This window comes from Dermochelys coriacea, chromosome 11 (genome assembly GCF_009764565.3).
Source record: "Dermochelys coriacea isolate rDerCor1 chromosome 11, rDerCor1.pri.v4, whole genome shotgun sequence".
Taxonomy (NCBI): Eukaryota; Metazoa; Chordata; order Testudines; family Dermochelyidae; genus Dermochelys; species Dermochelys coriacea.
Window position 1 is genome coordinate 32,688,729 of NC_050078.2, and position 1,076,878 is coordinate 33,765,606.

At 41.2% G+C, this 1,076,878-nt stretch overlaps 10 protein-coding genes and 4 long non-coding RNA genes across 46 annotated transcripts; 6 read left to right on the forward strand and 8 right to left on the reverse strand.

The window, feature by feature from the left end:
* Window positions 1–14,579: 14,579 nt before the first annotated feature.
* Window positions 14,580–25,552, forward strand: DAPL1 (death associated protein like 1). 4 transcript variants are annotated; one of them, XM_043505154.1, is made up of 5 exons: window positions 14,580–14,749; window positions 16,667–16,678; window positions 18,671–18,758; window positions 22,178–22,241; window positions 25,270–25,552. In XM_043505154.1, the coding sequence occupies exons 1-5, from the start codon at window positions 14,692–14,694 to the stop codon at window positions 25,387–25,389; spliced, it is 342 nt and encodes a 113-aa protein (XP_043361089.1). In that variant the 5' UTR covers window positions 14,580–14,691; the 3' UTR covers window positions 25,390–25,552. The 4 variants fall into 4 exon arrangements, with proteins under 4 accessions (XP_043361089.1, XP_038277153.1, XP_043361090.1 ...); XM_043505155.1 differs by lacking the exon at window positions 14,580–14,749 and adding an exon at window positions 15,679–15,844; XM_038421225.2 differs by lacking the exon at window positions 16,667–16,678 and having other exon boundaries at window positions 14,590–14,749.
* Window positions 25,553–54,606: 29,054 nt separating this feature from the next.
* TANC1 (tetratricopeptide repeat, ankyrin repeat and coiled-coil containing 1) lies at window positions 54,607–266,629 on the forward strand. The gene is given in 27 exon segments (XM_038421221.2): window positions 54,607–54,914; window positions 54,916–54,932; window positions 102,299–102,372; window positions 134,192–134,395; window positions 159,388–159,492; window positions 166,861–166,991; window positions 167,834–168,023; window positions 180,341–180,601; window positions 188,745–188,870; window positions 190,528–190,809; window positions 191,796–191,947; window positions 199,768–199,999; window positions 202,526–202,692; window positions 203,860–204,467; window positions 205,960–206,068; window positions 206,296–206,418; window positions 211,068–211,304; window positions 215,667–215,852; window positions 227,858–227,936; window positions 244,873–245,006; window positions 245,501–245,624; window positions 245,936–246,111; window positions 256,141–256,273; window positions 259,309–259,400; window positions 261,534–261,680; window positions 262,456–262,556; window positions 263,816–266,629. Coding segments are annotated over 27 exon segments (5,724 nt in total). The 5' UTR covers window positions 54,607–54,815; the 3' UTR covers window positions 265,251–266,629.
* A 12,416-nt stretch (window positions 266,630–279,045) lies between these two features.
* Window positions 279,046–343,325, reverse strand: WDSUB1 (WD repeat, sterile alpha motif and U-box domain containing 1). Of its 8 annotated transcripts, XM_043505158.1 has the most exons (12): window positions 343,119–343,325; window positions 339,064–339,068; window positions 337,546–337,969; window positions 328,207–328,391; window positions 319,457–319,549; window positions 318,194–318,287; window positions 314,742–314,775; window positions 312,073–312,113; window positions 311,877–311,983; window positions 311,102–311,281; window positions 288,105–288,245; window positions 279,046–279,919 (listed from the first exon to the last, which is right to left on the reverse strand). In XM_043505158.1, the coding sequence occupies exons 3-12, from the start codon at window positions 337,941–337,943 to the stop codon at window positions 279,747–279,749; spliced, it is 1,446 nt and encodes a 481-aa protein (XP_043361093.1). In that variant the 5' UTR covers window positions 337,944–337,969; window positions 339,064–339,068; window positions 343,119–343,325; the 3' UTR covers window positions 279,046–279,746. The 8 variants fall into 8 exon arrangements, 6 of the variants coding, with proteins under 6 accessions (XP_043361093.1, XP_043361092.1, XP_038278064.1 ...); XM_043505157.1 differs by lacking the exon at window positions 339,064–339,068 and having other exon boundaries at window positions 337,546–337,970; window positions 343,134–343,325; XM_038422136.2 differs by lacking the exon at window positions 339,064–339,068 and having other exon boundaries at window positions 337,546–337,967; window positions 343,116–343,325.
* Window positions 343,326–355,371: 12,046 nt separating this feature from the next.
* Window positions 355,372–537,177, reverse strand: BAZ2B (bromodomain adjacent to zinc finger domain 2B). Its single transcript, XM_038422039.2, is given in 39 exon segments — window positions 355,372–356,842; window positions 366,999–367,142; window positions 368,147–368,409; window positions 373,804–373,950; window positions 378,647–378,782; window positions 379,166–379,476; window positions 380,812–380,972; window positions 381,571–381,726; window positions 381,894–382,167; window positions 382,775–383,439; window positions 387,425–387,569; window positions 391,335–391,349; window positions 395,965–396,208; window positions 400,432–400,506; window positions 403,490–403,704; window positions 404,494–404,748; window positions 405,153–405,219; window positions 405,672–405,711; window positions 405,714–405,807; window positions 431,171–431,236; window positions 432,561–432,587; window positions 432,837–432,881; window positions 433,569–433,634; window positions 434,814–434,879; window positions 440,544–440,605; window positions 440,724–440,816; window positions 444,913–445,123; window positions 454,893–454,994; window positions 455,267–455,375; window positions 455,927–455,987; window positions 458,148–458,441; window positions 458,728–459,337; window positions 461,913–462,311; window positions 467,804–468,019; window positions 476,440–476,633; window positions 478,140–478,304; window positions 483,661–483,849; window positions 511,244–511,398; window positions 537,125–537,177. Coding segments are annotated over 39 exon segments (6,729 nt in total). The 5' UTR covers window positions 537,163–537,177; the 3' UTR covers window positions 355,372–356,688.
* A 146,680-nt stretch (window positions 537,178–683,857) lies between these two features.
* LOC119863310 lies at window positions 683,858–707,805 on the reverse strand. 2 transcript variants are annotated; one of them, XR_005295569.2, is made up of 4 exons: window positions 707,250–707,805; window positions 705,672–705,879; window positions 690,938–691,037; window positions 683,858–688,559 (listed from the first exon to the last, which is right to left on the reverse strand). It is a non-coding gene; the product is annotated as an uncharacterized LOC119863310 (long non-coding RNA). The 2 variants fall into 2 exon arrangements; XR_005295568.2 differs by lacking the exon at window positions 707,250–707,805 and adding an exon at window positions 706,539–706,679.
* Window positions 705,736–745,235, forward strand: MARCHF7 (membrane associated ring-CH-type finger 7). Of its 17 annotated transcripts, none has more exons than XM_043505166.1 (12): window positions 705,736–705,873; window positions 706,426–706,496; window positions 712,645–712,804; window positions 721,487–721,648; window positions 724,315–724,486; window positions 727,042–727,209; window positions 734,072–735,182; window positions 735,463–735,632; window positions 737,425–737,534; window positions 739,334–739,447; window positions 741,393–741,441; window positions 744,303–745,235. In XM_043505166.1, the coding sequence occupies exons 3-12, from the start codon at window positions 712,655–712,657 to the stop codon at window positions 744,308–744,310; spliced, it is 2,214 nt and encodes a 737-aa protein (XP_043361101.1). In that variant the 5' UTR covers window positions 705,736–705,873; window positions 706,426–706,496; window positions 712,645–712,654; the 3' UTR covers window positions 744,311–745,235. The 17 variants fall into 17 exon arrangements, 15 of the variants coding, with proteins under 15 accessions (XP_043361101.1, XP_043361099.1, XP_043361098.1 ...); XM_043505164.1 differs by having other exon boundaries at window positions 744,345–745,235; XM_043505165.1 differs by having other exon boundaries at window positions 705,843–705,979; window positions 744,345–745,235.
* A 1,500-nt stretch (window positions 745,236–746,735) lies between these two features.
* On the forward strand, window positions 746,736–759,609 carry LOC122458097 (60S ribosomal protein L11-like). The gene is made up of 3 exons (XM_043505173.1): window positions 746,736–746,767; window positions 755,938–755,960; window positions 759,343–759,609. Exons 1-3 carry the CDS (start codon window positions 746,741–746,743, stop codon window positions 759,587–759,589), a joined length of 297 nt encoding a protein of 98 aa, XP_043361108.1. The 5' UTR covers window positions 746,736–746,740; the 3' UTR covers window positions 759,590–759,609.
* On the forward strand, window positions 748,061–749,945 carry LOC122458098. Its single transcript, XR_006277960.1, has 2 exons — window positions 748,061–748,286; window positions 748,761–749,945. It is a non-coding gene; the product is annotated as an uncharacterized LOC122458098 (long non-coding RNA).
* CD302 (CD302 molecule) lies at window positions 748,885–787,843 on the reverse strand. Of its 3 annotated transcripts, none has more exons than XM_038421541.2 (6): window positions 787,400–787,824; window positions 766,326–766,439; window positions 763,751–763,873; window positions 760,827–761,000; window positions 753,624–753,650; window positions 748,885–750,141 (listed from the first exon to the last, which is right to left on the reverse strand). In XM_038421541.2, the coding sequence occupies exons 1-6, from the start codon at window positions 787,464–787,466 to the stop codon at window positions 749,942–749,944; spliced, it is 705 nt and encodes a 234-aa protein (XP_038277469.1). In that variant the 5' UTR covers window positions 787,467–787,824; the 3' UTR covers window positions 748,885–749,941. The 3 variants fall into 3 exon arrangements, with proteins under 3 accessions (XP_038277469.1, XP_043361106.1, XP_043361107.1); XM_043505171.1 differs by lacking the exon at window positions 787,400–787,824 and adding an exon at window positions 781,318–781,441; XM_043505172.1 differs by lacking the exon at window positions 753,624–753,650 and having other exon boundaries at window positions 787,400–787,843.
* A 983-nt stretch (window positions 787,844–788,826) lies between these two features.
* On the reverse strand, window positions 788,827–793,893 carry LOC122458099. Its single transcript, XR_006277961.1, has 2 exons — window positions 791,348–793,893; window positions 788,827–788,857 (listed from the first exon to the last, which is right to left on the reverse strand). It is a non-coding gene; the product is annotated as an uncharacterized LOC122458099 (long non-coding RNA).
* A 726-nt stretch (window positions 793,894–794,619) lies between these two features.
* On the reverse strand, window positions 794,620–873,914 carry LY75 (lymphocyte antigen 75). 2 transcript variants are annotated; one of them, XM_038421530.2, is made up of 35 exons: window positions 873,588–873,914; window positions 869,286–869,657; window positions 864,910–865,083; window positions 864,447–864,611; window positions 863,650–863,760; window positions 859,940–860,083; window positions 857,842–858,030; window positions 856,904–857,061; window positions 853,290–853,397; window positions 852,851–852,939; window positions 852,251–852,423; window positions 851,894–852,090; window positions 850,192–850,334; window positions 841,418–841,499; window positions 839,123–839,191; window positions 837,739–837,862; window positions 836,493–836,528; window positions 836,058–836,233; window positions 833,293–833,357; window positions 827,942–828,018; window positions 826,901–827,037; window positions 825,933–826,038; window positions 823,680–823,840; window positions 822,883–823,012; window positions 819,976–820,202; window positions 817,714–817,882; window positions 817,048–817,212; window positions 816,169–816,291; window positions 814,184–814,378; window positions 812,393–812,613; window positions 811,284–811,458; window positions 809,980–810,147; window positions 808,508–808,630; window positions 806,003–806,170; window positions 794,620–795,805 (listed from the first exon to the last, which is right to left on the reverse strand). In XM_038421530.2, exons 1-35 carry the CDS (start codon window positions 873,673–873,675, stop codon window positions 795,621–795,623), a joined length of 5,193 nt encoding a protein of 1,730 aa, XP_038277458.1. In that variant the 5' UTR covers window positions 873,676–873,914; the 3' UTR covers window positions 794,620–795,620. The 2 variants fall into 2 exon arrangements, with proteins under 2 accessions (XP_038277458.1, XP_043361096.1); XM_043505161.1 differs by having other exon boundaries at window positions 826,901–827,049; window positions 873,588–873,787.
* Window positions 873,915–900,706: 26,792 nt separating this feature from the next.
* PLA2R1 (phospholipase A2 receptor 1) lies at window positions 900,707–977,885 on the reverse strand. Of its 2 annotated transcripts, none has more exons than XM_038422567.2 (30): window positions 977,067–977,885; window positions 972,472–972,855; window positions 969,099–969,266; window positions 967,262–967,426; window positions 957,017–957,130; window positions 956,322–956,471; window positions 955,869–956,057; window positions 949,932–950,089; window positions 948,278–948,385; window positions 937,492–937,604; window positions 933,252–933,421; window positions 932,386–932,588; window positions 931,898–932,043; window positions 930,764–930,848; window positions 929,894–930,026; window positions 929,385–929,420; window positions 928,322–928,479; window positions 921,682–921,746; window positions 921,182–921,285; window positions 918,480–918,622; window positions 917,049–917,166; window positions 915,934–916,064; window positions 914,967–915,111; window positions 910,137–910,375; window positions 908,969–909,137; window positions 906,799–906,939; window positions 905,773–905,889; window positions 904,891–905,067; window positions 902,722–902,751; window positions 900,707–902,587 (listed from the first exon to the last, which is right to left on the reverse strand). In XM_038422567.2, the coding sequence occupies exons 1-30, from the start codon at window positions 977,173–977,175 to the stop codon at window positions 902,370–902,372; spliced, it is 4,386 nt and encodes a 1,461-aa protein (XP_038278495.1). In that variant the 5' UTR covers window positions 977,176–977,885; the 3' UTR covers window positions 900,707–902,369. The 2 variants fall into 2 exon arrangements, with proteins under 2 accessions (XP_038278495.1, XP_038278497.1); XM_038422569.2 differs by having other exon boundaries at window positions 915,970–916,064; window positions 977,067–977,539.
* A 2,879-nt stretch (window positions 977,886–980,764) lies between these two features.
* On the forward strand, window positions 980,765–990,400 carry LOC122458100. Its single transcript, XR_006277962.1, has 3 exons — window positions 980,765–980,910; window positions 988,041–988,042; window positions 990,389–990,400. It is a non-coding gene; the product is annotated as an uncharacterized LOC122458100 (long non-coding RNA).
* On the reverse strand, window positions 988,666–1,046,235 carry ITGB6 (integrin subunit beta 6). 2 transcript variants are annotated; one of them, XM_038422533.2, is made up of 16 exons: window positions 1,045,814–1,046,235; window positions 1,045,626–1,045,702; window positions 1,044,828–1,044,907; window positions 1,041,743–1,041,947; window positions 1,040,159–1,040,405; window positions 1,038,646–1,038,808; window positions 1,037,819–1,037,980; window positions 1,036,841–1,036,936; window positions 1,020,553–1,020,642; window positions 1,015,874–1,016,008; window positions 1,015,221–1,015,638; window positions 1,013,685–1,013,907; window positions 1,011,048–1,011,145; window positions 1,006,892–1,007,011; window positions 1,002,148–1,002,314; window positions 988,666–994,969 (listed from the first exon to the last, which is right to left on the reverse strand). In XM_038422533.2, exons 2-16 carry the CDS (start codon window positions 1,045,684–1,045,686, stop codon window positions 994,898–994,900), a joined length of 2,337 nt encoding a protein of 778 aa, XP_038278461.1. In that variant the 5' UTR covers window positions 1,045,687–1,045,702; window positions 1,045,814–1,046,235; the 3' UTR covers window positions 988,666–994,897. The 2 variants fall into 2 exon arrangements, with proteins under 2 accessions (XP_038278461.1, XP_038278460.1); XM_038422532.2 differs by having other exon boundaries at window positions 988,667–994,969; window positions 1,038,646–1,038,811; window positions 1,045,814–1,046,234.
* Between the last annotated feature and the right edge of the window lie 30,643 nt (window positions 1,046,236–1,076,878).

A 1,076,878-nucleotide genomic window follows, 5' to 3' on the forward strand; every position in this document is an offset into this window, starting at 1 on the left:
TCTCCTATCCCCACTGTACCCACCCCTAGCCCTCTACTGCACCCCCTTCCTCTCCTACCCCACACTGTACCCACCCCTCAGCCCTCTACTGCACCCCCTTCCTCTCCTATCCCCACTGTACCCACCCCTCAGCCCTCTACTGCAACCCCCTTCCTCTCCTATCCCCACTGTACCCACCCCTCAGCCCTCTACTGCACCCCCTTCCTCTCCTATCCCCGCTGTACCCACCCCTCAGCCCTCTACTGCACCCCCTTCCTCTCCTATCCACACTGTACCCACCCCTCAGCCCTCTACATGCACCCCCTTCCTCTCCTATCCCCACTGTACCCACCCCCAGCCCTCTACCGCACCCCCTTCCTCTCCTATCCCCACTGTACCCACGGGCCCTCAGCCCTCTACCGCACCCCCTTCCTTCTCCTACCCACACCTGGACCCACACCCGTCAGCCTCTCTGCCAATACTGCACCCCTTCCTCTCTATCCCCCACTGTACCCACCCGCTCAGCCCTCTACATACCGCACCCCCTTCCTCTCGCTACCCCCACTGTACCCACCCCGCAAGCCGCTACGCGCAACCCCTCCTTCCTGCTCCTACCCCACTGTACCCACCCCTCAGCCCTCTACTGCAAAAACCCCTTCCTCTTCCTATCCCCCACTGTACCCACCCCTCAATCCCCTACTACTGCAACCCCCTTCCTCTCCTATCCCCGCTGTACCCACCCCTCAGCCCTCTACTGCACCCCCTTCCTCTCCTATCCCCACTGTACCCACCCCTCAGCCCTCTACTGCACCCCCTTCCTCTCCTATCCCCACTGTACCCACCCCTCAGCCCTCTACTGCACCCCCTTCCTCTCCTACCCCCCTGTACCCACCCCTCAGCCCTCTACTGCACCCCCTTCCTCTCCTATCCCCCACTGTACCCACCCCTCAGCCCTCTACTGCACCCCCTTCCTCTCCTATCCCCGCTGTACCCACCCCCCAGCCCTCTACCGCACCCCCTTCCTCTCCTATCCCCCCTGTACCCACCCCTCAGCCCTCTACTGCACCCCCTTCCTCTCCTATCCCCACTGTACCCACCCCTCAGCCCTCTACTGCACCCCCTTCCTCTCCTATCCCCGCTGTACCCACCCCTCAGCCCTCTACTGAACCCCCTTCCTCTCCTATCCCCCTGTACCCACCCCTCAGCCCTCTACCCATCTCCTATCCCCCACTGTACCCACCCCTCAGCCCTCTACTGCACCCCCTTCCTCTCCTATCCCCACTGTACCCACCCCTCAGCCCTCTACTGCACCCCCTTCCTCTCCTACCCCACACTGTACCCACCCCTCAGCCCTCTACTGCACCCCCTTCCTCTCCTATCCCCACTGTACCCACCCCTCAGCCCTCTACTGCACCCCCCTTCCTCTCCTACCCCACACTGTACCCACCCCTCAGCCCTCTACTGCACCCCCTTCCTCTCCTATCCCCACTGTACCCACCCCTCAGCCCTCTACTGCACCCCCTTCCTCTCCTACCCCCACTGTACCCACCCCTCAGCCCTCTACTGCACCCCCTTCCTCTCCTATCCCCACTGTACCCACCCCTCAGCCCTCTACTGCACCCCCTTCCTCTCCTATCCCCCACTGTACCCACCCCTCAGCCCTCTACTGCACCCCCTTCCTCTCCTACCCCACACTGTACCCACCCTCAGCCCTCTACTGCACCCCCTTCCTCTCCTATCCCCCACTGTACCCACCCCTCAGCCCTCTACTGCACCCCCTTCCTCTCCTATCCCCACTGTACCCACCCCTCAGCCCTCTACTGCACCCCCTTCCTCTCCTATCCCCACTGTACCCACCCCTCAGCCCTCTACTGCACCCCCTTCCTCTCCTATCCCCACTGTACCCACCCCTCAGCCCTCTACTGCACCCCCTTCCTCTCCTACCCCACTGTACCCACCCCTCAGCCCTCTACTGCACCCCCTTCCTCTCCTATCCCCGCTGTACCCCCCCTCAGCCCTCTACTGCACCCCCTTCCTCTCCTATCCCCACTGTACCCACCCCTCAGCCCTCTACCGCACCCCCTTCCTCTCCTATCCCCACTGTACCCACCCCTCAGCCCTCTACCGCACCCCCTTCCTCTCCTATCCCCACTGTACCCACCCCTCAGCCCTCTACCGCACCCCCTTCCTCTCCTATCCCCACTGTACCCACCCCTCAGCCCTCTACCGCACCCCCTTCCTCTCCTATCCCCCACTGTACCCACCCCTCAGCCCTCTACCGCACCCCCTTCCTCTCCTACCCCCCACTGTACCCACCCCTCAGCCCTCTACCGCACCCCCTTCCTCTCCTATCCCCCACTGTACCCACCCCTCAGCCCTCTACCGCACCCCCTTCCTCTCCTATACCCCACTGTACCCACCCCGATCAGCCCTCTACTGCACCCCTTCCTCTCCTATCCCCCACTGTACCCACCCCACAGCCCACTACCGCACCCCCTTCCTCTCCTATCCCCCACACTGTTAACCCCCACCCTCAGCCCTCTACTGCACCCCCTTCCTCTCCTATCCCCACCTCTGTACCCCACCCCTCAGCCCTCTACTGCACCCCCTTCCTCTCCTATCCCCCACTGTACCCACCCCTCAGCCCTCTAACCTGCAGCCCCTTCCTCTCCTATCCCCACTGTACCCACCCCTCAGCCCTCTACCGCAACCCCCTTCCTCTCCTATCCCCCACTGTACCCACCCCTCAGCCCTCTACCGCACCCCCTTCCTCTCCTATCCCCCACTGTACCCACCCCTCAGCCCTCTACTGCACCCCCTTCCTCTCCTATCCCCCACTGTACCCACCCCTCAGCCCTCTACTGCACCCCCTTCCTCTCCTATCCCCACTGTACCCACCCCTCAGCCCTCTACTGCACCCCCTTCCTCTCCTATCCCCCACTGTACCCACCCCTCAGCCCTCTACTGCACCCCCTTCCTCTCCTACCCCCACTGTACCCACCCCTCAGCCCTCTACTGCACCCCCTTCCTCTCCTATCCCCCACTGTACCCACCCCTCAGCCCTCTACTGCACCCCCCTTCCTCTCCTATCCCCCTGTACACACCCCTCAGCCCTCTAACGCACCCCCTTCCTCTCCTATCCCCACTGTACCCACCCCTCAGCCCTCTACTGCACCCCCTTCCTCTCCTATCCCCACTGTACCCACCCCTCAGCCCACAACCGCACCCCCTTCCTCTCCTATCCCCACTGTACCCACCCCTCAGCCCTCTACTGCACCCCCTTCCTCTCCTATCCCCACTGTACCCACCCCTCAGCCCTCTACTGCACCCCCTTCCTCTCCTATCCCCCACTGTACCCACCCCTCAGCCCTCTACTGCACCCCCTTCCTCTCCTATCCCCACTGTACCCACCCCTCAGCCCTCTACTGCACCCCCTTCCTCTCCTATCCCCGCTGTACCCACCCCTCAGCCCTCTACTGCACCCCCTTCCTCTCCTATCCCCCTGTACCCACCCTCAGCCCTCTACCGCACCCCCTTCCTCTCCTATCCCCACTGTACCCACCCCTCAGCCCTCTACTGCACCCCCTTCCTCTCCTATCCCCACTGTACCCACCCCTCAGCCCTCTACTGCACCCCCTTCCTCTCCTATCCCCACTGTACCCACCCCTCAGCCCTCTACTGCACCCCCTTCCTCTCCTATCCCCACTGTACCCACCCCTCAGCCCTCTACTGCACCCCCTTCCTCTCCTATCCCCACTGTACCCACCCCTCAGCCCTCTACCGCACCCCCCTTCCTCTCCTATCCCCCACTGTACCCACCCCTCAGCCCTCTACTGCACCCCCCTTCCTCTCCTATCCCCCACTGTACCCACCCCTCAGCCCTCTACTGCACCCCCTTCCTCTCCTATCCCCCACTGTACCCACCCCTCAGCCCTCTACTGCACCCCCTTCCTCTCCTATCCCCACTGTACCCACCCCTCAGCCCTCTACTGCACCCCCTTCCTCTCCTATCCCCACTGTACCCACCCCTCAGCCCTCTACTGCACCCCCTTCCTCTCCTATCCCCACTGTACCCACCCCTCAGCCCTCTACTGCACCCCCTTCCTCTCCTATCCCCACTGTACCCACCCCTCAGCCCTCTACTGCACCCCCTTCCTCTCCTATCCCCACTGTACCCACCCCTCAGCCCTCTACTGCACCCCCTTCCTCTCCTACCCCACACTGTACCCACCCCTCAGCCCTCTACTGCACCCCCTTCCTCTCCTACCCCCACTGTACCCACCCCTCAGCCCTCTACTGCACCCCCTTCCTCTCCTATCCCCGCTGTACCCACCCCTCAGCCCTCTACTGCACCCCCTTCCTCTCCTATCCCCACTGTACCCACCCCTCAGCCCTCTACTGCACCCCCTTCCTCTCCTATCCCCACTGTACCCACCCCTCAGCCCTCTACCGCACCCCCTTCCTCTCCTATCCCCACTGTACCCACCCCTCAGCCCTCTACCGCACCCCCTTCCTCTCCTATCCCCACTGTACCCACCCTCAGCCCTCTACTGCACCCCCTTCCTCTCCTATCCCCCACTGTACCCACCCCTAGCCCTCTACTGCACCCCCTTCCTCTCCTATCCCCACTGTACCCACCCCTCAGCCCTCTACCGCACCCCCTTCCTCTCCTATCCCCCCTGTACCCACCCCTCAGCCCTCTACCGCACCCCCTTCCTCTCCTACCCCACTGTACCCACCCCTCAGCCCTCTACTGCACCCCCTTCCTCTCCTATCCCCACTGTACCCACCCCTCAGCCCTCTACCGCACCCCCTTCCTCTCCTATCCCCACTGTACCCACCCCTCAGCCCTCTACTGCACCCCCTTCCTCTCCTACCCCACACTGTACCCACCCCTCAGCCCTCTACTGCACCCCCTTCCTCTCCTATCCCCACTGTACCCACCCCTCAGCCCTCTACTGCACCCCCTTCCTCTCCTATCCCCACTGTACCCACCCCTCAGCCCTCTACTGCACCCCCCTTCCTCTCCTATCCCCCTGTACCCACCCCTCAGCCCTCTACTGCACCCCCTTCCTCTCCTATCCCCGCTGTACCCACCCCTCAGCCCTCTACCGCACCCCCTTCCTCTCCTATCCCCGCTGTACCCACCCCTCAGCCCTCTACCGCACCCCCTTCCTCTCCTATCCCCGCTGTACCCACCCCTCAGCCCTCTACTGCACCCCCTTCCTCTCCTATCCCCACTGTACCCACCCCTCAGCCCTCTACTGCACCCCCTTCCTCTCCTATCCCCACTGTACCCACCCCTCAGCCCTCTACTGCACCCCCTTCCTCTCCTATCCCCCCTGTACCCACCCCTCAGCCCTCTACTGCACCCCCTTCCTCTCCTATCCCCACTGTACCCACCCCTCAGCCCTCTACTGCACCCCCTTCCTCTCCTATCCCCTGTACCCACCCTCAGCCCTCTACTGCACCCCCTTCCTCTCCTATCCCCACTGTACCCACCCCCTCAGCCCTCTACCGCACCCCCTTCCTCTCCTATCCCCACTGTACCCACCCCTCAGCCCTCTACCACCGCACCCCCTTCCTCTCCTATCCCCACTGTACCCACCCCTCAGCCCTCTACTGCACCCCCTTCCTCTCCTATCCCCACTGTACCCACCCCTCAGCCCTCTACCGCACCCCCTTCCTCTCCTATCCCCACTGTACCCACCCCTCAGCCCTCTACTGCACCCCCTTCCTCTCCTATCCCACTGTACCCACCCCCAGCCCTCTACTGCACCCCCTTCCTCTCCTATCCCCACTGTACCCACCCCTCAGCCCTCTACTGCACCCCCTTCCTCTCCTACCCCACACTGTACCCACCCCTCAGCCCTCTACGCACCCCCTTCCTCTCCTATCCCCACTGTACCCACCCCTCAGCCCTCTACCGCACCCCCTTCCTCTCCTATCCCCACTGTACCCACCCCTCAGCCCTCTACTGCACCCCCTTCCTCTCCTATCCCCCACTGTACCCACCCCTCAGCCCTCTACTGCACCCCCTTCCTCTCCTATCCCCACTGTACCCACCCCTCAGCCCTCTACTGCACCCCCTTCCTCTCCTATCCCCCACTGTACCCACCCCTCAGCCCTCTACTGCACCCCCTTCCTCTCCTATCCCCACTGTACCCACCCCTCAGCCCTCTACTGCACCCCCTTCCTCTCCTATCCCCACTGTACCCACCCCTCAGCCCTCTACTGCACCCCCTTCCTCTCCTATCCCCACTGTACCCACCCCTCAGCCCTCTACTGCACCCCCTTCCTCTCCTATCCCCACTGTACCCACCCCTCAGCCCTCTACTGCACCCCCTTCCTCTCCTATCCCCACTGTACCCACCCCTCAGCCCTCTACTGCACCCCCTTCCTCTCCTATCCCCACTGTACCCACCCCTCAGCCCTCTACTGCACCCCCTTCCTCTCCTATCCCCCTGTACCCACCCCTCAGCCCTCTACTGCACCCCTTCCTCTCCTATCCCCGCTGTACCCACCCCTCAGCCCTCTACTGCACCCCCTTCCTCTCCTATCCCCACTGTACCCACCCCTCAGCCCTCTACTGCACCCCCTTCCTCTCCTATCCCCACTGTACCCACCCCTCAGCCCTCTACTGCACCCCCTTCCTCTCCTATCCCCACTGTACCCACCCCTCAGCCCTCTACTGCACCCCCTTCCTCTCCTATCCCCACTGTACCCACCCCTAGCCCTCTACTGCACCCCCTCCTCTCCTATCCCCGCTGTACCCACCCCTCAGCCCTCTACTGCACCCCCTTCCTCTCCTATCCCCACACTGTACCCACCCCTCAGCCCTCTACTGCACCCCCTTCCTCTCCTATCCCCACTGTACCCACCCCTCAGCCCTCTACCCACCCCCTTCCTCTCCTATCCCCACCTGTACCCACCCCTCAGCCCTCTACTGCACCCCCTTCCTCTCCTATCCCCACTGTACCCACCCCTCAGCCCTCTACTGCACCCCCTTCCTCTCCTATCCCCACTGTACCCACCCCTCAGCCCTCTACTGCACCCCCTTCCTCTCCTATCCCCACTGTACCCACCCCTCAGCCCTCTACTGCACCCCCTTCCTCTCCTATCCCCACTGTACCCACCCCTCAGCCCTCTACTGCACCCCCTTCCTCTCCTATCCCCACTGTACCCACCCCTCAGCCTCAGCCTCTACTGCACCCCCTTCCTCTCCTATCCCCACTGTACCCACCCCTCAGCCCTCTACTGCACCCCCTTCCTCTCCTATCCCCCACTGTACCCACCCCTCAGCCCTCTACTGCACCCCCTTCCTCTCCTATCCCCACTGTACCCACCCCTCAGCCCTCTACTGCACCCCCTTCCTCTCCTATCCCCACTGTACCCCCCCGCAGCCCTCTACTGCACCCCCTTCCTCTCCTATCCCCACTGTACCCACCCCTCAGCCCTCTACTGCACCCCCTTCCTCTCCTACCCCCCACTGTACCCACCCCTCGCCCTCTACTGCACCCCCCTTCCTCTCCTACCCCACACTGTACCCACCCCTCAGCCCTCTACTGCACCCCCTTCCTCTCCTCCCCCACACTGTACCCACCCCTCAGCCCTCTACTGCACCCCCTTCCTCTCCTACCCCGCTGTACCCACCCCTCAGCCCTCTACTTGCAGCCCCCCTTCCTCTCCTATCCCCCGTACCCACCCCTCAGCCCTCTACTGCACCCCCTTCCTCTCCTATCCCCGTGTACCCACCCCTCAGCCCTCTACCCCCCCCCTTCCTCTCCTATCCCCCACTGTACCCACCCCTCAGCCCTCTACCGCACCCCTTCCCTCCCTATCCCCCTGTAACCCACCCCTCAGCCCTCTACTGCACCCCCTTCCTCTCCTATCCCCACTGTACCCACCCCTGCCCTCTACTGCACCCCCTTCCTCTCCTATCCCCGCTGTACCCACCCCACCCCTCTACTGCACCCCCTTCCTCTCCTATCCCCGCTGTACCCACCCCCCAGCCCTCTACTGCACCCCCTTCCTCTCCTATCCCCCTGTACCCACCCCTCAGCCCTCTACTGCACCCCCTTCCTCTCCTACCCCCTGTACCCACCCCTCAGCCCTCTACTGCACCCCCTTCCTCTCCTATCCCCACTGTACCCACCCCTCAGCCCTCTACTGCACCCCCTTCCTCTCCTACCCCACACTGTACCCACCCCTAGCCCTCTACTGCACCCCCTTCCTCTCCTACCCCACTGTACCCACCCCTCAGCCCTCTACTGCCCCCCTTCCTTCCTCCCTATCCCCCACGTACCCCCCCTAGCCCTCTACTGCACCCCCTTCCCTCTCCTATCCCCACTGTACCCACCCCTCAGCCCTCTACTGCACCCCCTTCCTCTCCTATCCCCCACTGTACCCACCCCTCAGCCCTCTACGGCACCCCCTTCCTCTCCTATCCCCCCTGTACCCACCCCTCAGCCCTCTACCGCACCCCCTTCCTCTCCTATCCCCACACTGTACCCACCCCTCAGCCCTCTATGCACCCCCTTCCTCTCCTATCCCCACTGTACCCACCCCTCATAGCCCTCTACTGCACCCCCTTCCTCTCCTATCCCCCCTGTACCCCCCCCTAGCCCTCTACTGCACCCCCTTCCTCTCCTATCCCCCACTGTACCCACCCTCAGCCCTCTACCGCACCCCCTTCCTCTCCTATCCCCCACTGTACCCACCCCTCAGCCTCTACTGCACCCCCTTCCTCTCCTATCCCCACTGTACCCACCCCTCAGCCCTCTACCGCACCCCTTCCTCTCCTATCCCCACTGTACCCACCCCTCAGCCCTCTACACGCACCCCCTTCCTCTCCTATCCCCCACTGTACCCCACCCCTCCAGCCCTCTACTGCACCCCCTTCCTCTCCTATCCCCCACTGTACCACCCCTAGCCCTCTACTTGCACCCCCTTCCTCTCCTATCCCCCACTGTAACCCACCCCTCAGCCCTCTACTGCACCCCCTTCCTCTCCTATCCCCCCTGTACCCACCCCTCAGCCCTCTACTGCACCCCCTTCCTCTCCTATCCCCCACTGTACCCACCCTAGCCCTCTACTGCACCCCCTTCCTCTCCTATCCCCCCGGTACCCACCCCTCAGCCCTCTACTACCGCACCCCCTTCCTCTCCTATCCCCACTGTACCACCCCTCCCTCTACTGCACCCCCTTCCTCTCCTACCCCCCTGTACCCACCCCTAGCCCTCTACTGCACCCCCTTCCTCTCCTATCCCCTCTGTACCCACCCCTCAGCCCTCTACTGCACCCCCTTCCTCTCCTACCCCACACTGTACCCACCCTCGCCCTCTACTGCACCCCCTTCCTCTCCTACCCCACTGTACCCACCCCTCAGCCCCTCTACCGCACCCCCCCTTCCTTCCCCCACGTACCCACCCCTCAGCCCTCTACCGCACCCCCTTCCTCTCCTATCCCCACTGTACCCACCCCTCAGCCCTCTACTGGCACCCCCTTCCTCTCCTATCCCCACTGTAACCCCCCTCAGCCCTCTACTACGCACCCCCTTCCTCTCCTATCCCCACTGTACCCACCCCTCAGCCCTCTACTGCACCCCCCTTCCTCTCCTATCCCCCCTGTACCCACCCCTCAGCCCTCTACTGCACCCCCTTCCTCTCCTATCCCCACTGTACCCACCCCCTCAGCCCCTACTGCACCCCCTTCCTCTCCTATCCCCACTGTACCCACCCCTCAGCCCTCTACTGCACCCCCTTCCTCTCCTACCCCACACTGTACCCACCCCTCAGCCCTCTACTGCACCCCCTTCCTCTCCTATCCCCACAGTACCCACCCCTACCCTCTACTGCACCCCCTTCCTCTCCTATCCCCGCTGTACCCCACCCCTCAGCCCTCTACTGCAACCCCCTTCCTCTCCTACCCCCACACTGTACCCACCCCCTCAGCCCTCTACGCACCCCCTTCCCTCTCCCTATCCCCACTGTACCCACCCCTCAGCCCTCTACCGCACCCCCTTCCTCTCCTATCCCCCTGTACCCACCCCTCAGCCCTCTAACCCCTACCCACCCCTTCCTCTCCTATCCCCCACTGTACCCACCCCTCAGCCCTCTACACCACCCCCTTCCTCTCCTATCCCCACTGTAACCCACCCCCCAGCCCTCTACTGCACCCCCTTCCTCTCCTATCCCCACTGTCCCACCCCTAGCCTCTACTGCACCCCCTTCCTCTCCTATCCCCGCTGTACCACCCTCAGCCCTCTACTGCACCCCCTTCCTCTCCTACCCCACAACTGTACCCACCCCTCACCCTCTATACCGCACCCCTTCCTCTCCTATCCCCACTGTACCCACCCCTCAGCCCTCTATACCGCACCCCCTTCCTCTCCTATCCCCCCCTGTACCCCCCCCTCCCCTCTACTGCACCCCCTTCCTCTCCTATCCCCCACTGTACCCACCCTACCCCTCTACTGCACCCCCTTCCTCTCCTATCCCCACTGTACCCACCCCTCAGCCCTCTACTGCACCCCTTCCTCTCCTATCCCCCACTGTACCCACCCCTCAGCCCTCTACTGCACCCCCTTCCTCTCCTATCCCCACTGTACCCACCCCTCAGCCCTCTACTGCACCCCCTTCTCCTCCTATCCCCACTGTACCCACCCCTCAGCCCTCTACGCACCCCCTTCCTCTCCTCCCCCGCGGTTACCCACCCCCCACCGCCCTCTACTGCACCCCCTTCCTCTCCTACCCCACACTGTACCCACCCCTCAGCCCTCTACTGCACCCCTTCCTCTCCTATCCCCCCCACTGTAACCCACCCCTCAGCCCTCTACTGCACCCCCTTCCCTCCTACCCCCACTGTACCCACCTCAGCCCTCTACTGCACCCCCTTCCTCTCCTATCCCCCCTGTAACCACCCCTCAGCCCGCTACTGCACCCCCTTCCTCTCCTATCCCCACTGTACCCACCCCTCAGCCCTCTACAGCCCCCTTCCTCTCCTATCCCCACTGTACCACCCCCTATCCCTCTACTGCCCCCCTTCCTCTCCTATCCCCGCTGTACCCACCCCTCAGCCCTCTACTGCAACCCCCTTCCCTCCTCCTACCCCACTGTACCCACCCCTCAGCCCTCTACTGCACCCCCTTCCTCTCCTATCCCCACTGTACCCACCCCTCAGCCCTCTACTGCACGCCCCTTCCTCTCCTACCCCACACTGTACCCACCCCTAGCCCTCTACTGCACCCCTTCCTCTCCTATCCCCCACTGTACCCACCCCCTAGCCCTCTACTGCACCCCCTTCCTCTCCTATCCCCCACTGTACCCACCCCTCAGCCCTCTACTGCACCCCCTTCCTCTCCTACCCCACACTGTACCCACCCCCAGCCCTCTACTGCACCCCCTTCCTCTCCTCTCCCCACTGTACCACCCCTCAGCCCTCTACCGCACCCCCTTCCTCTCCTATCCCCACTGTACCCACCCCTCAGCCCTCTACCGCACCCCCTTCCTCTCCTATCCCCCACTGTACCCACCCCTCAGCCCTCTACTGCAACCCCCTTCCTCTCCTATCCCCACTGTACCCACCCCTCAGCCCGCTACTGCACCCCCTTCCTCTCCTACCCCACTGTACCCACCCCTAGCCCTCTACTGCACCCCCTTCCTCTCCTATCCCCGCTGTACCCACCCCCACCCTCTACTGCACCCCCTTCCTCTCCTACCCACCCCTCAGCCCTCTACCGCACCCCCTTCCTCTCCTACCCCACTGTACCCACCCCCTCAGAGCCCTCTACCGCACCCCCTTCCTCTCCTATCCCCACTGTACCCACCCCTCAGCCCTCTACTGCACCCCCTTCCTCTCCTATCCCCCACTGTACCCACCCCTAGCCCTCTACTGCACCCCCTCCTCTCCTATCCCCACTGTACCCACCCCTCAGCCCTCTACTGCACCCCCTTCCTCTCCTATCCCCCACGTACCCACCCCTCAGCCCTCTACTGCACCCCCTTCCTCGCCTACCCCACACTGTACCCACCCCTCAGCCCTCTACTGCACCCCCCTTCCTCTCCTATCCCACTGTACCCACCCCTCAGCCCTCTACCGCACCCCCTTCCTCTCCTATCCCCCACTGTACCCACCCCTCAGCCCGCTACTGCACCCCCTTCCTCTCCTATCCCCACTGTACCCACCCCTCAGCCCTCTACTGCACCCCCTTCCTCTCCTACCCCACCCCCCACTGTACCCACCCCTCAGCCCTCTACTGCACCCCCTTCCTCTCCTACCCCACACTGTACCCACCCCTCAGCCCTCTACTGCACCCCCTTCCTCTCCTATCCCCCACTGTACCCACCCCTCAGCCCTCTACCGCACCCTCTTCCTCTCCTATCCCCGCTGTACCCACCCCTCAGCCCTCTACTGCACCCCCTTCCTCTCCTACCCCACACTGTACCCACCCCTAGCCCTCTACTGCACCCCCTTCCTCTCCTATCCCCTGTACCCACCCCTCAGCCCTCTACTGCACCCCCTTCCTCTCCTACCCACCTGTACCCACCCCTCAGCCCTCTACCGCACCCCTTCCTCTCCTATCCCCCTGTACCCACCCCTCAGCCCTCTACTGCACCCCCTTCCTCTCCTATCCCCGCTGTACCCACCCTCAGCCCTCTACGCACCCCCTTCCTCTCCTACCCCCACTGTACCCACCCCTCAGCCCTCTACTGCACCCCCTTCCTCTCCTATCCCCACTGTACCCACCCCCTCAGCCCTCTACCGCACCCCCTTCCTCTCCTATCCCCACTGTACCCACCCCTCAGCCCTCTACCGCACCCCTTCCTCTCCTATCCCCACTGTACCCACCCCTCAGCCCTCTACTGCACACCCCTTCCTCCTCCTATCACACCACTGTACCCACCCCTCAGCCCCTACTGCACACCCCCTTCCTCTCCTATCCCCACTGTACACACCCCTAGCCCTCTACTGCACCCCCTTCCTCTCCTATCCCCGATGTACCCACCCCTCAGCCCTCTACTGCAACACCTTCCTCTCCTATCCCCACTGTACCACCCCTCAGCCCTCTACTGCACCCCCTTCCTCTCCTAATCCCCACTGTACCACCCCTCAGGCCCTCTAACCGCACCCCTTCCTCTTTCCTATCCCCACTGTACCCACCCCTCAGCCCTCTACTGCACCCCCTTTGCCCCCTCTCCATCCCCCACTGTACCCACCCCTAGCCCTCTAATGCACCCCCTTCCTCTCCTATCCCCACTGTACCCACCCCTCAGCCCCTCTACTGCCCCCCCTTACTCTCCCTACAGCACACTGGAACCCACCCCTCAGCCCTCTACTGCACCCCTTCCTCTCCTATCCCCGCTGTACCCACCCCTCAGCCCTCTACTGCACCCCCTTCCTCTCCTACCCCCACACTGTACCCACCCCTCAGCCCTCTACTGCACCCCCTTCCTCTCCTATCCCCACTGTACCCACCCCTCAGCCCTCTACCGCACCCCCTTCCTCTCCTACCCCACACTGTACCCACCCCTCAGCCCTCTACTGCACCCCCCTCCTCTCCTATCCCCCACTGTACCCACCCCTCAGCCCTCTACTGCACCCAATTCCTCTCCTATCCCCACTGTACCCACCCCTAGCCCTCTACTGCACCCCCTTCCTCTCCTATCCCCCACTGTACCCACCCCTCAGCCCTCTACTGCACCCCCTTCCTCTCCTATCCCCCACTGTACCCACCCCTCAGCCCTCTACTGCACCCCCTTCCTCTCCTATCCCCGCTGTACCCACCCCTCAGCCCTCTACTGCACCCCCTTCCTCTCCTACCCCACACTGTACCCACCCTCAGTCCCTCTACTGCACCCCCTTCCTCTACCTATCCCCACTGTACCCACCCCTCAGCCCTCTACCGCACCCCCTTCCTCTCCTATCCCCACTGTACCCACCCCTCAGCCCTCTACCGCACCCCCTTCCTCTCCTATCCCCACTGTACCCACCCCTCAGCCCTCTACCGCACCCCCTTCCTCTCCTATCCCCACTGTACCCACCCTCAGCCCTCTACTGCACCCCCTTCCTCTCCTATCCCCCACTGTACCCACCCCTCAGCCCTCTACTGCACCCCCTTCCTCTCCTATCCCCACTGTACCCACCCCTCAGCCCTCTACTGCACCCCCTTCCTCTCCTATCCCCTGTACCCACCCCTCAGCCCTCTACTGCACCCCCTTCCTCTCCTATCCCCCACTGTACCACCCCTAGCCCTCTACTGCACCCCTTCCTCTCCTATCCCCACTGTACCCACCCCTCGCCCTCTACTGCACCCCCTTCCTCTCCTATCCCCACTGTACCCACCCCTCAGCCCTCTACTGCACCCCCTTCCTCTCCTACCCCACACTGTACCCACCCCTCAGCCCTCTACTGCACCCCCTTCCTCTCCTATCCCCACTGTACCCACCCTTATACCGCTCAGCCCCTTCCTCTGCTGCCCCCCAACACACCTCAAGCTCCCGCTCCCGCTCCTTTCCGCCAGCGCCGCCCACACGCGTTCCCGCCGCTCCCCCGACGGCTTGGCCGCGACCGCGCCGCTGCTCTGCGCTGCCCGGGCGGGACCCCTGCCCTGCCTCCATAAAAGGGAGCGCCGGGCGCCTGCTCCTAGCTGGGGCTCGCCTCTGCAGCGTCGCGACTGGCTGCCGCCCGGCCGCACTTACCCCCCCCCCCGCCATGGCGAAGGAAGCGTCCGCTTCGCCGGCCCCCCTGAAAGCCGGGCGCTCTCCGGCAGGTAGGCGCCCCCGCTGAGCCAGGAAGCCGCTTGGTTTGCTCTGGCGGCTGCTCCCCGCCGTTGCGGTTGGCTCAAGGGGACGGGGACGCACACAAACGCCTGCGCGCGCCTGATCGCGTAATATGCTCCCGTGGGGGTGGGGGGGTCTCTCTCTCTCCGCAGACACCCCCCCCGCCTCATTGTGTAATGTGTTCCCGTGGGGGTCTCTCTCTCTCTCTCCGCAGACACCCCCCCCCGCCTCATTGTGTAATGTGTTCCCGTGGGGGTGGGGGGTCTCTCTCTCTCCGCAGACACCCCCCCGCCTCATTGTGTAATGTGGGGGTGGGGGGGTCTCTCTCTCTCTTTCTCCGCAGACACCCCCCCCACCTCATTGTGTAATGTGTTCCCGTGGGGGTGGGGGGGTCTCTCTCTCTCCGCAGACACCCCCCCCGCCTCATTGTGTAATGTGTTCCCGTGGGGGTGGGGGGGTCTCTCTCTCTCCGCAGACACCCCCCTCGCCTCATTGTGTAATGTGTTCCCGTGGGTGGGACCCCCTTCGCGTTGTGCAGCGCCGGGGATGCAGCGAGCCAGGGATGAGACTCTCGCCCCCCTCCCCCTTCTTGGCCTTCGCGCAGACCTGACGTTCAAACTCTGCCTGGCCGGGCAATTCTCCCTGCCTCTAGCCGCCCTTCGGCACAATCCGGCCCCATGACCAGCTCTGCGCGGCTGCTTCCTTTGGGGCGGTTGCTGCAGCTCCCCCGAGGGAGCGGGGGTGTAACACCGCCAATGGGAGCGCCTGACAGGGTATCGGGGAAACTCTGTCGTGATTCCCCACTCGCTTCTGGAAAGACCCACGCTCACGCTTTCCTCCGCCTCCTGTGTTCACGCGGGTTTGCTGCTACCCTGGGGTTTCTCCTGATGATGTTAACAACCAGATTCGACTTCTACAGATCTTTCTATTTGAGAATCCCGAAGTGCATTACAGATCCGAATTCGGAGTGGTAGCCGTGTTCGTCTGTATCGGCAAAAACAACAAGGAGTCCATTGTTTTTACAAGTCGGAGTGGACTTGCTCCTGTGAGGATGGAAGGAAGTATTATGTCAGGGAGTGCAGCAGATACTTTTTGAAGTGATTGGGTTATTTTGGGTCCCTGTTTTGAGAAGCAGGCTGTGGTGCAGGCATCCAAAACTAGCAGCTGTTTTAAAAATGTGGTTTTAGATTGCATAGATTGCATTGCATACCAGCTCTTAAGCAGAGCTGGGAATAGACTCAGTCCTGAGCCCCTGACTCTGGTGTCTTAACAAGAGCTTTCATCCCTTTTGAGTCCCAGTCTGCTGGTTTGTATTTTTCTTTATTTAGAGACTTACTAAGCTTTTAAAAATAAAAAAAGGTGAATTAACAATTCACACTGATGAAGAGTGTGTGGAGAGGCTGAAAGGTATACAATGACTTAGACTCTCCAAATTTGACAATGTCCCTTTAAGGAATTACAGCCACTTTCTGGATTATTTTACAAAATTATAACCTAGATTTTGCAAAGCCAAAGCTTGCACTAAAGTCCATGGGCATGTGCCTGAGCTACATCTACAGAATTGGGCCCTTAACATTTTAGCAACACCTCTCTGTAGCTGTAGTATCCTTTAAAATGCAATAATGGCAGTAGAAGGCCTGGAGCCTGCAATCTAGTCTGCACAAGTGGATACTTGTACCTCTGCAGCACCTCAGTGATTTCAGTGGAACCCATTGTTGGGATAAGAATCCATCTGTGACATTCTGATTTCAGGATTGAGGCCTTGGATTGCAAACTCTCTGTGACAGGCAGTGCATTCCACTCCTTGTTTGAAGGGTATAGTACTTTTATAGCTGCTGTATAAATTTTGAGTAATACTTGTCTGTAAATGCAAGCTGTTTCTTTCTCATGGATCTCTTGTTTATCAGGTGAAATCACACGTGAGTGTTTGGGACTTCATAATCCGTTCCACAGTCCTGAATTGAAACTCAAACACTGGATTGTGGCAACTCTGAGAGGAGGAGCAGAGTGATGATAAACTTACTCAGGAATGTGATATAAAGGAATAACAAAAAAATGTGATTGATGCATTTAAATAACTATGAATTTGTCTTCTTTTTCAGCATATAACAGGAAACAAATAGGTACTCTGAGATGTCATGTTAGATGGTGCCTTTGTTCACATAACCTGAAGATCATTAATGTGGTACTATAATGTCTCCTTTCAAGCAGTTGGCATTTATTTGGTGCTTTAAATATTCAAAGTTGTACAAACATTAACTAATCCCTGTGTACATTAGCTAATTGTGCGAAGACCTACTGTACTTCGGAAAAGTTTGTTCTAATTAGTACTTTATAGCTGCCCCAATGTGCACTAATTCCACATAATAAAAGTTCTGCAGTTTTTGGTTAAATATAAAGTTATGTTCAAGAGCTTCTTTTAAATGAAGACCAATGACTACAAAAGGTTTTTTTTTTTTTTCCCTCCTGCTGATAATAGCCCACCTTAATTGATTAGTCTCGTTACAGTTGGTATGGCAACACCCATTTTTTCATGTGGGGGGTGTGTGTGTATATATATAATGTGTATATCTCTCTCTCTTCCTACTGTATTTTCCACTGCATGCATCTGCTGAAGTGGGTTTTAGCCCACGAAAGCTTGGGCCCAAATAAATTTGTTAGTCTCTAAGGTGCCACAAGGACTCCTTGGGTGTTTGTGGTGATGGTGGTGGTGGTTGTGGTGCATGTGTTTGTTTTGTTTTTTGCTGATACAGAATAACATGGCTACCACTCTGAAATGAAAATTGTGTATCCTACTGTCAAAATATGTGATTTACAAATGCTTATTGTATATTTCTAGAGATAGGTGCAAACCACATAATTTGGATTTAGATTCAGATCTGATTTTGGGCACCTCCAGTATTTTCCTTTCCTGCTTGTGCCATCCCCAAAAAACTATAGATCTGAAAGAAACTCTTGTCTTGGCTGGTTTTTTTTTTTTTTTTTTTTTTTAAAGGGGGGGGCAGAATAGGAGCCTTGCCATAAGATGAAACAACTAGATTAAATGAACCAAAAATCTAATTCAGCTTGTTCTTATTTACTTTGACAGTTATAAAATTTACCTTCTTCCTGTGCACAAGAATATTTGTATTTGCTTTGACAAGTTATCTGAAATATCTTTACATGCTCCTTCAAAAAGCTGAATTTGTCTGACATTGTTCAACACTTAAATTGTCATTGTTAGGTCATCTGTAGCTTAATTAGTACTAATTGGTTTTGTGATTGGCAGGCATTTTAATAAATTATAATTAAGCTTGAAAGAACACTAGTGCATGGTAAATATGCAGTTGATTCCTATCTGCATTATAACTTGTACTATGCACACAATTTTATTCTGGGGTATCTTGAGTAAATCATGTAAACAAACTTCCTGTTATTAGTCATATGCTGTGTTGAAAACTGATGTAGAAGGACTCTACTTTTAAAAAAAAAAAATGTATAAACAATTGCATCCAATATCTTACAGAAGGAATGCATGAGGGCAGCCAAATTTTAGAACTAGTATAGTTTCTATTCCGAAGAATATGATTTTTTATTATTATTATTATTATTATTTTATTATTATTATTATTTTATTTTAAGATTGCAATAGCTTGAACTTACTCTGGTCATGTTGTAGTCTATAGATAATCTTGGGTGGTTCTCTGGGGCTCATTTTTGTTTTCGACTTCCACCCACACTGCAGAAGAACCATACGGAGAGTTCAAACTCTCTCTTGAGAGTTAATCTTTTATCTTATTACTATATTTTCCTGAGTATATGTTGTGCAGTTTTTTGGGGGGGTTTTGGTAAAACAAAATTAAATCAACCTTGTGATGAACAGTTCTGTAGCTGTTTAAGCTATTCACACAGTGTAAATTGTTTTCTAACAGTCAAATCTGGAAATAGGAGAGTTTCCAAAAAGGAAGAAAATGGAGTTGTTGAGAAAAATCCCAAGAACCCTGGAAAAGAGAAGACAAGGTATTTCATCTGCAGTTATGCCTTAATTTTACCCTGAAACATCAACAGCAAGTTGGATCAGATTTCCAAAAAGAATAAAGCTTTGCAGCTTTGAACAGTGCAATTAGCAAGCACTAAACACTGCAGTATACAAATGAAAGGCAGATTTGAAGGTAATCTGAAAAGAAAAATAATTGGATTGTACCCATTTTTGCTTCTTTATAGTCTCCTTTTAAAAAACTGTTTATTTTAAATGATTAGGGGGCTGGAGAAAATGCCTGCCTTCAAATGAGAGACATAAAGACCTCAATCTGTTTAGTTTAACAAAAAGAAGAGAGGTAAGTTGATTATGATGCATAAGAACCTTCATAGGGATAAAATTTCAGGTACTAAATACCCTTTTAATCTAGAGAAGAAAAACGTAACAAGAACCAATTTTTGGAAGCTGAACCCAGACAAATTCAAATTAGAAATAGGGCACAATTGTTTTTAACAGGGATGGTGGTCACTGGAATCAACTATTAAGAGAAATGGTGGATTCTCCATCTCTTGATGTCTTCAGATTAACTAGATGCCTTTCTGGAAATTATGGTTTACCCAAAACACAAATTAAGCTTTAACCAAACACAAGTTATTGGTCTCCAATACAAGCATAACTTTAATAAATTTAGTGGCTTGTGACATAGAAGTTGTCAGTCTAGACAATCTAATGGTTCCTTCTGGCTTTAGCATCTATAACTCTATAAATCTGTTTCTTTTTTCAGTGGTTTTTAATATTAGAAAATCTGATCTTGTCTTCCTTTCCCTGAAACAATGGGTGCATTTGGAGGGAAATGGGGCTGAGGTGGCTTTAAGCACCCTCCTGACCCTGGGCTGTTCCAGGGGCTGGAGTGGCCCCCACTGTACCTTAGACAGCCCTGGGGGCTATCTATGTTACAATAGCTTCCTGAGGCTGCCATATGGCCCACAGAGCTGTATGTTGTAGCCCTGTCCCCAGAATGTCTCTTCCACCCCAGTCCTGTTCCTAGCATACCTTGTAAGTCCTAGCTTAGTACAGAGTTCTTGGAAGGCAGCCTTACAAATGTCCTCCACTGTGACAGCACAGGAAGAATCTACCACAGCTGGAACTGGTGGTGGTAGCCACCCAGGTCCAAGCCCACACAACCCCCTGGCTCTGGCCACTAGCCCAGACTGCTGCCCGTGTGGCAACATCCACAGCGCTATATTTAGCTTGCTAGCTCAAACTGAGTTGTGTGAGTCTGCCTACCCACACTGGGAATCACACCTTCCAGCTGCAGCGTAGACGTACCCTAAGAGATATCATACCCTAAGCCCAGAGAGACTTGTCCAAGGTGACATAGGAAGTCTGTGGCTGACCTGGCAATTTAAACCCAAGTTTTGGCACTAAATCTGATCTCTTTTAAAATCCTCTAAATTATAGATTTTGTTTTGTTCTCCTCCCCCCCGCCTGCTGCTCTCAAAGCTGAGGAACAAATTGCTCCTAATTGTTTTGGCAGACCCACAGAAATCAGCACTGCACTTCCCTTGCTGGCTCTGAAGACCTTGAACTAAAATACTATTCCTGGAACTGGGCTGAGGTGACAGCATTGATTCTGGCACACAAAACTAGTAAACGGAGCTAATTATAAAATCCATTAGAAACTGGAAAGAAATAAATAATTACTGGAGTATATTTTATGCAGGGGATAGTGAACTTTATTTTCAAAATGTAATTATGTAAAAGCTACAAATAAGAGGTCTCATTTTTTATCAATAAAAACTATAAAACATTTTAAAGTAGCTGTTTCATAATGCATACATGTTAACTTGTTCAGGAAACTTAAACGTCATAATAAATGGAGCAAAGACTGTCTCTCATTCACAGAGAATAATCCTGTGATTTAGGGAAACGGGAGGACAGTGTGGCTTGGAGTGCTGATAATATCTTAGGGAGTCTTTACCCTCTAGATCACTGGTTCAAATGTGGCTCAGGTGGGTGGTGATATAATCACTACCATTTGACACCTGTAAAGTGGCCTACATTAATTGAGTTTGTCCTGAGTCTAGCTCCTACTGGACTCATAACAGGTGTCCCATCACAGCGGACACTCAGGTTGGCAGTCTTAGCCAAGAGACTGAAGCGGCTTTGGAGATGGGACTATTCATGATAAAGGTGGCCTCTCCAGGTCAGGGTTTGGCCCAGTTGTAGGGCAACAGCAACTGTGATGTATATGTCATGTTAAAAGAGGACTTCAACTGTTAGACATCTTTCATGAGAAATACATTCATGCAATTTCCCTAAATTTCACCATTTAAAATCTTTCTAGAGAATGACTATTTTAAATATCTTTAGTAGGTGAAAGTTAAAAAAAAAAAAAATTAATGGCAGATAACTTAGGGGCCTAATTGTGTAACTTTCTACTGTGATTAGTCTCCCTGGAATTTGCAGTCTCAGAGGGTAAGTAGGATCTGGTTCTTGGTTGGTATGTCTATTTGTTGAAGTATTTTAAATTCACCATTGGGAAGTTCACTTGTTACTGCTGCATCTACAGAATAAACAAACCTAGCTGTAGTTGCATCATCCTGTTCAGGTGAGAATTGTCTTAACGTGGCTAGTTCTATATAGGTAGCAACAGACAAATAATAAGTTCTAGTCTTCCTCTGATGGATGTCTCTGCAAATGGGAACACTGTAGACTCGAGTGAAAAGGCTTCAGATACGTGCATTTTCTGATAAACTTTAGTATCATCAAATCTGTGTGAAATCCTTATTTATTTATTTATTTATTTATTTTGGACAATTTCACCAATATTGTTGCCATTTAACGACATATGACTTCACAGCCTCCAAATCTTGGTTTAATTTGAATCTTGATAAAATGTCTATGCTTTGGAAAAATGCAAACCATAAGTTTTCTGATGTAAAAGTAATCTGAGCTTGACAATAGACCTATTTTCAAATTAAAGTGGACCTTTTTATTTTTTAGTTCTAAAAATATTAGTAATGTTTTCCATAATAATGGACCCAGTTTTGAGATGGGGGGGTGGGTGGGTGGGAGGGAGAAGAGTAAAAATTTAAACTGAGGGTATTGAAGTGTAGACCTTGTGACTTCCTGAAACATTTCTAGGTATCGGTGAAACTACCCAGCAACATACAAAGAAATTTATTCCTCATCATCCCTTCTGGGGGATCAGGCACCATGGAAAAGTATTATCTTGTTTCTAGTTTCCTGTTACCAAGTACAAATTGAGAGGGAAGATTGTGTACCTGGCAATTGTAGGAAGATGATTGTAAACTCTTACTTTTTTCCCCTATATCATAGAGCAAAGTTACAGCTGAATCACAAAGGCTGTTTATATCCTTACTTTTATTCTCAAAGTTTCTTTTAAGTCATTTGTGGAGACAAAAATCCTGAAAAAAATCTATCTTTTGCTTTGCAGCTCAATTGTTAGTGTTACAAAAATGCAAAATATGGGTGTCTTACTAGCCGATGCACTGGAGAAAGTAAGTATATGTAGTGGAATAGTGCACACATGCCTGTTTAGTCTTATAAAGAGATGCTGACAAGCTGTTATAACATAAAATTGATTTACTGTAACTGCTGTAATTTAGTGGATGTGGGACTATGTCCTGGATTCAACTAGCTATTGAAAAAAATTATTCTACAAATCAATTGCTGAGACGTTTTTATTTTTCTATGGAGGCTATGATATTTCTAAAATGTTTACCAAGATGTAAATTTGAACTCTTCTGTACTCCACTGTGACTGTTAATAGACCACAAATACTTTGGGTATAACAAGGCACTATATAGTTTGAAGTTTTTAAAAGGGCCACATTGATTTCAGATTTATTAAAAACTTGGGAAAAATAACTGAGGGTGGCTCTGAAAGTCAATGGCAGAGCTGGGAATAAAACCAGATCTTCTGGATTCTAGTCCTGTGTGTTAACCACAAGATTAATTTAACTCAGATAAGTTGTCTACCTGCACAAGCAAGGAGATCACCCATATGAAACAGCTGAGGGAAGTTCACAACATTATAAGGACAGGTGCCCATCAGCCCTGATAAGTTTCAAACAAAGCTATAGCAAAATAGACATAAGGAAGTCAAGACAGTGTCAGCAAAACAGCCACAGGTGATCCACTTGGGCATCACACACAATCTTATTTAATCTTTTTATTACTGACCTTGGCACAAAAAGTGGGAGTGTGCTAATAAAGTTTGCAGATGATACAAAGCTGGGAGGTATTGCCAATTCAGAGAAGGATCAGAATATTATACAGGAGGATCTGGATGACCTTGTAAACTGGACTAATAGTAATAGGATGAAATTTAATAGTGAGAAGTGTAAGGTTATGTATTTAGGGATTAATAACAAGAATTTTAGCTATAAGTTGGGGACGCATCAATTAGAAGTAACAGAAGAGGAGAAGGACCTTGGAGTATTGGTTGATCATAGGATGACTATGAGCTGCCAATGTGATATGGCTGGGAAAAAAGCTAATGCGGTTTTGGGATGCATCAGGAGAGGCATTTCCAGTAGGGATAAGGAGGTTTTAGTACCGTTATACAAGGCACTGGTGAGACCTCACCTAGAATACTGTGTGCAGTTCTGGTCTCCCATGTTTAAAAAGGATGAATTCAAACTGGAGCAGGTACAGAGAAGGGCTACTAGGATGATCCGAGGAATGGAAAACTTGTCTTATGAAAGGAGACTTAAGGAGCTTGGCTTGTTTAGCCTAACTAAAAGAAGGTTGAGGGGAGATATGATTGCTCTCTATAAATATATCAGAGGGATAAATACAGGAGAGGGAGAGGAATTATTTCAGCTCAGCACCAATGTGGACACAAGAACAAATGGGTATAAACTGGCCACCAGGAAGTTTAGACTTGAAATTAGACGAAGGTTTCTAACCATCAGAGGAGTGAAGTTTTGGAATAGCCTTCCAAGGGAAGTAGTGGGGGCAAAAGATCTATCTGGCTTTAAGATTCTACTCGATAAGTTTATGGAGGAGATGGTATGATGGGATAATGGGATTTTGGTAAGTAATTGATCTTTAAATATTCAGGGTAAATAGGACTAATTGCCTGAGATGGGATATTAGATGGATGGGATCTGAGTTACCCAGGAAAGAATTTTCTGTAGTATCTGGCTGGTGAATCTTGCCCATATGCTCAGGGTTTAGCTGATCGCCATCTTTGGGGTCGGGAAGGAATTTTCCTCCAGGGCAGATTGGAAGACGCCCTGGAGGTTTTTCGCTTTCCTCTGTAGCATGGGGCATAGTTGACTTGAGGGAGGCTTCTCTGCTCCTTGAAGTCTTTAAACCACGATTTGAGGACTTCAGTAGCTCAGACATGGGTGAGATTTTTTTGTAGGAGTGGGTGGGTGAGATTCTGTGGCTTGCGCTGTGCAGGAGGTCAGACTAGATGATCACAATGGTCCCTTCTGACCTTAGTATCTATTGAATCTATAATACATCAGAAGTTGTCCCAGCACTGTCTAATAGCTCATGCCACCATCGTGGCTGAGGACTAATGTGAGACTTTGGAGATTCCAGTACTGTTTCCTGACCTCTGCCTTTGCAGATACTCCCATGGTACTGCAGTTCTGTGTCAGACTGCTATGAATGGGACATCTTTCCTGTCAGTTTTGGTTGCAATCCACAGCAATATCCAGTGCATTTCATGGTGGTCCACTGTAGGACTCCACTTGCAGGTTACACATTTTGAGAGAACCCATTTTACAAGCTGCTTCTTAACTTGCACTCCCATTACATATGATTTAAAAGATTCTGCTTGTATTCCACGAACACGTGATGTCATTAAAGTCCTAAGCCTGAGACAGTTCTGTTCTTAGTTTTGCCTAGTGCTTACTGAAGCCTCAGTTAAATAAATTTTCAGCATATAAATATTGTATGTAACATTAACTCATTGGATCAAACCTCTGGTGTGGGACATGTTCAGCAAAATCACATCAGAGATTAAATTAGCTCAGATTTTATTTTTTCCTTTTCTTTAAAACTAGCAGTACACATGGCTCTCCATTCTCCTCCCCATCTCCTAACTCCTCTATTCTAACTTAGCATTTCTTCCACTCTCTCTGACCTCCCAGATTCTTCAGTCATGCAGTTTTCTCCGGGATTGGGAAGAGGTTCTCAGTTATCACAATGGGCTAGTGTTGTAACAACTGGAACTTGGAAAGATTTAGAGTGACTTTAACAACAGTTGGAATGCTGATTGGCTCTGTTTGGCACCCTTATAGTCGTCTCTCTCTCTCTCTCTATTTTGAGTCATTTATTTACATGTTAACCATCCTGAAGTAACTTTGACATTAGTATGTATGTAGTGTAGTTGGTGACAACCAGGTGGGAGTCTTTCACTGCTAGTCAAATACATGGAGCTGCTATGTCTCCAGTGTATACTGGTCATTTCAGTGGCAGACACTTAAGATTGGTCAAGATGAAATTCAGCAGAGAAATAGCGCAAAAAAAGTGTTTTTCTGTGGTGACTTTTTTTCTTTTAATCTTTCAGATCAGCCATAAATTTCCTGCAGCAGCAGCACAAGTGGCACATCAAAAGCCACAACCAGCCCTGGAGAAGAATATATGGCCCAAAAGAATTTACGTCATCCAACAACCTCGGAAATGTTAAGATATAAAGCAAAATAGTCGTGTCTGCTTGACAGTAAGCTCGTCTAAACACAATCTGCTACTACATGCTATTTGCAAAAGGACCAAAACATAGGGAAATAGTTGCTGTCTGAACTGTATTGTATTTTTCTTCCATTTTGGCAATAAAACACTTCATAAGTATATTAATTTCTTGTTACATGGCTTCATTCACCTGACTTTAGAATCTTCTATCTTTTCATGAAATTTTCAGAGAATCGTATCACAGAAATCTGAGTTGGAAAAGAAATGGTTTTCTTTTATCTAGTCCATCCCCCACACTGGCAAAGGATTGTTACCTGCACTGTAGGGCTAACTCATGTCTTGATAACAAGTCCTGTGTAAAGGATAATGGGTTGTGCTGCTCCAGGAACAGACTCCGAAGCACAGTTCCCAGCCCCTATCTGGTGCCGGGGTGGGTAGTGAAGCAGTAATTTGCCCAAGATGTAGGGTTGGTACAAATTATTTCCGCAGCACAGCTCTTCTCCTCCCTCCCAGTTGGGTTGGGAGTGGGAAGTAGTAGTCCTGTAGAGGCTGTTTTTTCTTTATTCTACTCCCAGCATTGCACCCCATAATATGGGTAGCCAGCACAGGAGATTAAGCACCTTGTACCTCCTTACTTGCATGCATGGGAGTTTTGGGCCACAGCATGTCCCAATGTTCTTAGATGTCTGCGTCATGTTTCTAAAAAAGTCTCCTCATAATAGTTGTATGAGGAGAGGAACTGCAGGAACATGGCTCTAACTATGTTGTTGGTAATTGATGTATTAAGAAGTTGTCTTTGAAAATAGTTTTAGTCAATGTAGTTATGCCACCAGTCGCCTAGTTTAAAACTGTGGGTGAGAGAGACAAGCTTTCAGGCTTAGACAGGTGACTTGGGAAAGATCTCTGTAAGTTCGAAAACTTGTCTCTCACCAACCAAAGTTGGTTCAATAAAAGACATTACCTCACCCACCGTGTCTATTTAATATCCTGGGACCAAAACGGCTACAACAACACTAGTTAGCAACGATGTTTTCCTTAAGATTTCCCATCATTGCAATGCTGGGGTATTTTTCTGCTTCTGGTAGCAATGATGGTAGTGTAGATTGACCAGTGGTGTCTCTACCACAATGTCATCTAGACTTGCTCTGAGCAGATAATTGGGTGGCTTAAAAAAATGGAAGGCTGCCAACTCTTTTTCTATACTACAGTTCTCATGGTTGCTAACATCAGTAGAACCAATGTTGGGAAGCTTTAGAGGAAAATGGTTCAGTGTAAACACTGACAGGACATAACTTTGTATTAAATAATCTGAGACATTTAAAAATGTGACTACCTGACCTTCAGAATATATATTATAGGTGGCACAGGCAGTTAGTGACTCTACTTAGGGTTGTCCTATACTTTCCATTATAAGATCCTGTTTTCAGTTGCTTATAACTTTGCTGGACTTCAACCATTTAGGCAGAAATCTTCCATCCTGGGTGTCTGCCTTATGCTAAATTATATGTATTTTAATTTCAGCAAAAATTATTCAATCATTTTTTCAGAACAAGGTTAGGAGGAAATTTTTTGTTTTGCTCATGTAATAAAGTTTTTACAACTCTTTCATTGAGAAAGCTCTAGCACCTTTGTGCTTTGGAGCAAGGACTTTGAAATTTGGCTAGGAGTAGAGAAGTTGTCCTGGTGTCCCTATAGAAAATCTGCCCACATTTGATGAAGCTTGGAGCATCTGAAAATCTCAGTTCATTCAGTTCCTTACCTACCTTTTCATTCTTGTATTAATCCCCAAGCTTCCAACCAGCAACAGCAGGAACCAGCTTGCACTCTGCTTCCCATATCCATCTGTGGAAACAGACCATAGGAAGTTCAAGCTTAAGGGTTTGACAGACAGCAGCTTCCTGGCTCCTGATTGGCTCCCTGCCCTATGTAAAGTGCCCAGACAACTGGGGTGGGCAATGTGGGCCACCACACAGGGTGCTATGATCATGGGGAGTCTAAGTGTCCATAAGACCTGTGTGTGTTCATATCTGCATTGAAGGCTCCTGTAGCAAACTATGTACAGAGAGTGGGGCAATGATTAATTTGTTCTGGGGCTTGCCAAGGCTGAGTCCCAGCACCTCTGGGCTTGGTGGTTCATAGCCCCAGTACCTCTGGGCTTCTAACGAGCAGCTGCCGCTCAGCTCTGACGGCAGCACTACCACCAGTAACAGTGCAGAAGTAAGGGTGGCAATACCATAGCATGCCACTCTTGCATCTGCGCTGCTGCTGGTGGCAGTGTTGCCTTCACGGCTGGGTGCCGCCCGGCCAGCTGCTGCCACTCTCCAGCCACCCAACAAGTGCTTAATTTGTGACAGGGCTTCTTTCATTACAAATGAAGCGTGGGGGGGTCTATGGGCAATGAAGTACCTGGGGCAGGGTCTGAGTCTCCCATGTGTGGGACACTTACAGGGAGCAGAGTCAGGGTTGCTGTGGCTGGTGCAGGCGGCTCAAGTATGCTCATTTCAGCCAATCCCCGGCTGAAGTGGGAATAGGGCCCGCTGAACCCCTTCCCTGCCCTCCTCAGCCCAGAGCTCACAGACTGCAGAGGGAGACACAGTAGAAGCCAACCTAACCAAGATGCCACCTGCTCTCCCAGGGCTGCTGTTGTCCCAGCCCAGAGCTTGCCAGATAGCAGGGGCCCTGGGGGGGGATGGAGCCCCCAGCCCAGACTCTATATTTGAAAATATAAACCCCCAAAATATTTAAATAAATGGTATTCTGATCTTGTTTAACTGCGATTAAAACTGCAATTTTTTTTTTATTTCTTGAAGGCTCTAATGTGTGTGTGTGTGTGTGTGTGTATATATATATATTCACATTGAAAGAATTTTTAGGCTGCAAAGTTAAGCACTCAGATGTCAGGAAATGCCAGAATTAAGGTTGCTTATGCAACCTTAAATTGGTTCCTTTGTGCATATGTATTATGATTAGGTTTGGCAGAAATCAATTTTTATTTTTTAAACCTTACTGTGATATCTATCTTGAATATTTTTTTCAATTTTATTGCTTTACATTTTCACAGTTGTAGGACACTGCGGGTGTGGGGCCAGACAATTATTTGATGACAGTAGACATTGGGATTTATAACCATTAAAACAGAAACTGAACATCACATATCAAAAAATACAAAGAGAATATCCTTAAATCAAACTCTAAGAAGTTCTAAAGCAATATTTTTCTTAAGAACATAAGAATAGTCATACTGGGTCAGTCCAATGGTCCATCTAGCCCAGTATCCTGTCTTCCGACGGTGGCCAATGCCAGATCCTTCAGAGGGAATGAACAGAATTTTGCCTATCTGCAAATTTCAGTTTTTATTGATGGAAATATTTTTCCTCAATTTGTGGCTGTACAGCAAAATTGACATTTATTGACACCCATAAAAATCTAATCCCTACAAGCCTAATTATGATACAGTCTTTAATTACATTATCACAACTTCCCCCCCCCCCCCACAGGACTCCTGTCTCATTTAGTACTCAGGATGGATGGTATTCAGAAAATTTAAACTGAAGAATCCTAATAATGGAGCTATTTTCTGCAAGATCCTGGCCTCACAAATACAATAGATGTCAAGGAGCACTCAGCTGTGACTATATAAAATGCTAATTCTCTGAAAAATTGGATCCTAGATTTTTCAAATGGGGCACTTAAAATTAGTGTACTCTATAGATATAAATATCTGAGCCTCATTTCCACAGCTGTAAAATGGGGATAACAAACTACCTTATTATACAGGGATGTTGTGAAGATAAATTAATTTAACAGTTGTTAAGCACTCAGATATGATTACTAGAGGAAATCATTAATTCTTAATTCAGTGCAAGGTTTGAATAGCATGCAGTAAATGAGGCATAAGGCCACACCTTAAATAATGAGGGTAAAATAAAATATTAAATAGCTGCTCAGTGAGCAGCAGCCATCCTGTGCACTGAATGAGACTGGATCGGAGGGAGGAGGGAGAAATAGTGTGAGATCATATGTACAGGGAACCTTAATTCTGATACTTCCTAAGTTTTGAGTGCTAGACCTTGAAACCTTAATATTATTTTAATGTAGTCTTTATACATACCATATAGAATTTATAAGTATTTTAACAAAGTTACATTCTGTCCACACTAGTTCAGCCCACATTTGAAGGGCCATTTTTTCCAACCTCCATGTGAGTTTTAAAGGTAAAGTAGATCTGTCATTTTGGGAAGAATTCTTGGCTTCTGTCTTGTCCCTCTTTTGTTTCCTTAATATGCGTCAGGTATTACTGATTATAAATAATTGAAATGTGTTGTGTGACCTCACAGTCTCTTTTTTGGTGGATTAGCATAAGCAGGCTGAGTTCACGGAATGATGATGACAGAGGCAGGAGCTCAGTAAAGGCAGAGCATTTATTACTGGAATAGGGTGCAGACAGGCAGCTCTCCAACTGCTGCTGCTGACTCCAAAAAATTCATTCATTTCACTTTACACAGGCAGGAATCACCCCCTTACCTGACCTTTCACTCAGGTTACTTCCTCAGTCAAAGTCCTCCTTCCCCTCCCCTGCACCTGAGAAGCCTTTAGAGGCTGTCTGTGGATGTTCCCCACACACAGACCGAGCCAGCACGGTATCTTAGTTAGTTACACACACACAACTCTGTAAGGTGAATCAGAAGCTTTTAATTGACTTTATATGTACTGTGACAAAGTTCCTCCTCTACCTTGGTGGGTCTTGCGCTTAAAATGGCAGATTTGCTCGCCTTGGAGCTTCACGGCAGCCCTCAGTTTGGCTGTTTTCGTGAACCCACAGTCTAGGTCAACTCCTCCTGTGTCTGACCAGGAGTTGGGAGGAACCCGGGCCCGCCCTCTAATCTGGTTTCCAGCCCAGGGCCTTGTGGAATGCAGCAGTCTAGAGTGCCTCCTGGAACAGCTGTGCAACAGCTACAACTCCCTGGGCTACTTTCCCATGGCATCCTCCCAACGCCTTCTTTAGCCTCCTGGTGTCTGATAATACTTGTGCTCCTCAGTCCTCCAACAGTATGCGTTCTCACTCTCAGCTCCTAGCACCTCTTCCTCCCAGATCCTTACATGTGGACCACAAACTGAAGTGAGCTCCTTTTTAAACCCAGGTGCCCTGATTAGCCTGCCTTAATTGATTCTATCAGCTTCTTGATTGGCTGCAGGTGTTCTAATCAATCAATCAAAGAGCAGGGTCGGGGGCCATTCCATGCAGCTCCTGGAAGCAGTGGCATGGCCCCGCTCTGGCTTCTATGCCTAGGGGTAGGCCAGGAACCACCGCCAATGAGAGTTGCAGGGGCAGGGGCAGGGGCAGGGGCAGTGGCTGTGGACAGGGCAATGTGCAGATGCGCCTGGCTGTGCCTCTGCATAGGAACTGGGGAAGGGACACGCCGCTGCTTCCAGGAGTCGCTTGAGGTAAGCGCTGCCTGGAGCCTACACCCTTGAGCCCGTCATGCCCCAACCCTCTGCCCCAACCCTGATCCCCCTCCCACCCTCCAAACCCCTCGGTCCCAGCCTGGAGCACCCTCCTACACCCCAAACTCCTCATCCCCAGCCCCACTCCAGAGCCTGCACCCCCAACCAGAGCCCTCACTCCCCTCCTGAACCCCAACCCCAATTTTGTGAGCATTCATGGCCCATCATACAATTTATATTTCCAGATGTGGCCCTTGGGCCAAAAAGTTTGCCCACCCCTGGACTAGACCCAAGTCCATAACATAGCATACAAATTAATTAAAACTTTTGCAGATGGGTGAAATTATTCCATTAACACTGCAACAAAGCTAAAAATAGCCACAGTGGACTTGGTGTAAAGTCAATGAAAAATACGGGATATCTACTGAAATAAAATGTCAATAAGATTTTGAGGCTATTTAAAATGTTGTTTTCACCCTTCCTGATTCTGAGGGCAAATAATGGCTGAAGGGCTATTAAAGGGCCTTATCGTAAGAGGTGCTGAGCACTTGCTCAGCACCTCTAGAATCAGGCCCATAATGAGCTACTTGCATTCTGGCTCAAGGATGTCCTACCAAAATATATAATTGTGTGGGGGAGAGGAATATCTTCTCTTGGATTGAGTGTCCCTCTCTCTTCCACCATAGGGAACAATTTTCCTTTGGAAAGAAGAACAAATGATGAAGCCTCTAGTTCAGGCCTTTTTTTCAGCAGGCCCAATAGGGAGACACTCTAAGATGGCTTTTACTCCTGGGGGAATTCTGTACCACTGTGTCTGTGCAGAATTCATGTGAAGAATTTTTTTTTCTCAGAGGAAAATACATTCTGCCCAGAAGTGATGCAGTTATGCCTTTCCCTCACCAGGGGCTGCTGTGGTGCCAGAACAGAGTGCAGCTGCTCATGGATAGGGAAGAGAAGAGGCCCTGTTCCTCACAGCACCCTGCCCATGGGGCCAGGTCAGGAAGCACAGGTTATGCGGGGACAGTCACCATATGGCATATAGGGCTGGTGGGGTCACAGACTAGGTTTCAGAAAGGCTAGTGGTGGGGGACAGAATGGGGTGGGAGCTGAGTGGAAGTTAAGGGACATGTGGGGAGGGGGAGGGGAGCTGCTGAGTGGGGGTGCAAGGACACATGGGGATGGGGAGGAGGGTGCAGGTACACATGGGTGGGGAAGGGGTGGCTGAGTGGGGGTGCAGAGACACATGAGGGGGGAACAGGGATGCAGGGAGACAAGGGCAGATGTGCCTGACTGAATGAGAGAGGCAAGAGGTCAGCCAGGATCTGTATGGTGAAGGCTCCCTAACAATCCCTTCCCTGCCCCTAAAAAACCCTGTTCCATACTTCTCCCACCCACACCCAACAACCCTCCAAGTTCACATTCAGGCTGCTTCCCAGAAATTACTTCCGTCTCCCTCACTCCTCTGTTACCCCTAACTCCTCCAAGACTTTGTACTGCTTCTGAGGGGTGTGGGAAATATATATCTGTATTGCAATTTAAATGAATTATTACTCATTTAAGTTCTGTGTTAATATGCCTAGTAAGGAATCTATTTGTCAAAAACATTTCCTGAATCTTTTTTGTTGTCTGTATTGTTACAGACCTACCTGTTTGTCAACAGCTATTTTGAAATAAATTACCAAAATAATTGAAACTTGCATGATTATATTGTGTTGTTTTGACAAATAAAATATGCAGAATTTTAAAATATTGTGTGCAGAATTTTTAAATTTTGGGCACTGAATTTTAAGCTTTTGGCACAGAATTCCCCCAAGGACCAGGCTTTACAGATTTCCTCTTTCTGGTGCCTCTTCCTGATCCCTGCACTCCCCTGTTCAGTCCTGGCACAATTTAGAGCCTTAGGATTGTGCTAAATTACACCCAGTTATCAGTGGTCCCAAGGATCCTTTCCAGAATGTAAGGATCACCTAGAGGTACCTTGGTCCTCTTACTTTCCTCTGGGAATGCCTCCTGTACCAGGAGCCGGGAACGGGGGGGCATAAAGTTATTATGCTGGCTCTGAGCTACCCTGGAAATCCCTCTGGCTGGAGAGACTTTCCCAGTAACCAATTAATCCATCACTGCAGCTCTCCTTCATTGCTGAAGTGGCATAAATTTCTATGTTTTTAATCTCTCTTCCCCCCCAGAAGCTAATGTCACGTCCAAAAGGTGCTGATGATGGACTTCCACATGCAAAAATAAAGGAGCTAGTGCTTCTTCTATTTTTTTTCTATTTGTATAAGTATAATCAACTGGCTTTGGCAGAGTTAATCCTGATTTAAATGGTTTTAAATTCAAGAGAATAAGACCCAAAACTATATTCTGGGATTAGAGTAGTGGTGAAGAGAATGTATGAAATGACTGAGGCTATGGCTACACTACAGCTTAGGTTGATATAATTTATGTCGCTTAGGAGTCTGAATAAGCCACCCAACCCCCAAGCAATGCAAGTTACACTGACCTAAGCACCAGTGTGGCTAATGCTATGTCGGTGGGAGAGCTTTTCCTGCAAACATAGCTACTGCTGCTCTTTGGGGGTGAATTAATTAAGTCGACTGGAGAACTCTCTCCCATCACGTTAGAGTGTCTGCACTAGCAGTGCTACAGAGTGGCAGGTGAAGCTGCACTGCTGTAAACTCTCTAGTGTAGCCATAGCCTGACTTTACAGGAAGCAGACACAGTCATACCTCCATTACTGTGATGTAAAATTTGTTATTCGGCTCAGTCAAGAAATTGTATCTTCAAGATTTATCTTAACTCCCATTACCTATTGTCTAGCGTAGACATATTCTCTGCTGTTTACTTTTTATCTGCTTTTTATGTTCTCTTTCTAATTTCCATAAATAAACTTTGATTTATTTATAAGTGGAGTTAATGGCTGTATTGGGGAATAATCAGTGGGATCCAAAGCAATGGTCTGTGCAGGAGAGAGGGAGTGGAGGGTACCAAAGAGCTGGTAAGGCTCCCTGATTCTGAGCGCTAGCTAGGCCCAATGCAACTGAGTTGCTGCTAGGTTGTTCTAAGTTGCACCACTGATTTAGGGTCTTTAATGGATCCTATGCCAGTAGAGGAGTGATATAGTGGAACTCCACACTGCTACAGTCTCTCCCTGCTCCCAACATACCCCTTCCTCCCCTTGCTCTCTATATTGGAGAGGAGGGTACCACAAGCAAAGAAACTAGTTGCATGCAATTATACAGTGCAAGGAATTCCCCTTCAGAAGGGGAATTACCTGCTGGGCATTTGTGGCCAGATTATTGTCACTGTGTGCACCCTGAGAAGTACAAAGGGGCTGTAATGCAGTAGAGATTCTGTCCCAGTAATGACACCCCTGCCACAACCTAGCTTCCACTGTCCAAAGAGGGGCTGAGATGGGATAGAAATTTCAGTCAAAGGATGGGCATAAGTGTCCTAGTCTCGACTCTAATTGCAGTAGAGCTGGTTGAACTTTTTTCACAATTAATATAAATCAGAAGCTAGGAACTGTAGAAAATTGATAAGGGAAGCAAAGGGACACAAGGAGCACCATATGGCCAACAGAATTAAGGACTTCATTATTTATTTATATTACTTAAAATAACTAAACAACATATTGACAATGCATGAAAATCACAGAGAAATTTGCATGTTTTTTTTTGAACTACCAGCATTGTTCAGCTATTTTCCCTTGTTCCTAGCCAATGGGAGCTTCAAGGGCGGTGCTTGCAGGCAGGAGCAGTGTGCAGTGGAAGACCCCTGCCTCCCTGCCCACAGGGACGCGTTAGCCACTTCCAGGAGTGGTGTGGGGCTGGGGCAGTCAGGGAGCCCAACTGCACCACTGGAGATCACAATCGACTGGGAGATTCTTTAGGATCGATCAGTTGATCGCGATCGACTGGTTGGTGACTATTGCTATAAACAGAGTGAACAAAAATGAAATATTCTTGTCAATGTCCTTTTCATTTTTAACTTTTCATGACGAATATATTTCCCCCTGCCTGATTTTCTTTCATCATCTTGACAGTTGGAATAACAGCAATATATTATAGTTTAATTCTTATAGTGGTTTGTCGTCTGTAAACCTCAAAACACTTTACACAAATGGGTAAGACCTCAAGCCAAGTGCCAATGAATTCCATGGAAAAAACCTCCATGGGAATTCAGTAGATACTGAGTTGGTTACTGAAGGTGAAATTTACCTCTGTGCAGAGGGTCTGTTTAATTCCCTCATTAGTCCCGTTTGAAGGTTTTTAGTGATGCATAGGCCTTGGGCTGGCCTGATGCACAAGCATGAATTTTACCCTTTACAAGGCAATGTCTCAATCAAGCTCACTGAATTCATAGTTTAGTCAGTTCATGATGGAGATATGATAGAGTATGGCATCAACCATAAAACTATGTTTTTAGTAATATTGGAATAAGTCTTTGATTCATATGTAATATTGTAATTTAAGTGTATGGATGCATTGAAGACTTATCGAAGAATAGACAACAATTTGACATTCTCCCTTAGATGGAATGAGAAAAAAATCTAAGTCATGAAACTATTAATAAAAAAATATAAAGAGCTTTACATAAGAACCTATCCCCTTGAGTCTGTCAAGCTCATGCTTCCAGCCTTGTAAAAATGAACACCAAGGTACAAAGCCATTCCCAGCATATGAACCTTCCCCCAATATTAAAAATATATACAGATCAAGATACACTGTAAAGTGTGTGTTACATCATCTTCTAGTGACTGGTCCACCTATGTATAAGATAAGGCACCTGTTATAACTCCCAACTAAGCTCTCCTTTAGTTGAAGTGGCAGAGGTCTGGTTTTGGATCTCAATCAGGGTTCTAATTCCAGTTTTTTCTGTGTAACTTATATTGTAATTGTGTCTCTTGTTACATAACCCCCATAAAAAGTTCACAGTCAAGCAGGTAAATATGCTTTGAGAGCCCAATAATGCATTTTTGCAAAAATGTCTATCCTCCCTGGTTGTCACTCCTTGGTATTTACAGGATGAGTGCTGGTCTAGCAGACTTCCCAGTGGCCATTTTTGTATTGCCATGATACATACTTTTTCTGGTGTAGGGCGTGTATCGTGGGATCTTTCACACACTTCCAATGATCTATCAGTCTTGCCTCTGGTCTATCTGGCTTTCCAGGGCGTCAAGCTTTCTGGATAGAGAGGGAGCTGCCAAGTCAGTTTTTTATAGAAGACTTTATTTACTAGGCAGGTACTTGGTATCCATTTTCACAGTCATCTGCAACTACTGAGACAAAGAAATTATAGTCTTCCTTTTACTCAATGGCTGGTTTCCTCTTATGCAGTGGACACATGCTGAGATTGATGGATTCAGCTCTCTGACGGCCCTGTTTATTATTGATGGTACTGAATACACACTGTTAACTGACTCCGTATCTCACTGTCATATCTTACATGATTTTGAGAGGTCTAGGTCTTCATATTCAGTATTTAACAAATACTCTGGTGTTCATTATTAGTTTGGGGATACGGAAAATATATATTCTGATTATACAACAATACAATTTACTCTTCACTGGAGCATAAATGTTTAATTAAACAATTTATTTCACCTTCAAATATTAGGGCACTTTCTATATCTTATTGTGTTTGTCATGGAAAATTACTTTTGGGAGGTTCAGTCTAGTGCTCCAGAAGCCTTTGTTATCAAGAGATTGGAAAATGGAAGGACAGTCTTTTTGTTCTGCGTTTATACAGTGCCTAGTACAACAAGGTCCTGATCTGTGACTAGGGCCCTAAGGTGCTACATTAATAAACTGGATTGAGGGGAAGGGAGGGAAGAGGAAAGAAGACTAAGAAAAGAGGAGAGGCTAAGATTCTGAAGTTTTTGTGAGCACTTGAAACTCTAGCAGAGGCTAATTTTAAACTTGTTTTTCTTATTTGCTGAGAGTTAAGTGGACATTATTCAAAGGACATGTTAATGATTCACAGTCATGTCTAGAAGAATCTTGTGATAAAAAATTAGAGAGACAAGGTGGGTGAGGTAATATCTTTCACTGGATCAACAAAATATATTATCTTGCCCATGTTGTCTCTTTAATGTGCTGGAACCCACATGCTATATCTGCACTTCAGAAAAGATTAACATTAGCTGTTAATTATACCTGCCTTTTTTATGCCACAAGATGTTGCTGTTCACCTACAATTTATACAGCCTCCACCAGTTGAGCTGTCCAGTGATTACATTATAGTATCCTCCTATCACTGAGCCATTCTTTTTAATCCACACACAAATTTTACTGCAACAATTTTAAAAAGCAAGCATTAAAAGGAAAGATGTAGTTCTTTCAGTATCATGCTAAGGTTTGCACAAACCACAGAGGACTTCACCCAAAAACTGAATTATAAACCTATATACCACATCATTTATAGCGGGGGAGGGGAAGGGGGAAATCACATTTCTTCTTACCATTTCTAGTATCCACCCACACATATGATCTTCATATTTGAACAAATTAATTACAAATGAAATATGATCAAAATAAATTAGTGGCAAACATACTACATTGGCATTGAATTCAGAGGAGTAGATTTCAGAATCATGCTATTTTGCAGATCCTATTGTATTATACATTTCTAACAGAACAATCTCAACACCAAACTATTTGAATATAATACAGGTATTTTGGAGGGACATGTAGGCAGTGAGATTTTCGGAGATTTATGAAAATGCAAAATAAAATGTTTGTATGCAGTGTTGTGGTAGCAGTGTTGGTCCCAGGATATTAGAAACAAGGATGAGTTAATGTCTTTTATTGGACCAACTTCTGTTAGCGAGAGAGACAAGCTATTGAGCTTGCACAGAGCTCTTCTATGGGTCTCTCTCCCCAACATAAGTTGGTCCAATAAAAGATATTACTTCACACACTTTGTGTCTATAATAAATATGTACATTTTAAAAGGCAAAATGATTTCTCAGCAGCACTTCTTCATAGTCTGCTCTAGTCACTATCAGAGTTAACATGGACTGGTGCATGTAGATCTATTGAAGGTTGGATATAGCAGTTTAAAGTCAACACTGATGTAAACAGACAACTTCATTGACTGCACCCATTTACACCAAGTCTGAATTTGGTCCAGTTTCTCCTCTGCCTTTAATTTATTTCTAACTGTTGTTTAAGAAGTTCTTTTTTGTAACATCATAGTACACTTATAAAGTTTGCGGACAATACAAAGCTGGGAGGGGTTGCAAGTGCTTTGGAGGATAGGATTAAAATTCAAAATGATCTGGACAAACTGGAGAAATGGTCTGAAATAAATAGGATTAAATTCAATAAGGACAAATGCAAAGTACTCCACTTAGAAGGGAACAATCAGTTGTACACTTACAAAATGGGAAATGACTGCCTAGGCAGGAATACTGTGGAAAGGGATCTCGGGGTCATAGTGGATCACAAGGATCACACAATATGAGTCAACAATGTAACATTTCTGTTGCAAAAAAAGCAAACATCATTCTGGGATGTATTAGCAGGAGTGTTGTAAGCAAGTCATAAGTAGTAATTCTTCCGCTCTACTCCACACTGATTAGGCCTCAGCTGGAGTATTGTGTCCAGTTCTGGGAGCCACATTTTAGGAAAGATGTGGACAAATTGGAGAAAGTCTGGAGAAGAGAAACAAAAATGATTAAAGGTCTAGAAAACATGACCTATGAGGGAAGATTGAAAAAACTGGGTTTGTTTAGTCTGGAGAAGAGAAGAATGAGAGGGGATATGATGACAGTTTTCAAGTACATAAAAGGTTGTTTCAAGGGGGAGGAAGAAAAATTGTTCTCCTTAACCTCTGAGGATAGGACAAGAAGCAATCAGCTTAAATGGCAGCAAGGGCAGTTTAGGTTGAACAGTTAGGAAAAACTTCCTGTCAGGGTAATTAAGAACTGCAATAAAGTGCCTTAGAACTCCATCATTGAAGATTTTTAAAAGCAGATTAGACAAACACCTGTCAGGAATGGTCTAGATAATACTTAATCCTGCCATGAGTGTAGCGGACAGGACTAGATGACCTCTCGAGGTCCCTTCCAGTCCTATGATTCTATGTATTTGTATGATGCATTTTCAGTCTGGCTGCATTCAGGAGGTCGGGCTTCAGGATGGTTACGTTGAAGGGAGGCCTTTGTTAACTTCAGAAACTACATAGATCTGACATCATCAGCTCTACAGGTCCAAAGATGCCCTATGGTTAAGGGATTTAGAAAACTTTTGGAAAACTGGAATTTATGTTTTCTAAAGTTAGTAGGTCAAAATTGGCTTGTTTATACTACGCAGCTTTTAGCAACCCAGCTGTGTCGTTACAGCCATGCTGCTAAAAATTGGGCAGTGTAGCACTGTTTGTCTGCTCTCCTGCCAACAATAAACTTCCTCCCCCCAATGAACGGTGTTTGCATTGTTGGCAGGAGAGTGCTCATACCAGCACTGCTGTTCATACCAGCACTTGTTGTGGCAAAACTTTTGTCTTGTGGGGGGTGGAGGGAAGGTTTAACTCCTCTGAAAGACAAAAGTTTTGTCATTCTATTGCCATTGTAGACATAGCCTAAGAGCTTCACTTAGGAAGCTAGTAGAATTAGTAAGATGATGATGATCTCTCTATATATATTAGAAACAATGGCATCCAAGATCTGTATTAGCAGCTAAGAGGATCAGTCTTTCCTTGAAGACTAATAAATTTCTAGATACATCTCAGTGGAGCAACGGACTAAACATTGCAAGTAGCTATTTATAATCGTATATGGGACCTTATTGCAGATATGCATGTAGACTGATGATTAAAGAAATTAATGGCGCTCTTGATAAACTTCTTAATCAAATAGAAACACTAACATAGGATTAAAAATTGTGTGGGAGTTTGATGTAATTAATGGAATCTTTGCAATGATGGAAGGTCATCTTAAATACCATTAAGAAGATTCTGAAGCTAACTTAGATTAGATGATTTTTGGATAGAACAGATGTGGTGTCACTTCTTACATTCAGCAACATATTTTCACCAGATTTGATGGCACATTTATTTAGAAAAGCCACAGAAGGAAAGAAAGAATGAGCAAGACTATATGGCACTTTTCCTTTCACATTTCCTGGCTGCATTTATCTTGTCTTTCTATTTATGTATTTAAATTTGGTACTAAAAAAAGCACTGAAACAGAAGGTGCGAGCAACCTGGCAATAACTAGACTTAGCGTAATCACCCTACACCATTAATACTGGTACACAAATCAAACTAATTCTCCAAGAGAGTAGCACAGAATAATCAAATAGAAGTATCTGTCAAGAATGATGGCTTGCAGCTGCACCTACCCAGTCTCTACACACAGTGCCATCCAGAGGATTCAGGGAACCTGGGGCAAAGCAATTTTGGGGGACGCTTCCATAAAAAAAAGTTGCAATACTATAGTATAGTATAGTATATTGCCCCGGGGCCTGGGACAAATTGCCCCACTTACCCCCGGGCGGCTCTGTCTAGGCAGCCTATGAGTACAGCTGAGCCACAGCAGGGCTGTCTTATTGGCTGCTGAAGTCAGCAAGTCCACTTTTAAGCCCAACAGCAACAACCAATCTCTGGCTGCTTAATGCCCATGCCTGCAGCTGTGATCTCTTCTGTGACTGTTTTGCTCCAGCCCTGATCCTGCCTTGTTGCCAGCCTTGTTCCGGCCCAGCCCAGCATAGTTCAGTCCAGTCTAGACCAGTCCATTCCACTCCACTCCACTCCAGCCCTGATTCCTGGTTTCTGACTCTGATATTTGGCGCTGTTCCTGGCCGCTGACTCCAGCTCTGACTAGTAGGCAAGACTGCCTATGTCTTGGTTTGTGACAGTAACAACTAATCTCAGCCAGCAGACAACAGAAAAGGAAAACTCAAGAAAAAATTTCACCCCCAAATCTTACCCAGGATCTTCCCCTCATCCATCTTTAAGAACATGGTTTTTGGTCCTTTGTACTGAGTTTTGTGTGTCACAGACTGTGTTTAAGGGCTTAGATCCTGGTGGTGTCTATTGCTGTTAAACATAGTCTAGAGGACTGTGTGTGAGTGTGCTCGGGGCATGCCTATGACTTTCCTTCCACTGTGACCAGTTGTGTCAAACAGTACTGGGAGGAGAGAATTCTACACCTTTTCAGAAGGAGCAGCAGGGATCATTGCTGTGTGCACTTTCCCCAGCTCACTTGAAGGATTTCTACTGCCCTACATAGACATCATGCCTCCAGCCACCACCAAAAGAGCACTGAACTTTCTCTTTCCTGTGTGCCTTACGATCTGGGATCCTTCATTTGTCCCTAAAATCAAAAACAAATATAAAAAAACACTAAGTATTTGTAACAAATCTTTGAAAGAATACTCCCCAACCCTCATTTATTTCCAGTATGGCTTTCTGATGGACACAATCACTGGCAGGGAGGAAGGATCATGGTAGCAATGAACTTCTCAACTCCACCCTGATAGGACTAAATTAACATAACCATAAGAATGGATTATCATTTGTTACATCTGAGAAACTCCAGAGGGTCCTTTTTGAGACCTTCTTTCTCTAGAGACTCTTAGAAATCTAAAGGAACACATCTACCCTGTCCATCTGTATGTTGGACCCATGCCACAGATGTGGCTAATTCCTGAATGGCAAAAAATGAAATTGTAGGAATTATAAAATATCATTGTTCATAAGCATGGTTGTCCTTGTTAACAGTTTTACCGATTATTTTTTTAGTTAAATGTTTCCAGTGCTTCTAATTTTTCAAGGAGACTCAAAGATTTTTTTACATCTGGGGAATCTCCTCAGGATAAGGCTTAATTTTCTACAAATCAAAATAATTTGGCACTACCGAAAATAAATTGGAAGCAGAGTTTCCAGCTATTAATTGATTTCCAGACATACAACTGGTGCTTTTTCAAATTGAAAACATTTGCCTTTCCATTACTCTGATGTTTATCCATCAGTCTTCACTATTCTTTGAGTCCTTATAAAAATGTCACATACAGTAAGTTTGTGATAAACTTTGGGTTCAAAAACTTCCTCCCGTTTGGAGCATGACTTTCTTCTAAACTCTGTACCATGGATGTTCTTCTGTAATCTGCTCATCTCTTGGATATGTGCGTTTGGTATGTCCCAAAGCAGAAATTTTGAGCTAGTACTACTGACACTCTTCACTAAGGCCTCACTTTTACAAAACACTTAAAATGTGCTTAATCTTAAGCAGGTGTTTAAGTCTCTCTCTATTCAGCAAAGCATTTAAGCACATGCTTCAGAGTATTCCTGAATTGGGGCCAATGCTAAGTAAATGCACTGCTTTTGCCGTGTATGTACCATCCATAAGCAATGAAATTCTGCAAGTCATTAGATCTTATACATCTCTTATTTCCTCCTTAGATATCAATCATTCCTTGTGAAATCAGATTCATAAGTGAGAGACTGCCAAGATAAAATATAGGGCAAAGCTCATCTAATAATTTCTGTCTCCTGATCAAGATTCTAGATATAATCAGTTTTTTGACACTGAGAAGAGGATAAGGAATGGAAAGGAGAGGAAAGGAGTCTAGCAAAGCATAATGACAGGTTTCAGAGTAGCAGCCGTGTCAGCTCTTGTCCCCTAATGCCCCTACTCTACTTGCGTTACTTTGATGACATCTTCATCATCTGGACCCATGGAAAAGAAGCCCTTGAGGAATTCCACCATGATTTCAACAATTTCCATCCCACCATCAACTCAATGACCAGTCCACACAAGAGATCCACTTCCTGGACACAGTGGTGCTAATAAGCGATGGTCACATAAACACCACCCTATACCGGAAACCTACTGACCGCTATACTTACCTACATGCCTCCAGCTTTCATCCAGACCACACCACACGATCCATTGTTTACAGCCAAGCTCTACGATACAACCGCATTTGCTCCAACCCCTCAGACAGAGACAAACACCTACAAGATCTCTATCAAGCGTTCTTACAACTACAATACCCACCTGCTGAAGTGAAGAAACGGATTGACAGAGCCAGAAGAGTACCCAGAAGTCACCTACTACAGGACAGACCCAACAAAGAAAATAACAGAGCGCCACTAGCCATCATCTTCAGCCCCCAACTAAAACCTCTCCAACGCATCATCAAGGATTTACAACCTATCCTGAAGGACTACCCATCACTCTCACAGATCTTGGGAGACAGGCCAGTCCTTGCTTACAGACAGCCCCCCAACCTGAAGCAAATACTCACCAGCAACCACACACCACACAACAGAACCACTAACCCAGGAACCGATTCTTGCAACAAAGCCCGTTGCCAACTGTGTCCACATATCTATTCAGGGGACACCGTCATAAGGCCTAATCACATCGGCCACGCTATCAGAGGCTCGTTCACCTGCATATCTACCAATGTGATATATGCCATCGTGTGCCAGCAATGCCCCTCTGCCATGTACATTGGCCAAACTGGACAGACTCTACGTAAAAGAATAAATGGACACAAATGAGACGTCAAGAATTATAACATCAATCTCTCTGGTCACTCGACCTAAAAGTGACCATTCTTCAACAAAAATCTTCAAAAACAGACTCCAATGAGAGAGTGTTGAATTGGAATTAATTTGCAAACTGGATACAATTAACTTAGGCTTGAATAGAGTCTGGGAGTGGATGGATCATTACACAAAGTAAAACTATTTCCCCATGTTCATTTCCCCCCCCCACACACACACACTGTTCCTCACATGTTCTTGTCGGCTGCTGGAAATGGCCCACCTTGATTCTCACTACAAAAGGTTCCCCCCCCCCCCCCCCGCTCTTCTGCTGGTAGTATCTCACCTTAAGTGATCACTCTCCTTACAGTGTGTATAGTAACACCCATTGTTTCATGTTCTCTATGTATATAAATCTCCCCACTGTATTTTCCACTGAATGCATCTGATGAAGTGAGCTGTAGCTCACGAAAGCTTATGCTCAAATAAATTTGTAAGTCTCTAAGATACCACAAGTACTCCTTTTCTTTTAGCAAAGCATACAATCTGGATGACTCCAGCCGATTTGCTTGATCATGTTCTTGATATCTTGTTTTTATAGCCTTATTTTGTAATAACTTTGCTGCCACTAATTGTGTTGTTATATTGCTTTTTCTTCTAGTAGCCCTTCCAAAGCGATGGAAACTCTAGAGTGGCAAAAGGCAATAGATTAACTACTCTAGCAGGAATAGGGAAAACCATGCAATCACTGGAGATAAAAGGACTTTAGAATCAGTGAGCCAAATCCTGTCCTCATATAATCACCTACAGCAAAATTTAGCCCATTTAGTCCTTTAGGAATCAGAGTATCCAGATCAGCCCTTACTGACTGAATACAGCAAGGATGTAGCATTGTCCTTAGGACTCATGGATTCAATGATTTTTACATTTTAAAATATTTATTAATGATTTTTACCGCTTAAAGACTCTTGCATCTAGGCAAGCTGATATAACAGTTTCAGGTGATCCATTTGATGAGGCAGATGAGGGCTGCCAAGTTAAAACCTGAGCTGCATGGAAAAAACTAAGAGTAAGTAGGAAATCTCACAGACCCCATGATTTGTCACAGGGGCTCATGTATTCCAAGCAGGAGGCTACTGGTGGTGCATTCCTCAACAGGCAGCTGCCCATAAGTTACATGCAATCAAGTACATCTCAACAATTTGATTTTCCAATAAAAAGAGGTTTTAATTAAAATAATGGTATCTGTGAATGTTAGTCTTTTTTACAATAAATTTGTTATTTTTGTCTTTTTCCATAACAGACTAACTTATGTAAATTGCCACCACAAACCAGTCCCCCTACTCAGATGTTATTTGGTCCCACTAGAGAAAATGAGCAAGAACTCCTGTAATCAACTAGCTTTTTTGCACTCCCTCTACTAGATGGAAGGTGGGAAATTGTTAAAGTGTTTACAGTGTAATATATTGATGGTCACCTAGGAATTTAGGGTTGTGGTCACTATGCTGCAAACCATGGTCTCTTGGAGCTTCACCCTGGCAGCAGGAATAGAACCCACATCCCACTTGCTCTGGAAGTACAGGTCCTGCTACTTTAACTAAAGTGTCAGCAGTATGTAGGACATAGATTCATAGATATTAAGGTCAGAAGGGACCATTCAGATCATCTAGTCCGACCTCCTGCACAGCGCAGGCCACAGAATCTCACCCACCCACTCCTACGAAAAACCTCACCTATGTCTGAGCTATTGAAGTCCTCAAATCGTGGTTTAAAGACTTCAAGGAGCAGAGAAGCCTCCCTCAAGTCAACCATGCCCCATGCTACAGAGGAAGGCGAAAAACCTCCAGGGCGTCTTCCAATCTGCCCTGGAGGAAAATTCCTTCCCGACCCCAAAGATGGCGATCAGCTAAACCCTGAGCATATGGGCAAGATTCACCAGCCAGATACTACAGAAAATTCTTTCCTGGGTAACTCAGATCCCATCCATCTAATATCCCATCTCAGGCGATTAGTCCTATTTACCCTGAATATTTAAAGATCAATTACTTACCAAAATCCCATTATCCCATCTCCTCCATAAACTTATCGAGTTTAATCTTAAAGCCAGATAGATCTTTTGCCCCCACTGCTTCCCTTGGAAGGCTATTCCAAAACTTCACTCCTCTGATGGTTAGAAACCTTCGTCTAATTTCAAGTCTAAACTTCCTGATGGCCAGTTTATACCCATTTGTTCTTGTGTCCACATTGGTGCTGAGCTGAAATAATTCCTCTCCCTCTCCTGTATTTATCCCTCTGATATATTTATAGAGAGCAATCATATCTCCCCTCAACCTTCTTTTAGTTAGGCTAAACAAGCCAAGCTCCTTAAGTCTCCTTTTATAAGACAAGTTTTCCATTCCTCGGATCATCCTAGTAGTCCTTCTCTGTACCTGCTCCAGTTTGAATTCATCCTTTTTAAACATGGGAGACCAGAACTGCACACAGTATCCCAGGTGAGGTCTCACCAGTGCCTTGCATAATGGTACTAAAACGTTCTTATCCCTACTGGAAATGCCTCTCCTGATGCATCCCAAAACCGCATTAGCTTTTTTCACAGCCATATCACATTGGCAGCTCATAGTCATCCTATGATCAACCAATACTCCAAGGTCCTTCTCCTCTTCCGTTACTTCTAATTGATGCGTCCCCAACTTATAACTAAAATTCTTGTTATTAATCCCTAAATGCATAACCTTACACTTCTCACTATTAAATTTCATCCTATTACTATTACTCCAGTTTACAAGGTCATCCAGATCTTCCTGTATAATATCCCGATCCTTCTCCGAATTGGCAATACCTCCCAGCTTTGTATCATCTGCAAACTTTATTAGCACACTCCCACTTTTTGTGCCAAGGTCAGTAATAAAAAGATTAAATAAGATTGGTCCCAAAACCGATCCCTGAGGAACTCCACTGGTAACCTCCCTCCAGCCTGACAGTTCTCCTTTCAGTAGGATCCGTTGCAGTCTCCCCTTTAACCAATTCCTTATCCACCTTTTGATGTTCATATTGATCCCCATCTTCTCCAATTTAACTAATAATTCCCCATGTGGCATGGAATCAAATGCCTTACTGAAATCTAGGTAAATTAGATCCACTGCATTTCCTTTTTCTAAAAAATCTGTTACTTTTTCAAAAAAGGAGATTAGGTTGGTTTGGCACGATCTACCTTTTGTAAAACCATGTTGTATTTTGTCCCATTTACCATTGACTTCAATGTCCTTAACTAATTTCTCCTTCAAAATTTTTTCCAGGACTTTGCATACTACAGATGTCAAACTAACTGGCCTGTAGTTACCCGGATCACTTTTTTTTCCTTTCTTAAAAATAGGAACTATATTAGCAATTCTCCAATCATTTGGTACTACTTACAGATTCATTAAAAATTCTTGCTAATGGGCTTGCAATTTCAGGTGCCAATTCCTTTAATATTGTTGGATGAAGATTATCTGGGCCCCCGATTTAGTCCCATTAAGTTTCGCTTCTACCTCAGATATGATAATATCTACCTCCATATCCTCATTCCCATTTGTCGTGCTACCATTATCCCTAAGATCCTCTTTAGCCTTATTAAAGACTGAGGCAAAGTATTTGTTTAGATATTGGCCCATGCCTAGATTATCTTTAACCTCCACTCCATCCTCAGTGTTTAGCGGCCCCACTTCTTCTTTCTTAGTTTTCTTCTTATTTATATAGCTATAGAACCTTTTACTATTGGTTTTAATTCCTTTCGCAAAGTCCAACTCTACTCGACTTTTAGCCTCTCTCACTTTATCCCTACATGTTCTGACCTCAATTAGGTAGCTTTCCTTGCTGATCCCTCCCATCTTCCACTCCCTGTATGCTTTCCGCTTCTTCTTAATCACCTCTCTAAGATGCTTGCTCATCCAGCTTGGTCTACAACTCCTTCCTATGAATTTTTTCCCCTTTCTTCGGATACAGGCTTCCGATAGCTTCTGCAGCTTTGATTTAAAGTAATCCCAGGCTTCCTCTACCTTTAGATCCATAAGTTCTTCAGTCCAATCCACTTCCCTAACTAATTTCCTTAATTTTGAAAGTCAGCCCTTTTGAAATCAAAAACTCTAGTTGCAGATTTATTTTTGTTAATCCTTCCATTTAGTTTGAACTGAATTAGCTCATGATCACTTGAGCCAAGATTGTCCCCTACAACCATTTCTTCTATGAGGTCCTCACTACTCACCAAAACCAAATCTAAAATGGCATCCCCTCTAGTCGGTTCAGCAACTACTTGATGAAGGAATCCATCAGCTATCGCATCTAGGAAAATCTGAGCCCTATTATTATTACTAGCACTAGTCCTCCAGTCTATATCTGGGAAGTTAAAGTCTCCCATGGTCACGGTTTTCATTAGTATTTACTTCATTAAAAACATTAAAAAGGGCTCTATCCATATCCAAATTAGATCCCGGAGGTCTACAGCACACCCCAAGCACTACTGTAGGAGAGGCTTTACTAGTTATCTTCCCCAATGTAATTTTTGCCCAGACGGACTCTATCTTATCCATTGCATCGCTTCTTATTTCTTTACATTCTACCTCATCATTGATATACAATGCTACTCCACCCCCTTTACCTTTGTTTCTGTCTTTCCTAAACAGCACATACCCTTCAATACCTGTAGTCCAGTCATGACTACTATTCCACCATGTTTCTGTTATCCCTATAATATCTGGTTTCACTTCCTGCACCAGTAGCTCTAGTTCCTCCATTTTGTTGCCTAGGCTCCTTGCATTGGTGTACAAACATCTTAATTTTTGCTGTTTGGCCTCGCTCACATGTTGTATCCTATTAGGCACAGTCATTCTACAGCCAGTATAACCTATTAGACTAGTATCCACACCGCTCTCGCTCCTTATATACATTCTCCTACCCACGGCTGTATCCTTTCTTACTTCGTCTTCTTCCCTCTCAATGCTAAAATCTGGCGTGGAGATTACCTGGACATCTCCCAATCATCTCCCCGAAATTCCTAGTTTAAAACTCTCTTTATCAGTTGTGCCAACCTTGATCCTAGAAGTCTATTTCCTTCCCTACTCAGATGAAGTCCATCCCGAGAGAACTGTCCTCTGTCTGTGAATGCCTCCCAGTGGCCATACATCCCAAAGCCCTCCTTATAGCACCACTGCCTAAGCCATCTGTTGACAGTCATAATCTTGTCACACCTTTGTTGCCCTTCTCTAGGAACAGGAAGGATCCCATTAAAGATCACCTGAGCCTCAATTTCCTTAAGCATCTTCCGCAGCCTAGCATAGTCTCCCTTAATACTTTCCAGCGAGAATCTAGCCGTATCATTGGTTCCCACATGAAGGATAATTAGGGATTCTTTTCTGCTCCCTTTAGGATCCTTTTCAACCTCAGGTCTACATCCTGTATCTTAGCACCCGGAAGACAGCACACCCTTCTATTCTCTGGATCAGCTCTAATTACAGGCCTGTCTATTCTTCTCAATAAAGAGTCCCCTATCACATAGACCTGCCTTTTCCTGGTGACAGTGCTATTCTCCAGTCTCTCCCCTGTTCCCTCTGGCTGCAAGTTCTTTCCATTCCTATTTTCCCTTATAATCCTCTTCAACCCATCCTGTATCCTCCTGGGGCTCCTATTTGGTGTAGTCTCCCTTGACTCTTCCGCTTTTCCTATAGGACTAGCCTCTCTTCTATTCTTCCTTACCCTTCCACCTTCAACAGGTACCTGCTGAGCCCCTTCTTCATTTTCCAACTCTGCAAACTTTTTCCTAAGCTCTATTTCTTCTTCACTAGCCCGTCTTTTCCTCTGCCTGGTTCTTTTAGTCACATGCTTCCACTGACCACTTTCCTCACGCGCTGTCCAGCAATTCTTACTCCATCCAATAGTGGGTAGTGGAGTACATATACACTCTAGCCAGTTCATTATATGCTTCCTGTGTGACCAGCTAAATTAGAGGACTTACTCTAGCATGCGGGGTAGATCCCTATAATATCTGGAACCTAAGATCATGGGTTCTGTTTCTCACGCTTTGTGTGTATTTGGCTGTTTCTGACCAGAATGTCTCTGGCTGTACGTGTTCATGGATTGTAACACTTGCATGAACTGAGTAGTTACACTTAATTTCTTTTCTTTTTTTTTTCAGAGAAGTTTAGTACCCATTGCTTCTTTTCTGGTTCATAAGAGCAACAACAACAAAAAACACCACTGCCTACCCCACCCCCAACCGAGCCTACAAAAAATGTACAAAAGTTAAATAAAGAATTAATATTAATGTGCAATTAACTCATAAAAAGGAAAAAGAATAAGATGGGCCACTTAAGTCTCATCTTGCAGTACAGTATCTCTGACTTGACTTTGCTTTAAGCACCATATTCGTTGTCAGCTTTTGTTCTGGAGCATTTTATGAGATTTTCAGTTTTCTTACAAAGAAATTTGCGAATACAGACTAACACGGCTGCTACTCTGAAACCTCAGTTTTCTTAGTTTATTTCCAAGCACTGACTGTTCCAGTGTGATCATTGATGTTGACCCTAGCTCAAGATGAGTTTTTAAATAGAAAAATGTAAGAACTTGGATGTAGGCAGGCATACACACCCACAAAATACAGTTTTATCCCCTCAGGGCAACAATTCCTGTGGTGTAATGACAGGCTTTTATTTGTTATCTTTCCTCTGTATGCCTTACAGAAATGAAGTGCTGGCAGACTGGCAGTAAAGCAAAATTTACTAGCACCCTGTTCTCTGAAGTGCTGTCCGCCGGGCCAGACCTTGCACAGAGGTCAAGTTTCTGGTAAATTTCACTTTGCTGCCAACCTGTACACAGAGCAAACAGAACAGAGAACTGGAGGGGGCTGGGAAAGAGTAGACATAACAGGAGCAAGGGTTGGGAGAGGAGAGGCAATACAGGTATCAGAACTGGAAAAGAGAGGATGAAAGAAACTGTAGGGAACAAATTATTAATTGGAAAAATGATCAAACAGAGTGACATTTAGAGTTTTTTTAGTTAATGTTTATTATTTTTATTATTTATACAGTGCCATAGGTTTACATGGTATGCTAAAGCCAAAAAAGATACATTCTGCCTCCAGGAGCTTAAAATTTGCTGCCTGTTCTGCAAACACTTACTCATATACATAATTATTTGTGTGTATTCCGTATAGTGAAAGTGTTGCAGGAGATGAATTGCAATTCTGCAAATACTCATGCATATGACTCACTTGATATGTGTGACTGGTGGTACCACTGAAGTCATTGAGACGCTGCACAGGGATCTGCCCATGCAGAAGAGCTTTCAGGATTGGAGTCATAATATTTACCGATCATAAAGTAGTTTAACAAAGATATTATTTGTAACTTTATTTTGTTTTATTTTGATTTTTGTGTTTTTTTTCTTGTAAAGTCAATAAAAATATATTTTATTAAGAAATTTTCAGTAAGTCAACAACCTTCTAACAAAAAGTACATAGATGGGGTGGAACTAGGCAGAATAAAGCAGCTGCGTCTAAAAAATAGCCCAACAAAACCAAAAGAAATAGAGCTGAAACAGCAGCTAAAGATGTGAGTCCAAAATTAGTAGCAAAATTTAGTGAAAATGGACAAAGACAGCAAAGAAATCGGATTTCTTAGCTCCCTGGGCCCCCATGTTGCTAGTCAGTCTGCTGCAGTATTTATCATCTCAGGATGAGGCTCTTGGTGATCAGAACAGCTCTTTAAAAACCTTGAGGGGTTGCATAATAAATTTGAGGATATAAGGGGAGCCATAACCTCTGTGGAACAAAGCTGGAAAATCCGTTGGCTCAGACAAATTATCTGAACAACTGAGTTGAAGGAGCAGACAGGGGAATAGAGCAAGTGGAAAAACAGCTGTGGACGCAACTCCTCCCATGAGGAAGCTACTGATGAGAGGAATGATTTTTTTTTGTGATCAAACATATTACTGTACTGAAAGACAAGTAGAGAACCTTCACAATCAAGCTACAGCTAAAAATACCTGGTCTTGAGCTTCCCTGTGGAACAGCAGGACCTAAATCCAATTGACTTTATTCTGAATAGTGTCCCAAAGCTCCTTGACTTAGATACAGAGGACTATCACATTATTCAGCAATACTTCAGGATCCTGAGCAGGAACACATCACAGAACACTGGACTTGTAAGTCTCGCGGTTTCTTGTTTCAGATTTCAGACACAAAGAATCGTAAAGGCTGCCAGATCCAAGAAAGAAATCGCCTTTGAGGGTCAGAAAAGCTCCTTTTTTCCAGAGATAGACCCAATCACACAAGCAAAAAGGAGGGAATGGAATGTGATCAACAACAATTCTCTACAGGAAGGAAGAGAAGCTGATGTACTGTATCCAGCCATACGGTGAGTTGTGCACAACAATCTGTCCTTATTTTGGGATAAATTTTCAGCTACTAAGCTGTTAGAGAAAGTCAAAATGAAAACACAAGCAGCAGATAAAATTTAACTGCATCATGGTTAGGACAGGTTTCAGAGTAGCAGCCGTGTTAGTGTTAGTGGTTAGGACACTAACACTCCTTGTTTCTATTTCGTTTTGTAATTCTATTACCACATATGGTATTCATGTTTAAATATTCTGGTGGGGTGTAACTTTTGTAAATAGTCCTATGACATGTTTATCAACACATCCATGGGATCTATCCTAAACCTCTTACTGGCATTGTGGAAAGGCTATGTGTACAGCGTGGCAAACTGGATGTTTTGGCACTCTAACAGTTATTCAGCAGCTTCATTAAGATTAAAAATGTATATTTTTAATTAATTAAATATGAAAATAAATAACTCCTTCTGCACAGGAATCCCATATTTCTTATATTAAATTCAGTTTATTTTACTCTGTCTCCACATTTTCAATGTGCTGCAAAATTTTTTATTGATAATGAATAATAGCATAATAGTAGAAATTGCAAGGGGTGAAATTGGTATCTAGGCAGGGGATAGTTGAGGTTTGTGGTTCCTGCACAGGTGTGGGAGGCAGTTTGGAATTGTGAGATTAGAACATTAGATGGATGTTTCTGCTAAAATTATCAACTATGAAATAGCTAATGATGACATTTAAATTGCCGTCACTAACATTACGTCTTCACTGCACAAAAAAGATATTTTACATCAAGATCTAACTCGAAATAGCTACCCTGATGTAAAATCCTAATGCAGATAAGGCACTATAGTGTTTATCTTGTTTAAAGTAACCCACAGATGGGGGTACGGATTTGGCCTCTACTTGTTACATTGAGGTAAAAGCTACCTATGCTTTGTTTACACAAGGATTTTACATCAAAATAGCTATCTAAAGTTAGATATCTCAATGTAAAAACACACCTATTTTTGCAGTAAAGATGTAGCTTGTGTTTCAGAGTTAAAACCTTACTAGAATGATTGTGGCAATTCATGCCCTGGGCTCAGACTGTTTTAGGCTGTCCTTAGATACATCCATGCATCAGTACGTTCAGGATAGTGCTCCCCTTGACCTCAGTTGCAGTTGTGAAGGCTCAGTACTTCTGCAAATCAGACCTGGAGTCTCAGGTTGGGCATTCAGAAAATGAGAAGACAATTAGCAGCCATTTGTGGAATGTCTAGTTTGAGCAACTTGCTCAGCAGCACACTGGAACTTTGCAGCGGAGGCAATGATAGAATCCAGTTCTCCAGCATGGCATTCAACTCTCACACACACATTCCCAGCCCTGCTAACTCTCTACAAATCCGCTCTCTGGCTCATCCTTTCTCTTCCTTCAGCTCTCTGTCTTATTCGCTACATACCTTCCAACTTCTGCAACAAATGAGGCAAGGAGTGTACAGATAATAGCTTCAATAACTACCTGACCTCAGTTCATTCTGTGACCACCATTCTGTGCAGTGAAAATAAAGTGTTGGGCAATCTTAGCTATAGGTCATCACTACCTCTGCCAACTATAATAGCTACATGGTAGGTCAAACCCACCTTTTTCAATGTTCATGTAACAGAGTAGTTCCAGCCTGTGGGTTGTGATTCCAAGTAGTGTTGCAGTATCTGGAGATGAGGTTGTGATGATCCTCAGTGTGCAGAGAATGCCATTTTGCTTCACCCAGCATGACTTCTCTTGTGTGGTGCCTGTGAGGTCATACTCTGTGGAAGACACCATTTTCCCCTACCAAATGGTATCCTCCACACAGCTTGACATCACATGCACCTTACATATGAGGTCATGCTATGTGGAAGATGCCATTTTGAAGGGGAAAATGGTGTCCTACATGAGGAGTCACCTCACACATACAGTGCATGCGAGGTCATACTGTATAGCGGATGCCATGTTGTTCTTCAAAATGGTGTCCTCCCTAGTGTCTAGGGTCCCAGGAGGAAATAATTAATTAAAATGGGGTCAGGCCAGCAAAAAGTTTGGGAACCCCCGCAAAGCTTCACACTTGCTTTCAAACAAACAAAAATAAAAATGGGAGAAAACAGGATCATAAAATAATAAATAAAAAGTATTAAGATGTTATTAAAGGTGATACAAATATATTTGAATTGAAACACAAACAAACAGCATAGGCCTGTGAAGACTCAGTGATTTGGAGGGAGATACCATCACATTTGGGTTGATTTTAAAGCAGTTTTTTAAGTTTCATCCTCTAATAATGAAGAATTTTTGCACTGTATTTCATTGAGACATTAAAAATCTTCCCTTTTTTTGTAAACTGCCCTATCCAAATTATCTGGCTATTGTGTAGTACTTTATAATACTGATAATGTGTGACATATGACAGCAGCGAACACCAAGGCACACACACCAGTTAGAACGCAGACACAACATACAACACACACCTGAACAAGAACATGCAGTGCAGAAAAGAAAAGAAAGAAGGTATAATTACAACAAGCATCATACACAAGTTCATAACATGGAACACGGAGAGAAGATAACAACAACTTGATAACTCACAGGCAACAGCAGCGGGCGACCCACAAGTCCGGATGCAAATGATTTTTAACCCGGGTGACCCCATCGGCTGGCCTTATTCATTTTAAATTTGCATTTGGCTTCTGTTTTGCACTGCTGATGTTAAGGATAGGCAGACGGGCAAGGCAAACCCTAGCTGGGACCCTCGCTACAGCAAAACCAGCCTGGCTGAGTCTCCGTCTCCTCCCACTGGCGCTGCTAATCGCTCCCTTATGGGTTGCCTCTTTCCAAGCAGTCGTCACTTTGGACCGTGAGGGCAGGGCTCTGTTTGTAGACGCAGCCCCGCTGAGGCGCTGCTCAGGGATCTCACGGGCCCAGCCCGGCCCCGGCCCCGGCCCCGGCCGTGGGAGGCTGCCAGGCAGAGCATCGGGCGTACTTGGCGTAAGCTGGGTGCTATTCAGGAGCCCTCTCCCCTCCCCCAGCAGGAGTCTGTCCGTTCGGGAGAGGGAGGCGGCCGTAGGGAGAATGCGTAAGGCGGCGGTTGTTGTTGCCGCCTGCTTCCAATGAGCTCATCCCACTGGCTGCCTCCGGAGGAGCCCCGCTCGGGACGCACCGAGGGCCGGGCAGAGGCGCCCGAGGGGGCAGAGGGGCTGAGGAGCCGGCCCCCGCGGGGAAGGGAGGTAAGTGCCCTCGCCGCCGCTCGAGCGGTGCCCCTCGCCGCGGAGGGTTTGCAGGGGCTGGGTGGGGCTGGAAAGTGCGTGCGAAAGTTTCAGGCTGGGAATGTGCATGGGCATGTCTGTGCCCCTGGGAGCCCGGCCCCGCCGCGGCTCCGCGCCTGGGGCCCCGGCCTGGGCCTGGGGCGGGGGAGGAGGAAACCTGAGGGGGCTCCTGGCGCTTAACCGCAGGGCGCTTTGCTCGCAGGTCACTTGGGGGGGAGGCGCTGAGCTCGGCCTCTGCTGAGCGGCAACGCTGGGCGCGGGCCTGAGGGGCTGGGGCCGGCGCCGGCGCCTGGGCGCGGGGCTGGGGCTGGCTCCTGAACACTGGCACTGGGGGGCTGGGGCTGGCGCCTGGGCACGATATGGGGGGGTGGGCTGGGGAGCCTGGGCACGGTATGGGGGGGTGGGCTGGGGCTGCCACCTGGGCACGGTATTGGAAGGAAGAGGGTGGGGGTGGGTCGTGGCTGGCCCCTGCACTTGGGATGGGCCAGGCTGGGCTGGAATTGGCATGTGGACACTGTATGGGCCTGGCCTTAGACTGGTGGGTGGACATAATATATTGGGGCGGAGGGGGGGGCTGACACATGGACAAAGTTTCGCGGTACAGGATAGGTTGGGCAGACCCCTGGACGTAGTATTGGTGGGAAGCCGGGCTGGGGCTGGTACCGTTACCCTGTTTGTTTGTTTCTGGCGGAGGGGGGGGGGGATTGGGGCTGACACCTGGGCACAATTTGGGGGTTGGGAAGCTGAGCTCTGCCTGGCATTTTGGCACAGGTGGGATATGGGAAAGGGAAAAGGAGGGCCATTGATGGAAATAGCCTTGCCTTTGCTCAGGCATTGTTGGGGTGGGGGGCAAAAAAGCAGGTGTTGCTTGTAGTTTGGACTGGCATCTGGTGCAATGAGGGAACAGTGATGTTAAGAAGCCTTGTCCCTTTCCAAACTGAAAGCTGAAGGCTCCTATTTGTGCAGTTTTTATAGAATCATCATGTCCATGGATTTTACTCACAAGGACACGACCTACCCCTATCTTTTAGTTCAGGATTTTTCTGATGTTTATGGGAGAACAAATAAAATCTACTTTCTGCTTAGCCTGGGAACAACTCTGAAATCAAGAAATCTTGGTCTGATAATACTTGTTCTGTTTTTAATTGATATTTGAGGGAGGGGAAGTTAAGAAGCTTACAAAATTGCTTTGCATTTGTTTCATCAAGTATATACAGCAACTGCAGCCACATAGAAAGAATGGGCATATGCCACCATGTCATGTGACATGCTGCTGTCTTTCCCTATTGTCAAAAGATAAACTGAGCTACCCCAAAGGAGGGTGTGAAGCGTTTCTAGCAGCATGGGGAGAAGGCAGGACTTTCGGTTAGTACCATCTCTTAATAAAGAAAAAGGTGAATATCAGAGGGGGCTCTGTTGCCTGAATTTGTAAATCCAGGTCTCATAATCTCAACCTAACTAAAAGGAATAAAAAGGTATGTTAGCTGATGAGTTACTGTGAATTTGCAGCTCTCAACGTAATCTGCCGTGAATTGAAAGGCATGGCATGAAACCAAATAGGAATAGAAATCATATTGGATTTGTTTCTTTAATGTGTATTTCACATAATTTTCTGTAACTTCATTGTAGTGACTTAACACTTCTGATGTCAGTAACTGGCATAGAAAGAGTGAAATAACTCTCTGTGTGGTGGATGGAGGGAATTCTGGGTTTTATGTGAATAAGTGTACTTGGAAATAGAACACAGCTGAAAGGTGTACTTCTGTGGGGAGGGGCCTAGGAAGAAGGGAGTCCAGATCATCTAGTTTTTGATACTGATTTTGTTCCTGTCATGTGGCATCTGCCAAACTGGCACTTTTGTAATCTACTTTGGAAGCTAATTATCCTGGTTGGCAAAGCAACTGCTTTACTACTGGGAAACCTGAGATTTCTTTTTACAGAAGACTTGTATGATTGGTAGGAGTGAAAGAATTTGTAAGTGACAGGAAGGTGCTCATTTATAGTATTTGTGTCCTTTACTCATCCAGACTATTTAAAGAGTCTTAAACTGGGTAATCATGTTGCATGTCAATTGTTTTTAAAGTTCCTACATCCACCAAAATTTTTGGTGGCTATTGTCTTTAAATATATCCCAATGGCTTTACTTTTAAAAGTATCTGGAAATAAAGGAAATAAATGTGGTATCTTACATCCTTCAGAATTTCCTCCCAGTGTACTTTCTGATACATGACTGCCAAAAATGAACCTATTCAGAGATTTCCTAATTGTTGTGATTTGACAATAGGTGATGGGGAAATAGTGTCATTATTAAATTATGTTAGGAAAGCAAGTGAATACATGTGAATAAGCTTTAGGTTATCAGTATAAACATACAGGTATGGGAATGAATATGAGGTTTCAGAGTAGCAGCCATGTTAGTCTGTATCCGCAAAAAGAAAAGGAGTATGTGTGGCACCTTAGAGACCAACAAATTTATTTGAGCATAAGCTTTCGTGAGCTACAGCTCTCCATCAGATTCGATGCATCCAATGAAGTGAGCTGTAGCTCGCGAAAGCTTATGCTCAAATAAATTTGTTAGTCTCTAAGGTGCCACAAGTAATCCTTTTCTTTTTATATGGGGTTTGAATGCTATGATGTGCAAGCTGTCCAGCTTTCTTGGTTTAGTTAATTTATCATTTGGACATTCCACTGGTTATGTCCACTCTAGAGCCCAAACATATTTGGTTCATAGCCAAGCTTGCTCAGCTTCCCATAACAGCCTGTAAAAAGAGACATTTTGTCTCTCCAACCACAGTCTTGTAGTTGGTGCCATGGCAACTTTGTGATCTGATGGTATTATTTTGAAGACATCTGAGCGATCCCCACTGAATTCATCCGATGAAGTGAGCTTTAGCTCACGAAAGCTTATGCTCAAATAAATTTGTTAGTCTCTAAGGTGCCACAAGTACTCCTTTTCTTAACTGTTCACTTTTTCTTTAATAGAATATCATATTATCAGGATTAATACTTTCCTTGGCAAAAAATATTAATCAACAACTCTTCAAACTCACATCTCTATAAGAATATGATCATGGCCTGTTGCTGTGACATCTATTAACACTGCTGGAGGTTAAAGTTTATGTCAGTGGTAGTATTCTAAACACCTAATTTTGCTCTAAAGGTTTTCTTTCAGCTAAAAGATGGTATTCAAAGTCTCTGACGCTGTTTTTCCTTTTACCTTCTAGAAAATGTGAGGAAAAGTCAGTTCAATGTTAATTACGAGAGTGTGCCTCATTCCTCCCAAAAAACCAAAATAGATAATGGATGGATTGGTTGTTCGGGGTGATGGTGGTTTTTGTTTTTGTTTTTTGTGGTTTTTTTTTTTTTTTTGGTATTGCTCTGAGTTCTTTTGCCTTAACATGAAGGTTGGCAAGCTATTTATCTTGCCTGCTATAGTAATTGGGTATAAATATAAACATATATAGCCTTTTACCTAACAAATGTCTAACTTTTTATATTTAAAGTAGTGTGCAGATACAGGAGGCATTGTTATGCTTCAGATTGTAGGCACTACAAAGTAGTCATTGGGGCTTACTGTATCTCTAGTTTGTGGATGAAGAAAAGGAATGATGTGAAACAAGGACTAAATCACACTAACAGGTGGATAATTCTCAGAGTCCATTTCATTTTTTATTTAACTACTCTTTTTGAAATGGGTTTTAAAAACTATCTGGGTACAAAGGGATTGTAAACTCTGATCTCACCTTGTGTCCTCCCCTAAAGAAGGGAGGTAGTTAGAGGCATCAGTTTCCTAATATGCACAATAATCAACACACTCTGTTGCACTGGCAAATTTAGGATGCCTACTCTTTATTGTATTGTTTTATTGCTCTTTCACGATTGTTTAACATGATTGGTGGACCCTGTTATCACTGTAAATCAGAGAAATTTTGTAAAGAGACACTCCAACACTCGTACCTGGTTATAATATAATTCATGGTTGTATGGTGTTGAAACATACATCCAAGGATCTCAAAATGCTCTGTCAACATCAATAATTTAAGTCTTGCAGCACCCCTTTTAGATATCCCTAATTTACATTCGATGAAACCAAGGGACATAGGCTAAGTGACTTGCCCAAGGTCACTCAGTCTGTGGCAGAATCTAAAGTAGAACCCAGATTACCTTGAGTCCAATAATTCAGCAAAATACCATCTTTTCCCTTTGATCTCTTCATTTTTGAATTTTATTGCAAAACCTATACTAACATCCTGCCTCTTGTTTTTCTGTCCAATGGCTTCATAAAGAGAGTGGTCCTGAAAAATCTGCTTGTAATGTACTTCAGATTTTTCCACAGATCAGATGATACACATATTGTGTGGGCTTTTTAACTTGTTTTTAAAAATTCCTTTTCATTGAACTAATACAGTTGCTTGCCACTTTTACATCTTAAACTGGGAAACTTATCCATATTATCTTAGTGTACATTTATACAACTTGATTTGATGGTATGCCATCAGCACTTTCTATTTTATTTATTTTTTTTTTTTACTACCAGTATAAAATAAAATTTATGATATGGTTTATCTAGCCAAATGCTCTACCTTTCTACAAGGTAACTTTTTGTTTGTTAAACTTTTAAAAGACATGCTTGATGCTTAAAGTATTTTGGAAGTATGACACCAGTGGAGGTATCACTAGTATTGGAAAACTAGGCGATTCCATTAAAGGGGCAACCTAAACTGACCTTTAGCAATCAGCTAACTGCATTATCAGAAACTGGATTTTTGTATTCTTTAAATAATGTCCTGAACTACTTTATTAAAAATTTCTTTTTTAAAAAAAGTTGTTCTCTGCTTCCCTGCTGGTGTTCATAAGAGGTTTTTATAATTAATTTTTTCCCTCCAGCAAGGGAGAGAGTGACTGTATCCAAAGTGGTGTCAAATATGTAAAATTGGGATTTTATCAAAGGAGTGGAAGAAAGTTAGGCTCCCTGCTCTCATTGAACACCCTTTTAGGCTCCTTAGAAAATCCCTGCCAAGACTGTAAGCTCTTGAGGCCAGGGACTCTCATTATTTTGTGTTTGTACAGTGACTAACATAATGGAATCCTGATCTGTGACTGGGGTTTCTAAGTCCCATTGCAATACAAACAATAGGTGATAATAAGAAAGTAAATGGAAAATAGGGACCTTTTTAAATGTAATTTTCAGTTCGAGTAATCTTTGGTGTTACATAGAACCACCGTGGATACAAAATTACAATAAAGTGTGGATTTGTGGTCTCCCCCCTTTCCCCTCCACTGTTTTGTGTTTTTTTTAAAAGCTGGAACTGGTAAATTATGTAACTCTGCTGATTCTGTATTGCGCGTTTCCTAGATTCACTCTGAAGTCAGTGGAATTACACCCACTTGCAACAGTGGAATTATGTTAGTTCTGAATTGGGCCTTTGGTATATATGTTGCTTTCTGACTGGAGTCCCAAGCATTATTTCATTTACATCTTTTTTTTTTTTTTTCAAGTAGTTCTTCCACAAAGACTATCAGTGTAAATCTACCAAAGAGAAGTGTACAACATAACAATGAATAAGTGATATCTATTTGACTATGAGTTTTGATTATCATGTCAGCAGTACTGCTGTTGAGTCAGTAGAAATTACTTGTATGAGTAGGGGCTACTCGTGTGTTAAGGGCCTGCTCCTGCAGCCCCTTAAATCATAAGCACCTTGGGACAGTTATAGTGTGTGTATTTGTGTTTACTCCACACTGAGCACACTAGTATTGCAATAATCTGACCACAAAAGGGTAAAATGAGTAGTTCTGACTTCCACTGTGAATTTCTTTAACTTCAAGTTGGGGTGTGTGCGTGCACGTGCATGTGTGCAGGTTGTTATGGTTTCCTTTATTGTATGTATGACATTATGATAGATCTCTAAAAGTTAAAATTTTGAAATGGGGGAGAGAATGAATGATTTATAAGGAATGTAGCCATTTACTTTAAAATGGCTTTTTATGGAAAGCAGCAGAATTAAACTAATAGTGTGGGGAAAATGCATCAGCATTTAAAAATTCTAAGTGAAAGTATAACAAAATCTGAAGACCTTGTAAGGAGGGTTTTTTTTCCCCCCTCCTCTCTGGCTTAAGTAAATGGATCTACTCTTGGAGCTCAGTTGGTAGAGTACTTTTGTGCATATAGTGGTGACTCAAGTTTTGCTTGCACTTCGGACTTCCTTCTGCAAAGTTCATTCATTCACCTTTACATGTCTAATTAAACAGTGAATGCCGGTACTAGCCGCACATACTGGTATATAAAACAGAACACTGGGTGGTGATGGAGTAACTTTGCTATTTACTGAATCTCTTACAGTGACATAAATGTAATAAATTGCAAAGAAGAAAACAGGGTAGCCAGTAAGATGGGATGTTTGTGTTGCTGTTGTAGGGCTTTTTTTTAAATTGACTAAATGTTAGTCTTGGTTAAATTTAGATCTTAAAGGAGAGAAGCTAGAATTTGTTAGTAACATAGGAAACGCCCTGAAAGAAAGTTTGTTTAGTGTGTGAATGTAAACTCTGCAGTTTTATGGCTGAAGGCGGACTATAGGGAGCCCTGATTACTTTAGCAAAGTTTTGAAACTTCTTGTGTTGTATTGGCTTCTAGTAGTTCTGCTGAAGCATATTTAATGCACTTAATTTAGTTTTAACAAACCATAGGTATTACATACATTAAAAAACTGACAGCTAATAGTTCTGAAATTGACTTAGCACTTAAACTGCAAAAGTCTTTAATTGCTGGAAAATGTGGAGACTGAGAGTTTGGGTCAGAATTACTTCAATTTTGCTTCATTTGAAGAATTCTTTACAATGTGAACTAATCTAAAGACTTTGCATTGTGCCCTTACCTATTTCATTCACTTACAATAAGATACATTTGTTTCTTTCATTGCAAGTGTGTTCTTTTTTTGCTTTTAAGAGATGGGCCTGAACCAAAACTGTAAACACCCCTAAACTTCTGAGAAGTTAAGATCTGAATGATGATGCTTGAGCCCATCACTAGTTTCTACATATTCAGACTTTTTTAAAAAAAGTTGCTTGGAGAAATTATTGATGGGTAGAGCTGGCCGAAACTTGGAATTCCCTGTTTGCAGTAAATTTTGAAATTTGGTTTTATTCTGATTTGGTTTCAAGCTGGGTTCCCTCAGGCTTAGGTTCCTTGCTGCGGAGCTGGAACCCAGAACAGCTGGGGACCCTGTCCATGGGCAACCTGCATTTCAGGGTTACCCCAGTTCCCAGCAGTCTGTCAGGTGAGATGGCAGGAAACCAGGCCAGGTTCTGTTGGAGACCTGCCTGTGGTTCATTGGAAGTTCGTTGAATCCACTCTCGCTATATCTGTGACTGATTCTGGTTTGAGAAATCAGTGTTTTCCAATGAAACCCTGGTTTATCAGAAAATTCCCAGCCAGTGCTAGTGATAAGACCAATGTGTTCTGACTATTTGCAATTAAAGTGGAAAAGGGATTATTGGAAGCAGTTTGACAGTTTTGTGAAGAGTCGCTCCATATGCACAAAAAGAAAAGGAGTACTTGTGGCACCTTAGAGACTAACAAATTTATTAGAGCATAAGCTTTCATGAGCTACAGCTCACTTCATCCATATGCACAGAACGTTCTAAATGTGAAATTTGAAGAGGTGCTTCTTTTTTTGTGGTTTGCACCAGAAATATCTTTGTGATGAATCTCTATTCTTATTAATATACTTGGAGCACCATTTTACACTTGGACTAAACTCACTTTGAAGTCAGAGTGGGAGTTTTTTCTTAGTAAGAACTGGGTTCCTGGACTCTTCTAAAATTTTGGCCAGCAATTAACATAAAATAAATATAAAAAAGTAGGGGTGGGGTGAGGGGAGAAACCCCACAACAGTTCAGACTGTTGTTAATTTCTAATCAGCTTTTATCGTTATAAAATAACAAATTAAATTCTCAGTAATTTTCTACTTCATGTTCTATAAAATCCTTGCAAACATGAAAGAATTAGCTTTAAAAGTTGTGTAAGGGGCTGTCATAAATATAAAGGGAAGAGTAACCACCTTTCTGTATACAGTGCTATAAAATCCCTCCTGGCCAGAGGCAAAGTCCTTTTACCTGTAAAGGGTTAAGAAGCTCAGGTAACCTGGCTGGCACCTGACCCAAAATGACCAATTTGGGGACAAGATACTTTCAAATATGGAGAGGGAGAAAAGACTTTTGTCTGTCTGTGTGATACCTTTGCTGGGAACAGATCAAGGATGCAAGCCCTCCAACTCCTGTAAAGTTAGTAAGTAATCTAGCTAGAAAATGCATTAGGTTTTCTTTGTTTTGGCTTGTGAAATTCGCTGTGCTGGAGGAAATGCATATTCCTGTTTTTGTGCCTTAAGGTTTTGACTAGAGGGATTCTCTGTTTTAAATCTGACTGCCTGTAAGATTATCTTCCATTCTGATTTTACAGAGTTGTTCTCTTATGTTTTTTTGTTCTTCTAATAAAGTTCTGGTTTTAAGAAGCTGATTGGGTTTTTTGGGGTCTTAAAAATCCAAGACTGGTCTGTGCTCACCTTGTTTATTCTTAAGCCTCCCCAGGAAAGGGGATGTGAGGGCTTGGGGGGATATTTTGGGGAAATAGGAACTCCAAGTGGTCCTTTCCCTGATTGTTTGATAAATCACTTGGTGGTGGCAGCGTTTTACCTAATCCAAGGGCAAAGACTTTGTGCCTTGGAGAAGTTTTAACCTAAGCTGATAGAAATAAGCTTAGGGGGTCTTTCATGCGGGTCCCCACATCTGTACCGTAGAGTTCAGAGTGGGGAAGGAGCCCTGACAAGGCCAGTGAAAATAAATTGCGGAAGGGCTTCTCTTTGGGCTGTACTGTAATTGTAGTTTGCAAAAATTAAAATATGGAGACTGAGCAGAATTATATAATGCCTTTTGCTCTAAAGCATAAATCATAACCAAAGATGACAAAAATGAACTAATTTCATAACAGATTGATATAAATTAAGTATATAGTTTGGGAATATTAAGTTAAGGTCCTTTCTTCTCCTCTCCTCTCCTCTCCTCTCCTCTCCTCTCCTCTTTTCTCTTGTCCTTGTGGAGTGTAAACTATTGCCAGTACTGCTATCACTGGACAGAACCTCTTATGTAATTTTGGCTACTAATATAACGTTGATGCGCATTAATGAAGAGCTCTTAAAGTGTTTTAGGTTTGGTCAAAGGAACTTGTCATATTTTGAATGTTAGAAGGAAGAAAATAAAAATTGTGCACAAAGCTATGGCCATTAACTATATTGTGAACCACTTTCTGAGATGGAAAAACGTCAGGGCACAGATTCCGTGTTGTGCCTCCAAGAGGCACAGCACAACAGGAAGGGGTGCAAAGGTGGCTTTAAAGTAAACCACCTTTTTGTGCCAATTTCTTTCTGGGCTGTTGCAGGAGCTCAGAATCTTCATAGCAGCTTGCACCATGGAAATGCGCCAACACTCCCCTTCTGCTAGGCTTTGCAAGGGTTGGGGGGTAATGTAGAGCTTATGGTGGTCCCTGAGCTGTGCCTATACTGGGGAAATTCTTCTCTGACCCCTTGCAGTGCCTTTTCAGCTCCGTCTACTGCTGGAGTGGCACATAGGGATTGAAACAGGGGAAAGAGGCTTCTTGGGGGAGACTTTGTTTTATTAATTGGGTGCTCTGCTCTGGTCCTTCTCAGCAGTTTCATTTTCCATAATGGCTTCTGGCAGGTAGGTATATGATAAATCTAAAGCTGCATCCTTCTGTCTGGCAGAAATTAGAAGGAGCTCTTTCTTCCTCTTCCTGTTGGTGGAAGTGGGAAGAGGGGATGCTTGCTCATACTTTGCCCACTATTGCAGCTTTTTTGGGGGGGAAGAGGGAGGGATCCATCCTGCCCCTACTTCATTTAATAGCTTTACCCAGGAGCAGAATTAAATTGATGTGATTTGTGCCAGTTTTTCTGTTGCCCAGGGGGTTTTGAATAATAGGAAACTAACCAGAATCTTTGTTGTTTTCACTCTGGTGCTGCATCTCTTTCTTTTATAAGTTACTGAATGCTCAATTTACATTGGTCACTAAAATGAGGTAGCACATTTGACACATCTTATAGGAATTGGGAAAGATTTTCTTTTCCCCCCAATGTACAGTTGACCAGATGTGTTCTGGGTTATTTTGCCTTCCTCTGAGGCATCAGGGATGGCCAGGGCTGGAGACAGGACATTGCATGGGGAAGACCACTGCTCTGAGGCAGTTTATAAATAAAATAAAAAATAAAATAAATCTTTCTCAGATGTTTGGCTGGTGTGCCTTGATCATATGCTGAGGGTCAAACTGATCACGAAATTTGGTGTCAAGATGGAATTTTTCTCCCAGGTCAAATTGGCAGGGACATTGGGGGTTTTTCACCTTCCTCTTCAGCATGAGGGGTGCATTACCAGATAAGATTATGTGGGGATATCTTGCCTATTCAATTCCTTGCCATTGCAGGAGCCTCAGGTATTCATGGCACCTTGGTCTCTTCTCTTTTGTGCCTGTGGCACACAACTCAGGGTATGTCTATGCTAGAGCTGGAAGGTATAAATCTAACTGAAGGAGACATATTCACACTGGCTCTAAATGAGCTCGTGTGCTAAAAATTGAAGTGTAGCCCCTGTGACATGAACACATACAGTTCCATCTCAGTCAATAGGTGAGTACTTGAGGGTGTCTAGTTCCTCCCGTTGCTTGTGCCATCGTCCCCACACTTCTATTTTTAGCACACTGGCTCAATCAGAGCAGAGTCTTGAGCTGGACATCCAGCTCTAATGTAGACAAACCCTCAGACTTCTGAGGGCTGAAATGCTTTAGGTCATGTCTATACTACGCTATTTATGTTGGCATAGCTATGCCCTAGTGTAGATGTGTATATTGACAGAAGGAGTTCTTCTGCTGACATAGTTACACCACCTCCCTAAATGTCATTAGCTAAGCTGACAAGCAGTCTTCAGAGGGTTCTGCCTGCAAAACTGTGTCATCTAAGGGGTCTGAATTTTTTACACTCCTTCTTGACATGAAGTGAGCTGTAGCTCACGAAAGCTTATGCTCAAATAAATTTGTCAGTCTCTAAGGTGCCCCAAGTACTCCTTTTCTTTTTGCGAATACAGACTAACACGGCTGCTACTCTGAAACTTCTTGACATAGTTATGCTAGCACAACTTTGTAGTGTAAACCGTTCCTTAGTCTAATCCAAGTTATTCTACTCAATGTACTCAAATATAATGGCCTGTGATATATAGGAGGTCAGACTACCATCAGGGGTGTCCAGCCTATGCTCACGGACTATACACGGCCCACCAGAATATTTCATAAGGCCCGCAGCCTGCTTCATATACTAAAGGCCAGTTCATTAGCGTTTTGACACCCGGTTTAGACCATTTTAGTTTACGCAAGTGTATAAATAGGTTGTTTCTATGTACAGTATCATTTGTCTAAATACATACGGAACAAATTGAACTTAATGTAAATCAGTACAGGTGACTTTAAATCTTTTTAAAATATGTGGAATCAGTTTGGCCCACACAAGATTGTGCTTAGACTATATGTCCTTTCTGTGTAATAAAGTTGGCACCACTGATTTTTGTCCAATGATCCCTTCTGGCCCAAACTCTATAAAATCTGCCTTGCAGATATTGTTCTCAATGGGTTAATTATCTATCATACACTGAAAGTTGCTGGACAAATCTAAAACTTAGATAAAAAGTGAACATGCCAGATATTCCATTTTCTGGTATGTGCATGTTAGTTTTTTTCCTTAAGCCATTTCTGGAAATTATATTTATATTTGAAATTGGGGACATGGATATGTTGTTCATATCCTGCAGGAGAGGAAAAATAATTGAAGCACATGTATAGCTTTACTAATGTGAGTAATTTCACCTACTTGCTCACTTATCTGAGTAGTGCTCTGTAGTTAAAAATTGTAGGATTGGAGGTGGGATTTTAAGATCTTTGGGGCTTATAATGTCTCTTTCTAAGTGTTTGTACAGTGCTTAGCATGGTATAATATGGCCGCTGTATGCTACCTCAATATAAATTAGTTTATACAAATAATTACAGTGAAGAGAGCTAGAAGGCAAATGGACTAGAAAGAACAGTATATTGGAACTTTCCCTCTTAGGTTACACTATTGAGGTGGATATTTAAGTCTCTCACAAAATATAGTATAGTTGGATGGTAAATGCTTACTCTTGACAAGGACAGGAAAACAGACAATTGTCTTTAATGAGCTACATTTAAATTTTACTGGCTGAATATTAAAAAAAATCAGACTATTTTGCCCCTTCTCACCTCTTCACTTTTGTAAAAGGTACTTAATAACACATAATTAGAACAATAAACCTTTCTCAGATTGAAGAGCCCGTTATATTTAATTGTTGTCCATGTAGATACGTCTTCTCTGAACCCTCTCCAGTTTATTAATATCCTTCTTGAATTGTGGGCACCAGAGCTGGACACAGTATTTCAGCAGCAGTTGTACCAGTGTTTAAATACAGAGGTAAAATAACCTCTCTAGTCCTATTTAAGATTCCTCTGTTTATGCATCCAAGGATTGCATACAGTCTTCTGGCCACAGCATTACACTACGAGATCATGTTAAGCTGATTATCCACTGTGACCCCCAAATCTTTTTCAGTCATGGCTTTCTATGCTAGTCTTGATTATTTTTGTCAAATTGTCATCTCAGAATGGGCAGAAGCCTGCCTTTTATATAGCGATGGTATGAGTTTGGCCAGTGTAAGTTTCCATTAAGAGGAATAAACGACTTTGCAGTTTAAAAGAGAAATTCTCAATAGCCTAATTTTCAAATGTGTACCTTAATCAGGTGTCCAGACTCCATATTTTGACACCTAGATGTGTAAATTTTATTTTTATATCTCATAGATCTTGAAAGCATTTTAGAAAATAAATTAAGTAATTTTATCCAGAGAGATAAGGCTGCAGGCAAATAACAAGTGTTTTGTGGTGATAACTCTTCATTTAGGGTAAATAACTTTGTCTGGGCTGTTTAACACAGGGGTTCTCAACCTTTTTCCTTTCTGAGCCCCCCCCCCCCAATGTGCTATTAAAAACTCCAGGGCCCAGCCAGGGGGGCATGGAGGGGAACTCAGGGCTTCTGCCCCATGGGTCACCATGGCTCGGGGCTTCTGCTCTGCATACAGTTACTGTGTTTCAGGTTCCCCAAAAGAGGACACTGCCAGAGGGGGAAGGGGAGCCAGGAGAGGAGGAGTTGGAGGGGGGTTCCTGTAATCCTCCAGCACCCCATGCACTCCCTCATGACTCTAGCCCCCTGGAGTCCCTCCACCCACCCCCCAGGCACTTGATGCAGCCTGACTCTTACCTCCAGCAGCTGCACGTAGCTCCTCCCTGGGAAACAGCTGCACAGCCTGTTCTCCTTTTGTCCTTCCCGCCAAGCCTGCAGCATGGGGATCAGGTCTTCCACAGCGAAGCACCACCCCAGTCAGAGCCACCTCTAGCATGATAAAAAAAGGGCAAATGAACACGTGTTCCTGCAATATCAAAGCAAACTGTATACTTACCAGAGGTTCCTTCCCCTGCATCAGGCTCGCCCATGCTGGTCTGGAGGGACTGGCTCGACTGCTCTGGAGTGAAAATAGGTCCTGGCTTGCTGTTCCTCATACTCTTCTCCACCTCTTCCTTGTCCAACAGCACCTCCTTACAGTTCACTCTGGGGGCCTGTGACTCCAGCTCCCCCAAAGTATCCACAGGGCTCTTGGTGGTGGTGGTGTCTCTGCCAAGGATGGCATGCAGCTCTTAATAAAAGCGGCATGTCTGTGACTCTGCACCAGACAACTGTAAGCCTCCCTTGCCTTCAGGTATGCCTGCCAGAGGTTCTTGGCTTTCACACAGCACTGCTGTGGGTCCCTCTTGTAGCCCCTCCCCCCCATGCCCCCGAGCAATCTGCTCATAGATATTTGTTTCTGTTGCTCTCTCAAAGCTGTGCCTGCACAGCCTCTTCTCTTCACAGACTCAGGAGATCCACAACCTCCTGTGTACTCAGGCAGGAGTGTGTCTGCAGCATGGTCAGCTGGGCAGTTTCAAGGTGAGCTCTCCAAGGCCAGCAAACAGGAAATGGAATTTCAAAAATGCTTGGGGCTTTAAAAGGGGAAGGTCATGTACCTGTCCGCCAGGCAGCGGAGTACAGAGCTTTTGTGGTGGGGCATTATGGGACACCTCCTGGAGGCCACTAAAGTCGACATAAGTAATGCTGACACTGCATCAACATAAGTGCTACACTTCTTGTGGAGGTGGAGTTACTAATTTGGTGTAGCGGGCGAGTTACAACATTTAAATGTGGATGCTGAGAGCAGAGGTTCTCAAACTGGGGGTCGGGACCCGTTAGGGGGTCACAAGGTTTTTACATGGGGGGTTGTGAGCTGTCAGCCTCCACCCCAAACCCTGCTTTGCCTCCAGCATTTATAATGGTGTTAAATATATAAAAAATGTTTTTAATTTATAAGGGGGGGGTCACACTCGGAGGCTTGCTATGTGAAAGGGGTTACCAGTTCAAAAGTTTGAGAACCACTGGCTTAGAGAGTTAGGTTGATGTAAGCTGCCTTGTGTCGACTTAAATCCGTAGTGTAGACCAGGCCTAATCTCAAATGAGATTTCTCTCCTCCTCTGTGTGTGAGTAATAGTATTCCCTCAGAAGAAAGGTTCTCAGGCTCTACTCCCATCTGTATCGTTCAGAAGCATATAGGGGGAATCTGAGCAATTCTAGATCTCAAAAGGCTCCACCAATGGATAAAGAAAATGAAGTCCCAGTGGAGAACCTAACCTTTACAGTGTCAACTCTGTCCCAGGTGGATTTTCCGCATCTCTCCACATCCCTATCAGATCCGGTCATCAGCGGTTTTTAAGGTTTGCCTATGACAGGAAGCATTATCAATATTGGAAGCTCCCATTTGGCTTGTCCTTGGATTGCCTGGGTCTTCACAAAGATGTTGATGATAATTATAATTGGACTCAGATCGCAGGGGATCCACCTATACTTCTTCCTGGATGACATCTTAGTCAGAGTTCCATCCTCTGTAATGGCTCACAGAGCTACAATCCTTCTCCTTGAATCTCCTGCAGGTGCATGGTTTATTATCATAGTCAATAAAAGCTCCTCAATTCTGTTCACTCAAACAGCTCATTTGAGAGTGGCCATAGACACCTCGGTAGCAGGGACATACCTATCTCTAGAGAGATTCCAGAAGATTCAAGACTTTCTTGCATTGTTTTGAAACTGCAGGATTGCTCATTATTGCATTGAGTCTTCAATAACTAGGTCTGCAAGTATCATGCAAAGGGATTGCTCCATAGCTGCAGTCACACATCAGGCACCTTCAGGGCTTCGTTGTAAAAACATGGGACCACTTGGAACATATGAAAGATCAAGTGAGAGTTCTGGCACAAGTGATCAACTACATAAAATGGTGATCAGCCCAGTGTAATGTCCGCAAGGGCGTGCCCATATGCCTTCCAGATCCTCTGATTCTCACCAATGTCAGTCTGGCAGGCTGGGGAGCACACCTCGGGTCCCAAACAGTTCAAGGCATCTGGAAGAAAGGACTCACAGCATAAACCCCATAGAATTAATAGTGGCCAAGCTGGCGCTGTGAAGGTTCTAGTCCAGGCTAGAAGCGAACCATGTCCTGATTCAGTCAGACAACACGATCGTGGTTGCATATGGGAAAACAAGAAGCTCAGTGCTATATGCTGAAGCTGTGAAAATCATGCAGTGGATGGAACATTCTCACCTTTCTCTTAGGGCAATTCACGTAAAGGGAAAGAAAGCAGACTGGTTTAGTAAGCGGAAAGGAGAACTGCTCCTAATGGTGCCTGAATCAGGAAGTCTTCAAGTTAATATTTCAGTTATTCAGCTTGCCTTCAAAAGACCTATTCATGAATATGAAGAGTCCAAAGTACTTTACTAGGGAAGTGGACCCCAGAGCCAGGGGTACAGATACCCTATTACACAGATGGCCGCAGGGCCTCCTCTATGCGTCTTCACCATTCCCATTATTAGGGAAAGTGGTCCAGAAAATAAAACATGAAGAGGTGATGGTAATGGTAAAACCACATTGATAAGATCCTGGTTTTCAGACCTGATAGAGATGAATTTGGGGCCTCCACTGTATCCCAAAGACACAGGCTATCCTCCACAAGGGCCTCTACTTCATTTGGTCCCAAACTGGTTGCATCTAACAGGCTGGATATTGAAAGGGAAGCAGTAGTAATACTGGGTCTGTCCTCCAAAGTCATCAGAATAAGTCTGTCATCTAGAAGAGTATCAACCTTGAGAGCATACTCCTCTCTCTAGACCAAGTTTCGCAGCTGGTGGCAGGAACATAAAGTAAATATTAGAAATCCAGGAATTCCAGCTGTCCTGGATTTTCTCCAATAAGGTTTTGACCGAGGTCTCCAACCCAACACCATTGCACGTCATGTGTCAGCCCTTAGTAATGTGATGTTTGTAAGATCCACGGGTTCTCTGGCAGAAAACCCTGAAGTAGCCAGATTCCTCAGAGCAATCCAGTTAGCCAAGTTGGTGATTAGACCTGCTTTTCCTAAATGGACTATACTGAGAGGCCTAACAAACCATCCCTTCGAACCACTTACATTAGTGTTTTATTTATCCAGCAAAAATTGTTTTCTGATTGCATCTGCCAGGTGAGAGTCAGAGTGGGTGGTGCTCTCTAAGGAGGAACCTTACTGCGTGTTTCACGAGGATAGGGTGGTGCTAAGAACTCGGGAATTATTTATGCTGAAGATGAACTCTCCTTGGAGAGATGGAACACCTTTTAGATGTCAGAAGGGCTCTGAAAAATTACCTCAAGTGTATCCTTCCATGTGAAATGCCAAGGACTCGGAGCTTGCACATTTTCTATTGCTAGGTGAATTAGACTATGTATTGTGGAGGTGTACAAACCATTGGAGATTGTGGTTCCAGAAGGGGTCAGTGAATGCTCCACATGATCCCTGGAGACCTTGTGGGCAGAAAGAACTAATGCATCCACAGCAGAAATTAGAGAGGTAGCCACCTGATCAAATGCTATCACCTTTATCAAGTATTACAAGGTGGACTTCCTGTTCTCTGCAGAGGCATCCTTTGGTGGCAGGAAGACACTGTAGGTGATGGCCTGGAAATGATTTTGCCCTGTGAGCAGATATTTTAGATGGGGAGGGATACCTTTTTCCTTGTGACCATTTCCATAAACATTCCCATGTCTGTTCACTGCTTGCTATTCCCAGATGACAACAATTGTGGGAGATGCTGGGCCGCAGAATGGAAAATTTTTTTACTGATCATTTCTGTTCTGCTAGTAGCATTTCCCACAGTTCTACCCACTCTGGATGGCTCATGAGTCAAAGATCAGATATTAAGTGGAATCATTACCATGTGACAGTTTCCTTTAGTCTAACGTACATAGGTATTTCATTATCTCTGGGATATTTATTAATGATGTATGCAAGTTTTACAACTTGGGAATAATTTATTTGGAAGCAAGTCGAGGCTGAGGGGATGTGCCCAGACCATGCAGCTCCAAAACTGTGATAGCCTCCATGAGCTGTAGAGCAGCCCAGATGTTAAGACTTGTGGGAGATGCTGCTAATGGAAAGGAAATTATCAATAAGAAATTTTCTGTTCCTTCTCTTGTCCCCTCATTTCCCAGCTGTTAAACTCCTTTGTGTGTCCTACAGCAGGTCGTCCTCACTCCTGTTCTACTTCCTGTGAAGATCCAGAAGCCTCTGGCTCACCATTAGTGATCCCCTCAGAGGATGCCTTCCCTCCCTTTGTATTTTAGGATGTCGGAAAGCAAGACTGTTTTTGTGTTCCTCGGAGAAAGTTTCTCCCTTTACTTTCTGCATCATTGCACAGCAGAAATACAACTTCTATCTCACTTTTTTTTTCCTTTCCATTCCATTTCATTCGTACATTTCACCATTTGCGGCCTGCTCCTTCTTCTCAACAAGAAAATGGCAAGTGTGCGCATGCACATGCTTGCGCACGCACGCATGCACATGCCCACATGCCGTTGTAACTTTTATATGGCAGACTGACATAGTTTCCAGATCTGGAAAGAGGAGAAGCAGAACAGTACTGGTGATTGTTTTAACATGATTTTAGGTTAGAGTAGGTTGATGTGAACTTGCTGAAGGTCCCAGACTGGAAAAGAGAACAGCTCCATCCATCTATACCATGGACATTTTTTTGTCAACTGATGAGCAGATTAATGACTGGAGGGGAATAATGAGCTACAGGGATGAAAGGGGGAGTTAGCTTTGTCCAGAAACCTGTCTGACTGGAGTAACTGTTGAACGAAAATTCCCCTGCATCATTCCATAAGTGGCTTGCAACCCATCGTCCCCACTCTGCAGTGTGAAATCAGGGTCCATAGTTGGGGCACTGCTAAGAGATCTATCTAATAATAGTATAGGCATGTTCTCGGAATATTATTAGACTGGGGGTTATATTACTTGAGCTTCCAGTTAGAGCATCTTAATTCCACCTAAGTTCCATTCGATGGATTTCATGATCAGCCACCTTATTCGAAATGTTCTCATGCAGCTTGGTATTTCAATTCTTGCTCCCTAAGCTGTGGATCCTGGAAGCATCACACCAAAGATCCACCAGTATCTGGATGCTGCCTCTGGTCAGCTGTCAGCACATTGAGATTATATCTTGTTGAAGGCTATCCTAAAAAAACCAGAGGTGTGTACTTGCTGTTATTTAATACTGCGTGCAAAAGGAGGGGGAAAATTCTGAGCAGGCCTATCTGCAGTGGTAGGGGACTTCCAGTTAGGTAGATGGCAAGAAAAGAGCATGGGGTCCTTGTGTTTTGTATGATTAGCAGCCCTTTTTTCTGGATGCAGGCTGGCACTACAAGTCTGCCCTATATCCCAGTCACGTGAACCAACTTGTAGTACTATATACTGCTACTACCGCTACACACAAGTGATGGGTTTTTGTGTGTTGATGGGGTTGAGCAGAGATGGGAATGAAAGTTCCTGAGAAATTGTGGACATTGATGACCAGGAGATATTTATCATGCTCATGGCGGCAATCCTTGTGGACACATGCCAAAGTGGGTAGTCAACAATAGGGTAAAATAACAGTAGAGTAGAAAACTGGGTTACTGGTAGATAAAAGAAATATATAAAATCTGGGAAACAAAATCTAAAACCAGGCTGATGGAAAAAGTGCTGTTGCAGTGCTTTCTTCTAGTTAACATGAGAGTGAGAGGCAGGTTTTTCTTAAAAAGAAAAGGAGTACTTGTGGCACCTTAGAGACTAACAAATTTATTTGAGCATAAGCTTTCGTGAGCTATAGCTCACTTCAAATTTATTAGAGCATAAGCTTTCGTGAGCTACAGCTCACTTCATCGGATGCATGTGCATCCGATGAAGTGAGCTGTAGCTCACGAAAGCTTATGCTCTAATAAATTTGTTAGTCTCTAAGGTGCCACAAATACTCCTTTTTCTTTTTGCGAATACAGACTAACACGGCTGCTACTCTGAAACCTGTGATTATGCAAGGTTTTTCTTAGGATTCCTCATCTTTTTCCTCTTTCATTGTAGTTTAATACTGCATCAGGGTCTAATTCTCCTTCTCAGTAGCTATAGTGGTATATTGGAAGCCTCTGTCTTTCTAATTCTGAAGTCAGCAATCTGCTGTTGAAAGAGGCATATCTTTCATGTGTCAGTGAAGTGCTGGGAAGGTGGCATAGCTAATAGGCAAGGTTAATGGTTAGGTTGTTGAGTGAACAAAAACACAGTATTCCAGCGTGGGATGTAATTTTAGTGTGTGTGTAAGTATCAGTCTAAGTATCTGGTTTTGAGAAACATCTGCAAAATGTAAATATTTGACTCTGTGAATGTGTTTATTTGTAGTTTCATAGGAGGTCATTTTTTCTTAGTTATTAATACCCATTTTACAGCAGTGGGTTTGTTTTGGTTTTGGCAGAATGCAGCCTGTCATGCAGTTATAGAAGTGCATTAGATGTTTCTGATTTTTAGTGCGTGGAGCTTTTTTTCTGCATGTCTGTAGCAGTTTTTGTTTATTGTATGAGGAATAAAGGGTGCAGCTCATCAGATGATGTGGTGCATTTTTTAAAATGAAAAACTTTTTGTGAGTTATCCATTTGTTCCTGAAAGATGTGGGATTGACAGCTCTAGAAACAGGTCCTCTGTTTATCTAACGTATATAAAAAGATTATGGCAACTTAATGTCTAATCAATTTCAAAAAGTGAATTTCAGGTACTACAGTTACACCTGACTGCCTTGTCCAGTTACGGATTTTTTTTTATTTTAAAATGCTTTTCTCTTCCCTCTCGATTTAACCATACAGGGGAAGCTATAAAACTGACTACACATAAGGAATGAAATGCTGGTCCCGTTGAAGTCAGTGGGAGTTGTCACTGACTTCAGCGAAGCTAGAATTTTGCCCAAATTCTTTGGAGTTCTATGTCTGTGCCTTAACCAGACTATAAGTAGCTCTGCCTCGTTATCTTATGTGACATTTTAAAGCTTTACTGAAATGTGTTACAAATATTTCTCATGACCGTATAGTACTTAAAGTAGTTCTGTTACTTGCTGGCTTCTGCTGGTATTTTTAGACTTGGGAAATCTCTCAAACTGTTGAAATGAAGGGAGTGAGAGCAGGAGAGTCTTCTGATGTCAAACTTTCCATTGCTTCTGTATGAGTTCTGGCTATAGTTTTTCTATTTAAACAAAAAGAGTATAAAAATGTAGTGGGCCAGCCACACTAGTCTAAGAGACTTCCAAAAGTTGTATGATCGTTTGACTGATCATTGCTTGAAAACATATTTTTATCTAATCCAATGCTGCTTATTTGGATACTCGGCATGGGGGGGGGGGGAAGGGATGTCCCTTTTAAAATATAGGACAGATGGGGTGCCCCGGAACCTTCAATTCTAAAGATATTTGATTGTGTTAAGTGCTCTGTTGCCATCAGTGGCAAGACTAAGACTAATACCCACCTGCTGAAGTGAAGAAACAGATTGACAGAGCCAGAAGAGTACCCAGAAGTCGCCTACTACAGGACAGGCCCAACAAAGAAAATAACAGAACGCCACTAGCCATCACCTTCAGCCCCCAACTAAAACCTCTCCAACACATCATCAAGGATCTACAACCTATCCTGAAGGACGACCCTCACTCTCACAGCTCTTGGGAGACAGGCCAGTCCTTGCTTACAGACAGCCCCCCAACCTGAAGCAAATGCTCACCAGCAACCACACACCACACAACAGAAGCACTAACCCAGGAACCTATCCTTGCAACAAAGCCCGTTGCCAACTGTGTCCACATATATATTCAGGGGACACCATCATAGGGCCTAATCACATCAGCCACAGTATCAGAGGCTCGTTCACCTGCGCATCTACCAATGTGATATATGCCATCATGTGCCAGCAATGCCCCTCTGCCATGTACATTGGTCAAACTGGACAGTCTCTACGTAAAAGAATAAATGGACACAAATCAGATGTCAAGAATTATAACATTCAAAAACCAGTCGGAGAACACTTCAGTCTCTCTGGTCACACGATTACAGATCTGAGAGTGGCTATCCTTCAACAAAAAAACTTCAAAAACAGACTCCAACGAGAGACTGCTGAATTGGAATTAATTTGCAAACTGGATACGATTAACTTAGGCTTGAATAGAGACTGGGAGTGAATGAGTCATTACATAAAGTAAAACTATTTCCACATGTTATTTCTCCCCGCACTGTTCCTCAGACGTTCTTGTTAACTGCTGGAAATGGCCCACCTTGATTATCACTACAAAAGATTTTCCTCCTTCCTCCCCTCCTCCTGCTGGTAATAGCTCATCTTAAGTGATCACTCTCCTTAACGTGTGTATGATAAAACCCATTGTTTCATGTTCTCTGTGTATATAAATCTCCCCACTGTATTTTCCACCGAATGCATCCAATGAAGTGAGCTGTAGCTCATGAAAGCTTATGCTCAAATAAATTTGTTAGTCTCTAAGGTGCCACAAGTACTCCTTTTCTTTTTTGCAAATACAGACTAACACGGCTGCTACTCTGAAGACTAAGAGGGATATTCAGCATATGCCTTCTTTCCAAAGTAAAATCAGTTATTTACAAATTGCTTGTAATGATTTAGGAATGGAGAGGAGTTTAAAGTAGTAGAACTTGAGAAGCTAGCTAAATCCAGGAGGAAGCATAGCACTTTTGTGAAGGAGGATTTGCTAGTTGGTGAAATGGAATATTTGTGAGAGAGTGGGCATGTAGTAAAGCCATTAATTATGAAGCCATGATAGTGACTCCTTAGGTGAGATTGTAGCTAGCTTTCTGTTATAAATCAATGTGATTTTATTTATTTATTTTTGGATCCCCATCAACAACCTCAAAAAAAATAAAAATAAAAAAGCTGCTGCTTTTCTCTTGAAATTTCTCATACATGTTCTTTAGGGTAAATCTATACTATACCTGGGAGTGTGCTAGATGATCAGATGTTTGAGAATGAGCTAATAACAGGAGTAGGATTTGGATTCCTTGTCCAAATACTTACAGAATATTAAATGAAAATTCGGATACAAAGTATATATAAAAATATTGCTTTTATCAGAATCTTGTACTTGCCTACTCGTAGAAAGACAATGAATAAGTGGCATAAGGTAGTGGAAAAGACGGAGCTAAGTTACAGTGGCGTTTGGAGTGGAAAAAGGTAGGTGGAGAAAGTTATTTTTCTGAAGTTTGATCACAAAAAATTATAAGCTAACATCTAAAGGCTTCTAACTTTGTAAACTTTGATAGGGTATCTGATTTTTAAGAATACTTAATGAGTGTCTAAATCGTAAGGGAAAATTAACGTTGTGTGTGAAGGTAGTATGTGCCTTTACTCCCATTAGATAAAAATACTGTAGGACTGAATTACTTGGATGAATAAAAAGGAAATCAAAACTATCATATGTGAAGATGTTTAATAATTACGCAGATTTAAGAAGTGTTTACATGTTCAATATGGTAGAGTATTTGGTGCAGTAATAAATCACAAGAAAGTCTATTAATATAAAAAGGAAGTTAGGAGACAGTGGGTTACTAAAGGAGATGAGTGGGCTGTAGTGATTGAATAATATTCTTAAGAGGTTGAATGATTGCTTTGCCTCAGTATTCACCAGGGAAATTGCATAGTGTTGCATCAAAAACAGAGCAGAGGGCCAACAAATAAAATTATACAAAGGAAACTAAAACTCCGAATTTGGTTATTGCAATTCAGGCTAGCTACTTTAAACTTAGATTGGAGAGAATATGATTTTAAAGCTAAAGTCATAAGGGTAGCAAAGTACAGACCAATCCAGGGAAAAGAGAGAGAGATTTTCTGTTCCATATTAGTTTTTAGTGTATTTATATAGTGTTAAAGTAACTTGTATTTAGCTGGCTTGAGGGAAGGGGAAAATACACAGATTTGGCTAATACCTTTTTTTGGTGAAGGCTGATATGATTAAAGTATAGTATGGAAGGCATATTAAAATAGGACAAAGTACTGGCTGTTTAAACGTTTTAACAATAGCCAATTCTGAAAGTCTTGGATTGAAAGTGATTGGGGAAGGGAAAAGGGGCATAGTGTACAAGTATTGTAGACTGATTTTTTTTAACTCAAGGTTTCTGAAAAAATCTATTTGCTAAAGGCATCAGTGGAAGCAAGTAGTTTGATGAAGAAATGTCCAGTATAGACTTTTACTGAGGAATAGTTATTTTGTTGGATTAAAGCGCTAGCAGCTGCTGGTCTCCTGGGCTAAATGTAGTCTCTGATAAATTGCATTGTCTTGGGCTATCTCTTAAATGTTCTTGTATTTGTATTTTAACACTATTGTAAACCCTATGGAAACAAAGAAATGTAGGGTATGGAGCAGAAAGCATTGCCTCAGGCCTGGTCTACACTGGAAACTCTTGGTAGTATAGTAGCGTCAGGTAGGGCCTGACAGGTAGGTAGTGGCATTTTTGTGTGTTGCTACATTCTGTACTGATAAAAATCGTAATGTTTATGCCATCATAATAGCATCTACGTGCTTTTGCAGTTATAGCTTATTTCTCTAGGGGAACTAGGATAAATTATACTAGCAAACCATTTTTAGTGTAAGAGCTACCTTAAGACGAGAGCAGGAGATGGAGTCAGGAGACTGAGAGTATGTCTACGCTGCATTTAAACACCTGTGACTGATCCATATCTACTGGCTTGGGCTCAAGTTACTGGTCTGTAAAACTGTGGTGTAGACATTCAGGCTTGGACTCCACCTGGACCCTTGTGGGGTTCCAGAGCTCAATTCCAGCCGGAGCCCAGACAACTACACTACAGTTTTACACCCCCGTAGCTCGAGTCTGAGTCAGCTGACATGGGCCAGCCATGTATGTTTAATTGCAGTGTAGACAGTGGTGTTGGAACAATTTTTGTAGTGGGGGGTTCTGAAAGTTATTGAACAAAACTGTAAACCCTGGATATGATGAAAACCACTTCAAGCCAAGAGTTGCTGCTGCACCCCTAGTTCTAGCATCTTTGAGTATATACATATCTCACGGATCTTCCCACCTCTGTTGCTGGCTTTGTGTGAACTGGGCGAGTGGGGGGTTGTCACTAAACGTCTCTGTTTCTATTCCCTTTCTGTAAAGTGGAAATAACACCTTCCCTGCTTGGAGCTTTAGATGTAAATCACAAACCAATTAATGCTATGTTTCATATACCTAGTGCTCTTCATCCTCTTTGAAATGTTGTTGCCTGCCTTTGTGCTAATATTTTTGTGAGAAGAACCTGCCATGATTGAATGGGTAAGAGAACTAATCAGGAGTGGATATTAGTCTGGCATTTCAGGCATCAGCCACAGCATGTAATACAATTTTAACTATTTAACAAGACTCAGAAGGCTGTGATCAGCCACAGGGTTTTCAGAGGGAAACCCGTGGCTGCTGGGTTTCCAGAAAGAAACTGGGAAAGAGAAAGTAGTATCTGTGTGAGGTAAGTTCTGAAGCAAACTCAGGAAGTGTGCTGCCCACTGATTGGCTGGCTGAAATCCACCTTAGCATTTTTTACAGGTCTATTAAAAACTTGGGGGCAGACCAAGCCAGTTGAGGGAAAGACTGTCCGAGAGAGTGGATACGAGTTCCTGGACTGCGGGCCTGGTTTGTTTCCAGACTACTGTTAAAGAGAAGTGGAACCTCATTGCTAACTACAAAATGGGAAACGTTTAAACAGCCAGTACTTTGTCCTATTTTAATATGCCTTCCATACTATACTTTAATCATATCAGCCTTTACCAAAAAAAGGTATTAGCCAAATCTGTGTATTTTCCCCTTCCCTCAAGCCAGCTAAATATAAGTTACTTTAACCATCAGAGGAGTGGCTATTAAAAACCTTCGTCTGATTTCAAGTCTAAACTTCCTGGTGGCCAGTTTATATCCATTTGTTCTTGTGTCCACATTAGTGAAAATGGGAAAAATTACCATCACAAAAGTGAAAGTGAATTGTGGGGTGGGGGGGAAATAGGGGAAAAAGTAGATTTTGAGGAGTGAGTTGAAGTAGGGGCCTTATTTGAGGGGGGGGGGAAACGGGAGTGGGGAGAGTTGGCAGCATATAGAACTTTCTCTGTTCCAAAAAGCATGATGAATGAAAAGAACTAGGCAATTATTGGTTTCCTAATCACTGCATTTTAAGTCTGGGTGGGTGGAGATGCAACTGTCCCTATTGCTTCATACAAATGACGCCCCTGGATTTGAAAGACGATGGCTGATGCACGGAAAGAGCGATGTCCTTCCAGGTTTAGGGAGCAACGTGGAAAAAAGTATGAAGGCAATTTTTTAAACAAAATCTATTCCTACAAGTATTTGAACATTATTCAAAAATACATTCCTCATTTGAAGCAACAACTGTTGTAGCTGAAATATTTTTCTCTTCAAATTTAGTGATTCATTGAATATAGTTTAATTGTGGGCAGAAGAGAAATAACATGGGCTTTAAACAAAGCCAAGCTTCCACAGCCAGCGGGAAAACATTTCCTACTAACATAACTATTAAATCATTTTTAAATGTATAGTACTCTGTCCTGTATTGGTTTCAAGGCATAAATCAGTGTGGACATACAGCATTGTTTTCAGTGTTGTTAAACCTCTTTCCCAAAGCTCAAATAGGGACAGGAGGGGTTGGAAGAAAAATCTTTTCCTGATGATGTTAAAATTGCTACTTATGAAAATATTTGCAAAAAAAGTTTCCCTAACCATACACACAAGTAGAATTTTTAATAGTTTTCAGTTCCTTTGTAATAAATGTCTAAGATATTGCTTTGAAGCTATCTCCTAAAATGTATGAAATTCAGCTACTAATAAAGTATAAGCGTTGTAAAATTTAATGTCTTGGCCTTAATAAAACAGTTCTTGTAACTCTAGTGGCTTCTGTTTCCATCTATTAGCTTGTAAATTCATGGTAAATTTGCACTGCTTCTGTTTTGCTGATGAGAACCCCTGATCAGTCAAATCAGCTTCAGAATGTTATTAGCATCTTAGAACTCCGACAGAGTAATTTTGGAAATAGTTTAAAATTAGGGCTGTCAATCAATTTTAAAAAAAAAATTAATCATGATTAATTGTGAGACTAATTGCACTGTTAATAATACAATACCATTTATGTAAATGTTTTTGGATGTTATCTACATTTTAAAATACATTTTATTTCAATTACAACACAGAATACAAAGTGTACTGTGCTCACTTTATAATTATTTTTGACTACAAATATTTGCACTGTAAAAAAACAAAAGAAATAGTATTTTTCAATTCACCTAATCCAAGTGCTGTAGTGCAATCTCTTTATCATGAAACTTGAATTTACAAACATAGAAATAAGTAAAAAAAAACAAACAAAAAAAAAACAAACAAACAAACCCCCAAAAAACTTCATTCAAAAACGAAGCAGTGTAAAACATTAGAGCCTACAAGTCCACTCAGTCGTAATGCATTATTTGTTTTAGTGAGCATCATCAGCATGGAAGCATGTCCTCTGGAATGGTGGCTGAAGAATGAAGGGGCATATGAATGTTTAGCATATTTGGCACATAAATATCGTGCAGTGCCAGCTAGAAAAGTGCCATGTGAATGCCTGTTCTCACTTTCAGGTGGCATTGTAAATAATAAAGTGGGCAGCATTATTTCCCATAAACGTAAACAAAGTTGTTTTTCTGAACAACTGGCTGAACAAGAAGTAGAACTGAGTGGACTTGTAGGCTCTAAAGTTTTACATTGTTTTGTTTTCGAGTTCAGTTATGTAAGTTGCACTTTCATGATAAAGAGATCATATTACAATATTTGTGTGAGGAGAATTGAAAAATACTATCTTTTGTTGTTTTTACAATGCAAGTATTTGTAATAAAAATAATATAAAATGAGCACTGTACATTTTGTATTGTTTCATAATTGAAATCAATATATTTACAAATGTAGAAAAACATCCAAAAATATTTAATTTCAATTGGTATTCTACTGTTTAACAGTGTGATTAAAACTGCGATTAATCGTGATAAATTTTTTTAATCACGAGTAATTTTTTTAAATTAATCGCATGAGGTAACTGTGATTAATCGACAACCTTAGTTAAAATAGATCTCCACACTGTTGTCCTGGGCAACACAGTATGAGAAGGAGGTGAGCAGCCTTCTGTGGTGAAAGAACAGGTTAAAGGCTATTTAGAAAAGCTGGACATGCACAAGTCCATGGGTCCAGATTTAATGCATCCAAGGGTATTGAGGGAATTGGCTGATGTGATTGCAGAGCCGTTGGCCACTATCTTTTAAAACTTGTGGCGATCGGGAGAGGTCCTGGATGATTGGAAAAAGGCAAATTATAATTCCCATCTTTAAAAAATGGAAGAGGGAGAACCCAGGTAACTACAGACCTGTCAGCCTCACCTCAGTCCCTGAAAAATCATGGAGCAGATCCTCAAGGAAACCATTTTGAAGCACTTGGAGGAGAGGAAGGTGATCAGGAACAGTCAGCATGGATTCACCAAGGGCAAGTCATGCCTGACCAACCTGATTGCCTTTTCTGATGAGATAACTGGCTCTGTGGCTATGGGGAAAGTGGTGGATGTGATATATCTTGACTTTAGCAAAGCTTTTTATATGGTCTCCCACAGTATTCTTGTCAGCAAGTTAAAGTACGGATTGCATGAATGGAGAATAAGGTGGATAGAAAGCTGGCTAGATTGTCAGGCTCAAAGGGTAGTGATCAATGGCTTGATGTCTAGTTGGCAGCCGGTATCAAGCGGAGTTCCCCCTGGGGCCGGTTTTGTTCAACATCTTTATTTATGATCTGGATGATGGGATAGATTGCACCCTCAGCAAGTTTGCAGCTGACACGAAGCTTGGGGGAGAGGTAGATATGCTGGAGGGTAGGGATAGGGTCCTGAGTGACCAAGACAAATTGGAGGATTGGGCCAAAAGAAATCTGATGAGGTTCAACAAGGACAATTGCAGAGTCCTGCACTTAAGGTGGAAGAATCCCATGAACTGCTACAGGCTGGGGACTGACTGGCTAAGCAGCAGTTATGCAGAAAAGGACCTGGGGATTACAGTGGATGTGAAGCTGGATATGAGTCAACAGTGTGCCCTTGTTGCCAAGAAGGCTAACAGCATATTGGGCTGCATTAGTAGGAGCATTGCTGCAGGTCGAGGGAAGTGATTATTCCCCTCTATTTGGCCCTGGTGAATATTGCATCCAGTTTTGGGCCCCCCACTACAGAAAGGATGTGGACAAATTGGAGAGAGACCAGTGGAGGGCAATGGGAACTGGGATTGTTTAGTCTGCAGAAGAGAAGAGTGAGGGGGGATTTGGTAGCAGCCTTCAACTGTCTCAAGTGGGGATCCAAAGAGGACCGAGCTCAGCTGTTCTCAGTGCTGGCAGATGACAGAACAAGGAGCAATGGTCTCAAGTTGCAGTTGCGGGAGGTTTAGGTTGGATGTTAGGAGACACTGTTTCACTAAAAGGGTGGTGAAGCAATGGAATGGGTTACCTAGAGAGGTGGTGGAATCTCCATCCTTAGAGGTTTTTAAGGCCTGGTTTGGCAAAGCCCTAGCTAGGATGTTGGTCCTGCTTTGAGCAGGGGGTTGGTCTAGATGATCTCCTGAGGTCTCTTCCAAACCTAATCTTCTGTGGTACTATGATTATCACTTGTCATTTTAGTGGGGAGAGGAAGGGAAATGGACAGTATTGCCAAGTCTCTGTATAGTCTTGAAGTTATGGATTACTGGGTACCTTATGTGTATTATCTGAATAGCATTGCCCTCGTCTTCCAAATAGGAGCAGGAAGCTAGCATTTGTCCTTGTGGATCTTTTTATTGTAAGGGTGGAATGGGCCTTGATTTTTTAAACAAAGATTAGGTAAACACAGAAGTGGGAAACTCAAAACAGAATTATGTAAAGTTTTGCTGATATAATGCCACATTGCCCCACACCTCCATCTTCTTGAGGAAGTGGAGAATATTCTTATCTCTGTCACAGACCTGCCAGATGTAAATAATTTGTTCTGTATTGATAGCTCAGGATTGTATAATAACTTCAGATTTCAGCTAAGTATCGAGTTTCTGCATTCATGGCAATAGAAATTGTACACCAGGCACACTCCTGAAGTAAAAAGTGAATTAAACAGAGTATGCAACTCTTTCTGTTCTTTCACAGTGTCACCAGCTTGGTTTCGTCATTCACTATATTGATGTCAGATTTAATGAGACTGTTTTGTGATTAGGTAATGCAGGTTTTCTACAATACTTTTTTCTTTCAGCCAAGTTGTTTAAAACAATCCTGTGAAAACCAAAAAAGGTTCACTTTTTTTGTTTTTATTTTAAAAGATTGTGAAATAGGCATTTTATTCTTGTTGCTATAGCTTATGAGGCTATCCCATAGTTTGTAGACAAAAATGTTTTAGTTCTTTATTTCTACCTTTTTTTCATTGGAATATGATACTGACACTTGGCATAGTATTTGTAGTCTTAAAAAAATTAAAAATGGGGATGGGTGGGGCATGTACATTTCACTAGAGTACAAATAGTTTCTGTAGAGTTTCTATTCTAGTCTGTCCCTTAAGGTTTTTCCCCTGCTTCTGCCAATGGGACACAGACATTTTCTTCTCTCCTCAAGCCCTTAGTTATTTTCTAACTCCATTTAGAATCAGACCCAAAGAGAGACTGCTTGGACACAAGAAAAAATTTACTTCACATTTGAACCAAAATAAGAGCCAGGCTCAGCATCAGCTATGAGGATTGGTCAGTTTTTCCATGTAAAATACATTCAGAGGCCTTCTCTTTTCTCTTTTTTCTCTCTTCTCTCTTCTCTCTTCTCTCTTCTTTTCAGTACCTGTGCAGCACATTGTTCCTTCTACCAGTAAAGACTGATTAAAACAAGGAAGACAATGACTTCTGACATTTGCAAGGTTAGAAAAGAAGTAGGAAATGCCATCCCACTCTATTTTTTGAGAGGTGAGAAAAGCATTCAGGGCTGCTATCTATGCATTAAGAAGCAAAAAAGAAGACATGCACACTTCCTATTTCATCCATGTCATTGTTTAATTAAACACTGAGTGCAGCATATCTTTGAAATGATAGTAAAGATTAATCTAACTATTTATCACCTCTTACTGTAGTGGCTATAGGCCCTGTGACTGGGGACCCCAGTATAACTATCTGTTAGTAAGAGGCAGTCCCTGCCCCCAGAAGCTTACCGTCTACATAGAGAAGACCTACAAAAGGCAGTTTTGTTAACACCATTCTATTGAGGCACAGAGAGAGTAATTGATTTGCCAAAGATCACACAAGAAGTCTGTGGCAGAGCTGGGAATTTTACCTGGATATCCTGAGTCCCAAATCCTGTCTTTTGTTTTATTTTAAAAGTTAGCGCCAGAGGACTTATTTAAAATTGAAATTGTTCTTTTCTTTACTGCTTTATGGTGTGTGAAGCAAGCCTGGCAGTTTGTCTGTCTGTGTGGTGGTTTATTCATTTGATTGTTTTTTCTCGGCTTGTCATTTATCATGGAAATATTAGGTCTGGTTTTACTTGAAAACATTTTGTTTGTTGTGAGTTCTAACATTTTAATTGAGGGATTGAGAGTGCTGAATCTTGAACAAAGATATCCTATATCCAAGCTGTTTAGTATGAAGGTAAAACAGTTGCTAACAAAAGCAAACAAGAGTTTGAAACTAAAAATCCCTTCCCCTTCCAATTGTTCAACTTTCATTCTTGACTTGCGATATGATGAAATCACTGGTTCCCTAATCTTTATTAGGGGATGCCTATTGTAGGGAACACTTTTTGTTATATTACTTATTCAGCCTTACTATGCTATGCTATACATCCTTATGTAGCTAGGATGCTGGCTGTTATAAGCATTCTAACTGACGTAGTTAAAATATCTGCAGGAGCTGGTGACCTGTTAATACAAGAAGAAAAGGAGTACTTGTGGTACCTTAGAGACTAACAAATTTTATTTGAGCATAAGCTTTCATGAGCTACAGCTCACTTCATCGGATGCGAGCTTATGCTCAAATAAATTTGTCAGTCTCTAAGGTGCCACAAGTACTCCTTTTCTTTTTGCGAATACAGACTAACACGGCTGCTACTCTGAAACCTGTCAATACAAGGGCTCCCAAAATTGCTGACACAGCTGGAGCAGAAAGCATTGGCAACGATGGGGAAACTTTTGAAAAATGTTAGTGGAAACATTCGTGCAGCATCTTCTAAAACTGACAGTACCTGAATTTGTAAGGTTTCGAAATAAGTAGAAAAAAAGTCTTTTGAAAGTAGTCATTCAGGTCCACTATGTAAAGAAGCAAAAAAGGACAAAAATCTACATTTTCTATTTGTAGATCACCCTTGAACAGACTTCTATCATTCATTACTGAGTCAGGATTCAGAATAGGCTCCTTCAGTATGAACTGTCTGAACAAAGCCAGGAAAAGTCTAAAAGTCTACCCTACAATTCAGAAACTAATAATTTTAAGTGGTGGGTATGACCAGATTAATGCTTTCCCCAACCTTAATCCTTTATCAGAACTACTAGCTATCAAATGGATACTTTGTTGTTGAGTCTCTGTCCCCAATGAAATGCTGTCATTTCTGAACTGCTTTGGGGCTACTGATTTGGAGAAGGTTTGGAGTGGAATTTGTGTGCTTAAATACATGTTACTTTTATGCTGTCCATAAAAGCTGAGTTAAGCAAAGGATGTCAGCACAATTTTCAGTGCCCTTTTGAGTTCTGTTTTTGTTGCTTTCTTCAGTGCTCAATTTTCTCCTCATTTGTAAGCCTATTCTTAGTGGCCACTGTTCGGTCAAGTGTGTCTCACTAAGCTGCTGGCTCTCTGCTTTTTTGCAGGTCTTGCCAGACCATGTATCAGGGTGGAATCAAGCTTTGAGCTTTACATTCCTACTGTTTTTCTACAAATAGGAAATTATATTTCACTCCATTGTATCCTAGATATGCCCTTCTGCCTTGAACCAAGATGCATTTCTTGGCTGTTAATAGAACAATAGACGTGGCTACCTATATAAAATGCTGGGGTCACATTTTCATAAGTGACGACTAATGATTTTGGATGCCCAAATTGAGATGTTTTAAAGGACCCTGCTTTTTAAGAAACTGGTGAACCCCTATCTTCTGAATATCAGGTCTCTTGAACATGCCTCCACTTAAGGCACACAAAATCACTAGTCACTTCTGAAAACTTGGACTTCAGGAACTTGGAGAGATACTGTGATATAAAAAGATTCCTCGGGGCATATGAGAAGGTTTACTGTCTCTGCCCCTCTTCCTAAATAAGGGTGCGATTTTTAAAAACACTCAGCATTGGTTTACTCTGCATTGACTTCAGAAGGAGCAGAGTTAGGTATGGCAATATTTATAAATCATATGAGCAAGTGGCATTCAGCAGACACAGAATTTATCAAAGTCCCACATTTAATGACTGGTGTATTTTTCTCTTACTAAAATGTTAGTCTAGGTTTTTAAGACGCCCCCCCTCCCCCCCCAAAATGTGGAAGGTACAATCCAACTATTTTTTGTATTAGCTGATGTACCATTTTAGACCAGTCCTCCCTCAAAAACAAATAAATGTCTTTTGTGTATATTGGTATACCTTTATTTTAGAAGGGTGTTCCTCATGTTTAGAAAAATAGATTATCTATAATAACCTTATGGATTTTATTTCTAATAATCTTCTGTGGAATGGATATCAACTAGTGATCTGGAATGGAGGTGCAATAGTACCATCTTTTTCCACATGCTTGAAAGTAGTTTTTACGTGCTGAATATTCAAAATGCGTATAAACTGGCATACTTGAAAATGTTCCTATAAACATTGTCATTGACAAGAAGCTATAGTCCTTTATTGGCATTTTATATAACTTTAAGTATTAATGGTGACCTGCAGAGGATTTTTTTTAAATGTAGTTGGTACATTTTTGTAAGAGTACACTTTTTAAAAATTGTTGATGCTTCACAATTAAAAAAGAAGACATGAAAGGGTCGGGTTGGTTAATTTTTTTTTAAAAGATTAAAACCCATTAAGTGACCAGAATCGTCACATACGTGTTTAAAAGTTTAAAACAGTCTCATTAAACAATTCCTTACCGTCACAGTATATAAATCTTCACTCTCTTGGCTTTTTTGGTGTTGTCATTTCACTAGTTCTTTTCCCCCCTTTTCTTTCAGTCATCATACAGTCTTCTAGGCTAGACAGGATCTGAATTTGCAATCTTAACGTTCGCACCCTTCCCCTCCCCCCCACAAAAAAGGCAGTTTGTAATAGGCTCAGATAATGCAGAACTTTTTTGCAATTGACTTTTCATCTAAGGAACCTTGTTATCAGACTCCCTAACATTAGGTTGTCACTCTGTCCACCTCAATACCTCCATTGTGCCATAATGGACTTGGAGCAGTTTTGTGCTATGTCTTGCAATAGTTAAGCTAATATGTGGACAAAGTTGAAACTTCAACTCAGAATATTCTGGTTTAAACTAGAAGCTGTCCAAAACCAAAGCTCTGGATCCAAACAGTCCTGAGCTTTGTGGTTCAGGCCAGTTTACACTTACTGAGCTAATCTGGGGGAGGAGAGCATTTTGCAAAATATCACTTAAGTGTGTACTCTTATGAGGTACTGGAAGAGAAAATGGATACTCCACTCAGGATGCTACTAGGAAAGCCAGAAAGTTCTATTAAAAATGTGTTTGTGAACTGGCAGGCTCTCATTAAGCAGCTCTCCAGTACTTCTTGATGTAAAGGGAATGGTTTCTTTCCTGAAAAATGCTAATGATTCATATCCTTGTTCACAAGATGGCATGATCCTGTTGGGAATCCTCTAATGCTAAGCTGACTTTGGCTAAATGTTGGAAAGACTTAAAAGATAACCACAGAGGATAATTCCTTGTGGTTGAAACTCCCAAAGCTTGACTTTACAGTTACAGCCTGTGCTAAATTCTCCTCTCATCCCCTGGACTCCAGTGTCTTGCCTAAAGATTTATTAGACCACAAAACTGAGTAAAATCTGAGGCATAAAAATAAGTTAGTGACCACTTAGCTTGCCATGAACACTAGCTACTTTTATATTTTTCTAGAGTGGCTTAAGCCTGGAAGGGGAGTATTCAAGCAGATGAAATAGCATGTGCTCCATTACCCAGATAAGTCATAATTTTCCCCCACCTCTTACTAACCTTTGTCATAATGGTAGCAGCAATCACAATAAAGATCTCCAGTCTCCTGCTTAGGATAACTGGCTTGTCCAGTCTCTATGAGCAGTGATCACCAAAGAAGAACTCCAGAAGTCTTTTGACTTCAAAGTCCCATGCCTGAAACAGATTCAGTCCACAGAAATTCTTTTGGAAACTGACAGGTTTCAAAGTAGCAGCCGTGTTAGTCTGTATTCGCAAAAAAAAAAAGAGTACTTGTGGCACCTTAGAGACTAACACATTTATTTGAGCATAAGCTTTTGTGAGCTACAGCTCACTTCATCGGATGCATTCAGTGGAAAATACAGTGGGGAGATTTTATTTATTTTATTTATTTATTTAGAGAGGGAGAGAGAATGAAGCAATGGGTGTTGCCATACACACTGTAAGGAGAGTCATCAGGAAAGGTGAGCTATTACCATCAGGAAAGTGGGGCGGGGGGGGGGGGGCGTTTGTAGTGATGATCAAAGTGTCCAGTTTGCAAATTAATTCCAATTCAGCAGTCTCTCGTTGGAGTCTGTTTCTGAAGTTTTTTTGTTGAAGAAGTGCCACTTTTAGATCTGTAATCGAGTGACCAAAGAGATTGAAGTGTTCTCCGACTGATTTTTGAATGTTATAATTCTTGACGTCTGATTTGTATCCGTTTATTCTTTTACATAGAGACTGTCCAGTTTGACCAATGTATGAAACTGGACTCTTGCGTACTGAGGGAAGAGGGTAACCAACTCTGGTGGGTGAAGTAATTGATTCCATGGAACAGATAACAGAATGTTAACTGTTCACATGGAATTCAAACACGGACTAAATCATCCGCCTAAACTAGGGATGCACTTAGACATCCCCATAGGTACTATGCTACCCGCCCCGCCCTCCAAAAAACCCCAACAAAACCCCCATATTTGCTCCTCTGCCCCCCAAAAAACACCCCACCCTGTGTAAGTGAGTTTGAGCCCTGTTGAAGCACAACCCTGGAGAGGACGGTGGGTCTCAGAGCCTGGGCTCCAGCCTGAGCAGGAACATCTGCATTGCTATCTTTCGCCCTGTAACCTGAGTCAGTTGACTCAGGCTCTGAGACTCACTGTTGTGGGGTGTGTGTGGTGTTTTTATTTTGCAGTGTAGGCATGCCCCAGTATCTTTCCAAGACCTAGTTCATTAGACTTTGGCATGACCCCTATCCCACCATCCTTGGAGCTAAAACTAGCCGTTCTGTGAACTGGCTGTTCCAAGATTAAGACTTCCAGTCAAGCAGGTGAAATCCCCTGAATGGACTATGGGATCTGGGAAGAATGCATCAAATTCCAAATGCTGGCTGGAGAGTTCATGGGGCACCTGGATAATGCAGATAATATGGTGTTGCTGGAAGAACTGACACACAAACATATTGTAGAGCGGGGGTGGGCAAACTTTTTTTGAGGGCCACATTGGGGTTGTGAAATGGTATGGAGGGCCGGGTAGGGAAGGCTGTGCCTCCCCAAACAGCCTGGCCACCGCCTCTCAGAACCCGTGACCCATCCAACTCCCCCTGCTTCTTGTCTGCTGACTGCCCCCTTCCAAGTCCCCCTGCCCCTAACTCCCCCTCCTGGGACTCCATCTCCTATCCATCCACTCCTTGCTCCCTGTCTCCTGACTGCCCTGACCCCTATCCACACCCCCGCCCCCTGACAGGTCCCCCGGGACTCCCATGCCTATCCAACCCCCCCAGCTCCTTGTACCCTGACTGCCCCGACTCCTATCCACACTCCCGCCCTGTGACGGGACTCCCACACCTATCCAACACCCCCTGTTCTGCATGCACTGATAGGCCCCCCCGGTATTCCCATGCCTATCCAACATCCCCCCGTTCCCTGACTGCTCCCCCCCCGAACCTCCGCCCCATCCACTTCCCCCCCATTTCCCATCCCCTGACCTTCCCCGCACCAGAACCTCCGCCCCATCCAACTGCTCCCTGTCCCCTGACTGGCCCCTGGGATCCCCTGCCACTTATCCAACCCCTTATCATGCTGCTCAGAGCATCATGTCTGGAAGCTGCGCCACCTGGCTGGAGCCAGCCACGCTGCCCACACAGCGGCATGGCTGTGGGGGAAGTGGTAAAGCGGGGGAGGGGGTACTGAAGGGGAAGGGCCGGGGGCTAGCCTCCCTGGCTGGGAGCTCAACGGCCAGGCAGGACGGTCCCGTGGGCCGAAGTTTACTCACCTCTGTTCTAGAGGGTGATGTTGCTAGTGATGCTAGCTGTCTTTAGCATGGCATGTGACTGTCAGAAACCAACACCTTTGGGTTGGACAGTTGCGGCTTCTGTAAAGAGTGGCACACAAAGAACAGAATAGTCCTGTCCTTTTAGGTGGGCAGAAAGAAGTCTAAACGCTACATCAGTGATACTCAACTAGATCTACCTGTGGGTTGATTTGAGAATTTTATGACACGAAGCGGGCCATTTGCGTAGAAAGCTGACGGCAACAAAAAATCAGCTGCCGATAGAGACCTTTATTGCAACATAGGTATTAGTGTTTCTGTCTTTTAACCAAGTTTATAAATCAACATTATTACCTGTGTTTGTGACAATATCTAATGGGAGCGGTGACATTGTTGATCTCTGGCAAGTTTTTGAAGAATGATTTGTAAAAGGTCAGGGAAAGGCACAGGTGAAGACGCTCATCTGTCAGGTGATTGCAGTATTGGGTTTTTTTATGTTCATGGTAGAAAACCCAGATTCTCAGAGAGACATTGATCCAAACATTGTTAAAAGATAGATGGTTAGATTCTGGCTATTCTGAAACTGGTCAGCATATTGAGTCCAGAAATCACAAAGTCCCACTTCTCTGAATTTTGCCTTCAAGGCATCTGAGCTCTGGAGCCTTATAATTTCTAATTGAAAGGCACCTTCATCAGTTGAATCAAGAATGGCCTTTGCTTCAGAAGGGCGAAATCCATTGGCAGAGACAACAAATGGATCATGAACAAACAAAACCAAATCCTTTGGAATTTTAAAATTCTCAAATTGCATTTTAAAATTTTTGATCAGATTGTTTAGGAATTCTTGCTTCATTTTCATAGAAGTTTCGTGTGTAGTGACAAGCGGTGTGGGAAAGTGCAACATCTTTCCTGTTGAGTCTGCCTGAAAGATTTCAAGGTTCCTCTGAAAGGCATGCACTTTTTTCAAACAGATCCCCAATGTTGCTTGCATGGCCTTGGAGCTGCAAGTTGAGGGAATTCAAGTGACCAGTAATATCACACAGAAAATCTACCTGTGACCTAGAGGGGATATCCTTCATAAATTCCAGGAATTCGCAAGCCATATGGGTCTTGTGGTTTGAAAGAAATTATACTATTTCAAAGCTTCACAACCTTTCTAACCACACTTAACCAATGAATGTCACTGTGCTGCAAGAGGTCACTGTTTTTGGCTGAAATGTCTTGTAAAGGAGCTTTAAAAAGACGATGTAGCAAGCTAGAAGTTGAGCGTATGTAGTTCCTTAATCTCATCACAATACTCATGATTAGTCCCCAGGCAACTTAGTGTACAAGGCAGTCTGGTGAATGATGCAGTGATATATATTGAATGAAGGGTGTATTGCTGCCAAATGGGAAGCAAAGCCCCCAATCGTGGAGGGACCTCTGTCTGTAACAAGCTAAGTTTACTTTCTGCAGATCTAAACGATTTTTTTCCCCAAAAAAGCCTTTTACCTTTTCAAAAACGGTCTCTCCTGTGGTGTAGGTATCTAATGGTATTAAGCACAAAAATTCTTCTTGAAAAATTTCACCATCATAAAATCTAACAAACGGTGATTGCCGGGCAGTGTCACTTAAATCTCTTTATTTGTTCACTGCAAGAGACATATATTTGGCGCTTTTCAAATCGAAAAGCAGTGCTGATAAACAATCCTCATAAATTACTTCCTAACTTTGCACTGCTATCAAATCAGACGGGAACTTGCTTTGCACGGTTCACAATGTCATCTTTGTTTTTATCTCCGGCAAAAACCTCCTCCAGCATTTCCAACTTGCACTCCTTCACAAGCTCGGCATCCAGGAAAGGCTGTTTCTTTTTAGCTAGTACCAACATTATCCGAAGAGAAGCAGCTGTTGCTTTTTCCTATACAAAAAGAAAAGGCATACTTGTGGCACCTTAGAGACTAACAAATTTATTTGAGCATAAGCTTTTGTGAGCTACAGCTCACTTCATCGGATGCATTCGATGAAGTGAGCTGTAGCTCACGAAAGCTTATGCTCAAATAAATTTGTTAGTCTCTAAGATGCCACAAATACTCCTTTTCTTTTTGCGAATACAGACTAACACGGCTGCTACTTTGAAACTTTTCGTATATAGTCACTGATGATGTGAGAATTACATTTTGAATTTTGATACGAAGACTTCAGATTTTCAGTTTTGTCACGTCTTGCAACACAGTCAGGATGATAGGCTGCGTTGAAGTTACTCTGCTTTGATTCAAAGTGTTGCCTCATGTTGACGACCTTACAGATGGATACAGTTTGCATGTTAAACACGAAGGTTTTGCATTTAAATGAGGTGGCATAATAAAAAGAAACTGCTGTCCAGTTTGGGTTTAAAGCTTCATTTTTGCTGTTGACTTTGCAATGTTTAGTCCCACTCACATTAATTTTTGGCTTAATTTCCATCATGAATGAAAAAATGGGTGGTGCCCAACTCAATCGTAGCCAATGCTATCACAAGAACTTAAGATCCTATAAGCAGTGCTTAATTTGTGCCGGAGCTTGCTGGGGCTGAGCTCTGGCACCTCTAGGATAGAAATTTCATAGCCCTGGCACCCCTGGCTCCCACCAGCAGCTGCCGATCTCTGGCCGCTCAACTCTGAAAGCGGTGCCAGCAGCAGCACCGTAGTAAAGTATACACCATACCATGCCACCCTTACTTCTTTACTGCTGCTGGTGGCAGCTCTTGTCTTCAGAGCTGGGCACCCAGCCAGGAGCTGCCGCTCTCTGGGTGCCCAGCCAGTGTTTAATTTGAGCCAGGTACCTCTTTCATTACAAATTAAGCACTGCTATTAAGTTACTTACTAAGGAAGTCATTACAAATGATCCGCAGTGCATCACTGTTCATGAAATTAATTATAAACTTTTTTTTAAGGTGAGCTGGTGGGCCACACAGGAAGACTTGACAGGCCACATTTGACTTGAGAGAGAGAGAGAGTGCTTTTCGTCTGCTACAGGGCAGGATACTTACTCCAGTCCCAGATATGATATACTTAAAGCAGGGGTGGGCAAACTTTTTGGCCCGAGGGCCACATCGGGGTTGCGAAACGGTATGGAGGGCTGGGTAGGGAAGGCTGTGCCTCCCCAAACAGCCTGGCCCCTGCTCCCTATCCACCCCATCCTGGGATTCCCCACCCCTAATCACCCCCCCGGAACCCCACACCCTATCCAAACCGCTCTGCTTCCTGTCCCCTGACTGCCCTGCCCCCTATCCACGCCCCCGCCCCCAGACAGGCCCCCTGGGACTCCCACGCCTATCCCACCCCCCTGCTCCCTGTCCCTGAGTGCCCCCCAGGACCCCCGTCCCTAACTGCCCCCCCCCAGGATCCCACCCTCTATCCAACTTCACTTGTCTCCTGACCGCCTCCACCCCATCCAACTGCCTCCTGGGACCTCCTGCCCGTTATCCAACCCTCCGCCCCCTTATCCTTACCAGGCTGCTCAGAGTGACAGGACAGGCTTATTGGAAAGCCTGGGAGGTGGGCGGGCGCAAACTGCACTGCCTGCGGGGGAGGGACCAAGGGCTAGCCTCTCCCAGCCGGGAGCTCAGGGACCGGGTAGGATGGTCCTGCAGGCTGTGGTTTGCCCACCACTGAGTTAAAGGGATGCAAGTGTCAAGCATGTTCTTTTGAATTAGGCCTGGCTCTTCTTGAGGCATCAGTACACTTGAGGCCTGCCTGCACTAAGATTTTGTTGCTCTCTGAAATAGTGGCAACAAAGGTTTTGTCCTGCCTATGTGAGCATTCACACCATTTTAAATACTGGTTTAAAGGAACTAGTTATTAACAGTGCAAGCAGGTCCCTGTTGCAGTCTAGTTAATTTCATATTAATTGTTCAAATGTGGAAGTCATCATCTGCAGAAGGGCTGCTAGGAAATGCTTGAAGGACACACAGGTGTGAAATTACTGATCCTTCACTGACTGAGTGGCATGATGTCCTATGGCCTGCATTGGCACAACTGGATCACAGAAAACAATTAACAGGTGAGAGTTTCACTGTGGTTGCCACCAGAGGCACTACAGGTGAGAGTATATATGGGAGAAACTGTCTATATACCTTTGTATTATGTGTGTGTATGAATAATAATGGTAGAAGAAAGGAGTTGCCAACCTATGGAAATTGACTAGATGAATTTTTAGTAATTTTTTAGGGTTTTAAAAGTTAAAACCAGGATAACACCTGAGTTGCCTTTGAGGAATCTGCAACATAATGAAATTTTGAAATGACAGAGAGAACCCTAATAACCTATATTTATACAGTATTGCTTCTGAGAAGTGCTATAAATATCCTTCTTTAAAGAAACAAAAGGAAACATCTCTCAGCATATTTGTATTCTAATCTAAAATACCATACAGTGAATTATTCTTCATTAGTGTAGATTCCAACATTGTCTCTGACGATAGAGAGGAGAGAAATAGTTCCAAAACTCTGTATAACATTCAGTCCAAAAGATGGAATATGATGCATTTTGGTGAAATTTTCTAAATTTTAATTATTCATGAGTATGAATTCAACAATTTCAATTTATCCAACATACAAGGGATTATTATTCTACTAGCACTAGATAACTAGATTGCCTATAGTATAAAACTCTGTATTCTATATAGATGAGCTACATGATATCTTGTTTTTTAGAAAAGACTTGCCTTATAGCAGATGTTCGTTAGTTGGGAATTTGTGGAAGTATGTATAACCAGTTTGTGCTGCCAAGTTAAACTCTCTTTCCAAATGCTATAATCTATATTGTTACACCATTATATAAACTTTTTAAATTTATAATTATCCAAAATATTTTTCTTTTTTTTTTTTAGCATACTGCCTTTTATAGAAATCTTAAGATGACATACAAGGCAACACATGAAAACTTTTATGAACTTTTTGGGTCTGGAGTCTTGGATTTGTGTGAAATCTAGGTAGGGATATATGCCAGGAGTACAAGGAAAGAATTGGATCTGTGTTTATGTAGTACTAAAACACACACTTATTCTGTAGAATTTGCATATGTTAATGGCAGCACATGAGCAAAGTGTTTTTGTAACTCAAAAATGTGAATTTTGTTCTGTTTCAGGAAGAGGAAAAGAGTTTAGAAGCAGAAATCCAAGTTTTGAAGCTGCTTCTGCCTAGTGTGAGCTGTCAGTGTAGAAGCCTGATATTTGTTCTTTTTATTGTTTACTTCTTCTTCTGCCCCTCCCCCCATTTATCCTAAGTCTGAGCCTAGATCAGGTCTCCAGTAGATTTTTGTCTAACTTCTTAACATAAAAGTCCCCCTCTAATAAATCTATCTACTATTAGGAATTGCTGCCTCCTGTTGTTTCCCAGCTTTAAAAACATTGTCCAGAAAACAAATGACTTCTATAGCAAAATGACTTCTATTTGTGCAGCGTTCTGTGGGTATTTGGTGTACAATTTCTTTTCCTAAACATATATAGTCATATGAAGTTTGAAATGCTAGACGTCATGCATGTATCCATGTTGCAGAACTCGGCAAATTATTCAACATTTTAAAATAAACTTCCATTTCCAAGTATTGTTGAATGTTTGTTTGTTTGTTTTTTTCCCCCCCACAAAGGAGTTGGTGTTCACATCTACAATAAGTGCTGGTGGTACTTGTGCTGTAATATTTCAAAATTACTGCCGTAGGCGTACACCTACTGGGAATTTAACCTACATCTTTGGTTTTACAAATAAATGGAGCTGTCTCAAGAGTGAAGTGTACATGTAAAACTAGTCTCTATTTCAGGGCTGAAAAAATGTGCCAGATGTTTACTAATCAAAGGTCCATAGACAATTTGTTGGAGGGGCATGAAGGGTCGAGTGGCCCCCCAGCAGCTGGCCCAGGCAGGGAGTGGATAGGGTGGGGCCAGAGCCTGAAGGGGCAGGGCCAGGCCCTCTTTTAGGCACACTGACTGGGATGCTGTCCAGTGCAGCGCAGCAGCTGACTGGAGGAGTGCCTGGCTGTGGCAGCAGTGGGCTGCCCCCTGCCCAGGCTCAGCTTCTGGGGACAGCAGCTGAGTGAGCTGGAGGCCCCCCCTTTTCCCCAGGCATGCTTGGAGTCAGCTGCTGTACCCAGAAGCTGAGCCTGGGTAGGGAGCGGGCTGCCACTGCAACCTCTCCCCAGCCAGGCTCTCTCGCAGTCAGCTGGTGGTGCTCACAGAGCATGTGGGGGTGGGGGCTAGGACTCACTCAGTCGCTGTCTTAGAAGCCAAGCCTGCGTTACTTCCTACTGTGTCCCTGCCTCTCCAGAGACATAGTGAAGCCCTGGATAGTGGCTTCCGCTGCACAGTTTCTCTGGAGAGGCAGGGATGAAGTCCAGGTTAGTGGCCAGAATTGCATCCCTGCTGGAAGGGGATAGTATGTTCTGTGACAGGGTTGGGCTAGATGGCTATAGGAGAGTAATAAAAGGCAGATATATTAAGTAAGTAGATCCGTTTTCCCTGGGTAAGGTAACAGGGAAGGTTCTAGAACAATCAGGAACCTTCTGGAGACAATTAAGACAGACAGGCTGATTAGAACACCTGCAGCCAATCAAGAAGCTGCTAGAATCAATTAAGGCAGGCTAATCAGGGCACCTGGGTTTAAAAAAGGAGCTCACTTCAGTTTGTGGTGCATGTGCAAGGAGCTGGGAGCAAGAGGTGCTAGGAGCTGAGAGTGAGAACGCATACTGTTGGAGGACTGAGGAGTACAAGCATCATCAGACACCAGGAGGAAGGTCCTATAGTGAGGATAAAGAAGGTGTTGTGAGGAGGCCAGGGGGAAGTAGCCCAGGGAGGTGTAGCTGTTGCACAGCTGTTCCAGGAGGCACTCTAGACAGCTGCATTCCACAGGGCCCTGGGCTGGAACCTGGAGTAGAAGGCAGGTCCGGGTTCCCCCCAAATCCTCCCAACTCCTGGTCAGACACAGGAGGAGTTGACCTGGACTGTGAATTGAGAAAAACGGCCAAGCTGAGGGCTGCTGTGAAGCTCCAAGGCGAGCAAATCTGCCAATAAGCACAAGACCCATCAAGGTAGAGCAGGAACTTTGTCACAGTTCCCTTCCTTTCTCATGAACTGTCTCTCCTGCAGTGGCTGTTGACTCTGAATTGAGGTCTGCTTCAGTGTGGTGTGGGGCTCCTGCTCGATTCCTGCAGGAACTGCCATGGCAGGTCTGCTCCCTTGCATTGAATGCCCTGACTGAGCAGTGATGTACCCCATTAAGCTCCATCTCCATTCAGAGCACTCCCAGCAGGCCCAGTTGGGTGGAACCTCCTGTGTCCAGAGGTGCTCTTTAACCCTCTGTTCCCTGGTGGGGGGTTTGTACAGAAAGCCCATCAATGATCTCCATGGTCATTTCCCACACTTACCGACAATTTCTCTCCCTGGATTCTGCTATGTCTTCATCCCTTCTATTGGCCTTTGGATAGTGGGTGTAGGATAAACGTGAAGATCCCTTTGCCCCCAACTGGTTGCTGAAAGGGAAAAGGGAACTTTATCACTGCTCACTGTGGTCTTTTCTTGGGTGGAGGCACTCATGAGTCCCATACCTGTTATTGCTCAAACCAAACTTTTGCTCATTTCCCTCTTGTGCTTCTCAGGAAAATTGTAAACAGAAACAGAGGCACTTGGGCAGGTTGTAGACTCAGAAAGACAACTTTAGACAGTTTATCTTCACAATCATTAGGGCTAGGTTCTAATCCTGACTCTTCCATGCTTTGTGACCTTCAGCAAATCATTCAGTCTCACTGAGCTTCAGTTACCTATGCCCTTTGTTGAAAGAGGGTATTGCTTGCCTGAATTCATAAAAATGCTCATAACTTATACTTCCAAGTGTTTTGTCATTGTATTAAAGTATACTGTGTATGCTTATTATATATTACACACCAGAAACTATGTTAAAAGAACCCTGTTTGCAAAGTCAAGCACTCAAAAGTTAGGAAATGCCAGAACTGAGGCCTCACAGGAAACCTTAATTTGACCCACTTGTGTATATGCATGAATAATGATAATAATAATATTCTACATTTTTAAGTTCAACTTTCACAATAAAGAGATTGCACTACGATACCTGTATTAGGTGAATTAAAAAAATACTATTTCTTTTGATTTTTACAGTGCAAGTATTTGTAATAAAAAAAAAAATAAAGTGAGCACTCTACACTTTGTATTCAGTGTTTGTAATTGAAATCAATATATTTGAAAATGGCAAACACCCAAAAATATTTATATAAATGGTATTCTGTTATTGTTTAACAGCGGGAGTAATCACAATTAATTTGTTTAATTGTTTGACAGCCCTAATTAAAACATATTGGCTAACACACATCCTTTTTAAAGTACCCTTTTCCCTTCACAGGGCCTAAAATACACCCCCAGTTAACTGATTTGTTGACACTGGTCTCACAATCTGTTGAGTAACTTCTACATTTAATGTCTGCACTTACAATGAACACCTTACTATGTGCATCTTGTGGTGGTGGTAATGTATTCTCTTCTGAGGGGAGAAAATACAAATGATCAAGTATATTAAATCTAATGTAGGTGTGTTGTTATATACACCGTGAAGTAAGCTTTTTATGGCAGTGGGTTTTTAGTCCCAAATCTAAGTAGTTCTTTGACATATTCAATGCAAAGGCATGGTTCTTCCTTTCTTCTCTGCAGCTACATACTTGATTGATGAGTGCTATCTTTCCTTGAAGTTGCACCCACTCCACATTTCCTGGGCACAAATCTGACATCAGGAATTATAACATTCAAAAACCAGTAGGACAACACTTCAATCTCCCTGGTCACTCAATAACAGATCTAAAAGTGGCAATTCTTCAACAAAAAAACTTCAAAAACAGATTCCAACATGAAACTGCAGAACTGGAATTAATTTGCAAGCTGGGTACCATCAAATTAGACCTGAATAAAGACTGGGAGTAGTTGTCATTACAAAACCTAAACCTAATTTTCCCCCATACTAATTTACCCCTACTGTTACTCACACCTTCTTGTCAACTGTTGGAAATGGGCCATTCTCATTACCATTACATAAGTGATTTTTCCTCCCTTGATATCCTACTGTTAATTGAATTATCTCATTAGACTGACCTCCCACTTGGTAAGGCAACTCCCATCCTTTCTTGTGCTGTGTATTTATACCTGCTACTGTATTTTCCATTCCATGCATCTGATGAAGTGGGTTCTAGCACATGAAAGCTTATGCCAAAATAAATTTGTTAGTCTCTAAGGTGCCACAAGGACTCCACGTTGATTTTTGCAGATACAGACTAACATGGCTACCGCTCTGAAACGTGTTGTCAATTACTTTATTTTGTTGCTTCATGCTGTGTTCTTGTTTGATGCTTAAAAGAAGAGAAAAAACAAAACCTGTAGAATTGTGTTTTTTTCCAATAGAAGATCAGTTAGCTAAAATGAGGTTGAGGACTCTCAGATATTTCAGGAAGTTTAATGAAAAAGTTATGTTTAGGGACCATTCTTCTTGGAGTAATACCCTTGTGCTCTTTTTCATTCATTGTTTCATATTCATCTCTATGAAAAGTAAAACAGTTATTTAGAAGTTTCTGTTCCAGATGTTTGTTCTCTTCCTGTAGTCTGTAACTTTCTGAAATTGCAGAAGTTGATGATACAGAAAATTAGTTGGTTTTTTTTTTTTTTTTTACACTGTGGAATGGGAAATAAGGAACAAAACTGTAATTTTATTTTTAATGCAAAATTCCTTGTTAGTAATAGCGGGATTGTGGGGCAAAACAATGCAAAGATGGTTTTAAATAAATTGGCTTCTTAGTGGCATGAGTTGTGATGGATTAAGTTAGTAAAAATATAGAAGTTCTCATGTACTTTCTCTTTATATCAGCATTTGAAGGTGCTGATAAGTTTTACTGTCAACAGTATTTTTTTGCCACCTTCACTCAACCTCAAGAAGGTATTGTTTTGTCTAAGTTTATTTTCCTCCTACTTGATGAACTCTGGTCAGGAGCAGACATTCTTTTGCCAGAGTGTCTTACCGTAACTTATCCAGGTTTAGCCTCATAACCTTAATTATATGTGGAATGTGGAGAATGCTATATTATGTTTTTGCTTTAAACAAGATAGTGAACCCCTAATCACTTGGTTCAAGTATTAAAACATTCCTTGCAGCTTCAGTATTTGGTTTGACCAATGTAACTTGGTTATAGAAAACTAATGTAAACCATCAACATGTTTCAAATGAATACCCTTTTGTTCAGTTTTATCTTCCTCCTGTCTGCTGCAGCTTTCTTTTTGGGTGAACTTTCATTATTAATGATGTATTTAAAGTTTTTTGTTTTTCTTTCTTCCTTCAGGACCAGTATTAAAATGTTAAAAGCAGTATTAAAAAAGAGCCAAGAAGGTGCAAAGGGGAGCAAAAAAGAATCTGGTATGAATATTTAAATATTGCTATACTGTAGATCTCATCATAACTCATGAATTCAGCATTTTTGTAAATTGATATTTTAATAGTATTTTCTTAAGGAAATTACAATTCTTTAAGTATATTTAAATAGAGTTGAATTATTTTAAGAGTCAAGACATATTAATGATGAAAAAATTACTTATATTATTTTAGATAAAAATTGTTGATAAATACCTGTTTTAGACATTTGCTCTAAGTAACTAAATATTGTTTGAGATATTATGTCCCAATGTGTACTTGATATAGTACTGTCTGAAATCCATAAAAAAGTCTTTCTTTTACTTTTTGTAAATTATACCCAATGCCATAAACCCACTAATTCGCTAGTTGTCCATAGTTAAAGCTAGGATTTAGTCATGGTCAAAACATTTAGACTTTTTAGTAAAAGTCATGGACAGGTCATGGGCAATAAACAAAAATTCACGGCCCGTGACCTGTCCATGACTTGTACTATAAATACCCCCTGACTAAATCTTAGCTGCGGGACAGGGTGTGTGTGTGTGTGTGTGTGTGTGTGTGTGTGTGTGTGTGTGTGTGTGTGTGTGTGTGTGCGTGCGCGCTGCTCTGTGGAGGGCTGGGGTATGTGTGAGCTGCTCTGGGGGCGGGGGGTTCTGCTCTGGGGGCAGACCCAGGGGTCACTGACACCAGCTTCTCGGGGCCACTGAGGCCAGAGGCACCAGCTGATGGAGGCCACTGAGCAACGGCTGCTCCCGGCATCCCTGGGACCACTGCTCAGGTGATCCCCGGGGCGAGCTGCACTGGGGCTGCCTGAGCAGTGGACAGTGCAGCTAGCCCCAGGAACACTTCAGGGCACTAGTGTGGCTGGCCCCAGGGCTGCCCAAGCGGCTGGCTGTGAAGCTGTTCCAACAGCGGCCGGTATGGCTGTCCCCAGGCCAAGCTGCTTGGGCGGCCGTGGGGTCAGCCATACTGGCTAATTCCAAAGTCATGGAGGTTGTGGAAAGTCATGGAATTGATAGGGTTGCCAATTTTTTGATTGCAGAAAACAGAACACTCATTCCCTGAGGCCCCGCCCCTTTCTCACTCCATACCCCCTCCCTCCGTTGCTCACTATCCCCCACCCTCCTCATTCGCTCATTTCCACTGGGATGGGGCAGGGGATTGGGGTGCTGGAGGGGGTGAGGGCTCTGGCATTCGGCCAGGGATGAGGGGTTTGGGGTAAGAGAGGGGACTCAGGGCAGGGGGTTGGGGTGTGAGGGGGAGGGCTCTGGCTGGGGGTGCGGGCTCTGGCGTGGGGCTGGGGATGAGGGGTTTGGGGTGCAGGAGGGGGCTCTGGGCTGAGGCCGAGGGGTTCAGAGCATGGGAGGGGGCTCCAGGCTGGGGCAGGAGCGTGGGAGGGGGTGAGGGCTCTGGCTGGGTGTGTGTGTGCTCTGGGGTGGGGCCGAGGGGTTTGAAGTGCGGGGGTGGAGTGGGGTGCAGGATGGGGTTCAGGGTGTGGGGTAGGCTATGGGTGGTGCTTACCTGAGGCAGCTCTTGGAAGGGGCAACATTCCTCTGGCCCCTAGGTGCAGGGGCAGCCAGGGAGGCTCTGCATGCTGCCCTCACCAGCAGGCACCGCCCCCGCAGCTCCTGTTGGCTGTGGTTCCCAGCCAGTGGGAGCTGCGGAGCCAGTGCTCAGGGCAGGGACGGCACGTGGAGCCTCTCTGGCTGCCTCTGCGGCTAGGGGCTACAGGGATGTGTTGCTGCTTCCTGTGAGCTGCGTGGAGCGAGAGCAGGCAGGGAGCCTGCCTTAGGCCCACTGCGCTGCTGACTGGACTTTTAAAGGCCCGGTCAGCGGTGCTGACTGGAGCCTCCAAAGTCCCTTTTTGACCAGGCGTCTAGGTGCTTGATTTCTGATTTGCAGAAGTGCTGAGCACTAATGATTGCAACTGAAGTTTATAGGTTCAAATTGCTATATAATGCTAAATATTCTGGAAAAATGACATCCTAGGTGTGTCAAATTGGGCACTCAAAATTACTGTATACTTTTTGACCTTAATTTCTCTGTGACTCACTGTACTATCAGTAAAATAAGAATATTATCCCTTCATCTCACAGGTGTGTTTTGAAAATAAATTAATTAGTATTTGTGAAGCATTCAGATACTTTAGTGATGAGTGCCATAGAGAGCCCATAAGGAAATTAATAATTCTGTCAACAGAGCAGAGTTTGAAGTAGCAGGTGTCCGGTAAATAAGGCATGCAGCCACACATCGAACAAGAATAAAACAAAATACTGAATACACCGCAGGCAAGCACCATCCATCCTGCACTGTCAATAAGGCAAGGGTCCTGTGAAAAAAGTAGTATATGATCATATAATTGGACTGTATCATAATGCATATGTACAAGGGAACAAAATTTAAAGTGACATGGACAACCTTAATTCTGGTTTTTCCTAACATTTGGGTGCTTGACTTTTCAACCTTTAATGTTCTATTCATATAGCTTTTTGTATGTATTTTCCTAGCTGCTTCTTTTTTTTTTTTTTTTTTTTTTTTTTTTTTTTTTTTTTTGTTAAGAAAACTGGAAAAAACAAGAAATACCATCCTGTGGTATAATATGATATAGGTCATCAGAAGGGCTGGAACTTTTATCACTTGAGCTAATGGAGTAACTGATCATTATCCTCTTTGGACCAATACCAGATGGAGATGGAATGTTATGCCAGTGGGTTTCAAAGACATTTGTTAATCGCAGAGAAACTGTGAAATTCGGGGATCTTGGGTTCCATTCTAAACTCCAGAGGTGAATATGATCTGCTGGTACAGCTTTTCTGCCCATTTTCCCCTGAGCTTGACCCTTTCTGCTATGTCCCGTCCAACTTGTCCCAGTCTTGTCTCTCCCTTCCCCACTTGCGTCTTGTCCCACTCTTTTTTCTCTATTCCCCAAGCTTCTGATCCCGGACTCCTTGCTTAGTAAGTCCTAATTTCACCCCTCCAGACTCCATATCCCAAACCTAGTCGTCCCCAATCTCCCCTCCACCCCACTCCCAAACTCCTTGCCCATCTAGTCCCAGTTCTCTCCTTCTCCCCCTCATTTGTTTCTTTCTCCCTCCATGGTCTCCAGTCATGTGCTCCCACACCCAAGTTTCTCATCCCCATTGGTTCCAAGTCCCTGTGTCGCTTCTTGGACTTCTCATTCAGGCCCTTGCCTCCCCTGGCTCCATGTCCCACTCTGTTTTACCAGCCAGTCCCAGTTATCCCTCATACAGCCTGTCTCCTTGTCAGATCTATCTCCCCTTTCTGGCTCACTGATTACTTGTCTCAGTTTTCTTGCCTGGCAACTCCCAGTGCGCTCCCCCCCAGTTCTCATCTGTCCCGCTTCCTGCCCCCAATTTAACTCCCTGGCTCCCAGATGTAGTTTTCATGCCATCCTCTAGTCCCGGTTCTTGCTCCTCTCCCTTCTCATCCTAATCTGCCCTAACCCTCCTGCGCAATGCTCTAGATCCTATTTTTGTCCCCTTTGCATTTGAATTAGATGGTTTCATCCTCCGTGCTGCCTGTGTGCCAACATGGAGTTCATAGAGCATAGGAGAGACAGGCTCCCTGCTCAGTTCAGTGCCCAAACTCATCCCCACAACCCAAAGCAGCCATTACAGGGAAAATATGACTTAGCTACTGATCTGGAGGAAGCATGTTGAGTCACTCTGTGGGGATGGCACATGTACAGTCTGGTCACATGTAGGAGCTCTGAGGGGAACATGCTTAGTGAGGATGGAAGCTTCAGAGGTTATAGCTGTTAAACTCTAGTAAGGCTCTAAACTCTAGCGAGTCTCTACTTTAGTTTAAAACTTGCCCAAATTTGGGCACATTTTCCTTGGGATAGTAAAAGGCACATTCCCGACAAAAAGGCCACCCCCTGCCAAATTTCAGTGTCTGTGCTCCAAAATACAGGGGATCTAGAGTTTGTCATGGAAATGGTCACCAGAATTTTTTTAATGTTTGAAGAACAATGTATTTTGTTCTTGGCTCTTTCTCAAGAGGTTCTCTTTTTGAACCATTTTGGCTGAAATTTTCCAAACAGCAAAACAGCAACCAAAAAAAAAAAAAAAAAAAACAACCCCCAACAACAAAAAAAAATCCCAGCCTGAGTCAGGCATGTGGAATGGATGATAATTTTACCCCAAATGGTTAAAATTAAGCAAAACTAAAAGCAAACAAAACAGGGTCTTATAATGGGAAGAGTCAGGCCATCTTTTATAAGCAGTGCTGCCAGCCCCCGTATAGGCCAGTGCAACATTCACAGTCTTTAATCTAATTAGTTAGCTTTTTTTAGACACATACTTTGCCTATTATGACATACATTTCATTCTCATGGGTGGATGGCATGATGCATTTTAAATTATGCAACTCAGTTTTGTAGTAAAATGTTGAGGTTCTTAGTACTTTCACCATCTGCTTAGCACTTTTGTAATAAACAGGAGATATCAGTGAGGTTTTTATCAGCTCATCCTACTTGCTCCATCTTTCCTCGGAGGTTTGATTTTTAACCTGATACAAGCAGTAAGTCTTCCAATGGATCTGTAGCCATTAATTCTTGTGGGCAACACTTCTAAAGTGGGTATTTGTTTGTGCAGCCATAGTGATTGCACCAGCTGTACCCAGCAACAGTTCAACACAGTAGGTGAGTAATGTGAAACTGCAGGATTAGTTAGTTAGACAGAATATAATTACATATATTGTGATTTGTTCAGAACACTCCAATTAATGCCATTGGTTTTGAGAATGGTTTTACATCATCTCTTCAAAGAAGCAGTCATTAAATCACAAACTCCGCCCCTTCAACTCCCCAGTGTCATAGTGGGGCATTGGTTAAATAGGTAACAATCTTCCTTTTGATTATTATTATTCTATTTCTTATTGGGGGGGGCTGTGGCAGTTGATACGCTTAAAGTTTAGAACTTCTGGCATAATATGGTTATTCAGACTCAACCTGGTGAATTTTTTTTTATCCTTGTGGTTTATACGGTTTTCTGTTAGATACCATAAGTGATTCAATAAGTATAGGCTTATTGTATTCCTTAGATCCACTCATCCAGTTGAGTTGGCTTCTCTTTTACAAGGTCAAGCAGACTGAAGCAACTCGTAGAATATTCAAAATTTCATGTAACAGCAACTACGGTCTCATTCTATTTAATTGTGAGACCTCTGTTTTGAACTGCTTATATTCTTGAATGTATTTCTCATTTAAAGTAATATCTAATTAGTAGTAGAGGAGCATATTTTTCCTCTACCTATCTAAGACATTTCTTGCATTTTTTGACTTGAGTGTGAAAGGAAACAGGCCAACAATATCGTTTTAAGTAGGGCTGGATTAATCCCGCCATTAAAAAAAAAAAATTAATCGTGATTAATCACGTTTAATCGCACTGTTAAACAATAATAGAATACCATTTATTTAAATATTTTTTGGATATTTTCTACATTTTCAAATATATTGATTTCAATTACAACACAGAATTCAGAGTGTACAGTTCTCACTTTATATTATTTTTTATTTCAAATATTTGCACTGTAAAAAACAAAAGAAATGGTATTTTTCAGTTCACCTAATACCAATACTGTAGTGCAATATCTTTATCATGAAAGGTGAATTTACAAATTTGGAATTATGTACAAAAAAATAACTGCACCCTAAAACAAAACAATGTAAACCTTTAGGGCCTACAAGTCCACTCAGTCCTACTTCTTGTTCAGCCAATCGCTCAAAAAAGTTTTACATTTGTAGGAGATAATGCTGCCCATTTCTTGTTTACAGTGTCCCCTGAAAGTAAGAACAGGTGTTCTCATGGCAGTATTGTAGTTGGCGTCACAAGATATTTACGCGCCAGATGCACTAAAGATTCATATGTCCCTTCATGCTTCAACCACCGTTCCAGAGGACATGTCCTTGCCAATAACAGGTTCTGCTCGATAACGATCCAAAGTGATGCAGACTGACACGCCTTCATTTTCATTATCTGAGTCAGATGCCACCAGCAGAAAGTTGATTTTCTTTTTTGATGGTTCGGTTCTGAAGTTTCTGCATTGGAATGTTGCTCTTTTAATTCCTCTGAAATCATGTTCCACCTCCTCCCTCTCAGATTTTGGAAGGCACTTCAGATTCTTAAACCTTGGGTCGAGTGCTGTAGCTATTTTTAGAAATCTCACATTGGTACCTTCTTTGTGTTTTGTGAAATCTGCAGTGAAAGTGTTCTTAAAACGAACAACATGTGCTGGGTCATCACTCAAGACTGCTATAACATGAAATATATGGCAGAATGCAGTAAAACAGAGCAGGAGACATACAATTCTCCCCAGAAATTTAATGAAACAGATTTTTTTTTAACACGCATGATCAGCATGGAAGTATGTCCTCTGGAAGCATGAAGGAGCATACGAATGTTTAGCATATCTGGCACATAAATACATTGCAAGGCTGGCTACAAAAGTGCCATGTGAATGCCTGTTCTTACTTTCAGGTGACATTGTAAATAATAAAAACAATGAGGAGTCCTTGTGGCACCTTAGAGACTAACAAATTTATTTCAGCATAAGCTTTCGTGGGCTAGAACCCACTTCATCGGGTGCATGGAGTGAAAATACAGGAGCAGATATAAATACATAAATTGATGGAGGGTTGCAAATTTAAATAATAAGTGGGCAGCATTATTTCCAGTAAATGTAAACCAAGTTGTTTTTCTGAGCGATTGGCTGAACAAGAAGTAGGACTGAGTGGACTTGTAGGCCCTAAAGGTTTACATTGTTTTGTTTTTGAGTGCAGTTATATAACACACAAAAAATCTACATTTGCAAGTTACACTTTCATGATAAAGAGATTGTTCTACAGTACTTGTATGAGGTGAATTGAAAAATACTATCTTTTATCATTTTTTACAGTGCAAATATTTGTAATAAAAATAATAAAATAAAGTGAGCACTATACACTTTGTATTCTGTGGTATAATAGAAATCAATATATTTGAAAACGTGGAAACATCGAAAAATATTTAATAAATTTCAATTGGTATTCTATTGAACAGTGTGATTAAAAGTTTGATTAATTTTTTTAATTTCGATTAATTTTGAGTTAATTGCTGGCGTTAACTGCAATTAATCGACATCCCTTCATTTAAGTATTCTCGACTTCTAAATTGTCAGCCTTATGAATCTCTCCCCCACCCCCACCCCACACACACCTATGCATGCATACACACTACCCTCTTTTTTTATTTAGTAAATTATGTAAACCTCCACCTCTTCAATTTGGAGTTTTTAGAATAATGAAGTTGTGTTGCCAGTCACCTTCATAGGTGATTTCAAAAACTGATTTAAGAACCAAGCTGTGTCTCTTGGCATCAAAAGAGACTACTTAAAAAAAAAAATCATCTTGTGCAAAAATCCATCCATCTGATGGGCAATATATTCTCTGGGAACTAAAGAAAATTCTTGTGAAAATCATATGAAATCCACATTTCCCAATGTGGTCTCTTTCTAAGTGATATAATGGTGAGAGCCATTCTGGAATAGAAGAAAAAATTGACAGCTGGATCAAAGACATCAAGAAATGATCCCAGTGCAAGACCAAAGACATCCTGTCAACTTTCTGTGTTGATGTTGCTGCTAACTTGAAGTCAACAGCTGGCTTTGTTTAAATATAATGGCTTATAGATTCCTGTGCTAAGGCCCTGATTGGTAGATTTTCCATCTGCCCTTAATCCAATTTCCATCTCAATATTTTAAAGAAAAGTTAGGCTGTTTGGAATGGAGACTAGACCAGGCTCTGTTAAAGGCTGAAGCTTGAGACGCATTTCTCCTTTAAGTGGGTTAGAAAAAAATATTTTGGTACCTTACCCCATCTGTCTGGATTGGTGTATGCAGAATGCAGATTTCATCCCTTTACAAACACAGCTCTACTTCTCTCCTGAAAATTGGTCTTACAAGAAATCAAAGAGCTCTATTTTTATCAGTCCAGTGTTATGAGTCATCAGTTGGGCAAAAAGAAAAGGAGTACTTGTGGCACCTTAGAGACTAACAAATTTATTAGAGCATAAGCTTTCGTGAGCTACAGCTCACTTCATCAGATGCATTTGGTGGAAAAAACAGAGGGGAGATTGATATACACACACACAGAGAACATGAAACAATGGGTTTATCATACACACTGTAAGGAGATTGATCGCTTAAGATAAGCCATCACCAGCAGCAGGTGGGGGAAAGGAGGAAAACCTTTCATGGTAACAAGCAAGGTAGGCTATTTCCAGCAGTTAACAAGAATATCTGAGGAACAGGTGGGGGGTGGGGTGGGGTGGAAGGGAGAAATACCATGGGGAAATAGTTTTACTTTGTGTAATGACTCATCCATTCCCAGTCCCTATTCAAGCCTAAATTAATTGTATCCAGTTTGCAAATTAATTCCAATTCAGCAGTCTCTCGTTGGAGTCTGTTTTTGAAGCTTTTTTGTTGAAGGATAGCCACTCTTAGGTCTGTAATCGAGTGACCGGAGAGATTGAAGTGTTCTCCAACTGGTTTTTGAATATTATAATTCTTGACGTCTGATTTGTGTCCATTTATTCTTTTACGTAGAGACTGTCCAGTTTGACCAATGTACATGGCAGAGGGGCATTGCTGGCACATGATAGCATATATCACATTGGTAGATGCGCAGGTGAACGAGCCTCTGATAGTGTGGCTGATGTGATTAGGCCCTATGATGGTGTCCCCTGAATAGATATGTGGACAGAGTTGGCTTTGTTCAAGGATAGGTTCCTGGGTTGGTGGTTCTGTTGTGTGGCGTGTGGTTGCTGGTGAGTATTTGCTTCAGATTGGGAGGATGTCTGTAAGCAAGGACTGGCCTGTCTCCCAAGATCTGTGAGAGTGATGGGTCGTCCTTCAGGATAGGTTGTAGATCCTTGATGATGCGTTGGAGAGGTTTTAGTTGGGGGCTGAAGGTGATGGCTAGTGGCGTTCTGTTATTTTCTTTATCAGTTGGGCAGAGTCTGCTGATTAAAGTCTAGACCAGGGGTTGGCAACCTTTCAGAAGTGGTGTGCCGAGTCTTCATTTATTCATTCTAATTTAAGGTTTCGCATACCAGTAATGCCTTCTAAAAATGGTAAAATGTATCTTTCTATAAGTCCATAATATTTAACTAAACTATTGTTGTATGTAAAGTAAATAAGGTTTTTAAAATGTTTAAGAAGCTTCATTTAAAATTAAATTAAAATGCAGATCTTATCAGTTTAGTGTGAGCCTTGCCCTTACTTTTCCTTGCTGAGTTTTCCAATGTCTGGCATGTATTTGAATACTTTAAGCTGCACACAGGCTTCTGAGTGATCAGTTGTTAACTGGCTCCGAGAGGGACTGAGGACAGATTTCATGTGTGAAAATACTGGTTCACGCAAGTATGTGGATTCAAATGCTGAAAGCATTGCAAACGCAGTTTTCTTCAAACAGTTAAATTTCACTGGCAGGGACGTCCAGCAGGTCAGAATAGAGGCCCCGTGATCTCTCTTGGTAGCTTCAAGTGCACTCTGCAGATCTCCCAACTTTGATGCCCACAATTCTAAGCTTTTTAACTGAATGAGCTGCATTTCGAAATCTTCAGCACCCATCTACTGAAATACAGACAAATCCAAGTCGCTTTCATTGAACTTTTCAGGTTTAATTAGAAAAGAAAGCATTGGGTCAAATTGCTGGAAATGTTGAAATCTGCCAGAAAATTCTGATTCTAATTCTTGCATGTACATTCTAATCTCAATATCAAATGCAGTGCGCTGTTCCACGTGGCGTGATAGTGATGTAAGCAGAAAATCAGGACTTAAAAATATCCCAGTACAGTGATGCTGGAACAATTTTTAAGGTGGGGATGCTGAGCTGTGCCCCCTCTAGCCCCTGTCTGCACCGCTCACTGCCCCAGGCTGGGGCCAGTGGGCCATAGCTGGGGGCGGCTGCAGAGCCCCGGGCCAGTGGCCAGGACCTCAGGCTGGCAGCAGAGCTCCCCCCAGCCCCCCGGTCTGGGTGGCCAGGACCTGGGGCCGGCAAGGAGCTGAGCGGGGCCAACGGACAGAACCCCGGCTGGCAGGGGGCCAGCAGCCAGTACCCCAGGCTGGCAGCAGAGCCCTTGGGACCGGTGGCCGGGACCCAGAACTGGCAGAGGGCTGAGCGCAGCCAGCGGATGGAACCCCAGCTGGCAGGGGGCTGGCAGCCAGTACCCCAGGCCAGCAGCGTAGCCCCTGGGACTGGTGGCCAGGAACTGGACAGTGTGAGTGCCATTGAAAATCAGCTTGCGTGCTGCAGGTTGCCTACCCCGGTCTAGACCTTTTCCTCTGATTCTATTTTTTTAGAGAAAGGAGGATTCTTCTTCGAGTGATTGTTCACTTCCATTCCAATTAGGTGTGCTTGCACTGTGTGCACGGACGTTGGAAACTTTTTCCCTTAGCAGCTCCCATCGTGACGGCAGGGGAGCCCCCTAGAGTAGCGCCCTTATGGTGGTGTAATAATACCCTGCTGGCCCGACCCCTCTTCAGTTCCTTCCTACCGTCTGTGGAGGCGTTGGAACATTCTCTCTCTCTCTCGCTTGTGAGTGATCCCTTAGCCTTTCAGTCTTCTGGTTAGAGTTGTTCTTAGATAGTTATCAGTTATTTAACTACCATTGTATTCAGGTATCTGGAAGCTAGTTTCAGCACCAGCCTTGGACTGTGGGGCATGCTGCAAGTCCAGGGTTTCAAAGCTTGCACCAAGTGCTGCGAGTCTATGCCTAACAGCGACCCCCCAAGACTCCTGTCTCCAGTGTCTGCGAGCGGCTCATCAGGCAGAGCGCTGCAAAAACTGCAAGGTCTTCAAGCCATGCACTAAGAAAGAAAGAAAGAAAGAAAGAGACTTTCACCTTAAGCAGCAGGGCACTATCTCCAGAGCCTCTAGGTCCGGGCACTCCATGCAATGCCATTCCAGGTTGCCACACAGACACGAATCAATGACAAGGGAGGCAGCTCTCTCTAGGCCGCCCCCAGACGCCCAAGAGCAACTGGTGATGCCAGGCCCAATGCCCAATGCGGTGCCAAGCACTGTGACACCTCAAAGAATTCAAATAGATTGGTGAGACATTATTTCCCTTTCCAAAAGCCATGTTGACTCTTCCCCAACAAGTTACGTGTGTCTGAAATTCTGTTCTTTACTATTGTTTCAACCAATTTCCCCGGTACTGAAACCAGGCTTACTGGCCTGTAATTGCCAGGATCACCTCTGGAGCCCTTTTTTAAAAATTGGCATCACATTAGCTGTCTTCCAAGTCATTTGGTACGGAAGCAGATTTAAATTATAGGTTACAAACCACAGTTAGTAGTTCTGCAATTTCATATTTGACTTCCTTCAGATTTCTTGGGTGAATACCATCTGGTCCTGGTAACTTTACTGTTTCATTTATCAATTTGTTCCAAAACCTCCTCTAATAACACCTCAATCAGATTTGCCACCTAAAAAGAATGGCTCAGGTTTGGGAATCTCCCTCCTGCTGAAGACCGATGCAAAGAATTAATTTAGTTTCTCCACGATGGCCTTATCATCCTTGAGTGCACCTTTAGCATCTTGATCATCCAGTGACCCCACTAGCTGTTTAGCAGGCTTCCTGCTTCTGATGTACTTCAAAAGAATTTTGCTATTACTTTCTGAGTCTTTGGCTAGCTGTTCTTCAAATTCTTTTTTGGTCTTCCAAATTATATTTTTACACTTCATTTGCCAGAGTTTATGCTCCTTTCTATTTGAGGGTGTCAACAAGCATGTGGACAAAGGGGATTCAGTGGATATAGTGTACTTAGATTTTCAGAAAGCCTTTGACAAGGTCCCTCACCAAAGGCTCTTAAGCAAAGTAAACTGTCATGGGATAAGAGGGAAGGTGCTCTCCTGGATCTGTAATTCGTTAAAAGTTAGGAAACAAAGGGTAGGAATAAATGGTCAGTTTTCAGACTGGAGAGTGGTAAATAGTGGTGTCCCCCAAGGGTCTGTATTGGGACCAGTGCTATTCAACATATTTATAAATTGATCTGGAAAAAAAGGTAAACAGTGAGGTGGCAAAATTTGCAGATGATACAAAGCTACTCAAGATAGTTAAGTCCAAAGTAGACTGTGAAGAGCTAAAAAAGGATCTCATAAAATTGGGTGACTGGGCAACAAAATGGCAGATGAAATTTAGTGTTGATAAATGCAAAGTAATGCACATTGGAAAACATAATCCCAACTATAGATATAAAATGATGGGGGGTCTAAATTAGCTGTTACCACTCAAGAAAGAGATCTTAGAGTCATTGTGGATAGTTCTCTGAAAAGATCCACTCGGTGCGCAGGGGTAATCAAAAAAGCTAACAGAAAGTTGGGAATAATTAAGAAAGGGACAGATAATAAAACACAAAATAACATATTGCCTCTTTATAAATCCATGGCACACCCACATCTTGAATACTGCATGCAGATGTGGTTGCCCCATTTCAAAGAAGATGTATTGGAATTGGAAAAGGTTCAGAAAAGGGCAACAAAAATTATTAGGGGTATGGAACAGCTTCCGTATGAGGAGAGAGTAATAAGATTGGGACTTTTCAGACTGGAAAAGAGATGATTAAGGGGGGGATATGATTGAGGTCTATAAAATCATGACTGGTGTGGAGAAAGTAAATAAGGAAGTGTTATTGACTCCTCCTTCTCATAACACAAGAACTAGGGGTCACCAGATGAAATTAGTAGGCAGCAGTTTTAAAACAAACAAAGGGAAGTATTTCTTCACACAGTGCACAGTCAACCTGTGGAACTCTGTGCCAGAGGATGTTGTGAAGGCCAAGACTATAACAGGATTCAAAAAGAAATTGGATAAATTCACAGAGAATAGGTCCATCAATGGCTATTCGCCAGAGTTGGCAAGGATGGTGTCCCTAGCCTCTGTTTGCTGGAAGCTGAGAATGGGCGACAGGGGATGGATCACTTGATGATTTACCTGTTCTGCTCATTCCCTCTGGGGCACCTGGCATTGGCCACTGTCAGAAGAGGAGGATACTGGGCTAGATGGACCTTTGGTCTGACCCACTATGGCAGTTCTTGTGTTCTTTAAAATGAATAGGTTTTATTTTTTTTTAAGTTACAAACAAACAGAAAAGACTGTAGGAACTCTGAGAACAGACATTGATTTGAGCAGTCTGATGCAGGAATTTCCATCTCTCTGTATCCTGTTCATTCTCAAATGTTGATGGTTAGATAGAGTAACACAAAGGTAAATTTAGCTATGCCAGAGTTTTTCAAATGTTCATGGGCGTGTAGATTTGATTCACTTGTTATGAAACTCAACTAAATTTTCAAGTATTTGGAGCTTCAAAAACCAAGTTGGGTCAGACGAGATGAGGGAAAGAAACATGGTTTTCAAGGATTTAAAATGCAGCTCTGCTCTGGTGTTTGGGCCTGGTCTATACTGAAAAGTTATATTGGCATAGCTACGTTGATCAGGGTTACGAAACTCTTTCTCCCCCCCCCCCCCCCCCCGACCAATATAGCTATGCTCACATAACACACTCTGTAGCGGCAGCTACTTTGACAGAAGAGGGCTTCTTCTTCGAGTGATTCCTCATGTTGATTCCAAATAGGAGCCCTCTGGCTGCCCCTACATGTAGGAGCCGGAGCGGGAACATGCTGCTGCTTCCGGGAGCCGTGCGGAGCAGGGCAAGCCCCCAACCCTTCTTCCTGGCAGGAGCTTGAGGGTCAGATTAAAAGGTCTGATAGGGTGGACGCGGCCCGGGAGCCATAGTTTGCCCATCCCTGACCTAGATCTTCACTCTACGCCAGACACCTTTTGAGGTGGCTAGGACCTCATAGTGATGACAGCGCAGTCCCTGACACAGGTGCCACAAAGAGGCACTGTGCCCTCTGGGGCAAGCTGACGCTGTTGAGGCACCATTCACCCTCACCTCAGCACTGCTCCCCAGCACCATCTCGCTTCACACCTCCTTGGTCACTGAGGTCAGTGTCCTCATCGGACTCAGGCGGAGTTGTATGCCTCTAGGCAATGCCGGCTCCGCTCTAGACAAGAGGAAGGGCAGCCGCTACCCATGATGCCCTGGCCTCTGCAGTGGCAGGTGCCAGCTCAGTGGCCTTTCCAGACTCTGTGGGCCTACCACCAATCCCAAGGGCTGGGGTCCAGATCCTTGTTGGTGGCTTTGGAGGCACGGGCCCCTCCATCATCGACATCGGTTGCCCAGGAACCTTTGCGAGGGCAGGAGATGGGCACGCAGGCCGGCACCGAGACAGCTGCGGTGCCTGGGGCCGATATCAAAATGGTCAGGAAGACCCAGTACTTCCGCAGGCATCTTCCTCATTCTCTCCGGATGATGCGGTGGTGGACATTTCGACCATACTGCCTGCCATGGACAACAGAGCACCCCAAGACTTGCTCAGGAGGGTGGCTCAAAATTTGAGCATGCAGGTAGAGGAGGTGTCAGAGGAGACTGACCCTATGGTTGACATTCTGGTCCCTGAAGGTCCCTCGAGGGTGGCTTTGCCTCTCATTAAGACTATCAATAACACCACTAAGGCGTTGTGGAAAGCACCCACTGCTCTTCCCCCCCATAGTGGAAGAGGTGGAGAGGAAATATTTTGTGCCCTCCAAGGCGTATGAGTACCTGTTCGCTCATCCTCAGCCAGGCACTCTGGTAGTGGAGGCTGCGAACCAGAAGGAAAGGCAGGGACAACAGGGGTCAACTCCTAAGTCCAAGGAGGCTCTCTCTTTGGTAGGAAGGTTTATTTTACCAGGGGGCTCGTGCTTCGCATTGCCAGCTAGCAGGCAGTCCTTAGCCGCTATAGCTTTAATTCCTGGAACATACTGTCCAAGTTTCAGGAACTACTTCTGGGGGACTCCCATTCAGAGTTTGCTGCTATCCTGGAGGAAGGCAAAGTCGTTGTGGGGACCTCCTTACAGGCCTCCTTAGATTTGGTGGACTCAGCAGCCTGTATGATGGCAACTGTGGTAGCCATAAGATGGAGCTCAGGGCTTCAAGTGTTGGGACTCCCACACAAAGTCCAACAGACAATCCAGGAGTTGCCTCTTGACTGAGAGCAAACAGACACTAGGCTCCACGGCCTGAAAGACTCGTGGGCAACTCTTAAGTCCCTGGGGCTTCATACGCCAGGCCTCCAAAGAAAGCAATTTAAACTGCAACCCACCCCTTGCCTCAGCTTCTCCTATGCAGGACTACAACAGGAAGTGAGGCAGGAGTAATAGATGGAGGCCCTCTCAGTCCTCCTCTAACCAGGGCTAAAGCTCAGGGAAGCAGCCCTCAGCCTCCAAGCCAAACTTTTGAAAGTGCACCTGGAGGTGACGCACTAATTCAGATCCTGGATCCTTCCTCTCTCTTTGTGAGTGGTCTATCCCATGTCTACCATGTCTGGGTACAAATCACCTGAGACCAATGGGTCTTGAGTACGATGGAATTGGGATAGTCTCTCCAATTCTGTTCCCTTCCGCCTTCCCACTCACCTTCCCCATCCCTCTACAGGGACGCTTCTCACAAACAACTTCTAATGCAGGAGGTGCAAACACTCCTACAACTCGGGGCCGTAGAGGAGGTCCCTCTGGAGTTCAGGGGCAGTGGTTCTATTCCTGGTATTTCCTAATCCCAAAGGCCAAGGGTGGGCTCATGCCTATTTTAGACCTTGGAAACCTAAAAGATTCATGAAGAAGCTGAACTTCCGCATGGTCTCGCTGGCTTCCATTATTCCCTCCCTGTTTCCGGGAGACTGTACGCCACCCTTGACTTGAAAGACTCATACTTTCACTTGTCCCTAATCCCGTCACTTTCATGTGTCCCTAATCCTCTCCCACAGTTCTTCTGCTTCATAATCAACAACACGCACTATCAATTCATGGTCCTCCCCTTCGCCCCTTAGGGTGTTCACCAAGTACATGGCAGTCATTGCCGCCTTTCTGAGGAGACAGGAGGTTCAGGTTTATTCATCCTCGATGATTGGCTGGCCAGAGGTTGGTCCAGACTTCAGGTAGAAGCAGATGTGAAACTAATACAGTTGACCTTCCAGAACTTAGGTCCGCTCATAAATGCACAAAAATCCACCTTCTTCCAGGTTGAGAGGATAGAATTCATGTGGGCAATTCTAGACTCGGTACAAGCCAGAACTCTCCCTGCAGCGTGTCCAAGCAATAAAGAGGTTTATAGAAAGCCTCAAGAATCACCCTGTCACCACGGTGAGAAATTGCTTACAGCTCCTGAGCCACATGGCATTTTGCACCTATGTGATTCAGCATACTAGACTTCGGCTCAGACCTCTCCAAGCATGGCTGCATCTGTATATTCGCCAAGCCAACATCATCTAGTCTCAGTCATTACAGTTTCTCCATTGGTGATTACTTCCCTCGAATGGTGGCTAGACCCGCTAGTGGGATGTGCTGGAGTCGCTTTCTCAAGACCCCAACCCTCAGTGTCTCTCATCACAGACTGATCAGCAATGGTATGGGGAACTTACTTGGGCTCATTCAGGACTCGGGGCCTTTGGTCTCTGGAAGAGCTCTTGTTGCACATCAGTGTCAGAGTGCTCAGGGCAATTCACATGCGTTCCAACCCTACGTAGTAGGCAGGGGTGTGTCAGTCTTTATAGACAACACAACAGCCATGTTCTATATCAACAGGCAGGGTGGAGTGCGTTCCTCTCAACTGTGCCAGGAGGCACTTCGCTTATGGGAATTTTGCATACCCACTTGATTCACCTCAAGGCCTCCTATCTGCTGGGTTCTCAGAACAAGCTAGCAGATCATCTCAGTAGTGTCTTCACCAGCCACCATGAGTAGTCCATACGTCCAGAGATCCTACAAGTCATCTTCCAGAAGTGGGGAGTTCCCCAAATGGATCTATTTGCAGTGAGGCACAACAGGAGGTGTCTCCAATTCTGCTCTTTCCTGGGCCACAGTCCAGGATCTCTGAGAGACGCCTTCCTCTTTCCCTTGACAGTTATCTGTTCTACGCATTTCCATCCATTCCTCTCATACACGAGGTCTTGTTGAGGATCAGACTGGACAGAGTGAGAGTCATCCTGATAGCCCTGGCCTGGCCACGGCAGCATTGGTTCATGATCCTCATGAACATGTCAGTGGAAATACCAATCCGACTACCTCAGATGCCAGACCTGATATCCCAGGACCACGGTTGCCTGCGTCACCTGAACCCCAAGTCCCTTCATCTCACGGCCTGGAAACTCCATTGCTGAACCCCTTGAAGCTAGCATGCACCGGACCAGTTTGAAAAGTTTTTAGGAAGCAGAAAGCCATCCACTAGAGCTACATACCTGGCAAAGTGGAAAAGGTTCTCAATCTGGTCAGCACAGAAAGGTGTCTTACCCACGTGGTCATCAGCACCATTCATTCTGGACTACTTGCTATGCCTCAGCAGGAGTTATTGGTGTCCTGGCTGCAGTTTTGACATTTCACTGTAGCTGAAACAGCTGATCTGTCTTTGCAAACTCGGTCTGCAGTTGGTTTCTCAAGGGGCTTGACAGGCTGTACCCCCAGGTACATCAACCAATCCCATCCTTGGACTCAACCTGGTATTGTTAAGGCTCATGAGTTCCCCATTCGAGCCATTGGCAATGTGTTCTCTGCTCTACTTGTCCTGGAAGGTAGCCTTCCTGGTGGCTGTTATTTCGGCCAGAAGGGTTTCAGAGATTAGAACCTTACTTCAGAACTTCTATACATGTATCCTTCAAGGACAAGGTCCAGCTACATCATCATCCGGCCTTCATTCCAAAGGTGGTTTCACAATTCCATAGTAACTAGGACATATTCCTTTCGGTCTATCCGAAACCACATGCCGACAAACGGGAGCAGAGGCTTCACTCACTACATGTCAGACGTGTGCTGGCCTTCTACAGAGAAAGGACTAAATGGTTTCAGAAAACTACTCAACTTTTTTCAGAGTAGCAGCTGTGTTAGTCTGTATCCGTAAAAAGAAAAGGAGTACTTGTGGCACCTTAGAGACTAACGAATTTATTTGAGCATAAGCTTTTGTGAGCTACTAGCCATCACCTTCAGCCCTCAACTAAAACCTCTCCAGCGCATCATCAAGGATCTACAACCTATCCTGAAGGATGACGCATCACTTTCACAGATCTTGGGAGACAGGCCAGTCCTTGCTTACAAATAGCCCCCCAACCTGAAGCAAATACTCATCAGCAACCACACACCACCCAACAAAAACACTAACCCAGGAACCTATCCTTGCAACAAAGCCCGTTGCCAACTGTGTCCACATATCTATTCAGGGGACACCATCATAGGGCCTAATTTCATCAGCCACACTATCGGAGGCTCGTTCACCTGCACATCTACCAATGTGATATGTGCCAGCAATGCCCCTCTGCCATGTACATTGGCTAAACCAGACAGTCTCTACATAAAAGAATAAATGGACACAAATCAGATGTCAAGAATTGTAACATTCAAAAACCAGTTGGAGAACACTTCAATCTCTCTGGTCACTCGATTACAGACCTAAAAGTTGCAATTCTTCACCAAAAAAACCTTCAAAAACAAACTCCAACGAGAGACTGCTGAATTGGAATTAATTTGCAAACTGGACACCATTAAATTAGGCTTGAATAAAGACTGGCAGTGGATGGGTCATTACACAAAGTACAACTATTTCCCCATATTTATCCCTCCCCCCCCGCTGTTCCTCAAACATTCTTGTCAACTGCTGGAAATGGCCCACCTTGATTATCACTACAAAAGGTCCCCACCCTCCTCCGCCACTGGTAATAGCTCACCTTACTTGATCACTCTCATTACAGTGTATATGGTAACACCCATTGTTTCATGTTCTCTGTGTATATAAAATCTCCTCCCTGTATTTTCCACTGCATGCATCTGAAGAAGGGAGCTGTAGCTCACAAAAGCTTATGCTCAAATAAATTTGTTAGTCTCTAAGGTGCCACAAGTACTCCTTTTCTTTTTACTCAACTTTTTGTGTCTGTTTCAGACAGGATGAAGGATCTCCCAGTCTCAGGTAAGAGAATTTCATCGTGGATCATGTCCTGTATCCGTATGTGATATGATGTGGCGAAGATCTGTGCTCCAGCCCGGACAGAATAGTCCACAAGGGCACAAGCAACTTCAGCGTTCATGGCACAGGTCCTTATCCATGACATCTGTCGAGCGACAATGTATTCTTTGGTCCACACTTTTGCTTCGCACAATGTCATCACTCAGCAGGCTAGAGACAATGCTGGATTTGGGAGAGCGGTGCTGTAATCTGCTTGTCAATAAACTCCGAACCCTCCTCCTACGTTTGTTTGGGAGTCACCTACACTGAAATGGACAAAACAAGGGCTCAAGGAAGAAAAAACAGTTACTAGCCTTCCGTAGCTGCTGCTCTTCAAGATGTGTTGCTCATGTCCATTCCAAAATCTGTCGTCCTACTCTGCTGTCAGAGTTAGCAAGCAAAAAGGATCTGAGGGTTTGGCAGGATCATTTATACCAGTGCTATGAGAGCGCCACTCTAGGGGGCACCAGAGCCAACTCAACAGATACCACTGAGGGAAAAACTTCAGTGTGGGTCAGGGAGGGAGCACCACCCAGCTCTGCTTCTAGCTCTATCAGTTGTAGCTGCTGGCTCTGGCCACCGGCCCCTCGTGCCCCGTTCCTGGTGTGGCCCCGTGCCCCTGGCGCTCCGGTTCTGGCCCCAGCTGTGGCTCCAGCCTTGGCCCTCTAACCCTGTCCGTGTCCCCTACCATAGAATCATAGAATCATAGAATATCAGGGTTGGAAGGGACCCTAGAAGGTCATCTAGTCCAACCCCCTGCTCAAAGCAGGACCAAGTCCCAGTTAAATCATCCCAGCCAGGGCTTTGTCAAGCCTGACCTTAAAAACCTCCAAGGAAGGAGATTCTACCACCTCCCTAGGTAACGCATTCCAGTGTTTCACCACCCTCTTAGTGAAAAAGTTTTTCCTAATATCCAATCTAAACCTCCCCCGTTGCAACTTGAGACCATTACTCCTCGTTCTGTCATCTGCTACCATTGAGAACAGTCTAGAGCCATCCTCTTTGAAACCCCCTTTCAGGTAGTTGAAAGCAGCTATCAAATCCCCCCTCATTCTTCTCTTCTGCAGACTAAACAATCCCAGCTCCCTCAGCCTCTCCTCATAAGTCATGTGCTCTAGACCCCTAATCATTTTCGTTGCCCTTCGTTGTACTCTTTCCAATTTATCCACATCCTTCCTGTAGTGTGGGGCCCAAAACTGGACACAGTACTCCAGATGAGGCCTCACCAGTGTCGAATAGAGGGGAACGATCACGTCCCTCGATCTGCTCGCTATGCCCCTACTTATACAACCCAAAATGCCATTGGCCTTCTTGGCAACAAGGGCACACTGCTGACTCATATCCAGCTTCTCGTCCACTGTCACCCCTAGGTCCTTTTCCGCAGAACTGCTGCCGAGCCATTCGGTCCCTAGTCTGTAGCGGTGCATTGGATTCTTCCATCCTAAGTGCAGGACCCTGCATTTATCCTTATTGAACCTCATTAGATTTCTTTTGGCCCAATCCTCCAATTTGTCTAGGTCCTTCTGTATCCTATCCCTCCCCTCCAGCGTATCTACCACTCCTCCCAGTTTAGTATCATCCGCAAATTTGCTGAGAGTGCAATCCACACCATCCTCCAGATCATTTATGAAGATATTGAACAAAACGGGCCCCAGGACCGACCCCTGGGGCACTCCACTTGACACCGGCTGCCAACTAGACATGGAGCCATTGATCACTACCCGTTGAGCCCGACAGGACCACCCCTGCCCTGCTCGGAGCTGTGGCTGGAGGGGCACAGATAGGGGTAAGGGAGGTGCGGGATAAAAAGTTTGGGGACCATTAGTATAGGGGAACCCGGGTGTCTATCCCTAACCAGTGCTTCAGTCCAGGACTATACACAGTGGAGTGCCATCCACTCTGACCGAAAGGTTCCAGTCTTTCCTTCTTTGGGACTACTTCCTTCTTTGTCTCCAAGGCCCTTTCCACCATCCCTCCTGGGCTGAGTGCTTCCCCACTTCTCTCCTCAAGCCATTTTAGGCCAAATTCCATTTCCCTGTCTCCATTTACCTGCTTCCTCCTTAATCACTGTAGAGAGCCTCTAACATAGCTGGCGTGAATCAAGAGCTTTTTTTATATAGCTCCTGTAGGCGGTCACGTGATCCTTCTGTCACATGTTTTAGCAGTTGACTTTAACTGTCTAAACTCAAGCTTTAAATGAGGCTGCCTTCCTAGAAGAGACATGTTGGCTACGCCCATGCTTGCACGACCAGCACACTGTTACACACTTAATGTTCAGAGGTTTAAGCAAAAATAAACATTTAATTATGGAAATTGATATTTTTATAGAGTTTTAGATAGTAAGTTTATTTGAAAGTTCTTTAAAAATATTACAGATTTTTACATTCCATTGGTGTTTCCTTTTGGTCTCCTATACTGCCTATTCTTCACTAGTATGTGTTTTGTTTGTTTGCTTTTTCCCTTAAACATGCCGCACTATTGTTTCATGGAAAGAATAGGCTATATTTAGGAAAACGCAGTTTTTGAATATAATTATCCAAATAAATAACCGCGCTGGATGTAAAATATAGTTATATTTGACTGAAGCTTGACTAGTAGGTCAGAAGAAGGGTGACTTTTAAAAATTTCGCATACAGACCAGTCAGTTATTTCAGTTAGTTCAACGTGAGCAGTAGTGTTCTGTTGACCCCAATATCAGGCCTGAAGGAACAAGAATAATGGAAGTATTGTGCTTAGCGTGCACTGTTCTTCCTGCAGAAAAACCTCATCAAAGTTTAACATCAAATGTACACAAAGCATGCATGAAAAATGCATTGATTTTAATAAAAATTGGTGTCATTTGTGGGTTTTTTGTTTTTTGCATTTAATTTGTTTCTTTGACAACTTATATTGTGTCCAAAGCAACCAAGATATGCCACAGAAAAATTATTATGGTGAATTTTCTAACAAGTTCCACAAAGGTATAGAATCTGAGGAAACCAAGAATCAGATTGAAGTTTTTGGCTGTTTGTGAATGGATATTATAATGTTTATTGGGATACGCAGTAAATCTAGTGATTTGAATCTTTTATTTTTTTTAATAAATGTTCTGTATTTACAATCTATCAAAGGTTCTTCTTAGAATAAGTTTTGACCTTCTTAGTTTTCAGTTTCTCTAACCTTGTCTTACCATATCCTCATATCCTAGTCTCTTTATATAAACATCTTTGATCTAAATGTATAATATAATACAGAACAAGTATTTGAGTGTACAAAATCTCTCCTCTGTTTTTTCCACCAAATGCATCCGATGAAGTGAGCTGTAGCTCACGAAAGCTTATGCTCTAATAAATTTGTTAGTCTCTAAGGTGCCACAAGTACTCTTTTTCTTTTTACAAAATCTGAGTAACATTTTTACTTTTAATAGTAAATTCTATTATGCTTGAAATATTCAAACACCTTTTTGATTTTTATATTCTGAAGGATAAATCAGGTAAAAATGTATTTTGTCAAAAAACAATCATTCTTGTGTTGAGCAAATGTTATGTGAGGTTGGAAAGTAGATTATAATTAAGAAACTTGGACATTGCTCTCATTTTAATACCTTTTTTGAGGGGAAAAAAAAAAAGTCAGTGACTGTTGTGCTTTTTGGGCATTTGCTTTAGAGTCCTTAGTTTTGATTGCTAAAATAATATCCAGTCATATTGTTTGTTTTTCGTTCTCCATTTAGGATTATTTTATTCTAGGCCAGAATTAAAAGCTTTACCTACAGTACAGGCACAGTTCTTGAATACCAAATACAAATGCAGTTAAATTCGCTGACATGAGAATTTAGTTAAATCACTGTAGCTAAATTGCCACTTTCATTTATAATAAAAGCAAAATGGAGTTGTTTGGCAAGCAAAAAATTATTTATTAGGCCACCTATTTAGTCCTTTAAAAAGAAAAGTTGCACCTTTTTGAGAAGACTTCTCTCTAACAGTAAGGATTTGTGTCTCAGCTGAAGCTGTTTATTTAGAATGTGTATTTGACCCTCACCTTCCCTATGTGATCTCTCATTAAACATCAGTGTTTGATTAACACTTGTAACTAAGCCAACAGTAAGCAGGGCTTCAGGTACCTTGTCATCAAATTCAGGGCTTGCAAAATCATTAAATAAAATATGTTTGCATTTTAAAACTAAATATGCAAATCCAGTTTGCTTTTGGTACGTCAACCCTATATGTTAGACTTTTGAATTTTAAGTGAAAAAGGTCTTTCTTGTGCATGAGGTTCTGATACCATTAGTGGAATGTTGAACTTGTGCTGGAATCCTTTCAAGTTTTAGTGTGACTTTTGGTCAGTCTTCTAAAAATGTCTCACAACAGAAGATGCTTTGTTTCATGCTAAAAATATGGAGCTGTTTTTGATTATTCTGCTATGCTTTACCCATTTTCTGTGGCAGTTGGCTATTATTTAAGAGTTTTTAGTCAGTGCCTTTTTTGCTGAGCAAGTAGGTATTTTGTGTGGTGAAGCAATTCTTTTTTCCATAAACTAACTCCAAAGAGAACTTCCAAGTATCAAAGCTAGCTTTGACATTTGGGTATTCACAAGCAATCATTATTTCAAATGCTCTAATTTCTATTTCTCACTTTAATTTCTTTTAAAAATAGTTGTCTTTAACAGTAACACTTTTAAAGGAAACAATTTTTGCTAATGCAAAAACCTCAGTTACTGTTAGTGGTTCAGATTTGGGGCTGTTGGAGAAGTAATCAGTGGGTGGGAAGTAGATATTGAGGATGAACAAATGGGTTCAGATCAAAACAGACGGGTTCAGATTTTCATCCAGGCATTGAACTTCTTGTTTTAAGGTTTGCCCTGGATTGGTTCTGATTTAATACATTTTCACTGCAGTCCAGATGCCTAACTCCTGATGAGCCTTCTCCTCACAGGCTAGGTCCTTCCTTTGTCTTGTCCCTCCATACTTGGTGTGACAGGAAAACATATAGTTGAATGATTTCCCCACCTCACCCCACCTCTCAAAGGTGTCTCTTAGGTGACAGAAGTTAGTTTCCTTTTCCCAGAGCCAGGGCCTCATGCTCTGGCCTCTACTCTTGGGCAATGTGTTAGAGGTAACATCTCCTCCAGTTCCCCAGTGTTGATACTGTTGTTGGTGGGAGTGGGTCTCAGGTTCCCAGGGATGGGGACCTGATGCTCTGGTGCCTCAAACTCTTCAGGTAATGCTCTGGAAGCAAATTCTCTTCCCCATTCCTTAACCATGGGTCTGGAATGAGTCTCTTTGTCCTGGGGACAAAGGCATGATAGCTTGTCCTCTCTGTCCCAGGCAACATTCTTACCTGCTTTGAGTTGTCTGGTTTTAATTTAAAAAAGATGAAATCTCTGTAAGAGACAACTGAAGCTTTGTTATCAGCACATAATGATTAAGAAAATAGGTGTGTAGAGAACAGATGGACCGTGCCGCCCTACCCCATATACTGTCATCTGTTCATTCCCAAGAAGAAAAAAATCAGGATGGGGGTGAAATGTGAAGCAAATTGGGTTTAAAAAAATAATTTTTGAATGATTCAGTAATCTTTGTGGCACCTGAAATTTAGAGATTGTGATGGCACACTCTGGGGTTTGAAATAGCATCTGACAATGGCATGTCATGAGGGAAACCAAATCTTTTTTCTTCAGCACTCAGAGTTCCCCACTAATCTGTGGAATCTCTTTTCTCCTCTATGTGCACCCATTAGTGGGAGTTGTGTATGTATATTCTTGTGTATGTCACGAAGAATCTCATTCAGCTGCATGAGACAGTGTTTAGCAAAGTAGAAAGTAATTCAGGATGTTGGATAATCCCATGGTATTGTATGGGCACACAACCTGTTAGTTTGTTGGTTTCTGGGACTTGTTTTCACTGATCACTTAGAACTTTAACAGAGAGATCATTGAACTGTTGGTGGCAAGAGAATAGGAACCATATGCAAAGAAGGCTAAATGAACTGTTACTGATTTTTATGATTTTCACAATCATGCTCTCTCCCACTCTCCCAAATATAATTTTTGTCCTGTCTTAACCAAAACCATATATTAGGGCTTCTTTTCAACCAGCAAGATAATTACAGTGATGATAAGCTGAGAGAGAGAAAGAGAGATGTGGAGTTTGACTATAGTATTTCCTCCATGGGTTATTCTGTAAAATAAATATATCTAAAAAATAGACTACAGTGATTATCTGTGGATACCAAAACTCCAGCAAAAATTGCAGCAAGAGTTCCCTTATTTCCTAAAGGCTGGGAGAAAGATATAGGTCTTGCATGTGCTGTGAATGCTAATAAAACTTATGCTTAGTCAGTAAAGGCACGATTGTGAGGTCTAAAGGTCTGGAACCGTGACGAAGAGTTCCAGGTTACAAGTTGTTTAGGACATTATAAGTCAACATCTTAAAATCAGCCCCAAAGCCAATAAATAACCATTGTGGATGATGGAACACAGGTTTAATGTGCTTGTGAAAAGAAATGAAACTTATCATGAAAAAGATGCAGTATCAGAGAAAAAGCAGACCTTGCCATCTTGCTTGTTCCGGTGCTCTTCAATACTCCTGAGGGCATTCTGTGCCAAAAAATTAAAAATTCTGCACATGGTATTTTAAAATTCAGCAAATTTTATTTGTCAAATACATGTGAAGGCTCCAGCATGGCATTGGGGAGCACAGGCCACTGGCTGCACAAAGGTGAGAGATCACTGTCCAGTTCCCGCCCCTCCTCCCCCTCGGGACACATACTCAGTGGTGAGACTGCACTCAACCCTGACACAGCCCAAGGACTAGGCCAGCCCCAGAGCCCTGCCACTCTGTGCCAGGTGCACCTGGTGTGGGCAGGCAGGCTTAGCAAGGCAGGATCCAAGTACGGGGGGATCCAGGTGTGGATTGAGAGAATTCTGTGTGGGGACAATCTGGGTGTAGGTGGCTCAGATGGGGATGCAGCTGTGTGTGTGTGTGTGTGTGTGTGTGTGTGTGTGTGTGTGTGTGTGTAAATCTGGATGCACAGGAGTTTGTTGGGGGGGTTCTGGGTGAAATGGTAATGGGACTCTGCAGGGGGGTCTGGGTGTGGGCAGTTCAGTGTGGGGTCAGGATGCTGGGGAAATGGGGCTCAGTGGGGTGGGGATTCAGGTGCAGCTGGTTGGGGCTTGATAAGATGGGGATCCGGGTGTGGGTGGCTCGTTGGCGTGGTGCAGAGCGAGTGGGGCTTGGTGGGAGGATCTGCATATGAGGGTTGGATGGATGGAGGAGTAGCTCCCTGCACAGGGATCCCTCCCCCTGCAGCTGAGGAGCTATGGGTACAGGAAGGGTGGTAGTGGGGAGTTTTGCAGGGCTTCCTGCAGCCTGGGGAGAAATCTGGGGGTGGGTCTGACCTGGCCCCAGATACCATGGAGGAGAAGAGGAAGTCCAATCCTGCCCAGCCCAGCGGGGACTAGCAGATGATCCTGGCACAGGGTAGGAGCCACCGCTGGGTCTTTCCCTATTCCACCCTCTGCCCCACAGTGATTTACCTCTCTGCCGGCTGCCCTGAGCACCCAAAACATACTGCTGGGGAGGGTCGCATGATCAGTGTTGTGACTTCTTTTTGCTTCCTCATAGAAAAGTCATTTTTCTGTGGGGAAGCAAAGAAATCTGCGGGGGACTTAAATTCTGCACATGTGCAGTGGCTCAGAATTCCCCCAGGAGTAAGTAATGGACTTGACATCATCTATAGTTTGTATGCATCAGCTTGCAAATAAAGAAAAGGATAGGTTCCTGCTGGAAAGATCTAATAACATAAGGCAGTGGTCATGCAAACGCTATGGGATAAACAATTTTCTACCATGAGTTGTCCCATTGGCCTGTGCCTGGTATTTAGTGTTTGCAGGATAAGGTCCTAAACTACTTCAGCATGTTAAGGGATGGGAAATAAAGGAAGGGGATATGGGAAGTTGAGAGTTTCAACTGTGAATAACAGAAGAGATCAAAGTGATTTTTTCCTAGCTTATTTGGGGGATTATCCTTCTTTATTGACTATCATCCTAGATCAAAAGAGGTTTACAGGAAAGATCTATAACTGGCTTGGTAGAATGCATGCTGAAAATTTGTCATCCTCAATCTAAACACTGTTATTGATTGTTCTTCCATAAAGGGAGGACTGTTAGCTACAATTTTGAAGGTTTTCATAGTTTCTCCCCCCAATCCCAATTGGGATACTTTTTTGTGTGTGTGCATTGTTTCTTCACCCCCCCAAACCCTCAAACATTTGCTTTGTCTCCTAACAAGAGACTATGGAACGGTACATTAGAAAGGTGACCAACTAAAGGAATAAGTCTGTTAAATTGCTATAGTTTGTGTATCCTGCCAAAATATTTTAAAACAATGGAGGCTTGTTAAAAGAGCAGACCTATTAGCAATACATCTTAAAAAAGGGGTTGGGGACAGAATTTCTGCTGTTATGGCCCATTTTTACATCCTTTCTATATGTCAAGAAGATTGTTTTTGTTATGTGGCCTGTGAGCCTGTCTCAATTCAGCAGATGTTGCTGATTTTGTTTTTTCCCTTGATGCCTCAGAAATATCTGTAAAAAAGAGTCCATGGGATATTTGTTGTCCTTGGTATTCAGACCTAATCAAAGTATTGACAGAGCTTGTATTTTCATTAACTTAACTGTTGGTGTTTGAAACTAGATCCTCTTCTTGAATGTTATAATAATTAGAATTCCAAAGTCTCTTCCACACTATACAGCTTGTATACTGAATGGGGAAATAAAATAGTTTTTATTATGCTTAATCTTGAAATATATACGAAAAAAGCCTGTAAAGGTTTTCATTCCTGTTATCCTCTGTTTTCAATAGGATTAGATAAAGCGTTTAGTTTTAGGTCTGTTAAAATTCAAGTTCTCCATTAAGTATAATAAGTCTTACATAATCATTACATCGTAGTCAGCTGTCCTCATCCTGAAAGGCCTTACAGAGGGTACAAGGCATTCAGAAATGTCATTTCCCCAGTGGAATAGAAGCCCTTACAAGCCTCCCTCACCTCAGAGGAACTTTGGGTTTGCTCTATCCAAGCCATGTTTATGTCTTGGGACAGAGTTCAGGATGCTTCAATTGATGAGCTCTGTTGGGCTGCCTTCTCTGCTAGGCTCATACCTTCGTGCGAAACTACTAGCTGAATTGCTTGCATTAGGTAATGCAGCCTTTCATCAATGGGTTTTTGGAGGGGTCCTTCAGGAGCAGCCAGAGGGCTGGTTCTTTCCTGGGGTGTTTTGCTCCCCTCTGACTGTGCTCCTTCCCCATTGTTCCTAATGGTCTTCCCTTTTAGTTTCGCCAATCTTAGTTTCTCAAGAGCTGTTTTCCCTTCTGGGTACAAACACTTGCTAGTCAGATCCATTCATCCATAGTGGTGGGAGTTGCATAGAGTGAGGTAAGAGAAATTAGTTTTGTTTTCCTGTCTGCCCCCCCCCCCATATAACTGTTTAATTATGGCAACTATGCACTCAGTGTATTAGTGAGCAAGGATCTGTGAATGAACCTATGTGAGAGCTTGCTGTCAAGCTGAAAGAACTTGAGTGCAGGTAGAAGGGTTTCTGTGTTTTAATTTTGTGTTGCTCTTGAAATTCAAGTAATGGAAATTTGGTCTGTGCTGCTGTCGCAACAGACATGATCATGGGTGTAATCAAAGTAAACATCGGCAGTATACTGCTATAATAAAAATTGCTGAGACAGGATGGTCTATGTACAAATGTTAAAAATTCTTGTAAAGTTACTGTTGTAGCCAAATTTATTTATCATGTAATTTCATTGAAGATAGTCCTAGTTTCACTCCTCTGAATTTGGCTCTATTGCACTAGTTTTCATTTAACAGCCTAATCTTTCAAAGAGTTAGTAGGCAGCAAAGGCAGACTAGAATAATTGCTGTTTTTATATTTAAAAAAGTGTGAATATAAAACGCTGCTAATTTATTTCACAGCAATAAAATAGAAAAAAATGTGTGATCCAATGTTTTCCTGTTTTTTATTTTGCTTTTATTTCCTGCAAGAGGAAAAACTTTTTGTTCCTCTTTCTGTATGTGGGGTTTTTTGTTTTGTTTTTTTTTCCACCGTCTCACTGCCATCACAGCTGGAATGCTTGCACAATTTCCAAATTGCAGCCTCTGTAACATGTCTAGTGAAAATCTTAGCAACAATGTCAATATTTTCAAATTGCAGTTAGCTATAGTTGCGTTTTGCTTGCTTGCTCGCTCACTTTTTTCTTTGTCCAAAGACATAAATGGAATGTGAGCTCCTGCTGCATCCGATGAAGTGAGCTGTAGCTCATGAAAGCTTATGCTCAAATAAATTTGTTAGTCTCTAAAGTGCCACAAGTACTCCTTTTCTTTTTTGCTTCTCTGTGTATCCTACATACACCTGGTCCAAGAAACCCCTCATTTTATATTCACTGGTTTTGTCTTTAAGGTTATAAATGAGCCTGTAACTTCTAATCTAAATCCTGTATTTATAGTGTACCAGTTGCCAAGGTTGACGTGCAATAGGTGCAGAGTTGATGCTAAAAGTGTGGGTTGGATTTTTCAAAAGTGTTTAAGGGAATTAGCTGCCTAGCTTCCATTGAAAGTCAATGGAAATTAATTGCCTAGTTCCTTTAGGTGCTTTTGAAAATCTCATCCTGTGAGGTTATAAATCTGTACATTAAAATCACTGGTCTTTTGTTTCATTATTTCTTTGCAAATATCTTTTTACACACAGTGTGTTGCAACTTGCTACACACTGAAGTGTCTCTTCTAGTTCACAGAGGGTTTTGAGCCAGTAGCGAAGCTTCAACAATAGTCATGAAAGGCACTTTAGATATATGTAATTTTATATTTTCCTTAGTTTTTACAATTTCTATTCTTCATTGTGATTGAACTAAAACTCAATCCCTAAAAAGCGTACCCCACCACCAACCAGTTCTAGCTTTGTTGGAGCTGAAAATTGAGAGAGGAGCTGAAGATAAACTTAACATTAGGAAGGTGGTATGTTAGCCTGCTATTGTGTTTTAATTGTGTTTTAGGACTTACAACTCAGTGAGAGAACTTTGAAAGCCAGAGTGAAGTTTTTGCAGTTCATTCATCTTTCAAAGAGAAAGCATATCTCACTGTATAGTTCCTAGAGGTAAAGTTTGACAACAGAGTAAGTCTGGTTATATGAACCAGACTTCTTGAGATGCACTTATTTTTGGAAATAGTAAACCACTGTGTATTTAGACTTTTTGCCTGTTAAATGATTGTGCATTTATCTCGAACTTCCATGTGTGCTGTTTCAAAGCTTGCTAGTTAAATTGACAAATGCATCCCATTTTTTTCTCCAAATCTAGGAAGATTACATACACTCTGCAATCTTGTTAAAAATGGTAAGAGGTTTTCTTATGGTACAGTATGGAAATACAAGAAGATGCTTTAAAGATTGTATTAATAGACTGCATCTGATGGAAAGTGCTGAAGAACAGCTGTTAAAAAGGTTGTAGGTTTTGATGGCTACAAAATAAACAGGAAACTTGACCATACAAGGTCTGAATCTAATTGAAATATCAAGTTTATTTTCTTTCAGTAAGGTAATATGAGGAATTGGTAAGAAGCGTATGTTTTCTCTATAACTCTAATTTATCTAGGTTCTTTTATGGCAACCATCCTTGTAGTAGCAATGTGCCTTGACTGTGGTAGCTGAGCATATAGGCTAAACTTTACTCTAGACTTTTCTTTCTCTCATATGTCAGGATATATATAATATTTTTGCTTTACTTTTTATTTTTGGGAGACTGGTTCACTTTTAACTATAGTTTTGAGTTTAAAATTATCAATTTTTTATTTACAATTTCAATAATCATAATGTCTTCATTAGGAAATAAAATATCAGATGCATTTTGGTATAAAGCTTTGTTTTTGAGTTCTGTTGATTTCTATTTGAGACACTGACGCCTGAAAAACTAATATGTTTTTCACATCTGGCTTGTCTGCCTTGCCTTCTGTTTTCCTTCCTTCATTGTTGTGAGCAATCAGGCTTTTGAAAAGTATAGCAATTCGGTCTGCTATTGAACTAAAATGTTTTTTCTTGATAAGTTCCCCCTCTTTTAGATATGCACACTAGTTTGTCATTGTATTGTGAACCAACAATTTTTTATTTTTTCTTAAATAAAAAAACATTTATTTATCAAAGCCCATGTCTTGGATTTTACGGATACAAGCAGAAAAAAAGGCAGGTCAAATTTGGACTTGCCAAATTTGAGGGTCCCTTACTGTTAACCTTCTTTCATAAGGTTGTTCCTGGCATAGGTTGAAAACTCTTCCAGATTTCCACTCTAGTTGTGATTCTGCAGACAAGCATGGCTTTCAGGGCATCACAGCAGTTGTAAAATACCTTTTCATCTGTAGAAATATTTGTGTCTTATTGTGGTAATGTGGTTTTGCCTCAAAGGGTAAATTCTAAACAATAGTAATCTTATCTAAAAGCTTGTTTTCTGAATGATGTTAGAAACAAAATTCTGCTTACTTGCTCTACCTTCTGTGTATTCACAGGGCTTTTTGTTGATTCCTAGATACTATAGTGATAGAAATATTGAGAGGTGGTCTTTTCCCCACCATGGTAGGAGTGGTCTAGTAGACTTTTGTTAGTGGATGGTGCATGTTCGTACCAATATTGTAGGCTGTATTTCAGTGTAATTGTCTCACCTTTATTTCAGTGCATTTCGTAAATCACAAACCACATTTTATTTTCAGCAGGAGACTCCTGCCCAGAGAATGCACTGCACATTATTGCGACACCTGGCTACAGTGCAGATTCTCCCACTGGTAATCAGCATGTACCTGAGGATATGTATAGACTAAACTTGACTAAAGGCGTCTCAATGTCTTTGCCATCATCACCTTTGCTGCCACGCCAGTCTTTTTTGATGCAAACAAGATCAAACAAAAAATCCCCAGGTAAAACTTAATTGATAAACTAAAATATATTTGCAATATTTCATATCAAGAGCATTGTAAATTTTCCCCCATTTAAAATTGTGTTAATAAAGCTACTGTAATGAAACCAGGAGAAATTGATGTGCGTTTGTGTGGGCCTGCAGAAAGACATAAACAACTTGTGTTCAAATGGAATATTTTCTTCCTTTCAAAAGCACGGACTTGTTCTAGCTGGTTAAAGTTTAATACAAAATCTGTTTGCCTTGAAATATCGTCTGAATATGTTTAAAAATTTAATAGTTAGAGTACGAGTTTGTACTTCAGATATGCAGATATAGCTATAAATCTGTATCCTATTTTTGCTTGATTTTTAAGTGTGGTAGTGACTATATAGTGTCATTGTGACATGCATTTAGTGATGGCTGTAGATGCGTGTTTAATTTGAGAATGGTCTTGATAGTTTACAGCTACTATTTATTTTCCAAAATAAATAAATGGATGTAAAATTTTAAGCTGTTGAAATCATGGCAACTAATTTGTTACTACTAAGAATACAAGTTTTGAGAAGTAATGCGCATATGTCTTACTAAATTAGGTATACCCTCTAATTTCCTTTTTATCTGCATTCTGTGGATTTCAATCATTCCAATACACTAGCATCACTTGAGTTCAGGCAGCTTGAGCATCAGATGAAGCTTTCCAAACTGCCAGTATCTAGGGAGATAGGTAATGGTTTTGAAGTTCTGTTGTCTTAGTATCTGCATCTGTGAACTTGAGTATCATGACAAAAAATTGTTAGATTTGTCAGTACAAGATGCTTCTTGGCAACAAGCCATGATATGTAAAAATGAAAGAGAAACATTTGTTAAAAAGGTTATCAGACAAGTATTCCAAAATACTATTAGGGTTTTTAACAAATATTCTTAGAGGATTTACTTACTTTATCTAAAATTCTTTTATCATCCAAATCCTTCTTGTAACCTCTTTCTTTTTGGCACTTGATGTTTAAAGTACCGTGTTAACTTTAAAAATTCAGGTAAAATTACTGAACCAGCGAATAGCATGTTTCAGTTCTGTTTGATTTTTACAAAGGATTGTATATTGACTTAAAGACCTAAGGTAAAATGTTGGCCCCACTAAAGTCAATGGGAGTTTTGCCATCTGCTTCAGTGGGGCCAGAATTTTACCCCCTAGTTTTGAACTGTTGGGAAAAGTTAACTATATTTCAGAAAGATACAGTGTTTTTAAGTTATCTCAAAATTGTGTGATGTAATGCAAAGTGACTGAAATTTTTATGGTGACTGAAATTTTTACAGACTACTTACCAAGGTGGATAAAAATAAATGATTTTTTTAAAAAAATCAAAACTGATTTTTTTAATTTAAATTGGAATTTTTTGATAAAATGCTTTTTGAGGGAAAAACTATCTAAAGATCATTTTAATTAAGATACATTATAGCTCAAAGATATCTCATCATGGAATAGGGTTTATAAATTCTAATTCTATAGTATGAGACAATATATTCATGTAATCTTTAAGAAAAGTTTTGTAAATGAGTTTCAAGGAGTTTCAAGTTCATGGATTAGGGACCCAACTTTATGGGGTTCCAGGGGCTCCTGTATAGATTATTTAGGTTAATCTTGCTATCTACCCAATGGGACTCAGTGCTCAGTCTAGAAGATACCATCAGAGATGCTTAGGCCCCATTTACACTGACAAGTTTCTGCACAGTAAAGCGGCTTTCTGTGCTGTAACTCCCGAGGTGTAGACAATGCCAAGCCACTTAGTGCGCAGAAACTGTGCAGTTGTAGTGCTCTTAAAAAAACACCCTGACGAGAGGCGTAGAGCTTTCTGTGCTGGAGCTACAGTGCTTCAATGCCAGTGTAGATACCGTGGTGAATACAGCTCTGCGATTGGCCTCCGGGAGGTGTCCCACAATGTCTGTTCTCACCTCTCTGGTCATCGGTTTGAACTCTGCCACTCTGCCCTCAGGTGCCCTCTGCCAACCGTCATCCTCACCCTGTACATTCCTTTGGAAATTTGAAAGTGCCCTTCCTGTTTGCTCGGTGGTGTGTGCAGTGGTCTCAGCACATCTTTCCAGGTTGCCATGCCTGCTCCCCACATCAGGTGATCCCCTGCTTGGAGCAATGCCAAGTTGCTGGATCTCATTGGCATTTGGGGAGAGGAGGCTGTGCAGTCCCAGCTGCGCTCCAGCCATAGGAATTATGATACCTACGGGCAGATTTCTCAATACGTGATAGAAAGGGGCCACGGCTGGGAAACTTTGCAGTGTATGGTAAAAGTAAAGGAGCTGCGTAATGCCTACCACAAGGCGCAGGAGGCAAACCGCCGCTCCGGTGCTGTGCCCACAAGCTGCCGGTTCTACAAAGAGCTGGATGCAATACTCAGTGATGACCACATCTCCACTACGAAGGCCCCTGTGGATACTTCATTGGCTCATATGCCAGTAAAGAGTGGACCGAGCGAGGAGGAGTAAATCTTGGACGAAGAGAGAGAAGGGGTCCCAGATGTATAGGATGGCTCGGGGGCCAGAGATGCATGCAGTCAGGAGCTCTTTTCTACCCTGGAGGAGCCTAGCCAGTCACAGCAGTCGGATCTTGGCGAAGCGCAAATAGGAGAGGAGGCCCCTGGTAAGTGGATCTGATTTTGGGAATTGCTAAAGTGATTTGTTGAGGACAGGAATGTTGCAGAAAGCAGGCTTCTCTCCCACCGCTTGCCTATTCTGAGCGGTGGAACAGGCTGTTGATACACTCCCTCACTTCATGGGAATCTCCCTCAGAAATCTCCTGGAAACTCTTGTGGAGATAGTGGGCAATTCACTGCCGCAGGTTCCTCGGCAGAGCTGCTTTGTTTCTTGCCTCATTAATGGTAACTTTCCTGCGCCACTGTGCTGTCCGGGGGGCAGGGCGGGGCAGGCAAGGAGGATTGTTGCTGCACACAGGCGAGCCGCATAGGGGCCAGGGTGGAAGCTGCAGGCTTGGAGAAGACCCTCCCTTGATTCCCTGCTCACCCTCCGCAGCAAGATGCCTTCCGTAATGAACACAGCTTGTGGAAAATGTGGGGACAGGAATGATTATCAAGCCCCCCCCCTACAGTGCTGGCTCTCCCCAAGAGCCACATGCCCAGTGTACAGTAGGGTCTGGGAAGAGTGATTCACTGTGCCCTGCGGCTACTTACCATTTTGGGGGTCTTGTGGCTTATGTGTGCTTGCCTGGGGTCAGCCAGTTAGTGACAGGTGTGTGAGTACTGGCTGTGTTTTAAAGCACTGAATCAGTGTTGTCTGTGCTGCAAACAATACTGCTTGTAAAATATTGCATTTAAACTTCACGAGATGACATTGTGAGGCCAGCCTCCCTTATTGGCGGTAGCACTGCTGCGCAGAATTAGAAAGCGGCCACGAAGAACTAAGGAGGACTTTCTGAGTGAGGTTATGATGCACTCCGTTGCTGAGATACAGGAATTGAAGGAGTGGCGGGACAGTGAGAAGAAGGACCGAAAGCACACACCAGAAAGAAACCACGGAGCGGCTCTTAAATGTTATGGAGCACCAAGTGGACAAGCTCCTGGCGATACTAGCTCTTCAAACCGAGCAGCTCTGCGCCTCCCCTGCAGCTGCTGTTGCAAAACTCTTACCCATGTGCCCCGTACTCCAACACACTGTTATCAACCTCCTGGCTCCACTCTCTACCCGCAGCATTCCACTCCTCCCTCCTCACAGTCCAGCAATGTGGACTCCCACTGCACTCCACACCCATCCCTCTGCAGTTTGGCCCTGCTGAAGTACAGCACCCACTGTATTGTTCTCCAAAGGAGAAGGTTGGGTATGATTCCTGGACGTACACAAATCTGTAGCTGTCCCGGGACCTCTCCTCCTCTGGAGACCTTCTCTTCCCCCATCCCCCTCCCTGCTGATGTATTTTTGTTGTTTGACTCTCTCCTTTGGTTGTTTTCTTTTAATAAAAGAATTGTGTTGGTTTGAAAGCAATCTTTATTCTATTAAGTGAAAGCAAAAAGAGCAACGTACAATTATGTTAAACCCCCTTATTGCATCATGTGCACCAGTCACCTCATAGCATTACAAGCACTGCAATCCCGAATATAGCAGCAAATATTAATGGCTTTCAGCTTCAAATTGCTGCCTCAAGACATCCCTGATCCATGCTGTACCCCTCTAATAGCCCTGGTCTCTGGCTGTTCAAACTCAGCCTCCAGGCGCTGAGCCTTTGCGTGAAGCTTTCACCCTTCCCTTCACAAATATTATGGAGCATACAGCATGTGGCTACAAGCATAGAAATACTGTCATCGGCCATGTCCAGCTTCCCATACAGGCATCACCAGCGGGCTTTTAAATGGCCAAATACACACTCAACAGTCATTCTACACTTGCTCAGCCTGTTGTTGACCCGCTTCTTGCTGTCAAGTTGATGGAAGTGTGCAGGCTTCATGTATGGCTTCATAAGCCACAGCATTAAGGGTTAGGCTGGGTCTCCCAGGATCACAGTGGGTATTTCGACTTCCCCTATGGTGATCTTTTGGTCTGGGAAGAAAGTCCCTGCTTGCAGCTTCTTGAACAGGCCAGTGTTCTGAAAGATGCATGAGACCTCACCAGCCTGCGTTCGTGTCCGTGAAACGCCCGTGGTGATCCACAAGGGCCTGGAGAACCATTGAGAAATATCCCGTGCGATTAATGTACTCGGTGGCTAGGTGGTGCCGTGCCAGAAGTGAAATGTGCATTCCAACTATCACCCCTCCGCATTTAGGGAAGCTCATTTGTGCAAAGCCATCCACAATGTCATGCACGTTGCCCAGAGTCGTGGTCTTTCGAAGCAGGATGCGATTAATGGCCCTACATGCTTCTATCAACACGACTCCAACGATCAACTTCCCCACTCCGAACTGGTTAGCAACCGATTGGTAGCAGTCTGGAGTAGCCAGCTTCCATAGTGCATCGCCACGTGCTTCTCCAGTGACAAGGTAGCTTTCATTCTTGTGTCCTTGTGCCACAGGGCTGGGACAAGCTCATCACACAGTCCCATGAATGTGGCTTTCCTCATGCAAAAGTTCTGCAGCCACTGCTAGATCCCAGACGTGCGTCACAATGTGATCCCACCACTCGGTGCTTCTTTCTCAAGCCCAAAAGCTGCATTCAACTGTGGTCAGCACCTCCGTGAATGCCACAAGCTATCTTGTGTTGTAGCTACTACACGTGGTGAGATCGTTGTAGTCCTCTTGCCTTTGTAGTTTAAGGAATAACTCCACTGTCAGACGTGACGTGTTGGTTAGAGCAAGCAGCATACTGGTCAGCAGTTCGGGATCCATTCCTGCAGCCAGAAAGAGGCAGGGTGTACGGTACACAAACCACTGAAAGATGGCACCAAATGTGGATGGAAGCACAGAGATTGCTTGGATGTGAAGGAATGCATCACTGGGCATTGGGACTGGACACAAAATGCCCTGTGATGCCCTCCGCCTTCCCACAAGTCTTAGCAGCAAAAGAGAAAGAGGTGCTCTGTGGGATAGCTGCCCAGAGTGCACCGCTCCAAATAGTGCTGCAAGTGTGAACACGCTATTGCTCAGGCAGCTGTCAGTGTGAACACACAACAGCGGTTTGCCTTCTGTGCTCTCTGAGCGGCACTATAACTTTGCCAGTGTAGAAGTGCACTTAGTTTTGCAGTTCTCAAACTGTGGATTTGTTTCTCCAGAGATAACATGCTTGTTAACAGCAAAAATTTTTTTAAATAAATAAATAATATATAGAGGTGAAAAATAACAGACCTCAACCCTCTTGTCCCTCTGCAAATTTGTGTACACATAGTTAATCCCTTATCTCTCTCTAAAAGTGCAAAGTTTCAAAAAGTTTAATGAATAGAAGATTGTTGGGCGCGGAATAGCTCTGGACAAGGATCATGGAGATTAATTTGAAAAGGGAGGGACAGGCAGTAGAAACTGTTTGAGCAGCATTTTCCAGAAGTATTGAGGTCTTTCTGAGTGTAGCCTTCATTAATTTGAGGTCTACCATACCATTCTCTTACTAGAAAGGAAAACCTATAATGGCAGCAGGCCGTAAAAGAAACCCAGTTTGGGAATAAGAACCATTCAAGAAATATATGTTTGATGATGATGATTAAAGAAAGTCATACCAGTGAACTGATGGAAGTCACTTAAGCACTTGGATTCTGAGACTGTTGAAGTGATGATCTCACCTTTAACAACAGTAGCTTCTTCTGCCGCTGTAGAAAGACTATTTTCTTCCTTTGGACTAATTCACTTCAAACTGAGAAATAGTTTGGGACCTGAAAAAGCAGAAAAACTTGTCCTTCTTTTCCAGATTATGAACAAACAGGAAACTGAAGCCATATTTTAAGTTTCTCATATTGACCTGCCTGCCTCGATTTAAATTTTGTTTTTAAATATTTCATTTAACGATTGTAGTTAAAAACAATTTTAACAAAAACAAACCTGATTTTAAAAAACTTGAATGTTTAAATTCAAAAATTCATTTGCTTGTTTTGTTAAAATATTATATATTTGCTGTTGAAGAAAAAATATCCAGAATGCATATCATTGTTGTTTTAGTTAAATAAAACAATTTAAATGTCTGGTGGTGATCTCCTCCTAATACAGCATGGCAAGAAAATCCTCCAAATATTAATAATTAACCTGTTGAATTGGAGATAGTTCACCTCCCAATGACTTCATAAATATCTGCTTCAATTACCTTTGGTAAATGCAATAACCAAACAATCATTCATTTTCTGATGTAGCTGTAAAAATAATCTAAAAAGTTTTCAAAATAAATCTCTTAAAAATGTATAGTGTGTACCTTCGAAAAATGAAACCTACTTCTATCTCTGAGTTGTTAAAAATATGTATTAAGGTTATAACAACCAACAAGAATGCACTTTTATGTATAAATCCATGATTAAATTGAATCTTCCTGACTCATGATTTAAACCAATATGATATAAATCAAATCCACCCTGCTACTTATTGTTTTGTTTACCCTGTGACTGTCGCATGCAAATGTTAACTCATTCAAAATATTGAAAAATCTCAAGAAATCCTCTTGTCTTATTTTGTTTGAATGTTTCACAATGGAGTAATTTTGAAGATTTTGGGAATACTTCCTGTCATTTTAAAAGCTAGCAGCTGTTAAAACATTTTTCATTAGTGGATACGGCTGCTTTGTTCCATAGGAATATACCAGACATATACATTATCCTGGTATGCTATTCCTTTTGAATGTTGGAGAATTTGAACTGGCAAAGAAGGAAGATTTTACATAAATGATCCGTCATCTGGGATGGGGCAATAAGAGATGAAGAGGATTCCACAAATAATGGAATGACTTTCACAGCCATTTTCAGTAGTGTTGTATCAGCAGTTTATGTAGCATGGTGATATTCTCATCTCAGAATGTGGTTGACTGAAAAGAGAGATAGAAGTGAGGAGAGCACAGAAGAAGGTGGGTTTTTTTAAAAAACAAAAAAACAAAAAAAATAACCATGGTTGAAAATAATCAAATGTTGGGAGAGATGGTGGAAGCAAATGTTAATGAAATAAAGTGATACCTATCCCACTGTACTGGGAGACAGGTATGTCAGAGCTTCCAAATGGTTTGTTTGTTTTGTGTCTGTGATTTTGTCAATTTTAAGACGTGACCCTGTACTGCTATAATTGGTCACACGTCTTAGAACTGCTCTTCTGAACTAGAGCTTATATGTGGATTTCTTAAATTGAAACTCCATTAAGTATCTGGCTAAATAACGTATTATCTGAGTCTTGAAACTCTTAATTTACATTAGTCTGTTTAAAGAATAGAATAGCTGTATTGTAGCCAGCATTTTATGGACTGACTTTCTTACCTTGTACCATGTCTGTATACATTAATAATATGAAACCCACAGGGTGAAAATGTAAATTTGAGTTGTCCAGAATGTAAAACAGACTTGTCTTATTTTTTGTGTGCTCCTGCCATCACACTGTTATAAATCACAGTTTAAAACTTTCAACAATATTGGTAACTTTCCCTTCCTGTGTAGGAAAATTTGGTTGGCACTTACGTTCAAGAAAATGACAGTATTTTTGGCCCCTTTTATTTAAGGTAAATTTTCACACTTTATTTTAGCATACATTTATGTGTACTTTATTAGTCTTTTTCCAGTCCCATTGCTATATTTACGGATAAAATAACTTTAGTTTGCTGGTTAAGTACACTAAAGACAATTTTATGCATAAACGTACTTGCATAGATAAATAGTTTTAAAATAATCTGAGGAGAACCAATCTGACACAATCTTTTTTATAAAGTAATGATACATCCTTGTGTCATTTTAATTGTTTAAATTAAAATTCAGTCACAGAACAGGACTCTAGTTTGAGATGTCTGAAGCAAAGAAAGGTTCAGTATAAAATAGCTTGGCAGCAGCTGTCTCCTTCCTTTCCAATCTCTCATCTCTTTCCGTTTCCCTGCCCTCTCCACTGTGTCTTGGCTTTTTTGGATGTTTCCCAACACCTGTTAATATAATGGTGACTGCAGGTTTTTTTGATGGTGCATGCAATATTGGATTCAGATATCTGTCTGAACAGGCACTGCATCAAGCATCCTGTGTTCAAAACCTCAGCACTTTGAGTGGAGATGGAGAGACCATTTCTTGCCTACTCTCTTCTTTCTCTCCCATGATAGTCCTAAATTGTGTGGGAAAACTGTGGTCTCCATTGTTACAATTTGACTGAGTGTTATCCAATTAAACAGGAATAAATTAAGTTTAAATTTGGAGGGGGAAAAAAAGAAAGAAAGGCAGGACAGTATTGTGGGTCTCATAGACTCATAGGTCAGAGGGGACCATTGTGATCATCTAGTCTGACCTGCACATTGCAGGCCATAGAACCTCACTCAACCACTCCTAAAATAGATGCTTAACCACTTGTCTGAGTTAATGAAGTCCTTAAAGTGATTAAACCATGATTTAAGTTACAAAGAATTAACCATTTACACTAGTTTAAACCCACAAGTGACCCGTGCCCTATCCTGCAGAGGAAGGTGAAAAGCTCCCAGAGTATCAGCCAATCTGACCCAGGGAAAAATTCCTTCCTGACCCCAGATATGGCAATCTGTTAGACCCTGAGCATGTGGCAAGACCCACTAGGTCTTTTGCTGCTGGCAGTCACCAATGGGCCACATGCTGCCCCCTCCATAAACTTATCAAGCTCAGTCTTCAAGCCAATTAGGTTTTTTGCCCCCACTGCTCTCCTTGGAAAGCTGTTCCAGAACTTTACTTCTCTTCTGGTTAGAAACCTTCACCTAATTTCAAGCCTAAACTCGTTGATGGCCAGTTTATATCCATTTGTTCCTATGTCCACATTGGTGCTTAACTTAAGTAACTCCTTTCCCTCCCTAGTATTTTTCTCTCTGATGTATTTATAGAGAGCAATCATATCTCTCCTCAGCTCTACATGAGCGCAAGGCCACCTACCATAGCTGGCCCTTCACCAAGGGCTGTGTCTGCACCCCAAAGCAAATGGCTGCAGCCGGATTCATCCACTGCCCCAGTGAGAATGGGCCTGATGTAGTTCAATGCTGCTGCTTCTTCAAGGAGCTGGAAGACTGGGAGCCTGCTGATGACCCCATTGATGAGCACAGGAAACACACCTCTTGCTGGGCTTTCCTCTCCTTCCATAAGAACCCTGTTGACCTGACACTGCAGGAGTTCCTGAAACTGGACAAGGAATGAATGAGAAATGTGATTTTAAAAAGCAAATCTCTCAAAGTGACAGAATTTAAAGAAGAATCAAAGTGTTCACGTGATATTGAGGTCTCCTAGGCCCCTGCAATTTGCCTGTGTGTGGCATCTGACTTTTGTATATGCTTTCTGGAGCCCTCTTTGTGCTTGGGAAGTACTAGTAGTTCAGGTCCCTTTAATGCAAAGCTCAAAGGGATGTATACTTATAAACAAAGGGGGAAATTTTCGGAATCACGTTAAGGGATTTAGGACCACAATTACCATTGACTTGGACTGCTTCACCTTGGCTTTCAATGAGGTTTGTGTTCCTAAATCTCTTACATGACTCTGAAAACCTCCCTTTTGAAATTATTTTCTGTCTCATGTTGACACACATTTCCTCTCAGCCTTCTTTTGGTTAGGCTAAATAAGCCAAGTTCTTTGAATCTCGTCTCATAAAGTAGGTTTTCCATTCCTTGGATCATCCTAATGGCCCTTCTTTAAGGGTCTAACTTAAACCTACAGAAGGAAGGCACTTTAGCCAAAGCTAGCACTTGACTATCCTATTGTGTAAAAGATACTGCAAAAGTGTTAAATCTGACTGAGTTCAGGTAATCTGCTGTCATATACAGCTATAGCACAACACTTGAAAGTGACACAGTTACAACCAAAATTTAGGTTTTATTTACAAAATTATATATAGAAAAATATATAAATCAGAACAAAATGTTTTAGTTGAAATTAACACATTCATGGAAAAAATGTACCTATTATTTCCATGTGGCATGTATTATCCCTACTACCATGAACACTTTCCTCATTCATATGGGCTGTTCTGTTTTCTTGTAATTTATCTAGACTTTATTGAATTGACTTGCTCCCCATTAGTAACCTAAATGACATTTTGGTGATGTCAATCTCTTTCAGTTCATGTATTCCTCTCTGCAGTACTGTACTACATATGGCATTATAAAGAGACAAGGTTAATCTCTCCATTGTGGAAAGATTAATTAAAGATGTAGTTAGTGTGTGAAGTATATGTTACTTCAAAGAATTAAAGGATTCCATTCCATCATGTGTATGTTTTTGATGCCTATAATGTTGTAATTTAACAATTCTGTTTTTTGCCCAATCTGTGCTGGGGAAGGGATGAGAGAAACATGACAGATGTTAGCATGTTACTTAATGGAAGGTACTTGAATACCATTGTGACGAAGGCGGAATAAAAACCTATACCGAATGTGCTGGCCTTTAAAGCTGAGTTTGCCAGGAAGTATTTAGACTGCAGTTCCAACTAAATGAGATATAGGCCTACTAACCAGGCTAAGCATGTTGAAAGAGTGTTCAAGTATATGCAGGGACTATTGAAAACACACACACACACACACACACACACACACACACACACACACACACACACACACACACACACACACACACACACACACAAATACCCTGGTTCTTTAGGACTGTTGGAGCCACAGTACACACAGGCTTCTTGGAGTGAGGCAAAGGAATTAGTTTTTTTTTTAACAAGTTCTCTTCTAAGGCTTGTGTATACAGAAAAAAGCCTGACTCTCTCTCTCTCTCTCTCTCTCTATTTAATAAATATCAGGCACTGTTATAAAATGTATAGTGAATCAAGCATCTAAGAATATGGTGATCCATTTTTTATTTTTTTATTTTTTTTGCTTCACAGTGGAAGACTATATTATTATTTTTGATGGGCATGTGGAAATCCTATTAGTGTTAAGCATGCATCAAGAGGAGACCATATGCTGACATCTATTAGTGAAACATTATACCTGTCTTTGGTGTGCTTTTCTAATCTTGGTATTAGATTTGATTTGTGTGTACTTTGAGCTTACACTAAGGTCACTAGTACAGTAGCTACAACAGGGATTTTAGTTATTTTTGTTTTAATATTTCTGGGTATGAACTTAAAGCTTGTGAAAGGTTCTGCACTGAGAACCATGGGGGTTAAGACTTCTCCTCCCGACCCCCCAAAAGGCAGAGCACAGGAAGTGTCATGGCAAATTTCTTACCACTGACCCTCATCCCTAATTTGGAGGTTTGAAACTGTGTTAGTATCAATTATGTCCTCTTGTGATGAGATGACATGCTGGGAACTAGATTGAGATCAAAGTCATTTCACGTAAGGCACGAAATAGTCAGCAGGTGGTAATAATGTTCATTCACTAGACTTGGGTAGGAACTTGGATAAGAAAAACTAATTTCAGTAGTTTAGAAAGTGCATTGTTAGGAGACCAGCATGTTTCCTCCACAGTGGGGAAGTCTTCCACTGTATGGAGAACACTAAGTCAGTGTTTCTTAAGCTGTAGTCTACAAACCACCAGTGATCCACTGAGCACTTGTGGATCATGTGGGGCTGGCTTCTGTGCTGCTCTTACATCTGCTGCTTTAAATATCCAGACTCACTGACCTATGTGGTATTCTCCTGTGTATGAAATGACTATGGTCTCTATGAAAAGCCTGGACTCCTACCTTTCAGCTGCTTCTATAGGAGGACCAAGTGTAGCAGCATCCTCTGGGGAACACTGTAGCCAGGGCTAAGATTGATCCAGTACATGGGCTTTATGGCATATCAGTATCTCTCTGAAATGACTGTATTTTTTTTCAGAATCTCAGTTTTTATTTTTGAAAAAGTGGCAGTTATGGTTGCTAAGAAACCTCAAAAATATGAAGTGTGTACTTGATGCAGAGATGTTTATTGTCAAGGCGCACAGCTCTGAAATGTATGATTATGTCCTCATTCATCTTAATGAGATGTTAACTCAGATTCCCAGACATGAAACTTAAATACTGACACCATTAACTATTTTATTCCTCATGTAAGAAAGGAAAGGTTTGATTACAGATCTCCACTATTTGCTGTGTCTGAGGCCTTGTTTTGGTGTCACAAGTGGGTGGTGGTTGGTGATAGCTCCACTTTTTTTTAATTTTTTTTTTTGGTCCCTCAGTCAAGAAAGAGCCAAGCCTACCAAGCTTCATAGAGTCCCTGAGCATATCCAAGATCTGCCAAAGAGGAGTCAACCACAAGTAACCCAGTGTGGCTCAGAAAGCTTGCAGAATCATATTCTGAATATCTGTAAAAAATATTGCGATCGGCATCCCATTTTGGTTAATCACATGGGTTGACCTTAGTTTATGAGCAGAGCCTGGTGAACATCACCACCTTTTTTTCTTCCTCCCTCCCAATTCAACCCCAGATTACAGTCATAAGAGGAGGGGAAAGAGGAACCCATAACTTAAGTGGGAAAAGAGCCAAGAATTGCTGGTGGAACTGAAGTTCTTGGTTCATTTGGAGTCAGGAGCTTCCTTAATGCAATACTTGAGAGAGGAAGTTGGCAAAAGAACGGAGGGAGCAAGGGCAGGGAGGAGCCTGGGTGAGGAAGTGAAATGATAAGATGGTGAGGTGAATCTGTTTTGTAAAGGAAATTTAACATTAAGAACATAAACATTAAATTATGTACAGGTACACAAAGTAATGTAATCTTCAAAGGGATGATATGGAATTAGGTATTGAATAATAATTAAGGGAAATAGGAACTCAAATGCATTTTGATTGGATGAGTAGATTACTGGCAAAGTTATTGGACTTTACTATAGTGCGGATTACAGTGGTAGATGAGCCATCATTGATATCTTGGACTTGGCCAGTTCCTCCTGCTGCAGTGATGATAGTGCTCCAGGCTTGAACTAGGGAAAAGCCAATTAATATATGTAAAGACATTAAACAAATGCAGTTCATCTTTCAGGAGGAGTAAATTTCCTCCTATCACCCCACTACAAGTGTAAAATGAAAATTTTGTTTAGCAGTAGATGCTGAAAGTTCTTAATAAGAAGAATAAGAGGACCATTCTACACACTTCAGAGGTGAGATCTGTTTTAGGCCCCACTCCTGTATATATTTCCTCACATTCTTAACTTTACACATGGGAGCAGTTTCTTCTGGTTGTTTTCAGGACTTTGGGACTATTCATAGATTATATTAATTTTTCTTAAAGGCTGGAAGGGACTGTGATGGTCCTCTAGTCTGATCTCATTCATGACACAGTCCATAGAACCTCCCCCAGTAATTCCTGCATTAGGCCCATAACTTTTCTTTGAGATATTGCATATCTTTTAGAAAGATATCCAGTCTTGATTTAAAGACTTCAAGTGATGGAGAATACACCTGGAACCTAGACATTCATTTTCACTCCTGCCTCCAGGCCTTCCCTGAGCTCAAGATCTTTGGCATTGTAAGAGAGCACAAGATCTGTACAGATCACTAGACTACCTCTGTTACTAAATCCAAAGAAATCTTGCTGATTTTGATCTGCTGAGATGCTCCACCATATATCTTTTAGTGTCATCGCAACCTCTGGTGGGTTGGAGAATGGAGCTCATGACAAGGGTGGAGGTGTCAGTATTTTTAAGTATCTCAGGCTTTCAAAGTAAGAAGCTCTGAAAACTCTTGTAATTGTCCTGTATGCAGCATTAAATGATGCATTCTGGAACATTACAGCTAAGTGGAGCTGGCCAGTGAGAATTTGGAGAATTTTTGTTAGATGTTAGTGTGACCAATACTTTTCTTACCATGATTGGTTGCAATATTCAACATGGTACTTGAGTAAACAGAATTTTCATTTTTCATTTACAATTTACTTTTGAATGGTTTATCTTTGAGCCACAATTAAACTCTGCTAATGTGTACCTTTCTAGAGTAGTATACTAAAGTTTATTACCTTTTGCTGCTCTTCCATGTAGTAATTCATTGCATCTGTTGGGGGCTGTAAGCGTTGCTAGTCAGTTTAAACTGGCTAAAGAAAAAGTTATTTCAGCAATGAGTCCCAAATGCTTTGCAGCTGAAAAGTGAGATCAAGATGTTAAAATATACTTTGAGGATATTTCAATTCTGAATTGTCACTTGACAGGCTCTTGCTTATTAATCTGGTTCTGATTAGAATATTTTCTCATTGATTTTCTGCTCTGCTCTATCTAATTATAGTGCTATTTGCAGTTGAGAGTTGAATTACTGTTTTCTGAAAGGAAGTGGTTATATTTCTGAGGAATGCGTTTTGAGTTGCTTAGGTATCACAATTTTTTAAAGTGTTGAAATAGCACCCTCTGGTGGTAAATTATAACTAAATTTTTTTTGTTTGTTTAAAAAATTTACACTCGTACTCCTTGGGCACAAACGGATTTATTTTTAATTACTAAATTAATTTTCCAATCCATAAACTCCTGGACCACAAATTAGGATGTAAATATATGCAACAATCTCTACCCAGAGTGGAAGTCTGAAAGAAGAGAGGGGCTTTAAGCCATACTCTGAAAGTGTGCAGGACATGGTGTGCAGTTGTGGTATGAAACACTCCCTCCAGAGCATCCAGTTTGCAGGCCCCAATCACTGAAATCTAGACTTCCCATCTGATCTCAACTGTTGCATCATAGATAGAAAGATGGTCTCTCCCTGGGCCAGTATCCAAATGGTGAAGAGCAGTTTCTTTAAGAGCAGTTTCAAAACTTGAATTACACCTGGAAATCAACAAGAAGTCAATTTAGTCTTCAGGGAATTAGTGTAATATGGTCCCTGATGCTGATGCTGCCATGCATGTGAGCGGGATCATTCTTCATAAAATGCAGATTGAGTGGCCTTCAATAGCAGCCCCATTGATTACATTACAATAATCAAAGCAGAAGGTCACAAAGGCATAAATATCAATATCCAAAAGCAATGATTACATTTAGCTTTTCAGATATGGATTAAAAATATAGGTGCCCCCTGAGAACTGAGGAGTAGTTGGGGACCTACAAGCATTCCTAAATTGTGTGCCCCTTTTCCTAAGGGTGGGCAGAGAAGTAGACAGCGCATGCACCACCCCTGCAAACTTTTGTTCTGATTAGGCTCATTTGTCATCAGAGTAGCATCTCCCGCCCCAGTAAAAGGAGTCAAGAAACTGGAAAACTTGAAATACAATCTAAGCTAAATGGAAACAGATTTTACTTTGAAAGAAACTACCGAAATTATCAGTATTGTGTGGCATTTAATCACCCTTCAATACAAATACTCATCAACTTTCATCCAAGCATTTCACAGCACATTACAAACAAGAATTAAGTCCTGTGAAGGTAGGTGAATAATTATCTCTATTTCAAAAATAGGGGAACTGGTGCAGAGAAAGGACAAGGTGTGTCAGCAAGGCAATGGCAGAATCTAAGCATGCTGACTGGGTTGTGCTGTGGTTCTTTTGTTCATTTGTTTTGTATTCAGATCACAAGACATTATGGCCTAGTTTAAATTTAAAGGGACACTTTCAAGGACTGAGGGTCTATAGGATTTTTTTATATATAACTCAATAGCAGAAATGTTTTCCTTTCTTTAAAAATAAAAGTTTTTTTAAAAATGTAAACATTTCCTTGCAGTGTCCCTAAGTAATACATTGCAGTATTTTAATTGTACCTGAGAACTAAGAAGTGAAACTGATCAGTGTACTTATTTCACTTTAAATATTCCTCTCCGTGGCCAGGGTGTGTGTGTGGAGAAGAACAGTAAAAAATTGTGAAAGAAAACTTTTCATTAAAACTTAAAAAAAAAAAAAAAAAAAAAAAAAAAAAGAGTAAATTAATCTAAAATAGTGGTAACAGTGTAGGTAGAATTAAAAATCCATTTCCCCTTTTCTTCTGGGAAATATCTTGAGAATTTTTAAAGGAGCAAGTCCCCCTGTCTGCTTACTCTCCTCTCCTCTCCCTTCCCAAGGTTACTCCCACCCTGAAACTCTAGATATTGTAAACGTTATGTCTGTGGGAGAAAGGAAAAACCAGGCTGATACGGAAGACAGCCAGCCTGTCTGTCTGTCTATCAATAGTGATCATTTAGAAGATGGGGAAGAAAAATAACAGGAAAAGAGTGAAAAGAAAAGGAGTACTTGTGGCACCTTAGAGACTAACAAATTTATTAGAGCATAAGCTTTCGTGAGCTACAGCTCACTTCATCGGATGCATCGGATGTAATGCATCCGATGAAGTGAGCTGTAGCTCACGAAAGCTTATGCTCTAATAAATTTGTTAGTCTCTAAGGTGCCACAAGTACTCCTTTTCTTTTTGCGAATACAGACTAACACGGCTGCTACTCTGAAACCTAGGAAAAGAGTGGTAATGGCATGATTTCATTTAGCCTGTTGACTGGATTAACTGATTTGAAATCGCTGAAGAAGGGTCTAGTGTTAAGGAAAGTCATCAGTCCACTAGATACCCTAGTGAGAAACCAACAGATAAAAAAGCATTCATAGTCATATCTTAAAAGGTGGAAGTCATGCAGTTCCTACCAATGCAAGGTAACAGTTTTAAATCTAGGTTGGACGAAACCCTAGAAAAATTCAAAGTAATGGGGTTTCTATCATGTCTCATGGGAGTTATTCCATAGCTTACATTTCTTTTTTCTTGATTTCATGTCATTACTCCTGGGTAAACCCCATATATCCTCTCCATCCATAGGGTCTCTATTCTTCTCAGTCATTTTCGCTATATTCTGGCTGTACCTGTATAGGTGGGTGGAGTAGTTACAGGCTGTTTGCACTTTTTATGCCTCTGCACGATGGACAGCAAGAATTCAGTTGGTTGAACTCGGAGTGCAAGATATATTTGGTAAGTCTTGTTAGCAATGGCGCTAGATAAGCCAAATGGGCAAGAATGTGGCCGTGGCGTCACCTCCCCACCCCACACAGTGCATGCTAAAGCAGTATTTAACCTTGACTGTAGGGAAATTCTACGATGCCACTCCCCCAAAATAAACTGACGCTGCTTATTGCTCTTGGTTCTGTTATCCTCTAGGACTGACATTTTTCAATTAAAAATTATTAATTTTAATGGGAATTGGACATCCATATCCCTCAGGCAGCTTGAAAATCTAAGCCCAAGAGTTAATGCTCTTTCTTAATATTCCATTCGTTAATGAGGGTAGAAGTTAGATTCATGGAAGAGATTTTGACAGAAGCATCCTTCATTCCTCTTTTGAAAATGGATTGTAAATTTACAGTAGAAGCCATTAAAAAGATTAACATTTGTCAACTGTTATGAAGAATTATCACACAGGTATGATAGCTATCTCCTTTTCAAAGTATAAAGAAAAATTGGTAATCTGAGATGCTGCTGCATGGTAAGTGTTGCCAAATGCTGACTCTGTAATTATGAAGTGCTACTTTTTTGCCAAATCTTTGGTAACTCACCCATTGCCTTTGATTGATTTGATTTTTTTTTTTAATATCAGTTGGTACATAAAGTTCAATTAATTTCCATAATACCCTAGGATGCATGTCATATGATGAGGCTGATCTATACACCTTAAAAGTTTACAAGTATGCTCATTTAATGGGGTCTTTCTTGCTTACTAATTGTTCAAACTTTTTCATATAAAGTTAGATTAATTTATAACAAGTGACTTTGAACACCAAACTTTGGAGCAGTTACTCTTCAGATTAGGGCTGTCAAGTGATTAAAAAAAATTCATTGTGATTAATTGCGTGATTAAAAAAATTCATTGTGATTAATTGCAATATTAAATAATAATATAATACTATTTATTTAAATATTTTTGGGTGTGTTCCAAATTTTCAAATGTATTGATTTTAATTACAACCCAGAATACAAAGTATACAGTGCTCACTTTATATTTATTTTTATTAAATATTTGCACTGTAAAAAAACAAAAGAAATAGTATTTTCCAATTCACCTCATACAAGTACGGTAGTGCGATCTCTTTATCATGAAATTGCAACTTATAAATGTAGGTTATTTTGTTACATAATTGCACTCAAAAACAAAACAATGTAAAACTTTAGAGCCTACAAGTCCACTCAGTCCTACTTCTTGTTCAGCAAATCACTTAGACAAACAAGTTTCAGAGTAGCAGCCATGTTAGTCTGTATTCGCAAAAAAGAAAAGGAGTACTTGTGGCATCTTGGAGACTAACAAATGTATTTGAGCATAAGCTTTCGTGAGCTACAGCTCACTTCATCGGATGCATTCGGTGGAAAATACAGTGGGGAGGTTTATATACACACGCACAGAGAACATGAAACAATGGGTTTTATCATACACACTATAAGGAGAGTGATCACTTAAGATGAGCTATTACCAGCAGGAAGGAGGGGGGGAAGGAGGAAAACCTTTTGTAGTGATAATCAAGGTGGTCCATTTCCAGCAGTTAACAAGAATGTCTGAGGAACAGTGGAGGGTAGGGTGGGGAGAGAAATAACATGGGGAAATAGTTTTACTTTAGGTAATGACCCATCCACTCCCAGTCTCTATTCAAGCCTAAGTTAATTGTATCCAGTTTGCAAATTAATTCCAATTCAACAGTCTCTCATTGGAGTCTGTTTCTGAAGTTTTTTTTTTTGTTGAAGGATAGCCACTCTCGGGTCTGTAATCTTGTGACTGGAGAGACTGAAGTGTTCTCCAACTGGTTTTTGAATGTTATAATTCTTGACATCTGATTTGTGTCCATTTATTCATTTACGTAGAGACTGTCCAGTTTGACCAATATACCTGGCAGAGGGGCATTGTTGGCACATGATGGCATATATCACACTGGTAGATGCGCAGGTGAACGAGCCTCTGATAGCGTGGCTGATGTGATTAGGCCCTATGATGGTGTCCCCTGAATAGATATGTGGACAGAGTTGGCAATGGGTTTTGTTGCAAGAATAGGTTCCTGGATTAGTGGTTCTGTTATGTGGCGTGTGGTTGCTGGTGAGTATTTGCTTCAGGTTGGGGGGCTGTCTGTAAGCAAGGACTGGCCTGTCTCCCAAGATCTGTGAGAGTGATGGGTAATCCTTCAGGATAGGTTGTAGATCCTTGATGATGCGTTGGAGAGGTTTTAGTTGGGGGCTGAAGGCGATGGCTAGTGGCGTTCTGTTATTTTCTTTGTTGGGTCTGTCCAGTAGTAGGTGACTTCTGGGTACTCTTCTGGCTCTGTCAATCTGTTTCTTCGCTTCAGCAGGTGGGTATTGTAGTTGTAAGAATGCATGAGATCTTGTAGGTGTTTGTCTCTGTCTGAGGGGTTGGAGCAAATGCGGTTATATCGTAGAGCTTGGCTGTATAGACAATGGATTGTGTGGTGTGATCTGGATGAAAGCTAGAGGCATGTAGGTAGGAATAGCGGTCAGTAGGTTTCTGATATAGGGTGGTGTTTATGTGACCATTGCTTATTAGCACCGTAGTGTCCAGGAAGCGGATCTCTTGTGTGGACTGGTCTAGGCTGAGGTTGATGGTGGGATGGAAATTGTTGAAATCATGATGGAATTCCTCAAGGGCTTCTTTCCCATGGGTCCAGATGATGAAGATGTCATCAATGTAGCACAAGTAGAGTAGGGGCATTAGGGGATGAGAGCTGAGGAAGCGTTGTTCTAAGTCAGCCATAAAAATGTTGGCATACTGTGGGGCTATGCGGGTACCCATTGCAGTGCCGCTGATTTGAAGGTATACATTGTCCCCAAATGTGAAATAGTTATGGGTGAGGACTAAGTCACAAAGTTCAGCCACCAGGTTTGCCGTGACATTATCGGGGATACTGTTCCTGATGGCTTGTAGTCCATCTTTGTATGCAATGTTGGTGTAGAGGGCTTCTACATCCATAGTGGCTAGGATGGTGTTTTTAGGAAGATCACTGATGGATTGTAGCTTCCTCAGGAAGTCAGTGGTGTCTCGAAGATAGCTGGGAGTGCTGGAAACCTGGAAATCCTGGACGCCCCATCATCTCAGGCATTGGCACCCTGACAGCAGGATTGTCTGGCTATGTAGACTCCCTCCTCAGGTCCTACGCTACCAGCACTCCCAGCTACCTAAAAGTGAAAAGAGGCATTTGTCTGGCACTGTTGTAGTCAGCATTGCAAGATATTTACATGCCAAATGTGCTAAAGATTCATATGTCCCTTAATGCTTCAGCCACCATTGCAGAGGACATGCGTCCATGATGATGATGGGTTCTGTTTGATAACAATCCAAAGCAGTGTGGACTGACACATGTTCATTTTCATCATCTGAGTCAGATGCCACCATCAGAAGGTAGATTTTCTTTTTTGGTGGTTTGGGTTCTGTAGTTTCTGCATCAGAGTGTTGTTCTTTTAAGACTTCTGAAATCATGCTTCACACCTCATCCCTCTCAGATTTTGGAAGGCACTTCAGATTCTTAAATCTTGGGTTGAATGCTGTAGCTACCTTTATAAATTTTACACTGGTACCTTCTTTGCGTTTTGTCAAATTTGCAGTGAAAGTGTTCTTAAAACGAACAATATGTGCTAGGTCATCATCCGAGACTGCTATAACATGAAATATATGGCAGAATGCAGCTAAAATAAAGTAGGAGATGTACAGTTCTCCTCCAAGGAGTTCAGTCCCAAATTTAATCTACACATTATATTTTTAACGAGCGTCATCAGCATGGAAGCATGTCCTCTGGAACGATAGCTGAAGCATGAAGAGGCATATGAATCTTTAGCCTTCTTCTATTCCACCCTTTCTTTAATCTAGTTTAGATAGATAAGGCTTCTACTTTCCTGATATGGAGCTAACTTGCGTCAGTTGAAACTAAAATATTCAAAGTTTTTCAGTATCTTAAATTTCTATGAAAGATGTACAAAAGATTAAAACCTGTTAAAATTCTGGTGTTTGCTGCATCTGCAGACCATCAAAACCTGTTCTAAATAGCACTTGAATAGTTCAGGTAATGTTGAAAACCAAGCATCCTCTGAATATTATTGTAGTTTCCATAAACGATAACTAACCTGTGCCCTTCCTTTTGCACAGCCTGGAGACTATATTCTAAGCAAAACCTTTATTTTCTCATCATTCCCAAAGCATGCTTTATTTGGTTGGGGCCTAGTTAGTTAAAGAGTAAAACAGCAGTAAAACAGGCTTCAGGGACACACTTATTTGAGTGTTTACTTGAAAATTAAATCTGTAATCCTAAAAATGAATAACGTGCCTTAAAGCAGTGATACTCAGACTTCAGCATTCAGGAGCCAAATTAGCAATCAACATTACACAAAAGAGCCACAGTAGTGTGAATTCATTGTTTAATTTACTATTCTATCTAATCTAATCTTAAAAATATTCTCAGAGTAAAATGACTGACCAAGTATTCTACAATTTGTTAATAACATAGTAAAAGCATCCTGATTGGTTAATAATTAAATCAATGTTTTTATATCGTGTAGTGTGAAGAGCTGCAGAAGGCGCATTAAAGAGCCTCTTCCAGCTCCCGAGCCTCTGTCTGAATATCACTGCCTTAGAGCAGTGGTTCTCAACTAGCGGTATATGTACTCCGGGATACTGAGAGATCTTCCAGGGTGTACATCAACTCGTCTAGATATTTGCCTAGTTTGTTTATTCCAACAAGGAATATAGTTACAAGATCACAATGCTGAGTTTTTTCTCTTACTATAAGTTTCTTGACAGGTTTCAGAGTAGCAGCCGTGTTAGTCTGTATTCGCAAAAAGAAAAGGAGTACTTGTGGCACCTTAGAGACTAACAAATTTATTAGAGCATAAGCTTTCGTGAGCTACAGCTCACTTCATCGGATGCATTTGGTGGAAAAATTTTAAATTTAAATTTTAAAAAGCTTATGCTCTAATAAATTTGTTAGTCTCTAAGGTGCCACAAGTACTCCTTTTCTATAAGCTTCTTGTTAGCTACAAGGATGGCTTAGTAAGTTGTAATATAAAACAGACTAAAATTCTATGAACATAAATTAGTATAAAAACTGTGTTTAAACACAATTTTGAAATTTCCTAAAAGGCTAGGGAAAAATTCTACTAGTCTGAAAGATAGTGGGCATAGAGGCCTAATTCTGCTAATCTTACTCATAATGAGTAGTACCAAACTCTGAATGTGAGAAAAGTGGCAGAATCTGGTCCATAATATCCCCATCTGCAAAGTTTATATGAAGAAAAGAATTGGTATAGATATAAATGATTGTTTGTTTTAAAAAAGTGGAATGTTTTGAATGCAGAGGCTTCTTTATTTGCTTTTATTGTTACGATGGTCTAATGTAGGTATTTCAAAAATAAGAATAAACAATTATGCAACCATTTCACCTTGGCCAGACTTCCAAGAAAGGAAAAATCTTCGTCAACTTCCATTATGGCAGTATGGGATTGGACAGAATCTGAGACTGTGATTGTCTAACTCCATAACACAATTGGAGGCTACTATCCAGGGAGGAAGGGAAAATGGAACTACTCAGGCAACCAGCTCTATCCAAGTCCTCCCCCAGACCCAGTAAATTGGACTCCTCTGACTGAAGAGTATAGCACCTCATCATGGCTCAAGCCCATGAAAAACACTGTCCCTTCCTGCAAATCATAGACTCTAGAATCATAGACTATCAGGGTTGGAAGGGACCTCAGGAGATCATCTTGTCCAACCCCCTGCTCAAAGCAGGACCAATCCTCAATTTTTGCCCCAGATCCCTAAATGGCCCCCTCAAGGATTGAACTCACAACCCTAGATTTAGCAGGCCAATGCTCAAACCACTTGTGGATTTTAGAAGTGGTTGTATGGATTACCTCAGTTACATGGAGAGTGTACACAGTGGTGGGAATATGAGAAGAGAATTTTGATAGTTTTTAGTATCTTGACTTTGCACTGGTATACATGCCAATACTCCCCGCCACTCCCCTGCCCCAGAATGTCCTGGGTTTCCAATATGATGTTTATAAATCTGTGTTTTGTTCAGTTTTTCTCCTTAAGTAAGTGTACTATATTTGCCACCTTAACTAAAGCTTCATAAAATTTTCTGTCTGAGGATATATAAATATAAGGCAGATGCTCACTTCAGTCCTGCAACATGTTGTGTTCAGGTACAGTAGTCTGTCTGCCTGTGCTATCTATTGTACTATTAAGACAAGAATTCAATCCTTCAACTTCCTATGTAGTGCATACTGTAGATAATGAAAAGCTGACTTGCATAATCACACATGTTATACTGCTGCCATAGTCTAGTGAGTTGAGAAGGAGTTCCAATATTAGCTTTGAATTTTGTCCTGTTGCAGGTATAGGTCAAACTTGTTAAATTTTTGCTACAAAACAAATATATTTTAATAGTTTTAATCTACCTGTCATTCTTAATGAATAGAAAATAAAGTTAAATCATTCACTGTAAAATTAGTGTGCTAAGCATTATAATTACAATAAATGTAAAATACATTAATCTGGAACAATTTTCTTCATAGAAGATCAAATTTATTTTAACAAACTCAGAATAGATATTTTTATAATGGTATTTTCTGTACAAGTGCACATGAACTGAAAATATTAGGGCTAAATAGATGGAGTTAATTTATGTTGGTTTAATATTACTAGTATTCTACTTTTAGTCAACCCTTAGATGGCAGCATTGTTCATTGTGTTGATATTTTTCTGACCAGAAAGTCTGTTGTTCATCTAATGTTTCCTGTAATTTTTAAATCTCATTTAGCAAAGTATACTCTCATTAATAATCTAAGAAAGAAAACATGAAGCTCAAACTAAGTGAGAATGTTTTAGGTTTCAATTTAATTCAAAATTTTTGTTCTGTATTTTTTTTTATGATGGTAAAAGGTAGTTTAAAATACCAGGTACAGATTGATTTAATTTTTAAGCAAGAGCTGGGAAAGCGGATGTCTTTATAAATGAGAAACGGCTGACAAGAAGATATTTTTCTCCCTCAATCTCACCTTCCCCTTGCAATCAGATTGTGCAGCAGTGATTGGATAAAATACCCAGAAATATAAAGTTGTTGGACTGAAGTATTCTGAGTGTTAGTGTTGCAAGTTGTCTGCTTACTGTAATCCTTGTCTCCTAGCTTCAGAGATATTAGAGTTATCTTTATACAGAGTTGGAAAATTTAAGTTCTGAATAGAGGAATCTAAGTCACCCTCTTTTTCCATACACTGGACACCTCTTCAGGAGCATCATAGCAAGCAAATTGCTTTTGTTTTCCACCAGAGTTTACATTCCAAACAGTGAGCGTGACTCAAGTTTTTCTTTCCTCAACGGACTGTAAAAGAGGAAGTGCAGCAGTTCGCTGGTCTTTATTATAGTAGCTGGCTCTGTGTGTGTGTGTGTGTGTGTGTGTGTGTGTGTGTGTGTGTGTGTGTGTGTGTGTGTGTGTAGTAGGTCCTCCTTTAGGCTTATTTAGATCTCTAAGGGTACACATTGTTCATTCTGAAACGTGCTTTCCATCTGGAAAAAATTAGACACACTAAATTTTTTCCTGCTGCAGGTCCAATCAGGAAGCCCAAGTACGTGGAAAGTCCCAGAGTGCCAGGAGATGTGGTGGTTGTACCATCGAGAAAAGTATCAGAGCCAACAGAACCCAATCAAAATGGTAAGAATGTATTTTCAGTGCTCTTTTATTTTATTTAATGGCTAGCTTTTCATTTTAAAGAGAGCTGGGCTATGCAATCATGGGACTTGAGTCTCTCTTGTAAGACTGTTTTGCACCATTAAATGCATTTGTAGTAAGGAGGAAGAGGTTTCCTGAAAAGATTGTGATCTTTCTAAAGTCTAAACTCTTGGAGCTATGTACCCTGTGAAGACAAAATTTGAATGTGAGGGTTGTGGGTCACTTCTTATGCTAGAGGCCTGCTTGAATTTTTCTGAATTTGTTTTTAAAAAGTTGATTCCAAGTGTATAGTTTTATATTGAATACAATACTGCTGTTAAAAAGTTAAGTGAAAGCTTGCAAAATAGTAGGGTAATATCAACAGATTTCTGTGTTGGCAAAGCTGGTAACAGATACCTCCCTCAAGTTAATTGGTATTCCTGAAAAGTTTCAAGTTCATAAAATTTGACCAGCACATAACAGTGTAGTTTCAATGAATGTCATATAGAGGAAAATTACACTCAAGTCAGTATGTAAGTATACATACTGTAATGAGCATTTCATATCCATTGTTGCATTTTTGATCAATTTACAGTTTTACTGACCTCATTAAGGTCATTACATATAATCAGTCCAGTTACAGTTGATGAAATCTATTTTTCTTGTGTTTCAATTTAAAAGGCATTCTTAGGTTTGAAAGGAATTTATTTTTAAAATAATGTTACTAATATTTATTATAATTTTATTCAATGAAAATAGACTGGTTGGTTATAGTTAGTTTTGCTTTGTGGTTCCATTTCTTCTTCTTCCAATGCTGCAATGATTGAGGTTGTTAAAACTTCAATGAGAGTGGTTAAAACCAAGCCCCCCAAAAAAAATTAGTGAAACTTTGGTAAAATATTCTGACCATTTGTGGATTTTTTTTGTTGTAAACCTACTTTAAAAAAAAAATCTTGTATTTGGGGACTAAAACTAACATTTTCTCAACGTTAAAAACAAAACCACTTTAAATAATTCACCTTTTTAACCTATTTATATTTCCAATTTAAATGCACCAGCAAAATCTGCATTGTTATATTTTACTTATAGTTAAGAATGGAAAAATTGGACACCTTTTTAATGGGCAGGACATCTCAGTAAATTGGCTTTTGGTTTCAGGTTTTTCTTTTTCTTTACAATCAACTAATGTGATCAGTCATCAAGCCATCTGATTGATTGACCAGCATATATCCTATTTGGTATAACACAGATAGTCTGGAAACACCTTGCCCTTCCTTAGCAGCCCTGTTAATAGATGCATAGAATACATTATTCTCCCTCATATCAAGTGCCACATCTAACAGTGATCCTCCATCTAGCAGAGTAAAGCCACATTCTCTGAGTGTTAGACAGAAACCTTACCAAAGATTAATGCTAAGCTCCCCACCATCTATGACTGAGCAGTATTTGCTGGGCTGAGGAGTTTAGAGACTCTTTCATCTGAGGTATAGCAGCAAATTTCACTACCACTTGACCGCAAGCCTGGAACAAAATACTATTTTTTAAAATAATCATGAATCACAGAAGGCAAAGGAATCCATCGTTATTAGATGCTCTATGACTGTTCTAATTGTTCTTGGGAAAAATTAAGGCTCTGAGGGCACTTGCTTTAAGGCCAATGGAAATTTAACAAAAAGGGATCATTGTAAATGTGGATTAGTTGTGGTCCAACACAATTAAACCTTAAATGACAATTGATAATAGCCAATGCATTTTGAAATCCATATATCATCTTTGAAGTTTCTGTGGGGTTAATTAATTCGGCTTTGTAAGACAAGTATCTAAATCTGACAAAGGTAGAAATAATTGGAACAGATATAATAATAAATTTGGGTTTAACACAAGTGGAAAAGCAGAATGAAGAAGTTGATTAACAAGAGAACCATTTCTTCTTTTTGTTGAAGTGTGGTTTTACTCTGTAATATTATTTTAAAAGTATTTGGAAGTTGCATGTTTCTGTCAGAGAAATGGCTATTCCAACTACCAGAGCTGAATATTTAATCTGCAGGCTGGCTTCTTTCCTGTCAGTCATCAACACCTATTGCAAAAGTTCTGGAAGCAAAAACCTGCTCTTCTACACCATGGCTTTCAATTCTATTTGAAGAACAAAAAAGAATAGCTTTTGACTCACCCTCCCAGCTAACTTCTGTTTGTCACTAAAGCAGCGGCAAATATGAGAGTGAATACACACAGAGAACAATTCTTTTTAACATAGTCATTTTTCCTACTAGAATTTTGCTTAAAATAACTGATGTTTAAAGTGATTTTTGCAAACTTAAAGTATAGCAACTTATATACGTTGTATTGAGATTTACTTGTAAATACATTGACATAATGGGCAATTAGTTATGTTCCAGGTTATGAGCTGTCACATACTGTATTCAATAGAGTTGCTGTCTTGACATATCAAGAGGTAACTTGGAAGATTAATTTGCCACATACTATTTATACAGGAGTTGTCCCTGACCACCGTTAGCTCCACCCCTGGTGGGCAACGGCAGGGCCCATTCTGCTCCTGTCTCTCTTCTAAGGGCTTTCACCTAGCTATGACATTTTCACAACCGTATCTTCCAAAGTCGTTAGTGACCAAACCCAGGGAGCATCCCCAGGGCACCTCTCCTTTGTTGGCAGACACCCATTTAAAATTGTGTGTGTGTATTCATGCATGTCCACATCCACTAATTTATATACATCAATTCACTACTCAGGTACGCTTTTATGCCAGCTCTTTCTTGGCTCTTTCGCAGATTTCCCAGCAGAGTTCTTGACCATAAATGCTAAATAGCGCCACCGTTTTCTGTTCTTGGAGAACAGCAACTGCAGGAGTTTTAAGGGACCTGGATCCCAAAAACCTGCACTGTCCTAAATCTCAGTTGTAATTGCTAAACAAGACCAACAAGGCCACACCACAGCTGAAGTCTTGTACTCAGTTATATAAAATCAATTCCGATCAGCACTTCATCTGTAATTAAAACATGCAAATTAGCAGAATATAACTGTCTTGAGTTCCTTTTGGTGAATGCAAGATCAACTACAAAAAAAACCAACCAGCACCATCCATGAACTGATTTTGGACAAGGCACCTGACATCTTTTGCGAAGACCTGGTTTAATGCCAGCACCAGCTCTGTTTAAACAGGTTAATAAATGCAACAAAAACCAAGAAGGATTTCAGAAGAAGCCAAAAGGGAAGGAGAATGGGATGGGGTAGTAGTTCTGTCCCCTTACAACCTCCTATGCAGCAAACACCCCAACCCAGAAACAAAATCCATTTGTATGTATTTACATGGGTGTGAAGTGAAAGGAGAAGAATTTAGGGCTCCTAATGGTTTACAGGCCTCTAGGTGAAGATTCCCGCCAGTTTCCTAAAGAAACTATTAGCCTGCAATTTACCATTGGAAACCCCAGGTTCGGCTTCTTGGCAACATACACATAAATGTATTTAGAGTATTCTTGCTGTTAATCTTGTTGTCCCACAAAGAAACAATGTATTTCATACAAGACCTCACTGGCCTGAAATCCAATGTGGGGCAAAGCCTCAGGGTTCAGCTGGACTGTTTGCTAATTTTGTATGACAGATAGCAACAGTATCAATTCTTTATGTCCTTTTTTCTGAGATGAGGATCTAGTAACAGAAATCCATGCAGTTGTCACTCCAGACTGAATTACAGCAATTCACATGTTTGGGGATCAGCACATTTTTTTTCTTGCCAATTCAAGGCCCTGATCCTGATTTCTTTTCATAGCTATCTAATGGCCAGGACACAGGTGCCTGAGCAAGCTCATCTCCATCTGTTGTCCTAAGAAAACAGGAATGATGCAGCTACAAAATCAAGCACAAAGGTGTGAGAGCTGAAGTTAGAGGGGTAAAGGGGGTTTATCTAGAACGATAAGATGTGAGTATTTTGGCTACTTTTAGGGCAAACTGCAAGATTTTCCTTTAAGATAAAGCTCTTACCACAATAAATACAGGGCTTTATATTAAAAGAAACCAAAATCAAACACTCAGAAAAATACCCCCAAAAGATTTTCCTAAAATCTGAGAGGGGTGAAGAATAGAAGTCCTACCATGGACCCAACAATGCAGATGTAATTTACCTGTGCAGCTTTTAGATGTGCCAGAGGTCATAGGTTCTCTAGAAACTAGAGATATTCAAAAAAGGGCCCTCGTCCCCTGGAAAACTTGAAACAAAACTGTTTTCCATGAAAAATGTCAACTTTTTAGTGAATTATCAAAAACCAAAATGTTTTGGCCAAAATTCTTTTGCATTTCGAGCCTTTGGATTTTTTTAAACAAAATATCAAACATTTCTACAGAAAGCACACTTTTCATGAATAAATTTGTTTAACCAGATTTCTGTTTAAAAACAGATATTTTTTTTTAATGTAAAATTTTCAACCAGCCCTGACAGAAACTCAAAGATTTCAATTCCTGGCTTCTCTAAGCAGATAAGAAGGCTGTCAGTTGTTGTGGTTATGTGTGGTAAATTATGGGCACATGTTTGTTGGGAAAGGGACAAAAACTGCTCCCCCTTTTTAAAAAAAAACCCAAAAACTATTACTACTTTTTCTGTTAAATTTAGGGAGGCACCACAAAGTAATAGTGTCTATGAAAAGCAAAATACTCATCTTCAGAATGGATTTGTTGAGGTTTATGCATTCGAGGCTTGTAATACTGAAAATAGTTTGACAGTGTCCACCTAATGCCTTCTGTTAATTGTCATGGTTAAAGTTCATTTACCTTTTTAATTGAAACTTGGCTTTCCTGTCAGAAATGTCATTACTGTATAATATTCAACAGCTATAAATTTGAGAGAAAAGCACTGCTTATACTCCAGCTGCATATAGAATCGAAATGAAATTGAAAAAAACTCTACATTTTGCATTCAAATCATACTAAGAAACACATACATGTGGAAATCCAAAGAATGTGTGATGAACTCTTGCTGTTATCTTAGTTACAGAAAAATGGTACTCTAATGTTGTTCACCTTACACATATCCTCTTCCCAATATCATTAAGGGAGAGTTAAATACTTAGATAATTCATCATGAAGCTTCAAATGAACTGAAACAATTACAAGAAATATATAAATTAGAAACAAACAGGTGTGTAAAGTATAGCTGTTGGGGGACTGGATGGTTCAATGCAGCTCAAGACAAAGTAAAATTTAGTTATTGCCTTCTGGGAAAACTGCTGAGCTGTACTTAATGTTGGGTGTTTTGACTGGTGCATCTAATTTGAAGCTGGAAATCAAAACTAATTTTGTGCTGTTTCCCTGCAAATGCCACTGAATGTCAGGTATGTCTTATACTGCAATTTGAGAAGTGTGTGCACTCTTCTCAAAGAGCACATTGAGGTGCAATTGGTGGTGTGAAACTAGAGGAAGATGATGACAAAGTAGGTCTGGTACCGAAATAATCCATTTCTTCTTTTTGGTAATGTACAAGGCTCAGAGATGAGGCTTATCTTTATTTCTGGCCTCATTTGGGATACATTAGTCAGTCAGTGCACCAGGACTTGAAGTGCAGCTCAGCAACTTCTTCCTGTCTCAAGAGATGGCAATATAACACAGTTTAAATTTAAAATGATACATTTTGGCTTCAAAAACTATCAAATAAACAGGTCTTGTGATTTGTGTTTGCATAAATTGATGTATTTGTGCATTCATGTTGAACATCTTTGAGCATCTGATCGTCCTCCGTAAATTTAAGTGCAGAGGGCAGCCTGCTTTCTTATAAGAATCCTTTAACTGTCTCCAGATCCTCCCTAGTGTGCTTCACCAGCTAGGAAGGGATCCTTATTCTATTAATGTGTTCAAGTCACTTATTCTTTGTGTTTTTTCCATCTGTAAACTTGGGTATAATGATGTTGGCTCTAAGTAAGCACTGTACACTGAGTACACTGAGAAACTCGGCTAAAGAAGTCTGGGTTTTTACACAGTCCTCCTCTGACACTATTGTCGGAAGATTGAGGGTGGAGGCCCCGTCCTCTGATTTGATCAAATCTTCTCTCCAAAGAAAGATGAAAAGATATTGCAGCATGGAACTGCTAGAACCCTCTGACTGCACGTAATCCAGAACAAGCAGGCTGCATAATCCAAGCGGTTTAGTTGGATAGCTCTTTGTCTTCATGATGGAAGAAGCCAGAGAAAATCTTAGCCTTCACCAATGCATGTGTGCCCCCAACCTGGTCTCTGTTTAGAGCTCCTGATTGGATTTGGAACAGGTTACCTTCCGCTAATGCATTTGAGCAGTAGCCTGGATCATTAACTCTCTCAATCCTTGATAAATTAAGTTTTTGCACCTAAGCAGTTGGATGCCACAGTTTTTTGAATTGACAATAGAGAACTATATTATGTACAATGTTGGTTTGAGGAGGGGAGTTTTTGTAGTTGGCTGGTGACTGGGCTGTTAATAGCTGAGAAGACATGGGGAAGTGGTTTGAGGTTGTGTGATTAGCATATCGGCTAGATATTTTTCCTTATCAACAATGAAACAATGAACAATTTGGACATTTTAAAAATAGTATTTTTAGATTTTGGCATTTACACCCTATTTAGATGAAAGCTACCTGTATTAGAGCTTATTGTTCCACTCCATCTGCAAACTTGGGAAGAAAAGACTGCACTGATTACATTCAATTATTTTAAAAGTTTTCTTTGCAGTCATAAGGTCTAGAAACTTGAAAACTTAAGGTTAGATTCTGGAGCACAATTATGCAATGAGAGAGATTCTGCAACAAATTGTTCATGCACTGAATGCAATAAGGTACCACAAAAATGTTTGTTGTTTTTGTTGTTATATCTGTAGTTGAGACTGCAAACGGTTTCATTAGTAACCTCTGTTTTTATACACACAACTTTCCAGAATACTGCTATTAAAAATTATTGGAATGGAGTTATAATCTTATATGAACCTTCACAAACACAAGGTTTAACTATACTTGGAAATGATGTTGAATTTTATCCTGTTTACACTAACACAATGTCAAACACATTAGACAGTAGACATGAACTGTTGTGTTTAAAATGCTCTCAGCTAGTTGTGACTAACACTAGGTTATTGATTACTGAACATATCTTACAAATCAGATAAAAATGCAAATGAACATAAGAGAAATCTACCTTTTAAAGCTTATTAGACAAAAAAGTAAGACATTTGTCTACTGCACCTATTACATTCAGTTAACTAAAATCTTGCAGATAGAAAAATCCGTGTTGAGATTTGATTGCAGTCTTTTAATTTTTTATTTATTTTTTTACCTCTAGCAACAGTTTCCAGGTATAATACTGTAATTCTTCATCAAAGTTCAATCTTTTATTTTGGTACAGGAGGAAAGCCTGATAAAGAATCAAACTGTTCACCTGCAGCACAGGAACTGATGACAAGATTGGGATTTTTACTGGGAGAAGGGATCCCAACCTCTGGACAGATAATTGTAGAAGAAAAAAATGAAACCATGGTATGATAAAAGAACATAACCTTAACTCTCATTCTAACTCTAAGATAAGAACCATTTCCCTAAGAGTTAATTGCAGTTATTTGATATTTAACAAAACACTTTTGACTGTATTCATAGAAACGAATGTCATGGAACTTGTAGATTAATCAGAACTGTAGAGATTTTTTAATTGTGAGATTTTTTAAAAAATAATTGGCTTATACAGTCAATTTTAGAATGATTTGTTAGGGGAAAATGTTAGTAATGGTTAAAATAACAGATCTTGTGATGGGGCACACACTCTCCCCACCCCCACCCCCTGTTGAGCCCTGTTTCACTTCTGCTTTGTCATGTCTGTGTTTGGAAGCAGTGAGGGGAGAGGAATGTGAGGCTGATGTCCTAACTCTCTCTACAAGAATGTCATGTATTGACTGGTGGCTATTGGGTGATCTCAGTCTTTATGCTTATCCCAGGCCTCCTAAATCTTATAGCATCAACTTAGGTTTCAATGGTGGTTAAGTGTGAGCAAGACAACGATCCCAGAGTTTAAATGGAGAGAATGAATAAAGCATTTGTTTTCAGCAAAATGTCTAAAAGAAAGGAAATCTGCCTAGCAGCAAATGTTTCCTTGAACAATGTGTTTCTCCTTTATTTTTTCAAAATCATTACTTTTGAAAGAGTATTTTAGGAATGTGTCCCTGAATCTCCCAAATCACTGAGAATAAAATGTAGGAATTAAAGTTGTGCACAGAAATGGGTTCTTCAGGTTTTGTCATCCTTCTATTTCATCTCAGTAATTCTAATGTTCAAGAAATGATGTGCTGTCTTCTGTGCAGTAATTGTTTGTTTCATTCATGTTGTAGTGCACAGTAACCAGTCAAGGAGTCAGCCCCTGCTCTACACTAACAAGCAGCACTACGTCACCCAGCACTGATAGTCCCTGCTCAACTCTGAATAGCTGTATTGGCAAAACAGCAGCTAATAAAAGTAGTCCCTGTGGGACCATTAGCAGCCCTAGCTCCACACTGGAAAGCAAGGACAGTGGAATTATAGGTAAGCAACGGAATTCTTAGTAATATAAAAACTTAATGGATATCTTCTCTTGTTGTTTAGTGTTTATATATAGATAGAAGGACCAGACCACAAGATATTCTCCTGTCTAATTCAACTTAATAGTTTGAGTATGCTTTCCTATGCTTGAGAGGATTTAAAAGTGCTGCTCTTTCTCTAACAGCATTGTCGTTCAGGTGTGCATTTTCACCTTTTCCTGTTCATGTTTCTAATACCCCTTATTTCTTTTTCTTTATCCCTCTTAGTTTTCTCTTCAGTTCTTTCTCTGTTTTCTAATAACTGCCTCCACTTCTACCCTCCCCTTGTCGTTGTCTTCTTCTTGGTATGTGCTTCTGCACAGTAGTGTTTTGCCATGGTGATGCCCAGAGTTGTTTCAAACCAGTCTGTTAGCTTCCAACCAAAAAGTATTTAGTATTGCTGATACAGGGAAGTGCTGCTGTACTGTTCATGAGCACGGTCAGATCATGCTAATTAAAAACAATGCAGGTTTTTCCAACATTAATGGGTATGGAAGGAGGATTTAAACAGGGTGACAAGGGACAAGTGAAATTCTGGTGATCCTCCACAAAATGGATAACTTTGGGCAAGAGGGAATGTAGAGGCCCCACAGTTATTCACAGCATGGGAGGAGCATCTCTCTAGTGAAAGCTGCCTTCACAGTAAAAGTCAAGGATTAATTTCTTTACCATTGCTAGATACCTTAATATTTAAATAAGGATATGTGTGTTAAGGGAAAATGCAAGCTCTGGGCCTTTGTGTATTCCATCTTCTTTTTCTGCCCTCTGTCCTGAAGAGCTTAGTCTTATTTTTCTGTCTTGTATATAGGGGCCTACCAAATTCATGGTCCATTTTGGTCAATTTCAGGGTCATAGGATTTTAAAAATAGTAAATTTCATGATTTTGGCTATTTAAATCTGAAATTTCACAGTGTTGAAATTGTAGGGGTCCTGACCCAAAATGGAGTTGTGGGACAGTCACAAGGTTATTGTAGGGAGGGTTGTGCTACTGCTACCCTTACTGCTGCAGGCAGTGGTGCTGCCTTCAGAGCTGGAAAATGGGAGAGCGGAGGCTGCTGGCCAGGCGCCTAGCTCTGAAGGTAGAGCCACTGCCAGCAGCAGCACAGAAGTAAGGATGGCATGGTATGCTATGGTATGGTATTGCCACCCTTACTTGTGCGCTGTTGCCTGCAGACCTGGGCCCTCAGCAGCTTCCACGCTCCAGCTGTCCAGCTCTGAAGGCAGCACAGAGCTAAGGGTGGTTATACGACGACCCCCCCACCTCCCAAATAGCCATATGACCCCCCCATATGACCACCCCCTCACTCCCCCCACCCCCCACAACTCCCTTTTGGGTCAGGACCCCCAATATGAGAAACGCTGGTCTCCCCCATGAAATTGGTATAGTATAGGGTAAAAGTGCACACAAGACCAGATTTCATGGTCTGTGACACATTTTTGGTGGCCATGAATTTGGTAGGGCCCTACTTATATAGCACTGAGCGTACTGATGCTTGGCAGAAACACGTAATGCAAACAGTCTTGCGAAATATTTGTCATTATTTCAGTACCTCCATTTAGAGAACTGACTGGTGAATCCCTGAGTGCAGGCTGCTGTCTTAGTGTTAGTTCCCAGCAGGGTCCCGAGTAAAATGGAAAGGACATCTTTCGTGTTAAACAAAACTTGAATGGAGCCAACTTCAGAGCTGTTGTAAAAATGGGGTTTGTTTCTTATGTTAGTTAGTAGTTAAACCACCTGTTAACTCATTAACTAATTAAGCCCTTTAAAAATTATTAATTTCTATCATGACTGCTAAATTTACCTACAATAAGAAAACAAACATAAAATATCCCCTTAATTTGAAGCCACAATGCTTTCCCTGTTCCAATGCCTTCTAACTGGAAAAGTGACCTTTCAGTTCTACTTAAAATCAGTCAGTTGTCAAGATGACAGCTTCTTATTTGATTTGTGTAAGGCACTAAACATTTTTAGTAATCTCTGTATATAAAGATTAGAACATTTTATTATAACGAATATGTGATGCTGCCAGACCAGGTGCCATGCTAATTCTCTTGTGTATACGTTCTTCAAAGTGATTGTTAAATTTATAGGAGTGTATTTGGCGTTTAAACTTCATGAAAACTAGTAGGATGTTACTTGCATTGTTTTCATTTATCTGTATCCTGTTATAATGTAGTAGCAAACATTTACATTGTGTATACCCCTGTAACTTAATAACCCATCAAACAAAGCATCAAACAAGAAAGAATCATTGAGGAATGCAAGTGAAGAACTTTAACAGAAAATTGCTAATTTCAAAGCAAGTGGTCAGGAGTCGAAGACTCAAAAATGCATCCTCATTCTCCATCATCAAAGGAAAAGCCCATGTGGGTAGTGGTCTTGTCAGCTTGTTTTCTGTGAGAAGAAGCTATAAATATGGATTCAGGGAAAGATCCTTCATCTCTGGACTGTTTGGACTCTTAGAGGGAAGTGTACCAGATGCAAAGCAGAGATCCCCAGAGACAATCTGGAAACCCTGAAGAGACTTTTGAGAAACTGATAGTTTATTACGTCACTGCCACCATTTGGAATTACAAACTGTGATACACCTGTGTATATGTTTTACCTGCTTTAACCTCTCAATAATGCTACTTACTTTTATTAGCTAATAAACCTTTAGTTTACTATAGAGTTGGCTACCAGTGTTGTCTTTGGAGTAAGATCTAGAGTGCCAATTGATCTGGGGTAAGTGACTAGATTCTTGGGACTGGGAGCAACCTGATGTGGTGTGATTTTTGGTTTAAGTGACCTTTTATCACAAAGTCTAGTTTGTCCGGGTGGCAAGATAGACAAGAGAGTCTAAGCAGACTGTCAGTGACTCCATGATAAAACTGATATAATGATTGAGAAGTTCACGTTTGTTACTGGCTTGTGAAATCTAATTCTAGAACACACAAACAGTTTGGGATGTCTGCCCTGTTTTCTGACAGCTTGCCCTGAGGTAGGCACTCACAGTCGTGAGCCATTCCAGACATCATGACAGATTGGTCTAGTCGTAACAGGATTCACATACCATAGGCCAGTTAGCCTTAAAGATCGTAACTCAACACTGTTAAAAGTTAAAACTCTCAATATCAAATTTAAAGAGTTAAAGTTTAGTTACAATGAGTGGATCAGAATCATATAAGAGTCTTGACACAAAAGACCTTTTAAAAAATGTGTAAAAATAGGGGAACATCCCATAAAAAGAGACTCAGACCAGGAACTGAGAGCTTTGCTCCCTGACTTTGACCAGAGAGCAGGGTCTGAGCATCCCCATACTCTAGATGCCACAGAGACCGCTGCAAGAAAACTGGTTTGGCTGAGGCACCTGGAAGCCAAGAAAGAATGTGAGCATGAAATAAGGATGAGGGAACTCCGGACCAAAGAGACAAAAGAAACAGAGGAAGCTGAGGAGAGAGCCTACCAAAGACACTGACACTGACATTGATATGGAAGCCCACCAAAGACACACGGAGCAGCTAGTAGCTGAGAACAAAGTGCATGCCCTGAAGCTCAAAGTCCTGGAGCAACAAAAGAAGCAGCCTCAGACTGTGAGTACATCCCCTCTCAACAGCAGGGAGTGGGAGAAAGCCTGCCCAATTTATCAAGAGAATGACTGCATTGAGCAGTTCCTACCCACCTTTGAGAGACTGTGTGGGATCCAGAGGATGGATGCCTGTCCTCTTAACCCAGTCACCTGGGTAAGCCAGATAAGTTTTTAACTATATGGAGGAGACTGATGCTAAGGTGTATAAGAAATTTTGAAAAAATGTATTGAAGAGGTCTTCGTCTCTGAGCCCTATCAGTTCAAGCAAATAACCTAAGTATTCCAAGGTCTACAGTTAGTCAGAAAGTCAGTGACATGCAGTGTAGTAAAGAGGGCTACAGTCACCACCTTTTGCTGATGGAAAGAATTTCAGATAAATGTATTCCTTCTTTCTACCATTATGAAGTTTTTGCTGATTTCCACTCTGGGATCTAGTGATGATAATACGCTCTTCTGTAGCACATTTCATTTTGCAGTTTGACCATTCAGCTATTTTAGCATTTCATAGCAAAATGGAGGAATAAAAGGTAGTAATCATGCCTTAGTAATCTATTTTAGTGTGGTATTTCAGAAACGGATAGTCTTCCTGAGAACATGTTGTCTTAAGATAGTTAGCAAAATTGTCCTCCAGTCCCTTATCATGTGTCAAGTGACGTGCATATCTTGGAAGAGAGATTTTTTATTTGCTGGTTTCAGAATAGCAGCCGTGTTAGTCTGTATACATAAAAAGAAAAGGAGTACTTGTGGCACCTTAGAGACTAACGAATTTAATTTATTTTGTGAGCTCACGGAAGCTTAGGCTCTAATAAATTTGGTAGTCTCTAAAGTGCCACAGGTACTCCTTTTCTTTTTTCTATTTGCTGTCACATAAGTTAGAAGAAGGAAAAGAATACATTAATAATTGTATTCTCCCTTTCTCTGACTTTTTCAGCATTGTGCCGCCTTCTACCTTGGAGATAGGTCAATTTTAAAATAAATCTGGGGCTCAGAATTTCTCAAAACCAAGCATCTGCAGCTGATAAGAGGGAAACTCCATTGTGACTCTTAAATATTACTTATTGTAAACATTAAGTGGATTTTTTTACTTTTCGCTTTAGAAAATTATATGAACTCATTTCACAACTGTTAGTAGAGGTCACTGTTAGCCGGAAGTTTAATTGATTAAGCTTTAGGATACTCCTGTGAGGTAAAGTAGGTAAGTATTTTACCCTGTTACCTATCTGTTAAACTGAGTCAGAGAGGTTGTCGCTAGCCTAAGGTCATACATCGAGTCATTAGCAGAGCTGAGGGTCAATATAAAAGCTTTGTCAATATAAAAGTGCTTATAGCAATATAGCTAGTTCAGGAAATGATGTAAGCTACACCAGTATAAGGCATCTTTATGCTGGTGTAACTATTTTGGTTTAAAAACAAAAAACCCCACACTTCCAACTTGAAAAAGCTTGACTGGTAAAACTGTTAAGTGTAGACCAAGTCTTGGGTTCTTCTGGTAGACACTCCTTGCCAAAGTCTGAAAATTTTTATAGCTTCTGTAAGATAGTGGTAAATAACTATATCCAGTTGTTAAAAAGTTAGTCATTTTTATTTGAAATTTTCACTTGACTAGGGTTTTCAAATAAATGATTGCGCTGCTCACTGAATGCTCAACATTTTAGATGTATTTTATTGAAAAAAATTGATTTTGCCAATTGTTTAAGGGCTATGCGCCATATTAATTCACTAATAATTTAAGAGCTATTTAAGTTAATAAGTGACATTCATTTGGCAAAATTTGGCCCTAACAATGGACTTAAATTACCCTAATTTTGTGCCGGCATGAGTTCTTAATTTCCCCCCCCCCCTTGGAAATAACAAAAAGTCTAGATTTTAGAAAACCAGACAACTGCTTACTCTGGTAAGTGAGATGGGGTTTCCCACTCTCAATTCACATTTCATACCTTGGCATAATTTCCTTTCTTTTAAAAGGAGCCTCTTCCAGTTATAACTGATTTCATTAAAGCAATTGTCTCTTCCTCAGTGAGGTTAGGGAACACACCTCAAATGGAAGTTTTGACACCACTTCCTATAAAAATTTTAGAGAGATATTATAGAGTTCTATTTAAGTCTCTTATGGACTCCACTATTAAAATTTATACTGTCAAAATTATCTTAATTATAGCCTCACCTACATCATTTTTTTTCTGTTTATTGTTGTGGCTGTACAGTTGTTTGCTGGAAAAATGGGGTTCTCCTTTCTTGCTTGTAAGTCTTGCAGTATTTCATATATACAGCTCTGCAATCTAGTAGTAGTCTAGGTGCGTACTATATGTATGCAGCTTTATTTTAAAATAGTTGAGCACTTACAATACAATACATGCTCAATGTTGTGTATAATATAAACATTAACTCAAACTAGGTACTTTTTAGTTCGCTCCAGTGATGAGAGAGGTTTTATTGAATATGGGTTTGAGGGGGTGGTGTTGGAGGGGAAAAGCAGTGTTTGAATTTAGTGGCAGCATGAAAAGAGACTAGGAATGATCCAGTTGAAGGGTTGGAAGGAGTGTAGGAGGAAACTGGAGCAGACATAGGAAGGGCAGTATTGTATAGTGTCTTGAATTTGTGTATGTATGTGGATTCTGACCCTGAGACCCTCATAAAAATGATTTGCTACAGTTCATGATGGACATATTCTACTGAGCTTAATGATTGATTTAAAACATAGCTTTCCATCTCTCACATCTTCTCCCAAATCCATGGAAAACAAATTCCTTGGGAATCCATTTGGAGATTGTTTAAGGTCTGTGTGGCCCAGACCTGCTCCATAGATGAGATGGGCAGAAAAATCGGGAGTGTAAATTACTGCTCTAAAAAATTCTTAGTCACCGATACCAGCCTATGAATCTGTGTGGAGGGGTATTTTCCAGAAGTGAAGGGGGAGGACGCCTCTGATAAATGAACTTTATTTTGGTTTTGTATAAAAAATGTGTATAGTTGTGCATTCAGATTTGTTAATAGCATTAAATGTGCATTTTGAATAGAGTTTAGTAAGTATATCTTTTGTAAGGTTTTCAGCACAGTTCACCCAACCATGAAAATAGCTTGTTCTTCCATGCTACTTAAGAAGGCTTCCATTGTATTTCCATTCGCACTTGGTTATTCTGGGCCAGCAGGCCCTTTGATGGAAAAGCGTCACTCCCCTCCCCTACTGCTGGCTCAGGCTTCTTTTAGTCTTCTAATGCTTTACTGATATCGTCTCTGCTTCCATTGAGTTTGACATAATGGAGGTGGAAGCAGGTTTTCATCTTTAGCAGTGAGCTAAATAGGAGAAAAGCCTGGGCTACTCGCCAAAACATAAGCTTTCCTGAAAAAATGCTACCCTTCAGTATGGAAGGCTTGAGTGGAACTTTTCCCTAGTGTTGTTTTTTAAATCCAAGGCGAATTCTCATTTATAATATTTCAGAAAGGGCCAAGTTGTTCAGACGCAAGAATAAAATTGCAGTAACTCTGTCATACAGAAATATGAGGAGGATTACTGAATGCTTTATAAAAGCCTTAGCTTTGACAGTCCATAATTATTATGCCAAATTGTTGGTATTTCTTTAAATAAGGTCCTATTTTAAAATGTCACTTATAAATTCATTTAAATGTAATACTCAAGCCTGGTTTACACCTAAAACTTGGGACAATTTAGCTCCATCTCTCAGGGCTGGGAAGAGTTTCACCCCCTGTGCGATGCAGTTAGGTCAACTTAGCTGTGTTGACTTAATTATTACCTCTAGAGAGACCGATTTACTTTATACACAGCATGAATTATGAACATCATCTAATATTTTTATCTAAAGCAGAACTAATTATTTTTAAATGTATTGATTTTATAAACATCACTGAAAATAACAAACTTTATAAGCCCTCAAATGCATGGGTGAATAAGCTAGCAGCTTAGTTTGGTAATCAGCACACCTATACATAATCTTAGGGCTTGTCTGCGCAGCGTGTTAGTGCACACTAGTGTGTTGCATGCACTACTGCCTGACTACATCAGCATGCACTAGGAAACTTTTACATTATGCCAGCAGGGTCCACACAGACAGTGCATGACATATTGGTATACACTAGAATTTATACCCCAGCTGGTGTGCACCAACACACCGTGTAGACAAGCCTTTTGAGATCGACCTAAGTGCACTTGCTTCTGTTGTTGCTCAGTCCATGGAGGCTCTGTGAGCCTCTTGGGTTACTTATTCTGAGGAGTCACCTCTCTCTTACCTGTAGTTACCTCCCACCCTCTTGGATGAGGGGAGGCAGTGCCAGTTTTAGTCTTATATTGATGCTTAAATCTGATTCTTTAATCTCATTTATCCCCTATGGAGGATGGAGAGACTAGGTGAAAAAAAATCTGTGGGATACATGAATTCTTGAAATGTGCAATGGTGCAGAATTCCCTCAGGAGTAAATAGAAATGGGATGAAATTTAATAGAGCGAAATGCATGGTCATCCACTTAGGGACTCTCAACAAGAATTTTTGGTACAAGCTGGGGAATCTGTCAGCTGGAAGAGACGGACGAGGAGAAAAACCTTGGTTAGTCGCATAGAATCATAGAACTCTAGGGTTAAAAAGTACTGCAGGGGTCATCTTGTCTAACTCCCTGTCAAGATGCAGGATTTGTCACAGGATGATCATGAGTCGCCAATGTGATGCGACTGCAAAAGGCTAATGCAATCCTAGGACACATCGGATGAGGTATTTCCTGTAGAGATAGGGGAAATATTACCATTATACAAGGCACTGGTGAGACCTTATTATTATGTGCAATTCCAATCTCCCATGTTTTAGAGAGAGGAATTCAAACTGGAACAAGTGCAGAGAAGGGTGACTAGAATGATCAGAGGAATGGTGAATCTACCTTACGAGATGGGTGCGGGCTCTGGGAGGGAGTTTGGATGCAGGAGTGGTCTCCAGCCTGGGGCAGAGTGTTGGGATGCAGGAGAGGGTATGGGGTGCTGGCTCTGGGAGGGGGCTCAGGGCTGGGGGTTGGGATGTGTGCTTCCTCCGGGCAGCACTTACCTTGGGCGACTCCCAGTTGGCGGCAGAGCGGGGCTAAGGTAGGCTCCCTGCCTGCCCCAGCCCCATGCCGCTCCCAGAAGTGGCCAGCATGCCCCGGCAGCCCCTGGGGGGGGTGACTCCTGCATGCTGCTCCTGCCTGCAAGCACTGCCCCCGCAGTTCCCATTGGCCGCAGTTCCCTGTTCCCAGCCAATGGGAGCTGCGGGGGTGGTGCTTGCAGGCAGGAGCAGTGCACAAAGATGGACTTTTAGCGGCTGGAGATCGCGATCGACTGGTGGTGACCACTGGTCTATGGTATACCTTTATGCCATAAAAGTCTATTTTGTATGGGAAATTATTTGTTGTTGCTTTCCAGTTTTGCATTGCTTTAATTGAAAAAAACAGCACAAAATTATAATTAATCCTTGGTGTTAACTGCATTCTGTACAGATTGAAATGTTTCTGAAATTGGTGAGCCAAATATTTTGGGATGTTTTAATCTAAATTTCATTTACAGATACATCAACATTCTTTACACGAGAATTTTAAAAAGATGATTAGGGAAATATTCCTTCTGATAGCTTGAGTTGAGAGCCTTCATTGTTACTTCATAATAAGCATATTGGAACAGCAGCTGTTTTTTCCTGCTTGTAGTGGATTGTCAGGCGGCTTGTTTACTGAACAAAAATTGATTAGAAAAGGAAGTGGGTGGTGCAGTTTGCTATTGTATGTTTGTAGACAGCAAAGTTATATAATCTGTGGAATTGTTACAAAAGTAGCCATGGGAAAGATATATTTCAAACTTTAAAGTTTGATATACATCAAAACCCACTGTCTTAAACACCTTGTCTTCTGTGAATGGGAGCAGATTATGTTATACTGTTTGGGGTTTTTGTTGTTGTCACTCATTCTGTAATTTCTGATAAGCAGAGGTCCTTAGGATAGGATAGATCAGGGATGGGCAAACTACGGCCTGGGGGCCGCATTCGCCCCTTCAGACTTTTTAATCTGGCCTTCAAGCTCCTGCTGGGGAGCGGGGTCCAGGACTTGCCCAGCTCCATGTGTGCCGTGGCTCTGCGCAGCTCCCGGAAGCAGCAGCATGTCCCTCCCTCCAGCTCCCACGCATAGGGGCAGACAGCGGGATCCGTACACTGCCGTCACCCCAAGCGCCGCCCTTGCAGCTCCCATTGGCTGCCCTCTGAACCCCTCGTTCCCACCCTCCTGCACCCCAGAGCCCACACCCACAGCCAGAGCCCTCACTCTCCAACTCCCTGCACCAGCCCGGGAGGCCCCTCCCCGTACCCTGAACTCCTCATTTCTGGCCCCCAGCTGGAGCCCTCACCCCCTCCTGCACCCCAACCTCCAATTTCATGAACATTCATGGCCCGTCATACAATTTCCATACTCAGATGTGGCCCTCATGCCAAAAAGTTTGCCCATCCCGGGAAAGATTCTTAATCTGCTTTCTGTTGACCCAAGTTTGGAAGCTACAATGTTGGCCACGCTACTTGTGCCAGAATACACCAAGTGTTGTACCAATCTTACATCTGGTCCAAAATCCTACATATCACATAGATTATGAACTTGTTTGCAGCAAGACGGAGTGCTTAAGCACTAGAGCAGGGGTAGGCAACCTATGGCACGTGTGCCAAAGGTGGCACGTGAGCTGATTTTCAGTGGCACTTAGACTGCCCGGGTCCTGGCCACTGGTCTGGGGGGCTCTGCATTTTAATTTAATTTTTAAATGAAGCTTCTTAAACATTTAAAAAACCTTATTTACTTTACATACAACAATAGTTTAGTTATATATTCTAGATTTATAGAAAGAGACCTTCTAAAAACATTAAAATGTATTACTGGCACGTGAAACCTTAAATTAGAGTGAATAAATGGAGACTCGGCACACCACTTCTGAAAGGTTGCCGACCCCTGCACTAGAGGACCAACGTGTCATAATTAGTTTTTTCTATTGCTTAACCAATTACCCTATCAAATTGATATTTTAAGATTTTTCTTTTTGCTTTACAGCACTTTAGATTGAAATGCTAACCTAATGTGAAGACAAATAGAGGGGGAGGCTGGAGAACTCATCTCTGATGTCAGTTTAGGCCCTTATGCACTTAAGCATATGGTTAACTTTAAGCATGTGAGTAGCCCCACTTAAGTCAACAGGGCTACTCACAGGTTTAAACTTCAACATGTGTTGAAGTATTTTGCTAGACGAGGGACAGTAAAAACTAAAGAAAATGAAATCTACTTCGTTTGTAATTCAGCTCTAATGTTTTTCTTTAAAAAAAAAAAAAAAAGTTAGGAGTCACAACGACCATTTTAAAATAGGAACACTGCTCTATTCTCCCTGCCCCCAAATTCCTACCCAACAATAAATCTCAGAATATGAGAGAGATTTCGGTCCTCCTTTTTGTTTATTCATAAATGTATAAATTTTGAAAATTGGAAGTATTAGTGCAATGGGTGAGGAAGAATAAAAAGTGTTAGGCCAGAGTTTTTTAAGGGCTTTGGAGGTACCCAGATTATCAAAGGCAAAATGAGAACCACAGCTGATAGAGCTGGAAAGACAGCCACCCCGCACTAATGTAGAAGCAAAGGACAGGAGCTAGAGCATTATTATTCTGAATTTCCTCTAACTCTAACATAAGGATTGTCATTTTTCATTTTGATTTCACACATACTTCACTATGACATATTCTGTGTTGTAAGACTGTGAAAGAGCTATGCTAAATCCCCAGCATGCAGTTTTATATTTGCTTTGCTATAGATTGCAGCATGCCTAGGAAAGTTGTATATATATCTAAATTCACATGGTATTCTCAAAAACTTCTTATTTTGCAAACAGACATATGGAAACAGATTGTATGTGGAAGGAACTGTCTGAATATTCTGGCACACTTCGCTAGGTCAACATTTTAGCTTCCAAACTTGGATTTACAGAAATCAGGTCAAGAATTTGTCCTGTCCTAAGTTTCACTGTTGTTCAGAAAGTACAGAATGGTGACTTAGGTAGAACTGTCCCAGCCTACTCTGGAGCTGAATGTGACCCTTTTGTAAAAAGTATATATTTGGAAAAGTGACTTATCAAGAATTTATTTAAATTCTTGATTCTTACTTTTAAAATGCTTTCTTGTTTTATGTTCTTCTATTAGATTTTATTAGTTGATCAAAAATTTCTTGTTTATAAAAATACTTGTAGTAGTTTGTTACATTATTAAATTTAATATTCAAAGGAATTTGAGATTTATTCGTTAAAGGATAGTTTGTTCCCTCATTGAAAAGAACTGGATAAATTATCTTCTATAAATTACGTGGATTTAAAGGAGTTTCCAAACTGCCTTTTCATTATCTGTTTTATCAGACTTTCTCTTTTCCTGTAGTCCTAGAGTTTAAGGCCAGAAGAGACCACCAGATCATCCTACCTCCTGTGTATCACAGGTCGCCGACACCATTCAGCACTCTAAACCCAGCCAAAATTAGACCAAAGTATTACAGCCCCCTCATAGGAGGGATTGAGCAGTTTGTTTTCATCTTTTAATTGAACAGAATACATTGTATGGAATTTACTTGGATATTACCTGTGTAAACTAAAATGCCATTTGAATAGTAAATGTGTCATGCCACTGAAGTGCCATTGTAGTACTTCGTCCTCCCTAAGTTTTTAGGATTTTTGTTTCTTCAGCAACCATAACAAGTTCATCTGAAAATGATGATCGCAGCGGATCCAGTTTGGAATGGAGTAAGGATGGGAGTCTCAGGGCTGGTGTACATCAAGGAATTGTTCATGATCGAAGGGCAGATAATTGTTCACCGGTTGCAGAAGAGGAGACAGTTGGGTCTGCAGAGAGTTTGTCTAAAGTGGAAGTGTGTACTGGAGATGGGCCTGTTCCCTATACACCAAATTCTAGCTCTTTAATAATGCCTCGTCCCAACTCTGTTGCAGGTAAGGAAGCACTGAACTAGAGGAGGAGGAATTTTTCGTGATCTAATTGTACAAAATGAGATTTTGTATTAAAGTTACAACATTGATAGTAAGATATTTCTTTGTAGGAAAAACGAATTGTGCAGTGAATTGAAAAGTTTATTACTTTAAATTGTTTTCAAGTTTGAACATGGATGTTATTGTTGAGATGCTTATAGTATATAGTGCCATCCATAGGAATATGTTTTTCTTATACTCTGTGGGGTTTTTAATTCAGATATGCGCTTATTTACTGGGTTTTGTAAAGGTACCATTACTATTTTAAATCATTTCTGGTCGGGGGGCTTACTTCAGTGCTGTTTTTTAACTACTCCTGTCTGTTAGCAATGCACCTTCAATACAGCTGTGGAAGAGGTGAGGTAGATTAAGTTGTGGTTCGAGTATTGTTGCTAGAATTAACTAAATTCCAGTTGCAATGCCATATTTTCCCCTCACTTTTACCTGTGCAAACCCATTGACAACTTAGTGTGATACAAACTTTCCAGAACTGGCAAGTGAAACAAATATAATAACAGTAAACTCAGTTAAAACAAATGAAAATTAAAGTTTATAAAATCCAGAAGATGTAGACTGAAGGAGCTCCCCAAACATAACCAGGCCTTGCCAGGATTTATTGATTTATGGAGGGGAAAAGTATTATACTTGACTGGGAGTTGAATATAGTCAGCATTCCACAGTTTAAAAAAAAAAAAAAAAAGGAGCTGTAGTTTGAGATGTGAAATAAAAATTCCTGACTGATATTAGCAGGTCTTAGTTTAAAGTTTTAACTGAAGTTTTCTGAGCCTTTTTCTCTAGGGAAACATTTTTTGCAGTGAGTGGGAAGTTACTTCTGTTACCACTGGGATTTCCAGTGGAAGTGCTCTGGTGCAGAATATATTAGCGGTGCTGGTCTGAGTTTAAAGATACAACAGTACCACTACTCTATTGCTCAATAATTTACAGTGATAACCTGTGATAAGAGTATCATGTTTTGCTGTGTTTTTAAATTTGAAGCAGCAAATAAGTGGGGCCCTACTGGAAAAACACTGGGATACATTCTTCAGTTGATTTTTAAAGGAAGTGTAATGTGGCCCTATACCAGAAAGGATGTCCAACAAACTGCACTAAGTTGGAACTGACATTTGAAAAATACACTAGTATACAGCATAGTGAACATTATCAAGAACTCAGGATTTATCAGCAAGGTACTGGATGGGAGTTTTTTTTGTTTTAGGATTATATTTTTCTTATTTATTATAACTAAATGGAATGATTCAGTTGTATTGTGAAATTCAGTAACTCATTTGAAGCCCACAGAAAGCACAGTCTTGATTTGCATAATCTGACTGAGCATTTAAAATGCCTTGAAAATCATTAGTACATTAATTTTGAAACAATGAAAGCACCACTGTTAAGTGAAGGATTACATTACTTCTGAATATTATATTGTGCAGGGTCTTTCTGTTAAAGTCTACAGAGGGAGAGAGTCGAGATTTTTCCAGTAGACTGCTGTGATTACAGAGCATAACTTTCCAGTTTTCTGCTATGCTTGCTCATTAGCTTCATCTTATTCACTCAGTTAGACCTCCTGCAGAATGAAAATTTTAGTCTTAGACTGTGCAGTGGCAAAGAATCCTAATGAATTTGCATGACTTTTCCATTATCCAAAGATGAGTTAAAAAGAGCAGACTGATGCAGCAGACTCTTTTGGTATTGGACCCAGTACCGAAAACTGCACTGAGTGAACAAGTGTGGAACTGCCATCAGCACCAGGGTGTCCATTGGTACCAACGCCATACCCATTAGTATCACCTATAGAGGAGATATGCTCCTTGTCACCATCCTTGGGGCACAGCGCCTTACCAGCATCGATCAGTGTGTCATTCCCCATATAGTCCCCAAGTACCACCAAAAGACCAGAGGAATTCTTCGGAACTCCACCACCACGAGACTGGCAGTGGCCCAGCCAGGAGCCTGTCAACCATCTGTATCAATATAGGATGCTATCCCCTTCTGGGGTTGCAGGAGGCTTCCCAAGTCTTGATGAAACATTCTCCTCTTTTAGAAAGAGAAGATATCCCTCTCCCATAGCATTATTGGCAAGACCACAGACACCAGAATACCAGGAGGAGAGGGACCCACAGGCATAAACCTATCAGTGCTCAGTGTTGCCCCCTAAAAACATCTCCCTCTTATCACTGGACAAGGCAATTGCCTCAGCACTGATCCTGACTCTGGATGATTTCAGGGTGTTCCAAGAGTTCCTGCAATGGATTGCAGACACACTGGAAATTGAGATTTGCGTTAAATCTGAACAATCTCACAAATGATTGGAAGTTCTGTGGTCTGCGAATCTTGCCAGAGCCCCTCTCCCTATCAATGAGGGATTACAAGTTCCAGCCAGAGTTTTGTGGCCACTATACCACCACTGGTGAAATGTATTGAGAAGAGGTCAGATGCCCCCTTCCAGGTTCAAATACATTTACTCACACTCCAACTCCAGATCTCTAGTAATCTCGGTCATCCAAAAGAAATCACAATCTGGCAAGAATGCCCCAAAGGAGGAAGATCCAAAATGTCAGTTCAGGAGAATGTCTTACTGCTCTGCCTATCTGCTGCTATGAGTGGCTAATTGCCAAGCTCTGCTAGCCAAATACGATTTTCTAACATGGGACAGAGTGTTGCCATTTGTCAACAAGCTCCCTTATGAGACTGGACAAGATTCTAGGGACATTGTAAAAGAAGGACACTAGTGGCAAAGATGTGTCTACAATGGATACAGCTGATACTGTGTCTAGACCCATGGCCACCACTGTGACCATGAAGAGAGCATTCTGGCTTCCGGCTTGGGTATTCCTCGCCAAGTGCAAGCCACAATCAAAGGTTTTCCATTTGAGGGATCAGAATTATTTAGTAAGAAAACAAAGTGCCTTCCACTCTCAAGAACTTTAAGGCAATTTGTAGTCCCTGGGAAATGACAGACCTCTAGTGTATTGCAAAATGTACTACCCTCAACAGCAACACCAGCAGAGGCAGAAAACACCTTCATACCACAGGCAGCTGGACTGTCAGTCAAAAAAGGAAACGAGATATGATAGAGGATGTCGATCCTCTTCAACTCAGCCATGCATACAGTTCTGTCCACATAGCAGCAAATTTGATAACTCACTCAATAGCTGTATCAAAATCCGTCATATGAGTAGTATGTAGTAGACGCTGCCTTGCCTCATTCCTCCAGACATGGTCAGCTATCTCCACTGACAAATGGATGCTTAGACCGTCAAATTCTCACTACACCCCACTCCCCTTCCACATCCCTCTTGAGGGACTCTTCTGATAGGAGAAGAGTTTACCAATATTGGGTTCTGCCCTTTGGACTTTCCACGGCATGGAGAATATTCATCACATCCACGGCCGTGGTTGTGGTGTACCTAAATGGAAGAGGGACTACATGTCTACCTTTACCTGGATGATCTGGAGCAGATCTCATGGGAAGACCAAGATAGCCCTAGATCAAGTAGACTTCCCTGTTCTTTCAGTGTAGGTTTTTAGCAAACTACGAGAAATCATCTCGAATACCATCCCTGATTATAGAATTCATCGGAGCTCTACTTGACTCATGGTGAGCATGAGCATAGCTAGTGGAAGGTGGATCGATACCTACAGTCCCATTTGTATGGACAAGACTGTCCACAATAATTTGCATGTGCCTAGGGTTACTAGGACACATGTTGTCCTGTACCAACTTGACCCCACTTATATCCATAACGACACTGGCTAAAGCTGGTGGAATGCCTAGCCAAACACAGTGTGAACAAATAGTTCACAGTACTACTCCAGATCTGGTAAAAACTTACCTGATGTCTAGAACCTTTAAACGTGAGAAAGCAAGTGTCCTCCATGTCCCTTCCCTGACAGCAGTGCTTATTACAGAGGTATAAGGGGCAGTTTTGGTGCCCATCAGAGTTGCCTCAAAATGCCAGGTCTTCTGGTGATCCAAAGCTGCTCATGAATGTCCTAGAGCTGAGAGCCATCAGGCATTCCTTCTTGTTCTGTGGAACTGTAGTACAAACCTGACAGACAATATGTCAGCAATGCATTATGTCAATAAACAAGGAGGTGTTCATTTGTCCCCCACCTGCCTGGAAGTCATAGAGTTCAGGGAATGGTGTCACCATCATATTGTGACCACACTGGCCTTTCATCTAACAAGGGTCAAAAATGATCTTGCAGACTTCTTGAGCAGGAACATGGTAACTAACTATGAGTAGTCATGGCAGAAATCCATCCTGGACCCAGTATTCTGGAAATGGGGAATCCCGACCTCCAACCTGTTCCCCAAATGCAAAGCCTTTTGATCTAGGATGGTATGAGACTAAGATCTCTACCGGACACCTTTCTTTTTCAGTGGTCTTGAGACCTCCTCCACACCTTCCCACAGATTCTCCTGATTCTCAGGTAATCCGCAAATCAGATGGTACAGAGCTATTGTTGTCATGCTAGCACCTTATTAGCTGAGAGAACTCTGGCTGTCAGCCTGCTTAATGTCTACCCAACCTCCCATTTGCCTCCCTGCCTGCCTGCACAGATAGTGTCTGTGAATCAGGGTCAGATACTATATCCAGACCCACAGTACTTGCATCTGATGGCCTGGCCTGGATGCTGGCTGGATGACTGTCACTGACTGAGTGCTCCAGACAGAGTACAAGGAATTATTAAGCAGAGAAGGATGGCTTCCACTCTGCAAAATGGGAAAGGTTTTTCATACGTGGGCAACTCCAAAACAATGTGAATCTGGTTGAAGGCTTAATCCCAAGCATCTTGGACTGAAACTCTACCTAGCTGCAATTCCAGCATACCATCCACCACTTCAGTCATGTTCTGTTTTCTCTCATCTCACAGTGTTGAGGTGCACAGGTGACCTCATCGGCCTGATTCAGAAATGTGCCAGTTTCAGAGATTTGTAAAGCAGCCACCCTTTGTTAACATTACGGACTTGACTTGGCAGCCAGGACAGATACCAAGTTTGGAGGAGCAGTACTTCAATCTCTATTTGATTAACATAGATGATACTCCTCATACCCACCATCCAGACTGATTGCCAGTCACCGACAGTGGAATCCACACTGAAACCTACTCGAAGAAGAAAATAAGGTTATTTACCCTGCAGTATCTGTAGTTCTTTGAGATGTGACAGTCAGTGCATATCCCAGAACCTGCCCTCCGTCCCTGCTTTTTGCAGTCCTTAACTGCCCAAGCTTTGAAGAGAACTGAAGAAGGGTCTGCCCTTCGTGCCAGAGCATGAGGAGACTCAGGATTCGTGGGCAGGCCTGATGGATACTACTAGCAGAAAGAAACTGATCTTGTGCACAAGAGGTGATGTGTACTTACAGTGGAATCCTCACAGATTACATCATCTCGAAGAACTGCAGTTACTGTAGGGAAGTAAATGTATTATTTCACTGTACATATGAAGCACAGCTTTGTAAAAGTTGCTTTAACTGGGAATAACCTGATGACTTGGATCTTTGTAATGCTAAAAACCCTCCTTTTTGTTAACTTGGGTTTACTAATGCACATACAGCACATTGTTAACATTTTGTTAACTTGGGTTACTGGACTAAATTGGTTGATGATGTTACTGACAATGCACTAGGCACTGCACACATGTACAGCAAGGCACAGTCTCTGCTCCAGAAACACACTCAAATGAAGGCCACCATGTTATGAGTGTGTAATTAAGATGGCGTACCTATGACACCTCTGAAAAAATGTTCCATATAAAACCACAACTTTAGCACCGTGTCTGTCGGTACACATGAGGAATAAAAATGCTCTGATTTTAAACACCACTATTCTAAAAAGGTTACCTTATTACAATTTTTAGATGCGCTAATCCATAATGCAGTACATTAGTAAGTTGCATTTACGACAGAGTAAGATTCTGAATTTTTTTTACTAGTATTAAATGACAGGAATAATATTTCACAGGTAGGCTGGTAAGCAAACCAAACACAATTCTAAAAATATGGGCGCCAAGGAACCACAAAATATATGCAAAAATAATGAGGAGTCCTTGGATGCATCTGATGAAGTGGGTTCTAACCCACAAAAGCTTATGCCCAAATAAATTTGTTACTCTCTAAGGTGCCACAAGGACTCCTTGTTATTTTTGCTGATACAGACTAATACGGCTACCACTCTGAAAAATATATGCTGTTCATTTATATTGTCAGTTGTTGCTTTAGTAACATAGTAAATATGCTATACTAGTAAAAGTTTGCTTAGCCAGATATGGAGGATCTGGACCTACATTGTTTAATCTTTACGGAGATGTGGAATGAGACTGCTGTGCAAGTATGAAAATTATCATTTGTGCAGGTGAATGGTTCCTATTATAAATAATAATTTGGAATTTTATCTAGATTATGAGAAATACTTGTCCTTGTAAACAATTGATTTACAAGGCCTGGAAGGGATAAGTGTGAAGAACCAGGCTTTGTATAGGGTCAGCTTACAAGGGTTTGGGAAATCCTTCCCTGCCCCAACTGCAGAGCAGCTATTACTGGAACAGCTCCCGCTTTCCCCTTCATAGAGGGGAATGGCTGACAAGTCTGCGTAGCTGTTGACCCACTGTTCCCGGCCTGCCTTGCTTCTGTTACTCAGGGCTACCCAAACCTGAGCTGAGCTCCTTTATATCCTTCTGCTGCTGGTAGCAGAACTACATCAGTCTGGCTGTGCACAGGGCCCACCACCACTGTTTTATGAGGAAGTGCAAGAGGGGAAAAGAGTGCAGGATCTACCCAAATGTGAAATGTTGCTTTTGAAGACACTGCTAAGAGATTTAGGCTCAGAATGTGCCCCCCAATATAACTGTTTGGTAAGTCCTCTGGGTCTTTAACATTTTTTTTTATTTCTGTCCCTCTTCATAAAATATTTAAGAACAAAAGGGAAAAATTTTATGCATCATTTTGCTGGACCCAGGATCAGTTGCATTTAGGAGCTCTCTACAGATATTGTAAGCAGCAGTTTACCAATGTATGTTCCTAAAGCTCTACTGACATCGTTGATAGTGGTCTCAAACAACAAAGTAAAGAAAAAGCCATATTAATGTTGGTTTTGTTTGAAACACAAGTGGGAGAAAGGGGAAATGAATGCCTGCCAAATGGAAAAAAGACCTAAATGGTGGTAGGGAAAGAAATGTAATCTTCCACTTCAGTGCATTTGATTCCAGAGCACTCTATAAACTACATATAATGTGAATGACTTCAGCCCACCACTGCAATAATAGTTGAAGGTTTCCATTTAAATGATGTGCAATAATAAGCGTATTACAATATGTTTATATTACTTTTCTCAGTCCTAGGAAGAATTGGTAGTGTGCCAATACATTGTGGAATTATCGATACATTTTAATCCCATGAATACTGAGTGTGATCACTTGCTGTTGTAGAAGATTTCTCTTCCAATCAAGAACTTGTATAGTTAAGAAATCTATTTAGCTCTGCAAAGGAATATGAAGAGTCAGATAGTTAATGGGGTGATTTAATGTTCTGGATGCGGTGAAATAGTGCACACAGTGTCTGCTTGTCTAATTGCAAGATTTGGATTGCCAGCAACTATGAATGAAATCACTGGGGCAGAAGATTCATCTAGCTACCGTGCTGTGTTTCTGCTTGGAAGTATTGAAGCTTTACTAAATAATTTCTGACTGCACAGGCTTGTCATAAAAATTCAACGTAAAGCTTCCTCCCCCCCCGTTAGCATCTCATTAGGAATTGTAGCATAATTTTAAATGCTGGTAATATTTCATATTAAAAATATAAAATAAATAAAAGCATATCTAATGAAAATGACTTTTTTTAACTGGACAGTTCATGGTGTGGGTAGGATATTTAAAATCTTTTTGCTATCAAAGACTTACATTTACAGAGGAAAATCACCATGCTCATCAAAAACGTTACCTAGAATTTGAAGGTGTAACTGTGCAGGAAAATTTATCTATGAATTCCATGTTGAAAGCATAAATATCATTAATAGTTCATGCTGATATACAGTATTTAGTTTAGTTTTGTGTAATTACTTATTCAGATGAAAAAATAAACTTCAGTTCTTAATATCCTAGCAACAAGTTCAACCAAGTTAGAAGATTTGAGCTATTTGGATGGACAAAGGAATACTCCATTACGCACCTCAATTCGCTTACCTTGGCATAACACTGCAGGAGGAAGAGTACAACAAGAAGTTAAAGGTATTTATACATTTGTGGTTATCTTAGAATGGGTACACAGTAGTTGTTTTGGTAATATCGTAAAGCTGCAAAAGCCTTTGCAAAAGAATTTGTAAGTGTAATCCTATATCAGCACAGATTCTTGGGCTCCTCACATGTTCAGCAGAACCCAGAGGGTCTCCATGCAGACATTCAGTTCTGCACTAGTAGATTCTATTACAGGTACTGGGACATTATTGATCATAAAAAAGTGCTTGCTCACACTTCTTTCATTATGGCATTCTGTAGATCAGAAACAGAATATTTATTAAAAAAATAAACATATATTTATATAATTAACATGCATGTGCAGTAAAGCCTGGATTATCTGAACCTCACATATTCATAACTGAATGATGTGCCTCCAATGTTTATATTGAAGATTCCTTTGATCAGCTAAGCAAGACTTCAGATAAACTTATTCAGTATCCTCCATGGCATTCAAATAACCAGGATGATACTGTATTTTAAAAAACAGATTTATATGCAATCTCAAGGTTATCCCTGCACCTGAATCTTGTTTTGGAAGAAAAGTAATTAATTCATTAAGGATTGGTGTAGTGGTACATAAATAATCCAGTATGGGATTCCCTTTGGGAAAATAGTGACATTTTTTTCCTTGCAGATTGTGTGCAATTTTTATTTTCTTATCTTAACTTTATTTTGGCCAATTGCTTTTTCTGTTCAGATTACCATTACAAACAGAAAAATGTAAGCAATCAAACCTCCATATTATTGCTCTTCAGTGAGTCGCTGTGTAGATGTTTTGGTGCCCTCATTCTTATTCACTTTATCTTCATGAGTTAATTGCTGAAAAAACAGTTATGAAACAATTTTCTTGAGAAATCATTTAATAATTGTGTGATTTTTTTTTTTTTAATTTTTGCGTGGTTAAAGTAATCTTTCCAGTCAAAACCAGGTTCATTAGCCCCTATAGTTCTTGCATTATCTGTTTGAGAATACAAATGAGAACAAGAAGATGTATGCTAGATTTTCAGAGGTGTCGAGCACCTGCAACTCCTGTTGACTTTTTAAAAGGGCTGTATGTACTCATCACCTGCTGACAATCAGTTCAGTAATGTCTCATTTACATGGCTGACTGATTTTGGAAGTCAAATAATCAAACTTTTTCATGCTTCTCAGTATTTCTTTACATTTCTCTATATATATTGTTGCTGCTTCTAAGGACCTAACCAGGTGAAGTGCTTAGCACCCACAATTCCCTCTGACTCAAAACATTTCACAGGGCTGGGCCCTCAGTTAGAAAATTTGTTATACATTTTCAAATATCTAGAAAACAATTGTTCTTCATTAAGTGTCAAATTATCATAGTTCTACAACATATTAAATATAAAGGCTGAACCCCTGTCCAAAAAGAAAACCTCAACAATTATTTGCATTTTATCATGAAGTGGTTTTAATCCACACTGAAGCTGCTAATTTATAGACAGTTCAATAAGTCATTTGTAATTGTTTGTGTTTTTATGATAAAAGTGCTGAAAAGAAATCCTCTCAAATTGTAAATGTACCCACCAAAAGTTATTGAAATTGTTGTCTTAAATACTGCTGCAAATAAATAGGTTTTCATTACATAACAATATTTTCTTCTAATACACTTTTTTCCCTTTCCACTACTCAGCATGTTTTGTCCCCTATAAACCTCAAGACATTTTGCTAAAGCCACTATTGTTTGAAGTGCCAAGCATAACAACAGACTCTGTGTTTGTCGGAAGAGAATGGCTGTTTAAAATGATCGAAGAAACCTTGAAGAATCCAGAGCTGGAAGAAAACAGGGGAGCAGTTATTATTGGAAATGTGGGATTTGGAAAGACTGCTATAATTTCAAAGCTGGTTGCACTTAGCTGCCATGGAAGTCGCATGAGGCAAATTGCTTCAAACAGCCCTAATTCATCCCCAAAAAGTATGTTTCTTGTCTAAAGAATTGTTTGGGTTATTATACTAGACTAAGGGTCAGAATATTGCTTACTTTGCAGACATAAGTAATTACTGGCTGCCTTGTCCACTGCATGAAAAGCTCTCCTCGGAGTAAAGGAAGTTCCAATAACCTGCAACAAAATAGACCGGGGGTTCAAATTCTTAAACACACAGGCACCCACACATACCAAAAAACCGCCCCCCCCCGGGGTAGCTATGGAAACTCTGAATCTCCACCTGGCCTCCCAGCACTCCAAACTCACTTGGCAGCATGGCTATAATGAACTGTGCTGCCTAGACTCTCCTCCTCCCCTCCCCTCCGTGCCCCCCCCACAAGCTGTTGTTGGTTTGTGGAGGGAGGGTGCTCTAGTATAATCATACCCTGTATTGTGCAGCACAGATTTTTTCACAGAATCTGAGATGAAGGCGAAGGTGATGCTAGGAAGGTGACACTTATCCCTTCTGTGCCCTTCTATTGCCATTTCATTCGCTCAGTTTATTAGAGGTGAGAGGATGATATAGTTCTATGTATTTACTCAGAGTACTTCCAATGCTGACACTTTTCAAATGTCCCATATTGATTATGCGATGAAAAGGCTATGAAATGATGAAATGATACCATAATTAGTACTTTCCACACCAGTTGAGCTCTGGTACATTTATATGATTTAATGAGCTCTTGCATTTAGAATTGTACTTATTTTTACATCACTGTATTTATTTTCAGTATTTGGTATTTCTTTAGCACAGAGGTGAATTAAATCACATAGAGAGTATAAAGATGAAAACATGTACATGCATGTCATGTTGTAACGCTTTACCTTTGAAGATGGTATATAGTGTATATTTAAAAATCATGTATCTTAATAGTAAATTTTATCCAAGACTTTAAGAACTTCCATTATCCTGTATATATTTTACCCCACAGCAGTAGTCTGTAATCATAAGTTTGGTCTGTGCACTTTTTTATAGGCAGTGACACCTGTCAAGAGATTCCCCTCACTAAATTACCACCACCTGCTTCTTTCACAAACTGTAACAATACAGTGAAGATCCTGAGTTGTCCTGGTACTCCTGAACATCAAAATCAAATGGACAAATCTGTGAGATGTCTTGCTTCAAAGGTAAGCTTTCACCATTCAGTAGACTGAAAAACACACTAAAAAGCTTTAAACTCTGAGACATGGTGCTTTGCAGAACTTCCTGGTTGTGGTAGGGGTGAGAAGGGAGAGTAATTTGGGACACTCTCATGTAAGAGTGTACCACATGCATACATCCTGCACAGTTAGCCAGGTCTTTCTCCCTTCTCATGAGTTGCAACCTGGTAGCAGCCCCATTGCTCACTTGAGTCTGTGTAATACCTGACTCCTGCCTCTGCTGTTGCTGCTTTCTTGTCCTCTGTGTAGTCTAGGCTAAGAGAAGGTAGAAATGTGAGGAAAAAGTTCCTTCTGTTCAATATCAGTCATTGGCATCCCTAATTCCTTAGATGTCTACTGCTCCCACCAGATAGTTACTCTGTGTAGCTTCTTGCAGTGCAATTTTGCATGAAACAAGGAAAGACAGAAGTTTTGCTCAAAGCAATTTGCAATGCACTCATTGCTATTGTGTCTGGGCAAGGGTTACAGAAATTAAGATGAACAGGAAATTGTATCTTGGATGGGACCGTATCCTTTGGATTCTCTTTCCCAGGTGAATGTTGCCAGGTCTTCCTGATGCAGTTGTTGTTGTGGAAAAGCTTGCAAAGTGAGGCCTGCAACATGCCTTAACCATGGCAGAATTTGGTCTCATCTCTTTCTCCTGAGATCGAGAGTTCCAGAGCAGTGAGTTCTCCATCAGAAATGCTCTATCCTTGTCTTCCAAGAGCTCTTACGGCTGTCAGTTGTTGAGTCCTGGTTCACTATAGCTTCTAAATTGTGTCATTGGGGGGTGAGGTGAGTGAAAGGTAGTATGTAAAATAGCTTGAAGAGAGTCCTTCTAGGGTTTTAAAGATTAGGATCAATACCTTGAAACCAATTTGGAGTTGAATGGAGAGCCTGTGCAGGTTGTGGAACACAATCTTTGCTCTTTTCCATTTATAAGACAAGCCATTGCATGATTGATTGATGACAGTTTTTGTAGGTAGTCTGTGGTATCTCAAGGTAAGCATATTTTGCAGTAATCCAGCCTGAATTTAAAAAAATATGGATCATTTGGGCTAGAGCTTTCAAAGATAAAAAAGCAAAGATTTTAACTACCAAAGATGAAAAAGGTGTTTCCACTAATGTTCAAGCTCTCAACAAAGAGACCTTTCCTATCCTAAATCCTCTTTCTGAAAAAGAAGATTTAGTACTCTCTGAGCCTCAGTGAGGAGGCCTTACCTAGCTCATACTTTTTATAATATATAGTGGGTTTGTGAAATTTATTTTCCAGTATTGCCTAGAGATCCAGCCAACATCAGAGCTCCATTGTGTTAAGCTCTATGCAACACACAGTAAGAGATGTTCACTGCCTTGAAGAGTCTACAGTCTAAAAACAGACAAAACTTACATAGGGTGAATTAATAACTATTTCTCCATACCCTTCCCAATTATTCGTTCACTCAATGTTAGAACTTTACATATGGGGTAGGAGGGAAGTGTGATCATTAATATAATTAGGTTCAAACCAAGCCCTTTGCTTGTGAAAATCCTAGAACTTTAGGGATGTTCCAGTGCTTAGGCCCATCTAGTGCCAGATACTCCTATGCTTTGACATTTTATGGATAGATCTATTGTTGATCTCTAGTTGGAAATGTTTCCCTGACACTGACTATTGCAGATTGGTTTTTCTAAAGAATGGAAAATCATTATCAGTAATAAGAGCTTCAGTTCTTCTAAACATCAGAGATATGATATTGAACAAAGGAGCTAGGATGTGATCCTATTCCATAATTATAATAAGGAGATTTTTGGCTGGTGTTGTAGGCATGGTATCATGTAGACACCATCCAAAGTTGTTTAAGACTTCCTTCAAGAAAACCAGAGCAAAGACTCAATCTCAGTCTTGAGAGCAAAGAGCATGCTGACTAATGCCCTCATGATTCTCTTCAGATCAAATCAGTTTCAAGCTCTGGCACAGGGGCAGAACATGATGTAAATATGTAGGGAATCTTGTGCTCATATTATAATATGTTCTGTCTAGTAAAATGTGTCTTGTGCTTGAGAACCAAAACAAGCTACTGTCCCCCGAGATGGAAACTACTTCACATCTTACGTGAACTCTTTTGTCAATCTGAAAAAAGTTTTTAAAAGCTATATTACTGTAGTTTAGACTACATGCACAACATACTGATGATCTGTGACTATCTAGAGTATTTGATTACAACTGACTTCCGTATTAGATTATATTATGCTGAGAAACTGATTTTGCCTAAAGGATAAAAATATTCTACATCAGAGTTGCACATATTTAATTTAATATCTATTTGCATCCAGTGGAAAAGGTGTTAAAGCAGAGGAGGGCAAACTAGGGACTGCGGGCCACATCCGGCCCGTGGGACCATCCTTCCTGGCCCTTGAGCTCCTGGCCGGGGAGCCTAGCCCCCGGCCTTTCCCCTGCTGTCCCCCTCCCCCGCAGCCTCAGCTCGCCATGCTGCCAGCGCTCTGGATGGTGGAGCTGCGAGCTCTTGCCAGGCAGCGCGGCAGTGAGAGCCTCCGACCTGCCTCTGTGCTCTAGACTGTGCAGCAGTGTGGCTGGCTCCAGCCAGGTGGCTTGGCTGCCAGTTCTGGTGCTCTGAGTGGCATAGTAAGGGGGCAGGGAGTGAGGGGGTTGGACAAAGGGCAGGAGGTTTTGGGGGGGCAGTCAGGGAACAAGGAGCAGGGGGGTTAGATAGGGGGTGGGATCCCCAGGGGGCGATTAGGGAAAGGGGGTCCTGGGAGGGGGACAAGGAGCTGGGGGTTGGTTGGATGGGTCAAGGGTTCTGAGGAGGGCAGACTGTGGGTGGGAAGAGGCGGATGGGGGCAGGGGCCAGGCTGTTTGGGGAGGCTCAGCCTTCCCTACCTGGCCCTCCATACTGTTTTGGAGCCCCGATGTGGCCCTCAGGCCAAAAAGTTTGCCCACCCCTGTGCTAAACAGTTTCAAGCCATGAAAACCACTAAATGACACATTTATGTGAACTGTAAACATCGCTTTTCATTTTGATGGGTTGATTTTCACAGAAATAATCAGAAGCCTGAACCATGACTCCTCCTCACTTTAAGGAGCATTGTAGTCTTTTCTTCTTTGAGTGATTGCTCATGTACATTCCACAATAGGTGTGAGTGCTCGCCACGTGCGCTGGTGCTGGAAGTTTTTCCCCTAGCAGTACCCATAGGGGAGCACCCCTGGCAACCCCTGGAGTGGCTCCTCCATGGTGCAGCGCCTCCATGGTGCACTCCCTCCACCCTTAGTTCCTTCTTGCCGCCAGTCAAGGTGCGTCAGAACTGCTCTGCTCCAGCCTTGCTGTAGCTTGTCCCCAGTGTTGGTACCTGTAGTTAGTTAGTTTACTTTTAGTTTAGCTAGACAGCCTGGGCCAGGGCATGCTCCATGCCCCAGGTTTTAAGTCATGCGACACTTGTACATGATCTATGCCTGTGAGTGATCCACACGTGGACTGTTTAATCTGTTTGGGGAAAACCCATCTCAGCGATCACTGCAAGATTTGCAAGTCGTTTAAGCCTCTGACCAAGAGAGAAAGGGACATTAAGCTCTGGGCTATTCTGATGGAGTCGGCGCTGACCCTGGCTCCGGCACGCCACTCTGAGTCGGCACTGGGCACCACGGTGTCAGTGCGCAGTGACCCTTCGGCGCCATCGACTAGTTAGCATTGCTCCCCGTCCACAGGACGCAGGAAGAGGCGTGGCACCGAAGTAAACCTGGGACAGAGGCTACACCCATGTCGGGCAGCCCTCGATCCCCACTGGCCTCTAGGCCTCCGACTCAAGTCGAGTGGAGTAGCCTGGTCCGTTCAGAACAGGCCTCCCTGGATATCTGGAGGCCCTGCAGGCATCCAGGGATGTTATGTCCATGCCAGTTCCAGGAGCACCACTGATATCGGCCCCGCGCTTCAGAGGCAAGCCGCCGCTGGGATCTCCGCAGTCGCCCCTGGCTCTCGGTACTGGTCTCGGTCGAGGGAATGTTCCCGACGCCATTCACCGCCCAGCGACCGTTCAGGGCAAAGTCCACGCGGATCATTCTGGACGCCCACCAGACTGTCTGGTTGGGTTCCATCCAATCGGGACTCTTGGCACAGCTCTGCCTCAAGGAGCAAACCCCAGTGGGATGGAGGGAGATGACGCCAAAGGTCCTTGCCAGGAGGGGCTATCGCATCTGGTCCCGGCATGAATGTGGACGTTGTTCTTGTTCGTCGTCCTGCTCTAAGACCCTGCCTCGGCACTGCCTCTGCAACCCTGGGCATCAGTTGCCATCAACTCACCGTCATGGGTCCACCCGCCAGAGCTGATCGCAGAACAGCTGTTACTGACGGTACCGGTCCTCCACATCAGGATTGCTCACGGTGCCGCTGCTCCTCCTGGTCCGGGGACAGTGGCAGGTCGTATGTCAGCCCGGCCTCCCTTCGTAGTCGTCCATTGATGGGCCAGGCCAAGCAGTTGGCTCTGCCAGTGCCACAGCAGGTGCAGTGGCACCAGGCCCCGTGGCTGGCCCAATGGTACCAGTGGGCACCGTGGCCCCCAATGCAGCCCCCAGTGGGGGCTCGCCCAGTGGCCAGAGCCTCAGAAGGACCATCGGCCTCCCTCTCCAGACCCCTGAGGAAGGAATGGGGGGACGTACATCCTTGGCACCGTGTCCGGAGACTGACCAGGTGGTGGACTCTCTGGTGCCGGTGGACACGCAAAGTACCATGCCGGCCTCCTCGCCCTCCCCAGATGAGGCGATTATGGCCCCTCCGTCCCGCAAGAGGACTTTAGGGCCCAGCAAGAACTCTTAAAAAGGGTGGCATCAAGCCTCCACCTCCAGGCAGAGGAGATGGAGGAGCCCTCGGACTCCCTGTTTAATGTGCTGTCCTCCTCGGCACTGGGCAGGGTGGAAGGAAAATTTATTCGTCCTTGAGCTTCCAGTTATGGGTGGCAAACCACCAGACTCTCCTGGGATAGTATGAGTTCAATCTGTGGGCTCCCTGCTCAAGTTGGAGGATTCCCTCAAGGAGCGCGACAGAAAGGAGTTCAAAGCACTGGTGGAGGAGGGCACAGCGGCTGCCAGGGCAACCCTGCAGGCAGCTTCGGATGCAGCGGACACGACTACACAATCCATGACCTCCATGGTGTCCATGAGACGGGTGATCGTGGTTTCTGCTATCTGGGTTGTCCAACGAGGCGCAGACTTCCGTGCAGGACCTCCCATTTGATGGCAAATCTCTGTTTGCAGAACAAATGGATACAAAGCTGCATGGCCTGAAATACTCCCACACGACCCTCCAGACTCTGGGTCCTGCTAAATTTAAGTTCAAGCAGCATCAGACTCCCACTCAGGCCACCCACTCAAAATACAAGACTGCTTATAAGAAGTTGCGGGACTATAAGAGGTGCCCACAGAGGCAATCTTGGCCTGTCCCCCCAGCCTGGGTCTTCCAAGGGCAAGCAGGCGGGGAAAAGGCAGTTTTGATGGGTTGCCCGGGGGCACCCTACCAGTTCTCATCAGGGGTCTACCTTGAATAAAGCTTCCCTTCTCCAATCAGTTGTGTGCTTTCCCCCAGAGTGGTCACAGCTACACACTCCAATTTACTTCCTCCCCGTCCCTCCTGGGGGACCCCTCGCACAAGGCTCTGCTTGAGCAGGAGGTGGGATGGCTCCTGGGCGTAGGAGTGGTGGAAGTGGTACCGGGGGAGTTCAAAGGCAAGAGATACTACTCCCGCTATTTCCTTATCCCGAAGGCCAAAGTGGGGGTCAGGCCCATCTTGGACCTGCGAGGCCTGAAACAGTACAAGGTGAAGCTCAAGTTCTGCATGGTCTCCCTAGCCTCCATCATCCCCTCACTGGATCCCAGGGACTGGTACACTGCCCTCGATCTGCAGGATGCGTACTTCCACATTCATATATTCGAGGGGCACAGATGCTTCCTCTGTTTCATGGTGGGGCAGGAATACTACCAATTTGCGGTCCTCCTATTTGGTGTGTCCCCAGGGTATTCATGAAATGTATGTTGGTGGGGGCGGCCTACCTCAGACGCTGTGGGGTCCAGATCTTCCCCTATCTGGATGACTGGTGGTCAAGGGCCACTCACGGTCGCAGGTGCGGGATCACGTGGTGCTCCTTCTAGTCATGTGCACCACTTTGGGCCTGTTGGTAAAAACTCCAAGTCCACGTTAGTCCTGGTACAATGCATAGAGTTTATCAAGACGGTCCTGGACGCCTCGTCGGCCAGGGCCTCCCTCCCACCGGACAGGTTCGAGACTCTGAAGGGGCTCATCGACACGGTCACAAGGTTTCTGGTGAAAACAGCCATAGTGTGCCTCCAGCTCTTGGGTCACATGTTCACGTGCATGTATGTGGTCCGTCACACCAGACTCAGGATGAGGGCCCTCCAGCTCTGGTTGGCCTCGGAATTCTCCCAGGCCAGGGACAGGATGGGCAAAGTCCTCACGGTGCCCGAGGCACCTCGCTAAGGTGGTGGTCCTCCCTGAGAAATATGCTCCAAGGGGCCCCATTCAGGGGCAGGGCCCCATCACTGGAACTGGTGTCTGACACGTCGGACCTGGGATGGGGGACCCATGTGGGGAATGTTCAGACCCAAGGTCTGTGATCAGCTCAGGATCTGACCCTCCACATAAATGTCAAGGAGCTCAGAGTGATATGGCTAGCGTGCATGGCCTTCCGCATGCACCTGGAGGGCCACGTGGTCAGGGTCCTCATGGACAACACGGCCTTGATGTTCTATATCAACAGGCAAGGCGAGGCCAGATCCTCTGCCCTTTGCTGCGAAGCCCTCAGGCTGTGGGACTTTTGTATAGCCCACGACATCTGCCTACAGGCCTTCCATCTGCCAGGCGCCCAGAACACTTAGGCAGATCGCTTGAGCAGGGACTTCTCCTCTCAGCACCAGTGGTCTCCCACCCAGAGGTAGAGCACAGACTTTTCCAAGTGTGGGGAACTCCCCAGGTGGACCTGTTCGCGACTCAGCAGAACCGTTGCTGTCCCCGGTTCTGCTCCGGGGAGTGGGGTGGGGGGTGGGAAGGGGCGCTATCTCAGATTCCTTCCTCCTGTCCTGGTCAAGCCAGTTTCTGTATGGCAAGAAGGAACTGAGGATGGGCGGAGCGCATAGTGCCCCTTATACTATACCATGGAGACGGCACTCCAGTCGTGAGGAGTACTCCCCTATAGGTACTGCGAGGGGAAAAACTTCCGGCACCGGTGCACATGGCGAGCACGCACATCTACTGTGGAATAGACATGAGCAACACATCTCGAAGAACACCAGTTATGGAAAAGGTAACTGTCTGTTTCTGCAGCAGTCAGCTACCTACAGTGATACTGTAATATTCAGCTGATCAACTTGCTCGGACAGAGCTTTCACAGATTTTCAGGTTTTGTTCTGGAAGTTTTTCTTGTGTTATGGCAAGGGCCTCAAGTTCTGCCTTACCTGCTGACTTCTAGTCATATACAAATGCCAAGGAGACTTTGCCAAGAGGCAGGGACTCAAATTAGTGGTTTATTGATTATGTCCAAAATGGATGTTTGGATTTCTGTTTATCTTCTTTCCACCCTCTGCTGTAGTAACGCTGTTTCCCTGTTGTTGTTTTTTTCTTGTGCCATGATTCCATTAGGCTCATCTTTCATACAATATAAATCTGGATAACTTTTCTAAAATTCAGCAGAGCGTGGGGGGTGCCATTCAGCTAAATAAATTAGCTTAATTTTTTTGTCTTAACTAAAAAACTCTGTTTCTACAGTGTCATCCATAAAAATGTGATAACCTGACTTTCTTTTTTTAGGTTGTTGCCTACCACTATTGCCAAGCTGACAACACATATACATGTCTTGTCCCAGAATTTGTGCACAGTATTGCAGCTTTACTTTGCCGGTCACATCAGTTGACAGCATACAGAGATCTTCTGATAAAAGAGCCTCATCTACAAAGTATGCTTAGCCTTAGGTCCTGTGTCCAAGATCCAGCAGCAGCTTTTAAAAGAGGAGTGTTGGAACCACTTGCAAACCTCAGGAAAGGTATGCCAAGTAGCAGTCTACTCAGAAACTTTCTCTAAACTTTATAAATGACCAAAAAACCCTAAAGTGATCTGATATATGCATTTAATGATCTGAGGGAGGTGATTAAATGTATAGGAATGACTTCACTAGGAAGAATGTTTGTTTTTCTTTAATCTTTCTGTTATAATCATTTTAGATGTCACTTGTAAGGATAGTAGACAATTTTCAGACAGAAGTATTTAAGTTTTAAAATAATATTCTCCAATATCTAATATTTAAGTAATGTTTTCATGACTTTTTTGAAAATGTTAGTGAAAACATGGTCACACTTATTGTTAAGGATACATTTATAAGTTATAGGCAGGACGCCCTATCACCCATTAAGGTTGCCCACCACTTCCCATTATAAGACCCAGTTTTCAGCAGTGTATAACTTTGCCATACTTTAACTGTCTGGGCTGAAATTTTCCATGCTGGGTGTCTGTTTCTGGTTGAATTTGGAAAACATCAGCCAAAGCAATTTGGTGTTTCTGAATACAAGGCAGAAAGAAAAAAATATATTTTGCCCATGTTACAAAATTCTGGTATCTTTTATTTGAAAAGCTCTTGCACTCCCATGCTGTGGAGCAGGAACTTGAAATTTTGTAAATCTTGAAAATAAGTGTGAGGGATCTGTCTTTTGCTGTTCTCATGAAAATCTACTCAAATTTGGCCAAATTGTAAGTCTTTGAAAAATCACAGTTCATGCATGCTCAGTAGAAACTTCTTAGATTTTAGCAGCTAAATTCCCCAAGATTCCATCTGCACTGGTCATGGTCCAGCTCAGGGCTAAGCAGGACTCTCTCTGTAATTACTGCACAGGGCTGCTACGTGCCATGTCAGGGCTGGGTCTGAGCACCTGAGCTGAGAGCAGGAAGCCCGTCTCCCCCGTGCTCCTGCTGGGCCCAGGCAGCATGCGTGAGGAAGCTGCCCAATTCAAATGCAGAGGAGACAAAAGGCAGACCTCCAAGGAGATGTGGGGAGAGTAGATTAGGACAAGGAACCTGGGTGTGGTGGGGATTGGAGGCTGCTGGGAGCAGGGGAAAAGGGAGAGTGGGACTAGAAGTTGGGATGTAGGGGGAGCGAGTGAGCGATGGTGACTGAGATTGGATGAGGAGTCAGAGGAGAGATTGTAATTGAGGAACAGTGGGTGGGGGAGGGAAAAGGTAAGATGGGAGAAAAGGCAGATATGATGAGGACCCAAGTTGTGGGGGAAGAACTGAGACTGGGACAAAGAGCTGGTGTTTGGGGAGAGTGGGATAGACTGTTGTGGTATGTTGAAAGGGGTGAGGCTAGGACTTGAATGAGAAGCCTGAGTGTAGTGGAGTCTGGGACTAAGTAGGTGAGGACAATGGAGCTGAGATGAGGATTTGTGATGAGGAAAGGACTGATTGGAGTGGGTGGGAAAGAAGGGTCCCTCTCTGAAGGAGTCTTGGCCCACTAGAGCATGCTATCCTCCAGAGCTCACCATTGTTTTGTTGTCAGCAAATAACTGTGAAACCCACATCTTATCCCTCTTTAGTGCTGGTCTGCATAGAGGGTGACAACACACTACTGCTATTAGTTACACCATAGCTGAAGTGGCAGAGTGTGCTCTTTTAAAAAACGTAGGTAAATTACATACAAAAAGTTATGTTAAAAGAACATTATTAAAATAGAAAAGTCAAGTGGCCCAAAATTAGGAAATGTCATAATTAAGATTGCCTGTGGAACATTAATTCAACCCCTTTGTGCATATGCATTATGGTACTTTCCTTAATTCTGTGGTCACAAACTGTTTTTTCCACGGGATCCTTACCTCATATGGTACACAGAATGTACAGTGCTCACTTAATGAGCAGCTATATTTTGTTCTCTTTTTTCCAATAACTTGCCCCATCTCTTATTTACATAGGTGTTTTGTGTTATAATGGTTTGTAAAGGTTTAATAAATTATTAATAAGTTCTAATAAATGGTTATTTGTTAGAATCAAAGGGTCAGTAGGTGCTTATAATTACATATGGAACCTTCTATTGATGTGCTTATAACAATCTAGAACACCTACTACTTATGTCTTTAACATGCTTGTAACATCTGTTAGTCATTTAACCTTTTCAATATACCATTTACAAAATGGAGCTTTAATATAAAGTGTGACCAAAAACACAGTTGGAAATGTGTAGATGTTCCCCTGCAGTATTTGTAACCCAGACATTGCAGCATAGTGCTAGTCATAATATCTAGAAAATGAAACTATGAGCTATTTTCGTTGGCTAAAGAGAGCAAAGTGCCAAAAAGCAAGCAAACAGCATAAATAGTAAATTAGATTTTAAAAATTCAATTTTAATCTAAAGTGAGATTAGTGACGGTAGTGATTTTTGGTTGGATATTCTGACTTGCAAAATTTCTCCTGATGTATATAAAGTTACCTTTACTGCCAAGATTTTCAAAATTGTGCATAAAAATGAGTCTCCATTTGTGGAAAAATGTGGAATCTCCTGTTGTTTTTTACTTTTGTTACTCAGAGCAGAGAATTCCAGAGGAAGAATACATCATTTTGATAGATGGTTTAAATGAGGCTGAATTCCACAAACCTGATTACGGTGACACACTTTCTTCATTTATCACAAACATTATCTCTAAATTTCCTTCCTGGTTGAAGCTGATTGTCACTGTAAGAACTAACTTTCAGGTAAAAATCATATTTTTAGTTTAGCTTCTTTTTCTCTTAAAAGTGACCTTTTACACTGTTACAATTATATTACTTTGAATTAATGCACTTTTAGGTGAATTCCAAGACGTAAATAAAAATTGTGCCATGTGTTCTTTCTTTATGGTGGATAAATAGGTTTTTTTCTGGAGTATGCCAGTGAGATAAGTTGACAAAACATGAGCTACAGTTTTCTTAGAACTCAGGTGAGATGAGAATGGGATATTGAATCAATAGAAGTTAGGAATTCTCAACATCTTATAGAATTTGAGGTGGTTAGTTCCCAGCTAAAGGTTGATTTATTTGGGATTTCTCCTGAAAGGATCACACATTTAGAAGTTGTCTTTCTCTAATACATAGTCCGTGAAACAACTATCTGGATTCTGGGAGGCTAGGGGCTACAGTGTTTTCATAATGTCAATGCCCCCAGACTGGGAGTTCAGCTTTTTTTATCCATTTAGCTGTTTTTAATTACATAGGAAATGCATTATATTATAAAGGTGCTCATTTATACTAAAGATGTTTGCAAAATTTGCTAGACAATACAAATGTGTATTGATCTGCCTGAAAAGCAGTTGTATGTCTATCATCTGAATTACTGTTTTTTATGTACCATAAATGTGTGTTCAGGTAAAACCACTATACCTAGACCATCCATTCTGTAACTGTCAGTTCTCCCGAACTAAGTAGTCGTGCATGCCCACTCAGCCCTTGGATGGGAGACCTCCGAGGAACACCTGCTGCAGGAAGTGGTGGTGATGGTGCTCTTCTCTCTGGGTCATTACTGAACTATTTGTAAGCAAAGAGATGTAAAACTGTTTCCTGGCCAAATTCCAGTTCTGGGAACTTTGTATTCTGCTGCCCTAAATTTAAAATGACCACTGTATGTCCTTCATCTACCCTTCAGGGGTTGGTTAATAAAGTGTTTTGAGATTCTCAGAAGAAAGATGATGGTAGTATAAAAATATAAAATGTTGTGTTACCTGTTGTCAGGTTACTATATTTACAAGAGCATAATAGAGCTAATAGAACTTTCTCATTTCTATCTAATGCCTCTCACAAAAGAAAAATATAGTGAAGCTAGACTGTGAATTTTCAATTCTGAAATGCTATAATGCATGTGTGAATGTGTGTGTTGTTCTGTTGCAGGAAAATACGAGTTCACTACCCTTTTTCAAAATATCCCTAGATGACTTCCCAGATAACAAAGAAATCCATGGTGATTTGAATTCATATATTCAATACAGGATCAATAGCAGTCAGGAAATTATAAACAATATATCTTTAAATGGGAAAGCTGATGCAGCCATAATCGGGAAAGTGAGTAACCACCTGATCATGAAGAGCTTGGGATCTTATCTCTATTTGAAACTGACACTAGATCTTTTTCAGAAAGGTCACTTAGTGATAAAAAGTGCAAGCTACAAGGTTGTTCCTGTGTCTCTATCAGAACTTTATTTGCTCCAGTGCAACATGAAGTTCATGACCAACTCTGCTTTTGAGAGAGCACTGCCAGTGTTAAATGTGGCTCTAGCATCCCTTCATCCCATGACAGATGAGCAGATTTTCCAAGCTATTAATGCTGGTCAAATAAATGGTGAACAGGACTGGGAAGACTTCCAACAGAGGATGGAGACCCTTTCGTATTTCCTGATAAAAAGGCGTGACAAAACACGTATGTTCTGCCATCCTTCCTTCAGGGAATGGCTTGTTTGGAGAGCGGATGGTGAAAATACAAACTTCTTATGTGAGCCAAGGTAAATTAAGGCTGTAATAAGGTGTAATATGTACAGATAGCTGCTGTTACAGATTTTACTAATCACTTTTGATCACTGATGGGTGGAGAGTAATGTAAACAGATGCATTTTTTTCAAAGGAAAAGCTGTGCATGTTTATAGCCAAGTTCTGTCTTCTAATGCCTAGATGTAACTCCTGATGGAGCCAGTGAGAACTGGGCCTATATATCTGAGAGCAAAATGTACCCTTAGTAATAATTAAGCTGTGTGATTTCACTACCTTGGTGAAGAAGTGTAATTTATGAGCAGCTTCCTATTTTTATCTCCTTAGCAAAATCTGCAATAGGAAAATACTGTAAGGTTTCTTACAAATTCAGACTTTGAAAGCTACCTTTTCTTTTGGGAAATAGGGCAATAGATCATTTTGTCTCATTTTCTTCTGTTTTTTTTTAAATTACTCAGACATTCTCAGTTTCATTATTTCAATTTAACCCTCCTACTCTCCTTTCTTGGGTTATATAGTATGGGTCATGTCAGTCAGAGCCACTGAAAAACACTGTGCGTGCACATTTTGCCAGTCTGCATTGTCCATTTTGCCACACTATTCAGGGGGTTGGAGTTTAGTCCTTTTAAAAACATGTTAGAATCATCACACATACATAAAGTAGATTTTGGTGATAATCCTAAACATGGATTTACCAGTATTGCTCCCAACTACCTCAGAATTTTAAGAATTCAGTTCTCTTGAGTTTTATGAAACCATGGGTTGTACATGATAAAACTAATCTGATAACAATGGAATTTAGTTATGTAAAATTCACCACTCTGTGTTTGCTTCATATAACAATGCCCAGAATTATATCAGAAGCTGTAGATTTCCTGAAGAGGTGACTGTTATAGTATGTTAGGCGTATGTTTCAAAGCTGATGGTGGTTTTTGTGTCTGCGTGCGTGTGTGTGTCCCATAATTTTATTATGAAAAGAAAAGGATGCTCTGTCATTTTTTTTTAAGGGGCTTGAGGATTTTAGCAGAATTTCATATCTTATTAGAGGTATGGAAAGATGCAACAATCAGATTTAGCAGAGCATTGCAATATCTATTTACAGTGTCTTGTTGACTGCACCTCTTCCATCTCCAGTCAGTGGAGATTCTGATCTGGTGCTTGAGACCTGAACGCTTTTCATGAGGCTACTCTTTAGATTTCCCATGACCCTGTTCAATTCAGATTTATTCTTTTAGAAGTGAATTCACTGTACTTAGAGACAGAGCTCTGTTATCCCCTCTCCTAATGTCAAAACTTATGAACTCTGGACAAATATTAAAAAGTTTTCTCTCTTGTGACATTTGAAGGTTTTAGTATTTAAATTGACACATGGAGATATTTGAAAAGTTTAACTGGGTGAAACAAAAAACGTTGATGTTTGCATGACATAAATGTATGAACGTATTGAGTGATGTAACTAAATCTTTACTAAATAAATGTGCTGCTCTCTCATTTCCTTCCTTTTGCAAGGAATGGGCATGCTCTACTGGCATTCATGTTTTCTCGGCAAGAGGGAAAATTAAACCGTCAGCAAACAATGGAACTTGGTCATCACATTCTTAAAGCGCACATTTTCAAGGTAAAATCCACATATTTTAAAAACACAGTTGTATGATATCAGAATAAATGCACAAATGTCTGAGATGATACCAGACTGGTTGCTTTAATAGTTACAAACCACCTTATAACACCTAATATTCTTACAAATAAAATGATCTCTTTTATGCCTCATCCATATAAAGAAATGTAAATTCTCTCTGCAATCCTATTTCTAAAAGTATTTCTTTATTTTATAATTTCTCCAAGGGTCTGAGTAAAAAAACTGGAATTTCTTCCAGTCACCTTCAAGCACTGTGGATTGGATATAGCACAGATGGATTGTCAGCTGCCCTTGCTTCTCTGAGAAATCTCTATACACCTAATGTGAAGGTAAGAAAATAAGAATTATGAACTAAGGATGCCACCTGAATCACAAATGGATCTGATCTTGCACCGATGAAATCAGTGGGAGTTTTGCCACTGACTTCAGTGAGGACAGAATTAGAACTAATGTGAAAATATCATACATAATTAAAATACCAAGTGATAACTAGATATCATCCAGAGATGGTCTGTGAATAATATTCAAGTGCTATAAAGTCAGCAAAGGGAGAATTAAAGGTTTGCTTTTCTAGGGCCAACTTATAAATTGCAATGAATACCTTAAGATTTTTTTTGCCCAGAAAGTCAATGTATTTTTAAAATAGACACTGAGAATCTGGAGGACATTACTCAACAAATCATAAACATTTTTATAAGATTAAATTTCAAACCAAATTTATGGGAAGGTCCCTTGTAAATTTGTTGCCCTGCAGCTGAATGAATGCTATCTGTGTTGTGCCCTTTTTTAGCTTTTGTGTTTTATTGGGGAATTTGACTTCCGTGACTATAGGAAACAGTCTGTTCTTCACTCTGTTGCATTTTATCTCATTTTGGATTATTCCTAAAACTTAATGCAAATGGATATTTAATACATGAATCAATTTAAACAAAATAGAAACAAATCTCTACCCCAAGAAGTGATTTTACTCCAGAATAGAAATGTCAGAGACTCCATGAAGTCTACTAGGAATTTTGCTGTTGCTATCAATTTTACAAAGAAGGCATTTGGATTACTATGGTGATGGGCAGCAGTTTAAAACCCTGACATAGAGAGAGAGAGAGAGTAGAAAATGTGCTGAGTTTAAACATTAAACTGAGAAGATCTGAATTTCAACAGATTGCATGGATGCATAGTCAAGTATGAAGACTCCTGATTTCCACACCTGTTTCTATTTTTTTATTTTGGGACAGATCACTTAATGCCTCAGTTTACCCATCTGTAAAATGGATGTGGTGCTTAGTGTTTGTAAAGTCATTTGAGATGCTATGTTAAAAGTTAGTAGTATTTTATCACAAATGATTCCCTGTGGGAGGAATTGAAATAAAACCCACCCATCTAACAGGTGTTGTGGGGTGGTCCAATATATATTGGGGTCCTTAGTTGTTATATAAATAACAGATTAAATTTAATCTCATTTGTCTTGACTCTTCTGAAACTTTGCTGAAACAGCAATGTGGGATCATTTTAAAGACTGTGTGTTTAATAGGTATTGTAAAATATCTGTCTTTGCAGAAATCCATGTAACTTATTTGTGGCACCATGTTGTCTTAACGGTATTGGTTGGCTTTATACATCCACTGTTTTTTAAAACAGAACTTGCATAAATGATGCATGTAATTAAAGGAATTTTCAGAATCATAATGGTGAATGAATATCTAGAGTTCTTCTGGATACTAGAGTTTGTTGAGGGGTATTTCTGTGAAAAGCCACTTTAATTCATACAAAAATCTTTCACTGGTTGATTTTCATTTCAGCAGAGAGCTGATAATGTCATAGATGCCAACGTTTAATTACAGCCTAAAAAAGTGTCCTTTTAATGAAAAGTATTTTTAATATATAATTTAAAGCAAGTCATAAATTGGCTGGAGAAAATCCATATATTGGAAAATGAGTTCAAAATATGCCCTTGCCAGTAAGGTTAAGTATAGTTCTTTTGACTATAATTTCAGAACCCTGCAATTTTATCTGGTAAATGTACAAAACCTTGTTTTTTAAAAATCTGACATAAATGGAACTTCAGTTACGGATTCTCCTGTTTAAAATCTTACTATTGATTGTGTCTTGGAGACTGATCCAATTCTCATTAAAGTCAGTGGAGCTTTCCTCAATTTGACTGCCCACATTATATCCGAATGAGCGCTATATTGACAATTTAACAGGAGCCCAAGGGCCACACCCAGTTACTAATTTAGAGCAGAATTCAGTCTGCCTCGTCTTAAATATGCTGAAGTGTAGTATCAAAGGTTAGTTTCTAGCATGTGATGACCTATTTTAAACTATACAGATCCAGCATGGAGAAGGAATTGTGTCCCTTCCTGAGGTTCAGTATACTCCTCCCTCTTCCTCCTATGAATGCTAATGCAGGGGAGTGTGACATGGCCTTGTCTGTCTTTACCCCAGTTGCAGTAGATTGTGCCTCAAGGGGTGCAGAGAGAGACCAGGCATACATAAGGGAGAAGGAAACTCCTTATACTCACTGCTCTCACTTTGCTCATACTAAGAGCCATCTACAATCAGGCTGTTGATTAAAACAGGAAAAAAATTGCTAGCCATTTAGCTGTCATTTACCCACATAGTCAGACTTTGGCAGTAGTTTAATTGTAATATTAAAAAGAAGAAACCCCTGACTTGAGGCCACGTATGCCTGTTTCAAATATTTTCAAATATGCCTGTAAAACCCTAACATACAAATGAATAAGAGGAACAATGAGGCATTGAAACCACAGTGATGTCAACTAGAGGTAATAATAGATTCATAGTGGACATTTTAGGGACCTATCCTATAAATACGTATGCATGTGAGTAACTGTATTTGCAGGACTAGGCCTTTAGATTGCCCTTCTTTTGTGTGTTATCTGGATTTTCATAATTCTAGCACATTTCTTTTATGTCTGTGTTTAGGGTTAGAGAAGAATTTAACAGTAACTTTAGCACAAATTCAACCTACCCTAAAATTATTATATTCTACTGGAAGCAATTTAAAAATGGGACTGGGGGGAAATCCTTCCATTTCCAAGACAGTAAATTAAGCTAGTCAATGTTTTTGTGGACCTGACGCACATGTTTTCTGTTCTTGTACTTTCCTGCTGATTCTTCAGCAGATTTAGTTGGGGTTGGTCCTGCTTTGAGCAGGGAGTTGGACTAGATGACCTCCTGAGGTCTCTTCCAACCCTAATCTTCTATGATTCTATGAAACTAACACTGGGCCCAGTGATGAGCTGCCAAAATCTTAACAACTGGTTTCCTCCTCACCCCACAAGGGGGTCGTGGCCCACCCCCACCCCCTGGGGCACCTGCCCCATCCAAACCCCCACGTTCCTTGACGCCTTCCCCCTGGGACCCCTGCCCCATCCACCCCTGTCCCCTGACTGCCCCCAGAACCGGGCAGGAGGGTCTCGTGGGCCACCGTAGTGGGTGCCCACTGCGCCGCGCCCCTAAGAGCCAGAGGGACCTGCTGGGGGGTGAGGTGGGGAGTCCCGGCGGTGCTTACCAGGGGCGGCTCCCAGGAAGCATCTGGCAGGTCCCTCTGGCTTCTAGGGGCGGGGTAGTGTAGCTAGGGGGTAGCAGGGGGAGCTGGAGCACCCACGGGGAAAATTTGGTGGGTGCAGAGCACCAACCTGCAGCTCCCCACCCGGCCCCAGCTCACCTCCACTCCTCCTCCTTCCCTGAACGTGCCGCCCCGCTCTGCTTCTCCACCCCCGCCCGGTTTCCCGCGGATCAGCTGTTCGCGCGGGAAGCCAGGGAGGACTGAGAAGCAAGCGACGGCTTCGCGCTCAGGCCCAAGGAGGTGGAGATGAGCTGGGACTGGGAGCGGTTCCCCTGTGCGCCCCGGGTTACCTGCTGCGGCGCGGGCAGCCCTCCTTGTGCCCCCCGCCCCAGCTCACCTCCACTCTGCCTCCGCCTCCCTGAGCCTGAGTGCGAAGCCGCTGCTTGCTTCTCAGCCCTCCTGGGCTTCCCGCGCGAACAGCTGATTCGCGGGAAACCGGGGTGGGGTGAGGGGGAGAAGCAGAGTGGGGTGTAGTGTTCAGGGGAGGAGGTGGAGCGGAGGTGAGGTGAGCTGGGGCCGGGAGAGGAGCTGCCGATGGGTGCTCTGCACCCACCAAATTTTTCCCGTGGGTGCTCCAGCCCCAGAGCACCCATGCAGGTGGCGCCTAAGGCGACACTTTTGGCCAGTTGTTAAATTTAGAAGCCCTTTTAGAACCGGTTGTCCCTCGTGGTACAACCGGTTCTGAAATGGCTTCTAAATTTAACAACCGGTTCCAGCGAACCAGTGTGAACTGGCTCCAGCTCATCACTGGCTGGGCCTAGCTTTGTGCTCATATCGGTGATGTGGTAAGGCAAGTAAGGGAACAAGGCTATGCACACAGAAAACATGCTAATTTCAAGCACCGTCAGAGATCAAGGAACACAATTTGTGTTTTGCTAAATGGAAAATGTCATGATCTGCGGGGAAATAATTGTTGTTTTCTGAGAGGGAACAACAATGATACCATGGGGAACTTTAAAGATGAAAGAGGTAAAAATGGGGAAAGTGGGAGGTGTAGGGTCCATTATTGGAATTGCTAACGTGAGGAGGGGAGAAGGTTGCAATTTTGGGCAACTGCTAAGTATTTTCAAAGGTGTTTTTTGCGTAACGATATACGTTGTACCATGGTAACAGATGAAACCATAATGGTGAAGACAATATAAAGATTTTAAAGTTCATAATATTGTGGACTTATAGCTTGAATTAATAGCTAGTAACCCAAAGATATAACTGCTAACCAATGGCTTTTAAACTTTTTTTACTTCACATTAGTATCAATATGTAATAAATTCAGTTTCCATTTATAATTTTAATACCAAAATCAGAATAGAAAATGATACTTCTGCAGCCTCTCGATGATATGCTGTGATAAATGTGGAGAAAAAATAGCTTGTTTAAATTTTCCTTCAGGTGAGTCGTCTGCTGATCTTGGGGGGAGCAAATGTGAATTACAGGACTGAAGTTCTAAATAATGCTCCAATACTGTGTGTTGAGTCTCACCTTGGACATGAAGAAATGGTCACTCTTCTGGTGGAATTCGGAGCTTCTCTTGATGGGACATCTGAAAATGGAATGACCCCTCTTAGCTATGCAGCAGCTGCAGGTCACATGAACTTGGTTTCATTGCTCTGCAAAAAAGGTGCAAGGGTAAGCTATGACACCAAAGGATGGTTTTAACTACAGTACTCATGGCTAAGAAAATATTGTATAGGAATGTTTTATTATATTTATTAGCAATTTATATAGAGTATGGTATATACATAGCATTTTTGAAAAAAAAACAAAACAAAACATATAACACAGGCTTATACATTCTTATATAGATCCTTGCCCTGAAAAGCTTACAACAGAAAGCTGTGATTCGTGTATGTGATTATCTTTACACTTGTGAGTAGTCCCATTGAATTTAATGGAACTATTTACATGTATAAACCTCTCCCAGATTGTGGCCGAAGAGCTGATGCTGACTGGTGAAATCAGTGGCAGTTGCAGATGTCCTGGGGCAGGCCCCAAGTGTGTGATGAGCAATCAATGTCATGGCAATTGGGGAGGGAAGTAAGAGTGGAATTGCAATAAGGGGAGAGGAAACGTGTTCATGGGCGAGCATATTTGTTTATTTCCTACTTGCAATCATTTGAATCATCTCATTTCATAATGGTTTATTGTTTTTGTTTTTCCATTTAATTGTATTCCTTTCTCATGTTGGGATAGATAGATCCCAACCCTTCCTAATTTTCTGTAATTCTTCCAATTTTTGCTTGTAATTACAAAACTACGAATTCAGGGTTAAAACTACTACATTTGCAAGCACACACATTTTATACATATATAAAATACGTGTGTGTGGGTCATTCACCACCACTCAGGTCCAACAAATAGTAAATATCGCTGGGGCCTTAAGGGGCGTTCTTTTCTACTTGTATCACATGCGCAGATTGCACAGTGAGGGTCTGATCGGAGGCAAGCTGCAGCGATTTTGAAGGGGTTTTGGCATTGCTGGATTTAGTGCCCAAGCCACAGGCTGTGTATTGCTCTCTAACTGCCCTGTGTGGACTCTGATGGTGCACTTTAGGACCTATAGCACTCCAGCAGGGTCTACACAGAGCAGTTAAAGTGCAACATGCAGCATGTGGCTTGAGTGGTGACTCCAGCATCCCAAACCGCACTGGCAGTGGTCGTGGCTTGCCTTCTGTGAGACCCTTACTGCGCAGTCTGCAGCAGAGGATAAGCTGTAGGGGCAGAGGAAATATGACAGAGGAAGGAGAAGAGGATCATACCAGGAAGGAGGTTCAGCCGTGGGACTGGCCGAGGTAATTAAGGGCCTCCATAGGTGGCATAAGAGGGTAGCTTTCCTAGGGCTGATTCTCCCCTTTTTCCTGTCCAGGAATAGGAGCCCAGGCTCCCTCCCTTGTCCATAGACAGGGACGGTGGTGGGAGAGATGTCCCATTTTCTGTGAGGGGAGAGGAGTGGAGGAGGAGAGCAAGAGGTCCGAGACAGGGGAAAGAGAGATCTAAGCAACCTCCCTGATTCCTCATCAGCTCTTTTCATAAATATCTGTAAAAGTCTCAGAGCAAGATTGGCGTCTCTGGCCAGTGCAAATACAAAGCACTCAACTGGAAATTAGTGCGGGGGAGAGAGCCAAAATAAAGGAGGTTGGAGGAGGGATCTGAAGGAGAGAAGTTACAATTACTTGCTGTGCAGGAGGAGAGAAATTGTTTCAGGCATACGTAGGGACATGTATGTGGGAGAGAGAAGACATAGAGTGGAAGAAGGAAGTAAATAGAGAATGCAAATATAAGTGGAACTAGCTGAGTACAGGATATGAGAATGAGAGAACAAAGGCTGAGATGTAGGTATGGTGCAGAGCTCTGGAGAACATTGAAGATGAGGAATGTTAATTGATTGATCAACATTTTCCTGAGATGTTTTTATATAGTGATTTATTAGGGTTTCATTTATTTCTCCTGTGTCAAATTATGAGTAACAAAAGTGCAGTATGAACAAAATCGTGTTGTTGTTTTTTTCCCCCTACAAATTAAACACTAGTTTTGGAGCTGCAAATATTTGGCAGAGAAATTGGCTAGTTAGTATTTGCTACATGTATAAAATGCTCATTAACAGATACTTAGTCCTGTTACTTGGATTGTAGGCTCTTTGGGTCAGGAACCAGCTCTTTGTTAGGACTTTATATACTACCTAACACAATGAGGCTCTGATCCATGACTGGGACTCCTAGGCACATAATACAAGGAAGAATAATATGCACCCAGAACGCAGAGACTTGAAGGCCAGAAGGAGGGACTCTTGTGATCATCTAGTCTGGCCCCCTGCCTAACAAAAGCCATTGGACTTCCCTGAATTAATTCCTGCTTTAAATCCAATAGCGGTGGTTGCACTGGAATAATGGAGAGGCCTCTAAATGGGGGCATGCATTATTTAGTTCCTAAGTTGCTTGCTGATGGCAGAGATGTTGCTCCACACATCCTTTTAATTTGGCTCATGTTTTGTGGCTATATGTAATCACTTTCCGTACCTAATGGAGCTGTATGAGAGGTCAAAGGTAGAAAAAATAAATCAAATGCTTTCTACCCAAATTCTTGTTGCTGCTATAAAAATATAACTCAATAGCAGATTTATAAAAAATCCCTGAAAAACCCACAATGCAATTGCTATGCCAGCTCTAGTAGATTAGTTTTACTTCTTACATTGAAAAATAGAAAAGCTCACAATCTAAAATGGAAACAGACAAAATAACTAGTTACTGGAGAAGTCAAAATGTGGTGGAAAGTTCCTGTTCTTTGTTTGTACTGACCATCACTTTCAGCATGCAGATGAGTAATTGGACAGGCTTGATCTTTTAGTGTATTGGGAGAGGTGTTTTTAATTTAGCAGCCCTAGACTGACCCTCTCAGTTACTTTTTTACAAACTGATAGCCCAGACAGACACCTGCGGCATTAGCAAGGGGATGGACAAGCTGGGGAATCAGTGACTTCCTTGAGGGGTGCAGTATAGGGCTCCTTCCAACCCCACCTTTTTTCTCCTCTCCAGTAGGGTCAGATGCAATGTTCCTCACTTAAACTGTATCAGTTTCTTTGTGGGGGGATGAGAGTGCTGTCCTCCTCTGTTCTTGTTAAGCTAATGTAGCCTCTTCAGGCAGTTGCTGCTGCCCCAGCCGGCACTACCCTCACTGTTGATGCAAGAGTCTGAGAGTAGTGATGGTTTTCAACATGCAAAAGAAAAAATAAAGAAATGGTCAGTCAGAAGCCTCTGTAAATGTAAAATATACCTTTAAAAAAAAAAGTCCAGGGTTGGCCATTAACTCACCCTGACGCTGACTTTGATGAAAAATGACAGCATTGACCCCTTATTTTAATCCTTTTGTATCATATAGGGCTACAGGGTGTAGATCTGGAGATGCAACAGAGCTAGATTAGAGTACTCCTTGTGTTTCTAGGAGAGCAAAGACTAAGATTGTGTGTGGCCACTATACACTGGTAAAGGCAGTGATGATACTATTTGCACACCCCAGAGGGTCTAGGCATAATCAAGGGGTGTATGTAAGTCCTATAGCAAGAAATGGTGGGAACCCACAAACACACTGTGTCTTCCGGTAATCATCTTTTTATTTAAAGTTATTCAATAAGAAAGCTGTTTTTATGTTAGCCTCTCCTTGTGTTTCTTTAATTTTACACAAACAGGGGAATTGTCACATAGTATCATAGAAAAGTAGGACTGGAAGAGACCTTGACTGGTCATCTAGTGCAGGTCTGACTATTATCTAGACCATCCATGACGGATGTTTGTCTAACCTGTTCTTAAAAACCTCCAGTGATGGAGGTTCCACAACTTCCCCAGGTAATTTGTTCCAGTATTTAATTGCCCTGACAGGAAGTTTTTCCTAAGGTCTCACCTAAATCTCCCTTATAGTAATTTAAGCCCATTACTACTTGTCCTGTCCTCAGTGGATAAGGAGAACAATTTATCACCCTTTTCCTTATAACATCCCCTTATATACTTGAAGACTATCATATCTCCCTTCAGTTTTCTCGTCTCCAGACTAAACAAACCCAGTTTTTTCAATCTTTCTTCGTAGATTGTGTTTCCTATACCTTTACTCATTTATGTTGCTTTCTTCAGTTTGTCCACATCATTCCTGAGGTGTGGTGCCCAGAACTGGACACAGTGCTCCAGATGAGACCTTGTCAGTGCTAAGTCGAGTGGAAGAACTACTTCTACGTGTTTATGCCATTCTTGCTAACATTCCCTTCCTCTAAATTCTAGCTCTGCTTTGAACCATAATTCCAAAAATATCACTTATAAATTAAAAGAAAAAATATAGTATAAAACTGATTTATTTATGTAATACACAGTGTTCTGAAAGTATGTGAGTCATCAAACTTCCCACAAGATTATTATCAATTGCTTGAGCTGAGTTTTGTTGTTGTTAGATCTGTTATGAGAGCTCTGAGATTACTTATAACATTCAAGTTTTTGTTCTTTTATACAGGCTGACTACCTAGACAAAAAAGGCCAGTGTGCTTTGGTCCATAGTGCATTAAGGGGACACTGTGATATCCTTGATTATTTACTCAACATTGACTGGACGGCTCCTTCCCATGAACAAATTTCACTGAAAAAATGTCATGCACTTCAGCAGGCATTGACAGCAGCTTCCAGTATGGGACACAGTCAGGTAGGTTAGTGGTTGGAATGTTTCAAAATTAATTTGAACTATCAAAATCGTTTAAATCATGCTTTATAATAATAAATACAAAAAGAAAAAATATTGCAGCTTCAAATCACTTTAATTGGGTATCTTCTTAGGTCTTAACTGTATATAGTGTTCATGGTTATTTAACCAAAAAGTCCTTTTGTGTCTTGTTTTTCTTGATATGCAATTGTCAAATTACTTTTTCTTCACTATATTCTTAAAACTGGTATATAGAATTCCTAATTGTGATTACTGTTAACCCATACAAATGAATCACTTCCTGCCTTAATCAAAGGCTTATTCTAGAGTTGGGCTTGCATACCAACTCTCCCTCCCCCCCCCACAGCCTCTTGCACCTTGGGGGCAGGATCTGACCCCTTCTGCTCTCCCCTCAATATCACATTGGTAGATGCGCAGGTGAACGAGCCTCTGATAGTGTGGCTGATGTGATTAGGCCCTATGATGGTGTCCCCTGAATAGATATGTGGACAGAGTTGGCAACGGGCTTTGTTGCAAGGATAGGTTCCTGGGTTAGTGTTTTTGTTGTGTGGTGTGTGGTTGCTGGTGAGTATTTGCTTCAGATTGGGGGGCTGTCTGTAAGCAAGGACTGGCCTGTCTCCCAAGATCTGTGAGAGTGATGGGTCATCCTTCAGGATAGGTTGTAGATCCTTGCTGATGCGTTGAAGAGGTTGGGCCTGTCCTGTAGTAGGTAACTTCTGGGTACTCTTCTGGCTCTGTCAATCAACAAAAAAAAATAACAGAACGCCACTAGCCATCACCTTCGCCCCCAACTAAAACCTCTCCAACATATCATCAAGGATCTACAGCCTATCTTTGCGACACTAACCCAGGAACCTATCCTTGCAATAAAGCCCGTTGCCAACTGTGTCCACATACCTATTCAGGGGACACCATCATAGGGCCTAATCACATCAGCCACACTACCAGAGGCTCGTTCACCTGCATATCTACTAATGTGATATGTGCCAGCAATGCCTGGGAATGGATGGGTCATTACACAAAGTAAAAGTATTTCCCCATGTTTATTCCCCCCCTCAACTCCTCACTGTTCCTCAGATGCTCTTGTCAACTGCTGGAATTGGCCCACCTTGATTATCACTACAAAAGGTTCCCCTCACTCTCCTGCTGGTAATAGCTCACCTTAAGTGATCACTCTCATTACAGTGTGTATGGTAACAACCATTGTTTCATGTTTTCTATGTATATAAATCTCCCCACTGTATTTTCCACTGAATGCATCCAATGAAGTGAGCTGTTGCTCACGAAAGCTTATGCTCAGATAAATTTGTTAGTCTCTAAGGTGCCACAAGTACTACTTTTCTTTTTACCTGTAGTTAGTTAGCTGTTGGTTAGTTCAGTTAGTTAGAGCGCCCAGGTCGGGGCATTCCCTGTGACCCGCTTTTTAAGTCGTGCAACGCTTGTAGGTGATTTATGCCAAGGAGTGACCCACATGCGGTCTGTCTCTGCTCTATGGGAGAAGCCCATATCAGCGATCATTGCAATATTTGCACGTCGTTTAAGCCTTGGACCAAGAGAAAGGGACATTAGGCTCCAGGCTATTCTGATGGAGTGGGCGCTGACCCTGACTCCGGCACGCCGTTCCAAGTCGGCACCGCGGTGTTGGCACACGGCATCCCTCCTGCGCCATGGCCAGTCAGTACCGCTCCCTGTCCACGGGGCACCCAAGAAGGCTATAAAGACGCCTTCTTCGCAGCAGCATCGAAGTAAACGTGGGACAGAGGCTAGATCCATGTCAGGCAGTCCTCAATCCCCACTGGCCTCTAGGCCTCTGACTCAAGTTGAGCAGAGTAGCCCGGCACATTCGGAGCAGGCCTCCTCAAATGTCCAGATGCCCTCCACGCCGGAGGCCCTTTAGGCAGCCAGGGATGTTGTGTCCATGCCAGTACCAGGAGCACCGCCGGCTCCATGCTCCAGAGGCAAGCCACCACAGGGATCTCTGTGGTCGCTCCCAGCTTGGTACCAGTCTCGGTCAAGGAAACGTTCCCAATGCCGTTCACCACCCAGTGACTGTTGAGGGCAAAGTCCATGGGGAGCGCCCTAGACTGTCTGGTTGGGTTCTGTCTGACTGAGACTCTCTGCACCGCTCCACCTCAAGGAGCGAACACTGACTGGACCGAGGCAGGCGTGACCAAAGGTCCTCGTCTTGGAGGAGTTATCCCAGCTGGTCATGGCATGGACGTCGACACTGTTCCTGCTTGGAATCCTGCTCCAAGACCCCGCCAAAGCATTGCCTCCGCAGTCCCGGATGTCAATTGCCGACATCTCGCCGGCACGATTCTGCCCATCGGAGCCTATCGCAGAGAGCTGTTACTGACAGCACCGGTCCTCCACGTTGTGATAGTGATCCCGTGGTCGGCGTCACTCCTGGCACCGCCGCTCCACCCGGTCCAGGGACAGCCACAGGTCATATGTCAGCATGGCCTCCATTCGTAGCTGACCATCGATGGGCCAGGCCAGCCAGGCCGAACAACCGGCTCTGCAGGTGCAGTGGCACCGGGCCCCATGGTTGGCCCAATGATACCAGTGGGCACAGTGGCCCCCAATGCAGCCCCTGGTGTGGGCTCACTCGGAGGCCTGAACCTCAGAAGCACCATCTGCCTTCCTCTCCAGACCTCCAAGGAAGGAGTCATTGGGACATACATCTTCGGCACCGTGCCCAGAGATCGACCAGGTGATGGACCCTCCAGCGCCAGCAGACACCCACAGTACCGCACCGGACTCCTTGCCCTCTCCGGATGAGGTGATTATGGCTCTGCCCCCCTCTGTCCCACAGGAGGACTTTAGGGCCCAGCAAGAACTCTTAAAAAGGGTGGCATCAAGCCTCCACCTCCAGGCAGAGGAGATGGAGGAGCCCTCGGAATCCCTGTTTAATGTGCTGTCCTCTTCAGCACCAGCAGGGTAGCCTTGCCTCTCCATGAAGGGATGGCAAAAATTTCAAATGCCCTGGGGCTTCATTGGCCCTCATCTCCAAGAGGGCAGAACGCAAGAACTTTGTACCTGCCAAGTACTTATACACCCACCTGGCACCCAACTCCCTGGTGGTTGAGTTGGTCAGCCATAGGGAACAGCAGGGTCAGCCAGCCCCTACCCTGAAAAATAAAGATTCACGGAGGCTGGACTCTTTTGGAAGAAAAATATATTCATCCTCAAGCTTTCAGTTATGAGTGGCAAACCACCAGGCTTGAGCAGAGACTTCTCTCAGCATCAGTGATCTCTCCACTCAGAGGTGGCTCACAGGCTTTTCCGAGTGTGGGGGACTCCCCAGGTGGACCTGTTCATGATTCGACAGAACTGACACTGTTCCTGGTTCTGCTGCAGGGTGGGACTGGGACGGGGCACTATCTCCGATCCCTTCCTCCTGTCCTGGTCAGGCCGGTTTCTCTATGCCTTTCACCCATTCCCACTGATCAGCAAGGTCCTGGGAAAAATAAAGACGGACAAGGCCTGGGTCCTTCTGCTTGCCCCAGCATGGCCCAGGCAACATTGGTACAGGACCCTCACGGACCTGGCGGTTGCTCCACAGTGGCTATTGCTCTTCCGCTTGGACCTGCTCTCCCAGGACCGGAGCCACCTCCTCCACCCCAGCCTAGTGGCTCTCCACCTCATGGTGTGGCTACTCAGTGGTTAGGTAGCGAGGAAAGGACGTGCTCAGAAAGGGTTCAACGCATCCTCCTAGAAAGCAGGCGGCCCTCCACACGCTGAACCTACTTGGCAAAGTGGTCCCGGTTCTCCAAATGGGCGAATGAGCAGGGCATTTCTCCGGTGGCTGCCCCAATCCAGCTTATCCTGGACTACCTTCTCCACCTTAGATCCCAGGACCTGGCGCCCTCATCAGTCAAGGTGCACCTGGCAGCCATATCAGCCTTCCATGTGCCGGTGCAGAGTCACATGATATTCTCCCATTCTATGACTGTCCGGTTCCTCAAGAGGTTTGACCATCTCTTCCCACATGCTAGGTCCCCGGTCCCGCAGTGGGACCTAAACCTGGTGTTGGCCCGTCTCATGGGGCCCCCATTTGAGCTGCTAGCCACGTGCTCCTGGTCCCACCTACTCGTGGTCGCAATCATGTCGGCCAGGAGGGTCTTGGAGCTCAGGGGCCTGATCTCCTAGACGTCATACATGGTTTTCCATAAGGACAAGGTCCAGCTCCGCCCACACCCTGCATTCCTCCCAAAGGTGGTCTCTGCCTATCGCATGGGTCAGGACATTTTTCTACCGGTCCTCTGCCCCAAGCCCCACGCATCCAGTGAGGAGCGCCATCTCCACACGTTGGATGTGCGATGGGCTCTGGCTTTCTACCTCTAGTGGACCAAGCCGTTCAAGAAGTCTTCGCAACTGTTCATTGCCTCGGCTGAGGGGTCAGTCGATCTCCACTCAGCGGCTCTCCAACCGGATCACTTCGTGCATCCGTACCTGTTATGGTCTGGCAGGTATCCCCCCGCCACCGATTGTGAATGTGCACTCGACTAGAGCACAAGCCTTGTCAGCTGTCTTCTTGGCCCACATCCCCATCCAGGACATTTGTAGGGTTTCCACGTGGTCTTCGGTTCACACGTTCACCTCGCACTATGCAATCGTTTCCCAAACCAGGGATGACGCCGGATTCAGCAGGGCTTTACTCCATCCTGAGAATTTGTGAACTCCTAGCAACGTCCAACAGATCTAGCTTGGAATCGCCTATTGTGGAATACAGATGAGCAATCCCTCAAGGAAGAAAAGACAGTTACCTTTTCTGTAACTGATGTTCTTCGAGATGTGTTGCTCATGTCTATTCCACATCCCGCCCTCCTTCTCCCTGTGGGAGTTGTCTGGCAAGAAGGAACTGAGGATGGGGGGAGCACGCAGTGCCCCTTTTACCGCGACATGGAGGAGCCACTCCAGGAGTCGCTCGGGCAATCCCCCACTACGGGTACTGCTAGGGAAAAAACTTCCGGCACTGGTGAATGTGGTGAGTACGCACACCTATTGTGGAACAGATGTGAGCAACACATCTCGAAGAACACCAGATACGGAAAAGGTAACTGTCTTTTCCCAGATGACGCACTCAAAATTTAGAAAATAATAAAATTAATCTCCTTTAAAGTAGGGTTTTAAGTAGGGTTTTTTTGTTTATAGAAATAAAATAAACATATGATCCATCAATACTACTGTGATAGGCACACTAAAAATGAATATAAATAGAATGCGCAAATATCTTATTCGTATTTAACTATGGATGCATGTGATCTGTTCATTGAGAAAACAGATTCATATATTCCTCTTGGGAATAGAGTCTAGATAGTAACTTGATATATATTTAGAAAGATCAAATGGGGAAGATTCAGCTTCTGTATATGTGTCCAATATATGATGCAACAAATGACACAGGAAACGTAGTATTATAGAAATAATGTTTGTTGTAGGAAAAGTTTTTCCTATTGTTTTAGGACTCTGCTCTTTTAAAGTGGTTTACACTAATAAAACTGACAGCTAAACACTCTCACTATGAGATATAGAATGAACTTTTCAGTTTATTCTGACATACTCTTTCATGGAGAATCAATATGCATGAAGTATTTGAAAATCCACTTTACCTTCCAACAAGTATTTGGTCCATTACTGAATACATTTGTTTTTGAGGATAACACTTACTATTGTGAGGGGAGTGTTAATCTTCACCAGGTAGTGTATGCCATGAGTGGCCTCGTATCTGTTGAAGTTATCTCCACTGCTGCATCTTAAAGATGAAGTGAAGTGCTTTTTAAATTAAATAAACCCAAAAGTCTCTGAAGCTCATAAATAACTAAACAGATTTTAATATAAATGTATTTTAAAACAAAATAGTTGAAAATAATTTCCTCTCTTGCATGACAAGACATGAGTTCAGAATTCTGTTTCTCTTGCCTGTTTGATTAGATCAGTACACCAAACATTGCATAAGGAGCCTATTTAGTAGCTGTTAGGATTATCCAGTCTGGCAGGTGTAACATCCATTAATTTGCATTTTGGCAGGTGAAAAAACCCTCTTGATTAACTTTTCAAAATGTTACATATTTGTAATTTTAAGGTTCTATGAATATTCAGATAAGAGGGTTTTTTTAAGCATTTAGTTCTCATTCTAAGATTTACCACATCCTACAATCAGTAGTGAAGTGAGAAAACTAGATTTAGAGAAAAAACATTGTGCTAAAGCATTTAGTAATTTTTCAACAATTAGATATATTCTTTATGTGCTAGGGCTGGGATTTTCCAAGAGTCCTTAGGAAGCTAGGCACTGAAAACCCATTGTTAGGTATCCTAAATTCCTTAGGCCTCTTTGAAAATCCCACCTAAATTGACATGTTTATATATCCATAGAGCCTTACCAAATTCATGCCAATGAAAAACGCGTCATGGACTGTGAAATCTGGTCTTCCCCCGTGAAATCTGTTTTTTTGGGTGCTCTTACCCAATACTATTCAGATTTCATGGCAGAGACCAGTGTTTCTCAAATTGTGGTCTGACCCAAAAAGGAGTTGCAGGGGAGTCCCAAGGTTATTTTAGGGGGGTCATGGTATTGCCACCCTTACTTCTGCGTTGTCTTCAGAGCTGGACTGCGAGAGAGCAGCAGCTCTTGGCCAGGCACCAAGCTCTGAAGGCAGTGCCCTGCCAGCAGCAGCACAGAAGTAAGCATGGCCACCCTTACTTCTGCACTGCTGCCTTCAGAGCTGGGCGGCTGGAGAGCAGTGGCTGCTGACTGAGGGCCCAGGTCTGCCGGCAGCAGCACAGAAGTAAGGGTGGCAATGTCATCCTTACTTCTGCGCTGCTGTTGACGGTGGCTCTGTCTTCAGAGCTGGGCTCCCAGCCAGCAGCCGCTGATCTCCAGCTGCCCAGCTCTGAAGGCAGTGCCACTGCCAGCAGCAGTGCAGAAGTCAGGGTAGCAGTACCACAACCCCCCTACAATAACCTTGTGACCACCCCTGCACCCCAACTCCTTTTGGGTCAGGCCTCCTACAATTACAACACCATGATATTTCAGATTTAAATAGCTGAAATCATGAAATTTACAATTTTTAAAAATCCTTTGACCATGAAATTGACCAAAATGGACCATGAATTGGTAGGGCCCTATATATTAGGAACACAGTTCACAAAAAAGTGTATTCAAGCCAACTTTATTTTGTATAGTATCTTTCATATAATCTATATCCAGTGGTAGAGTAAGATAGTACATGTGAGTTGTCTCCATTTATCTTAATGATGTATTAACTCTTAATTTTAGTGACAATTTAAAGGTAAGCATTAAGTATCTCACTGATCATTTCTGCAGAAAAATCCATAATTTCTGGAGTTCTTTGTTGGCGTTTGACTAGAATATCACTATTTTTCACTAATCGGCTATCTCTGTTCCCTAGTCTGACTGTATTCCAGAATGCTTTAAAGAATTAAGGTTATAAAATAATAGAATTAATATATGTCATTAAGGGAGAAAAGAGGTCTTACGTTTGTGTGAAATATGATGGAGAATCACTGAGAATGGGAAATACAAGAATTCCAGATGGCAGAAGCTGAATAGAAGACTCTCCCAGCAATGTTGCAAAAGTTGAAGGGAGACAGTGGAGGCAACTGCTAAAAAAGTGAAGGGAGAGGAGTAGAGATATTTAATATCTGTGCGATCAAGTTGTAGATGTTTATAAAAGCAAGAGTGGCATTCCTAAACTATGTCTTGGAATGTTGAGTTAGTAGAATTGTTCTAGTAGAGGGCTGATATGGTGTTTTTTGTTCATGTGTACATTTAAAAAAAAGTGAGCAGCAGCTTGTTGTGCATGCTGGCATCTTGCAAGCTGGATTTTGAGAGGCCACAGAGAAGGTGATAGGAGATGATGATTATGCTGTTCAATATATTTTCTTTCTTTTTTTCCTTACATATTGGTGGCTGAGAATTAAATCCCAGATGTGTATTGCATTCATAGTTTTATTTTCATCATGGCTGCTCATCTCAGTTTGATTTTGCACTTAACATGTATCTTTCAAACTTATTTTGCAACATTTTGTATCTCATTTAATTTCCTTAGGTAGTTATGGATCCAATATTTTAGTCAGAATATCTTCCAAGTGCCCTGCAGAAGATCTGGTTGAAATGTTGAAGGTGTAATTATTTGATACAATGATAAATTTGCAATAACAAATACTGCAGAGTAGTATGAGATGTGAACAGTGTTATTTTAATTCCTGAGTAGGACTCAGGACTTGAGAAACTGGGCTAAAAGAGAGATAAAGATAAACACTTGTCTTTTGCCACCCTTGGAATTTATTGCCACTATCTGCTATTAAACATATGGTAGAGAAGTGTTTTGTAAGGAGAAGAGCCTGGACAGACCTGGCAACCTTTTGATTTAAAAGCTGGAAGTGCTCTCCAAAATGAGTATTGGGTCATGGATTGTGGTAAATTTGAGATGAGGCAAAAATTCCTTCACATGAATAAAAGTTTATTTCCAATCCATTGATGAAGGTGAAACCTGCCAGTTCCTTCATAGTACAAAACTGGCCACAGTAATCATTCAGTACCAAAACATTTTCTTGCCATGTAAAATCTCTGCCTTTTCACCCTCTCACAGCCTTTACAGGGCAATAGGGTAGCTAAATTCCTCATTGCTGGAAAAATTCCACCAAGCAGGTATGAAAAAGTGCAATAGAATTTTCTGACTTTCAGATGAATGTAACATATTAACCCACAGAGACCTTCCTGCCAACACTACAAAAAGAAGGATTCTGGGTGGACTCCTCCTGAAGGTCAAAACAGCAGCCTGGATTTCTACATAGACTGCTTCCGCCGACGTGCACGAGCTGAAATTGTGGAAAAGCAGCATCGCTTACCCCATAACCTCAGCCATGCAGAACACAGTGCCATCCACAGCCTCAGAAACAACTCTGACATCATAATCAAAAAGGCTGACAAAGGAGGTGCTGTCGTCATCATGAATAGGTCAGAGTATGAACAAGAGGCTACTAGGCAGCTCTCCAACACCACTTTCTACAAGCCATTACCCTCTGATCCCACTGAGAGTTACCAAAAGAAACTACAGCATTTGCTCAAGAAACTCCCTGAAAAAGCACAAGAACAAATCCGCACAGACACACCCCTGGAGCCAGGACCTGGGGTATTCTATCTGCTACCCAAGATCCATAAACCTGGAAATCCTGGACGCCCCATCATCTCAGGCATTGGCACCCTGACAGCAGGATTGTCTGGCTATAGACTCCCTCCTCAGGCCCTTCGTTACCAGCACTCCCAGCTATCTTCGAGACACCACCGATTTCCTGAGGAAACTACAGTCCATTGGTGATCTTCCTAAAAACACCATCCTAGCCACTATGGATGTAGAAGCCCTCTACACCAACATTCCACACAAAGATGGACTACAAGCCGTCAGGAACAGTATCCCTGATACTGTCACGGCTAACCTGGTGGCAGAACTTTGTGACTTTGTCCTGACCCATAACTATTTCACATTTGGTGACAATGTATACCTTCAAATCAGCGGCACTGCGATGGGTACCCGCATGGCCCCACAGTATGCCAACATTTTTATGGCTGACTTAGAACAACGCTTCCTCAGCTCTCGTTCCCTAATGCCCCTACTCTACTTGCGCTACATTGATGACATCTTCATCATCTGGACCCATGGAAAAGAAGCTCTTGAGGAATTCCACCATGATTTCAACAATTTCCATCCCACCATCAACCTCAGCCTGGACCAGTCCACACAAGAGTTCCACTTCCTGGACACTACGTTGCTAATAAGCAATGGTCACATAAACACCACCCTATATCGGAAACCTACTGACCGCTATTCCTACCTACGTGCCTCTAGCTTTCATCCAGATCATACCACTCGATCCATTGTCTACAGCCAAGCGCTACGATATAACCGCATTTGCTCCAACCCCTCAGACAGAGACAAACACCTACAAGATCTCTATCATGCATTCCTACAACTACAGTACCCACCTGCTGAAGTGAAGAAACAGATTGACAGAGCCAGAAGAGTACCCAGAAGTCACCTACTACAGGACAGGCCCAACAAAGAAAACAACAGAACGCCACTAGCCATCACCTTCAGCCCCCAACTAAACCCCTCCAACGCATCATCAAGGATCTACAACCTATCCTGAAGGACGAGCCATCGCTCTCTCAGATCTTGGGAGACAGACCAGTCCTTGCTTACAGACAGCCCCCCAATCTGAAGCAAATACTCACCAGCAACCACACACCACACAACAGAACCACTAACCCAGGAACCTATCCTTGCAACAAAGCCCGTTGCCAACTCTGTCCACATATCTATTCAGGGGATACCATCATAGGGCCTAATCACATCAGCCACACTATCAGAGGCTCGTTCACCTGCGCATCTACCAATGTGATATATGCCATCATGTGCCAGCAATGCCCCTCTGCCATGTACATTGGCCAAACTGGACAGTCTCTACGTAAAAGAATGAATGGACACAAATCAGACGTCAAGAATTATAACATTCAAAAACCAGTTGGAGAACACTTCAATCTCTCTGGTCACTCGATCACAGACCTAAGAGTGGCTATACTTCAACAAAAAAGCTTCAAAAACAGACTCCAACGAGAGACTGCTGAATTGGAATTAATTTGCAAACTGGATACAATTAACTTAGGCTTGAATAGAGACTGGGAATGGATGAGTCATTACACAAAGTAAAACTATTTCCCCATGGTATTTCTCCCTCCCACCCCACCCCCCACTGTTCCTCTGATATTCTTGTTAACTGCTGGAATTAGCCTACCTGCTTGTCACCATGAAAGGTTTTCCTCCTTTCCCCCCCCTGCTGTTGGTGATGGCTTATCTTAAGTGATCACTCTCCTTACAGTGTGTATGATAAACCCATTGTTTCATGTTCTCTGTGTGTGTGTATATAAATCTCTCCTCTGTTTTTTCCACCAAATGCATCCGATGAAGTGAGCTGTAGCTCACGAAAGCTTATGCTCTAATAAATTTGTTAGTCTCTAAGGTGCCACAAGTACTCCTTTTCTTTTTAGATGAATGTAAAGAATAGAATTATCCACCATACATTCCACATAATATTTCTTGAAATACGTTCGGTGTTCATGCAGCCTGGGGTTCCTCTCTGACATCCTGTACCTTAGTTGACATCCAAAACTTCTGCTAATGTGGATTCTCTTTCTCCCCCGCCCCACTTCCTTTGCTACAGTCTCAATGGCTCTATCCACACTTCAGTTTACGCTGTTAGGAAATTGCTTTAAATATGTCATTTAATGCTATTGTTCTTGCTAGTGCTAAGAGGGCATAACTTTATTAAAATGCTTTTTTAAAAAAACATTGCAAGAGAGGTCTTCAGTGTTCTTAAAAAAACAAACAAACAAAAAAACCCCACTCATAACAAAGTTATGCTCTGTCCACACTGAGCAGCATAACTCTCTAAAGTGGAAAAAGATTTTAAAGGCTGCAAATAAAAATTGTGTAAGGTGAGCATAGAAGGGGCATGGGAGTCTATATTATTCAAGATGGGTCTAAAAACATGCTTTTTTGATTATAATTGGAGTGGAAAGTGTTTTCCTTGTGGGAAAACATGGTATTAACCAAGCCTTACAGGACTTAGGCCAAACTGGCTCTCTTTTTTGCATTGTCTGTCCTTGATGATGCTGGCATATTGAGGAGCTCATTAAAATCATTAACATGTAAAACACCCTAAAATGATTAATAGAAATATATTGGGTTTATTTTTTTAATGATTTTGAATGATTTTATAGAATATAAAATTAATCTTAAAATGAAGTTGTACCCCAAATAATACTGAACTTTTGCTTGGTCCATATGTGTTAGGAGAGAAGCAATCTCATTGCTGAAACCTTAATCTATTGGTGTATGCAGCAAAATGACAACATAGTGTTTTTTTTCTAACTCTTTAATTTCTTTAACTGTTTTTGACAGGTGGTTCGTTTCCTCTTTGGGGTTGAAAAGGAACATGAAATAGACATTAATAACACTGATGCATTGTGGGGAGAAACAGGTATTTTATTTCTTATTTTTCCTAATGAGTGTTGCTCACATAAGATTATTGGAAGAGATTTTAATTTGATTTAAACTGCTTTGTACATTCATCACAGGAAATTCACAATAAATCAGAATACAAAAGATTTTGTAATGACAATGCCAAATTTTATAAAAAGCCCAACCATTGTTTTATAAATGGAGTGGGAGATAAAATTTATACACAGTATAGAAATGAGTAACTTCTTAATGAAATTACAGATTTTCCTCTGAGGCCAACAGTGCAAAAGAGATGCTTTTATTATGTCGTTCACTTTGAGTGTTAAAATAATGCCCTGACTTTATAACCTAGCCTTTGTATTTTAAAAGGAAAAAAAAAATGTTGGGAAGTTGCCTAGTCAATTCCAGCTAGGTAACAGGTGCAAAATGTGCACATTTTCATGGTCAGCAAATGCCTTTTTAAACTTGTCAGTGAACAAGGCATATGTAAAAATATGGCTTTAAGAATAGCCATATTAACTTCATTTAAGTAGTTGAGATTTGCATAGTGTGGCTTGCAAACTGTCTGATTTTATGATTTCCAGAAGCCTCTTTGCAGATGAGAGACAAGTATGCTTCATCTCTGTGTACTACACAAAAACTTCATTTTTAATTTAGCAAACACTAGAATCTCTGAGAGGACGGAAAGCTGCCTTTAACAGCGTGATCTGAATACTTAATACAGATCAGATTATTTTACTTTTCAGTGTCTTTTTTTTTTAACGTACTTCTACAAAATACAGTTTGCTTTTCCATTATTAACCACCAGGCACTTCACTCAACACATTTTCCCCCTTTCTCCAACCAATCTGTAGCCATATGAGCTTGACTTTAGTTGATTAAAACTCTTCATGTACCTGTGTTGCAGTATTTCTGCTCCATTACAGGGCTATGAAGCTAATTCTTGCACAAGAAGTTGGAAACTGGAACAAGACCACTTTGTGCTCTGTCTCTCTCAATGTCCCTTTTCTTGCAAGGAGAGAGCAGTTCAGGAGGGGTTTAATCACTGGGTGAGCAAAGGGAAACGTTAAGCTTTGTAAGGCCCTCAACTCTTGATTTATCTCTCATCAGCATATCCAAATGGAACATGAGGTGAGGGAGGAGAAAGGAATTTAGGTTATTAGCAGAAAATCTTCAGTCAACTCTTTCCCCTTCACTTTTCAATCAGAGATCAGACTAATCCTGAGTTTGACTACTTTCAGAACATACTGCAAGATCCTCTTCTTTGACAAGGCATTTCAAGCATAACAAGAATGCTGACATGAAAATGGATGCTCATGCACAAACCACACACACACAGATCCTCCATCTTCCTGTACAAAGTTTAATAGAATGCTTCACCATTCAAATGTACTTCCTTTCTCAGTGGCCTTCATGTTGTTGCTCTGCCCTGCCTTCATCATCATGTCAAATGCGAGTGTGGCTAGCGGTAGGAGGCAGAGTGTGAAGTACACACAGGTCTTGCAGTAAGAGTCTCTGAAGGACCCAATAATGGACAGATAGGGATGAAGTTAAAAGTTTAGTACTTGGGAGTTCCTGCCTTTCAGCCTTATTACTCAGTCCATTGGAGCATGTTTGCCATTAGAAAATTGCTGGGGGAGGAGGAGGTAGGAAAAGGACCCCCTTTGCTCACCCCCCTCCCCAAAACCAAACAAACATTCACTGTTTGTGGTGATGAAGTGCATGCAACTTCAGGAAGGGATTTAGTAAAGCAGAGGACAGAGAGAAAACGGAGGATAAAGGAATTATAATTAACCAGGAAAAGGAAAATATACTAATGAAGAAAACTGTTGAAAAGACAATGCCGGGGGGAAATTGAGAAAAAAAAATACAGGATGGAGCTAGAGCAGGGGTTCCCAAACTACTCTGTGGAGAACTGACTGGTTGCAGAGTGCTGGCTCCTTCTCCTTTTTTCTAGCTGCTAAATTGCTTTAAAAGAAATTTATACACCCAGTATTTCCTGTTGACTTCTCCATGTAAGCAAGAGCAGTCATTGGTACAAAGATATGACGATTGTGAAAGGAAGGGGAGAACGGGCTGGGAATGTGGCTTATGAGGCCAGCTATGAGTAAGAGACCTGTGAGCTGTAGCCCATGCTTTGGGAGTTTGAGAACCCCTGAGCTAGAGGACTGGGATATCCTGGTTCCATAAGGCCACTGTGTAAGCAGCTTACAGGATCTGGAGAAGGCCAGTGTTGAATTAATCCTGTTCAGGGGAATTCTCTGCTGGTGTAAATCCATCTTGTACTGGTCACTTAGTGTAAGGGAAACGGCGGGGGAGGGGAACATGCAGAGGGTGTTCTGGGGATGAAATACAAGTGGGAGAGAGGAGAGGAGGCAAGGTGGAGCCTAATCCTCCATTGGCGTATGGTCCCTGAGGGACCTTATGCCAGTAGGGTGAGTTAGGGCTATCCCTGTGCAATCCTAATTTATGCCAGGGTTGAATGGCCTTGAATCGGGGACCCATCCTGCAGCACCCCCACCTCCACTTTTTCTGAGAATAAGTCCAGAAAGAATTAAGCTGCAGTTTTAAAATGGGAAGTTTTAGAAATATATTTAAGAAAAACATAGAGGGAAATAAGGGACTGTGATAGATACACTTCTAAAAAATTATTGGGTCTCATCAGATTAATATGGCTTATGAAAAAATATGCTAATTTATGAACTCTGGAAACTTCTCACATTTTCATTGTGCCTATGTGAACTCATATTTGTGCTGCACACTCTTAACTAGAGCTGGGCAAAAAAATCTCGGATAACGCACTCACGTAGGGATGAGAGAGACTCATGTTCAGGTCCCTGCTCCAGTGACTACTGCCAACAAACTAAAAACTCCATAATTTTCCCAACTCTGCTCTTAATGCATTTAGAAATGTATCATGCTAATATATCTTGCCCAGGAATTTCTGAAAGGTGACAATCCTGTGTAGCACAGTTGAGAGAGAGGTTGGTGAAGTAGGTGGTTTGAAGGTGTCAAAGATAGAAAGGGCTGAAAGAGGGAGTAGAGAGTGGCCAAGGGAAACGGTGTGTTTTGTGTGTGCTTGTTTTAAAAAGAAAAATTATATAAATGTTAAAAACATGGAAAAATAATAGGAGTAAACAGTGGAAGGATGATGACATGCCTATGAGGCACCAGATGGTGTATTTGTAATTCTGCCTTCTACTGGATAGAATGTGAGACCTGCTCTGTCACCCTTTATTGGCTGATCTGCAGAGATTAAAAACTTTGCTGTTTAGTGGTCGCTGAAGTTTTCTTGTAGTTCAAGTGGTAGAAACCTGTGTGTGTGTGAGAGAGGTAGCATGAGAAGGGGAAGAGAGAGACTGTCGGAGGTCATTTTTTCTATCAGTAATATCACATATATATGGTGTAGCTGATGATCACGCTGTCTATATGTATTTGGAACATAGATTCACCACAAGAAGACATGCAAAAGAAAGAGCAAGCTTGGTGGTAATTTAGGGCTGTAGGAGGATGTGATGAAGTATAGTAGTAAATGGGGTTAAAGGTTGAGGTGGAAGATATGAGAGAGGAGTTCTTTGAGTGATTGTATATGTCCATTGCACTGTGTGTGTGCGTGTCCGAGCATAGCCGCTAGAAATTTTCCCATCTGCGTACCTGGCAGGTCGGCTCTGTCACCCTTGGGTGCTGCATGTGCACAGCGCCAGTATAAAGGGCCCAACTGACTCCGCGCCCCCTCAGTTTGTTCTAACCAGCCAGACAGTCGCTGGAACTGCTGTCCTTGCTACAGCAAGATTTTATCAGTGGTCTTTGTTTTCTTAATAGTTGTATATAGTTAGTGTTTTAAATAGTTTTTAGTCTTAGTATAATTTGTTTTTTCTCTGGTAGCGGAGTTTCATCCGTTCCCAGGGCTGAGGCATGCCTCAGGTGTTGGGCTTCAAGCCCTGTGCCTCCTGCAGCAAGGCTATGCCTTTGAGCAACCTGCACTCCAGCTGCCTAAAGTGCTTGGGTGAAGCTCACACCGGGGATAGCTGTCAGATATGCAGCAATTTAAAACCCTCTATGAAGAAGGACTGGGAGGCTAGGTTAAAGTTCCTGCTGTTGGAGGTGGTGCTGAGACCTTCCTGTGAGCTGTGCCAGTCGGACTTAGCATCAAGCCCCTCAGTATTGGTGAGGAGCGCTCCTCCCACCGTGCAGGAGTCCCAGCACCGTTTGCCATCCCCAGTGCCTAGGCAAAAGCACAGGAAGCTGTCAGCCAAGAGGGGACATTCCCCGACTCCGAAGAAGGCCAGGCACGGGAAGCAGAGCAGATTATGACCTAAATCAGGCCACTCCTCTGCCTTGGCATTGCAGTTGACACCTTTGTCTCTGGCCCTTACACTGCCACTGTTGAGTCTGGTACCAGAGAAACCATCAGCACCAGACGGATAGTGTGGCACCAGCACCATTGCGGCCGTCCAAGGCGGAGGCATGTGCTGCCATTAGAGACCTGCTAGACCATCGCCGGCAATACAGGATTTGGTGGCATTGGTAGTGGGGGCAGAAGGGACCATGTAGCCCCCACTGGCCGCTTTGTTCCGGGCCGCGTGGTACCGTTTAGAGTGAAACTGACTATACTGGCCCGAATAAAAGCTTCCCTGCCTCGGCACCAGTCTCCGGCACTGGTGGCAACCGCAACTCCATGGCCACTGGAGGAGACTTGTCATTGGAATTGGAGGTTGGGTCTTACTCCTCTCGGCTGACACCCCTCTACCCCCCGCTACTCCAGTCCCTACCCTACCATGGACCACAGCACAAGAGTGCCATCGAGCTTGGCTTGGTGGTCACTGGCCCATGTCAATGCCCTTTTGGAACCTGTGGGGGTTTCCCCCAATTCCAGGGCCCCATTCGAGACACTCATAGTTGGTGGCCTCCAAGAGAAGGGCACCTCCATTCCTTCAGGCAGCACTTGATCTGGACTGCAATTCCAAAGCCGGTGCCGAATTTCAGGAACTGGCTCTGTGGGATCCTGTTGGCCTCTCCTTGGAGGGGAGAAGGAGTGTCCTCAGCCAGTGCAGGCCGCCTTCTGTGTCAGGAACAGGCGTGTCGCCTCCGCAAGATCACTATAAGGCCCACCAGGAGCTGCTGAAGAGGGTGATCTCAAACTTGGGCTTACAGGCGGAGGTAGTGAAGGAATTCTCCCATAGCCTGGTTGACATTCTGGCCATGGCAGGCCCGTCAAAGGTAGCCTGCCTCTCAATGAGGCCATTGGGGACCTGCTGAAAGCCCTTGGCAAACACCTGATTCCCTTTCCACCACCTCAAAAAGAGGTGAAAGGAAGTACTTTGCGCGCACCCACGGTTATGAGTTCCTTTATGCTCCTCCCTCCTTCTCCCCCGGATCCCTGGTGGTGTCTGTGGCCAACAAGAAGGTGAGGCAGGGTCTGCAAGTGGTGACTTCTAAGGCAAAAGACTCCAAGAAACTAGACCTTTTTATTAGTTTACCTTACCAGGGGGCTGCACCTTAGGATCTACTGGGCAGATATGACTTCAATATGTGGGACTCCATGTTGAAGTTCAAGGTCTTGCTTTCTAAAGAGACCAGGCAGTAGTTCTCTTCACTGGTGGAAAGGGGAAGTTGCTAGCCAAGGCTTCCTTGCAAGCTGCCCTGGATGCAGCGGATTTGGCAGCCAGGCCACCGCCTCCACCATGCGGTGGCCATGCATAGAAGTTCATGGCTTCAGTCTCCTGCAAGAGGTCCAGCAAACCCTTCATTACCTCCCCTTTGATGGAGCATTGCTCTTTTCAGAGCAGACTGACGTGAAGCTCCATGGGCTGAAGGACTCCATAGTGACCCTCAAATCCCTGGGATTGGATACGCCAGAGACTTTGAGAAAGCACATCAGGCCTCAGCAGTCCTCCTGGTATTCGGCCCTGCTGTCCCGTCGAAACCCACAGAGGAGATGCAGCAGGGGTTTTAGAAGCAGACCGTCACCCCCTTCTACCTCGGCATCAATGTCTGCCCTATCCAGACATCCGGGGGCTCTAAGCAGACTTTTTGATGGGATGCTTGAGGACGTTGTTCCAGGCCCCGTGTTTTCAGATTCTGTTTCCCTTTTATTTTCGGACTGCCTATCCCACTTCATCATGGAATGTTGGGTGCTGAGCATGGTGAAAATGAGAGACACCCTCCAACTATTTTTTTCCATGCCTGTGCTCTACATTTGCAGAATGCTGTTTGCTTTTCTAGAAATCCACATCAGTGCTGTTTGATTGATAAGAACATCATTGGGAGGCCTGCTACAGAGGTATTTGAACAGTCTCACAGTTTTCCAAAAGCATCTCTGTATGAAGATAGATGGATATGTAGCGGGTTTGGAAGATGTAGGCTGAAACATTACCCACTTTGTAATAAGACTGATCAAAAGCCTGTAATTCTTGGCAGCTGTGGCAAACATTTCAGTTACATATGCTGCAGTTCAATCTGAATTGTCTGAGTGCATTGTCTTCAGCATACAAGAACTTATAGATGAGCACTTCAAGCGATAGTTAATTCTCTTGATTAGAGGAAAATAATTCCTTGTAACACAGTGAAGGGGAGATAAATATTTTAGTTATTTTATTTTTTGTTCTGTTTATGTGTCAAATCTAATAGACTATCCATACATTTGTTCCATGGTTATTGATAGCAAGAGAACTTGGGACTTTAAGTACCAAAAACTCAGGCCTGTCCGCCGATCACTAAAGGGGAGGGAGACATGTTCATATACACTTAGCCAGTGTTATTACAGTATGCTTATTCAACTAAGTGTACTTTTCTTTTTCATTAAATGTAGTTTGTATATTTTTGTTTATAATGTCTTAGAATAGTTAACGTATGTAAGATCCACTTATTTGAAGGCCTGCTGCACTAGCACTAATCACGTCCTAATTTTTTTTGTTTAAGAAATATTAATTAGTATGGTATCTTGTCCGAAATGGGAATCCAGTCAGGTGATAGGTATGTGGGGATCTGATGGAGTGGGAGGTGGGGTGGAATGGCCATGAGGGGAAGCTAAGTGGGAACATGTCCTAGGTTTCTCCTCTCAATTCCTCTTTTTCTCACCTTGAAAAAGGTAAAGGGCCCTTTCATGTTGTTGCTCTGTCTTCCCAGTCTCTCTTCTTTCCACACTCTTTCCCTTTGGGCCTCACATCTGTCTCTTTAGCCTGTATTTATATGTCTGCAATCTCTTCCCCCCCTTACTTTTCTCTTTCAACCTTCTGCAAACTCTCTGCAAGCACCTATGTACTCTGTACCCTCTGACTTCCCCAGCTGGTATTTCTGCCTCTTTTTCTTTGCTTTGCAGTTTAGTATCTTAAACCACCTGATATGTCTAAAAGTGTATTGGCAACCTGAGAATCTTATTACAATATTGTCCAGTTTGTATTTTGTGATGGACTAGGCATTTTAAGTTGCCATATTGCTGTAGTTCTATTTAACACTGTAGACGTACACAGCTTTTAACTGTCTGCAAAATATGCAAAACAGAAAACCCAGTTCATGCCTTGAAGAGTTTACAGTCTAAGCACATAGGATTGCTTAGTGTCAAATCAATAAAATATCATCTGTATATTTTGAGTGCCCTAAAGCATGAGGAATTGTGCACTTATCAGTTCTTACATTTCAAAATGGATTAACCTCTTTGAACATTTTGATCATGTCATCCTTTGATTAGTTAATTAATTCTCCTATACCTTCAATGCAAGGAATTTATCTTATGGAGATGGTTAAATTAAATGAATAGTTTAGTGACAAACCAGTTGGGAGTTAATCAGCTGAGTAAAACTATAGGGTGGCTGTGTAAGCAGTCTGGATTTGAAGGATTTTATTCTAATCACAGCTAAAGAGCTACAGCTGCTACATGTCTTTATAATAATAGAGTTAAATAGCAGTTAATTTTGTAAGAACACTGGGCACAGTTCATGTAATGCAGTTCATGAGTGTCTAGGAAGAGGTCCCCTTCACACACTAGTGTGTGAGACCTGAAATTTTTCAGTGTAAATTGAGACAGAAATGGTGTGCCTTCATTCACTAATCACAAACGTATGTCCATGAACAGTGGGATAATGTGTGGCAGCCTGTAATCCTGAAGGACTTGTTTTAGTGAAGAGATATTACCGATCAGATTAGGCTGCAAATTTGTTTTAGCATTATTTTTTAGAACCAGCGAGAGAACTCAGGACTTCTTGTATCAATGTAAAATATTTTAGAACCCGTTGAACATATCTTTCAGATTCTAAATAGCTACTGTGTTTTTCTTTTATTCACTGCTGTCTCTGTTTAAAATTAGATTTTGAAAAGTTTTGTTTTAGAACCTACAATAATTATGCTGAGAGTGCACAGTTCACAACTGAAACTCAAAAAAGTTACTCCTGGAGCTTTGCCTAGCTGACATAGTTGATGATGATGGACTACGAATGAAGAATTAAACACAAATAGTGTGTCATCTTCAAGCTTCGGTGACATTAACCGATCAGTGTTTGCCAGATAAAGGAGAATAAAACTGATAAGGAAAGGCCTGATACTGCTCAGGAGTATCTGAAACAGTGGAGAATGAAAATACATGATTTTCAAATATTATTTCACTTGCTTTTTAAATTGTGTTTTAAGACTATATTTTACAGCTATGTTAAAAACTCTTGGAAGCAATTAACTTTGAAGTGTTGTATTGATTCTTTTAATAGGATGTTTGAAATTGAAAGTGTTTTAAAAACAGTGCCATAAATTTAAATATATTCTGGGGAACAAAAGACTAGCAGGGAGTTTGAATTAGATGGGTCGCCTCCATATCCAAAGTCCATGTTACATTGGTGCCCCACTGCAAAATCTGTGACCTTCTGTATAAATTTCAGCAAAAGGCTGGCAAATTGGAGATAAAACTTTATGATCCCTTCAGTATTTCAAAAAGTGTTGAAAATAAGTATAATAAAAAATGTGAAACTAAATGACTTCTCATGTGACTCTATCACTTTTAGTTTTCAGCTCAATGTGTAAAGTGTGGATTTAAAACATGGTATGTGGATTCATAAGGTGAGAATTGATCACAAGCATCAGAGGATGAAATTCAGTAAATGTTTTAATAATGACAGGTTTCAGAGTAGCAGCCGTGTTAGTCTGTATTCGCAAAAAGAAAAGGAGTACTTGTGGCACCTTAGAGACTAACAAATTTATTTGAGCATAAGCATAAGAGTGGGAAGTGGGAATCCAGTCATAATGGTACTAGTGGAATATGAGAGTGCATGTTTGTTCACTTTGAGAAGGAGGCAGGAGGTCTTTGGTTTTTCAGCAATTGTTCAGCTACTGGGATGCATTCCACACCCTACTCATTCATTGCTGACCAGAAGGAGCTGAGGTTGGCAAAGGGAAGAAGAGAAATACACAAACTACAGTTACTTGTATCTACCCTTACACCAATGGTTGCACCTTTTTAAATCACTAGGCCTGGTTCACAGATCTGACCCTCCTTTTGCCCAACTGAATACAATGAAGTCAGTCGTAATAAAGAACACTATACCTTATGTGGAGGGTCCCTCGCCTCCTGTGTGTGAGGCTACCTCTGAGCCAGAGCCCACTTAACTTGATGAGTCATCTCTTAGCCAGATAGTATGATGAGTCATCAGAGGTACCTGCTGGTTTTGTTATAAGCTCAACCCCATTCAACCAGGGTTCAGTCAATCCACAAGTGAGGACCCACCCAGGTGATCACAGAGCAGGTATATAGTTCCTAAAGGAAGCAATCTTTCCAGTCTGCTTGATGTCATTACTTGCAGGGAATGTTTCTGTAGTTTCAACAGACTGCCCCTGCCTTTTTCCACACTAGTTAGCCTTTGCTCCAGCCTGTATCTGCTCTTATCTCAGCTGGCTGCCTGGTGATTCTAACACTCTGTCCTCTGCTGCATCTGAAGTGGTGTGAGAATAACTCCTCAGAGTTAGGAAATATTCCCTGCTCCTCACCTTTGTCCCCATCATCACTGAATTCCTCTTACTTTTCCTGCCCTAACAGCACACTACCAGGGTGGGGGGACCCTGAATCTTTTCAGGAACAGTCAAAGCATCGTTGTCAGGTTATTTTTAAGTGATTACCCCTTTTTTTGTCTGAACTCTTATAGATCTGGCCACTTGAAAGAGCTGCTGACCTTCAGAGCCAGAACCATTGGCCTAAAACTGACAGCAGGTTCACTGAGTACATATGCACCAGATCTATTATATGTTGCTAACTTGTCCTTGCCTTCTTCTTTCCATTGAATCGACATTTCTCCTCATGCATAATCAGTTATAGATGGGTTGTGTCTACATTAGGCTTGTCTTTCAAAATTGTCCAAAGTTACTACCAGTAGTTCAGTAGTTTTATACAACTTGTTTAATCTTCTTAAGAGCAGGTCTAAATGGAACAGATGGTACACTGGTTAAAAAAATGGTAACCTGGGGTGCCTTATCTGCACTCGTTTCAGAGTAGCAGCCGTGTTAGTCTGTATTCGCAAAAAGAAAAGGAGTACTTGTGGCACCTTAGAGACTAACAAATTTATTTGAGCATAAGCTTTCGTGAGCTACAGCTCACTTCATTGGATGCATTCGGTGGAAAATACAGAGGGGAGATTTATGTACACACACAGAGAACATGAAACAAAGGGTTTTATCATACACACTGTAAGGAGAGTGTTCACTTGAGATGAGCCATCACCAGCAGCGGGGGGGGGAGGGGAGGGAGGAAAACCTTTCATGGTGACAAGCAAGGTAGGCTATTTCCAGCAGTTAACAAGAACATCTGAGGAACGGTGGGGTGGGGGGGAGAAATAACATGGGGAAATAGTTTTACTTTGTGTAATGACTCATCCATTCCCAGTCTCTATTCAAGCCTAAGTTAATTGTATCCAATTTGCAAATTAATTCCAATTCAGCAGTCTCTCGTTGGAGTCTGTTTTTGAAGTTTTTTTGTTGAAGTATAGCCACCCTCAGGTCTGTAATCGAGTGACCAGAGAGATTGAAGTGTTCTCCAATTGGTTTTTGAATGTTATAATTCTTGACGTCTGATTTGTGTCCATTCATTCTTTTACGTAGAGACTGTCCAGTTTGACCAATGTACATGGCAGAGGGGCATTGCTGGCACATGATGGCATATATCACATTGGTAGATGCGCAGGTGAATGAGCCTCTGATAGTGTGGCTGATGTGATTAGGCCCTATGATGGTATCCCCTGAATAGATATGTGGACAGAGTTGGCAATGGGCTTTGTTGCAAGGATAGGTTCCTGGGTTAGTGGTTCTGTTGTGTGGTGTGGGGTTGCTGGTGAGTATTTGCTTCAGATTGGGGGGTCTGTAAGCAAGGACTGGCCTGTCTCCCAAGATCTGTGAGAGTGATGGGTCGTCCTTCAGGATAGGTTGTAGATTCTTGATGATGCGTTGGAGAGGTTTTAGTTGGGGGCTGAAGGTGATGGCTAGTTGCGTTCTGTTTATTTTCTTTGTTGGGCCTGTCCTGTAGTAGGTGACTTCTGGGTACTCTTCTGGCTCTGTCAATCTGTTTCTTCACTTCAGCAGGTGGGTATTCTAGTTGTAGGAATGCATGATAGAGATCTTGTAGATGTTTGTCTCTGCTGACTTAGAACAACGCTTCCTCAGCTCTCGTCCCCTAATGCCCCTACTCTACTTGCGCTACATTGATGACATCTTCATCATCTGGACCCATGGGAAAGAAGCCCTTGAGGAATTCCACCATGATTTCAACAATTTCCATCCCACCATCAACCTCAGCCTGGACCAGTCCACACAAGAGTTCCACTTCCTGGACACTACGTTGCTAATAAGCAATGGTCACATAAACACCACCCTATATCGGAAACCTACTGACCGCTATTCCTACCTACATGCCTCTAGCTTTCATCCAGATAATACCACACGATCCATTGTCTACAGCCAAGCTCTACGATATAACCGCATTTGCTCCAACCCCTCAGACAGAGACAATCACCTACAAGATCTCTTTCATGCATTCCTACAACTACAATATCAATTTCTCCCCTGTATTTTCCACCAAATGCATCCGATGAAGTGAGCTGTAGCTCACGAAAGCTTATGGTCAAATAAATTTGTTAGTCTCTAAGGTGCCACAAATACTCCTTTTCTTTTTGTTTTAATAATGAGATTGGAATAAAAGCCGAAAATGAACAATAATGGAGTGACATATAATTATCACTTGTGCCACTCTACCAATAAAAGGCTGTAAATATTAATGTCAATTAATTTGTCACTCTCTTCTTAAAGAAGGCTCTAGGATTGAGGTCACAGAATGTGGCATGTGGCAAACTACTGTACAAGTGGTATTTGATTGACGTGACTTCTAAGAGTTGCTGATGAAAATAGCCGTAGAATATTAAATAACTCATTTTAGTACGTGACCTTGAAAATCCTTGATTATCTCTGGGAGCAAAAAGTGATTATTATTGCAGGGCCTTATTTCTTTTACTTCAGAAAAGTAGCTGAAACACATGCTCACACACTCTAAAACTAAATATAACACAGAATCATCTCATTCTTTCTCTTGGGGTCTTCTTTTTCTATTACTTTTTAAAATCATAGACATGCAAAATCCTTAATTCACCTTGGGTTTTTTTTCCTTTGTAAAGGGGTCTGAGCATAATGGCTTTTTTTATATATATATATATATATATATATATATATATATATATATATATTTGCAAGTATGCAGTATAATTTAGGTAGAGATCTATGTTTAAAACTAAGTTTTGATTTTAACACCCAGTAAAAACAGAAGATTTAGATTTGAAATGTTGTTTTTACACTGATCAAATTCACATCTTTTTGCAAAATGTCAACTCAGATTTTGAACCATAATGCAAAATGTCATTGTTTTTGGTGTTTGTCCTTTAACATAAAATTATTCAGCAAAATTTTTTAGTATTGTATGAATATTTGTATTTTTCAAATAAATCATTGTGCAATAAATCGATTACTTAAGGTAATTTTATCCTATCTTCTTTTTTTTATTTTATCTTAAAACCAAAAAGGACACCAGTAATGCCAATCTGTGTTTCTAAGTGAAATACATTTTGTGGGGATTTTTCTGTAGCATGTTTAATCACCAGCTCTGTTTCATTCTGCCCTTTGCATGTGTAGTAGTAAATAGAGCTTTTTTCTGTCAGAACTAAATAGGATTTTGTTAGGATAGAAATTTTCCACATCACATAAATCCACTGTAACTGCCATCCTCATCTCTGAAAAGTGCTGAGGTTTGAATATGTATGGGCACTAAATTATTCACTTATCTTTAGAGGTTAAGCGAGAGGTGTCTCTAGGCTGGTCACGTCGGGGAGTGCATATGTTCTGTTTTTGTTTTCTGGCTAAATGACAACCTTAGAAATTGAAGGCCTCCAGCCTGGCACCTTTTCACATCAGCACTATAGGAAGATTTTGAAATGCATTATAAATATTTATTAGTAATATTCTTGCATCATCAGCTGGATCAAACTTAATTCTAATTGCTTACTTGAAATTTAAATAGCAACATTTTTTTTTCAACTTTTGGTAAGGGGAAGAGGGATAATTGCTTGTGGGATGAAGCAAATTAGTCAATATTTATATTACAATAGCATACAGGAGCCTGGTTGTTGTTGGGGTCTCATTGTGCTTATACGAACACAAAGATAGACATGCACCAAAGAACATATAAAGGATGGTGGGAGAGGGAGGTCTTCAACTATATCATTTTTAATAACAAAATAATATATTTGTATAGTTTTGTAATTAATGACTTTCCTGGAGGCCCCTCAGCTTAGGCAACATACAGTGGCTGATGTTTAAAACTTTTTTTATATATAGTTATCACGGCAGAAGTGGGTCTTGAGGAAGGAATCTGAAGAGTGAAAAGAGTACTAGCAATGCAGATCAGTTTGGGATGGGGTGGGCAGATTTCCCATACACAAAGCCGGCATCACTGGCAAAGCAGAGGGATGGGGAGAGTCAAGGACAACACAAAATACAAATGGATTCTTAAGAGTGGTGTAGTATGAATGAATGGCTTAAAGTTAGGAAACAAGGTTTTAATTGGATATCATGGAAGAGGGGGAGATAGTAGAGGGATTCAGAGACACTGATTATCTGGTGAGAGTAATGTGCAAGGACATGTCAGCCTAAAGCAGATTCTTGGTCAAGATATAAACCTCTGAAAATGAATTTACAAAGGAAATACAAGAGAGCCCCTTAGAAGTGTCATTAAAGCTGAGGTAATGAAACATATTGAAAAATAGTTCTAGTGTTGAAAACTGTAAATATTCTTATGCATATACTTACATATAAAGTTTGTTTAGGAAGCAGTTTTTTTGTAGGCTGTGAAAGTCTGCATGTACCCATTATGATGTTTAAAACAAATCATGCTCTCAAGACAAATGGTGACCTTTACAGGATAAGATTCCGGAGTCAAAGTCCAACACACAACTGTGTGCTTCAGTAGGTATTATTGGCATCTTACAGAAACTTGAATGACCTTGAAATACAATATTAAGTGGTTTTTGTATCAGACATGTTGTATACTGCACTTGGTGGCAGTCATGGCAATCATGTTTTCATATAGATTTCAAAACTTTGTCTTGTTTCAGACAAAAAAAAAATCCTTTTTTCCGTCCCAATTACTTTCCCTCTAACATTGTTGGCTGTAGACCAAAGATCTGCCAGATTATTAGTTTTCCTTCAGCCTAATGGGTTGCTCTCATATTTTCCATTCTGCATCAGTTGCTTGTTTAGCTGCTCATTTAAATTCTTTCCTTTTTTATGAAGGCAGAGTGGGTTGAGCTTTTTCAGAGTACATTAGGCAGATCAGAGGTGGTCTTTTCAATAGAATACTCGGAATTCCTGAACATAGTTTTGCCATGATATTGTTTGTTTTAGCTTGCTGTAGTGCTATTCTTTAGTCTTGCTTGTGACCGAATATGGTATGCTTTAGTCATGTTGTTGCTATAACTTCAGAGTTACACCCTGAACTCAAGAGCTGGAAGTGACAGTGAGATAAATGTGAAGTCTGTTTTTAAAAAGGTGGTTTTATTTGCTTGTTTAGTAACTCGACAGTTCTATCTGTACATTGGAGATCTTCAAGAAGAACTGTCAAATTGTTTAGACCAAAACATTTGGTCTGATTTTAAAATAGGTATTTATAAACTGGAGGGGTGGATATGTAAGTCAGATGTGTTAAAAATTAAAAACAGATTTACTACATCCTGCAGTGATCGTACTTTTATTACTTTTTAGTACCTCTGTGCAAGTTTTTAAATAATGTATTTAAATATTTTCTAATTGAAAACTATTTTTAAACAAGGAAAAGAAATGTACTATTTTTTCACTGAGCAACTGAACAAAGTGTGCATTAACTCTTTATGCTGGATTTAGATAGAAGCACTATGTATGGTGGTGAATCATTTGCTGGTTTTAGCTGAAGTTAGAAAAGAAGCACTATTTCCAGAACAGTGCTGACATCACTGGTGATTCTGGTACAAAGAATTCAACAACAAAACCTGTTAATTTCAAGCTTCATTTAAAACACACAAAAAAGCTGATGTGTGCCAAATGGAAGAGAACAAAATCATGATGGGAAAATACTCTATTTTCAAGCTTCAAAGAGTGTCACATTGGAAGTGAAAAAGCAAAATAAACCATAGGAAAATATGATTGAATTGTTTAAATGATAGCCTAACTGCAAAACTATTCTTTTTATAGTCATAATGCTGAGAGGGATTACAAACTCTATAGCTCCCTATAGATAGGAATTATCTGCCTCAATATAAACCATGAACAATGCATGCAAATGTATAGTGATCCTCCCCTTATCTGTGCCTGTAATAAAGGTGCTAGCAACAGTTTTGTAATTATGCTGCTTGTACTCACATGCTACCATGTTGTGTAAGGATGATCAATCACAAAGGCACATGCATGTGCCCACAGAATGTTTTAATCCAGTGCCAAATTGCTGTTCAGTGCACCAGTTTATTTGGGTTCTGTGCATAGACCAGCCAATGCTCTAATGCTCTATCACACCAATATCAGTCCAAAATTGCAAGGAGGTTGCAATCTAGTAGAAATCAAGAGTTAAGAATATTGTAATCTTTTGTACTATTCTAAAATATTTTTAACAAGAGACTAACTAGAATGTTAGTATCACTTATGCATTGGCAAAAGTAATTTAAAGCCTAAAACAAATATGGTCAAGTTAAGAATCAAAACCCTTATTAGAGAGGTAGTGTAACTTTTCCCATGCAGTCTGCTGCAAAAATAGACAAAACAGCTTTAACTCATCCATCAGGAAGAAACCCAGTTATATGAGACATACAAACTTCCTGGGAAACGTTGACTATCTGCTGCTTAGAGGTTGCAATAGGCTGCTGTCAGTCAATGAATAAGCAGCATTCTGAGAAGCTGGGATAGTCCCGGAATTCACTAACAGACCATCAGCTCTATAAACCTCCGAGAGAAGCATGATCCAGTAGGTTTCAGCTCACCTATCTTAATAAAATGATTAACCTAAAATGAAATAAAATGGACTTATCAAATTGGTTGATCTAACTGTTTTGTTCTGTCCATAAACACTCTTCTTATATGCAAGCTATGTACATGATTTAATCGGTGTGATTGAGACTCAGCTTTTCCTCAGTCATAATATACTTCGGTGCTTTAACTTCCCATCTTAGTTCTGCTCATCCTGATGCTCCGTAGAGAACACTAAGTTGCCTTTATAAATGGGGGGGGGGGGGTTAAAAAAAAGTCTGTGAAAAAGTTTGAATAATTGAATCTGGAGACAATTTGATCAGAATGCTGTGAATACTGCACAGAGGTATTCTTAGTTGAAAAACTTGTTCTTTTTTCCTCCATAGGAGGCTGTGTTTACCAAAGCTAAAAGAAGTTTGAATCAATAAGAAATCATTTCTTTTGACTTTCTTTAGCCCTGACAGCTTCTGCAGGAAGAGGGAAATTGGAAGTATGCGAGTTACTGCTTGAACATGGAGCTGTTGTGACAAGAGCCAACAGGAGGGGAATCCCTCCACTTTTCTGTGCAGTGCGGCAGGGACATTGGCAGGTGTGACAAATGCTCATGAATAAAATGAATGATTATGGGAGATGTTTCCTGAATTTTAAAATTTTCTCCATCTTTATGCATGTAATAAATTGGTGCAAGTGTTCGGACATACTTAGTTCCCAAGGAAAACCTCACCACTTGAGTTATTGAAGATGGGACAAAGCATTTGAAATTACTGCATCATTCTGAACTAGAAAATTGTGCTCTCTAAACTGGGAGCAGAGGCGGCATAGGAGCTATTATGCTGGTGCTGTACTAATGGAAGATCAACCTATTATGGGGGGATTCTCCCCTGGCCTGGTACACTTGGTGGTGTGTTGCAATATGGCACAAAGTGGCCCTAGCAGAGTGGAAAATGCTAGACTTAGAACTGTGAACTGTTGAAGTTTTAAATTCATCATGAATTATCAGACAATATAAATAACACATTATACATCCCATTAGTGCATTTCTAAAAATTAAACTGGTTATCTAAGTTTAAATTGTGTTTTCAGATTGTTAAACTTCTGTTAGAGCACGGATCTGATGTGAATTTAAGTGACAAGCAAGGCAGGACACCACTTATGGTGGCTTCTTGTGAAGGACACTTGAGCACTGTGGAATTTCTACTTTCCAAAGGTAAAATCAATAATTGTACAATTGCACGAGGGATTTTTCTGTCTATTTAATTACAGGTACACAAGTTAGATAATTTTTCAGCATCAAGTACTTTGATTGTTTTCAATCATATCTTCTTTGCAAACGGTATGCCGGACTATACAATAAGGTTTATTTTATTGTAGCTTTTAATGGAGATTAGAGAACGTGAAAGGGTTTTTTTATTACTCGTATTTTGAAGTTAGCATCAAATTTTGGTTTTAATTTTAATAATTTTAAAAGTTAAACACGGAACTTTAATTTTTAAAAAAACGATTTGCATTTTATTTCAGGTGCAGCCATTTCATCCCTGGATAAAGAGGGGCTGACAGCACTCAGTTGGGCCTGCCTAAAGGGCCATAGGGGAGTGGTTCAATATTTGGTTGAAAAAGGTGCAACAATAGATCAGATAGACAAGAATGGACGAACACCCTTGGATCTGGCAGCTTTTTATGGAGATTCTGATATTGTAAGTAAGGTTAATTTATAGAAAATCCTCTAAGCCCACTTTAAACTTTCACAGTCTGAACTGGAATCTGTCAATCAAAATGTTAATGGAAGAAGTGTAGGCAGATAGTTAAGAAGGAAGTTAAGCCTCTTTACTTACATCATTTAGACCTGGACACCATTGCAGGTGTTTATGCAGAAAAAACATTTTCCAGCAGATTTTTAGTACCTAGATAATTGTACTAGAAATCCAATGTTCTTCAAGTAGTGTCGCTATAGATGCTCCGCTTCAGGTGCATATATGCTTCATGAGCACTTGGTCAGAGATTTTCTGTTATAGCCCTCCTCGTGCCACACATCAAGGCTACATAAGGATGCATGAGTGAACTGTCCTCAGTTCCTTCTCAGCTGTCTCAGCCTGAGATGAGTCTTAGCATGTCCACCTTGAGCATGTGTCCGCTATCTTATGTACAGTTTATACTGTAGTTTATTTGATATTAGTTATAATTAGAGAGAGGATTGTTTTATTTTCTCTCTCTCTCTGAGGGAGCCTCTCCTGATGAGAGACTGTATCTGTTAGCGACAGCCACTCTGTGTCCGTTGCTTGGGGAAGTCCCATGTCTCCCAGAAATACAACTTTTGCCTGGCCCTAAAATCCAGGGCAAGGAAGAACAGGGAGATTAAGCTGAGACTGCAAATGGTAGAATGCTCCCTTTGACCAACTTCTGAGGGTACATCTATACTTAAAACGCTACAGCGGTACAGCTGCAGCTGTGCTGCTGTAGCACTTCAGTATAGACACTCACTAGTGATGGAGGGGCTCACCTGTTGCTGTCTTTAATCTAACTCATCGAGAAGCAGTAAGTAGGTTAATGGAAGAGTTCTTCTGCTGACCTGGCCCTGGCTATGCTTGGAGTTAGGTCAGCATAGATGTCTGTCAGGGTATGTTTTTTTCACACCCCTGAGAGATGTAGCTATGTTAATGTAAGTTTTCAGCATAGACGATCCCTGAGTCAGGTCAGGAAACCCAACCCCACCTGTGCCTCTGTCTTTGGACAGATCCAGTGCCCTTTAGACCTTGGTTGCAGGCTTCCCCTAAGAAAGGGAGGCTTTTGGAGACTTCAGGGAAGGTTCCAGAAAGAGGACTCTTATCTTAAGGAGCCAGCTCCTAAAAGACCCAGGTCCCCTGCGAGATGTACAGTCTTGGAAACCTCTACCTCTTGGCTCAGTACAGTAGAGGCAGAGGACTCCTCCTCTGGGACTGGCAGGGCTGGAAAGTCCAACAGCTCGAAGGAGAGAGACAGCTCTGACAGGACCTCTGTACCATCTTCAAGGGACAAGGAGAGCAATCATGCTGTACATCTGTCACAGATTCCATAACCTCTGTGACTTTTGCAACGGCTGGTGCGGCTGACTCCAGGGCTGCCTGAGCACTCAGGCAGCCCGTGAGCCAGCAGCATCCATGGTTTGGATGTGGGAGGGGGCTCAGGGTTGAGGCAGGGGTTTGGGATGTGGGGTGGCTCTTACCTCAGGGATGTCCCTGCAGCTCCTAGGCAGAAGGGTCTCGAGCTCTGCGTGCTGCCCGTGCCTTCCAGCACTGCCTCTGCAGCTCGCATTGGCTGCAGTTCCAGGCCAATGGGAGCTGCAGAACCGGCACTCGTGGCGGGGGAGCTGCACAGAGCTAGGCAGGAGGCCTGCCAACCCTCCCCACCCCCCAGCACCAGTGAGGGTACCAGGCCACGTGCTGCCACCTACTTTTCCCCAGCACCAGCGGGGTTTCCGGACAACCGCCCTCCTCCCCCCCAGCACCTGTTGTGCCCCTGAGCCTGCCCCGCCCCCTTGAGCACTCCCAGCCTATGTTTTAGTTAGGGGTATATAGTACAAGTCACGGACAGGTCACAGGCTGTGAATTTTTGTTTAATGCCTATGACCTGTCCATGACTTTTACTAAAAAATACGCGTGACTAAAATGTAGCCTTAATCATAAGCACTCTGGACTGGCACCATCTGGCGTAGCCCCGCTGTCAGTACCTATCCATTCAATATCCTTGGTGCTGAGCAAGCCCGTGTGCCCCACACACCAGCACCTGCACTGGTACAGCCCCAATCAGCTTTACAGTCTGCTTCAGCTACTGCGTCAATACCGATCCCTTACTTAGTACCACAAGAATTCTGATTCGCTAAGGACCTGTCTGTAACTGATGAAATGAAGTCCCTGCTCCTGGTTCTGACACCCCAATCTCCAGATCACCATTGTCCTCTAGTACTCAAGGACTCTTGACCTTTTCTGTGTGTGCTCCCCCTTTGGAGGAGATTGATGAGGATGAAGAAGACTTCCAATCAGTCTCTTCTATTACTGTATAAGGTTCTCTGACATTCTTTGACAGTCATGAAGAAAGATCATCATGCTTGGCAACGAGGATGATGGAACCAGCCAGGCATGCCACCTGCACTTCCATATGTCCCCACTCCCCATGACTACACTGAGATCCTGGGGTGCTTATTGGCAGCAATTCACAACAGGTGCTGTCTCCTAGGGAAGCGAGAACTGTATAGTCCTCTCCTCCCCAAAAAACCCCTCTCCCCAACAGGAGGCGACATCTGAGGAGCAGCAGACCACTTCTCAAACACCTATTTCATCCTGGTCTCTAGACGAGGTGGTTATGCCCCCACCACCTTCCATGGCCGACAATTTCCATCAGTTTATGGACCTTCTAAAGAGAGTAGCTTACACGCTTCAGATTCTATTCATAGTACAAGTTGCTGGATATCCTATAATCACCAACACCCTGCAGCGTGGTGTTACCTATTAAAAAGGTGCTCCTGGATCCCGCTAAGACTGTGTGGCAGACACCTGCTACTGTTCTGCCAACATGTAAAAAGTCAGGTAAGAAATATTATGTTCCCTTATGTTCTCCCGCTTCCCGCCCCCAAAAACCCTAGTGGTGGATGTAATAAATAAGCATGGTAAGTAACACTTCTGGAAAGTCTACTTCATATGACAAGGACCAAAAGAGACTGGGCCTTTTTGGATAGAAGTTCTACTCATCCGCAACCCTGCAATTTAAGATCAAACAGACAATCATGGCCAAATATAATTTTACAAACTATAATAGATTTACAGCTTTTATTGAACACCTGCTGCAGAAACATAGTGAACAATTCCAGTCCATCATTTCACAGGGCCAGAACTCTCTTCAAATATCCTTGAATGCTGTGGGCACTACTGCCAGGAACATCTTCATGGCAGTTGTTATGCACAGGGCATTTTGGCTCCAACTCTCGGGGATTCTGAGAGAAATTCAGAAAACTGTTGAGGAGCTCCCCTTCAATGGTCATAAGCTTTTTTCGGAGACCAGGTATGAGTCCTTGCACACACTAAAGGACTCTAGGGCTACTTTACGATCGCTAGTCATGTACAAATAAGAGAAGATTTAGTAGGTTACAAACTGCCCAGAGATAGTGTCCGTAGATCCCCTGAACATCCCAGAAAAAGACTTAATTCCACAGAGAGAGTGCCATTCACCTGCACTACATGAGCACTCAGTCATCTTCAAAGCAATAGTTCTGACGGGTCAGTCAAGAGATTTGAATCCTTGCATGCTTCTGGTTTTACAGCTTCATCCTTTGCCCACCTTCCCCCCCCCCCCTTTTAGAGATCTCCTTTCCCATTTCCAACATGCTGGAAGGTGGATCACTATGGACAAGTAGGTCATAGAGGTCATAACATTGGGCTATGCCATCCATTTTATGACCCTCCCTCTCTTCTTCCCTCCCCATTTCCCCATCCCTTTTTAGGGACCCCGCTCACTGGTTTTATTGAGACAAGAAATGAACTCTGTCCTTCAATATGGAGCAGTAGAGCCGGTTCCACCTCCTCACAAAGACAGAGAGTTTTACTCAAAATATTTTCTTGTGCCAAAGAAAGATGGAGGATTGAATCTAAGTCTTTTAAACAAATTTGTAAAGTCTCAGAAGTTCAGAATGGTGACTGGCAGTTATAATTCCTTCATTAGAGGAAGGGGATTGGTTTTTGGCCCTCGACCTACAAGATGCCTATTTCCATAGAACGATACCTCCATCACACAGGAAATACCTATGTGTCATTATAGTCCAGGATCATTTCCAGTTCAGAGTCTTTCCTTCAGCTCTAAAGATGTTCTCAAAAGTCCTGGCGGCAGTGGCTGCTTACCTCAGATGAGAAGAATCCTAGTCTTCTTGTACCTCAACAAATGATTACTCAAAGGTTGTTCCTACAAAGCAGTGCTGTCTTCCATCCAGACATCCCTTGTTCTTTTCCAGGAATTGTATATCCAGTTGAATGTAAAACAACCATGTTAATCCATGTACAGCAGGTACAGTATAGGAGCATCCTTGGACTCATTGATAGGCAGGACTACCTTCCCAAAGAAAGATTCATAAGCTCCTCTGATAGGCACTGTTCAGGGAGCTCTCGACGCATGATAAGGAGCTGTCTATAGTTCTTGTGACACATGGTAGTTTGCACCTCCATGACAGATCGATCAAGGCTATGTGTCTGTTTCCACGGTTGTCTTAGAGTGACTTGTTTTCCAGCCAGAGACACCTTACAGGCATGTGATGGTTCCTTTTCAAGTGAGCAGCTCCTTGGACTGTTGAAAGATCAACTCAACATCTGTGCAGTCATTCCCTTCTGTCACCCAGCTCCATCAGTAACTATGATAATAGATGCACTGTTGTGATGGGAAGTGCACCTCAATGCTCTGATGACTCAGGGCAGATGGACATCCAAGGAAACCAGTCTCCACATCATTCTGTTGGAACTCAGGGCGGTCAGGAATGCTTTCTTTCATTTCCTATCCCTCATTGGGGCAAATCAATCACGGTCATGTGTCCTGCATGTATATCAACAATGTATCAACAAACAGGGAGAGCAAAATCCCCAACCATGAAACTATGGCACTGGTGTATAGCCCATCCAATCCAAATTTCAGCTGTTTACCTCCCATGTAGTCAAAACACCACAGCCAATATTCTCAGCAGATGCTTCTCCCGGGACTAAGAATGGGAGCTACACTCTCAAATTCTTCACAGCTATTCTGAAGATGGGGACTTCCAGACATGGATCTCTTTGCCATCTCCAGGAATAAGAAGTGCCCTCTATTCTGCTCAAGTTGGGGAGTAGGCCACCACTCTGTGGGAGACTCCTTTCTTCTATCTAACTGGGGAACTAGAGGTCCGTGTGTGTGTGTGTGTGCGTGTGTGCGTGCTGCAGCACCCCCACATTTTATGCAGGGCCTCACTGCCGGCCCCCACACCTAGCGATCCCTGCTGCTGGATTGTCGGATGCTGGCCCCCCAGGGCAGCAGCGGAGTCCTGGACTCTGACTAGCAGTGAAGTTTAATCATTAACCAAAACCAATAAGTCTAATGCTTATTGGTTAATTGGTTAAACTTTTACATCCCTACTTGTTATGATGCAACCGTTGTTCATCCCCCACAAAGGGTGAGAGCATATTCTGCCAGTTCACCAGCAACATCCACAGCATTACTCAAGAATGTGCCAGTATCTGAGTTATGTAGGGCTATTATGAGGGCTTCAGTACATACATTTTCTAAACTTGGTACTACAGTACTGCCTTCAATTCTAGACTCTGTTCTGAAGCTCCCTCTGCTTGTAAGCAACCTGAAGTAGAGCACCCATAGGGACACTACTTTAAAGAAGAAGAGGTTACTCACCGTATGTAGTAACGGTGGTTCTTCCAGATGTGTATCCCTGCAGGTGCTCCACTACCCACCCTCCTTCCCCTCTGCTTCAGACAGTTCTCTATGGGATGTTCAGGTGGAGAAGCAACTGAGGACGGTTTGCCCATACATTCCTAATAGCCTCGGTGTGTGGCACAATGAAGCATATGGCACATGCTTGGGCCGAATGGACAGTATTAGCAGAAAATATCTGAACAAGATTCAAGAGATGCATGCATAGCTGCTGTGGAGCACCCGTAGGGACACTCATCTTGAAGAACTGCAGTTACTGCACAAAGTGAGTAACCTCTTCTGTTGCCCTTGTGTTTTACAGTATGTTGTAATATTTCATAACAGCTATCTTAAATCTCCGTAAGAAAAACACCTAGTTTGTACATCTGATCTACTGGAATTAAAAGAAAAAGAAAGTAAACAAAACAAAAAAGTCTGCTAGAAAAAAAGTCTGGAAAATATCCTTTCCCTTTGTCTCTGTGTAACTCTTTTTAAAATAGCCTGCCGATGCCCAGGTTGGGTAACAACGTTGAGCAAAGACCCTGAATAAAAGGGATATATAAAGAAAATAATGGTGCACGAAGGCTGAAATTGAGTGGTTCATTTCTGTATCATAAAGAGCACTTTCTCTAATCCTCGTGTAGGTATTTTTGATGTGCTAGTGTTTGATTATGATGATAATACCACGTAACATTTATTACGCTTTTTTCTGTAAATATCACAACACTCTACAAAGGTGGATAAACATTACTATCCAGTCTTTATAAGTGCAGAAAACTAATGTGTTGAGGTAAATTTGCTGCATGAACTAAGGCAAATCAGACACTTCAGTACTGGGACTACAGCTGAGGTCTCCACTTCCAATCCTGTACCCTATCCACTGCACTCCACTGCTTCCTTCGTTTATAATATAAGTATTACAGTGGGGCAGTGATTAATTTTAATCTGAAATAAGAGATGTCTCTAACTGAGACAGCCAATATATGGTAACTTCAGAGTCCATGATTTAAACTTTTCAAATTTGCAAACATGAGGTGAGGCTCTCAGCAATAAAACATAATTAAGCCAAACTGGCGGAAGTTAAGCTTCTAGGAGTTAACTGGTATGGATAGGTAATGTTCTTCTTACCTGCAAGGAGATGATTCACTTCAGGTTTGAAGATAATGTCAGAACACTACTGGGAAGGACAGTCACTATACCAAATCCAGTAATTAAATGGGGAACTAGAGTCTGAGCTTTCAATCTCTTACTCATATGGTGATAGCCTTTACTCAGTTTAGGGCATGTCTACCCATGCAGTTGCTTCAGAATAGCTATTTAGGAAGAGTCAAACCTCAAAGGTCCACATGTGGAGTTACTCAGAAATAGCTATTGTGCTTTAAATTCACACCCCACCTTAATCTGAATTAATTTACACAAGCCCATAGTTGATTTTGAATGAGTGGTTGTTAATGGATTTTGGAAGGCACTATGCTCAGCCTCCTTATGAGTGTTTTTCTAACAGGCAGAAGGAATCCTTAGGACTTCTAGTAGGATTTGGGTGTAGCCCTCTGTTCAGTTGGGCGCCTTTTTGGAAGTACTGTCGTTGACATACTATATTAGACACTGTGTAATAAAAACATTGGTATTTCAGTATTTGCACATATACTTCTGAGTGTGGTTTATTAAATGACATAAACAAAAATTAAATAAGAAGTAAATATTTCCAACTAGCACATGCTGTGTGGGAACATAGCTGTTAGATTGTTTAAAAATAAATCTGTGTTTTCCTCTAACTGGTGTGTCTCTTGCATGTTAAAGTTCCAGTATTGCTACTTTTTTTTTTTTTCTAACTATATATTTTTGGAGGGCACAGGTGTTGCTGTATCACAATAGACAGTATACTCATGTCCAGAAGGCAGCAGGAGAGTGATGTAGGAGAGACATGTAAGCCCCAGGATGAGAGAAGCCTTATTCCCTTTAGAGGGAAGAAATTTTCAAATTTCTTCAAAGATTAATTAAAAGCACCTGAAGCCAGTCACCTGATAAAACCCCCCTGCTTCAAGCAGCCAGGAAAAGGAGTTGGAGTAGAATGGTTTGGTGTTGGAGCAGACAGCAGTTTGAAGGAGTTGGAGCAGAGGAGAGTTTGGAGAAGTGCTGTGGCTGGCTAGAAGACAAAGACCCTAGGTAAAGAGACACCCGGCTTGTGCAGAGAGAGGGCAGGAAACCCCACAAGCTGAAGAGCAGGAGAGGGAAGTAGCCCAGGGGAAGGAAGCACTAATTCAAGTGGTTTGCCACTATCCCTAGGGCCCCTGGGCTGGGACCTGGAGTAGAGGGTGGGCCCGGGTCCCTCCTTCTCCACCACCCTTCTCTGGGTTACTAGTGGGACAGTAGATATCCTAGTTCAGGGGCAGGAAACTGTGCCCTGAAACCCCCCTTCTTTTCCCCCCCTCCAAAAAAAAAAAAAAAAAAAAAAAAAAAAGGAAGCGCAGGACCCATCATAATCATGCTGGCAATTTGCCACACTATATTAATGAAAAACACTTAGTCCATATGTGCTGAAAATAGTGTGATGAAGCTCAGAAACATATAATTTACTTGGAACAGTTTTCCTGCTTAAATTACTTCAAAATCCTAGGAATTTCCAGTAGTAGGAAAGCAGTAGTAGCAGCACTCTGCCAGGAGGAGGACATTGACCAGAGTTTCCATTGCTGGCCTCTACATGCACCTCACCTCAGATCCAGAATTCCCATCCAAAAGCAACAAGAGGAAGAGAGAACTAGTCTTTAGACTCCCCAGTTTGGATGGTGACATTACATCTTGTGTGTGACTTAACATCTCCTGTGCTACCAAAGGTCCTTACTGTTATCTCTGGGACAAGACTGGTCACCAACTGGAGGAGCTCAAACTGCCAGTCAGTCTAGCAGACAGCTGCATCAGGAGTTACCATCTTCTTTCACCTTGTATGTCTGGGCCAAGGTGGCAGCCAACAGCATAGACTGTTGGAGGTAGTGGAACAGCTCATCCAGCAAACCAGCAGCGCCAGGACCTGGGGGCTGTGAATGGCAAGGATACTTAATGCCTCCCTTCAGGTTAAATCACTATCAGCTATACTTAAGAAAGCAGTTGTTAGGCTCCTTATTCAAGGAACTATATCGCTGTCCATTAACCACCTGGCTATTACTGTCATTTCTTGTACTTCCCACTTTTAAGAATGGTTATTGAGAAGTTAATGATGGGCCAATTCCAGTTACTCTTGGGTACCAGAAGTTTCTGATGCATTTATTTTGTTCAGCATTTGACACTTTTTTTTTACTCCTTTTACATTTCTGTTCATACCACTTTGTGTTTTAGTTTGTCTACACTGCATTTTAAAACTTGTGGTCCCAAGTCTCAGAGCTCAGATGGAGCATTATAGAACCAAAAACAGCAGTGTAGATGTTTGGGTTCAGGCTGCAGCTTGAGTTCTGAAACTCTCTCTCTCCTCCTGGGACTTCAGAGCCCAAGCTCCAGCTGCTATGTATATATAGCTGTTTATTTTAAGCCTGAGTTTGTAGATTCTGAGACTTCCTAATGTGGGCTTTAAAATGCAGTGTAGACATACCCTTAATTTATTAACTGCAGCATCAAACTGCTCCAGTGATAAGTAGTATAGAAATTAATAAATATTACTGCTTTAGTTTTCTTCAGTTAGTCCAAAAAGCCAATGTCTGTTATCACAAAAAATTGAAGCATATAATTAAACTTGGTCATTTTAAATAATCCATGACTAAGTGAATGTTACTTAAAAACGGCCTGTACGTTCTTTATTGTATTTGTATGTCATTCTTCCCCAAACACATCAGAACAAATTCTGGTACTAAAGTTTCACACTTGTCTTTTTAATGTCACAACATACTGTGACATGCTATCAAAACCTCTGTTAATTATCCTGAAGCCCATATGGTCTGTGCAGGGCTTCTCTATATTTTCATCCCAGTTTTATAATCTTGGACACTAGCACCCATATCAGTATTTTGAAGCTCATGATGTGAACAAATGGGAGAGTGAACATGCACTGTTGGGCTTATGGTGTCTTGTATATATTTTCTACCGACATGAAGACAGGATAAGATTATTATTCATCACTGAAGTTAATGCAGTAAAGTTAGGAATGTGTCTATTGCCTTTTCCTCCCTTCCCTTCTGGGGTCAAAAGACAAAAGAGAATTGAACTTATTTTAGATACTAACTTTATTTAATGGGGACTCCCAAGTAGGATTAAGAAGTGGCTTCACTATTCTGCCTCCAATACTGAAAGTTTTTAAAGGTTTTATCCAGTCTCCTTCCTTTTCCCAGGTGCAGTATTTAGTAGAGAAGGGTGCAGTGATTGAACACGTAGACTACAGTGGAATGCGTCCATTGGACAGAGCAATTGGATGTCGAAATACATCAGTAGTGGTCACACTACTTAGAAAAGGTGCCAAATTAGGTTAGTAAGCCCATCCTATATTGTCAAAGCACAATTTTTGTGTGTTGTTTTTGTTTAGAAGGGAAAGAATTGAATGTCTGCTATAGTGCAATGGTTGCCATTTTTCTAAAACAGGGTTTTAGAGAGTCTATCACATTCCTTTTGAATGGAAGTCTATAAAACATTATATACAAAAAACTACTTTAAAAAAACCTCTATTTAAGTTGCCAAATTAAGGACTCCAAAGTTAGAAAATGCCAGTTTTATGGTTACCCATGCAACTGTAATTGTGTCTCCTTGTGCATTGAATGCTGAACATAGTGAGCATTTAATTTAACAGACTGACTCAAAATGCTTACGCACAAGGGCAAGGGCTGAATTATTGTTACGTGGGCAACACTAATTCTGGTATTTCGAAATTTTTGAGTGCATGACTTTGCAACCTTAAGAATGTTCATTTAATGTAGATTTTTGTATGGAACTTTCTAGAGTTTTTTTAAAAGGAAAAAGGTAAACAAAAATTCTATGGCATCCAACTGTAAGAACCCCCATTATCATCAGGGTTCAAACTCTGAACCCTCAACACTGCAAGCCAAATTGCTGCCTCTTGAACTTCAGGATCTAAATATTTTAGCGTGCACATGCTCTCCCCCTTGCCTCCTTTACCTCTTTCCCCTGGAAATGAAGGGAGCTCTGTCCCCATGTGGTACCCCTTGAGACGAGCTGTGAGGGAGAATGAGCCACTTGTGGTAGGTGCGAAGTCTGGATGCAGTTCATAGTGTGGAGGAGACCGGGACTGGTTTGCTCTCTCCTTCTGCCACATGTTGCTGCCACAGGGGCATGGGCTACAAACTAGGTCCCACTAACTACATGTGATCTGACAGCTTTTGGGAATTCCCAGTGCAGTGTGTGTGCAACTGGTGATGCTGATTTGACAGCAGCATTGCAAATCCAACTTAGAATTTTTATATTCAGTTGTTGTTTTAGTGTGCTGCATTTTTCTCGGGAATGCAAACATGAGAAGGAAATGGTGATTTTTTTTAACAGTTTATATCTCAGCAAAAGCTGAATGGAATTTTATGGGAAAAATAAAAAGGCATTTATGTAGTCTGAGGGCATTCCTGCTACCAAAATAATGCTGCAAACAAGGGTGGTATGAGAGCTTCTCAAAGAAGATGATTCAAGAATAATTTGTAATGCAAGCTATTAGGCAACCTAAGTATAGGGGCTGTTATTAGCGCTGGCCTAAAAAGGGAATTTTCTGCCCCAGGGAAAATTTCAGAGTTTTTTGGGTGGTGTGGGGGATTTTTGGATTGTAAGGGGGTGTGGAAGGTAAATATCTAAATTTTTCACTAGACAGAAATTCTCAAAAATTCTGTTTTGGGCGAATTCTGTTTTTTTGGCTTACTGACTGCCCTACTGGAAGTTTGTCAATTTTACTCTCTCCCTGCAGGCAGAAAGTGAAATTGAGCCTTTCAGGCAGGCAGTTGGGGAGCTGTCATTTTGATTTTTTCCCAGCAGAAAACAGAAATTTTTGCATGGGAAAATTTCTAATTGTGGAAAAGGGGATTTTTCATTTTGAAATCACCTTCAGCCAGCCCGAATTGCTTCTAGCTTCTCTTCATAATGTTTTGGTTCTAATAAAAAATTCCACTTTCATAACTTTGGGACTTCCATTAATTTAAATAGCTGTATAATAGGTATTTAGCATATGAAAATCTTTTCCAGATGTTAACTCACTGCATAGCTCAAGAGCTAGGTGATCAAATCACTTTGGACATTTCTTTTCAGGTGATAGCCACATGTCTTAAAGCCAATGAATCTGTACCAGGCTTGCTGGTCCAGTTGCATGAAATATATGTAGTGTGTTAAGCAACAATCATTTTTTTTGTTCCCACTTCTGTATTTCCCTTCTTAACGCTTTGAACCTTGGCTATAGCAGGAAGCTGTAGAGCCTCAAGAAAGCAAACTGGTACTAATGGCCAAGAAGGGGCTTTTCCCTTTAATACATACAGAAGACATGATGGTATGGTAAAGATTTTATCCACATTTATTTGGAATAGGGCCATTACATACTAGTGGCTAGACATGAATTATGAAGTCATCCCAAAAGGTTACCAATAAAGCTGTTTATACCACACCGTAGGAGAATGTTCTGAAAAACTACTTTAGAACTGTTTCAGAGGTTATTTAAAATTGTATTGATATTATTTTTAATCTTCCATCTGTGAAACCAGATGCCTTAGTTACCAGGACTGTGCATTTAGGATTCGGAGGATAGAAATAATTTTTAGAGGTTTCTAAAATTACAATCTAAAATAGCTTTTGTATACACGCCTACTGTTCTGATTTTAAAGTCCCATATCTCACTATCTACTAGGATGGGCTAGAATCAAAAACCTTATATCTCTGTTATAGGGAGAGGTGAGATTACTGGCCTTCTAATGACATAAAGGCCCTGTTTTTAGCCCTCATGGATTAAGGCATGAAATCCAGAACTGATCATATTCAATCCTTGACTCATGAGATGTTTATCTTTTCTGAGGAGAAATTCCATGTTTGGGTTTGGTGTTAAATTACAGTTGTTTGAAAATGCTCAAAGATTTGGAATATTAACAGTTCTGGGGGCAACGAATTAGAGGGCAGAGTGCAGGTGAAGTTGTCAGATGCATGAGGAATGCAATTAATTAATGGCTCTAATTTATCCTGTGTTCAACAGTTAATTATGTGGCTATCATTACTGTGTGTTTTTGTATGTGATTGCTACTGAGTCTGGGGCACCTTTAAACCACAGTTCAGGAAAGCATCCTTATTTAGGACTGCACTTAAACACATGCTTCAGCACTTTCCTGAAGTGGGACCTAAAGCAGGGCAAACACACTTTGAACCATTAATACAAGGCTTCTGTATGTATAAACATTTCTACAATCATTCATCACTTGTGAAATATCCACTGAACTTTTTGAGTGTGAAACTATGTTGGAAACAAACCCTTAGGTTTTTTCTAGTAATATCAGAAATGTCCTTTAAAAAATATTTAACATTTTAACTTGCAGGAAATGCAGCGTGGGCAATGGCCACTTCTAAACCTGATATTCTGATTATTCTACTGCAGAAGTTGATGGAAGAAGGAAACATAATGTACAAAGTAGGTAGATTCTTAATTTCATTGCTAACTGTGAATGTTGTCAGTGTGCTATTACTCAAAGGTAGGTAATGATTGTTAAAACACCTGCTGCTTTTTCTTTAAGAAAGTATTGTTAATAAGGTATATGCAACACCCTTCCCTCATGTTGTGGGGCATGGGAACCAAGGAGCTTTGAGAGTAAATATCCTTCTCCTGTAAGAGAGAAATTGATTGGGAACACTCAGATCTTGGAAAAAAATGGATAAGAGGATTTGACCTGGATTCCTTTACTATGCATCAAGTTGTTCATTGAAATATTGGTAATATTTAGTTATTCCTTAAGATGGCAGGAAGTTAATGTGAAGATATCCTATTGAATTAGGTAAGAACAAGGTACATAAAGCATCAAGCATATCCTTTTGTTGGGATACTTCTCTGTATGTCATTTGTTTAAATATGAATTGAACAAACTGTAGCATGTTTGATAAATGCTTTTCGCTGGAGAGGTATTCCTTCACAAGAACTGGATTGGAAATATCTTAAGTTGTGCGACATTCTTTCTGTATTTCGTTTATGTAAGATAGCTTCCATGGGTATTACATGAGCATCACTCAAAGGCGATTTTAGCCATGGGATTTGAAATCCAGTGGGTCACTCCGTGGAAGGACTGCAAACATCTGCCCCTTTATGTTTATTGCTACTCTGCATCTGCAAAAGCCAGAAAAAAATGTGAGAGGCTCCTTATGACCTAAATTAGTGTATTTCAAACCCATTTTATTTTTATATATTTTCAGGGGTTGTTATTTTAAAGGTGTAACTGATCCTAGGGGAAGGGCTGATCTTGTGTTTTTTAATTTTTGTATTTGTATTTGTTTTACTGAGTTGTGTTGTGTTTTGTGCACTATGGCCTAAGCCTAGTGAACTCAAACTCAAAGCTTCATTGGTATACAGTGTTCATGGCTAAGAGTTCTTTCCCTGATGCCTTCATGAGGCTGTAGTAGCATATATTTAGAGCAGTTACATTAGTCTTCCCTGCTCCTTTAATTGCTTTCCTTATAGCCTAAATTACCAAAAGTGATGGTTTTGGGGCACCCAACTTGAGGCATCTTAAAAGAGCTTGATTTTCAGAAAGAATTGAGTGCACAGTCTCTGAAAATCAGGTCCCGATCAAGTATCTCAAGTTGGGCGCCTAAAAATTGATGTACCCACAATCACTAGTCTCTTTTGAAAATGTAGGCCTATTTTTATAAATAGACACACCATGAGAGAACTTGTAAAACAAGTTTATTATTTAGTCTAACCCAAAGTACAAAGCAAAGGTTTATTAAAACAAGAAATTAACTATAAAATATTTTTAAAAAAGAAAAATACTTCAGTTTTATTAATTAAAACCATTGCTAGCCCTTATCTAAATTCTGTTTCTGTAAGAAGTGTTAGCAGCATCTTCTCACAGACATTTATCTAACCACATACATGTTCTCTGAATGTCTTTTGGATTCTTTTTTAGAATTTCCAATACTTTGAAATTTTTTGGTAGTTGCTGGAGAAGGTTAGCTTCACTTTTCAATCTCTCTTAGGCAATTCAAGATGTCCCCGCTTCCCTCCCCCTGCAATTCCTTCCCGCCACCCCCCAGCAAATCACACAGCAGCAAGACATCTTTATCATTTCACTTCCAGCTCCTAAATGAATTCGGGAGGTGTTGGAATCTACATTTGTATGTTGCTCTGGATATAGGCTGTCCTTTCTCTGAGTTTATCCTGAGATTTTATCGGTAGGAACCACTCTAATAAAAGGTGTGGCTTAAAGGCATCTTCTGGCCTTTAGAGTTTTGCTGTTTAGACTTTAAGCCAATTGTTCAATTGCCCTTTGTAAAACTGTTCAACATCAAATACCAGACCAAGAAGTTGTGTTATCAACAAGACCTTACGCGTCTGAAGAACTCTGCTTTGGCACCAGTTGTACATAATTTAAATGTAAATATTTGAGTAACTATCCCTGTTTTGAAAAAAAATATATACTTATTTGTAAATACAAAATTTATAAAAATAGATTCCATTTGAAGAGCATCTGTTTAGCAAATGTCAAATAGGAATTATTAATACTGAGGAATTTACAAATCCAACTTCTAAAGCTCTTGTGTTCTAAACCTATAGAAAGGGAAGATGAAAGAAGCAGCTCAGCGATATCAGTATGCCTTAAGGAAGTTTCCTCGGGAAGGGTTTGGAGAAGAAATGAAAGCTTTCAATGAACTAAGAGTTTCCCTATATTTAAATCTGTCACGGTGTCGCAGAAAAACAAATGTAAGTTCTTATTGCTGATCTGTTGCTCATGTACTTGGAATACTGAAAACCTCAATGAAGCTCAAACCCCATAGATGTATAAATGGCTAGTATGCTGTCCTTGCACCATGATGCTCTTGTGATTCTTGCTCTTCCTGCTGAGGTAAAGAAGGGGCAGGAAAAGCTACCACTGGGAGGATGTACAGAATACTAGCATGAAGTGAGGGACAAGGAGAGAGGGGAAAACCGTACAGGTGGGCAGATTACCTGTTACTCCAGAAGTGATTGCTAGTGTCATGGGTCACTGCACATGTAAGTGGTGGGACCCCTTCCTTCCCAACCTCTAGTACTAGTAAACTCCTTATCCACAGTTATTTCAGCCATTATCTACTGATTTTGTGCCCTATGTTGCCACAACCAATGGGACTCTTCATGAAGTAAAGTAGTACTCAGGGCTTGTCTACATGGGCGAAATTGACCAACATAGCTTTTATTCTGGAATAGAGTGTTGACACGGGGCTATAACAGAATAGTTATTCTGGAATAGGTATGCTGGACAACTTCCCTGTGTAGACAAGCCTTAGGGGTGGCAGAATAAGGTCCATCTTGATCCCCCTTTTTTTTTTAAACCCTCCAACTTTCCTTTTGCCAATTTAAATAGTGCTGTCTGAAGTGGCTAGGCTATGGGAGCTCTTGAGATTGTTTCTGGTAGTGTCTGCAACTAACGTGCATGTAACATTTAAAAAATATTTAAATGTCACTGTATACATTGAAAATATAATTGCTATTAAATTAGGACTTTGGCATGGCAGAAGAGTTTGCTACCAAGGCACTTGATCTGAAACCCAAATCCTATGAAGCCTATTATGCTAGAGCAAGAGCCAAGAGAAACAGCAGGTACTGTCTGTGACTGTCTATACACACAGATCTTTGTTTCATAACCTTTTTAAGCAGCTAATTTTCAGGTAAATTTAAGGTGCTTTAAGTTAGATATACTTGCAAATTCTTTGTTCCCTTTTCTTCTTTTCCGTTTGTATTTATTAATTTTGTTGGGAGTTAAGTGAATTTAATGCAAGTGAAAGGTGCTAGGTAGGCAGCATATTAAACAGTTGTTTCTGGAATTCCTGATGACACTTGTTTAAATAATGATGGTCAGAGTGAGTAAATGCCTAGTTTTGGTATCTACCTTTTTATAAATGACTGTAAATTAAGCTGTATTCCCTTCTATCCTAGCCTTTTCCATAGACCAAAAGCCCTCTGTGGGGTTTGGCTTGGTGTTGCAAGCCCACCCCCGGACTGAGCCAGCAGTAATCCATCGGCATTCCTTGCAGGATACCAAAACTAGCTAACTGGATGGGTCAGCAGTAAAACCCTGGAACTATTATAGGTGACAGAATGTCAGAGAAAAAGAAGCTGAAGTTGAATGAGCAGCAGTCCAAGGTGTAAGAAAGAGCAGGGCAGGTGTCAGCTGTTGGAAGTACTCCTGAGGACATTCTGCAAAAAAAAAATTTTTAAATCTGTGCACAATATTTTAAAATTCTGCAAATGTTATTTGTCAAATAAATGTGGAAACTCCAGCATGGCATTGAGAAGCCCAGGCCACTGGCCGCACAGAGGTGGGAGATCACTGTGTGCAGGTGTGTCTCTCTTCCTCCCCCCCCACCGGGAGATGGACTCAACAGTGAGGCTGCACTCAAACCTGATACAACACAAGAACTGGGATTGCCCCAGAAACAGCCCAGGGCCCTGCCCCTCCATGCCAGGTGCACCAGGTGTGGGCAGGAAGGCTCAGCAAGGCAGGATCCAAGTGTGGAGGGACTTAGTGTGGGGCTATCTGGGTGTGGGTTGAGAGGATTCTGTGAGGGGCAATTTGGGTGTGGGCGGTGGATCTGGGTGCGGGGACGATCTGGATACACAGGGGCTTGCTGGGGGGTTCTGAGGATTCCCTAATTTCCTACCACGACCACATCCCAGTAGTACTGATAAAAGACAATAGATCAAAGGACTGCCTTGATGGGTAATAGAGATGACAGCCAGTACATAATAGTGGAAGTTTAATTGCCCAAAGTTGTATTATTTTTTTTTCTTTTAGAGGGACAAGGTGAGTGAAGGGTTCTTTTGGAAGTTTACTTTTATTTATTTTTTCCTTTACACAGACAGTTTCTTACAGCTCTTGCTGACCTACGTGAAGCCATAAAATTGTGCCCCAGTAATCAAGAAATCAAAAGGCTCCTAGCTAGAGTAGAAGAGGAGTGCAAACAGTTTCAGAGAACACAGCAACAAAAGCAGCAGTGTCCACAGCCAGCGCAGCAGAATGACTCTGACAATGAGGAGGTTCTTGTCCAAGGAGTGAATGATCATTTCAATCTTGAAGAGAGAAAAGAAGAATTTCCACACCATGATGACCCCTTTTCATCTTCACAGAGGCTGCAGCGTTCCCAGACAGCTTCTCCCTACAGCAGAACCCTTCAAGAAGGCCTTCAGCAGAAAGCCAGACCCATGTCCCCCCAGAAAAAAAACGGGAGTAAATATCTGAGAGAACCAGGGTTGATCATGCAACCTACAAAGCAAGCACAGATTGTAAAAACTAATCAGCATTTGAACTCCATTCAGCCTGGATCAAGAACTGGAGCTACACTGTGTAGTGCAAAAATACAGTCTCCTTTTCAGCATCTTTCCCCAAATGCTATGCCAATCCGACACCCTGGAAATCTAACCAATAAAAGTCAGCATTTAGATGGGCCAAACATTTCAGCATCTGGAAGCATTCCTACAGGTTTTAGCTCTGAACTGTACCATGGAAAGTTAGCATCCAACCAGTGTCCCCATTTACAGGATGGTGAGAATCTGTCTTCTCACTCTTTCACAAGCAAGGCCAAAACCACTGATCGGCTTACTGTCCTTGCACTTTCAGTCAGGGAGAAAGCAGCTCCAATTCAAGGAATTCAAATGAATTGCAGTGAAGCAAGGCAGCAAGGCTCTGTAACTAGTGTCATCTCTTCTGGCTCTCCATCTAGCAGCATCATCATTTCCAGCTCAACCAATAGTTTAACTTCAAGCAGCAGCTTTTCAGATAGCGTGAAAGGGTTAGGGCCAGATGTTCGAATCAAGGAAAATAAAGTTAGTCAAGTTCAGAGCAGTACGACTGAACACAGACCTCGGAATACACCATTTATGGGGATCATGGATAAGACAGCAAGGTTCCAGCAGCAGAGTAATCAAACCAATCGCACTTGGCATTGTCAGACATCTGAAGGGTTACTAACAGATGCTTTTGGTGGGTTTGTTCAATCTTCAAACTGTGAGCAATTCTCTGCCAGACAGACATGTGGTTACAGTAATCAGACTAAAACTTCTTCTCCTGCTATTGCCCTGGGAGAAAATATCCAAAATGGAATGCAGCCTAAAGAACTTGAGGAGCTCAAGTGCCAAATGCCTGCCCACTGTCAAGATACCAGGACATCTAAAACTGTTCCTCATTTGTATCCAGATGCTATATCTGAACAGCAGTCTCACGTTAATAAGGAAGGTCATCTAAGTCCTGTCACTTCTGCAAAACCAAAGCGATCATTCATAGAGTCTAATGTATGAATATATCATTTTATGTAATAATAAACTGGTTGTAAAACTTAGCACATAACAGCATATTGATTACTTATGTTAATCACTACTATAGCGCTATTTCATCATAGAATATTGTTTCTGCCTAACATATTGATTATCTGGCCACTTTTCTAATTATGAGTAAGTTATCCGTGTTGGCCAGTATTATTCATAGAAATATGGGATACAACCACTTTCTTAAGAAGCTATACATACCACCATGGAACAAGAACATTAACTGGAATGTCAAATGTAACTAGAAATGCATTTACATGGTTAGCGAAGATTGTGAATGCACCAAATTGGGACTTTGAAAGAGGAAAAATAATTTACTTTTCCTTATATTCCATCCTTATTGTAAGACTTGTAACATTTTCCTCTTATATAGGGCTTTAATCTTGGCTTCTGATCGTATTAAGTCATTATTTGCTTAACAATTATAACTATGCCTCCTTCTAGTACTTAAAATGCTTGATTCCAACAAAGTTAAGAGGGTAAAATACACAGTAGGTAACATCCAGATCTGTACATGACTGTTTTCTTATTAAAAAAAATATATATAGTATTTTTTCATTAGTTTTCTAGAGAGATTTAATTGGGATGCATGATGTAAATTTAGGAACTTTAAGTCACTTGTATATGAGTAAACTTTAAGCAGCTATGTTTTGACATGTAAATATGATATTTTTAATTACTGCAAGAAACCAAGTAAAATCCAGTAAATTACAGCAACAGATTTGCATGCATTTTTTTAAAAAGCTTCAACCATACTGGTTATTGCACTGAATATTATTATATTATGGCATGTTAACAGTATACCAGTAACTGCACTTTATATAGTTTACCTAAAACATCTTTGAGGTGCTACCTTAATACAAAATGATGTATTGTACATTCACAAAGAAGAGGTACAGGAATGAAATACTTTATAGAAAAAATTTTATAGGAAGCCTGATGTATTATTTTGAGACTATTAAGATGAAAATTTGAGGAAAAGGGTAGATGTGCATTTGCTTTGTAGGATGGGGTTGAAATTTTTTTTTCCAGAGCTTGAGAGGAAAAAGGTTCTATATTTGCAAGAATGTTTTCAAAATGAATAGTTGTAATGACATTCCTCTATGTAATAAAGGTTTGTGTTGTACAAGTTGGAATTTTCAACTTTTATTCCCATGTACAGTATATATGCACATTGTAAAACAACCTTACACATTTTTACAAATTCCTTAGGAGTTTGCATTATTACACCCTAGCTTATTTATTGTTTACTGTTTCTTTGATATTTGTACAAGTCTTGTTCTCTTCTTCTATAGTTCTTTTTGCACTGCTACTGTATTTTTCCTTATGAAATAAAGACTATTAATATAGTGGGTTGAGAGGTGCACTCTTATTTTGTGTATTGCAGTACTGGTATAAAACCACCGACAGATGCACAGAAATTAAATTGATGGGTATGTAGTACATTTATAGAAAAGGGTCTGTTAGTAACTGCATTATATGATTCTCCCTACCCCGCATTTTTTCTCCAAGGTTTGTATAGCTTCATCAGTATCTTCCGAGGGTAAATACTGATGACTGAGAACTGGAGAATATGCAGGATGATCTTTTGATGGTGAAAGACTTGTCTTGATTGCCATCAGCTTCTCCAGTACAGTAGAACCTCAAAGCTACGAAGACCAGAGTTACGGACTGATGGTCAACCAGACACCAGGGGGATCCAAAAGTAAGCTATCAGGCAGCCGTGGAGACGACAAACCCCCAAACAAAAAAACCAGCAAATTCTGCACTGTACTGTGCCTGTATTGCATCTTAAAGGTAGGCACATCTGGGCTGCCTGTTGCCACCCACCTCCATGCACCAGGCAGCCACTTACACGTAGTAGGTGGTGAATGCTGTTTTCCCCTCTCCCTTCCCACTAGCTGGGAGGGGGACAAGCTTTCAAACTCAGTGCTGGGAAAGAAACTTCACGAACTGCTACTGAAACCTGGCCTGGAGTGTAAGCTGCTGGAGCTGGAGCTCCTGCCTGCACACTGTGCTCTGGAGGAGCAGCTCAGTTGTAAAGGGCCTGCACCATGCGCCAACTGACACTGCGGTGCCTTAGTGTGCCTCACTCATCACCCTTGCAGCCAGAGGGCTAGAACCAGCTGCCTGTATCCACCCCCACTGCAAAGCTGTGAGCCCCCACTTCAATCAGTTTGCCCTGAGGAGCATCCCATAATGGCTTGTTCAGAGTTATGAACAGTCAGAGTTATGAACAACCTCCATTTTCCTGAAGTGTCTGTAACTCTTGAGATTCTACTGCACCACATCTGTCTAGCCTGAAAATATCAGTCCTCAAACAGGAGGCCTAGAACTCTGACTTCATCCTCAGGTGATTAGCTGCCGTTGTAGAGCCAAGCATGCCTTCTTGGAATCACGGCAGAAGCAAGTGAACTGCCTGCTCTGTCAGAGAGATCAAAAGATGCTCTCAAGGCATGCTTGTTCCTAGCTCTCCAACTAGATAGAGGAACTTCTCTTTATTTTCCAGAATATATTAGACCCTGGAGACTACTATGGCCAATGAGTAGGAATATCTGGTTAAATAGCTCAAATTTTATTTGCTTCAAGGACTTGTCAGAGGTCAGCAAATTATGGCCCACGGGCCCCTCCTGCCTGGCCCGAGATCCTGGCCTGGGAGGCTAGTCCCCGGCCCCTCCCCTGCCGCACTGCAGGTGCAAAGCTTTGGGTGACTGGGCAGCGCAGTTGCAGAGCTGAGGCCTGACCCGTTCTCCAGGCAGAGCAGTAAGGGGGCAGGGGAGTTGGATAGAGGGCAGGGAGTTCAGGGGTGTGGTTGGGTAAGGAATGTGGAATGGGGTGGGGCGGGCAGAGTGCAGGGAACAGGGAGTTTGGATGGGGCAGGAGCCCTGGTGGGGCTGTCAGGGGGAAGGGGGTCAGGGAACAGTGGGGGTTGGATGGGGCTGGAGTCCCGGGTGAGAAGTGGGGGGGTTGGATAGGAGGTGGGGGCCAGGCCATGCCTGGCTGTTTGGGGAGAGACAGCCTCCCCTAACCGGCCCTCCATACAATTTTAGAAACCCAATGTGGCCCTCAAGCCAAAACGTTTGCCTGCCCCTGACTTGTTTACACAGATAAATTATAATGGTGTATAAGATCGGGGTGAATTTAATGTGCTGTAACTGCATCAGTAAAAATCAGTGTGTGGACATTCCTATTTTGATACGAAAGTCTTTTTCCAGTTTACCGTATGTTGTTTTAGAAGTAGTTTAAGCTAAACTGCAAAAGGCAACTATTAATCTAGAGTAAGGGTGTGTCTATGTCATCCACGTTACAGCACGGCCATGGCAGCACTGTGATGTGGGCAGTGTAGAGACACTTTATCGCTGGGGGAGAGCTCTCCTGGTGATTTAAAAATAACACCCCTAACAAGCAGTGAAGCACTGTCTATACTGGCGCTTTTCAGCGCTAAAACTTTTGTTGCTCATGGGGGTTTCTTCACACCTGAATGACAAAAGTTTTAGCGCTGAAAGTGGCAGTATAGACACAGCCTAAGAGTCTTTGTATAGGGGAGTTATAACTGCATAGTTTAACTTAAAGTGCTGTAGTTATACTGGTATAATTATCCTTGAAAAATCTCCTTTGTAGGCAAGCCCTAAATTAGAATAGGTCTTTCAGTCCAAAGCATCAAGCTGCCTCGATTATTTATGTCCTAGAACAAAGGTTTGACTGAACTGAATTTACTTCCACCAGCCAAAACCAGCGAGTGAACCAGATGCCAGGTGCTGATAAAATAAGTCAAACCACCCTTTAAGACCTGATAAAAATGACGACAACTAACTGAAGGGGGGTTCCAAAGAGGATGGAGCTAGGCTGTTCTCAGTGGTGGCAGATGACACAACAAGGAGCAATGGTCTCAAGTTGCAGTGGGATAGGTCTAGGTTGGATATTAGGAAACACTATTTCACTAGGAGGGTGGTGAAGCACTGGAATGGGTTACTTAGGGAGGTGGTGGAATCTTCATCCTTAGAGGTTTTTAAGGCCCCGGCTTGACAAAGCCCTGGCTGGGATGATTTAGTTGAGCTTGGTCCTGCTTTGAGCAGGGGTTTGGACTAGATGACCTCCTGAGGTCTCTCCCAACCCTAATCTTCTATGATTCTATTAATCAGATTTTTACAAAAGCAGAGCCACTCAGACATTCCTCAGCTGTCTCAGATCAACAACAACTGTTAAGGTGGGTTGCTGTTTCCTTTCCTTGAAGATGTCAGAATTTTCAGACTTTCCTTGACAAAGATACCAAAGAAATGTGTAATACTGCCATCATCCTGCTGCCAGAAGCTAAGGGGTTCTGGGGTCACTCAGAGGGGAAGAGGAGGCATTCTTATAGAGAAGAGACAGACTTCCAATGTTCATCTTCTCTAGCTTTGTCAGGGTCAGGAAACATTGCTGAACTTGGGAAATTAGGTGACGAAGGTCTAGCCAATATTGCAGGAGACGTTTTAGGAGAAGACTTTCTATGACATTACAGGTATCTTGTTCTTCATCCCTTGCTCTTGCTGAAGATGTAGTGGAAAAGCAGGTGAGGTGAGGGTTGGGAGTGAGTAATCCCTCAAAAACCCTGGGATGTGAAAAACAAAACAAAACAAAGATTAAATCCTTACGGAGCCCAGATGACTATTCTTGGACGTCTGTCAATGGGTCTGACTGAGACTATGCTGAGCCAATTGATTGGGAGCCACCCTCTTCATTTGCAAAAAGGGAGCACATGTGGACTGAGGTACATTTGGCAGCACTGCTACACAAGCTAAGTGTGTCATTTTCCCAGAGCTCTTCTCTAGTGTCTTGCTCAACAGTGCCTCCTGCATAAGGAGACTTTATTCAAGGGAAGTATCTACATCCCATACAAGTTTTAGCAGAATAACATTTGAGGCAGTAGAAAGATGCAGCAACCTCTCAGAAGGAAATGTATAGGAGCAAGATATACACTTCTTAAACCCCTTTTCTCTGAAGGGTTCGCCATAGGGGTGGAGTAGAACTACCCTACTCTAGTCAAACGAAACAAAAGATTTTTATTTAAATAACACGTTCTCTCTCCATCACTTGAATTAACTATATATTTTAAAAGGGGGGGGGGGGGAAGAAGGTGATATTTAACCTGACTGTGCAGATCAAAAAGGAAAAGAAAAAGTGGGAGCACGTACTGCCCTATTGAGATCCTCAGTCCAGCATGCGTCGGACATATGTACTCCTAAAGGATGAGTGGTTTCAGATAGGAATGTAAAAGTTTAACCGCTAAGCACTGGAAGCAGGCCTAAGACTCCATTGCTGGCCTAGGCCCAGGGCTCTGCTGCTGCCCTGTGTCGGGAATCCTGGCTGCTGGCCCCTGCACGGAGCTGTCAACGGGGGTGCTGCAGAACCCTGAGTTTCCTGCCTATGTGAATTCCTCAAGGGTTAACCATTTGAAAACATTTTAATAGATTACACAGTTACTATTTTTAAACCCTACTTACATCCTTAGTTTGAAAGGTGATGGGGTTGCACATTGAAGCATGTAATTCTCCTACAGCATGAGTATGGAGGGCACTGATTCTCCTCTAATTCATAGCCATTTAAATAATTAATTGCAATTAAATTACACTCCTAATTTACAGTAGAGGTAAGGGAGATTTTTTTTTAAAATCAGGCTCACAGTTTATGGTGCATTTGTGGGGGAAGGGGGTAGAGAAGCTTATGAGGCACCCTGGCGGGGGGTAGGATGGGATGTTTAAGTGCTACATGGTGGTTGCTTTGTGGTGTCATTGGCATACAGTAGAATAGCATTACTTCCAGTCGTAGGCTGACGTACTGTATCTGAAAAAGGGGTGGAATTTTTCACATTAAAAAAATGTGAAGAGGCAAGAGGGGGCTAGACTATGCCTCCTAAAACCAGCAACCTCACAGTTGCAACCTTCCTCTATGGAAATGAGGTCAATTCCCTCGCTGAGGCCCTTGTGTCCTCCGACCCTGCAGCGACCACTCCTGGCGAGCAACTAACTGGCCAATGCTGTGAAGAAACACCCCTGGAGAAGGCTGTGAGGCGTTGTAGTCCAGTTATACCGGAGTGGGGGAGAGAGACACCAGGTAGACCAGGGCACTTTCCTTCCTCCCGGGGCAGCTGGGGACTAGCCTCTTGCTCAAGGTGAGGCCAGAGCCGGAGACCGCGCCAGGGCGCGGGAAATTCAAAAGTCAGGGGGTGTGAAGCAGAGGGGCTGGGGCCAGAGCCACCCCGGCAAGGCTTTGAATTCAATGGCTCCAAAGGGCGGGGGCCGCCGTGGAGGACGCGCCCGGGCTGCAGGGAGCCACGCTGTGGTTTTAGGGGGGCCAGAGCCACAGCGCCCCGTGGGACAGACGGACCAAGGACCCCCCCCCACACGCCCTGTAGGGCGGAAGCTCTGCCGGGGGCCCAGTGGCTGAATCCAAGGCCCCCCCCGCGGAGACGGTACAGCGGGGCGGGGGGCGCAGAAAGGAAGCGGGCGAGAGCCCAGGACTGGCCCCAAGGCTAATGCCGGGAGCAGCGGCCCCTTGGCCAGAAACCCGCCGGGTTACGGACACCCTGTTTCCCAGCCGCGTCCCCGTTTGTTTGCCTCAGAGGCCGGGGGCGCCGGACAGGCTGAGCGGCGCGGCGCTCCAGGGCAGCGTGGCCCGCCCGCGCCTCAGCCAGGCGCCTGGGCCCCGGGGGGCGGCGCGGCGGCCGCCGCTGCGACCGGACCCGCCCCCCCAAGCTGCTGGGCCCGGGTCCCGGCTTGGCGCCTGCTCAGCGCCTCCGGCTGCGACCCAGCGATGCGGTGCCAGCACCGGGCGAGGCGCCCAGTGTACGGCGCCATAGGTCGGGGCCCAAAAAGAGGCCGGGGGGGGGGGGCAGCTGTCACAAGCCCAAGGCGCAACGTCTCCGCGAGCCGCTGGGGGGGGGGGGGGGCCGCGGCCTGGCGCTGTGGTTTGCAGGGGCGGCACCGGCGCACTCGGGTTCCGCCCCCACCCCTCCGATCATGGTGGATTAACCCCCCCCCCACCACACACACGGCGCCGACCCCCCCCCTCCCCCAACTTTTGCGTGCAGTGTGTTGGAGTCAGAGCAGTGCCGCGGGCCCAGGGCCGGGGGGGGCAAGAAGTTCCTGGTTGCCTGGCACAGTGCCAAGGCGGGTGGGGGGGGGCACAGCATGCAGCTCTGCGGGGGAATTGAGCTGGGCCAGATTTGTGGGGGCAACGGAGCATGGTAATGGGGGCACGTAGGCCTGGCCCCGCTCCACCCTGCCCAGGGCAAGGGCACTGTATACACACTGGCCCTTGCCCCTTCCCCTTGGGGGGGGGCCCATGCCCTGCCACGCAGCCCCTGACTCCCGATACCCCACAGCCCTCACACACCACAGCCACCCTATTACTGCCCAATGCACTTATAGCCCACCACAACTACACAGCACCCCACTCCGACCCCCCCCCCACGGCCCAGCCTCCCAGCACTCGGACACACACACCCCGGCCCCTTCACTGTGAGCCGGCTGCATAACTTGCAGCCAGTTTGTTTCCAGACCGTGCCTAGGAAACATTTTTACACGCTCGTGCTTCACTTCCTCACCCTCGTGTCCTGCCCCAACACAAATGGTGGGACCTCCTGCCACCGTTAGAGGGCGAGGAACCCTGGTGGGCCAGCCTAGACTCTACCCTGCTCCCAAGGCCTGCCAGGATATCAGTTGGAGGCTCCTTTATGGGGCCGTGAGCATGGGTGTGTATTTGGCGGTTTACACCTGCCCCATCTGCATTGCAAAGGAGACCCTGGCACACATTTATTTGGAGTGCGCCAGGTTGCAGCCCCTGTTCTGGCTCCTCACAAACATTTTTGTTATGTTTCTGGCTACAATTTCCCCCTCACCTCCTTATCTATACACTCCCTATCCGTGGCCCCACAAAGCCACGTGACCTCCTGGCTAAAATGGCCATCTATAAAACCAAGGAGAGGAGGTTGGCCAGTGGAGACTTCTATGACTATGGGGCCTATTTCCGATCCTCCGTCCGTTCACGCTTTCGGGCAGAGTTCCTCTGAGCGGCGTCCACTGACTCCCTCAACATCTTCGAGGAGCAGTGGGCGCTGTCTGGGGTTCTCTACTCGATCTCCCCGTCACATTCCCTTTGTTTGACGCTTTGACAGCACTCCTGGTCCTGTTATTTTATTAGTTGTCCCCTGAAATCACTTGGCTTCCAGGTGCTGTGAATCCCTTAGGCTGGGGGTAAGGGGGACCCTTTAGCAGTGGGCGGGCTTCTGGCCGCCTACTTCCTGGATCCCAATAGGATTCCAACACACAGACCTCCCCCCCTACCCCCAAGAGACCCCTCACTGGCCAGCAGCCCCCCCCCCCCCACGCACACACACATCTCCAGAGACCCACTCCCTGGCTTCACTCACCAGCCCTGCTAGAAGATGACTGTGGCAGGCTGAGCTGGCAGCCCGTCCGCAGCAGGTCCAGTGCCAGGGCAGGGAATCACGCCGGTGTCTCAGGAGTGTCGCCAATAGTCAGGGTCTGTCCCCCTGCTGAACAGACTCCCTCAGGACTCCACTTGCCTGGAGATAGGATGTCCTTACATCCCCATTTGGCCGGGACAGTTCCCTTTTTCAGCTCTGTCCTGGCCCTCCTTTTTTGACAAAAAAGCGGGCCTTTATCCTGTTTGCTCTTGCCAACTGATCAGTTGTCAAGATCCAATGCCCAAACAAGTCCGGTGCGCCCCCCTCACGGGAATGGAAGGAATGTGGGTGTGGTGGGTGGCTAGCAGTGGTGTGGGGAGGGTGTCAGCCCCAGCTCCTGGCAGCAGTGCAGGGAGCTGGTGCAAGGGATGGGTCAGCCCCTGTCCTGGCAGCAGCATGCGGAGCTTGGGGAGGGGGGGAAATCAGCCCCTAACTGTGGCATGGAGAGCTGTTGGGGAGGGGGTCAGCCCATGATGGATTTAGAGTTAGTGTGGCTCTGTGCTCAGCTTCATATTTGGGGCCCCTCCTTAGGACCCAGCCAAGAAAAAGAACACTGTTACCCCCTCCTTCCCCCCGGTTTTTCATTCTTTTTTTCTTCATCCTCCTCCTATAAGTAATAGCAAGTAAATGAAAATAAAGTGAGGTACCTTGATTGTTCTTGTAGTCTAACATTTTTCCACAGACCACTTGGAAATTGCTGAGGGTCTCAGCGGACCACTTAATGATCTTTCCAAATATTATTTGTACTGTTATCCAAAGCGCTTTACAGTAATTAGCTAAGAACACTTTATAAAAAAAAAAATGTAAAAAAACTTTGGGGTGTGGGGGACTGGCCAGGACTTGGAGGGGGCTCAGGGTTGCGGCAGGAGGTTGGAGTGTAGAGTGCTTACCAGGGGCAGCTCCCATTTCGTGCGAGGGGTGCAGGAGTCAGGGAGGGCAGGGGGGTGCAGGGTCTGGGAGGGAGTTAGGATGGGGCTCAGGACTGGGGCAGGAGGTTGGGGTGTGCAGCGCTTATCTTGGGCAGTTCCTGTTTGGTGCGATGGGTGCAGGGGGGAATGTAGGGGGGTGCAGGAGCTCCCATTTGGTGCTCAGGGTGGGGATGGGGGGTGCAGGAGCCAGGGAATGGGGGGGCTGGATATGTGTGGAGGTGCAGGAGTCAGGGCTGGGGTCGTAGGGGTTTTTTGAGGGGAGTGCAGGAGTCAGGGCTGGGGGTGTGGGCAATTGTAAACCCAGTACTGCTGGAGAGAATGGGAGCTGTGTGCTAGTGGTGAATGGGGGAATGGTTAGAAGAGGGTGCAGGGAAGGAGTTGGTGGGGATGTCTTGTCTACGGGAGGGGGGGGGTATTAAAACTAGATGACCTCCTGAGGTCCCTTCCAACCCTGATATTCTATGATTCTATGAACTGGGCACGGGGAAATTTGGGGATGGGGCTTGGGAGCTGGGCACAGGCAAGGGAAGGGGGGTGGGGCTTGGGAAGGGTAAGGAATTGCCAGTGGCAAGGGTGAGAGCTGTGTGCAGAGAGGGACTTTGTATGTATTATAGTTTTTTGAGAGGGGCTAGGAAGAGTTATGTACGAAATACCAGGAATTTTTTGTATCTATATGTAGAAATGTGTATACAGTGTTGTAACGAGGTTGGGCCCAGGACAATAGAGACAAGGTGGGTAAGATGATACCTTTTATTAGCCTAACTTCTGTTAGAGAGAAGCTTTTGAGTTTACAGGGAGCTCTTCTTCAGGTCTGGGCACTAATACCAGGTGGAACAGATTGTTTAACGGAAGTAGTTAACAGATTACAGATTGTTGTAATAAACCATACACCCAGTGTTTCATTCAGTCCATACTTTTTCATATCTAGCAAAGTTTTGAATTTAAGCTCCAGGCTCCTCTTTTGGAGTACACAGGTTTCCTTTAAGAATGAGGACTGAGACATCAGTGATCTCTTAAGGAAAAGTGTTTACCGACCGGTGATACAATGTTTTTGTCTTTTATCATATTTCTGTGTTAGTTATTTGGAAACATAGTGATCATCTCCAGTCACCCACATAGTTGCTTTAGTGCACTGCATACAGTGTTGTGATGGACCCATGGATCTTGAAAGGTGTGTTGTGGGAGGTGTTGATCATCGTAGCCATGGAGATGTGGCTATAGGTTTTGCATTTGTTGTTCTGGCAGTGTCTGCTCCCGCTTTGAGTTAGTGTGTCCTTGTCCACAGGGAGCTTGCTTCTGATGATGACCTTGGAGAGGTTGGGGGGTTATCTGAAGGCCAAGAGAGAGGGGAGCCAGAAAGATTCTTTCAGGATGTGGTCCCCGTCAAGTATGGGTTGTAATTGTTTGATGATACTCCAGATGGGTTCCAGTGTGGAGTGGTAGGTGACAAGTAGGGGTATATGGTCAGAGAGTGTTTTATTTCTGTACTGAAGCAGATTCTCCCAGGGTATTTGGGTGACCATTCCATGATGTGATCTACTTCTCTGATGGAGTGTCCTTGTTTGTTGAAGGTGGTTTTGAGTGTGATAAAGTATAGGTTTTCTCTTCTGAGTCCCTGGCTGTAGATAATAGATTTCTTGATACGTTTGGAGTGGTTACTGGATCTGTAAAGGCAGGTGTGGTGATCCATTGGTTTCTTGTATATAGTTGTCTGTTCCATTGCTGAAGCCGATTATGGATCCAGGAAGTTGATGCTAGCATGGGAGTGTTCTAGAGCAGCAAGTGGCTCTTTAATTTGTCTCTTACAACTCTTTGCAGCACATGAAATTAAAAAACTGTGTGATTGAATTATTAACCACTCTAAGTTATTAACCAATCAGGATGCTTTACTATGTTATTAACCAATTAAGTTGTTAACTGGCACTAAGTTATTTATTTGCTGTGAGAATCACTATATATAGTACTACAGTAAATGGAACAAAGTCACAGGACTCTGGCTCTTTTGGGTAACTTTGACCACTAATCTGGTTCTTGAGCCCCTGAGGTCTGAGTATCACTTTTCTAGGGAGAGTTTAAAGGATGGGGAGTGGTTGTTGAAGTTGTGGTTGAAATGTATCAATTAGTTTAGGTCATCTATCCAGAAGATGAAAATATCATCTATGTATCTTGGGTATACCACTGGTTTCATGGTACATTTGTCCAGAAATTCTTCTTCAAGGTGGCCCATGAAGAGGTTGGTATATTAGGGAGCCATCCTAATACCCATAGCTATTCCCATGGTTTGGACAAAGCGTTTGTTGTTGAATGTAAAATTGTTATGGGTGAGGATGAAATGAAGGATTTTGGTGATGTGTTCGGAGTGTCTATCTGAGTGTTGTCCATTATCTTGTAACTATTTCAGTCAGATAACGCCATTGTGAGGGAAGTTGATGTATACGGAAGTAATGTTCATGGTGGCAAAAATAGTGTTAATGTTGCAGTTTTTTGGAGGTCAGTTATATCCTGAAGGAAGTTGGCTCTTTGTGTGGTGAGTGGTTTTAGAACAGTTTCTCTGAGTTGCAGTATTCCTTCAGTAAGAATGCCGTGGCCAGATATGGGTCTGCCTAGCTTCCATGGTGTGTCAGGTGGTGGAGCAGTGTAAAGGGAGAGGGGGAGGCAGAAAAGGAGGGGAGCAGTCAGGGCAGTCCCTAGCTATTCTGGGGGGCTGGCTTGAGGGGGCAGAGGGGAACCATCCCCCAGCACTCACCAGCAGCGCAGCTGGGGCCGGGCCGCTGCACTTCCTACCGCCAGTGAGTGCAGGCCTGACCCCGCTGCAGTCCTCAGGGGAGTGGGGGCGGGGCAGGGCTGGGGCAGAGCATGGGAGGGAAGAGGTGGAGCTGGAGCAGAGTGGTGGGGGCCATGGGGAAGAGGCAGGGCAGGGGCTGGAGCAGCACACAGCTGCACAGGGCACCAGGAAATTTGGTGCCGCAAATTTCCTGGTGCTCTACACAGCTGCGTACTTTGCATATGGGTAAGGATGGCCCTGGGAGCAGTGGGGGCAGGGAAGCGTAGGTATGGGAGGGTTCAGAGAAGTGCAAGAAGGAAACACCCAGGAGCACAGCTCCCTTGCCTCTCTTCTTGTCATTCTTTCCTCTACTTTGCTGGACCAAAGGCTGCTCGGAGGATGATCCCTTATACATGTAATAAAAACATGCCTTTTAAAAGCAGAACTGGGTTTTCAAATCTTTGAAGGGTTTTTGAAGGAGTAGATTTTTTTCATGATCCTGGAAATGGTCACAGAAGGACAATAGTTCTCTAGGATTTCAATATCTCAAATCACAGTCCTAAGGTGGGGAGAAGGCAGGCACCATCCACAGTCCTGCAGGAGCATACAGAGAACATAAAGTTTAAGGCCAGGAAGGATCACAAGATCATCTAGTTTGACCTGTTTATCAGTGACCCCCAACACTCCCCAGCTCCCATACACTAAACCCAGCAATGGAAATGAAACCAAAGTAAAGGAGACCCACAGGAGAGCAGACTATCATGTGCCACAGGCACCAAATAAGAAGGACCAAGGTGCACCAGTGCTTGAGGTCCCTGCAATAGCAGGGAAATGATTAAATGAGATATACCCACCCACAAACTGCAGATGAAGGTAAAACCCCGCCACAGTCCTATCAATCTTACCTGGGAAAAATTCCTCCCTGGCCCCACATAGGATGATCAAATACCCACTGAGCATGTGGGCAGGAACCAAACAGCCAAGCACCTAAGAGAATGTTGGTGTAACCTCAGAGCCCTGTCCTGTCCTGCCCAATAGCCCATCTCCAGTCATGTCATCCCTAATGCTCCAGGGGAAGAAGACAAAAACACCTGAGAATGCATAGGGGGATGGGGACATGGAAGGAATCCCTTCCTGACCCCGGCAGGTGACCAGCTGAAACCCTGAAGCCTGAACTTTAGGAACACAAGACAAACTAGAAATGAAACACATGGCTGCTGAGCTGCACCCCTTGCCCTATTACAAGCAACCACATCACACAATCCTACTCATAAATTTGTCCAGCTCTTTTAAAAACTAATTAAGTTGTCTGCCCTCACAACTCGTATTGGAAGGCTGTTCCAGGACCTCACTCCTCTGATGGGTAGAAACAAATGGGGATGCACTCACTGAATGAGTCAAAAATAGCATGTAATCATGTAATTTAAGACTATATCATGCACATATGCACAAAGGGGCTGAATAAAGGTTTCACAGGCAGCCTTAATATTGGCAATTCCTAACTTTTGGGTGGTTGACTTTGCAACCTTAACACTCTTATTTTGTTTGCAGTAGTTAAATATACCAGATATTTTGAGACACACTCAAAAATAGACATTATAGTATTGCTACTTCTAACAGACTTTATTTTTTCAAGCATGCATATATTTAGGCTTGGAAGGATGAGATTTTTAAAAAAATCAATAAATGTCTGCAAACAAATTTCATCGTACACACAAAAATGAAAATATTTCCATTGATAATCGAAATTTACAGATAGGCAAACTAAGAAATATGGTGCTTGAGAATGTATTAGATTTTGATTTAAGGATATTCACTTTGAATACTTTGACATGTGATGTTGACAATTTGTTTTTTAACAGTTATAAAGCTTTAACTTTTTGAATCTCAACATCAAGTGTCATTAAATAATTCCCTGCAACAGTGAAAATTTAAATTGATAAAAATTGAAAAAAAACCCCTTAAAAATAAGCATAATTATCCAATGAAATTATAAAAGAATAAAAATCAAATTCTGCCAACCCTACATATTTTCAATTAGCATTTGAACTTTCTTATACAAAAATATTGTAATTAAAGCTCAAATATTAAAAAGAAATTTTAATAGTTTATTAGGCACCAATATAATTTTTTTTTTTGGTTTAAAGTTCTGCATTTAAGGGACTCTATGTGAGTTACAGACTAAAGACATCATGGACAAAAGCTTACCTTTTTCCTTTCCAGTGTTTTAAGATTTCTGATAGTTATTTCCTGCCACTACCTACAATTTCATTGCAATTAATTTGACAGAACAATTGGTGTATTCAAGACTAAGTTGTTTCATTATATTTTTGCTGAGTTTCTAGCCAGCGATTGATGGCCATTTTCAGAGTCCTATTTGGTGTAAGTATAAGAGATTGGAGAGGGAGATTTGTCATGGGACTAGACCGTCTCTTTTTGCTGATCCAGTTCTCCATTGCCTCTTTTTCATAGGAATAGCCATCTATAAAGAGAAAAATACAATTAAAATGTTAAAATTGCAGTAACATAGGAATGTCCATCCAATGCTCTTACTGTACGTTAGATACTAAAGATTAAGCTTCAACAATACCCCCTGGAATTCAGGGAAGGATTATTTCTCTGAATGGGAAAACTGAGACACAGAGGTTAAGTGACTTGCCAGATCACATGGGATGGGACTTGCCAGATAATATGGGACCACATGGAAATCAAAAGATCTTCTTTTTATTCACTACACTCCATGTTCTGTACAGAATGGATGTATGGTTCTATATTATCATCTCAACCTTTATTTCTGCAGCAGAAGTGCAGTTTTTTCATGAAAATAAATAAGTATCCCAATTTAGATTTTTAACTACAATGAACAAAATACACCACCAGAAATTCTGTCATGTCCTACTGTATTGGTAGATCAACACCAAATATAAGTGCAGCAGATTACTTTTAAAATGATGTCAACTGTAGTTAGACACTAAGTATTTTAACATTGTTTTCTATAATTAATTTAAGCCTATCAGAAGCTCGAGTGCAGTTATAAAAAAAATTCTTGCAAATTTAACAAAATGCCACAGTTACAGCAAAGCTAGTTCACTGATGCTAGTATTAAAGCCCATGTGTATTAAATGAATCCCTGTCTTAAGAGAAAATCTCATGGTAGCCCCAATGTGACCAAAGGCTGCCCCAAAATAATTCAAGTGCTGCTGAGATCAGATGAAACACTTTAGACTTCAGTGCCTAAGGTAGTATCCCATGTGATACAGAAAAACAGATAGGATTTAGGCCAGGTCTGCATCTGGAAGGCCTTGCTGGTATAGCTTTATGGGCATACTATAAGGGCAAATTTCAGAGTAGCAGCCGTGTTAGTCTGTATTCGCAAAAAGAAAAGAAGTACTTGTGGCACCTTGGAGACTAACAAATTTATTAGAGCATAAGCTTTCGTGAGCTACAGCTCACTTCATCGGATGCATTTGGTGGAAAAAACAGAGGGGAGATAGATATACACACACAGAGAACATGAAACAATGGGTTTATCATACACACTGTAAGGAGAGGTTTCAGAGTAGCAGCCGTACTCCTTTTCTTTTTACTGTAAGGAGAGTGATCACTTAAGATAAGCCATCACCAGCAGCAGGGGGGGAAAGGAGGAAAACCTTTCATGGTGACAAGCAAGGTAGGCTATTTCCAGCAGTTAACAAGAATATCTGAGGAACAGTGGGGGGTGGGGAGAAATAACACGGGGAAATAGTTTTACTTTGTGTAATGACTCATCCATTCCCAGTCTCTAGTCAAGCCTAAGTTAATTGTATCCAGTTTGTAAATTAATTCCAATTCAGCAGTCTCTCGTTGGAGTCTGTTTTTGAAGCTTTTTTGTTGAAGGATAGCCACTCTTAGGTCTGTAATCGAGTGACCAGAGAGATTGAAGTATTCTCCAACTGGTTTTTGAATGTTATAATTCTTGACGTCTGATTTGTGTCCATTCATTCTTTTATGTAGAGACTGTCCAGTTTGGCCAAGGTACATGGCAGAGGGGCATTGCTGGCACATGATGGCATATATCACATTGGTAGATGCGCAGGTGAACGAGCCTGTGATAGTGTGGCTGATGTGATTAGGCCCTATGATGGTATCCCCGAATAGATATGTGTCCACTCTATACGGCTAAATTCAGTGCCTTGCATAGCTCTGTGTGTCTATATCAATCTCCCCTCTGTTTTTTCCACCAAATGCATCTGATGAAGTGAGCTGTAGCTCACGAAAGCTTATGCTCTAATAAATTTGTTCGTCTCTAAGGTGCCACAAGTACTCCTTTTCTTTATAAGGGCAAAGTACTCCTAGTGTGGATGCAGCTTATACTAACAAAACTGCGCTTTTACTTATTCGAGTTGCCTGTGTCCCCATTCCCCCACCCTCACATATGAAATAAGTTATACTGGCAAAAGCACAGTCTACAGTAGAGGCTTTTGTTGACACAGCTACGTCAGTCACAAATCACACTACATCACACCCCTGACTGATTTAGCAAAATAGAAAAATTTCTAGCATAGACCTGGATTAGTTGTGATGAATATAAAGCGAATTCTTTCTTGAGGCTACAAGACACTGACATCTTGAACTAAGGCCTGGTCTACAAAAGTTTTACCAAAAAGAAACTCTCTGTTCTCTGTGTGTGTGTGTGTGTGTGTGTGTGTGTGTGTGTATATAAATCTCTCCTCTGCTTTTTCCACCAAATGCATCCGATGAAGTGAGCTGTAGCTCACCAAAGTTTATGCTCTAATAAATTTGTTAGTCTCTAAGGTGCCACGGGTACTCCTTTTCTTTTTGCGAATACAGACTAACACGGCTGCTACTCTGAAACCTGTCATTATGAAAAGTTTTACCGACATAGTTAGACTGATTGGGGTGTGAATTTTTACTGACAAGGCTATGCTGGTAAAAGCCCTAGCATATACATAGTTATATCAGTATAAATGCTTATAATGGTATAGCTTATGCTATTTGGAGGGAACCAGTAAAAAGCATTTTTATTCTGATATTACTGCATCTATGCAAGACAGTTTTTCTAGTATATCTATACCAGCATAATTTTATCAACAGAACCCTCCTATTGTAGACAAGGTCTAACTAAATACAGTCTAATATAAGCACACACATTCTTCCTAAATCCTTTGCAGGACTAAGTAGTCATGGAAGGGACTGCAACTGCGTTATTCATAAATTCACAGATCATACCCATCAAGTACAATAACCAATCTGTGGAGAGGAGACTGTGTTCTCTGTGTATTGATTTAAGTTTTCATACTAAAACACCAGATAGAAATTAAATATAATAAACATTGTGTGTGAAATTCTTGCCCATTGACGTCAATGGCAAAACTCCCACTCACTTCAATGGGGCCAAGGTTTCACCCTATACTTTTATGTCACCTCTATCTAGGGATTACCCCCAGAAAGATCAATATTTAGCTACCAGTGACCATTTATGCATCAAAAAATTGCTTTTATTAAGTATCTGTATTCCAAGTATTTTACAAAAACATGTTTGTAAAATGCTTTTACTGGATTCCCTTCAACCTTTCAAATAAATGTTCTCAGCCTCCTGCTTTATGAAAGGCTGTCTTCGTGGGTTATAGCCATGCTTTTGTCCATGATGTCTTTAGTCTGTAACTCACACAGAGTCCCTTAAATGCAGAACTTTAAACCAAATAAATTTGTTAGTCTCTAAGGTGCCACAAGGACTCCTCGTTGTTTTTGCTGATACAGACTAACCCGGCTACCCCTCTCAAACTTGTCACATCTTATCTGTCCCTTGATTAGTGATTTTATCAGGTTTTACTATACACAAGGCATCCCCTATAGAAATAGCATATTCTCCTTTCAGAGTAGCAGCCGTGTTAGTCTGTATTCGCAAAAAGAAAAGGAGTACTTGTGGCACCTTAGAGACTAACAAATTTATTTGAGCATAAGCTTTCGTGAGCATATTCTCCTTATCGGTCCTGGATAGCTAAATTCCCAGCATGTAAATAGTTACAGACAGACTAGAAATTGTTCCCAGCAGGGATGCAACAAAATGTAGTTAGCCATCCAAGATAAAAAGCTTCTCTCAATTGCAGTTTTTAAATTTTAATCTTGGACTTTCCCTCCTTCTCCCACATAATAGGAACTATAAAAGCAGAGATAATCATAATCTTCTCATTGGTAGCAAAGCAACTGCTAAGCATTGTTATCACTGACTATTACTGGTCTGAATTCACTTTCTCTGTGATTGAGCTACAGTTAAACCATCAATCATTTTGCTTGCTAGCAAAATTAGTACTATTGTTTTTAAACTTTTCACCTAGTTTAAAATGCTATGTAGAATTAATGCATACATAAAATCTCAATGTGAGCAACTCTGAAATAAAATGTTACGTGAAACCAAGTTATGATAGCATTAATTTTATTCTTAGTATTTCTCTCGAGAATTTTTTTAAAGCAATCATCTTTCCATGGAATTAAAAATATTATAAAAACAAAGTGATTCTGTGGAAGAATTAACAATATTTTCTATTGGTGAACAAATACGTCCCACTGAGCATTTGATAAGTGAAGAAAGCAGGGATTCTCAGCAGATCTATTCTATCACTAATTACATTTCAATACAGGCTTTAAAATTGTTTTGCAAAGTTCATCACAAAGCTGTCAAAGGAATCATCAGAGCTGCTAGGCAAAGTCCCCTGTGCCCACAGCCTTTCACGTATAAACAAGAAGCACTGAAACAATGACGTGACTAGCCAGTAAATTGCAATTGATAATCTGCATTTTAACAACACTGCTCACTCAGCTTCTTTTAAAAATTCATGTATGCATTGACAGTTTACTGCAAATGCAGTTGCTTAGCTATATTTAAGTCAAACAAATTTTCCCCAAAAGTAAACACAGACAATAAAACATTTTAGAGAAAATATAAGGCATTATGCTGAGCCTCAATAAGCATTTGCAACTAATTGTGTTTACAATCTACCTCTAAAAAAGTTAGAAATGCAGCTAAATATTTATATTTAGCATACTCTAGGTTATTGATTCTGAGGTCAAAGAGAGAAACTATTACGGGGTTCTGAAATACTAATCACACATCAACTGTAACAGAATTGATGCATCCCACAAAATACAATTATTTCAGTGCATCAGTTACAAGTGAACTTCTGACTAAACTAAAGCAGAATAGGAAGTCAGAGCCGTGCTTTACCGGACTGCATAAAAGCAATATCATTATTTTAAAAAACCAACATTTTATTGCAACAAGATAGATTTTGTGAAATACAAACATCAGATTTAATAATATTTTAAATATCTTAAATTAACATTGTCAATTTAGTTTAATCCAAAACTTAATTTATCTTAACAAATATTATTATTATTTTTATTTATTAACACATTTTTCTTAATTTAAACATTCCCCTCCAGCACAGGAAATACAAACAGAACAGCACTAAAAGACATCATAAAAACTAGAACCTGAAAACTGATTATAAACAGATCAGGCTTGTTTCATTTTCAATCTCAGTGAAATGCACAGAGTAACAACTAGAATAAATTATACACATTTTTGAAAGGCCCCCCCCCCCATTTTTAACAATATAAAGAAAGTGTGGGGTAAATTTTTCAATAGGCTCCTAAATTACTTAAGTGCTAACAGACAGATTTTTCAAGAGATTTAGGTGCCTAAGGATGCAGATAGGGATTTTCAGAGCTGCCTAGAAATCAGTGGGAGTTAGGTACCTAAATACCTTTCAAAATCTGGCCCAAAGTGCCTAAGTCACTTTTGAAAATGGAAATTAGACTCCTAAGTAACTTAAACACTTCGGAACATTTTACCCACAGGTATATAATTATTTTGATACTGTCTCTTCAAAACAAATTTAGTAAAATGCATAGTTATTATTGGTTTCTAAGCTCTCTGAGGCAAGCACCTCAGTGTTTTCCATAAAGCATCTAGTCTTGGGCATTACCAAAATAAAAATGATGATAATTCTAACACGTTCCTCATTGTATAATAGCACTAAATGGAGCAGGGACTTTTAAATTCTTAAAGTCAGTAAAGCAAAATGTTTTATCATGCAACAGAAGTAATGTATGGCAAAGTCATTAAAATAAAAAAAGTCCATCTTGTGTTTCTTGAAATGAACTAAAGTATTATTTCTGTTTAGCATTTCCTAGTTGGGTGTTCCACTGCTTGATCTGCACAATATATTTTTCTGTCAACTTTCATTGAAAATCATTGGTTTTGGTTTTTTCTATATAAAAATGTCAAGAGACACAACAACATGAACATAGATCAAACATACAGTGAATACTTCCAAAAAGTGTAAAAAATCTCATGGTATCCACAAGAGCTACAAAAAAAAGGAGCCACATCCTGAAATCCATCACAGTTGTTTGCAATGCTCTGGTGAGGCAAATCAAGTTTACATTCACCCCGACTCCCTCTGTGTAGGGAAATACTATGGTGATGTGGCACCCTATAGGAGTGCCACTCTCTCCTTGTTCCTCAGTGCCTTGGAAGTAGGAAGGCATCCCTACACTTCAGCCATCTTAACTGTCTTACCAGCAGCTTATGTAATATAAATCAGTGTTCAAGTTCTACACTATGCTGGGCACTGGACCAGCACCCCAGAATCAATGAGAGCACAGGAGACTTTCACAGATTCACATATTCCAAGGCCAGAAGTGACCACTATGCTCATGTAGTGTGACCTCCTATTTAATGCAGGCCATAGAACTTCTCCAAAACAATTCCTATAGAATATCTTCTAGAGAAAACATCCAATCTTGATTTAAAAATTGTCAGTGATGGAGAATCCACCATGACCCTTGGTAAACTGTTCCAATGTCTAGTTAACTTAATTGTTTAAAAAATGGTCTTATTTTCAGTCTGATTTTGTCTAGCCTCAACTTCTAGCCACTGGGTTCTATTGTACCTTTATTGGCTATACTAAAAAGCTCATTTTCAAATATTTGTTCCCCCATGTAGGTATAGACAGTGATCGAGTCCCCCCTTAAAGTCACCTGCATACCCATCACTCTCGTGATGCACGAGGTGCACGAAAGTTGGTTTGGGCTTTATATATATAATTTACACATAAAAACTATGTTAAAAGAAAACTAAGATTGCAGAACCAAGCACTCAAAAGTTCGGAAATGCCAGAATTGAGATTGCCCCCGGAACCTTAACTTGGCCCCCTAGTGCATATGCATTCTGATACAGTTTTAATTCTATGATCACATATTATTTTTCCAAAGGATCTCTGCCTCATTTAGTACATAGGATGGAGAGTGCTCATTTAATGAGCAGCTATCCAATTTTTTTTTTTAATCTTCATTGTTCCATGTGTAACCCTAGGTCTTATTTACTGCCCACTAATCAAGTCCTGTTGTGGAGATAAAATTAATTTCCTCATGGACTTTTTTCTTGCTCTCATCACTGCAATATCTGAGTGCCTCACAAATAATTAATTTATTTTCACAACACCCTATAAGATGAGGGGGTGTTATCCATTTTATAGGTGAGGACTGAGCCAGAGAGAGATTAAGGTAAAAAGAATCCACTAATTTTGGGTGCCTAATTTGACACACCTAGGACCTGATTTTTCAGAACGCTTAGCATTATACAGCACTTTATACAGTCAAAGCATAGTTTCCATTGACTTCAGTTGCAGCTATAAGTGCTCAATGCTTCTGCAAATCAGAACCAGGGTCTCAAGTCAGGCACACATGAAATGAGGCGCACACAATCAGTGAAAAGTTTGGTTTAAGTGATTTGCCTAGCATCACACAGGAACTCTGTGGCAAAGATAGGGATAGAACCAATTACCCATGGCAGGATTCAACTGTTTTAACCATGATACTATCCTTTCTCTTCCTGTAGTCCCATTTTATTCACTACATACCTTCCAACTCTGCAACAAATGAAGAAGTTGTGCTACAGACAAGAATTAATTTCTGTACACAACCCTGACTCATCCCCACAGCAGGTCAATCCTGTGCACTGTATGAGACAGAAGTCCTGTGGAAAAAACAGCATGTGATCTTGGAAATAAAAGACTATCATTATGGCTGAGTTTCAGTTGCAAAGGCAACAGAGGTATGAGCTCTTCCACATCTGGGTACTTAGGGCCTAATCCCATAAACATTTACTAGCAGATGCAGCATATCTGATAAATCCAGGATCTATTTGAATTGCAGTGGGATTTGTGGTTCTAGTTCCATCCAAGCTTTTTAGGTGACATAATACATTTCATATATCATCTCTATTTTTACTGACTGACATACAGTGCCAGGTTTTTAAAGGGGTTTGCTTTTGTATGTGCACATTTCCTGCATTTGTGCAAAACAACTGCGTAATTAGTCTTGTAATTACACAGTTTGCATGGGCACAAAATAAGAGGCCCTTTACAAAATTTTATGCATCTTAATACCAGAAGCATGATTTCACAAGCCAAATATTCAGAAGAGCAGAAACAAATTTATTTTTTACCTTGATGGAATTTGAATACACTTAAGGATACTAGGAATTCAGAATGCACGTACTTATCATTATTTAAGATATATATTGATTAATAGTTCCCCAGTATTCATCTTTACACCTGAACAATTTGCTTTAATAAACTTGAAGTAGCTCATAAACATACCTGCTGCAATGACAGGCTCCTTCATAAGCTCCCTAGTTATAGGACATAAGAATTCATCAGGAATACCAAGAGAAACAGAATCCACCTTGATCCTCAGTTCCTCAATCTTCCGGAAGACTTTGCTGCGTAAACCTAGAGACTCTGAAAAGGGATGGTAGATTACAATCCTTGGAACATATTTCCTGTTGGCACATTAACCTCTGAAACACAAACACATTACCAAGCAGAGAGATTGCTTCTGGTGCAAATTGGAAGACCTTTCCAATATTTCAGGAGCTCTGTAAATACATCGTTTCTAACATTTTCCTCATGGTTGACAGAGACCAACTAACTTGTTTTTTAAGGCATAAAAAGCTATCTACACTATATACCAAGTGATGTTCAAAAATACATTGAACAAAACTTGTTTCCCAGTGTATTTTAAAATACATTGAACAAAACTTGTTTCCCAGTGTATTTTCCTAATCTAGACAGAGTATCGGGTTAACCGTGACCAGCTAACAGCTGACGTGCAGTCCAAAGTGCTACATCATGTTTAACATAGCACGAGTTAACACGTGTTTAACATGATTCTAGTGTAGACAAGCCCATGGCTGAAGTCATGCACTGGACTGCATTAGGGCTATGTCTACACTGCAGGTTAGGGTTAGGGTTTGAGCTAGTGCACTGAAAACAACAGCGTGGACATTGTGGCTCAGAAAACAACTCAGGCTCTCAAATCCAGCCAACCCTCTGAATCTGAGCTATCCTGTATATTTACTGCAGCTGCAAGATCCACAGTGCTATTTTTAGCAAACTACTTTGAGCTAAGGCTAATGCAAGTCTGTCTACTTGGGCTGGGAGGCTTGCTCCGAGGTGTAGCATAGACATACCCTTTCATGAATTAGGTGAGCCTGGGTAGGGTTAATCCACTCCACTTTATGCAGCTGCTTTGCAACAGGAAGGAACCTCTGACAGTTTGACAGGAGCTGGCTCCTTTGCTAGTCCCTGTCAGGATAAAGGAGTGCTTATCCCCTATGGTTCCCTTAATGACCATCTGCATGATTATTGTAGGAGGAGTCCTTTAAACTAGATCCTCAACTCTGTCTATGGATAATGACAGGTTTCAGAGTAACAGCCGTGTCAGTCTGTATTCGCAAAAAGAAAAGCAGCACTTGTGGCACCTGAGGGACTAACAAATTTATTAGAGCATAAGCTTTCGTGAGCTACAGCTCACTTCATGCTGAAATGCATCCGATGAAGTGAGCTGTAGCTCACGAAAGCTTATGCTCTAATAAATTTGTTAGTCTCTAAGGTGCCACAAGTACTGCTTTTCTGTCTATGGAGTTTCATACATGCATATTATCAACAGATTTGCTATAATAGCCTCATTTTCAGGTTGTTTAATCTTTTCTGACAGAAAAGCAAGTTCACAGACAACTGCAAAGGCACCAAAATTGGATATCCCCCAAATCCGAACAAGACAAATTAACAAAATATTCTAGATTTAAGTATTGTTGCATAAATACAGCATTTTCTTCTCAGGATTTCACATACTGTCATTTCCAAAATCCCTTTTATTCCCATCTAGGCCTTTATAGAGCCTTTTTCTCCTTTAATCATTTCCTCTCAGGAAACAGAGAGTGGCCACTTTGACTCCTGTCACGTGTGATTTGCCACTGTGGCGTCTGTTAGGTGAAGCAGTATGACCAACCTTGCTCATCCTGGTCAGATGATATCTGTTACTGTCACAACTAGTACTGTCAATTAAAAACAGTTAACTCACACAATTAACTTAAAAAAAAGTGATTAAAAATAATCCCAATGAATCGCACTGTTGAACAACAGAATACCATTTAAAATTTGTTATAAAATTTTGGATTTTTTCTACATTTTCAAATATATTGATTTCAATTACAACACCGAATACAAAGTGTACACTGCTCACTTTATATTATTTTTATTACAGATATTTGCATTGTAAAAATAACAGTATTTTTCAATTCACCTCCCACAAGTACTGTAGTGCAATCTGTTTATTGTGAAAGTGCAACTTACAAATGTCGATTTTTTTTTGTTACATAACTGCACTCAAAAACAAAACAAGGCAAAACTTTAGAGCCTACAAGTCCACTCAGTCCTACTTCTCATTCAGCCTATCGCTAAGGCAAACAAGTTTGTTTACATTTACGGGAGATAGTGCTGCCCACTGCTTATTTAAAATGTCACCAGAAAATGAGAACTGGCAGTTGCATGGGACTTTTGTAGCCAGCCTTGCAAAGTATTTACGTGCCAGATATGCTAAACATTCGTATGCCCCTTCACGCTTCGGCCACCATTCCAGAAGACATGCTTCCATGCTGATGACGCTTGTTAAAAAAAAATACGTTAATTACATTTGTGACTGAACTCCTTGCGGGGAGAATTTTATGTCTCCTGCTCTATTTTACCCGCGTTCTGTCATATATTTCATGTTATAGTGGTCTCGGATGATGATTCAGCACATGCTGTTCATTTTAAGAACACTTTCACAGCAGATTTGACAAAACACAAAGAAGGTACCAATGTGAGATTACTAAAAACAGCTTGTGACATTATTGATATAATCTGTAACTGTACAGATCACTGTTTCAACCAGTGTTGTATATTTGCAGCAAATATTGTATAAAGGTTGTCATGTATGGAGAGGTTATGATTTGCTGGTTATGATTATGCTATTTGTATGTACGCATGCATAATTTTTGTAGTTGAAGTTATAAATATTTGCTATGTACTTGTAAATCAATGCGCTTTGATTCTGAAGTAGCCTTAGTAAAGCATTTGGTCAGCTTCTTGAGAAAGGAATGTGCAAATTAAAAGCCCAATCAAGAAACACTTAAATGACAATGGATCTTGGAAAATTCCAATCCCCATAAGAAATCATCCCAGGAACGTGCAAGGTATCATGTGGGCCATGGCTGCCACCTGTAACGAACTGAGTCATGCATGGACATGTGACTTGCTCATGTGACTCCAGACTCCATTTTGCTGTAATTTTCCACAGTAAGGACAAAGAGGTGTCCTTACACCTGGAAGAGACTATAAAAGGCAGCTGCCTCATCTCCATCTGGTCTTCAATCCTGCTTCATACCTCTGGAAGGACTTGGCTACAAACTGAAGCTTTGAACAAAGGACTGAATGATCCATCCCAGCTGTGGATGTACTCCAGAGACTTGATTTGAACCTACAGTTTATTTCATCACTGCTACAAGCCTGAACCAAGAACTTTGCCATTACTGTATGTAATTGATGCCATTTCTGTATGTAATTGATGCCATTTAACCAATTCTAGCTCTCATCTATATCTTTTTCCTTTTATGAATAAACCTTTAGATTTTAGATTCTAAAGGATTGGCAACAGAGTGATTTGTGGGTAGGATCTGATTTGACTATTGACCTGGGTCTGGGGCTTGGTCCTTTGGGATCGAGAAAACCTCTTTTCTTTTACTGGGGTATTGGCTTTCATAACTATTCGTCCCCATAACAAGTGGCAATGTTGGTGATACTGGGAAATTAAAGTATCTAAGGGAATTGCTTGTGTGACTTGTGGTTAGGCCCGTGGGGTAAAATCAGTGTCTTCTCTGTTTGGCTGGTTTGGTTTGACTTGGTGTGCATAGAAACCCCAGCCTTGGGCTGTAACTGCCCTGCTTTAAGCAATTTATACTGAATTGGCACTCTCAGTTGCGTCCCACCAGAACCAGCGTCATTACACAGCTACAACCCACGGTTTAAGAATCCGAAGTGCCTTTCAAAATCTGAGAGGGATGAGGTGTGGAGTTTGCTTTCAGAAGTCTTAAAAAGAGCAACACTCTGCTGCAGAAACTAGAGAACCCAAACCATCAAATAAGAAAATCAGCCTTCTGCTGGTGGCGTCTGACTCAGATAATGAAAATGAACATGTGTCTGTCCGCACTGCTTTGGATTGTTATTAAGCAGAACCCATCATCAGCATGGACTGATGTCCTCTGGAAGGGTGGTTGAAGAATGAAGGGACATATGAATCTTTAGCACATCTAGCATGTAAATATCTTGTGACGCCGGCTACAATAGTGCCATGCAAACACCCGTTCTCACTTTCAGGTGACACTGTGAACAAGAAGCGGGCAGCATTATCTCCTGCAAATGTAAACGAACTTGTTTGTCTGTCCAACTGGTTGAACAAGAAATAGGACTGAGTGGACTTTAGGCTGTAAAGTTTTACATTGTTTTACTTTTGAATGCAGTTTTTTTTGTATATAATTCTACATTTGTAAGTTCAACTTTCAGGATGAAGAGACTTCACTACAGTACTTGTATTAGATGAATTGAAAAACGCTATTTCTTTTGTTTTTTACAGTGCAAATATTTGTAATAAAAATAAATATAAAGTGAGCACTTTGTATTCTGTGTTGTAACTGAAATCAATATATTTGAAAACGTAGAAAACATCCAAAAATATTTAAATAAATGGTATTCTACTATTGTTTAATAGTGTGATTAACTGCTATTAACTTTTTTTAATCGCTTGACAGCCTTAGTCACAACTTTTTCAATCTCAGTTTCCACAGTTCTCAGTTTCTGGGGTTGTCCATGATGATATTCTGTCTCCCTTCGATGATCTCTATCTTTGGTCTTTGTCCTGGGATACAACTAAATCCTATATTCCACATCATTTATTTGCATAAGAACTGTATGGGACCCATCCCAAGGTTTATCCAGCTTAGGACAAGAGAAGGAGACCTCTCCTTAGGACTGCGGAACCAAACAAGGTTTCCCCTTTTAAAGTTCTCCCATGTGATCTTACATCATAAAGGGTAAAATTTTCAAAAGCACTTAAGGTGACTTAGGTACCTAAATCTCATTTTCAAAACAGACAGACATTTACGGATTGATTTTCATGACTGGAAGTTAGGTACTTTAGAAAAATCTTATTAGGCACCTGTATACCCGGGAAACCCTTAGCTGAAGTCATCTGCCCTGTAGCGCATGTGATAAGTTACGTGGACTTAGTCATTAACTTTCCTTTTGTCCAATAGCTCTTCAACACAAAGGAACTACAGCCAGTGCCACCTCTTTTGCTGGCCTCTACTTGAACAAAGAAAAGAGCTTAATCCCTTTAATAACCATGCAGGTAGAGTTATTGTATGGAGTTCTTAAAACTAGCCCCCCATCACCACCGTGGTTAACTCTTTTTATAGAGTTTCATATTGAGTATGTATACAGCGATTCATACAATGTATTTCATTAACACCTTGCCCTAAGATTTTCTATTATTATTTGTACTATTGTAAAGCCTAGAAGCTCCAGTCATGAACTAGGTCACATTGTGGTAAGTACTGTATAAAGGGAACAAAAAGACAGTCCCTGCTCTGAAGAGCTTACAATCTAAATACAAGAAAAGAGACAACAGATGGATATAGTCTGTCAAGGAAGTACAAGAAAACAATGAAAATACTGGTCAGCATGATAGGCAATGGTTTCAGCACACCAGCAGCCTAAGCATTGTCAAAAAAAATGTGTAGGCCTCACAAAAGAGAGTTTTAAGGAGGGTTTTGATGGAGGATATTGAGTACGTTTTGCTGATATTTATGGAGAGCTTCTTCCCAGCATGAGGGGCAGCATGGAAGAAAGAATAAAGGAACCTACGGTAACTCCTCACTTAACGTTGTAGTTATGTTCCTGAAAAAATGAGTCTTTAAGCAAAACTTTAAGCGAATCCAATTTCCCCATTAGAATTCATGTAAATAGGGGGGGTTAGGTTCCAGGGAATTTTTTTTTTTTGCCAGACAAAAGACCATATATACACACACACACACACACACACACACACACACACACACAAAATAAGTTTTAAACAAACAATTTAATACTATACACAGCAATGATGATTGTGAAGCTTGGTTGAGATGGTAGAGTCAGAGGGTGGGACATTTCCCAGGGAATGCCGTATTGCTAAATGATGAACTAGCAATTGGCTGAGCCCTCAAGGGTTAACTCGTTAATGTAGCCTCACACTCTACAAGGCAGCAGAAAGGAGGGAGGGGAGACAGCATGGCAGACAGAGAGAGACACAGACACACCCCCTGTTTGTGAAAGAGAGAGACATGCACATTTCCCTTTAAGTACGCTGACATCACTCTTAAGTACACTACCTCGTTAAATTAATCAGCAAGCTTAGATCCCAGCAGCTGCTGCCAGGAAGCTCCCTCTGTCCTGAGACCTGTCATGCGTGTCCCCTGCTCTATAGAGATGGGGTAAGTGGGGTGCAGGAGCAGGGGGGACATTAGCCCTCCTCTCCCCCTCCCCCCCAGCAAGCAGGAGGCTCTGGAGAGCAGCTCCAAGCAGAGGGCAGGAGCAGCACACGGCAGTAGGGGGAGGGACAGCTGAACTGCCGGCAATTGATAGCCTACTGGGCGGCTGCTGCACAGGGACCTTAGGGGAGCAGGGAGCTGCCTGTCCACCCTGGTTCCAAGCCCCCACCAGCTAGCTCCAACTGGCTGCTCTTCCTGCAAGCAGTGGACAAAGCAGGCGGCTGCCAAACGACGTTATAAAGGGAGCTTTGCACAACTTTAAACGAGCATGTTCCCTAATTGATCAGCAACGTAATAACGTTAACTGGGACGACTTTAAGTGAGGAGTTACTGTATTTGAACATTTAACAAATAGGCGATGGCAGGTGGCATCCTGGGCCAGTTTGAGATAGTACTATACTACAGTACTAGTACTATACTACACTACTAGTACTATACTACTAAATGCTAAACAACAGAAACCAACCACTAAATATAAAAGAGATAAGAGAGATAATACAGGAAAGTAGAAACAATTGTATTTATTTTCATGTTTGGCTGAGAATCAGTTTTGATCCTTTGATCCTTCTGATTTACAAGGAAATTAATATACTGGGTATTTGCAAACTACCACAGAACTGCAGTATTGTTATTATACTACATAAAGTACTACATTAAAATGACATACGCTTAGCCCCACTACCAGAACAAAACAGGATCTATGTAGAAATCTTAGGGCATAGCTACACTTGCAGATGTAGAGCGCTTTGAGTTAAACCAGCCTTTGGAGAGCACAGTATGGAAAGCGCTGCAGTCTGTTCACACTGACAGCTTCAAGTGCACTGGCGTGGCCACATTTGCGGCACTGGGAGCAGTGCATTATGGGCAGCTATCCCAGCTTGCAAGTGACTGCAACGTGCCTTTCAAATGGGAGGTGGTGGTGGTGGAGTGTGACAGAGAGCACGTTGTGTGTATGTGGGGGGAGAGAGAGTGGGTTTTTCAGGGGCTGAGAGCATGTCAGCATGCTGTCTTGCAAGTTCAGATAGCAGCAGACCCCTCTCTCCCCCCGCCTCTCTCTCTCGCACACACAGCATTCTACACTAATGGTTGCTTTGTCTCAGAGCAGATAAGCAGCTGGCTGTCAGAAACGGAGCTTTCAAAGGGCATATCTGCATTCCTGCAGCGATTCAAAAACAATGACAAGAGTGGCCACTTGACTTAAGGGGATTATGGGACATTTCCCGAGGCTGATCAGAGCGCAGTAATGCACTCTCATTCACACTGGTGCTGCCGCGCTCCAGCAGGGGTGCATCAAACATTATTCCACTCGCGGAGGTGGAGTACCAGCAGCACTGTAGCCGTGGAGTCAGAGCACTCTACGTGCCCTGCCAGCGTGGACGGGTAGTGAGCTAGTGCACTGGGGGCTCCTTTATTGCGCTGTAACTCGCAAGTGTAGCCAAGCTCTTAGTGAATGAATCAAGAGCACCACATATATATTTGACTTAAACCAAAGAAAAGTAGCACCCACAAGGAAAATAATTCTGACAGTATACATGCAGCCTCCTTCCACAGACCAAACACCATTTTATATGAAAAAATAAAGCATAATTCAGACAATTAACACTTTTTTCATAAATGTATGTCAAAATGTACATTCGTTTAGTCATAGTTGTCCTTTTCTAGTGAAGCACAGTTACAAACTTTGACACATAATTAGTGCCTGCAATTGGGATTTCTAAGTTACATGAATACATTATTGCAAATTCTCTGCCTGGTTCATATATTGCTTGCTCTGCTAAGATTGAAGGTAGAATAGCTCACTGGATGCAACTGCAAAATCTAACCCTCCCCACAAAAAAGTCCTCTCCCCATAAATAACTGCTATCCACCACTATGAAAAAGGGAGGGCCATAGACTTTTGGGAAGGGTCGATTAAAAAATTTTTCAGGGATCCCTAGATTTAACTGACTCCTTTTATATAAAGATGGTGTGTGGTAATTTTAAGTCATCACAGCCTCTTGCTGCAGAAGTGGAGCCCATCTGTTTGAGTGTGGGTACATGCATAACTGCCAAACATTGGGATGTTTTTCAAGAGACAGTTCTCTAACAATGCTGGAGACTTAAGGGAATGACTAGCCTCCAGACACAGGACTACAGTGTGTGTGTATTCCGGTGATTTTTAGAGCAATACAATAGTGCATTACAAACTTTCACTGATTAACATAAGAACATAAGAATGGCCATACTGGGTCAGACCAAAGGTCCATTTAGCTCAGTATATTGTCTTCTGACAGTGGCCAATGCCAAGTGCCCCAGAAGGAATGAACAAAACAGGTAATCATCAAATATATGCATCTGCAACAGGGATGGATCGTTAAGCAATACCATAAAGCTTTCCTTTTTTTGCCTGTTGGTTTGAAGCTGGTTTTGAATCTGTCACTGGGTTTCTAGCAATGGGAGAGTACTGAATATAGCAAATGATAGTTCTTAGTCTGGTATAATTTTCAATCTTTGTTACTGGAGTAAAGATTTGCTACCCAAACCATTCAGTCTAACTACTGTACTTTATCTGTAGACTGTCATGCAAAACTATCATGATCTGCCAACATGCTTTTAACACACCAGTGCCTCCTGCTTTACTGTACAATTAATCAACTGTCTCAGACAATGTATGCTAGAGGATTCAAACTCAGTCATATTGTTGTGGGAGTCATTTTAATCAGAAATGACAGCAAATGCCAGAGAGTAGGAAAAATTAGAAGCAAAATTGCCCCACATTTCTTTATAAGGTTGATATGACATGTAACACAAGGATGGAAATATGATAACAAATTCTTGTTTATTCTTAAAGCAGGAGTGGGCAAACTACAGCCTGTGGCCAGATCCAGTCCACCAGGGCTTTGGATCCGGCCCTTGGGATTGCCACCCTTGTGGTGCTGCGGACCCCACACCACTCCCCGAAGCAGCCAGCACCATGTCCCTGCAGCCCTGGGGGGGAAGGAATGGACATGAGCTACTCTCACCTGCAGACCCCCCACAGCTCCCATTGGCCAGGAATGGGGACCGTGGGCAATGGGAGCTGCGGGGTGCAGTGCCTGCAGGCAAGGGCAGCGCATGGAGCTCTCTGCCCTCCCTCCCCCAGGGCTGCAAGGACGTGGTACTGGCTGCTTCCAGGAGCGGTGCGGGGCCAGGGCAGGCAGGCAGTCTGCCTGAGCCCTGCTGCCACCTGGGGGCCGCTCCAGGTAAGCAGCACCGAGCTGCAGCTCGCACCCCATACCCCTCCTGCACCCCGACTCCCTGCCCTGAGCCCCCTGCCACACTCCAACACCGTGCCCTGAGCCTGGTGCCGCACCCCTCCTGCGCCCAACCCCCTGCCCTGAGCTCCCTTGTACACTCTGCACCCCTCCTCCGCCCCAACCCCTTGCCCTAAGCCTCTTCCTGCACACCACACCCCCTCCCACACCCCGCACTCCCTCCCCCAGCCCTATATTCATGGCCCGCATGCAATTTCCCCACCCAGATATGGCCCTTGGGGCAAAAAGTTTGCCCACCCTATCTTAGAGGGTCTTTTGCATATTAATATTGCAATAAGCCCGAAGGCGAATTTGCAATTGACAGAGGAAAAAACACACACAAAGGAAAGCAAAGCAAAACATCGTAATTTTTTTTTTTACTTCCATATCTGTAAATCATATTTTTATAACCATCTTTGCCCAATCTAGAACACACAGACAGGTTTCCTAAATTTCTGACAAGCAGGATTATGTCACCCCAGTTGCCTCCTCAAAAGCCCTCTCCTAGTTAAGCTCCAATATAAAACATTTATTTCTGAAAAACTAGTTTCATAAAAGCCACATTTTCCAACCAGGTATTTGGGATAGATTTCTGTTGAGCTATTCCCAGCCCAGCACACAGCATTACCATTTGGAATAAATGGTGTATGCTCAACAACTCCCCAAACCTTCACTGGGGGGACAAGCTGGAAAAGGACTCAGACATACTGGATCCCAAGCACTCAGGATTCGTCTTTGGAATGTCACATTCAAGAAGGCACTAAAATCTACTCTATAGAGCCTGATAAACATGCAACAAGACAGAAGAATGATCATTATGGAGACAATTTGCCACAGTAAAATTTAAGCAAAATACATAGAACAGTCATGGGAAAAATGTACAAAATGAGGGTATGGTCATGGTGGGGCTGATGCTGAAGCCCGAGTCCGGCCCACCCTGAGGCTCAAGCTGAAGAAGTCACAGAGATCTGTTAAAGTCTCTGTAACCAAATCATATCCTTAATTATCCTTGGCTCATTAAATCACTATCCCTTCAGCTGAGTGAGTTCCAAAAGACTTAAGTGTCCATAGCAACTCATTTGCTATGTAAACTTCCTTCATTTTATTTATGAATCAAAAACCTACAATAGAAGAATATTAAGGTTGCAAAGTCAAGCACTCAAAAATTAGAAAATTCCAGAATTAGGTTTGTCTGTGCAACCTCCTTATGTATTTGCATTACATTAGTCTATGATTATATTGTCACAAACTATTTCTTTCCATAAGACATAGGTTTTTTGATGTAATTTTCCTAGTTTAAAAAACAAGTAAGCTGAAAAAACGAATTCCATCATGTGACATCATATTCCCATGAATCGTAGTTGAATAACTGATAGCAGTAGTAGACTGTCTTTGTCTACATGGACCAGCAGTAGAGAGGAATGAGATACATACTTTGCAATGGGTTTCACAGATCCTTGCTAGCAGCAGATGAACGTTTTGACTGGAGGAATCTTGCTTTCCATTCCAGGTTCTGAAAGGCATAGGCTCTAGAGGCTAGAGATCTTTCAGTCCCCGTTCCCCTCAAATCTGATCCCCTTCTTCTCCATCCCCTCTCATCTACCCTATGTGCTAGTCCTGTCTCCTCCCCACTCCTGCCCCCAGCTCTTTAGTCTAGTCCGTCTCATCGCTTAACTGGTCCCAGTCTACCAACCTAACTACCCATCCACATCTCAGCTGCTCATCCCAGTCTTCCTCTATAGGCTTCCTGACTTCACTTTCCCTCCACCCCAGGCTCCTCATCTCAGTTCTAATCTCGCTCTAATCTCTCACTCCAGGCTCCTCATCTCAGTTCTCCATGCTGGCTCCGTGTCACAGTCTCTTTCCCTAGCCAGTCATAGTCTCCCTCTCATCCCGTCTCCCAATGTCCCCCAAAACCCCTTGCCTAGCCAGTTCAAGTTTCATTGCTGGGTTCCTTATCTCTATATACTCTCTCTACCCCCATTCCTTCGAGGGTCAGCTCTTACCAACCCAAATGCAGAGGGGACATTCCTCCCCCGCACTGTCTGGGAACCAGCAATGGAGCATTGAGCGCTCAGGAGAGACAACTCAGATCCACAGTGCCACAGCCACCCACAGTAAATGGAAGCAGCAACTGCAAGAAGAGTCCTGCTCAGCCCCCTAAAATCCTGGACTGCAGCATGCTCAGTGCTGATGAATTTTTTACAGAATGTACCTCCCATGCATTAACAAGCCTCTGCTGAGCATATGCAAATTGAATTTTTTGAGATAACTTGGCCAAATTTGGGCAATTTTTCGTGGGAACACCCATAGGCATATTCCTGAAACCAACTCATCCCACCTGCCAAATTTAAAGTCATTACTTCAAAGCATGGAGGTGCTAGAGTTTCTAAACTGAATGGTTATGAGAAATATTTTAAGATGGGCAAAGTATGTATCCCTAATTGCATTTCTTGGAAATGGCTGAACCATTTTTGCTGAAACTTGGCATGGAAATTTCAGCCTGAATGGTTAAAGTTTGGCAAAGTAATATGAAATTGAAAACAGGTTCTTATAACTGGAAGTGTCAGACAACTTTAACTATATGATGGCATTACACGCTCTGTCCTATTGACTGTCCTAAATTCCTGGGTGCCAGTAATATAAAATGCTGACCAAGTCTGGTGAATGCCAAAAATTGTCTGTGCCCAAGGCTGGATTCAGGTAAAAGGAGAAAAGGCAAACGTTCTGGTCCTCATGGAACATGGAAAGAATCACTCATCATAGACACTATCACTTTTCACTTATCACCTCAGAGATGAAGGATCGAGGACGACGGGAATACTTCAAGTGTTCTATTCAGAGAATGGAAAAATCCCCATTTTCCAGGCCCTTACTTCCTTTAACTGACTGCAACATTTCTTGAGCTTGCTTCCCCATTGCAAACAGATCCATGTTGAAATAACTCCACGTCTTGAAAACAAAATGAAGAATTCTGGGGTTCAACAACCACTTTTGTAGGAGAAAATTCTGGTGACTGGGCCAGTCCACTCTGCTGCTGTTCTCCTGTTAGATGGGTAACATTGGTGGATGCAAAGTCTTTTTTTTTTTTTTGTAACCTAGTAAGTAATCTTCATGCCAGAGATGCACTTTTGATGCTCCTTATTTTTCCTGCTCAAGATACGGAGACTCCTTTATTGGTTGATATGATGTACCATTCAGACATAGAAGACATCATCGAGGATTCTTGATCTCAACTGGATGCAAAACCTGTTATCTCAAAATAATCCACAAATTGTACCAACTGGCCAAGGAATGCTACAGCCTAGGAGGCTGATCCCTAGGAGATTTCCTGTTTTGAGCTGCAATACCCGTAACACCTCTCTGAAGAGGTATTCCAAGTCCTTTGCAGGAAAAAGTCTGGTTGTGGTGGGTGGGTTGGGGGTTTCATCTGAAGCCCTTTAATACTACTTTTAATCAAGATTCACCATTTTTTTTGGCAAAGGAGAACTTGTCTAAACTCTTGGAAAACTGGAGAGAGATAAGGGGCTCTGAGGGAAACCATGGCACCAGCACCCTTGATTGACCTGTCTACTGGGTGAAACAACTCTTCTATTATGGGCTGGTGATGTGAGAAGAATATACTTCTTATTTCTGCTATCTTTTTTCTAAGCTTGTCCTCATCATATAGCTGCAATGAACAGGCAACTATGTTTGCAAAGAATGCAAATTTTCTGCACCTTGTTTGACTATGAGACTATATTTTACTAGAAAACATGTCTGTGATGGTCAGTATCTTGCTGTCCAAAAACTTGTGAAATGTATCACTGTGCTCTTTATATTATGTTAGATGACAATTAGTCTGGGAACAGAGGCTAGTTCTATTTGCATGGTAATGAAGCACTCTTTCAAAGAGGTGTCAAAAACAATCAGAGGGGCTAATGAAATGTTATGTGAACCTCTGCTGGTTGCCTTCTCTTTGATTAAACGCCTTTACAGGGAAGCAAAGAAACCCTTTTTATTAAATGCAAATCAGGACAAGTAAAGACTAAAGATGTAAGAAACTAATAGAAAACAATATAAGGAAAAACACCTATGTTATATATCAGTTATTAACCATGGCTGAACTGCAGAAATAAACAAACTGAATTACTGTGGTAAGGACTAAAAGGACAATAAGAAAAGGAGTACTTGTGGCTGTAGCTCACGAAAGCTTATGTTCAAATAAATTTGTTAGTCTCTAAGGTGCCAAAAGTACTCCTTTTCTTTTTGCGAATACAGACTAACACGGCTGCTACTTTGAAACCTGTCTAAATGGACAATGTGGCTCCTTCACAACTGGCTATCTGAATCCTTGTAAATGCTGCATTTCCACATCAAAGGGAATGGGATACCAAGGAGTGGAAAAGGAGACACCCAGCCATCTTGAGACGCGATGCACACAGATTTCTAGAGACATGCTTAAACTGTAAGTCAGACAGGCTGGGAGAAATCCTAAAAGCTTTTAGGCTAAGAGAAACTATTTTTATTTATGATCTATGCAACACTTCCATACTTTGCGATCCAAGTTGTGAGCCCATCGCAGATAAGAAAGAAGAGGTACTTCTATTGTAATTTTGGTTAGATAAAATAAGAAAATAAGTAATTGTGAATGAATTTTATTTTCCTATTATCTTATTATCCTACGCCAAATAAAGTGTGGCCTAATGTTCAGAAACATGTCAATGGTACTTGTGAGTGTTCAGCATTTTGGAATATCAAGACACTGATTCTTATTTAAAGGGATACTATCAATTTGAACGATTTTAAAATTGACTAATTTTTTAATATCCATTTTCTGATACAGCACTGTTTAACAGATATCCTTATATTTCCTTTATTTAAAAACTATGTTTTTCTACTCCCTTGTTGATGTTCAAAGGGTCTTTCCAGCAAAGGAAAAGATGACTACAGAAATTGCTGTCAAATGTACAAAATAAACATCCTGCATTTTTTTTATTGCTGACTTCTTTCAGCTTTAATAATCTTAGGTGATAGGAACTGTGGCAGGCAGACCACTCCCTCACAGAAATGTGATTTTCAAGTTGACAGTGCCCCTTTGAAATAACTGGATATACACTGTTGGCTTGTGGACAACTGCTGTTGGGCACCTTGGAGAGAAGAGAATCGATTCCAAAGGAGTGCAGAACCAAGAATGAGGTAGCAGATAGGGCCTGCAATTCCCCCCACCCCACCCCCCAAAAAAAGTACTGCAAAGATGCCACTATCTGTAGCAGGGGTGGCAAGTTTGTAGAAATTTTGGTGGTGCTCAGAACCCATCCCCCCCAAACTCTGCCCCCATCTTGCCTAAGGCTCTGGGAGGGAGGTGAGGGGTGCAGGCTCTTGGAGGGAGTTTGGGTGCAGGCGGGGGTGAGGGGTGCAGGCTCTGGAAAGCAGTTTGGGGGTGGGAAGGGATGCGGAGGAAGGGGGTGCAGGGGTGAGGGGTGTGGCTGGGGATGTGTAGTGAGGGCTGTGGGGTGGGGCTGGAGATGAGAGGTTCATGATGCAGGAGGGGCTCAGGACTGGGGCAGAGGGTTAGGGTGTGGGGGGGATGAGGGCTCTGGCTGGGGCTGAAGGGTTTGGGGTGTGGGAGAGGCTCAGGGCTAGGGCAGAGGATTGGGGTGCGGGGGGAGTGAGGGCTCTGGATGAGTTTGGGATGCAGACAGGCTGCCCTCGGGCTGGGGCCAGAGAGGAAAACTCCCCTCAGCCCTCTCCCCACCGGCAGCAGCGAGCTCTGAGGGAGGGTCCTCTTGTATCCCCCAGCAGCACACTCACCCCACACCACTGTCACTGCATGAGCTCCTAGGACCCCTCTCAGGTACAGGAAGCCTCCTCGCCTCCCCTGTGGTGAGTACCGGGGCATGGGGCTGCCATCACGTGTGCCTCCTCCCCTGCTGCTGCCCCTCACTGTAGCCTCACTGGGGGTGAGGGATGGGGCTGCCCCTTGCCCAGCGTGGGGCAGGAGCAGTGACTGTGGGGGGGGGGGCCCTCTGCTGGTGAAGGGTCCCACCAGAAAAAGGAAGGGTCCGAGGTGGAAGGGCAGGGTCAGGGTCAGCCTGCCCTGGCACTAGGGGATGGGGGCACTAGGACCCTGCGGCGGCAGTTGATGCCAGGAGCCAGCAGAGCAGAGGCAGCAGGGAGCTGCAGTGGAGAGGCAGGGAGCTCCTGGGCCAGGGGGACATGCATGGGGGCAGCAGGCAGGGCCAGGGGAGAGACCCAGGCCCAAACATTGGTGGAGCCAGGCCCCAGGCCCTGAATATTGCTGGAGCCCGGGCACCAGGGGCCCATACAACTCGCCGCCCCTGGTCCGTAGTCATTTTGGGCACGAAAAGACCCGAAAAAATCAGATCTTGTCTACACAGGGACTCTCAGGAAAGGAAAGGTGAATAAACCAAAGGTGTTAATGGCATAACTTAAAGTGCCTCAAACCCCCATGTGGATGTTCTCCTTCAGAAGTAAGGTGGCTTTAGTTACTGCAATTTAGAGAATTAAGCTATTGTATATATTAAACTACAGTATTTCAGAGGATTACGGATTACTGCATATTTCAGTGTGCTGTAGCAATGCTCACAGAGGCGATTACTGCACAGCAAGCTGGTCCTGGCTTGTTATGCAGTAACTTGCTGTGTAGACATGGTCTTAGTTACACTGTGAGAAACATTCATAAGAATATTTTTCTTCCTTAGTCATCATTCCAATAAGTGAATAGTATATGTAAGTTTGCCAGGAAATAGAAAATTCTCCTTTTTGATCTGACAACTCAGCTTCATAGGGTCAATTATGTTGTTAAATAAAATTCATCACTAAACTACCATCATGGTTGGACCACACAGCTACTATCAATAATGTTTCAAGGTCTTATCATATGGCGCTTTACTCAGACTCTGAACAGCAATGACAACTCCTCTCTCTTAGCGCCAGTTCTGCTGCACTGACATGGCACTCATTCCTGAGCCTGACTTCATGATGATGGAATGTGTCCCTGCTCCACATCTTGTTGTGGGGGGAAAAGGATACACTTCACTCTACACAGAAATTCCTGCAACACCCAGTTAGCTTAGAGGATATATGGTTCCTAAATATTTAGCCTCTATTACAAGAGCATAAGAATGGCCATACTGCGTGAGAGCAGTAGTCCATCTAGCCCAGTATCCTGTATTCTGACAGTGGCCAGTGCCCGATGTTTCAGAGGGAATGAACAGAACAGAGCAATTTCAAGTAATTCATCCCCTATTGTCCAGTCCCAGCTTCTGGCAGTTGGAGGTTTAGGGACACCCAAACCATAGGTGTCCTAAACAGTATCTGCTTTCCCAGGGACGTGGATGAAGTGGCTCCTCCTGTCCCCGTCCAAATCTTGGTAGTAATTTAATAAGTGTTTTTACTATACTTTTAAAGCAGTTGGGGATGGAGCTCCCCACCTGCTCCCCCTTTGGCCTTCTCTCTCTGACAGCACAAGCACTGTTAACACTGCTAATAGACAGGCATTGGAGGTCCATGATGCTAAAAAAACCAGCTACTTACCTGTATTGTAACTTATCTTTGAGATATTGTTGCACATGTGTATTCCATTCCGGTGTGCACAGGCCCAGCACACTGGAGCTGGAGAGTTTTCTGCAGAAGTACCCATCGGGGAAGTACATTCTCCTGTCCCCTCCCAAGGCTATATACTGGTGGGCGTCATCCTGACTTCTCAGTTCCTTTGAGCTACAACATGGAAAAACAGGTGGAGGATGGGTCATGGAATACTCTTGTGCAACAATGTCTCGAAGAACAGTTATAATACAGATAAGTAACTTTTTTCTTCGAGTGGTTGCACACATTTATTCCACTCAGGTGACTTACCAGCACTACCGTTGGGAGGTGGGTCTTGGAGTCTACTTAAATAGTGACTGCAAAACAGCCTTCCCAAAATTTGCACCATATCTCAGTAGTTTTGACAGAGTAATGATGAGTGAAGGCATGCATCGAGGAAGAGGGGGCAGTCCTACAAATGTGCAGTATGAGCTCTTGTTGTACAAGCCAATAGTCTGTGTGGAAGAAAAGCTTTCGCTAGCCCATAAACTGTGCTAATACAGGGCATAATTTATCTAGAAATTGTCTGTGTTTACTGCTTGACCGCTCATTCTGAAAATGTAAGAAACAAAATAGCTAAGGAGACAGCCTGGAAGGCTTAGTCTTGTTCAGATAAAAGGATAATGCTCTCATTACATACAAAGTATGTAGATGTTTTGTCCTCATATGAATATAGTTTTGGGAAAACTAAAACAAAAACAGTAAGTATATTCAAATTAAAAGCATATATCACCTAATTAAAAACTTCAGTTGTGGCTTCAAAGCTACTTTTATTTGAAAAACATTGTATTTGAAAAACCCTGCCATGAGAGCCTGCAGCTCATCCACTCTTCTGGCTGACGTGATAGCAATAAGAACACAGATGAGGCAAAGAAGAGAAGGCCACTGGCCCAAACAGAGAGGGTATTAAAGCAGTTAATACAGCGCTAAGATCCCGAAGTGGCAACACGTTCTTTACCGGGGGGGGGTGGGGGGGAGGGAGTCAAACAACCCCCTTTACAAATCTAGAGACGATCTGGTTTGAAAAACTGATCTCTGAATGGTACGGTGAACTGTTGAGATCGCTGCTAAGTGAACTATCTGGTAGCTTAGAGCCATGAGGATTTGAAATATAACAGGTGCTATAAAATTCCCTGAATCTTAGCTTCTGATGGAGGTATGCCCCATGGAGTGGACCAGATTGGAAATCGTTTCCACTTTGCTAAACAAGTGGATCTTTTTCTACTGGTACACAATACCTTCTGAACTGCCACTGGGCGGTGCTTCCCTTACTAACCACTCAATAGCCATGCCATAAAGGTACAGGATTTTTGGGTCCAGGTGCAACATCCATCCATGCTGCTGGGACAGTAGTTCTGAAAGCAGAGGCCACAGAAGTTGGATATTCACAGCCTCTCGATTCAAGAGCCAGCACTGTCTCAACTAAGTTGAAGCTAGAAGAATTATCTTGATGTAGTCTTGCAAATCAACTTAAGGGTTGCCTGTGGGATGGAATAGGGAGATTGTGTACATGAGACTCAGTCCCCACCTCAGGCGAAAAACATCAGTTAATGAGCCTGGACCATGACTTGCTTGCGAACAGAACCGATGGCATTTCTTCTTGTCTTTTGTTGCAAATAGGTCAACTAATGGAAGACCCCAGACCCGAAAGACAATTTTGAGTACACTGTTCTTCAGGAACCACATCCGATTTGAAAAAAATCTCCAAAGGAGATAATTGACCAGCTGGTTCTAATAACCTTGTCAGTGCGCAGGAATGGGAAAAATGCCCTTCTTGATGCAAAAGTTCAAGTTCATCACTTCTTGACAATGCTGACTGACCATGCCCTTCTCTTGTCTGTTTTGTTAGTAGATTGTTGTGTTGTTGGTTTGGATGACTGTGGTATGACAAGTCCATGGTGTGAGGGAGAAAAGCACATTAGCTTTGTGAATTGCCTGCAATTCAAGGACATTGACATGAAGGATCACTTTGTGTTCTAGCCATAATGCTTGGGTTCACAAACCCTCGCGGAACAGACACATTGGTAAAAAAAAAAAAACTGGCCTTTTGTGTTCAGAGTTTAATAAAAAAGAGCATTAAAATATGAGGCATACAGGTGCAAGTCCAGGGAAACACAGGCCAGTGGTTTGAACACTGAATATTTCCTTGAAACAGCAGTGCAATTGAATCTAACACATGGAGGCTACTTCAGCCCAAAGACACAATCCTAACGCATCCTGCGATAAGGAGAAGATACAAAAATCCATGAAGCTGCAGATCTTCTGGCCATGTCTTCCATGCACAGTCACATACAGAGCCTCTCATCGAGCTGGGCTCCATGCCCACTATCCAGCTGTCTCTTTGTATCACTGATTCTGCTGTTAAGGGGACCTCCACTATTGCAGAGATTGGGGTTGTATTTGCTCCATAAAGTATCACAGACATTTGCAAACAAACAAGAAAAATCATTGCGTTTTTCAAAATTTGGGTTTACCAACCTTGAAAGTGTGGCTCAAATATGTGCCTGCATGTTTTAACAGCTCTCTTTGTGGTGGAGTGCTTGTAATATTAAAAAATGACATTCATATTCTTTTTTTTTTGGTTGGAGTCAATTCCTGATTATTCTAACTCAAATATTTAAAATCAATACATTGTTTTTTCTCTGCATCCTATAATCAATCCTTATCACAGGTTCTGCCAAATCAGATTTCATTTTCTTATTTGTAGTTTGTAATTAGTTCTCAATGGCGTCATCTTAGTACTGAGTGTGATCTGTACAGTGGGTCAGTCCTCCTATCATCAGTCCCACAGCTTTCAATTTTCACATAACCTATAGTCAGCGTTATCTGATTAGTCTCAGCTGATGAGCACCACAGCACAGTTTTAGGCCATCTCCAACATTTAATAAAATTAATACAGAAACTGATTTTATCATTTGCTTTTCAGAAATGGTCTTCCTTGGGACAATGGTCTTTTATGGATACCTACTCTCAGAATTTCAAGAGCTAACTACTGACTTCTAGATCCCAATGAGGCAGTTCATGCAATAATGCCTCCTGTGATCTGACATATAGTAGTACCTCACTGTAAAATATTTGTTGTGACCTTGTCTATTAGTGTGACACAGTGTACCTCAAAATAATACCCTGTACCCCCATACTCACCACTTTTATATGGTTATGATCTGTTTGTACAAAGCATGCCTTGTGAGGCATCATTGGAAAAGTTATGGTCTTTTGAACATCACTGTCCTGTTAAAATCTGTGTATCATCATGGTATATGAAGTCATGAAATTTTGTTGTATGTTTGCTACTGAAACATGAGTCTGGGCAATGTCCACAGACGGGCTCTTCAGTGGTAGCAAAAGAGTGACCAACACCCAGTCAGGTGTAAAGCAACCATCAACGGCCGTTCACTAGCAGGGGAGGAACTGTGAACAAGAACTTTATAATTCAGATGAAAGACAGTTGTTCGAGCATGTAAACCATGGAGCTGCCTGACCCCATGATGCAGCAAGGACTTTTCCAGTAAAAAGGAAAAGGCCCCAGACCACCTCTCCTTCCCTACCTATTCTGAACGCAACAAGATCATCTGGAAGACAAAGAAACATTTGGACTGGGGGGAATGGTCCTAACTGGAAAAGCTTTCCAGTTAGCACAGACTGCTGTAGGCAATTGGGTAAGAGAAACCTTGTTACTTCAAACTTGACTTAGCTTGATAAAGTTTAGGAATTAGACTGTGATTTTACTTTTTATTTCCTTTGTAACCAATTCTATACCACTTATCACTTAAAATCTATTTTTCTGTGTTAATATACTTATTTTATGTTTTCTCTAAGCCAGTGTGTTTTTGACCTAAGTTTGGGGAATCTATTCCGGTTACAAGGGCTGGTGCAGATTCATACCCTTTGATGGAATGACAAACTAATGAGTTTACTCTGATCAACGAGGTCTTGAGCAGTGTAAGACACACATTTCTGGGGTGCCGTGCAAAGCTGGGGCTGAGGGATATGCAGGTATCGCCTTATGTGTAATTCAAGAGTGGCTGAGCATAGCACTCTAGTAGTTGTCTGGGGGTGACTTGCACGCTAGAGATGGGGGTGAGTGGGCCAAGTGGCAGCTCACACTGCAAAGCAGGATATAGGACACACCAGACTGGAGAGTTAAGGGGGCACAATGATTCAACAGTCCAAATTGTACCCTGAGGCCTCTCACAATTAGTATATGTATGTAAGAACTTGTAGGGCTAGAATCTGAACCCATTGGGGTTCTGGACCACTGATGACTCTGCATTGCCATTAGAGGTAGGTGTGCATAAGAGGACCCTGCAAAGCTAGGCTCAGCAGGAAGTACCACCAATAGGGCCTAAGCAGAGGCCACTTCCAGCTCACTGACTGGCCAATACCAGTATATAAATTAGGAAGCCATGATGGTGAGCAACAAGACTGCCTGCCTACTTACTTGTGCTCCAGACCCTGTTTGCGACAGATCCTAGAATCCGGACTCTGACCCTGACCTGTCCTTCACTTCACTATTGGATTGTTACCTGGCACCCAGCCCTGACTTCCTGGTATCCTGACCTGGTTCGACTCTGACATGGTAGTGCCCAACCCTGACTTCCTGGCTTTCTGACCTTGCTTGCCCTGCAATTGTCCCCAATCACAAGTCAGCAGCTGACTGGGCATGCCAGACATCCACAGGCCAGCCCTGATAGACGAGTACTTCCTCTGGGCAGACTTCTGCAATATAGCTCCTAACTTTTCCCAAATGCAAAAAACCCCTTGGACATTCCTCCTTGTGGGTACCCTGAAGACCTTTCACCTCCCCCTTCGAAGAAGAGCTGAGAAAGAAAATAAAAGGAAATTAGCTGTTGCTACCAGCTAATCAAACAATATATGCACATACCTATTAGGGACCAAAAATCCAATCCTGGCCTTAAAAAAGGTAAAATTTATTAAAAACAAAAAGAAAGGAAATATATTTGGAACTTAGGCTTTTTGCTAGATCTTAAAAGAAACAATTACAAAAATTAAGCATCAAGATAGCTCTCTTGAGGTTCAGCTTAAAGATTACAAGCAAAATAAAAGCATCTGGGGTTAGCACAGAGGAGATCCAAAGCCAAAATAAAGAAATAAACCTAATCACGTCTATTTAAACATGCCCTCTCTAATGATTTCTTCTAGATATGGAAGATGACTTTTTATACCTGGTTCAAGCCTTACACAGCATTCCTGCTTATAGCATTGCTGCTCCGTGTCTCCTTCTCCGGAGAACAACAGACAAAGGGAAAGTTTCTTTCCCAATTTTAGAAAGTTCTAGCCTGCCCATTGGCTCTTTTGGTCAGGTGCCCATTTTTTATTTTTTAATCCGGGGGACTTTTTAACCCTTTACAGGTAAAGCAATTAGAGAACAGCTAGGAAGAAGGATTTTACAGCTAACTGGCTGGCTGGGTGTCCATCAAAGGGAGCTATGCCCCCCCCCACTTCATTTATCACAACATGTATGTGTGTAAAGTAATTGAAATTACTTTTTTCCACCTCATAGATTTCAGAGCCGAGAATTACAGAATAGGAAACTTTGTCCACTTCCTGCCAATGCAAGATTGTTGTACATTTGTTGTCTCTAGGGATGGGAAAACTTTAAAAAAAAAAAACAAGTATTTTGGATGAACAGAGTATCAATAGTATTTGGCTATGCACTGTATTTAACAGAAAAAAAACAGAGTGGTAGGATAACTGTAAACTTAAAGGAGAGGATATACCTACATGGAATTCCTGACCTCCTTCCACCCTAAAAGTTCCTAAATTCCTATAAAAGGTTACAATTTTATTGCCTTTACATTCTTACCAATTTTTAAGTCGTTAGTCAAACTGTGTTTTGTAAGACTCAGCAGCTCTTTGCCGTCAATGTTATTCATCTTGAAAATCCCAACAAGGTCTTTTAAACCTTGTGCACAAAGCCAGACTGAGACCTCTTCCTCTGACCAGTTCTCAATAGACATCTTAGGTTCATCTTCCAGTCCACTTCCTTGGGAAACAAGTAGAGAAGGAAAATTTCAAATAAGAAATAAGAAAAACAGAACTGCTCTTGTGTATTGAAAGTTGCTCTTGGTATACCTTTCTAACATAGCTTTTATGAGCTAGTATGTTTATTTCCTGACTTATTTTGTCTATATTAATTAGCAAATATTTTTTTTCCCTATTGCCAACTATGCTTCCAATTAACTTGTATTTTCTGTTTCTCATATTATTTGTGTACAAGTGTCACTGGCAAAGTGTGCGTTGCTCTGGGAATAATATTTGTCAATTTAATGCTGCCCAGAGAGTAAGAAAAAAATGCAAGAGAAAACACTCCTTTTGTTTAGGTCTAAAATGTCCTTAAAGAAGGAGTGGGTACATTTAAAAGATTTTTTCTTCCCTCTTTCTTTTCCAACATACAGGACATTTCCCAATAGTAAATAACAAATTTTAAGAAAGGTCAAATGTTGGGCCTGTACTATTTAAGATTACACATTGAGCACATACTAGGGTAAAGCAGTCTATATAGCATCTCCCAATAGGTTTACAACTATATCATACTGGAAGTATAAAAAGAGTGGGTTAAAAAAAATGCATGTACTTACCTGCACAATGTTGCTTTGGATCAAATTGCCAGATATTCACAGTTTTATCCATTGAACCTGTTGCAAGTAATGGAATATCTGGTGCAAAGGCACAAGTTGTAACATATCTAGAAACAAAAGCAATTCAATAATTGAAATTTAAAATCACAAATTAAATACTTTACTTGGTTAATATAGGATTATACGGATTTCACACCTGGTATGCTGAGTTAAAGTGTGCAAGATGCTCCCAGTTTTCTGCAAATAAAAAGTATTGCATTTGTTAGGTCAAACAGAAATAAAAATCAGTTAATCATTTTTATTTATATAGCAATTTTTAATTCAAAGCACTTTACAAAGATGGGGAAGCATAATGATTTCAATTCTGAAGATGGTGTAACTGAGGCACGAAGAGGGTAAATAATGTGCCAAAAGTCACACAGAAAGTCAGCATCAGACCTGGAAATAGAACTCAAATCTCCTGACTTGCAGCCCCATGTTCAATCCAACAGAACATATAGCTGGCCCTCAATGTACCTGGCTGACAGAAATATAATATATTCAACTGACATTTCTAAAATTCTATATGGGCTCATTATTCATCAGAATAAAAAAAAACATTTCTTCCAAAACACTAGAATTAATAACGTATCAGAGTGAACTGATAACTGAAACTCAAATAGAATTCAGGATGAAACCTTTAAATAAAAAAACAGGGTCTGTAACATCACAAGGATTATGCAACTGTGGTGTGCATATGTGGCCACTAGATGCTGCCATTCACAAAAAAAAATCAATGATCCCAATCCTTTAAATAATGTTTAAGAGTCTCTCTTTAGTGTGGCATGATTCCTTTCACACACATTGTCAGAATTTAAAAAACAAAACAAAAACAAGTTATTCTAATTGACCTGTCAACTTTCCTGTTTTTCCTCTCATACTTCTGAACTGTTCCTCATGAGGGATATGTCCCTTATGCTGGATTGAAATTTATTTCCATCCAATGCAGACCTATTGTTCTTTCACTGTTATTACTATAAAGTACATCAGATTTTTTCCCCCATAATATTTAAACAAGAACCCAAGGTTACAAAAAAAATGTTCTGTCAAATAATTTCTTCCCTATCACGTTCAGTATTAAACTTCATGCATTACTATTTTTCTGTATCCCTCCCTCATTATTGTCTCATATTTGGATGCAGAAGGTTGAGAGTCTGTTTTTCCATATGCTTCTTAACTATGTTTCCATACACTCAGAAGATTCTGAGAACATGAAAGCAGCAAAATATTATCATGGTTATGCCATTGGTATTCACCTGTTATTCAGATCTCACAATTTAGCTGAGAATTATCTCCCAATTAACATTATAGGACTAAACAAAACTGTGGAACAAATAATTTATTTCTTTAAGTAGTCAGCAATCATGCTTTTTTTTTTTTTAAATAAAGTGGTAACTTCAAGAAAGCAATGAATCTTTCTAAACCTCACTATAAATCAATATTGACACTGATGAAGAAAAAGAAAATACAATCCATCCCAGCCTGGTTACCACAATTTACCCAGTAAGGCCATGGTCAGCTGGGACATCTCCTTGCAGAGGTCTCATGAGGCAAATGCCAAGAGCTCTTCTCTCTAAACCAAGTATGGCTCCATTTTGTACAGGCTATATGACTGGTTGGACACACCCTCAGACTCTGATTTGCTGGGAGGCTGGAGATGCCTCCCTCATCACCTTTAGGCTGCTGTCACAATAAGCACAGAGTCCAAAAAGTATTTCAGCAGCAGTGAGCGCCCAGGGAAGGCCTGGCATGATCCAGCCCCATAGACACAATAATTTGTCCACCATCACATAGGAAGTCTGTTTAAGAACCAGAAATAGAATTCATATCTCCCAGTTCTGTGACTTTAATGAGTGAATACGCTTCCTCTCCTATGTCTTGTCGTTCCCGGGAAGTTCAGGACCAGATCATGCTCTCAGTTACACCACTATAAATCAAGAGCAACCTCACTGATTTGTGAATTTACACTGGAAAAATATTGGTGCCAAATTATGCCTTCGGTGTCACCTTGCTCACATTCTGATTAGGACTCAGTCTTTCAGGTCTGGGTGAGCACTTTAAACCAACTGACATGTGAATATGTAAGGGACCATTACACTTCTATGTGAGACAAGAATTCCTAAACACATTCAACCTTAGGTGTTTACTATATACAAAAGTTGTACCACTGTAACTGTATAGGCAAAGTGTGTTCATCCTTCACTCTCAGGAAGACAGATTAGTAATTTTAATATTGTAAAAGACAGAAGTTAAATACTATGTACAGATGAATTAGGAAGGCTTTACCACAGTTTTCAGTGGTATTATTCCTACTGTCAAGCACTAAGTCTAAGCAATAAGATGTAAAAAGGGTACGATATTAAAGAATGCTATTATTTCTTAACCATTCCCCTTAAATTGCCCATGTTTGTACATATAATATACTAAAGGATTCCTAAAACAACTATTACTGATACAGGAAACTCCTATTTTTTTCCCTGTATCAGTAACTGCAATCTTACATGCTTCTGATGATATGACACATAAGACTTACAAATTTCATCCACTTGAATGTACGTATACATACGTATACTGTAGTGTGATTCTGTTTTACAGTACCAAGATAAGAAAAGAATAAAGTGTAGAAAAAGGTGGCATGCGAGAGTGTCTCTGTACTTTGATATGGACGAACTCTTTCCTCACTCCTACTCCAAAAAAAATACACACTAAAAATTTCAGGTCATATTTGCTACTCTTCTATCTTGAGAAGTCAACATTTTAGGTGAAGGGATATAAACTAAAAAAAAAAAAGTTCAGTAAAACAATCTTGAATTATGCAATACTTACAGTGTCATGTATTATGATGGATTTGTCCACAGATCTTTAAAAAAAACCAACACATTAAATTAAATAATGACATGGAAAGAGATGAGAAAACAAACTGTATAATTAAAAACTATGGGACAAATTTTTGTCCCATAAGGAAAGTCTAAACAAACAAGATTTGCTGGCAGCAACTATGCAGATGTTAGGCGTAGCAATTCTCTTCGCTGAAATCTAGAAGTAGGCCCTTAACATCTATGCAGTTGCTTGAGGTACAGCCTAGCAGGAAGAGTAGTGGCTGAAGCCCATAGCTCCTCTCAGTCCAATAGGTTTTTGAGGCAGTATATCTGTGTAGTACATAAATCCACTGACCATGCTACCACCACACCAATAGCTCATTCACAATTGTCCCCTCAATGCTCCTGTACAGGGAGTAGCTGCAAAGGTTGGCTCAACGACATGTGGACACTGTGAAAACTGAATGAGTGGGCTCTCCTACCCACGAGTACTGGCACAATTTTTATAGTGGGGGTGCTAAGAGCCAAACTGAACCCTTTATATGATGGAAACCGCTTCAAGTCAGGGGGTGCAGCGGCACCCCCAGCACCCTAAGTTCCAGCACCTATGCTCCTACCATTCAAGTATTTCTGCTTCAATTTGGACCTTGAATATCTGCAAAGCAGACTAGAGGAAGTGGCTCAATACAGAATGTAAAATACTTCATAGTTAAAATATCACTATTTTTAGTAAAATCATCCAAATACAAAGAGTTACAGGTTTATTTTCAGCACATACAGTTCTTCCTAGTACAGCTATTCAGACTGGATACCAACCTCAAAAGATCAAAAATCATGAATCAGACCCTCAAAAATAATGCAACTGGCCCAAAACCTGGCCCCAAAAAATCTTATCAACTCTTGTGTTTTAGTTTGTTTTCTGACTTTCCCCTTTATTCCACTGTCAATGTGCGTGTGATAATTTCAGGTTGAAAAGTCAGTCTTCAAGGCATACAAAAATGACTGCCTCTCCCTGGCTACTCAGACAGTATATGTCTAAACAGTAAAGAAAAACCTGCGCTGGCCTGTGCCAACTGACTTGGGCTCATGGGCTGGGCTGTGGGGCTGTTTCATTGCTGTGTAGATTTCCGAGCTTGGGCTGGAGTCTGAGCTCTGGGACTCTCCTGCCCTGCAGAGTCCTAAAGCCCAGGCCTCAGCCCATGAGCCCAAGCAGCTTGGCACAGGCCAACAACATTTTCTTTGCAGCGTAGACATGGCCAGAGAGGCATGTCCTCACCCCTAAGATAGGAGAACTGCCATCAATGTCCAATTACTGTCTTGACCCAGCAGCACCACTTCTCTGTCTCGCTTTGCCCTAGGGTTTCTCCTGTCTGGTTCCCAGCACCATTACTCTGCCTCCCCAGTCTCCTCCCATGTTTGTGATCCAAACATAAAATATCAAAAAAGAGAATTAAAAGAACCTTTGGCTCTCCAAAACAAAAACAAAAAACACCACAAAGAAAAATGACAAAGAAAGTTATTGCCCTCTGGGATTTGTTATGACTTTAATTACTGGTTAATCTACAACATTCTGTTTTTTTTTTTTTTTTTAAAGGAATCATTTTCTTAATTTAGAATTTTTTGGTAATAGAATGGAAATTAAAAGGGCGTATGACTGAAGTAATCTTGGAATTATTTCAAGTTGCTACTTTGACTCCTTACAAGAGGTTAAGTAATTACCTCTTACAATGTGGAATAAAAACATGCATAATGTCATTAAAATATATAAAACCATAAATGATTATAAATATTCTACCTTACTTACTATTTTCTTCTTTTAAAAAAAATAGAAGTTCGAATACAGAAAATAAGGAAGTTGATCCCACCACGATACTGGTTACTTAATTTAATATTACCAAAACATTAAAATTTCCCTTTCTTGTAAAACTATCCATAACTATTTTCTCTCCCACCCTCACATTTTTATACAATACTGATTCTACTAGAAGGGACAATTACATTGTCAGGAGACTTCAACACCAGTCTAGGATTTTTTGCTAATTCCTGATGAAAACATTAGTTAGAGATGTAAATAGGGTTTAAAATTCTATTGGTTAAAGGGTTAACCAATTAAGCAGTTCATATAGGTGGGAAACTATGGGCGCAAGGGGTGCTGCAGCACCCCCATGTTTTACACAGGGTCTGGCTGCCAGCCCCGCGCACCCAGGGTCCCGGCAGCTGGCGAGGCTCCAGCAGCAGAGTTTAGTCATTTAACCAAAACCAATAAGACTGATCTAATTGGTTAACCAGTTAAAGTTTTACATCCCTAGTATTAATGAAAGATTTCACTATCTGAAATATGGTACCAAGGGAGTCCTATGTATCCTGAGAGAATTGTTACCTTATTTTAATAGACAGCACTTTTCACTTATCACAACAGCATTAAAATCCTAAGCCTGTGTATATCCTGCCTTGTAAATCGTAAAGGACAACAAAAATCATTGTCACAAAGTAACTCTCCAGGGGTGAATTATTTTACCCATTGTTGACATGGAGTGGTAGATTCCATTTGTCTCCTGTGCTATTATAGAAAAAACATGGAGGCATTTGAATTTTGCCTCTGTATATTAAAAAAAAACCCTAAAATCAATAATAAGATGTTCACATAAATAAGGGAACATTGCTTAAACACCAGAAGAATCCACCCTCTACAAACATATTAAGGTGAACTGTAAAAGAGAAATATATTTATAAAATATTATTTTAAACAGTACGTAGATCTTAAGTACTGTTGATTCAATATTCACATGGGGGGGGAATATCAGAAAATATGCCTGAAATATTTATAAGCACATCTTTTTGCAATTAAAAAAGTTGTATTTTGCACGGAACACTAGCATTTGTACATGCAAACTGAAATTGTACATATATCTACACGTTTTATACGTATATACTAAATTTGAGTTTTGTGATGTGCCCACAAATATTATGGGTAAATTTTTGGAAAAGTACAGAAATCTGGCATCAGAAACAAACACTTCGCATGCCTTTTTCTCTCCCAAAAAGAGAGTGCATTCCTTTAGGTAGTTAAACATCATAAGTCTTATTCAAACAGATTCTAGATCATTATAATACATATATCACTTTCAAACTGTGTGTGCATGTGTAGGTATATAAATTTTACAAAGGAAATATTTTAAAACAGTGATTTTTTTTTAAAGTTCTAGGCCACTGTTTATATTACCTTCATGTAATAATGTAGATAAGTGTCCAGAAAAGCTTTTCATACACCAAAGCTGATATTGAGTTCTCCCCACTCCAAACACTCTCATCCTATTCCTTAGTAATTTCTGAATTAACTTCAGTGCTTAAAAACAAAAACAACTCAATTTCCACTTCAGAAGGGGGAGATAAATGTTTATCTAAGCACAGACATCTACTGTAAAATTTAAATAACTAAAATTAAGTGAAACTGCTTACCCTGAAACTAACATCTGCCCATCACAGGAAAAAGCACAAGCCAGGACTGGGGCAGAATGTCCATTCAATGTGCATTCATATTTTAATTCACAACCTACAAAACACAATTATAAAAAGTAGAACATGATTTTTCTAAACTTGTTAACCAATCATTTTCCTTTTAAAAATGCTTTCATTTATTACTTTAAAAGGACTGAAAATGTGAGAGCTTGATTGTAATCAAGTGAAGCCAGTTGGATCATTGGGGCATAAGGACACCCTCTGTTCTTCGGCCAGGCCCCTTGCGCCATAGTGTGCAAGAAGGGTGGACACAGAAACTGTTATTACGGCTCTACTCTGCTTAGAATTCCTGGATAAACTGGCTTTGTAGCTGTTTTGTGCCACCAAAGCAGGCTCATGGATCTGGCCTCAGACCATAATGCATGCACAGAAGTGGGTAATTAGGATTACATAGGCAACCTTAACTTTAGTATTTCCTCACTTCTGCTGCTTCACTTTGAAATCTTAATATTCTTTTAAAATAGTTTTTTGTATGGAATTTATAATTATATTCCTATACAGTTAAATAACTACACGTACATACAGCCCACATATGTACAGAACACAAAGAAAAGAGGAGGGAAGGTTTTTCCTTCCCTTTATTGAAAATAGTTTTGGAGCTCTCAGTCCCACTTCTACTGGACTGGTACCTAAAATCACAAAGCGACCTCCCCACAGCTGACACACTTTTTTCAGTTTTAGCACGTCATGGATTTAATGGACAAATGAGTCACTCCTAGTGACGGTCAACTTTAGCTCAGGACTGGGGTAGTTAAACCATCACTATCTGCACTGTACTCTTTGGGAGAGTTAAAGAGAGGACTCTGGTCTCCAAGCATGTCAACCTAGCACCTTTCAACAGTTCTACACTCAAACAAATTATTGGTAGCTTCCAACAAATAAAAAATATTCTTGTATAATAAAATGCATAACATAATTATGTACGAACTAGTCTGTGGATTTGTAGCATACTGTAACTGGATATTGTACGTCAGTTAAAAACTTTAACAAATAGAGAAGTTAAGCAAGGCTTGATCCTGCACAGTGCTGAAACCCTCTGACTCCACTCTAGCAAAGCACTTAAGCAGGAGCTTAACTTTAAAAGCATGTGATTAGTCTCACTAACTTTGTACCTATAACTTGATAGATATGAGCTTATTAGCACTAAATTGTAACTAAATAGTTATTAATTTTGAGTAAAAAGAAAATTATTGCTATACATACCTAAGGAATCAGCCAGTGAAATAAGCCAAAGCTTGATCTGGTTATCCTGACCACAAGATGCCATTCGGAAACATCTGGATCCTTGCTCTCCATCTGATAAAATAAAAAAGTTTTAAAGGGGATCAGAAGCACGGAAAAGAACATGACAGACCAGTACACTAGATTACAATTTTAACATTTGAAAATTAGCTTCCACATTCCTAATACCTTTTTAAAGGGTTGATAAAATAATTATACAATTTAATGTTATGATTTTGCAATCAACTTAAATCATATAGCAGATATCATATTTAAATGTTGTTTCATGAATAACACAGGTGGAAGAAATCCAAAACTGAGCAGTTGTGACAATAAAAATGAGATAGCAAGCAAAGCTGAAGACTTACCACCAGCCATACAAGAGAATTTAATTTCTCCCTGATGGCTCCCCTATTCACCTCTCATGCTGAGTGGACCTACAGTGCAGGAAAGCATCTGCACATTATTTAAAGTTTTTAAAAAGTCTGTTTTTGTGATGCTATGACAACAAAAAAGAGTGGCTTCAATGTGTATTTGATCTGATTTATTTGTAAAGGATTTAAAAGTCCTACATTTAAAAGTCCTATATTTAAAAAAACAAAAACAAAAACAACCCCCCACCGAAAGTCACAAAACAGGAAACTGCAATGATTTTATGAACATTTTTATTTTCAAGGATTAATATATATTATTTCATTTAGAGAAGGCGCAAATTTATAATTCACACACTAAAAACAATTTCCTTTCCAATTTTACAGCAAAGACTTAAGTGTAGAAAGCCTTGTCTAAGACTTGGTAACTTCTACAATATATACCACATATAAACTAACAAATTATATTGTTATAAGATAAATACTATGAGGTATAATCATAATTAAATCTAAAATACACTCATCAAATAAATGACTAAAGCACCAGAGAGATTAGGGCACTAGACCAGATGACTGACTGAGGTCCCTTTCAGTTCTACACTTCTATGATAATCTAAGTTAAATATCTACCTAAGAAGGATATTATACAAGGGGACCAGGAAAACCATGATCCTTACAGACAGAAATTTCGATTTTCAAATTAAATATACAGTGAATACAACGAAGTAAAACCATTAACCAGATCTCACATTTTTTCTAGTGTGCTTATTCACAAAATTCAGTAATTCAAAGGGCCTACCAGTCATTAGTACAAAATTAACAAGCTTCTGCTGTATTTGAAAAAGGTGATTTATATAGAAGTTAGAGCTCTAGAAAAAGATTCTACTGCCAATTTACTGTAATAATACAATTTTGCGACACACTTGGCAACACAAAGCTGTGGGGTTGTTTTTTGTTTTGCAAAAGATATTTTGTACATTCATAGTTGCCAGTCTTGTTTTCCTTAGTTTTTGTATTTCCTTCCTCCTACTACTCAAATTATTGACTACTTGAAAATAGGTTGATCAAAATGGATAATAAAGGCTGTTTCTTTTTTGTGTTGGATGAAGCCAGAGAGCCTTAAAACGTGGTTTTATGCATGTTCTCTCCAGGTCAGCAGTTCTCAAACTTTAAAACCTAATGTACACATGTAAAATTCAAGAATACTTCACATATTTTCATAACTGTAATCAATTTAGTTACATATTCCTATTCTGATAAATGAATCTATGTACCACCTGACTGCAAACCCAGTACCAGTTTGAGAAAAGCTGCTCTAGTTATTACAGATAAAAGACAATTAAAACAGTGCACATGAAAGAAGTTTGCCCTTTTAAAATACAATGCCAATGAGTGCATTCCATTTCTAAGTATTCTAAGATTTTGAGCAGTGTGTGAGGCAGTTGTAACAGTATGATAAAACTGCTCCTAAATACTAAGAAGTGATCAGCACTGACTGAGGGCTAGGTAGCAAATTTGTTTTAAATACTGTATATAACTGCTACTCTGTACATTAAAAAATAATGGGCCAAATTCATCATTAGTGTTTGAATAGGTAACTTCAACAACGTAAGTGAGAGCTATATCGGAGGGTGGAATTCTGCCTTTAGCTAGTTAATTTTTCTACTGAAGGTGCTGAATGCAGTCAAGTTTGGATGGCTGAGAAATCTAAAAAAAAGGTCACGCTCCTTTACTGACTGTGGAAATACATGTCTCCTTGGCAACTGTTATATTGATTTGTGTTATTTTAATCTTCTAAAACTTTGTGCCTCATTTAAGATGATGTCTCGCTTTTTCATTTATTTTAATTTTGTATAAATCTTTCACACATAATTTGACATAAACCTTGACATTTCAAAACCAATCTGTATGCAATGGGTTTTGGGAGTAAAAACCGACATTTGAAAATCCAAAAATTCAAGAGAAGGAAATTTGAAGCATATATGTTTATAACTTCTAAATGGTACCAAGCCTAACGGCTTTCTCCTGCCCTTATGCAAGCCTTGTTTAATTCAGATTTTCATGTGATATTAATTAAAAATGGCACTTTAACTGGACAGTTAATGATGCAATGATAGTACACGTCTCCAAAATTTGGTCTGTTTTCCCAGGAGAATGGCTGGGTACAGCTCTGGGGAGTCGGGAAGGAGTGATACCTGTGTATATGTATAAGACTGTGGAGAATGTAGAAAAATCAGAGAAGTGGCCCCAGATGACCAAATTACATTTATTCCTTTGCCCAACTTTGTTTTACATTTTGGAAAAACTAGATGAAACTTTCTCCTATAGAGCCTTAATATGTATTCCCATGACCTACAAAGCAGCTAAACTCCTGCTCTGAATTAAATCCGACACAGCCCAAACAACTTCAAACAGAGTTATGTGGGGAAGTAAGTCAGAACAAAATTTAATCCTAGTTCTCAATAATAATGGAAGCATATCTAGGGTAATCTGTCACACAGAAATAAAGATATTCTTGACGAGTTCTCATTAGAACTGGGTCCAAATCACAACCTCAGATCCAAAATCCATGAACTGTGCGTAAACTCAGACGCAGTTTTGAACTTTGCAGCTTTCCTCTATCTGTACAATGGGCTGACCCAAAGCCTTGGATCCAAACATCTTAAAGACAAGTTTTGCATAGGATCTGATCTTTGCAGTTTGAGCCTAGGATTATTTTCCTATTAGGTACAATCAGACAATGGGCCAGATCCTCAATCTGGTTTATGGCCCCTTTGGTCCACTTAGATGGCATAAATGGGCTGCAAATGTCCAGCAGAGAATTCCCCCATTGATGGGTATTCCCTGCTTGGCGCTGCAGTTGGGTCTTGCTACCTCCGTCCTCTTTGTCACAGTAATCCTCCATCAGCACAGAATCTTTTAAGTACCCTGTGACAAAGGTACAATACATTGCTGCCCACCAAATTTTCTAAGCATGGTCAGGGCCAGGGCCAGGGCCAGTCCTGGGAATCAAAAATCCAGAACAGGGCTCTCCGCGGCCTCCCCCCTCCACCTCCCATGCTGTGTGAAGATATCGTGCAGGAAAGAATCTGCCCAATATTTTAACTCTTATTGTTTCTGTCTCTTCTGTGCCATACTAACATCCAAGGGCTCGAATCTGCAATGTGTTAAGTACTCTGGCTCTGATCCAGCAAAGAATGTGCTTAAGTCATTTGCTGGATTGGGGCCAGAGCACACTTTGAAGCACTCAAATCCTAAAGCAGGGGCAGCTATTGAGGAGGGGAGAAACATTCATAATCTTTGTTTTAAAAACAGTACATAATGGACAGTGGCCTGCCCTCCCCGAATATCAAGAAATCCAGTGAGGGAAACACCACAAGAGAAACCCAATAACTGTGCAAACTACAATTGTTGATGTGGAGAAGGGAGTGCTCCCCATCACATTTCCCTCAGTGGCAATCATAAACAAGTGCCTTATACAATGCTTTCAGAAGCCTTATCTTCACTAGGTAAAAAAGGTGTGTTCTTTACCCTGTGTTAGCTAACATGAGTTAAGTCCAAGTAAACAAAAGGCAGGTTGAGGGACTTTAGGCTCCCCTCCCCGTTCAACTCTGAATGCTAATTTGTGTTAATGCTACAAACTTCCTTTTCTTCACTAGAATTTTACCTCATGTTAATAACATTACCTCATATTAGCTAACATATTAAGAAAACATCTCTTTTTCTAGCTTAAGTCTTCACTGCCAAAACAGATGTGGGTTTTTTGTTTTGTTTACAGTAATATAACTAATATAGATAAGCTATCTCATTTAAAAAAAACCACATTTGGGGGGCAGTGAATACATAGTTCCAGCAAAAATAAGGCCATACTAAACTCTGACTTGACGTGAAGGGGTGGCCCACAATTTTATACGAAGTTACAGCCTTATAAAAGAGATATTAAGTTTTGTTTGTCAAGCACTTTAGGATTCCCTGGAATATGAAAGGAGTTGTGAAAAACAACAGTATTCTATCAAATCCCCAGGGAAAGAACACCTTTATTCTCCATCAATAAATTATAACAAAAAGAAAGCACTTAAAATTAAAATGTATAGAACAAATTATGCACACTTCTCATTTTACAGATCAGTAACAACATTGCTACTAACTCTGTTTTCAGCATGTTTTTCTAGTAGCTTTTGGGATTCATTTTCAATATTTCCTTTTTCACTACTGAGATTTTTAAAGCTAGAATGCTTGACTTTAAATAGAAACAAAAGCATACAATTCTCTATCCTGCAATTGCAGGTTAACCACACAATTCTTACCATGATGAGAAACAAGAGCTATTGGATTCAATTCTAAGAAGCCAATTAGTAAACAACCACAGGGAAGTGAGATCATAGATTATCAGGGTTGGAAGGGACCTCAGGAGGTCATCTAGTCCAAACCCCTGCTCAAAGCAAGACCAATCCCCAACTAAATCATCCCAGCCAGAGCTTTGTCAAGCCTGATCCAAAAAAAAAAAAAATAAAAATGATTTGATGTACTTGGCAGGATGGAAACAGAAGAATGGCTTTTAGTAGTTTTCCCAAATGAGAAGAAAACCATCTACAGTGCATCACTGTCAGAATGCAAAGAAAAAAAACTGTAATGATAACATATGTCACAGAAATAGACAATTTGGAAAAAAAAATCAAAATTAAATCTAAATCAACAAATAAAGGTTCAACACAAGATTCTAGAGGAGAAAAGAAAAGTGCTGAATTGTAGAAATCCTAAACCACAATGTAAGTTATTATACCATATATTTTATACACTAACTTGTGGAAAAAACAACCTCCCACTTAACACAGCTGATTATTTAAATATAACAAAAGAAGTGCAATTTATCAAATCAAACTTTATTTTTTCCAGAGCAATTAAAATCTTCTGAGAAAAGAAGTGTTAAGATTCTAATTAACCATAACTAAATCCAATTTAAAGAAAATAGAGTCATCTGTTATGAACAGCCTAATGGATAAAGAATAAATCAGAAACTTTGGTTTCATAGGTTGTTCTTTGAATTAGAAAGGTGAAGAAACTCAGTTTAAAAAAAGATTTTCTTTTCATTGTACTGGTAAGCACTGCTTTTATGAGCTTTGCAACCTTTTAAAGGCTGCCAGTAATACTGAAAGTTTCAACTATTAGCAATAAAACTGAGAAAAAAAAATAAGATTCCAACAACATTTCATTTAAAAACATTACAATCAGTTTTCAAACTAAACCATTGGGACCAGCCAAAAAAGAAAAAACAAACAAAACCCTGTACTCTCATGCAGGGAAATGCACATTTTCTTGTCCATTTCTCTTACAAGGCAGAACTACAGGAGGTAGTATTACTGGTGGCACAACTTTTAAATCTACAAAGTAATCTTTGGAATATTTTCTTTCTAAAGCCATGATCCACTTTAGGGGAAAGGAAATCACAGGAGCAAGGGTGTAAGTAATTCTTAGTTCATAACTGAATTTTCTGGGAGTCTTTCCCCCTGTTTAGAGATTTTATTTGATCATCAAAACCCTTCCTATATCATGACAGAATAATTCAGTGCTGTCCCTCACAACTTGGAAATTATTCCCCTTATTACTGCGCACCTTTCAGTGGACACACACTTGATAGATTTGGTATTATCAATCGCTAACTTTTCACTCAGGAGCATGTGATCACTTTCTGCTTTCTCAAATTTTTCCTGTCTCTCTGTAGCAGGTGATAGAGCTTTCTGTAATATATTATCCTTAAGTGTAACCAATGCTGTTTGGTAGTATGAAACATGCTTACTGTAGAATTATGATTTTTTGGCATTTTTAAAAATTCTAATTGATACTTCACTAAAACAGGTTTCAGAGTAGCAGCTGTGTTAGTCTGTATCCGCAAAAAGAAAAGGAGTACTTGTGGCACCTTAGAGACTAACAAATCTATTTGAGCATAAGCTTTCGTGAGCTACAGCTCACTTGAAATCATGGTGGAATTCCTCAAGGGCTTCTTTTCCATGGATCCAGATGAAGATGATGTCATCAGTGTAGCGCAAGTAGAGTAGGGGCATTAGGGGATGAGAGCTGAGGAAGCGTTGTTCTAAGTCAGCCATAAAAATAATGCCATACTGTGGGGCCATGCGGGTACGCATAGCAGTGCTGCTGATTTGAAGGTATACATTGTCCCCAAATGTGAAATAGTTATGGGTGACAAAGTCACCCACAAAGTCACAAAGTTCAGCCACCAGGTTTGCCGTGACATTATTGGGCATACTATTCCTGATGGCTTGTAGTCCATCTTTGTGTGGAATGTTGGTGTAGAGGGCTTCTATATCCAAAGCCCGTTGCCAACTGTGTCCACATATCTATTCAGGGGACATCATCATAGGGCCTAATCACATCAGCCACACTATATGAGGCTCGTTCACCTGTACATCTACAAATGTGATATATGCCACCATGTGCCAGCAATACCCCTCTGCCATGTACATTGGCCAAACCAGACAGTCTCTACGTAAAAGAATAAATGGACATAAATCAGACGTCAAGAATTATAACATTCAAAAACCAGTTGGAGAACACTTCAATCTCTCTGGTCACTCGATTACAGACATAAAAGTCGCAATTCCTCAACAAAAAACTTCAAAAACAGATTCCAACGAGAGACTGCTGAATTGGAATTCATTTGCAAACTGGACACCATTAAATTAGGCTTGAATAAAGACTGGGAGTGAATGTGTCATTACACAAAGTAAAACTATTTCCCCATGTTTATTTTTCCCCCCTATTGTTCCTCAGACGTTCTTGTCAACTATTGGAAATGGCCCACCTTGATTATCACTACAAAAGATTTTTTTCCTCTCCTGCTGGTAATAGCTCACCTTGCCTGATCACTCTCATTACAGTGTGTATGGTAACACCCATTGTTTCCATGTTCTCTGTGTATATAAAATCTCCCCCCTGTATTTTCCACTGCATGCATCTGAAGAAGGGAGCTGTAGCTCACGAAAGCTTATGCTCAAATAAATTTGTTAGTCTCTAAGGTGCCACAAGTACTCCTTTTCTTTTTGGCAGGAGTAGTTGTTTTAGCAGACTATCCCCAACTATCATACCTACCTGTACTTGGCAAGTTTAATTATCTGGCTAGTGGACGTCTATTAATATAGACCCTAACTTAATATAATCAGCAACTGAATGATTTTATAAATATGCTGGACTGCTTATTGGCTGAGCTTGCAAAGGCCTTACACTCAATTTGACAGCATTTTTCTGTTAGCCTGTCAGTATATCCATCTGTCTGTAACATGATTGTCTTTGAATGCCCCATCCAATCAATTCCAAAATTTCAGGTAATGTTCTAGGTATTAATGGCCTGAACCCTACTGATTTTGGGGAAAATTGGAAAATCTAAATGGGAGGCACATGAAGCCCCTCCTGAGCACAGCTACAGACTCAAGCACCTTAACAACTGTCTATAGATCAAAGAACTGGTTGATGACACCCATTAACACCTTCCAACATAACAGTATCCATCTAATCTGTGCTCATCCTCCCAATAGAGTTTAACATGTGAGCCTGTGAATGACTTCACTCCCAGACAGAAAGAAGAATAGTGGGGAGGGAGAATGTATGGAATGCCATGGGAGAAAGGGGCATGCAGGGGTGGGGGAATGGGACACAAAGTCTTTGGCATGGAGGGGAGGTGGAAGTAGGAGGCAGAGCCCTTGGAATGGTAGAGAAGAGGAAAATGGGGGAGTAATGAGAATTCAGTGTCCCTGCCATGGGGAAGAAGAGACACTGCTGTAGGGAGAGAGGGAAACGGGATAACACGTACAGCCCCTGACCTGGGGAACAAGGAAGTCAGAGAGAACCCCTATCATGGAGGGGAATGGAGGACACAAAGGGGTGGTGAGAACAGCGGTGTACACAGAGCCACTAGTATGGGAGGGGAGAATGTGGGACCCTGCTATAGGAAGATGAGGGGGGCATACAATCCCTAGCAGGAGAGAATGTGGGGGCAGCTGCAGGAAATTCCTAAAAAAATGGGGGATGGGAGGATGGCACACAGGGAGCTTGTGTGGGGGTGCAGGAAACAGAGGAATTCAAAGAACCTCTGGGGTGTGCAATAAGCTTTGTCTGCACAAGCTATGAAGTGTACAAGCTCCTACTTTGATTCCTAGAACATTTCTTCATCATCAACTCCAGCACAAAGGTAAATGAGAGGCACTGGGCATAGTCTGAAACATCAAGAACAGTTTCAGTTGCTATTCAGTCCTGAGCACTGATGATAAAAAAGTTATGAATAAAAGCAAGAGCTGGAGGAAAAAATAATATGAAAAAGGAATTATTTAAAATATTAAAGTAACTAACCAGAAACTGCCTGTGAAGAAAAATCACAGCAGGTGACACCAAGATCATGTCCTTTTTCATTATACAAGCACCTCATTTTATCATCCCAAATGGTTAAATCTCCACATGATGATCCAGTGACAAAGAGATATCCATTAGGAGAAAACGCACATGCCACCAAGGAACCATCCTTAACACTCCCAGATCTGAAAAGCAAGAGAATAAAGGACTGAGTTTAGGGAATGTAATACTCTGAAATGTTGATCTCTAACTGTCGTACGATATAGAAAAAATAGTGAAAAACTGAACTGTTTCTAAATATGGAGCTTAAAAAGCATAATAAAAAAGGACAGAAGGTAACAAACTGTGCAAACAGATGTGAAATAAGCACATATATAACATATGCACAGCAATTTGCTCTCTGACCACAGAAGAAGAAAAGGAGATGTTACCCCAAGGCAATATTCTGATTCAGTAATAAAATGAGTCCTGAACTAAAGCCCACCTCATGGATTTAGTATTCCCAAGAGGAGGATACTGAGCAAATTACAACTCAGACATTTATCTAAATCAAAGATTAACATGCAACCATCACAACAGAGACTTAAATATACATAAACAGAAAATCACATTTATGAACTAGATAAATTTCAATCTGTCAAATCTGGGTTTTACTCCTCCAAAAACTAAAGCATAGATCCATATTATGTGTCTAAGAGACTAATATTTTCCAGTTTAGGACATGGGGCTATTTCTGAACAGCAGAAAATGTCTGAAAGAACTGATTTCTATTTTTTTAATCTCTTTTAAACAAAGTCAGTCTGAAGGATTTTCTTTTTTTTAAATTATTCTCAGGCTGAGGTTTTGTATTCCAAGTTTTAGTTAGGAACGAATTTGTACAATTTGCTTAAAAAATATCTCTATCAAAATAGGAGTTTAGAGTGGATATGCAGGTTTGTTTTGCCTTCTTTCTAATGTCCAGCCATTAGCTCATATTTAATTAGTGGAGTGTCCGATCAACTGGTTGCACTCGGTGGGCCTACCTGATCCAAAGCCCAATGAAGTCAATGGAAAGTCTCTCATTGGCTTCCATGCTCCCTAGAACAGGCTCCAAGTTGGAAAATGATGGACCACAAGCAACAATTCTATCCCATGAGACAAAATTCAGTCTATCCATCTATTCGGTATGGATTACTGTATTGTGGGATAGTTGGTGGTTTTCTTTTGTGGATAACATTTTTAATTATTTTCAGAAGTGCCAAGAGTTAGGCATCTCTTGTGGTTTTACAAATATAATCAATGAAATGGCACTTCTCTCTCTAAACACAGACGTAAGAGCTACACTAAGCTATTCTTACCTAAAAGGAACACTTGTGTGTGTATGTATGTATATATATCTCTTCCTACTGTATTTTCCACTGCATGCATCCGATGAAGTGGGTTTTAGCCCACGAAAGCTAATGCTCAAATAAATTTGTTAGTCTCTAAGGTGCCACAAGTACTCCTCGTTATTTTTACTGCTACAGACTAACATGGCTACCACTATTAAACCTTTTTCCATATTATATCCTTAACCGTAGCATCATGAATACTAACACAAATACACTTTTCCCCCCCCACCTCTTTACAACTGCCATTCACTTTTCTCAATGCCAGCTAAAACTGAGACACCCTTCCTTCCTCCAGGAAAAGATTTAGTGAACTGTTTCTTTGCAAATGCTTATATCACTTACTGGATCTTTTCTGAGGGACAGTAACTTAGTCATAACGATGGATACAAATCAGTTACACATACAGCATTCAAGGTGTGGTAATTTAAAGGTAAAGCAAAACAGTTGATAAAAGAGTTACCTTTTTCGTAACTGGTGTTTTTCAAGATGTGTTGCTCATGTTCATTCCCGTTAGGTGTGTGTGCTCAACACATGCACCGGTGCCCAAAATTTTTCCCTCAGCAGTATCCGTAGGGGAGCAGCTCTGGTGCCCTCTGGAGTGGCGTCCGCATGGCCCGGTATAAGGGGCACCAGCGGCTCCCCCCACCCTCAGTTCCTTCTTGTCGGGAACTTCGACAGTGGGGAAGGAGGGTGGGTCGTGGAATGGACACGACCAACATATCTCAAAGAACACCAGTTATGAAAAAGGTAACTGCTTGCTCACGTCCATTCATGTTAGGTGACTCTCAAGCAGTACCACCGGAGGCGGGTAGGAGTTTATGGACATGAAGACTGTAACACAGCTCTGCCAAACCCAGTGTCATCTCTTGCCTGCTGTGTGATGGCAGAGTGTGGCATGTACGTATGCACCGAAGACCATGTCGTGGCCTTGCAAATGTCCTGGATAGGAATGTGTGCCAAGAAGGCCGCTGAGGATGCTTGAGCTCTTGTTGAATGGGTCTTCACAATAGGCGGCCGTTGGACCCGTGGCTGCTCATAACAGCCCTGGATGCAGGTAGTAATCCAGTTGGAGATCTTCTGAGAGGATACCGGCAGGCTCTTAATCCTATCTGTTGTTGTGATGAAGAGCTGGGTTGACCTGCGGAAGGGTTTGGTACATTTCACGTAGAACACCAAGGCACGCAGAACATCCAGGGTGTGCAACTGCCTCTCCTCAGTAGACAAGTGCAGCTTAGGACAGAACACCAGAAGAAAGATGTCCTGATTGACATGGAAAGAGGACACCACCTTTGGCAGAAAGGTTGGATGGGGTCGCAGATGAATCTTGTCCTTGAAGAATACCGTATATGGTGGCTCCGAGGTCAGGGCTTTCAACTCCGACACTTGTCTGGCCAATATAATTGCTACAAGGAAGGCAACTTTCAACAACAGGTAGGAGAGGGGACAAGAGCCCATAGGCTCGAAGGGCAGGCGTGTGAGCCTGGTGAGGATCAGATTGAGGTCCCATTGAGGGACCGGGTTCCGAACCAGTGGGAAGAGCCTCCCCAGGTCCATTAGGAACCTGACCAACATTTAGTGCGAGAAGACAGATTTCCCCTGTACACTTGGGTGAAAAGCCGAGATGGCTGCTAGATGCAACTTAAGAGAAGACAGGGCTTGGCCCTTGGTTCTTTAGGTGGAGCAGGTAGTCTAGGATAGACTGCAAGGGTGAACACATCTGAGAGATGCTATGTTCCGATGTCCAGTGGGAGAACCTCTTCCACTTTGCCATGTAAGTCACTCTAATGGAAGGCTTTCTACTCTCCAGGCTGTACCTGACCAGAGCAGCTCCATTCCTCTGGATTCAGCCACATAGCATCCATGCCGCGAGGCAGAGGGAGGCAAGGCTTGGAAGTAGACAGGCCGTGATCCTGCGACGGGAGGTCCAGGCAGTTGGGTAGCGACCAGGGGCAGCTACTGCCAGATCCATCACTGTGCTGAACCAGTGTTGGCCCAGCCACGCTGGGGCAATCATGATGACCCGTGCTCTATCCCTCTTGATCTTTGACAGGACCCTACTAATTAGCAGAATCAGTGGAACGCATACATCAGGTCTCTTGACCACGACAGGAGCAGAACTGATGACACTTCCTGTTCCATATGGTGGCAAATAAGTCCACTCGGAGAGTTCCCCACCTCTGGAAGAGTCTGGACTACCTCCGGATGGAACAACCACTCATAATAAGAGATGAAGGACCTGCTAAGGCGATCTACAAGTGTATTCTTCATGCCGGGGAGGTGGTAGACCTCCAGGTGGATCGCAAGCTGAATGCAGAAGTCTCACAGACAGAGTGCCTCTTGGCAGAGAGCTGACGAGCACGCTCCCCCTCGCCTGTTGATGTAGAACATTGAGGCCATGTTGTTCGTCAGCACCCATACCCTTTGCCCATGAGGTGCAGCAGGAAGACCCCAGAAACCAATCAGACTGCCCTGAGCTCTTTGACGTTTATGTGCAATGCCAGCTTCTCTGGGGACCATGTCCCTTGGGTCCGCATCTTGCCGAGGTGCGCCCCCCAACCAAGGTTGGAGGCATCGGAAATCAGGGAGACTAAGAGGCATGGATTGTCTAATGGTACTCCACATAAGACCGCGCTCGATCAATCAACCACCTCAGAAAAGTAAGTAACTTTGGTGGAATCGTGATGACCCTGTCTAGGTGATCTTTGGATGGGGAATAGACTGTTGTGGGCCAGTGCTGGAGGGCCGAAGCCTGAGCCTCACGTGGCGAACAATGTAAGTTCACACTGCCATGTGGCCTAGTAGCAGACCCAGGCCGTGGTGAGAGGGAACACAGAGAGTCTGGTGAGGAGATTCACAATATGCCGGAACCTGTCTTGGAGGAGGAAAGGGGACAGAGCAGAAAGGCTCTTGAACAGATGGAGTTGAGTACTGCTCTGATGAACTCTATCCTCTGTCCTGGAAGTAATGTTGATTTTTCCTCGTTTATTAACAGGCACATGCTTGCACTGTGACATTGGACTAGACCTGGAGCAGCCACCTGGAGCAGCCAGTGGTCAAAATACAGATTTACCTGAATACCTTACATCTGAGGTAAGCCGCCACCACTGACATACGCTTGGTAAACAACCTCAGTGCCGCTGCCAGCCCAAATGGGAGCACCGCAAACTGGTAGTGAGCGGAGCCTATCATGAAATGGAGAAAGCATCTGTGCCCATCAAATATCGCTATGTGGAAATATGCATCCTTCAAATCGAGGGCAGTACCAGTCTCCTGGATCCAGGAAAGCGATGATGGAGGCCAGGGAGACCATGCGGAACTTCAGCTTCTTGAGATATCTGTTGAGGTCTTGCAGGTCCAGAATGGGTCATGGACCCCCTTTGGCCTTTGGAATCAGAAATGAATGGGAGTAAAACCCATTGCCCCTGTGGTGTAGAGGGACTTCCTCCACAGTTCCCACCGGCAAAAGGCCTTGTACCTCTTGCCAGAGCAGGCTCTGGTGAGAGGGGTCCCTGAAGAGGGACAGGGAAGGAGTGGTGAGGGGGGTGAGAAAAACTGGAGGACATAACCCTGAGCCACAGTACTTAGGACCCATTGGTCCATAGTTATAAAAGCTCAAGCAAGGAGGAAAGGGGACAGGTGGTTGAAGAAACAGTGGGAAACAGAATTGGACAAATAGGTTTGCCGAAGCAAGGAACATTCCAGCACCGTCACTGGCGGTAAGAAAGAACTGAGGGTGGGGGGAGCCGGCGTTGCACCTTATACCACTACAGAGGGCGCCAGAGCCAGTCTCCTATGGATACAACGAGGGAAAAACTTCCAGCACTGGTGCATGTGGCGAGCACACAAACCTAAGGTGAATGGACATGAGCAAGCATTTGAAGAAGAATTAAGGCTATCAAAAGGCTTAAGAAAACTGCATTAGGGCTTCTAGATATGGAGGTTTAATAATAAAATAATAATGAATAATACTTTGCACTCTAATAGCATCTTCACAAGACTTTATGAAGTTAAGTGTACCAAAGACAAACTAAAAGGTAATCCAGTCACACACACAGACTTGATTAAGATTTTTCTGTTTCCCTTGCAGCAGTTAATGACAGAACACCTAAAACTGTGTGGGAGAGGCATTCTTTTCTCTACTCTCCTTTAACCATTAGCAATAGCATCAAATGCTGCAGGAGAAACAAAGGACCAAAGACCTTGCATTTGACAGGTAATTAAAGGATGAAATTATTTTCAGCTATTTTTCTCTAAGCTATATTTCTTTGTAATTTTAACTGCATATATTAGGCCCCATTTTTATAAAGGTTTGAGATCAATGCGCATTTGTGTGTATGCCAATGCCTAATTTGAGAATGCAACTGCACACAGTCGCAAAAAAAAGGCAGTTGCAATAAAAGTCACACAAGCAGTTGGCCCTCCCCTCCAGGCCTTAAAGTTGAATCTGCAAAGGCAAAAAAAATGGGCTTTTGTTCTTTTTTGCCTCTTTATGATTTGTAAAAGCAGCCTACAAGGGAGTTTTTTGTTTGACTTTAAATTGTTTGGATTGCTTTTTACATTATAAATTCAGCTTGAAAGACACTGATGACTGGAGAAAGCACAATGGTGACATCATATACGTTAAGAGTATGAAAGTAATTGAGAAGGGAAAGGATTTTTAGTGATAATGTTTTTAACTGGTTTTGTTAACATCTTCTTAACTTCTGAATAAATTAAACTTTTATTAAAAATTCAGTGCTTTCATCCTTCACAGCTCACAACAAACATGCTCTGAGCTCTCTCACTGGTCTGCTGAGCAAAATGAGATTTGACATTCCTAATTTTTCTAAGTTATAAGCAATTTAAAAAAAACCCACACTCTTCAAGCCTTCTGTATGCATTATAAAGAAGCAAGAAATGGCTTAAGCCCACTTTAAAAAAAAATGTATATGTCAACCTTTACATGTATAGGATTTCAGACATTTAAAAAAATATTCAGTTTTGTTAAATTTTCCAATTCACCTCTAAGTCACTATGACGAAGGCAACAGGAAGCTAATCCACTCATGCAGTAACACTTCTACAACAGGTAAAAGACAGGTTTTGCCTACACAAGCTGCTAATTCACTCATCTTGCTGTCCAGAAGCAGCAGAATGTTAATTAAATGTTCTCCAGGTACCCTTCTTTTCACAAAAAGCCCTAAGAAATTTGCTAAACCCACAGGGCTTTTTAGTGCAAAAACAGGAAGAACTATTCAGGACAATGAAGAAATAAAGGAAGCCTTTATTAAATTTTTAACTCCAGGGTCAAAACTTGCAGTCCCTCTCTAAATTCAAACAACAATTTCACGAAGTACAGGATTTAGCCCAGAAAGTTAATTATCGATATCTCTGGACAAACTGGATAAATCCTCAAAAAAATCTTTTAAAAAAATGTACATTTCACTGTAAACAGAATCACTGAAATAAAGGCCATTTCCCATCCTTATTTTTGTAAATAATTATTTGCTAGTGAATAGCAAGCCAAATCCTATCCCCACATCCCTTACAGACTTCAGTGTGAGTTTTAGATGTAGAAAGAAGAAAAGAAGGATCAGGTCTGCTATTTGTACCATTCAACTTAATTCAATCGAAGTATACGTTCTACAAGTGGTAATTGGGAGGGATAGCCATCCTTTGATGGCCAAAAATCTGGGGTTTCACCTCTGAAAAGGATTATAACCCTTCAACCCTAGATAAAAAAAACAACATCAATCCACAATAAAACTGGAACACTATTCTATAAGCAAAAGATAGAAGGCAGTGGGAGGAGATAAATCGTGGACATTTTAAATATATTGCTTACAAAATAACCTTTTTCAGCTTCATTTGTGCAATAAACTATAATACAATACAGCATACCATTATACTATGTATGTTTAGAACTAGATTTTAATCTGAGTTATGCAGTACAATACCAAAGGGGTAATACACAAGCATACATTTCCTAAAGTGTATTCTACTCTCACAAGTAAAAAGGTATGAAAAGTGTATAAGTAAACTACTAACTTACGACAATACACTAATGGAATAAACAAAAGGAATTTTTATTATTATTTTCTAAATAAATGTAATATGTTGACTATCTCATTAATCAAATCTGACACAGCCCCAATTTGTAGTCTCATTGTCCCTTTTTCCCAGTTGCCATGAATCAATTCTATTGAAGGAGTGTGATGTATGCAATAAATGACAAGTCCTGATCACAAAGGAATCAGGATTTGGCCCTAGAAGAGCTGGGCTAAAACAGTTAAACCAAATACTGCATATCCAAGATGCCATCTAATTTTTCATACTAACCAAATATAGCTGTTGCATTTGAAGTGTTGAGATTTTATCCATCTTAGTTCCATCTTCCATACCTCTATGGGCCCAATTTCCTCTTCTCTGAGTTAGACAATGTGGTGGTAAAAATGCACTATCCATGTCTACAGTACAATTTCCATCATAGACATACTACCAGTGGAGTAGTATACTGGTGAATTATATTTTTGCCAGTTTTCAGAGTAGCAGCCGTGTTAGTCTGTATTCGCAAAAAGAAAAGGAGTACTGGTGGCACCTTAGAGACTAACAAATTTATTAGAGCATAAGCTTTCGTGAGCTACAGCTCACTTCATCGGATGCATTTGGTGGAAAAAACAGAGGAGAGATTTATATACACACACACAGAGAACATGAAACAATGGGTTTATCATACACACTGTAAGGAGAGTGATCACTTAAGATAAGCCATCACCAGCAGCAGGAGGGGGGGAAAGGAGGAAAACCTTTCATGGTGACAAGCAAGGTAGGCTAATTCCAGCAGTAACAAGAATATCAGAGGAACAGTGGGGGGTGGGGTGGGAGGGAGAAATACCATGGGGAAATAGTTTTACTTTGTGTAATGACTCATCCATTCCCAGTCTCTATTCAAGCCTAAGTTAATTGTATCCAGTTTGCAAATTAATTCCAATTCAGCAGTCTCTCGTTGGAGTCTGTTTTTGAAGCTTTTTTGTTGAAGTATAGCCACTCTTAGGTCTGTGATCGAGTGACCAGAGAGATTGAAGTGTTCTCCAACTGGTTTTTGAATGTTATAATTCTTGACGTCTGATTTATGTCCATTCATTCTTTTACGTAGAGACTGTCCAGTTTGGCCAATGTACATGGCAGAGGGGCATTGCTGGCACATGATGGCATATATCACATTGGTAGATGCGCAGGTGAACGAGCCTCATATAGTGTGGCTGATGTGATTAGGCCCTATGATGGTATCCCCTGAATAGATATGTGGACAGAGTTGGCAACGGGCTTTGTTGCAAGGATAGGTTCCTGGGTTAGTGGTTCTGTTGTGTGGTGTGTGGTTGCTGGTGAGTATTTGCTTCAGATTGGGGGGCTGTCTGTAAGCAAGGACTGGTCTGTCTCCCAAGATCTGTGAGAGTGATGGGTCATCCTTCAGGATAGGTTGTAGATCCTTGATGATGCGTTGGAGAGGTTTTAGTTGGGGGCTGAAGGTGATGGCTAGTGGCGTTCTGTTGTTTTCTTTGTTGGGCCTGTCCTGTAGTAGGTGACTTCTGGGTACTCTTCTGGCTCTGTCAATCTGTTTCTTCACTTCAGCAGGTGGGTATTGTAGTTGTAGGAATGCATGATAGATAAACCCATTGTTTCATGTTCTCTGTGTGTGTGTGTGTATATAAATCTCTCCTCTGTTTTTTCCACCAAATGCATCCGATGAAGTGAGCTGTAGCTCACGAAAGCTTATGCTCTAATAAATTTGTTAGTCTCTAAGGTGCCACCAGTACTCCTTTTATTTTTGCCAGTGTAAACAAGGCCTAAAGACTTGATCCTGAGAGGTGCTAACTACTACAGCTCTCAGTGAAGTCAGTAGGAGCTCAGCACCTTTGATGATCAGGCCATAAGAATGTTATATTTCCAAAATGCCTTCTTAGTTATTATCAGTAAAATTTGGTATTTACCTGTACAATTTCAATGACTGCACATTCCAAAGAACAATGCTACCATCAGCTGCACCAGAAACTAGGTAAGCAGAGTCAGGGGAAAATCGGCAGACTCTTACAGGGCTGCCACGAGGCTGCTTCAGCACTGCCAGCGTCTGACCATTATGAGTATTCCATAGCATCGTGGTACCATCTGTCGAACATGAAGCTAAAATATGTCCAGAAGGAGAAAAGCAGCAGCAGTGGACAGCATAAGTGTGACCTTTTAATGGTGAGTAGGGAAGTTCAGTAAAGTTGTTTAAAGAATAGAGGCGAATTGTTTTGTCCAGGGAGCAAGTAGCCAAGCAGGAAGAGGAGAGGGCACAGTAGTTGACATCATCACTGTGATCAGCTAAGGTGTGAATTAGTTTCACCATTGTATCTGCTTTAAACCAAGTTACCTGAAATTAAAAAAAAATTAATACAGTTAATACATTTATCTTAGTTCTTCTACTTTAAAAATGACATACGGATTGTTTCCATTCAACCAGCTAACCAAATAAATAAATAAATGTCCATTTCAAGAGAGTTTATTTTCATTCAAGGTTTATTTTTGCCTCCACTAAAGTCAATGGGAGCTATGCCACTGACTTCAACAAGAACATGATCAGGTCTTTATAAGTTAATTACAGGGTGAAAATTTAAGCATACAGTAAAAACTACATTTTGAAATAAATACAACAGCTGAGCCCAGTCTTTTTTTTAAAGGAAATGAGAGGAAATTAGTTTGAGACTACTCCAAAACATGTCTTAACATAATTAATTAATGCACAGAGTGGTTTCACAGTCTCCTTTACTGACATTCACATTCTCACTATGACTGAATCTGCTGCAAACTGGTTTAATAGGGCAAATGGGCATTGTAAAAGAAGCTGATCAATCTAATGATTTACCACACGTATGGCATGTTGAGAAGAAACACTTTTTACTTTATGGAATGAGATCCAAGTTTAAAATCAAGAGACCTTAATTAGGACCACCTCTGGAGTGGGTCAATTTATTTTCCTACACTACTTTTAAATGAAAAAGTGGATTAAAATTTATTTTCCATCACAGTAGGGTAGGCAAAATTGCACCAGGTCTGATATTAAATCATTTTCTCTAATTTGGAACTCTGTCTGGTTCCATACCATCTACATTCGCTCCATAGATGTCTATCATGAAATATGGCCCTTTGTTGTACCAAACTACATTTGCAGTAAGGTTGCATTTTATATAATAGAGATCAAAATCTGACATCTTTTATCACAATAGTTTATTATCTTGAATAAATGTATTACTGTACTTTATTAATCTGCCTGAAAAAGAACGTAAATTCCTGCAGGCTGTACTATGTTAACCTTTTGTAGTTTTATTTTCGTATTTATACACAATAGTACCTACAGCACTGGTGGGCAACCTGTGGCCCATCAGGGCAATCTGCTGGCGGGCTGCCAGATCATTTGTTTACATTTGCATGACTGCCCGCAGCTCCCAGTGGCCACAGATTGCTGTTCCCAGCCACTGGGAGCTGCGGGCAACCGTGGCAGCCTAACAGCGGATTACCCTGACGGGCCGCAGGTTGCTCACCATTGGCCTAGAGACCCCAATTAGGATAAGGGCTTCATTGTTCTAGGTAGCATATAAACAGAGTAAAAGTCAGTCTCTATCCCAAATAACTTACAAACTCGCTTAAAGGGAAACAGTAATAAGATAATGAATTTAATTGGCCCATTATATGTAGAAATAAATGGTTCTAAGGATATGGGGGGGGGTTAATATAAATAATTATATTTATATTTATTAGTTGGCTTCCTATGCTTAAGTTTTCTTAGTTCATTGAAAACAATTATGGCCAAATTTTTCAAAAGTGACCAGTGATTTTTAGCACCTCAGTTTTTCTGTGCCCAACTCGAGAGCCTTAAATGAGCCTGATTTTCAGTCACTTTTAAAAATCTTAGTGTTATTAATACTGGTCAATTTTATAGATACTCTACCTGTTTCTGATCTCATTTACTGAAGTCACTGATATTACAGCAGGATAAATGAGATCAGATTCAGGCCTAGTCCAGAATTTTTTGTATTAAAATGTGAATGAAACATTTTATGATAATGGTTATAAATTCACAGCATCCATCCACTCTTTTTATCCACTATGAACTCAATCACATGAGATGCTCAGCTACCTCAACTCCCACTGATATCCAGGGGAGTGGAGGTTAGTCGTCATAGGAAGGATCAGATCAGATGGCGCAGCTGTATCAACATTTTATTACGAAAAGAAAAAGAGTACTTGTGGCACCTTAGAGACTAACAAATTTATTTGAGCATAAGTTTTCATGAGCTACAGCTCACTTCAACGGATGCATTATTACAAAATGTTTTCTATCATACATCAGCCTCATCTTAGTGGTTAAAAGTCTTTTTTTTTTTTTTAAACTAGACTAACACATCCTGTCTGGTTTCTCCATATGACCTTTTTTACTCTTCTAAAGGGTTAGTTTTAAAATGATCAGTGGGTAAAGCTAATAAGGAAACGGGTATCAAGCTACCTATTGGAAACTGCTCTGAGCTTTGAAAAAAATGTATTATTCCAGCAATAAATTATATCTTGCAAGTCATATAGCATTTATAAAAATATAGCCTATAGAAAAATAGTACCACTGTCTTGGGTCTTTAAATCAATGCACTTACATCTCTCCAATAAAATATACTGCATTGTTTGGATGTTATATTTAATGTTATCCAAAAGAACCAACTTCGGTTGAGCAGAGTCAGGTAAGAGAAAGAACCTCTCACCTACAGAACACCAGCCAACCCCAAAGGATGCAGGAGCACAAAGCCAGAGATAACTTTATAGCGCTCAGGCTTCTTGTGCTGTGCATGTTCCAGATGGAAGGGCCTCATACTGTTGCCCTTTTGTTCTGGTTTAACCAGCTCAAAGGAATTTAGGGGTAACCATGATTTGGGCCATTTGTCTGTAAAGTGATGTTTGCAAATCTCAAATGCTCTCAGACATCATCAGGTCAGATCCAGGAACTGAGAAAGCACAAGACTATGCAAAATCTAAACAGTGGCAAGCTCACCAGGAAATGCCAGACTAGCAGAAAACACACCATGGCTATAATGGGAAATGTAAACAGAGACAGTGGGAATAATGAAGTCAGAAGCAATTGGTATGGGTAAGGGGCAGGCTTCATAGAAGGTCGCCTAGTCCAACACCCTGCTCAAAACAGGACCAATCCCCAATTTTTGCCCCGATTCGTAAATGGCCCCCTCAAGGATTGAGCTCACAACCCTGGGTTTAGCAGGCCAATGCTCAAACCACTGAGCTATCCCTTCCCCCCCATGCTGAATAGAGGGGAATGATCATGTCCCTCAATCTGCTGGCAATGCCCCTACTTATACAGCCCAAAATGCCATTGGCCTTTTTGGCAACAAGGGCATACTGTTGACTCATATCCAGCTTCTCGTGCACTGTAACCCCTAGGTCCTTTTCTGCAGAACTGCTGCCTAGCCATTCTGTTCCTAGTCTGTAGTGGTGCAGGGATTCTTCCATCCTAAGTGCATGACTCTGCACTTGTCCTTGTTGAACCTCATGAGAGGATTGGGCCAAAAGAAATCTGATTTGTCTAGGTCCCTCTTGATACCGGCTGCCAACTAGACATGGAGCCATTGGTCACTACCCGTTGAGCCCGACAATCTAGCCAGCTTTCTATCCACCTCATAGTCCATTCATCCAGCCCATACTTCTTTAACTTGCTGGCAAGAATACTGTGGGAGACAGTGTCAAAAGCTTTGCTAACGTCAAGGAACAACACATCTACTGCTTTCCCCTCATCCACAGAGTCAGTTATCTCATCATAGAAGGCAATTAGATTAGTCAGGCATGACTTGCCCTTGGTGAATCCATGCTGACTGTTCCTGATCACTTTCCTCTCCTCTAAGTGTTTCAGAATTGATTCCTTGAGCACCTGCTCCATGGTTTTTCCAGGGACTGAGGTGAGGCTGACTGGCCTGTAGTTCCCCGGATCCTCCTCCTTCCCTTTTTTAAAGATGGGCACTACATTAGTCTTTTTCCAATCGTCCGGGACCTCCCCCGATCGCCATGAGTTTTCAAAGATAATGGCCAATGGCTCTGCAATCACATCCGCCAACTCCTTTAGCACTCTTGGATGCAGCGCATCCGGCCCCATGGACTTGTGCTCGTCCAGCTTTTCTAAATAGTCCTGAACCACTTCTTTCTTCATAGAGGCTGGTCACCTCCACCCCATGCTGTGCTGCCCAGTGCAGCAGGCTGGGAGCTGATCTTATTTTACATTCAAAGCAGTTTGGGTTTGGTTTGCCTTTTGTGAGGGAGTCAGACCCTGTCAAGATTCCTTCCCCACTCTGAACTCTAGGATACAGATGTGGGGATCTGCATGAAAACCTCCTAAACTTAATTTAACCAGCTTAGGTTAAAACTTCCCCAAGGTACAAACTATTTTACCTTTTGCCCTTGGACTTTCGCTGCCACCACCAAACATCTAACCGGGTTTTTTATTAGGAAAGAGCCATTTGGATACATCTTTCCCGCCCCAAAATGCTCACCAAAACCTTGCACCCCCCCTTCCTGGGGAAGGTTTGGTTAAAAAAAAAAAAACCTCATCAATTTGCATAGGTGACCACAGACCCAAACCCTTGGATCTTAAGAACAATGAAAAAACATTCAGTTTCTTAAAAGAAGAATTTTAACAGAAATAAAAAGCAAAAAGAATCACCTCTGTAAAATCTAACTTTACATTAGATTCAAAACATAGAGAATCCCTCTAGGCAAAAACCTTAAGTTACAAAAAGACACAAAAACAGGAATATCCATTCCATTCAGCACAGCTTATTTTATCAGCCTTTTAAGGAAATCAGAATCGAAGGCATATCTAGCTAGATTACTTGCTAAAATCTAAGACTCCATTCCCGTTCTGTCCCCTGCAAAAGCCTCACCCAGACAGATCCAGACCCTTTGTTTCTCCTCATTGGTCATTGTGGTCAGGGGCCAGCCAGGTTATCCCAGCTTCTTAACCCTTTACAGGTGCAAGGGTTTTTCCTCTGGCCAGGAGGGATTTTAAGGGCCTTTGCCCTTCCCTTTATATTCACGACAGACCCTCTACGCATTGTTAAAGCCACACGGAGCGGGCGGGGAGCCGCTGTCATTGGGGCGGGAGATGAATCACCGCCACCGAGCTGTCTCCTGGCCCAACGCCCTTCCCTGGGCGGCGCTGGCAGCTCCCGCTCCCGCTCCCACGGGCCGGGGCCGGGGCCGCTCTGCTTCCAAGGCAGCGGTGGCACCGCAGGGCACCGCCTGTCCCAGCGCCGAGGGGTTTCAGGCGCGAGAAGCGCCACACCAGCCCGTAGCCGGGGGGACGCGCGGGTCACGGGAGAGCAGCAGCCGCAAGGCCTCAGAGGGCGGGGAAGGCCCCTGCGTCGACCCCACGGGAAGGACACCCCAGGCCGGCTGCGCGAGGCCTGAGCGACCGCCGAGGAGCCCCGCCCGCATCACGACCCCCTCCGCGCGGGACCCCTCCCCCACCTACCGGGGCCGGCCGGGCGCGCGCCTCCAGGGCGAGTCACGTGACACGGCACCGCCCGCCCAGGTGTGACTGCGGGGGGCCGGGGCAGTGACGGAGCGAACGCCACCGCCCGCGCTGACCACGTGGGCGGAGTCCGTCCCCTGCCCGCTGATTAGCTGCAGCGGTCCTGGCCCTGAGGCGGGGTCGCGGCGCCCGGTTCCCGGGCCGGGGGTGCACCCGGAACAGCCCGACTCCAGGAGCCGCCGCCTCTCTACCGCGGCGGATCGGTGCCTGCAGGGCGAGGGCGGGAGGCGTCTGCCCGGCCTGGGTTTAACCGAGTCATGGGGGCGGCGCGGTGGCGCTTGCCTCGGGTCAGCCCCTGGTAACGTGAGCGGAAAACGCTCGCCCGAGCGACGGTGGAGGAGGGACCGGCCCCGCGGCGGCTGGGGAGCGAGAAGAGCGGCGTGGCGCGGGAAAGCTTTTCTCGCGCACCAGCTGCAGGGGGCCCAGTAAAATCTTATTCCCTCGGCCGCCTTGTCTTTCTCCTAGCCTGGGAGCAACGTGGCTAGAACAGCACCGCATCCAGGAGAGCCCTGGCTGAAGGTCATGTCACGTCAGCGTTAAGTCAGAGCTGGTGCGGCCCTAAGCCCCAAAACGCTCAGACTGCCAGATCCCTGACCGAGCAGGCAGGACACGTTCACTGCTTCATGCCCCTATCAAGCCTCCTAACGGGTCTGAATTAGACCATGGCATTCAGAAAGACATCCCATCTTCATTTATAGACTCGCCTCGGAGAAGGAATCTTTCACTTCTCTTGGTAAACGCTTCCAGGGAGGAGTTGTTGTCACAGTTAAAAAATTCGTTATTTCCAGATTGGATTGATGGAGCTTGGTTGGATCTTGCTAGGACCGTGCCTGCTAAATTAAAGAGTTAATTTATAGACTCATCAATTTACTCTTTAACCTTATTTTTGGTAGGGAGAAAGATTGTCCTTACCTCTGTCATTTAAAGGCATGTTTTCCAAACCCTGAATTATAGCTGGGGCTCTTTTCTGAACTGTTTCCAGTCTTTCAATATCTTTCTTAAAAGCTGGATGCCAGAGCCCCTAGGAACAATAGGGCAACTTTCCTAGTTCTGTGCTATATTCCCATTTATATCAGAGCATTGCTCAAGAATCTTATGTTCAGTTAATTATTTCCTATGACTTATATATCCTGTTCAGGATAGAGGCTCTTACATCACATTCTTTATTACTACATGTATGATGCTGCATTGGACTTTATTACAATGCATGTTTGATTACACGCATTTTAATCAAGCAATCCATATAGCGCTAAATGACTTGCCCATATTTGTCATTCCAACTACCTTTCTGTCATATGCAAATTTTACCAGTGACAGGGCAACATTAAAGTTATGAGGGGCCTAAGGTTAATGGGAGGGAAGGGCGTCAGTATGAATTACATATGAAAAAAAGGTTTCAGACTAGCAGCCATGGTAGTCTGTATTCGCAAAAAGAAAAGGAGTACTTGGGGCACCTTAGAGACTAACATTTATTTGAGCATAAGCTTTCGTGAGCTACAGCTCACTTCATCGGATGCATTCAGTAGAAAGTACAGTAGGGAGATTTATATACACACACAGAGAATGTGAAACAATGGGTTTTATCATACATATTGTAAGGAGAATGATCACTTAAGATGAGCTATTACCAGCAGGGCGGGGGGAGAAGGCACTGCGATGGGTACTCGCATGGCCCCACAGTATGCCAACCTTGTTATGGCTGACTTAGAACAATGCTTCCTCAGCTCTCGTTCCCTAATGCCCCTACTTTATTTGTGCTACACTGATGACATCTTCATCATCTGGACCCATGGAAAAGAAGCCCTTAAGGAATTCCACCATGATTTCAAAAATTTCCATCCCACCAGCAACCTCAGCCTGGACCAGTCCACACAAGATATCCACTTCCTGGACACCACGGTGCTAATAAGCAATGGTCACATAAACACCACTCTACATCGGAAACCTACTGACCGCTATTCCTACCTACATGCCTCCAAGCTTTCACCCAGATCACACCACACGATCCATTGTCTACAGCCAAGCTCTATGATACAGCCACATTTCCTCCAACCCCTCAGACAGAGACAAACACCTACAAGATCTCTATCAAGCATTCTTACAACTACAATACGCACCTGCTGAAGTGAAGAAACAGATTGACAGAGCCAGAAGAGTACACAGAAGTCACCTACTACAGGACAAGCCCAACAAAGAAAATAACAGAACGCCACGAGCCATCACCTTCAGCTGCCAACCTCTCCAATGCATCATCAAGGATCTACAACCTATCCTGAAGGACTACCCATCACTCTCACAGATCTTGGGAGACAGGCCAGTCCTTGCTTACAGACAGCCCCCCAACCTGAAGCAAATACTCACCAGCAACCACACACCACACAACAGAACCACTAACCCAGGAACCTATCCTTGCAACAAAGCCCGTTGCCAACTATGTCCACATATCTATTCAGGGGACACCATCATAGGGCCTAATCACATCAGCCACACTATCAGAAGCTCATTCACCTGCGCATCTATCAATGTGATATATGCCATCATGTACCATCAATGCCCCTCTGCCATGTACATTGATCAAACTGGACAGTCTCTACGTAAAAGAATAAATGGACACAAATCAGACATCAAGAATTATAACATTCAAAAACCAGTCGGAGAACACTTCAATCTCTCTGGTCACTCGCTTACAGACCTAAGAGTGGCTATCCTTCAACAAAAAAACTTCAAAAACAGACTCCAATGAGAGACTGCTGAATTGGAATTAATTTGCAAACTGGATACAATTAATTTAGGCTTGAATAGAGACTGGGAGTGGATGGGTCATTACACAAAGTAAAACTATTTCCCCATGTTATTACCCCCTCCCTCACCTCCCACTGTTCCTCAGACGTTCTTGTCAATTGCTGGAAATGGCCCACCTTGATTATCACCACAAAAGGTTTTCTTCCTCCTCCCCTTCCCCCCGCCCTGCTGGTAATAGCTCATCTTAGGTGATCACTCTCCTTACAGTGTGTATGATAAAACCCATTGTTTCACGTTCTCTGTGTGTGTATATAAATCTCCCCACTGTATTTTCCACTGAATGCATCCAATGAAGTGAGCTGTAGTTCATGAAAGCTTATGCTCAAATAAATTTGTTAGTCTCTAAGGTGCCACAAGTACTCCTTTTCTTTTTATATTGAAAAAAATTATGAAGTCAACATTTATCTCCGTACATATTTATGTAAAATTAAGTTTATTCTACTCTCACTACACTCAATTCTTCAATTTTTTTCATAGCTTAGTTGTGACAAAGTCGTAAATGATGTCATTGTAATTCAAAGACCTGGTGATTTCATCCTCAATGCTCAAGACGGACAAAGCACGGCGATGCTCTTGAGTCATAGTGCATCGGTGGACATTTTTTAATCTTGTTAGAAGAGAGAAGGAATGTTCTCCACTACAGTTAGTGATCATTTATGACAAACGCTATAATGCAGTTTCAACATTTGGGAAATACTTTATCACATTGAATTCAGTGATAACTCAGTACATGCAAATACATTTGCTTTCATCCATAGGCGCCGACTCTGTGGGTGCTCCAGGGCTGGAGCACCCACGGGGAAAAATTGGTGGATGCTCAGCACCCACAGGCAGCTCCCCGCGGCCCCCTAGATCACCTGTGCTCCGCCTCCTCCCCTGAGTGTGCCGCCGCTGCTCCGCTTCTCCCCCCCTCCCTCCCGCTCCAACAGCGTGGCAAGCCTGGGAGTGGGGCGGGAGGCGGAAGAAGCGGAGCGGCGGCAGCGCGCTCAGGGGAGGAGGTGGAACGGAGGTGAGCTGGGGCAGGGAGTAATTCCTCTGCCCCCCCCGGCTCACCTCTGTTTCGCCTCCTCCCCTGAGCGCACCGCCACTCCGCTTCTCCCTCCCTCCCTCCCAGGCTTGCCGCGGGGAGGGGAAATGCGGCACGCCCAGGGGAGGAGGTGGGTCGGGATTTGGGAAGGGGTTGGAATGGGGGAGGGGGCAAGGAGGGGGCTCGAGCACCCACCGGCGCCAGCTAAAGTAGGCGCCTATGCTTTCATCATCTTTTCTCTATATATCTGAGTGATGTGAATTCAACGAATTGAAGAAACTCTTTAGTAAAATCTACTGGAAGATCGTCTGGGTACTACTGACACAGACGTTTGATACCTTCACTGACTTCGGAACTTGAAATGTTAGGCGAAAAATTTGTCAGTACACTAAAGGTTTTGTCGATATTTTCCTAAGCCTCGATCCAATGTTCTAACGAGCTCTTCAGTTTGTCAGTGATTGTGATGAAGGTATTCACTCCGAAGGCCTCCTTGTCATTGAATGAGTGAAAAGTTGCATCATCACGTCTTCTGTCTTTTGCGGCATTTGGCTGACTTATACTCATGGTTAGCAGTCCTTGTAGCCCCCTGAATTTCATTCTCATCAAAACTATCCCACATTTGTTGAGGAAGTTCCAAGTTGAAGAAGAAGTTCCAAGACTCCTCATTAGGTTTACAGCAGTGTCCACTGCTGTAAACCTAACCTTGGGCATTTTGCAAACTTAGACCTCACCTGCTAAAATGGCTGAAGTATATCATTCCAGACACATTGCATCACTCTGGATATTCATATCTTTTCTTGTTGCTGACTTTTGAGATTCATCATCCTTGATGCTCTCTAGTGCTTTAAGGATGTTGGGGTATCTCAGAACAACCGCATTCACAGCTTCAGCATTGGCATTCCACCGTGTCCCTGAGAGTGATTTGCACACTAGAAATCCCTTTGGTAGTGAATCTCTAAGAATCGTCCAATGACTGGTTGATGCAGAGAAAAAAACTGTACAATCCTTGGACAAATCCAAAAAAAGAAACTGCTTCAACACAACAAGGTTGAGTGAGTGTGCAGCACATGGTATGTAATCTACCAAAGCATTGTGCTCTTTTATCTTTGCCAGTATCCCTGAATATTTGCCACTCATATTACTTGCATTGTCATAACTTTGGCCATAGCAACGGCTGATGTCAATCCCAGTTTCGGTGAGGAAATCAAGTAGGTACGAGGTAAATTTCTCCCCTGTGAAGGTCATGAAACACTCAACTGGTCGGCTAGGTAGCACATAATGCAAGATGACAGTCAGATGACAGTCACATGTGACACCCCCGATGTTGAGTCGATGGGACACTGAAAAATAACCCAAATCTTTGATCTCATCTACAATGGCTGATAGTCATCTTTGCCAGCAGTGCAATGAATTAATCATAAATAGTCTTTGATAGATATGATGTATGGCCTTTTCCATGATTTGCGTGTTCACTGATATGCTGAGCTAAGAAAGGATCGAACTTAGCTATTAGCTCTCGAACACCAAGGTAACTGCCATTGTGTTTCAATCCAAGAGTCTCATCTGAGCCATGGAATGGCAGACCACGCTCAGCAATCCAAACTATGGATTCAGCTACGCATCTGAGAATGTTCTTCCAATAAACACAAGTTTCCGAAAACTGGTTTTCCATTTGGGTATCAATTTTGCCACTAAATTTCTTTCGGGCATGGTAGCTGCTAACTGACCATGCAGACTGCTCGCTCACTCACTGCATGATTGGTAATGTATGCAGTATTCTTCCAATCACTGAAGCCTTCGCAGAACATTCCCCACTTTTTGGTATCCGAAAACAGGCAACAATGAAAATAGTACGCTTTCTTCTAAGAAGGCGAATAGATGAGCCATTTTTGCTTGCCAATCTGTTCGTTAGGCTTCACATGTTCAAACATTGATTTGGTCAGATAACGATTCCGATTTGCTTTGTCAATGAAAAGTCAGCATCTAGATACTGGCATTTCTGTGGGCCCTACTCAGTCCAACATGCAGTCAGATCTTGAGAAGTCATGTCTCACTTGCCTGGATCATTGGAGAAGGATATTTTTGTATTACTATCACTGGGAAAATCTTCAGAGGAGTGGGGTCAGACTGCAGCTAGAGAAGTCACAGGAGGCTGCTTCTTTTCATCAGGTGCAGGAGCAGCAGGCTCACTTGGGCTGGTATTCGCCTGGACTTCCTCACCACCACCTCCTTAGTGGGAGGAAAAAATATTAGGAGAGAAGGAGTACCTTTCAGCACTACATCTTGCCTTTGCCGTCTTTCTTTGGCCTCCTTCAATTTCTGCCATCCTCCTTTCTTCGACATGGTTTTTGTTGTCCAGTGTAGGCCTTCTGTGTACAAAGTTCAATATTGCATGGGCCCACAAACACTTACTTAGCCCACAAAGATAAAATCACAACCATCATAAACTGAATTCACAATCTTGATGGATTAATTTGTACAAAGCAATATCTAATGAGAAAAAAAATTTCTGATGGCCACACTACTGTCACTCAGTTGTTACTTCAATATGGAATGGAGGGCCTAAAAATAGGAGGGCCTAAGGTAGGACCTAAAAATAGGAGGATCCAAGGCTAAAGACTTATTAGCCTATGGGTTAATCCAGCCCTGACCAGTGGTGACTTTATATTTTCTTCCAGATCACTGACAAAGATATTGCAAAACATTGGGCCAAGAACAGTTCTCTTGGACTCCACTAGAAACAGCCCTATTTGATAATGACTATACATTAACAATTATGTACTGAGTTCTATCAGTTAATCAGTTAATTGCTTTTATAGTTGCCTTGATCCACCAAATCTGTAATTGTATCAAAAAAATCAAGTTTGCTTTTCCGTAAACCTATTTTTAGTAAAACAATGTGGACTGGCATTGCTGATGCTAGCAACCTTTATTTAATTCTTTGATTAAATCCTGTATCAGCTGTTCCATGATTTTGCCCAGGATTTATGTCAGGCTAACTGAACTAAACTTAGCTGGGTCATTCCACTTACCTTTTAAATAAACATATTAGCAAAATATTAGCTTTTTTTCCTTGCAGTCTTCTGAACTTCCCCAATTTTCCAAGATTTATTGAAAATAGACATAAATGACACACATTTCCTCAGCCAATTTGTTTAAAATGCTTGGGCACAAATTTAGTCCTGCCTATTTAAACATGTTAAACATTAACAGATGCTTTTACTTCATTCTTAGTTACAGTGGGAATAGAAAGTATTCCGTTGTTGCTGTAGTATGTGAATACATAATCCACACTTTTCAAATATTAAATATTTATTGAACGCTTCTGCATATTAGGACAATTTTATCTACAGCTAATAACAGCCATACATCATTATTTCTTGTGTCCGATATCTTAAAAAATTCCTTTATTGTCCTTTACCCAACAGATTTTTTCATTGATACTTTTAGCTTCCCCTTATTAACTGTCTACTCATTTAATAACTTCTAATTAATACCTACTGACATCAACTTTCCCTTTTTAACTGCTGCTTTCACTTCTCTTCTTAACCAGGATGTTTTCTTAAGCCAAAGAAGCCTTCGTTCATGATTGCAGAATTGTGGCTTTTGTGGCATCTAGAAAAATGTTCTTAAATAATTCCCAATTACTCACATTTTTCTGTTTAAATTTTCCTCCCAATCAATGTTGTTCAATTGTTTTCTGCTTTGGGAAACTGGCCATTTTACAGCATTTATGTGTTTTACTAATTGGGTTTGTATTCTTTTTTCACACACATAGCCAGATTGTGATCACTTATACCTAGACAACCATTGCCCAAGTCACAATGCTTACACTGTTTTTAGCACCGGACTCCGAGTCTCACTGCCACAGGTTTTAAAACACATTGTAGACATAATCTTACAAAACTTTAGAAAGCTGTCTGTCATACATACACACCCCTATACCTTTTAGCTGTGTGTTTGCACAGGTGCTCAGCACAATGGGGTCCTGCTCCATGACTGGGGATCCTATCATAGAATCATAGAAGATTAGGGTTCGAAGAGACCTCAGGAGGTCATCTAGTCCAATCCCTTGCTCAAGGCAGGACCAGGACCAACACCAGCTAAATCATCCCAGCCAGGGCTTTGTCAAGCTGGGCCTTAAAAACCCCTAAGGATGGAGATTCCACCACTTCCCTAGGTAACCCATTCCAGTGCTTCGAATGCATCCGATGAAGTGAGCTGTAGTTCATGAAAGCTTATGCTCAAATAAATTTGTTAGTCTCTAAGGTGCCACAAGTACTCCTTTTCTTTTTTGCGAATACAGACTAACACGGCTGCTACTCTGAAACCGTCCTAGTGAAATAATGTGTGCTAATATCCAACCTAGACCTCCCTCACTGCAACTTGAGACCATTTCTCCTTGTTCTGTCATCTGCCAGCACTGAGAACAGCCGAACTCCATCCTCTTTGGAACCCCCCCTTCAGGTAGTTGGAGGCTGCTTTCAAATCCCCTCACTCTTCTCTTCTGCCCAGTTCCCTCAGCCTCTCCTCATAAGTCATGTGCAACTGCAATACAAATATCATATACTCAGAGAGTTATATAACCTACTGTTTTAGTATTTTAAAAAGATTTTTCTAACATAAATTTGGAACAGAGCCATAGAGAATGTACAGTGAGAATTAAAGAGTCTGGGCAACTAGTATGTTACTCTCCATCTACTCCCATTCCTTTTAAATAATTTTATTTGGCTAGACTCTGCCCAAGATAGAGTGAATCATGTTTACTGCCATCATCTTTATAACAGTAGAAATGTGCCATATGTCATGACACCAATCTAATTATCTTGAACACACTTGAAACATGCTACAGACTCATTATGTTGACCTGTGGCACTGCCACAGCTAACCAAATTTCATAAGGCAAGTAATTTAAGAAGTGTCATTTTTTGAGAGAGCAATGCTGTAAGTGAAATATTTTTTTTGGTACTTAAATTACATCCTCTCATCTGTTTTTTTAAAATATATTAAATATATTGATTTCCTTGATAGCATTAATTTGAATAGAATAAATGGAGTTTGATAAGCATGCATTAAACTCTGCCCATATTCAGTGTAAATCATTGTTATATAACTGTTTAACGCTTTACAGTGTTTTTCTTTTACTTTACAAACATTTAAGCTTCACACCACTTGTGCAAAGTAGGTAAGTGTTATACAGAGGAGTCAAATGAGACAGAGGTTCAGTAAATTGGCTAAGGTCATCTAGTGAATGATAACATTAGAACAGTAACATGAGAACAAGAACAGAACCCAAACATGCTGAGTCAATTCCTCACCTCCTGTCTCCCTTCAGAGCACTAAACAGGACTGTGGGAAGAAAAATCATGTTTTAAAAATAACCATATATTGCATGAATTCCATGTGGGGTAATTATATTTCATATGGAGGCAGCTTATCCTGTATCTGACTACTGTGGACTAGCCTGCACTTTCTGTGCAGCATGTGGTGCTAGTCAAACACAGGATACCATACGAGACAGACCACAGGTGGGATTCAATATAGCAATTCATATGTTCCTATTATGGCTACCTAAAGTACCACCCCAATCTCAATTGCAGAATTATTTCTTCAGCTCCTCTTGTAAAAACAGTCATGTTGTATTGCTGGCATGTTCCACACAGAGATAGCTGCACTTAAGTAGTGCATGCCAGTTCTGTTTCCTATACAACACCCTGATAATGATCTTACACTTTTCTCTGTAATGTATTGTGAATTAATGTCATTATTTTGTTTTATTAATAACTTTACATTTTGCAGAGAGCACTATTTGCATATTTTAGTAATGAGGTTGCTAAACATGCACAAACTTTCATAAGTAGAACAAATCTTCTTATAAGCTCTATATAGTAGAGATATGGTACTGATTTCTGATATGGATAAAGCAGAACTAAATCCTGCTCAATAACTTACTAAAACTGCTCCCTGTTCAAATGTATTTTGGACACTGTTGCTGTCTCATTTTAGGTATGCTGCTTATCCACTACAACATAGCTAACACCTCTAAAAAGTTACCCAAGATAGATAAAAATGTCACACCTTTAAAGACCACTATCTTGGGACTTTTCAGGACTTGAAATAGATGCTGCATTTTATTGGACACTATTGGGAATCTCCCTTTATCAGTGGTAGAAAGCTCTTATATCTAGTCCTGAGATATCAGACCTTAAACCTGTCACAGAAATAAAGACTGAATTATGTCTGTCCCATGCTGTAGGCCAGTGCAAGTTTTTTGAGAAATATCTCATATAGGGGAGAGAAAAACATTTTTGTGGCTCATTGATTTCAAATGAACAGCATCACTTTGCAGTTGCCCAGAAGTTTGGAAGTTGCAGCTATTCCAATGAAGATGGATAGTGTGTGGGATACCTCCAGGTGATCAACAGAAGTTTGTATAATAAATAAGGGTGTTCTCATACAGGTTTCACAATGTGTATTTTATGAATTTATTTTGAAACTGTTCTGATTGGGTGCAGAGGGTTTGTGTGACTAAAAATGGTATAATCTTTAACTCCATCCTGATACAATGGGCCAGTAATCTCACGGACAGAAGGCAACATCCTCCATCTGTAGTTATCACATATATTATGCGGTGACTGACTCCATCATTAATCCTTAGTTTTCTGGCAAAAACATTTTATTAAACCAAAAAATATAAGCAGGGGGATTTAAGGAAAAAGATCCCCTGGACCAGTAGTTCTGCACATTATGAAAAGGACTGACTGCCTCTTCACAGCATGGGTGTCCCACAGATGTCTTTCCTATTCACAATTGCACAGAACACCTCCCCCTCTAATAACTGTGGCAACTACTGTAATCACATAAAAAAAGAATTAGGAAAATACTTATGCATTTTGTACTATATTTAATGTGATGCATTTTGCTTAATTAGGCTGATTGATCCTCCTTGTTTCCAGCTGCTTTTATAGGCATCCAGGCTCTTTGCAAAGAAGTGGTAGATGCAGAAGCAGCTGGAAAAAGGGAACAAAATCATCCTGTGCCCAGACAGCTCTCTTGTGCCAATTAGTAATTGGACCTCAGACAACAGTTTGGGAATTGCTGCCACTGGGAATTCTCCCAACTGCTCCAGGAAAAACAAAACAAAACAAAACCCTCAAAATTAAATTCAGGCTAAACAGGCCGAGAGATTCCCTTTGCACTCCTGTCCTTCCTTTTGTTCAAAGGAAAAGCAAGCACACACTAAAATCTCTTGCCTAAACAATGTATTTTTTAAAAGGGAGACATCTGAAGTTAGCAGGCAAAAACAAACAAAAAAACCCTAGTTGTGTTTTTGGTAGCAGGAAAGCACACTTACCCTTAACCTTACCTGTCATACCTGGCTGTCCTGCTTTGTTCTTTGCAGACCTCACAGTGACATTTACAAGATATATCTCTTCAGATATAAGGATTATTGTCAATTTCACTTCACTGCCTTCATAACAAGAATAGAGTGGCAGGCACAGTGGTGAAAAGTTTTTGGAGCACTTGAGATTAGATGGGAAAATGGCAGCCTGGTTTGTTACTTGTTTCATAGTAAATATGTGTGTTGGAACTCTATTTATTTAAAGGACATTACCAGGACAATGTGACTTGTTAATATACATCTTTAAGGGAGGTAAAATTGTTGGCAGACTGTACTAACCTTAGAAGAGTCTTCAGCTTTTTCAGTGTAGGCCTTGTAGCATATGAAGCAACTTAGGACAAAGACAACGGAAAATATCAAAAAAATTTACTACTATAAAACTATGAGAGACACTTATCAAGTATCTCACCTAGACTGATGAATCAATTAAACAGATTTTAGATACTTAAAGCTTAGCTTTTCTGTAGTGCCATGTCATATTTGTTTTCTCTCCCTACTCCCCAAAATATTTAGTTTTATTTCATGTTTGGGTCCTCGCACAGCTAAATACAACTGAATTATTTTTCCACTAACTTTTTGAAAAACAAATACTTGATCTGATTTATGGAACAAGTATGAATCAGAACTAAATTTAAGCAGAAAGATATGCCTTTCTAACTTGTAATAAAACATACGTAATAATAATACCTACATTTCATACATAGAGAGATAGATACACTGATAAAAACTGTGTGTGTATGTGTGTATGTATATATATATATACACACACACACACACGAGTTTTTACTAGTGTATAATATATATATTTTATCATCACACTTAACATATAAAACATTTTAACATATAACTGTACAAACATTAATCAATCTTAATACTCCTAAGAGGTAGATGGGTAAGATTATTATCCCCATTTTTCAATATTTCTTTTGTACATATATCTCGAGTACTAAATAACCAAGAAAAACTGGTTTGCAAAACAGTCTTTTATTGTATCCGTGCCACACATACTAGTGAAAAATAACACTCCTATAAAAAAAAGAAAAGAAAAAAGAATGCTACCTTTTCCACAACGTTTTTGTTTTAAATAAAGCTTCAAGTACTTTTACATACGTACAAAAAAAAAAATTCTGATCTATCTGCCTCCAACAGGCCACCACAACACACAGTAGATAAAACACAGTGGTTACAAATGTCTTTTGTTATTTCTGTGGCAAGGCAAATGGAGGGAAATGTTTCTATGAAAAAATACTGTGTGCGTAAGAAATTGTCACAATTTTATTTCACATGGATACAAATGATTATACTTAAATCTGAGGCCCTGGTGGCTTGAAATTATATAACAAAATAGAAAAATGGAAAACTAATATCCCCTACACCCTGTTTTAAAGGCAGGCACTACCAAGATTAAGGAGACCACAGTGTTGGTAGAGGATAATTACTGTACAAGCCGTATAGCTATAATTACCTTCAGACTAAAATAAAATGCTACAGTCCTTCTAAGGCATAAACAATAATGTCTGCAAATAATATGTACACATCATACATATTTAAAACAAGACATAATATAAACAATAATGAACAGTATATACATATGTCTCAAATTTTCTTCACGGTCTTCAAATACAATTTTACTACACAAGTGATGCAGCAACATATATATATAAATGTACTTGTAACTCTACAGTAAAGTTTTAACTTTTAGTGCTTTTATAGCACATCAGTGTAAACAGTTTTACTTGGCTTTGTTTTATATTTTAAAACATTCCTTGTTGTATTTTCAAGATTTAAAGCAATTTTTCTAATTCTTCCTTTTCACAGAAAACGAAGATTCTGGATGCTGTTTAATCATAAATAATTCATAAAATTAAATACATTCACTAAAAAATAACCTACAAAGTAAAAAAATGAAAAATAGATATTTATTGAAAGGGAAAAGAGAACCATTTCCCCAAGTAGAGCTCTGGTGGCTGAATATTCAGTGCGTTTTGATATATTTTAAATTGCTATTGCACTATAACACCCCTTTCTTTGAAATTCTTTGGGTGTGCTTCCCTGTTCTACCTAAATTAGTTTGATAAAACACACAAACCAATAACCAAGGGCCATGGTTGCTGTAGGAGTGAAGCCTTTAGAATTAGTATCACTCTTCTGCGATACTTCTCTTTAAGAAAAAAAAACAGTCATTAGTTATGTGTGTGCCTTGCACTTTTTATGTAAATACAGTTCACATTGCTGGTCTCATTTGTCCTCGTTTAAGGAAAAAAAACTGAGTTCTGATAAATTCAGCTCACTTTGAAAATCTCTGTCCATTTCTTTTCAAAATATTTCCTCATGTTGTGGCCAGCCCTGCCTATGTCAGAATCATCTTCATTAAAGGTTTCACAGTTGTCAAAAACAAGCCTGATGTCTAGAGAAAATGCTTCAGGATTAGAGTACCTGAAAGAACAGAGAGGGTAAGGTTTTTTTTGGAACACTGAGAATCCTGGGGAAAAAAACCAACAACCTACATACATCAGAAGGGAATGTAAAAATATAAATTAATGTACAGGTGACCATGAAATATTCAGTATATACTGTATATCTCAGTTATAATTTTGACATTTCTAGTTTTAATATTAACTAATTCCAGGAAAATAGTCTTTAGAGCAAAGAAGATAATTTCTATTTTTGTTTTTGATGTTTGCGGAAAGTAGTCTAGAAGGGAGAATTCCAAGTCTATACTAGAACCAACACCAATTTTCAACTAACACTCTTCCCTCAATAGTTTTCTGGTTAAAATAATAAGGAATTATTCCCATTTTACTTCTCCCTTATTTGGCTGCATCACTGACTGTTTTAAATGGACTAAAGAGTTCCGTTTATTTTTCTTGTGATAGCAATCTGTGCAGTATACAGACCCATCTGGGTATGTCTACATATCAAAGAAAAACCTGCAGCTAGCCTGTGCCAGCCAATTGGGGCTCCTGGGCCTCAAGCTGCGGATGGAAGGGTACCAGAGCCCGAGCCCAGAAATCTACACAGCAATGAAACAGCCCCACACAGCCCAAGCCCCGCAAGCCTGAATTGGCTGACAAGGGCCAGCCATGGGTTTTTCGTTGCTGTGTAGACATACCTCATGTAATGTAAAAGATTGTCCCATTGAGTAACTGGAGGGTTACAACAGCATTGCTTTATATTTCTGTGAGTGTGAGAATGAGAAGGGGTGAGGGAGTGAGAAAAAACAAATGTCCCAACTATACATCTGGATGCCTTCAATAAAATGGATTGGATGTTACTAAACTAAAATGTAAATGCAATATTATAAATTATCATATGCAAGTCTTGTCTTACACTTACTGCTCTCACAGTGTGCCAAATCCTGAGCTAGACTAAGCAATGGAAAGAAGTTACTCACTTTGTGCAGTAACGATGGTTCTTCAAGATGTGTCTTTCTATAGTTAGCTCCACTATAGATGTATCTGTGTCCCTTTGCTGCTGATCAGAGAACTTCAGTTACAGTGTCCATTAGGCCTGCACATGCACTGTCTCTCCTTGTGCTGTGCCACTAAGCTAGTCAGCATGTGGGAGCTAACCCTCCCCTCAGTTCCTTCTCTACCGCAGAGTCATTGACAAGAATTCCGAATAGAGGGGAGGATGGCAGGTTGAGGAGCACCCATAGGAACACAAATCTCAAAGAACCATCGTTACTGCACGAGGTGAGTAACAACTTCTTCAAGTAGTGTCCCTATGGGTGCTCCACTTTAGGCTACTCCTGAGCAGTACCTCTTCCGGAGAGCTGGGACTTTGGAGTCAAGTCAATTACAGATGACAGCATTGTGGAGTTGAAGATGGCATCGAAGGTGGAGTTCCCAGTGATTGCATAATGTTCTGCGAAGATGTGGACGGACACCCATGTCGCCACTCTACGGATCTCTGAGATGGTGACATTCTTGAAAAAGACAACGGATGAGGAGATCGACCTTGTGGAGAGTGTATGAATAGTATCTGGAGAGGTCATAGTGCAAACTTGGTAATGGTGTCTGATACAGTTTAAGCTCACTTGGAGCTCTTTGGGCTAATATTGCTGAGCCCTTGGCTCTTTCCAAGATGGACAGGAAAAGCCAGGGAGACTTCCTGGAAACCTTCGTACTGTCCAGATAGAAGGCTAGGGCTCTCCTGATATCTAGTGTATGTAATACAACCTTCCTGTTATCTCGGTGACACCTGGGGTAGAAGGTTGGAAGATGAATTACACCTCTACCCCGATATAACGTGGTCCGTGGGAGCCAAAAAATCTTATTGCGTTACAGGTGAAACCGTGTTATATCGAACTTGCTTTGATCCACCGGAGCGCGCAGCTTCTCCCCTGGAGCACTGCTTTACCGCGTTGTATCGGGTCGCGTTATATCGGGGTAGAGGTGTAATTGGTTCATGTGAAATAGGGAGGTTACTTTGGGAATGAATTTCAGATGTGCCCTGAGAGTAAGCTCATCTCAAAAGAATACTGTGTATGGGGGATGTGCCATCAGAGCCACTATTTCTCCTATTCTCCTGGTAGAGATGATCGCTATCAGGAAGGCCATTTTCATTGAGAGGTACATTAGCAAACAGATGGCCATGGGTTTGAAGGGAGGCCTAGTCAGTCCTTTCAGTACCAGGTTTAGGTTCCATGTGGAAGTACAAAGTTAAGGTGGTGGGAAGAGGATTATTATACCCTAGAGGAACCTTTTAGTAGTTGAGTGTGACAGCACCAAGTATCCCTCTCCTGGTTGATGGAAGGCTGTTATAACCGTTAGGTGGACTCAGAGAACTCAGAGATAGCCCCAGTTTTTTTTAGTGCATAGTCTAGGGTACATGGAAGAGTCAAGGATGCGGGGAGATTTGTTGGGAAGCACACCAAATCCAAAACCTGGACTATTTTTGCAGGTAGGTACGTTGTGTCAAGGACTTTCTACTGTGTAATAATACCTCTTGCGCCTCTTTTGAACAGGAGCTTTCTAGGTGTTTGAACTAAGAAGGAGCCATGCCTTGAAGTGGAGAACCCCAAAGTTGGGATGCAGATTATATCCTCTGTCCTGGGAGAGAGATCAGCAGGCACATTACGAGCTATGACAGGTAAGGGTACCAGTTCTGTCTCGGCCAAGTAGGAGCGATCAGAATGACATGTGCACTGTCTCTTTTTATTTTCAGCAGGACTTTCACTAGTAGGGGAAAAGGAGGAAAGGTGTAAAGGAAGTCCAGGGGAAGAGGAGAGCATCGCTCAAGGTGTGTTTTCCTATTCTCACTCTGGAGCAGTAGCGTGGACATTATTCAGGTAAGTGGTGAACAAGTCTGTGGTCAGCGTCACCCATCACCTGAATAGATTGTGAAGTACGACTAGGTCTAGCTCCCACTCGTGGTCATGTGGGAATTTGTGACAGGCTGTCCACTATGGAATGCTGTGTGCCTGGAAGGTAGGCTGCTGACAGTGTGACATCATGGGAGATAAACCAGTTCCATAGTCTCATTGCTACCATACAAAGGGAGGATGACTTGGTTCCCCCTTGTCGATTTATGTAGTATATGCAACTATGTTCTCCATTAGAATTCTTGTGTGTGATCCTTTGATCAACTGCAGGAAGTGGGTGCAGGTGTTCCCAACCTCTCTGACCTTGAGGAGATTGATGTGAAGGGAGATCTCCGTGGGTGACCACTTGCCTTATGTGTTGAGGTCATTTAGATGTGCACCCCATCCTATGAGCAATACATCAGCGGTGGGAAGAACTAAAGGGTGAGGTTGTGAGAAGGGAATCCCTCTGCAAAGGTTGGCTGGGCCTTTCCACCAGTTTAAGGAGTTTTTGATCCTGGAGGGTAGTGACAGGGGTTTCTCTAACCTGTCCCTGTGGTCTGTAAACTGAGCTGAACCCCATCTGAAGCCATCGAATGTGAAGCCTGGCATATGGTATCACCGCTGTGCTCGATGCCATATGCCCCAAGAGTTGGAGAAGTGTCTGGTTGATCTTTGTGGGCTTCTTTGTACGGCCTCTATGAGTGTGACCAAGAAGAGAAATCTGTGTTGAGGTAGCAGAGCTCTGGCTTGTAGCGAGTTAAAGTCTGTGCCTATGAATTCCAGGCACAGTACTGGAATAAAGGTTGACTTCTGGGCGTTGATCTGCAGAACCAATTCTGTAAACAGGCACACTGTAGTTTTGGTGAGAATCTCTAGGAGAGATGGGGCTCTGAAGAGACAATCATCCAGATAAGGGTAAACCATGATCCCTTGGGAGCATAAGTGCATGACTATTACTGAGAGAACCTTGGAAAATACTCTCAGGGCTGATGATAGTACAAAGCGGAGCACTGTGTATTGGTAGTGGTTTTGTCCTAGAGTGAATTTGAGAAATCGTCTGTGAGATATGAAAGTAGGCGTCCAGAAGATCGACGGCGAAAACCAATCTCCCTGTTCTGACACTGGAATGACTGTTGCTAGAGCAACCATCTTGAATTTTTGAGCTTTGACAAACTTGTTGAGAGCTCTGAGTTCTAGTATGGGTCTCCGGCCTCCCCTCCTCTTGGGTATTAAGAAATACCGAGAGTAGAACCCTTTGCCTTGTAGATGTTGAGGTACCTATTCTATGGCTTGTAACTGAAGGAGGCAATCTATCTCTTGTACTAGTAAACTCTCGTGAGAAGGGTCCCCGAATAAGGATGGGGAAGGGTGTTGTGGAGGGGGTAGGGAGGTAAAATGGATGGAGTACCCAGTGGGAACGATCTCTAAGACCCATTGATCCAATATTGTGCATTCCCAGGCATTGCAAAATAATGCTAATTGGTGGCCCAATGGGTGTAAAAGCACTGGTCAGCTATAGTAATTGGGGGGGCTTGGTCCATCGATGCTGCAACTAGCCTGTCAAAATTGGTGTTTGGATGTAGACAGCTGGGACAAGGAAGATTGTGATCCAAATGGTTTATGCCTAGAAAATTAACTTTCCTTTCTCTGAAGTTCGTACGGGCTTTGAGCTGGATATTGGAATGTGCATAGTCTATACAAGGACTGGGGACTAAATCTCCATTTTTGTCCTGGTGTGTAGATGCCCAGCAAACAGAGGGCAAACACAAAGTATGAAGGGAGGCCATCAGTATTTTCTTAGAAGAGCTTTGTGCTGTCAAAAGGAAGATCTTCAACAGTTGACTGTACCTCCTTTGAGAAGCCCAACAAATGGAGCCATGACGCTCATCGCATCACCATTGCGGAGATGAACATAGCCACTGTGTCGGCTGCGTCAAGGGAAGATTGCAGTGTTGTCTTTGCTGACCCTCCTGGATAATGGCCTGAAATTGGTCACAATGTGACTCCGGCAGCTGTTCAATAAAATCATTCCGTTTTGAATAATTTATATAATTATATTTCACTGTGAGGGCTTGGTATTTGGCTATACAGAATCAAAGCGTGGCCAAGGATTATGCTTTTCTTCCAAAAAGGTCCAGGTGCTTCCAGTCCCTATCGTAGGGAATGGACCTCATCTGGCATTGGCAGCCACAGGCATTGACTGCCATGGGATTTGACAGGGTCCACCACAATGAAGTTGGGTGGAGGGTGGGAGAAGAGGAATTCAGATTCCTTAGCTGGGACATATTTTTTGTTTGCCTGCTTGCAGGTAGGTGCTACCAACGCTGGGGTTTGCCAGATGATCCTTGCCAGGTCCAAGATGGCTTCATTAATAGAAAGGGTGATCTTTGAGGAAGAGGATGAATAGAAAATGTCAAGGAGATGATGGTGGGTGTCCTTGACTTCTTCCAGTGGTATTTGGAGAGTGTCTGCAACGGTCTTTGCCAAATCCTGGAAGAGACAAAAGTCATCAGCCAGAGATGGTGGGGAAGGTATGACAGATTCACCCAGGGAGGAAGAGGATATGGTCCGTGGGGATACTTCTTCCTCGGTACTGCCTCCATGTTCCTCCGTGATGTCTTTTGGAGGTGCCGAAGCTGCAGATGTTGCGGCCAAGGGGATGTGCCTCGAGGATTCTCGGGCGAGGCTCAAAGCTTGAGAGGCATGCTAGTGATATGCCGCCCAAGGGTCCTATTATGGCCACTAGGGTGGTGGTGGCATAAAAACCAGTGGTGGTTCCCATGGATGGCCATTCCAAGATGGCGGAGGTGGGGCCATCTGAGGGTATATTCTAGACCCCTGCTGATGTTGGGCACCATACAGAGCCTGAGAGGAGTACTGTGACGCCTCCTCCTCTGGCTCACTGTCTTACCCTTCACTAAAGGGCGGGGGAGCATGGCATGGCAGCGGGGATGATTCCCATGCTAGGCGGATCTCCACACTGAGCCTCCTGATACTGAGAAGTAGGGACTCTGGTATGTCCAATATGTGGAGGTCTCTGGAGTGGTGGAATTCCACCGGTACCAAGGGCGGTACTGGGGGAGATGGTGACCTTGAATGTACTGGTCATTCCTGTGCCAGATGAGGTGTTGATGATGGTACTGATACAGACTTGTGTATCGGGAGTGCCTTTTCAGTGCAGTCCTGTCCCTCAGTGCTGATGACTGTACCCATCAGGTCCATGGGCATGTCAATGGTACTAGCTGCTGTTGTTTCTGTGAGCCGTGGATACTAGACTGGGAAGGTCTCAGTGCTGACCGTACTGAAGATACTAAGCATGATGAGGATTGGTTACAGCTATTTTGGGGCTCACTATGGCGGCTTCCTGCCTTCTTCTTTGATGATGTGTGGGAAGGGTCATCAGCTTGCTTCTTCAACCCACAGCCTTTAGATGTAGAAGACTGTGGGGAAGACTCGCGTCTGCCAGGTGACTTGTGGTGCAGATCCTGAGAGGATCAGAGAGCTGCCTCCATGAAAATAATCTTCTATCGGAGCTCTCTATCCTTATGTGAAAATGGCCTGAGCTGCTGGCAGAGACCACGTCTGGTGGATGTAGCTTTCCCCAAGGCAGCGAATGCACTGGGAATGCTTGTCTGCAATAGGAATTGCCTTCTTGTAAGTAAGGAACTTCTTGAAGCCCGGTGAACCAGGCATACCCCATAAGGGAAAGGTCCCCAAGAAGGAAGAAAAGCGCGTGGGGAGAGGGGTGTTAAAGTATTTTTAATTTTAATTTTTTATTTTACTTTAAGAGAAAAATGGGGTCTAGAAAAAACTACAACTGCACTAAGAGACAGACTAACTATATAAATGGAAATAGAAAGTACTATTCCTAATGAACTGCGAATAGCTCTGTCTCTAACCAGGGGCAGTTGAGAAGGAACTGAGGGGGTTAGCCCACGCATGCTGATTAGCCTTGTTGCATAGCCCGAGGAGAGACAGTGCATGTGCAGGCATAGCGGATGCTGCTATCAGCAGCTCAGGGATGCAAACACAGTGGGGCACCCTTAGTGACACTACTTGAAGAAGAATGTTGCATTTCCATTGTACTGGTAACCCCAAGCAATAAGGAAAGTGCCCAAGCGTCTCTGCACCTCTGTATTTGTATATCCTATGGATCTGACCTCACGAGCAGGGGACAATCCTGCACCAGAAAAGTCAGTGACAAAGCTCCAATTAACTTTCAGTGGTACAGGCCCAGACCTCCATAAATCACTAGCCCCCTTCCAGATCAAGTAGCTACTAATACTTGCAGATATTCTAGCTTGTAACATGGATATGCTGAAGATTTTGTTCCTCAGCCTCATGCCACTGGAGCACATTTTTCCTATGAGCTAGACTGTACTTCCATTTTATGATTTGGTCCACTATTTGAAATTTAGTCCTAGATCCTTATCACATGGAGGGTACTGATGCATTGCGGCCGTGAGTGATCCCGTAAACAAAGGAGAATTCTACCACTCAAAAGGGGATTTTTTTTTTTTGGGATATCAATATACTACACTGAAAAAAGTATATTCTGCCATTTTCTCAGTCCATAATCTGATTTAAGCCTTCTTGATATTATGTACATTTGATTGCATGATTTATTGATGTTTGAAAAGGAGATGCATACATTGCATTAACCTTTTTAATAAGCACATTTGTATATACATCTTAGTGGCTCATAGTATGGAATAGCACAATGACAACTGACACTCAGATACCACAGCAATGGGCAAACATAAAATAACTAGATAGAGAGAAAACTGATTTCAGAGTCAATAAGGCTTATTGAATTATTTGGATATATTTGTAAAAATCTTGTGACCTACTTTTATATGACTTTTAAAAGACTTATTTAATGCTGTACTTCATTTTTGGTACTGGTTTGGACGTATGAGATGCTGAGGTCAACTCTTCTGAGTTGTCTAACCATCACCTCATTACTTCAAAGCATTGCTTTCAATATTAAACCAGTTTTTTAAAAAAGAAAAAGGAATCAGGCAAATATGAAACTAAATCCATAACTTGACTCGTGCAGAGGTACAAATACGCACAAATACAGTGTATAATCCTCATTCAAGTAAATCTTCCACTGGTTTTAACAGGAGTTTTCTCTAAGTAAGGAATCCAGAGTCAGGCACCATGTGTGCTTCAAGTCTTAGGTGTGAGAATGAGTTAAGGATGAAGATTCCCTTATTTCTGTGGGTTTAAGTTGAAGATTTATGGATTGCCTAAACAGAATTTGCACCAGTTTCACTTAAATAGCTTTAAAAACAATTTAAACTGTTAAAATAGCTCACCCTGTGTGGCCACTCATACGGTTAAAACCTGGATTGTATCCATTTATCAGCTTGCACATGGAAATTATAGTTGCAAATTAAACCAATATAAACCAGGGTTTAAACCAACATTATAATCTCAACACAGAAAAGCTATAATATTAACTACTGGCATGTCTAAACTACAGCTGATATAGCCCCAGCGCCATAGCTGTGCCACTGTAGCACAATGATGTAGATGCTTCCTTCCTACATCGATGGAAGGGGTTTTTCCATCGATGTAGTGACTCCACCTCTTGGAGAGGTGGTAGCAAGGCTGATGATAGAAGAATTCTTCTATCAACTTAGCAGCATCTACATTGTGGGTTAGGTTGACTTAACTACAGCATTTTGGACGTGAACATTTTCACACCCTGAGCAACATAGCTAAGTTGATCTAATTTTTAAGTGTAGACCAATCCTAAAGCAGTTTAAATATCACACCTTTAGCTAAACTGGTACACTTAGTGTGTAGACCAGGCCTTAAGGGCTGTCACTTGCCATTGCCTTGTACTCTGATATTTACACCAGCACAAAATGGGCACAAGATGTTACCTACTCAGAATTCTACACTCATGTTGTTGGGTGCATTTTACAACTACTTTACACTAGTGTAAATGACTACACAAGGTGCAAGGCAGTGGAAAAACTGGTACATAATATTACTTTAGCATTTTGTGGATGAAAACTAGTTTGTCAACACATAAATTATATTCTTAAGGGCCTGATACTGTAAATCAGTATCCTCTCCTGTCATCTGTGATCACCTATGCATAACTGTATTTTCTTAATATTTTATTTAACTTCACAAATACCTACAGTATAGTAAAAGCAAAACATTTTACTTCTGAATTTGTGTTGGTTGCAGTGATGACTCCATGACATCCATGGGAATTTCAGGCTATATTTCCATCATAATCTATTGGGTCGCGAGAGTAGTAGCATTAAAAGGCAGAATCCAATTTTCTGTTTCTTTGGTATTCTTTGCATTGCCTATTCTGGCCCAGTGACTCTACAGCATGCCAGACCTATAGTACTACTATAAAGTATTACCTATAGTAGTCATTGATTATTCAGAGGAATGGTTGAAAAGAAAGGCTTATAGTTGTACATTTTAATAAGAGAGTGTGTGTGTGTTTAAATCTGTCATAGGATCAAATTCAGCTAAATGTGGGAGAGTGCCTGGCATTGCCCTAGCAAACCCTCCATAGCCTGTTCTAAATGAAGCTAATGGACTCTGAAGTGAGTCCATCTCTTCCTCCTTGGCTGAAAGTTGCTTCGGTGTTGGTTCTTAAGATTGCAACTATGCAAAGCGGAGAGAAATGACAGCTGAGATCTTTCCATGTGAATTGAAAAAGGGTCAGGAGAAGGGGGTAAATAATTGTTTCCGTTATTTATTTTAAATTTCTCTAACAAAAGGACTATGAAACAATTAACCACTATTTGTTGTAATGTTCTGTGCTTTCCTCTACTATGTAGCTTTGGAATGAATTATAACCAATGTACAGTAATACTTAAAAAAATGTCAACTTAAAAATCACATTCCTGTCTTGAAATTAAAAAACAAAAGCAAAAACAAAACACACAAGTAACTCAAAAGACTACTACAATTGAAATAAATAAATCATTGATTTTTCAGGGTTATTTTGTGCATTTAGAGCACTTTGTGAACAGTCAGTTTTACTGTTTTCTCTGTGAAGTTTGTTTCTCAGTTTCCCATGATGTTTCAAAGGGTATTTCACATAGGAACAGGGAAGAGAGAAATATTTATAAAACATGAAATTGTGAAGAACCATAAAAATTAGCAGGGGAACTCCAGGGCACAAATAGCATCTGAAATTACTTTTAATTCTTGTTTTTAAAATGATTAGATTTCGAGTTGATTGTGTCATTTTAATTTTTTTGCTCAACATTCACAGATTTAATGTACAATATGTTTACTTACTGTCCACTGCTTAGCTTCTCTCTGATGGTGGAAAAGTCCATAGGTTTTTTAATAACCTTCTTATAACCAGGAACAAGTTTCAAGTTTACAGGAAGTAGAAAAGGCCATGCATCTTCATGAGTTTCCAATTCAGACAGGATCATGCTGAATAAAACAAGGTTTTAAATCAATACCTTCAGCTGTTGGCTCGTTTGCACAGGATGTACACTGTCATGTACATTCGCAACATATTGTCACTCTAACTTTACTAGGGATAGCATAATATTGTCATGTATAGTGCATAATGCACTCAATAAGTAACATTTCTCATTAATGCTCAGTTTATCATTTATATCTCTTTGAAGCAGTGGTTCTCAAACTATTGTACTGATGACCCCTTTCACATAGCAAGCCTCTGAGTGTGACCCTCCTTATAAATTAAAAACACTTTTTATATATTTAAAACCATTGTAAATGCTGGAGGCAAAGCGGAGTTTGGGGTGGAGGCTGACAGTTCGCGACCCCCCCCATAATAACCGCTGAGGGGGTTCCGATCCCCAGTTTAAGAACCCCTGCTTTAAAGCTAGTTCTCCAGGAAGAAATTCAAATTATTTTTTCAAACAGAATACAATGTATCCATGTAAATTTTCCACAGGGTGATCTTTAACATAGCTCATTTATGTCTATGCAAATCAAACAAGTGCTATTAACTTTCTAAAACAGTTTAAAGGCTTAATTATGCTACTTGCCAATGAGAGCGAACCAGCAAGGGAAAAAGGTGCACCACAGGAATGGTGGGGCCCTTTGGCATGTGCTGGGCATCCGGATTTCCTACACCTTTAGAAAGTTGTAGTCAACACTTCTCTCCTCAGTGTCCCCCTGCCAGCTCTTTTTAGCACACAGGAGAAAAGGGGGTAGGATTTCATAGCTACACCCCACCTTGCTACGCTCTCATGAGGACACAAGTGTTGCAACAGGTAGCTTTAGCTGGGTACTCCCACCACATACACTTGCAGTCTGGAATGGCTGTAATCAAATTATTACTGCCTCCTGTGTGGGGCACCACAGGGAATAGGTCTCTGTGCTCTCTCTACTACAAGCACACTAACAGAGCAGCAGGTACTATTTGGCTTCAAACAAATATCTCACAAAAGACAGGCAGACAGTACCTGCATATAGCCAGGTCCTTGGATTCATCTCTTTTAGGTTTCTTCGTAGGAGTGAAGCTTTCTTGTTTTAATTGGTTAGAAATATTTTCATCTATTTTTCTTTTTTTGGAGTCTGTTTTTCCTCTTTTTAAAGAACTGCTAGTAGTTGCAGAGTCTTCATCCTCCGTATCTCCTGTTAAAGACAATTTCCTGCCTCTCTTTTGTTCGTTACTTTTTTTCCCTTTGATTTGAAGTTTTTTTATTTTTAGGGTTTGACCACTTGCCTACAATAGAGAGAATCCAAGTATGTAACAAAACATAACTAGATTACACAGAAGTTTGTATTATTTGTCAACAGAAAACCCATGAAGGTCTGACACACTAAACAGTATCAAAATACAATCACTGCATTTAATATGACAAACAGAGAACAGATAGATCACTTAATTCTTTTTGATCTCTAAAGGTCATAGACTGTATAATTCGTAGGCCAATATTTTCAGAAGTGACTAGGAATTCTGGGTCCTCAATTTAGAACACTATAGAGGCATGTGATTTCCAGAAGATATTGAACAACCATGCTCTAAAAACCAGGCCATTTTATGGCATCTTAAAGTTGAGCACATAAAAGCTAAGGCAAAAAAATATCACTAGTCTCTTTGGAAAAATCTTGGCTACAATCTTAATTCAAAAGTCCATTGGAATTCTTTAAAAGGCTAAGAAAAAAGAAAAGGAGTACCTGTGGCACCTCAGACACTAACAAATTTATTTGAGCATAAGCTTTCGTGAGCTACAGCTCACTTCATTGGATGCATGCAGTAGAAAATACAGGGGGGAGATTTTATAGACACAGAGAACATGAAACAATGGGCGTTACCATACACACTGTAATAAGAGTGATCAGGTAAGGTGACCTATTACCAGCAGGAGAGAAGGAAAAAAAAAAACCTTTTGTAGTGATAATCAAGGTGGGCCATTTCCAAGAACGTGTGAGGAACAGTAGGGGGGAAAAATAAATATGGGGAAATAGTTTTACTTTGTGTAATGACACATCCACTCCCAGTCTTTATTCAAGCCTAATTTAATGGTGTCCAGTTTGCAAATGAATTCCAGTTTAGCAGTCTCTCGTTAGAGTCTGTTTTTGAAGTTTTTTTTGTTGTGATATTGTGACTTTTAGATCTGTAATCGAGTGACCAGAGAGATTGTATGTATATATATATATATATATATATATATATATATATATATAATGGGCAAAAAAAAAATTTCAGACTACATATTCAAAAAGATTAAAAGGCTGGTGAAGTAATGGTCTTCCTCTAAATGGCTTTGGTACAACCACACCTGGAATACTGCATTTGTTTCTGACCAATACTACTGGAAAGACATTGAACATTGTAGAAGATAAAGATTTTTATTTAAAGGTCAGTAGACAAGGAATTGATTGCTTTATGCAGAAAGATTAGAAGAGTTAAATATGTATAGTGTGGCAAAGACAACTAAGGGAGAACAGAAAGGAAGTCTACAAATACATGAATGCTATAAACAATATGGAGGGAAGGAAAATACATACATACATATATAAGCATAATGGGATGAAAATAAGAAAGTAAACATGGTAGGCTAAAAAGCTGAAAGCTTCCTGACAGCAAGATGTATGAGGCATTGGAAAAATGTGCTAAAAGAGGTGACGGCCCTATCACTGGAATTTAAAACTAGACTGGACAAAACACTAGATTTTGTATTAAGACACTATAAAAATATCTAAATATAGACAGGAACTGGAAGGGAAAGGACTGAATGATTGAATAGGTCTTTTCCATCTCTACTGTCTAATTCTAACAGCTCCTTTCTTGATTAAAGACTCCAAAAGCCTAGTTTAGTCTTAATACCAGGATGCAGGAGGTCTAGAAAATAGACTAACAATTTAGTAGATTAATTACAGTGAAATTCCACAATCAGACAAAGGGATTCATTCAGAGGACCATATCGTCTTCATGCAAAATGCAAGGGACAATGAAATGAAAATGCCTGCATCTTACTACCTTTTAAAGATCAATCTTATTGCAAGACTGAAAGCTAAACTGAGAAGACCATGGGGAGAATCACAATCTTTCAAGGATGATGAACAGAATGTAAAAAACAGCCCACATCTGAATAGAGGAAGACAGATATGCAAAAGCCTTTTAAAAAGGAGCCATAGCAGGTTGAGAAAACAAGAAGTGTCCAGCAAGCCTATGCTGAAAGGGGAACATCAACAGATTTATAGATTGCATTCATGAAGTTTCATTTAGCTGCCTAAGCAATGATAATGAACTCCAAAATGTCCCTTATTTGATAAGACGAGGGTCCAAGGATATCTCTAAATGAAAAATCTCAACTAAACATTATACAGATATTTCCTGATGAGTCTGTAAACAGGGTTTGGGTATTGAGAGCACCAAAAAACCCCATTACATCTGGATTCTCACTCTAATCTTAACAGAGATTTCCTAAATCTAGAGGTCAAAGTTTTCCTAAACTGATCCAACCAACTATTCTCTAGCCAATGTGTTATAAAATTAAGATATCAAAATAAAAACTATGTACTAATGTCAAAATAAAAACTATGTACTAAAAATCGTTGCGTTACACACACCTTAGATAATTTAAACAAGAGTTTTAAAAATCAGATTTAGATTTCATAATATTTCTGTTTGTTGACTTTCTATACTTCATTCATCTTTATTTAGTAAATTTTGCTCCTTGTTTCTCAAGCACTAACAAAACGCTATTATATTCTGGGGCAAATACTAAAAAAATGTTTAAATACACCCAAAACCAATTTTATAGGCACTTTAAAACACAATTTTCTAACATTTGTGTTAGATTTTGTAAAATGTTATTTTATTTTTTCAGTCCCCTACTTGTGGTCTAGTGTTCACATCTGATTGTATTTTATTTATTACCAGGATACAAGCAATAATGATGCTGGAGGCCTTTTTTGATATCTGGGTTCTCTGTTTAGTCTAAAAAACTATATGTTACACAAAAATAAAAGGAGTACTTGTGGCACCTTAAAGACTAACAAATTTATTTGAGCATAAGCTTTCGTGAGCTACAGCTCACTTCATCGAATGCATCCGATGAAGTGAGCTGTAGCTCACGAAAGCTTATGCTCTAATAAATTTGTTAGTCTCTAAGGTGCCACAAGTACTCCTTTTCTTTTTGCGAATACAGACTAACATGGTTGCTACTCTGAAACCTGTCAATATGTTACACATTTTTTCAGAGTATGATTATGCAGATTTCATTACTTACTGTAAATAGTTGTATCATTTGCCTATCTATGGCATGAATGTTAAACACATTGCTTAAGCATTTTGGTCCTGATAAAGCTGGAAGGGCTGAAATTTTTGCACCATTTGTATAAGATGCAGAGAATATGAATGAATTATATGAGGAGAAAAAACTGGTGGCAGAATTCCTTATCTTTAAAAACAGAATACTGCAAAGGTTTATAAATGACTGTGAATTTTCTATACTATTACCACACAGTGGTTTCTATTTTTTCTTGTTTTAGATATAGGGAAGTACTCTAGTATCATACACACATACCTGTATGTGGCAATTGTTGCAAAATGCTGACTTAATGGTGACCCTATTGGAGGGTCCTTCAGATGACAAGTTAATTGAAGAGTCATGGGAATGGATCAAATGTCCTCACTTAAGGCCTGAACATGTGAAGTGCTGTTTACCCTCAACTTGCAATTAAATTAATGGGAGCTATGAGGGCTTAGTGCCTTCTTTGTCACTTGCTTCCTCATAGGGTCCGGCCTTCAGTAAAGTTAATGGCAGTTTTGCCTGAGTAAGCCCTATTTGAACTTGGTCAAACTGATATCCCTTAAACACTTACTTTATCTGGAATTAATCTACAGAGGTAGCAAGTCAATGTCAACATTTGCCATCAGTTGCCACACTGCCTAGATAAAAGTGTTTCCCTATACTTACAATACAAAATAAATGTGGTATTACCATTACATATGTTGACGTTACATTTGTAAATGTATTGCAGGCATGCATTTTTATCTTTATAAAACTTGTTGGCTGAACATTCATAATAAAGCAGACGTTTTATAACAAAACACGCAATTAGCTGAAAGTTGCCCAGTTTCCGTTTTTGTTACAGGGAAAAATTTATGAAGTTTTCAGCAAATCTGTATTGAGCTTTAACCTAGACTGCCTGGATTGATTTACAGTTTAAGGTATCTACAAAAACAACAAGGAGTCCAGTGGCACCTTAAAGACCAACAGATTTATTTGGGCATAAGCTTGCATTGCATCTGAAGAAGTGGATTTTTTTACCCACAAAAGCTTATGCCCAAATAAAACTGTTAGTCTTTAAGGTGCCACCGGACTCCTTGTTGTTTTTGTAGATACAGACTAACACAGCTACCCCCTGCTACTTGACAGTTTAAGGTAGACATCATGATAAATTTGGTGGGTTTACAGAATTTTAGACCCAAAACCAGCAAATCTGGGAGTCTTTTCTGAGTTGCCCCTTTAATTTCTGGTTTCCTTTATACCCAAATGTTTCAATAATTTGGGAAGGTGGAAGGAAACCCATGATAAAAAGATACAGGGTGCTTTATACAGCATAACACTGTCTATGGTAAAGCACCATTTAAGGGACACTATTAAAAGGAAGTGGTGAATTCTCCATCTCTTCACCTCTTCAATTCAAGACTGCATGCCTTTCTGGAAGATATACTTTAGTCAAACACAAGCTATGCTTTAGTCATACAAGTTTTGCGGCTGAATTCTGGGGGAAGAGTGAAATTTAATAGGCTGTGATATACAGGAGGTGAAACAAGCTGATCTAATGGTCCCTTCTGGCCTTATGCTCTATGAAACTATTAAATTAAAATAAACTCAGTTTTTAAAAAATGAGTTAAAAGTATCTTCAGGTACTACAATTGTCCTGGAATTCCCCCCTTTCCCTGTATTGACTATTTTTGTGGCTTTACATTTCCATTTTCCTTTTTTAAAAAAGATAGGGTTTCTCTCCCTTATTGCTGCATGAAACACCCATGGAAACTAAAATGCAAACTGATTGAATATAGCGAGAGAAAGAGCCAAACTGATTGTTAAAGTGTTATGAAATACACATACAGAGTAATTATACAGCAACCTTAGGTGTTACGTGTAACAATAAAAGGTGAAAGATTTGTCTGAGAGAAATATAATCTTTGATTAGCACTATATGAGAATGATGGAAGTGACACACTAACATCATAATACTACAACATTTCTGTATGAAACATTTGTCTGTCAACAGTTATATCAACTTTGTTTGAAAGGTGAATGAAAAAAACTTATTTTAAAATAGAGAAAAAGATGCTTAGGATATCAAATTTGTAGCAGCCTATGTTTAAATGCAAAATTACTGATGAGTACAATTAAAAACAAAGTAGCTGAAAGTCATATCCTTTGCCAACACCTTTATTAAGACTTTGTTCTTCTCTTGCAACTCTTGAAAGCATCCCTAACAGTTACCCAAGCCAGTATAAGGCATGCAGATTGCTGCTCTACTTTAGATGTTTGTCAAGTTGTCAGCAATTGCTGGAGAAGCACAGAACTCTGAAGTCAGGTACTGGAGGGTCAAAAACACTTCAATTCATCTTTAAGATTAATATTACCTTTGCTATGCAGGCAGGACAAAACCAGTCACCCTCTGGTATAGTAGTGATCTTCGGTCTATGGCAGTATGTATGACAGCCTTTGTCACAGCCATCACAAAGAAGCAGAAGTTCCTCATTATCTCCCTTTCGACATATTTGGCAGTACTACAATACATGAAAAATCGCTTTAATTCAATAAGCCTCCCTTAAAAAATGTTCCTGAAATGCCATACATTCAGCACTGGAAGATATTTTCCGTATTATCTTACATACGTACAGAACCCACAGCTATACATGTATATAAATCTATGTATTTCTATAATTCTCTCTCTCACGTATATGGATAACTACGTAACAGGTTGTGGTTGCACTGGGATATCTGCATGGCTCGTGTACAGTGTGAGGAATTACGCCAAAGGCGAAATGCTTACACATTACACACTTGAAAAACACATCTACTTTTTAACACTGATCTCAAAGCATACAAAGCAATTAATACCTTTTATATTTGATTAAATGCTGCAGAGGTATTGGATAACCACAAAAACCATTGATAGCACATATGCTATCTCAGGGACTCTCTCTCCACTTATGCCCTATGGTGGAAGTCACAATCAATTAGAATGCTCTTGTTGTCTGTCCCCAGGCTTGAAATCCTAGTGCTAGAAAGCAGGGCATCCTTAGATCCCTCTGTTCTGGAATTTACTCTCTTATAATCTGCCAATGCCAAGATTGGCAGCCTTTAAGATGCAGCAAGACGCATCTGTTTAGTCTCACTTTGGATTTTTCATCTGGTTCAGTAGCTGGTAGGGCATTCACTGTCTGCAGATAGGGCACAGCACTTATGGGAACTGATCTTCTGTATGACTAGGCATTGGCTAATAATTGTTGGTTTTTCAGTGTGTAGGAAATTTAATCAATTTTAATTTTACATAAAAACAAGTTCACATGAAACAAAAGACATGATCAAAATTATTGAATAAAATGCCATCATGAACTATTACTACTATGCAAAAAGAAAGAGTGATGCAAAATCATAATGAAAATCATTTTTTCTTCCTCTGCAAATGCTGTATGTTACCCTTTTTTAACTTAAGGTTGGCCTTATACTGGGCATATGACTAAGAGTATGTAAGCAGAGCTTTATTTAAAAAATGAATAAATTTAAAAGTAGGTCAGTAATATGACAATTATTTGATGAAGTGAGCTGGGTAGAAAAAGAATGAGACACCGCATCCCTAAGGTTTGTGGGGCAAAACAGTCTGAAATTTTTCTTTTGCATATCTTAATTGCAAGATCTAGTATGTTATATGGTTTGTAAGATGTAAGTAATTACATTTTAAAATTAGGTTTCAGAAATTAGTATACTATTTTAGGAAAATAATCAGAAAGGGCCTGATCCAAATCCCATGGAACTCAATGGGAAAAATTAATAGGCTTTGGAGGAGCTCCTAAATTAACTTAATACTAGCACTAAAATAATTCCAATTCATTATTAATTTTTCCACAGACTACAGGAAATCATGATGCCTTTATATCTCTGGAGTTGTTTCTCATTACAACTTTTTCTTTGTTTTGTTAAAGTCTTAGTAAGTCCATTGCAAAAATGCACACTAGCAACAACTGGATACAGAATTTACACTAAAGATACAGCATTAAGATAGAATAATAGTATGTTTTAGTGGTTGGTTAGTACAAGTCTAAGATGCCTGTAGCTTTGTGCCTTCAGCTGCATACGGTGTGGATAAATGGAAAAATAAAACACAACTAGACATTTGATTTACATTTTAAAAATAGAAAATTTGGTATTTTTATTTTCTGTGGGAGGTACATTTCTTCTCCGAGTCTGTTGATGTGGAGTGGGTCTTTAAAGTGAGCACAGTGAACTGCCAAGGTGACAGGAGCGACAAAAGTCCATGGTCCTTGTACAGACCAAACCATGTAAATGACTCCTCACTTTCTCAACTGGACCCAACCAGACATGTCCATACCAATACAAACTGACCTGCAATTAAGGGATTCTGATTTCATGGACAGTCATATTTGAACTCTTTCTAGACTGCTATAAAATTGAAGGTCATACTGTAGAGTGGTCAACCTGAAGAACTTTCCTGTTTTCTATTAGCTAGATAGATGCAATACCTCAGCATTTGCTATATGGCAGGGGTGGCTAAACTATGGCTCATGAGCCGCATGCGGTTCTTTTACAGTTAAAGCGTGACTCCCGGAGCCCCCCATGCTCCTCCCCCATTCTCCACCTCCCAGACTTGGGACCTCTGCCTTCCAGCATGGTGTTGAAATAGGGGCTTCTACCCAGCAAGGAGGTGGGTCTCAGGGCTTCAGCCTGGGGCACGCCTGCTGGGGCTTGGAGCCTCAGAGGGGCGAGCCTGAATCCCCAAGCCCTAGCAGGTGCCTCCCTTGGGGCAGAAGCCCCAAGCCCCAGCAGGCATGCCTGGGCTCTCGAACTTCTGAAGATTGTTGTATGTTGCTTGGTGGGTCAGTAAATTTGGCCACCCCTGCTATAGGAAATATCTGGGAAATAATGCAAATAATGAAGTAAGTATTTAGCTAAGACAATATTGGCAAGTTCTAAAGTGTGGCTACTGTATATTATTCAAATGTAATTTTTATTTAGACCTCTGACCTCAGTGTCATGAGGTATTAATATTCTTCACAGATGTATTGTACAGGCAAACAGACAATTTGCGTAGCTTTGCTGGAAATGTATTAAATTAAGTGCTGGAAGTCACGACACATGTCAGTCAAAAGCCATTGCAAATGAAAAATCTAGGCATTGAAAAGGAGCTGCTTAATAGAGAGTTAAAATACATTATTGTTAGTTTTAAAATACTGCAAATGGAGAGCTGTTATAAGAAGCCTATTTAATTTTTAAAAATATTTTCTAAATTATTATTAAATACAGTCCATTTTAAATTAAACAAGTTACAGTTTGATAATCTTTGGCTGGACTATGCAGACACTGCTTAGAGAAAATTCTGTGACTTCAGGATCAGAGCCAGATGTGTTAATAACTATTTTATAAATATTTACGAAGAAAAAGGCAATGGATCAACCGCGGACAAAGCCAATTGTTCGAGTGCCTGATATAACCATTTGGATCTCTCTGAAGTCATTATACTTTTAAAGTAGGAAAAACTTCATTATGTAATATTTACCATAACATATTATATATTTCATTTTATATCTTTACATTAATGTATATTTTAATTTTATATATTAATACATATTTACAATTTATATTTTTATAAAACTATATACATCATTTAAATTTATGTAAGCTGACAGTCCACAACTGAACTAGACAAGTGAGTTTTACATGCAATTATTTTAGAGTACAAACATATTTTTGATCAGACATCTATTTGTGGTGAAAGGGGAGAAGAAATGACAGTAGGCAGCAGCATAGGAAATGGAACTCTTATTAACTTCAGCTACTAGTTGCCACTTCCAAATTCATTAATATAAATACTGTTTTGGTGAATATAGGGGAAAGACTTTAAGATGATGGGTGTTTTAGACTATTCATTTGCCTTGTTTTCTCTAGTCCAAAGTCTGCAACTATAAAAATATGAGTGGAAAACACGAAAAAAACCAAAGCGCAATTTAAAAAAGGAAAAGGAAATTCTGAATTTTAAAAATTGTCCTATGCAATTAAAAACAATTTTTTTTTGGTGTAAGTAATATCAAGACCTTTCAGGACTGAGCCCTTCTACTAAATACCCACATTTCCTGGGTATTCAATGCACAAACCCAACTGAGAAAAACTGTGATTTAAACTATACCTCACTCTCAAAGTCCCAAATTACACTTTAAGCCATTTCTGTGTTTTTTGGCTACTCTCGTAGTATCCATAATCTTTTGATAGGAGCATAAAACCTTATAAGCATAATTTGTATCTGTAAATTGTTCTTCAATTATCTATCTAGATATACAAAGCATATCTAATGGGTAGAAGTGGGATATTACTTGCTGGTTCAAAAATGAGGAGAGGGGCTAATAACTAAAATAAAAACCAAAAAAAATGCTTTCTACAGTGCCCACCATATTACACTGACAATACTGGATCACAATATTGGGTCATAAAGCAATTTTCAGCTAGTTTTAACAACAGTCCAATCATTGGATTAAGATGTTTACAAGTTAACATTTCAACATTATATACTTAACACTTAACTGTAAAAGTTTTCTTTGATGAATGTTAGAGCAGTCTTAAAACTTAATTTTCAGAAATTTGAGGTTCAAAGGTTCATGCAAATTTTTACACATGCATTTGCGTGCTTTTTTGTATGTGCTCCTAAACACACAGCTCTATTTGTTAAACGGGATGTGTATGAGGAGATGGATATTACAACCCACTTGCTTATATATTTGCCCAGTTTGCATGTTCACTCGTAATAAGTGGGCATGGAAAGAAGCCACATACATTTTGGAGCATCTCAACTTTCTGAAAAATCAAGCCTTTAATTACAGCCTTTAAATCAAGCCTTTAATTAAAGACAATGAGTCTTCATGAAGCTAACATCACAGATGAGTAATTTTCAGTAATATGGTGTTCTCCATCAAAGAGGCATTTTATACCTACATGTTAATTTCAAAGAGTAATTGACAGCTTAAAAATAAAGCAAGCAGTGGAAGAGCTTTCCATTATAGGAAGTTTCACAATGCTGAATTTGGCAAAAGTGAAATCTGTACGATTTATGCTCATAAGTGCACTACGTACAGTTTAACTGTAGTAAGTTTTAGAAGAGGTAAGAGACATTAGTAATCACAGTATCTTAAAGTGGGGAAAGAGGATACAGCAAAGTTTAGTTACAGTATTTCTTAAATGAAAAACACTTACAACTTTCATAATAGATTTTTCCCATGCTATTGATTTCTGTAACTGCTGAATGCACAGAGCTACCTGTGCAGCACTGCGAGCTTCTGACAATGCCCTTCTCCATACCCTTAGCCCTGGAGCAATATCCTCTTCAATTCTGCATTGAAATACAGAGAAATTAAGTAGGTCACATCCATGTTTGCTGATCTCTGAACATGGAACAATCATTATCACATTGAAAGCCAAGCAATGACAAAACGTACACAGCCAATAAGTATAAGGTTTAAGCAACTAAATTTGATGTAGTGCACAGACTGTGGCTACGTGCCTCAAAGCTTAGTCACAACCAGTTAAATGTAAGATAACTTTGCAGGATTATCAACATACATAACAAAAAATATTTACAAAGCACCATGCAGAATAACATGATCCATATGGATCACAGACATACAAGAAGATACATAGATAACAGGCAATAGAAAATAGGCTCCAATTAGCAAAGAAGCACAATAATTTTTCAAGTTAATCTCAATAACCTACCCGTCACCATCACCACTAATGGATGGTGCAGGAGCAGGGACAGTAACTGTGCCCACATTATCCAGTTTGATCTGAATGGTGGTACTTAAGGGGCTCTTCAGATACCTTCGCTCTATGTTCCGCTCCAAGTCAGCAAGCCTGGTTACAGCTATATCTAGAGGGTTGTCACTCTTCCGCTCTAGAGCACTGGTATTGCCTTCTTCTCCTCCAGCACATTCTCCATCATGCTTCTTATACAATTTAGTAAATGACTTATGTTCATAATATACCAGATCTTCCCTCTCCGATGCAGGCTCGGGACACATCCAGCCCTATATTTAGTAGAGAGGTTTACACATTGTTTGGTGCTGTAACTGGATAAGTGTGGGAATAATGGAATTTTGTATTGTATTAACCTAAAAAAATCAGGTACTGTCTTCAGCAGATGTCAGTATTTAGTAATCAGCTTTTTACCCTGTCTTTCTCAAACTATTCAGATAATTAAAACAATGAATCCCAAAATATAAGCATAGCCAAACCATTAGCAGGGTGGTCTCTCAGCAGTACCATTCACACAGAGCCCTCTGGAAGCATCAAGTTCCATTAGTCTCTGAGGGCAGACTATCACAACAGACTTCTCATTCTGACAGGAAGGACCCTGCCAGGTCCCAGACCTCAAGCCACAGGAGGCAATGTGCAACCCATGACATGGAAATAGCATCCAATTCTCCACTCTACTTCAGCCCAAACATTGTATCCAGATTGCAGAAAGACATACGAGCTGGGCCTACAATCATCTTGCATAACACCATGATTGTAATAGTGACCAGAAAGTCCTGAGCTGCTTCAGATTCACAATCCATGTGACAGGTTTCAGAGTAGCAGCCGTGTTAGTCTGTATTCGCAAAAAGAAAAGGGGTACTTGTGGCACCTTAGAGACTAACAAATTTATTAGAGCATAAGCTTTCGTGAGCTACAGCTCACTTCATCGGATGCCACCAAATGCATCCGATGAAGTGAGCTGTAGCTCACGAAAGCTTATGCTCTAATAAATTTGTTAGTCTCTAAGGTGCCACAAGTACTCCTTTTCTTTTTGACAATCCATGTGGTATATTAGTTCCTCCTATGCATGGGGCGTATTCCATTATTCCACCATCCCCAAAACAAAGAAGCTGAAATGCTCTTTTATTTATTTTAAAGAACAACAACAAACCACACACGGACATATAATGGTGGCACAAAGTGCTACAGTTAAAAGGCTAAGCTAGCCCATACCCGTCAAATCTTTGCAGTTAAAAACAGGTCATCACCCAAATTGGCATTACTCCCACCACAATGAAAGGCATAGGGCTCTATGTGCTATAAGGGAATATTCTGGGGGCTGCCATTCTGATGATCTTTATCCAAAGATTTAACTGTAATAACAATACTACTATAATCTATTTTTCCTTTGATGTTTGAAATAGGAAGAGAAAGGGAGAAAACCTTCCAGCTTCTGTGATACAAATATAGTGAAATTATATTGAATTTGTTCTATTTGTGGACTATAAAATTAATGAGAAGGCAGTTTTCCCTAATCGCAAAAGAACTGCAAATACTGGTTTTAAATTCTTACCACTTTAACAACAACATTTTTGAAGAGGGATTTTACTGAAAGGCAGTTTTACCTTAACTTGCAAACTAGCTGATACAACTCTCCGTTCTAGGTCTTCCACCTGATGAAGAATAGCCAGATCAATCTCCATTGCTTGCTCTTCTACTGACCAGTTCTCCACAACGTCTCGAGTTACCTGGTTTTCCTCATTTTCGTTTATTTCAATAATTGCAACTGTATTGGGAGTTGAAATTGTATTATTTTGTTTTAATTAACATTGTAACTGATTTTTGCAAACTCAAACCTGTGACGTCAAAAAAAGTGTTTAACGGTCATTATATAAACTTACTCTTAATATATCCAATGTGACCGCTTAATTTTGTATTGATCTTGTCACAGATGCTTAAAGAATTGCAATATCTAGGGTGGGGGCACGTCGAGTATGCACTGCAGTATGTAGTACTGTGAAGGTTCCGGGCAGGCTGAAAAGATTGGCATAAAACTCAGTCAGGTCCCTTGGGCTATCTGTGTTACAATGGCAGCTCTCCAGCTTCCAGAGCTATCCAGTATCAAGAGGGTACAAAGGTGTTTTAAAGAGACTTTAGACCCCCTTCTCTCTGGCTGCAAGTTCTGTATTGAAGCCAATATCCTTTTTTCATGAAAAGAAACATACTTAGCTAAGTGAACTAATTATTAGATATTGGCCTGAACCAAAAGCTCACATCTGGACAAGCCGAGCGTTTGAGAACTTCTAGTCTGGATCCAAATGTACATCAGATTCACCTCTACTTATTATCCTTATGCCAATCAAACATTCATATCAGTTACATACCATCTTTGTTCTTGATGCAGGCCAAAGTAATGTAATCCATGTGTTTATGTATTTGCTTCTGTAAGGCCTTCTCTCTTATTCCCCTGAGATGTAGTACTTTAAGCAAAGCTTTTAGGTCCTCTGGATCAATAATTCTCCACCAGCCAAATTGCATTTCTGAATCAAGACAAGTTTGTAAATCTTTTACAAGCATTTTAAACATGAAACACTATTACAATCAGATTTATTTCAAGAAATCATGCAAACAAATGTTCTGATAGTGCAGCAGCATTAGAGGAACTCAACATTTAGACAGTTCTGGCACATTACTGCATTATGCTTACCTTCTGGTATGGGTTTTGGGCTAGGATAATCTACTGGCTTGGCTACTTCAACTCCTGTAGAGGGAGCAGAAGCTGTTTTTTCAGTTTGTGGCACCGGTGATTCACTTTTACTTGTAGGAACATTGGGAGTCAAAAATGAATTACCATTTCCTTCTGACAATCCTAACCCTGATCCAACACTAGGTAAGGGAGATGAAAATGGAAGGTTTGAAGTAAGAACTCCTGTAGGCCATCCACAAAATTGAAGTCCCATTATAGGTAATCCAGTCTTCATCTGCTGTATCAAAAACATATTTTTAAAACATTACTATTAATTCCATTACTAGTGTGGAGCCCCCAGAAACCTGGATTAGGATTAGTCAACCCTTGTGGTAGGCATAATAAAAACACAAAGAAGCCTTGATCCCTGCCTTGAAGAATTTAAAAATCTAAGATGCCAAGTCACACAAACAGCTAGTAACCCTATATGGTGAATGTTTAGAAAACTGTTGCTTCTGATGACCACACTTCTGAAAATTACTATTTGTAGTTATCTTTTTTTTCCATTCAATTGCCAACTTCTTTATATAAACACAAATGATTTGAAACAGTACACACAAAATCATACAAATTGTTAATTTAAAGATCCCGGTTTGCCTACTAATCTACCAATCTAAATCTTTTTAGCAAATAGTACTCGGCAGCATAAAAAAAAACATTTCTAAGAATGAGCTACATTTTACAATATTAAAAAACAAAAAAAACAAAAACAAAAAAACACAACAACCACCACCACCAAGGAACAAAGGTACAATTTCAATGGTATGATCAGCTCTCAGAGGGAATTTTGCCTGAGTAAGGTCTGCAAGATCAGACACCTTAGATTGTAATTAAGTACCAACCTGAAGTGATGATAATGCAAAAGGACTTATTCCCATAGGACTCTGTACAGAGGTTGAAGTGATATGAGGAGATGGGACTGGTGAAGGTGATTTTGAGGGAGGATTTGAATGCAGAGTTAGTGAAGAAGCAGCTGGTGTATCTGAATGGGTAACTGATGTATCATCACATGGTATTCTTGGTAAAAGGCTGAACCACTGTCTGCTCTTTTCTGTAAGGGTCTTTAACAACTGGTCATTTGGAATTAATGGAGAATTGTAAAACTTCCCTGGCCCACTTGCAATGGGATTAAAAAGATTATTAGAATCTGACTTTTCAGAGCTGCTTTGTGATATGGTGGACTGAAGGCTGCAGAGAGAGTTTTTAGAGTTATTTTGATAAGATAACGCGCACCCATTTGCTGCACTGCCATTGGGTTTTTGTAACATAATGTCAGATTCAGGAGGCATCTTTGCTACCTCCAACAGTTTGCTTAGCTTTGAAAAAGAGCCAGGCTTCTGTAGAAACAAATTAGTGTTATCCTTTTCCTTCAGATCTTCTTTCTGCTCACAGTGACTTGTATTTATACAGTTTAATTTTTCCTCTGAGGTCTCAAACATCTCTTCTTTGATATGTGTACTTTCTGCTTTTTTTAACTTCTCTTTTTCTTTTGCAATTTCTTCTAGACCTGAAAAATTGAAAAAACTGTAAACTTTAAATATCACAGAAGAACCATCTAACTTAGATCATTCCTGTAATCGGGTTTTATATAAAGAATAACTTCATCAGTCACTTCAACATGCTCTAGACCGCCATGTACTCTATGAAATTGCCTTCAAGCTCTGAAAAATATTTTGCAAAAGGATACACAACACTCAAATATACTTTACATTGTACCTCAATGTGGATGAAATTTCACAGCCAACTCAAAACAGTTTGGAAAGAGGTTTATAACAAAAATGCTCACAGACCCTTCTCATAGTGTTGTAAATTGTATTGTGTTTTTTTCCCCTCACCAAATCTAAAACGGATTTAAACTTTGCTATGCATCAGAGATGAAAAGCTGGATCCACTGAAATAAGTAACACACTCGTATTGAGTTCAGCAAGGCCAGGATTTTGCCCGAGAGATTGCTAAGAGATTCACTTAACTTGCATACAGAACACCAATGGAATTCTGGAGCACTTTGTCACTTCTAATTTCTTTCGAAGGGACAAAATTTTTCTAGCTTTGTGCTTGTAAAACTTACCATTGACTGCAGAATTACCAAAAAGTTTCATGTTCACACCAAGAGAGTAGGATATTTTCTTTTAAGTTTTTAGGCTATTTCCGTAAAACTCTCAGCCCTCCAGTGGGGGGAGAAGTAAGAATGAAGACCACCAAAAAAAAAAAATCTATTTCACAAATTGGATGTCTCCCAAGATAGAAATAGGACATTAAATTCCCTGCTTTCTTTTAATTAAAAAATTAATTGGGTGGATTGCGAATTTTAATTACCAAATACTAGAGGCTACTTTTACTTGTTTTACTCATTACCTGAAATAAATTATTTGAAGAATCTATACAATATAATGATTGGGATCTACAGATAGCTAAGTATACAGATGGATAGAATAGTTTAAATAGCTAAACAATTTACAATACAAAATGCAAAGGTTCAGCGTCCATGTCAGCTCAAATATCTTTGAGGTGAGGAAGGACCAGATTTATAAATGGGGAAAAAAATTGTTCTGTTCTCTCTTCTCTCCCATTCTCCCTTCAATCCTCTATCTTCCTCTGCCCATATTAACATATGTCAACAAGCATTAATAAGAATCTTCAAAAAGAACAAAAGAAGGGGAAATGGCAGGAACAGGGAGGAAAGAGAAGGAAAAGCACTCAGCATGGCAGCCATTTGTTTGCTTCGTTTCTGCATCAGTCAGTGCAGCTGCATAATTACAGATAAACAGGGCCCCTATTTAATCATCTATGGCTGGTAACTCCTGCAGGGGTTATTTGCACATTCTGCAAAACCAGAATAATTTCAACAAGGAAAAAAGCACAATAGCAAGGAAAATGCACTGCTATAATTTTGCATCTCTCTTTCTGAATTTTTAATGCACCTACCACTCTAGTAATGTATCTGGGTACCAATAATGTTGAATTTACCAAGAGATCCAAAATGGGCCTGACAGGAAGAAACAATTTAGGGAACTGCACAGGTAAAAGCGTGAGAGGGAGGTATTTTTGATAAATGGACAGACGGCGTAGTGTTCTATGCATCCAGTTTCAAGTTACCTACACCCAGGAACCATCGGTTTCAAAACTCAGTAGGGCCAACTCAGATTTTCATCCTTCTGAGGTAATAAACTGACTACTATGCAATTTACTGAAAAGGGGATGAAATGGGCAAGGAGACATCTTGCAGATGAGATCTTAAAAACATAAGTCCCATTGATCTGCATGGACCTTAACAATCCCTATAGACTAATTTGTAAGAATATGGTCTGTCCTGGTATTTTTGGCCAAAATTTCTGTTAGCACCTCCAGAGAGATAGCTCTAGTTCAGTGGCTCTCTGCATATCGTTTGTAAAGCTCTTTGGGATTCTCTGGGCTAAAATACACTATATGGAATCTTATTATAATACAATAGAAGACACTTTGGAAAATAGGAAAAGAAACACAAGCACTACAGCATTTGATAGTCAACTTCTATTTCCATATGACTTTTGGTGTTTGCACAGCAGTTTTTAATTCAGAGCATAATATAACGAGGGGATGGTGAAAGAAAGGCCCTACAGAGCACACACAATATTAGCAAGTTACCTTTGGGATCATGATTAGGTTTATGTGAGACTTTGTGATTCAGGTTTCAAGTCAAATCAGGGCTCAGGTTTCACTTTGATGGTACTGAAATCTTTGGGGACGTGTGTGAGAGATACCTAGAATGCATCTTCTGAGGAGTTCTTGGAGAGATTTTTGCCATCTTGGGCCAAAATCTTGTGAAAATGGCGGGTTTTGGCTGCATCCAAACCAGAACTGAAAAAATGGATCTGTTGGAACCAAAATCATGGGTTGGATCTATATCCAGAAATTCTAATGAGTGAATTCTAAAATTCACATTCATCTAGACTTGAGGTTAATTAAAAAAAAAAGTTTGTGGAATAGGTATATATTAACTATCGAAATCAGCAAACTCCTTTTAAATTTTAGTAAAATAGATTTTAATGTCTCTTGGCGGGGAATTCAGGTCACTCAGAAAAAAGAGGAGCATAAAACCATGTTATGGGTTAATAAAGAAATTATTGTTTTAGCAGAGATCTGAAAAGGCAGTATCTTATTGTATAACAATTATGTTCTATTTTATTTCACACCATATATGTAATCTCTAAACACAAAACATTCTGAATATCTGCATAAACCCTGACAGAATTAAAGCAGACAAAAAAGAAATGCTTCTTCATACATTCTGTGATCAACCTGCAGAATTAATTGCCACAGAAAATTGAGAGAAATAGTTTAGCCACTGTCAAGGCTGATTCCCCACTAAGATGGGGGGCCACAAGGATTTTAAAAATTAATACTGGCCACTCCAGGCTGGTATTAAACTCCCAAGGTTACAGCTTTTCTCTGACCTTGGATGGGCAGATGTTGCCACCATCCAAATGCAAAACCCCTTGAAACCCAGGAAGGCACACTTGGGAATTCCTTCCTGTGGGGTACCTTCAAGCCCTTTCACACACCCACACCCCCCAGAGAAGAGCTGAGAAAGGAGAACAAAGCAATCAGCTGCTGCCGCCAGCTAACTAAAAAACATGTGCACAAACCTCTTAAGACACAAAAATCCAAATCCTGTTCTTAAAAATGTTAAATTTTATTAAAAACAAAAAGAAAGAAAATATATCTGAAAACTCAGGCTAAGAGCAATTCCAAATATTAAGCACCCAAAATAGTTTCTGGGGGTTCAGCTTAAAGGTTAGAAGCATCAAAAGCATCTGGGTTTAGCAGAGGAATCCACAAGCCATAAGAAACAAACAAAATAAACCTAATCATGTCTTTCTGCACGTTTTCTGATCTACTTACATATCTGGGTTCCAAATAAGCAATTCTAGGTCTGACTGATGATTTTCATACCTGGTCTTCAGATTCTCACAGCATAACTCCTGCCCTGGTTCCCCTTTTCTCCGGAGAGCAACAACAGACACACAGAGAAAGGGAACTTTTTTCCCAGTTTTAAACAGTTCTAGCCCTCCCATTGGCTCTTTTGGTCAAGTGCCCACTACCTTCTTTTTACCTATGGGCTTTTTAACCCTTTACAGGTAAAGCAAGTAGAAAACAGCTACCAAGAGGGACTTTATAGCTAACTGGGTATCCGTAAAAGGAAGCTCTCCCCCTCCATTTATCACAGCAACATGAAAGGATTTCATATGCAGCTACACTAGCTACTATACTAATCAAAAATTAACAAAAGGATATTAATTCTCTGTTTCAAGGGATAAATTAACCAGCTGAAAATCAGAAAAACTCCCCTTAGCCTCATCAAACAGCACTGCACAAATAGGGCTATCACGAGTTAGTTTTTAGCCTTCTCCTAAAGGTAACAGGCCTTTTTGGAGACACAATTAACAGACTAGATGCACAGGTGGCATACTCTTGTACGGTAATTTCTAGAATTACTCCTTTATGGTACTTACCTTCACCACTTTCCATGCCTTCCACAAAAATACCCCCACACTGGGGTAGAATCCAATACCGGCGTCTGTAACGATCCTGACCAAACATCATTGACCGTAAAGAGTGAGAGGCTTCAAATAACTTCCTTCTGTATTGGCTTTGTTGCTGTTTAAAAAAAAAACAGGGGTGGGGAATTATAATTCAGTGGGGGAAAAAAATCAGTTATAGTATAAAATATCTGTTCGGGCAAGGCCAAATGACAGCTCAGTGGCCACATGAGCACACTGTTTCCCAGATACTTTATTTGGGATATTTCACACAAGTGTTTTATCTAAAAAGCCAAATTGTCTTTAAATAATCAGCTCAGGCACTCTTTGATATATCCTAAATTTATCAGCATCACCGTAAGGATGCATTCTGCAGTAGTATGTACTGTATTTTAATATCAACATTGAGAGAACAATAGAATCCATGATTTCATTGTACTGGAACAGCCAAAATCCTATCAATTATGCAATACAGTAAATGGTGTTCGGAGTGCTGAAGCTACCCAGCGCAGCGTGAGATTCTGTAGCTCCTGATGAGAAACCAATGAATATTTCAATTGGCTTAGAGAAATGAGTTCAGTAATATCTAAAGATAAAGCCTGTATTCAAACACAAAGTACTTTTTGAGAGGAGTGGAGAAATCTAACAGGAATTTCAGTTAGTTTACCCACTCCTTCCTCTGCTAAACTGGCACTCTTGGAAGCAGTGTAGAACTCCCAGAACCGGGAGTTTATTGCAGCTGGGAGCAGTAGGCAAACAAATGACAAAGCCTGAAAGGATGAACTCTCTTTTAATAAATAAACTAAATAGGTACACTATAGAATCCTAATTCATTAAATTTTTCCCATTCTATTCTCCTTATCTACTAACCTGTTTCCTTTCCTATACTGACTGCCATTATCTAAACACCTGATTCTACTGTACTACTCAAAAACATATGCAACTCTTCAGAAACTGAATAAGCAACTATTCAAGTCTATGCAGTTTTGAGCCATAGTCTAGGCACCTGGCTATTTTAGAATTCAGGAATGGTCTTCACCATTGCAAGGTTCAAAACAAATTTGACTTGTCTTCCTCACCAAAAAGTACCCTATAAATCCTACAAATTTATAGAGGGACTGATATTGTCAAGGTTCTTGCAAGTTTCTTTGTGCCATTATCTTAAGTAACTCCTCACTTAACGTTGTAGTTATGTTCCTGAAAAATCAACTTTAAGTGAAACGACGTTAAACGAATCCAATTTCCCCATAAGAATTAATGTAAATGGGGAGGTTAGGTTCCAGGGAAATTTTTTTTGCAAGACAAAAGGCATTATATACATTTTAAACAATATTAAATAAGGAATTTAATACAGATATTAAACAGGCTGGAAGCCCCCCTATCAGGACCCCTATCAGGCTGGCAGCCCCCCACACAGCTAGTTTGTGGCGTTCAGGAGGCAGGGGAGGGAGGGGGGAGGCTGCACGCTGTGTCCTTGCTCCTCCTCCCCAGCCTCCTGAACACCACAAACCAGCTGAATGCCATGGGCAGGAGGCGGGGGAGGGAAGAGGGAGGCTGCACACTGCGTCCTCGCTCCTCCCCCAGCCTCCTGAATGCCGCAAGATAGCTGATTGCCACGGGCAGGAGCAGCACAGGGAAGGCGCTGATCCGCGGGGTTCACCGGCGGGCGGGAGGTGCTGGGGGAGGCATGGGGGCCTGCCAGCCATGGACAAAGCAGGCGGCCAAACGACTTTATAGGGGAGCATTGCACAATTTTAAACTAACATGTTCTGTAATGGAGCAGGGACACAAGATCGAAACAAAGTAAAGCGAGACAATGTTAAGTGGGGAGTTACTGTATGTGTCGCCTCTAGTCTATTCGTCTTTGTTCTCATCTTTCCTTTCCCTATAACATCACGGTGCTTTTAATACCCCATAGTATTCTATAGACAATGGCAGCGCTCACTCAAGAAATCCTACAGAAGTATATTCACGTTTAACCTTAATTATACTGCCTCCATCCTTTGGAAAACATAAAGCTATTAATACTAGAGCTCACCCTTTAGCTGGTGGTGACAAATTCACTTAGCACCCCATGTGCTTAATTTAAAAGCAATGGGCCAAGTTAACTGGTCTCCTCTCTACAATGCCTGGGAACTAGGTTCTGAAGGTCAACCAATAGCAAGAGTGAGCAAGTAATTACAAATCACGTTTGAAAGGGAAAACCGCATACAGGACATTTCAGGAGAGCAGGTCTCTTTGTATTAATTTAGATGGAATATATGGGCTAAAGTTGTTAATGTGACCCTGACTGTCCAACAGTAAGCACTTTAAATAAGGTTCAGGGTCTGCTTAGTACATGGCAATCACACTATTAAAGATACAGAAAATAAGGGAAAACAGTTACAGTATTTGAAATGTAAAGCATTAAATAAGACTTTCATTTTAACAATATCCCTTATTCCCTCTCTCTCTCTTTAGCTGAAGATAGTTTTCAGAAGGAAAAAAAACAGTCTTTTGAATGGTATTCCGGAGGCTAACAACTGTCCTTTGGGGGAAAAGAGAAGTTAGTTAGCTGAGATGGGCTGGAGCAGTTATTGTTGCTGTTGTTAAAGTCCAATCCCATTTCCTAAGACAACAAACATGCAAAAAGAGAGAGAACAGAACAGCAAAGATAGAAATGCACCTTCTGTCTCTGGTGTTGACTTCTCACTGCTGGGAAAAAAACAGCCAGGCACACCATCTTACGAGCCACTCTGACACCTGGCAAACTTGTACAACCATTGGCCTATTCAGTACTGCTTATAGTTGCCACTTTCTGGTAACAAGCTTACAGGCAGTGTTGCAAAATATGCAGTCTTGATTGGCTAAGCCAGACTCTATTAAACAAGAGGCAAAAGGAGACAGGAAAAAAAGAATAAGGTGGGGAAGGAAAAGAATACACAGGGGTGGGTGGACGGTGGCAAAGTCACATATCCCAGCTGGTATTTGGGATTTAGTTGGAGCTGGCAGAGGCGGTGATGTCATCTAGGTAGGTGTCTCTGTCCTAGTCTGGCCAGAACATCTCTCAGGATCAGGATGAAGGCTGCCTGGGGTCCCACAATATGGTGGGGGTGGCAGCCATGATGGTGAATCTCGCTCCAATGGCCAATTTTTCTCCTTGAAGTCTCTTTCTCTCCTAAAAGGGAGTGTTGTGTACAATAGCCCATCGCCTCATGATTTTGTCCACACAATTGCACCTAAATTTCCAACACAACAATTCTGGTTCACTTCTCTCTGGTTCCACACTGTTCTTGTTTACCAAGCATTATTTTTACACAATCCTTGAGTTGTATCAGTGGCCCTTTTTGTTTCGACTAACTGTCTCGCATTGGCAACTTTTCCTATCAACATTTGTAGTTATAGGTTATTGTGATACTTTATGAACTTCTACTCAGTTTTCACAGTTGAGCTCACAATTAGGGTAAATTTGCAGGTCCAAGTGTCGCAAAAGGCCCCACTATCAAGGGATGGGTTCTGGACAGTATTCACCAGGGACTGACAGAAAAGACACCTAAAGAAGGGTGGTTGGTAAACTGATATCCTGCGAGAGTGAAAGTAAAAACATCAGCAGTAGGTAAGTTGCGAGCTGATTAACTGGAAGTAAAAGCACTAGTTAGAAGATTAGGGAGTTGAGGAAATATGTGAGGGTTGGGGATTAACCACAAATACATGGAGAATGGGAGGAAAAGCAACAATGGGAAAATAAACTGGGTATCTGTGTCTCCTTCTGCCCTGTGAAAAAAACCCATGCAGAGAAAGTGCTAGAGGCAGAAAAAAACAGATAAGACCGACACTAAATTGATGGAAATCTCTTACCTTGGTGAGTTTTCAATCTGTTTCTCTAACGTCTCAACCTTGCTGCCTGGTCCCCATCATCCTACACCCAATAATACAAAGTCATGATAGTAGGATGTAGTAGCATTACATTATCCTGAAATAAACTAATGCTACAGTACAAGAGCTTCATGTAACAAATATTCATGTCGAATCTGTGGACAAATTCTCCCTAAGACATGGATTCAACTCCCATTGACTTCAGCAGGAGTTGTGTGCAGAAGTTGGAACTATTTGTTTGTGGAACATATGTAATATGCAAAATATACCTTTAATTCTACAAAAGTATTATAAATCTTCCTTCCCAAGATGTATGTATGGGGAGAGAGGTGGCCAGTCGACTTTGTCCATTTACAGAAAAAAAAAATAATTCACCTTGCAGTGCAACAATTAAAAAAACTATAATTTAGTTTATTAAGTTAATAAAGTTGTGTGTTCTTTTACGTTCATTTTTTAAGTGTTTTTCTCACATTAAATAATGGAATAATGGCGAATCTGATCAATCAGTATTGGAGACGAGAGAATTTGGGTCTTTCAACATTCACAAGAAAATGCAAAGCTACTTTAAATGACAAAAATTTGTATGGGAAATACTAGTACTGCTCTTATTGATTTTTAAAGAGAGACCTTTTATGATTGAAAACTGTAAGCCTTAAATTCTGCTTGATGAAATTACAGCTAGAAATAAGGATCATTTCTATAAGAATTTTAATTCAATTCAGTGAGTCCTTGACGAACTATAGTACGGTTCCAAGAGAGTTCTATAACATTCCTGAGAAGTCTCGATTACCCCCCACGCTGAAGCAGAAGATAGTAGCTTCCCCTATGTGATTTTTTGTGTAAACTGCTGAAATTATACCTCATATACTTTAAAAGTGAACTGAAAAGCAAAAATGAAACTGGAGAGAAACCCAGAAATGTGTGTTAAATTCCAACAATAACCAGGATGTGGTGGCGTGAAGAAGGAAGGCATTCCACACAGAAATAAGATTAACCTTTACAAAAATCATTTTAACCTTTCGTGAAACTCTTTTTGTAATTCTTGGCTCACAAATGCAGCATTGTGAAACATCACACATAACGTGGGTTGCAATGGGACTTTCTGTATTTATCACAGATATCACATTCTGGGATACCTTAAGTGAACCAGAAAACACCAAGACTTTTTCACACAGTTAGAAAAGGTTAGTTAAAGGTTATTTCTCTGTTGAATGTCCCCCACTCCTGGTATCCAGCCTGGTCACTGTGGTATTTAACATAGTTTTAGGGAAAACTCAAATTTCATTTTTGCATTTAATGACATCAGAAGTCGGTAGGATTGATTGATATGGCTGTGAGTTAAAGAAGACACACAGGTCCATTGAGTCTTCCAATCTTCACAGATAAGACTTTATGAAGTAAGTCTTCCTGCTTAAACATTATTGTCTACTTTCATTTTTTTGCATGCTATCCGTATTTTGTATTTCCAAGAGGATTGCATTTCTAAAGGTTCACTCTTTTTGCTTATGGGACCATTCAAAATACAAAGATTTTCTGGCAGTATCTCCTATATTCATTCACAAGGACAGAAAGACAGCAGGAAGGGATTACTGTAATTCCGTACACAATCCAGAATGGTGGCCAGAAGGAGAGTTCCTACAGCTGATGTTTACTTTTTAATCAAAAGTATTTGTATGGATTTGAGTGTAACCACTAGTTTGCATATAAAGCACTGTGCAAACATTAGTCAGTCATTCTCACAACACAATTGTGAGGTACTGTAGGTAAAGAAATACGACTACCTTATTTTACAGATTGGTAAAATGACAGAAAGAAAGGTGATGTGACTTGCTGGAGGCCATATAGCAAACTAGAGCAAAAAGCAGGATTCAAATTTAGCATTTTTTTGGCTCCTTTCCCAGGCTTCTTCCACCAGACCACACTGTTGGACTTGTGTGATGTTGCTTGAGATTCTGTGGAATTTCTATAAAAAGCTCAGTTTGACTATAACAAAGACAGTTCAGTTTAACAAACTAATAAATATTCGTAATGACCCGCTGTCATAAATATAAAGGGAAGGGTAACCATCTTTCTGTATACAGAACTATAAAATCCCTCCTGGCCAGAGGCAAAACCCTTTCACCTGTAAAGGGTTAAGAAGCTAGGATAACCTCGCTAGCACCTGACCAAAATGACCAATGAGGAGACAAGATACTTTCAAAGCTGGGGGGGAGGGGTAAGTGGGGGGGGGCAAAGGGTGTCTGTCTGTGTGATGCTTTTGCCGGGAACAGATCAGGAATGCTCTTCAGAACTTCTGTTAAGTTAGTAAGTAATCTAGCTAGAAATGCGTTAGATTTCCTTTTGTTAAATGGCTGGTAAATAGGTTGTGTTGAATGGAATGTATATTCCTGTTTTTGTGTCTTTTTTTAACTTAAGGTTTTGCCTAGAGGGATTCTCTGTGTTTTGAATCTGATTACCCTGTAACGTTTTTACAGAGGTGATGCTTTTACTTTTTCTTTAATTAAAATTCTTCTTTTAAGAACCTGATTGCTTTTTCATTGTTCTTAAGATCCAAGGGTTTGGGTCTGTGTTTACCTATGCAAACTGGTGAGGATTTTTATCAAGCCTTCCCCCAGGAAGGGGGTGTATGGCTTGGGGGGATATTTCGGGGGGAAGACATCTCCAAGTGGGCTCTTTCCCTGTTCTTTGTTTAACACGCTTGATGGTGGCAGCATAGGGTTCAAAGACAAGGCAAAGTTTGTACCTTGAGGAAGTTTTTAACCTAAGCTGGTAAGAATAAGCTTAAGGGGTCTTTCATGCAGGTCCCCACATCTGTACCCTAGAGTTCAGAGTGGGGAAGGAACCTTGACACCTGCCTTCTGACTTATAAGGATGTTGGGTATTAAAATATAGGAGCAGGTGATCAAGTACTGTGGAACTGCAAAAGACCATTCCTCTCACCCTCATCAACCTGGAGAAGTTGTAAAGACTCAAAGGTCATATTCTCCAACAAATTTCAATTATCCTTTAATTTTAAAAACACACACACATACACAGGTTCAGCTGAAGCTCACAAACAACCCTTCCCTTCTTTCAACTTGTAGTCACACTTGACACCTCAATTTCATAGTGGATATTTAAAAGCAGCAAAGAGTCCTGTGGCACCTTATATCTAAATTAATGGAAAGAGACCAGCTCTCCTGAAATGTCCTGTATGTGGTTTTCCCTTTCAAACGTGATTTGTAATTACCTGCTCACAGTTCCCAGGCATTGTAGTGGGGAGACCAGTTAATTCGGCCCTTTGCTTTTAAATTAAGCACATGAGGTGCTAAATGAATTTGTCACCACCAGTTAAAGGGTGAGCTCTAGTATTAATAGCTTTATGTTTTCCAAAGGATGGAGGCAATATAATTAACGTTAAACGTGAATATACTTCTGTAGGATTTCTTGAGTGAGCGCTGCCATTGTCCATAGAAATGCTATGGGGTATTAAAAGAACGTGATGTTATAGGGAAAGGAAAGATGAGAACAAAGAAGAATAGACTAGAGGCGACACATACAGTAACTCCCCACTTAACATTGTCTCGCTTTACTTTGTTTCGAGCTTACGTCCCTGCTCCATTACAGAACATGCTAGTTTAAAATTATGTGATGCTCCCCTATAAAGTCGTTTGGCTGCCTGCTTTGTCCACGGTTGGCAGCCCTACTATTCCCCCCCGAAGGATAAATGGACACAAATCAGATATTAGGAATGGCAATATACAAAAACCTGTAGGGGAATATGTCAACCTCCCTGGCCACACAATAGCAGACTTAAAGGTAGCCATCCTGCAGCAAAAAAACTTCAGGACCAGACTTCAAAGAGAAACCGCTGAGCTTCAGTTCATTTGCAAATTTGACACCATCAGCTCAGGATTAAACAAAGACTGTGAATGGCTAGCCAACTACAAAAGCAGTTTCTCCTCCCTTGGTGTTCACACCTCAACTGCTAGAAGAGGGCCTCATCCTCCCTGATTGAACTAACCCTCGTTATCCCTAGCCTGATTTTTGCTTGCATATTTATACCTGCCTCTGGAAATTTCCACTACATGCATCCGACGAAGTGGGTATTCACCCACAAAAGCTTATGCTACAATACATCTGTTAGTCTATAAGGTGCCACAGGACTCTTTGCCACTTTTACAGAGCCAGACTAACACAGCTACCCCTCTGATTGTGGATATTATTTATTATAATTTCTCTCTGTACCAATGACTAAACTGAAGCTATCCTGACAATTAACACATCCCCTTCTCCACTCTCTGGAAAGCTACTTTCATGCTTATTTACTAGAAAATATTTGGCTCCCTGGATCTGATTTAGTCTTTTCCTCTTTGAAGAGTCTATATCAGATGGTAAGAAGGCAGTCCTCAGAGAAATGAAAATTAAGATTAAGCCAAAACATGCAAACAAAAAATAAACCAAAGATACCTGGCTAAAGAATAAAGAAAAGAATAGCCTATCGAAGAACTTAAAATATCAAACAATTAAAAACAAATCTGACACAATCTCAGTTTATAAGATTTTTATAAGATTTTTGACAAATGTTGTCTTCAAATCTATCATATAAAGGAGTGGAAAGAAAATTCCATTATTTCACGTTTAAAAGAAAAATTATTTGTTAAATTAATATTCCCTACCTCATCTTCACAAACTTCTGCCTTCTTTCCCTTTTTGTCATCTTTGTCCTCTTCATCCTCATCATCTTCATCTGCTTGATCATCACTATCATCATCGTCATCATCATCATAATCACTGTCTCCTCCCTTCCGTCTCCGTTTGCGGCCTGGAGTGGATGTACCCAATGAATGCTGTTCTTCTCCTATTTCACCACCCACTGCAGTATCTCTCTTGCCGGTTTTCTTGGCATGAATGATTCTAAGCCTTTAAAAACATGATATGCAAGTGGTATTACTGACTGTAGTTGTAGCATACACATACTTTACTCTGTACTTCATTCCAAGGTGCACCACTCATTTTAAACTCAAATTTACTTCTGTCCTACGACAACCTTCTGCTATCTCACTGTTTGTTACCAGTGACTGACAAGAAATTCACATTGTAGAATACTTCATACAGAATTCTGACCCTTAAAAATATATTCAGTTCCGCATTGGATTTCCTGTCTTCAGGGTAATTTCTGAACTCCTGTATAAAAGACATGCAGGACAAGAGGAATTTTAAATAGCCAGCCCTGTAAGATAGAGAGAAGAGCCCATTTCAATCTTCCTTCTCTATTAATTTATTACTTTTTCCCTTTTTCTTTTGCACTGCACCTGCTGAAATCTGCATTTTACCCACCCATTTAAAAAAGTCACTATTAAACATGTGTATCTGGGAAAGCTGAGAACTGATGATAGTAAAACAAAGAACATAATTTTGCTGAAGTAATCTTAGCGCTAGCAAGGTGATAGTAAACTCGACCCTTGATCCTGTATTTTTTTAAAATAGAACTTTCTTAGATTATTTAGTCTATTTTACATAATGTTTCTATTAGTCTTTATGCTTTAACTGGTCTTTTCATATTCGGGACACAACACTCTCTCTCTTAGAAATCGTAACCAGCTAAAGTAACTAAGAGGTTAACAGATGTGCTAATTTTAAGAAACAAATGAGAAACTTACATACCAGTATTTATGATTATTGTAGACCTTGCTCTTCTACAAAATCCTACAAAAAAAATTCCATAGAGCAAATGTTATGGCTCTACCTACCAGGAAGCTAGCAGGCAAACACACTGAACCATAGACGATATATATAACCAGGCTCAAATAGTCATTTAAAGATCACGTCAAAAATATAACTGATCTAGAGTAGATATAAAAAAGTGTGTAGAAAAGGCAAATATTTTGTTAGAGAAGAGGGGAGGGAAGGAGGATGGGAAAAGTGAAAGGATTACGACAAACGCAATTACCAGCAAGTAATTTTTCCTTGTCGTACTTCCCTACTTCTCCCATCCTACGAAACAACATTCCATACAGCAAGTGGCTATAATGAGAAGTGTGAAAGTAGGTGGCTTCTCAAACAGCAGCCTAGAGAGAGAACACTGACAAAAACGACAGCTCTCTAGAATGCTCATGTATCTAGCCAGTAATGAAGGTCAAAAACTGAAGTGAGGACTGTGCAGTATTCCAACACAGAGTAGATCAATTATCATTGCCTCAGTTCTCACTGCGAAAGAGATAATAGTGCCTTTAGAAGACTAAGGCTATGTCTACACTACAGCTTATGTTGGCATAACTTATGAATAAGTTACACTGACATAAGCACCAGTATGGACAGCGCTATGTCGGCTGAAGAGCTTCTCACACTGACATCGCTACTACGAGTTGTGGGGGCTGGAATAGTTAAGCCAACGGGAGAGCTCTCTCCCGTCGGCTTAGAGTGGCTACACTAGAGAGCTTACCGTGGTGCAGCTGCATCGCTGTAAGCTCTCTAGTGTAGCCATGCCCTGACAGTGAGAAATGACCTACCTCTTGGTAGAACATATTTAAAAATATCTTTAATCCACTTGAAGATTTAGAAGATCTTAGACTCTTCTTTTGCTCATTGAAACAGATTTTTAAACTTTCTAATGTACTTTGAGTAAAATTTTCAAAAGTACTTACATGACAAGTACCTACGTCCCATTTTCAAAAGGCACATTTTCAAAAGGCACCTAAGTCTCACTAAACATCAATGCCCAAGTCACTTTTGAAAATGGGACTTAACAGCGTAAGTCATTTAAGCACTTTAGAAAATTTAATTCTTTTTCTAAGAGAAGTAAAATTTTACAGCCTTCACCACCAGTCTGGAAAGTTTTCTGTGCACAAGAGTTAAAATATCAGGCAAAAGCATAGGTGAATGAATAGGCTGACTAACATAAAATTCCAAACTTTAGGCATACAAATCCAGAGATAATCTGAAGGACAACTTTGTCCAGAAACATCAGCAGATAAAGAAGTTCAATAACCAGTGAACGCAATTCTCAAATGCATCTAAAAGAGGAGGGCATGTAAAAAGACCACTTCAGTGGAAAGAAAATAAACAAATACAACTCTTAAGGATACAAACCGAGTTTTGCATAACACTGAAAATGAAAAGTAGAGAAATGAATCAAAGAAGGCACCACAGACACCAAAAGGCAGCATTCTGCACTCCAAGGCCCTGGTGAACTCTGTAAAATGCAGTCACTATGTTGTAAGGAGCAAGTGACCAATGAGAACTCTTCCCAAGAGCACAACTTAACAAAAATACTCCAAATAGGACAGAAGGTGACAAAGGTGGAACATTTCCTGATTGTGTTTGGCCACTTAGCCCAATCAGGGGAGAAAGCCTCGTCTCAGAAAGCTGTCCCTTTAATCCTCTTCACTTCCAGACAGATACAGAAGGAGGTGTTTGAAGGGAATGACCTACTGCATAATCTGACCTCAGCGTGGACCTAATGCAAGGTCTACTGGGGTTGGAAACCAAAGATATGGGGCCAGCTAGATATCAACCTACCTATATTAAGAAAATGACAAATACATTCTGAGCGGATCTTTGCAACATTCCTGGAATCAGGCAAGGAAAAAGAATAGGTATCCATGGTCTAACTTTTCAAACAGGTGTTAAATTCTACATGTCCACCCTGAGATATCTCAAGGTTTTTAGAAGTACTGAGTGCACATGCCCTCTAAAAGGCATGCTTCAAGTTGGGCACCTGAAAATAGAGAGACATAAAATCACTAGTCAATTGTGACAATATTGGCCTTCATTCCTTCCCTGAGTCCCAAAAAAACCACAACAATGCGCTTGATCTGTGGTTATGGTTTACAACTGAGATGGCTTCTCTGTGAGAAGGGAAAACTACTGTGGGTGTCCCACAGCAACAGCAAATCTGAAGGATTTGATTGAGACCCTGCCTGAGGTACTTCAGTGTTCTGCCCAGAAGCATGAACTCATTGGTTCTGCAGGCAGCCGCATGCTCTTTGCCTCCCTTTGCCCACTGATCTAAATGACAGTTTGATGGAGGAAGAGAGATAAGAACGCAGTCCCTGAGGAGATAAAGATGGCTAAGATTTCTTGGCTAAATCAGAGCTGCAGCAGCACTGTTTCAACTACATACCCACAGAAGAGGACTGGCCTGTTGAGATCCAGATGAGATGGGAGAATGATTGGGCTTGCCCCAAGAGATAAAGCCATTACACCTATGTAGTTTGGGAACCTGCAGTATTAGCGGAGGTCCATAGCTACATTTTTTTTCCTGTAATTTTTTTTTTAAATGGTCAGTTTTTTTCCTCTACCTCCCTCTTGTCCTTCTTCTTTACTTCTTTCTTCCTTCTGAGACACATTAAAGGGAAAAAAGGGAGAAATAGGATTAGAAACAAAGTACCTGAAGCAAAGGACCGGGAAAGGATTCAATGCTTCCTGGATAGGAGGCAAAGATGACAAAGGGAAGGGGAGTGGAGCCTGGCTATGTACACCCCATGTGATTCACAGTTTCTTTGCCTTCTAGCCTCCTGGTAAATGGAGTTATTATGCTTGCTGTATGGAATTTTGTTTTGTACGATGGGAGAATAGGGGACAAAAAGTGATTACCCTTGAAAATTTGCCAATGTTGTCTGAGGTAAACAGATGAGATTACCTCAGTATCTGCATTATTCCCATCACTTACCATAGGAACTCTGAGGATGTACTGCAAATAGTGAGGTAGCGTTATTTAGTTATCAAAGTAACTGGCAAGTTTTTAAGGGTGTCCATTGTAACAACAATCAGGCCCTTTATAAGCATATTTAAAATGAAAATTGAGAAGTGTGGCAGGTCCAATCAGTCTCAACATCAATAACAATTTGACAGCTAAAGTAACCTTCAAATAAGAAATGGCTTATTTCTTTCAAAGAATGCAAAATGGATTTGATTTTCTTCCAATTTTGAGGCATAGTAACCCACTGAATCTCATTCATCTTTAAACGATTGTAAAATACTGGCCTTGGGACAAGTTAAATTAATATAATTTCTTAATTAAGTATTGCAATTACTGGTTTTTGTTGTTGTTGGGTTTTTTTTTTAAAACTTCTAGGGATAGTAGAAATTTAAACAAAGACACAATAGAAATACACTGAAATATTTAAGGAAATATAACTTACTTCCGCAATTTGCCTTCAACCATCCATTTATCTCTTCTTAAATTTGACATATAATCAATGTTTTTATCAATTTCACTGTCAAACACAAAAAACCCAAAGGTTTTAAAGTAGTTTATGAAATATCATCAACCAAGAACATGCATATGTCTGATACACACACTATATATTTTATATATATATAAAAATTACATCCAAAAACACTTCATTAAAAGAACAGGAAGATTGCAAAGGCAAGCACCCAAAAGTTAGGAAATACCAGAATTCAGGTTGCAAGTGTAACTTGGACTTCACACACAGTGGCTATTCTTTTAAAAACTTTGAGCAATATCTCTTCAGCTGTTTTTGAGTTAGGAGGAGGAGTTGGTTTTAAAGAAATGAGAGAATGAGTAGTTATTTAATATTTCTTTTTATAATCCTCAGTAGCCTCAGGCCTTATTTGCCACAGACTATTCAAACCCAGGACCAAACACAAAATTATTAATGTCCTCTGGGCATTTCTATGGTGCCCTAACCATGGTGTCTAAGTGCTTCACAAATATTAATGAATTTATCTTTGAAACAGTCTTCAGAGAATAGGTGGTATTATCCCCATTTTACAGATGGGAGACAAACACAGAGACATTAAGGCCAAAATTGTCAAAAGGGTTTGGATACCCAACCTGAGAAACCTAGGCCCTTATTTTCCAGAATAATTAGCATTTTTATAGAGCATTATATGTCGAAAGCACAGCTCCAATCGCTTTTAGTTGAAGTCGTGAGCAAACAGCACCTTGAAATCTGGCTCTAGGTGTCTCATGTTGGACATGCAGAAAATTAGGTATAAAGGTAAGTAACCCTCTTTTAGCAACTGATGTTCTTTGAGATGTGTAGTCCATATATACATATTCCACAGTTGGCAAGTGCATGTCCAGTGTGCACATGCTGGAGAATTTTCTAGTTAGCAGTTCCCACTGAGGCAGCACATGCATCATTTTGTGATGGTATAAAGGGAGAAGCCACCTCACCCTACCTCAGTTCCTTCACTACTGAGAGAGCCTGTGACTTCAGGACTTTGAAGTAGCAGACATGGCAGGTTGGTAGTGGAATATGTATACAGACTACACCAATCTCAAAGAACATTAGTTACTGTAAAAGGTAAGTAAGCTCTTTCTTCGAGTGCTAATCCATATAGATATTCCACAATTGATACACCCAGGCAGTAGACCTCCCTGTAGGCTAGTCTCTGGGTGTACAAACTGCAACACAGATCTTCCTTCTGCATTCTGAAAGGATATAAAGGGCAGAGCCACCATGTCTCAGTTCTTTATCTACCACCTGCAGTGCATGTCAGAGTAACTCTCTTCAGATTTACCTCCACATTGGTGTTGAGAATGTAGTCAGATAGATGCAGGCACATGCCATAGAGAGAGGCACCTTCCCTATGTTCACTGGCAGTACCAGCCAACATGGCAAGTCCCCGGGCTTAAAAACTGCCCATCCTGCAAAGCAGTTATGTCTGGGATGACAGATAAAAAGGTGTCTGTTTTGCCTCAGTCAGGGGCACACCCAGAAGTGTTGTGAATTCTGCAGGTCCTTCTCCAAGCAGACCCAGCAGTTGAGGGAGCCACTCCTAAGGGCTTTTCTCATGGAGCAGGCAACTAGGTGGGGACTCCAAGCATCTAAGCTCAAGGGCGACTGATTGTAGTTGAAATCAGTCGCAGCATAAGCTTCAGAATCATAAAAAGCCTCCTCATCTAGAAGGCATACAGATAGGTCAGATTTGGACTGCAAGCCTTGAAAAGAGAAGAGGCAAAGGTGGCCCTCCCTTGATTTGGCTTCAAGGCAGCATAAAAACTACCAGGTTGTCGGATGCTGAGAGTGCCTCAAAACTTAGGGCTAGTCTACACTAGAAGTGCTACAGCACACAGCTGCATCGATGTAGCTGCACCACTGCAGCGAGTGTGGTGAAGACATTGTAAGCCAACAGGAGAGAGCTCTCCCATCAGCATAACACCACCTTCAGGAGAGGACGTAGCTACATTGGCAGAAGAAATTTTGCCACCAATATAGCGCTGTTTACCCTGTTGCTTAGGTTGGTGTAACTTACACCGCTAAGGTGTGTGGATTATTCACATCCCTGAGCAACATACGTTATACTGAAGTAAGTGTTAGTGTAGACAAGCCCTTAGAAAAAATTCCCTGAGTACTGGTGCCAAATGGAAGTAACTGTGATAGAGACACCTTCCACTTCCACAAAGATGGCACTGCATTAGTCTTGTATTGAGGCAGTTGGAATGGTCCCTTCTCTCCCCCCAGTGGGGATTGCAGACTAGAAAATTCTCTGATGTGTGCAAATTGGTGAGTGTGCTTCCCGTTGTGGAATATGTACACGGACTGGCATTCGAAGAACACCATACAATTACGGGCCATTTGTGAACATTTTGATTTAAGTGACTTGCCCAGCATCACATATGAACACTGTGGCAGAAGCAGGAATATATTACACTTCTCCAGGCAGCATTCAACTTCCTTAATCCTGGGACTGTCCTTTCTCTTCCTGCAACCCCTGTGTCATTCACTACACACTTCCAATTTCTGCAACAAAGAAATCCTACAAACAGCCTCATTCTGAATTATTATAGTGGTAAGCAGCCATGCCACATCCGCTGATGAGCTGATTAATCCAACTGGTACGTAAAGGAAGGGATAGGCAAGTATTTGGATGAAAAAACAGGGTGCTGCATAAAGGTTAGCTGTTCAACCTTTTCTGAGTTATTTCCAAAAGGAGCTGGAGACATTTCTTTAAAATCAGCTCCCTCCCATAACTCAAAGATTTTGCTCAAAGTCTTGAAAAGAACATTCCCTCTGGGCATAAACCAAGTATGGAAAATTTCAAATTTCCCAAGGTAATTCTTTTGAAAAGTTTTGAGTATATGAAAACGGAGTTATAACAGAAATCAGCTCTCACCCTTTGCTGCAACAGAGGCTAACAGAACTCTACAATAACAAAATATGATACACACATTATGCATTATATGGTATATTTGTACAGCATGGATAAAGGTTTAGAAAATCTTACCTCACTACACTTTTGCTGCATGCTAACTCATTAATAAGGAAAGCAAGTACCGATGCTTTCTGAGCTGGAGTATGTGCCTGGAAAGCTTTGGTCTTTAGACTTTCTGTAAGCTCAGTTTGCCCACAGTGAGCTTCCATAAAAATCTGCAGAATCTCAGAAACATTGTCACGGTTGACACCAACATTCAACAAATGTTCCCCAAGAGTAGTTTTGGCCTAAAAAATAAGTTTTTCGGTGAATTACATAAGAACAATAAAATACTATAACAGACCCAATAATACATTATGGTTAAAAATACTTTTTTATTTATTTAGGGAGTCCAACCCCAAACTTAAAGTTGAGTCCAGACAGCACAGTGCAACAAAATGCCTGCCTCCATTGTATGTTTTAAAAAACTGAAATAACACTAATGTACACTAAATAGGTTAAGTAAAAGCAGACCAACATGCCAAGTGGTATTTGTCAGAAAATTATAGATATTGGCTAGCACAATTCAGAATGTTTAAAAAGGGCTTCAGTAAAAGGTTATATTAGTCCAAGCAAAAAAAAAAAAAAAAAAGCAGAGAGAATCTTGGTGTCAATCAGCATTTTGACAATGGCGTTAGAGGGGAAGGAGCAGATTTTGAAGGAAGCAGCAATAAGATTTGCCAAGAACCTGGAGGTGAGGGTAGAAGGAACAGGAGGAATCAAAGATGTACCCATAGAGGTAGATCATGGGAGAAGGTGTGTATGGGGAAGAGGGGGAATGTAAGGATCAAAGACAGATCTCTGGAAAACACTGACAAAGGATGAGAGTGAGGAGGAAGAAGAGTCACTGAAGGTACAACAGAAAGAGTGGTCAGCAAGACAGGAGAAGCACTAGGAAAAAACAGTTACTGGAGTCCAAGGAAGAGAGAATATCAAGGAAAAGTGGGTGATTTTAATGGTTACTATTACTACTTTATTTACTAATATTATTTGTTTACCACTGTAAGGTGTTGAGGACTTTTTTTTTTTTTTTTTACCTTGTATCCTGTGATTAGTCCTGGATCACAAACAGCAGCTGAGAGGAGCCTTACAAGTAAGTCTTGTACTTCTCCCATGCTGTCCCCTATGTTTAACAAGCCCTCTTGAAGAACACTTAGATTAGGGACATCCATATTCACATCAAAGCCAAGAACTTTACCAAAGTTGCGCAAGAACTGCACCACCATGAGACAGTCTGAAAATGTGCTTCCAGAGAGAACAAGTCCTGGAATGCGAGGCAACTCTGGCAAAGGCTGAAATCAAAGAGAAAAAGAATGAGATTCATGTAGGATCTTCCAAGATCACTATAACTTACAAGACTTGATGTTAATAATAAGCTACAAAGGTTGGGGTCTGAAAGGTGAAATAATTCCACTATTTTCATAGTGTAGGGGCAAAAGGTTATTACTACTGACACGTTGGGGTAGAGTGACACTCGGACTCTACTCTGAACTATAAAGCACTATAAAGGTGTGTATGTGAATCTTATAAATCTTATAAAATAAGAAAGTACGCAGTGTTGTCACTGTGTCAGTCCCATGATATTAGAGAGAGAAGGTGGTGACGGGTAATATCTTTGTTGGACCAACTCCTGTTGGCGTAAGCTCGAAAGCATCTCTCTCTTACCAACAGAAGTTGGTCCAACAAAAGATATTACCTTACCCACCTTGTGTCTCGAAAGTAGCTCTCTGGTAGACAGAACTGAAAACTGAGACAGACAGTTCCTGAAGGAACACTCAAGCTCAGGAGAAGGATTACATTGGGAAAGGAGTCCAGGAGAGGCCAGGCCTACGGAGAAGGCTCCAGCTGGGGTTCATGTAGTGAGAGAGACTGCAATTCTTTTACAGTAATAATTGTGATGGTTACTTTAATATTTTAAAGTAGGAAAGCATGTGAATTTTTGGCCACCTCAAAAGTAGGTCAGCTTCAAAAGTAATTTCATTAGATAATTAAAACAACATAGCCTCTGTATTTGTAGTATCCTTTAGTTAATGCTTACATTAAGTATATAGCTAATACTGCAAATACAGTTATCTAAGGCAAAATTAGAATGTTTTTAGGGGCAGCTGCAGTAAGAAAAATTAATTATTGACACAATGGCAAGAGACAGAAATGAGAGAAACAGGATTAAAAAGGGGCAAGAAAATAAAAAGTAAATTTACATTATTATGATTACCTCTGGTCTGCTAAGCACATATCTTCATTAGGCTTCTTAGCTCCTTAGCCATTTCTAATTCCAATCTTCGCTGTTCCAGTTACGCTCTTTATTTAATCTTTTTCATCGCGTTTCTCTGCTTTAACCGCTCTTTCTCCTTAATAGACAGAAAGGAAAGAAAATTAAACCCATGCATTATACTTACAATGGAACAATTTAAGAATTTGAAAAAGCACTAGTTACATAATCTTAATAATCACCACAGCAATTAAAGCATTTGGATTAAAAGAAGGCATGGGGAGAAGCTGCCATCCCCAGCACTGTAAACAGAGTTAAATCATCCTGTCCGTGAGTAGATCCGAGATCTGTGACAGAAATCATTTCTTATATTGCTTTCCATGAGCCAGCAATGGACATTTAATAGAGACGGCCATGCTCTAAATTGGTCTCTAAAGTAGACATCAGTGCACCCTTTCCGAAAGAGTGGGGATGGCTTAGCCAAAGTGGAGTCATTCTGCCTCAGCACATCATAAAAAAGATTCTTCAGGAGCAAAAGATTCTTCTGAGTACTAATGACCGATAGGCAACTGCTCCAAATGCGAGGCTATCAAGTCAGAAGGATAGGCGTATATATCCTAACACAAATCTGCAAAGAAGGGTCACTGCAGACTGCAGCAGTCCAGAACACCATGCCATTATTAAATCTTCCCTGAAGATGTATAGTTGCCAACAACCCCACAGCAGGGGAAACTGTATGACAAGATATAAATCTGACACTGTGCAGCCACTCAGTAATAGCCCTTTTTTAAAACAGAAACATCATGGTTCACCTGTAGTTTTTTACTGTCCAAATCACACAGCAAAATGTGTGTACTGTGTCAGAAGGGTAATGACAATTGAACCCACTTATTGTTGCCTGCTACCCAAAACAGTGCTGTCCTAACACTGTTGATGGCATAGGTAGCCATTCCCTTACACACAATTTACCCCAAGATGCTTTCTCCAGGTATCTTGCCTTTGGAGAATTTAGGAAAATCCTACCATCAGTCAAGCTGAGCTATGTCTGCCATTTATAGCCATTCAAAAAACTATAAACGGAACGGTGATGGGCTGCATGTAGAAAGAGGGGACATCTATTCCATGCAGATCTATCCCATGTGGAAGTCTGGGTAGTTATAGTAAGAGCAGTTAATATAAAAATAAATATGAATGTGTATGTCTACGGAACACATTTTAAACCACTGACTTTACTTTTTTTTTTAAATCACACAATGTATACATTCTATAAAGAGAATAAGTTAGGGTGTGTAACTTTACTGCTATAAGATTATTTTTGTATGTTCAATGCACACAGCTTTTGGGCTTGCATCACTAAGCAGTGAAGCATGCAAAAATCTCACCACTGCACATTCAGCCATACGTTATTCTATTTGCATAAACATAGCGACAGCGAACAAAATGGTCAGCTATCTTTGTCTCTCTTGCTCCTCAAACACTTTCTACATTTATGTCAACTTTTATTGCATTAAATAATCTAATCAGGCATCTGGTATGACTGATGCTGAATTTGGAGCTCTCCTAGATTCAGGACTGTCTCCTAGATTCAGGACTGGCTCTAGGAGTTCTGCTCCCCCAGGCAAAGTGGTAACCTTCGTCCCTGCCAGCCCACACTCATCCACACAAACAATGAATATTTTGCTGCTCATGGTAATGCATGTTTTGTCTGCATGATTTATTCCATACCCCTGCACAACAAATATGGAATTTAAAATAATGAAAAAAAATTTACATGGACTTTGCAATCATTCTCTAACATCAAAACCAAATCTTCTGCATCATACAAGGGCAAGTCTATAAATCCTCAAGAACCCAATGCCATGAGGGTTAAGAAAGCACAGTGCATATAGCATCAGCCTTTCACCTGTAGTGACCAAGGGCCAGACAATGGAACTAAATTGGTTCACATCAGCTGCAGAACTCTTCCCAGGAGTCAAAATAATTTGGTGGTTTTAGCATAATCTCCTTTGTCTGCATTATAAAATAACTTCAGAATTTTGCATAACTGTCTTTTGATGAAAGGAAGACCTAGCATTGGAATAAGAGACATGCTAAACGGCAGGACTGAGGTCTATTCACAGAGCTGCATGGAGCAGCCTCCAAATTCTCTGTCTTCAGTCCTAAGATCACTGACTGGACTACTGAGAAGTGATTCAAATAATCTGGGTACTGTATACGGCATAATCCTATTTACATAACATCCAAACAGTGGAAAAAAAGACATACATTTTCTTTGTGTGGGGGACAAAGAAGCAAAGAGCAGAGCTTGATGATGACCTCTAATGTGATGTGTGTACATGTGGATTGTGGTAAACCCAGGGCACAGGGAGCATCTACTGGCTCATAATGTCACTTGGAGAGACAAAGTAGCCACATCCAGAACTCCCTACATATCCTGTATTAGGTGCTGCAGCCTGGCCATGCCAGCACCCTGACCAGTTGAAAATTTCATCCCTCAGCCCTGTGACTCTTCACAGGACACACCACTTTTACTTATGCTTTGTTCCATTCATCAGAACACGGCTTAGTCTCTAGAAAGCCAAAATACATTAAAGCTGTATACAAAAATCCATGCCCTTACTGCTATTAAATAATGGAAAATGCTCTCAGAGCAAAGCATATCTGGGAATTAATGACTGGTTTGGTTAAATGCCCCTCTGCTGCATCTTGGGCCTCCAGTACCCCCAAATTGGTTGGTATTTCCTAGAAAATATCCTATACCTTGGCCATTATTATTTACATATTTCTGACAATTAGCAAAATGCTATGGACAGTTATGAAAGGCATGGGAAGGGGAAGTAGATTTATTTTAAGTAACACTTTCTGTACAGTTATGATCAAAAAGGCAATGTTATAAAAATGGTACATTGTTACTCAAGAGATCTGCTCCCTGGGTGTATTAAGAGTAGTCAGTTTATTTTACTGATTAAAATAAACATTTACTACCCTTTACTTTTGTTAGTAACGTTAACACAGAACTAAATATAACTGTAGGAGATGTGAGCGAATTCTTCTACTGCTCCTCCTCCATCATAATACTTTAGTGAGTTTCACATGGAGAATCTTTATTATTGGTGATAATGCATACAATTGAAAGAACACAGCTCAACCCTCAGTTCTTAGGCTGAATCTGCAGGGCTTGTAGATAGAATAGCTTTTTTTTTTAATTCTTGTAAATGCAGCAAATTTGACACAGAAACCACTGAAACACACATAGAACCCATGACCCCATTTATTAAGACACATTTCAGAGAACAGCACACAAATAATTTTGCATGAAATTCACTATTTAAATGGACAGATGGCTTTGAACTGAATCACAAAAACACAAAACCAAAACACAGAAAAAAATTCAGCTTCTAAGTCCCTGACTTTTTTTCCAACATTTGCATTAAGTACAGCTTTGAGTTAAGATATTTAGCCTTATTCTTAGAGGTATTTTGGGAGAAAGGCATGGTCCTGTGGTCTGACCACCACAGCTCTAATCCTAGATCAGACAGCAACCCCCTCTTATTTAACCTTTCCATATTAGTTAATAATGCTAACTGGACTGACACCTCACAGGGTATTCTGAGGTTTAGTCAGTTAATGTTTGCAAAGTGCTTTGAAGATGAATTTCATTATATAAAATGTTAAAGTATTATTAAGTTCAAACTCGTACTTTTAATAAAACTGGTTCATGGGAGGTAGAGACTATTCAGATTAAAGAATCAAAGTTTTCCTGCCACTTGGAAATATTTGGACAGAAAATCTAAATACAAATTTTTCACATTAGTCACTTGAAAAGGACAGTTTGTAGAAACAGGTTAATACCTTTTTCAGAAGGCTAGGATTTAAGAATACAGGATATAATAATTGTTTTTAGGCCAACAATACTGTGAAAAAATACCTTTAGTACAGAAGAATGTAAGGTGGCTTTGACCAATTGTTACAAAACTTTATAACATATGGGACTGTTAAGCCTCTGTATTGAAGCATTTGCCATATAATCCACTGAAATGGTCTATCCCTTTGCATTTTATGATTCTTTTGGGTCCTTTACATTTTTGTTCTGGGCATAATTAAAAGTGAGAATATGTTTCTTCTGACAGCAACTTGAATTCAAATTTAAAAGGCATAAATAAAATTTAATATATAAGGGAATACTGTGGGTTACATGGAGAATAAAAATGAGATTAATAAAACAGAGGTCATAGGAGGCAGATATAAAAACAAAAACTGCAAATGTTGTTGCATTAGGCATAAGATGAAAATGGAAGTTTGTCTATAGCAATTAAAGTTATAAAAAATCTAAAGTACTATTTCAGTGTAAGCATTTCTATTTACTAGGTAGTAATAAATGTTCATCCTTTTAGTAATATTTTAGATTTATAATGTATTATTTAGAGTGATTTTAGGGACAATAATATGTACAAAATATGGAATCAATGGGTTTTTTGCAGCAACAGTTTATTCTGTTTTAATTAAAATTTTACCCTATCTAAAGGATACAGAAAGATGTGCTTGTATAAAACAGCCATATTAAATTATATACATTATTCATTCCCTGTTGCCACAGAAAAATCACCTCCATGATCTTTATCCCTTTGTATCTTTACTTGCACAAACATCAAATTAATCAGATATTCTTGGCTGCTACACCTATAGTTATAGGTAACTCTCCAGTTTTAAATGGTCAACTTACATATAGGACATTTAAAACAGAAAGGTTGGTTTAGTTAAGAAAAACTGACAATTCCACGTGGTATTTTCACTAAGCATATATTTATGGTATAAATCCTCATTGATGCAATATGTGCATCACTATTAGAATCACTATGGTGCTGTGAGTTCCATTCTACTTTCAAACTGCTTATTAGACAACTTCTGAAACCTGAGGTACTCCCATATCATAGTGATGTCTACAAAACTACTGACAGAGACCTTTAGCAATAAATGCATGTTTAACAACCTTTTGTTGTTTACTGATCCCTGAGGAATTATAGGGAAAAAACCTCTGGTACAATTATGATAGTTTGTTACCAAGTTTACATAAGTAAAATGATTACAAGTTTGTGTGTGCTATTGTTTGAAATTTAATTGCTAAAATGGAGGAACTCAGGAGAGTCCTGACTAAATTTAATCTATTTGATACTACACCCTGTGTTTTACACCCTCTGATTTTCTTGTGCTTTTTAATGCTGATAATAGAGCACGCTGCTAGATCAAATCATGAACTCTATAGTCAGTCAAAACTTCCATTAAATTCTGTGGAAAATGGGAGATTTGCATGAGTATGGAATGTAGAGTTTTGTCCCATATTAGTTATTAATACCTCTGCTAACTCATTTGTCGAAACACATGATGTTACTGTACTGAGCTCACAGTACTGAGAATAGAGGAACGCGACAATGTTTAGTTTTAAGAAAAACACTTCAATGTGTTGATATGCTCCTTAATTTTTGCAAACAATAACAAAACATTTTTCAACCACTAGTTACAAGAACTTTAAAAAAATAAAGAAATTATAAAAAATTAAATTTCTATCACAGCAGTTTTCATTGTTAACCCAAATGGCACCACTACGGAGACCACTCTGCTTTCAGGATAAGAGTCTTTTCACCAGATTTTATAGTGAGATTTTTCCAGTTTAGATAAATAGTTTTTTGGGGTTTTTTTAAAATTGTATCAAGCTAAAAATACATCACTAGTGGGTTTTTTTTCAGCTAAATTGTGGATATGACAAAATAATGTTATTTTATGGGACAGTGCAGCTGCTAACAAACTATTAGAAAAGAATGTAATCCAACTTTTTGATACAGAAGAGCAGCTAGGCAGCCTTCCACTTTCCAATTGTTAGGCATTATTTTGATGTTAAACACAGAATTAAGCTGCTAGAATTAATTTTGTTTAAATTTTAAACAGTTTATTGAGCCAAAGCTGCTTTTTACATTCTTTAGAAATGTATTTAACGGAAGTCTAATCTTGCTACTAGTCATGGTTTTGATATTCCTTTTACCTTTAAATCTTTTAGTTGTCTGTGATTTGTATTTGATTATTTATTTTGCTACTTCTTGGTTTACCAAGAGCTTTAACATTTTTACAGTTAGATATTAACAAAAAAGTAAATAAATTAAGCTATAGAAACAAAAGGCAAGATTCGCAATGTTTTAGCCTTGTAGCTCTCAAAAGAACATCCTGGTTAAATCTGAAGATAGCATCAGACTGAAATATGAGGTGTAAATTAGTCCATCATGGCCTAACAAAAGTTTAATCAATAATTCTGTACATTGCCTCTGGTTTTATTATCTATGCTATTCCAGCATGTAATTTTATTAACTCCTTTTTATTTTTGAGGTCTACACTCTGTTACAATACAAGGTACGGTACGATTTGACATTTTAACCACTGGAGCTGCAATTGTTGATTGAAGTGTTTTATCTAATAAATCTCTAATTACTGCAGTCCTAAGTTGAATAAACTGAATAGAGTAGTCCTGAAAAAGCTTATTGAACATAAGCAGTTTTGTTTAATGTTGTTCAATCTCAAGTCAATTCTAAGGACTTTTTACAATTTCTTTCTTTGACCTTCCTGGCCAGAATTATTTATGTTATGTGCAAGTGCTATGTACATAAGGGATTTATTCCCTTACAGGAGGCTCATATATTTTGTTCTGAAATGGTAAAGGATTTAAAAAATAAATTCTCATAATTACACAAAAAATACTTTGATATAGCATGACTTATATGTGAAAGAAAGAATGATCGTTAGTTAAATGTGTAAACAGAAGTGTCCACCCTCCTTTTTGGATACCTTTATGCTTTGCTTTTCTACAGAATTTCATGACCATGGATTTTTATTGCACAGAATGTGAAAGCGCAAAAACCTACTTGTTCATGGAATACTGTAGTTGCAAAATTTAATGAAGTAGAAGAGAGATAATCAGGGTTAGGGAAATAGTGACAGAAATACATTATCTATATTACAGACACAAGGACATTTTCTTTCGGATTGATTGTCAGAGCCCTTACTTGACCACAAAGGGATGCAAGAAGGGGTAAGGCCTACAGCACTATGATGGGGAGAGCAAGGGCTACTTTGCCCAATGCTCCTTGCTGAGAGCAAGGTAATGAGGAGAGGGTGAAGAGAAAACACAAGAAGAGGTGAAGTAACTTACTGCTTCCCCAATAAGGGGGGAGCAGGGTGGAAATTGTGACTCTCCAAAGTCACAATTCATTCTCTGATCTTCTCCTCGGCCAGTGCAGTTAACATGCATATTCTATATGCATAGTCTGTAGAAAAAATACATAGTTGTGGTCTATGTGAGCTTCATACAGGGAGCACAAGAATGTGGATGCAACTTAAGAGCACCCAAGAAGAGCTGTATGTGGTGCTACATCTAACATTGCTCAACCAGTGCAGCCAGGACACCTTCCTTTTGTTTTTATAGTAGCCAATGCTCCACTATATGCAGCTTGCACATCACAAAAAGATATAGGATTGATGATAAAGAAAGGAAAGCTTAACACAATTATGTCAGACAAGAACAGCAGACAAACAGGCCTTCTCAACAGCAAGACACCAAAGATGTTTCAGAAAATAAAGATTTAGTGTCATAAAGATACTTCTTTTTGGACACAACTAGAACATCCTCATCAACTGCTAATCATCTAGCTTGATAAACAATCTCATGCAAAGAAGACAGAACTTATAAAAGGTAAGAAGGGTGCTAACTATATTTACTACAATCCAGACTTCTCATATAATCTTCTTGTAATTCCACATCAAAAGCTTTCTATAGTCAATGATAGGACATGAAATTCAAAGAGGAGTTCATGATATGTATTTATTTTTAGGCATTTCTCTCAAACAGGTTTGCTGTTTACAGCTTGGCAGGAAAACCCGTTTAAAAGTGTGTGTGACTGAAGATTGCTTCCCACATACCGTACATTTGTTACTAACTTCTTTGAAATGTATGGAATGTAATGATATTTTAATATTTACTCCTTTATATATGTTTCTATGAAGGGCTTTATTCTACTATTCTGATAACATTAATCAAGAAATCTATTTTTCTGATATCCCTTTACTTAAAAGTATTTTGCTGCATACATAAAACAGAGAATAAAGTAGCATTAGCACTAGTGTAAATGCATGTTAAAATATTTTGATTTTTTTCTTTTAAAAATGTTCCCTCATCAACATATACTGTATCATCTTTTAGTATGTGTTCTATGTGCAGCTGTTGGAAATATCCATGCTTCTGGATTTACACTTATATTCTCAAACCTAGCTATCAATATACAAATGAGAAATTTGTTACTGAATGTGGTGTGCTTTTTAAACACAGATAACTATCAAACGAAAGCCCACTCCTGCTAACATTCATGCATGCAACTAACTATACACATGAGAATAGCCCTAAGACTTAAAGGGGACTAGAGAGACAAAGTGGGTAAGAGAATATATTTTATTGGACCAATTTCTACTGGTGAGATAGACAAGCTTTCAAGCTTACATGGAGCTCTTCAGGTCTGAGAAACTATTGGGACTACTCACACGTGTAAAGTTAAGAGCTTGTTTATTTGTTTGCAAGATCAGACCTAAAGGGTCTATCCTACAGTTCTTTCTCAGTCAAAATTCCCATTAAAGTTTATGTAATTTTGCTGAAGTAGAACGGCAGGCTGGGGTCTCAAGAAGGTAAATGGCAGAAAACTCTGATTTATACTTTGCTGTGATGCTTTCTTTTTTCAGTGCGTATAGTCTTCCATTTTATTTTACTCTTCACACCATTTATTGTGAGTATAGAAATAATTCTAAGAACAAACAAAAAAATCGAGAATAGACCTTTTTCATGGATTGATTTGCCAGGTAAAATTTGCTTTCAGAATAAATGATAATAGTTTAAGGCATAGCCTGTATACACTTGTGAAACTGTTCTTGTTTCATTCATTGGATCAAGCTCGATGATTATTTAGAGCTTTAATGAGACGTACAATGTACATGAAGTCATTTTCAAAAGAAAGGAAACAACATGGGCTACTGTGAATCTAATTACATGCCAGCCATGTTATGGCTATTCTAGTTACCATTACATAGGCCAACTGACAGAGTTAAACTACACAGCATATACCCACTGTTATCTTGAAACCTAATACAAATGCTCAATTCACAACAACATCTTTAAATTAAGTAATCGGGCCAAATCTAACCCATTGTTATGCAAAAATATCGTAAGAGATGCAGTCAGTCTCTTATTTCTATCTTAGCTAGATCTGCACTGGACAGTCTTCAGCAGTTTTGGCCTGTTGTGGAATGGGTGTGGAGTAGCTCATCAACAATTCTGTGGGTGAGAAACCTCTGTAAATTAACTTAGCATGCACACCCTGATCACCCATTCACACATCCTGACCTACAGCCTTTGGAAAGGCAGGAATTCACAGAGGAATCAGTTCAATGCACAGATCAGTCCAACACTGTTATTACAGAATCACAGTGTCATTGAAAGGAGCAGTTCATGAGAGTATATTAAATTCAATGCTTCAGGAAGGAACCTGAACTCCCATCACTGGACAGACAGTCCAAACTACCCCTTGAGCTTCCGTTTCTAATCACTTATTAGGGCACCTCCCTTCCTGGGGATAATGGCCAATTCTTGCATGTAGCACAAGCTCATAGTGACCATACCCCCAAGGCTATTCCCTATGCCTGTTTCCCAGCCTAAATTCTGACTCTGGGTTTCTGCCACCTCCCTGCAGCAGCAGATATCCTCTCCAGCAGTCCACAAAGTCATCTCTTGAATGGAATCTATATCCTCCAGTGGGAAGAGCGCTGGAAGCAAGAAGAGGAGATAGGATTTTCTTCCGAACCTTTAACCAATCACAGCTCTAGAGGCAGAGCCAGCCTTCAGAGGGCTGCTGCTGACATGTGGAGTGTAAGCAGCAAAGGCTGGGTGCATTGAGAGCCACTAGACGGGAAGGTGACCCAGCGCAGGGAACTTGCTAGGCTGCAAAGCCACACCAAATCCCTTCAATACCATGCCCAGTCTCCGAGAATCATCTGGCCCAGAAACAGCTGGTAATTTCAGGAGAAGACAGTTACCTTTCAATAACTTGTGTTCTTCGAAATGTGTTGCTCATGTCCATTCCACATTAGGTGTGTGTGCTCGGCCACATGCACCCGTGTTGGAAGTTTTCCCCTCAGTAGTATCCATAGTGGAGCAGCTCTGGTGCCCTCTGGAGTGGCTCCCGCATGGCATGGTATAAGGGATGCCTCCAGCTCCCCCCACCCTCAGTTCCTTCTTGCCGGAAACTCCAACTGTGGGGAAGGAGGGCAGATTGTGGAATGGACATGAGCAACACATCTCAAACACCACCTGCTATGGAAAGGTAATTGTTTTTTCTTCTTCGAGTGCTTGCTCATGTCCACTGCATATTAGGTGACTTCCAGCAGTTCCTGTGGAGTTCATGGCTGTGCAGATTATAATACAGCTCTGCCAAATCCTGCATTGTCTCTGACCTGCTGAGTGATGCATAATGAGACATGAACATGTGGACTGAGGAGCACGTCATGGCTCTACAGATGTCCTGGATCAGGATGTGTGCCAGGAAGGCCACCGAAGATTCCTGTGCTCTAGTCGAATGGCTCCTGACGATCAATGGTCGCGGGACCTTTTCTAGCTCATAATAAGTCTTTATGCAAGACGTGATCCAGCTGGAAATCCTCTGCAAAGAAACCGGAATGTTCTTCATTTTGTTCACCATAGCAATGAAGAGCTGGGTCGATTTACAGAAAGGCTTGGTATGTTCCAAGTAAAAAGCCAAGGCCTTCCAGATGTCCAGCTTGTGCAGATGCCTCTCCTCAGCAGTCTTGTGCAGCTCAGGACAGAACAGAGACAGGAATATGTCCTGGCTCACGTGGAAGGAAAATACCACGTTTGGTAGGAAGGCTGGGTGGGGCCACAGCTGGACCTTGTCCCTATAAAACACTGTGTAAGGCAGTTCCAAGGTCAAGGCCTTAATCTCTGAGACTCATCTTGCTGATGTCACCACCACCAGGAAAGCGACTGTATTGAGGACCCAGCTGTCCGAAGTTATCGTCGACCATGCCGGGAGGAAAAAGGAAAGGTGGCTGCAAAAAACTGGTGAAATAGGATCCAGGAAACAGACTGGTAAGTCACCCCAGGGCAAACCCTCAAAACAACTTTTTAGCTCCTTGCTTGGAGTGGGTCGAGCCCAACCGAGCAGAGGGTGGGAGCAAGTGGCTCGTGCACCGTCTGTAGCCCTTGGGTTTTTTGTGCGGCTGGTCCTGCCGGGGCTGACTCCCTTGCCCCTGGGGAAGTTGTGGTTTGAACCACTTATGTGCCGGGCCCAGAACGTAGCGCCCCAGAGTTTTTAGGGTGGTTCATGAGTTCTTCAGCCCATTTATCTTGTTGTCTGTCTGCTCCACACACAGGGCCTGGCCATCAAAGGAGAGGTCCTGAATCGACTGCCGAGCCTTGGAGGACAACCCGAAGAGGAGCAGCCAGGACGCTTGCCGCATGGAAATGGCAGACGCCATGGTGTGGGCGGCAGAGTCTGCAGCATCAGATGCTGCTTGAAGGGCCCCTCTGGCAGCGGCCATGCCCTCTTTGAGGAGCGTCTGGAATTCTTTACAAGAACCTTCCGGGAGGGCATTCTCGAACTTGGCTGTGGTCTGCCACATATTAAAGTCGTAATGGCCAAGGAAGGCCTGGTAGTCAGCCACCCTCAACTATAAGCTAGACGAGGAACAAATTTTTCATCCAAACAAGTCTAGTCTCATGGAGTCTTTATTTTTTGGGGTAGCTCCGGGTTGCCCCTGGTGTTCTCTGTGGTTAGCTGCCTCGACCACCAGGGAATTTGGGGCAGGATGGGAGTAAAGGTATTCATGCTGCTTAGTCGGGACAAAGTACTTACTCTCTGCCATTTGGAAATGGGGGGGGCAAAGAGGAGGGGGTTTGCCACAAGGCGATGGATATCTTCAATACCCCTTCGTAAAGGGGAAAGGCCACCCTAGCAGGGGCTGTGGAGAAGAGAACATCACACAGGGAGTTCACTTGCTCCTCCAACTCCTCTGCCTGCAGGCCAAGGTTGGACGCAACCCTCTTCAACAGTTCCTGGAGTGCTTTAGCATCATCCAGAGGAACCGGGTGAGGGGCTCTGTGATGGTCTCGTCCGGCGACTATGAGGAGGAGACCAATACCGCAGGTTCCATGACACCCATTGGTGGTCCAGCAGGCTGTTCCCCTTGGTCCACATGGACTTATCCTGCTGGGCCTCAGGCACCGGAGGGAGTTGGGTCGTCGATGCCACTGGCCTATCCGAGGCTCCTGATGCCGATCTGGCAGGCTGGGAGGGCTGGGTGAACTCCACGAGTTCCAAGGGTACCATGGACCTGGGGCCATGGGGCAGGTTTCGGTTCTGACGATGCAGGTGGCACCAAGAGTCTGGGAGGCTGCCCCGCGGATGTGGAGCCTTGCTCTGTAACGGAGCCATATCTGGAGTGATTGCTGCCCAGTCACTTGAATCCACTGGAGCAGCAACCCCGGGCCTGGTGATAATCACGGTCGCATCTGGAGGAGGACACTCGCCTTCATGGGGACCTCAGTGACCAGCAGTGCTCAGTGGATCCGCAATGGGAGACTGGTAATTGACACCTCACGCTTCAAGACTGATACTGGGATGAGGAGCAGGACCTGGAGGTATGGCGGGCCGGGCAGGATCCGTCTTGGGGATCATTGGCAGGGCCCGTGGCTACAGTCCTCCGATCGTTCCCGGGATCTGTAGTGGCATTCCAGTGATGTGAAAGGCCAGTCCCAATGTTCCTGCTGGGAAGCACGTGCCTTCGTGGGTCTGCGCCAGGTAACTGGCAAATTGCTCCTCAAATCCCGCTGCTGGTGCCCAAGGTCCGGTGACCATAGAGGGCTCCAATGCATCTGCCGCCCTAACTCCGAGGCATGAGGCGGGTGGTGGTGGTCGGGGACTCTCTCCTCCGGGAGACTGAGTCATCTATCTGCCGCCCTGACCGGGAAAACCGAGAAGTCTGCTGCTTGCCAGGGGCTAAGATTCGTGATGTGACGGAGAGACTGCCGAGACTCATCAAGCCCTCGGATCGCTACCCCTTCCTGCTTCTCCACGTGGGCACCAATGATACTGCCAAGAATGACCTTGAGCGGATCACTGCGGACTACGTGGCTCTGGGAAGAAGGATAAAGGAGTTGGAGGCGCAAGTGGTGTTCTCGTCCATCCTCCCCGTGGAAGGAAAAGGCCTGGGTAGGGACCGTCGAATCGTGGAGGTCAACAAATGGCTACGCAGGTGGTGTCGGAGAGAAGGCTTTGGATTCTTTGACCATGGGATGGTGTTCCATGAAGGAGGAGTGCTGGGCAGAGACGGGCTCCATCTTACGAAGAGAGGGAAGAACATCTTTGCCAGCAGGCTGACTAACCTAGTGAGGAGGGCTTTAAACTAGGTTCACCGGGGGAAGGAGACCAAAGCCCTGAGGTAAGTGGGAAAGCGGGATACCGGGAGGAAGCACAGGCAGGAATGTCTGTGAGGGGAGGGCTCCTGCCTCATACTGGGAATGAGGGGCGATCAACAGGTTATCTCAAGTGCTTATATACAAATGCACAAAGCCTTGGAAACAAGCAGGGAGAACTGGAGGTCCTGGTGATGTCAAGGAATTATGACGTGATTGGAATAACAGAGACTTGGTGGGATAACTCACATGACTGGAGTACAGTCATGGATGGTTATAAACTGTTCAGGAAGGACAGGCAGGGCAGAAAAGGTGGGGGAGTAGCACTGTATGTAAGGGAGCAGTATGACTGCTCAGAGCTCCGGTACGAAACTGTGGAAAAACCTGAGTGTCTCTGGATTAAGTTTAGAAGTGTGTGCAACAAGAGTGATGTCATGGTGGGAGTCTGCTATAGACCACCGGACCAGGGGGATGAGGTGGATGAGGCTTTCTTCCGGCAACTCACGGAAGCTACTAGATCGCATGCCCTGATTCTCATGGGTGACTTTAATTTTCCTGATATCTGCTGGGAGAGCAATACAGCGGTGCATAGACAATCCAGGAAGTTTTTGGAAAGCGTAGGGGACAATTTCCTGGTGCAAGTGCTAGGGGAGCCAACTAGGGGGAGCGCTTTTCTTGACCTGCTGCTCACAAACCGGGTAGAATTAGTGGGGGAAGCAAAAGTGGATGGGAATCTGGGAGGCAGTGACCATGAGTTGGTTGAGTTCAGGATCCTGACGCAGGGAAGAAAGGTAAGCAGCAGGATACGGACCCTGGACTTCAGGAAAGCAGACTTTGACTCCCTCAGGGAACAGATGGCCAGGATCCCCTGGGGGACTAACATGAAAGGGAAGGGAGTCCAGGAGAGCTGGCTGTATTTCAAGGAATCCCTGTTGAGGTTACAGGGACAAACCATCCCGATGAGTCGAAAGAATAGTAAATATGGCAGGCGACCAGCTTGGCTTAATGGTGAAATCTTAGCGGATCTTAAACATAAAAAGAAGCTTACAAGAAGTGGAAGGTTGGACATATGACCAGGGAAGAGTATAAAAATATTGCTCGGGCATGTAGGAAAGATATCAGGAGGGCCAAATCGCACCTGGAGCTGCAGCTAGCAAGAGATGTCAAGAGTAACAAGAAGGGTTTCTTCAGGTATGTTGGCAACAAGAAGAAAGCCAAGGAAAGTGTGGGCCCCTTACTGAATGAGGGAGGCAAGCTAGTGACAGAGGATGTGGAAAAAGCTAATGTACTCAATGCTTTTTTTGCCTCTGTTTTCACTAACAAGGTCAGCTCCCAGACTGCTGTGCTGGGCATCACAAAATGGGGAAGAGATGGCCAGCCCTCTGTAGAGATAGAGGTGGTTAGGGACTATTTAGAAAAGCTGGACGTGCACAAGTCCATGGGGCCGGACGAATTGCATCCGAGAGTGCTGAGGGAATTGGCGGCTGTGATTGCAGAGCCCTTGGCCATTATCTTTGAAAACTCGTGGCGAACGGGGGAAGTCCCGGATGACTGGAAAAAGGCTAATGTAGTGCCCATCTTTAAAAAAGGGAAGAAGGAGGATCCTGGGAACTACAGGCCGGTCAGCCTCACCTCAGTCCCTGGAAAAATCATGGAGCAGGTCCTCAAAGAATCAATCCTGAAGCACTTAGAGGAGAGGAAAGTGATCAGGAACAGTCAGCATGGATTCACCAAGGGAAGGTCATGCCTGACTAATCTAATCGCCTTTTATGATGAGATTACTGGTTCTGTGGATGAAGGGAAAGCAGTGGATGTATTGTTTCTTGACTTTAGCAAAGCTTTTGACACGGTCTCCCACAGCATTCTTGTCAGCAAGTTAAGGAAGTATGGGCTGGATGAATGCACTATAAGGTGGGTAGAAAGCTGGCTAGATTGTCGGGCTCAACGGGTAGTGATCAATGGCTCCATGTCTAGTTGGCAGCCGGTGTCAAGTGGAGTGCCCCAGGGGTCGGTCCTGGGGCCCGTTTTGTTCAATATCTTCATAAATGATCTGGAGGATGGTGTGGATTGCACTCTCAGCAAATTTGCGGATGATACTAAACTGGGAGGAGTGGTAGATACGCTGGAGGGGAGGGATAGGATACAGAAGGACCTAGACAAATTGGAAGATTGGGCCAAAAGAAATCTAATGAGGTTCAATAAGGGTAAGTGCAGGGTCCTGCACTTAGGATGGAAGAATCCAATGCACCGCTACAGACTAGGGACCGAATGGCTCGGCAGCAGTTCTGCGGAAAAGGACCTAGGGGTGACAGTGGACGAGAAGCTGGATATGAGTCAGCAGTGTGCCCTTGTTGCCAAGAAGGCCAATGGCATTTTGGGATGTATAAGTAGGGGCATAGCGAGCAGATCGAGGGACGTGATCGTTCCCCTCTATTCGACACTGGTGAGGCCTCATCTGGAGTACTGTGTCCAGTTTTGGGCCCCACACTACAAGAAGGATGTGGATAAATTGGAAAGAGTACAGCGAAGGGCAACAAAAATGATTAGGGGTCTAGAGCACATGACTTACGAGGAGAGGCTGAGGGAGCTGGGATTGTTTAGTCTGCAGAAGAGAAGAATGAGGGGGGATTTGATAGCTGCTTTCAACTACCTGAAAGGGGGTTTCAAAGAGGATGGCTCTAGACTGTTCTCAATGGTAGCAGATGACAGAACGAGGAGTAATGGTCTCAAGTTGCAATGGGGGAGGTTTAGATTGGATATTTGGAAAAACTTTTTCACTAAGAGGGTGGTGAAACACTGGAATGCGTTACCTAGGGAGGTGGTAGAATCTCCTTCCTTAGAGGTTTTTAAGGTCAGGCTTGACAAAGCCCTGGCTAGGATGATTTAACTGGGACTTGGTCCTGCTTTGAGCAGGGGGTTGGACTAGATGACCTTCTGGGGTCCCTTCCAACCCTGATATTCTATGATTCTATGATTCTATGAGGGTTTTGAGCGGGTGAACGGTGGCGGGATGTCCCCCACGATGGGGAGCGGTACCGTTGAGGTGAGAGTGGATGGAAAGGTCCCAAGGTGGAATTACTCCGAGGTCTGGGCACTGCTTGGGCCAGCACCGGGAGCGTCAGGATCTCCTGCGCAGTCTGGAGCGCTTCAGGCATCAATGGCACCTGAAGCTGACGAAGGCTCACCTCTGTGTCCAGGCTTCCAGGCAAGGAATGGGGTGGGACGCATCGATGTTAACTGAGGTCCGACTTCCCAACAGGGCCATTTGCAACGATAGCAGGGCTTAAAGCCTGGGGACTGGAGCATGCCCCGTCTCCTGGCTAAGTCCCCGACAGATCTAAGAAAACTAACTACTGCTAAGGGCTAACTAACTCGATTACTATGTATACTAACTTTATAAGAACTCTGGTTTGTACAAACGAAGCCTAAGCAATGCAAGTAAGAGCAGCGAACGTTCCATGCACGCTCACTGGCGGCAAGAAGGAACTGAGGGTGGGGAGAGCCAGCGGCATCCCTTATACTGTGCCATGTAGGCTCTACTCCAGAAGGTGCCAGAGCCGCTCCCCTATGGATACTGCTGAGGGAAAAACTTCCAGCACCGGTGCATGTGCCAAGCACACACACCTAATGTGGAATGGACATGAGCAAGCACTCGAAGAAGAATTAGTGTTATATAAAACCATTACTTTTGTGGGACTGTGGGCTTAGATTAGGTCATTAATCAGAAATTAGCTTTCTCTGATCCAAACCACAGTACTGATTTAGTGTAAAATTGCAGGTAGAAACTGCTCAATTGTCATCACATTTAGGAGAAATAAGTAAACAATCTGAAAATGGAAGTTTTCATAGAACCATAGTGTGGGGTTATTTCCTTAACTTTGAAAGATATTATAAATTATATTTTTATATGCATATCACACCCTTTATTCTGAAAAATCTCAGAGCACTTTGACAACAATTAATATACAAATTATACACAAGGATCACTTCACTAAAAACTGAAGTGCAGCCATCTCTAGGATGGAAGTTGGCAAACATATGACAATACAAACTCTATATAAATGTTTTGCAGAGGAAGCAATACCTTCTGTAACTGCACTGAAGGAAAAATTTGGTAGACAAAGTGCTATTACATGAGCTTCAGTTTGGCTAGGGCATAAGAGTTAAACATTTTTGTTTTTTGAAATATTACAAATTGAACCTCATTTTTACATCTCATTCAAAAGATAACACTTCCAACACTATGCTGGGGCATTGGTTCAGTGCTGCCTCAGAGCAAGTAGTGCCACCTACTGACTCAAAAAGCCAAACAATTTATTTGTGAGGGTTCAGTGTGCACAACGTACCTTAATTTAATTGTTCATTTGAGTGAAAATATACAAGGAAGGGAGTGTGGCTACCCACTGATCTAAGAAGAAAACTACCATAACTCAGAAAAAAAATGTAAGTCTTTTCCCTATAGCCGAATAGGAAATGCACTTCAAAATCTCTATGCAAATAATTATTCAGAACAGAAGTATTTATCATAGTGATATAAAAACCTTTAATTAAGGGATGTGAGAATAGATGTTCTTCCTTAATACCACCACAAATTTCAAATGCTTTCTGAAATACAGCATACTAAAAGTGCTTACGGCTTGAATTTGCTCCCAATTCTTCAGCTTTTAGCAGTTACCATACTATAAAATCAGATAGGGTAAGAGATGCTCCAATTCTGTGCTTTTGTTGTCATTCAGGAAAACTGAACACTCAGGACTCTATCCTTGCTGCACCGATAACCCAAATCTTGACTTCTTTCACAGCATTATGTCAACACTGTTTTGTAACTGTATGGCAAGGACTTCCCAGTTGCAACTTTTCAAACTTTCCCTAGTAAAAATTATTTTGATCATTAACAGTGTTGCCAACTTTAATGTATACCACAAATTTCAATTCCACTAGAGTATAGCAATAAAAAAATACAAGCAAGGAAGCACTAGAAATGATTTGTACACAATGCACTAAAGTAATGTGTTAATTTTTATTTTAGGAAGGACATAAAATACTGGATGGACTTAAAGGATTTGTTGAAACCTGAAAGCAAAACAGCTCAACAGCCAGCTTGTAAAACAATTCAACAGGACTGGTATGAAGGAAGACAAAGAGGGTGGCAGAAAAATGGCCAGGTTATTACAGAACTAAACATCTCCTGAAAAATAAACCCCATAAGAATATGAATAAATACTTTGTCTTAGAGTCTGTTGATTCCAAAAAGTCACTGGCCATCTGAAATGCAATCTGCCATATAAAATACTTGAGCTCACTAATTCAGAGTCTCACAAAGGGGTTTAAACATCTGTGAAGCATTCACTTATATCCTATAACTCTATGAGGTTCTGACGGCTTTAAGTCCACTTTATCTTGATATATCAACTATGAGATACCAGGGGCCGGTCTGTAATTGGTTTATCTTCCACAGAATAATGAAAGGTTGAAATTGAAGCTAAGGTAGGTGAAGTCCAGATTTAGACAAAGACAGGAAGTATAGGTCATAAAGCCCCCCAAAAAACTGCTTGTGTAAAAAATATGCTGTAATTGTTTGACCTAATCTCAGACAGCAAACCTTTTTCACTTAAAGTTATAAACTTTCTAGTGAGAGAAAGAATTCATGGCGAATAGTAATAACTGCACTTTGGACTTAGATTTCAGAGTAGCAACCGTGTTAGTCTGTATTCGCAAAAAGAAAAGGAGTACTTGTGGCACCTTAGAGACTAACAAATTTATTAGAGCATAAGCTTTCGTGAGCTACAGCTCACTTCATCCGATGCATTTGGTGGAAAAAACAGAGGGGAGATTGATATACACACACAGAGAACATGAAACAATGGGTTTATCATACACACTGTAAGGAGAGTGATCACTTAAGATAAGCCATCACCAGCAGCAAGGGGGGGGGGAGGAAAACCTTTCATGGTGACAAGCAAGGTAGGCTATTTCCAGCAGTTAACAAGAATATCTGAGGAACAGTGGGGGGTGGGGTAGGGTGGGGGAGAGAAACAACATGGGGAAATAGTTTTACTTTGTGTAATGACTCATCCATTCCCAGTCTCTGTTCAAGCCTAAGTTAATTGTATCCAGTTTGCAAATTAATTCCAATTCAGCAGTCTCTTGTTGGAGTCTGTTTTTGAAGCTTTTTTGTTGAAAGATAGACTCTTAGGTCTGTAATCGAGTGACCAGAGAGATTGAAGTGTTCTCCAACTGGTTTTTGAATGTTATAATTCTTGACGTCTGATTTGTGTCCATTCATTCTTTTACGTAGAGACTGTCCCATTTGGCCAATGTACATGGCAGAGGGGCATTGCTGGCACATGATGGCATATATCACATTGGTAGATGCGCAGGTGAACGAGCCTCTGATAGTGTGGCTGATGTGATTAGGCCCTATGATGGTGTCCCCTGAATAGATATGTGGACAGAGTTGGCAACGGGCTTTGTTGCAAGGATAGGTTCCTGGGTTGGTGGTTCTGTTGTGTGGTGTGTGGTTGCTGGTGAGTATTTGCTTCAGATTGGGGGGCTCTCGATTACAGACCTAAGAGTGGCTATCCTTCAACAAAAAAGCTTCAAAAACAGACTCCAACAAGAGACTGCTGAATTGGAATTAATTTGCAAACTGGATACAATTAGTTTAGGCTTGAATAGAGACTGGGAATGGATGAGTCATTACACAAAGTAAAACTATTTCCCCATGTTATTTCTCTCCCCCACCCCACCCCACCCCACCCCCCACTGTTCCTCAGATATTCTTGTTAACTGCTGGAAATAGCCTACCTTGCTTGTCACCATGAAAGGTTTCCTCCTTTCCCCCCCCCTGCTGCTGGTGATGGCTTATCTTAAGTGATCACTCTCCTTACAGTGTGTATGATAAACCCATTGTTTCATGTTCTCTGTGTGTGTATATCAATCTCTCCTTTGTTTTTTCCACCGAATGCATCCGATGAAGTGAGCTGTAGCTCACGAAAGCTTATGCTCTAATAAATTTGTTAGTCTCTAAGGTGCCACAAGTACTCCTTTTCTTTTTGGACTTAGAGTGTTTTTCATCCACAGATCTCAAAGTGCTTCACAAAAGTGACCTGCTTTATAAAGAAGATTGACCTGCTTCTGGTGTTCAGATTGGACGTTAAGAAATTTGGGAATTCTCGTCAGAATAGTAAGATTGACTTGAGACTTCCATGAAGCTGATGACCCAAATGAGGTCTAGTTAAACAAATACATTGAGATGCAGAGTATCTTAAGATCACCGAGATCACTCAATGTTCTTTGAAGATTTTCCCACATAGAGGTAAATCATGGCCACAAGAGAGGACGGCTGGCCACTTAAAGGCCTGATCAGTGCCCACTGAAATCCATGGGAATATTCTCACTGACTTCAACAGTCTTTGCATCAGGACCTAGAAGTAGTGACTGCCAGTATCTGCTGAATCTATTTTAGTCTATCTAGTAAAACCACAGCATCTTGAATTCCTTCAATCACAAAAAATATTTTCATTCGAGTTATGGATAAAAAAATATAGATTCTGCAGTTGCTTAGAGAGAGTATGCTGGGGTTTAGATAATTAGAGAATTAAAGAGATTCTAGCATCAATATAAATTGCAGTAGTAATTTACAAACAGAAACAATTATTCTGTAACAATAAAAGTGGAAGAGTTTTCAAGTGGCATGGGCACTAGAGTGGGACTCAGGAGACCCAGGCTCAAATACCTCTTCCTGCACAGACTCTCTGTGACACCGTGGGCACTTAGCCCTGCTCTACACTTAAAATTTAGATCAACCTAGCTATGCTGCTCAGGGGTATGAAAAACACTGTAGTTAAGCTGACCTATCCCCCAATGTGGATGTGGCTAGGTCAATGAAAGAATTCTTCTGTTGGAATAGCTACCACCACTCAGGGAAGCAGATTACCTACATCCGTGGAAAAACCCCTTCCTGTTAACGTAGGAAGCATCTACACTACAGCAGCATATGTGCAGCTGTGCCACTGTGGCCCCCATTGCATAGACATGCCGTGAATCTCTCTGTGCCTCTTCCCCATTTATAAAATGAGGAAAATAGTACTTAGTGCTCAGATGCTACTGATGGGGCCATAGATTTACATAGGCTTGGAAGGATTAGATTTTTATCAGTAAATGTTGGAAAATGTCGATTTCACCAACATACACAAACCCATGAAAAGCCATTTCCATCAATGATCATCTAAATTTACTATTAGGCAAACAAAAAAAAATGCTGTTTGAGAACTTAGAGTGTGATTTAAGGATATTTACTTTGTACATTTTGACATGGGATGTTGATAGTTTGTGTTTTAATGATTTTAAAGTTAACTTTAGAATCTCAACATCTACTATCATTCAATATTTATTCTCTGTCCCCCCTTAATTTCTCACAACTGTGAAAATTTAAAATCAATAAAAATAGAAAAAAATGCCTAAACCCCATAATTTTACCCAACGACAATTTAAAATTGATAATTTAAAAACAAACATTGATATTATCCATCAAAATTATAAAAAAATAAAATTGAATTCTGCCTAGTCTAGATAGATAGATGTGCTATTAAAAAAAAGCATAATTCCTTCAGTTTTGGATTGTTAACACAATCTAAGATTTTGCATATACACACACACATGCACACACGGCCAAATTCTACTTTCAACAGCAGTGGCATAAATATTGAGTCTTTTCATTCAAATAATTTGAGTTGCTTTGGATTTAAATTAGAATTGCGGAGAATACAATTTCTCCTTTTAATATTTAGCAAAAGTTAACTATTAGCGTTTGCTTTTTATTTACCTTATACAATAAGAAACTGAACTGATTTGAATTTTGCTGAATTGGACAAATAAAATACTTCATAAATAAGAAGTAATATTAATTTAAAATGCATTTTGTAAAAGTATAGTGACGCTTTAAATATATGTAGATATTACTTCATTTTAGTCCCGGGGGGGACTAGCCATAGTCCCGGACATAGGTAGCATGTTGTGGTTGGATCCCCACTGACATCAGTGGCAAAGCCCTCTGCCACTGCCCCTGGCTGGGACCCAGTGGAGTAGGGAGGACCTGGGTCCCCCTACCCTAGGCCGCTACCCTCCACCAAGGGGCGGCCCACTACCCTGTGAATCAGGGACGCCTCATTGCCTCTGGCCACTAGGCCCGCCTACCCTGCAGCCCAGGGACTCCTCATGGACTCTGGCCGCTAGGTCTGCTAACCCTGTGAATCAGGGTCTCCTCAGAGACTTCGGCCACTATGCCCAGGTAACCAGGGAACCACTAGTGACTCCGGCCACTAGACCTTGAGACCCTGCCAATCAGGGACCCCTCCTACAGACTCAGGCAGGGAGGCCTTGACCCCGCGAATCAGAGATTCACCACTGACTCTGAACGTTAGATTTTATTGCCCTGGGATGCAGGACAATCTTGTCAGTGTAAGTCCATCGGGTGTCCTACCCCAAAGAAATGAGAGCTCGAGGGTTGGGGTGTACTCACCTCACACTAGACGGGGCCCCGCACCCTGTCACTGTTGCATATAATTTTGACTTTGATTCTGCAAAGACTTATGCATGTATTTAACAAATCCCATAAAATGTAAGGCCTGTGTTTCATAGTAAGCAAAGGCCACTAGAAAACTTTGTGAAAAAACAAGCTTATACAAATGAGAATAATCATTATGCATATTGAGGAGCTTTCCTCACATCAAATTTGCAGACATTTTGAAAATATTTTTTTCAATAGAAAAAAGTCTAAAAATTTAAAAAGACCAATGTCTACAAAATTTCACATTATTTTTCTTTATTTACTAGTTTTCACAGAACATTTTGGCTTTACTTTGGTCTCCCTTATCAAAAACCCTCATTAGGTCAGAAGAGAAAACAAATTTAGTGATTTGGTTCTAGGATAAACTGTGTTAAAATGTTTACACAGTGTAAATTACTATAAGGTGAATGCACAACTAGTTGAAAGACAAAATTCAGTGGTTCCTCGTTGGAGGGTGTACATAGAGAAGTCCCAAAGAGGTCAGTCCTGGGTCTGGTACTATTCAATATTTCTATTGATTATTTGGATTATGGAGTGGAGAGTATACTTATAAAATCTGAAGATCACACCAAACTGGGAGGAAATTAGGATTAGAATTCTAAGCAACCTTGACAAATTAGAGAATTGGTCTGAAAACAACAAGTTGAAATTCAATTAAGGCAAGTCCAAGGCAGTACTCAGAAAAATCAAATTCTCAACTACAAAATGAGGAATAATCGGCTATGTGGTAGTACTGCTGAAAAGGACCTGGGGTTATAGTCAATCACAAATTGGATACGAGTGATGCAGTTGCTAAAAAGGTTAAAATCATTCTGGGGCATATTAATAGGAATGTCAGATGGAAGATACAGGAAGTAAATGTTCCACTATTCGGCTCTGATGAAGCCTCAGTTGGAGTACTGTATCTAAATCTGCATGCTACACTTTAGAGAAGATGTGGACAAATTGGAGAATGTCCAGAGGAGAGCAACGAAAATGATAAAAGGTTTAGGAAACCTGACCTAAGAGGCAAGATTAAAAAAAAAAAAAAAAACTTTGCATCTTTAGTTTGAGAAAAGAAGACAGAGGACCTGACAACAGTCTTCAAAATATGGTAAGGGCTGTTATAAAGAGGACTGTAATCAATTGTTCTTGTCCATTTAGAACAAGTAGTAATCGGCTTCATCTGCAGCAAGGAAGATTTAGATTAGACGACATTAGGAAAAATTTTCTAGCTATAAAGGTAGTTAAGCTCTGGAATAGGCTTTTAAGAGAGATTGTGGAATCCCCAGTATTGGAGGTTTTTAAGAACAGGTGGGACAAACATCTTTCAGGGATGGTCTAGGTTTACTTGGTCCTGACTCAGCACAGAGGATTGAAATGGATGACCTCTCAAATTCCGTTCCAGGCCTATATTTCTATGAAGCCAACACATTTGGGACTATTTGCCTGTTTGGGGCTACTGCCAGTGCAGAATTTCTGGTATTTTATCTTTGCATTTTTTCAGTAATTTTTGAGAATAAAAACTGCCTTTTCTACCAGTTAATTATGCTTTCAACTTGCTGAATAAGTTGCAAACCTAAAGTTTAGTGAGGCTGCAGCATTAGCAGCTGCTGTGTTTTGTAGCACACAATTGTGTACCAGACTGAATATAATGGTTGATGCTGTGAGACCTACCCCCCCTTTAAAAGCCCAACATTCAAGGACCTAGAGAATAGTCAATGACACACTTGTTGGGTGTTCTAAAAACTATTACTCATTGCAGAAAGTTAAAAAGTTGAGTGTAGCATAGTTCTCAACAAACGTTTGTAATTTTTGTTTTCCACAAAATTTTCAGCTCCACTCCACTTCACAAAACCACACATAATTTGGCATAATTAGCAATCTTCAAAGTTTCATCTATTCTGGAAGGAAGAGTTGTGTTAGCTAATATGTTTTAATTATCACACTGTTAAACACCACATAACATCTAGGACAAGCAGTGTGTTAATTAAAACATGTTAGTTTACGTGTTTTCTAATACAACTCATTTTCCAAGTACAGATAAAAGCCTGAGAAGCCCATGACTGAAACAAGAAGGGTATTTTTACATTTGAACAGTTGTCTGGGGAAATCTATGTGGCATATGTCCAACCTTATGCCTTGCTTTGGACAGTAGGATTAGTGTCTTATTTTTAAAGCATTAAATTCTCACACAAACACACAAAACGTGTGTGTGTGTATTGGGGGGAGAATCACATTTGCTAGGAGATACTTATGGTGGCTCTGAAGTTTGAAATGACCTACACAAAAATATTCTGTGATGCAAAAGTACTTTCTGACTCTGAAGTCAGCTGCTTGCCTAACATATCATTTGTTTATAGAAGTTCTGTGTCAATGTTCTGCTCTATGAATGCAGATAGAAACTGCACACTTTTTCAGAGCTGAATGAATACTTACTTCTGCTTTTTTACGTGCTTCCATGGCTTTCATAAGCATCATATGTTGCCTTCTCCTCTCTCGTTCCTAATAAAGCAGATAAAATTAGAACAAAACTCAACCACAGTTACAAAAGCATCTTTTTTATTTTAAACACTCAGTACAAGTTTAGCATTAATAGACAAATCGCAATAAATACTATATATAGGACAAGAATGGCCAAGTCTGTGCATGTTTTAGTTCAGGTTTAGAAAGCAAATACAAGAACAATCAAAAGCAAAAAGGTAAAGCAATGAACATGGAGACAGTGTAAAACAGAAAGCATACAGCTTTACTTATGGTCAGTTGTGATGCTCCTTCATAAGCTGGCAGAACAAAAAGCATAATGGTTGGCTGGAACAGGTCAGTTACCTTACATCTGCTATTAAAAAGCTTGCAATTACTACATGAATAGCCAATTGAACAAAAGGCTGTATTTCTGATCATTTAAAAATATAGTAAAAGGCTGAGTTGAAAATCATTTTAACTTCATGTTAAGTAAAATCTTGCTGGAATCCAATATGCCACCAACAAATAAGTATGCTGAATTTTTCTGTATTGAGACCAGTTTTACTTAAACTAGCCATGGTTCATATGCAAACATGAATAAAATAGGATATTCCTATTTACTGATGCCTGTTCCTCAATGCAAAGCCACAAAGGCTGTGCCATAGATTATGTTAACAAATTTAAATGGAACGTGACTTACTGTACTACAGAAAAAAAAACTAGGTAAGTTCCTTCAACTTTAAAGTTCTAAGGTAAAATCCTGGCCCCACCAAAGTTAATATGAGTTTGTCATTTACTTCTATGAAGCCAGGATTTCATCCCTAGTTTCATTTTTAGATGAAAATATTATGCATTTACCATTTATTGAAAGCTAGTGTGCTCAGCACTGTACAAATCTGGGGAAAGACATGGTCCCAATTTGTACAGTAATTCTAATCCAATTTGTAGTGTTCTAATCCAAAATTATATTAACAGCTTTATACTGAATCCCAACAAATGGGATAAGACTTGAAAATTTGTACAGTGATTTCCTATTAAAGGTAAAATGCTAATTTTGCATAAATTCATCACTGATTTTACATAATGGTTCAACTCATGTTGTGACATCAGTAATGTAGATTTCCAGTCAACAGCCTCATATATGGATCACAGAATTCAATTTATAACGCGTCTGAGACAAGTCATACTTTTTTTCTTTAATAGACAAGACAAGCAGATGTATGCAATGCACTGTGCTGTAAAGCCATGCAGCAGTATGTAATATGACAGCAGCCAGTGCTACATTTTATGCATTGCTATGACAACCATATCACAACCAAATCACAATGCGGTGTTAGATGTACAAAAATAAACATACCCATACCATATCTAGTCTATGCCTCTCCAACTCCTGGTAGAAAGAGTTGGCACAACATTATGAAACAGAAATCACAAAGTCGTAAAACCACTTTATAACCCCCACAAAGAGACCCCAATACCAAAGAAAGTCAATAAACCATAAGATGAAAGAAAAACTTATGCAGGAATCAAAATCAGAAGTTTATGCCAAAAATATTTTGAAGACTTTTCCCCCAAATAGCTTAAGCTGAAGTTAAAAATTAGCATTTGCTACTGTTCTGATAACTGTATGCATACCAACCTGATGTTTCAGAAGAACAGCCTGCTGCCTTCGCATCTCTTTTTCCTTAAACATAAGAACAAAAAGGTGCTTCAAATACCTGACAAATATTATTTAACAGTAAGATGCAATTTTTTGAGCCATGCTAAATTAGAAGAATCTGCATTCTCTCTCTCTTTATTCCTTTATTTTCAAACACTTAGCATAAACTGTTTCTATATTATGTGACCAAATCTACTGAACTGAGCATTAGGAGATGCCAATAACATTTGGCTACACTGAGAGTGCATGATTTCCAAATACAGCAAGTAAGTTTTTCGGCACTGACAGGGATAAATGGGATATTTGACTACAACGTTACACAAGTAGCAGCAGAGTTTTTCATTATACTCAACATAAAACAGAAAAGACACTGTATGCAATGCATTTACATAAGGGTTTGGTGAGCACGTCTAGAACTGCTCAAGCCAAGCATAAGGTACGAATAACCCTAGTATCGACACTTCTATTTATTTATTTTATATTATATATACACATACACACACATGAATACGCACGTATATATGTATATGCACACAGACGTGCGCACACACACACGCACACTATTTACTCTACATTTCTATTACAAATGTAATATCTTATCAAAAACATTCTACCATACCTACAGTTCTCATATTAGTTCACAATTATTATGCATAATCACACAGTTTTTATTTTTGGAAAATAAAAACTCTGATGCTCATCTAAACTAACCTTTATTCGTTTCTCAGCCTCCAATAATTTGGCATTTGCTGCTTCTTCCTTCTTTTTCTTTTTAGCCTGTGCATGCAAAACAGGTCTCAAGGTCATGCAACAACACCACTAAAACTTGAAAATAATCTCAGACTAAATAAAACTACATGCCTCACAAGGAAACAAAACAATGCAAAACAATACCACATATTATGTGTACATTATAACAGATTTCTTCCCCAGTACACTTTGCATTATCAGTAAGTTCACAATTAACTTTTTTTTCCTTTTTAAGGCAAGCCAGAATTATGAAGTCACATTCAAGATTTATTTTACTTGGATATTTGTAACCAAGATACATAGTATATAGGAAAATAGTTATTTTTTAAATATTGTTGGAAAGAGATTAAAATTCTAATCATTATATAAAACATTATATAAAAAACTTTTGCAATCAATGGTTTACCACTTTTTTCCATTTTAAAATACATATTTGATGTAACTGAAAATGTTCAGTTGAAGCCAATGTAAGGACTGTTCATCAACACATTTGGGGAACAATATTCCCATCCATTTAATTTATATCAGTATCAGTTCTAGTATAAGACAACTGAAACCAAAAAGAAATCTGTTGTCAGACAGGTCAGAAATGATGATCTGAAACAGAAATCTTAAATTTAAATTCCTTTAATTTAGTTGTATGTGACATGGATACATTATATGAAGCAACCATCTGCAATATGAAAGCTTATGTCTTTTAAAAATAGATCATGCACATTTTTGAAGATCAGAATCATGCTGTTCAAATATCAACTTCACAGCCAAATGTTAAATATTTTCCTTCTTTGCTACTGTAATTTAACTTTTAAAAACAAAGTTTTAAATCCATTCCACAGTCAGGAACTAAATTCCATATAAGGCAGATTGCAATACTATTTTACTCCCTGGTTCTGAAAATACATATTTTCCTAACTGTAAGCATGAGTACTCCTTTTGTCATCAATGAGACAACTGTCGTGTTTAATGTTAAGCATACGTATAAGCAACTGCAAGAGGGACCATAGTTTAAATTATGGATCAATATTCTTAGAATTTCTGAAATAGTGAGACAGTTAACAATTTGAATCAAGATTGTGGAATTCCTGAAGTAGACTTTACTTTAATCCAGTTGCGATAAACATGCAGTTAAGACTTTTTCTTAATTATAATGTTCTTGAAACGTATGCACACATTTAAAAAAAATTTAGTTTAGTTTATTGTTTCTACCTCTAAAATTTGCTGAGCCCGAAGTTCTTTTTCCATTCTGATTTGTTGAATTCTCTTAATTTTTTCCTGCAAGGGGGGAAAAACATCTTTTAACCCTTTTAAACAACAACAAAAAGTATATAAAAGATTTTTTTTTTACATGAATGAAAAAAAAAAGTGAGAAAAGAGCCAATTATTTTTAAAGGAATGAGCACGTGTACGTAAGTACACTTTTCCTGAATCTTACACACATTTCAGTTGATTATTTTGAACTACACTTGTCTGCGTTTGGTATTCTACATTAACATTAGCAAATATTTGATGCATCTCTGAAAGCACTGAAAATGGAATCTATGCCTGTGGGTTTATGTTTAGGCAGTCACAACAGTTTTTCTTTTACACTAACTTAGAGAAAAGGAAGCACCCTGATGATCGCACAAGATATACAGTGTAGGATAAATCCTGGCTTGCAATGGTGGAGATGTGTAGGGATGGGTAGAAATAGGGACTGTGGTGCTCGGACACAGTCTGCTTATGCAGGGAATGCTGGGGGCTGTGAAATCTTCATTGCTCCCTGCTATCTGTTGCTTAACTCTTGCAGACATCAGGGGGCTGGGAGCATAGCCATTCTTGAACCTCCACTTAACGTTCTACCTGGGACCACACAGTACCTCTGAGCATATTGCATGGCCCAAAGTACCTACTCAGTAGAAGCCAATATTTAGCCTAGCCATATCTGATCTGGATGAAGTATGCACAATTAAGTGCTGTATACTTTTATTTCCACTGAAAACCAGCCTATCAAGATGGATAGTCTAAGTTTGGACAACCTTACTTGTATTTCTCAGAGGGATGTGTGAAGTTATGCACTATAGAGTAAAAGTAAATAAATAAGTAAGTCTGGAAAACAATGGCCACAGCACTTTCAGTCATGGTCATTCCCAGAGACTTCAGCATGCCTGTGAGCGCCTGAGGCATGGGGGGAGCCTAATGCAGTCACTGTACAGTTTTATTTTACGTGTCCCATACTGTATACTTTGTGCCTTGTAAAGAGAGACAGTATGTGCTACAATTGAAAATGTTATAGCATCCTATTTAAGGGTTTATTGTCTCAGAACAGCTGCTTGAGGCACATCAATTAAAAGAGCAGAGCATGTCTATGGATGGATATTCTGTTATCTGGACAAACAGGAGAAAATATGAACCACACAACTCAGGGCATAGCAAAGCCATTAACTTATTCCAAGGGATGTCAAAGCAACTTGCATCAGGCTGTGTCATACAGACAAGCATTCAAATGGACATAGTATCAAGGCACCTGTAAGAGAAAAGTCCTAGTATGATATGAGCCATCAATTCTCTATTCTGTGTGTTGGAAATTATGTCACCACTGTATTTTTTGGAGTCTCCAGAGAATAAATATGTCATGAAGAGGAGTCAACTTCATCTCCTCTCAGGGGCATGGTGACAGTTCCTGCACAGTACCAGAAGTGGGCCCACTATGGTTGGAACAGTTTACTAAAAACAATATTATGCCATCTCTATGTTCTCTATTAAAACTTTCTAAATTTTAAACTGTTTAAAACATGTTAAAAGTCACTCCAATTTCTGTGCTGGAGGCTAAACACATGCCAAAAAAGACTAATGGGGGGGGGGGGGGGGGAATCCCATCTTAACCATACCTTGACCTCCCAGGAAAGAGAAAGGTGAAAAGCACAAAATTAATCCTCTAGAGTCACCCACAGTTTTATTACCATAAGTATATTTAATTAGATTTCCTTAAAATGCGTCTATCCAAAGCTCAAACATCTCAGCTACCAGCAAATGTCACCATACCGCCCAGGGACAGAGGCAGTGAGCGCAGATCAAAGAGTTTAGTTGCAGAGTGCCCTGTGGATGAAATTCTGTTCTATGAGCAGGCAGGTAGTTACACTCTGCTCTAGCTGCAGTTTCCAAATAATATTAAAGGTATAGCCCCAATGTAGAGTGCAAAATGGCAATCCAACCTCTCTCTTAATACTACTGACTGCAGTATCTCAACTGCAAAATCATTCCACCAATTCACTAATCTCTCTTTAAAAAAAAAAAAGCCTCTTACCTGCTGTATGCCATAGTCATATTTAAATAACACTTATGTCCCCTCATTTTAATCTAACAACTTCAAGTAGATCAAGTTGAATGAAATACACTCTAGTTTAGGGACAATAGCACTTCAAATCTTAAAAATTACCATTTTGTTGCTCTCCTCATACGCAAACCCTCTCCATTCCATTTATTATCTTGGTATCCTACCCTTATTTTTAACAAATTTTTTCTTCAATTAATGTGACCTACACTGCATACTTCACAAATGTGGTACCAATATACTCAGTGTTTTTTGTATAAGTTAGCTAGCATAATATCCTCTTGATACAAGCCAACATCCTCTTAGCCTTTACTGTAATACAGAGTGGACTAAAATTTTATATGTTGAGTTTCTCAATTCAAATCCTTTCCCTGTCCTTTCTTTACTCATTTAATTCTATTTTGACTATACTTAGCCATACAAAAGGAGGACGCTATGTTCTACGTGTTAGATGAAACAGTCCTTTACCATGTAAAAGTTTCTAAATGCAATTATCTGAATAAACTGATTAAGTTAACTCAGACTGAAGAGGTTTACTCTCATGCACACAATTGCCAGTATCTTCAAATATTATTTTAATAGGTAATCTCTTTCTATTAATTTTTTTTTGTATTCATGTTTACTAAGACATTGAGGCCAAGACTCTGATACTACTACTCATAGTGATTGAGTAGCACCTTACTCAGTGAGTGGTCCCAACACAAAGAATAAAGTAATATTCAGCATTGGCAGGGATGTTACAATCTGTTCCATGGTTCACTAAACACTACTGCCCTAATCAGAATTGCTCAACTGCATATACTACTAAGTCAGAGGAGAGTCTAGGTGAAGTGGTAGAGTCTTATGTTTTTGGAAGAAGAGACTTAAGTCCTTTTTACTCTGTTGCCATGACCCTTGCTGGGTCCTCAAACTATCCTGTCCGCCTCCCAGGTGCTCAGCTACAGTCTCTTGCCAGTCTCTGTTTAAACTGGGGAAGCCCCAGTCCAAACAGGACTGCATTGTGGCAAACTTTAGGAAGTCTGTTAGACAGCGACAGTATCTCCTTAACAGTGAGCAGTTCTGTTTCTCAGTTAGCTATCACCTGTAAATCTTTTGTTCTTCTTGACCCTTTGCCCAATTTCCCATTCACTTGGCAGCAACAGGGCAATCACAGGGGACATGTAGAAAGAAAGACATGTACATAGTTATCTGAAAAGTGGAGCATCTATTCCACTGGATCTCACTAGGTATGCCAGACTGTGCCTTCCTGTGAACCTTATTAGGGCCATGACTTGCTGGAGAATCTAGGGCAGATTTGCAGGAAAACGCAGATGGGGGTGTTGAGGAAAAAGAGGCAGGACATGTGGAGGGGAACAGGTGCACAGGGAAAGTGTCTTCTTTATGCTAAACTTTAGTTAGTAAAAAGTTTCAACATGGTTAAATGTTTCCCTTACATTACATCCCCACAATCCCATAACAATATCCCACTAAATTCTCATTCCCAGCCTCCCTAATGTACAGACACCACACAGAGACATACAAAGGGGTAAATAAGGGGAGTCCCACTGCAGTGAGCAACTTTGTTATGGTGTGCTTTGTTCCGTCTGTCACACTAGAGCTGCTCTCCCACAGTCTTTACACATCAGGTGCATTTAAAAAAAAACACATGGAAATCCCTATCCAAAGCTGTGTTAAGTTATAGTTAAGGATGTTCAAGAGTACATTTTCTATCTAATGAAATCTCTACAAATTAAGGAAATCACCACTTAAGGCAATATTAATATTCACATCACAGCTTACCACCCAAAAATCACATTGCCCACAAAAATTAATTCAGATTCCTCATGTCTACATAAATCTAATTTTCACTTCCAGCATTCAAACACTGACAATAAACACTATCAAGGTTCTCTGAAATCCCTTTCAACTGCATAACCTTAACTCTGACCTCTTTTTTAATTTTCTTTTTTTTTTAGGTAGAAACAAAACAGCACACAGGTCTTCATCACAACTTGGTGGCATGTATTTGTTACTGAGGTCAGAGTTAATGCTGCTTGTAGAGAAATAACTATTAGAATTCTAAAAGTTTTGAAGTTGAAGTGTGCTTCAACAGCAGAAGGATTGTGTTGTTACTACACAGGACCCAGATCGTGCCATGCAAGGACTAGAGCTGGGCAACATTTTTCAGACAAAATGGGGGAGGGGGCAAAAAATGCAGATTCAGTGACAACAAAATGTTTTTTTAATTTGTGTCAATTTTGCTGAAATGTTCATTTAGGAAAGAAAAATAGAAAACATATCAAGATATTTCAACATTTTCAAAATGAAACCTTTTGATTGTTTCGTTTGAATGATATTTGTTTTAAAATTGCCTTAAATTGTCAAGGACATTTAAAAAATGGTCAAACATTTTATTTAAGGCAGAAATTTATACCAATGTTCACTCTCACAGGTTACGATCAAGATATGGTATCAAGAATGTGATAACAAATCCTGCCTTGCACAGATATCTGGTGAAGCCTGTTTAAAAAGTGCAAGGTATTTCATCTGGAATACGTTCCACTGCTCCATGGTTGGGTTTTATTATTGGATTGAAATGGAAATCTCAAGTAAACACTGTCTCCTCTTTCCACGCACAAATTAATTAAGATACTTTTGTGTTTCATTTTCTTTATAAATCAAAGAAATATTGTAACTGTACTGCACAATACAAGGACAGTCAAAGAAATGCTGATCAGGATATCCTGACCATCTTAATAAAGTTCTCTATCAAAAAATCAGAATGCCTAGAATGCCTATAAACACACACAATTTAAGCTTCTACACAAACAGCAAAGTTTCTATATCTATATGAATACAGAACTTAAAATAGAGCAAAGAGCAATAATTTAAATACTTTCTTCAAAAACACAATGCACATCACACACTATTACAGAAAATAACGTGTCCAGCTTACTGCAGGGAATAGAATGAATGCAAAGAAACCCAGTAAAACAATTGTTTTTAGAATTTCAGGCTTCAAAAGCATTAATTTAATACTTCATTTATTGGGATATTTGTTCAAATGATGAAAAACCTGCTTCCACAAGTAGCTTAATTTATTAATGGCTAAATATGAAAAATCTTCTTGCTGTTGAAAGTATTACATATGGTTAAGAGCCTTTGCTATAACAATATTTAACAGTATTTTTTTTATTTAAAAAGCAAGCAATTTGTAATTTAATTCATCACTATGCTTAGATATAATTGTTCTTAAGCAATCCAAAATCACTGGCAGTTTCCTCTCTAGCGGTTTTGGCTGAGCTATTTTGATGTTTACATAAGTAGCTATATCACTATTTCTTTTTATAGAGCCATAGAGTAGTTGAGCATATAACTAACTGGAGGGCCAGCTGTGCAACCCTTATTCACATGTGTAGTACCATTGAAGTAAACATGATCACGCAAGGGACATATTCACCAACATGAGTAAGGGCTGCACAATCTAATCTTTCAAAATAAAATACAACGTATGTTCTTTATAATTAGATAACTAACAACTTCAAATTTTAACAAGTACACTGTATAACCTATCAAATATATTGAAAGTATGAGTTTAAATAAATAAATAAAATATAGAGCTTATTTAATGAACACACAAAATTTACCTGCTGTTTCATTATCTTTATCTGTTCTTTTTGCTTCCGCTTTTCTTCAGCGGCCATAATAGCTACAAGTAAAACAAAAAATGTATCATCAGCAGAAAATGACTGAAGAACAGTAACCTAATCTCGACAATTCTAAAGCTCATGTGCATCTATGCACAATCTTAGAGGTTTACTACTTACCTTGCTGCTTTTTTGCTTCTTTGGCAGCTCGAGCCTGTTCCTGCTTCTGAAGTTTTCTCAAAAGCTTTATTTGTGCTGCTTGCCTAGCTATTTCTGTAACACAAAGAGGAAATATTAAGCACATAGTCACAGCACGGTCTCACATAAAAGACTTAACTTATGTGTTCAGACATTTTCATACAAAGAAAGAGGAGACAAAGAAAATAATGAGTTTATCTTGCACATATTTATCCTGAAAATGTTTAAATATAGAATTCTTATGCCAGGATCTCTCTTATAAACAAATACCTATAACAGCTTCTCAAATGAACATGGATGTTTTCTGTTATCTACACAAAAATTATGTATAATTCTGAAAAATGAAAATAATTTACTTTCAATCAAATGATAACATCAGGATAAAAAATTCTGACCCACCTCTTTGTCTCTTTATAAACTAAACTATTCCATATAAACATCTAATCCTTTTTGAACAATCCCATGAGAGAGGGTTCAGATAGCACATACTACACAGTACACTTTCATAAGGTTAGATTTTGCCACTCTCTCTCATGTTGATTAGTATTTTATTCTTTGAATACTTCCATTGATTTTAGTGAGACTATTTGTGAAGTAAGGTGGTACTGAAGTGAGTTACATTTTCAATCTGAGTCACAGACACATTACTTTTGTTCATTCTTGTTATTTTCCCTTAATGTAAAAGATAAGTAATTTAGACTAGAATTGGTTGCTCTCTGTGTATGTCAAAATGTAATAAAATTTCAGGGTACAAGATGAGGATGTAAAACAGCAGAGCTCACAATGAGTGACATAACAGTGAAGAGATCTACTGGTTAAAAAAGAAAAAAGCAGAAAAAGTTAAAATGACAGTTTATGGACGGTTTATCGTGTAACCAAAAAGAGGAAAAAATGTAAGTGTATTTTAAGAGAATACATCAATATTTCATGTAAATGCTATTGAAAATTGAAAAAAAATCAGATCCTTTTTCTAACACTGAATTACAGAAGAGAGATATTTGAAATGCCTGAAAAACTTAGTTTTCCAACAAAAATAAGAGATGAAGTATAAGGATTTAAAGATGCAGTATAGACAAAAATAATTTTTTAGTGGTTACTCTATACATAGGGTGGGATTTTCAAACACATTCGGGACTGGTATAACTCTGCTTCCACTGAACTCAATGCTTAAACCCCATTGGGACTTCAGTGGGAACAGAGTTAGGCCAATACTAAGTGCATTTTCGTATAGCCATCATAGAATTATGGGGGTGAGAGACAAAACAAAACAAAAAACAAACTAACTTACTTTTAACTTCTCAAATCTTTTGTAAGAAAAACCTGGCCTTACACTGGGTATTTATGAAACTAAGAGTATTGAAGGTGTTAGACTTCTGGAGATTGTTCGTTCAAACTCTAGAATTTAAGGATAGGAGTTTTTATGCAGTCAGCTCTCAGTGCCAAAGGATGATCTGAAAGAACAGACCCCTCTGCTTCTTCACCACAAGAACTTTATTTTGCATAATTCGAATCAGAAATGAACGTGGAGCTCTTTTAATCTCTTGAAAGACTGGTAAAGGTACCAGTCATAGAGGACTATCTTTTTGGTGCAGTAGGAATATTCAACAGACATTTGGGCTTGATTTTAAAAACAAAAAAAAAAACCCACCACCAACGATGTGCAATTTAGTTTTAGTTGGGGATTGGTCCTGCTTTGAGCAGGGGGTTGGACTAGATGACTTCCTGAGGTTCCTTCCAACCCTGATATTCTATGATTCTATGAAACAGCAACAACTACAATAGTTTTTTATACTATTTGACTATACCACACAAGAATCCAAAGTAAAAGACAAAATAACTTATTGACAGAAACTAAGCTACTCACAGAAAATTTCCTCCTGAAATGCACGCTCTTTAGAAATATTCACATGTGCCAGCTTGTGAAATTGAACTATTGAAATGAGAATTTCTAGAAAGGATGGTGTGTGCCCTGAATCACACGCCAAGTACTTATTAGTATACTTTTCTACCCACATAAGCTCCAGGAGATTGCCTTGCTCCATAATGTTGACCACACAGTTGAGACACGTATTTAACAGCAGAAGAGGCGAAAAGCCCTGAAGAGTGTAGCTCTTTAGAGGAGTTTACTATCAAAGAACTGAAGTTACAAGATTGGTAGGAAATGTTTCTCATTCTTGGGATCACATACATAGAAACTGCATTTTTTGGATATCGAAAGGTAGTAGTAACTAGACAAGGAAATGTGCATCTAAGAAGCCATTCTTAAGAAAATATTTTTGCAATACCACCATGCCAAAAGGAAAATAGTTCTTTATATCAGTTTTGCAATGTTTTACTTGTCCTTTCTTTGGAAAAACTATTTTTTAAATAGATGAATAAAATATTTTTTTAACACCACACCAGTAACCGTGTGAGGAGATTTTATTCCAGGACTAGTAAATTTTCATGATGATTTTCTAAGGAATATTTACACAAAGTATAAAAAGTTATCATCTACCCATGCTGGTATTTATAACACACACTGTATAGGTATCAGGCAGAATATGAATGCCTGAAAAATTCGTCAAGTAAGTAAATGTATGGCCAATTCTCAGAATTGGTATATGCTTAAGAAAAACTCTGGATGCCACCCATGAAATGAGCCTGGAACCCCGCTCTTAAAAACACTTTTTTCTTTTAGATAGCCTGACATATCCAAATACATGGAGACACAGAACAGTGGATAGGGAGAATGCCAAAATGCATCTGATTGGACTAGCAGTTCCTAGTCTATACCATTATTAATTAGTAAAGATTCTGAAAGATTGAGATCACAAGACATCAGGTCGAAATCGATATTACTCTCAATGCTTGAGAACCTGAGTGGGGAAAAGGAAGCCAAGGTGGACATTAACAGGCATAACAGGTCCAATACTACATATAAAGAACCTCCTGTAGCCATGACAGGGCTATGAGAATCATCTGTCCTTGAAGAATGGGTAAAAGCAGACAAGAGAGTACCTCCAAATACCTATCTGCTTGCATGGCCTCTTTCAGTGTAGTATCTGGACACCTCTATGAAATCTCAAACAGGAAGGGTTATCTTTTACTAATACATTAAAGTCACTAGAGAGGAAATAGTCACTGCTGAGGAAATACACCCTAATTTGCTCTCACGCTGCTTCTGTAGGTAGAGGGCTGAAAAAGGAGGCATTGTGGTCTAGTGGTCGGAGTGCAAATCAGGAGATCTGGATTAATTCTGGCTCTGAATGGGCAAGACACAACCTCTCTAGCATCTGTAAAATGAAGTGGATATCTACCTTCACAGTGGTGTCATGAGGCTTACGCTGTTAATATTTGTAAATTGCTTTGAGATTATCAGACTGAAAGCAATATACAAGCAACAAGTACTATGGTGCTGAGTGGACTCTAATGAGATAGAAAATGATCTAGCTACCTTACCTGATATCCAGCCCCAAGCAAAAAATACTACCTACAAAAGGTATCTTTAAAAATGCACCCTGTTTGTTCAGGTAGAACATTTCAATCGTCTCCAATGACTGGCTCTTTGTTGTGTAATGCTCTTTGAGGGCACAGGGGGAAAAGGCACAATGAATCTCACAAAGAGGTAGTAAAGGCTTAGATATTTTACGTATGAATCCTGTGCAGCACAGCAACAGACAGAGTATGTTCACATTCACCATATAAGCCAGATCAATCATGAAACTCAAGAGGAAAAATAACCCTGAGCCGTAAGAGAATTTTGTAAAACATTAACTTCTTTTAGGAAAATGTGATGCAATTTTGAAGTACAGCACTGGGATGAAGGTTACATGCCTGATGCTTATTTTTAGGATCAGATTCTCATATCCGTATGTATTTTAAAAAAAATTGTCAGTGGTACCCAGATGTCCGCTCTTATTACATTGTATAAATTTAAATAAAGTTAATATTGCCCAAGCTTATTCATTTATTACACACACACACACACACACACACACACCCTCTACACGTCTCTTTAAAGCACGTTTATATCTACTTGGCTTTAAACTGAAGGTCCAGGTCACACTTTTGACAAGATTTCAAAAAGCAACTTGCAAGGACATACTGTAGCAGAAATAAATGATACTTGCCTTTGGGAAAATCGAACATCGTTACTTTCAGGTTGTGGAAACTATAACAAATTTCTTACCTTGAGCTTGCAACTTCCTTAACAGCTTTGCATCAGTGTTGTCTAAAAATTCAGTGCTACCAACATTTGGAGGTCGGCCTTTCCGACGCCTCATTCTGGATTCCTCTCTAGCACGCTGTCTATCTGGATTCGGTGGTCGTCCTCTACGACCTTCCATAGCCCTGATACGGGGAATGACTTCCTCTTCTTTCAGAAGACACCACTGCATACCCTTTTAATTAACATATTTCATAGCCATTATAAATAAAAGTGAAAAGAAAACAAAAACACACATCCACAGATCTGGTCATACATGCAAATATGCATATGTCTATATATGTAAATATATTTACACAAAAACATGAAAGTTGGTATTAGAATGACAGTGGTGACACAGAGCAATTGCATAGGTATTGTGGGATTTATCAAAAGCATTTCTACAATTTACCACTAAAACTTACAAGATCTCAAAGCTAATTTACTGAGCGAAACACCATTTGTTATTACATATGTGCCACTACTATATTGCTTCTAGTTCTCTCTTGCCTAAATAGCCCATTCCTCAACTTAGTAGGTTAGGCAGAATAACAGATTTTCCCTTAGCTATAAACTTCAAATTTAACTACTACGCCCTCACTTATCCATTAATCAACGTGATGTTTAAAAATCCGACAGGCTATATGTAAAAGCCATTCTGAAATTTATTGAATATAAGGAAAACAGTAAAAGCAGGAGAACTGATTGTGATTTTTACTTATTACTTTTGGAGGGTTGGATATCTCAGTTTTATAATAAATAAATTGAAAAAACCATTTCTACCTTGCGATTTTATTTAGTACAATTTAGTTTTCACCTACTGTGAAAATTAATTTGTCAGTCAACTAAAATTAAAAACTAATCAAAACTTTTCAAGTAGTTATAATCTGCTCTATGACCTTAATTCAAAGCTCTGGAAATTGTACAATCTCCTGAACAAGGTAAGAAGCACTAAATTCAACCCTTTTTAATTTCTCATGGCACCTATCCTCATCCTAAATTCCTGTTGCTATAATACCAAGAGGTTAGTTTTTAGATAGCTTTCATTTAATTGACACAAGAGGGAACCTCATACTGTGTCTATTAATTAAAACAGTTCCTTGATCTATTTGATCTTGCTTGATTGAGCTTGATCTATTTGGAAATGTGGTATCTCTCACTGCTTTTCCAATGTTTTTAGAATGATAGGAAGAAATGATAGCTAAGAATACTTCTGGGAGCACGTCATTATTTACTTAATGAAAGCTTGTCAAGGACTCGGAAAATGTCTGCCAAAGCAACCATGAAGCCAGTCACGTCTACTTTAAAAAATACAGTTGATTCGCAATACTGAATTTGTGAATTAATAAGTGCACAAACAATAAAATCAAGTATGATTAACCACAAAATGTGTTTAGTTAATTTATTTTGTCATTTATGTTTAAATTATTTATGCTAATCTTTCATAATGTGTTAAGAAATGTTTCATAGAACATTCTGTAATAGGAACTTTTTAATAACATGAGACCCTCACATCCAAAAGCAGCTGCTAACAGAAGTTGCACTGATATTTTTCAACTCTCCAACCACTATAAAGTAAGATATCACAAGAATCCATACTGTACTTAGCATGCAGATCTTCCAAGAGGCATATATTAACTGATATCCAGCACCAAGTGAAGAATCCATCCTTGTTAAAAACTGATTGAAGATTTCTCAATCTGTACCACTTGAGCCAAAGAAGTATCTTAAATATCTGTCAGCAGGAGTACCATTTATAATATATATACACTATATTCTTTTTCAGATGTCTAATATCTCAGGGATCTCCCCCTGTAGTTTATCACAGACTATTTGTCTTTTTGAGCCATGTAAACAGGACTAAATATTGTCCTCTTTATTGTCCATACCAACCTGCAACCTAGCAGACAACTTATCATATGCTTATTCATGAGTGAGGAAAAAATATGCAAAACAAGATTTAGAACAGATGAAAAAAAAAATCAATCATGGTTCAATCAATCAGTAGTTCAAACTGTGCTGTACAGGTGTTTGCTCTCCTTTTGTACTGTTTCCAACAAAAGACACCACAAACTGAGGGACACTACATTCAATTTCATTAACCTAGGAAAAATCCATCATTATCAAAAGTAAGAAAGCCATATGGATTCCGCCTTTCCATGCAACATTTGATTCTATGGACAAGATTTTTCCACTGGTGTAAATAAACATAATACCATAACAAAAGGAATGTTGATTTATATCAGATGACAATCTGCTCCTGTATCTATTTTATCCAGTTTTTTAGAATGCAGAACAGGAGATATTTGCAAGACATGACATTGTTTTAGAACAAGCATCTAAAGGAAGTATCTCTTTCTGGTCTTCTTGAAGTATCGAATAACGTTGGATGAGTAAACGCAGACTGGGAAAAAGCAGGCCGAAATCTCATTGTAAATTTCAATCATTTTAGACGTTGTTGAATTCTGGGAACCATTGCTTATTCAAAAAACAGAATCTGGCTATTCCATTTAGACTCCTACATAAGTTTAGTACCAGCTTTCAGTGGTATCTTCAAAATTACATGCCTTGTCTCCACTACGATTTTACATCAAGATCGCTAAATCAATGTAAAAGCACACTTTTTTTTTTTTTTTTTCCAGTGGAGACATAACTATAGTCCATGTTAAAACAGCCTCAAGACTACTCTAACTTATTTTAGCTAGTAGTCGACTCTTAGGGCTGTTACATAGCTGAAGATTGCTGAAGTGCAAATCATTCTATCCCATCACTCCTACCAGCCTTGACACTACTCATATGCAAGAGTAACCCCCTATGTCCTGTGATGCTGTAACACACCTGAGGATCAGGACCAGAGTTCCTGGGTCCCAGACTTGCATTCAGACCACTAGCCAGGACATATATATCTATAGATATACAACTGTTTTTTGTTTTTAAACAAACACAGCAGAAGACCTATTCCCAGGTAGTGGATAAATGTAATCTGAACGTTATCATCAAAATATGTATTTCACAGTTGTAACACAACATATAAGGTTTTAGGAACAGGAAAATGAGGTTGCTTACGTTTACAGTAACAAATGTTCTTCAAGATGTGTAATCTGTATATGCATTCCACAGTTGGTGAGTGTGTGTCCAGTGTCCACAAGTTGGAGAATTTTCCTGTCAGCGGTACACCTAAGGGTAGTGCATGCACCATTCCACAAGGGCATAAAGGGTGAGAATCAATGGTCCCAGGACTCTGAAGCAGCAGGCACAGAGGTAGGTAGTGGAATATGCATACAGACTACACATACTGGGTCAAACTGATGATACATCTCGCCCAGGATCCTGTCTTCCGACAGTGGCTGGTGCCAGATGCTTGAGAGGAAATGAAAAGACCAAGGCAATTTATTGAGTTATCATATCATCCAGTCCCAGCTTCTAGGAGATCATCCCCTTGTCATCCAGACCCAGCTACCTGGCTTCTCGAAGAACATCAATTACCATAAAGGTGTGTAACCTCTTTCTTCTTAAAGTGCTAGTGTATATGCATATTTGTGACTCCCAAGCAGTTTCCCCTCACTCAAGTTGACTAAGAGGTGTCAGAGTATGGACTGCAACACAGATTATGTGAATCTTGCATTGTCCCCAGCAGCCTGCACCAACATACAGTGTTTTGTAAACATGTCAGTCCACCTTCATCCTGGGTCCTCTGCACTGAGGCCACTGTGTGGCCCTAGGGATGCAGCAGGGATGGGTCTAGCCTCAGGTGTGTGGGTGACGGTCTTAACCTGCGATTCAGGTAGTACGACGATGGGGCCACCTGCTCTACATTCCAAAATCAAAAAGCATGAGAGACCACAGTGCCAAGGACCAGCGATCCCCACACTGCATCATAGTGGTACCACGCTCTCCCCTTAGTCCTGGGTACACACCTTTTGACTCCTTGGGACAGATCTAGACTGCTGAGTCCTGGAATCAGGCTGGAAAAGATTGTGCCCATCCCATGAGTGCACAGGGAACATGACTGCATGTTGGAAACAAACATTGAGGCCACTGGGTCCAGGAATCTGGAAAGCATCAGGAATTAGTGTGACTCCAATAGCCACAAGGCTGCAGGCCCCAGAGATGAGGCCCTGAGTGGTGGAGCCACAGCAGGTTGGTGTGGAGATGACTGCAAAGGTACCTGAAAGCATGCTGAAAGCATCAGGATGGCCAGTACCAAAATCAAACTTTTACCAGGTACTGAAGTAGCCAGTGACCACTCTGACTTCTTGGTACCAAGAAGGCTTATACAGCTGTGACAACTCGGGGTGGGGGGATGCAGGCTCTGGTGCTCTTTTTCTAAGTTTTGAGGCTAGTAGTTTTATGTGGCCTTTACTTTGGATCAGGGGAGGGTGATCTCAGCCTCTTCTTCCTCGAAGGCTTCCACTCCAAGTCTGCCCTGTATCTGACCCACTCACCTAACAGGGTCATAGAGCCCGGGTTCCAGTCCAAGCCCAGACACCTACACAGCAATGAAACAGTCATGCAGCCCATGCCCTGCAAGCCCAAGTCAGCTAGCACGAGCCAGTCACTGGTGTCTAGTTGCTGTGTAGACTTATCCTATATGTCTTCCAGACAAGGCAGCTTCAGACAGTTTTAAAGTCTATGCTGGGGCCAATTTCAACAACCTTTATTCCCTCGCGGGCCTAGATGCCTAGAATCTAGAGTTCTCATTGCCTGCTCCATGAGAAAAGCCTCAGGCATGCCTCCCTTGAGTGCCGAGTCCACTTCAAGAAGGACCTTCAGATTTCACAGTACCCCCAGGTATGTCCTTCTCGAGACAAAAACAGATACCTCATGTGTCCATCATTCAGCAACACAACTGCTTTGCACGATGGGCAGTTCTTAAGCCTGGGGAATTGCTGTGCTTGAGCATAGTGTCCCACACCACCTGCAACCTTAGGGAAGGGCTTCTCTCCCCCTGTGGCTTCCATGTGCAGCTATGTGACTAAACTCAACACTAACTAGTCAAAGCGGAGGTAAATTTTAAGAGAGTTGCTCTGACATATACCATGACCAGTAGAAAAGGAACTAAGGCATGGCAAAACAGCTCTGCTCTTTATACCCTTGTGTAATACACATGGAGAGGAAGATCCTATGCGTCACCCCACCCCATAGATATTGCCAATTAGGCAATTCTCTAACGCATAAACATGAGATGTGCGCTCATCAACTGTGGAATATGTATCTGGACTAGCACTCAAAGAAAAAAAAAAAAAGTTCCTCCAACCCAACACGTTTACATTTTAAAAACAAATCTTAATCCCACTTTTTTGCTACCCTTTCCTTCTTTTTCCAGAGAAAAAACATACAGGCATTTTTAATTCCTTAATTATGGCAAGAAGATAGAGATTCCACAATTAAGGATGAATGATGGTTTCTATCCTTAATATTATATATTTCAGCTACTTACCTCTATAACTTATTCCATATATCAATTAATATTTTCATGAAGTGGCTTGGCTCAAGTCCCTGTTAATCCTAAACTAGAAAACTAGGAGTTATGTACCCCTTTTTTTAGAAAATTGGTACCAGTCTAAAAATATACTGTAAATATCAGTTCCTTTCATAATATAGAAATCCTTTATTATGTACCTCAAATATTCTTTGTTTTCAATTAGGAAAAAAAATCTCTGATTGAACTAAAAGAAACTTTAGGAGATTACCATGCTTTCAAATTCTTTTTTTAAATTCATTGTACCAAAAAGCATTAAGAAATGCCACTGTCAATGCAGTAGGAAAATCCAGGTGGATTTCAACCTGGAAAATTTAGACTGGAATGTTCTACTGTCTACAACTCATCAAACCATGTTCTGAATTTTACAGTATAGTTACCTGAAGTTATCATTTATTCCAAATTTGCTTTTGATATGGTGCTTCTGGCTTTTATTAAAAAAATGAATGAGCCTAAAAATACCTCCAAATCACCTTGTAAAACAAATTATTTTTCATATAAAGAAAAACTTCAGAAAATATAACACACTGAAGTCACTGGCAAGAATTCTGCTGATTTCAGTGAGTGCAGGATCAAAATCATAAATAGTTTTCCATGCATCTTTTTCCACCTTTCAATTTGAATTTTGCAGTGCTCACAATCAGATGAGACTGACACAATAACCTGGAGTATATGCCACAGAACGCAAAGAAAGGCAGAGAGAAGAACGGGGAAAGTAGCAGTAAAAAGCCCCAAACCGTAGAAAGTGGAGGAGATGGAATCAGCAGGAAAAAAAACTATTTGATGAGCAAATTTAAGGAATAAAACTGATAATTTTCTATACCAATAAAGATATAGATAAATTATTGGCACTTTCAGTATTACAACAGGAACTAAATTTCAGTAACGTACATACAGATACCATTTTCATTAAGTACTAGCTTAATTTTTTGGTTGACTTACTGTAAATGCTATGTTAGCTGTTATCAGTTTAGTTCAAATGTTCACATGATAATCTAATGAATCAAAATCTGATTCATGAAGTATAAATATAATTTTAGAGCTTCTTAATCATACTAGGTTTTTAGGCAATACGTTCTCTCTAACTCCATATTTTAAAAAAATATATGGATTACAGTAGAAAAACAAAAATATACACACTAAAAATTACCTGATTGAAAAGCTGGGCTGATGCCACATGTAATAAAATGCCAATGAGGAATGCTTAAGTTTATTTTTGTCATTAAAAAAATATATATAAAAACAAATCGGCTAAGAGATTTTGAGATAACCTAAGCCTCTAGTTAAAAAAAAAAATCTAGATTTACTATTTAAAATGTTTGCCATTTTAATGGTATTTCAGATAAAATCAAGAAAAAACGTAAATATAAGATTCACATGCCAGTTATGTCTGGAAAGAGCAAGTGCTCATGGCCTTAGTTTGAAATGGATCAGATTAGTCTGTGGCATCCAATGCTGATTGGTGTACTTTAAAGTTAGGTAACAACACTCACAAGTTACCTTCAACACAGATAAATTATAAGAAAAATGGTGGTAGTGACACAGAATAGACATTCTGGAATCACATCACACACTGAATATATTAGGATCATGCTTTGTAAGTACCAATAGGTATAGAATAAAATTAGAAGTAGGATCTGGGCTTGTAAGCATAAACATATTTAGACATATATAAGACAACATACATATAGAGTGTACAGACACAGACACACAGTGTAAGCATTTGAAAATATACTACAAAAACCTGTATGATTATGCATGACAATGTAGCTACTGGGAACAAACATTACTCTCACCAAAAATGTTATCCCAAGCACACCTATGTTATAATTAAAAAAGCATCTCCCTAGTGACTAAAGGATAAAATTACTTACCATAATTATTGTTCTCCAAAGACAAACAGCCTGTACAGATCCACTATTAGTCTAATATCTCCAGAAGACAGATATTGCTAGGGCTTTCCAAGATTCTGAAATGGCTCCCTCCTCCACCCAAGATGAAGGTAGCAGCTTTGAGTTTCAATCTGAGGCATCTGCAAATTCTTCCTGTTTGCTTGTCAGGATTTGGTCTTTGACTAAGTCAATGCACATTATCTAGTTACATATCAAGCATCACAGTTTAGCTTCTACACTGGAAGCAAGGGGTTGTGAGGCGGGGAGGAGCAATGCTTTAGTGGTACACTTTAGAAAGAAATCTGGATGAACGAGCACAACTTCTCTTGAAGTTCCTGAGACATGCACATTGCAGAGCCTGTTCTGCCATCCTCCCATGTGGTAAGGCATGTGCTCCTTCCCAGCACCCTACCAGTTCTGCTATAAGCTATTGAGGAAAGATAAGGCCAGGTCCCAGCTCTTCTAGACCAACCAGCAGTGGAGCTAGGAGAAAGCAGTGTTTGCATACCCAATAGCATTTAGCATTTTACATGTAAGGGTACACAAGGCAGGAGGTCTTTTGTGGCCCCATCCCCTTCCCTACCTGTTATAAACTGGGGACAATCCAGCCATAAGAATGTACATGTGTAATCTGAGACTATTGGAAATCTCAATGTCTTTTAACAGTGTATTATGGGGAGGTGTGATCTGGGTGTGATAATAGTGCTGAGGCCATCTATACCGCCATCCCGAACAGAGTAGTATTTGCTAATACCTACTTGTTCTGTTTTAGCCTCCCCTTTCATGATATTTTTCTTTCTCCCTAGTAAAACTGCTTTGACCTGAGCAGAATGTAGCAGAAACAATAAAAACTGGAATTCTTGAATGATATTTAGAAGAGGTTTGGGATAATTCATTACCCAACCTTGTGACTGAACTGTGGCCCTTCCTCAGTTCCTCCTTTCTGAAGCTTTGCAGTCCCAAAGGAGGGCAGGGAGTGCAGTACATCCCACTAACTATAAAGTAAGAGGGGTGGAAAGAAGTAACTAAGGGTGGGGACATGTGAGATGGGAAGAATATAATAGACAGACAAGAAAAAAAAAAAAAAAAAAAGAGGTTGACCTGATGTCCAGGAAACTAGTAGCTACTTAAATCAAAGTACTGAGGTTCAATAGCGAGGTACATACCTACATGATTTATTAATCTTGACTTATTCAACCTTGGGTTTACAGTGGCTGATGTACAAGGGGCCTACAACATTAACTTTCTCAAGGGGCCAGAAGTCAGCCAATGCCACCCCAAAGTGAGCAATTTGACTTGGCTTCAGTTTTATTACAAACATTTATGCATGTTTTGTAGATGATGTATACTCCTACAGGGATTCAACTGCCTAGGCAAGGTGTTTTGAAATTCCAGGAATTGTTGAGCACATTTTCCTGATGTCTGTCCAGATTCATGTGGTGATATATAGGGAAGAGTTATCTTTAACAATAAATAAATATATTCACTGACATGAGATCACAAGAAAAAATGAAAGTCCCTAAGCTGGACAAAATAGATGATGGTGTCGCACAGTTCAATCATAATTTATTCTTCTGTGAAGTGGCTACTTTATCCACATAAAGCAAAGCAGAGTTGTGCCACAATCAAGTAGAATGTTTGTTCATACAACTGTGCATAAAAACTGAATCCTTCAGAAAAGCTAATACTGTATTCTCTACATAGTAAATACCTGTGTTTTAAGTATGTATTTTAAATACCCTAAACCAGGGGTGGCCAATCTGTGGCTCTGGAGCCACATGTGATTCTTCAGAAGTTAATATGTGGCTCCTTGTATAGGTACCGACTCCAGGGCTGGAGCTACAGGTGCCAACTTTTGAATGTGCCGAGGGGTGCTCACTGCTCAACCCCTGGTTCTGCCACAGGCCCTGCCCCCACTCCACCCCTTTCCGCGCCCTCCCCCGAGTCTGCCATGCCCTCGCTCCTCACCCTGTCCCCCCAGAGCCTCCTGCACGCCATGAAACAGGTGATCGGGAGGTGCAGGGAGGGAGGGGGAGGCGCTGCCAGTGGGTGGGAGGCGCTGGGAGCGGGATGGGGGAGCTGATGGGGGGCTGCTGACGTATTACATGGCTCTTTGGCAAAGTACATTGGTAAATTCTGGCTCCTTCTCAGGGTCAGGTTGGCCACCCCTGCCCTAGATGGATGAAAATACAAAGAGAGACATGATACACACATAAACAGAACTTCTACAGATATAGAGTTCGTATAACATAAGAAGAAAAAATTTCTACTCTAAGAAATATCTGAACGTGTTCTCTTATAAAATACTTAGCTCAAAGCTCCTTCTTAACTAGACAACTATAATTTCAGAGCTGAACTTGGGACATACTGAGCACCTGAAACCTGAGGAAGTCAATGAGAGTTGTAGATTTTCAGTACCTCCTAGGATCAGACCCTCAACTCTCAAAAAAAGCTACTGTAAAGTACTATGTACGACTAAGAATGAATCCACTAACAACAGGCAATGCTCCAGAGTGTAGTAAAAATTATTTCACCTAGATTTATGTTACTACTCCTCGGATCAAAGACTTTACTTTTTAAAAAGTGGATACCTGCGGTCCATCTCTGGCTTCATAGAAGTCACCCACTCCTATTTTTGCACTGAAGCTGAAATTGTCCCTTGAGATATCCATTATTCCATTTCTGCTGAGATACTGAAAAAATCACATATTTTTCCACTTCAGGTTTTAAATAATTACAACCCAGCTTTGATGTACAGCTAACGTCAGGAGTCAAATGTTTTGCACATTCAATCAAAGGATATGCCTCTATAGGAGGTCAATTTAGAAACAGGTTAAGGTACATTAGCCTCACATCACAAGACATTTTGTATCAAGGAACTTAATTTGAGGAAGAAGTGCACTTTTTTATTGTACACATGCTTAATGGTACCAGAATGCATACAAATTTAAAAAAAAGTATGTACCTTTACTACTTCGGGATACTGTCTCAGTTTCTTTCCACACGGTGCATAATATGCTACTTCTCCTTGAAGGCGACCACCAAAATTCCTTATTCGTGTTTCTCTTTGCCAGCTGCAGTAATAGTAAATATAGGTGTGTGTTAACACTCATTTCTTGAACTAATTTATAAACATTAATTTATTAATTTTACATTAAAGTCAAGAGACAAATATATACAGTGATTAAGGCAGAAACGTGACCAGGCAAAAATGACATTGTATTAGGTTATGTTATCAAATTTTTTTTTTTTTTTAATACATTTTAGCATTGTAGTGCACACAAAGTTCTGGGAAAGTGAGCAGATTCTATTCTGGCTCATGAATCGTTAACAGAACTACTAATGAATCTTCAGTTGCAAAACAATTAAGCAACACATCTTTACATTTGCAAATAAGCAAATTTGTTTTGGAAATAATTGAGAGACAATACATAGGAAGGCTGGAATTTTCAAAGGGAACAGAAAGTGTCACTGCAAGTCAAAGGAGTGCTTAAGTCGGAGAGTCTCTTTGAAAATTCTATGTCAAATACTACAATGCCCTTTTTTAAAACAAATGACCATTCACTTTATGAAACACTATATGCAATCACTTCCCAAATGCCGTTCAAGTAAATATAAAACATACCCATACTCTAAAGGAATACGCAACTCTCGTTCATCTGTTACTCTTCGCCTTTTTGAAGTACCTTAAATAGAGTTTAATTGATTAACATTGGAAAGCAATGAGATGACAGAGAATCAGTTTACTGAAAACATGTATTCCATTACTCAGATCCCCAAACCAGAAGAGCAAATGCATTTTATCCATCATGTATACAACCACACCAACTGAATGAAAATTATTTGTACCCGCTACTTTTTCCACTAGGCTCTCTCCAGTCAAAGACTTCTGAGATGTGAGTATAGTAGAACCTCAGAGTTATGAACACCAGAGTTATGAACTGATCAGTCAACTACACACACCTCAGTTGGAACTGAAAGTACACAATTGGATAGCAGCAGAGACACAGACACACAGACACAGACAAAAAGAGCAAATATAGTACAGGACTGTGCTAAATGTAAACTACTAATAAAAATAAAGGGAAAGCAGCATTTCTCTTCTGCACGGTAAAGTTTTAAAGCTGTATTAAGTCAATGTTCAGCTGTCAACTTTTGAAGAACAATCATAACTTTTTTTTCCAGAGTTACAAACATTTTAGTTACAAACAACCTCCACTCCCAAGGTGTTCGCAACTCTGAGGTTCTACTGTACCTCCTCTGCAGTATGCAATGAAAATTGGGCATCCTTGCAATGAAGAGATGTCAAATTTATCAGAAACTAAAGTATATATAGTCTTATTTACATTTATTTCATATGTCCTTTCTCACTGAGTACCAGCTTTGGGCAAAAAAATAAATACATGGACACTGCTTTCTAAGAGTGTGCACTTTTGATGCAAGTAAACTAAAGACAGAGGAGCAGTGGAGACTGGATACAGGAAAGCAAGGTGAAACACATCTTTTAGGTGACTGACTAATAATATGATGGACAAAAAATAACCTTTGATTCCACAATGGTAGATCTGAGTAGGCAGAAAGTATTATACCATATACATATACTAAAGAAAACATTTAACATAAAACGTGTATCAACTCCATATATAAACAAACCATAGACAAACATGGACATGCCAATTTTTTGCACCGTGTGTAAACTTAGTTATTAAATAAAACTAGTGCCAGCCAATCAGACTGCTGAAGAGCAATATAAACTTCAGGGGATCAGAATTCAGGTTATTCATAAGATACAGTAAATCTTTATAAACTATAAAACCAATAAGCTTGCATCTCACTGAAAGAGAAAAATAAAAATACGTCATTTCAAAGCAAATCTGCATAATAGCAAACAACTTTTCGTTAATGGTTAAGCAAGCAACTCTTATTTCACTGCACTCTAAATATTAGGATAAATTGGTTTCTGATTCAACATCCCTATTTAAAAAACAAAACAAAAACATGTATTTTCATGAGACGTATGTAGCACTTTGCTAATTAGCAGCCAAGAGACTCATTTTGATAATTATTGAATATTATGAATTAGCAAGTAAGGGAATGACCATTTACGCAAAAAAAAAAGTTAAAGATAATACAACACCAAGTGTACTTAAAATTTACTTATTTAAAAGTGTGTCAAAAATGTATTAATAAATGGTCTATTGTGAATTTTGCAAAAATAATGGAACTGGTAATACTACATCTCACTACAGTCAATACTCCTCATGTGAAGAGTGGTGAGATGGGCAGTTTTTGGTGCAGTTTACACTATGTAGATTGGCAAGGTTCTACTGTAACTGGAACAGAAAAATATTACTGCCTAGGTCTTGTACCGTAGACCTCAAAGTACTTTAGAAAGGAGATCAGTATCATTATTTCCATTCTACAGATGGAGAATGTGAGGCACAGGGAGATGAAGTGATTTGTCCGAAGTCCAGAACAGAACCCAGACACCCTGAGCCCCAGTCGAGTGCTCTATCCACCAGTTGTCACATTGCTTCCCAGAATGCTTACAGAGAGTAATGATCACCCCAGATGTTTTGAATATAAATGCCACATAAAGGTCATATGAATTGACCTTAGCATTCAGGTCCTGGTCCTGAAAGGTGCTGAGTACCCACAACTCTGACTTCAGTGGAAGTTGCAGGTGATCAGTGCCTCTATGGATCAGGCAAAGAAGAGGAAGGTCAGTATCCAATTGCAACATTGGACATTATCGACACTGTTACCTTGATTACACTTTTTGAAATACATTTATGAGACACACTTCTCAGACACTACACTTTGCTATATAAAAGACAGTAAGATACCACAGTGTATACTTGGAGTAAGTGTAGAAGAAGGTGTCCCAAGAAAAACTGGTGACTGGGATTCAGGACATAAGGCAGCAGGAGCAGAGCTTGGAGTCTTTACTACTTGGAGATTAAGTGGCGTAGAGTGAGCTGTGAGACTGATGGAAGAGCTTTTCACAGAGGAAGTTGTTTTATTCAGTTTCAGTGGCATTTTCTCTCCCTCAGTATCGGTATCAGATTCATCTTGATCTTTGTCATCCTCATCATCATCTTCAGACCCTTCTGTATCTGACTCTGAATTACTGTCAGACTCTGGGAAAAACAGGAACAAGTACAGGTTACAACCAGACAACCAACAGCACACTGAGAATTGTTCATTATAGCTTTTTGACACTCTAGCACTCCTCAAGTCTGTGGATACATTAATTAACAAATGTTTTAGTATCATTACAAGATCATCGGGAATTTACCCAACTGTTGACATGACTGGAAGCAGTACAGAACAAAGTAACTCAAGGACTTGTGGGAGATGTGTTTCTTCATACAAAATTTAGAATAAAATCTTTAATTTTTTTATAAAGAAAAGTCAAATAATAACCTGATTGACTATCATCAGAATCCTCATCATCTTCATCATCGTCTTCATCATCATCATCATCATCATCCTCTTCATTTGAATCATCCGAGTCTTTACTACTTGGAATGTCAGAATCTGTTCCTCTAAATTGTTCCACTAAAGATTTTGAAGAATGAAGGCGGTGCTGTGTTTTCACTGCTGTTATTGCATTATTGCTGACTGCTTTTTCCTTTCCCAGACCAGGTAACACAGGAGAGGTAGAGGGCATAACAGATGTCCTGTTACCAGGTGTTTTTTTCCCACATGAACTTACATTTCCTAGTGAAGAAAAAGGGGCACTGCTAGAAGTAGCTATGTTTTCATTTATCTTGGGCTGGGATTTAGATTTGGTTGTAAGTGCTAGAGGTGCTTCCTGGATGACACTCTGAATTACTCCATTGGGTTGGTGATTACTTAAAAGTGCATTTGTCAAGAATGGATTAGAATGATTGTTTTCTAGAGATGTATGTTTCTGATGAGCTGGTAAACTAGAACTTGGTTTTGGACTTGACAAAGCTGTGATAATCTTCTTCAGGTTCTTAGATGATTCTTGTTTCTTTAATTGTGCTGGGAATGTCTGTTTATACTGTTCCTGTAGAAACAGAGAGGCAACACAATAAAAAAAAAAAAGACTGCATCTCACAGGGAAAATTATATTCGTTTAGCCCTCACCATTTGCATCCACAAAAAGCACTTTTAGTAGGCGGGAGGATAGGTAGCACGAGAGCTGGGTAGATGACCAGGTATCAAGTCTAGACTATACCTAGATTTTTCATGATAAATCAAATAAAGGAAGATGGCTGACCCAGGGATTCAAAATATTAAGCTGATGGGAGTAATGGTGCAAGCTTTTGAAGCTTCTACTTCAGTCTGGAGAGCTATTTTCACTCTTATCACCTGCTACAGTTATAACTGGAAAATTAGAGTTTACCTCTTATGAAAACAAGTCAATAGGAAAAAAATAACATGAAACAGGACATGCCCAGTGTAGCGTTTATAAGATTTCCATAGCAATTAAAGTAAAAATCCTGGTTTTCTTATTGACACCCAGTAAAAGTCATACAAGTGGATGCAAATCAAATTGTTAGGCAATTCATAAATCTTGAACAATAAATATAACACAGAATACAAAATAATAATGGCTACTAAAAATAACAGGAGATTGAAAGAAGATGGCTGGAATAGCAAAATTCGACACAGGAATCAATAAGAATATGTTGAACCACTGGGATCATTCCAAAAGTGTTATGCTAGAACACCAGGTTGTTGTTATAGAGACCAGCAGTGGCTGAAAATGCTCAAAGGCAGCATAATTACCCCTTAATTAGGGGAACAAGGATGCTCTTGAAGTCACTCAACAACAACCCTTTTGGAGTGCATGGAGCGGGACTGACAGGCTCCAAAGGGAATCCCATTCCATCCATTTTAAACCAGAATTAAATCCTTATCAGGGATACAACAAATCGGGAAGTTTATAACCTTTATAATGCAGCAAACTGAAGTCCTTCCAGATGCACTTACATTGTCTTTAGCGTCTTTTTTTTTTTTTTTTTTAAAAGATATTATGGTATTTCAGACTCCTTAGAATTCTGAGATGCCAAGATAGAAGATACGAAAAAAATATTGCCTCACTTTTCTTAGGCCTGGTCTAAACAACAAGCCTATATTGGCATAACTACATTGCTTGGGGGGAGCATGAAAAATCCACACCCTTGAGTGATGTAGTTATACCGACCTAACCCTCCATGTAGACAGAGCTTCTCCCGCCAACATATGTACTGCCTCTCGGGGAGGTGGATTAACTATGCTAATGGGAAAGCTCTTCTCCCTTCGGCATAGAGCATCTTCATTAAAGCGCTGCAGCTGTGCCAGTGCAGCATTTTAAATGTAGACTTGCCCTTAGTGGATGTCAAACTTTAAACATTGCCTTAAAACATGAGTTTCTATTGTTTTATTATTAGTATCACGGTCCTTTCCCCCTCCCCCCATAGGTCAATGTTTGAAAGCCCTACTGGAGCTTGAAGAATCTCCCAAGTTTTTGCCTTTGCTAATTTTTCAAGGGTCCCTCAATGCAAAAATCCAACCCAATGATTAAGGACTGGAGACTACTCCCAGGAGAGCCAAACATTTTTTGGGCTGCCTTAAGAAAATATCCATGTCATAGCCCCCATTAGTTAAGGACAATGATTTCAGGTGAGACTAACGCTAACACACTACATTATTCTTGCATTGCTGTCTTAGTGCTAAATTATGGCTTCCCCCCATTACACTGGTGAGCATTCACACAAATAGTCTCACTGGAATCAATGGCTACTTGTGGAACTAAGGGCCAGATTTTTTAAAGGTATTCAGGACCTAAAAATATACATAAGTAACTAGTGGTATTTTTAAAATGCCATAGCCACTAACTTCTATTGATATCAATGAGGGCTAACATTTGTTAAAGCTACTAGATATCTAACTCCCACGGACATCAATAGAAGTTAGTGGCCTATACACTTTAAAAATCCCACTTGGCACGTATCTACATCTCTAGGCACCCAAATATCTTTAAAATCTGGCCCTAAGAGCTTACCAGTATGAGCACTGGTTGCACAATATGGGCCATAGTGACTTACTGTAAACCTTGTGTTGCACTTTCATTGGCATTCTACTGACATTCAATGGACTTGTAAGACACCAGTGTCTGCAGAATATGAAACTAATCAACCTTGAAACCAAGTATTTTCTGAGAAGCAACTACCGTGGATACTTCATGAACATGTTAGGATATGAGTTGATTTTTCCAAGCTGTTTGTTTCAGAATACTAAAAGGCACTGCTAATTTACACTACGCACTCAGGAAAATAAAACCTTTTACCTGAAGTTTAAGATTAGCTGTTCTAAAAGGCAACCAGATAAAGTTAAAAGTGATATTAGTGCTCAACCACAAAGATAACCTTAACTAATAATCATCATTCAAAAATCCACATAGATTTTTTTTTAATTATGCCAAGATTAAGTCCTGTGTAATTTAAAACAACAAATATAATTCTCCCCCAAAACCCTGATTTTATAACAAGGGGCTTGAGAAACATAATGCTATAATTTGTTAAGAGGGACATGCATATAGACACTATGGCTGTAGAACAAAGTCAAGTACTACTAAACCAGTAATTTCTACTCACCCGTTTTGATCTTACATCACTGGTTAAAGGGCTAGATTCTTCAGAGGTATTTTTATTCCCTGCTTTCAGTAGATCAGGAGAAGGAACTATACGTTTTAAATAAGTTTCCTTTTTGGCTTGATTTACCAAAGACAAAGGTTTCACACTGGTCACCAATCCCGTAGACTGTATTACACTTGTGTGTTTGTTCACAGATTCCTCCTTTGCCTGAGAACTTTGGAAAATAAAGGGAAGCTGCTGTGACAAAACCTGAGGCTGCTTCTGCTGGGATTGGAATGACGAGGGAGTCTGGGAATCAGACACAAGAGGTATCTGCTGGTGTGTTCTCTTTTCCTGGGACTTTTCATGCGTTTTTTGTCCATCTGCTTTCACGTCTGTTACACCACTATGCATTAGCACCTGTAAAATATATTTTACAAAATTGTATAGATTACACTAGCTCATTAAATATTTAAGATGACAAAACATTTTATATAATTAATCTCCATAAAGCAACTACGATTTCCTCAAAACAAGGTAACACATTTATTTTAAAATAATCTTACAATATATTTGATTGCTTGATCTTTTCCCTATAGAAAGTCACTGTTTAACATAAAAACAAGGCCAAAAAAATCAGTTTTGAAATGTATTCTTGATTATAAACCTAATGGAACGGTAAATTTCTTACCTGTTCATTTCCTTTCTCCTACCAACTTCCCCCACAATTTTGATATGTATGGGCTATTCCACTTCTGTCTGCAGTTTTCCAAGGCAGTTCAAAACTGTAACAGTCTCTGTGCTAGCCATGCCCCCTTCTCCGACCTGCTGCCAGATGATTCATTCCAAAAATGAGTAAAAACTTCACAGAAGAAGATAAGTAAGAATAACTTCAAAGCCAACCAATAAACTATGTATAGTAGGCTGTAGCCTACAGGCATAACTATCAACATTAAACATTGTCCCTTGGCTTGGAAGCCAGCCAGGGAGGATAGAACTGTGGGAGACACTGTAGCAGAAAGGAAATCATCAAGTAAGAAATTTACCATTCCGCAAGCTCAGCCTATCTCACAATTCTGATATAGATATAGATAGGAAGCAGTGAACAGCACACAGACGTAGGGAGGGATAGGAAATACAGAATGAGATAAGGAAGAGCCATTGGAATTAACTGGCAATGCTATTACTGAATCCCTGCATGCAGCACCTTACTGCCAAAGGAGGCTTCTGCAGAAGACATTAAGTCCACTTTGTAGTGTCTAATAAAGATGTTAACCAGTGAAGACTACTTTACTACCCTGCAGATCTCTTGCAGTAGAAGCACAAGCTCTTTCCGCCACAAAGTCGCCACAGACCTTCTGGAGTGTGCCTTGATTAAGTCTGGAACAGGATCACCTGATGCGCTATATGCCTTTATGATGCATAGCTTGATCCATCTACCTAGTAATAACTTAGATACCTGAGCCCTTGGCACTTCAGATGAAAAGTGACAAACAAGGAGCCCGATCTTCTTGTCAATTAGGTGCACTTGATATAGATCTTCAGTGCTCATATAGAAGAGGTAATAGCAGTAGCGCCACACTGGCCAAAAGACCTGGTTTTCTAATCTGATAGCACTGAAATTGGAATTCCCACTGCAGCTACCAGTGAGACCAGACATCATTTACCCAGGCCCATTTCTTCATCCAGACCATTTACAACTCACAACATGGTTATTGAAAGGAAAGCATTAGCTTGCACTGAGGTGATCTTCCAAAGTGATTGGAACTGTACTTTCCTCCAGCCGAGCTTCAACATTTAAGGCCTACTCCTCCGTCTGGACTAGGTTTTGCTCATGGTGTCAAGAATGCAACAAAAATCCCAAGGATCCTGGTTTTCCAGTTATCCTGGACTTGCTTTATGAAGGGATTTCAGCCCACCACAATATTGCCAGGTGTCAACAGAGTGTCATATTCACAAGATCTTCTGGTTCCTTGACAGAGAACCCTCAGGTATCCAAATTTCTCAGAGCAGCCACACTGGCTAAACCAATATTTCCTAAGTGGAACCTACCACTAGTGTTAAAGGCCCTAACCACACATTTTTTGAGCCACTGACATCAATATCTCCATTTTACCTATCCATCAAAACCTGTTTTCTGGTCACTATTATATCTGCTAGATGAGTTTCTGAACCTGGCAGCTTTATTCCCATTGTGTGTTCCATGACAACAAAGTGGTGCTAAGAATCTCAGAATCATTCTTGCCCAAGGTGAATCTATCTTTCCATGCCTTCATTCTGACCAAAGCGACAGCACCCAACAGAAAAGCTGTTACAAACTTGAAATAAGACTTTCTCACCTCATCTTCTGGATCACCTTTCTTAGAAGTGGAAAAAGTGGAAATGCATATTGCAGAACTTCTGGCCTTCTGTGTGAAAGAGCATTTATTCCCAGGGAGGATTTGGGGTTTTTTTCCCTTGTGAAGTTCTTGGACTGCTTTGTGTTCTTGTGACTGGCGAATAAGTTAATTGCCAGAAGTCTGAACTTCTGAAAATCGGAGTGAGGATTTCCTGATTCTGGCACCATTCTGAGTTGTTGACTGCATCTCCTGTGCTGAGTCCTCTTTACTCATTTCATTATCTCCATCACTTCCTCATGCAGAGTTAACACTCCTTCTTCCATCTTGGTTACTGATATATGCCACAGTGGTCATGTTGCTCAACTGGACCAGAACATGTTTGCTCTCTACATAGTTCTGGAACTTCCACAGGGCTAGCTTGACAGCTCTGAGGTCGAATAAGTTGATTTTCTTTTTCCTCTCCTTGAAGTTTCTGGTACCTTGCACTGTCCTGTGCCCCAGATGCGTCCCCCTCTCATCAGGCTGGTATTGATTGTGAGTACCTGTGGGTCTGGAAGGCATATGGGAAGACCCTTGTGGATGTACCATGGGATTGTCCATCATCTGATAGTGTTCAGCACCTGGCTTGGTACCCCTACCTGATCTTGCATGCGTTCTGGTGAATGGTTCCATACTTTCAGAAGAAAGGCCCGAAGGCACCTGATATGGGACCTTTCCCAACAGGTGGCTCCTATACAAGAAACCAAGAGGTCCAGTTGCTGTGGACAATGAGCTATGGTCAGCCTTGCATACTTTACCAACATGGATATCAGGTTCTGGATCTTGGCGAATTTGTCCAGCGATGGGTAAAACTTTGCCACAGAAGTGTCTATTTCCATTGCTGGGTGAATTCTCTGCGTGGAGCAAGTCAAGGAGCTCTTCTCGATGTTTATCACAAATCTGTGCGCTTGAAGCAGTTCCAGCATCCAGATTGTGGCACTGTGTGCTACTGCTTGGGTCAGAGCCTTGATCAACATGTTGTTTAGGAAGGGATACAAGCGAGTACCCTACGACCTGAGTATGGCTATTACTACCTCCAACATCTTGGTAAAGACCTTGGAGGACAATAAGAGGCTGAATGGGAACATTTGGTACTGATAGCAGGCCATGCAAATCTCAGCAGTCTACAGTGGCATGGTCAGATGGGAACACCTGCTAGATGTTACTTGCTAGGGTGGAATCTCGTTTTCTTCATCCATGTTGAGCTGCTTGAAATCCAGAACAGCTGTGAATCCCACCCACACCTATTTCCCCTCCATCCCAAAGCTCTTCTGGACGATGAAGAAAATGAAATAGTCCTAAGAATCTTTCTTCTGAGGAAACCCTCTTGGTCCTATGGCCAGGAGATTTGAGATTTCATTTGACACCAGCTTACATTTGACAAAGTTGCTCAAGATGGGGATTGGCTGAAGATGGGATGGAGTAGGGACCTTTGTTTGAGGGAGATTCTGTGATTCAATACATCTTTCACCCACTTGCTTATGGTTGATCAAGACCATATTTTTTGAGAAGGGAGAAATTCGGCCTTCTAGATGCAGTTCTCAGTGGCTGCACATTCATTTGTTATGTTGGGCTTGTAGAGGCTGTGGATCCAGCTCTTGATTTTTCACCCAATCCCTGGTTCCAGGTTTTTCCTCGATACACCTGTTGTCTTTCCTCTGGTACTTTTGTATGGACGACGGATGAAAGGTGCATTTTTTTCAAGTTCCTGGGTTTGTAGTCCCATCTCAGAGCACTAAGTGGGATGGGAAAGGATTGTTTGAGTTTCGCAGTGCTTTCTACCACTATTTTGTCTAGCTTTCCCCCAAAGAGGAGAGAACCTCTGACTTCAGATGAACCCAGAATTTGTTTAGAATGAGCATCAACCTTCCATGGGCCTCTGGCTGCTGAGCTGGATGCCATGGCTTTGCTGAAAATCTCACTGTATCCATTTTGGCATCTGCCATGAAGGCTGCTGCTTGGAAAATCTTAAGCGTGCACTGGAATTCATTGCCCTCTAGCACCTGCTCAGGTTGGATCTGGATCATGGCTGCAACCTTTCTGCACACTGTTTCAAACATTTTAAGCGGAAAAAAACCTTTGTATTTTTTCCATGTCCTGCTCAGAACCTGAAGCTGAGCATTCCCCTTCCTCAGTAGAGACGGAGGCGTCTGAGTCAGAGAACAAATACCTCCTCATTTTTTGTTGGGTTTTTTTTGGTGGGGGATTAATACTATCTCCTTTCTTTTTTGCTCTTTTTGAATTTTTTAGTTTTTTAGCCCTCTTTCCAGATGTTGCCATTCCGCTGTGGCTTGGGCTGACCTTTTATGGCTTGCTTTATGCAGTGCCTTGAGCCCTCCAGATAAATCTTCCTCCATGCCCTCCCCCTCAGAGTCCCACTCTCCCAACCTGGGAAATGGGGTTTCATTGCCAGAGTTCCCTCATTCTAGCTCTGAGTACAAGCACTGCTTCTCTCCCTAGGGAGCTTAGAGGGAGACCTGGAGCCCTTTACAGGTTTTTTCTTTCTGGTCCTGTTCTGCCCTGGGACTTCCCCCTTGGACTGGCTGGTTGAAGTCCTCCTAGTCATTGGAATCTCTCCCTGCTCTGCTTTGTGTCTACAGATTGAGCTTTTCTGTGTTGGAGTGGTGCTTTCTTGGCAAGTGGGGGTGGGACCTGAAGTGCTATCCAACTCACAGCCTATGCGCTTGCAGTAGAAGGGCTGGCTGGCTCAGAACTGGCAGAGCACAATTCGCCATCTGAAGAGCCTGTAAAAGCTGCCTTGCAGAAAACCAGTTGGATTTAGCTTGATGTTAGCATGACAGCTCTGCCATACGAGGGACAGAGGAATCCCACAGGGAGACACTGAAATGCCAGTTCTGGGTGGCTGAGACCATCCCACGGCTCAATGCCTGATCCAGAAGAGGGAAAAGAAAGACAGGTCGCTTACTTTTGCTACTGTCTGGAAAAAAACAACCACCTCCTGTCAAAGAAAATTTGGGAGCAAAGTGAACCTCCACTTGACTGCTGCCACAGAGGCAGAAGATCAGACAGCAGGCTAGAGAAGAGGATCTGGCTAACACGAAGCTGTGCTACAGCTTTGAATTGCCTCTGGAAACTGCAGACAAGAGGGGAATAGCCCATATGCATTAGAATTGTGGGAATAGAATATTGAGATTCCCATCCTGCTTTACTGGGTTTGGGTAGGGTAAAGGATACACTAAGAAAAGAGCAGCTATGAACAGAATGCAGTATCCATGGTGACATACAGTTCCACTAAACTTTACAGCACGAAGTACTTAATTTGTCTTTACATATATTATATATTTTCCAGTTTATAATAAAAATTACCTCCAGGTCAGGCATTTCCTAGAAATTAACAACCAGCTGAGTTAAAAGGCGCTTTTTACCTTGAGCAAGCCATTAGGAAATGCTCTTCCCTGCCAAGTATTAATTCTTAAACAATGCCTCAGCTGGTACAAATATGAATTTAATTTTTCAAGAATAACTTTCAGTAACAAGATTGCTAGCTGTACAATCACTATACAGCTATCATACCTTATTCTTGTTTTTATGTTGTGCTTCGTTCTCTGAATCAGAATCATCATCTTCACTTTCTTCAATGCTTTGATCTTCCTCCTCCTCCTCCTCCTCCTCATCTTCTTCTAGATCATCTGAGTCACTACTACTAATGCCTTCACTTGAGGTGTCTGAAGAGGAGCCTGAATCACTATCACTATTGCTGGAGCTTTCTACTGCTTTCTTTCTTGGTTTCTACAGAGAAGATAAAAACTTTATTAATGGTAATCTTTAATTTGTTACATCATCCATCTCTTCTTGACATGGTCTTATCTGTTTTGACTAATATTATCAGCAATTCTCTAGCGCACCTTATTCTTCTGATGTTCTTCAGAAAGAAGAAAGAGGAACTATAAAGTGAATAAATTAACCACATCTGGTGACCTGTATCCCACTGAACGTGAGAAAACAATGTCATCAATTTTAAGGACAATATGAGAGATTCTTTGTGTAACTGCCAAATTCAGGCCTAGATAATTGGGTGACTATACAGAGAGTGTGTGTTCTAACAAGCCTGAAAACAATAAAACCTACAATAAGCTCCATCAAGATATTTCAATAATCATGCTGTGACAATCTGGTTAATCTGTCTTTGTACAACGTATTAATTTTGTTTGATATTGTGACCCCTCTATGTTGTCTGTTGTCTGTTGTCTGCAAACTCTATTTTGAACGCGGGGCTGGTTGCCTTCTCACTTCCACGTTGGACTTAAATGTCGAGGGGTGCTGAAGGGAAGTGGGGGGAGGGGGCAAGGAATGGCACCTACAAGTCTGTCTTTGAAAGGGACAGAAGTTAAGGGCTATTAACTAGTTATTAACTAGTTAAGGGCTATTAACTAACAGAGTTTCTATTGCTTAGTGCTATAAATTTGCATGGCATTTCCAGGAAGGAAGAGATGGCCCCTGCGTCAAAACGCTTACAATCTGTAATAGGCAAGCACAGGAAACAAACGAGAAGGTAGCAACAAGGTGACAAAAATACAGAAGATGACGAACTATATATTGAAACTTCAAAGAATGGATTTTGAAATACGATAGATGAGGCTTGGAAAGCTAGTCAAACAAGTGTATTTGCTTTAAGGAGGGACTCTTGAAACATTAAGACAGGGATGTCACGTCAGATGTAAGGGGCAATATGAAAAAGAGGCATGAATGCACTTAGGGCAAAGACAAAAAGCATAAAGGCAAGTATTGACAGAGTGCAAGTTATAAAGGTAGAGAGTAGGGGAAACAAGGTTTAAGATGTAGGCAGGGACAGAGGAGTTGAACAGCACCTTGAAAGCAAGGATGAGATTTGCATAAACTAGATACAGATACATGGAGAACTGAAGAGGTCGTAGGGAGAATGAGATAGTGTCAGACCAGTATGAAAGGAAAATAATTTACACTGCAATATGCAGACACATTGAGGAGCAGAGCATCAGGGTGTCTGGAGAGAACAAAGTGACAATACTTTTAAGTTACAATAGTAATGGGAATGTCTAAGAAAGCATCTTTAGAAGAATTTTTTTTTCTTTACTTACTTTTTAAAAGGAATATATCAGAAGTTTAGTATAGTCAAGTAGCTTTTTATCATGGCTGAACAGTAACCATATTACTGAAACAAAAGGAGCCTAAAAAGATTTGAGAATTCTATGCTGAAATCCCAAAATCTGTTGTTTTAAGAGGATTTATTGGAATTAATTGTATGGACTGCTAACCATACTTGTGATACACCTGGGCTGAATTTACACGAGGGTGGAACTATTTGGCATTTGTGATAGTTATTAAACACAGCATTTAGAACAAATGAATGTTTAATTATTGGTCAATCATAGTGTTTTCATTTCTGTTATGGGCTGGTCAAGACTTGTCTGACTGCTTCAGTAGGGCTTTTGCCACGTCTTTACCCTATATGCAATACTGTGTCCATAATATTTAAAACACTATAAAACAGGTACTTATATCCTGTGCAACTGGTTTCAGTGGAGCTGCTTCTGTTTACTCAAGGTCAGAATCTGGTCCTAGATGTTCAGTGATTGATCCTCTTTATATCATATTTAAATGTCTTTATTTTCCTTTCAAATACTAGGCACAGAAGTAGGATATGTCTTCATGAAGGTTAAGGTCTTAAAATGAAAGAACACCATGATTTTCAAGCAGTAAAATGAGCAGAACTTCCTGAGATCAGATATATAGGACAGTATTTAAAATGGGTGTTTACCACACAATGATGATATTTACCTCTACCGTGATAGCCATCAGGAACAGTATCCCTGATAATGTCACGGCAAACCTGGTGGCTGAACTTTGTGACTTTGTCCTCACCCATAACTATTTCACATTTGGGGACAATGTATACCTTCAAATCAGCGGCACTACTATGGGTACCCGCATGGCCCCACAGTATGCCAACATTTTTATGGCTGACTTAGAACAAGGCTTTCTCAGCTCTTGTCCCCTAATACCCCTACTCTACTTGCGCTACACTGATGACATCATCTTTATCTGGATCCATGGAAAAGAAGCCCTTGAGGAATTCCACCATGATTTCAACAATTTCCATCCCACCATCAACCTCAGCCTGAACCAGGCTACACAAGAGATCCACTTCCTGGACACTACGGTACTAATAAGCGATGGCTACATAAACACCACCCTATGCCGGAAACCTACTGACCGCTATTCCTACCTATATGCCTCCAGCTTTCATCCAGACCACACCACACGATCTATTGTCTACAGCCAAGCTCTACAATACAACCGCATTTGCTCCAACCCCTCAGACAGAGACAAACACCTATAAAATCTCTATCAAGCATTCTTACCACTACAATAGCCACCTGTTGAAGTGAAGAAACAGACTGACAGAGCCAGAAGAGTACCCAGAAGTCACCTACTACAGGACAGGCCCAACAAAGAAAATAACAGAATGCAACTAGCCATCACCTTCAGCCCCCAACTAAAACCTCTCCAATCATCATCAAGGATCTACCACCGATCCTGAAGGACGACCCATCACTCTCACAGATCTTGGGAGACAGGCCAGTCCTTGCTTACAGACAGCTCCCCAACTTGAAGCAAATACTCACCAGCAACCACACACCACACAATAGAACCACTAACCCAGGAACCTATCCTTGCAACAAAGCCTAATCATATCAGCCACACTATCAGAGGCTCGTTCACTTGCACATCTACCAATGTGATATATGCCATCGTGTGCCAGCGATGCCCCTCTGCCACGTACATTAGCCAAACTGGACAGTCTCTATGTAAAAGAATAAATGGACACAAATCAGATGTCAAGAACTATAACATTCAAAAAACCAATCGGAGAACACTTCAATCTCTTTGGTCACTCAATTACAGACCTAAAAGTTGCAATTCTTCAACAAAAAAACTTCAAAAACAGACTCAAACGAGAGACTGCTGAACTGGAATTAATTTGCAAACTGGATACAATTAACTTAGGCTTGAATAGAGACTGGGAGTGGATGGGTCATTACACAAAGTAAAACTATTTCCCCATGTTTATTCCCCCCACCCCATCCCCCACTGTTCCTCAGACATTCTTGTCAACTGCTGGAAATGGCCCACCTTGATTATCACTACAAAAGGTTTCCCCCCCCCCGCTCTCCTGCTGGTAATAGCTCACCTTAAGTGATCACTCTCATTACAGTGTGTATGGTAACACCCATTGTTTCATGTTCTCTATGTATATAAATCTCCCCACTGTATTTTCCATTGCGTGCATCCGATGAAGGGAGCTGTAGCTCACAAAAGCTTATGCTCAAATAAATTTGTTAGTCTCTAAGGTGCCACAAGTACTCCTTTTCTTTTTGCAAATACAGACTAACATGGCTACTACTCTGAAACCTGTGATACTGTTTACAACACCTCTGTTGGTAGAATAAGAATCACTCAAAACAGTGCAATACATTTAACTATTACAGATAGTAAATGTCCAGTTTTTAATGACATCCACTGAATGTTTATAACATCAGCTTCTTGAGTAACCAGAGATCTGGCAGGCTGATGCTGACAATAAACTTGAATGCATATAGCAGTGACACTAAGTTAGTCTCCCAGACTTGAAGAAGAGCTCTGTGTAAGCTCGAAATTTTGTGTCTCTCACCTACAGAAATTGGTCCAATAAAAGATATTTCCTCACCCACATTGTCATGCTACAAAATAGTCAGGAGAAAAGAGTTTGAGAGTGGGTCCACCTCAATTTGCTAGGGTTCACCTCCTCCAGTAAACATGTAAAAACTACAACTTGCTCTGTGCGTACCTGTGTTCTGAAACATATTAGCTACCTCGTTTTAAAAAGCACACCTTTTCATACTGTAGACAAGGAGATAGGGAAAGTGATCACCTTAAGAAGAGGGGTCTGGAATACTCTTATGGACAATACAACAGCAAGTTCTTGCAGACAGATGAGATAGTAGTATGACTGACAAGGGAAGATAATTAAACATGCTCCAGTTCTTGGTTCTGAGGGTTTGAGTGTGATGAACACAATAGATGAAAGGTTTCCGAGTAGCAGCCGTGTTAGTCTGAATTCGCAAAAAGAAAAGAAGTACCAAAATGCATCCGATGAAGTGAGCGGTAGCTCACGAAAGCTTATGCTCTAATAAATTTGTTAGTCTCTAAGGTGCCACAAGTACTCCTTTTCTTTTTACAATAGATGAAAGTAAAAGAGGAGCATGGAGTATAGTTTATGTATAAAAAGCAGACTCTCCAGTAAGAAAAGAGGTAGCTGTTTTTGGAATACAACTCAATATTCTGCCATCAAATGTCTAGGGACCAATTGGTATCCTCACTGCATTGTGAATTACTGTTGCGGTCAGAAGAGTTTCAGCTTGTAGGCTATTCAGGCCCCTTTTGTAATAGATAAAAGCCAATAATGGTTGGACTGGTCACATTTCTACACAAGGGACACCAATTTACTATCAAAAAGGAGAAACAGCATTGTGTGTTTATGGGGCACTGGAGGGGCATAAGTGCATTTAGAGGGTCAGAAAAGGGTAAAGGATAAACAGCTAAAAATATGCAGACATGTGTACATTGGCCAAACTGGAGAGTCTCTACGCAAAAGAATAAATGGACACAAATCAGACGTCAAGAATCATGACATTCAAAAACCAGTCTGAGAACACTTCAACCTCCCTGGTCACTCAATTTCAGACCTAAAAGTCGCAATTCTCCAACAAAAAAAACTTCAAAACTCCAATGAGAAACTGCAGAATTGGAATTAATTTGCAAACTGGACAGCATTAAATTATGCTTGAATAAAGACTGGGAGTGGATGGGTCATTACACGAAGTGAAAACTATTTCTCCATGCTAATTTTCCCCCTACTGTTACTCACACCTTCTTTGTCAACTGTTTGAAATGGGCCATCCTGATTATCACTACAAAAGTTTATTTTCTCCTGCTGATAATAGCCACCTTAATTGATTAATCTTGTTACAGTTGGTATGGCAACACCCATTTTTTCATGTTCTCTGTGTGTATATATATATTCCTACTGTATTTTCCACTGCATGCATCCAATGAAGTGGGTTTTAGCCCACAAAAGCTTGTCCAAATAAATTTGTTAGTCTCTAAGGTGCCACAAATACTCCTTGTTTTTTTTTTGTTTGTTTTTGTTTTTTTACAAATATAGAGGCATAGTTATTTAGTTATCTAAGGCAACTGGCAAGTATTTAAGTGTCCCAATTCCATGGACCTCTTTGAAAATATCAGTCTATGCCTCTCAAAATATCTCAGGACTTCTTCTTGATTCCACTTTCCTACTGAACTAGGAAAAAATGACCATCTTCACACTCCTTTTGTCTTCAGACAAGGCACCAATATCAAAAATAGTGAAGTTCTCCTTAGCATCAGACCTTCAGTGCAGTCTTTACTTTTGCCCATTTGTTTTCCTCCAACGATCTTCCATGTGCCCAACAGATCACTCAAAATCCCACCCTAATCCCTTCCCCCATTTTTAACTTCAGTTCAACTCCTCAACCTTTGAGTTTCTATTTAAAATGACAAACACAAACCAGTAAGTGACACAAATGTAACAATTGCTCCAGGTACAGAAACAGGGGAGGGAAAAAATGTAACAGAAGAGGGGATTGCTGAGTTCTTGTTTATAGCTTTCTGTATGTCTTGACACCAGTGGGTTGAAACCCAATTGAAATCTTCTATTGATGAAGGGCTATCAGGTCCATGGTGCTTCTAATCCAAGCATGGATCTGTGGAGAAGAGTTCAGGATGAAGAACACTAACTGGGACAGAATTAGAAAGTTCTGATTTAAAGAAAGTCAGTATCATTTACAAAAAGAGATGAGAACCAACAAATATAGGTTACATTATGAGGGAAATGACAACAAAAACATTTTGACAGACAAAAGCTCTGGACATTCTGTAATTTACCCAGCTTTGGATGCAATAGTGAAAATAGTCAAATTTTGTAAGTAGTATACATGGTAAACTATCTAAATAGATAAAGAACTGTCCTGGTTTTAAAGCCAAGTGATGCTTGGTGAATTGAAACAATAGAGGTGGAAGGTGGCACCTAAGAGCAGTAATAGGACAAAATCTACCGATGATTCAGACCTGGTAGTTAAAGGAAACAGACAACACAAATAAGAGGGGAGGAGGGACTGTGAAAATCAGAATGATTTCTACAGACTAAAATCTAACGCCAATAATTGCCTTATCCAGCTCAGTTTGGAGACTGAGGCTTGGGTCCAAAAAATGAAATTTGAATGATTTCTACTGTTTCATGGTTATGCTACAAACTACTCTGCAAGAAGAGAAATTTGGAGGTAATGACAGATAAAATTCTAATACCTTCAGCACTATGCTTAATGGCAGTAAAAAGCATGCAAACACCTGGGATATATAAAGAGAGGTATTATTAAATATACTGTGTCCTGGGAAATTCCTTACTTGTGTATGAGGCAGAAACGTGACCACATTTGCATGCAAATCTTATGAACTGATACAAAATTATTCTTCAACTGCTCCATTTCTAAATTTAACAAACAAGTCTGGAGTATCTAAAAAGCATAATAAGATTGCAACATGTATAGCAGAACATTCCAATGCATTTGAAGGTTGTTAGAGGGTGCATGTTTAAACAGTATTCTGAGGTAAAATATATTTTATACTTTTGGTGGGACGGATTTTGTAAAGACTCCCCAGATAAGCTTGGCATCAAGGTACAAGAAAGTAAGGAAGTTACCCAAGCCTGCATCTTAAAACACCTAAAAATCTTAGATTTTTAGATGTTTTGCACGTCCCAAGCCACCCAAAAAAAAATAAAATTAAAAAAAATAGTGCTTGAGAATGTAGTGTGGAACAGCAACGATCTAATAAAAGCCTATATGGAGAAAATTCTAATTAACATTTTTAGGACTGAGTGTGAGTATTTTAGGTAGATTGCTGGACATAAACATCAAATCTACTTCAAAAATTCTGACTAAAGTTCACATTTAATTCATTTCACTTAGAGCATTTGGAGCATATAGACCGGGGTGGGCAAACTTTTTCGCCCGAGGGCCACATCTGGGTGGGGAAACTGCATGCAGGGCCATGAATACAGGGCTGGGGCAGGGGTCTGGGAGGGAGTGCAGGGTGCAGGGAGGGGCTCAGGGCAAGGGGTTGGGGCAGAGGAGGGGTGTAGGATTTACGAGGGGGCTCAGAGAAGGGGGTTGGGTGCAGGAGGGGTGCAAGGTGCGGCAGAGGGCTCAGGGCAGGGGGTTGGGGGTGCAGGAGGGGGCGCACAGCGGGGAAGGGCGCTCAGAACAGTGGTGCAGGGAGGGGCGCGGAGTGCAGGAGGGGGCTCAGGACAGGGAGTTGAGTGCAGGAGGGGTGCGAGGTATGGCAGGGGGCTACAGTGCAGGAGGGGTACAACAGGGGGCTCAGGACAGGGAGTTGGGATGCAGAAGGGGGTGCACAGTGTGGGAGGGGGCTCAGGACAGTGGTGCAGGGAGGGGTGCGAGGTGTGACAGGAGGCTGCGGTGCAGGAGAGGTGCGACAGGGGGCTCAGGACAGGGGTTTGGAGTGAAGGAGGGGGTTGAGGTGGAGGCAAGGGGGCTCAGGGCAGGGAATTGGGTCCGGGGTGTAGGAGGGGTTTGAGATGTGGGCTCCGGCCTGGCACCGCTTACCTGGAGCGGCGCCCCATGCTCCTGGCCAGCAATCTAGTTATTGACAGCTGGTACTGTCCAAGTGTCTTCCTTTCTAACCACAAGGAGACAGAGTTCTAGCCTCCAGTTTTCTATTGCTTGGACATAAGTAACTTGGGACTCAGTGAAGCAAAGTACTTAAACACATGTCTAACTAAGCAAGTGAGTAAGCCTACTTCAGTGCAACTACTTATGCTTAAAGTTAGGCATATGCTTAAGTACTTTGCTGAATTGAGGCCACTAATAGTACTTCCATTCCCTGATAGATAGGAAATCCCACATAGGAAGATAGGGGAATCTTTCCTCAAAGTGTCAGAAAGTTCTTTTTGCTATGAAATTCAATGTTATCTTCCCATGCATGATCTTCATTGCAGACAATGGAGTTTTAAAGGCCAATACTATAATCTTACATCTTTAGCCATGAATCATCAGCTTTTTAAAGTTATTTACCTTATCTTTGATTTTGTCAGCTCTGGCATCCAAAAGCGGGTTTTTGTTTTGTTCCTGGTTACATTTGCGACCTCCCCCTCCTGAGGTTATAGCTTTTGCTTGTCCTGCAGAACTTGCAGTGGTAGTAAGCAATATGGATGTGTTGATCCCAGATACTGATGTTGTACTGTTCCCATTTACTGATCCATTCACACCTTAAAAAAAAAAAAAAAAATTAAAAACTGTGGTTTACAGAATTGTAGACATAAAGCAGTCACTTCTGTGGTGAGTTATTGTCATATTAGCCTATATTAGGGGTACCTGTAGCAAGAGGTACAGATAAAGACATATAAATATTCACACAAAGACTTATTTAAATTCTAAAATATATTGTCCTATAAAACACTGCTACCGCAAGAAAAGGAGTAATTTGGAGGAGGGGGTTGTTGTTTGTTGTTGTTTTTGAGGAAAACATGACAATACCAATAAGGAGACATAAAAGACAAGCTTGAATAATTTGTAGTTTACTGTCTATTAAGAACTGTCTATTTTCAACAATGAACTTAGAGATTAGTCAGTAAAGATACAATTTACTCTGTTGCAAAATAAAGATCTTATAAACATACACCGTGCCAAGCCTCTGCTAGGAGGAATCCCTTCATATCTTAAAGGCAAAGAGAGAAGTGTGTGTAGGAAGCTGCATCCACAGCTTGTTATTGTACAAGGCCTATTGGGGAGTGGAGAGATATCAATGAAAAAAAAGTGAGAAACTTGAAAGAATTTCATTTGAAATCAGACAAGTTTTAGTTTTACAAATTAGTTTCAAAAGCTAAGTTTTTCAAGAGGTAATCCTTGACACACACATAATTACCCATTCTGGGGTTCTGGAATCTTGAGCACGTGGACTTGGGAGCATGGAAGAGGTTGCCAAAAATTTCCTGACTACTGCCCATCCATCAAGATCTCAGTTAAACAATATAAATTATAATTTATACTATATAGAGAGAGGATATGTGATGGCACTGGATAAAGGTTTTATTGGTGAGAATTTGGAATGATTGCAGTAAGAAATCTGAAGGCCATGTTCAACTGGTGCACCGTCCTCTGTTTTAAAGAGTTGGCATTTAGAGGCTTGCACGACTAAGACAAGTCCTGAACTCAGCACCTGGCCCAAATACCTGGGCTTAATGACACACAGGGTGCGGGTGTGTGCAGGGGGAGGGGCCCTCTATCACTACCACCAGCCAAATCTCCTGGGGAAGCGAGGTGAAAAAACAAGAACATCTGTAAAATTATGATATCCCATGGCTCTTCCCCACCTTTCCCTGCATTCTGCTGCCCTGGAGGTGGGTACAGTCCCCCACAGCCAACTTTGACTACATAATGGAACTATATTCACTACAGGTGACCAAATATGGACTTATATATCAACCTACTCCTTTAAAAACAAATCTGCTATGCATACTCTGTATGCAGTGGTCTAGATATAATCATAGAAAAACAAGAAATCAGAAATATATGTCCTAGAAGTGGTGTTTAGTGACTGAAAGTCCAGTCTTATAGATACCTGATGCCCCACTGCCAAAATAAACTCATACTAAATTGTTTAGATATGGCAAGGATGATGATGATGAATTCAAAGTAAAACTCATGCACACTACCAGAAACAGATGATATAGGGCTCAGGCTTGTTTTATTCATGTTACAACTTCAGCTGTTACCTTTTTCTAAACCACCTCGACTATTTTTCCCTGTAGTTCTTGAATGGAATGAACTGGAATCATGATTCTGGACAGGAGGAGCAAATAGTGGTGGAATTCCCAGAAGAGGTGGAAAAAAAGCAGCCCCTGTACGAGTGTGCACATCTGTTCGCCACCATTCTGTACCTCAAAGAAGAAAAAGGAAAAAACCCAAACATTAGTTCTCCCACTCAATTTATTTTTTTAATCTTCATCTAATGAAGCTTCTGTATGCAATTTACAGCAGATCCACAAAATAAATTCTGCCTGTTTTAAAGTTGGGAGAGGATTTATCAAAAGTGTCTAAGTGACTTAGAAGGACAAGTGTCACTGACTTTCTCTGGAATTTACTTCTGAAGTCATTTAAGAGCTTTTGAAAATTACACCCTCAATTTTTATTCATTCCCATTTTGAAAACAAGCATGTGAAAAAAAAACACAAGTTTCAATACTGAGGTGATCACACCAAAATTACATTGGTGCTCGAGAACACCATCAGGAAATACAGTCACTTTTGCATGCTTATCGTCCACCCGGTGAAGAGTGAAAGTGAGTCACTGCTGTGCCTCTTAAGAGGTACAGTCCAGAACTCCCAAGCCAGGGAGACAAGACTCTACAGTGCCTTTATGTCACGTTTGAACCCTCCCAGTTTTGATCTACTCTTGGTTCTCTATCATAACTTTAACACCCTTGGGGACCTCTCCAAGTTGAGACAGCCTGAGGCTTCCCTGTGGTAAACAATGATGCCAGGAACCTGTACAGCTCTGCCCCAGACATGACCATTGTGCCCCCATCCCTGCCTCAGTTTGCCACCTAAACCAACACTTGGGGGGAAAAGGTCCTTAAAAGGCAATCTTTTAATTGTTTTTTTACAGAACATGCACAAGGGGGTGGGGGGTGGGGAAATCCTCCCACAGCCAGAAAGGGCTGTCAGGGCTCCTTTATGCCACTCCTGCATTTCTACACAACATAAAGAGGTCTGAATATCTCACTTTGGAATAAACTGATATATCACATTGAAATAAACTGATAACATAACATGGTTTGTTGTGTTTCTAACAAAACAGGAAACTAGTTTTAGTCTTGATTAATTAATGAAATCTCCTTTTTCAGGCAGATCAAATATATAACCATTTGACATGGTCCCTTTAAAATTCAATTATTTTGGTTACTAACAGAGCAAAATCTTAGAATTTTTATGGCATCTTTCACCTGGAAAGTGCCCAAGATACTATATATTAAATATTGTACACAAAACAGAGACAAGGTGGGTGAGGTAATATCTTTTCATTGGACCAACTTCTGTTGGTGAAAGAGAGGAGCTTTTGACCTTACAGCTCAAGCTAGTCCAATAAGAGACATTACCCCCTCTATAATATCCTAGGATGAACACAGCTACAACATCACTGCAAACAGACTGCACATATGGCATCTCGGACACACAGCCATCTCTGATGCAGAGATTGGTAGTGAGGTAGACAAGCTGTGGACCGTTCACTGTCCAACAGTGTTGATGCCAGAGCTTGTATGGGGATCCATGACGACATACGGATCTGCCCAAGAGAATGATTTTGCAGTATCAGGGCCATAGTTTGTAATATCTGCTGAAGTTACTGCAGTGGAGCCAACTTAAAAACAAACACATTTATTCAGCAACAAACCAAAACACACAGCATAATCCAGAAAAGAACTTTTACATCACTTCTAAAGGAATAAAACTGTTCAAAGAACAAGCTCCTTTGCTTAAAAAAATAAAATACAATAAAATAAATAAATAAAAACAACCCCCAAAACTTGTAAAACAACTGGTTCATGTTTTGGCAAGGGAAGACCTTTTAGAAATTTCACTTAAATAAAAGTGGGCAGAAGTCAAGATCTTATACTACTTGTAACAAGGGAGTGACAGAAATAAGATCTGTAAATGCAAATATGACATAGGTACAAAACAAGCTTGGTCTTAATAAAACAAAGCAGTTAAGCAAGTATGTACTGCTACATAAAATACTGTAGCTTCTGAAAGAGACAGGGAACTTACAGTTTCCTTCATGGCTTGCCACACTGTTTGTTGTTTGTTTGTGTTTGTTTTTGTTTTTTAAGTGGTGGTAGCAGCTCTTTTGATTGGGTTGATCAACATTAAGGAAAGAAATTGTTATAATATATTATGCTATATTACTCGCCAAAAAACCCCCCAAATAACCTCTCTCAGTGTTGCTGATCAGGCCAATGGAGCATAAGATAATAGAGTAAGCTTCCAAGGGAAATAATGGAATTTCTATTACCAATATGATTAAAAGTATAGACTGACAGAGCACTAGAAAATACACAGTAGGGAACAATCTGCACAGGTAACAGGATAGACTAGATGACAAATACGCCTTTTATATCTGATTCATATCATTTTCTGAATTAGTGTCCTCCTCTTGGAAATTGCTCCTTTAAGGGTTTGTGTGTGCAATTATGCTTTAAAAAAAAACAAATATACTTTAAAAAAGCAGCAGGCATATGCATCAGCTTTGATTAAGTTCTGTGTGATCAAGTTGAGACCCTGAAGAATCCAGGATTAAACAAAGACTGGCTACCCAACTACAAAAGCAGTTTCTCCTCCCTTGGGGTTCACACCTCAGCTACTAGAAGAGGGCCTCATCCTCCCTGATTGAACTAACTTCATTATCCCTAGTCTGATTCTTGCTTGCATATTTATACCTGCCTCTGGAAATTTCCACTACATGCATCCGACTAAGTGGGTATTGACCCATGAAAGCTTATGCCCAATACGTCTGTTAGTCTATAAGGTGCCACAGGATTCTTTGCCGCTTTTGAAGAATCCATTGCTCCGCTCCACAGGAATGCTTCATTTTTAAAGAGATGATACCAACTTCGATACAGTTTGAAGACGGAAATTGTACCAACAGGAGGCAAATTCTGCTGTTATTTACACTGATGTCAATTTCTCTAGTGAAGGTAATAAAGTTACACCTGATTTATACCAGTGTAAGTGAGAGTAGAATTTAGCCTTTTATTTTAAAACAGAATTACTATTCAAGAAGAGCATTTGGAAGGGAAGGTTAGATTACGTAAGTGTCACATTTTACATTCATTGGCTGACACTATTAATGGTTATGAAAACTGGATTGTGAACAATGTCGGTGACAGACAGACTGAGCTTTTAACCTGCCATGGTGTCACTCAGTATGGAGTATGTAAACAAAACAAAGAGCAATGAATTCACAGTAAAATGTGGTGATTACTGCTCAGGAAAAGGTAAGAATATTTGAGATGTATCAAGATGTGGAGACCACCTGAGAAAGAGAATGCATTACTATGTGCTAAGAAGGGAACACAAAGAGAATAGTGATAGGGAAACACAAAGGATGGAATCACACAAATACCAACCAAGAAAATTGCTTGTCCCTGGTGCGAAGGGCCACCTTCAAAAGATTCAAATGACAAAGAATGGCTATGTACAGTTATATAGCTATGTAAAGTTTCTATATTGTCTGATATTATACCAAATGGGATGTATGAACTGAAGACAGTCTTTTAGCAGGACAGCAAAGCACAATTCTGTGAGAAAACATAAAACTTAAGATTCTCTCTCTATGCAAGTCTTAGTCATAAAAAAACTGTACCTTTATAGGTAAGATGCTTCCGGGTTAACTGAAGCACCCAAGAGGTCTCTTTTCCAAGACCATCACTGAAAAGCAGATACGTAATGATTTAGGGCCAGATCCTAAGAGATGCTGAGGAAATGCATCTCTCATTAAGAATACTGTTTATTTACTTCAAAACACAAAGAATTGACATCTATGGTAAATGTGGATGTTCAACACTCTCAGAATAAGGCTTTGAGTAAGTAACTGTCATTCTATTGCACCAACATCCAGTAGATAAATGGTTCCAGGTGCATGAATCATTCAGCATAACAGAGACAAATCACTGAACAACAATATTTTCCCAGGATCAATGTCTCCTGAATGAATGTAATTTTAACCTTCTAGACTTCACCTCAATATGCATTTCTCTAAATGCCTTGCCTCTGCCTAGGTGTGGACCTTTATCTAGTGACAACGTTCTACTTCTGTTTTATTGATATGATTTCTAAAAAATAACTAGGTCATTTTGGCAAACAAAGTAAAAGATTACAAGAGAACTAGCTATAAGGTTTGTTCAGGGTTTTTAATCAAGAGAAGATGAGTAAGCCAAGTGGAATTCTGCAGGCAGAATGCTATTCTTCCACATTCTTTTTTTTTTTTTTTTTTAAATACAGTCTTTACACAGTGTTAAGTCCGTAGAAAAGAGAATACCTTTCTCATGAGAAAATATGCTGTTGCAATCTACAGAAGACTCAGTTAGGAAAACACTTCACTTTACCAGGAGACAAATTTTGACACACACACTTCTCTAGGATGCTCAATGTGTATTAAGACATGAGGTTTTGTTTCCACAGAGAAGGGATTTAGAGAGTTCTAAATACTAGCAGAATATCTGACACCCTAAGCTTGAAGTCAGATGCTACTGGTGCACAACCATCTCCCACAGAATTCTGCAATTTGCTTTAGGATAGGGCTTATTAGAGCTTATTCTACAGATTTTACAAGATGCCACCATGAATAAAAACTTATTACCTGTAACAACAGTTATCTAAGGGAGAGCAATAATCATCATTACCCTAAATCAGTGTCTACAGAAGTTCCATACTTTGGGATCCTACTGAGTTGCTACAACTTGACAATTCATAGGTACCTATTCACTTGGGGTAAAATTTTCAAAATTAGCTACAGAACCCAGGTTCCAAGTCCCATTTACAAAAGTGACAGGCATTTAGGATCCTAAGTCCCATTGACTTTCAATGAGACATGGGCACCCTAAGTCATTAAAGTGCTTTTGGAAATTTTTCCCACTGTCCTTGATCCCAAAGTGAAGAAAAAATTCATGATTCTTATCAATCAATCACAGCTTGAGCTGACAAAAGACAAGTAAAATCAACCATTATCTCTTGAGCTTGGTTAGAACTTTCACTATTACAGGTGTCGGACAGAAAACACAACTGAAAAAGGGAGAATAGATCCATTACCCTTCCAACTTTTCTCCATATTAAATAAATACCTTCCAGTCTTATTGTTTGTGATGAACACATCCACCTAATAGAAACAAAGACATGTTAAGATGGAAAAAAAAAACCAACTGTCTGTCTGGTTAAACCTCACTACTGGCAAGAACACTTACTACTTCAGTTACACACTACAGTGGTTCTTAGAGAACCACTCTTGAGGGGCTATTAATGAGAATCTCAGCCAATCTGCAATGTTTTCCTTTCCTCACATTGTAAATTACACTCAGGAATCTCCTAGACCTTGCCCAGTCCCAGATCTTGAGGTCTTTGACACAGGAAAGTTGAACCTCTTCTACTTTGCTTATTGATGTAAAATAAATCACTATTTGAATTAGGACAGTTCATTGTTTCTTCTTCAGAAGGTTGAATATTCTTTGTAACAGATGTTTACCTGGAAAAGGTGCTAGTTGGGGATGTGCTGCTAAGGCTGTGGGAGTACCAAGTGTTCCCAAGCCACCAAACTCTGAATGCCCTGAGCTGGCTGTATGTAGACCAAAGACTGGGTGGCTGACCATTGGGAAGGCACTCGGCACTGTGGACAGGTTACACGGTTGATCCCCAGCTGTTCTGAATAAATGTCCTGAGGGGAAAAAACAACACTTGAAATTGTACTATCAAAAACAGATGCTAATCATGTGAAGCCCAAACCTCATGCTTATAGAAAGTTTATAAAAATCTTTTCACACTTTTTAAAGAACTGTTGTGTAGTTTTACATGTGGTATCCTTTGTTATTGCCATTTGCTTCCTATAAAACACAGATATTATCTGGAAACATTAACAATCCTAATACAAAATTTGAAATATAAAAGATGGTAAAAAGATATAGCATTTATCACTGTAATTATTTTAGTAGTCGAAAGTTTTTTATTCCCTTTAGATAAGTGGTGCAGGTTCAGAGATAAACCATGGGCCCTGCATAACCAAAACTGACAACAAACAACAACATTGTCAGGTCTATCCTTATATGAGAGAGAGAGAGAGAGAGAGAGAGAGAGAGAGAGAGAGAGAGGATGTATTCTGCAGTCTTGACTCAAGCAAACTCCCATTTTACTTCAAATAGGAGGACCTGCAAATCAGGCCTTGTACAAACAAACAAATCTAAATCATGTTTGGAGTATTTAAAGTTTGTGCATTTGTTACTACAGCCCAAAACTTTCAAAAGACTCTATAAATCTTTCTGGAGCCATAAAACAAGCTGTATTAAAACTAGCTTCAGAAATCTTTTACTTAGAGTAATCTCTGTTTCAATCAATGGGTATCAACTATTGATTATCCTGTTAAAAAAACCACAGTCCAACTACATGTACACCAGTTGGTACTCCTACATCTAATATTCTGATAGAACACACAACACAATTCTAGTAGATTACAAAGGAAAATTATATTTTTCCTTTTCAGCAGGTATGTTTGTATGTCTCTAACATATCATGTTCAACTCTCTATTCAGCTATTGGTTCAGACAATGTATCAAGTAGTAACACTAGGCACACTGTCTGTAATTCCCAGAATCATCCCTAATACCTTTCATAAATATATAAAAGACAGATATAAAAATTGTTACCCACAAGTCATCTGTTACAATAGTTGATTTTAATGAGAGAATGTATATTTTTTTATTAGCAGCTCAGCCACTTCATTCCTAAATTCCTTCAGAACTCTTATAGAATACCATCATGCAGTCCTGTTCCTGGCTGCAGTTTAGCACTTCCTCATCTGAAGACACCTCAATGTCATATTTGAAAGGACTACCTCTGAGGCAGACACTGTTTAAAAGCACGCTTTTGTGACTGTGATATAGTTTCTTAGCTAGCCTCCATGCTGAGTAAAGATTTTAATCTTTTTATTTTTTATTGGCTTAATTTTAAAAACAAAATACCACTTTCTAAAATGCACTAATTTTTGGTATGACCCTTCCCATGTGGTGGTTGAACTTAATTATACTGTGGTCTCACTTAGTGGTCCAACTGCAGTTAACTTTTGAAACAAATCATGTCCACCTCTTCTGTTGTGGACTCCAGAACTACCTGATCCAAGAAGATCAGATAAACATATTGATTAATTGCTTTTCTAAATACTGTTCTGTTTTGAGACACGAGCAGTTTATATAGAAGGTAGGTCACCCATTATTAGTGCTTTATTAGATTTAATTGCCTCCTGTCTCCCTCACATTAAATACTCAATACCACTAGTCTCCACATTAAGTACTCAATATCATTTGCCCTTATCTAGAGACTGGTAATAATCCTGCTAGCATATTTGTATTCTTATTGTTTGGGTTCTGTATCTATACAGATTATACTGTGCTTTCTTCCACTAAGGAACTCTCAGATTCTATTGACTCTTCTAATGACAGTACTGCCTTGCCACTTCTACAATCTAATTTATCATTTTTGCATAGGTTATAGCTGGCAATTCTAGTATTTCAATTTTTTTCGTAATTCTACCATATTTCAGAAATGTGTCGTAGTCTATAACCAATATTATGTCATTGTTTCCTTACACTCCCCCAACTGTGTGCATCCATCTCTTATCATTTATTACTTAGATTATAAACTCTTTGGTACAGGGACCTTCTCGGTTTGTACAGCACCTAGCACAATGGTCAAGGTCCTTGACTAGGGCTCCTAGGCATTATGGTAATATAAATAATCACAATCACCACAGTCTTATTCCATTACCAGGTCTTCTAGTTCACCTACTTCAAAATTTTTGCTGTTAAAACGCTCATCCTTGCACATTTTCATCTCTGTCTTTTATTGATTGTATCTTGTCATAATTCTAGATTATGAGCTCTGTGGAGCAGGGACCGTCTCTTTTTAATTGTTTATATAGCATCTAGCACAATGTGGCTCTGACTGGGTAATGTATATCATTTGCATTGCAGTGATACCTACATCACCACTTCCTTATTCACCTCCACATGGGTATATAGTTTTTCATTTTTGACCTTTGCCCATATTTATCTTCTTTATCTGACACCTTGTTATTTTTCAGGCATTTATGTCAGCCATTCAGAGATTCATTTGTTTTAATGAAATACCCAGCAGATACTGTTGTTGGACTTGAGTTTTTCCTTAGTGCCTGTTGATTTCCCCCTAGTGCCTAGTTTAAATAATTCTCACAAACCTTGTCACAGCTTTCTGTGACAGACGTCTGATTCCACTGCAATTAACATGGAGCCCACCCCGCCTGCCTACGCTCTCCTTTTACTCACAGTGCTTAACAAATGTAATTAAATGCTGCTTCTTCACATGATGTTCTCATTCACACCTTGAGACCCTGAAGTTTCTATTGTCTAACTCAGTGGTCTTCAAAGTTTTTGGATTGCGCACCTTCACGGTGCCGCCAAAGAAACAAGAGCGGAAGACTTACCGCAGGCATGCCGCCGAAGAAAGAAGACAGGAAGACCTGCCGCAAGCGTGCAGAGCTGCCGCCAAAGAAAAAAAAGGCTAAAGTGCCGTCCGGCAGTGGTCCTCCTGCCACGCACACCCTGGGATCCTCTGGGGCACCCCCTGGGGTGTGCACACCCCACTTTGGAGACCACTGGTCTAACTGACACTTGGAGTTCACCTGGAAACATTTCAGAAAAATGACCACAGATGCTTAAGACTCTTCTGTATAATTTAAATTTAGCTTCCAGGACCTCTTTCTGACACCACTACAGCACTGGTACCAATATACAGCATAATCACAGGCTCGGCACTCAACTAGAATTTATCTGAATATGTCATGAGATCCTGCACCCTTTGCATCCTGAAGACATGTTGCAAACAGTTCAAATGATCATTTCATATTTAGCTATTTCTAATGATCAAATCCCCCATCACCACGCCTAGCTGTGTATCAGAATGGTAATTGTACCCCCTTGATGGACTTCTTTGGTGCATGAAGAACGTTCAGTCTCCTCTTTATCTATTAGAAGGAGTGTTCCAACTAAGACAGTTTGTTCTTTTGTCCCTACATGAAAATTGTACCAATAAAATTTTTAATAAATTCAAACATTTATTCTGATGCCCCATAGTACAGGTGCAGTTTGGGTCTGAGGGCAGGGCAGCAACAAGTCTTAACACCTTCCAGCCACTAATGTTTCATTTTCCTGCTGTATAATAGGAGGCTTCAGAGAAGTGACTACAGAGAATGAAGGGTGTCTGTAGTCACCTTTGCCCTCTGCAGAACCACTTATACTTGGCTGTTCAACACATTACTGCTAAATGTCCCATACTATTTTCCAGGCCTCCAAAGGGAAGGTCTATGTCTGAAACCTGTACCTCCAGGGATTTATTCATCAGCCAGCAGCTCCATCCACTATACCTACTTAATTAAATGGTCCCCAGATCCGACACTCGAAAAAAGTCACCACACTTCTGGGCAACATATTCTTTCTCATGGGTCTGCTCTCAAGAAATAAACTCTGCCAACGTATGAGACTTCTTCCACCTTTCAAACCTGATCTTTAGCCATGCCGTTTCAGTACATCTGAATTTCTCAGACAAACAGAAAGACAACACACACAAAAAAACAGTACCAACATCGAAGTATGATCCAGGGCACAATGCTGAGAATTTGGCTGATCCTTCCGCTGACCACAACCACCTGAACAACCTGTCTTTCATATTGGAGTGTACTGGTAGAAGTCATCACTGGCACTGTCTTTGGATAAGACATGTTTTCTTCATCTACTGCAGCAAAGGGAAAATGAGAGGTGTGGTGTCCTCCCTGCCTTTTCCATCAGCTCATCAACAACAGGAAGCATGGCATGGCAATTCTATTTGTAAGGGGAACCTGAGACACGTATCTTATCAATCTTGGCTCTTTAGGATTCCTGAAAGTAATTTAGTTCTAATCAGCTACTGAAATCAGCGGGGATATCAGTTCCTGCAGGGCACAGTCACTGTATTATTCTCCCCTCTGTGGATATATATTTAGCATCTCACTAATCTGCTAAAATCCAAACAGCACTCATCTCTAGGCCCATCCCACAATCATAGCACAAGAAGAGCTAGAAGAGTCCATTGGCATAAACACTGGCTGTGCCAAGAGCTTCAGTGCAGGTAAGCATAAGCAAGAAAATGCCTGTGACAGTATATCCAAGCTCCAGAGCACAAACATCTACCTCAGTGCAGAAAGGGCTTCCCCAGCACTTCTTCCAGATTTGCTGTTAGATGCAAAGATTAGAGGTACTGTCATTCACATATGTGATGGTGTTATCCATGTGATAAATTGTAAAGCCAGGTGTTCATGAATGTTCTTCACACAAAAGAGTGGAAAGATCAGGAATAGCGTGGCAAAAAACCAGTTTCCTCTATCTTTTTTAATACTCGATTATATACTTTAAAATACAACAGGAAACAAGGGCTCATTTGAATTAATTTTTTTTAAACAAAAAAAAAGGTTGTGTGGTGACTTCTTACTAGAAAACAAGTAAATGTGAAATATGTTTCACATAAAAATTCAGTAGGGCATAACCCTGTAAAAATACCACATGAAATAAGAATGACACTGTGCAACAGGGTAAAGCAATCACAATCTCTTAAGGTTACTGAATTGGAAAAGATTAAGAAAACAATGCGAATAAGACTTCTGACATAATTAAACCTGTATCCACAATACTTACTCCTGTGAGTAATTCCATTTATTTCAATGGAACTATACTATTCTAGTGAGTAAGTTATGTAGGATGAAACTTATTTTTTAAAAACCTTTTAAATATGGTAGATTTCATCCTATAAGCAAAATACAAGTTACCAATATTAACTAAACCTCACTACCTTGTGAGTTTACTTTACCAATGGCAAAAGAGAACTAACTGTTCAGAAAGGTTTAGTGACTTACCCACAGTCACACACATAGAGTCAGTGACAGAGTGGCATAAAACAGAGTCCCAACTTCCAGTTCCCTATCCTAACCATTAGGCAGCATTCCAATCCAATTAAATATTAATCAGAAACAAAAGTATGTGTTGAGATGCACGAAGACTATGAAATTCTCAACACAGAAACGCTGGATGTCAAACTACTAAAAGTTAAGAATTGGCCAAAAAAGGATGCAGACTTAATTAAGATGAGGGTGCATTCTGGAGAAATTTCTTCATATGGGGAGAATTAATCCATTGAATAGTATACCAACGGAAGTAATAGGAGCTGATGCCTTACCTATCAGTGTATGTGTGTTTTTTATTTCTTCATTTTTAAAGAAAGCAAGACAAGCAGTGAAGGAATGGAGGAAAGCCTCAAGTAGGGAGACAGGCTGATGTAATACAGAAGCATAATATTTTTCCTAGTCAGAAAGTTCCTATGCAAATTTTGACTAAACAATGTTTAGTTTTACAGTGCTACAGTTGCAACTGGTATATGCTTTTTCTGAATATCAGGCGGGGGAAAAACAATAGGGGTCATCAGTTTACTTGAGGATTAAAAACACTGCTGGAGATCATGAGCTCGGCAGGTAAAATTAAACAGTTTATGAGGATCATAGAAACTACTGGCAATTGAATAAATTATGAATAGAAAGAAAACTAATTGCAATATATCCACATGCACAAACATATTCACATTAAATTCCTTGTACGTCTTGTCAGCACTAAACACTGTGCCAGGAAAATCCATCTCTAAGCGTTAGAAAGTCTACAGATGTTACCTGTTGTGCCTTCTGGCTCCACCATAGCAGGTTCCTATTCTTGCTGGAGGGGCCTCCTCCTTCTACTGTTCCAGAAGAATTTTCATTAATGCAACTTCACCTGACACCCTAGGAGAAACTGATTGAATACTATTTTTTCTTATCTGTCATTTTCTTTCTAGCCATTTTCTTCTTTTCTTATTTCTTCAGTTTCCCCACAGTCCTCTCTCTCCCTTTCTTTATGATAATTAATAGTTATATAGTAACAAATTTGCACGAGGCTTTTCCAAAAAGAGAGAATCCCTGCCATGAAAAGATCGCAGTCTAGAAGCCAGATACTGCCACTCTTTCTCATGTTGCATAGTTCCTTAGTCTGCAAACAGACCTACTTAGATGCAGAACTCAGCAAAGTGAGAGTAGAGTAGAAGTATCTGGCCCTATATCAGAAAAGTAAAGGAAATGAAGACAAAATAAGAGGAGGAAGGGAAGGGAGAGATGAGAGTTAAAACAACGTTAATGTGAACTGTAATCTATTCATAGATTCCAATGCCAGAAGAGATCATTGGGATCATCTAGGCTAACTCCTGCATAACACAGATCATAAAACTTCCCCCAAAGAATTACTAGAGCTTATCTTTTAGAAAAAAAATCATCCAATCTAGATTTATTAGCAGAAAACTGGCAGGGCCAGCTCCAGGCACCAGCTTTCCAAGCAGGTGCTTGGGGTGGTAGTCCGTGTCCCGTGGTGACAATTCGGCAGCAGCTCCGCTGCTCTTCCCACCACAGCCGTTTTTGGGTGGGAGCTCCACTGCTTTTGCAGCAGCAGCAATTCGGCAGCGACTGCTTGGGGCGGCAAAAGTGGTAGAGAACTGTATCATGTTACACCTTTCTCTGCTAGATTGAACAGCCTATTAAGTATTTGTTCCCCATGTAGATACTTATAGATTAATCAAGTCACTCCTTAAGCTTTTCTTTGTTAAAATAAATAGATTGAGATTGAGGATGAATTTATTTATTTTAAATTGTGAATAAAATGGGAATAAGAGGGAAGAAGCAGATGGAGCAGGAGCAGAGATTAGCAGTGGAAGACAAGGTTGAAGTGTTTTGTAAGCAAGACTTCAAAGATCAACAAAGAGATGACTGGAACACTGGAAGTGGGCAAAGGGGCAAGTGTAGCTGCCAGCCCTGAATGCCCTTTTGTCTACTTCTCCCACAATAACTTCCTTCCTGAAGTAATCCATAAAGCAGCTACCCTCTCCTCCTTCATGACCCACTTCTGCTGTGATACATACAAGAATTCTGTCATGATGAGATTAGGCAGTAGCCAGGCTGGCTGGATTTCTCCCTTTCAAAACTTTTCAAATGATCTAGAACCTCAAGTTGTACAACAGTCAACCTCCATACCCATGTGATCTTACCTTTTCCCTCCCACCTTTCCCTCCTATTGTCTGTCACACTCACTTGCTGTATCTCACTTCAAATCAGACTCTAAGCTCTCCAGAGCAGATACTGTGCCTTACCTATTTATACAAAGCCTGGCACGAGGTCCCACGAGGATTGGGGCCTTTGGGTGGTACCTCAATATAAATAATATTAGCACTCACAAGCAGGTGAAAAGACATGAAGATGAGAGATGGAAAGTAGAGAAGAGGAACAACAAAGACATGTAGTTGGCAGAGCAGAGGGTGTGATATGGGGAGCAGAAATAAGTGCTGACATGCAGTCAGAGGCAGAGTATTGTACAAGGCTTTAATACGAAGGAGTTTAAATTTGGAAAATGGCATAGAGCTAAAGAAGTCTGAGGAGGGGAATGAGTGACATGCTTAAAGTGGGGGTCTGTGCTGGTGGTCTATGATCTGTGGAGCAGGATGGGGAAGAATCTGTTCCTTGCCCAGATATGCACGAGATCTCACCATACTTCTGCTGTTTTGCACACAAGTCCAGTATTGGCTCTTACTGAAATCTCTCTCTTGGCTAATTTTACTCCTTCCTCTGTTTTTTTCCCCCCAATGCAATACTGTACCAGTGCATGTACAGGATAACTAAGAATAATGCTTTTGATTATCGCATCTTATGACATCACATGCTCTGTACTCAGACATTTGTCTGTACTCGGATTTTTAAATTTTGTTTTATTAGCACTACCAAGTGACAAGTGAAACATTATGCCCAATACTGAAAACATTATGTGCACAATAGTTTTAACAAAGGTGAAGTTAAAACTTTGACAGTGATCCCTTTAAGCTTGTGAAAAGTGTATTTCCTGGTCACCCATTGAAAAAACGGTTACTTACCTTTCATAACTGTTGTTCTTTGAGATGTGTTGCTCATGTCATGCCATGTTAGGTGTGCGTGTGCCATGTGCATGGCGGCCAGAGATTTTTTCCTTAATGATATCCATAGGGCTGGCTCTGGTGCCCCCTGGAGCCCTGCACTCATATGAGGCACCGTCGGCCCAGTGCCCTCTCAGTTCCTTCTTGCCATTGATTCCGACAGTGAGGAAGGAGGGCGAGTCATGGAATGGACGTGAGCAACATATCTTGAACAGTTACAAAAGGTAGGTAACCATTTTTAATTCTTCGAGTGCTTGCTCAGGTCAATTCCATGTTAGGTGACTCACAAGCTGTATCCCTGGAGATGGGCTCAGAATTCATGGTTGCAACACTGCTCTGATGAAGCTGGCATTGTCCTGGGCCTGCTGGGTGATGGTGTAGTGGGATGCAAAGGTCTGAACCGAAGACAACGTGGCGGCTCTACAGATATCCTGGATCGGTACCTGTGTAAGTAAGGCCGCTGATGAAGCTTGCACTCTAGTGGAATGGGCCATCACCATGGCCGGAGGTGACACCCCTGCTTGTTCACAGCAGGCAGTTATCCACGAGAAGATTTTCTGAGCGGACACAGGCAGACCTTTCATTCCACCACCACTGCGATGGAGAGCCACGTTGACTTATGGAAGAGAGTCTGGTCCTCTCGATGTAGAAGACTAAGGCCTACCTAACATACAAAGAGTGTAACCGACAGCTCCTCGTTCAGCTTGTGAGGCTTCAGAAAGAAAAGCAGTAGGAAGATGTCCTGATTAATGTGGAACTGTGACACCACCTTAGGTAAGGTGGCTGGGTGGGGCACAGCTGGACCGTATAAGGGAGTTCAGACATCAACGCTCTAATCTCCGAGACCCTGCGGACCAAAGTTATATCCACCAGGAAGGAGACCTTCCACGAGAGAAGCAGCAGAGAACACAAACCCAGCAGCTCGAAAGGAGGACTAGTGAGCCTTGACAGCACCAGGTTTGGTGCTTGCGATGGAGCAGGTAGTCCAAGATGGATCATAGAGAGAGATTGGCCAAGTAAGTTGCCCTCATGAAAGGCTTCCTGCTACCCAACAGGATGTGTTGGTCTTACTCCGCACAGGCTTGTTCCTCCGCGCAGCCACGCTATGAGATACAGTGACATTAGGTTCGGGTGGAGCAGACAGCCTTGGTTATGTGAGAGTAAGAATGATCACAGTGGGAGCTCTGGCATGGTTGCCACCGAGAGGTCAAAAAGCGTGCCGAACCAGTGCTGGCATGGCCACACCAGAGCTACCAGGATGAACTTCGCTTTGTCCATTTTGACCTTCAGTAGGACCTTGTGAATCAGAGGTATCGGCAGGAAGGCATACAGCAGTTTCCCCATCCACGGGAGCAGGAAAGCGGCAGACATGCTAGTCCATGAAACGAGCAAAACTACTGACATTTCCTTTTCTGTATGGACACGAATAGATCCACCTGGGGAGTCCCCCACTTTCGGGGGATCATGTTGACAGACTCCGGGTGGAGTGACCACTCGTGGCGAGAAGAGAAGAACCTGCTGAGGCGGTCCACCAGTGCATTTCGGGTGCCCGGGAGCGTGAAGCCTCAAGATGAATGGCATGCTGCACACAGAAGTCCCACAGTCAAAGAGCCTCTTGACACAGGGCAGAAGAGCGAGCTCCACCTTGCTTTTCGATGTAAAACATTACAGCTGTATAGTCTGTCAAAATGTGTACCATTCTGCCCCTTAGATGGGGGAAGAATGCCTGGCAAGACAGGGTATCATCCTGAACTCCCTGACATTTATGTGAACGGAACGAACCTCCTGAGATCAGAGACCCTGGGTACTGTGGTTGCCAAGGTGGGGTCCCCATCCCCCAATCTGATGCGTCAGAGACCAATGTTACCCTTTCAAAACAGCTCATGGTTCTGTCCACCAAGTCAGAGATGACAGGACATTCGATAGAACTGTGACCACTAAGTCCAAATCATTTCTGCTGGGAGAGAAGACCTATGCCAGGCATGTCTGTAGAAGTCTGAGCCATAGCGGCGCATGTTGAACCACGTAGGTACACAGTGCCATGTGACCCAATAACTTGAGGCATACCTAGGCAGTCATGAGTGGGTGAGCTCTGACATGTGCAATGATATTCAACATAGCTTGGAATTGGGACTCTGGCATAGATGGAGTTGAATACTGCTCCTATAAACTCTATTCTTTGAACGGGGGGTCAGAATAGTTTTTGTTCGTTGATAAGCAGGCCTAGTTCCTGACAGGTGACTTGCACCAAAGAAAGGCTGGGCTGCACTTAGGCCTGTGACCTGCCTCTGACAAGCCAGTCGTCAAGATATGGATAGATTTGAATATCTCAGTGCCTCAAATAAGCAGCCACCACCACCATGCACTTTGTGAAGACCCTCAAAGCAGAAAATAAGCCAAAGGGCAGTGCCATGAATTGATAGTGGCGCTGCCCCACCACAGAAACGGAGGAATCTCCTGTGGCCATGGAAGATAGAAATATGGAAGTAGGCATCCTTTAAGTTGAGGGTGGCATACAAGTCTCCTTGATCCAGAGGGGATGATGGAGGCCAGGGAGACCATGCAGAACTTCAACTTCTTGAGATATCTGTTGAAGTGACACAGATCTAGGATGGGTCTGAGGCCCCCTTTGACCTTCGGGATTAGGAAGTACCAGGAGTAAGACCCTTTCCCCCTCATATCTTGAGGAACCTCTTCCATGGCCCCCAGATATAGGAGGGGTTCCACCTCCTGGATGAAAAGATGCTCATTAGAAGGGTCCCTGAAGAGGGACAGGGAAGGAGGGAGGAACGGAGGATGAAGATTTCAGTGCGTAGACAACTACTATGGTGTTGAGCATGCTGTGGTCCAAGGTGACCTTGGCCCATTCAGAAAGGAAGGGAGAGAGATGGTCCAGAAAGCGTCTCTGTCTTTCTGAGTGCGTACCATAAAGCCCTTACAAATTTTGCACTTCTCTTTAATGTGCGATTCCCCCAGACATTTCAGACAGCTTGTGTGAGGTTCACTGACCAGCATGAGTTTGTGACAAACAGCACACAGTTTGAATCCTGGGGACCGGAGCAGGCCCCGTCCCAGGGACAAAATCCCTGAGGGGACCACTGACTATTCTAACCTGACTACTTATCTCGCTCACTCTACTTACGGTAACTATATATAAACTATACACAAAAGCTATGAAAGGGAAACCACTAAGAGAACTTTGCGAATTACAAAGAGAGAAAGATATTCCTGTGACCGTTACAGACAGTAAGAAGGAACTGAGAGGGTACAGGGCTGGTGGTGCCTCATATACCAGAGCATGAGCACAGGACTCCGGATACCAAGAGAAAAATCCCTGGCAGCCGTGCATGTGGGCATGCACACACCTAACATAGCACTTGAAGAAGAATGTTTTTATAATATAATGCACTTAACATTAACAAAGGCATAACATGTGAGAGTTTCAAATAGGCCTTTTGAAAAAAACATTACTATGTGGTAACTGAGCCATTCTTTAATGTGCCTAGAAAACAGAAGCTATCAATTTTTAAATATGTATTTTAAAAAATATTTTCAAATTGGAACCGTCCTTCCATTTGTCCTCAAAACAAAGTCCTTTTACAACAAACTGGATTATAATGACATTTTCCTTCCAAAATAATCATTATCTTTCTTTTCTAAGATGCATTAATATTCTAATTGTAGATTAATACTTTTTTTTTCTCGTCTCTATTTAAGTTGCTGGCTTACTGTGTGCATGTTTTGCATAATGAAATTTAATACAAAACTGCATTGCCTAAGACTCTTGACTTACATTTTAATAGGCAGAATATATTTGAGCAGAGCTTTTGAAATTCTACTAGCCAGTACACAGATAAATGATTGAAAGCATTACCCCAAAGGCCAGCATCCGTTTCTACAACGCTGGTGTCTTAGTAACAAGTAATGATAACTGCAAATGCCTTTATTAATATTAATGAACTTCATGCTGAAATAGAACAATGCTTTTCAAAAGAATTAAAAAGTGATAAATACTTAACTAATGCCTTAAATATAAAGCAACAGTGAACAAAATCCTTCATCTATCAGTCTTAAGTACAAAATGATTAGACAGACATTTTTGGAAACAAAATGTAAAATACTAGTGATGCCAAGACATTCTATCTTATAGAGAATCCAGGAGACCACTTACTGTGACAGAAGTGCATGTATGTTATTTTCTCTATTTTTCAAAGTTCTTTAATCTTTACAATGCTATAAAAGCTTGTTGCAACATGTCTTCCAACATTAGGCTCTAGCTCTTTCAAATTGTATGCATAATTTCACAGCATTGGTGATTGTGCCTGCAGTGTAACAAGCTAAAAACTGTGGCTAATCAACAGAAAAGGTTGTATTCCCAAGTAAAGGTCACATACTTGAATTAACATTTGTAAAAACTGAGTGAAACAAACAAAGTGAACAGCATCTAAGATGTTTGTAAATTAAACTGAGCCTCAAAGTGCAGCCCAAAAAACTGGCTAAAGTATTAAATATTTACACACAAAATATTTACATACCAAAACTTGCATATTATTATAATTAAGAATCAAAATTTACACACACTCTCATTATGGAATCACAGAAACAAGACCATGATTAAGTTACCAAGATAAATTTGCCATTTCTAAATCTCCATTTTTAACTCCCCCTTATAATGCAGGGCCAGGGGTGTGGTGTGTTCTTTTTAGGCTTAAATTCTCAGACAAGATTTGCAAAATTCACTGCCTAAAGTTAAGCTCCTAAAATCAGATCCTATGCCCAGTGAAGTTAGTGGAAAGGTTATCATGTTTCAGCAGATAATTAAGGCCCAAATCCTTATGCATATGCTTAACATCAAAAGCAAAGGGTAGCCAATGGAACTCCTCATGAATAAAGTTAAGCACATCCATACGCCTACATAGCACTGTAGCCTAAGTGGCCAGATTTGTAAGAGTGCTGAGTATACAGCCGTTCCAAATGAGGTCCATGGGAATTGCTGAGCGCTCAACACTTATGAAAAAAATGGACTACTTATTTAGGAATCTGAATCTGAATTTAGGAACCTACCTATTGGGTCCTGAAAATCCTGGTGTTTATTTTCTTTAATGTAGATTTTATTAAAGACATATCTCTATTTATCAAACTAAAATTACACATTTCCAAAATACACTCAAACCCATGCAGTCATTTTTTATATTTTGCATGTTTAATCTTAGCCTAGAGACTTTTTTTTTTTAAAGTCTGAAGAATGTGAGATTAAATATTTTTAAGTTATATGGCTCTCTGATTTTTGTTGTTTGCTTTCATGTTACTCAAAATGACCTTTAAAAAGTTAGAACTTGTCATGGACATCGTATATGTAAAATGTTTATTATGATTACTAAATATGTATATTCCTATAGCACGCTCTACTGGCACTGTAGGCACGTAGATTTGAAGACAATCCCTGTTTCAAAAAATTTACACTTTAAAAGACAAGATTGAAGCCAGAATGAGGTAGGGGCCCCGTGGAGGAAAGAAATAGTATGTGATCATGTAACTGAAGACTATCATACAGCATATGCACAAACAGGCCAAATGAAGATTGCACAAACAACCTTAATTCTGGCATTTCCTAACTTCTGCACACCTAACTTTTTAATGCATTTTTTGGATGTACTATATTAACATTTGCATAATGCTACAGGAGAGTGAAGTATCAAGTCTTGTCAGTGTCACAGGTGGGAGAAACATTCAGGGCCTCTAACTCACAGCTGTGCTATTATGGGATTACTACTACGCACTCACAAACTCCACCTATCTTTATCAAAATTCACTTTTATTGGGAAAAAAAGCCTTTTCTATGTTTTTAAATAAATAGTGTCACACAAAATGTAGATCCTCAGCATATAGAACTATTAATAAATTCATGGGAGTCTGTGCAAAGGGACCGCAGATGGAGGCCCAAATATTTGGCAAAAGTGAGTTTGACAAAAGCACTGAAGTCTAAGGCAATGGAGTTATACAGTTTACATTTTATTTACTAAATCTGCTATTACTCAATAGTCACTGAAGCTGCTAAAGGATAATTTGGGATTGAGATGGAGGGACATGAAATAATTGGTACTTAACTTTATAAATTCTTCGTTGCTATAATTTTAGCTATGTAAATTGGAAATCATCTAACTCTTCAATTAAAGCTATCCACTTAGTTTGGGAATCTATGTTCACAATGCTAGAGGGCTCACTTTCCCATGATTCAAGTTGGGAGAAATCCTGAACTCCAAGAAGATTAATGAATCTGACTTTGGCAGAAGCTCTTGGTTAAGAAAGAATTATTACATTGATGTTTTATAAAAAATTACTGAACTTCCTTTATTTAACTCCTCAAAGAGGTCAGACTATTTAACCAGGATTTTTCTGAAGTTTCTTCACTACCGATATCACCAAAATAGTAAGGGAATTGCTCATCTTTCATTAGCTTTGCTTTGGGCCCAGTCCTGCAACATTTGCAAAAGTATAACCACTGAATTACAGAAAGGTTTATTCATGTGAGTAAGCACTTGCAAAAGTGCTGACATCTCATCAGGGTGCAAATATTTATTTTCTTTACAATGTTCTTTATTATTTTTCACCATGGATGACGAGATAAAGAGGTATCCAATCATCTACTCAGTTGCTTGTTTAGATATTGTTCAGTGATTAAAAACATAGTAGCAAATAAACCAAACACATAAACTTTTGCATCACTTATATTTTACTCCACCTAAATTGCATACATAGGACTTGTATTTTTCTCTGTATTCTCCCATACATACTTTTTCCATTTGAACTGGGAGAACCCGTAAATAACTTATTTGTAATATAATCTTTTTACCACTGCATATAGAATTCCAGTCTTGGTTCAATATGTATTTTAGGGATTTGTATGATACAGGTACTGAAGTTTATATCACAGACTACTTACGAGACTATGACTACTGCAAAGGAAATAATTATTACCGAACTGGAGGAAATGTTACTCTCCCTAATTGTGCCTCTCTAATCGTATGCACAGATTAAAGTATTTTTGGACTTCATGCCCTTAAAACAATAATTGCTTATGCTAAAGAAACCTGAGCAATTTTATTAGACCTGGAAGAACTATATTGGTAAGATGTAATATTATAATAACACAATGGAACTGATGAACCACAATCATTGGTGCTTTTTTTTTTAAGAAGTTACATGTATGAAGTGAGATCGGAGGTTGGAAACTGAAACAAAGGTGACTATTTTATTCCATCTTGTCCACTTAGAATATCTTGCAAATTTAATGTAGGAGTAATTTAATGAAACCATGATACCAACTGTATATATATTGTGGCAAAAATAAATAATGAATAAAATAAATACAAGCTTTGTTGCTTTGGCTGCAGTTTAGAGACAGAGCTAAATATTTTTGGGGAAATTTTTTCTAGGACATGGCAACTCTCAAGTAACAACTTTAGAGTTTACATTTGGAAGGGCACCTCATGTGTTATGCCAATTAGACTAAAGGAAGAATCACCTATAAAGTTTATGGGGGAGAAGAAGGTTACAGCAAATCAAATTCCAGCCTGTTCGGAAGACTACAACATGCCTGAAGAAAAAATACACTTTTATGAATAGGGGGGTAAACAAAAAGTCTGCCCCTCCAACCAAACAAAATGAACTATTCATGGTATACTGGAGTTTCTGACACTCTCCACTACCACGATCTGTGAGACAGGAGGATAAAAATGATGATAAAAAAAACAAACAAAAAACACACACAATTTTTAATTTAAATCCAAACAGTTTATAAACCCATTTGAAATTGACCACCTAGTTAGACCAAAGCTTCTTATAATCGATTAAATCATTAAATTAAATATAAAAAATATTATAAGCAGTCTGTTCTGCTGCCAGGTTTTAATGGAAATCAAACCACTGAACTAGTGAAAGTTAAAGCCAAAGCACCTGAACCAAAGTGCTAAATCAGCTTTTGACAGATGATTGCAGATGAAGAATATTTTCTTCCATTCAGTTTATTCAACTATATGAGTTCAATGACTAGTTCATTCAAAGCTGAGTAACCAGTTGGGAGCTGAAAAGACAGGAAAGCTTGTTTTCCTCTCTCAATTTATGAAAAAAACTAGGTGTGAGACAATTTGCTCTACTAGTTCTAAAATCTTGAAGGACACAGTGGCCAGAAACAATCCGTTCAATTCCCTAACTATAGATTATATTTCATCTGTTCAATAAAATCAGTTTTAAATGCAAAACATATTTTGATAAAACTTTTTTTATTTATCCAGCACATTAAAAGTAGTTTTACTTACTAGAAAAATTAAATTAAGTTTTTACACGTTTTTAATTTATTTGAATTTCCATTCAAATAGAGTTTGACATAAATCCAAATAAAAAATAATCTAGTATTAAGAACTGCATTATTCACCACTTCCTATCATAAAAAAAGTAAAAAAAATCTACGCTAAATAACTAAACTACATAATTACTTAAATAAATGTAAATAGATATAGTATGTTAGCAAAAAGAAACACCAATTTAGGCTAAATTTAGTTGCAAATCAAACATGTTTACACGATTACAAACCAATGTGAAGCAAAAAAAACAAAAACAAAAAACAGTTACTAACCTGTTCTGTAACTTTTTCTTTGAGACACGATGCACATGTCCATTACACTTCAGGTATGTGCATGCCCAGTGCACAGAAACCAGAAATGTTTTTCCCATAGCATACCCATTGGGGTAGCATATGTGCCCTGTGCACGCTCATGCTGCTAGCCAATGGTATAAAGGGATCAGAGCCACCCCAAGCCTCCATCAGTTCCTTCGTACTGGATATTAGTAAATTAGACAGTGATACAGAGGGAGAAGGTGGGACACAGAATGGACATATACAACACATCTTGAAGAACAACATTTACACAATTTGCTAGTAACTATTTTTCCTTCTTTGAGTGATTCCACATGTTCATTCCACTCCAGGTAATTCACAGCTGTTCAGCCAGGAGGTGAGGTTCAGAATCTACTTTAATAGAGACTAACACTGCTCATCTAAATTTGGCATCACCTCTTGACTGTTGAGATATAGTGAAAATTTTGTGAAATTAGGCAGGTTACTGCTTTGCAAATGCCCCCTATAGATACATGACCCAGAAATGTAGATGAAGCCCCATGAGCTTGTAGAGTAACACGGGACTGAAAACGACATCAGGATACATATGTGATGCACTCTATATGATTTTATGAAAGTATGCTGATGAATGTGAATATGCAACTAAAATATGCTTCATGCAAAAGGTCTTTTGTAAGGTATCATTACGAAGCTTATAATCTACTGAGTGTGGTCATCCTATTTGTATAAATGTATCACTTGAATCTGAAACTAGAAATATGAAATATAACTCTGAGGGTCTATTGTAATTATGCAAAGTGGGGCCATTAATGGTGGTTTGGAATCTTGATGGCTCCCACCAACCAGGACAATTGACTGTGGATGGCTCTGTTTGCAGGTAGGCCTTCCTGTGAGTCAGGCTGGGAAGAATGAAGGCTTGGGGTCTCACAGAACATGTGATCATGACACCTGAACTGGAATCCATCTTTAACCTGGGTTTTTCCATGGAGAAGAAGGGGTGGGAACCCAGAGGGACAAAGGATTCCCGCCTTATGCAAAAGATATACAGGTGGGTGGAACAGACCAAAAAGGAGCCATCATGAGGAATCCCCTAGCTACCTCTTGAGCTGGAACAAGGGCTGTATCAGGGGAAAGGATTTCGCCCAGACTAGGAAGGTTCCCAGTCTGTGAAAGAAACTTATTGAAACATCTCTAAGGGTGAGATTAAATCTGTATTCAGTTTTTATTACTGAACTAGACAGACTTGAGTGTTATTTTATTTTGCTTGGTAATTCACTTTGTTCTGTCTGTTACTAGTGGAACCACTTAAATTCTACTTTCTGTATTTAATAAAATCACTTTGCATTTATTAACCAACCCAGAGTATATATTAATACCTTGGGGGGGGGGAGGGCAAACAGCTGTGCATCTTCTCTATCAGTGTTATAGAGGGCGAACAATTTATGAGTTTACCCAGTGTAACGGGGCAGGCAAACTTTTTGGTCTGAGGACCGCATTGGGTTTCGAAAATTGTATGGAGGGCCGGTTAGGAGGGGGGCGTGGCCCAGCCCCCCATCGTCCTCCCCCCGCTTCTCACTCCCTGATGGCCCCCCCTGGACTCCTACATCATCCAACCCACCCCTGTTCCCTGATGCGGCCCCCCCCAGCAGGCCCCATACACCACCCCTTCTCTCTGTCCCGACTGCTCCCAGAACCCCTGACCCATCCAACCCCACCCTTCCTAACTGCCCCCCGGGACCCTGCCCCCATTCAATCCCCTGTTCCCCGCCTTCTGACAGCCCCGACCCCTATCGAACCCCTGCCCCCCTCCCCAAACTCCCCTGCCCTCTATCCAACCCGCCCTGCTCCCTACCCTGTTACCACATGGCACAGAGTACTGGGTCAGGCCAGGCTCTGCAGCTGCGCTGCCCCAGGAGCTTGCAGCCCCGCTGTGCTGCCTGGAGCATTGTGACGGCAGTGCAGTGAGCTAAAGCTGCAGGGGAGGGGCCAGGGGCTAGCCTCCTGGGCTGGGGCCAGGCAGGAGGGTCCCGCACGTCGGATGTGACCCGTGGGGCCGTAGTTTCCCCACTTCTGTTGTATAAGCTTTATACAGGGTAAAACGGATTTATTTGGGGTTTGGACCCCATTGGGAGTTGGGCAGCTGAGTGTTAAAGACAGGAAGCATCAGCTGTTAGGGGACGTGGTTCAGACCTGGGTCTGGGTTTGCAGCAGGTTAGCAGGTCTGATGCAAACCTGGCAGGGTGCTGGAGTCCTGAGCTGACTGGGTAGGAAAGCAGGGGCAGAAGTAGTCTTGGCACATCAGGTGACAGCTCCCAGGGAGTTTCTGTGATTCCAACCCATCACAATATGATCTCACCTCTGACCCCAAAGAAGAGCCAAGTAACCCGACAGCCATGGTGGTGCAGTACCATGCAGTGCAGGTGGTTGGGAAGTGACCCGACCCGGTTAGTACCAGGGAAAGCATGCTTGGTTTACTCTAAAAGGATACCAGATAGCTAGGCTGCAACTTTGTAGAAGTCTTGATTGCCGTAGTACCGAGGTCTGTTGCACCAAAACTGAAGTGGAGTGGAACACCACTGCTGATGAAGTGGGTACTAGAGTTGTGCAGTAGACTGTGCCAATAGCTACATCCAACACAACTGGAGAATCCAGTACTGAGAGGTAGAGCAAGTCTTTATCCGCTGCATCTGCCTCTGGCATTGTCAGTACCAAGAGACCAGTATAAGCAGATGTCTGCTGCATAGATAAAAGAGAAGGTGCAGCCAATAGAATCAATCTCAATGGTCCTGACGTTGGAGCTGAAGTCATCACCTCTGCCTGATGGTCAAGGAAGCATGAAATACTGGGAAGCACCGAGCCACAGTTAGTGCTCTACCTCTGGTATCCACACTCCAGCTTGGGGGTCCCGCCGAAAACCTTGGGCTTCTCTACATGGTACTACAGTCCAGACTTTTGGGGTGTGATCTGTGCAGTGTTCTAATGCATTGCACTCCAACTACCCCGTGTAGACCCTGCTGGAGCAAACTCAAAGGTACCTAGTTCCCATTGATGCAGTCCCCTTTTAAACAGGGTTAATGCAAACTAGGTACCTTTCAATTTGTGCCAGTAGGGTGTACACAGCTAGAGCACTCTACAAATCACACTACTAGTTGGACTGTGGCACTGAGAAGACAAGCCAGAGATCTCTTAGAAGAAAGTGACCTTCTAGAGGCACATAAGTCATCCATCTTCATCTCCTACACAGTACCAGGGCATGCTATGTCTTCGCCTTTTTCTTCATGTTCCGTTCTACCTTTGGGAAGGGGGGAAAAAGTTTTCTCCCTTCTGAAAATCTCTGATGAGAAGACACTGCAATGTCCAGAGGAGTGCTCCCAAATGGAATGGAGCCTCTCAGTGCATGTACCAAGCAACTTGGTTCTGAAAGAGGACGCAGCTTACATTATGATGTGACAAAGCCTCACCTCCCTATCTTTCTTGGTCTGAGGCTTAAGCCCCCTGCAAAAAGGGCTCCATTCTGAACATGACCCTCAAGTACACACTTAGGCACCGAGAGTGAGGTTTAACAACTAGCATGGATTTCTTACAGCTATCATAGGGCTTTTGAGGCCAGAGACCTAGGCATGTCCCGATATCAAGTGTCCATGCAGTATCGCAGAGAAAAAAGTCTGATGCTCACCCTAGCTTCCAGAAAACTAAACTAAATGAATGAGTACCACAATAAAGCTAACTTTGCAGCTAACTACTAACTGTTTACAAAGTTTAATAAACCTTCTCTAGAGGAGAGAGAGAAAGAGAGATTGTATAGACAAGCATAGACACACAGAATTCTGGCCACAGGCAGTGAAAAGGAACTTAGGAAGAGTCAGGGTAGCTCCTTTACCAGTATGAGTGTGAGGAGGGCAAACACATTACCCCAATGGGTATTGCTATGAGAAGACATCTCCAACTTCAGTGCACTGGGCACACACACATCCTGAAGTAGAATGAACATTTGCAATCACTCAAAGAACTTTTCTTCAGGCAAATAATGTTTTGCATTTGAACATTTTAGTTATTAAAATAGATGATTTAAATCAAAGTTTCCTGCTTGCAGATTTGAATCATAATCAAAACTGGTGATTTAATTACTGGTAATAACTGGTGATTGATTTAAATCAGTCCATGGTCTTGGACAAAAAAGGAACAATGGTCTTGTATAAAGAATAAAGTCAACAATCAAAAGAAAGCTAGTGAAACATCTACATGCTGACTCCAAAGATATGCAAAGGACTAATGAATTTTCTAATGAAGACAAAATAAACTTAGCCCTGGTCTACACTATGAGTTTAGGTCGAATTTAGCAGCGTTAGATCGATTTAACCCTGCACCCGTCCACATGACAAAGCCATTTTTGTCAACTTAAAGGACTCTTAATAGATTTCCATACTCCTCCCCGACAAAGGGATTAATGCTGAAACAGACATCGGCAGGTCAAATTTGGGGTAGGGTGGACGCAATTCGACGCTATTGGCCTCCGGGAGCTATCCCAGAGTGCTCCATTGTGACCGCTCTGGACAGCAATTTCAACTCAGATGCACTAGTCAGGTACACAGGAAAAGCACTGGGAACTTTTGAATTTCATTTCCTGTTTGGCCACCATGGCAAGCTCATCAGCAGAGGTGACCGTGCAGTCCCAGAATCGAAAAAGAGCTCCAGCATGGACCGAACGGGGGGTACTGGATCTGATCGCTGTATGGGGAGATGAATCCGTGCTATCAGAACTCCATTCCAAAAGACGAAATGCCAATATATTTGAAAATATCTCCAAGGGCATGATGGACAGAGGCTATAACAGGGACTCACAGCAGTGCCACGTGAAAATTAAGGAGCTCAGGCAAGCCTACCAAAAAACCAAAGAGGCAAATGGCCACTCTGGATCAGAGCCCCAGACATGCCGCTTCTATGATGAGGTGCATGCAATTCTAGGGATCCCTACCACTACCGCACCTGTCTGTGGACACCTGCAAGGGGGAAACTCATGCAACAGGGATGAGGAAGATGATGAGGAGAAAGAGGACAGCACACAACTGGCAAGCAGAGAAACCTTTCTCCCCGACAGCCAGGAACTGTTTATCACACTGGAGCCAATACCCTCCCAACCCGGGCTACCGGACCATGAAGCCGGAGAAGAAGCCACCTCTGGTGAGTTACCTTTGTAAATATATAACATGGTTTAAAAGCAATGCGTTGTTTAATGATTTATTTGCCCTGAAGACTTGGGATGCATTCGGGGCCCGTACAGCTACTGGAAAGTCTGTAAAAGTATCTGGGATGGAGCGGAAATCCTCAGGGACATTCTAAGGGGACATTCAGAGGTGGCCATTCCTGCTGAGCTCTTGCTTGTGGCTGAAAAGAAATCATCCCCACTTTAGACACACGGTGGGGGGCGTTCACACTGAGCTGTTCACATTGGCTGGCAGGGATCTTCCCTGATACTAGTCACGCAGTGGGAGTGAGGGGTGAAGCGATCATCCCAGAAAATTGGGGGTGGAAGGTTAGTTGGGTTTGTGCTGACGTTTAACCCGAAAAAGCAGCCCCCTCTTTAAATGGCCAACCACGGGGTGCTTGGTATGGGAAAGGCGGACGCTACTGTTGAAACCACTCCAACATGTTATGAAGGCTGAAGGAAGCCAAAAGACTGTGGCTTACCATGTCTGCCATGCAAGCCGAATTCTGTTTGCCCGGCCCTGCTGGTGTGATCTCCTCACACAAACTGGCCGGACCTCAATATACGAGCCAAATGCGACCTTGTCCTGAAAGCACCATGTGCTATGTAATGTTAACAGCTGTTTCACTGTGAAAGAGTCTACACATTGTTCCCTAAAATGTGTCTTTTTAACTACTATCTCCCGTTTTTTCCTCACGCAGCTGCAAATGTTTCAATGCTCCCCCCATCATCTCCATCCAGAGGCTACTGCAGATAAGAACGTGAAAAAAACGCACTTGCAAAAAATGTTCTCTGAGCTTATGTAGTCCTCCTGCACTGAGAGTTCAGCAGAACGCATGGAGGTAAACAATGGCAGAGTACAGGAAAGCAGAAAATTGAATGCGAGGATAGGAGGGACGAGCAAGATGAGAGGTGGTACAGCACGATCAGAGGAGGCAGGAGCAGGATGCAATGCTGAAGCTACTGGGGATCAAACTGATATGTTCCGACATCTGGGGAGCTGCAGGAAAAGGCAGCAGGAGCACAGACCCCTGCTGAAGCCCCTGTGTAACTGCCCGCCCCTCCTCCAAGTTCCATAGCCTCCTCACCCAGATGCCCTAAGAACGCGGGGGGGGGAGGGCGCTCGGGCATCAACCACTTGACCTCAGAGGACTGCCAAGCAACAGGAAGGCTGACATTCGGTAAGTTTTGAAGTGCAGTGTGGTCTTGTCTTTCCCCTCCTCCCCCTCCTCCTCCACCCCTCCCGGGTACCTTGGCAATATCCCCTATTTGTGTGATGAATTACTAAAGAATGCATGATTTTGAAACAACAATGACTTTATTGTCTCTGCAAGCGGTGAGGGCAGTGGCTTACAGGCAATTAGAGTGAAACAAGGGGGGGGGGTTTATCAAGGGGAAACAAACAGAACCGTCACATGGTAGCCTGACCATTTCATGGAAACTGTTTTCTAAGTTTCTCTGATGCGCAGTGCATTCTGCTGTGGCTCTTCTAATCACCTAGGTGTCTGGCTGCACGTAATCAGTGGCCAGGTGATTTGCCTCAACCTCCCACCCGCCAAAAATGTCTCCCCCTTACTCTCACAGATATTGGGAGCACACAGCGAGCAGTAATAACAATGTGAATATTGATTTCGCTGAGGTCTAACCGAGTCAGTAAACTGCATCAGCACGCTTTTTAAACGTCCAATGCACATTCTACCACCATTCTGCACTTGCTCAGCCTATAGCTGATAGCTCCTTACTACTGTCCAGGGTGCCCGTGTATGGCTTCATGAGCCATGGCATTAAGGGGTAGGCTGGGTTCCCAAGGATAACTACAGGCATTTCAACATCCTCACAGTTATTTTCTGGTCTGGAAGTAAGTCCCTTCCTGCAGCTGTTCATACTGGGGGATTTGATAGCTGCTTTCAACTACCTGAAAGGGGGGTTTCAAAGAGGATGGCTCTAGACTGTTCTCAATGGTAGCAGATGCCAGAACGAGGAGTAATGGTCTCAAGTTGCAATGGGGGAGGTTTAGATTGGATATTAGGAAAAACTTTTTCACTAAGAGGGTGGTGAAACACTGGAATGCGTTACCTAGGGAGGTGGTAGAATCTCCTTCCTTAGAGGTTTTTAAGGTCAGGCTTGACAAAGCCCCTGGGCTAGGATGATTTAACTGGGACTTGGTCCTGCTTTGAGCAGTGGGTTGGACTAGAGACCTTCTGGGGTCCCTTCCAACCTGATTTCTATGATTCTAGATTCTATGATACAGACCAGAATTCCTGAAGATGTGAGCGTCATGTACTTCCCAGCATCCCATGTTGGTGAAATGTCCCTTGTGACCCCACCAGTGCTTGCAGCACCATTGAAAGGACCCTTGCGGTTACGTACTGGCTGCCAAGGTGGTCCGGTTCCAAGATAGGGATATGCATTCCGTCTATCGCCCCACCACAGTTAGGGAACCCATTGCAGAAAGCCATCACTATGACCTGCACATTTCCCAGAGTCACTACCCTTGATAGCAGCAGCTCAGTGATTGCATTGGCTACCTGGATAACAGCAGCCCCCACAGTAGATTTGCCCACACCAAATTGATTCCCGACTGAATGGTAGCTGTCTGGCGTTGCAAGCTTCCACAGGGCTATTGTCACTCGCTTGTGAACTGTGAGGGCTGCTCTCATCTTGGTATTCTTGCACTTCAGGGCGGGGAAAGCAAGTCACAAAGTTCCATGAAAGTACCCTTACACATGCGAAAGTTCGCAGCCACTGGGAATCATCCCATACCTGCAAGACTATGCGGTCCCACCAGTCTGTGCTGTTTCCTGGGCCCAGAATTGGCATTCCACAGCATGAGCCTGCCCCATTGCCACCAGGAGTCCCAACTGCCAGGGCCCGTACTTTGAGAGAAGTCTGTGTCCACGTCCTCCTCATTCTCATCACCGCGTGCCATCGCCTCCTCGTCGGCTTTTGCAGGTTCTGGTTCTGCACATACTGCACGATAATGCATGAGGTGTTTACAATGCTCATAACTGCTGCGGTGATCTGAGCGGGCTCCATGCTTGCAGGATAGCAGAGATGCAGCAGAAGTGGTGGCTGATGATGGATGCCACAAGAATAGATATTTATAGAGAAAAATGAGAGGACCTGCGAGAGGATTCATGAGAGCAGAGTTGCAACAGAAGTGGTGGAGGATGACGGTTAGCATAGCGCTACATTTCCCAAGGAAGAACACACGTATCCAGGAGCCCATGACAGAGAACATGGAGAAATTCGCTATTGAGACAATAGCAGCAGAGCAGAGTTGCACCAGAAGCAGTGGATGACGACGGTTAGCTGTCCTACTGCACTGTCTGCTGAAAGCAGTATGGCATCCACACAGAAAAAAGGTGCGAAACAATTGTCTGCCGTTGCTTTCATGGACGGAGGGGCGACTGACAACATGTACCCAAAACCACCCGTGACATGTTTTTGCCCCCTCAGGCATTGGGAGCTTAACCCAGAATTCCAAGGGGCAGCAAAGACTGTGGAAACTGTGGGATACCTACCCACAGTGCACCGCTCTGTAAGTCGATGCTAGCCATGGTAGTGAGGAGCATCCGCCAACTTAATGCGTAGTGTGGACATAGCAATGCGATGTTTAAAATCAATTTCTAAAAATCAAAGTCTATAATATCGACCTAATTTCATAGTGTAGACATACCCTTAGATATTTTACTATCCTAAACATAAGACTACCAACTTTATTCTCTCTTTAAAAAGATCTTATCATATTTATTAATTTGCCGTGCAACATACCAAATACTTCTAAAAAGATACTATACTACAGGGAACACACCAGGGACACACCATATCGGGCAAAGAAAGTAGAAAACTCTGGAAATCCTCAATGTGACCTAAGAGATTGAGTCACATGTAAATTAACTCCTACTGTATATTAGCGAAACCACTATAACCAGAACCTTACAATGCAAGCGCCAGGGGCCAATGAGGTGGACACACACATCTGTATTTTGGAACCAGTGTGGAAAAAGAGAAGACCCTCATCAGCTTAGCTGGTCCACTTGAAGTAAGAAGCTCCTCTAGTGGCTTTCTTTTCAAGCAATTACAAAGAAATATTGTTCAGATACTGCCTCAGACATAGTAGACTATTTTGTTCTTTTATCTTCTCCAGAGCAAGGATGAGAGTGAGTGGTACCAGGCTGGGACAGAAACAACACACTGGTTTTAAGTGATCAGGGCAGGAGCATTCTTCAGTTTGATAGAATAAGCTTCAGCCAATTCCACTTGAAGGAACTACATTTACTTTGGACTATGGTGAGGCTACTTGCATATAAGGTCCTATCTACAGACCTTTTCATTTGCTGTGCTGTATTAGGACCTTCAACATTAATAAAACTAACAGACAGTATATTTACATGAACTTTTCCCTAGAAGAAGGGAGAAAGCATTGCAAGTTTCTATTATACAGATTGAACTGACAGCTTCATATTCTAGATCAATCCCTGAGTAGGAGATGCCTGAAGTGCTGGTTTATTCATGAGTTGTTGTTACAGAGATACAGAGAGCTTGCTCTCCTATAGTAATTGAGATGTCCAGATTGAGAAACCATCCCCAATGGCTTTCCCAGATGAGTTTGGATGGTCAGAATACAGTAATTTCAGACTGTGATGTTTGGAATTCCAAAAATTTGACCAGGAGGTCCCTTAAAGAAAGCCCTTCCTCTACGAACCCATCTTCAAAAACCATATCAGAGGACACACAATTAGGGTAGTGACTGAGCTTAAACTCTGACCTAAGAGACGTACATTCAGGAACCTGAACTTTAGTTTATCAAGGTCTATTCCTAAATTTCTATCCTTATGTACAGTAATGTAACACTTGTGATCGGCTGCACTGATTGTTCATGTTGATTTTCTCTGCAACACTAGTGAGATTGCTTTATAAATTAAACAGTCTTCAGAGTTAGCAAAACATCATTTTCAATCTTTGGAGGTAATGGTTTCTATTGTACAACTAAAACATTGAAACACTTCAGCCTGATATGCGTTTACTCTGTATCTTGATTTTCATTTGATGTACCAGTTTTATCTTATTACGCTTAATCCTGTAATACATGCAGCATTCTGAAATTGCCTAAAATATGCTACATACACACAAATCAGTCTACAAATTAATAAAGTATAATTAATTAAGAATATTTACCACATGTGTTGATTGTGGAGCTAAGTGATGCAGCTCCAGTGGAAAGGCCACCTTTGAAACTGCTGACGCTACAGAAGGTGTAGAAGACGCAGGAGAGGAAGTAGCTGTAGTAGAGGAGGCGGATGATGATGTTAGTCGCTCTCCTGACTCCATATCTGTAAGAAACAGAATATAAAGAACAAATATTTTTCTACCCATTAAGGAAATGAATGGTAGGCGAATTGTACTAAAATACAAATACATGGAATTACACCTAAGATGTTTAAAGACAGTTAGCGACGGAATAAATCAAAAGAACAAATTTATAATCCATCAAAAAGCTAAATAAAAAACCCAGGAAATTATCTTCTGCAAAGATTAAAAGGACAATGATAATTTTAGATAATTGTTATACAATGAAAGTGATTTATTTAAATTCTGCTTTTCTGGGTATTATATTTAATGACTTTCTTCTGTATTTGTAACTGCGCAGGCATAGCTGTTCTAAGTACATTTTAAGAACAAGTAATTGAAGTGAATTAATTGTTTGTACATTTGTAAAATGTTTAATATTAAAGAAAACAGTTCACTAAAATGAGAATTGTAGCTGCTTTAAATAAGCTAGTTATTTCCTTTCCACATAAGATCCTTATCCAGCATCTTCCCGGCTAGCTAGGAGAAGATGAAATGCACTATATATGTGCACTAAATGGTCTGGCACCTACTTATCCAAAGGACAGCTTCTTTTCCTGTGCCATACTGGGGGCATGGATCAGCATTCACGTCACACTCCCCATCAATACCCAGCCCACGCCAGGGAAGCTAATGATCCAACCAGTGGACAAATTCGGTGATGACTTCTGGTTACATGCCACCAGAGGCATGCTGCACATATGCTAAGATGACGACTGCCACATTTACAATCAGCAGAAGCACCCCAATTCAGAGAGGAGAGTTGGGTCAGCCAACAGTGTGTTCTCTAGGACAGCCCCTAGCGTTGGAACTTGCTCCCTCCTTGATTGAAACAATGTCCAGGGCATGCTGCAAGGACCATCTGTTCTCCAAGAGGTGAGAGATTGTGAGGGTTCTGGTGGGAAATTAACTGTAAAGATCTTATGTTTCTTGTGCTCCATGTTTATCTATTGTATACAGCACTTTAAATGTGTTGTGGAGAGTCTACAGCAAAGGGTAAGGGCCCCTTTTTAAATTAGGGTACAGATGAAAATAAATAAATGTATAATCAAAAATAATTAATACCAACAAAATATTGAAACCTGTTGGAAAATTAATTTCTCAAATATATGTATAACAGTTACATCCAGACAAATGAAAGAATAATCATAATGACAAACACATGGAAAACTGAACCAAATGGCCATTTGAGCCAGTCTGTCAAGTCTGCAGGAATTCAGGATAGAGTTGAAGTGGGGATCACAGTGTCTCTTCCCCAAACCCCATGATGTTGATCTATTATTACAACTAGAGGGAGATCCTAGAGTCTGTTCCAAATTTCTGGGGCCTCCCATATATCTGCATTAAGAATGTTGATTGCTTTTAAAACTAAAAGGTGTTTGACATATCCCTTTATACAACAACCCCATCAACATGGAATCCCCTCCAGCCTCAGAGTTGGTAGCCTGGTTCAACCAGCCCTGGGCTGGGCTGACAACTGGATGGGGATCCCAGGTCTCTGAGTACAAGCCATCTGACCTCAACAACAGCTGAGAACACACTCTCACCTTAAGTTTTTTAGAACAAGGACTTCCTTTACTGTGCATATTGTATAGGGCAGACTGTCAGTTCCAAACAATCAATTAAGTAAACAGTAGTAATTTCTTAACTGTAAAAGGGCAGTTACTCCCGATGGTGGTAGAGTAACTGATGAATTCCCAATGATTATTTGGAAGGCCAGCTACAGAGCACCTCCACTAGGACCTCAACTCACTCCCCCTCCTCCACAAATACACAATTTCTTGTGCTATTCAGGCAGTAGAAGGCAAGGATTAAGGATAAAAACAGGTAAGTAAGGCCTGGTCTACACCGGAGGGAGAAGGGGGGCAGAGGAATCAATCTAATTACACAACTTCAGCTATGTGAATAACATAGCTGAAGTCGACCTAGATCTACTTACTGAGGCGTCTTCAGTGCGGCAGGTCGACTGCTGACATTCCCCCGTCAACTCCACCTACGCTTCTCACTCCAGAGGAGTATTGGAGTCAACGGGACAGTGCTTCATGGTCGATTTATCGTGTCTTCACTAGACGCGATAAATCGGCCCCTCTGGATCGATCGCTCCGGAGGTTAGTGTAGACATGCCCTAAGTGACCTACTACCAGCTGTGGAGTGTTCACTGCTGAACACTGTGCTACAAAGAATTCACAGGACCCAGACAATACATAGACAGTAAGTCCTGATTTGGCCCAGAACTATGGATCATAGACTAGTTGGGTTTAATTTTAAAAGCTAACTATATTTAACACATTGTTTAATCACAAACTGTCAGTGTAAATAACTGAAGTTTAACTATAAGTATAGCTGTGTCCAAGTCTAGATTATACTTTTTCAAAGTCCACAGAATTTTTATTCTTTCTTGACTTTTTTGAATAAAGATAAATGATTCAGTGCTGTTTTTCATAAAAAAAAAATAAAGCACAACACTTGCAACCCAGCATTCATAAGTAAATGTTATATTAACAAGCTCACGTGTGCACCAGTGCATAACGTTCAGATGAGTGCTAAAGAAGCCTGCTTGAGTTCCTAATGGCTTAAATAGACACAAAGAGGCAAAAACTGCTTAATCCAAAAGAAAAGGAAGATGGACTTGTGTGTAACCAGAATTCTCCAAATATAGGTCTCAATAAGAGTTATGTGCTATGCAACTCAACCAGCAGTTCTTAAGGCAGTTTCATCATTAGTGGGCTCATACACACTGACTTATGAATGTGATGTCCCAGAGTTATAAAAATGCCATCCTTCCCTGACCCTGCTGAGTTCTCTGTTTCTTGTAAACAGAGAATACTCCAAAGAAGCAGGGGAAAAGGGAGGCTCAACATGGATCTGTATATACAACGTACTTGAAATATACTAGTATCAGATAAGTAATCCACATTTCTCCTTTGTGAAATTGCCTCTGAACACAAGTCGCAGCCTTACAACCTTATTAATTTCAGTGGGAGTAGTGTGGCTAAACCCTGTAGTTGGCTCTGAAAACTTCCCCAAAAGTCTTTCTGTTGTTAAAACTTCTCACTGCTTAATAGGCCATCTGGATAATCTCTAGGCAAAGAGCGTTCAATATTTAGAGTTTCTCTCAAGGCTACAAACAAATGGGATGACCTCAAAGCGTTTGGTCCTTTCTAAGTAATACAAGGGTCCACTAGCAAATAATTTAGGCTATCTAGGCTCCTTATGCATGCTACCAGGCATTGAGGAAAACACAAACAAAACCGAATTTGATTTCATTGAAACTTGGATATCACCTTAGGCAGAAATTCTAGATGGGGATGCAGCATCATCTATCTTGGCAATAACTTCTTAAGAAGAATCCACCATTAAAGTCTGAATTTCGTACACTTTTTAGGCACACCTGATAGCTTCTAAAAAGGAAACTTTAATGAACAAAGCATAATGGCCAATACCCCCAATGGTTCAAAGGAAACAGGGTGGGAACCTAGAAAAAACCAAGTTCATCTCCTGAGAACTATCATGCTGATAAATGTGAAGGAAAGGAGTTATAGGTGTAAAATAGTTGGCAAAAATACTTCAGATCCCTGGAGGTAAAAAGTGCACTTTTTTAAACTACACTAATAATGATAAATCTGTAACTTCTTGTATACAAATTAAACCAAGACCTTCAAAACCAAGATGATATCATTAACTACAGTATTACCTATTTTTTGCTGAGTCTACCTGATATAAGAGTGACCTTCCTTACTGCTTTCCCTAAGTGTTGTACCTCCTAAAAGTCATCCCAATAGTTCTACCTATAAAGAAAAAAAGGAATTACACAGAATATGTTGCAATTTTATAGGGCATGGAAATAGAATTTATGGATCCATGGTTAGCTGATAGAAAACAAAACAAGACATTAACCTCCCCAAATGGAAATTCTGTAACTGGGAAACTAATTTAATATAGCTGGAACAAGTTTCATTTTATAGAACTCAAAACATCAGCCTCACACAGCCAACCAATGAACCAGCTTATTGGTTTTATTCTTTACAACCTAATTTATTTCATAGAAACTTTGCTCCCTCAGGAGATCAGACAACATCAAAGCTGCAAATATAGAAACATGCTATCAGATCGCTCAATGTAGTGCCAAAATTCTCATTACTTCTTGGCTACTTAGGCTACAAAAGCTTTTCCTACAGGAAAGGAGCAAGCTAACTTTACAGGATGCAGGAGGTGAAAATACCAGATAACTCCTGACCTTAGACATTTCACCACGGCACAACATGATTAAAGGAAGGAGCTCAAATTTTAAATTCAATCTACCATCTCAGGATTTCTAATAATTAGACATTTCCTACACAGTTATTAAAGGAGACACTCCACAAATGAGAAAGAAGTGTCCAGTTTTCAACTGAAAAAGTACCCTGACGGCTCCAGTCAGCAATGCTGTCTGGGCTGTTAGAAGTCTGGTTGGTGGCACAGTGGCTGGCAGGTTCCATGCCTGGCTCCGGGGAAGCAGCCAGCTCGTCTGGCTCCTAGGCGGAGGGGCAGCCAGGGGGCTTTGCACACTGCCCCTGCCCGTAGGCTCTGCCCTGACCACCAGCTTCACAGCTCCCATTAGCCAGGAACAACAGACAATGGGAGCTGCAAAGGCGGCGCCTGCGGGCGGGAGCAGCACACAGAGTCCCCTGGCTGTGCCTCTGCTTAGGAGCTGGAGAACCATGTCACTGCTTCCCAGGAGCGGCCTGAAGTCAGTGCTGCCCAGAGCCCACAACCCAATTGCCTGTTCCTGCCCTCTCCTGTACCCTAGACCCCTCATTTCTGGCACTACCCCAGAACCCACACCCCCAGCCCACAGCCTCTACCCGCCTCCCATATGCCAACCCCCTGCCTCAGCCCAGAGTCCCCTCTCACACTCTGAACCCCTTGGGCTGACGCCCCAGCCTAGAGCCCCCTCCTGCACCACAAACCCCTCATCCTCGGCCCCACCCTAAAGCCTACACCTCGAGTCAGAGCTCTCATGCCCTCCCACACCCCAATTTCCTGTCCCAGCCCAGTGAAAATGAGCGAGTGAGGGGATGGGGGAGAGCGAGCGACAGAGGGAGGGGGGACGGAGTGAGAGGGGACAGGGCTTCAGAGAAGAGGCATGGCAGGGGTGGGATCTTGGAGAAGGGGCGGAGCAGGGCAAGGGTGTTCGGTTTTCTACAATTAGAAAGTTGGCAACCCTAGAACTCCGAGATGGATGTTCTTAACTCCACTGTAAAACATCATCGGGAACACTTGCAAATGTATACCACAAGTTCTTTACCCTGGACTTGAAATACTTGAATATCCCTTTAAAGTTTCCATCTGCCACACCTGCAATCAAATTCAGTATTCCATGTTGCAAATAATTTAGTATTTTCCTTTGATTTTGAACAATCCAGAATATATATTGATGTTTTAAATATGATTTCCAATCATGCTCACTCTTCCTTTGTGTATGTAGCTGCCATTACTTACACATATCTGAGGTACTGCTCCGCTGTTTTTTATGATCCAAGATGGCAACTGATTTAGGACTTGTCTGCATGATGGGGTAATCCATTCTAAACGGGTGTAATTTCTAAAGCATACTAATGTGTTGCACGTTATTTGGTTCATGTAGAACTTAATAGTGTCCTTTAACATAGTATTGTTTCAAACAGCATTACATTGTAGACCTTGCTGGTGTGCTGTTTGAAACAGTACTATGTTAAAGGACACCAGCAGGTTCTACATGAACCAAATACCTGCAACACATTAGTATGCTTAAGAAATCATGCCCATTTAGAGCACATTACCCTATTGCCTTTAGTGTTTAATCCTTTACGATATCCTCTGGGAACTGCCCCATGGAACCAGCTCGCCAGTATGGATTAAAGTATACAGAACACAGATATCTATAGCGGGCAAAAGCTGTATACTAGATCTACTGTCTTCCAACAAAGCCCACATTACAGATAGGATAATGTGAAGTCTGAATCTACCTTAACCTAAAAATATCACATCAGTTCAATAACAGAAAGAAAAATTCTATAAACTATGGGAGCACATATGTAAAGTATCCCGATATTTATTAAATGATAAAACAATTGCTTATCTCTCTAGATAAATTAAAGTTATGGTCAAACAAATGTGTTTCCAAGATATTAGCAGATTTGATTTTTAGATGTCTAATTACTATTAGATTATGTAAGGGAAATTGTATTAAAATTTTTCATTACTGTGTTAATATTAACTTGCAAAAAGAAAGACAAAACTAAGCATTCATGTCTACATCATGATTTAATACAGTTTCCGTTTACTTCTATCTGATAAAACATTTCATACTCTTCATTTCCTTTACAAAACTGTTCCTCTTTCTGTTCATCTTGAAAGCAATAAAAACAATATTAAAATACTGCTTCCTCAAACTTAACCAAGCACTAACAAGTAATGCTTTTCTTAAAGCTACTGGTAAGCCATCCAAACTTTATGATACCTTACATTAATACTGTACTAGGGAAGATAGCCTCAATAAAATACTGTAAGGTTTGAAAAACTACTTACAGAATTGTTTTCCATATCTATTTTTATTAAGATTTTTACTAAACAAATTCTCTGATAGTATTGGTAATGTAGCACAATATGTCATGTATATTCTTAAAGATAGTTACTGTTAGCTATTAAAACAGCAATAACATTGAAACAATAATCTGACTTACAAAAATTGCCCTTTAAAAGCAACAACAACAAAATTAATGTAATGTGGCATTTCATTCAGTTTTTTTTAAACTCGGTACAGTACGACATTTCTGATAGGATTTAGAACCTAGAAAATATTGCTCTGATCCTAGAGACATAGTTTTGCTTTTAAGGCAAAACCTTAATTGTGTTTAGTTAGTGTATTACTCTAAACCACAACAGATGGTTGACACTGTAAAAGATAATCCCTGAAAGACTCATTAATGAGGATCAGCATTAATTAGATGATAGACCACATGTCTTCTGTAACTAACAAGTCTATGGACAACAACAAATTTACAAAAAGCCACTGCTCTCTTTGTAAAGTTCAGCAAGTATATTAATCTTTTGTTTATCTACAATATATGTTGCCAACTAATATTTAGATCTGTTACACATTTTATACAATACAACTTCAACCAAAGAAGTTAAATCGAGAACACAATTACTTCTGTTTCCCAAGTGTACACTAGCAGTTTGTGCCAGTTTCCCTAAACTCTCTGCCTTAAGTGCAAATTTATCTTCCTGGCTGCTTACTAATTAACTATATTTTCCGAAGTAGATGAATAACAATTTGTGAATGCACACTGAACCAAATGTAGAAGAAAAACTGAACTAGGTGCATCTTTTTATAAGCAAGTATTAGTTTTTCCTTTTACATGCAAAAAACTGTTTAAATGCTGCCTAGGAACCATGAGTAATAATGGAAAATACAAAAATACAAAAATATTCCAAGTCCAATTGAAAAGAAATATTCACACTAGTAAATTAACACAAATTTTATAAGGTAAATGTTCCAGTAATTAAAACTCCATACAATTTAGTGAAAACTATATTCAAGATCGATGATCAAATCCCTGATCAAATTAAGACTTTATAATATACACATTTACACTACATAAACACTTGTTTTTATTTAATAACTATTTTTCTTTCAGGTATTAAAATAAAAGCTTAGTTGTGAACAGATACCGACAAATCCTCCTTTTTCAAGGAGGCATCAATATGTACATCAACGAGAAGATCAGTATATGGTTGGATGTTTGTATACCGTGTAACTATGCAGAAAGAAAATTAAGCAACATAATAAGCCTACTGCTTATTCTACATATTCTATTCTTCATAATAAGCCTACTACTACTCATACATAAGCCTACTGATGTTCAAACAGAACATGTATATTCTTATAGCTATTTCTATTTTAATACCTAACATTAACCCAACAGAGACAAGAAGTCCCTGCAAGAATGCAAAAATGAATACTGGTTTCACAATACACTTTCCCCCCCCCCAAACGTATCAAATTTATTACAAGCAGCTACTGGGCTTTGATCCTGAGTGCTGAGCCTCTGGCCCCAACTAGCAAAACATTTAAGCATACTATGTAAATATAATAAATCGATTATTCCACTGAAGTCAATGAGACTGTTCACATGCTTAAAGTTACACACTTAAGTGCTTTGCTAGATCAGGCCAGAGTGCCCAGCCCCTCACAGGATGGAGCCCCAATGGTACAGTGCTACCCTCAATACATTTGGAAGCAATAAATATCTGGAAGGTTTAATGATAGTGTTTGATATAAATACTGAATGAATCCTGTCAAACACTTAGAGTTTAGGCTCATTTTACAAAACACAATCCACATTTTGCTCCCACCCTCTCCATGGGTGTATGTCAGAAAAGACAGGGGGGCACATGAGAGTGGCTACAGAGGGTCAGCAAAAGACAGGGGAGTGATCTGCACAACCTGCATGCCAGCAGCAAATAGGGACTCCAGTCTGCTGTGGTATACAGAGGTTTGGAGGATGAAGTAGGGAAAGAACAGTGACACTGCCAGTGGATCAACTACAATATAGATGCACTGGCCAAACTTCCATACAGTCACAGAACTGTTTCCACTGATGCTCCACAGCCCTGGGCATGAGGCAGAACGCCATTTTACCACTGTGCAAATCCTGTTTCTAGGCCCTCATACAAATGAGAGATTTTCTTTCTGCCTAAAGAGATTTTTTTTAAACTCAGTAAGAGTGTTGCCATTCTTAATAAGCCTTAATGATTAATGTTCGTACAGTGCTTCAAATAAGTAAGTACCATATAAGTGCTACATATTACTGTTAAAGGAAATACTTGTAGTAATATCACCTTTCAGAACTTATGTAGCATCAGCACTTTCTTTAAAAACTCCCTTTAGGACAAATTCATTATATCACACCCTGGCAAGCTTGAAAAATGAAATGTTTAGTAAAACTCAATTAAAAAATTCCTGTTGATTTTCTGCATTTCCTTTCCCATTATGCCAATTATCAAGGTACTTGGGTCAAGGAATAAAATTAATTACCTTTAATTCTTGTTCTCAGAAGGCAGCAGGATTAACCCGGGAGCCAGGATCTATTGTGCAAGAGCAAAGGTGTATTGTGACACTTAGCTCATATTTCTCTAGAGGTTTCTCCTTTCTACTCATTCTGCCTGATTCATTCAGTGATGAAACAATTAACTCTTTGTTGCATCATAATTCATAACCATGGAAGCAGCCATGATATCACAAACACTAAAGTCTGATTCAGCAAACCCTTAAATGAGTAGTTTTTACGCACATTAACAGCCCCATTCAAGTCACATAAGAACTGCAGAATGAGATCTTACATTTGGCATCACTAAATAAACCTGGCAGAGGGAGAAGGCTACTTAAAAAGGCTTTGCTAAAAGATAATGATGGGAGCCATTTCAATGGAATCAGGATAAAATATGGAATTTGTAGAAGGCTCTCAGTGAAATGTGTCTCTTTTAGGAGGGTCAGAATATGGCCATAGAAATTAACTATGGGATATTTGGCAAATGGAATCCACTCAAAACATTTATTTTGGATGGACAAAAAAACCCTCATTTTCCTCTTCGGATATCTGGCTGAGGTATTTAATGTCTTTAACAAGAAATAAACTTAAGTTTCAGACATTTGTGCATCCATTTTTTAAAAATAATTTATGCTTACATGTTATGCTCTTAAGTGATGGAAGCCAAGTATATTTTGGACAACTATTGAGAAAGTTACTCCACAATAGTCTTCCAACAAATCTCATTCAGAACCTATAAACCATCTCTAGTGCTAGTCTTAGACTTTATCTGAGACTTTCTTACTACATAAAATTATGCCAAATTGTGAAATGGCTTTGTAGTTAATTGAAATATTCACTAAGGACTAAGGTTCTGGTCCTACTCTCATAAAAGTCAATGGTAGAATTCCTATTGACCTCAGTGATCCAGAATTAGATTCCAGGATTAGACATCCAAACTCTATATGCCAGTGACCTACACAAAAAATAACTAACGGTTCCAGATGTGAAAGATCAGTGTTTTTGAGATGCGCCCATTATTCTACCTAATCCTTGTAATTCCAAATAATGATTAGAAGTGCACAAGGTGAGTCATCTTTCCTTCTTTGAGTCGTGTCCCTATGAGCGCTCCACTTCAGATGACTCATGAACAATATCCCCTGAAGAGCTTAGGAGCTGGATCCAATAATAAAGAAAGGACTGCCATGACAACAACAGGGTCTGATCTAGAGGTATGTACCAAGGCATACCATTTGGAAAAAGCATGCACTGATGCCAAGGTTTTGGAAATTTCAGTAAGTCAGTGTATTTTTTCATAGTGCAATGGAGTTAGCTTGGGATCTTGTAGAATGGGCAATTTTTCTCAAAGGAGGCTAAACATTAGCCTGGTAACAAACAAGAATACAACTAGAAACCCACTTTGATCCAATATAATATCCAAGGTATGGAGAACAGTTTCCTCTCTAGTTTGCTGTTGCTTTGGGAAAAGCACAGGAAGATGGATAACTTAACTAATGTGGAAATCAAAGGATATTTTAGGTACAAACTAGAGATGTGAGCATAACAATACCTTATCCTGAAAGAAAACAATGAAAGGGGAGAGTGGAGAAATTTCCCAACTCTGCGAATAGAAGTGATGCCCACTAAGAACACCAGCTTCATAGACAAGTGCAGCAGAGAACACTTAGCTAGCGAATCAAACGGAGGTTTCAAAAGAAAATTAGGATATGTCGACTCAGCCCTCAGCAGTAAGCCTTCCCGCTCAGGTTGACAAACTCAAGTTTGCAAGACTCACACTAGTGCTCTAAAAATAGCTATATAGATAGTGCTTTGAAGTCATGGCATGGGCTGGAGCTCTACCTCTTAAATCCACCCCGTCCCTTGTCTTCAGAGCCTGAGTTCCAGCCCAAGCTGCAACATCTACACTTGTTTTTAGCATGATAGTCAAGCCCCGAATCTGGCTAGGAGGCTCGCTGCCATGGGCTGTGTAAACGTACCCTTAAAGACCAAGTTCAAATCCCATATAGAAGCAGGCTCTCTGATTTATGGGAAAAAGTTAACCAACTCCTTGATTAATCTTGCCATTTGTGGGATAAGCAAAGATTGAGGCTATGTCTATACTATAATTTATGTCAGCATAATTTATGTTGTTCACGGGGGTGAATAAATCATCTCCCAAGCGACACAAGTTACACTGACATAAGCACCAGTGTGGACAGTACTATGTTGGCAGGAGAGCTTCTCCTACTGACAAGCTACAGCCACTCACGGAGGCTGGAGTAGTTAAGCCAAGAGAGTTCTCTCCCATCAGCTTAGAGCGGCTACATAGAGAGCTTATAGCAGCGCAGCTGTATCAGGGCAGCTGTAAACTCTCTAATGTAGCCATGCCCTTACAATCCCTGCCCAAGGGAATGAAAGGCTGTAATAGCTGTCAAATGAACTCTGATGGAACTCATGGAAAGACCTCATAGACTTTAAGGTCAAAAGGGACCACAGTGATCATCTAGTCCAGGGACGGGCAAACTTTTTGGCCTGAGGGCTGCATCAGGTTTCAGAAATTGTATGGAGGGCCGGTTAGGGGAGGCGCTGACTCCCCAAACAGCCAGGCGTGGCCCAACCCCCGCCCCTATCAACCCCCCCGCTTCTCGCCCCCTGGGGACTCCTGCCCCATCCAACCCCCCAGTTCCCTGACAGCCCCCCAAGACCACTCCCCCTGCTATCGGTCCCGACTGCCCCCAGACCCCCACCCCAACTGTCCCCTGCCACCCACCCTACCCCCCCTTCCTGACTGCCCCCCGGGACTCCTGCCCCATCCAACCACCCCTTCTCCCTGTCCCCTGACCGCCTCCAGAACCTCCCCCCTGACTGTCCCATCCAACCCCTCCTCTGCTTCCTAACTGCCCCCCCTGCCGGGACCCTTGCCCCATCCAACCACCCCTTCTCCCTGACTGCCCTTGGAACCCCTGCCCCCATTCAACCCCCGTTCCCCACCCTCTGACCTCCCTGACCCCTCACCATACCCCAGCCCCTGACCGCCCCTGCCCTCTATCCGACCCCCTCCCCCGCTCCCTGCCCCCTTATTGTGCGGCCTCGAGCACCAGTGGCAGGCAGCCGCGCTGCCCGGTTGGAACCAGCCACGCACCACGCAGCACAGAGCATCAGGTCAGGCCACGGCTCTGCAGCTGTGCTGCCCAGCAAGAGCTTGCCCGTCCCACCGCCCAGAGCATTGTGCCAGCGGTGCAATGAGCTGAGGCTGCGGGGAAGGGGGAACAGCAAGGGAGGGGCCGGGGAATAGCCTCATGGGCCAGGAGCTCAGAGACCGGGCAGAATGGTCCCGTGGGCCGGATGTGGCCCGAGGGCCATAGTTTGCCCACCTCTGATCTAGCCTGACCTCCTGCACACTGCAGGCCACAGAACCTCACTCACCTACTCCTGTAATAGATCCCTAACCTCTGGCTAAGTTACTGAAGTCCTTAAATCATGATTTAAAGACTTCAAGATACAGAGAATTCACCATTTACACTAGTTTAAACCTGCAAGTGACTGGGCCCATGCTGCAGGGAAGGCAACCACCTTTATTGACTCTTGGCAATAAAGTTTGTCAGTGTCATAAGTCTACTTTCCTGTGAACAAACTCTGGATGTTACAGCAGCCAAAGAAGCTCCTACGTAATTCTCTTGAACTGTAGTCAAATGGACAATATTGAGTTGAAGTCCTAAGTTGCGTAATGGGGACATGGCTATCTGCATTGCAGAGAGAACTTCAATGTACAACCTTGAACAGCCAATCATCGAGGTAGGGCTGATGAAGGTGAGAAGCTGCTACTGCCAGGACTTGGTGATCTGAAGGTGATCTCTCAGTACTGGGATTAATCTTGATACTGTAAAATGAAGAAGCCTTTGTCAGAGGGGTGAATGATGACATGAAACTATGCGTCGGTCCAGATTTTAACAATGGAATTATAGCTGGGAGAGTTACCATCTTAAATACTGTGATTTCATGAACATGTTTAGAAGTCTGAGATCCAACACTGGTTTCCATTCTCCACTATTTTTTGGAACCCAGAAAATATTTTTTAATAAATTCCTTTCCTCTGTGCTGGAACAGGTTCTATCACCCCTATGCCTGGAAGAAGTTACTCACCTTATGCAGTAATGATAGTTCTTCAAGACTGTATATCCATGTAGGTGTGTCTGAGTCCCTGTGCTGCTGATGGAGAACTTTGTTAGCAGTGTATGTTGGGCCTGTACATACACTGTCTCTCCTCGTGCTGCGCCAGGAGGCTAGCCAGCACACACAGGTTAACCATCCTCAGTTACTTCTCTACCGCAAAGTTGTAAGTGAGAACTCTGAAGCAGAGGGGAGGAGAGTGGCTAGTGGATCACCAATAGGGACACACATCTTGAAGAACCCACCGTTATAACCTCCACAACCCATTTGAGAGATGTAATTTGCTCCCATGAAGGTCAAAAATGGGAAAGACTGTCTCCAAAAGAAAGGGAGATTGGCAGTGTGATGCAGCTGAAGATACCCAAGGAGGGGATGGTCCAGAAGCTCGACCAAGCCCTTCAAATTGATGTTTTGATGAGGAGGGCTGGAGCGGTGGTAGTGGTCACCATAGGAGGCTTCCTCTTTTGATATCATGGTTTCCTCTTAGGTGGTTCAGCTAGTCTATGAAAGCCAGAGAATAGGACCAGATGGGATCTCTTGCCATTTGGGATCTGTAAATTGTCTTTTTATTTGCATGTATACATCTATCTATCAACAGACCTGAATACTTCCAGATGCCCAAGGATTCATTGACGGACTCACTGAGAAGTTTCAGTCTGTCAAAAAGAAGGTTCTATGGTACTCTGAACCTCCCTAGAAAATCCCAAGAGATGCAACCAAGATGTACGACACACGATGACAGCAGTAGAGATGGAACGAGCTGCAGTGCTGGCTGCATATAGGGGGACTCGCAACATGTCCTTGCCAAGAGCTGACCCTCTGCTATGATGACCTATGAAGTTCCTGATGTTCCGGCAGAAAATAATCAATAAAAGTGTTGGTTTACTGCAATTGGTGTGATCATACTTTGCCAACAGAGCTTCATAATTCACTATTCTAAACTGGAGGGTTGCAGAAGAGTAGATTTTACATTGGAAGTATGAGAAAACACCTGGATACTATTGTGAACAGTTAATGTAGAGGTCTGCTTAATGTGCAGCTGCAGTCAGAAAAACAACAACAAGAAAATGTTAGGAGATGAATGGAGTGGAAAACATTACAATGCCATTCTATAAATCAATAGCAGAACTGTGTTCAGGTTCAGATGACCCCATCTCAAAGGACATAGCAGAAATTAAGAACATTCAGAGTTGGGCAATGAGAATAATTAAGTAATCCCATCATTGGAGGTTTAAGAACAGGTTGGACAAACACCTGTCAGGAATGGTCTAAGTTTACTTGGTACTGTCTCTGTGCAAAGGGCTGGACCTGATTACCTCTCGAGACCCCATCCAGACCTACACTTCACAAGTCTATGAAAGTCACTAATTATCAAAACAAAATGTAGTCCTTATAAAGAGAATCAAAAGAAGACTTCTTATTAAAGTCTTCTGCATTTACCCGATATGGTTGCTTTATCAATATATTTGATTATCTAGCATGATAAAGTTAACCTGGCTAAGCAATTTTAATTTCTTGAAGTTCCATATGCTCTACTGAGAAAGATTACTAGCAGTCATTCTCCATTAATAGACAAAGGGATGCACTTTTGACCCTACTTGGTGCCACCCACGAGGCTGCCCCACAGATCTGTGGAATTGCAGGATCGAACCAGATCTGGGAACTTCACTACACAATGCCTGGTGAAATTACATCAACCATGGTTACTCTAGAAGGTGCAAAGGTCCTAAGTGGATTATACATTTTTGATGATGGTGATGATTTATATTTGACTTCTTAAGACAAATAACTTATTAAAAATTGTCAATATTTTATTTCACAACCACACAAATAATTTTCATCTAACAATCCTCATGAATGAACACAGCAGCTATCAAGGACTCAGACACTAAAGCAACTGTATTGCCTTCAGAGTGAAGCACTTGCATTAAATCTTGACATTTTCTCAAAATAAACTATTTTTAAAATAATATAGCATTGTGTGCTAGAGGCCATACACATAATCCTGAAGGTTATTTAAATTCTGAAATAAGACTGAAGGAGAAATAAAATTTTGTTGCTTAACAAACACGTGAGTATTTAAGGTAGCAAGGCTCACATTACACAGTTGATCTATTCGGTTAGTCTGGTCCTCTGGTTTTCATGTATTAATTGTGATTTCAGCATGGCAAAAGATTCTCTGTGTTTATAATAAGCATATTCATTGAAATCAGCAGACTAATTACTATTGGTTAATCCAGAAAATTTAACTTAATGCACAATAGAAAACTAAATACTAAATATTTAGCTCACTAAGGTCAATAGAGTAGATACAAGACAATGCACAATTTAATCATTTTAGGGAAGTTAAGGCCGGTTTCTAAATTAAGCAAGTTTAGAGTAATTACAGCTGCAAATAATTCTGAAAGTCCATTACACCAATTTAAATATCATTAGTGTAACTACTTTATCTTTATACCATAGTGAGGAATTAGTTGATTTCCCCACAACTAATATTTTTAAATCATTCTCTCTTTACTAGTTCCAAGTTTGGCAACAAGAACAGAAAATTCACCATCACCTTAAAAAAAAAAAAAGTGCAAGACCATCTTTCATTGTCTCTGCAGAGTCAGAATCCCTCAATTCTGAAACCATTTAGATGTCTAAATTCTTCAAAATTTTGAACCTTTGATAATCATTTGTTTGAAATGTTTGGGATGTTCCTCTTATTGCAAATCCTATTACACACAGCAACTTTTCTTTGCCCAGTGGTATCCTAGCAGAAATTAAAATAGCACATTGTCCCCATCCACATAATGAAATTCTAAAAACCTTGAATTACCAAACCATCTCCATCCCTCCAACTACATTAACACATACCAGTCACCAGGAAGTTCAATATATCTACAAACATCTCAATACCACCACATTAAATCCGCATCAATATGGTTCCTGTTCCCCTTTATTCAACCAGTACCATCATGATTCATTTTACATCTTATACTCATTCAACTCTGGACAAGAAGTTATTATATACAATCTTTCTTGATTTTTAAAAAGTATTTACAGATTGCAACAGTGTCACTGTTCAAATTAAAACCAATTGGCACACACAGCACAGTAAATTATTTGTAGTATTCACCTGTCACCACTGGATTCCAAAGCATCAAGCTTTGCGAATAAAGAAATGTAAATCATACTTGGAAAAAATGCTCTAATACTAAGGTGCTAGCAATGTTAAAAAGTAGAAAGGTCAGAGACAAAACATGCCTGTTTTTATACCATTAAACAAAATAAAGTTTGGGCCAGTAACCTTTAGACTCTGACTCCAAAGAGGGTTCTAGATGTCAAAGTGTATGTACAGAATGTTTCAAGATCAATATATTTTTCTCAAATACACCCCATAAATCACCATTCTGAATAAACTAGAAGCAGAGTAAAGTTCATGTACAAATAAAAAACTGACACCACTAGTTCTAATAAGAAGTAAAAAAACTTGAGATTTTTAGTTATGTAGAATTATATGATTCTAAGAGGTGCTCTTTAGCAACAGATAGGTAGAAAAAAGGTGATAACTTTGTCTCAGTAATGTAATGTTCATGTGCCTAAAGCAAGGGAGGTAAAGCAGTTTACAGACCCTAGATTTCAATCTGGCCTCTAAATCAAGACAATAATTAATTTCCTATGTCTTGTGAATGTAAATCTGACCTTTAACTTCATTTTGGTTACATTTTAGAAATGTAGGGACCTTGAGAGGTCATCTAGTCCAGTCCCCCTGCACTCATGGCAGGACTAAGTATTACCTAGACCATTCCTGACTGTAGTTTGTCTAACCTGCTCTAAAAATCTCCAGTGATGGAGATTCTACAACCTCCCAAACTTACTTTTGTAAGTATATGGAATAATATGAATGTTACAGCACTAAGTTACTTTGACCGTCATATGCGTTTTCCATGGTTTTCTTTAACCATTCTATAGTCCTCTCTTCATGAGGCTACAACCCCCAAGAGCAACAGCTATCATATGGAGCTTTTACTACATTTTCTTGTGAATACTCAAGTATGACTGTTTTGGACCTTTTGAAATGTATCTTCATTTTCAAAAACTTCTGTTAAGATATAAAAATCTCTTTTCTATTAAATATACATATTTATTTTAGCAAAAGTAGGAACTCAAACAGATGCTGTATTTCTAAACAAGTACTATGTTAATCTCTCTCAGTGGCATCAGAAGTAAGCTAACCGCTGATGGAAAAAAAAATTCTACAATGTGTAGCTTTTGGTAGAAAGGCATGTAATTCCCACAGTGATTTAAAAATCTCTGAAATGCCTCGAACTAGTTGAAAAGTATTTCTCGTGAATTTTTTAATGTACTTAACTCATTAGCAGTCACTACAGGGCAAAATCTTGTCATTAAAAGAGGTTACATTTTGTCTCTTTACCATACTTACAAGTACATTTATTTCTTACAATATTGCTCTTCAAGTTTTAACATCATTCAGGATCTTGCTTCTTAAAATTCCAAGAAACACTGAATACTTGCTTCAGCAGGAAACTATTTTCAGAACCACCACCACAATACAGGGTGGTTAGAATACACTACCTCCAAGTATTTTAAATGCACATAAAGAAAATAGATGGTCCTAGAATGAATACAAGATTTATTTGGGGGCACTCTGAGGATGTTAAAAGACAGAAACACAGATTCAGGCCCATCATTGGCAAGAAAAGCCACCGATTTTGGTTGCTCTACTTTTTGGTGCCTACCTCAAAACACTTCGGGTTTGATTTTCAGAAGCGCAGATCTCTTGCAGCTTCTACTAACTTATCTAACTGGGCACTAATCTGTTTATGAATGTTGCACAGTTAATTGCAAGAAACAGTTTAGCCACAGTTACTCTTGCATTTTTTTTTAATGTATGAACCATACTTATAAAACCATCAAAATTTTAGTTCAAAGTTTAATGGTTTATCTTTTTAAGCAGCTTTTAAGCTTTTAAGCAGATTAACAATGAAGCTGTCCCTGTGAAAAACAGAAAGGGAAAGGTAGAGTTCCATCATTTCCCTCTGATGACTGCTCTCCAAAAGGCAATAATCCACAGGTTTCTGCACTTTTGTCTCTGGCAGGCAGACTCCAAAATACATACTATTTTCACCAAAAATCTTTGCATCTATTCACGTAGGAGTCTATACTATTGCAAGTTTAAGAATGCAGTATTAATTCTATATCACACTGTGGGTCTAATCCTACAAACATGCACCTGGCTTACATGAATAAAGTGCATATTTAAGCATTTGTAGGATCAGACTCCATGGACATTTTCTTAATACTTTTAGGGTGAAATCCTGGAATTTTACCATTAATTCCATGAGTTCAGGATTTCACCCTTAGTCTCTAGTGCTTACAATAAAGTCATAATATATAACGGGAACAGGGCCAGTCTCAGGGATGGCCTACTTGGCATAATCAAGAAGGTGTGGTATGGCAGCGCAGGGGGTGCATGCTGCTGGTGTGGGATCAGAAGCTGCTCCTGGAGCAGTGCCACGTGCGGGGCGCCCAGTTTTCTCCTTGCTTCCTCCCAGCACAGGAACATGGGAAGGGGGGCAAGTGGTGATACACAGATAATGCTCCCCCCACCCAACATTCCTCAGCAGCTCTCCTAGGAGGTTGCGAGGGGCGGGGAGGAGTGAGAAGCAACACCAAGTGCTCCGTGCATGCAGGTCGCTTTCCCCACCTGGATTTTCCCTACTTTCCCACCTGTGCTATGAGGTGAGCATGAAAAGCTGCTGCTGTCTGCCCTCCCCTTACGCAGCCCAGGTGGGGAAAGTAACCTGGATGCAGGGAGCGCTGATGTCATTCCTCACCTCCCCTCTCACAGACATCTAGGGGTGCATGGAGGAGCAGCATTCCGGAGGGGTTGGGGGGAAGAGTGAGCAGCAATGGCAGCTGCTCCATATATCCAGGTCAGTTTCCTGGACATGGGCTCAGGAAGAGGGCGCAGGGGTTAGATGTGAAGGAGGCATAGTGAAGGGGTTACGATGCAGGAGGTTAGTTTAGAGGTTAGGGACACAGTGTAGGGGTTAGGGGCACAAGGGGTAGGGGTTAGGGGTCAAGGAGGAGTGCAGGAATTGATGTAAGGAGAGCACAGTGCTAAAACTCAGTGGGCGTGTTTTGGTTGGCTAGCTCCCAGTACTAAAAGGGGAAGGGATGATGAGAAATCAGGACCCTGAGACTGACAGTCCCCAGGAACAATGGGGAGAGGCAGTGCTCCAGGTCAGCCTGATTGACAGGGTGCTAATCAGGGAATCAGAAGGCCAAAGGGGGCCTCGTCCTCCATGTGAGCTGGAATTGCCTGGGTTGGGCAGAGTGGGGCCAAGCTCAGCTGGGGAACAGAGCTGCAGCCACAGAGCCAGAGAGGCAGCCCAGAGAGAGCAGACCCTGTGCTGGGAGCAGAGCTGCAGCCACAGAGCCAGAGGGCCAGAGAAGCAGCCCAGGGTGATGGAGGCAGAGCAGCATCATCAGTGCCGAGGCAGAGTGGAGTGGGAGCCGGAGCTAGAACATTGGAGCTGGAGCAGTCTGGAGCTAAGTGTGGTGAGCAACTGGGGACAGACAAGGGGGGGGATTCTGGGCAAAGCGCCCAACGCAGGAAGACACCCGCAGCCAAGGGTCCTTGCAGGCAGACTGGGAGGGGGATGTTAACCCAACGGGGGGCTGATGCTGGGAAGCATGGTTCCACCACCCAAAGTCCGGAGGTGTGTGGCCACCAGCAGAGCAAATGTCCAACCCGCAGCATCCCTGCAGCAGAGCCAGGGCCTGAGAAGGCGGCCTGGGACCTACAAGGAACAGACTGAACTGCCCTGACATTCCAGACACAGTTTGTAATATTCCCTGCCACAGAGTGGGATGATGTGTTTTCCTTTAACCTTTCCCATTTTTCCTTTTTTTTTTTTAATTAATTCTTGATTAAATAATTTGTATTTGCTTTATATTGCATGTAATGATCAGTGGGTCACGCAAGTGAGGACACCCTAGCCCCTGTCCTAGGTGACCACAGCAGGGTTGGGGGTCAAGCCCCCCAGGAATCCTGGGCCCAGCCTTGTTGGGGTTACGAGGACTCTGCCAGACAGGAGAGTGTAAGGGGAGTCCGCAAGGACAGGGAGGCCTCTGGGTAACAGAAGTGGGAGCGAGGACTCAGATCCTTTCACTAGCCCATTTCATAGGGGTAGTGCAGAAGCCAGGAAAGTTCCCCACAATAGCAGGACCATTCCCCTGCTTACACAGGGGTTAGGGGCACAGGAGGGGATGCAGGGTTTAGGGGCGAAAGGAGCACAGTACAAAGGGTTGGGGAGCCTAGGAGACCATGGGAGCCAAGGACGATGGGGGGGACGCCATGGAGGCCGAGGGCACCAAAATACAAGTTTGCCCAAGGCACCATTTTTCCTGAAGCTGGCCCTGGAGAAAAACAGTGAGTAGTGAGATGGCCCAAAAAAAAAAAAAAAAGGGGGGGGGGGCAATTATACACTGCATTCTAATTCTATTCTGTTTAACTGAATGGTTTATAACAAAGAAATCACATTTTTAAAAGTACTTTACACAAAAAACACAAAAGTAATAATCATAACAACAAAATATTCATCATTACCAATCACACTTGCAAGTGCATCCCACAAGCTATGTGACCTACAATAGTGACATATTTTAAGATATTCTGAACAAATAGTATTGCATGAAAATAAGAATTTACAAGAAGGATTTCTCAGAGAAAATATGATGGCAGCAAGAAGCATATACAATATGCAAAAGACTACATTAAATTAACATTATTACAGTTTCAAAGTCAGGCACTCAAGAGTTTGGAAATGCCAAAATTAAGGTTGCATGGGCAGCCCTAATTTGCCCCCCTTGCAATAATACAATCTTTAATTTAGGGATGTAAAATGTTAACCAGCTAACTGGTAAGCATTAGTCTTACTGGTTAACCTGCCTTAACCGTTAGCCCCCGGGCCAGCTAGCCAGCCCCAGCAGCCCCGCGCCAGCCAGAGTGGCCTCAACTGCAGCAACCCCAGCCGCACCAGCCAGAGCAGCCTTAGCCCCAGCGACCAGCCCTTTAATCAATTAACCATTTAAATGAAATATTTTTAATCGTTTAAATGGTTAACTTTTAAAACTGTATTTACATCTCTACTTTAATTACTAGGGCTGTCAATTAATCGCAGTTAATTCATGCTATTCACTCAAAAAATTAATCGCAATTTTAAAAAATTATCACAATTAATCGCCGGTTTAATCACAGTTACACAATACCAATTGAAATGTATTAAGTATTTTTGGATGTTTTTCTACATTTTCAAATATATCGATTTCAATTATAATACAAGATACAAAGTGTACAGTGCTCAATTTATATTATTTTTATTATCATTTTTACAGTGCAAATATTTGTAAAAATAGTATTTTTCAATTCACCTCATACAGGCACTGGAGTGCAATTTCTTTATCATGAAAATGCAACTTACAAATATAGATTTTTTTTGTTACATAACTGCACTCCAAAACATCATAATGTAAAACTTTAGAGCATACAAGTCCACTCAGTCCTACTTGTTGTTCAGCCAATCGCTAAGAGAATTAAGTTTGTTTACATTTACGGGAGATAATGTTGCCCGCTTCTTAATTATGACGTCAACTGAAAGTGAGAACAGGCATTCGCAAGGCACTGTGGTTGCCGGCGTTGCAAACTATTTATGTGCCAGGTGCACTAGAAACTCATATGCCTCTTCATGCTTCTGCCACCATTCCAGAGTACATACTTCCATGCTGATGACGCTTGTTAAAAAAATTATGCAATAATTACATTTTTGACTGAATACTTGGGGGAGAATTGTATGTCTCCTGCTCTGATTTGCCTGCATTCTGCCACGTATTTCATGTTATAGCAGTCTTGGATGGTGACCCAGCACATATTCTTCATTTTAAGAACACTTTCACTGCAAATTTGACAAAATGCAAAGAAAGCACCAATGTGAGATTTCTAAAGATAGCTACAGCATTCAACCCAAGAATCTGAAGATCCTTTCAAAATCTGAGAGGGATGAGGTGTGGAGCACGCTTTCAGAAGTCTTAAAAGAGCAACACTCTGATGCAGAAACTACAAAACCCAAACCACCTTCTGCTGGTGGCATCTGACCTGATGATGAAAAGGAACATGTGTCGATCAGCACTGCTTTGGATCATTATCCAGCAGAACTCATCATCAGCATGGACACGTCCTCTGGAATGGTGCTTGAAGCATGAAGGGACATATGAATCTTCTGGCACGTAAATATCTTGCAACGCCGGCTACAACAGTGCCATGCGAACACTTGTTCTTACTTTCAGGTGACATTGGAAACAAGAAGTGGGAAGCATTATCTCCTGCAAATAGTAACCAAACTTGTTTGTCTGAGCGATTGGCTAAAGTAGGACTGAGTGGACTTGTAGTTTCAAAAGTTTTCCATTGTTTTATTTTTGAATGCCTTTCTTCTGTACATAATTCTACATTTGTAAATTCAACTTTCATGATAAAGAGATTGCACTACAGTACTTGTATTAGGTGAATTGAAAAATACTATTTCTTTTGTTTTTTACAGTGCAAATATTTGTAATAAAAATAAATATAAAATGAGCACTGTATACTTTGTATTCTGTGTTGCAATTGAAATCAAAACATTTGGAAATGTAGAAAACATCCAATAATATTTAAATAAATGTTATTCTATTATTGTTGACAGCATGATTAATTTTTTAATCACTTGACAGCCCTATTAATTACATCATCACACATTATTTATCCTCCAGACCCTCTGCCTCAGTCAGTGCACAGGATAGACCTACACTGGGTTGTGTAGTGAAGACGACTTGTCAGTAAAACTCCTGCTTCACTTGTTACCCAAGGTGTGTAGTGAATGAGGCGGAGGACTGCAGGAAGAGAAAGTAAGGTCTCCAGATTAAGGCATTTGAATGTTGTGCTGAGCTCCATGCCTGATACAGATGGATTCTTCAGGAAATTTAGTTGCTAAAATCCAAGAAGTCTCTACTGAGCACCTACAAGGTGCAATTTTTCAAAGGCTCACATCTTGGATGGATTTTCACAAGGACGGCAAGAGGTATACATTGCTGACACAGAGGTCAACTCGAGACAATTTCAAATCTTTGGCCCAGAGCATGGGGGCCCTAGAGCTTATCAAAGAAAAGGTCTTTTTTTTGTTTTGTTTTTTGTTTTGTTTTTTTACCATGGGCAAAATGACTTATTTTCCCTAAATTCTGAACTGCTTTAACTGACATTTTCAAAAAAAATTCAGCATGAGGCATATAGCCAGCATGGAAAGTTACAAATTAAACAGAAACAGTTGGGCAAAGTTATAAGCAACTGAAAACACAAATGGGAAGTGTTGGGCAACCTTAACAATAGGAAGCACTACTAGCTCCATTTATAATAGTGTGTGTGCATGACAGAGAAAGAGAGACAGACAGACAGCAACAGAGAAAGAACATTCGTAGTATGTCCAGGCCTTCTTGAACTAGTAGAAGTTTTAAAGAACAAAAGGACAGTAGCAGAGCCTCATTATATGCTGCATGCTAGCTATAGTATACCACAATGCCTGTCATAACAGCAGTTTGATTCTCAGCTTTGACAGTCAGAACAAAAATTGACAAGCTTGTCATTTCATACATTGTGTAGAGCCTGGCTACATTAGACAGAGTGGGAGAAGTCACTTCCCTTGATTTGGAGGAAAAAAATGCTCCCACACCCAGTAGTGCACATAAATCTACAAGGTATGGCTTGCTGGTCCATACCAAATTTTGGTTTCATAACACAAAGATGCCAAATTTAAAGGAATAACTGCAGCTGTATTCATTCTTGTCATAGAGTAATTATTGAACCCAGAGTACTTTCCTTCACTGTTAGACATTTGATCATTTATATACAAGAAAATATCCAGCTGAATATCAAGGTTAGAATGTGGTGGTAATAATATAGGTAACAATATCTTTACTATGCCCAATTTACCTTTTTTTTTTTAAAAAAAAATGTGCATCAGACTAAAGTTAATTATTTTGTACTTTGAGGCATCTCAGGTATAACAGAAAAGGGTCCGTGTTCAAAGAATGTGAATATGTATACAGGGATGTTCTAACACTCTTAATTAGATAAACAATATGTTTTTTTCATGAAGGAATATTGTTTCAGGTAAGTATGTTTAGTAAAAAAAAATCCAATAAAAAGTCAACATGTTCTAGGTCAGTTTAACTGTAACTGAAATTGTGAAATGTATTAACAAAATATGATGTGCCAACGCCTCAGTTCTGTTTTCCTTTTCCTACCAATTTAGCTTCCTGTGGTAAAAAGACAGACATCAAACCACTCATACTACAAGTTTCAGCTACTTTCCCCAAGACTGAAAACGTGCAGCCAACATGCCTGAATATTAGATGTTTGCCATATATTGCAAGTATAAAAGTAGATGCACCTTTTTAAGTAGATGCACCTTAACAAAGAACTATCATTTGTATTTCTATCACATTAGGCCCAAGATCAGGTCCTCTGCTGGAACAACTCATGAGAGGGCTAAAGTTAGGCAGAAGACTCCACACTCCCTTAAATCATGGAAATGCTACTATGCAATGTGGTGAATGTGTGCAGATTTTGGAAACACACAGACAGCAGGGGGTGTACCCCTCTGAACCTATAGTTCTTAGATACAGAGGTCCAGAGGGAGATTGCAGATGGTCTGAGCAAACCCAGCAGCACATTTCCATCTAGAACAGTGCTGATGGCTGAAATCTAGCCCTCCTATGGTAAGGGTGTTTGAATGTGCAGAGGGGCAACCCATATGAATTGAGACAACTGGATCAGTATTAATCCAGGAACAATATTTCCCTGTGAATTTGAGAGGGTGGGATGCTGCAGAGAGCGTCTCCCTAAACTCATGGAGAACCAAAACACATGGCATGTCTTCCACAGAGTTAGAGGTAAGGATGACGTAGAGCCTCCTGGCCACGCATCCACGTAGGAACTGGAGTGGGACATGCCGTGGCTTCTGGGAGCTGCTTGAGCTGGGACCTGCATGGCTGACCCCCTTCCGCGCCCCAACCCTGCCCTGATCCCCCTCTCACCCTCCGAACCCCTCAGTCCCAGCCTGGAGCACCCTCCCGCATCCTGAACTCCTCATTTCTGGCCCCACCCCAGAGCCCACACTCCCAGCCGGAGCCCTCAACAGAGCTCTCCCGCACTCCAACCCCAAATTTTGTGGGCATTCATGGCCTGCCATACAATTTCAATAACCAGATGTGGCCCTCGGGCCAAAAAGTTTTCCCACCCCCTGCTCTATAATCACATCCAGTGATTAGATTCATTTACACACACCTTATGCAAGGGTTTGTGGCTAAATTGTTCTACATCTTGCCCAAAGGTTAAGGGTGGGTATACCTCATCCCCCATCTAGCTCCCAACACAAAACCTGCTTACTCTTTGTGCATGGAACCAAGAGTGGTCAATCTCTCCATCTCAGGGCACTGGAAAGCTGTTTCATTGGAAAACATAAAACACAATCAACAGGTCAATAACTTTTTTTTTTTATTTGTATGGTGGTAGTACCTAGGACCCCCAATCATGAACCAGGACCCCCACTGTGCTAGGTGCTGTACAAACACATACCAAAAATGATTCCTGTCTCAAACAGCTTACATTGTAAGTAAAGTTCTTGTATTCATCACTTAAAAGGAATATACTAGATGCCTAACAAACTGCAGAATCTCCCTTCTCAACTGGTTTGAGTTTTCAGAAAACATATCCATACTCTCTTGCTGCATAGCAGTTCAACTGGTGCAATGATAGCTAGCTATTTCCACTGCTAGAAAACAAAAAAAAATTAAAGAAATAGAATACTATTCTAGCAATCCTAACTCATGCAAATCTGCAACTGATTTCAACGTTATTTACCTACACATAAGAAGAGGAGATTAGAAAGCAAACAAAAAACTAACAGATCTTACAGGGGAAGTTTGTCTCCACCTGCTGGATGGAACGAAAGCAGCAAACTATTTATGTGTAGAAGGTACAAGAACAAATTTACTTCAGAACTTGCATCTACATTTCAAACACTGCACAGCCATGTGATGTTCAATATAAATTTCTCTAGAGTCTAGACTATCGAAATATGACTCTATAAAATACGGCAGATTTTGTTTAAAAATTAGTGGTTATTTTCTTGGCACCAGAGTTGAATAATGAAAACAGTAAATAATGCCACCAAACACTTACACAGTGCCTTTCCTTAGAGGATTTCACAGCACTTTGCAAAACTGGGTGATCACCATTAGCCTCATTTTATAACAGGTTAGATGACTCCTCTCCCCAAGAGGCAGGCATTGCACAGGCACTGGCAGATAAAGCTTACCCACCCTGCCACACTGTTTTTCACCAAAAGGAGACCACTTAATGGTCAAATGCAATCGAGTCTATCCTAAGGATTACTGTGGCGCGAGTACCAGCAAATGTTCCCATTTAATCCCAACACAATTAGGCCAGGAAGTGCTAAATGCAAAGGGGAGTTTTCTTATGTTGGCAACCTCTGGTTGGTCAGACATGCCATCTGCTTTACATATTCCTTAATATAAGCAATTTAACCCTAACTAATGTGCACGCACACACACTCTCCAGAAAATATTAATCATGTTTACTAAGGAGAATTCCATTAATTAGTTGTCAACCTATCTTCCACCGATTTCTTCTTTTTCTGGCATTTTTAAATAGAATTCTTTATAATTTTTTATCCCAAATAATTTACTATAATATTTAATTCCAGCACTTTAAGACAGCCATATTGATTTTATTTTAAAAATCCGCTCCAGCATGTTTTTAACTTAACTGCCTACTGTAGAGGAATTGATGCCAAATGTTCATTATGGCAGCAAAGAACACTGGCCCACTCTATTGTCCTCACCTATTTTTGGAGCCTGATTTGGCAACTTTCCTGCCCACTGTGAACAACTGAGAAAAATGGTTAATTGTATATGGTATACAGCCTCAGTTATGTTATCAGGGTATATGGCGCACACTGTGCACAAAAGTATACTTCCAGTTACAAGTGTGTAACTATCAACTTCAGTGGATTCTTTTGTATTTATATAATGAGTAGAATTTGACCCTCAGTCTCCTGGAACCCCATCTTCTGATGGTATTAAATCTCAAAATGAAGTTTTGAGGGTAATATAAAAATGGGTCCAGGCACAGAACAGCAGGAGTTACTCCTGCCTGCTCTCTACTATAGGATTGCCAATTCTGCAGTTACTTGATGGAAAAATAGCTAAGTTAAACTATCATGAGTATGGAAATAGAGATCTAAATAAAATCTAACCAAGAAATTACAGAGAATACTTTATTCCCAAACTGATAGACCTATGCTAGATGTAAAATAGATGATACAGGATAAATAGACTACAAATTATCAGCATTTATTCAATAGTATTGAAAAATACTTTAGATATATTGTTTGTAATATCAGGGTTATTCCTTTGAACATTTACCAGAATTGTCCATGAAATTAATAATAGTTGAGAGATTTGCAGCTAAATAGATTTCAATGTTAAACACTCAACATCTAAATATATTTCAGACAAGTTTGTATTAGAACATTTTTCAAAGGAGTATTAAAAAACACTAGGCAACTTTATTACTTCAAAAAGAAAAAGAGAATCCTGGAAAATAAAATAATTGAAAAGTCCCTCTAACTGTAGGCTCTCACTTCAACCCATATTTATAAACATTTTAAATTGATAATTCTCTGGAAAAAACAGAACACAAAAAATGAACACTGAACACTTGTCTTTAGAGGAGAATAGATATATAACATTAACAGCTTACTGTGGATAGTGGTTTAATCAGGAAGTAGCCATTATCCTTTCGCTACAGAGCAGTGACAGCACTCCAAAACAACAAGCCGTGGTATTTTTTTTTCCTCAGTTAAGAGGACTGAAAGAACACATGCTATTTTGCTCCAGCTTTGCTGACCCCAAAGGTCACCAGTTGTCTGTTATCAAAAGGTATCATGAAAACATAATCCAAGCAAGTATTTACAATGCTAGATTTGTGGAAAAATCTAAAATCTGTCTAACACTACCTCTCTCTCTGTGTGTATTACTCACAAAACATGGCTGTCTTATTCAGAGATTAGCAATTATTGTAATGAGATACTGTCAGAGAGGGTCAAATAGTACTTCCTGCAGTTTACACATCTTGATTTCCTGGTAAACAAACTGAAAGGCAGGTGGAGCACTTAGATCACTGGTAAACAAGTATGCTCATATGACCAAAACCAACCCAGGTGAACTAATTAGTTGCAATACAATGTATAATTGTTCCAACTTAACTGCATCAGAAATAAAAATAACTCGAAGCAAAATGCAGATTTTTTTCTCTAATATTGGATAAACGGCAATTCTGTACTACATGATTTTTTTTAAGCATGGCTAAACATAAAAGAATAATTTAAGTTAACTGAAGTTCAAATATACACATGCAGTAAACTGCTGCTGAAGTTCTGTTAGAATGAGGAATCAGTACACATGATAAAAACAATCACAAAAGTTATGCTTGGAAAAATCTGAAATCTGAGCAATAATTGCCAACAGCTGTATTTGGAGGCTAATAATTTTCACCCTCTTTACAGAAGAGAAAGGAAACAAACAACAGATCTTTCTAAAAAGATATTACATAATATATTATTTAGAAGCAACCAAAAATTAAATCTAAAGTGCAGTTTAAAAGAAAAATAAAAAAAACAATGGTTGGATAAATATTTCAATTGCCGGCTCCTTCACAGCACAGAGCTGTGGTTTGATAGCTTGACACAAATCAAAATTGTCACCAATATTAGCTTGGAAGGTTGAGATATTATTTAAGTGTCTAAAATTCCCACCCCTCCTCACCTGCTAAAAAGGGGCTGCAAAAGCCTTTGGTAGAGAATAATTTGATCAACAGAAATAATCCTCTACTCCAGCTATTTAAAAAGATATCCAATGTGCCAGAAGTGAGAGAATCTGCACTTAATTTCTCTAAAATACATTTTTGTTGCAACTGAAAGCAATAGACTAATGTCCAATCCAAAACAATCTCCTCAACTTCTTCATATTTCAACTGGATACTCTTCCCTCCTAGCCTCCAATGGAAACAGTGGCCACTGAATGTGTTTGACTGCCTAAAACTGTTTTCCTCCCAAAAAATCTTAGTCACAGAGGGGACAGACATCAGCAGGAGAAGGCTATTTCTTCCCTATTTAACCGATAGAATTCACCAATGAAGAAAAAAGTTAAGCAGATCCAGTTTACAATCAGGTTCTCCCTGATGGACGCCATGACACTATGAAGAGTAAAACCCCACAGAAACAGTGACCAATGGGAAAGGAAGCCTGTTACCCTCAAGAGTAACCTGGGGAGCACACAAAAGGGACATCAACTTTCCTCTCTGAGGAACAGTTCAGCATGCAGCCACAGGAAAGCAGCAAATTGACAAGTCTGGAGAATAAAATCCAGGTACAGAATGGGCATTGGCAATGCAAACTTGTATTAACTATACCGTCAATGTGCCCCGACCCTATTTCAAAATCACCTCTAAGAACAAGGACCTGATCCAAAACCTATAAAAGTAAATGGAATGAATCCTATTCACTTCAGGGGTGGAGTTGGATCAAGCCTAGAGAGCATATCCTAGGCTGAGGCCTTGTCTACACTAGAATCATAGAATCATAGAATATCAGGGTTGGAAGGGACCCCAGAAGGTCATCTAGTCCAACCCCCTGCTCAAAGCAGGACCAAGTCCCAGTTAAATCATCCCAGCCAGGGCTTTGTCAAGCCTGACCTTAAAAACCTCTAAGGAAGGAGATTCTACCACCTCCCTAGGTAACGCATTCCAGTGTTTCACCACCCTCTTAGTGAAAAAGTTTTTCCTAATATCCAATCTAAACCTCCCCCATTGCAACTTGAGACCATTACTCCTAGAAAGGTTTGCTGGTATAGCTATATCGGCAAACCCTTCTAGTGAAGGCACATCTTATACTGGAAAAAGAGTTCTTTTGCTAGCATACCTAATACCAGTTCCACAAATAAATAAGCATCATCATCAAAAGGACATTTTTGCCAGCATAACTGCGTCAACACTACAACATTTATCAGCCTAGCTATGTCTGTTAGGGAGTATGGTTTTTTCGCATTCCTAACTGACATAGCTATGCTAGCAAAACTTTAAAGTTTTAAAGACCAGGCTTGAATGCACATTCAGTTATTGGAGTTTCTACAAAGACTGCCAACAATGGTACCATCTCAGTGCTATAAAGTCTGATGGTGGTTTGTGAGTGGGACACCTGTCCAATAAACCAGGCCCCATGATTAAATGTAGTTTGTAAATTAAAAACATTCCAAAACTATGCTAATATTATCAGCAAAAATAGAAATGAGAATTCTTCTTGTAAAATATTTATATTTTACACTGTTGATTTAAAAGATTATCTTGAGATTTTTAAATAAAAGATTTCATGCATTAGAATGGCCATAATTGTCATAACAAAATGCAGAGAAAGAACTCATTCCCTTAAAAAAACGATTTCGAAACATCAAAATTGTATGGCTAGAATCTGTTGGGTTTGTTTGTTTTTGCTTACAAAAAGCGATTCTTGTCAAAAGAGATGGTTAAAAAAAAATACAAATCTTCAAGCAGAAATAGAGCCTTGTGCTTAGAGAAAAAATCTCAGCAAAGCTCTCGACAATAGTTTTAAAAATACCTTTCCATAAGCAGTACGCAGTTCATAGTGAAATCAGTGGGAGTTTGCCTCTTACTTCACCAGAAGCATAAGAGATAGTGAGATAGGGCCTTACGTTAGAAACTTTTTATCCAAAAAAATACTCACAAAAATAGTCGCAATGAATTTAATAGGTCATATACGATTAAGGGTTTTTATGGGTTGGGACATGTATGCTAGAGTTATTATTCAGATATTAGGTTTCAGAGTAGCAGCCGTGTTAGTCTGTATTCGCAAAAAGAAAAGGAGTACTTGTGGCACCTTAGAGACTAACAAATTTATTAGAGCATAAGCTTTCGTGAGCTACAGCTCACTTCATCGGATGCATCGGTAAATGCATCCGATGAAGTGAGCTGTAGCTCACGAAAGCTTATGCTCTAATAAATTTGTTAGTCTCTAAGGTGCCACAAGTACTCCTTTTCTTTATTCAGATATTAGCTATTGAGGTGAACAATTCTTCTCAGATCATCTCAATACACATTATCCACACTGCAAAACGTAATTATTAGGTACGTTGTGTGTCTTTGCTATGGTACATGAAATGAAGGAGGATGGACACACACACACACACACACACACACACACAAAAATATTGGCAACAACAAAATAGGATACATCTTTGGTAAACGTTTCCAGCTCACCCTCAACTCCAAGCCAGATACCAGTGTTAACAAGAGTACACGCAATAAAGGTTATTTTCTGCCCCTTCCGACCACCAGAGACCCTCTAGGGACTCGTCTCACCTCACACTTGTCAGTCGCTTGCTTAATCGTATAATGCCCAAGTATCATGAGGCCCAAAAACTGCTAAAATATTGGAAAGTTTAAAAAAAAAAATCTGACAAGGTAAGAAAACCGTTTCTGTGCTTGTTTCATTTAAATTAAGATGATTAAAAGCAGCATTTTTCTTCTGCCTAGTAAAGTTTCAAAGCTGTATTAAGTCAATCTCCAGCTATAAACTTTTGAAAGAACAACCATAACGTATTGTTCAGGGTTATGAACATTTCAGAGTTACAAACAACCTCCATTCACTAGGTGTTTGTAACTTTGAGGTTCTACTGCAGGCATATTTTTACTCTTATCTGCCTTCTACTTATCTCTGTCTACTTTCAGAAGGCAAGCAGTTCTGTGCTAATAAGAACATTTCAGGTTGACCTTCAGAGGTGGCTCTGAGTAGAGTACATTGAAGTAGACAAGGGTAGAAGTAATAGAAGTCATGGGCTGTTGGATTTCTATTGTGCAGTCCACATTAGAGAGGAATGGCTAAGTAAACTGCAAATAGTGAAAGGCACTATGGCCAGGGCTTTGCATTTTACATTATTCCTTAGCCACCAAATTTGCTGCAGAATCCACGTCACTCCAGAATATAAAACTTTCCTTTAAAACAAAACAAAAATCTTCTAGCTGATATAGCTGTGAACATAACCTCCTGAATACGAACTGAATGAAACTGATGCAGTCATCTAAGTATACAGACAACATGAAAAAATGGCTCTGATCAGTGTGAACTTCCCCCATTCATCTCCATGATGTGTTAAATCTGAAAGTTAATGCTGATGGTTTCACATCAGTGTGGTTAAATCTTTCACTGCTAACGATCTGAGCAACAATACCCAGCTAACATGTATATCCATTTATGTTAGCTGAACGGACAGATATTCATGGACAAGGAGAGACCAATAGGCCAGCTGAATACTATCAGAATTTGCTGGGATGAGGCACCAGCAATTCAAACCATTCCTACGTTCCCTGCCCCCTAAAATCTCAACTTACTTCCAATTCTGCCCACCAGAAGAAGGGAAAGTGGAGATGCAGATTCTTCTCCTCTAGCAAAAGTCTCAACCACCTCTTCCAAAAAACCCAAATGCATCTTACTTCTTCGTAAGTGACAAATCTTTCAGCTGTTCCCTTTCCGATGAAGTGCAATTCCCACCTCCCAAGCAATCTGGAACGAGTGAGAAGTCTTACTCATTGGGCCAGAATCTAACACACTTAACACATCTGAGTACTACTTTATTTCATGAGTGGTCCCACCATGAGGCCATTCATAAAGTAAGCTAATATTCAACTTGAGTAAAGAGCGTCAGAACGTGGCCCTATATTTGGAAAAGACACTGCTTTAAAAACATGTAGCAAGCTAATCCCCTTTCTCCATAGTGCTTCAAACAGCTGACGCGAGTTCAGAAGGCGCCTCTTAGGGCTGCTCAGAAATTGTGTAGCAGCTGAATTCCCCCTACTTGTCTTAGTCCTAGCCCTACCAGGGCATAGGGTGGAGCGGGGGTTCCTGCAAGAGGCAGGAAGGAGATACGGCATCCTACTCTGCTCTTCCTCCTCTAAAGCAACCTAAGCAGTGTACTGTGGCCACAGGGCCTGGTGCTATTACTCGTGATTTCTTTGGTTTCCATTTACAGATTCCTCCCCCACCACCAGCCCCAATTTTAACCTGAATGCTTGAACATGTGACATATTAATTGGATCCTAAGGTAATATCTTGAATCAAAAGATGCAAGTGAAATATTGCAACTACGGATTAGCAAGAGCCACTAAAAATTATACATTTATTGCCCACTATGTCTGAAAATTGTCCTCAAAGTCTTTTCTTTGTAAATTGAATTGGTTTGAGCATTGGCCTGCTAAACCCAGGGTTGTGAGTTCAATCCTTGAGGGGGCCATTTAGGGATCTGGGGCAAAAATTGGGGATTGGCCCTGCTTTGAGCAGGGGGTTGGACTAGATGATCTCCTGAGGTCCCTTCCAACTCTGATATTCTATGATTCTATGAATTAATTCTGCACTTACTAAAGGTATCAGAATGAGTGTTCAGGAGGCTGAATTTCTTTGTTTTTTCCATCACGTAGTAATAGTGCAAACTCCTGCCCTGTCACTGTATCCCAATCCCCAACTGCTCAAAATGTCCCTCATTTTGAAGGAATGTCACTGATTTTAGTCTCAAAACTACCTACTTTCCACACAAATTTGGTATCCCCACATTTTTTATAGCTGAAAATGTATTTATATATGAAATAAAGAATTATGAAACCAAGGCCGTAGAAAGAAACGGTAGCTTTCTTTAACTGTGGTTCTTCAAGATGTGATGTAGATGCGTACTCCAAGTAGAAGTGTGCATGCTAGAACCAGACACTTCTGCCTAGCAGTGCCTGTAGAGGGGTGGCGCTCAGGCCTCATGCCCATAGCCATACCCCCGGCTATATGAGGTGGTTCCACCCCAATTCCCCTCAGTTCTTTTGTACCAAATGTCCATGGGAAGACTCCGATGCAGAGGGGACAAGATGGGCCGTGGAATACACATCTGCATCACATCTTGAAGAACAACAGTTACTTACTTACTCCTTCTTCAAGTACATGCAAACGTGTGTATTCCAAGCATGTGACTACCAAGCAGTAGCCACATCCCCAGGCAGGGCTCAGTCTACCTGAGTAAGATTGCAGGACACTCTTCTGACATTAGCATCCGCTCTGAAAGAAGCAGTGATCCCATAATAGTCTGTAAATGTATAGACAACCATACAACCATTGGGCCCTATAAATGCCCAATATGGAAATGTCATTAAGGAACGCCACCAACATTGCCTGTGCTCTCGTTGACCGTGTCCATAACTGGTGAGGAGACATAGCCAATGCTATATCATATTCAGTCTTGATGCAAGATGTTATCCCTCAAGAGATGGTCTGCTCAGAGACCGCCTATCCCTTCATGGGGTCCACATATGATACAAACAGGCAAGGCAAAGCACGAAACTGTTCAGTCCTGTTCAGATAAAACCTTCGATAGCATCTAATGTAAGGAGGCATTGTTCCTCTGGGGAGGAATGCAGATAAGGGAAAAATATAGGCAAATACACTCTCTGGTTCAAATCAAACTGAGAGACCATCTTGGATACAAGGTGTGGCCGGAGCATAATCTTGTCCTTGGAGAACTGCGTGTAAGGAGGTCCAACAACTCACACGCCCTCCTAGCAGAAATAATGGTTATAAAAAACAGTCTTCCAAGATGGAAGGGTGTGACGGGACCCCAGGGTATAACCTGGACTGTGGGACCGCTGTGCCCCCTTAACTTTCCAGCCTGGACTGTCTCTCGCAATGCTTTGCTAGTGACAAGAAGCAAACCCCTCCAGGTGCTGTTATCACTCAACTACCAACATGCAGAGACAAACCCAGCTAAGTTGCATAAAAGCTCTCCAAGCCACTCATTAACTATACAGAGGGAGACCCCAGCAAATCCCCCCAGAAGTGTACCATCTTACACTGCTCAAGACTGTCTCTCGAACAATGCAAGGTCATTAATTAGTTCGCCACTTCGTTGAAGGATAGTGGCCAGGCACCAGCCTTTGTAATCCAAGAAGATTCCCTAAGCAGTTTAGACAAACACACTGGTAAGGATAAAAGATTAAAATAAGTCTTAACTACAGAAAGATAGATTTTAGGTAATTATAAGTGAAAGGCATAAAGGTCAGAGACAGTTACCTAAGAAAATAAAAAATAAACACACATCCTAAATCCTAAACTCCCAGACTAAGCAAGATTTGAATCAAACGGCTTTGATTCAAATCTGGACATTGCAGGAGGTCACAGTTCTTAATACACAGTCTGAATTTCCTTCTCAGCATGGGACCAATCTCCACAGTTTTATGTCTCTGTCTTCCCAGAAATCTTGTTGCCTTCAGTATAGATGGGGGGGAGGAGAGAGGTGATCTCCTAGTGCCACTATCCCCTATTTTTATACTCTCAATTCAGAGAAGATACTGACCCAGGCATGTCCTGGTGGGCCTTGCTAAGTCATGTAGTTGAACAATCCTCACTGTGTAGTGCTTGTGCAACTACTTCTTACAGAATTGTAAATCTTTTGTTTACAATTCTCTTGTCAGTCAATGGCTCATGATAGTAGCTTAACACCCATTTGGGTGTGGGTCACACCTTTGTTGTCACTGGAGAACTAGCAGTGGGCATCTCCCAAACTCACAACATATTTTAATAACAACCATATATTGGGTTGCCTACTGTCTAATCACACAAATACAAGCATCCTTGCCCCGCCCCCTGCCCCAAGTCTCCGCCTCCACTCCACCTCTTCTCTGAGGCCCCATCCCACTCACTCCATTTCCCCCTCCCACCATCACTCACTCTCCCCATACCCTCACTCACTTTCACTTGGCTGGGGCAGGGAGTTTGGTCGCAAGATGGGGTGTGGGCTCTGGGCTGGGTCCAATGGGTTCAGAGTGTGGGAGGTGGCTCTCTGAGCCTGGGCAGGAGTTTGGGGTGCAGGATGCAAGCTCTGGGAGGGAAACTGGGTGCTGGAGGGGGTTTGGAGTACTGGTTCTAAGAGGGGGCTCAGGGCTGGGGCAAGAAATTGTGGTGGAGGAAGGGGGGAGGGATGCGGGCTCCAGCCAGGCAGTGCTTACTTTGGGCAGCTCCCGGTCAGAGGCACAGCAGGGCTAAGGCAGACTCCCTGCCTGCCCTGACCCCACGCTGCTCCTGGAAGTGCCTGGCAGGTCCCTGCGGCCCCTGGGAGGGGGCCCAAGGGGCACAGTGCGCTGCTTTTGCTTGCAGGCACCGCCTCCGCAGCTCCCATTGGCCACAGCTCCCGGCCAATGGGAGCTACGGAGTTAGCACTTGGAGCAGCGGCAGCGCACAGAGACCCCCCTGTTCCCCTCCCAGGGGCCGCAGAGACATGCTGGCTACTTCCAGGAGCGACGGGGAGCCAGGGAGCCTGTCTTAAACTGCTGCGCTGCCGGACTTTTAGGGGCCTAACATCTCCCATTTTGGCTTCAGTAGCCTCCGGGAGATAGAACCCAATTCTGGGAGACTCCCAATGAAACCATGAGGGTTGGCAACCCTAACCATATAGCAAAAATCTCATAACTTCATACACTAATTATATGTATTTTGACAGAACTATGTATTTCAACAGATCATGATCTTTCATATGGTATCTTATATGCAAGATACCATTTGAAATATCACAACCATATACAAATGATGAATATGGGGATTACAGGGTGCTACTTTGAGGTCCAGTGCATCACAAAGGGGCAGCAGAAGGAAGGAAGAGGCTCAAATGGAGGCTCCACTAGAGCTGTTAAAATGGTGTTCAGGTCCCACAGGTGGATCAGCTCTTGGACTCGAGGACGCAGGTCGAGAAGTCCTTTCTCGTCACCCAGGGAATTGGAGAAATTCAATTTCCCTCGGATATGTGGATGAAATGTTGATATTGCTGCCAAGTGCACTCTCAGAGAGAGCAGAGTGCTAAGCCCGATTTCTGAAGGTGAAGCAGGTACGCCAAGATGTCCTGGATGGAAGCCCCCACTAGATGGGTTCCATGGGCCGAGAACCACATTGAAAACCTCTTCCACTTTGCCAAGTAGGCCATTCTAGTCAAAGGCTTCCTACTGTTAAGTAGGACCTGTTGGTTAGCCTATGAACGCTATTCACCTACACTGTAACGTGCAGAGACCTGATCACCAGATGCACAGTGCAGCCGCAGTCCTGTGTGACAAGGTCAGAAAGGAGAAGTAGTATGGGAGGTTGAACTGACAGAACAAGTATGTCCGAGAATCAGCACTGCCTCAGCCACGCTGGGGCAATCAGGATGAGCCAGGCTCGATCGGCCTTGAGTTTGGTGCTAAGCTGAGGAATGATCGGGACAGAAAAGAATGTATACAGCAGAGTCAAGGGAAAGCATCAGAGAGGAAGCCCGGGCTGTGTATCTCCTGAGAGCAGAAGAGGCAATACTTCCTGTTTTCCCTCATAGCGAAGAGGTCGATCATGGGGATGCCCCACACTGCTAAAACTATTCGAAGGACCTCCACTTTCAGGGACCATTCCTGACTTGGGGAGAAAAACCTGTAGAGATGATCCACGAGGCAGTTCTGGACCCTGGGTAAGTGGACAGCTATAAGGGTAAGGTCTTCTTTGATGTTGAACTGCCACAGGTTGATCACCTTGAGGCAGAATGATCTGGAGTGGGCTCCCCTTTGTTTGTTCACATTGTACATCACAGTGGTATTGTCAGTGAGTATGTGAACCAGTGAATGTCTGATATGGTCCCGAAAGGCATGACACACATAGATGGCCCAAAGCTTCAGCACACTGATGTGGAGCAAGGTCTCCTGTTCTCACCAGAGTCACTCAGTGAGTCCAGATGTGCCCTGCCCAATCAAGAAGGGACATCTCAGTAACCACTGACTGGCCAGAAAGGGCTGAACAAAGGTACACATTGCATAGGGACTCCCACCACCACAGGAACTCCAGGACTGATAGATGAAGGAGAAGCAATCAGTCCAGAGAATGCAGGGCAGGGCAGTAAACCATCTTGAGCCACATCCGAAGAGGGTAAAGATGAAACCTGGTGAGATGGACCACCTGGGTGCAAGCGGAGACATGGCGCAATGGGCTCAGACACACGTGGACTGTCATGGATGGTTGTGATTGCAGACTAAGACACAGCTGTTGAATCACCTGAAAGCAGTCAGTCAGTCAGCAGGAACACTTTCGACATTGTGGAATCTAACAGGGGCCCAATGAACTCTATTTACCGAGTGGGAGCCAATGTCAACTTCATGGTGTTTAGAATGAGTTCTAAATTGAGGACTGAATATAGCATGGTGTTGATGTGAGCGAGAACCTCCTATCTGGACTCACTGTTCAGCAACCAGTCGTTGAGGTGGGGAAGGTACGGACTCATTTCCTCCTGAGGTTTGCCATGACCACTGCCATACATTCAGTGAAGACCAGGGGGCAGGAGAGAGGCCGCATAGGAGACCCGTGCACTGGAAGTGTCAGTCGCCTACCAGGAAATGGAAGAAACTTCCTCTGGCTCGGACAGATGGCCACATGAAAGTAAAGTGTCCCGAAGATCCAGAGCAGTTGTTTTGAAACAAAGCAAGGATTATACCTGATATATGAGCTTCTGCATAGTCATTCTATTTCATTTAATTGTTGAATCCTTGGAGGCGAAGGATGGCTCTCATCCCATCCAAGGATTTTGGTATCAGGAAATATACACGATCCCAGTGTTCTCACAAAACCTCCTCTACTGCTCACAACATTAGCAGAGAGCTGATCAGCTCAGAGAGCAGCCTCCTGACAGGGGTCCGTGAAGAGGGACGGGGAAGGAGAGGGGCTGAAGAGGGGGCATGGAGAGGAACTGGAAGGAATAGCTCTATCTGACATCATTTAGGACCTAGTTGCAGAAGGTAATCAAGACCCAGGCAATGTAAAAGTGGGCTAGCGTGTCCCCAAAGGAACAGGCGTATGACAAGGGAGGAAGAAAAAAAAGAGGGGAACAATGCTCTGGACCACCGAGTCAAAACAGGTGCTTAGCAGGCACCCAGGGAGGGGGTGCAGACAGGCCAGGCCATGAACCCAAGTGCTTTCTCTTATAGGACTTGTCCCTCTTCCTGGGATAGTCTCACTGTCTCAGAGGAAAAGACTGCACAAAAGGATGTTGCGGCCTGTATGACTGTTATTGTTGCACCCCGTAGTGGCATCTCTGTGTGGCTGGCATGTACACCCCCAGAGACCTTAATATAGCCTTTGAATCCTTGAAGGAATGCAGGGTTTCATCAGTCTTGACCGAAAATAAGGTTCAAGTGTCAAAACGCTGGTCCTCAATTGCTTGCTGGATATCCAGTGTGATCACCAAGTTCTAGAGCCAGGAAGCCCTCCTCATAGCAATTGCCAATGCCTTCGTCCTGGCTGAAGTATCCACCACATCAAGGGCAGACTGCAAAGATGTTATAGCCACCCAGCCGCCCTCAGCGACAAACACCCGAAATTAATCATGGGAAGCCTCGTACAACTGCTCCTCAAATTTGGCCACAGCCAACTAATTGAGGAAGCTTGCTGGTTCACAATCCTCACAATACTGTAGTGAGGAGAAGGTGTATATCTTTCTATCCAAAAGGTCCAGGCACTTAGAGTCTCTGTCCTTAGGGTGGACTTGAACTTGCCCTGCCAGCCTCCATCATTCACCACCATGACCACCAAGAATTTCAGGGCTAGATGGGAATAGAACCCCTTGTATCCCTCTACAGGCACAACACAGCATTTCTACAAGACCTTTGGCGGTACCAAAGCCGGCATACCCAAAGAGCTCTTACAGGTTTGAGGAGTGCCTCATTAATTGGGAGGGCCACCCTTCCAGGGATGAATGTCCACAAGTTTATGGGTATTCTCCTGGAGAAAATCCTCTTGAACACCAGAGATGAGGCCACTCAACATAAAAGGTCCTTCCTCCAGGATGGAAGGGGAGGATGATCTAGGCAGCACTGCTTCATCCAGGGACAAGGATGAGGCTTTTGGCTGGACTAAAGGCAAGTCCTGCTCCTGAGGCAGCCTCTCTGGATGGGGAAAATTTCAGCAGCTCCACAGAAAGGGGAACCGCAGGCATCTGGACTTGTGGGTGATCTGCAGCCACCAATGCTACACAAACAGGTGATCTTGCTTTGAACTGGATGACGAGCAAGACCTCCAGGAGGAAGGAGTTTCCCAGTAAACCCAAGGGGAGCATTGGTATGGGTAAGGCATTGGTGGCCAGTAGGAGATGGTCCATGGGTCTCCATAAGGGCCTCAGAGCGCATGCCAATCCTGGTAGCCCTACAGGTCTACCATTGGCTTCAGACCTCCTCTGATGAAATGGAGCAGGAGGACAAGGATCCCGATTCTGAAACAGGGGAGTCCCAGGACCTGGGAGACATAAGAGGAGTGACTCTAGAGGGAGAGAGCAGGCAATCCGACTCATCCGTGTCCCAAAACAAAGTCAGAATCTGCACTCCTGATACAGTCGGCACCACCAGTGCCAAAAATGACAGTGTCACAGGCAAAGTCAGTCCCATATTGGTACTGGAGTGCCTGAGTGCCTCAACATTGGACACAGCAACAACCTCCATGGAACCATCAGTAGTGTCGACTGCATCAGTGCTGAGGAAGGGCCAGTATAGTGGAGCGGTTGCCCCACACCAGGAAGAGGAAGAGTTAAAGCAGGCCAGAGGGAGCCTATGCAGAACCCTCCAATTAGAAGAGGGCTCACTAAGTGAGCCAATCGGGAGGTGCCTTGTTGCAGCAGCCAATCAGGGCCAGTGGTGGCCATATATAAAGAGCTGCTCCACAGAGCAGAGGACAGTCTCTCCCTGGCCTGCTAGGGAGAAGGACTGCCTGCCTAGGAGCACCAGGGCTAGAGCAGTGCTGGGCAGGGTAGCAGAGCAGAAGGAGCTTCTGGCTGACTGCTGCCAGACTAAGGTCCTGGAGAAAGGGCAGATAAAGTGCTAGGGCTGCCCCCACTTGCCCTGAGGGAAGTGGACAACACAAATTGCAGGCGGACCATCGCAGGCACCAGTGACAAAGATGGGACCAAAAGGCAGAGTAGGTCCGACACAGCCCAGTACACTGATGTCATAGATACTTTTGATACCGGCATTCTTCCTGTAGGTACTGGACTCAACGGACGCCTAGAGGCTGGAACTGGAGTTGATGGTACAAGTGTCTGCCCTCCCTACCCTATACTGAGGGAGAGTCAGAGGCACCTGCACCATGCCGCATGCCAGAGCCTTCCTGGTGCTGATCTGCGCTTTTCTTACGGGAGGCAGAAGAGTCACCCCAGGACCTGGAGCACTCGCGATTGGTCTTCTGAGACCTCATATTTGGCACCGACAGAGAACGACTCCTGCGTCTCTAGGAGAAGCTCCTGCCCCAGAATGGGAGGCAGTAGCATTTTCCAAGCTGGAGGGTGATCTGTGGCCCAAGGAAGGCCTCAGTACCAGCTCAGTCCTGATGGCCTGTTCAAGCAGGTGATGCTTGAGGCGAAGGTCCCGTGCCACCGGCGTCCTCTTTTTGAACAATCTTAAGATGGAACAGCTCTCTTTAAAGGAGGGCTTTGCCAAGACAGAGCAAGAACCTCATGTGGGGGTCACTGTTAGAAATCACCACTCCACACAAAGGACAGTGCTTGAACCCTGGTGAGGGCATCACTGGGGAGCATTACCACTATACTATTACTCTAATACTAACAAAACTATTAACTATGTACATTAAAACTAGGCTAAGACGATGAACTGTGAGGTTATGAAATGACAACCACACAGAGCTCCGACTTCAGCTGATGGGTGGTGAGAAGGAACTCACGTGGGGTCAGGGCAGTGTTGCCTCATATAGCCAGGGAATGGGTTACAATTATGAGGTGCAAGCACCGCCTCTCTATGGGTACAGCTAAGCAAAAGTCTCTGACTCCAACACTCACACACCTGATTGGAATACAAGTCTATATCTATTCGAAGAAAAAAATATTATTACATTAAAGAGAGAAATCCCACAGCATTTTAACTTTCTTACATGAATAATTTGTGTCCTCCTCATTTGGGGTGTTTGTCCATCAAAACTTTCCATCACTACCAGATATGGGCTAAAGCTTATGCTCAAATAAATCTGTTAGTCTTTAAGGTACCACCAGACTCCTTGTTGTATTAGTTCCTTAAGCCATTTAGTGTCCAACTGTCTTACATTTCTGAATTTAGCATTTTTTAAATAAATTCAAGTCACATTAGGATAAACTATTTAATATCTGGATTTTCAATTAAACATTTTCTAGTATTTTCTCACTTATTAGAGCTTGAAAACGATTCAAACTTGTCTATGTACACACTTATTTGGGGATTTTTTTTACTAGCTAGTGGGAATCAGCTAGTGAATCAGCTATATAAAGTATCTACAAAAAAATACTTTAACAGCCTAGCATTCGCTCTTTATAATATAGTTTAGCATTACACATGATTTATTTTCTAAAACTTATGGCCTTTGGAAGGTTTGCAATCTACATTTTCTTTCCAGAACACAGGAAGGGGTTTATTTAATAAATTAGATCTCTCACTATAAAAACTAGGGGAACATTTTATAGATATTTTGTATTAACAAGATACCTTTAATATACAACTCTAGATATACCTTGAAAGGTTTAAGTATAAAAAAGAAATGTTGAAGGCCATGAATATTTTTTAGAAAAGATACAAAAGACTGAAGAAAGCTATAAATGTATATCCTTTCATTTATCTATCAACATAAAATAGACACACACACACACACAGCCTGTGAGAATACAATATTAATTTTACTGCAGAAGAACAGACATTGCATAACAATGAGATTTGCTAATGAAATCAGCCATCAACCTGGAATACATATGTATTAAACCAAGACCTCAGTGTCATTTTCTTTTTGCATCGTTTGTTCTCTCTCTCTCTCTCACACTCACATTTTGCTCGACCTTTCAATATTTTGTCCTCCTTCAGGTTTCATTGCTTCAAATATAGCAATATTGTATTAATACTATAGATGCAGCATTTTTCATTTTATCACATTTATTTTTGTTAAATGTAGAAGCTAATTGCACAGGTTCCATCAGCATTGTTAATGTACCTTGAAAGAAAAATCAGTGGTACTAAGGAGACAAAGGAGGTTTATTTCTATAGAAAATTGAAGTAACAGCTAATAAAAATACTTAGTACATAAACAGTGTAGAAACTTTTACAACTAGACCAGTGTTTACCTACCTGTTAATGCAGAGATATATATAAAATATATATTACCCTGGTATTTAATGGTTAAATGTGGCCATAGTGTAAAACTATGACATGAATGAAAATGGTTTTACTAACTCCCAAAAATCACCATAATTTTAATATATTTAAATAAGCCATCACATTTAGTAACAGGAACAGCATATATTCTATACATTGATTTGAAATACACACACCTGTATCTGAAAAGTAGAATTCTTTTAAAAAAAAATCAAGATTTACTATTTATGCATGGAATGATGCACTTTGCAGCTGTTCACTGCACAAGATCAATGAATTACAAAAATCTGTAAGATGCTATTCAGCTCTCCGAGCACAATGGTCCATGTTTTACTTTTCTGGGATATATTTGGCTCCATACCGTTTTGTGAAGATGCCATATTTAAATGTTAAAAGCTTCCTACCACCATTTGCTGCCAGACCAGATTACCCAAACTGGGTTTTGAGCAACTACAAAAATTAACGGCATAACCTGCTACGGAATGTAATTGTTCTTAATTTATGATACTAATAATGTTAAGATAGTTGGTAGCACTTCAGCTAATATTCCGCTGTTAATGTAATATCTGTATCAAGTTAGCATGCTTCATTTTCAGTGCACCCCATTGCCTAGCTCCATGTAGCACACTGCAGACTAACAAAAGCAGTAGAAATCACAAAGACGCTTAAAAAGCAAACATTCTCTAGGAACACCTGAAATCTTTGTAGACCGTCACTTGCTTATAAAAATCAGGTTTTCACTACAGTGGTGTTATAGAAATAATCTTATTGGTTTTCGGGGCATAAGGAAGAATGTATGTAATTCATAAAGTAATTTCTGTTTTCAAAGAAAAAGCTATTCATCTTGCCACCTGATATTTCCCTGTCCACTCAGGAGTGGCTCTTCAGAAACGAGAGAAAAATCGTAATTAGAGAAGGTAATTAATTAATTAAAGGTGAATGTTTGGGAAGGTCTGGAAAAATATTAAGAAAATTTCAGAATCTTACCATCTTCACCATCACCAAGGCCATCAAACGTACCAAGTCACTACTGTAGTTGCCAAGGAAGAACCATCAAAATATCAGACAAAAGAACAACCAAGATACCACAGTGAAATAAAATATAATAAAAAAAAATATTCCTCAAGCATTCACAAGCACATGACACAGCCAATCCTGCATTTTTATGCAACCAATGCTTCCACTGGAGTCACTGAAAGTTTTGGGTGTTCACAGGATACATCATTAGGTCCCATTCTATCCTTCCATTTTTCCCCTCTTCCTCTTACACACCCAAAGTGTGCAACAACCTATAAGAAATTTCCAAGTGTCTATATTTCAAAGGCTTAGTGTTAATTTTAAAATTCAAGAGATTCTGAATATAAAAGATATAGAAGATTGTTCAGAGTCACAATCTAGCAAAAATATTTTAAAACTCACTTCTAAGCATTTGTCTTTCTCCAGAAATCAGTATATATTACATTTCCAAGATGAAGGCAATTGAACTGGTCGTGGCACAGTTAATTCCATTGGGCTCACCTTCTGGAGCAAAGACTGCAACAACCTTGACCCTGAAAAAGCATAGGGTCATTTTCTTCAGTGATGAACAGTGATTGCTTTCTGTAATTTTAACAATTGTCAAGTGAGTTAAAGAGTAGCAACTTATAGTTGTGAAATGCTTATACTTTTAATTTTAACAGTGACCTATTGCTCTGCAATATAGGTCAACTGTCCAATTCAACATCCTGTACATGAGGTTATATACTCTTGGGGCCATATACTGCTCTCACTGACATCAACAGTTCCACCAGGGAGCAAAGGTAAAGTATGGCCCTTAAAATATACAAGTGTGCTAAAAGATACAATACTAATTCAAAAGACTAACTGAAGAAAGGATTCAGAGTAGCAGCCGTGTTAGTCTGTATTGGCAAAAAGAAACGGAGTACTTGTGGCACCTTAGAGACTAAAATTTATTAGAGCATAAGCTTTCATGAGCTACAGCTCAGCTCACGAAAGCTTATGCTCTAATAAATTTGTTAGTCTTTAAGGTGCCACAAGTATTCCTTTTCTTTTTGAAGAAAGGATGTTTCTGAATTCTCCAGTTATACAGTACATATAACTTCTCCGGCTCTGGTTTACACAAATATCTGAAGGATTAAGCAGCCATGGACATACCTTAAATATACTATACCAACCTTTAACAAATCCACGAGATAGTCTCATGGCGATGTGAAAAAATATTCAATGGGGTAGGAATATAAAACAATTTCTTTCCAACTAAAATAAATGTGAACCCTAATTTTATGAATAAGGACTCAATCCTACAAACTGAAGTTAATAAGAGTTGAAAGGTGCTTAGGGCCCCCATAGCAGGTGCTCAGACCGGATGCCACCAGGTGCTAACTGTTCTGTACAATTTGATCAACATAACAGAGCATGTTACAGTATTTTTGGGTTACAAACCACCGACGCCATAAGAAAAAAAAAATGCAAAAATACAAATAACTGTGAATTTATATTATGTGTTCTTGTTTTCCAGACTAGTGAGAAAAAGTTCAGCAATATACCTTTTAATTTTAGTAAAAAGCATATCAAGTTAAAATATTTCTGTACTTACCTCGTTCAGAAATACTAGCTTACTCGAAAGCTTACTTCTTACAAATCTGGATAATAAAACAAGTTTACGTTTCTTTATAATGAAACACCACAATTTGTACCGATTATGATGACTACTATTTATCTACTTTAGGGAATAAAAGCAGAGGACAATTTATTAAAGCACAAGAGAAACTCCTGAACACTACAAGGTTACAGCCTGTGAGCTGAGCTGCTAGCAAAAACATCTATGATGCTCCAAAACTGCCATTTTTCTTCCTTGACAAAGACTCCATCTGCCACAGAGCCATTTACAGCCTCAGAGTCAGAATATCAATGATTTCCAACCATTTTGCAAGTCTGCTTTCACCTTGACATCACCTCTGTAATAGATCTAAAACAGATGAAACATATATTCCCTCTACAAGCTCTGAGCCCATGCTTTATTCAGGGGATAGGCATTTAAGTTGTCCTCTAATGTACCATTTTTTATTCTCACTGAATTGTGTAAGAAGAATTTTAAAACTGCAAATTCCCTGTAATTTCTGCTATTTTGCCCATCTTAAAATAAGGTCCATTTGTACAACTTCAAAATAAGGGAAAAATATATTATGTACTTTCAAATACTGACTAAATGAAAAAAATTACAAAACTATATGTATATATTTTGAAGTGTGTTATATTAAAATGGTTAACTACAAACATGTACACAAACTTGAAATAAATATTTTTTATTTTTCAATTTTTTAAAAAAAGTTCCTCACTATGGGCCTGATCTTCAGACTGAATAAACTGGTATAACTTCACTGAAACCAACAGAGCTATATCTGTCTACACCAGCTGAGGATCAGCTCTACATCTCTGGACCCACATACAAATTCACAAGCCTATCCTCGAATTCTTCTTTAGACTAAAAACACTCACTCACATGAAAGGGAGGTCTGCCTTGCTGAAGTAAGGCTTCCAAGAAGTGTGTCCACAGATAAACAGCAATATAATAAAACTAAACAGAAATAGACTTCCCATCTCTTTAGACATAAGAATAAACATACCCCTACCAGACCCTTCAGGCAAAGGCCCAAGTGAATGTATTTCTTTCTTACATTATGAAACCCAGTATTCAGTCAGGTATCAACCTTGCCTCTAATTTTGCAGGTACTATTTTTTTTATCCTGGAATACTCACAATTTTGGACTCCCAATGACTTATAGATGCAAGAACAGCAATTATAGGTCTCAGTGAATGAATCTAGTAATTAGATGTCCAGCTGTTGCCACTGGAACCCTCAGTTTGTTACTCATGCTGGTGCAAGTATTTATGGGCAGCTACAGAATGACGTAGAACTTCTGACAATTCAGGTCTTTATATCTACAAAACACACATACCTAATTTTACAGGCACAATTTGTGTGTTCTAATACACTCCCATCCAAAAGGCAAATAAGATGTGATGACAGCCATTTGATAAACAGCAACTATCCTAACTAGGGTTGCCAGGCATCCGATTTTCAACTGGAACACCTGGTCAAAAAGGGACCCTGATGGCTCTGGTCAGCACCGCTGACCGGGCTGTTAAAAGTCCAGTCAGCAGCACAGCAGGGCTAAGACAGGGTCCCTGTGTGCCCTGGGTCCACATGGCTCCCAGAAGCAGCCAGCATGTCCCTGCAGCTCCTAGGTGCAGGGATGGCCAGGGAGGCTCTGAGTGCTGCCCCCGCCCCAAGTGCTGGCTCTACAGCTCCCATTAACCAGGAACCGCAGCCAATGGGAGCTGTGGGGGTGGCGCGCCGAACCCCCGGCTGCCCCTGCACCTAGGGGCTGTAGGGACATATCAGCCGCTTCCAGAAGCTGCCTTAGGTAAGCGTCTCCCAGAGCCCACCCCCTGAACCCCTTCAAGCACCACAACCTTGCCCCAGCCCTGAGCCCCCTCCTGCACCCAAACTCCCCCCTAGAGCCCATATCACACATTCCATCCCACACTCTGAATGCCTCAGCTGAAGCCTGGAGCCCCCTCCTGCAGCCCAAACCCCTCATCCCAGCCCCATACCAGAGCTTCCACCCCTAGTTGGAGTCCTCACCCCCACACACCCCCTAATCCCCTGCCCCAGCCTGAAGCCCTCTCTTCTCTCCCACACCCTGAACCCCTCATTTCTAGCCCCACCCCAGAGCCCACGCCCCCATCCGGAACCCTCTCCTGCTCCCACAGCCCAACCCCCTGCCCCAGCCCAGTGAAAGTGAACAAGTGAGCAAGGGTGAGAGAGAGTGAGTGACGGAAGGAGGGGGGGATGGAGTAAGTGGGGAGTGGAGCCTCGGAGAATGGGCAGGGCAGGGGCGGGACCTCAGGGCAGAGGCACAGAAGGTTGTTCAGTTTTCTGCAATCAATAAATTGCCAACCCTAATCCTAACCCTTTAACCACCTCACCTGCCCTCTTACCACTTATCTCTCATCTGGACTACAATTAATATTCCGAACCTGTGCGTGATTTCAAACAGCTTCAGACTTTTCTTTTTTAAAGCCATCAGGAGATGTTTCCTTCTTCCCCATCCAAATGTAGAGTTTTCCCTGAAACTTGTCTAAACTAAACTGGCAGGCTGAAGCATCTCACTCAATTTCTAACTGTCTTCATGACACTGAGCATGAGATACAAACAAACAAACAGTATATTTTCGGGTGTAGAAGAACGTCATATATTCAGCACATCTCTTATCCCACAAAAATATCGTGTTCCTTTCTCCAACCCCAAATAATCCCAATATACATTCCATTTGTCCCTCTTTTTTCACACCCAATACCAATGTCCCCCCAGCCATTCCATCATTATTGCTGTCTAATCATATGCTTGTCCTGGTGGTAGGGAAGAGGGGCATGCAGGCTACACAAGATCAGAAGGCTGACCTGTTTGGCTGGGTAGTGGTTTGCAAGTTGATGCCAAGCTGGTAGTAAACTGAGCAGCTATCAGCCAGCACTCTGTTGCTTACTCCCGCCTTGCTGGGCCATAAGGTCCATGCTGAGGAGGGAAGCTCCATGCTCTGCCTTGTTTCTAAGACAGCTCATGAAGACATTATTGCATTAGTTTAAATTTGGACGTTTACCTTCACAACCAGAGGACTGGAAATATATTTTTAATCTAAAATCTTAAATCATGGAAGAGAAAGTTGCTTATTTACCAAAATGTAACCAAAAAGGTTCTCACTCCACTAATTGGGAAAAATAATTGTAAAGATCAGTTATAATAGATCTATAAATACAGTTACACACATTTCCTTTAAAAAACAAACACTGATTACAGACACAGTTGTTGACTAATGACTTGTGTTTTGAAAGATCTTTGAACTTTAGACTTTGCAAGTAAACATAACTAATAAAAATTCTCCCCCCTCCCTTTTTTTTTGTGTGTGCAAACCTATTACTGCTATTAAACAGATAAAACCAGCTGGTCTTAACAATAAAGTGATATTACAGAAAATTCAATTTACATCTGAACCCTTCCAGTTGCCATCTGTACAGTAAAGCTTAATAAACCACTTATTCTTCCTAACAGATGCTAATCATGGACTGACAATACACAATCAAAATCTGTTCTTTAACTCTTTTAGGCAAATGGCCATTATTAAGTCTGGTTATCAACAGCAATATCAACATAGTTGGGAATAATTATTCTTGTTCATCTAAAGCAATATTTATGTTACTATTGCTTTAAAATAGTTTGCCCACACATCTTGAACACAAGACAAAAATAATGTGTCTAACTGTAAAAGTAGATTGGAGCTGAGCTAAGAAAGTAGCCTCTAAAAGCCATTTAGACTTTATATTTTCTTGAAAGAAACCATAAGAAACATGAAAATATGTTTGCAGTTTCTTTCCACACTGCTATTTTCCCTATCAAGCTGATTTGCATTCATCAGTAACAAAATATATATATTTTATTTATTCTTATTGTTATAATTCAAAAACATTTGCTGACAAATCAACACAAAGAAACATATTCACTGGCAATAAACTACTTTTATTTTAAAGTAAAGCAGTTTTACTACACACAATTGTGTAAATAAAGGGGCGAAATCTTAATTTTTAAAAGGTGTAATTTCCTCTGCCTTCTATTTAGAACAGGTATGCTTATTACAAACACTTAAAACTGTGTTAAAAGAAATTACTATTCTTAGTTTCTCAGTAAATTATAAAAAGAAAAGGAGTACTTGTGGCACCTTAGAGACTAACAAATTTATTAGAGCATAAGCTTTCGTGAGCTACAGCTCACTTCATCGGATGCATTTGGTGGAAAAAACAGAGGAGAGATTTATATATACACACACACACACACACACACAGAGAACATGAAACAATGGGTTTATCATACACACTGTAACGAGAGTGATCACTTAAGATAAGACATCACCAGCAGCAGGGGGGGGGGGGAAGGAGGAAAACCTTTCATGGTGACAAGCAAGGTAGGCTAATTCCAGCAGTTAACAAGAATATCAGAGGAACAGTGGGGGGTGGGGTGGGAGGGAGAAATACCATGGGGAAATAGTTTTACTTTGTGTAATGACTCATCCATTCCCAGTCTCTAGTCAAGCCTAAGTTAATTGTATCCAGTTTGCAAATTAATTCCAATTCAGCAGTCTCTCGTTGGAGTCTGTTTTTGAAGCTTTTTTGTTGAAGGATAGCCACTCTTAGGTCTGTGATCAAGTGACCAGAGAGATTGAAGTGTTCTCCAACTGGTTTTTGAATGTTATAATTCTTGACGTCTGATTTGTGTCCATTCATTCTTTTACGTAGAGACTGTCCAGTTTGACCAATGTACATGGCAGAGGGGCATTGCTGGCACATGATGGCATATATCACATTGGTAGATGCGCAGGTGAACGAGCCTCTGATAGTGTGGCTGATGTGATTAGGCCCTCTGATGGTATCCCCTGAATAGATATGTGGACAGAGTTGGCAACGGGCTTTGTTGCAAGGATAGGTTCCTGGGTTAGTGGTTCTGTTGTGTGGTGTGTGGTTGCTGGTGAGTATTTGCTTCAGATTGGGGGGCTGTCTGTAAGCAAGGACTGGTCTGTCTCCCAAGATCTGTGAGAGTGATGGGTCGTCTTTCAGGATAGGTTGTAGATCCTTGATGATGCGTTGGAGAGGTTTTAGTTGGGGGCTGAAGGTGATGGCGTTCAGTGGCGTTCTGTTGTTTTCTTTGTTGGGCCTGTCCTGTAGTAGGTGACTTCTGGGTACTCTTCTGGCTCTGTCAATCTGTTTCTTCACTTCAGCAGGTGGGTATTGTAGTTGTAGGAATGCATGATAGAGATCTTGTAGGTGTTTGTCTCTGTCTGAGGGGTTGGAGCAAATGCGGTTATATCGTAGCGCTTGGCTGTAGACAATGGATCGAGTGGTATGATCTGGATGAAAGCTAGAGGCATGTAGGTAGGAATAGCGGTCAGTAGGTTTCCGATATAGGGTGGTGTTTATGTGACCATCGCTTATTAGCACCGTAGTGTCCAGGAAGTGGATCTCTTGTGTGGACTGGTCCAGGCTGAGGTTGCTGGTGGGATGGAAATTGTTGAAATCATGGTGGAATTCCTCAAGAGCTTCTTTTCCATGGGTCCAGATGATGAAGATGTCATCAATGTAGCGCAAGTAGAGTAGGGGCATTAGGGGACGAGAGCTGAGGAAGCGTTGTTCTAAGTCAGCCATAAAAATGTTGGCATACTGTGGGGCCATGCGGGTACCCATCGCAGTGCCGCTGATTTGAAGGTATACATTGTCACCAAATGTGAAATAGTTATGGGTCAGGACAAAGTCACAAAGTTCAGCCACCAGGTTAGCCGTGACAGTATCGGGGATACTGTTCCTGACGGCTTGTAGTCCATCTTTGTGTGAAATGTTGGTGTAGAGGGCTTCTACATCCATAGTGGCTAGGATGGTGTTTTTAGGAAGATCACCAATGGACTGTAGTTTCCTCAGGAAGTCAGTGGTGTCTCGAAGATAGCTGGGAGTGCTGGTAACGAAGCACAAGAACAAATCCGCACAGACACACCCCTGGAGCCCCGACCTGGGGTATTCTATCTGCTACCCAAGATCCATAAACCTGGAAATCCTGGACGCCCCATCATCTCAGGCATTGGCACCCTGACAGCAGGATTGTCTGGCTATGTAGACTCCCTCCTCAGGCCCTTCGTTACCAGCACTCCCAGCTATCTTCGAGACATCTGACATCTAGTGAGTGAAACCTCTGCTCTTCCCTGTTGGCGTGTGGTTTCAGATAAAAGACTGGCAGGGAGCTACCCTGGTTACTATGGAACTGTGAAACCACCTTTGGAAAGCAAGCTGGATGAGGATGCAATTGGACCTTGTCCTTGAAGAATATTGTGTATGGTGGTTCTGAACTGAGGGCCTGGATCTCTGAAACCCTTCTGGCAGAAGTAATGGTCACTAGATAGGTCACTTCCAGGACAGGTAGAGCAGAGAGCACATTGCTAGCAGCTCAAATAGGGGTCCTGTCAGTTTTGATAATACCAGGTTGAGGTTCCAATGAGGAACTGGTTGACATACCTGGGGGTATAATCTCTCAAGGCCCTTAAGAAACTGATTACAGATGCTGTTTGCTTCACCCATGGGTGAAAGCTGGACTTGAGGTCAGATGGACCCTAACAGATGACAGGGTTAGACCTTGTTGCTTCAGGTGTAATAAGTAGTCCAGAAATTAATGGTATTGATGATTGCATAGGTGAGACACTCTTCTGAGTGAACAAGATCAAGAACCTCTTCCACTTTGCCAGGTACGTAGCTCTGGTGGATGGCTTCCTTGTGGACCTGCTCCGAGCATGCTAGCTTCCAGGCTGTCAGATGAAGGGATTCAAGGTTTGGGAGATGCAGGCAGCCATAGCCCTGAGACATCAGGTATGGATACAAAGGTAGAAGGATTGGCGTCCGAGAGGTCAAGGAAAGTGGCGAACCAGTGCTGGCGGGGCCAGGCAGGGGCTATCAGGATGACTCGTGATCTGCAAGACCTTGTGTATCAGAGGAATGGGAGGAAATGCATAGAAGATATGACCCACCCAAGGGAGGAAGAAGGCTTCTGCGAGAGATCTGGGGCCGTGACCCAGGAGTGAGCAGAATTCAAGACAGTTCTTGTTGTGCTTCGTCATGAACAGATCTATCTGTGAAGATCCTCACCTCTGGAAAATGGTGTTCAAGACATCTAGATGAATGGACCACTTGAGGTTAATTGCAGAAGGATCTTCTGAGGTGATCCGCTAGCTTGTTCTGTGATCCCTGCAGATAACAGGCCTCAAGGTGGATTGATTGAGCTTTGCAGAACTCCCATAAGCGAAGTGCTTCCTCTCACAAGTGAGAGGAGAGTACCCCTCCTGGCCTGTTGATATAAAACACTGCTGTCATGTTGTCAGTGACAACAGACATGTTCTTGTCCACACCATGAGGTCCCTGATGCTGATGTGAGGCAAGAGCTCTTCCGGAGACCAGAGACTCTGGGTTGTGAAGGAACCCAAGTGAGCACCCCAGCCTATCGCTCAAGTGTCCATAAGGAGACACAATGATGGTTGGAATCCTGAGAATAAGACTCCCACGCATGCCACCAATGAGTCTAACCACCAGTTGAGGGAGACAATCGACAATGGGAGACCTGTGATGACTATGTCCAAATGATGTTAGTTTGGTGAGTATACGGATGCCAGTCACACCTGGAGAGGTCTGAGTCGACATCTCACATGCTGCACCACACAGGTGCATGATGCCATGTGGCCCAGGAGCTTCAAGTATTTCCTTGCTGTCGTGATGGGGTGATCTCTGAGGCTCTCTATAAGCACCACTATTACTTGGAACCATGCTTCGGGGAGCAAGGCTCTGGCCTGGAAAGAGTTGAAGATTACCCTGATAAACTCTATCCTTTAAACTGGGGAGAAGGTAGGTCTGCTGATAAATACGCAGAAGTCTAAGTCCTGGAATTCTGACTGGATTAAACTTTATATCAGACTTCACCTGGACCTCGGTCCAACCTCTGACCAGCCAGTTGTCAAGATAAGGATAGACCTGAACCCCTTGTCTCCTCAGGAAGGCTGCAACGATTGCCATACACTTTATGAACACTAGAGGGGCCGCAGACAGGCTGAAAGGGAGAACCGCAAACCGATAATCCATATGGATCACAATGAATCTGAGAACCTTCCGTGTCCTTGAAAAAAAATCGAGATATGGATGTATGCATCCTTCAAATCGAGGGCAGCATACCAGTCCCCTGGATCCAGGGAGGGGGATAATGAAAGCCAAGGAGGCCAGGCAGAACTTTAGCTTCTTTATGTATCCATTAAGCTTCCATAGGTCCAGAATCAGTCTGAGACTGCCACTGGCTTTTAGGATTAGGAAATATCAGGAGTAGAACCCTCAGCCCCTGAACTCTGGTGGAACCTCTTCCACAGCTCCCACCCTTAGTAGCAACTGCACCTCTTGGGCTAGAAGTTGCTCATTAGAAGGATCCCTGAAGAGAAACGAGGAGGGAGATGGGAAGAACTGATCTGAAGGGTATATCCCACTGCTTAGCACCCAGCAGTCTATTGTAATACGGGCCCATGTCTGATAGAAATGGGATAAATGGTCCACAAATACTGGGGAGGTTGGATCCAAGTTCTGTCTTGGTATATCGCTCCCGAGTGTCCCATCAAAAGGCCTGCTTGGACTCACCAGAATGCCTGGGGGGAGCAGGCATGGATGCAGACAAGGACTGGGGCGGAGGTCTTCTCCTAAAGCCCCAGCTCCTCTCCCTGTGAGAGTCCCGCTGGGCAGGTGGTGGGAAGAATCAAGAGGCCAGCTGAGGCTTATAATGTTTTCTCATGGGTGCCAATGTATGAAGTCCTAAGGACTTCCAGTAGCCCTGGAGTCCTTCAGACTGTGCAGCTTGTAGTCCATCTGCTCAGAAAAGAGCAGCATGCCCTCAAAAGGAAGGTCTTGCAAAATCTGTTGGACCTAGGGTGACCAGACATCCCGATAAAACCAGGTCTGTCACGATTTTTAGTTCTTTGTCCTGCATCCCGACCGATGCACGGTCAGGATGCCATTTGTCCCAATATTGTGGCTTTGGCCACTCCAGTGGGGGGTGTTTTTTTTTTTTTTTTTGCTTCAACAACTCCGCTCCAACCACTTTTTTGCTTCCCCCATGTGTCCCGATATTTTGTCTGTTTCATCTAGTTGGACATCATGCGTCAGGCCCAAGGATGGAAGCCATGAGCTTCTGCCATCACCACCGCTGAGGCCATCGATCGGGCTGCAGAGTCAGCCGCATCCAAGGCTGTTTGAAGGGATGCCTTCACCACAGATTTACCTTCTTCCACGAGAGATGCAAACTCTCATCTGGACTCCTGGAGTAACAACTCCTTACATTTCAGCATGGAGTCCCAGGAATTAAAATTGTATCAGCTGGAGAGCGCTTGCTGGTTCATGATCCTGAGTTGAAGGCCCCCTGTTGATTAGGCCTAATCTGCCAAAATGGTCTAATTTTTTGGCATCCTTGATCTTAGGGGTTGGCCCTTGTAGCCCCGTCACTCCTGTTCATCAGCTGCTGACACAACCAGACAGTCTGGTGGGGTGAGTATATATAAGAATTCATAACCCTTAGCTGAGCCAAAGTATTCCTTTTCAGTCTTCTTTGCCATCAACTGAAGGGACCCTGCAGTCTGCCACAATGCCTTAATTGGGTCCATAATGGCCTCCTAAGGGGCAACACCATACTCGATGGCTCCAGTGACGTTAGAATGTCCACCAAGGCATGGGAGGACTCCCTGACCTCCTCTACCTGAATACCCAGGTTTTGGGCCACTCTCTTAAGGAGCTGTTGATGAGTCCTATAGTCACCCTGAGAGAGCACTATATCTGTTTCTGTCACTGTCTCATCAGGAGAGGAGTATAAGGAAGCCTGCACCGGTAGGGAGCACTGTTCTTCACCCTCAGCACCGGATAGATCTTGAGGTGCTGGTTCTTGGTACCAGACCTTGGATCCAGCTCTGAGTGAAGCAGTGGTACAGCTCTGGATTCAGATGCCACGGAGTATGATCTTCTGGACTGGGGACCCTGCATTGATGGGAAAGCCCAGGAGTTCCAGAAAGGCCACTGTTCTGGGATCGGCCATTGCCCCGGGGGCCACATCATGGGTGGGATGCGTTGGCCCAGGTCCATGGCAGGATAGTGCCCACTGGGTTGACTGTGCTGGTTTCTGCAAGAAGCATATGACTCTGACTCCGAGTCAGACTCCAAAGACTCCATTCCTGGAGACCTGGGAGGAGCGGTGCTGACCAATGCTGGCAACTAGCGCAGAGAGGAAGGAAATCGGGGTTCAGCCATCATGACTGGTTTCCCTTTGGAAGGCACCTGGGGCCTAGGTGCTGCAGAGGTCCCTGTCGGTGCCACTAGTGTCAGCTCCTGCATAGCTGGAGATGCTAGTACCAGCAGTGAGAGTAAGTCTCTTGCTGCAGCGAATGCATCAAGCATAGACGGTACCACCAAGGCACTGGAACTCTGGTGGTTCTCCTGTGTTAGCAAGTCCATCAATGCTGGACTCAGTGGTACCCGCTTGGGGGCTGAAGTCAGCAAAATGCCACACAGGTGGTTGGAGCTGCGGAGTGGCCCGACCCTAGTTGCACTCTACTAGTCTCTCCATGCCCCATCAATCTCAGGATTGGGGATCATCCTCCATCAGTCTTCTTCTGTTTCCTCCTTGGCATCAGAGACGGTGAACGATGCCGAGGTTCTCTCATTGGAGCGTTTTTCTTCGGCACCGTCCAACCTCTCCAGTGCCAAGGCTCTTGAAAGGTGGAGTGAGCATCTCTCCTCATCACCGGTACGGAGGAATGGCATCAAAGGTCTCAAACAGCAGCCAGAGCAGTTCTTACTGAGGCTGAAGTGCTCTGTGTCAAGTCCAAGTGACCCGGTTCCAAGGGATATCTTAGTGCTACCTCCATGAGGATAAATTTCAGTCTGGTGTCCTTACAGATCTTACAGGGCTCCCACACGTGAGTTTCCCCCCAGGCACTCACAGCAGCTGGAATGGGGGTTGCTCACAGCCATAGGCTTGTGGCACAAGGCACTGGAAACCAAGGCATGCCCCAGAACAAGACAGAGCCTAACTCCGCTAAATGGAGTTCTGGTAACCTAACTATCTATTAACAAAAACTTAACTTCTATGAAAAAGAGGTAACTATAGATAATAAAAAGTTCACTGAGAATATACTTCCAGATTGTAAGGACGAAGTAGTTCCAGCAACTGTCATGGGCAGGAAGAAGGAACTGAGAGGGCTGTGGGTCGGCAGGACCCTTTATATCAGTGTTGTGAGCGCAGGATTCCAGAGCCGACCCAATGGATACCACTGGGGGAAAATTTTCTGGTGACTGTGCTCATGACGAGCTCACACACCTACAATGGAATGGACATGTGCAAGTACTTAAAAACACTTTTCTGTTCTCATCCAAGTGTATGCTTAATAGGAGAGAGATTTATGTCTGTCATCTTAACCATTTATTTATATTTGAGTCTCATCCTATTGAGTAGCATCTTCTTGTGGCAAGAGGTCAAAGTGGCTGCTCAACAGAGCAACAGCTCAGCAGCAGACAATCTGCTGCAAAGCATGAGCAGAAAGCTTGGTGACACTGCTCCTCATAGCCACAAACTGGTCTAGGAGTAAGCGACTCCCAAGATGGAGAGGCACAGGATCACAAATAACTCTTGAATCGTAGAAGTCAGAGACAAATTTTCAATCCTAGTCATGGTTTTATTATTTTCAAGGCTATCTTTGTAAGGAAAAAGGCTAGAAACCTTTTTTTCTTCAAATGAAAGCTGAGCTTAGCTCTGACATTTATAGGCCCCACAAATCAGCAGGCCCAGCAGCTTTGAGCAGCTGAAAGACAGGCAATTTTGTGAGGGTCCATAACTGAAACTCCCTCTACCTGAAGAAAGAGAGCATAGGAAAAGAGAGGGGGAGAAGTTATGGTCTTTCACTTGAGATTCTTCATTTCTAGTTACTAGCAGTTCGAAACATTTCCTAGGGAAAAAGTTGTAAGCTTTAATTGAAAGCCTGTTCAAGAAAGGAGTTCTTTTGTCAAAACCATTAAACCTTTAAGTAGTAGAGGCATTGCCCTCCTGTATTCTAGTAGGTTTTATAACATCTGCTGCCTGCCGTAAAACTGTATTTTCTTACTGGAAACTAGACCCAATCTTCTTCCTTCCTTATGTCTGAATTTATTATTGCAACCCTGCTTGCTGACTTGCCCAGTTTTATATGTTTTGCAATTGTTTCAGATTGCTGCTTCCCACATACTTACATATAGTAGGTTATCTTATCTCCCTCCCTACTGGTGGTCTTACCATTCCTAAATATGGTTTGAAGACACATGTATAGCCTTTCAGAGTTTCATTTTCTGCTTTGGAACACATTGCCAGTTTAATAATAAAGAAAATGCTCTCAACTACTGGGACTTTAAATTCTAATATTAGAAATATTTTTATTAGTCAGCATTCTTAAAATGATTGTTTTACCAACTTTTTGTCTTACCAGTGCTAAATTTTAACATTACTGATTGTAGAGCACCTCTGAGACGTAGGCATGAAGGTCACCAGTGAAATACAAGATTGCTCTATGTCCTAAAATATTCAGTCTGGGCAGTAAGAGAGGCTCTTGTTAGTCAACATAATATCATTTGACACACACTGAGTTAAAATATTTCTGTACAGAATAAATGTCTGTCTTTATCTTCACGTACTGGAGACAGAAAATGAACTGATGGCTAATCTGAAGGGTACTAAAATTAAATTATAAAGTCATTTCAAATCTCTGTCTGAAAGTAATTCTCTGCTCCTGACAGGTAGGAAGTGAAGATAAAAAACTGTTTGAAACTATCTATAGACAAACTGACTTTGCTTATTCTCCCATTCTATTTCAATGCACAATAATTATTTAGTCTAGTAGTAAACTATTGAAGTAAGATGTAAGCAGTTTTTAAAAGTATGCTCAGAGTATCCTTAAAATAGATGGAGCTCAACTGAGTGCAAAATACTTGACTTCCTATTAGGAATATCCCAATGAACTTACTATATTAATACAGGAAAACATATGACCAGTAAGCTACAAAATATCACAACCTGTGTAATCACACCATTGTTCTATCAGTGTTTATTATTCAAATATAAATTTCAAAGTTATTAAAATTGATTTAGCAGTTAAAATATTACTTGGCTGTCTTACTATATTTGAAACAGCCTCTGTCTGTACTGAATAACACATCAAAGCCACCATAAAAATTGAAAAATCATAAAATACTGTAATACAATATAAATGTACATTATAATTCAGACTTATGTATGGTAAGGCCTCCATTCACTGGGACGTTGCTAGTACAGGCTAACAATGTTTTAGTCTCTATTTTTAAAAAATGTGTAAAAGTTACCACCTCATCCTCCAAGATAACAATATGAGTAGTTCTTACTAAGCTGAGTACTTCTACTGAAGTCAATGAAATTACTTGTATCAGTGAGGACTACTAAGGCCTAAGGTGACCTGACGTCCTGTTTTTGAAGGGACAGTCCTGTATTTAAGCCCTCTTGCAGCTGTCCTGACTTTTTCTTAAAAACAGGCAAATTGTCCAGTATTTTCTGTCTCCCCCACATCAGTATTGGCAGGTCCTGCTGCTGACCGGATCCCTGCTTGTGAGCTGCCACCCCACCATTGGTGAGTGGGGAGTGGATTCCAGTGGCTGACATGTAGGTGGGTGTGCAGGGCTGGTGGCAGGGTGATGATACAGCTTGCAGGGCAGGCTGGTCCCCCTGCTGGTCCATCAGCACAGCCCCCACTGCATGCCGGCTCTTGGCCATCAGGGCCCCGCCCCTCCATCCCATTTCCAGCCAGTGCTGGCTGTGCGCTGCAAGCTGCAGTGGTTGGTGAGTGCAGGCAGGTGCCAGGCGACGGCCGGTTACGTGTCACCTCTGCTGCCCATCCATTGGCACTTTACGTGCTTCCCCTCCCACTGTCCTCTCCATGCTTTGCCCACCCCCATTCCGCAAACTCCACTGCTCCACCATACTCCCCCGGGTGGGGCACATCCCACTTCCAGTGCTATGGGGAGAACCAGCCCCCAGTTGGAGTGCTCAGCTCACCAACAGCCTGGCCACCAGGCTCCTTCCTTCCCGCACTGCCTCTGGCTGGGTTGGCGCCCTGGGAAAGCCCAAGACTCTCTGGCCCAGAGCACTGGCCAGGAGGAGCTGAGCACTGCATGTGCCAAAGCCCAGCACAGTGCTGGCACGGGGAAGCCTCTCCACCCTTCAGCTAAGTGCTGGAGTGGCGGGCGGGAGGGGAGCGATTGCCAGCCTGTTCACACACCAAACCTGCAGGCTCCACAGCAGCCTCTTCTCCCCCCCTTGGAGTCCGCCCTCAGGGATCCTGGAGCTGCTCCATCCCCTAAGCATCCTTCCCTGCTGAGCCACCTCTGACTGGGTCACTGAAGCCCCTGCAGTCAGGTTCCTTGGGCACTGGTGCAAAATGGATCATTCGGGCTTAACCCCTTCATGCTGCCTCCCCCCCCCACACAGCTCCTTCCCTCCCGCAAAGTGCTGAAAGGCTGCTGCTGGCCATATTCTGGTGTGAATCCTGGCAGAAATCTGGGGATTGGGGCATATGACCCTGCATGCCCCTCTCCATGTTTTGCCTCAGGAAGACACGGCACCTGGAGAAGCAGGTCGGTCCTGGGGGCCCAGCCAGATATGGAGGACGGAGAGGGTCAGGTCAGTCAGTCATCCTGCCCCCCGCCCCCTTCCTGTGTGAGAGAGGTGTACAGGAGTATGTGTGTGTTACATCTCGCCATGTGTGGGGAGGAGGGTAAGGGTGTGTGCGTCAACCCTCCCAGTGTGAACCCTAAAGCCTTAAAGATGAGAAGGTAAATAAAAAGAATCCAACCACACAGCATTTCTTTTTAACAGGGGCTCAGTCAACTTCGTGTTAATTTGAATGTTTGTACTGCATAGTTCTGATTGATTGCCGTTGAACTCACTTGAATACGAGTAATGTTACCAGGTGTTCCATATTTAGCATAGGGAAATATGGTCACAGTATTAAGGCAGTGCTGTGCTCAACACTGCAACTCCTACCTGATTTAGGAGCCTAAGTCTCATTTTCAAAAAAGAATTTGGGCAATTAGGAGTCAAAGGCTTAGGGCACTGCAACTCTGACCACAGTAATGCTTACGTACCTTTAAAAATCTAGATTTAAGTCACAGAAGTAATGGTTAGCAAGACTGGACCCTTGAGTTTTAGGCAGGTAGAACACCACATCCTCTATCTCAATAAATAAGAAACCTTTAGCAAAAATAAACACAGCTAGTTATTTGAATTAAATAATAAAAAAAAATATTGCTAATTTGTACTACTGACTACAAGACCCAATGTAATTTAATGAATTCTGTGAACAGCAAATACAGCAAGTGAACCATAATAATACAAAACCTGAAAATAGCTCTCAGTGTACAGCTTTGTGGGAAATCACAGGAGGCCATAATTTTTGTATGCAAAGTAAGAGGTGTGAGGAATGGTTGCAGTGAGTTCTACTGTGCGGTTCAGATTTTACTGTAGGTTTTAATGATAATGGGAAATTATCTGAGCCAAATTCTTTCAGTTTCAGTGTAATGGAGTTACTCAACATTAAGGACCCTGTTCAGCAAAGTAAATAAGCACATGCCTACCTTTAAGCCCTTTAGACTTTTAGCCCTATTGATATGATTAAGTACCTTGCTGATGCAGGGCCTATGAGCAGAATTTAGCCCTATGTTCAGATGATTATACAACCATCAGCTCTAAAGTAGATAAACTGTAAACAATATTATCCCAGTTCGCTATATGATTCAGGCTTCTCAGAACATTGTAAGAAAGATAATTGCTGTTGCACACTTACTGTGATGAATGTGATCAGTTCTGGGACATCTGTGATGAATGTGATCAGTTCTGGGACATCACTGATTAACAAACTGCAACAGAAAATATAGTTAATGAATCATCCTCTCATATCAAATAATTTTATAAAAACTACATAACATTTAAATAGAACAGAATATTTTAAAATTCTCAAAAACAATCTTAGGGAATATTTACAATGAACTGAAAATACAGATAATATCTCAAAGAACCTGATGTGCAACAACAGTCATTTAAACAAAAATGTTACACATCTGCAGTTTAAATTTGTTTAGTTTGCAGTCAATTACATAAACACACCTAAGGTTCACCTGTGCTGAATTCTAAAGCACATAGAACAATAATTTTATTTTTGCTGTAGTCTCCATTATTAAAGGGAAGACTTCTGTTAATAATCATGGGTGAAATTCTGGCCCCACTTAAGTCACTGGGCCAGGATTTCACCCCATATTTTAAAACATCGTTATCTTTGGTACAAACATCTTAGGGTTCAGCTCGAACAATGAGAAGTCAATGGAGCTCCCCTATGGGCACAAGTGTCCATCCACATGGATCTCATTGCAGGATCAGGACCTAAAATGGTAAAACTGAAAAAAAAAAATTAAAAAACATAACTGAGTTTTCACTACTCATGCGGTTTACTTTCTGCATTTTTACAATGTGGATAATGAAAATAGACTAGATCCGGTTTTCTTTAGCTAATGTTCAAATTCTAGTCAATTTCACTTTCGAGTTCCCATGGGCTGGCACAACTGATACAACAAGTGGGTTGCAAACATTACAGGGAGATACTTGTTAAAGCAGCACAACTTTCCACTTACCTTTTTATTCAATGGAAACAATTAATTTTTACATTTACAAAATCTAAATGTGGGGCCAAATTTAACCTAACGGCATCCTTTTAACACTGCAAAAAACATTTTAAATTTAATACTGACCACAGAAAGATAAGAGAATGCCTTTCAAAAGACATCCATGGGTAATTTTAATTCATAAAATGTACATAATTACACTATATAGGTGTCATATAGTTCAGTCTGGTTAAAAAGGCACTCCTATAATTTTATTTAAATGTCATACGATAGTTCTTGATCATTACTAAGAAATGTTATAATTGGACCCAAGTTTCCCCTGCAGAATTCTGCAGAAATTCTTCTGTAACACATCAACAGCAGTGTGAAGCTAACCCACTTACAATGGTGTAAAGTCAGAAGAATGTAGAGAAAAAAAAAAAATCACACATATGAAAGTGCAACCATTAGAGTGAGAAAGCTTTTCTTTTACCAAGCAATGTCACCAATCTGAGCCTAGTTGTTGTATCATTTGCAAGTTAAAGTTAAATGTCCTCCTGAGTCTGGGTATTGAGAAAATGTTTTACAAATATTCTCTAGATTTAATACCTGGTTTTCAGCAGCTCTGACTGCTCCTCTGAAACACCCAACATTTTTACTACACACATTTTATTTCATTTTAAATTGCAACAGGTAAATCTGGAGCTATTCTGACACCACCACCCTGCTTTCTTGCCTGATATGACTGAGTCAGCTGTGTCAAAGGACACTGGTAGGTCGAGAGCGTAAGTGACTGATGTTTTGCTCCCTTGTATAAAGGCAATTAGAAACAGTGTTCCAGAGTTACCATCATCAACCTGTGTTGACCCATCACAGGGGGAAGAACCAAATTTTTACCCACAGAGGACAATTTGCACCATCAGAAACTTCCCATTCCCAGCTCTGCTGCAAAGGAGATGGAGGAAGGGAAGATCAAGTCCCCTACTTATGCTCAAGCAGAATAAGATACAGAAAGGAGACTGAACTGGGAACAAGGGAGAGAAACAGAAAACTGTGGAAATGCAGTGTACAGTGAAAAATAGACTAGATTGGAGAATACAACCGGGGGGAAAGGGGGATGGACCGAGGCAGGAGACAAGAAAGTATCTTATCTGATTACTTTGGAAAATTGAAATGTGTGAGATTTTTCTCCCAGCTGATTGGCACCTTAGAGTTTCCGCCATTGTTTGGGAAACAAAATGGAACATTAACTATATTTTTCTTTTAATTTGGAAACTCTCTTTCTCTGCATTAGCTGAATTTCTGAGGATAGAGTAACTCAAGAACACTCTCCTTTGTAGCCTGCTTTGATTCTCTATTCTACTCAATTTTATCTTCAGTCTTGGCACTTATGCCCATAGTACCTATTCCTGTGGCATGGTTAAATGTCTTCTGAATTTGGTAGAGACAAGGTGGGTGAGGTGATATATTTTATTGGACTAACTTCTGTCAGTGGAAGAGACAATCTTCAAGCTTCACAGAGCTCTTCTTCAAGTCTGGAAAAAGGTAACCAGCATGTCATTGCTAAACATAAGGCGGGGCAGACTGTAATTTGGTAGCAGTCTTGAGGGCCTAAGATATCCCACAGAAGTCTGGATCTCAGGCCAAACATTTGAAGGTTCAGATATAGGGGGTGGCAAGATGAGAATAGCCATGCTGCCCCGCTGATTGAAGCAAACAAGAACAAACCTCATCTTGCCATGTGCTAGAGACAACATCCATATGTATCAACTACTGACAAAGCACTAGAGCGCGCTGCATTGCACTAGCCTCACCCTGACACACTGTAGAGAGTGGGAATCAGTTTCCATGCACAGAGATTATCCAGAGGTCTAAAGACCCAAGCTGAAGTGGGGAGTAACCTAACAAATCCCCCAGGACAACAGGGACTGCAAAGGGAACCAACGGCTTGAGGAGACAAAGGCTGGGGGCAGGACAAAATGGAGGGACAGGAGCTCAGGGGAGCTCTTGTCTGCCTCAGCCTGATCTCGCTGGAGACTCTGCCCCCCTTAGCTCCATGCCAACTCAGCCGCTGCAACCTCCTCCTGCTTTCTCCTGCCCTGGATGGGTGCTGGGATGGGGAGCAGAACCTGTAACAGAAGAGAGAGATTCCCTGCTATCAGTACCAAGACCACAACAACCCCTGGTGCTTGGGAGGAGTAGCTGCAGGGGTAGCCCTGTTAAGTCCATACAGCCCTGCTGGATGCATAGGACAAAATGAGCTGGAGCGGGCACTCAGAAAATCTGCTGCAGAGATTAATATTTTCTTCTATTCGAGATTGCAAATAAAGGCAGACAATAGTTTCATGCCCCACCCAGAGCACCCGGCTCTACAGCCTGCTTATAACATACTGATTTGCATAACTAAACCTTATTCTTAGAGCCAAATTCTTCAACTGACGCCACGCACACACAACTGAGTACAGATTTGGTTGTAGACTCTAGAGACACTGCTAACATTTCAGCAAAGAACTCTGGAGTAGAAGTTCATTTGCTAGCCACACACTGCACTGATAAACGTAAAAAATGTGTGCAAAGGAGTAACAAGTCTCAAATGCTATGGCAAACATTTTTGGCCATATTCAGTCCTGGATAAGCAGGCACAAGCCGACTGACTTCAATCTTGTCAGATACTTTGTGTAGACCGAGTGAACAGGGTGGACTAAGTGTTCCAATTATAATATAATACTATTAAACCAGGCAGCTCAAAGCAGTAGTGAATTGCAGGTGATCTAAGACAGTCAAATACTGAGTCTTTATTGAACAAGAAAACTGTAATGGGTGTGTGTGGGTGTGTGTGTGTGTGTGTGTGTGTTTATTTATTTATTTTGCTAGGTTACTATGGATTTATTTAAAAAAAAAAAAAAAAAACACCGCACCCTCCAGAAATTTATATACAATTTTTGGCAAAGGCTATTCTGTGGATCTGGGATAAAACTAGGGTTTAAATGATTTTCTCTTTGTAACAACACCCATTGCAAATCATCCAGATTTTAACCAAATACGCTAACAGAGTTTTGAAGACGGAAAACCATGCAACACATTCAGTTAGCCAGCTGTTCAAAGAAACTTTTCTAACTTGTTAAGGAATCATAACTAATTTAAGCCAACCCACTCTATCATGGTACCAGTACCTTCAAGGTCAGCATTATGTTTATCAACTTTCTCAGAATGTTTTATATAGAAAGCTAACTTTAATGGCAGAGGTTATTTGTTTTGCTTCTAGTTGATTAATATAAATGTAGGGCTTTGTTTGTTTGTTTTCTAATCTTTGCAGCCAACTTTCTTAACAAAGAAATGTACATGTATGACATGGTGCAAAAAAGGATTTGGACAAATAAGTTAGTCCTGAGCAATAGGTTTTGATTTAGAGGGGGAAAAAACAAAAAGACGACCAGCAACAAAAACAACCAGCAGCAAAAAGAATACCAGCAATCTCAGTCTTAAGATACTTTTTAAGCGGTACGTCACACAAGTCAGGTTACAAAAAAATATACATAGACTGAATAGGAGCAACCACTGTAGAAATTGTGCAGAGAGGAGATTTTCTACATATATGGTGGATATGTCCATTCAGACAGTATTGGGATCCAATTCATAACAAATATCAGAAATTGTTGGACACTTATTACCATATAATTCTTCAGTAATCCTTCTGAGAATTCCTATCAGAAATGATCACACTCAAAGAAATGAAAAAATTAATATCTCATCTGCTAGTAGTGGCTAAACTACTGATAGTCTTAGTGGATAAAGAAAAATAGTCCAAATCTGGAGGAATGATTCCAAAAATATGGGAATTTTTTGTTAACAAAAAATGTATATATCAATCATGTACCTTGAAAGAGAGACCGAGGAAAAATAGACACTGTACTTACATATTTGGTTACCATTAATTCACTTTTCAGATAAAGTATATTCATCGTAAAAACAAAGTACATCTCTCCAATTTTTTTAATGTTGATTCTTTTCATAGATACACCTGGTTTGATAAATATCAGTAGAGTCAGGAATTTCACTCATTTAATAAAATCACATGTCCTGAATGGTGTAATGAGACTAATTCTATAGTATGGTAACAACATGTTAAATAGCAAGATTTTATTATTATTATTATATAATGTTTCTCTTAACAAATAAATAAGCTCACCGTTATAATAATTATTGTCTTGTTTCTAATATTTACATCGAATGACTTGTAAACTTATTAAGATTTCGTAAATAGTTACAAACCACCACAAAAATTCCTGATTTCCTTTAATGTGGTAAACTTACAGTGGTAATTTTGTATCTATGATTTACTTCAATACAAGTGTAGTAACAACACTCCTCTCATCAAAACCGTATGAAGCATCATCTCTCTACTTTACAAGTTAGGAATGTTAAGCTATTTGAATTAGAAACTGAAAACGAATAAGATCTCCTCAGCAGTTTTATTCATCCTCTTTTTTCAGAGTAGCAGCCATGTTAGTCTGTATTCGCAAAAAGAAAAGGAGTACTTGTGGCACCTTAGAGACTAACAAATTTATTAGAGCATAAGCTTTCGTGAGCTACAGCTCACTTCATCGGATGCCGATGAAGTGAGCTGTAGCTCACGAAAGCTTATGCTCTAATAAATTTGTTAGTCTCTAAGGTGCCACAAGTACTCCTTTTCTTTCATCCTCTTTTGACACCCAAACTCCACCACAAAACTGGCTGAGAAGCATCCTATGCACCAGATGACATTCTTAAAGAGGAGAAGCAACCATATATAACTACTTCATCTACAAAGGAGAGTAGATCTAAGTAACAGTCTCATATTACTGGGATTTGTTATTCTCTTTCCAGAGACTATATGTTTTGTTGTTCACAGGTTTATTGTGTTGCTGCAGAGAATTCTCTCAATTTATTGTTAATCCTAGCCAAGGGCATTTAATAAATGCCCCCCCCCCCGCAACTCTAAAGAGACACATCTGTATTTTCCTTTTTAAAGAAACTATTCAACTATGCAAGATAGAAAATGTTGAAGAATGACTCTTGCAAACGTTTTCTAAAGAAGTTAAGACAGAGGTGGGCAAACTACAGCCTGCCAGCCACATCCAAGTCACAGGACCGTCCTACCCAGCCCTTGAGCTCTGGCCAGGGAGGCTAGCCCCCAGCCCCTCCCCTGCTGTCCCTCTTCCCCGCAGCCTCGGCTCGCGGTGTGGCCAACACTCTGGGCAGCAGGGCTGCGAGCTCCTGCCAGGCAGCATGGTGGTGTGGCTGGCTCCAGCGGGGAGTGCGGCTGCCAGTCCTGCTGCTCTGAGTGTCATGGTAAGGGGGTAGGAGGGTTGGAAAAGGGGAAGAGCGTTTTGGGGGGGCAATCGGGACAGGGAGCGGTTGGATGGGGCAGAGGTTCTTGGGGGGGAGGTCAGAGGACAGGCAGCAGGGGGCGGTTAGATAGGCAGGGGAGTCCCAGGGGGCCTGCCAAGGGGTGGAGGTGTGGATGGGGCAGGGCAGTCGGGGACAGGGAGCGGGGGGGGGTTTGAGGTGAGGGGTCCTGGGAGGGGGCAGTCAGGGGATAAGGAGCAGGGGGGTTGGAGGGTCAGAGGCTCTGAGGGGGGCAGTCAGTGGACGGAAAGTGGGAGGGGGCGGGGGCCAGGCTGTTTGGGGAGACACTGCCTTCCTTATTGGGCCCTCCATACAGTTTCGGAACCCCGATGTAGCCTTTAGGCCAAAAAGTTTGCCCACCCCTGAGTTAAGACGTACATTTCTTCCCAAAATTAGCTGAAAACTCATGCTTTCACATTACTACTATTTTTTTTAAAAAAAAGAGGAAATTCAACATTTTTAGACAAGAAATGATAACAGGGAAGGAACTGAAACAAGCTAAGATTCCAAGTGACTGAAGGAGGATTACATATATATTGATATTGCTTATGAAAAGTAAAAGAAATTTAACTAGTTCAGCTTATTGCTACTTGCAGACCCCTATATATTTGTTACATTTCATTTTTGCCAAGACTTTTGTTTCAGCAACAATTATTTAAACAATGTAAACTGAGATTTTTAGGAGGTGGATAATGGAATTAAGGACCTAATTTACATTAAATTTCAATGGGATTTGGATGCCTTAGTCTCGTTTGAGGAACCAAACCATGTGCTGTACAACTGAGAGAGTCAAATTTCACCTCTTTGCAATATCAAAAATTTTAATACAAAATTAAATCAAGGTTTACCCCCATTACTAGACTGTATAAGGTACATCTCAGTGGAGATGCACAGCTATGTAGTATGTATCATCTGCATTAGCCAGACTTTATACTAGAAATGCATGCAGACTACACATGTAGAAGTAGTATCACATCCATAATTATCCATACTTTCAAGGCACCACAGTGTCGTATGGGCTGCCAGAAGAGCAAAAAGGTATCAGAGGTGGATGTCAGTGGCAGAACCCAGAATTACTCATTTCACTGGAAAAATGTGATGCAATTTAGCCATTTTTCTTGAAGAAAGTTATTGTAGCCTCAGAACAGAAATGAATGCAGCTCTGCATTTCCCTATGATGGGGAACAGGAGATATCAAGTCTTATTTACAATTACTAGGTTAGCATTCCAAATGCTAACAAGTCAAGGAAATTAACTAGAAATCAGATTTGGAGGAGAAGGGGAAGGAATATAAAAATTAAACATGTTATAAGTAGTTGCATGTTAGCATTTGGAATATTATATAGCTAATGTACATGTACTACAACTCCCAGATCATGGCAAAATGGAGCATGCATAAAACAAACACACCCAGAGACTGGGCTGACAGTTTTTTTCATAAAGGCATTTTACCTACATTACTACAGAAATTAAAGATGGGAAAGATCTACTAGACTGTCTAACCCATTCCCTCTGATAGCATACGATTCTCTCACATGGTCCATTTTGTGGTGTTTTGTCCATGTCTCCAGGGAATGGGACTTCTTCCACTTTCTTTTAGAAGACTATCCCTTGGTCTAAAAAATGCAATTATTGGGAATAAACACTGGACATTCAGCCTAATTTTTCCATTTCATCCCATTACTTCTGCTAATACCCCTTTGTACTGTGCTAAAGAATTCCCTTCCTTGCTCCTACCTATAAAAGCCAAAGAGCAATAAAACCCACTTGCTTTTTCAGTGCTTTGAATATAGCAGACTTCATTCTCAAAAGGGGTTGTACACACAGCTGCAGAAGATGCATGACAGCAAAGCCAGCTGTAACTATGAAAGGTCAGCCTGTTCAATTAGGACCCACAAAAGGAAAAATATAAGTTATTGCAGCAATCTCTGCCACGGTTCTCTCAACAAGAAGGTGAGTAGAAAAAAGTAACAAAGAATACAAGTTTACTTTGCACTATAATTATGGTAAAAGAGAAAACTCTGATGGTCAGAAACCAGGGGGAGGATGTGTGTCACTCTTTAGGCAGGCGATCTGAAGGAGACAAAGTATTATACTATAAGAAAGCATCTGGCTATTTTTACATTTAGAATGCTTTAGCAGCACAGCTGCAGCTATGCTGCTGTAATGCTTCAGTATAGACACTCACTACAGTGACAAGAGGAGTTCTCCCATTGCTGTAAGTGATCCACTTCCAAGAGATGGTAGCTAGGTCAAGAGAAGAATTCGTCCATTGACCTAGCACTGTATGCCGCGGGTTAGATTGGCTTACCTCCATCTCTCAGGGGTTGAAATGTTTTGCACCTCTGCGAGAGCAGCTATGCCAATATAACTTTTCAGTGCAGATCAGACCTCAGGGTATACTACATGTCTTCCTGACAGTTCTGCCCTTTTATAGCTTCTTACCCTTCCATTTTGCCAGTTTGCCTGTTGCATATTGCTAATACTTTTATAACTCCTGTACAATTCCGTTGCCAACATGCACCAGTTAATAACTGAAATAGCCACCACCTATGGTTCCAAATACAACTGCTACTTCCTTCAGAGTCGATCTGCTCAGTCTTGATACTGCTCTTCTCAAGGTGTCTCATCTTGACAGTACCCCTTCTAGATAAAGTTGTAATTTTTATTGGTTGGCTTATTACGGTTCACACCACTACTATAACGAATAAAAGCCAGGACTTTTATGGAAAGGAAGCATACAGGTGACTATATTTACTGAGGATTGTGATGACAAAATAAACCATAAGAGCAAAGGCATGAGTAGCTGGTACACATCATGAAAAACAAAGACACACTGCCTTATGCTTATGTCATGAACTACAGAAAATGATAAAAAAATTTAACCAAGTTGTTCAACACTTCACAAAGCACACATTCCTTATTGAGAATATTCATGTGTCAAGTCACACAATCACCTTTGCTGTAAGAACAAGCATACCACTACTTTAACTCTTGAAACTTTATGAAGAGATCTCAAGTCTGAAAAAACTCTTGTGTACAAGCTAGTTTAAAAAAAAAAATGAACATAGTTGTAAGTATTATTGATCATTACTGTTTCTTTTTACTGGAAGCAGACAGATAAGAAAAATATAAATCAAAAGCAAATGTCTACAGTTTTACGCACCAAAACAGTGGCACTTAATATTGGATGCCAGCTCTTAAGAAAGTCAAGAAGGGGCAAGGCTAGACCAATCAAGGAGCCAGCTTCCTCAAGTTTTATATAAAAACCACACATGAGCAATGTATATTGAAAGAGTCTATAGTACTCCTGGGGGAATTCTGCACCACTGCACATGTGCAGAATTCATGGCCCCCGCTGATTTCTTTGCTTCCCCACAGAAAAATGACTGACAGGGAAGTAAAGGGAAGCTGCAAGAGCAGTCACACACCACTCCCTAGCTGCACAGGTACATTATTTCAGGCACCCAAAGCAGCCAGCAGAGGTAAATCACCACAGGGCTAGGGACACCAGCCAGTGGCTCCTACCCTGAGCCAGGATCAGCTGCTAGTCCCGGCTGGGCTGGAGGCAGAAGAGGACGGGACTCCTACTTCTTCTACAAGGAGTGGCTGGGGCTGTGTCAGACCCACCTCCAGAAATCTCCCCCAGCTGCAGGAAGCTCAGCATCCTCCCCTGCTTCCTTCCCACATCGCTCCTCAGCTGCGGTGGAAGGGATCACTGTACATCTGCCCAACCCCCATGCATCTGGATCTCCCATACCCAGACATCCCTGCCAAGCCTGACCCTCACTCAGAACCCCCCAGCCCTCCATACCCAAACCCCATCCCATTGAACCTCAACCCCTGCATCTGAAGGCACCCTGCACCCAGACCCCCTGCCTCTGGACCCCCATCCCTGTAACCAGACCACCCCCAACCTGAGCTCCCTGCACTCAAATCTCCACCCTGACGAGTCCGAGCCCCCACATCCAGGCCCACACCCCCAACTAGCTGCACCCAGACTCCCACCCCACTCCCCTAGCACCCAGCTGCCTTGCTGAGACCCCTACACCCAGACCCCTCTGCTGAGCCCCAACCACTTTCACCTGGAAGCCCCTGCAGAGACCCATTGCCCCTGCACATGGAACCCTCCAACAAGTCTCTGGGCATCCAGATCCCCTCACACTTAGACTCCCCACTGAGCTGCCTGCATCCAGACTGTCCCACACAGAATCCTCTCACCCCACACCTGGATCCCCCCCACAATGAGCCCCTCCCACACTTGGATCCTGCCTGGTTGAGCGTGTCTGCCCACACCTGGCAGAGCCCCAGGGTGTTTCTGGGGCAGGCCCAGGCCTTGTACTGTGACAGGGTCGGTTGCAGCCTCACCACTGAGTCCGTGTCCCGGGGTGGGGAGGCTGCAGGGTGATCTTCCATCTTCATACAGCCAGTGGCCTGTGATCCCCACTGCTATGCTGGAGCCTCTGCATTTATTTATTGACAAATAAAACTTGCAGAATTTTAAAATATTGTGTGCAGAATTTTTAATTTTTTGGTGAAGAATGCCCTCAGGAGTACTACAAGTATGGCTTGAAAGTCAGAGTAAAAGTTGTTATGGAAATGTGTAAGGCGAAATTTTACGCAAGTTTTGTATAAACTGTAAGGGTAATAGAAGATTTTAAGTTATCTTAATTTGCCATGTTATTTTCATACTTTAAAATATATTTTAAATAAAATTTGATATAGGTTAGATTATTTATGTTAGTAACCTTAACTTTTAAACTAAGGTAAGCTTTTTGCATCAGAATACTCAAAAGTGAGGTAACAGGATCCAAAATTCTGCTCATTTCACGAAGTAGTCCCAACAATATCAATAAATTTTGTCTACAATAGAGAATATTTCTCTTCAACCAACCAACCAAAGACAATTGAGAGATACAATGAACACAAACAGAGGAAGAAAGGTTAGCGGGCGCTATGGAATACTTCTTTGAAGCTCCAAGGGACTGTCATTAGTAATAGAATAAAAAAATTAAATATACTGAACCTCAAAAGTGTCTTTTTAATGTCAAAGCTGACCATATCCTCAGTGCCTAAAACAAAACACTGATGAAAAGATAAATTAACACACAGTGAACCACATTTAAGAATCTCCCTTTAACAAGCTTAGCAACAAGAATAATGCTCAACCTTGCTTTTTCTTAATCATTGTGAAGGAAAATTACACGAGCCTAGATTGATTCTGATCTAAATATTCAAAGCACAGATTAAAACAGTGCCTTCAATAGGCAGATTTCAGAGCAAGGGGAAACTATTGAAACTCAGCAATGAATGTGTGATGCGATCTGGCATGCACTCGAGGAAGTTACACAATACCAACATGTTTATGCAATGAAAATATTAGTAAGAGGCAAAGAAAAGCTTTTCAGATTAAATACGGTTTCCCCTCAAAATGACTATTACACATACACATTTAAATGTGAAAAGCATTCAGTATTTATAAATCAGTCATGCAATAACATGCATCCCTGTAACAAGTTTCCCCGCAACCTGCATTTTTGTTATAGTTCCTCATTAAAAGGACATCTTGCTATTTATTTTAGGTCTCATTAATATGAAGTATAAAGTACATATACTGTTAAATGCAAAAAAATCATTAATGCAAGTTAAGATTGTACTGTTAAAAGTCACAAGAAAGTGAAATAATTCAACTTCCACACATTTTAGAAGTGGGAAAGGAGAGTTAATTTTAAAACAGACCAAAAATAATATTTAATCTTTTTAAAAAATCTGGTGACTCATGCATTTCTTTTAGGGGTTGGCAATATTGCAAATCTAAATATTGCATTGCAGGCTCAGCTATACCTAAGCCACACATTTAATAAGAAAAATGAACAGAAATTACAATGCGTGTGAAGAAACAGACTTTAACCCTGATTTTATATTCAGATTCTCTGAGTAGGTACTGTGATCTGTACTGGAGTCCAATGTTCCCTCTAATTTTTGACAGGCCGTGTGTGCAAAAAATTTCTTCTGTGCAAACTGTTGTGCTTCTTGCAAATTTTTATGCATGCGGTGTTTCGCCATGTGCGCGGGGTTTAGGATCTGTATGCGTGTTTACATGCGCACAGCTTAGAGGGAACAGTGCTACAGTCCCATTAATTTCAATGGGGTTCTGCACAGTTAGAAGGGTACGCAAATAGTTGATTTGATTGCAGAACTTGGGCAGTTAACAGGGTGGTTAAAATCTTCATTTTTGCATTTCCTGATTTTATAATTAACTGTGCAACCTTAATGTTGCATAAACAGGCTTCTCATACTCACACACCCACCCTACCCCCCCCGGCATTTGATTTCCTTGTTTTCTCCCTAAAGAACAGAATGAAAAAAAGAAATTTCCTGTGCTTAATATTACCATTTAAATAGTCCTAGTTAAGCTTTGAAGTTGAGTAGAAAGATAGCGTGGGGCTGCTTCTCACCTTTGTTGCTGCTATCATTTGGCTGGAAGTTTTTTGGCTTGGTTTGGGGTTTTTTGTGCAAAACTGGGTTAACTGGTTTACACTGACTGCTGCATCATGTATATTAAATAAAAAGTTAGATACTGTAGAACCCTGGAAAAACTGCAGTTTCCAAAAGTTGTGAGGTCAGCAATTTTCTTTCCATGATTGCAGTTTGCTCATGTTATGGATGCATACAATGACCTGAAAAGGATTTGTTTTTCTAAACAACTAGGTTTATGCCCTTTATTGTTTGTTAATTATGTATAAATAATTTTTTTTAAAGTTATGTTCTTGGTTTTCACATTAGTAATTCAGGACTTGTATACCTTGGAAGATTATGGTGACAGGAGAACTAGTGAAGTTATGAAAGACTGAAAACTGAGCAATTAAGAGGAATTGTTAGCCAAACTGTTTAAAACATTTTTTGTTAACATCGGTAACTCTATGCCCTTGTCCCATAAGATATGAGATAACTCTATGTCTTTGTCCCACAAACAGTTCTCAGACATAAGTAAGTTATCTAGGCAAAACCAGACTTGTTGACTTTACTGACTATTATGGAAAAAAAGTCATTAAATTTCGTAAACAATTAGGTAACCCTCATTCTGGATTACTTACATGCCAGATCTGAGGTTTTCAAAGTAAGCCATATGGGGTTCATCTACACAGCAGCTGGGAGGTGAGATTCCCAGCTTGGACAGATATATATGCACTAGCTGTGCTTGAGCTATTGCCTAAAAATTGCGGTGTAATCCCAGTGACATAGGTGGCACTCACGCTAGCCACCTATACATACCCAGGAATCAAGGCAGGATCGTACTTGGGTGCTTAGTTCCAAGCTATTGCCCATGCCACCACAGCCATGTGCTATTTTTAGGGGCTATCTTGAGTATTTCTACCCAAGCTGGGAACTGCATCTCCCAGCTGCTGTATAGACTTGCTCTTAGGACTTTTTTGAGGGAGAGAAGGGAAAGCTGACAAACAACTGAATAACTAGACAAAAACAAACAAAAAACCCCACTCTCTTGGGCTGAACTAACATTTCAGAAATTTTAGCCCAAGAGGTAATTTGAGAAAACAAGTTATTAAAAGTCAGAGTTTAACACAGAAAAGTGAGAAAGGAAATTGCTGCTGTGATGCCACAAACAACATAAGCCAACCACTTTATGATAGTTTACAAGAGAAGAGTTTCCATAATAGGTTATTAAAACTGTATCTCCCAGTTCATCTTTTGCCGGTATCTGGAAACCACAAGGGACTTTTTAGTAAGGAGACAAAGACTGGCTCAGGCTACTGAAGATAATGGGCTCTCCTGAACTGTTAATATAATACAAGAAAGCTACAATATGATATGAAGGGCAACAGAGAATAGTAAACTGTGAAGGAGAAATTAGTATGGATGATAAAGAGGAACGTGGGTATGGTAAGATATTAAGTGCAATTTAGCAGATGTAAATGAATTCAGCTCAGCACGGAACAAAAGATCCTTGCATGATAGACTACTGTAACAGCTCTTGGGTCACTTTTTTCTTAACAACTGTGAATGTAGGTATACAAATGGAGGACACCAAGACCAAAAATCCCACCGTTTCCTCTGCCCCTGGAAACGGATTACTGAACAGGAGTTCAACAGCACACTTTAAAATCTCAACTGAAGACTTCAACAACAAGCATAACATGGGCAGGTGCAGAATTCCACAGGTATGAACAATCTTGAAATTCTGCAGAGTATCAGTCTTTAAGATTTAGATTTTGTTTTGTTTAAAGGTTTTTAGCCTTTCCACTTGCAAATAAATCCTTCATTCTATAAATCAGTGCACTACTGTCTTGTGTGCTTATTATTAATAAAAGGAAAAGGAGTACTTGTGGCATCTTAGAGACTAACAGATTTATTAGAGCATAAGCTTTCGTAAGCTACAGCTCACTTCATCGGATGCATTTCTGATGAAGTGAGCTGTAGCTCATGAAAGCTTATGCTCTAATAAATTTGTTAGTCTCTAAGGTGCCACAAGTACTCCTTTTCTTTTTGCGAATACAGACTAACACGGCTGCTACTCTGAAACCTCTTATTATTAATGTAGCTCAAGAGGGGTAAACATCCCCCATTCATCTCAGTTAAGTGTTCAGTTCAAAGATTAGTTCCCCTAAAGAGCACACACGCACCTCTTCTTCACCTCTAGACTCCCAAGTAGATGCTGCATCAGCAGAGATGTAGCACTGGTTGGCACATTGTGCTGGTATGCAGTGTCACCTATCAGTAAGTCCTGAAAGATTCTACCATACCTTCCAAGAAGGTGTCACTACTGGAAGTGAACAAGTGCCAAAATGCCAAGGTTGTCCCCACTAACAGATTTAAACGAGTTTCTCATTTTTAGATCAGGACCAAAAGTTTCTTGATTACTATCACCACTTCCATTTCCTCTGCTCTTCTGGAATTTCACATCTCAGAGGCCATCAGGTGACAGGCACAAAGGAGAAAAACTTTTCTCCCCACCTAATACTTACTTGCCTCAGCTAGAAGGTCAATTCATCTCTTGTTGTAAGAGCCAAGAGTTAATTTACTATATGAGATAAAAGCTAGAGATAGGTAGTCAGTCAACTTGGGACTTACAAAACCATTAGCAGCTCAGATCAGGGTTCCACTTCAGCTGAATCCCAGAAGTTCAGAATTGGGGGTGGGGGGGGGGAAGAGGATAAATTAGATAATTACACACACAATTTAAAAATATCTTTATATGTTAAATTGAAATTAGCATAGATTGGTTTGTATTACTTTCCAGTTTAGTAAGAAAACCTAGATTTCATTTTTCTGTTTTTATCACTTGTACAGGACTTGATAAGGAAAGACGGAAGGAGCTCATTCAGGAGAGAGAGTTAGAGGGATTATTCTGGTTAATGTAACTACTGTAATCTGGATTTTTTAAAATGCAGGCAATGCTGATTTTAAGAAAAAAGTACTGAAGGGGGAAGCTGCACCACATGTTATTTAATGTGGAGTAAGCGTTATAAAAATAAAATGAAAAGCGTAACTTTTTTAATTACATACCTACAAAAGTCAGTGATGTTCATCAGCAGGCCTAGTGACACAGCACCAGGAAGAAAGCTTTTTTTTTTTTGGCATTAACTATGAAGCCACTGACTGATGTAAAAATTATTGTATTTTAATTTGGATAAATCTGGGCTTGAAATGCTTATTGGGCTAGGTTCTTCAGGACAGATACTATTTGAGCAAAAAACCTATAGGGTGACCAGATGAAACGAACAAAATATTGGGACACATGGGGGAAGAAAAAGAAAACAAGAAAAAAAAGGGGGGGTGGAGCAGGAGTTGCCGAAGCAAAAAAAAACAAAAAACAAAAAAAAACAAAAAACGCTGGAGTGGCCAAGCCACAATATCGGGACAAATGGCATCCTGACTGTGCATTGGTCGGGACACGGGACAAAGAACTAAAAATCGTGACAGTCCCGATTTTATCGGGATGTCTGGTCACCTTAAACACCTATATCCCACTCCACCCCCAGACACCTGCTTTATAGGGGGTCCTAACTCAGTAGGTAATCAGCTATTTTCGGACTGTTAATATTGAAGAGCCACCAAACGAAAAGGAGGGAGTAGCAAGAGACAGAATAGCAAAAGGAGAGAAAAACAGCGAGAGACAAGGAAACTGAGGACAGAAACCAAGAAGAAAAACAAAAAAATGTATAGCAAAAAAGTAAGCAAAGGCAAATCAAGGAAAGACATGACAAAGGTTGGGCCAGTTTTGTGGCTGGTTGCTCTACACATCAGATAATCTGCAGCCAAAAGTGGGAGTTAGGGCATGTCTTCACTAGCTTTCTAATACTTACAATTTACTCATGACACAAAATTAAGATAATGTTATTCTACTAGCTAAACCTCCAGTAGTATAAGCATGTTTTAATACTTCAGTCCTTTAAACAATCACATTCTGGTACTTTTTTAACATACAAGATTTATAATTAGGGCTGTCAAGCGATTAAAAAATGAATCTTGATTAATAGCACTGTTAAACAATAGAATACCATTTATTTAAATATTTTTGGATGTTTTCTACATTTTCAAATATATTAGTTTCAATTACAACACAGAATACAAAGTGTACAGTGCTCAGTTTATTTTTTATTACAAATATTTGCACTGTAAAAAGCAAAAGAAATAGTATTTTCAATTCAATTTAATACAAGTACTGTAGTGCAATCTCTATCGTGAAAGTTGAACTTACAAATGTAGAATTATGTCCAAAAAAACTGCATTCAAAAATAAAACAAACAATGTAAAACTTTAGAGCCTACAACTCAGTCCTACTTCTTGTTCAGCCAACCGCTCAGACAAACAAGTTCGGTTACAATTTGCAGGAGATAATGCTGCCTGTTTCTTGTTTACAATGTCACCTGAAAGTGAGAAGAGGCATTCGCATGGCACTTTTGTAGCTGGCATTGCAAGGTATTTATGAGCCAGATGCACTAAAGATTCATATGTCCCTTCACGCTTCAACCACGATTCTAGAAGACATGCTTCCATGCTGATGATGGGTTCTGCTCAATAACCACCCAAAGCAGAGCGGACCGATGCAAGTTCATTTTCATTATCTGAGTCAGATGCCACCAGCAGAAGGTTGATTTTCTTTTTTGGTGGTTCGGGTTCTGTAATTTCTGCATCTGAGTGTTGTTCTTTTAAGACTTCTGAAAGCATGCCCCACACCTCGTCTCACGCAGATTTTGGACGACACTTCAGATACTTAAACCTGCTGTAGCTACGTTTAGAAATTTCATATTGGTATCTTCTTTGCGTTTTGTCAAATCTGTTGTGAAAGTGTTCTTTAAACAAACATGTGCGGGGTCATCATCTGAGACTACTATAACACGAAATATATGGCAGAATGTGGGTAAAACGGAGCTGGAGACATAATTCTTCCCCAAGGCATTCAGCCACATGTTTAATTAATGCATTTTTTTTTAAACAAGCATCATCAGCATGGAAACATGTCCTCTGGAATGGTGGCCAAAGCATGAAGGTACATATGAATGTTTAGCCATATCTGGCATGTAAATACCTTGCAATGCCGGTTACAAAAATGCCAAGAGAACGCCTGTTCTACTTTCAGGTGACATTGTAAGTAAGAAGCACACAGCAGTATCTTCCGTAAATATAAACAAGCTTGTTGGTCTTAGCGTTTGGCTGAACAAGAAGTAAGATTGAGTGGACTTGTAGGCTCTAAACTTTTACATTGTTTTGTTTTTGAGTGCAGCTATGTAACAAAAAAAAAAATCTAAATTTGTAAGTTACACTTTCATGATAAAGAGATTTCACTAGAGTACTTGTAGGAGGTGAACTGAAAAATACTATTTCTTTTGTTTATCATTTTTACAGTGCAAATATTTGTAATAAAAAATAATATAAAGTGAGCACTGTATACTTTGTATTGTGTTGTAACAGAAATCAATATATTTGAAAATGTAGAAAAGCATCCAAAAATATTTAATACATTTCAATTGGTATTCTATTGTTTAACAGTGCGACTGATCGTGATTAATTTTTTTGAGTTAATCGCGCGAATTAACTACGATTGACAGCCCTATTTTAAACATTCTTTGAAAAATAGATCGTGAACTACGTGAGGCAAGTACCATGTGTCTTGCTGTGTGCGTCTACAGTGTCCAGCATAATGGGGCCAATAACTCCATTGGCTCTTGTGCACTACTGCAATACAAATAATAAATAAAGGGAAAACCTAATAATACAAAGGAAAAATTTGACCCCAAGTCCTAAAAGTTTTCTGTATAGCTCAAAATTTCTTCCAGAATGAGGTGAAACATTTTCATTTAAAACACACAAGTCTCTAATGTGTGGTGTTCGATACTACAAAAATATCTACACTGGCAGTTCTGGAATCAACAACCTTGTGTTGCTGCAAAACATGTCAGTGGTGTAGCGTCATTACCTTTCCAGTGAAACAGAAATGCTTTTTAAAATACAGCTCAACAATCATTCAGTGAAAAAGTTACAAATGTTGAAATGTTGCTACTATTCACTTTGCTGACCATGTCACAAAGCTTGACAAGACGACATTCTGATTCAGCTACCGAAAAAATATTTCCCTGTGGAAGAACAAAAAGCTGTGTGCATCATCAAAGCTCTGTCAACACACCTGACACAGTCAAGCCATGAACCTTGCAAGATCAGGACCTTTCGCTGTTATGATGGATGAAAGTAATGATGTCAGCAATGACAAGAAGGTCTACATCATGATTAGATATTTTGATTAGGATTCAAGACTTGTGAAAAATGATCTTTTGGGAAAGCTTGTCTGAAAATGCTGAAAGCTTTTTTGCATCACTGAATTCAGTTTTCACTGACTTCAACATTCCAGGGACATGACAGAATTTCTATCTGACTCAGCATGTCGGGACTGGCAAGCACAGTCTGTACAGAGTAAAAGAAATGTCATCCTCTCTGTGCAGTCTTCCATACGTGTCAGTTATGTACACTTGGTAGGTAAGAAGCCGCTGTCACAGCTATCTCCAAAGCAGTGAAAGACAGACATGTTGATTAACTACTATTGCAATTGCTATACAAAATGAAAGGAAGAATACTATCAGTACCAATAGTGGTGCAGTACAGATGACCTACCTAGCCTCCGTCTACCACCATATTTAATACAGGATAAGACTTCAACAAGCTTTTACTTTAGGTATCCCTAAACTGCTGACTGCCAGAAGCTGGGACTGTGCAACGGGCTGGATCACTCAATAACTGCCCTGTTCTATTCATTCCCTCTGAAGCATCTTGCACCAGCCACTGACAAACAACAGAATACTGGGCTAGATGGACCATTGGTCTGACCCACTATGGCCATTCTTAATAAACCACTTCATCTTTATTGTAAAATCTAATCTGGGATCAAAAAGCAAAGCAAAGATTTCCGCGGGTTACTGTTTCAGAGACTATTTAGTGGTCCAATTATTTTTAATTACTTATATTTTTTTTAAGATAGAGGATAAAGGGAATCTATGATTACCAGGAGATCATACACATGTGTACGATTTCTGCCTCATCTAATCTAGAAGTTGGAAGGTGCATAAAGAATGAGGCAGAGAACTACAGGTAGAGAAAGGCTGTTCTTTTGGTGAAGGCAGGTGAATGCTACCCAGAAAAGCTCTGTTCTATTCCTGGCTCTGCAACAGACCTCTTACATGACACTGAAGAAGTCAGTTAAACCAACATTTTCACAGTTAGGCTTTGTGTCTTCACTAGTTTACCAGGTTAGTGAACTCATGGTAACTAACACAAGGTAAAAGCTTAATGTGCCACTTCACCTTGAATGGTCCTGTGAAATACATGTTAACTACATATGTTAAACAATCTGTTCCACCTTGTATTTAGCTGTGACACTCTGAAACTATGTCTATGCTACATCATTTACAGCTGCAGCACTTCTGATGAAGATGCCCAAAGCCAATGGAAGAGACCTCTGCTGTTGGCTTAATAACTCCTGCTTTTGTGAGAGGCAGTAGCTATGTCAACAGGAGCTCTCTCAACAACATAGCACTGTCTACAACCATGCTTACGTTGGTATAACTTACGTTGCTCAGGGTTGTACATTATTCACGCCCCTGAACGAAGCAAGTTATAAATATGTAGTGTAGACATAGCTTGAGTACATTTCCCAGACCTGAAGAAGAGCTTTGTGTAAGCTCAAAAGCTTGTCTCTCACCAACAGAAATTGGTCCAATAAAGGATATCACCTTGCTCTCTAATGAAGACAAGGCAGTTTGTAGTTTTCACATGCGTTAGCAGGTCAAGATTAATCCTCATTAATTAAATCCTAGATTCCTCACTCCTGTTCAAGCTTACATTACAAGAGTGTGGAGAACACATCTTTGTTCCAATCATATCCTTGTTTGGCTAATGAAAGTTAGACCTTTGTATAATCACTCACACCATGGTGACGTGCATGCTGTAAGAAGTGGATGAGAATTTTCTTTTTATCCTGTTTGTATTGATTTTCACTTCAAGGGCACCTTTTTTTTTTTTTTTTTTTTGGAAAGGATCTCTTCTTCCTTTCACTGTTTTATGCTAAAATAACATTTCTAGCCGAGTTAATTCACTTTCCAAAATTACATCAGTATCTTTGTGTCCACTTCAAATAATCTCTTTCGTTGTCCTGGGCTGGATGAACAAACTTTTTGCATTAACTTTAATTTTGGCCTTTTGTAGCGCTAAGGAAGATAGACAACATCTTCATGGAGGTTTCTATTAAGATTTAAATTATTTGTAGGGCCTTTGTATAACGAGGATAAAGACAAAAAATGTCCATCCTTCAGGAAATATCATTGCTTGTCAGTCAGGCAGGAAACAAAGCCAAAGGAAAAGCCAATTCAAGCATCAGAAAGAGCCAAAAAGTATCAGAAGAAGCCAAACCATTTGACCTGGCATGCAAAAACTAAGAGAAAAAAAAACAAAATAGAAATGAAGGCTGGTCAGCTCCCTGTAGACAGATGTTTCCCATTGCCATTTGGGAGGCCTGAATTTTATCTCTGGTCCCAGTCTCTGCTACCCAGTGTACTCAAAAGTAATACACACAACCCTACAGGCAATGGGTCCTCTCTTTTACCTAATAATGAGCATATTGCTCGGTTAAGGAGCAATATTGATGGTCTCTGACAGGATTCCCATCCGGTCTTCCTTGGAAAGTCGGAGTAGCTATAACAGAGGTTTAGTCTACAGTGTAGGACTTTCCCATCAGTGATATCAATGGGTCACCTTCCTCTTTTGAGATTACACTTTTCATTGCACAAGCTGGAAGGACCTCCATTGGCAGCCTATCAGCACCTAGAAACGCCTATCATGGACCAGCGTCCCATTGTGCTAGGCACTGTACAAACATAAAAGATACTCCCTGCCCCAAAGAGTTTACAATCTAAGGATAACAAAGAGAGTCAACAGGAAGACAGACAGACAAACAAGGGAAGCACAATGAAACAAAGACACTAACCACAAAGCCACCAGGCTGCTCCACAAACTTCCTTTACTTTTTATTATATAGTGTCTTATCTGTAAGAAATGCTTATTTTCCAGGCCAGCATGAAGACCCTATGATCAGTGTGCAATTCTGACATAAAGTGGTCTTATCAGCTCATTCAGTCACTTTGGTAGAGAGAAGTAACATTGAGGACTGATCTACGCTATCATTTAAGTCGATGTAATTTATGTTATGGGGCATGAAAACGACACCCCTCTGAGTGACGCAAGTTACATCAAGTCGCTCTCCCATCAACATAGCTTCCATCTCTCACGTAGGTGGAGTATGATGCCGATGGGAGAGCGCTTTCCCATCTGCTAGTGCATCTTCACTAGACACACTGCTGCAGCACAGTTGCATTGGTGCAGCTGTGCCAATGTAGCACGGCAATATAGTCTTGCTCTTGGAAGGCCAAACAGGATAAAGGGGAATGCAGCCATGCAGAGGTGGGGGGCTGCAGGGAAGAACAAGAAGAAAAGGCCAGGTAATAAACAGACAGAAAGAGAAGGCAGTTCTGATTTATGCTTCTTTTTTTAAGATAATTTTTTAATTCAAGGAGATAAGTTCTTTTTTTAAAAAAATACTGTAAGAAAACTAAACAGACAAAAAAGGGTCAGAAAGTGAGAAAATGGAACAAATAAATTAAAAAGAACGAAAAAAATAACTCAGAGTGGAACAAAGTTGCCCATTCCGATCATGGATATTGAGACTGAAAAAGCCCAAGCTTTTCCTGTCTTTACAAAACATATCAGCAAGCCATTACCTTTATTCTTGAAATCTCTTTATCAACACTGCAACCCTAAACTTAGGTGCTCCAGATATTCATTGTAGTTTATAAAGTTGCTTATCATTCTATTCTCAAGACACAGAGGAATACTGAGATCTAATTAAATTAGGAGTCAAAATGTATCAAGTAAACAAAAAAAAAATTATTCTTCTCCATGTTGCCAGAACATCCCTGAACAACTTCTTCCCTTTCTTTTGGGGAAAAATAATAGATTAATAGCCTTACTAATGAACAGTTATCCATCTCCAGAGGCACTGTTCTCAGGTCTGTACCAAAGACAAATTACTTCAGCCCCTAGTCCACTAAAAGTTGTAAATCTAGCTGCACATCTCAAAAAAAATTGCAGGTATCCCCTGTATCTCAACTAACCACACCTACAAATTGTGAGGGAGGGCACCTACTTAACCATAGTGATATTGTAAGTGAATTGGTTAATAAATGTAATAAATGTTAATACAAATGTAATTACGTTTAAATCTGCTTTATGTCTGGCCATATTTCTACCTATATCCACATCACCGACAAAGTACAAAAACAAGTTTGTTTACTCCCTGTTGGGAAACAAACCATTTAAATGTTCTGTGAAATTACATCTCTGGTTTCTCAAAAGTTAACCAGTCAGTCAAAGTGAAAGATAGCAGAAACACACCTGGAGATTATAGAAATTGAAGGGTGTTTCTGCCTTAAGAAACATTTAGGTTCCTTCATCAAAATATAACTCATTCCAGTCCATCCATCTCTTTCTTCCTGTACACTTTTGCTTCTTAAAAAAAATTTAAAAAAAAAGTGGCTTCCAGAAGCTGCATGGTGCGGCCCCGACCCAGTGTCCTGGCTGGAATGCCGGAGCGGGGCCGAGCCACATGGTGTGCCTCGCAGGCCAGCTTAAAACGGCTTATGGGCCATAGTTTGCCCACCCCTGAAATAGAGAAATTAGGTATGAGGTATTAGAACTTGATAAAATTGTAATCTGAAGAGGTAGCTACTGCAAATAAAATTCTCTAGGTAATACAATTTAGTGGAAAAAAAACTCCTGGGAGAATTCTTGGCCACTGCGCACGTGCAGAATTTATGGCCCCCGCAGATTTCTTTGTTTCCCCGCAGAAAAATGACTTTCTGAGGGAGAAGAAAAGGGAAGCCACCAGAGCAGCCATGCGACTCTCCCAACAGTATGTTTCGGATGCCCAGGACAGCTGGCATAGAGGTAAATCAGCCTGGGGTAGGTGTCAGGACTGGGGAAGACCTGGCTGGTGGCTCCTTCCCTGTGCCAGGATCAGCTGCTAGTCCCAGTTCGGCTGGAGAGGGTGGGACTTCCTCTTCCCCTGCATGGCATCCGGGGCCGGATCAAATCCACCCCAGATTTCTCCATCTGCAGGAAGCTGTGCAAACCACACACACACACACACACACACACACACACACACACACACTCGCTTCCTACGCCCATCGTTCCTCAGCTACAGGGGGAGGGATCTCTGTACAGCGTGCTTCTCCCACATCCTCCCAACCTCCATGCATCCAGACCCCCTCCTACCTCACTGAGCCTCACCCTCGCACACATTCAGAACCCCCCGATGAGCTCCATTCCCTTGCACCTGGACCACCCTGACAAGCCACCCACACCTGGATCCCCCCCCCACCAAGCCCCAACTAGCTCCACCTGGTTCCCCCTGCATCTGGACCCTCACTAACCCCCCCCACACACATCCAGACCCCCTTACCGAGCTCTATTCCTCCCACACCCAGCCCCCCTGCGGAGCCCCAACCACCTTCACTTGGACCCCCCTGCAGAGTCCCATTACCATTGCACCCAGAACCCCCCAACAAGCCCCTGTGCAGTCAGATCCCTCCAGCACCCAGATCCCACACTGAGCTGCCCGCACCCAGATTGCCCCACACAGAACCCTCTCAAACCACACCAAACCCCTCCACACTTGGAACCTGTCTTGCTGAGCTTGCCTGCCCAGACCTGCTGCACTTGGCATGGAGAGCCAGGGCCCTGGGGTGTTTCTGAGGCAGACCCGGTCCTTACACTGTGTCAGGGTTGGGTGCAGATTCACTGTTGAGTTCATGTCCCGGGGGAGAGCTGCACAGTGATCTCCCACCTCTGTGCAGCCAGTAGCCTGCGCTCCCCAATGCCATGCGGGACCTTCCATATTTATTTGACAAATAAAATTTGCAGAATTTTAAAATATTGTGCTCAGTATTTTTAATATTTTGGGAAAAATGCCCTCAGGAGTATAAAAAAATACACACACACACACACACACACACACACACACACACACACCTCTCTCAACTGGCTTAAAAGGGCCTTTTTTTTTTGAGGCTTAAATTTGTATCACATTACACTACTGGTACAACAGAAGGTTTTCAATGGATCAAAGCATTAACAAACATGACAATTAAAGGTACATGGTAGAAGTCTATGATACATGGGTAGAGGTACACTAACCGTTTCCCCAATAAAAGAGGAAAATATCCTTTTTGTGGCATAAGACAACTACTGTTTCTATTGCACTTAGGACACAGTGTCATTTACACTTATGATTGACTGGAGTCATGAGAAACAACTAATGGTTAAGAGACAGAAGAGGGATATAGATATGATTCATAAAATACTTCCATCTTCATTTCAGTTTCACTTGGTTTCATGTATTGTTATGGAAGCTTTGGCCATTGTGTCAGTGAAGCCTTGTGTACACCTGAAGTTTGCCAAATTCAGAACCAGTATCCTGAAGAGCATACAGGCTGAAAGATTTAAAAAAAAATCAAAACAAAAAAAATCTACCAACTCTCTTCTCACTTGCATCAGTTTTGCATCATTGGCGTCAATGGAGTCACTTCTGAAGAAAATGCATGCTTTGCTTGCCTTTAGCTGCATCATGTCAGGGAACAACACTTTTGCTCTCAAATCAGGCAACAGGATTAGCTTGTCACATGAAGGCCTAGTTTTCCTTATGATGTAGGAAGCACTCAAAAAGATTTGTTTGCAAGTTACTAAGACGCTCTGTGTTGGAATTCTCCCACAATAGAAGAAAAACTGCGGTGAAGGAAGTCTTTCCACACCTGCAAATTTTCTTAATTCAAAAGGTTTATTCTGTCTTCTCTTCTTGTGATACAGTGCATTACAACAGGGTTGCCTGTGGGAACTAACACAAAGTAGCTGGATTACAGATTTCTAAACAACTTTCTGAAGTTCTCTACAGTATTTAAAACAGTCATCTGTAGGATACTGTATAGCGCGGACTTTTAGATAAAACAGGTTTACCAGTGGTAAAATGCTTGTGGATGATTTCCAACATCCAATTTGGAAGCATATTTGATCAAAATAATTTTAGCCTGTAGATGATCCCCTTTGGTTGTACTGGAGTTTAATTTTCACCTGTTCCAGTGCATAAGGAAGTTAGAAAATCCAGTTCTATACAATATGTAATTTCAAACTCTTTCCAAGTTGTATTTAGTTGGCCAATATCCCAGGTAAAAATTGCACATCTGCATGCAAGTGCAAATCAGTGTCAGTATGATACACTAAGAGTCAAAACCTTCATTAAAACAATCGGAGATAAACCACCCCAAAAACAAACTAGTTTGAACAAAAAGCGTTATGTGCCTCAGACAGATTTCACTTCTCCTCTGTAACACAGATGCCTGTTTATATATATTTCTATTATAAAGTTGTTTAATTCTACTAATGGGTGAAGGGTTATGCTAGTAACTAATTCAAAAACAACTTGAGCTGCACACACAAATTTTTCACATGGTATTGGTAGAACTGACCTTACAATATTATTACCAAACAAAATTATTGGCAATATCATGGCAGCCAGGTAGAGTATGAAACATCTCTGGAAATTGGAGCTAGAAAATAAATAAGGGACTCCAGCTCCTCTAGTCAGCAAACAGAGAATTTGGCAGAAACCATGCTCTCAGATGCCAGGTTAGACTTTGTTTTTGTATCCCCTCCTCTTTCCCTAGGAGCTAATTCTTGAAGCATTGATAATGTAAGCTTTGGCCATACACTATATAGCTATATTGTCTGCCTAGTAAAATGGGAGGAGAAAAAGGGGTAAATTTCATAAACAAAAGTATAAAAACAAAGGACTAAAATGAAAGAACTAGTAATAACCATGAAATTTTACCTCAGACTGCTCACATATTTTTAACCTACTGCCTGAGCAAGATGACAAAGGCCCTACCACATGCGTTTGATTATGGTTGAGTGCGAACAGGAACAGTGAGCCTGCAGATTTTATTAGTGACTATTTATTAAAAGAAACTTCTACTCTGTTTTTTGGAAGGTTATAACATTCACCTTGTGATGCACTTCCCACCCCGTGGCTGCCCAGGTTCAGGAAGCAAGCACATGCTTGACCCCAGTATTTGCTAAGACAAAGGCTGACTGCTGAACCTGTATCTGTCAAAAATGAATTTGCTCTGGGTTTGAGAGAAAAAAAAAATTCTTGAGAGAAGAGAGAGCACATTGAAAAACTGATGGGAGGCAATACAGAACTCACTGAGGGACAGAGAGGGAATTAGGGCCCAAACCTAGAGTTTGCACCTAGCCTGAACCTAGAATCTGTGTATAGTATTTCTTGCTAAAATCCTTTCCCCTGCATTTCTCAAAACTGGTGACTGAGATAAAGAATGGAATTTTCTAAAGTGCTTAGTGCTGAACTAGCTCTTCTCTCAATGAAGTCAAAGGGAGTTTTACCATTGACATCAATGGGAATAGATTTAGCTCAATATTAAGCACTTCTGAAAGTTTCACCTTAAATGTCTGTTCACACCTGAAGACTTCATGCAAGAAAGTTGTAACCGCAGAAAGGTCTGTTAAGGTATGATATACCATTTCTTTTGTAAACAAATGAAGAGGAGGTTACAATCTGTTGGTCTCCTAAAAACAAGAGTTCCTTAATAGAAGTTCACTTTTTGATGGGAGAAAAGCAGGCAGGGATTCACCTCCACTTAACAATTGACACCTACTCCAAAAGGCAGGAAAAAAACCTCAGAAGCAAACAGGATCATCCGATGAAGTGAGCTGTAGCTCACGAAAGCTTATGCTCAAATAAAATTTTTAGTCTCGAAGGTGCCACAAGTACTCCTTTTCTTTTTGCGAATACAGACTAACATGGCTGCTACTCTGAAAAAAGGATCATGGATGTCACATACATCTGTTCTGAAACCAGCCAATAGAAAAAAGATAGTAATACCAGAAGCTTCTGTAAGATAAAACCACATCTCTGGAAGCTTTCCCGAATGTGACTGTGGATGTAGTCTGTGAAGGAGAACAGAGAAGCAGGAATTCAAGAAAGGATGAGCCCATAGGCCAGTAACTAGAAAGTGTGGAAACCAAGGACTTGGTAGGCATCCCTACAGAGTTTGAAGCCCCTTTAAAAATTTCTTGTGAGGAGATTAAAATAATAAAAATTATTTGCTAATTTCATGAATTTTGTAAATTTTTCACACACTATTATGAACGTCATATTTACTCAAACATAGTATCTTCAAATTTGCATTCACAGTATTTTACATTTCTACAGCACTTTCCACATGAGGTCCCCCAGGACACTTTAGAAACACTAGTGAATTAATCCCCAGGACATGCCTATAGAGATACATCTATTAAAGTAATATCCATTTTACATAAGCGTGCATACCATGTTTAAATGAAAATTGCACACATTAGTTGTCTTGATACTAACTGCTTAGGGAAAATACTGATCGCATCTTAAATTGATTAAATACAACATATTGGATAAAACATACTGGACACATACAAAGTGCTGCTTTAGAACAAGCTGATACCATTATTTTCTTAATTTGAACCAAAATGGACTAAACAGTAGTTGAGGCTTCACGGGACTTGTCTAGACTAAGTTACACTGGAAGTTAAAGCCATATTTTCTTGTGAGTAAGGGATGTGGTTATTACATGATTTTAGGAGAAGAAAAATATGGGAACTCATTATGTTAGAAAGTATTACTATTTATTCACTAAAATTACCCTTTCTGCAACTCCACAAGAATGGAATTGCACTAGGATGAATTGAGCTCATTGTGCCTGTGAAATTAAGAGGAGAAAACTCGCACCTAAGAAGAAAAACTGGAAATAAAGTAGAGAGGATAACAACTGCATAATCTGGGGAAATCTTTGGCCTCTGTAGCTCGAAATCATTGTTCATCGCACCTGTGTTACTGGTTGTTAAATAAGCATATTCCAAACGAATTTTGTATAAAACAGTTATTAATTTGGTTAAGTACATTAAAAAATTAAATTTTACAAGTTATTAATCCACAAGCTACTATACAAATGCTTTTATTTCAAATCATATAAAAACCACCATATTTACAGGACAAACTTCCTACAATCATTAGAGAGGCAAAACTTTGGATTTGCCGAAGAATGACTAAATTACTGTGAATTACAACGCCTCCTCAGCTCTCGTCCTCTAGCGCCCCTACTCTACTTGCACTACATTGATGACATCTTCATCATCTGGACCCATAGGAAGGAGACCCTTGAGAAATTCCACCTGGATTTCACCAATTTCCACCTCACCATCAACCTCAGCCTGGACTAGTCCACACAAGAGATTCCACTTCCGGGACACTACAGTACAAATAAGCAATGGTCACATAAACACCACCCTATAACGGAAACCTACTGACCACTATACTTACCTACATGCCTCCAGCTTTCATCCAGACCACATCACAACACAATCCATTGTTTACAGTCAAGCCCTAAAATACAACTGCATTTGCTCCAATCCCTCAGACAGAGACAAAACACCTACAGAATCTCTATCAGGCGTTCTTAAAACTATAATACCCACCTGGGAAAGTGAAGAAACAGATTGACAGAGCCAGAAGGGTACCCAGAAGTCACCTAATACAAGTGATATTTGGCTGGATTCAATGATACAATGGATTTTACTTTATTCACTTTCATCTTTTGAACTGTAAACCAGATTACCAAAATTCAGACTTGTTTGACAGATTTAAACAAACCTTTACCAACTGATGCTTTATTACAGGACAGGCCCAACAAAGACAGTAACAGAATGCCACTAGCCATCATACAGCCCCCAACTAAAACCTCTCCAGCGCATCATCAAGGATCTACAACCTATCCTGAAGGACGATCCCTCACTCTCACAGATCTTGGGAGACATGCCAGTCCTCGCTTACAGACAGCACCCCCAACCTGAAACAAATATTCACCAGCAACTACACACCACACAACAAAAACACTAACCCAGGAACCCCTGCAACAAACCCCATTGTCAACTCTGTCCGCATATCTATTCAAGGGACACCATCATAGGACCCAACCACATCAGCCACACCATCAAGGGCTTGTTCACCTGCACATCTACTGATGTGATATACGCCATCATGTGCCAGCAATGCCCCTCTGCCATGTACATTGATCAAACCAGACAGTCTCTACACAAAAGAATAAATGGACACAAATCAGACATCAAGAATTGTAACATTAAAAAACCAGTAGGAGAGCACTTCAATCTCCCTGGACATTCAATAACAGACTTAAAAGTCGCCATTCTTTAACAAAAAAACTTCAAAAACAGACTTCAATGAGAAACTGCAGAACTGGAATTAATTTGCAAACCTGACACCATCAAATTAGGCCTGAATAAAGACTGGAAGTGGCTGGGTCACTACAAAAAATAATTTTCCCTCTGTTGATACTCACCCCTTCTTGTCAACTGTTGGGAATGGACCACATCCACCCTAATTGAATTGGCCTCATTAGCACTGACCCCCCACTTGGTAAGGCAACTCCCATCTTTTCATGTGCTGTATATTTATACCTGCTTACTGCATTTTCCAATCATGCATCTGATGAAGTGGATTATAGCCCACAAAAGCTTATGCCAAAATAAATTTGTTCGTCTCCAAGGTGTCACAAGGACTCCTCATTGTTTTTACTGATACAGACTAACATGGCTACCCCTCTGAAACCTGTGAATTTTGGGTTCAATATCTCATGAATGTTTTAATTAGCAATAGGAGTGGGGTATGACTCCTTTCCAAATGTTAGCAAAAGTTGGTTAGCTCAAGCATCTATTAATAACATGATTTAAATGACAAAGCATCAGTTGGTAAAGGTTTGTTTAAATCTGTCAAACAAGTCTGAATTTCGGTAATCTGGTTTACAGTTTAAAAGATGAAAGTGAATAAAGTAAAATCCATTGCATCATTGAATCCAGCCAAATATCACTTGTATTAAAATGAATGGATTTAAAAAGGGAGACTTAAAAATATATGGTTTTAGTTTGAATTAAGAGCGACTGATTCAAATGAAAAAAACCCTACTTTTATTAGTGAAATCACAATCAGCTATGCATATGGCAACCATGCACACAACGAGTTTTAAAAGGCATTCCTGAAGAGAAACAGATTTTTGTTCCGAAGTCTCAAACTAAAATGAAACCTCTGGAAAAGCGCATACTGTCTTTGCTCATTTCATAAAGTGAAGCTGGCTCCTCACATCAGTGCAACAGTTTTATTCTTTAATATTATCCTGGAGGAGGAGCAGTAGCAATGGCAACTTGTGATGTAGTTATGGTGTGTGCACACGCGTCTGATATATAAATATACACACACACACACTCTCTACAGTTTGGAAATTATTCTGACATTTTCACAACAGGAAACTTTACATATTTAGCTATAAGTAATATATAGGTTATTAACTTTTTACTAACAGCATGTCAATTAAATAACTTACGTTATGTTTTTTTATCCATCAAAGTTAAGTTTACTGTATTTTGAAGGAAAGAGAGGAAATAGAAACAATTTAGGTTCTAAAGATCGATCTTGAGCATCCAATACTTGCATTCCCTATTCTATATAAAAATACACATTAAAAGGTTCTAATACAAAAAATAAAGAAGACAGGAAGATAACACTTAAAAACAAGATTTCTGACATTTATACTGTTTTGGGATGGCAAAGAAGAAAAGAATAGAGCATATATAGGAAAAATAAAAACAGCATCTAATCATAATTTAAGGGACAAATGCCATATGAGGCATATAACCTGACATTCCGATTGGCGTATCAGATATTGCTGAATTTACTGACTTTGTCTCAATTTCATCAGAGATGTTTTGTGTTAAATAAAAAAGTGGCATTCAATTTCTGTTTTAAAAAACAAAATGAATAAACAGCATTTATTACTACTTGGGAGGCTTCAGCCATCAGAAAAATGCATATTTAAGGAGATTTTAAAATACATGTTATCTGGTAGAAGCAATATGACCTAATGTGTATTTAGTTTTAAAAACAGGGCCACTCCATATGTCCAATGTATTTTTAATGGGGATCAATTCACATCCTTAATAGGCACACTATGAACACTGGGTATGCATATCTTACTCCTGAGGGCATTCTGCATACAAAAATTAAAAATTCTGCACACAATATATTAAAATTCTGCAAATTTTGTTTGTCAAATAAATGTAGAGATTCCAGCATGGCATTGGGGAGCACAGGCCACTGGCTGCACAGAGGTGGGAGATCACTGTGCAGCTCTCCCCCGGGACATGAACCCAGCAGTGAAGCTGCACCCAACCCTGACACAGAGCAAGGACCGAGTCTGCCCCAGAAACACCCCAGCGCCCTGCCCCTCCGTGCCAGGTACAGCAGGTCTGGGTAGGCTAGTTCAGCAAGGCAGGATCTAAGTGTGGAGGGGCTTAGCATGGGGGTATCCAGGTGTGGGTTGAGAGGGTTCTGTGAGAGCAATCTGGGTGCAAGCGGCTCAGTGGGAGATCGGGGGTGGGGAGAAGTATCTGGATGCACAGGGGCTTGTTGGGGGGTTCTGGGTGCAATGGTAATGGGACTCTGCAGGGGGGGTCCAGGTGAAGGTGGTTCTGGGTGTGCAGGGGTCAGAGGGGGGTCCAGATGCTGGGGGAATGAGGATCAGTGGGTGGGGATCCAGGTGCAACTGATTGGGGCTCAGTGAGGTGCAGGTGGCTCACTGGGGTTCTTCAGGTGCATCATGGGGGTCTGAGTGTGGGGGAGTGAGGCTCAGTGGGATGGTCTGAGTATGAGGGGGTCTGGATGCACGGGATTTGGGCGGATGAGGGAGCAGCTCCCTTTACAGGGATCTCTCCCCCTGCAGCTGAGGAACGATGGGTGTAGGAAGTGGTGCAGGGGGAGTTTGCTCAGCTTGCTGCAACTGGTGGAAAAATCTGGGGGTGCCATGCCGGGGAAGAGGAAGTCCCATCCTCCCCAGCCCAGCCGGGACTAGCAGCTAAGCCTGGCGCAACGTAGGAGACACCAGCCGGGTCTTCCCCAGTCCTGCCTACCGCCCCACAGTGATTTATCTCTTTGCTGGCTGCTCTGGGCACCCGAAACATACAGCTTGGGAGGATCGCATGACCACTCTTGTGGCTTCCCTTTGCTTCCCCATAAGAAAGTCATTTTTCTGCGGGGAAGCAAAGAAATCCATGGGGGATATAAATTCTGTGCATGCACAGTGGCGTAGAATTCCCCTAGGAGTAAAGCAGTAAGTCCACATAGTCCAATCACAACTGGCTTAGTACTAAGCGATGGTGGCTGCCCGTTTTCATCACCTGATCACTTTCTGGAAAAATTATTTTTTGTGTTGAAAAGTTCATGCTTTGACTCTAGCCAGAGATGAATCTTTGTGGAAAGTCTGAACAAAATCCCTTCACATTGCTTTAGTTCTGTGAAGGCAAGGCAAGACATGTTTTTTCCATATTTAAAAAAAACAAAACAAAACAAAAAACTTCAATCTTTTCTCCTGCAACACAACATTAAAAAGTGGCCGAAATCTGTTTATAAGTAGTTTTCACTGAGGTCCACAACCACATTTGAAAAACAAAATTGTGTGAATAGTATTCAAGTTATCAGTGACTGAAATAGGCTATTGCATACGCACAACAGAAAATGTCATTAAGTCTGAGGCTTCACATGCACAGTTCATTTTTCCAATGGACAATCGGAGTGCACCTACACTGGAAGTTAAGGGTGTGATTCCCAGCTCATCTCGCTAAAAATAGTAGCATAGACACTGTAGTGCAGGCAGCAGCAGCAATGGCACAGGCTAGCCATCTCAAGTACATGCCTGCAGGGTTGTCTATGGCAGAGGCTCTCAACCTTTCCAGATTACTGTATCCTTTTCAAGAGTCTCATTTGTCTTGAGTATTCCACATTTCACCTCACTTAAAAACTACTTGCTTACAAAACCAAAAGATACAAAAGTGCCACAGCACACTCTTACTGAAAAATTGCTCACTTTCTCATTTTTGCCATACAATTATAAAATAAACTAATTTGAATAAAAATATTGTACTTAAGTGTATAGTGGGGTGGCCAAAGTTACTGACATTCTGAATCACATATACCAGTCTTCAGAAGGTTGAGAGCCAGGGCACACTTGACGGGTTCTGGGCTTCACCCCCACAGGAGGCACCTGCCAGGGCACAGGGCTTCAGCCCCGCTTCTGTTGAAGCCCCAAGCCCCGGCAGGTGTGCCCCGCAGGGCTGAAGCCTAAGACCCCCCCGCCCCACCACTGGGCAAAAGCATCTACCCCACCACCCCTCTGCAAGGCAGAGATCCCGAGCTCCCCCACAAGACTAACAGGTGGAGAATGGGGAGGGCTGGCTCCGCGAGCTGCACTTTAACGGTAAAAGAACTTCATGTGGCTCGTGAGCTACAGTTTGGCCACCCCCGGTGTATAGTACACAGAACAGTGTAAACAAGTCATTGTATGGAATTTTAGTTTGTACTAACTTTGCTAGGGCTATTTATGAAGCCTGTTGTAAAAGTAGGAAATATCTATATGAGTTGATGTAAACCCTGGAAGACCTCTGAGTACCTCCATGGGTATATATACACCCCTGGTTGAGAACAACTTGTCTATGGAACTATACGTATGCATTTTCCTTCAAAGGTGAACATTTAACCTGTTAATAACATGCATTCTTAAGTATAAATGTTGTTTCAAAAAACCCTAAGATCTGATCATGATAACCCAACCTCACCTAAGACTTTTTACTAATATGACTAATCCAATGTAAAGCACTGATCATGCCAAGACTTCCATAAAATTAGCTCCTTTGGAGTCAATGGGACTTCTCCTGTACATAAAATTAAGCATATGTGAGAGTTTTTGCAGAATCATGGCTTAAGAAATTGGACTACTTATGTTAGGGATACACTACTTAGCTTATTCACCTCTATGCAGTGGTATCACATAAGGCTTACGCACGGCTTTAAAATTCCACTTCCGCAGAAACAGGACCTAATTCAGCCCACACACAAGTACGTGCTTACTTTAACCAACTGTTTAAATCCAACTGACTTCAGTAGGATTTAAGCATAGGCTTAAATGCTCTGTTGAATTGTGGCTTTAAGCAATACTTACATGATGCATAGGTCTTATGCGGTCACTCTGTTCAGCGGTCAGTTTCACTTTATTTATATATGTGGCTTTTATATTTTAAAGAAACCTAATGAGAGTTTTCAGCTTTTTTACATTTATGTAAAGAACTGGGAAAGTTAAGGCCTCAGATCAATGTACTCAAGCATTAAGCACATGAGCAGTCTTCACTGAAGTCTTTGGGATTACTCAAATGCCTAGAATTAGACACATGCTTTAGTATTTCAGGCCTAATATGTTCTTTTTAAAAAATATGTTAAATGCATTATTGAAGTTGTAATATTTTTACAAGTCAAGAAATGCAAAAAAGAAAAAAAAAAGTCATGCTATGATCCTGATTCTGAGTGTGTTGTGATAGGCAAGCACAAAATGTGTTAAAATACTGGTAGGAGATGGACAGACAGATCCACAGACTTTCAGATATGTAGTATTCTCAGTTCCCAGTATTCTTGTAATAAACATATAGCATCAAATACTAGAGATATAAAACATGACCAAAGTTAACTATTCTATCGAAGCAATACCATTTTCCATTTCCTGATTTTTAGAACAATTATGTTAACTATGCAACCTTAACAGTGTATGAACAACGTTATTTGTAGATAAAGAGCAATCTAGTGTTTTTTCAGACAGCTTTTAAATTTTTTTTTATATATATATATTTTTTTAAGAGTACAACTCAGTATAGAAGTGGCTCCATCATTGTACTGTATCTGTTTCAACTCGAGTGTATTTTGTCTTAGTCAAGGTCTACCCTATAAACTTACAGCAGTATAACTAAGTCACTCAGGATGTGAAAAATCCACACCCCTGAGCAACGCAGTTGTACTGATATAGCCCACAATGTAGACAATGCTGTCAACAGGAAGGCTTCTCCTGCCGACATAGCCACCGCCTCTCATGGAGATAGATTAACTACACTGATGAGAGACTCTCTCCCATTGGCATAGCAGCCTCTTCACTGAAACGCTGCAGCTATGCCGATGCAGCATTTTAAGTGTAGACCAGTGGTTCTCAACCTACTTATAATTGTAGCCCATAGGTTGAGAACCACAGACCCCTAAGCCCAGCACCCTCAGAGCGAGGCCAAAAGCAGAGCCGCAGGCCTGGGCAGCTGGAACCCGGACCCCACCCCGCAGCCAGGATCCGGGTTTTTTCAGCACATAGCTGGGCCGCAGCTGTGTGTTAACTGGGCCGCAGGTTGAAAACTACTGATGTAAACATACCCTTAACCAATCAACTGAAAAAAACTAACATTTTTATAGTAAGTATTATGTATTTTTCTTCTGGTGAAGTTCTACACTGTTAATACAAGTTCTGTTTCATCTCCATATTATCCAATACAAGAGTCAAGCCAGAACCCTGTATATGTCAGGTGGGGTGACCATTGGCCTTTCTTCAAACCAGATTTCAATATTACTCTATATGACATGGCCATCAAAAGGCACACAGGTAATAAACAGCTGCAGCATTGTTATGTAATGACTTGACCAAATATGTTACCACCCTGAGTTTTAATTACTACTAATTTCTAGCATCCTGTAAGCAGTTTGTGGCAAGAACCTTTTTTTTTTTTTTTTTTTTTTTTTAAAACTGTGCCTACTACAATGAGGTCTTGGTCCATGACAGAGATTTCTTGGCACTACCACAATACAAACAGCAAGATAACCAGTACCTTTTGGTAACAAACTTGTTTTACTGAAGAACTACTAGAATTATTTTCCAGTGAAATCAAATGTTAGTTCATCATCTAATGTGTAATCTAGTTAACTGTTGCCAATACAACTCTATCAGGTTTTTGTTTTTTTGTTTTTTGGTTTTTTAGGTGTGCTATGTAATGTAAGATAAGTTTTTTTTTTTAAAAGCTAAATGCCTTTTCAAAAATCTAAGCTTTAAAACAAAATGTAAAAACCCACACCCCTACACCAGTAAAAGAATATATCTTTAGATTTAAAAAAATGTTAATGCATTCTTGTAACAAAAGGTAGAACAAGGTCCTGCCAATTCTTTTCTCCTTGCAACATTTCATTCCTGCATCCCTTGCATTGTTTCAGATGGTTGTGACTTCAAGTGTTGCAAAGCAAACACAAAATCCTAAATTCAGGATCTGGCAAGGAAGTGTATTAGTTATTGTTAAGTCTAAACAGACTAACTTTTTTAGGATGACAAATAGATTCAATTTTTTACCTTTATGGTTCAACTTTGCTGTCTGAGTTTGTTTAAAATAGCCCTAAAGAAATTTTTTTTTAAAAAAGATCAGCTCCTGCTGTGAAAGGAAAAACATTTAAATACTATGATAACCATTTAGATACAGCTTCCATCATAAAAAAAAAAATCTAGAATTACAATATTCTGTTTTCACCTACTAAAATATGTTTTTAAAGTGGTGCCTTAGATTTAGAAAAACAAGCAGAGTTATAAATAATAAATAACTTTCCAAGTTAAAGGAAATTTCTTCAGGCAAATATTTTTCCATTTCAACCCACAGCTGTAAAATATTACCATGCTTCTGCATTTCCTCATCTACAAAAAGAAACATTTAAGTCTGCCAACTTCATTGTGAAATGAATCACAAATATGTCGAAGAGTGTGCAATATTTTACATTATTCTCACACAAAAAGCAGAACTATTTGTGTGAAGAATGGATATATATTTAGTGAAAATAAGTTAATTTTAGAAACAGAGCTCAGCTGATATAGTTTACCTTTGAATGGTAAATTAATAAAATTTTAAGTTATACTTTTTCCTGTACATAACCTGCATGGAGCATATCTATACCAATGGATTTCACACTGCGGGTCGTGACCCAGCACTGGGTCGTGGAATGCAAAGCATTGGGTCGCAGCGGCTCTGGTCAGCACCGCTGACCAGGCCATTAAAAGTCTTGTCGGTGGTGCTGCCCGGCTATGGCAGGCTAGTCCCTACCTGTTCTGACACCGTGCTGCGCCCCGGAAGCGGCCAGCAGCAGGTCCGGCTTCTAAGGTGGGGGGCCACGGGGCTGCACTTGCTGCCCCTGCCCCAAGCACCGGCTCTGCACTCTCATTGGCCAGGAACTGGCCAATAGGCACTGGGGGGGGAGGTGCGAGAGTGTGCAGCACGGGCCGCAGTGTCAGGACAGGCAGAAAGTCTGTCTTAGCACCCCCACTGCACCGCTGACTGGGAGCCACCCGAGTTAAGCCCATGCCCCAATCTCCTGCCCCAGCCCTGAGCACCCCCAAACCCAGAGCCCCCTCCTGTACCCCAAACCCCTCATCCCCAGCCCAGAGCCTGCACCCCCAGCCAAGAGCCCCGACACCCTCTCGCACTCCAACCCCTGCCCCAGCCCAGACCCCCCCCAGACACACACCCTGAGTCCTTCATTCCCGGCCCCACCCCACAGCCCTCAAAGAAAAACAAAAAAAAAGTTTGTCAAAACCACTGATCTATACCATTTGTCACTGAAGTGACATGGCAAGTACAAATCAGAAAAACAACACTGTGTAAAGCATGGAGGAAGTTCAGGTCAACTCTCTCTACATTTAGATGGAGACCCATTGCAAAATAATTATGCAAATGTCATGGTTTCAAATTAAACATGCTAAAGTCAGGAAATTCACAAAAATCCATACTAGTGCTTAAAGTAACTGAACTAGTACTGTTCTTATAAGAGCCACAGTTGTGTGTCCAGCTGAAGAGTCCACCCCTCAATGCATGCATTTCACAGAGATGCACAAGTACAGTAGTATGAAATATGCATTTTTCAGAGTGTACACTTCACCTGGAAATTTAAGCCCACAGATTCACCTTTTGAACCCACCCTATGGGACAAACTAATCAGGACAATGAATTTACATCAACTGTGAGGTGAGAACTAATCCTCTCAATGTTCAAGATTAAGCTATTATCATTTGTGAGGAAGCTTGCACCGCCTAGGCTAGCCTGGTTTCTTGTGCTAGACTCAGGTCAGGATGACACTAGAAACTTTTGCTAGTATAGTAACATCGAGTAGGGTGTGGGTGTGTTTTTTTTTTTTAAACATTATATACATTTCTATGTTGGCAAATGCCCTAGCGAAAACAGTTATACCAGCAAAGCGTGTTTTTGCCAATGTAATTGATTTTGTTTGTGGAATCATAAGTTATATCCACAGAAACACTCTTGAACCAATAGAAGTTGTGTCTGCACTAAGAGGGTTTACTAGTATAGCTATACCAGAAAATGTTTTTTTTTAAATGTAGATTAGGCCTCAGAGTAGCTTAACCAAAACACAACTGAGCCAGCAGCTGAACACAGGCAGGAGGAAACAGTCAGGAAACCATCTAGTGGGACCAACTGCACTTGGGAGCCAACTCTACAAAACAACAAGAGAGAAACCCAGGACAAGAAACAGCTAGTTAGTTCTTTTCATGCAGGGAATGTGGCATCAGCTAGCCCTGGTAGGGATGTTGAGATGGGACCATGAAGGGCACAGTATGGTATAAAGAACCTCTACAGAATAGAATGGTCAGCGCCATTAGATAGTTAAAATGAGACCTAGGAATTACCCAATGGTCCAGGACTAAAGAGATCCAGCCACATTGTCCCAATATTTGCTTATATTAAGCTTTAACAAGAATTTTCATTGGTGTATCGCCTGTTTTAATAAACTTTTTATGCAGCTAAAACTAGCATAATTACTTCTTGTTTGACAGAGACTCATGTTTGTTGGATCTCTAGTTTGGATGAAGAAACCTGCCTCTAACTGGACTCCACATGCAGTCTAATGAAGAGTTTATAATATTACACACTGCTCAACTATCATCCATGTGGTTACCAACACTTCATGAGAATCCACAAATACATGTGTTGTGATTCAAATTAATTTAAAATGCCAATTTTTACTCTTTAATGGGAAGTACACAATATTTTTTTAAAACAAGAGCGATTTTTATATATCACATCACATCACACAACTTTCTCCCTAGATTTTAAAGTGCTATGTAGATTTCAGGAGCCTTTTGATTCCTGAAGAGCGTAGGAGGTTTTCGGCCAACTGGCACTTGCAAACTCTCTATTCACAGCCAACTGCTGAAATCCACACCAACCCCCCCCCCCACACACACACACCAAAAACCCCCAAAACCACACATTCAGCTGCTTTTTGGAGGTCAAAACAGCATCAAGCAGGGAAGTGAAAGTTTTCAAAAATTGTTTTTTCAACCTTTACCTTATTTTCCCTAACAAGTCATCCGTTTCCATGGGAAGAGAGGCAGAAACAGGTTGAACAGCCAGAAGCGTGTCAATTTCAGTTGCTGGCTCCCCAGTTCCGCTCCTGTTTCCATGGCAACTGATGTAGCATCAGGGAAAACAAACAAAGGACAAACAACAGCTAAGACAGAAAACAACAGTTTGCAAAAAAAAATTAAAAAAGAAAAAGATGAGCTGAATACTTAAAAATGTTAATAAACTTAAATTACAAGATTAGAGGCCTGGTCCTAGAAATCAAACAAGCTGTCCTTGACTTCACTGGGAATATTCCCCTAAGTATGGCTTGATGAATTAAGGCCCAATTTACAGGAAAAACCCCTGAGATCTTCAAAGCATGAAGAACTGTCATCCACCAGTAAGATTTTTTTTCATAATTTCTCACACACACACACTTCATAGGTATACAAGTGTTTCTTCACACATGCTCTTATCTATGTACTCAAGTGACTCCTGCCACCACAATAGTTGAGTACCTCCCAGACATTTAAAGATAGAAACAACAAAAACAACTTCTCCCTCTCTGTTTCTTCCCAGCACATTTGCCATTGGGTTTCCAAATGCAATCTGTTGAGATGAGTTCTGCACTATGCGCTATTCAGTCATAGTTAAATACAAACTATTGAACAGCTAGCCATTATCTCAAGACAAATCAACAACTGGCTGCTGGTTGGTTGAAATAAGGTCACTTTAATTATGACTTTGCCTGTAGAGTATTCCAGGACATGGGACATATCCCCTGCCCATGCACTATTCTTTACCATTCTCTTCTCTGTGAAGTTCTTGCTCCTCACCTCTCTGGAACTCTTCCAGCAGGTTTGTCTGTCTACACTGAGACTAGGCAGCAGGTGCCTTTACCATTTCGGTGCACAGCAACATCCTTTCTGCTGGATGTCACAGCTACTCAAGGCCATATTGCACTGGATCCTGTGAAACATCTGAGCATTGAAGGCACTGTCTGCTACTATCTCACTAGGACTCTCTCTGTCAGCTGTCCTATAATTCCTTGTTCTTGGAAAGTATCTTGAGCTCAACCATGACAGCTGGTAACTTTGGGTCTCAGAGAACCCCCAAGATCCTTTCTGACAGCTGCTTTCTGTGCTCTACAGAGAGAGAGAGAATAAAGGGTCTTTGGTTACATTCAAGATTAAATGGTCTTTGGTTACATTCAGCTCAATATTACGTGTGCAGTGAGGAGAAATCAGATGTTTCCCAAGACAACCAAGAATCTGTTACAGGTATTGAAATGTCAAGTGCAGAATGTCAGGACTCAATAATAGAAGGAAGACAATTAAGTTGATGACAGTGAGCAAGAAATTGCTCAGCAGAAGAAGGGGTTTGGGGAAGAAGTGTTACTGCTAGCACCTCTATTACTTCCCAAATAGTAAATTTGGAAGCAAACTCCAGTTTATACTCAAAAATTGCTATTCCTTGGGTTGAGAAAGTGACTGACAATGGGAGGTTACAATGCCCAAAATCCAGGCTCTGAAAGGAACTCATCACCTTGAGACATGATTTTTTCCCCCCAGCCGGACATATAATATACATTTAGACAAACTACATTTAACAGTAACACTAACATGCAGTTAATTGAAGACCACTAATTACAAATAGAACAACATTACTTTACTTTAGGAATTAAGTTTACATTCATACCAGGCCCGTTGTCCCCTTCAAAAAACAAAAACACTGCAGTATAAAACAAAGCAAGATACTTTGGATACTTGGACTTATTTGGTCTGCTAATTTCAGCAGCTCCATTTTGAGCATGTTGGTCAACACACAGATTTAAAAGATCCTCAGAATTTCTTTTCTAGACTTGGACAGGATGAGGAAGTTGTAGAAACAATATTCAACTCTGGGAAAGATACAACACACGTACTACCTACTCGTTTCAGGCACAATATATCTGTGACTTACATACTATCATATGAGGGAAACAGAATTTAAATTTGGAGTTTACAAAATGGTAGTCCAAAATACCAGAGACAGACTGAATACCAACATATTATCAGTAGGGCAAAAGTGCAGTAAGGAACACTAATGAAACAGACAGAAGAATGATCATCTGGGTATGACTGCAAACCAAAGATGATTGTTCTTCTGTCTCTCATGGAAGATGATACATATACATCTTCCCACACTTTGGTGTCCAGCTTTTAATTTCTGCTCCATTTCATTGGAGTGATCTATTACTTTTGCACCCTGATATGCAGATAGTATAAATGTCTCACATCACAGAAAGAGCACAATATTTATGTTAGTATTCAATCTGCCCCTTTTATTAAAATGTTTATAAACCACTACGGCAAAACTTTCATCTTATGGTTAACAGAAAGTTTGCTGAAGATATCCTTTAAAGTAGAAGTTCTCAACCAGGGGTCTGGGGGCTCCTGTGGGCACAAGTAGGTTTCAGGGGGGCCTCCAAAATAAACCAGACAGCAAAGCCAATGTTAGACTCACAGGAGCCCAGGGCAGAAAGCCGAAGCCTGCATCCTGCCATGCAAGGCTAAAGCCAAAGCAAAAGCAACTTCGCTTTGCGGGGCTCCGAGGTTTGGAGCCCTGGGCAATTGCCGTGTTTGCTACCCCCTAATGCCGGCCGTGGCTTTTAATCTACTGGATATTTAGAAAAATAGTTGCTGTGGCATAGGTGGGCTGTGAAGTTTTTATTCCATGTGGGGGAGGCCTGAGAAAGAAAAAGATTGAGAACCCCAGCTTTAAAGTACACGAAACCTACCTTAGTATGCAATGGACATAAAAAAATAAAACCCTCACAAATTCAGAAGCCATCAGTCACACCAACAGCCAACTCAAATCAGAAGGCACTTTTCAAACACCACCTTGGGACCTGTGAATTCTGAAAAACTGTTTGTAAGCCCTTTACAAAAAGGCCTACCTATTTTTGGATTCCTTGATAATTTCCCAGCCCACATTTGATTGCTGTTTTGTAACCTCAACTGAAGAGCCACATGACAGTGTCATAAACAAACCCCTTATCCAGAAGGCTACTAAATCAAACTCTATAATGTATTCAGTAAATTCATGTTGAAAATGTAATTTCCTTTCTTATGTAAGTGGACATATGGGTGAAATAACCTCAGATACTGTTACAATGGTGTCATGCCGAATATCAAATCTCCTTCCTCCTTATTCATGAGGTTTTTGAGCCAATTTTGTACCTTTTGTCCTCAATGGCTTTCATGCTAACTGATATTTAGCTTGCTAAACAAATGTTCAAGAGCCAAAGAATATATTTATTTTAATTATAATAGGAGTTTTGTTGTTGTCAGATAATTTCTCTCAAGGTCCAATACCACTATGTTTGGCACTAGAAGATATCATACATGAACCAATAGGAGTCCTAGGTCATACCCTATATCCCTTTTTACCAAACCAGTGTAGCCTGGCTCCCTCCAGAATAATCCTATAGTACAACCAAAATGAAAACATCCACAGATAAGCACATGCTTCATGATCTCAAGAAAACAAACAAACAAAAAAAAGCATTAATTACTTTACCTGTTCTTCCTTATTTCAATTAAAGGAAGATTATGTACAATTTATCAGAATGCTACCTGGCCATCTGTCTAATTTTATAATCCAGCAAGACCAACTGTGCATCTGTAGGCTGATCAAATCCCAGTAAAATAGTCTATAACTTGTTTCTATATATCAAAAATGCTGTTACTTTAAAAATTACTCCTATACAATTTTGAAAAACTGAATTCAGTCTTCATGCACTAGGACAAGATACTCTTTATGACCACTACAGTTAATGCTAAAAATTACTGATTGCAACCTACTGGCTCGTTTTTTTAGCAAGTCATATAAAACTTACTAAAACTTCCACCTTTTGGGGTTACATTTTCCATGATTGGCCTCCACCAAAATTTTGAGAGAATGGCTCAGCCAGTTTTGAGTGAGAAGAAAATGTGGATGTAGAAGGCAATGGGGTTTCTCTCCATCACATGTATAAAATACGTTATTGTGCTTTTTAAACAAAAAACCCAAGAAGTTAACACTTGAAATCTGGGACTGAAATAGCCCTCTTTAAAGAGCAGTGCAAGACTTTTACTGGAGACAACTAGGCTTTAACCAAGTTATGACCATCTGAAAAAAATCACATACCAAGTATATGCATAGGTTGGGTTTGTTTTTTGGTTGTTGTTTTGGTTACTTGCACTGAGCTTCTTTGGGTGCGCACCCACAGAACACCAAGCTGCACGTCCACAGCTAAATTAAAGTTAGCAGTCTTTTCATCTATGCTGCTGAAGGTGACCAAAAGAGCAGAACTGAAGGAAGAGACCAGTGTTCTTCCCTCAGCCTCTGGGGGTCTTGTAAGATGCCTTTGAAACAATCCAGTCCTGATACACTCAATGTATGTAGGAAGGGAGAGCTCGCACAGCCTCACAAAGACTTTAAGGAGGAAATCCCCCTCAAATGCATTTTATAAACTCAAACAACTTATCACCCCAGGCTGCAGACCTCCTATGGTATGCAGGAGAGGTGCTCCTTTCTAGCTGTCTGCCTCCTAAAATAATTGTGTGGGGCATTCTTGTGTCACTCCAGAATATGGATTTCTCATGCCTTGTTTAAAATTATTTTACAAGTTACCAAAACTACAACAACTACATAAATATAACATTACACTTGAGCACTAAGAAGGTCAGGAAGTACCAAAAGATATGGTTGTACAAACAACCACATTACAATACAGTCTTTATATGATTGCATACCATTTCCCCAAATCCATATTATCTTCTGTGACCTAAGACAGATAGTACCACAAGGCTACACTTCAATGCCAGGTCTATGAAAATCATTTATGAGAAGTACACAGTAAACTGTACTTACATTACATATTAAGTGCAACACTGAGTAACAGTGAAAATTTATTGGCACCTATAGGCTACCTGTATTTGCAGATTAATTTGTTGCATATTTAACAGCCTCATCTTCTGAACTGTGCCTTATAAAAAAGCTGTATAGCAGGTTGAAGAGTGATGATAGTAGAAGTGCTGACCAATTATTAAAATACATTCTTGAGCAAGAACAATTATATATATATATAAATAAAAACCTGTCACTAAAAACCACTACTATACCAATGACGTAAAAGGGGAAAAAAAAATTCTAAAATGCTACAAGAATAGCTAACGTTACAGGAAGACATTGATGATGTAGTGCTTTCCTTTAGAGCCAGGCTAAAAGGTTGTTTCTGCAAGTGCATTTTGGATGCTGCTAAGCATTAGCTATAACAAAATGCTCACATCAATCTGTGACATGATTCCTTTCTCCCATTCCAGTCCTACATTTAATCTACTTTATGAATACATATGTTCACCATTCTAAAGTATTACATGAAAGATAATATTCCAGAACTAAAAGCCTAGACATACATACATATATATATCTCTCCCACAATTTTGATATGTTTCAAAATTAGTAAATGTAACAACTGCCTGATGCATCTTCTTCACTCTACCCAACACATCCTGCAAATTTTTTCTGTTAAGTGTGGGGAAACCAGGAGGGCGAGGGACAAATGCCACCTGACTACTACAAAAATTACTGAAGATTACACCAACAAACAGATGAAAGAAATAGAATTTGCCTGCCTACATCATATATGTCAAAGTGCAATAGTCTACTTTGGTTTAGGAAGGCATTCCCTTTTTGTACCTTTTCTTGTTTTCATAAGTTTACTCGCCAGTACTCTATTTTCAATGAAGCAGCACAAAATTGTACATATTCTTCTACACTAAATCTTTTCTTTAGTAGCTTTTGACAAGTGTATGTATAGCTCTAGCCAAGCACAAGACAGCTCTTGCCCTCTTCTAATATGCCCGCCAAGGGCTTTATTGAACATTGCACCTCTAGTTCATGTGTCAACTATCTACTGCCCATCCCAACATTTTATACTCCTGTTCTCTGACATTCAAGGTATGGTTGTAGGGAGGGGTACTTTCTCCACCAGTGCTAGGTAATTGCTATATCTTTCCAACAATATAAAGTAATCATTATACCAGTAGTTATACAGTAGTCATACTACTTAATCCCTTTGCATGCTATCAACAAAATCCTAAATCCTTACACCAGCCAACAGAGCTAGAATCTACTGCTGTTAATCATGCCTTTAAAAAAAAATACCAAAATCTAAAATGGGACTGTTTCTGCTTTATTCCTGATACAGTCCTTTTTCAATGATGACATTATCCTCAACCGCACAGTAGCCCTTCAGCATGATCCCTCTCGAAAAGAAGGTAACAAGGTTTGACTCACTGTCTGATGAAGCATCAACAATTGCTACAGCTGAACATTCTATTCCAATTTAACTAAAGACAAAAAGAGGAGAGGGAAACACCCATTTACTTCCTTCCAGTCCCACTTAGGGTAGCTTCCTTGAGGGAGCCACAATGACCTCCCATTGTTTCTAACATCTATCAAGAGATTTTAGAAAATAAAACAAATAAATAAAATAGAAAAAAAAATTCTCTTTGCATTGGATGCGCTAGGGGATATGCTAAAATGTTTTTTTCTAACACTATAGATATTGTAGAAAAATTAATTTACAAGCTATTTTACCACACAGCACTTTTCCCTCTTGCATCCTTAGCCTCCTGAGCCAAATAGGTTTGCACCAAACTGCTACTTCTCCTCACCATGTCTCCTAGTTGCTCCTTCATCACCTCAAAATGAAGCACTGGGAAGCTCAGTGGTAACATAAGAACTTATCAGAACTCCCATAGGAAAAATACTACTTAGCACTTCTTATAGGCTTAACCTTTTAAAAAGTGCTGTAACTAATTAACACATTAAACTATCTTCATGTGCAAGACATGCCAGCTTTCAGGATATCCACTCACCGGGCAAGAATTTATGTGACATGTCTTTTCAGCAATCTCATCTGCCTGCAACACCAGATCATGAGCTTTTAACTAATTTAATAATGGACCTAAACCTGTGAGATATTGAGCACTCTCTGCTCCCTTTTATTTCAATAGAAGCTGAGAATGCTCAATACCTCAAAGAATTGGGTTCTTCGTTTCCCTCAAAAAAGTAATCATTTCTCTAGGAGTTCCAGCCACTAGCCATTAAGGCAAGGAAAGATAAGGAAAAGTTGCCAATAGCAATGAAATCCAATAATAGCAGCCACTTTATTCCTGTGCATGGAAAAAAAATCGAGACTCTTTACATTTCTGAAACAAAACTTCACATTTACTAACACAGCCCATATATACCACTGACGGCTGTTATTAATAAGTATATGTTCTATGACATTACTCTTTCATGGCTCAAAAATGGATAGGTATGTTTTTTGTAAAGCAATCTCTAACCTGTCTATTAAATTTTACTTTGTGATACCTGTTAAGATTGTTATAGATCCAAGGTATTAAGTACTATTCAAATAAAATCATTTTTGTAATACATTTTATATTCTTGGAGTTTCCCCCCTTCAAAGCCATGCATGGGCAAAGCGTGAAAATCATGCATTTTAATAACTTTGGTTTTGAAAACTTAACCTTGGCTAAATTTAGCAAAGATTTCTTATTCAAAAGAACACAAGCAATCAAAGGACTACAAAGGTTGCATGATGTATTTTTTAGGCTGCTTTACAAAAACAAGATTTTGCATTTTAGATTTGTGTCACTGCTGATCCTTGCAGTTTATTTCTTCAAACCCCATACTTTACCATTTTATTCAGTATTTAGTTAAAATTAAATATTTAAAATTGAAGTCGTTCTTATGTTGCAAGCGCAGCTAAAATGAAAGTCCTCTCTGGCAGCAGTGACCAGATTTTAAATGCAGGTAGATCAATAAAAAGAAAGGAGCTCAAGCACAAGCTCCATGTGTGAGTGGAATGGTTTATAATAGCTTGCAAATGACTATGTGCTTGCTGTAACCAGCTGTTCTTAAATTATGAATATGCAACCAATTCATGTTAAAGCCAAATCCCAGCACTATTTCTAGAGAAATCCCAGTAGTTTTTGCTTGTTCTACATGTGAGCTCTGTTAAGGATACAAATAGCAGTAAGCTTCAGGACAAATAGGACCAAACTATTGGCATTTCATGCACTAGGTCCATTATCACAGCAGGGGATGTCAATCACTGGAACATTCCTATAACAGCTCAGGCAATATGACAATGATCTCTGGGGGGGGGGGGGGATCAAAATCTCTACTCCACACTCAAAGTCCCTCTGCCAACCTAATGCATTTTTGCTTCAGCCAATCAGATTGTCTGCCCTGACCTAGAAGACTTGCATCAAGCTTCAAACATTTAAAAACATCAATCATAAAAACAAAGACAGGACATTGAATTATACAGTATTAACCTCCAGGGTTTGCATACAAAGACCTTAGATTTATTTATGTTCCAACGCGTTAAGAGCTTCAGTACACCGTTCTTTACACCAAACCGGCTGCCAATTTGATGAACCTCTCTGCCCTCAGCAGGAGTGCAGCATCTTTGATTAATGAGTGCATGCTTGTGGAAAAGTGTAAGAACAGAAAACAGGGTAAAAAAAAATAAAATAAACCACACAATTATGCCTCTACACATCTGATGGACCAATGCAATAATTATCTTAGAGCTGGATTTCTTTTACAGAGAATGCCTCATTCTTTTTAAATACTATGTATGTTACTTAAACTCACACTGCAGTTATTTTAGTCTCTTAAAATACTTTTTTTTATAAAATGCAAATATTATCTTTCACAAAGCACATGCATCTACTGCAAAAACTTAATATTCATCAGAGCAACAAAGTCACTACTAAATAAGGTCACTACTTCTGACTGAATGCGTGTTTAACAAAGTGCTTTAAATCATCAAGGAAGTAATTCTTTAACAATTTTTTTTTAAATTTTAAAATCTAACAGTCTAAATTCAAAAGCTCAAACCAACTGAACTGGTGTATTTTTCCTCTTTCTAAATATTAATATATAAATATTGATATAAAATTCCAAATCAAATCAGATAAAGTATAATTTCTTATTTAATTTTAATAAAGGCACATTTTACACAGAATGTTCAGTTTTTCCAAATTTTTAAAATATGTTTTATTGTGACTTGCAACAAATTAGATGACAATAAGGATGTCTCTACACATCTGATGGACCAATACAATAACAACAACTAAGTTCTACATATACAGACCCGGGGGAAAACCAGATGTTTGTCTGATGGAGAGGTGACCACGTTATTTTTGACCACCACTTCATTTTAGAAGAATTAGTTTAATTCCTTTTAGACCAAATACATTTTATTAAAAACACACCAAGAATTTGATCTTGCAAATGTTAAAAGGCATATTGCTTAGTTCTACTAAAAAGCAGTCTCATAATGAGACTATTCATAATGGAAAGCACTACTACACCTGATAGTATTTGCAGGACTGGGCCCAAGCATTCTGACGGTGCTATCACCTTTTTTTTCTGCATACATCCATCATAGAGGTTAGAAACATCTTTATCTATGGCTCTAAACTACCAAGGTTTGACTCATTCAACTCCTTGCCTACATCAAATGCAAAGATAGTCATATGGTCCCCTTCACATATGGGAAATCATAACACCTGAAGTGTGCAAGGAAGCAGATGACAGTATGGGTTACACATTAAGAGACTAGAATCTCCTTTCTATGTAAATTGGAGGGACACTGTCAATTTCAGATCTAGAATTGAGGGGGGAGAGGGATTAAGTATTAGAAGTAGTTTCAGAAACTACATCTTCCTTATGAGCTTATGCTCAAATAAATTTGTTAGTCTCTAAGGTGCCATAAGTACTCCTTTTCATCTTCCTGGGAGTTCGCTAGCCAGTTTCTAAGAGTTAGAAAACAGTTGTGTATTTAGTTATTTTTTAAAAAAAGATTTATTCTTTTTTCTATTGCTGTTTGAAAAAAACCCACACAAACAAAAGAATAAACTGACAAAAAAATGCTATCAAATGCACAAAGTAAACAAACTGAATTAAAAAGCAAAAAATCATTTTTTCTTCTAATCTCTAAACATTAGCAAAAACCTACAGACAGATGTGGGATTTTTACATTAAAGCAACACTGTCAAACTATCAGTCTTGTTACTTACTAATATTATCAGAAAACTTCACAATTTAAAAATTTTGCTCATAAATTAAAATAAAACCAAAAGATACCAAACCAAAGATTTGTAGCAGCGAAAGCTATTCTTTGCTTTCTCTACAATAAAGTTTCAGAGGAAACTGTTGTACATGACTTACAGACTACATTAAAGAAGTGTTTTGATACTGCTCTAAGGAATTCCTTTGGGTAGATCAAAGGCAGTATACAACCCTAAACAAGAAATAACTAGACAATTTAAAAAAAAACCCTCGTTATTTCATATTTTAGATTAAAAATGAAAAGACACAGATTAGTGAAAATATTCATCATATTTGACACTTTACAGGCTGAACATAGACTATGAACCCAAACGTACAAAGGCTTATGCACATGCTTAACTTGACACATGAGAGTAATCAAAAGTCTCTGCAGGATCAGGGTCAAAGGTTTTCATTTCTGGAGTTACAGACCTGGTAGTTACAGTACTGATTCAGAGTAGTGACGGTGCGAGGCACAAGCAGACTAAGCAATTGCTTAGGATCTCGAGCAGCTCAAGGGGGCCCCCTATTCACTTTTTTTAGGATATTCCTGCTTAGGGCCCATAATGGGCTAGCACTGCCTCTGATTCAGAGTCAAGTGACCTTGGTTCCGTTCCCAGCACTGCCATTGACTTCCTGTGTTGCCATGGGTAAGTCACTTCACTTCTCTGTATAGGGAAACTAGCAGTTAGCCACCTTTATGAAGCTCTGAAAAGCTTGGTGAAATATAAGTGCAACTACTAGTGTTTGACGTACCATAGGATTATTTTTCTTATGCAGCGCTTTGGTGACTCATTTGTTGTTTCTGAATGTATGAGCAAAATTAGAAAACGTGTACCTTTTCTAAGTTGATCTTACTTAATATAATATTATTGTTTCCATTACTCATCCCTAAAGAGTAAACATAAAAGAACTCCAAACCCCTTAGTACGTACTCACTTAGGTAATGACACTAAAGCAATGCTTCCATTATAACTAAAACAGCATTAGCAATAGAACAGATCATATGTAAGGAAAGAATAGTGGTGCAACTGAAACTTTACAAAAACAGAAACATCATTGCTGCTTATCTTAATGTTTCTTACCCACTTGGGCTTTTTTGGCACAGATTGAGGGGGGTGCAGTTTTAATTGTCCTCTGTACCTATTTTAGTGTCCTGTATTTTCCCCCATACATTTCTTTATACCATACAATTTACCTGTTACATTGTTTTGTCAGTGTTCAACCAGACTGTTCCATTCTACATAAGTCTGAAATACACTGTTCTCTCTTCTCATTAAAATTTGTCAGTGTTTCTCTTGACTGCTCTGTAGTAGCATTTAAAAAAGGACACAGGTTAGTTGATAAAATTATTTAATATCATCGACCAAAACAAACAACAGTAGAGGACAAAGAAATCTGAGGGGTTTACCGTAAATTTGGGGGAAACCGTGATGGCCTTAGCAAGTCATCCCACTGACTTCAATGGCCAACTCACCTGAGTGAAGCAAGAACAATTTGGCCCCTTCATCAGGTCTCTGTATAAAAAACCATCTTCAATTTTAAAAACAACAAAAAACAAACAAAAAAACCTATGGGTCATACTATACTATTACTTTTTAAAGCTGAAATCTCTATTAAAATCAATTGAAGGATATGCCCCTAGATTTAATTTTTTAAAGGAGGGAAAATAAAACCTGGTTTTGAGAGTTTTAAATATAAATTACTAAAGGCAAATTAAAAACCTCTAAGAAATCTAGTATACTAAGAATAAATCTTGGCAAAATAATTTCAATTCTGGAAGAGCACTATCTTAGTTTCTTGTAGTAAGTTTCATTTCTAGTTGATTCTAGACTTAGCAAAATAACTTGGATCTCCTAGTGCGGATATGCCATAAGAATACTGTGAATCTAAAAGCAATCTAGCACTAAACACATTCTTTCACTAATTTTAGAGGGATCAGACAGAAAGCATGAACTTTCTTGCAACTGTGATATTCCACATCTTGTGGTAGAACACAAAAAGTAGCAACAAAGACATTAACAATTGCAGTTCAAGCTGGGAGTGACTGTTCTGTTTCAATTCAATGACACCACTAATGGCTTCTTAGCAGCTCCATGAAATCAAACGCCAGCTGTCAAGTCGATGCATCAGAAGGAACAGTTACAACACTCCCATAAGAAAAAGCAACACATCAGGATGTTTGGCAAAACATCTGCTCCTTTAACACTTCAATTCTATAATAAACATTCAAAACAAAGAAATAAGAAAAAAAAACAATAGAAACTAAAAATTCTAGAGACTTTCATTACTTTCTTATCTGCATTTTAAATAATTTTCTTGCAAAAAAACAAAATCAGTCATGGAGTGTCTTATCCACAAGGTTAGTATTAATGCTTAATATATTTACAATACTCAACTAGTATTTACTCCCCGTGTAAGTACAAAAAATATTGTTCTTGTTCTGTTAAGAACTATCCAAGCATCTTACCAGAAGTGAACACAGAAAACCACCTATTTCCCCAAAAATTGACACAACATATTTAGTAAATTTTATATCATAAAACAAGTGCTCCAAACTAATTTTACCATATGAACTACGACCCTTAACATGAGTTTTCAAATGAATCTTATTTTGTTGAAACAGTCAAGTGAAGTAACTCAGCATACGAGATTTAAATAAATTCATAACATGAGAATTTAGTGTGGCAATTCTACAGTTTATGTCAATAAATAGTATTCACAGAAAGCTTATTTACATGTTTCTTTCAAAATAGTAGTTAGTCAATAATAGGAAGAAACTATTAGCTACTCCTCCAAAGAAAATTTTTTCTTCTAACACATGATTAAAATACCACAAATATACATATTCACATATAAATTTATCATGTTTGATTTTATATGCTATAGTTTTTAAAATAATCAGTAAACTAAAAAAAAAAAAAAGCTTCCTGTTTGCCAAATTGGATTTAAAATTACTTGAACACCAAAGATATCCCCCTTAAATACTTAAGATTCCTAACTTCTCGATATATCCAATACAGAAAATTGTTTCAACTACAATTTTCTTTATGCTGTCTGGCTTATTGATTATGCAGCATTGTGACAAAAATGTGCAGTTTACATAGGTGCGAGAGACATCAAATATACGTAACTACCATTTTCTTAACTGCTTTATCCTCTGTTGCTCACCATTTATAATCTGCCAAATCTTCGCGGCCTTTTGTTGCATGTATAATTTAGAACCATCTGTTCTATGGGCTTTGTAACTATTTAACATTTTCATCTACCTAAAATTCACATAACTGGCAGGCATTCAATTCATCGAGGCTTTTCTGAAAGCATTTTTTAAAGAACATAGTAAGGTAAATATCTGACTTTTGTTAACAAAAAAGCATACTTCCTACATAAAGACAGATGGTTAAATATATCATTAAATTTGAGTATGTGAGAAAAAAAGAAATCTCTTGATGAACTAAGACCTGTTGCCTAGTAGTTCTAAGTTAATGGTAACCAATGTTTTCTCAGTCCTGAAGACAAAGGGAAGGCAAATTAAATACAGACAGTTCATGTTCTTGTTAGTGTGAATAATAAAGTATGCACGAAGGTAAAAGTGACTGCTTAGGAAAACTGAATGAAAAATTAGAATTCTATTTACAGTACCTATTATTTATGAAGTACTCAGTGTTTCATTAAGTTTTGCCATGTGACCAGGAGAACTTTTTATTAGATGAAAAGACTATCATTGACAAGTAAATTAAACGAACACTATATTTTACTGTTTTCCTTTTCACAGTGGCTGATAGAAGAGTTTATTACCAGAGGTAAAGTGATTCAGAATTGTGGCTGTTGGTATTTTTTATTTTTTTTATTTAGCATACTAACTACATTCTGCCAACTGCAGAATACAGCATCTGGAACATAATCCAAAATACATATAATGTCTACAGGTACTTTCCAAAAGAAGTGTTAACAGTATTATATGTATGCAATAAACTGTTTGTAATCTATCATTTTAAAAAATAACTGAATTTCCTTAACCCCCTTCACCTTCAGCTCTACACTCCTTCAGAGAAGATTCTGGACCAAGTTGTCTCATGTAAATTCACATGAATAACTATTTGCTGTAAATACAAATAATTTCTAACCCACAAAGAAATAATAACTTTCATATAACTTTGTATTTTTTGAATAAATGTGAAATAATATTTATATTTGAAATAGTACAAAGCAAGAACACAAAACTGAGAGTAATTCAAAAGAATAGATATTTCTCCACCTGTTACAAAAATGCCAGAAAAGAGCACATAGTTTTAAAACAATATATGCATTCTAGCATAGATAAACTACACATCTCTCACTTTAAAGTGCAGCTTACAACACGCTTAGATCAGAAATCCCACGGGGGAAAAAAAAAACACTACACACACTTGGAAAATGTCCTCTTAAACTTTACATGACGTCACTGTCTGTCCTGTTCCATTTCCTAAACTTTGAGCCTTATCCAGCAAGGACTTTCAAGATTTCCACCTACCAACCCCCCCAAAGAGAGAGACAGACTTGGAATAAAAATTTGCCCAAGATGGCGAAAGCCTTGTTGTTTAGAGGGCAGAAAAATGGAGGATATTGTAATATACACAAATGGATAAATTTCAACAACTCGGCAAGGGGTAGCTGCTTCTCTCTCTTTATAAGGAAGCAACACACACAAAGATAAGGACGAGAGAAAGAGAAGAAAGCAGCAAAGCCCTCAGCACAAGTAGACTGTCCTCCCTGGTCTCTCCCAAGCGCACTCCACTCGCCCGCCGCCCTTTTCAACGCCCAAAGCGGAGTTTGGAGCAACTCTACAATGCCACATTTGAAATAAAAGGATATAAAAGAGTCCGGCGGGGAGGGGAGTTTGCCGGCTCGCGAGCTCAGCGGGAGGACAGGAGACAGGCTGTATTGAGCCGGACGGGCTCCTTTACCTTGTGCACACTCCGAGCCTCCCGGGGGCCCCCTCGCTGCACGCTACGTACCCCGCTGGGCACCGGCAGGGGAGGCAGAGGGAAGGATTGCCCTACGGCTTGCAGCTGGCTGACATGCCCAGAGCTGCTGGCAGCCGGAGCGAGCCGGGCAGATGGAGCGGGGAAAGCGCAGAGACACAAAGAGGCGCTCCCACCCTAGGCGGCGGCGGAGCCGGGCAGCCTGTCCATGGGACACACACTTGAAGCCATGAATAAAGTTTAAACTCGCTTGGGACCCGGACCGCGCTCCCCTCCCCCGCGGATTCGCACAGTAACAGCTCTCTCCTCTCCCTCCCCACCCCCCCAACCCCGAGTGGAACAGGTCAGCCCCTTTCCGAGGGGACACACAACCCCAAAGGCACAACCAACCACCGCAACAACAGGATGATACAAACCAGCGGCTGAAGAACACAGACACCTCAACCCCGGGAGCAGCTTTGCCATCTGAGCACGATCTCCCGTCCGCCTTCCTTGTCCTGAAATCTGCAAATATTTCACATTTCCACCTTAACAGAAAATCCCTCCCTCCCATCCGAGGAGAGCAGGCAGCGAGATTTTAACTCACCTTTCTAGTTTGGAAGAGATCTCCCCTTTCTGGGGTTGCTGAAGATTAGGATGGGGGGTGTGTGTGTGTCAGGAACGTTTCCCTGTCGAACACCCTCAAGAAGAGTGTAAAGAAACACCAAGGAGGGGTGGGGAAATTTGGGAGAGTGTAACCCTCTCTGGGTGTATCTGTTTCTCTGTCTGTCTCTCCCTGGTTAGTTCCTTACAGCGGCAGCGGATTGAAGCAAGATTCTCTTCTCAAGGTTTATTCAGCTTTCAGTTCCAGGCGAAGCCTTCATGAACCAAAAGTGACGTCAACCAACAAGGCTCTCTCTCTTCAACAATGAAAGTTGCTGTTAACAGGGGGAAAAGAGAGAGAATTGTTTATCTCATTTCAGCCCTAGTAATAAAGGATTTGTCAGCAACGAAAAGGAGCAAAGAAAAGAGTTGCATTTCTGTTCCCCAAGTGCACACTCTCTCACACGCACACACTCTGTCCAGTATTCCCCGGACTAGGAAAAGTTATCGAAAAGTTTAAGTCTTATAAAAGGGGAAAAAAAATAATAAATCCACATTTGGTGATTATTAAATAATTAATGAATAGATTGGGAGGGAAATGCATTAGTCCTTCATAGTTGTCTAAAGTAGTTCTTAAATTTATGTTCAGGTTAAAGATTAAAATGCATCTAACTTACAATTACAAGAAAGATTTGACGGGGAGCAAATGATAGTCTGCTAAAAAAAAAAAAAACCCAAGAAGCCGACAAAATCAGACATTTTTTGAACCAGCCTAGTACATCAGCGAGTCATGCTAGATGTAATGTACAAGTCTTATGATGATATGACAGGAGCAAAGTGAAATCCAAACAAATCCAAGTAAAACAGACAAACAGGATCAGAAACTGTACGGTGTTTTAACATGGATGTATTAAAATAGTTCAACTGTTACTATGGATATTTTAAAAAATACTTTCCAGAATGTCTATAAAATATGAGCATTTTATTTTGACTAATGGAGACGTTGGTTGGGTAAAACAATTGAATAGGTTATTTTGTAAAAGAAGAGCAAAAACTGGCCCCCTCCCTACTCTAACCCTTTAAATTATACACGTGGTTTCTCTCTCTTTTTTTGTCCCAAAAAAATAAAAAATGTCAAGCTAGGCCAGGGTTAAAGTGCACTAAAAACCAAAGCACTGCTACCTATGAACTATAAAAATAAAGATTTAAAGCTATATTAAAATATAATCAAGAACTTACTTCAAGAAATGTAAAGTTACTTCATTAAGTCTCTTACAAAACATGTACTTGCATTCTGAAAATGTAATATTGAACTTGCTCACCTTATTTAGCACTGTATAGAATTTAAAATTTTATTTTAAAACTACAGCTAAACAAAGCTGATCTCAACTTGAAATAATATGTATATTTAGAGAGATGCCACTGTTTTGTGTTTCCCCTTCAGCCACTGGCTGTGATTTTAATTGTGCTGGAGGATCTTCATTAGTATTAACACATGGGGAGATTTCACAAAGCTGCTTCATTAGGGAAAAAAAAAAAAAAAAAAGCTTGGCAGACTAGGTCTTTTTGCATGCAATGAGAATGTCAGCCTTACCTCGGTCATTTGTAACATAATAAGTGCAAGCACAGTGATTGCAATGCAGGAACACTGGGGGAGGGGCAAAAATACTGCCTGTCTAACAGGAATATGTGAAAAGAAAGCGTCTCATTACACAGTAAAATGTATGCTAAAAATTAGTGAAGATGATGTCTCAAGAGACTGATGCTAAATAAATTAATGTGCTGATATGTTTTTAATTATTATTTTTGTACTAGTTTATTTCATTCCCTGGATTCACATCCAGCAGCAAAGCTTTGCTAGCATTTATTGATTTTTTCACTGCCACATTCCCGGAATACAGATTTTAATCATTTCACTACACCACACTCAGTAATTTCATTAAAAACTGGAACCTTCCATCACCAGAAAAGCATTTAATTTCAATGACACACAATTTCTCTTAGCAGCAAACTGTCTCAACAGTAAAAGCTGGCCTAAGGTTCAAATGCATAATTTAATCCTGAGTTCTCCATGCTCTGCATTCCTTTGAAGCTATAATTTGACTAACTACCTAATAACTGTAATAAGGACAATGATTTCCTTATAATATGTTATTAACCCATATTTAATTAACTCAGAGGCCAAGCTCTGTACATGTTTGATTGGGTCAGTACTTCTCTAACCTCAAAATTTACTAATAATGTTCTTGAAGAAAAATGTGGGATAAGAATATAAGTATGGAAATAATAAAATAGATATTTTCTTCAGAATGTTATGCATCAAAAGCTCATATATTTTCTAACACAATTGTATTGTGCTTAAGAGATAATAGGATTTTAAAATACGTAGAAATAAACAATGGATTTAGATAATTCACTATAAAATGCTGTTAGGCAGATATATTAAATATCTCTGCCTTTAATATTTAAAAGAAATCCTAATATTAATTATTACTAGCACTATTGTAAAGAACAGACAATTTATTTAAAATGGTTAGTAAGCCAAACCAACCCATGTTCTCAAAATAAATGAAAAAGTTATTCTGTTATATAATCCATTTAGTTTTCTATAGTGCCCATCATCACTATAGAATTGAAGCACTTAAAATACAAAATCAAAATAAAGTTTAGAGAAGTATTCTAATTTAAGCCACTAGGAATGCATTTTGTTGTTGAAAATTTAAACACTACACTTCTCACTGGAAACCTAAGTATTGATTTTGGCTTCATTTGGCAATTGAAAATATTATTGAATTTGTAGATAGCACTTTGTATTCTAGAGTAAAATGTGTTTCATAAAGAAACAATGACCCGGCACCTGATTGTAAGAATAGCCACAAAGAAATCAGTTTTACTAGTGCAAACTTAACTACGTTCATAAATGTATTAAAATTATTTTGTTTTAATATGCTTATTCAACAGAAGCTGTTGTTTCAGGATCCTATTGATGCATTTAAAGTGATTAACTATTATATCAAAAAGGTTCACAGCTTCAAATTTTGGCTGGCTTCTCCTAGGCAGTATTAAAGTTGTAGTCCTTGATAAAAAAAAAATATGCAAATTAAAACTGCAGCATGTATACAATAAAAATAGGACTCTTGTTTCTTCCTATGTTTGATTAATTAATTTAAAAAATGCAGGCGCCTGGACATTCTAGGTTTCCAATGTAACTGCTCTTTAAATAAAACCAGTACAATATCTCACCCTTTGCCTCTTCTACTACTCATTATTTTGATCATAAAGAATTCTTTAGATAGTTCCACCCCCAAATTTATGCAATATTCAGAAGAGTCACAAACTGCATGGAAGATGACCTAGGGAGAAAAAAAGAAATAGAGCAAAGTAAGACCCCAGGCCTGCAAACACTTACACATATGTACTTTACACATGTGAGTAATCCTATTGAAGTCAATAGGTCTGTTAACATGCTGAAAGTTAAGTGCATGAATAAATATTTGAAGGATCAGAGTTATACACTTCAATAGGGTCTACTCACATTAGTAGACTTATAACCATATTTAAGCATCTGCTGGAATGGGACTTTAGGCCATGATCCCTCAATAAACTCTGCATGGGCAGACCCTTGTGCCCCCACAGAGCTGAACTAAACTTAATGGTTTCAATGGAGCTCTGTATCGGCGTAGTGGTCTGCCCACACAGAAGTTATTACATAGGTCAGAGCCTAATATTGTACATTTTTGATAGCAGTTGGCCTACTTTTAATGTTAACAGAGGTGTTTGCAAAGCATATATGTTTATTACCATAAAGAGAGAGTCAAATATATTTGCCACACAAGAAATAAGAAACTTTCAGCAAGACTGATATTATTGTTCATGCCACTGATAAGGGATAGATGCATAAGCATGAAAATGCATGCTATTAATAAAAAAAAAAGCATGGAGGTTGATTTAATAAAAAACTAAATATTTCATTCAATTATGATGTACAGTCTATGCTTTAAAACATCATGTTTAAAAGTAATAGCACAGTAGAAACCAGTTAAAAGCATAACCTTTGTGCTCAGAAAATTTACACTGGGTTTAAGAGGTTTATTCTTATCATAGATACTTGTTGGCACAGCAGAACTTATGCTATCACTCTCTAAGGGCTATTTATACAGTTTAATGTGTCTAAGTAATACTGGCTTTATGCTGTTACACCCCTATTTTATGATGTCATCTTAGAGTAGTCAGATGAATGAAGATCTACTGCATCTCACTATAATCAAAGAGTTTAGAAGAACACAAAGCCAGGGAATTTTTTAAAAATACAATGCAATTTATATATAGTATAAAGCAACTTTAATGGCTTTGCAGCTAGACTAATCTGTTGATCATTATTCATGAGTTGCTTGCTCTGAGGAATTCTGATTTCACTGTTAGGGTTCAATCTGTTGCAGACTCTCTTCTGAAGCAAGTGATATAGGAGCGCAGAGGGTAACAGAATCCCAGATGAATGGCCCTAATAGCTTATGGGTACCCTGAGCTGCCACATGGAAGGATAGGACCAAGTGCCAAGACAGGAATCCCCAAAGAATCAGAAGCGATCTGGACTGAAACGTCATGTATAGGGTCAAAGCCTAGAAAGACTGCCCCAAAAAATGGTATCTGCAGTGTCCTAGCTTACTGGGAGCCTCAGGAATTAACATACTAAGGGTATGTTTAAACTTCCAGCCCAGGTAGACATAGTCCTTGATAGCTTGCTTGAGCTAGCATGCTAAAAATAGCAGTGTGGATATTTAAGACTCCAGGGAGACCCAGGCTAGCCACGTGAGCTCAGATCCTGGGGGAGTTTGGGCTTGAGAGATCAGGCTGCCACCCGATCATCAATGTCCACGTGGCTATTTTTAGTGCTTTAACTCAAGCTGAATTAGCATGAGTTTGTCTATCAGCACTGGGAGGCTCACTCCTAGCTGCAGTATAGACATACCCTGAATGGCTTCACCATAACTTGCAAGGAATAAGACTATGGTGATGGGTGCAGTTCTCAGCTGTGCTGAGATCATGAGCATGACTGAGTAGGGAAGGGAGACAAAAGGTAGCTGTAAATCATATTTATGCTTCTCTGTTCCTGGGCTGGCTGGGCAACCATGCCAACTCCTACTATAAAACAGAGCTGTTCCTCCAAGCATTCTGCCAGCTACGTTTCAGCAGAATGCATTGTGCTCCAGCCTTGCATTCTTGGCCCCCCATCACAATTCCTCTCCCATCTTGAAACTCTCTGACATGACTGGGAGTTGGGGAATCGGAAAGGGCTAGCATAAAATTTGCCATGCCAGCTTCATACTAGCCCACAATTCCATCATACTGAGAGAATCCTCATCAGACCTTTCAGGGTTCAGTTAAGATCCCTTTGCACTGATCTAGCAATACCAAGGGACCTTAGCAGGGGCCAAGGATCTGGCCCTAAGATGTAGTATTACAATAACTAGCAGGTGTACTGTGTATTAATCAGCACTACACCAAACAAGCAGTTGCACAGCACTAACTAACCCCCACCTCCCACAAGTTCTGTTTCAGGTTGCTCTGGGAAACCTGGACGGATTCTTTGGGATGGTCTCTTTCTCTGCTGTTCCAGTATGCTTATCAGTAATGTGAAGATGATATCTCTGGGGCACTGGAGAGGCTACAACAGCAGGACCAAACTACTTACTACTACAAGTAACTCTGGAATAGCACAACAGAGTCTTTTCTCGCTATCAGTGCATGCATACATGCACGCACACATGCACAGGCACACACACACACACAACTTTGGTACAATTTTTATCATGAATATTTATTTTTATTAAGCTATTTCTGCTCCTTATTTGTTTTTCAAAAGTCTACATATATAATATATAAAATGGTTTTGTGTCAGAACTATTGCTCTTTCAAAAATAAAATAAATAAATAAGAGCAGAAAAAAAATAATCCTTCTACCAAACAATAAATACTAAAATAGGCCTGTGATGGGATCTATCAGGCCTTCTCTGTCTCCTGCTGGAGGCATCAGTGACCTGATATTCCCCACCCAAGGAAAATCCACTGAGACTGGGCAACCAACAAGTCAATTCTCCAGAGACCTAAAAGGTCCAGAAGGAAATAGCGACCAATCAAGAACAATAAGGCCAGGTAAGAAGGCTTGCCGGTTTTTTTCTCTAGTCTCAGGTAGAGCTGGGTGTGGTATTTAGATGTTGCTTGTAATTATTAGAATTGGGAACACGGGCTGTTGGAAATCTGAAAGAACTGGAAGGAGTGGGGAGGAGTTGAAGAGGTTGAGAGAGAGCTACTGAGGGTGCAGCAGCAGGTTGGAAAAGAGGTTTCCACTTTAAAAAATAAAGTCCTGTTGAAGTTTGTTAGTACCTTGCCTGGCTACTACAACATTTTCGTGACGAGGATGGATCTTCTGCCTCTGAACCCACCTGCACCCTTTCTACAAAGCCTAGGTGAGCCTCCAATTGCTTTTACTGCCTGGATCCATATGTTTGAGACTTATCTGCTTGCAATCAGTGCTACAGAGATTTCTGAAGTAAGAAAGCGTGCTCTGCTAATCCACTGCCTTGGAGCAGAAGGGCAGCATATATTTTACACTTTTCCCCTTGCAGACAATAAATATGAGACTGCACTCACTTCATTAAAGAACTTTTTTGTACCAAAAGTGAATGTAGTAGCTAATCGCTACAGATTTCACCAACGTGAGCAGAAACCAGGGGAGACTATAATGCAGCATATTGCTTCTCTGAGGAGTCTGATTGTAACTTATGACTTTGGGAATATGGCAGATGAGATGATTAGAGACCAGCTGATTAAGAAAACCACCATGCTTCGTGTAAGAGAACGTTTACTTCTAGAACCACAATTTACCCTAGAAAAAGCAATAACCATTGCTACTGAGATTGAGTCAGCTACAGCTGAAGCCAAAATAATGAGCATGGATACAAGAGGCACAGTCCAGGCTGTGACTCCTTTGCAGAAAAGTTCACTATCGCTGCAGACAAACAATTACAAGAGGAAAACTAATGAAAAACCACCAAATCGGCAAATTCAAAATGCAGTAAAAGCATGATTTCGCTGTGGATCCCCACAACACCTTGCAAGCTACACAGGATGTCCGGCAAAAGTAGCTCAGTGCAATCATTGCAAAAAGATTGGGCATTTTGCTAAAGTATGTTGCAGCAGCCAGTTCAATCAACAGGTGCATGCAGTCACAATACCAGATGTTACTGTGCTGAGCGTGGACAAAATCACTACTGCACATATTCCAAAACAAATAAAGTGCATAGTAAATGTTTCCGCCGTACCCTCAGGCAAATCAGGCTATTCAGCTAATGTTGGACACTGGCTCAGCAGTATCTATACTACCTGATTCCATCTATTTGCATTACTTTAGAGATGTGCCTCTTACTGAACCTAAGCTTCACTTGGTGTGCTATTTGAAAAACCATATTCCAGTACATGGCTGCCTGCCAGCAATAGTTACTTTTGGTGATTGCTGTGTAACTACAGAGTTTTACATTGTCCACAAAGGCACTCCTATCCTTGGCAGAGATTTATTGGCTACTTTAAATCTCAGGGTAGTTAATGGACGAATTGATCTTCCTCAGCAAAGCACCAGTTTCAGCTGGGACCCAACACCAGGTTGAGGAGAAACTCTGCTGTGCTTGGGTTTCTGCATAAAGTTAAAATGCGGAATAATGTGATGCCTGTATGACAGAAATTACAGCGCTTACCATTTTCAGTCAGGGAAGCTGTTTCAGAGGAACTTAGAAAACTTGTTTAAGAGAACGTTATTGAAGAGATTAACTCCTTGGAATGGGTTTCACCTATAGTAGTGACACAGAAGAAGGGTGGAGGCATTCGCCTTTGTGTGGATTTAAGGGAGCCAAATAAAGCTATTTTGATTGACAGCCATCCTCTTCCTCACATAGAAGAAGTATTTGCAGAACTCCGTGGAGCAAAGATGTTTTCTACTCTGGATTTGCAGAGCGCATACCACCAGGTTATGTTGTATGAAGATAGCAGAGACCTCACAGCATTTATTACACATGAGGGACTGTTCCGTTTTAAACATGTTCCATATGGTCTCGCATCAGCCCCAAGTGTCTTCCAAAAAATGATGTCATTGATTTTGAAGAATCAATATGGAGTTCAGTGCTATTTGGATGATATTACTGTGTTTGGAAATACTTCGGAGGAGCATGACAATAACCTGCAGTCTGTACTAAACTGCATCAGCAAAGCAGGCCTCAAGCTCAATAGATCCAAATGCAAATTTAGACAAACTGAACTCTCCTTTCTGGGGCATACAATTTCACAGGCTGGACTAAAACCTGATCTGGCTCATATCCTGGCAATTTCAAATGCTCCTCCTCCAACAGATTTGCAAACCTTACGTTCCTTCTTGGGTCTTACCTCCTGGTATGCGAAATTCATTCCCAATTATGCTTCTGTCATTAAACCATTACAAGAATTACTATGGGGAAGTTTAACCTTAGTGTGGACAATGGATGCACAAGCTAGTTTCGAAACGGTGAAAGACTTGATTGTACATAGTCCAGTACTTGCACTATTCAGTCCTGCATTGCCCACAATTGTAACTACTATGCTTCTGATTATGGACTTGGGGCCGTCCTCACACAACTTCATGAGGACAACACAGAGAGGACTGTTGCATTTGCTTCAAAGACACTAAATAATGCTGAGAGAAAATATTTTACAGTCGAAAAAGAAGCACTTGCTTGTGTCTTGGCTACTGAAAAATGGAGAACTCACCTGTGGGGCTGCACGTTCAAGTTGTGCACAGACCACAGCCCTTTGACAGCGTTGCTCATCACAAAAGGACAGGGAAGAGAAGGATATTGTATTGCTAGAAGGTCTGCAAGACTACTCTCTTTCAATTATGAACTGGAATATAAGCCCTTGAAACCAAAAAGTAGTAGCTGATTGCCTTTCTCGCCTGCCTTTGCCTTCACCAGATGGTCCACGGAGGATGGGGATGTAGTAGTTGCGCTTATTACAAGCATTCTTACTGCAGTTACAAAGGAACAATTTCAAGCTGCTTGTTCAGCATGTCCAATTCAACAAAAACTATGGGAATTTCTGAAAGAGATGGCCTAGTAACTCTAAAAACCTTGACCCAGTTTTGCTGCCTTATTTTGTAGTTCGGGATGCACTTTCTTTGCTCAATGGCTGTGTGCTACGAGATACAAACTGGCTACTTGTGCCAGAAGAATTAAAGTCAAAACTCATATACCTGGCACATGATACTGATCAAGGAATTGTCAGAACCAAACAACAACTACGGGATCTGTATTGGTGGCCAGGGATGGACTCTCAAACTGAAGCGCTCATAAAATCCTATGTCACTTGCCAAATGCATGATAAGACAGCAGTGACATGTTCCCCTCCATTACAGCCTGTTCCTCTTCCTGAATCTGCATGGGAAAAAGCGGTGATTGACATTGTAGGACCCTTTGATACTGTTCCAATTGATTCCTGTTATGCCATCACCTTAATAGACTATTTCAGTAAATGGCCTGAGGTAGTGTTTACATCACAAATCACAAAAAACAGTAATTAAGTTCCTCTCTTCAGTTTTTAGCAGGGAAGGTAATCGCAAAGAACTGGTTTCAAATAATGGTAGTCAATTTACTTCCCTGGAGTTTGAAACTTTTCTAGCAGAGAGGAACATTTTACACAGAAGGTCATCCCTATACTACCCTCAAGCCAATGGGGAAATCGAACGGCTTAACAGAAGTTTGAAAGAGAGTTTGCAAACAGCTAAACTGGAAGGGCGATTGTCGATAACCTTCACTACTGATTTCTTGCAAGCATACCGGGGTACACGACATGTCACAACGCAACAATCACCCGCAGAGTTACTGCATGGGAAACAGATGAATACTAAACTGAACATTGCTGGATTGTTAAAGGCACGACCTGAGGCCCCAACCAAGGATGATGTGAGAAAAACAGTTGAACAGAATCAAGCAAAGTATAAAGCTTTCACAGACAAGCAGCGGGGTACTAAGGAACCAAAGTTTCAGTGTGGTTCCTTCATTAGAATACAAAAACCTGGAATTTTATGCAAAGAGGACCATAAATTCACAGCTCCTCTTAAAATCATAGAGAAGAAGGGACCTTACACCTATTGACTTTCTGATGGGCGGGTATGGAATGCTTCTTATCTTGCACCTGCTTATGCACCAAGAGAAGATTATACCAACACCCAGTCTGCATTGGATGACTTCACCATAGTATCAAAAAAACAAGACATTACACTGGAACCGGGACTTGAGAGATGGCCTGTCAGACCCAGACAACCACCTGTCTGGACTAGAGACTATGTTATGTAGTATCTATAGTGTTTTTAGTGTAATATTTCTGTCAACAGAATAGTGCCTTGTTTCCTATTTGTCCTGTGGTTAGAACAACGTTTATTGTAATTGGGAGAGTTTCTTAAGAAAGGAGGAAATGTGGTGTTTAGATGTTGCTTGTAATTATTAGAATTGGGAGCACTGGCTGTTGGGAGTCTGAAAGGACAGGAAACAGGAAGGGGGGGAGGAGTTAAAGAGGCTGAGGGAGAGCTACTGAGGGTGCAGCAGCAGCTTGGAAAAGAGGTTTCCACTTTAAAAAATAAAGTCCTGTTGAAGTTTGTTAGTACCTTCCCTGGATACTACAACACTGGATAAGTCTGGGACAGAGGAGGAGCTCCTCAGGAATAATTGAGAACCCCGGAGCAGGTCAGGGCCTTCCCCTAAGTGCTGCAACTAATTGCTAGCATTTGAAAGGGTTTTTCCCCCCTTGCATAAAAGTGCAGACAGCTGAATCCTGAGCTGCTGTTTTGTTACTTAGTTGTGTAGAAACTGATGCCAAGCTTATGACACTGTATCCTGCCCGACACAGACAGTCAAACCATGCGGACTAAAGTGGGAGCACCTGCAGTACCACCTGTAGCCCTGAAAGGGGCACTACAGAGTAGCACTGCCTCTCACAACTTGTTTCCAACAGTGGAATTGACTCCCCCTTTTTCCGTAAGGTTGGGGGACATGTACCCTGGATGAGATCATACAACTCCTAACTCAGCAGCAGCAGCAGATCCAGGCAGAGGCCCAGTAGCTTTTCCTGGAAGGGCAGCAGGAGGCTTGGAGAGCCACCCAGCAGGAGCAAGCTGTGCTCTTCAAGCTATGGCAGCAGCAGTTTCAGGCAGTGATGCTTGAGCAGGTCACTCAGAAGTGACTCCATAGGCACCAGGTATTGTCCTTTCCAAATTGGGACCCGCTTATGACCCTGAGATATATCTTGATACATCTGCATGGGTATTGCATGCTGCTTAATGGGTGAAGACCATCTGGATCACGCAACTAGCTCTTTTTCTGACTGCAGAAGTCTATGTTGCTTGCCAAGCCTTAGATGATGAAGCTGCAAAGGATTAGGATACCCTGAAAGCCTGCTTCCTTGACCAACTAGGGGTATCACCTAAGCATACTAACACCAATTCTGGATAGGACATTTCCCACTAGGGGCATGGCCTTGGGCTATGGCATCACAGCTAAAGAACTGGGGCACTTGCTAGCTGCAGCCAGCATCCTGTTGTCCAGTCAAGATTCTGGAGTCGGTGATACTCTAACGGTACCTAGATATTTTGCTGTCTGCCACTCAAACCTGGCTATGCTCACAGAACCCCAGCACGTTGACAGATGCTGTTAAACTCACTGAAAACTTTACGGCACATTGGTTGAACGGCCTGAATGTGGTGAATCCCAGCCCCTATCTCCTGAGGAGTCAATTCAGGGTACCAGAAAAAGGCTACCTCCTTGAGAAATCCCAGAATGAGGGGTACCCCTCAGTGGAACTGCAAAGGTGCCTTGCAACACCATCTCAAGAACCATCAGAGAAGTAGCATATGGAGTCCCACCCAGGAGCAGGCCAAAGAGTCTCCCCTAACTGGCCAGTCATTTGATTCCTGTTGTGGGAAGCCGGGACATGTCAACTGTTCATGCCCCCTCATGGGATGTGACTTCATGGAGTGTGGCTTTGTAGAACGGTAGGGTCTCTCTGGCAGAACAGACAAACGCTGTTGCCAGGAATTTGTAGCTCCAGTTGCACTCAGGAGGGGAAGGGGGCAAATGGTGACAGGACAAATAGATTCCCAGTGCTCCCAGACTCTAGTCCAGGAGAACCTGCTGGATCTGGAAGAGTTCATAGAATATCAGGGTTGGAAAGGGACCTCAGGAGGTCATTTAGTCCAAGCCCCTGCTCAAAACAGGACCAATCCCCAATTTTTGTCCCAGATCCCTAAATGGCCCCCTCTAGGATTGAGCTCACAACCCTGGGTTTAGCAGGCCAATGCTCAAACCACTGATCTAGACCTCCCCCCTTGTAAGTGGATGAGCTGGTTCATATGATATGCATCCATGGGGACATTCATACCTATTCCATGACCTGGGTACATTTGAACATTTCGATTTGGGGTAACTTAACTTGCCATGGGAAGTAATTATCGGAAAGGACTGCCAACACTTCTCCTCACTGCTACCTCATCTTTTGGAGAACCCAGATGTGATCACAGTCTGATATCTTTCCAATTGCTGTATCTGACCTTTGTGATGGCCGATCACAACCCAAGAAGACTCAGAAACAGCAACAACTAGCCAGGAAGGCTTGGTTGTGAACAGCCTTGGCAGCTCAACAGAATTAGCTCAGAACAGCCCTCTTCCCAAAACTGACTCACCTGGCTAGGATCTGGTTCAGGAACAGTGAGGAGAAGACATCCTTAGAGAAGTATAGACTTGGTTGGTGTTGGTTAATGGAACCAGCATGCGAAAGGCTCAGGCCTCACAATTTCCCCACTTTGAACTACAAAATTATATATTTTTACCATGTGGAGAACTCTTGGACAGATGAGCTCCGTCACCAGCTCCTGGTGCCCCAAAGCATTTGAAAAGAAGTATTACAACTAGCACACTCCATCCCCTTTGTTGGTCACTTTGGCAGAGATAAAACCCTAGAAAGGATGCTATCCAGATTCTTTTGGCCATGGGTCCACAAGAAAGTGGTGAACTCTTGTGCATCCTGCCCAAAATGGCAGGCCTGAACAGGCTTCTTACCCAGTGAACTGTGATATGGCCAACAGCCTCGAGGATTCCTGGACCTCCTTAAAGGGGCCTGGAAGAGCAGCAATTGCACTCAAATTGCTACAGCACATCCAACAGGTGCACAAGCAGTTCAAACAGGTAGGAAAATTTGGAAAGAAGACTCTTGGAGGTCCAACAAACTCAGGCTCAACACTATAATAAAGGAGCTTGGGAAAAGGTATGATGCCATTCCTCCCCAACTAGGAAATCAAGCTCCTGGCCAAATAGCAAGGACTCTGAGGTTCTCCAGCAAGTTGGAAAAGTTCATTATGAAATTCACCGTCTAGACAAAATGAAGAAACATCAGATCTTCCACATAAATGTGTTAAAACATAGGTCGGCTCAGGAAATCTTGTTCATAGATCCCAGGGATCTCCCTGTGAATCTCACCTTCAGATACAAGAGCCAGCAGGTGCTGAAGATGTGCTGATAGCAGAAACTCTTACTCCTTGCTTACACTGGCAAGCTACTCACTACAGCACCATGTTCTCACCCAGCCAGTGCAAACACATTTTATAGAATACCAAATCCAAATCAGCCCAGAGGTAAAGCTGAAACATGAGACTTATTGCATTCCGGAGCAGCTCCACAAACCACAGAACAGGAGATCAGGCCACATTAGACCTTCGTGTCATTAAGGAGTCCAAGAGCCCCTGGTGTAACCTGGTGGTTTTGGTTCCCAAATACAATAGGACTACTTGATTTTGTGTGGACTTCAGGAAGAATTCAGTATCACAATTTGATGCCTCCTGATGCCTCATGTCAATTAACTCCTTGACCATCTTGGGGAAGGCTAAACATATAACGATACTTGATTTACAAGAAGAGTACTGGCAAATAACCTGGGCCCCAGATTCCAAAGAAAAGATGGCATTTGACACACATCTTGGGATTTTTCAGTTTACGACCATGCCCTTTTGACTGCATGGGGCCCTGGCCACATTCCAGAGGCTTATGGACCAAGCCCTATGTCACTGCATCCAGTTTGTACCAGCCTATTTCGACAATGTAGTTATATTTAGAACAACTTGGCATTCACATCTGGTATATGTGGCTTATGCATTACAATCACTGAAGAAGGTGGTCTCATCACTAATACGAAAAAAGTAAGTGTGGGATGCAGGAAACCCTCTATCTCGGGTATTTTTTAGAGAAGGACTGGGTTCAAACCCGGAAAGATAAGACAGAGGCACGATGGGAGGCTCCATTTCCCACCACCAAGAAACAAGTGCAGACTTTCCTGCTCTAGCCAGCTATTACAGAGGTTCATGCCCTGTTTCGCAACACTTGTGGCATCACTGGCAGACTTTACAAAGGCCAATACACCTCTAGCAGTCCAGTGGACAACTGAGTTTAATAAGGCCTTTAGCAAAAAACAGCCTGTGCTACAGTGTCTGGATTTCTCACTACTGTTTTATACTCCAGCTGTGGAAGTATCAGTTTGTATTTGATGCAGTGCTGTCACAAAATGTTTCGGGTGTGGAACATCCAATACCATACATAAGCTGGAAACTGCAGCCACAGGACACCAAGTATGCCACCTTCGAGAGAGGCCACCATCAAATGGACTGTTGGGGTTATTATGCTGCTATCTTTTAGGGGCTCCATTTGACCTACTAACAGACCATGCATCACTTAAATGGTTGTAGAACACTCACTCTTGCATTACTCAGTGATATCTGCCATTACAACATGATTTTCGTGTACAATTCTAGCCAGGTTCACAGCACTAGAACGTGGACTTCTTTTTGAGATGGTTGTATTATCGTGGAGGAGGGAGATCAGGTCCTGGAGCCCATGTTGCATGGGAAAGTATGTGATGGGGTTTATCAGGCCCTCTTTTCTCCCGACTGGAGGCATCAGCACCTGACATTCCCCACCAAGGAAAATCCAGTCAGACTGGGCAATGAACAAGAAAATCCTCCAGAGGCCTACACGGGCCAGGAGGAAATACTGATCAATCAAGAACCAGCAGGCCAGTTAAGAAGGCTTGCCAGCTTTTGCTCAGAGATAGAGGTGGGTGACTGGGCCAGAGGAGCTCCTCACAGGTAATCCAGTACCTAGGCCCAGATCAAGGCCTTGCCCTAAACACTGCAACTAAATGCTTGCATTTTAAGGGTTGGGTTGTGTGGGTGGGTTTGTGTCTCTGTTTAAAGGAGCAGACAGCTGAATCCTGAGTTGCTATTTTGTTACTTGGTTGTTTAGAGATTGATAAGCTTAGGGCACAGGCTACCCTGCCCCAAGCAGGCAGCCTTGCAGACTAAGGTGGGATGTGCCTGCAGTACCATGTTTGGCCCTGAAGGGGCAGTACAGAGCAGCCCCACCTCCCACAAAACCCCAATCCTGCAAACAGTTAAGTGCATGCTTAATTTTAAAGCACAAAGAAGTCCCATTGAAGTTATTGGCAGACATGCCAAACCCACGGAAAAAAACACAGAAATTGGTTTTCTTTTTGGCTTAATTGGCTTGTGAGTTGCTTGTTGGCTAGTTTTTGGCTTGTAACTTGTTGCTTGTTTGGCTTGTAGCTTGTTGCTTCTTTTTTATTAGCTCCCAGCAAGCAGGGCCAAGGGAGGGCAAGCAGGAGCAAGGGGCAAGCAGAGGCAAGTGGTGAGAGAGAGCCAGGGGTGCACAATGGGCCCACCACAGTCCCAGACTGCATGCCATGGGGATCTAGTCACTTAGGGTGTTGGGGTTCTTAGGGATTGGCTTGTTTTGAAATGGGATTAGCTTGATTTTTGCCTTATTGTGAAAGTCGGGGTGCTTATTTACCATGTGAAAGTTGGCAACTGTGGTTAATGGGACTACTCACATGCTTTTTAAGCACACGTTTATGTGCTTTGCTGTATTGGAGCCATAAAGCACAATCAAATTACTGTAATCATATTGATTCTATACTTTTGATTGTTTTTCATTGTAAATAAAATCATTATCACTTTTATTACAGAAGGTAAGAAATGTACAAACTTATAACAAGATATTGTTCCTACCCCAAGGAGCTCAAGATTAAGTCACCCTCTCATTCTTAAAAAGCACACGGAGAACTAAGTTTTGTTGTTATGCCAAGCTCTGTGGACCAGTGTGTCCACTATCTATCAGAAATTTAGGCCACATTTACATGACAAAGATCTACTTTGTTTGAACACAATGAGAACAACAGCCATAGTAAAATTGTGTTGCAACATTATTTAGGCCATGTCTACACTAGCACTTAAGTCGGCAAAACTTTTGTCCCTTAGGTGTATGAAAAAAACACCCCCCTCAGTGACATAAGTTTTGCCAGCATAAGCATTGGTGTGTACAGCACTATGTTGGCGAGAGACACTCTCCTGCCGATAAAGCTACTGCTGCTTGTTGAGCTGGTTTAATTATGTCAACAGGAGAGTTCTCTTCCATCGGCATAATGCAACTACACAAGCAACCTTCTAGCAGCACAGCTGTATATGTACAGCTATGCTGCTGTAAGCTTATAAGGATAGACATCATCTTGTCTTATTTATGTGGATGGGAGCAAACTATGCTATAACAGTGTGGAGGGACCACACTCTAGCCCTGGTCTTTACCAGGCTGTGACTCACCCCATCTTTCCCCCACCAGTTGTTGTCCAATATTCTTTTTATTAATTAAGTCTCCATGCCTTGCTGCATTTGTCCCATACACAGAATCTGTCTGATGGATTGTAAGGTTTTCAAGGCAATGTGTGTTTTCTAAAGTGCCCTTTACACATAATCAGCATCTAAATAATAGATTCAATTAGTGTTAATATAATTATAATAAACACCGTTAAAAAGTCTTGGTTCTATTTTCTCATCCACTATAGTCCCTTTGCATTCTAATGTAGGGGTCATGTAGGAGGAAAAGGAGCATGCCTGGAATATCTCTATGTTCCAGCTATTGCCACCAGCCAAATGGCCCTCTGTTAGATGGGTGTAGGTTGTGGGAACCCTGAAGTTACTATAACTTACACAAAGTCTGTTCCAGAACTGTGTTGTTACAAAGGTAACAAAGCCGCCCTTGGATCCTGTATCGAGTGCAGCTTGGCCAAACTAGAGAATCAGGGTCAATAAGAATATTAAAGTTATTGGGAAAATATTGATGTATTTTTTGTTGTGCTGAGCATGATTATTCTAATCAATAGAACTATTTAAAGAGTAATGCATAGTAACATATTTTCATGCTCAACTATTAACTTTTAAATATTAAATGTGACTTTCATCCTTCCTCGCCCTATCTTCTCCCTGTTTGTTATTCCCAGTCCTCATGTTATGTTTAAGTATTAGGCCTCAGTCTTGCATTGAGAACCACTATGTCTGTGTGGTTCTTAATGCAGCATCAGGGTTTTAGAGACCTTAGGCCTGATTCTGAGCTCTGGTATTATTCAGAAATAACTAATTTAAAGTAAATGGAGTTACACAAGTAAAACTCGTTTAAATGGAAGGTGAATTAGGCTACTTATGCTATTTTGCTTGTAAAACATCCTGCTCACTTTTAGGTTCTGTTAAGTAATAATAATAGATAAGCAGCTAAGTCACTGACAAATTCTTTCACTACCTGGCAGCTCTCACAGAACTAGTAAACTGGGGAGGAATAAACAAAAACAAAAAAAATTTAATAGCTTTTTCAATTTTTAGATGAAGTTTATCCTAATCTAACATATGCAATAGTTCTTGAGATGAAATAAGAACAGGGGAAGTATTAACTGATAAACCCAAATAATTTTTCATTTCTGTCTTCCCAAAAACGGCTAGACACTTTTTGTTACTTAGACATGTGTTACAATTTCACTGCTCTGTAAAATGCCTTATAAAATGGCATGCCTGACTTGCTTTAGATTTTCCAAAATAATTCTCTTCTGGCCTGAGACAAAGATATTTCTAACAAAAGTGGTTTTTGTTGTTCTTTTACCATACAAGGCTTTTAATGGAAGCCTAGTTGCAAATTTAATGTGGCCCTTACTCTGTAGTAAATACCCTCTACAACTGATATGTAGCCACTTCTGGGGTGGAGTGCAACAGATAACAGCACAAAATAAGACTACACAACAATTTAGGACAAGAAGTGAAGAGAATACTTTATGAAATTAGAACTATAGGGTAAATAATAGTACTTAGCCAGGTTGGAATTGGGTCAGGTCACCAGGATTAACAATCCTACTCTTGCAGAAAGTTCAGCAGGCTCTTTGATGACCTCCAAGGGGCAGAAATCTTGGTTTCAACGCACAAAGAAAAATTACTGCAGGTATAGTGCAGTACACACTGAATGACATTAAAATAAAAACATTCTATTAGCATATACATAATAAAGATGCACCTGGGCTATTGTACCTTGTGTCAATGCACTCTGAATGGCTTTATTCATAAGTATACTGTAGAGCTAGCTACCTTTAAAACTATGGAGAAACAATATATATATTTTAGCAAATCTTCTAGTATTTTAAAACACTATGCAGTATTTAATTTTCTTCTTAAATACTCCCAGTTAAGGTACGCTGGAGATTGTGTCTGTAGAGACAGCCTGTTTCTGAGAATACCTCTAAAACTGCACCTTTAATTTTCTGCAGCTAAGTTATTTGAAAGCAACTTGTTTTAATGAAAGGTTTTGGTGTCTACAAAACTTTTGAATTTGTAACATAAACTGCATTTCTGGATGGAGTTCATGTAGTTAAACTTCCAGCTATTATGTTTGTATGTGCAAGCAGAATTTGTGTTCACAAGATCAAGTTTTTTCATGCCAAAAAAAGTAGGTTATGAAACTTGTGCATTTTGAAAACTTGCCCCTCTTTTTACATTATAGATTATTATTTAGGGTAAAACAGAGGTTCTCAACCTTTCCAGACTACTGTACCCCTTTCAGGTATCTTATTTGTCTTGCACACCCCAACGTTTCGCTTCACTTAAAAACTACTTGCTTACAATATCAGACATAAAAATACAAAAGTATAACAGCAACTTATTACCGAAAGATTGCTTACTTTCTCATTTTTACAACATAATTATAAAATAAATCAATTGGAACAAAAATATTGTACTTACATTTCAGTATATAATATATAGAGCAGTATAAAAAAGTTGTTGTGGGGCTTTGAGCAGGGGGTTGGACTAGGTGACCTCCTGAGGTCCCTTCCAACCCTAATATTCTCTGATTCTCTGATATTTTTCATCCTTCATTGCTGGACAAACACTAACTCATTAATCCTCCAACCCAGGTTGTGAAGCAGGTACTTATTAATATACCCATTTTACAAATAGGGGAAATGAGGCAGAAAGATTAAGTGATTTCCCTCCCGCAAGCAGAAAAAAAGAACTAGGGTTAAATTTAGAAGCTTCTGATTCCAAGTGCTGCAAAGTCTGATGCTTTAAATTACTAGACAAAAACTTCCTATGAAAGAAATATGAACTAAACTCAATTATCCATATTAATTTTAAAAGTTTATTACTCATTCCAAAAGTTGGTTTTCCCAGGGATTAAATTTACCACAGCACAATTTGTGTACGAAGTTCAGAAGTATTCATCTGTAGCTCCATCACAACCTATTGCAAAATTATTATTTTTTAAATCTGTTTGTCCTATCGCCACGCCTTTAGGAACTCTTGCCAATCTACTATTTCTTAATCTGAACATAGTTTCCATGCCATCAGTTTGATTTCTCAACCCTTTATATTAATTTAGAATCCTCAGTTAGAACAGCATGATGCACAATGATAATTTTTTTCATTGCTTAAATTTCTCTTAGGATTCTATAATCTTGAATTAAAGCTTTAAAACTGTTTCTGTTGCAACTATTGTACTCGAATTATTTTTAAGTTGTAGCTAAAATGCTCTGCGAATTTAACAAGCAAGTCTTGTAAGGTATGCCAGATTTGTATGTCTTGGTGTGAAAGCAAATGTGAACAGGCCCATTTCCCAGCTAGTGGAAACCTGGAGGAATGTCATATATGTCAGCAGGTTTATTTGTTATCTATTTCAGTTTAGGTTTATATTTAGGCATTCTCGGGTCTCTCAAACAAACAGCTTTAACAGAGGTCACTTAGTGTAACAAGAAAAGTAGAAGAACTGAAATATACATATCAATAAAAAACATTCACAGTATTGGCCTGTCCACATGCCTCCTCTCTTTTCTCCCCACCCACGCAACAAAATCTATTTTAATTAACATCCTTTGTTGCAAGTTGTATTTTAAACTGCATAAATTCATTACTATCCCCTATAGAGAGCTTTGGGCAAGGCTTTGTGACAAAACTTTGCCTAAAGCATTTTCTGGCATGGAACAACAACTAATTTGTGGTTCTGTGAAATCATAGGAATACTTGCAAGTGGGAAACATTATATCATGGTTGAACTTTTTTATGACTATAATAGGTATTGTCCTGAAATTGTGTGTGCCAATTCAAATTTTAGCTCCTAAAAAAAGTAAACTTTTAGATCACATTTTAATTAAAAGGGGAGAAGGCAACCCATTGGGCTTTGTTTAATGTCGATGATGTCATTATTCATTCAAATAATGAGAGGAAATTGTTATGAAAAAGAAAAAGGTCATGCATTGATTCCAAATGTCTAGACTTTGAATTCAATATTGAATCTGACATAGCAAATATAAGTTAACAGGGGTACTTGGAGGATTAATTTTAACTTTTACATTTTATGACTATTTTTAGGCATTTTTGATTATTCCTCCCCCCTTTTTGTCTACTAAGGTTTTGTATAATGCCCATTATTGTAGTATGCAAATGATTTTTTAAATACAAAACATTGCACTCTTAGACACAAAATAAAAGAAAGGAAAGGAAAGCACTAACTGTAGATCATTTCTGCACTTAGCTCCTTGCTCTGATTTTATCAGATTTATAGGCTTTGGAGCAAACTCAGGGCCTATTTCGTTTCTAGCTGCAGAATGTACATAAACATTGGAGGAAAAAACAGCAATACTATAACCCTTGTGACCCTACTAAGATTATTCGTGAAAGGCAGACCATCAGGAAGTGTCTACATATCCCCTTGCTAGAACAGCACCGCCCATATCAAGCAGCAGCATTTGTTCCCTGGCTGGCTACCTCTTTTCCTACATACACATGAGCCCAAATTTGGCCCATTAAAAGCTAATATCAAAACTGTAAATGGAAGAATAGTTTGGTCTATGGAATCGCTGTACAAGATATATTCTTCAAGTACCCAATGGGGTGGAGGAAGAGGGGGGAGAATTTAAGGGAAATCACTTCACAAGATGGAAGCCTTACCAACATAAACAGAACAAAATGCAGCACTTACAAGAAACTGAGTGAGAACACCATATAAGACTTAGTTTGCAGCTGGTATAACTTGTACAAATTATATACTAGAGACAATAGCCTTACTACAGATCCGACAAAGGCCAGTTCTTTGCTATAACTATAAGAAGAGTGGACATTTTGGCCCTCCAGCCCAAACCCTTTAATTCAGAACAGCAAGCCTGTGAAAAAAATAAAGATGCTGTAAGAAAGAGGGGTGGGGGAATGTGAAACCAATAATTTTATTTAAATAAATGTTTGAGATGAAGGTTACACTTAAGACGCTGTTACAGGAGACGGTCCCAATATCCTAATTAGTTGGCTTAACAACTCAGGGCCTGATCCTGCTCCAATTGACCAAATAGCCTGTTCCCTTTGATTGATCAGGCCTCAGGTGGGTCCAATTCTGATCTCAGATTAGGGTTGCCAGGTATCTGGTTTTCAACCAGAACGTCCGGTCAAAAAGGGAACTTGTCATCGTCTGATTGGCCACTGTGACGGTGTCCCCATAAGATTTTATGGAAATATACTTATGAATGTATATATGACATAACTAGAATGTGTTTTATGCTTCATATGTCATGCAACATATCTCTGTAAAGTTATGATATACTGAATCTATTAATCCTATTTGTATTCATGTATCATTTTTGTATTTGAAGTTATGAATATTGACTGCATATTTGTTTGATTCTGAGTAGGTTTTAGTGAAGCAGTTGGTCAGCTTCCTGAGAAGAGACTATTCTCAGTAAGTGCCCAATCAAGAAGCCCTTAAGCCAACAATGAACTTGGAGATGCCAATCCACATCTGAGCTTTCCCAGGAATGTGGCTTGGCTGGAAAGGAACTCAGTCATGCATGGACATGTGACTTGCCCAGGTGACTCCAAAACTCCATTTTATAGCTGGACTTTGCATAGGAGAAAGGAGGAGTAGTTTTACTCTTAATCTGAACATATTTAAGAGTAGTTTACTCTTAACTCATAATTAAGAGTAGTTTACTCTTACTCTCCTCAACCCACAAGAGAAAGTCTATTTAAATCCCTGGGAAACCCCTCCATTTTGTCTTCAGCTGGTTAAATAGAGAGCCTCTCCACCCCCAAAGATACCTGAAAGAAACTGGAACAAAGGACAGTAACTACACGGGGTGTGAGTGATTGCTGGACTGAGACTAGAAGGAGACTAGTCTGTAAAAGAAAGCTTACTGGAACTGGTGAGGTTTTTATCTATATTCAGTTTTATTACCGTACTAGACATAGACTTGCATGTTTTATTTTATTTTGCTTGGTAATTCACTTTGTTTTGTCTGTTATGATTAGAACCACTTAAATCCTACTTTCCGTATTTAATAAAATCACTTTTTACTTATTAATTAACCCAGAGTATGTATTAATATTGGGGAGGGGGGGAGAAACAGCTGTGCATATCTCTCTATCAGTGTTATAGAGGGGGAACAATTTATGAGTTTACCCTGTATAAGCTTTATACAGGGTAAAATGGATTTATTTAGGGTTTGGACCCCACTGGGAGTTGAGCATCTGAGAGTTAAAGGCAGGAATACTTCCTAAGTTGCTTTCAATTAAGCCTATAACTGTTAGGGGACGTGATTCAGACCTGGGTCTGGGTTTGCAGCAGGCTAGCAGGTCTGGCTCAAACCAGGCAGGGCACTGAAGTCCTAAGCTGATAGAGCAGGAAAGAAGGAGCAGTAGTAATCTTGGCACATCAGTTGGCAGTCCCAAGGGGGTTTCTGTGACCCAAACCGTCACAGCCACAGTAACCGGTCTCTACCACTGGGAGGCGGGAAGAGCAGCAGCTGTGGCTGGAGCCACATGGAGGAGCTGCTCTCTGATCAGCTGCTAACACCTGACAGAGCAGTGGCTGGTTCCCAACCCAGGCTCCAAGCAGTAGGTGCTGCCTCCCTGGAGGAGGGGTGGGAATCCTGCTTAACCCCCTTCTGCCCTGGCCATGCTCTCTTCCTCCAGGGACTGAACCCTGCCATGTCCCGCTGCACCCTGGCCCCTCACTCCAGGGACACCCCTCCACATCCCACTGTGCCTCAATTGGGCAGTCAAGCAGGCTCCATGTTGGCTCCTCCCAGCCTGTCTCTGCAGGCAAAGGTGAGTCCCAAGAGAGGGGAAAGTAAGCGGGTGGAGAAGGGGCTGGAGAGTGAGCGATGGAGGGAGGGGAGAGAGAAGTGAGCAGGGGTGGGGCCTCAGGGAAGAGGCAGGGCAGGGGCAGGTCCTCAGCGGAAGAGGCGGAGCTGGGGCAGGGCAAGGGCGTTCAGTTTTCAGCAATTACAAAGTTGGCAACCCTATCTTGGATACACTAGGTCAGTGGTCTCCAATATTTTTAAGCACAAGATCACTTATTGAATTTAAGTGCAACCCAGGATCTACCTGAAAGAAAATGTAGAAATACCAGTAATCACACAAACCCAAACACCCTTGACCCCCACCCCACCCCTTCCCTGAAGTCATGCCTCTGCTCTGCCCCTTCTCTGAGGCACTGCCCCGCTCACTCTATCCCCCCTCCCTCTGTTGCTTGCTCTCCCCCACCCTCACTCACGTTCATTGGCCTGGGACAGAGACATGGGGTGTGGGCTATGGGCTGGGGCTGAGGGGTTCCAAGTGTGGGAGGGGCTCTGGTCTGAGTCTGGGGCAAGGGATTGGGGAGCAGGGGGAGGTGCAGGGTGCTGGCTCCGGAAGGGAGCTCAGGGCTCAGGCAGCAGTTGGGGTGCAGGAGGGGGTGTGGGCTCTGGGAGGAAGCTGGGGTACAGGAGGGAGTGCAGGGTGTGGGAGGGGGCTGGGGCCAGGAGTTGGGGTGCAGGAAGGGGCTCAGGGCTGGGGCAGGTGGTTGGGGTGCAGGAGGGGTTCAGGGTGCAGGCTCTGGCCAGGCGCCGCTTACCTCAGGCAGCTCGCAGGTGGCGGCAGAGTGGAACTAAGGCAGGCTCCCTGCCTGCCCTGACCACATGCTGCTTCCAGAAGCAGATGGCATGTCCAGCTGCGGCTCCTGGGCGGGAAGGGAGAGAGGAAGGTGGCTCCGTGTGCTGCCCTGGCCTGCAGGCACTGTCCCCGCAGCTCCCATTGGCTGCGGTTCTCCGTTCTTGGCCAATGGGAGCTGCAGGGGGAGGGTGCCTGCAGCGAGGGCAGCGTGCTGAGACCCCTTGCCCCTTCCCCCCCAGGAGCTGCTGCCAGACATGCTGTCTGTTTCTGGGAGTAGCGTAGGGCCAGGGCAGGCAGGGAGCCTGCCTTAGCCCTGCTGCACTGCCGGACTGTTAGCAGCCAATCTCCCTATCTCTATCGTGCCTGACTGGTTGATCGTGGAGCCTCTGACAGCGGATCTTAGGCTCAGTGACTGAGACTGAAATCGACTCACAGAAGCTCCATGATCGACCAGTCAATCGCGATCTACCAGTTGGTGACCACTGCACTAGTGTAACTTAGAAGTAACTCCAATGTCATTGGAGTTATATTAGTGCATAATGAATTTAAGTGAGACGAGAACCATGCCCACTTGATTGGGGAATTGCATAGGTGTTACACCATTGTATCACTATTGACTCATAGACAGAGATTCTTTTTAATATAAGTTCTAGTTTTTGCCATTTTGTCTAAACCTCATGTATAGACATCAGATACATGAATGCTTTTGGGTGACACAGAGGAGTTGGCTAGAGTGTGCGGAGGTGACAATTTCATCTTTAACATAAAAGTTTGAATTGTTTGGACTGGATAAAAACAGAGACACACAGCAGTTGAAGCAGACTGATGGGAGAAGAAACAATCACAGAAGCAAAGTTTGGATGGGGAACATGAACACAGTTTTGCTGGATTTCTGAAAGTGGTGCTATACATATGAGTTATACGATGGACTTTGCTTATGTCATATGATTTGCCATGTTAAAGATTGTACAAACTTATCAATAAGCGAGACTGAGGATACAGTTTCCTATGTCTGTATCAACTCATTTCTCTTCACTCTTGGAAATAACCCAACTGCCCTACTACTAGCAGTGAACTTTTGTAATATCAGCACTGCAGTCACTAACAGGAACTCTCCCCCTGCTTCTCACCATTCTAAAGGGGTTTTAGTGTGGGAAGTGATGATGTATCTGGGAAAGCTGTGAGGCCAATGTAGATTGCAAGTTATTTGGAGTGGGAATTGTCTTTTTGTTATTTGTCTTCACAGTGCCTATACAATGGAGTCCTGGTCCACATCTGGGGCTCCTAGGCACTACCACAATACACAAAATAAATAATAATGTATACCCTACTGACCTGGGGGTTTGGTTTCTACTTAATGCATTTTTTGAGTAGGGCTGAAGACTTTCCATCAATCCCATCTGACACACAGAGGAGGGCAGATAGAAAGGGACAAGGTGGGTTCTCCCCATCATGGTACAATTGTGAAGATTCAGTAGAATATCTTCCATGGTAGAGAACAGAGAATACATTATGTATGTCACTAAAAGATTACCTGTTGTTAGCAATGAATGTCAGCAGCAGGTGCAGCTGAACCAGTGCTGAACGATGTTCTAAAGTAAGGACAACAACAGGTATTTTTCCTACTATAGATCAGTTCAAAGGACTTGATTCCTCATACACATATGCAAGTACACAGTAGGGAGGCAGACAGGAAAACCCTAGATAAAGCTGAGAGTGGGAAGAAAGATCAAGGAAAGTCACAGATCGGAGAGCAGAAGCCAACCATGCTAGCAACTGCAGTTCTGCTGTCAAGAGATCTAGCTAGCAACAGGGAGAGTTGCTAGCATGGAATTCCTGTGGTTACAGTTGCAGCATATCAGTTAACCAGTCCTCAAGAGTCCATCTCTTCCTCCACAGGGCATTTGTTAAGGAAACATGTTTATTAAGGAAACATTAAATTTTCTGACCTCACTGAATATAAACTTTCCAACTCACCGCGTACAAAAGGCTATGCTCCTAGTCTAAGACCTTGAACCTTGCCTTGGCTCATACCAATATTTTCCACAGGGTCTACTAAACAATTCAGGTAAAATAATTTTGTATTTCGGTGCTCACATAAGAAGTGTACTGGGCAAGACCTACAAGCTTTGATGATTTTCCTCCACTGGTATACAGCGGAATAGATTACCAAAGTCATCTGGATATTTACTTCCTCTTCATGTTTTTACTGAATAATATTCCTTACTGACTGAAATTGTACCCACTTCGAAAATCCTGGTTGCTAACCATAACACCTCAAGCAACTATTTAGTCAAAAGCTATCTTTATTCTTTGGGACAAATCCCTTGGCCTGACAAAACTCCATTCTGCACAAGACAAAGGAAAGGGAAAAAGTTAGCTCCCTTGATTTCAGGACTAGATGGGGCTGGTTCAGAGCCCGGCATAAGGTAGAGCAGCAATGTTTCAGTAAGGGACCATGCTGCCAATTGGGTGTTTCTGTAGTGTAGTGCACTCTAGTGACAACCATGCCACCTTGGCCCATTCCCATATGGCCCAGAAACAGGTGGTGTAGAAGCAGCTGAGCTGGCTTTATGCCACACAGGGAATCCCTACATCTACATTCCCCTAGCTATCTATATTTTGGATTTATACATAATAAAAAAGCATTTAACCATCTGCTCTAAGTGCCCTTGCCATAAAAATGTACAACTATCAAAAACTTACTCCATTATGGAGCCTTGCGGTCTGCTCCAAATGTCATTATTTGCCAAATTAGGGTGGCTGAGAGGGTGGGCTAATAATGATGTGTGCCAGGGAAGATGCAGCCGGGTTCCTCAATCCCTGTGGTGGCAGGCATCAGGGGACAACACAAGAAGAAATTGTTTGCTACCTGGAATTAAGGTGTTTCATTTCTATTCCATTGATTTTACCTTTCTCAGTAAGTTGCTAGACAAGGATCCTCGTGGTGTTGCCAGGTGTCTGGTTTTAGATTGGAATGCTCAGTCAAAAAGGGACCCTGGCGGCTCCGGTCAGCACCACCGACCGGACCATTAAAAGTCCAGTCGGTGGTGCTGCAGGGCTAAGGCAGGCACCTGCGGTGCACCCCGGAAGTGGGCAGCAGGTCCGGCTTCTAAGCGGGAGGGCCAAGGAGCTCCAAGCGCTGCCCCCACCCCAAGCACTGGCTCCGCACTCCCATTGGCCAGGAACCACGGCCAATAGGAGCTCGGGGGCGCTGCCTGCAGGCGAGAGCAGTGCGTGGAACGTTCTGGACCCCTGGCTAGGAGCTGGACCTGCTGGCTGCCTCCAGGGAGCAATGCAGTGCCAGGACAGGTCAGGGAAGGATAATCCAAGGTCTTATCCACTAGTCCATAAACTGCCTAATTTTCCATGCTGGGTGTCTCAGACAAAGTTTTCTTGGAAAAAACAGTCCAGCCATTTCTGAGAACAAGGCTAGGCAATAATACATTGTTTTACCCACATTAAAACATTCTTCTTTGTTTTGAACAGCTCTAGGACCCCCAAGCTATGGATCAGGGAACTTGACATTTGGTGAGGGGAAGATAGCCTTTTGTGGCAGAGATGTGCCCTTTGCCATCTCTGTGAAAATCTAGCATGTCAGGGTGGGAGCAGGAAGCAAGAAGAATATATGCAAGTCTATGTGCTTCCATAGCACATTAAAGTTTCTGAAGAATTTTAATTTCTGAAGAAGTCTAATATGCAAAATGATTTCTATGTTGGACTCAATACGTTTAACAATAGCTAACTTGACCTCTAGCTGCCTTCTAAGAACAATGTAAGCATATAAAGTATCACTTAAAATATCCTCTTGTAAACTGATGTGTACTGCCATTCCTGAAATTATAGTGTAGTAGTAGCAATTTGGGATTTATGGCTGGAGAGGTATTTCCTTGCTTTTAGCTTGTTGGCATTTTTGAATGGATATTTTGATATTTCTCACGCTTCTCAATCCCAAGGTTATTTTTGTTTTGTTTCATAAATTTAGTAAATTTCAACAAAAAATATTTTTAAATATCTCAGTATGGAAAAAGGTGGGTTTTTATGTTTTAAATTTGTGTTCAGAAACTTCAAATCCTATTATTTTTTACATTCAATTAATAAACAGCATATTTAAACACTTTCAGCACTTCAGTTTGCCATGAACTTAGTTCCCAATTAGGAGGAGTGCCTTTGACCTGTAGATTAAGTAATAAATAAGTCTGAAAATTGTATACTAAGTCATGCTAACTATGAACCATATGCTCTCTTCCATTAACCATGGTATGTGTATTGAAGAGGGAGTATGTCTGCAGAAAAAGCCATGATGGGACCCGATCAAAAGGGGAAGAGACTAACTGGAATACTCCCCCCACCTCTGCTTTTCCAGCTTTCTATTCTTCAACATATCTGCATGTCTACTTGGCTTTACAGGAGAAGTGGTGGGACCAGGGATTGGGAGAAAGAGCCCTGGAGGTAGTTTACTCTTACAGGCTGCAGGTGAAGTTGTGGGAAAGTTGACTTAAACAAAACTATCAGGAAATATTTTTTTACAAAATCAAGTTGATGCTGGTTAGGACTTAAGGTTTTCTCATAGTGTTTGTTGGCCTTAAAACCTTCATTCTACAAAAACTAACTTGTGAGTAATTCAATTGATATTCATGGGACTGTTCATAATGTGTAAAAGTAAGAAGGTGCATTGTCTTTGCAGAATTGGAGCCTATGACTTCTCTCAGAATTTTTATAACTTTCCCTCCCTATTTGTTTGTTGTAGAGGAGTATGCGAGATCAGGTGAGATTTTCAATGTTTTAAAATTATTAGCTCTTTTAATCAACCAGTTTTAAATAGTTTTACTGCAAAAAAAGGACATTTTTCTCAAAATAAGGCCCTCATGATTGTTTGCATTTTTCTCTATAAGTTTGTGACATTTGCATTGTTTGCTGTAACAGAACCATGACTTTACTTTTGTTTTGTTTTATGATAACAATCAGATTTACTGATGAGTCCTGGGGTTACTGGCTCTGATGGCAAAATTCTGTTTTGTAATCTACCTCTTACCCAGTGTGCAAAGGAAGTCATGACAGACAGCAGTTCATGTTCAACTACCAAAAAACAAGGAGGACAAATGAATGGTCAGTCAAGACTAATATTAAAATAGTTTGGTATAAAGCTCTCCCACTTCATACTAAGAACTTGCAGACCAATCAATAACATACACAACATTGGAGACGAAAGGAACACAACAGAATAAAAAACTCCAACATTTAGAAAGGAGGTGGACTAGAATTAAGATGGACTAGGAAGCAGACTATCACTAACTGAATTACTGTGCTGGTAATTAGCTTTCTTTTTTAAGTTGTCACCTCTTCCTCCATCAGTCAAAGAATATCCTGACAGTGAACATCATAAGCATTAGCTTATGGGCAATGGATTACCTCACTTTGCAAGCTTCTCCTTCCAAAAGCTGTTATCAGCTGATGTTCCCAGTCTGAGTATGTTATGACAGATGAAGATGAGCATTAAGGACCAAACTGCAGCTTTGCAGATCTCTCTTACTAGTGTCTCAGCCCAAGAGATAGCCTTCTCTATGGTGGAAGGACACTACAGTACAATAGCTTTTTGCAGTCCCACATGCGAGTCTTTGGACCTAGGTAACAAACAGTGTTACCAATTATTCTGAAACTCTTGATACAGTACAAGCAAAATTAAAGAGCTTGCTTAATTTAAGACTTCAGATAAAATTTTCAAAAGCACCTAAGTCCCATTTTCAAAAGGGACTTAGGCACTTAGATTCCTAAATCTCTTTCAAAAATCAGTGGGATTTAGTCCCAGATTTGTAAAGGTATTTAAAAGCACCTACTGCCTAACTCCCACTGAAATCAATAGGTGTTTGATGCACTTCAGCCAATTCCATTAAGAGCCTATCTGCATCTTTAGGCACTGTGACAGAAGTTCCTGCTCTACCTTGGTGGGTCTTGCGCTTATTGACGGATTTGCTCACCTTGGAGCTTCATGGCAGCCCTCAGCTTGGCCGTTTTTCTGAATTCACAGTCCAGGTCAACTCCTCCTGTGTCTGACCAGGAGTTGGGAGGATTTGGGGGGAATCCGGGCCTGCCCTCTACTCCAGGTTCCAGCCCAGGGCCCTGTGGATTGCAGCTGTCTAGAGTGCCTCCTGGAACAGCTGTGCGACAGCTACAACTCCCTGGGCTACTTCCCCATGGCCTCCTCCCAACACCTTCTTTATCCTCACCATAGGACCTTCCTCCTGGTGTCTGATAATGCTTGTACACCTCAGTCCTCCAACAGTCCACGTTCTCACTCTCAGCTCCTAGTGCCTCTTACTCCCAGCTCCCCACACACATACCACAAACTGAAGTGAGCTCCTTTTTAAAACCCAGGTGCCCTGATTAGCCTGCCTTAATTGATTCTAGCAGGTTCTTGATTGGCTGCAGGTGTTCTAATCATCCTGTCTTAATTGTCTCCAGAAGGTTCCTGATTGTTCTGGAACCTTCGCTGTTACCTTACTCAGGGAAAAGGGACCTACTTAGCCTGGGGCTAATATATCTGCTTTCTATTACTCTCCTATAGCCATCTGACCCGACCCTGTCACATATCCCCCCCCCGCTTAACACTACGGGGTTGGGCAACTTGGGACATCAGGCAGTGTACTTGTGACAAGCCATTTGCATTGCCATGGTGGCTTCCAGCCCGGTGTTGTACGGTGAATTGGAAAGGTTGTAGGGACAGGAACCATCTGGTCACCCTTGCGTTCTTCTCTTTATTTCGCTGCATCCACTGGAGGGGTGCATGGTTGGTCACAAGGGTAAACCGTCATCCCAGAAGGTAATCACATAGTGTTTCCATGGCCCATTTCACAGCTAGGCACTCTCTTTCAACCATGGCATACTTCTACTTTCTCGGGAGGAGTTTCCTGCTGAGGTAGAGGATTGGGTGTTCTTCATCTCCAACCATCTGCGATACAACAGCTCCCAGTCCTACTTCTGATGCATCTATTTGTAAAATGAATTCTTTGTTGAAGTCTGGGGCTATAAGCACGGGTTACTGCAGAGGGCTGTCTGTAAATCCATGAATGGTTTCTCTGCGGCATCTGTCCACTTCACCATGTCTGGATCCCGGGCTTTTATCAGGTCTGTCAGGGGACTCGCTCTGGTAGCAAAATGGGGAATAAATCGTCGGTAGTACCCCACCACATCCAGGAATGCCCGGAATTGCTTTTTCCGATTCAGCTGGGGGCAATTTTGGAGACCCTCTAGCTTGTTTAGTTGGGGCTTGACCATGCCCCTTCCTACAATGTAGCCAAGGTATTTAGCCTCGGCTAGCCCTATAGCACACTTGGCTGGGTTAGCTGTGAGGCCAGCCTGTCTTAGCATGTCCAGAACCACGTCCACCTCTCCTAAGTGGGTTTTCCAGTCGGGGGTGTGAATACTCGCATCATCCAGGTATGCCACTGCATAACTGGTATGGAGCCATAGGAGCTTGTCCATAAGAAGCTGGAAGGTGGCAGGTGCCCCATGCAGTCCAAAAGGAAGAACAGTATATTGAAACAGACCCTCTGGTGTAGAGAATGCTGTCTTTTCTTTCGCATCTTTGGCAAGGGGAATCTGCCAGTATCCCTTTGTTAAATCAAGGGTGGTCAAAAATCGGGCATTGACCAGGCGGTCAACTAACTCATCGATATGGAGTATGGGGTATGCATCAAATTTGGATATCTCATTCAGCCGGCGAAAGTCATTACAAAACCTAGTGGTGCCATCGGGTTTGGGTACCAACACAATCGGACTTGACCACTGACTGTGGGACTCTTCGATGACTCCCAGCTCCAACATCCTTTTTTACCTCTGCCTTGATCTCCTCCCTTTTTGCTGCTGGGACCTGATAGGGCCTTAAAGTTACCTTTGCCCCAGGGTCGGTGATAATGTGGTGATACGCTTCGGTGGTCCAGCTCAGTTTGGTTGAAAACACATCCTGGTATTGGTTGATCATCTCAGTTACCTCCTTCTTCTGGTTTGGTGTCAGATCAGTGGATATCCTGATCTGCTCCTGCATTTTATTTCCCTGGATCGGGGTCTCTTGGGCCACTACACACGCCTCTCGTTGGTGCCAAGGCTTTAAGAGGTTAATGTGATAAATTTGTTCTTTTTTCCGGCGTCCTGGCTGCCGCACCTTGTAGGTTACTTCCCCCATGGGTTCAACCACCTCATAGGGCCCCTGCCATTGGGCCAAAAGCTTGCTTTCTGACGTGGGTACCAACACCATTACCCGATCCCCTGGTTGGAACTGTCGGACTTTTGCCTGGCGATTGTAATGGGTGCGCTGGGCCTACTGCGCCTTTTCCAAATGTTCCTGTTCAATAGGGGTGACCCGGGCTATCTGTTCTCACATCTACAACACATGGTCAATTATATTTCTCCCCTCATTGGGTTCCTCTTCCCAGATTTCTTTTGCAATATTTAGTATGCCACAGGGGTGGTGTCCATATAATAATTCAAAGGGAGAAAACACAGTTGAGGCCTGAGGTACCTCCTGGATTGCAAACTTAAGGTAGGATAGTAGGGTGTCCCAATCCTTTCCATCTCGACTTACCACTTTCCTTATCATTGCCTTGAGGGTTTGGTTAAACCTTTCTACAGCCCATCGGTCTGCGGATGATAGACTGAAGTTCTCAGGGTATGTATATGGAGCAGCATACAGAGGTCCTTCATTAGCTTCGACATAAATGGGGTACCTTGCTCTGTTAATATCTCCTTTGGTAACCCCGCTCGGGCAAAGATCCCCATCAACTCTTTAGTTATCGTTTTAGAGGCCGTGTTCCGCAGGGGGATGGCTTCTCGGTAGCAAGTAGCATAATCCAGAATGACAAGTATATATTGGTGGCTCTAGGCTGTCTTCTCCAGGGGTCCCACTAGATCCATGGCTATTCGCTCGAAGGGGACCTCTATGATGGGAAGGGGTACTAAAGGTGCCCTCAAGTGGGGATGGGGTCTATGCAGCTGGCACTCTGGGCAGGACGCACAGTACCTCCGCACTTCTTCATGTACTCCAGGCCAGAAGAATCGTCACAGGACCCGTGCAAGGGTCTTCTCTACCCCCAAATGCCCCCCAAAAAGATGACTATGGGCCAGACTTAATATAGCATTCTAGTGTTTTTGGAGGTACTAGAATCTGCTGTACCTTCTGCCCCTGTACTGGTGTAACCCGGTATAAAAGATTCTTCTTCATTATGAAGTAGTGTCCTGGTCCCTGGGTTCTCCCTTCCATGGGAACCCCATCTATTTCAGTCACCTCCTTCCTAATGTTGTTGTACCTTGGGTCTTTAGCCTGGTCCCGTCCAAAATTTCCTCTCCCCGGGCTAATCTGCCCGAGATCTAGGGGGCCAGTCTCTGTTGCCTCTACTGGTTTAGAGGTGTTAGGGTGTGGGTCAGACTCGGGTGCTTCGCCCTTCTGGGTGGCCTCCTTTTCAGCTGCTTGGGTCCGCCTACCTACAAGAGCGACCCTCTGGCTTTGGGCCAGTATTCGGGTTCCCAAGGCCTTAGCTTCCCTTCTTTCCCTTTTCGTCTTTCTACGCTGTCTAGGAGTGGAGAACAAATCTGGGGATATTTCAGAGAAGGTTGGGGGTTGACAGTCTACTGTGGATGCCTCACTACTTTTAGGGCTTCCCCCTTTCTCCAATTCCCCTACCGGGAGTAAGTCTCCAAACCCTGGGAAGTCCCTCCCTATGAGCACTGGGTATGGGAGTTTAGGGACTACACCTGCTGCTACCTCAGTAGTGTTCCCCTGAATCTCGATTTTTATTGGGATGGTGGGGTAATAACTAACTGTTCCATGGACGCATGTTATCCCCGTACACTTAGCCCACAACAGCTGACTATGCTTCACGAGCTTCCCCAAGACAAGCGTGATAGCACTCCCCGAATCAACCAGTACTGTGATCTCTACCCCATTTAGCTTCACTGGTCTAGTGTACATATGTGGGGTTAGTGAGACCGCCACAAGGTGGATTAGGGAGCATGGGTCTGCCCAGTTCCCCAGGTTACACTGCATAGGTTCCTCGGCATTGGGACACTGCAGCTATGTGTCCCCACTGCCTGCAGGTGTAACATCTGTATGGAGCCCTAGGCGTTCCCCAGTCTCTTAGTTTGAGTAGTCTAACATCACGATCCTCTTCCCCCTCAGTGCTCTGACTCTTTGTGGCTTCTGGTGGGCCTTCAGCCCCTCTCTTTTTCCATCTGGGTTCTCCTGGTGGCCCAGTCACCCGAGCTCTAGGGCTTGGTGCTGCCAGTTTAACCTGGGGTGCTTCTTCATTAACTGGTTGGGTCAACTCCCTCGCTGTCCTTCGCCCTTCTATCAGCACGACAACCTCGTCGTAGATGGAGGGTTTGTTCTGGCTTACCCAGGCGCAAAGGTCTGGCGGTAGTCCTCTCATGTACCGGGTTGATGACCAGAACTCTAGTATCTCCTCCGGACTCCAGGACTCAGTTTGTAACCACTTTCATGCTAGATGGATGAGGTCATATAATTGGGACCGCGGGGTTTTATTTTCCTGGTACCTCCACTCATGACATCACTGGGCCTGCACTGTGGTCGTTACTCCAGATCTGGCCAGGATCTCTGCTTTCAGCTGGGGGTAGTCTGCCCCAACCTCTTCAGGCAAATCATAGTAGGCCTTCTGGGCCTCCCCACACAGGAATGGAGCGAGGATGCCAGACCACTGTTCTTGGGGCCAAGCCTCCCGCAGCGCTGTCCTCTCAAAGGCCAGGAGATATGCCTCTACATCATCCTCCCGCATCATTTTCTGCAGCCAATTGATGGCCTGCATGATCTGCATCCCATCATGGCCACGGTTCAGCTCTGTAAGAGCCTTTACCTGGTTTACCAGTTCCCGCAACATAGCCCGGTCTTGAGCAGCCTGATCCATCAGTAGGCAATTAGTTTCTTGCTGCAGCCGCACTGCCTCCTGTTGGGCAGCTGTCTGGACACGGGTAGCCTCCTGCTGGGCAGCTGTGGCTTGTATCAGTGCCCACACTACCTCCTCCATTGTGGTGAAAAAAACAAACAAAAACCCTCTCCTCTTTTTTTTTTCCCCTCCAAACACCCTCCTTCTTCTGCCGAGCTGTGCACACCAGATCCCACTTCTGACACCAGTTGTGACAAAGTTCCTGCTCTACCTTGGTGGGTCTTGTGCTTATTGGCAGATTTGCTTGCTTTGGAGCTTCACGGCAGCCCTCAGCTTGGCCATTTTTCTGAACCCACAGTCCAGGTCGACTCCTCCTGTGTTTGACCAGGAGCTGGGAGGATTTGGGGGGAACCCGGGCCCGCCCTCTATTCTGGGTTCCAGCCCAGTGCCCTGTGGAATGCAGCTGTCAGGGAAAAGGGACCTACTTAGCCTGGAGCTAATATATCTGCCTTCTATTACTCTCCTATAGCCATCTGGCCCAACCCTGTCACAGCACCTAAATATCTTTAAAAATCTGGCCCCAAATGACTACAATGACAATAACAATTTATTCTCTTTGAATTTTTTTTAAAGTAACTATTTCTGGATAAGGCCCAAGTCAAAGTTAATCAATATTAGATGTTTGGTTAATTAAGATTGTTCATGATAAAAATAAGCTTTGCACTTAACTGTTTATTTTATTACTAAATGATAAATGCAGCTTAATTTTTTTTTATTTTAAAAAAGAAGCAATTCATTTATAGTCACCTCTGAGATTAGTTCACTTACAGAACATAGTGCTAGGTGAGCACAGAACTGTATTACTGAGTTCCTTCTTTTTCCCTATCTTATCTTCTTCACAAGAAAATACCAAACAGTCATACTTGTTTATTAACGTAATTCTAAGAACCCATGACTCCAGTCCCAAATAAAATGTATTAAATTATTATACCTAGTGTGGGAATGTAGCTAAAATAGTAAACACACAATACTGATCATCACATTCATACTTTAATACTGACTATAATGAAAAGAACCTATAACACACCTTCTGATCAACATGCATTTTAAATTGAAATGGAAAACATGCTAATATAATAACATGAACCTATTTTAGCATATGAATCATATTAGTTCTTACATTAAATGAAAATACACTGAACTATGTTATATATTTAATTAAGATATAAGCTTCTGTTGTCTTAAACTATTGTATTGATCCATCTAAGCTAGATTTAATCCAGGGTCCTAAATTTTACAGATAAGCAATAATCCGCAATTCAATCCAGTCATCCTCAAACACAAAATATTTTTCTCACTGGATAACACATTATTCAAAATCCAGCCAAATATTACTTGTTCAGCAGTATGCTAAACCCTTTTATTATAGCCTGAGTCAAGAAAGACTGATGATCTTGAGGATAAAGCAGTGGACAATTGAAAAACCTGTGACAGATTTCAAAGCCAGCCAATGCTTAATTTATCGAGACCCAGAAGGCAAAAATAAAATCAACTATTAGGACTGTTACTGGATAGAAAGTCTGTACTGCACTCTAAAAAGAATCTTCAACATTGATAATGACACATAAACAATTAAACTGGTGTATTTGCCAGCAGCTATATGGATACAAGTTTCATTTGCAAGACAGGCAAAGAAAAAAAAATCTAGATTTATTAAAAGATACAAGCCAGGACACTCAAGAACTAAAAGAGAGTATCTTAACCCTAGAATATACACTCAATCATTCCAGTGATGTAAAAAGTGACCTTGTCCGTCTCACATTACATTAAAAAAGAATACATAAATTACACAACACAGCAGTATAATGTTTTGCAACAAAGCAATTTCTTGAGGAGGTATTTAAAAGCAGCTCCAGAGTATTACAATTGCACTTTGTCTTGCTATGGTCTTGCCAGATCTTTGTACTATGTGAAATACTGTAAATATGGCATAAAAATCAGATATAAAATTGGTTAGCTATCTGGGTATGCAAAGCAAAGGATCACTCAGTTGACTGTTTTTCTCGTAGTAGGAACTAAAAAACAAAACAAAAACAGAGGGAGTAAATCAAAATGAATTTTCACTGCCGGATTAGGTTTCTGATTTTGCCACTCTGTGTTACAGTGTGAATTGGTGCTAATAAGTTACTACAGCAAAGAGGAAATGCCATAACAATGAGGAAAATGGATACTGAGACACAAAAAGAAAAATATCTAAATGATATTGTGCGATTTCACAATAGGCTCATTGAGCACGGAATTCTTTATTTTTAACTGTTAACTTTAATTTTCCTATCTCTATAAAAACATCAGCATTTTAAAGTATAAAAATATTTCTGATGAAAGCCGTATTTCTGTTTTAGTGATGTACTATTGTTTTCTCTTTTCTGAGAATTACATTTTTGGCAGTATATAGTTTCAGCAAAGCTTATAAGAATTACAGCAGATACTATATATTGTTTACAGCCCCACCTAGTGGTCTTGAGTTTCAAATCTTCCCACTAAATAGACAAAGAGTTGACAGTCTGTATATTCAAAACTCCCTTCTGTTTTGTTTTTATCTGCATTAATTTTCTTTTTAAAAACATATCAATTCAATGAGAATTTCAGAATTTAAAAATGGAATGTATTTTAGCATGAGCATCCTGATTAAGGATCTCTAATAATTATTTTTAATTTCATCCTTTTCATACTGAAGGATCCCAAAGCATTTTATAAAATTAACAGGCTGATACACAAACTGGAGACAGGAATCCCAACATCCAACCCAAAACTATATCCACCTCTGGGGTGGAACTCAATATGCTTAATAATGCATAGCAACACAACATTTAGGACAGGAAATTAAGGATCTAACAGTCTGGCTGATAACAGTCTTCAAGTATGTTAAGGGCTGTTATTAAGAGGACTGTGATCAATTGTCCTCCATGTCCACTGAAGGTAGAACAAGAAGTAATGGGCTTAATCTGAAACAAGGGAGATTTAGGGATATTAAGAAAAACTCTCTAACTAGAAGGGTAGTTAAGGACAGGAATAGGCTTCACAAGGAGGTTGTGGAATCCCCATCACTGTCGGGGATGGTCTTGGTTTATTTGGGTCCTGCCTCAGCCCAGGGGATTGGACTAGGGATGACCCAAATAAATATTTCTATGATTCTATGAATATTTTTTCCACCTGAAATTAAGAAGGAAGATTAAACTACCCTACTGGGATATGATCAATACATTGGGATTAATATCCTTTCTCTCAAAAGGAATGACCTGGTATCTTTAATCACAAGGGGTCAGGACCTTGATTTTATGTCTAATCTGAAAGAAAACACTCTAGTAGCACACTGCCCTCTAAAACAATGCTGGGCATTTGTTCAGTAGCGAGTCAAAGGAAAGAGTGCCATCTGCTGAATTATCACCATACATAAGGATTTCATTTTAGAAAATAACTAGATTAAGAGAATGTTAAGGTTACAAAGTGAAGTACTCAAAGTCAGGAAATGCTAAAGTTAAGGTTGCTTGAACAACCTTGACTGCTTCCCCATGCATAAGTTTCATGATGCAGTCTTTAATTACATGGCTATATATTAGTACAGAAGCCCCTATCCCCACCACCCTGCCGCAGGGCAGAAGTTCCAAGCTCCCCTCACTAAGTCTTGTAGTTGGATAATGGTGGGGGTGCCTCCGCGAGCCACACTCTCTACATGAGGCTTACAAGCCTCGGTTTAGCCACACCTGTATTATTATTTCCACAGGATCCTTTCCTCATTAAGGCAAATTCCAGTGACATATAAAGTCCCAGAAAAAGGAGAAAACAATGAATCAAAAAAAGAAAAATATGGCTTTCGAAAGAAGCATATTTACTTCAGTGGGTTTTCAGTCAGGCTCTCTGTACATGGGTTGTGTGGTACAAAGTGAACAAAGCAGGTAGAGGACTGATCACTCAAACACTTATGCATGTGAGAAAATTTACTCACATCAGTATTCCCAACAGGCCCTTCATTAGAAGAGAAAAGCTATAAACCTCATCATAGTTATCTGTTATTCCAGAATAAAGAATAATTTATTTTCTTCATGGGAATTAATCAAACCAAAAAGTTGTATATAAATAATTTGAACACTAAAACTAAAAGAATGTGTATAAATATATTTTAAATATATGTGTACTTGGCATTTCATGATTTTTGAGTTCTTAACCATATGCATAATCTTGCAAACACTTACACACAAATTTAAAGTTAAACATGTGTTAAGGGTTTGCAGGACAAGGGTCTTAATACTCTCTTAAAAATAGAGGTGGTTTGGTGGGCTGTTGTTAAATGAAATTTCCTAATTTTTTTAAAGTGTTAAAACAATGGGATGTGAGGTCAAGTGAGGGAGCAAGGTAGGGACAGGTCAGGCAGCAAGTTAAGGTGAGCAATGGCCTGTTTCTCAAACAGCTTCCTCTTCCTGTTGGGCCAGGGGTGGGCAAACTTTTTAGCCTGAGGGCCACATCTGGGTGGGGAAATTGTATTCAGGGCCATGAATGTAGGGCTGGGGCAGGGGGTTGGGATGCGGGAGGGAGTGTGGGGTGTGGGAGGGGATGCGGTGTGCAGGAAGGGGCTCAGGGCAAGGGGTTGGGCTGCAGGAGGGGTGCGGGATGCAGGAGGGGACTCAGGACAGGGGACTGGGGTGCAGGAGGGGTGTGGCAGGGGGCTCAGGGCAGGGGGTAGGGGTGTGGGGTGCAGAAGGGGTTTGGGGTGCAGACTCTGGCCCAGCACCACTTACCTCAAGCAGCTCCGGGGTGGCAGTGCCATGCAGTGGGGCTAAGGCAGGCTCCCTGCCTTCCCTGGCCCTGCACTGTTCCCAGAAGTGGCCAGGATGTCCGGCAGTGATTCCTGGGGATTGGGTGGGGCAGGCAGCTCTGATGCGAGCTGTCCTCGCCTGTGGGTACCACCCCTGAAGCTCCCATTGGCCGTAGTTCCCCGGTCCTGGCCAATGGGAGCTGCGGGGGGCAGTGCCTGCAGGTGAGGAAAGTGCATGAAGCCCTCTGCCCCTGGGGCCGCAGGGACGTGGTGCCGGCTGCTTCCAGGAGCGGGGCTTTAGCCAGGGGAGTGTGCCACGTGGCTGGCAATCCCACAGGCCGGACTGAAATCCCTGACCGGCTGGATCCGGATCCCGTGTTGGGCTCTTTATATAGTCAGGGTACCCACTGAGAATGCTGTCTTTCCAGTCAATGAAGGGGACTGGGGCAAGGCTGCTGTGGGTCTGTAGGCCTTAGCACTAAGGGGCTAGCAGTCAGGAACAGTGGCTCATGGCACAGCAGCTAAGAATGCTGTCTAGGAACCTGGCAGGCCTGGGTTCAATACTACAGTCGTGACACCACTCTCTTCCCTTGGGGCAACCCTGGGATACTGAAGAACCAGACTTATCTGGATGAGCTCTGTGGAAGGCTCTGACCTTTTCAGGAGCATGCATATAACGGACTAGTTCCCAGGACCATTCCTCCAGCCCATACTCTTCTCAGTCAAGGAGGTATCATATCTTCCCTCTTTGTATGTTCAAGTTTAGGATCTTATGGGCAAGGTACTCTTCTTGGCCTTGTACTGGTGGAGCAGGAGATTATTTTCATTCAGAGAAGGGTTTAAGAAGGGAGACATGGAATCATGGAATACAGGGTGCACTTTAAATTAACAGGAAAGTTGAAGTTTGAAGGTTACTGGGTTGCTTTGCTTGAGGATCTGATAGGGTGCTAGGTACTGGTGGTCCAGTTTACGTATGGGTCTGCCTGTCTTGAGGTAGGACAAAATTTGCAGTAGGACAAAATTCGGCTATTGGTCAAACTTACGGTCCCTCTACCAGTGGTGATCAGCATACTGTTTGTATGCAGTTGTGGCTGCATCTAGGTTTTGTTTCAACTCTTCCTTACAGGTCTGAGGCTGCAGGAACTGTGGGTACTATGGGAAATGCAGGTGGAAACAGGGGTAGAAGATGTAATTTTCAAAAAACAGGCTCACCTTGGTCAAGGCATAGTCTGTGTTATACACAGATTCCATGTATGGCTTCAGTGAGGCCCAGTCATTTTGGTTGCAGTTTGTGAAGCATCCCAGGTATTGCTCTAATACCTGGTTTACTCTTTTTGATTGGTAATTGGTTTGTGGATGGTAGGTAGTTGATGCATGAAGACTCATCGCTAGTAGGCAAAACACCTCCCACCAATACCGAGATATGAACTGGGACCCCCAATCTGAGGTACCCTTGATGTGGTCTGGGAAGCTGTGGAGGTGGCACACGTATGCGATGAGAGGACGGGTGGTGTTCTTGGTGGTGGGAAGATGTGCATAAGGAATGAAGTACACCATCTTTGTCAGTTGATCTACTATCATCAGTGTGGCATGGCATCCCTCAGATTGTGGTAATTTGACAATGAAGCCCATTGTAATATTAGCCCAAGGCCTCTAAGACGTCTCAGCGGATACTAACATCCCAAAAGGTTTTATTTAGGGGACTTTTGTATGGCCAGATATATTGCAAGATCTGATTTAGACCTGAACATTGGACCACAGTTTTGGCCCCTAGAAAGAATGACATGCTATGCGAGTGGTTTTGCCTGTCTGAAGCATCCAGCCCAAGGGATGTCATTCCAGATATGTAGGGCCTCCAAACAGGGTGTCCCTCAGGGATATAGATGTGCCTGTGTCTATCCTTTTGTATGAACTTGCCCTGGGGTTCAGTGTTGGAAGTTAAAAGTGTGTGGATGAACAGGTCATTTGGTAGGGTGGAACATATGGTCATGAACAAATAGGATAGCAATGATCCTCCAAGAAAGTAATGTGGTTTCAGGATGAAGACAGGCTCCTTTTTCAGTCTCTTAGGATTGTTGGCATATTCCCCTTTGCAGGACAAGGCATCTGTTTTCCCATTGGAGAAGCCAGAGCAGTAGGTTATAATAAAATCAAAGCTAGAAGAAAAGAGAGCCCAGCATAGCTATTGTTGGGTTAGGGCTTTATTGGAGAGCAGGTGTTCTAGATTTTTGTGATTGGTGAATACTTAGACTGGGTGTTTGCCTCCTTCTAGATAATGTCTCAAAAGCCACTTTGATGGCAAGTAACTTTTTGTCCAAAATTTCATAATTGTTGTCAGCAGGAGTGAGTTTACGAGAATAGTAATCACAGGTATGAACTTCTTGGTTGAGGCCCTGTTTCTGGGCAGCAATGCTCCAATGGTGATGCTGGAAGTATCAGTTTCTAGGATGAAAGGTTGACTTTGGTTGATGTGCATGAGGATGGGCATGAAGGTGAATGTTGTCTTCAGATGACTGAAGGCTTCTTGGGCTTCTGCGTCCAAGTGAATTTGGCAGGTAGCAGAATTCATAGGGGCTAGGATTTGGGAGTAGTCCCATATGAAGCATCTATAGAAATTTGCAAGCCCAATAAAGCACTGAATTTCTCTAACACTTTGTGGTGTTGCCCAGTTGCAAACTCCTTCCAACTTTCAGGGGTTCATGTGGACTCCCGCTGTAGACAGAATGTAGCCTAAGAATTCCATAGTGGGCTGATCAAAGACATTTTTCTCCACCTCGGCACAGAGACAGTGCTAGTGGAGTCTTTCTCAGACATTGCGAACATGCTGCTTGTGTGTAGGTTGGTCTTTGGAGTAAATTAAGATGTCATCTAAGTAGGTGAATACATATTTGTCCAGAATATGTCATAAGACATCATTAATTAGATGCTGAAAGATCACACACGTTATTAAGTACAAAAGGCAGCACCGATATGGATATGGCAGAGAGTTCTCATGGGGTCAGTAGCCAGAAGATCCAATCCAAGAGGCTAGTTCAGTGGGGTAGGGAAGCAAGGTCGGGCGAGGCAGCAGGACAGTAAGGCAGAGTCACGCAAGGCAGTAAAGTAGGGTTGTCTAGGCAGCAACTGGTCAGCAAACTGTTGCTCAGACAGTTTCCTCTTCCTGTTGGGGTCTTTATACAGTCCAGGTACCCAATAAGAATGCATTCTTTCCAGTCAATCAGGGGCCTTAGGGTATGGCTATTATAGATCTGTAGGCCTTTAGCACTAAGGCTGTTGGTCAGAGATGGTGGTTCAGTGCACTGCTATTGTACAGCTAGTGATACTATCTAGAGCTCTGGCAGGCCTGGGTTCAGTACTGGGGCCTGGACAATCTCCTTCCCACCAAGAAATCTTTATTAGAAAACCTTTAACATTTTTTTAAAAAGCTACTGCTCATTGGCAGGGTATGATTTTTAAATCCTCACCACTCAGCCAAGTTAAAACCAACTTTTAACCCAACATTGAAAAACATATTTCCAGCCTAAATTCTGTTTCCTGCCATATTTAAACTTTCAATCTAAAACTGCTGAAATGAAGTTGTTAAAAAATGTTTTATGTGTAATTGCAAAAGTGTTTTCTCCCCACCACTTCCTTTAGTCTCAGAAATGGGAGAAGGGTTTTGGTCGTAATTTTTAAAAAAATCTTCAGCAAAGACAAGATTTATAAAATACAGTCCCAAAGATGTAAGTTTGAGATGGTTAAAAGCAACTGAATGGAATGGAAATGCTAAGGCAACATTAACTATGCTACCCACATCCACTCCAGCTATAACAGATCCCTCAGGAAATAACCATAGCACCAGATACTCCTCAACCTTATGCTGCATAACAGAAGTGCTTCAAGATCACCGCTGTATTCCCAAACTCCACCGGCCATTTATTCTCCATATATATGCCCCTAGTATAGACGTAGCATACACGGACGGGAGTTTTTCTGCTGATATAGAAACACTATCTCCTCAAACAAAGTTAGCTATAGCAATGGACACCCTTGTCTGTCAACATAGCTGTGGCTACACTGCAGGTTTTGTTGACATAACTATGTTACTTTGGGGGGTATATGATGGTATAAGTTTTAAATGTAAACCAAGCCTAAATTGGTGCAGTTCACTCCTTCTCCCATTCCTAATACCACTGAGGTATCATTAGTGGGGGAATTGTTTCTCACTAACATTTTGCTATCCTGTAGATGTTCCTCTCAGTGCAGCTTTATGATTCATTCATTTTCATTCCTGATCCCCACAACTTTTTTTTAAACTTGCCATACTACAGCTAATATGAAACAAGCAACAAATTGCAACTATGTTTTAACAAGCCAGCAGACAACTCTGTGGTACTGTAATTGGGTCACCTTATTTAGCTTCAGTTGTGCTGTGGATGGGCCCTAATGCATGTCAGAAACAGTACATCAAATTAGATGAACCACTGGCCTGTCCTAGTAGAGCATGCCTATGCTGCTAGCTATGTGCATTTGGCCTGTTCTTCATTGTCTTGTACGTTATGTAGTCATTTACATCAATGCAAAGTAGGGGTAAAACTACTAGAACAGAATGGTAGCAATAATACTTACTTTGCATTTACTTTACACGAGTGTAAATTAACTGTGCAAATAGCAAGGCAGTGGTGAATCAGACCCATTGATTTTTCTGCCGTAAACCCCAGGCATGTATAGCCCCTCCAGATCAGAGTGGCAAATACCATAGGGCATGAGCTCTATTGTGGAATGGACCAGCAGGAAAAGAATTAAAACCCTGGGAAACAATTTTCAGCCATGTAAATGAGCTCCAGCTGTACACTCCTAGTCTGGGAACCAGTGACCTGGTATCAGGAGAAGGACTGAGGTTTATAAAGAGCCAAAGAGAGAGAGTCAAGAAGAAGTCTAAAGGTAACAAACATGCTGAAAACACATCTGCTTTTAAGAGTTAGGCTCAAAAACAAGGGATTATTTCTACATTTTGGGGAAAGGTGAGGAGATATATGCATGAGAGGTGTATGACAGAGAATCATCAGCCTCAGGGTAGCTTGGAATATGCTAATGGACAGATACACCTGTAACATTAATTAAGGTATTGGTCATATTGTGTGGTCTACAAGCACTGCTTTTGGGGAACTGTGAGACTCAATATACTGTTCTTGCTCCCTACACAACAAAGAGAAAAGATAGATATATATATATATATATGTTCAACTATACTGGCTCTTAATTGTTGTCCAGAGGCAACCATCCAATAGCAGCAACACAACTGCCAACATATGCCTTAGCTGTTTCTTCTTCCATTTATTCATCATCAGGCTACTGTGATAACCACAAGTGTGAGATTATCTATTACTATGATTTCTTGTAAAAGGAAGAACAAGATCTCTCATTTACCCTTTTCTTTAATCCATCTTCTTTAATGTCAACAACTACTTCTTCACAGGTAAGACCTTTTAACCTTAACTTGTCCTCTTTACATTCTTCCACTGTTTTATTCTATCTGGTATAACAACCGTCTCTGTGCAGTAACCACAGGTATTACCAATTGCATTAAAATTCTTCACTGCACTACTGCAAAGACCACATGCTGTAACTTCACATAATAATTCAGAACCCTGAATGTTATAGTTGTGGATAGGTACTTGCTAGCATGGTTTCTTTCACTGATAAGGACAAGGATTTTTTTCCCCTTGAAATTGTGCTACAGACTACATGGTTTTATAGTAATACTATAGCAGTTTTTAGGGGGAAATATCCCTGTTCACATGGGTCTGGGAAGCCATGCTGGAACCTTGAAAGCAACAAGGATAGTGACTAGTACATGGCCAGAACGCAGTGCAAGCAGCAAATTAGCTTTCTCCCCTCTTGATGGCAAATAAAGCACTGTCTAGATTACATTTTGTAAGCAAGTCTCATTCACATGCTGTTGGTACATAAGAGCAGAATTTGTCTTCTTTACTCATACTGAGTGATGTCTTGCTCTACAAATAGTTCCAATGAGACTATACAAGCAGTAAGTGTCTACTTCTCTTCCGGGGCCCTTAGAAGTGGTGTATAGTCTCTCTCAGTGCTATCACCAGCCATCCCTGAAACTGGGTCCATAGCCCAAAGTAATTCAAAATAGTCCTGAGATCCCCAAACACAAGATTCATCACAGCAGCCCTACAGTTCATACCCACTTCCAGTGCTCCTTGTTATCCACAGAAAATCTTATTCCATCCAGTAGAAGCCTAGTCTTCTAGCTCAAGCTTGCATTCTTCCTCTGTCTGTCCCCACCTCCTGCTGCCTTTTATATTGGCCTTATCGGATTTCTCTCAGGTAAGTTCCCCTCTCCCCCTTAGAACCTTGCCCACTCTAGGGCAAGTTCTAAAAAAAAAGTTCTCTCCCTCTCTCTCTCTTTATATCCTCCTTCTGAAAGCTTCTCCTGATTTGACAGGAAAAGGGAAGCCCTAGCTGTTGACAATCTGGTCAGGACCTACAAAACCTCAGTTTCTTTGAAGATGCTTGGGCAGAAAAATAATGTTAAGAGATGATCCAGAGTTTTTTCCTGCCCTGGATTCCCCACACAATGAAGGGTATGAGCCAGTTGCAGGAGCTTTGTCCAGTCTAGCCAAGGTACCAATAGCTGGTGCTGTTTTTCTTTTGTGTGAGCATCTTGGACTATTCAATAAAGCAAGTCTTTTCCCAACCCAATATGGGGGTAGGTTGAAGCTTGTTGCTCTTGGAGGATCTCCCCATTTACTATAGCCAGTTGGCATTAAGGCTCTTGTCCACTTATTGCTCAGCCACTACATCACATGAGTCTGACAAAACATCGGGGCCTAGGTGAGGTGGATCCTCTGTGTCCACCAGCCCATTGTGAATCAACATATTCTGACCAACAAAGGTACCTTCCCCCAGGTTCTCTTCAGGTGTAACACTCCACTGAGTTTGATTTAAGTATGCCCTAAGTCGTCCAGCCTTCTCTGCTGTTGAGATTTCATGGCCCTCATGAGGTCTGAGTTTGCTAGGGGGAATATGCATCTGAGGTCACCTGCAGAGTTTTCTCCTTTCCCCCCAGATTGTGCTGTGGTGGAGGCATTAAGCAGGCTCTGGAAATGATTCCAGTCCTGTCCTATTACTACTGGCCAGGGCAGATTTTTGATACTTCTACCTGGATCAGCTCCTCATGCTTCTCAACTCACGTCATGATGACAGCAGTAGGGTGGGTTTTATATCTCTGTGGATGAAGAAAATAACCACCAGAGTTCTGTATCACTCCTCCAGAACTGGGTCTCCCTGGATCAACATCTGGGCTGAATCTGAGTCCACCAAGCCAGAGGTGATTCGTCCATTGTGTGGACCAGGAGCAAAATTACCAATACAGCTGGAAATTTTCTGAAGTTCTCAAGTTCTTTGCAAACTTCTCTTCCATTTGCCCAAGGAAGACATGCTTTCCTACCAGAATAGGGATTCACTCTCTGTTTCCCCAAGATGTTCCCTAGTGGGTAGGGGTCAGAGCCTGCCAAATTTGCCAATTTGTTGCAGGGTTGCTATTTGCCAGGCTCCTCCTTCTGGAAGTGGTGTTTCCACAGGGCCCATCCTTTCTTCAGGGACCCGTTGGAGTGCTGTATAGTCTCTCTCAGGGCTATCACCAGTCCTGCCCTAAAACTGGGTCCATACCCAAAGCAATTCAAAGTAGTTCTCAGGGTCCCAAATGCAAGGTTCATCATAGTAGGTACAGAGTTCATACTCATCTTCGTTCCTTCTCTCATCCACAGAGACCTTATTTTGCTCAGGAGAAGCTTGGCCTTCCTCTGTCTGGCCCCCTCCATTCTCCCTGCAAATTCCTGATGCCTTTTATGTTGGCCTCGCTGGATTCCTCTCAGATGAGTCTCACTTGTAATCAGGGCTGGATTAGTCTTAGGCTCTCCTCCCACTGGATAAACCACCTGGTTACCCTCATGACTCCTTTAGTCCACTCCTTCAGGAGTCTCTCTAATGGTTAAATCCTCAGAGGAGTGCCTGTTTCCAGGGCTGGTAAGTCCTTGGCTGACCTATTGTACTCTAGTGCTTGCTTTGTCTGATTGTTGGCCATCTCTCAGCAGTGTCCCCATCCTTCTAATACTTAGTCCTGGCATGAGTGCAGGGGACTGGCCTAGATGACCTCTCGAGGTCCCTTCCAGTTCTACAATTCTATGATTCTGGCTGCAACAGGTCTCATCTTATTGGTAGCAGGGTTAGGTCCTTTGTTCCATCCATGCCTGCACTGGACTGTTTTGGCATCCCTGTGATGGGGTATTCCTATGTGCCAAAAATGCTAACAAGGGATCAGAACCAGAAAAAACAGCCTCATGTAACAGTTTTCACAACTGATTCCACCTCTGTGGGTATGTCAGGAAGAAGATGTGGTGGTCAAACTCCAATTTGTGTACAAATTCCTTAAATTCTTCCCAGGCAAATTGCAATCTGTTGTCCGTGAGTACAGTGCCTGAAATGCCATATTTTGCAAAGTGGCCCTTCAATTTGCCAATCACTGACTTGCATCTTGTAACAGGCAAAGCATCAACCTCCTATATTTCAATAGCAGTACACTGTAATCAAGTACTGCATTTCCTTGAAGGTGAATAAGTCTGCTTCCACCTTTTCCCACTTTCAGGCGGGCAGCTCGTGTGGTAATAGAGTCTCTTTGTGCTGACAATTACCACACCCTTCTATCAAGGAGTGGGGTTGTATGTTCTTCCTGACCAGTGAACACATTCATGGGCCTGTCTAAAACAGCTGTCAATGTCCAGGTATTTTTTTGCGCAAGATCCCGACATAATGAGGCAGCTCTCTGTCATCAATATATTAACTCATCTTTAATTTGAAAATATAGTTCTGCTCCTATCAGTACTTAGCTTTTGTCTTTTGGCCATCCTGCTAGTATCACTCTCTTGACTACCTGCAGCTGATGTTCTTTTCTATAGTCTCTTTGGTTTCCATCAACTGTTGAGACTGGGAGGCAGTGCAGCGTATTAATTGATTCAATGTCCTTATCCCCTTCCCCCAACTTGCCAATGCTGGGTATATATCCTCAGATCAAGGTGTGAGCCAGTATCAATAATCATCCTGGATAATATTAGATCTCTGGCTGGTGGAACTGGAGGCACATCAATATGTGCTGCAATCTCTTTGGAGCACTAAGAGGAGGCTTGGCCATAGAATCATAGACTATTAGGGTTGGAAGAGACCTCAGGAGGTCAGCTAGTCCAATCCCCTGCTCAAAGCAGGACCAACACCATCTAAATCATCCCAGCCAAGGCTTTGTCATGATTGTCTCTAGGGGGTTGTGGTATGATTGCACTATTTCTGGGTGGCCATAGGTGTAGTGATGGAATCACTGCATTCCAAATACAAAAGCCAGAAACTAGTTTTCTATTGGACCTACCCTGGTTCAGTCTCTGACAGGGGTCTGTTGGCATAAATGACTGATTGCTCCTACAAAAGAGCGATATCCAATCCTTTCTCTGGTGCACCACACCAGAATATCAGTGGCTCTCCTTGCTGGTAGTACATCAGGACAGGGGCATCCATTATGCATAGAAAAGATAGGAAGTATGGCAAGAAACCACCCTGGCTTAACCAGGAGATCTTCAATGATCTGAAACTTAAAAAACAGTCTTACAAAAAGTGGAAACTTGGTCAAATTACAAAGGATGAATATAAACAAATAACACAGTATATAGAAACAAAATTAAAAAGGCCAAGGTACAAAAGGAGATTAACTTAGCTAGAGACATAAAGGGTAACAAGAAAACATTCTACAAATACATTAGAAGCAAGGGGAAGACCATGGACAGGGTAGGCCTGTTACTCAATGAGGGGCTGGGGAACAATAACAGAAAATGTGGAGATGGCAGAAGTGCTAAATGACTTTTTTTGTTTCAATTTTCACCAAAAAGATTATTAGCAATTGGACCTTTAACAGTGAAAATGAGGTAAGATCAGAGGGTAAAATAGGGAAAGAACAAGTTAAAAATTACATAGATTCTGGGTTTGGAAAGTTCTGGTGAGATATCAATTGTGCGCAGTGGATAGTGGCATCTTTCCAGTGCCCAATTCAGTAGCTTTGGATCCATGCAGATGCTTCTTACCACCAACAGGCTGCTTACCTAGGCTGTACTGGCCTCAATAGGTGGTACGATACCCCTGCGCCACAGACTTTCAAATCCTTGTGTACTGGGTTACGTACTGCCACTGGAATTTTCCTTCATGGTAAAAACACAGGGTTCTACTGTGGGGTCTACTTCCAGTTGTAGCTTTCCTTTAAAGCTCTCATCACTTTTGAAAACATCTCTATATGCTTTTTTAAATTGTCACCATTGTCCAAGGGACTCACCCTTTTGCTTCTTGCACTGCATCCATAAAATTCTGATTCTGCACTATGATCTTGGTACCATCTATTATTTTATGGGTTAGTCATTATGAGGTCACATTTTCCTATGGGCTGCACTATGCTGTCATTGTACACTATTTGATTGTGCCTGCTCAATGAGTGTGCTTGAGTCCAATTAAATCTGAGGAATCATGTTGCAGGAGGTCCTACTATCCAGCTGAAATCACATAGTGTGTTTCCCTATTAACATTGTTGCACACATGGGGGGCTGGCATTATCCCTTGTTGTTTTCTTGTCCTGACCACCCAAACCTGATATGCTATCGGAATTAAGGCGAGAATCATGATGTCATCCCTGCTGGCTGATGTGACATCCCCCTCTTATACAATCTGGACTGAATCTTTCTGAGACCTTCCTCTGCTCTTGCACACATCATTAAAATGGTTCAACTTGCCACATTCGTTGCATAGCTGTCCTAGTGCAGGGAACTACTCCTTTACCCACTCATGCTGTCTCCCAGAGTAAATGCATCTCATGTAGGTATGCAACTCTGTTGACCTGCTCTTCTTTGTTTATGTTTCATTGCATGTACTTCTGAGAGTGTTTTTCCTCCTAGGGCTTTCATCCTTTCTCGAGGCTTTCACTGTAAACCCCATATCTAAGCATCTGTCTAATGCGACAACACCTCCCCAGAGAAGCCACTCCTGCAGATAGTGATCCCAAGTGCCATACACTATCCTGTCCTGAATTAGGATGTCTATTAAGTCCCCACATTGCATGTAGCAGGCAGTGTGCATAAGGCACTAACATAGGGGTCCATCCCCTCCCCTTCGGATTGGTCTCTACTGAAAAACCTGCGTCTCTCCCGAGTTTACTTCTACTTTTGGGAAGAGTAGATCCCCAGGGCTCCTAGGACTGCTGAAAGGCTTGAGGCAATGGTGATCTTCAGAGCAGTGCAGATCTCTCCACCCTGTTCCCCCAAAAGGTAAAATAACAGTTTTATATTCCAGCTGTTGTCCTCCTGCATGGTCAGATCTGGTACAATTTAAACTCCCCCTTCCATAACTGGGCTAGGTTTGTGTCTGCAAGATACAGGGCTCCAATGGGCTTTCGACCGAGTTCCATGGCTCATGCTGCCAGATTCTGCACTGCAGAGAACTCACAGCCATGTCACTATGCTTCAGTCACAAAGAGAGATGCTGAATGCAGGTGTGATTCTAAGAGCCTGTCCCTTAATGCCCACTGGCAGAAAGCCCACTGTATTGTAACTCACATCAGGCCTACCATACTCACTACCCTCAAAACTCTGTTGTCATAACATCTATCCAACAAGTATCTTGTAAGGCATCATAGGTAAACTCTGATGCACTGGTCAGGAATATTATTGTGATATATATACAGGTTGTGTATAAAGAGAAGTGTATCTGTGCTGGAAAAATGTTCTTAAATGTGTTTGGAGGAAATGCATAAATCAAGCCTTATCTGTTCCACTCCAGCTCTAGTCCCTGTGTTGGGATATACATTATATCTTGCCTGATTTGTTTGCTTTTATTAATTTTTTAAATTGTTTTTAATATATTTTTAATTTAAAGGACTAGTTTACATTTTTTGGTTTTTAAAATTTTTTTTTTTTTAAATAGAGGACCTTGGTAAATAATTTTATTAATAATGACCTTTGTTACATTACATTTACATGACTTAATTGGGCCTTTTTTGGTTATACTTTAAAAAAAATACATGTTTTTTAGTGGTTACCACACCAATACACCCATTGCCTAAATTAAACACTTTTGTGCCATTCGAGGCTAAATATTGCATGGTACATTGTTTGCTTGAATGGTTTAAATTACATTGTTTTAGTCGCGGGCACACCATTTGCTTTTTCCCCACTTTTTACAATGTTTTGTTCATTTTACTCATTTATATATATGGGAGTTGGAAGACTAGATAAACCACATCATCTGCCACGGACTGAACTTCCCATCTGCCCTGGTGCAAAAGTATGCTAGAGACATCCATTCTTCACATACCCAAAATTAAGACTAGCCTCCAAGGTACATTCAATACAAGGGATGTGATTTTCCACTTTGCTAAAACAGTTTTATATTGTTATAATTCAGTTAAAATCAAGGGAGTTCCACAGGCATAAAACTGGTGTTATGGAAAGCGAATCAGGTGTCTGTATGTCTATTTTGTTTCCAACAATCTCTGAAAGCACATTGTGCTGCAGCTGCAGAGAGAGTTTCAACCCAAGGAAAACTCAAAACTGGACTCTACCTTGTCCTATTGTAGATGAGGCTAAAGAATATTATCGCTAAATTCCCAGTGTACTAAACCTCATTACAAAGCACCTATGTCTTTTCAACATGGGTTTAAACTGCAATTTTGTCTGCACTGGAATCCAAAATAAAGTATTATAATTTTGTTAGCACTAAATGGAATTGGCTTGACATATTAAGTCATAAACTTGCTGTATGCTCTACAGTTGGGGGTTTTTCATGCAGGTCCCCAATCCCACCTCTGCCAGCATGTCAAGATTCCTTCCCCACTCTGAACTCTAGGGTACAGATGTGGGGACCTGCATGAAAAAACCCCTAAGCTTATTTTTACCAGCTTAGGTTAAAACTTCCCCAAGGTACAAACTATTTTACCTTTTGTCCCTGGACTTTATTGCTGCCACCACCAAGTGTCTAACAAATATAACAGGGAAAGAGCCCACTTGGAAACGTCTTTCCTCCCAATATCCCCCCAAGCCCTACACCCCCTTTCCTGTGGAAGGCTTGATAAAAATCCTCACCAATTTGCATAGGTGAACACAGACCCAAACCCGTGGATCTAAGAACAATGAAAAAGCAATCAGGTTCTTAAAAGAAGAATTTTAATTAAAGAAAAAGTAAAAGAATTACCTCTGTAAAATCAGGATGGTAAATACCTTACAGGGTAATCAGATTCAAAACATAGAGAATCCCTTTAGGCCAAACCTTAAGTTACAAAAAGACACAAAAACAGGAATATACATTCCATTCAGCACAACTTATTTTATCAGCCATTTAAACAAAACAGAATCTAATGCATATCTAACTAGATTGCTTATTAACCCTTTACAGGAGTTCTGACCTGCATTCCTGCTCTGGTCCTGGCAAAAGACACACAGACAGAGAGAACCCTTTGTTTCCCACCCCCTCCAGCTTTGAAAGTATCTTGTCTCCTCATTGGTCATTTTGGTCAGTGACAGCGAGGTTATCTTAGCTTCTTAACCCTTTACAGGTGAAAGGGGTTTTCCTCTGGCCAGGAGGGAGTTAAAGGTGTTTACCTTTCCCTTTACATTTATGACACGCCCCAATATTGCTGACCAACTACAGTATACCTATCATACATAAACTCTTTATACAATGCTGCAATACAAACCAGTTATGTCTGGGTGTGTTATGATGAATGTCACAGGGTATATCGCTTATTCTTATACATGTTTACAGAGACTATCAATACCCATTAGACAAGTTTGATATTCAGTTGCCAATTAGTCAAGTATACAGGTTTGAGAGTTAAAATCAACACTGCGAAGAATGGCCTAAGGGTCATGTCATGTAAACTCAAGGAGAATTAGGCAAATGATAAAAATGGGTGAAAAATCTCAATTTTCTTATTCACATGAAAGTTCTAATAGGACTAATTTCATACGTTTGGCTTACTCACTTGAGTGAAAGTTGCAGGATCAATCCCAATACCAGCAATCATTCCAGCCTCAAACACTGTATATAATACTAGATTTTCACTGAAAACTGAAGAGTATGTGTAAGATAGCAATAACTGCATTTGGAAACTAGAAAAGTGTGAACAATTCTGTAATTCTTGTCAAGGTATATGCACCTATAAAGTTAGCATATACATCTCACAGAAAACATAATTCATATGTGCACTTTTAATATAGTCTGGTAAATATGACAGGTTTCAGAGTAGCAGCCGTGTTAGTCTGTATTCGCAAAAAGAAAAGGAGTACTTGTGGCACCTTAGAGACTAACAAATTTATTAGAGCATAAGCTTTCGTGAGCTACAGCTCACTTCACCCTAATGCATCCGATGAAGTGAGCTGTAGCTCACGAAAGCTTATGCTCTAATAAATTTGTTAGTCTCTAAGGTGCCACAAGTAGTCCTTTTCTTTCTGGTAAATATGTAATTGTATTGCCACTCACTCTGATTTGCTGCTGATTTAGATAAAGAATGCCTACATACATTTTCTGAGACATAATAGGAGTTAATGGGACAGATCTGTTAACATGTAGAAAGCATAGGGTCTGTAACATTATTTAGGTCTGTGAGTGATTTTGATTAACCAAACTGTTTATATTCTCTAAACATGAACGGATGAGAAAAAGCTGCAGCAGCAGTGAGAAAGAAACTTCCTAAATAAAAATGACAGATTATATCCCTTTCACTAACAGCAAGTTGACGTAAAACGAATACTGTTCTGGGATTCTTTTCCAACAGTTGTCTGTGTCTGAGTTTCAAATACATTTGTATGCTGCTCTTTGTTAACAGCAGTAAATACCTCATGGTTGCCAGGAATACCTTATTTTGCATTGATTCTGCCTACTTTTAGCACTGCACATTCCTTCTGTGGATAAAGGAAGTTAGAAATATTGCAAATGACAGTTTGTGGAGATCCTGCTCTCTGACCTTTATCTGCATTTAACAACAGCGTAAATTCCACATTTTGTTCAGCATAGTAATCACACAAAAGTCTTCTAAATAGGCCCCTAGAAGCTGCTATTCAATACCTGAGAGTTGCTCCTATTGTAGGAGCATTTTCTCCCACATTGGGTTGGTTTAGGAGAAAAGTATTACTACATTTTTAGGTTTAGTCTATAGATTTTTTTTCCCTTTTAAATCTTTTAATAAGGAGTAGAAATGCTAATAGTCTGTTGTGTATTTTCTTTCTATGGCTTTCTGCCAACTATAGATAAGTCAACAGTCAAAACACTAACAAGTTTTTATGTTAATAATAAGGATAATTTGAAAAGTAGCTTGAAAAATGTGAGTGTTTCTGTAACATTGAAGTAAATCTCTTCTGATCCGTCCAACAAACATTTATATAGAAAGCAGCTATTTCTAGCTATGTTAATGTCTTATTTATATAGCTTGTATCCATACCCTTCCTGGATTATATTTGGAAGCAATACATTTGTTAATAATGTTAAGCAGTTTAATAAGCAGATAAAATGAGCTAAATAAGGAGACTATCAAAATTTTATTACACAATTAGTTTTTTTCCTTATTAAACTACTGTTATGTATGAGTTATATTGACTATTTAGATTGTGTAGAAAGAGATTCAGAGATTCAGAGAGGAATTTTGAGAGATATGTAAATAATTTTACATTATGTAAATGGAAATATTGTAATATGTAGTTTGATATATGAAAATATAAACAATACTGAAAATATTAGGTAATTCTAGACAGCAAAACAATTAAAGAAAATTTGATATTTTGAATTATTTTTTGTAATCTGGAAATCAAGTTTTAAATCTAAAATAAAGAAATACATGAAACAAAAGAACCTATCAATACATTTTTCATAAATGGAAAGGACTGACCCTCCGTGGGAAAAAGTTCTTAGCAAAATCCTGTAGACCACTGGGTAAATTACTTCAAAATGGATGCACAATAAGGGCTGGAGTGATCTGAGTAATCACTGTCCTCAAAGAGCTGGGGTGAAAATCCAGGACAGATTTTCTTCCATGGGGCACAGCCCTACCAGTTTCCTGGAGCACCAAGACATCAGAAGTACTACTGCCCCCCCGCTTCACTGTCTACATCTGTTCAATGTAGACAAGAGGGAAGGTCTATTGTGACTATTGGGCTTACAAAGTGTACATCTATTGTGAGCTCAAATGTATAATGTATATAAAAATGCATAAGATGTTACAATAACCATGAAAAATAGGTGAAATCATTTATGACACGAATGTTTACCAAGTGCAAGAGAAGCAGGCAAAGAAGCTGGATGAGTCTAAACCAAAAAGGCCATGTTGATATATGACAAGTACTGTTGGAATTATGCTTGGTGAAAACAGATTATATGGAACCAGAAGTTAATAGACTAAAATTAATGTGACAGATATTAGGCCTAGTTGGTGAACAAAATAGTGAGGGGGATGAACTATGGCACCCATTTTTTTCCTTTTGGGGTTTCCTAAAAGAGACTTTGAAAAATCAGTTCAGTTCAGCTCTCCCTCTCATCCCATCTTACATCCCCCCAGCTCATCCCCCAACCTACCAACACTGCAACTAATCTTGACTTATCTAAAGGACTTTCTTCCTGAGAGGAAGGCTCTCTGGCCTTGCTCTTGTTTAAGGAACGTTGTTTTCACCTGCGAGTGCTGAAAGTCATCACATTATGACATCCGGTCCTCAGTTCAGCAGTGGGGATATCTAATTAGCAGCACCAAGAAGGCATGTATTTCCTTCTCTTGTTGTGTTATTTTCTGCCCCAGTGTTTCTTTCCTCCTGTTCTCTCTCACTCTCTTGTCTTTTCATTGACATTTCCTCAGACACCTTAAAAACCTTAAAGTCAAGATTCCAAATGTGTGGCTCCTGGTTTAGCTGTATCTTTCTCCACCAAGCATCTATACTATCTCATTGAGAGACACCACTGCATCCTCATAAGAAGCTATCTGATCTGGAAATTATCTGAAGTTATTACCCCTTTTGGCACTCTCTGAAAGAAACAAACAGAACCATTAAAAGGCAAGCTGCTAGTCTGTCATCCCTTCTGATCAATATATGCATGGGACCATTAGGGGAATGTGAACAGATGACTTCCCCAATGTTTTAAAAGACAGTCTACATGCTGTGTGGAGTCACATTTCATTCCCATCCTGTGATCTGGTTTTATTAACAAAGAGATAATATAGTTCATCTCAAGCCATCTCCCTATGCTTGGCTGCATCTAGGATCCTTATCTCAGGACACTGAGACCAGAATCTAGAGCTTCTTTGCTTCAAATTCTAGCTCCCTCATATAAGCATCTCCCAGCAGGATCAATATTTTCAAGGACAAATCTACTGGAGTATTTCCCATCCCTCTTTAAAAGGGCTAGTGAGGCAACATGGGGTCCAATATGCAGATAAAATACAGCTTTATAGCATTATCTTTTCTGACCAGCTGGTGTAATTGAGTGACTCGGCTAGTATCTAATAGCTTTGGAGGAGTGTACGCAGGCTAACACTCACTGAACGGGTATACCTGCTGTTTGTTACAGAGGCTTACAACCTAAGGGTTTTTGTTGGATGTTCAAGTAGCAGTGTTTCCCAATAATGCTTTTTATTGTTTCCTCGTCACAGAAAGGTTGTGACCTTTCATTTTAGATACAGTTCTTCGTAGGGTCGTCCATGCCATTTTCATCTTAAAGTTGGATTACTGTAATGTGCTGTACAAGAGGCTATATTTTAAAACAATCCAGAAATTAGCTAATGCAGATTGTAAGTGCCCATTTATTAATCAGTACTGCTTTACTCCTGTACACTGGCTACTGACTGATTTATAGGTGGATAAGGCATTGGTTCTAACCTGTAAATCCTTAAGTGAAATTGACTATACCTACCTGTGTCATTGCTGCTCTCCTTACATGATTCTGCAGCAGTTGTGAACAACCAAGACCCAAAGCAGTAGTTGTTCTTGATGTGGGGCCCTTGACTCTGGAATTCACTTTCCCACACAGTTTGCTTGAGTCCAGATTTGAGGAGTATGCTGCAAGACTTTACCCAGATTTTACTGAGGAGGGAGTGGGTGCTGAAATGTATTTTAGAACTGATATCTAAGATTGTTCTTTGTTGGCATTGAGACAATTTGTACGTTATTTACTTATTATTTTAAGTTTTGCACACACACTGAACAATTTGTGGTTGGCAGATTTTAAAAAACGGCCTAAGTAATTTGTCTCCCCAATACTAAAAAAAACCCAACATTTCAGTCCACTGGGTTTTTTCCTTTCCATCAGTCATAATCATATGCACTTCTCTCAGAACAAATGGTGATGAACAAACATGGCAACACCCTTAGATAACATGAATACTCTAAAACTGCCCTCCTTGCAGAATTCTAAGTGTTTCTTTATTGGAAAAAGTGTAAGACTGCCTCATGTGCAGTATGGTAGTACTAGAAAAACTGCAAAATGGCAGGCCTCAGTTTTTACTATCCAGTTATGCTGAGCTTGCAATTTACACAGAGGCAATGATCTACATGCTTTGGTCCACTCTGCTTCCTTTGCATAGTTCAAGAGGCGTAAAGGTAGATGAACCTTCAAGATCACTCCAGGTGGAAATACTCCCAGTGTAAGGGATTCCCAGCAGATATAGAGCCATCGGAGCCTTCTACATTTTCACCCTGCAGCTCTTGCTATAGTGGGTGTATTGGAGGCATGGAGAGGCCTGCCAGTTGAGGTGGAGTGGTTGGAATGGAAAGCAATTCACAAGATCAAAGACAGCTGGTGAGGTTTGGAACAGCCACAAGCGCTCTAAATTGTGCAGAGAATAAGAGAGTTGTAACCAGTTCCTTGATAATCTCTCCTTTCTCTGCTGCAGCCAGTATAAAATGGACACAGAGGAGAATCTGGTCAATTGTCTAGTGAGCGCAGAGCTGGGATACAGGAATCACTGAGTTGAAGTTCTAGTTGTGACACTCCTTCGTCGCCTGGGACATCTCTCTCTGGCTCAGTTTTCCATTTGTACAATGGGACAATAATACTTTTCATGAAACCTCTATAAAGCCAAAAGGAGTTGAAAAGTGTGCAAATTAGTGCAGAATTTGTCCCTAATGCATTAAAATGAGCAACATACTACATATAATCACAAAGGCCTAGATTTTTAAGCTATTTTGCCATTGCTGTGCTCAGCATTGAAATGCCTAATTGATTTAGGAGCCTAACTCTCATTTACTGTAAATGGGATTTAAGCTTCTAAATGCTTATATCCCTTTTGAAAAATGAGATTTAGGAGCTACAATGCTGAGCACAACAACTATTAAAAACCTCTAAAACTCTGGGACAAAGGGACCAGCTACAACTGTGGGAGAACAAGATATTTGCATTTCCTGAATTTTTAATTGAATTTACCTTAATCTGGCTATGTCTGCATTTCACAGGGCAACATAACAAATGGCCCATAAACAGGTTTAATGATTTGCCCAATGACATAAAATTAATTTATGACACAGTTAAGACGAGAAGTCATGAGTGGCTTCCTAGTCCTGTGTCCAATCTACGAGACCATGCTGCCTCCCTTAATGTTTGATTTCTTAGGTGCTTTATGTGCAAAAAGGAAGGAAACACTCAGTTCTTTTCATGTTTAAAAACAGTTTACTTTAAAAAGTTTACTTTAACTTTTTCTTATTTGGGCTTCTAGCAAGGGGCATTTATCTTTTGAATGGTAGGGGGAAAGAGGCAGGAAGAGGTATGATTTGTATCAGTTGTTGGAAACAGCTGTTTATTGTAATTTCAGCACAATGTGTCAAAATATCTAGATGATGGACAAACTATAAATGAAAAATAAAAATCAAAGCATTAATTTTCCTGCAGAGCTGTCAGTACTTCAATTACAGAAAAACCACAATAACTCTCTCTGTTTGTGCTACTTACAATTTGGGAGCCTCACTCCTCCCACTTCCTCATCTTCTTAGCACCCAAATTCTCAACCTTTAACTACAAATACAATAACAATAATTACCCTGTCACTGGACACTATGCCAACATGCTGATGAGAATGGGAAGGGAGAACTACTCTCCACCTCTTTACATAATGCTGTAAATTGCAGGTTTGAATCAACTTTGCTAAAAATCTTAGTACACTATTGAGCAAGTCCAAAAATTATTTGTTTACAAATGTATAACTATAGATTTTTTTTCATATGTAACTAAGAGACTTCCTCCTCAAGGATATCAAGTTAAAAATGTTTTTGTGCGGTTGTTTTTGATCCATCTAACAGACATAACAAAGTTGAATAGATTTTTTTAGGCTTCCAACAATAGAACAATAACTTCCTGACTGAAAGCAAACGGACATTTTCAGTTCCAAAGGAGAACTTTTCACTGCTCGTGTGAGTATCAAATAATAGAACTTGACTGCCACATGGGCCTCTCTTCACCTGCAGCTGAGATCACTGCCTCCTTATTGAGGATATTACAAGCAAAAGGGGGTTTCATAGAGGAGGACACTGCTGTAACAGCACAGCTCCCTAATCTGCTCTCTACATATATCTGGGAGCACTGTCATCCCTATTGAGGATATCAACAGGGTGAGATGCTTTAAACAAACAAAGGACTGCTATATGAACAAGCCTGTATTTTCTTTTTGATGCTTATAATTTTCAGTTGTTAGCTTTATTTGTATAGAATGCCTATCTTATCATCTTAACTATTTTGTCCTATTTAAAGATGTTCTATAATTTGTGGATTTAACCTTTATTTGATATAGTTATCTATGAAAGTTATTTTTAAGGAAGGATCAAGGTTTCCTATTTTGTAATGTGACATTATTGGAGTCCCAGGAATTTTTTGTTTTTAATATTTGTGTGTTGTGTAACTTCATCTGTGTTTTTTATATTTACTTTGGCATTGCAAGAGAGACTTGTTATCTTGGCAAAAATGAGTCAGAGAGAATACAGGTCATCTGAGAAGATAAAGCAACAGAAGCAACTTGATCAATATATTAAATTGAAAATTAGCAGTGAAGATAAAGATTCCTCAGTGACTAATTTATTGTCAGAGGCTGTGGTCTGCACCACATGCGGATCTAGCCTGCATACAGGTTTAGGCTCTGTGTCTTCTAAGAAAGTGGACATAACATGAAGGACTTACAACCAGCTTTTAAAAATGATGAATAAAAAACTAGCTGTTGTATTTCCAAGAATTAAAAAACCTGGAAATACTAATAGAATCACTGAAAAGGGATCAATTATCCTATTAAAGAACGGACCAAATTAAGATGTATTTGAATAGCTCTAAAATATTAGCAGGCACATTAAGATAATACTTTATTACATCATAGGTTGGGGTCTCTGGAGAATATATCAAGACGCTCCAAACATCATATTTTAGGATTAGAAAAAGAAGCAGAGGGTTATGATCCTTCTGTTCCTTTACCTGAAGAATTATTGGAGGAGTAGTTTAATCCACTATTAAGTATACAACGTGCTTTTGAATGACTTCTTCTTCCATGCACACTTGTGAAGCAAAAAGGGCACTGCGAACAAAAGGACACTTTCTGGTTGCTTTTAACAGATGTAATGTAGCAGATTGAAATGAACATTTATATTGTCTTTAAAAGAAGATTAGTTATCCAGAAACACTGAGTTATAATGTTTTCAAATTGTGAAAAAGAAACAAGTCATAAGCAGAACACATTTATAAAATAGGCACACACATTGCAATATTTTATCCTACAAGACTGAGATACTTCTGGGACCAACCTATGTCATCTTGATTTTGATAAGGTTTGAAAGGTTTTTGTTTCAAAGCATTCTATATCAATTTTAATTGAGGGAAAATCTTTGGAAGCAGTAACTTTGATCTTACTAAAAATCCTTATTTTCCTGATTCTTCAGCAGCAAATTCCTAGATATAAAATAAAGTTTGGACATATGTATTTAATAAATGGAAAATTTCTCCCGTTGGAATTACGTAACATGCCTTACTAACAGCACCATAATAGTTTATTTAACTATTAACAGATGTGCTGTAAATTATTTTGTCTTTGTGATTGGTCTAAGTTTGTTAGTATTATTACTAGTGACAGTAAATAAGATTATTTTATAGCATTTGTTTTTTAAAAATTGATAAAATGAAGAGAGGAATACAAAAGTCACATGTAACCTTAGCATTCATACACCAAACAACAATACAAGGGATGATTTCAGACTCCACTAATCTAGGACTCAGCAAGCTTTGGGGCATCCCCCCAAATCTTCAACCTGCTACTTCTCTGCACTCTCTCTTCTGCTGTCACACACACAGAGCTGGCAGTGTGTGCTCTGCACTACAGCTGAATCAGTCAAATATTGAAAGACTGAAGGAATAGCACTATGGACCTAAGATGCGTCCCCGTATCAGTAGGCTACGTTGTCTCCTGCTCATTAAGGTCCTGTTCCTACATGTGCTTAACTTTACAAACATGAATTGTGCCTCCAAAGTCAATAGGTCTACTCATGTATAAAGTTAAGTATGTGCATAATTGTTTTCAGGATTGGGGTCTAAATTGCTAATGTTACTCACTGAAACCGGTTTCAGAGCGGTAGCCGTGTTAGTCTGTATCAGCAAAAACAACAAGAAGTCCTTGTGCACCTTAGAAACTAACAAATTTATTTGGGCATAAGCTTTTGTGGGCTAGAACCCACTTCATTAGATGCATGGAATGGAAAATACAGGAGCAAGTATAAATACAAGAAAAGATGGGAGTTGCCTTACCAAGTGTGAGGTCAGTCTAAGGAGACAATTCAAGGGAGGAGTAACCGTAGGGGGAAATTAGTATGGAGGAAATTAGGTTTACATATCACACAACAAAAACACCAACTCAGGAACCAAACCCTGCAACAAACCCCGGTGCCAACTCTGTCCACATATCTATTTAAGGGACACCATCATAGGACCTAACCACATCAGCCACACCATCAGGGGTTCGTTCACCTGCACATCTACCAATGTGATATATGCCATCATGTGCCAGCAATGCCTCTCTGCCATGTACATTGGCCAAACCAGACAGTCTTTACGGAAAAGAATAAATGGACACAAATCTGACATCAGGAATTATAATATTCAAAAACCAGTAGGAGAACACTTCAATCTCCCTGATCACTCAATAAGAGACCTAAAAATGGCAATTCTTCAACAAAAAAACTTCAAAAACAGACTCCAACGTGAAACTGCAGAACTGAATTAATTTGCAAACCGGACACTATCAAATTAGGCCTGAATAAAAACGGGGAGTGGCTGGGTCATTACAAAACCTAAACCTAATTTCCCCCTACTGTTACTCACACCTTCTTGTCAACTGTTTGAAATGGGCCATTCTCATTATCACTACAAAAGTTATTTTTTCTCACTTGGTATCCTACTGTTAATTGAATTGTCTTGTTAGACTGACCTCACACTTGATACGGCAACTCCCATCTTTGCACATATTTATACCTGCTCCTGTATTTTCCACTCCATGCATCTGATGAAGTGGGTTCTAGCCAACAAAAGCTTATGTCCAAATACATGTTAGTCTCTAAGGTGCCACAAGAATGCCTCATTGTTTTCACTGAAACCGGAAGTTCCAGAATTAAATCCTACCTTAAATAATCTAAAAGTATTTAAAATATTTAATAAGCATCTAATTTTCATTTGGATGAACAAAGAATCCAAATTGCATAAAAAGGAGGGAGTTCAGTGCCCTCTACCCAAAACATATTCACAGCTTGTCCTGGAAATGTGACAGACAGAAGCACTTCGGAAATTGGCTCCACCAGATGTTTATCAGAAGTGAATTTGTATTACTACTATTAATTGGGTTTATTGCAGTAGTGCCTACAGACCAACCAAGATGGGGACCCCATTGTGCCAGGCATTGTACAAACAGAGAGTAGTAGACAGTCTCTACCCTGAAGAGTTTACAGTCTAAATAGACACAACAGACACAGGGTGGGGGAGTGGCTATAACGCACAAGCTGAGTGAACAATGTGATGGCAGTAAATGTTGTGTTAGTTCCTTTTTCTGTGGGTGTGGGATTAATTAGGAGGGGTCAGCTAACTGGAAAGAAAAGGGAATGGAAACGGATCATGGAAGGGAAGGGGAGCAAAGGAAACAGGACAAGGAGAAGAAGGCAAGTGTGGAGTAATGCTGAGGTTAAGAGACGGAAAGGGACATGTTTGGTGCAAAAGGCCAATCAGCACAGGACAGCGAAAATGATAGAATCATAGAAATATAGGGCTGAGAGGAACTTTAAGAGGTCATCTAGTCCATCTGCCAGTGCTGAGGCAGGACCTAGTATACCTAGACCAGTGGTCACCAACCGGTAGATTGTAATCGACTGGTCGATTGTGGAGCCTCTTTCAGTTGATCTCAGTCACAGTGTAGGATCACCAACCCTCTTGAAGCCAAACCGGGAGATCGGCTGCTACCAGTCTGGCAGCGCAGAAGGGCTAAGGCAGGCTCCCTGCCTGCCTTGGCCCCATACTGCTCCCAGAAGTGGCCAGCATGTCCGGCAGCGGCTCCTGGGAGGGAGGGGCAGGGGGACTCCATGTGCTCCCCTCGTCTGAAGGCACCACCCCCTCAACTCCCCCTCAGATGGCTGGGAATGAGCGGGACAGGGCATCACAGAAGGGGTGGGGCAGAGATGTCGCCTCAGGGCAGTGGTGGGGCAACAGTGATTGGGTTTGTGTAATTACTGTTATTTCTACGTTTTCTTTGAGGTAGATCCTGGGTTGCACTTACATTCAAAAAGTGATCTTGTGCTTAAAAAGGTGACTTAGACCATTCCTGACAGGTGTTTATCTAATCTGGTCTTAAAAACCTCTGATGACAGGGATTCCACAACCTCCCTTGGAAGCCTAGTCCAGTACTTATCTGTCGCTATAGTTGGGAAAATTTTCTCCAATATCTAATCTAAATTTTCCTTGCTGCAGATAAAGCTGATTTCTTCTTGTCCTACCTTCAGTACTTATGGAGAACAACTTATCACCATCCTTTCAATAACAACTTTTACATATCTGAAGACTGTTTTCAGGTCCCCCATCAGTCTTTTTTCTTAAGACTAAACATACCCAGTTTCTTTAATCGTTCCCCAAGGTCAGGTTTTCTAAACCTTTTATCATTTTTATTGCTGTCCTCTTGACTCTCTCCTATTTGTTCACACCTTTCTTAAAGTGTGGCACTCAAAACTGGACACAATACTCCAGCTATGGCCTCACCTTAGTATAGTTGAACAATTACCTCCCATGCCTTGGATATGACACTCATGTTGATATATCCCAGAATGATATTATCCTTTTCGCATCTGCATCACTTTGTTGACTCATATTCAATTTGTGATCCATTATAACCCCCAGATCCTTTCTCCAGTACTACTGCATAGCCACTTATTCCCTGTCTTGCCTTTGTGCATTTCATTTTCCTTCCTATATGGAGTACTTTGCATTTTATTTTGTCCATTTCAGACCAATTCCCCAATTTATCAAGGTCATTTTAAATTCTAAAAGTGTCCTCCAAAGTGCTTGCAACCGCCTTCCCAAGTGGTGTCATCCACAAATTTTATATGCATACTCTCTGCTCCATTATTCAAATAATTAATTAAAATAGTGATTAGTATCAGACCCAGGCCTGACCCCTGTGGGACCTCCAGGAGAAACATCCTCCCAGTTTGACAATGAACCATTGATAACTACTCTGAGTATGGTTTTTCAACCAGTTGTGTATCCACCTTATAATACTTTCAGATAGACTACATTTCCCTAGTTTGCTTGGAAAAACGTCATGTGGGACTGTGTCAAAAACCTTATTAAAATCAAGATACCACAACTACTGCTTCCCTCCATCCATTAGGCCAGTAACCCTATCAAAGAAAGAAATAAGGTTGGTCTGGCATGATTTGTTCTTCAGAAGTAAGTGTTGACTATTACTTACCACCCTGTTATCCTCTAGGTGCTTATAAATGGGTTATTTTATAATTTTTTCCAGGTATCAAAGTTAGGCTGATTGGTCTATAATTTCCCAGGTCTGTTTTGTTCCCCTTTTTAAAGTTAGGTATTATGTTTGCTCTTCTCCAGTCATCTGGGACTCACCCATCCTCCATGAATTCTCAAAGATAATTGCTAATGATTAAGGCTACGATTATGTCCCGGAAATCCCGGAATCTGTGACTTCCATTGACTTCTGTGATATTTTCTGTCCTGGGCTGTAGCTCCCAGCTAGCCCTGCCCTCGCAGCTCCCAGCCCCTAACCTGGTATGGGGACCCCACAGCTGCCAACCTGCGGCAGGTCGCTGGCGGATCCTGCAGCTCCCCAGATGCAGAGGGCGGCTGGACCCCCAGCAGCTGCCCAGCTGCTGCGGGCGGCTGGCGGACCTCGTGCAGCTGCCCAGCCATGGTGGGTGGCCAGCGGGACTCCCCACAGCTGCCCAGCCGCAGCCAGCAGACCCTGAAACTACCAGCCGCCCAGGGCGAGGGGACCCCGCAACAGCCCAGCCCCAGGGTATGGGGACCCCGGAGCTCCCAGGCACTGCAGCAGTGAGGGATCTGGGAGCCCCAACAGCTGTGGGTGCTGAACCCACCTACCCCTTTTGTCAGGGATATTTTCAGTGAAAGTTAGGGACAGGTCAGGGGCTGCCGTGAATTTTTGTTTCTTGCCCGTGACCTGTCCATGACTTTTATTAAAAATATCAGTAACAAAAACTTAGCCTTACTAATGATTCTGAGATTCCTTCAGTTAATTCTTAAGTAGGCTGGGGTGTATTTCATCAGGCCCTGTCGACTTGAATTAATCTAATTGATCTAAATATTATTTTACTTGTTCTTTCCCTATTCTGGCTGGTGTTCCTTCCCCGTTGTTATTAATATTAATTGTATTAAGCATCTGGTCCCAATTAACCTTTTTTGTGAAGACTGATGCAAAATGGTCTTAAATACCTCAGCCTTCTTGTTGTCATCTGTTATCTACTCCACTTCCCCACTAGACAGTTTACTTACACTTTCCTTCTTTCCCTTACTCCAAATGTATTTATAGAACTTCTTATTGCCTCTTATGTCACTTTTTATGTGTAACTCATTTTTTGCCTTAGCCTTTCTGATTTTGTTCCTACATGCTTGTAGTATTCTTTTGTAGTCATCCTTACCAATTTGTCCATAAGTCCACATTTTGGTAGGATTCCTTTCTGATTTTCAGGTAATTAAAGATCTCTGATGAAGTCATATTAGCCTCTTATTATTCGCATTGGGATAGTTTACTATTTTGCTGTTAATATTGTCTCTTTGAAAAACTGTCAGCTCGCCTTAATTCCTCTTTCCCTTAGATATTCTTCCCCATGGATCCTACCTACCGGTTCTCTGAGTTTGTTAAAGTCTGTTCTTTTGAAGTCCATTGTCCTTATTCTGTTACTCTCACTCCTTCCTTTTCTTAGACTCATGAAATCTATCATTTCATGATCACTTTCACCCAAATTGCCTTCAACCTTCAGATTCGTAACCAATTCCTTCCTGTTATAGATTCATAGATACTAAGGTCAGAAGGGACCATTCTGATCATCTAGTCCGACCTCCGGCACAGTGCAGGCCACAGAATCTCACCCACCCACTCCTATGAAAAACCTCACCCATGTCTGAGCTATTGAAGTCCTTAAATCATGGTTTAAAGACTTCAAGGAGCAGAGAAGCCTCCCTCAAGTCAACCATGCCCCATGCTACAGAGGAAGGCGAAAAACCTCCAGGACCTCTCCAATCTGCCCTGGAGGAAAATTCCTTCCCGAGCCCAAATATGGCGATCAGCTAAACCCTGAGCATATGGGCAAGATTCACCAGCCACATACTGCAGAAAATTCTTTCCTGGGTAACTCAGATCCCATCCATCTAATATCCCATCTCAGGGGATTTGACCTATTTACCCTGAATATTTAAAGATCAATTACTTACCAAAATCTCATTATCCCATCATACCATCTCCTCCATAAACTTATCAAGTAGAATCTTAAAACCAGATAGATCTTTTGCCCCCACTGCTTCCCTTGGAAGGCTATTCCAAAACTTCACTCCTCTGATGGTTAAAAACCTTCGTCTGATTTCAAGTCTAAACTTCCTGGTGGCCAGTTTATACCCATTTGTTCTTGTGTCCACATTGGTGCTGAGCTGAAATAATTCCTCTCCCTCTCCTGTATTTATCCCTCTGATATATTTATAGAGAGCAATCATATCTCCCCTCAACCTTCTTTTAGTTAGGCTAAACAAGCCAAGCTCCTTAAGTCTCCTTTCATAAGACAAGTTTTCCATTCCTCGGATCATCCTAGTAGCCCTTCTCTGCACCTGCTCCAGCTTGAATTCATCCTTTTTAAACATGGGAGACCAGAACTGCACACAGTATTCTAGGTGAGGTCTCACCAGTGCCTTGTATAACGGTACTAAAACCTCCTTATCCCTACTGGAAATGCCTCTCCTGATGCATCCCAAAACCGCATTAGCTTTTTTCACAGCCATATCACATTGGCAGCTCATAGTCATCCGATGATCAACCAATACTCCAAGGTCCTTCTCCTCTTCCATTACTTCTAATTGATGCGTCCCCAACTTATAACTAAAATTCTTGTTATTAATCCCTAAATGCATAACCTTACACTTCTCACAATAAAATTTCATCCTATTACTATTACTCCAGTTTACAAGGTCATCCAAATCCTCCTGTATAATATCCCCATCCTTCTCCGAATTGGCAATACCTCCCAGCTTTGTATCATCTGCAAACTTTATTAGCACACTCCCACTTTTTGTGCCAAGGTCAGTAATAAAAAGATTAAATAAGATTGGTCCCAAAACCAATCCCTGAGGAACTCCACTGGTAACCTCCCTCCTGCCTGACAGTTCGCCTTTCAGTAGGACCCGTTGCAGTCTCCCCTTTAACCAATTCCTTATCCACCTTTTGATGTTCATATTGATCCCCATCTTCTCCAATTTAACTAATAATTCCCCATGTGGCACGGTATCAAATGCCTTACTGAAATCTAGGTAAATTAGATCCACTGCATTTCCTTTACCTAAAAAAATCTGTTACTTTTTCAAAAAAGGAGATTAGGTTGGTTTGGCACGATCTACCTTTTGTAAAACCATGTTGTATTTTGTCCCATTTACCATTGACTTCAATGTCCTTAACTAATTTCTCCTTCAAAATTTTTTCCAGGACCTTGCATACTACAGATGTCAAACTAACTGGCCTGTAGTTACCCGGATCACTTTTTTTTCCTTTCTTAAAAATAGGAACTATATTAGCAATTCTCCAATCATTCGGTACTACTCCTGAGTTTACAGATTCATTAAAAATTCTTGCTAATGGGCTTGCAATTTCAGGTGCCAATTCCTTTAATATTCTTGGATGAAGATTATCTGGGCCCCCCGATTTAGTCCCATTAAGCTGTTTGAGTTTTGCTTCTACCTCAGATATGGTAATATCTACCTCTATATCCTCCTTCCCATTTGTCATGCTACCATTATCCCCAAGATCCTCTTTAGCCTTATTAAAGACTGAGGCAAAGTATTTGTTTAGATATTGGGCCATGCCTAGATTATCTTTAACCTCCACTCCATCCTCAGTGTTAAGCGGCCCCACTTCTTCTTTCTTAATTTTCTTCTTATTTATATGGCTATAGAACCTTTTACTATTGGTTTTAATTCCCTTTGCAAGGTCCAACTCTACTCGACTTTTAGCCTGTCTCACTTTATCCCTACATGTTCTGACCTCAATTAGGTAGCTTTCCTTGCTGATCCCTCCCATCTTCCACTCCCTGTATGCTTTCTGCTTCTTCTTAATCACCTCTCTAAGATGCTTGCTCATCCAGCTTGGTCTACAACTCCTTCCTATGAATTTTTTCCCCTTTCTTGGGATACAGGCTTCTGATAGCTTCTGCAGTTTTGATTTCAAGTAATCCCAGGCCTCCTCTACCTTTAGATCCACAAGTTCTTCAGTCCAATCCACTTCCCTAACTAATTTCCTTAATTTTTGAAAGTCAGCCCTTTTGAAATCAAAAACCCTAGTTGCGGATTTATTTTTGTTAATCCTTCCATTTAGTTTGAACTGAATTAGCTCATGATCACTTGAGCCAAGATTGTCCCCTACAACCATTTCTTCTATGAGGTCCTCGCTACTCATCAAAATTAAATCTAAAATGGCATCCCCTCTAGTCGGTTCAGCAACTACTTGATGAAGGAATCCATCAGCTACCGCATCTAGGAAAATCTGAGCCCTATTATTATTACTAGCACTGGTCCTCCAGTCTTTATCTGGGAAGTTAAAGTCTTCCATGATCACGCAGTTTCCATTAGTATTTACTTTATTAAAGACATTAAAAAGGGCTCTATCCATATCCAAATTAGATCCCGGAGGTCTATAGCACACCCCAAGCACTATCGTAGGAGAGGCTTTACTAGTTTTCTTCCCCAATGTAATTTTTGCCCAGACGGACTCTGTCTTATCCATTGCATCGCTTCTTATTTCTTTACATTCTACCTCATCATTGATATACAATGCTACTCCACCCCCTTTACCTTTGTTTCTGTCTTTCCTAAAGAGCACATACCCTTCAATACCTGTAGTCCAGTCATGACTACTATTCCACCATGTTTCTGTTATCCCTATAATATCTGGTTTCACTCCCTGCACCAGTAGCTCTAGTTCCTCCATTTTGTTACCTAGACTCCTCGCATTGGTGTATAAACATCTTAATTTTTGCTGTTTGGCCTCGCTCACATTTTGTACCCTATTAGGCACAGTTATTCTACAGCCAGTATAACCTATTAGACTAGTATCCACACCGCCCTCGCTCCTTATATACATTCTCCTACCCACGGCTGTATCCTTTCTTACTTCATCTTCTTCCCTCTCAATGCTAAAATCTGGCGTGGAGATTTTCTGGACATCTCCCATCCATCTCCCCCTAATTCCTAGTTTAAAGCTCTCTTTATCAGTTGTGCCAGCCTCGATCCTAGAAGTCTATTTCCTTCCCTACTCAGATGAAGTCCATCCCGAGAGAACTGTCCTCTGTCCGTGAATGCCTCCCAGTGGCCATACATCCCAAAGCCCTCCTTATAGCACCACTGCTTAAGCCATCTGTTGACAGTCATTATCTTGTCACACCTTTGTTGCCCTTCTCTAGGAACAGGAAGGATCCCGCTAAAGATCACCTGAGCCTCAATTTCCTTAAGCGTCTTCCCCAGCCTAGCATAGTCTCCCTTAATACTTTCCAGCGAGAATCTAGCCGTATCAGTGGTTCCCACATGAAGGATAATTAGGGGATTCTTTCCCGCTCCCTTTAGGATCCTTTTCAACCTCAGGTCTACATCCCGTATCTTAGCACCCGGAAGACAGCACACCCTTCTATTCTCAGGATCAGCTCTAGTTACAGGCCTGTCTATTCTTCTTAATAAAGAGTCCCCTATCACATAGACCTGCCTTTTCCTGGTGACAGTGCTATTCTCCAGTCTCTCCCCTGTTCCCTCTGGCTGCAAGTTCTTTCCATTCCTATTTTCCCTTACAATCTTCTTCAACCCATCCTGTATCCTCCTGGGGCTCATTCTGTTAGTCAGAATCAAATCTAAAATGGCTGTTGCCTGGTTACTTCCTCCACCTTCTGAAACAAGAAGTTGTCCCCAATACATTACAAGGACGGAATGGATATTTTATGTTTTGCCAAAATGCAAAATGCATCCGATGAAGTGAGCTGTAGCTCACGAAAGCTTATGCTCTAATAAATTTGTTAGTCTCTAAGGTGCCACAAGTACTCCTTTTCTTTTTGCGAATACAGACTAACACGGCTGCTACTCTGAAACATGTTTTGCCAAGTTACATTTCTAACAGATGTCTGAGTAGTCAAACTCTCCTATTACTACAGGTCTTGTGTTTTGGATATTTCTGTTATTTGTTCTAGAAGTGCCTCATTCACCTCCCCCTCCTGATTTGATGGTCTACTAGCCCTACCACGATGTCACCCTAGATTTTTTCCCCTTTTATCTTCACTTAGAAACTTTCAGCTGGTCTGTCTCTTACCTTCTTCTGGAACTCAGAACAAGTGAATACATTCTTGATGAATAATGCAACACCTCCTCCCTTTTTTCCCTGCCTGTGCTTCCTGAACAAACTATAGCCCTCTATACCAGTGTTTTTCAACCTTTGGTCTGTGGACCCCTGGGAGTCCACAGACTATGTCTAAGGGGTCCACAAAAGGGTGTCGTTACCATAGAACAGTGGTTTTGAACCTGTGATTCGTGGACTCCTGGGGGTCTGCAGACTATGTCTAAGATTTCCAAAGGGGTCCACACCTCCATTTGAAAAGTTTTAGGGGTCCACAAATGAAAAAAAGATTGAAAACCACTGCTCTATACCAATATTCCAGTCATGAGATTTATCTCACCATGTCTCAATGATGTCAATTAAGTAATAATTTAGGTTGTGTACTAAGACCTTCAGCTCTTCCTCTTTGTTCCCTCTACTCCTTGCATTTGTGTTTAGACATTTAAGATGTTAAGCAAATTCCCCCCCTTGTTGCTCCTATGACCCTTGAAGTCTTTAAACCATGATTTGAGGACTTCCATAGCTCAGACATAGGTGAGAGGTTTATTGCAGGAGTGGGTGGGTGAGATTCTGTGGTCTGCATTGTGCAGGAGGTCAGACTAAATGATCATAATGGTCCCTTCTGACCTTAATATCTATGAATCTATGAATTGTACTTTACCATTTCCCCTCCAACTTCCAGCACTCTGTCAAGGTCACCTTTTTTAAATCCTTCCTGTGGGTTTTTGTCACCTGCCCCCTTTGAACCTAATTTAAAGTCCTCCCTCCTCACTAGTTTGGTGAGTCAGTGTCCAAAGATGCTCTTCCCCTGCCAGGTCAGGTGGATGCCGTCTCTTCTTCCTTCATGGAACAGTGCTGCATGCTCAAGGAAGCCATACCCCTCCTTTTGACACCATCCGCACAGCCATGTATTAATCTCCAGGATGTGTGTGTCCCTGCCTGGGCCGTTACTCTCAACTAGGAGGATGGATGAAAACAGTACCTGCACTGTTGACTCCTTCATCTTTGCTCCCAGTCAAAACTTTACAAAAGTGTAGGTAGGACATAATACTGACTGGTCTGGGCTGTCCCATTTGAACACAGAAGAACAAGTTATTTCCCTGTTAGCAGGCATAAAAAATGAAGTGTCAGTTTCCTTACTGCAACATGGACAGTGAGACAAGTGTTTAGAGCTTAGTAAATTAATCAACACTTAATAAAAATAGTCTCTGTGGTGAATTTCCTTCCTCTTGTTTCAAAGACTTTTAAAGAAGGCAATGGGATGGAGGTTCCCTCAACCTGTCACCTAACCACCTGTAAACATACTGCTACTTTAGGCTTTTTGATTAGCACTGGAGACCATCCCAGAATTTCTGGCATAATCCTTGGGGCAGATTCTAAATCAGATCCAATGTGGTGCGATGTGGTGATATTGTAATAGAACATCATTATGTCTTTTCCTCCCTCATGCTATCTTGAGGTTTATATTGTGATGTATTGGCATGTCATGATTAAGCTAATGTGCTTGTATACATAACATTGTAAGGGAGGCGTATTATCCATTGGACGAACTTCTAAAAGTTGCAATGCTAGTAGCTGTAGACACATTCTCTCTAATGACAGGTTTCAGAGTAGCAGCCGTGTTAGTCTGTATTCTCAAAAAGAAAAGGAGTACTTGTGACACCTTAGAGACTAACAAATTTATTTGAGCATAAGCTTTCGTGAGCATCCGATGAAGTGAGCTGCAGCTCACGAAAGCTTATGCTCAAATAAATTTGTTAGTCTCTAAGGTGCCACAAGTACTCTTTTTCTTTATTCTCTCTAATGTAATGGTAAATTCTCTGTTGGCTGTGGTACAATGTTGCTGAAGGTGCATTCAATGGTTCTAAGGTCATGAGTCTGGGATGCTTCAAACTGAAGTCTCATGACTTTAATAGTGTTGGTAAGACTGAGTTTCTGAGCAGCACTTAGTTCCGTGGCAGGCCAACCATATACTGTATGTTAACTTTTCAAAAAAGGAAAAGAATTGTGATCTACCATATTCAACGGGGTTTTGAGCCTTGAGAAGAATGAATTATCTCTTTGTTCAAACTTGAACGTTTTTCAGATTTTTGGTGTGGCTAAAAACTTCCAAATTACATTTAATCAATAGATTCAAAATTTTGTATGCTATGATTTCTAACTAATTTTTAAAAATAAATCACTACATTCCCCTTTTCTTCCCTCTTCCTAATCTCCACTTTTCCTTGTATGCCTCCATGTATCTTTCCTTGTTTCTTTCAATGCCCATTTCCCTCAGGGAATTTTCCTATATATTTTTCATCCTATTGGAATGTTTCATTTGATATATTTTCTCTAAAATCCTCCATTTTATTCAAGTTTTTCTTTTTTAGTTTAGCCCTTTCCGCTGTATTTGTTCTTGCATTAAGTGTTTTCTTTCTCTCTTTCTCCTTTGTGCCAACCTCTCTCCACCACTATCTTTTTCTTGCATTTCTATACCCTTAGTCCTCTCCTCTCTGTTTCTCTGAGTCTGAAAGCCAGAAAACAGACCCTGTTCATAGTCCAAATGCAGGTGAAGATTGCACTTAGGAGGGTGAATGGGTTACAGAGTGAAGTGATACGATAGACCTGCATCACTACCACTGCTCACTCTTTATTCTATCTGTGTGAGGGTGGAGTCCAGAGTACTGGAAGTGTAGTGGTTTGGGAAAGTCCTGAGCTAGAGAGATGGCAAAGATAGAGTCTGGGGCAGAGGCAATGCTGGAGCTTGAAATAGTGGTGAAACAGAGTGACAGAGATTAGGGCTTATGCCAATGGCACAACTGGAAGTCAAGGCATTGCTGAGCTATTGCCAAGGTTGTGACTCACAAGTAGGGATGCCAACTTTCCAATTTCTTAAAACCAGACACTATACCCTCCCACCCCATTGCTCAATTGCCCCCGCTCCACCCCCTGCCAGTCGCTGTCTCCCCACTCTCTCAGGACTCACCTGTAGGGTTGCCAACTTTCTGCTCACACAAAGCTGAACACCCTTGCCACGCCCCTCCTCCAAGGCCCTGCCCCTCCCTCACTCCATCCCCCCTCCCTCTGTTGCTTGCTCTCCTCACCCTCACTAACTCACTCATTTTCACTGGGCTTGGGCTGGGGGTTGAAGTGCAGGGGGTTGAGGGCTCTGGTGTGAGGTCGGGGATGAAGGATTTGGGGTACAGAAGGGTGCTCTGGGCTGGGGGTTCAGAGTGTGGGCTGGGGCAGGGCTTGGGTGCGGGGTGGTGTGAGGGCTCTGGCTGTAGGTGCAGACTCTGGGGTGGGGCTGGGGATGATGGGTTTGGGGTGTAGGAGAGTGCTCTGGGCTGGGACTGAGGGCTTTGAGGGCAGGAGGGAGATCAGGGCTGGGGCAGGGGGTTGGGGCTCAGGAGGGCTGAGGGCTCTGGCTGGGGATGGGGGTTCTGGGGTGAGGCTTGGGATGAGGGGTTTGGGGTACAGGAGGGGGCTTCAGGCTAGGGCTGAGGGGTTCAGAAGGCAGGAGGGGTATCAGGGCTGGGACAAGGGAGGTGGTGCTTACCTCAAGCAGCTCCTGGAAGCAGCAGCATATCCCCACTCTGGCTCCTAAACGGAGACGGAGCCAGGGAGCTCTGCGTGCTGCCCCCCTCTACAGGCACTGCCCCTGTAGCTCCCATTGGCCACAATTCCTGGCCAATGGGAGCTGCGTAGGGGTGCTTGGGACTAGGGCAGCATGCAGAGCCTCCCTGGCTGCCCCCTATGCCTAGGAGCTGGGGGCTCGGTGGGTGCCGTTGCTTGGGTGCGCGTGGAGCCATGGCAGGCACGGCGTTTGCCTTAGCCCTGCTGTGCCACCGACTGGACTTTTAATGGCTTGGTCAGCAGTTCTGACCAGAGCTGCCAGGGTCCCCTTTCCACCAGGCCTTCTGGTCAAAAACCAGGGAGTGGTCTTCTTTGGTGTGGTGATACTAAGAATGGGGGAAAGTGCAAAGCTGCCAGCTCCCTCAATATTATCCCAAGGACCATCATGATTTTATGCTTCACAGCTTCTCAGTCTGCTGATTTGACAAATCTTGTGAACTTTTGCCCATCTCCTATTACCTTATAGTAGGACGATAGTACAAAGTGAAAGTCTCCGCCTTCAGTTAAACCGACATCCGTTTCCATGCAGCTTTGCGGAATGAAGTGAGGTTGCCTTTAGGAACGAGTGCTGCCATCTCCTCTTGTTCGCTGGGGGACTGAAGCCAAGCTGCCTACAGGGAATACTGCCACCCTCTGGGCTCTCTGTTTACGAATCTGGACGGTAGGGCTGGTTGAAAAACAAAAACGTGGTGAAATTTGGTTTTGGTCAGTTTTGAATTACAAAAATATTTGACCAGCTCTGTTGGACTGGAAGAGACGGAGGAGCTGTAATGTGCTAAAGAAGCAGAGTCAATCTGAGGGGGCAGGAGTTGGTGAGAGGAAAGGGAAAATATGGGGAACAAGTACATGTGGACGAGCATGTGGAGGGAGTATAAGTGGGGCTGGGAAGTAGATGGGGCAGGGAGAGATACAGGAACGGGCTGGGAGGAGGGAGACGGAGGCGGGTTAAGGTAAGGGGGGATGGGGAAGGGCAGCGTGGCAAGTCCCCAACTCTAGAAGGCAGAGAGTGAGAGAACTTCTCTACACTGCAGCCCCACATTTGTGTGATTTAAAGGCTGAATTTTGAAGCTGAAATAATCACACCCCTCCAAGGGCTTGGGATGGCTTGTCCGTAAAGACTCGGGGCAGAGAAATTGTGGGTTTGGTTTTAATTCCGTGATTTTTGAGGCTATTATAATAGCGTGGTGTTTGATTCATGGCTTTTGCACCCTAGGGGCAGCAGCACTAAGGTGGTGCTGGGCCCCAGCACGTGATACCGTCTTCGGTGGGGAGACAGGACGCAGAGTAAGTTTGGGACAGTCCCTTTTGAGCGTTCGGCGCACGTACCATGGGGTGGGAGGAAGAGGGGCATTTGGACTCCATCTCTTGGAGCAATTACGCAGGGGGCTGGAGGGAGGTCGATTGGAAAGCGCCCCCCCCCCCCGATTGCGGTAACGGGAGAAGAGGGGGTCGGCGCTGGGGTCTCTTTCCTCCTCTGCCGAGCGGCGCGGCGCTGCCAGATGCGGCGAGGGGACAGAGCCAAGAGGACGCATAGCGGACGAAACGGCCTCTCCCGCCCGTTCTCGCGAGAGCCGGAGAAGGGGTGGGGCGTCAGCGGGGCTATGACTGGCGACTCGGGGCTGTCGCCATTGTGAGTTCTGCAGGCGGAGGTGGCCGGGCCACCCGCAGCGGGGGGTGTCTGGGACGGGACGAAGGCTCGGGTGAGTAGGGGACAGAAGGAGTGGCTCGGTGTGTGGGGCTCCCCCCTGCTTGGCCGCGGGGCGGGGGGACACTGACGAAGGTTGAGGCCCGCAATGTCCATCTTGTCTCTGGGCTGTGGCGGCCACAGCCTGAGGAGCAGCCCCGGCCGGGCCGCAGAGCAGCCGGGTCTCTACCTGGCCCGGAGAGACTCGGCCTCTTCGTCGCCCGCTGTCCCGCCCACTCTGCCAGGCTTGGGATGAGGCACGAACAACCAGTCTCCCCCCCACCCCACCCCACCCCACCCCACCCCCGCCGCCACCAGCTCTGACTCTTCCCCACCCTCTGTCCCCAGCTCACCAGGTGTGGATCAGTCCTGCCAGTGCCACCCTCCGAACCGCTTCGTCCTGGGGCCAGCCTCAGCCTGGGCCCCGAACACCAGACCAGACCCTGGTAGGGCTTGCCGAGCAGCGCAGACTCGCTCCCAGCATGACCCCTCCCCTGGGCCTAGGGAGTTGCCCTGTTCGCTCTCCTGACAGGGCTGGGGGAGTAGCCGCACCTTCTTGAGTGAGTCTGTCGTGGAAACTTGACCCCGATGGACTGAGTAGTCTGGGAGGGCTCATAGAGTTAATCAATCCTATATCTGTGCAGAAGTCCCAATTATTCCTTCTCCACCCCATTACCACCACTAAGACAGAAGACGGGAAGGGGGGGGGGGGGTCCAGAATGGCTGTAGAAGGAGAATTGTTCATTGCCTTGTTGTGGGTCCCACCATGCCAGAACTAGTCACTGAAGGGAACTTTAGGAAGGGTCATATCCCAAAGCAAAGGGAACATAAACCATCCATAAGAGATACTTCTTCCTCCCTTCTCTCCCACTCCCCAAACCCCTGAGGAAGAGACCTTCCTAACAGACAGAGAGGCAGGGATGCTGCCTGTATGCACCCTCCCCACATGAAGTATTTTGGGATCACACTGATGGCAGAACGGGCATATGCACACTTCTATTGTGTAGTGCTGCAATGGCCCTTTCAGAACTGGTGTAAGTTAAGGAAGGCCTTAGTGGTCATCTGAACTGCAGAATGGGCCTCTGGCAACTGTAAGAGACGGGGAAATGCGTTGTTTCCCTCTCAGCTGGATTCTCTTCTGATTAAAAACAGCTTCTGATCTTTGCACCCCAATGATGATCCAGCACCAACCCTGATCCTATTCAGTACTGCAAAGTCCAAGTTTTCAAAAGTCATTAGTAAGGTCCTCCAAAAATCCCAGTAGCTTTTAAAAATACTTTTGCCTTCTGTTTTTAAATCTTTAGAGTGTGCTTGGATCATGATTTTTCTTTTTCCTAGCTATCACAGTTCCAGAAAAATTACTTGAATTTTCTATTGCTTAAGATCTGAGGTGGTCCCCTCATCACATGCTTCCAAGCTAAAATTACATTGCTTCTTTCCTTGGCCCCCTGACTCCCACGTCTCCCTGTGTTGGGGCAGAAAGATTGTTCTTGAAACACCAAGCTGAAGTGCTCATTTTCTCCTTCCCTTCTTGGAGCTGATGACTCTGGAGAGGTTCCAAGTCAGTGCCAGCTCCTATCATCTCCATCTCTTCTCTGTGGTGAACTGTTAGACAGACTCGTAAGCCTGGTTGTCCTTTTGTATTGTACCCAGAGGCACTGATGGATTCTGAGAAGGGTGAGACAGTGGCTTCTTGGTTTGCCAGTACTGGAGTTAAAGGAGAAACAATGCTACCTTTTACCCCTTTGCTACACTTAAGTGTTTAGGAGGCAATGGGATTTAGAGAAGCTGCAGCAACTCTCATCAAACTTAATATCTCTTACCACTTTCTTATGACAGTCCTAGGGGTTACTTCTAATACTGAAAGTACTTTATTATAGTAAGGAAAACAGTTATCCATGAAAATCATCTTTTCATGTCCATTCAGTTAGGGGTGTACCCCATATTTTTCAGAACTGGACATAATAAGGTCACACCACTCTGCCAGTTCAGTAGTAGATCCTTGCACCATTCATCTCGTTTCTCATTCATTTTAATATGCAATGATTTTTGGGATTGTGCTGAGAACATAGTACGTCCCTCTCAGTAAAATCTGCAGCGGCTCTTCTGCAAAACTGTCTGAACACTGTCCCAACTTCTGCACATCTTATGAGGCTCATCCCAATGGCCTAGGAGTTTACTTGTAGTGACAAAAGTTCCAAATGCTCCCTGCCTTTTTGGTTGGTGTGGACTTTGAACTATGCCCAGCAACTGTCAGTCTTCCTGGGGATTAAGCGCTTAGCACTTCTTCCTCAGAGACCAGTCTATGGGTTTCTAAAACAAAGTTCTGGAGAACTAACACTTAAATCTTGGTGCATATCCAATTGCTAGTTTTTAGCATACAGTCTACCAAATTATTATTTGGCTGAACACTTAAAATACACTTCTCAAATTTTAGTTTTTTATAAAAACTGTTTTCAGTACCACAAATCTATTTTCATAGAATATCAGGGTTGGAAGGGACCTCAGGAGGTCATCTAGTCCAATCCCCTGCTCAAAGCAGGATCAATCCCCAATTTTTGTCCCAGATCCCTGAATGGTCCCCTCAAGGATTGAACTCATCAACCCTGGGTTTAGCAGGCCAATGCTCAAACCACTGAGCTATTTGTCTCTCTTCCCCTCCCCCAATACTTTGAATGTTTTCAGTGTAACTCTCTAATTCTTAAGTGTCTACATGGATTTTAGAACCTGCAAAAGTGTGCTACTTTGAATCCATGTTCAGTCATATTTCTGCCACTGTTGAGACTGGAGTTGGGTAAGGTCCCAGTGCCCCTTCCAGAGTAAAAATCCATAATGGTTTGTCAATTGCAGTTTCCTTTTTAATGTCTGTTTACTTGACAAATTTACAATGCTGTGTATTTTGTATAATTTGCAGGTATTGCTGTAGCTAGTAAAATGCTTTAGGGAGTGTGTCGGGGAAAAGAGGCATGTTGTCAACCAAGGAAGCCTATTTAAGCTAAGAATGGTCAAACCCAGTAATTATACAAAAAGCTGTCAAACGAATATATTTTAGCACTGGTAAGACAACCAGTATATTTTCCCCACAGAGTTTGTGGGGCACAATTATGTAACATTGTAATGCAATGGTAATTTGAATATCTAAAGTTACATTTATCATTTCTTAGATTAAGTCCCCTGGAACAGTTTTGTGGTGGTTTCTTCCTCCTCCCCAATGTAAAATTGTGCTCAGATTCCTGGTACTAACACTACTAATTTTTGTTGGGTTAAAAACAATCCTTTTAAGTCATGTGTTGGCCTTTAAGGTAGTTAAATTGTTCTGGTTTAATATAAAAATACTCAAGGGCTCATCTACACATGAGGTATTTGGGAAAAGCTATACAGAAAGAATTATTAAGAATAACTCAAATAAAAGCATGTCTATATAATGGGGTAATGCACACTATGGGATGTGATTTCTGAAGTGTATAAATATGTCACACACTTAACTGGTTCACATAAACCCTGCTGGTATGTACTAACAGTTCCCCAGTGTGCTTTAAATAGTACTATTTGAAACAGTACTTACTCTGGAATAACTCCATGTAAAGACAATTTTAAAACAATAGCTATTCTTGACTTAACACTCTTATTCCTGTTGTCTATGTGTAGACAAGCCCTAAAGTGCTAGAACTGGAAAATGAAATGATTCCATGTAGGAGTTTACTTTTTTCTAAGTGTCTTAAGCTACCATTCAAAATACCTAGCAAAATCTAGGGAGCCACTGATTCTGCCAAAGATTTTTGTGAAACTTTTATTGTGACAAATACAGTATAGTTTGCAGGATTTCCATGCAACTTCTTCCCTTGGTAGATGTAAAATGTTATCAAATCAGAATAAGTTTCAAGTCATCTATGCCAGGAAAAGCTTTAAAACACAAACTGAAGCCATGTCTACACTATGGGTACTATAGCAGCATAGTTATGCCAGGATAATCCTGTAGTGTAGGTACAGCCTATGGCAGTGGAAGAGCTTTTTCCATTACTGTAGGAACACTATGGCTTCATCTACATTAGCACTTTTGAAAACCCCCAGCCCTGACTGACAAAAGTTTAACAGACAAAAGCTCTGGTGCGGACAGCGTTGTATCTCCTGCAGACATAGCTACCACTGCTTGTTAGGGGTGGCTTAATTATTCTGGCAGGAGAGCTCTCTCCTGCTGACAGAGCAGCTACATGGGAGACCTTACAGCGACACAGCTGTGCTGCTGTAAGGTCTGTAGTGTAGACAAACCTACCTTCCCAAGTGATAGTAGCTAGTTCAATGGAAGCATTCTTCCATTGACCTAACTGCATCTACGCCAGGGGTTTTTTCGGCATAGCTGCATTTCTTAGGGGTGTAGCTTTTTCATGTTGATGTACATTTTAAGTGTAGAACAGACCCGAGTGCCCAATGTCTGTCTGAAGCTGCAAAGGGCATGAAAGAGTAGCTAAGAGGTGTGAACTGCCCAGTTATCTGAATTCAGAAGCATGCTGCTACCCTTAGGAGGGTGGTATTAAGGCAGGGCCATTATTTGGGAGAGGGGTGATAGGGGGTCCTCTTGTGGATTAGTACCCTAGTACATTCATCTGATGAAGTGAGCTATAGCTCACAAAAGCTTGTGCTCAAATATTTGTTAGTCTCTAAGGTGCCACAAGTACTCCTTTTCTTTTCACCCTAGGCACAGATTGCTTTAATTTGACCCTGATGTGAGTGCAGGTGGTAGTACAGAATGAGGCCCCTCTATCTTCCTCTTTCTCTGCACACCTAAGTAGTGTGTTTGTGTCCTTGTTCCTTGCACACATTCCTGGCATAAAGAAACTGACAAAGTTCATGCCACTTTTATGCTGCTGCTTAGAAAGCACTATAAGGATACCATCCAGAATAGAGGTAGGAAGAAAAGAACTGAAAGACTTGCAAAAGAAAGAGCTGCACTAGTGCAGTAGCAATGTACATTATTCTAAGAGTTTCTCAACCCACTTTTTGGACCTGCAGAGAGTGGGTTGGAACACTGATAGTACATTTAGTCCCTTGGCTAGAATCTCTTCAGTCAAGTATCTAGCCAACTGAAGTAGAAGTGTTGATGCTGTGGGTGTAATGCATGGCTCTGTGACGCAGCAAAGTATAGAGGAAGGAAGGTTTTTGTTTTTTTTTTTTTTTTAAAAAAAAAAAAAGAAAAGAAAAGAAAAAACAGCTGCTTTGCCTTCCTGCCAAAGAAAAGTGTGTGGGTAGATGGACTGAGGGAGGGGGAAGACCTCTAAGAAGTAGGAAAATGCTAAACCAGGGGTAGATCTGGTGGGAAAAATTTGAAAACCCAAGACCTAGCAGAGAGAAACAAATCACTTAATTTTTTGTTTGAGGGAGATTGAATGTATTAGTAATCTGCCTCAGCATGCCATAGCTAACTAATGCTTTACACTTATTTGGCATCTTTTATCAAAGGATCACCAAATGATTTATAAACAGGTTGTAGTGAAGTATTATCCTCTTTTTACAAAAGGAAAGCCAAGGTAAAACATGATCCAGTTTACTTTATGGTCATACAGCAAGTTAGTGGCCATTCTAGAATTAAAACATAGGTTTCCTGGTTCCCAGGCCTGTGCTTTAAAAATCACTATACAAAGCACATGCGCAATAAGTATTGATGACAAACTTAACAGATACCTATCTGTTGTTGCATTCTATGCTACTAAAAAAAAGGGGGGGGGGGGGACTAACTTTTGTCTCTTGTAGAACACCAAGAATGGAGTCTAAACCTTCAAGGATTCCTCGAAGGATATCAGTTCAACCCTCCAGTTCCTCCTCTTTAAGTGCCAGAACATTGTCTGGAAGCAGTTTAACTGACGCATATCATACAAGAGAATCTTCACTGAGACTGGATTCTGGATGTCAGGTAAGGCATTTTATATTTGCTTTTAGAAGTAACATCTGTATCTGCCTCTTTTGGGCAGGATTCTTAACAAGATTAATTTCAAGGGCAATATAAGGAGGAATTTCAACATGTTTTCTCACACAAACAAGATAAATGTAAAAATTTGGCCTTGCTACTGGTAGTGCTTTGCACGGCCATGAAATGGCCTAGAGTCACTTTGTTTTACCATCTTTCCCCACTACTGTTGGTATGTAGCATCTTAAATCAGTGGCTGAATAAGGAACGTCATTAAATGAGTCCTGTGCATATCCTTTGTCTATCGGGATGGTGATTATAGTATAGGATCTTGAGGGAAGTCTGTTTAAGTAAAATCGGGATCTTCTGGTCTGACAGGGAAGTGAGGACATACGTTTTAGTATTGCCAGAGCACAGCATTTTAGTTTTAGATAATAGTGTGTCATATGTCTCAATTCTAAAAATGAAAGCACAAAAAATAAGCTATACCTGATCTGTTGTATTTAACTGTTTGTTCTGTCTGAAGATTGTAAGGCATGAATAGGGATATAAAGGAATGAGAATACCTTCAGTCTTCAAGTCATTCTGCCAGCATGCTAGCAGAACTAGAGATAAAGCATAAGGGATGCTAACTAGAACATTCTCTGTGAAGGCTGAGTTGTGTCTAGAACAGGGTGCTTCAAGACAATATACTAACAACTGATTAATTAGCCTTTTGTCATGTTTACCTGATTTTAGTTTACAAAAGTGTGTAAATAGACAAACAACCTATGTACAGTATTATCTAAATACATGTGAAACAAGCTGAACTTAAAATATAAATCAATATAGGTGACTTTAAATTGTATTAATATGTAGAATCTGTTTGGCCCACACAAGATTGGTGCTCTACCTTATTACACCGGAGGGACACAAACCTAAGCACACAGTCTTGAACAAGACTTTTAGTAAACTAGAAAACGCTTTAACCTGTATATAAGTAGATTTTGGGGGGAGGGGGGGAGTCTTAGATGCAAGATATTGACCAGTGAGTTATTTCATGTTACACTTCAGTTTATGATTTGACACTATTCACAAAAGAGATTCTCTAAATCCCTTTTAGAAAAGAAGTTTTGCAAGTGTAAATATGTACCAAGATTTGTGTGTTAATACTTAGTACTCATAATTCATTCACACACAGTGCTTTACAGAGGTGGGGAAACACTTTTTTAGGTGTGGAAACTGACTTGCTTGGTGTGTAACATCAGGTATGCCAGAACAGGGAATAGATCCCAAGTCTAACTCCCAACCTGAGGACCTGTATATTGGACCACACTGCCTAGGCTCATCTGGTAATCATGTACTAGTTTTCTGTGGAAGTACACTTTTGGGGATATGATCTGGCTTGAATAGGAGTAGTCTTTTCCCTATTATCAGCAAATGTGTTACCACACTTGCTTGGCTTTACTTCTGTTTAATCCTCATTATCTTGTCTAATAGTGGTTTCAGTGATTAACTCAAATGGGGAACACATCAATGCTATCCTTTTCTAGAAAAGGAAATGTGGAGGTAGGTATACAGCTGACGTAACCTTCCTTCAGTTGGTAAAGAGAATGCTAGCTGTGACTGACAGTGTGAAAGTGTATGTCATTTATCAGATGGATAAATAATGAGGCATACATTCTAAAACCAGGTGGCTAAATGGTGTGAAATTTTACACATGGTTGCTTTTTTGATTCCCTGTTAATTCTGTGTAGTTGCTCTTTATACATTTTTAAATAGGAAGTTTCTGAAATGAGGGTTTTGAATGTTTTCCTTAAAGTCCTACTTTTCATTAACTCAAACATTACCAAACTTTATGTAGAGAGGCAGGTGGATCTGATGCAAAGAATAGAGTGGTGGGGTGTGTGTATGTGTGTGTTTTGGTTTGGGTTTTTTTGTTTGTGTTTAAGAAACTTGATTTAGGGTCCTTTTTAGCCATTCATGTTAAACCAGAGTTTGTGCTGTACACACAAGGTTGTTTGATGAGGTTGCTGAAAGAGCCTGATAGACATAAAACCTTCTCAACAAGCAACTACACTTTTGGTTTGTTTGTATTTTTCCCCCTGCAAGCAGAGAAGGGAAAAAAGTTGCTGTGTTGATGAAGTGTGTAGTGATGAACACTTACCACTCCCACTGCTTCCAGAGAAAAAGGTCCACTTCCCTTCCCAAATTAAGCACTAAAAACCTGGGAAAATAATATACAAACTTTATGAAATAGATAGGGTAACTGCACACACAGAATATTTGACACAAACCCAGAAAAGCAAAGTTGTTAAAAGTTAAGCCACCTAGCAGTACATACCCTCTATTCCACTCACAAGCACACACCTAACCACTACCAAAACTACCATATACCACACACTTAAATTGGCATCCCTAGGCAGGAAGCAGAGTATCATCCCAGCCTTCTACACACAACCCTTTACCAAACTCCTCTCTCCAAACACAGCCAACTACACCATCAAACATCCACAACTGCTGTTGATGGGGAGGAATAACTGGGTAAAAGGGCTTGTGCAGAAAGTTAAAAGATAAGCAGAATTAGGATTTTGGTAGGTGGTCAGTGGCATATAGTAGTTGTGGTAATGGTAAAATGTGTGCCTGTGGGTGAAACAGTTGATCTGTTGAATGGCTTAACTCTTTTCTTTTGTTGTGGGTTTGGTGTGTGCGTATTGCAACCCTGACTACCAAACAACTCAGTAGGTATTTTTATACTGTAGCATTTGGAATCCCTAACGTTTGGGTCTTTGTTGTGCTAGGCAGTGTACATGTGGTAAAAAATAGACCTCCTTTACTACAGGAGCAGTCCATAAAAAGAACATGTAGACTGTCAGTTTTTATTTAGTTTTTTACCTTCCTCTCCTCATCCACCTCACCCTCACCCAGAAATCTTCAAAATACTCATTTCAGACAATTCTGACTTTTTCTTTCAAGTGTCCATAGAAGTTACAGCCCTCCTCTACACATATCTATTAAACTATCCTCAAAGTTTAGAGTTTGTAGTGTAATATCTGTCCTAGCACTGCTCTTAAGATGTTTTGGTTTAAATTGAAATGGAGGCATTGTCTTACACAGTGGAAACTATAGAAGGAGATGAAAGTGTGGTTTGTTATGCTTCATCTTACCTTTTTGGTAATTTAGCAGCATTAAGACTCTATAAATAGAAGCTCTCTGAAGCTACTTTTAGTCTTTCTTACTCTGAAAGACGACATCATATACAAGAAGGAGCTGGAAGGATTCAGGGCTTTACATTCTTAATTTGCAATAGCGTATTTGTGACTGACGCATTTTGCAGAAACTATATAGGCTTATATAGGAACACATCTAATTAGAATTAAATATTACAGGTAGAGGGTTAGCTTTGGAATTTTTTTACACAAATTTCTTAAGCAAATTGCTTGGGAGAGGATGGGGGAAGCAATGCTCATTTATTCAACAAATTAAATCCTGCAGGCCATGACTTATGGTGTTAAAAGTAGTACAGTTGGTGGAGATTAAATTCCTAAACATGTTAAACTTTCTTGGGTGTAAACAAGAGAACAGATGTTTATTCAAGGCTCAGTTTGCCCTGGTCACTTGGGATCTGAACCCCTAAGCAACAACACTTGGCTCTTTGCTCCTTGAGTAATTGGGTCACATAAGTCTGAATCTGCTCTAACATTCAAACCAAGAAAACGTGCCTTTTAGCATAGGCTCAAGCTCCAGAATCCAGAAGTCAGATGTTCAGTCACTGCTGACAGTCCATCCAGGAGCATTGTGTTACATAAGCCGTTTCTTGGATTTTCTGAGTACTAGATCATTCAAGTTATTGTATTGCTCAGTAGGTATATAGTCATGGATCTTGCCTACATTCCTGTGTCTTGAATACATGACTTTCCAGGCATATTGGATGCAGAGGATGGCTTAGGCATAGGTTAGAACATTTTCAACATGTTCACTCATAGTAAGGCTAAAACTCCCGAGTTCTGCTGCTAGCTATACCAATTCATTACATAGCAATGGATAAGTCACTTAAGTCTAACTTCCTCTTAAAATAGGGATGATGCATACTTCTCTACATGTAGAACCATTTTATCAGTATTCATATGGCGCTGTAAAAATGTTAAGTTTAATATGTTTTGACAATTAATTTCTAAACAAATTAAACAATTTTAGCAGTGACCTATTCCATTTTGACCTTTCCCTGGTTAAATTGGAATATCATTCTTGATCTCAACACTCTAAGGTCTGGAATTTAGGTGCAAAGTCTGCATTGTAAGAATTTTGCACTGACTGTCAATGAAACTTACCACAGACTTCATGTGTCAGTACTTAGTTTGGCTCTATATCTATCTCTGAGAACAATTTGTCTCTTCTCATGTGACCTCAGCTTCTTAATAAATTTTAGGAGCAGATTCCAGTGTTGCTACAGGTACAGATTTCAAGTGACCAGGCAAACTGAGCCAGCTCATCCTGAATAAGTAATAAATATACATACATCGGAACAGAACTGACAGGTTTTTGTCACTTCAAGATTGAGTCTGAAACCTGACAAACAAAATATCACTAAAGAGCTGTTGTATAATATTTACCTTCAAAATGGGGTGCAGTGTGTGATGTGTTTTTGTTGTTGTTTATAAACAGTTAGATACCAGGTAATATTGCAATAAAATGGAAGAAAAATACACCCACATACAAAATCTTCTCAAAACTAAAGAGCATTCATAATTGAAAAGCTTACTTCATAATAGGAAAACTAACTTTCAAAGGCAGAACAAATCAGAAATGAAAAAATTGGTACAGTGTAAATTTTAATGGGAGTAGCCAATAACTTAAGACCATCCATCTAGGTACTACATTTTTCCCAAGATGTCAAATGAATTTTACACTTGGAACTAACTCAGATGCTAACCGCCTATCGGCGTGACATGGCTAACAGGCTAAAAGTCAAGCCAAACAAAGATGCATCTGTATCCTCCAGCCATCTGAGGAAGAGTAGAAATAATTTGATAGTAGTAAATGCTCTCTTTGTGTAGTGTAAGTGTCAGAGTCATCGGGCCAATGCTCTGGAACTACTCCATACGAAGCCAGTCAGGACTCTGGTGTAGCATGCCTCCTCTCTCTGAGCATATTGTCACCAGGGCAAGAAGCTTACACAGCTTCAACCTTCCTGGGTCGGACCTTGGAGCATTCAGCATCCCCTTCCTCTTTGTGTGCTTCCCGCAGCAAGTCTGCCTGGGCGGGACACCTGGGAAAGCCAGAGGGCCCTGCACCTCAACTCCTGTAGTCAGCAGTGACTCTCAGCCAGTATGTAGAACAGAACTTGCTAACACAGAAATCAGTGGTTTCAGAGTAGCAGCCGTGTTAGTCTGTATTCACCAAAAGAAAAGGAGTACTTGTGGCACCTTAGACTAACATTTATTTGAGCATAAGCTTTCGTGAGCTACAGCTCAGAAGTGAAGCCACCACTGAAATAATAGCACAGTACATAGGGAAACAGAGGTATGCACAGTATTCGTATAGAATAGTAAGACACTCATGCAACATAAGGTGAATAAAACTCCACATCCTCACAGTAAATGTCAGTTTTACATGGTTTAGAGTTCTAAAAGTAAGAGCATTATAAACGCAAGCTTTTTTGGTTTTCTATTCTATAAACCTTCCAAAAGTTTTGTGAAACTTGCTAGCAAAAATCTTAAATTATCACCTTCCTTTCCTACAAATAAGATTTAATTAAAGTGGGAGTTTCTGGGAGCTGCTCTTTTTTTTGACAAGGACACTCTGATTTTTGTTTTTGTAGGCCCTAAAAAGCAGCACCTCACTTCCTTTGTTTAAAGTTATTCTAAAAAAAACCCCACCTTTTTATGTAGTGTTTTCTGCTTTAATTACTCACCATTCAGTTAGTTTTGGACTGCATAGTATGTGTGAAACTCTAGGGTAGGACTGTTTGTTCAGCACCATAAAATAAGCGCTGTGTGTCATTTACACCAGCACTATATAAACTTAAGTGGGAACATAAGAGAAACTGCAACTTCTGGTTTTGGTAATGCAACAATTTCTGATGTTTAAAAAACACTAAAATTCCAGTATCTCTCCTACTATACTGAGCAAAAACCCTTTAATGGGAGTTCTTAAAATTAGGAAAAAATAAACTAAGACTCTAAAGAACCCTTAAACACACATTCCAATCTTGAAAAAACATTTTCTAAGATTTAGCCTTGAGATTGTGGATAAAATAGTTGCAAAAAAGAAAGCAGAATACCCCTTTACAAAATTGTAAACACATCCCTCCAGTCTCTACCTTTTGGACATAGACCAAGCATGGAAAATTTCAGTCCCAAATGTAGTATTGCTACCCTCAAGTGCTGAAAAAGTCATGAGCTGGATCTCAAAGTGGCTTTAAAATTATGAAATTTAAAAACCAGAATTTTCCCATTACATTCTGGTTTCTGGGCAACTCTGGTTCACTGGGGTCATATTTTCAAGATTTTGTATGAAGCACGGGGACTAGAAATCTTTTAAAACAAAAACCAAAATTCTCAGGTTTTTAGTGGCTGGAGAATAAAGAAAAATATTGCAAGCCTTGGCAATGCTGCACGTGAAACACCTCAGTGGAAGTTACGAACACATGTAACTGATTGCTTTTACAAAAGAGAAGCACAGCTGTATCTTAAAGTTGGATAATGCCTGAATTTCCTAGTGATGAGAATAGTTTAAGATTTAAAAAACTTAATTCTAAAATTTAAGTATTTTAGAAACCGTGATTCCAGAAGCTTATCACAAAAGGAGTAGCTAAAATATTTTAAGCTTCCCATAGCCATTGTGGGAGCCAATTTATTCAAAGTGGATCTTAAAGAAAAGCTAATAAACCTTGTTTATTCCCATATGTAATACATTAAAGATATCTTTTAGAAGGCGTAACTTAATAAAAAAAAAAGACATGGAATTTAACTCCATAGCATGAAGTTAACTTTCATACTGTGCCTCACTTGAAAAAAACATTTAAATAGAATGTCAGGTGTCATTAGAAATGCCATTTGATTTTACTCCTACTGAATTTATTGGAAGTTGCCTCTTAAGTGATGCTGATATGGAACCTCAAGAATGTCAACAATTTTAAAACTTTCTCTGTACTAGTTGATCAGAGCACCTAGAGATATAAAGATTTTGTAATTTTTGTATTTTGTAATTTTCTCCAGAAGTGTGATGTTCCAGTCCTATTACTGTTAACTTCCCTATTTGTCCAGAATATGAACTGCAGCCTTTGGATGTGTTGGGAGAATGGAAATACAAAAGTCAAATTAGTTGCAGCTACTGCCATACACTAAACTTTTCCAGTAATTTGAAGAACATTTTATACAGAAGTTATTTAGCCAGCAGTGTTTTGCAAAGCTCCCATACAGAACTGTCTTTAATATGCATGCCAAAATAGCTATTTATAATTTCAGTGCTGTTGCATAATGTCTGGTGAGTCAGCTACATAGATACCCAACTACTAAACATTTTTTTTTTCTTAAAGCAACACCCCTCCCCCCGGTGATTGCTATGTTTTGCTTCCATATGGCCCTGTGCTTTGTAGGCCTTCTCTGGTAGGGCTGTATGTAAGTGCGCTAGAGGTTGTGTAGCAGACGTACAAAGTGAAACTTCTCTAATGTACTCCCTGAGCAATGGGATGGAGAGTCAGGATGCTGTCCTTTACGCTTCTGTATAATATATTTTTGGGCACATATCAGAGGAGTAAGGAGAAGAGAGGCAGCAAAATAGGAGGGAAAGGGTTGTAGCCTGTACAGAAACAAGAACACTTAAGAACAAAGTGAATTTTACAAAGATGTTATGTGAAATGTTCTTACAGTAACAGCATTGGTTTACTTTGCTAATAAGCCACATTACCAATTTAGCTGACAAACTGCCCTCCCTCATTTCATCTGTTTTGATAGGACAGGATTTCTTTTCATCAGAGTGCTGCTCTTGAGGATGGCAAAAATGTAATTCTTCATCCTGTTCAGTGTTAAGGTGAACCAAACAAATGTAGTTTTGTCCTCTACTACTGCTCTGGTGTAGAAAGATGGTCTGTGTCCTAAGGGGGACGGGGTGGTGGTGTTTGGTGGTTTTTTTGTTTGTTTGTTGTTTTTTTAAATAAACAATTTACATTTCTGCCTCATTGCTGTAGAATCAGAATAGTGGTATCACACCACAGGAAACCTGAACTTAAAAGTTCCTCTTTCCTACCCTCAAATAATAGGAGAGGGGATATAGAGACTTCAGCATCCATAAACTGACAGAGTTCTGCAGTTTGGGTTACAGCTGCATGTGTGACAACTATTCATATCTTCCAGCAAAAGGACTGGGTCCTTGCTTCTCTCCTCTCAGTACAAAAATCCATTAACAGCTTAATGTCAGGGAGGAATCTGAGGCAGCCCAAAAGAGAGAAACTAATTCTCTACCTCTTCTTCTCCCCCCCACCCCCAAAACCCACTAACAAAACAAAGCCCACAAATCTTTGCTTAGATCTAAGAATTGCTATCGCCCTTATCTTAAGTCCAAAACACTTAAAGATAGTGCCTGCTTTAATTTTGAAATTTCCTGACTCTTGCTGCCACCACCTTAATAGGTACTCAGTCTTCAGAGCATGACTAAATATGCCAGCTTGATTTAAAATTAAAATGTAATATGCATGTTGTTCTCTAGGAATCCAATCTGTTGCATAGTTCCAGTAGAGACTGGGGAATTGGAGAAAGAGGAGAAGCTCATGAAACTCCTTGGAAGCTTTCTAGTTCCTCTCCAACTCGCTATTCGGGGACACTTGATCGTCCATGGTCTGGAAGATTTTTGGGAAGCAGAAGCAGATTGGTGAGATTTGCTAATATATAAAATATATGGGGAACAGAGGTTTTACTTACAAATCTTCCAGGTCGAAAAACCTGCTAGTAGGAATCCCCTGCTATGTTCTTTAAAATAAGTTTGATAGACTCAGTCAAGTTAACAATGAGGGGGAGGAAGGGAAAGAAGGGGACTGAAGTTGTTAACAGACATTTATACAGCAATTATAAAGAATTCCTTGAATTAGATTTATTTTAGGTTAGTTTACAAATAGTTACGGCTAAGATTTTTGACATGGTTATTTTATGTAAAAGTCCCAGAAAGGTTATGGGCAATAAACACAAATTCATGGAAGCAGTGACTCATCTGTGACGTTGCTGCTGCAGCTTCATGGTTTCTCCTGTCCTCCCCGCATGTGAGACTGTCCTCTGTCATTGGAACTTGGAGGAGACTGTCACCTGTCGCAGGAACCCACACAGGGACCGTGAGAAGGCTGTCGCCCTGTTGCTGGGGCCCTGCTGGCTGCTAACTCTAGTCCTATGGCCCCAGGGGCTGAAGCAAAAAATGGCAGAGGTTTCTGGAAGGCACAGATTCTGTGACATAAATATTGCCTTACAAATAGTTAAATATAAATTTGAAGGGGACATATCTCTGCAAATCCTCCATTTTAAAATTAAAGCAGTTGTATGCATAATGGGGGAAAGACGGGGGGTGATTACTTGACTCTTAAATGCATATTGTGGCCCCACCCATGCCCAAACTAACATTATGGCACTCCCATGGCTCCACTCCTTCTTGAAGTGAGGCAATAGTTTTCAGAGTTAAGATGAATAAGGGGAACTTTTGTTTTAGGTTGCTTGCTGGTTCAGACAGGCATCTGTTACACCCTGATCATGTTTTCAAGTTACTTTGATCCTCATGGTTGCATACTTTTAAAATGGAAGCTGAAATTTTAATATTTTGTGACTCCAGGAACTGGGGCCTAAAGTGTCTGCCTTCATCTGGGCCTGGTCCCCACACAGAATTGAAGCTTGCTATTTATGACATTTTATGCACAATACTGAAGTCAACAAACATTTTAAAAAAAAATTAGTAGTAAGATAGAACACTGGGCAAGCCATGGAAAGGTCTGTGACCTCTTAAAATAGGGAGATATTTGGAAACTTTGCCAAGAGAACATACAGTTTAAACAGGTTTCTTACACCAACTTAAAAGTTGAAGGTAGGCAGAGTGTGGGTGAGAAAACAAATGGTGTGGGGCTGCCAATCTTTAAGGGAAGTCCTGGTGTGCATGTAGTTGAAGTACAAGCTGTGCCTCTGCTTCTCAAAGGCCTGTCCCTGTAGTTAGTTGGCACTGCAGGCTTTTCAAACTGGTATGTTTTTGGGGTTTTCTTCCCTCCTCCCCCCCCCAAATTTATTTTTTTCCCCTAAAGTGACTTTTGAGCTGCAATGCAAAGGGATGTTGCACCACACAGTACTTTCTGAAATTGTTGCTTTTAGGTTCGCTTCATTGCTCAATGTGCGTGATTGCTAAACAGGGTTATGAGTCCTGTTTTGTACTTGGTTTGGGAAGCTAGTTTCTATATTATTTATTTATTTAACTTTTTAAATGGCAGGGAGGAAAAATATCTAGTACAGCTCCCAGTCATAAAAAGTAAAAGCAGCTGCTTTGCATAAACCCTATATAAAAATTAAGCTTTTCCTTAACTCTCTTCAAATAAATTTGAATTGTGATTTATAGGAAGGATCTCCAATAATAGGACAGGAAGGTGAAGTATCAAGGCAAGTTGTAACTGACTGATGTATGAAGTTAGCTTTTTGTTCTGGTTACACAAATCTTAGTAAAACTATACATATATGCCTCATTTCCTCAGCTCTAATAATTTTATAATTCTGCCTCCTAACTTGTGTTAGCAACTAGCAGTCAGTTGCGGCCTACTGCTGATCAGCAGTTCAGTGTTGACTATAAGAAGTTATAACAAACATTTTATCCATGGTCGCAGTCTTCAGAAGCAAGAGGTTTAATTGCTAGCCCAAACCTATAACTTGGTTGCTAAAACAGATGATAGAATAATTTGGGGAAAATATACATCAAGAACATTTAATATAATGAACATTAAAAGATGGAATTGAGCAGTTAAAGCTATTTGTGAACTGTAAAGGCCATAATCTTTACTGTCTCTTCAAAAATGTAGACACTATGGAAAAAAGTCAGTGCTGTGATACCATGTATTCAAACATGGCTTAGTGACAGTGTTCTGCATATCGGAGGGAAATGCTTTTCAGTGTTATGAAACAGTGTAATGGGGAAGAGAGTTCCTTAAAAACTGATTAAACTCTGGGGTTGGAAGGAGAGGTTGGGGGAAAGGAGAAGCTAATCAAGGCTACTGGCATAAGTCCTAAAATACAGCAAAAGGACTTTTTTTTTTTTTTTTTAAACTAAATCCTTTTAACTATTTAACCAAGTCATGCTTACTGTGAGGTAAATTAGCAGCTTTCCTATAGCACTCCTAGTAGTATCTGTGCATCTTTTCCACATTGTTTTTATAAGCAAATTACGCAATGCAAATTGTCTTGCTGACTTTACTAAGCTGGTTCTATATACAGGTAGATAGCTTAAAAGCTTGTTTTTACAGGTAAAAAGCTTAAGTGAAATTACTTTCCATAACTTTTTTTTTTTAATATATATATAAACAGTCTACATCCTCTTCCTCTCCTCTTTCATCTACTTGGTATGGTGAATCTGAGAGAACTCAGGGAGCATACTCAAGACTACATAACCAGCAGCGGGATAGTGATTCAAAGAGACCTAAGCTTTCCTATACATCTACCTCTTCTGTGAGAAGTAATGGCTTAAATGCAGTTTCAGGTAAGAGATGTATTACTAGTGCTAAATAAGATGTATAAAATGTAGTTCTGAACAGCAAGCTTTTACCAAGTTGTTGTAAATATCTGCTGATAAATATTAAGACTTTAAATACGTCAAAATAAACTTTAAACAGTAGAAACAAAGTGTTTTCACAATTTTGGTATCCTTATCAGTGTCTAGGAAAATATTAACTTAGTGTTTTGAAGAGACCACTTGATTAAAATTTTTTTTAGTAGAAAACATTCCTATTTAAAAGTGAATGGAGTGACTAAGGTAACCAAATGTTAAAGTCCTAAGGAAGAAAGTCTGCAGCTGTTTACTGATGCAGTTTGGCACTGAAATTTAATAGGTATACAAGAGGAGTAGGGCACGTGGGAGCAAATTCTTCCCTGTATCCTAGCTATGCCTTTCACATAGCCCTGAAGACCCCCAGCTGGCCAAAATACTATGGGCAGAGGTGGAGCTAGAAGCAGAATTTTTTTTTTTTTTAAACCATGGGCTAAAGGTGGCCATCTTTACAACAGAGCTTTCAAGACAATATTAGACAACATTGAGCTGACATGGTTTTAGATTCTTAAGAGAATGCTTAATCTAACTCCTGCTGGAGTTAAGGTTGTAACTGTGTGTCTAGAATGTGTGTCCATGGGGTGGGAATAGAATTGAATACTCAGTTTAAGTGTAGAAGCTAAAACTAAAGTTGAAGGTAAATTAAAAAAAAACCCAGAAAGTTATGAATATACCACAGACTATATTTGTACATCTTCAGAACTGATTATGAATTGCATGCTTCACAGCATCCTAATCAGACATTAATAAGCTTACCTTCAAATCATAATAATACATGTATGCCATTGACTCTTCTATTCACTCTGCTTTGAGAAGACTGCGGTACCAAGAGTTCTCCTCTTACTCTTCATATAAAAGCTAAAGTGAAATCTAGTTTCTCATCTTCCCAATCTTCCGTCATGTCAGACATGGAGTCATTTTAAAACAAACAGTGTATATTCCCTGTTGCTGTCTTCAGTACTTTGGTTTCCAGCAGCTATAGAAACATTTAGCTTGTGCCTACATCCAAGGTTATACAACTTAATCCAAGATGGATGTGATTTAAGGTGGCTTCAGCCACAAGTCAGAAGTGATAGTATGGATTTTAAGAAGGCCACAGAAACCAGGGATCCTGGCCAAACCACCAAGATATCAGAGGCTTGATGCATCACACTATCCTTGCATAGGATAGAATAATGAGGTAGAGTTAAATTGGCTTGGGGTATTGAGTGGTTTTGCCATACTTGGCAGTATTTTAGGATTTTGGGTCTGAGTAGGGTTATTATAAGCTTATAACTTTAAGAAAAATCCAGTGTTAAACACAATTAAAATGTTCTGTCAAGACTTTCTTCTTGTATACAGACCTGTATTTATAACCTTATATCCAGCTAAACATGTCTTCAAAATCTGAGAACTCTGGCAATTTGACAAATGGTTGGATTCCACTACCTTCCTCCCCGCCTCCACTTTGATAATATATTGTATATTCAGTACAACCCATGGCATCATTGACCATCTCTGCTTTTTATGGTCAGGTGGGAACCGCAGGAAACCATAAGTGATTACAGATTCTGATCTTACAAAACCCCTTTGCACATAGAAATGTCCATTGTAATCTGGAGTTTTGTCCACAGGATTGAGACTATTACTATACTGGCTTGCTTTCAGATGAATGGGCTGGTGCCCTCATTTGAAAACTCCTGACTGGCAACATAAAATGGAGAGGGCTAAGGCTCCCTTTGTACATTATTGATGCCTTGCAGCATGTATGTTTGTAATACAGCTTCAGAAAAATATTCTGTGTATTTACTGAAATAGCTACTCATAATAAAGCAGCATTAAATGTCTAAAGGAATATTTGATGCTTGTTTTTTTTTTTTGTTTTTTTTTTGGATTTGGTTGGTCCTCGGACTGAAGTAATGTGTGTTAAACTGTATCTCATTCAAAAATAGTACACCTCTACCCCAATAAAACACGAATTCAGATATAACGAGGTAAAGTAGCGCTCTGGGCAGGTGGGGTTGCGAGCTCTGGTGGATCAAACAAAGCATGTTCAATATAACCTATAATGCAGTAAGTGGTTGTGGGTTTTTTTTTTTTGTTTGTTTTTTTTTGGCTCCCGAGGACAGCGTTCTATTGGGGGAGAGATGTATAACCAGTGTTTGAGAGCCACTGAAAAATCACATTTGTTCTTACCAAATCTGAAATACCTAACTCCTGCTTAGATGATGAAGCAGTTACAAAAATAAAATTGAAAAACACTTGCCATTTAAAAACAAAAACTGAACTTTTTTTGTACTGTGAACAAGAGCAGTTCAATTTGTAATTACTCATGGGCTGAGAATGTGTTCTGAGAAAACAAGTTTTAAGAAGCCCCTTTAGCATCAATGGAATTATACAGTAATACACCAAAGCAAATCAGATGTTTGAGTAAAACTGGCATTGATATTTTTGTGATACTGAAATTTTTAAACTACCAGTAGGATTTATACGGAGTTCTTGTTTTTTAGATTCCTCATGGAGGTATAATCAAGTTCCTAGATCTTCATCAGTGGTACTCAGTTCTCTGGGAACTGAGCTAGTGAGAGAGAGGAGAGAGCTAGAAAGGAGAACAGATCCATCTGTTAGCAGTCTTGTGGATTATAGTCACAGGAGTGGTGACTTTACATCTTCAGCATGTATGTATTGTGCAGCTGAAAGCTTGCAAATGCATAGGTTAACTTTTTGTTTGTTCCTTTAATGTTTCATGTCGCATGTAAAATATAACAAATGTACTTTAATTCTTTATAGCCTGTTGGTCCTCTTAACTCAACTGGTCAAATATGTAAATAAAAGTTTAACTTACTATCTAATTGCTGAACAGTTATCTCTGTCTAGATCTGGGTTTGAAAATGCCTTTTATGCATTTAACTGTAGATACAGTGGCAAACTATTTAAACTAAGCTGCAGGGATCTGTTGAACGGAGCTCTATGTTGAGTGAAACTTTATATTGCCTTGATGTGAATTTTCAGCAAACCTCTCTGCTCCCTCAACTTCTCAGCCTATTTTCCAATGAGAGATTTGTTTAATCCCTAAGTGTTCCCCAGTGGACGGAGAATAAGTATAAGCTAGGTTATTTGACTAACATCTATACATTGTGTCCCTCTTTCCTAACTGGTCCCTTGCCTGAGTGAATCAGCTCAGATATCTCACATGTAGACCATTTACCTACCAAGAAATTTCTACTATGCATCTTTTGAAGAGTAGAATGTGTTGAAAGAACAAGTGCAGAACAAAAATTACAAGTGAGTAGCTGTTGGTGAGTGTAGTGCACACACAACCAGCTTGAGACACTTACTTATAACCACAGAGGGCTTTATAAAAAAAACTTAACACAGACTAATACAACTTTGGGGTTCAAAGCAATCTTTGGACTTGAGTATTTGAGTGAGTATTTTAACAGAACCACATAATCCTTATGCCAGGCTTTCTTCCTATTTAAGCTGTTTTGGCCTTCGTAGAGCTACCCTACCTATCCAAGGAAAGACTCCTCACATATCCTTCTCACATCCAGTACACCAGTGCTTTAATGGTGTCTTCATGTAAAACTCTGTAGAATTCTCATGGGTATGGGAAAATAAAGGAAAAATATAGGCCCCAATTCTTCATTGTGATGTAGATAGTCAGTCTGCTGTGCTTGCATGGAGACTCTTTCAAGTCAGTGGGACTTCCTGCATGTAGAGATCACAATGCAAGATCGGGGTGCCTTAGTGCCTAAGGAAAGGATCTCTGTTTCCTTGCCAGTGGTAGCCTAGCATTAAATAGTGTAGAAACCTTGCTATGGCCCTAGTTGTGCAAGGAGAGCTATTCCAAAGGTTTCCTGCACCTGTGGAGAGCTATTTACTTCAAAGGGGTTCTGCCTGTGCAGTTCTCTTTCCAGTTTCAGGGCCTGTGTATCATGAGTTCAGAAATGTCATGTGATGCAGTGGATTATAATGCTATCTATACAGGGAAACATTTGACACCAGTTAATGAATTCAATTTTTAAAAAACAAGGAAACAAAGCAGTTTGTTTCATTACCTGGTTGCTTATCTGTTCCTCCTTTTTAAAAAAGATTCACTTTTTCCCAACCTTTTTTTTTCTTAAGGAAGGAGGCTATCTTCAGCTATGGCCGCTGGTCTTTTGGGGCTCAGACATAAAACAGGAACCCTGGTTCAGCTGCTGTAATGTCGAAGGAGTTGCTCTGGGAGTTAAATCCTTGTAGTGGCTGCATTCTGAAGACAAACTGCAGGATCTAAAGAAATCGTGCATCCAAAGAAGCAGCAGATGGATAATTTAAAAAAAAAAAAAAAAAAGCAGGGGAGGAGAGGATAGCAAATTAGAGGACTCAAGAATAACATTATAATTGGGTGGTTGGATCATATGGCTGTGTTAAGCCAATTGACATCTGGATAGCAAACTGAGCAACTGAGAGCAATAATACTAAATAATTAGTCATATGACCCAGTCTGAGCCAACTGGATGGTTGAGCCATTGAACAGTGTCATAGATTCTAAAGTGTCAGAGTTGTTAATGAAAGCCAATGTTAGTAATAAACTTGCTAGTCAACAGTTAATCTTAGTATAACTAAATTTTTTTTACTGAGGGATTATTGAAATTGTGGGTGTGGCTTTTTTTTTTTTTTTACTGTATTGGAGTTATTTGAGCACTTAGATGTTAAACAAGATGCTTTTTCTTTTCACTGCATCTGATTATCATTCCTATTGAAGTTGTAGGACATTTAAAGATCTCTAACTGAAGCTACTACTACTACTAAACTTAATCAGTAGCGGCCACATAACCTTTGAGTAGTTTTTGAAACTACAGTTTCTGTTGTCTGTTTTCAGGTGTAGTTGGGATTAAATATTCCACAAAGCTGTTAAACTCCTTTTTTTTTTTTTAAATACTGTAACTATATCAGAATGCCTTTATTTTGGGAGAGGAGGAAATATGCTTTATCTATACATTTTGCATTCTCGACATATTTTAATGACTGTTATTTGTCACTGAAATTATTAGACTGATCTGAATATTTACTTCAAAAGGTCCAAACTGGTTGGAGATTGAATAGGTATTAAATAGAATACTGTTTATATATGCAGTTTGCTGTTATATAAGTATTGTGCTTACATAATGTCAGTTGACAGATATTATTTTAATGTTCATTAAGTTGATCCCTCCATACAAGGAATGCTGAATCATAAGGTGGTAGTTTGAATAAAATACAGATAAGGATTGTGGGGTATATGCAGCTGCTATTGACTTAATGCACTGCTTTCAGTTGATCTGAAATCTATTTAATAATCTAATCCTGTTCACAAAGGGAACAATACTCAGTTTAGACTATCTACAACCTATCTTGCCCCAACCTTTAAAGTCTTTAAAAATGAGTACAACATAACCCTAGACTCGCTGTAATTCAGTTGGATAACTTTTAAATGACTGGTTTCAGAGTAGCAGCCATGTTAGTCTGTATTCGCAAAAAGAAAAGGAGGACTTGTGGCACCTTAGACTAACAAATTTATTAGAGCATAAATTATTAGCTCACGAAAGCTTATGCTCTAATAAATTTGTTAATCTCTAAGGTGCCACAAGTACTCGTTTTTCTTTTTACTGTAAGGAGAGTGATCACTTAAGATAAGCCATCACCAGCAGCAGGGGGGGAAAAGAGGAAAACCTTTCATGGTGACAAGCAAGGTAGGCTATTTCCAGCAGTTAACAAAAATATCTGAGGAACAGTGCGGGGTTGGTTGGGGTGGGGGGGAGAAATAACATGGGGAAATAGTTTTACTTTGTGTAATGACTCATCCATTCCCAGTCTCTATTCAAGCCTAAACTAATTGTATCCAGTTTGCAAATTAATTCCAATTCAGCAGTCTCTCGTTGGAGTCTGTTTTTGAAGCTTTTTTGTTGAAGGATAGCCACCCTCAGGTCTGTAATCGAGTGACCAGAGAGACTGAAGTGTTCTCCAAGTGGTTTTTGAATGTTATAATTAATTGACGTCTGATTTGTGTCCATTCATTCTTTTACGTAGAGACTGTCCAGTTTGGCCAATGTACATGGCAGAGGGGCATTGCTGGCACATGATGGCATATATCACACTGGTAGATGCGCAGGTGAACAAGCCTCTGATAGTGTGGCTGATGTGATTAGGCCCTATGATGGTGTCCCCTGAATAGATACATGGACAGAGTTGGCAACGGGCTTTGTTGCAAGGATAGGTTCCTGGGTTAGTGATTCTGTTGTGTGGTGTGTGGTTGCTGGTGAGTATTTGCTTCAGGTTGGGGGGCTGTCTGTAAGCAAGGACTGGCCTGTCTCCCAAGATCTGTGAGAGTGATGGATCGTCCTTCAGGATAGGTTGTAGATGTTTTAGTTGGGGGCTGAAGGTGATGGCTAGTGGCGTTCTGTTATTTTCTTTGTTGGGCCTGTCCTGTAGTAGGTGACTTCTGGGTACTCTTCTGGCTCTGTCAATCTGTTTCTTCACTTCAGCAGGTGGGTATTGTAGTTGTAGGAATGCATGATAGAGATCTTGTAGGTGTTTGTCTGAGGGGTTGGAGCAAATGCGGTTATATAGTAGAACTTGGCTGTAGACAATGGATCGTGTGGTATGATCTGGATGAAAGCTAGAGGCATGTAGGTAGGAATAGCGGTCAGTAGGTTTCAGATATAGGGTGGCGTTTATGTGACCATCGCTTATTAGCACCGTAGTGTCCAGGAAGTGGATCTCTTGTGTGGACTGGTCCAGGCTGAGGTTGATGGTGGGATGGAAATTGTTGAAGTCATGGTGGAATTCCTCAAGGGCTTCTTTTCCATGGGTCCAGATGATGAAGAAGTCGTCATCAATGTAGCGCAAGTAGAGTAGGGGCATTAGGGGACGAGAGCTGAGGAAGCGTTGTTCTAAGTCAGCCATAAAAATGTTGGCATACTGTGGGGCCATGCGGGTACCCATTGCAGTGCCGCTGATTTGAAGGTATACATTGTCCCCAAATGTGAAATAGTTATGGGTGAGGACAAAGTCACAAAGTTCAGTCACCAGGTTAGCCGTGACATTATCGGGGATACTGTTCCTGACGGCTTGTAGTCCATTTTTGTGTGGAATGTTGGTGTAGAGGGCTTCTACATCCATAGTGGCTAGGATGGTGTTTTTAGGAAGATCACCGCTGGATTGTAGTTTCCTCAGGAAGTCAGTGGTGTCTTGAAGATAGCTGGGAGTGCTGGTAACGTAGGGCCTGAGGAGGGAGTCTACATAGCCAGACAATCCTGCTGTCAGGGTGCCAATGCCTGAGATGATGGGGCGTCCAGGATTTCCAGGCTTATGGATCTTGGGTAGCAGATAGAATACCCCAGGTCAGGGTTCTAGGGGTGTGTCTGTGCGGATTTGTTCTTGTGCTTTTTCAGGGAGTTTCTTGAGCAAATGCTGGAGTTTCTTTTGGTAACTCTGTGGGATCAGAGGGTAATGGCTTGTAGGAAGTGGTGTTGGAGAGCTGCCTAGTAGCCTCTTGTACTCCGACCTATTCATGATGACGACAGCACCTCCTTTGTCAGCCTTTTTGATTATGATGTCAGAGTTGTTTCTGAAGCTGTGAATGGCATTGTGTTCTGCATGGCTGAGGTTATGGGGCAAGCGATGCTGCTTTTCCACAATTTCAGCTCGTGCACGTCGGCGGAAGCACTCTATATAGAAGTCCAGGCTGCTGTTTCGACCTTCAGGAGGAATCCACCCAGAAACCTTCTTTTTGGAGTGGTGGTAGGAAGGTCTCTGTGGGTTAATATGTTGGTCGGAGGTGTGTTGTAAATATTCCTTGAGTCTGAGACCTCGAAAATAGGATTCTAGGTCACCACAGAACTGTATCATATTCGTGGGGGTGGAGGGGCAAAAGGAGAGGCCCCGAGATAGGACAGATTCTTCTGCTGGGCTATCTCGGGGCCTCTCCTTTTGCCCCTCCACCCCCACGAATATGATACAGTATGCTAACATTTTTATGGCTGACTTAGAACAACGCTTCCTCAGCTCTCGTCTCCTAATGCCCCTACTCTACTTGCGCTACATTGATGACATCTTCTTCATCATCTGGACCCATGGAAAAGAAGCCCTTGAGGAATTCCACCATGACTTCAACAATTTCCATCCCACCATCAACCTCAGCCTGGACCAGTCCACACAAGAGATCCACTTCCTGGACACTACGGTGCTAATAAGCGATGGTCACATAAACGCCACCCTATATCTGAAACCTACTGACCGCTATTCCTACCTACATGCCTCTAGCTTTCATCCAGATCATACCACACGATCCATTGTCTACAGCCAAGCTCTACTATATAACCGCATTTGCTCCAACCCCTCAGACAGAGACAAACACCTACAAGATCTCTATCATGCATTCCTACAACTACAGTACCCACCTGCTGAAGTGAAGAAACAGACTGACAGAGCCAGAAGAGTACCCAGAAGTCATCTACTACAGGACAGGCCCAACAAAGAAAATAACAGAACGCCAGTAGCCATCACCTTCAGCCCCCAGCTAAAACCTCTCCAATGCATCATCAAGGATCTACAACCTATCCTGAAGGACTACCCAATCACTCTCACAGATCTTGGGAGACAGACCAGTCCTTGCTTACAGACAGCCCCCCAATCTGAAGCAAATACTCACCAGCAACCACACACCACACAACAGAACCACTAACCCAGGAACCTATCCTTGCAACAAAGCCCGTTGCCAACACTGTCCACGTATCTATTCAGGGGATACCATCATAGGGCCTAATCACATCAGCCACACTATCAGAGGCTCGTTCACCTGCGCATCTACCAATGTGATATATGCCATCATGTGCCAGCAATGCCCCTCTGCCATGTACATTGGCCAAACTGGACAGTCTCTACGTAAAAGAATGAATGGACACAAATCAGACGTCAAGAATTATAACGTTCAAAAACCAGTTGGAGAACACTTCAGTCTCTCTGGTCACTCGATTACAGACCTGAGGGTGGCTATCCTTCAACAAAAAAGCTTCAAAAACAGACTCCAACGAGAGACTGCTGAATTGGAATTAATTTGCAAACTAGATACAATTAACTTAGGCTTGACTAGAGACTGGGAATGGATGAGTCATTACACAAAGTAAAACTATTTCCCCATGTTATTTCTCCCCCCCCCACCCCAACCCACCCCCCACTGTTCCTCAGATATTCTTGTTAACTGCTGGAAATAGCCTACCTTGCTTGTCACCATGAAAGGTTTTCCTCCTTCCCCCCCCCCCCCCCCGCTGTTGGTGATGGCTTATCTTAAGTGATCACTCTCCTTACAGTGTGTATGATAAACCCATTGTTTCATGTTCTCTGTGTGTGTATATCAATCTCCCCTCTGTATTTTCTACCAAATGCATCGATGAAGTGAGCTGTAGTTCACAGAAGCTTATGCTCTAATAAATTTGTTAGTCTCTAAGGTGCCACAAGTACTCCTTTTCTTTTTAAATGACTGTACATTTTGTGTCTCTTTCTCTTCTATTGTAGATCTTCAGGATAGACCTGCCTCTTCATATGCACAAGGAGCAAGACCAAAAGATAATTCATTGAGCACTTTGAGACTGAATACATCCATGAACCGCCAGCTGCCTTCTGAACATGAATCATCTTTATTATCCGGAGTCTCCAGCAGGAGCTCTTCAAGATCTAACTATTCTAAAAGGGAAATGGAATCTTCCCAAAGGAATATACAGCCAGAGTTTACCCACATTGCCATTAGAGATGAAATTCCTTCCACAAGCAGCACTGAAAGGATTCCGTCTCAAAGATCACTCAGTGAGCCTCCAGCAGATACTGAAGGAAGGCGTACAACTAGACAATTACTATCTCGTTTAGCTTCTAGTATGTCCTCTACATTTTTCTCACGGAGGTCTAGCCAAGACTCATTAAATGCAAGATCATCAGATTCTGAAGATTCATGTGTTCTCCCAAGAGTTCAAACTTCTACCCAATCTAGCACTAATGCAACTGCACGTCCTGAAGTTCCAGGCATTCAGACACCTGAAGCTTCTCAGGGATTTAGCTTCCTTAGACGAAGATGGGGTTTATCAGGTGTTTCACAGAATCATAGTTCTGATTCAAGTCCTGAAAGTTACAGACAAGAGTCTGAAAGTAGAAATACAGGATCCTGGTTATCATCATCTCTAAGAAATAGATGTACACCTCTGTTCTCCAGAAGAAGGCGAGAAGGAAGAGATGAATCTGCAAGAACTTCTATCTCTGATACACCTGCTAGATCACTACACCTCTTTAGGAGAAGAGAGTCTAGCGAAGAGACTGCACTTGAAGCACAGAGCCGCTCCCCTGGGGCTGCTGCCAACAGACCACCAAGATCAGCAGTATCTAGCAGTCCTACAATTACTGCTTCCACACCAGATTCAGCTCACAGTAGAAGAAATTCTGGAATATCAGGAATTCTTCCCGGCTCTTTATTCCGGTTTGCAGTACCCCCAGCATTAGGAAGCAGCATATCTGACAATGTTATGATAACGGTAGATATTATTCCCTCAGGTTGGAATCAACCTGATGGAGAAGAAAGTGACAAGTCTAAAGTATTACCTTCAAGAGATCCTGAAAGACTCCAGAAAATTAAAGAGAGGTAAATTAGTATGATATTCCCAGTCAATAAAACATCTGAATGGGTTAATAGACTTAATGAGACTTTACTTTAAAGTAATTTAAAGGGGCCTCTTATTTTGAGATAGTTGCAACTCAATTCTGTGGCACTTACAATGTCACTTATCTTCAAATAAACTTGTTTTAAACTCCTTTTTCAGGTGTGAGAACTATTTGTCAAAGGGATTAAAGTTTGGAAAAAATGCCATACACGTGTAACTTCCACCTCTATTTGAAAAAAAAACTGCTTTCTTCCTACTCAGCCTCCTGTTAGAGGACACTGAAGAGGAGGAAGGTGATTTATGTAGAATCTGCCAGATGTCATCTGCATCTTCTACCAACCTCTTAATAGAGCCGTGCAAATGTACTGGAAGTCTGCAATATGTTCATCAGGAATGCATGAAAAAATGGCTGCAGTCCAAGATTAATTCTGGTAAGATAGACCTTTTTTAGAACAAAGTCTTTTCCAGATTAAGTGAAAGGTGTGTTGTTGGAATGACTAATTATTGCAGTAAAAATCGTACAATCTTGGAAGATCATTTGATTTGTTAAATGTGCAAAACAGTTGGAGACAAACCAAGAGAAGCATGAAAATTCTGAAAGGTATACCTGGCAATCCTAGTTTGTCTTTATACATGTAATTTTCAAAGTATCCCAAAATGCTTGGGGAATTCGGATTCAGTATCTGGTGTTGCTGGGATTTACTAATAAGATGGTATAAATACTCTATTTTTTTTTTATTTGTTAAAATACCTTACATTTTGATTTGTTTCTTCATGCTAAATTGGGGGGAGAGGTAGATATGCTGGAGGGTAGGGATAGGGTCCGGAGTGACGTAGACAAATTGGAGGACTGGGCCAAAAGAAATCTGAGGTTCAACAAGGACAAGTGCAGAGTCCTGCACTTAGAACGGAAGAATCCCATGCACTGCTACAGGCTGGGGACTGACTGGTTAAGTGGCAGTTCTATGGAAAAGGACCTCGGGATTACAGTGGATGAGAAGCTGGATATGAGTCAACAGTGTGCCATTGTTGCCAAGAAGGCTAATGGCATATTGAGCTGCATTAGTAGGAGCGTTGCCAGCAGATCGAGGAAAATGGTTATTCCCCTCTATTCAGCACTGGTGAGGCCACATCTGGAGTACTGTGTCCAATTTTGGCCCCCACACTACAGAAAAGACGTGGACAGATTGGAGAGAGTCCAGTGGAGGGCAATGAAAATGATAGGGCTGGGGCACATGATTTATGAGGAGAGGCTGAGGGAACTGGGCTTATTTAGTCTGCAGAAGAGAAGAGTGAGGGGGGGATTTGATAGCAGCCTTCAACTACCTGAAGGGGATTCCACAGAGGTTGGGGCTAGGCTGTTTAGTGGTGGCAAATGACAGAACAAGGAGCAATGGTGTCAAGTTGCAGTGAGGTTGGATATTAGGAAACACTGTTTCACTAGGAGGGTGGTGAAACATTGGAATAGGTTACCTAGGGAGGTGGTAGAACCTCTATCCTTAGAGGTTTTAAAGGCCCCGCTTGACAAAACCTTAGCTGGGATGATTTAGTTGGGGTTGGTTCTGCTTTGAGCAGGGGGTTGAACTACATGACCTCCTGGGTCTCTTCCAACCCTAATCTATGATTCTGTAACTTTTTAATTATAATGACTTTATAACAAGGAACAGTATGGCAGAGTTATAAGTATTGTGGAATCTTAGCATTCCTTAGTGGTATCAAATCTGCTCAAATGAATGCCTTGTTTTAAGGAATATTAACATTATTCAGAATAGCCATAGTTTTAAACTAGTTGTTTAGCTGCAGAGCACATGAAAGTGGAAAATATGGGAAATTTTTCAGAAAATGGGTATGTCCACATCTTTAAAAGCTGGTATTGCAGTCCAAAAAATCGCTGTTCATTAAAAAACTTCAGCACTTAACAGTTTTATGCTGCTTTTAGGTATTGGCCTATATATGTGGATGGCATTGAGATTAAAAGTAGTTTTGGGGTTTTGCTGAACTGTCAGAGGCGTATAAGATATAAAACAAGTAAACTTTGACAAAAAAGTCTACTGTTAAATCATAACCCAGTAACAGATGTTCCCTACCGTGACTTCAACACTATTGCTGTCATACTGCCTTTTTGTTTAATCTTGCTATGTAAAATAAAATTGAGTCAATAATTTAGACCATAACATCTAGCCTTGAATATATGATCTGCCTTTCTTGTTTTGTTTCCATCAGGTTCTTCTTTGGAAGCAGTAACTACCTGTGAGCTGTGTAAAGAGAAGTTGCATCTTAATCTTGAGGATTTTGATATTCATGAACTCTATAGGGCACATGCAAATGAACAAGTTAGTATATTTTGCCTAATTTGGTAAGTGTCAGCCTAGTGCTGGAAGTTTGGTTTTTTTGGTTTTGGGGGGGGTTTTTTTGTGTGTTTTTTTTTTTTTTGGTGGTTTTTTTTTTTTTTTTTTTTTTTTTTTTTTTTTAAAGAGAAATTGGTCAGATACCATGTACATAATATAAATGTTTTTAGGCCATATTCTGTATATCTGTTCTTAGCAGTTACTCTACTTGATGTGTCTGAAATAAGATTATATGAACCTAGGATCATATTCCAGATGGATTCAAGATGGTGGTCTAGCTTTCTGCATACTTAAATGTCCATATCAAAGGCGTGATTAAAAACTCCTTACAACTCCACAATCTCTTCTAATTAGACTGGTAGACAACTTGAAAAATTTCCCCCTAAAATTTGCTATCCTGCTGCTTGCCCCACCTAGACAAAAACAAAAATGAGGCCCTGAAATAGTCACTCACTGCTTAAGATATCAGCATACTTAAAAAGAAACACTATCTTCCTTTTTTAGTTGTTTCTAACACACTTTTTGAGTGCATATAGTGTATTTTTCTACGTACGTATCCTACAGATGGCTACTGAGAAAGTACAAAATTTTGTTCAAAGGTTTTTCCTATGCTTTTAGCTTGGTACTTTACCTTTGTGAATATAGTACAACCTCAGTTATGTGAATAATATTGGTAAGTTCAAATAACTGAAATTTCCAGATTTGAAATTTAAATATAATTGTTAAATAAGGACATGACCCAATTTATTCATAACAAGGAAATTGAAAGCTAAGGTTTGCATTATGTGTACTCTGAATCAGGTCTCAACCTAGGCACATATGTGGGTGTCCAAGAGGGAAAAAACGCAATCTTTTTTAACTAACTATAAGAATCCAGTCACTTGGGGCCAGATCATGAACGTACTACTTGCATCAGTTAACAGATGCTCACAGAACTAGTATAATTGAAATCAATGGGACTACACCTAGAGTAATTGCTCACTGGTGGGAGTATGGGATTTGCAATTCGTTCCTAAGGAACTGACTTTTTTTTTTTTTTTTTTTTTTTTTTTAAACGAAACTATTGCAACACTATTGTATGCAGTGTAGTTATAGCCTTGTCGGGCCCAGGAGATTAGAGAGACAAAGTAGGTGAGATAGTATCTTTTATTGGACCAACTTCTGTTGGTGAGAGAGAAAGAGACAGCTTTCAAGCTTGTCTTTCTCATCAACAGAAGTTGGGCCAGTAATTGCTACACTAGTCATTTCAAGTTCTTTTGTATTGCCCTACTTTAAAACTTTAACGGCAGAAAAAATAATCATTAACTATTGAAAGTTAGTTTCCTTTCCTCCTCCTCTTCTCCCCCCCCCCCCTTTACTGGATGAAGTTGCATACTTTTTCCTGTTACCTTTGAATGGCTCTCTCCAGTTGAGAGAAGAGAGGTTAGAGGGCATTTTGCTTTCTGCTGTTCAGCACTGAAATGAGCTAATAATTTTGGGATCTATGAAAACAACTGCTTAAGTCATAAAAAGCCCTGATCCTCCAATGCTGGCTCATAGACTACTCCCATTGACTTCAATGGAAGTTCTTGTATGAGTAAAATCTATTTTCATGAATAAGAGTCTTGATCAGACCTAATCAGTTTTTAGTTATGATTTCATAACTACTTGAAGCACTAAGATCAGAAATGTAGTAGGAGATATTTTAAAGCCTCTGCATCTATTATCCTCCCTCAGCATGCTATCATTGAAACTTGGCACTGGTATGCTTTTCATTGTTGAATTTTTCTCCTGTCCCCTTCAAGGCAGACTATGAATTTATCAGCTCTGGTCTCTACCTTGTAGTGTTGTTACACTTGTGTGAACAACGCTTTTCTGATATGCTGGGAACTGCAAGTGAGGCCAGCACACGTGTCAGGGTGAGTGTCTCATTTTATGGGTAGCGTCCACTTGTGTAAACATTCAGGTTGTTGTTTGGTGAGGTTTTTACCTTGCTATGCTCATACACTTACAGCTCATTTCCTGTGTAATTTATTTTGTAACCTCTAAAAATGTGGTTATGCAGTCTAGCATAATGGGGTCATGATTTTAATTGGGGCTTCTAGGTGCTACCATAGTACAAGTAGTAATGATAAAATCATAGTTCCTGTCTTCATGGGAATTGCATCATGCAATATTAAAGTGTATTTTGCTGACAAGACTATTAGTGGTTAAAATAAACAGGGCATCGAATATTTTGGGGGTCTGCTATGATAATGAAAACAGATGTGTTCAAAAAGTCAAAATGTAATTTCACAAAAGTCAGAGGAGTAAATCTTAACTTGAAAAAATCTGATTACAAAAATCTACAGTTGTGCAAGATGTACAATTCCAAATATCAAAATCACAGATGTATTCAACCAGTCTTAAAGATATCACAGTACACTAATATGCTAGTATCCCTTTATTATAGGATTAGGACCTGAACTTGTAAACACCCATTTGCAGGATTTGGCCCTTAGTTTGCATTTATGTAGTGCATTGTAGCTTGCCAATTTAGAGTGCAATTCAAGAAATAACTAGAGGAAACTTTTCCTAGTCATATGGTTGGATATTTATCCTTAAAGTGGCACTTACTTATTTAGGAGTATAATAAACTATGTACTAGTAATTCAGTATCACTGGACATCTTTCTTTGACCAAAGTCTGATGTAGCAACCTAGTTATATAGCTAGAAGCTCTTTGGTATCCTATAATGGAAAAAAGCTCTTTAGTAAATTTAGCTATTGAAAAGCTAGTCCTTTTGACAAGAAGAAAAACTGCAGAAAGTGTCAACTTATTCCATGAAACCTTCAAATTATCAACACATGGCCATGTCTATTTTTTGTTTTGTACCAGATAGTAGGCCTAGACTTGTAAACATTTGGGGTAGGGAATTTGACTCTAATCTCCTACTATGCAGGGTCATGTACATTTATGGTGCTACACATATAAAATATATTCTTATCACTACAACTTACAATTTATGGTGTACTGAATGTGGTTCTGAAGGCAGCTATAACTAATAATTAAATTTTAATTGCTAAAAATCTAGGTTAAGGATTTCAGTGATGCCAGGGGATTTGTATACCCCATTTTCATGAAAGCTAATGGGAAACTGGGCACCCAACTGTCTGAGTTTTGAAAATCTCCACCCTAATCTTTTAAAGCATTAAAGTTGTAATTAGTGACTTATTTTATTTTTTTAAGCCTTCTATTTACTATAGTTTGCATAGGTTCCTTGGTGTAGATTCTCTGACCACCATTAGTCAAGTGGGTTTTACTTCTCCATAAAATCCCACTATATTCAGATTAATGTAGATGAAATGAGTTCACATAATCAAGTCATTACGCATTAGCTCAATTTATATACCAAGTTAATTTGATGTGTTTTGTTTATATGTTACAAAATGTAATTATATAAATTACATTTTGTAACACTAGGAACAAAATAGCTTTTATGAAAGTTTTTCCCATTGCCATAACTGACTGACTATAATTTGACTCTTTAAAATTAGACATGTTTTGCAGAATATAGAATATGAACATGACACTATTGACTTCACTGTCAGGATTCTTTTTGACACAGTGGAGATTCACACTTCCAATTGGTATTGCACAATAGTCTGATACAATGTGCCTTATTTTTTTTTAATAACTTAAACTTTGTACTGATGGCTTATGCTGATTTGTCCCTTAGGAATGGCTTTGGGGTAAAGGCATAAAATGCATTTTTTTTTTTAATTTTTTTTAAAGAAGAAAGCAAACCTCTGTGCTAACTTGTTGCAAGTTTCTGCAGATTATTTTGCAACGTTTAAATTCTCTCTCTTTTTGCCTTGTTTCTAGTTTATTAACCTTGCAAGAACTCTTCAGGCACATATGGAAGATATTGAAAGTAGGTGGCTTTTCCCTCACAGATTCGTTCAGTTTCACTTCAGGTTAAGCCAACATAGGGAAACTAAACTGAAAATCCTGCTTGCTATAGTACCAAACATTTAGCTGGTTTGTGAGTTTATACAGCAGTGGCTATTTTATCATGTAACACTGGAAGGATGGTGCAGGTGAATTGGCATCTAGATTAAGGGCTCAAATTAGCTTTCCTAAATCTTTATAGTCTGTTGGAGTTGATTTATTTTTTGAGACCAGTAGGACTATCCTCTGTAATTGAAGCCTGTGCATAACAGTACCAGGATTCTTTAATTATTCAGATTAACTTGTCTCCATTTATTGGAGTAATTAGTTCCCAAATTGTAGTTTATGGTCACTTGGTGGTGCCTGCAGCCTGTTACCTTTTTATAGGCGTTTTATTAGGGGAAGGTAGCTTAAATTGCAATTGAGACCACTTAAGTGATGCACATCCGTCCCTCTCTGGCTCCCGCAACCTGAACCATTTTGGTTATTCCTCTTTGTTAGTACCTGCTTTTGTGATACACACGGGCCGGTTGCAAGACCTCTAGCAGAGTGAAAGTATAGCAACTGGGTAAACTTTTCACTACCTCGTTCCTGTGCCCTGGGCTACACTGGCAGAAGCCCGCGTAGCCTAGTGCTTAAACTTGCATGGATCTAAGTGTTGTTTTTTTGCTTGTTGCTACGTGTAGACATTGGAAAGATATTGATGACTACTTTGATTTGTCAACCTCAATGTATGGATGACTCTTTATAGAAAAATGGAATACAGGTCATAAGGTCTGAATATGATTTCCATCCATGAGATGCAGTGTCCAGAGTACTATAAAGATAATTCTTTGCTTGTGCTACAGGAAACAAATTCTGATTTAGTTTCATGGGCCTGAATCTATGACTTCATATGGTAACGATCTAGTTGTTATCTAGCTAATATTTTTCCAAAACAAAGGTGACCAGAATTTTTTATAAAATAACTTATTCCTCATGTAGGTAGTTGTTCCTTTTTATAGTACAAACGAATTCCGGAATGAGCCTTGTTTCACCTGGAGTTTGATCTGTAGAGAATTTGACAGGTGATTTATCAATTGGCCTAAACATTGTTTGGGAGTCTGAAATTGTAAAAACTGTGGTAAGGGAGAGCATATTTAATGCACAAACTAATTTTAGTTTTTGAGGGGAAGGGGAGAATTGAGGCCAGGCTTCCCTTTTAACTTATACTTAGGCTTGGCACAATTGAATTTAAATTGGTAGTCATCACTAAATGTTGATTTTTACCTGACACAGAAATCAATGGAAAAAAATGTCCATCAATAATAGCAGTCTGAGCGTAGCTTTCCCTACACCTTGCACCCACAGGGATGTGGTGGTATTGGTGTACAGAAAGCCCTCTGCAGCCTTGTAGTGGCCCTGTTCACTCACTCACTCTCTGGGAGTGTGAGAGCTGTCCCCAGAAAGGAGGTGTTCAGCAGTGGGTGACCTCCCCCACTCTTGGGGGCTTGTCTTCCTCCCTGTAGTCCTGGCCAGAAATGTCTGCTCAGTCCCACCAGCACCACAGCCTTCCCTGCACCCTCCGCTTCCAGGGCTCCAGTTTCCCCAACAATGCAGGGAATCTATAACCCTGCTGTGAAAACTGTATTAAATTGGTAAAATCAGGGGAGGAAAGGTTAAAAATAAATACTGATTTGAATTTATAACCCCCCCTCCCCCCAAAATTGAATTCTGCCACAGCTACTTATATTGCAGCTATTCATGAACAAGTTGTTCCTGAACGCAAGTAGGTTTATCCAAGATGGTTCAAAAGAACTTACACTGACAGTTTTCCATATAGATGATCCTAAGCTATCTCCCATTTTAGTGCTGTGTTAAGACATACTTGTTGAAATTCTTCTTTTTTCATACTAAACAGTTCAGGGCACTAAACGGTAACAACTGCATTGCTCACCCAAAAGGCAGTTGCGCTTCTGTGGTGGTGGAAGTGATTGCTGTGTGTACACAAAAAGAAAAGGAGTACTTGTGGCACCTTAGAGACTAACAAATTTATTTGAGCATAAGCTTTCGTGAGCTACAGCTCACTTCATCGGATGCATCCGATGAAGTGAGCTGTAGCTCACGAAAGCTTATGCTCAAATAAATTTGTTAGTCTCTAAGGTGCCACAAGTACTCCTTTTCTTTTTGCAAATACAGACTAACATGGCTGCTACTCTGAAACCTGTGTGTACACAAACATCTTAGAGCACGTCAGGATGTGTGTTGCATATATGTACATCACAATCTTTTCCACAGCTTGCAAATGTGTATTCTTTTGTCTGTTTCCCTCTCATGCAGCCCTATATAAATTTTTACCACCATTTTCTATAGCACATAGTACTAGAGAATCTCTGAAAATTGTTACTTCGAAGCAAAAATAAGTGACACAGATGGCTGACAGCTTCGTAAAACTATTCATTTTCTAAAGTATCCTCTGTTGGGATAATGAATCTTTTGATATTTTAGAAATACCTGAACATACTCTGTTCACTTTGACTTTTTCTATCCCACAACCACCACTGTTAGTGTTTCCCTATCATAGCTACTGATAGTCACCAAAAAGGGCCAGTTTGTACTCAGGCATAAGCAGGTGCAGGTGTTTGGGTGTGGGTTTTTTTATTATTTAAGCCAATGGCAGCTGCATGTGATGTTGGTGATAGATTTTTCTAGGAGCTTGCATTCTACTTGGAAAATCTTGCATTTTAACATGGATTTGAATGGTCTGATTCTTGTGATAGAAAATTCTGAGTTTTGGTATTTATAAATTAAAAAAATCTCTATTCACATTTAAACTAAAAACCACTTTAATTCTACATTTTACAGACCTTTAAGAAGGCTTTTGATTGTACTATATTATTCCAACAGCTTCAGAGGATGATTCCGAAGATAGTGATGCTGGCAGAAGTTTTGACACTGCTTAATGCTGCAAGAGCTAAACAGAAGTGCTGCAAAGATGCTGAACTGGCAAGAAAGTACCATCAATAAGCATTTATTTTTTGCTCTTTAGTAGAAAGCGCATTGAATATTACTATAGTTTGTAAAGCATTACTGAACTCAATCTGTTGCTGCATACCAGAACACAAACAGTGAATTTGAAAAGTATTCAGCAAGGTGTGCAAGAGTTAGATATACAACACTGTATCCCCTTTGAGATGGGATGTTATGCCTTGTTTTGAAAAAGTAGATTTTAAATATTTAAGGAAGTCCTATCTCCCTTTATATTAACTTCTTACTGTAGTCAGATTGCTGGATCAAGTTTTCCTCCTATACTGGTAATTGTGTGTTTTTTGGGTGGTGGGACCCATGTACTTATAGCATACATTTTTCTTTTAAAAATGCTTATGTTGTAGTTTCTTATAATCACTTGCTTCCAGTGTTAACATAGGATGAATGGGTACTGTAAAACTACAGTGTTCAGTTTCCAAATTTTATTTGAAGAGTGTTTAAACTCAACAGCAATAAGAACATGCAAGGGGCTTCTACTATTAAAGTGATGATAGCTTTTTTTATGTACTGATTTGGAAATTTGAGATTATATTTGATATTATGTGGATATTCCATTAAGGAAGTATTGCAGCTGTGAATTCTTGCATTTTGGCATTCCTGGCAGAAATGCAACTTGATAGGATTTAAAATCTTAATTGATCCGTTTAGCTTAAACCTTTTTTAGATCCCACATTCACTGTTAAAGCACTGGTTATATCAATGTGTTTTCTAGTGGTGTCACTTCTTTATAAATAAAGACGATGCATAGAACTGTGCTGGAATGTTCCTTTTTTAAACATGGGTAACTGTAGAGCTGTCTTCCTAAATTTAACATGGTAGCAAGATGTACACATCTCACCTTGTAAGTCTGGTAACAAATATACTGCCTTAATGTTCTCTATAACCTGGGGAACAATTTACTGGTATAAAAACTAATACCACTCCAGGAATACCAGCTTGGAAGAAGTAAGGTTGAATATACATTCTTGTGATCTACAGAAAGCCTTTTTCTTTAGAACACTTAATTATCTAGGTTCAGATCTCTACCTATCCTTTTTACACCTGCATTTGGTTAGATATCTGTCAAGGAGTAGATTACTATTGACTAATTTTTTCAAGAGGAACAGATACATAACATAGTACAAGGAGTGTCCCTCTGTTCTATACCATTATAAGTAGAATTCTTCCTTCAAGCTCAATCTGTGTAATATGCATAAGTACTCTAGAATCTACCAATTCTGAGATTGACCGTATTTAGTTGAAACAAGTTTTAAGTGACTAGTAACATGGCTTCTACTACTTCCTGCCATGGAGGAGGTGTGGCCAGTCAAGACACTGCTACTAGGCCTAAGCAACCTTTTGCTGTGCCCAGGACAAATTTATAACACAGACATCTATCCCATCCTATACAGACACACTAATGAAAGAAAAATTATTTTTGAAAGGGCACACACAGGCCTCATCACTTTACAACTTTAGTTTGGCCTTTTTATTGCAAAATCACAAGTGATCTCACTACATTTTTTTTTTCTTGGTCACACACAGACAAAACAGCAAGGTGACTTAAGTATTCCTGTGCCATAGTAAATCTACAGTTTCTGATGAGTTCTAGCTTGCTGAAACTTTTTTCAGCTTCTGCCATTCCACTGCCAGTGTGCAAAAAATTCTTAAGGCTGCATACACTTCACTAAAAATTAGTTGTAAATCTCATTAAGCTAACTAATGGCAGTTCAAGGTCCTTCCCAAAATAGACCTGAGCTTCGAAGTGTTTTTACCCTTCCCCCCCCCCCCCCCCCAAAGTTTTGCATTTAAGAAAAAAATCAGGAAAGCTATGGCCAACATCTTTTGGTATCAACTTCCCTAGCTTTTGAATTTTGAAAAAATGTAGTACACCAAATACAATTTTTTTTTTATTAACAATCTGTGTTTCGCCACAATCCTGAATCTTAGAACCAAAAAATCCCCGCATCACTAAGTAATGCAGCACTACTCTCTCCTCCTTGTTGAAAACCTGAGTCTGATGGTAATATTGCATGATTACCTTTGGAAGTCATTAGATTGGAATTGCCACAACACTGCTGTTTTTCTTCATCCAGTTTCCTAGTTTGTGCATTGCTTGAACCAGGCTGTTGAGAGGCCTTGTCCGACTAGAAAAATTAGATCACTGATTGACATCCTTCAGCTTCTTTTCTTTACTTTTTTTAATCTCTGAAGTTTGGCTGCCTGATTTGTATTTATAGCCAGACATGGCGCACACATTAATACACCAGTGACCAATGTCCTCTACACAGCTTGAAGGTACGGTTGTGTGTCAACCCTTCTAGGCACCCTGGAGGACCAACTCACTGTTCAGAATGTTGCTTCTGTTCAAACACTGCATCTGATTGGCTCAGTTACATTGCAAGCTCTAGATGCTGCATAGATACACTGGTACAATCAAACGGATTATATAAATAAATGTTTTGTCAAACTCAAACATCTAAATTTTAGCCTGAATTTTTTTCTCATGGTGATGGGCTTGTGGCCCTCTACCTGGGCTCCTTGGTGGATCAGGCCCCCGTAATGTATACCCATTTCACCTCACTTTACTTGGGTCCTGCTTAACTGAATTAAAAAAATCTAGATTCCATTACCATTGAAGCTTACACATATTTACATTTTGCAGTGCACTCTGAAATGACTGGTTTGCCTCTAGTGAGGTTTACTACTTAAATTTGCATAAGTGAACACAATTACTGCTGTCATGCCTGTGGGTATGTCTAAAAATAAAAAGCTAACCAGGTTGCTAACTTGGGTTTAGATAGCAGTGTAGACATGCCAACTGAGCTTTTAATTCAAGTTAGCAGCTCAAATTCAACACCACACATCTATAGGCTTTAACAAGTTCCTACCCAAGTTAATAGAGTTGATCTACAACTTCTGTATATAAACCAAAAAGCTCTATAGCTTTGCTACAACATTTTGGCTATGACTGTACACTTAGATCTAGGGTGTCTCAACTCTGCACCACAGTGCAAGAGTAGCTTATACTGCTGTAAATTCAGAGAAGAGCTTCCATTCAATTACTTGGTGCACTCCTTGTTCATGATTAGTATCTTTAACACTAGGGTTAGGTGCTATCAGGGTTGGAAGGGACCTCAGGAGGTCATCTAATCCAACCCCCTGCTCAAAGCAGGACCAATCCCCAACTAAATCTAAATTTGTCCTTTTAAAAGCTAGACTCAGGCAAATTTGAATGGCACCTTGAGAATTTTCCCTGGTCCCTCTACAGAAATGAATACTGCTGAATACCTTAAACATTCTATTCAGCCCTTAGTTCCACTCTTCAGAATGTTTAAAACATATCATGCATCTTAATCACCTTTGCATCCGATGAAGTGAGCTGTAGCTCACAAAAACTTATGCTCAAATAAATTTGTTAGTCTCTAAGGTGTCACAAATACTCCTTTTCTTTTTTTGCGAATACAGATTAACACGGCTGCTACTCTGAATCACCTTTTAGCAGACAAAAAGATTAGAGCAGCAAAAGTCCCTTCGGAGAAAATCTCTAACGTGAGAAAAGAGCAAGAGGCATAACAACAGGTTTGGTGCACAATATGAACATCACATGCATAATGAAAATAGGGAGAGAATCCAAATGGAGCAAAACAGAATCAACAAAACAGCATTGTGGTGGGTGTGGGGGAAAACAGGGATGGTGGCACTGACTGGAGCAATAAGCATGAAGCTTTCTAATGTTTGAACCATTTAGATTCCGTAACAAGATTTGATGAGGAAGAGATATGAGAAGCTATAGAAGCTGAGCTCAGAGCACCTAAGGAGGTGAGGGACTGCAAAAAAGGAAGACTACTAAATTTCCTACTGGTTCTCATTATTTTATATCTATAGAGAATAAAGTCAGCCTCCATTTCTTTGCCGTTCCAAGACAGTTTCTGCTCCAAAAATACAAAGAGGTATCCGGTGGCACCTTAAACACTAACACATTTATTTGAGCATAAACTTGTGTGGGTAAAAAACCCACTTCAAGCTTTACCCACAAAAGTTTATGCCCCAATAAATCTGTTAGTCTTTAAGGTGCCACCGGACTCCTCATTGTTTTTATGGATACAGACTAGCATGACTACCCTTCTGATACTTGCTCAAGAAATGAAGATTTCATTCCATTAAGTTCTGAAGGAAGCATACAGTATACATATAAATATTCTGTTCTTTATCATGCTATTAACATCATTTACTGACTTTTGCTTGGTATGTATCAAATCTACCTTCTCTGATACCAATTCCTTTGCTTCACAGAGACGTGGACCTCCCTTGAGGATCTTCACTCAAAGTTTTGGTCTTTTTGCAGTCTCACGGGGTAAAATGCAACATTTTAAAGCACAGAAAAGGAAATTTATGGCAACAGAGTACACATGCACACAATCTTTCAATTTAGTTTTATATATTAAAACAGTTGCAAGTTAGCCAGATGAACTCTTGGCAAACAGTTTGCCCAATAGTTTCCCCCTTAAAAAAATAGGATGACTACATATTGCAGGGTATAGAAGGCTAATTTTGCAATCAAATAAGCATGGCTATAATGATAGATGCTAAACCCTGATCCGTGGAGGCAGATCCCCCCCTGTTCCTGTGCAGAGGCCAAATTACTTCCATGCAACTTTAAGGGTCTGCCTATCTGCACCATATTGCACAACTGGGGCCAAGACTTGACCTCTTAATCCTGCAGCTACAATTAGCTGCAAATACAAACTTAGAGTTTTTGAACATTTGGACTCTAAGCCTAACCTGAACTGGGCAAATAATTTGAGGAATTTCACCTCCCTCTTTTAAATTATTTGCAGATAATTTGCTCAGTTTTGTCTGAAATTACTCATTTTGGGCAACAGCACTTTTTTTTAATACCCGTTTCATGAGTCTGAATGTTCAGACTGTTTTGACGACGCAGATCACGTGGCTCATTTCTGTGCATTGACTGGAAGTTTTTTGAATTAAGTTTCCAGTGCAAACACAATTCAAATTTTCTTTCTATACTATTCATTTAAAATGAGCTAATCTCAAACTTTTATTTGCTATAATATTCACAGAAATGAAAACCAGTCGTGAACACAGATCAAACAAATTAATTTAAAACCTGTTATAGAAATCTTGCAGAATTTTTGAAATCTTAACATTTGTGGCATAATTAAATGCTTGCTCTTTTCAGAATGACACTTTACTGAGACAGACCAACTCATACATTAAAGTATTTCCAGGTACACTAAATACATTTGGAGAGAATTTTGAATATGAACTCTGACAGCCCAATGGGAAATACTTTAGACTATTATTAGTCTGTCTTCTCTATCTGTGTCCTAGCAACTAGCACATTATTACATGAGTAAAGTTATGCATGTGCTTAAGTGGTTACAGGACTGAAGCCTAAATATGGGTAAGATGTCACTTTCTGGCATTTAAATAAAATTGTATAATTTTAAATTTTAAGCAGTATACTCATTTTCTTCATCTATTAGAACAGTTTCATCACTGTATGGCATTTCAGCTGTTGAATTGTGTGTTATACATAAAGATCCAGAAGCAGAAGAAATATTTCTTTTGTACAGGAACCAAAATAATGCTGCAGAAACTGTCACAACTAGGGTAAAAATTATGACCAAGGTGGTAGTCAAAGCAGTTTTATCTGAAACAAAAGAAGACAGTCTTTAAATGTCCATTCATACACCAGGTATCTATACTAAAGGAGATATGAACATTAAGTGCACTGTTATCAAGTTTATTTTATAATTAATTGCATTCATATTGTTTGTTCAGTGGCAGCACATGGAAACCTTGGGATTATCTGGCAAACATCCTAAACCATTAGCTCTTCCTTTCCTGTAATCTAGTCTGTCGTCATAGTTGACTTTGTCATTTAATTGCTTAGAAAAATTCCAACTGTTGGGACTTCTTTTCAAATCCCAGTTTCTACTCTTCATTTTCCAGAACTCTTTAACCAAATAAATATTCTGAAGTTAAAAAGGGATGAACTCCTCTAGGCATCGCACTTTACACATCATTAAAATATGAATTAACTTTATTTTGGCAGAAGTATTTTATAGCTGTGCTTTTTTCCAAGGGATTCATTTAATCCCCAGAGTGGAGCAAACATAATGGAAGACCAAGTTACCATTCAGTTTGTGGTATTTTTCTCATCTCTCAGTGGAAAATTTCTTGTGGAAATCGTACATTTACAGGTGTCAGGGAATCTAATTCAGCAGTGCTGCTGCTGCTGCTGCTGACTGTTGGAAAACCTGATCCTTGTGTACAATGTGGGGTTAAAAAAAAATTTAAACTAGCACGCACTGCTCCTATGCCTTTCTTGACAAACAGAATCTGCAGTAGTCAAGGAATGAGAATAGAACTTACCCCTAAGTGTTACAAATACTGTGAAAATACAAGAAAATATGGAGCTGTTGCATGCCTAAAGGTTATCATTCTTTCTTTTCATTCCCCTTATTGTCTACTCTGGGTTTTAGTGGCTCCAAGAGTCTACCATGGAAAGAGTATCTGCACAAGCTCTGAATAGACCAGCTGACAAGGGGAATTTAGACGCATGATTACACAGATCCACATTAAGCCCTCACCTCAGTGTAAATCAAGAGTAACTCCACCCAGGTCAATGGTCAGCCACTTCAGATTTACAAAGGTGTAAGGAGGGGATATGGCTCAGATCAAAAGTCCCACACGAAAAGGCAGTGGTCACGTCCAGCGACAAAGGAACTAATGTCTAAACCCAGCCATGTGAATTCTATTCCCCACAGAAATAGCTACACAAAGCTTGATTATTAGAACTTGCAGCTGAGGAAGTGGGGGTGACTTCCATCATTTGGGCTCAGGAAAAACTAGTGCCTTTGAATATTTAAAAATTTAAACTAGTTCAGAAAGTTGTTTGTATCTGATTGCAGCCATCGTTTTGTTCAATTGAACTGAGCAGTGACCCAGACATTTTTGAGCAAAATTACTCATTCAGTAGGAAGGTTCTATTGGTTTCGGAGGAGAATATCCTGAATCAATCCAGATGCTTCAGAAACACTCCATTCAAGCTTATGTTAACCATTTAGTTCAAAACCTCCATTGATATCAAGAGGATTTCTATTCTGTAGAAAGTGATAACCTATTCAGATTTAAAAGGGAGAAAAAGTAGCTTATTTAAAAAAATGTGAATTTCTATTAAAAACATTACATTTCTAGTTTTGATTAACAAATATGAACCTTATGCTATTTTGTTAAAATGGGACATTAACTGCCACCAGGTAAAAATGGGTTAACATTTGGCAGACAAGAAAACTTATATAGACATGAGGCAATTTATCTTCTAAGACAGTCACTTTCTCCATTTTCTTTCATTGTTTTATAGGCCTCTTAACTCAATATTGATCCAATTAGCAAATATTTCATTAACATGACTATAAAGAAAACTGAAAATGTCTTTTGAACAAAATGAACTCAGTGTCCTGGGGATTATGTGATAAAAGTAATGTTGATTCCTGACTTGAACAGGTTACTATGAGCTCAGATAGGGATGTCCTCTCTTGTATTGCACTACTAAAAATCTTACTCTGCTAAAATGGTAAAATAATTGAAGTTATGGAACTGATCAAGCAAAGTGACATATTTATAAACTGGTTCTGAATATGTATCTTTATGACTAGTTAAGTTACATACTACTTACTCTTACACATAGTAGGGCTATCCCCAGCAAGGGACATCTGTTCCTGACCCTTAATTTAAGGCTTGTGTAAGTACACAAGATGCCATGTTGGGTTTTTAAAAATGCTTCCTGTTACAAAAATGGTTTCATCTCACACTTATTTGCGCCACACATGGATGAAGGATAATTTTGAAGCGTTTCTTTTTAAAATGTTGTTAACCTGTTGGGGCCTATTCATAGTGGTGACACAACTATGCTAACTGAAGTCATTTTCATGACAGAGTTTAAAAGCAGTTTCCAAACACAATCCATTTTGAAGTGCAAGTGGGACCTGAAAAGCACTTTAATCATCAGTGTACATGTACAGCCAACAACCTAGAGATTTGCTTCCCCTCATTCTCTGGTCTGAAGACCATCCTTATGTTTTAGGCTGAGTAATATTAGTACATTTTGAATTCTTGGATGATTTAGCAAATGGAGGAGGTAGGTAGAAACTAGGCAGAGGCCAGTGAGAGTTCTGTCTAGTAAGGGAGATGGATAAAGCTCCACTTGTTACTTTGAACAAACCCTTTAGGGGTTAGTCATAATAGTTGCAAGTTTGATAAAGAAAAAGGGAATTACTATCAGTTTAGGATTACCATATTTCAGGTTCCCAAAAAAGAGGACACTGTCAGAGGTGGGGGGAGGAGGGAGAGCTGGATGAGTATTTGGAAGGATGCTGGAGGGGTGTGTGTACTGGGAAGGATACCTGAGGGAAGCTGGAGGGGGTACCTGCAGCCTCACTCTCAAAGTAGGGGGCAGTGTCGCTCCCTCTCAGCATGTTAATGCAGGCCCAGGATACAGAATCAGCTGTCAGTCAGCACCTGCCTTTGGGACTCTCTCCCTCCCCGGGGATGGGAGCCGGGGCCTGGCTGGATGGGATCCAACAGCTGCAGCTGCAGGGAAAGGACCAATCAGGGCGTAGACACAGCTCTGCTGAGCTGCAACGTCTGTCTGCAAAAATCCCAGACACTGCCTCTTATTTGAAAAAGAATTTTTAAAAAAGAGGTTGTGTCCAGGAAAACCCAGATGTATGGTAACCATATATCAGTTTATTTCTTTATCTATTTTACATCCAAGAGATAAACATGACTAACTTCCAAAGTGAGCTGGAAAATGTCAATCTGTGCAACCCTGACCTACCTCTCTACTAGCAGTGGGAATTTTACTAACCTCTTGCCTTTGAAGTTCTAATATAAGTAATAAAGCTCTTTCCCTTCCTTGTGAAAGCTTAGTCTAATATGATAACAAAATACCAGCTGACATAATATGTATGCACATCACCCAAGATAAGATAATAAATCTTGATGTGTATTTCTATAACCAGAAGAAATAGTGTCTCTTTTTTCGGAGGTGGGAGGCAAGTGAGTGGGGCAATGAATAATATCCATAACATGTTTGTAAACTTCAAGCAAAGGTATGCAAACACTCACCTGGTAAGTACTTCTTTTCATATGCAACTACAAGAAAAAAAAAAAGATTTAAAATGATGTGTTTAGCTTGTTTCATGTTTGTATGAAATAAACTACTATTTTCAAAGAAAGTTAATTTTTAATCACAGTTTTTGATGTGTAAGCAATTGAGGGAAGAATGCATTCCCACAGAAAAAAGTTTACCTCACTGTATTATTAAAAAAAGATGGCCCCACCACTCATGCAGGTGTCTATGAAATCAATAGAAAAAGAAGAATAAGGTAACATAAGTGTGGTTGAGGGGAGGTGTCATTTAAGTGTGAAACTAGGAGCCAGACTCGAATCTCACTTCTGTGACTAAAAGAAGAGTACTTGTGGCACCTTAGAGACTAACAAATTTATTTGAGCATAAGCTTTCGTGAGATACAGCTCACTTCATCGGATGCATCAGTGAATGCATCCGATGAAGTGAGCTGTAGCTCACGAAAGTTTATGCTCAAATAAATTTGTTAGTCTCTAAGGTGCCACAAGTACTCCTTTTCTTTTTGCAAATACAGACTAACACGGTTGCTACTCTGAAACCTGACTTCCGTGACTGGCTCCTCTATGTCCTCAGTCAAGTCACTTTGGCTCCCATCTACACCATGGGTCTTATTCTTCTCTATTTCGTCAGGATAAGTGCCTTGCCTTCAATAGTTGCTCCTAATTTGCACTGGTAAGAGAAGAGGACTAGGACCCTGTAAGTACAACTTTGTTTTTATAACCAGGTTGTGACATGCTCATCAAACACAGCTGCCAAGTGTCAACACTGAACTTTCTTTTCCCACAACACACTGATGCATCTACATGGCTCCACATCCACATAACTTACATTTCTAAAAGTAACCGCAGCACAATGTATTATCATTGTAGTAAATTGGGGGCTACTGTAATTCTTGTTAATATATGGTTCTTCAAAAAAGATTCTGAGACAGTGACGCAGCAAACTCATGTTTTTAGATATATTGTGTTGTCTTCTAGAAAACTGAACTACTATACAAAAAAGGATCACCCACCAACACACAACAGGACAGTAGTGGTAGGGCAAGGCTACAGAGAGATCTCTAACATAAGCATGAACACTCCTTCTCTGTAGCTTCCCTTAGACTGAAATTATATGCACAGTCATGTGGTTAACTCCTCTAGAACTTCAGATAAATTCTCTCTGCAAGCTAGTCAAGGGGTCAATAATTCAGATAATTATCAGTAGATGAGAAAAACAATAGCTTTTATAGTCCACAAGACTTGTGGCTTGTCTACACTTAAAATGCTACAGCTGCATTTTCTTCTGTCCACCTAGCACTGTCTATACAGGGATATAGGTTGGCTTAACTACGCCGCTCTGGGGTGTGGATTTTTCCACACCCCATAACCAATGTAATTAAACCGAACTAATTTTTTTTATTGTAGTTCAGGCCTTGGCCAAAGCAGAGTACCGGAAAACAACCCAGAACCAGCCCAAAGGAGAGAGAGGAATAGGGTTTCTGGAAGAACTGTTTAAATTATAGCACCATTAAAGCCTATTTTTAAGCATATTGTGAAATCTAGTCTATTAATTGTTAAAGACCAAACACATAGTGAAACAAAATTATTAAAAATATAGTTATGGGGGTGTGGCCAAGGCAGCAAACAAGATGGTGGCTTAATCCAGCTCTCTGCAATAAATGGCAGTGGGGGAATAAATGAAAGTGATTTAAAAAGATAAAAAGAACCAAGCCAGCCTGAACCCACAGATCCATGCCTTAAATTTGAATAACCATCAGTAGAGCAAGCTTTGAAAAACAGGAGAGGGAAAAAAAGGGGGGGGGGGCCCCGAAGAGAGCTGGCAGTCCCGCAGAGCAGCCTCTGTGGGCGAAAAATCGAGCAACTGAATCCAGTGCCATCAGCTTGCAGAACATATTAAAAATGACTCTGCAAGCCCAGAGATACTGAACTGGACCCTCATTACCCTGTAAAGAGACAGGGGTGAGTGTAGCAAAATTTAAAAAAAAATAGTAACTTGTACTATTGTGGCTGGGAGAAGAAGTGTGGCAGAGGCCATTCTGGAAAGATCAGACAAATAAAGGAGAAGTGCAGCAAGAGCCATCTTTAGAGAGAGGCAACTAGCAAGAAGGAAAGACAAGAAGATCTAGATGTCTGTGAAAGGAAAGAGATCTTCCAATATAAATCTGTTCCCTCAAAACAAAGACGTGGCTATTAAAGAGAGTAACTTCCCCTCCAGCAAATTATGAAGGCAGGTGGAGAAAGACCAGTCACTATCTGTCTTGAAGGACCTGCTGTTAAAAACAAAAAAAAGATGAATATGGAGATGAGGAAAAAGTTCTAGGCTTACAATAAAGAAATAAAAAATGAAGTTAATCATATGAATGGGAAAATATCAGATGTGGAAACAGGATTAATCAAGCAATTGGACAGCATTACTAATCTAAATGAAAGAATTCAAATAATTGAGGGGAAAAAAGAAAAGAAAAGAAAAAAAAAACAGAATTAAAAATGGAGGACATGGAAAATACAGAACACAGGAACATAGCAAGGATTAAGAGTATTCCAGAGGAGACTGAAGGGAGAAATCTACTGGTCACATTGGATGATATTTTCCATGACATATTAAAATCGGCAAATAAAGTATTGTATATTGCAGGGGAATGAGAATTCCTGATTTGTGGAAAGACATAATTGCGGCAATTCCTAAAGATGGAAAAGATCTTACCAACTGTGCATCATAACACCTATTTATTTAATTAATGTTGATGCTAAAATTTATGCAAAGGTGTTAGCAAACAGATAATGGGTACGTCTGCAGCTGGCCTGGGTGAGCTGATTTGGGCTCATGGGGCTTTAACCCTGAAGCCAAGACTGCTACGTAGACTTTTTTTCTTTTTTCTTGGCGGGGGAGGGAGTCCCAGAGCTTGGGCTCCACCCAAGCCCAAACACCTACACAGCAATTTTATAGCCCCGCAGTCCAAGCCCTGAGAGCCCAAGACAGCCGACCCAGGCCAGCCATGGGTGTTTAATTGCTGTGCAGTCATACCCTGAGTGTCATCTTGCCCAAATATGTTCCCTGGACCAGTCGGGATTTGCCAATACAGAGAAGGACCGGGATATCATACAGGAAGATCTTGATGACCTTGTAAACTGGAATAATAGTAATAGGATGAAATTTAATAGTGAAAAGTGCAAGGTGGTGCATTTAGGGATTAATAACAAGAATTTCTGTTATAAACTGGGGACACATTACCTGGAAGTAACAGAGGAGGAGAAGGACCTCAGAATATTGGTTGACCATAGGATGACTATGAGCCACCAATGTGATATGGCCGTGAAAAAAGCTAATGCGGTCTTGGGATGCATCAGACGAGGTATTTCCAGTAGAGATAAGGAGGTGTTAGTACCGTTATACAAGGTGCTGGTGAGACCTCATCTGGAATATTGTGTGCAGTTCTGGTCTCCCAGGTTTAAGAAGGATGAATTCAAACTGGAACAGGTACCGAGAAGGGCTACTAGGATGATCAGAGGAATGGAAAACCTGTCTTATGAAAGGAGACTCAAAGAGCTTGGCTTGTATAGCCTAACTAAAAGAAGGCTGAGAGGAGATATAATTGCTATCTATAAATATATCAGAGGGATAAATACCACGGAGGGAGAAGAATTATTTTAAGCTCAGTACCAATGTGGACACAAGAACAAATGGATATAAACTGGCCATCAGGAAGTTTAGACTTGAAATTAGACAAAGGTTTCTAACCATCAGAGGAGTGAAGTTCTGGAACAGCCTTCCAAGGGAAGCCGTGGGGGCAAAAGACATATCTGGCTTCAAGATAAAGCTTGATAAGTTTATGGAGGAGATGATACGATGGGATAGCCTAATTTTGGCAATTAATTGATCTTCAACTACTAGTGTTAGATATGCCCAATGGCCTGTGATGGGATGTCAGATGGGGTAGGATCTGAGTTACTACAGAGAATTCTTTCCTGGGTGTCTGGCTCTTGAGTCTTGCCCACATGCTCACGGTTTAGCTGATCGCCATATTTGGGATCAGGAAGAAATTTTCCCTTAGGGCAGATTGGCAGAGGCCCTGGGGTTTTTCGCCTTCCTCTGCAGCGTGGGGCACGGGTCACTTGCTGGAGGATTCTCTGCACCTTGAAGTCTTTAAACCACGATTTGAGGACTTCAATAGCTCAGACATAAGTTAGGGGTTTGTTACAGGAGTTGGTGGATGAGATTCCGTGGCCTGCGTTGTGCAGGTGGTCAGCCTAGATGATCATAATGGTTCCTTCTGACCTTAAAGTCTATGATTCTATGTTGTTCAAAGGAATATCTGATATCAGAACTCTGAATTGAACTATAATGTTAATTCTAGCAATACTTCCCGTGTGCTACTTTCTTTGGACGTTGAGAAAGCCTTCGACTGTCTGGAACGTGAGCGCCTTAGACAGATTTTGGAAATCAGTGTTATAGGGGCATGTTGGCACTATATACTCATCCTCAAGCATCTGCTTTGGTTAGTGGTCATCAATCCCCTCCTTTTAATTCATTAAGGGGTATAGCCAGGGTTGCCTGTTATTCCCCCTGTTGTTTGCGTTGGCAATGAAGCCATTTGCAATAAAGCAGGGGTTTCAAAGTCCCGGCCCGCGGGCCACCAGCAGCCCAAGAACCTCCCCACTGTGGCCCACAGAGGAGAGACGCATACAGCCATGATGCCAGCAATGTCTGCTGCAGGTGCCGCCCCCTGCAGCTCCCATTGGCTAGGGGAGAGGGACAGAGATACCATCACCAGTTGCCGGGCAAAGTCAGCCATGGAGGCAGCAACACTTTTTTCCACATGAATATAAACAAGTCAAAACACCAAACACAACTATCTGATGCCCACCTTGCTGCAATCCTGAAGGTTTCAACAGGATTTGGTGCAATCTTGAAGGTATGACAGTTTTATTATTAATAAGAAATTCTAAATAAAAAATACAATATAAACATTTTCTTTTCTGAACACCATCTTCAGTGACATTATTATTGGCCCACTGGGAGGATCTGAGGACTGGCACTGGCCCTAAGGTAAATTGAGTTTGAGACACCTGCAATAAAGGTAAGAAGTAGCCCCTGGGTAAAGGGCATCAAAATGTCTTCTGGATTAGAACACAAAATAGCTTTGCATGTGTACAATGTCTTGTTATATTTGCAGGAGTCAGAAGTCTTATTAAAAGTTATATAACAATTGACTTTGGAACTTAGGCAGGTGTCGGGCTTCAAAATAACAATAAATCTGAAATTTTAGGAATTAATATTCCTAAAAGCTCAAAACAAACTGTGGTGAGCTACATAAATTTAAATGGGTAAAGGAATCTTTAAAATGTGTAGGTGTAAATATTGTGGAGAAACATAAAAATCTCTTTAAGGGAAATTACCCTCCAGTGTGGAATAATATAATAAAACAGTTGGGGAATTGAACAAACACAAAATTTCTTGGCTACTCAGGGTAGCCTCAATAAAAATGAATGTCCTTTCAAAGTTGTTATTTTTGTTTCAGTGCATCCCTGTTGGTATCCCTGACATGATATTAGAAACATGGCAGGATATTCTATTAAAATTCACAAGGAAACGTAAAAGACTAAGGGTGATTTCAAAAAGTGGGATGGACTAGCTTCCCTAATTTGGCATGTTATTGTTATACATCACAGTTAAAAGATGTGAAACTACATTAAACAACTTTTCAGACACTGGGAACTTTGGCTTTGGAATCCAGGAGCACATTGATCTGGGAATTAAATACGATCCCAGCATTGGCATCTATGGCTTGGACTTCTATGTGGTTCTGGGCAGGCCAGGCTTCAGCATTGCTGACAAGAAGCGCAAAACCGGCTCCATTGGAGCCAAGCACAGAATTGGGAAGGAGGAGGCCATGCGCTGGTTCCAGCAGAAGTACGATGGCATCATCCTTCCAGGCAAATGAGCAGTTACATTAACAACAAACATCCAAACAGTCCATAAACCTCTAACAATAATGGAGCCCAAATACAGCTGTTCATAGAAGTTGCTGAGTTAAAAAGAAATTTAGATCACCAAAAATAAAAAAAGTCACCCATTTATCCAGACCACCTTAGCGGTTTTGGACACTTTTCTAAATTCTTGTTGCCAAAGCTCTCTCTCTCAGCTATTTCCATTATCAATCAGGAATTTATCCCAAAGAAATATCAAAGTGTCTCTTAACTGTGTAGAAGAGCTGAGATTACTGAATTCAGACACCTATTCCTAAATCCTGATTTGAAATCATATCAACAGTATATTATTTTCATTATTACCTAAAGATCCCATATTTTCAGTATTTACAAGTCAAACATTGTATTGTTAAATCTGGATACAAGGCAGCTCTAACTAGAGCTCCTCAACTCTGACACAGGAGGAAGCTGGAACAAAACGTTTAATTTCTAAGATATATACAATTTTGATGGAAAAAAGATGTTGATAAGAAAACAACCCAGATGAAAAGATAGGAGAAGAATCTGGACAAAGAAATCAATCTGGATGCATACATGGGAAAGGTGATATGTATTTTTAATTTGGGTAGCTCATAAAGAAAATGTGTATAAATTATTGTATAGATGGCATTTGACTCCAGTTAAGATCCATCTACTTGGGAGATGCTATTAGAAGGGTTTTCTGTGGGAGGGGCTGTTTTGGGAAAGTGGAACATACTTGCACATGTAGTGGTTGTGTCTAGTAATTATACGAGTTTGGGAGGAAATTAAAGAGATTCGTCTTATGACAAAATGCCAGCTTCCTGGAGATCCCCTGATGTGCTTACTGAATGCTTCTGTAAAGGATCTGCATTTTAAACAAAGGACAAATTATTTATTTTCTATTGTTAGCAGCTAGATTCTGTATTGAGCACTACTGGAAAAATATGACCCCTTCACACCAAGTATTTACAAAAGAGAAGTGCCAAAAAGAGGACAGGTATTTAGAAATTTGGTCATCTTTTCTATTGTACTCAGAGGAGGAGGGCTTCCAAGCTAGGAAGCCAAAATGCCAGGTTCTCTGAATATTAACCTGATCCTGAACAAGTAATGTACAGTGTAGTATGTTAACGTTTGATTGTAACTTTGCTATAATCAAAAGTTTAAAATGTGTGTGTGTGTACAGAGAAAGAAGGAGAGAGGTCATGTGATGTAGACCCACATTGTACTTACAGGCTGTTTTACAAAGGGTCCCTGTCAGAGGAAGATCTTCACAACTGATTTTTTTCCATCCCCCGGACTTAGTGTACATAGAAGCACATGTGTTCAGGAGCTCCTCATTGCTCTCCTCTTCAATCCAATTGGTAAATTTCATTTCCGACTTGTCAAACCATTTAAAAGCATTATCTGTGATTGAAGGAATTATACATTATGTCATTCGTGCAAAAACAGTTTTTCACAATTACAAATCAAACAAAATAATTGAATTTAAAAGAAAACTAAACATTTTGAAGCTATTTCTTGGTACTTTGTACAGGCTGCATCCTGGCAACATGCTTCAAATCCAGTGCAGTGAGAGATGCAGTTCATGTCCAACATATGCTCTCAAAACCTTCTTGGACAAGAGAAATTCTGCCAACATACACCAGGCTGACATTTGGGCCAGATCTCCATGATTCAGGACTCTTGTTACTGCTCCTTTCTCATAAAGCATATACTCATTGCTCTTGGACGTATCATATGTGGTTGCCAGTTTGGGATCAAACATCTCTTTTTCCTAGAGACCATTCCTTTTGTGTTCATGATGCATATTCAGTTATGTTAGCCATGTGGCTGGGCTTCCATCCTTTTCCATGCCATAGCAGGCTTATAATTCCTACACAAATTGCTTACACTGCTGCTTACATATTAGCTTTGATGCTTTTCTTGTCTTCCCCTTTGTGAACATGGGAAGGATTTTATGTCAGGACCAGGAGCTCTTTAATATACACTATTCTCCAGATCACAAGCTCAGTCTTTAGCCTGTCCTCAGCTTGCTGGCAAGCTCACAAAACTCCTAAAACCAGTAGAACAATCCTTTAGGACTAGGGACATCAAAATGATAATTAATCTAGATAAACTAATAATGTCAAACTCTCCTTGATGTAGGAAATGGGACTTGATAATCCACACCATGAACCCTGTAGAATTTTATTGTGAACAGAAGTCACACACCTGTGTCCCAGCCAAGAGAGAGTTTTGAGGTTTGTAATATCTTCATGGAGGCTTCCACCAAAGAAAATAAGCGCAGCAAAGAAGGAGATAAAAAAATCTTGAAAAAAATGAATATTTTCCCTGCAGGGACACAGTGAGAAACCTGGTATTAGGAAGTCCAGAGGAGGAAGGTTGGTCTCAAAGTTAAGGTGCCAAACCTTGGCTCAGGCATCTGGGTTACATTCCCTGCCAGACTTAATGTGTGACATTGGACAAGTCACATTCTCTCTCTGTTATTCAATTTCCCATCTGTATAATGGGAATAATAAATCCAGCACCACTGTTACTTCTGAACTCCACTTTAAACTAGCATGTAATAAATGAACCTCAGATTCTGACATAAAACTGATTTTCTTAGATATGCAGAAGAAAAATAAATCAGGATTTTATTAAAGACACAGAGACAAGTTTTACATCCCTACTCTGCTCCCTTAATGAAAGTAACTTTGGGCTCTTAGGGCACAGTGCTTGGGACCCAAGAGAGAGGGATCCAAATGATGATAATTTGTAATTTAATAAATATTAGTCAACCCTCAGCAAGCAGTTCAAGGCCACATCCAGAAAGAGGCACATCACAAGGAGATGGCCACATATACAGGCTAGAACAGAACACAATTTATGTAATAGGAAAGCATATTACACAAAAGTAGTAGGAAACTTAAAAAGAATTAACCTTATCTTTTGCTGCTGTTCTGGGGCAATGAAAGAAGTGTAGCATGCAATAGCATTCCCCATGCTTGATAAAAGTCAAGATTTTTCCATGCTGATTAGGTGCCAACTGAAGTATGGTGTCCAGTTTTGGGCACCACATTTCAGGAAAGATGAACAAAATCAACAAAAATGATTAAAGGTCTAGAAAACATGACCTGTGAGCGAAGATTGAAAATATTGGGTTTGTTTAGTCTGGAGAAGAGAAGACTGAGAGGGGATATGATAACAGTTTTCAAGTACATGAAAGGTTGTTACAAGGAGGAAGGGAGAAAAATTGTTCTCCTTAACCTCCGAGGAAAGGACAAGCAGCAATGGGATTAAATTGCAACAAGATCGGTTTAGGTTGGACATTAGGAAAAAATCCCTCATGGTTGGGTAGTTAAGCACTGGAATAAATTGCCTAAGGAGGTTATGGAATCTCCATTATTGGAGATTTTTAAGTCTAGGTTAGACAAACACCTGTCAGGGATGGTCTAGATAATGCTTAGTCCTGCTGTGAGTGCAGGGGTCTGCACTAGATGATCTCTTGAGGTCCCCTCCAGTCCTACAGTTCTATGATTCAAGATCTCTTACAAATTCATGTTCTCTTCTCTGGGCTAAATTCTGTTCTCAGATACTTAAAGTCAAAATAATCCATTAATTTCAATGTTGTTACTCCAGATTTACATAGTGTTTCTGAAGTTAGTACGTATATATAAAGGGACAAATTTTATTTACAGTTTTTTAGCTATTGATGTGAATGGAGAAAAGCAAGCAAGAGTGTTTCAATAACTACGCAAACACCACATAAAGATGCTTATAACCATCATCTCTGAAAATGAATATTGGGCTTGTCAAAGTTGTCGGATTGAGAGACCTGGAGATAATCCTATATTTATTCTCCACACAGGTATAGCACAGATAGCAGCAATACAAGCTTCCATGTAGTCCATGAGACTGACATGTCTCAACCCAGATTTGGAGGGACCATCTAGGGCTGAGAGATTAGTTATGTTTCTATTCTCATTCAATCCCTGACATTGCCAACAATGGTTCTGATAAGCATGGCAATTGTTTTTTGGATGTGGACACCTTTTCAATAAGAACTGAACTGAGGCTGCTGTGTAATTTAATAATTCCACCACAAAGACCTGCATTTTCTACAGTTAAGAGAGACAAAGTATTAAGATATCAACAAGGTACTTCTCACTTACCATCTGTGTCAAAGAACATGCCCAACGAAATATAATCAGGGACTTGCCAGTGATTTTTGAACATTTCTTGTATAAAGGTATTCTCCTCTTTATTTTTTATACTAATAATGTCTGCTCCAGAAGCTGTATTTGAAAAAAAAAATCCCCCTATAAATCTAATTTTGAAAGCAAGTTTCATGCAACAGAAGTGAAACAACTATAAATACTATATGAAAAGCATCTTAACATACTGATCCACCCAGTATCCAATCAATTGTGTACATACATTACCCACATACCAGCAGTGCAATGACAGACTGACAGGATATACAATGCATTCACATAGTGTCATATAAATGCCATTTAAGATGTTAGCAAACACACAAGTACTTAGACATTTAAGTATGTAATCTGAAAAAAATCTAAACAATTTAGATAATTTAATTAGATCAAAGAGTTGATTTGTAGTCTTTTTTTCCCTTGATGTGTCTCAGATTTTGTACTCAATTTGACTACACTGACTATTAGTGGATAATTTAAAAGAAACACAAAATTTAAGCTCTTTTGTAACTTACAGTATCATCATATCATTTACATGCTGTTTGCAATACAAATCTCTTTAAAATATTAATGAGCTATGGGAAAGATCTTCACATACACGTAAGTAAGTCCAAACCTTTTAGTTTAATACATAAGCACAACTCTGAAATAGCTAAAAGTTGAAACAGCATTCTGCTTCAGAAATTCCTTGTCAGTGCTCAGCTGATTTTTAATAACCATTTTTCCATTGTAAAATAAGACTTAATATAAAATAAAATTTAGAACAGTACGTTGAATGTTAAAAAAATGTTGAATAGCTGATCATATTTAAGACTACTAGTACGTCACGGAGGTTACGAATTCCGTGACTTTCCATGACATTGGGGCCCTACAGTAGCCCAGCTGCTATGGCAGCGGGGAACCCCCCAGATCTCTCAGCTGCAGCAGTGGGGCCAACCCAGCTCCTAGCCCCATGGTCAGGGTGCCTTTCAGGCACTGGGTAGGAGTGGGGGGGCGCAGCTCCCTGCTGCTGCATTCAGTGGGGCAGGGTGATGGACCTTCTTCCCTCCCCATTTTGTCAGGGATGCTTTTAGTAAGAGTCAGGGACAAGTCTGTGAATTTTTGTTTATTGCCTGTGACCTGTCCATGAGTTTTACTAAAAATATCCATGACAAAATTGTAACCTTAATCATGTTCCATTTGAAGCCACTGGGAATTTTCCCATTCCCATTAGCAAGTATAGGACTGAACCAAAAATGGCAAAAAACCCAAAGTAATCTTCCATTTAAAACAAACAAACAGTAAACTGTGTCCCTATGGAATAAGTGACGTAATATGCAAGCAATTATGGACAGTCTCTTTAACCATATATTCCAGGTTACAATGGTGGAGATGTCAGTTCAGTTTATATTTTTTTTTACTTTCACTACCATTGAAAGAAAATGATGGTATTCCAGAGGAAGGAACTATTATTATTGCTTTAAGTCCTCGCCCTGTGGCAAGGCGAGGATGTGGACATGCACTGTTCTGGCAACAATATATGAGGCAGGCACAATGCTTCTGGGAATGCCGCACAGGAAAGCCTACTGCTACGCTATGTTACAGAGTAAAGCATGAGCTTGGCTTAGCTAGCAGGGTAATGGTTTCTCTTTCCCTTCCCATCAGAGAATCGAACAACAACTGTGTCTTCATTAGACTCTGCTGGTCTTCCTGTTCCAAGAGCAGTACCATGAATTTGCCTAGCTGTGAATGGGGGCTGGGATAGGGTGGGGCGGGCGTCTAGGGAAGACTCCTTGCACCTCTCCTCTGCCATGTAGGGCTAAAAGAAGAATCTAGACTGAAATTTTAAGTCTACATCTATGATTTTTTACTGTGGGGGAAAAGCAGTAATGAAAAATGAGAGAATGACAGTCACTTCCAGACTTTACAGAGAACACTGAGGCAAGGACTCGGGTCCAGGGTTACCTGGTGAGATATCATATATGCTTAACACAGCAAAAATTGTGGTAATCTCTTTTTCTAACAAGGATATGGAAGCGTTTCCAGAGTATCTGACTGCCACTTCATTCCCCGTTCTCAGATAAACACCAGTACAACTTGAAGAACATTTGGAAGCTCATCCATCAAGGTGAAGTATTAAAAAAGCAGTTGCTCTACTACCATACTTTGACTACTGAGAAAGTCCTGGGTGACAGTAAAAAAATCTGTGAAATCAGCTTAAATCACAAGGCTCGACAGCTATCCATCTAGATGACAGTATTATTCACCAGAAACACAGGATTGGCTGTATTGGATCAGACCAGAACAGTAACTAGTACTTGGTGATTCCAAAGAAAGACAAAAAATGCATTTAGCCAAATGTGCAATGCTTTGCCACACAAGGGGGAAATTTCTTTCTTGGTCCACTTGTGTTCTCAAAATGATGTTTAATTACCTTTATTATTTTAGCATGTTTAATAACAATAATGTCCTAAAATAATACAGTTATTCATTAAATGCAACCAGAGTACATCTCTCTTAATAATACATCAGAAATAAAAGAGACGGATTACAGTACCATTGTCTTTACAGAGATTTCTGGCATCATCAATACTGTTCAATTCATCTAATGTGCCTTGAAGAAAAATATAGCAGCTACTTCCAAATGGAATCCAAGCAGAGGAAGGGCACTCTACATAGAGAGGAACAAACATCATTATTCTAAACAGTAAACAGTAGTATGGTGGTTGTTATGAAGAAATTGTTTCAAATGGCGATTTAGATGAAAAGAAAAATAATGCAGTTTATCTTTCTGGATTGTATGCATCTCTGATGGAGCACGAAAACAATTAAATATTAAAAAATAATATCTGGAGTAAAAATAAATACAATATACTTAAGAATCTAATTTACCAGGTCAGATGAAGAACAAGTACAGGACATGAGGAATTAAATGATGGTATTATAGCAGAGAAATCAGACACACAAAAGATTTATTAGATCACCTAACCCCCTCCTCTAGCCAGTATTCTGTTTTTTAGAGTTTATTCTCCATTAATTTGGCCAATTTAATTGTTAAGGTCTCCAGCAGAAGGAAGGCCTTCCACCATTCCTTTGGAATATTCTGGACATATCTCATTGATATCACTGCTAAGGGCTGCTTTTTTGTTCTGTTTGTACAACATCAGCACAACGGGGTCCTGGTCTGTGATTAAGGCTCCCAGGTGTTACAGTAATACAAATAAACACTACCAGTTAGGAGATTGCCCTTATATTCAGTTTAATTTGTCCTTTGCTTTTTTCTAGGTATTTATAAAGAGCCCGTCACCATGATATTTATTTATCCCATTACTCTTAACTAGATAACTTTGGACCACTCTAAACAATTCATCTTGCTCATTTGTGTTTACATCCTTTGAATACTGGCTGGTAGCATCATATTTGCCCTTTACTTACCTGAACAAGTAATATGTATTCATTTACTTTCATCATAAGTCAATTCCTTCATCCTCTTAGCTATTTTTATTGCTTTTTCCTGAATTTCCTCTACTTTATCACCTTCTTTCAGGTACTGAGGTACCTAAAACTCAGAGTAATGTGGGAGTGATTTCATCAGTACCAAACAGAGAACGACTGTCACCTCCTAGCTCAGTGATGTTTCTGTCTATGCAGCACAAAGTTGTAATGACTTGTTTTTTGGTCAACACTTTTGTTTTTGAACTACATGCTCTTTTACTACCCACTCTTGCCTTCTACCTCTCTTATGGCATTTCAGCTTACCAGTTATTTTCCATAAGAGCGCAGGAAAAGAGAAATAAATTCAGTAAGAAAATATATAGTTGGGGATACACTATATAACTGCTAATTGACGACTCAATGCACAGGAAGGAGAAAAGGAAAGACAGACTTGACAACTAACCAAAACAATATATTTTCATTCTGAAAGTAGCGTCTTCCTCTGGTCTGTGCTTCCACTCATTAGCATTCCCAACCCACGTAACTTAATCAGGTCCTTTTAGTAATTACAAAAAGATGCGTGACTCTAATGAATCAAAACCAGCATTCCTCTTTATTATCTATTTTGGGGATCAGTCTACCTAGCAACACAGACCACCAGGAACACATTACCTGAGCACTCTGCTCTCTGCATTGAATAGGGAATTCAATTCAAGGATTCATCCTCATATTCCAATCCTCTGTTAGATTGGCCTTAGCTACCTAAGAGATCACTTATCCCTCCACGATAATGACCTCCCATGACAGGAACATTCCAATGAAACTGCTGACCAAAACGGTGAGGCTTGTGAAAGCAGAAGGCAGATTTTCCCAGGAGCTGGACCTAGAACATGGAGCTTATTTCCACATGTGGCAAACTGGTTGAAACTACAGTAAAGAACAAAATTATCAGACACATAGATAAACACAATATGTTGGGGAAGAGTCAGCATAACTTTTGTAAAGAGAAGTGATCCCTCACCAATCTATTAGAATTCTTTGAGGGAGTTCACAAGCATGTGGACAAGGGTGATCCAGTGGATATAGCACACTTGACTTTCAGAAAGTCTTTGACAAGGTCCCTCACCAATGGCTCTTAAGCAAACTAAGCAGTTATGGGGTAAGAGACAAGGTCCCCTGTTTAATCAGTAACTGGTTAAAAGCTAGGAAACAAAGTAAACAGTCAGTTTTCACAATTGATGAATTAGTAAATAGCAGGGTCCCCAAAGGACTTGTATTGGGACCTGTGCTGTTCAACATACTCATAAATTATCTGGGAAAGGGGGTGAACAGTGAGGTGGTAAAGTTTTCAGACAATACAAAATTACACACAATATTTAAATCCAAAGCTGACTGAGAAGAGTTACAAAGTGATCTCACAAAACTGGGTTACTAGAGGACATTTTGGTAGATTAAATTCAATACTGATAAGTGCAAAATAATGCACATTGGAAAAAATCATCTCAACATCTGCTCAATATGCAGTGGCTGTCAAAAAAGCCAACAGTGTTAGGAATCATTAAGAAAGGAATAAATAATAAAACCTATATATCCATGATATGCCCACACTTAGAACGCTGTGTGCAGTTCTGGTCACCCTATTTTAAGAAAGATTAGAATTTGAAAAGGTACAGAGAAAGGCAACAAAAACCATTAGGTGTACGGAGCTGCTCTATACAAGGAGAGATTAAAAAGACTGGGACTGTTCAGATTAGAAAAGAGATAACTAAGGGGGGATATTATAGAGGTCCATAAAATCATGAATGATATGGAGACAGTGAACAGGAAAGTACTATTTACCCCCTTCATATAACAAGAACTAGGGGTCGCCCAATGAAATTAATAAGCAACTGGTTTAAAACAAATATAAGGAAGTACTTCTTCACAGAATGCAAAGTCAGCCTGTGGATATTGCCATGGGATATTGTAAAGGGCAAAAGTGTAACTGCGGTTGAAAAGGAATTAGATAAGTTTCTGGAAGATAGGTCCATCAATGCCTATTAGCCAAGATGGTCAGGACACAATCCCATGCTCTGGGTATCCCTAATCCTCAAACTGCAAGTAGGTGGGAGTGGATGACAGGAAATGGATCACTCGAAATTGCCCTGTTCTGTTCATTCCCTGTGAAGCAACTGGCACGGGCCACTGCAAGAGACAGACTACTCGGCTAGACAGATCTTTGGTCTAACCCAGTATGTCCATTCTTCTATTCTTATGTCATATGAATGACCACAGATCTCACCACTTTTCAAATGAAGAACCTGATCTAAAACAACACTGAAGTCCATGGGAGTCTTTCTATTTGCATTCAGTCTCATAGACTTTAAGGTCAGAAAGGACCATCATGATTATCTCCTGAACACTGCAGGTCACAGAACTTCACCCACCCACTCCTGTAATAGACTCTCTGGCTGATTTACTGAGTTCTCAAATCATGATTTAAAGACTTCAAGTTTCAGAGAATCCACCATTAACAATAATTTAAATCTGCAAGTGACCCATGTCCTATGCTGCACAGGAAGGTGAAATATAAAAATATATCCTCGAAATATAAAAAGGGGCTATCATTTTAGCACAATGCATCACCCAGTACTACAAATGCAGATCCAAGAGAGTTCATTCAATTTAATAAAAATCACTAGTGATGACATGGGTAGCGTAATGAAACTCACTGTGTAATATGGTAACACCCTGTTAAAGAGAAAGATGAGATTACTATATTCCTATATAATCTCTAAACAAAAGCTCACTGTTGTAATGATTATTATTTTGTCTCTGATATTTACATGGCAAGGATCTGTAAGCTTGTTAAAACTTCCTAAATAAATCGTTAAAAAAAATAAAAATGCAGATCTCTTACTTATTATTTGGTCATTACATTTTATTTATCCTGAGGTTCCAGGCTACTCTGATAAAACACAAAAGCTACAAGACACTGATAGCACATACCATTTAAATGACCAAAAACTAATACATTCATACCTTAGAAGGAATTAACTCCACACCTTCCAGCACTGAAACATGCTGTGTAAGCATGATCAGATACTGCATTTTTACCTGATAAATGCAAAATATTTAAATTATATTGGAAACACCTAATTTTTTGTAATTATAGTAATTATAGACTGATGACAGAAAACCCTAGTAGAAATAGTACTTTTCTACATAGCTTCCAATTAAAACTGTCAAAATCCAGTGGCTTTTAAGCAGCATAGAGAATGTAAGAAAGCATCAGAAGAATGTAGGCAAGATTTTCTGGAGTGACAAGTGATTTTGAGAACCTCCATTTTTGGGTGCCTAATTTAAGACATGTTAAAGGGGCCCAATTTTAAATAGGCTCTGGAACCGGCCCCAAATGCAAAACTGATCTCTCTTCAATGTAGTTTATCTTCAGTAAGTTACACTGCCCACACCCACTACCTCTCACACACACAAAAATATAAACTAAAAGCAAGTTATTTCTCCTGTAGGCTGGAAAGGGATATTACACATTATTTATATTTTTAAATACTTGGGAGGTGCTCATATACTAACGATGAGGGCCTTACAAATAGATTAAAGTAAACTGTCTTCATCCTCAGAAGGACTGAATAATGCCAAAAAACAAATGGATTTCTCTATGGCGTGAGCCAACGAAGGAAGAAATTATTTGAACTTTGACCTGAGTGTTCAGCCAGGGCCATGATACATGAAAGGAGTGACTCCCATCAAGGGGTGAGAACAAACCTTTTAGAAGTGGTTATTTTAGATTTGATGTTTTCTTCTAGACCTTCCAGTATTCTTGCAACACCGCTCTATACTATAGGTGGCTGGTGAAAACATTTTTTTGGGAGTGGAAGGGCGAGACTACCCTGCACTTACCACACAATGGCAGCTCCTGTCCCCTGGGGCTCAGCCTGGCTCCCAACTCTGGCCCGTTGGCTCTTCCTGGGCTGCTACATACAGATACGGAGAAGTCCGCTCCAGTGCCACTTGATGCACATACATGCAGGTGGGGCCCTCCCGCTGCAACACCCCCCATCCCTTCCTGGCCCTACTAGGTACAGGGCTGCAGGTTTTTCCCTTCTCCAGGACTCCCCCACCTCCATCTTTTCCCCCAGGACTCCTCTCCCCACCATCCCCACAAGATCCCTCCTTCCCTCAGGGCTCTCACCCTGTCCCAGTGAACCTCATCCCAACCCCCAGTGTGGGGATTCTACTCTCCGATCTGTGGAATCCATACCTCTTCCTCTCAGGAATTCCCCAGATCTCCACTCAGACTGGTCTACCATAGCTCCTCTTTCCCCATATTCTGCATCAGATATAGCTTCTGAATCTCCCTGCCTGTTGGAGCCTCCACCAACTGTCACTTTGCGAACTTCAACCTTTCCGGGAAGCACCACTCATGAACCAGAAGCCAGCATCCCCGGCTGGGACTGAGAAATCTAGCTCCATTTGCCAGGAATTCAGTATGGCAAGCAGGGCCCTCACCCCACAATGTCCTGCCCACTTCCTGGCCTTAGCACCACCAGATGCAGAGCTTCACTTGTTGAGCTGGGCATGCATGCAGGCAGTGGGGTGGCTCACAAAATGACCAGGCAGAGATAAATTTTGGGACTGAACCTTCTCTCGCTACCCGCCACTTTGCTGTACACCTCCCACCTACATACTACCTTTAACCATTTCAATGTCATCAACTTCATTTGCTTCAAATGAATCAAGGAATAGCTGGGTCACATTCCACCTGGGTTGAACAGGCACATACAACACTTTATGTGGGGCCAGGGGGAATCTTTGTTTCATTCTTTTCATTCACTATTATCTTTTTAAACTTTCATCTAACTTTGAATTAAGCAAAAGGTTTCTAAAAATGCTACAGTTTAAAAAAAGCCACAGCATTACTTTATTGTTTGTTTAGCAGGAGCCTCATAACTCAGCACATTTACAACTTGAAGTCATTTTAGATACATTTCCTTCTGCATCTTTTAAATAGAAGGTTTAAACATTTTTCATGTATCCACTCTTTAATTTAATGGCCTCTCAATATATTCCTGAGCAGAGAGCGAGTGAACACGCCACACATAGTGTGAGAGTTTTGAAAGCACCTAAACATCTTAGGAGCTCAAGTCTAATTGATTTTCACTCAGGTGCTTTCAAAAAAAAAAAAAAAAAATCACACCCATCCCAAGTTAGCTTTTAACTATAACTGCAGAAAAGATTCTTGACTGCCAAAGCAGGGGAACATGGGGCCTAAACTAGCAGCATTAAGCACATCACTTTGGCTGCATAATGCAAAATGAAATTGGCACACTTGCTGAGCCACAGGAGAGGAAGTGGGGAAACCTTAGCCAACTGAATGAAAAAAAAATAAAAAAGCCACTCAAACTTCAAAGATGTATTGCAGGGGAAGTACTGGTGAAAGACTCAGTAATTGGGTATGTCTGCACTGCAATCAGAGGTATGATTGATGCAGATGTAGACATTTGAACTAGCTGGCACAAGTACCAAAAGCAATGAAGCTGCTTCAGTGCAAGCTGTATAAGCCTGCCCAAGATCTGGGCTATTTACTTGTGTGGCTAGCCTGTGCTGCCACAAGTTCACTGCTATTGGTATTCCCATTAGCTAGATTAAAGCTAGTTTGAGTACATCTGCCTGTGCTGCCATCACCCTTCCAAACGCAGAGTAGACATACACAGAGACTCTTTGGAATGGGGAGGTTCTCAGAAGGAAAGGGATAGCAAAGGAAAGAAACGGGAAGACATGGTCAGTCTGTTCTCTCTGATCTCTTACAACCATTTCTCATTGTAAAAACAATTTAAGTATTTACAACTCCTGTTGTCTTCTGTTTGAGATTGTTTGTCCTGCAATAACATTTTTATTTGCATACTATTAAATTATGCTGGTGTATTACCATTATGGGACCATAAGACTGCTGTCCCTCACAGGATTCTCACAAAATTAGATGTGTACATCAAGAAGCACTCTCAGCAAGCAAAGCTTTAATATTAAATATTTAACAGAGCTAAAGAGGACAGAGGCAAAATGAAAAGCAGAAAATGATGAAGTTTGGCCTCCGAATCTCAGATACATGTGTGTAACATCCACTGACTTCAATAGGAGCTGAGCGTATCTATCAGAAAGTTGAATTTGCCTCAAATCAGGTAAAAGGAACAGCATCAGAGCATCAGGAGGCATCATAGGAGAATAGGGACAACACAGTTAATAGTCACAAAAGTTTTACAGAGCAAAATAATAAAATGGTTTTAGAAGTTTTGATAAATTTAAATATATGTATTTGTTACACAGTATTATAAAATAGACTTCAGAAATCCTTGTGTTTTAAGCTGTGGATTTATTCAAATGAGGTTGGAATATTGATCTTTACTCAATGCTGGGACGATGGCTTTATTATATATTTGAAAAGTGCCTAACACAAGGGGCCCTAAGTGCTAATGCAATACAATAAATAAATAAAATTAATACTCTGTGCAGTAATTCCAAATTGTGATATAATACTAATTACTCACCTGACTGGTAATCTATTGGGGAGGGAAGAGTTGTTTGTTTTTCAACAATTCTTTTTGAAGCTTGCGCCCAATCCTATAAACTGCTCAGCACCCTCATTCCTACTGAGCATCTTGCAGGATCAGGATGTTAGATTGGATTGATCCACAAATGCCTATATATTTATATGTATGAAGTGTAAGGCACTAAACATTGTAACAAGTTATTTTTTATTACTATAAAATCCTTGTAAAGAGTAGAAAAGATAACTTCTTGTGAACATTTTCATGTACGTACACACTAAAATCATCATTATACTCTTATTATTAGTATTGAATTAGTTTAATTAATTTTGTCATTTTGACCTTCATATGGTACTTGTAACCTATTCAAGAACAAAAGGGTAAAACAAACATACTATTCCCAATTCCAAGAAATCAAAGAACAAACTGTCTTTAAAAATCATAGTCACAGAAAAATGACTCATTTTAGTCCTACTGCAGACAGCGTTTTACAACTGTATACCTACACACACATCTATTTAAAGTATAAATACAATTACATAGTTATCAAATGATTTGAACTCACAACCACTAAAGTCATGCCAAAACTCACAATGACTTCAGTAGGGGAAGGATAAAAGGACCCAGATTCACCCATAATATATAAATTCATAAAATATTAGGATAGATCAGGGGTTCTCAAATTCATTGCATTGCAACCCCCTGCTGATAACAAAAAATTGCTACATGACTCCAGGAGGGGCACCGAAGTCTGAGCCTGCCCGAGCTCCGCTGTCCTGGGAGCGGGATGGGGGCAAAGCCTGAGCCCCACTGCCATGGGCAGAGGGCTCAAAGCTGAAGCCCAAGGGCTTCAGCCCCAGGTGGTGGGGCTCAGGCTTTAGCCTGGGGTGATGGGCCTCGGGCTTTGGTTTCGGTCCTGGGCAATGGGGCTTGGGCTTTGGCCCCAGGTACCAGCAAGTCTAATGCCAGTCCTGGTGACCCCATTAAAACGGGGTCACAATCCACAGTTTGAGGACAGCAGGAATAGATAATCCTGGAGTTGGGCTTCTAAGTTGCTCTGATGCTTTTGAAAAATCACAAATAAAGCATCTCAGGATTCAATGCACAGACCTTCTTAAAAAAGTACTTCTAAAGAAATGTCCCAATCCTCTGCAGTCCTTACTCAGATAAAATGCTGATTAACTTCTATGCAAATTTTTCTTAAGGACCACAAGTTTGTGCCAATTCTAAAAATATTCTGAGGCATTCCCACCACTAGAGTCTCATTTAAAGTTCTAGTGTGCTTGTAACACATATCACATTCATGCTCTAAAGTGCTACAAATGATTTACAAGTGGGCTACCAGCCCAGCCACAGACAGATTCTTCAGGACTAAATACTGGCTTAGTCTGAAGTTTTTAGTGCTCAGACTTGTATATACAGTGTATACAGACTTGCTGAAATGCTTCAATTATTATTCTCACGTCCTCTCCTCTCGCCTTTTACCAAAGTCAGAGCAGCTATGGGAGAAGGACTTTTCCACATTATAAGATCTGATTGTTTTGAACACAATTCTGAAGAATCACGTTACTGATACAATGCTGGCCAGCACAGACAAAGGCAAATCACATTTACTGCGGTGTCTGATAAAGAAATTAGACCCTGTTGTGACCAGCATGCAGTCATAAGGCCATATCTACACTCACAAGATTGCAGTGGCACTGCTGTACCAATACAGCTGTGCCACTCTAAGATTGCTCTTGTAGCCGCTCTGTCAACGGGAGAGAGCTCTCCCGTCGACATAATAAAACCATCTCCACGAGCAGCAGACACAGCGCTGTCTGTACTTGCACTTTTGTCGGTGAAACTCATGTCACTTGGGGGGGAGTGTTTTCACACCCCAGAGTGACATAAGCTATACCGACAAAAATGGTAATGTATACATGGCCATAGCTAAGTTATATGACATTGAACACAGTTTGCCCTGATTTACACCCACTGCTTAGTTGTGGTCAGCAAACAAGTGAATTTAGAATGGAATCTGTCAGAACACCCTAAAAGAAACTTTGCTACAACTAAATTCACTATAAATACTTTTCAATACACTGGGTGAGAGCCTTACACCAGCAAAGGGAAGCCCAGGTTCTATCTAGGAGAGGATCCATCCAGCACAGGTATTGTGGAGACAGGTGCAGCTCAAGATTGACAGGGTCAAAGATGGTTTAAAGCCATCTTAATACCCGGCCCCCTATCTCCTTGGGCTGCAAGCTCTCTCCTACTCCTCTAAGCCCTGGTCTACACTATAGGGTTAGGTCAAATTTAGCTGCATTAGGTCGATTTTATAATGAATGCGTCTTCACAAACAACCCCATTCCGTCGACCTAAAGGGCTCTTAAAATCAACTTCTGTACTCTTCCCCGGTGAGGGGAATAGCGCTAAAACCGACCTTGCTGGGTTGAATTTGGGGTAGTGCAGACGCAATTCGATTGTATTGGCCTCCGGGAGCTATCCCAGAGTGCTCCATTGTGACCGCTCTGGACAGCACTTTCAACTCCAATGCACTAGCCAGTTACACATGAAAAGCCCTGGGAACTTTTGAATTTCTTTTCTTGTTTGGTCAGCATGGCGACCTGATCAGCAAAGGTGACCATGCAGTCCCCCCAGAATCGCAAATAAGCTCCAGCATGGAGCGAATGGGAGACACTAGATCTGATTGCTGTATGGGGAAAAGAATCTGTGCAGGCAGACCTCCGATCAAAAAGAAGAAATGCTAATATATATGCCAAAATCGCACAGAGGTTACAACAGGGACACACAGCAGTGCTGCGTGAAAGTCAAGGAGCTCAGGCAAGCCTACCAAAAGACAAAGGAGGCAAACGGTTGCTCTGGGTCAGAGCCCCATACATGTCGCTTCTATGATCAGCTGCATGCCATTCTAGAGGGGGACCCTACCACTACCCCACCACTGTCCGTGGACACCTGCAAAGGGGGAGTCTCATGCAACATGGAGGAGGATTTTGTGGATGAGGAAGAGAAGACGCAGCAGGCAAGCGGTGAATCCATTCTCCCCGGCAGCCAGGACCTTTTCATCACCCTGAAGCCAATACCACCCAAGGCGGGATCCCCGATCCTGAAGGAGGAGAGTGCACATTTGTAACTACCGTACAGGGTTTAAAAGCAATAGTGTTTAATGTTTGATTTGCCCTAAAGACTTGGGGTGCATTCGCAGCCAGTACAGCTACTGGAAAAGTCTGTTAATGTGTCTGGGGATGGAGTGGGAATCCTCCAGGGACATCTCCATGAAGCTCTCCTGGAGGTACTCTGAAAGCCTTTGCTGAAGGTTTCTGGGGAGGGCTGCCTTATTTTGTCCTCCACAGTAGGACACTACCACACCAAGCCAGTAGCAAGGAGTCTGGAATCATTGCAGCACAACGCATGGCAGTGAATGGTTCTGGGTTCTGTTTGCATTCAAGCAACATTCGGTCTTTATCTTTCTGTGTTAGCCTCAGGCGAGCGATATCATTCATGATCACCTGGTTGAAATAGGGGAATTTTTTGTAAGGGAACAGTAAAAGGACCCTGTTCATGCTGGGCTGTTTGCACTTGGCTAAAAGGGATCATCCCATAGCCACGAGGTCGGAGGAGGGGTGAAGGTATCATCCCAAATAACCAGCATTGCCTGCTATGGGAAAGGAGGATGCTGCAGTTTGAAAACATTCCCACATGTTATGAAGGTGTTAGAAGCCAAACCCGTGTACCCTTTGGCTTACAATGACTGCCTGGAAACTGGCCAGTCATGAAACTGGTTTTCAAAGTCTCTCTGATGAACAGTGCGCCTACATCTGCTCTTCTAATCACCCTAGAGTCTGGCTGTTCAAATTTGGCAGCAAGGCGATTCGCCTCTACCTCCCATCCTGCCATAAACATCCCCCCCTTACTCTCACAGATATTATGGAGCACACAGCAAGCAGTAACAACAATGGGAATATTGGTTGCGCTGAGGTCTAACCTCGTCAGCAAACAGTGCCAACGAGCTTTTAAACATCCAAAGGCACATCCTACTACCATTCTGCACTTGCTCAGCCTATAGTTGAACTGCTCCTTACTACTGTCCAGGCTACCTGTGTATGGCTTCATGAGTCATGGGAGTAAGGGGTAGGCTGGGTCTCCAAGGATAACTATAGGCATTTCAACATCCCCAACAGTAATTTTCTGGTCTGGAAAGTAAGTCCCTTCCTGCAGCTGCCCAGAATTCCTAAAGATGCGAGCGTCATGCACCTTTCCCAGCCATCCCACCTTGATCTCGATGAAATGTCCCTTGTGATCCACCAGTGCTTGCAGCACCATTGAGAAGTACCCCTTGCTATTTATGTACTGGTTGGCAAGGTGGTCCGGTGCCAAGATGGGGATGTGTGTTCCGTCTATCGCTCCACCACAGTTAGGGAAACCCATTGCAGCAAAGCCATCCACTCTGACCTGCACATTTCCCAGAGTCACTACCCTTGATAGCAGAACATCAGTAATTGCATTGGCTACTTGAATCACTGCAGTCCCCACAGTAGATTTGCCCACTCCAAATTGATTCCTGACTGACCGGTAACAGTCAGGGATTGCAAGCTTCCACAGGGCTATCGCCACTCGCTTCTCAACTGTCAGGGCAGCTCTCATCTCGGTATTCCTGCGCTTCAAGATGGGGGAAAGCAACTCACAAGAGTTCCAGGAAAGCGGCCTTATGCATGCGAAAGTTTTGCTGCCACTGGGAATCATCCCATACCTGCAAGACTATGCGGTCCCACCAGTCTGTGCTTGTTTGCTGGGCTCAGAATCGGCGTTCCACTGTATCAACCAGCCCCACTGCCACCATGATGTCCCAATTGCCACATCCCATGCTTTCAGGAACATCTGTGTCCATGTCCTCCTCACAATCGTCCTCGTGCTGCTGTCTCTTAGCCAGGTTCTGCACATACTGCAGTATAACGTGTGAGGTGTTTACAATACTTGCAACAGCAGTGGTGAGCTGAGCGGGCTCCATGCTTGCCATGCTATGGTGTCTGCACGGTTAACCCAGGAAAAAAGGCACAAAACGATTGTCTGCAGTTGCTTTCACGGAGGAAGGGAGGGTAAACTGACAATGTGTACCCAAAACCACCAGTGACAATGTTTTTGCCCCCTCAGGCATTGGGAGCTTAACCCTGAATTCCAGTGGAGACTGCAGGAACTGTGGATAGCTTCCCACAGTGCACCGCTCCGTGAGTCGATGCTAGCCACTGTAGTGAGGACGCACTCAGCCGACTTAATTCGTTTAGTGGGGACATACGCAATCGACTGTATAAAATCGATTTCTAAAAATCGACTTCTATAAAATTGACCTAATTTGGTAGTGTAGACATACCCTTAGAAGAAAAAGCAAAGCATCTCAGCAGTTTCTTTTACTTTTACACAGCCAGGAACAGAACCAATTCCTGTGCTTTGCACTGATCAATACACAATATCTCAAAAAGAGGCATCTGATCAATCACAATATCTCAAAAAGATTCTCAGCTCTGGAACGAATTCCTCACAGAACTGCTTGTTCTTCCCCTAAACCACAGAAACTCTAGATGGGGAAGCGAGTACATTTTTCTCTCCAAACTTGTCTTGGGACATTTTGCAAAGCTTCCTACTAATACTAAAATCAGTTAAATTTTACTGGTGGTAGCAAAATTGAGAGTCCTAATGTATAGGGGTTGCCAGCTGTCACCAACATTTTAAGTACTGTGTCAATTAGACCTACAATCATTCTCTAGTTTAGGCCAAGCTCAGGTGTGTTTATAAGACAAATCAAAATTACATTTCCAGTTGGGCAAGTCTTTCATAGGCCTGCTAATAGCCAGAGTTTTAAGATGCAGCTATTTGCTTTGAAATACATGATCCATGCATATGTGGCATTTACACAGTTAATAAAATTAATACAATTTGAATTAATTCTAGTAGGAATTATGTGTATTACAGTAATGCCCTGAGGCCTCAGTCAGGACCAGGGCCACCTTGTGCTAGGACATGTACAAGCACATTAACAATATGCTTCCCATCCCTGATCAGATTAAAAATCTAAGATGACAAGTGACATACAGAAGGAAGAGGAAAATATTGGTTTCTAATATACACACCTTTCATATACTTTTGTTTTAAATAAAAACACCTTATTATACCCATCTATACCTCACTCTTTCTTTTCTTACAGGCTATGGGGCAGTAACGTATAACTGAGGTGATTTTTACTCACATTTAAAAAAATAAAAAGTATATATGAACTATATATTGTACAGGGAGGAAGCATGGTCTGGTGGTTAAGGCATAGGCGTACAGAGATCTGGGTTTTACTCAGTTCTGCCACAGACTTCCTCTGCAATTCCATTTGCACTTAAAATATTGGCAGTTTGTTTTACAGTAACAGCTAGCAATGGGGCTAAACCACTAGCGTGGATGTGACTCAAGCGCACAACTTTTCATGCAAGGTGATAAAAGCATCCAAAACCTAGCTAATCAAACAGTTTAGCCCAGGTACACCTGCACCATTCCTGGCTATTGCAATAATACAGGTACCAATTTTTCTAATATATATGCTTCCTTTAATGGATTATGAAATTGAGGCATAAAGAAGGATTGTGAGTTAATCTCACCAATATCTGAAAAGTACTTGAGGATTCTCATATACACATGACTTTTGAAAATATTTGATGGGTTATGAGTATGTGCATTCCCCAAAAAGCAAAGATGGGAGAGTAGACCTCTATTTTCACAAGAAATATGAATACAAAGGGATTTCAATTATAGAAGACGACCCCAACACTTTGCAGTAATTGTTTTATTTCATTTCTTATCATTAACACTCTATTTTTAACAGGAAGGAGTGTTAGAAAAAAATAATTATTCTATTGGTGCTAAAAAGTAGATAATGCCAATAACCAGTGCTGTTCAGATTATAAATACTTTAGATGCTTCTCTTTATCACAAGTACATATCCAGGGGGTACTTCAGATACAGACTGTAGTACCATGTAACTATAGTAAAACCTCAATCAATACAAAATAAATGTATTGTAAATCAGTAAAAAAAAAAAATGTTAGTTTCCAGTTAGGACCTTCATGTGGTTAGTGGCCACTTCTGTTGATTAAATTATTTTTATAATAAAGAATAAAAATGGATTAATCACATTTTACAAGTTCTGCAGCATTTGAAAGTCAATTCCTCCATTGGCAGAAATGTATATTTTCCTAATGCTTTGTCAAGTCCAGTTTTAAATGAACTGCCCCATTCTCATGGGAGACTTCCCCATCCTTCTAGAGCTCATTATTGAAATTTCCCCCCCTAATATTTAGCTCACTTTTCTCCTTGTTTAATTCCATCCCATTGCTTATAGCTATACCCCTTTAAAGCCATATTAAATAACTTCTCACCCTCCATTGGGTTTAGTTAGTAAGAGTTTCACATACTTATTAAGAACAGAATAGTCTTTTCTAACCATAAAAAATCTAAGTACTTCATATACTACTATTAAAAATAAAGCAGCACTGCAGAAATGGCAACAATGCAGCCACTTAAACCCACCTAAATCACAATCCATTTTTAAAATCTTGATACTTGTCTTTTGTTTATGTACCGCCATAAAACCATGGAATCACTCACAAGCCACAGAATTTATTTCACCCTTTAAATTTTTTTAAAATGTGTAGCATATGTCCAGGGCAATGAACAGATGGTACATTTGATTAAAAAAAGAAAGAAATAGAACCACCACAAACTCTTAAGCCCTATATTTTGCATACGCAATTACATGTAGTTATTTTCGACAACAGAAAAGAGAAAACTAAAATACTGTCAAGGCAAAAAAAAAAAAAAAAAATCAATAAATGAATGACAGTTTCAACACAAATTTGCTGTAAATTGTGAAATATACCATACATTCTTCAACGTTCATGCCCTACCTACACTTCAAAACCAACCATTTGTAACATGCTTGTAGTAGGGCAGCAGCTCTCAACCTTTCCAGACTACTGTACCCGTTTCAGGAGTCTGATATGTCTTGCCTACCCTCCCAAGTTTCAACTCACTTAAAAACTACTTGCTTACAAAATCAGACATAAAAATACAAAAGTGTCACAGCGCATTATTACTGAAAAATTGCTTACTTCCTTATTTTTACTAGATAATTATAAAATAAATCTATTCAAATAAACCATTGTACTTACATTTCAGTGTATAGTATATAGAACAGTATAAACAAGTCATTGTCTGTATGAAATTTTAATTTGTACTGAGTTCGCTCGAGCTTTTTATGTAGCCTGTTGTAAAACTAGGCAAACATCTAGATGAGTTGATGCACTCCCTGGTAGACCTCTGCATACCCCCAGGGGCACATGTACTCCTGGATGAGAACCACTATTGTAGGCTAATGGTACTATGTTGACTGAAAGGGCATAGATGTGTCTGGCGGGGATGCATGTATCAAAAAGAGCAACTGCAGGTCAGAAAGGAGTGGGAAGGCGCAGAATCTACATCCAAATCCCTGTCCCTTTTGTGGTGGAAGGGTAAAAGAGAGAATTTCCATCCCACCCCACAGAACAACGTGGGAGAAAAGTCAGCAAGGGGAACTGCCTGGAATTATCATCCCCCCCCCCCCAACTCTCCTCTCATGGGATTTTCTACAGACTGGGACAATCTTTCCCACAGCAAGAAGGCCAGAATGCATGAAGTATACCCCATTCCATGTATCAAGCACAAAGTAGACAAGTAGCTACCCAAGAAGCTCTTGCACAGTACAGGCTTGTTTACACAAACAATTAGACTGCGGCCAGCTGGAGTGTGAATCTACCATACACTAACCTGCTGCAGTCTGTATGGATCCTGCAGACGCGTCAATAGCTCATTAATGAACTTTGCACATAAACAGTTAGACTGTGCGGTAAGCTAGTGAGAATCAGATTCATACCAGAGCTAGCCGCAGTCTAATTGTGTAGAGTCTGTAGACAAATCTATAGTGTGCAACTGCTACTTGGATCCTGGTTCAAACTCTAGGGTTTTGTCCAAGAGCCAGATTGGGGTAGTGGATAAGGCAGCGGGCTGGGACTCAGGAAACTTGTGTTATCTTCCTAGTTCTGCTACTGACCTGCTTTGTGACTTTGGACAAGTCACTTCACCTCTCCATGCTTTAATTCTTTCCCCACCCCCTTTAATTATTTTGTCTATTTAGATTGCAAGCTCTTCGGGCAGACTCTCTCTTACGATGGGCTTGTACACACTATTACTTTTGTCATTATAACTTACGTCACTCAGGGGTGTGAATAAGCCACTCTCCTGAGTGATGACATAAGTTTCACCAACCTATGGGCTGGTGTGGACAGCACTATGTCAGTGGGAGAGATTCTCCTGACATCATAGCTACTGCCTCTCATGGAGATGGCTTTATTATGCCGATGGGAGAGCTCTCTCGTCAGCACCGAGCATCTTCACGAGAAGCGCTACAGTAGCGCAGCTGTAACACTTCTAGTGTAGACTAGCCCTATGTGTTTGAGCAGTGACTAATGCAATGGGGCCCTGATCTCACTTCGGCTATGTCTACACTACAAACCATAGAGAAGCACAGCTGTACCGCTACAGCTGCATCGCTGTAAGGTCTCCTGGGTAGCCAGGCCACGCTATGCCAATGGGAGAGAGCTTTCCTATCCACATAATCAAACCACCCCCAAAGAGCAGCAGTAGCTATGTCATCAGGAGAGCATCTCCCGCCGACAGCGCTGTCCACACCAGCGCTTCTGTCAGGGAAACTTATGTCGGTCAGAGGTGTGTTTTTTTCATACCCCTGATTGAGAAAAGTTTTACCAACAAAAGTGCTAGCGTAGACATAACCTAAGAGCTCTAGGCATTACTGTAAATACAAAGAAATAATGTTACTCCTTTGGCAAGGGTAGCATATTTTTGAAGCTTTGCAGTTCAGTTTCCCATCTGAAGCTGAAATCAGTTAAGCAGTCAGGTATTTTCTTACTGTAATTTATTTATTTACCAAATGTACACAAGTCTTGATTCCACAAACAGGGGTTGTAAGAAACTGCACAGAGGAAACTTCCCATTACCCAGGCACCAAGTAAATCACCTCTACCCTGTTCCCAGAAGCAGCTCTTCTGCCTGTCTCTTTCCTTAACAAACAGGGTACATCTACAATGCACAGTTTAGGCTAAAAACCAGGCAAGGCCCCGGTTAACGCACCTATCATCCACCCCAAAAAAAAAAAAAAAGCCACTGGTCTCAGTTTGGAGGTGCTTTAAACCTAGGATAGCTTACCAGGCTGGGAGTGTGAATTAGAATCTGGGCTCTGCTTTAACTCATGCTGGAATCCACCTTGCAATGAGGATCCAGAGGGGAAAAATAATTCAAGTGCTGATAGCCCTCCAATGCCTTCCCACAATTTCCCCTGAAGGACAGACAAGTTCTTCCCTAACTGACCGGAAAAGAATCCTAGAGCATTTCAACACAAAGAACCATGCCCCCAGACACATAGGGGTGAGCGCAGAAACAGTGAAGACACAAAAAGAAAAGGAGTACTTGTGGCACCTTAGAGACTAACAAATTTATTAGAGCATAAGCTTTCGTGAGCTACAGCTCACTTCATCGGATGCATTTGGTGGAAAAAACAGAGGAGAGATTTATATACACACACACACACACAGAGAACATGAAACAATGGGTTTATCATACACACTGTAAGGAGAGTGATCACTTAAGATAAGCCATCACCAACAGCAGGGGGGGGAAGGAGGAAAACCTTTCATGGGATACCATCATAGGGCCTAATCACATCAGCCACACTATCAGAGGCTCGTTCACCTGCGCATCTACCAATGTGATATATGCCATCATGTGCCAGCAATGCCCCTCTGCCATGTACATTGGCCAAACTGGACAGTCTCTACGTAAAAGAATGAATGGACACAAATCAGACGTCAAGAATTATAACATTCAAAAACCAGTTGGAGAACACTTCAATCTCTCTGGTCACTCGATCACAGACCTAAGAGTGGCTATACTTCAACAAAAAAGCTTCAAAAACAGACTCCAACGAGAGACTGCTGAATTGGAATTAATTTGCAAACTGGATACAATTAACTTAGGCTTGAATAGAGACTGGGAATGGATGAGTCATTACACAAAGTAAAACTATTTCCCCATGTTTCAGAGTAGCAGCCGTGTTAGTCTGTATTCGCAAAAAGAAAAGGAGTACTTGTGGCACCTTAGAGACTAACAAATTTATTAGAGCATAAGCTTTCGTGAGCTACAGCTCACTTCATCGGATGCATCCGATGAAGTGAGCTGTAGCTCACGAAAGCTTATGCTCTAATAAATTTGTTAGTCTCTAAGGTGCCACAAGTACTCCTTTTCTATTTCCCCATGGTATTTCTCCCTCCCACCCCACCCCCCACTGTTCCTCTGATATTCTTGTTAACTGCTGGAATTAGCCTACCTGCTTGTCACCATGAAAGGTTTTCCTCCTTCCCCCCCCTGCTGTTGGTGATGGCTTATCTTAAGTGATCTCTCTCCTTACAGTGTGTATGATAAACCCATTGTTTCATGTTCTCTGTGTGTGTGTATATAAATCTCTCCTCTGTTTTTTCCACCAAATGCATCCGATGAAGTGAGCTGTAGCTCACGAAAGCTTATGCTCTAATAAATTTGTTAGTCTCTAAGGTGCCACAAGTACTCCTTTTCTTTTTGCGAATACAGACTAACACGGCTGCTACTCTGAAACCAGTGAAGACACAGTAACTAGGATAGGGGTTTGCAATGGGGAGGCCGATACCCAAGGCTATGCTAACCTGAATGCTCTGATCAGGTGCTCAGTCACCCAGGTTAGCTATGCAGTGGAGAAATAGCCACTGTCACCTGAGTTTTACATCTGGGAAAACCCTAGTCCAAGGCTGTTGTGAGCTTGTGCACCTATCTTCCTACTATGCCTAGCTAGTCTGCGACACACAGAAATTTCAGTACCTCAACTGACAGACAAAGAAGAGCTAGTCTCTGTGTGCAGTTACTGCACAGTATCTTTTGCTCTTTCTGTGAAGAGTTTCATCCTGAATGTGGTCACGATGTATAAGCAAGCATGCAAGTCATTAGAAACTTTTACCATAACAATTAAAACATTTTTTTAAATTAAATGAAAACATTTTTTTGTTTAAATTTAAACATTTCCCTACACAATTTGTAACCTAAACACGGCAGCATTATGCTGGTGCATTAAACAAATAACACTGATCAGTTTATTAGTCACGTTAAGTGGAAAAGTTAGTAAATAGCATTATCTAGGAAGAATGCAGAAATGTTGAAAAATTCAAAAGGAGAAAACCCTCTTCATTTCTTTTAAAGTACTTTGAAAAATCAAAACCACTTAATCATATAACTTATGACTCTGCAGCAATGTAATTCTTTCATAAATTGCAAGACTAACATGATTTTTTTCTATGCCATAATGTTGATATATATATGTTGATAATGTGCAAACACTTTCTTTACCAGAATTATGTAGGATCACTATCCTACTATATAACTAGAAATAGAAAGCTCTATTTAAAGCCTACCCTGGTAAGGGAAAAATATTGTTCCCAGGTATTAGGCATTTAACTGATAGGAGCACATCGCATGTGTCATTTTTCCAAGTTTAACTGGTCCTTTCCTTTGCTACTTTTCATTTCAGAATTACGTCCCAATCCTTCAAATACTTGTGCACATGCTTAACTTTACTCACTCAAACCGTCCAGCTGAAATAAAATTAATGGGTCTATTCACATGCTTAGAGTTGAACATATGCCTACATTTTGCAGGACTGGGTCGTTAGTTTTGATAAAAAGCATGAGAAGGCACTCACTCCAGACTACATTATGTTTTTTTTAATGCCCCATGGCTGAAAGGTTGTTTGCTTCACACTGTTTCTCAATAGCTGTATATTAGCCAAATGGACTTTCCAGAAAATGAAACTTCTCAGCACACAACACAAAACCTTCTCTTCCCTCCTGAGTAACAGGAAATGAATTTGCCTCTCATCTGATTTTATATGAGGAGCAAGACTAAAAACATAATGGGACCGTGGCCCTGTCTAGATTTGGAAATGGGTTGTGTTTCAAAACGTTTGCTGGTTGTGGCTAACACTAGACTCCCTTAAAGGCCGACCACTGCAGGCCAACAGGTTTTTTTTTTAACACAACTGGCCATGTCTGCTGCAATGGGTGCAGTGTCCTGTTCGAAGTCGGGCTAGTTAAGGTGTTTTCGCTCACACGTTTACAACCATGGCCTATGTTTCTAGCCCAGACAATATCTATTGTCATGGCAGGCCAAGAGCGTCAGACAGCAGCAACCCCCAGGGCCCCGCAATGGGAAATATGCAAATAGGCGGGGTGAACTCCACCCCCTATAGACTTACAATGCACGGGGGGGGGAGCCTCGAGCTGGGGGCCGCATCCACTCCGCAGGCCGCAAACCCAGCCGCGTAGGCTGCGCCTCCTCCCGCGGCGGGTGTCACGCCCCGCCCGGCCGCCCGCAGAGGGACAGTTGCCGGGCTCGAAGGCCGCAGGGGGCCCGGAGGCAGGGGCCCCGCACCCCGAGCGGAGGCTGGGGGCTGACAGGCGCGGGAGGGGAAGCACCTTACCGGCTGCTCCGGAGGCGGGGGCGAGGAGACCGAGCAGGCAGAGCAGCGCCGGGAAAGGGGGCGCCATAGCCCCGGCTCGCTCCAGTTCGCGCCGGCGGCTTCGACCCCTCCCGCCTCGGCTGCGCCTGCCGGGGGGAACAGCGCGCCGGCCGGACACCACCCTCTGCGGCGGCGGGCCGAGGCCGGGGGCCGGGCGTGCGGCCCCAGAAGCCTGCCAGCCCCTGCCGGCTGGGCTGGGCTAACGCGCCGCTCCCAACAGGGCTGGCTCCAGCGCGGGGCCCACGCTGCATCTGCTGGGCATGACCGGGGCTAGCCGTCACGCCCGGCCCCAGGTGCCCGGGCTGTCCAGAGCCAGCTCTGCTTCCCTCTGCCTTCAGCGGGGGGAGCGAGGGTGCCCTGCCTGCCGAACGGTTCGTATTAACCACCAGGTACAGCGCAGTGGGCCTTGTAAGTTCACTAACACGAGAAATCTCCCCTCGCCTCACTAGCGTAACACGTGCTCCGTCCTCCATCTCCCCCCTCGCTTTTAGATGGCTCCTCGAAACGCCTGACCTGGGCACTTCCGCACGCTCCTCTTCGCGTGGAAACTAGCTTGGAATAGGCTCCGAGTACAAAAGTTGAAAACTGAATTGAAAGAAGGTTGAAATCTCAACAGTGTTCGAGTGGGCTGGTAACATGCCTGTGAACTGCCATGGAAAAGCCTGGCCGAGCGGTCTGTATTTATCAAGTTTCAGAGGAGCAGCCGTGTTAGTCGGTATTGGCAAAAAGAAAAGGAGTACTTCTGGCACCTTAGAGACTAACAAATGTATTAGAGCATAAGCTTTCGTGATGAAGTGAGTTGTAGCTCACGAAAGCTTATGCTCCAATAAATTTGTTAAAAGAAAAGGAGTACCCGGGGCACCTTAGAGACTAACAAATTTATTAGAGCATAAGCTTTCGTGAGCTACAGCTCACTTCATCGGATGCATCACGAAAGCTTATGCTCTAATAAATTTGTTAGTCTCTAAGGTGCCACAAGTACTCTTTTTCTTTTTGCGAATACAGACTAACACGGCTGCTACGCTGAAACCTGTCAATAAATTTGTTAGTCTCTAAGGTGCCACAAGTCCTCCTTTTCTTTTTGTATTTATCAATTGTCTCTGTTCCGGGGTAGGGGTTACGTTTGGGTGATATTGTTTGCATTTTATTTCCAACAGGAGAGAAACAAAAAGAAAAGGAGTACGTGTGGCACCTTAGAGACTAACAAATGTATTTGAACACAAGCTTTCGTGAGCTACAGCTCACTTCAGACATAGGGAAGGAAACAAGTGGAGTCAGTAGGCTACTGATCTCTGCCATTTGACAGACACAAATCTAGAAACTTTGGTAGCCTTGACCCTTGTCATGGGACTGAAGCTGGGTAACAAAGATCAATCTTTTACATACACTCCTCTGTCACACCTTTTATTACACATGATACTGTGCAAACACAAAAAGAAAAGGAGTACTTGTGGAATCTTAGAGACAAACAAATTTATTAGAGCATAAGCTTTCGTGAGCTACAGCTCACTTCATCGGATGCATTTGGTGGAAAAAACAGAGGAGAGATTTATATACACACACACAGAGAACATGAAACAATGGGTTTATCATACACACTGTAAGGAGAGTGATCACTTAAGATAAGCCATCACCAACAGCAGGGGGGGGGAAGGAGGAAAACCTTTCATGGTGACAAGCAGGTAGGCTAATTCCAGCAGTTAACAAGAATATCAGAGGAACAGTGGGGGGTGGGGTGGGAGGGAGAAATACCATGGGGAAATAGTTTTACTTTGTGTAATGACTCATCCATTCCCAGTCTCTATTCAAGCCTAAGTTAATTGTATCCAGTTTGCAAATTAATTCCAATTCAGCAGTCTCTGGTTGGAGTCTGTTTTTGAAGCTTTTTTGTTGAAGTATAGTCACTCTTAGGTCTGTGATCAAGTGACCAGAGAGATTGAAGTGTTCTCCAACTGGTTTTTGAATGTTATAATTCTTGACGTCTGATTTGTGTCCATTCATTCTTTTACGTAGAGACTGTCCAGTTTGGCCAATGTACATGGCAGAGGGGCATTGCTGGCACATGATGGCATATATCACATTGGTAGATGTACAGGTGAACGAGCCTCTGATAGTGTGGCTGATGTGATTAGGCCCTATGATGGTATCCCCTGAATAGATATGTGAGAGAGCGATGGCTCGTCCTTCAGGATAGGTTGTAGATCCTTGATGATGCGTTGGAGATTGACAGAGACATTAACTCTCAGTGGGATCAGAGGGTAATGGCTTGTAGAAAGTGACTTTGTCCTGACCCATAACTATTTCACATTTGGTGACAATGTATACCTTCAAATCAGCGGCACTGCGATGGGTACCCGCATGGCCCCACAGTATGCCAACATTTTTATGGCTGACTTAGAACAACGCTTCCTCAACTCTCGTCCCCTAATGCCCCTACTCTACTTGCGCTACATTGATGACATCTTCATCATCTGGACCCATGGAAAAGAAGCTCTTGAGGAATTCCACCATGATTTCAACAATTTCCATCCCACCATCAACCTCAGCCTGGACCAGTCCACACAAGAGATCCACTTCCTGGACACTACAGTGCTAATAAGCGATGGTCACATAAACACCACCCTATATCGGAAACCTACTGACCGCTATTCCTACCTACATGCCTCTAGCTTTCATCCAGATCATACCACTCGATCCATTGTCTACAGCCAAGCGCTACGATATAACCGCATTTGCTCCAACCCCTCAGACAGAGACAAACACCTACAAGATCTCTATCATGCATTCCTACAACTACAATACCCACCTGCTGAAGTGAAGAAACAGATTGACAGAGCCAGAAGAGTACCCAGAAGTCACCTACTACAGGACAGGCCCAACAAAGAAAACAACAGAACGCCACTAGCCATCACCTTCAGCCCCCAACTAAAACCTCTCCAACGCATCATCAAGGATCTACAACCTATCCTGAAGGACGAGCCATCGCTCTCTCAGATCTTGGGAGACAGACCAGTCCTTGCTTACAGACAGCCCCCGAATCTGAAGCAAATACTCACCAGCAACCACACACCACACAACAGAACCACTAACCCAGGAACCTATCCTTGCAACAAAGCCCGTTGCCAACTCTGTCCACATATCTATTCAGGGGATACCATCATAGGGCCTAATCACATCAGCCACACTATCAGAGGCTCGTTCACCTGCGCATCTACCAATGTGATATATGCCATCATGTGCCAGCAATGCCCCTCTGCCATGTACATTGGCCAAACTGGACAGTCTCTACGTAAAAGAATGAATGGACATAAATCAGACGTCAAGAATTATAACATTCAAAAACCAGTTGGAGAACACTTCAATCTCTCTGGTCACTCGATCACAGATCTTAGAGTGGCTATACTTCAACAAAAAAGCTTCAAAAACAGACTCCAACGAGAGACTGCTGAATTGGAATTAATTTGCAAACTGGATACAATTAACTTAGGCTTGAATAGAGACTGGGAATGGATGAGTCATTACACAAAGTAAAACTATTTCCCCATGGTATTTCTCCCTCCCACCCCACCCCCCACTGTTCCTCTGATATTCTTGTTAACTGCTGGAATTAGCCTACCTGCTTGTCACCATGAAAGGTTTTCCTCCTTCCCCCCCCTGCTGTGGGTGATGGCTTATCTTAAGTGATCACTCTCCTTACAGTGTGTATGATAAACCCATTGTTTCATGTTCTCTGTGTGTGTGTGTGTGTGTATATAAATCTCTCCTCTGTTTTTTCCACCAAATGCATCCGATGAAGTGAGCTGTAGCTCACGAAAGCTTATGCTCTAATAAATTTGTTAGTCTCTAAGGTGCCACAAGTACTCCTTTTCTTTTTGCGAATACAGACTAACACGGCTGCTACTCTGAAACCTGTGCAAACACAGAAGATGTAGCCTATCCACAAGGAATTTAAACTACAATTGACACTAAGAAGAATATAAGATGCATATAATATTTTGAGGCCCATGACAACTCCCAGTTTGAGTTGAAGTACATAGTTTTTTAAAGAGCCCATTTTCTCATGCTTGTTCTTGTCCTTTAGCATTTTAGAATAAGTTAACATTTATAATATACCCAATGAACTTCACTCACAAATACTATTACATTAAGATAAAATAACCCCATCTTAATTCTTGAGCGCTAATGAAGAAGGTCTGCCCTGCATTTAATCAGGCTCCACCACTATAGGACCTTTTGTCTCCTTTGCTAACAAAAAATCAAATTCTGCAGTCCTTTCTGAGGTAAAAGCTCCTACTGGAGTCAATGGGAGATTTATGAACAGCAGAATTTGGCCCAAAAAGATTTAAGAGGTCCTTTTAGGTAGGGGAGAATTCATAGTAAATCTTAAAAAGGCAAGATGGTATGTAAATTTTATAACTGATGTGTCTCATTATACATCAGACAAAGTATCTTGAGGCTGGAAGATAAGATGACTACACCTGATGGGTACTTCCCCTATTTTCAGGGGAATTCTTTTGAAGTTACCGCAACTTCAGAGGTTCATTAAATGGACACCAGTGAATCAGACCTTAGCACATATTAAATGCTTAAAGTGGCCAGATTTCTCTTTAAGTATTGCCAGTTCTGTGCAGCAGAAGCCTGGTAGTCATTAGGAGTCTTCTTGTATTCCACAGTAACATGTTTTTCTCATTATAAAAGAATTCAACAGCACCAATTTTTATCAGTCACAAAGTTTCGACTAAACCTCCTTATCGTATTAGTTATTACTCTTTTGTAGAAACACTATTGTGCTAGGTGCTGTACAAACATTCAGCTCTGTTAATTTTTCCCATACAAGCAAAAGAATTAGGCTGACTTTTTATAAATTTTATTCTTTCAAGAGTGAAGAAGAGCATGTTTGTATATTATCCTCACTGTACACTTCAATCCAGAAAATGGGCTGTTCATTTATGCTAAGACAGTTGTGCTCACTGAAATAAAAGCTACCCAAGATTCCATTTATTGGTATATTGCAAAAAACATTGGAAGTGTGCCTTACAAAATTATTTACATAATTCACAACAATACACAAATGAAACACTTTATAAAAACACTGTATCCTTTTATTGTATATTCATGTGTGTCTTGAAATCATAATTTAGTTATCTTGGTAATAACATTAAAAATAACTTTCTGTCTGTAAATTCACATCCAGGCAAGCCCATAAGTGCAAACAGTCATAAAACTAGCAAGGCTGAACACACATATATCTAATTTATATTTGTACAAAAATACCCTGATCTGTACTTTTGTTAGAAAAGGACACTGAACCATATACAACTTTATTTAATACAGTACAAACTTCTCTAAATCCACTAATTTAGACCCATGCAGCAAAACATTTAAGCATTTATGTTAACTTAAAATTACGCTCGTTTAAGTGCTTTGCTGGATCATGGCCATGCTGCCTATCGCTTTATTGGTAATATTTTATTTTATCACATTAGTTGGAAATTTTTGTCATTAAATACACAGTAGGGACAAGAACTGTGTCCTAGTGTTTGTACAACACTTACCATAGTAAAACCCCACTCTGCTTGGTGCTACTGTAATATAAATGTTTCATAATTATAATAAAATAGAGGATCACAAGAACCAGACTGTTGTAAAGGCAATATGTGAAGCACAGCAACAAGGTTAAATAGCCACACATTTTACCTAAATTTAATCCAAGGTATTGCAGCCAATTCCAATACTTTTTTGCATAAATTGCTACAAGGCCAATTTCTTTCTTACTCTCTTTTCTTAGTTATGGCCAATTAGAGAACTAATACAGAACTATTTTCTTGAGCGTGCTTGTCTGGTACCTATTCTTGTATATGGGTACTAAAACCATCTACAAGAATCTTGCTAGAGAGATACTGTACTTCTAAATATCATTTTAAAAGATTGCATATCAGAATAATGCAAACAAGCACAAAGGAAAGGGTTGTGTCAGCAACAAAAATAAGCTCAAATAGGCTCTCTGGCCTGTCACCCTTAACAGTGTATCTTAAAAAAAATCAGTAGTATTCTCAACATATTTGGCCAAATGTACTACTGATGTAATAACACTGGTGTCAATGGAATTACACCAGGAATTAATTTGGTCTTTTGTATACAGTATTTGTTTTATTTGTTTTTTCTTTTTTTACTTAAATAGCATTCACTCCTTCAAAATGGTAAACAGGTCTAATCTTAAAAAGACAATGTGAATTAAGAAACATTTTTCTTACAATTATTATTCCACTTTCACAGTGACTTATTATAATGGTTTAATCAAGAACTATATATTTTAAAAAACCCTTCACTCTAGTAGCCTTTTTTGGAGTATATAGGAAAGGCAACTGACACAGCACATAAAAATCAAGTTTAACTCATATGTAAATAGATCAAGAATTTGTAGCATGTATGCACACAACTTGAGTTGCTAAACATTTCCTCTCACTCAGTACCTAGGACATATTTTCATCTCATTTCTGAAACTGATTATAGAGGAAATACCTTATTTGATATCAAGTTTTAAGTTGTATGTTTAAGCATAGCATAGATGAGTTAGGATGTTTATCCTTTGTATTATGTGATAAACATCCTAACTCACCTATGCTATGTATTATGTGATCAGAACAGCTGTGCCCCGACTTTTCTCCCACTTTACATACCACCCACTCCAAATAATATATCAATCATTCAAACTATCCTTGAACAACAGGCATTTGCTTAGGAAGTAGTCAATGAGGCTCCTTAAATTGGCTGGCGGGACGGTGGTTCAGCAACCTTATGGATTTCCTCATTACAGACCCAGGAATACCGGCTCTAAAACACTCCTGACACCCTGCAATGGAGTGCAACAGACTAGGAAATGAACTGTGAGTCTTTCCCATGTGTAGTGTAGGACATCATCATTCAGATCTAATTCTATACCAACTTTAAAAACATAGGATGGATTTTGGCAGAGTTTATTCTCTAACTACTAGTTTAAGACTAGTCTCTCTTTACTACTTCCTCCCCATTCCCACAAATTGATTTTCAACATGCCTGCTATGAGGTACTTGCATCACCACAAATCAGAGCCTATGAAAAGAAGACTGAAAATTCTTGCTTAAAAGGGACAGTCTCCTTACAGTGAAAAGTACACCATTCATTGAACTGTTTTTAGAAGATCACAGAGTATTTACATAAGGTTTGAATTTTGCTCATGTTTGTATTTAGCTCTTAATCCCAGTTGTGCAGACACCAGTAGCATATTCGGAGGTCATGGCTATTCATGTATGGCCTGCAATAGGCTCAGATTTAAGTGTTACCTGTTTTTTAATAGGGATATTTCCTTATTGATAGAATCCCATAGTGAAAGAGCATACTCTACGTCATGATTCTAGCTCTGAAGGGCACCTGAACAATCGTTCAATATGATAGGGAAGAGTGATGATGGCCTTTTGGTGACCTCTGAGAAAAAAAAAATCAATGTTCAGATATATACTTTTTTTTCTCTCTTGCACTCAATGGACCATAATGAGCATACCAAATGTTAAGATTCTACCTCAGTAGGAACAGAAATTGTCAGTAGTTAGCCTCTCTGTATTATATCACAGTTGATAATTAATGACTTATTACAAAAGTGGTTATTCCAAATATCATTTCTGTGGTATTTATCATCATATTTTGTGCTAGTTGTTGCAGGGTGACCCAATGCTAGAAACAGGGAATGTACTGTACTTCAAAATGTATGTCTTTTGACACCATATGTTTAAATCAATAATTGTCTGAAAAAGGTAGATATTTAATTTAAATATTTAAAGTTTGTTTGGTTTGCAGTTTAAATGTCTATTCCTCACCTGTAACCCCCCCTTTTTCTTTTTTTTTGGTAAAAAGAAAAGATAATGTAGGTAAAGATTTTAGAGGCAGTACCCAGAGTTAATATGGAATCACAGAGCTATAGAGGCTCAGGGAACTTCTACCTTGTGCAAGATTTACAGCTAAGGCCAAATTCAGTTAACTCCCACTGCCTTAAAATTGCACACATGTATTAGAGGGCAGAATTTAGCCACTAGTTAATAATCATCTTACTCATTTTTCAGAAGGAACTAATAAAGTGTCAAGTAGCTCATTCCCCATAGTTTCACACAGTGGAATTTGTAATAAAACCATTAGTAAGAACAGTTTGTCAGTAACCATCTTTGGTAAATATGCTATCAATCTCATCTTCATTCATCCCTCGTTCATAGCGTACTGCAAAGAAGCCACCCCACTGAAGCCGTTTCTTTTTGTAGAGATACCAAATTAATCCAGCAACCAAGACTACAATAATTAACAGAGCAAATGCTATAGCCACTCCAGTATGATTAGTGCCTGCAAAAGAGAAATGAAAATAGTTAATCAGTGTTTTTGACTGAAAAATATTTGTTATACAGCAAAGTTTTATACGAGTATGTATAAATTTACTATAAAGTCATTTTATTGAAGTTCAGGAACTCTATTTTAAGTCTTACACACACTAATATTTTCCACACCATCAGTTCAAAAGCTAGTTTTCTATAAGTGCCAAATATTATAGCTGAGGACAAGCTCCACTATAATTAAGGTTAAGAAGCCCTTTCTGTTTAAAGCTGGACTGTTCTAATTGTGCTACAATCCATCTGGTAACTTGGATTGCCTTGAAATATGATTTGCCACCTGGAGATTCAGAATAGAGTCAGTGATCTAAATTTGGGGCCATTTGCCACAGTGTCCTGGGATACAGCTCTCCAGAAAAAACAAAAAACAAGCAGCTTTTCTTAAATTAAAGGTGACTATTCTGGCAATGCTTTTTTGCATGTACTTGGGAAGTGATTGTTGAATTTCACAAGTGTGGTAGTCTATCGAGAGAGTATGTTAAGTGTTTAAGTGCAGGGCAAGTGCAGATAGCTCCTCTCCTTTACAGTGGAAAGACAGAGTGAGTATGTGTAGTACGGGTGTTTTCGGGGCACTGCTCAAAGAGGCCAGAGTTAAGGTTACATGTACCTTAGCTCTGTGTTTCCTGGTTTTCTGAAGTCTGAACTTGACATTCTGGAAGGGCATAAGATATTGCTGGACAATATTAACTCTGTATTAACAAAGTTTTGTGCCATTTAATCTAGTAGCTAATTTTGAATCACTTTAAGAAATGTCAGCAATCTATTGAGAAATTATTTACATTTCAATCAATGTGGAATTGCACTCAATATAACTGAGTGTACTTTGGGTCCTCTGACATGAACATTTTTTGATAAACAGAAATAGCAAATTTTGAAGTGGAGACACACTTTAAAGGTGTAACTGCTGAAAACATTTCCACTGAAGCATAAAAACCTATAGTCTTTAACATTGGTTTTCCTCACTGTTTAAATGTACTTTGTGCCTCAGTGCATACTTAATTCCGAAGTCCCTAGCTTCCTAGAAGCAGGAGGAAACCCATTTCTGAGGCAGGGTCAGAGAAGATCTTGTAGCTCTCTTCCTTAACAACATGAACGATAACATTAGCTTCCCATTGTTCCTCCCTCTCAACTTCCATGGAGGTATATGCAAAATCTGAAAGATCCCACTGCTTCCAAGGACCCTTTCTGACCCAAGTAACTGATTTCTATCCTGGAAGGAGGGAAATGTGAAGTAGCAGTATGGGAACTGGATCCTTTCCCCAGCCATCAGGCAGGTAAAGTTATACCAGCAAACCTTTAAGAGTAAACAAGACCGTAGTCTAGTGTCGCTTGTCTGCGTGCAAGAATGGATAAACTTGCACATGGGACTTCTTACTCATAGCAAGAATTGCTTTAGCTCCTCAATGGAAAAAGCATAGTGCCACATCCTATACAGAAACAGCTAGCAAAGACGGGTATCTTAGTAAGGGGGAAACTTGCTGTTATGAAGGAAATTTACAGAGATTATTCTATGACATGGACACATATTCTAGATTTTGCTGAAATCTACGCAGCTGTCATGGTAACATGCATACACAAATGAAGCCACTAAGATGCTAGTGCTCCAAACTGATCTCTCAGTGATCAGGTCGTGGCACCCTGAACTTTTCTGTGGCATGCCACATACATACAGCTGCTGCCCACAGGACCAGCCCCAGTGCTAAAACCATGAATTCCTGCCTCCCCATGTGAGGCCCACTGGTGGGTAGGAAAGAAGACAAACACTGGTATTCTGTAGCCCCCCATGTTTATTTTTGTTGTAACAGTTAATAAACGTTGGAAAACACACTTCTGTCCTACAGCAGACTAGATATTAGGAAATGTAGACTGATGGTATACACTTGGTAAATGCCAGCAGAAGAATTCTGGAACTAGCAAATTTTGGAATTTTGCAACTAGGAAAAGACTCAAAAACTAACAGCAAATTTTTTTTTTTAAATACATCAGAAGCAGGAAGTTTGCCAAGCAATCAGTGGGGCCATTGAATGATAGAGGTTCAAAGGAGCATTCAAGGAATTTAGGCCATTGTGAAGAAGCTAAATGAATTCTTAGCATCACTCTTCAGTGCAGAGGATGTGAGGGAGATTCCTATACCCGAGCCATTCTTTTTGGTGACAAATCTGAGCAACAGTCCCAGACCGAGGTGTCAGTAGAGGAGATTTTAGAACTGATTAGTAAATTAAACAGTAATAAGTCACCAGGATCAGATGGTATTCACCCAAGAGTTCTGAAGGAACTCAAATATGAAATTACAGAACTATTAAGCGTGGTATATAATGTATCACTTAACTCAGCTTCTTTACCAGATGACTGGAGGATAGCTAATGTGACACCAATTTTAAAAAAAGGCTCCAAAGGCAATCCTGGCAGTTACAGGACAGTAAACCTAACTTCAGTACCAGAAAAAAAAAAAAAAAAAACCCAGTTACTCACCTTTGTAACTGTTGTTCTTCGAGATGTGTTGCTCGTATCCATTCCAATTTAGGTGTGTGTGCTCTGCGTGCATGGTCATCGGACAATTTTTACCCTCGCAACACCCGGTGGGTCGGCGGTGAAACCGCCTGGAGTGGCGCCTTCATGGCGCTCGATATATACCCCAGCTGACCCAGCACCCCCTCACTTCCTTCTTGCCGGCTACTCCAACAGAGGGGAAGGGGGGTGGGTTTGGAATGGATATGAGCAACACATCTCAAAGAACAACAGTTACAAAGGTGAGTAACCGGTTTTTCTTCTTCGAGTGCTTGCTCATATCGATTCCAATGTAGGTGACTCCCAAGCCTTACCTAGGCAGTGACGTCGGAGTGAATCAACGTGGATTCTAGGACCATTCTACCAAATGCCGTGTCATCTCTGGCGTGCTGGACGATGGCATAGCGTGAAGCGAAAGTGTGTACTGAGGACCAAGTTTCGGCTTTGCAGATCTCCTGGATCGGCACCTGGCCAGAAAAGCCACCAATGAGGCTTGGGCCCTTGTGGAGTAAGCAGTGAGGGGTGAGGTCAATACACCGGCAAGATCATAGCAAGTTTGGATACAGGACATGATCCCCGAGGAGATCCACTGAGATGAAACCAGGAGGCCTTCCATCCAGTCCACCACTGTGACAAAGAGCTGGGTCATCTTCCTGAAGGGTTTTGTATGCTCAATGTAGAAGGCGAGGGCCCTACAGACATTGAGGGAGTGCAGCCGCTGTTTCTGGCAACTGGCATGCGGTTTTGGATAAAAAAACAGAAGAAATATGTCCTGGCTGATATAGAAGGTTGATACAATCTTCGGAAAAAAGGCCGGATGAAGCCAAAGCTGAACTTTATCTTTATGAAAGATAGTGTAGGGTGGTTCGGAGGTAAGGGTTCTGAGCTCAGAGACTCGCCGCGCTGACGTGATAGCGACAAGGAAAGCTGTTTTCCAGGAGAGGTAGAGGAGGGAGCAGGTGGCCAGCGATTCGAACGACGGCCCCATGAGTCTGGAGAGGACCAGGTTAAGGTCCCATGTCCGGACTGGGTGTCAAACTTGTGGGTAGAGATGGTCCAGGCCCATAAGGAACCTGCCAACCATGGGACTGGCAAAGACAGAGCAGCCATACACACCCGGGTGAAAAGCCGAGATTGCTGCAAGGTGAACTCTGACAGAGGATGCCACCAGGCCCTGCTGTTTTAGGCCCCGCAGGTATTCCAAAATGAGAGGCACGGACGCCTGGAGAGGGGGTGTGTTGGGCTGAGTGCACCAGCATGAGAACCGCTTTCACTTCACCGTATATGTAGCCCTAGTGGAGGGCTTCCTGTTGCCCATCAGTACTTGTCGCACAGATTCTGAACAGCGAAGTTCTGCAGGGTTCAGCCACGCAGCATCCATGCCATAAGGTGGAGAGATCGTAGGTCGGGATGGCAGAGGCGACCGTGATCCTGAGTAATCAGGTCTGGAAGAACAGGCAGAAGGACTGGAGCGCCCACAGAGAGCGTGGTGTACCAGTGCTGTCTGGGCCACACTGGAGCTACCAGAATCGCTCGCACCCTGTCCCTGCGTACTTTGAGGAAAAACCCTGTGCACCAGGGGAAACGGGGGAAAGGCGTAAAATAGACAACTCATCCAGGGGAGCAGGAAAGCATCTCTGAGAGCGCCCGGGGAGCGACCCTGGAGGGTGCAAAAAGCTGGACATTTCCGATTGCTGCAGGAGGCGAAGAGGTTGACCTGGGGAAACCCCCACTTTCGGAAGATGGGATGGATGACATATGGTCAAAGGGACCACTCATGTGAGCGGAAGAATCTGCTCAGGTGGTCTGCCAGCATGTTCTGGACTCCAGGTAGAAAGGAAGCCACCAGGAGTGGTCTATACAGAATTCCCACAGTTGAACAGCCTCCTGACAGAGGGGGGAGGAGCAGGCCCCCCCTTGTTTGTTGATGTAGAACATGACCGTGATGTTGTGTGTGAGGACTGCCACACAACGACTCTGCAGCCGCTTCCAGAAGGCTTGACAGGCAAGGCGTACCGCCATCAGCTCCCATACGTTGATATGAAGGGAGAGCGTGGACGGGGGCCATAGGCCCTGCGTCTGAATGTTCCCAAGGTGGGCACCCCAACCCAGGGATGACACTTCCATGATGAGGGACAAGGAGGGCTGTGGGCTGTGGAAAGGGACTCCTTTGCATACCACCCAGGGATCTATCCATCATCCGAGGGAAGCCAGGACCCACTCTGGGACGGTGACCACCAAGTTCAGGCTGTCTCGACCTGGGCGATAGACTGATGCCAGCCAGGCTTGTAATGGGCAGAATCGAAGTCTGGCATGCCTCCTCATCTATGTGCAGGAAGCCATGTGGCCGAGAAGACTCAAGCAACTTCTTGCTGACGAGGTTGGGAAGCTCTGAAGGCTCTGGAGAGGGCCACTATAGCCTGGAAATGAGCATCCGGCAGGTGGGCTCCTGCCTGCACGGAGTCCAGAACCGCCCCAATGAATTCTATTCTCTGGGTCGGTTCTAGTGTCAACTTTGCCATGTTGAGAAGGTCCGTGCCACTGTTTTGCCCTCATCAACTAGGGCCCCAAACTCCTCTCTGGACTCAGGAGGTACTAACTCCTTAAATTTCAGCATGGAGTAGCGGCTCAGGAGCGATCCCGAGCTGAAGACCCCCCAAGGAATAAACTTTGTGCCCAAACAGATCAAGGTACTTGGTGTCCTTTGATTTGGGAGCTGGGGCCTGCTAGCCATGCCGTTCGTTCACGTTCACCAGTGCTACCACTAGCAAACAAGGCTGCGGGTGGGTGAACAAATAATGTACCCCTTTGAGCGGACAAAGTATTTGCGTCCGCTCCCTTAGCAGTCAGTGGGATGGATGCAGGGGTTTCCAGATTGTTCTCATGCTGAATTGGATAGTCCAAATAAAGGGAATGGCTACCCTTGACGGAGCTTCCACTGACAAAATATCCACCACCGGGTCCTCCACCTCTTCCACTTGCAAGTTCATATTGTGGGCCACCCTGCGCAGGAGGTCCTGGTGGGCACAGAGGTCTATGGGAGCGGGGGTCCAAGACTGTAGTGCCTGCCACCGCCTCGTCGGGTGAGGAGGAGGACGAGGACGCCACAGGGGGGAGAGGGTCATCTAAGGCCTCTTGTGTAACTGAGCCGAGCTGTCCCGTGCCAGCTACCTCAGGGCCTAGAGCAGGAACCAGTGTTGGAGAAGGTCCTGTAGCAGGAAAAGGAGCCACCACGGTCTCCATGCCTCCTGGGGCGGGGCGAGTGGCGGCAGCCTCTGGCACTTGAGGCTCGGATGGGGCTGAGCGAAAAGCCCCAGACGGAGCACCCTGGGCCTGTTGGTACGCCCAGGGTGTTCAGAATGGCCACTGGGTGGGCTCCTGAGCAGGACCCTGCTCCTGCGCCTGCCAATGCCCAGCCCCCAACTCAAGGTGGCTATGGTCCACGTGGTGGCGGTCCGAGAAGGGCGACACAGCCTCCGATCCCGAAGAATGGGAAACGGAACAGGGAGGCCACGGTGGTGCCAAGCGGATCTGCATTGGGTCACGCTGACGGAGCGATGGTGAATGATGCCGTGACGCTGGGGAGCGGTGCCGGGACCTGGAACAGTGCCGGGATCTGGACCTGGGTCTAGACCAGGGGCAGGAAAACATTTTGGCCTGAGGGCTGCATCGGGTTTCGAAAATTATATGGCGGGCCGGTTAGAGGAGGGGTTGTGGCCTGTCCTGTCCCCTATCTACCCCCACCCCCCGCTTCTCGCCCCTGACAGCCCCCCCGGGACTCCTGCCCCATCCAACCCTTCCTGTTCCCTGACGGCCCCCCCCCGGGACCCCTGCCCCGTCCAACCACCCCTTCTCTCTGTCCCCTGACCGCCCCTGGTACCCCTGCCCTTGACTGCCCCCATCGCCCCATCCAACCCCCCCTTTCCTTCCTTACTGCCCCCCTGAAAGCCCTGCACCCATTCAACCCCCCCTTCTCCCTGTCTCCTGACTGCCCCCAGAACACCTGCCCCGACTGCCCCCCACTGCCCCATCCAACACCCCTCTCCTTCCTGACTGCCCCCCAGGACCCCTGCCCCCATTCAACCTCCCTGTTCCCCGCCCTCTGACCGCCCCGACCCCTATCCACCCCATGACCGCCCCCCCGTCCATCCCCCCGAACTTCCCTGCCCTCTATCCAACCTGCCCTGCTCCCTGCCCCCTTACCATGCAGCACAGAGCACCGGGTCAGGCCGCGGCTCTGCAGCTGCACTGCCCCAGGAGCTCACAGTCTCGCTGCTCCACCCAGAGCATTGCACTGGTGGTGCAGTGAGCTGAGGCTGCGCGGGATGGGGAACAGCGGGGGAGGAGGCAGGGGCAAGCCCGGGACAAGGGCTCAGGGGCCGGGCAGGATGTGGCCCGCAGGCCGTAGTTTGCCCACCTCTGGTCTAGACAATGAGTGGCGTCGAGAGCGGTGTTGGGTCCTGGATCTGCTCCTTGACGGTGACTGCTGTGCAGAGCGGCGCCATGACCGGGACCAGTGCCGTGAGTTGGAGCTGTGCCGTGAGTACGACCAGCATCGCAAGTACAACCAGTGCCGGGACTGCAAGCGATGCCGGGACTGTGAATGGCGTCAGGAGTGCAAGCAGCTTCAGGAGAAGGAATAGTGCCAAGAACGAGACCCCATGCTGTGGCTCGACTGACGGTGCCGACGGGTAGATCAGAGCCAGCTTGCCTCGGGATGGTGCTGCACATACAGGTTCTGGTGTCTTGCCATGAGGCTGAGGGGATGCTGATACCATCATAGCAATAAGGTCGCAAAGGTATCCAGAGTGGACAGAAACTGGACCTCAACCACGCTGTGTACTGGGGAGTCCAGGGGCACCAGACTCAATGGCTCTCCTCCCGGGGCCGGAGTCAACAGTGCCGAGGCCATAGACTGTGCCCCTAGGTGCTTGCCAGCTGGACACGCCTCCAGAGGCGGTTCCAAAGGGGCTGGTCTCTGTGGAGGTGGGCCAGCCTTTTCCAGCTTCCGGTGCCACTTCTGGGCAGGAGAGTGGAAGCGGTGCTGGGCCAATGATGTCGGCTGTGGTGCCAGGGTCTTGGTCCGAGTCCAATTGCGGTGCCGCTTCTACTGCTGCCGCCAGGTCACTGCGCACCAAGGCGCTTGGTGCCGGATCTTGGCGCACCACAGGAGGTTGAGGGCTCAGAGCCGCCTCCATAAGGAGCTGTTTGAGATAAAAGTCCCGCTCCTTCTTGGTCCAGGGATGAAAACCCTTGTAGATCCTGCATTTGTCTGCTTGATGAGACTCCCCAGACACTTTAGGCAAGAGTCGTGGGGGTTAGAGCAGGAACCGCAGGGCTTGAATCCCAGAGCTTTGGGCATGAGCCCAATAGAAAATCGTGAAGGAGGGGAAACCCCTCAACCCACTAATACTAACTAACTACAACTATAACTGTGAACTACTATAAACTATCAACTATGAACTATTATAAACTAGAAACTGCAAGTGCTAGGAAGAGTGGAGGCCAGCGAAGCTGAACTCCACAGTTCCAACGTCATGGATGGTAAGAAGGAACTGAGGGGGCGCTGGGTCAGCTGGGGTATATAATAGAGTGTCATGAAGGCGCCAGTCCAGGGGGCTCCACAGCCGACCCACGGGTGTTGCTAGGGTAAAAATTCTCTGACGGCCGTGCACGCAGCACACGCGCACCTAAATTGGAATTGATATGAGCAAGCACTCAAAGAAGAACTAGTTGAAACTATAGTAAATAACAGAATTATCAGACACCTAGATGAACATGATTTGGTGTAAAGGAATCAGCATGTCTTTTTTAATGGGAAATCATGCCACACCAATCTATTAGAATTCTCTGAGGGGGTCAACAGACATGTGGACAAGGGTGATCAAGAGGATACAGAGTACTTGGAGTTTCAGAAAGCCTTTGACAAGGTCCCTCACCAAAGGCTCTAAAGCAAAGTAAGCAGCCATGGAATAAGAGAGAAGGTCCTTTCATGGATCAGTAACTGTCTAAAAGACAGAAAACAAAGTGTAGGAATAAATGGTCAATTTTCAGAATAGAGAGAGGTAAATAGCAGGATCCCCAAGGGATCTGGACTGGGACCAGTGCTGTTCAACATATTCATAAATGATCTGGAAAAAGGGGTAAATAGTGAGCAAAATTTGCAGATGATTCAAAGTTACTCAGGATAGTTAAGGCCAAAACAGACTGCAAAGAGTTAAAAAAGAATCTCACAAAACTGGGTGACTGGGCAACAAAATAGCAGACAAAATGTTGATAAATGCAAAGTAATGCAAAATGGAAAACATAATCCCAATTATGCATACAAAATGATGAGATCTAAATTGACTGTTATCATTCAAGAAAGAGAATTTGCAGTCATTGTGGATAGTGCTGCAGCAGTCAAAAACGCTAACAGAATGTTAGGAACGGGATAGATAATAAAATAGTGAATATCATAATGCCACTTTATAAATCCATGGTATGCCCACACCTTGAATACTGTGTGTAGTTCTGATCACCCCATCTCAAAAAAGATACATTAGAACCGGAAAAGATATAGAGAAGGGCAACAAAAATTATTAAGGGTGTGGAACAGCTTCCATATGAAGAGAGATTATAAAGACTGGGATTGTTCATCTTGGAGAATAGATGACAAAGGGGTGATATGATAGAGGTCTATAAAATCATGAATGGTGTGCAGAAAGTGAATAAAGAAGTATTATTCCTTCAAACACCACAAGAACCGGGGTCACCCAATTGAAATTAATAGGCAGCGGGTTTAAAAACAAATGAAAGGAAGTACTTCTTCAAATAATGCACAGTCAACCTGTGGAACTCATTGCCTGGGGATGTTGTGAAGGCCAAAACTATAACTAGGTTCAAAAAAGAATTAGATAAGTTCATGGAGGATAGGTCCATCATTGACTACTAGTCAAGATGGTCAGGGATGCAGCCCCATGCTCTGGCAGTCCCTAGTCTCTGACTGCCAGAAACTGGGAGTGGATGATAGAATGGATCACTCGACAGTTGCCCTGTTCTGTTCATTCCCTTTGAAAGCATTTGGCATTGGCAACTGTTGGAAGATGAGATACTGGGCTAGATGAACCACCGGTCTGATTCAGTATGGCCATTCTTATGGTGAAAGCCTCTAACTATTTACTAATATCTATCTATGCATTTCTAGTGTGCCCATCAACATGACATATTCCATGCATAGAAATGTAGCAACCAGGTATTGAACATACAAAGATTAAAGCAGAAATTAGCTGCATTGTTCACAAAAACAAAAGCAGCCTAAAAATAAACAGGATAAATGAACCTTGCACCATAGACTGGTCTTATAAAAAAACCTCTGAATTAAAGCCAACATTGAAATGTAAATTAGTCCAGATTCTTCACAACTATAAAAGAAAAGATAGTATCAGTTCTGTAACTCTTCTGCAACTACACTGGACACATTATCCTAGGCAGAGAGCACACCAAAGGCCATTTATACATCATTTAAGTCCCACTTAAGCCACAGGACTTCTGGAGTGAATTTCATCTGAGTGATCGGTACACAGACCTTGCCTGACATAAAAATCCTTCAGTACAACAATTAAAAAAAAAAGTGAATTGTATATTAAACACAAGAAAGACATACCTAGCGGAGCTTTACAAACAACTCTGCCTTTACTACGACTGCAGTCAACTTCAGACCATGTTCCATTTGTGGATAGGATAACACTGCATTTCCCATTGACTTTTGAAGTTCCGTTTGCCCAATTGGCATATTTAACTGCTGAACCATCAAGCCAGTTCAAGGATTTAGCTGTAGGGAAAGATCACAAATACTGCTTTGATAAATCACCATCAAAATTTGCAATATTGCAGCATAATGTGAAAAATGAAATTTATTAATTTCATCACATTTCTAAAAATCAACTGTATGTGCCCATCCAGTGAGCTGGGTGCCTATTACATAAATAACAAATGACAACAAACTGCCCATAAATATAAATATACCCATCTCAGTGCACCCTTTCTGAGAGAGACAGACTTTGCAGCATGCTCAGGTTAACAAATCTGGGATCTGGCAGACCAAGGGTTGGGAGCGAAGTAAGTTCAATTACTGAGCAACCTGCACAGAAAATGCCCTGTCAGACCTCAGTCTCATTTATATTGAAGGAGTTCCAGTGCAAGTGCTTTTGCTCATCCTAAATGTGGCACAGGGAGAGGTGATACTCAGATAACCAGGTCCCAAATCATTTAGGGCTTAAAGTCCACCTAGAAACTTATTGGAAGCCAGTGTAGATCATGGCTTCCTGGTCTAATGTGCGACTCCACTTAATAAAAGCACTGCAGCATTCCAGCAGTAGATTAAGCTTCTAAATAGTCCCCATGTAGGGTGCATTACAGCAATCTAGTCTTAAGGTGATAAAAGCATGGATAATTCTGACAAGGTTCACATTGGAGAGAAAGGTTTATATTTGTCTCGCCAAGCGCAGATGGAAAATACTCTGTCACGGCTGCTACCTGGGCATCTAGGACTGGCCTAGAATCTAATACCATCTCCAATTTTCACATTGTTTTATAAATGGCAGTTGCATGCCCATATAAATTCCATCTACTCTTCTGCCTGCTTCCATCAGCCCACCATTATCTCAGTCTTGTCTGGATTAAATCACAGCCAGCTAGTTCTCAACCAAACCCCAAGCTCTTGTACAATGTTCCTTTGTTGATTATCTAATTTTCATTCCAAAACCACAAAAATAAAAGTGATTCTGTGAAACTTGTAAAATAAATATTTTAGAATAATTTTAAAAAGCCAACAAAAAAAAGCCTCTCCGGGTATACTTTTTCTAAGTTATCTGTCTTAATCTAGCAGTGAAATGTTTGAATTTAACCCACTGAATATATGTGAAAATAATTCTAAATCACAGAACAAGAAACATTAGGAATTGACACAAACTGAGAAGAGGTAGAAGTTACTATACTACAGTAACTCCTCGCTTAACGTTGTAGTTGTTCCTGAAAAATGCGACTTTAAGTGAAACGATGTTAAGCGAATCCAATTTCCCCATAAGAATTAATGTAAATAGAGGGGGTTAGGTTCCAGGGAAATTTTTTTCACAAGACAAAAAACTATATTATACACACACACACACACACACACACACACACACACACACACACAGAGTATAAGTTTTAAACAAACAATTTAATACTGTACACAGCAATGATGATTGTGAAGCTTGGTTAAGGTGGTGAAGTCAGAGGGTGGAATATTTCCCAGGTAATGCCTTACTGCTAAATGATGAACTAGCATTCGGCTGAGTCCTCAAGGGTTAATACATTGTTGTTAATGTAGCCTCACACTCTACAAGGCAGCACAAATGGAGGGAGGGGAGACAGCATGGCAGACAGACACACACCCTGTGTGTGGGAGAGAGAGGGAGATGTGCATTGCCCCTTTAAGTACTCTGACACTACTCTAAGTACATTGCCTTTTTAAGTATATCAGAAGTTGAGACAGCAGCTGCGGCCAGCAAGCTCTCTCTGTCCTGAGCCCTGTTGTGTCCCCACCCTGCTCCATATGGAGAAGGGGTAAGCAGGAGCGGGGGGAGGGGGGCACCCTGACGTTAGCCACCCTCTTCCTCCCCCATTGCACAGCAAGCAGGAGGTTCCTGGGAGCATTTCCAAGGCAGCGGGCAGTAGCAGCACATGGCAGTGGGGGGAGGGACAGATGCACTGCTGGCAATTGATAGCTTGCTGGGCGACTGCCTCACAGGGAACTTAGGGAAGCGGGAAACTGATGGGGGCAGGGGCTGCTGGTCCACCCTTGTTCCAAGCCCCCACCAGCTAGCTGCAACAGGCTGCTCTTCCTGCAAGCAGTGGACAAAGCAGGCAGCTGCCAAACAATGTTATAAGGGAGCATTGCGCAACTTTAAAGGAGCATGTTCATTAATTGATCAGCAACGAAACAAGGTTAACCGGGACGACTTTAAGTGAGGAGTTACTGTATATAAATTAATTAAATTAATGCTAACAAATGCATAGCAGAGGCAGTTAACTTTTCAAATTCTAAGTATTTTTATATTATTTTCATTCATTTTTATTTACCATATAAGATATATGTACACACATATAGTTGGTAGTTACTTCTTACCCCTGAAGTTCTGAGACAATCCAAGCCACACTCTTCTGGTGATGAGGTCATTTTGCCTTATGTGCTTGCTGACAAATGTATTCTCTTCGGCATCCTTTATAGTCAATAGTGTTGCAGAAGGATCTAAGGGAAGAGTTTAGTGGTCAGTACAGAAAAAATTTTAGAGGTTTCCTCTCATAGTCTTTTTAAATTAAATGGATTTTCTAAAAATTCAAAAGGGATCATATAAAGCACAGAAATGAGAAAGAATGTTTGCTAATTTGGACTCCTAATATTTTGTGATATGTAATCTGCAGAGGAAAAACACAGATTAGGAGAACAATGCAATGTCATGAGCAGCCTCAGATCAAAGTTAACTTCTTGTTTTGTCATCTGGGCAGGTGATGCAAAATAAAATAAAGAAAATTCTCCTGCAAGTCTGGAAAGATATTAAATGATACTTTATGGAAACAGAAGCATTGATCCTGCCAGGTGCTAAGCATCTTCTGTAAACACCCTTGATTCCTATTAACCTAAATAGAGGCTCAGCAGCTTATAGGATAAGGCCAATTTTCTGTATCTAAATAACACATCATATATTGATATACAATGTCACTGCACTTAAGGTATAATGGGAAGAAGGGGGTGCACTGGGGGAGGGGAAGGCGTGCTTCAGTGCACCTGATCCTCTGCTGGCATAAAAGACTTTCTGCCAACAGCATAAATTAAAAAAGGACTACTCTTGCTCTAACCCATGCTGGGTCCAATGGCCCTGAATTGGGTGTCACACCTGGTAATGGGAATACCTGCTTCTTTTATTTCAGTTTATCTTACACAGTTTGATTAACCTTAAATAGTAAAAAAAAAATTATACGGCTAAAATTATGACAATTCAAACCTCCTAAAATTGTGAAGGGAGCAAAGGATTCTGTACATGAGGAATTACATGCTGTTTATATTATCTGTCACAAAACAATCCCCAGTATTTACTGAAGAAAAAAATAGCTCTTCTTTTAGCACAAAAACTGGCTTTTCAGCTTCTGTGTGCATCATTAAGTTTAAAGCGTGAAGTGTCTACTTTCAAATCCTCGGTGGGATTTCTCTGCATTCATCCTATGCCCAGGGCTATAACAAGAATAACTTTGTAACAAAGTTACAGCCTTTAATTTGTATAAAGTGGTTTGTGTAAAATAAAAAAGTTTTCCACTGGAAATTAGCCTTGATCTTCTGAATCCTTTATCAATGGTTACATATGAGGTATCACTTTATTTATGTACATTCATGTTCCAGATAAGTAATCAGAACACTGCACAACTTTACCAAAAATATTAATCAAATGCTCCAAAAATCATTAGATAAAACCAGCCATTAGACATATTCCTATAACAAAGAAACATAAAAGCAGAAGTTTTGCCAGTGTGTTTTTTTCTAATCCTCTCTTAATGACGAGCTATTTACAAGATATAACACATTATAAATAAAATCAAACATACCCAGCTTCTGACAGACTCTTTTAGCCTCTTCTGCAGTATATACTGAAAAATTGTATAATGCCATTTCAAATGCATAGCAATGATCTTTATACTGCAACCACTGCGATGTTCTAGTACCCTGTGGACATCTGGAGGAGCCTTTGGTTTGCTGTGGCTGTAGTCGTCTCTCTGTAAAAATATAAAGACTTTGTATTATGCAAATTAAAAGAGGCTCTGCAGAATCAAATCACTCTGGGGTAGGGATGCTATATACAAAAATACACACACATGCTGGAATCAGGCTCATTCACTGTGGACCTCTGATTCAGGAGCTGACATTTATACCATAGGTCACAAAGAGATAATCAGTCTAACAATTTATAAAAATTATATACTACCATTATATTATAATTTAACTATATTAATTTCTTCCATGAAACACTGGGTCATGTTGAAAGTGATCCCTCTAATTTCAAGAAACTAAGGTAATCTGAAGACACCAGTTTTATTTATCAGATTTTGCCAAGATAATTGTCTAAGATGAGGGAGTATGTAACAGATACAGATGGTGACAGTCTCATGTTCCCACTACTCAAACTAAGATTCATAAATTAATATGGTAATTTTCATAGCACCTTTCACACAAGGATCTCAAAGTGCTTTACTGCTTTATAAAGGGAGGGTAAATATTTCCCATTTTACTAGTGGAGAAACTAAGGCACAGAAAGGTTGTGATTTGCCCAAGCCCCAAAGCAAATCTTGGCATAGTTGAGAATAACACTCACGAGTATTGACTGCAAGTCTCCTGTTTTACCTACTATTCAACACTGCCCTCCAAAAGCCTTTCAATAATGTGTTAGTCAACGTACACCCTGCTCAGCTCAGTTCAAAGTTTCACTCCATTGATGGCATGGGAAAGAAATGTCCTGAGCAGTTATCAAAATCTTTAAACAGAAATCCAGTGACAACACATGACTTTGACAGAGTCAGTATTTCATGGAAGCTGAGCCAACAAAACTGCAGTGAAAACATTTTTGGCATAAAGAAACCCTCTCACATTAGGCTGTTTAACAAGTAGTATCTATTTTTAATGCCTGTTTAGGTAGCTGGCCACCACTGTTATCAAATACCAAAGTATGGTGCCACAAAGCTTACAAGATATACTAACGGGTAGTTTGCTACTCCTTCTAAACAATCAGTCTTAAAGAACAAAATGTTTCGTTTAGTCTAAATCATGTTTCTTTCAGTCTTCATTTTCTGTTCATAATACAGCATATAAAATAGAGTACGTGTTAAATTACAGGAAAAAAGGAAATCTGGCTTACTGTCTGAAGAAGTATAGCAAATGGCACCATCAGCAACATTTGTGCACCTTGAACGTTTCCAAATTCCTTTAGTATCAAGAAAAACGCAGTTCTCAGTAGATTCAGTGTTTTCCAGTTCCCAGGGACGGTAGTCAAATTCACTTCCATCAGACCATTCTAAATTAGATTCACTTCCCTGATTAAAGAATAATAATTTTTATACCACAGCATTCAGGCCTTAATTAATCAAATATAAACACAGATAACGTACAGAGAATGATGCACTAAAGAGTCAAAGACCCATCTCCTCCAAGTCAGTATTGAACCAATGCCCAACATGGTTAGCAGGTTGTGTCTTCCAGGTAATACTTAAAACTGAGGCCCTGGCCACCTGTGATCACTGAGGAGTCTGTGGTACTCTAAGTGTAGGGTTGTGGCCAGGCCAAATCCCAACCTGGTAACATTATGCCTCCCTAATTTTCCCGCTATGATTTCAATTACATAAGGCATTATTCAAGAACTGACAATTCCTGTCCTAACAAATCTATTATTTAGTCATGTTGTGAGCTGTTAAACCACAGGGGTGGGAGCAGTATGTAAAGTTTGTTTATCAGTTTGTGATGAAAGCTACTAAGCTAGATTCACTTGGAAGCATAGGCTGGTGGAAACCATGGCCGGTGAAGGGATTAGTGCAGCCCAGAAGACTGGTAGGGTGGTGGACGGATGCACTGAATTGATGTTTCCCTTGAGCACTATTTGCTAGTGGGCCCCAAGGTGAGCTTAAAGTTACCCTCCCCTTTGAAAACCCTGAGGAAGGATGGTGGCACAGTGGGCAAGGTGGAGCAGAGAGGCTGCATGCTGCACTTCCCTACGCTAGTGGGGTGAATTTGGCCCATCATGTAAGTATGAAATCAGACACTCATTCTAAAATACATTTCTAATCCCCTAATATCTAAGTGTAGGAAAAGTTAACATATATTCTTAGTGGTAGGGGAAAAAGAAAGCAAGTAATCTTCTAGCATGAAATTCAAGCCTCTAAAAGAGCCTGGAAAGATCACAACGATTTTGGAAATCAACAGCAGAAAATTACTGCAGAAAAAGAAACAATGGTCATGACAGTAGAAACTTACATCAAGGCTTGATAGCCCAATCCACAGTGGATATCCATCACGCTTTACAATATCTTCCAAAAACACCTGATGGGATTCACTGTGTATGCTGACTAAATCACTTCCATTCTGTTTGCATTCTCTTAATGCTTCATACCAGGTTATTTTTTTCTGAAGGATACTGTATGTGCTATTTCCATGTAGTATATACTCAGGCAATGGAGGCTTGTTCTCTCTGGGCCCTATTTCAAGATTAAGATCACAGTTAAATCTATACACTTCATTCATGTTATCAGAAATATGTGGCAGATATTAAAATCCATCAGTCTATAACAGGGGTCAGCAACCTTTCAGAAGTGGTGTGCCAAGTCTTCATTTATTCACTTTAATTTAAGGTTTTGCGTGCCAATAATACATTTTAACGTTTTTTAGAAGGTCTCTCTCTATAAGTCTATATATTATATAACTAAACTATTGTCGTAGGTAAAGTAAACAAGGTTTTCAAAATGTTTAAGAAGCTTCATTTAAAATTAAATTAAAATGCTGATCTTACGCTGCCGGCCCGCTGCCAGCCTGGAATTCCGTTCACCTAGGCCAGCAGCAGGCTGAGCAGGGCCTGCGGCTGGGACCCCGGTTGGCAAGGGGCTAGCAGCCAGAACCCTAGAACAGCAGTGGGCTGAGCGAGGCCTGCAGCCGGGACCCCAGCTGGCAAGGGGCTGGCAACCAGAACCCTAGAATGGCAGTGGGCTGAGCGGGGCCTGCAGCCGGGACCCCAGCTGGCAAGGGGCTGGCAGCCAGAACCCTAGAACGGGCTGAGTGGGGCCTGCGGCCGGGAGTCCAGACCGGCCGTGGGCTGAGCGGCTCAGCCCACTGTCACTCAACCCACTGCCGATCTGGGATTCCGTCCACCTGCTCCTGCCAGCCAGGGTCCCAGCTGCTGCACCCGCTCAGCCCGCTGCGGGTCTGGGATCCCGGCCCTGCCAACATAGAGTGGGTACCTACCTTCTCCCTGGTTCTAGCCCATTCTCTTCCTCTCTCTCTGCACTGACCTCAGGGTGGGAGTGCACTGAGCACAGAGCTGGAGGTGAAGGAGCAGGCTGGGGATAGGGGTGTAGGGTCTGGCCAGGAAATAGAATGAGGGAGGGGGTGCAGGGTTGGGGCAGGAGGTTTGGGTGTGGAGTGCTTATCTGGGCGGCTCCCATTTGGTGCGAGGGGTGCAGGTGGGAATGTGGGGTATCTATGCAGGAACTCCCATTTCGTGCACAGGATGGGGGTGCAAATGTGGGGGGTGGAAGAGTCAGGGCAGGGGGCTGGGTGTGTGTGAGGAGGGTGCAGGAGTCAGGGCATGGGGTGTGGGGGGGCTGGGTATGTGTGGGGGTGCTGGAGTCAGGGTTGAGCAGGGCCGGCGGCAGGCCACAGCGTGCCATTAAAAATCGGCTCGCGTGCAGACTTTGGCACACGTGCCATAGGTTACCGACCCCTGGTCTAGAACAACTCAATTCAAGCACTTAAGTGTTCAATACAAATTATTTATGGGATACATATTATCTTTTTTTATACTGAATGATAGGAGAAAAAGATGGAGGCACACAGCCAACATCCATCCTGAGCAGAGTACTAGAATACTGATAGAGAGCTTCATCCTGCAAATTGAAATCCATGAGAGTTTTGCCAATGAATTCAATGGGAGCAGATGCAGGGTCTTCATTGGGAGTCTTGTTCATGGAAGACTTGCAGGACTAGGCCTTAACATTAACTTTACCTCGCCAGCCCCCATAACTTTGGGTGTAATTGTTTCTGGATATTACTTACCCATTTCAATTTTACAGGCAAGAATACTGTATTGATTAAATTCAAGAGCTTGCCAACTTTGTGTACGGTTGTAAATATCCCAAAACCCATCAAAGTTCACTCCAGCAAAAAACTGATCCTTCTTTATGTTAGGTCTTCCCTGTCTCCAGTTATTGTAAGACACAAAAGTTTCATCATACCATTTTAGGGAATTATCTGTGGAAAATATAAAAACATTTCTATATTTTGCCTTGAGCAAAACAGATTTTTTTAAGAAATGTGAAATTAATCTACAACTGAAGATGGTGTGCTCCTGACCAGTATTAATAAAACACTCACTTTAGATCAGAAAGCCTGTTATTACCTGTTTTTTGAAGTTGCTAGAATTTCCTTTAAGCCCTCACCAAAATTCTAAGTGTCAAGAGAAAATGTTCTTTGGAGATTCCCAAATTAGAATTGTGAAAATCCATATTACAAAAACAAAATCAAATAAACAACAGGTGCCTTGCAAGTGACCCGGTACTATTTTCTGAAGAAGAGTGGTCTGGTGGATAATAGCTATAACTAGGAATCAGGAACTCCTGAATTCTATCCTGGCTATGATGCACACTCCCTCTGTAGCTTAATGAGACTCATGTCTCTGCCTTGTTTTCACATTTTGTAAAATGGAGATTGTCATGACCTGTGTGTTCTGCAATTCCTTAGCTATGCAATTTGCCAGAAAATCCATCCCTCTGCAATAAGGTGCTCTGGAATCTAAGATTTCTTCTCTCTTTTTAAAAAAAATGATGTTTCCTGCCCATGAAGATTACTTTTAAAATAAGAACTGAGTGTAATTGATGCAGTGTTGTATTTCTGAATCTGCAGACAATCTGAAAAAATAGTTCTGAGAAGTATGAACCACCCCATTCATCACAATGAGTTCAGTATTTGAAACCTAAAGATGAAAATTTAAGGCTCCAACACTAAAATCAGATCTTTGCATCTGCATGGAACCTCTTAAGTTCCAATTCTGCTAACTACTCTACAGTTTATTGTTTAAATAGAGGAGTCCAATTAATGCACTTGTCCCACAATCCAAAACTACCTCCTGCTCCACCTCTCCAAGGGCTCCAGATTCCAACAGAATTCAGACACCCTGCTTCAGAATCTACATCCAGAATGAAGCAGAGAGTACATGGATTATTGGGGATCATGAAAAAATTACTGATCTACCTCACTGAGATGTTATTCATTCATCTTTGTAAAATGCTTTGAAGATGAAAAGCACTATTATTCTAACAGAAAAATTGCAGAAAATTTACTAAAAGAAAAGGAGGACTTGTGGCACCTTAGAGACTAACAAATTTATTTGAGCAAAAGCTTTCGTGAGCTACAGCTCACTTCATCGGATGCATTCAGTAGCAAATATCCGATGAAAGCATCCGATGAAGTGAGCTGTAGCTCACAAAAGCTTATGCTCAAATAAATTTGTTAGCCTCCAAGGTGCCACAAGTCCTCCTTTTCTTTTTGTAGATACATACTAACACAGCTGCTACTCAGAAAACTTACTGCACGTAATAGAGAATGCAGGGTTGGTCACAAGATGCAGCTGTAGGAGCTTTAGTAGTTTGCTACTCAGTCTGAGCTTGAAATTTCAAGGTAGTGAGCACCCAAACTGTCACTAACTTCAATGGGAGTTGTGGGTGCTCAGAATCTCTGTAAATCAGGCCTATGTATATTGCTAAAAATGTTACCACATATCATTGTGCTCTTTTTAAATCCTGCCTTTTAGTAAAATCAATAACCTGGATTAAGCGGACTGTGTAGGATCTAAATATCACTAGAACAGACAAAAGATGTCCAGTTATTTTCCTCTAAAAATATAAATGAAAATATAAGGCAGTTGTAAGCATTAGTATATATTTATTTTTTATGGTGTCTTGGATTGCTCTATCCAAGTATGTAAGAAACGTATCAGTTTAATGATAGGAAGTTAGCAAATTTTATTAAGAAAAAAATCTTACCGCTGTCATCATAAATTATGCCCAGCCATACCCATCTAGCTAGGCCACTGAAAGAACGCAGCTGCTCAACAACAAAATTATTTTCTTTCTCATCTCTAATATTCAAGACAAATGCATCTAGATCTGTTGAAACAATTTTTAAAATAATAAATTAGTTTATTACAAGTTTATCTATCATATACAAAACAAATTAAGTTTTGATCTCCAATGTTTAATAATTATCACACACACACACTCTCTCTCTCTCTCTCTCTCAAAGGACAGACAACACATCAGACAACCAAAATATTAGGAAAAATTACTATTTTTCAAAAGGCAATGTCAACACTACCTGTTCTGTGAGTATTCTGTAGATAAGTGGAGGATTTCCACAGTTGCTCCTGAAAAGCATAGCTGACAGCACTACTTCATACACTTAAAAACAAGTACCTTTTGGATATTTCTATACAGTAAAGAAAAATCCATTGCTGGCCCATGCCAGATGACTCGGGCTTGGGGGGCTCAGGCTGTGAGGCTGTTTCACTGCTGTGTAGACTTTCGGGCTTGGGCTGGGGCCATGCTCTAGGACTTTGTGGGGAGGGAGGGTCCCAGAGCTCAGGCTCCAGCCTGAGCCTGGAAGTCTACACAGCAATGAAACAGCCCCACAGCTCGAACCCTGTGAGCCTGAGTCAGCTGGCATGGGCCAGCCACAGGCTTTTCTTTGCGGTGTAGGATACCCTTTATGCATTAAAAATTGGTCCTCCGATTTTAAAAAACAGACAACAATATTTGCTATCTTTCAAACTCCTCCTAGGCTTTACCTCCTAAGTTTTTCAGTTTCTGTACAAGCAGCTTAAAAGACACTCAATTTGAAATCTAGTAATTAAAAGAGGTACTTACTTATTTTCTTGCATAAATGGTGGGCTTCTTGTGATTTCATTTCTTGCCATCTATCTTTTGTTATTATGAAAATGTAACAACTATTTTGAAATGATATCCATGGTGTATTTTTAAACTTATATGGACATTGAATGTGTTCAACAACTTGTTCTTTTTCAGTCTGATCTGAAGAAAAAAAAAAAACTCTCTTAGGTCATGCACAATTTTAATACAAGACAGCATGGATTCCAGCATGGAGTCCAGACTGTATGAAGAGGCCTCCACAGGGTCCAGAGGGGGTGCAGATGGTGCTGGGGAGATGGCTAAGTCCTCCTTCCACATGGAGGTGAAGGAGACCCATGTGCAGAGGGTGTCCTCAGTGGGCGGATCTGGAGGGCGCAATCTGGGTCAACAGCAATCCTGAATGTTACTAAATAATTACACAGTGCTTGGGTAACTTGCTCAGGTGTGTACATGTCCCATTTCCAAGGCACCAGGGTTTTTTTTGATACACGAACAACTAAACAAGCCTGTTCTAGGAAGTAGTCTAAGTTTAGTGTATATAAATGGAACATTATTTTAAAATAATTTAAAAAATCTTTGTTACTGAGTTTTACTATGTATATTACTTATGAAAGCTGGTGTTTTTTTTAAAATAATGAGAATGTATTTTCTCAGAATACATACTTGTTGGCAAGTAGCAAATAGCACCTGGATTTTCAGAGGAACATTCAGAAGTTTTCCAGAATCCATCAATATCCAAAAACACACATTCTTCACTTGTTTCTTCGTCTTCTTCAGACCAGCGACTAAAATCAATGCGCTTTCCATCTGCCCAGCCATAATGTTTTCCATCCTAGCATCATACCAATAAAATATGAGAGCTTACACAGGTGAATCAAATCACATGATACTATATTTCTACTGGGTGAAATCCTGTGTTCAGCAAGAGTTGCAGGTGCTCAGCAGTTCTTGGGATTTGGTCTCGTTAAAATAATAAACGAAGTGTGTCACATTCAGTTTTGCTGCTGAAAAAAAACTACATCTACTACTACCGTGAATGGAAAATGACAATACGTAGCTGTTAGAGACACAAGGTGGGTGACGTAGTATCTTTTATTGGACCAACTTTTGTTGGTGAGAGAGACGAGCTTTCACCTTACACAGAGGTTAACTGAAGAACTACTCTGTGTAGCTTGGAAGTTTGTCTCTCTCACCAACTGAAGTTGGTCCACTAAAAAATACTACCGCACCCACCTCGTCTCTCTAATATCCTAGGACCAACACGGCCACAACAACAGTGCAGTACTTAGATGTCTAAGTATTATGCTTGATTTGTAGGCAAAGCCAGGTAGATAAATGGTATCATTTGAACCTGCAATTAACTGTGGGCACAATTATTTGTGCATGGAAATTGGCAGCGATTTCTAAGAGTCAGTCCTGTTGTTTCCCCATTTTAGAGCAAATGTAACATATTAATGTTTAATATTAAGTACTTTTTAGAATTTATAATTAGACATATTCCTGCCCTGAAGATGACAATAAATAATAATTAATCATATTAAAACACAAAAAAAGCAAGTGGATCTATGCTTTAGGAAAGTTATATTTAAAAGTTTTCTTCTGTATTTAAGACCACTCATATTAGGAACTGATACCAGTTGTGATAATTTTTTTTTTCTTCTTTTTGTTATTTTTAGCTGAATATATCTTCCTGGTGTGTTCAGTACTAGGATTACAAGCTCTCCTGGCACTGTCTCATTGTCTACAGGCATGAGCTGCTTTGTAGCCAGTACCCTTCTATATGTTTCAGAGCTTTAGTGCCATATGCAACAGGATGAGGCATTTGATCCCTACTTAAAGGTCACCTACAAAGAGGGGAGAGAGGTCGTCTTTTTACTTCTTGTGAAGTACAGATAAGACATGAAAAGTTTGTTTTCTTTAAAAATTCCCTGTATGTTTTATACATTAAAAATACCAGGTTTTTCTTTCCTGTTATTCCTGGAAAACTCTTTGGACAGCTGCAAAAGTAGGAGAATTATGATATCATAGATACCAAGCAAGTGAAACCTGACCGTGAGAACAATTTTTATTTAGGCTATTTAAAACTTTGTTTTTTTGCTTATTTTTGGCAATACCTATTTAACTCAAACATCCATAAATGGTTGGAAGAAAAGAGGTTTGTTAAAGATTCAACACCCACTCACACACCCATGCCCCAAGCTCTTTAATTAACGGATGAGAAAGCTCCCAATCCACACTGGTAATTTCCAAGAAGTCCTCCAACAAACACAAGAGAAACAAGACTTGACACTATTGATATTTTTAAGGTAAAAAAGCATAATTTTTTTTTAAAATACGCTTTCACGACTTCTCCATTATTAAGAAGCAAATCCCACCTGAAAAAATCCATTCCAAGTTCTAAGATGAGATTTTACAATATATTTCAAACAGTTTTTAGCAGTTGCTTTTGGATTTCATTTGCTATCTTTCAGATTTTCTCTTTTTAAAAACATTTTGGTTGGCCTTCTTTGATCCCACCCCAGAATTTCAAATGACAGTGGCAATTATAGAACCACTGACAACTGAGTGGCAAAGATGATACAATGATATAGTTTGCAGCTACTATAAAACATTTTTCTCCATCTTAAAACCTGAGGGACATAGTGTACTCTCAATCAGTCCATCAATCGGAGTTCCACACTTGAATGTGCACATCAGAGAACTGAAAATCTAGTATATAACCCTGAGCATCAGGACTGATTGACCTCCCACTAGACCTCTAGCCTCAAGATGGTTCTCTGCAACTGAAAATAGATGCCACTGGAAACATCTATTTAAAAATAACCCAGTAATTTTCAGTTGCATTGTTTCCCCAGTCATTCCTTTACTGTTCCACCCTACCCTAAAAATGGTTCTTAGGAGGGATGGAGAAGAGATAAAACTTACATCTTTGCTGAAGAGTCCAATCCACAGTGGGTAATTGTGAATGGCAGCCTGCACAGTAAGAAAAGCCTGTTGGTACTGATCTGTGATGCTAACAAGCTGCATGTTTTTCTGTTTGCACTCCTGCAGTGCATCATACCAGGACAAATTCTTCAGAATTACAGTGTAATGGACATTTTGATAGGTTAGTGTTTCATTAAGGACTTGCTGTGTCTGGTTGTCAGCAGCCCCTGTAAATAATCAAGAAATAGAAGCATTAAGTAGGATAAACACTGCAAAACATTTTAGTTCTCAGTTTCTTTTGTAACAGCAGCAGCAAAACCCATTCAAATTTCTTTTGGGAATAACCATCAAAAATAAAATTAAAAAAAGATTCATAGACTGTTGTCAACTACCATTTTACTACATCAGAATGGATAGAGAGCGTATCTGTTGAAAAATGTAAAGCTCTTTTTAAATGTAAACGTGTAAGTCCCTGTATAAAAGCTTGGTGGAAAGGCAGTAACAGAACTACTCGGCTTTGTGGCTTTCCGGCTTTCCATATTCATTCAATTTAACTCAGAAGAGTTCAAGTTATTAGGGAAAAAACATACTCTCTGGGTGAAATTAATGTGAAACTGTGGTATTCTTCTATTCTTCTACAGAACTGTGCACACATGTTGTGACAATCAACAGGGGTCATGCATCTCTGAACAGTCTGACGGAGAGAGGAATGAGTCAAGTAAAGAGCCATTGGATTCATTCTTATATAAATACTGGAACAGGCAGCTCTTCCAGCCAGTACATTGCAGGAGCAGGCAGAGAGGTAATAGAGTTTGCCTCCATAGCATGTGCTCAGTTTCTTGCACAAAGCCACCTGACTTATGTATTGTGCTGGAAGTGGTGAAATTTACCATTTGGGTTCTAATTATCCAATATTATCACAATGAGCTGCATTAATTGCATCCAACTAAGTGGACATACAAATAACAAAAAATGCAAACTTCACATGGATGGGGAATTAGAGCATGTGGATCTAATAATTCCAAGAAGTTTATGGGCTGACACCAAAGCTAAATTTGGCCCAACTATTTTGTAAAATGTGCATTGGCATCTAACATAGAGGTGTCTCAGGAATACAAAGGCTTGTCAAGGGAAAAAAATTATTCTGTATAAATAAGAGCATACAAGTGACTGATGAATAGGCTGACAGACCAATTCCCAAAAGACAGAGCCATAATATTAATTTTATGTTTATGCACAATTTGCAGCTGTCAGTGGATTAGAGAGGTGACATGAAAGAAACAGAATTTTTGAACTAGTTCATGACTACTGCCAAGTGCTTCTATGTAGTAAACAGCTTCAAAAGAGAACTGTGAGACCAACAGAGACCTCACACACTTAAAGGTTAATGGTAAAGAGTGAGGGGGGAAATGTACATTTCCCAAAGATGAAAAAAGAATATTGCTGATATTTACAAGCGTAATTATCACAACATTTTGAGATAATCATTAAGTGCCTGAGATGCCAAGGCATCTGAGCTGCGACTCCCTTGCTTCTGTGACACAAGTGACATGAAAACCATAGGGCCAGACTGTACATGGCCTAGGATGCCATGGCAGAGTGGAAAACGTCTCCCCTGGTGGAATATCCTGAGCTGTGGCCAGACACAATTGCAGTTTCTGCAAGAGCAGACTGAGTGCTCTGCATGCCTGGGAGTTTAGAGGCTAGCAATCCAAGAATAATGGGGACCACATTGCAGCAATGACTGCACTTTCCCTGAATGTTATGTTTCCTTTTCTGGAGGGAAATATGTTTATCAATAGCAGCTGCACTCTTTTATTGGAGTCTTACAAGCATTTTTAATGTTCAGAGCCTTTGCAGTTCATCTTAATTTTCTTTTTTTAATAATTAATTTTAAAAAATCCCCTTCACATTTTTCATACTAAATCACTCTCCTTCCCTCCTTTGAATTAATAAATAGTTATTTAAAAGGATAATTTATACATAACAGAACATACCCCCAAAATAGATGTACTGCATATTAAGCCCTTGGCAGTTAAGCAAGTTAACTAAGGCTTTGTTCAGATTGGGTAATTGCCCTGATTTGAGTACTCAGTGGGCAGCCACCAATATAGCTGCACTGGAGCAGCGACTCCTCCCCAGTCCCAAGTATAAACAGGAAAGCTGCACATTGTATCACTGCAGCTAACCTCTGCTTGAAGCCAGGGTAAGTTGCAACAATGCAAATTGTGGCTCTCATTGTCTACACCTAGCATTTGCTCTAAGATAGCTAAACAAATGGCTGAAATCAAGGCTAATTCCAAGTATAGATGAGGCCTCATATCATCCCCTCAGTGTTAGAACTCACAGGAGATGGTTAAGTGGGATTAAAATTCTGCATGGAAACTCACGGAGTTTCACCCACATTGTTCTGGTGGAGGAGTCATTTGCTCCATTCCTCACTGAAACAAAGTCCATCACCAAGCCCTGTAGATCCCCGAAGTATCCAAAGAAGGTTAGGACCTTTCACTTGGAGGCGTTGTACTCCATGCCAACTACTGGATCCTGGGGCCCCCCCTTCATTCTCTGGAAGCATGACTCCACAGGAACTTCACTATCAAGGCCTCCACTGCCCAGGGCTTTCCCCAAACACCTCTTAAAGAGGGTTTCATGCTGTGGATGATGTCATGGAAAATGTAGGTATGGGACATTTTTCAGGGCTGGTAAGAGGGATGAGATTTGTCCTCATGGCCCCACCACTGGATGCCCCTATCCACTATGGACCTGCTCAGTCCCCAGAAGGATCCTGCCACCAGGAACACCCTTCTTGAGGTGCTGTATAGAGGGAGATTGTGCCTCAGAAGTGGTGATATCCATGCATGAAGGGGCTTCTTGGCAGGTGGATATTAGGGGCACAGTCAGCCTTACCTGCTGGCTTCTGGCAGATACCCAAAAAATGCTCCTCAGCACAAGACAAGAAATTCCATGTTCCAACATATGAAGATTTGGGGTTGTTGAGCATTATACCACACTGGTTGTTTATCTCCTCATCAAACATCTGAAAACCAGAAAACTCATCAAGTTCATGTATGATACAAGCATTCTTGTGTGAAGAGAGCGAATGAAGATCAAGTTAGGAGAATATATTTCTCTTAGTATGTGCAGAGCAGTAGAACAACACACAACTAGTTTATTTTGCAATGTTACCTAGTTGCTGGATTGTTTGTTTGTGAAAAAAATTACCTGGACCCACTATACTCTTTAAAAATTCCTGTTAATCAATGGCATTCCATTATGTTTCTTATGCTGCTCCATGTACAGCGCAGCCAGGAAAACAATGATGTATAATGGTTTATGGATGTATTTTGCACATAATTGAACCAAAAACACTATATAGTAACATCCTTCTGCTGCCTACATTTTATGGAATGTGACACCTTAGCTACATATTGGATATGCAGAGACTAAAGAGATTTCAATTTTCACATCCCTTTCCATCTTAATAATTAATTAGCGTTCAAAACATCTAATCCGAATAAAGATACGAAGAGCTCAGTCATTACTGGTCACCATGTCTGCCGATTAAGAATACAATTTCTTGGTTTAGGTCCTTTACATCTTTTTTCTCTTTTGTTATTTTGATACAGTTACCAAAACACCAACATTCTATACTTTTTATAGGACAAAACATCACCCAGATTTGTATATTTAAATAGATAACTTACATCAAGTGGAATCTTTCTTAGTGTTCCTCTCAGCAATGGGTGAAAGTTATTGTACAACAGTCTACTGCCATCTACCCATTTGTTTTTCCTTGTGCTGAAAAAAAACTTCAAACCAATCCAAATATTTTCTTCCAAACCAGGAAGCAAGGATGTTAAAAAATCTGTTGGGCAGAAAAATAAATATTTACATACTATGGTTTAGACAACCACAGTAAACATTTGAAAAACAGCTTGCATAAAATAAGATAGCACAACCACCATCTACCTTACTTCATTTCCCACCCTAGTCCTTGAAAGTGCAATAAGCCATTTTAAGAGAGTATTAAGTGTTTTGCAATTTTATCATTCCATCCTTTCCATATCCAATAAGGACGTTATTTAAAAAAATCATTTGAAAGGATTAGCATTCTAACAGGCTAAGGTCTAATTGAGGGCCAGGACACAAGTTTAACTTGTTTCTGTCTCTCTCCTCCTCTCCCTCCCTGTCATCAACCCTATCTCCTTGCGTCTCCACCCAAATTTTAGACGGTGCCTCCCTACTGTTCTGTAAGACCTTCTATTGACTCTCCATAGAAGCATCAAAAGTGGGCTCCATGCCCTCTTTGAGGGCATGGAGAGTCTCACTTGCTTCCCACACACTTCGCTCTCTGACTGGGCATGCCTCTAAAACAGAACCACTTACTGAATGTGTGTCTGATTTACTCAATCAAGAAACACAGAAAGTCAGGATAGAGGGATGGGATCAGTTCCAACTGAGAAAGGCTCTACTCAGGAATCCCAAGCCAGCCACTCTTTGTTCTCTGTGGCAACGCCCACTATTGGCTGAGGTTACCGGTGTTTAATGTGTGGCAGGGCTTGTCAGGGCTGAGCCTGAGCACCTCTAGGTTTGGCAGTTCAGAGCCCTGGCACCTCTGGGCTTGCCACGTCAGTTATGAATGTAAAATAATTGCTTGAGCCCCAGCACCTAATTGCTTGAGCCCCAGCACCTCTTTCATTACAAATTAAGCACTGAATGTTAGTTAAGACATTTAGAACTATCTACCTGTTGTATGTTAGCTATATGTTAGGAAAGAGATTGAGACTAGCTTGGAGTTAGCTACCTGCTATACGTTAGATAGCTCCAAGCTAGTCCCAAGCTCTTTTCCTAAACTAGACAAACCCATTAAAGGTTAAAACCTCTCAGGATTTGTCACTATCTGATAGCCAGTTACAGAAAGGGCCTCAGTACATGAGGGAGGGAGGGAAGGCTGGCAGGAAGAGGTGGTTACCTAAATTGTGGCTTTCTCCACCACAGCTTTGCCATTACACTGACTTGCCTGGCAGAAATCTGTCACCAGGACTAACTTATTATGCTAAATATCCTTCAATCACTTGAAATGAACTTCCATTTACACAATCATGTTAAGAAATGTTTGAAGCACAATAGGCTTTTCTAGGGCTAAAAGAGTTCTGAATTGCTACAGTCTCAGTCACTTGAGTTCCAGTGTGGGTCCATCCCAATTCCCAATGCTGAGAGAGAGCAGCAAACTGCTCTTCCACTGTGCACTGTTAACTACTGAAGTAACCTGCCTGGTCTACTTTCTATATTCCACTTCACTGAATTGACTTGGCTGGAGATCACTTACCTATACAAATAATGCTACATATAATACGGAGCTCTGTTATGAGCTACTTTTTCAGACATATCTGTAGGCAACTACCTGCCCACTACACAAATACAAATGTATTAACAGATGTCTTTCTCAACAGATAGGTAGTCAGACACATCTGTAGACAGCCATTTGCAGCAAATGTCTTCTCTTCACTGCATTCATCTCAGTGAATGAAGTAAAGCTTGGGAACTGCTTCAGACACAGCCCCTCCACTCGTCATAAATCTCTGGTAGTCTTTACAATTTCCAATTCCTCAAGGGTAGGAAAAGAAACTGGTCTTTGAACTGGTTCTTTTCCTTTTTCCATGGTTAACCCATTGTGTGTGCATTTCCCATTCTGTGGCAGACAGAATTCCTCTGACGCAGGGCAAATAATTAAAGGCATTAGTTATAGGTATTTATTTTATTGTGAATTTTTAGAATTATTTCAGTAAGACTCAAAGTAATTGAATGATTTTACAATCAGATAACACTGCCACATAATTTCTAGTCTGCTGCATGATTCTGTGCAGTTCTGACACATAGACTGGGGAAGGTGCTTGACATATTATTTTGGTCTAAAGTGCTACATAGTATAAAGAGCCTTGAATTTACCATCATACCTTGTTCCGCTTGGCTTGAGATTGATGGAAGAGTGCCTCCAAAAGTTTCACATACTTCATTGGCATCTTTAAATTTTAAAAATCTGTGTTCTACCTTTAGAAAACACTGCAAAATAAAAAGGCAATGTAGCAGGAGTTCACTTTCTCTTTAAGATTTATTGTATCTTATATGTAATTCATAAATCAATGACCCTAAAACCCTCACACCTCACTTATCTTGCTTTCTGTGAGAAAGTATTAGAAATGCAATTATAGATAAATGCATTCAGGCTCTGATTCAGCAAGGTGCCTTTAACAGGTTGACTGTCCCTTTAAGGATACTAGGGTCAGTCAACCCTGTTTTCCTTTAAGATTCCTAGGACTTTTGGAGCAGATGAAGGCCTACAGAAGGGCAGAGGCAGGTGTTGGGAGAAAGGAAGATGGTCCCAGAGACATAGTTAATGCTTGGGGGAAACCAAGGCTACTCTTTCTTTAAATGCCCAGAAGCCCTGTATTGCAGGGTGGGACAAGGCTTCCCTCTCTCCCAGATAAGGGAGGAGCCTGGAGAAGGAGAACAGCATATAGCTGCCTCCTCTTTCACAAGAGGGCAAAGACTGCCATCTGATAATCTCTCTCAGCCCAGGGAGAAAAAGAGCTGAACTACAAAGTGGGAGAGGCAGCTAGGAAAGAAGCTGGTTTTAAGGTATAGCTACCCTGAATTAATGCAGATCCCAAAAAGAAGGGCTTTTGTACCTATGAGCCCAGGAGAAGGAACTTGATGGAACTGATGCAAACACTGAGAAGGAGAGCTGTGGGACACCTGAAAGAAGAAGAGGGGTTGGGGCTGAGAGCTACTGAGTCCTCTGCAAAGGAGGGATCTGGTTTAAACACTCTGGACTGAAAGTGAGGCTTGGTCTACACTACAAAGTTAGGTTGACATAATGCAGCTAATGATGATTGTCCTATATTGTCCTATATTCCCCTTTTACCTTGTTCTGAAACAGAATCCATTCTTTAGGACATCCTCCTTTAGGGGGCTGATATTCTGGCTCATGTTTCTCCAGTAAGGATGCATTAGATTTTTCACATATGAAGGGCAGTTTCAGATTGCAGTTTATTGGATAGTCTGTAGGAAATATAAATAAAGTTATTATTTGCATTATGGTAATGACTATGATGTGCTAGGTACTACCTATACTTGTGGGAAGAGACAGTCCTATGTAACTATAACATACAGCTGCAAATTATGCAAAGTAAAGTATTTTAAAATGACAGTAGAACAAAGCATAAACAATTAAATGACTGTATGAGAAAATATCGTATTGATTATAAAAGGACCAGATTTGATAACCTTTCTCACTTTAAGTAGCACCTTACTCTACAAATGGTATCACTGACTTCAGTGGAGAAGTGTGGAATAAAGTCCTATTCACTGTAAATGTGGGTATCAGAATCTGTCCCACAGGGCTTGATGTAATGCTTGACTTCAATGGGCATTGGGTCAGGCCCATAATACCATAACTTCAAAAATAAGTTGACAAGGTCCCTGTTGAGGAGAATTTACCATCTAACAGAGACCAAAACAGGCTATCATTGGTAAGGAGACCAGCATATAAAGGATTTGTGGAAGAAATGAGCGTTAGAGTGGACAGAAAGATGGAGAGGGAGGACTATTGGTGGACAAGGGTTCATAAGCTTTTCCAGGTATAGGGTGAAGCTGAGAATAAAAAAAAACTGAAATTTCAAATAGTTTAATCAGCACATCAGTTATTTTATTCACCAGTTTCTGTCCAACCATTAGTCAGATTCACATCAGAAGTGCACAGCATGGCAATTTTGTAACCCCCCTTTGCCTCAGGCCTGCCTCATGTCCTCAAGACATGCTGCCCCCAGACTCAGCCATTTGGAAGAAATGGAATGCCCCAAAACAATCTAGATCATGATGAAAAAGTAATTTGCTTCTGGATCTTGTATTCAATATTGCATTTTGGACAGAGCTAATATTTTTTATAATGAAGAAACAACCTTACCTCTATACCAGCCCCTCGAAGAAATATACCAACAATCCCTCCAGATTTGATCATGGAAATGTGGAAATACCTGTAAACTAGATACAAACATTTCATAGTTAATCCCTGACAAAAAGATGCTCTTTTAGGGGAAAATCCTGGGCATGGCAGCAGAACTGGCATACCTCTGCTGCTTGGGAGAGAGCAAATGTCAAGGGCTTACACTTATAAAGGGGTTGCCTGTGCCCTAATGTACAGGAGGTTTAGGGAGAGCGCTAGTGTAGGGGAAAGTGGGCGGTAGGGTCACCAGATCTGTAGTGATTAGTGTAGTCATGGATCTACTGACCAAATCAACCCTGCAGAGAAGGTAAACAGGAGCTTTGCCTGCCTACTTAGGCTGTACACTAAGGAACTGTCTAACTGTCTGTCCCTACTGCAACCCCTCCTACATTATCATGCACCGCGAGAACAACAAACTATAGATTCTACATTCTTCTGTTCTAAAGTATTCTTTTTTAAATGTAGCATTTTGCTACTTACGCATCCTAAGATTTTCTTGGACAGGAAGGCCTGTTCTTTAGCTGCAGCTGATGAGCACACAATGCAACTCAGGAGAGTCGTAAAAAGGTTGCTGTAAGACATCTCTGCATTTCCCTGATCAACCCTGTGCCAAACTATGCCATAACCTAGAAGCAGCCTGAAGGCTGCTCTAAATTACACTGCCTGCCAATGGCACCAAGGTCCAGTGATCCCAAGGGCACAAAGAAGCCCAGGGAACTCTCAGGACAGCCACAGGAGGAGTGGTGGTGTAGGAGCTTTATCCTGGTGTTACAACATCAAAGGATCCCCTAACCTAGGGTTATCTTACTGTGACTGGTCATGGCAGAAAGCAGAGATGAGGACAGAGGATGACTTATCCAATTTCATATGCTCTATATGTAAATATTTTGTTCCTGGTTTTTAACTTACAAGATGAACTGAAAATTTTTGGTTTTGTTGTTTTCTTAAATGGAAGAGTAAAATAATGTAAAAACCTCCAATCCTGTTTCAGCACTCAAGTCATTAATGGGCTACATGGGCAGGCTTAAAAATCACAAATAAAAACATTTGAAATAGGAACTGGAAAGTGTTAACTGTTAGGACCAGGGTTCAAGCATTCAGGGCTTCTAATGATACCACTAACATATTAAGTCCCTGGCCATTCAAAGACTTATGCCTGTGCAGAAGTCTTTGGGGACAATGCCTGCAAAGCACTTTGAAGATGTGAAGCCTCTACAGGTTGTCCAAGTTTCGGACCCATACAATAGCGTTGGGAGAATAACGGCTTGATAAACGACGAGCTTGGTGTCTGTTCGAATGTCGTAATCTTCAAAAACCGTGTGCTCTAAACAAGGAAAAGCTACACTGGCACAGCTCGGGCAATGTGGAATTTCTGCATCAATATCTGCCTTGGATGAAAGATGACTTCCAAGGTAGAAAGAAAAGGAGTACTTGTGGCACCTTAGAGACTAACAAATTTATTTGAGCATAAGCTTTCATGAGTTACAGCTCACTTCATCATATGCATTCAGTGGAAAATACCAAGGTAAAGGAAATGATCAACATTCTCCAGTGCATCTCCATTGATTTTGACAGATGGGGCATGTAATACCTCATTTGGAGAGGGCTGATAGAGCACTTTAGTCATGATATTAAGAGTGAGACCAAGACAAGCATAAGCATCGACAAACACATTCAAGATAGTTTGAAGATCTTTCTCAGAGTGGGCAAAGATTGCATTGTCATCAGCATACTGAAGTTCCACAATAGATGTTGCGTAGATCTTACTCTTGGCTTTTAGCCTGAACAGCTTTCCATCCATTCTGTAAGTGATTTCAATGCCAGCTGTAAACTTCCTAGCAACTAGGTAAAGAATGACGATGATAAAAACCGCAAACATGGTTGGAGCGATGATACAGCCTTGTTTTACTCCTGTTTGTACTTTGAAAGGTTCACTCTTGGGACCAGTGCTGCTCAGAACAGTCGCTTTCATATTATCATGAAGCAATTTTAGGACACTGATGTATTTATCAGGACATCCAATCTTAGAGAGTACAGTCCAGAGGGCATGGCGATTCACTGAATCAAAGGCTTTAGTTAAATCAATAAAAGCCATGTACAGTGGTTGGTTTTGCTCCCAACAGTTTTTTTGCAGCTGCCGTGCTGTGAAGATCATACCCACTGTTCCACGGCATGGTTGGAAACCACTCTGTGACTCCTGTAAAATTTCTTCTGACAGGGGCAGAAGGCGAGTTGCAAGGATCCACGCCAGAATTTTACCTGCAATGGCTAGGAGAGAGATACCACGGTAATTTCCACAATCACTTTATCCCCTTTCTTGAAGAGGGTGACAATCAGGGCATCCTTCATTTCAGTGGGTATCTCCTCCTTTATCCAGATTTTAAGGATAAGCAGGTAAAGCTACCGAATTAGCTCTGGTCCACCGCATTTAAAGATTTCAGCGGGGATCCCAGCTAGACCTGCTGCCTTGTTGTTCTTCATCTGCTTGGTGGCATTGTATACCTCATACACATTAGGAGGGTCTCCGAGCTCATCCCTAAATGGTCATTGAAGGATTTGCTCAAGGACTTCATCTGCAACTATAGAATAACTGTTAAGGAGATCTTCAAAATGTTCTTTCCAGCGAGAATTGATGGCTTCATTGTCCTTCAGAAATGTCATTCCATCCTTAGAGAGAAAAGGATTCATACCATGGCAAATTGGCCCATAAACAGCCTTGGTGGCACTAAAGAAATCACATTATTGTGGATATCTGCGAGATGTTGGAGTTCTTGCGCTTTCTCAGTCCACCATTTGTTCTTGAGTTCTCTGGTTTTATGTAGGACTTCCGCCCTCGCTTTGGCATGGGCTTCTCTCTTTATGTTACAATTTAGGTCTTCTGACAAGCACGAAAAGCCATTCTCTTCTCATTAATGAGTGGCTCAATTTCAGCATCATTCTTATCAAACCAGTCCTGATGTTTTCTGGTTTGGTAGCCTATGGTTTCCTTGCAGGCATTGATGATTACTGCTTTCAACTGGCTCCAGCGTTCCTCAATTTCTTCTGGAAACGCTGATGGGAGCTTTTCTTCTAAGACTGCTTGAAAGTGGTCACACTTAATAGGATCCTTCAAATCTTGAATCTTCATCTTGCACCTGACCTGCTTCTTTTGCAGCCTCCACATTGTGCACAACATTGTGGATCGAATAAGGCGATGATCAGTCCAACAGTCATCAGCATTTGTCATTGCTCTTATGAGAAGTACGTCGCTACAATCTCAGGCACGAACTATAACATAGTCAAGGACATGCCAATGCTTTGACTGTGGATGTCTCCAAGATGTTCTGAACTTTTCCTTTTGTTGGAAGAGTATGTTCGTAATAGTAAGTTCATGTTTAGCACAGTTCATCAGGAGCAGAATTCCATTTGAATTGCTTTTGCCAACTCCTTCTTTCTGATTGTTCCCTTCCACAGGTCTCAGAGTAGCAGCCGTGTTAGTCTGTATTCGCAAAAAGAAAAGGAGTACCCGTGGCACCTTAGAGACTAACAAATTTATTAGAGCATAAGCTTTCGTGAGCTACAGCTCACTTCATCGGATGCATTTGGTGGAAAAAGCAGAGGAGAGCTCTCCTCTGCTTTTTCCACCAAATGCATCCGATGAAGTGAGCTGTAGCTCACGAAAGCTTATGCTCTAATAAATTTGTTAGTCTCTAAGGTGCCACGGGTACTCCTTTTCTTTTTCCACAGGTCTGAGTCTCATCCCACACATGCATTGAAATCCCCTAGAAGCATGATCTTGTTTTCTGTAGGGGTCTCTGATAAAATGGTTTCCAACTGAGAATAAAAATCTCCCTTTACATTCTCATCGGCATCTAGTGTTGGTGTGTAGGTGCTCAAAATAGTTGCCTGTTGATTTTTGGCAAGCCTCAATCGGAGTGTCATAAACAGCTCAGAGAGGCACCTTACGAGCTTGTTCTTTATAGCAAAACCCACTCCATGCAATCGGGGTTCATCTATAGATTTTCCCTTCCTGAAATAAGTGTATCCTCTTTTCTCCTCCCTCACCTGTCCTTCATCAGCTCTTCTAGTTTTGGACAAAGCAGCAATATCAATGTTAAACCGACTCAATTAATGAGCAATAATGGTTGTACTTTGCTCTGGTCGGTTGCTGTTTGAGTTGTCCATCAGGGTTTGTACATTCCAAATTCCCAAGTTGAAGAGTTTCTTACATTTTCGACCGCTGAGGTGGTGATCCTCACGGATGCAGCTATCCAGCCAGGAAAAACAGAGGCAAGACTATTTTTAGGGTACCTTTTATAACCCCCTCCCCATGTGGGATGAGCAGAGTGGATCCTAAAAAGGATTGCTCAGTCATGAGTGCAGCTGCCAAGATACTTGACCCGCCTCAATCCTCAAGCAAGCAAGAAAACTGTATCACATATCCACCGCCTGTGTGTCAGTCTGTAACTAGGAACTTCCGGATTTCACTGTCCTGTTCCCTCACCACTTGCTGATCGCTACCAGACTTTTGACTTGTGCAAATGTTATTTTTTCCCAAAAACTGGAAGATGCCTGTGCGGGACTTCTTTTAAAGTGGGGACACTGGTGCACAACAGTCACCACACTATCCTTGATAGATAGAGAACTTGAAACCAATGGCATGGGCACCGTGACGATTGGAGAGCCTCTATTTGCTGCAGCCTTCATCCACCTTCACAGTCGTTGTAATATTACACAATAGTTTCACCTCCATTGTGCAGTTATCCTCCGTCTGTTCTGCTGTTAGGGATTTCTTGGATCCTCATATATGAAGCCTCATATAAGAGCTGAGTGTTATTATTACTGATTTAGGTGTTAGAGATGTTGCTAACCTTTGTAGTGGAAACAGCACTCTGACAATATTCCTGCTTGAATTAGCTGCTAAGTCCTTAGTTCAAGTATTAAGTCTACATATATATTCTGTTGATTATTTATTATATTCAAGATCCCCAGTATCCTAAACTCCTCACCAAAAGAAATAAAGACTCCGTCGGTGCTCCAGATTTTAAATTTGACCTGGCAAGGAAAAGTGCAGGCCACATGCAGATAAAAAAGGGGGAAGACAAGAGAAAGGAAAAGAATCACAATTATCAGATAATGTGGTTTTGTTAACAAGGTCTTTCAAAGAATTATTTATGCTTTTCATAGATGACCTGTCAGAAGTGAGCTTTGTTAACAACTTGGGATCATTCAATAGTCATTTAAAAAAATCACTTATTTCACTAATTTTTTTCCCCATACAAGAAATGTCAACAAAAGTTTATAATAATGTTGCCTGCAAATAGAGTACATACGGTGAATGATGGTTAGTTCCATGATCCATGTATTTCAGCCACCACTTCTGTTCTGCACCTGACAACTGCAAAAACAAACAAAAATGTATAAACAACTAGATTTTACCACCATGTATAATGTAATATCCCAAGATAGACCACTGGCCTTCATCCACCCTCATGGCAAAATTCCTTTTGATGTAAATGGTTTAACAGAAGCAGGACTGGAACTTACAAGTAATATTCTTGTAAATGATTCAAAAATTCAAGTGACTAACTTCATGGTCTTGGCTATAGACTATGCCTTGGGAATTCTCAAATTCTAGTTCATAAAGGGGGCATTACCAGGTCAGATATTTTAAAATCTCAAATCTATTTCTAATAGTTCTTTATTATTAAAACCAATACTACATTCAAATATATTTTCCCACTGCTTACTATATTTTGAATGTTTACATTTTACTCAGTTGGGATCATAAAATCAGGCTAGTCAGTTTCAACACTGGGTTCTCATGAGCTAATACATAGGGGTTCTCCAATATTTTTCATAGTAGGTCACATCTTAATAGTGATCTTAATGACATCTTCACATCTTGTGCATCCCATCCTTCATAAAAGCATGTACCGTCTATTCTCCCTTCAAGGTCAAATGTGGAAACTACAGCAATTACTTAGATAGAAAAATAATATAAGGACAGATTTTATGTATTTGCAGCTGTCTTTAGTCCAATAGGTTTCCTGACCTTTTTGAACAGAGATAATCTTACTGCCTTACATACTTCATTTTGGGATGGATCTTCTGGCCCAGCCAAGTAGCATTCAGTGCAGGATGAGGGGGAGGAATAAAGGGTGGTTTTAAGACACCCAGAGAACACCCAGAGAAAAGGAGGGGAAAAAAGCAGTGCAATGAGTCTGAGGATCTGGTCCTTAATCTTTTCCTCCCATCTACACTGTTTCTCTCACCTGGAAACAAGGGTGAGAGCTAGCTCTCTGTGGACCAATAGAAAGTGCTCTTTGGACCATCAAAATCCCCTTGACAAGTAAGGGAACCTTTGTGCCAGCACAATGAAGTAATATTTGCATTGCAAAGAGCATGGAGGAAAATTTAAAATAAAGAATAAAATGTTTTTAATTGAAATGAAAGTACAATTATAATGAAAACTTTCTTAGGGGCCAGATCATACCCTTAGGATACATGCAGTGATGTATCTGTGCATAGAGCCATCCTTCCACACACAGAAGGTAAAGAGAACAACTCTCTCTTTCACCCAGGCTGTGAGGAAGCCTTTCTGTATGTTAGAGGGGTGGAATGAGGCGGGCTGAACTGATGTGCCTCTTCTCCCACCACTGCACAGAGAAACAGAGATTATATATAGAAACAGCGCCCCCTCTGCTATGGGAAACATCTTTAAAAGGGGTTCCAGGCAGTATCCCTAACCACTCCACTGGAGTCGCACTGCCAGGCAGAGACAACGCATAACTCTTGATGGTGAGGGGAGGGCACAATTTAAAGGTGTGTGGGGCACATAACTCTTGAAGGTGAGGGGCATATGACCACCCCATGTGTCACCTCTGGGCTGAGGAGCAGCAGCAGAGCCAGGAGCACTAGGGAAATGGTGAGCAAGCACCTCAGGGAGCACCTCATGGCAGCCGGGCTCTGCAGACAGGGGACAGCTCCAGGGTGCATTGCCAGCTGACACCAGGCTCCTTCGGGTGCAGCTCAGGCTGTGCTGCCCGCCCTGCCTGGGGAGCACCCAGCTGTGCAGAAGTGGCGGAGGTAGCCAGTGTGGAGAGCCAGGCGCCCAAATGGGCCGGGCGACTCTCACCAGCTTCTGATCTGCCAGTTCCTGGCAGGAGGACAGTTTTCGAACTGTGGGGCGTGCCAAGAGTTAGAAACGCTCTGTGCTAAATGGAAGGCAGAAATGGGGGGGGAGGGGGACCATGACCCCATGTGCCCCTGCTCCCACACATCGTCTCTGCTGCCAGAGAACCAGAGCACAGCTGCAAGGTATCCAAAGTTGGTGTGAAGTCACAGAACCTTCTTGTGGATGACCCGGTGTCTCCAGAAGATCCTCCAAAACCATGTGGACCATGAAGGATATGAAAAATTGGAGGGTAGGACTCACGAGTTTTTCTTCCTGGGGGCAAACCCCATCTTAATCCTAATGGAACAATTCTAAGGAAACTCCATGAAGGGACCCTGTTAACTTCCAATAAGTAAAAGAGTGATGTGATGTCTCAATGACACTGAAAAGAGATAATAACTGAGGTATGTCACCCTGAAGTCTTTTTTTAAAAATGATTCCCACAGAACAGCTCATTTCCTGATTACATAAACTATACTCTCTGCCCTACAGAGACTGATCACATCTGTCTATTGCTGGTTTCTAATATACTCCTCTCATTCAGATAATGGTGTGATATCCCCATGTTGGAACACCCATATACAAAATGACTATACAGTGTTACACCTCTGGCTGAACCACGAACAATGGAATATTTATGGTAATCTTGTCACAACATCTCCTTGCTGTTTTGGAGCTTGTGTTTTGTTATTAAGATTATTTTAATAGGCTGTTTTAAATTTAAATATTTAAATGCATTTTAAAGGAGATTAAAACAAAACTGATTATTTCCTCTTTCAAGTAAACTTTTCCTTTTGCAGGCATTTTAAAAACTATTACGGATTATATATCAGTGAAAAATTAAGAGAAAAAACATTAATATTCTTATATTGGAAACACTTGCAACAAAGACAATTTCTGAGGTACAACGTATTTCATTACCTTTTCTATTTTGGTAAGGAGTGCCCTTAGTTTTGTATAAGAGTCCACAGATGCTAAGTCACTATCATTGTTTGCACAGTAGAGAGCAGCTTCTTGGTAGCTCAGGTTTTTATCTGGCACAAACCAAAATTCAGCTCCATCAATAATAAGTGGTGGTCCATGAATTCCATCTACATCTGGGGACATATACACATGGCATTAATCCTGAAAAATAATTACACTCAGAAAAGGAAAGGGCTGGACAATCTGGGCCTGATGCTGAGAGGAGCTGTATTTACATCTCCCACTGAAATCAATGAGAGCTGAGGGTGTTGGCTGTCTCTGAATCAGGCGTTCTGTGTGTCAGCATGATTTTCACTAATATCAGAAAGGATATATAGTGAGAAACACTAGACACAAGTAACTGAAATGTATGCAAAAATTAAATCTGTTTACCTGGTGTATACCACTCTGGTGCCTTTGGGGTACTACCTGTTCAGGAGAGAAAAAAAACAATCATTGATCTTGCATTCCTGATACACATACGTCCACTGACGTCAATGGGAGCTTTGCATGCATCAGACTTAAAGTTATTTTTTTCTTTTTATTAGAGATGTGTAAGCACCAAAGCTCACACTAATAATAATGCTAATTCTCCCCACACATAGGCACTAAGATTTGGCATTTTCACTGAAAATTTCCAACAAGTCAAGGAAAGTTTTGTGTCTCCAAAAGCTATTTTTCTGACCAACTAAAATAATTACAAGAAGACAAGCCTACTAGATGCTAAAACTCCTAACAAAAACAAGTGGATCTGTGCAGAACCCACATGCCATCTTTTCTCCACCCTCACCAGAGAATCCCTTTTCTATGTATTTTGCTACTCTGGAGACCCAAGTCATAAATTTTACAAGGAGATTAGAGGCCAAATTCAAGTCTGGAGGAATTAGCTATCCATGGGATTTTCTTTTGTTTATAAATACTGCTTATACATTTTAAATAAAGCACATAAATGCTGGAACTCCATGATCCATATCTCCCCACCACACTAAGGTATCTACATTCCCCATGGCACATTTCTCACTCCAAGGGAACGTAAGGGATAGAAGCAAAGTTGGACCGTAGAGAAGTGATACAAGGTCCTTCCCCCAGTAATAGTTTATTTGTGAGTGTTTTGTATGTTTTCATTTTTATGAACAGGAGCCTATGAGACATGCAAGGGATTTCAGGCCCTTGCCTTGTGTACTATTATGGCCAGTTGGGTAGAGGATGTGGTAAAGTACTGGTTGCCAAATTTATTGCGCTCATATCCTTCTTTTCACCAAGTAGGAAAAAAAGACACCCAACAACCAAAAATTGTGAATTTCACACAATTTTAGAGAATATAATCCCAGCTGTTACTTATACTTCAACCTTACACTTCCTATATCAAGCACCCCTTCAAGTTGATAATAAACAGCATTCCAAGTGTGACAGCCTCTCTCTTCCTAATATTTAAAATACACAAAGTTCAAGTCTCGCTCTCACATTCTAAGGACTCCAGGTCTCAAGATTATTGTAATGCCTTCTGAGATGTTTGTTTTAAAGTCAGAGATCCTGGGTTTACTGTTAATGATGACAAAGTGAAAGAAGTAATGAAAGACATTTTAAACAAAAAACAGATGAGAGTTTAGATGAATAAATGGATGTAAATGCAGCTTACCTTTTGTTATCTGGCAAACCCATTCAAGTCTAGCATCACACTGAAAAGGTTTTAAGTAAAAATCCAATTGTCTGTTGTCATGGAAATGAAGTCTCCAAAAATACCTCCGTGGTATTCGAGTGGTCTGCATAAAAGTAGGGGGTTCGGAAACTGTGTTGGTATACTAGATACGAACTTCTGGAGCAATAAAACTGTTTATAAGATACCTTAGATATCCTTGATGACAGAAGTCACCTACCCTGTTGCCAATCCTTTGCAATTTTAACTGAATTTTTAAAACGATAAAATATAGGTACAGCTTCAAAAATAATCTCTGAACAACTAGAAATTATGAAGCAATCAGTTTAACATTTATCCATTCACAGAAATCTCTTCTTGCAGCTCACTACAATACTATGTTGGGGTTTTTTGTTTTTTTTTTTTTGCAATCCACAGATTTCATCTGTGTTTATCATTCACTGAGTAATATTCACTGCTCCTTAAAGGATTCTTATATCTTCCCTGAAGGGACAATAATCTGAATTGGCCCAGAAACAGGATTCTTCTTAGTATAATCAAGATAAAAAAGCTCAATGCCACCTCCTGGTTTCTACAATAAAGATCATGTTGTTTCCTTTAGTCAGACAGCACAGGATCAGATTCTTGTAATTCTGAAAACAATGGTTACAAAAGCCACGATGCCCACTTCACACTTGTTTAGGGATAGTCTTTCTTATCATCCAAAAATGTATTAGCCTAATATTTCAGATGAGAGGTTCTCAGGCGAAGGACCATGGCTCCTGGAGGTTGCAAATAAGGGCAAGAGGGTAGTGACCACCATCCCCTTCAATGAATACTAAATGAGAAGGAGTTCTGGCTAAATGGGAGGGCACGTCCCAGCGTGATCCCAAAACAGGAAACCAGGTAATTGTATGGAAAAGGTTGAGAAGTACTGTTTTAGCAGTCATACCATAAGGTTAGATTTACATAGTAATGAGGCATTTATGAACTTAATAGAACCACACCAGTCTGGATTATTGACTTGTAGGCCCATAATTACAGTATTTTGCTAAGTTGCTCTGTATGCTACATATTATGACGGTAGTATTTTAATAGAAGTAAAGAAGTGCTGGTGAAGGAAGCCCTCACTATATGTTGTTAGTAAATATTTACTCAGCGGCGGAGGTAAAACTGCTGTTTTTTGTGAAAATTAGCAGGATTTTGAATTAACAAAAAAGAAAAGTAGCATCTTTCTAATGTATACAGTTTTAAATTTACAGCAGCAGTCTAAGTTTAATGTACAAAAAACTTAAAGGTATAAAGTAAATATACTGTAAATGAAAGTATCACATAAATATATTATTATTATTATTATTATTATTATTATTAAAATCTTTAAACATACCTTTAAAGCAGCACAGTCTCTAATGTCATAGACATCTCTTTGGAAATCATGGGACATAACAGTAGTTTCCTACAGAAAGCGGAGGGATGGCAGAACTGTGATTTATTATTATTTGTATCGAAGTAGTGCCTAGGGGCCCCAGTCATGATTCGGTCCCTTTGTGCTGGGCCCTGTGCTAACAGAATAAAAGGCGGCACCTGCCCCAAACAGCTTTCAATCTATGGCTCTGATTCTGCAAAGATATGTGTACATACAGTACTTAACTTTATACTAGGGCTGTCGATTAATTGCAGCTAACTGATGCAATTAACTCAAAAAAATTAATCGCAATTAAAACAATTAATCATGATTAATCACAGTTTTAATCGCATTGTTAAATGATAGAATACCAATTGAAATTTATTAAATATTTTTGGATGTTTTTCTACATTTTCAAATATATTGATTTCAAATACAACACAGAATACAAAGTGTACACTGCTCACTTTATATTTATTTTTTATTACAAATATTTTCACTGTAAAAATGATAAACATAAGAAATAGTATTTTGCAATTCTCCTCATTCAATCGCTTTAATGTGAAAGTGCAACTTACAAATGTAGTTTTTTTTTTGTTACATAACTGCACTCAAAATCAAAACAATGCAAAACTTTAGAGCCTACAAGTCCATTCAGTCCTATGTCTCATTCAACCAGTCACCAAGACAAAAAAGTTTGTTTACATTTATGGGAGATAATGCTGCCCACTTCTTATTTACAATGTCACCAGAAAGTGAGAACAGCATTCGCATGGCACTTTTGTAGCCAGCATTGCAAAGTATTTATGTGCCAGATATGCTAAACGTTCATATGCCCCTTCATGCTTCGGCCACCATTCCAGGGATATGCTTCTATGCTGATGAAGCTAGTTAAAAAAAATAATATGTTAATTAAATTTGTGACTGAACTCCTTGGGGGAGAAATGTAGGTCTCCAGCTCCAGTTTACCTGCATTCTGCCATATATTTTGTGTTATAGTAGTCTCGGATGATGACTCAGCCTGTTGTTCATTTTAAGAACACTTTCACTGCAGATTTGACAAAAATGCAAAGGTGGTACCAATGTGAGATTTCTATAGCTGCAGCACTCAACCCAAGGTTTAAGAATCTGAAGTGCCGTCTAAAATATGAGCGGGACGAGATGTGGAGCATGCTTTCAGAAGTCTTAAAAGAGCAACACTCCGATGTGAAAACCACAGAACCTGAACCACCAAAAAAGAAAATCAACCTTCTGCTGGTGGCATCTGACTTAGATGATGAAAATGAACATGCATTGGTCTGCACTGCTTTGGATTGTTATCGAGCAGAACCCATCAGCAGCATGGACGCATGGCCTCTGGAATGGTGGTTGAAGCATGAAGGAACATATGAATCTTTAGCACATCTGGCAAGTAACATTGCTATGACAACACCTGTTCTCATTTTCAGGTGAAATTTTGAATAAGCATTATCTTCTGCAAATGTAAACAATCATGTTTGTCTGAGTGATTGGCTGAACAAGAAATATGACTGAGTAGACTTGTAGGCTCTAAAGTTTGATATTGTTTTATTTTGAATGCAGTTATTTTTGTATATAATTCTACATTTGTACATTCAACTTTCATGATAAAGAGATTGCACTACAGTACTTGTATTAGGTTAATTGAAAAATACTATTTTTTTGTTTTTTTACAGTGTAAATATCTAATAAAAATAAATATAAAATGAGCACTGTACACTTTGTATTCTGTGTTGTAATTGAAATCAATATATTTGATAATGTAGAAAACATCCAAACATATTTAAATAAACGGTATTGTTATCGTTTAACAGTGCGCTTAATCGTGATTAATTTTTTTAATCACACAATTAATCAGAATTAATTTTTTTAATTGCTTGACAGCCCTACTTTATACACATAAACCAGCTTGAAAGTGAGATAGACGTTTTCTGGAGAAGTCTGGACAAACCAAGGACATGGGGTTGGGAAACTGAAGTACATGTTGGGATATAAAGATATCTTGTTCTGTCCAGCAGCCTTTGGATCCTTATTACATTTAAACATTTTGAGAGAAATACAGTATAAAGGCTGATTATTATTTTTGAGATTATTTTTAATTGAGAAAGTCTCCTAAGTGCAAAGTTTTACATAAGTGTTTTTCTATATTCTTCATGTGCCATAGAACAAGATTAATCTAAAATATCAGTCAGTTGATTACATTTTCAACCCAACTTTATTCAAACAAATATTTTCTGGATAAAGATGAATATAACTTACTGGATTGTTATCACTCCACTGCCAGGTTCCTAGAGAATCTGGATTCCTCTTATTGAGTCCCACCCAGACCCATCGGTCATTACTGTAAATATATATAAAAGAGAAACCTCAACTTGAGTGTATGTTCATTCTAGCACATTAAATAAAAAGATTAATGAGTCATTTTAAAAGTTTTCCTTTAAATACCAAACTTTTGGGACAAGTACAAAAATACAAGTATCGCGTCTAATTCTGCAAACCCTTCACTTTGTCTAGGAAGCCCAGTATGAATTACTAGTATTGTATCCCAGTTTAACCAGCCTCAATTAAGGAAACCAATATTAATTTGGAGTCCCGTTACCTGGGATAGAGGATTTCCAGCTCTAATATTTAAAGCAAAAGTAGCATAGATGAAACAAGCTAAGAGAAAGGGGTTTGTGTTTTCTCTCTTCTCTTAGGTTCTGATTCAGCAAAGCACTTAGGCACATGTTTACTCACCACTAACTTCAATGAACTTACAAATGCAGGGCTGTCTTTTTTATTTTTGTTTTTCATATTTTAGGAGTGAGGTAATTAAAACTTAAAATTCTCAGCTCCATTTCAAGAGAAAGGTTGTCACTATAAAAGGGGATTTCAATGCATATACTCAAAACTGCAGTAATACCATAGGTCTCTTTACTATTGATTAGGACTTTAAGGGCATTGTGACAGAATGGGATATATCTGGGTCAGACTGTGAACTCCATTTGGGTTTAGGACATCCATTTTGTTCTATGTGCTGAACGCATGTCCAGCCTTGCCAAAGCAAGGTTATGAAGTGTTCTAGTCAGTTACGCTGCCTAGGGAACAGCACTTGATACCTTGATGACTTCTCAGAGATCATCCTTCAACAAAACAACAACCTAGGGCCACCGACTCTGATTGTCTCTAAACTACCAGTCCATTCCCATGAAAAAAATGGATGATTTACACAGGACCCTGGAGGGGGAAAAAGGGAAAAGCATCACAGTACAGCACATGGCAAAAAGGAAGAGAGACTATATTTAAGGAGTGCTTTTCTGGCAAAGGATCTGTCCATCGCCACATGCAAAAAGACTGGATTGGAGAGAGAGAGGAGGCAGGAGGGACTCTGCCTAGCCTGAAATGCTAACCAGACCATGGACTCACAGAAGAGATGAGCTCAAACTAGGCAAGGGAGCATCTCAGGACTCTTTAAAAAATTTGTTTGAAAAGATCTGTATCTCGAGTGCTTTTTAAGAGGAAAGTGATTGCGACTAAGAAATTATTTTGCTAAACCTGTGTTCCTTGAAGGGGTTAATGTAGAAGCCAGAGTGCCCACAGCCGAGGTGGAACTCTCAGGGAGCAGAAGTAAACAGCTGGGGTTGGGAGATCTGAGGCACTGACTCCAGGGTCTGGGATGGCTGGATTGCTGAGTCCCATGTCCCAAGGAAAGGCTCAGACAAGAGGTATGAGTCTGAGAGTGTGCTCTAGAGACCCAGAGAGCTAGAAGCAGTGAGTCAGCTCAGAAACATGTGGGACCTAGGCTAGAATTTGAGTCCATTTAAAATAGACTGGTGACTGTCTAGAAAAGAAGTGGGACAATCTGCAACAGGCATAACTAATTCGAATGTAGTAAAGATACTAATTTCCAAGACCATCCATTTCTATTTGTCCTCCAATTCTTTTTACAGAAATTCTTGGTCATATTTTTATTTAATTTATAGACATACACCAAATCCTGTGTTGACTTACAATCCATGTAGCCTACTGAAGTCAGGGAGGGCACTTTGGGTGTTAAACCATCACAGAGTCTGGCCTATAGATGCAGGTATTGTACATAACTAGAGATTTTAAAATTCTACATTCTAGATCATCATTTAGGGCCAAATCTTGGCTCTTACTCCAATGACCAGATCTGCTGGGTTTAAGTCTGCTTTGTCCTAGAGGAAATGGCACTTAATGCCCTGGAGAAGGAGAGCCAGCAATTCCACATAGATAGGGCTGATCCAAAATTCTCTGAAGTCAGTGGGAAGACTCCTATTGACTTCAGAACCAAAAAAGGTATTACTCATTTTGTTTACTGGGATTTTGATTAGTAGGATAGATGTTTTACTTAAAAAATAATCCTTTCATGGCAAACGTTTTGCAATTAACCTTCTTCATATACCAGTGGAATTTTCTGCTCTTCTATAGTAATAGGAATTAAATTTGTACAGTGTAGACTCTAAAAAACTTAGAATGCCCTGTGTCACTCCCCAGCAAACCACTCAGAAAGAGGTATTTACATTTATCTAACAGCTGAATTGCTTCTGACATTCTGCTTTCAGGATTTTGTTCTTCTACAATTGTCCATCCCTGCACAGTTAATCAAGCACCGCTTAACTCTCTCTCTCTGAGACACAATCCAAAGCTTAGAGTGGCATAAAGAATCACCACAGATACACATACCGACTAATGACCCTAAAACACTTATTTCAGAAGGATTTGGAATAATTACTTGAGGAAACAGAGCAATTTTCAAAATCTTTCAACTTTGATGCTGCCACCTATTTCTTAAACAGATATCAGGTCAAGAGTTTCCCCACTTTATTTCCCAATTTGTAATAAAGACTTTTATTGATTATGTAATAAAGACTTTTCAGCTGATGTGGCACTTATAATATTAATTCATAGTTTGGCTTCTTTGTGAGAGTTCAAACATGATCATGAGACTTATTCAGCAATTGATCCACTATTTTTGATAGCACTCAGGCTCAAGTAAAGACTTTTAGTACCCTAAGTTGAGTGCACTAGCACTTCACAATGAAGTAAATTTAGAAGGCATCCCATGTCAAAGTAACACTGGACTACAGCTGTTAATTAAGACTCCATCTGCACTGCAACTATGATGGCATCAGGGAACCTTGTTACAACACTGTTGTTCCCTGCTCCAGTTACAACATGGTTAAAAGTTGTATTGTAGATTGCACGTAAATATGTTCTAGTTTAAATCCTTGAGTAGTCTAGGTTTTGGGGTGGTTACGGTTAGATCATCACATAGCGTTGTAGCACAGATGGAACCTAAAATGGATTCAATCTGTGCTTTACCATGGACTCAAATTTGATTGAGTTTTAAGGATTGTAAATTTCCATCATCTGCTGCTTCTGTGCTGAAGGCTTTCCATTTAGATGAGAAGAACTCACACAGAATTAGAACTTGGTAATTGTTATCAAGTGTGGTATGGTCTTTTTTACTACTTGATGTAAATACTATATGGATCACTGACAATACTGCAACAGAGGTAGGCATTTTTCACTTTTCAAAGATTGTTCTGAAAGGGAAAAAATAGTAACTCAGGAAATAAAAGTTCAAAATGCTTCAAAAGCATTTTCCCCTTAATCTTAGCCATATGTCAGCTCAGACACAGGATTCAAACCATGAGTTATGTCACCTGTTAATTTAACCTATAACATAAGCTAGAAATTAAAAGAGGGAAAAACTAACAAAAATGGCTATGGCCCATTTGGGCCAGAGCCACAATTCTGTTACCTGAAAAAGTTTATGATCAGTTCTTAAAAGCTATTTCAGAACATGGTGACTTCCTCAGTTTAGATGGGGACTAATGGTACTACTTGGAAACTGTGGGTGTGTTTTGAGGTCTAGACTCTCACATTTGGGTAGAAGTCTGGGAATACCTCATTTGGATGTATCTCTCCTCTTACTGGGTGAAAAGGAGCCAAAGGGGAAGGCAGAACCTACCCTTAGCCTCCATCATTCCACTGCATGGGTGCGTGCTCAAGCAGGACTGGTGATAATGCTGATCAGCTAGGGGCCAAGGCTACCCTTTCTTACAAGACATTCTGAAATCTATGGGAACAACAGAGACCCATTCCTCAGATTTCAGCCTCTCTCTGCACCTCCTGAAACAACGTAAGCATGGCTTTTGTCTATACCTTGCTTCCATCACCCAATAATGCTTTTTCCAAAGTGTGGAAAAGCTGTCTCAGGGGAGTTAATGTCCTCAGGCCAGCAGCAAGTTATGATGATTTTTGTACTTTAACTTACGTGGCCTGAAAAGTGCACATGCTGTGTTAGTGGATGTCTGAACCTTCCTCTGACCATACCCTGAGCTCTGTGGAGCCCTTCTTTGACACAAAGTCCAGAAGTAGAATTACAGGGGAAGAATACCACAGGTAGCTGCTCTTCCTCTCACACCCTATCATAGCTAAAAGTACCACACAACACTTGGGAGGTGGATGTTTAATACAATTGTATTGTTCTGGTAAAGTCATCTATTTTGCTAGATATTTTGATTGCTATGGAAAATAAAATATGGAAACTGAAACCAATCAGTTTGGCCCATAGAAGTAATCTTGTATTCCTTGATGAACTGATTCAGGAATAATTTTTTCAAATATAAAATCCTGGAATGTGGGAAGTTTGATAAAAACTGCCTAGTAGAGCTGAGTGAATAACGGATTTTTTGGTTTGGTGGCCAAAATGGAATTTTTTGTTTTTTCTCACTGAGACAAAAAAACCTGACAAAAAATTGTTTAGGTCAAACAAGTCAACATGGTCTAAACAAAATTAGTTCTTAATTGAAATGTCAACCTAGTCTGTTTAGAAAATGTCAAAATGAACTGTTTTGATTTTTTTAAAATAATGAATCCTCATTTTTCATTCATCCAAAAGTGCATTTTTCAGCAAATTCATTATTTGCCAGAAATATTGCTCAGTTTTACCACTATTCTGAAGAATTGTTTTGAAAAATGTACACCCTGCTGACACTGGCTGGCATCACCATGTAACCTGAACATTTTTTTTTCCATTCCATAAAAAGATCCATTTTAAAAACTCTGTTTTAGAACATAGGAACAGGGTCCTTATAGTTGATCTAGTCAATATCTCTTGAATTAGTTCAGTTGTTTCTTGCAAATCCACGTACATATTAATAGAACTTTCCAGATTCAAATCAAATGATGAAGCAGATTTGTGTACATACTACATGTGAAGGCAAACTGGGAGCAGTAAATTGGTTCCTTTCCAATTGGCACAGCATTTTTAAATTAAGAGACATAACCAAACCCAAACTGCCACTCCCTATAACACCTTCAGAACTCTACTTCATTGGTAAGAATAAAACTGAAAACACACACACACACACACACACACACACACACACACACACACACACACACACTTTCATTCCTTTGAAATTTGCTCAACTGGATCTGCTACACCCGTACTTCAAACTAGCTATCACATTCCTGGTACAGCAAAGAAACTTTAGTCCTTATTTCATTCAGGCAGGAAAAGGATGGCATGCTGTACTTTACTTTCAAGTAACAGACAATTGACATAATCAGAACACTTCTGCATCTTCTTTGCCTCCAAGGTAAAAATCTAAGAAAACAGCAAATTGGACTAAGTTAGCTACTCTCTCTCTCTGTTGTCAAATGGAGAAGAAAACTGTCTTTTGCTAACATTTGAAAACAAACACCTAACAATGAGTCATGGGAGGGAATGATGAGGGAAGATGCAGAGGTGCTGCTTCTTCCATGAGCTAAAAATTAGTCTACTGTATTACCAGTTTTGGGCAGAGAATGTGACATCCCATAAACTGTGCAGTACTGCACCCTGACAATCATCTAGGGTTTTTGTTGTTGAAACAACTTGCTGTTTGTTTTCTATTCTCATTTCCCCAATATCTTATCTTGTTTTAAGAGAGGCTACATATCTCCCCGATCTCTGAAATCACTAGCTCTACATAATTAAAAAATGCAAAGCACAGTGTAAACTAATAGTACCGTGTAAATCTATTTAAAGAATAATAATTTTAATGTGCAATATTAACCATGTAACATCTCTTTAGTGGAAGTTAATGATCTCAAGACATGAGTGATTCACTCCCACACTCTCACCAACATTCTCTCCATGTTTTGAGCTATTATTGTGTGCATTCTGTTATTGCTGCTTTGTTTGATTACACAGTCAGTTTATACTGTGCTTACTGTATTAGGGCCAATTTAAATTCCACTGTGGTCAAGTAAAAGACCCTAAATGACATCCAAGACAGGAGTAATCAAAATCACAAAAATCACTTAAATCACAAAAGAGTATTTTAAGCAGTATTGTACCACTGCATACGACAGCTGTCAAGACATGACTGGGATTACGGAATGAAAGACTACGTGCAGACAGATGCACTGAAATAGATCTGGAACCCCACGAAGACCTTCCTGGAGGAGCCGATACAGACTGGTCAATGTGGCGATGCCTGAACCGCCTGAGCATACAGACTGGCAGATCAGAGACTAATATGCTCAAATGGGGCTACTCTAATTACACAAATATATGCGATGAGGTGAGGTGCAGACCATGGAGCACCTGCTCATTTGCCAACTCTTTGGGAAGATCTGTATAAAGGAGGACCTTGCTGCAGTGACGGAAAGAGCCACTGCTTGTGCACGGTTCTGGAAAAACATCTAGTTTGCGACAAGGATATGAGGAGGAGGAGGAAGAAGAAGAAGAGGAGAAGAGGAGGGAAATGGATCCAGCCCTTGCTCTGTCGAGCTACGTTTGAAATTCCTTACATATGACATATGCAATATCTAGCATTATAACATTTCCAGAATCTTTAGAAATTGTAAATCTTCATCTCCTGACTCCTAACAAAATAAACATGGTCATTAGTTGTAATTAATATTGGACAGGTACTAGCAAGCTCAGTGGGGAAACAGAATATAATGATTCCTTAAGCATATTTCATAGTGAATTGGGTATAGAGAAACAAAACTTATATTTGCAACATGACAAAGTAAAATTAGAATAGATTTACTACATCTACATTCAACAAAGTTGCATAGTATATTTTATATGAGGGACATTAGTAAGTCACTTTAATAAAGAAGTTACACGTGCCTTTTTCTGGGCTGTTCAATTTATGTATAAAGTATGTGGGTTTGTTGTTGTCTTGTATTACTGTAAACAATGGCTGAGTCCTTTTCATAATTTGTGGATTTCCAAACAAAACAAATTGGATATTCAGTTATGCCAATCTTCAGCCACTGACTTTCAATTTTTAAAATGTATTACAAGAGACTATTCATTGGGAGCTATTAAATGCTCTTGCTTTTGTTGGTGGATAAAAATGTAAAAAGTTAAGTGAGGCTGGTTGCAACAACAAATTCAAGCTGGCAAGGGTTCTGCAAGGCTAAACAGTCAATCAAAAACCTTATTACACATGGATCCAACATCATACCCATGCATAACAAGGCTTTTCAGAGACAGCTTCTTTGACAAAAATCCAAGACTCACAATTTATGTAGCATTTAATTTCTTGATATCAGAGAACTCAACGCACTCATCTAATGTCTATACAGTGTTATCCCAGTTATGCCAAATGGAATCTGTGCCAACCAGATTGCTAGATAGCACATTATTCATTGATTAAATTAATTAAAAACAGAACTTTTATTTAGGCAGAGAGCATCTTGTGCACAAAAATAAAGCTCACTTTAAAATATTTAATAATCAGCCATTCCTAGAGTAAGTTTTTTTTTAAGTCAACTGGAATACAGCAATCGAGAACAGAGACCAACTGTCACTATGCCAAAATTCAGCAGAAAGAAGCAATCATTTTACTATAACAATGTAGATTTAAAGTCTTTGTAAAGAGAAGATGGAAAGCAAACATCTTTGCTTTGCCTCATTATTCCTGTAGCACCAAGAAAACTTTGGCCAACTTGCGTTCCCTTTGACATTCTCCAGAGAAGCGGTATTATGTGCAGCAGATTGATGGTCAAGGGCTCTTCTTAGAGTAGTTAATAATTGCCTAAGCAGTCTCTGAGATGTTTCTAATGGGCAAGCCCCTGAACTTGAGTTCAATGAAGTTTTGGATCTATATTTACTACAGTACTACCCCATGTACTTGGGACATAACAGACACAAAGGGTGAAATGCTGATACTACTGAAGTCAATGGGTGTTTTGCCCTTGACTTCAATGGGACCAGGATTTCACCCAAAATTTTGTCAGCAACATCACAATGAAAATGATGATAATGAAAACATATTACTGCCTCATTTTTTAAAAAAGTCACCCATTCCATTCTAGTGGGAAAGCAGAATCTTACAAGGTTAATTTAACTAACAGAATCTCCACTGATTTGCAATAAGAAGTAAATGGGTGCCGAGACTGATGAACTATCATGCAAAGAAGAGGCAATTAAATATGCTACAGAACAATTAAGTATTGCTATTATACAACAAACATACAGGAAAAATACAATTTTCTACTTCATTAAGAGCTTTTCAAAGTGCTGTACTGTCTCCTTCTTGACTATCTAGCGATATCCACTGTAGGGACATGTCTAGGATGAATGGTGTAAGTGATCCAGGACAATCCTAAAAAGTAATTAGTTCTTCATTGGAATGACTTATTTGGAAAAAAGATTTACAACTGTCATAAAACTACAGTAATCTGGAATCAAGCCTGTTTCTTTTAAGGCTAAATTTGGCCAATTGTTAGAGCTTTCAATTTCATTTCTGAGGGGACTTTGACTGGTTGAAGATTTTCTCTTGATGAATAATCTGGGTTGAAACATAGCCTAAAACAAAATCAGATGTCACCTACTAAATCAGAAATTTCAGGATTCTCATTTACAAAAGTAAAAACTTCAACATCCATCACAGTTATTCAAATGACAAATACACAAAGGATGCAGCGTTTCTCAGACTTAAACACGGGGTTAAACTCCAGTCTCAGCAGTGTGTAATTGAAATCACCATATCATCATGGCATTTCTAGATTGTTACCTGATCATGTCTCTTAGTATTGAATGGAGTTCCTTCATTTCTGCAATATCACTGAAACTAGGAAGATGACCTCCTAGTGCTTCACAGAATCGTTCTGCCTCTTCCCACGTCCTGGTTCTCAGCACTCTTTCGCTATGAAAGAACTTCACAAAAAAACCAAAGTGACAGCATGACTCAGTGACAGCACTATTTAGTCTCTGTTAATCTACTCAAATGTGGGCATTATTTGTAGGAACAAATTATTTCTTTCAATGGGAAGAAGGTGGCAAGCTTGATTTTAAACTTTTTTTTTACTCATTCTTTTTCCCCAGTTTTATTTGCAGGAATGGCTGGATTCTCTGGATTTTTTAGTTCAATTTTTGTTGGTCTACACTCAGCTTTACGGTATTTCTCCTCTTGTCTGTATGTACCACAATAATTTTTGAAAACTGCATCTGGTAAATTCCAAAATGCCAAGGAATGTTCTACGTATGAAAAGACAAAACTGTATGGATTTTGGTTAAAATCTAAAAAGCCCGATTTTCACTAAAATCAGGCCAACAAAATGCACATTTTGTGCTACAGGCAGAGGAAGCTCTCAGACACCCTCTACTGCTGCCTACGCATTTCACAGGCAGCACTCACCAGAGCATTGCACATTTCCTTTTTTATGTAAGCCAACCTATATTCCCAACTTCATCCCTTACCCCCACCACTATGGCCAACCCACTCCCACTTAGGAACTCAGCCCCACTCTGGCTAGCTGGGCTCCTCCCCTACCCCCCCACTCTCACCAACCCCTCCTCCCAGCTCTATCCAACCTCCCAGCAGGGACTCCATTCACACTTAAGAAGTTGGATACCCAAAGCTCAGCAGGGACTCCATTCACACTTAAGAAGTTGGATACCCAAAGCTCAGCCTACCTGAATAACAAAATGTGTGATCTCTAGTTTACTATTTGTCTAAAGTTTGTACTGCATCCCAAACACTGAATCCAGAAATTAGGAGGTATAAATCAAATAAGCCATTCATTTTAATGGGATTTGATTCTAAGCAATTCCATTAGGATTTTTAAATGGAAAAAAGAGTGTGCTTCTAAATTCAAGATCAATGAAGCCATTCCAGCCAACAGCTAATTGACTCAGAAAGCTATCTTAAAATAGCAAATACAACTTCAAAATTTGGCTATGCTCTTTGGTGGATGAGAGCTACATATTCCCATAGCCAGAATTAAAAGTCAAATCTCCCCATTCATGGCCTCTGACGGTACACAAGGTGATGTGAGAGGGGAGAAGCTGCAAGGTGCCAAGTACCTTCTTTGTGCCTCTGTACAATAGCCATGCACAGTCAGGTTGGAGGAAAGACATTCCTTGTTAGTGCCGCCAACAGCACTAGCCTCCTGAAAGGAGACAAGGCGATGGCAGAGCTGTGCCTCAACTTCCTTGCACTGGACAGCAGTGCTGGCCTGGCAGGGAGGGGAGTGCATGCTGCACCTTTCAAAGGATGGTAGAGTTGCTGCTCCAGTGTGCACTGCCTAAGAACCTTTGGAGGAATTCTGCCTGAGTCAACAAGAATTATTCCTTGGGCTCCCGGTGCAGTATGGCCTCTCTGAAACTCCCCGCAGCACAGGTTAAAGCCACAAACTGGCCATTAATACGTAAATACAGACAGCTGAAAGAGAGTTCCGTAATAAATAAGGCATTTAATATGAAAAACGTATTACCTTATAGCAGGCAAGGCCTGATCCATTTTGCCACCCAGGAGGACAAGGGTCAGTTGGCTTAGGAAGTACTTCTGGCTGCCTGGGAGGCCCAGTATAGTTCTTGCAGATAGATAAAGCTGTAAAGGTTTTACAGTCCTTGGCCTCCCATTTTCCAAGAGATTTCCCACTTGACATTGCTACACATCCTCCAGGAAATGCTAAGATTTTAATAAACAAAAAGACAACATTTAAAATCTCCTTGCTGGTTTTCAGAAAATCCACTGGTTTCTGAATTACTGTCGTGCCATTCTTGTGAAACTATAAATGCAACTTATCACAATTATTTATTTTAGTTTTCTAAACTGTTAAAGATTTTACCTGGCTGTAAGGAATTCCAGTTTGCATACATCACAGCTTCATTTTTTCTCCCATCTGCATCACCCCAGGTATACTTTCCTGAATGGTTGATATCTTGCAAGCCTATCCAGAAATATTTTTCTTTGCCTTTACTGTATTTTCCAATCAAACTGTTTATAAATTCTTGCTCAAACCTGTAATAGTCACAATTTATTTCAAAAAGATATTACAAGGACATTTGTAACTATCAAATCAATTTGAAAATGAAGGGATATTCTCTTCTCTATGCAGATGGGTAAGTCCAAATGGTTATAAGAGGTGGTTGATGCATTCTGTACATTAAGATAATTTAGTTTCTAAATATGCAAATTTGAATTGCCTACAAAACACTAACACCTGATAATGGCTAGGCAGGCAGGAAGCTAAGACTACTGTCTACCATGCATATCATTCTTGTTTTAACGTTACCTTGTCCTCCCACCACCAACTGTTGCTGTGCCTTATAAACCTTGCTTATGAGCTCTTTAGGGAAGAAATTGTCCTTGATTGGAGCCTCTAGGATCTACTGTAGTACAAATTAATAAATAAATAATAATAATAAAAAAAGATACAGGGCTCTACCTGTTAATTATTGTAAGATTGCACTGAGCTCCAAAGGATACTTTATTGTTATGAATCTTGTAACAGAAGTCTCCATGTCTCTTCCATCCCTAAAAGTTTAGAGAATGAAACATTTATATTTTTATAGGCAAGTTCTGATAGTATAGTCCAACCTACTTCCCTAAAAGAAAGCATTACACCATTGTTTGGTGTCCAGGCACAGACATGCTATGTATAAGACTCAAGATCAGGGTATTACAGAATTAAGTCAACTTTTGGGTCTAAACTACTTGGACGTATCTTTATAAAACTAGGACAATCCAATGTTTGATACATTCTTTTAAAAATTAGAACTCCAAAAATAGAGGAAATAAAAGTAATTTATGTAGGCAGAATTTCACATTGAAGTAAGTTAAAAGAATCACAAATTTTTAAAATAATTGGCATTATGAATGATTACCTCTTTTGGGAAACACTGTTTATCAGATGTTTCATTCAAAACTTCTCCTTTTTTCATGCACACATATTTCAGTTTCTCTTCACAAGATTTGACTCTCCACCGACCCAACTATTAGATAAGAGGAAAAAAAGGGCATTTAAAAACCCTCAAAATTTTCAAATTTGAACTTATTTCCAGCTATACTTTAGTTTAAAATCATTGCTGTGATGTAGACATAAGCCAATTTACGTTGTGGGGACTCCTCCAGGCTGAATCAGCCTTTCCTGGCTCTTGCTCTTTAAGGATTAACAATTCTCCTGGCTACTGGCCCTATAAAAAGCCTGATTAATTATGCCTGCTTAAAGGACCTTTGTCTGCAGGGTGTCCTGCTATCTCCTGCCAGTGCTGTCTCTTGCTCTCCTCAGCTGTCGTTTACCAAAGCATTACATGGATACCTCATTTTCTTCTTAATTGATCAGGGCCTGCTATGACCCACTTGAAGACACCAACTCTGCTGGTCACAGCAGTACTTAATAGCTTCCCCAGGTTCACCAGATTGTTCCCTCCAAATACAAACCCAAACTGCCCTAAATTGCACTTTCTATGTGTACTGTGTTGTTACATCAACAGACAATGATGTTTCATCATGATGCAATACTGCCCAAACATACAAGAGCAAGTAAAATCCCACTGTCGTCATTTTAAAAGTACATATAAAAGCCTTGATGGAGAAACCCCGAAGTTCAGAGTTTGCTCAAACAACTGGTTCGGATACGTATGCAGAAGTCCAGATGCTATCAAAATCAATGACACCTCCAGCCAAGCCCTGAAGCCCTCCTCCATACTAGCTCTCTCTCCCCAAAACATTCTATTGCTCCCCCTCATATGTCTCCTTGGGGAAGGCCCGCTACCCTCTTCTGAGTATTTGCGGAATAGCTAGTAAGTCTACTCCTGGGGAATGGCTATGGCCAGCTCCGCGCTCTGGAATCTTTGTGGTGTTATCTAGATCTCTCTCCCCTCCACTCCCCTTTACTACCCTCCAAGAGCCATGGTCTCTCTCCTTCACTCTGCACTCCAGGTGTCTCATTACCCCTTCTCAGAAGGGAGGACCTAAACTGCTCATAGTGCCTCAAGCTTCTGGGGTTTGATTCAGGCTGGATCCTCATCTCGATAGCTCTTCCTGCCTGCCTGCATCCCTCTTGGCTCTCTGTCACCTAGACATAACAAGGAGCTGGTAAGCGGTAACTCAGAAGGCAGAGCAGGATTGGACTAGCTGCCCCTCAACAGCAGCCAAAGCAGCAGTTGCTACTGGCAGAATTTGAGAACTGAAAACAATTTTTTTCATTCCCTTGAAGCTCATGACACACACAGGAACTCAGGTTTCAGAGTAGCAGCCGTGTTAGTCTGTATCCACAAAAAGAAAAGGAAGACTTGTGGCACCTTAGAAACTAACAAATTTATTTGAGCATAAGCTTTCGTGAGAGACAGCTCACTTCATTGGATGCATGCAGTGGAAAATACAGTGGGAAGCTTTTATATACAAAGAGAACATGAAACAATGGGTGTTACCATACACACTGTAACGAGAGTGATCAGGTAAGGTGAGCTATTACCAGCAGGAGAGCGGGGGGGGGGGGGAGGAATAACATTTTGTAGTGATAATCAAGGTGGGCCATTTCCAGCAGTTGACAAGAATGTCTGAGGAACAGTAGTGGGGGGGGGGGGAAATAAACATGGGGAAATAGTTGTACTTTGTGTAATGGAATGACACATCCACTCCCAGTCTTTATTCAAGCCTAAATTAATTGTGTCCAGTTTGCAAATTAATTCCAATTCAGCAGTCTCTCGTTGGAGTCTGTTTCTGAAGTTTTTTTGTTGAAGGATAGCCACCCTCAGGTCTGTAATCGAGTGACCAGAGAGACTGAAGTGTTCTCCAACTGGTTTTTGAATGTTATAATTCTTGACGTCTGATTTGTGTCCATTCATTCTTTTACGTAGAGACTGTCCAGTTTGGCCAATGTACATGGCAGAGGGGCATTGCTGGCACATGATGGCATATATCACACTGGTAGATGCGCAGGTGAACGAGCCTCTGATAGTGTGGCTGATGCGATTAGGCCCTATGATGGTATCCCCTGAATAGATATGTGGACAGAGTTGGCAACGGGCTTTGTTGCAAGGATAGGTTCCTGGGTTAGTGGTTCTGTTGTGTGGTTTGTGGTTGCTGGTGAGTATTTGCTTCAGATTGGGGGGCTGTCTGTAAGCAAGGACTGGCCTGTCTCCCAAGATCTGTGAGAGTGAGGGATCGTCCTTCAGGATAGGTTGTAGATCCTTGATGATGCGTTGGAGAGGTTTTAGTTGGGGGCTGAAGGTGATGGCTAGTGGCATTCTGTTATTTTCTTTGTTGGGCCTGTCCTGTAGTAGATGACTTCTGGGTACTCTTCTGGCTCTGTCAATCTGTTTCTTCACTTCAGCAGGTGGGTATTGTAGTTGTAGGAATGCATGATAGAGATCTTGTAGGTGTTTGTCTCTGTCTGAGGGGTTGGAGCAAATGCGGTTATATCGTAGAGCTTGGCTGTAGACAATGGATCGTGTGGTATGATCTGGATGAAAGCTAGAGGCATGTAGGTAGGAATAGCGGTCAGTAGGTTTCCGATATAGGGTGGTGTTTATGTGACCATCGCTTATTAGCACCGTAGTGTCCAGGAAGTGGATCTCTTGTGTGGACTGGTCCAGGCTGAGGTTGATGGTGGGATGGAAATTGTTGAAATCATGGTGGAATTCCTCAAGGGCTTCTTTTCCATGGGTCCAGATGATGAAGATGATGTCATCAATGTAGCGCAAGTAGAGTAGGGGCATTAGGGGATGAGAACTGAGGAAGTGTTGTTCTAAGTCAGCCATAAAAATGTTGGCATACTGTGGGGCCATGTGGGTACCCATAGCAGTGCCACTGATTTGAAGGTATACATTGTCCTCAAATGTGAAATAGTTATGGGTGAGGACAAAGTCACAAAGTTCAGCCACCAGGTTTGTCGTGACGTTATCAGGGATACCCTGTTTCTGACAGCTTGTAGTCCATCTTTGTTTGGAATGTTGGTGTAGAGGGCTTCTACATCCATAGTGGCTAGGATGGTGTTTTCAGGAAGATCACTCATGGATTGTAGTTTCCTCAGGAAGTCAGTGGTGTCTCGAAGATAGCTGGGAGTGCTAGTAGCGTAGGGCCTGAGGAGGGAGTCTACCTAGCCAGACAATCCTGCTGTCAGGGTGCCAATGCCTGAGATGATGGGGCGTCCAGGATTTCCAGGTTTATGGATCTTGGGTAGCAGATAGCCTACCCCGGTCAGGGTTCTAGGGGTGTGTCTGAGCGGATTTACACAGTATGCAGACTTTGGATAAATAATTTCAAGCAATTTCTTTTTTTAAAATCGTGTCAAATAGTTATTTCTGAAACAAAGCGATTTTCTTTCATTATCCCTGTGATATAGCATTTTATATATATTTCATTATTCCCAGATATATTTCTATATATATATCAAAGATGATTCAGTTGTATTTGGGGGTTTTTGCTCTCAGCCTTCACACATACACCACATAACACTGCATCTACTATGACTGAAAGAGCATTGGGTTCTTACCTTTCCTGAATAGGACACACAGTTAGGAGTGCTGTTAAAAGGAATTTTTGGTTCATTCTGATTCCAGTAAGTGAAAACCACTTTGGACCCATCTGACCATTTAAACAAAGCTGGAGTATCCTCATTCATGAAACCCATCCATATTTCCTCTTTAGTTTCTAAAGTTAAAATGGGGATGAGAATATAGTTTAACAAGTAAGATAACTGCAAATGAAAATGAAAACCAACAAATTTATTTATTTATTTAAAAGATTTAACAGCATGCAAAATACTATAGGAGCCTCCCAAAACCTGCCATGTCTCAGAATACACTGCATTATTCTCAAATACCCATTCTCACAAGGAGATCAGGGATCTGAGACTGGCACAAAGCATTTTTTACCATCCCGTTTTTTATTATTATGTATGAATATAAGTAACTGCTTTTTTGGTGATGCTTACACATACAAGCAAAATTACCACTAATCCAAAAAGAGAAAAAATCCTCAGTTTTAGACAGCAGCAATGGAGAATACGCAGACAAGTTCAATGACCAATAGTCAAGTAATAACTCAAGTAACTGTATAGATTTGAATGAAGAACTATCACCATTCTGTTCAAAACATAATACAATAAAACAAAACATAACACAAAGTAAAATAAAAATAAACATAACCCTACCAATATAAAACAGAGTAAACAACGCTAAAAAATTCTGGAGAAAAAAATAGTTTCCTCAAGAGAGGTTAAACTTCTTGGATCAGTTCTTCAGCTAAAGTGAATCAGTTTACTCCACTGAAATCAATGTAATAACACTACTGAAGTCAAAGGAGGTACACCGATGTAGACATCCTGAGGATCTGACCTTGTATCTCTCTATCTAAACTGCTGATTCATTAATTTCTGGCCTCATGGAGCTATTGTTTATTTTGTTAATATTGTTAACTATCCAAACTTACCATTATGAAGCTTTGTAACAACCAGCTCAACATCTGCTAAAGAATGTATGCTGATGAGGTCACTTTTGTTTTCTCTGCAAGACTGACTTGCCATATTCCAGGAAGCTTGGTTGTTCATCAGCATATAGCAAAAACCACTGTATGGAAGCCAGCCTGAATCACATTGAGTCTCCAAGTACCTCCAAACATCTGAGAATGAGGAGAATGTGGATTAGGTGCCATGTGAGTTACACAGATTATTGTATGAACTGAAAGTTTGTTAAATGTTTTCTTGCAGAATCTTGAAGCTTCCAAATCAGAGCTATTATAATGTGTTCACTCAGCAGGTAATTGTTAATATTTCCTCTTTCTCTAGCTCCGATCTCAATGTCCCAGATTGTACCCTCCAATGCAGTGAGAAGAGGGACCATTTTAAAGAGTAGCTACCCCAACTATGTCAAATGCAAGGAGAGTTCTACTTCTGTGATACTGTTCAAGTTCTCTTCCCAAAGTACAGAAATTGTTCTAACAGGAAGCACACAGAAGATGCTCCGGTCTCTACCAGCATTCCTGTATGTCACACACTTATTACAAATATCATTGACTTAAAGTAAAATGGAGAGAGGTAACGTTAATAAAAACAAGTAACATGGCTCTTACAACGTTGGAACCTAAGCCAAGGGTCAAAGAAAAACATGTGAGGCTTGCATCTATCCAGCTGGTTTAAGAGGGAAGAAGCCATAACAGTGATTAGTTATATTTATGGCTGGTAGGGAAGGGGCAAATTGCAGCTAATTGCAATGGAAAATAAAAGTTATCCATTACCCTAAATGTGATGTAAGCGAAAGGTATGTGTCAGAAAAACAACGACCACTGCCACATCTTCCCTTGAAACTGCATTAGAACACACAGCCAAGCAGCTAAAAAACAAGCTACTTCATTGTTAGTGGCCAGTATATTACTCCCTCAGCTTCAGCAGCTTGATTTAGAAGGCATGCATTATAATATTATTTATATGTATTGTGGTATCACTGAATGGCCTCATTCAAGATTAATGCTGGGAAAACACAAAAATTCCCAATCTCAGCACTGAAGAACCTACTATCTTTTTCTCCCAAGTAGGTTTCCAGTAAATAGTCTCAACCTCCAATGAAGTTCAGCCTTATTGATTTAAAACAGAGCACAAAACATAAATACATTTGAAGTAATCATAAGTTGTATGGTAGAATGTTACAGTAGGTAAACTTACTATTTCATACCGCTTGTCAGACCTTTCCTAGAAGCTTACGGAATGTCACAAAGTATTTTATAAAACAGAAGAGAAGACATAGACCCTGCCTCAAAGACATTACACACTAACTCAGACAAAACCAAAGAGACACAGTTCAGGTATGGGAGGTGTGAGGACACCACTGGTAATGAGGTCAGTGTCATAACAACACTTAGCTTTTCTCTAGTTTACATCATCAAAGCACTGTACAAACATTAACTACCTCTCAGCACACCCCTCTGCAGCAGGTATAAGAAAGGTAAAGATTATACAGTGGGTCAGATATCAACTCAGGAGTTCCTGGCTTCCAATTCTGGGCTTGATATAAAGCCAATGAAGTCAATGAAAAGACTCCCATTGAGTTGAATGGGCTTTGAATCAGGTTTCCTATGCTCAATCCACCTAAAACACACACCTTGTCAATATAGGCAAGCTTTGTAAGGGAAATGGGTTTTCAGAAGAATTTGAATGAGCAAGGATGCCTAGAGGATAGGAACTTCCAAACATTGGGAAAAGTATGAAAGAAGCCACAAGTTGAGAATAGGAAAATATGATAAAGAAAGCAGTATGGAGGAGGCAACTGGGAAGTGCTCAGGGAATGTTTGAGAAAGTAGAAGGAAATGGGAGATCAGGGTGAGGGAAGATCCTGCACTGTCTTGAAATGGAAGGCAAAAAGTTTGAGTTTGATGTAGGAAAAGACAGGGACTCAGTGCAAAGGGATTTTGGGGAGGGAGGCTGATGTAGTCAGAGTGGGGAGAGGACCATTACTTTAACACTGGCAGGTGACTATAGCATTACCCTCATTATCACTATATACTGACCAGAAACAGACACACAGGGATGGATTACCTGGTAATTCTGATTTTGTATTGTTAAGTGGCTTCTTGCAGACATATGGAAGTGCAGTCCCACAGTGGTAACTTTGCCACTGACCTGAGGCAGCATTCATCGCCACACAGCTTGACCCATCCAAAGGCGACACATTTTGCATGTCTTTGGGAGAGAAAGAACTATACGTAAGAGTGCAGATTTATATAAAGTGAAGGTGATTATTGCTTCTTTTGTCTCACACTTTTTGATGCAATAATAATACTTTGTACTTCTGTAATATCTTCCATCTGAGGATCATAATGCACTTTACAATCTTTGGCCTGAGGAACTTGTTTTACAATAAGTCACATAGGAAGCCTTCTGAACGAACCAGGAATAGACCCAAGGAATCTTCATTCCTAGTCCTGTACTTTAACCACAAGACCTAGCAGAATATTCTATCTAAACTACAATTAACACAAGGAAAATTTAAGCTATGACATAAACCAACAGATACAATTATTTCATTAATTCATTTCCTTTTAAGTAAAAGTCAACTCTTAAATTTCCTTGTGTATATTTAGAGGTAGCTCAATTACAAATACCTGCTCTTAAGATCATGGGAGTTTCAGCTGGAAACTACCAATATCACGTTTACCAAAACAGAAAGCCTGTATTAATACAGGAAGCACAGTAAAAGCAAAACGAAAGAATAGTGACTACATTTGCCACAGAAATCATTTGGTAATAGGCACTGCTTTATGTTTTATCATCAAGTTTTTCTGTCTTTATAATGAGTGAGACAACAAGTATTTCAATAGATGGTCCCTCCTAGTCACTTCTCTCTGTTGTTTGGAAACTGGTGCCAAAAGAATAATTTGTTTTTTTGATTAAGGACACAATCCTGCACACTTGGGAGTTTTGCCATAGATTTCAACAGGAAGTGGATCAGGTTGTAATTTATTGGGCTTTCCCATCTACTACTTAGAAGTTTTAATTTTTGAGCTACATTGTTTGGATTGTCAGACAACTGGGGGCAAATTCTGCCATCCTTACTTATGATTAGGGCTTTCAAGTAATTAAGAAAATTAATCACTATTAATTGCCTGATTAAAAAAATTAACCATGATTATTAGCGCTGGTAAACAATAGAATAGCATTTATTTTAAATATTTTTGAATGTTTACTACATTTTCAAATATATTAATTTCAATTACAACACAAAATACAAAGTGTACAGTGCTCACTTTATATTTATTTTTATTACAAATATTTGCACTGTAAAAAACAAATAGTATTTTTCAATTCACCTCAGACAAGTACTGTAGTGCAATCTCATGAAAGTTCAATTTACAAATGTAGAATTATGTACAAAAAAAACCTGCATTCAAAAATAAAACAATGTAAAACTTTAGAGCCTACAAGACCTACTCCTTGGTCAGCCAATCACTCAGACAAACAAGGTTGGTTACAGTTTGCAGAAAATGCTACCTTCTTGTTTACAATGTCACCTGAAAGTTAGAACAGGCATTCACCTGGCACAGTTTTAGCCGGCATTGCAAGATATTTGCATGCCAAATGCGCTAAAGATTCATACGTCCCTTCATGCTTCAACCACCATTCCAGAGGACATGCTTTCATGCTGGTGATGGGTTCTGCTTGATAATAAGCCAAAGCAATGCGGACTGACGCATGTTCATTTTCATCACCTGAGTCAGATGCCTCCAGCAGAAGGTTGATTTTCTTTTTTGGTGGTTTGGGTTCTGTAGTTTCCACCTCAGTGCATTGCTCTTTTAAGACTTCTAAAAGCATATTCCACACCTCGTCCCTCTCAGATTTTGGACAGCACTTCAGATTCTTAAACCCTGGGTTGAGTGCTGTAGCTATTTTAGAAATATCACATTGGTACCTCTGTATTTTGTCAAGCCTACTGTGAAAGTGTTCTTAAAATGAACATGTGCTGGGTCATCATCCAAGACTGCTATAATATGAAATATACGCAGAATGTGGGTAAAACAGAGCAGGACACACATAATTCTCCCCCCAGGGAGTACAGTCACAAATTTAACTGACGCATTATTTTTTTAATGAGCATCATCACCATTTGGTCCCCGTAATGGTGGCCAAAGCATGAAGGGGCATATGTATGTTTAGCATATCTGGCATGTAAATACCTTGCAACACCAGCTACAAAAGTGCCATGCGAATGGCTGTTCTCACTTTCAAGTGACATTGTAAGTAAGAAGCAGGCAGCAGTATCGCCCGTCAATGTAAACAAACTTGCTTGTCTTAGCGATTGGCAGAATAAGAGTGGACTTGTAGGCTCTAAAGTTTTACACTGTTTTGTTTTTGAGTGCAGTTATGTAACCAAAAAAAAAAATCTGCATTTGTAAGTTACACTTTCACGATAAAGAGATTGCACTTCAATACTTGTATGAGGTGAATTGAAAAAATACTATTTCTTTTGTTTAATCAATTTTACCGTGCATATATTTGTAATAAAAAACAACAATATAAAGTGAACACTGTGCACTTTGTATTCTGTGTTGTAACTGAAATCAATATTGAAAATGTAGAAAAACATCCAAAAATATGTAATACGTTTCAGTTGGTATTCTATTGTTATAAGTGCGATTAATCGCGATTAATTTTTTATAGCGATTAATTTTTTTGAGTTAATCACGTGAGTTAACTGCAATTGACAGCCTTTCTTATGATGAATAGCACCCTACTTTGCAAATCGTCCCACTGAAATCACACATAAGGTATGACTCATGTAAAAGTGGCAAAGTTGGGTCCTTAGACTTTGAAGAGATGATAAAAGAAATGCTTTATGTGGCAAATCTTATAAAAAGCTCTACTTAGCAAACTTATCCAAAAACAATAAACTCTCACAAAAGCCACATCTTATCTCTCTACTCACTTGCTTCCTCAAATGGCTACCATTTGATGGAACAAGAGGCTATTCAATAAGTTGGAAAAAGAGAGAGTTCAGTTCCAAAAAGACTACACAGACTTACTTTGAGGAGGGGCAGGAACAAACGTTAGCCTTAGTATTAATGTTCAGTTATACAACAAAGATTCTCATAAATTACCCACAACAAATGAAACCAGATTTCAAATGCAAGGCTTCAAATTCCAAGATACCTAGTTGAGCAAAACTAACTGATTTCACTGAGCAATTAAAGTAAGTTTTTCAAAATTTGTCTTTCTACCTCACCGCCTAAGAAACCACGAGTTAATGTAACCTTAAAGTTAAGAGTTTAACTGCACAAGTCAGGCTTCTATAGCAATTAATCCCAGGTCCCTGGCACATATGTGTTAGTTTATATGCTGTTAAATGTATGCCTTCATATAGCAGTATAATGTGGTGAATTACAGTGGTTATGATAATCCTATCTTTGAATTCCACAATTTGTGCATAAAAATCTCATCCATTCTGCCAGTGGGAAAAAGAAATCATCAAAGAACCCTGGAGCTGCACCAAATATGCAGACAATCTCAAACTGAAGGTGTTTTTAAAAGCTGTCTTTTTTACTAGAGGTTTATTAACCCTAATCTTCCATAATTCAAAACTTGTGTAAATAATAGGATTCACCTTTTTAGAAAAATGTTTAAGGATGTTTTTCAACTTTTTACAGCAATGGAACAATAATGTTCTCTTTGTTAAAGTGCAATAAAAGAAGATGAAAAGTAAAGTTCCAGTGTGTATTATGAATATACGTTCATTCAATTGAAAAGATGGTTACCTGGATTCCAGTTAAGAAAGTTCAAGGGTGTGTGGTCTGACCACTGCCAGCCTCCAGAAACGTCCAGCTGGTTTAAGCCAATCCAAAACACTTCTGCAATGCCATCTTTAGCTGGAATTAATAATTAAAAATGGTTAATTAAAACTACGTTCATCCATTAAACAATTGTTTTTAAACTAAGGAGCTAACTGAAAATATGTCCAATAGACAAACATTTTCCATTGAATATGAATGTGCAACTTCTACTGAAGTAAGAAGAAGTTAAGGTCTTCCCTGGGCAGAACTTGGCCCTTAATTTGTTACAGAATTCTGTTTTCTTCCTCCTGTTCCCTCCAGATTGTTTTATTGTTCCATACTCAAAGACACAGTGACACCTCCTCCAGTCCAAGCCTGAAAAAAAGCCCTGTATGGCTGCACAAGTGATTACATAACAATGACACAAGACACCCTCTTCCTCAAGGGATGAGTGCACTGCTAGAATGGATATAACTAATTTGATTTCCTGGATCCCATGCACTGCACTGACACTAAACTGTCAGGCTGACCCATTCTGCATTGTGTGGGTGGATACTGGCTGTTTACATTCACAAACACTATAATACAATCAGATGAGCTATATAAGAAAATCTCAGGTTAGATTAGTAATTCATTCCTATTATACAAGTTATAGCACCAAGAGATCTTACATGCCAGAGAATTTTAATGCTACCTTGAAGTTATTCTACTTGTCAGGGTTTCCTGATATTCTGCTGCCAACATACTCGTCTCATCCATTTATTACAGATAGTTATACCTACCTTGTATACAACTTAATTCAGTTGTATTTGTGATGCTCAGTAAATCTCCCCCTTGTGTTTGACATGAAATATAGGCTTCTTTCCAAGAAAGAGCAGACTGTGTGTTTAACTGGTAGCAACTTTCAGATCCTGGATCGTGTTTCCAGGTATCACGACAACCATTCTCTGCATAATGCAAACACATGATACTGGTGACTATAGCAAAACAATAACTGCATTTGGGTTTTTTCAAACATTTTAGTGAACATTATTGTCATACAGAGGAAAATATAAGGAAGTGTTTTAGCTGTATATTAAAATCACTCATATTACAGAGTATATTTGTGTTGATTGTTGTATCAATGTTCCAATATCAGTGAGACCTAATTTTAAGAGTTTAGTCTGCAGATATTGTACCATAAAATGGAGCTGTACATGAAACTGCAGAACTCTGTTAGGACATCTATTTAGAAAATCTACATGCCTGGTTTTAAGCAGATTCCCCATTTGGCATCCTGAATGTAATTGGGGGTTGTGGCACACCATTCACCATCTGTGTGTGTTTCATCCCGAATGCAGTCATGATACCATGTCTTATTAACTAGGAAGGGGAACTCACAGGGCCTTCCATAGGAGTTACCATCCCTCGTATAGATCTCTGTAAAAACAACCAAATAGCAGATTTAGTATTTGAAAGAGAAATCTGAACACACCTGAAAATATTATAATGAATGAATAATCTAAAACTCCCCTCTCACAGATTTGTTGAGGAAGAAAAGAGTAGCAAATAAAAGCTACTACTTACATGGAGAACATTAAACTTAAAAATTACCAAATCACACTGCTATCTAGGAATATTGTACTCTATTGTTACAAATAACACATAATAATACTATAACTAGAAGAGATTAAATAATTTTTTTTCTGTTCCTCTCCACTCCCCAGGCATTACTTTGTGTATTAGCCAGTTTCACTATACCTCCCGTGTGGTCAATTATACCCCAATCCTGTGAACAGACTTGTGTTGAACTTCATGCATTTCAGTAATCCCATTGAGTTCAATAAGACTCTTTACACATGTAATATTAAGCATGCGTATAAGCATTTGAAGGATCATCACCTTAGTTAGTTTCCCCCTTTGTTCCTGTGAATCCTTCCCACAAGGAGTTGGGGCCAGCTAGCCACAAAGCACCACCAAGAGTTCTGAGGACACAAGTGAGCCACACCCTAGTATGGGACCCCTGGATTCGATTTCAAGTTGATGTTGTCCCTTTAAACAAACACGAAAATGCTGTATATTACTGTTAACTGCTATTACTTTCTGCCTAGTCTAATGCAAATTGTAAAATGTATTATATCACCCATAAAGGGCTCTTACAGAATACTTTACCTAGCTCAAATTTGACTCCAGGCCTGCTAGACTACAGAGGCACTGCACAAACTACTCCCTTCTCAGAAGAAATAAATACAACACAGCTCCCAGGGTCAGAGACACAGAGTTTGACTGCCATATTAATGTGGTAATCTGAGTCACCATGGCTATAGCATTAGAGGGATACATTAAACACATTCAAAGCACCCCCTTCGCCTCATGCAGGGGCAGGTTATTCTCTGTATGACAGATTTTTAGTCAACTAGGGAAGAAATGCTAAAGGAACCTTGTGGCCTGCAGCAACTTTTCCCCAAGGCTAGGTCTACACTAAGAGCAATTTGCTGCTATAGCTATTCTGGTATAATATACCAGCAAAGCTCTCCCAGCAAGGACACAGCAAAACTGTACTTTTGCTAGTATAACTAAATCTACACTAGAGATTTTTGCCTGAACAGCTATGTCAGTCAGGGATCACACCACATGACATGCCTGACCAATACAGCTATGCTAGCAAAAGTCTGAAGTGTACACATGGCCTAAGTGACAGCTCCCTCTGTTAGAGGGCAAGGAGTCATATGACCCTCAGGACTCCACTGAGAGTCCTCTTAACCTAAACAAAAATCATCAATCAGGGAGGTGAAGAAGAGATTCCCCCAGTAGATCTCTGATAGGGGAATCTCTTGGCGGGGAGGAAGAATGGTCTACTAGATAGAGCAGTGGAGTGAGACTCCGGAGACCATTGTTCAGTTCCTGGCTTAGCCACAGACTTCCTGTATGACCTTGGGTAAGTTACTTGGGGCCAAGTTTACAAAAGTATTTTGATGTCTAAAGATGCAGTCAGGTGCCCAATTTCCTTCGGTACTTTTGTAAATCAGATCTTCAAAGGTATTTAAGGCACCTAAGTGAGTCACACACCTAAATATCTTTGAAGATCTGGGCCTCAGTGTTTATCTGCATCCTTAGGCACTTAAATACCTCTGTCTCTCAGTGCCTCATTCCCCATCTGTAAAATGGGGATAATTCTACATCCCTACCTAAGAGGGGTATTGTGAGGATAAAATCCACTGATGATTGTGAGGTACTCAGATACTATGGTGACGATAGTTGTAAAAACAGTGCTGGGAGCTGTCACTGTGGGCACAGGTTCCCTACAACTTCCAAATAAGTACAGGAAGCTGATCCTCTTCCTATTGAGGCAAACACAGGTGAGTTGCAGGGTAAGTACGCATGATTGGAACTCCCTGTAAAAATCCACGAAGCTGACACATTGTCCTCCTTTAAACCCTTCCTAAAAATTCACTTCTGCCATGATGCCTACAGAACACTTGACAATAGAAAAGCAGCTGGTGTGCTTTAACCACTGCTTCTTATGCTAACCATAATAGTGTCATTGTTTCTGTGCACTCCCTCATGTGTCTGTTATATCCGTCTGTTGTCTCTTGTCATATACAAAGCTTGTATAGGCTTTTGGGGGCAGTACAGTACATATGTCTGTACAGCTCCTTTCACAGTGCAGTCCCAATCCCTGACTTGAGCCACTACTGCAATGCAAATAAATAAAATAAAACAACAATAAAAATAAAGTAATAATACTACATAGGATTTCTGTTTTTCAGCTTATAATAATTTCATTTTGGGGGGTTATTTTTAGTAATTGTTGAGTTTGATGTAGATGGGATTTTCAGGGTTTTCTTTTTATATACGCTGTATGAATAATGTATATTATATACTGTAATGCAAAGATGGGCAAACTACGGCCCGCGGGCCACATCCGGTCTGCGGGACCGTCCTGCCCGGTCCCTGAGCTCCTGGCCCGGGAGCTGTCCCCCTCCCCCGCAGCCATGCCGCTGCGCAGCGCAATGCTCTGGGTGGCGGGGCTGCAGAGTCAGGCCTGACCCAGTGCTCTGTGCTGTGCGGCTGCTTGTCCTGGTGCAGCCGCACCACCAGCGCGCCAGGCAGTGCAGTAAGGGGGCAGGGAGCAGGGGGGAGGAGTTGGATAGAGGGCAGGGGAGTTCGGGGGGTGCTCAGGAGCATGGATGGGGTCAGGGCAGTTAGAGGGCGGGGAACGGGGGCAGGGGTCCCGGGGGGCAGTCAGGAAGGGGGGGGGGTCTGGGAGCAGGCAGGGGACCAAGAACGGGGGGGGGGGGTGGATGGGGCAGGGAGGGCCATCAAGGGACCGAGAGCAGGGGGGTGGATGGTGTAGGGGTGCCGGGGGGCCGTCAGGGAACGGAGGCGTTGGATGGGGCAGGAGTCCCGGGGGGGCTGTTAGGGGGCAAGAAGCGGAGGGGGGTCAGATAAGGGGCGGGGGACAGGCCATGATTGGCTGTTTGGGAAGGCACAGCCTCCCCTAACTGGCCCTCCATACAATTTTAGAAACCCGATGCGGCCCTCAGGCCAAAAAGTTTACTCATTACAGCAGGAGCGGGCAATCTCTTTGTAATGTTCCGTGGTGCTATATAACATAGTACTGTTTCAGATAGCACTATGTTAAAGTGCACTAAGGAACATTTAGTGTGCACCATCAGGGTCAATATGGACCAATTAATGCACAACACAGTAGTGCGCTTTAGAAATCACACCCTCATAGTTCATCTTACTGCTCCATGTACACAAGCCCTTAGATACAAATAACAATTTCTGCGTTTTCTAGTGTTTATTGGATAAAAAACAATTTCTTTTTCAGGAATGTTTTACTGGTATTTATTGGATAAAACTGAAAATCAGACGCCCTATAATAAGTTACTCTAGCTGTGGCAGTAGCAGTAATTTTGGTAAGCTGTATGGGACCAAGAGGCAGAGAGAGTCTGGAGGAGAAGAGTGAAGATGATCCTGGAAAGAAAGGCAGAGGCTGACTTTTCTTTAAAAAGTTAAAATAATGCTGTTACGGGGAAAAGTAGCTCAATCTCCACTTTCTCCATGAAAAACTATTTACTTGTGAACTTTCACACAGTAGCTAGTGAACCACCAATCATCATGGTTAAAATATTGTTTATTTAAATGCAAAAATATTGAAGATAACCAGTTACACAGTTTTCAGATCACCACTCCTACTAATCAGTGTCAAGAACAGATTTACGGTGGTAGGGAAGAAAAAAAAACTTAAATCCTGGTCTGAATGAAGTTAATGGCAAAACTTCCACTGACTTAAACAGGGACAGGAAAGGGCCTATAAACTACAGTCCTGCTAGAAGGTGGCTGCTGTTTCATATATGAAAGGGATGCTATCAAAAGAATCAAAGGTGTACATGTACAAAACTAGCCTTTTACTTGACACCATTTCTCTGTAATTAATCAATCAATCAATCAATCAATCATGTCACGTTACAAATTTGCAGTACCTGAACATCATTATCTCTCTGTGGCAAAAATTTCCTTCCTTTATCAGTCTTTCAAATGCTTAGAAGTTGGCATACTCCCACATACTGTTAGTGAAAATCATCACCATATCTCTGACTTCTTCCAGAACAAAATCAAAACCACAGACTTACCACGGTAAGGGTATTCACAAATATCATAGGAAGAGTTATTTCTTCTCCAGGTGTCTGACGAATTTATATTTGCAGTCACAACATTGTCTTTTAAAGTCAGCTTGTACTGGGATGCACCAAATATGGAAGCATCAACACATCGCCACCATAGCATGAGCTGTGAATCACAGTTAACCATTTTCAAAGGAGATGCTGGTTTGGCTATATTTAATCCAAGGCACTGCCGGGATCCCAAGTGGAAAAGGCGATTTTGGGAGACCCATTTCCACAAAGTTTCATTTGTCTCCTTGCAGTCTGCTGCCAAAATCCATGAGTTTTTAACTTGTAGGCACTTGCTGGTTTTTTCATGGCGAATGGTAAATGCACCATTACCTGTATATAAATACACGTGTCATTTACATGGGAAATTTTGTTTTTAAAACTAAGACAAGTTCTGATATGCTCTACCAGAAAGAACTAGCAATTGCAGTACATATACGATTGCTTATCACTAAGGCTAAGATTTTGTAAAGGATATTTTTAGTAAAAGTCAGGGACAGGTCACGGGCAATACAGAAAAATTCACGGAAACCCGTGACCTGTCCCTGACTTTTACTAAAAATATCCATGACAAAATGGGAAACCTCTGGGCAGCTGCAGGGCTGGATAGGAGCTCTGGGGCCCGCACCACTCATGGGGGCTTGGAGCTCCAGGGTCCCCCTCCACCCAGGCTGGGAGCTGCTGGGAGCCCCCCTGCCGCCGCAGCGGTGGGAAGCTGCAGGGATAAGCTGCCACCCATGGCGGCCGGGTGTTGTGGGGATCCACCTGCCACCTGTGACGGGGAGCTGCTGGGGTCCCCCTGCTGCTGCAGCAGACAGGGGCTGAGAGCAGCTGGGAGCTGCCAGATACCCCCGCCATCTGCAGCGGCCAGGGGATTCAGGGATACCCCTGCCACCTCGGACAGCGGATGGCTGTGAGGTCCCCCTGCCACTGTGGCAGTGGGGAGCTGTGGGTATCCCCTGCTGCTCAGGGCATATGGGGGTTGCGGGGATCCCCCACGGCAGCTGAAAGCTGCAGCACTAGGGGTACCCAGCAGCTCCCAGCTGCTGTGGGCTGAAGTCACAGAGGTCTTTGGAAGTCACAGATTCTGTGACTTCTGCAACCTCTATGACAAAATCGCAGTCTTACTTATCACTGGCATAACTTACATAAACCCTAGTTTCAGAGTAGCAGCCGTGTTAGTCTGTATTCGCAAAAAGAAAAGGAGTACTTGTGGCACCTTAGAGACTAACAAATTTATTAGAGCATAAGCTTTCGTGAGCTACAGCTTATGCTCTAATAAATTTGTTAGTCTCTAAGGTGCCACAAGTACTCATAAACCCTAGTGTTAGTAGCACATTCAATTTCATCTTCCTTAGTGAAACATTTCTGTTAATAAAAAAAATTATTCTTTTTAAATGTTCATAAAATGAGTTTACAATGTAAGGCCTGATCCTAAGCCCTGTGAGGTCAATGGGAATCTTTCTATTGACTTCAGCGCACACTGGATAAGATGTTGGATTAATTTGCAAACTGTCTGGGTCTGCGACTTTGTTTTCATGCCTGTGTGTAAATCAACTAGCATGCTGTAGTTGATACTCAAGCAGTAATAAATAATCATCTTCATCATCTCTATCTGCTCATCAGCAGGAACTATCTCTGAATGTGTGTTTGTATGGTGTCCAGCTCAATGAACCCCCATCCAGACTGGAGTCCTTGGTTGCTACTGTTATATTAATTAATAATAACCATAATATAATAATGGACAATTATCCCATTTCAGACATGTGCATACAACCATAAAACCTTACAATTAATCAGGGCTTGAAATATTTACCCAACACTTACCAGTTGGAGGACTAACGTAACATTTTCAGAAGCATTAGGGGCCTACGGCCCTTCAAGAGTGACTTAGATTTTGTCTATATGGGAAAGTTTTTTCTGGTATAACCTAGATAAATGTGGATTTAAAAGGATATAGTTACACCAGTATAACTTCCCATATGGATACTGACTGGCCTTTTTTCAATATATCTGTCAGTTGGAAAGGATTTGAGGCTAAACTGGAAAAAAAAATCTTATACCAGAATAAGAGTGTCCACAGGGTTATACCAGTTTAACTATATCAGTATTATGGTAAAACTGTCCCCGTAGGCAAGGCCTACACTATAAAGTAATGTTCACTTATGCTATGTCAGCTAGGAGTGTGAAAAAAATCACACACCCCAGCTGATACAGCTCTGGCAGCAAAACCCCCAGTAGTCACAAATATGCTGGCAGAGGAGTATGTATCTCCCCCATTTCCAGTGGTAAAGTGGGAGGGATCCTACTCCTGGGGGTGAGAGAGGCTCGGGGGAGGGGAGTTGCACAGCAAGTTTGCCCTCCACACACCCCACAGCAGCAGCTCCTGTGGCTCCTGTTCCACAAGGCTGGGTGGGCTCAGTTTCCTATTCCAGACATTGTGACCTGGCCCCTGGTGTCACAGGTCCACTCAGGTTTGGCCCGGCCATATCTGCTTAGGGTCCTTTCCAGCCCTACATAGCTATGATTCTTAAAAGATAAGATTCAAGATTGTACTTCCACGGGAAGAACGGAGAAACACCAAGGAATCATAGCTTAAGAGTCCACTTGAGTTGTAATCCTTCTCTTCTCATGATCTGACTATTCAGGAACATCTGCAGAGATTGAGAATTACAACTGAGATGTAATCAGCACTTAGATACTGTTCTGATAGGCACCTTAGTAGTACTGTACCTGATGAGATAAGGAAAGAGAAAAAGATATACTGTGCATTTTGGTTGTCTCTTGGGCATGTGAAAAGCAGCATCCTTTGTCCTGCAGCTATGGCAAGCCTTCCCAGGCTTGAAAGCAATGTGATCTTTCCAAGCCATTTGGACAGTATAGGGTACAGATGGGGATAGCGGATTTTGAAAAAAACTTCTTTTGTAAGTGAATTTAGAAAAGCTTCCCACACTACTTCAACCAACATGCCTCAGCTCTCTGTCTACAGGGATCTTCTCTATTCAATCTCTGGCTTCTCTTCTGAGTCTGCCAACAGGAACACCTGGGATGTCTTTGGTGATGGGGACCTTTTTTCAGTAGAGTTACAAATGAATTCAATTTCCTTTTTATGAACATCAGATGACAACATTCATCAGATTGTAACAACTGTCAATTGTTCAACCAACCTGTGTATGAATTGCAATCCGATCCTGAGAGATCAGCCTTAGACTATTTTAAATATTAGAGCCCCTGGAGAGCTAATCTGTCCACACTAACATTTAATATTCTAAAAGATCCACATTTGGATGAACAAACCAGCAGCTGGTCTACCGAGGATCCATCGTGAGTGGCAGAAGAATTTGTCCAGCACCTGAGAGTGGGACTACACACTGGAAGAACTCACTAGTGCACAATCCTAAACACATCAACTCAAGCACTTTTCTAGCAGCAGGGGCACCTCCAGAGTGAAACAGACTAGGAATTAAGCAGGCCGCCATTCTTTGGATTTTGCTATCTACCCTACTTGCCTCTCCTGCTCTTAATACATTGGTTTGTCCTTGTCACATTATATCGAAACTAAACTTCTTCTATTTCCTAGGCCTTAGGCGGAGAGGTCGCTTTGCGTCGCGTAGCAAGGAACAAACACAAACGCATGAGCTGAAATTCGCCGGCTGCACCACTTCCTTATACTGAGGACCCGAACGCTCATCTTTTGGGGCTGGGTTTCCCTAAGTGTTTCGGTTCCATGTACTGAGGCCAGGACATGGCCCACCTGCAGTTGTGTTATTTCTGGAAACGCAAAGGGGACGACTACATGGAAGAGGCGGAGAAGACTCGCCGCAAATCCGAAGAAGGGAATTAAAGTAAAAGTGACTTCGCCTTTAGGCGGAGCCCTGCCCCGACCCGCAGCCTTCATGGTCACTCCTACAGTGGGACCCTCTCGCCTGTTCATGCGACGCTCCCGCCCCTGAGTGGGACCCCTTCACCTCTCCGGGGGGCGCACATCCCTTCCCACTAGGGAACCCTGCCCCTCGCCACAGGCGCCCGCTCCTCCCAGCCAGTTACAGGCGTTTGCTCCCCGCTCCCTCCAGTGTCCTGAAGTTGCAACTAAATGCGCCACCAAAGCGCAGATGGGGCAGCTCAGAGACTCTTCCCTCCCCCAGCTCCCGAGGCTTCTCCGGTGCCCAGCTGCCGGGGCTCGGCTCAGGCGGGGCTGTGGCCCCGCTGCGCCCGGGAGAATACCTGGAAGCCGGTAAAAGTGAAAGTCCAGCGCTGCGTTACCTGCGGATGCCCCCCGCGCAAAGCAGCAGGCTGCGAGCAGAGCCACCCAGCAGCAGGTGGCCAGGGAGCGCCCGGGCGCCCACCTCATCCTCCCACAGGGCGAGTACGGAGCACCGCAAGCAGCCTGCCCGACCCCCGGAGAGCTCCCCCGAGCGCTGCCCAGCTCAGTGACACTCCCCAGTCCCACCGGCTCTCGCGACAGCCCATTGGAGGAGGCTGGGGCCAATCAGAGCGTTCCCCTCGACTCCAGGCTGGGCGGGTAAGTTGTTGCCGGGCGAAAGCATGACTAAGGAGTTTACCCTCCTAGTCTCCGCACGGAGCCTTACTCAAAATCACATCCCTCGGGGCATTCAGGCCCTTGAGTGGGGTGCAAAGGGGAACCAGGGCCTCACTGAGACACACATAAAAGGACCAAAAAGAAAAGGAGGACTTGTGGCACCCTAGAGACTAACAAATTTATTAGAGCATAAGCTTTCGTGAGCTACAGCTCACTTCAGCGGATGCATTATGAAAGCTTATGCTCTAATAAATTTGTTAGTCTCTAAGGTGCCACAAGTACTCCTTTTCTTTTTTGCGAATACAGACTAACACGGCTGCTACTCTGAAACCTGTCATAAAAGGAACAGTGTGAGAAGCTTTAAACAGCACAGGATTTATTTCTACCCCCCCATCAGTCTCCATCAGTTCAGCTGCAGCCCCCCCATCAGTCCCCTCCCCTTAGCCCCCATCAGTTCAGCTCCAGCCCTCCATCAGTCACCTCCTCTCAGCCCCTGTAAGTTCAGTGCCCTCCCCCACCTCCAACCTTACCTCTGAATTGTTCTGGGGTTCTTCACCTAAGGGCAAGATGCATTCCCCTCCCCCCCCCTTCTGGGCTGGGAGTGCATCTTCAGCTGACTTCAGACTGAGCCCGGTTGCCAGTTTTGGTTGGACATATTTCTTGAGCTTTCATCACATGACAATCTTCAATTAAAGATTAATAATCTTTAATTCCTGGAGACTCCAAGGCAATACTGTAGGGTTGTCAACCCTACTTCACCCTCTCTACCCTTTCCCAGTCCCTGTTGGCCTCTGCTCCTCCCGCTGCCTCCTGGGCCTGGGAAAGGGCAGAGAGGATGAAGTAGGGTTGCAAACCCTACAGTATTGCCTTGGAGTCTGTAGGGAAAAGGAGGGAGCTTCTGGGGTCCTGTGAGAATGGCTTGGGGCTGCTGAGAGAGAGAGCATGCACACTTTTCCTATAGCAGCTCTGATTGATTGGCTGCCTGCCCCATTTACCACCTCCTGGGGAAGAGCAATCAGAGGGGAAATAGTATCTGATTCAGCATTATTGGGGGACGGATGGAGGCCATACTCAGAGATGATTTTATAATACAAAGTTCAGAGCCTGAACCAGAGCAAGCTCTGCAGTTTCTTGCTGATGTTCTGATCCAGAGCTTTGGTGGCAGTCTAGGTTTATAATGTAAATGTTTGGAGCAAGGATTTGTCTAATACTGAGTCTGGTACAGAGCCCAGACCCTCCAGGTGATTAACAAATAATACATAACAATGATGGGCCAGGTTTTCCACAGTTTAGCCCTGTTGATGTCACTGGAACTATTCTAATTTACACTGGCTAAGTATCTGGGCCATGGTAATAATTAAAGAAAAATACAAGATCCTTGTGGAATAGAGGCATATTTGTGTCTAAACAAAGAGGCACTACAGAGCGGCATGCTTAAGACAATAACGTTAAAAAGGAAAAGGGAAAGAGAAAAACATGAGTATATATATATGTTCTATGGTACTGAGCTATGCCAATTAGATCATGTCTATTCTCAGAAAAGAAAAACAAAAACCTTCAGGGAGAAAGAGGACCCTGGGAGAGGGAAGAAGCCCAGGGTGAGAATGCAGTGAGGGGGGAGTGAGGACTAAGGAGGAGAAGGTGGGATAAGGAGAAATGATGGAAGAAAGAAGCTCAAGGGGGAGAGTTAGGTCATTGACTTCAGTAGAAGCTGGATCAGGCCTGAGCTCCTTAGTACAGTTTTAAGGCTTTCTGAGTCCAGCCTGAGCTGCCTTTGTATCTCGCTGGTGTTTCTTGGCTGAATTACTTCAGTTCAATAAGGGAAATTACAGCCTTTGAAATCAACATGGCTTTGCTTCACAATCTAATAATAAGCCACATGACAATATCAAACACACAGAAAGCCTTTTCATTTCATTTTATTTTTTTAATCTGTGGGGAAAATTCTTGACCCAAAACACAGCCCTAAGAATTAGGCTGTGCCTGGATTTCTCAGTTGGGGCACTCTCTGAGTGAGAGGCTGAGGCTGCAGCATGACTGTTAAGATATAGATATTTAGGCCTGTCTGTAAAGGCCTATACTCTAAGAATAGGAGTACCGGTGGCACCTTAGAGACTAACAAATTTATTAGAGCATAAGCTTTTGTGAGCTACAGCTCACGCTCACGAAAGCTTATGCTCTAATAAATTTGTTAGTCTCTAAGGTGCCACCGGTACTCCTTTTCTTTTTGCGAATACAGACTAACACGGCTGCTACTCTGAAACCTACTCTAAGAATGTAGGTATATGTTTATCATTTAGCGAGTAATAGAGGTATACAAGAAGGAATCTGTGTAAGGGCCTTCTCTCACTGTGACAGTCTGAGGCCCTGTTCTTAGGCCAATGCCTTTGGCTAAGCAGCAGAGGCAGCCGTAAACTGGGAAGCGAATGGTCACATCCTCATATTCCAAACTAGTCAATATGGGGCTGTTAGGAAGGTGATCCGATCTATCACCTCCAGAGAAAGGGAAGAGCCTAGAAGATGTAAAAGGAAAGTTAGGTTGATAGTTTTCTGTCTGGTAAGAACTCACTTATCAATAGACACAGCTGAGAAACACTTATGCCTTTATAGATGTAGTTGTGAAATCCTCACTTCTGTATTGTTTTGTCATTATAATTCCCACTTTGCTATTGTTTATTGGCATGGTCTCTGTCTGGTTCTGTGATTGTTTCTGTCTGCTGTATAATTAATTTTGCTGGGTGTAAACTAATTAAGGTAGTGGGATATAATTGGTTAGCTAATCATGTTACACTATGTTAGGATTGGTTAGTTAAATTTCAGTAGAATGATTGGTTAAAGTAGAGCTAAGAATATTACTATATAAATTAGGGGCAAACAGGAAGTAAGTTGGGATTTGAAAATAAGGAAAAAGGAACTTTGATTTAAGCTTGCTGGAAGTTCACCGCAATAAACATTGAATTGTTTGCATCTTCGGACTTTGGGTATTGTTGCTCTCTGCTCATGCGAGAAGGACCAGGAAAGTGGGAGAGTGAAGGAATAAGCTCTCTACCATCTTGGTGCCGGGACTTGGGTACATCGCATCGGATAGGTGAGTGGCAGCCTGTAAGTCCCCCTCCCCAAAAGTTCGCACAGCTGCTTGGAGGGGGTATGGTGAACTCTCCTGATGGTAGTTGTGGGTTCTGGCAAGCTGGGGTAATGGATTTTTTGAACAAACTGATAAGGAAGAATCAGGGCCCATATAAGGTGCAGGGGTTCACCTGGGATGAGATTGAGAAGGAGATGGGAGAGGTTTTGGGAGACCCCAAGGGAAAGGAGTGTAGGAAAAAGGGAATGGTATTACAAGGTTTGCGTGCTGGGGTGGCATACTGGGTAGAAAGGGAAGCTGATCTCCTCCAACACATTAAGGATTTGGAGGGGATTGTGGATCAGCAACAGATATTAACAGAAAAATCTGTGTTAGCAGTAGAGGTAGCGGATTTGAAGGCACAGGATGCTGCATGGACAGAGGAGCCTTGTGAGGCAATCCGGAGAGAGAGGGACAAACTGCTCGGGAGCGTAGGAGACTTAGAGGAGGAATTGTATCATTGTAAACATGGGGGCAATAGACTTGGGGACCCCAAACCATCCTCTCCACTAATGGAACTGAAGGAGACACCTCCACCACCCTGCCCTGAAAAAACACTTTACCCACCACTGCCAGTGGACGTTGTAAGCCTGCGATCCAGAGTTACAGCCCCTGCAAGAGAGGCTACCCGGGAGGAACTGCAGGAGGCAGGAATAGTAGCCCTGGTTGTGGGGAGGGGGGACCATGCCCCACAAGTAGTAGAACAAGCAGAAATCCGCCCCTTGTCCCTGAGGGACCGGGAGGCAGTACTGGGCCGTTTGAGAAAGGTACCCCGGAATGATTGGGATCAGTTTGTGCTGTGGCTAGTGGAGGTAGGCAGGGAGATGGAGAGTCTAACTTGTGAGGACCAGGTGATGTTATGGCGTAGTCTTTTGGGACGAGGTACCTTGGGAATTGATGTGGCAGGAGTGGCACACCCATTTCTAATCCCCGGACAGGTGGCAAAACAGTTGTTTGGAGTGTAATCTCATACTGCGGAGATGAATAAAATGAAGCGAATCCCTGGGGAAACAGGACGGGATACACTTAATCGCATACAGGCATGGGCACGGTGCTGGGTAGATCCACTGGACAGTCAATGGGTGATGCCCCAGGCAGGGCATTTTACAGGGACTTGGTGGGGGTCTGGAGCAGGATAGTGGTGTGGAATTGCTGGAGAAATGGTTGGAGCTGAGCGATCCACAGTTTGTGGGGCATTTAAGGTTGCAGCACCCTGAACTTGTTCCCAGTCAGCTACCCCAGTTTCTGGAACAGGAAGATGCATCAGGGGGAAGAGCCAGTCCATGCTATTACTGCGGGGGATCAATACAAGGTGGAAAGGGGTGGTCAGCCTGGAAAGGAGGAGGTAGAAGGAGAGTTTGTGGCTTTGGGGAGGTAGTCAGGGACGAGTGGGCAGATATAGAACTACAGATCCAGAGACTGCAGGCTAAACTGACTAACCAGGATCTTACCAGATCAGGGGGAAAGTGGCCCCGGAGGCCAAGGGACTGGGACTGCCTGAAATACCAGACACACAATTTTGCGTGGAGACAGGAATGTGTTCGGTGCCAGGACCCCCCCCGGTCCCCTGTGAACCAGTGGGAGGGACAGAGGTGGGTGCTGCAACTTAGGGTGCCCTGGGAGGCGTCCTGTCCATGTTATCAGTTTAGAACGGGATGCATCTGGTCGCCCCACACTCCAGGGGGCAATCAAAGGGAGTCCCATGAGGGATTTTTTGATAGACACTGGAGCAGCCATCAGTTTAACCACATGGGGGCAGGGGAGACCCTCAGAAGGGACTGTGACAATTGTAGGGGCAATGGGAAGGGAGACACAATTAACCCTGAGGCGGGGTCAAATCAAAGGAATCTGGGGGGAAGGGGAGACTATGTGGGGTTGTAATGATATGCTTAATCTGTTGGGGGCAGGAGATTTACACAAACTGGGACTTGTACTGGATTTAGCCAATTGGGTGTGTTTACTGGGGCAAACGCAGGACGGTTAGGGCTATACCATTCCCATGGGGATAGCCACTATGACCATTAAAGTGGCACATGCCCTCCCACCACCCCCGGCTGTGTGGGAACACATCCATGCGTGGGCTAAGGATAACCTGGATTGTGGTAGGGGCAGCATGGAGGTACTGATAGAGGGAGGGGACCCTCCCCCACAGAAACAGTATCCTATTCCTTGGGAGGCATTGGCAGAGGTGGGAGCAACAATTGGGGAATTGGAAAAGAGGGGACTGATTAGGGCAGTTGCATCCCCTTGTAATGTTGCTGTATGGCCAGTGAGAAAGCCAAATGGTACCTGGCGCCTCACTGTGGATTACAGGGCACTAAATGCTCTGGCCAATTCGCCAGCCTTAGTGGTGGCAGTGTACCCTGAAATGTTGGCCTGTATTGGAACCCAATTCCAAATTTTCACTGTTTTGGACATAGCTAATGGGTTTTGGTCTCTGCCACTAGCTACCTTGTGTCAGTATAAAACTACATTCACATGGGAGGGCAGACAATTCTGCTGGACAATCCTACCCCAGGGATATAGGGACTCCCCTGCAATTTTTCACAGATACATGAGACAGGCTCTGGAGGGGGTGGATTCAGCAAGGTGCATACAATATGTAGATGACCTGTTGCTAATGTCAGGGGCAGAGGAAGAAGACGGGGAACTAACCGAGCAGGTCCTGCAAGCTTTGGCAAGAGCAGGATTGAAGGCCAATGGGAAAAAGGCTCAGATGGGACAGACAAGAGTGACATGCTTAGGAGTGGAAGTGTCTCAGATGGGAAGGGAAATCGATAAGGGACGGGTGCAACTGATCCAGTCCCTGCCGCGGCCTATGGATGTTAAAAGCTTGCAAAGTTTTCTGGGTCTAATTAGATTTTGTGGCCAATTATGTAGAAATAGCCCAGCCTCTATTTGACGTAACCTGAGCCTCAACTTGGGAATAGTCAGAAGAGTGTACTGAGGCAGTGAGAGTGCTAAAGGAAAACCTGGCCAGTGCTCCAGTGCTGGCCTCCCCGGATGGGGAGAAATTCTTTTATCTGTACCTTTTGGTATCTGACACTACCATTGGCTGTGCATTAACACAGGAGTATGGAGCAAAGGACCGACCTGTGGCCTTTGCCTCTCGACTTTTGAGTGCTGTGGAACTGAAGTATGGATGGTGTGAAAAGGTGCTGTTGTGCTCCTACTGGGGGGGTAGGGAAATTCAAATACCTCACGGGAATGCAGAAAGTAATCGTCCAATCTCATCATGACCCCCTGCGGATGTTAAACATGCATACTATTTTACAGGGACAAGTGAGTGGGCAGCATATTGCCAAATGGTTGCTGGCTCTACAGGCAGAAAACATTAAAGCAGAAGTGTTAAAGGAACCCATAGTCTGGGTAGTTGGATTATATCTGGCTGGCACCCCCCACCAATGTGAAGCTAACCCAGGTAAAACCCAACATCAGGTGTTTTGGGCGGCTAACCCCAATCAGGTAAAGGTGACACTGGTATGGTTTTTGGATGGAAGTTGTACGCATCAAGGGAGATGGAAAACTGCAGGCTTAGCATTTGTGGGAATCAGAGGCAATGAGACAGTCAGCACCATTGGTTTCTCACTAGAAGCAAGGTCAGCTCAGGAGGCAGAACTGGCAGCCTTGCTAACAGCTTTAAATGAAGTGGATCCCAAATTTGAGCCAGAATATTGGGAGGTGGTCCAGATTATGTATTTTGTGGTGCCACATTAATGCTGAGATGGTGGGCAGATAATCATTTCAGGGTAACAGACAGCTCCACAATCAAGCATGCTACCTGGTGGAAGCGAGTGGAGGAGCTCAGTCACTGTTTTACATGGATCAATGTGGTAAAGGCACACAAGAAAACAGGACCCCTAAGCAAAGGAAATAATCTGGTTGATGTAGAGGCCAAGTGGGCTGCAACAGAGGCACCCCCATGACAATGAAACTGCTCTGTGGCACTGTTACGTCCTGAGGGCTGTAATAGCCTCTGCTGCTGGTGCTCTCCCCCTACAGAGGAGAACAGCCAGTGTACACGGAATGTACACAGAAAAGACCGCTGTGCACATGCAGAGGTGTGGAATCCCCATGTGAAGATCCCAAATTCTACCCTCATCCTTTCTGCAACAGAACTGCATTTGTTTCATAAAGGCTCTCTGTGTCTGTTGGATCTCTCTCTCTCTAGCTGGATTTTTGCTATATAATCTATGTACATTATTAACATGAGAGTTTAAAAAAATCATTTAACTCCAGTTGAGTGATAGCATTTTGCTGCTGCTCCATCCAAAACAAATTACTTCAGAGCCATTACTCACATGAGCAAGATCATCAAAAGTTGGCTCTAAAAGGTTTGACCAAGCGTGGTTTGGGGAGATGAGTGGTATGCCTTCGGATTGTAATGGAAAGCTAGTTTGCCAAATAAACAAGCATAAAGAAAGAAAGAAAACACAGTGTGGTAGACACAATCCACAGGAATAAATGGATGCCTTCTTCCCACAGATGAGGAGGAGAGAGGTCACTCTGTGAAGGAACTGGTAGGGAAGTTAACTGTCAGATTATAAAATTCAGGTGTCTATGGCCTCTCTGATTTGAAACAACTGCAGCTAAGAAAATGAGCATATGGGATAAGTGAGTCACGAATACTAAAGAAAAAAGATTTGTTGGCCTAAAGGGGAAAAAAAAACCCAAAGTCTTCCCAAACAAAAAAGGTGTGTGAAATAAAATATAATCTGTTTATGAAGAGAGATACTGTGTATTCGCAAAAAGAAAAGGAGTACTTGTGGCACCTTAGAGACAAACAAATTTATTTGTCTCTAAGGTGCCACAAGTACTCCTTTTCTTTTTGCGAATACAGACTAACACGGCTGCTACTCTGAAAACTGTTTGATCCAGGAATATCTCTATAGGCAGGGCCCCAGCTAGGAAAGGAATTCCCTCACTCAAAATTTGCAGAAAAAAATTATTAGGGGATTGATTATAATTAAATCTAGAAGACAAAACCAGTTAAGGGGGGTAAGTCAGATTTCCATCATGGTGGAAGGTGCAACATCGAATCTATTTTGTTAGCCAATACCATTTATTTTAGAAGGTTTATGCTAAACTATAAAACTATGAACCAAACTCCTAGTATACCTTGTTAGATATGCTAAGCTTTACAGTAGAATTGTATTAGCCAGAAAAAATTGTATAACTCCAATTTCTTGTACATGCAGGAACTGTCAGAAATGAAATGTGTGTTTTGTTAAGGTTTGCTAACTCATAATTAGTGTGCTGGGCACAAATATCAGGAATATTTGGGATAAGATGCCAGGAGAATTGGCACTGGCCCTAGAAATATTTGGGGTAGGTGTGTCTCTGTACCCTGAAAAATAGGAGGTACAAACTAGAGAAGAAACAGAAGAAAGGGGTGTGATAATTGGGGTATTTTCTGTTTGATGTAAGCAGATTGGATATAAATACAGATCAAAATGAGCTCATGTCTTTGGAACAGATTTGAGCTCTGGAGCTGTTTCCCAGGGACTGGTATGTATTTGCTTCTCTATTTTTGACTAATAAACAACAACTGAGCTGAGCTATCTGACATATCATTGATTAATAATCTAAATCAACCCCACTTACAATTTTACACATTTCTAATATACCCAGTCACTTTAAAATCTGGACACCCATCTGAGAATGAAGGTAGGCTGAATATAATGCTGTCAGGTGTGATGTTGGGAGCTAACTGTCAGAAAGAAGGGATACAAACAAGACTGTATAAGGGAGCAAAAATTATGTTCTTCCTGGAGCTCAGCAATGAGCCCCGAGTCAGGAAGCAGGTGTTTCCAGAGATGATTTTTTAAAAAAAAAAATGTTTCAAGCAGAGGGGGAAGAGGGTTCTCTGTAAGTTGACTTAAAATTAAGACTGATCTATTAAAACAAGATCTAAATTTTCTGGAACACTAGAGCTGTAAATAAACAGTTAACCCAGAATGAGGGAGAGCACAGTTATCACTGGAAATTCTGATACAAAAGTAGGAGATTAAAAATGTATTGAGACATTATGTGATGTCTCTCTCTCCATAAAATAACATAACAAGAATCACTAGCACAGACACCTGTACCCATCAGTGTGAGTTCTTTAACTGTTTTCCTCCAACTTTATAACTGTCTGTCTCTAGTCTGGGCGAGGAGGGGGAACATTGTCTTAAGCTTGTAATAAATGCTATGTGGGGCATATTTACAGCACTGATACCAACAATGATGTATATTAAGTTAAGAAAAGAAGTTAAAATCTACTGAAATCTAAACTGTACAAAGAATCATGTTTGGCTCCCCCTAAAATGCACTTCCAGCTTGTGGTCTCTTCATATAGCTGTTTACAAGACATCACGCACTAGGGACCAAATCATTGGTATCATTGGCCCCGCTCCTTCATGTCTCAAGGTAAAAACATTTTAGGAGTGTTTGAAGATGAATGTTTGTACAGTTATGTTTCAGCAATGACTCTTTTTTTTTATACTTAATATATTGAAATCTTGAGATAAGCGCAGTAGATGTACAGCCTGCGAATGTTCAGTTGCCAGTTAAAACACATTCTGTCCCCTCCCCCACCAGACTGGGAACAAACAGTTATAAAGTCAGGAAAAAAAAATAGTTAAAGAACTCACACCTGTTTTAGTTGGTCGGGTAAACTGCTTTGTTGCTCAGTGTATAACCATGGGAACAAGCATTTTGATGATGAAAGTTCCTAAAAGACACACTTGTTGTTATAACATACAAAAGCACAAGGTATATTAATTTGTATACCCAGGTTTTATGTCCTTCAATGTTTGTATATTGTAAAAGTTTCAAAAACACATTTTTAAATGAATAATGACTATTTATGAAGTGCAAGCTCATTTCTATTCTGAAGGAAAAGATTGTGTGGACAAGGACAGTAATTAAGCCACCAAGAAAAAGACAGGATGCCAACTTGGATAGAAGGAATGATCACCAGGAGAGATATGGAGAAAGCTATTGTAGCTGATAATATAAAAAAGAAAGTACAGTATCTTGTACTGTTTTCATGGAATATAAACACAAAATTTAAATAAAAGTAGGAGAGACAGGGAAGATGGACTGGGCAAGACAGAGGTGGAAATTGAAAAGCAAATGGAGGAATGCAACCACAAGGAAGACTAAACTCTAGGAAGAACAGAAGAGAAGCATGTATTTAAAATTGATGTGTGCTTCTGACAGAAGAGGATCCAACTGAGAAGAGCCCAGATGAGGTCAGCACCCTAAACAGTGAATGGTAGGCACAAGCACTGAAATGGAGCCACTGGACAGAGGGGCAAATTATCTTGTTTAGTGACTCTGTAATGAGGAACATAATGGGCCTGTTATTCATTTACACTACAGCCATTTTATACAACTCTGGCCTTAAAGTGGGTGAAAATACACACCTTTATGGCACCTTTAAACTGCCAGAGCAATGTAAAAAGTAGAAATGACAATCAAACCTGGAACCTGTAGCCCAAACAAAGAAAAGATGCTGTTAGGCTGGCTCCTGAGAGCCATTACAAGGATATCACAGTAAGGGTTCCAGATTTCTGTAAAATGTTGAGCAACTCCTACAGATCATAATTCATATGGGGGACACCTGACACCTGTAAAAGAAGTGTTTAGGTAATAGAGAATGACCTAAGAGGTTTGGAAAAGTATCTGAGCAAGAGATCCATGCAGGTGATCTTCTTTAGCAATCATGCTGATGACAAGCACAAGTGTAGAAAGAAGACTAATAATGGAAGCCTCCAGCTCATTCAACAGTGATGGAGAAAGGCTTTTGGATTTCTGACACTCTGGAATTACATCTGCCATGATACATGACTGTATGCAATTAAGGACATGGGGGTGCCAATCTTCTGGATTCAAAACTGACAGGACTTGTTAGGTGAGCTTTGAACTATAAATCTCCCCACTGTATTTTCCACTGAATGCATCCTATGAAGTGAGCTGTAGCTCACGAAAGCTCATGCTCAAATAAATTGTTAGCCTCTAAGGGTGCCACAAGTCGTGTTGTTTTTTTTTTTGAGGAGAGATTTTGGTTAACTCACATGATCTGGCATGTGCCTCCAGTGAAAAAAGACAATGGAGTTATTCTGAAACAAGATGAAGAGTATGAACATACTAATGTGTCTACATGCATACAAGGAGTATTGAGAAACAAACAAGAAGAACCAGAAACACTTCTAAATTTTAGAGATTTTGATCTAATGGACAAACTATATAATTAAAACTTGCTAGGATAATTCTCATAACTGGAAGATGAATATAGATGGGTGTAATCTGCATGGCAGAGGTGTGAGAAGAAAGGGTATTGTAGGTCAAAAGTGCTTACACTGCAATAAGCTATGAGTTTGGAATAAAGACTCGGATGGTAAAATTTTTGATGAAAGTAACAAGAACTGAAAAACAAAAATAAAGTAATAGTGAGCATCTCCTCTGGACCAGAAGAACTGGTCAAAATCAAGCAATCTGACAATAAATACAGACTTATTAGTTATAATTGGATAATAGTTGGTTTCCATGTAATGTCTACCTCTGAAGGCGGAGCATCGAAGCCCTTAGGTTAGTTTGTCTTTTGCTGAAGTTATGAGCAAAGAGAGGTTCAGTCTACTGCCTGTAAAATGTTAGGGACTGGTCCAGATCTTCTGTCTGTCAGAAATCAGCCATAACAGTATTTTATGAAGCATCTGCTAACACCATTCTCACTAAAAATGCAAAATGAAAGGAGTTCTGAAGCACAACTTGGAGGGATTCTTTAAAAGTATGGCTGGATTATTAAATTTCGTACAAATTACTTTCTTTTTATGGCTGTTTGGCTGTGTGTATTTTTCGGCATTGTTGGGACATGTAAATTCTGCAAAATGATGATAAATTTGGGTGCATTTGAAATATTCATGCAAAATTAAATTCATTCCTTGAATTTTGAATGGCATTTTCAACTTTTGTTACAAACGTGAAAATGGTCCTTTTTGGTTTTTGTTCATAAAAAGAATCACTGCTGAGTGAAAACGTATTTGCAATGAAAACATGCATTTTATCACTTGCCTGAAATACTAAGTCATTTAATTGTTGTTTCACATATAGAGAAGTTTGGTCTGAGTAACACTGCAAACATTTTCACACAAATCTTTCCAAAACATAATGAAGTTTGCACATGTCTGGTTTGGGGTCAATACTGTTTTTTTTTTATTGCAGAAATTAGTATGATAAATAAGAGTACAAAGAATGTGACAATAGCAACTTTCATATTAACTATGACTGAATGCCAAATGAATGTCTTTGGAGTGATGCAAATGAATGTCTTTGGAGTGGTTGACCCACCCCTGTTGGTGACTAGACCCCTGAATGTCACCAAAACTGGTTGTAAGTGACACACAGCCAGCAGCTGGTTAGAAGTTAAAAGAGATAACATCAAAGATCTTTAGTCTCTGAATATGATCTTCTTTGGCAGTGGTTCCATCTCTTCTGGTTTCTTATTCAATTTGTTGGCTTATTTTGTAACCAAACATTATATGCATAAGAATTTTTTTTTGTTAGAGTATTTAGGGTTTTTTTTTTTTTAATAAAAAAGGGAAATCAAAGGAAAATAGACTTGTTATTGCTGTTTTAGACTTCCTGTTGCAGCAGCAACAGCAGTCTTTGAAGGTATTATGAAATCATTGTGTTGTGTAACTTGAGCAAAGTAACTGAGAGTTAAGAGATCTAATTTGGATTTTTTGAACTGGATTTTTATGGATTTCTGATATTTCTTTTACAATTTTCACAGAATTCCTTAGGACAAACTTCAGGGTTTTTGTTTTACATAGTGTCTGACTCAGACGCCTGATTTTCTTAATTAGATCTGACATAAAAATGTATAGTTGCCAAAACATTGTAATTTGTTCCTCTGAGTGCCCAAATGTTTTCTGGACACTTCCCAAAATAGATAAAAAGAAACAAGGCCTGATTCTGATCACATTAACACCAATGTAACTCTATTGACTTCCCTGGTGCTGATTCTTATTTACACTGACATAAATGAGGGGAGAATAAGGTGAATGGTCACTGTTTTGCAGAATGTTAAAACTAATACTAGACAAGATGCAATGAGGGGGTGATGAAACACTAGGAACAAGTTTGGGGAAGAGAGGAAAGGAAAGAGGTAATATCAGCCTGATAGATCCTGATCGAGCTCCTTTGACATCAGTGTGCATTTTCTGCTTATATGGATCAGGCTCATAATGCGGTATCTCATTGCGGGCTACTGTGCAGCAAAGCTTTTTTTTAATGGTATAAAATAAATGTCTTAGTTAGCTAGTTTCTTGTAGGCTTTATATAAGAGGGTCTTCACGAGGGGTTTAAATGTAGAGAAGGTAGTAGCCTTGTAGACCAGCTCAGTAGCATGTTCCATGCATAGAAATTTTTGATCTTGAACATATTTTTCTTTCTCCCCTTTGAAGCTGGGGAACTTCCTGGCAAGTATTTCTCTGCATTCTTGCACTGCAACAGATGAAGTGACAAGGTAGAAAGTTGGCACATTGGTGGAAGAAGTCTCTTGTTGTCTCCGATTGATTGCAGCATATAGAGTTTGTAAAATCATATGCTATGTGGGAAGCTAGAAAGGTTTCTTCACTTCCACCAGAATGTCTGCAAAAACTTGCACAGTGAACTGTTCAGAGTGGTTGACAGCTGGTGATGAATCCTTGCAATTTCTAGTTAATTGCTGATTTTAGTTCTTCTCATTGAGAAGAGTTGTCATATTACTTTGTGGATAAAATTGCTGAGATTCAGACTGAGCTATCTGCTGCTGCGGAAACAAAACCATGTAGGACAAACACTGTCTTTCTGTGTTACAGTCAATATTAGTTGCTGAGGTCATAGAGATGCTGAGACAGATTCATTCCACAACTTGTACATTGGAGCCGGCTTTCCTATATGGTAAAGGCCAGTAGGGAAGTACAGGGTCCACTGCTGGTTGAGATTGCTAGTGTTTTCCTGTTGGAGAGGGGCAGCATTCTCGCCTCCCTTGAACTATTGTGAGACCCATGGTCAAGAAACCAACTCTTGAGGTTGACAAATCTGGCTAACTTCCCAGTGAGATGGCTGTGACAAGGTTATGGTAGCTGTTTCTTGATGCCTCAGATTTCCAGTCAGTCTCGTTATAGGCTTGGATGGGATTAAAACTGCACTTTCTGAGTTAGTTGCTGACCTCCTCCTAGCACTGGATGAAGATAATAGTGCCCATGCTGACTCTTTCATACCTGTCAGCAGCCATTGATCACAAGACATTGTTGAGTTGTTTGTGAACACTAGTATGTGTGGCTGGAGCTGCTCAAGAAGATTCCATTATCATCTTTATGAGAATACTGTTCCACTGCCTCAAGGGATTTCTCTTATGGCCAGGGGTTGATATTGTCAGCTTTATTGTTCAGTATGAATAGGAAGCCACTAGGAGGGCTAGTGAGGAGACAAGGGCTGCAGTGCATTCTATAATGCTGACGACTTCCAACTCTACATCTCTGCCATATCTGATCCAGCAGGAGTAACCAGCGCCTAAATGAACTTCGCCTATGTTGCATACAGGCCTGGCTCTGGTCTGTTTACTCACCAGATGGAGACCACATAAACACCAGAGTAACAATTCCCTGCAAGGTTATGGCTTCTCTCTCTCCTGGTAGATTAACCTGAACCAATAGTCCCTTTCACCACACCCTTGATGCTGAGTATCTTGGACCTCCTCAAATGGAATCTGGAGATCATTTGCTACTCTCTGCAGGAGCACTTGATATTGCCTGGAGTCATCAGGCGGAGATGGGGAATATTGAACAATTGCCTCATCTGGAGAGGATGATGAAACGTCTGTGGTATCTGTGGATCCAATTTGATTTTCTCTCCCTCATGCTCCATCAGAGCAGGCTGATGTAATGTAGGAGAGGGTCAGTGGGACTCATGAGAGGATCAGAGGTGTCTAGCATAGGGATTCCATGGACCCCAACAGGGCCAATATGAATAGTTGACTGGTTGGGGGACCTCTTGGCATAGGGTACCATAGGTTCCTTGAATAGTTGTATCTGGGTGAAGGACAGATGCAAGATCTCCTTGAGTCTCTGTCTTAACTCATCCCTTACTTGGGGATGATGGTTCATCTGGAGTTTGACTCATCAGAAAAGAAAACCGGCTCTCATTCAACCTGTAGAGTGGTCAGTACTGGTGGGTGAAACTCCTGCCTACGCACAGGAGAGAGAAGCATCCTTGTCTCCTCAAGGTTGATTCCTCCTCTGGTGTCAGAATGTCTCATGAGGGTTGGACCCAGAGCCGTCCTTAGGATTTATGGGGCCCTATGCAGTATTATTAAACTGGTGTCCCTATGCTCCACTGAAGGTGGTCCCCAGCCAGCGCCACTGACCCCAGTGTGTTGAGGGGGCACAGCCACCACTCCTACCCGGAGACTCACAGAACCCCTCCCCATTGCTGACACACAGCAGATGCAGATGCTGCAGCAGTGGCTCAAGGCAGGCTTCGTGCTGTCATATGGGGGCTGCATCTTGCCAGAGCCCATGGCCCTCCTGCAGCCCCTAGCCACTTCTAGCTCACCACGAGCATTTTGACAGGAAGTACCAAGCAGTAAGAACAACAATAATGCAAGTGTGTGTGTGTGTGTGTGTGTGTGTGTGTGTGTGTGTGTGTGTGTGTGTGTGTGTTAGGGAAGTGTGAGAGACAGTGAGCACACTGCCACTAAGTTCCCTTCTCCCCTTGAGCCAGCTACTCTCCCCACCTCCCCCCACCTCTGACTCACATGGAAGTTTCGCTTCTCCTGTCCTGGCCCCACCAGAGTAAGCAGCACAGGCAGGCAGGGTCCAGGGAAGGATTCCACTCCAGGTGGCAGTGGGCCGGGCAGCCAGTGACTGGCCACGCCCCTCTGGGCTCCCCGGGGCTGGGGCGGCAAAGTTGGTGGCTGGAGCCCTCCACCAACCAGCTGAGGCGCGAGTGAGGGAGGGGGCGGGGTTGGGCACAGGGAGAAGCCTGCCAGGCCAACACGGGAGAGGGGCCAGAGAAGAGAGGATTCCAGCCACAGCCAGCGAGGGGAATGGTGCCCCAAATTTTCAGGTGCCCTACGCAGCCCTACATGTATGTTGCATATGCCTAAGGACAGCCCTGGTTGGACCTGAAAGAAGAAGAGATTGAGGGTACGGAAGGATGTTGTCCTCCAGAGACATGTAGGTTTCGGTTTGCCCCATAGTACTGGGTGTTCTGGCAGTTAGGACTGATGGATCCAGTGCATCCATGGTCATGGTGGAAAGTGAGTTGGGGATGGGTTGGTACTGACAATCTAACTGGAAACTCCTAAGGTATGTATACGCTGCAATAAGACACCCATTGCTGGCCTGTGTCCATTGACTCAGGCTCACAGGGCTTGGGCTGCAGATCTAGAAAATGGCCGTGTAGATGTTCGGGCTTGGGCTGGAGCCCAGGCTCTGGGACCCTTTCCTGTTGAGAAATCCCAGATCCTGGGCTCCAGCCTTATCCTGAATGTCTGCACTGCAATTTTATAGCTCTGCAGCCTGAGCCTTGTGAGCCCGAGTCAGCTGACACAAGCCAGCTATAGGTATTTTCTTGCAGTGTAGACATAATCTTTGATGGTGTTGGTGGGTGCTGATCAGTAAGCTTATGAACCAGAGCCATTGTCAGTACCAGCAGATCCTTTCTCCTTTGTGCTTTACCCTCGTATCTGGAGATTTTATACAGGTCTAAGCCCTTAGGACCCATGCATGAGGACACATCTCTCTTGGACAAGTCGGGGATGGATTTTTTTATTTTTATTTTATTTTTTTTTTTTTTAAGAGGCAGACCTGGCAGGGTCTCTCTTCTTGTGCTTGTGAGAGTGTCCCCTACTCTCATGAGAAGCCCTAGTTGATGACTCTTTGGGCTTAGCAGCTCTAGCTTCTGCTCCTGCTCAAAGGGTACTGCTTGTTGCTTGAAGCTGATATACATGAACGTCTCCCTGACCAGAATCTGACTGAGGTCTTATGGACTTCTCCATAAAGTGCTTCCCAGTTAGATTGACCTTTAGCCCTTTGAAGTTTTATGGAGGAAAGGAGCAGGAGAAGCTGCACTTAGTTGAGACATGAGCTTCTCCCAGACAATGCTGGTGTTCATCACTGAAGGAAAAGGAGCAGAGGCAGGAGATATAGTTCTTAAACCCCAGGACTTTGAGATTAGTTTCTCCCAAAACTCTAACAATACTAAAAACTCTGCATAATATCTTAACAGGTTCCGAAGAAGAAACACAGAGGTATCTGTGGACGCATATGATTCTGACTCAGGCCACATGTCCGTAAGAAGGAACTGGAGAGGCGTTGGTCCACACTACCCAAGTTATACCCTCGGTTTGGAACACAAAGACGGCAACTGCGCTGGTGCAGACCAATGAACATTAGTTGCTAGAAATCAATCCCAGACAAATGGTGCACATGCATACCACGTGTGGAACACACATAGGGATCAGGGCTAAAAAAAGACTACACATATGCTAGCCCTTTATACAAAGCCTAGTAATTGTAATCTGTGTACGTAAAATCTGTAACTGATGTGCACAATTCAAGAGCATCAACCATGACATGTTTGCTCTGCAATGGCAACATTTCACTCTATAAATTCCACACTTTACGTTCATGTGCATTTTACAGTGCTATCCAGCTTGTGCACATGGAATACTTGGTTTCTAACATTTATACAGCTCTTAAAATAGAAAGTGCTAAAAATGTGTCAGAATTATCTTTACCACGTACTAACCCTAACTCACCTTAACTCAGGCACAAACACTGACAATACTTTTAACTTAACCTTAAAACAAACACAAGCCTTACCAGTAACCCCAGCTGTAAGTGAAACCCTAACTCAAATCATAACTGTCAACCAAAGCACTTATCTTTAACCTTTACATCTACACACTTTTATGGTCAGGCACACTGTAAGACAAGGCACGACAGAACATTGTAAGGTGGGAACAAGCTAGAATGAAGCCAAGAGTCTTGCGTGGCTTCAAAGCCAAAGCATGAGCAGAGACTCAGTCATCTGACAAAACGTACCTAAATCCAAACATTGGACACACAAACAAAGCATGTAGGAAACACGTATTTAGTATTAAGTCTGATATTGATTTAAATAGAAGAGATGTTGTCTTACTCTAGTTTCTTTTTACACATTATGCCACAGTTTCAGAAGACTGTTACTAACACATATTCCAGCATTAACAGGTTTTTTGGTTGGTAATACTGCACCACTTTTTTTACCCACATCATCAATGAAAAGAACAGTTGTTTTGTGCATCTTTTTATGCTAAAATTGGTAGTCGTTCATTACACTAGTGTTAGCATAGATTGGTTTTAGAATTAACTCTACTCCAAATTTGGTTTTAAAATAAAACTTAGAAAATGTGGTTCTGCATTCAAATTGTCCAGATAATGGTTTTCTCCCATATCCTGAGAAGCAGTATAGTGATGAGGTACAAAACAGGATATGTCAAACTGTTGCTGAAGGGGTCAAGAAGGATTTTCCCCCTCCGTTAATAGATAAAAAATTATTTTGACTCACCTAGCACTTTTCAGTCATTGATCCCAGAATGCTTCACACTGCTGAGTAAGTATCCTTATCCTGATTTTACAGATAGGCCAACTAAGAGACAGAGAAAGTGAATGAGTTAGCTAAGATCATACGAGTCAAACCAAAGTTGGGAGTAGAAGCCAGGTGTGGCACCTCATTAATGCCAGGCTTGGGCTCAATCCACTAATACCGCACCTGTCTCCAAATAGCACAGCATTAAATCACATAACTGTCTGCGTTTTTCTTTTTCTCATCTTCCTCTGAACCCTAAAAGATTGGCTGGTTATTGGCTTTGTGGACTGTCTGGTGGGCCAATCTGGAATCTTTTGCTATTAAGATAATGTTTGCTTTATCAAAGGTACAATAGTAAATACCAACAATTATTGGATATCCAGGCTATTTTTCACAAGTGAAGGTCTAAAACAAACTGGATGACTTGGGCCCACAATCCAAAACAGCTGCAACATTTTGTGGCACCTTCACCTGCTTTTCTTTTATGCATAGCCCTTCTCCCAATGTTGAGACTTCCCCACTACTCCAGAAATGTATGATCATGTTTGGAGATTCACATTCTTGTGCAGTCTGGGGCTCATTTAAACTTTATCAATCACCATCAACAATATTATGAATATTCACTCTACCTTATCTGTTGCATTTTAACTCATCAGCCCAGGGAGGGATGCAAGACAATTTCGGCATTCTTGAGATGGCTCAGATGGTAATTACTTGAGTGCATCAGCTCCAGTAGCTCTCAGTATTTTCTACACATAAGCACTAGCAGACAACTACGGACTAAAGAAAGAGAGAAGGACAAGGGTGGGAAGAGGTTAAAATAACTTGAAAGTAAATTTTCTACGTTATGGTAGTTTAGCAATATTAGCAAAACTTGTAATGTCACTTAAAATATTAAAACGAAAACAAAAAATATGCACATCACCAGTATTAATTTCATGGCCAACCAATTCAGTTTCAAATAACTAGGTACTAAATAATGGGGGGGTACAAAAAATCAAGTCAGTATCTCAGAAGATCTGTTTGTTTAAAACAATAATACATTCAGTTAAAACAGTGCTGGCACTTGGCTTGATAACAGCAGCTGTCTCTGTTTTGCAACTGCTGTATCAAATAGCAAAATAACTCTAGCATGTTAAGCAAATGGTAAAAAATCATGTATTCATTCCTAAATTTAATTTCTTTGCCTTTCTGTTTTTTTAACTAGGTATTATTTAATGCATTTATACTCTTTTTATTTTTTTCCCTAACCATGCCATATTTTAATTATAGTGAGCCAAACGCTGATGTGAATGAGCCAGACCCTGGTTCAATGACCACCCTGAAATACCTCCTTTCCCTCACCTGCCCCCCAAATACCAGCAACTGGGAATAAATATCTGTGTACTACACAACACCATCTATTTGATAGGGATGCAGGGGAAGAATTAGGACTTTTAAGTGGAGTGGGATGGGAAGATGCTGCTGTAGTGTCTACTATCCACTGACCAGTATATTATTTTATACAGCCGAATAGTTGTGATTGTAAATGTAGATGGAAATTTTCAAAGGCACAAAGAACAGATAGGTGCCTAAATCCCATTTGTGTCCTTTTTAAAAAAAAAAAAAAATCCCTTCATTATTGTCAGAGTGCCTACAATCTGTGAAGAGGCATTCTTCTCTCTCTATTTTATATCAGAATAAATATATCACTTCAACTATTCCCATAGAACCCTTCATTAAGATTAGCCCTTATTTCAGCCTTAAGGTTGTGGAAAAAACTTCATGGAGAAAATGAGGCTAAGACTGAATTTTTCTCCATATTCAGTTTGGGAACTTACTAATACCTCATATAATAACATACACTGCATTTTTCTCTTTAGTTACTGGTAAATATGTAAGACACTTAAGTGTTACTTTTCAAAAGAGATCTGAATTACTTTTGATGCTTTCCTGGGATGTTTTTTATACACACTTCAAATTCAATCTGTTCCATAGAGGGTTAACGAACAGTTAACAAACTTGATCTTCCAGCTGTTTTTGGAGTCTAAATGCCATCCTCCTCCTGAATTCAATTAAGACCCACCAGAAATAAAAACATTAAAGAAATCACAGTATGCTGCAGGAATCTCTTGCAAAGTTTTGGTCTGTGCCCAACAAGTTTTGTTATTTTCCATGTAAGCTTTTTTCATTCCACATGTGGTAGCTTTATGTGACACAATAAGACCTTTGCTTTAAAAAGCACTAATAGTATCTAACACTTTATAGCATCAACATGCTTAGAGACGTATACTGATTAATTAATCATTGCAATGCCCGGCCTCTCCCAAAGTGGTTAAATGTTAAGACACCTGTGAAGTAGTTTTAGCCCTCTGGTTGCAGTTCTACCCCCATTGTACAGTTTGGGTAATTGAGATAGCAGGGTTAAGTAAGTTTTCTTAAGGCCACAGAGGAAATCAGTGCCAGAGCAGGGATGAAAAAGCAGCTTTCTCTGGCTTGTAGCCTGGTATCTAGCAGCTAGCACTTTTAGTTCTGTGATTGTCCCAAGTTGAATGTTGCTTTATCTGGGTGGTATAGATGCCTAGCCCCAAACAAAGCCCTCTTGGACCTCATCTCAGCATCCTTAATGAAGTGCTATTAGCCTCCATAGTGGGCCTCCAGGTTATAGGACCCAGGAGAATTTCTCTCTCAGGTGTGGAGAGAATGTGGATTCCTGTAGACTGCACTTCAGGAAGGGGCCTACAAAGGAGATTGGCAGGGAAACTGGTCACCATTTTCCTAGGAGCTTAGAGAATCGGCTTAGGCTCACCTTGGATAGTGAGCTCAGGCATGGCCTGTGAGTTGGTTTATCCGGATATCTTGGCCAGAGACATTGGGAAGGCATCTGAGCCAGAATTACTTTTCTTGTAAAAAACAGCCAAAGCAACAAATAACATCTCTTTAAAGAAAGAGCATATTTTTCTTTAGTGCTTCAGAGGAGTCTGGTGCTTTGTGGTAGGGCCTATCCACTCCTTTCCATGGATTTATTGGATTATGTACAATACCGATATTTTCAAGATACTAAAATGATGAAATGACTATCAAGTATCCAATTTCAAGTTTGTTTATGGCTTCTCTGTAAAAAATACAATGAAGAACAGATGTTCTCTCTTCTTGACTCACCATCTCACCTTCCATGAGCCTTCTGTGTTGATTCCTAGTCTTTCTTAGCAATTTGCATTTCTCTTGCATCTTGTGAATGTTCTGTTTATTGTTCGTTTGCCTGTTTTTTGGCAGCTGTGGTGGGGATTGTGAAGGTTTTGTTGTCTATATACTTCCTTCCTGGCTTTCATTTTGGCTCCTTTCATGGTGCATTGGAGAAGTTTCCTGAATACCATTTTGGAGGAATTAGGGTCATGGAATGCCAGGTTTGTGTTTATAAAATACTTGTGGGGAATGACGGGCTCGTGGGGAGAGAGCAGGATGGGAATAATGCTGCTTCAACAGAGGAAAATTTGTTGTGATTTCTTACACAGACTCAACTGCAAGGGACATCCAATAGGGTTTCTAGTCCGTTTCCCTGCAATGTTGCTGGAGTGATTTGATCATCCTGATACCATGGGTATCCAATGTAACTGCATATTTCTACTGAGGGTGATTCTACAATTTATTTTGGCAGCTTGTCCTGCTGTCTGACTGTTCCTATGATTATAAAGATTTCCCTGCTGCTTTTTCAGTCAATTACTTCTTGTTCTGCTCTTCTTGACTAATAAGAATAATTGATCCCTGTTGTCTTTATAACAGTGCTTTAGATAGTGATCTTAACTCCCCTTGGTTTTTGCTTTTAGAATTCTTGGCATTGTGCTACCTAGGAACAGGTAGCTGAACACCCCATGAGGCCAACAGAAATCTATCTGACTTCACTGTATATTTTTTTTTTTATACTAGAAAAGGATGAAGCAACTTTGTTACTGACCATAGCAATGAGAGTGATGAATTAGAAAGCTCTTTTTCTCTTTAAAAAGAAATAGTTTAAAATCCAAATTATTAACTAAATCTACTTACGGGACTAGATTTTGGCTGCTTATGTGTGGACACATGGGCCGAGGTAGAGTAGGGGAGAGGGCACATGAAATAGTTTCTCCCCTTTCCCCTATGCTCCTATAGCCAGAATCTTGGTGCTTGCATTCAATAATTGCAGGAGATAGGTGAGTGTAGATACTGAACACCCCAAAGAGGGCAAGGCCTTTATGGCTAGGGTCCCATCTCCATTCCTGGCTGGAGGTCAGCGGTGGGGAGTGCTCAGTGGATTCAGGAGTTAATGCCCCTGTAGGTATTTTATTTGTCTCTATTCTTTACAGGCACAAAGTTTCCAGAAGCCACTTGCTGATTTGTTGCACCTCCATCCCCATCCTAAGGCACCTGCGGCTTTTAAAGCCACAGTGTAATCCTTCCCACCATGTAAACTCAAACTTTGCAAATACATTTGCATTTAAAGTAATTTCATCTGTCCTTACCATGAAATCACTTGGAAAGTGTTGTCTGTCCACAGCCTGGTCCATTTGCTCTATGTGGCAGCAGCCATGTTAGATTCTTGCCCTTAAAGAAAGAATCCTTCCGGTCACATTGAATTTTAGGTACTCAGGAAGTACATCAATGGGACCAAGTAAGTAGCTAGCTAAGTAATTGACTATAGATGGGTAAGTTCATTGGTGGGAGTAGGAGATCTCTCAAAGGATTGTAGTGTAGCACTGTCCGTGGCGTAAGGTTTGTATGTTTGAGCCCATACCTAATGAAGCATCCAATTTTTTTATTTATTTATTTGTATAGATACATTAAGAGCTATTTGTAAAGTTTATGTACTCCATCCAGTTGGCAGCAACTGGAGTTAGGGTTTCTGCATAAGTGTCTGATCAAGCCTTAAAGCATCAAGCTTTTTGACACAATGCTGGAACAAATGTCAATGAAGCCTTTATGCCTGAAGCTGCTGACTAGTGGACTCCACCTTTCCTTCAGTTTACAAATCATTATCTTTGTGCTGGCTTGCTCCCTACAGATCTGCAGCCACAGGGGGTTCTCCAGGTGCCTATCTCCTACTTTCTGCCTGTAAGGGAATCCCTCAGCTTGCCCAATGAGTGGCGGGGGGAGGGGAGAAGGAATGTTGGGCCAGGGACAAGGGCTGTGCCTTTCTTTGACTATGTTGCTGGTAACTGCCAGATGGCAAAAGGAGAGGCACTCTACTGGGCCCACTTCCACTGGAGCCTTTCCAGGTTGCTGCCTCAGAGCTGGGATCTGAAGAAAGATGCTCAGGAGTTTTGAAAGGGTAATTTTTAATAGTCATTTCAAAATCCCCACCACATGTGGTTTTTTGGGGATAGTGGAGGGGATTTTCTCAACTGCTCCTGAAGAAAATCTGTATAAAGAGGAAACCAATTACATGAGTGATTTTTTTTGACTCAGAGATGACTGCTATGTGTTGATAGAATATAGTTCATTTTAGGCACAGCTGTCACACTCCATCAGTTGTCCTAATCATTGTGGAGGAGCTTAAAGTGCCATTGCCTGAATGGCTGGACACTACTATTTGTGCGCCGGCCTGCCTAAAAGACATTAGTTAATTACAGCTTTAATAGGCCTGATTCTCCTTTCCTTTAAAATGCTATATGTCACTGAAGTTAAAGGACTTATACTGGTGCAAATATAAAAAGAATCAGGCCTAATATTTTTTATAGGCTTAGGCATTCCAGTGTAATCTCAACTCAAAATGGCTGCTACATGTTGATAAAATATAGGTGCCATGCTGGTAGTAATGTCACACACAAAAGGAAAAGCCAGGGCTCCATTTAATCTCTGACCCTCTTTACCCACTAAGAAAGGTTGGGAGAGGATTAGGCATGCAGCCACCATTCTTTTTCTGCAGAAAGAAGATCCAGGATGTTCCTACATGATTGTATCAGGAGTAGAAGGTGAGGGGGATGAAGAGAGACCTTATTACTCTGTGCAACCATCCAGAAGCAGGGCACAGTCTAACCCTCATAAATTTGAAGATTTGTCATATTTACTATTTAATTTTTGTTCCAATTGGAACTGTTTAGAAGCCAGTTTATTTTATTTGTTAAAATTATATTGGAGACCTATTCAGTAGGTTGAGAGGTTGCCTTTTTTTTTTAATTTATTTATTTATTTATTTATTTATTTAAAGAGCTTGTCAAAATTAGCAGCTGCCTAACGAAAAATATCATGCATTAGTAACCCAAATACAAAGTAGTAGTAAAGGAGGGATTTTTGTTTCTAGCTACTTGGGCCTTCTTGGATATGTATATGTTAGAATGGATATTACAGATATAAGACATGATCACTTGTAAGCGATCCAGTCTGATGAAATGCTTACTTGTCCTTAATCATTACCACTAGTCACTCCATTACGGAAGCATCAGGAAGTTACAGAAGAGTTAAGACAGAGGAAAAAAATCCAAGAATATCAAAAGTGAGTCTCTAATTTAAAGCAAGGTAATACTCTATAGTATCTTTTAACCCACTCCCTCATTTTAATTAAGTATTTAGGATCTGAATCTAGACTGAAGTCAATTTCTGCTTAAAGTCAGTGGAAACTGAGGGTGTTCAGCATGTCCAAGGCTCAGCTCCTTATGAATAAGCCATGAGGAAGGATAAAATCTGCCTTCACTTGTGAAACTGAGAACCGAAACAAACATTTTTCATTTCATACATAAAGCCTTGATAAAGAAGATATTGTGCCGAGAGTCAACAAGTAAAAGTCAGAGGAATATCTTAAAACAAATGTCTCTAGAATAAATAGAGCTTGTTGGAACACTTTTTGACAAAACACCATCAAAATCTGCTGTTTAATCAAAGCTGAAACATTTCACAGAGGTGTAAAGATTTTGATGTAGTTTCTGAGGGCAAAAATTTTGAGGTCGAAGGTGGATGTTCCGGTTGATACCAGAGATGGGGGAATCTAAAATCTGATCTTTTCAATCCCAAATGGACATTTTGATACAATTTTTTGCTTCTCAACATTTTCAAATGATTTTGTTTTCATTCCAATTTGGAACAAAAACAAATTCTGAAACCTTGGAAGTTGTTGCAAAATGAAATTGTCATCCTCCCCCTGATTCGAATTATGAATTAAATTGATATACGTGCAATCATCATCCTAAGGGTTCAATCCTGCACCCACTAAAATCGGTGACAAATACTTGCATTAACTTCAAAAGGAGTAGGAGCTGACCCTGTACAATTCCTTATAGGTAATACCCTATCTGTTTAACTTCTAAGACCAGTTAACTTTAAATGAGTTGGCTGCTCTTATATATACCACTGCCATCTACTGGCTAGAGTAAGACCTGCCTATGTGTTTGTAATCATGGTTAGCTTCTGATCTCACTGTTTTACAATGAGATTACTCCTGATTTATAGTGATGTAAAGGAGGTCAGAATCAGGCTGCAGGTTTCATGGGGCTGGCCTATAAAGTTAGTTATACTATTAACTGCTAATGGAGGTTTCACTGTGGCTCAGGAAGAGACCTGTGTTTTTGGAGCACAAGGTAGAGAGTCTTGTTGCTGAATGTGGAAAATCCAACAGCGTAAGGCTGTAGGAAGACGGAAGTAGTACAGGAGTGAAAAGTGACCACAGTTTCCCCTCTGGCTGAGGTCCCATTGATAGACAGCACATCTCAGGAAAGACATGTGGCCAGGGTGGTTAGAGATGCACGGATGCTGTGCATTGGAGGCCCCAAAGGAATTAAGTCCGCCTTCAGTCAGTGGAAAGTCTAAAAACAGCACGGTAGAAGAAAATTGCCTACCCTCTTTCCCTCCAAGGGGATGGGCTGACAGAGCAAAGTACAATGTATATCTTCCTGCACCAGTGCTGGTGAATCCACACAAGGAATGAGTTTGCAGCAGGTCTGATTTAATTGCAGTCAGTGTTTTGTGCCTGCTTCTGTCAGTGGTGAATTTGGTTCAAACACAATTTTAATATGAGAAAGATTGAGGAAAAAACTACAGAAGAGCATTTTTTTTGTACACTATTTTAAATTTTCCAACTGAAATAACCGTGGAACAAATTGCCAATATCCTCAATATTGGTATGAATCAGAATGAAAATGTGTTCACCAAATTTTCAGATGAGGAATATTACAAAATGCCTGTGATCCAGGAAAAGCCAGTTAGAGGAATGGAGACAGAAGTTCAGAACAAGGATGAACAGAAAACACAATCAACACTTATAGTCCTTGGTTAGTGCTAACTCTAATTATGAGAATTAGGTGGTGTAACAGTAATTCCTTATGTAAGAGAAAAGTAAAGGAAGTTCTTACCATAGCTTGAGTGAAACTGATTATAATCAGTTTCTTCATACAGACCCTGACCAAAAAAAAATATCAAAGCAAGGTGCTTAGTTTGTTGCAGAAACCCGCCCGCCCGCCCGAAACAAGTGTTATCATCTCAAAGTTTAATCTTTAACAGATAACCTGGAGTAACTCCTGTTATTATATTAACAAAGTGAAGAAGTCAAAGTCTGTACACCATGGCAAGTTTTAAGTATTTAAATTTAATAATAACGTAGGAATGGTGGACGGAACTGGTCAATTCTGACGCACCCAATTTTTTCCCCATAATTTTATATTTGCAAAACAAACAAACAATCAAACCAAATAAAAAACTAACCCCTCCCCAACCAACCAAAAAACCCCTAAACAAAACAGGCAAGCAAACCAACCAAGAATGGCTCTATTTCTCCACATGCTGGAAATCTACATGGGGTATTCCGATGTCTGAAAAATGATACTAGTGTAATTCTCTTTGTACAAAACTGGGTATTGAGCAAAAGATTCTTGTAGTAATTTGATTACGTTTGAAGTTTCCTGAAATCAGGGCAAAAATGTAATGTTAATTATGGCCAGATTTTGCCTCCTGTGTAAAATAAAATGCAACAAACAACAACAAAATACACAGAAGGAACAAAGCTAAGTGAAAAATCTCTGCTGCCTTCAGGCCATAGGGTTTCTATTTAATTGTCCCATGTAGTATGATAGGTTTTGCAGGTCCTGAGATCTCTGGGCTTATCCTGAGGATCTTCAGGTAACTGGAGAATTCTAGGTTCTCTCACAAGGGAAAGACTCACCATGATTCTCCTAGGGCTGATCATTTAACACTGTATTGAATCAAAATCAAATTAGAACAGGTTTCCATCCCAGGGCCCGATCTGTACCATTGAAGTCAATGGGAGATTTATTATTGACTTCAGTGGGAACAGGATTGAGCTCTGTGTACTTGAATCTGTAAGAACAGAAGAGGCAAACATCCTGGTTTTTGCATCATCACGGATTGTTCAAGGAGTATCACTCTCCATCCCGTAGCAGAGCTTCAAAGGAAACCTGTTCTTAATCAGCAAACCCATTTTCCACAGGGGTTTCCAGGAATGGAGTGCAAACCTACCCGAGTTAATGTTGACAGGCTGATGCTGTGAATTCCATGTGTTCCCTGGTTCTAACCCCTCTCTGCCCATTTGTGCTCCCTAAAAATCTGCAGAGGCCTTATTGCGTAGAATTCACACAGAGAAGCTGCCACAGGAGCAGAGGGAAGGGACATATAGCTGCTACTTAGGCTTCACGACCCTTCTTTTTGACAGATATTTGCTCCTTTGAATGGCTTTTCCACTCTTCATTTTGCCCATTGCAAAAAACTGAAGTGTGATCTGGTCCTAGGTAGTAACTAGTTCATAAAATGAACTATTCTGTAGAGTTTCTTTGTATTATCTGTATTAAATGCAACTATTCTGGTCCTTCTTGCACCATTAATTTTCACTATTTCTCTCAAGATCAGAAATGAGGATGCTTTCTTCCACAGCTGGATCTTCAGAGTTCGTTTGTGAATAATATGGATTTCTGAACCATCGTACTCTACTGAAGAGACTGCTGTTCTGTTTGTACAGGCACCACAGAAATGTAGAAATAGCAGCCACCATCACCAATGTCAGCATTGCAGCTAGAACTATGACCCCACGGTGTGATGCTAAAATGAAAGAAGAAGCAGAAGAAAAGTTCTATAACAATGAAAGAAAGTCACGTCATAAAAATAGATGCAGAAAACGTTTTAGCTTCAGTATTTCTGATAAAAATATAAATGCATCACATAGTAGAATTTACCTTTTACAGTTTGCACTGTTGCAAAGATATCTGAAACAGAATCCAGAGTTAGCATGAAAATTATTCAGACAACTTATAAAAGTTAATGTACATGCTTTATTGTAAAGTTGCTACTTGTGGGAGAGGGGACATACTTTATAACAATAATGGGCCATCCCTGATTTAACTTTATCGATGTCAATGGGAGTTACAGCCAACTGGGATAAATATGGCCTGATGCATCATTTTAAATTCCTTCACTTACCAAAGTGCATGTGAGATAAGCACAGTCTAAGTATGAAGGAGCTAAATTCAGGAATGCTCAGTTATGGTTTAATCTGCTTCTGCAGAAGTCACTGGATTTTTGCCAGGGGTTTCAATGGAAGCAGGATTGGGCCGCTACTGGGTGAGGGTATCAGGCTCTAATACTTTTAAGTCTTTTCTATTCATACAGTGGAAAGATGGTCTTTTGGTTAAGGAACGAGTCTAGGAATAAAAAGATCTGAATTCTATTTTTGGTCCTCCCACAAATTTCCTGGGTGACTGGCCAAGTTCTTCTCTATAGGGGGAAATAACTTTTACATACCTCTAGGGGAATTGTGAGGTTAAATTGATTAATATTTGTGAAGCACATACTATACTACTGAGTGCCATAGAAAAGTCTATGCATAAATACTTGGACACAACTTTCAGTCATCCATTTATCTATATAAGAACTGTAGCAGCGTAGAAAGCAAAGATCTAATTTTTCTATTTGCGACCTGCTTTATGAGTCAGCTGTTTCATGAGAAGAAAACTTAGAAGATTCTACTGCTTTCCCCAAAATATATTTGATACAATTTAATGCTGGGACACTTATTTTTATGGGGGGGGGGGCGCACAAGAGAACCTTGCAAAATTATCACAAAACTTTAACATTCCCATCACATCAGCCTTGGTGATTGTGAAAAAGGTAGTGATATTTACACACACACACAAAAGAAAGAAAGAAAGAAATTCTCCTCCTGGGCAAGTAGGGGATCACCATTACACAGGCCTGGTTTGAGACTAACTAGCAGGGCTAATGCTGATTTTAGTGTTCTTGGGTGGGCTGGCAAAACCATTTTTTCATGTAACGTAATGATTCCTGTCCCCTGTGACCATAGAGTAGCACAACGTGTCAGCCAGACTTGGTACTTTGGGGAGGATCAGTGAGATAATTCTTTAGGATGCCCTATATTTCATTTCATTTCATTTCATATAAAAAAAAGGAGATGGAGAATCTCTTATTGTACAAATGGAGACTATTGTCTGTGCAGTTTCCAAGACTCTAAAGTGTTTCAAAGAACAATTTCTCGAATAAGCTAAGAGTTTGGGGGGTACTGGAGGTTTTTGTGCATATTCTGGTGAACTTTAGCACTTATATAGTAGCACTTTACAATCTACTAAAGAAGTGGCATAAAGTAAGTAAAGTAATTATTAAATTTCCCCATTTTATAGAGGGAAGACAAAGACAGACAGGTTAAGTGACTTGACCATGGCCACAGTGGGAGTCAGAACTAGGATTAGAGTAAGGGAGCTTGCTTCTATTCAGTCCACTATCCTAGGCTGTCTTTCACATTGTTTAGCAAGCTGCCCTTGTGGCTGTAGGCCACACAGGCTGCTCAGCAGAGCTGCTGACTCAGCAGTCTGGAAAGCAGCTACAGCAGCTCTAGCACCATAAGTAGCAGTACCCATTTTTCCCTGCAACTACAAACTGGTCTGCATCCCCATCAAAATAAGGTGACCACAACTAAGGATTTTAGGGGTCCTACAGGCCAATTTTGAATGGCATGGGGTAGGACCAGAAATAAAGAATGATCTTTAAGGAAAAAAATCAGTGATAAAATTGCAACCTTTGAAGTTAGTTCACTTCTTCAAAGTTACGTGCATGAATAAAAAGGGACAAAAAATTATCTATAAAAAATGAAATATCCTGTATATTTATAAACTACCAAAATCAAGTGAGGCCTGTGGCTACAGGCTTCATGAATGCGAAGTCCAGTTGTGAAGAGGATTGCAGACCTATGAGAAACTGAAGGTGCAATGGTATTAAAGGCCATTAACTGAACACCATTTCAGAGGAAGCCTAAAGTAAGGAAAAGGGGAAACCAGGGGCATATTAAACAATGTTATAAGGAGATGGTTATTTTCTTTCACATAAACACATACCTGTATCCATTTTACATACAAATCCCTTTTTCTCTCTGCAGGGAGATAATTGCCATACTCCATCTGTGGTCCTCAAAGCAACACAAAAATTCCCTTTGAGATGATCCAAGTCAGGCTCCCTGATGCCCCAGTTTGAATAATTCAAGGGAGAACCATCAAGCCATGTTACTGTGTAATCTAAGGGCAAAAATATTTAAACACTGTGAGGTCTGTGTAATGTGTGTTTAAATTCATGCTGAACAGGAAAGACTGAGGAGAGGACAACTGGACAGACAACTGCAGAGCCAACTCCCCAAAAATATGGGCAAAATTATCTTCTCTGATATGCACTGCAGGAGCTTCTTTTGTTCCCTCCATCTCCTATACAGGAAACCACTTGCATGTCTCCTGAATATCGATGGACTTTAGCAAATTCTTGTGTGGTTTCCTAGATCAGAGCCTCAGAGAGGTAGCCTACCTGCCAGGAGCAGACTGCATATGGGCCCAGCATTGAGAAACCTGTTTCTCACAACAAAAACAATGCCATCCATTATGAGCAGTTAAGGTGTGGGCAATGAAACAGGATGTCTCTCTGTGCTGTGGAGTAGAATGGTTGGTGATGTGGAAGAGGAGGGAATCTGCTCTGCAGTAACCAGCCATCCTGCCCCGGAAAGGAATAAGCGTATTATCCTTCCTGTGAGCCAGCCATTATAGTGGGACACAAGCCAGAATGTTCCAACTGAATGATCATAGCTTTAACAGCTACAGAGATAGAGCTTTGTATTTCAGGTGCACCCTAAACTGACAAAGACATCTGAGATAAACAAGTTGAGTGTTCTGGTAAGTGGTTGTCAACGCTAAACTAAGAACTGTACCGTCATATTAATGTATTCCATTACTTACTGTTTGCAACAAACTGAATGTTCAACCAAATCCTTTGGACAGAAGAACCAAAATGGTGCAATTCTTCCAGAACGAAAGCATTTTCATCGTCATCTTTAATAGTTAAAAGATTAGATCCTGCAGATGAAACATATATACCAAGTTTCTTCAATGTTGATCATGTTCAGAACATAATTAAACTCTATTCACCTAGCCTTACACAGTGGGAAATCATCTCCTCCAGCTGTAATCGTAATTCACTCTTCTAAAGATAACTAATGTAACCCCATGCTCAGGATATCCCTAAACCTCCGACTGCCAGAAGCTGGGACTGGATAACAGGGGATGGATCACTCGATAATTGCCCTGTTCTGTTCATTTGCTCTGAAGCATCTGGCACTGGCCATCGTTGTAAAGACAGGACACTGGACTAGATGGACCATTGGTCTGACCTAGTATGGCCGTTCTTATTTTTCAGTGGAGCCTTAGGAAGTTAGTTTTCCAATACCCAAAGCAATTCAGTAGGAGTGGGCACCTAACTCTCTTAGACACCTTTGAAAATTCCAGCCTCTTTCTTTAAACAAAATATTTTTGTTTCATTCTCACACACCACACGGGAGTTACATTTCCCACATATGGGCTTTTCTATAGAAGAAACAACACCTGTTGCATGGTGTCAAAACTTAATATTGTGCTTCAAAAGTTCAACATTATGCACACAGTTATGTTAGAGATTTTAAGTTACAGTTAAACTATATAACTTCTAAATTTACAATGCAGGTATAAATTTGAAACTGTCAGACTGTTATGAAACTAATCACAGGATCTTTACAGTAATCTGAAGAGAAAAATAATTGAATTTTATACAAAGGCAAAGAAAACTTTTATCATGCTATATTTTAGAACATTTGTTAGTTGTTTTAGTTAGCTACAACATCATCATCTTCACTCCCATATAAAACAGGCCACTATTTAAATAAGTTATTTAAAATGTTCAGAAAAATACATGACATTTTATTGCTGTAAAGATAACTAATAACAGATTACCTTGCTTTTTGCAAAATTCATATGCTGTATCAAAACTTGTACTCTCGAAAACTGTGGAAAACCTGTAGCAATTGCTTCTAAATTTTATCCAGGTGACATTTTTTTCTGAGCATAAGCCTCTGTATTCAATTAGTTTCTTTTCTGTGACAGAAATAACATTGTAGGTTTAATGGAGTAACACAATATATTAAGAAACATCCCACAAATCATTTTAGAATAATACGAGCAATAATTTTACACTTGAGAAGCATACATGTAAACTGGTAATCTTTTTACTGTATTATGGCATGGAAAAATCTTTATTTTAAAAATTATAATGAAAAATGGACACTTGACTCATCCACAGTTTAGATTATTTTTTCTCTTTTTTGCATAAAGCTAAATTGAAGTAAGGTATTCCTAAACCCAAATAAGATACATTAAGGAATACTGCCACATAATAAATACAATTATTGTGACTGATCCTGCTGCCCTTCCTCACCCTAGATGCCATCTGGTGAGAAATTAGCTCAATATATATTTTTTAAAATGGACAATAGATCTCATGCTACTCCCATTGAAGCCAATAGGAGTTCAATGGCAGTGGGACTACGCCCTTGGATAGGGTAATGTGGTCCTGTGTTGAAGGAATGTTTAAAGGATACTGCTTAGTACTGCAAAGGACTCAGCAGAGACTACCGTTAATTCAATTAAAAACTGTTAGTTACGTTTGTGTAACTACTTTTGAGGCACCATTTTAAATATATCACCAGTGTTGTTAAATAGGTCCTCCTTGTTTCCTAGGCAGTGCAATATCATTTATGATTCAAGTGAGAGAATGAAAACAGGATCTCGGTTTTTGGTCTTATTCAAAACCCCCCTCACACAGTAAATTGCCTGGAACTCTCTTTACCTCAGGGCTAAAAGACATCCATGGAAGGATTTTAAACTGTGGTTTGAATCCAGGAAATCTAGACAAGAGTCTACTCATTTCTAACTGATGACCCCCAAATCATCCATGTTTAGTGAATTTTATTAAAGTATATTATACCTCATGCTAAATCTAGTCTTAATCCAAGAAATCTAACATTTCTCATTTGTTTTTTCCAGTTACAAGAAGGTGTTTTCCTCTCTCCCATTGGCCTGAACCCAAAGTCCAGGTTTGTTTTTTTAATTTCGTTTCAAACCAACTTTTAGGCACCTAAAGACCACTAGGATTCACAAAGCCTGAGTTAAGCCCCTATACAATGAATGGGGAGAAAACTGGCACCTAAGAATGGGATTCACAAAAGCCAGCATACTAGGTGGCTACTCATCTCAGCTAGCCAATGGATGCCAAGGTGTGCTAAGGCCTGCCCCTCTAATGGAGTTAGGGGCCTAAGTGTGGCCTGTAGGGAGGTGCCTTCACCTGCTTCGGATTCTCAGTCATGGGGCCAGAGAGATCGTGAGTATGAGCATGACTCTGTGGCCTGGTAGTTAGAGCACTCACTTGGGAGGTGGGAGGCCCATGACCCAGTCCCCTTGAGCCACAATGGAACAGCTTCAACAGGAGAGACTGGGAACACCACATCAGAATATCCAATAGTTTAATGCTCAGAACAAGCTCCCAAAAGACAGGAGATTGCTGTTCACATCCCTTCTCCTCCTCAGGGGTCTCCCACATTGCAGTGGTCTACACCAGTGCTTATGAGGTGTAGACTGCTGCTGCTCTTTTTGTGTGAGCTGGCCTATGGTGGCTTGATCCGATAGACAAGCTTTGAGCACGTTGACTAGATCAGGCCTTCAGGTAAGTTATGTAAAGGAACTCCTATCTTCCTCCAGTTAGTGCATGACTCTGGGGCTTAGGTATCTGGGACATCTGACATGGGGTGTCATGCACATGCATAGAGGCAGAAGAGTAAGTGCCTAGGGAACTTTTACTGCAGTAATTTAAGCACCCAGTGAGTTTAGGTGCCTAGAGAGTTTGATGGTACCTGAGCAGGAGTTTTGTGAATCCCAGTAGGGCCTGATTTTGGGATTTAATCACCTAAAGCAGTTTACATCCTTTTGTGAATCTAGCCCTAAATACTTATATATTTTATAATAATCAGTATTCAACTGTGAACCAACATACTTCTGTTCACTTTCTTCCATAGACAATGTGTAAAACTAAATTTCTTGAGATTTAATATAAAAATAAACAATGACTTACCAGTTGGCACATGGCAAACTGCTCCTTGTAGAAGTCTTTCACAGGTAGCACTTTTCCACTGACCATTAATATCAATATAAACACAGCTGCCCAGTGACTGTGACTCCTCGTCTCCCCAAAAGGTAAACAAAGACTTGGTACCATCTGACCACTCAAAGTTAAGCCCATTCTGCCAAAATAAATTCAGGATTATTTCTCTTTATGAGTTATTGTAACACAAGTGGCTTCTTCTTGTGTGTTGATATCCTTTCCATGGGCTGGCAAATCTGGCTTTTTCTCCTCCAAGGCAGGGTCCTAACTAAATGATGCAGACACATTCCCAAGGACCATTGCTATGTAATTCTGCAAGACCCCTTCTACTACAGTTCCTGGCCAATGGGAGCTGCGGAGCCAGCACTCAGGGCGGGGGCAGCACGGAGAGCTGCCTACCTGCGCCTCTGCTTAGAAACAACAGGGACAGGTTGCCGTTTGTGGGGAGCCACCTGAGGTGAGCACCCCCCAGATCTGGCACCCTGAAACCTCTCCCACTCCCCAACCCCCTGCCCCAAGCACCATCCCACATCCAAACTCCATCCCAGAGCCTGTGCCCCAACTCCCAGCCCAGCAACCCAACTGCCTCCCTCTTGGTTAACCGGAATTTTTCACTTACCAGTACCCCTCATTCCCCCAACATGCTGGATAAAAAAGCTTTTACTGTACTAACTGAACCACTGTGGCAGCTGACCATGAATAAAGTAGTTATCTGGAGCATAAGTATACCAAGAATGAAGCCAAAGCCACTTCATTGGTCAGCTTACAAAAGGCTTTTTGCCTATGAATGTTCTTCTCTCTGCCTTTAAGCTTCCTTTCAGTGCTGGGACTCTAGCATCATACCAGCATCACATCATGCAGTGCTGACACCACACTGATTACAATTTACTTGTATGTTGTGTTACAACTAGAGATAAGCCCAAGCAGCATAGTTGAGTTTTGCTTCAGATTCCGAACTTCTCCCAAGTACAGGGTATTCAGCTTGAGGTTTTTGCTGCAAGCTCATCTCTATTTACAAATGCACCAATTTCAAGTGAATACACATTTCCTTTTTTTTTTTTTTTTTTTTTTTTACAGCTTGTTACTGAAAAAACTAATCTACAGTATCATATTCATATGCACAGACTCCATTACGTACATCTGAGGTAGACAGTCCAATCCAGTGGGCATATCCTAGTCTGTTTACAATGACAGTGAGGAAGGCTTGGTGATAATGGTCCGTAATGCTGACCAATTCAGTTCCATTGGCCATGCAGGTTTTTAAAGCAGCAAACCAAGTCATATTCCCATGTATTAGTTTATATGTTCTGTTTCCATATTCTAAAGTATCTGGTACTGGATACATCTCAGATGCATCTATGGCATGTCTGGACGTATCTGCGACAAACAGAAAGAAAAAGACAAAATATCCAGTATTTTCAGTATCAAACATTTTCCTTTAACAGACAATATTTAATAAATTAACAGTTCTCAAAGCCGAATGACTATTCTTGAAAACAAATGTAAAAATCCCAAATCTGTTAGTTCTTCTAGAAGCATCCCTGAGACCATGTCAACACAACAAACAAACATACACGCGACTCTTGTTTGAAATCACAGAAAGGCCAAAGATTGAATTTGTGTGGAAAATGAATGGATTCAGTACACAGAGAGGAAGGCTTTCTATCAACTCTCAAACTTTGAATTTCAACAAGAATTCAAATGGGAACTAATGCCAGTGGGCCTCAATCCCAGGGTAAGTACCCATAAAGTGCTATATACACAGAAATATGCACCAGCTCAGTGATGCTGTTTTACAGTGAGTGTAACCTTAGAGGGTCTCATTACACACCTGTTTAATGGGATCTCCTTGATCTCCCACTGGACTGAGGAGCTGAAGTAATCCAAAGGTTTACTTATCTGCTTATCATGCTAATAAGAGCCTGGTTTTGAATTGTAAAAAATACATATTTTGCACAGAGTGAGTAATGTACATATCCAACTGAGAGGTCTATCTTTTCAAGGAGAGAAAATTGTGCATTAACAATCTCAGAGTCAAAGATTAATCCAAATAGTACAAAGACGAAGGGATGCCTTCAGAAATTAGCTGTAAAGAACATCACGTTGTGACGGGTTGGATCACAGAACCCCCCTGGGGCTGCCAGCTGATGTGCCAAGACTACTTCTGCCCCTGCTTTCCCTGCCAGTTTAGGACTCCAGCACCCTGTCTTGTTAAGCCAGACAACCAGTCTGCTCCAGCACAGACCCAGGGTCTGAACCACATGCCCCAAAGCTGCAGACTTAATTGAACACAGCTTAAGAAGTGTTCCTGTCTTTAACACTCAGATACTCAACTCCCAATGGGGTCCTAACCCCAAATAAATCCATTTTACCTGGTATAAAGTTTATACAGGGTAAACTCATAAATTTTTCCTCTATATCACTGATGGAGAGATCTGCACAGCTGTTTGCCCCCCCCCAGGTATTAATACATACTCTGGGTTAATTAATAAGTAAAAAGTGATTTTATTAAACACAGAAAGTAGGATTTAAGTGGTTCCAAGTAGTAACAGACAGAACAAAGTGAATTACCAAGCAAAATAAAATAAACACGCAATTCTAAGTCTAGTACAGTAATAAAACTGAATACAGATAAAATCTCACCCTCAGAGATGTTTCAATAAGTTTCTTTCACAGACTGGACGCTGTCCTAGTATGGGCACAATCCTTTCCCCTGGTACAGTCCTTGTTCCAGCTCAGGTGATAGCTAAAGGATTTCTCATGATAGCTGCCCCCTTTGTTCTGTTCCACCCACTTATATATCTTTTGCATAAGGTGGGAATCCTTTGTCCCTCTGGGTTGCCACCCCTCCTTCTCAGTGGAAAAGCACCAGGTTAAAGATGAGCAGTACTTGTGGCACCTTAGAGACTAACAAATTTATTTGAGCACAAGCTTTCGTGAGCTATAGCTCACTTCATTTCTGAAACCAGGTTAAAGGTGGATTCCAGTTCATGTGACATGATCACGTCACTGTAAGACTTCATTACCCACTTGCCAGCCCATAGGTATACAGGAAGACTTACAAGTAAAACAGAAAGAAAAGGAGTACTTGTGGCACCTTAGAGACTAACAAATTTATTTGAGCATAAGCCTTCGTGAGCCACAGCCCACTTCATCGGATATAAAATCTCTCCGCTGTGTTTTCCACTGCATGCATCCGATGAAGTGGGCTGTGGCTCATGAAGGCTTATGCTCAAATGAATTTGTTAATCTCTAAAGTGCCACAAGTACTCCTTTTCTTTTTGTGGATACAGACTAACAGGGCTGCTAATCTGAAATCTGCCATTAAGTAAAACAGAGCCACCTACCGGTAATTGTCCTGCTTAATGGGAGCCATTAAGATTCCAAACCACCATTAATGACCCACACTTTGCATAACTACAATAGGATCTCAGTTATATTTCAGATTTCTAGTTTCAGATATAAGAATGATACATTAATACAAATAGGACGACCACACTCAGTAGATTATAAGCTTTGTAATGATACCTTACAAGAGACCTTTTGCATGAGGTATATTCCAGTTACATTATATTCACTCATTAGCATATTTTTATAAAATCATATAGAGAGCAACATCACACACGTATTCTGTGCAGTATCTCACTGATTCTGGCAAATGGAATGATAACAGAATCAGATGAGAGGGAGAAAAAAAAGATCAATTGCACAAAGCTGAAAACACTTATGAGCCAAATCAGTTGGGAGGAAGAATATAAAATCAGAAAAATGTGAATGATAATTGGGAATTATTTGGGAATTATTTAAGAACTCTTTATTGGATGCCCACAATCAAGGAAGAAGGCCCTACTGGTAAAAAAAAAATACCAACATGTTTAGAGGGGAAGTAAAGGCAGCTATAAAAATAGCGAAAATGTTATAATTTGCCCAGTATGATAATCTGGTTTATATTTTTGTATCACCTTTGTATGGTGAGGTATATCTGTATTTCCAAACTTGTGCTGTGTTTCTGTGTGACATCCCCAGACAGATTAGCATCATCAGTGCCTAGCCTGTTTGATGGCCCATCAAGGGTCATTAACTGCACAATGAACCCATTGAAAGGAACCAGTGAATACATCTTATGAGTCACCAAGGCATTTGGTATCCTGATGGACAGAATTCTAAGGCCTTTCCATGCCATGTGCTGGGCACCTTGTGTTTGGGACAAAGGAAGTACAAGCCTCATGGCAAAAGAATATAAAGGTCAGCTGCATCATCTCCATTTTGTCTTCATTCCTGCTTCTTCCCTCTGGAGTAACTTTTCTACAATCAAAGCTCTGAAAAAAGAACTAAATGACCCATCCCAAGAAGAAAAGCTATGTATAGCTCTAAAGTTTGTTTCTTGGTTCAATAAAAGATATTATCTCAGCCACCTTGTCTCTATAATAAAATTAACGTGGGACATATTAAATGGATTAAAAGCTGGCTAAATGATAGGTCTCAAAAAGTAATTGTAAATGGGGAATCAAAACAGGAGCGTTTCTAATGGGGTCCCACAGGGATTGATTCTAGGCTATGGTATTTAACATTTTATTAATGACCTGGAAGAAAACAAAAATCATCACTGATAAAATTTGCAGATGACACAAAAATTGAGGAAGTGTTGAATAATGAAGAGGGCAGGTCACTGATACAGAGTGATCTGGATCTCTTGGTAATATGGGTGCAAGCAAACTGTGTATTTTTATATGGCTAAATGTAAACATATACATCTAGGAACAAAGAATATAGGGCATAACTTACACAATGGGGGAATCTCTTCTGGAAAGCTGTAACTCCGAAAAAGATTTGGGGTTCAGGGAAGATAATCACCTGAACATGAGCTCTCAGTGCAACACTGTGGCCAAATGGGCTAATGCGATCCTTGGATGCATAAATGGGAATCCCAAGTAGGAGCAGAGAGGTAATTTTACCTCTGGATTTGGCACTGGTGTGACTGCTGCTGGAAAACTGCATCCAGTTCCTCAATTCAAGACGGGTGTTGCTAAATTGGAGTGGATTTAAAGAGCCACAAGAATGATTAAAGGCTTAGACAACATGCCTTATAGATAGTGATTGACTCAAGGAACTCAATCTATTTAGCTTAACAAAGAGACAGTTATGGGGCGACTTGATTAGAATCTATAAATACCTACATGGGGAACAAATATTTAGTAGTGGATTCTTCAGTCTAGCAGAGAAAGGTACAACATGATCTAATAGCTGGAAGTCGAAGCTAGACAACTTCAGATTGGAAATAAAATGCAGAATTTTAACCGCGAATAATTAACCATTGGAACAATTTACCACGGGTTGTGGTGGATTCTCCACCACTGCCAATTTTTAAATCAAGATGGGATGTTTTTCTAAAAGATATGCTCTAGGAATTATTTTGCAGAAGTTCTATGCCTGCATTATACAGAAGGTCAGACTAGAAGATTACAATGGTCCCTGCTGGCCTTGGAATCTATGGAAAAAACCCAACTATATTAGGTCTTCTAGTCTATTTTCCTCTCTGTGAGGATTGTTCTCTACAGTACTTTTTCCTGAAGTTTTCTATAATCCAGTTTTACAGGTCTCATACTGAATCTCATTGTCAGTAGTTTTTTCTGATGGTTAGTCTAAATTTCATACCATTACTCCAAGTTATGCATCACCCCAAATACCTGCTCCCCTCCATGATCTAAGATATGCAATGTATAGCCAGAAGAAAAAAACAAAGATAATACTCTTGGTATTGATCATGTAGCAATGTTGATTTATCTAAAATATTACAGATAATTTGTAGTTTTAGTCTGTTGACATGAAACCATGTAAGAGGTAATTTACATTCCACGGTTTATAAAGAATTTATACAACATACCACAGCTGAGAGAGAAGAAAGTGAGCAAGTTAATTAACCATGGAGAGGGCTGAGAGTGAGAGTAAAACAGAAACAAATCCTTACCTTGAGTCTTTTGGCAGATAAAACCATAATTTTTCTGACAGCTTTCTAAGTACCATTTTCCCGTAAAATGAAAATTAGGGTTATTTGATACCAAGGTACACAATGGAACTTGTTCTTGGATATTAGCACTGTTATACCTCTGACCCTGTAATAAACATGTATCATGATAATGAATAAACACTGCCTAAAATTAATATACAACTCTTAACTGATTAAAATAAAAATCATTACAAGAGAAAGCACGCAGAGGATTAACCAGCTGACAGTCACTAAACATGAAGAAAAGCAGTACTTGTGGCACCTTAGAGACTAACAAATTTATTAGAGCAAAAGCTTTCGTAATGCATCCGATGAAGTGAGCTGTAGCTCACAAAAGCTTATGCTCTAATAAATTTGTTAGTCTCTAAGGTGCCACAAGTACTGCTTTTCTTTTTGCGAATACAGACTAACACGGCTGCTACTCTGAAACCTGTCACTAAACATGAACATTCTGATGTTCAACATCATAATTAAAAATTGAAACATCATAATGAAAATTTTGCATAATTCAGTTGAAAGAATGTGAAATCAGAAATAACTAAATATTTCTCTATGCATAAAGCAATACACTGCACAGTACACTTCATGATAATTTTGATTCCTCAGTCTCTCTGGAGCAGATTTTAAAAACTGATTACCACTTGTTATGCCCCAAATTTTGAGCTTGTAAAAAGCTGTAGGAGGAAATGATGGGATATGTGTGTCTACCCAATTGAAGGTGTAAATCAAACAGCTAGATGTCTACAGAGGATCATTTTTGACCACATTTAATTGGACCTATGAAACTTTTCCCTCCATTATTAGGACGTGCAAAAGTAAGCCCATGTTGAGCTCCTGTCAAAAATCAGGCCCTATCCTTTTAAAAAAATCTTATGATTATTATGTACAAAACAACACCTCCCCACGAAACACATTTCATAAAACTTACATGAACTCCTTCAACTGGAAACCAATTGGAATATACCTTTGGATGTTCATTCACCCATTTTTCATAATCATCACTCTGCAGACCTATCCAAACACTAGTCTTCTGTCCAAACAGATTCATTGTTATGAAAGCTGCAGAAAGAAAGAATGAATTTTAACACATAAGTTATTGTAAGCCATTTGAGCAACTCTCTCTTTATAGCCACAATTAGCACATTAAAACAAAGGAAAAACTTAATTATCAGCCAATGCCATTTCATAGGTATTGCCCTTATTAGAAGGAAAGGGCATTAGCGGCATTTCATTTCCATGTAATTTTAAATTTACTGGTACTAATTGACTTCAGTGGGGTCAGGATCTAGACCATTACCTAATTAAGATTGAAGAGGTTCCCATAGCAGTTGGAACAATTTTAGTTTTTTGATGTGACTGTTTCACTGAAAATGCATTTCTCCATTGTAGTTAAAAATTAGACTGTGTAACGTAAAGCATGAAGGCTAGATTTTTAGTTCAACTAAAAAAAATGTTATATACATGACCAATTTTAACCTGGGACTTTTTTGAACAGAGAATATAAAAAGTGTCAAGCATACAGGTGTTCGTTAGACTCCAGTTTGGACTGGTCAGTGTATAAAAAGCAAATCTAATATAGTGTAGATAAGACCCAATGCTCTGTATTCATGTAACAAGGATACTAGTTTTTCATCATTACCACCATTATTTTTAATTAGGTAGATTTTACCATATCATAATGTATTTCTAATATAGGAATTTTATGAAGCAATCTTTAAAAATGTATCCCTCTGCTTTTGGCATTTCTAATTCATGTATCACCTTTGTATGTATGCACAAAGTGTTGTGCAAACGATAACTAATCCTCAAAATACACTTTTGAGGAACACAAGGAAATATTATCCCCGTTTTATAGTTTGAGAAACTGAGGAATGGAGATTTTAAAGAGATTGTTCAAAGTCACTTGAGAGAGTTAGTAGCACAGCCAGGTTTGGAACATGAGTGTTCTTAATTCCCAGTCCTGTAATTAAGATTATGCTTTACTTCTCAACAAAACAAATAAAATGTCATCTTTATTATAATGCAATACAGTATACTGTATACCTTGTTCTACTTCATTTTCAATAGAAGCAAGTGACCCATCCTGTTCACTGCAGAAAATCTGGGCAGAGTACCAGTTCGTCAGATGGTCTGGATCCTTTGGAATTTGTATCAAAAAACACTATTCCCAAAAGCAAAAAATGTTTAATTTTTTACATTTTAAAATGTGTTTGGTGATTGTTAAAGGTGCGGTATTGACAGCCCTGAAGACTATAGTCTTCTGATTACCCACAGAATAGGTACAACAAGGGCAATGGCCTGCCATTTTGTTTGAACCCTAAGCAAGAATGACAATCATTTCAAAGGGAGTCAGGGCAGGGCAGTGCCCATCTCTTTCAGTTTCTAAGGGGTTGTCTATACTTACATTTTATAGCACTCTAACTTGCTGGCTCAGGCTTGTGAAAAATCACCCCCCTGAGTGCAGCAAGTCTGAGCGCTTTAAAGCGCTAGTGTAGACAGGCTCCGAGCGCTGGGAGCGCTAATCCCTTCGTGGAGGTGGATTACCAGGAACGCTGCTGCGCGCTCGTGCGTGACCACACTCGCACTTCAAAGAGCTGCCGCAGGAGTGTTCTCGGAACAGTGCTTTGAAGTTTCCAGTGTAGCCATGCCCTAGGCCTCTCTGCCAAGACTGTCAACAAGAGTGAAAAATCAAGTTCAGCTGGGCCATGAATATTGTGAGTGGACATCTGCCCACCATGAATTGGGCTGAAGCCATCAAATCAATTCAAACAGGCCACTGAAAAGTAAACCTTTATTTACAGAAACACATCTCTTCTACATTCTTGGTATTAATTTTCAGTCACAACTGATCAGGGCTGAATTCAAAACAGTTTAAAGGTGAAATGTTCCTTGGGCCAAATTTACCCCTGAAGCCAATAGAGTTTAATCAGGGATGAGTCTGGCTACCTGTCTGTCCCTGGGTTACAGAATCCACAGGTTTAATATAGACCAAAAGAAAATTTTACCACTGCAACTCTAGTGTGTGAATAGACGTAGATTTATAATCTTTTCTGAACATTACTGTAACAACATGTAAAGGAATGTGACAATTTCTGAAGGAAAAATGCAAGGTTCCATTTAGCACAGACTTCTTGTCATATTGAAATCACATTCCTAGGTAATAAAAGCCTTCTTAGTGCACGTGGGCCATGGGGTATGGAACACTGAACATACGCGACACAAAAACAGGAGTAACTTCACACACATTTTATTCAACAAAGTCAAAACATTCTATAACTTAAATGGGACGACTTGTGTATAGAAGTACTGGTCAGCATAAGCATTTGCAGAATTGGGGCCTATATTTATATGCCTAAAAAGCCTGTTGTCAAAAGGGAAAACAATATCTTCAATAATCTGTAATATCCTTAAATAGTCCACTCACTATCATAAATTTGTATGGGTTTTGAAGAAACAAAAATAATTTTTTTTAACCTTGAATCCAAAGTACAGCCATCCTTTGGGACATATTCCTTGCTGGTTCTGGTCTTTTAGAATTTTTCTCTCTATTGTCCATATAGTTTTACGCTTACAAATAGAGGGAAGAGAAATGGTACAGTTTTCATCACCCCAGAGTCCTGTGAAAAATAATTACAGAAATTATGTTAATAAATTCATGTTAGAAAAGTTGCTATGTACATCGATTTGATGACTAAAAATTACTGTTTCTCAGATGTTATTGTTAATATTACTATAAAGTTATTGTCCAAATGACACAAGGCCCTACATTCAACTCAATGGTATTTCTCAGTATGTCTTTCTATATTAGAGCTGGCCAAGAACTGGGATTTACATTCCGCTGGAAATACTGACCTTTTCAATTCTCTGAATTGAAACAAAAAGCTGAAATTTTGAGATTTGCTGTGAAATGAAAATTCAGAAAATAATTGATTTGGACCGTTGAAATATTTTATTTCGATAGAGCTGAAGTGTTTTGTTTCTATCATTTAAATTAATTTAGTTTTTATATTATATTACAATAAATATTAAATATACTATTTAAATATTTTAATATAATATGAACATCTAAACAAAAGGAATCAAAACAAAAATATTTCAGCACTATTGAAGTGAAACATTTAGACTTATTTCTGTTGAAAAATTTTGTCAGAATAAACATGTTTCTGCTAACCATTTCAACAAATTCAATTTCAACAAAACTATGAATGGAAATTTTTTAACCAGCTCAAATCTATATGACACAACTTTTGAAAACTGCATCTGTTTAATTCCCAAATTTCAAAATTGGAAAACCAGAAAAGTTTGATTTTCACTAAAATTGGGCCCAAAGACTTCCCATTTGGTGCTGGAAGTAGAGGAAGCTCCCTGTCGCCCTCTGCTGCCGTCTACAAATATCACAGACAGAAACTTACTTGAGGGCTACACATTTCCTTGCTTATGTAGGTTGAGCTGTACACCATTCTGGGGCTCTTGCCCCCACCTTGGCCAGTTCCCCAAGCTGGGCTTCTTGCCCTTCATTCCCCCGCCAATCTGGCCAGCCAGCCCCCACCTCCAGGCAGGCAAATTGCCCCTTTTACCCCTCCCCCCTCCACAAGCTCCTTGACGACTCTCTGGCCAGGCCCCTTCACCCTCACCTACATTTACATTTAAGATGGATAACACACAACTTGAATTACATGAGCAATGAAGTGTGCAACCCTCTAGTGGCAATTTATTGCTGAGAATTATACAACATAGAGGGGCTCATGCTCAGAGGTGCTGAGCATCAGCAGCTGCCTGGGGAGTAGCAGGAGTGGAGCACCAGCTCAATTCTGCTACTATGCTCTAAAATCTTCCTGATCGTGTTGGTAGACTGTGATGACCCATACTAGAAAATACAAAAGAATAAATAATCACAGGGTCTCATTTCAAACTCACCCTAAGAGTCCCATTTTGTCTGATTTCATCTGTTCTCTTTCCTGTAAGCTCTACTAGACATCTTCACTTTTGGCCCTGAGGACAGCCATGCTCTTTCTAAAAACACAGCAGTGCCTTGGTTACTCCATGATGGAGCAGTGGATACTACCATAGTTGATACAATTCATGTGCCCCTCTGATAAATAGTAACACCACTTGCCTACATATTTCACCTTTGGGTGCCCTCATCGTCACTTCCAAACACTGCTTCTCACAAGGTAACAAAACTACACAACTTTGCCACTCAGCCTGCTCTCAACACTGAATCTATTTTGACAAACAGCAAACATCCTTTTGGTTGACACCTGGAACTTACAGTATTGCCAACCTCAAGTACTCAAAAATTATAAGTAAGGTCCCAAAAAATCATGAGATTATTAAAAATAATATATTTTAGGTTCTTTTTAAAATTTGACTTCTGTTTTTTGAGCCTAGGGTGCACCTAGTTACATTTTTTAGCTTTTCTCCACTGCCACAAGGGCTAGAAAGCTCATTTAATTTAATAAAAAAACCCAAAAGCTGAGACTCTTAAGTTACCAGATGACATCAGGAGCTGGGGCTTTAAGAAAAACACCTAATATCACAAGTTTCATGATAAAATTGTGAGTTGGCAACACTATAATTTTGATTACAGTAGCAAAAACATAGATCCAGCTAATGATGTAAGGAGCTGACAAGGGAATAACAAAACATTGTACCAGCAATCCTTAAGCAAATTGGCTGAAGAACCAAAACCAAGCTAGAGCACTGAGTTAGTAAAGTTTTGGGTTGGCATAAATACAGTTTACAAAAGTATTAAAAACCATTACTAAATCTATCCAGCTCATTTGGGATGAACAACTGGCTGAAAACTGGCAGTGCATTAGCTTTACTGCTGTGAAAGAAAAATTTCTAATATGCACTGAAGATTCATTGTATGATTGGATTATTTATAATTTTGATATTAAAAATTTGGAACTTTTAATATTTGTTTTTGATGCTTTGAGTCAGTCTCTGAGAATATTTTCAGGTTATTTTGCTATTGCTTTGTTCCAAATAAGAGTGTCACTGTCTAGCGTCCACTTACTGGAAAAAAAAAAAAATTAGATTGTGGGTTATTTTGCATGCTCTAGAGAAATATAAACCTCAATCTAATTTAGTAAAAAAATGTGCAATAACCCCTTCAGCCCGTAAAATGATTAGTTTCGTATTAATGCAACAAAGGGAAATGTAATATTGACCTGTCTGTGATGAAATGAAGCCACATCTTTCACCTTGTGTGCGCACAGATCTTTCTCTTCCTTCATTCCAGTTCTCATATACTAATGGTGACCCATCTCTCCACCTGCATAGAAACATTAAACATTTGGTGACGTTCTCTTCTTTTTTCCCACTCCTCAAATTGCCACTACATTAATAAATGTCACCAGACAGATAGGGGATAGAAAATGCCCCTTAATTAGCTCACAAAAAAACCCTATTCACGTTGTTGTGTTATATCCATTATAGCCCCTTCAGTAGAAATACTGTTAAAATGGGAAAAAACAGTAATAAATTCTGAATTACAGCCAACCCCCGACAATCTAAGTGGATCCTTGACACCCTATGTAGTCATAAAACACAGTTTTGTTTTGACAAACTGAAGGGCAATTTGTAAACAAGATCTTTCAATTAAAAATATAAATAAATAAAAGACAAAACAAAACAAAAATTCCAAGCACACACTTAAGTACATTCTTACCGAAATCCATCACTAGATACTTCAGAGTGCAATCCAATCCACCAGCGTATGTCACTTTTTGATAGCTGTAAGAATTTTTTTTTTAATCAGTGTTTAATTACATATAGTTCTCCTAGTAAAGCATAAACAAACACCTAAGGCCCAGTCCTGCTCCCACCAAGGTCAACGGGAGCAACATCAAGTCCAAATTCTGCTTGCCTTAATTTATGTGAGTAGGCCCATTGACTTCAGTGATACTATTCATGCAAGGACAGCAAGATTTGGCCCTGAGTTTGCATTTGGATCTCCAATTTACAGAGGATACACTGCCAATTTTAGGATTTATAGCTTGTCTGTAAAACTTTGCTGTGGCCTGAAAATTGCTACACAGGTCTGAACCTGAACTTGTTTTGTTTCAGAGTAGCAGCCGTGTTAGTCTGTATTCGCAGAAAGAAAAGGAGTACTTGTGGCACCTTAGATACTAACAAATTTATTTGAGTGTAAGCTTTCGAAAGCATCCGATGACGTGAGCTGTAGCTCACGAAAGCTTATGCTCAAATGAACTTGTTTTGTTTACTTAAGATATTTTTTAAAAAAAATCAGGTAATTTATTTAATTTATAAAATGCAAACATTGCCTTTTAGTATTAAAATAATGGTAAACAGTCATTACAGTTTGCAAATTGGTTACGGCACATTTTTAATGGCTTTCTTATTAATGCTCTACGTTACAGATGTCAAAGTGAGTAAGGTGTTCCTTAATCCAGAGAACAGATACAATACAGACAGCAACAATATAAGCTTCTACTCACTGCCCTACCAACATGTCTCTCCCCTGAACTGTGGTGGAGACCACATCTGGGGTGACATGATTGTTGAGTGTTTATAGATAAGGCTACATTTTAGTCACAGGTATTTTTAGTAAAAGTCATGGACAGGTCACGGGCAATAAACAAAATTCACAGCCCGTGACCTGTCCATGACTTGTACTGTATATCCCTAACTAAAAGTTGGTTCAGGGGTGCTCTGGGGGCGCCACGGGTACACGGGTGTGTGTGGCCCGGGACCGCTGCTGGAGCTGGGGAGGGGAGTTGGTGGGGCTGGCAGGCTCCCTACCTGGCTCCGCATGTCCCTGCAACTCCTTGGGAGAGGGAAGGTCAGGGCTCTGCGCACTGTCCCCACCATGAGCTCTGGCTCCGCAGCTCCCAATGGTGAGGAACCGCAGCCAATGGGAGCTGTGGGGGGTGGTACCTGCATGCAGGGGCAGCGTGCAGAACCCCCTGGCCCCTCCATCTAGGTCAGGAGCTGCAGGATCATGCCAGCTGCTTCCAGGGAGCTTCCCCCACCAGGTAACCGCCACCCCATACCCCAACTCCCTGATCCACTCCTGAGCCCCCTCCCACACCCAAACTGCTGCTGCTGGCGGCCCAGGGACTGCCTGAGCATTCGGACAGCCTCTGAGCCAGCTGCCCTGGCAGCTGCAAAAGACACAGAGCGGAGGTCACGGAAGTCACGGAATCAGTGACCTCTGTGACAGACAAGCAGCCTTATTTATAGACATTTAATCCTTGGCCTCTCTGTGAGACAGCTAACAAAGGAAACAATTGGTTTTAAATGTGCACAATACTGAAAAAGCAGTCGGTGTCAATGAGAAGTAATTAGTTTTCCGATAAAGATTTTCAGTCCATACAGTCAGTAGTAGAGCAGCTGGCCATAATACATGGTGGCCAAATTCTGCTCTCACTTATTGATTTTACTAGGGTTGCTATCATCAGAAATGAGAGCAGAATTTGGCCCATTTAAAAAAAATATAGAAACTCCTGATGAGAGGAGATGATTAAGGCACAAGATCAGTCTTGTGATTTGCTAAATATGGAAAAATTTTAACTAACGTTCAGCCCAGGCTGTGTTGCTTCAGGGACGTGCTGAGGCGTGGAGTTTCAATTCTCCTTGTCACATCTTGAAATACCTTCAAAAAAAGTTTCTTATGCCTGATTGTGATCAGTGAAAGGACCACATTAATTCCATTCAAACGTTTTACAACTTTAATGATAGCAGGAGCAACTACCACTGAAGTCAATGGTAAAACTTCCGAATGACTTTGAAGAGAACAGGATTAAGTCCAATGTTTCATGTAGAAGCTACTATAGCTCAAGAACACTTGGCTATACGAGGCTTTAAAACCTGGCTGGAGCTCAGTGTGACAAGACTCTGATGGCCAGAAATGTTTTTATAACTGAGGTTCAACTAAACCAGTTACAAGAATAGTTTTGCTGCCTGGAGCCTTATCCACACTGCAGCTCCAGCTGGTTTTAAAAGTTTCATGTTTCCCCAGTGCAGACAAGGCCTGATTGGCAAATACTACCCAATCCTCCAAGTTGCTGAGTGCCTCCTGTGAGATGCTGAGCAATCTTGACTTCTAACTGAAGTAAATATGAACTGAGGGCACTCAATACCACATGGGATCATGCTTATAATCCGACATAAAACCAGTGAATTAAGTTGAGTTACTCTAGAATGATTATATACGTTAAATTTACATGAATAATTTAATTACACTTGAGAGCAGAATCTACCTTTTTTTTTTGTAAACACAAAATTGCAAATCCTCTTTTTTCCTAGATCCTTGAAGGATATACTGGCAAAATCAGTATTACACGCAATGTGACTTTAAAACTTTCTTATTCTTTTGACAACCCATTAATAAATATCCACTATTTGTTTTTAAAATGAAAAAATGTTATTTTTAATAATGGTTAAGTAAATGCACCTTCATATAATCATTTTGATTTGCCATTTTAAAAATTATTTTAAGTCAGAAAAATATTTTGTGTTATATATACTTCATGAACAAAATATATATTTTAAGTAAAAGCAAGTTATAATCTCAAAGAGCATAAACTATAATATGAAACAATAGACCTGGTGATTGAAGCATCTGCTCTACAATGTATACAAGGATAAGATGTTCTTTCATTACAACCTATCCCTGTTTAAATCCATTTTCTATATATTTTGTGTGAAAATTCTCACCGGCTACTAAAGATGAAAACAGACTCATAAGTCATTGAAAGCTTAAAAAATCCTATTGTATTAAGAAACAATCTGCTTAGGTTTTATTTTACTTTTTAAGGTAAAAGCAGAGAGGACTTTACACGCTGAAAGTAAAAGTAGACAGTAAACAATTACAGATTGATATCTTTTTGGCTCAGCAGTAGTTGGTGATCTTTTAAATTAGTGCTGCAGAGTGTAGTATTGCTCTGACTAAGGCACCAGAATCATAGCTATTAAATTATGTGGGTTTTTAATTTTTCTTCCTTCACTCTTTATTACTAAGGACATTTAAATGAAAACAGGCTCTTTGTTTCTTGGGAATTCATCTGTTTCTGCAGCTATTTCCTCCATTTAAAATCATAATAATCTGTTTATTACATCACAATGATTGCTGTGGAGATTCTGATTTCATATACAAATGAGAATTATGATAATTTAAATGCAAAAATCCTGTTTTCATACAAATGACCTTAGTGACAAAGGGCTCTAATCCAGAAGAAATCTTATGCAGCATTCTAAAGAATGGAAGTTGAGAGTGACACCCTACACTGGCCTATTCAGAGGAAAAGTTGATCTATTGTGCAAGGTCTAAAGCAGGCAGCTCTGGATTTGCTTAGCGAGTGGGAAGCTTGTGCATTACTGATTCCTGCTCAGCACTGCTGAGGAGTAACTACAGCCCTTCAATTACCTCTTTAGAGATGTTTGTTTAAGAAGAGGACTTCAAAGCATTCCGGTATGGGAAAATTCTTACCTGATAATTTCCTGTCTGCTAGCAGCATCTCCCACAGTTCTTATACTTTCGAGCTATTGTCCTGCTGTCTGCAGTTTCTGGGAGCAGTTCAACACTGCTAGAACAGCCCCAACTGGTCAGGTCTCCTTCTCCAGCTTGCTACCATATGATTCATTCAAGCTGTATAAAAGCCTCATAGAATATGATTAACAACAATAGCTCCAATGCCAACCCATAAACCACTTATAGGAGGCTAACAGGCCTACAAATTGTAGATATAGAAATTAAATTTCGCTCCTTGGCTAAAAAGCCATCCAGGGAGGGTAGACTTGTGGAAGACGCTGCTATCAGAAAGGAATATCGAGTATGAAATTGCCCATTCTGCAGCCCAGTGTTTCCCATGAGAATATGAGAAATAACAAGCAGTGAACAGAAGTAGGGAGGAATAATAAAGTCAAATGAGATATGGAAAGCACACACCCCCTCCCCCAAATTAATTGCCAAAGTGGCAAGTAGCACCTTCTGGCCAAAGGAGGCCTCTGAAAAGGATAGAAAGTCCACCTTGTAGTATCCAATAGAGGTATTAACAGAGAACCATATTGCTGCCCTGTAGATCTCTGCAATGAAAACACAGATTCTTTCTGCTCATTACATCATCATAAACGTCATGAAAGGTGCTTGCCTCCACCAGCAAGAAATGAACCTGATGTCTTCTGTGCCTCTCTAACGCAGAATCTGATCCATCTGTCCAGGGATCATTTCAATGAGACCTTGGCACTTTGAATGAAAGGACTTGAACAAGAATTCCAGTCTTCTTGTTGATTCATTACATTTGATATAGATCCTTAGTGCTTTATGAACCACCCACATCATCCCACAACTTTTCTGTAGGAGGCTGTGGCTTTGGACAGAATTATGGATGATCTCCTGGGAGACATGAGAAGATGAGTTCACCTTTGGCATGAAAGATTCTGGGGTCCTTACCAGCACCTTGTCAAAATGGAACACACAATGAGGTTCCTGTTAAAGTTGCCAGCTCCTCTAGCAGACAGGATAGTAACTGTGTGGGGAGGAGAGCGATGGTTTTGGTTTGGAAGCACTGTCTGCCACACTCCTATCCAATTTTCCCACAAACAGGAGAGCAAGTGAATCCTGTGAATTTGGATCAGGACAGGATTTGTTTGGAGAGACTGTCTTGCAGGGTGTAGCCAAATGTGGCACCGTGCCTGAAAGATGGGGTCTCTTTGCTAGAGTCCTTGGATTTGCTGTTGGGAAGAAAGGGAGCTGTGTAGGAGACTACCTCTTTCCTCACAGAGCTTAGGACCCACTTCATTATCTGGGGGCAGGGGGGTGAGAAGGTGGGAATGACATGGTGCCCCTGAAGGGTTTTTTCCTTATGGCCAGGTCTGTGCTGTGACTTACCCCCAGAGCTGGCTGACTGGCATTCCCCTGACCTTGGATTCTCTCCCTGACATATTCTGCGTCTGCACATTGGGCTTTTCTGCACTGGAGTCGCAGCTCCTCAGGGCAGGGGAACCCTACATACCAATCCAACTCTAAGGCCCTGTGCCCTGGCAGAGCAAGGATTGGCTGGCTGTGAACAGGCAGGTCATAATTCACCCTCTGGAGGGTCTATAAATGCTGCCTCACATATGGAAATACCTCTCTGATTTAGCCTGGTGAGTTCTGGGCAGCTCTTACATGCCTGAAGGGGAGCAGAGAAGTCTGGTAGGGAGGCACTGCAGTGCTGGATCCAGCTGTGACTGAGACCACAACATTGCTCTCTATCAGAACCAGGGGAGCAGGAGAAAGGGAGAGTAAAGGTTGCTCATTACTTCCCAAAAAATAATTAAAATTAAAGCTGGAAAAGAAATGCGTGGGAGCAAAGCGAACCACCACTGAAATTCTGAGACAAAAGATATGAGTGCAATCCAGAGTAAGGGATGTAACCAGCAGGGGCTGTATTACAGGATTGAAATGCCCCTCAAAACTGCAAACAGGAGGAGAATAGCCCATACATACCAGAACTGAGAGAGATGCTGAGCTGCAGAAAGATATATCCATCCCACATTAATGTTGCACATTAATTGGTCCACGTAAATTCTGCTGGTGCACTATAAAGTAGTGCTGTTTGAAACAGTACTACATTAAAACACACTAGAGAACGTTTAGTGAGCACGAGCAGTCTCTATCAATTAATGTGAAATACACGAATGCACTTTAGAAGTCACTCACATACAGTGCATTGCCCCACCATGTAGATAAGCCCTCAATATGTACTCCAGTATCATTATCCAAAGGTCAGCTACAATTTACTATATGACAAGAAAGGATTGTTGTGCAACTGTATAAGACCAAATCTGGCTTTATGCAACTGTATCCGTAGCCGCCCCCTGTGAGTGAGCTAGGAACCATGATGGCAAATTTGGATTCAATGAAGCTGCAACAACTCCTGCGGCCAGCACAGACACAAAGGGATGAGTGGAACAAAGAGGGAGAAGCTTATGATAAAATAGGTGCAGTGCATGCAGCATGGGAAGCTCCTTTACATGAGCTCACCACTTCCCAAGCACTTCCACAACTTTGGAGTAAGGAGCTGTTTTTTGATTCTCTTGACACTTATGCAGCAAGCTGACCTGTCTCTTGATTGGCTCAGACCACTGCAATTGTGAGCCCAGCACCCCCAAGTAACTAACACACAGCAGGATCGTCCTTTATAATGATAAAGCAAGAGGTAAAGATAATAGTAATACTATAAGTAGAATTGTTTCTAACACAATATGACTTTCAAATTTTTATAAAAGGCAACTGAAAACCAGAAATTCCAAAAGATGTTATTGGTACTGAAATTTAATTTTGCAAAGGTTTGTCTTGTTACCTGTTTTATTCTACTGTGAATAAATTCTTGTTCATTAGAGGATTGTATTGTGACTATTTCACCACGAAGCCAACCGCAGATGAACTCAAAGATGGTCCACTCTGAGGCACTAATATGAAAGAGGTATTCTGCTCCTTGATAATAAGACCATGGTGGTTCTAAAATTGAAGCAAAAGATTCAAATGTGCTGTGAAAGGTTTAAGACTTCCTTTGGATTCTTACATAGAAAATTCTTTGCAACTAACAAAACGTATGTCTGAATATACTATATATATCTATCTATCTATCTATCTATCTATCTATCTATCTATCTATCTATCTATCTAACAGGACAAAGATTCCAGTATAAAAAAACCCCTCTCATTAACTTTGATCCATCATTACAAACTGACAGAGATACTAAGCCAAATTCTGTCCTGAATCATACCCTGTGCAACTCCAATGACATTAGTGGGGCTGCATGGCATATAAGCAAAGCAAATTTGGCATATTGATTTTAATGAGTCTCATAGGATACCATATTCCTACACCATCTGCTCTTTGCTAGATTCTGATATCTTTAGTTGGAGTAGTATCTTAGTTGAGTACTCCCAATATGACTAGGGGCTTGTCTTCACTATGGGGGTAAGTCGACCTAAGTTATGCTAGTCTAGCTATGTGAATAACGTAGCTGGAGTCGACGTAGCTTAGGTCAACTTATCCCAGTGTCTTCACTGTGCTAGGTCGACGGGAGACGCTCGCTGGTCGACTTCCCTTACTTTTCTCGGAGAGCTGGTGTACTGGGGTTGACCAGAGAGTGCTCTGCTGTCGATTTAGCAAGTCTAGTGAAGACCCGCTAAATCAATCCCTGCTGCATCAATTGCAGCAGCGTGGATCTCCCCAAGTGAAGATCAGTCCTAAGAGTGGCAAAATTGGGCCTTATAGAAGCAATGAGATCAATAATTCTTACAATGTTACTTAATGAGAGTTTAACTTCTGTTAGTTATTTTTACTCATAGCTTAAATATACAATTCCAAATAATAGCTTTTCAAGATGTGAAAACTAAAACGTGCTTTTTCATACCATTTATGTACCACTGTGGTCTCTTTGGCTTAACACCTGTAAAGAAATAATAATTAAACAATATTTCACACACCAATCATACAGTAGAATTTAACAAAAAAAGTTATATTAATTCTTTTGTTGGTCAGGTAGAAAATTCAAGAGGTGATAAAATAAATATTGGGCACATAGTTTAAAAACTAACATGACACTTTTCAGCAACAAGGTAAGGCATTTGTTCTAGATTTTCAGCTGAACATTCATCACCACATACTGCTCATTAGTATAGGTCATTTCTAAACTATGTGCACATTGAAGGCCATTCGGCAAATTGAACACCAATATCAATCTAAGGGTACTACAGTACTGCTTTCATTCTATGCAGCAGAACTCCCATTGACATCAACACAGAGTTCTGGCCTGGAATAAGAGAGCTCTATGGCCATAAACATTTCCCGTCTCTTCACTATAACATAATGACTAATTATAAGTAGCATATGTAAATTAAAATATAGCTTAACAACTCTTACCTTTTGGTATTTTGCATATCCATTCACGCTTCCCATTGCAATGCAATGGCAGGATTGTTCTATTTACTTTGTATGCAGCACAATTTCTTGAATCATCTTCAACATATATGTTCTGTAAAAATGCAGATACAACCTGCAACAGACCAATGCTTTCCTCAGCCCTTACTGAGATTCCCAGATAAGATGTTTAAAAGTTTGAATACAAAATTAAATGTAAGTGTTTTGAAATGTATATGTTGCACCATTAGAAAACTAATAAACCTGGGGTACCTGAAGTATAGTGAAGAACTCTTAAAATGGGGTCCATAGCTACTCTCTTCCTGGGCCCTATTTGGTACTCCTTACTCATTTACAAACCCTTTTTCATATAGCTAACTAAGTAGCATTAAACAGTAACTTTTTGCCATTCTTGACAGGGGCTGCCCCACGTCTAATGTCATTTTTCCTCTGTGTTCAAAGTGTTGCATGATTTGCATTTTGTATTTATGTTCTGAGCTTATTTTCATCATTAGTATGGAGTGTGCTTTTGCTGTAATATGCGTCTGGATACAATTCTAATGATTGGGAGTCTCTTCATGCTCTTGAAACGCTTTAGTACTTCTGAATGCCAGGTAGCATTTCAAATAATATTCCCATACTGTGTGTGCCAAAGTCAAAACTTGCCACCATTTAAAATGTGGCACAAGAGAGGTAATTAAATCTGTTAATTCAAAAGCAGATTACGGTTAGTGAAGTGGATGAGTATGAAGGAAGTGTCTGTTTTGTCTGGCCACACTGTTTAGCTATTTGGAAGGTTTGTTTTTAAACTGTGGTCTCATGCTCAGATGTAATTTCATAGGTCCTTAGAATATATAGCATATGAATATTTACAGCAGTTCCATCAGACCACTCCCATGTTCCTCCAGACAAGGGGTTTCTTTTATTAAATCCAATCCAGAATTGTCTTTCTTCAGCCCTGTGACAGACAAAAAAGAAAACAGCTGAAGAACACCACTGATATGTTTGTCTTGTCTAGCTTCATAAAAGCCTCTTCAAAATGTATAAATAGCCTGCATATCCATAGCAAATTCTGGTAATTTAGAAATGTCAAATTGTGATGTATTTATTAGGGTTCTTAGCAATGTTCTCCAGAGTTGCTGGCATCAAATAAAATAATTTCTGTCTCTCTGATTAAAAAGACTAAATTACCTATTTAAAGATGGCAATGTAAAAAATATTGGGTCAGATGGTGAAGCCCCTATTCCCACTAGTGAGAAGTTAATGTGGTTACAAGGAGTTTAATGATTATTCACAGAGTAAACAATTACTTTGTATTGATAAGCACGGAGCATGTCTTGACATAAAAATATAGCAAATTGTGGCTGCATAGTGTGAGACTGAAAGCAGGACTTTCACCATCAAAATGCACAACCCCTAGCCACATACTATAGAGGAGTAATTCAGTTGGTTTAATAGATTGTTTCAGTAGTTGGGAGCTAGAAACAACAGAATGACACAATCACATGCATTAATATTATTAGGACAACATTGAGTAAAATCTTTTGGGTATGCATTGCTCAATAAAATGCCAGCTGACCACATCTTATACTTTTTCGATGTATTTTGTTATCGAAAGATTCCAAATTTAGGGCCTGCTCTTACTCCCATTCAAATCAATTGCAAAACTCCCATGGACGTCAATGGGAGTAGTGACAGACCCTTTAAAAATAATTAGGATTAACAAACATACCACCCTATCATGGAGGGTTTGAGCATGATGAAAAACAGTGGACTATTGTGAGACTTGTTCCAGCCCTGGCACAGATAAAGCTGGTCTTTAAAAGAAATCACATTAGAATTTTGCTATTGTGCTTCTTTTGGAAGAACAAATTCATTTTTAACTTCACACAGTGAGGGAGATTTAAGTCAGTTATTGGCCACTGTTGATGAGGATGTAGAGGCACAGAGTTCTCGTTGTTTAAAAAAAATCTTTGGTGACATTAAATTTTAAAAATACATGTTTACCGATCAAACATTTTGTTTAAAAATGTGTTCAAAAAATCCTCTTCATATACATGGGTAAAGCTGGCAAGATGTGCTCCAAGATCTTGGCATAATGCTTCTGCTTCATCCCATGTTCTTCTCATCAGGACTTTCTCATTGTGAAATACCTGCATATAAAATAAGTACCACCACAAATTTAAGAACAAAATTGATTTTGGGTTGCTAATATATTTTTTTTTTTTTTTAGGAAGGGCAATTTGCCCTTGTCTGTCTCTGCCACTTACTCTACCTTGGCTTGCATTAACTTTGAAATGCTGTATAAAATAGTAGTGATAAGTTTGCAGTCCCAGTTCAATGGAGAAAAGATCAAGTGCAACAAGGAGTCTTGTATTCTTTTAGAAAATTTAGAATTTTAAGTTTAAATGAAGAATTTTCTTTTAAACAATGTTGTCAGGAACAATAGGTAAAAACCTGACACAAATCAAGAGATTGAGGTAACCCTTTTTTACCTTGTAGCAGCTGAGCTGATTAGATTCCGATTCCCATCCAGGATAACATACATCCAAAGGTTCTTCAAAATTAGGCTCATTTTCTTCATATGATTCAATTTTTTGCTTACACAGTGACATGGCTTTGAAGCTTCTACAGTTTTTCACCTCCCAGTAACCAAGAGGCTGCCCTCTGCGAACAACAACACACCCTCCAGAATGGCCTAAGGCAAGGAAAACAAGAGCATCAGAACAAAACATTCTGTGCCCAACCAGGATATAGTTTTATGAATTAGAAATGGACATCTTTTTATGAGGTGCCCAAAGGTATCAAATGAAATAGATTTAAACCATTTTTCCTAATGTTTAGTGAGACAAGGTGGATGAGGTAAAATCTATTATTGGACTCATTCTGGAGTGAGTATGATTGTGCCGGTACCCTGAGAGTCCATGGATTGGTTTAAACTGGAAATAAAGATCTATATTATTATAGCCTTTACTCAGTCATACAGGGGAGTGGGGAGTAGAGGTTATTTGCCTGATACAGCTGGGTGTGAGCAAATGGGCAGGGAGGGGGCTGAGGTCCCCTGGCTGCACCCACCCCCAACCTTCCTAGCTGGACAGATTACCTGGCTGGGTGCACAGTGGGGAGTACGTTGCTCATGGGGAGGTGCTGTTATGTGCCATCCCTTCCTCAGGGCAGACTATAAAGTTACAGTCTGGTCCAAAGTGAGCCTAATGCTACACATATCTTGGGCAGAGTGAAGGGAGGAAGTGATGATGGCTATGTAAAAAGAGTGGCAAAAGTAATCCTGGCTCAAGAATATAATGGGAGATATTAGAATTTAATAAGAAGTTGCCATTTATCACTACAATATATTACTCACGTGGCTGATGCTTGTTCCAGTTTGTATAGCTCACAGGCTGATTCTTCCCCTTTGTAGTTAGCCAGAAGTATTCTCCTGTATTGTTAAGGTCTTGTAGGGCTATCCAAAAATAGGTGTTATCAGTTTCCACCACGCTACGAATCATACTGTTGATAAAAGCTTGTTCAAATCTTTAAAAAGGTTAAGATAAAAATCTTGTCAGAATAAGATACCCTAATTCACATTTCAGTGAATAATTCTCATGAAATATTTTGAATAATGCAAAAGAGAGAAATATCCAAAGACATCTACACTTCCTAATAAATGCCAGTCATATGTGCAACACAGGCAGAATTTAGCTATTATCACATTTGTCCAAATGCTATACAAAACAATCATTTAAGCTATCTAATTTGCATATAAAGTAATAACCTCAATGCTTATGGTATAATATATGGAAAGAAAACATAACACCCAGAAGGCATTATTTACAAATAATGCAGAGCTCAACAATGAGACTCTTCATATGTATGATGAGGGAAGAATGATGCAGAAGTTCAAAGGGAGTTACAGAGAGAATACTGAGGTGGGAAAAAAGAAAAGATTTGTCACAACAGTGTTTTTTCAGGATTTCATTTGGAGACTCCAGTGGCATGGAGTAACTAGTGGCACTACACCAATAGCTCTGACATTTGCAGATGAAGATGTTCTGTGGGTGAGTAAGCTCTTTTAAATTAATAAATGGTATATTTAATCCTACTTTTACTACATAAATATAATTCATTGGTACAGCATAATACAAATAAATGCCTTAACCTATCAACACATTTAATCAGCTTCCTATGAAATTACATACAGTGCATTAAGGACCCAATCCAGCAGAGACTTACACTCTTAACTTTAGGCACTGTGAGTAGAACTATTGACTTCCATGGCAATGGTCATAGAGTGTAAAGTTAAACATGTGCATGTCTTAGTAGGATTTGGGCCTATGTAACTACTGTTCATTTTTTTTTATTTATTTATGACTTTTTGCTTTTCCTCATCCCCACAATCCTCCTTCTTAGTAATATACTCTTTATTGCCAGAGATTATGATAATTTAGGATCTTCTAAGTATCATTAATTCTGAAGAAAAGTATTTGTAATTATCACATTAGGACCAAGAACCTAAACAATAAATAAAATGTCATGTTAACTACTACTTTCTCAGCTAGTGCAATCTGGCAACTAGAAACCAGTATCTGAAACAATGATAATGTGGTAGTGATGAACAGTTATTACACCTGTGCCTCCAGTGAGGTGCTGTGTATCCTCACTTCCCACTGATGCTAATGAGAATTGTAGATGTTCAGCAACTGCAGGATCTTTCCTTTGCAGTCACAACATGCATTACTATTCTACTAAGATATTCATAGAGTATTGGGAACCACTTTCCTAGCAAGAAGATTCTCCAACAACCTAATTCCTGGATTCTTAAATCCATCCCACTGAATTATTCTCTTGAACCTGATAATGTTGTCTGTCATTTTTTCAACTGACCGGATTTCTCATACGTTATTTCTCCATGCCACTAATGTTGGGGGAATCTATTATTTTCCAAAAGTGAGCAAGCACATATCTGGCTGCTAGTAGTAACTGTGTTATAAATGTGTCTTGCCTTCCACCCCCATTCAATCACCTCCTTTAGACTGTAACCTAATAGAACAGATATGAATTCTGTGGGTAGCCTAACTTTAGTTATCTTGAAAGTTCTATTTATTATTTTTCTACAAAATATTATTATGGTAGGACATTCCCACCATAGATGCAGAGAGGTCCCTATTCCTCCACATCCAGGATCAAGTAGGTTTTATCATGTCTAGTTAACATTTTTTCAATATTGAAAAGATAAATGGACAGTTGAGAAGAGGTTCACCAAACACGAAGAGGTCTCTTAATGGTAACAAATGCAGGATATGAGTAAGCTTTGTTAATATTTGTACAGAAAGTTCATATGTGTAAATAATGATCAAATAAAAAGGTTAAAATATTTCCTTATATTTTATGCATATTTGAACATTACTTATTTAGAGCTTGATCCAGCCCCAATCCAGCAAAGAACTGAAAAATGTGCTTAATTTTAAGCAAGAGTTGTTTTACTAAAGTCAAGTATGTAGTTCAGTGCTTTGCTGGAGTCAGGCCAGAGTACTCAGGATCAAGGCTTTACAGTCATATCCTGCAAAGTAACCTCAGTTTCCACTAAACCAGGTATCTGTCCCTGTGTAATTTACTACCATAGAGCGGTAGCAATTTCACAAATGGAGCAAAAAAGGAGACACAACAGCAGTGAGTGGTGACCCACATTTCCAATAATTATATTAAACAAGAGTGGGGCGAGTGGGGAACCACTCAGGGTGCAAAGCCACAGGGGCAGAAAAATGGGGTGGAAATGGAGGTGATGTGTAAAGGGGCTCAGGGAAGGAGCTCCACCTCCAACCTGACTCACCTCAATGGGCCACCCAGCTTGTCTGGGGATGGGGTGCAACCAAAAAAATGAGGGTTGGGGGGGATGTGACCCAATGTGCCTTCCCCACATCATGTCTGGGTGGAAAAATTATGATAAAAATGGTAAGAGACAAAAATATGTTTCTGTCCCTGGGTGCTAAAATGCCTAGTTATGGTTCCGTATGAATCAATTCTATGGGTCAAGTTTAGAGGTCAGTTACTCAATTGTATCTTTTGGCATCCTTATAAACTCCTACGTAACTAATCATTTTTATTGCTCCTACAGTAATAAAAATAATTGGATACAGGATTAGAGCATGTAAAAGGGTTTCTCCTCAGGCCATTTGTCTCAGACACCCTAAATGTTTCCTTGGAGCAAAGGTGCTCACAAGCCTTGTTAGCACTGGCATTTTTTTCCAGCTTTTCCACACAGCTAATTCTGGATGGAATCAAAAACAATGTATTTGTAGTAAAATAATAAATCTTGACAAGCTAGGAACCCCTTTTACAACATTTACATCTATGTATCATTGACCAGTAGTGCAGCTACAGTAATATACTTTATCATTGATTGATAGAACTTTTTTTTTCCAGCTCTCTCCATTGGCTACATAGAAAGCAGAGCTGATTGATTTCTGGGAATATTTTATGATTTTATTTTTGAAAATAAAATAAAAATAAAAAAATTGTTTAAATGAAAATGTACTTTTCCATCAATAAATCGCTTCAATGGAAATTTTTCTCTCTTATTTTTTTTTGTCAAAAAATGAATTCTAAAACCCAAAATGCTTTCAGTTTAAAATGCTGCCCTGGTGCCTCATAGGAGTCTGATCAAGGAGTCCAGCCTATAGAGGAGTATGGGAACTTGAGGGACCTGAAGTATTAAATCAACCCCTCCAATCCCCCCAGCGTGGAGCATTATGGTGGCATTTCAGAATGGAAGCATTTTGGATTTTGATTTTTTCAACAAAAACTTGAAATTTTCTGTAGAAAAAACCCAGTGTCCATTTTCTGGTCATTTCTAATAGAAACCAAGGATTTCTTCCTAAAGAGTCATTATAATAAATGTAATGTAGATAAGAATATGCATAAAATAACTCATTTTGGTACATTTATTTGTCAGAGACTTAGTAGGAGTTCAATGTATGGAATAGTGGCAGTATTGGATCCTAATAGTATATAAAGTAGAGCTAACTAACCCATAACAAACCCAGGCATTTGGACATCTGCAACTAGGAAAACTTGCTGCTGGAGTTATGATAAAAATAGAGAGAAGAAAAAAGAGGAGATGGAGAATTTCAATATTTTTCATATCTATCTTTCTTTTTTCTATTGCTAAAAGATCATAGCAAATGCAAAGCTAACAGAAATAACTTCACAAAATCATAACTGTTTTACATTAAAATAACCTTTCATAAAGTTTAGATAATAAAGTCTGGATATTTTTTGATTTATTAGCACTGTGACCAAGTATACAATTAAAGTTTACTATGCTGAATACTCTATAAATCTGTATACAAGGCATTAAAGTATCTGAACTTTTGCATGCTTGAATAAGTGTACATTTCTGTACATACCAATTAGGTCAGTAATTGCACTCTATCAAATTTAATCCCAACTCAGGAAGGAAACAATGACAAAATGAACATTTAATTTTAGTCAGTCATTAATCTCTGTAGTATTATTTATAAATAGTAACATTTTCGCTATGCTTTTTTATAGTTAGAATAACATTTGTTCTGAATATCTTTGCACTGTCTAATAGGATTAACTACCTGTTTGTTACTGTTACAAGTGAAGGAGGACAGTAATAGCCACTGGAAGCATGTTCAAAACTTCGAGGGGTATTGTCGATTTTGTAACAAAATCCACCATGTCTCTCCCATCCCTTAAAAAAAATAAGGGTTATTTATATATAATACATATGCACAATTGGCTTGGTTGTTAAGCAAGTGATCCCTCTTTGTACTTTCTGTGTAATCATCACTAATTATGGTATCATATGTGCCCTTTTCCTTTTTGCTCTGGTGGGGTCCTTGTGACCATACCTGACTGACAGTCTGATGAGCCGGGCTTTCAGTAGCCCTCTGATTCCTGCTATCACGTGATGAACTATTCCATTCATAAACTGGAGTTGTTTTTGATCTACTTTAAAATGAATACAAATACAATAAAGAAAGAAAAGGATTACTGAATAAATATTGAAATATGGCTGGTATCACTGACTTTGCTTTGTAAAAACAAGAAGCTAATATTAAGTTAAATACCAGTATTCTTTTTTTTTTTTTTTTTTTTTTTTTTAAGAATGTTGTAACTCAGAGAGGTAGGTAAGTAGATGTATTGCCATTTTACAGAATCAAAAACTGAGTTTAAATCCATTAAACATGAAAAATATTACATGAAAAGTTTATTTCATGATCTGTGATTTGTAGCCTGTAGGTATAAGTATTTGCTAGGTAAGGCATAGGTATAAATTAAGGCAGTAACACAAGCCTCAAGCCTACAAGCCTCAAGGCCTGTAAAATAATATATTAGCTAAACTAATCAAGGTCTAAGTCCCAAAAATCTTTATCATAAACAGCTAACCAGGAGTAACCTTAGACATAAGATATCACAAGACAGAATGCTGTAATAAATATGTAAAACTGAACTGCAAACAGCTAATCACAAGATGCCAGATTATGCCAGCTTCAGATAATTTAAATTAGGAACATCAGCAGATATTCAACAACAAGAATGCCATGATAACTAATTGATGTATAAATGAGCTTGAGGTGAGGAAATACAGATAAGAAAAAGGGGCTGAAACCCCTACTGAATATGCATTAGGCAAAGTGGACATCATCATAACACATTATAAAAGTTGTATCTTGGCCAGTGGTGCATTAGCCACTGGGCCAACAGGGCCCGTGCTCAGGGATCCTGGAAAAATGGGTGTCCCTGCACGCTGACCCACTCTGCCTGCCCAGCGCTCCTGCCAGGGAGTGGGGTCGGGGCATGGGTGGCTTGCCACGCTCCACCTGCCCTCCCAGTGCTCCTACTGGGGAGCAGGGCAAGCCCCTGCACTCTGATTCTACTCCCACCCCAGCAGAAGCGCTGGGCAGGCAGGAAAAATCCCTGTACCTGCTCCTGCTCCCCAGCAGGAGTGCTTGGGGTGGGGGTGGAGGGTGAGACACTGCAGGTAGAAGGGGTGGGGGGGCCCCCACTTGCTCTGGCCCAGGGCCCCACAAAACCATAATCCACCTCTGATCCTGGCCTGCATACCTTGGGAGATGCCAGGATGATCACCAGTGTGGGGATGGTGAAGATGACAACTAAAACTTAGGGTTTTTCTGCAGGGAGTGGTGACAGCATATGGATGATCATATGTGGGATGTTTTGACCATCTTATATTATCTGTCTGCTTTGCTGGGTTGGAGTGTTTGTGATTTTGCTAACTGCGCTAATAAAAATATTTAAAAAACAGTTACATTTCCAAAATGTAACTGTCTCCTTCGGACACACAGGATTCCTTGTAATAGCCTTAATATTTCTGGATCTGATCATGAGGCAGAACCTTGCCAAACCACAGAATGCTCACTTGGAATTAATACATAATGAATAGATCAGGCAAAATATTGAATACAGAGTAATCAATTTACTTACTGAGTCTTGGGGGTACATGCCAGGACATTTAGATATGTCATTTTGGGATGAAGTGTTTAATTATGCTTGTTAGTTTATAGTTGTGATAACTCATTACTGATGTAGAGTATCAAAAGTGTAAGAAACATTGCATTTTAAATCAACTGAGGTGGTATTTGTGACAGTCTGTACCCGTATGTTCACCCCTTTTATAAGATTATGATAGTTTTTGTACAAAGTATGCCTTGTGTCGTATCATTTGAAAACTAATAATTTGCTGATCATTACTGTTCTGGTAAGATGTGTGTGGCAACATTGTATGTAAACTTATAGTATTCTACTGTATGATATTACTAAGACATGTTCCAACTCTGGAGAGCAGTCACAAATCAGTTTTCCAGAAACAAAAGGCTAGCTGGTGCCTCAGCCAGGTGTCAACAAAATGAAATAGACCATCACCTGGTGAAGTGGCCATTCTTTGGCAGGAAAGAGGATCTGGGCAAAAAATTACATCTAGACAAAGAAACAACTGGGGGTTCCTGTCCGCACACCCTTTCTGTCTCCTGAACCTCAGCTGGAGATGATTCTCAATGAAGGGAAAGAGCTATAAGAAGGGAGAGCAGACACCCTAAATTATCTCTCCCTTTCTCTCTACCCCTGGCATCAACACCACTTGAAGAACAAAGGAAGCAGCAGTGGACTGAGGGAGGAATCCTGATTGAAAGAAATTCAGCCAGTAAGACTGCTGAACCATGTGGTGAGAGAGACCTTTGCTTTGAATTTACTTTGTTTATTAAATAGGGCTTTAGTTGTGTTTTACTTTTTTTTTTTCTTTTAATTAATTGTGACTTTTATTCATTATGTGTAGTCACTTAAAATCTTTCTGTAGTTAATAAATTTGTTTTATTGTTTTAAACCTTTGTGTTTGGACTGAAGTGTTTGGAAAACTCCATTTGGGATAACAGGATTTGTGCATCTCATTTTCTATTAATAAAATGACGAACTTTGTATGAGCTTGTATTGTCCAGAAGGGGATGGGCCATACAAGACATATATTTCTCGGAGAAAGTCTGGGACTGTCAACGGAGAAACAGTGTAAAAAGCACCCAAGGTTGGAGAATTGAGGGAACACATCAGTCCAGATTGTACCGTCACAGTATTATTTGTTACAGCTGTATGCTTTTTGTTTTCAACTGAAAATGGAATGTTTACTTAATACTAAAAGTGGCCTCAATGCGGACCTTTGATACGGCAAATCCTCCTCCTTGTTATTTACTTCTTATTATTTTCCTGCTCTGTTTTCAAATATAGTAAAAATGCCAATAGCACATGATAAAATAAATGAAGCACATTATAGCTATTACACAGGTCTAATTTTTTTCAGCCAAGATGTTCACATTGGGGAAGAGATGACAGAGCTTTTATAAAGGGAAGTCATGCCCCACCAATCTATTAAAATTCTTTGAGGGTTTCAACAAGCACATGGACAAGGATGATCCAGCTGACATAGTGTAGCTGGACTTTCAGAAAGCTTTGGACAAGGTCTCACACTAAAGGCTCTAAAACAAAGTAAGCAGTCATGGGATAAGAGGGAAGGTCCTGTCATGGATTAGTAACTGGGTAAAAGATAGAGAACAAGCGTAAGAATAAAGGGTCAACTTTCACAAACGGAGAGAGGGCAGGGTCCCCCAAGAATCTGCACTGGGACCTATGCAGTTCAACATATTCATAAATGATCTGGAAAAGGGGATAAATAGTGAGATGGCAAAATTTGCAGACAGTACAATATTACTCAAGATTGCTAAGTCCAAACCTGATTGTAAAAAGTTACAATGGATCTCACAAAACTGGGTGACTAAGCAACCAAATGGCAGTAGAAATTCAGTGTTGACAAGTGCAAAGTAGTGAACATTGGGAAACAATCTCAGTTGTACATACAAAATGATGGGGTCTAAATTAGCTGTTACCACTCAAGAAAGAGATCTTGGAGTGATGGTGGACAGTTTTCTGAAAACATCCACTCAGTGTCCAACGGCAGTCAAAAAAGCTAACAAATCGTTAGGAACCATTAGGAAAGGGATAGATAAAAAGAGAAAAATATCACGACACTGCATATATCCATTTTACACCACAACTTGAATACTGCATGCAGTTCTAGTTTCTCCATCTCAAAAAAGATTGATTAGAATTGGAAAAAGTACAGAGAAGGGAAACAAAAATGATTAGGGGTATGGAATTGCTTCCATATGAGGCACATTTTTGTGGTGTTTTGCAGATTTCCTTAGAGAATGAGGATTGAAGTGCAGATATAGAGTGAATGTTTTGTCAGAAGTTGATGAACAATCCTTGGATCTTAAATTCATAACTTTGCTAGACACTAAAAATCATGGCTTATTACAACAACCTATAACCCACTAACAATTCCCCGCACCGGCTTCTGGGGTGTTAACAGGTCACTTCACTTTGAACAGTCCCCTGAAATATGCATTAATTACTTATGCTCAACTATGTGTTCCACCTTGTATTTAGCTATGATGCTCTGAATACATTTCCCTAGACCTGAAGAGCTCTGTGTAAGCTTGAAAGCTTGTCTAGCTCACCAACAGAAATTGGTCCAATAAAAGATATTATCTCACCCACCTTGTGTCTCTTTCATTTTTGTTCATCAATTATACTTGGCATTCCAGCCCTAAAATGAACCTCCTTCTTTCCTGCGTTATTTTCTGCAGGCATGGTAACATTAATAGTATTAGTATTGGGAGATGGGCCCTTTTTACCACAAATGCCACGTAGTAAATAAGAGAAATGCCTGTTTTAGTGCCATGCTATGGTAGCTTTGACATGTCAATTAAATTACTGAGGACCATAACTGCTCATGGATATAGATGTATGCAGTGTTGCTGTAGCTGTGTTAATCCCAAGATATTAGAGAGACAAGGTGGGTGAAATAATATCTTTTATTGGACCAACTTCTCAAAAGCTTGTGTCTCTCACCAACAGAAGTTAGTCCAATAAAATATGCTACCTCACCCAACTTGTCTCTCACTTCTCTCTCTCTGTCATCAGGTAACTGAAAGCTCCAGAACTCCTACCAGAAGCTGGTTTAAGGAAAGTTCTTAAAATCATTGTTTTTGGACAAAAAAGAAAAGGAGTACTTGGGGCACCTTAGAGACTAACAAATTTATTTGAGCATAAGCTTTCGTGAGCTACAGCTCACTTCATTGCTTTCATCACTTTCAGCTCACGAAAGCTTATGCTCAAATAAATTTGTTAGTCTCTAAGGTGTCCCAAGTACTCCTTTTCTTTTTTGCGAATACAGACTAACACAGCTGCTACTCCGAAACCTGTTTTTGGACAGATTGCCATTGAGAAGCTGACCTTTGTTACAAGACATTTGCTCCCTGTTAACAAATAACAGGTTAGTTAAACTAATAGTTAAATTAGTAAATAAATAAAAGTTTCAAAAGAGCCAGATAGCTCATGGTGAGTTGAGAGAAAAGGAAAAATAGTGATTTCTGCAATTATTGGCTAAAAATGCAATGCAAAAATCAGAATCATCAGCTGATCAGAAGCACAAGAGATTTTAAATGCTGATCAGTCAGAGGAACAAGTAATAAAATCAAACAGAAGATAAAAACCTCAGTAAAACAGATAAGACTAGAAAGCTTCATAAAGACAAACAAACATGTCTGGGCTAAGAATCCTGGAGATAAAAATAAGAGGTATAATGAATTAAAAATCAGATGTGAGACAAGCCACCAGACTTTACCTATAGTTAGTTAATGTACATCAACAATGACAGAGAAAAGGAAGAATAAGTAAACCCAGAAGAGCCCACAGAATGAAACCAAGAATAAAGTTAACTTTCTTATTAGTAACAGGCAGAATTTTCTATGACATGATGGCAGCTGTGCTAATAAAGAAAACAACTACAGTTTGGGGATGCAACATCCATTTAATCAACGCACATAGAGTATATGGAAAAAGAAAACTAATTAGCAAGACAAAGAGTCCAAAATAAAAATTTAATGCACACAACTGCTTCTATCAAGTTAAAAATTAACAGACCCATAGAAATCAAGGAACTATACCAGGCTTGAGCATGTTTTACAGGATGAAAAACAACAGAGAGCAAATAAGAGGTAACTCACACAATACATTCCACTATTTATGACCTATGAGTCAGACAGGTGAGTGCTGATCCTGGGAGGTGCTTCACTGCCTTTTGCAATGGTTGAATGCCTTCAAATCACACTAAGTTGAGAGTACTCAGCGTCTCTCATTCATGGCTTGGTCTAATTAAACTGACTCTGTTCACCCTGATGAGGGGCAACAGAGGGAGGGAACAAAATAAAGAATATCTTTCTGAAGAAAAATGTAAGCATGATGTGGTATATAAAGCAAACACTGGGATAGAAGGAGCAGTTCTGGGCCTACATAGTCCCACTCTATTGCACCAGCAGAACCTGCTCCAGCTGGAGGAGGAGTTTAAAATAGAGCTGGACAGCTCAGAAGGGTGAGAAGGATGGATAAGAGATAGGACAGAATAGGAGATGGACTCGTAGGGGAGCCCAGGCTCTCAGGTTTGCTGTGAGGGTGGTATAAACCCCTCCCTCCTTGAGATAAGGGGATTAAAGACATTGTAAGCCCTGAAGTAAGGATGTGAGGCCTTTTGGGGCCCTCAGTTGGGCTGGAAACTCCTTTTTTGGGGGAAGGGGACTTTGGACTTTTATACTTTGTTGGACTCTATCCCAGAAAGGGATGATTTCATGGGTGACCTGGCTAGAGGGCTGAGTTAGAATCTGTGATGCTGGATGACCAGGTCAGATCAGGACCCCAGGCCAATTCACTTGTGTATTAGTACAGATCAAAGTAATGTGTAAGTGTGTATTGAGATGTTTAAATGTCATGAAAACCAGTGGCATGTTATGTATTGTTTTCACTTATTTGTTCCTATTATAATGTAATAGCAAACATTTACTTTGTGTGTACACCTGTAACTAAAGAATCCAAAGAAATCTTGTGAAATACTAAAGAAGGACTTAAGGACTTTAACAGAAAATGTTAATTTCAAAGCAAGTGGCAATTATGTGATGGTTGGAGATTAGAAGACTATGTGAATTTCTCACTCATCATCAAAGGAAAAGTCCATCTGGGTAGCGACATTGTCAGCTTGTTTTCTGTGTGAAGATACTATACATTTGGATTAAAAGAAAAACCCTTTATCTCTGGACTGTTTGGATTATAACAGGGCAGAATAACTAAATGAGAAGACGGAGATCCCCAGAGTTATTCCTGGTAGCCCTGAGAGATCTTTAGGAAACTGGCAGATTACTATATCTCTGCTACCATTTGGAATTATAGACTATGATTCTCTTGTACATATATTATACCTGCTTTCAACAACTCATTGTTTTTCCTAGCTAATAAACCTTTAGTTAATTTACTATAGAATTGGCTGCCAGCATTGTCTTTGGTGTAAGATCTGGAGTACCAATTATTGTGGGGTAAGTGACTGGTCTCTTGGGAGAAACCTGACGTGGTGTGATTTTGGATTTAAGTGAACTTTTATCACAAAGTCCAGTTTGTCTTGGTGGTAAGACAGGCTGAAGAATCTAAGGGGACTGTCTGTGACTCCATGGTAAGACTGGTAAAGTGATCCAGGAGTTCACACTTGTTACTGGCTTGGTGAAATCTAATTATAGAACACACCACCAGTTTGGGGTGTCTGCCCTGTTTTCTGACAGCCTGCCTTGAGGTAGGTACTCACAGTCATGAGCCACTCCAGACAGTGTGATAGTATCTACTCGAAAAGAGACCGCCACCATGCTGGAGTGACCACTGGCAGGTAATGCTAGAGATAGGGGAGAGTTGCGACCCAGGGACCTAACCACTTGCCAGTACCACTCGTAATCAACAGCCCCATCACAGCAAGTAAATTTTTTTTTTAAATAGAATATCTGTTTGTGTGAAATATTCAAATGGACCGAAAAAGAGTGTAGTGACTAATGGGTCAAATAAATGATAAATTTGTACAACCTGCAGATAGCTGGAAAGACCTAAACACAGTAACTATTCGCTTAACGTTGTAGTTATGTTCCTGAAAATGCGACTTTATGCAAAACGATGTTAAGTTAATCCAATTTCCCCATAAAAATTAATGTAAATGGGGGGGTTATGTTCCAGGGAAATTTTTCTCACCAGACAAAAGACCACACATGCACAGTATAAGTTTTAAACAAACAATTTAATGCTGTACACAGCAATGATGACTGTGAAGCTTAGTTGAGGTGGTGAAGTCAGAGGGTGGGTTATTTCCCAGGGAATACCTTACTGCTAAATGATGAACTTCAAGGGTTAACCCATTGTTGTTAATGTAGCCTCACAGTCTACAAGGCAGCACGAATGGAGGGAGGGAAGACAGTATGGCAGAGACAGAGACACACACCGTGAGAGAGAGAGAGAGAGAGAGAGAGGGGTGCACATTGCCCCATTAAGTAAGCTGACCCCACTCTAAGTACACTGCCTTTTTAAATAGATCAGCAAGTTGAGACAGAAGCTTTCGCCAGGAAGCTCCCTCCGTCCTGAGCCCTGTCGCGTCTCCCCCCCTGCTCTATGGAAATGGGGTAAGTGGAGTGCAGGAGCAGGGGGGAGGGGGACACCCTGACATTAGCCCTCCTCTTTCTCCTTGCTCCGGGGAGCAGCTCCAAGGCAGAGGGCAGCAGCAGCACATGGCAGGGGGGTGGGGGATGGAAGAAGAGACTCAGCTGAACTGCCTGGCAATTGGTAGCCTGCTGGGCGACTGCCGCACAGGGAACTTAAGGGAGTGGGGAACTGATGGGGAGCTGCTGGTCCACCCTGGTTCCAAGCCCCCACCTGCTAGCTCCAATGGGCTGCTCTTCCTGCAAGCAGTGGACAAAGCAGGCGGCTGCCATGTTATAAGGGAGCATTGCACAACTTTAAATGAGCATGTTCTCTAATTGATCAGCAATGTAACAACATTAATCAGGACGACTTTAAGTGAGGAAAGGAATACTTGTGGCACCTTAGAGACTAACAAATTTATCTGAGTATAAGCTTCCATGAGCTACAGCTCACTTCATCGGATGCAAGTGAGGAGTTACTGTACTACAAAAAACTCTTGATACTTGAATGTTAATCCACGTTCTTCATTCAGCAGTGCACTACTGAATGAAATCAAAGGTCATATTACTTCTAATTAATAATGAGAACCATTATTACCTAAAGATGATGAATGCAATCACAAGGCCAAATTCCGCATTCTTTTCCCAAGCAAACTCCCATTCACTTCTGTCTACTTTAATCTAATGTAAATATTTGTATTGGCCACATCACTAGGTATTTGGATGCTTTACTAATTTTTAAAGCATACACGTGAAATTTGCTCTCTCTCTCTCGCTCTCCTTCCCTGACTTCATTTATCTTCAATAGGAGTTTTATCTGAGTAAGTACTACAGAATTTAACTCAAAAATTATTGACTAGCATGGGAGAGAAAAGTTGCCCACACTTGATTTTGATGAGGTCTTTCCTGTGCTTGCAGCTTTATAAAATATAAAGAATGACATATTCTTACTAAACTGCAAGAATCTTAACAACAGCCTGTGCCCAAGAGCTGAGGTGAAGGAATAGGGTCTTTGAAAAAAAAAAAAAGGTATCTGTAACAATTCTGTCAGTTCAGTGACTTTAAATAATTAAATGCTGGTAACAGTGGCATCATAATACCATTTTCTACTTTTAAACACAAGAAGGAAACAAGATTCAGTGAACTCCAAATCTGTTCTGTGATCAGATTTTTAAACTTCATTTTTAATAGTACTCATAACACAACACACTTTAGAATGACAAAACACCTGAGAATAATATAGTATATTTTTACTTGATATACCTCAAAATAGAGATTGGCCCAAGTGAAACGCCCTTACCCAAGCACCCTAACTTTGGGGAATTTTGTATTTGGCTCCAACTGCGGATCCAAACATCACAAAGTCTCTATCTCCATAATGGTCTGAACAGAAATCTAAATTCTTAGCAGACCTGAATCTGTGGGAAAATTGGATCTAGGTCCTAACTTTTTAGCTTGGTCCCTTCTCCAATTTAATTGAATCTGTCATGTTTCTTGACCTCTGCACATAGCTTTGTTAATCAAATATCTAAAGGGAATGCAAAAAAAAAAAGGGGGGGGAGGAAACCATTACATTGTGCAGCAATATTCCTTTACAACTAAAGAAAGGACAAATATTTTTATTGAAAAAGCTTTTATAAAAAACTTCTCTATGAAGTGTTGAGCACTTTTCAAGCACACCAAAACCCATCAATCCCAGAATGTTTCTTTATATTGTATCTGTTGAACAAACTGGTAGCAAAAAAAAAAAAAAAAAAAAAAAAAAAAAAAAAAAAAAATCTTTTACCACTGGACCACCTGGTTTAAAAAGCTTGAATTCCTATTATTTTGTCTCTTTTAGATAGCTTCATTCCTTTCCATTTGTTTTACGAAAGTGAAAGGCAAGTGTAAAAGTTTGAGTGTAAAAGTTCATTCTCCATATCAAAGAAATTGATTGTTTTTCACCCTGACATTCCACTTAAAACAATGAAAACCATGTGGGAGGTGGGGCATCATGTAACAGTCATTATTTGCACAGATGGTCTGCAAGAGTATTTTAACTTTTGATCCAGAAAGAAACAGGAACTTGGGTCATAACTTCAGACAAGGCAATGATCCATAAAAGGAGCACTTGCAAATCTTACATTAATCTTTAGTTTATACATTTTTAAAGCCAACAGTAGGAATGAGATTTTTCCTAAGAAAACTCAAGTATATTTTTTGATGTGAAAAAGCAAATATGTTAGTTATATACAAATATGTAAAGGTTTCCTATTACATTTTACAAAGTAAAAAAAGCACCAAGCAAACCCACCTCTGAACAGCCTGATTCCTCCTTGGACGTGTCATTTTCGAGCCGTCCTGCTATTTTACAAATGTAAAAATATCTATCCTCACAATTTTTAACTTGCCAGTGTCCTGCCTAATAAAAAAAACAAATAAAAAACCAAATCAAACACACACACGATTAAGTAGTTTCTTTTTCTACTTAACAGGCTCTTTTGAATGAGGGAACAAACAGTCAAATTCTCCTCACTTGATTCCTGTGTTTAGTCTTCCCATTGACTTCTGCAAAAACCTTCAATGATACTATTTGTGTGAGTAAGGAAAGAAGGATTTTTCTCTCTGAATATTAAAATGAAATGCCCTTTAATTGACTGAAGCCAATGGGAGCTGCTGTTGCTAGCCCTCTCAGAATCATGTCTTAGATGTATCTTAGCTACCACTGGGCCTGACACTATTAATCCTTTTTCATGCACATAGTCTTTACTCAAGCACGTAAGGTTTGTGGGACTGGGCCCCTAGGCATTTTTAAACTATTGGACATGCACAAAATGAATGTTTTAAAAATTAAATCTTGTGACTCAGTCTCTGCTATATTGCACTTTCTATAGTCATTTACACCTGTGCAAAATGGGTGAAAAATGCCCATGTGTATCAAAATTATAATTTAATTAAATATTATCTTCAGCACCAAGACATTAGGCCTGATTTTCCAGTTCTCAGTTATTAAGAGTAATCCTTGGTTTCTGTGGGACTGGACTACTCCCATGAGTAAGGATTAATCACATGAGGAAGGGTTTGCCGGACTGGGCCCATTATTAGGGACTAGATAGAATTTCTGATAATTGTGCAGAATAGTGTATTCTTTGGCAAAAACATACTTTACTATAAAACCTGAAAATGGAGTCACAAGGCATTAAGGAAAGAGTTTATTAGTGGGTTTGAGCATTACTGAATTGTCCTTTGGCCAGATAAAATATTGACAAATGTTTTTAGACATCCTTGTTTGGCTAGCAGGAACTGTAATTTATTTTTTTTTAAAAGGTTAAAAAAAAAAAAAAAAAAAAAAAAAAAAGGTATGCATATTGCTCCCAGTCTCAAAATCTCTGGCAGATTTGGAGAACAATCCTGCTGCCACTAAAAACAACGGCAAAAATTCCAATGACTTGGAGCGGGATTGGACACTATATGCTGCTCCTTGATGTATATTTTTACAAGATGTTCCATAAACTGCTATAAATGCTGAGAACTAAGAGCAACATGAAATCGGCACACTATCAAAAAAATTCATTTGGAGCTTTCAAGTTAATAACCTAAACATAATAAATTAAGATGCACTTTATATGGATTTTAAATTATTTTCTTTTCACTGAAACAAAACTACCCACTGATTTTTGTCTTCTTCCATTTGGCAAGCATTGCTTTTATTCCATTTCTGACTGAGGGTGAGGCCCAATGGTTATGATTCATTCTTTGTTTTGTTTCTGCATCAGCAGAATCCTAGAATGATTTTAAAGGCTATATCACACTTTTCAAGACTCAAGAGTCATTAAGCATCAACAGGCAATGTTGTAATGTGGGCGGGGATGGAAGAATATATGCACATTAAAAAGCCCGACACTGATCATGACCAAAATTGATTAACATAACTTTATTTTTAAAGGAAAGGAGGAAAGAAAACTTACAGATCCTTGTGCTGAAACACAAAGTTGACTTGTTCTCTGAAAGATATTAGGCTCTTGTTTGTGCCAGTTAGTGAAGGTTATTGAGGAGCCATCAGACCATTCAAAAATAACTGGAGGTTTATTACTGTTCAAGCCAATCCATGTTTCAGTTACATTTTCTGTAAAAGATTTCAAATTTTGATGAAGCAGAAGTAAATGCCAATTATTTCCATAGGATTAACAGCATCTTTGATATTCTGCATTTTTTTAAAGTCAGTTTCACCTATTTTTCAAAAAATAAATTACACAAACTTTCTGAAAATTTACACAGAGATATGTTTCTGCTTCACTTTTTAAAAAATGGCTTCAAAAGTAAACCAATGTATGTGATGTTATGATCTGTAAATGCCCATGGGGGAAAAAAAATTAGGAGCATATGCATGCAAGGCAGAGAAACACATTATAGAAGAGAAAGTTGACCATGAAGTAGTATCCTTTTTAACAATTTTCAACAATTAAAATAATTAGTCATGCGATTAAAAAAAAAATCAATCATAATTACACAATTAATCGTGCTGTTAAACAATACAATAACATTTATTTAAATATTGTTGGATGTTTTCCACATTTTCAAATATATTGATTTCAATTACTACACAGAATACAAAATATACAGTACTCACTTTATATTTATTTTTTTTTTACTAATATTTGCACTGTAAAAAAGAAACAGTATTTTTCAATTCACCTAATACAAGTACTGTTGTGCAATCTCTATCATGAAAGTTGAACTTACAAATGTAAACAAACTTGTTTCTCTTAGCAATTGGCTGTACAAGAAATAGGACTGAGTAGACTTGTAGGCTCTAAAATTTTACATGGTTTTGTTTTTGAGTCCAGTTATGTCACAAAAAACAACAACAACAAAAACCTACATTTGTAAGTTGCACTTTCATGACAAAGAGTTTGCACTACAGTACTTGTATGAGGTGAATTGAAAAATACTATTTCTTTGGTTATTCACTTTTACAGTGAAAGTATTTGTAAAGCGAGCACTGTACACCTTGTATTATGTGTTGCAATTGAAATTAACATTTAAAAATGTAGAAAAACATCCAAAATATTTAATAAATTTCAATTGGTATTCTATTGTATAACATTGCAATTAATTTTTTTAATTGTGATTAATTTTTTTTGAGTTAATCACGATTAATCGACAACCCTAATCCTTTCCCACCCAGCCTCTGTGCCTGGGAACTAATGGGAGCTCTGCTCTACAGGGCTGGGGAGGCATGACATCTTGGAAGAGCTACTGTAGATTCCCTACTCAGGGCAACTTAAGTTGCAAAGAAAAAGTATCATAAGCATTGCTGCTTTGAGCAGTAGTAGTTCTTGCTCCATAGCTTTTACACAGGGATTATTATTGAATTAAGTAAAACCCCATGCTATCATACAGGTGTAATTTGTAAAGTGTAAAAAAAAAAAAATGCAAAAATTCCTGAGAACTTAAGAACTGGACAGGAACAGACCATGAATTCCAGTGATGATCGAACCTGGCAATACTGTAAACACAATGTAAACACTCAGCCATGCTTGTAGCTGTTTCCATCATTTCAGACTGACTCAGACATTCTAGGCTTCAGAGTGACAATCCTGGAATTTTATTATATAGATGCTTGGGAGCAGTTTGCAGGGGCCCAGCCAATAGTAAAATGAAAACAACAAAAATCAGACTGCAAAGGGCTTACTCAGGACTTGCTCAGAAGCTGGAATATAGATTCATAGATACTACGGTCAGAAGGGACCATTCTGATCATCTAGTCTGACCTCCTGCACAATGCAGGCCACAGAATCTCACCCACCCTCTCCTACGAAAAACCTCACCTATGTCTGAGCTATTGAAGTCCTCAAATCGTGGTTTAAAGACTTCAAGGTGCAGAGAATCCTCCCTCAAGTGACCCATGCCCCATGCTACAGAGGAAGGCGAAAAACCTCCAGGGCCTCTTCCAATCTGCTCTTGAGGAAAATTCCTTCCCGACCCCAAATATGGCGATCAGCTAAACCCTGAGCATATGGGCAAGATTCACCAGCCAGATACTGCAGAAAATTCTTTCCTGAGTAACTCAGATCCCACCCATCTAATATCCCATCACAGACCATTAGGCCTATTTACCATGAATATTTAAAGATCAATTAATTACCAAAATCCCATTATCCCATCATACCATCTCCTCCATAAACTTATCAAGTAGAATCTTAAAACCAGATAGATCTTTTGCCCCCACTGCTTCCCTTGGAAGGCTATTCCAAAACTTCACTCCTCGGATGGTTAGAAACATTCGTCTAATTTCAAGTCTATGGCCAGTTTATATCCATTTGTTCTTGTGTCCACATTGGTGCTGAGCTTAAATTATTCCTCTTCCTCTCCTGTATTTATCCCTCTGATATATTTATAGAGAGCAATCATATCTCCCTTCAACCTTCTTTTAGTTAGTCTAAACAAGCCAACCTCCTTAAGTCTCCTTTCATAAGACAAGTTTTCCATTACTTGGATCATCCTAGTAGCCCTTCTCTGTACCTGCTCCAGTTTGAATTCATCCTTTTTAAACATGGGAGACCAGAACTGCACACAGTATTCTAGGTGAGGTCTCACCAGTGCCTTGTATAATGGTATTAAAACCTCCTTATCCCTACTGGAAATGCCTCTCCTGATGCATCCCAAAACCGCATTAGCTTTTTTCACATCCATATCACATTGGCAGCTCATAGTCATCCGATGATCAACCAATACTCCAAGGTCCTTCTCCTCTTCTAACTGATGCGTCCTCAGTTTATAACTAAAATTCTTGTTATTAATCCCTAAATGCATAACCTTACACTTCTCACTATTAAATTTCATCCTATTACTATTACTCCAGTTTACAAGGTCATCCAGATCCTCTGTATAATATCCCGATCCTTCTCCGAATTGGCAATACCTCCCAGCTTTGCAAACTTTATTAGCACACTCCCACTATTTGTGCCAAAGTCAGTAGTAAAAAGATTCAATAAGATTGGTACCAAAACTGATCCCCGAGGAACTCCACTGGTAACCTCCCTCCAGCCTGACAGTTCGCCTTTCAGTAGGACCAGCTGTAGTCTCCCCTTTAACCAATTCCTTATCCACCTTTTGATGTTCATATTGATCCCCATCTTTTCCAATTTAACTAATAATTCCCCATGTGGCATGGTATCAAACGCCTTGCTGAAATCTAGGTAAATTAGATCCACTGCGTTTCCTTTATCTAAAAAATCTGTTACTTTCTCAAAAAAGGAGATTATGTTGGTTTGGCACGATCTACCTTTTGAAAAACCATGTTGTATTTTGTCCCATTTATCACTGACTTCAATGTCCTTAACTACTTTCTCCTTCAAAATTTTTTCCAGGACCTTGCATACTACAGATGTCAAACTAACTGGCCTGTAGTTACCCGGATCACTTTTTTTTTTTCCCTTTCTTAAAAATAGGAACTATATTAGCAATTCTCCAATCATTCGGTACAACTCCTGAGTTTACAGATTCATTAAAAATTCTTGCTAATGGGCTTGCTGTTTCAGGTGCCAATTCCTTTAATATTCTTGGATGAAGATTATCTGGGCCCCCCGATTTAGTCCCATTAAGCTGTTTCAGTTTCGCTTCTACCTCAGATATGGTAATATCTACCTCCATATCCTCATTCCCATTTGTCATGCTTCCATTATCCTTAAGATCCTCTTTAACCGTATTAAAGACTGAGGCAAAGTATTTGTTTAGATATTGGGCCATGCCTAGATTATCTTTAACATCCATTCCATCCTCAGTGTTTAGCAGCCCCACTTCTTCTTTCTTAGTTTTCTTCTTATTTATATGGCTATAGAACCTTTTACTATTGGTTTTTATTCCCTTTGCAAGGTCCAACTCTACTAGACTTTTAGCGTGTCTCACTTTATCCCTACATGTTCTGACCTCAATAAAGTAGCTTTCCTTGCTGATCCCTCCCATCTTCCACTCCCCTGTATGCTTTCTGCTTCTTCTTAATCACCTCTCTAAGATGCTTGCTCATCCAGCTTGGTCTACAACTCCTGCCTATGAATTTTTTCCCCTTTCTTGGGATACAGGCTTCCGATAGCTTCTGCAGCTTTAATATAAAGTAATCCCAGGCCTCCTCTACCTTTAGATCCATAAATTCTTCCGTCCAATCCACTTCCATAACTAATTTCCTTAATTTTTGAAAGTCAGCCCTTTTGAAATCAAAACTCTAGTTGCAGATTTATTTTTGTTAATCCTTCCATTCAGTTTGAACTGAATTAGCTCATGATCACTTGAACCAAGATTATCCCCTACAACCATTTCTTCTATGAGGTCCTCGCTACTCACCAAAATTAAATCTAAAATGGCATCCCCTCTAGTCGGTTCAGCAACTACTTGGTGAAGGAATCCATCAGCTATCGCATCTAGGAAAATCTGAGCCCTATTATTATTACTAGCACTGGTCCTCCAGTCTATATCTGGGAAGTTAAAGTCTCCCATGATCACGCAGTTTCCATTAGTATTTACTTTATTAAAAACATTAAAAAGGGCTCTATCCATATCCAAATTAGATCCCGGTGGTCTATAGCACACCCCAAGCACTATCGTAGGAGAGGCTCTACTAGTTATTTTCCCCAATGTAATTTTTGGCCACATGGACTCTGTCTTATCCATTGCATCGCTTCTTATTTCTTTACATTCTACCTCATCATTGATATACAATGCTACTCCACCACCTTTACCTTTATTTCTGTCTTTCCTAAACAGCAGAAATCCTTCAATACCTGTAGTCCAGTCATGACTACTATTCCACCATGTTTCTGTTATCCCTATAATACCTCGTTTCACTTCCTGCACCAGTAGCTCTAGTTCCTCCATTTTGTTACCTAGGCTCCTCGCATTGGTAGATCTATGGTAATAGACACTTGACCATTAGACTCTGTTCCCTCTAGGAGGTTGGACTAGTATAGTGTTTTCTGGAGCCTTACAAAAGGGCGTTGAAGTGCATGGGCTAGTGCTCTTCTTTTGAAGGGGAGAATATGGCCCTTAACTCACTTCATACACATCCATTTTGTTTATTTAATTACAACTGTGCTCATTGGGGTAGCAGATGAGATAGACGTCTAATTCTTGTGAGGATCCTAGAGCAAGGGTGGGCAAACTACGGCCCGGGGGCCGTATCTGGCCCTCCAGATGTTTTAATCTAGCTCCCGAGTTCCTGCCAGAAAGCAGGGTCAGGGGCTTGCCCCACTCTGCGCAGCGCCAGGAAGCAGTGGCAGGTCCCCTCTCCAGCTCCTACACATAGGGACATCCGGGGGCTCCATACACTGCTCCCACCCAAGCGCTACCACCACAACTCCCATTGGCTGTGAACCGTGGCCAATGGGAGCTGCAGGGGCGGTGCCTGTGGACAGGGCAGCACGCAGAGCCACCTGGCTGTGCCTCCCTGTAGGAGCTGGAGTGGGAACAGGCTGCTGCTTCTGGGAGCTGCTTGAGGTAAACACTGCCCAGAGCCTGCACCCCTGACCCCCTCCCACACTCTAACCCCCTGCCCCAGCCCTGATCCCCCCTCCCACCCTCCGAATCCCTCAGTCCCAGCCTGGAGCACCCTCCTGCACCCTGAATGCCTCATTTCTGGGCCCACCCCAGAGCGCCCCCCCCCCCAAATTGTGTGAGCATTCATGGCCCACCACACAATTCCATACCCAGATGTGGCCCTCAGGCCAAAAAGTTTGCCCACCCCTGTCCTAGAGAGAGCAGGCATCATAAGTTCTTATTCTATCGAATGTCTGTACCAGATGAGTAATATCATGCCTGAGTCATGTGGAAACCCATCATTAAAAGAACGTAATCAAAAAGAACTCGGCTATTAAAAGTAACACAGTTTAAACTAACTCTCTAGCACTCACCATCTTCAAGAAGGTTAATAAGTAACTCCACATCTGCCAAGGAAGTTATACTAATGAGGTTGCTATTATCAGTCTGGCAAGAGAGTAAAGCCTCATTCCAGTTCTTTTCCTCTTTATGAAGTTTGTAGCAGTTGCGGTTGTAGGGATACCAGCCAGTGTTACAGCGGGTAGGATGGTACTTCCATATATCTTAATTAAACAATAAAAGATAAGAATATATTACACAAAATTAATTTCAGGCTATGCATATATACATAATACAGTCATAGCTATTTTTTTTATTTACAAAAAGTAGAAATATAAAGCCATCCAAGGTAAAGACAGAACATATCCACATACGAACATGAATCATCATGTATCAAAATACAAATGCTAAATATAGATGATACTTTTGTTTGTTTTTTTTTTTTACAATAAACCCACCAAATGAAATATTACCATTGAGAGACTTACCAAATGTTTCATATTCTGTACTATTTCCGTATTTTTTGCATACATAAGGCAATCCAGATTCACATTTATAACTTTGCCAGTCTGCGCCATACTGCGCCTTTAAATTAAACACCACACAGTGATTTTCTCCAAGTGCGCGATCGGTGAGATCTACAACCAATTTTAAAAAATGTAAAATTAACCACAATTTACTTTTGAATTGAAAAACAGGCTTATAATCTTCTACAGGTGTTATCATGTTGATACACAAACCACAAGCCCTCAGTAAAGTAAAACAAGTTTTATTGCTCAGCTCTGGATAATGCAAAGGAACTGATTGAATTCACAGGAATTGGATGGTTGAACATCACAATCTATATTTGCTGGTACATGTTTGCTCACTGAGTGCTATCCCATGAAATACCTGAAAAGTTCCAGTGTCCATTTTCTGTCGGAAATGAATAGCCTTGAAATATGGGACAAGGGATGTCATAGGGCTTATCATATTAATGTGAGACTAATCAGTTAAAATGCCCAATAGAATAGATCTTTAAAATACCCTTTAGTCCAATTAACTAAACCCTGATCTATGTCCCTGGAGTTTTGAATACCCCTTCAAACGAAAATACAAAAAGGGCCAGTACTCTTATAAATTTCAGGTAGAGAGAGCATACAATTACAATGCAATAAAACAGAACAAGAGGAACATCAAATACTTGATCTCCAGTTCAAGAATGCCAATGGTGCTCCATCGGACCACTGCCAGCCAGCAGATTCATCCAGTCTATTTAGCCCTGTCCATAGCAGAATTCTTTTAGTGCTTAACTTTTCTGAAATATAAAAAATAAACCAAAACATGATGAACATTTCAGATGCAGATATACTGTTCTGATCTCTCATGATGATAGCAAAGCAAAGCTTAAAACAAGACTCCAGAAGGCTTAGGAATGCCATTGGCATTTAATCTTTGCTCTTGAAAATGTTCTATTCCATTACTAATCAGCATTATACTGAAAGACAACTAACTCAGCCAGTCACAGTGTAGGGATAACATACTTTCTTACTCATAAAATATACAGAAGTTCAAGAACTGCAAAGCATGTGAATCTCTCCAGTATCATTCAGTGCTGCTGCCCTTAGAACTCAAAACATCCATATGTCTGCAACAACATGATCTCTTCACTTTCCATCGTGTTTCAGCTTTTCTTGCATGAGTGAAATATGATTTTAAGGTTAATTATAGTAAAGAACAAAATTGTCAGACACTTAGATGAACATAATTTGTTGGGGAAGAGTCAACATGGTTTTTGTAAAGGGAAAATCACGCCTCACCAATTTACTAGAATTTTTTAAGGGGGTCAACAAGCACGTGGAAAAGGGGGATCCAGTGGATATAGATTTTCAGAAGGCCTTTGACAAGGTCCCTCCACCAAAGGCTCTTAAGCTTTCATGGGATAAAAGGGAAGGTCCTCTCATGAATTGGAAACTGTTTAAAAGATAGGAAACAAAGGGTAGGAATAAATGGTCAATTTTCAGAATGGAGAGAAGTAAAGAATGGCGTCCCCCAGAGGTCTGTACTGGGCCCAGTCCTATTCAGCATATTCATATATGATCTGGAAAAATGTTAAGCAGCGAGGTTTGCAGATGATACAAAACTACTTAAGATAGTTAAGTCCCAGGCAGACTGTGAAGAGATACAAAAGGATCTCTCAAAACTAGGTGACTGGGCAATAAAATTGCAGATGAAATTCACTGTTGATAAATGTAAAGTGATGCACATTGGAAAACGTACTCCAACTATACATATAAAATGATGGGGTCTAAATTAGCTGTTACCACTCAAGAAACATCTTGGAGTCATTGTGGATAGTTCTCTGAAAACATTCACTCAATGTGCAGGGACAGTCAAAAAAGCAAACAGAATGTTGGGCATCATTAGGAAAGGGATAGATAATAAGACAGAAAATATCATATTGCCTCTATAAAAATCCATGGAACGCTCACATCTTGAATACTGTATGCAAATGTGGTCACCCCATCTCAAAAAAGATATACTGGAATTGGAAAAGATTCAGAAAAGGGCAACAAAAATTATTAGGGGTATGGAACGGCTTCTGTATGAGGAGAGATTAATAAGACGGGGACTTTTCAGCTTGGAAAAGAGACGACTGGGGGGGATATGATTGAGGTCTATAAAATCATGACTGGTGTGGAGAAAGTAAATAAGGAAGTGTTATTTATTCTTCATAACACAAGAACTAGGGGTCACCAAATGAAATTAGTAGGCAGCAGGTTTAAAGCAAACAAAAGGAAGTATTTCTTCACACAACGCGCAGTCAACCTGTGGAACTCTTTGCTAGAGGATGTTGTGAAGGCCAAGACTATAACAGGGTTCAAAAAAGAACAAGATAAATTAATGGAGGATAGGTCCATCAATGGCTATTAGCCAGGATGGGCAGGGATGGTGTCCCTAGCCTCTGTTTGCCAGAAGCTGGGAATGAGCGACTGGGAATGGATCGCCTGATGATTACCTGTTCTGTTCATTCCCTCTGGGGCACCTGGCATTGGCCACTGTTGGAAGACAAAATACTGGGGTAGATGGATGTGTGGTCTGACCCAGTATGGCCGTTCTTATGTATATAAATATTGAGTGCCTTCACCTGTAAACTGTAGACATTTCAAATTCTATAGTAATAGGAATTTCAGAGTTTCCTCTTAGCCACGTCCTATTATTTAAAGTGATAATTGTTGGGATTCCCTCCAAGACCTCTTTCCAATCGGATTCCCAAGAACTCAGTTTGACTCCAGACTTTGTCACTCAGGTATCTTCATTTGGCATACAGCAATGCTACACTGAGTTGATCAGGCTCAAACGCAGTGGGAATAGATGAAGGGTACAGAATAGCTCCAAAATTACGCAGAAACTCTCTCCCTTTATATACATATCTCATTGCATTTAGTATACATTGCATCACATGTTTTTGGATTGGCTTGGTTACTTTGAGCTGTCCATGCATTGTCCAACCTGACCTCCTCTTGACCACCTCTTTACATTCCTATCTTATCTTGTTCATCATTATTTTGTTTGCTGTAAATGGTTCCCTGGGTGTCCTCCCTCTTATCTTGGCTGGTCCAGACAGTCTGTCTTTTTAGTCTAATGATCTGTTTACCTCCAAAGTCTATTTTCAAGAAATGGGGCCTCCTTCCATGTGTTAATCACTCATGTCAGGCCAAGTCTCAGCTACAACAACAGGAAAAAACTGGTATTTGTAGAGAGGGGAAGTATCAAGATTCAGAGCAGTCTTTAGAGCACAAACTAGAAGTCCAATTCTGCAACCCTTTACCTATACTTATATTCCTTAGTCAAACTAGAAATCCCATTGACTTCAAGGGTTTTAGGATCAGGCTCTAAAGGAAGCTCACAAACAAAGGCTCATTTAAGAGACCCTTTCTACAAGCAGGAAAACAAATACATCAAAGACTAAGAAAGTGTTTTCTGTTTATGAAGAGAGTGTCATTCCCCCATACCTGATATTTACTTAAAACCTGCTAAACCTTCTGGTCAGCCCAATCCAGTTAGTACAGGTACTGCAGAAGAAAGATTTTGATACAGGGAAGAAATTAGCCTGAAATTAAAAGGCTCTCTCACTGTATTTGTGTAATTCGCCAGGGAAAATGAACACACCTGTAACTTCTTGTAATGGGAGCACTCATCTCTTGAGTGCTGGCTGTGAAACTGCAGTCCTTTTCTTATCGCAGGTACCCCCTGCAGTCTGCCAGTCAATCTTGGCAGGTCTTCAGCAGCTTGTCCTTCCGCCAAGTCACTAAATCCAAATGAAGCCCTTCTGCAGTACCAAAGTGTACAATAGTCTATTTGCTCTTGCTAGGGTCTTGAGCCCCAGCTATGGGCCCATTAAATTCGGCCCTTTGTTCTGGCTCCAAAACAAGGCCTATCCCTTTCTTGGAGTTTATACCACTTTACTGTGGCTCTTAGGGGAACCTAGGCTCACCCACTACCCCGGGTTCCAACCCAAGAATCCTATAAACAGCAGCCATGTACTACTTACGCCAATCTGTTGCTGCTATTTTCCTGGGTCTTTTCTGAGTATCAGGCCCCCTTTATCTCCAGCCCTATTTCAGGGCCAGCATCCTCTGGTTCTCTCTCTCTTCTCTCTCCATTGCTCCCAACTAGGAACTGACGTGTTAAGGCTCTGCAGTGCCTTTTTTCTAAGCCTGTTGGGCTCTGATTAGCTGCTTCTGTGAGGTTTCTCTAGGCAGGCCTGGAAGATCCACCTTTGCTGTTCCTTTCCTGTTACTTCCTGGGGTGACACGTAGTAGGACTGTGACGTCTCCCTTAGTGAGCTGCAGAGGCCAGATAACCCACATACCTCCCCCAGTAGAAAGGAGTTGGGGTGGTGGTTCTGTCCAAGGATAAAATCCCCTCCTTTCCAGGCTTTGCCCTGCTTCCTCAAGGTCTTCTCTCCCAGACCTCTCTGCCCAGAAAGCTTTTGCAATTTATGCTCCCTGGGAGCTTCCCTGCTACAGAGCCAACATACATCAAAAGGTGAATTTGACCAAAGTTACCCTTTAACAATGTTCTCGAGCCAGGGGACACTTTTTGTTTAGCTATTACAAGGAAGTCAGACAGGTTCTTGGCAATACCCTTGTCTTCCTCAGAGAAATATGAAGTGACGAAAGCCTGGAGTTCCCCCATTATAGGTATCCCATACACTGCACGTAATCCTCAACAGTCCATGGCATGCTGTAATTTATGATGTGCCAAGCGTTTAGCTAGTTGAAAGCTTTTTTCAGCTCTACAGTGGTTAACAGAATTGGGATTTCATGAGAAAGAAACTTTTCTGCTGTGGCCTCCTGAGCTGGAGAGGACTCTCCCTGGGTGTACCTGCGTGTACAACCTTAAGAGATAAGGCTGTCACTCGCCACATTTAGGTCCCTTGCAGAGTTTCCAAAATCCAGGGATTGCACTGTTTTGCCCACTGCTTGTAGTATCTGGCTTAGCAAAACCTACTTTTGTTCTTTCTGTACCAATGCTATTTTATGGATGAAATTCAGTATTTCAGGATCACTTTTATCTTCTTTTTTCCCTCTAGCTATAGCTCTTCTTTTTAGAAGTCCAGTTGTGCCTTTGGCTTGCAGCTTTATTGTGATCTCATATCATTAGGCCTATAGCAGGGCAGCTCTTAATTACAACTGGCTCATGTCCCTCCGGGCTCAATCCATCTTCCTGTTGTAGTGTTTGCACTCTGTACGATTCCAACTCTTTTCAAAGGATGAGCTACGTTAGCCTTCAGGCTTTCCCACTCTTTATCTTTAACCCTGCTAGACTTCAACCCCAACCGGACCTAAAGCAAATTATGGAGCTAAGTCAGCAACTTCTGCAGCAAACACTGCTGTTCCCCAGTCTCTTTTTCAGTTATGAGATGGGTCCTGTTCCCACTGACTGCTTGGGCTAAGATCTGGTCCCTTGAGGAGTGCATCTCTGAGTTCCTACAAGACCTTGACCTTTTGGACCTGTAGGACAGAGGTGGGAAAACTACGGCCTGCGGGCCACATCCAGCCTGCAGGATCCTCCTTCCCAGTCCCTGAGCTCCTGGCTCAGGAGGCTAGCCCCCAGCCCCTCCCCTGCTGTTCCCCCTTCCCCCATAGCCTCAGCTTACTGTGCTGCTGGCACAGTGCTCTGGGCGGCGGGGCTGCGAGCTCCTGCTGGCAGTGCAGCTACAGAGTCGCGGCCTGACCCGGTGCTCTGTGCTGTGCGGTGGCGTGGCTGGCTCCAGCCGGGCAGCATGGCTGCCTGACCTGGTGCTCTGGGAAGCGCAGCTGTAGCATCGCCAGACACCAGTGCTCCAGGCAGTGCGATAAGAGGGCAGGGAGCGGGGTTGGATAGAGGGCAGGGGAGTTCAGGCTGGTGGTCAGCGGTGGGGGTGTGGATAGGGGTTGGAGCGGTCAGAGGGCGGGGAACGGGGGGGTTGAATGGGGGCAGGGATCCTGGGGGGGGAGTCAGGAAGGAGGGGGGGGTTGATGGGGCGGCAGGGGGAAGTCAAGGGACAGGGAACACGGCGGGTTGGATGAGGCAGGAGGCCCAGGAGGGCCGTCGGGGGCAAGAAGCGGGGGGGAGGTCAGATTGGGGCATGGGCCAGGCCACGCCTGGTTGCTTGGGAAGGAACAGCCTCCCCTAACGGGCCCTCCATACAATTTCGGAAACCCGATGTGGCCCTCAGGCCAAAAAGTTTGCCCACCCCTGCTGTAGGATGTTGAGTTGAGCCATGACTTCCCGTTTCACCTTATCTTCTACCTTTCTCCATTCCAGTAGGGGTTGGGTAGCTGTAAAGGCTACTGCCATTATTGGAGCCTCTACAGTCAACACAGGCTTGGTAGTGGCAGCTGTTGATACTAAGTCCTTCACTGGGCGGTGAATCCATATCCTCACACCATTTTCCTGGCTGCTCAAAACCTTACCCCGTTCCTTGTGGGGATGTAAGCTTCCCGGTCAACTATCACCCTGCTTTCCACTTCAGTTCCATACTTTTGTGTTTAATTACATCTCTCTGCCTTCTCCTGGACCATTATCCTCTGTCCTCTCAGTTCCTCAATTTGTTTCAGAAAGTGGTGGCTGGCTCAGATGGATTCTCGTAGCTGAGCACTGAAGTAATCCCGTTGTCCTATGAGCAGCTCCTTCTTGTTCCGTTGCTGCTGCAGCTTGCAGCACTAAATTCTGCTCTCGCAGACTCATCTGATATGTTTCCTTGTGTTCTTTACGTTCATTCTGTAGCTGGTCCTACACCTTGGAGACATTCCGCAGAGCTCTCTGTAAATCCTGATGTAACTTCATGTTACAAAGTTGCACAGAGCACTACATCTTTGCTCTGCCAGATCACCTCAATCTTGGCTCCTCTGTCAATGTAAAGAGCTTTCTTCTCCATCTGTTGTTGCCTGCAACTCTTTTGATTCTCCTTTAACTCCTCGGTGAGCTTGTCTAGCTGTTCTTGGAGCTGGGAGGTCTTAGTCTGCTTTGCTACCTGCAGACTTGCAGTTGCTCCTTTAGCAGCCTCTTTTCTTCATCTCCCATTTTAGATCCATCTCCATGAGTAGCTGCTTGACTGAGGAGGGACTGGTGTGTGTGTCCTGACATTAGGTTGGATCACTCAGTCACTCCTGAAGTTTGTTTGCTCTCTTCTATTCCAGCTACAGCAGCTGCTTCAAATGCTTTTGCATGGTACTATATTGTCCCATCACAGTGTCTTGGTTGGTTGATGGCTTCTGTCAACTAGTTCCCTGTTCCCCTTAGCTGTCTGGTGGCCATTGGCCTCTCATTTCTTGGACTCTGAATCCCATACCTGTTTTAGCAGCACTACCTTCGCCACTGAAGCAGAGAGGGAAGATCTGATTTGGACATCATACCACCTCCTCTCAGCCTAGACTCTATAATTGCTGTCCTAAACTGATCATTACAAGTTGTGCTATGGCGTTGACTGTCTTCAATTCAAGCTATCCCAATCTCAGAGCTCTATTTTCCTTCTAAAATAGGAGTTCCCTGGCCTTATGTATTGGCCGCCACCATGATTGGTCCCTCCCAGTAAGGCTGTGTTGGGCTCTGGTCACCTTTTTCAGGTGTCCTATCCAACAATTGGAGTATTTTAAAATCTGTGTACACACCCTTAACTGTTGGGCTTCTTGAACGCAACCCAATGCTTTCTGCTGAGGAAGACCTGTTAAGAATATAAGAACGGCCATACTGGGTCAGACAAAGGTCCATTTAGCCCAGTATCCTGTCTTCAGACAGTGGCCAATGCCAAGTGCTTAAGAGGGAATGAACAGATCAGGTAATCGTCAAGTGATCCATCCCCTGTCGTGCATTCCCAGCTTCTGGAAAACCAAGGCTAGGGACATGCAGAGCATGGGGTTGTATCTCTGACCATATTGGCTAACATCCATTGATGGATCTATCCTCCATGAACTTATCTAATTCTTTTTTGAAACCAGTTATGCTTCTGGCATTCACAACATCCCCTGGCAATGAGTTCCACAGGCTGACCGTGCATTGTGTGAAGAAGTACTTTCTTATGTCTGTTTTAAACCTGTTGCCTATTAATTTCATTGGGTGACCCATGGATCTCATGTTATGTGAAGATGTAAACAACACTCCTCTATTTATCTTCTCCCCACCAGTCATGATTTTATAGACCTCTACCATATCCGACCTTAGTTGTCCCTTTTCTAAGCTGAACAGTTCCAGTCTTTTTAATCTCTCCTCATATGGAGGCTGTTCCATGCCCTTCTTTGTACTTTTTCCAATTCCAATATATCTTGTTTGCGATGGAGCAACCCAAACTGTATGCAGTATTCGCTATGTGGGCATACAATGGATTACAAAAGTAGCATTATGGTATTTTTGGTCTTATTATCTATCCCTTTCCTAATGGCACATAACATTGTTAGCTTTTTGACCGCCACTGCACATTGAGCAGATGTTTTCAGAGAGCTATTTATGATCATGCCAAAATCTTTCTTGAGCGGTGACATAATTTAGACCCCATCATTTGTATGTACAACTGGCATTATGTTTTCCACTGTACATTACTTTGCATTTATCAACATTGAACTTCATCTGCCAATGCGTTGCCTCTCACCCAGTTTTATGAGATCCCTTCATAACTCTTCACAGTCAGCTTTGGACTTACATATCCTGAGTAACCTTGTACTGTCGGCAGGTTTTGCCACTTCCTCTATTTATCCCCTTTTTCAGGTCATTTATGAATATGTTGAACTGCACAGGTCCCAGTACAGATCCTTGGGGGATCCCACTATTTACCTCCCTCCTCTGTGAAAATTGACCATTTATTCTTGCCCTTGTTTCCTATCCCCTTTTACCCGGTTACTTATCCATGAAAGAACCTTCCCTCTTATCTCATGACTGCTTACTTTGCTTAAGAGTCTTTGGTGTAGGACCTTATAAAAGGTTTCTTGAAAGTCCAAGCACACTATCTCTACTGGATCACCCTTGTGCACATAGTTGTTGACCCCGCTCAAAGCATTCTAATAGATTGATGGAGGCATGATTTCCCTTTACAAAAGCCATGCTGACTCTTTCCAACAAATCATGTTCATTTATGTGTGTCTGATAATTCTGTTCTTTAATATAGTTTCAACCAACCTATTTGCCTGGTACTCAAGTTAGGCTTACTGGCCTGAAATTGCTAGGATCGCCTCTGGAACCTTTAAAAAAAAAAAATTGGTGTCACATTAGCTATCCTCCCGTCATCTGGTACAGAAGCTGATTTTAAGTGATAGGTTACATATTACACTTTGCAGTTCTGCAATTTCATATTTGAGTTCTTTCAGAACTCTTGGGGGAACTCCATCTGGTTCTCGTGACTTATTACACTTTAATTTATGAATTTGTTTCAAAACCTCCTCTATTGACACCTCAATGTGGGACAGTTCCTCGAATTTGTCATCTAAACAGAATGGTGCAAGTGTGGGAATCTCCCTCATGTCTTCTGCAGTGAAGACAATCTTCAAATCTCGGATATCAGACATCTCATACTTGATGCAGTTAAATGCTTAACCCTGTCTCTTCATCCGAACTTGATGGGATAGGGATTTGAATCCCACTTCTGGCACAAAGTTGTAATCAGGGCATTCACTGCCTGACCACCTCCTAGTAGCTAGGTATGGTAATGCAGTCCTTTTCTCACGTCTGGCACCCCCTGAAGGCTGCCAGCTGACTTTGGCAGGTCTTCAGGGTCTTGGCCCTCCAGCCAGGTCACAAAGTCCAAATGAAGCCCTTTCTGGGATACTAAAAAGAGTCCAATAACAAACAGTCTATTTGCCCTCGCTAGGGTCTTCAGCCCTGGCTTTGGGTGCTATAAATTCAGCCCTTTGCTTAGGGTCCAAAACAAGGCCAGTCCTCTACTTGGGGTTTAATTCCTGAAACTGTGGCTCTTAGGGGTACCTGGGCTCACCCACTACTCTGGGTTCCAGCTATGAACAGAAGTCACGTACTACTTACTCCAATCTGTTGCTGCTATTTCCCTGGGCCTCATCCTACTGGACCCCTTTTATCTTCAACCTTATCTCAGACCCAATTCCCTCAGGTTCTTCTCTACCTCCAGTCAAGAGAGGAGCACCCTTTTTCAGTCCTCTGGTCTCAGTCAGAAACTGACCTGCTAAGGTCCTGCAGCTTCTTTTAGTTAAGGCTACTGGGCTCTGATTGGCTGCTTCCATGAGGTTTCTCTAAGCAGGCTGTTCCTTTCCTGTCACTTCACTGCTTCCTGGGTTGGGATGTATAGGACTACAGGGCTACCTGTATGGAGCTGCAAAGGCCAGATACACCTCAGCTTCCAAAAAGGCTTCATTTTCAAGAATGAAATAATAAGCCTTATGGTAAACCATTTGGGAGGGGAAAGGATTAAATACAATAACTACATCCTGGAGTAACACATACATAAATCTTGGACTTTGTTTGTTAAGCCCATAGCTTACTTGCACTCAGATTTTAAAAAGAATTTTACTGGAACAAATGGTGTGGAAAGGTCCTGAAAACAGAAGTGGATAAGAAAAAGAGGTGTATATGCTAGATATTGGTGGCTATGTTGCAGCACCTCTTTGCAAATCTATGGAAACCCTTCTGCGTGAACTCACTGGTTCGGGCTCCAAAGGTCTAGGTCTTAGTAATGACTAGCCACTCTATATAGCCTGCTCCTCAGGCAATCTGGCTGAAATATCCCAAAGCTGTAAAGTTTTGATCTAGACTTGGGTCTGAATTTCTCCATAGTCTGGGATGTTTGGGTCCGGCTTTTGGTTGGGGCCCATTTCTACTCAAGAGCAGTATTTGACACAAGGGATGAAATCCTGACCCTTCTGAAATCAATTGAACTGCCCAGCTAAACAAGCAAAATATATATTTAAGTAAGTTTTAACATAGCTACACATCTACTCACCACTTATATACTTCTGTTCTGCCATGTCTGTGATACTCAGCAAATCTCCTCCTTGTGTCTGACAGGCAACACGTGCCTCATTCCAAGAAAGAACAGAAAAAAGATTGAACTGATACCAAATTTGGGTGTCAGGGTTCTTCTCCCAAAAAATATCACTACCAGGCTCTGTGTGAAAATCAGTTAAAAACAACATGATGCAACAAAACAATTACAGAGAATGCTATAATATAACAATCTAGTTAATGTTGAACACAAAAGTGAAAATACTATTGAAGCATGAGTTTGAACTAATTTTCAATGTTCTAGTGTTAAAATCACACAAGGAAATAGGATGTTATGTGAATTTTAAAAGAGACTTTTCACCAATGTAAATTAACTGTTCAATTTTTCACAATGTTAGTGAGTACTAGGGGGAAGGTCCTCACCTGGTGTAAATTGTCATAGCTTCACTGCAGTCAGAGCTATAACAATTTGCACCAGCACCTAGAAGCGTAATGGTGAAACTAACTCACAGTGAATTTTGTAGGAACAGGGCGAACCCCCATCCCCACAGCGAGAGGGGAAAGGCAGTTACATCTCCCCTTACCCAGTACCCAAGAGGACTCTCTGTTACGGGATGAAACACATTATGAACAATTAATGAAGGCAAGGTTGGGTAGTACTGCTTATTAAGATTTCCTGACATTTCCCCATTATAAAACCATGTTTTCAGTTGATTATTACTTTGCTGAACTCTAACCATCTGGGCTTCAATTTTCCACCTTGCTTGTCTGTCTCAGGCAGAATTTTGGGGGGGAAAATTTGGCCAAAATAGCTCAGCTGTTTCCGAGAACATAGGAATTCTGGAGAACTTTTCCTTCAAAAAGCTAATGTCCCTTTGGCTTTGGAGTGGGGACTTGAAATTTGGCAGTGGGTGATCTTTGGTGTCATGATGTGTCTTTTGCTATCTGTGATGGGGCAGCTGCCCCACACTATCAGAAAGCGGGTTAAAAGCAGCCCTAGGGAGGCTGTGCCAGAGCCAACTGATTAGAAAGGGTCTGAGGGGAACAGCCAATCATGGCCCAGCAGGCTCATATAAGAAGGGCTGCAGGACAGAGCAGAAGGAGTCACTCCCTGGAGCTTGAGGAGGGAGGTAGACTGGCTGCTTTGCAGACTGAGGGCAGCAAGCACCCTGGATGTAGCAGTGCTGCAGGCCGAGGCCCTGAGGCTAGGGCAAAGAGGGTGCTTGGCAAACAGGGAAGTGGCCCAGGGAGATCCACAGAGGAGATGGAGGGGATGCAGTAAGTGGCTGCAATCTACTGGGTCCCTCCCGCCCTGCTCCTCACCACTGGGGAAGTGGCTAAACAGTCGTCTGCACTTGCCACAGAAGGAAGTGGCTGGACAGTGGATTGCAGCTCCCCCAGAAGGGGGAAGAACCAAATGCCAAATACTGAGCCTGTTAAAGGCAGTGTGTGATCAAAAGCAGTTTAAAAGGTGTGCTGTAGTCAAAAACAGTCGAGGCCCTGTACATATGAATCATCATCCACCTGCATGCTGTGGAGAAAGTCTCCATAGATAGTCTGGATGGGTGGGCTGGTAGAAGGGCAAGGGTACAGTCAGTGGAGGTTAGTGGACATCCCTTGTATTCATATTTTGCTCTAGGGATCTGGATTTGGGTCTCAGAGATAAGCATAAAGAATTATAGTAACGGCTATAATTCTTTGAAGAAACATCCATACTAATAGAATGGCAATGATCTTGCAATTCATAAAATTCATAGATTCATCTTGCTCTCTTTGAACTAGTGTATGACATCAGACAAATTTTTATTACAAAACAGAAGAAAGGCAGTACCTACCAGCATTTGGGCAAAACCCCCATTTTTCATCTCGTTCATACTGACTTGTTGTGGCACACCAGTAAAATTCTCTGCTCTCTTTGATGCATTCGTAGTACCATTTGTTCTTATATTTAAATGGAAAAATACAAGGGAAACCAAGAGAATTTCCCAGCAGGGTATATGTTTCTACAATAAATAAAATAAAAAGGAATAAAATCAGGTTAGGGAAATGGAAAATCTGTATCAGTCAAATGCTAGTTTCTTTTCTACTTTTTTTTTTAAATTTGATATCACAGCAATGCTGTTATTAATACTACAGCAGCATACCCTATATCAGCGGAAGTTTATTTTTTAAACAATTCCATTCAACCTAAGACTTTCAGGAAATTTTTCAAAACTGTGGCCCTGATTTACTACTATAAAAATGTATATGCAAAAAGTAATTATACATACAAAATCTGCATTTGTGACTAATTGCATATAAAAATGTACATGCAATTGCCTGATCTGCATGCATAAATCCTTTTAGATACATTTTCAAGTGCAGGGCTTTGAACATCATAGCCTTATTTGTATATATTCAACGTCAAACAAACAATTTAACCCCCAAGTATTTTATGGATTTCTACTGTTCTTGAATTTTCCCAGTGCAAAATTCCCTCTCTTTCATAGTTCCTTGACACTAGAATTTTAATAAGTGTATTTTAGCAAAGGAAAAAAAATATTTTACAGTGTGAATGGTAACAATCTGACTTTGGAGAAGAGTAACCAATGTGATTTGAAATCACGATATCTTTGGTTAATGCCTTTACAAAACAATCTAGATATTTTCCTATTACATTTTCATTAACAAAATATGGAAAAAATTAAGTACTTCTGAAAGCTGCAAAGAAGCTTTACCTCACTAAATAATTTATTAACTTGACAGTATTGACCTTCAGTAAAAGGGAATTTTTAAAGCACCCCCCTTTTTTTTTTTCTTTTGCACGAAAATAATATTTGTGAAAGGTGCTGGACTGATAGCCTGGAGAGCAAAGTACTCTGTCTACACCTCAGCAACAGCATACACAGTGTTAGTTTCCCAGAGCTGAAGGCAATCTGCCTCAATAAGGCTGGGAGAGTAGTTTATTCACTATGAATCTCGTTCAAAGCCCAACAATGTTAATGGGCAGTGTGAAAAACATGGGAGATAGCCGTATTATTTTTATGAATATTATACATACCTATTTGATTACTATCATGCTATCAGTCCTGAGTGATTTTTTGCACATCAGCAGGAACCCAAAATCAATGGCTGGAAGTAGCCAATCACCAGTATTTAAACGATATAGGTGTCAATACCTTTGAAGATTTATCCCCATAATGCTCTGATCAGCAGGCTGGCTTAGCAACCCCAAGAGGGTGGGGGAATCCAAGTGCGGGGAAATTAAGTAAAGGGATTTAGGATGGATTAAAGCCTCAGCCCTGAACCTCAGAGGTAGACAGAAGGGGGCAGTGATTGCTGAGAAGACACCGATCCTCCTCTCCCAGATGTTGGAGCAGAGGGATGAGCCAGGTCTACCTAAATCTTGAGAGAAATGCTGAGATTAAGTAAAATAATGTTTGTTTAGACTGTTTTGTTGTTTTAAACCTTTTATCTCTGATTGCTATGTTTCTATAGATGCATAAATACTATTTTGTTTTCATTAAGCTGTTCTAACTCACTGCATTTTTATGCTGCTTACAGCTCCCGACAGGAAGTCTATCTCAGGGGCCAAACCTAGTTGGACCTGCTGAGCAAACATGGTTTTGCAAAATGGGGTGCTGTAATCTGGAGAATCAGCCTAACAATGGGATAAATTGCAGGAGAGAAGTGCAGTTGCTGGCCCTGTCACTTGAAAAGGGTCCTCATGGAGAGACTTAGTGAGGGGTCAAATGTACAGCTCATGCTGGAAATGTGACAGTGAAAATTTTATCTCTGTATCTTTGTATTCTTTTTATGAATGTTAACATATTTGGATGCTTGTATATTCTGTAAATATGGAAACCTATACTCTTTAGTTTATATGCCACACCCACCAGTTAGCCAAAACACCAGATCAAAATACCCCTAAACTTTAAATGTTTGAAATCTGAGCCTGGATCCTGAAATTTGATCTGGGTCCCTTTCTTTCCAATAGGATAAACCAAAATACCGATCTCCATACCCCAGTGTTTCAGGTGTTCAAAATCCATACCTCGAGGTTGCCAGTACTCATATTGCTAGACTGAATTGTGACCTCTGGTTGATTTTGTATCTTACAGACAGGAGCCTATACCTTCACTAACTTGCTCTCATTGCACTGAGGAGGTGAGGTCACTACTGCTGAGCTTGGTGGGGCAATGGGGTGGCTCTACTATTCTGTGCCTATTCTGGGTCTCTGCCCTACTCAGAACAAAAAGGCACCTGGAAACTGCAGACAGCTGCTAGTGCTTCCACATGCTCAGGAATGTTCCAGTGCTGCCTGCAGTTCCCACTTTGGTAGCTGTGCTATAGAAGAGTGAAGCTGCAGGTTCAGGAGAGAACAGAGATTGCCACTTCCCCTGGAGGATGGAGATGGGAGGACAGCTGATGGAGCCTGAAATGTAGGAGGAATAGGAATAGGGCTGGTTGGAGGAGGACACAGGAATCTGCACGGGTGATGAAGGCTGCTGGAGCCTTCAGGGGTTGGGGGGGGGGGAGAACATGTGACAGCTTGCTTGGGCTTGCCTGGGTTAGGAAGAGGGAGCTCCTGGAGCCAGCCAGGGAGCAAGGGGTGCGACTGGAATTACCAAGAAGAGGGCAGACTGCAATTTACACAGGGAAAGGAAAGAAACTGGGGAAGGGAGTTCTGAGCGCTTAGGAAAGGTGAACAGGGGGTCAGAGAAGGAGAGAATGCTGGCCGGGGTTAAGAGAGGGAAATATGGAGTCCATGTCAGGAGGAAGATAGAGAAATTCCCTCCTGACATTTGTACACACACGTTTTGTGTTTGAGGTTGACGTTTCCCTCTTGAAACATAAATGCATGCACTGAAATGGAAGGGGAGGGAGGGAATGATGGGATCTGTGAAGAATTTGAAAGTCAGCACCAGACTCAAAGTACTTTATGCTTTTTTAAAAATCAAATCTCATGATTATTTGTACTTTGCCTGAGTTAAAATCATAGGGCTTGTAATACTGAGATCCTGATCCAACTTGTGGTGCTTTATAATACTGTATAAAAAAAAAAAAAAAAAAAACCACCCCACCACCACTAATTTAAAGACTCAGCATGATACAGGTCAGGAACGATGATGATACATGATACAGGTCAGAAATGATAATGTCTCACCTTGCTTCAGAGAAACTACAAAATTCTAATTGCAATGTGAATGGAGACTATTTTATTTTTACCTTGAAATGGACGTTCACAAAGATCTTCATCATAGGACATGTACTGCTTCCACTCGTGATTAGTGATTCTTTTTGCCACAATGTGTTTGCCATTTTCAGCTGCTAGTTTGTATTGTGATGCACCAACCAACAGCTTTCCATTACAGTTCCACCATAATGAATGCTGAGCAGAATCACATTCTAATAGGCTTAATGGTTGCTCTTCGTTACTGATGTTCAGTCCTAGACAAGTGCTTCTGCCTATGTTGAAAAGATGACGTTTTGATACCCATTTCCACAACATATATTTGGAAAGTTGATTGCAGTCTTCAAGAACAAGTCTAATTGTATCTGCTTTAATGCACAGGTTGAGATTTTCACTTTGGATAATAAACATCCCTTTGTCTGGGGAAAAAAGAAGTTTCAGTTCATGATAATATGCAAAAAAGCATTATATGTTACACAGGACCAACACCTTAGTTTTGACCATTTGAATTAAAACACACTTTACTTTTACTTTGAAATTATTTTTCAAATTACATGTAAAATATTAAAAACAACTGGTACTCCAAAGACAAGAAGATTGTTCCAGGTTGATGGCGGCATGAGAAAAAAATGCACTAAGCTCTCAGCCTTCCTTCATAGCCCAATGCAAAACCCCCCACTCTTTTATTTAAGGCTAGTACTTCTGAACTCACTCTCTCTCATTTTTGTCTTTAAGTATCCAGCATTGTGACAACTATTTTATGTTATATAAAATGTTAACTACATAGAGCTACAAGTGTTAACAACAAGCTACAACAAATGTTAACTACAAGAGCGATCAGTAGTTTTTAATGCTCAATTGAGACACGCTCAGCACTTTCTAAAAATCAGGCCTGTTCAATACAGCTCAAGCTGGCCACCCAAATAATGAGGCACCCAAAATCATTAGTCACAAAATCTTGGCCATAGAGTATTCATAGAATCATGGAAATGTAGAGGTAGAAGGGCCCCGGAGAGGTCATCTAGTCCATCCCCCCTGAGCTGAGGCAGGACCAAGTAAATGTAGACGATCCCTGATAGGTGTTTGTACAACCTGTTCTTAAAAACCTCTAATGATGGGAATTCCACAACCTCCCTAGAAACCTATTCTAACAATAACTATAACATCTTTCTCTGGAAAGATTTTCCTAAAATCTAACCTAAATCTTCTTCGTTGTAGATTAAGCCCATTATTTCTTGTCTTCCCTTCAGTGAAGATGGACAACAAAGAACAGTTAGAGGTTCTGCAAGTTTGCAAGCCCCAACGAGAAGAGTCAAATCACAGGACTGGAAGGAATCTTGAGAGGTCTCATGGCAGGACTAAGTATTCTCTAGATCATTCCTGAGAAGTGTTTGTCTAACCTACTCTTAAAAATCTCCAGTAATGGAGATTCCACAACCTCCCTAGGGCAATTTATTTCGGGCTTAACCACCCTGACAGGAAATTTTTCCTAACGTCCAACCTAAACTGCCCTTGTTTCAATTTAAGCCCATTGTTTCTTGTCCTATCCTCAGAGGTTAAGGAGAACAATTTTTCTTCCTCATCCTTGTAACAGTTTTCAAGTACATAAAAGGTTATGTCCCCTCTCCAAGGGTGGCAGAGCCTTCCCAAAAGTAGGGGGGATGGGGCCCCCACCCCTCCTCTTCCCCCCCCGAAGGCCGTGCCCCTGGCCAAGCTGGAAGCTGGAGCAGTGTCAGGAAGCCTGGGCCCCTCCACTTGACGGGCCCCCCCAAGAGCATCCCCAGCCATGTCCTTGTCCCCCAGACCCGCTACCCAGGGCAGGTGGAGGGTCTGCAGCTCCTCACAGATGCCCACATGGCTCTTACCCCAACCTGGCTCCGGCTGGGCGGGGCCTCAGAGCCACAACTCGGCCATGGTAGAGCCGCCTGGGCAGTTGTGGGGAGCTGTGAAACCTCCATCTGCCCTGGGTGGGGAGCCTGGGAGTGGGGACACAGGCCGGAGCTGCTCTGGGGCCCTCCCACCACCCTGGACAGTTGGAGGGTCTGTGGCTCCTCACAGCTGCCCTGGGCTCTGCTTCCAGCAGGGGCAGAGCCTCGGGACCATGAGCCATAGACCCTTGCCCCCCCTGTGCCTCTACCCCCTAAGTCTTCTCTTTTCCAGACTAAACAAACCCAATTTTTTCAGTCTTCCCTCAGAGGTCATGTTTTCTAGATTTTTAATCATTTTTGTTGCTCTTCTCTGGACTTTCTCCAATTTATCCACATCTTTTCCTGAAATGTAGCACCCAGAACTGGACATAAGACTCCAGTTGAGGCTTAATCAGCACAGAGTAAAGTGCACGTGTAATGCCAACAGACCCAGGTCGTTGGTAGGCAGAATTGAACCGGGGACCTCTGGAGCTTAGTGCATGAGCCTCTACCGCATGAGCTAAAGGCCAACTGGCTGATAGCTAAGGCTGTAGCGCAGACTCATTTTCTCTCTCTCTCTCTCTCTCCAAGGGGTATTGGTGCCACTAGATGGGATAGAACCACACCCAGCAGGTGTGTGGGTTACACAATAATTACTTACATTTTGCTTACAACACTCCTGCTAATACATCCCAGAATGATGTTTGCCTGTTGTGCAACAGTTACACTCTTAACTCATTTAGTTTGTGATCCACTATGACCCCCAGATCCCTTTCTGCAGTACTCCTTCCTAAGCAGTCATTTCCCATTTTATAAGTGTGCAACTGATTGGTCCGTCCTAAGTGAAGTAAGTACTTTGCATTTGTCCTTATTGAATTTCATCCTATTTACTTCAGACCATTTCTCCAGTTTGTCCAGATCATTTTGAATTTTAATCCTGTCCTCCAAAGAACTTGCAACCCCTCCCAGTTTAGTGTCATCTGCAAACTTTATAAGTGTACTCTCTATGCCATTATCTAAATCATTGATGAAGATATTGAACAGAACTGGACCCAGAACCGATCCCTGTGGGACCCCACTTGATATGCCCTTCAAACATAAATGTCAAACGCTGTAGAATTGCTGACTTTTCTCCATCCAATACAGGGAGATGGGCAAGCCTAGTACAGGAAACACATACTGTGGACAAAGCAATATGCATAGGTCATCATTCTATACAAAAAAAAAAAAAAAGACAGATTGCCAGGGGTAAAAGGCCAACAGTTGATCAGCACTCTCAGTTCCTGTTTACTATGTTCAACACTGCTACAGAGCGCCTTCACTTCCCACAAAAGGCAGTGGGAAACTTCTCATGCTGGTAATAGAGAGTTTTACTCCCCTCAGCAGCAGCAGATGCGAGAGTAGTAGGGAGTTGCTCAGAAACCGGAGAACTTCACCGTCCTCTGACAAGACATTGGGAAGGAGAGCAATGGTGAAAACCTGATTGGAAGCCTACAGTCTGTTGTCCCAGGATAAAAGGAAAAAAGGCAGCCACTGAGGTGGGAGAAGGTGTTTTCTCACCAAGGTCCATCTTCACTGCAGAATTAACCAGGGCTCTTACTTGGGAGTTGTCCCTAACCCCAATCCTGTCCACACACACAAAAGACTTTTATCTCAGTGTGATGATACTTTCAACCCAGACCAGCTGGCTTATCCTGGACATGTAGGCTAAAGCCAGAATGTGAGGCTTTCACTCAGGCTGGTATCACACTTACTCTGCAGTGAGGACACAGGCTAGATCACTTAGTTCTTTACTCCCTCCCACAATTCCCCCATGTGCCCAGAAAGCCAGACGAGTTCTCCCACAATTCACTGGGAAAGAATCATACAGCAGCTCAGTTTACTGCAGCACAGAGTACCATGGGATTTGCCGCCCAAAGTCCTAGTGCTGCACACCAGTCAGGTTCTGTAGCGCGGCTACTTGCATCTCAGGTAGGTTCACCCTGGTGTGAACACCCGAACACTTAACTCTGCAGCGAAGACATGTCCAAAGGCAGAGAAGAGAAGCAGGGGAAGCTATCAGAAGGCTGAACAGATGTGCATTCCCCTCCCCAAAAGCAGAGGAAAGAAGAGCAAACCTTCATTCCTCTGCCTTCTGGGCAGGTGGGAGCACCTAGCATGGAAGAATCCTAATGCTTCTCCTCAAACTTATAATTGCTGGGGTGGGGAAAGGAACATCTTCACTCCCCTCCCTAAAGTTCAGTACACAGCCCTGAGGAGAGTGGGCTTCCCTCAGAGGAATGGGGACAGCACCACTATCCTCCCCCAAGACACAGTATAGAGGACATGGAGGAAGCTGGCACAGTGGCAGTGAAACTTTTCTCCAGAACAGGAAGGAAGAAGCAGAGAGGACTCACTAGAAGAAGCGAGGGGTCTGGTTTGAAAAATGGAAAGTATTTCCCAGTGTAACCTGGTGATTACGTTCGCTTCCCAAACGAAAGCCAGAATCCCATGCTGCTGCTAAAAAGCTACACGTGTAAACATGCTGTCATTGTGAACACATCCCCCAAACAGGCTGAGTGCTGTCTACAAGTACAGGACAGAACAGGAGGAAAACAAAAAGGAAAAGGAAAACTTGCAGGACAGGAGGAGGAAAAGGAAAAAGCAACAACATTAAGTCCAGGGCTGTTCAAAGCAGCTGCCCTTCGCACTAGTTGCTCAACATGGCTCATTGCTTCACTTACTCAAAAAGTAGGGCACTTGGTCCTGACTCAAAGCTGCATCGTCTTCAGCCAAACTGTAGCAAATTAGCAGCATGGAACAAACCAGGAGTTGGGTCTGCACACACAGCATTTCTGCAGAGTAACAGCTCCTGGCAAACACTTTCCCATGGACTCAGTCGATGGAAGAATACCACACTTTTCAGGGAGAGGGCGATCCTGGATATGCAGCTGTTCCCCAGACCACCACAGCCACTCCTCCTCCTCCTGGATTGATGAGGGGGCAGGACATGCAAACCCCCACCTCCACTAACAGCAACTGCTTTCTGAACAAGGGGGAGGGACATGTCCCACCAGCCCCTGCTTGAGGAAGGGAAATGCAGCAACCCCACCCTGTTAATTTGTTTCTGCCTAGAGGAGGGACGTGCAACACAGACTCCCTCCAACCCCGGCTTGGAAAGTGACATGCAGCTTCCCCCAATCTCACCCACTCTGCTCTGCAGCCCGAGGGAGGAAATGTCAGGGACCTTCCGAAGCTCCACGTCACTGCCGCATGCAGCCCGAGGGAGAGGAAGTAAAGTGCCCGCACGCTTCTCTCCTGGCCCCCAAAAATCCCAAGTGAAGTACAGGCAGTTCCCCTGCTCACCCCACCCTTCCCGCTGGTCTGAGGAAGGAGAAGTGCGATGCAGTTTTCCCCAAGGCAGCTTTATCTTCATTCCTCCCCCCCCCCACTCCAGATTCGGGGCAAACTTGTTGGGACTGGGTGACGTTCTGGGGGCCTCTCTCTGGGGAGCTGATAGGGAAAGAGGTCTCTGTTTAAGGAAAGAGGGACATGCTAAACAGAAGGACGAGGATAAAGTCTAAATTGAACTATTAGCTGGTATAAAGTTAACAGCTGGTACTAGTACTCTTCTAATCTAATGGTTTCCATACATTTCTAATTAAGAGGTCAGGACAATGTTTTTAATGCTAGAAAGCAAATTCAGACTAGATAGATATTAGCATGAGATGGTGTGCAGAGATGAAGTGAGCTGTAGCTCACAAAAGCTTATGCTCTAATAAATGTGTTAGTCTCTAAGGTGCCACAAGTGCTCCTTTTCTTTCTACACAAGACTGCATTTGTGACTGGGGGTTAGCCAGCAGTGGGCTCAAACTGACTACGGAGCAAAGTCTGACATGGGCTCCCTGACTGGCGAATGGCTCAGCTGACACAACTCAGACATGCCAAATTAGAAGACATGGATTTACTCTGCCCTGTACCCAATTGCAAGTATCCTGAAAAAGAGCAGGAAAAATTATAGGAAGACACTGGGTGGAAAAAGGCAATACAGCAATTCCTGGTGGCAGTGTCCGGTCAGATGTACTGACCAGACACTAAAAATCCAGTAACTGGGGAGAGTGGCAGTCTGTCACCTGGCCCTGAAGTGGCAGCTCCCACAGCAGCAGGCACGAACCATCTTGGGCTGCCCCTTTGAAGAGCATGGTTTGCAGGGCTGCAGTAGAGGACAGAGTGTGGGGAGGAGGGGGGCTATGGCAAGGGGGTAAGGCGCTCCCAGCAGGCATGGAATGTTCCCTGGAACAGAAGGAACGTGGATTGTTCCACCAGCCAGTGTTTCCCCAGCCTGCACTCTCAGGCAGCTCCAGGGCAGGGAGAGCCCGTGCGGGTGGGGATGGGCATTGCTGGGCAGCAGCGCACAGGGAGGCAGGAGGGCCGCATCCTAGTTCGCAAGCAGGGTGGCCTGGCTGCTCCCCTGCAGCTGCAGTGCTCTTCTGACCTGCACTCCCAGGCAGCCTGCTGAAGCTGCGGTTTGCACGTCCCTTGGGGCTGCTCATGCTGGAGTTGAGGCGGGAGAGCAGTGAGCGATGAGGCTTGGGGGGAAGGCGTGGGGCCAGTTTTCACACTTAGAAAGTTGGCCACCCTAGTTACCAATTCAGTCATTTTCCAGCCCCCCGTCCCTGAAAATTCGAACACCCCCCCAATTTCAATTCCTGGGGAAAGTACTGGGACAGAACACAGATGGGTGGAATTAATATGAAGATAAAGTTTTAATCTGGGTATGTTTCAGAGTAGCAGCCGTGTTAGTCTGTATTCGCAAAAAGAAAAGGAGTACTTGTGGCACCTTAGAGACTAACAAATTTATTAGAGCATAAGCTTTCGTGAGCTACAGCTCACTTCATCGGATGCATTTCCGATGAAATGCATCCGATGAAGTGAGCTGTAGCTCACGAAAGCTTATGCTCTAATAAATTTGTTAGTCTCTAAGGTGCCACAAGTACTCCTTTTCTTTTTGCGAATCTGGGTATGGTCTTCCCTCCCTAGCTCTGCTACTCAGGAGAAGAGATAACAAAAGACCATGTTTGTGTTCAGAGCATAGCTGAAACCCCTGCTTGATTTCCAGCTATTGTTGTGGTGACTTCTCATCTTGTTTCTTTCTCCCATTCTCTCCCCTTTTATCATCTCCCCTGCTCCCCCACCCCAAAAAAAAGGATATAACAGAGTTATTGGGTTTGAGGGAGTTGAGTGAAAGTCTATCAGGGAGAATGGGGAACCAGGTCAGGGCAGGCAAAGGTCTAAGGCTACTAGGAGTAGGTAAATGGCTGTCATTCTCCCTGCACAGAAAGACAAACAAATGGCTGGCAGATGAGGCACTGCAACTTATTTTGCATAAAAAAGACGACAGCAGTAGTAAGAAGAAAGGGGCTGAATACAGCACTAGCTGGGGAAAATCATGTTCTCTGGATGGCTTGGCTTTGAAAGTTGCACTGCTCTAAGAACTGTAATGCTTTGTTCACAAAGGCTGAAATTTTCAGACAGGCTCAGATCCTGCAGCTGGGATCAGCAAGATCTCGTATGTTGGGTGATGAGTAATTTCTGAGAATCTAGCCATTATTGAGATCCCTAAATGGGAGACAAGCTCTTTTGGAAAAATCTAGCTCCAATTCTGGGTGCTAAGCATTTGAAAATCTGGCCCTGAGTTCTTTTGAAAATCTGGCCATAATGAGCAGAGGGTCCAGTTAACAATTTATTAGAACTTGTTGCCTGAAATCTGCTGAGCAATGCCTCGTTTTTCCTATGGGACCTTCTGGGTCACATCAAAGGATTGCACTGCTCACATAGCTGTACATTAAAAAATAAAAACCAGGGTGCTACCCAGCAAACCATGAAGTTCTGAGTGGGGAGAGTATCACCTGACTGTTTAAAGGCCAGCTCCTTTCTCTGTTTATTTTAATGTAATGTTGGTACGATTAAATCGTAGATTTCAAATATTAAAACAAATGTTACATAAAATAAAATTAGCAATTAACTAATCCTAAGTGGCTTTACTTCCTGCTCCCTCCCCCCCATCATTCACATTTTCCTCCATAACTAGATGCTGCTTCAGTTTCTTTTAGGCCGATATTAGGAGAGTTTTGCCAATTTAACTATACATCTTCCTCCAAGAGATTTTCTTTACTGTTTTGGGCTCACTTATTTTTCTCTGTCCCACACCCCTCATTTCTAAACATGTGTTAAGGTTCCTTCCCCACTTTGAACTCCAGGGTACAGATGTGGACTGTGAACCGCTTTCCGCTGGTGCACTATGTTGGGGTTCAGGTTCCAGCTGAGCCTCTTGTGTAGGGTTATCTGCTACTGCCAGTGCAGGTTCGGTGGGGCCCTCTGGTGTTGGGGTTGCAAGCATTGGATTCAGTGCTGGCAATGGTTCTGGTGCTGGTTGTTCTGCCGGTTCCGGTTCTGGGACTGGCTCTGTCTGGGTCTCTGGGATTGGATCCACTACTGCTGTTGCAGACATTGGCATGGGGTCCGGTTCCATCACCTCTGACGGGTCCTGGTAGAAGTCTCCGGAACACAGCTAGGTGTGACAGCCTGGTTGCGGGTGACCATTCCCACCCTCTTGGTTAGCTTCACATGATTGGCCAAGTCTTCCTCCAACAGCATTGGGATGGGATAATCATCATAGACTGCAAAAGTCCACATTCCTGACCAGCCCTTGTACTGGACAGGCAACTTGGCTGTAAGCAAGTTAAACGAGGTTGACTTGAAAGGTTGAATCGTCACTTGGAGCTCTGGGTCGATTAAATTGGGGTCCACTAAGGAAGCATGGATAGCCGACACTAGTGTTCTGGTGTCCCTCCACGCTGTGACCTTCTTCCCACTCACAGTTTCCCTCTGCTCTGAGGGTATCTGGGAGGCATCTGGGCCTGAGGACCTTTGGTGGGACCCCGGTGCAATGAACTGTAATCTGTTGGGGTTCTTGGGGCAGTAGGCCTTTACATGCTCCGGCTCATTACATTTAAAACATTGACCAGCTGACTGGTCACTGGGGTGAGGTGGGTTGCTGGAGAGTGGTGAGGTGGGATGATAAGGTGTCTGGAGAGTTCCTTGGGGTGTAGTTGGGGCCTTGGGTTGCCCCCAATAGTAGGGTGTGGTCTGAGGGTGTCCCTTTTGGCATCCACTCCAATTGCGACCAGGGTTGTTCCTCTCCTCCCTCCACCCATTTTGTTCCAGTTTGCCCCGCCTCTCTGGCGGTCTGGGACTGCTTGTATTGATCAGCATAAGAGGCAAGACTTCCTGCTGAGTCCATTTTCTTATCCCATAAACACTGTTTTATATCATCTTTGGACATATTCAGGAATTTCTCCTGTATCATCAAATCCTGCATTCCTCCAAAGCTAGTTACATCCCGTCCTTTGAGCCATTTATCAAACAGATCTGTCATCGGGTTTACATAAACCACATTACTTAGTCCAGGTCCTCTCTTAAGGGCTCTAAATTTTACTCTGTAAGTTTCAGGTGTAACTTGAAATTGTTTTAAAACCAAATCCTTGAATTTATTATAGTCAGAAGCCTCCTCAATAGTCATCTTATTGAATATGTCTAGAGCTCATGGCTTTTTTTTTGGCCGCTTGTGCATCAATCTCATCTGTCTGAGTTCTACCCGTCTTTTATGTTCCTTCTGTCTTTCCTCAGCTTCCAATTTGGCTAATTCCAGTTTCTGTTGGACCTTGCATTCTGTTATCCTAGCTTCTCTGTGTTTAACCTAGCTATACCCAAGAGTTAGAAAGAAAAAAAAAACCTGGCTTGCAAAATTTTGCTGTGCTGTAACCTGATATCTTTTGTCTCTGATGGCTGTTCTTAGCCTACAGAAAAATCCTTTTGTTATGGAGCTGCTCTGTCCCCCAGGCAGAGAGACAGAAAAAACTCTAACTGCTTTTAGCTTAAAACCTGCTTCCAAGCAGCTCCAAGAGGGAAAAAAATGTCCTTTTAAAATCCTACTGTGCTTCCGGTTCCAAGTGATTTCTGGTTCAAAATGATTCCACTGCTGCCACCATGTCAAGGTTCCTTCCCCACTCTGAACTCTAGGGTACAGATGTGGGGACCTGCATGAAACACCCCCTAAGCTTATTTTTACCAGCTTAGGTTAAAAACTTCCCCAAGGTACAAATTTTGTCTTGTCCTTGTGCTGCCACCACCAAGCGATTTAAACAAAGAACAGTGAAAGAGCCCACTTGGAGACGTCTTCCCCCAAAATATCACCCCCAAGACCTACACCCCCTTTCCTGGGGAAGGCTTGATAATAATATCCTCATCAATTGGTACAGGTGAACACAGACCCAAACCCTTGGATTTTAAGATCAGGTTTTTAGAGAAGAATTTTATTTAAAGAAAAGGACAAAGAATTACCTCTGTAAAATCAGGATGGTAAATACTTTACAGGGTAATTAGATTTAAAACATAGAGAATTTCTCTAGGCAAAACCTTAAGTTACAAAAAGACACGAAAACAGGAATACACATTTCCTCCAGCACAGCGAATTTTAGAAGCCATTAAACAAAAGAAAATCTAAAGCATTTTCTAGCTAGATTACTTACTAACTTCACAGGAGTTGGAAGGCTTGCATCCTTGATCTGTTCCTGGCAAAGATATCACACGGATAGACAAAACCCTTTGTTCCCCTCCTCCAGATTTGAAAGTATCTTGTCTCCTCATTGGTCATTTTGAGTCAGGTGCCAGCAAGGTTATCTTAGCTTCTTAACCCTTTACATGTTAAAGGATTTCTTCTTTGGCCAGGAGGGATTTTACAGCACTGTATACAGAAAGGTGGTTACCCTTCTTTTTATATTTATGACATGCCCCCCAAATCACAGATAGAGTGAAACACTGGCTGTGATTTCTTCCTGGAGCTTTAGGAGAAAACAGAGTTAATAAGACACATGCACCTCTAAATATACTACCAAGTGTATAAAGACTAACAATATTTTTCACATTTTAAGGATGATTTTAACCAGTTGATTTTGGGAAACTTTTACGGGGGAGTGCATTAGCCACTTTGTTAGAAGCTCCTGAAATGTGTTGTATGTTGAAATCAAAATTTTGGAGAGCTAAACTTTACCAAAGAAGTTTTTTTGTTATTTCCCATGGCGGTATGAAACCACGGTAGTGCAGCATGGTCAGTTTGCAGGTGGAAACACCGTCCTCAAACCCATGGGCGTAACTTTTTCAGAGCGTGAACAATGTCGTAACATTCCTTTTTACTGACTGACCAGTGGCTTTTCCTTTTAGACAGCTCTTTGCTGAGAAACAGGACAACTCCCAGTGGTCCTTCAGGACACAACTCACCCTGCTGCAGCTCTCCACTAGTATGTCTGTCTCTCAGAGGTCCAGTGTAGTTGTCAGGCCCAAACCGGGCTAGCTCTCCTCCTTTTAGCTATTCTCTCCAAATCTGCCAAAGGCTGTGGGTGTAGCGAGACAGGGCCATCTGAGTTCATAGGCTTTCCCTAACCTTTTCATTGCCAACGGAGAGCCCGTCAGCCTCCTTAATCCTCTTATTGCCAGTGTGAGGCCTCTCTGTCTCATCACATCCACAGAAGTTGTCCCCATTATTCTCATATACTATTCTGTATACACCCCTGGTACTGCTTCACACACCAACTCCCCCTCCCCCACCTATGGCCTCCACACACAGTCACCAACCTCACCCCTCACTAGAGCCCATCCACAAACACTAGCCATTTTCTCGCCAGTGCTAGGGTTGCCAACTTTCTAAATGCACAAAACCAAACACCCTAGCCCTGTCCCTTCCTCAAGGCCCCACTACGTGCTCACTACATTCCCCTCCCTCGATGGCTTACTCTCTCCCACTCTCACTCACTTTCATTGGGATGGAGAATGGGGTTGGGGTGTGGGAGGGCTCTACCTGAGGATGTTGGCTCCAGGGTTGGGCCAGAAAGGAAGAGTTCAGGGTATGGGAGGGGACTCTGGGCTGGTGCAGGGAATTGGGGTGCAGGAGGGGTGTGGGCTCCGGCTGCAGGCTCTGGGGTAGGGCCAGAGATGAGGAGTTTGGGGTGCAGGAGGGGGCTCTGGGTTTGTGGGGGGCTCAGGACTGGGTCAGGGGTTGGAGCTCAGTGTTAGGGCACGGGCTTACCTCGGGCAGCTCCTGGTCAGCGGTGCAGTGGGGCTAAGGCAGGCTCCCTGCCTGTCCTGACACTGTGCTGCGCCCCAGAAGCAGTCAGCACCAGGTCTGACTCCTAGACGCAGGGGTGGGGGGGACAGGAGGCTCTGCGCACCGCTCTTGCCTGCAGGCACCGCCCCTCAGGTCCCATTGGTCATGGTTCCCGGTCAATGGGAGTGCTGAGCCGATGCTCCCTACGGCCCACCCGCCTAGGAGCCAGACCTGCTGCTGCTGGCCACTTCTGGGGCGCAGCACTGAAACAGGACAGGTAGGGACTAGCCTGCCTTCGCCCCACAGCACCGCCAACTGGACTTTTAATGGCCCGGTCAGCATTGCTAACCAGAGCCGACAGGGTCCCTTTTCGACTGGGCATTCCATTCAAAAACCAGACACCTGGCAACCCTAGCCAGTGCCCTATACATGTACAAGCTTCTGTCTCTTCACAAAGTAGCCCACCACCTTCACTTGAGACCCTACACACACACACTGGCCATCCTCTTGCTAGGGCCCCGACTCTCTCACGCTAGCAGCTATCCATATACCCATGGCCCAGTGGAGAATAGAAATGTCACATATTTAGCTGAACTGGAATTGAGATGGCAACTAAGCAGCCTCTATTTTGCTGTTCTGACCATAAAGGTCATAGTCCATAGTTCTGCTGACCATAAAGGTCATAGTCACATGCAAATTATTCAATGAGCTGATTTGTAAATAATTTGCATTAAACATTACACATGTTGCTGGACAGAACTTGACAGCTATGCACTAGCTCCCCCAGGGAGGGCCCCTCTGTCACATAATCTTCCAGATGGAATCATTTTGCATTATGTATCTTATTTTGCATTCAGTAGAATTAAATACAAATATATTCTGTATTCTCTTTGATATTTTCTTTTGGTGTAAATCCAATATATATTTTCCAAAGGGAAAAGATTACTGTCCGATATTTGATGTAATTACATGAATTTATATAAAGTATGGGTCCAATCCTGGTCCCAGAAATCAGTGGAAAAACTTCCACTGACTTCAATAAGAGAAGGATCAGTCTTCATGTTTGGATAACTCAAATTCTTTTTGTCATTGCTCATAACATAGTCTCTGGTCTCAGGTAATTGCTGGCAGCACAGAACCACATTTGATACCATTTTTGTGTTCCTGTGAGCAGCATGTGAGTACCATTTTTGTGTTCCTGAGAGTAGCATCATTTGACTGCAAGGAATTGTGAGCAACTAGCATCAGGCCAAAATGTCATCAAATGTAAACACAAAGGCAATAAAATGAAACACATTTGTTGTAAATAATAGGCCAGATGTTCTGAACATAGTACAGTAAATTTAGCCAAAATCTTTGATATCAGTGAGAATTATTTATTGGCACCAAAGCCATTAGATCCATAAATCCAGACATGTAGAATTGCAAATCTTTGGTCCTTGGGATGGAGAGGAGACTAGACAAGCTCCCCTCAAGTACTTTGTACAGGCACCTTTGTGTATTTGCTGTTTCCAGCTTTTTTCCTTCTTAGGGCTTGTCTACATGTGGGTCTGGCCTACATTACAAAGTTTTGCCAGCATAACTATTTCGGATAGGAGTGTGAAAAAATTATGCCCCTAACCAACATAGCTAGGATGGCAAAAACCCTTAGTGTTGACACAATTATACTGAGAACAGTGTTTTTCTGCCAGCATAATTTATATAATACAGGGATGTGGTTTAACTATGCGGGCAGAAGAATTCCTTTTGCCTCAATACAAGCAGCGTCTCCGCGAGGGGGCTTTGCTAGCATAGCTATACTCGTATAGGTTTGCTAAGAAGTGTTTGTAGTGTAGACCAGGTCTCAGGAGACTTCATCTGAATCAACTCATGGTGTGAATTTAAAGTGCATAAATTAAAGTGCATTAAATCCCTGCATGGATACTCAGCTTCAGAAGTGGCCTTTAAGGAGGATTAAGCTACAGTGAACTAAGGCCATTTTACTTCTGAATCAACGCATCCACAGAGGGGGTTTAATGCTGTTTAATTTATGTGCATTTACTTCACAGCTTCCATTGTTTTGTCTTAACTTTTCTGAGTGTTCCCATGTAGACAAGCCCTCAATGTCAGTCTTCCAACTGCTTCTTGTAGAGGTGGGCAAATTATTCATAGTGAAAAATTTATTCCGGGGGAAAAAGAACACTCCACCTGTACAAAGCCCCTATAATCAAGCTCAATATAGCTGGAGTTGGAGAGGTCAGGAAGTGGAATCCAACCCCAAAACCCACAGGCAGCGAATGGAGTTGCTGTGCAGTCTCCTTGAGGCTGCTGGTCCAGCTGGCTTGGAATAGTAACCACAGTCCCTGCAGGTCAATTGTGATAGATATTGGGGCCACTGGATCTGTGGCACTTCTCCAGTTATGGCCTTCTGTGCTGGCCTGTGTGGCCTTGGTGCAGAAACCCTCTGTCCAGCCCAGAGTGGGTGCTCGAGCACCTTTGCACAGCCAATATGTAATGTCAACAGACCCGTTTTTGTGGCTGGCAGGATCAAACCTGGGACCTCTGAAGCTAAATGCATGAGTCTCTTAGCCAGGGCCGGCTCCAGGCACCAGCGAAGGAAGCAGGTGCCTGGGGCAGGCAATAGAAAGGGGTGGCACTCCCTGCGTTATTGGGGCGGCACGTCCGGGTCTTCGGCAGCAATTCAGCGAGTCCTTCATTCCCTCTCTTCCTCTTCGGGGGCAGCTCAATCAGGTTTTTCTTTTTTCTTCGCCACTTGGGGCAGCAAAAAAGCTGGAGCCGGCCCTGCTTTTAGCCAAGGCTGTAGCAGACTTATCAATCTCTAGGTGGTCTAGGTGCCACTAGAGGGGGACTGAGCACCACACTCAGCAGGCCTGGATTACAACTGCATGGATTCAAAGATTTTAAAGACAGAAGGGATCATTAGATCATCTAGTCTGACCCTGCTGTGTAACACAGAAAATAAAACCATCATAATAGTCACTTCTGGCCTTAAAACCTATGAACCTATATAGTCTAAGAGTCTATGTAATGGGTGGTGGTGTACCTGAACAGAGATAGCACCAGTATGCTAGCTAAGAGGATGGACAGAACTGTGAGGGACAGTTTAACAAACAAAAGAAAGAAAAGGGCCTATAGAGTAGTCTGTACAGAAGTTAGAGAAGAAAATAATGTTGCTAAATGGTACAGAAAATAGAGAAAATAAGTGAAGCGTGAAAGTCCTTAAATACTGCTATTTTTATTAAAAGACTTTCTCTCACTTAATTCAAACTGTTCATTGACTGCCTTTCTATCTTTTCAGGCTCCTTTCTTTTATTTTTTCCTGAAAATTTAATGGTTATACTATGTTCACTTGACCTGGCAATGGTTGGATGGGCCTCCTACAGCTGAAATAGAATCTCTTGGGGTTCATGATATAGCAGTTTTGACCCTGACACTAACGTCTTTTGGGCCTAGTCTTGAAGTCATTGAGAGTTTTAGTAGGAGCAAGATCAGATCTACACATGTAACTTTGATCTAATGGAGATCAGCACGAAGGCACCATTTTCCTTAAGATGAGCTGTTAGCTTTGAGATTTAAAATGGGTGGTACAGTCTCTTCCCCAGAAATATGCAAAGCCCAACTATCTTTAACATTTCAATTAATATACACCCAGGGCCGGCTCTACGTTTTTTGCCGCCCCAAGCAGCAAAAAAAAAAAACCAAAAAAACCAACAACAACAAAAAAAAACCAACCTGCCGAATACGCCACCGGCAGAAAAAACAGGAACATTGGAGGGAGCTGCTGCCGAATTGGCGCTGATGGCGAGACCCGAGTCAAAGGAGAACAGCAGGAGTGCTGCCCCTTCAGCAGCACCGCCCCAGGCACCAGCTTGCTTAGCTGGTGCCTACACCCGGCCCGGTATATGCCATTTCTCTCTGAATTTAGCCCTCAGGTTTATTTAACTCCTTACTTTGTCCAAATTTGGAAGCTGTTATTAAGAAAACTATTGCTAAGAAAAATTACTTTTCAGACAAGTAGCTTGTAGAAAAAATATCAAGCCACATACCTTTTCTATCTGAAAATGACATTTCTTGCAATAGTTTTTAAAATTACCCAGTTTTATTAGAAATACAAACTTGAATTAATCTATTGTCTAAATAATTCTCCAAAAAGTTAAAGGTTGCAGAGAAAATCAATTCCTGGTTCATATCTGCCCTCTTGAATTCTTATTGATAAAAGTTCAGATTGGGGCAAACTTTAAAATAAAAAGTTATCAACTTCCTAGAATCTTTGGCAAGTTCATGCTTTTTTATCATGCTAGACATGTGTCATTTGTCCTTTTCTTGATATCTCTCAATCTTCGCCAATATGAACCACAATGAAAAGAGAGAAGAAAAGTTTCAAAGTATGGACCATTCTGAGAATCAAGAAAATAAAGATTTATAGAGAGTTGGTGTAGGTAGAATCTGCTATAAATTATGCACCATGAGATACATGCTAAAGAATCAAATCAATTTCAACTGTCATATCCCACTGTGAAATATAAGAGCACATTTTCTCATTTTGCACCTGGGAAATATGATAAACTGGCAATATAGTTCTATCAATGATATAGAGCAATGCTCTCTTCCTCACAGCAGGATATTAACAAATAGGACAACAATATATATATGAATTTTCATTAGAACAGAAAAAGGAGAAGTACCCGACAGATAAAATAGAAAATATGAATTTTGCCCTGTAGCTTCAAAGAGAAGTAAAATAGTTATTATAATGATTAATGGAAGACCCTTAGCTGTAAGCATGTTGTGCACTTTAGGAATCACTCTATATAACCCTCTCATACATAATCACATCATATTTTGGAAAAACAGATTGAATATAAAGCTTATTCATTTACTTAAGAGCCTCTTGAAAAATAAATAGATTACAAACAGAAGACTGGAGACCGTCTAGTCATATTACACCTCATAAAGAAAGCAACATCATAAACTATGGGGCACAACAGAGCAAACAAAGATGTTAAATAAAAACAATGAATTTCAGCAGAACAAATTATGGAAGCATGAGGGAGTTGCTAGGAATAATCAAATGACATGAAGCATCAGATAAGGACAGGCTGACCCACAAAAAGATTTAGAGAAAAAATAATTTGCTGTAAATACACTTGAACCAACAAATAAACAAAAAAATTTGCAGTCCTTACTCAAGATTAAATAATTCTCTCCTTACGGAAGGAAAATTCAGAGGGAGTTACACTACCCTGTAGAGGAATGGAGGAACAAATGGGTTCTTTCAGGTTTTATTCACGTAGCTTCTGTGTGATCATTCCACTCGGACAATGTTCGCCTTCCGCCTACTGTAAAACAAGCTGGGGAGTTCGGCTTGATAGGCATACGGGAAGTGTGGCTTTGTACTCAGAACTCAGGGCAAATATGCAGAGCTGTGCAGCATTAAGGAAAAAAAATTCACCTCACACTGCACTTTTTGGATTACGTTGTATGGCTGACTCCAAACACTCCAACAGCAGGTTTCTCATCACAGAGGGTTTCTATGTAAGATAAGGATTGGCATTATTTTATGAGATTAAATCTCTATGGGTTTTGAGGAGGAGGATGCTTTGTAGAATAGCTACTCCTCCCAGCTTCATCCACCCACCCTGTCCCACCAATCCCTCTGAAACCACGGAGCTGTAAGTCTGTGAGGGCCTTCAGGGAGAGGCGGATAGTGCTGTTTCTGCAAATCTTTTCCCAGTCTGCAGATAATTGCAGATATTTCAGCTCCTTGATGCTTGGTCCCTAGTCCTACCTCAGTTCTCATTGGTGTCAGTGTGAGATTTGCCTCTAGGAACATATGATGAATATCACAGATTTTTAGCAGGTAAAACTCATAGCCCAATTCCTGGAAGTAGCTTACAATCCGAGTAGCCTGGCTGTACACTGGGTATTTCCTCAGGGTGTTGGAGGGCAGGAATCCTCTCACTTGAAGCCACAGAGTCCACCAGAACTGCTACTACAACCTCAAGACTACAGCAGCCAGACTGCCTTACCTTGGGCTCCCTTACCATTCTCCCTTCTATAGAGGAAAATGGTTGACTGGATCTATGTACTTGTGGATCCTTTGGCCCTCTCCTGATTTATCCTGCTGGGAGTCAGTGAGATATAGCGGAATACAGCTTCATAGCTTGTAGGAAGTGTGGACCCTCTGTATCCCAAATCCTGCCCTCCTTTTCTCCTCTGAGAGAACTGGTCTGACTTAGGTGGTTAAGGGCACTCCATACTCAGAGAGGAAGAGGCAGGATTTGGCCCTCTGTATTACTATACACAATACACAAAGAGTACTGCCCTGACATTTGACTCCTGGATTCATTACCTATTTTCTGTATTATGTTGTTTTCTGAAATTGAAAAAGCCATACATAGGAAAAGGAATCTGGACACACAGTACATGTATACATTTTTCTAAATCAAAATGACAATTATCCATGCAAGACAACTTACTTAAATTACATTTTTAATGTATGTCAGATACACAAATACAAAAAAAAATGTTATGAACATTCTTTTATTTACTTAGTTTAATTCTTCAATGAACAGAAGTACATCTATTAACAATGTTTTGCCCAGGTCCAGCCTTAGGTCAAAACATCATCCATGACAACAGCAAAAAAAAGAAAAAAAAAAAGAAAAAAAAAAAAAAAAAGAAAAGACTTTTCCATCCTCTCCGCTCCCCACTCCCGCACCACACAGACACTCAGTTTGAAAAAAGAAAAAAGGATTGTAAAAGTTTGCTAAAAGTATCTATCATCCAACTAAAAGGAAAAACCCCACTCCTGGAGTTGGAGAAAATGCCACCGTCTCTGATCAACATCTTATAATACGCTGTATGACCTCTGAGAAGCTTGCAGCACATATTGTAATTAAAAATAGCTTTCAGCGTGATCTGTATTTGAGAGGTCTCCTATAGAATGTAAGCTCTTCAGGGCAGGGACTCTTGTATAGTGACTTACACAATACGGCCCATTCTTGATTGATCTCTAGGCACTACTATAATAAACATGATTAATTATAACAGTAAATAACCCATAAGACTGGCTATTTTCTCTGTTCTGATGAATTCTTACTATAAAAAGTAGTTGATTGATTTTCATTCTGGCAAAAAGTGCCCAACTGAGAGCCATGAAGACGTCTAGGCCCAGAACTGGTACAGCACAAGCAGCCCACTTCACCACACTGAGTTGCCCATGTGCTTCAGGCTTGACAGGGCTCCCTGCCAGGGGATGAATGAATTCTGTAGTTCAGTGTGTGCATTAGGAAATACTGAACAGTGTTCAGAGAGTAACAACATTCAAACACTACAGAGCTGTTCTATATATAAACTGGTGACCTAACGATGAAAGGCTCAGCTTGCTATTATTGATCCATTGAGTCAGCCATTTGGAAATACAACTTAAAAGGTGTTTAATAAAACAATAGGCATTTGGTTACTTTAGACTGAGATACCAAATGGAAAATGCTTTTTAATCTTTTTAAAATGATTCCCATTTGATACTTTTACATTAAAACCAAACACAGAAGTAATATCTTTTTATCTTTACATTCTTTCCATGGTCCAAATTCCACTATCCTTACTTGTGCAATAATCCTACTGAAGTCAGTGGGTAAAATCCTGGCCCCTTTGAAGTCAATGTCAAAACTCTCATTGACTTCAATGGAACCATTATTTTGCTCAGTGGAACTATTCATGTGGTTAAGGAAGCAGGATTTCATGCTATTTGTAACTTTCACTGACTTCAATATGAGTTAAGTGAATGGAAGGACTGCAGATCTGGCCCCTCTGCCTATGCATAGATTCCACTATGAGTTGTAAAAGAATAGTGAAAAGTACAGATGCCTAATTAACTTATTCCAGTTCTAGTGATTAGATTTACAGTAAGCTTTTCACACTGCAATTATTTCACATGCTGTTATATTGTCTCACTTTATTTCTAAAGATGTTTTAAATGTTTTTTTGAACACAAATATATATATATCATAGGTCCCAATCCACTAATGAATAGTGTTAATCAGCTTCTATCTGAACAAACAAACAAAACTTCCATTAACTAATACCCAAGGTTCCATTTTAACTATTTTGGGGAAAGAGCTGAGATTTTAACAAATAAAATAAAATACATGTGCTGTAAGTTTCAGAGCAATGTATACATCATTCTGATGTGTTGGAATTTAGTTTGAAGTCTGGTTACTGAGGTAGAACAACTTGAACTGATTTCAAGCTGCTTAAAAGATATTCTGCAATTCAAATAGAGAGAGGTGATGACCGCAGAACAATGGACATCTGTTTTTATGTATTTCCAGACATTAAGGGCTCATCCATCCTTACCGATTGACTTCAGTAGATTTTGGATCAGGCCCAGAAAAACAGGTTTGAGTCAGATCTACATAATAAATCAATTCACACCACATCCTGTATTTGCAATGTATGGACATAAAAGCTTAAAGTTAAACAGGCTGTTGGAATAAATATTTATTTTAAAATGGCCACCTTCAAGGATTTTTAGATCAAAATGTTGGTTTAATGCAGAGAAAAATATAGTTTTTGTTAGTCTGTCAATAGGTTAACATGTTTTTTAAAAAATATTTTTTCAGATGGCATATGTATCTGTTGTAAAAATAGTTTGCATTCTGAATCTCTTTACCATGGATTCCAGAAGGTTAAAACATTTCAGAAGAAACTAATATCTAGGTCAATACAGTACTTTTTTCTCTCTAAAAAAAATCTTGATAGTGTTATTTGCGTGTTATCACATCAGCTGTTTTTTTCAGTACTACGCATGCCATCAGCATTTTTGACAAAGGGTCTATGGCAAGTAGTTAGCAACTCTAGTTAAAAATTGAGTTTTTAAGGTCCTTATTAAAGTCACTGCCATGAATAGCAAGTGGAATTAGTAATTAATAACTGCTTATTTTGAAAAAAGAAAAGGAATACTTGTGGCACCTTAGAGACTAACAAATTTATTTGAGCATAAGCTTTCGTGAGCTACAGCTCACTTCATCAGATGCATCTGTAGCTCATGAAAGCTTATGCTCAAATAAATTTGTTAGTCTCTAAGGTACCACAAGTACTCCTTTTCTTTTTGCGAATACAGACGAACACGGCTGCTACTCTGAAACCTGATTATTTTAAAAAACTGCAAAAAAGGGCCAAATTTATTCTCTTGTACTAGAATAAATGGACTGGCAGGTTAAAATATGCTGCTGCTATGGAAAATCTCATCATTTGTTTGTGTGATATCCACAAAACTATAGGCATGATAATTACATCCGTGCCTTATGTATGAAATTCTCTTCTATGTAAAGGGCTTGCACAATAGCCTGTGCAGCTCCTAGGCATATCTTGCAAGCCTAATTAGGATTAAGTGGTGTATAGGCCTTGTGTGGGATCTCTGCGTAGGAGGTAAATTTTTCAAAACCCTCAGGGTCATCTTCAGGTTTAAAGCTGCTCTATTGAGTTTTCTGAACGATGACACGCATTTCTATTTTATACTAGAACCTCTCCAGTAGAACTCGGAGGAAGTGATCTGGCTGTGTTTAAACAGGATTCATTTTTGGCAGTGCCTTAGGATGGGTCCTTAAGGAAAAAGGTAAAACATCAAAGGGAGAAGATTCAGGGGCAGGGAAGGAGTCAGGCAAAGAAAGAGGGAAAGGCAAAGAGGTTGAGGAGATATTTTTGTAAGTTTTGGATCCATGTAAGCTAGGCTATGAATTCAGTTGTTTCTGATGAAATCGCTATGGGGTCCTGATCCAGGTCCATAGTTTGGCATCAGGACCTCCTAGCCCTGCTGGCATTAATCTCTTTTATTTTATGTAAGCCAATAGCGTAGACAGATTGTGTTTGGGTATGTACCATGTGTGGGGCATTGTAGTGTGAACAACGTGAAGTAAAATTCACCATAAATAGCAAATACAAGTTAGACTCACCAAAATGTGCAAAAAGAAAAGGAGTATTTGTGGCACCTTAGAGACTAACAAATTTATTTGAGCATAAGCTTTCGTGAGCTACAGCTCACTTCATTGGATGCACATATAAGGAATATGCTTACTTATGGTGAATTTTTATTTTATTTGTGGAGCAAATTCCACAGAAATCTTCAGTGCTTTTTTCTTTAAGACTAATTTGTGGGTCTGAATGTTAAATGTGTTTCTTTGTAACGTTCCTCTTAATTTTTAGTCATACAGCAGTTATCTACAGTACCTTCAATACACACAAAATATATTTGTTCTAACTGAATTATATCACTAAGATGTGCTAACAACCATCCATGTAATCAGTTATAAAGAAATAAAACAAAATAGTGCTTTTATATTTCTTGTCATTAAAACTAATTTTCCAGTGTCTGAAGTGCTAATAGAAATCTGCAGTAATGTCCACTTTTTACTTTTCTTGGTGCTTGTAAGTTACATTTTTAAATGTAGTAGTTGAGCCTCTGTACAGGGGATTTGTTCCCTAAAAACAACAACAAAAGAAAAAATGCTAGTTAAATATAATTTTTCTTAAATCTGCCATTTGACCATTGACTCATTTGCATATGTGTGTTGGTGCAACCCATTAACTTTAATGCTACCTCTTTAGCTTTAGAGCAGTGTGGGTCACCATCATGTAAATGATTCCTGACCTGATTCAGTCTGGTGATGCAAACCACACACAAACTCAGTAATATCTTTCATTCCTTATATGTGCAAGTAATGTGCTTACTGCTGCATTACAGAATATAGCAAGTAAATTTGTCATGTGCGGATCCATTGAAGATTGTAAAATGGCATAAGTATGATCAGGCTACACAGATGATAACAAATCAATCCAGAACTAGGAAAAATGTAACAAACAAACAAACCTGTCTCCCAGGTTAAAAAAAAAAAACAAATCTAGTCAAACAGTATGTTGTCAAAGATGTAGTTAACCATGTGTCTTACATTATTTTCATGCAGAGCATCATGACTGGATCATTCTAGAAGGAAAAGACTATAAAAAGTGTTTTCTGTAAAGGGTAATTTAAATTGTTTATGCTGCCACCATTCCCCTACTTGATCTCTGCAGGCTACTCAGATGAAAGGATTGTTTCCCTGGTCCCTTGATAGTAAATGTAACAGAGTGGCAGGTCAATCTAAAACTTCCCAGTTTTAATCACATGTAACTATGAATAATCAATCAAATAATAGAGTTATTATTTCTAGCACTCAGAACTATGGGCCAAGTAAAACAGCAATAGATGCATTTTAAAATGATAGTAAGAACAACGTGTCCACTTATTACAGAATGAAAAACTTTATATACAGAAGAAGTCATGCATCAATCCCCCTTCAGGCAAGTGTGCTTTGCTGGCCTGCACCTGTGGAATAAGATCCCTTCCAGTGGTATCAGCGGTTTTGTGCTATCTGAAACTACAGAACTCCTTGCCTTGAGGATTACAAAGCTGTCCAAGTTCTTAACACACAGTCATTTACCACCCACAATGAGCTTGAGCACTCCTCCTCCCTTTGAGGCCAGTCCCTCACTGAACTCCCTTCCTTACGTAGACACCTAAAAGTTGCCTCCAGATGGCATTTCTGCTTTCAACACTGACACTGAAATGTCTCTCCTCAATATTCCCCATCACATTGCCGAATCCTTCAAGCAGAGTGTGTCTAATTACGCAGATGGTATAATTATATTTTACAGTACAATTTCCTGAATTATTTTTAGGGGATTTTTAGGCAAATTCTCTCCATTCTTCTGCCACTTTTCCCTCATTCTAACAATCTTCAGGTGAATCCCCCATGCCCACCCTAGACCCACAGAAACTGGCTGGTTGCAGCTTTCTCAGCAGCTTGTCAATGTGATAGTCAGATGCAGCTACTTGGAGGCGAGGTGTCCTGGCTCTCATACGAATTCCCTCTGTGGTCTCTAGCAAGTGCCTTAACTACCTCAAGTGTCTGTGTGCAAAATGGTGCTAATACTACTTTCCTACCTGAGGATTAGTTAGGTGATGATGGAGAAGTGCTTTGAAAATGAAAGGTGCTAGATAAGTATTAGGTAATACATATCAGTTCCAGCTTTAATTAATTACCAACCCATGTAAATTCTCAATGTTATTTTCTGTTTTAGATTTTTTTTCCCCCCAAAATTTGCACCTTAATTTCAATGATGTGCCAATCCTAGATAAAAGGATAAATATAGATAAATATGTTCTGTAGTCACTTTGGCGGGTCGGGGAGAATGATTCACAATTAAACTGCTCTGTTAATTTTAAAGATACTACTCATTTGTCAAGCCTGTTTTTTCTATACAAACATAAATTTGTGCCAATTAGTATATGCAATGTATATTAACATAAATGTGTTCATTCCTTCTTTTAATCATGTTTAAACTAAGCTGTAGCAACTCACTAATCTGCAGTTGATTTTGCATGTCTTTTCAGGTCTGCTGGTTAACCCATTTTTACTGCTACCAACACAGTGAAATGTCATGTAACAGTTTTCTGTTTGAATAAAAATGTTCTCACAAAATGCTGCTTTTATATGCAAGTAGTGCTAATGAGTCAGTTAAAGTGTTTGTTGTATAGCAACATTGACATTACTGGTTTCAGAGTAGCAGCGTGTTAGTCTGTATTCGCAAAAAGAAAAGGAGTACTTGTGGCACCTTAGAGACTAACAAATTTATTTGAGCATAAGCTTTTGTGAGCTACAGCTCACTTCATCGGATGCATCCAATGAAGTGAGCTGTAGCTCATGAAAGCTTATGCTCAAATAAATTTGTTAGTCTAAGGTGCCACAAGTACTCCTTTTTATTGACATTACCATTATTTGGCCATGCAGAGAACTAAGGGGGAGTAAGAGCTGTTCAGAGTGTGGCTCTGGCTACGGGGAAGATCAGAGAATGCTCAATCAGGGCTCTCCACTGTCAGCAAGTGGTGTGTGGGGGGAAGACGGGGATGGATGGGGCAGGGAATGGGAACTTTGGGTCCACCATGCTACTCACCACTCAGAATAGCTGGCTGAGTTCACAGGGTGGGGGAGCAAACTGCACTCCAAAAACAGGGGTGAAGTAATTTACTCCTCATCAGAGGAAGGGGAGAACTGAAGTGGAATTGTAATTCTGAGACATAATTCTTTGCCTGATCTTCTCTTGGAATGGCACAGTTGCACCCCGTGCCTTGCTCTGGGCTGAATGGCTCAATCTAGCTCAAAGTGCTTTCCAAACTATATTGTGAGCAGCTGAGTGCGTTCAGTCTTCATAGTCAATGGAAGTTGAGGATACTCAGCTCCTCATAAGATCAGGATCTCTGATTTTGCTTAGCCATGTAGTACAGGCATTTCTGGGGTGAAATGCATCAACTATTTAAGAGATGAGCCTAAACCTTGGAACAAAGTTCACAGCTTATACCTAGCTCCATAACATAAGAACGGCCATATTGGGTCAGACCAATGGTCCTTCTAGCCCAGTATCCCGTCTTCCGATAGTGGCCATTGTCAGGTGCTTCAGAGGGAATGAACAGAACAGGTAATCATTAAAAGAAAAGGAGTACCCGTGGCACCTGAGAGACTAACAAATTTATTAGAGCATAATCTTTCGTGAGCTACAGCTCACTTCATCGGATGCATTTGGTGGCTTATGCTCTAATAAATTTGTTAGTCTCTAAGGTGCCACGGGTACTCCTTTTCTTTTTGCGAATACAGACTAACACGGCTGCTACTCTGAAAGGTAATCATTAAGTGATCCAGCCCCTGTCATTCCCAGCTTCTGGCAAACACCCCCAACTTAAACATCCCTGAACATGGGAACAGTTCAGATCCAGAACCTTGACATTTGGGAGTGTGGTTTTGCCTGTTATAGAACTTTAAGGTACACAGTAACTCCACCAAATAATTTAAGACAGGAGTGAGGAATACAGTAGCTGAGAGCACAGGAAGAATTTAGATAAGCTGAATGTAGTTGAAATTTGGGCAGCTCACTTCACCCCTGCTCTTGTAGATAGCTCCCCTTGGATTTTTAATATAACAATATGTCAACTCCAAAGCTATGCACTCTTTTCAGAACAAAACCTGAAACAATGCAGAAAACCTCTGTGGTTCCAAGCTTTGGATGAAAACGAAGCTTCTTTATCTTTTACACAAACTTTTAGCTGAGGTTCAGGATCCTGAGCCTGAGATGCATGTAAACCTCAGAATGCTCAAATGGCCTCCCACTTCCCCAAGAGGTCTCCTCCCACCACGGGCCGGTGATTTCATTTATCTGTTGTCAGTCTTCTTGGGGCATAGCAGTGGCTTCCCCATCTCCTACCAGTGTCACTATGGGAAGCTGACAGGCCTTGGAAATACCTTCTCTCCCACTTTCAGCAAGAGTGGTGGAAGTAGAAGACATATGCTGTGAGAATTCTATTCAGCTCTACAGTAGTCAGACACTTCAGACTGTACCACATGGTTAATTAGAGAAACCCCAGGGATTTTCAGGGCTAACACTAGATATGTTAATGCTGGTTTCCAGTGCCCTTTGTCTGGCCTCACTGATTTTCCCTTCAAAAGCTCCTTCATTTTCCCTCCTGATGGCTCTTCTATTTCTTCACCTACCTCTTACCAGCATTGGCTAACCAAAGGCATTATGGAAAAATTCTTGGAGTTAAATTGTACCTATTTTTCTTTCTCAGCTGCTGGAGAATAATGTAGTGACTGGTCCTGCTGAAGTGTGTCAGTCATGATGCTACTCTGCTCAGTGTTGCTTTGCCTTAGTCAATGAATCACTATTTAATACATCATAATACTATTGCAAAAGAACAAAAGTTCCAGGCAGAAGGAACAGGGGAAAAGGAACATATGATACTTACGGGAACAAGACTGTGCCTCTAATATTAATCAAGCTATTCACTAACAGATGTATATAAAATGATTCATTAGATGCCCTTGTTGGTTAAAAAAAACAACATCTCAGTGCATCATATTTGTGTGTAGAAGAAATAAAATGAAGAATATTAAAATCCATCTATTTTTCATTCATTCCTAAAAACCCATTACAATTTTAATTTATAGCATGCTATATAGTGAAAAGTCTGCTGACACAAGAGCATGATTTGGGAAATCTGTCCAATTCCTTTATTATTTGAGAGCCATTGAGCCAAATTAAGGAAATTAGTTAGGGAAGTGGATTGGACTGAAAACCTTATGGATCTAAAGACAGAGGAGGCCTGGGATTACTTTAAATCAAAGCTGCAGTAGCTATCAGAAGCCTGCATCCCAAGAAAGGGGAAAAAATTCAAAGGCAGGAGTGGTAGACCAAGCTGGATGAGCAAGCATCTCAGAGAGGTGATTAAGAAAAAGCAGAAAGCATACAGGGGAGTGGAAGATGGGAGGGATCAGCAAGGAAAGCTACCTTATTGAGGTCAGAACATGTAGGGATAAAGTGAGACAGGCTAAAAGTCAAGTAGAGTTGGACCTTGCAAAGGGAATTAAAACCAATAGTAAAAGGTTCTATAGCCATATAAATAAGAAGAAAACAAAGAAGGAAGAAGTGGGACTGCTAAACACTGAGGATGGAGTGGAGGTTAAGGATAATCTAGGCATGGCCCAATATCTAAACAAATACTTTGCCTCAGTCTTTAATAAGGCTAAAGAGGATCTTAGGGATAATGGAAGCATGACAAATGGGAATGAGGATATGAAGGTAGATATTACCATATTTGAGGTAGAAGCGAAACTCAAACAGCTTAATGGGACTAAATCAGGGGGCCCAGATAATCTTCATCCAAGAATATTAAAGGAATTGGCACCTGAAACAGCAAGCCCATTAGCAAGAATTTTTAATGAATCTGTAAACTCAGGAGTTGTATTGTATGATTGGAGAATTGCTAATATAGTTCCTATTTTTAAGAAAGGAAAAAAAAGTGATCCAGATAACTACAGGCCAGTTAGTTTGATATCTGTAGTATGCAAGGTCTTGGAAAAAATTTTGAAGGAGAAAGTAGTTAAGGACATTGAAGTCAGTGGTAAATGGGACAAAATACAACATGGTTTTTCAAAAGGTAAATCGTGCCAAACCAACCTGATCTCCTTCTTTGAGAAAGTAACAGATTTTTTAGACAAAGGAAATGCATTTGGGATCTAATTTACCTAGATTTCAGTAAGGCGTTTGATACCGTGCCACATGGGAAATTATTAGTTAAATTGGAAAAGATGGGGATCAATATGAACATCGAAAGATGGATACGGAATTGGTTAAAGAGGAGACTACAACGGGTCCTACTGTAAGGCGAACTGTCAGGCTGGAGGGAGGTTACCAGTGGAGTTCCTCAGGGATCAGTTTTGCGACCAATCTTATTTAATCTTTTTATTACTGACCTTGGCACAAAAAGTGGGAGTGTGCTAATAAAGTTTGCAGATGATACAAAGTTGGGAGGTACTGCCAATTTAGAGAAGGACCGGGATATCATACAGGAGGATCTGGATGACCTTGTAAACTGGAGTAATAGTAATAGGATGAAATTTAATAGTGAGAAATGTAAAGTTATGCATTTAGGGATTAATAACAAGAATTTTAGTTATAAGATGGGGATGCATCAATTAGAAGTAACAGAGGAGAAGGATGACCTTGGAGTATTGGTTGATCATCGGATGACTATGAGCTGCCAATGTGATATGGCTGTGAAAAAAGCCAATGCGGTCTTGGGATGCATCAGGAGATGTATTTCCAGTAGGGATAAGGAGGTTTTAGTACCGTCATACAAGGCACTGGTGAGACCTCACCTGGAATACCATGTGCAGTTCTGGTCTCCAATGTTTAAAAAGGATGAATTCAAACTGGAACAGGTACAGAGAAGAGCTATTAGGATGATCCAAGGAATGGAAAACTTGTCTTATGAAAGGAGACTTAAGGAGCTTGGCTTGTTTAGCCTAACTAAAAGAAGGTTGAGGGGAGATATGATTGCTCTCTCTAAATATATCAGAGGGATAAATACAGGAGAGGGAGAGGAATTATTTAAGCTCAGCACCAATGTGGACACAAGAACAAATGGATATAAACTGGCCACCAGGAAGTTTAGACTTGAAATTAGACGAATGTTTCTAACCATCAGAGGAGTGAAGTTTTGGAATAGCCTTCCAAGGGAAGCAGTGGGGGCAAAAGATCTATCTGGCTTAAAGATTACACTCGATGAGTTCATAGAGGAGATAGTATGATGGGATAACGTGATTTTGGTAATTAATTGATCTATAAATATTCATGGTAAATAGGCCTAATGGCCTGTGATGGGATATTAGATGGGTGGGATCTGAGTTACTCAGGAAAGAATTTTCTGTAGTATCTGGCTGGTGAATCTTGCCCATATGCTCAGGGTTTAGCTGATCACCATATTTGGGGTTGGGAAGGAATTTTCCTGCAGGGCAGATTGGAAGAGGCCCTGGAGGTTTTTCACCTTCCTCTGTAGCATGGGGCACGAGTCACTTGATGGAGGATTCTCTGATTCTTGAAGTCTTTAAACCACGATTTGAGGACTTCAATAGTTCAGACATAGGTGAGGTTTTTCACAGGAGTGGGTGGGTGAGATTCTGTGGCCTGCATTGTGCAGGAGGTCAGACTAGATGATCAGAATGGTCCCTTCTGACCTTAGTATCTACGTAAATCAGAGAGACTTGTATAAAATTAATGCAAGTACATACCGTTTGCCATTTGGCCTTTGATCTTTCTGCTTCAAACTTGGCAACCTCTTTTCGGTCTTGAAAAGAAACTAGCAATTTCCATATACAAAGTAGAACAATGCCAATCAAAAGGATAGCAAGAGAAACACCCAACATTATCATTGGAATGTTTGGAGGCTGTGGGCAATCTGTGGAAACAAAGCAAGGTATGAGTGTTATTTACAAGTATAGCTAACTAAAAACAGCTGAGAAGAACCTGCTTGTTTTCCTTGCTGGGTGTTGCATGTACCTTTTCTTTCAAGTTAAGGAAAGTTTGCAGTCCCTGAATACAAACTCAAGAATTCAAAGTGAAACTCAGCTGAAATAGTTTTATCTGAAGCCCCCGTTTAGCTCCGATTTCCATGAAATTCAAACCAGGCTGAGGAAAAGGTTTGAGAAACTGGCCCAGAAGGATTATACTGCAAGGGTAAAAAGTATTCACTACGGAGGTTTCCCATAGCTCTAATACAAAATTAACTAGATACAGATTCTCTGGAGTAAATTTGGAACACCAAAAATAAAAATCCCAAAGTAATTTTTTCAAAAGAAATGAGTAAAGTGGTTGGCTTAGTGGTAGCATGAAGTCTCACAATAGTCTCACTTCTTGGATTTACGGCACTCAAGCATATTGCAGAGGGAAAGATGCTGACTAGATTGTCGGCTTTTTAGTGGATGACTACTAAAGCTTATGCTCTAATAAATTTGTTAGTCTCTAAGGTGCCACAAGTGCTCCTTTCCTTTTTACTAACACAGGGAAACAGCATTGTGAAATGGAGAAGCTTGGGGGAAATGGCATCTCAAAAATAAAGAAAAGCAAGAAAATCCAATATTCCTCTTGAAATGCCTCAGATGTGGGACTGGGATTTGACTCAAATAAATAAGATTAGAGTTGCTCAGATATAGTTACAACACAACCATTTTCCATCAGAGAATGCAGTTCTGTCGAAAATCAAAACACTGGGAAATCATGTCAATTTTGCAAAAATTTCATTTAGGAGAAAAAAAAAAGGGGAAAAGTTCAGACAATGTTGAAATGTCTCATTTCAACATTTTCAAGTTGAAAAAATTTCAATTTTTTATTTTGAAACAACTTTTTGTTTGGAACTTTTAAAATCCTGTACGATTTCTTTATATTACAATATGTAATTTAACATTTTAAAAAAATCATAATATCAATGAAACATTTTGATTTTGTCCAAACAAAATGTTCTAATTGATCCAAAATGATTATTTTTCTGGAATTTTCTTTCATGGAGAATTTTGAAATGTTCAGGTTTTGTTCTGATTCAGAGTGAAGCCAAATTTTGAAATATCAAAATTCTCTGCAAAACAGAATTTCCATTTTCCACACAGGTCTAAATGAGATATAGAAAGACTTCTGCTGTTTTCTTATGTCCACTGCCATAATGTAAACAGTATTGCTAACCTAGCTCCCACTAGAGTCCATGACAAAACTCTCATTGACTTCAGTTGGGCAGATCAGACCCCTAGAAACTAAACTGAAGTTGCTTTGTCTTGGCCTCCATGGATTTGAATATACTCATAAAAATACAGACATGGTCTTGCCCACGTGAATCCACTCAGTTCTGAACAGATGTCATTTTCAGCCCTATCTGAAATGGTCATGTCCTTTTCATTTAGTGACCAAACCTCATGAGTAAAGATGGAGTGAAGATAAGCGGAAGTATTGGATAAGGAGATACTGCATAAAATCAGATGCCCAATTTTCAAACAAAAGCACCTAAGTAGGACTCAGAATAACGCACTTGATTGCTCAGGTTGGTACTTCAGTGCATATATGTTCATTATACACATCTGGGTGCTAATTACAAGGGTCCAGGCATGGGATTTGTAAATTTTTTTAGGGTGCCTGTGTTTAAAAACAGGAACTAACATCTTTGAACCAGACAGAAGTATTCTAGACACCTCATTTTTGGAAATGTTTCACTTTCATTTCCATGGTGAATGTAAGTTGTTACCATGCTAGAAGTTCAATACCACTTTTTAAATGGTTTCATTTTGTTGTTGTTCTATAAATGCTAGCTAGCAATCCTAGGTTGAACATGGGCATTTTGGAATAGAAAATCAGCATTATTCTGGGATAGATTTTTTTTTTCTAGAACTCAACATAATAATAGGCTTGTAAAGCCAAGAGGGCATGTTCTTTTTGTCAGCTCTCAATTAAAGGATCATTTTAATATTAACCAGTATTACTCATAAAAGTCAATGAAGGTTACTATTTTATTAAATTTTCTTCTGAACCATGGTCTGATGACATTTAGAATTCATTTCAGTTTGGCATAATTTACACAACTTTTATTTTGCATGACTATTTTGATTGATGTCATTATGTCATTTTGAGAGGTCTAGTTTGAACACTGGAGAAAGGCATTAGCTGTTCATGCAGCCTGAACTTCAGATCAACAAGTGAAAATGAGCTTTGGAGTGTTCATGGTGTTCTCATCTTATTTCACATTTGCATACATCACAAAACCACAGCATAATTGTTCCTCTGCTTGAGACAGGCTAAGAAGTGGAACAGCAGATTAGAATTTAGGTTTATTGTCAGAATTCTGTGGGGAATGCTGCAAAGCATTTGCGTGTAGTATGCCTGCGTTAAGCTATTTCTATCAATCCTTTTTAAATAAACACAGTAAATATATTTAATAAAGAGACTATCATACAGCTATGAAAATATTTTATGTTCTTGAATCTGGAGAGTGCAGTTTACACATATGTATACCTTCCATCTTTTTTGTAAAGCTTTGTTGCAACATTCTTTGGTATAAAGCTACCGTATATAATGGCACACCACTATTATTAAACAATAATATTCTTACAGAAGTAGCTGATTATTTCCAGTGTAATCACTTTAATTCCTGAGACAGATATTGCAGAAACACTGCACACAGAATTAATAAAGATGATGAGTGGCTGGAGAACTTTTCCAAACCTCAAGTTATACTGCCAGAAGGAAAGCAAGCATGTGCAGTTCTTTCCTTAATAATGTAACTAACTTTTAGCAGTGAGACACTGGGTGTGTCTAGGGTTGGCAGTCATCTGGTTTTCGACCGGACTGCCCAGTCGAAAAGGGACCCTGGCAACTCCAGTTAGCTCTGGCTGTTAAAAATCCGGTTGGCGGCACAGCGGGGGCCTGGGGCTAAAGCAGACTCCCTGCGTGCTCTAGCTCCGCGCAGCTCCGAGAAGCAACCACTATGTCTTTGTGTTCCCTGGTGCATGGGTGGCCAGGAAGGCTCCACGTGCTGCCCCTGCGCCAAATGCCGGCTCCACAGCTCCCATTGACTGGGAACCACAACCAATGGGAGCTGCAGGGGTGGCGCCTGTGGGCATGAGGGCAGTGCACAGAGCCTCCCTAGCTGCCCAAGTGCCCAGGGACCTGGCGGCCACTTCCTGGGAGCTGCAATAAGCACCACTGGGACCCCGTACTCCAACCCCCTGCCCGGAGTCCTGTCCCACACCCAATTTCCTCCAGAAGCCCTCACCCTGCACCCCTCCCAACACCCCAACTCCCTGCCCCAGCTGGGAGCTCTCTCCCATACCTTGAACCCCTAATTTCTGGCCCCACCCCTAGCCCAGAGCCCATACCCCCCCACATCCAAATCCCTTACTCCAGCCCAGAGCCCTCTCCTTCACCCCAAAACCATCATCCCTGGCCCCACCCCAGAGCCCATACCCCCAGCTGGAGCTCTCACACCCCTCCAACACCTCAACCCCCTGACCCAGCCCTTTGAAAGTGAGAGAGGGTGGGGGAGAGTGGCCTCTAAGAAGGGGCAGGGCCTCAGGGAAGGGATATTTGGTTTTGTGCTATTAGAAAGTTGGCAACCCTAGGTGTGTCCAAAAATGTATTTGTCTGCCTGGAAATATGCTGTCTAGTAATTAAGAGGAGTGTGTTCTCTCATGTCCCACATAATTAGGATCTTTAAATGAAAGACAAGAAAAGACAAACACCACAATAGATAGAGCAATATTTGTAAATGAAAGGACATACCTTATTAAAAATGACTGTTCAATATCTAGGGTAACTTTGTGAAAATCATTCAAAACTTGGTAATAGTGCTATGTTAAATGTAATTATGTGGGCAAGGCATGATTTTAAAAATATTTGCACATCATAAAATATTTGCTTCATCATGTCTAGTGTAGCTATTATGGATACTTGTTAATCTATTAAAATTTTTTGTATCTATATGAATAAGATTTTACAGGTAATTTGTCATGTAATGTGATGGTATTTGGTATCATCATCATCGTCATCGTTTTCATAATGTTTAGTACTCCCACAGTACTTCTGAAAAACTAACTAATCAATCCTCACATCAGTTCTGTGTTATAGAGAATTAAATGTTATCCAAACTCTACAGATAAGGAAATTGAAACAGAGATAGAGTGACTTGCCTCAAGGCCATAGAGGGAGTCAGAGCCGGATTTAGATCAGCAATGTCTCGGTCCTAGCCTTGTGCTCAGTCCACTAGTCTATACTGCTAGTATTGCAAGAACAGTCATGTCTCATTTCAACATCGTATGAAAGAAATAATTTAGAAGGTGCTTTTTTTTGGTTAGGTAGAGAAATACTATTAACACAAGAAAATACAGTACTGTATGTAACATCTCAGCTTGCTAATCTTCCAATATGTTTGGCTTGATTCTCCCAACTGTACTTTTAATACAATGTGTATATATTAAAAATGTGATATTAACAACTCACCTTTCTGCTTAATGCTATGAATGATTGTCCTTCCCTGTTCATCTGTAGCCATTAGAAATGTAGTAACACATTCATTTTCCCCTTGTAACGAGCAGGGAATAGATTTATCCTTTGAGAAATCTGTGGAAAAAGAAGCCACCCAGTAGGTCAAGTGCAATTTAACATGTAATAAAAAGAGAGACTATGGATTAATGTGTGTCATGGCCTTTTCACCATACAGTAAAGACAGGAAGAGAACTGCAGAAATATCCCTAAGAATATAATAAAATAAAATAATATCCCTAAGAAATAACCCTAAGAATGTCCGCTATATTTAACAACTTTTTCTTCCACTCTGAATGGCTTTTTGTTTTTGTTTTAGATTTTCCATGTACGTTTCAGAAGAGTAGGTCCAGGTGTTGTCAATCTGCACTGACCATCAAGTGCACCTATCAATCTGCTGTAGTGTGAATTTCAGTGAATTGTAAATACTTCCAAGACCCTTTCCACCATTTGTATAGGGAATATAATAGCCCTGATTCTAGTACAAAGTAAACAATATGTTCTCTTTGGCTTAGAGCTACTGGTAGTGTGTCTAGATTACATTTCAGAAGTAGATAGTCACATATCAAACAGATACTGATATCTTTAAAAGGACTACCATTTATTTCTTCCACAATGCGATTCCTAAAGAATACAGTGGCATGTATTGTGACAACAATAAAATATAAATTAATAACAGAAAACTATAGTTGTGGGATCATTGTAATGTGATTCAGCGGAAGACAGATACAAAAGTAATCCATTATGACAATCTGCCCAGTTTTACTTGCCCCTTCATTTAATGTATTTGTGTGGGAAAACTTAATCCAGTTTTTTTTTTTTTTTCAAACCTTTCCGAAGTAGGGGTCCTTTCATGGTGAGTTCATTCAAGAGGTGAGGGGTGGGAATGAATAGTTGTGGCAGACAGCAAATAGGAAGTAAAATGATTGGAATCTGAGATTGTATATCCAATTCCAGAAGGGCCACAATTCCAATTCTAACATTATATAATATCTTTATATTAAAGAAAATACCCTTCATTTTTAGCAATGCCTGCTAACTCCTCTATAGCTGAACATCTGCTGTTGCTTCTCCTCTAAACTACAGTTTCACGACATGTACACAATAACTCAGCTCTAAAAATTAGTTTTTCCTTTTAATGAATTTTGAAAAGAAGCCTGTTGGTCTTTGTTATTTTTAGATAGATGTGAGAAAACTAGAAGTTTGTCAAATGGATTTTTTAAAATGAAACATTATTGGTATTTAAGGCTCTATTCACCACTCCTTCAGACAAAACTCCTAAAAAATTACTTTTTAAAAATGCCGTGACTCAAACTAATCTCAGGATTTTTCAGGGCTTGACTCCAGAGTTTTGACAACACTGCTTTAATTTCTTAAATTTTACTTACACTGAATATATTCATTCCTCCTCCAAGGTGTACCACTGTTTTAGTATATGAGGTCATTAACACTAGGCATTATTTAGGTTTTTAAAAAATTCATACTGTGGCAAGATGGCTGATTTTAGTTTGGTGGGTCCTGTGCTTTTCTTGGTGGGGAGCTAAGATGCCACCCTTTGCCCCTGCTCTTAGGTGCTGAGGGCCCCACTATTAGCCCAGGAAGGTGGTAGAGGAGGGAAGGGGGAGGGATCTGGGTTTGCTCCTCACTCTGAGTCCCAGCCTCTCTCAACCCCTGTGGATTTCATACCCTCATCCCCCTTAGGTGGGGTTACCCTCAGTCCTTAGATGCTGGGGGGAGGGAGTCTCCCTGTCCTGCTGGGCAGGGTCTCCCTTACTCCAATTCTCAGGTCTTCCAAATCTTCCAACATATCTCCAAGCACCAATCCTTCCTCCTCCTCTATCTGCCTGACACAGGGGGTTTTATTAGGTTCCTAACAGGGCCTTAATTGACTGCATGTGCTCCAATTAGCCTACAGCAACCTTCCCTAGTCTACAGGGAACCACACCTTAATTACCCTTGAGTTTATATTTCTAGCACTCTCCCACTGCTCCCTGGCCCTTCTGTATCACCATACAGCCCACAGTAGTGCACACTGAGTTTTTAACAACAAGAGAACACAAAAATATGTTTAGTAAACATTTGTAATTTGCACTAATTATGGTATCTGTGGCCCTGATCCACTACATTAATCCAGTTTTATACCGGCATAATACCATTGATTTCAGCAGAGTTTGAAATCAATGGAGTTACACCAGTATAAAACTGCAACAACACAGTGGAGAACTGGGCCCTGAGAACACATAAAACTCAGTTAAACCTCAGTGGGTTCCTGGACATGCTAGTGGATGCAAAAAGAGTTTTAGATTGCAGCATTTATCAGGTCATCTGGAAAATTTCTTGTCTTTTTAACAAGGTATCCCTACCGCTCCCCATCTCAAAAAAGAAACAAGAATTTAAATAAAATAACAGTAAGGAGCTGATTTTTAAAACAAATTTATCTGAAGAATAAGGATAAAAAAATGTACACATCAGTTCAGGGGTGCTGGAACTAGGGACGCTAGGGGTGTGGCAGCACCTCCTGGCTTGAAGTAGTTTCCATCATACACAGGTCTTACAGTTTTGTTCAATGGCTTTCAGCATCCCCACTATGAAAACTGTTCCAACTGCACCAGTTTAATTCCTTCTGAAGTGTTTCAGCATTGTACTGGGTCAGGTAGCATGCAAAGTTCATCCTAGGCAGCAGGACTATAGGATTAGTGTCTGAGGTTTACATTGCACTGAGATGGGAAGCTGACACGTTTAAAGGGGTGCCTCCTCTTAAATGTTCTTAATTATGCCAAAGTGGGACAAAATCACTTGTCAAATATATCTGCCACTTATGCTCCTTTGAGATTTTTTCTAATCATACTGTCCTGGGCTTTTAAAATTGCTTTATTGTGACTCCTACAAACAGTAAGGGAACATGTATAGACCTGATAGGATGTGTGTGCGGAGCACAGCAGGGGGAGGAGTATGAGAATACACTGAACCCTGGCTGTGCATGTGCCTCAGAGATGCAGCTCAAAGCAAGTGCCTGGCCCTCTCCCCAATCTGCAGCTTATTTCCCTGATCCTCTTCTCTGCCTGACTCCATAAGCTGGGTGAGTATGTTCCTCCTAACCCTGTTCCCTGGCTTATAGCTCCATACCTAGCTACATGGAGGGACAGATGCCTCCTTGACCTTTCCTCAGTTTCCTTCTCCGGCTCCTGTGGGACATACAGATTTTTGCGACTATCTCAGCATTTTTAGATATTTACAATTTTTAATACTTAACATTAATTTGACAATTTCTCTTCATCCATGAAAAACAGTAACATAAAGTAGCACCTATATAAACTCAGAAACTTCAGCACCTCCACCAGTTGTTGTGTTATATTGAAACCCTATTGGAGTGTAGGGACAAGAACATTCAAGTGAGCTTCCTGCACAGCACTTATAAATGTGATGCTAGTGCTTAAAAAGTAGGAAGTGAAACTGACTCTGCACAAAGCACTGTCAAGTGCGCAAAGTAGGCAATCTGAAGAAACAGAGAAAAACGTGTATGTGTATTTGTGTGTATTTCTGTTTAGAAAAAGCAATGATATTGCTTAGCATCTTGTTTAAAGTTTTATTTCTTTGTCTATGAGGGTAACATTTTATTCAAGGTCAATTTCTGTTCTGGGAGTTCTCATGGACTTCAATGGGATCACTGCATGTGCATCTGAGGGCCAAAATCACAATGAAACTTATGGATTGGGTATAATTTTACACCTAAATGCTTTTGTCAGGATACTGCTTTCATTGGGAGTTTGTATTAGTGCACATAAGAGTAAAATTCAGCCATAGGTGGATTATAGTTTTCAAAAGTTGGTTAGGAAACTAGGTGTATAGTGGTGAGTTAATTAATCTGAAGGGATAAATAGTTCTGACTGCTATTAATAAGGATCTTTTCAGTGCAGTATTCTATATGTAGATAGATAGTGATAGGAACAAATAACCTGTATAATTTTTGGAGCCAATCCCATGGAAAAAAAACTATGTATGTACTGCAGTAATTTTCAGATATTGTATATACTTTTATGTAAAACTAATGAAAAATGAAGCTACGATTAACAAGGCAGACAACAAAAGGCAGTTAAATAAAAGATGTACAAACCTTCTGCACTGTTGACAGTTGCATCAACTAATCTACATTTTTCATTGCATTCTGCCTCTGACTGGACATCAGAAGCCAAATGACATTCTATGCAGCTCCTGTGAAAAATAATTCAAAAGCTCTTCAATCTCTATCCGTTACAAAGCACAAATATAAAGAGGAATATATATGCTGTCTACTTTTTTAAAAAAAGCCAACAAAAGGTCTTGTGCTATAGATACAGTAGTTCTCAGAAATGTGATATGTATTGCCTCAAAAAAACCCTGAATAAAGGTACTGTAGTTAAGTACTCTTTTGCCCTCTTTCTTGCTAAGCTCTTGTTAGTTACCAGACAGAACCCCAGGCAACATTATTCATGTATGTCTGCTAAAGAAATGGGGTTACTCATACATAGCATTCATTTTTCAAGATAAAGGTTCTGAATTAAACCTTCACTAAATACTTGTCAGAAGAATGTCTACCAAATGGACTAATATGTGAGGAGGCTGGGAACCCAATATAAATCTCCCTATGTTTAAAATCTCTTAAGTAACGTGTTATATTTACCAAGTGACTAAAAACATGTTTAGGTATCTTAACAGATGTCTCTCAAATACAGTTCACTTGTCTCAGGAGCTACTAACATAGATACTAATTAAGCTGATGCAAGTTATTGGCAAAGTATCTTATTTAATTTATTTACTTGTACAATGACTGGAATATTTAAAAACAAACTCGGGGTCTGATCCAACTCCCGCTGAAGTCAATAGGAAGTCTCCCAGTGATTCAATGGGACCTGGAGTGGGTCTAGAGTCTGCTAGCGGAATAAAGAAAATACATAAATGAAGTTCACATAAGAAAATTGTTGTTGCAAAGTATATTGGAATAATTCTGGGTTTAAAGCATTGACTGGATTCAGAGGCTGAGACTCTGGAAGAACAACTCTGTAGGACTAACTAACTAAAAAGGAACTGGCCATCACAATTGTTGCATTGAATTACATATCTCCATGAGAATAATGCTGAAGGTTCTGTGATTGTTTTCATGAGATAGGGGTGACCTTATCACGCACAAGTGAAGCAGTGAATAGACTACATGAGTGGGTAAGGGGATAGTCCCTATCAAATGTAGATACATTCAGTGTTGTTGGTGTTTTGGTCATATTTGCCATGTTTCTCAAACTACTTTCCTTACTTTCTCAGCTGCCTAACCATGTCTCAGTCCCCTCTGACCTGGTCTCTTAACTTAGCCATGTCTTCCACATCTTCTCTCTCTTGGCTTTTCCAGCCATATGTTTCAGCTGTCATGGCAGTGACAGAGAAAGAGGAGAGATGAAAAAGTTCTGACAAATGGATGATGTGGAATATATTTTTAATATACAAACTAAATGCCCATCAGATAACTATGCATCTCCTATTAGTCTGCTGAATTAGAGTCTGAAGAGATCAATATATTTACTGCATAATGTACTTATGCTCAAGGGCTATGTTTACTCAAAATATTATGCACCTAGCCTATGAATGCGAGTCTTGAGCAAACTGTATTGGCCTTTTGGGATCCACTAGTTGTACAGAGCCATGGTGGTATAAGTTACACATCATGGAACTGGTTCCTTTCTCATTTACAATCCTATATTGAGAATAAGGCAATGGAATTCCAAAGGGGTAAAGACATTGTGGGAGAAGAAGCAGGCCTCAGGTATAACCCAATATAAGTAGCAGAGTAGCGATACTTTAATGTAACTTGCACTGATTCAGCACTCCATGAACGTGCAAAGGTACTTCGCACCACTTCGGTATTCTATGGGGAGCAATTCAAGCACCTTGCCTAATTGAGCAGTTATGCCTACTTATATCAAGGCTGAATTTATCCTTGGAAGATTTGGCGATAGTTCAGGCATATGAATGTGTGTATTTAGAGGCTCTGCTTTTCTTACCCTCTTTTTTGATGCTTTTACTGATATACCCTCACATGCAATATCTTTTACATATCTCCATGAAGGCGAAATCAGTGTCTCTTTGCCATTTACAATCAGTCTCAGGTTGGCTTATACCTGATGCATAGCTTACACTACTGCTTTTATCTCCACTGAACTCATCCAGACACACCTGTAGCAGTTGGACCTGCTTAATCCACGTGACATTTAGCTGAATTTGGTATTTGAGTTGCTATACATGTGTAAAGCTGGTGTAGCTTCTGAGAGCAGAACTTAGCCTAATGAATCCATAGACATAAATAAATTAACAGTCATGTTGTAAACTTTATTACATGTTCCTTCCCTGTTTGTTTTCCTTTCTGTGATATTGGTTATGCTGCGGTGTTGTTCTGTTCCCTGAACAGATGTCAGTATTGCTCAACTGAATTCATTGTGGGGCTTCTTTGTACAACCAAGTGGCAGAAGTGGAAATGTGACATAGTGCTCTGTGCCAGCTGAAACTAGGGGAAGTATTTTTCCTAAAGTTCATTTTGAGATCTAGCGGATTAATGCTGAGAAATGTTTGGTTTCTGCATTATGATTAGATTGCACAGAAGAAGCCCTTAGGTTCTAGGACCAACACCCAGGAAAAATGTGGTGGGAATAGCACCCCAGAGCTATTAATATACTGTACACATCTGAATGAAGCAGAAAATACAAACATGGTAAAAACAGTACCTTACCGTTTGGAACTACAAGGATCACCACATGTAGGGCATCTTTCACATGTGCTGCCTGAGGCCCCGGGATTTGTGCAAACACATGTTCCACAAATGCATTCACCTCTTCCACTACACAGTATTCCATCCTCAGAAACACAGGAGTTAATGTCAGTTGTGCAGTTACAATATTCACCAGTCCATCCCCTGTGGCATACACATTCACCACAGTCACAATCACCATTACCTAGAAAAGTAATGGGTATCCTGCCAGGTTAGTGTTTTCATTTAAAAGTGACAGAAGAAGTCATTCCAAGCATTCTATTTCAGAATGCACATTTTCATTACTACCAGCACCTCTCATATTTAAAAAAAAAACACTCTTTTCAATGTATAGTTAAACGTAAAGGGCCTGATTTGCATCTCACTTAAACTAGTGCAACTCTATTCACTTTAATGGAGTCGCTCCTGGTATATGTGGGTGGGAGATAAGACTCGATCCTCCAAATTGTCTTTTCATTGACACTGGGATAACTCCAACCTACCTGATTCACTACTGTGCTACTCCAGAGAGATGCCAGTTTAACTCTATTCCCATTGTTTTTAATGGACTTGTTCTGGATTACAACACAGTAGCAGACAGAATTCAGTCCAGAAGAAAAAAATAAATATAAAGGGCCTGATTCTTACTTCACTGACACTGGTGTAAATCAAGAGCAATTCCACTTATATCATTGGTTTCAGAGTAGCAGCCGTGTTAGTCTGTATTCGCAAAAAGAAAAGGAGTACTTGTGGCACCTTAGAGACTAACAAATTTATTAGAGCATCGTAATGCATCCGATGAAGTGAGCTGTAGCTCACGAAAGCTTATGCTCTAATAAATTTGTTAGTCTCTAAGGTGCCACAAGTACTCCTTTTCTTTTTACTTATATCATTGGCATTACTGATATAAAACTAGTGATTAAATACAGGAGAGCATACTTGGATAATTATCAAAGAGAGTAATATTACAGTTTTGGGGACAGATCTGGAAATGACAAAATGAGACACACACACTCTGGAGTTGACAATAGTCTGGCGTTAAGGCACTCACCTGGGATGTGGGAGACACAGGAACTTGTCCTAACCATTGAGGTACAGTCCCTCATTCTCTCTGGTCCAATTAATATTTAATTATTTATTTGTAGAAAATGGAAGAGCTCCAACAGGAAAGAATGAGACACTGCTACTATAGCATCACAATTAGGGCACTCACATGGCATATGGAAGACCCATAAGCTGGGACTCCCACATGCCAGGTGAGTGCCATAACCACTGGGCTATGGGGTATTCTGGGGTGGGAAGGGATCTCTCTCTCTCTCTCTCTCTCTCTCTCTCTCTCTCTCTCTCTCATTTTTTTGCAGAAATTTTTGAAAGGTCCTGATTTCATGCTGATGTGGAATGAAAACAAATGTCAAAACCTTGAAATTAGCTCACATCTGGGAATACTCCTATAATGAAGGTTATATCTACATAAAAGGTTATAATATGGATTTTAAAAATACTTTAAGGGGGACATACCTCCACATTGCAATCCTTTAAATCTCACACAAGAGAAATTGTCACATTCACAGTATGGTCCATAAATATTTCCGTACACTGAGAAATGGCAAATACACTGTCCACAGTAACAGTCACCTCTCCCGCTGCAGGAGCTCTGCTCTGGAGAGCTTTTACAGGAATTTGTGCTCAGGGAGTTTTCATTACATTCACAATAAGGACCCATGTAGCCAGGGTTGCAGGCACACACTCCACACTCAAAAGAGCCCTTTCCTTTGCTGCATTTGGAACTGTTCATCTCAGCCTCTTTCTGACAGTTGCAGCTGCATTCCAGCTGAATATCAATTTCCAGGGCATCACTCAGGCCGACAGGCTTTATTACAATCTGCCTCCACCTTTTCTCACAGGAAGGTAGGCTTACTGTCATGTTGAAAGAGACCTGGAAAAGAAAATATATTAACCATTCGTGGCTGCAGCATACTAAATGCAAAGAATACTCTGGAAATATAATGCACAGCCAAGAACAAGAATTTATTAGGTATTGCCTAATAACTCTCAATTTGTTTGGAAGAGATTTATTAAATAAAGGAAGCAAGATTTATGCCTTGGTGTTCTAAAAATCTCTCTCAGTTTTGCAGGAATGAACGTCATTTGAGAATCTGTTATCTACTTACTGTGTCTCCCACTTTTATATGGGAACATTTCCTCTGGTGCGGAAAAATAGTACCATTGTTACAGATTGCCATGAAAGAGAGATTGAGTCCTTCTGTGTCTCCTAACACCTCCAGCTCCACTTCAGATCGCAGCTCCTTAAAGAAAAGGAACACGATGGATGGAATGGTTGCTAATGCTCCACATCTTTGTGACGTATATTGGAAAAACTCAACCGTATCTGTGCAGTAAAGAATTCAGCATTTTGATACTTTATTTACATACTTCTTTCTTACAAGAAAAATGTAAAATGAACAAAGTATTGGCCTTTAGGCTAAAGTCAACTGCCATATCAGCTGAATATCTAATACCAGAACGACCATCTCCTGCACTTGTAGGGGAATGTACTTAATGGTCTAATAAGTCTTCTTTCATTTCTAAGTGCTTTACTCCCTTCTGTAGGTTTTAATTTAACCCTAGCCTTATTGAGGAATTTATATGATCACTTTGCTAACACTGTAGCTTTCCTTATTTAGCATGTAACCTTGCAGTCTTTGCTCAGGCATGACACCCAGTTTTGTCTGAGAATAGCCAGAGAAAAGACTCCAGGATTTGGCCCTATCTTTCCAGTACCAGAGCCAGCCCTAATCCTTTGGCTCTGGCTCACTCCCTTGTGTAAATCTAAGTTTCTTCTTCTTCCTGTTTTCTTCTGTTCCCCAGATGAAAACTCTTTCAGTTTATGAGCTTTTGCTTGGATTTCAAAATGGATTCAGTAATGCCAGAAATCATGCTACTGTTGCTTAAGGAAGAGAGACTCTTCATGTTGCTCCCTGCTCTCCCTCACACTCTGCTTTCTGGGTTTCATTCTTAAATGTTTTTGTATTACACTTTTGACAATATACTGAGAATTAATCCAAAGATCACTGAAGATGATGGCAAGATGGACTCCTGTGGACTTTAATGGGATTTCTAATTCAATTAATAGCGTGCATCAGGCTAAACCTCGGATACATAATCCGTTTGATGGGAAATTTTCTAAAGTGCTTAAGGGATTTAGGAGCACAAGCCCCACTGACTTCCAATGGGATTTGTGTTCCTAAGTTCCTTAGATGCTTTTGAAAATGTCCACTTTTTCTTAAATTCCCTGGAGACTCTCAGGTGAGTCATCCTAATGAATGGGACCACTCACTTGAGTGAAGGTTTGCAGGAGTAGGTGCAATGGGCATTAGCTGAAACTTCAAGTGGAATATGTATAAATTTGCATAACTGTCTCGTTTGTATAAACCTTGGATTCTCTACATTGTCTGTTTATCTACCTCATTTTAATTGCATCTTTCCATCTGAAAAACCTCACTGAGGTATTATTTTAATAAGATAAAGAATAGCAGCACATTTGTTAAGCAAGATGTTTAATATATTCATTTAGCTCCAAATCCACTCTACAGCACACAGCTTGAGCAACAAGGCTGTGCAGTGAGGATCAAGTTGGGGAACTGCATGGGATGCAATCTCTCCCTCCTTGCTGCTACTCCAGCCCCAGGCTGAAGTAGCCTCTGTGCTGCCTGCATCTCCCTCTGAAGCAGGAAGATTGGCACATCATCTTGCTCTGCTGTTCCCCAGCCTTCTCTGTTTGGAAGCACAAAGGAACCTCCTTAGAGAGCTCTAATTCAGCTGGCAGGGTCTGTGCAATCTGTGTGTGGCATCCCCAAATCCTGCACTCTCCAGGCAGTGGAACTATATAGTTTCTGCTGCCAGCAAGGTCTTGTGTGCACATATAGGCAGAGGACAGGGATTTACGGTAACCCTTAGTGCAAGTTATATTATTGCCAACTCCAAGCATTCAAAAATTATGAGTCCAGCCCCAGAAAATCATGAGATTTGCTTAAAAATTATGAGATTAAAATAATAAATATTGTGTTCTTTTGATTTGCAATCTGGTGTGGGGATGTTTAGGGTCACATGGTCAAGCTTTACTCTGCAGCCATGAAGGCAAGAAAATACCTTAAAAAAAAAACCACAAAAACCAAAAGCAGAGATTCCCAAACCGTAACAGATTCCAGCAGCTGGGGCTCTAACAAAAGCATCAGCTACCATGAGAATGATGCTAAAATAAGGAGAGTTGGCAATGCAGACTTTATAAGATGTACCATATAATAGGCTGATTTTCAACTCCTCACTCCATCAGCTATATTGGAGGTCCAGGGCTGAAACTGAAGTGCAGCACTGCAAAACTATTTAAAAGTGAAATTGTAATTGTAAGTACAAATTAAATGCTGCTGTGCATAAGCCCATTATCCTTTTGGTCAGATGGATGAGATAGATCTTTATCACCATGTCTCCATTTTCTATTTGTGAAATTTTTTTTAAATTAAAAATATATATCACCTTCAGCTGAAAATGAATGGAAATCTGGGGTCAAACTCCACCCTGTATTCACCTCCATGACTTTAAGAGAAGACTCACATCTAGTGGGTTACATGGGCATAACTGGGATCAGAATCTGGCTCCCAAGTACAGTGAGCATTAAAACGTTCCTGCAGAAGCACTTTTAACTTAAAGATTTCCTGAATGAAACAGGCATCAGCAGTGTTACAAACTTGAGCCTTTGCCAGCAGCTCCCCCTGATCAAAACTGGTACCTGATCTGTTTAAAATATTATTCCTTCAATCTTTCTTACCCTGTAAGCCAAAAGGGACTTGGCTGCTGGAGAGAACAGAATTATTTGTATTTTTAAGAATGCTGGAATAACTTGGGGATCAACAGGCTTCATTTCAGATATTATGCAACTTGAATGAGTGCTTTGAAGATACAAAGCTAATACAGATATAACCTTTGTCAAAGCAAGTAGCGACATGCTTACTGGAGACTATGAATCACACTGGAGCGGCGGGGGGGGGGGGGGGAACATGAGAACATTATACAACAAATATTTTGACAACTCATAGTTTCCTAATTTGCTTACTCCCACTGAAGATTTTAGAGGCCATTACATCTGAGTGATATTAATAACTTGAGTTTCTATAGTGCATTTCATATAAAGAACAAAGCATTTTAGAAACATTCACAGATTGAACCTAACACCATCCTTCCGAGGTAGGTAATTATTATTGTTTCTATTTTACAGATGGGGAAACTGAGGCAGAGAGAGACACTGCAAGGTGACACAGGAGTGTGGCAGAGCTGGAACTAGAACCTAGAATTTCTAAGTCCCAATCGTGTGATTTTTAACAAGTCCACCTTTATTCCCGCCACAATTTCAGCTTTTCTAGGCTCCCACCAAATATAAGGAAATGGTGTTTCATTCAGTGAGGCATCACTTCATTTTTATATAAAATATTCTGCAAAATAAATATTACCCTCAAGGAGGTGGGGAGGAGGATTTTCTTAGTGTTTGTGTTAACTTGCTTTTTGTGCTTAAAAGAGTTTCAAACTAATGGAATAATTAACCTTCAACATTAATAAAATGGGCACGAATAAATTCTGAAAGTCTCTCAGCCAGGAGGCCTTGATTCATATGTGGCACCATAGGTATCTATAGGAGGCTCTCATTGGCACTCCACTCACTCTTTCTGATCAGAGGAACCCTGTACTTTTCAAACTACCCACTATTTGTGGAGTGCTGAGCAATGTCGGAGTGGCCAGGTTCCATTTTCCAGCTTCACTTCCCTTGCAGATAGTAAGTAAAAGTGGTGTTTCATCCATTAAAGGTGGGGTAACAGTATCTTTGTCCTAAAATTCCATCCTCAATTAATCCTAGCATAAGGCATTTACCCTTAGTCCTAAATTAAACTCCAGAGGTGAAATCTTGGCTCCACTGGAAGTTTTACCATTGACCTCAATGGGGCCAGGATTTCACCGCAGGTCTGTTACAATAGTAGTCATTGATTGATTGATTTTAAAGTGCATTGTTATATTTATTTTTTTACATTATAGAAAATCTGTTGGTGTTTATTAGAAACTCATAGTATAAAAAGCTATTAATTATAATTAATTATAATTAATTATAAAAGATTTCACAATTTGTGCTACTTTTTTCTTTGTCCTGCAAATCAAAATAATTTTGTTGAACATATTAGAGATATGATACAAATAAAGGATGCGAGAATAAAAAAGCACAGGAAATGATAATTACAAAGAGGTTTTTTTTTAAAGGTAGTAATTGTTAAAGTACATGCTTGTAATAAAGAAAAGCGAAGTAAAGAAAAACAAAACAAAACAGGGACTAACACCCTCAATATATTACTATAAATGTACACAGAGAGATTCCCCTGACTTCCCAGAGCAAGGCAGCCAGGATCTATTTTATAAACAAGGCTCTGAAAGGCAGCACCAGGTTTATGTCCCTATTTGTATTTCCCCACATAATCTTAAACACATTCAAATATTTTTTCGTGCTATATTCCGTCCTTTAAAAACATTAGAACAACCTCACAGCGGCACCACCACATATCGAAAGCAGAGAATAGCATTCTTAGTGCATTGTTTTCCAATATCACTGCAAAACAGTGTGATTTTTTGAACATTCAAACATTTGAACATTCATATTCTTTTTTTCAGGACCTAACGGAAAGTTTCTGTAATGCTGGGCATCTGTGCACAACTGATGTGCTTATTGTAAACAAAGGCAATTGTTTTCACCAAATCACAATTTAATATCTGAGAATAGCAGACATGCAAAAGGAGAAGTATGTTATAAACATACCTTATATGCATCAATGATCAATTGGAGAATATTTCCAGAATCTTTCTGAAGTTGTCCAACAGTAGCTCCAGGAATAAGTTTGGCATAATTCTGTAAAGAGCAAGTATAAAATATAAACTTGAGCTGTTAACAATAATTTGAAAGCATAAATTCGTAATAGGTGGTATGGTCCATCTTGCTGGCAACATCCCTCACCCCCCAAACCCATAACTACCAATCTAAAGAATTATAAGTAGGATTTTCAAAAGCACTAAGTGACTTTAGAGTGAGACAAGTCCTGTTGAACGTCAATGGAGGAGCACAAGTCACTGAGATTTTTGAAAATCTCACCCTATAGTGTTCTCCAATTAAAATGAAAATATCCTCTCAACAGTTCTATTTGTTTTTAATAAAAATAATCAGAGCCTGATTCTGCTACTCTTACTACTATTGTAATGTTGTTCCCATGGGCACGATATGCATTTGTTTAAGAAACTGTACTTTTCTGAGGCAGGTACATGTTAACTAGCATATAGTGTACTGTGTACAAGGGCTCAGTGATGAAGGGGACATAAGGCCTCAATAAGAATGAGATTGGCGAGCCTGGAATAGGCTCTGAACTATTTGCTGCTGTTTTATGACTGGAATAGAAATACCACACGTTAATCAATGGTTAGTTATAATTCAGGAAGAATTGTCTGCCTAATGCCCTGATTACATGCTGGGTTTGTGTTAAGAAAATTGTGGTCATTTAATGTCCAGTCTCACCTCAGTGCTGTCATTGTAGCATGACACTCAGCAGCTAGTTGTTAGAACTAATAGCTAATATTAATCTCATCTGGTGGTTACTACAGTGCATTTAGGGCTTGAACCAATGCTTATTGAAGTCAATGGCAAAAAGAAAAGGAGTACCCGTGGCACCTTAGAGACTAACAAATTTATTAGAGCATAAGCTTTCGTGAGCTACAGCTCACTTCATCGGATGCCGATGAAGTGAGCTGTAGCTCACGAAAGCTTATGCTCTAATAAATTTGTTAGTCTCTAAGGTGCCACGGGTACTCCTTTTCTTTTTGCGAATACAGACTAACACGGCTGCTACTCTGAAGTCAATGGGACTCCTTGGAGATCATGAAAAGGGCAGTTAAAAGAGAAAATTGGTAACATGATAAACTTTGCAGAAGAAAGCTGCTGTTATAATGCTGATTTTTTAAACATTAAAAACATTCAAAAAATCAATAAAGATGGACAATTTGATTCCCTTACATCCCTCTTATACTTTGCACTTCCATCAGTATTATAATTGCTTTAAATATTATGTATGAAATACCTTCCATTCATTACATTACTAAAGTGCTATTGTAAATAAGCAGGATTAAACACATTTTATGTAACAACAGGTGATTTGGCATGCCCAATTCCTGTGAATTATAGCACTCTGTCTTTGAAAGATTCTTCTTAAAATATAGAACTGTGCATTTTGTAAACATGGGCATTATGCAGGCTGGTTATAAATGAGAGTTAGAGAGTTTGGAATCTAAAATATCACTGCCTTTTATCTGGGGCATGCAAAACAAACAGTAAGGGCATACTAGGCTTAGGGCCACATTCTACCGTTCCTCTTTGCACAAAAATGCCAGGGATGACAGTGTGAGTTCCATGGAAGCCACAGGTACAGACTATGGATTGATTTTAAGGAAAGTTTCCATCTTTGAGCATATATTTTAATGTTTTTCCATATAAAGTTTCTGAACTGATTTACCAGTGTGGTGTTTCACAGTAGCAGCCATGTTAGTCTGTATCCGCAAAAAGAAAAGGAGGACTTGTAGCACCTTAGAGACTAACAAATTTATGTGAGCGTTTGAGTTTGGTGTGATTGCTTTGGATTGCATGGTTAATATTAAAAGGAAAAGGAGTACTTGTGGCACCTTAGAGACTAACAAATGTATTAGAGCATAAGCTTTCGTGAGCTACAGCTCACTTCATGGGATGCATTTGGTGGAAAAAACAGAGGGGAGATTGATATACACACACAGAGAACATGAAACATTGGGTTTGTCATACACACTGTAAGGAGAGGTTTCAGAGTAGCAGCCGTGTTAGTCTGTATTCGCAAAAAGAAAAGGAGTACTTGTGGCACCTTAGAGACTAACAAATTTATTAGAGCATAAGCTTTTGTGAGCTACAGCTCACTTCATCGGATGCATTTGGTGGAAAATACAGAGGGAAGATTTATATACACACACACAGAACATGAAACAATGGGTTTTAATGGGTTTTACAGTGTGTATGATAAAACCCATTGTTTCATGTTCTCTGTGTGTGCATATAAATCTTCCCTCTGTATTTTCCACCAAATGCATCCGATGAAGTGAGCTGTAGCTCACGAAAGCTTATGCTCTAATAAATTTGTTAGTCTCTAAGGTGCCACAAGTACTCCTTTTCCTTTTACTGTAAGGAGAGTGATCACTTAAGATAAGCCAACACCAGCAGCAGGGGGGGGAAAGGAGGAAAACCTTTCATGGTGACAAGCAAGGTAGGCTATTTCCAGCAGTTAACAAGAATATCTGAGGAACAGTGGGGGGTGCGGTGGGGGGGAGAAATAACATGGGGAAGTAGTTTTACTTTGTGTAATGACTCATCCATTCCCAGTCTCTAGTCAAGCCTAAGTTAATTGTATCCGGTTTGCAAATTAATTCCAATTCAGCAGTCTCTCATTGGAGTCTGTTTTTGAAGCTTTTTTGTTGAAGAATAGCCACTCTTAGGTCTGTGATCGAGTGACCAGAGAGATTGAAGTGTTCTCCAACTGGTTTTTGAATGTTATAATTCTTGATGTCTGATTTGTGTCCATTCATTCTTTTACGTAGAGACTGTCCAGTTTGGCCAATGTACATGGCAGAGGGGCATTGCTGGCACATGATGGCATATATCACATTGGTAGATGCGCAGGTGAACGAGCCTCTGATAGTGTGGCTGATGTGATTAGGCCCTATGATGGTATCCCCTGATTAGATATGTGGACAGTGTTGGCAACGGGCTTTGTTGCAAGGATAGGTTCCTGGGTTAGTGGTTCTGTTGTGTGGTGTGTGGTTGCTGGTGAGTATTTGCTTCAGATTGGGGGGCTGTCTGTAAGCAAGGACTGGCCTGTCTCCCAAGATCTGTGAGAGTGATGGGTCGTCCTTCAGGATAGGTTGTAGATCCTTGATGATGCGTTGGAGAGGTTTTAGTTGGGGGCTGAAGGTGATGGCTAGTGGCGTTCTGTTATTTTCTTTGTTGGGCCTGTCCTGTAGTAGATGACTTCTGGGTACTCTTCTGGCTCTGTCAATCTGTTTCTTCACTTCAGCAGGTGGGTATTGTAGTTGTAGGAATGCACGATAGAGATCTTGTAGGTGTTTGTCTCTGTCTGAGGGGTTGGAGCAAATGCGGTTATATCGTAGAGCTTGGCTGTAGACAATGGATCGTGTGGTATGATCTGGATGAAAGCGAAAGGCATGTAGGTAGAAATAGCGGTCAGTAGGTTTCCGATATAGGGTGGTGTTTATGTGACCATCTCTTATTAGCACCGTAGTGTCCAGGAAGTGGATCTCTTGTGTGGACTGGTCCAGGCTGAGGTTGATGGTGGGATGGAAATTGTTGAACTCATGGTGGAATTCCTCAAGGGCTTCTTTTCCATGGGTCCAGATGATGAAGAAGATGTCATCAGTGTAGCGCAAGTAGAGTAGGGGCATTAGGGGACGAGAGCCGAGGAAGCGTTGTTCTAAGTCAGCCATAAAAATGTTGGCATACTGTGGGGCCATGCGGGTACCCATCGCAGTGCCGCTGATTTGAAGGTATAACTAGACAAGCCATTTACAACACACACTTTGCTTCTCTACAAAAGAAAAAGGACACTAAGCTATCTAAACTACTACATGCCACAAGGGGCCACAACAGTGGTTCCCGTAACCCACCCAGCAATATTGTTAATCTATCCAACTATACTCTTAGCCAAGCAGAAGAAGCTGTCCTATCTCAGGGCCTCTCCTTTTGCCCCTCCACCCCCACTAATATGATACAGTTCTGTGGTGACCTAGAATCCTATTTTCGACGTCTCCGACTCAAGGAATATTTCCAACACACCTCTGACCAACATATTAACCCACAGAGGCCTTCCTACCAACACTACAAAAAGAAGGATTTTGGGTGGACTCCTCCTGTAGGTCGAAACAGCAGCCTGGACTTCTACATAGAGTGCTTCCACCGACGTGCACGAGCTGAAATTGTGGAAAAGCAGCATCGCTTGCCCCATAACGTCAGCCATGCAGAACACAGTGCCATCCACTGTGAATCCACTCAGAAACAACTCTGACATCATAATCAAAAAGGCTGACAAAGGAGGTGCTGTCGTCATCATGAATAGGTCGGAGTATGAACAAGAGGCTACTAGGCAGCTCTCCAACACCACTTTCTACAAGCCATTACCCTCTGATCCCACTGAGAGTTACCAAAAGAAACTACAGCATTTGCTCAAGAAACTCCCTGAAAAAGCACAAGAACAAATCCGCACAGACACACCCCTGGAGCCCCGACCTGGGGTATTCTATCTGCTACCCAAGATCCATAAACCTGGAAATCCTGGACGCCCCATCATCTCAGGCATTGGCACCCTGACAGCAGGATTGTCTGGCTATGTAGACTCCCTCCTCAGGCCCTTCGTTACCAGCACTCCCAGCTATCTTCAAGACACTACTGACTTCCTGAGGAAACTACAGTCCATTGGTGATCTTCCTAAAAACACCATCCTAGCCACTATGGATGTAGAAGCCCTCTACACCAACATTCCACACAAAGATGGACTACAAGCCATCAGGAACAGTATCCCCGATAATGTCACGGCTAACCTGGTGACTGAACTTTGTGACTTTGTCCTCACCCATAACTATTTCACATTTGGGGACAATGTATACCTTCAAATCAGCGGCACTGCGATGGGTACCCGCATGGCTCCACAGTATGCCAACATTTTTATGGCTGACTTAGAACAACGCTTCCTCAGCTCTCGTCCCCTAATGCCCCTACTCTACTTGCGCTACATTGATGACATCATCTTCATCATCTGGACCCATGGAAAAGAAGCCCTTGAGGAATTCCACCATGAGTTCAACAATTTCCATCCCACCATCAACCTCAGCCTGGACCAGTCCACACAAGAGATCCACTTCCTGGACACTATGGTGCTAATAAGAGATGGTCACATAAACACCACCCTATATCGGAAACCTACTGACCGCTATTCCTACCTACATGCCTCTAGCTTTCATCCAGATCATACCACACGATCCATTGTCTACAGCCAAGCTCTACGATATAACCGCATTTGCTCCAACCCCTCAGACAGAGACAAACACCTACAAGATCTCTATCGTGCATTCCTACAACTACAATACCCACCTGCTGAAGTGAAGAAACAGATTGACAGAGCCAGAAGAGTACCCAGAAGTCACCTATTACAGGACAGGCCCAACAAAGAAAATAACAGAACACCACTAGCCATCACCTTCAGCCCCCAACTAAAACCTCTCCAACGCATCATCAAGGATCTACAACCTATCCTGAAGGACGACCCATCACTCTCACAGATCTTGGGAGACAGGCCAGTCCTTGCTTACAGACAGCCCTCCAATCTGAAGCAAATACTCACCAGCAACCACACACCACACAACAGAACCACTAACCCAGGAACCTATCCTTGCAACAAAGCCCGTTGCCAACACTGTCCACATATCTATTCAGGGGATACCATCATAGGGCCTAATCACATCAGCCACACTATCAGAGGCTCGTTCACCTGCACATCTACCAATGTGATATATGCCATCATGTGCCAGCAATGCCCCTCTGCCATGTACATTGGCCAAACTGGACAGTCTCTACGTAAAAGAACGAATGGACACAAATCAGACGTCAAGAATTATAACATACAAAAACCAGTTGGAGAACACTTCAATCTCTCTGGTCACTCGATTACAGACCTAAGAGTGGCTATCCTTCAACAAAAAAGCTTCAAAAACAGACTCCAATGAGAGACTGCTGAATTGGAATTAATTTGCAAACTGGATACAATTAACTTAGGCTTGAATAGAGACTGGGAATGGATGAGTCATTACACAAAGTAAAACTATTTCCCCATGTTATTTCTCCCCCCCACCGCACCCCCCACTGTTCCTCAGATATTCTTGTTAACTGCTGGAAATAGCCTACCTTGCTTGTCACCATGAAAGGTTTTCCTCCTTTCCCCCCCCTGCTGCTGGTGATGGCTTATCTTAAGTGATCACTCTCCTTACAGTGTGTATGATAAACCCATTGTTTCATGTTCTCTGTGTGTGTATATCAATCTCCCCTCTGTTTTTTCCACCAAATGCATCCGATGAAGTGAGCTGTAGCTCACGAAAGCTTATGCTCTAATAAATTTATTAGTCTCTAAGGTGCCACAAGTACTCCTTTTCTTTTTGCGAATACAGACTAACACGGCTGCTACTCTGAAACATGGCTAATACTGTTAACCAGTTACGGCAGGTTGTCTTTTTAGTGCTAGTGTGACACAAATAGACCTTCCAAGTTTTTAGCATGCATTTACTAAAAAGCTGATTTATTTTTATCAACAGATTTATTTGTAAATATATCTACAGATATATCTGCTGTCATTCATTCTCAGCGGAGTTAATTTGAAATTGCTCCACTGAGGTCAGTGGGGTTACACATGATTTGCACCAGTGTAAATGAGAGCAGAACTTGTGATATGATCTATGGTGGAAGAGCACTATGCCAAATTTAGAAGACCCACGTGGCATTTTTTGAGCAGCTCGTAAGCCTTGAGAGCTTCTAGTGACATTTGGCTATGATGAAATGAGAGTTTTGAGCAGCTCATTTTTAAACTGTATTCTCTTTGTCTAGAAGCAAAAGAAGAATTGCTTCAAAAGAATATTTTTGTTTGCATGGCAGAGGATTCCATTTAGTTAGAAAGACAGTTTTGTTGTTTTTTTCCTTGCATAATGACAGGTTTCAGAGTAGCAGCCGTGTTAGTCTGTATTCGCAAAAAGAAAAGGAGTACTTGTGGCACCTTAGAGACTAACAAATTTATTAGAGCATAAGCTTTCGTGAGCTACAGCTCACTTCATCGGATGCATTTGGTGGAAAAAACAGAGGAGAGATTTATATACACACACACACAGAGAACATGAAACAATGGGTTTATCATACACACTGTAAGGAGAGTGATCACTTAAGATAAGCCATCACCAGCAGCAGGGGGGGGAAAGGAGGAAAACCTTTCATGGTGACAAGCAAGGTAGGCTAATTCCAGCAGTTAACAAGAATATCAGAGGAACAGTGGGGGGTGGGGTGGGAGGGAGAAATACCATAGGGAAATAGTTTTACTTTGTGTAATGACTCATCCATTCCCAGTCTCTATTCAAGCCTAAGTTAATTGTATCCAGTTTGCAAATTAATTCCAATTCAGCAGTCTCTCATTGGAGTCTGTTTTTGAAGCTTTTTTGTTGAAGGATAGCCACTCTTAGGTCTGTGATCGAGTGACCAGAGAGATTGAAGTGTTCTCCAACTGGTTTTTGAATGTTATAATTCTTGAAGTCTGATTTGTGTCCATTCATTCTTTTACGTAGAGACTGTCCATTTTGGCCAATGTACATGGCAGAGGGGCATTGCTGGCACATGATGGCATATATCACATTGGTAGATGCGCAGGTGAACGAGCCTCTGATAGTGTGGCTGATGTGATTAGGCCCTATGATGGTATCCCTTGAATAGATATGTGGACAGAGTTGGCAACGGGCTTTGTTGCAAGGATAGGTTCCTGGGTTAGTGGTTCTGTTGTGTGGTTGCTGGTGAGTATTTGCTTCAGATTGGGGGGCTGTCTGTAAGCAAGGACTGGCCTGTCTCCCAAGATCTGTGAGAGTGATGGGTCGTCCTTCAGGATAGGTTGTAGATCCTTGATGATGCGTTGGAGAGGTTTTAGTTGGGGGCTGAAGGTGATGGCTAGTGGCGTTCTGTTGTTTTCTTTGTTGGGCCTGTCCTGTAGTAGGTGACTTCTGGGTACTCTTCTGGCTCTGTCAATCTGTTTCTTCACTTCAGCAGGTGGGTATTGTAGTTGTAGGAATGCATGATAGAGATCTTGTAGGTGTTTGTCTCTGTCTGAGGGGTTGGAGCAAATGCGGTTATATCGTAGCGCTTGGCTGTAGACAATGGATTGAGTGGTATGATCTGGATGAAAGCTAGAGGCATGTAGGTAGGAATAGCGGTCAGTAGGTTTCCGATATAAGGTGGTGTTTATGTGACCATCGCTTATTAGCACTGTAGTGTCCAGGAAGTGGATCTCTTGTGTGGACTGGTCCAGGCTGAGGTTGATGGTGGGATGGAAATTGTTGAAATCATGGTGGAATTCCTCAAGAGCTTCTTTTCCATGGGTCCAGATGGTAAAGATGTCATCAATGTAGCGCAAGTAGAGTAGGGGCATTAGGGGACGAGAGCTGAGGAAGCGTTGTTCTAAGTCAGCCATAAAAATGTTGGCATACTGTGGGGCCATGCGGGTACCCATCGCAGTGCCGCTGATTTGAAGGTATACATTGTCACCAAATGTGAAATAGTTATGGATCAGGACAAAGTCACAAAGTTCAGCCACCAGGTTAGCCGTGACAGTATCGGGGATACAATTAACTTAGGCTTGAATAGAGACTGGGAATGGATGAGTCATTACACAAAGTAAAACTATTTCCCTATGGTATTTCTCCCTCCCACCCCACCCCCCACTGTTCCTCTGATATTCTTGTTAACTGCTGGAATTAGCCTACCTTGCTTGTCACCATGAAAGGTTTTCCTCCTTTCCCCCCCCCTGCTGCTGGTGATGGCTTATCTTAAGTGATCACTCTCCTTACAGTGTGTATGATAAACCCATTGTTTCATGTTCTCTGTGTGTGTGTGTATATAAATCTCTCCTCTGTTTTTTCCACCAAATGCATCCGATGAAGTGAGCTGTAGCTCACGAAAGCTTATGCTCTAATAAATTTGTTAGTCTCTAAGGTGCCACAAGTACTCCTTTTCTTGTTGTTTTTTTCGTCAGCTTTAATTAGAATGATTTTTAACATAATTTTCCTTGAAAATAAACTTTTTCAATTAAAGAAAAACTGTTTTGCAAACCTCCAAAAAAATTCCAAGAAACTCAAAGCTTTAGACAAAATCAGTAGTTTCATGAAAACTTAAAACACCAGTGGATTCCCCTACCCTAAATGTGATACACATAGTCAGTCAAACTTTCACTGTCATTACAATTCTCATAAAAATAATTTTCAAATCAACAGCTTTTAAAAAGAAATAAATTTCTTACTGGGTTATAAACAGCTTTCAGCTAAGAATAATGATATATTATTTGGTCAGCCATATGTGAATATATTCCAGAGGAAGGACTTTTTTGTTTGTTTTCCTGAACTTTTCTTTTTTATAAACTATTTTAAACTGACATGCCTCATTTGTCAACAACTTCCTTCCCCCTCACTCACCCATGCCCCTCAGGTTTTAGCTTTTGAGCAATCTTGGCAAATGTTTAATTTAAATCCACTAGTTCAATGCTATTATAAAATCTGTGGTCTGTGGTCATGTAATACTTTGCTGTTTTAGTTTTGATTCTCCCATGCAACATGGCAACAGCTATTTTAAAATTAGGGGAACTGACATGTTTGGCCATATGCATGGCAAGAATGCAATATTATTAGCACATTCATCTTGTGTTTGGTGACATAAAATACTGTTTTAGATAACAATATACACACCTATGTGGGAGGTAGGTCTGAGCCTACATTGGATCTGAAGCGGATTTGGAATATTAAATGAATAAAGACTGACATATGCCATGCTAAACTAAAGGGGGATTATACATAGCTAGAAATATAAAGGTACATTTAATTATTTGACTACTACATTTATTTTAGTATGCTAATGCTATCTATCCAAACTATTTAAGGAACTTCTGGATAAATTCTAATGTAGTGTTTGCCCTCCTTAGAAACTGAATTATCATCTGTCAAGATCAATTATGTTTTTTGGTACAATAAAATACAGTTGCAAGTTTCTGGGCCTGATCCTGCAAAGCTAATGTAATTTAGGGAAAGTTCCATTAGGCTTAATTATAGTGGTTTCAACTGAAGTTTTGCCTGAGTAAGGCACTGTTTGTAAAGGTTTCAGAGTAGCAGCTGTGTTAGTCTGTATTTGCAAAAAGAAAAGGAGTGCTTGTGGCACCTTAGAGACGATCAAATTTATATGAGCATAAGCTTTCGTGAGTTACAGCTCACTTCATCAGATGCATTCAGTGGAGTGAAGCTTCACGAAAGCTTGTGCTTAAATAAATTTGTTAGTCTCTAAGGTGCCACAAGTACTCCTTTTCTTTTTACTGTCTGTAAAGGTGCCACCAAAATGTTTGACTAAAGATATGAACCTTTGAACATAGGGGTCCTTCACATACTGAAACTGAAACTAGGCTCCCAACTGAAGTCAGAAGTGCCCTGTTTCTTGGCAGCACTGGTTGGCTATTTCCAGATATGCCGAAAACTGATCTTTCACAGGTGGAGTTAAATTTTGTCATTACATAAAGTGGCCCAGAGCAGTGCACACAGGTATTGTTGGTGTTATGGATGAGTACATTTGCATATACTGAGTGATGATTTGGGTTCAGCTGCATCTGCTATTGTATCTTATTAAATAATGAGCTCTTTGTTCAATGAGAAATCCTTAGCTCTGACTGTATAAGCACAATAGACTTCCATTCCTTAGCCTACTCTTGTTTCTGAAACCAAAATCATCCATTTTCCTCAAAATAGTTCAGATTCCTTCTTTAGTTTCCTTCCCCCATGTCTGCTCCTTCCATACAACAATGGAACGTTTCCCTTGCACAACTCATATAAAAAATGATCTCATGAAAAAAATCATGGTTAGTTTCTTGACTCTTGGATTTCAGTTCATCCTTTATCAACAATAGATAATATACCACCTGTGGAAAGACTAAGAGGTTATGCATTTTAAAGTCTCATTGACTTCAGTGGGACGTAAGCACTTGCTTAAAGTTAAGAACATGCTTAAGTGCTTTCCTGAATTGGAGCCAAAATGCACACTTACAGCTTGATCCTGCTCCCAGGGAAGTCAATGATAAAATTCCAATGGACTTCAGTGGACCAGGATCAAGTCCTTAAGCAAGTCCCTGTCCTCCCTTGTCTTCTGGCACTCTGTCCTCTTCTTATTACCCTACTACCCTTCTAATTGCTCCTTCTTCCCCCCCTCACCTCCCCCACATATACACCAGGTTTCTGTGGGAATTTCACAGGGCTCTGTCCTTGGTCCCCTTATCTTCTCCTTCTATACCTCATCTCTGGGTAATCCCATCTACAAACATAAGTTCAACTACCATCTCTATGCTGAGGACTCCCAGATCTCTCTCTCTCACCACTCCAGACCTGTCTCCTTCTGTCCAAACTAAAATCTTGGCCTGTCTCTCTGACATCACCCTCCTGGGTGTCTAGCCATCAGCTCAAGTTCAACATGGCTAAAATAGGGCTTTAAGTGTTCTTCTCAGTCCCTCTTGGTTGCATCCTTTCTTGGTCACTCTGGGTGACACTGCCATCCTGTCTGTCCTGGGTGTCATCTTTGAGTCGGACGTCTCTCTAGGTCCTCATGTCCCAGCTATCTAAATCTTGCTATTCTTTCTCCATGATACCTGTAAAGGCGTGTGTCTATGGTGCAGTCACAGGATGTGACACACCTATGCTAGTTTTAATCTAGCTATTTTGGATATTGGAGTGAGGCTGCAGCAGCATGGATTTCAGTGCAGACTTCTCAAGCATGTCCAGAACCCTGACCCTGGATGGCTAGCCCATGCAGACCCCTGTGTGGAATAGCAAGGTTAATGATAGCTCAGGTATGCTGCCTGTTGAATTGGCCTCTGACTACACGCATGGTTAAGGGAGAAAGTGGAAGCAAATTTTGCTCCCATAGCTTTAGTGCACTAAGGACTGCTCTGGTACACCTGAGGAGTAAGCCCCAGGTTCTGGCTGCAGAAAAAGATATTAAAGCAAAAAAAAAAATTAAAATCAAAATACACATTTTTAAGGTAAGTCCAATCACCATGCTCAGGGGAAATAGTGCACTCTGAATGCAACAGATAAGGAACTAGTAGAAGTCACTCAAGTATAATCACACTGCAACAAATAGCTAGATAATTAAAGGGTATAACTAGCTAAATATTTTTGGCATCCACAGAGCAGGTATTAAAATTCTATCATTACCTAAGGTTTGCTGGCTAGGGGCCTGATCCTATGGCCAATGCAATCTTTCCACATACTTTAATTGGCCCTTGGATTAGGTCCAACACCTAAATTTGGAGCTATCCAGCTCCTTTTTAATCTACTATCTTATTGCACCGAAAAGATCCATCCCTCACTGAGCGCATGAAGGTTTCCTTTGGAATTTTCCAGTGGTCAGGGTCTGCGCTGGCCAACACCGTTCTTATAAAAGTTTTCTGTTTCAGTATCTCTGTGTCAGTTTTATACCATTATCAAAGTTATCAAGTGATATGCTTTGTTCCCTGAGAACTCTATACTAAGATTTACAACTAACAAAAAATGTGAGCCATTGTTAATCCATCTATTGCTTTTTGTGCTCTACTTTGTTTGTCAGAAAAATAAAGTGCCACCATTTTCTGTCTTGTATAGAATATAGCAATTCTTTTAAACATATTCTATCTACCATTTTCATTTTTTACATGTGGCATTCTGTCACTTAACTGAGTATCTGCTGTTATTTTTCCTTGCACACAGCCTCACTAACCTGCGGGTTAGATGGACAGTTAGTTAAAGCAAATACAAAATAACAAACAAAATAAAAATATCAGACTTTTACTGCTGGCTTTCACAACCATCAAAGGTCATATCTAAAACGATGGACTGTATTGTCACATTCCCCATCTGTGTCAATCAAACTCAGAATATTGACCTAGAAGTCTGATTCTCCCATGCTTATGATCATAAAGAAAACATAATATGACATTAGAAATCAAGATTATAAGACTGCAAACGCTGAATTCTGATCTAGGATTTATTTTTAGACACTACAGATTTCTTCACAACAGCCCAACTGGGCAAAAATATACATGATAAAATAAGATAGATACTGGCAGTTCTCTTAGTGAGGGCTCTGTGCCTACCCACTGCACAGCTCAGAGTGAAACGGAAGAGAGGAAAAGGCCCCTTATGTGCTTCTTGTAAAAATCCCCGAAGACACTACACTTCTAACTCTCTCCTTAACCCACCTGTGCTGTGACTTCACTTCTACCCCAGTTCAGGCACAGTTGGATAGAGGACACAGGGAAAAAGGCCAACAACAGCATGGCTCATCAGAGAGACATGTTGCCAGGGAGGCTGAAACCAGGGACTGCACGGATGGTTAGGTCTTCATATGTAATCTGGGATAGGTGAGACTACAGCCTGTCTTCTCTATGGATCCTCCAGATCCAGCGTTATAAGGGCATGGGTACAATTTTCAAAAGTGTTTAATGAGCCTGAATCCCACTGACTTTCAATGGAACATAGGCTCCTTAGCCATTTAAAGTTTTAGAAGATTTTTACCATGTCCCCTCTACAGCATGGGCGGCAGGTATAATAGGCCAGGGGAGGCTCAGCCTCTCCTAGCATAGCCACTGCTGCTGGACCCCGGTTGTGGGTTTGATGGGGGAAATTTTTGCTTTTTCTTATGCCGCATGCAAGTTCCAGGTAGCTGAGGAGGCGGTATGTGCTACTCAGCTTCCTGGGTTCATCAATAATCTCTCTGGAGTCCAGAGAGATTACTGATGAACCCAGGAAGCTGATTAAGACATACTACCTCCTCAAAAAGTCACCCTGGAACCTGCATGGTGCATATCAAAAGCTCAGGTTCCTCTTCCCGAAGAGAGAAGAAGAGAAGAGCGTTTGAAGGCTCCTCAGGAAAATGGGGGTGGGGGAGGGTGGCTCAGGGCTCTGCATGGCCTGGGGCTCCTCTGGCTATGGGGTGTGTGTGCAGGGGATCTCAGGGCTCCTCTGGGAGGGGTGGAGGGGGGGTGCTCAGGGTTCTGGCTGGCCCGGGGCTCCTCTAGCCATGGGCGGGGAGTGCAGGGGGTCTTGGGACTCTGGGGGGGGGGAGACAGGCAGAAGGGGTGAGCCGGGGGCTAGCCTCCCCGAAGTGGGGCTCTACCCACCACCCATGCTCCACAGTGACGCAAACAACTCATAATGGAGGGGAAGGGGCTTATCAAGCACAGAACTGTCAGATTACTTTTCTGTGATTTTACTGCAGATGGAAAACAGATAGGCTATTTTTCTCTCCCATCTTCTACTTATTTTTACTTATCATTTTAAACAGGAACTTTAAGTGTTGTGGGCCCACTCCAGGGCTGTCCTATCACTCCATACACTGGTTCTGCTGGTACTGGTCACTGGGAAATTCCCCAGCTATAGGAGAATCCCCAAGTAGATCCAGTCTAGGGGACAAACTGGGGGTACCTGGATGTGCATGCCAAACACAAGTTATGGCTGCTTTAGTTTTGCTGAGGGATGGAACTACCTCTGGCCAAACCCTGAATAGATGCACAACAGTGATGCAAAGTATCTTTTCCCCTCCATGCCCCAGTCCCATTTGCAATAAAATGTCTAATCTCTTCTCCATTCTCTCTGCTCTCATTTGCCCTGCAATGACTTTTTAAACAAAAGAGTCTTCATGTAACTGAGACTTGTATTCTTCACTTCAAACAATGCTAAGTGTTTTTTCTCCCTTCAGTGCATACAGGCAGTTAGATATGAGGGGGAGGGGAGAAATTCTCCCTTCAATTTTGTCATTTTGTACATTATATTTCCTGCTACCTTCCAACTTATCTCACTGAAAAGAAGTTTCAGACTGAAGAGCAGGAAGCAAACTCTCAGATCAGGTGAAAACACATTATCTGAGAGATGAACAAAAGTTCATGAGGACATTTTGTTTCAAGGGGTGTCCCTGTCTCACAAGAGAAAAAGCAGGCTCAAGTATTAGTATCCAGCATCTTAAGATATAACTGTCTAATGCTAGTGATTATGCTGAGCAATTTAGATAAGCTTCAGGGTTGAACATCCTTATCTACTATGACTTAAAAAGTAGTTATTCACAGTGTGATTCAACATAAAACCCAATTTACAATTACATAAAGAACCATAAAATCAATACATGATGAGTGAGGTGCTTTCAAAGTAACTGAGTTTTTAGATGTTCTAAATCGGGTATCTAATTTTCTAGCTATATTTTTAATTAAATATGCACCTTGCAGGGTTGAATCCTCAATGCTAGTCTTCTCAAGTGGTACTGTATAAATAGGGCCCTTCATTTTAAATTTTTATTTTATTTAATTTTTCCTGGGAATTTATCAGACAACAAACAACAACAAAATCAAGTAAAAATCAGTGAAAAAATCTATTAATTTTTCTGGGTAAATATCAGGGTTTATTTTAGTGGATGGAAAGGCAGAGGAAAAAAGTATTCCGTAGATTAATGATTTGAATTCTGTTCATCAATGTGATTTGCTGCAGAACTCAAAACACAATGCCACCTCAGAGTTTAAGAAAACAATATATATCTAATCCCCAAATAAAACTTTTCATTTGAATAAAAAGTTTACTGTTGTAGACTTAGAACTATTAGACGATGAATATTTACTTTTAATAATTGGACCACATGATTTGCAGTGCATACACTCAACTTCATCCTTTTCTCCTATTTTTGTTTTTTTTTAAACTTTTGAATAGTTTCTCGTGTTCTGAAATGTATTTTGATACAGAGTTTCATTTTATTCCCATTTTAGTATGTTAAATCTTTAAACCATTATCTGCTAACAGCTTGAAATGTGGACATGGTGGCATGAGATTCATCAGTGTTCAGATGTGCACACAATTCAGAGCTTGTATGCGTGCCTATTTATTGTGTATATCTTCTAGACCAATACAGGCAGCTTTGCATATACACACAGACTAATGTATTATCATAATACATATCTCATGCAATGTATTGTATTTTCCTGAAAAAAAAAGTTATTTTTTATATATTTGAATGATACAAAAGTAGGGTGAAAACTGGAAATAAACTGAATAATACTTTTTGTAAAACCCGGGAAATTTTCGGTAAAAATCGGTTTAAAATGAAAATGAAAGGGTTTATATATAAACATTATCAAAAGGAACATTAAAGCAAAACACTGTAGAGTTACATATTTTAGTTACCTCACCTCATATAAGTAAACTTGTTCCTTTGTTACAGCAAAAATTAGTAAAACGTTATTTTGCACAAGCTTGTCTGTTAGTTGTCCAATTGTTGGATACTCCTGAAAACAAATATAGAGAGCCAAATCAATCCGTTTTACAAAAGGACCAAGGAGTTAAAAAATAGTGATGAAAAACATTGCATGTTATCTTTAATGAACATACATTCATACTGTGCTCAGTGTAATATAAACATGTAATTATACATGTGTGCAGAGTAAGTGTGTATGTGTACATAGAGCCTTTCCTTCTGATGCTCACATTACCCTGAGTGATCCACCTGTATGTCATGCTTCAGTGCCTGGGGTCAGGAGGTTTTAGTCCACACTGGAACACAGGCCTTTGGAATCCTTTTTAAATCTCTTAATTCTTGAATTTAGACTTTAAGAAGGTGAGAAAACTAACTCTTTGATGCAAGGACACTACTTACCTTTGTGTTTGCAAGGCACCTAGCACAATACAGCCCACATCCTAACAGGGGCCTCTAAATATCCCCATAATAGAACTATTAAATAACAGTATTAGTTTGAGCACTTGAATCTTAGTTTGAAATGTTTTTCTGACCTCAGCAGTGTCCTACACATTCCTGAAACACTCCTTAATTCAATTCCTTTAAGACAATGTGATGAAAGCATAGTTTTGCTCTCCTCTCAGGAGAGGATGCCAATAGGTCCTGTTCCACATGTTACCCATAGTAACAATTATTGGGAGTAAGAGGTATCACTTTTTCTAATCATAACATGTTCTGAGATCACTTATGTCAATATGCTGTGTTCTTAGTTTTGATTTTATGAAAATATGTGATTAAAATTAAAATGGATGACATCAAATGTCTGGATTTCGAAACTCCTACTGCATACCACTGAACTCTATCATTAAGATTCCAATTCATCTTTCCCGTACTTTAAAATTCCACAATGAAAGAATTGTACAAAGCACATTACCAAAACTGTTGACATGGAATATTCATTATTGTGGTCCAAGTGACAATGTCCATCATTTGGAATAACAATCCCTGCCAGTTTACTGTCCATCCCAAAATGAGAATCAGCATCACTCACAAACACCAGCAGATGTAGAGAGTCATTTCTCCACCCAATCTTTTCCTGTAATTAAAATGTAATGATTTAGTATAGACTTTAATTATATTGAAAGAAATAATACAGGATGATAGAGTAGAAGACAGAAGAAGGGGTCTTTCAAAGAGATCTTTAAAAAGTAGTGTCCTCTCTGCTTTAAGCAGACATCAAAAGATACCATGACAATTATTTAACAGAGTTCACTCCATTGCCTCGACCAACATATCTCCTCTTCCCATTGTTGTGTTGAGTGTGTATAGCTGCTTGTCATCTATGTCAAATATTGTTGATATTGTTAATCATTAAAATATTTAAAGAGAAAAAATTGAAGAAAATATGATGATTATGTGGTAATTTTATTGCTTTTCATTCCCCATAGACACCCGATTATTACATGATCAGTGCTTTTATTGATGGAAACTACAAAACTATCATTTTTCAATGTGCATATTTAACTTGATTATATACACTTTTCTAATGAAAAAAATAGATCATTTGAATATACCTTTACAGTCTGACCAAATACCCACTGAAATCAGTGGGCGTCCTTCCATTGATTTTAGTGGAGTCAGATCAGGGTCAGAGTCTACATTTTGAGAAAACAAGAGCTGCTTATTTTTTTAAAAATACCATAAAAATCTATTAATAGTAAAATGTGGACTAATAAATATTACACCTAGAGGTTTCATTACCTTGCAAACAGCTGCCTGCATAATTGCATCAAATCCTCCCTCTGGAGTGTCTATATTAGCTGAGATTTTCTGTTCTTTCACAATTTCATTGAATCTTTCAGCATCATTTGTTAATGGCAAAACATGTTTGTATCCAAAGGTGGGCAAGCAATTACGTGGAACACTGCTATAAAATAAATGATACATCTTAATAGTATAAATGATATATAACATAAATGATGTTATATCTGGTATATAAATGATACATCTTAATGATATATCTTACGGCCAATGCAGAGATAGAATGCACACACATGCAGAGATAGAATGCACACACTGTAGTTGCTTTGACAGGTTTCAGAGTAGCAGCCGTGTTAGTCTGTATTCGCAAAAAGAAAAGGAGTACTTGTGGCACCTTAGAGACTAACAAATTTATTAGAGCATAAGCTTTCGTGAGCTACAGCTCACTTCATCGGATGCATGCATCCGATGAAGTGAGCTGTAGCTCACGAAAGCTTATGCTCTAATAAATTTGTTAGTTTCTAAGGTGCCACAAGTACTCCTTTTCTTTTTGTAGTTGCTTTGTAACTCTATCTAGCTTAGTTTTCAGGTGCACATCTCTTCTGTGTGCCTTGTTTTATTAGTATCATTGCTGAAACTAGTACCTTTACAGTTCAGTTAGACAGACCAAGTGAAAAAAACTTCAAGGTTAAAAGAGAACATGGCACTCAGTTAATTTTAAAGTGAAACTGTGCATTTAGATACTCTTTGGCTAAAGAGTGGTGTGTAAACTGCACTTCCCCAGGAGTAGCCCTGGGAGGCACTATGCACCAGTGATACCCTGAAGTGGCATACTCCTCCTATGCTCCTCTTCTAATCTGCTCCAGCTCTTTACAGGGCACAGTATACTCCCACCATCACATCCAGATAGGCCCACTGGGCTCCTCCCCACTTGCTCTGAGAGGAGGAGAATATTAGGCATGCAGCCCCCACTCTCCACACACACCCCAGAGTTGTGATCCGGGCAGGACTCATCAGCATGGGGCAGATGGGACTGTTCCTGGTTCTTTAAAACAAATAAATAAGAAGAACATTAATAAATATACTGAACTGTTGTTTTTTGGTATTTTTGAGTACCCAAAAGTATGGTGAGCCTTTACAGCTGTCATATGAATAATCCAGGATTTTAATAAATAATATATATTTCAAGCAAATTAAAGAGACATAGAACTTGAGTATCAATGTGCTAATCAGTCACACACATTTGTAATTAGCAGGAAAATCTAAACAGCAAGCAAAAAGGCAAACCTCTTCCCCCCAAACGCCCCCTCTTCCCAACACCCAATGGGGTATAGAAAATGACCAGAGTATGAACCAAGAGCAAAGTCCCATTTGCTTTATTCACTGAACTGCAAGTGAGTAAGGTGGAAAGGCTCCAGTGAGGGCAGTGAGCAGGATTTTGCCCCCAATGATCAATCTTATCTGTGTTCCTATATTAAATAACAAAACTTACATAGGTGCTTTCTTTGCCTACCTGCAAGGGTTGTTTATTTCTTCAGCTGTAGTTTTGATGAATGGTGAAACTGGTTTTTCAACAAAAGACCCAAAGCCCAGTCTAAAGTTGCTGGTTAGTTTTGACATTTCTTTGGAAAGAGTTGAGCCTAATTCCTTTATTGTATTCAAATCATCATCCATGGAAGCGGAAAGGTCCATGAGGTAATAGAGATCAACTGGATAATCTTCAGACTGGCGAACTTTGATCTCTATAGTTTCTTCATTTCCTAGTAAAGCCATAGGGGAAATGGAGAACAAATTAACAATCTAGACAATGTTATGGGCAATATATCAATGACGCTGTCTGTTTATTCTTAATGCCACTGTATGTGCCATTGGTGGAATTAATAGAAATGTATAAAATTATAAATAAAAATTCCAAAAGGAAAATCTGAAAGACTTTAAGTAAGTACTGTTACAGTAAAAGTTAAGTACTAACTTTAGGTTTAGGACTATTGATTCCTGTGGATCTAGTGTGTTAGAAAAAACAAATGTCAGAGTGCAGCTTTAAAATGTTCAAATATGAAACTATAATGAAACAGAAGTTAGCACTTGTAGGAGCGAGTGCAAGGGTTAATGGTCTGAGCATGAGACTGGGAGAGTGAATTACAAGTGCGCCTGGGTTCTATTTCTGGTTCTAATACTAACATACTGTGTGTTATTTAAATCTCTCTGCACCTCATTTTCCCTAGGACAAATTCTGGTCTATGTTATATTGGTGTAAATCCATAGTAACGCCATAGACCTCAGGGGGATCTTGCAAATCACGTTGATATCCTCCGATAACAGCATATGGCAGATTCTCTGCTGCAGCTGAGATTTTCTCAGGGTAGCAATGAAGAGGTGAGACACTGGGGAGCTGGCTATGGTTGCAGTTTCCCAATTCTCTCCTTATCTCTGCCATGGCCTGGGTGCAGGTTAGAGAAGACTCCAGAATAGGTGCTGGAACTGGGAATGCTGCCGCCGTGCCCCCTGGCTTGAAGTGGACAAGGTTTACAGTTTGCTTCAATGGCTCTAAGCAAACCCACTAGAAAAACTGTTCCAGCATCCCTGGCCTTCAGACGCCTCTAACCAATACCAGCTGGCTACATCCCATGGGATAGCTCACCTACTGTGCTATGGCCACGGCCCCTTCATTTCCACTCTCAATACTCCTCCTGCATCAGGGCACAAGAGGAATGGTATAGGAACTAGCTTGTCCAGCTCTACACCCACGGGGGGATTCCCAGCCTGATAGATGTGTGACATTTCCATTCCCTTTGTGCTGCCCCGAGCCATGAAGAGAATAGAGCAGGGAGATTAATCTCCTCTTACATAAACGCAAAGTACTTTGGGGGGAATTTAAATAGTGTACATTTTAGATCCATCCATTAGATTAACACATGATAAATATTCACTAGGTGTTATTTGATTACAAATAATGCTTAATTTCGAATTTATTAATACAAATTATTTAAATACAGTAAATACATTCTGTTTTTTAGATCATTAACAATTTAGTCTGAGAAACCTAGAAAGACATCATCAGCAGGAAAGAATCACAGTTATGAACTGAATAACTTACCTGGTCGCAGTCTAAAAGTTAACTTTTGAGGGGAAATCTGTGTGACATCAGAGTTATTCTTCTGGATTCCTATGCTAAGGGGTTTATTTTTGTGAATTTCTACTTTAGAAATGGGAAATTCAATAAAGTTCGACTGACATCCTTTTGACCAAAGATTTGCTGGAGTATCACACCTTCCATGAATTCCAGATGAGTCAGTATAATTCTGAAACAATCAGCAAAAGGAAGGGAAGAGCTAAATTTATTATTGAACAATGGAAAATAAATGATTTATGCATGGTGGGCCAAATGCAGAGGTGACAGACATTGTGGTGTAAGTTACACACAGAGTGTAAGCTGGCAAAGAAATGGGTGTAGGTGGCATAACAGTCTAAATTTGCACCTATCAGGCTTTTCATAGCAAAATTAACAGAGCTTACATTTGTTTGCTATCCTAGCTGGACCAGTTGTATCATTGGTGTATGGGAATTGAGTCACATATGCCTGGTATGTATTTGGCCCCAAAAGAGTTGGGGATGGTGACACATAAGTTGAGTCTTATCTTTGTTGTTTTTGCCGCTGCACCCTTCTCCATCAATACTAATTTTGGACACTTATTGAATGGTAAATCAATACTCCAAAACACCTGTTTTCTGACCATCTTACACCTGATGTTTAACACACACCATATTTTCATGACCATGAATTTACCCCAGAGATACACGTGGCAATTGTATTTATTTCCTTTAATTCAGCCCTGTGTACTGTTTGGCCTTCTCCTGCATTTAGGACCTGATCTAAAGCCCACTGAAGTCAACTTCAATAGTCTTTGGATCGGGCCCTGCATTTCTACTCAAGCAAAACTCTCACCAACTGGAATGGGAGTTTTATGATTATATATTCCTCTTCCTCTTCAAAGCACTATACTCACATTAATTTTCACAACATTGTTCTAAGGTATTATCATCATTGCTGTGTGAAAACTTTGGCAGAGAGTCTAAGTGATTTGACCAAGGCCACAGAGGGATCCTGTGCTTATACCACTGGTCCATATTCTTCTCTTGTGCCTGTACAAGGAATTTAAACTTTGGCCCTTAACCTGCAAATGTCCCCTGAATGTTGTCACTGAGAAACACTCTGTTAAAGTTACAGCAAAGTTACTTTAAATCCACAAAATCCCAGAAATTCAGTTAATGCTAAGACTCTGCTCTTCACTTCCCACTGGGAGTCAAATTCTGTTCATGGATATGTGTGTGTCTCACTGATTTCAGTGGAAACATAGGAGGGAAAAATTTGCCTTCCTGTACTTGGGCCACTTCTGATGTCTACTCAGATAAAACACCCATTGACTACAGGATCAAACCCTGTGTATATAAAAATCACCTATTATTATGAAACCCTTGGAAAACAAAGCATACCGGCTACAGTAGCTAACACTGCATTTTCTGGCTTCTCAAAACAATTCATTATCAGGTAAACACATGGTTCAGGGCTAGTCAGAATGTGTATTTTTATCCAATAGACTATGATGGCTCCTTTTATTGAGTGTAGCCTGACACTAAAATAAATATACAGATTCTTTGCCTGCCCCACATCACATGAGTATAGCAAATAAATCCATGGGCAAACATTATATTTATTCCACTGACATTTCCAATAAGTGCACATGATCTATACATAGTACTTCCAAACTCAAGAACTTAGTTGTTTTTTTTTTTTGTGTTTTATGAAAACACCCAATGGCAATTGGCCTAATTATGTACTTAATAGCATGGAAAATTTCGTATTATGAAAATCCTGCGTTTTGAGTTGTACAGAAACTCTTTTTAAAAAAAGCATAGAAAAGAATACTTTTTTGGGGGGACGGGGGACTTTCCTAGTGTTATATCTTGCAAATTACTAAATTGCTTTTAGTAAAAACTGGATTAAAAAAGAATGGTATGTCAGTTTCATCCAAGATGGTATTTTTACTGTTCAACTAAAACCCCCTAAGGCAAGTGTTTATAAATTATTTAAAGAGTCTCTTAAAAGAGAGCTGTAGCGGTATGAACAGTAAACCACCACAATAAAGTATTTTTACACACATTCTGTTTCTCTCTCATATCTGATTTATGTATTGTGTTTATATATTTATTACATGCTTTGGAGCAGATCCTTTGAAGTGCTTAGCACCCTCAATTGCCACTGAAGCCAATGGCTATTAAGGGTGCTCAGCACGACAGAAGTATCAAACAATCCAGTTGACTAAGATATTATTTTAAGAAATTTTGCAGTACATACCTAGCTGATCAATAATTCAAAAACTAACTAGCAATTGACTGGTTAGCTGTTGGCTGAAAAGGATTCACAAAACCCTGTGTTTGTCTATCTGTATTTATAAGAGCCAAGATTTCCAGAATCTAAAGTTAGGCTTCTAAAAATCATATTTAGGCTCCTGAACAAGCAGCCAGATTTTCAAAAGTGCTGAGCACTTAACAGTTTACCTTCTGCTTTAAAAGGGAGAGGGGCATGTGGCTCTCATTTGGACCCTGCTTATTTTATTTATTTATAGCCATTTCTATTGAGCCTTTAATCGCAGTAGCCAACTGTTTCACAAACACTAACAAACTGAGGCTCAGAACACCTGCAGTGGGGCCAAGAGGTATTCCTATTCACATTTTACACATTAAGAACTGAACCACAGATAAGTTAAGTGACTTGCCTGGGGTCACACAGGAAGTCAGTGACATATCTGGGAACCAAATCCATATCTGTTTCCCAGCCCCATACTTTAGCCATAAGACCTCCAAATCTTGGGTGCTCTATCCTGTATCACAGGACCTGTACAATTCCACCATAGTCACTTCCAAAATGATGAGTGCAGCTCCTCTGATAGGTAGAAACAAAAGTGCTAAAAGCTGGGGATTTTTTTTTTTAAAGAAACAGAGAACGATGAACAATAAATCATAATTTCCAGAGAAAATTACACAAGCAATTTTTTCTCTCTAAATTCTTCATGCATTACAAAAGCACCAGCTGACCCAATTAATTAAATAATTCCATCACTCACAGCCACTGCAAACACTCAGATTGTATGGCTTTGAAATTTTTAAGATATTTACTTTACCTCTTGAGAACACCAAGCACACTGTTGTCCAGAAAACAAACAATCTTCACAAGTCACTGCACTCCCTGGAAAACAATTTCCTGTATTTAAACCCAGGAAAAGAAGAGATTAATAATGGGTTTAATTATTCTTTTTATAAAATGTCCCATTTAGTTAAAAATATTGGAGATAAAAAAATAGTGACACATTTGGACATACTTAAGATTACTGATAACATTCCATCATTAAAATATTTATATTAGTTTAGTATTTAACTTGATCAATAATTACACTATTACTGGTAATTAATAACAAATGTGGGGACCTACAGGTCACTCATCTATGAAAAATATGCATACTATTTGTTTTCTGAAACGCATTTCATAATTGTTAAATTTGTTTAACCATAACTAGAATTTTTAGCAAAATAGATATGTGTACATTGTACACATTACAGTTGTTTCAGTCTGCTTTCCAATGTACTTGCTCTGGAAGTTAAAATTATGCCAGGTTCCATAGACACCACCAGAGTCACAGATGTACTGTAAAATTTCATGATGGATCAAACTCTGATGTGTATAATTAAAATGGTTCAAAAGCCTGTGTGTTTGGTGCAGGTAGTTCTATATTATGAACAGATGTACTCTAACTACATTTATTGGCTATGTAGTAATACTACACTCTGTCAAAAACATTCATTAAGTGGAAAGGAATGACTGAACAGACAACATGGGAAGCTAGTTAATATAAAGTTGTTAAACAAAAAACAATGTAAAATATGCTTTTAAAGAAGCAGAGTTCAGTAATTGTAAGCCTTACCTTGTACATTGTTATTTCTTTGCAGAAACAGAAAGAACAGGAAAAGCAATACAATCCCCATTCGTTTTCAGTTCTGGCTGTGTGAATTAAAAGTATAAAAGAATAATTACCTTCAGGGTAAAATGATTAATGTGGAATGTTGTTAAAGTCATAGATTCCTGAAGTGTGTATTCTAAAATGATACTTACACTGGTTTGAAGAGAAACTTCCAAACTACCAGGGCAGAACATTAATACAAAGAAAACAAAAGCTACCTGAATAGGTAAAGACGACGAGCTGTGCATAAAAGCAACTTCAACATGGTTATGGAACTTAACACTGTTCTTTATCTTACTTCCTTATTTTCCTTATAAGGAAAACAGGTACACAATCATAAGAAGGTGGGGAAATTCACTCAGGTACTGATTTTTTTTTTGTTTTGTTTTGTTTTTTGTCAACACTCGCAGTCTCTCTGGGTCCTAGAGAAATCTGTCCAAGAGATCTTTATCAAGTGTACAATAACTCTAAAATACTGGTATTCCTTTGACTGTTTTCTGACTGAGTTCAAATGCTGGCAAGTCATACAAATAGTGAGGTGACTATACCTGGAGAGATGTATAAATCCCATTTTTTCTAATTTCATGTTGTGGAATGAACCTTCTAAAAGCAGCTGTGAAAAAAACAATAACAAATCACCATAACTTATTATAACACTATAACAGAAAACCATTTTAGGAATACAAAACATCTTTTGTTTTACTGTGTAGAGTTTATATATATTTTATTAGCATTATAAAGTGAAAAAGAAATAAATCAAACCTACATTATTGTGAAATGCAATTACTATTGTACAGGTGTGGTCATCTGCATGTTACTACCCCAATAGAGAGTGTCTTCTGTGATGGAATTCAAGATAATTTCCTCTGCAGCTATTAATACATTCAGGTAACCATGACTAGAAAGAGGTTTTCATTGCATTTCAAAGCATTTGGGGAACAAAAAAAACCTCACCCAACCATCATAACAGTGAAGCAATAATAGTGAGTACAAGATGAAAGGAAAGAAAGTATGGTTAGAGAAGGGGAATGATGGCTTGAGCACCAGGCTTAGATTCCCAACTGTGCCACTGACTCACAGTATAGCCTTAGGAAAGTCACAATCTTTAAGATGTTGTGAGGTGGATTTTAAGACACATTTAACTCCTTGGAGGAAAGGTTAAATATAAGTTCATACTATTATTACGAAAGGAAATTTAAAAATAACAAAAATCCTTGTTTATATGCCGTTTTATTTCACCCCACCTTTTATCCATTTGTCCTTTTTAGCATATAAATTGTTTGGGACAGGGACTCTCTCTTCATAATGTGTTTGTAACAGCACATGTCAAACATTAAACTCTACTGTATAAATTATAAGTAATGCTAATAATAACCTGTGTACCAAAATAAAACTTACAAATACATACGTCGTTCCTCTTTGATCATTTCAGTATGTCTGAGCCAGTTCATTGCACTAGGATTTACAGGGACCCAAAGTTATCCCTGGTGTTAGATCTCACAAGTCTTGCAGATTTATTTTAACTAAATTTTGCCCTTTCTACTCTTCACAAACTGATTTCCGATTTCAGCTAATGTATTTGCTGTTCATAAGTATTCACCAAATAGTTTATGTGAACAAATATGCTATTGTTTTTGTCCCTTGGATGGATGATGTTTAAAACAAAACAGACAACTTTTTTCATTTCTAAAAATTCCAGCATACTTACAAACTAACTAAATAAAAATCCACATGCACTAGTCATACTGTCTTTGACCTTAATGTTTCTTTTAAGGTTGGATCCTTCAAACATATATATATATCTTTTTAAGGATGAGCTTTCCACTTCCCGAAAAACATTATTACCTTTTCTCCTCCCCAAACACTGCACATCTTTCACTGATCATAATGATCCCATTTTTCTATCTGTACCTGCAATCTGTCCCCTTAGACTAGATTTGCTCTTTCCAGCACCAAGTCCTTTTCTCCCTGTTTACCCATTCATCCATCTTCTTTTTTTAACGGCCACTTCGGAGCATCAGCACTCAGAACACTGTTATATTGATTTCTCTCACCTCTGGGCCCCTTGCATATTCCTATTATGCCAAATTCTGCTCTCAGTTACACCAATGTAACACAGTAGAATTTGGCTCATTATTTTAAAAGATTGGCAACACTAAAAATTTAAGCTTTTTGTGATCATGGAACCTGAGACTTTTCAAAAGATTCTGTCCTGTGAATAAGATTTTGGTGGTCTCAGAGTGTACGTGCAGTCTCTCTCTTATTCCTACCCTTTATAGTACATCAAAGATAGCACAAAAAAGTCAGTTTTATCTGCCTGCTGAATAATCTCAGAAATCTGGTAGTGAAAAAACTTTGACAAAAGTACAAAACCAAGATGCATCTTAGGCACATATGAAGCCAAACTAAAATATATTCTAAAGAAATGTTAAAAAAAAAAAAAAAAAAAAAAAAAAGGATTTTCTCTCTACTGCTAATGTGTAGCTTTCCTGACAAGCAAGATCTCGTTTCACTCATTGAGCCGAATCCAAATGGAAGTGTGGTGGCTAGAAATAAAGATTGTGTAAAGAGTCTAAACCAGAAAATGTTTGCATACAAAAGACTGCCTAATAGTTCATGCATCTTCATCTGAATAAACACTCTCCCTTTGAAAAAAGCCAAACTCTGTAGCTAGTAAGTTAGGAATTGATGTATTAGATATGCCAGTTACACTTTAGGAGCCCAGTCCCAGACAAAACATCTATGGGTTCTTTCCAAACTAGGAAAGCTCTGGAAGAGAGGGAATGCTGGCTCCACAGAAGACTGATCTATCCAGGAAAAAAGGTCAGTAGGACACACAAATGCCTGAAGGCAAGGAAAAACCCATCTCAATAACTGGGAATTGGAGAGCTACCCACCAAGAAGAAAAGCCCATGCACATGATCTCTCTACTTCATATGCTACAAAACTTCTGATTCTTGGGACTGCTTACTACCCCCACCCCCATAAAACCACGCAGCATGTGGGAGTTATTACAGCTGAAAACTCATAGTATTTCCCTTGGATGGTCATTGTTGGGGAATTCAAGGGCGTGGCGTCTACAGGCAGAGATCGTTCTAAAATACTCCCATTGTTGGAAAATGGTGTGGACAATGGATGCAGTGGGCCAGATTCTCAATTCTCTGCAGTTTAGTCATTTACACCTCTACAAAGTGGGTGTAAAATGCTTAATCAGAAGGGTAATCGTTTAGGCCCCCCCGTGCTCTCAGGGCTGGAAGGAGGTGGGTTTACATTTGGGTCACATGGCTAGTTCGTCCTTTCCACGTCTGGCCTCCAGAACAGATCTGTCAGACAAGTAATTCCCAAGAAAAACCTCTTAAAAGGTTTCCTACCTGACTGTCACTCATTCCCAAGAACCTACTTGCTGCGTATGACGATTGGATGGGTGGAGTTGCAAACTCTGTCCCTGAGAAGGGACCCATTGCAGGGTGCTCAGTCAGTAGTTAGCAGTGCTTGGTCATTTAATAGAGACACTTCCCTTCTAAATAATACGTAGCCTTTATAGCTGTCAAGCCAAGAAGCTTGAGGTTTTCTGTAGGACAGCAGACATGGAAACTCATTTTCTCTGGATTGGATGACTGACCAGAAAGATATTCCGGTCAACTGGAAATACCTGGTTCCAAAGAGCATCTATAACAGAGATTCTTCAAAAGCTGCATATCAGCTACCCAAACAAGGTTCCCTGAAAAAAGGCCTAAAATCTCAGTTTACACATTAGCCCTTCTGGACTACAGCTGATTCAAGTCACCCCATGGAAATTTGAATAGTTGTAAACATGGAATGGTCAGGAATACATAAAACTACCCACAGTAACAGTATTGATGTAGGAGACAGTGTCTTGCTACAGAAGCATTCCTGGCTGTATGGGGAGGTACCGCAGGCAGTAGTACCTCAATGCCTGCTGGAAGTAGTAATGCCTCTGGCAAATTTATATAATAGGGAAACTCATAATACACAGCCAGGTAGGATTTTTATTTTTTTTTTTTTAATTTTTGTGTGTATTGAACCCTCTTGGTATTTAATTATGTCATTGAATGGAGTACTTTACAAAATAAATAAAACTAGTCTGAACTCATATGCTTTAATGTCAGTTAATGTTGCTTGCTGCCTCTTGCTCCCTTTGTTCATTAGCACAGCTGGAGATGGATGATACCACTGCAACAGAAAATGTCCCAGATACAAAGAAACAGCTGTAAACACTCAGGGCTAGCTTGTCAGCCCTTACTTGGCTATACAAGGGGGTAAGGAGCAGTAATGTCCCACTGCTCAGAATGACTGCGGGCACATTGAGCTGTTTGCCCAGTGCTCCCCCTTGAGAGAAACAGACAAAATGGGAGGAGCTTTGGCACCAGTCTCCTGTTCCTTAGTCACTGTAACTAGCTGGTTACACAGAGGGAAGTCATTTCCTCCCCCACCCACCCCTGAGCAAAGTGAAATGGAGGCCTGGAGGGGGAATGGAGGGGGTTGAAGAACTATGACTCAGTGAGTTATGATTCATTCTCCAGGCTCCCCCGAACTCAGGTAGAGACATAATCTAGCTCTAAAACAGATCTGCAGAGAAAGAGAAAGAGCCAAAATGCTTACAAATGCTGAAATGAAAAGTAAACAGTTCATTACAAGTAGTTTTGTAATTTATATGTACCTCAGCCAGAAGTCAGGACTTGGTGGCTGCAGTTCAGGGTGTGTGCGTGTGCGCATGCGTGTTCTGAATTTGCTTTGCATGGGTAAACACTTCTAGAGATTTGTTTGATTTTCAGATGTGGACAAACTCTCACACTAAAAGCAAAATAAATCTGCCAAACTTCTCCCAGACTCAGGTGGAAACACTGCAAAGCGATGAGGCTTTCGTCCGACATTGTTCAAAGGTGGCCCAGCTTGCCAGAGAGCCAGGCAGCTGAATGACTCCGGCCTGAGTTTGGGTTTTACCTTTTTGGTTACATTGTAAAAGTTTTCCCCACTTCTAGGGAGGTCACTTTACTGTATGGTACAACTTAGTACCATTTCGGCTCCTCTTCGGGTCCACGGGGAAAACTCTCTGCCTGGCTATCTTTCAATATCTCACAACTTCAGGTGCTAAGGGCTTCCTTCTCCCTCAAACACATGGAGGACACAGAGGTCCTGTCCATGCCCCCACTCTTAAAGGGCCATGATCACTCCTGAAACACCTAGTCCTTTGCTCCACAGCTAGTTCTCCATCCCCTCCTCTCTGACCCCAGAGCAACCCCCAACTCCTTCCGGGGATGAAAAAGCTCCCCTCTTGCTCTACAGAGAGGTGAGGGATTCCCAGCTGAACTCCGTCAGGACGGCGCCGAGAGGCATGTGGAAGCGCAGCACTAAGTGGGGGGTAAGAGGACAGTGACCAGCGGCCGTGTCTGGAGAGGTGTGTCTGGGGTATAATGGGGTTGGGCTTGTGGGGAATGGCAGGTTAGTTCATTTGTGGGGCTAGGCCCTATTTTGTTTAAACTTCCAGAAGCTGTCAGGAACACCCCCAGCAAGTCATGTCCATTCATCCTCAGCCAAGGAAGGTGCCATGATAGGAAAAAGGGAGCATGGAAAAGGAGCTTCTCATTTTGCCAGCCCTCTGCTATGTGAGATCCACATTTGTCATTGGATTTTCCCCTCTCTGCCTCTCCTTACCTCAGCTCTCAAGTACAATGTGAACCCGTTAACATATAAAGTTCAGACAATTCTACCTCTGAAAAAGGGAAAATGGATTTGAGCACCCTGTGTGAGTCTCTTTTGCCACCAGTCAGTTTCTTACCACGAACAGGTAACATTTAAAGACTCTAGTGGGAGCAATCCCTTTCACCAGTGCGCACCAAGGATTCCTCCCGAGGACTGCCGGCATAATTCCTACTAGAACTATAAACATCTTGCTGAAGCTACATATATGGCAGGCTGATTCTTTGCTGAAATACAGCTTGAATGTTTCTAGCATTGGGAGAGTCACTGCAATTGGTAACTATATTCTGGTCAGTGCCAAATGGCTTATCAGAACTGAGACAATGGGTTCAAGCAACAAACAAAACACACTAGAATGGTAAGGTTCCTATATGTCATTTTGAAACTTGTCTACATTGGCTCCATTTACAGTAACAATATGTTCAAACCCTTTAGACCTGTGAATGGATTCACTCAGATCTGTTATTTCAGGGAAAAGTCTCATACTTGGGTTTTCAAAAGCTCTTCACACAAAGTGCTGCCATCTTCTGGGGACTTTACTGTTTTGTGCTGGAGAAACAATGTTCTTTCTATAGTTAAAATATATTATTTGGGAGTTTATACGCAGTGCAGGTACTACAGTACTGCTCTGCCTCTAGCAATGTTCAACCAAACTATATATTTAAGAACCTTACATAATATTGATTCAGCTTCTTTGCTGAATGTTTCTCAGGCTATTAATGTTAATATGTTTTTTCAAGCTCAACTCAACCTATAAAATCCTTGCCTCTCTATAACGGAATAAACGGAACACTACTTCTATCATTTTTACTATGTGCTCAGATATACGCCTCTAAAACTAAAGCAAACTGTTTTTAATGTCTTGATCAGTGAATTACCATTGTATTTTACATATGTTGCCATTACTGTTACACAATACAGTCTCATGAAAATGGTAGAAAAGGAATTAAAAGGGACACTGTCAACTTATGTTTAACCTAAAATTTAAAGGTTATAAAATAACCTTTTATAAAAGATAAGACCGGTGCTGCCATAATACTTAAATTTCAGTAAAAACTGTTGTCTTCAAATACTCAGACATTTCCAAACAGTGTTTGAAACTCAAACACTGCAGCACTAAGAACCTGAAATTGAAACGGTCTATAAACAAAAATCAAATTGGTTTAATTGATCTGAATTGTCCGTACGGTCTTATACAAAGAAAAGAGAGACAAAGAAATTTGATTTTAAAAATTGTCACTTTTAATAATTTAAGATGTTGTTACTGACAAAAGTAAAGAAATGTGGGATTTTTTTTTAACAATTTGTAATTTTTAAGTTACCAGTGTTCCTTTTTGCTCTGAAATTGGTGAGTATTTCTTACTGCTGCTAACTGTGATAATGCAATGCGTGCTGCCATGTTGGTTATGTAGAAAATAGTGTTGGACAGAAATTTCTTAAATGTATGCAATTTGTTCAGAATGATTGATCACATAACATCCATTAATATAATTCTTGGTCTGTAGCTCATTGCAAGTATTTGACGTTAGAAATTTTAAGTATGAACAGCATTGCTTAGTTTTGCTTGGACACCCAGCTCATAGGGGTTCTTTCTGTTTTCTGATTAGATGAGCATAACTCTTAGGAGTTAGGTTTCTATTGCAAATATGCACTAAAACTGGTTTCCATGAATATTCTCTAGTACTTGGTGAACATTTATTGGCTTTGCAAACATTCCTGGCAATCTTGTTTGCTAGAGTTTTCATGAACAGTGACCAAAAAGGGGTTTAAATGCAGTCAAAGAAGATCTAAAAATTCAAACTACTATTCATAGCAAGCTTTCTGAAGAATTCACCCAGCTATAATGGAAAGTCTGATTTACTGTAATCTTGTTATATTCTGACAGAGAATACTGTAACTTTTTGTGCCTTTTACATTCACTCTGTTGCCTTTGAAAAAGTAAAGCCAGACCTTTGCCTCCTCTAACAATCACCCAAAAGGCAAATATTGCATGGAAAATAAAGTTTAACATGCATGTGCAAATGAATGATTTATGTGTGTGACATTCTTCAATTTACATCTGCATCCTGAACATGTAAATGTTTAAGGTATTGTGTTGTTTATACATCATTGTACACCTCTGCTTGCCCAGGGAGGAAAGTTGTGTAAACTGACAAAGTCAGGTAAGTTTATACACAGTGACAAAACATTAACAAATACATGATAGAGTACCTCGTTTACCTATTTTAAGATCATAATATCTAGCGACTACGCAGTCATAAATCCATCTCCCTGCTAAGGCTGGTTTGATAAGAGCACAGAGAATTTTTACATTCCTATGCTGCAGCTGTCATGGAGATAAAAGAAGATTCGCTGTACCACCCTGTCTGTGTCTCAGAAGTTCTGCCCACTGGAATTTTTTGAAATCCTGGTTTCCTTTGCTTGGAAATAATCAGATTTTTTTCAGTGTGTAGGAATTTCCCATCTACTTGTGGGTAAGCTTGACCAAGTTCAGGTTGAGTGTGCTGATGGTGTGATTATGAATCTGTTTCTGCATGGGGTAAACCCAGTGGATTCTCTCTATCTTCTGTCATATTGCTGCTGCTTTTTGCTGCTCAGGTCATGCATAGTAGCCCTAAGGCAATTCTAGTCAGGGAAATTCCACATGGTATTCAGCCATTGTACGGTCTCCTACCCCTTCACCTCCTTCCTACGCATGTGCCCTGGTGGTCCCTGGTAATCTATAGCCACTGGAATGGTGCCTTGTGGAACCTTTGTGGCAAGAGCAAATTAGAGCAGCCCTCAGACATGCACTGAAAGCCAGCCTGGTGCCTGAATGGTCTCTATATTAGGGGAGTATAAAGAGGCTTAAAGGTGCCTTTTCACCCTCTCGGATCCCTGCTGTGCTGATCACTCTTCACCAGGGATTCTAGGAACAATGTCTTCAACAAAATGAGAACAAAGGGTGAACAAATCTTAATTATGAGAGCAGAAACTACTCTGCCCTAGACAAGATCCTTCATCCAGCTAAGTAGCATCTCCACCATCTTGACTGGATTTAGACTTGAACAACTCACTCATATCCAGGTCATTTTCTCGGACACTGGGAAAGTTGAGACTCTACACCATTTGTGTCCAATGAAAACGTAGATGCAGAAGTGACTGTTGGCTTTCAGAGCATGATGCACAGCTATGTCTTCAGGCTTCTTCTTGAGTCAGAGTTGGGTACAAGACTGGCATTTTGTGAAAAATTTTAACACAATTCTTCTCTTGCTGACATGGATCCTCAGAATAATGGTGTTGTTTTTTTTCAAGACAGTCATGGGATGCCTTATTTTATAAATCAATCAATTGAGATCACATGACACTTTAAACTGATACCACACATGATCTTAAACAAATATTAATGATACTGTGGGTCACAGAGAGAACTATCTTGGGAAAATCCAATGGTACTTTTCACAAGAGGAAAAGATTTAGCCATAGTGTTTTGTCCAATTCGCCCTTTATTTTCACACTGTATTTTCTTCTTCACTTCCTGTCCTTATGCAGTTTTCCTACAATATATACTGTTAAACAGCCGTTATGTCCACCCAAGAGATAGCTGCAATTCTATGGTTGTTGAACTGACTTCTGTTTATGTATAGATTATACAGACTCATACACAGTTTATAAACATATAAACTGGTGAATAGAATCCTTTTGGATAATGGAAATATATCATGAAGATACTGACTTTATATTTATAAGGCATGGGACAACTTTAAAATTAAATAGTTTTCAAATTTTATGAAGAAATATTTTTAAATGGAAGAGCTATGGGAACAACATGACTATACCTTTGAACCTATCTATTTGTCAAATGTCTCAACATTTCTCCTGTAGGTATTTTAGTCAGTTACAGTTAATCATTACCTGAAACTATGTAAAAAACGTATCCAGCACCAGTGGACAGTACACTGTTATTTTGTTAGACAGGGAAGAAATGTAGACAGTTGAGTCATAGCTATCAGTTATTCATTACAGATAAATTTAGTCAATGACTATAGAATTTTCCAACACTATTCCCACTTTTGATTTATAGTGTTACTGATCTCCTAGGATAAACTCCTCTAGAATAGGGCAAAATCCTACTTCTCCCATTTAGCAAGGCTAATTGCTTTGTCATGAGAAGGACAGGGAGCTCAGAGGTCACGCATAAGGGGCTTCACAGCCCCCTGCTTGCTGTGGATCAGGTCTCATTCAGGCAGAGTTCAAGGGTGGGTCAGGGAAATGGTGGAGCTATGGAGAAGAGTTCTGCGAACTGCACAGAATCACTAGCTAGGAGCCCTGCTGTAGCAACAGCCATGGTCTGGTTGTGAAAATGCACTGCATCCTGGACACAGGTGATGGGCAGAAAAAGATTCCATTCTTCAAGCCACGTGAAGCCTCTTTACTTGGGTTTTGTGCCAGTCATATGAATTTGACCTAAGGTGAGAAATCTAAAGAAACATATTGGAAGTACCCTCTATGCAGAAACCATGCTGGAGTAAAGGTGGGTGGTAAAGAATATAGATGAGCATTTACTAATTTCCAGTCTTGCAGAGTATGTAACTCATGAGCCAAATCTTGGGTGTGATTTCAACTAAGGTCCTTTAATACACAGTACCTGCAATGGAGTGCAGTTGCTAATGATCTCTTATACGAGTATTTACGAGTTAAGTATTTATCATAATCTGATGACATTTTTAAGCTTCATTTTTATATCTTGTTTCTTAAAATATTCAATATTTATCATGATTAAAGGATAATGTGAAAAAAGCAGATATAAAATGTTATAACCCTCTATTCAAACTGCTGGGCCTTTTGAGATCCATCAAGATCTAACTTCTATAAAATGCCTGCATAAAGCAGCATTCCTGATATAATACTTGCTTTCACCAGAGTTCCCTTACCAGAGTTTGCTCACTTTGAATAATAAAACCTATTTTCACCTTCAAGTACTGAACTGATTTTATATCATCACTTTCTTCCAGCTCTTTTGTTCCTACTACTTTTTGTATGTTTTTCAGGGGGATTTTTTGCAGGATCTTCAGAAGACCCCATTAATTTTGTTCGCTTTGTTTTCGGAATGAACTATAGTAGCCCGATTTTTGCCAGTGCTTCGAAAATTATCAGTAATGAACCTTTGGAGACTTAGCTTTTTACCTGCATTCTTCTTTCATCTGTTTGTAATCTTCATGGAGATTACTCAAAGGATGCATTTTTGCTTCATTCGTTGTTATGGTGATATGCTTGAGGAAGATATTATAATTATTGTTTGCTTGAAAGAAGCACCTGTACTGAAGGATGTAGGTTTCACTAGAATCAGCTCAGGCTTAGCCATAGACACAGAATCACTAGCATTTGCTTGAGTGTCTTTCTTGGCTTAAGAACTTTCTTAGTGCATTCTTGTGAGAAACCTTTATGTCTGCTCTTCTTTTGATTTTTATTTTCCCTATTAACATTCTGCTTAACAGCCCAGGCACTACCATGGGTTTGGTTCACTTCCACTGACACACTGAGGGGCAAACTGTACTTTCCTGTGCTAACAGGGGTCACTGCTTACAAGTAGGTATTCAGGCCTGGGGAGGGCAGTTGGTATTTTCACCTCCACACTTTTGAGGGTCTCACCAGGAGAGGATAGCTTTAATCTCCACTGGGATGCGATGTTTGCAAAAGTTGCCAGGGGACTGTACTGAATCAATGCATTTCCTGGTGCTTCAGTAGTATCTCATCTCTCCTTCACACCTTTCGCCTTCTGTCTAATTCAGATCATGGCTTCTCTTTCTGCCATCCCGTCATGGATGCCTACCTGTGAGCTCAAGCTCAACAAGGCTTAAACAGAGCTTTTAATGCCCCCCTTCATTGCTCCCCACTACCTCATTCTTGACCTCTGTGGATGACCCCACCAGCCTGCTTGTCTCTTAGACCCATAACCTGAGTGTACTCTACTTGCACCTCTCTTTAGGTCCCCCCATTCAGAGCATGCCTAAGTCTTTTTGACTGTTTCTGCATAATGTCTCTAAGATAAAGCCTTTCTCCTATCCATCCGCACTGCTAAAACTCTCATCCCAGCTGTCAGGATCTCACATCTCAGTTACTGCAACACACTTTTGCCTGGCCTTGACAAATACAACATTGTCCTGCTCACATCCATTCAGAATACTGCTGCAAAGATCATTCTCTTAGCTTTTCACTCTGACCATACCTTGCTCTGTTGGCTCCCCATTCTCCACATCAATTAAAAGCTTCACATTCAAGGCCTTTCATGGCCTATCCTCACCCCACCTACCATTTCTCATTCAATGTCAAGATGCTGAATTCCTCCTGGGCTTGTCCCACAGTGCCGGCCTCCACTGCATACTGTTACCTTTTCAAACAAGCACCTTTGTGCTTTCTCTCATGCTGCCCCTCACACATGGGAGGAGCTCCCCATACACGTCTGCAAAGCGCTTCCTCATTATCCGCTTTCAGATTTCTCAGTAAAGCTCTGCTTTTTTGTGATGCTTTTCTGACATCACACTGTGTCTCAGAGGAGTTATTGCAGGAGAAACCCTGCTCAGTCCTTTGATTCTTGAGAGCTGCTTTAGTTGGAGCTGGAACAAACACTCAGGAAAATCCCAGCTACTGATTTGCATTTTCTTATTAGCTGTCTGTGATACTGAATTTAAGAGAAGAGTTTCAGATCCCACCCAGACAGACACTGTCCTGGCACTCCAGTGGTTTGACACACCCTCATTTCAGTGACACAAACTTATCTCAGTGAACTTCCAAAAATGAAATCTTGATAATCACAGGACATTCATCTTAACAGAGATGCCCAAAATCCAGTCACACTTACATTTTTTAACAATCAATGGGTACTTTCTTCCTTGGTAGAGGAACACTCCATCAGTTTCCTTGCATTACAAGCTTCAGTGAGCTGATGGAGTCCGCCAGGTTGATGAGTTGCACGTACATTGTAAAAGACACCATGAATCTGGCTGAGTATATAGCAGTGCTTCTTAGATTGTCATATTCCTTGATTTAAGACTTCAGTGTGCTGATGAATCACTCATACTTATCATTACAATGTTTATTCGAAAAGGAGCAGTCATCCAGAAATAAATGTAACATGACATAAAAAGTCTGAATAACCAATGTGGACAAATAGCAATACTAAGCATTGCTTTTGTTTATTCTACAAAAAGAGGATTAGACAAATGAATCAGTGTCCATATGAGACAAATATAGTTATACCTGGGCTTGTATACAAAGGGTGCAGACATTAGATCATGATTTAAATATGCAGACATATGCATTAAATGATTATAAGGCCATTCTCATTTCAATCAAGGTACTATCACGGCTTTTGGGGAATGGATGATTATTTTTCTATTGGAACAAAAAAATTTGGTCCCTGAAGTTAGGCAACTATATCTATTGTTAGGCACCTTAATAAGGGGCTAGATTTTCAGACATGCTGAGCACTACATCTCCCAGTCAAGTCTGTGGAACTTGCACCAGCTGAGGATGGTCTCTTAGGAACCATATACCAGTTATGGATATCTGAAGTGCTCAACTGAATCAGACAAGAGTCCCATGGGAAAAAAAATAGTATATCATGAAATTAATCCATATGCCCAAGGAAGCATGATTAAGATTACACAGGCAACCTTAATTCTGGCACTTTCTAACTGCTGAGTGCTTGGCTTTGCAACCATAATATTCTTTTAATGTAATTTGTTTGTATAGAATTCCCATTCACACATGTGTGTATCTATTACTTACAAGGAATATAATAGTGTACCATAATAAAATAGCATCAAATATTTGTTTCACATCTGAATATTGACAACCAATACTTTTTATAGCTCATTTCTTTTATTTGCTTTGCCCATACAGAACCCTGAAGGATTCAAAATTTTTTAGATCTAAATCCAAATTACATCTTTCCTACCTGTGGATGTTGGGAAAATGCACAAGCACCAGCTCCTAAATACTGGAAACTTTTCAACTGGTTTGTTAAAAGGCCAAGGTAGGGAATTAAAAGGGTGTGTCAAAAATGTGCAGATAACACCATTATTGAATATCATCATATTGAGTGACTGGTGGTTTGTTTCTGGGGTCTTTTTAAAGAGACATTTAACACAGCAAGGGAGTGACCAGAGAAATGAATAGTGGACTTTTAAAGTGAGAAAATATAAAGACCTGTGTAAGGAACAAAGATAAGGAATACAAAATAAGAATCCGTATCATAAATTCATCACTCACAAGAAGAAGTGAATCTCTGTTCACTTACAAGAAGGAAGACCAAAATAAGACAACCGTATGCTGCATCAACACAAAGAAAAATTATACCATAATTATATTCATCTGGATTATCACAATCAATTTTCTTTTGCAGGGATGTGCATATTCACTTTAGAGAAGAGCTATTTAACTGATTAAAGGTATGGACTGCTTTTAGCTATGATGGCATAGGCATTTAGACCAATTTTTAATGTTGCCAACTATCATGATGTTTGTTCAGAGTCCTGTGGTATTTGATATTTTTTTTAGAGCCCCAGCTGATGGAATCAAGAGATTGCATGACAATCTCAGCTTTCATTAAAAATAACAGACACTCATAGCACCTCTGAGTGCACAATACTTAAGCTATAGGCATTCCCTCTCACTGTAGGATTAAATTTAACACCAGTGTCGAGATCAGGAAGAAATTTTCCACTACCACATGTTTGCATTGCATATTTTTACCTTCCTCTGCACTGAGCAGGCATCATATGTTAGGGTCACATAGGCTTGTCCCATATGATTGATTTTCTTGCAGTTGAGAGGAGGGCATTCATGTATCTTGGTCCTTTCTGTCTTCTATTTCAATGCTAATGCTAAAAAAATAAAATTCCAAAATAACTTTTTAGTATAGAATCCTGTGAAGTCAAATTAAACTTTGTACCTAACCGAATTGTTTAGTTCACTCCCAATGAATATCACATTGGAAAACGAAACAGGAGATGAGATGAATTCCTGTGTAGTCAGGCCAACTGACTTATCCACTCTCTTTCTTAGAGGAGGGGTCTGTGAATGTTTTTCCAGGCTCCAGAAAATTAAACAAGTAAAGTACTCTCAAAGGGATCTTGGGTAAAAGGACACTTCCGGATGCTTCCTTTTCAGTAGTTTTATTTCTCTTATTTGGTACTTTGTGTGATCAATGGGGCCTTCAATTACAGTCCATGCTTAGATACCACAGTGTTGGAGTCTCATGGCTTTTCTACCCAGCACTGCAGTGCGCTCTACAAGGATGGGCTCTATCTAGTGTGCATTAATGTAGTCCGTATGAAACCATAGGTGCTGGAACTACGGATGCTTCTGCATCCCCTTGCTTGAAGTGGTTTCCGTGATATAGAGTTTACAGTTTGGTTCAATAGCTCTCAGCGCCCCCACTATACAAACTGTTCCAGCACCCCTGTGTGACACAGGATGGTACTATATCAAGGTGGGAACTAGGTAACTTTTAGTTTGTGCCGGCAGTATCTACACAGGGCAGATAAAATGCTCTATGGTTTAAACCCCTGTAAGGTGCACTGTGGCACTCTGTAGACAAGCCTTTAATATAAGTGATGCCCTCCGAGAAGTTTGAAAACAAAATTTCTAGTACTGCAAATTTATTCCTATTAAAATCTCCATGTTTGTCCAGCTCTTTTTTTCAAGCTCTGTTGGAATGTACATTTTTAGTTTGACCAATAAAGACTGAGCTATAGTTGGTAGTGACCTTGTTGATTACATCTTGCCTATGTTCTAAGAGAACAGGCTCTTTATTTTAATATTTAATAAATATTGAGCAATTTCCAAGCTTTTAAAGCACAGAGTTTATTATGCGGGTTGCACAACTCTACCGTATTAATTCTGAGATTACTGGTATTTGAGACAGTAATTCTAAACACTTTAGCCCTTTCTCTGTTTACTACATAGAGTTTGAAACACTACCAATAAGCTATTTTGTTAACCATGATGGATAACTACAGTTGGCGAGACAGGCAATAAACCAGCATCTGCTTTTGTATTTTCTGTAAATCACGCTGCAAATAATTAAACTTCAGATTTCTGGAATCTACCCAATTAATGGGAAAAAAGCCTGCTGCGTTCAGTGCCCTGGAATGTTCTTTCACCATGAAGTCATAACTGATAGTGTACTAGTTGAAGAGGATTCTGCTCATCTCCGTATGATTGATTCTTCTCAGATCCTTATAATTTAGACCCATCTATTAGCAGGATTAATTAATTTCTGCTGACGGTGGTCTGGGGTCATAAAGGAATATGGTTCTTCTTGAGGCATTAAACATCTCCCTCACAGGATTCAGTCCTGAAAACACCTAGAGATTACTCACTCTAATGCTACTACCTTGAGTAGTCTTATTACAAATCAATGGATTACTCATGATAATAAAACCTAGTAATGATAGTAAACATTTGCAGGCTCTATAACATTTCCACACTTCAGGCAATATTCTATAATTATTCATCCTTTTTCTGTCTTTGTCTATATGTATCAGTACAAGATTTGACACAACTATACATGAAAATTCATCTGGACACACCAATGGTGTATAGTCTGATACTTTCCATCAGCTCTTAACACAGTCCCCTTAAGACAGTAATGGGAAAAGCTCAAACAATTCAGGGCAGGAAACCCCCCAAAAGAAAGACAGAGCAGAAAGAGACACCCATAATAATAAGGCAGCACTGGGAACAAGGAAACATACAGTAACAGGAGTGAGACTTTTAGGAATTGGGTAGAAAACACAGCAAAGTGCTGGGACAGGGTGAGAACTCAGACCGGGATGTGCAGAGGTAGTTACTGGTTCTGCCTTGTACAAAAATATATTGTGGTGTTTCATTGTGAAAATAGTCATCTCACAGAAACATGGTTTGACTCAATTTCTCACTCTTGGCCAGCGAGCCTGGAAGTGCTATAGAGCTACTTAATTGAGGAGAAGGTGGGGCTTATTATGACCCACAGCAACAACTCTGGCTGAGAACTCATATCAAGTTCCTTCCAGCTACAAGAATCATAGCTGTGATGAGGGCGTGCGGCGCACTTCAAGAGTGATGATGTTGTAAACTGGCTATAAAAAGAAAAGTGGGGAAGTTAACAGAGAAGATAGCTGACTTATTTCTGCTCTTTGGTTACAGCTGATGATTCAAGTGATCAAACGTTAATGCACTGAACTCAGTGCCTTAAATTGTGGGGGTTATGGGAGAGCAAACTCACCAACGCACTTCAGCATTATGTCCCAATCTCTAAATAACTAATCCTTTTTTGTGCATGATGTTTTTTTCATTTCAGAAGCGTATCCTTACTTGTGTTTTCAGTATTTGGTTCCAGCCTGCTTGGGAATCAATTAGCATAAGGCAGTTTGCATAGTATTCAGTATGGTTTATATTTATGATCTGGCTTTAAAAAAGAAAAAAAAGTGGCTATTAACAAAGGTAAGTTTCTGATAGCTAAACATACTTTTGAGCCTGTGTAATGCTGTCTTATCTTGGAGATAAATCCTGCAGTTCCTACTCACTCTAAACTCCAGTTGACTTCAATGGGAGTTTAATCTGAAAAAAGACTGCAGGATTCACCCTTTGTTTGAAGAGAAGATAAATAGACAGAATAACAACCTAATTTTTATGAAACTCAGGAAGAACCTGAGTAAACTGATGTCACACTGAAGTAAACTGAGCTTGGGTTGTGCTGTGGGCCTTGGCCGTTTAAGAAAATATTTAACTTGTGGCTTGCACTTGCATTATGCAGATGAAATAGATTAGAAACCATCTTGGAAAAGCTCGTCTGCAAGCAACATGGTCTGCAGCAGTCTGCCATGAGCTTCATATCATCATTCAGGACTGTGTCAATTTTTGAGAAGGACTGAGCTTGATAGTTGCAGCAGATGTCGTCGGCATAGATAAACTTGCAGGAAAGTGTTGCTGGTGAGTTGTTGATGTACACATTGTACAGTGTTGGTGAAAAAACTGAATCTTGAAGAAGACCGTTAATCTGACGCTTACAGGAACTGCAATGGTTGCCCATGTGTATTCTGAACTGCCTATTTTGGAGGAAGAGCTGTACTACTTCACCCAAAATGGGGCAACTTGCGAGAGTTTACATGGAAAGCCTCTCTCTGCAAAGCATGTCATAAGCAGCAGTCCAGAAAGATGGCTCCTGTCTTTGGTTTTCAACAAAATCTATTTTCAATAAAGGTGGTCAAGGCCAAGACTCAATCACAGTTGCTACGTTCTTTCCTGAACCCTGCCTCCTCAACCTGCAAAACATTGTCCAACTCTGGAGCAATTCGTTGGAAGATCAAGCACTCAAACACCTTAAGACACACTGACAGCAAGACCTGAGATGAGGGTCCTTGTCTGGCATAAGAATGGCAATAATCTTTGCTTGATGCCAAATACATGGCAGCTTCTTCTCGTTAATGACTAGTGTATAGAAATTAGTGAGCCACTGTGATGCCTTTGGTCCAAGGTGCTTAAGGAATTCTGGCAAGATGTTATCATACCCTGCTGCTGTACTTGGTTTGATGGAGTTAAGGGCCTTATCTAGCTCATCGACTGGAATTTACTTTGATTGACTCCTGCCTACAATCTAATGTTGAAGTTGACACCATTCATCATGTACTTTGTGTTTAATCGTTTCTCCAGCAGAACCTTTGTAGATGGCTTGCAACCTCACTGGGCGATTTTGGCCTGGTGATCTTTGAACACCACCCAGCTAACAGATCAGATTCTGTTGGAATAAGTGAAGTGAAGCTTCCCCATAAATTCCTTCCACCAAGTGGTGTCCAGAGACTCATCAGGTGATCTGCAATGTCTGGGTCACCAGATAATTCAAATTTCCTGAGCAAGGCTTGATAATCGGCACTCTGGTAGAGAGTTTAAATTGACCGATGGCAGCCTCGTGGTATTGCTGAACATGAAGCTTTGTAAATGGCTCCTTGAAATCAGTGTAGGCTTCATTGACTGGGGTACAATGTGATAGAATGGTAACCACACTACCAGTTCCAGAGCATTGCAGAACTTTTCCCAATCTGCCTTATGAAAATTCCACCGACATTTGATTAAACTTCAAATGATGGGTAGCTGGAGCCCGAGATGGATGAGCCCAATGTGGGCATCAGCTAATTTGTTACTAATTTAAATTAGTTAGTAATCTCTCAAGTGCAACTCTCCCTGTTCTTTCTTCATTGGAGTGTTTCTAGTCAACTTCACAACCAGGTACAATAAACATTTTTTTTTAAACAGATGATTTGATGGTAGGATGTGTATTAATGGTCCATCCTTCCAAGACACTGAATCCATCCTGAGAAGAGAGCAGAACACCCTTGTGACAGGGCAGGGTCCTGCTCCTGTCTCTTTTAAATCAACAAACCTCTCAGAGACCTTCTTCTGGTCAAACATCTCATGGTTTACTTCACAGTGTTCTCCCCACCACTTGTATAAACTCATGCAGCTCTGCATTTACAATATCATAAAACCCTTAGCTCACTCAGCCAATGAGGAGGGACACAGAAGGTATCTTCCCCCAAGAGAGCTCTGGCAAGCCTGCAGATCTCTCTCCCCCTGAGTACTTCCTTTATGTGCCTTTTCTACCTCTTGAGTAATGGGCTAATTAGCCATTTGGGCTCTTCTCAGCCCAACTCAATCCACCAGTTAGGCACAGCTCTTCTTAATCAGGGCTAATCCAGAACAACTACTTGTAGGGGCAGTGACCAGAGTGCTGCTTCAGTTGCTGTTTCCCAGCACTCTGACACAACCCTCAACTCCTGGTAATTTCAGTTGGGCCCTAAGTCAGGCAGCTCAGGGTTATAGTAAGGTGTTGTGCTCGTAGACTTTTTGCACCTACTTTCTACTGATTCTTACAAAGGAGAAATTATGAACCTTTACTTGTAACTCTAATAGCTAAAACTCCCTCCTCTTTGAAAGTAGTATTGAATATGTGACAACCCCCAGCCACCCAGTGAAGCAAGACAGCATCAAACATTGATATGGGAGGCTGCAGTGTAGCAGGAATAGCTGGACTAAGATAAAGAAAGGAACGGACATTAAGAGTTCATGCAGTTATTAGCTCCAGGGAGCAATTACTGTGGGGAACAGAATCCCTAGCAGCAGCTGAAGCTGCATTTAGAAATATTTGGAAGAATACAAAGACTAACTGGGGCAGTGGACACTGAGGACCTGATCTTATTTTCACTGGAGTCGACAGGAGTTTTGCCACTGACGTCATTGGGGTAGGATTGGGTCCTAAAGGTCTAAGATGAAATTCTGTCCTCAGATATGTAACATAGGCATACCTCCCTCTGAAGTGCACTGGAGTTTGTACTGATCTAAATACCTTGTGTGGGCTCAGTACTGTACATTTGCATTTCATTTACAACAGTGAATCAAAAAAATCTATTTCCTTTTGAATCACAAGTTCTGCAGCCAAGTTCATTCCTGTGTAACTCCAATAACTTCCACTCCGTTTGGCCCCTCATGTCTCAGGAGTAAGAGAGTAAAGAAGTATGGAACCCTCAGAGGAAAAAAAGTGTCAATTTAATACAAACACATGCACTTTAGTCATAAAGCTATTAACTGCTTTCTCTGAGTAAAATACCAAAAATCCTGTGTTCAGAACAAGCAGTTAATGGTGAAGCAAGGTGTCCTGAAAGAGACTTCACTCCCAGCTATGAGAACAGCATGAGTAAAACACAGTATCCAACAAGTCACAAGGTGTTACCTAGTGTTACTGTGCACTACCCAACAGGACCAAATTCTGCCCTCAGTGATGACTGTACACCCCCATTTGACCATAATGAACCTGCACAGGTGTAGCTGAGAGTAGAATCAGCACCACATTGTGGCCCAAAAGCCTAACAGACTTGCATTTAAGAACTTCCTTAAAACCTGAGGGATGAGCTGGTGGAGCAACTTCCTGTACTGCAATCCACTCCCTACAACTAACAAAATGTAAAACCCTCAAGAAGGTACCTCAAACTTCTTCTGGAGTAAAAGCCTTGCAATTTGCATTTACTCAAGATAACATTTGTGGGTGTTTAAAGTTAGGTCTCTCCATCTGTATTTAGGACCCAAAGTCAAACTGACCCAAGGACTTTCAGCTGCTATTAATAATACCTAGCTCTTATAGACCTTTTCATCAATAGTTCTCAAAGTGCTTTACAAAGGAGGTTAGTATCATTATCCCCATTTTAGGCACAAGAAGGGAAATGACTTGCCCAAGATGGCCAGCTGGCTGAGCCAGGATTAGAGCCCAGCTCTCCTGAGTCCTGCTCTAGTGGTCTGTCCAATAGAACCACACTGCTGTCTGTGTATTTTTATGTCATGGGCAAGTTCTGTCACACACCCAGTCTGTGGATGCAGAAAGTCTTAAATGTGGTGGAACCCATTTAATTATTATTACTTGTCTTACAGTAGTGACTAGAGTCCTCAGTCAGAATCATAGCTGCATTGTACAAATACATAATAAGATAAACCCTGCCCCAAAGAACTTGTAATCACCCATGTGGGAGGTCAGAATTTGGGGTTCACCCCTTGGTTGTTGCAGAGGACAGTTTAGTGGGGCCTTCAACAACTATGTTGAGAAAGAGGGGTTTGGAGAGTGGCGATGGGCTGAAAGAATGATGGGACGATCAGCCATTGTCTCCTTCCACTGCTGAATAGGGGTAGAGCAGAGGGTTCACTGTGCTAGTGGAAATGGGGCAGTTTCATTTCTGCCCCGTGGCCTTCATGGGCCTTTCCCACTGGGATTCCTTGAGCTGTCTGCTGAGGAGAGGGTTTACTCTTTCAGTCCGTGTCTGCATTAACAGCTATGATACCATGAATGATTATTAAAAATAGAACATAACAGTAAATGAGAGTAGCTTTATTTTTTCTGTTGTAAACCGATGTGAAGTGTTCAGTCACGGTGTTAATATATCATTTTAATATATTTTTCATTAATAGGATTTTTTGATCTGGATCAATCAAAGCAAAGCTCTTATTTTCATGATTATTAATAAGTTAACAGTTGTAGAGTGCATGGAAGTTGTAAATGATTACAAACAATGTATTGTGTGGGACTGGATCCTTGGCAGACTTCTCTGATTATTCTAATACATGTTTTATAACCACATTTATATATTTTAGACCTCTTAATGCAGTAAAATGTTTGAAAAACACCAAAATGTGTTTTAACCTACATTGAAGGACTAATCACCTTCACCATTCCATGTTTAATACAAAAGAAATAAAGATGGTGCTTAGGTCACAGCGACTCTTACAAAACATCTAAAACTGGTAAATGAAAAAAGAGTGAATATTCATCACCAAAAGTGAAAGGAATTGCTAGCAAATCCTTACATTTTAACTGCACAAGCTGCTACTCAATATCAAGAGAAATTAAAACAGACATTCACTAATATATCTACTTTTCATATATTTCAGAATGAAACACATCCTCTTTAGCAATTAGCATTAGTATCTTTTAAAAAACTCTATTGTATTAATTATAATAAACTTTTAAATACATTTATGAATTTATCATAGATGTGTATTTCCTATAGCCCATTTTCAAATTAAAATAAGAATACAGATCTAGAATTTGTGTAGCAAGTTTTTTAGCCATGCATTTTAGTGAGATTTTTAGCCATGCATATACCACTTACCTTTCAAGGCAGGCCTTTAATTTTGGAAAGTGCTGAAAGGCATAACCATACCCATTATCAAAAATCTTTTCTAGCCATATCATTTATCTTTGTTGTGGTAATAAACAGATTCCCAGAGTTCTGGTATTAATAGTCCAGAAGTAACATATTAGCTTTAATTTTCCTTCCACAAGTTAATATGATTATTTTGGGTAAAGCACATGGTTTTAGAAGACAATGAAGATACAGCCCTAGTAAAAGACAGAATGGCTGGTTGATTTACATGAAATACCAAGTGCTTGTGTGAGAAAAGGTTAAAATTAGATTGACGAGCAAATGTGTTACCAGACTGCTGGCTGACAAATGGCAAAGCTATGCCAACTTATACTGGAGCTGTACTAAAAGTAAGCAGGAGGATAAAAAATATGTGCTAGAATACATTCAAACTTAGCATAAACAAAGAATGCTGGGGTGGCCACAACAGAGGCATGCCAGGGATATACATATTTTGTGGCAATAAAATACAGCGTGGGTACAATTTAACAATTAGATATGGAGATCCAGACGCCTGTTTTGTGAACAAGTCAAGAGGGGCTGCTTTGATGGTATACAAATTTGTTTACAATGATATTCCTGTTGGATGACTATACATCAATTTTCTGATAAACTTCTTTCACTGATCATAGTGACTAAAGAGCCCTACTTCCTAAGAGACACTTTCTCAGTTAGGAGAGACAATGCAAATAGAAATTAATCATATAACACAGTCGTTCCCATCTTGACCAAGGTCTGATCTCTTCTTGGTGGTCAGTGAAGAGTAGTCTGGTCACATGGCACTGGCCCCTGTTTTTTCCAGCTATTTCTACAGGCTTTTAGCCAAATTATAATTATTTAGGACAAAAATTTCAGAATTGTCCATTAATTGTACATGCCTCGCTTGAGACACCAGGGGCTTCATATTCGCAGATGCCGGGAACCAACAACTCACACTGATGTCAACTAGAGTTGTGGGTGCTCGGCCCATCTGAAAATCAGGTCCTAGATGAGTCAAGTTGGACACCCAAAAACTGAAGCACCAAAAACTTAGCGGACAGTTTAAAAAATATTGGTCTTAATGACTTATCAGGTAAGTAGATAGGTAGTCTGATATGCTTGGGATGTTTCTACAAAATGTAGCTATGATATTTAAATGGAAAGAAACAAAATTATAAATGTTTCAGGCTGCTACTCCATAATCACAACCTCACCATACTGCTATATGTGTATTTTAAATAGTAACAGTTTAAAAATTCAGCTAGCATGCAGGACCCTTACTCATGATGAATATAATCTGTATGTCTATGACAACACTTTGTGGGCTCCATAAGTATATCATAGGTTTCAGAGTAGCAGCCGTGTTAGTCTGTATTCGCAAAAAGAAAAGGAGTACCGGTGGCACCTTAGAGACTAACAAATTTATTAGAGCATAAGCTTTCGTGAGCTACAGCTCACTTCATCGGATGCATTTGGTGGAAAAAACAGAGGAGAGATTTATATACACACACACAGAGAACATGAAACAATGGGTTTATCATACACACTGTAAGGAGAGTGATCACTTAAGATAAGCCATCACCAGCAGCGGGGGGGGGGGGGGGGGGAAAGGAGGAAAACCTTTCATGGTGACAAGCAAGGTAGGCTAATTCCAGCAGTTAACAAGAATATCAGAGGAACAGTGGGGGGTGGGGTGGGAGGGAGAAATACCATGGGGAAATAGTTTTACTTTGTGTAATGACTCATCCATTCCCAGTCTCTATTCAAGCCTAAGTTAATTGTATCCAGTTTGCAAATTAATTCCAATTCAGCAGTCTCTCGTTGGAGTCTGTTTTTGAAGCTTTTTTGTTGAAGTATAGCCACTCTAAGATCTGTGATCGAGTGACCAGAGAGATTCAAGTGTTCTCCAACTGGTTTTTGAATGTTATAATTCTTGACGTCTGATTTATGTCCATTCATTCTTTTACGTAGAGACTGTCCAGTTTGGCCAATGTACATGGCAGAGGGGCATTGCTGGCACATGATGGCATATATCACATTGGTAGATGCGCAGGTGAACGAGCCTCTGATAGTGTGGCTGATGTGATTAGGCCCTATGATGGTATCCCCTGAATAGATATGTGGACAGAGTTGGCAACGGGCTTTGTTGCAAGGATAGGTTCCTGGGTTAGTGGTTCTGTTGTGTGGTGTGTGGTTGCTGGTGAGTATTTGCTTCAGATTGGGGGGCTGTCTGTAAGCAAGGACTGGTCTGTCTCCCAAGATCTGTGAGAGCGATGGCTCGTCCTTCAGGATAGGTTGTAGATCCTTGATGATGCGTTGGAGAGGTTTTAGTTGGGGGCTGAAGGTGATGGCTAGTGGCGTTCTGTTGTTTTCTTTGTTGGGCCTGTCCTGTAGTAGGTGACTTCTGGGTACTCTCCTGGCTCTGTCAATCTGTTTCTTCACTTCAGCAGGTGGGTATTGTAGTTGTAGGAATGCATGATAGAGATCTTGTAGGTGTTTGTCTCTGTCTGAGGGGTTGGAGCAAATGCGGTTATATCGTAGCGCTTGGATGTAGACAATGGATCGAGTGGTATGATCTGGATGAAAGCTAGAAGCATGTAGGTAGGAATAGCGGTCAGTAGGTTTCCGATATAGGGTGGTGGTTATGTGACCATCGCTTATTAGCACCGTAGTGTCCAGGAAGTGGATCTCTTGTGTGGACTGGTCCAGGCTGAGGTTGATGGTGGGATGGAAATTGTTGAAATCATGGTGGAATTCCTCAAGAGTTTCTTTTCCATGGGTCCAGATGATGAAGATGTCATCAATGTAGCGCAAGTAGAGTAGGGGCATTAGGGGACGAGAGCTGAGGAAGCGTTGTTCTAAGTCAGCCATAAAAATGTTGGCATACTGTGGGGCCATGCGGGTACCCATCGCAGTGCTGCTGATTTGAAGGTATACATTGTCACCAAATGTGAAATAGTTATGGGTCAGGACAAAGTCACAAAGTTCAGCCACCAGGTTAGCCGTGACAGTATCGGGGATACTGTTCCTGACGGCTCGTAGTCCATGATGAAGTGAGCTGTAGCTCACGAAAGCTTATGCTCTAATAAATTTGTTAGTCTCTAAGGTGCCACCGGTACTCCTTTTCTTTTTGCGAATACAGACTAACACGGCTGCTACTCTGAAACCTGTGATTATGCAAGGCACTGAATTTAGCCGTATAGAGTGGAAATCTGTCAACTTCATGAAAAAACTCGCACAGATACAGACAGACATCATCTTCCTCTCCAAATGCAAACAGATGGACATCATACCGAAAGGACTGAAGGTAAAAAATCCATTACAATCTACATACCACACAGACTATGCTGACAGCTTGTGCCACACACTCTCAAAGAAACTGCGGAACCACCTGATCAACATCCTCTACAGCAAACAGGGAAAGATTAAGAATGAGCTCTCAAAACTGGATACTCTTATAAAGAACCAACCTTCCACACAAACTTCCTCGTGGCTGGACTTTACAAAAACTAGACAAGCCATTTACAAAACACACTTTGCTTCTCTACAAAAGAAAAAGGACACTAAGCTATCTAAACTACTATATGCCACAAGGGGCCACAACAGTGGTTCCCGTAACCCACCCAGCAATATTGTTAATCTATCCAACTATACTCTTAGCCCAGCAGAAGAATCTGTCCTATCTCGGGGCCTCTCCTTTTGCCCCTCCACCCCCACGAACATGATACAGTTCTGTGGTGACCTAGAATCCTATTTTCGACGTCTCAGACTCAAGGAATATTTCCAACACACCTCTGACCAACATATTAACCCACAGAGACCTTCCTGCCAACACTACAAAAAGAAGGATTCTGGGTGGACTCCTCCTGAAGGTCGAAACAGCAGCCTGGATTTCTACATAGACTGCTTCCGCCAACGTGCACGAGCTGAAATTGTGGAAAAGCAGCATCGCTTACCCCATAACCTCAGCCATGCAGAACACAGTGCCATCCACAGCCTCAGAAACAACTCTGACATCATAATCAAAAAGGCTGACAAAGGAGGTGCTGTCGTCATCATGAATAGGTCGGAGTATGAACAAGAGACTACTAGGCAGCTCTCCAACACCACTTTCTACAAGCCATTACCCTCTGATCCCACTGAGAGTTACCAAAAGAAACTACAGCATTTGCTCAAGAAACTCCCTGAAAAAGCACAAGAACAAATCCGCACAGACACACCCCTGGAGCCCCGACCTGGGGTATTCTATCTGCTACCCAAGATCCATAAACCTGGAAATCCTGGACGCCCCATCATCTCAGGCATTGGCACCCTGACAGCAGGATTGTCTGGCTATGTAGACTCCCTCCTCAGGCCCTTCGTTACCAGCACTCCCAGCTATCTTCGAGACACCACCGATTTCCTGAGGAAACTACAGTCCATTGGTGATCTTCCTAAAAACACCATCCTAGCCACTATGGATGTAGAAGCCATCTACACCAACATTCCACACAAAGATGGACTACGAGCCGTCAGGAACAGTATCCCCGATACTGTCACGGCTAACCTGGTGGCTGAACTTTGTGACTTTGTCCTGACCCATAACTATTTCACATTTGGTGACAATGTATACCTTCAAATCAGCGGCACTGCGATGGGTACCCGCATGGCCCCACAGTATGCCAACATTTTTATGGCTGACTTAGAACAACGCTTCCTCAGCTCTCGTCCCCTAATGCCCCTACTCTACTTGCGCTACATTGATGACATCTTCATCATCTGGACCCATGGAAAAGAAGCTCTTGAGGAATTCCACCATGATTTCAACAATTTCCATCCCACCATCAACCTCAGCCTGGACCAGTCCACACAAGAGATCCACTTCCTGGACACTACGGTGCTAATAAGCGATGGTCACATAACCACCACCCTATATCGGAAACCTACTGACCGCTATTCCTACCTACATGCCTCTAGCTTTCATCCAGATCATACCACTCGATCCATTGTCTACAGCCAAGCGCTACGATATAACCGCATTTGCTCCAACCCCTCAGACAGAGACAAACACCTACAAGATCTTATCATGCATTCCTACAACTACAATACCCACCTGCTGAAGTGAAGAAACAGATTGACAGAGCCAGAAGAGTACCCAGAAGTCACCTACTACAGGACAAGCCCAACAAAGAAAACAACAGAACGCCACTAGCCATCACCTTCAGCCCCCAACTAAAACCTCTCCAACGCATCATCAAGGATCTACAACCTATCCTGAAGGACGAGCCATCGCTCTCACAGATCTTGGGAGACAGACCAGTCCTTGCTTACAGACAGCCCCCCAATCTGAAGCAAATACTCACCAGCAACCACACACCACACAACAGAACCACTAACCCAGGAACCTATCCTTGCAACAAAGCCCGTTGCCAACTCTGTCCACATATCTATTCAGGGGATACCATCATAGGGCCTAATCACATCAGCCACACTATCAGAGGCTCGTTCACCTGCGCATCTACCAATGTGATATATGCCATCATGTGCCAGCAATGCCCCTCTGCCATGTACATTGGCCAAACTGGACAGTCTCTACGTAAAAGAATGAATGGACATAAATCAGACGTCAAGAATTATAACATTCAAAAACCAGTTGGAGAACACTTCAATCTCTCTGGTCACTCGATCACAGATCTTAGAGTGGCTATACTTCAACAAAAAAGCTTCAAAAACAGACTCCAACGAGAGACTGCTGAATTGGAATTAATTTGCAAACTGGATACAATTAACTTAGGCTTGAATAGAGACTGGGAATGGATGAGTCATTACACAAAGTAAAACTATTTCCCCATGGTATTTCTCCCTCCCACCCCACCCCCCACTGTTCCTCTGATATTCTTGTTAACTGCTGGAATTAGCCTACCTTGCTTGTCACCATGAAAGGTTTTCCTCCTTTCCCCCCCTTGCTGCTGGTGATGGCTTATCTTAAGTGATCACTCTCCTTACAGTGTGTATGATAAACCCATTGTTTCATGTTCTCTGTGTGTGTGTATATAAATCTCTCCTCTGTTTTTTCCACCAAATGCATCCGATGAAGTGAGCTGTAGCTCATGAAAGCTTATGCTCTAATAAATTTGTTAGTCTCTAAGGTGCCACCGGTACTCCTTTTCTTTTTATAAGTATATCATGTTGTTTATCAAACAACATGCAGCACATTCCCTTTGAAGTTAATGGGAATTCTGCCATTGACTTCAATGGGATTAGAATTTGGCTATAGCGTAAACTTTACAATGCTTAAGAATTGACTAAATGGGAATTTACACAGTAGAGTTTATGGACCGTATTCTACCCATATATGGCCAACACGGGGGCATGACCATGGGAGAGGGGTCAGCCATCCCTTTGCCCCAGCAGTCTGTTTGGTGTATCAGCCTTTTGGGGCTGCTGGAAGCTAGTGGAAGTTAGAGCAAGTCTGAGAAGCCTGAAGATTGCTCTGGACCACTGGCCTAGTTCAAAGCAGCTCCAGAACTTGGGGACAACAAATGTGACTTAAAGTTACCTTTGTACCCACCTGCTCCCCAGCAACAGCTGTGGATCTGTCCCTGTGTATTATGCTGAGCCTCTAATATGTCTGACTTATTTCTCCCTCATTACTGTCAAGTAACAGAAGGAGGAAAATAATTTAACATTCCTTTAATGCTACAAAAATTAACTGGTGTTGAGAGTCCGGTGGTTTGCCAAGATATTGCAGATGTGATGGTGTAAGCAGAATGTATGTGCCGCAATATCCAGGAACAGTAAAGGGATGTTATTAAATACTGTGTGAAAAACATGACTTTCACCAAAACAGAAGTTTAAAATAACCAATTTGTCATTTTTACAACTGAAAATCTACCACTTTAATGAGATACTTTGAGGGGAGAGGCCCCGCTTCATAAATCAGGTGGCATGATTGAGATCCAATATGCTGCATAGTACAAAAACCCTTTATCATGCCTACCTAAGAGTCAAATTAACTCTACTACAAATATTAGAGAGCATTCAGAAAGGACCACAAATAACTAGAGATAGGCTGAACAAAATATCCAGCTCTGAACTGTGCTGCTAGCCATTACCTCGGCAACAAATGGTGATGATAATAAATAAAAAATGCAGATCCTCCCCAAACATTTGGATCAGGATCTGTACAAAGAACAAATGCTGCTGCTGTTAAGTCAGCAATTGCACGTGTACTTTCTGCCCACCCAGGAGTAAGTCAGGCATGCAGTGAGTGCATACTAAACTCCAAAGCCTGCTGGGTCCCATGAGCCAAACATAGCCTGAATAGCTCTTTTCATTGCATTAGTAAACGAATGAACTATTGTGTTTTGGCTCAAACAACAAATGGTAAAAACAGATTGTGCTTGACTGACTGAAAACCACACAGTTAGCCCTTTTAACAGGTATTCTTAAACTGTAAGATTACAAAATGGGTGTTTTGAGACACTGGTAAGGTTCTTCTTTCTCTTATTGACACTCCAAACCAACTCCTTAAAGTAACAAAGGACTAAACCCTGCAACTGCACTGGTTCTCCCCTATTGAATTCTATGAAACAGAGGAGATTGGGCCCTAAATGGCAGATCCTGCACTCCTTAGGTAGAGAGAACCTCAATTCCATGGCAGGATCAAGCCCTATATATCTGTCTTCAGCTACCAAATCCAGGATTAATCACTTAACCTTGCTCACCAATAGAGAGGTGAGGCTTCTACAGCTCAGTCTTAACTTACGATGTGTGCCTGGAGGTTATTTGACATTGGGAGACTGTTGAAATCCGGTGAAGGTGGTTCCTTCTGAGCCTTGCACTACTTTCAGTGTACACTTGTCTGCACAGCCCTATACACTTCAATGACACTTTATTGCTAACAAAAAATGTTTGTGGCAACATCAGGATGAATTAAAAATAAGTGAGAATCTCATTCTTTTCCTTTTTCTACACCAGACTGTTAATGTTATTGTAAACATCGTTTACTAAAGCAATATCTGATTTTGTGCAACTAACATAGATATCAATATAACAAAAAGTAGTCCATATTCCCGAAATTCTAACTGTGCACTGACTTATATGACTGGATTAATGTAAATTTACTTTGCACTAAACCTACTGAGGTCAGGGGTGTATTTTAAAATCATAGCTTTAAATTTCAGGCTTTACAATATTTTATATTTGCTATTCAAGAGGGGGCATACACTGATTGGCTTGCTCAGGTTGTTCTCGGTCAGTACCCAGCAATTTGAACAGGCCCAGAAGCGAGCCACTTAATTGCTTGCAAGCAAGAAGGAAAGCTTGGCAAAAATTTCCAGGATGGTTTTGGTATTCCAGGTCCAAGAACAGGACTGTGTGGGTGAAAAAAGGCTACTGTTCTTATTTTGTGCTTTCCCCATACAGTGTATTTTACTGCCGGGCATTCCACAGTGTACACAGCCACACACAACTCTCTTCAATGTTTATGGGTTAAATTCTGAAATCTTTACACAGGTCAATTTCCAGAGGCTCCATGGGAGTTTGGCCTGCATAAGGACTTCAGGATCTGAACACCTAATAGCCTGTGCTGCTTGTTGTTCATTGGTTTAAACTGCCCTGTCTTAATCATATGCAATATGACAAGACAAAACATTTTTTCCCCATTAAGAATTTGGAGAGGAATGCCAGGTCTTATTTTGATAGCCACTAGAGGATGGTTTGTTGAGGTAAGTTTGCAGAGAAGAGCTGTGAAAGGTGTTTGACACAACCAGACACCATGCAAAATTTGCCTGAATTTTCATGACATCCTCTTCACTCCTGTGTGCA

What these genes read in the sequence shown, in the direction of transcription:
- ITGB6 (XM_038422532.2), bottom strand. Translation starts at nt 1,045,686, where the DNA reads ATGGGGATTGTATTGCTTTTCCTGTTCTTTCTGTTTCTGCAAAGAAAT. An exon ending in AAGAAATAACAATGTACAAG is followed by an intron (nt 1,044,908 to 1,045,625) that starts GTAAGGCTTACA and finishes GTTTAAATACAG; the next exon opens with GAAATTGTTTTCCAGGGAGT. An exon ending in GAAATAAACAACCCTTGCAG is followed by an intron (nt 1,038,812 to 1,040,158) that starts GTAGGCAAAGAA and finishes TTTATTTTATAG; the next exon opens with CAGTGTTCCACGTAATTGCT.
- CD302 (XM_038421541.2), bottom strand. Translation starts at nt 787,466, where the DNA reads ATGGCGCCCCCTTTCCCGGCGCTGCTCTGCCTGCTCGGTCTCCTCGCC. An exon ending in GACCCTTTGTAAAACAGCCT is followed by an intron (nt 753,651 to 760,826) that starts GTAAGTACAATG and finishes TTTTTCTTGTAG; the next exon opens with TTGCATATGAAAAGAAGTAC. An exon ending in TGAAAAGAAGTACTTACCAG is followed by an intron (nt 750,142 to 753,623) that starts GTGAGTGTTTGC and finishes CTTTTGTTTCAG; the next exon opens with ATAAAACTGCTTTGACTACC.
- LOC122458097 (XM_043505173.1), top strand. Translation starts at nt 746,741, where the DNA reads ATGTCCTCTACACAGCTTGAAGGTACG. An exon ending in CTACACAGCTTGAAGGTACG is followed by an intron (nt 746,768 to 755,937) that starts GTTGTGTGTCAA and finishes AACAAAAAAAAG; the next exon opens with ATGAATATGGAGATGAGGAA. An exon ending in AATATGGAGATGAGGAAAAA is followed by an intron (nt 755,961 to 759,342) that starts GTTCTAGGCTTA and finishes AACTACATTAAA; the next exon opens with CAACTTTTCAGACACTGGGA.
- DAPL1 (XM_043505154.1), top strand. Translation starts at nt 14,692, where the DNA reads ATGGCGAAGGAAGCGTCCGCTTCGCCGGCCCCCCTGAAAGCCGGGCGC. An exon ending in CCTGGAAAAGAGAAGACAAG is followed by an intron (nt 18,759 to 22,177) that starts GTATTTCATCTG and finishes TTTGCTTTGCAG; the next exon opens with CTCAATTGTTAGTGTTACAA. An exon ending in TAGCCGATGCACTGGAGAAA is followed by an intron (nt 22,242 to 25,269) that starts GTAAGTATATGT and finishes TTAATCTTTCAG; the next exon opens with ATCAGCCATAAATTTCCTGC.
- WDSUB1 (XM_043505157.1), bottom strand. Translation starts at nt 337,943, where the DNA reads ATGGTGAAACTAATTCACACCTTAGCTGATCACAGTGATGATGTCAAC. An exon ending in TTCACTGGCTGATTCCTTAG is followed by an intron (nt 318,288 to 319,456) that starts GTATGTATAGCA and finishes TGTGTTTTGTAG; the next exon opens with GTTGTGAATTAAAATATGAA. An exon ending in TCCAAAGCAACATTGTGCAG is followed by an intron (nt 311,282 to 311,876) that starts GTAAGTACATGC and finishes TTGTTTCCCAAG; the next exon opens with GAAGTGGACTGGAAGATGAA.
- LY75 (XM_043505161.1), bottom strand. Translation starts at nt 873,675, where the DNA reads ATGAGGTGGGCGCCCGGGCGCTCCCTGGCCACCTGCTGCTGGGTGGCT. An exon ending in AATCTTACAATAATTAACAG is followed by an intron (nt 852,424 to 852,850) that starts GTAGAGCCCTGT and finishes TGACTATTACAG; the next exon opens with GTTTGAGCAAGAATTTATAA. An exon ending in CAGGCCTTGCCTGCTATAAG is followed by an intron (nt 850,335 to 851,893) that starts GTAATACGTTTT and finishes TTTTTTGTGAAG; the next exon opens with TTCTTTCATAGCGAAAGAGT.
- MARCHF7 (XM_043505163.1), top strand. Translation starts at nt 712,655, where the DNA reads ATGGAGTCTAAACCTTCAAGGATTCCTCGAAGGATATCAGTTCAACCC. An exon ending in TGGGAAGCAGAAGCAGATTG is followed by an intron (nt 721,649 to 724,314) that starts GTGAGATTTGCT and finishes ATATATAAACAG; the next exon opens with TCTACATCCTCTTCCTCTCC. An exon ending in TGGCTTAAATGCAGTTTCAG is followed by an intron (nt 724,487 to 727,041) that starts GTAAGAGATGTA and finishes CTTGTTTTTTAG; the next exon opens with ATTCCTCATGGAGGTATAAT.
- PLA2R1 (XM_038422567.2), bottom strand. Translation starts at nt 977,175, where the DNA reads ATGCTGTGTGTGCAGACCCAACTCCTGGTTTGTTCCATGCTGCTAATT. An exon ending in TACAGAATATGAAACATTTG is followed by an intron (nt 956,058 to 956,321) that starts GTAAGTCTCTCA and finishes TGTTTAATTAAG; the next exon opens with ATATATGGAAGTACCATCCT. An exon ending in TGAATTTTGCAAAAAGCAAG is followed by an intron (nt 905,890 to 906,798) that starts GTAATCTGTTAT and finishes TTTCATCTGCAG; the next exon opens with GATCTAATCTTTTAACTATT.